An 832,883-nucleotide genomic window follows, 5' to 3' on the forward strand; every position below is an offset into this window, starting at 1 on the left:
AAGGGATTATGCTCAAGGCCTGGTGTCTCATTACGTACAAATACTACCTTGTCTTTAAAAGTGTTGCGTTCTCAGACACCAACGTCAAAAGAATTCTAAGCATAAAAATATACAACTAAAAACTAGTCTGTTCGCGTGCTAGTCTAGTCTGCTCAACACCAAGGCCAGACTAGATTATCTATTTGCTCTGTTTAATATATTTAAACTCAGTTCACTAAAGGCGTTACTTAGGAGTTAATAAACAAAACACATTAACAGGCGCCTATGACTACAGACCTGATCTCATAAAATAGATATATCAGTCACTACCAAGTACAATAGTTATCAGACGAACTCAATAAACACTTTCAATGTTTAATATTACAGGCAAGAATTTCTAAAAGTTTCTTAAGAAGATGTGTCAATTACTTTTCATTTTGTGTATCCTCACGCAGTGTTTCAGAATCTGGCCCGAGACTGGTTATGAAAAGGCCGCGTGGGGTGTGTGGCCGAATGGTCCCTTTAAATGATTTAATCACAGCCGCTGGCTTATGCCCAGGTAAGAGAAAAGACGATGGATATGGTTAAATAAATAACTAATTGTGACAGATCAGTCAGATTTAAGGTCCTCACATTTTTGAGGTGTCGATGGTGATATCGTGAGTTGTGACGCCGTATGGGCTTGTAGATGGATACCAAAGCTTCGGAGAACTAGGCTATATTATTTCTGCAAAATTTTTATCACCAAAATTCGTTAATTGAACAGCAGTAAAAAATGAAGTCAATATATACATGTTTGTCCTTGTCTTCCTATTGAGATTGTTATTGGCAGTAAACAGTAATAAAATATACAACCCAGAAGACAGCTATCTCGCATATTAATTTCTTTTGTAGCTGGTATAGATATTCCACGCTGTATATTTCATAAACGAACAACAGCATGACGTTTTTGCTACAATTTTATAAATAAATTATTCTACAAGGTCTTAGACTGACACCGTTTCCTTGTTACCGACGGAACATAATTATGAGTGGTTTGACCAAACTAGATTCCAACGTCCCAGACATACGAGGTGCGATCAGAAAGTTTCAAGACTGCGCCTATAAAAACCCGTACACTTATCTCAGGTATTAAATTCATCCATCACCCTCGAAGTAGTTCCCCTGGGAGTGAACACAACGATCCCAGCGCCGCTGCCAAGCCTGGAAGCATCCCTGGAAATCTTTTTTGTCAGCCTGTCAAGCACCATCTGCGATTCTGCCTGAATCTCTTCTATCGTCTCAAATCTCCTTCCCTTTAGCTGAATTTTCATCTTTGGGAAGAGGAAGAAGTCACACGGAGCTAAATCCGGCGATCCGGCAAGATCTTTGAGCTCCTGATAAACGAGAAGTCGATTCTGCTTCTGGTCCTCAGACAGGATGCGTCGCATGTGGAGTTCTTCCTTTAGAATCAGCTGACAGGTCCCATAGCCTATCTCAACAATGTCGCACAAGTCGTTGATGGTACGACGTCGATCTTCGTGAATGGCCTGCCGAATCTTCGTAACATTTTCGGGCGTTGTGCTCGAAGATGGTCGTCCAGAACGCTTGTCATCATCGACAGAGGTTCGGCCATTTTTAAAACGTGAATGCCATACAAAAGTTTGTGCACGACCCATTGCGGACTCCCCAAATGCTTGCTTTAGCATTTCATAGGTTTCCGTAGCCGTTTTGGCGAGTCTTTGGCAAAATTTGATTTGTTCATGAAAATCCGCCATTCCAAAATCGCAGGAGGGTCGGTGTAATGCACTACCAAAACGCCCGTAACTAAGAAACAAATGCTAATTCGATGATGCCGGCTGGCACACTGATTCACTATGAATGTAGGCCCAAACCCTTAGCGGCAGAAGCTCGTACTACATCCGGTTCGCCCTCTATTGACACAGTATTGAAACTTTCTAATCGCACCTCGTAACATGAATAACAAAGCAAACTGTCAATTATACTACTCGTTAGTCTGCTCACGTCAAAAGCTTCGTGACATTTGTTACTTCAAGGTCGTTTAGGTTTAAAATTTTGAAGCATTTATGCCTATCCGTTAAAATTTAGAGGCAATCAAGAAAATGTTTCTGGAAAGCTAATGATAATTTTGTCAGATAAAATGTCTGTTTCTTTCAAAGAACGTTATTATCATATTAATAGTAGAATTTTTGCGTAAAAATTCTTCCCCAATGGTGCGACCCTTAAACCAACAGTACTGTGGACGTTTCTCTCTTCATGTTGAGTATTTTGGAATGTTCTAACATGACGATCCGAACAGTGAAGTCAATCAAATGACTGGCCAGTGACCAGACGAGCGGTGTTCGACTCGTGGCACCATCATGGGGCTCACCGAGCATCTTATCCGTAGTGTACCGGTCGGTCCTTCAACACACAACTGGGTTGATGCATGAAGCTGACCACCAATTTCGAGAGGTTAAAACTGCACTTCTCCATACGTTATCACAACGTGGTTCTTAACTCTTTAAAGCAAAACTTATATGTACTACGTATTTCAACATTAATTAACAGAATTTTGTGCACAGTGTGTATTTCTTATTTTCGCACGATTATCAGAATAAGCAGCTATAATTTTCGTAAACAGCATTACCAATTGATCTTTGAATGGAGATGTATTGTGATTTATGGGATACGACATTCACCGTTTGATTAATATGCAGACTTGTTAGGATCTGAGGTTTACACGAAGGTGTGTCTGAAGATGGCTGTCTTCTGGGTTGTTGCGCCTTGTAGTCTAGTAGATCAGAGATCCTTGCTGCCGCCATCATCAGGGCGATAACTTCTTCTTATACACAAAATAAGGCAAACAAGGCCACTTCCCATAAGAATCACTCCATAAAGGCAGATGTTGAAGTGTAGGTTTGTTCCACGCATTATTAATCTTGGCACTAGTTCTAGCTTCACCGACTGCTACACACCCGCGGAACGATCCCCGTGTCCACAGGATAAGATTTTGTGCAGCCCTACATACGGAGATATTCCACGTTTACAAGCAAACCGTCTGAAATCTAAGATTTTCATACTGGTGCAAATGCAGGTTATTCCTTTTTGGGTTCTGATTGTCTTGCGGTCTTGTATGTATTTGCCACGTTTCCATCTTCAGAACACAGGTAACCCGAAAACTGAGGCGGTAAGTTCCTCCAACATTACTCAGAAAACCATGATCAATAACTAAAATGGTAAGAACCTGAAATCTCACCTAGAACGCCTCTATATAGACGTTACTATATTCTAAGTTCGCAGATTCGAAGCCCTTCGTATCAAGGAATAACATTTAAAATGGTCTATATGTACCAGATTGCACGGCGCAACATTCCATAAGACAGTCATCTTCAACAAGTAAAACAGTTATTAAAAGGAACGCCGTTCTGGTGCAGCAACTTCTCCGACCCGTCTGTAGAGCGGGTCGGTCCCACCAACTCTGGTAGGCGTTGCGAAAAATGTAGTTTCATCACAACTTTTTAAACTGGGTACCTGGACTTCAGTTCTCGAAACTATTATCCGATGGATTCTGGCTTTCGGAACTGACACTCGGTTCTGTGGTACATGACGGCGCATCATAATAATGGTAGACATAGAAATGTTCTTTTTGGACGGACAGACCCGGGAAAAATTACTGACTTTTTTTTTCTGTTTCGAAAATTATGCACAGGAGTGTCCAAAAATTTGGCACGTACTCCCTTGAATTCGAAATATCAAAGTGGGCGTTGCATTTAACATCCCGTTATGCTGCTTGTACCAATTTTCTACTTTAAAATTTAGAACTTATCTCTGTCGAGGAATCAACGGATTCCTCGGAAATTCAAGTGACACACATTACCAGATGCACAATAGAAACCAGCGCAAACAATGCGGCCACATTCACGGATTAGTATCAACCAATGTAGTGTTAACGCATCTGTACGATGACGTCTTACGAGCGTGAATAATTAGTTTCCATGCCTTATATTCATAACACTTCGCATAAACACGAATAATTTGTTGAATGTCTCACAGACAACATTATATTGTTTACCTGTTATATTAACGCAAATAATTGTTTACAGAACGGGCGAATAATCTCTTACACATTTTAAATTCAAAATAATTTTAAGTAATCAATGTCAGCTTTTCTACTTTATCTGTAATAGAAAGGAAACGTAAAATTTCCTATGATGGATGAGCGGGGAAATATCGACAGATCAAGGATCCTGGAACTATACGAGAAATATTGCTTACATCATTCACGAACAGAGGAACATTAAGATTCTTTACAATGTTAAAAGATATCCTACAGGAACACAACACACTCTGTTGTGGCTCAGACTCTATTAGCTTCATGTATTTAACTGAAGAGAGCGTTGGCAAACCAATAAATCCAGGTTATCGATAATATTATGACAACGTTTAATCTGAAGCAAGTAAGCAGCAGAACGAAGACACAAAAGAATTAACCCCAAAATAGATAAATATTTACTTTTCCAAAACGTTTTAAGGATAAATCTTGCCTTGTGGATATTCAGCTAAAGCAAAATAATGCAACAGAATATGAAATTAATATTTACATTTTTTTCAAAAATATTAATTTTTGTTCTATCGTATTGTCTTCGATGTCTGAAAGATTTCTGACAAGGCTCGTCATATAAATTACATCAGATGTGGTAGAGTTCAACCATAGGGTCCAGCAAAGAGGTTCTCTGCCCTCTGCACTCCCCTTTTTAAATGACGACGAAAACAGAATCCAGCTTCCGAAGCGCGTACATATCATTATTTAAAATTCAGACTATGCTAAAAGTCCAGAAGAATATTTTTACACAACGTATTGTTTTCATGTGACTGGAAATCATCTACATGGCAAGATTTGTCATTAAAACTATCAATTGCTGTGACTAAGAGTATATCACTGACCATGTCCGGAATCAGAACCCTAATCTTCCAACCCGTAGTCAGCGTCTTTAATGACTCAGCCATTTTAGTTCATACAAGCTCCTCATAAATGCAAAATTGTACTTAGTGTGTGTTTTTTTTTTTTTACCAAAAAGCATTAATCGCCAACCTAACAAATCTGCTTGTGCAACACGTGTTTGTCACAACTATGTCATTTATTCCGACACACATACGAACACCACAAACACATATTTATTGAAACAGGTGAGAAATTTGTGACAAATATATGGCACCGTAAAGACATCATTATAAATAGCAGGTTACCGATCTGCCGTTACCATTCAGCGTTTTCTGGGTCCAACAATCATACAGACTTCGGCCATGAAATTTCTCGTCGTACTGGCGTGCACCCTCGCTGTTGCTTCGTCGCAATGTGCCCCATCCGCCACTACGGCTATTGGCACGAAGGCCCCATCACATATCTGCAGCGGGGATCTCATCTTCAACGAAGAATTCGACACTTTAGACTTATCGACTTGGAACCACGAGAAAACTGCATCTGGGGGTGGGGTAAGTTCCATTTCGAGTCCAGGATTCAAAACGCGGTATGTGTTGAATTATATAGCCCACTGACTAACTCCAAGGAGCAAGGACCTTCTTAAGACGCTGATGGTCAGTCAGCTAGTCTACAAATTTCCCGCTCAATGGGCTTCTTCCCTTCAGATCTTGCTACTCAAATTGCGCGCAATCATTTCTCATCTCCCCGACGAGTGGCGTAAGCCTGCTCCATCTCATCGTCTTGAAATTCATCATGTTTAGCGAAGGGACAAATACGACGCTCTTTAAGATGGCTGTCTTTTGGTGTGTTCCGTCGTGTAGTCTAGCAGAAGTTTACTGACGTTTCACATGTACTTACTGCCTCCATCATCAGGGCGATTAAAACACGTGCTGGCAAGCTTGCTGAGGTTCTGAACAACAACAGATGCAGTAAGAGGCCAGCCGGGCATCTGAAACCTCGTTATTTCTCAAAAATTCCGATCTTAATACGTGGGTCCGTTCTTTCGCCAGTGTGGCGACTGCTTTTGTTATTATGAACTATTTATTTTGTCTTCACTTACAGAACTGGGAATTTGAAATTTATGACAATAACCGATCCAACAGTTTTGTAAAAGATGGAAAGCTCAATATCAAGCCTACGCTAACTTCGGACAAGTATGGAGAAGATTTTCTGTCGAGCGGCGTCCTCAACTTGCAGGGTGGAGCACCAGCTGACGCGTACGTTCCTTTTATTTACTTACTTGTTCCTTCGTTTATTTCCTCAGTCACTTGTTCTACTAATTTCATGTGTTATAGCTTTGAACCCATGGTTACCACACGGTTACGGTAGGGACTAGCATCGGGCTCTTGTGAACACGGTAATGAACGTTCGGGTCACTATAACATACGGGATTTCTTTACCAGCTAAGAGACTATTAAACTAAATTATTAAGAATGACTGTCCATGATAAAACCACGGTTGATAATGATGTAATGGGTGGGACATGTAGCACGCATGGAGATGAACAATGAATGCAAAATTCTAATCAAGAAGTCGAAAGAAAGAGGACCTAGGCGAAGACGAGATGATAATCTCAAAATGGGTCTTAGAAATGTGTAATGCGAAAGTATATAAACTGCATTTATGCACGCTGAACGCGGTAATAAACCTTTCTGTACCATAAAACACGGCACCTTTATTTACTGGCCGCATGAGCCTAGGAGAGAAGACGATGGGGCGTGGAGAAAACTGCACAATGATGAGCTTAAAAATCTGTACTCCTCCCCCAATATTGTCAGAGTGATTAAGTCGAGAAGAATGAGATGGACGGGGCATGTAGCGCGCATGGATGGGACAAGAGGTGTGCACCGGGTACTGGTTGGGAAGCCTGAGGGGAAGAGACTGCTGGGGAGACCTAGACGTAGATGGGAGGATAATCTCAGACGGGATCTATGGGAGATAGGAGTTGAATGAGACTGGATTTTGTTGGCCCAGGACAGGGTCCGGTGGTGGGCTTTGGTTAATTCGGTGATGAACCTTCGGGTTCGGTAAGCCATCTGGTTGGTTAGTTATGAGCGACTATCAACTTCTGAAGGACTTCTGACATACGTGGTGAGTTCGAACGTGGTTGAGAACACGAACCAAGTACTATGTTTTCGGCCATTCTGTCCAGGTGCACAAATCCACAAGACTGGGGCTGCGAACGTACAGGAAGTGCTTCAAACCTCCTCAATCCCGTAAATTCCGCACGAATTCGCACAGTGGAATCCTTCAGCTTCACATATGGAAAAGTGGAAGTGAGAGCGAAATTGCCAGCTGGCGATTGGCTGTGGCCAGGTAAGACGAAATTTCTTTCATTCTTACACGTGGATAGAAGAAGACTTTCTCCTCGACAGAAATGCAAGACACCATTTGGAACAATATTATGCCTATAAAAATTTGCCTTAATGCGAGGATCTCAGGCTGGGAGTTTGTGGGCGGGAATTCGTCTGACTCACGATGGGGACCAGTGGCTGAATCCTACGAACAGGAAAATGAAATTTTTGGTCTGGGTTCCGTAAAAGTACATAATCTCAATACCTGAGCTGTTTTTGTTGTGTTTTTTTTTCTTCTCAAGAAGAATTATGAATAGGCACATTAAACATCTCGATTTGTCCCGTAAGTTCCGACACGTAAAAAATAGTTCTTCTTATGGAAAAAACAGCATGCGACAACCGAAATCTAACCATGAATAATTATTTAATCTTTATTTGATAACTGTAATTATTGGACTCTGCCTGTGTCACACCGATTTCCTTATTTATACTTGGAAGATTGCTATCTTCTGGGTTGATGGCGCCATGTAGTCTGATAGAGCTTTAACCCTTTGAAGCCGAAGATCGTCTGAATATTATTTATGAATTTAGTCCGTACCGCGAAGAAAACACTAGACCTCACCATTACGAAAATCAGCTGGTTAACCCTTTGAAGCCGAAGCTCGTCTTCATAATATTTACGAATCCAGACCGTACCGCGAAGAAAACACTTCACTTAACCATTAGAAGTCGAATCAGGCGGTACCACATAAGATTTAACAAAAGAACATCCCGGTCAAAGCCTTAACGACGTTTCAGAGCTGCCTCCACCTTCAATGCGACCACTATAATAGTCTGAGCTACTGACAGCATCACTAAATATTTGTCTGCAGCAATATGGCTTCTGCCGCGGTACAATTATTACGGTTCCTGGCCTTCTTCTGGTGAGATAGACCTCTCTGAGGGTCGTGGAAACAGGAATCTGATCAATAATGGACAAAATATTGGTACTGAACTGACTTCTTCCACTCTGCATTTCGGACCTTTCTGGCCACTCAATGGATTCGAACACGCACACTTCGAGAAGAACACAGCCTCTGGAGCAGGCTTCGATACAAACTTCAATCTCTTCCAGCTCGAATGGACTCCAGGTAAGAACAGCAAAATATATGTAGATAAGTAGAACATTAAATGTAACTTTTTATAAAATGATTACGTTTAAGATACATCTTAATCTATGTACATAATAATCTTGCCTTGTCACGCATTTGGTCCATCACACTACATGTTTTCTCACAATATCAGAAGAGAGTTTATTTGGTTGTCCCATAAGCCATTCTTCCACATCCTCCACCCTCACCAGTGCTGATTCTTTTATTGTCCTGGATACTCTGGTTGACTTATTCCTTTACCTCATTGCATGTTGTTGTCAACGGCGTCCTTATTTTAATCATTCCGCTCATTCATTATTGAACTTTTCCCTGGTTCAAGAATGTATCGCCATACTCAGTTGTCATTCTTCCATAAATCACACTATATTTCGTAACTCTCTGACCACAAAATCATAGCATATTCCAACAATGAAGCTACCAAGTTAGCTATGTCATGGTATTATCACCACTCAAAAAACAATGAAAGCCAATGATGGAGGTTCATATTGTTCATAATATTATTATTTTCGGTGCTGCTGTTACATTTGAAACAAACTAGAACTGCCTTTACCTTTTCTAATTCACTTCCTATAAAGTAGAAAAAAGTGAACACTGATGTTGTTTCAGAGGAACAAACTGCCTCCATCTTCAAGGCAAAAGTGACACATGGTCTCTGTCTTACTTCTCTATCATACTTACTTTTATAAGTAGTCCAATCTACACTGAAGAAATGTTAGTCGACAGAAATAAATGGATTTGCAATGTGACAGAATGAAGGCAGACAGTATCGCCATATTAATGATTAAATAAAAAAAATTTAAAATAACAAACCAAGATGTCCAACAGTGGAATGGTCAAGAAATGGTATAGATAATTATTGCCTGACACAAAGAAAAACCATATAAGCAAAATAATGAATTTCTGAATTCTTGCTTTGTGAACATTTCCTTTGCTCCATTTGTCACATTGGAAATTTATACTCTTATTACTCCACTGATAACTACAAAAATTAAATATTAAAGTATGTTCCAAATAATAATTGTACTGCTTACTTCAATCATTCTAGATTACATTCAGTTTGGCATCAATAACGAAGTTATTGGCAAAGTAGCGCCTTCAGAAGGTGGGTTCTGGGAGCTAGGTCAGTTTAGTTCACAAGTTGGAACTATTGACAATCCCTGGAAATTTGGAAACAAGATGGCACCCTTTGATCAACCAGTGAGTATTCTCTTATAGAAAGTTTAACCCTCAAATAATTAATAAAAATAAGCTGATATTTAACCTTCGCAGTCTTTAAAAGTACATTATTTATGTATTCATGAACAATCCATTGCATTTTGACAAAGCATACATCATTATTATGTGTCACTGATATGTTATAAAACTATGAATTTTATTTATTTCTAATGGCTATTTAGTTGACTTGTACACTCTAATGTAACACTATAGGGAAAAATCTATGATATATACATATGAAACATTCACTGGTCTTGTTAAAAACTCTTTTCTTTTGACGTGTTATTCCTTCTTGAAGAGTTGTTAGTTCTCAGCTATCTTCAGTTGACCCAAAGAGTATGTTCCTTATTAGTGAATTCCTTATCGAGAATTATTTTATGGTAAATTTATATATACATATTTTCATATAATCAAGTTCTTCTTGGGGCATATTTTAAGCATTTCCATAGCACTGTGCATAGTATCATAACTACATTATATATTTTTATGTTTCTTTTAATTTCAATTTACGTCTACAAAGGCAATTCCATTTATGTGTTCCTTATACCTGATTATAAATTTTTATCTGCAAATGTTTTTCATAAATTCCATTTTCATCATACACCTCTCCTAATCTTTTTGGGTTGAGCATAATATTCAATACCTTATTTAATCTCACTCTGCTTTTTATGTTTGTACATTTAAACAATTCAATAACTTTTCAAATGGATTTTCAAAAATGCAATTAATAGTGTTTGCTAATTATTGCTTTGTAACACTGAGCTAAATTTAGACATTACATTCTTGTTGTAGTAATTACTTTTAGCTACCATGGTTATGATGTCTCTCTGTTTTTCACTTTTATAGTTAGTGTGTATTGTTTTCTGTCATTTATCTAATTAATAATTAAGTCTACTATCCACATATGACATCTTAACCAACAAATACAAATCAATATGAAGTTTCACTTACAAAATTCTAATAAGCAGAATGTGGAATGATGCCACCAGCACAGATGAACTAGTCATTAAAGATGAAGTAGAGGCTTGAAGAAACTAATGATCACTTTGCTGGTAATCACCTTTAACAGAACCCAAAGATTTATCATTTTCACAAGAGTCTGCCACTGGACATAATCCTGGGCCACAAGAACACGGTTCACACACCACATGTCTTTAAGATCACTTTCGTATTATCTCCCCATTTACACCTTGTCTCTCAAATACAGAAAGGGAGCCAACAGAACACAACTGGAAGTCACAGCAACAGTACTGTGGGCATCTGATCTACTAGTTGCTTAGAAATATAATCTTTGACCACAGGACAATTCACAGAGTAATACTGTATCAACATAGGAAACAACCGTCTCCATTTCAGAATATAGGCTTGCTCATATTCACATATGCCATTCAAATACTTCATCATGCCAAATGATTCCATGTTTGTTCTTTTGGCTAGCCTATTATAACCCGATCCCTTCAAAACTTTATTTAATTATCATTATTATTCCTAACATGTTTCCACTGTAGGTACATTTTCTAAAATATATAAATAAATATTAAATCTGATAAAGTACTTTTTTTTGTTTCTTGTATCATAGTTCTACTTTATACTTAATGTTGCTGTTGGAGGAGTGAATGACTTCTTCCCTGATGGTGCACAGAATCCAGGAGGTAAACCATGGCTCAATACCTCACCCCAGGTATATATTAATCCTAAAAATAAATGTATCTACTTTATTATTTTATTTCAAGTAACTCTACTCAACTATACACCACTGCTTATGAGAAGCAAATTCAATCTTGCTGAATGAATTATAATCGATGAATTATGCTACTGAAAAATACAGATCATTACCAGTGAAAGTAATGTCCCATATTTAAGCAACATATTATGAAGATGTATGGTGCAGTGGAGCTTAAGCTCCACATTTTCAACACTGGCACTAGTAGAAGGCACATAGTTAGCTTGACACTCTGGACACTTTACTCCCAGGGAAACAGCAACTGCATAAGCTATTAAATAGGAAGCTGGGTGGGGTTCAGAGCCAGTCTGGATGTAGTGGTGACGAAAATATCCCTTCTTCAGCTGGAAACTTAACCTTGATCATCCAGCCCCTTGCCAGTCACTTTACTGATTTTCTGCTGTACAGTGACAAAACTAGAAATTTCCTGGTACATCAACAAGATGAAGCACCAGGTAACCCCCTTGCGCATTACCCTGCCCATGTAAATACCATATAAATGGGCACAGGCTGCTTACACTGAAGTCATATTAATTTTATTTTGAATGATAATAGTCCATTAGAACCACTCTAAGTCAGGCATACAAGATATATTCCTGAATTTTCTTAAATATGTACCATACAAAATTAATGTTTCAAGTAATTCTATGTCATGTAGACATACTTTTAAAATGAATGGTTCATGGAATTTATTAAAATTAAATTTCAGTGCAGAGAACACTGATCACATGCAGTAAATGTTTTTTTTACATTACTGTTTTTGATGAACACAACCTTCATTTAAAAAGACTAACTCAAACAACCCAATTTGTAACAAATGGTAACATATTTGCAGTCTCTCATCACATAAAATTTTACACACTGTAACTCACTGCACATTTCTGAAAATAAAAGGTAAATCCATACGTCATGCAGCACCAGTACGTACTTTTAATTTGCTTGAAAGCTGCTTTAATAAAGGACACATATTTTTTAAACTCAAGCATTATTAACAATTTTTGTATTGTACAATGAATATAATTTCTGCTGTGTATCATAAAGTAGCACAGCCAAGGTTTATAACTGTTACAAGAATTAATAAAAATGGCTCTGGCACTAGTGCTACAACTTTATATTATAACTATAGCACCAGTTCATTAATATTCTTAATTTCAGGCATCGACCGACTTCTGGAATGGACGCAACCAATGGCTCCCAACCTGGAATAGTGACAATACAGCCTTGCAAGTGGACTACATTAAAGTGTGGGCCTTGTAAAACTACTTTCTACTAAAGCAAGGGACTATATGATGATTTCTGTGATTCAAAACAACTTCCAGCTGTTTAAAAATACTGTGAGATGCACCACATACTTAGAAGAAACATGTATCAGTCACCGTAACTTAAAAAAAATTGAAAAAAGTCTAACATTAATAAATTAGTATTAATACAAGCTCTTGGCTGAAAGTAGTTGTTCTGAGGATTTATGTCTGGCCAAACAATTGGAGCTTATTTCCATTCATAAAATTCAATTCAATTCAGTACCAGTAAAATAATAACTTTTACACATTTATGTTTTCTTATCACAAATAATCATGTCTCCAGCATCAAGATTAAACACATACCTTTGGAATAAGAGTATAATCTCTTCCAAAATGTATAACTTTTACAACATTTTCCTACCTCTAAACAACACCATTATTTACCTTTTAACTATTCCCCTAGCCTCAGTATTACATCAGACCAAGGCCTGGTCATCTGTACCTGACCTAGGCATGACCTCAATGACAAATGGGGCAGGACTCTTATTAAATAATACACAATCTATAAATCAGCATTTGAATTATGAAAACACTGACATCAAAATGTAGTCAGTGTTCTTCTGTACAACATAAAAATTCTTTTACCTGTATTAATTAGATTTTATTTGTATGACACGAAAACTATCAATTTATTTACAATGGCGTACATTCTAGTGCAAGATGAAACCTTTATCAGCCATGTGTTACATCTTATAAGAAGTCCAACTGGCTGTCACAGGAACATACTGCCAAATTGTTAAGTCTCAAAGTTTAAAGCCGAGCCAGAAACCCCATAGCACAAGGGTTTGAATACCCAATCTCAGCGTAACAAGGAAAGAGTTAAATATATATCACCAGTCCAATACTGCTCTGAGGTATTATCTTCAGGGAAAAAGTAGCTGTCAGCTTGTCTTTTATTTTGAATGTATGTGCACTCCATCAGACAGTATGCTATTAAGATATGAAAACATGCCATCAGTCAAAGGTTTCTGTCTTCTGGGTTGTGTGCTGTGTAGTCTGGTCGATGTTAACCAACGTTTCAGAGGTCATACTGCCTCCGTCATCATCACCCTGATGACAGAGGCAGTATGACCTCTGAAACGTTGGTTAACATCGACCAGACTACACAGCGCAACAACCCAGAAGACAGAAATCTTCATACTCACCGCTGTGAAAACCTCAAATCTTACATGCCATCAGTCATCCACTCTTCACTCTAACAAGAACACATTATACATTCAGAAAGTACCATAGCAATCATGTCAGTGTGACTACAGATCACTGCCATCACACGTACATATCATAAATAGGAGATTCAGCACAAATTCCAGTACAAAGTTGGTTGCTTTACAAATGACACATTTATGTTCACTGTTTCAGTGTGAGAAAGAAAAAGGTAATCTGTACTCAGACCCACACACTTCACACAATATAATTCAAATAAATTTGTCAGAGCAAAGTTTATAAATCATTGATGCATCCTAGAAAAAATACTCATCAAGAGACTAGCAAAGCTGCCTGTTCTTCATCAAGGATTTACTTGAAACAGACTGTACTGAAAATACAAACTGCTTATTTACCTAATGAGCAAAACAAAGCATTAAAATGAGATATCAAACATATGTTCTATTATTTACTGCTACAGCACCACATAGCGATTTCTTTACACTTTCAACAATTACACTGTAAGAATGATAATTATGGCTGCCTAGCAACTAGATCAGACATGAAGAAATCTGGAACATGAAAAGGACCTTATGCATAAGATATAAATGTGTGTGTGTGCACTCCATCAAAACAAAGTATAATGTGAGGTTAATAAATTAAGTCAACAGAAAAACATTAACTGAGGAAGCTGTGTATTCTTTCTAGTACAACGTTCAAAAATACATTTACCAGCACGTCAAATACGAAGCACACAGGAATGCTAGATGCAGTTACCAAAACATAATGGAAATCAGAATACACAAATGAGAACACATTGGAGTACTGTGATATACAAAAGTAACAAGCTTTCACAAAAAATATAACAATGCTAATAATTCATAACAATTAGCAGCAACAAATAAATAAAATCTATAGTAATGTGGTTCACTGACACAAGTGAAAAAAATGCACACTTTTATTAGTCTCTCTCAGTTCAGTGTCACAGAGTCAGAAACTTGAAAACAGATTACAGGAAATACATGTAAACACACGGCTTCAGAACCTATTCAAAGTACGAGAGCACTAGGAAGTCTGAATGTGAATTCATTCATTCTTTCACTCAAACTTACATCCCTTGTTATTAGAAACAATTACATTCATTCATCAATGCATCTGCGTTACTCATTTTATGTTATACTTAATCTATACACTGTCATGATGCAAGTGAGAAAATAGCAACAAGTAACAGGTTATGCGTCAATAAGCATGTTAAAGTGAAGTTAATAAGTGTTCTCTTATCGTGAGAATTGAACTGGACTACAACAGACTATCCCAACTAAACATAAATGGTGTCAAGCATAGGTAATATCAAAGAATCTCTTGTATGTCCTCACATTTTGATTTACCTGTTACCCATACAGAATAATACAGGAAACCAAAATTGTGAAATATAATACCGGGGCCACAGAAAACTCGGTCGATTCTCATCACACAATGCAATCTGTAAAATTATATTTTTAAATACATTTCTCTTTCTGAACCTTGCCAAGGCAACATTCTCGTCAGCAATGGGTATGCTTCTCAATATGCCACACACAGACTGAAAAATTGTATACATTTTGATGGTGTTAACTCTCCTTCAGGCAAAGGACCATACCAAGACATCCTGCATTCTGAAGTTGGTGCTCTATTGGATGATCTAGTACAATTCAAAACAAAAATACTGATGCACTGCAATAAGCCCTTGACAGAACTGTGATGAAAAATCCAAAATACAAAGTGATCAAAAGTCGATGTGCACACATAATAATTAATTTATCTTAATTACAATTTCATTTTCCTTACTCTCTTCACAGTTAATGTTGTAATCACTTTACGTGGATCTTCTGAAAACCAAAAACTCTACATCTATTTCTGTCTTCCCACATCTCCTCCTCAGTGTCCTCCATGTTCTTCCTTCCCTCTGTGCAACATCTTTCCTAACCTGATGGTCCCACCTTAATCTTGGTCTCCCTCTTCATTTCATGTTCAAGTTTAAAACCTTCTTTGGAATTCTCTCTTCATTCATTCTTAAAAGTTTCCATATCATTTGATTAAGTTATTTGAAAGTTTGTCTATTAAGTTTACATTCTCTTTAATTCTTTTGTTTCTTATTCTATCACTTTTGGGATTTGTGTCTATATTTCCTAAAAAACCTCATATCTACAATCATCCATGTTTTTGTTGCTGCACCATATGTTAATATGGGCATACAGTAACATGCAAATAGGCATATTTTCCCCTTCTTAGCCATTTACCATTTCTGAGGTATGCTCCTCTGCATAATTATTAAATTTCATTCAAAGACAATCTACAGCAAATTATTCCAATGAACCTTGTCTTTCAGTATGATTATCCTTCATACATCTTGAAGTAAGAACTGATATGGATGATATTTCAACCATTTTTTAAATCAACAAAAAATGCTAATAATTACACTGTCAGTGCAACTTTCCTTACTTTCATAAGTATTTAATACATTTAAGCAACACATATCAATAGCATTACACAAATTTGAAGCTGAGTTATTGGGCCACAAAAAGCCCAAATTCTTGAAATAACAATTTGTTTAAAGTACTGATACAAAATATTTAAAAACTTTTAAAATATATTATATGAATCCACAGTGCCCCAATTCTATATGCTATTAGTTTATAACTTACAGTATTTTAAATAATACTTTCAAACAAATTATAAAAGTTATACCGACAGCATAATTATTATAATTCTATATAATTCTGAGATCATGAACAAATTTAGGAGCAGAAAATTTTTAATTAATTATTATTTCAATACATCATATCTATACCACTTGTGTATTGCACACACCTGAAACTGGCATTCAGTTACAAAGAAATGTATCACAGATAGTATAAATCTGGATACATCAGACACTTGAATTTGTATGATCCTTTACACATAGTTCTACACACAAACAAATAAATTCTCAAATTCTATATAATGGAATGGTAAAATAAAGTTAGGATTATGACCAGAACATGAGAATGGGTCATGGCAAAATTAAAAATTAATAAGAATTCACACATTTTCTTAAAGAATCATTGATTTGGTACACATACGTGGTATAAATGCTGATGTCTGAGAAACTAACCACTAATCCATAATACTTTTGTTAAATATTACTTTGAAATAATCATCCTAGATTTTATCATGAAGTTAACATACATTTGTGTACTATGGTAAGAAATACAATGCTATCAGAATAATAATAGACTGTATTATGGGAAAAAGAAAATTACACCTTGTAAATTATTTTTTTGGTATGTTGGAAACTAACAGGATACATAACCAAACTCCCCCAACAACATATCTGTAAGGTTTTGTGCTTCAAATGGTAACACAAATGTTAGCCTTTCAAGTACACTTCCGGAAGTTCTCATAATCCCATACTAAGAGTGACAATTTAACCATTAGAATAGCTAGTGGTACCTAATTTTTTTTTTTGAAACATCAAAATTACAAACATACAATCGGCCTACACCTAACATCAATATTTAATTTCACCAACATTTACAAATTACTACACTGCATCTATTCAAAACAGATTACACACACCAAAAAAGCAGATGCTCACAGTACTACTTCCAAATATTGACTGAAGAGGCCAGAAACTCTGTGTTCAAACACCTCTAATACAGTTCTTTAAATTCAAGTCTTTAACATTAACATTCAAAAAGTATGAGGAATGTCTATGAACATTCAAAGTGGCACTCACGTATATACTAATGGTTCTAATAAACCACACGACATTAAAGTGGGCATAAAAAACAATTAATTGGAAACTATACCCTATCTGTAATGAGAATTATACCATGCACCAATAAAACAGGACTGCAGGTAAGACCATTTGCTAGCAGAAACCTTTTACATATTTACTGGCTGCATCTACTATACAAAAACCTATAGTCTGTTGAGAAAAATGTGACCTATGAATCATCTTTGGTTCAGTTAACTATTTGTCAAGAAACTCATCCTTGAAAGATTCCACAAATATCATATGTAATACTTTAATAAAACACTTAATAACTAGATTTATTCTTCTACAAGTCCTTTTCTTTAATTTCTTACTTTATTTACTGTTTACAATTTCTTAACAATATTCCCCCTGTTATAAGATTTTGCATTCACTTTAACGCCTTCATAGCCAGCTTATATAATTCACACTCGTACAAACCTGCACTTCACAGCATCATGTACGTATGAATACCGAGATTTATACTCAGCTTCGTATAGTTAGTTTATAGTATGCATAATTACTATCATACTTGAGAATTATCAGCACACTGCTTTCAATTCTTATATCACAGATCCTCCATTGTGTTTTGCTTCAGTAATGGTTAAGACATGTAATACATGTTATATCTTATTTTGAATTAAGACAGTATGTCAGTAAAACATATAAATGCACTGGTGTAATCCTGTTCATAATATATTTACCCTATCACATTCATCAAATAGGACCTGGAGAGAAAAAAGCAAACAAATTTGCAATAAAAACAATGTAAGTGAAATGTAAGCCACTGCCATCAATTAATACAAACATAAATTATGTACTTTACCGTGGTTACACTATGCAAATGACTTCAAATTCATCATAATTATGACACAGGACTTGCAACAATGCAAAATAAATATTTTACTAGACATTACCAGTTTTTCATTTTAAGAAATGCTGCCAAGTTCAAGATAGTTATTTGTTCTCAAACTGTTGCACCAGAAGAGACCCTTCCCCATTTTTAGGATAGACTTTTACATCAAGAAATATTCTCTATTATGATAGATAAAATCTTAGTCTACGCGGGCCTTATTCCTGGTTTTCCTTAACTGTCATACAAAATCGAGATCTGACTTGACGGATTTGTGGCGCTTCTCAAGATGTCTCTCCAGCATCTTCTTCAGTTCTGAGATGATAAACACTGTAGATGTCAGGCTCACCAGGAACAAGATATCTGCAATCAAACACTCTACCCTTTTGATTCAAGCCAACATTTCCCTTTCAGTGGCACTTACAGCATCAAATCAAACTTCAGAAAAATAATATTCTTACCACATGGAAAAAGCCACAATATTTCATGTCACTGGCATTACAGGAATGCAAAAAGAAAATATTTTTAAAAATGCACCACAGCAAAATAACTAACCTAAAATGCTGGTAGCAGAACCTGAGGTTTCAACACTGCTAATAACAAGCTCAACCCTGAGCCACTTTCATTGGCCTCTGATACTTAGATACTTTTGAGAAATTTCATAAAGATTTCTGTCTTCCGGGTTGTTGCGCTGTGTAGTATGGTCGATGTTAACCAACGTTTCAGAGGTCATACTGCCTCCGTCATCAGGGTGAAATCTTCATAATCACTGCTGTGAAAACCTCAAATCTTACAAATATCATAAAGTTCACTTTAAACTAAATGTAAAGTAGACTGTCTATTAGACTGACATAAACCAAAATTAAACTGACTTGTAACTATTATCGAAGAACCATAATATCAAATTTCAATGAAATCCAAACAGTGATTTTGCACATAAAACATGCAGACAGATAACCCAACTTCACAGCCAATCTATGCATTTCACACAAAGAGATCGTATGAAAGTAGAAACAATATTAAGGAAAACAATGGCGATATTTCAGAGAACTTAACATGGTAAGAATTCCTTAGACACTTGAAAAAATATGAGGAACACTGATAACTTAATTTTCTGTCACTTCCCAATTTCTGAAATGGAGTGAGTCAAGTGGTTAGAACTCTTGATTCATATTAGAGAGGTCCCAGGTTGTCTCAGCCAAACTGAGGTTTTTTGAGACATTTTCTCACTGCCTTCAGGCAGCTAACACGATATTCCTCTCCAATTCATTATTCACCATCATCCTATAATTTGATGCTATATAATCTAAGCAACTAAATTATTATAAATAAACCAAGAATTGATGAATAAATAAGTAAATAAATGAAGTCATGTGAGCAGCTACAGTCTGGAATACCAAGGTTCAATTCCTGACAGCATTCTTTAACCACATTAAAAATGACTCTGAAGTCATCCTCATCCCAAATTAAATGGGCACTAGGGTACTCCCTCATAGATAAAGATGGCTACAGCATGAAGTTAACCACTCACTTCTTCAGTGCTGACATTCAGAATGCTTTGTTTCACCATTCACACACAGTTTTACTCAAAATGGACCTGACTGGACTAAACCACTAAATTACATACCTTTAAATGTGAGAGCTTCTGTCTGGAATACCTTCTGCAGGGGTGGAAAGTAAATGACCAGCATCTGACCAACCACAGAGAGTGTTACCGCCAGAAGGAACATACGGTTACTTAACAAGCCAATTGTGAAGATAGATTTTGTCTGCAACAAAATAAATGTGCATTTTTCACATGATGTCAAGACCATTTTCTGCTTTCTGATGTACACAGTGAATCAGTGGCCATTTTGTGACAAACATTTGCAAACATCATGAGTACCCGTCAGAAGAGCGTTATTATGAATTTTATTAATTCTCATTACATAAAGTTTGCACCGTATTAGCAAACTACCCATCATTCAACTGAAGTTTCCTGAAAACAAAATTCACTCTAATAATGAAATTGATTATTTATTATGATAGCCTTATGGATATGCATATACTTGCATTTAAAACAGAAAGTTATTCCATAGGATTTAAAATAGCAAAATTTCTTATTTCTTACATAAATTCCACTCTGGAATTTGTACTACACAAAAGACTGTGATATCACACATCTTCAATAATCCTGTCTTAATGCCTGTAACTGAGTGTATATTTTTTGAACGTTCTACATACATTTCATAACAGACCTCATTAACAACGTAAACAATTTTAACTGACACACAAATGTCAATGCACTGACAGGAACAACAATTACTTATTTTTTCTTGTTAAATTCAGATTCTGTAAACAAAAGTATCATCACATGTCCTTTCTTATTTACTTCATGACACTCAATTATAGGCTAAAAAAATACATTAAAGCAACAGAAGTCACAAACCTGTGATCGGCAACTGAGAGCATTGAACATGTCAAAAAACACGAAGCATGTGAAGGTCATAGTGGTATCTCTGGGTGTTATTATGTTGTCACTCATCTGAAACAAAAGAACAAAATAGTAATAAAAGTGAAGACAAAAACTTTTCAATCAATTTCAACACAAGGTCTGAGAAAGCTATTTATAAGAAATCAAGAAAACTCCTTCCACTGTCACAGCAACATACTTGTACAATGAGGCATGAAATATGTGTAGATGGAAGAAACTATACATTAGCAGGACTGACATCTGGTCAGATTAGTGATAAAAATTAACCAACAGCACTTAAATTGATAAATAATACATCTCCCTGCCTCATTTTGTTCACAACCATTTTTTTCCCTCCACGCACATTCCATCCAGCTTAAAAATCCACTTATCATTTCAGTCATACTTTTGGTTACTTGCAATTTTTTCAGAATTTCATGAATTATTCCAAAATCAATTCTTTACCTAATATTGTAACAGTGATCAAATCAAGGAGGATGGGCTGAGTAGAACATTTAACAGACATGGAGAAAATAATAAATGCAAATTATTTAATATTATAGTTAGAATGTTTTGAAACTACTTTTAGCCCCAAAACTATTTTAGACACCTATAATATAATATAATATACTATACAAAATAATCTTAAGAGGAACACAATGTGAAGGTGTGTGGATACTCAAGTGCCTCAGGATACAGTCCAATGGGGGACTTCTGTGAATATGGTGACGAATCTGTAGATTCCATAAATCAGAGAACATTTTCACCAACTAAGTAATTTTAAATACTTCTGGAAGGACCCTGTGCCATGGGAGTTCAAGCAAAACAAATGCAAACATTACATTCACAACTGCATAATTTTGTGGATTTCTAACAGTAGTGAATTGGGTACCATTAGTTATCAAAGATTTTTGAGTACTTCCCAAAATGAAGCTGTATAAATTATATGAATAAACAGATAAATACCATACGTATAAATACTACATATCATTTAATACCTCCCACAATACCCACCTCCCTCTTGAAAACCCAGAGAGTTCCAGCAATGATGATGAAAGCAGAAAGTAAGACATTAATGATAAGTGAGCGAGTGATCATCGGTTCCTTCACATTCCTAGGTTTCTGCTTTATGACATCCTTATCCACTGGCTCGACACCAAGACTGCAACAAAGGCATTACTAATAATAACCTCATAATTATTATTTATCTGCAATGCTTCAGAAAATGTTTTACAATTCCAATATACAGGATTTCAAACTTACATAATAACTTTCATATTTTTTTTTATCAGTGGCATAACAGCTCCAGAGAGCCAAAGCCGACTAGCTTGACTGCCGGCCTCACGTTCACATGCCTAAGCAGAGGTGAACAATCATCCAACCAGATATAGGGTGACGTGTGGTCAGTATGACGAACCCCCAGCCATTGCTAGCTTTCCTGACCAGATTACGCTACTCATTGTAGCTCCCCAATTTCCTCACGATGCTGGGTTGGCACCAGTCCCATACACCGGTTGAAAATCTCATGAGAAATTTCTTCTTCCCCGAGACTCGAACCAGCGCGCATTCCGTATCGCCGGCCGAAGCATGATGCCTCAGACTGTGCGGCTACAGCGCAGGACATGACTTTCATATTATAAGATGAATCTTATAATTGTCCTACTGTTGCTTCAATGTAAAAAATTGTGTAAAATACCTGATTAATTACATAATAAAATACTTGATGCTCCTATAGCAGCAAAATGATTAGGACCTTATAACAGAAGTTAGAAGCCTCACCTCTGAGCTGGAGGTCCATCCATGATGATGTTAATCCACAGAATCTGCATGGCATTTAAAGGATTTGGAATTCCCATAAGTGTGGCAAGAGCAATGAGGGACAGTGCTGCAATACTGGTGCTGAGTTGGAACCTTACAAAGTTACGGATGTTATAAAAAATGCCTTTCCCTTCTTCAATTGCAGAGCTGAAAACAACAAAAAATGACTTTTTTTTGCAATCTTGGGAAAAGAGGAAATTCAGTCCAGAAATGTTAAACCACTGCCATGCATAAATGCTTCTCAGTGAGAGCAATATTTTCCAAAGGCATTCTTAACGATTTTGTACAAATCACTAGCCTTGTATTCATTTACTGCAAATGCAAATCTTTTATTATAAAGCTACTAACACTGACATATCAGGGCGCAAAACCAGAAATTATTTTCCTTGCACTTCATTAAATATTCATGATTTCCTGTAGAAATAAAATTAAATTCACATTCTTAAATATCACCTTTCTTCATATTAACCCTTTACAGCAGCCCAATGGTAACTACATTTACCACATGCTTCAATGGTCAACTAGTCTGCATTTGCTCACAGAAAACATTTATGGGTTTTGAATGATTCTCAGAATAAACAATTACTTCCCTAAATTGCATTAACCAACTAATCTTTGTAATGGACATGTCACATCTTCTTTGTGTTAACGATTAAATTTTTACATATTAATCAGACATGAACTGGCTTCAAAGGGTTAAAGATTATTTCTATGAGGATTCTGGAATAGCAAAGGTGGAAGACTCATTCTCATATTCCTTCAGAAATTTTTCTAAAAGAAGTTCTTCTTCCTCATAAAATATTCAATATTTTGTCTTCCAAGGGAAAGCATAAAATATGAATACCTTTAACCATTCATTAGTAACTTGTAAGATTCATGACACCCAAAACAATAATTCCATTTCACTAACATGATTGTATGGAAGTCATCATCCACAAGGATCATGTCTGCTGCTTCCTTACACACATCTGTTCCATTCTTTCCCATAGCAATGCCAATATCAGCTTTCTTGAGAGCTACGCCGTCATTGACACCATCACCTGTCATCCCAACAATGATACCATTTCGCTGTAAAGCCTGCACAAAACAGAAACAGTCTTCATTGACAATTGAACTTCTAATGATTAAGTTACTGGCACATCATACTTACCATTAAATACCACCAACCACAATCAACAAAGGTGAAATAGCTGCATTTGGTCAAATATATGTTTTAAAATCCTGTTCCTTAATAGTTTATTAATTTGTGGCAAATACAGCAGACTTAGCGTTGGATATCATTAACAAATAACAAATTGGAAATAATGTGAGAGGATGTCACCAATTTAGGGCAGAACACAGCCAACACATCGATGATGAGTCATGTTCATTGGAAACAGGAGACATGACTTCAACTGACATTTCTGTAAATAACAGTGACTTTACCAGGGTGATACCTTATGCAGTAAACGAACTCCACGGAGCAGTCATTCTTGAGAAGCTAACAGTCACTCAAGCAATCAAGAAATTCCCTGTCTCTTGATAAACCCTGAAGTTGATTATCATGTTCACAGAAGCCCATCACCAGACCTCACCCGAGCCACTTGCATCCAGTCCATAGCTCACATTCTTTTCTTAAGATCCATTTCAGTAATATATCTAAATTAGGTCCCCCAAGAGATCTCTTTCCTCTAGGTTTTCCAATAAACATTTCTCATGCGTACTGTGTCCCATAGGATGTACCTTCAATGTATTAACTCTTCCAGTACCTCACCTTGACAATGCAGAGCTTGTGCCTCGGTGTAACTCGGTAGAACACGCTCACACTGTTTACAACTTGCTCTAACTGATGTTCGGTCATGGTCTCAATCTGATCTCCTGACAGAACTTGTGAATGGATAGTATCAAGTCCTATCATAGAAGCTGTGACGCAAAAGCTAAAATTACTACCAAATACATACATAATTTTACGACACAATAGATATAACCTCTCTTCACTCCAGTTTTCTTAAAATAAACTGTACTGAAATAATAAAATAAATTATTAAAATTACAAACTACAAGAGATAATCCCTATTGATCACTGTTAAATTATTTACTGTCATGGCACTGCACAGTAATTATTTTATGCATTAAATGTCTGCCAGATGATGAAACAATGACAGTTTTGTTACCTAGCAGCCAGATCAAAGGTGGAGAAATGAATAAAACTGTACAGAAGAAAGGATTTTATAAACAAGACATGTCTGTAACACAAATAACAGGTACATCAGCTGGTAGCCTGAGAAGAATTTATTATACTTAATCACTGTGATCAAACAACCTATATCAGAGCATAACTACGACAGAATGATTATGGCCTACAAAGTGAATTTCATTACAGCGAACAAAATCATTCACACCCTTATATTCTTAATATTATAACTAAAATATTTTATACAAGTCTGTGCTTACCAATGGCTGTTGCCGTCTCTTGTGCATCACCAGTGACAAGTTTAACCTTCACTCCAGACTGTAAGAGAGTCTGGATACTTTCTCGGACAAATGGGCGAGGAGGATCACATATCCCAACCAAGCCAATGTATGCCAAGTCCTGAAGTGAAGATCCTTGTGCCATGCCAACAACTGGAATGAAATTAAATATAAACTATCCTATAAGCAGAATGTAATATGTTAAGCATTCAAATATGATGTGTCAAAATGAATATGATGATAGAGGCAGCAAACAATTCTGAAACATCAGTACACTTCTACTAAACTACACAGTACTACAACACAGAAGCCATCTTCATATTTGCCACCATCAGAACCTGAAATCAAATTTTAATTATATTTGGTGTATGTTCATAATGTTTACTACTAACTAACTAACTAGATGGCTTACCGAACCCAAAGGTTCATCGCCGAATTAACCAAAGCCCTCCACTGGACCCTGTCCTGGGCCAACAAAATCCAGTCGCCTTCAACTCCTCTCTCCCATAGATCCCGCCTGACATTATCCTCCCATCTACGTCTAGGTCTCCCCAGCAGTCTCTTCCCCTCAGGCTTCCCAACCAATACCCGGTGCACACCTCTTGTCCCATCCATGCGCGCTACATGCCCCGCCCATCTCATTCTTCTCCACTTAATCACCCTGATAATACTGGGGGAGGAGTACAGATTTTTAAGCTCATCATTAATGTTTACACATAACATAAATGCCTCTGCTTTCCCCAATGCATATTAATTTATATTACACACACAGGTTGGCAGGATGGGAAGTAGATGGAACTAGTTCAGGATTGTATCAAATGGCATACCTTGGTGCTGATAGCGTTGAATCTACAGGCTCTGCTATCAGTGCCAGATACACCTATGTAGTGACATATGGTACATGATACATTGTAATAGACAGTGTTTGTTACTTTACCCCTAAGTCCCTTTCTTCCAATTTCGTATGCCTCAGCAAGGTAATCTTGCTCCTTCTTTGTATTCAATGGGTGAAGAACTCCATTTGATGCATACTTGGTACACTGTTGTAGCACTTTTTCCAGAGCACCTTTCACAAAATATATTTCTTCTTTTTTCTGTAAGAACAGAAATAAAATTCCATATTTTACAGCAATAATGGCTAAGTTTTATTCTGTATCAAATGTTGTAGAATTCTGTAACAGAAAATATTTTTAAACACTATTCAACCACAATATTACGATACTAATCAACTAATTTCTAAGATTCAATTTTTTTAAGTACACACAAATTACAACAGATATTATACAAACACATACAAGCAAATATTTGTCAAGCATAGATGTACTTAGATTTAATGTCTAACTGAACTTAGCTAAATTGGCATTAAGAGTTTTATAAAACATATATGATATATTAAATACTGTGCATTCAACAATCAATATTCTGTAAAATAAATATCAGAATCGATGAAAATAATGTGTAACTCACATCTCCATACTTTGGAACACATTTCACAGCCATCATTTTCTGTTCAGAACTGAAGGGGTACTCTTGTAGGCGGACATATTTGTCTGCCACACCATACATCCCATGCTGAAAACATAGTTGCTGATATAGCATCATTAAATATACAATATTAATATTACTACTATAACTTGTGCACACATGTTTGACATCAGTCATTTTCTTACAAAATTCTAAATTGTGTTAATAAAATATTATTAGTATTAATGTAAAGGAATTAAACAGCGAATTTAACCACAATAAATACTAACAACACTGGTAATTATTTAGCACTTAATCTGCTGCTTTAGACTCTAAATAAATGATTCTTTATTTTTCACACACATACAAACATTTAAGAGAAATTTTAACTTATCTGAGTGAATGTTTTATATAATATTTTAGACGGAGATTTCAAGCTGTAAGTACATATCTGTAAGATTTGAGGTTTTCACAGCGGTGAGTATAAAGATTTCTGTCTTCTGGGTTGTTGCGATGTGCAGTCTGGTCAATGTTAACCAACGTTTCAGAGGTCATACTACCTCCATCATCAGGGCGATGGTGAGTATAAAGATTTCTGTCTTCTGGGTTGTTGCGCTGTGTAGTCTGGTAGATGTTTACCAACGTTTCAGAGGTCATACTGCCTCCGTCATCAGGGCAATGAGTATGAAGATTTCTGTCTTCTGGGTTGTTGCGATGTGCAGTCTGGTCAATGTTAACCAACGTTTCAGAGGTCATACTGCCTCCATCATCAGGGCGATGAGTATGAAGATTTCTGTCTACTGGGTTGTTGCGCTGTGTAGTCTGGTAGATGTTTACCAACGTTTCAGAGGTCATACTGCCTCCGTCATCAGGGTGATGACGGAGGCAGTATGATCTCTGAAACGTTGGTTAACATCGACCAGACTACACAGCGCAACAGCCCAGAAGACAGAAATCTTCAAAGGAATAAAACTTTGTTTGTATCATTAAATATCTCACAGTACAATTCATATCGAGCAGCAAGAACAATACCTTCATGCCAGCAGCAAGAAGAGCTCCTTCGGTGGGCTGTCCAAGGAGAGTATCAGCATTTATCACAGCATTATTACACACACAACCAACCTAGAAGAGGAGCTAGATTATTTGGGCAGACAACAGCTTGACTAAGGCACACACACAAAAAGAAGTTTCCATATATATATACATATATATATATATATATATATATATATATATATATATATATACACACACACACATACACACACATCAGAACTGGAATTGAATTAATTTGTTAAACTATCACAGAAATTTCAAATTATGTAAGCATCTACCTTATGTGTACTACATGTCCTGCCCATCTCATCCTCTTTTAGTCACCCTAATATTTAGTAAAGAGAATTTATGAATGGATGTAGAAGGCTAAAATATGGTAACATTTTTCAACATTGCTCATCATCAATTGTAGTAGGAATGCAGAACTAACGATCTGGCAGTTCCGAGATTTTCACACACTACTATCACCAAACTTGAAGAAGAGTTCTTCAGAAACTGTCACTCAGACAGCGAAGAAATTTCCCACTTTGGTGGAATCAAAAAGAATATTGTTCTTTACAAAATCCCATCTTCTATCATCATCAGTAACAGAAATCCTTACCTCGAGAACATTACAAATAGATTCCCTAGCTTTATCCAAGCTGTCACATTTATGGATGTGGATTTCTCCTTGGTCATTGTACCCTGCACCAGACACCTATGAGGGAAAAGTACAACATATGAAATATCATGGTTAAGCACCATGATTCAGACCAGTCCCAAAAACACCTGAAATGATAAACACAAAAAAGTTTATCTGCATTACCAGCACAAAAGATCTGAAGTCTGAAGTGAGGAAAACCTTGCACATACAGAAACAGAAACTTGATTGGGCTAAATGTTCTTATGTATAAGTTTATACAAGTTAAATTAATACAAAATATTCCTTTCTACTGAAATACAGTTATGATGGTCTCTGAACATTATAATATTTTTATCACCAGGTTTTGAACTAGAATATGGAAAGACAAAAATTCCTGAACTGGGCGGTAGCAAGTAATCCCCGAATTTAAACGATATTTGATTAAAAGCAACTAAACATTACATCAATAATAGATTTTATAACACTGTACTGGAAAAACTGGAAAGAACATGTACACAGAATGATTTCAGGCAGGATACCAAAAATTATTTTAGGATAACACCAAAAAGGAAAGATATGTATGGGCCAACCCCTCAAGGATGGAAGGATTGTTATGTAATGTCGATAACAGGCCATGAGGCCTATAGTGAAATGGAAGAATATAAAAAAGAAAAAGATTTGATTTCACAATGAACAAACAATTTTACCAAAATGCTAAAAAGCAGCGTCTATTTTGAACATTAAAGAGTATATCTTATGTTACCAACTCACTACATGCAGCAGAGGCCTGTGATGTTCATATGCATTCAGCCAGCCAAAACGTTCACTACCTTTCACAGAACCCAAAGGTTCATTATCAGCTTCACAGGAATTTGTTGCAGAAACCTATTCCAGTATGTAGACAATTTATTTCGTGAGAAAAATTTGAACTTCTTAAAATCATCACAGAAGTTATTGTGTTACTCACCTCAGCAAGATAACCATCAGACGTCACTATAACAGTGACTGTCATTTCATTTTTTGTAATGGTTCCAGTTTTGTCAGAACAAATTACATTTACACAACCTGAAATAAAAGAAAAATATCGCAGCACAGAAATAATTTCATAGCAATTCATATGTATATTATACTGTTAAAATGATATCCCATAATCTATAATACAAAATTAGTTCAAGTAGCATCAGCATGGAGAAAACTTACAGCACACAAAATGTTGAAAATTATTCTGTCAAATAACGTAGTATTAACTGGTCAGGAAAGCTAGCAATGGCTGGGGGTTCATCGTGCTCACCACACGTCACCCTATATCTGGTTGGATGATCGTTCACCTCTGCTTAGGCATGTGAACGTGAGGCCAGCAGTCAAGCTAGTCGGCTTTGGCTCTCTGGAGCTGTATTGCCACGGATTTAATTTTTTAATGTAGTATTAATCTAAAAAGTGGCTATGGAAATACATAGTACATCCAAGACAAATATATAAACGGTACAGTTGTAAAACCAAAATGCACAATTGCGCTAATAAAAAAGCTCACATGCGTGTAGTCCTGAGTCAGTTCCGTCCACTTCCCTCCACATCTGACCATCTGCTTTCCTTAAAATATCATCCTCCCACCTACTAGTCAGTCTTCCAAGTGGGTGTTTCCCTAAATAATGTTCTAACCAAAATGTTATATGCATTTTTTTTTCTCTCCACCATGTTCTGCCCTGCATAAACTCCTAAATTATACACAACTACCAACACTAAGCAACCAGTGCAAATAAAAAAAGTTCCTTGTTATGAAATATCCTAATTACCCTCCTCCTGAACCAGATAAAAAAATAAAAATTCCACTTTCATTTGAATTTACAGGGTAATGTCAGATTCACGTACACATTCTAACATAAAATTATTGCACTGATTACATAATTACAAATGAAAGTCTATTTACCCAGAGTTTCAACTGTAGGTAATTTCTTGACAATAGCATTGCGTTTTGCCATTCTCATGACGCCAAGTGCCAATGTGACAGTAACAACAATTGGGAGTCCTTCAGGGATCGCTGCTACTGCCAGACTGAAAAAGAATGACAGATAAATTTCAATGCCACATGTTTTACAGTACTACATAAAACATAAAGATAACCTTAAATAGAAAGATGGAAAGGCTGGAGGAACACAACATTCTACACAGAAACAAACTTAACAACGGTTGAATATATTTCATGATATAAAATTTTATGGTAATGCCAAACAAACTTGAAGAATTGCTTTCCACCCAAGATGTTTAAACAGATGTTAAATTGTTACTGCTGCCATTAAATATATTATAGTATTAATGTGGAACAGCCTTTACTAGCATACTGCTCACACTTCATGATAATTGGTAAACTGGTTTCAAGTTGTAGTGTAATGGACACACACAAAAACTGTCATACAACAAGCACTTTTTCTTTATTCAAAAATGAAAGGATAAAAAGTATCATAAATGTAGATGCTGTAACTGACTTTATTTGCACATTCTTAAGTCAGTACAAAACTTATTTCTTAACATTTTGAAATCATTGCTCCCTGTCTAAAATATTATTAACACTCGACAATAACAATAACCAGGAAATGTCAAAAAAATTTTACATTCTTACCTCACACCAATAGTGAACATGTCTAGAATAGGTCGTCCCTGAATCCAACCGAGTACCATTATGAGACCAATTATACAAAACGAATAGAAGGATAACTGGGTTCCCAAAATATCCATGCTCTTCTGAAGTGGAGTTTTTGGAGCCTCTTCTGCTTGCATCATTTTGAAAACTTCACCAAATTCAGATTTTTCTCCTGTGTTTACTACAATCCCCTGAACAGAGAAATTTGAAACATATGTTGCATTAAAAGCAAGCAGTTTTTGTAAGAACTTTCCTTAAAAAATTTTATCCTTATGATAATGAAAACAATAACTATACATCAAAAATTACAACATTTAGTGATACATTTCTGTGTTTAATTTATACCAGCACATGTTAATTTTTAAAATTTGTTAAACATAACCTCAAAGAGCTGCACATTGCCATGTTTGCAATTATTAATATGTAAACAATATTTCATACAGAATTTGTAGTTTGTTAATGACAAATCTTCAAACAAAAGTTCACATGTCTAGTTCCAGTTGTTCAGTACTTACCAGATGTAAAACTTAAAGGTAAATGTTGTTTCTGTGTGGCTGCCATATTGAAGTTTTATACTGTACAAAATATACTACCTTGAAACAATTTTTAAAATACATTACCACACAACATATCAGGACACACCACAAGTTAATATGGCTGCACAGTTTCATCATTTTAAATAAAATGCCCTTATTCATAACAAAGCATTATTAGTCTCATACATACCTTACCATTGCCACACCTAACAAGAGTACCCATGAACCCAATATTCTTCTTGGATGTGTGTCCATTTGATTTCAGCACTGGAGTTGTCATCTTCCCTGCAGGTTCTGTTTCTCCTGTGAAACTGCTTTCATCTATAGCTAAATCAATTGCCTACAAACAAAAATATATTGAGATAATCATACCTCAAATTTGGAATGCTTCATAACATATGAGGGGTCTAATTTCAAGTACAGTAGTCCCACATTTTATGAATGACAAAGAGAATTATCGTGTAAAAACGGTACAGCTATTGCTGTGCTTATGCTCCATGCCATGAATATATAAGGGGCAGTGGAGGTACTACCGCCACGGTGGTCTAGCAGTCAGAACACTGGTCTTGTAATCCTGGGGCCCCGGGTGGCGGTGCCCGAATTTATAACTTGTGTTGGGCAGGGCCGTGGTCTATGCAACACGAAGTTTTCCTTCAGGGCTTCCCCGGTTTCTCCGTGGCATCCCAAATAATTACTCAATACACACAGAAGAAGGCAATGGCAAACCACTTCTGTATCACCTGCCTAAAAGACATATATGAATAGGTCCCAGTCCGAGAAAAGGATGGAAGGATCCTGCTCGTAATATGTCACCAACCTCCAGTAAAGGAGACGGCATAATATAAAGAAGAAGTGGAGGTACAAGCCTTTCTAAACTTCTTACCTTAACCTTTAGCCATCTTAATTACAGCTGTTATAAATTTGTATTAATTTTCAAAATCATAAATGATAGTAATTTTTAAATACGCTCTGCAAGTCTTCCATATGTCACTTTGTAAACTTTGGCGTACATATATTTGCTGCTGAAGGAAAAGGATATAAATGGTAAGCAATAAACCATTTCTCATACTAAATAAAATCCACAAATTATACCTACCTCAAACAATCTGATGTCAGCAGGTACTCTGTCACCTACATTAATGTGCACAATATCACCAGGAACCAGATTTCGAGCAAGAAATGTTTCCAGCTGACCTTCTCGTAAACTGAAAATACAGTGTTTCAGGAAGACAGAGGATAAAACATACCAAATATTAGTCACAGAACTTCAATGATAATATTAAAATATATTTAAAAATATAGGATGTTAAGTTGGGCATTGGATTCGGTGACTCAGAAACTCAGAATGTTGCTAATAAACATTTAGGTTCTGTAAAAAGTTGAGATTTTCTTGAGACTATGAGCCAAGCTGTGAAATGATAATTCACAATTCAAAAGACACATTTATTAATTGGAATACTCGTAATAACAGACTCATATCATACAGAATTTACAAAATATACTTACCAATGACAACTTGGTGGGACAAGCTTCGTAAGTTCTTCTAATGACTTTTCTGATCTGTATTCCTGAACAAAGGCCACAGTGACAACTATAATAATGGCCTGGAAAGAAAAACCTCAGCTTGATTACATAAATTACACAGCATTATCTCTGCAGCAACCAGAAGTTACAGCGGACAAGATTTCTTTCCAAAGAACAGACTACGTCACATACAGGGTCAGTACAGTCTTAAAACATGTATGCAGAGAGAGAGAGAATTTAATTTGCCTCAAAAGTGATAGCAGCAATGGTACTTAAAATTATGCATTCAGAATAAGCCATAACAAATGATACTAAGTTAGGTGATATTCAACGATTAATCTTCATAACAGATGGTGGGGGCACATGTAGAATTTCCACACACAGAAAATTAGTCGTACCAGGGAACACAATTACAAAGTAAAAGTCCTTCTTTAATAAATGACCCAATGCAAGAAACATTATTTCATAAAAGAGTTAAATAAAGAAACATGATAAAATTACTGTCACATCATTCAATCATATTTGTAATGTTCATGTTATATACTTTTCACATACAAGATTTTTGAAAGTCAAATCTATGGTGATTGGTTCTAACAATAAAACCAGTGTTAATTACGGTGCGCGACAGAAACTGACAAGAGTTGGTCCAAGTTTTAAAGGCATACTGTGTGCTATTACATCAGAAATTAAAAGACATAACAATCAGAACTTCACCATGGCTGCAAAACCAACTTACCACAGTTATGCTGACTGCATCGTCAAACTGTTTCATGCCCACACTCACTAGTGCTGAGGCTAAAAGCAGCATGATTAGGGGATTTTTGAACTGAAATAAAAAACAACAAAAAATAATGCACTGGACCAAATAACCACTAATCCATCTTTTACAGGTATTTACAAGTCTTTTCACCATGCAACATTATATACTGTCCCCATGACCTTAAATAAATGTGCAAAAGATTGTATACCATTGTGATTAATATACTTAATTGTTTTCAAATTTTTTGCTTGAGCTAAGTCACAGGATCAGTCTTGGAAGATGTATGGATTGAGTGAAACCATGTTCAATAGAAATGCTTTTCAAGAAAAAGTAATCTTATACTCCATTCTTCATGTAAAGTGCCCTTGATTTATTAAGTAAATACTGTACTTAACTAGAAGCAGTCTATGGTATAAATGCTTAACAAAACCAAAGATAAAGAAATACTAATACATTCTCTAGGTGACAAAGGAATGCACAGAAAGACGATGTTCCTCAAATCATTATTTCAGACTCAAGGATTGAGAAATCATACCACTCTACTAAAGTCATAACAATTTCTGAGCAATGAAACTTACAAATAAATCAGCACTTGGTTCCATAACAAAGTTTTGCCACACCAACTTTGGATAGCATGCCAATGAACACACATTAAAACAAAACATATTGCTTGTCACTTGCTCTCAATTTAACAACTGGGATTCAGTTTTTAACACATTATTTTAAATGTTAGGCATGACTTATGAAGCGCTCTGATTGTAAGAGTAACCTTCCCGCCTTATTTTATCGATCTAAAATCACTTCCACAGACTGCTACACAACTGATACATAGTCTTTTGATTGAGCTAAGTACGAACCCTTAGCATACAAACCAAGAACCATTTTGCTTTGTTTCGTATGAACATGGAATGTCCTACAATTTAAAAACTACCAAAATTGTTCAGATCTTAAAATGCAGACTAAATTCTAAATTAAGTTCATGGTTACAATGCAACAAAGCAAAAATTCAGATCCACATATCTAACACTTACTTGTTCTATATATTTTTTCCATGTTGGTTCTTCTTCTTTGACTGTAAGCTCATTAAATCCAGCCAACTGCCTCCGCAGTTCTGCTTCCCTCCAACGAAGCCCTATCCGGACATCAGTACGGAGACGGGCTGCTACCTCTTCTGCACCCAAAGTGCTTGCATCACTAGTTGTGAGCCACATTTCCAATTGGCCCACCTAAACAAACTTGCTATTATTACTATCTATATAACTTTATTAATGTGCAATGTCTCTTATTGTCATTGTATATTTAATTCATGAGTGAATGTTTTAACAAATGGAAAACAAACCTAAATGTGTATTTGATGTAATAATGTGGCATTTCAACAAGCTCTCAGAAGGCCTAGATAAAATATTTCTTCAGTAATTCCACTTATAATACTTTTGGAAACTGTCTAGCAATTGTGTTGACTACACAGTTATTTGAATATTTTATATCTAAAGATTTGTAGAATTGAAACTGCATATACTAGTTTATACAGTACAGGAATGTACCGTAGAACCCACTGTGAGCCACAAATCAATATCAACAGTCCTACTTCTGACAGAACTCACCTCCCTTTCGGTTCCACTCTCCGGGCTTCCTATTGTTTCTCCATTAAATTCCTTGTCGGTGTGTAGCTGTGGTAATTTCTCATACTTCGCATTGTTAGAATGTTTCATTTTCAGTGGCAGGATGTTACCACAACCGCGTCTATTTTCTATTTACATGGCAAGACAATTTCCAACTGCACACATCCGCGATATCCCATGAGAAATGATTAAATTTCAAGGTTCTTTAAAACGAAGATACTCCACTCCATTAAAGTTCTATGGAGTTCAGAGGACCCACAATCTATTGTTTAAGTGCTTTGTTTTTAAAATGAAACTGAACTAATTACATAGTAACTGAAATAAATCACTTTATATTCAAATGTATGCAGGCGTACATAAACATGTAACCAACCCTTAAAGATAACTAGAAATAATAATTATATCTTCAATACGCAGTCTTTACAACATCTTTGCACATCGGGTTGTTTTAAAACCCGGAGAGCAGGTACTGAACGGAAACTATACTGCATCCACAGTGGCGCCTATATTGAATAAATTTCTTTATGATATTTCATTTCCATCACTAATTAGTGACACAAAACAAGTTGTGTAAATATTATCAGTCATTCAGAATGCTCATTAGATACAAAACATACCATCACCATAAACTTAGAAAGTTATATTTCCCTTCTAAACTGTCATGTAAAAATATTTCTCGTGTTATTCCGGATATGTATGATGATATATACTTCTGGTATTACCTAATTAAATACTAACCATTTAGTTTAAGAAGTTTCAGACAACTGAATATCTATAAAGTAAGTTAAATTTTCAACTCTAAATGACAGATCTGATTGGCTGATGTGGTCCAAAATATGTTATGTATCTTAAAAATTAACGTAGATCCCGAGATACACCAGGCAAAATTTAACTCCTTTGTACAATTTACAATGCATGTACGGTTAAAAACAATACAAAGCTCATAATTTGTACCTGTCTTGAGTCAGCTCAAAGGTCTACAATCCATACCCTCTTCTGTAAGATTCTTTACAATGTTATCTTCCATTCTACACCTAGATTTCCCAGCCTGAATCCCATCTTTTCCCTTCAGATGTACCAATCAAAATTCCATATTCATCAGTCATTTTCCTCACAAGTGTCAAATGTCCTGCCCAGCACAACCTCCTTAATTTACGTAATTACCCTAGTAATGTTTGGTGAAGAGTACAAATTGAGAACCCCTTCACTGTGTAATTTTCTCTATACTATTTTCCTTTTACGGCACAAATTATAACAGTGAGTGGCCATACCCAATCTCAAGCTGCAAGACAAACCCCTATCGGCTGTTTTCGAAAGCTTGTTCGGCATGTTCGAATCTGTCCTCTCTTTACAGAGGCCACCTCCTCTATCCTGCAACTTGAAAATGTGCATGCCACGACTACAAGAAACTAGTTTAACGTGACCTGGAGTTAAAAGAGTGTTGCTAATTATCTAAGAACCAGTCACAATGATAACAAACTCAACGGGGAATATTTATTGTGAAAGGCTTGTCACTATTCAGCTGGTCGAGAAATTACTTACATCTTCTGGAACCAGAAAGTTCATTGCTGATGTATCCAAAGATCCAGTTTAATATTATATTCAACTTTATACCAAGGCTATCTTTAAGGTTTCAGCTAAAACAATGTGTGACAATGAAACTCTTATTTTCAGCCATATCCATATCTATATCACGTCACATGAAAGGCGTGACGGATCAAAGAGTTTACATAAATACTACGACAGGAATCTGTCACTTCTAATATCTGACATATCTTTCTTCAAACGTCTATTCTCTTAACATATGAGTGTGTGTAGGTGCAAAGAGCTTAAATTATTTTAAAAGACTCAGTCAAGATTAATGGTTTCCGACCTTAAACCCAGACTGACTATTTCAAACTTCGATCATACAGCCTCAAAATCAAAGGTTTATCTAGAAGTTGGTTTGAAGGTCTGCTCCCTTCCGACATACTTGAAGTCATCATCATCCTTTCCCGTATTAGGTCGCGAGGCCTGTAACGGTCTTGTATTTCCTGTCCATCTCTTCTGAGGTCGGCCTAGGGATCTTTTCCCAGCAGGGCATTATATACTTGAAGTAATGCAATCAAACATAGAATTATTCTAGGACCAATTCTCGACCGTACTTCGAACTTCAAATATTCAGCAATTTACAGTCATTTGTCGAGAATTTTAGCGGACAGTTTCACAGTACCAGTAACAATTCTTCCCATGTTTTTATAACATATTGAAAATATAGGCTAACTAATCTCCAGAAAATGAGATGTGGCTGGAACCGGATTCGAACAGAGCACGTCCACCCAAAGAAATAAATGTTGCCCGTGGTAGAAATTCTTTCATAATTATAAGGTAAACTACAGGAACGTTAAATGTATTTAATAAAGCATTACAACATTAATACATCCGACAGCATTAGTTTTAGATGGAGGAGAGTAGTCAGCTTCACGTTCTAGCCGCTTTATCCCCAGCTGGCCTGGACTTGGTTGGTAACAGAAAAGTCATCCCTGCCTGGAATCGAACCCTGTCTTCCTTCTGTAATTTCATAGACCTCATAAATCTGAACCCATGTTATTAAAGGATCAATATCTGTGACTCGCGATCCTACAAAAGGTCGGGCGGGCTGATCCGGAAGAACTGAGGAAAACCATGAAGACCATCAGGCACAATAGCTAATTCGAACTAAGTGCCTCTCTCTCATACAAATCATACAGGCCTATGTTACAATATTATTTGGTACCACCAGCTGACAGAAGTCTTTAAAAGCAAATCAGAATTTAAACTACCAATTTCGAGAAGATATCTGTACTCTGCACAATTGTGGAGCTCGGAGATTGAAATGTCTTCCCACCTCCTCGAAGATCATCTGATTTTGATGACAAGAAGATAAAATATTAATCAAGTACCCCGAGAAACTTGCGAGAAAGTCGCTGATTATTGCGGACTGTCAGCACCAAGGACACAGGTGAAACACGGACTAAATACGTCGATCACGTGACAGATTTTTACTGAACGACAATACTTATAATTGTTTTTTTGAACAAAAGAAATCTTACAGGGTTCCTGTCTGACGCTGTACTTTCGAACTGCAATTGACAAAAAATACAAACTCTTTGTTGTTGGATTTAGCAATCAACAAATGTTTTGTCATGAAGGTGAAGCAGGCAGTTCATGTAGTGCTTTAAAGAGAAGGCTCAGATTAATCTTTATGAGAAAACTGACCACAAATTGAAATATTACAGCGCTGAGGAGTATTATTTTCTGTAATCTCTCGATCCAGTAATCTATGAGGAAATATTCTCTCTAATAATCGAGATAATCAAGCTGTCAGAAGTGTAAATTTATCTCTGCTGTCAATTAGATGTTATCTTCATGTTTAAATTTCAGTGAACAGCAGAAAACTAGACAGACACTTCAAGTTTATGCCAATAAGCGGTAAAGCATTATCGAATTTTGTTGTTGGCTACTAATTTCATCCCAGGAGGCCTCTGCGGCTTAGGAGAGGAATCCTCCGTGATTGGGAGTAAAGGGACCGTGCCCCCTTTTCCAGTCGCGCCCTGACATTTGCGTCACAACCGAGGAAAAGGACACAAAGACCCCAGCAATAAAAGCCTTGGTAGGAACAAGTGTCTTACAAGTTGCCTAACTAAGGGGAAAGTACTATTGACCATTAGTTTATAATAGACATAAAGATGTACAGAAGTGGGAAAGGAATGCAGCTGTCAATAAACGTGCTTCTTTTGTGGAATTATGGACGCTGATAAAGATGTCGTTAAACTTAAAAACGTGACTTCGAACAGAAAGTACCACAAACATTTCCATCATATCGCACAAAGCTCGTAAGTCCTCTTGAAACTATTAGCACTGTCTTCATATGGCATTATTATCAATAATCAGGACTTACTCGCTGGCACAGAACATCGCGGTCGAATGATTAACACTCCTGCTGCTTTGTATTCGGGAGGTCTGACGAAAGGCTGTTCAGTGGATTATCGTGATCTTTCCCAGTCCCTCCAAGCACATACCTACTTCATCTGGTTTTGTACAATGCCAAAGATCTGTGGTTATAAATTACAAATCGCGAGAGTTGAGGTATAACACAAAACTTTCCTCAAAATAAACTAAATTTTTAAAAAAATAAATCTATGCAGCCCGAATTTCCGATTTCAGTTTTAAAATAAACCTGTAAGGGACTACAGTCAGACTTAAAACAAAATTTATAAGTGACTGATATGAATCATAATTACATTCACCTGACAATCTTAATGTATATTTCCAACGCAAAATTTTATCGAAAACCATTAAATAGTTTGAGAAATGGAACAGCCGGTCCAAACAACAATGTGCTATTCTCATTTGTTAAACGTGTATATTAATGAGGTTAAGGACGTCAAATATTATCATTAACAGCATAAAACTTATCACTCAACAACACTCGCATGTTTTTAGAAACATATGGCAAAATCACAATCAAATTGTAATTTCCGGCACGTTGAAGTATGCTGAGTGTCCTTGGCAGTTCACGGGTTACATGTTCTACGAGTAATTGCGAGAAACCAGTCCCAACACACGACAACGGAGTCATTATGATTAGATTATGCGTGTTTCAGTCTCTCCAAGGGAGTACCTGAACAGTAATTTCGAACAAACATTCTTGAGGAGCTGACAATCGCTGAGACAGTCAAGAAATTTGTCCGCATTTTAATAAAACCCAAAAAATGTGTTTACAAAAGCCCACCATTGAATCCACCCTCAGCTGATCGAATCCATCACATACCTTCATCATGTTTGTTTAATATCTGTTGTGATATTACCCTCCATCTACTACTAGGTCTATTAAGTGCCGTATTTCCTTCAGTTTTATTTTCCGAAAAGAAAAAATGTTTCGTTATGTAACGACACTTCTGAACTGTGGTCAATATATTGCCATATGGTAAAACAATTTTAAAGGATAAGAAAGGAAGTGGTCGTGACATATTTTAAGACAGGTTCGAAACCATTCGACTGGAGGGAGAGGTGAAAAATGCTAGAATCCAAGACTGGTTGATGAATGTCAGAGCGAAGGACCTTAAGTATGAACCATGACGTTCGACGCTAAGTGGCGTGGCCTTGATCAGAGGTCGAATATCGGTACTAATGCGACTCAAACTGAAGTACTAAGTAGGAAGAGCTCGTATTGCAGGAGGCTGGATGATTGAATACTAACCACGATCTGAAATATCCCTGATAATGTGAACTTTCGTTTGCTAAGAATAATCTGATCGCACTTGTGCCAACACCACAGTTGATCGGAGGATCTTCTTGTACTGAGACATACCCCACCGACAGGCAAAGTTTTCTTGTGACGTGTCATTAGTTATTACGTCTACAAATGTAATATTTCACAGGGACGTTTCAACACGTAGTAAGAAATATGAAATACATGCACAGTTTTAATTAGAAAATCTAGAGAAAAGAGACCGATTGAAAAACGTAGGCTTATAAGGAAATGTGAAGTCAAACTGGATTGGACGTAGACCGAATTCGACTGGCACTTATGAACAATTAAATTATCCTCCGAGTTCTATTGAATCGATAAATTTATTGACTATCTGTGCTCCATGAAGTTATTTAAGAACCCGTAGTTAATTAAATTAATTATAAGTTATTTCGCCGTTTTAAAATTAAAAAAGTATAATGTTAAAGCCATTGTACCTCCTCTGATAATAACAGAAACCTGCAGGAAAAACACAGAATCAGATGTATAATATCGAGTATCGACTGTCTCTAACTCTACACGGGAGTTTCAACAATCGATAACCTCGCATGCATTATGAAGTTGAACGACGGTATTTCTAGCAAGCTGTAAAGAAAATAAATACCAGTGACGTCAACATTTCTCTTCTTATGAAGTTTTAAAGCTATCGCGTTTAAATAAGTGCTATGCAAACATGTCCACATTTCCCATAGTCGATTGAAAAATTAATAACATTACCCAGCACACTAACAACGTAAGGCAAACTTGCTTCAATAATCGATGTCGGAGTCTCGTATTGTCTTGTTTTTCACCACGTTGGCTTGGCAACAGCGATACCGTACGAGTAGTAGTTTCATTAGCACGTTGTACGTTCATTAACACGAAAAAAAGTCCGGAATTTAGTAAATACGAATCGAGGCAAGATAATTACACATTCAAAATCAGTCTTAGTAAGTTAAAGACATAATATCTGACTGTCTAAGCCGAGGGAACGCTGAGGTCACGTGCTCTAATCCAGACAGTATTACAGCCGTTCCTGTATTGTCTTGTGATAGCAGAAGCCGATCTCTTAACCAGGGAGACCAGCAGATTTAACAAAATATTCACTGTCTACGAATTAATTACAAGGCAAACCAGTAATAGTGACAACAACAACAATAATAATAGTAAATTAACCGAGACAGCTCAGTCAGTGAAATGACACTCAGCCTGATACCTAATAAGCAAAGGGGAATTATTTCACGAGGGATAAAGCGGCCGGAGTGTGAATCTGACCATTCACATACTACTGTCGAAGTTAAGAATGCATGGAACTTTATCTCCACGTCAAGTTCTTGCATTAATGACGTGGTACTGAAGCACAGGGACGACCTTATTGAAACTGGCAGACATGTCGATATTTGTGCCTTCCGTTTCAATAGAACGCAGATCCGGATTCCAAATTGGGAATTGCGCATGTGCGCTGGTTCCGGGCTGATGGCAACTATTGTCATTTAAATTACTCCTCCCCCCCCCCCCCTCCCGTTTTAAATCATATCACAGAACTGCATATAAAAAAATTTCAGGTTATTCTGGGATTCGAACAAGAGGGTGGTTATTAATTTTGCAGGAGCAAGGATTATTAAGTGGCGAGACTTTAACCAGTACGCGATAATTTCTTTAACACGGGGTTCAGTATAGCAGAAGTTTGCCAACGTTTCAGAGGTCCTAGCTGCCTCCATTATCAGGGCGGACGGTGGCCTACAAAGATTCATCAGAAAGATACAGGACTGGACTTCTTTTCTCCATAATTAAGGCTAAATACTGATCGCGCTTAAGTCGTAATCTGCTAAAAAAAACACTAAACTAAATCAATTGATCATACTTAAGCTACTCACAAGATCCCCCGACATGTATGGAACCCGTTGGTCCATTATTCTCCGGCTTTATAAGACTAGAAAGTTTGTCACCGCCACTGGATTCTATCATGAACTAGCCCCCAGGAGACTGACTGGTTTTCTGTTCGCGGAAGTTAAGTAAGGAGTCGTATAACGGGTCCAGAAGCACAGTCTAAGGAAGAAAGGACTTCACGTGTCTCTGGTAATTGGAAAAAGAAAAAAATGAAATGTACGCAAAGGGGCATGAAGAGAATTTTTAAGAAGTTTTAACAAATATGACAGAAAACGTTCTTGCTAAACTCCCCAGGTTCATTTTTTTTTCCAGACCATTAAGTTGCAACACCTTACTAAATCTCGCAGATGTAATACAACACACAACTTTTCCAATTCGTCTGACTGGCCTTCGCATTCTTCACGTACATGTACGTACAGACTCACATTTGGATAAAGAATTACTACGTTGTTAACTGGTTTTTAAAAGTTAAAGATATTCATTAAATCTATATGTTATTTTTTTAAACAATTTTTCGCCGTTTTGTACAATGAGTCGTTTTTGAAAAGAATTAACGAAGAACGATCTCATCTTCAAATAAAACATTGCTCGTAAATATGGTAATTAATCGGTCGTACAACATCTTTCGCCGTAGACCTCTCACACCGAAATCCGTAGTGTAGTTTCCGAGATAAAACTTTTGGAAAAGCTGCTTTCGTATTTGCGCTAATTTTATAAACATCGCCCAAAATAATATACAAAAATATGACACCTGAGAAGAAAACCCATGGCAATTTCGACCAAACATTTCTACTTCCTCGGTAAACGTAAAATATATTCTGTAATTTACACCGCATAGTTGAGACGTAAAAGGAGGATGAAGAAAGTTTCACAATTTTTACTCTTCGCCGAATATTATCAAATCAAGGAGGATAAAATGGGTAAGACGTGTAGAACGCATGAGGGGTATGAGAAATGAATACAGAATTGCAATAGAAAAATATGTAGGAAAAAAGTCACTTAGTAGACCTAAGCGCAGATATGGGGACAATATTAAAATGGATCCTTTTAATTAAGAAGTGACTCTGTGTGGAATGGTGAGCTGTTGTGAATATGTCATTGAATCCTCGGGTCGTATAAGACGTCCGGGATTTACTGACCAGCTGACCTACTATCAGCTTCTCAGGAAAACTTTCTTTCGGGAAGCATTTTCCGTCACTGATGCTGGTCTACTCCAACATTATCGATACCGTTTGATATAAACACCAGCACCACACGAGTCAAAACGCATCATAAATTTCATATCCAGAATCCTAGTTGTGATGCTGATAGCGTGATAAACATCTGTTTATATACGTTTAAATTCTTACTTAATCATCTCTCTACATCACATTATCTCATGCGATGATATGTGTTAAAAAATAATCAATCAGACCCTATGGGCCCTAGACCTTGCAGTGACCTTTCACTTACGTCTGAGTAATGTCGTCTCATGACATCAGAAGCCTTTTTTTTCAGTTTACTGCAGGTCATTGCACTTTAAATTATATCTCTGAAAACCAACTTTGCTTCCAGAGCCAACGACCACTCTTTACTTTAGTAAGATTGTCTGTGTACTTTTGTTATTGGCGGATATGTGAGCAAAGATTATTGGATGTTCTGGACCAACTGTAATAAACATCTTCCTGCGGAAGTTTAATTTGTATAATGTGTTTAACCTCCTGCTGTATCTGTTTCAGGTTTCCTTAAATCACGAAACTATGTCAATTCAGTATCTGTTTAATATAAGACCCGGGAAAGCTCACAACAGTTCATTTCCTGGTACAGGTTGAATCTCTCTTCGTCACTACTTCCGGGGTCCTCTTAGCCTCTTACCCAGTGGGATGTAGGCCTCTTTCAAGAGCCCTAAATAACAAGAGGCTAAACCTAGCGTGGGTCTAATCATTCCCTTTAATTTATCATCAAAGTCCTGAATGTGTGAAGTTTTACTTCAACCCAACTTCTCGCGAAGTCCACATTACAATACTTTCGTCCTTTCATCCGTCTGTACGCATGTAAGAACTCGCGAACGGCTGAGCAGATTTTCACGAAATTTGATACTAAAGTGTTTTAAGGTAAGTTATCGATCAATTTAAATTTTGGTTTAAATCGCAAAACAATAACGGAATAATAATTACAATACAGTTAGCTGTTTTTTTCGATGAGTAAACTTCGAGATGAAACATTCGAATCAACAAATAAAGAGAAACGATGTCCAACTATTAAATCCATTATGAAAGTTACTGACAGTTATAAAAAGAACTCACCACAGGATTAAATCCAAAGAAATCCCATGCATTATTTCTCCAGTGCTGTCCATTTTTGTGGTTATAACGTTTCAATTTATATCGGTTCATATTCTGACATCATCAGCTTCCATTCCAACGATGACTGAAGCTTTAAAAAAAACAAAATCTAAGTTTAAGTGCACCTGCGACACGGGAACGAGTCAGACGCGAACATTGAGCAAATACATGCTTACTAAACACTATTCACAGCACAAATACAAAGGCTTACAAACGCCTAAATAAAAACCACAGTAACAAATTTCACTAAGCCTTATCTATAAAGGTCACTTCCTCCCAGTTCAGCTCTCGTTCATTCCGTAGAACTCCAATCATCAAATTTACATTGGTTGGCAATTAATGGTCTACAAATGAACCCTAACAGAGATAAGAGAAGTCGGAGGCTTTTCAGCAAGATGTTTACTTGGTAAACACAGCCAAATTACAGTTAGAAACTACTCTCTGACGTGTGTATACACAGTAAGTGTGTTTCATGTGGGTACTGAGAACTGGGCTTGTAAGATTTTATGTAAAGCATAAAACCTTCGAGGTGACTGGAGGTGGCAAAATCCGCTTGGGTGACAATCTACATCAGAACATAACGGAAGTACAACGTTTCGGAGACCATCTCTATGTCCATCATAAGGGAATGAAGTGACTGGTATTCATTATTGGTTGGTTTATTGGTTTTTTGGTCATTATTGGTTAATTTATAACTTGTGTTGGGCAAGGCCGTGGTCTAGGCAACACGGAGTTTTCCTCCGGAGGCTTCCCCGGTTTCTCCGTGCCATCCCAACAATTACTCCATTCACACACAGAAGAAGGCAATGGCAAACCACTTCTGGATCATCTGCCAAGAACGTATATGAACAGGTCTCAGTCCGAGAAAAGGATGGAAGGATCCTGTTCATATGGACCTGTCGTCAGACAAAACACTAAATAATAATAATATATGTACAATACGATGGATGGCGGACGGAGTAAAGTGTAAACCCGTCATATCACCATCAAGCACAATTACAGTTGGTGCTCCTAGAAAGAACTGTCTGGCATTGTCCAGATTAGTCCAATCTTCTGTCCTGGACATGTTCCGTTTACAGAAGCAAGATAAATCTTTCGATCTTTATCTTGTCTAAATGCTGCAGTTTCACGTTCTTCTGTGGAACCTAAGTGCACGTCGATAACCGGGAATAAAACCAGAATTAACGCGGTTTAGCGAAATTTCTGTTGCGTTGTCAGATCTCGTTGGCTTCAACTGAGCGGTCCATGCATCCTATGATTCTGCTTGTGTATTCGTCTTATAGAATTTTATTCTATGGCCTGTTTCTAGACTGTCGCCTGCGTCAGTGAATTTCTCTGGTTGCCAGAGGCACATGTAAACTAACTCTTTACCAGATGAACGGCTACTCCACGCGGAAAGTGGTAGACCTGTATTCCAGGCACACTACATGCCACGTCGTTCTGACTTCAGTATGCCCTTCTTGGCCGGCTTCTACGACGTCCGTTTCACACATCATGGCCGTCAAAACAAATGGACAGAACAGGATACATTGCATTAACGGCTCTTCAATAAAATCAGACGCCACTGGACCGGTTAAATACTGGATCTTACCTTAGAAACCAATACCAACAAACAGACGCTTCAGACAACACATTTTTCTAGAGTTCGTTCCCCAATTCCGGGAAATTACAGAACGAAACAAAACATCTGATCAGCCACGTTGTAAAACGAAGGTGTGGACATGATTTAGTTCAGTTCTGTGAGACACCTGTGCACAAGTGTAAACGGATAAGGTGAGTGAAATCGAAGTCGACGCAGAACGTCTGCCAAATTCAGTGGAGAACATACGTTCAGTCGATAAAATACAGCATTATTAAACGCCTCCGTCCTCAACCCTGAAAATGGGGCAGTGTATTTCTTCGAAAAGTTGGTATCGACCCACAAATCCACATGGCGTCGCTAACTCAGAAGGGTAACAGCTGACGTTGCATGTACTGCCAGGTAAATACAATCCTAGTTCTTTCAATCACACCACGACTACTTTCCATCGGAAATTTTGTAATAATAATCTGTTCCATGTAAATCACGCATTTTAGACCGACTCCCTAAAGCAGGGCCCCTCTTCATAATTTGGCGGTCCCTCAGCCAGTCAAGAAATTCCCCGTCTTTTATAAAGCCAGAATGTTCAGTACCGTATCCACAAAATCCAAATACTGGACCATAATCTGAGCCAGATGATTCTCATCCACACCCTAGTTTTTAAAGCTCGCTTCGATATTGTTCTCCGCCAGTTTATACAGCGTCGTTAAAGAAGCAAAACGCATGTATAAGATCGGGTAAGATGACGTAATTTTCGTTCCAAGAACGACCCTCACGATTATCGTATTGCCATTTACAGAAGAGACAGGCAAACACATCAAGCAGAACCGAGAGCTTTGTGGCTTAGTTTAAGTCACGTTTCGATTTTTGTGAGGCAAGGGGAAGTCTTTTGATCTATTTCTTAAAATATGTAAGGCTTAAATGAACGTGCGACTTGTTCTGTACTTAAACTAACTCCGCTCAGTTGTTTAGTGGAATACAAGGTGAATGGAGGATTGGTCTAGCTTGACGCAGTGTGTCTGTCTCAATGGCATTTGACAGCATTGAAAACAATTACACCATACACATAATTTATTGAAACCAAAACTGATAGGCCCAAGGAAACTTCCGAAAATTATTCTTAATAGTTCTTTCCTGCGGGATTATAGGGAGTGTTTCACATCCGGTCTGCCATCCATCAGGGAGTGATTCTGGAGGTTATTTCGCGTAAAAATATAAAAACAACATTGATCCCGTTTTCAAACGTTTGAGGAGCTATGTCGATTTCAAAACGCACACAGTGAATATAAATCAGATGATTTTATTGCTACACTTTATTAAATATATCACATAACTGTTCAAAATTCCTCCGTCATCAGAGTGATGACACCACGATGATGACGTCAGCAAGCTCCTCTGAAACTTCTGTCAGTATCTACCAGACTACAGTACAACATTCGAGAAGAAGACAGATATCTTCCCAGCACTTTATCACAGTTCCTGACTCTTTGGATATCAATGATGCTTAACATGACTTTAATGACACAAAAGCAAATGATATCTCTATTCTGATGTAGAAATCAATATTATGACTGACATGCATCAAAAGAATAAGATATGTAACTTACGTAGATCGATGTGATACATTTATCTAAGTGAAGTGAAATCTGAAACTTCAATCTCAGAGAACTTGAAATCGTGATAAGCTTCGAATTATTCAGAGTTCATAACTTAGACCTTGTATTATTGAATTTTCGTAATGGCATGTTCATTGCACAAATTTATGCAAAAGTCTGGCGTTTGAGACTTTTACTACGCCCACCTTATATGGTCTTTGCACACAGTGCATATAATGAATGTATAATAGATAGGTCATACGTGTCCACGTTGTATCACCAAAGTGAATTTTGATGAACTTCTCTCTAGTACTTTGAACATCAAAGCCAATGAGTACAGAAAATTGAAAGAAAGTTATTTGGTAGATACCTGTATCCATTTCAGTTTTTCTTCATTTTGTTTAGAATTCACAGTTCAGAGCTTACCCACTGCCTTTCCTTAACAGGACGTCATACAAATGTGGCATGTAAGCGCTCCTTTGGGAAATTATACTATTATAGTATTGTCACGCATAGAAGCTACCAAAAAAATCCAAAAGAATGCGGAATGGCTTGGGTCAGACAGTTGGCAATGCTGAAAACGTTTATCTGTTGTGAAAAATGTAAGTTTATCACAGAAAGGAATTACAAAACTTTGACACGCAGAATTATGTCATAATAATTGTGTTCTAGCACGAATGGCGGACACTGGTATTAATTCGGTGATAACCTTCGGACTCCCTAAGCCACATAGTTGGTTAGATTGGTACCACTGTTGTTACATGATCGATTATTGAGTATGGTACGTTGGTAATATTTAGATGTAAAAATGGCGGCTATATGTTAGTTGTGTAGTGTAATATTCTGAAATATATATACGAATTGAGTAGCAGTTGTCTAATTTGCGGAAGGCTGTCTCCCAATTTACGAATATTGTGTTATTGTACCCATGAAAAGTATGCAGTTGTATTTTAACTCAGAAGTATCTCTGTAGCCAGTTGTAGGTTATGAGGGCACTTATGAAATCACTTTATAATGCGAGTATTTGTATATTTGTTTCAGAATGAGCGTAATTAAAGTATGTCCACCACCATCAGAGCTGTGTGCAATAAAGACGAACATCCATTGCCCTGAGGAAGGATGCAAGAGCGTATTTAAAAATACTGCTAATTTAGATATGCATTTATTGAAGCACCATAAAAAGAAAGAAATTTTAAAGAAAGACGAGGGTGTAAATTGCCACTATCATTGCCCTGTCGAAGGATGTCCATATAACTTAAGTTTAGGCCAATTTTTCAAGCGTTTGAAATATTTGAAACAGGTGAAAAATTTTACCTCCACTATTTCAATAATGTAATCATAATGGTAAAGTTATAGAAATTATTTGTTAGCATTCCTTTCTAGTTTTGTAAGAGACAGCCTATTTTTGTGTGTTGAACAGTGGTCAAATGAACTGAGGTACCAATGACACTACCATCATTTAATTTAGAATTTTCTATTGTAAAAGGTTTGTGAAAAATGTAAAATTTTACTCACACACACAAACCTCCCTTTCTAGTATCTAAAACATGACAATTAAAAATCTTTACACAACTTTGTTCAAAATTATGGGGTAATAGATACAGCATAAAGTTTTTCTCTATCTTAAAAATTACAAACATGGGATGATATGAAATTTGGAAGTTTCATCTGATAACGTTTAGATAGTGGGAATCTATACCAACTAAAATGATGCACAGAAATAGATTACTATCACAGAAAGTTCTTCCAAGGAATTCCTGTTAAGTGAAAAATTTCTCAATTTTAGTATATACTTCTTTTTCTGTTTATATATATATATATATATATATATGAACACAAAAAACTATAATTATTAATGGTTTCTATTTACTTTCAGCATTACTTGAAAGTCCATGCAGAAAAGGCTTTTCAGTGTGAAAAGTGTCTGAAAGGTTTCTCAACAGAAGCAGCAAAGAACCATCACTCAAGAATTTGTGGGATTAAATTCAGTTGCTCCTGTAACCACACTTATGATTCATATGAGGCACTGCTAACTCATGCAAAGAGGTTTTCACATACTTTTGATGAAAAGTTCAAATTATATGGAAAGTATGTGTTAATCAGCAATATCATAATCTTTATCTATATACTAATTATAACTCCATGTGGCAGAGTCCTTGACAAATTAAATATTCACAGTCTCAGAAATAAGCAAGTTATAAATTCAACAGAATTGATATTAACATTAAATCTTACCAAAAATATAAAAGCATATAAGAAACCACATACACATATAAATTTAATATGTTTTCGAGGTATTCCATTTACTGATCATCTCAGTACATTGCATATAGGACAAGTTAGGCATTTTAAAAAGCCTCCCGCTCTTGATTTCCAGCAGCAGTAGATATTGTTCAATTTGACAGCACTCAGACCAGCCACAGGCCCACCCATTCTCCTATCCTATAGGTATGGAGGCTCTTTCCCTAGGGGTAAAGTGGCCAGAGCACTGGTGAAGCTGGTCACTCACCTATATCTAGTGGGATGGTTATGAATACACTGAAATTTATCTTCACACCTAACAGCATTGGGTTTTCTGGTGTACAAATATGTGAAGTACTAAATCTAAATTTTCCTTTGGCTACAAGAATTTAACTAACTTGGTAACAACCAAAGTTCTAACAATATTCTGAATTTTCAAACCATCAATTTATATTACTATTGTATTCTAAATGAAATGTATTTAATTTCAGAGCTCTTATTGGCACAGCATTTGAAAAGGAAAAGAAAGTTACAAATGTGAACATCTGCAAAGAACGTCAGTCTGTTTCAACAGCAGTTGCTGTGCCAGTACACTTTCTAGCAGCTGTTGCTCTCAGTGAGCTCTCTGGTAAAAGCTTAAAAACAGCTGTGGATAAAGGAGTTCAAACAGATGGGCAAATGGTAGTCAATAAAAGAACAAAAAAGGCACCCAGTCCATTTAAATCCTGTGAGAGGGCAACTAAACGCAGGATGTCAGCTCAAACTCAGACAGGAATTTTGTCACGAAACAAACGTCCAAAAATCAGTGCACAGACTCAAACTATAGGTGATTACATCCTCAAAAAGGCAATGAAAGATGCTGATATTCTGATTCCACATGAGACTCAAAGATCAACTACAAAACAGACAATGCACGGTGCAACAAAGAAGAAAAAGAAAAGTATGGAGACACAAACTATGACTCATGTTGGTACTAAAACAAAATTTCAAAATCAGCATTTAAATGAATTTCTTATGAAGTATCCACACTCGGACACTAATTTTACTTCCTTAAGTGACTTTTCATCAACAACTGATATGACTGACAATTCTAGTTCATATAGACTTGGGATTGATGTGGGACTGCCAGATCTGTGGGTTAGCTTGAAATATTCATCAGGTACACAAACAAGTCCCACAGCAATGAATGCTTTATTGGAACAAGAAGAAATATTAAGCCACAGTGTAACGCAAACTGATCTAAATTTGTCATTTCTTGAATCGGAATCATGTGAGCCTACTTCAAGTAGCATCCATTCAAGTTCCCAAACAATGTGTAACTTACAAAAATATTTTGAAGATAATTCAAATTGCAGTTTTAGCACAGAAGTTAATAATGTAACTCCCTCATTTGAGCCTGAATTGGCTACTTCTTTATGTAGGTCAAACATAGAAACTAATCTGGGAACATTAGCTGATGAGGCCACATTCTCACCTTCACAAATTGACACTTTCCTAATGCAACGTCGTAAAATTTCGTTTGATGTAAATCGTTCCTGCAGCACAGAAACTCAGACAGAATTCGATTTTAGTGACCATCTGTTTACAGACTGTGCTGATGAAGATACATCTTTCACGTTTTGTTCCAACATTGAAACACAGACTACTGAGGAATTTTCTTCTTTTGATCATCTTCTTTATATAAATATGTGTACTCAAACTTGTGATGATAATTTTTACTCTGAACTTGAATTTGCGAATACCCAAACACAAACAGCATGGCCACAATTTGGCATGGAAGACTCTATGTTCGTTTCAACAGAAACTCAAACGGCATTGTCGGGATGCTCCAGTACATTCAGTTGCATAAATAAATTATGGCCAACTTCCAAAATAAATTCTGAAACAAGTCACATGGAAACCCAAACAAATGTATATGAATTCAAGGATCTTATTGCAGAATTGTCAAAGCAGGAATCAAATGACAAGTTATTATGATATTTGTGGAAATTATAGATGAAATGAAATTCATGAAACAGACATCTGTGAAAGTGAATCTAGTCAGAAACACTTAATGTATATGATTGAAGCTGCTGACTGTCTGCCCTTGGGCACTGCCAGGAAATGATTATGAATTTATTTGTGCATGACAGAGCACTGATTTGAAAATGGGCAAATGAGTCGCATTAGTACATTATGCACCAAAATCTTAATGTGTTAAACTCCTTTGTATTTCTCTCTTTAATGAGGCAGCTGTTATTTGGCACTTTAAATATCTGGCTTACATGTTATAAATAAATAGAAATATGAATATATGGTAACATTGTGTTTTTCATAATTTCTTTTATGACCCTCTGATATAAACATAAATAAGTTAATGTTAATAAATATAGCACTTTATAAAACAATTTTATATGTCAAAATCATACACTTAGTAATTTTTGTGTGGGCAGCAGTTTGTGGCAGATTGTTTATATCCCACATCCCAAATTATCTAAAGCAATACAATTTTGAATAGTTTAGAGATCATGCTAGAATGGAAAGTGTGCTCATTCTGTTCAACATAATGCAAGATCAGAACATAATTCATGTCATATGTACATAAACTCATTTAAATTTCAATGGGTGCATCGTAAATCTGTTTGTTTATCAAACTTAGTTTGATAGATGTAGGTTAAATTTTTCCAAGTCTTTTTTCATTTTGAATTACTTTGGTTAATTTTAAGGCCCTCTTTACATGGGATCTATATGATCTTTCAATTGTACATTTTTTAAGCTGACAGATTTTGATCTTCTTCTTCTTCTTAGCATATGTCCCGCTTTAACGGGGTCTACTTTTCTTTCCTCTCTTTTTTGGAGGTTGCGTGATCTATTTAGACATTTGGTAGGACTCCTTGAATGAGTGATCAGCCTGTCACAAGGCCTCTACCTGTACACAGGACAGCACAACACAGAAAGATGCAGACAAACATCCATGCCTTGAGTGGGATTCGAACCCACGGTCCCAGTGTCCAAGCGGCACGAGGCCCATGCCTCAGACCATGCGGCCACTGTGACCGGCAGCTGACAGATTTTGATGAAACCTGAAATACATTATTTCTATTATTTTAATATTGCCATGTGAAAGCTTCAATTTGTTTCAAGAACAAACATACTGAAATGTGTAAATGAACTTTTACATCAATACTTTAATCCCTTTGACAGATTTTACCAGTACTGCACTTGCAGTGCATTTGTTAGTACTAGCATGTGTGAGCAAGGTCCATATTACTGAGGACCTAAATACATTATTGTGTGTATTGAGAAAATTATTCACCCGACATAGTTTTCATATAACTTGTCAATCAGCAATCCCATGGTGTTGTGATACAGTACTTTATTGTAAGGAAAATTTCCGCAAACTACTGTTGCATATTCATTACATACTTGCCTCATCTCCAAATACAAATTCCACTAAGAGAGAAAAGAAAATGAAACTATTGTAATGTGGTATAAAGTATTACAGGAGCACAGTCACCTTTCAATAGAAACACTAAAGATATTAACATTACTTCTACAACAAGGACAACAAGAAAACTAGGTTTTGGAAGGGACAAATTGAAAGAGTGAGATTTCAGGTTCTCATGGCAGCAAGTTTGAAGACTGCCATCTTTAAGACATCACAAAGCATAACTGTACTGAGAAAATACAATCATATGACTTTAAATTTATTTCCTGTTGAATCACATTTCAAATTCAATGATAATTTATTTACTATGGTATGAAAAGCCCTTAAGAATATATCAACTACAAACATTATTTAAAATGTTGTTTGAATGAAGGGGTTTCTGAGCTTTCATAACAAAATACAGCATAAATTACAACAACTTTAAAACTAGTTGTATGCACACTTAAATAATAATAAATATAATTATACTGTTACAGAATATAACATTTTCAAACTTCTTTTTGTCATTCATTAAATAAGAGATAAAACACAATACCAGTACTACCATTACATATTAGAACAATTTTACAATATGACTGAAAATAGCAGCAGTAACTCGGTACAAAATTAGCATGTGGGATGATAATACAACTCAGCTATTTCCTTTGAAGATCTACAGACAAAGTTCCTAATTTTCCCTCAATAGCTAAAACGTCAAACAAAAAAACTTGCAGGAGAGGTGAATCATTATGGGCTACTGGGCCTGAACCTTACTTTATTTTCAGAAATCAAGAAATGTATGTTTAATGTCAGAATGGCAGACAGTAAGAAACATAAACAGCTAATGTATACCAATAGCAAAAATCTAGTAATAAGGGTGGCTGTATAGCTATCATATTGGTTAAGAACCATTTAAAACTAGCACAAATTGCCTGACTTACTAACAAATATTTACATTACAAAAAATACTAAATTAATGGATCTTCTGTAGACAATAAGACAACATGCAGTACCCACAAAAGCAAACTTTTTGCTTGCAGACAAAAAAAAATCAGATGCCAAAATAACACTTATATTGAAAAATTTGATCTTGGAAATCCTGAAGAAAGCTGTTGAACACTTTGGAAATGGAAATGCTGCGAGATGTATTATTACCCCAGCAGCTGCAATAATGTAAGAATGTTATTCCACTCATCTTTCCATTTATTATAAGAACTCAAATGGGCATTAAAAAAAGGACATCACCAAAATATGATCTTTATATACAAATGACCTACCTTGAACAATACCATACTGCACAACCAGATGAGACTCAAGAGCAGTGTTTAGAAAAGTACTTCTTTCACAGTGCTGGTCCGCTGTCATCATCATCGAACTCTGCTACAAAATCACCTGTCCGGTCCTGAATCCGATGCAAATTCTCCAGTGTTGATGCAATAACACGCAGGTTGCCAACACCAGTCAAGAGTTGCCTGTATAACAAAAAAATAAATAAATAAATAAAAACAGTACATGAGAAATTCAAACACTATACCTCAAAACTCACTTCATTAGACAAAAACATGTTTGCCACAGTCATGAAATATTATGTGTTACATATACTATATTATTCACTTACATTGCAAACTAAAGATGTTGGTGCCTTTCTGTAACTCATCTCTTCACTTACCTATGCATTCTGACTGTAATAATTTTTTGATTCCAAAAATTTTCTCCATGTCAGAGGAACAGTCACTGTCATTTGTACGGCTTGTCCGTGTTCCAGTCTATTCATTTGAATCTTTAAAATAAACTTACTTGCCAACAGCTGGCCAATTTATTGAAATAGTATAAACACAAACATAAAATACATGGTTACACCAGGTCTGTAAAACTTTCTCTTAGTGCAACAATCTAAAAATTAGATTAAAATTAAAATTAAATCCGTGGCGTAACAGCTCCAGAGAGCCAAAGCCGACTAAACATGGTAAATAAAAGAAGAGTCCATAGAACCATATATATTAAGCATATACTGACTGCATGAAACAAATTAATATTGTTTTTAATCCAAATTTGCATGTAATATTACCTAAGTGACTGTTCTGCAGTGTTCGCTGCCACTCTCAATTCCTGAGCAAGTCGCTGTGACTGTGATTCATTATCTGGCTCTATCGAAGCACTAGCACCAGCCTGACCACACCGTAATTCTCGATTCTCTTGCCGCAGAAGTGTCAATTCACTCTAAAAAAATAACATGTAAACCCAAGTAGTCAATGACAAATTATATATAAACTTACTGTAATTTATATCAGGCATAAAAAAATCAAAAACTTAGCAAAAGAAAAATGTTCCTGACCTTACAATTAAAGCAAAGTCTGTTTTGAAATGAATCACATAAATGCAAAGCTACAACAAATTCAAGGAAATTAATAACGAAATAAGAACAGACAAAATTGAAAAATATCCGAGTTTGGATATTTTGCAACAATTAACAATCCTATATATATTTTGCATGGATAGAAGTTTCTACATTTTGGTCTTAGAAAATGGGACTGCAGGAATCAGAACACATTATATTTAACAAATCAAAACTGATAATATATGTAAACTGATATATGTAACCCAAAAGTAAGAAGTCCCATTAATTTAGCCATGGCAGTGATTTACTTGAAAAATTGGCTTCTCTAACCCACTTACCATAAGAAGCTTCAGTTCTTGTTTCAACTTGGAGACAGAATTTTCTGCAGTTACAGCTCTTCTCTGCAAAAGGAGGAAAACTATTAACAACACAAGTGATGGCAGTATACTGCAACTGAAGCAGAGTGAAATATGATGATGAAATACTATCGGGCTACAAGCCGTGTCAGGTGGCTGAACAGTTGACAAACCATATCACCTGCCAATGTTTCGAGAACCATCTCTGACTATGAGAACAGTCACGGTGGTACTTACAGTTGCTCTCTTCAAGTTGTCAGCCACCTGTTCAATTGCCTTCTCAAGTACTGCTGTTTCCTCACGTTCCTTAGAGCGAATGGTCAACAGTTCCTGCTCCAGGTACTGGACTCTAGATTTGCAACAAAAATTAAGCTCTTTATGCCACCTCCAAAACTACCTATCAGAAAGGCAATATAGCACGGTAAAACTGCAATGGGCTCAGCACCAGAATATATGTAACAAAACTTCAGTAATTAATCCTTCAAGTCTTCATAACTTTAAAAAGCATTCCATCATGCAATCAGTTTGAAGAAAGGGTAAACGTAATGTGTGTATGTAAATTACATAACTGCTAACTTCCAGTCTGTTCTCTTTCATTATAAAAATAGAACACAATTCACCTTCTTGTTTGATCTCCCAGTTGCTGCCTTAAAACTTCTAAATTTCTTCTTAACCTTCCATTTTCCAACTGCAACTAATCAAAACATAAGCCTATAAGTATTACTGTTTTGATATGAAGCAGGGTTCATTCTTTCTTTCTTAGTACTGTAAAATATCATAACTCCAACACACATACATGCAGACAAAAACACTTGATGAAATATCTGTGAGCAAGAGTAAACAACAAATAATTTTAATATCTCCCTTTCTGGTTCAAAACATTCTACTTACAAGTAACAGCAATTACTAGATCAGAATAAAAAAAATTGCTTGAAAACAAACTTAAAGGAAATACAAATGTTTAAACATCATATATTAATAAACATAAATCAATTTCTTGTCATTTGAAAAAATCTGACAAAATTTACAAAGACCTTCAGCAGAACAGGTTTTCACCTGATGTTGTCATGACAACCAGTCCCTACTATAAAGAAAATACTGTCACCATTACAAACATCAATTTAACATCACCTTTGTGACTTATACCTCTAACATCTCTTTTGTTATCATATTCAGCTAAGACATGTCAGATCAGTTCCTGCCACATAATCATCACTGTAATCATAATCATCACAATAATCATGACCATCAGAATCATAACTATCATCACCATCACTACACCACTTCAACACAAAGTTCAAGTTCTTAATATGTTTGGGACTTGTATAATTTCTGTCCCAATGCTCAATGGTAACACTTATATTTCATACGGCCACTGATAAATGGCTGAACAATCTTTTCATCTGAAAGACATGAAATACAGACAGAACAAGCCCATAAGACATTCTTTACTTATGCTAAACATAAACAATGCCTATACAGCAAAATTAATATATTTTCAACAAGTCATAAAAATAATGTCAGATCAAACATTCTTACTCACCCTCTGTGGGTCTGGGGACTGTGATCTTGATATGCTGTTGCTAGTACTTGCATCTGTACAGTCAGTAGGTTGATCTACACCATTATGGCGGTCACTGTGAATTGGTCCATCAGAAAGAAAGTCAGGTAGACTCTTAGATACCCCCACTTCACCAATCTGTATACCACTCCTTACTCCAGATAATGATGTGCATGCAGTCCCATCTTTAGCTTCACTAACAAGAGGGAGATCAAATGGAAAACCACCTCCAGGTATTACTGACCTTCCCTTACTTTCAACAGGGCTTCCATCAAAACTCGGTAAATCTAGAGGAACAGGTTCTGAGTAATTTCTAACACTTTTTGGTAAGCTCTGATTACCTGTGGTGCCTGTCAAATCAAATGGAATGTCACTTTGCAACACATCTGAATGAGTCCTCTTTGGTTCATTCCACTGATGAGATCGGTTTCTATTAATTCCAATGCTGCTACCATCCGTTGTTTCACGTGCTGGTGTGGTGCTGTCTATAGTAAAGTCCAGTAAATTTTCAAGATCCACTGCAATTTGAGGAGTTTTTGAACTCTCAGAAAGGTTCAGATAACATTGTTCCACTACCAGATGATCCTGAACAAAATCTGGAAGCACTGAGGTCAATTCTGGAGTTCCAGCATGACAAGGTGTTGTGCTTCTGCTATACAGTCCAGGATCTGAATCAGATGATTCTGGTGCCAAATGTCCAAAACCTTCATTGGCTAGATTAGAATAAACTTTTGGTCTTGCACCAGTACTATGGTAATTGTTCCCTGCATCTCGCTTGAGGAAGTGTTTGAATGAAAACGGATTTTCCTCTCTCCTTGGCATGTCACTTCCTGCCCAAAACAACAGGAACAGAATAACAGCTTTAAATTAAAATTATTGCCACACTCAAACAATTCTAGCTCTAACAATTTAATTATTAGAACTTAGAAATGATAATAAGTCTCGAGGTTAGTTGGATAAGCAGAAAATCCCTGTATAGTATAACAATGAATTTGGAAAGTTACAATAAGTTGCTGTTTTGAATGCATCAAAATTTCAGGATTAATAAAATGTGCCAATGACTAATATTCATGTATGAAATTTATTTTTACAGTTAGGCATGCTTCTGGCAATTTCTTACCCATAGGTTTAAGTGGCTGGAGTTCAACATATAACTTCAGCTTTCAGGTGACAGACACATTGGAAATTTGGTGTTAACATTTCAGTACACACTGCAGTTGTCATTTTCAACAGCAGTTATTTTTACAGAAAGCCTTCTGTAATGACCCCACTTCATCCACCTTTAAAACGGAAACAGCAACTGCAATGTTTGCCAAAACGTTGGTTAACACTAGTATCTGCTGAAGCGCTCACCCAAAATCTGAAGTTGTACATTGTATTAAATAGAAGAACCAAAGCTCTCAATAGAGATTTTTCATTTCATACATTTGACTACTATTCATACAAAGATATATACAAATGTGGGTGATTAAAACTGTTTTGGAATTTAAAGCATAAGACTTGTTATCAACTCCATTCATAGTTGTAGGGCAATTGTATCAAAGTCATTTGTTATTATATATATTTGTGGGATATGCCATAATCACAGGACAAACTGACAAGGGCAATCTTCTACATTGAAACAATCACTTGCAATTACTTGTCTGTCTTTATAATAAACAAAGTATGAACGTATACTAAATGTTATTTCATGACTAATTTGTTATAAACGACGAAGGAAACGAACACAGCAATTCATACAATAAAGCTAACAATCACTTCCTTATACTTACATGAATAATAGAAGGCGGATTAACATGATGGATTACTTACATTATATTAATAAACGAGATAATAATAGACAGAAAATACATTAACAATGTGGTTAAACCAACTTAGTGGAATCTTTACCTGAACCAAGATTCTCCATAACCACTTTTTTCTCACAAGTCTGCGCATTGCCAAGGCCTAAGTCTGGTTTTACACTATTTTCCTCCTTGACATCATTGCCCTCGGTAGATTTACGTTCATTTTTTCGTGAGTAACTATGAAACGAATAAGGGTTTTCTTCTTCACCACTGCCTTCCGCCATAATCAAAACAGTACTTGACGTCTTGGTATCTGTAAAACCCGAGCAATCTTTCCTTGGGTGTGTACCACACGTGCAACTCAGAAATAAAGAGTTGTGTTTGACGCTGACGTATTTGTATTTCCAGAACAGTAAAATGAGTTTACTTCGATTGAACCCAGTTCATTTTAGTTCTTGGTGTATTCCAAGAAGTCACGCAGGTGAAGGAAGCAGTGTTGAATATAAATAGTGTGACATATTATGTATCAAAGCACTTTAGAGATATAAATAAATTGACTCCCACGATTAAATAGTAGAAACATGTTGGCGACACTGACTTAGGTCTCGGCTCCGAAAATTCACACTATAATCCATACGTAGAGCACGACTGTTACGTACTGACAGCATAATCATGAATACTATCGAATGATTAGCAGCATCGATAGTATTCAGATGAGTATTATCGAATCCTTTATAATATTGATGTTCATGTGATCCACAGTATTCGAATTTTTTGGCATCCTGCTTGGTCTGTCCGTCTAAATAGAACCCTCTACTCTTTTTGGCCGCTGACCTTGTTGAGAGATCCCAATGAAGGTAGGAAGGAGGATGAAAGGAAGCAATAAAGTTTGCCACTTGTTTCCGTCAGTCAGTACAGCAGCATATAAAAATAACTTTGCCGGAACATACGAACCTACCGCTAGTGTCTTCCTGTACAGAGGGTGGAAGAATTTTATGAATGGCCCTATATCTTTATTTTATATTCTTACTATCTCCTGCTGACAAGATCTGTACCCAGGTGGATAAGTTAAGACAGTTGGATGACATGGCCGATTACTCTGTTTGCCATTATTATTCTTGCGTGTTGGAATGGTGTCACGTAGCAAGGGGCGATGTCTTGCGCTTGTGCAAGACTCCGCCCTTTGTTGGTTACTACATGGCTCTCCTGGCGAGAGACTCCTGTCTTCCGCAAGGCCCCACCGTTAGCCCTTGCGTGCAGGCGCAAAGCCAACGAGTTGGACTCGTCCGTCGTTGGAACCTGCCACTAGGCACCCGGGCCTTTGTCCGGAGCCTGGTGTGCGTCTCTGTCCGCGCAGGCGAACGGACTGGGTGCCCTAGGCCAGGTGGGCAAACCCAACGACTCCATGGGCGGTGGACTCGGGCAGTTAATTGGAACCCGTCGCCATGTCCATTGTCCGGAGCCGGGTCCTGGCCTCTGCCAGCGCAGGCGAAGGGACTCCCTACCCACCGTGGTGTGGGCATACCCAACACCTCCACAGGGCAGTTCATTGGAACCTTCAGGCAGGCCTCTTTTTTCAGAAAGAAAAGAATGCAAGAAAAATATTTAGCGGTGGTGGCATTATTATTTTTATTGTTGTTTTTTTAGTAGTAACAGCAGCAATAATAACAATATCAGCAGTGACAACAACAGACAAAATTAATAAAGATTTACATATTAATAGATTATATTTCATTTTGACTTGTTATTAAATTTGGTACAATATTTTATTTTGATGGTTATGCATTTTGTCTTTGTCTACAGCATTCCAATTGTGGGTGAGAAATTGCAATATTTACTCACAACCAATCCCTCAAATGCCAGATTTTGAATATAAACCTAAAATATATGTGGTATGTATTCATTCTGCACATATCAATGTAAAAAATCTCATTGTAGTTATTTCTTAACGACTGAATGCAGGCAGAATCATTAACACAGGACACATCTGCCACTTTTGTTCTAGGGCCCAAGCTATGAGCATGTGAAACGTATAAGAACAAGAAATATTTTAACTGCCTTTGCACCAGATTTTAAGGAACCACTTCTCATCCATGAGGGCAAAATGCAGTGGCTGTTTGATCACACTGGGAGAAGATATCTTGACATGTTTGGAGGCATTGTTACTGTTAGTGTGGGGCACTGTCATCCGTAAGATTATATACAATATAAACATATCCCTATTTCAGTAAATCTCTCCTGGAGCTTTGTAATCTTTTCCCACCTTCAGCCACCTGTCTACACCCATTGTACAGCAAATACACTAGCTTTCATTTAACATCTGGAGTTATGTACATAATAATAATAATTTCAAAGCTTCTGTCTATGCTTATGTAAGGCACATACAGATGGAAGTAAAAAACAATGAGTTACTGTACATTAAAAATTAAATTAAATCTGTGGCGTAACAGCTCCAGAGAGCCAAAGCCGACTAGCTTGACTTCTGGCCTCACGTTCACATGCCTAAGCAGAGGTGAACGATCATCCAACCAGATATAGGGTGATGTGTGGTCAGCACGACGAACCCCCAGCCATTGCTAGCTTTCCTGACCGGATTAGCTACTTATTGTAGCTCCCCAATTTCCTCATAATGCTGGGTTGGCACTGGTCCCATACACTGGTCAAAAGCCCAAGAGAAAATTTCTTCTCCCCCGAGACTCAAACCAGCGTGCATTCCGTATCGCCGGTCCGAAGCATGATGCCTCAGACCACGCAGCTACGGCGCGGGATGTTAATGTACATAAGAAATTAAAATCCTGGAAAAGTTGCATGGATTTAAATCTAGGTGCAATTCTTTTCACGTACATATATGTATATATTCTGTAGTGATATGAGATCAAACCTGACACTCTCGAGACTGGCTGGATGTTCAAGATCAGAAGTCAGAGATCTTAACAGCTGTGATTACAAAAAGTGACTTGCTAATCAACAAGCAGAGTAGGCTAAAAGGGAATTTGGACACCAAAATAGTATTTTCTAATAATGTGCATTATTAGGGAGGTTACCAGTTAGAAATCATATCCTATATCATTCAAACCTTTCTACACTATGCATGAGACATTTCCCTCAGAAATATTAATCCTTGCAGTCTGAATAATTTTGCATGTTAAAATTTCACAAAATAGTTGTCATCTCATTTCTCAGCAGTTAAGAATATCTGACTTTCTAACAAAAGAAACCATACAATATTATGAAACGATCCTAAGAGAAGTATTGTGTTTGCACTAAAATTCAGCATGCAAACAGATAATGTAAGTACTATTATTCTTTTCAGCAAGTTGTTTGTCTTTACTTAAATTCAGCATGGGAAGGGTTAATACAAGTACTGTAAAGACTGTATCTGTTCAGAAAGTTATTTTGTTTTATAGGAAGGTCAATCAAGCAGCAATGCAACAAATGAATGCACTGTGGCACACCTCAAATTGTTACATGAATCCAATATTGCATGAATATGCTGAAAAACTTACTTCTAAACTTCCTGGAGATTTGAAGGTAATTTAGTAAGTTTGTGATTGTTCTTCTTCTTCCAAACACATCTCCATTTTATGTATGTCATCTGAAAACCCAGCCTCTCCATCTCTCTGCACTTTCTCACATCTCCTCCTCCATTTCCTTCCTTCTTGCTGTGTCATATCCTTCCTAATTTGCTGTACCCATCTTGATTGTCTTCTCCTCTTCTGTTCCACTTTTACTTTAAACTGTAATTGTTTTTATTTGTGTAATTGTGAACAACTGTAATAATCAAATGTTAATGTAACAGTTACAGTACATTTTAACCAAAACTTCCTTCTGTTTATAGGTTGTTTACTTTGTGAACAGTGGGTCAGAAGCAAATGACTTTGCTATATTTCTGGCTCGATTACATACTAAAAACTCTGACATAATCTCTTTCCGTAATAGTTATCATGGAATGAGTTCTTTAACAATGAACCTTACTGCACAGTCTTCTTGGAAAAATCATGTTCCTTTGGCATTTGGTTTCCATCATGTAAGTAGTACTTTAAAGTTCCTTCTGAAATTGTGCATAATTGTTACACTCAGCCTAAAACGCTCTATGCTAAGACTTTTATTTTCTTAACCTCTTACTGATTGGTACTACACAGATGTTTGTCAACTGTGTAGCTCAATCAATATAGTGACTGGCAACTGGCTACAGGCTTGACAAGTGGGATTCGACCCCCAACATGGCCTATGCATCCAGACTGGCTCTGGGACCCACCCAGCCTCCTATGTAGTGGGTACCGAGGCTGTGGTTGAGAATGAGTAGGAGCTATACCTCCTTTCCCCTATGTGCCAACATTGGCATGTAATGATATGGCTTTACACAGATCTGTTTAGAGTGGACCAGCCAATTTGGGATTTATGCTGGATAACTACACAATTTCCCATCTGCCTCATGTTCTATCAGTGTCTTTATTACTTACTTAATTTCCTCCTTTAATTCACTGATCCAGGACTTTTACTTCCAGATGTCCACACTTTTGAAAAACTCTTAAAATGATTGTCATATTTCTTCCACAGAAGCATAATTAAATAAGTGATTTGTTTGATGTTTACAATGTAAATCTTGATGAATGTGAAGTCAGTACCTTGAAAGAGGTAAACACAAAGTCCTTTCTGCTGCATTATAATAGCCATCATTTGATGCTACATAACCTCAGTAATGAATATGGCTTAGTTAAATAACCCATGAATCAATCACTGTTGTAACTGACAATTACTGAAGTATCTTATTTTTGTCTGGTACCTTACAGGCTATGAATCCAGATGTTTATCAAGGACTATGGGGAGGCTCTCATTGTCGTGATTCACCTGTCCAAACTACACGCCACTGCAACTGCAAACAAAATGAGTGTAATGCTTGTGACATGTACTATGGTCAACTGGAGGAAATTTTCAAGTATTCTGTACCTAAGGGTAAAATAGCTGGTTTATTTGCTGAGTCTGTTCAGGCTAGTATTTCTTTCTCACAGTGACTGATTTTGTTTCACAACAGTTGTGGAGCAGCTTAACCAAATATTTCTTTCTGAACAGGGTATTGGTGGCACTGTTCAGTATCCAAAGGGATTTTTGAAAAAAGCATATGAATTGGTGAGGATGAATGGTGGAGTCTGCATTGCTGATGAGGTATTTATTTATTCCTGTCATGCTATTTGCCTTTGTTTAAAAACAATAAGTTTCATTGGAATAAATAAACTTTCTTTGCAAAATAATGCATCTGCAGGTTCCCCATCTTCATTGGTTAGTGGTAGTGTAGAGGATGGAGAATCGTTTGGTTGTCAGCTATTTGTAGTATGTTTCATGACTGCCAATACATAAAATAATTAACTCATAACTAAATTAATAACTGGCTTTACGGAAATTCTACAAGTTGTAATGCCCTGATGATGGAGGCAATACACACCTCTCAAACACCAGCCACTTTTACTAGACTACTTGGCACAACACCCCTGAAGACGAGTCATCTTCTGTCTGTTAATGCATGTTCATATACATAGTTTGAACTGCATTTACTTCTGAACCAATTTCTTGAATCAAATCAGCATAACCAAGTGCCAGGTTTTGACTGTTTATTTCCAGTCCTTTCTGATACTAATACTGTCCTGAACATGCTAAGACATATGGTCATTCTATGAAAACAATTTCAGAAATTATAAAATAATATTCTAGCTGCCATTATGTGTATTATTTAGGTACAGACAGGTTTTGGAAGGACTGGAGAACATTTCTGGGGATTTGAAATGCATGGTGTGACACCAGATATTGTTACCATGGCAAAGGGAATTTGCAATGGTCTTCCCATGGGTGCTGTTATCACAACACCCGCTTTAGCTGAATCACTGAAAGAGGCATATTTTTACAACACATTTGGAGGTAATCCAGTAGCATGTGCTGCAGGCTTGGCAGTCCTGAATGTAAGTTGCAGCAAACAATATGTTATTAATTATGTTCAGTTCTACAAACAGGCAGAATTGCTTCAGATTAAGTCCTTTCATCTGACAGAATTAATAATGATCCAAGATAAAATGCAGACTCATGCCCCTTAATTAAAATCTTTCGTAGGCAGTTGAGTCACTTTTTTACATATCATCTTCATATACCAAAAGTTTCTGTACATTGTCAAGATTTTCTTTTCACTCTTCAGGTTATAGAAGAAGAAAGGATTCAGGAAAATGCCCATACTGTTGGAGCCTACCTTCTTATGAAACTCTCTGATTTGAGAGATCAGTTTGAATGTATAGGGGATGTGAGAGGGGCAGGGCTAATGATTGGGATTGAGATGGTAACTGATAAAGAAACAAAAATTCCCCTTCCAGCCAACCAGTTTCTGAACATCTGGGATGACTGTAAAAATATGGGTGTTATTATTGGTCGTGGAGGAATGTATAAAAATGTAAGTATTACTGATTTTGATTCTGATTAATACAGCCTATCTTGAGCCAGTATATCATAAGGGAATGGCTTTCTTATTCTAATAATTTAATAAGATTAAATATATGGCATGTGCAGAAGTTACTATCTCATCATGCCTCATATATTAGTATTAATTGTATGTTGTAATCCTTTAGGTGGACTAGTAAATAGGAATTGAACTGATTATATCTTACAGATATTCCGAATGAAACCACCAATGTGCATCACCAAAGAAGATGTTGATTTTGCAATTGACGTTTTTAAAATTGCAATTCAGAAGCATCAGAAGACTGTTAAAATGTAGCCAGAACATTTTCATTCTATAAGCATTTTTCGCTTATTTTCCTTATTTTACAAAAAATACAGGCTCATATGTGTCTGTTCCCTTTATACCTTTAGAACCAGCTGACAGATTTTTCATTGTAACTTGTTATAAATATCATGTCAGTAATTTCTTAACATCTGTACAAATGACATGGCAGCTATTTAACTCACAAGGTTGGAGTGACACTGTCACCAGTTAATGTGAGGTCCAGAAAAATTTCTGTGATAACAGATTTGTAAAAATATACAACTCAAGTTAAAGGTAATTACTTTAGCTTTCTATTTGATGGAACATGGTGCTGAGTCATGCAATTTCTGCCAGGAACAAGGAATTTACAGTTTTCATTTAACTTCGTCAGTGGACACGATGTATATTAAATATAAAGATGACTATCTATTGGGTTGTATTACCATGTAGTCTGGTAGAAGTTTACCAACATTTCAGAGGTCCTTGCTGCGTCCATCATCAGGGCAATGAGTATTCACCTGATGACGGAGGCAGCAAGGACCTCTGAAATGGTAAACTGCTACTTGTTTTTAATGTGTTTACTTCTAGATTAATTTCTGTACTGGCCTGTAAGAGGCCTTTCCTGATGGCATAGCTAGAAAAATTAAAAATCAATGAGGATAAATCATTCCCTTACAATATTCAATCAGGTGAGGAAATTACAGAGTGATGACAGTTTCTGCACATCAATATTATACATTTCAATTTGATTTGTGTTGTCTAGGAAAATGTCACCATAAAAATGTGTTACATAAACATTAATATTGCTGACATACACTTTCAATTCTACATTGGCCATGATACTGGAGCTACCCATATTTGTTATACTTCTTATCAATCTCTTTTTCTTCATTCTGGTGGCTTGAATAAGAAGTGTCATGTGTTGTTCACTTTACTTTGACTAAATGAAGTTGCATATAGTTGAATAGCCGTGACTGAAACACACATCTCAGGTATAAAAGCAAATGAACCAAACATACTGTCAAAGCATATAAGAATTATATAACTAATAATTATATTTAATGTATATCCACAATTTATATCAAATAATATATTTTTATTACCTTATACTATTCTACTGTACATTTGTACCCCACAGCCTCTTACAATTTAGCAGTCACAATTTGTCCAGTAATTTGATTTGAAATCAATAATACAACTTCATTACTATTTCTTGCATTAACATTGCTACCTAATATGTCAAAATACTTGTTTATGAATGCCAAAGTACAGAATAAGAACTATTCTATTGCAGTACACGCAAGTTGTATATTTAGAACTGTTACAAACTTAAATGTCTTTAGCAATGTTAGTGCACAGCCTCTTAATAATGCATAATTGTAATATGTCAACAAATGCAATAAATACAAACTTGTAACTGAAAAATCACTAACCATAAAGTCCATTTTTATAAGGTAAATTCTGCTATTAATACTACTTAACCATTTCACAGTGGAAAAATAAAGTCACAACCCATAGAACAACAGTAATATTAAAGTAGCTTGGGAGTGAACTTAATTTTTAATTTGTTCTAAAAATCATTATTTTCTTGTCATGATAGGAATTTCTGATAACTGTGCGTCTTTCTTGGTAACTATAACATGCTACTACTTGCCGTCCATCACCAGTTCCCATCGGCGAGTGAGGACCAGTTTGTTATGCAGCTGCCCTGAGGATTAGAGCAGAGACAGCTCTCAAAACGTTGGCACAGGATATGGTGTATTCACCATTCAGTCACCTTACGCGGCTTCTAACCCGAGTCTTTCATCAAAAAACAAAACTGTTCATATATCTTGACATACTTAAAAAAAATTTGAACCCTGAAAGAGAGTTTCAAAACTGTGCATACCAGAATCATCATTTTTTCTTTCAAACATAAGTGGTGAGTTTTATGAACATGATAATGAACTTTTGGGTTCCATAATAGGCATGGAATTTCTTGTTTAGCTGAATCACTATCAACTTCCAAATTAGACTCTGAATCATTTAATTTGGTAGTTATTAAGCTCCATAACTTCAAAGACCTTTTAATTATTATTATATTACATCTGATATTCACTTATTCTTATTTTAATACTCAATTAATTTCCAAATGTTTTAAAAACAATAAATCTTTGTATTATACTTCTATTTCAAGTACCTGGATTGCAACTTACGTGTCATGGCACTATTTCTGATGCTGGCCTCAGGGAAATTTGACTGGCTCATTAAAGCTTTAAACTATCAAAAGAGGATTTGAAGTGTTGAAAAGTGCATCATCATTTGATGGAAAATCTTCATTCAAAGTCTTGCGTAATTCACCACGAGCCTTTACAACAACATACATCATCAATGATATTCCAATCACAATCTGGAAACAAGAGTTGTGTCAGTTACAAACATGTATACTTAGATCATAATGTATGGATGTGTAAGTATCTTGAGGATAAAAGTGAGCATACAAAAATAAAGCACGTACTTAAGAATTATGCTAGATTTCAATGCAAAATATGGAGAGAAGGGATTTTCAAAGGAACAATTAGAAACATCATTAGTAATGATAATGGAGTTACAGCAGGGAAATAGTGACATCTCAAAAATAAAACTGGCAAATAATACAACAGTACCACATTAAAATTTATAACCTTTAAACCTTGGCAATGACATTAAAAATGTTGGTTTGTGTATAGTTTCTAAAATGAAATTATAATTTTCTAAAGAAATAATATCTTGCAAACTTACTACAATATTCAACTTGTATTTCAGACTGACTTTAACAAAAGCATGGATTGAAAGTGTGAGGAGGAAGAAAGACTGGATCTGACAATGCCAAAACATATTTCTACAAAGTACAATTATAACTAACCTGAAAGAACACAATAAATCCTGTAGCTGCTGTGGATTTATTTGAAAGAACTTCTTCCATTGATCTAAGAGTGCTGCCCAAATACACATTAATGATTTGTGCTGGGAAAAGTCCAAAAAATGTTGCAATTAAGTATTCCTTTGTATTGATATTACTAACCTGTAAAAAGTAATGGCTCAAGATAACAGCAAGTTGTCACCTGCTGCAAAAAGTGCAGCAAACTACTGTACTTAATTCAATAAAAAGTTCTTGAATTCAATATATTAGTGCATTATACTTCACGCAGAATATATAATAAACCTTTAAAATAAGACTAATTAACTTACAGCAAAAATTGTATTTTGCAGTCCAAATGGTATTGGTGTTAAACGAGCAAACACAGCAACTTTAAACGCACGTGGCCCAGACACAACCATTAAAATAGCATGCACTTTGTCATTATTATAAAGTTTTGTAACTGGAAATTTGGTCCTGAAAGTTCTCATAGTATAATGGGCAATGACAACTCCAAGATTTACAGTAACAACAACTGTCACAAGGCCACGAGGAACTCCAAATAAATACCCTGAGGAGATCACTAAAAATGTGTAACCCCATGTGAAAGGAAATGACACTAATGTAAACATCCCTAGAAATATAACACAAATTAGCCAATGTTCCAGAGTTTCTACCCAAAACAACACAGCCTTTATGTAGTCCTTCCATTCGTAAAGAAGTATAATAACGCATAATAAAGTCGTTGCCAGTAATAAGCAACTACATAAGTTGAATTTTAAGGGTAATGAACCCCTGATTAACCTAAAAGTTGACACACTTTCTTCTATGTTTGCCATTGGTTTCGGTTTTATAGCGCGTTACAGAACTTAACATTGCTTTTTTGAATCTTCATATTTTTCTTATCGTAACCATGTTATCTCAAATGCCAACAGTGTCTTCTTAGGCACAATTACTTGTTTACACAATGCCAACTCTATTCACATTCCCGGCCATACTGAAAGTCGATTATTATTGTGAAACGATAGGAGAAATATCTCAAACAAGAGACAAACACAGAATCGATACTTTTAGAGTACAGTTCTTAAGCTTGACAACAGATGGCACGAGCAACTTCCCTACACGAAATTCACTGTTGTGACGGTTTTTACAAAAAAGACTAGTAAAAAAAAACAATAAATTTCGTGTGTTAATTGTAATCCAGCAACGGAGGTGATCCGAGTAATTTTTTGAGCGATTTCACAAAAAGAATTTTCGGAAAACTTCGCCCCTCAGGGTTTGAACTTAAATTTTGTATACAGTTACAATAGACGGCCCGAAGCATTGTAACATGTTTCAAACAAGGTAAATACTGCTACTAATAAAATCTGTTAAACATAGTTCAAATGAAGAGTATATAACGTACAAATTTTCCTTTGTGCACCTAAGGGGAATATTTGTCCCCTGGATCGTATACATAATCACCCTGTCGAACGACGAAAGTAATTAGGCCTAATAAATAGAAATACGTCGATTAACCAGTACACATATCCAATGGGCAAGCATTAACCAACCAACCTACACTGAAATTATAAATTACGTATGTCTTCTAATAGGCCTTCTTATATTTCAACCCGGCGCAGGGATTATCTGACAGATTATCATGGTATTCCTTAGTGACTCCAATCAAATTCTTGTACAGTACACTAAATTATGTCACAGCCAGTTCCTCTAAAATCCTTTACCATTTATTCGTCAAGAATTATCATAAGACTGAAGCTGTATAATATAGGTTATTAGCAGCGCATATAAATAAACCACAAATAAACATATAAAAAAAATACATGGGTACTTTAACCTGATAACTGGCATATGGAAGTTTGTGCAATGCAAGAAATAGACACCGAATTACTTACTAATACATTTTGTGTTCTACAAATGAAACGATGTTAAATCACGCATATTTTCTAGTATTTATCGCTGTGACGTCGCAAGCCAACACGGTTAACAAATCTAAAACTTCTTGACGATGGTGAAGAGTCAATTGAATAAAAATTTACTTGGATATTATCCATCGTCTAGTAATAAAACGTAAAAAACGTAAAACGACGTTTCGGAGATGGGGCTCTATCTCCGTCATCAGGTTCCTACTCAGTTGGGCCCACTAGATAGAGCTAATCCGGACCTCCGGAGATAGGGATTAGCTCTATCTAGTGGGCCCAACTGAGTAGGAACCTGAAGACGGAGATAGAGCCCCATCTCCGAAACGTCGTTTTACGTTTTTTACGTTTTATTACTAGACGATGGATAATATTCAAGTAAATTTTTATTCAATCAACACGGTTAACATGAACGCTGCACTCCCAATCAAGACCCATTTGGAAGGCTGACAAAACCAAATGTAATCAAATTATTATTATTATTTATTTTTGCACTATTTTACAGCATTCACTGACACTCTCCTTCATTCTGGTAACAGTAGGCAGGCGCCACAGTTTCTGCCTTGATTCCTCTCGTGACGAGTCTCAGCCGATGTCTGTAGAAGCGGGCCTCTGCACTGGAGCTCCTAGAGTCAGGATCGGCCCACAGCCTCTCAGCCATGGCGGCAGTTCGAGGCCACACTTTGGCATCCAGAGACTGGTTATCTACAAGTTCCGACCACATACACGCCTCACCTCCAAGCACACCAGCTTTGCGTGGAATCTTATTGTCATATACTACTTTCCAGTTGTGGTATACGGTAGACCCCCAGAAACCATGGTCCAGGTACCACGCGTCTTTCGTCGAGTAAATTACCCTGTAACCTTTGGCTAGAAGTTCTGCAGGTAAGCTACTAGAAGCCGGAACCCAGGTTTGTATTATATACCTGGAAATAATTAAAATACCAATACGTGGTTTAGCCAGAGGCCTATCGAAATGTTTCGGAAATATATATATATAAGAAATGAATCAAGTTAATGATAAAATTACGAAAAGAATAAATTCGGAAAATGTTTTTAGTATCACCCCGTTTGATTTACAGAAAAAAAACAAGTGTTAAGAAATAAAACGCTGTTCTTCAATGTAGGTTTTCTTAAAATAAACTGTGCTCAAATAATTATTAATTTGTTACGAGCATGACAAACTTTTGAGCGTGGTAATCCCGTTCGTCACAAAGGAAAAGTAACAAAATAGAAAGGACGTAAGTATTTGGCATTGAATTTGTTTCTACCACCGTACAGCGGCATAGTGATTGCTTCATGAATTATAATTTGCCAATTAAGAAAACAAGTGTAGACTTAGATCGCTTTATACGTTACGGAAACCATTAGGCTTATGGTCGCCAAGCAACCAGACAACAATCTCAAAAACTTATACAGCCGAAAGAGTTTAAAATAAGGTGCAAAGAAACATATTTCTACACAGGGGGGAATGAGCTAAAAACTCAATTTACAACTTTTCAAGCCCATACAGAACAATAAAATATAGGGGACTGGTAAAGTCTAGGAAGTTTGTGGAGAAAATGAGACGTTAAAGATCGACTCAGGAGGGGAGCGGGGAAGAAATGGGTGACTGTCGATATTAAAGATTTTCTCTAATTCACCATGAGGTCAAGACGCATGTTTTTTTTAAGGTCACTGTCCTAGGTGAACACATTTTCGGATTTACCAATTTGAGATAATAAAATAAACCCACTTTGCGCTGGTTCAGGATGTTGTTGGTCACCCGGGACTGTCCGAGGTGAGTGGGTCAGAACCACCAGGAAGTGTTGGAGGTTACTGAGAAGTCAGAAATTCCGACAGGGCAAGCTGTCTCACCTATCTTTGTTGAGGAAGCTCTCGATGACCCCCGTCTCAGTGAGGTGGCTGGACCAAAGGATAACGGGAGTGTTGGAGTTGCCTACTTCCTCGTCTAGGGTTCGAAGAGCGGTGGACTGATAGTCCGCCCAGAGCTGCAGGAAGTCGGCTTGTGTGCGCCCCAGGCCTCTAGCTTCCATCCAATCTACGATCTCAGCCGAAGAGTTCCAGCAAGGGAAATGAACCTGCCAGCATCGATGGAATTCCTTACTGTCAGTAAAAAACCTCATAGGGTAATATCATGTACTCTTCGACAATAATATCTATTCAGAAGTTCAAAACTCCTTCGTACCTCGTCTCCACCCATGTGCAAAGATTCTCCGAGAGGAAAGATATCCAGTATGTCCCTGTACAGATCACGCAAGACACGGTAGAGGTTGGGGTTGGTGGGGTTAAGTTGACCGCAGGGTGGCTGGATGCAGTACTTGCGCCAGGGTTGTTGATTCACGCAGACTGCCAGCTTCCCCAATCCAGCAGCTTCGCCCCACTGCCAACCGTTACCAGCGTGAGACGGGGCGTCCAGTTCCATAATGATACGTACCCCACGCAGACGTGCGTATTCCAGGAGATAAGCGACATCCTGCGGTGTGTACACCTGACGGGCAGAGTACGCACCAAACCTGCGTCTCGAGATGAAACAGCGTTGTGTTGTACAGAGGGAGTTTCTTTAACGATCGACGACATAAGTATTGTACCGACACAGACAATGGTCCTGCCACCATATTTCATATACATTTTATCAGAAAATCGCTGCTTGTATGAAGTGGTTGTCTTCAGAGGTCCTTGCTGCCTCCATCATGAGGGCTCGCCCTGATGTTGGAGACAGCAAGCACCCTTGAAACGTCGGTAAACTTCTACCAGGCTACATAGCGCAACACCCCACAAGACAGCAACTTTCAGACTCACAGCCGTGAAAAAATCATATCCTACGTTACTTGTATATCTTTCCAATACTCCGTGGGGCAGGTCTCAAAACTCCATTACATTATCATCACTGACGACTAAATTTTTGAGACTACGAACAAACTGTGGCGTCTGTAATCAACATTGTCAGTGCTTTCATGTCTACGTACTGAGGATGGTGCGCGGAGAACCCTCATGTTATAATGAAAACAGTATACAACAATTCAGTGGGGTTACTATGTAACATTCGCAGTTGAGAAGTGACAGTTAAAACTATGAAACTGAGAAGAAACGCGGTACTTCATTTACAAAAGCACTAAAATCCAACGAATACCTGAGATCGGGCCTTTCGGATCTGATCTCTGTAATTATACGCACCTGGAAAGTTGTGGGACGCGGTGGGATTCCAGTGGGAAGCTCTGCGAGTCGGTCGCGTGCCAGTGCAGAACATTCAACTTCGACGCCGCCATGGCGTCTAGAGTGCGCTTCATTGCGTACAGCGGCAGGAAGTTGCGAGCGGTGTCCAGCATCAGACCCCGATGGCGGAAGACCGGGGCGTCACTCAGTCGGACGTTGGTGGCCATGATCAGCAGATGTTTACGAGGCGCACCGCGGCTTCTGCCAGTGGCCCCCGTTGGTGCAGGGACCCGTGCCACGAGTTGACTCAGTGTTTCCAAGCCATGCCGAGCGCCGTATACGGTCTCCGCGCGGATGTTGACCGTCACACCGTTCACTGCCCCGGGCAGAAAAAATACCATCGCTACTCAGTTTCGCCCAAAAGCTATGTCATCTTCAAAACACCAGTAACTAACTTTATTCTTCACCAAATATTATTACGATAACAAAGTCAGAGATGATGCTGCCGCTGGAAAATATAGTACGATTTTGAAGCTGAGGAATGCATACATAATAGTAAGAAATTTGTAAGGGAAGCGACATCTTGCGTAGTTTGGGCCGTTCTTCAAGAAATCAAGTACGACCGTGTTGTCTAGATTCATGTTGTCCACGATAAAGTTTACTGGCGAGATATTTTGAGCACGAAAATAACCTAAGAGTTTCTTAATAGACGGGAAATTTGTTGTCTCACGTCTCATGTAGTTACATTATAAGGGAAACGAACGTTGTGAGTAAAAACCTTTTGTCGTAAGGGATGGCAGGATAGCAGGAGGTTATTCTAGGGTCTGAGAAACTCCGGAAGGTCTGAGAAATCTACAGAGGCAGGTAACAAACAATGTCAGCCGACCTACCTCTCGAATTAGAGACGATGTCGAGTGTGTATGTCTCGTCAGTGTTCCAGCTGAGGCTGAGATCCTCTGATCTGGTAACAAGATGGATGTGTACATCTGTGTCGGGCACGACGGAACAGTTGGTACCGCATTCCACCAGAAGGTTGTCGAGGAAGAGCTGAGTGCAAGCTGCCATGTACTCCCTCGGTCCTCGGTTAGAATCGACAACCTCCAGCAGATGGATACGGATCGCACTCGGGTGGAAGGCTACAACCTGCTCGCCTATTGTTGTGGGACCCGTGGGGCGAGGCCACAGTGCTCCGTACTGGCCACACGTCAGACGACATGCCGACTGAGAACTTCGGGTGATGTTTGAGATACCTCTGCTCGAGGGATACGAAGTAGGGTACTCAGACTTGATGCATCTGCCGGACTTACAAGTCCATGACCACTGCCAACTGAAGAGAAAATAACTTATTTGCGAAACCACCATTTTCTTTCCCTCCACTCTGGCTCCCGAGCAGGCAAGCTCAGCCGAAACGCTGCAGACGGATATTCACCAAACATCAATCATTGGTTCGAGCAAGAATGGGACCATCTTTACACATTTATATATGCAAAGTAACACGGGCTCAATACAAAATTCTGCCATAATCACACAACTCGTAATTTTACGCTTCGTTAAATATTCATAAAGTGGTGAGATGGGTAGATCATGTAGCGGGCATGAGAGAGATTAGACATTTTATCAGCATCTTAGTAAAAAAAAACCTTCTGCAGGAAAGAGCTCTCTTGGCATACCAAGACTTAGATTTGAAGATAATATTAAAGTGGAACATAGTAGGGTGTCGGGTGCGTACTGAATTTAGTTGGTTCAGGACCTGGTTCAGTGGCGGGCTCTTCAGATACGATAATGAACCTCTGGGATAAACAGGTAGAATTCTTTTACCAGTTGAAAAATTATTGGTTTCTCAATAAGGCCTCTGGTCCATGGAATTAATTACTTACATCTGCAACCGGAAGAGAGGTATAGCTTACTGCCATAAATGAACAAAAGTAAGGAATCATGCTAGGCGCATGTTTGCAGCTGCTCTTAAGGCTGTCAATAGCTTTCGCGTGTTTTATAACGTCCTGTCACAGTCGTTACTAAGTCCAAGGTTAAGTCGTTATTGTGATTAATGTGATACATTTCATGACCGTGAAGCCTTTCGCTCTACGCCAGTGTTCCACAATCGGAGTGCCGCAAATTTCTACAACAAACTGTACCTTCGCACGTTAGAGTTACGCTAAGGCATTAGGAAACTTACCTTCCGCAATTAGAATTCACACTGGCAATTTTATTCAACAAATGTTATGTTTTGTTTTCATAAGCCTGCTCATTTATAGGGCAATGATTTGTATGTAGACGCATATCTATCTACGGCCGTGAATAATGGAGGCAGCAAGGACCTCTGAAACGTCGGTAGACTTCTACACGGCGTAACAACCCAGAAGACAGACACCTTCACATTTGCGATTTTCATCGACAGCAAATTAACAAAACCAATGAGGTATATGCCTCGTGCTGCAAAGAACGCGTTTTTTAAGTACACGTAATGCATTCGATGGAGTGTACCTTTACACACATTTCATCATCAATCTACATCCAAATTCTGCTTTAAATTTACACCTATCAGAAGGCAAAATATATTTTATACGCCGATGTATTAATTTTCAATGACTTGTTAATTTTGTGAGAAAATAAACAATGCCCAGAAGTAAAATTAACAAGTGTTCTTAATTTTTTTATAATGACAAAAAAGCTTGTCTCCACGTCCATGTACCTACTTAAATTTCTTCACCTCGTTAATATATATATATATTGTCAATCAAGATTGCGTTAACGATATGTTCTAGTTTTACTTGGTTTATAAAATTACCACATACACAAATTACAGAGACGAATTATTTCGGTAGTTTTGCCTGTTTGTCACTCAAACTACACAAGTGTACCGCGACTATTCACAGATTACAGAACAGAGAGCTGAATTGTCTCGACTCACCCCGGACGATTGTCCTCGGCCATACAGAGGCCGACAGCAACAGTCAGCAGCTGGAGCAGAAATGCGACCTTCATGTCGGTTGGGTCGACTGGCTGGCAACAAACAGAAATACCGCAATTTGTGGGCATGGATAATTTAACAGTGTTAAAGTGACGACGATAAATTGAGAGTCAACTGTTTTGTAGGCCGCAGAAACGTACGTCGAGTGTTCTTAACGAGACAGCAGCCTGCTACCAGCCTTACAGGCTCGAAGTTAACTCGACACTGATCTTTGTCCCGTTAAAGTTTAACAAAGATACAAACTGTGTTCCATTTACTTCAACAAATCTTCAGTTTGTATTTATGGGTTTCGTATGATTCTCAGCGTAAACAGAGGTGATTTCCTTAAACACCGTTAACAAATTTATAATGGTGAAGAGTTGTGTTTTCTTCGCGGTACGGGCTGAATTATTAAATACTATTTAGACCAGCTTCCACTTCAAAGGGTATTTCACATATTCAGAAGTAATACACCAATCTTTCGCCTTTATCCCCTACGAGATACGAGTCCAAATAATTATGGCTGTATTAATTGACGCCGAGAAGACCCGGATTACAATCGGATAACGTAAAACTTCTCGTAGATAAAACCATTTGCTCCTATCATCAAGCTCTAGCCGGATGCAAGACTTCCACCCGGACAGAATCGCGCTGCTGAGCAAAACTGTATCATCACACAAAAGAATAGAGATCATCAACATGTCTGTAATTAAAAATATTAAGCTCAAATAAACTTTCAGACAAGACTGATGATCACTTATCTTAGAGACAGATTTAAATATTCGCCGTTAGTTTCCAATGAAATAATTTTCATCATCACGGATTAAATTGGTTTCGAATCTGCAACTGGGCCTCCTACTCAGAGAAGTAGAAGATCGGGACCGATGGAGACTGATTGTGGAACGTGTCTAATGATGGGTCACCAACTTTCAACATTGAAAGCCGGACTAATGATGATAATAATGATGATGTTACAGTTATAGGGATTAAAATTGTTCTGAATGTTTCTGTAATCTTTTGGTTATATCGATAAAGCTTATTCGGAGTTCGAAACTTTCTAATCATTTCTTTTAATGGTTGTATTACTGTACTGGTACCTAGTAATTCGTTATCTTTATCATGTTTTTATTTATATTCTGTGATAGCTCTGAGGATACGCATTTGCTGTTTCTCCATTCTTCTGATATGTAATTAAATTAACCAATAAACTTCCCACTCTCGTGTCCATAAAGAGGTAGGTTATTGATAACGTCTCATAAAATGTTAGCAGAGATGGCTTTTGAAACGTTCATAGTAACGAGCCTTTCATATATATACATAACTGTTTAAATATGCGGGTCATGTTAAGACCAGCTCCAGTGCCCTCATTTGAACACGGAGACACACCGACAACTGTTATCAAACAAATGCACGGAAAAATTAATATTCTAGTAGTATTCTATTGGCATTTATTACACTCTTAACCGTTATACACTGCGTCGTATTTGAAGAGGTCGATCAGTTTACATTTTGGCCACAGGCTATTTTAAATTCCAACTTGTATCTCTACTTCTATGTCACACCCCTCATTTAGTCTTTGACAGTTTCTTATCTGACCTACTTACATACAACTTAAGAATCATAATAGTTAGTTTATAGAAATACGAAAACAGAGGTCTGATATCCTCGAGGTTCCTGAGAACAAAATTACGCGTTTCTAGCACTCTCCCTTGTGGTACGTATTTAAAACTTTTTGAACTTGTGGCATCCTTTGACAAATTTTGGACGTCCATTCAGTTCGAGTAATTTCTTTACGCTATAAACTTTAATCCTTTAAAGCATGCCTGCTTTAACATACAGTAACACTGCATTTTGTCTAATTATAAGAATAAACAGCGAATACTTTACAATTTAAATATTTTTTTTAAGATACGCTTACTGTGAGAAGTGTCATATTCAAAGAAAATAACATGGTTTATATTCATGAAAACCAGTGGTTACAGTGAAACAAAGAACAATGAGACATGACAGCAGTTCTCTAACAAATATGACAGTTAAGTTTTTTAAAAAAACACATAAAACCTATAAAGCACTTAAAGTATCTTAGAATTATTTTGATTGTTATATTTCGAAATATGTAAGAAGTTGAGATATTTAAAGCCTTCATGCAAGCATTTTAACAGTTGCTAAGTTTTAAAACGTACAGAAACAACATGGCAGTGACAATATGACAGATGACAGTTTTAAAATAAAAACATAAAGATAGAAAACAACACATTTTGAAACTTCTTCTATAATTATTTTGGGGCTTGGAACGTTAAAATGAAAATACGAAAACAAACAAGATATTAAATTCGCAGTTAGTTTTTACAGAAAAATGCTACGAAACAAACAATAATGAGATAATTAAAATTTAGTTAAAATAATGTTTACACGTGAATAGTTAAAAAAAATCGACAGAGATTCTGTATGACAAACGTGGATTCAATAGTACTATCGAGGGTTACGATTCTAGTTAGAAATGCCAAAACATCTAAATATTTCTGATCTGATATCATTATGCATGACAAAGACTGAGGAAATACAAATGTTACACAGCACACAATATGATCAGGTACTCACTCTCGTAGCAGCTGTCTGCTAGAAGATAGGTTAACAACCCACCCGGTACTCTGGGAACCCACGCGAATGCAGGCAAAATCCTCTGCAGCATCCTCCTACTCGCCCATCTGGCTGTCGACCCCGGTCAAGAACCACAAGGCTGAGAGGAAAAGCAAATGCAAGGTAGAGTGAGCCCTGTTATCTTCCTACCACACTGCTAGCCGACCAGTCTCCATTCGAGTTTCAAGTGGGACTTCACACTCCGAGATAATTCTACGCGCATGCGTACTACTCCGGATGCTATGTTCCTTTTTAGATAATTGAAGAAGTATTATCGGAGAATTTCGAGACGAACAAACATGATTATGAAACAAATATAACAAACCAGTCTTTACAGTTCGAAACACCGATTACAATCACAATTTTAAAAGCTATCCTGTAAAAAAAAATACTCTTGGCTAGATTTCACAAACAAATTTTATGTACATAAAACGTAAAATATAAATTCATATGATATGAGCCCGAAACCACTTCGATCCTTACCCGGAGCTTCACCTCTGACCTGAGACTTCGCCCACACCAAAAAAAACAACAAGGAACTTGGTTTAGCCAATATTTAAAGAATGATGACAGATGACGTCAGGTCTTGAGATGGCGGATCCAAAATCTCTCAGATTCCGTTACCACACTGAAAGAACAAGAAAGACTTTAAATATCAAATATATCCGGCATATACCGTTATTTCCATAGAATTATAAATAAAGTTCAAATAACCACAAATGCACGACACCTGTGTGTAAAGGTCACAGGCCTTCAACGCCCAGAAATGATTCTTTCTGTTGTTACTTAATTGGTTTTAACTTCAGAGACTGAAGTAATGAAAGTGTTTGTTACATCGCTTGTCAATTAGTGGCAGTTTCGTGGACTGCTCCCGGTTCAAGGGAACGTTCGCATAGGTAATTAGCATCATACTGTATCGATGTTAATAATTCGGTTTCCACATAAAAAACAGCTCATTTTTCCAAATTATGTTCTTGACTGGGAGGATCCAGCCAATTTGCATGTAATCTCACGCCGCTCTCTTGGCGAAGGTCAACAAGTCTCTGGCATAGCAAGCGGTCGCTGACGTCAAAAACAATTTGCAGCTCAATCTTGACTGGTTATGAACCCAGATGAAGTTGCGAACTCACTGTCATGCCGTCTGTCATATAATTACGCGAGACTCAGTTCGTGTATTTGGGGACGACGTGATCAGACCAAAAATTACATTCGCTAAAATAAAAGCAAATTAAATTTGGAGAATTCGGAATCTTCAGTCTTCTACCTAGAATCCCCTGATCACTAATTTTGACTTTTGTTTTGCACAGATGTCAAATTCTGTCTCAGAGATTAAAACAGATGAGGGTGGAATGCAAATTACATACTGGGCTTTTAACAAGTGCAATGTCTACACTTGTTATGATTTAATGGTTGTGTTCGAACAGAGTGAGTTTACAGTCTTTCATATTTTTACCCAATACAAAAAAAAGCCGGTATATATTTGTGTGAAACGTGTTCTCTCAACCTAAAGGAAGATCACAGATTCAAGGCGTTTGAGAACTGACAGTGATGAGTGATGAGAATATTTGAATACGAGAAAGTTGAAGCAACAGAAAAAATTGGAAAGTTACATAATGACGAACTTTCATAATTTGTACTTCTATCAAATATTGTTAATGACGTCGAATTGTGAAATATACGTAGGACGCAAGACGGCGACGAAAAATATTTTCCAAATTTAGTCGGAAGACCTGAATGGCGAGACCACTTGCAAGGCTATGTTGGAGGAAAACATTAAAGTTTATTTTATGGACATTCGGTGTCGAGTGTCTCTTATAAACACGGAAGGTTCCATTAATGGCGGGGAATTTCTATACTGAGCGATTATCAGCTCTTTAAGGAAGACACTTTTCCATGAAAATTTATTAGTGGGACTATTACAAGAATTCTATTCCGCCATTAGAATCATAGTTGAATAATGAACCTCAGGTGATTGCTCCCTTTACAATATCTTCAGTAGGAATCAGGATGCTTATAACCACCTACCACTTCGCCTCAACACAACGTTGTGAACACTAGTCAGTAGTGTTTGTAGAACATTGCCTGCCTTACATGGAGACATTGATTTCTCCCCTTCCGCGTCTCATAAATAGACGCAATGTAGCAATAAGTCCTCGGATGACTGAGATTTGCGACGTGTCGACGTCCTTATATGTGTCCGGTAACGTCGAATGAATACATCATGACGGCCTGCAGGCAAACTTGTAAAGAATTTTAAACACAGAAATACGCGTAAGCAAATTAAATTTTAATTTAACATAGGCTTTGTCAGGAGAAGTTCTTACACATCTATCATAATCCTCTGCCCTAAGTGTGGGGCTTCATCCCAGATCCGCAATTGGCTGGTCTCGGAGTGAAGATTATTTTAAGTTCCTCGTATGTTTCTGTGTTTATTCTATTAGAAGAACTCATTTAACATGATGGCTGTCAGGCGTAACATCAAGGCTTCACACCATTTCAAAACAACATATCATGAAATTTTTCTGTGTGTAGTTTTAATTCGCTTCATATCCAAATCATAGCTAAATTCTTCTATTAAGCCGATCGCCCATCCAAGGAGTCCTGCTAAGTTATCGAAAGGATTCGTTGTAAAATATGGCTGCCTTGTTCAGAGGTCCTTGATGCCTCCATCATTAGGGCCCGGCGCTACAGTCCATCTTCATACTCGTCCTCGTGAGAACCTCAAATTCTGCCAAAGGAATAGTTGTTTCGTAATTAGCTGTAAATTGGGGCAGGTCGAACAGAATAACCCGATAGGCTACGTGCTCCTCCACCCTTACCATTGAAATTTCCAGCTACAGGACGTCGCGAAGGTGGTCTAGGTGGAAGGACTTTGGCCTCGCGTCTGGGTATTGATTACCAACCAACTATTTGCAGCCGAGAGTTGGCTCGTATGTCGTATGTAATATATGCTTACTGGCTACTGTGACAGGGTTTTAGTTACTTTCCGCAGTCCCTCCAAACAAATACTCCGTTAGTGCATTAAGATTGTTAATTTTATTTTTTTTTAAAACAGGAAGAACTGCTTCTGCAGTGGAAGGAGTCTATTATTGATGTACCGTACGCAGAATTATGTTTTGTTTTCAAATACGTGGTACAAGTTCAACAAAGAATTGCTGTATGTTGGTAATATAAATTTAATTGTTTCCTAAGTATGTGTTTGAAATATAAATCATTCGACACGGGGAGACCTCATCATAACCCTATTGTCGTCAGAATTTCAAAAGTGTTGATAAAATTCTTTCACATGTTGCTCACACATTAGACTTGAAATTTAAAATGTTGTATTATTTTATTTCTATAGCTATATTAAACACACAAAAGCAATCCAAATTAAAATAAAACCATTGTTTCTATGGTATCTGACGAACAGAAGAACCAATTCTGGTTACTGTACAAATAAGGTGCCAAGACAGTCTTAATAGAAGAGTTCCTTTAAGAATTTTAATATTGACACTGTTAATAAATGACGTGGATCGAGGCCAGAGAAAAGTTACCTTCTGTAGTTGACCACTTCCTTTGTAGGGCCGTTAGATGTTGAACCTTCTTCAATTCTTAAAAAAATGCAGTCAACACAATGCGGTTCTAAACTAAGATCTTATACAGTCTATAACTCACTAGGTTTGAATGGAGAACGCTTTCCTGACAACTGATTTCCATTCAATTACTCCGTGGCTTTAGTACGTAACTCTCGGCAGTGGTCGAAGGTCAACGTGCCGTGGGTGAAGCGGTCACTGACGTTATAAAACGGCACAGAGTCGATTAGTACCAAACAAAGCGAATGAACAGCACATCAACAACAACAACAACCAGTATTTCAATAAATACACCCGTCTGAAAACTTGAATCCAAGCTTTGCCAGTGTGTGTTGTTAAATCGAACTGCCCAATTATATCTTAGCAAAGGATTTTAGCATACGGAATGCATACCAATGCAGCAGTTTCAGTAACGCATAAACGAATCGCATGTTTGTAATGCCTCGCCAAGAATTTTGTAGCTCCAGGTTTCAAGCCACATTATTTATATTCACTTTACCACCGTGTATTAAATCAAGTTATGGTCTAGGCAACACGGAGTTTTCCTCCGGGGGCTTCCCCGGTTTCTCCGTGGCATCCCAACAATTACTCCATTCACACACAGAAGAAGGCAATGGCAAACCACTTCTGGATCATCTGCCAAGAACGTATATGAACAGGTCCCAGTCCGAGAAAAGGATGGAAGGATCCTGTTCATATGGACCTGTCGTCAGACAGAACACTAAATAAATAAATAAATATAAATAAACGCTAATTGGAAATACTGAAGTTAATGTTTCGTTCCAAAGTTATAAATCAAAGAGTTATAATCTTTAACGTATATTTAAATATCTCATATATTTCAATGTAATTGAGAGGGGAAATGCATTTCTCCGGAATCATCACCTTGCGTTGATCGCGTTCTGACCAGAGTCAGCGCCTGAGAAATCATCAACCAGACAAAAAGTTACTTCATTAAATTGATTCTTTCGGTCTAGGAATTTATGTCATTCAATAGTAAATTCCATTAGACTTCGGCCTTGCTGAGGCTTTAAAGTAATTTTTTTTGTCTAATTTTAACTTACAAATCAGCAACCAGCTGTGCGAAAATAATTTCCAGATAAAAATAAGGAACATATTACACACATACACACCTATATTGACAGTCAACACAAAAGCTCTTCACATTTTCACAGCATCTTTCTTTGACAATTTGTCATTATCAGGGAATAGAAATTAATATGACGAAATAATTTGTATTTGGAGAAGAGAACGAACTATGAAGCTCCTCATTAAGGAGTTTTCTTCCACCTTCAATAAATATTCTTCCCTTGACGTGAGAAACCAGGTTTCACATCCATACAAAACAACAGGAACATTCATAGTTCTGTATATTTTAATCTTTACATTCAAAGATAGCAGAAGGGAAGACAAAACATTCTGAACAACATGGCAGCAAACATTCCCCAAATACTTCGGTTTAACATAACAATTCAAATCTCATATGTTCATGTGCAAAGATCACGATAACACTGCCCTTAAAAACCAGTTTCAAATACGCACGATCACATTCTACATTTATAACATAAGACGGCAAATGCTAGGAGAATCATATTCAGAATCAAATGAAAGTGCTTTAAATATTTAGTTCTGTTTTAAGCTTAAGACAATGGAAGACGTGACCGTACAGCCATTGTAATCAGCTAATTGTGTTAACTACAGATAACAGAACGACGTTATGCATTTCATAAGTACCCAGTGCGGTAAATAAAATATGTATGCAGTTTCTTATACGCGTTTCCGCTCAAAATATCAACGAATACAATTCAATTTCGTTTGAGGTTTGACATAAAGGAAAATAAATCAGGTACTGTCACATTTTATTTAACAATACGATATCAAATTAATAAATTGCACTGTGACTTTATAGCATGATTAATTATGAGATGGGGAAGACATCAAATCGCCACAGAATATTCTGAATGGAGCCATGGAAAAACACTAAACACCTTCAAGCCACGAGTCGAACCTGAGTCCTCCAGAATACGAACACTTTTCGCAAAGACTAAATTATGATATTAAAATTCGACTCTCAGAATGTGTCGTCTTTTAAGAGCCAGCTTTAAACTGCAACCGTCTAAGGGATCGTAAAGTTATTTCAACCAAATACCCTCTTTTGTGCGGGTTTGTTGAACCCCGTCTCACTTTCCGTAAGTAAACCAATAATTAGGAGGTCTAGGCACGAAGCTCAAATCTACGTGTCGGTGCTGCTTTTGCAATCTTTGTCCACGGAAGAGTCCGTGCTAGTGCCTTGTTCTGATCGAGATGCGTCGCGCAGGTCCTCCGGTACTGAGGCTCCCGGTGTGGAGTCGCATCTGCCTCCGGGGCTGTTGGGGCTGCTGTTAGCGGGGGAGGCGGGGCTGGCACTGCGGGTGCCCACCGTCGCGGCGGTCACCATGTCGGGTGGCAGGGACCCGATTCCCGCGACGGTGCAAGAGCACATTTTGCCCGACACTGGTGGGCCGAACTGTGCAGCAGTCGGAAGCTGCTTGTCGCATAGCTGCAACCTGTAATCACCGCCACAGTCACGTACCTTGCCCACTGCAATGGACCAGCAGAAGGCATGAATCCAGTTTCATACACAAGTGTCAGTAATATTCGGCTTATTTTATTCAAAATTTAATAAGGCTAGAAGTTTGTTACTGTGTTTCAAAATGTCATATTCAGTTTCTATGTTACTACTACCTTGTCTCGTACTCTCACAACGAAAAGTCATCTCTATTTATTTCTAGACCAAACCTACTCTCCAGAGTCCAACAGAATAGGCCCAGCTGTGTTCTAACTCACAGACCGATCATTAAAATATTCGCAACGATGAGCGACTGTTAGCAATTTCAAAATTGCAGGACTACTCCTTATCGGCTGTTAATTACTACTTGTTAAATATATTCGTAAATCGTTTCATATATGAAGAACGCGCTGTATCTAACGCCTTTAAATTAGCAATCACACAAAATTGATGGCAATGGTTGACTGATTAGACCTACACCATAATTACATTGAAGTATTTAATAGAAGCGGAATTTTGGTATTTGAGCTCAGGTCACCAGTGGTAGATAGAGAGACGTAAATGTTTTACTGTCTTCATTAAAATATCGGCGGATTCATAAGTAACATCTGTCGGTAGAGCCTAATTACATACAACCAGTCATCTCAAAACGACAGTAAAGCAAGTTCCCGAAACGTCGTAACAGGCATTACCCGTGTATCATCCTGAAGCCGTCACTGCAAGCGGCCGACATTTTCAAACTGGCAGAAGCAGAATCAGGATCCTGTTGAGGAAGTCCCGGGTGTGATGCCCGACCTGAAATACACACCATTTTGCCATAATGAAGCGTGAATTTCATTGTGACTTACAGACCAATCCAATTCATTATCGTTCTTATGAATATGAGGTTCGATAATTGAGTTGTCTTAGTAGCATCGTAATTACTGGTTTCCGTACTTCATAAAATTAGCCGTATTAACCTTAACCCAACGTGAATAGCAAGTTATAGCCACAGACCGCGTGAATATAGTTAATAATTTTGATCGTACCGCACAGAAAACAGCTCTTCATCATTACGAAGATCAGACTGATTAATGCTATTTAAGGAAATAATCCCTGTTTTTATTCAGAATCACACAAAGAACCTACACGAAAAATGCAAATTTATTTATTGTTAAAGCAGAGCAGGACATGTATCTACCAATTTTTGAAGACGGAAGTAGATACAGCTTCCGAAACGTAGTTTTACAGAAGTACATACGATGGACAAACTAAAAAATATCACTTATACATATTACAATGACGATATTTTGCGGCTGTGCCGCTAGAACTAGGAGGCACGGCAAACCACGCGAAAAGGGCGCGCCCTATCATCGGCACAGCCGTCAAATATCCTAACCGTAGCTCTTATTGTATGGCTATTTGCGGGTATTTATAAACAGCAAAGTTTATGGAGTACCTAGAAGCAGTGGCGGTGTGCCGAGGCCAAGGCAACGCATCCTCCACGCATCCTGCAAGAGCTGCAACCTTGCCTGCTTCCTCCACTTGGCTCGCCTGTTCTGGAACCACACCTGATAGAAGCACACCGTAACTTTCTTTTGCGAGCCACATTTTACCAACAGATTCAACAGCAACGCGAAGAATTGTCATTTACTGTTCTGTACGTCTGCTTTGAGAGCTTACAAATATGGTCGGGTTTCAGTCTGCAAACACTTCGCAAGAAAATATTTGGCATTTCTTATTTTCCCGCTGGAAATGAAAAGTAAGACACATCGTGACCTACCGCCAAGACAAAAGCTCAGAATTTGGACATGCGAATAAACGTTGAAGCCTGATATTTTGCAACCAGTCATTTTTGGCAACACTTCAAACTCGGGTATTTTATTCCGACAAAACATATAAAGCCAGCTCCATTGTCCACTTTCAAAATCTGCCAGAAGATTACCTATACAGCTCGTTTATTTTTTGAACGAGTTGTCATTGTCTTTAATTGAAATAAATTCGCCTGTATAAGCTTATCCAGCGTCAATTCCACCCACACGACACGATCTTCTGAAGTGACTGACCAGCGTTGGACGCGAAGCAGTTATGCCCCCCAGAGTAACGGCCGTGTATGCGAGAAGTCGGTTTAATCCGACAAAACATCCCGACTCGGTTCCATTTACCCCGTTAGCTCGAGAATTACCGCTCCATCAACCATTACCTGAACTCGTGCTTCTGACAGGTTGATCCGAAGTGCCACTTCCTCGCGCAGAAATACGTCAGGATAATGCGTCTTCTGGAACAGCGACTCCAGTTCCTGCAACTGTTGAGGGGTGAAAGTCGTCCTATTTCGACGCTGAAAATGGTAATCAGATAAAGGACGCAATCAGAAGTCCTCCTCCTACACAATGACACCACTGCTTGGGTCCCATAACCTCCATAAACACTGACAGCACAAAAGTACGGATTAAGATTACACAAAAGTATAATTCTTTGCGTTATTTTGTACTGGCGTGAAAGTTGGTTTCTCTTGCCATAGAATTTTCTGAATTTTACCCAGAAATTAACTGGGATGTCATAAAAGACTTAAAAGGCCATATACACGTATTAAACAGCCTTACATAAACATTCAAGAAAATCACTTCACTTTATTATTATTATTATTTATTTACTGCAATTGGGTTTGAACCCGATGGCAGTGGTCCTTACACTACACAATTACAACAAAATACATATAATATAAACAAGTACACTCCCCACACACATAACTAGACATCCACCCCTACAAAAACATCCACACCTTACACGGACACACATCCATTAATTAATCACAATACTTTAGAGTAAAATATAAAGTCAGACCTCAGTACATGAAACTTTTATCCCAAAGAACTAAAGTCACTTCATCACTTCGAGACTCAGTCACTTCACTTATCACCATCTAATCCCAACTTAATAACCCTTAGCTTGTAACTACATTTCTGACTCTCTTTCTAAAGTTGCCTAATTTACAGGGGAAAGACTGGAGGTAATTGGTTCCAGCTTCTTATGGTCCTATTTACAAAGGAATATTTGCCTACATCCGTTCTTTGTTTCCTAGTCCTAATTTTCCGAGTATGATCGTCCCTGCCCAGGTAACACGGCTTTAGTAATCTATCCCCTATCGTTTTCCAAGCCCGGCTCCCCGTGTGAGTTTTGAAAAAGGCGCACATTCGGGCTATGAATCTACGCTGTGCCAATTTTTAACTTGACTTAATAACGGGGTTTATCGTGACAAACTCATTTGTTACCAATTTTTCAATTTCAATTTTGACCATATAACTAATAGGGCTATGCCACTTTTCCATTGAAACTCGTTTATATTTGTTTCTTTGTCAATGAAATCGAACTGAAAGGAAAGCGGATTCTTAAGGAGATTTAGTTCATTATTATGGGTTCCTTTCCCATAGAATACAAGCTTACACATCCTTTTAAAACACATTATTTTCTAAAATTACTATTCACAGAACTTAAACAGTCGAATCGACGATACTTCCTTCAGAAAGTGAAGGTTCAACCTGGACTCAACTATCCGACTAACTCTTTAGCCTCCGTTTTCCAAAGCGTCGACCAGGCTAAGAATCCTCCGTCCCAGAACAGCGAAATTTTATTTTCGAAAGCTGCGCGTAGTTAAGTCGAGTCTTACCTGACGCCGGCGTCCGAACATGTACTCGGAGAGAAGGTCCCCTGGAAGAGGAGATAGAAACGGACCAGCCATTACGACAATCAGCGTCGTTCTGAAGGGTCGCATACCCTTTACACGGGGGTGTACAGTCTCGCCCCGCCCATAACACCCCCTGCTATTGGTAGAGAGGCGGAGAGGCGTCGTTTATCCCACCAATAAATGGGCGCCGTAGGAGGAACAATGTTGGAATTCGATTTCATTAAATAAGCAGTTTTTAGGGAAGATATAAAAATACTGGAGGACAGAACGGGAACCTGGATATTAATTACGACATCCTGAGGTGCTCCGTCGAGTAGCGTCTGCATTCTCCTTGCGACGCCACACACATAACGCGACGAAGAACGAGAAAAACAAGTCCCGGTCAGTGAATGTTTCTTTTGGAGCATTGGTGCTTTTCCAAAGAGTCCGACGTTTCGAACGCTACTTTTCCCGATGTTAACTTCTTATTACTTTTCCAGTGCATGTAAAAGAAGCCCATCTACACTGTCGACCGCCTTCCTGCACAGATTTGCTACCTTCGAACCTTCTCTTGCAAACAATTAATTAAAAAATAAAATTAACACAAAATTACCGGCGACTTTGAACAAATTAATATTAGGTCTGGTGCAAAATTTGTTTCGTAACATTCAGTCTAAACTAATAGTGATGTAACTCTGTGGCCTATTTAAAAGTATTATTCTGGGCCGAAATTCGAACACAGGTCCTCTTGAATACAAAGCAGAAGTGCTGGACTGAGACGAGACCGCAATTGGTTCCTGCCCAGAGCCAGCTTAATCCAGTCCACACCCTCGATACCCGTTTCCATGTCAGGTTTGATAATAATGTCCCATCTGCGACTACGTCTTCACACTTTCTGCGCAATGAACCCCGAATTCATGAATAAGAACGAACCTCAGTTCCTTGCCTTGACGTACTGATGAAATCTTGGGTTAATATTTTAATATTTTCCGTCAAATCACAATTTTAATAAGATAATAAAATATAAAATATTTAAAATATCATTTCACGTTCCGCATCGAATGATCGATTTACAAATTGGAACGTCTCTTACGACATGTTTCGGTTATATTTAACCGTCCTATAAATATAACCGAAACATGTCGTAAGAGACGTTCCAATTTGTAAATCGATCATTCGATGCGGAACGTGAAATGATATTTTAAATATTTTATATTTTATTATCTTATTAAAATTGTGATATTTTAAATATTTTATATTTTATTATATTATTAAAATTGTGATTTGACGGAAAATATTAAAATATTAACCTAATTCACAATATGACGCAAATATACTACCTTATGAAATCTTGGGTGTTGCATAACTGGGATAAAAGTTTGTATTGCCCAGTTGTATTTTTCCCCCACTTAAAATGAGTAATTGTCGTTCGGTTCGCTTTTAACACTAAATTATTCTTCACTTCAGTTTATTAAATTAAAGCTGAAAGGAACATTAATTACACTGGGTGTGAAGTGAATTGAAGTATCACTCACCAAAGTGAAAGTTTTATATGTGATTATGAAATGTCCTGAGATAAAATTTCTCTTGCTTATTTGTAAATGCGATTTCCTGTTAATTTATTAGAAAACTTAAGTGTAACAATTTCATAATATGTCTGTAGACATTCGATATGCACACAGCTTTAAATTTACGATTCTATAGGCCTTCTTCGTGATGTGTTTACGTAAATACGATCACATCCCTGTCTCTACTGACTCTAAACAACCTTCTCAGTTGAAACAGCGTCCTTAAATCCACAAGCTATTAACCTCACCTCGATATCAAGTTAGGAATAACTGTAGCTTGTACCTTTCGCTTCACAATATTCAGTGTTCTGTCTGTCCGTCCGTCTGTACTGAAATAGTACATGAATGACGTTAATAAGTCGGAGATAGTCAGTTGATTAATTAGAACACACAGCAGATCCACGCTGAGGGTGAGGGGGAGGGGGGAGTCAACGGTTTTACTGGGATCTGTGAGCGCTCAATGCCTCTTCTATTGAAAGCCACTAGTTTCGTTTTATAATGTACTACTGCTAGCAATGCAATGGTTTTTGGGGGTAGGAATGAACGTACAGCAGTGTGCGGCTTTTCAGAGGCCAGTAACCACCCTCCCCTCCCACACACCACCCTTCCACCCTGCCACCAAACCCGATTTTCATTAACTGTTGCGTAGAATTGCAGCTGAGGCTCGTAGTGGCTGCCACCACTCCTGATTGAAATACTAAGCTTGTACCATGAAATCCAATCCAAAATAGCTAAACCAATGTAAAGGCTTAGATATTGGTGGAAAAAGGAAATATATTACAGAACTTGTATGCGTTCAATCAAAGTTATGTAATGACCTTCGCCCCTACCAACTACCCCTCTCACCATTTTCATATGGCCCGTCCATTTAGAGGGCGGGTTTTGCTGGTGTATACCTCCACACTTTTACACTGTCAGGGCACTGATTACGGCCTCCAGCAATGTGAATTGGACTGCCAGCAAAACCCCACGCCTGTCATGATTAATGCTGTTCTGAAACAGCAAACGTTCCGCATTGTCCACATTCCTTTTAAATGATATTATAATAAGGCTCTTATACAGAAAAATATAAATTTGTGTGGTATTGTACATGGGTGGACAACGCATTCGTTCGCCGCAAGGAAAGAAGTGGATTGAGGGTGTCTAAAAACACGGCGGCGTTGAGAATATTACGACCTAATATAAAAGACGACTCAGGAGGGTGAGGAAGACTGGGTACGAGGAACAACCTTCGAGCTGTCAGAACATAAGCCGTGGACCAGAGATGATCCATCGTGTAGTCTTGTAGGAGTTTACCGACGTTTCAGATATACTTGTTGCCTCCATCATCACGGCGATGAGAAGAGTGTTATCGAACATCAAGGCTGAATTTCAGAAAATATCATTCATGTTCGGAAGGTTTCAGGTTCGATTTTCAGGCCCGCACTACGATTATTCTGATTGAATATTATTTATTTGTCTCCGACGTTTCTGTGACACAATATGCCCAGACCACTACAGTTTTCTTTCACAAATTTACAGCCATGTTGAAACTCGACATTATATCGCCTACGCAGTTTACAAAACGTAATTAAATACCTAATATATATATAAGCAAACAGGTTAATTTATTTAGCTGACTAAACGTAGTTAGCCAAGAAATAAAGAAGGCAGGGGAACGCGAGACAGCCGGCCAAATTGCCCACCGACGTCAGTTTATGCAACACTGCGACACACACACACTCTTTCGGGTCCGTCCACTCGAGTGGAGGAACCACCTGCTGGTCCGATCCACTGCCATCATAACGCTCAATGGACTGAGTCGCCCTGATTACATTCTCCACAATGGGTTTCTAAATGGGGTTAAAGAACCACTACCCCTCCCAAATCCCCCTCATCCGTCCCCTAAGTCATTACAACCCCAGAGTTGTTAATCTGATCCCATTAGCGTGTTTAAAATCACTCCCTTTGCGATGTTTTGACATGGATCAAGATGAGAAATCTGCTGTTAAGTGGCGGATTCAAAAGGACCCAAACTGATATAATTATTTAAAATAAAGACTGCATCTTAAAATAACTGATACCACACTTTCAAGAAGCAGTCTCGGAACTTTAATTATAAATATTTCTATTCTATAAATAATAAAAAATATGGAATATAAAGACAGTGGTTTGTTTAAATGTCACGTGGAAACAATCAGAACACGGTAAATGTAATATCCTTTCTCCTGGATAAAAGGCACTGAGTTTCTCATAATTTTAATTCCGAATTTAAATTCGCGTGGTGCATCACGTCATCGTAAACGAGAAACCACAGACAGAGTCATGGAATTGTGACCACTACACCTAGTGGAATTCTACTGCCAAAAGTTTAGTTACCGGTAATATTTAACCCCCTGTATCCAAGTCATCAACACAACTATTTATTGTGAGATAAAACCTTGACTTACGTGTCGTGGCTGTTCAGACATCTCCAGGAAATTTTTCATCCACATGAAATTACAAGTCATTGACAATTTTATATTTACTTTTACGTTTCACAGTAAGTTTCTTGCTGTCTGCACTAATGTACATTCAATTTGTCGTAGTGTATATTGATGGATTTTAATACTAATATTCAGGACAAGTTAAATTAAATTTACTTTCCAAGTTAAGATTTGTTTGCTTTTTTGTGATGGAAATCAGTCGATTCGGTCACAACCTGAGTATCCAACTAACAATAAAATTTTGGGGGGACAGATCCAAGAGCCATTACTCCAGTATCCTAATTCCGTCACTGGTCACTCAATAAAATTAAGTCTGGCGCGGTGCCCTAGCGAAAGCAATTGAGGTGATAGTAACTTAATGGGCTTACTTAATTCAATAGCATCTAATTTGCAAAGGTAAACTTTTCTATACAGCAGAGAGCAGAGAAGAGTGAAGTGTCCGCCATCAAAGGCCTCAGAGAGAAATTAAACTACTAGAACTTGAACCGGTAGCACACAGACGATCTACAGGAAGTTCAGAGGGGAAGGGATTCACATTGATTTCTCAAAGAAATGTATTGTCTGCTTGCTTTTAAAGGAATAACATTTTTTTTTAATATACAATTTTACGTAATTGGTAACCGGGTTCCTCTGTAAACATAATAATTCCGTTGCTGAATTACCTTGGCAACAGCTGGTTACATCCGAATTAAGAGCTTAACTATGTTACACACCCAAAATCAGTTATTATATCTTACAGATCGTTAGCTGTGGTAAAATTGTAGTTAAGTTTCGAAGCTGCGTCTTAGAAACCCAATTTTATGGTCGACGTATCATTTACTTCTGCACTAACCTGCTTGGTTCATATCGAGGAAACGACGTTACTCCCATGTCCAACGGTAACTCTTTGGCAGGGTAATGAATTGAACGTCCCACGCACAATAAACTGGCTCTAGATGCAGGTGAGAGGTCAGTGAGACCTCTTCGTCGCCCGTGTACATTCCATAGGAAAGGACTGAGAAAAATCACACGCCTGCCGGGAATAGAACCGCTGTCGTCCAGTTACTTCACTGGCTAAACTGTTATCGCTCGTCCCAATAAGCAGCAGTTGGAAGATCTGTAAAACCCCAGTTAAAATTAGACAGGCGAACTAGCTCTACGCCCGCGTGAGAGACGTTTCTTGAAATCAAGGCAAATTTTATGTTGTGTAAGCAGGACTTCCCGCGTGTCCATGTGAAGAACTCTTAGTTACGTTAGGACCTTGCATTTCTTAACCAATTAATTACCCTCGTATATAGGCTAGAGCTCTCAAGTAGCCTCTGTTTGTCTTGAATTGTTTTAATTTATCATCTCCCCATGTATTTTACGTGACACACGCATCGTAACCTTCTTAGTTTGACCGCACTAACAAAATAAGATCAAGAATACAGATTATGATGTTCTTTTCCTATTCGGATCTATTTATTTAGTGTTCTGTCTGACGACAGGTTCATATGAACAGGATCCTTCCATCCTTTTCTCGGACTGGGACCTGTTCATATACGTTCTTGGCAGATGATCCAGAAGTGGTTTGCCATTGCCTTCTTCTGTGTGTGAATGGGATGCCACGGAGAAACCGGGGAAGCCCCCGGAGGAAAACTCCGTGTTGCCTAGACCACGGCCTTGCCCAACACAAGTTATAAATTCGGGCACCGCCGGGAATCGAACCCGAGACCCCAGGATTACAAGGCCAGCGTTCTAACGTAGAGAACGTAAGTAGTTAAAATACTCAGCGTTACTCTTACGTTCCAAATGATTTAGTAACTCAGAGGACTCAGTGTAGTAACCCGACCACCCAACCTCCAATCCAATGGGCACAATAGGATATTTCTTTGTAGGATAAAGCGGCCAGAACTTGAAGCTGACTACAGTCGGGGTTAATTATATACGGAGCTCTCTCTGCTTTCCTTACACATAATACTTGCGCACAGAGGCAACTCATGTGATACTGCTTGTGTCTGCGTGCTAGAATGTGAGTGAGTGAAGGCATTGTTCGCTGCCAACAGCCATCCGTGGTTCAGGCGAGCGGAGGATTTAGCGCTCTCATGCAAACAGAATCATTATCATAGCATCAGCAAGTTGCAGATTAAAATAACCTCATCAAGAAAGGACCCGAGGCAAGCAGCAACATCATACCGTCGTCGTAGTCATTTCTTTTCATTCGGTACGAGATTACTGGAGCAGGTTTACGGTTCCGTGCTTTCTTTCTTGTGCTCTCGCTCGCGGGGGCTTCTCCCCGTCGCCACGCTCATCTAACTCCGCAACACACATTAAAAAAAGGAGAGACTGAAGAAAAGAAAGGGAAAAAGTAAATGAAAAGTAAAAATGCTTTGTGAGAAGAATGGATGTAGAAGAACCCTTTTCGAATATGAACTAATGCATAATTTTCATTACTTCTTCTATGTCCTCCCCCTCCCCCCTGTTCTCTCTCATCCCCTCACTGCACAGCCCGCTTCCCCATTTCGACCTCCGCACGGAGGATAACAAGGAAGAAACGCGATGTGGGAAGAGAGAGCTCGAGAGTTCTGCTCATCCTTTCTTGTCCTTGCTGTTTTCCAGTGGGGAAGGGTGAAAGGGGGTGCGGGGACCGATGGGAGCCAGGCCGCCATCTACGCCATTAGATTTCAAGCCATATCCTACACTCCCCATCAAATTATCTGCAGAACTTCCAGCGCTGAGCGAATTAAAACAGCCCCCGAGAGACATGACTGTCATAATCCAATCCGAATTCACGCCACTGAATCTGACGTCTCCGACCTCCTAATGTTTTACTTCATTAACCTTTTAAAGTCCGGCGGTGCATATAGTATGTCCCACCTGACTGACAGTCTGCGAGTCCACACTTTAAGTCTTGCGTAATAATCAGTGTAAACAGCTATTGCGCCCTTCATCATAATGGTAAAATGTTGTGTTCTCTTTGCGGTACGGACTGGTTTGTTAAATAACAGCTGAGTGACCGCGGAGGTACAGGGGAAAGGCACCGCGACAACCAGGACGATCAAGTTGATAGTGACGTCAGACAAGTTTCTTTGGTATTCCAAACTCAATCAAAATGTAATACAGTACCTCTCTTCTGAGTAATATGACTTCCTAATGTTCACAAATAGTTGGTGGATTGACCCATTATACTCCCACTTTTTACAAAATTTTATCAAATATTCTGGCAAGGTTAACGCCATTTACGAATTAAACTATCGGGGACGATCAATGTGGATTCCGCCGTAATAGGTCAACTATTGATCAGATATTTTGCATTCTACAATAACATTTGTTATGTTATATAATTAATTTAAGATTGCCATTTGTGGTTATGGTCAGAATAAAAGACAGAATACAAATAATCCTATGTATTACTGAGTTCGAGGAAGTTTACAAGATAGCCTCGCCAGTTAATAAATTAGATTTTCCGACAGAATAAATATAAAAGATTAAGCGTTTCTAATGGCCTAGGTACTCAAATTTCAAATTTTAAGAACCGCGTGTTATTTCGTCAGATTTCACACTATAAATCGCACTGCAAATTCTCACAAACAAAACTGGAAATAAGACTCTAAATTGGAAGACCCTTCTTCCGGCTGGCCTGAAAACACATTTTCCAAAAAACTTTACTCTGCAGATAGCTGTGATCCTCTAAACGAGTGAAACGGAACGCAGAAGAGGGGGAAACGGAACGCAAGCCACAGACTACGTAAATCTGAGGCGTACAATCTTCTTCAGAGGTGGGACGGCACACACAACTCTTCCGAAAGCTAGCAGACGATCGAAAATGGATGCATAGCTACAAATCTACATTGCATGATGTCGCAGGGGTACAGTGGCGCTTCGAATGTCTGACTACTTTCGTACATAAACAAATCGAACAAAAAAATTAAGAACTATTTAGCACTAAAGTTTTTATAAACGCCGTTATGTTTGCATTCCCATGTAAGTCTCAAAGAGAGGAGGAGACTGATACTTCGTTGTTTGTGCCGAAAACCACAAGCGCGCTGCCTGATTCTAGGTTAAATGCCAGAATAATCTGCCAATCGTTTGACCCCCCCCCCCCCCCCGTGGGTAATTACATTTGCACAGTTCACCAATCACAATGGGGATCTGTTAGAATGTTATTTCAGGAAATTCATTGGCGTGTTCAGCCGCTGCTCCCCAGGTACGTTACAGCAGTACAAAGAACAGAGTGTCTCTGTCAGAGGCGTAAGGTCACAACTCATTCAGTTCGTAATATCTACCGGTGCCAATATTTGATATGAACTGTCTCTCGCCTTAGTGGGATGCAATACGCTTAACAGACGAGGCTATAGAAAATTGGAAACCGGGCAATATTAAGTTTAGACACGCATAGCTAAGAAATTCCGTGTTATCTTTTATTACATTTTTGGGAACCTTTCACAATAGGCCACCACTGGAAATAACCTAGACTGAAGATACCTGAGAACAGAATGCCTGAGAAATCGGCCTGCGGTAAGAGACTTAACAGGAAAACAGAAATAAGCAAACAATATGAAGCTTGAATAATTTTTTTTTGATATTATCCATCGTCTAGTAAATAAAATATAAAACGTAAAACGACGTTTCGGAGATGGGGCTAATCCCTATCTCCGGACCTAGCTCTATCTAGTGGGCCCAACTGAGTAGGAACCTGAAGACTGAGATAGAGCCCCATCTCCGAAACGTCGTTTTACGTTTTATATTTTATTTACTAGACGATGGATAATATCCAAGAAAATTTTTATTCAAATGACTCTTCACCATCGTCAAGAACTTTTAGAGTTTAATATGAAGCTTTATCATTTGAATCTTGTACTAAATATTACTAAAGTGATCAATTCAAGGAAGATGATATGGGCTGGACATTCAGCTCGCATGGGGACATGAGACAACTTGCAACATTTTAGTAGGTAAACGTGTAGGAAGGAGACTACTTAGGAGACCTAGGCACAGATGGAGATTAATATTAAGAATGGACTTAGTAGGTACGACTGTGGACTGGATTAGACTGGCTCAGGATCGGCTACACTAAAAGGCTCCTGTGAACAACGTAATTAGTCTTCGGGATCATAGAATATGGGAAATTACTGCAACAGCTGAGTAACCATCAGCTTTTTAAAATAACGATTGATCGCTATGAAGTGACTTTAAACGAGCCATTCCGTCAATGAACTAAGTCAAAAGCAACACATCGAAGAATAATTAGCTCTGTATATCAGTTCCTACTAAAATCCGCAGAGATGCTTTCTGTACTATGCATTAATTAACATGCAGACATACGATACGTTCCTTTAACTTTATGTATGTCTATCCCGTTTACGAGCAGGGAGTGTAAGTGCCTTATCTTTTGTGTTCCATGTGAGCCATTTCACATCCCTGTGCACAGAAACACATACACATGCCATATATATATATATACGCGAAAGCCTATCTGCCTTTGCGTTACACACTCGCATGTCTGCAAGTAAATCTAGCTTTTATGCCATTCAGGTAACTTTTTTTTCTTGTTCTCATCTGGTTAATGCGTTTTGCGGGCCACAACTAGCTATCATGATATCTGGCTCTATGGTTCGCTTCAGGCAACGGAATAAAAAAAGTGTGCTCATAATAAAGCTACCCTAAAATATCAGGCAGACAGAAATAAACAGGGGAAAAAAAATCATTTAAAACGTAAATACGCAGTCCTGCAGTGGGTGCAATTCTGAGTAACTTTCATCCAACCCTCGTACTCGTAAAGTATGTCCTTAATACCCGTCTTAATGTTAACTTCCCATCTCATTTGAACCTTCCGAGTGGCCACTTTCCAAGACGTCTTCCCACTAAAATTAAATCATTTTAAGTCTGTCCGGATCATTTAAACTAATTTCCCTAAGATCTATTTGAATAATATTACAGAAAGTATGCATTTAGAAGTACCAATTATGAGTTGATTGTTCGAGCCGAAACAGTCCGATAAGACTACTTACCCCTAGAAGTTCTTGTTCGGTATAATATTAAAGTGTATATCGGAGAAACTATTTTTCAATAAAATGTGGTTTGAAGAACTTCTCTAGATTTTCCAGTCATTCTTGACAGGCAATTTTCTAATAATTCATAATTACCAGTTAATGACTATTTAACCTATTATTTATTTGTAGTGTTCTGTGTGACGACAGGTCCATATGAACAGGATCCTTCCATCCTTTTCTCGGACTGGGACCTGTTCATATACGTTCTTGGCAGATGATCCAGAAGTGGTTTGCCATTGCCTTCTTCTGTGTGTAAATGGAGTAATTGTTGGGATGCCACGGAGAAACCGGGGAAGCCCCCGGAGGAAAACTCCGTGTTGCCTAGACCACGGCCTTGCCCAACACAAGTTATAAATTCGGGCACCGCCGGGAATCGAACCCGAGACCCCAGGATTACAAGGCCAGCGTTATTTAACCTACCATAACATATATATTACATTAGTCTTGTACGCGTAACTTTAACACACTTCATACGCAACGTAAACAACGGGACATTGTATCCTCTGAAATGATACATGGGGAGTTTATGCAGTGCAAGAAATAGAAAATGAATTATTCATTTTGATCAATAAATTCAGGTGATAATACCAAAGTACGTGACGTCACACATCATTGTTTGCCGTCGTGTAAGTTTTGTAAATATCAAAAAGACCTATTAGATTACCAAGACCGATTTATGCATTATCATACAACGTAATCTTGCCATCACCGGACACAACGGAAGGCAAATGGTTTGATACAGATCAAAGACAGACGAGCGGGAATAGTTCCCGTAAGCCTTCTTTTACTAGGACAAACTAGGCTACAAGGCATTACCCCTAAACACGCTGTTAGCCTAGGCACAGGCCTGTCTATCCAAACGTCAGCACACGGTCCTTTAATTAACAAAAAGACTATGTTAGCTACCCATAAAATTAATAAGGACACGGAGAAAGGCTGATGGGGTGGGAGGAGCCACAGCAGACATTCTGTATTCTTCGCCATTCCACTGAACACCACCCGCTGTGAGCTTCTATTATTTGCCCCCCCCCACCAAAACCAGAACCCCAACTCCTTTTCTGTCTGTTTTTCTCTGTGTTTGCCTCCTTGCACATTAATCAACATCCCTTTTCATGTAAAAAGACAGGCACTTTTCAGTAATTAACAACATAAATATATGAAGCTAAAATAAGACTCAGAACAAGTATGGTGTGTGTATCATTACGAATGAGAGGGTGGAGATTTGTTGAGGGACGTTGAAGTGGGGAAGGGTAAGAGTTAACTTTCAATACGCATGTGCGTCCCAATGAGGTCCTTTATATAAAATTTAGATTAACCACGCCTATAACCGAATAATCAGCCCTTCTCGAGTGTTGTTACGTGGGATAACTCGTCCATTGACGGCGTTCGAGTATGTCGGAAGACAGACGTAGGGCCGTCTTTATCTTGTCACAAAAACAGAAATTATATTCATGGCGGAATAAGAAAAACAATAACATCCGTATCTCCGTTTGACGCCTGAGTAACTGAATATTTACGTACATAACCAATTAAACCAAATGATTTCCTTCTTTGAAAACTTTTACTTGAGAGACGGCAGGTTATCAGGTGGTTTGGTTGGACCTGACTCAGGATAGCGTCCAACAGCGTGCACAGTTTACGTTACTATACGTTGTATTATATTAGGGTATTAAGTTAGGTTATGTTAAGTCAGATCTCGAAAATGTATATAGGTCTTATGGAGAAAACCTAACCTAACACAAACAGGCCTTGTCATATTATAACTATGTCAGAGCTTTCTTTACCTATTTCAATACATTTAAATATATCTGTATAATTAATCTAGCATTTATATAAAGTAGTGGTCCCGTTACATAATTTAAACCAACATTACGACTATATTTGACGGCTCAGTTATAATTAGGCTTACTACGTATTCTAAATATCAGAGAAGATACAATACTCTGTCCACACTGACGTGTTTTTCCTACATGTATCTTAATATTATCCTTCTATCTGCATCTATAAAACCTCCAAACTAAATCTATACATTTCTTATTACCATATCCTCCACCCCAAACTGCTTATTTTACTGGAACATCTGAAATCAAATTACCTGATTTCACTCTCGGTCTGCCAACTATCTTGATTGAGTTAATTCCTGGTTTCCGTCTGTTCCACCACCAGATGAGTGTAGGAATAATACCTTGAACCTCATCCGTTTCACTACACACAATCATCCTCTCACGCCATTCAATGCCAAGTAAACCCTACACCTAGCCCAATCGGTGTGACTCACGGAAACAACTTCCGGTCGGTCCTGCCACGTCACTCGGCTTTCGTCAACTTTCGCTTAACTACGGTCATTTACATTCTTCAATACGGACAAGGGGTTTCGAAATTATGTTTACTGAACTGCAGATCAATTATAAACACGACATTCAAATTAATTAAATACTGTCACTTCATGAATGAATTTTCATAAATACTCAGTTATCAAACAGAATCAGCCGTCAGCAATTTACGGCGTGAAATATAAATATCGTTTAATGATTCCATTTTGTCATTTATGTCAACGTATGTTTTGACCCAATAATAATGAACCAGAGCAACGATTGGGAATTCATAAGGTAGTATATTTGCGTCATATTGTGAATTAGGTTAATATTTTAATATTTTACGTCAAATCACAATTTTAATAAGATAATAAAATATAAAATATTTAAAATATTTCACGTTCCGCATCGATGCGGAACGTGAAATGATATTTTAAATATTTTATATTTTATTATCTTATTAAAATTGTGATTTGACGGAAAATATTAAAATATTAGATTGGGAATTCGTCAAACACGTAGCATTCAGAACAAAATAACTCATAAATGCTCCGGCTAAATTTGTCGATTTATTTCATATTAGACTATTAAACGAAGCTGTTACACTTCATGGTATAAAGTGTGGAATGAGATGAATGATGATGAATAGGTGAAGATTTGGAAGGACGCAGTCGTGATCTATTGAAGGTTCTAACCGATATTCACCTAAACAAATCAAGTAAAACCACGAAAAACAGGATAAGAGGTAAATAAGCAAAAATTCAAACGGAGTATATCACGAATACAGAGATTAAAATTAAAATGTAACTTTATGTTAGAAAAGCCGATTAAATGTCGAAAATATACATAAATCTTTTAGGTTGGAACAAATGTTATATGTAAGGTTTATACACGTATTAATCAAGTTTTATGATGTTTCGCCGAAGCCATGGTAAATGGGAGATAGTCCTAAAATTTCAGGAAACGAAAAACATTTTTCGGAAAGTTCTCATTGAATCAGTTTTACTGATCGCTAAAAAAAACAATTTTTTATCATTGTATAATTTTCAAGCGAACTTAAGGCTGAGGTAATGGTTTTTTTTTAAATTGCAGGTGATACGAAATAGGCCAATAGGCCGTAAAGTAGCAATCATACATGTCGTTAATTTTGGGACTTACTTCCCTCTATCCTGACACGGGCGATTTTTTCTATTGGGGGGGGAAGGGGGAGAGAGCTTAGTAATACGGAAACAGTTGTTTTCGCATTATAAACCTTGCTGGCTTTTATTTATTTATTTTTTATAATGTACACACTTCGTATATTGAGGTAAAAGCACGAACAAATTAGTCAACAAATTCATCCTTCTGACTCAACAAAAGCAGAATACCCGACATGCTTTCAGACGTTATTAATGAAATGGCTACGGGTATTTGTTTGTGCTAAATTATATGGATTTGTATGCGTTTTGTTCTGTTAGAATAATATTGCACCGATGCTCTTGTTTACGTATGACTGAGGGAGACAGAATATTTGGGGACAAGTTCAATCACAATGGACCAGCTGTTCCGTACAGAAAAAGAGAATAGCTTACTGGCTATTGCTTTGATTCAGACGTGCATCAGAACAAAATAAAGGCTCCAACTCCACCCCTTCCCCCCAAGCACTACAGTGTTTCATTGTTAGAACAGACCGCTTGTTAATGGAGCGTGGGTGTATGGCTGATGAAAGCTAAATGCTGTGAAATACCACTCTCAATTTAATATGAATATTTATAATTACGAAATCAAAAAGAGTATGCATCTTAATATAAACAAATAATGTAAATATATCCGTTACTGTTCCCAATTTGAGAGAAAAAAATGAAGGTAGAATCCATTTGTGAGTGATCTCCCTGATGATGGAAGCATGAAATACCTCTAAATCGTCCGTAAACTTCTACCAGACGATGCATCATATCATACAACTGTCATTTCCATACTCGTCAATGTGAAAACATGAAATTTATTTTATAAACATTTCTTTAATGTTTTCTTAGTTGGAATATACTTAAGAATAACTTGGTAATTTACATAATAAATCATCACCAGCAAGACATTACGAATACATATAGTACTTTTAGTTTAAATCCATGAGCCCTCAACTATGAACCATGATAAATAAATACAGATCAGCACTGCACACACAATTCAAGTCCACGACCCCAAACATAATCCAGCGAAAAATCTTATCTTGCCTGAAGAATGGTCAGGTATTGAATGAGTGTATCATAACTGTCCTTTAGTTTGTTTAAAAGTGGCACAAATTGTGGCAGAAGGCGAATAGTAAAATGCGAATTCATGTATCGGCGAGTGTGCGCCTACAAGTCCTGTTTAGGCTACAAGCCCAACAGCAGAGCTGAAGAAGTTGCCGCAGTATCGCGGCGTTTCGAATTTTCTAAAATTGCAATTTCGTCATTGCTAGTCTCTAAATCTAGACACTATGATATTACTTGCTCTATGTGGTTGTAAAACTTGGTCTCCCGCCCTAATATAAATGCATAAGTTCAAAGTCTTTAAGAACAATGTATCCAGAAGAAAACGTGGACCTAGGAAATAAGACACACAAAGATAAGAATGCATATAAAATTATGATCGTGAAGCTTCAAATGAACTTATCACAAGACAGACCTACACCAACCACGTCGACCGAGTATTTGCGCTTATGAATTTTTTTCTTCTTAACAAATTCAAAGAATACTCTTGAAACATTTTCATCTTATATTCCTGAATATTCTGATCCCCATTTCTACTCGATTATCACCTTCAGTGTGTTCTGCTGTGTAGCGTAACAAAGGGCATGAACAAGAATTCTACGGAGCAAACCACAAAACATGATTATTTTTTTTTATTTAGATATCCACCAAAATATTGAACTAATGATTAACGAAACGAAAATAAATCGCATCCATGCAAATACTTTCATCAAACTCATTCCATTCCAGAGCCTTCCTATCTAGAATTAATATGATGTACTGGGCTATGGTCAGGACGCTGTTAACTTAACGTTTCAGTAACATGTTAAGAAACACGCATTGGTGTAAAATACGAAATGGGCCCATTTCTAGTGATAAATCAACGCAAAGGACTCACAGGTAGGAAAATTAAATTTGTTCGTGGTGCTTAAGTAAGCACCACGAACGACGTTTCAGAGGTCCTTGCTGCCTCCATCATCATCATCACCACCCTCGTATTTTCGTTAACAAACTGTAAAGTCGTGCAGTTCGGTATAATTAAATTTGTAGTCGGAGAGTAATTATAAAAAGCTATACCATGTCTAAAATGTTAACTGCAACTCGGTTGTAATAAACGTATTTCAATCCATGAGCACAAATAGAACTATTTCCAACAATACGAATATCACAAAAGCAATAGTAATAGCAGCAAATGGGGTAGAGGAGGGGGGGGAGATAAACTTTGTTTCATTTTTCCGAGTTACCGTCCTTTTCACAAGCTGAAGGCCGGATGAAGCCATTGTGACTTTCCGATAAAAAGAGAAAAACTTAAAAATATTTCAAATTAATAAAGTCTTTTGAAGTTGAAATAAGTCATGGGCCAAAGCTTTCCAAAACGTATAAAAAGATTGCTAATAAATAAAATGGGGTCTCAGTCCGCGTTTCTATATAAAAAGTCGAAAGTACTTTTCGTCGGCGAGTAGAGTGAATTCGCATTTACAGAAGACCTTTATTGTATCTTATTTATCTCCAGTGAATGGACCTGTAAAAACTGGAAAGGAAAGAAAATGTTACAACAATCAAATCTTAGAAATCCACTTCCAGTGATTCGAATGTATCGGGCCAAAAGAATAATGCCTTGGGGGGGGGGGGACCCAAAGCACGTTTCAGTCTTTATCAAGAAACTAGCATTCTTAAGGAAACCACCGAACAATCTAATCGATCAGTCAGGCTAATGTCTCAAGGGCTCTTTGCAGCAAGTGATTATGAATTGTGGCAGAATCTGCCTAGTAAATTTCATAAAAATCTGCAAATAAAACAAAAGACATTTATACATATAAATACAAAGACTATAAGGTAAAGATAAAGATGAAATTGTGCCTAAGTACGACTCTATAAAGATATAGAGGAGATGCGAATGTAAAGCTCCACACATTCTACGTTGGCAAACGAGGAAGCTGAGTGGTCAGCTTCACGCTTCAGACCTTTCACCTCCAGGAACAGAAATTGTGGTAACCATCGCCTGAAGCACGAGCGAGACCCAGAAATGGTGGCAAAGACCCTCCTCGGAAACGACCCTGGCCGTCCAGACAGTAAATCAGTCAATTTATTCACCGATCTGTCTCGATAAGTGCGGAGATTTGAGGTCAGGACAGGCTAGGTCGAGCTATGCGAAGTAAGATGAGGTTGGGAAAAGTTGGAGGTGAGTGGTGTAACGTGACAGCAGAGGTCAGAGTTGAGAGGTGATGTGTGACGTAAGAGAACGGGTGAGGAGTAAAATGCCGTGCCTGAGGTACGGCCACTCAAATGCTGGGATCACGGGTTCAGATCCCACTCGAGGCATGGATGTGTCTGTGCCTCGTGGTGAGCCAAACCCCGTCCTATCAAACGTTAGAAAACATTCAAAGAAACAGCTGAAAATTCTCCACAAATGCCACGGCTCAGAGTAGCCTATTCTTTCAAGAAAAAGTAGCCAAGACTTTTCAACAGATTTTTATAATTTTATCACTAAAACTTTCATCAAGTGATCTACATGTTAATTGTTCAATTATTCATCTGAATTTCAAAATATCCATCAGACATTCTTCCACTAAGTGCACTTTTTTCATCTATATAAACCAGAATGACCAACCAATATCAGACTACGGAGCTGATACTAGAAGAAGACAAACCCAGAATAACACAATCAATGCGCAACACATATTTTAAAATCAATTTATATACAAATAAATGCTCTTTGGTACAAAAGAACAAAACCCTTTCTTTGGCATGTGGCACAATAAACATTTAACACAAGGCAGATTCAGACTGCGGCCTGGTAAATACATTTCGTAAGTTATACAGAACACCTGAATCTGTTTCTTTTCAGTGTACAGAGAAAAAAAAATGATCCGCGCAATTTCAAAACAACTAACGAGTATAAAAAAATTAACCCACTAAACTCTATTCCAAAGAAGACCTTCAAAAAATTGTTTGTGGCATTAAAGAGAAGTGACGTTACTTTAAGTATAGTTACTACGAGCACAATTATTTAACAAGGCAGTAAAATGGTGACTCAAGCTGCGAAAGTGAACTAAATTCACACGTTTTTATGGAACTCCTCCAAAAACCCCACCAAGCAGTGGTCGCAGACTCTGTGGAATGGAATCGAACACAAAAGACGCTCTCTCTCTCTCTCTCCCTTCTTCTTCTTCTTTTTCGGAGTCACCATCTTACTGCCATGTCAGCAGTCGCGCTCCTAGTGGTCATCATCGGAGTTGCGTCGTTCCTCTCTCGCGCTACAGCAAAGTTTTTCTAGTTCTCTTTCCGTGACAAACCGCTCGGATCATTTGCGCACGAAAAGCGAGACTGCCGATTCACAAATTTTGTGTTATGTGGTTATAGCCCAACCAATGGCACGATCTAAAACATGACCCAGTCTCATCAAAATGCAAACCCCAAAGCACTAGAGAGACTAACCACTAAAAGTATTTTTAAATAAATAAAAGTCAAGTCAAGATTATAAAACGTATGAAGTATTACGCTATTCTTCCCTGTTGTTCGATATGTGACAAACAAATCTTAACCTTAAACGTTAACTCATTTAAGATACTTATCCACGATATTCTCGACAAACCAATCTTCACTAAACTGGAGATGATTTCCATCCACAGCCAAGAACCTGAGTTTGCCAAGTTTGTCCATTTGTCGCAGTCCAAGACGATCCTGGAAGCAATAACTTCATTATCTCTCAGTGAATAACCAAGGTTGTGGAATGCGACACAACACGTCAGGACACAATTAAATGTAGATAAAACTAAATATATCCAAACACAAAAAATCAGCAACAATTTATTCACAAATACAGCTCAAAATATTCAGCAATTTATTTCTCAGAAGAACTCAACTGATGAAGAATCGGCTGTTCGTCTTTCAGAACGGTCTGAACACCGCAGATCAAACTCACCTCAACATACAGTTCACTGTCCTGAAGTGTTATCACCTCAGTACTTTGCCCTGGTCTGTAAAACCCAAACCATTCTGTTTCTACTGGCTCGACAATTGTATCGTTATTAAATTTCACCATCACGAAGTTCTTCAGTTTCAGCAGATTTTTTATATAGGTTTTGTTTTTTACTCTTTCATTATTTACGTCCGCAAGGAAGACGCTGCGGTTTCGATACTCTTCTTCTTTCAGTGGGTCGTGCCAGTATTCTGCTTGAACCAGATCATTCTGAACCCAGCTGCAAACAAACGACAACTTTTATTTTTCTCTGCATAAGAACATCTGCACCCGTTGTGTTACGGTGGCCTCTTCTGTTAGATTTTCTTATTTTATAATGCTGTATCAACTTTACAATATGTATTAACGGTTTGCATTACAAGAAACAAAGGACCAATCAATCGACGCATGGAGCATCTTCATGAATACAGATTTTCATATTTTCTAAAAAATTATTAATACCTACATTCTGTTTCCACAAGAATTTAACCATTCTAAAATTTACCTCCAATAAGCTCCGTATGTAAGTAGTTCACGAATGTAATTACACCACTTATTTGGATATCCACAGTGCGGTAATCCATAAATCCCTTGATGCTGGCCACCAAAAGTAACGAGATTCAACATAGGTGGTGATGGGCAACGCTGAGCAACTGCACGTCTGGAAATTAAACAAACAGATATTAAGTCATATATACACCACGCAGTGATGAGTACGAACAATCAATCTTATACAATAAATTACTGTTGTGACACATATTATTAACAACATCTGCAAACTCATAAATGGAAACATTTTTACATACATAACCACTGGTAAGTAACGTCTGGTGACGAGTTACACTCGTATTTATTATTTCAACAAACATGTCCAACAGAACATGTAATAACAGAAAACCCTCTATTTGTCAACATAATCATTAGAGCAAGTGGGATATTTATTGCAGTGATATGTTACATATTTCATTATTGCAGAGAAGAAAGAAGGGCTCATTGTTTGCACCCACCACCACACCTCAATATTATTAGTGTTTTCCCATTTGAACACATTCTTTCTTCTGTACTGTATACACTACATAAACCATTTCTTGAAAGCAAAATTATAGCCATAATGCAACAAAGCCAATGTGTGATAAAATACATAGTCAACATACAAAAACTGTCCACCCTGAGAGAATCCCAATGCATTATATCCATCCTTCAACTCTGGATCATTAGCTACTTGCTTACAAACTTCTTCCACCTGTTTATTTGCATTTAGGAAAAATCCATTCTCAATATCCTGAAACACAGACAAAAAAATTACTATACATTATATATTTATATAGTTAGGTTACAACACTATTACTTTTTAATGAAAATAATACATATTTTTATGCGTTCTTTGCTCGAAGTGCATTGCAAGAACACATTATGGGCTGATCGTGTCTGTCCTTCTGTCTGCCCAGTCGAATCAGATCTGGATGAAATTTTATGTGTAAGTTGTGTTACTTTGCATTAACCTCTACACAGTCCAGAACATAAAATACATCATGATGTACACCATGATGAATTAAATAAGGAACAATAATTCTCACCGTTTCCACAACACTCAGAAAGTGACAAATAGAATACTGGCCTCCACAATTGATGATCCAATTTTCAATGAATTCACATAAATGCCAGGTGCATTGTTTTCAATTATCGTCTTTATTCTGCCAAGGCTGAGGGGATTACAACAACAATCACCTGTAATAAAAGGGTAGTTTTAATTAAAATTTTTATTAGCGTTAATTCGTTAACAGAAAAAGATACAATAACAACATTTAAAGTTGACATTGAAAGAAAACTCCATACATACCCATTCCATGCCACATGACAACTGGTAGCGGTGGTGTACATAATGCATCATAACTAAAGTACCACAAAAACAAAACTACGAACAGTCGTACGTCCATAATTATCCAATAGTGTGAATTTTCAGTCTACTTGACAAGACAATGGACAATCTGTACGAATCTAAGGCTATACATATTATTGCCATCTATCTTTCAGCGAATAATAAACAGTTGAGAGATGAAGACACGGTAGCTCAGTTGGTAAGAAAGTTACGTAATTTACCTCCATATTTTTTGCTGCATTGAAACAGTTACAATGTACAAGTCATTATTTTATACTGCATTTATTTTTTATTAAAATGGCTGGGGCTTCCACGAGGGGATCATCTTGGATGCTAAAACACAACGCACATAGGTTTAATATCTTACAGTTGATTACTTCATTTTCAGTTTATGACATTACCAATATTGGTAAAATAAAGAAAATTATTTGTTATACTATTCTGCTTTCTGTTCTAATTTCAGCTATGACTTAATTTTATTTCTTTATTCATTAACCAGCATGCATTAACTTTAGTTCAATACAATGTTTCCTTGTATGATTATAGAAAATGAGAGTGGGACAAAAACTCTCTGCATATGCTACTCTGGGCCAGACTCGGAAAGCTCATTTTTAAACCAGCAGCATTTTTTAACTAAGAGATATCTACTTAGAATACGAATTACGATATGGTACATGTAAACATACACAAAATTAAATTACTATGGAGCAGTGAAAAGCTTAAGCGTAAGTAGTACATGTGCCTACTTGTCACTCAATTTAGATATATAGGCGCCTAGACATAGCACTCCATGCACTTCAGACGTTGGCACCAGATGAAAATGAGATATCAGCTTCACACACACAAAACAGACTTATTCCCAGAAAAAAACACTTCCCCATCCCCAGAGTTGATCTGGACATAATGGCAAGAAAAAAATAAAGTGCAAAGACACACTTGGGATGGTATTATGACGGGTTCATTCTACATGATGTCGGTTTTCTACCCGTCTCATACCGAGTTGAAGAAATCAGGGCAAAATGCATACAATTTGGTTTTTAATTTGTTAGTAGGGACAAAATAAAGGAAACTTATTTGATGGACTGGATTCCAAATATCCCAAAAAGTTCAACACTTTATTGCCACTGTAACCAATGGAACATTGCCTCTATTTAGCGTACATTGGCATAATTTATTTTCCTGAGATGCATTGCAATATTAAAATACCATTAATGTATCTGTATTCCTAACAGCCATTATTGCCAACAAAATATTTTACCCAAATGTTAGCATGTAAAAATTCACAAAATTCATTATAAAGGTTTTGTTGGCTGGGGGGGATTTAATCAACTCTTATAAATGTACACTTTCATGGTACTTCAATTAAAAGTTTGATTCTAAAGCCATTTACATGTATCTGTCAATAAATTGGTGTTTTTTCTCCTTGCTCCCATTCTCACTGGGCTCATCCAAATAAGAACCTTTAAGAATTAAAGTAGTAATAAATTTTAAAACTGCATAGCAATACATAAAGTCTAGCCAATAAAGATATATAAATAGAACTGATGCAAAGGCAGTTTGATAAATTAATTGGCATTTAAAAACTTTCAATTACTATTACATCAATTTAAAACCATTCTCATTTTCTTCAAATACTCACACATAATAAACACCAGCATTGAAAGATTATATATTTTCATTCACATTACTTTAAAATAGGCGTGCACAATTTTCTACAAGTTTAAATCATCTCCAAAAACTAGGAACCAGAAAATATATACATCAGAAACAGAAAAACTGAAGTTGCCCCTACATGATATAATCAGAACTACACGACACAAATTTGAAAATGTTATGTAATAATATGCAACGATACAAACCCATCTAAGTAATATACAAAAAATTCTAGTTGCCATGGCAACACAGCACCCAGGATTTGTGCAGGCCTCCTTTAGAAGACTACATTTTGAACAAGTTACTCTTATAAGAAAAGGAAATTAGCAAAACAATCCTTGGCCTTCATATTTAACCACCAGTTTACGAACATAATCTGCTGTTTTCTCGTCCAAACCCAGACGTGACACTTCAGCATCAAACTGGGACACACCACCTCTGCCAACAACATAACCATTAAGTCTTGCAGCCAGATGAGAGCTTTTCAGCTTATCTCCAGGAACCAGACCTACTGCTTCCATAAGCAATGGATGCTGCTGTAAACGATATTTCTGATGGTAACTGCAAAAAGAATATTCAGTTCTTACACCTGCATCAAGCCATTAAATACAATTTATTGCAACATAAAACACATGTTACTTACTCTTCAGCATCATAGAATTCTCTAGAAGGTAAAACTTTTGTGACAATACACGCAGATTTATTTTTTTCCTCTTCTTTCAGTGTACTCTCAGCCAACTCCTTTTGCTCTTGATCATGATACAAAATTAATGAAGTGTACTGTAGGAAAGTAAGTTCACTTATATGTCAAAAATGTCTAAAAATTAAAGTTCAGAGAAATAAACATTCCTACAACAAATTATGTAAGCAGTATAACATATTGAAGAATGTGAAACTTCATGATTTGTACAGACTGCATAGAAATGTTAAGATCGTGATGCCTAAAAGACTATGGGTAAGTGAAGAGGATAACATTAATATGGATCATAGGGAGAAGCACTGTGATCACAGGAGGTGGATGGCACTAGCTCAGGATTCTGTTGAACCATTGGGTTCTGCTATCACAATGTTAATTTATAAAGAAAAACTAAGGCTTTCTACTTCATTCCACATGCCTGTTTTGATGTCCTTGCCGTTGGGTCATGATGCTTCCAAAACATATCTAGCAATTCACTGTATGATATCTCATTTGGGTCATAGTCAATTTCAATCGATTCTGTGTGATCTCCTCTGTAAAAAGTCAATTAATTATTTGTTGACAAGACCAGTTCTTCATACACAGTTAGAGCCTCCAAAAGATTTTGTATCTCACCAGAGTCCACAATTTGATGCCATATTATTTTAACTACTATCAGCATTGTTAAATAAACCACAACTTTCTGCTACAGAAAGTTTCATAACACAATGTTTTACTCAACTTCGAAACTAACCTTATGTTTACAATTATACTGTTAAAAATGTGTCAAATTTATTGGTGGTGTCAATCTTATTCATAGATTTAGACAAATTAATGAATTTTCATGTGAAATAAGAGATTCTACTTCTACATTTATTAGAATATTATCAAACTTAACATCAACATGCATGACTTCCTTCTCTAACAAATTTATTCCACTTACATTTTGTGGTATGTAGGATGTTCTGTTGTACCCCCTGCAAATCCAACACGAGTACGAATAACACCTTTCTGGATGCCAAATAATGAATCTGGTGCCCAAAAACATGACATGGCAAATGTTGCTTTCTTAGTTGGCACATCAATGTCATGCAATAATGATGGCATATTCTGTAATTCATAAAAAATTATTGTAACACATTAGTGCAAAAAAAGATCTATCATTAAAATTAGTATATGATTGTCGCTCTTACACTGATAGTTGCTGTTGATCCTCCTTGACCCATTATGTTCAATGACAGTCGAGTAATCCCAAACGTAACTAAATTCCTTATCATAACCTATAAGGAAGTGGCTTGCGCTGTAATGCAACAGTTATGAGATTTCACAATAAATACAAAGGCACTGCAGTGAATCATGGAACATATCATGATATTGTACCTGCCTTACAAACGCTTCCCACATTTACTCTAATAAATCAACTCCCGACGAAATCACGCAAATATGCAATATTTCTTACACAAATAGTTATATATCTATAATTTCAAAGGGAACAATAAAATACGCCTAAAAGTGTAAGAAAAAACCAGTTATTATCCACTCGGACTGTTGTCTTCAACTGCTGCGGTAACCACTGCAAGACCTTCAGTACACTTGATTAAATCGTGTTAATGGTATGGCAAGACATGTTTGCACCAGACGTTTTGACTTTCTCTATTGTCTCAGCCTTCTAGGTTCTCTCAAATCCTATGTAACAAGGCACGAACAAGCTCTTTCCGACCCCCGTACCGTGTAAGATACATGAAAAATCAAGATTTTCTCATGGATGGAAGAATTATGTCTAAGATAACCCTTTTAACATACCTAACCTAGCTTTAATCCGAGGTTTCCAGTACCGGATGGGGACGAACACGTGGCAATATTTACTCAATACACAAACATGTTCGAAAACGACGATAATTGTCTTCTGAGTTGCTGCGCGTGTAGTCTGGTAGAATATTTCCGATATTCCAGGTGTGATTGTTGCTTCCATCATCAGGGCGATGGTGGTGGAGGCAGCAAGCACCTCGGAAATGTGGGGCAGATTGCAGTTTTTATGCATCATTCTTATCCCTTTATTACAGAACCACGTCCGCATCTCTGTTCATCCACACATTTAATTTTCGAAACTACTGCACTAATTTTATACTGAAATTTTTTACATGGTGTACAATCAACAAAACAGCAGGGAAAATAATTCACAACTCTTTGCAGTAGCATGATTAGTTTCATAGTAACAGACTTGTACCTGTAATAAATGAACTTAAAGGCTGATGAGATATACAAAATCAAAAAAACAACAACAAAAAAACATTAGGAAGTATGTATATGCCAGACTGCAGTCTATCCACATCCATCCTTAGGAGCTTCCTCTATCAATTGGGCACTACAGTAAGTTATACTTGATGGAAACAAATTCCAGTTTCCAAAACATAAATTTTAATTAAATTAGAACAATGCATAATGCCCATAACATTTGTTATTTCAATAATACACCATTGTCATAAACACTTAGATCTAATTTAGATAATCAGAAATTTAAAATGAAATGATATTCATATATCATTTATGAAAACCAATGAGTTCTTTCGAAAGTTATTAGTCTGTGGATACATACACACATGTAAGTGATAGTATCATAGGCATCTCTTTCTTTCTTAAAGAAAAAGTATGGTCATAGTTTAAATAGGAAAGTTATTTATGTAACAAATTATTTCTCATGATGTATGACCTGAAGCTTTCATGGCGACTAGCCATGGTCCACATCCTCAGGATACTGTACCCTGAGGTTAAGGAAACAGATGATTCTCGAAATTTTCGTGTTTTCTCCAATAAACGACCTTACACGACCGGTAGTCCAAGAAGAATTCATTATATTTCTCATGAATCAATTATTTCCTTTTAAACTGAAACAGCACAGTATAATGGTTTTAAAAAAAATGCACTATGTTAATGCAATGCAAAATTTAACATATTTATTTTTCCCAAAAGCAAGCCAGGGCAAACGTGGCCTTCTTAGTGTCAACATCAACATTATGTAGCAAGGGCGATATTTTCTGAAATAGACAGATAGGCTGTTCATTGATTTTATTTTGCAGTGTTCAGTACCACGCTAACAAGAAATTGTGACACAACGTGCATGCAGGAGGGGGCGTGATTTGAAAATGGAATTAATTAATCTGAACTGTGCGTGACTGAAATCTGTTACATAAACCTAAGTGGAGGCAGATTAAGAGCATTTGAGGAGAGGAGAGTACATATTTAGACCTACAAGGAACTAGGAAGTGTGGAGAAAATAACATAATGAGGATCTTTGTTGTTTTTAATTCTCATCCAGCATTAATATGGTGATAAGATCAATTAGAATGAGATTGTTGGAACACAACAAACATGGAGGATGCAATAAATGCTTATAAAGTTTTAGTCGGAAACCTGAAAGGAAGAGAGAATTTGGGAGATCTAATCGCAGATGGGAGAAGAATATTAAACCGCATTTTACAAAAATACTATTCGTTACTTTCGACCTAACATGTAGCTCTAAAAGAGAAATCGAGACAACTGTAGAGTCAGCATCGATGAAATTGCACAGGACGAAAATTCTGCAGAGAGTTTGATGCATCCAATGTGTGTGAAAACATACTTTTCAGCCTGTTTTATGCTGTGTATAAGTCAGCATAAAAAGTTAGTCTTCACAAACTGAAAATCTAGAGGCATTAAGAAGTCGAACGTGCCGAAATTATTACGTCAGGCGTAATTTACTAATTTGTTAAAACCTAAATTTAATAAGTAATAATAACTTAGCGTTTGTTTTTGAATTGCATTAACTTTCTTCCAAGTTCCCTAATATTGCTTACATTTTATATGTAACTGATCTAAAGCCAGTTTGCAGCGTAGTCACAGAGTCTTCGAGTGAAGCAATTATCAACACTAGAAAAAGTCTCTTGACGTTTGTAATCGGTTCTAATATAGGTCTCTAATGACCTCTGCTGGTGTCGTCTTCCAGCGATCTACAGACCACAAATAAGTTATCACAGAAATATAATTACCAGAATTCAAAGTTCATGGTCATTTTATCATTGGGTTTATAATATTGAATAACTTGCAACGACAAACCGCACGTGCTTATGCAAACCAATTTATCGAAGAAACAGCTGATTTGAGTTTTCACCCTCAGTGATGTTATTTTTTACACTTATTATGATGATTAAATCAAGGAGGATTGGTTGAGACATGGGGTGTATAACAACTCTGACGTCATTACTACTTAGAACTCACGAATTGAAATAATTAGGAGATTTTAAGTAGACTACATGTATACCATCATAATCATCACCATAAACGTGAACTCTACAGATTTTGATTGTTATGGCCTGTTGATCTTGGTCTTGAAGATTTCTGTCTTCTGGGTTGTTGCGCTGTATAGTCTGGTCGATGTTAACCAACGTTTCAGAGGTCATACTGCCTCCGTCATCAGGGCGGTGAGTCTGAAGATTTCTGTCTTCTGGGTTGTTGCGCTGTGTAGTCTGGTAGATGTTTACCAACGTTTCAGAGGTCATACTGCCTCCATCATCAAGGCGATGAGTATGAAGATTTCTGTCTTCTGGGTTGTTGCGCTGTGTAGTCTGGTCGATGTTAACCAACGTTTCAGAGGTCATACTGCCTCCATCATCAGGGCGATGAGTATGAAGATTTCTGTCTTCTGGGTTGTTGCCCTGTGTAGTCTGGTCGATGTTAATAAATGTTTCGGAGGTCATACTGCCTCCATCACCAGGGCGATGAGTATGAAGATTTCTGTCTTCTGGGTTGTTGCGCTGTGTAGTCTGGTCGATGTTTACCAACGTTTCAGGGGTCATACTGCCTCCGTCATCAGGGCGATGAGTATGAAGATTTCTGTCTTCTGGGTTGTTGCGCTGTGTAGTCTGGTCGATGTTAACCAACGTTTCAGAGGTCATACTGCCTCCATCATCAGGGCGATGAGTATGAAGATTTCTGTCTTCTGGGTTGTTGTGCTGTGTAGTCTGGTCGATGTTAACCAACGTTTTAGAGGTCATACTGCCTCCGTCATCAGGGCGGTGAGTCTGAAGATTTCTGTCTTCTGGGTTGTTGCGCTGTGTAGTCTGGTCGATGTTAACCAACGTTTCAGAGGTCATACTGCCTCGCATTAAAAATGTGTCTTGAGATGAAGTCTAATGCGTTCCGCTATTTGTGGGCATAACAGTGCCAAGAATTATTTTATTTCTATTGCAGTGTTTAGCAACATAAACTCTGACGTAAGCAATGTTACGAGAACAACTAACAACGTACATAAACAAACAAGAGTTAACACATGCAAATGTCAACACGTACGTAAAAAACGAAGGCACGTAATATTAATACACACAGCGCTCATACACGTCTACTGAAAGATGTCATGGCGACTGCTGATAAGGTACTAATTATCCTGAAGGCTGAATATCGTCCTTGATTTGATCATCCTAAAAATATCTGATGAAGAATAAAAATTATGAAACTACTCATTGTGCAGTTTTCTTCAGGAACGCAGGGAAAGTTAACTCTCTCTCTCGCAATGATCAGGAGCTGTTGAACCAATTGTGTGGGTTGTATCCAGCGCCTGGTAATGCCAGCAGCAACGAACGTTTCGACCACTCTCAACGTTACTTTATACACAAAAGATGGTTCATCATTAAATACATTAATTTGAATGTAAAAGAAATCAGTCAGCTGTAGAGTGTCACAAGAAACACGAGTCATTTGAGAATATTCAAACCGTTTATCCGACAACCCTCAGTGTCGGACGACACCCAGAGCTGGACTTGAGAAGAAAAAGGATCACACAAATGATTCTGGTCACAATTCGAACTTTACTTTTCGCATTTCTTTGTTCAATTCGCTCTCAGCGATGGAAAGAGAAGAAGGAGAAAGAGGGATGGACAAACAATGGAACGATGTCCTTGGTGGTCTTCTGAGTTATGACGCCATGTAGGCATGCACGTGTCTTGGCTGCAGATCTGGGTGGGTGCGAACCTTTCGGAAGAACACAATGTCTCCGCCTCATGCCTGAAGGACGTCCGTGTTAAACAAATGGCAAAATTTACAGTTTTGTTACTTTAATAATTAGGCTTTTTTTAGATAGGAGAGGGGACGATATAAAGATTAGCAAGAATTTCCCGAATTTAATATAATTTTAATTTATTTTACACAGTGCAGTTTAAGAAATTAATCGAAACTCAATTTCAGCGTGAGTCCACATAGAGAGGGGGGCAGGGAGGGAGAGAGAGAGAGAGAGAGATAAGGTTCTCCTACTTTTGTGGAAACCGAGAGACGCAAACAAGAAAGTTCTGAACTAAAAAATGTCTTCCTCAGTAAATATTTACAGAAATCTCGCAAATTTGAAGTGAAAATCCTTGAAGAAGATTTGGCAGTCATGGGTGAGGAGAGAAACAATCGCGCTTTCAACCATCAGGTGAAGAATACAGCGCGACGGCCTAGAACACGGGGACAGACGCGATTTCCGAAACAGCTGAGCACACACCGAGAGCATTTCAATACGTCAAGACACGAAAATCCCGTTAAGTAAAAATACAGTTATCCCTCAGCTTCCACGATTTTATGTTGAATATTGAACCAGAAGAACCACTTTAACTTAAGGCGCGGTTTCTCGCTCTAACATGCCACAATCTTGACAAGTACTTACAGACAGAAGACCCACGCACCACAACTTAGAAACTGACTCGTTCACAGATTTCTCTTCGCTAACCCGCGCACTCCATCAGTTCCTAATGATTCCAATTGACGTCGGTCACATCTAAATATAGACTGGCGTGGTCCTTTACTCTAGTTCATCGGACAAACACTGGTGATGGAGCGGGTTAGCTTAGTGGTAATGCTGCACGCAGTCTTCTCGAGGCACTATCCTCCTACATATAAACTATACATAAACTATATCAATCCAAGGATAACTGAAATAAAGTTTTGCAGTTTTGGAACCAGTTTAATTCTTTCCACACCTTCACTCTTGATTTCTTTTAATATTATCCTCGCATATAAACCAAATTTACAATTCATTCCTTCTATTTAGGTTTTCAAAAAAAATTGATAAGCATAGCTTACCTCCCCCGTGCTTGCTAAATGCCTCGCCCAACTCACCCTCCTTAATTTCGACTGCCCTTTCAATTCCTGCCTCCTAGGCCCAAACATTCACCTCGAACACCCTGATCAATTAAACAAATATTTGTGATCTAATTGTCCGTCATCCTACCTTAATTTCTGGTGGCTCGCCTTGCAACATACAAAGATCAGGACACTCACTCATCAGACTCATTACGATAAAATCTTTACAATTTCTTCAAAGTAAATGTCACAGCAATGTGGTTTGGTTTAAGATTTCTTTTTCTGGGTTGTTGCGCCGTGTAGTATGGTAGATACTACACGGCGCAACAACCCAGAAGACAGAAATCTTCATACTCATCGCCCTGATGACGGAGGCAGTATGACCTCTGAAACGTTGGTAAACATCGACCAGACTACACAGCGCAACAACCCAGAAGACAGAAATCTTCATACTCATCGCCCTGATGATGGAGGCAGTATGACCTCTGAAACGTTGGTAAACATCGACCAGACTACACAGCGCAACAACCCAGAAGACAGAAATCTTCATACTCATCGCCCTGATGATGGAGGCAGTATGACCTCTGAAACGTTGGTAAACATCGACCAGACTACACAGGGCAACAACCCAGAAGACAGAAATCTTCATACTCATCGCCCTGATGATGGAGGCAGTATGACCTCTGAAACGTTGGTAAACATCGACCAGACTACACAGGGCAACAACCCCGAAGACAGAAATCTTCATACTCATCGCCCTGATGATGGAGGCAGTATGACCTCTGAAACGTTGGTAAACATCGACCAGACTACACAGGGCAACAACCCAGAAGACAGAAATCTTCATACTCATCGCCCTGATGATGGAGGCAGTATGACCTCTGAAACGTTGGTAAACATCGACCATACTACAGCGCAACAACCCAGAAGACAGAAATCTTCATACTCATCGCCCTGATGATGGAGGCAGTATGACCTCTGAAACGTTGGTAAACATCGACCAGACTACACAGGGCAACAACCCCGAAGACAGAAATCTTCATACTCATCGCCCTGATGATGGAGGCAGTATGACCTCTGAAACGTTGGTAAACATCGACCAGACTACACAGCGCAACAACCCAGAAGACAGAAATCTTCATACTCATCGCCCTGATGATGGAGGCAGTATGACCTCTGAAACGTTGGTAAACATCGACCAGACTACACAGCGCAACAACCCAGAAGACAGAAATCTTCATACTCATCGCCCTGATGATGGAGGCAGTATGACCTCTGAAACGTTGGTAAACATCGACCAGACTACACAGCGCAACAACCCAGAAGACAGAAATCTTCATACTCACCGCTGCGAAAACCTCAAATCTTACATGATTTGGTTTAGTTTATTATAATTTTGTTTCCACTTTAGTTTCGGTCTGTAAGTTTAGTTTTCACTTAATTATTTTATTTGTATTCGTTCAAAGTCGTGTAAGAAAACGAACTGACTGACGGAATAGCAAATAATATTAGGAACTCCAACGCAGTAAATAACGTTGTGTCCGAACAGCTTACAAGTGTTATTTAGACTTCCGTATTTAATAAGAATTCTTATTACAATTCCTAACCAAATCTGATCAAGTAAAATACGTATGAAGTGAACTACAAGGGAATTTGCCTGGGGGGGGGGGGGGGGGGGGGGCATATTCTATCACATTCGAAGTTTACCAAGATGGAAAAAAATCTCAAACCGGTTGAGACGATTCGAAGTCTCGCCCACTGTCTACACTTGTCTTAGCCCAAATGCAGTCTGCAGAGCAGAACAGTAGAGTTCAGCATCTGAATTTGTTTTAATTTCACTCGCACTTCCAACGGAGGCATTTCATTTCATCAAACACCCACGCACCGAAGGTAAAAGTAACAATGTATGTGTACCGTCACCTTGGACATACCATTCTTGGTCTCTGCGCGAAGTGGCAAGGTAACTTCTTGTTCGCCTACGTCGTATTTCACTGTTCCAGTCTCAATCGTGTACGCCGTTTGCAGCCTTCGGCTGGTCGTGTCATGACGTCACTTTTTCTCTCTCTTTGCCGACAGTAGAGTCTAACTCAGGACAAGGTGCGGGATGGTAGAGTGATTTCACTTCAGCTACGGTTAACACTGAATCTCCACCAATAAAGTGCTAAATATCTCGTGAGTGAAGATTTCGTTAGGACCCATCATGATAATCTCACAAATACTTAAATGAGAGACTGATTTATGTTCTTCGCTCGAGATAATCAACATTTAACACCTGTGGAATTTTGAGAAGGGATATGAAAGCAGAGTACAAACAGCATTTACATGGTAAGTCCTGCAAATATTGAAGATGGGTGAACACAGAATGCTGATGTCAGGCATAGAACTTCTTCATATGACGAAACAGTGGCGTTTTCATGGGGCGTGTGAATAAATATATGTTTAATTAATTAAATAATCCATCAGCACCATGCCACAGGCTACTACATCCAGGAAACATTTCAGTTATATTAAATTATCATCATAATTTTTCCTCCCAACCGACAATTTGTTGTACCCCAAATGTTAGGAAAGTTTTGATGAGGAACTACTGCGTATATTACTATGTGCTGTATGGAAAGTACACTAGGAGATTTCAATGCAGAGTAGAGAGACAAGATCCTTTGAAACAGACAACGTTCAATAGTATCCTTCCTCTTACGTCTTGTTCTCCCAAGTTAAATTCAGGATTTCAGACTAAGATTTTGCATGCAGGTTTCATTTGTTCCATATATGCTACATGCCCAGCTCATCCCATTCCTCTTGATGTTATCTTTGTTTCTAATAATACTTGTGGAGGATGCAAAATGTGAAGTCTTCATTAAGCTATTGCCTCCGTCTTCCTACCAGAGCCGAAAATATTTATAAACAAAGGTTAATTCGGACAAATAAATAACATTCGACACCGCAAAGTTAAAACAGAACGTTCTAGTAAAACATAATATGCCGTAATATAATTCCTTATTGGTCGAATCTGTTTATAGCATTTTGTGGTTATGTTGAAAAGGCCTTGAAATAACTGCCACTCCCAAATAGACGCCGAGGAACAAACGTGGCCACTCCTGGCAGTTTTCTTAGATGTTAAACTACGCGTGTCGTTAACCAACGTTACATAAATCGTTTGTATTATTTATGGATAAATACAAACAGATGTTCATTTCTCGTTTAAAAATATTGGCCTATCGTGGCGCCTATTACCATCCTTAACGAAAACGATGGGATAATCTTTCTTTCTACCGTCCGAGAAACTGGCATTGGCCTGTGAATTTGATCACCAGGTAGTTGATATCTTTGAGGAGACATATTGATGATTGCAATAGAGTACAACGACACAGCGACTCTACCTAGCATGAAATGTAAGGATCGTCAGCTTTCACCTGGAACAAGCAATTATTATTATAAGACTCGAGTACTGAGTTTCATGCATCAATATTCCTTTTATGGAGTCGTAATGTTTCATTCCAGTTACGTGTCCGTATTACTGTTTCTGTCATCACATAACTTGTATGTGATTGTGAAATCTGACATTCAAAGAAGACCACTAAAGACAGCAGAGATGAAATTTATGAGACGAGCAGCAGGACACAGTTTATTTGAACTCAGATTGCGTTAATATATTTTAGAAGAACTCAACATGGGCCCAATCGAATTAGACTAGCAGTAAAACGGTGCTGGTTAGATCATGATGGAAGAATGACAAACATTTATGCACTCAAACAACCCCTTGACTGTCGACCCATTCCAAAACGAAGATTTTGACTATCATTAAAGAAACATTCTTGTGGTCTAAGAGGCCGTTTATTGGCCCAAGATGAACAAGATACTTCTTTTTAATATTATCAAGAATGGAGGAAATTACATGAGGGGCTTCATAATTTGTTCTGTTCACTGCAAATTCAAATCAAGTAGAATGAGATGAATGACATAAATTGCTTACATTGGGAGGTAAAACCTTCTTGTATAAGAGAGAATAATATTAAAATAGATTTTAAAAATTGTCTGTTAGGATGTCGGCTACATTAAACTGCCTAAGTAAATATTCCAGTGTCAGGTATTGTGAATACAACTGTTGTTATTGTGTTTTATAACCTAATTAGCGCTGTACAGAATTCAGTGACAAACCCAACCCTCAGATTAAATACTAGATGACCGCAAGTTTAGAAAAGCACGTTTTTATCTTCCACGATACGAGTAGACATAAATATTTCGCTCAGTCTTCTATAAATATTCTATTCAGTTTAAAAGTCGTTGGGCCATTGGCCATCTATTTTTATTCGTGATAACCTCTTGTTTTTATGACTACGTATCTTGTCGGCAAGAATTTTTGACTCAGATCACCAAGGGAATGATAAAAGGTCTCAAACTTGTCCAGATAAGAGGCTGGAGAAATAAATTAATTGAGTACAGAAATATAAAAATAAAATAGGTTGATAGTTCTCCTGTTTTAGGAACGAACATGTCTCTTTTTTGTGTAGTGTTACCCTGTGGAACTAAAAGCCTCGCGAAGAACCGAATCCCCGTTCCAAACAGTCCTACCAAATGCAGATATCAGTGTAATTTTGAAGTGGAATATGTGATTCCCACAAACACATCCCTTCCATTACTTCTCCAGCAATTCTCCATGACAAATTCTTTTTTCGCATAACGTCTCCAAGACTTCTCCGACACTACTCTAGGACTTTTCCAGGATTTCTACAGGAATTATCCTGGAATTCTCCAGTACATCCCCACGACCACCCGATGAAAACGATAGCAATTCTCCAGGACAAATTCTTTTTTCGCATAACGTCTCCAGGACTTCGATACTACTCTAGGACTTTTCCAGGAGTTCTCAAAGATTCTCAAGCACTTCTCCAGGACATCCCCACGACCTCCCGATGAAAACGATAGCAATTCTCCAGGGCAAAAAAACCTATTGTAAAACAACATTATATAACCTACACTTAACTTACCTGACTTAACTAAACCAAACCTAACCCAACCGAACCCAAAATGCAACATAATCCTATTAAAATGATATAGAGGAAATAAATTGTTACAAATTATATAAACACACAAAATAAATTTTTAAATTTTTGAAAGCAGCTCTGCTTCTGTGGGTAAGAGAGATTAGATGAAATTGTACGCATCTTCTTTATAACGTTGGTGAAATTCTACGAGTGTAGCAATGACATCAGTGTCTTTCAGGTAGCCTAACATCTACGTTGCCTTTCCGACCCTACAGGTGCCTGGATTTGAGCTCAGAATTTTTCCAGCGTTAAACAACTTTAGTATTTTATACATGCACATTTTAATAATTAAGTATATTATATCAACACCTTCAAAGAGAATTTAAAATCTATATACACATGAGCACTAACATTTAAAAATTCTCTCTTTAACCCAGGTAGTGAGAATTTCTTCTCCTGCAGCTGTAACACAATATCGTAAACTTTAAAACAGATCTCAAATATCTTAAAATTTCAAAGAGCATTAGTGGCGATACAGTGAGCTAAGTTTTAGGTATACATATTTATATTTTCATGAGATTTGACATTATTTGAATAAATGTTGTCCTTTTATTTTATATTTGTTTATATTTATCGGCCTCGTTCCGAAACAAAGGAAATTTACAAGGAGTTGAGACTCAAACGGAAATGTGAGCTGCAACCTAACCTAACGCGAAGTTCCGTAAAGAACTTCTAAAACTCGCTCTGCGTTAAATGTTTCAATGTACAGTCAGTAATTATGCAACTCATTCATAAATGTAAGTCCACAATTTCCACGAGCATAGATTCCTTTTATTTTCATGTTATCACAGACGGATTTGAATTAAATTCGTTGATAAGTTTATATTCCATCCCCATATAAAACTTCACATTATTAGCTACAATAATTCAATAGTTCTGGCTATCAAATGTAGGCCTAAAGTTAAGAGTCGATCTCACTCGAGAGCATGATGTAGTTTAGCTTTCACCTCATAATTTCGCACAGTCACTATATTTGTATTACTAACGGTGCTCAATTTAAAGCTCTTAACGTGGCGAGAGCTTCTAGTGATACATTCGTACTCAGTTTAATGAAAATCTATCAGCTGGTCACGAATAGGCGAACATGTTACTGTAAGTCTAACATTCCTCGTGCCGGAACATTATGAGGGGAATGAAAACGCCAGGCTACAGTCGTAATCTTCAGTGTATTTTATTTAGTGTTCTGTCTGACGACAGGTCCATATGAACAGGATCCTTCCATCCTTTTCTCGGACTGGGACCTGTTCATATACGTTCTTGGCAGATGATCCAGAAGTGGCTTGCCATTGCCTTCTTGTGTGTGTGAATGGAGTAATTGTTGGGATGCCACGGAGGAAAACTCCGTGTTGCCTAGACCACGGCCTTGCCCAACACAAGTTATAAATTCGGACACCGCCGGGAATCGAACCCGAGACCCCAGGATTACAAGGCCAGCGTTCTAACCGCCACCGTGGCCAATAATCTTCAGTGTACTGTGATGAAAATGAGTGAAGAGGCTTATAGGATCATGAAAACGAAACAGTGTGACCCCAACTGCCTTTTCGAGCTTCGAAACAAACGAAGGCATAAAAGAGAGAAGAAAGTAGTAACCCGAATTAGCTTTCTTTTCTCTGCATACCATGATTCTTGCAAATGCCCCCCCCCCCCCCCCCCGCCCCCGTCGCGTGGCAAGAACGGACACTACAATAATTTAGATTTGTTTCACAACACTCTGATGCTCTTCGTCAATTTCCACACCGTCTCCTGCCGAGAATAAAGGCAATCGACTGAAAATTCTTGTGAAAGTATTGACCCAGATACGCGGGTCGACGCGGCCAGTGTACAGAAATATCGAATGTCACTTTTTATTTTCAAAACATGTCGGCTTCTAAGTCCTGCGAGTTTCTACAACGTAACAAAATAATTACTGTTTTAAAATGTATTCTAATGTAGTGGTGTTAATTACCATAGACGTTAATTAAAATAACATGACATTCTAACAAACCCAGAGCGACAAGAACAAGTTTTGACAGACAAAATTATATAACCGGAGTAGATCAGTACATCTTAACATACCTAAAATTGGCTGCATCTTAATTATAATACACATAGCAACAAATACTAAGTATAAGCTTGTTAAAGATGTGTGATATACGAAATTTCATTATTGCCTTGCTGTTTATTTGAATAAATATCCTGGCAAGGAAAACATTGGTTGACGACACCATAGGACTCGTAAGTAGATACCGACGTCTCCATCTTAGCCCTGAAGATGGAGAAGGTATTTCTCCGAAACGTTGGTATCTATCTGTGAGTCCACACGGCGTCACAACACAAAAGAACATCGTCATATTCAATGCCGTGAGCACCTCAAATCTAACGATATTCAAGGAAACTTATGAACTTTCTCAGCAAAACCTGTGCTTTTGAAAATTCAGTTTTGTGCACCAACAACAAGTGGAAGTCACGTATTATGCGGCCTGTTTGTGGCCTTTCATTGTCTACTACAATTCATAATGATTTGGCCTTCATGTGTGATGGGCACACCTGAATACGACACACCCACATTTGTTGATAATCAACTACAATTCAACAATCTACTAATTCCTTATTTAATATTATTTTAAGCCTTCTTCAGTTTCACTCCAGTCTTTATCATTCTTTTAAAGTAAAGTATTCCCTTTATCAGTCACTGGCATAACACATATTTCGTGAAAGACAGGAAACACTGAGAACACAAACAAGAGATGCTGATAAAAGTTTTAGTGCAGGAAGTGAGACTTAGCAGAATTGACAAATATGTTGATTCATTCGTTGTTAATTATTTATTGACTCATTTTGAAGTACAGAAATTTCATAGGTACATTCTGGATGAGAAGATAGTCCTGAATGTTAATTAGGCCTAAGCAACATTTGCAAGAACACAGTAATGGCCTCTTTCCTTCTACAGCCCAGGAAAAAAACAAAACTTGTCTGTTAGGATGACAGTAAACTAGCTCAGGTTCAAAATGAGTATCTCCTGAACACTGTAATAAACCATTCAGTTATTGTCTTCAATTATGTAGTGGTGTTTGAACCATAACAAACCTGACAATTATACCACCATGACTGTGATAATGAATTAGGAAACGTAATTTTGTAAGATTTGAGGTTTTCACAGCAGTGAGTATGCAGATTTCTGTCTTCTGGGTTGTTGCGCCTCCGAAACGTTGGTAAACATCTACCATACTACATGGCGCAACAACCCTGAAGACGGAAATCTTCAAACGTAATTTTCTTCACACCAGATGTAAATAGTTATGCCACACGACAATTTCTTAATTAAATAGCAGCACTTCCTACACAGTCTTGATTGAAATAGGGCACATACCACATAAATGTGAGTTTCACATTAAATACAGGAGGCTTTGTAGTGACCATTATACTTGTTACACCCCACCAACATTTATTCATCATCATTAAATACAGTTATTATAACAGTTATTCATACTTTCATAATATCATCTTAGGAAAGTATTAAACAATGTGCAATTCCAGTATTTGATAAAATAAAATATTTTGTTAATCAGTGAAAAGTTGTTTTCCTGAACAAATTACTCACACCTTCCCACTCATCTAGATGCTTGAACCATAACATAGTCAAATTAATAAATTATCTTTCGTTAAACCATGTGTTTCTTTGCTTGCAGCACCAATCGAACTTCTTGTTCCTCCAGTAATGACCTTCACATAACATCAATGCAGTGTCAAACATCCAGAAATAAGTAAAAGTTTGATGAAAATAAAATGGCAAAAAAGGTTAACAAAAACCATTATGTGGCCAACTCACCGACAGAGTCCATGTCTCCTGTGCATGTACACAGAGGCATGGCAAGCACTAACAGGTAAACATACCTCTATCATAATACATTTCCATGCCATGTACAATTTTTTTCACAAAACTCTCCAGTCTGCAATAGATACAACTAACCACACCCCCAAATAAAAAATATTACCTGCTATACAATGTATGAAGTTGAGAAATCATTTAAGAAACACTAAAGAAGATGGGGACAATTTTAAGCAGTTCTAACATTGCACGCTAATATGTGGATCGAATGAAAGTCCCTTTGTTTAACAGGGCATACTCAACAGATGGTGAGGAAAGCCAGCGTGCACCATCAGACAGAACCATGTCCGAGTACATGATAGCCAATGAACGTGCTGCAGCCACCGTGGTGGAGCCTGGCAACAGCAGGAGCCATCGCAGAGACCAACAGAGGAATGGAGCCAGCAAGATGAAGAGCAGTCACTATGACAATGAAGGGTCTGAGATCTATGTAACAAGTGCTGCTTATAAAGCTCCATCAGAGCTCAGGTGAGGTACCTTACATGATGTTCAGAAGCGCCAAGCCTATCAATGAGTACAGGTGGGATGATTTCCTGTAGGGTGACCACTTACTTCCATTCATAAAATAGAAGTTATAAATGTATTAAATTTCACATACACTCACAGTAGACACCTTCAAGAAGGACGATTCTTTTATCATCAAAAGAGTGTACTATATCTAAATTAAAAATGTAACTATTCAGTATGCATGGCACAAAATCCTATAAGACAGTAATCTTCATGATGATGTTGGCAGTAGCAGGCCAACTTAACAATGTGCTTTTTATGTTACAGTCGAGGATCTCGATACAGTCATCACAGTCGAACGCCAAGTCACTACTCTTATCGCAGTGGCCGAGCTCCATCTGAAGTTTCAACAGTGAAGACAAAGACTTCACGCAAAGGTGGTCTTGTAGTCGAGACCATGGCAGCACCAAACCCATTTTGCCCTAACACCAAGGGAATTTGTTGTCTCATGCTGCTTATCAACTTAGGCCTGATTCTCGTTACCCTCGGTCTTGTTATAGTTATCCAGTTATTTCAGCCTCTGTTTGTCTGGTATGTTATTTCGCTTTTATAATACTATAAAACTATTTCCATAAAAACAAGAGTGGTAAAGTGTCCTACAACTCAGAGAGCATATATTTTTCTTTGTGATTTTGGAACTCATTGATCTTGATATTCATTTCTTGCTGATACAATCTTGTAGTGAAACAACCAAATTTATTTCTTCATATTACTAAATGTGTAATCTCACAGATTCAAATCTTGTGTTGATATATGTTTTAAACATCTTGAATTCCTTTACTTCAGCAACCTTCTTTATTTTCCTTTGGTTGCCACATCTTGTTACCATTCATATGACATAATATTTACATCAGTTCCAGATACAGCTCAGTGTTATGAAGTAACTATTATACATGTCCTACTTTACATCAATTTCAAATCATATATAAAAAATAAAATGTTTTTAACAGTACACAATTTTGTATGGATGTGTTAATTTAAGAGAGGGAATGGAAATAAAGTTGCCCTTGTGCTAAAATACTATGACCTGATACAGTGGGGAATGCCATGCACTCTTAACCTCAAAATTAAATGGAGGTGAGTGGTCTTCATGGTGTAACAACTTTACCCATGAGGAAACTACATAGAGTATAATATCCATTGGACAAGAGTCTGTGTGAGCCCTAGAGTTGGTCTTGATGGGGTGGTCATGAGAAAATTCCCTGCCCTTGCATGGGATTAAACTGCCCTATTTTGCTAACTGGATACCAATAGTTTGAGGATTATAAAATTACTAAATTAAAATACTGACTACATAGGATATGCTATGCTTATAATACATGTTGCTAATATATGATTTCAGGATCCTGGGTATTGTGTTTGTCATCTTCGGCTTCTTGACATTAATAGGAAGTCTTATATATTGTGTTATCGTCTGTAAAGATGTCAAGTCACCTAAAGATGTGTCACCTGAAGATCTCTACTGGACACATCACTGGCAAAAGCACATTGGATCACCAGAGATCCACTACAAGGCTGAAGATAAGTATCCAGATGATCGTTACAGTGATCGTTATTCTGTGAGCAAATATTCGGGAAAATACTCAGACAGAGACAGACAAAGTGACCACTACTGAAATGTCATTAAAAATTCTACATGTGAAATTAGAGAAAACTGTAACAATGAACAACGTGTTTCAGTTGGTGTTGAATCAGGTACTTTCAAGTAAAAAATTATCAGTTTTCAATGCCATTTTACTGGACCAGTTATTCAGTTTGTTTTACTATAGGGCATCTAAATACTGTATATTTTCAACTTTATAATAGCTAGTTTTGTAAATAACCCATAAATCTACAGCCATCCATACATACATGTATATTCATAACCCAAAAACCAGAATGTGCAAAATTCTCCACCAGAGTTTCCCATACTGAGACAAAATTAATTACAATTGCAAAAACCAAGATTTTCCATTTATTATGCCTGCCACTTCTTCAGTAAGTTTGAGAAATTGTTAGGAAAATCCAAAGTTCATTTTAGGTATCAAACCTCAATGCAATGCAGACTTGTACTCAATCAAATATTTACACTATCAGTTTCTGTGATTTTTATATAAGGTATTTTCAATCCAGTGAATATCTCATGAAAAATGTCAAGTCTCTTCGATCTTCAAATACAGAACATCTTAATGGGCTAATACAGTCCAAATATTTTTCAGTTCTTCTAATTTTATGAAGAATATGCCATAAAAATTAAAATATTTGTACACAGTCTGCCTAAAATTTTACATTAATTTTTGTAATTTACACACTTGATACATACTTATAAAATGTAAATTTTGTGTGTTAATTATGCTGAAGTGATAGTTCCTTCATAACACAGCCAGACTCTCATTATGTTTGTATCAAATTAAATGTTCTAACAGAAGCATCTCAACAGTTTTCAGCCTGTAATAAACACCAGCATTTCTTGTCACTGCGTTCAAACCTTGATCAAACAACATTCATCTCAACTCATGATTATTTTAAACTTTCTAAAACCAAGCACACATTTTACACTAAAGTGGTGATAAAAATAAAAGTTGACAATAGTTTGATAGGAGTAAGGGCGCAAGGTAACCTCATGGAAAGTTCACAGTTTAACTAGCAACATAACAGCCTCACTATCCTATTAAATGAATTGTATTTCCAGTGTTGATTATCATGATTATAGCTGAAATAAAAGTCCTGCCATTACTGCTGCAAATTCCATCAAGCTTGTTTAAAGTATTAATACAACATGATGAAGCAGCAAATGTATCTTTTTGTCCAGGTTTTTCTTAAACTGTACTAAAATAATGAAATTTCTTATTTATTGTAATACTGTTATTAATATATATTCATTAACAAAAATGTGGGCTATTATTATAACATTCTCCCATATTGCCTCTTTATTGTATGAACAATAAGGGGCCTTCTAATCTCTTTAATGGCACATGGAAGTTATTACAGAACAAAAATAAACACTGAATTATTCTTGCTTATCAATAATTCAAGTTATGAAGATGAAAGGAGGTGACACCAACATATTTCTTCTCTTATTTACCTACATGACACCACATGGTGAGTGCTTTATGTATTAAACTGCACATGGCTGCTTAGTGAAAAACAGCAGAAGTGGAAGCAGACCATATTATGCATTAAAAACTGGCTTATGATCTCCTAGCAACAAGACAAGAGAAGAAGACAGACAAAGTTGGAAAACAAAGGTTTTACACAACAGGTAAAAAGAGCAGCATTCCAGGTTGCAATTTTAATCCAAATTGATTTCCAGCCATCAGAGGATGATTTGTCAAGTGACAACATATTAGTCTGAAATAACATGCTGGATCACATGGTATGAATGTTGACTTTCATCATGGTGGTTTTCAAAATATAAGCATGCATCAAAATAATTGGAACATTTTTGTTTTCCTGCAGAGTATGTATAGTGCACCATTTATGAACTTCATAAATACAGTCAATACAAAAGGGATTATTTAATGTCATGAAACAAAACCCAGTCATATAACTCATTTGTTAATCCAAAACTCTAAAACATTTTAATTCTTCTCCAGTTCCTTACAATACAAAAAAGACGCACTTCACAGATTATGGTGTTCTGGGTTATGACACTGCAACTACAAGGTACAATAACCCATAAGACCACTGCCGAAACATTTTCACAAGTGTGAAAACCTCGAACATCATACATTGATTGGACAATGTCCCTTGTCTGAGATATATTTTAATATACATGTTTCAAGAGTTGGTTGTATTATTTGTTGCGGCTCCTTAATGATAATTAGATTAGATTAGACCTTTTATAATAGTCTCCTTTCTTCATATCAGTTATCTTCAGAAAACTGTACTGAAATAATAAAATTGCTTATTTCTTACATCACACATCTTTAACAAACCCTTTCTTAATTATTGTAAATTATTTGTATATTAGATTAATAATCTACATGCATATTTTACGTTATCAATCATGTAAACAACAGGGCACTTTAAACTTCTTCAAAGTTACTGCATAGCAAGATACAAACACTGACATCTGACATCATCTTTACTTTACTAAATTTGTGGCTATAAAAGCAGAAAGGTTATGTCTCACATCATGGACTTCAATGGAATTTGGTACCTTTGTATAACATAATTCTGAAGAGAAAAGTAAATCTGTATATTTTTTGAGCTCATGGGTTTTGAGTTACAATAATTTAAATATTTACCACCTCATCTAATGATTAATCTATTAAAGCCTATTAGTGTTAGTTGAATTGTGTTGATGCTTTATAAAGTTATAGTGGGTTTTCAAGATCACTGACCTGACTATTTGAATGTGACTTTCAATTATATAAATAATAAAAAAAATTAAACATATTTGTATCTGTACTGCTTTCAGTTATATTTGTGCTGAAAGTAATGATTTCATAGTTTTATGTCACATTCATCTCTGTCATTATTTTCCATGCCCTGTTGTTATGTACACGTCCTTTACACTACATAAATGATTATGCTGTATCATTTCTTACTTATTTGCAACAAATTTTTATGCCAATTTACTTACAAGGATGTAGAATTGATCTTCTTCATAAAAATTTCTGTTGCCTTGTCCATTTTCTCATTATTTACTGCGTAGATGCATTCTGTTGTTGAAGCTGGATTAACTTCTGTCAAAAGACGTCCATTCTCTGTGTGGATATCCGCTTTGATTGATAATAAATATAATTCAGGGATCTGGTGAATGCAAATGTGTTTGCATACCTTCTTTTATCAGCACAGAATGCACATTCTAATTACTTCTTTCATATGGACAAGTCATAAATTCTGACATAACAAGAGGGTGTCTAGTGGTCTTCCCAGAAAAGAAATACACTTTCATTTGCAGCTCTGAAGTTACAATTTCAGAGTCCTATTCACTGATTTCACTTTCATTATCCTCTTCCTCTGTTGCATTCAGTGACTTTTCTCTGCAAGATTTTTCAGTCTTCTATAGTTTCTGTTTCTGATACCTAGAACAATTTTTTTTAATGGAGATTCACCAATGAATTTGGAAGAAGAAAAAAACTTGCAAAATGACATCATCATTTTACTTATACTAGGTACTACAGCACTTTCATCATAGTAAAGTCTGTAGTTTCCTCCTTAGATAAGATTTTTAAAATTGATTGTTAAAATTTAATTCACACATCTACTTTGAAACAGTTCTTAAACTTTGCAGTCTGAAACCATTCCTTTAAATAATGACTGACAGTACATAACCCACTTTTTGTTCTTCATTTAAACTGTAATGTTTACTCTTAAAACAGAAGTACAGTTTACATTCACCCAACCACTATAATATACTACATATTTCACTACTGACATACAAAATGCATGTTTCTTTTCTGCACATCAAGTGCTGTGCATCTGACTGCAGACATTAACAATAACAATTAACAGAACTAGCACTGTAATTCTATTGCTCAAAGAAACTGTCAACCTACATGTATGGAGACAATGGGTAAAACATTATAAAGTATTGTAAAAAAAATTACCATCTACCAACCTTACCAATCAAAACTTCCCAGTTACTGCTATTTTCATTGACTCAAAATTATGCAAAAAGAAAAAGAACAGATGGTTAATGCTTATGATTGATGAGTATCACTTATGCATCACACACCTACATTCCTTTTGTAATTTTAGAACACTTATAGAATAATGTTCTCTGATCCAATATTTATAGTTAGAGGTGTTATACAGAATGTTCAAGAGTTCTGAAAAGCTGTGTGAAACACAGCAGAGTTTATGGTTGGGCAAAACATCAAAAGGGCAGATGAATGCTGTTCATAATTGTTTTGAGTAGCCATCAACTACAACATATGCTGAGAATAAAGAGAATATTCATCAGTTTATCTCGACAAATGAAGAATCGGCACTGATAAAATTGTATATGTAAAGAGCATCAATCATGGGAAGTGTTGTAAGAATTGCTTAAGGCAAAAGCAAAAATATTTCATTCAGACAAAATCTGGAATTTTATGGACTGCTTAACCAAATGCACTTTAAATCTAATAAGTGTGAGATTATTTTGTTCCAACTTATAAAATTGCCTTTAATTTCTGACTTACCTGCATACAATATAAAATATGGGAATCTCATGGAAATGCTCATTTGGGAATATAATAAAACTAAACAGTATTTACTATAAAATGAGTCTTGTGTCAATTTCTTTTTAGGTATGTTTACAAATTTGCTAGAGAAGAGTTATTTTGAAAAAAATACACAATTACAAATTTATAGGATAAATACTTCATATAGAAAACTATGAGCCTGTTGCAGTTCACTCTTTCATTCCCCAAAATCACAAACTGCGTACAATGGCAATCATGCTCCTGAACCCGATCTTCAGGGAACAAGCAAATCATCAATACTGGTGTTCCATTTATACTGGAAACACACAACTAATGCCCTAAAGAGTGATCCAACAAAAAAGAAGACATTACACTCCACATTTTAACCAACACATCATAATGAAATAAGATTTGAAATCTTCTGAACTTTAAAAACAGTGAATTACATATCCACAAGATGAATTTTTAATATAACCCAGGAAAACTAGTTTTAGACTGAATTATGAATTTCCAGTCCCTATATAGTTTTCTTTTAGCGACTAATCTTAAAACTTTGCATACCGTGTACCGTATTAGCATATAAATAAGCACACAAACAACTATTAACTCTATAAAGAAGACACTATTGCCATATGTGTTTCAATCTTAACAGGTGGCATCAGGGAAATCAATTCATTTAATTAAATGGCTCAAACTTGATTTAGAAAATAAATAATGAATAGGACATTTGATGAAAAGTATTTTAAGCGACACTGCACCAACTGTTGTTATTCATAGGAATAGACTCTGCACTTAGCTATTTATCCGGTGGTCCGGTGGCCGTAGTTGGTCTGCGACAAGCTGTAGTTCCATCGTCCATACCTGTGAACTCTCGCCCACTGTTCTGGAGTTCACAGGTACGGACGACGAAACTACAGCTTGCCGCAGACCAGCTACGGCCACCGGACCACCAGATAAATAGCTAAGTGCAGAGTCTATTCCTATGAATAACAACAGTTGGTGCAGTGTCGCTTAAAATACTTTTCATCAAATGTCCTATTCATTATTTATTTTCTAAATCAAGTTTGAGCCATTTAATTAAATGAATTGATTTCCGTGATGCCACTGATGATGACCTGTTAAGGTTGAAACGCGTATGGCAGTAGTGTCTTCTTTATAGTGTTAATAGTTGTTTGTGTGCTTATTTATATTTTAGTGACCATTTTTAAGTCACAGATATGGTACAATCAGTGACCAAGAAAATGATAACCAAGTTGGACCACCCAAATCATCTTTTGCTCATAATATGAAAATTAAACACAAAATGAAATTACAAGGATGATATAGTAAAGGATGCCAACCAACATTAATCTCACGCTGGGGTAAATCAGTGCTAACAGACATTTACTAACATATGCAACACAAAACCTGCACATTTCACAGGGTAAGCAAAAAATTGCTTTATGTTTATATTACTACAGAAATTGACAAGGAACATTACAGACACATGCATATGTTAGTTTCTTGAGCGATAAATGACCACAGGTATGGTGAAAGAAACTTATCAACTTCCCATATCTACTTGTGCAATTGCTTCTATCACGTAACTGCTAGTTCATCTGTGCGGAAATAAAAATTATTTTTTTTCACTACCAATACCATCTCTCCTTTATTTTAACACGATAATTATCACTCTATGTTCCAGTATTCCTTCTGCTTCAACTTCTCTGTGAACTGATAAATGAACCTAGTACTGTGCTAGAAAGTCTTTGCACAACTTGGCATTCAAAGATTTATGGTACTGCAGTCACCCATATCATTGATGTAATTATGTTTATATTGCAATCTGCCTTCTGCTTTCCCCTTACCATCTGACAGACCCTGATGGAACAGGTTGTCACCTACATTTCAAAACATAACTTTTAAACTACTCAAATACCATCCAAAAAGCTCATCATAATTGTTACACGTTCTTATTAACTGATATTACTGCATCCTTCTTTATGCATTATCTACCTCTGTCCCTTTCTTAATGGCTGAAAGGAATATTAAAATTAAAAAAGTAGATATTTTAAAGTAATCCTGATTCTTAAATGAACACCTTCCTTTTCTGTCCCATTCTTATTTCAATATAAAAAACCAAGAGAGGACAATTACACAAGTAAATAAGGTACTTTAGAGCCATTATGAACCTCTTCTAGCAGATCTGGCATGTTTTGAAGAAATAGTGTGTTAAAGGCTTGTAATATATTACAATGCAAAATGTTTCAGAAACATCTCAGTATGTGCAAAAATCATATGCAATCATATACTGCAGAAATAATACAAATTTAAATGTTGTTTAGCATCCTGGCAACTGTTCATGGACATGCACAATTATTTTTACTTCAACAGCTAAGGGGAAAGAACCTGGGTGTGAGATAGCTGGTTGGAAATCAACTATGAAACAAGAAATAAAATAAGACAAATTAAATCTAATATTATTATCCTAACATGTCCCAATAAACAGGACTGTGGAGTACTAAACTTTCCACAGATGATACTACAAACTGAATGAAGTAAAAAGCAGTTTCAATATTGTTGCTGCCCTATGAAAGTAAGATGAGTTTCATTCAGTATGCCTTTTCATGAACCTGCATAATAATTAGGTTACAAGGAAGTTAGTGATGAGCTGATGCAACATAAACATAACTGTAGAATAATGACGTGTCAGAACTTAATGCTACTGTTATGACAGATGAGACTATGTCTCTGGAACTGGCCACTAATAGACCCTTATAAGATGTATTACTATTCTGCTTTGATTCCTATCTCAATTATTATTTTCTGCAATCATGTGGGGAAACAAGATTATGTTTAAGTAAGTTACAATAAGACTGATTTCTTAACACCATATTCCTTGCCTCCATCATCACCCTGATGATGGAGGCAAGGACCTCTGAAACGTTTGTAAACTACCAGACTACACAGTGCAATAACCCAGAAAACAGCATATCTTCAGACTTACTGCCATGAAAACCTTAAATCCTACTGCTTCAAAGTAATTTAAGAACGTGGTACAGGGTGACCGAAAAGTTGCACCATAAAACAAGATTGTTAATTAAAGGATATAAAGGAATACAACACTCCAGCTACCTTACACTAAGGACTGAGACCCTGATGCACACTCGACAGGAAGCTTCTGAATGCTGATACCAGCAGTTTTTGTAATCAAAATTAAGTTAATGACTTAATTAAATGTTAGTCCAAATGCTTAACAGTATCTACTTTGACATATGCAAAAACTGATCAACGCATTAAGACACTGCAAAAAAAAAAACCCTCAAAAGCATGAAGAGTTTACACACAAAATTTAATAGCTTGTACCAATACGAGCAACTGAACAATTCTGAATTCCAAAGTATGTACAAAACTATTTTAAAAAATTCCAGTCATAATGTTATGCTAAAGTTTAAAACTAAATATGTTCAAGAACGAACACTCTCACTCAAGTCATCTTACCTCCTTTGTAGTAATGTTAGTGTACGCACACACACACACACACACACACATAGTCCATCACTTTAAAAAGAATGCAATTATCTCTGTAGTCTCTTACATTCATGTGAAAATATATCCATGTTTTCAATTAGTAGTATGTGATACAATAGTCCAACATAACCACTTTACAGAATTAATAACACGTCCAAAGATATTTATATTTGGTATGCTACCAGCCCATCACTACTTGGAATATAAAAGAGTAGAGTCATTTGAAATTAAATCAGCATTTTAACATTAAAAATAGGAATAGCCAGTGTACTGACTGTAAAAGATAATATACCAAATGGAATGCTAACACTACACATTACTAGTGATAAAAACACACAGATCCCACAACAGCCATGACTTAATGATACAGTATTACAGTATTTACATAATTCTTACTCTAATTTCTCTTTTATTCCAATAAGACAAGCGAACATTTAAAAATATGTAGATAAAAATTAATGAAAACTTTTTGTCACCAAACTGAACTACAAATACAATATAATAAAATGTAATGATCTATATTTTCCTCCCTGTAACCAAAACTATTGTTAGTGTAATAAAAGGAGAAGCATTAGGGACTGCTGTAGCATGTTAATTTAAAAATCACAGAACACAAATCTTCTGGCTGCATACATAAGTTCAAATTCACAACACATAAAACTAAAATTGTTCATTCATTAGCCTTTGCTAGCTCATGAACTTGCAAAGAAGCTAAAAAATTAAGTCCTTAGAAATAACCTGTGCTGCAAATACGCTGCTTAGGTACGAATCTTCTAATCATCGTCATCACCATCCTCATCATCATCACCAAAATTGTACTTTACTGGTTTACGAGCTCGTCCACCAACAGAAGCTCTCGGTGGTGGAACATAACCATCATCGTCATCATCATCGTCATCATCTTCATCAGAGGATGCTTTCTTTCTTGATTTCTGTAACAAGTAAAGTAAGAAGCCATTACACGAGGCAATTTTTACATATTGACATATACCATGACACCAGAGATCTGTCTTCATATTAAATACAAATTTGGTAAAATTACAAGAATAAAAATCAACTGACCATAATTCTGGAGCTCCATATTCGATGTAAAGGTCACCGAAGAGCTTCCACTGGAAACTGAACAACCTACTGTTTTTTCCACTAAACAATACATTAATGGCAGTTTCACTTGGTGCATACATTACTACTCACAAACATGCCACAACAATATATCTGGATATTTTATGAGCACCATGGCTTATTGGAAAATCTTTTTTGCAATAACATATAAAAGTTCTTGTATAAAACACAATTGTGGTGTTTTTTAAAACTCATCATCTAGCAATATCACTTACTTCGGCAGTGTCATAATGTATACTGTTTGTACATTCAATCTATAATTATTTTATTTTGTTCATTCTGCATAGTAACATTTCCCTACATTCCCCAACATGACAAAATAATTATTCATATACACAATATTATATGTTATGTATAAGAAGAAGTTTTGTGGTTTCAATTAACCACCCTACCATATAAGTGGGTGTCTACTGTATAAAATATATGCCACTGTTTGCAGTAATGCCAACATATCTTTTGAAATAAAACTAAAATTGTTTACTTTCTGACTTTCCAAAATAGTGCTTCAATAACCCACAATTGTCAGAAAACTCAACAAACCTTTTTTGCAGGTACTGCAAACATATCTTCATCAGAATCAGAGACATTTCTCTTCTTTGGTGCTGCCTTTTTAGGGGCCCTCTTAGGCTTGTTTTCATGTATATTTGACTTAAAGAGAGTCTTCTTTTTGGGGGCTTCTGCAATAATATAAAAAAGTCAACCGCACAAAGCCACAAGACACATTACTATGAAATATAAACAGACTAAATTAAAATTAAATGAACATAAGACTGGCACAGGGAAGGTTTCAGGCACACTTGCATTGATGGAAAATCCATATTATTGCATGAAATATAATTACCCTGCTTCTTCTGAGGTGATGGAGGAACATCCTCATCTGAAGACAAGACAGCTGCATCTGTTTTAACTAATCCTTTTCCACTACCATTTCCACTTATAAGTGAATCAAACATTGCATCTGACGATACTTCTCTCGCTGAAATTTTACATAAATATTAATAATGAGAATGATTTTGAACTGAATGTGTGAAGCACAATAATACTGTTAAATAAGCAAATAAATCTTATTGAACTATTCTAAGGCTACAACGGTGTGATGTAATTTTAAGTCAAAATGTTACAAATTTCTATCAGAATATGACTATAAGGTATGTCTCAAAAAATAAACAAGCACTTTCATAATTTTATTAACATTAAATCTTATACTTACGGGCTTGAGCAGGTTTTCGCCTACTAGTAAAATCATCATCTGAATCTGTCAAAGGTCGTTTTTTATGATTACTTCTGCTCTCAAATTCACTATCAGTGTCACTTATGTCAATTGTCTTAGATTTACTGTAAAAGAAAAGCATATTACTATTTAATTTCAAACAAAAAATGCTATAGTAAATTATATTTCTGTTACATGTTTCTTAGCTCTGCTTACACATTATCCAAAGCTGCATCATGGACAGGCACATGATCTCCATTCTCCATACTGTTGTCATGGAGCTCAAAGTTGTCATTGTCATCGTCATCCTCTTCACTGTCATATTTAAACTTAAGGTTGGCAGCTATGTATCATGCAACAGAAGTAATGTGCATTATTTTCTTTTAGAGAAATAGCACCCTTTGCATTTAATGCATGAGGTATATTTGGGATGACTGCAACATTTACACAGCCCCACCTGCAGTTCTCCGACCTGTTGTCCTTTGTGATGGTCGGGGTGTATTATCATCAGAACTCGGCGCTTCTTCTTCTTCCTCTTCTGAGTCAGTTTCCCATGGACTCTTTCCTTTACCCTTTTTCTTAGGTGAACAAGATGACTCTTTCCTAGGCTTCCTTTGTTTTATCTCTGTAATGAACACAAACATAGACCACCAATATTGGGAAAAATACAAACAAACATTAAGCAATTTGTTGCTGAATTACGCAAGTTCATTTGTGCCAGCATATGAGCGAACACAAAGAAAAGATGACAACATGAAAATTAAACACATTCTATGTATCATATATCATACTATTCCTTCCTACAGGGCTACATATGGAGAGGTTAAGAAAATACTAACATAAGGCCAAACCTACAGGTTCTTGCAATATCCAGAAATGGTTGAAATACATAATTTTCATGTCCACTTTCTGACCCAGAACAACTCAGTGTCTCAGAATGAAGATGATAAATTACAATTGCTATATTTACACGAGAGAAGACGATGGGACACAGAGAAAACTGCATAATGATGAGCTTAAAAATCTGTACTCCTCCCCCAGTATTATCAGGGTGATTAAGTCGAGAAGAATGAGATGGGCAGGGCATGTAGCGCGCATGGATGGGACAAGAGGTGTGCACCGGGTATTGGTCGGGAAGCCTGAGGGGAAGAGACCGCTGCTGAGACCTAGACGTAGATGGGAGGATAATGTCAGGCGGAATTTATGGGAGATAGGAGTTGAAGGAGACTGCATTTCGTTGGCCCAGGACAGGGTCCGGTGGTGGGCTTTGGTTAATTCGGTGATGAACCTTTGGGTTCGGTAAGCCATCTAGTTAGTTATATTTACAAACCAAAATAGCCACAACAATGAAATAACTTGAGACAAGTACAAAAACACATCAAGCTTAATGCCATATACAGTGGTTCACATCCTCACTTTTGCAGCACTGTGACACCCACAAATGTAAAATGACAATGCGACAAATAATACCTGATAATATTCTTTGGTTTCACAGACTACAGTTCAGGTCCAGTCCAAATAAATTTGGAGAGAAACCAACTCCAAAGTCATAAATCAGATACTCGTATGTAATGTTGTGACAAAGGCTGCATTTGCCAATGGAACAGCTTTGGCTGGCTGCCAGCAAATGAACAAATGGTGTAGCAAATCACAGCAGTGTAGACATTCAATGTGTGACTAGCAAAACTGAACACACAAAACGTTGAACATGTTCTTAAATAGCGGCTGACTGTAACTGAAAGGTATTCTGAAATTTTGGTGTATTTAAGAGCCTAGCTTCAACATTAGTACATCAAATCTTATAGCTAATGAGCATTAAATCAGTAAAAGAAGAAAGAATAAGTTTTTAATTAACCAAAGTGTAACATACATACCTTTTCGTTTTTCATTCAATTTCTTTTCTATATCTTCAGGTGATGTGCCTAAACGATCTGCTAAAGTTTTCTGGTTTCCTTCCATCATATCAAACTCATCCTTTTCTTCACTGAGCAACTTTTCTTTCTTTACCTTCAAAATAGGAGGACAATATGAGCACATTAACCTGTTGACGCAGAAAGTTTAAATACCCAGCATATACCGCTGTTGTGCTGTGATGGCGGTAGTTTTTTTTAAATGTCCATTTAAATTTTGCTGTAAAATACTTTTTTTTTTTTCCATAACTTTTGAACTATATGAGATATAATTATGAATTTTTCACTGAAATCCTCTTAAAAGATGGTTTTGTAATCTTACCTTATAAGATGAGCACTCTGTGTGTGACCAATGGGAGCAAGTGGATCAGAAGTTGAGAACGGAGTGTACAGCAGCCGGTTCTTTGCATAATAAGATCTGATTGTAGGCTTTTGAACAATGTCCATCAACATAAATAGAGCCAAAACCACGTAAATTTCGTCTACTGACATCTTGCCACTTCCTAATCCTAGATCGAAATGTGAGAGGATGGGCACTTTTAGAAATTTCTTGCTTAGCATATCTGTTGGTTTCATCTACAATGAGCTGCACAAGAGCTGTATCGAAAATGTTTTCGAATGAACTCACGACATCTAATCTAGCCGTGTCGAACCGAGGACCATATACATTACAAAATGCTTCTCTTGAAGCAGTAAATGATTCTATATTTTCCCACATATACTTGCCGGAAACAATACCTGAATTTGCTTCTACAATTTCTTCCTGGCTTTCGCCACCACCATTGTCACTCTCATTATCACTAATCGCTAACGTTCCCGGTGTCACCAACTGTGTATAGTCAAAGTCTACACTCTCAGTGTCCGAGCTACTATAATTCTCACTTCCAATAATTCGTCTAGAAGTGCCCTTTGTTCAGCATCAAATAACACACGACTGCTTGAAGGGTTCTCCATTGCAACTCTGAGGCCAGTCGTTTATTTTTAGACTCCCAGGTAGTCGCTGAAGGGATATTCAACAGGGTTGCCGGATCTTCACACACAGAAAACTTTCCACAACAGAGTACTACAAACCTCATTGCGCTGGCATTATTCGTTACAAAGTTATGAGCGGAAGAAATTAGGCTTAAAGCCGGACGTAATATTACGCCCGGCCGCAAACTGGAGAATTTAAATGCCGAACGTAATACGAGGGTGAGTCAAATGAAAAGCGTAATTTTTTTTTTAATTTAATTTATTGAGTGAAAGCGGTACACAACTATATCATTTTTCTACATAGTCTACATTTCGTTCAATACAGGCCCTCCAGCGTTTACGAAGTGAATGGATTCCTCTAGAAAAAAATTCTTGTGGTTGTCTGCCTTACCTCTTCATCAGAACGGAACTTCTTTCCTCCCATCGCCTCTTTGAGTGGCCCAAACATGTGGTAATCACTTGGGGCTAGGTCTAGTGAGTATGGCGGATGTGGAAGACACTCAAAGTGCAAGTCTTGGATTGTTGCAACTGTTGCACGGGCAGTATGGGGCCGAGCATTGTCATGTCAAGAACACCTCTAGTCAAAAGTCCACGTCGCTTTGATCTAACTGCAGGTCGAAGATGATTCTTCAAGATTCTTCACTGATCAAAAAACGAATTACAGAACGTTGTTCTTCTTTCGTGCACGTAACTAGTGGAGCAGCCATTTTCAAATTGGCACTGTGATGGCGATATGTTTGTCTGCATTATACTACCACCTATAGGATACTCTTTATAGCATTGGTAACATGTCTGCCAACTTATAGGACAATGGCGCGATATTTCGAATTTTTATCTCAGTTTTACGGTTTTCATTTGACTCACCCTCGTAGTACTCCACTCGGCGGTGAGGAGTTAATGATAATAAAAGAGGCATTGGAAGAACAAGCTACATTATTAAAATTGCATTTCTTCATACCCACTGAATTTATTTTTGGCCAAAATCTTTATGGGGGAGGGGGGGACGAGGCAAGTAAATAAACAGAACACTGGTCCAAGGTTACTGGTTAAGCCGAATGTCAGCATGATACACAGCCAATTAAATCACATATAAGATGCAATGCATGACCAACAGAGATGAAGGATCTTTTTGTTTTAAAATGTAAACAGTGGCATCTAAAACGGTTGTGGGAAATGGGACACAAGAAAGGGTGAGGTAGACTAAGGAGATTGAGATGCAGAAGGGACAAAAAATCAAATATGAAAGGAGATAAACGAAAGGGAAAAAGAGGAGAGGATAGAATAGACAAATGAAAGTACCATAGAAAAAGAGGAAGGAAGAAGATAAAGGTACAAATAAAATAAAGGTAGGAAGAGAGGGTGATGGATTAAGATGAAAGAAATCATTCCCCTCTAAATTTCAACATGCTTCTTAAAATAGAAATAAGAAATTTTCCTGTCCTGTAAAAAGTATGTATACCAAGATGTTAGAATTGCACATGTTACTTACCCTTTTTCCTTTGTTTTCTTTTGACAATGATTCTTTTTCCAATTTCTCCTTAAGTTTCAGATCTATTTTAGGGACAACGCGCTGCCCTTGCGGAGATGGTTTTGTTTCTGCCGCATTCAACATTTCCCTTTTCTTTGGTCCACCAAACTTTTTATTTAGTTTCATTGCCTTTCCAGAGCTTCCCACTAAAGCATCTTCTTTCTCCTTTGCCTCAACTTTATCAAGCTGTAAGTTGTTAAAATTTTTAATATGGTTTAAAACAAAACTCTGTTTATTACTGAAAACAAGTGGAAAATTTTAAAACTGACACTTCCATAATAAAAAATAACACCAATCTATTAAAATAATTCTCTACAACTGGGAATTTTTATATAACAAACGGTAAGTAGTAACTTGAAATATACATATTATAACAAGGCCCATGCCTCAGGCCATGCAGCCAGTGACTGGCACACAGTTACGACAGCAACCGAAAAATAATTCACAGATATAAAAAAACTATTATCCTTGGAACAGGTGTTCAGAAAAGCAGAGAGACTATGCTAAAAAGCAATACACTTTACATATACAGAGTAATTTTGCATTAAATTTGTCTATAAACTGTCACTATTATTTAATTGCCCTCAAAGATATTTATCCAACATCAATAAATTTATTTCCATAATAAAAATGTTTATGGACATCAATGGTCAAGTAATAGTGACAGGACAGACTACCAAATGCAGATGCAAGTTCCTTTAAGAAATGCACTACTTTCTTAGAACCAACCTCTTTATTGAATTCTTCCAGATCTTCCTTCCACAACGATGAAGGAGTTTTGGCTTGCAATGTCTTAAGTTCAACAAGTTTCTCATCACGTTTCTTTAACAATTCATCCTTCTTCTCTTTTGTCAATGACCACATCGTCATCCCAAGGAGGTAGTCATACTGTCCTGCTAGATCAGTGTCTTCTTCTTGTTGTGAACTTTCTGCATCTTCATTTTCCATCTGCTCTGTCTAAACATCATGGTAAAATAACAATAATGAAATAGCATGCATTAGAATTTCTGATCATAATTACCATATTCTTAAAATGTAAGGAATAATTTATATACAGACTACACAAATTGTAATTAATAAATAAAATAAAACAAAAAAATATCAAATTCATGAGAAAATAAACTGGCAATGTAGCTAACATAAAAAATGTTTATGCCAGCTTTTTGGTCTTCAGTACAAAGATATTTATCACACGTCTTTGTTGCATTCCATCGCTCTGCTGTCCATAGTATCTTTATTCATTTATTTGTTTTATTATTACTGACTATTTTATAATTTCCAATGTTTTAAAGTATTATCAGTAAAGTTTACATCAAATGAGAACAAGCACGATGCTCTTTGGTCTGTTAGTATTGCAGCATGACTTCCCAGGCCACATGTCACAGGGACTTACTTAACTCTTGCATAAAGTACTGTTTTGTTTACTAACTTGAAAACCTCAACATAAGTCTTTGCTTTTGCAAAAATTTCTTGAATGACACTTACCACTCCAATTTCCTTGAGCAAGATAAAACAAAGAAAGTAATTTCTTAAATCAAGAAGAAACAAAATTAGATAGATGCCATAATTGTGTTCTCAAAAATTACATGAAAACCCAAGAACACTAATAATAATGACCATTCATTAACACATAACTGCCACACAGCCATACAAATCAGGTTTGGCAATTAAGCAGTCTACAGGACTTGTACGTCACACTAAAACAAAAGTGAGTACTTTTACCAAGGAAGGACTTATATTCTTTCAGAAATACATACTTCAGTTACACCGTATGATAGCAGTTCAACCTTTATTTATATTGGAGTTACGAGAGGAGCCTGAGATCCAAAATATAAAACATTTCTGTCTCTATCATAAAATTCATTCTGTCCAGTTGCTGTTAACACCATCTATCGGGTTATTACAAACCTATCACCACATACCACTACGGTGGGAAGGAGAAACATGTGATGTGTCACAATCTTTTAGAACCTGAATTTAATGATAGGTAAAATTATTTCACAGTTTGTTTCATGCAGTGCACTAACTTTCACATGTCAGTTAGATTGGTTAAAGTGACACCTGCCACTATTTATACTGTCTACAGAATTCATTAAATGCATCAGAATAAAACAATTCATTATACACAGTTACGAGCATTATACAGATGTGTGACGTAAGAAACAAGCAGTATCATTACTTCAGAGCAGTTCATTAAAGACTTGTGGAGAGAGTATGTACTTTCAAGTAGTTCTTTCTTAAAAGTTTGTTTGCCTATGAAAATCATTCACCACATCCAGTGATCAATGTGATAAAAACAATATTAATATTTTTTAACCCTTCAGCCATTCTATCTAGAAGACAATACAGTAACTGGTGAGTACTTACTAGAGCTTCATCTTTATTCTGTCTTATTTTCCATGCTTTCACTGGATCCGAATCATAACCCATTCTCTTCAGCTCTTCTATCATCACTTTCTTCTTCTTGTTCTCAACAATAAGTACGCCATCACACTTCTCAATAATAAACCTGGATTTCCAAACACAGCATTTAAAGGTTCATTCACTTTCCATATTCAAACATTGTTTCAGACACACAGTACCAAATTGAAACTGATTCTTGGGTAACACAGGAGGATGTAACAACCTATTTCTTGTGGACAAACGGACCACACAACATACATACCCAAATTGTGCATGAGGTCCTTGGTCTATAAAGATTTTAAAATTAAAATACTTCATTTACCTTGCTTGATTGGTGAGTTTTCGTGATTCCGCCTGCAGCATTCCTTCGAGATAGTCTTTCCTTTTTCCATAATAGGCAAGACGCAATTTGAAGAATTCTTTAAGGATTGGCTCAACAGATTCAAATTTCCTCATACAGCAGTTATCATCAAAAACGCACTGCAAAGAACAATGATCAATGTACATTTAACAGATACACATGTAATCAACTCACTGTATACATGTCTATTACATCCCATGGATCACGTATTCACTTCTGCATCACATTTTCTTTCTTTCTTTCTTTCATTGCAAAGAATCAGAATAACTTTGTAATTATACATATATATAATGTTATATAAAAGGAGGGGTCCGCAGTGGCCGCGCGGTCTGAGGCGTGGGCTTTGTGCCGCTTGGTCGCTGGGACCGTGGGTTTGAATCCCCCTCCGCATTTTTCTGTGTTGGGCTTTCCTGTGTACAGGTAGAGGCCTTGCGACAGGCTGATCCCTCGTCCAAGGAGTCCTACCGAATGTCTATAAATCAAGCCAATGAAAAGTTGGGACCCGCAGTGCTCAGGCACTTGAAGAATGGGTCGTTCCCAGTATCCATTTATATAAAAGACCAACAATCAAGAGTTCTGTAAAAATCCACAATTAAAGAAGTCATACAAATTAATTGTAGTAACCATCTACAGGTAAAAACTCTACAATTTTTACACTTACATTTTAGTGCTGTGCAGTAGTGCATTTTGTTATTACAAGATTTCCAGTAAATTCAAATGTACAGGCTACAATAAAGTACAGTACTGGTATTCACTTACAGAGACAAATGTCAATGCAAAACCTGTATCTGCTTTAAAAGTAATAATATTTACCATAGATGACAATGACACTGTTGTTTGAAGCTTGAAAAATTTATGCAGACCCTCAGATTCAGCTACCCTCAGTTTCTCAGCACTCATCGTTACAACAAATTTCACTGTTGTATCAGTGTTATACTCTTTGTAATCACTGAAAGAACAACACACAAACATAATGCATATAAACCTACTTTCAAAGCTTAAATATTTCTTTATCTAGTTTGTCAGGCAACATTCTGAAAAAATAGAACTGTATCCCAACATACGTTATGGAAGGTGGAGTCTTTTCATTTGCTCCATGCAGCATGGGTTCCAGCACAGATTCTTTGTAGGTCTGTGTCCACGAACCAATAGGTAACTCTGTTATCTCCAGTTTACTTTCATTGATTATAGAAATTTCTCCATAGATAATGTACTTCTTGTCAACAAGAGGTTCCACCACACCAGTGAAATTCTTATACCATGGCACCTAGAAACAAAGTTTTCATTCATAATCTTACAAGTAAGTAATAATGTGCTGCTGTTTACAATAAAAGGTCCTTATTCAATCACATCTCCATGTATCCTCAATCAGATAACAGTTGCACCTGGCCATTCTAAACTACTTCTTCTTCTTCTTCTTCTATGGCTCTCCGGTCCGTATTCGGTCCATGGCCTCCTCAATTATCCTCTTCCATTCGGTCCTCTGTTAGGTCTGTCTGTCCGAGGCTTTGATTGAGGTTTCGAAACATCTTCCTTGTTATGGTGCAAGGTTGTTAGTCTTGCGACCAACCCCCAATGGCCATACCATGTTGAAAACACTGGTTCTTGTCTAGCCATTCTAAACACCCAACGCAATTACCAATATAACTTCAACCTTAAGTGTTTGTAAAAGTAACAGAGTCCATTATTACCATTGGTTTGGGTTTTTCATCGTCTAGCATCCTCGTCAGATTTTCAACAATCTCTCGTGGATTGTAGTTGGGAATCTTGGTCATCCACCCTGTACCAATGCCATCAGCACCATTCACCAAAATCATTGGGATGATGGGGATGTACCAGACAGGTTCTATCTTCTGATTGTCATCATACTGATGCTTCAACAGTGGATCATCATGTGGATGGAATATAAATCTTGTAAGAGGACTGCAAGGTAAGAAACACAAAGTTGCCAAACAGCACACACAAAACATTTTATCTGCAAGCATATTAAATAAGACCAGTTTAATGTTTCAGGAAATTATTAAAAAATAACCAGATGCATGACAAAACTAAACATTGCATATTATTCAAAATATTAACACTCACATCCCTATATATTTATTTAGGCTTCATATAAAGTAAGTCTGTATCATACAATTCGGACCAAGTTTATATTTACTAATAACATTTAACGAGAACTCTTTCTTAACATAACATTTAATCCAGATTCTCACAAACAGAAATATGGACACAAATGTGTAAAAAAAATAAGCTGATCAATCATATCATAAACGCATGAATGACAGCCATTTCTTTATTTTAACATCTTTCCATGGGTAGGGTATTTACCACTCCCAATTTGAATACTTGATGTCAAGTGGTGTGAGTGCTGGGATTAGATTTTGGGATAAAACTGGAATCCAAAAATTTAATAGAATAACAATGATTTCTGGCATATAACGAGAAAAGACAGAACAAGGATACAAAGAGGGGCTGTAAATTGAAATTTAAAGAAAAGAGACCCATGGGACAACCCAGAACAAGATGGTTCAGCCAGATACTAAAAGATATCAAGAAGCTGAAGAACAGCTGGAAAGAAAGCAAAAAGCAAAGACTGTGGGAAGACAGAAGAGGCTGGAGACTTCATCAAACAGAAAGAATAGAAAACTAAATGGGCACACTCCTTACCTGAGTAAAGTGAATATGTATCTAGGGCTGGCCGAATCCTTGCCACCAGCAAGTCTGGTACCAAACTGACCAATAGGCTGCAGGAGGTTGATGTTGTTGCTACCAACAAAATTCTGAGCCAAGTTGACAATTGTGGACATGAGTGACTGTTCACCATGATGATATGATGAATGTTCAGCAACAGAGCCTGCCAACTGAGCCACCTTGATTTCACGTTTGTCATTACGCTTTAAACAAGTGAACAGCACCTGCAAAGTTATTAATTGCACATAGAGAACATGGTGATTTCTTTCCTTTAAGAAAGGAAATGAGGCTAAGAAGAGACAACTATCCACTACACCAAAAGACACAGAACACATAAATACTCAACATTAAAAAAAAAATATATACTGTACCTTTCTTTGCCCTGGTTTCAGACCATCTACCATACTGGGTATGGAACGTTCATTGTCACAATTGCTGAAGAGTACCAACTCTTTGTTAACAAAGTCTGCATAGTTAACTGATTTTGTATCCTTTTCATACAAGTACTGTTCTGCAAGACCTAGTTCTCGTCTACGCTTTGTGTCTTCCATCCAACTTGTCAACCATTCTTTACGTTGTTCTGCACATTTCTTACTGAAGGCCTTAAGGAGAAAACAAAACAAAATAAATCTTGCATGCACAAGACAAATTCCAAGGCACTCAATCAATAAAGAATTAAATATTTTAAGAAAATATTATATACTGCACATACAGTCATTTTCAAATTACATACCATGTTGATGCAATGATCATCTTGTGGGCCACTGTACTTAAACTTAATTCGATGTCTCACCATATCAGAAAAATATTCTTTTGCCTCTTTAGAGGTAGAGGTTCCCAAACCTGTTCAACAATAAAACTGATGTTCATCAAATGTAAAAATAAGAATTCACAAAAATTACTAAATTATCTTCCATTATAGAACAGAAAATATCTATATGATTTTAAGCTTTCGCAGCGACGTAACTCAATAAAATCTTCTCGGTCAATCAGCCACGTCAAATGGTTATAAGACGAAACCGATGTTACAGGGACCACCTCTGTCCCATCAGTTCTGATGTGACTGGATGCTGCGGTTGTATTCCATATATACCTGCCCAGCCAATGCTCATGGCTGGACCCTAGCCAATCACAGCTGGTGGGCAGAGTCAAGAGCTCGTGCTGTGTGGCCCTGCTTTCTACTGGTGTTTTGACTGGATTGCTTGAGCATTTTTGTTACTGGATACCAGGTCCAACTAAAAGTGCAGTCTCCATTCATATTAAAATTACTAGCTTGCAGGTTGATCTGCATTGTTCTAGGTATGACAAAGAGAAAAATTCTTGACTCTACTGGAAACGAAACCCCAGCCATCCATTCCACAAGACAAGTCACTATCCAGCATCTAGCATCCTTACCCGCTGTCCTACGTGAGTGATTAAATGCAAGCGGCGCGAGTTGCGCGGGTGAAGCGGAAATATCAAACTAGCTGTTTGTGTGGCGCTGTCCTAGGTTACAGCGAAGCGGTCAGGAGAGGGAAGTGGCCAAAGTCTGAGATCAAATATTTTGATATTTTTGGGCGAGTCGCTACGCTGGCCAGTAAGGCACATGCGCAAGAAAGCTCTGACCATGCAGTACAAGGAAGGTGCATGCGCAGGAAGGCCGTGTGTTTCTATTGCGGTCTCTCACGTAGGACACAACAAGCGATTCCCTGCTTCATATGACACCCCATGCTGCTTATGCAGCTCAGGTAGCTCGCTTGTTATCGCTTACGTAGGACATTGCCTTAAAGTTCTGCATGACAACAGATCTTCAAAATATAAGTCAAGTTTGTTTAGAATGGTAACTGGAGAAGGTACACAATAGCATAACATCTTTTAATTTCATAACCACTTTCCACAGCCACATTTAGCACAGATACTTGAAAAGTCCCAACCACAACACCAGTTAATTATGTTCCAATATGCACATCACCTTGCACTATAATGCTTAATTCATCACTTAAGAAAAATAATTTGTTACGAGAATGCCACATTCACAAATACCTAGCAGGGTGTACCATCAATTACCTACTAATTATATGACTGCAGCTAGCCAAGCAGGACAGCATCATGCAGTATGTTTGTGCCTGAAATTGGCCAAGCCCACATAGCGTTGAAAGACCTTCATAAACACACACACACATAAAAAAAACTACTTCACACACACGTGAAAGAGCGCCCGAATACAAAAGTGACTTTATGGTATTAATATTCTCTACAAATGATACAATTTCCAAAACAGAACATTGCAGATGTATAATCATGTACATTTCTGTTATCTGAAGAAGCACAAATTTTGTAAAATCAACAAACCACAGAAATGTAAGATCAGATAAAATGATATTACCTTTGTAGTACTTTATCTTGTACGTATGCCAGTTATCCTTGGATGTCTTCCACTCTTCAAATTCTGGTAGTGAGTAAAATGAGAACTCTTCTGAGCCTTTTGTTGCTTTCACAATAGGAGTAATAAATTCCTCAAGGAATGGCAATTTCAAGAGGGATGGCCAGTTGTGATGGATAAAGTTGATCAGAAGACCTTTTATATGAGATCCATCCTGATCCTGATCTGTCATTATCATAAGCTTTCCATATCTCAGGGTTTTCAGATCATCTAAGCATTCGTATTTCTTTTTGTATTGTAGACCGAGGATCTTCACAACATTATTAATCTCCTGATTATCTACAATCTGAAATACAATATTGATTACTAAGAAAGAAAATAATCTGTCATTACAGCTTAAATACTTTGGATAATTGTAATGAATTTTAAGTCTTCTCATCACGAGACAGGACAAAATCATAAAATAACAAGTTCACAAGTACCCTGAAAATGTAGTAACGTTTATATATCTGGAAATAAAGATATATCAAAATTCCACTTAGAAAGAAATGAAGAGCAAATTTAACATGGAATGTGCTTGAACTCATTAGAGTGATCAGATGAAGGAAGAGAAATACATACAAAATTTTGAAGATTTCTGTCTTCTGGGTTGTTGCACTGTGCAGTCTGGCCGATGTTAACCAACGTTTCAGAGGTCATACTGCCTCCATTATCAGGGCCCTGATGATGGAGACAGTATGACTTCTGAAACGTTGGTTAACATCGGCCAGACTGCACAGCGCAACAACCCAGAAGACAGAAATGTTCATACTCACCGCTGTGAAAACCTCAAATCTTACATACAAAATTTTGTTTGAAAAACCTGAAGAGAAAAGACCACTTGTGACACCTACGATGATATTAGGTAAGACATCTTAAGGAAATAAATTGTGAAGGTTTGAACCTTACAAAAGACCAAGAATTATGTAATTCCTTAAAACAATTACCAGAATATCAACAAACAATTACAAATCTTGAACAGTTACCTGCTTGTGTGATGCCTCCCTAACATTCAACAATTTACCACGAAGTGGGAACACTCCATATTTGTCTCTCCCAACTACACCAAGACCAGACACAGCCAGCGTTTTGGCTGAGTCTCCTTCAGTGAGGATTAATGTACAGTCCAATGAATTCCTAGTGCCTGCATCATTTGCATCTTCCAACTTTGGAACTCCTATGTACACAACGGGTTTATCAAGTTACAGAAGAATATTTTTTAAATGCCATATAAAGTAAAGGCAAAGACTATTAAGCACTGCAAAAGCTACATAACATAGAATAGCACAACCAATGCATAGTAAAGAGGAAAGCAATAATGTAAAAAGGAAAAGTTATACGTCACCACAGATGATGGAAACGGACTGATAAACCAAAAGAAAATTGTAATATTGATATTCACTGTGATCAGACATAAGGTTGTGGTTGTGGAAGAGTGGAGGCTGGGAAGAGATTAATCACAAACAAAATAAGAAAAATAAAGGGATAATAGCATTATACAAGAGGAGGCTAGGGCTCGATTTTGGGCTGTTACGCCATAGTAGTAGTAGTAGTAGTAGCATTATACAAAGTAACTTAATGTATTATGTTTAAAAGTTTCACTTGATTCTCACAATAAACAGCAAAAATTGAGACTAAACTTTGTGATGGTGATGCTGCGTTTCCTTGGAAGTTGGCACCCAATAATTGGATTAGATTTGCCCTTTAAGAGCTAAAATTAGTTTGTAGGAACAGACATAATTACAGTTAAATCTCCATGTAGTGGAAGTCAAGAGACATACATTTCTTAAACTCTGTAGTAGAGGAATTCCCTAGTCACATATTACACTATAACAAAATGTACCATACTGAATTACGCTTGATTTTCTATCGCTATAATTACTGTAATTCCCACACTTCCGTACACACCATAGAGCATAATAGATTTAGTACGGTAGTATCCTACAATATGCCAATATTCCACTCTACCCAGCACATCAAAACAAAACACAAACATAAAAATTAAATACATCAAAACTGGTACATTTCACTTTTCACAAAAAGTAACTGTGGGGATGAGAAGAGAAAGCTCTTTTACATAAGTAATTACTGTACATAACAGTAACATAAATATAACCTTTCAATTTGTTCTGCTTCTTGCCACTGCACTGCTTCTGAAGCTGAGTTGCTGCTTTTAATTTTGCCCATGTCAACACAGCTTCCACAATTCCACATTTGGTAACCTAAAAAATTAAAACAATGAGTTACACAATCTGCCCATATCTTTGGCTATAATTTGGTCGAGGCAATTACGGTTGGAAAAAGCAATGGAAAGAACCCATTTAAGAAATAAAATATAAAAGATAACAACAAAGCTGTTTCACAGAAACAGATCATAAATACAATCTCTGTATTGAACCAATAAATATTAAGGCACCATTCTGTTACAGCTTGTGAATACTCCACTGTAAATAAACTGATATTTTCAGAAGCAAAAAGTCAAAGTTAATAAGTAGAATAGAGTTTAATACCCTGTACTCCAGTGGTCCCCAACCTTTTTGTGCCTATGGGCACATTTGAGAGTTTATGAGACTGTGGCAGGCACCAACCAATTAACAAAGCCAAATTTTCTTTTCTCTGGACAAATAAGATATGGACACCAAATAATACACAAAACAACACGTTTAATGATACAAGAAACCATGCAATCAAAAATACATACTTTTATAAGTACAATTATTATTACTCAAGTGGGAAGTTAGTGTGATGTTTGGCGCTGCATTTCATCAGCCAGTTTTCCAAATTTGGGAGTGTAGGATGATGTTGCTGCTCGCAAACAATCGTCAAGATGGGCGTCAGTAAGTCGAGATCTGCGCTTTGATTTTATAATGTTCATGGTTGAACGGCCTTCATTATTCAGTATAACCTCTTTCCGTAACAACGCGGGCACCCAAAAAAGCCTTGACGGGCGCCATGTAGCCCGCGGGCACCAAGTTGGGGACCACTGCTGTACTCATTCATTATTCCTCACTTCTTTATTACATGAACAAGTGTCTTGACTGAACTGTACATAAAATGCTGCAATATATATACATATCACTTACACTGGTAATGAATTTGTCCGACAGACTACATTTTGAACCAAAGCTCTTTGCTTGAAGAGTCATATGTTCTTTAGTCTGTGAATCAAATGTAGGATTCACAATCAAACAATTAACAAACACCCAAAGATGATTCTTCACTTGGTGTGGTTTAATTTGTAGGCCACCCTTATTCTTCTTCTTCAAGGTTTCTATAAGCTGTTTGACTATAACATCAGTAACATGATCCACATGACGTCCACCCTGCAGGAAAACAACAAAATCAGGAGTCTAAACTTACACAAGATTATAAATAAAACCTGAATTACAGATTAAAAAATTAGACTGGGATGGCTTCCAGTGGTTTTAACCTGAGTACGAAGTGGCACATGTGCATCATTCGTTAAACATGGCTGCTGTCCTTGATGTTCGACAGAAACAACGTGCTGTTATGTAGTTCCTGGTGTGTGAGAACAAGACAGTGGGAAACATCCACGAGCGATTGCAGAAGGTGTACGGGGAACGTACTGTCGATTGCAGCAGTTAGCCACTGGGCACAAAGAACATCAAAGGTGGACATGCAAACATTCATGACTTGCCGCAAAGTTTGAGGATGATTACTCCCTTGTGGCATTTGTGAAAAAAAGTGGCTCAAAAGCGCTGATCCTGAGTTTTACCATGCGGGCATATATGCCCTTGCTCCGAGGTGGGATAAGGCAGTTGAAAGAGAGAGAGATAGAGAATACATTGAAATGCAGAATTTTGTTCCTAAAGGCTGTACCTATACACAGTGTGAATAGCAAAGTCATAAAATAAAAATTGATTTTAAAAAAAAATATGGTGCATTAATTTTGGAATGACCCTCATATATACAGCATATTAAAACAAATTGGAGGTACAGCAGATCCCTCAGGCAAAGACAAAGATCGGTCTCTTACCTTTGTGGTAGCAATACTGTTCACAAAAGACACCTGCTGAAATCCTCTGTCCGATAAGGCCACTGCAACCTCCCATCTTGGATTTACACTTTCATATGAGCATTTCAGTTGGTTTCCCATTTCATCTTCCTTCCCCTTCAGGTACAGTTCTACATACTCCTTGAAGGACTTCACCTAAATAACAGATGCATTAAATAAGAATGTAAGGTCTGGCAATATTACTCTCACCCCCCCCCCCCCCCCCCCCCAAGCGCCTACTTGGCGTATAGCGAGACGGCTTTACTTTAAGACTGCATTGACACTTGCCAATTCCTGATGTAATCTGATGGCAGACTTTAACACCCAAAGCATAATTTATGTTGCTGGGTGGTGTTACCTAATTCAAACACTTTTTGAAGAATCACCAAATGAAAATCTAAATTACTTATATCCGCTGTCCTATGTAGGCGATTAAATGTGAGCGGTGCGAGTTGCGCGGGTGAAGCAGGAATATCAAACTAGCTGTTTGTGTGGCGCTGTCCTAGGTTCCAGCGAAGTGGTCAGGAGAGGAAAGCGGCCAAAGTCCGAGATCAAATATTCTGATATTTTCGGGCGAGTCGCTACGCTGGCCAGTAAGGCACATGCGCAAGAAAGCTCTGACCGTGCAGTACAAGGAAGGTGCATGCGCAGGAAGGCCGTGTGCTTCCATTGCGGTCTCTCACGTAGGACACAACAAGCAATTCCCCGCTTCATATGACACCCCATGCTGCTTATGCAGCTCAGGTAGCTCGCTTGTTATCACTTACGTAGGACATTGCCATATACTAGACACAAATGTAGTACAGATATGGAAGCTCTGTGATCATGTTTAGGCAATTATTTTTTAAATCTTTGAGTTTACTGATATAGAGTATATTATGCACAAAATGTCTGTAAGCCCGAGGACTGTGACAGTAACAGGGAAGAGAAGATAGAAAGGTATGGGGGGAGGGGGGGGGAGATACCTTATGTACTATCCCCCCCCCCCCCCCATACCACAGCTGGCTGGTCACCAATATGTGTATTTGTAAGTCGATGAAGCTCAGTGCAAATTTTTGAAAACATTTATACTTGTTGCAGTTCAGTATCATAAATAAACAAATTACAATATAAAATATTGCAGAAAACTTACTGGAAGTCTCTTTCCGTTGAGGTACACCTTCACTCCACGTGACGAAGCTGCCACATCATACGCTCTTCTGGACATCAGAGCTATAATATCTTTATCCAACGTCTCCATTTTAAACTTTGATAAGTCTGGTGAGAAGGAAATTTTTGTGAAATCTTCTCCTATGTTGTCTTTAATTCTAGGTTCTGAAGCTTTTGACATGTTACTGCCCCAAACCTACAAATATAAAACAAAATTTGCTATAAAAAAACAACTACTCAACTTATATATGATTCCTCAAACATGCAACTACATATTAGGCAATCATTTTAGGAGAAAATCTCACAATGGATACAGAAAATACTTTCCATGTACAAGTGTTAAGGCTTTTAAAGGAGTTATCATGTACCATAATGTATACAGGATAAGGTTAAGTTACTTCAAAACATAACTGGAGCCCAGACTTTTCATCTCACATACAACATCAAAACAGGATCTTCGAAGACATGTCAAGAATACAGACATCTGTATGTAAGGGTCCCCACTTAATGGTACCTGCACCTTGTCATGGTGGTGGGGCTTGAGTACCTCAGTGACCCCAAGAGCTACTGGTAGGGCCTCCCTAGCCAGATTGGTCGAGGGGAAGAGGTCAGACTAAGACAGGTACCCTGGTCCTCCAGGTTGGGGGTTGGTCACACCATAAAAAGGAAGATGTTTCAAAACCTCAACCTCGGACAGACAGACCTAACAGAAGGACCGAATGGAAGAGGAGAATTGAGGAGGCCATGGACCGAATACAGACAGGAGAGCCATAGAAGAAGTAGTATGTAAGGGTATTCACAATGTAGAAATCATACACGCCAATGGATCCTCACTGAATGGATCAGCAGGACGTATATTCATCATGAAAGAGATAACGAAATTTCATTGGCCTTCTGCGACACATTTCTATGCTTCATATAAAGCAAATGCTATTCAAAGATTGTACTCAACAACAGATACACACAACTGTTTACCTGTTTAAAACTGCGTTTATATTCCTTACACGCTGTTTCTACTGTGAACATTGTGCTGAATATATTACACAGCTTAGCACCATAACCATTTCTACCTCCTGTAACCTTTTCCTCTTCATCATTATAGTTAGAAGATGTCAATAAATGACCAAAGATCATAGTAGGCACATACATTTTTTCATCTTTGTGCTCAACAACTGGAATACCTTGGCCATTATTCCATACTGATATTAAATTCCTATCTCTGAAACATAAAAACAGAATAAGACCAAATAAATAACTCACTTGTTCGCTCACTACAGAGCACAGCCCTTACTGAGAAGCTAATAGTCACTCTGCTACTCTAGAAATTCCCGACCTTATACAAATCCCAGACATTCATTACTGTGTTCACTGAATAAATAATAAATTGAAGACAAAATTAAATTTACAGACTTCACTGATAATCATTTTAACACAGCCAAAGTAAAGGCAATATAAGCAGCTATACTTACGGATTTATTTCGATTTTGATGCAATCCATTTTGGGATCTCGTTGTTTGTTGTCAGCAGCATTTACAAGAATTTCATCAAAGATTTTGTAAAGACCAGGAACAAATGAAATATCTTTCCAAACCATTAAATCTTGCTCTTCATCATACACCCACATAGGTTCTGTTACAGGCTCAACAGAACCTAGAAGAATTTTAAACCACAATCTATATTAGCTTGATATTGCAAAAACACATAAATAAAACAATCTATTTTACAGTTAAATTTCAGGTTATTCTTGATTACTACTGTGGTAGAAGTTTAGCAAGGTTTCAGAGGCACTAATTGCCCCTAAAACTTCAGTAAACTTCTACCAGCCTACACATTACATCATCCCCACCTTCAATTTATCTTACAAACTGCATGTACTCTGACAGTCATACAGAAACTTTCTACATTACCAAAAACTGAATAAAATAGAGCAATGTTTCAAAATGATGGAGCCCCACCACTCTGCAAAGGTAATTTACAATGGACGGCTCAAAACTTTGTTACCTCATTATTGGTACCTTAGTTCACCAGTCATGTTTCCTATAGAACTAGATAAAATAGGTAGTACGAAGTATAAAAACCAATAAAACTGAGCATCTAAATCTGTTTATACTTTCACAGCTCACAAGATAACACTTGCAGGTGGATGAATGGGCTTCATATCAAATTTATCTAACGCAGGTAATCTTTCAGTTTCTCTTTGCTGCATCTTTCATTTATGTTTCTAGCACTAACTGTTACAAAACATTGAAAACATTAAAACCATACCATAACTTTACTAACATGGTACATACTGATTTTCTTCAACAGACAGCAATTCAGAAAGAAATGGTTATTCTTGGCATTTTAAAGCACAATCAGTTATGTCACAAATATGCAATATTTTACCTCAGTCAATATTGCAAAACATATAATGTGGGTTGGGAACAAAAGGTTTAGAATGAGATGAGGAAGATTGCTACAGACTTGGTTTAAGCATCTTTGTATTATGAGTGTTAATTAATGTTATTCTACCATTTAATTTGAGAAAAATATACACAACCAAAACATCAAAAAATTACCAATATATGTGTCTGGTCTGAGCAAAATATGCTCCAGTTGAGATTTCTTCTGGTAAATCCTTTCGACTGTAAGCTTCTTGTTTGAAGGCTTCTTGGGAGCAACATCCCCTCCACCCATCTCTGGTACCTGCCCATTTATTACCTCAGTAGCCATTTTAGGCATAAAATCCTGAAATGCAGAACATAAATAATAAAGTTCATTCTGAAGGTACCAACTGTAAAGAAATAAAAAAAGTTGATAGTGGACGTTTCTCTAATGTAAAGAAATGAAATGTAATGTAATAATTCTTATATAAGATAAGTACTTGCTTTATTCTAAAACGTTTTTACAGCACGACGCACTTCTTCTACAAGCTCTTTCCGCAATAACGAAAGCGGATTGTTGATGGCAGTAATGTAACACAAGAATGCTGAGTAAACAGATGATGCAACGATTAGTTTCTTAGGTAACATAACAATGCACGCAGGAGTTCATATAAAAGCTGGCCATTGTTGTCAGTCCATATTTACACATCATTGATATGGATCTTACACAACTTCCTTACATTTTTTTGCCGAATGACCCTTCCTCATAGACGTATTTACGTCAAAAAAAGACACATTTCCTTTTTGACGTAAATACGTCTATATGGAAGGGTCAGTGTCATTCCGCAAAAAAGTGTAAGAAAAAAGTGTAAGATGGTTACCTAGGAAATATCAATAATTTGTTACCTAGGAAACGTCATTGTTTACTCGGCATTATAGTTACCTAGGAAACGCCATCTGTTTACTCTGCATTATTGTTACCTAGGAAACATCATTTGTTTATTCAGCATTGTTGTTACCTAGGAAACGTTACATTACATTTCATTACAGTACATTTCATTATATTACATTACTTTACATTACATTCATCTACCACAGACCCATCTTAAGCGTAACTAATTCAAGTTAAATAAGCAATGTCTTAATCAAACTTTACTCAATTGTAAAGCATGTATAAAGGAAATATTTAGAATAAAGCCAATATATAAACTTCCTTTCTGTATGGACGTATTTACGTCAAATTCTCCAGAACCATGGTTCCACTGTCAATTTTTGTATCAGCACTCCAATCTAAATTTAGTAAATCCATACAGAATACAATTTGTAGTAATACGTCTTCATTTCCAGAGCTGAAATTATTTGGAACTTATAATGTTTATACTTTCTACTGAATAACTGATTCATGTAACTACTTTGAAATATTGCCACAGAATGGTCTGAAATTATTAGCATCTATCTCTTGTAGTAACACAAAACATATTAACATACGTCGTCATCAAATTCATGAAACATTTTCCCTCCCCTCGTCAAATATCAAATGGTACATAAATCTGGCAGTTCATAGTAACCAAAATCTTAATCGAACCAAAATATTTAAATTAATTTCGGAATTCTCAACAAACAGAATCCCTAATGTATGAACCAATCACAAAACAGCATATTCTTTCATTGGTTGCCGCCGATTAGTATGAGAAAATTCTTAACCAAAGACCTGTGGAAAGGACGATACAAATTATATTCGTACAACCCTAACACAATGCACTAACTAGTTAGATATATATAGCCTATATTACCTTATATCCCCTAAATGACGGAAACCTCCTCCTTCCTTCACCAAAATGCAGCTTATTTGGCTTATTCAACTTCTAGTCCACGACTCCCTCTAAGCCTTCTGAACAAAGCCTGTCAAAACCAGACATGTTCAATACCTCTCTTCGGTAAATAATAGAGAACAGATTATTATAGACGCATTTTAATGCTACTCAGACAATGTGTACTACAAAGCATAAATTTGTATACAAGAATAACTATAATTACTTACTTTCAGATCTCATTTCAGAGCCGGAGCGTCATTCCATTTCACCCTCCATTTTGAAAGTTGATCGATAGCCGGGCATCGTCGTTCAGCTGAAAGCGGATACATCACTTTGGCGCGTAATCTTGAAATTTAAATTGATTCACTAGTACGACATTCTTGAACAAGTAACTTCGCCCCACAAATTTAATATGTATGAAAATAATTTTGTTCAGTTACTCTCAAGTAATTACAGGAGGATAGATGGGCAGGAAAGGCAAAATCATTAGGTGCACTTCTGCAACTTTTCATTCCAAACATGCCTAAAATTGTCCTTAGTTAACCAATGGCTGCCATTATATTGACAGCTAGACATCTTCCAGACTGTTCTGGCCATGTTAATGAGCAGAATGAAATGATGGTCTGTAGTCAGTAATGAAGTACCAATAGCTATAGAGCTTGAAAAACTATATTACTATAATCTAAATTTGAACAAACTGATGAGAACTGAATGCTCCATTAATTAAACCAATACACTGGGATTCAAATGGCAAAATTGTGCTAGCAATATTGAAATCTTGGGTGCTGCCATTTTGGTACTTCTTACAGTCCATCCTTTCACCAGTGCACCTTATGAAAATAAAAGTATTTTATACAACACTCACAAATAAGTAAATATTTATTGCCATTCCTATATTGTGACTTAGTAATTTCTTTCCCAGTTATTATATTCAGGCAGTTTACTTCAAGTTTTCCACTCTCTCTTCAGTCCTGCAGTGTGATCAAACAGCTTGGGATTTTGGAATTCCCCTTTCATATCCAGCACAAAAAATAGACGATAGTTCTTCACTTTAATGGGCAGTTGAACACGAGCATTTTGCCGGCTCTCCTGGCTGCTAACCTAGAAGTACAGATCAGGAATGTCAAACAACTGAAATTCCAAACAAGCATAGGACTGCATTTTACCTCTACACCTCCCAACAGGCTATATCACATCACATCTTATATGACTGTGTGTGGTCAGATTCAAGAGAGTGGAAAACAGATAATGAAGTATGTCAGATGATTAGCAATCACATACAATAACAGTAAAAAAAACATTATTTAAAAAAAAATTCATAATGCTTCTCAGGGAGTTCTGATTTTGAACTGAGTATCTGATTGTGTAAAATTTAACAGGAAAGAGAGAAAATAAATTGTGTGATGGAAACTAGGGGTATCGAAAAAGAACCATGCCTTTTATACAATTAATTACAAGATGCAAGACATATGGAAAACCACATACTCCAAGAAATTAATGCACAATACAAATTTATTTTAACACAATCACATTTAAAGAAGAGCTATTAGTTTGTCAACAGTAAATGATCATAGCATACATGGTAGAATTAATACTCTGAAATAATAAAAGTATTTACCTTATTCACGTCAACTGTCAACATCCTGTTCTTCCCAAATGGTGTGTATGTTACAAATGTTAGTTTATCACCTCCCTTCCGCAGTATGAGATATCGAACAGATTTCAGAGTGAAAAACCATGCTGCTGTTAGAATACCATATCCTTAAACATAATTTTAAAAGTTATTTTATATTAAATAATGAAGTAGATCGATGAAAGCTGAAAACAATCTCTGAGGTAACTACAGTCTTATCATATGTGGTGGAGACATTAGTTTCACAGGAATTTCTTGACAAATCTCAGGTATATAACCAGTGACCTCAAAATTACATTTCAATCCCTACTTCCTTCAGTCACATTATACAAGCATTTTTAATCTAATTTTCTGAAAAGCTGGATCAAACCTGAGAGCAGATATTAAAGTTAAGCTGTACTAACACTGAGAACATCAAACATAAGAAAATGATCAGCACAAATTACTAATTTCAGCTTAATCAAACATCTGTTTCAATTTGATTAAAATCTACTTGCTAGCACAAATGGTGATGAAATGGTTTATTCCAGGATACTATCACCACAGCTACAGCAAAGTATCAATAAAAGTCTCAGTAAATCAATTATACTTCTGATCATTTAATCATATTGTGCACATAATATATGCTGAATGAGTCCCATGAAACATCCTCATATTGTTGATGTAGGTGGCATGTAGTTATGGAGGGCAACTTTAAATTTATTGAATAAATAATGTAAGCAGCTGACAAGAGGTAGTTTATCAGTTTGGTGGTTTGGTGAAGGCTAAAAACCAGCATGTTACAAAATGTTACACAGGATCAATCAATTGGATTTATCTGGCTTAGGATGAGAACAAGTGGTGGGACCCTATGAACGTAGTACTGAACCTTTGGATTCCATAAAAGTTATGAAACTTATCGACCAGCTGAGCTACTGTAAGCTTCTCCAATTTTGAAACATGTTGAAATGGTAAAACATACATACATTTTGGAGGTGTTTGCTACCTCATTTTCTGGGGTTGAAGTGATGTAAACACTGCTTAAAAGTGTTTATATGTGGAAATTGTGATCAGTCAGAAATCTAGCCAACAATCAATTCTAATTAATCAGAACAGAAGATGCCAGGAATGGCTGACACAGAGATGGAAGAAATAATTTTAATCCTTAAATCATGATACTGCAGCTACCGCTGTATACACTGACAAAAAAATATAGCCATTACATACAAAACACAAAGTTAAAATTAAAGGTATATGTCAACAGACCAAAATTATTCATTTTGAACTGCCACTGCTATAAAATTATAATATTTAATGTTTGTATTATAACTACCACTTCTGTTAGAAAATAATCCAACTAAAAGAATAAATATGAAGTCAAACCTCACAACTGTATTGTTTAATATTTAAATTACCTAATTCAGAAATCGTATGTTGAATGAAGCTTTGTACACTTTAGAGTAATGCTTACCTATAAGGAAACTCAAAACTGTCAAACCATTTCTGTATTTATTTTCTCCGAGATTAATTCTCCTCCACCAAGGCAGATTGTCCACATCTTTTGAAACAGGTGCATCCCTCATTGTAGTAAAAGCAAAGTGAGAAAGGTATGTCCAAAAGCCAAATTGACACAGTGCGAAAATGTTCACAATGCGGAAGAATTTCGGATTATCGTAACGGTACAAAATAACGTCTTTTACTACTTTTGTATTTACGTCAAGAGCAGATGTGCTCACAAAGACTTTCGGAAAAGAAGAACGGTGCCCCACGATACATAGCCGGTTCAGATTTCTAGCGCATATATGGGCTGCACTTGTATAAATCAGGTTGTTGGTCAACGAGCAATGTAATTCATTTATTGTGACTTTATATTGGAATGGTACACTCCTGTGCCATACCTTCCCAATTAAGTTTAATGACGGCAAAACCAAATATTTACATGCATACATAGCTAATGAAGCCAACGTTCACTCCACAACAGCTCAGTAATTGGCACAAAGAAATTAAAAATGTTTTCTTCTTTTTCAAAACTGAACATAACCCCACTCTACGTTCGATATCTGCTGTGAACACTAGGTAGGGATGAATCTCTGCACACATTACCACCAACACAGAAGACCTGAATTACCTACTTACACTTCGTATGAATGTATTTGACCGATATCACTATTCTCCATTACAGTGCATGAATCATCGAGTAATCTTAACACGGATGTCTCTATCCGTGACCACATCTTCCACCACGAGAGCGAAACAATACTTGAAGAAGACAACTGTCTTCTTATGGTAATTTACCAACATTTCACAACAAGCACCTCTAAAACGTTGGGAAACTTCTGCCAGACCACACGGTACTGCAACCAAGCGGACAGACATCATATTCGCCGTCGTGAGAACCTGAAATGTCACAATGTACCAGAAGTTCACGACCCGCAGACGGGCAATGTTTTGATAAATAATGAGCCTGTTCGTAATAAGTTTGGAGAACTAGTAAAAAATTGACATGAAGTTATAACAAATTTCCCTCACTTAAAGCTATCTGGCTTGAGTCAATAAGCAAGGAAAATCTGGCCAGAACCGGTCAAAGTTGAGAACCCTGCTTGGTACATCATATAAAACACAATACTTGCTTCGGATTTGATGTAGTAACCATGACGGCGCAGCTTACAAAATTTAATTAGAGAAGTATGTGCTGCAAATGAGTCAAAATGGGAATAACTGCATATGAGGTTTGTTTATGCAACTGAATTTGTATATTAACTTAATCATATGAAGTAACTGTATTTGCAATTGAATATGGTTATTGTTAGAACCTCTCTGTTGAGCATAGTTTTTGAGAAACAATCACTCAGCTAATCAATATATTTCCTGCTTATTAAGTTTAAACCAGTCTACATTCTCACACACTATTTCTTTAAGATACATTTTAATTTTATCCAGCCAAAACTGCTTAGCACCACCCCAATTGTCATAATTATGTAATTTATATTTGTACTGGAAGCAAGTATTGTATTTGTACTAGGATTTATATCACTGGCATAGGCCTATTAAGGATGTATGGAATGTAAATAAATTCTATTCTTCTATTCTATGCTGGACTCATTCTTTCAGGTTTCCAACTATAACTTGTGCATATTTCTCTTATCCCCATGTATGCTGTATTCCCCATAAAGTACTTCTTTATTTTATCATCAAATAATTTTGAAACCCCTCATTATGTAATTTTCTCCATCTTCCTATTTATTCTTTCTTAGATCCAAACACTTTGTTCAGCATAAGTGTGCTGTATATCAAGAGAACTACAGTGTAAACCAGAATCCGTTTAAAAGGTAACGAAGGCAATAGGGAACAATTTCAGCATCTCTTGTAATGTAGTAAAGTAAAATTCACTCTACAATGTTGCAATCAACACAGTTTGATACACAGTGGGAAGTCCATGACCTGGTAAAGCAGACAAATATTCTGCCTGTGCATTTCACTCGCTGGATACAGCAAGCAATTAGTCAGCCACTCGTTAGATATTGAAATGAAATGAATCACTGCCTAGTGAGGGTTGTGGTGATTGCCATAACTGGTAGACTGAAAAAGAATGAAACAGAAAGCATTCTCATCTTCCTTCAGTTCTCTTTTCTTTCATTCTAATGTAACTAGGAATTTAATTCCCACTTTAGTTTTGTGTATTTAAATGTGTGTTACCTCAAAAACTTATAAAACAAACTACTATTTTTACAACTTTCTAAACTGAAAAAAACAACGACGAATCAACTTTTTCTAAAACTAACAGAGAATAATTATGACCTTGATTATAAGTTTATACAAAATATGTTATAAAATACACATAAACACAGACCGAATTCATCATCCTATGTGAGAAGTAGCAAATTTTCTGAGTGAATTATAAAGATCCTCCTTTCACACCATAGTTTTCACATCCAGAAGCATATCTTATTTACCTTCCTTTCTGCAGCTTGTAGGGCCATAGTACAGTTGGTAACAAAACAGTACCAGTACAGCATCTCTGAACATTTAAATCCTCTCTTACCGCAAACTTAATTCTAGATCATTACGAGGAATAATGACAATTATTGAGCACACAATCATAAAATGTCTTCACAGATAAAGATACAAGTTACATATTGGCAATGCAGGGTTGCATACAATATTAAAGTTGGCAAGTGATCACAGTGTAGACAGGCATATATTTATTTTAGTTCTATAGACATTATTAATAAATTTCTCAAAATCTAAAGTCTTTCATACCATAGCAAATTTTAACACTTATACTCATTCACAACTGGAGATTCTCTCTATTAGTACTCTTAAAGATCTATAGTTTTGATTAGCCAGATTTGGTTTCATACAAATTTAGAATTAATGTTATGAGTAAATTCATTACAATTCTTACAATTATACTTTGTACAAATGTGATTTTAACAGTTTCAAACTACAGCAGATGGTCAAATGGTCAGGAAGTCTCATTATTTAATTCCTTAAATGCATTGTAACAACTGAACACAGCAGATGTCTCAAGACAAGTGAGGTACTGTAATTTACTATATTTTACAGGGGCACAAAGATTAAGTCATTCTGGATTGTCTAACTTTCTTATTTGAGGAGTTAATATAATCTGCTCCTAATAGAAAAATCACAAATGTAATGAGGTCTCTCAAGAAGTAGACTAGAAATTGAAAGAGATTTGAGGTTCTCACAGCAGTGAATATGTCAGCATCAGTCTTCTAAGCTGTAATGCCATGTGGACTTATAGGCAGACACCAATGTTTCAGAGGAATATACTGCCTCTATCCACACGGCAGAATTCCTGAAAACAGAAGCAGTATGTTCCTCCAAATTGCTGATGTCTACTCTGAAGCCTACATGGCTTTAACAATCCAGACGACAACAACGGCACAGATATTAAATGCTAATTCAGTATCTTTACCAGAGATGGAAGCAAGTCTGTACAAATCATCATGACACACCAGTAAGAACTTTTGGTTTCTACCACTCCTACCTTTTAAGTACCTCTCAAAATGTATGTACACCCCACTGTAGGAATACAAGATCCTATTCTGCAACTTGGTGCAAGCAAAAAATGATGACACATATAAATTTCTTTGTAATTTACACTTGTTCACCAAAAAGTAAGTGTGATGTATAGACAATGAATACAAGATCTTATATAAACTGCATTTTTGCTGGGCAAAGTCTTAAATGTGAGACATATATGGCATTTTCATACAGGAATAATAAAATCAGTTATCCCACTTCAGCACTGACAACTCCAGTTTGTCTTGTGGGAACATATGTTCATGGAAAAAACAATATGGGCAATTTAAATTTATTTAAAATGTAATGTTGGCAGCATTTTAAAAGACGGCTGCTCCTTCTGAGAGAACACACTACAGAAGAAACATTATTTCTGATAAGATTTTTTAGGTCAGTGGGTGTGAAATTAGTTAAATTTATGTAATAGTAACAGTTCATTATGACAGTAACTGTACAGGCCAGTTAACAAATGAGTAGAAAGATTCAAAGGAGGAACAAGTGCAGTTTGTGCAGACTGAATAGCATATCAGGGACAACAGAAGAATTGGTACTGATGAAGCCGCATCTGAAATGAGCATCATTCATAAAAATAGGTGATTCAATAATGATTTTAAGACACACCTATAACATTTTATTTCAACTGAATTACGAAATCTATGAACCACTGGACCAAACACATTGGAAAGGATAGAGAAATAAGATATGTCCACATACTACTTGTCTATTTTGTCAGTACTTATAATAACCTGTACCAACATTGCTAGTATTTAAATATGTATGTATTGTTTGGTGAAGAAAAGGGGGGAAGTTGAACTGCTTTCTATACAGAGACCATGATATCAATATAACAGTACCTCTTCTCCAATAATTTTTTCTCTCTCTCTTCCCCCCCCCCCCCCCCCCACCAACAAACTATGGATAAGTACAAAAATAAATTAATAAAATGAAGGATCTATGGAATGTAAATAAATTCTGTTCTGTTCTACCATTACCAAAGACACTCATAGAAGAAGCACATACTTTGTCACGACTAAAATCACTTACTGATATGCCACTCTGGATTGTATGAACTAAGATCATGAAGAGAGATGATATGCTAAATTTCAGCCTTCTACAGCACTGCCAATTAGCAAGGTGATCTATCTTGAATTAAGTGTTCAATAATATATTATTTGATAGTAATGTAATCACTATTATAATAATATTATAATAATTCAGACAAGTGATGTCATATATTGGTATATAAATCAGTAGCATTCAGTGTGATTACACGGCTAGCATCAGCCTTAAATTTTTGCAAATACTTCATGAAATTCATATCATCTCACTTTCCTTCATAAACACATTAATTAGCAGGCTGCAAAATCTATTCTTGCCCATCGATCAAACAATCAAGAAACTTGGAATTTATTACATAGAAAACAAGGCCAAAACACAGAGTGAAGCAGAAGACAATACTCTGTTCCAAGTTCTAAATAAATTTATAGTTACTGTTGCTGCTTACACCTCCAAGAATGATAACTGGCCACTACGGTTTCTGTCAATCTGGCAAGCATGATGAAATAAACCCACACTTTAGATAACATCACAAACAGATAAGATTTCCTTTTTGCACAAATTGATCTGATGACTGTGAAGATGCAGATGATGGTTGGCAGAAAGGATCTACATTTTAATATTGTACCCCAACCATTTCATGTTTAGTTCTGATTCAGTCAAAAGTAAGGTGAAAATATGCACTGGCATGGAAACCAAGAGCCTTATGTCAACACCAACAGATCACTACGTATACTAATTTCTTTTTCACACTGGAGAACCTCCACTGATATTTTACCCTGGGAATGCTACAGAATGTATTGTCAGAATCAGGATATATGTAGGTGTCAGCAAACCAATACATGTTTTCAAACAAAATTTAACATGCCTTATCTAGTTTTAAGTTTATTAAATGGATTTAATTTGATCCATTACTTATTATTACTTTATAAAATCCACTCAATAATTTTATGACACTTTTATTAATGAATAAATATATTATTTAGTTGATAAAAAGTGAATTATAATGCTAATCCTTCTACACCACTGATCACAATACTGAGGCTGTAAGACAAAGACCATATGGAACACCATCTTCAAACGTGACTGAAATATCTCAGTTTAAAAGATATATCTAACACTACTACCTAATTAAAAGAAAACACTTGAAACCCAAATTGGCCACTTGGCCAGGAGTGAAACACCCAATGGTTGAACAGGGTTGGAATGGCCCACCTGTCTCAACCAGCCCACAAATAATTTATTATCACAAAATAATGCAGCCCAGTTAATCTTCAAATGCACTGAACACATAGCAATCACATCTTCCATCCTTTATTCACCTTCATGAAAAGTTTGTGCGGTCCAATTTACTTTTCTTGCTGATTATCCACTCTCTGTGCTTCTCAACCTCTGTAATATTAACTGACGTTAGTTCGTTATTATTTACCTCTCATCAAGATACAACCGATAAAATAAGTTGATACCACTTTTCATTTAGAAGTGATGTACATAATTTTCTTTCTATTTATTATCAGAGTACTCTCCTGAAGAAATAGTAACAATCAATTTAAAAAAATCCACATTGTGAAACTGTAATGTAAACCCAAACATCTACTGCAGTAATTTTTGTTGCTGTAAGCCATTCTTAAATTCTGCTGCTGTTATTTAACAACACTTGGTACTAGGCTAAAACTGTATACAATTCTTACAGTACCTTTGTTTCAGCAAAAGGACCCATTATAATGCATCAGTAGCTATATATATATCAAACATCGACAGTTTACACCTCTTGCAACTAACCTAAGAAAACAAACATTTACACTTGTTTTGTTACTTTTCAGTTTTTATGCTCATTCTTTAACCCTTTACAATTCAGTGTTCAAATCTGTAAGAGTGACTACAATGAATATCACTGAAAATTTGACAGCCAAGGGTTTAATTACTGATTTATTTTGTCTCTAACTACAACATTCATGCCCAAAAAATAATTATGACTCTTTGGTGATTGAACACAACATATTTACAATCTGAAAACGAAGTTCCTCTGCTGTGATGATTCAGGAAGTAAATAATATGTTTTAATTTAAAATGGAAACATAATTAAAGATGGTATACACAGCAATTTACTGTTGCCTACCCCATAAAATTTAAAGGGATTTTATAGTATTATTATGGGATTGTACCTCTTAGATTGCCATCAACTTTAAAATGAAGAAAGAAATAATAACAGAAGAAATATTTCCCCCTGTAAATGGTGACCATTTCTTACATCTTACTGAGCTGGCAACATAATTTGCCAAAATGGCCAGCTTCTATGATGATTTATAGAGAAAAACAAACTGTTGCATTATCAGTATGTGTTTGTTATCCTAACTTATGAAACCATCACATATAAGGAGCTAAATGCAACAGAATGTTATATTTCTATTGAAAATTAGTTACAAATACAAGAAGCTGTGGTGATACTATGGCAAGATTCTGTAGTAACAGTTCTTACATTTTAAAAGATGGCAGCATGAACCACGTATAATGTTGTTCTAACTGCATGACTAGCATTTATATTATATCCACATAACAAGACAGCTATTGTAAATGGTGACATTCTTACAAATTAGGTACTATGAGTGATTCTAGCTCTTTATCCAGAAGTTAAAGGGGAGGATTCTATCATGGAAAGACAAGCACAATGCAAAAGAAACTGAATTCAGAAACAAAGGTAGCTTGAGATGATGATGATGATTTAACTTTTATTTTTATTGACCTGCAACAGGCACTGCCAGTACCAGAACGTACGTCTTCTCTTACATTTTACAACAGAAAATTACAAATGTAGAACCACAAGTGAGGGAATGACACTGAGCATATGAACATGTAGACAACTGAAGAAGGCAAAAGAGAAGTAACATATGTAACGCAAAACTGAAGTATGCTTTAAATGAACCTTGTGTTGAAGTAACTGCTTGCTTGTCTAATGTTGCAGGGCAGAACAAAGTTTGGACAATGACGATTATGCAGCTTTCATTAGCAAGAGAAAAAAGATTGAGCACAGATTTGTAATATCTGGCCATGCATATCTCCTATTCAAAAGTGTCTTTATAGTATCTGAGAAACACCACAGGTGACATGAAGACACACTTCTTTGCTGAAAGAATCGATTGATGTAGTTAAAATATGCAAAGCTAGAGAGAATTTGAAGTCTGTGTAATAAACTAAACAGATTTTCTGAGTCAGTGAGGTAACTAAACACATAACATAAAGAACAAAGACAACTGAATATATAATACCAATTCCTCAAGAGCTCTATGTTTAAATTTCAATCTTTGATAAACATCGCATCAATAATAAAGACTGCAGACACTGTCGCAGGGAAATTAGATCAAACAAAACTGTCCGGGGCTGATAATCTATGGAAGAAGCGTTTGCAACCTGTAAAAAATATTCCAAGAAACTTTCTGACATCCGGGAATTTTTTCCTTGCATTTCATCAATCTGCCATGAGATTTAAAATAAAGACAAAAATGGCTTAGAAATCCTTGACTATCTGCATATTAATATTACTTAATCAAAACCATTATTGTGCACTGAATATTATCAATACTGAAGTCAATGAAGGCCTCACAGTTTGGTAAATCGCAAGCCATATGATTTACAACAGTCTATAAGGTACTATGGTTTTCACTTCTGTAAAGAGACTAGTACCGAACACATGTGATACTCTACTTCACACTCAGCTGTGTAAAACAAGTTACAAAAATCCTTCATTCATTTCTCTGGTTTATGAATCTGTTTTTAAAAATAAAATCAGTCTGCTGTAAAATCCATTTCATGAGACTTTACATTACATTACAATACTCTTAAAACAGTCTTTAAATATTTATGCCAGAAGTCTATTTCGAGCAATGGCAAAATAAATTACAAGATATAGATCTAACCACTTCTACGTATAACCATTACAGGTTATTTCTTCAGTTCTTTTATGATGCATTCCCTAGCTACTTCCTGATTCATCTACACACATATTCAATCCTTATAGCTTGATGTGTCCAATACCAAACTTCTTAAAAGTGACTGAAATATGATTCGGTAATTAATTACATGCATGTAACCAAATTAAGAATCACACTCACTAACTTCTAAGGGTAACTTAAAAAGCACTTGATATATGGTCATGTTGAAGAGAAAATTATAGATATATATTTCTCATGGAAATGTACATTTAGCCACTGCCCTTCTAATGAAAAATATTCTGCTTGAAAGCCAACAAATCCCATGACAATAACCACATGCAAACAGATAGAAATATTGAAACATTATAGAGGATTTTATCGACCTTTCCGTAGCATATATGATACACTGAAAACTTTTCACAGTAAACCAGCATACTTATACCAATATAAAACATGGAAGTGATAAATAGATTGTCACAAGCAAATTGATCAACAATATGCTCTTGAATTTTCCTTTCATATTTTTTTATGATACTGTGACAGCTGTCTCTTGGCAAGTAATTTATCAATTTTTAGTAATCTTCCAATCATCTTAGAAATTTAGGTGGTAAAGTGTCATTAATTAATCTGGAGCATAAATATTAATACAAATATCTTAGAATTCATTTTATTACTTTTAATACCCAATATCAGTCTTATCATTTGGATCCTTCTGAGCAGGGATTAAAATCTATTTAAAAATTTAACAACAAGGTATCTTCAGTACATAAAAAGTTGCAGTTTATATACATATAAATATCTATCTTACAGCAGAACAAATGACAAATGCAGTCTTTACCCACAAAATATGGTGCTTAAAAATCTATGACTTTAGAATGGATATTTCTCACAAAAAGTATTTTGTGACTTCATAAATAACTTTTCTAAATTATCATTGTTGAAAAGAAAAGCCTTTTCATATTTACTACTTTTAAATCACACAAAATGCTGTTTCATTCTTGATCATTGCTGTCTTTGTTCTCTCCATATTCTTTGGTCATTCAAATCTGCTTTAATTTATTCAGCACATTTTGTGCATAAAATCTTACATGATGTCGAAGTCGACTGTGAGTGGAAAACTTTAGCAATCATAACACATAAATGAAAGTGGAAAGGGAGAAAGATGCAGACACAAATCTCTACCTGTGGGGTTAAGAACACTGTTTTTTTTTCCTGTGCTCATACACACTTTTTTAACTGGCATACAACACGTAGAGTTAAATGTATTTTTAAACCCCTGCTCATGGTAGCAATGATTTGCTTCACGCATTATACATTATGATCATCACATAAAACTTCTCCTCCATCAAACAGAAAATAATTTTCAAGCAGTCAGCTTCACATTAAACTTAAAGGAATACCATTTCTTTGAAACTGACTCCATAAGCAGTCATTCTGAGGCACCTCCACATTTTAGAAGAGCTGCAGCATTTCACTTAACATAAATATTACAGAATTGTTGCGTAGGCCATTATAAGTCAGTACAGTGGCCACTTCGCTCACCAGACTTTAATCCTTTGGATTTCTACTTGTGTGGCACACTCAGAACTGTACAAAGGTGAACACTCATAAGGAGCTGTTGGATTGTGTAATGTGCAGTAAAAGAAATGAGAAACAAAACAGAAGTACCACACTGCATACAACAGTCATGGGTACACCATTCAGAAATTTGCAATGGTGACCAACAACAAATATAGTTGTGACTACTGTAATAAGCTTTTGTTACAATTATGCTTATGCTCAGTGTTTCAGACTGATTTTGAGCTCTAAAAGCATTTCATATCTAAATATCTAAGCCCTTTGCACCTCAAATGCATTACAGATTTTCTGTTCAGTTTCTAGCATAGAATGCCACAGTTATACTTTCAACATGCAGTTAGGAGACATTGTGCATAGGAGTTCTTTGATAAAGAAAAATTAATGTATTCTCTCATGATGGGAGTAAAGAACTTAATAAAACCTTCTAAAGAAAGATAATTATTTATAATAATTTACCATTACTAAAGATTCTAATGTTTGTCCGCAGTCCTTAAATACCCCTAATGTTTCAAAAATGTTTTGGGGTTATGCAAATCAATTTCTGACAAATTTAAACTGTAACATAATTGTAAAGTTTCTGAGATTTGCATATCTGTAAAGATTATTTCTGTCCATCTTTCCTTTGAAATTTCCCACGAGTAAAAATATTGCAGGTTCCAGGCTAGAAGAACATAACCCATATCTTACATAAAATGGCAAAATAATTTTATTATTTTATCATGACTGTTTTTGGTCTGTTTGTCCAGTATCATTTTCACATTTATTTTACTGGTTTTCAAAAACTGAGGAGATAACTGGCACTTGGAAATGTATGACTAAATTTCTTTGACTACTGCTCGACATGCACGTCACAAAGGAAAATCTACTCCTGGTAAAAATTTCACAGCTTAAAGCAAATAACTGCATTCTGAAAAATGACAAATTACATGCCATTATCAAATCATATTTATTAATTTTAGAAGACACTGTCATGCAGCCTGAACAGTCACCTACAAGAATTCACAGTTCTCAAGCAAGAAAAAATCCAACTTGAAGAACTGTTGCCAGTAGTACAGTGCATTATAGTATTACACTCAAACAGACTTCCTGCTCTTCAAAGTAAACTTCAAGCACTTCCTACCTGGCCAATCATTAGTAATCATTTCAACATCCATCACTCAATAACTGTCTTCAATATGACGTAAAATGTAAAAATAAACAAACATAGTCTTCACAAAATACAATCTGGTTTCACTTGTATTTATTTATTCACATCACAAACACCGTGCTTGATATCACTGAACACAATAGTTCTGGGGGCAGTCAAGTACGAACATTTTCAGTACATGCATCATTAGCATCTATTCTTTAGTAGCAGTCTGAAATTTTTCTGTGCTCCAATTTTAAAAACTTTATAGAGCAATAGATACAATTATCTTCTTATTCCTAAGATGCTGCCACTTTGAATACATCATTTGACAACCAAGTCTCTCCATCTCTCTCCGTCTTCCCACTGCAGCTCCTCCTCATCAATTTCTTCCCATGCTTTTCCTTCATTCTTTCTGTGTAACATCTTCCCTAACGTCTTGTTCCCATCTTTATTTTAGTCTTAATCTTGGGCCTTCTACTTTCATGTTGAAAACCTTGTTTAAGATTCTCTCTCTGTTCATTTGTTCTGTCCATATTTTATTCTATTATTTGTTCATTTGCCTTTTAAGGTGTTATTTTTAAATTGTTTTCTTATTATCTCCCTTTTATTTTTTGTTCTTATACATCCTTAATAACCCCACCTCTGATGGCATGAGTCTGCTAATACCTGCCTTGCTCTGTGTTCAAATTTCTGTTCCATACATTAACATGGACATTTAGTAACTTTTAAATTAGCCAATTTTCCATTCTCAGATTTTACCCTTTCCAGAGTACACCTGTCAGTAACTGGTAACATTTTCTTGCACTATTAATTCTCCTTTTAATCTCTTTTAAAATTCATTTGTCACTCCGTAACATTATAAAATTAGTTTTAATACATTTCAGTATTTTGCTTTTTGAAAAGTAACTGGATGAGTTTACATGAATGAAATAATACACAGTTCCCTTTAATGCATTCCTCTGTCATTTCCTTAATTTTTATTTGCTACTGGACAAATACTTGAGTTTCAGAATATATTTCAGAAAAGTTACATACTTAAGTTCCTCGACAACATTCATTGATGGATTTTTGAATGATTTTGTATTTTCAGTTATTTATTTCTTGCCTTCTTCAACCTGTACAAGAAATTCCCACTTCTGCTGGACTCCAGTGGACTTCCGTGGTGACACATTTTAGAGCAAAACAATAAATAATATCAGATACAATTTGTTTCTATTATAATTCTAATGCTGTTTAGGAACACAAACTGTTTTTTACTGTTTTGAACCTTCCATTATAGAACTTTCTGTATTTTGTTGCTGTAATATTTTACCAATAATAATTAAGTGGATGAATGTTGATGTGATTATGTGGATATAAATATATTAAGAGTGAAAACTAATCTCTTAATGACATAAAATGTATTAATTTAATAACTGATTTTATTGAGATTTTTTTAATTTAATAAGACTAGTCCATCCATTACAATATCCAGCAAAGGTATTGTAAAAATGAGCAAAACCTACACCTACAGGAAATAAAATATGAACAGATGTTGTTTACAGAGATGTCTGTATTCTTTTGTTCATCCTTGTGAAATATCACATAAAAAATCAATATTATATTTAAAGTCAATAAAAGTTTCCATGATTTATAAACAGGCAAGGTTAAGTGTTACTGCAGCTGATATGGCCATTATAACTTAGAACTGTGATAATATTAGCTAACCTCATAAAACAAGTTTATAGTTGCTTAGCTGGTAAAGAAATACAGACCTCAAAGACAAATTACCATGCTCACAAGAGTCTGCCATTGAACACCCTTACATCCTACTTCATTAAGATCCATTTTAATAGTATTAATATAACAAAACAGCTCTTTGAAAACTGCGACTACCTGTGGACTTCCATGCTGGTAACTGTACCACCACATTGAATCATAAACATAATTTATTTAAGGCTACTTACTACTTGCTTCACGTTGTAAGCAGTTTGCAATGGGAACAATTTCTAAATAGCTATGGCATGATGTGCAGTAACAAATATTTGTTACAAAATTTTAAACCTTATACTTTCACAATTCACCAGTTTGCCAAGAAGCAGCTTCTACAACCCTTTTAGGTTGCACTCACTATTGGCTTTGTACAACAGTGGTTCTCATTCTATAAGTCACAACACAAAAGAGCTTAGTTAAGCTACATTATCATTAACAATCTCTGTCGTAACAGAAGGCAAAATTGCGTGTTATTCACAAAGAAAGTGGAATGAAAAATCTGTTTAAAATGCTTCATATGAAATAGGGACAAATACTGACGATAGTGGCAATATTAAACACTGTTATTCCATTTTGAACCATATATGCCCAAATACAGTATACGCTTACATTACAAGAGTTTGAAAATGAAGCACTCAGAAATATAAACGGACCCAAGATAAAATACGAAATTTAGGATATTACGCTACAAGGAACTTCATGCTTTATACAGGCCGCCCAGTATTGTTAGGATAGCAGAATTTAGGATTGGCTAGTCATGCGGCTATGGTGTGATTGACAAGGAATGCTCCACATAATCTCCATAGAAAAATGTCTTGCAAAATGTCCATTTGGAAGACTGAGAAGAAGATGGGGAGATAACATTAAGAAGGATTTTAGGAGTATGGGTTGTGGGGAAGGGAGTGGATTGAACTACTTCTGGTTATTATCCTGTAGTAGTATTAGTAACATTAAGTATTTTACATGTTTTTATAGTCTTCATCCAACTGGTGCATGTATACATTTTCACTAAAATAATTTAATTAAATGCACTATCAGATTATTTTATCTAAGATTTTGTAATTTATATTAGCAAAAAAAAACAACTATTGTGAATTTAATATAATATTTCAACTTGCAGACAGATTTGTGATATGGATGATTGTGAAGTCGGAACACGGAAGAAAGTAAACGAGAACCACTGATGCAAAGCAGAAGCAATCACAGACTTGCACTAACTTCTGGTTAAAGTTTCAGACATTCTTCCAATATCCACAAGTACAAAGAATTATTACTAAATTTTACAGACACGTATCAAACCCACGACTCTTTCTATCCAAATGATTAAATAAGCAACATTTCTCCCAAAAGAAATGGAATATTGTAAAACTCAATAATAAAAATAGAAGATGAATGATACTAAGATGTAATTTAGTATCATAATAACTTAGAAATTGGTTCCAAACAATTGAAGAGTATATATTTTTAACACAAATCCACTTAAAAGTTAAACGTTACAATGTTCTCAGGAGAACTCTCTGAAGTCTTAAGCAACTTACACGTTGTTCTCTTTCCCTGAAAAATTCCATGGCAGTACTATGACACTTCTGTTATCACAAAAACTGTGGCAGTTATGATAGGGATTCTGATTTTATTTGTAATCATTTGATTTTCTGTAGGCTTGGTATCAGATACATTTAGTCTTATGCAAGTAACATCATCAGTACATATTTTATTGTACAAATGGCACTGATTCCTGTCATGCAGGAACAGTGGTTTAAATCATAACTATGAACTGAAAGTGGCAAAAAAAAATGTGAAGATAACAAACATATGACCTCAAATCATACAAATATATGATTCCCTTATAAAACTGCAATTCTTGTGAGTTAAAAAAAATTCTTGGACTGCAGCAAAAATTACACTCTGGTAACCCAAGGACACTGGCATTTCTTGTAATCTGGATGCATGTAATGTACAGATCACAGCAAAATAAATTAGCCAGGGTAGGGGTGGATGACTGGGGTCTGATTCTATACACATCCAAATTGACTCCAGGACACTCAGCAGCTCTGTATCCATGATTTGAACATGAACCTACCCACTCACAACCAACTAGTGACAAAATCTATAATGTGTGGCACACTGCATTCATGCCCCCTCTACGCATTCATAATACGGCGTTTAGGCACCAGGACAACTTAAAATCATTCAACATTCCAAATGCTATAAAGGCAGCAAGGTGTATTAACATGGTGGTAATGGTACGGATGGTATGTGCTTTTAGTTGCATGAAACTAATTTGTTTACATTAATGACACCATGATGAATATAAATTACTTTCAATATCTCCAACTAACAAAAATATATAAAATTAACATTACAAAACAGATTTTCCAGCTGTATTCAATACAAATAAATAAATTAAGATAAAAACAATTTTACCTAGTGCCTTTATTAAATTTGTAATAATTTCTAGAAAGACAATAACTTGAAGTAAATTTATCTTTGATAAAAGTGAGGTATAATTAGTTTCAAATACATTCAGGAAGCAATATTTCAGCTAAACAGATTTTGTTAAGGAGCTAGCTTTTGTTGCTAGTAGTAGATGAATAGCCCCACAGACATGTAAACATTATCTGAATATTTAGCAAAATAAATCAGTAAAATATTTAACAGTGGACTGATGGGATGTTAGCAGCATTAAGATATCTTTCAGAAATAAGCCATCAACATAACAATTAGGCCCTTTTGCCAAAGCAGAGTTCATGTTTTTTTTATATTTCATCTGACTAATTTAAACTTCGTTTCATGTTTTGTTATTAAATATTAAGACTCAATAAACAAAGATCATCAGGGACTTTTGCAGTAAAATATGTAGCAGTACAGTGCAGACCTTCATTTAAGTGTCATCTGGGGGCATGCAAAGGCACCCAGCAGCAGGGGTTAGGTCTTTAGACTGGTTTCCCATTGGAAGATTCATGGAATCACCCGTATTGCATGTGTGTGTTGTTTCTTTTTAAAAAGGGGATGTTTAGGGGTGAGGATGACTAAAGACCACAGCATTAGAGGAAAAGAGATTCTTTACAAGTTCAAATGAGAAGGAAACTTGGCTACAATGTTAATACAGCTTGGGGGGGGGGGGGGGGGGGGCTGTGATTACCGCATAACTTACAAATATGATCGTAATTCATTTGTGCAGTAAACAATGTAATCTACCGAGTGTGAATGAAGTTTCTGCTTCCTTAGATTTTTTTGTCTTCAGGTACGAATTCCATTACTCACACGATGATATTCTTGAGTCAGGAGCAAATGTTCATAGTACAATTTGAATCATTCATATGAAAGTGCATTTGGAGGTTCATTTGTGAATTCTAACATGCATGAGCAACCACACTCCACTTAATGGTACCTGCACCTTGTCGTGGTGGTGGGGCTTGAGTACCTCAGTGACCCCAAGAGCTATGCTGGCGGTAGCATAGCTACTGGTAGGGCCTCCCTAGCCAGATTGGTCGAGGGGGAGAGGTCAGACTAAGACAGGTACCCTGGTCCTCCAGGTTGGGGGTTGGTCGCAAGGCTAACAACCTTGCACCGTAGAAAGGAAGATGTTTCGAAACCTCGATCAAAGCCTCGGACAGACAGACCGAATGGAAGAGGAGAATTGAGGAGGCCATGGACCGAATATGGACCGGAGAGCCATAGAAGAAGAAGGAGATGAGCAACCACGAAGTCGTGTGGTTTTACTTTAGTGATCTGTCAATACACAAAATGTATAAATGTGGACCAATAAACATCCTCATGCCATTACAGAGTATAAAAGTTTGGGCGTGGTTCACTCAGGTGACCTCCTATACTTCACAATCTTAGTTACTGTGTTTTTATCTGTGAAAGAATCTGAAGGGGAAAAGTGTGTAAGATTAACCCATGACCACTGAAGTTCTCCAGAATAAAGTTACGTTGGTTCATTCCCCAGGCAAGTAACTCAGAATGTGTCAGAGAACCTGCTTAAATGCAAAGAAATCATTTTCAACAGTTCATACGTAACACAATAAGTTTGTGTCACCTTTTACAGTAATCATTTAACAAGTACTGTGTTAAGTGGAGACTCATTTGAAAGTCAATGTTCCTTGTGGGAAAAGAACTGTGTCCTATTGCAAAACAGCAAGTTTCTGTCTTAGTTTGAACACAATTTGTGATATAATTATTAGAAGGAAGGAAAGTTTATGGTTTGGCTTAAAAGGAGAAGATGCAGAGGCTATAAACCTACCGGAAACCAGACTTTCTCTGACATAATTTATATATACATTTCAGGAAAGTTTACTGTATACATTAAAAGTAAGACGTGGCCCTTTAGTTTATTTTACGCTACACTGACAGAAGTAAACAGAAGGGTATTAATTGAAGTTACCCCCAATATGAAAAGGTCTGCACTATGTCTCTGGTGATCACCAAACACATTTAAATGTTTCAAAGTAGCACAAAATGTGAAGCTGTTCTATTTCTAGGCCAGATTAAATACAGACACGAGCCCACAGTCACTTGGAACCATTTTTCACTAAGTTCATAATAGACATGACACGTAACTACCACCAATTTCAGGTACCTGCAATATGAACATAACATAATGGCAGTGTTCCTTGGACCCCTGGTTGAGAAGCACCGCCCTACTTACTGATATACATTGTACAATTCTATTCACTGCTCTTCCCTGAAGAGACATCCCCATATTAAATTACAAAAACCACAAGCATTTTTATATTGTCCGAAGAAACTGGGTTGACTTATATCACACGATTGCTACGCTTGCCATATTAGCAAGCACTGGACAAAGTTACTTGAAATTGCGTGTACACAGTGTATATTGCGGTCACTGTTCCACTAATCCAACACCAAGAATTTGCTTGATCCTTACATTTCAAGTCCCTAGCTGGCTCAGAATTGAACTTTTCTTGAGACCAAGAATCACAGAAAACAACTTTATTCTAACACAAAACATGTCCAAAACACCTCGTGTGTTTACGCACACATGTACGTGCACACATGCGTGCATATAATGGTATGCTATCCTCAGCTCTAATAAACTACTGAATAAGTTTAATTCACTGTAGAGTTACAATTTTGAACAGCAAATTCATTATTGTGCTAGGGATATGAAACGCTATCGACGCGGGACAAAATAAGATTTCTGCAAATGCCAAAAAATACTGCATGGTACTGATCTGTGTTATCAAGGCAAATACGCGTGGGCACTGTACGAGAATGCACGCACATTGTAACAGCAGTTTTTCCCCTCCACGTACTAACAATTCTTGTTCCCAAAAAATAATTTTAACCATTCTGATGGGACTTTTGTACACTGTTGCTTCAGTTTTGTTGCACTGTATTCTCACTACAGACGATAACAATAACAATAATCTCTCTGCCAGTTTCATCATCAGCTTCTAAAAATGACATGTTCCACCACAACAAAACTTTCAAACTCTGTTTTCAGAACAGAATATGGTTGTTTGCTTTTATTTGGCATTTTTTGTGATTATGCAAGAATCAGAACTGAAAGTAACATTGAAAGACATAAATCACCATCACTGCATTTGTCTTCCTTTTTTTTAAATACCTGAGCCACTTGATCAGACGGCCCCTGGAGGTAGGGGCGGTCAGTCGTGGCCACACGGTGGTCAGACGGCCCCACGCTGAGGTGTGGGTGGTTTTCTTCGGCCATATTCTTCAGGCTGATGACATAGGACAACAGGAAGTTTTTCAAGATCAACGACGTTACCTCCCACACGCGAGTCTGAGAAGGTCGACATGTCGTTCAAGCATGGAGGTACGAACACGTCGGTGGTCGTTGTGGACATGGGGCTCCCTGAAGATGAAGAGCCGCTTGACACGCTGTGACACCGCATAACTCGCGTCGTACCACTACACCCACCTGACAAGTCTCCAGAATCCCCACTACCAAGCACACCTGCTGAACTTGACCGGTATGATGGTGGGGATTCACCATCAAACACTGTGCGGTTTGGTGGTGGCCGGATACACTTTTGGTAGATTTCACTCTCCTGAAATGCAGAAAAGCTGATGTTATTGCAGTAAAATTTTAATATAATATATTTCTGTTGTCCCCCACTTAATGGTACCTGCACCTTGTCGTGGTGGTGGGGCTTGAGTACCTCAGTGACCCCAATGCTGGCGGTAGCTTAGCTATTGGTAGGGCCTCCCTAGCCAGATTGGTTGAGGGGGAGAGGTCAGACTAAGACAGGTACCCTGGTCCTCCAGGTTGGGGGTTGGTCGCAAGGCTAACAACCTTGCACCGTAAAAAGGAAGATGTTTCAAAACCTCAATCAAAGCCTCGGAGAGACGGACCTAATGGAAGAGGAGAAATGAGGAGGCCATGGACTGAATACGGACCAGAGAGCCATAGAAGAAGAAGAAGAATATTTCTGTTGTCTGTGGAAAGGAAAAAACCCTCCATAATACAGAGTCTTCTTTGAGCAGATGATAGTTATTTACCTAAACAACACATTCCTTGCTGTTCGGTAGCAAAGATTCCTGGTTAAGTTCAATCTAGCTCACATCTTCAGATCCTGTTTCTCTAAGATGCATTGCAATAATAATCCCACCCGCATTGAGATCTCCCAAACGATGCATTCCCATGAGGTGTCCCAACTGAAACTTAGAATGTATTTTTAAACTACAAGCCCTGCCCATCTCATAAACCAGTTTGTATATATATGACTGCATACACAATTAAATGTAGGAACAATTTGTATTTGTTATCAGAGGAGAATAATTCATTATACTTGGTTGCTGCGAAAGCTTCAGATCATACAACAGATCTGTACCTGCGATAAATGAATATCAATGCCAATTAGTTATGCAGAATCAAAAGATTTTATATTTAGAGATGAATTGTATTAAGAAGTTATTTGTAATAATAACACAACAAATGCAAATGTCCTTTACCTTACTTCTTAATATTTCGTACTTTTGGTACGAAGCAATGAATTCAGTTAATATTTTGCATGAGGATGCATATCAACAGGGTGACGATGAGAATACTTGGACCCAAGCGAGAGGAAGCTGGAAAATGTAAAAATTTACATAATAAGGAGCTTCGTAATTTGTGTGCTTCATCAAATAATATTTAGGGTGATCAATTCAAGGAAGGTGAAACGCAGAAAAGAAACACAGAACCTTTTAGAAGATGAAGAGAACAGACAACTTGGAAAGCCAAAACATAAATGGGAAAATATTTCAATGGGTCTTAAGGAAATGGGGTGTGAGGGCGTGGACTTGATTCAGCTGGTTCTGGATACAGTCAAATGGTGGTGAACATAATAATGAACTTCTGCTTCAATAAAAATCAGGTAATTTCTTTACCATCTGAGTGACTATCAGCTTAGGACTCTGATCCAAGGTTCGTTCACTGTTTTTAAATGTACCTGTTCATTATCTCGTATTTGCAGGCGTGTGGAGCTGCCATATGGAACTTCCTCGCCATCAGGAAGTGCGATGTTGGGTGGCAAGTCCAACTCCAGGTCTGTCTGTACAGAATGAAGCCTCACCTGGCGGTCCCTTCGCGCCGCCATTTCATGGCTCAGCCGGTCCATGACCCTCGACCCCGGCAGCACCAGCATCTGCATAATCAATTTTAAAATTTCTTCTCAAAACACAACAGTTTCATTCCATCAGTATATCACACCACCAATGCCTTGTGAGCTAACACAGGTATGAAGATTCCTGTCTTCTGGGTTGTTAGCTAACATCAACCAGACTACACAGCACAACAACCCAGAAGAAAGGAATCTTCATCGCCCTGATGATGGAGGCAGTAATGACCTCCGAAACATTGGTAAACATCGACCAGACTACACAGTGCAACAACCCAGAAGACAGAAATCTTCATACTCATCGTCCTGATGACGGAGGCAGTATGACCTCTGAAACTTTGGTAAACATCAACCAGACTACACAGCACAACAACCCAGAAGAAAGGAATCTTCATCGCCCTGATGATGGAGGCAGTAATGACCTCCGAAACATTGGTAAACATCGACCAGACTACACAGCGCAACAACCCAGAAGACAGAAATCTTCATACTCATCGCCCTGATGACAGAGGCAGTATGACCTCTGAAACGTTGGTTAACATCGACCAGACTACACAGCGCAACAACCCAGAAGACAGAAATCTTCATACTAAGAATCGCCCTGATGACGGAGGCAGTATGACCTCCGAAACGTTGGTTAACATCGACCAGACTACACAGCGCAACAACCCAGAAGACGGAAATCTTCATACTCATCGCTGTGAAAACCTCAAATCTTACATAACACCGGTATTCTGAATAACTAATAAATATACCAGGTTTACTGATTAAAGCCTTTAAGAATATCAGTTCAACAGATTTTGTGATTTCTGAGATCGAAGTTTTGGACGTGTGGTACTTTATCTGTCACGTGCTTTCATGTAACGCCGTTTAGCCAGATTAAATACGTGAACTACACATTCAATATAATTAAACGGAATCCCAGAGAGAAAATATAGCTATGTTAGTCCTGGTTTAAAGGCTAAGGACCAAGTTCAACGCCGTCACTGCCCTTGTTCTGCATCCTTTCTGCTTTAAAAAGATAAAACGCATTTCTAACCACACGCATCATAACAAAATGTCACGATCAAAGTGACAGCAATTTGAACGAGGCCAGAGATTACACAGTGGAGTAATCTGCAAATAATATGTTACATTAACGAAAAATAATAAATAAAAAAATTGAAAATTAGTAACACTGACGTCATGTAATTTGAATATAAATGTACATAAGAAAGACGATTCAGAAGTTCGAACAATACAAAGCACGCGAAGGAGCGCTCACTTGTTCATTGTTTTTGTTCCCATCATCGGCGATAATTACCTTGTAGCACCGCATGACAAGCCCTCACACGAGCGGTCACGCCGAGCGCTTCGTTCTTGTTTCATTTTGTCAAGTATATGTGACTTGTAGACCTAATTTAATACACACAACACACCTGGTCCGCGGGCCGAATATGGCCAGAAATTATAAGATATCTTACATGCCACCTGCGTTAACAATCAACAGTTCTACATTTATTATTTGTGGGTTTCCGTAAGATTCTCAGAATAAACAGCGAATTTGTCCTTCAACCGTTTTTTTTTTTAAGAAGTGTTGTTTTCTTAGAGGTACGGACTGAATCCTTAAATATAATTTAGACGAGTTTCAGCTTCCAACGATTAAATCAGTTACTATCCTATTCATGTGTGCCCACTGTTCTAGGTTATTGCGCCGTAAACTTCAACCCTGAAGACAGCCATCTTCAGACTCACCACCGTGAAAACCTCAGATCCTACTCGACTATCATTTATTAACATAATAATTAACATTCAGATTTCATAAATGGTAGGTTTCTTAATCAGGTGAGCTACTATCGGCTTCTGAAATAGAACCTGCTCTGAACTACGTTTAGTTGAACATTCGTAACGATCCAAATATCTCGTTCGGTTTACCACAATCTCTGTAGTTAAATAATGCTAGTACACATAAGGTTCAATGATAAACTGAACGCAACCATCACTTCCCGTCTCCCGACAGGAACTGCATAATTCACCGCAGAGCGCTACAAGTTTTATTTAAATAGTATTTTCCCCATTTGCGTTTAAAGCTCCCCCCACGACCTTCACGACAGGATTCTCGAGTAAAATGTCGTGTTTATAAAACCTCTGACGCTTGCCGATACGTCAAGATATTATCTCCAACGCTTTGTTCTCAAACTCTTCATCCATAATACTACAATAAATTGTATCACTGTCAATAGAAAAAGAATGTTCGTCCCGTTAAATTTCACGCCAATATTTGTATAACAGATTAAGAAGGTAAGGTTTAAGACTTCACAGAAACCTAGAACACGCTTAGGCATTAGTAGGGGAATGTACCAAGAATCTGTGAAACAACTTATGAATTGTCAATAAGTGCTAACTGACTGAACATGTCAACAAATCAGTCTTCTGGTATCCTGGTGCCGGATGCTGAAGCTTTACAAATTCTCTACAACCTGTTCACACCATTTCTCAAATTATACGGCACAACCTACTTATTCGAGCGTCAGTTATTTCCACTGCTGATTCAATAAAAAGCTATGAAAAACCTACAACGAAACAAAACAAAAAATCAGGACTAATACTATCACCATGGAAACTAACAAGGCACGCCCTGGCCGTATCTCTTTAAACTAACGAGACGATATTACATATTTTTCTTTCGGAGTAAATTTCACATAAAGAGTACGACGACTCCTTATACTTAGACTATTGAGGTTTGCGTCATATTTCCGTCGCTGGGCTCGAAGTATGGTTTAAGTGCATCTAAACTGCTACGTATTGCGCATGTAAACTATGGTTTAAGAAAATTTAGTATATCGTTCAAAATGTAATTTACAGTTAAGACCGGAACAGATCTGACTCGAAAATCTAAACATTCAGTCTGAACTCTTGCATTTGGACTCATTTAATACGAGACAATGTTTTATGAGAAGTACTTCCTTACGCAAACTCGTACAATAGTCCTGGAACAATCTGTACGTAATCTAGTTCTAAATTACAGATCTGTATGAGTTTTGGTATATCAGGTATCTGTATTGTGGAAGAACCGGGATCGATTCTCGATCGATTTTCGTCGATTTCCCAAGTCACTCGATATTTCTCCGCTACGAGGATATCGAGACTTCAACAATAAGGAGCTCTGAATTCTTCAGCGAATATTATTGTGGAGATTAAACCAAGATTGAGACAAACGAGACATAGAATTTTTAGTAAAAAAAAAACTGAAGGAAGAAGCCACTTAGAAAAGAAGACGTGCCGATATTATTTAAAGTGGAATGAACATAACTGGCTCCGGATAGTGGCGGGGCCTTGTAATCGGCTACTATTGCTTGCTTGTTACTCACAAGACACTAAGGAACGTATGAAGATGACATCAGTTAAAACGTGAACAGTAATCAAGAACCTTAGAGCTTGACGGTGTTCCACACTCTCAACGCCTGGGGCAGACCCCAAAGTGCTGAAGTATCATAATTATTGCTACAATTTGTGGGCAACGCAGCACAAATTGGAAGAATTTCACCCTATAACAATTTCCAACCAGTACTTCACGGACGCTGAACAAAAATAACTTGTTTAGACTATGTGCCTGGGTTCTAGGTAACACGTATCCTATTCCTTCTCGACACTTTTTCTAACTAAAAGATGTCACACTTCAAAGCCATGCCCATCTTAATAGACTTATCTTTCAAGATTTAGGACTTCTTATGTTGCTAAATTAGACCGTCTCTCAGAAGGGTTAAAATAATAAAAGAAAGAACGTAGGAATTTTAAAAAAAAGACGAAAATAATTACGTATATATGGCGACAAAGGCCATTAGTTATCCACGTGAGAGCTCTGATGTGAGTGTCTGAGTAAAAAATAAATAAAAAGGTGAGGTCACTCGTTCCGTAACCTTTCACCTTGGTTTAGATTTCTTTTCTTCACAGGTTGTTGGGATCTTACAATTCGCAAATCAAAACTGACAACGCTTATAAAAACCCTAGCCAAATATTCCCTTGTGACATTTAAGTATGAAATATTCTGATGGAAGATGCTGAATTTGTCAGTACACACGTACGCTGACTCACCCGATGTGTCCTTCGCGAATTCAACTTATACTCCGTACTGCAATAAATTATCGGTCTGCAATCGCTGGAGTTTATATTAATTACAATTTACTGCCTCAGTAACAAACATTACTGAAATTCATCAGTGGTTAAAGGTACATTTAAACAAACAGCCTAACTTGTTCCATGGGTATAACTAACTAACTAGATGGCTTACGGAACTCGAAGGTTCATCACCGAATTAACCAAAGCCCTCCACCGATCCCTGTCCTGGGCCAACAAAATCCAGTCTCCTTCAACTCCTATCTCCCGTAGATCCCGCCTGAGATTATCCTCCCATCTACGTCTAGGTCTCCCCAGAGGTCTCTTCCCCTCAGGCTTCCCAACCAGTACCCGGTGCACACCTCTTGTCCCATCCATGCGCGCTACATGTCCCGCCCATCTCATTCTTCTCGACTTAATCACCCTGACAATATTGGGGGAGCAGTACAGATTTTTAAGCTCGTCATTGTGCAGTTTTCTCCACGCCCCATCGTCTTCCCTCTCAGGCCCAAATATCCTCCTCAACACCCGGTTCTCAAACACCTGCAATCTGTGTTCCTCCCTCTGAGTGAGAGACCATGTTTCGCACCCATACAAAACAACAGGCAAGATTATTGTTTTGTACACTTTAAATTTCAGGTTCTTAGAAATCAGACGGGAAGACAAAATATTTTGAACTGAGAAGTAGCAATGAGTCCAATCAGAATATTGCACAACCTCTCCTAACGAATCATAAGCTCCGGATAATTTTACTGTTAAGCACTAGTTGATATAATGTTCGATTCTGGCTGGCAACAATATTAAACCTACAAATTTAATTTATTTCCTTTCACTAAAATCTAAACGCCACATAATGGTAAAGGATTTCCTGTCTTACTTCATTAATTCGCCCCTCTTCTCAGTGTCCGATTGTTTTCTGTAGATTCTGGATTAAACTGCATTACCTCATTACTTACTTTAATGAGAATCGGTACACACAATTCACCCAGTCAGTCCGGAGATAAAATGTTCCAAGCCCGTTATTATTATTATTTAGTGTTCTGTCTGACGACAGGTCCATATGAACAGGATCCTTCCATCCTTTTCTCGGACTGGGACCTGTTCATATACGTTCTTGGCAGATGATCCAGAAGTGGTTTGCCATTGCCTTCTTCTGTGTGTGAATGGGATGCCACGGAGAAACCGGGGAAGCCCCCGGAGGAAAACTCCGTGTTGCCTAGACCACGGCCTTGCCCAACACAAGTTATAAATTCGGGCACCGCCGGGAATCGAACCCGAGACCCCAGGATTACAAGGCCAGCGTTCTAACCGCTAGACCACCGTGGCATACCCAAGCCCGTTAAAAGTAGATATTTACTGGTGCACGAAACTTACAGCCACACTAACTTAAGCTCATTTCTGAAAATACAGTGTATTACAAAAAAAGAAACACCTCTCGTAAGCCCGTGTATTTTTATTTTCCTTGTAGCCGCAGAGATGCACCTACGATATGTTAACATGACATGGATTATCTGTTCAAAAGATCGGTCAAAAATGAAAATAAAGGCTGTTAGCTTATTTTAAGACAGGAAACAACACAAGGTCGCAGACAACTGTATAATGATCAGACGATAATTTTTACTACTCACTAAATAATTTATAGGGTAATTTGTTTGCTTAATTCATGTATTTATTGAATGTTTAATGGCCCGAGCGGCAAATTACAAAGTGTAGAATAACAACACGGAATAATGAATTGAAAAGGATGTGAAAAGAAACTACCGCACGGTCCCAGAATCTACCTGGAGGAACTGAGGAAAGCCACGAAAATTGTCAATCAGGAAAACCCGTGTCTGTACCGAGATTTGAACTCCGGACCTCCTGAATACGGAACAGATGTAAGCAGAAAACCTCGTCAGTCGCCATAAGAAGTAGCTACATTTCGTTAAAACTCGCGATAAACAGTCATTTCACGTTCCAAAAACTCTTGACTGTACGCGGCACATAGCTAAAAAGTGTGACAGCCTGTCTGTTACGTATTCCTAACATCGCGAGTTAAATGACGATGTCAATTAGAACCATTTAAAACAGTGAATTATAACTTCGCAATACGAAGAGGAGTTCTTATTTACAAACCAAAAGTGATCAGCTGCTCAAGAAATGAACCGCCTTTGAGGAACCACGTGACCTAGCCCCCCCCCCCCCCCCCGAATCACACATTTTAACATTAACATCATTTCCCGAATGCAATCAGACACGCAGTTCATCTCCGTCATGATTGCTGTAAAGGTCATTCATCCCATCCTCCGTAATTTGCTCGTTCTAATTATATATTTTAAGAAGATTACAAATTATAAAGCTCCTCATTACGCAAGTTTTTTTTTCCCCATCTTCCCGTTACTTTGTCATAGTTCCAAATAGTTTCTTCAGAACTTTATTCTCAGACACTTTCAAAACTGATGCTTAATCGTTAGGCTGAAAGACCAAGTTTCGCACCCACGACATTCAACTTCCTGCTTGTAAGTCGCGGGGTTTTACATGTAAGACGACGACATTGAACGGCGAGGACAAAAAAAAAAGCGAATGACCCCCCCCCCCTCCCAAACGTAAATTTAAAATTCATGCTGAAACATTATCGTTCAGGCGGTGATAATGTTGCGTCATATTGTGATGATTATAATTGTTTATTTTAACCGTCTAATCACAATAAAATATTTTATTAAATATTAAAATATTATTACTATAATTAACATTTAATATTTAAAATATTTAAAATATATTAAAATATATATTAAAATGATGCTCTTTCTATCGAAATGTTCGATTTACAATTAGAGCATCACCATGGTTCATTGAAAACCGAAACATGTCGTGAAAATGATGATGCTCTAATTGTAAATCGAACATTTCGATAGAAAGAGCATCATTTTAATATATATTTTAATATATTTTAAATATTTTAAATATTAAATGTTAATTATAGTAATAATATTTTAATATTTAATAAAATATTTTATTGTGATTAGACGGTTAAAATAAACAATTATTATCGTTCAGTTTTGAAGATATACACACATGACTCCTCGGATTACAGAACATTCTTTAATGCAACATTTCTGTTCCACAGAATAATCCATTCAAAATGCGATGTACGAGCGTAATTCTGGCTGTAATGCAGCTCAGTAAGCCCCTGTTACAGAATCACGGCTTGGACCTAGTTCTGACACTTCATTCTTCCAGCATATCAATATAACAAAGTCAGTCGGTATCCAAAGTGTTTTAAAAACAACTTTCTATTCTTCTGGAACAACGAAATTAGTTCAAATCGCGGGCCCCCATAATCAGAAACCGAATAAACTGTGTAGTATTCAGAAAATTCAATGTACACGGTTAAGTTACAAGAAACGCCTTATTTGTAAGACTAACACGTGGGAAGTCAGGATTCAGCTCAGACACGTGTCAAAGTTTTTGTGTTCCGCAGTAATGAGATAAAAGTAAAGTATCGGAAAGGGGAGAACAGGGGAGCAGAGACTTGTAGGGGGGGAACTTCAGAGGCTTCACACGTGTATTCAGAATCTATCTCAAAATTTTTTTCCAAGCCTAAGCTGATTGTGTTATGAAACGTAAGAGGCCAAGGTACAACTCCACTCATTCTTCATCTAGACCCTTGTGTCGCAAACATTTCTCGCCCTCGACACACCCTAATTTGTCAAAGACACGTGACGGCACACCACAAAAAGGAGATACGAAACTACATACGGCCATAAATATGCATCAACATTTTAATCCTGTGTTAATTCCTAACTCCCTGGTAGCAGAACCCACAGGTTCAAACCGGCCACGATCCTGAGCCAACTCCATCCATTTGCCATTCTCACAGCCCACCTCCCCAAGATCCATCCTGATGTTATCATCCCATCTCCTTCTTCGTCTGCCCAGCGGTCGTTTTCCAGAAGGATTTCCCACCAAAATTCTGTATGCACTCCTGGACCTCCCCCCCCCCCATGCAAGCTACATGTCCAGCCCATCGAAGCCTCCTAGATTTCACTATCCTCACTACGCTGGATGACCCGTACAATTCACGCGGCTCCTCATTATGCATTATTCTAAATTCCCCTCTCATTTCATTCCTCCTAGGTCCAGGTATCCTCCTGAGCTCCCTGTTTCCAAACACTGTAATCTACGTTTTCCCTTCAAGGTAAGAGACCATGATTCACAGCCATACAAGACAAAAGGCAAAATTGTTTTATATAACCTGATCTTCAGTGTTTTGGGTAGTAAACCAGATGATAACAGTTTTTGAACTGAATAAAAAAGACGTTCCACGAATGTATTCTACTCTTGATTTCATCATGAACCTCATTTCTATTTGTTTTTCTATTTCCCAAATACTTAAATTTTGAAACATTTTCAAATGATGTGTTCCGCTGTTGTTGCCGCCGTATTACACCCATGTCTACGTTTTCATCTTGGCCTATTTCCTTGCTAGCCTATAGGAGAGTTTCTACATTCTCGGTTACGTAACCCACACCATCCCCAAGTAAATTCATATCAGTACAGGCAAGTACCTGGCGCACACCATTCAATTCGAGCCCTTCCTGACGAATTCCCATGGAATGAAACACGTAGAACAGAGAATTACGAAGTTCGTACACACCGACAAAAAATACTATTTATTATGTAAGTTTTAAAGCTGTTTAAAACTTCTCTAATAGAAAATACGCTAACTTATCTAAAGGTACATCTTTGAGTTGGACAAAACTCGAAAGTCTTTCACATACGAAGGCTTATACAACGACGACAGTAAGAGCATAAGAATGTACGCGGTCAACGCGAAGGAAAGACGTAGGATTATATGGGAAGGTAACACTGCATCTGGTCAGAATAATATCCCGTGGCGGCTCTTGGGAACACGGTAATGAACATTCCACTTGTCCCAGCTCTTAATTCTAGAGTAATTTGGCCCCAGAATGCGATTTGTATTTTCTTACGTCACTGCGGATGCCTGCCAGGGCGGACAAGTGTTCCCGTCACCTCCCTCAGAGCCAAAGAAACAGTATTAACATCAATTAACTTGCTGTTCAACAAGTGAAAGTGATTTTGTCATCAACATGCAGTTTATGACAACCCACTGATAAACACTGTCACGACTGCGATATAGTCAGATATCGTGTGCCTCCCCCAAACAGGAAGGAATAGGCTTGTCGACCAATAAACTAGTCAGGAAGGAAGAGTCACGTCGAATCGATCAAGAAGTCAAGTCAGTTTAGAGAGGGTAGGGACACAGGCGAAGTAGTCGACGACCATCGAGACCGAGAATCCGGGGCAGGTAGGATGTCGAGAAGGAGAGACAGACAGGAATGTGGGGAAATTCGACTGATTAACAGGCGGGTACTGGGACGTCAAATATCAGCGGGACACAGAAAATGGGAGAGGGGAATCAAAATGTTTCCTCTACACATGCCAGTACCAACTTCCTAATTCCATCAAACACAGTCCTTTTTGAGAAGGTGACAGTCTCTCAGATGCTACGGAAATTTCCAGCCTCTTATCAAACACGAACGTTCATTAACGTGTTGACGTAGCCCGCTACTCTCACCCTCTCCTGATCCAGACTAATCTAATCCACTCCCTTACAACTAACAGCTACGCACACATATCCCAAGACATCCGTTCCCTTCAGGTGTTCAATTGACAATTTTTTAAATTCTCTACTTATGCATGAATGCTACATGTATCGCACATCTCACTATTTGCCTCAAAACACAGAGTGAAACCACGAAACATCTTCTCAGTATAATTTAAAAAAAGGTGGAACGTCGGATATTCTAAAATATCATGAACTTTAGTGATGAGCTAACTTGCTCAAGATTCTGCCCTTTACAAATCCATCAGACGACAATCAGAAATCAATTCGTAAAGCACCTAACCGCGACCTTAAGTTGACTTAAGTATGGCAATTCAGTTCGGCAGATATAAAAACAAATTGATATAACCTAGACATTTCAAAGGCCTCTAATCCACATACCCTCGGAAAAACATCGGCGTCATCTCTTCATGAATTTGACCTAACCTAACATAACCTACACGGAAATACAAAATCCTAACTAAAACCTTACCTAACCTAACACAAACCAATAGAAAATAAACCTAACCAAACATAACGCAAAGTAACGTAAATTAAATTAACATAACTTAACACAACCTAACCTACCCTAAACCCAACCTAACATAACCTAACCTAACCCAACCAAAAATAACAACATAATCAGAACAAATCTAACGTAACCTAACCCAACGAAACATAACCGAACATAACATAACCTAACCCTATCCAATATAATCTAAATTAACCTAACCAAACCTAATCCAACCTAACATACCCTAACTTAACCCAACCTAATCCAACCTAAACTAACCGAACCTATCCTCAAGTAGCTTCATTTTTACAATTTAACTGCCCTTACTTATGAATGAAGTTTATCTATAAGTGGCTTTAAACTAACATGATTATGATCACTCGCTTTAATAAAGATAGGTTGATATAAGCCTGAGAAAAATGTTCTTGACTTGAGCTTCGAAAATATAAAGGCCTATATTCCTCGAAACATTGGACTTATCTTCTTATGATCTTGACGTGACGTTGACCTATCCATGACCTCAAACTGACAAGATTATAGTCATTCAGTTTCCTACAGATCGGCAGAAATATGAGTTTGAGAAAATTAATTTCAAATTACCTTTAATATTTTAAAGGCCTCGCTCCGGATAACAACGGGACTTATATTGCCGTCACCATGACATGACGGTGACCTATGTGTGACCTCAAACGGACATAAATATGGTCACTGAGTTTCTTGCATATCGGCAGAAAAATGCGTTTGAAAAAATGACTTTCGAAATACCTTGAATATTTTAAAGGCCTCTCTCCGGATAACCCCGGGACTTACATTCTCGTGACTATGACATGACGATGATCTGTCCGTGGCACCTAACTGACATCAGTATTGTCACACAGATTCCTACAGATCGGCAAAAATATGCACTTGAAAAAATGACTTCGAATGATTTTCAGAAATTTAAAAGCCTCTATTCGGAAAACCCACAGACTGATATTGTCGTGACTATGACATGGCGGTGACCTGTGCGTGACCTCAAACTGACATAAATGTGGTTACCAATATTCCTGCAGAACGGCAGATATACGCGTTTGAAAATTTCACTTTCGAATTACCTTGAAAATTTCAAAGGCCTCTATTTGGTAAACCCTCGGACTGATATTGTCGTGACTATGACATAACGCTGACCTGTCTGTGACCTCAAACTGACATAAATGTGGTTACCCATATTCCTGCAGAACGGCAGATATACGCGTTTGAAAATTTCACTTTCGAATAACCTTGAAAATTTCAAAGGCCTCTATTTGGTAAACCTTCGGACTGATATTGTCGTGACTATGACATAACGCTGACCTGTCTGTGACCTCAAACTGACATAAATGTGGTTACCCATATTCCTGCAGAACGGCAGATATACGCGTTTGAAAATTTCACTTTCGAATGACCTTGAAAATTTCAAAGGCCTCTATTTGGTAAACCCTCGGACTGATATTGTCGTGACTATGACATGACGCTGACCTGTCTGTGACCTCAAACTGACATAAATGTGGTTACTCATATTCCTGCAGAACGGCAGATATACGCGTTTGAAAATATGACTTTCGAATGACCTTGAAAATTTCAAAGGTCTCTATTTGGTAAACCCTCGGACTGATATTTTCGTGACTATGACATGGCGGTGACCTGTGCGTGACCTAAGACTGACATAAATGTGGTTATTCATATTCCTGCAGAACGGCAGATATACGCGTTTGAAAATTCGACTTTCGGATGACCTTGAACATTTCAAAGGCCTCTATTTGGTAAACCCTCGGACTGATATTGACGTGACTATGACATGACGCTGACCTGTCTGTGGCCTCAAACTGACATAAATGTGGTTACTCATATTCTTGCAGAACGGCAGACATACGCGTTTGAAAATTTCACTTTCGAATGACCTTGAAAATTTCAGAGGCCTCTATTTGGTAAACCCTCGGACTGATATTGACGTGACTATGACATGACGCTGACCTGTCTGTGGCCTCAAACTGACATAAATGTGGTTACTCATATTCCTGCAGAACGGTAGATTTACGCGTTTGAAAATTTGACTTTCGAATGACCTTGAAAATTTCAAAAGCCTTTATTTGGTAAACCCTCGGACTGATATTGTCGTGACTATGACATGACGCTGACCTGACTGTGATCTAAAACTGACATAAATTTGGTTACTCATATTCCTGCAGAACGGCAGATATACGCGTTTGAAAATTTGACTTTCGGATGACCTTGAACATTTCAGAGGTCTCTATTTGGTAAACCCTCGGACTGATATTGACGTGACTATGACATGATGCTGACCTTTTTGTGGCCTCAAACTGACATAAATGTGGATACCCATATTCCTGCAGAACGGAAGATATACGCGTTTGAAAATTTGACTCTCGAATGACCATGAAAATTTCAAAGGCCTCTATTTGGTAAACCCTCGGACTGATATAGTCGTGACTATGACATGACGCTGACCTGTGCGTGACCTTAATCTGACATAAATGTGGTTACTCATATTCCTGCAGAATGGCGGATTTACGCGTTTGAAAATTTGACTCTCGAATGACCTTGAAAATTTCAAAGGCCTCTATTTGGTAAACCCTCGGACTGATATTGTCGTGACTATGACATGACGCTGACCTGTCTGTGACCTCAAACTGACATAAATGTGGTTACCCATATTCCTGCAGAACGGAAGATATACGCGTTTGAAAATTTCACTTTCGAATGACCTTGAAAATTTCAAAAGCTTTTATTTGGTAAACCCTCGGACTGATATTGTCGTGACTATGACATGACGCTGACCTGACTGTGATCTCAAACTGACATAAATGTGGTTACTCATATTCCTGCAGATCGGCAGATATACGCGTTTGAAAATATGACTTTCGAATGACCTTGAAAATTTCAAAGGCCTCGATTTGGTAAACCCTTGGACTGATATAGTCATGACTATGACATAACGCTGACCTGTGCGTGACCTCAAGCTGACATAAATGTGGTTACTCATATTCCTGCAGAACGGCAGTTATACGCATTTGAAAATTTGACTCTCGAATGACCTTGAAAATTTCAAAGGCCTCTATTTGGTAAACCCTCGGACTGATATTGTCGTGACTATGACATGACGCTGACCTGTCTGTGACCTCAAACTGACATAAATGTGGTTACCAATATTCCTGCAGAACGGAAGATATACGCGTTTGAAAATTTCACTTTCGAATGACCTTGAAAATTTCAAAGGCCTCTATTTGGTAAACCCTCGGACTGATATAGTCGTGACTATAACATGACGCTGACCTGTCTGTGACCTCAAACTGACATAAATGTGGTTACTCATATTCTTGCAGAACGGCAGATATACGCGTTTGAAAATTTGACTTTCGAATGACCTGGAACATTTCAAAGGTCTCTATTTGGTAAACCCTCGGACTCATATTTTCGTGACTATGACATGGCGGTGACCTGTGCGTGCTCTAAAACTGACATAAATGTGGTTACTCATATTCCTGCAGAACGGAAGATATACGCGTTTGAAAATTTGACTTTCGAATGACTTTGAAAATTTCAAAGGCCTCTATTTGGTAAACCCTCGGACTGATATTGTCGTGACTATGACATGACGCTGACCTGTCTGTGACCTCAAACTGACATAAATGTGGTTACCCATATTCCTGCAGAACGGAAGATATACGCGTTTGAAAATTTGACTTTCGAATGACCTTGATAATTTCAAAGGCCGCTATTTGGTAAACCCTCGGACTGATATTGTCGTGACTATGACATGACGCTGACCTGTCTGTGACCTCAAACTGACATAAATGTGGTTACTCATATTCCTGCAGAATGGCATATTTACGCGTTTGAAAAATTGACTTTCGGATGACCTTGAAAATTTCAAAGGCCTCTATTTGGTAAACCCTCGTACTGATATTGTCGTGACTATGACATGCCGCTGACATGTGCGTGATCTCAAACGGACATGAATATGGTCACTCAGATCCCAGCAGATCGGCAGATATAAGCGTTTTAATAATTTACGTCCGTATGATCTTGAAAATTCAGAGGCCTCTATTCGGTCAACCGTCGGACTGATATTATCGTGACCTTGACATGACATTGTCCTGTCTCTGACCTCAAACTGACATGAGTATTGTCACACTGATTTCCACCGATCGGTAGAAATATGCAATTTAAAAAATATCCTTCGAATGAACTGGAGAAATTTAAAAGCCTCTGTACGGAAAACCCACGGACTGACCTTGTCGTAACTATGACAACGCTGACATGTGCATGACCTCAAAGTGACTTGAATATAGTCACTCAGATTCCAGCAGATAAGCAGATATATGCGTTTGAAAAATTGACTGCCGTATTACCTTGAAAAATTCAGAAGCCTCTATTCGACAAACCCTCTGACTGATATTGTGACCTTGACATGACAATGACCTGCTTGTGAACTCAAAGTGACATGAGTATAAACTCTCAGACTCCAGCAGACCGGAAGATATATCCGTTTGAGAAAATTACCTTCGAATGACCTTTGAAATTTTAAAGCCCTCTATTCTGCGATGCTGCTTCATGAACTCTTCTGGCTGTGTAGCCTACCAACATTTCGGAGAATGCGCTGCCCAAATCTTCAGCGCTGATGTCGATAAAGAATGTGTTTGATCAATTCAACACTGCAAGATAGAGATGAGTTTACACCGAAGCACGGAGAAGACGTAACAATATGGATAACAGTTCGTCGATATAAAGTCATAGTACTAAGCTTTAAAATTATTTTTACTAAAGAACATTCAATGTTCCCAACCGATTCCGTGAAACACAGCTCTTCTTAAATTCTTACAGTAGCCAAGTTAGTCAAAGATTCTTTAGAGTTCACAGGTCACTGTCATGAGCCGGTGAAATGTTCCTCGTACCAGACATGTTTAACAACCCTTTTTACGCTATCATCTTGAAATCTTATTTATTCCCTTTACGTTTTAAAACTAAACTGTATGAAGGACCTGAGGTTTTCACGGCGGTGTGTACGAAGATGGCTGACTTGTGGAACGACGCTTTTAAGTAGCTCACTCTTTAGCGTCGAATGAGAGGATGATCGTGAGTAATGAATCGGAAAGGATATGGAAGGAAACGGTCTGGCCTAGTTTAAGGTACTATCCCGGCATTTTGTTGGAGATACTGAGGAAAACCACGAAGAACCCAAGTCAGGACAGCCGGACTCCGGGCCGAGATTTGAACCCGGAACCTCCAGACTACGAAGGAGGGGCTTCTTCCTGTTTTTAGCGCCCGTGTAAGTCTCGTACGAGTTTACCAACGTTTCAGAGGTCCTTGCTGCCTATCGTCCTCATGATGGAGTTAGTAAGGGCATCCGAAACGTTGGTAAACCCGTAGCAGACTACACGGCGCTAAAAACCAGTAGACAGCCATCTTCGTAACTTGTACGACCTCACACACATAAAAAAATTGGCGAAGTTGAGGCTGTGAAGAGTAGCTGTCAAAAATGTTTGTTGCGGTTCTCAGATACGACCCTCTAATTCGAAAGTTTCCACTCTGCGAGACCTCTGGTCCGCTGACATACGAAGAAGCATTCGTGAATGATACTGACAATGTCTCGGAACACGCTGTGTACTCCCAACTCAAGGGATCAATAAACCGGCTTGGCCGGCCGGCCGGTCGTCTAGCCCCGAGCATTGGTCTGGTCTTGTCGTGTTCTCGTGACCCCCACCACACTTTCCCTCTCGGCTCCATGCTCTGCCTATTTTGAAGAACAGAGCTTCTGTGGTATAATTCGTAAGCAGCCATATGTGTGTTCCACTTTCCGTTTCTACCCCAACTAATCTTAAGAATAGTTAAACGTCTCTGACTCCTGGGAGAACGACAGTTATGTGACCACGCGTCAACTGCAAAGCTCACACAATGGAGAGCAAATTCTAGCCTTACTCGGGTCAAGGGATGGATTCTGTAGCACATCTAACCTCCTAATTCACGTAACTACAATCTATGTTAATGGAAACAGGGAAAGTATAGGACTATTAAGAGTGCCCCGATCCACATGAATCCAGTCAACACTACGATTAAAACTGTCCTTCCATCAAAGCCTATGTTTGAAGCGGTCTCTCCCTTCAACTTATCTTCACTTTTTCAACTAAACTGATATTTTGTGAAGAGTGCACATAAAGCACCCCATTTTGCAGATTTCTTCGTCTTCAAGTGAATTAATCTTTCTCACGCCTAAAACAAAAATCCTCAACATCGGATTCGCAAATATCCTTCGTTTAAGGTGAAAGAACAATTTTCAACGTAAAATGACTAAATAAATCCATTTATCCAACAACACACTTAAAATATATATAAAAAAAATGTGCTCACGATGTGATATTAGGAAGTAATCGGAAGTGGAAAGTGCACTAACCCACAGGTAGAAAAGCAAATCCTCTGTATCTTTGCTCCATGTGCCAGCAGACAACATCAGACTTAATTAAGGCCGGATTTGTAAAGCGAAGTTCCCGCCCGAAAACCTGAAAACATTCTGATTTTATTTGGTAATTCTACTGGTCTTAAAATTTCGCAAACCTCTAGAAGAAAATCCGAACAGAATAAAACATTAACTTGTCAAGAAATATTCTAACAAGTTAGGCGAAGATTTGTCACTTTCATTGGCCCATATTCCCCGTTACGCAAAATTCATTTCCTGTTTTAGAGATCAGTACGAGACACTCCTCAGCATTGTGTTCGCAAATACCTCCACAATCTCTGTTACTATCTCGAAAATACAAGGAAAGTGCAAAATTATATATGTATAAGTAAAGCTGTCCCACTATACGCCATATAGGCGCTTGGGGGGAGTGGAGGTATAGCTCCTCTCTTCCTTGACCTCGGCACTAGATGGGGGTGAGTGGTCAGCGTCACGCCCCGGCCGGCTTTACCCCCGGTAAAGGATCCAGGTACCCATTGGATAGGAGGCTGGGTGGACCCCAGAGCTGGTCTGGACGCAGAGGCTAGAGGAAAAATCCACTGCCCCCCGTCGGGGATCGAACCCCGGTCGCCCAGTCCGTAGCTAGTCACTATACTGACTGAGCTACGCCGGCTCTTATATATTACAAATTTATTTCGCAACTCCAAACATGAACCACAAGACACGCGGCAAGGCCGAGACGACGCCTCCTTCTAGCAACGTTGACACCAAACTTGACCATAAGCCACGTGTCTGTCTTTCCACACAAAAGCCAGCTATCTGGCGCCACAAGTTTCAGCTTCGACTCATCTAAAAATGTCGATGAGAATCCTTTCTAGTTTTCGACCACGCCTCTTGAAGATCAGCGACATCTGAGATAATGTTATTACGTGTAACCTAAATTCAGCCAAGGGCAGTTCAATTCGAATTCACGTCATTACTTGCTTTCGTGTTCGCAAAATACAATACGAATCGAGTCTCTAACTTCCTGCCATTTTGAATACAAATGCATACGTTTACATTAACTGTCTACGACAATGATTACGCCTGTTTGCGGTCTGGGTTCGACTTCCGGCAAACTGGGATGGCCATGAGGTTTTTTTTATTAAGTCTGGTCGTGTTCCTGTCTGTTCACCTTCCTGCCTCGCCCCTGTCCGGCGTAATATAGGCCAGATGGACTGTGTAAAGAGAAAGAGTGGAGCTAATGAGAAGCTAACAGTCGCTCAGCTGGTTAAGAAGTTCCAGTTTTTTACAGTACCGGAAGGCTCACTGACGCAACCACGAAAGTCCGCCATTAGACCCCCACCCTGAGCGACGTTAAAAAGTTCAAATTCTATTTCTTTTAATCTATTTTAACGTATCCCAAAGATCTTTTCCTTCGGGTTTCCAATTAAAATTTCTACATGCATTTCTTGTCTCTCCCATACAGATTAAACCTCTACGCTTTCTTTGCTCAAAATATACGCACAATGGGAAGGTAGTGCCTGGAGGTCAGCATGTTGTTCCCGGAAACAACGAAGCGAAATTCTATTAAATTTTGTATTATAAAATCCACACCAAACGTTGTACCGCGAATGTAATTTTGGTACACACCTTTTAATTATAACACCAGAGTGACACGATCTTTATAAAATTCCCCAAAAGTGACCCACTGTATAAAATATTTTCACCCCACATAAAATAACATTATTCGATACAAGTACTTTCAAATTGGTCTGCAACAGAAAACTGCGATTCTGATACAATCTAAAGGGTTTGCAACCATGGATTTATCTACAGCAATGCTAAAAACGTACGAAACTCGCGAATAAAATATATAAAAAATACTCCTTTCCACGCTTTTTCAAAAACTTTTACTTCGTGATTTACATTTGGCGAGAAGGTAGTTAGATCTTCAAAGAAAGAACCTGTTTTAATACGCCAATAAAAACTTAAAAGTTCTACAACGTACCATGCATCTGGAAGACACATCCAACACCCAGATTTCAGCTGAATGAGTTTCAATTCTTAAAAATTCGAAATGTTATTCTTACTTCATTCCTACGCTATGGAATCAAACAGACCAGATTTCTCGTTTCCAAAATACCGTGGCGCGTGCTTAATGTTGTTTTCGCTTCCGCAAAGTGTCGCAGGAAGAGAGAGAAAGCGCGGGGCGACAGAGCGCGATCACGGACGCCAATTTTATACCAGAAGTAACAGCCGATCACCAAAGCATTACAAGCAACTTCATGAAGTTCGTTTTTTATTAGTCTGCCAAGTAAATGTAAAAAACTCTTTTGCGTTAAAAAATCGACAGTAATTCAATGATTTGATCCAACGTTTCACAGTTTTACTGATTCGATCAAAATGAAATATTTCAGACGTAGACTTAAATAATTTTTTACAGAGTTTGTTTCGAAAAATGAGGCTGTAATGTTCTGTTGTCCGAGGTACGCTGCTCAAGACATGTCACAGTCGAGACAGCTGTTCATCTCAATGCTAAAATGTCCTTCGTCCCTACATTTTTTTTTTTCAATTTTCACCCCACAGAAATCGAACACAGATATCTGTCGTTCTTTGACGAATTACGTCAACGCAACAGCCATGATTAAACATATCACACAGTATTAAAACTACTCAAAAGACGATGAAATCCAACCAAGAACTAATTATGCAAGATTCGTGGTTCTGCCACCAACACTTTCGACTTCACCGGTTCATTTCATTGTTAAAACTGCGTATAATAGGCAGGAAGGCTTAGATAATGCAAACAATTCACTTTATATTCGTGTATACTAATATGCAAAAGGGCGTGTAAGTATAATTAACATCTCACTGAACTATAAATGCCAGCAGATATCAAATGGACTATAACATTGGTATTCAACCTGGAGTACGCGTACCCCAGGAGGTACGCGACGACATCTTAGGGGGTAGGTGAAATTTAAAAAAATATATATTATTTTATGATAAACAGCCACGCTGGCCTTGTAATCCTGGGGTCTCGGGTTCGATTCCCGGCGGTGCCCGAATTTATAACTTGTGTTGGGCAAGGCCGTGGTCTAGGCAACACGGAGTTTTCCTCCGGGGGCTTCCCCGGTTTCTCCGTGGCATCCCAACAATTACTCCATTCACACACAGAAGAAGGCAATGGCAAACCACTTCTGGATCATATGCCAAGAACGTATATGAACAGGTCCCAGTCCGAGAAAAGGATGGAAGGATCCTGTTCATATGGACCTGTCGCCAGACAGAACACTAAATAAAAAATAATAATAATAATAAAAACACCGAATAATCAGTAATTTAATTTAATTTATTTATTTTAGATATACTTTATATACTCTGTATAACTTGAATTATACACCAACAACTTTGGGGGGTACAAAGTTGAAGAGAAATTATATCTGGGGGTACGCGAACAAAAAAGGTTGAATACCACTGGACTATAATAACTGTTTCATACACGGTCTATGGCATTTTAAACACTGAACATTTGGAACCAACAGCGACCTACAGGTCGTTTCTACACACCTTCAACAAATACGTATGTCCAAGCAGGAAAACAGTCATTACCTTGCATTCTGATGACGGTGAGAAGAGTAGCCATATGTACTCACTGCGGAAGTAGTCCAGACTAAGTTTAACCGCAGCCGAGGAAGCGAATCCTTTCCGGACGAACGAATCACATGATTGGTATGTGGGGGGGGGGGGGCCATTTTACAAGTTGTGTCTACCATCAAGTATCTGAAGTTCAGGTGACGTTTTAAAAAAACGAGGCTCGAAGGAAAACACAGGTTAAACCAAACAGTTTTTATGAACGTGTAATACGACGGTTTCGAACATTTCATTCAACCACCTGGCCCCTGACTTGTTATGCAAACTACAATTCTGTTATTCTAGTACGTCAAATGACATATTCAGTATTGTATGTTGTCTATCATGCTTAAAATTAACTTAAGATCAAAATTATGTATATAATAGTTGAAATATGCTTAAATTTTCGCATGCTACACGTCCAGTTCATCTAACTTTCATCATCTGGATCACCCTGATAACATCTTGAGGGGATTACAAATTATGAATAGTTGTGCGAAATGAGAACTATTTCATATTACGTATTTTTTGTAATTGAAAGCGACTTCATAAAACTGTTTTAGAGCATAAAACAAACAAATATGCAACGACATCACTAAGTCTGAGGCACTATGTGTTGTGCGCGTGTAGCCTACACACGCCCTGGAAGAGGTTGGCTTGTGTTATTTCAAGGACCTAAAAGTTTGATCCCCACACGTGCAATGTTCAAGGTAAGCTACGGAAGAGTTGTTGCTGCTGCTGGTGAGCTGGTGATCACGGGTGCAAAACGATCAGAAAACTACAAAGAACGTCAGTAAGAGCAGGCGATGCAGAATTAACACCAAATTGGAAACAACAGTCAATGAATTAGCCAACGTGTAATATAGTCCACAGTGGACGTTGTTAAGTTTCAAAAGCCGCATATTATGCTCAGTACAAGGTAATTTCCTTATCTAGTTTGTATGTCACAGCTAACAAAAGGAAACGGTTAAATCCTCGTAGTAATCAAACCGGAGTTTCAACACAGCTAATATCAAAACCCACCATTAGACATGATCCTGAGCCAGTTCCATCTACAGCCATTCTCTCGAGTCTCCCTAAGATCCATCTTTACGTTATCTTCCTCACCTCCTCCTCTATCCTCCAAGTGCACGTATTCCAAAAGGTTTGTACTCCACCCAAACAAATTCACATGCGGTTCATGCCATATGAACGTGTATTAAAAACTTCATTAAACAGGAGGAAATAAATGTAACTTACACATTTTTAATGATACTTTATTATTGAAGATTTCCGTCTTCTGGGTTATTGGGCTGTGTAGTCTGGTCGATGTTAACCAACGTTTCAGAGGTCATACTGCCTCCGTCGCACTGATGACGGAAGCAGTATGACCTCTGAAACGTTGGTTAACATCGACCAGACTACACAGCGCAACAACCCAGAAGACAGAAATCTTCATACTCATCGCCCTGATGACGGAGGCAGTATGACCTCTGAAACGTTGGTTAACATCGACCAGACTACACAGCGCAACAACCCAGAAGACAGAAATCTTCATACTCATCGCCCTGATGACGGAGGCAGTATGACCTCTGAAACGTTGGTTAACATCGACCAGACTACACAGCGCAACAACCCAGAAGACAGAAATCTTCATACTAAGAATCGCCCTGATGACGGAGGCAGTATGACCTCCGAAACGTTGGTTAACATCGACCAGACTACACAGCGCAACAACCCAGAAGACAGAAATCTTCATACTCATCGCCCTGATGACGGAGGCAGTATGACCTCTGAAACGTTGGTTAACATCGACCAGACTACACAGCGCAACAACCCAGAAGACAGAAATCTTCATACTAAGAATCGCCCTGATGACGGAGGCAGTATGACCTCCGAAACGTTGGTTAACATCGACCAGACTACACAGCGCAACAACCCAGAAGACAGAAATCTTCATACTCACCGCTGTGAAAACCTCAAATCTTACTACTTTATTATTGCTTTATTTTTTGTTTCACGAAGTCCCTCGTTATGTAATATCATAAATCGTCCTCTTTCTCCATCCACCTCAAGTCCAAATATTTTCTTAGACGTTTAGTTTCCAACACTTGTAATTTATATTTTCCCCTTTAAAGCAAAGACACCGATATAGAAGAAACGACAGAATTACTGTCTTGTGCATCATCATCATCGTTTTGGAAACAAATATGTGGGCTGGCCGTGTCTGTCTGACCGTCTGTCCAGAGGATTCGACTCGAGAATCGTGCGAAATAAGAACTGGAAGTCTGCAAAGAATTACAAGCTACGGAAACAGAGCAATTTGATCTGTCTCCTCTGGGCGCCACTCGTCTGTGTCTGCCATTTTAGTTATAACGAAAGATGAACTAAGTATTATGTACAACTCTAGAAGCACGGTAGCTTGAAGCGGCGCGTGCTACAGCCCCTGCCTCGGTTATGAAATAATAGTGTTGCGGTCCCCACGACCTGCTTCTTTAATTTAATCTCGTACCGCTGCGTTGCTATGGAGATGGCTGGTAATGTTAGGAGCGATTGATTGAATCTGTCTAGAGTTTGAGTTCATTTTTAAATGCCTGGTGACAAAACATCACACCGACAAACTTCACAGGAACATAGCGGGATTTCATACAAAGAAATATGCATCCACATTACCATGTGCTGAGGAGTTCAAATCATTAAACTCTACATCGTGTAATTGTCTCTCTCCCTGGTCAAAATATTCTTCTCAGCATAATGATCTGAGACGGACCCTAATAAATTTAAAAAATTACTTATTTAACACGGGAAGACAAAGACTTTTGAACTAAATGAAACCAAGTACTCCCTGAACGATATCTGCTCTCAATTACGTGATATAACTTTGGTTTGTTACTGTCTTTCCCAAAATATTTGGACTCTGGCACGTCTAAAACATACAGACTATTAGTTTTTTTATTTAGTGTTCTGTCTGACGACAGGTCCATATGAACAGGATCCTTCCATCCTTTTCTCGGACTGGGACCTGTTCATATACGTTCTTGGCAGATGATACAGAAGTGGTTTGCCATTGCCTTCTTCTGTGTGGGAATGGAGTAATTGTTGGGATGCCACGGAGAAACCGGGGAAGCCCCCGGAGGAAAACTCCGTGTTGCCTAGACCACGGCCTTGCCCAACACAAGTTATAAATTCGGGCACCGCCGGGAATCGAACCCGAGACCCCAGGATTACAAGGCCTATAATACTATAACGCAGTCTCCTGACGAGACATGAGCATGTACGGTCATACATAGTTTCGTCCAGAAGCAGCTTTCTTTCCTGTACGCTTTCCCTGGGGGATTAAAAAACATCTAGAAAACGTGTACAACTGTATTCATTTTTCGTATCTGTGAACAGAATGTTTTCATCGCTTCCATAAGCCTCAGAGCCCACGAAAATATTAAAAACTAGAATATTTCACGATCAATACCGGCCTACAGATGTTCTTCAAAGCTACAGATCAGTGGTTCTCAAACTATGGTACCCAAGATGCTTTCCAGATGTACCGTAATTTCTCATTCATACATATTAAAACAGATCTTAAAAGAATAGAACGTGAGATTACGAACTGGATTCAAATGGCTCACGACCAGGTGCTGTGACAAGATCTTGTCAAGACGGTAATTTATTTTCGGGTTCCTTAAAAGGTGGAGGATTTTAACTATTTAAGTGACTATCAGCTTCACAAACTGGACTCTGTTCCACAGAATTAGACAAAATCACTCCACACAGTCTTCATCTTCCAATTATTCTCATATGTTCATTCGTTACCGCCCAACATTAAGTCCGATAGAGAAACATAGACGTGAATATTACTGATTAGAACTTTAGTAAGGTTTTATTTTGGAATTTTCCTCGGGGGTCAAATATATATTTTATAGTTTCAAAGAACTGTCAATGTCCATTCAGACGTACATTAACACCATTATTTTTCTGTAGTGTAAAAAAATTAAAATTCTTCGCTCGTTAAATTATTTTTGACGTAAATACGTCTATATTGAAGGGTCATTCGACAAAAAAGGGAAACGAAAAAGTGTAACCTGGTTACCCAGGAAACGTCAATTGTTTACTCGGCATTATTGTTACCTAGGAAACGTTACATTACATTATCTAGCGGTTAGAACGCTGGCCTTGTAATCCTGGGGTCTCGGGTTCGATTCCCGGCGGTGCCCGAATTTATAACTTGTGTTGAGCAGTGGTCTAGGCAACACGGAGTTTTCCTCCGGGGGCTTCCCCGGTTTCTCCGTGGCATCCCAACAATTACTCCATTCACACACAGTAGAAGGCAATGGCAAACCACTTCTGGATCATCTGCCATGAACGTATATGAACAGGTCCCAGTCCGAGAAAAGGATGGAAGGATCCTGTTCATATGGACCTGTCGTCAGACAGAATACTAAATAATAAAAAACCTTACCTTACATTCAGCTACCACAGACCCATCTTAAGCGTAACTAATTCAAGTTAAATAAGCAATGTCTTAATCAAATTTATCTCAATTGTAAAGGATGTATAAAGGAAATATTTAGAATAAAGCCAATATATAAACTTCCTTTCCGTATAGACGTATTTACGTCAAATTCTCCGGAACCGTGGTTCCACTATCATTTTTTTTATTTAAAACAATCTCTCCGAAAGGTTATTATTCCTTAAATGTAAATATCATTGTGTCCGACGTGTAAATTCCACGCTGTCATCGAGTACACATTCTTACGTTTAGGTTTGTGTTGTGCTTCGACGTATCTCGCATAAACCGTCACCCTTTTTTTTGGATCCAAAACACAGAAATTACAAGTCGCCTGTTCGACTACGTTGCAGATGCACCAGCAAGCGACACCACATATAAGTTGGCGGATGCTCCAGGTCCAAGGAGGACAGATCAATAATGAAGTGATCGTGTATTCCCACGCATTGCAGAACAGACTCAGGCCTGCTTACTACCACTCAGACTTTTCTATTTGTCTCTCGATTCCTACCCAGTCACAGTGTCTACGATCTGTTTACATTTCACAACCCTAGTTCTACACGACTCCGCTAATTTTAAATTAGGAATCCCCGGGACTCGAACGGCGACTGGTAACCATCGGCTGTTCTGGGGGGGACAACGTCAAAACAGAAAACACTGCAAAATACGAAACGATACTAAAAATTAAAACAAAAATTTTAAAATGATTCTATTCTTAATCAGAGACGTTTAACTTCAACAAAACCAGCCTCAAACGTGAGTACGTAAGAAAATTCTTTGCACCGCCGCCCTCCCATCGGACTGGGTGACCGGGATAAGACTCCCGGCAAAGGCAGAGATTTTTATATTGGTCAGAAGTTTCTACGTTGTGCATTTTCTGACATATCTGAATTCATCCAACATAATTGAATAAAAATTTTCTTGGATATTATCCATCGTCTAGTAAAATATAAAACGTAAAACGACGTTTCGGAGATGGGGCTCTATCTCCGTCTTCAGGTTCCTACTCAGTTGGGATTAGCTCTATCTAGTGGGCCCAACTGAGTAGGAACCTGAAGACGGAGAAAGAGTCCCATCTCCGAAACGTCGTTTTACGTTTTATATTTACTAGACGATGGATAATATCCAAGAAAATTTTTATTCAATTGACTCTTCACCATCGTCAAGAAGTTTTAGATTTGATATAAAACATAACATAACCGAACGTAAATAACAAGTTTTGTATTTCCGGCCAGAGAGATTTGGAAGAAGGTCACGTGATTTAATACCAATGACTTTTCCGAGCCCTGTCTATGGGACCGACAGTAACACGAAGGTGAACACTTCCCTTACGTATCTACGGCAGGCGACAGGCCTGGCGTTGGCGTAGTAGACTATAACAGTGGTATTCAACCTGGGGTACGCGTACCCCCCGGGGGTACGTGAAATTTAAAAATATATATATTATTTTATGATAAACACTGAATAATCAGTAATGTAATTTAATTTATTTTAGATGTAGATTATATACTACGTATAACTTGAATTATACACCAACAACTTTGGGGGTACAAAGTTGAAGAGAAATTATATCTGGGGGTATTATTTAGTGTTCTGTCTGACGACAGGTCCATATGAACAGGATCCTTCCATCCTTTTCTCGGACTGGGACCTGTTCATATACGTTCTTGGCAGATGATCCAGAAGTGGTTTGCCATTGCCTTCTTCTGTGTGTGAATGGGATGCCACGGAGAAACCGGGGAAGCCCCCGGAGGAAAACTCCGTGTCGCCTACACCACGGCCTTGCCCAACACAAGTTATAAATTCGGGCACCGCCGGGAATCGAACCCGAGACACCAGGATTACAAGGCCAGCGAACAAAAGAGGTTGAATACCACTGGACTATAAGGCATTCCAGGTAAGATGAGAGGCGAAAGTCGTGTCATTTCTGAAACTGCTCGTTTCTTTTTAGAATGAAATAGCAATTGCATTACTCTTTGCAGCGTTAATGCTTTAGAGCATCACACTGGTTAGAATTTATTACATAAGTGTTAAGTGTTACATATGCTGCCTAAGTTATATCTGTACAAAGTTAAGGGCGGAGCGGCTTGGGGTGGGTGCTATTTATTTTTACTGTCCGTCAGTCCGTAACTTCGTGAAGTACCCACACGTCATTTCATTTGTTTCGATTAGAAGCAGTAATTCTTGTCGATTCACAATTAGCAATTATCCCAAACCGGAAGTGCGTTCACAATTCGCCATTTGTATTCTCCTTGTCTCTGTGTTCCATCCATTAACTACAATGATTTATGCCAGAAGCCAATTAAAGGAGGACACCAATGTGCCTGCCTAATTTGAAGAAAAATGCGAACTTGTCTTCCCGACGTAAGCACGTACCTACGGCCGGGAACTAGCGTCAATATTACGTTCAGCGTTCGAACATCGACGTCTTCATATTTTATCCTTAAATAATTATGCCGTATTCTCACAAATACTAACAAAAAAAAATTGCATTTCAGTAATACCGTGAAAATTTAGCTTCAAACCTTCAAACATGTCACTGGAATCGCCAAATGTAAGAAATTCAAAAACTAATATTAATTTTCAATAACCACAGACGACTTTATTTAACTGTTGACTGATTTCAATTCCAAATTTAACAATGATCTTAAATGATAATGTTGCGTCATATTGTGTTGAATATATACTTGTTCAGTTTTTATCAGTCTAATCACAATAAAATATTATTAAATATTAAAATATTATTACAATTAACATTTAAATATTTAAAATATATTAAATCGAACATTTCGATAGACAGCATCATTTTAATATATTTTAAATATTTAAATGTTAATTGTAATAATATTTTAATATTTAATAATAATATTTTATTGTGATTAGACTGATAAAAATTGAACAAATGATCTTAGAGAAAAATTTTCATTTCATTCACGTGCCACTGTTAAGGGCAGCAGGAACTTACTTTCGCATGGCTCCTGTTCAGAAAAGTTTTAAATTCTCACCATCACACACAACAAACAAATGAAAATTATTAAAAACGCAATTATTGTGCACAGTTGAGGCAGACATTATTATTACACTATCACGACTCAAGTCTTATACGACAGCACCGTGACGTCACACGTCTTCAAGTAATACAATGCAGGAGCGTCTGAAGGACATTTGCGTATGCACTAATAATTAGCGTCCATGTGTGCACGGCTCTACGAAATAAACTGCACTGGAAACACGATTGTCGCTAACAAGACGAACCAAACCATTCCGTTTAGCATCATTTAATACACGCCGAAAATTCGTGAACCCAAGAGCTTTTCAAGAACACTATTTCTCACACTTAACACAGATAACTCTTGACAGCTGGGCGTCCAAAAACACGTTTCTTCAGATACAAACTACTCGAGTAAGATATCTGACAGTTAATTCTTCTGCCTAGTGGAAAACCTTGCAACACGCGAACTGACAAAAACGACGAACGCAAACAAGCGATACTGATAGTCGATTACATGACCGGAAACGACATATAGATCATACCATTTCAATGATAATACTGCACAAATCGCGACCATTGCACGAATCTAGCAGCATAACTTACCAGCAAGCCATCTGCAATTTACATTAAAGCCAGGACGTTTCAGAGGCCAGGTCAAATGATAAAGGAGCTGATTATTATAGGTGGATTCATAAAAATCAGCATGAATTACTTGCCTTAATATCTTCATTAAAGGTCGGATTCTGGCAACATCCATTTCTACTTCTTCTCTTCCACTGTTGTTGTTGTCTTCCTCGGCTGACGTCCGTTCGTCTCTGCTTCGCCCAACAACAGTCCACATTATCGGGCATGTCTCGTGTTGCTGTTGCTTTATTTGTCCCACAACTGCTCTGGAATAAGGCAGACATACAAGACATATGATTCACTCATACGTTGTCCGCCTGCTAACGTGCGGACTGCTGGAATTTACGTACACTTCGGTATGTCGGTAACTGTCTGGTGCGCACAGGAAGTTTGCGAATGAGTCAAAGATTCAAAGTTCGTGGCTGAGCCACGGCCTTTTAAAGCGTTAAGACAAACGAGCAGGTCTATCTTCGTATCCGGGGACAATAGGAGAATCACTCGGTGCTTTATGGAATTTGGAAACTTATGTACAGTTGCATTCAAAAGCAGTGCGACTGCGTAGGAGATATACGAGGTGCGATCGGAAGGTTTCCAGACTGCGCGTATAAAAACCCGTACACTTATCTCAGGTATTAAATTCAACCATCACCCTCGAAGTAGTTCCCCTGGGAGTGAACACAACGATCCCAGCGCCGCTGCCAAGCCTGGAAGCATCCCTGGAAATCTTTCTTTGTCAGCCTGTCAAGCACCATCTGCGATTCTGCCTGAATCTCTTCTATCGTCTCAAATCTCCTTCCCTTTAGCTGAATTTTCATCTTTGGGAAGAGGAAGAAGTCACACGGAGCTAAGGAGGGTGCGGGATGACGGCCATGGTGTTTGAGACCAAAAACTGCCGAACTTTGAGGGCGGTGTGCGCTGGCGCGTTGTCATGATGCGTCGCATGTGGAGTTCTTCCTTTAGAATCAGCTGACAGGTCCCATAGCCTATCCCAACGATGTCGCACAAGTCGTTGATGGTACGACGTCGATCTTCGTGAATGGCCTGCCGAATCTTCGTAACATTTTCGGGCGTTGTGCTCGAAGATGGTCGTCCAGAACGCTCGTCATCATCGACAGAGGTTCGGCCATTTTTAAAACGTGAATGCCACACAAAAGTTTGTGCACGACCCATTGCGGACTCCCCAAATGCTTGCTTTAGCATTTCATAGGTTTCCGTAGCCGTTTTGGCGAGTCTTTGGCAAAATTTGATGCACACGCCATTCCGAAATCGCAGGAGGGTCGGTGTAATGCACTACCAAAACGCCCGTAACTAAGAAACAAATGCTAATTCGATGATGCCGGCTGGCACACTGATTCACTAAGAATGTAGGCCGCACCCCTTAGCGGCAGAAGCTCGTACTACATCCGGTTCGCCCTCTATTGACACAGTCTTGAAACTTGCCGATCGCACCTCGTATAATTTCTAACCACCATTTCAACAATTTGTCAAAACTTAACACAATTTATACTAGAAATACGTCGTCTAATTACACTGTAATTAACATGAGGTAGTCAACGCCAACGGAAGATCGAGAAACTCGACGAAATACTTACCGATACATAGCAATCCTGTTCTTCCATATCATGATGGTGGTAGCGAGCGTCTTCTTGGTTGCCAGAGTGATGGTACAGATGTTCTCCATGCCCCTGTCTAGCTCCACTTGGGGAACATCATATTAAACTGCTTTCTGAAACCTGAAACAGAAACATCCGAATAACCATTAACAAGATGGAAAGACGCCATCTTGGTGCAGACATTTCACGCCACTCTTACTGCACATGAAGTACGTCAGATCCCTTCCGTCTCGTCTGCCTCGTGACCGCCAGGATCACGTCCACCGCTGTTTCATTGCAAGCGATTTGACGCAAAATGTCGTACACTTGGTACTTACAACAAACGCGGAAAAGTTTAAATACAAGAAACGACGGCAAAAGACTACAAAATGCGCGTAATTTGGTTTCCCGTCTGCGATCTAAAAATAATGTAGATAATAAAGTATACAAAACAATTAATAAGTAAGAATAATTCGGTGTTTGGTTCCTGCAATGCATTACATTTCATGCGTTAATTACGAGGTTAATGTGCTCCGTTACTGTTAACATTGTACATTAAACTTATTAAGCGGGAGCCTAAAAAATTAATATAACACACATTTACAAGCTGTAGTCCAAGTCAGTGGTATTCAACCTTTTTCGTTCGCGTACCCCCAGATATAATTTCTCTTCGATTTTGTACCCCCCAAAGTTGTTGGTGTATAATTCAAGTTATACATAGTATATAATCTACATCTAAAATAAATTAAATAAATTACATTACTGATTATTCAGTGTTTATCATAAAATATTTTTTTTATAAATTTCACGTACCCCCTAAGATGTCTTCGCGTACCCCCAGATATAATTTCTCTTCAACTTTGTACCCCCCAAAGTTGTTGGTGTATAATTCAAATTATACATAGTATATAATCTACATCTAAAATAAATTAAATTAATTACATTACTGATTATTCAGTGTTTATCATGAAATATTTTTTTTATAAATTTCACGTACCCCCTAAGATGTCTTCGCGTACCCCCAGATATAATTTCTCTTCAACTTTGTACCCCCCAAAGTTGTTGGTGTATAATTCAAGTTATACATAGTATATAATCTACATCTAAAATAAATTAAATTAATTACATTACTGATTATTCAGTGTTTATCATGAAATATTTTTTTTATAAATTTCACGTACCCCCTAAGATGTCTTCGCGTACCCCCAGATATAATTTCTCTTCAACTTTGTACCCCCCAAAGTTGTTGGTGTATAATTCAAGTTATACATAGTATATAATCTACATCTAAAATAAATTAAATTAATTACATTACTGATTATTCAGTGTTTATCATGAATTTTTTTTTTATAAATTTCACGTACCCCCTAAGATGTCTTCGCGTACTCCCGGGGGTACGCGTACCCCAGGTTGGAGACCACTGGTCTAAGTAGTAGTTTTATTAAAAATGTGTAATGAAAGAGAAACCAATCTCGTTATTTCAGTAGCTTGTTTTAAAATATCCCGAGCGATAAATGACTCCAGAAGCACTATTCAAATAAACTTATAAAGATAAATTATTCACGTTCAGAAAAGTTAATTTGTTTGTTTAGCAAAATTCAAAGTGGCAAGAGTTCACTTCCATCTTTCAAAAACGTTTCTGTCACGTCTTGTCTTAGCATTCGGAACATAAACGCTTTACTTGAGCGTCGATTCGTGAATCTTAGCACGAGATACCTTCATTTGTAACTTTGACAAAAATATTAATTTGGCCTTCAGCTGTCAATGGGGACTGACACTTGAAATTAAGAACGAAGAACCCTACTATTCGATCTGACTAGTCGAAAACAAATTAAGTCCATTTCAGACAGAAAGGTTAAGAACCAAATAAGACAAAATGTCATAAACGATTATCTGATACGATAGGGCCTATTTCACTTTCAACAGAGTTGCGATAATATTTAATATAAACGGAAAACACAAATCAGCTCAACACCATTCGGAACAATTAATTATTTGCATTTATCTCTTCAGCAGTTTGGCGGTAAGAACAAAATATTAAAATTGGTTGCGTCCACAAACAACACCAAACTCGGGGCGTACTAGTACCAGAGGACGTGTACCTTCACCCGGAATGCAATCAGAGGGTAAAGTGTTCCAGGTTGCATGAACACTTATGCCACGGATTACAAAAGCACCAGAAGTCTCTGCGTATACAAACATTTTCCTATCGAAAATCCTTGTTTGTTTATTTTCTCCCCCAGTCTTTCGACTGGTTTGATGTGTTCCTCAATTTTCGCCTATCTTGCGCCAATCTCTTCATTTCCACCCAAAACCCTTACACGTAAAATATACCATGAGACTGTCAGTCTAGGCTGTACGAGATTTTCTCATCTCTCTGCGATCACCAAAGAAATCGCTTCTCACTCACTGACTAACGGAAAGAAAGGTTAACGAACAAATCAAAGCGTGGAGGGTGAGACAGTCGGGCCGGGGGTTCAACACTTCGTGAGATGGATCTCAGTCTCTGTCTCTGTCTCTGTCTCGATTCCGCTCACACTACTGGGAGCGTACGTCCGGTCAGACCAGCTGCATCCTTGTCGGGGCTACGGACACAACCTTCTATTGCCGCAATACCGAGAACGTCCAATTGTTCCTGTGGATTGTACACCCAGAGGCATGACCCCCTCAACAAGTTCCGCGTACGCAATATCCTTTTTCAATTTGTTCAACACTGAATCTTTTGACAGCTGACAGAGCGTCGCCGGTCATACTACTCGAAATACGCTCGCGTGGAAAACAGAGGAAACAGGAGAACAGTACTAAAGGACGGTATTGATGACGGAAGACGCCACTCGTCCAGGAATGTGTCGATTGCTGAACTTTCGGTGAATGTATCGAATTATCCTTCGGCCATACCTGCCTCTGAACCAATGTGAACCTGAGACTTTCACTGGAGGTAACCAGTCTACCCCGTCTAGTGCCTAGATCAAGAATATGTGGAGCTTTACCTCCATTTCCTTCCATACTTAAGCAAAGGGAGACTGACTCACAACGGTAGCTTTCGATGAAATCACAGTTTCTATTTTATGAAATCGGTTTAGCGCAATTCGTTTCCCTTGTGTATTATCCGCCTTATTCTTTTATTTATTTATTTATGTAGTGTTCTGTCTGACGACAGGTCCACATGAACAGCATCCTTCCATCCTTTTCTCGGACTGGGACCTGTTCATATACGTTCTTGGCAGATGATCCAGAAGTGGTTTGCCATTGCCTTCTTCTGTGTGTGAATGGAGTAATTGTTGGGATGCCACGGAGAAACCGGGGAAGCCCCCGGAGGAAAACTCCGTGTTGCCTAGACCACGGCCTTGCCCAACACAAGTTATAAATTCGGGCACCGCCGGGAATCGAACCCGAGACCCCAGGATTACAAGGCCAGCGTTCTAAGTATCCTCACTTAGCATTACATTCCGGTTGGAAACATGAAATGCTGTGACATACCATTTTCAAATTATATGCTGGTGTGACGCCTCGTGGTGATAAGATTCATTCAAAGAGCGATAACAGAACCCTGGCAGTCTGCTGAAAAAGCAGTCTGTTTGAGAAGAGATGACGTAATTCGGAAAAAAAGTTACTCGTGGAAAGCGAAATAAAATATACAACCCTGAAGCAGAGAAAGAATCTCCCAGTTTGGAGTGCAATGATTCTTCGAAATTTTACACCTCCCCAGACAAAAGCATTTTTTTTTTGGTAGAGATAATCACCAGCACAGAAACACTACGTACATGAAGACATAAATTCCGCTATTTATGAAAGTAATCAAATCAGAAATAATGCACCGAAAAGATATAATTGTTAAGTAAAACGTCATAACATTACATGATAACCTACTTATAGGTCTATTTTAAACCACGCGACACTTTATATACGTTCAGAGATTTCTGAGAAATGTTTTCTTTCGCGTAGGATAAGCCGGCGGCTTCGAGTGTAGATACAACTTCCCCCGATAGAAACTTTAATCCGAATCTGTCAGTATTTGGATTAAACTTTGGGTTCAGTTTGGAGAACGAGGCATTTGCTGGAACACACGTAGCGGCTATCCGCATTATGCATTCCCTGCAGACAAAGCCTAGACATCCTGCAGTGTGTCGCTTTTGAGTCCAGTACCAATCGTAAAAAAGGGAGTTATATGCCAAGGCCTGTTTCAACAGCAATTAAGCCTCTTGAATCTGAATATTTCCCTCGGCCCATTATTTCATTTGCGTTGTTTTGTGTCTTCGCAGTTATAAATTTGTAAAAGATGACAAGATATATTATCTTTTGTCACTCCAGATTTTGTACAAGCAAATAATAAAATTATATTTTCCTTAAATTTCTTTAAATATATGCATTTCTAGAAATGCTTCAGATAAAGGTTGTATAATTTAATGGGAACTATGTTTTATGTTACGTGAAGTGATAGTATATCAAATTATGTACTCGCAACGTAATTTTCTCTATCCTTCTGTTACTTCTTAGGTTCAACAGATAAAATTATAGTTTTGTTTTAATCTTTAATTTCTGGGATAGTAACTGGGATTATATGACGATTCTCATCAGAATTCCTCAAAACGTAATATTAATTTCTAATAAACAGTTATTCATTACAAATCAATTAAAATAACGCGTTAATGAAGGTGCTTATTACGCACTGACAACGTAAATTTCCCATGTTTATATTATAAGTGTACAATTACAGGTCTATAATAATAATATTTTTAAGATATTCAACAAACAGAACTATTATCATCTTTGCTTCTTTTGCTTTTGAAGGTAATTCTCCCAAAAGAAAGATATAAATCTGGAGTTCGCCGTGGCGATACGGCAATTTCTCTTACAGCAGTGTTATGCAGACCTGTGTAAAAAGAACATTACAGGCGTCCCGTTTAATCTTCGAAACGACTACGTGTTTTACAAAAAAAAATATGAGTATTATACTGGAAACAGAATATCGTGTTTTTTAAACACAACGTTTTGAAAACTGGATCTGTTTCCGCCATCACGTGGCTCTACAGAAGGTCCTTCGCGATTACTAGCCAACCTTGTGACCGAGAGCAGACTGTTCACCGGGATCCGACGGAGCACAAGCCTGCTGCCTGCCTTTTCTCCCGACACCTGAAGACGGAAATAAATCCAGTCTCCGAAACATCGTGTTCGATAAAATCTAAGACGATGCACAATGTCCAAAATAATTATCATGATTATTAGAGCACACAATCGTTGGAGACTCAACTTTTAAGTTTTACGTTAAACCATCTTTATAAAGACGGAAAAGAAAATGTCGGGTTGAGCTAACTAAGAAGGACGAGTATAAAAATACGAGGATGAGCGATCATACACTGACGTGTACTTCAACCTACCTCCAAATCAGTTCGTCCGATCTGAAATGAATTCCTCAAGGACTTGTCGCGTGCACTCTACATGCCCGTTTCAATTCTACTCAACACCCAATAAATCACGGTCATAACGCGTACATATTAATTTCATTAACCAATGTCCACGGAGCTGAATCCTTTTCGAGAAGCTGACAGCGGCTCGGCTGGTGAAGAAATTCCCAGCATTTTGTGGAACCGAAAAGTTCGCTCAGTCTTTCATATTCTGAGACAGATGAGTTCAACCCCTCCTTCTCTGAGATTTGTCCCATCCAAGTGGTCTTTCCATTCAGTCCGTTAACCTATGAAGTGATCACACTACTTACTTAATGGGACATATTTCATTTAACAATGCCTGCCTCCACTCCCCCCATACGTCCACACGGCGTGGAGCTTAATTACGCGCCGTCCGTTAAATTAAAAATCGCATCCTCGAATCGTCGATCGGTCGATCTAATTTAAGTACGTCAGACAGAAACGAGAAACAGCAGTTCGATCCTAGCACCTTTAGAATATCCAAGTACGAACGAGACGGTCATATTAAAATGAATTATTATTCATTTCAGTTCCATATTTTTACAAGGTACAGCGGAAGTTCATTAATTTCGGCTTTCGTGGTTCCAGGAAGTTTGTGAACTTCGTAATTTCAGTGGAACGAATGAGGAAGAAAATTAGAAGCGAAGTCAAGTCCTGTATCCGAAAATGATCGGGTCGACGCCCCCCAGTAACTTGTTGACTGATACTAAAAATCAATACGAAATACAGATAACGTCTAATGCTTATGCAACATTCCAAGAAAACGCGTATCTGACCTACAGTTCACCGTCGGCTTCATGTATGACGTCTTACCGGATCGTTCCGACTCCAAGGTTTTCTTTGCATCTCTCATACGGTCTCCTCAGGTCCAGGCACTTACCGACATGCAGATAAACTGCTCTAACAAATACACTTTCTTCCATAACCTATAATCGATGGGATTGATTCGTTTGGTAGTCAACTGTTTTACGTAGAAAGAAGCCACAATTGGCTGCCAATGTGATCAGTCTCCTGTAGCCCCAGGCAGCCGAAAGTTCGGCTGTTTTAATGGCCATCCTGTTGCTCAGTTAAAATTCCAACATTATCGCCACGGTGGTCTAGCGGTTAGAACGCTGGCCTTGTAATCCTGGGGGGGTCTCGGGTTCGATTCCCGGCGGTGCCCGAATTTATAACTTGTGTTGGGCAAGGCCGTGGTCTAGGCAACACGGAGTTTTCCTCCGGGGGCTTCCCCGGTTTCTCCGTGGCATCCCAACAATTACTCCATTCACACACAGAAGAAGGCAATGGCAAACCACTTCTGGATCATCTGCCAAGAACGTATATGAACAGGTCCCAGTCCGAGAAAAGGATGGAAGGATCCTGTTCATATGGACCTGTCGTCAGACAGAACACTAAATATAAAAAGGACACATATAAAAATGTGACTACAACCATTATTTTATAAAACTTTATCAAAATAATAAGATGTTTAACATTCATATTCATCATACGAGACGTATTTCAAGGTTCGATTAATTCGTTAACCATTCAACAGAATTTCTGTTCCGGCAAGTCTCCTCACAAAACTTTCTTGAGGCAGTGAATTACATTTTCGTGTCATTTCTCTTCGCTGCTTTACACAATCCAAACACACATTTTTCTACATAATTTTCTGAGTCTGTTATTAGTAATATCTAACAAGATCGGCAATTATTACGACGCAGACGACAAAAATTCCAGATTGACGGAACAAGAGAATCGGATGTGAACACGCCACGTCTATATTTCAACGGATGGCATTGAAGTAAATTATAATCACAAAATTTCGGGCTCAAAAATAACAGAAACAAGGCCTACGCGAATGTGGACTGTCCCCCGCCCGCTCTGAATGTCCCGTACTCAGCAAAGGCTTTGTCCCCGTGACGAGCCGAGTTACGTGGCAGTCACAGTTCAGTAACACCGACATAAGAAACCAAGTTTAAAAATAGCATCTGAAATTCAACCTTACTCGATACGAGTAGAAATCAAAGTCACGTTTTTCAACAACCTTAGCTGATTTAACGAGGTTTCTTACACGTCTGGACTCCGGCATGATCATGATCTCCTTTCACGAAGTCAAGGTACCTCCAGGGGACAGAAAGAAAGTAACAAACTTGAACTTCTAATAGTCGATTTCTGCGGCTATCAAAACGTGTTTTTTTTAATCTACATTCCTTTTTAAGGATTAAAAAATATAAGGCCAGTAAGCCAACCGTGTTGTCTGTGTCTGTGTTCTTCTGAACTACTCGATCGATTTTCACGAAATTTTATATGGATTAAGGCTCACAGCAAGCCGCCTCAAGCCCAGAATTTTTCAAATGGCTACGATCAGTAACACCAACATGACAGGCACAACTTTCGTTGAGGCAATGACTTTATTTGTAAAAAAATGTCAAACAACAACATGGCGACGGTGCGAATATTTTTAATTTTCAGTTTTGACAAAGACAACTACTACTGAAACACTAGAGTTATGAATATAACATTTAATACCAAGTTATTCTGCATAAATCATGTACGAATCGTGTAAATAATTACAATCGGCGGTGTGAAATTTGTGACGAACGTAACGTAGAATTTAGATTCGACCAAAAATTATGTAATACTTCATTAAAACAGAACACGGTGGATTGAAAATTTAATCTAACTGCGGTATCTATATATCATCAATATCAAATCACGACCGTGTACTACTAAAAGCGGGAACGCAAGCTATTGCAAAGTTTTCTAATTACTCCTTTCACGTAATACGAGTTAATTTCAGGCGCGTATTTAATAAATTTAATAAACATAAACAGGTCACTCTAGCCGATTCACTGACTTACGAAATCAGTGCACTGCTACAAATAAACATTTAATTATTCTGGCATTCCATTAACTCAGATAATAAAGATTAAAGAATTTGGTATCACACATATTTTACTTACATCCAAGGCACTGCACGGCAACAAATATTGCAAATAATCACTAGATCGCTTTATGCATTAAGCCTTATAAAGTTACCTATCGATTACATAACACCGAACATATAATATTCTACGTAGGAACAGCCAAAACAGAGGGCGAATGGAAAATAGAGAATGATTTTCTCGGTACCAACACTTCAGTTAGCACACACTGCCTCCATCTTCAGGACGGCCTACAAGTCCACATGGCATCACATCCCAGAAGAAAATGTCAACTTAAAAACACGACTCTCAAAATTGGGTGTTGTACCGCCACAAAATCCGACACCAGGGATGACCAAAAACCTACGATTTCAAGGTTCAGTACGCGTGACATATCGGAGAGGGAAAACGCTTTCACGAGATGCATCAGGAGCGAAAGTATTCTAGAGGCGCTTGGACCGATCAATGTCAAGATTAAACAACGATTTCTCCGTGAGTGGCAACGGCTTCATTTTAAAAACGAGCTCGCTCTGTAAAACTGACTGTGGAAGGTAACAGACATTTCACCTTTCCATTATCAGCTGGCGTTAAATCCGTGAAATGACAAATTCCGCTCATTTACGTATTAAGTCACTGACCAACCAATGTAAAAAGTACACCAACGCTAAGCTTGAGGCGGCTGAATGTACTTTTTTGAAGCGATCATACTTATTATCGCAAGCTTGTAATTATTTTGGTGTTTTTTTATCACCGGTTTAACGTGTTTCAAAAACACACGCCAAAAATTTTTTAAACCTAATATCGCAATAATTCTTTTTCAAACTCGGTTTAAATTCTAGTTCTGTCTTTCAAATTCAACAAACCAAATAACTAATTACACATCCCCCTTTTTGGTTCAGGTCAACGTCGTTTGTAAACTCGAAACCACAAGGAAAACTCGGTATATCGTAAAACGCAGGCCTATTTTTAAACTACAACCTAGCAACAGTTTAAAAAGTTAACATTTCAACAGTACACGTCCGCTGATAAACATTAATTGCAAGGCGAGTGTGAGAGGAAGACGACACACACACACAAAACCATAAAATGTAATCATGAAAAGAACGTCCTTCATTATGGATGGTACTATTTTCTGTTCCTTGTTCTTACAAGCGCCAAGCTTTTGTCTCAAATAAAAGAGAATAATCGTTTCTAAAATGATGATTTATGAATCTGACTGACTGGATATTAACACGTATTCAGTGTAGCCGATTTTCTCCTCAAGGACCAGGTAGGAAAGATGTTACGAACGTGTAACTGGGGGCAAAATATATTCTACGAAATGCGGACGTGCTATTTGCCTCCAAGTACCTGCGTAGTTAGTTCTGCGTTCTCTGCACAAAGTTCATAACATCAACGCATAGCCGGAAGGTCGTATTTCCAAACACTGAAGACTTCGAATAGCTGATACCGGACGTGGACCAATAAACTTTACATTGTGGTCGCAAAACGTGCCGAGAAGAGACCACTCGGACGACCTAAGCGAATATTGGGGGATAATATTAAAATATATCTTAACAAAATCATCTGGAACAGGATAGTGACCAGTGGCGGATCTTGTGAACACGGCGATAAACCTCAGGTTTCTATAATAGCTGGGAAATTACTTAGTCTAACCACAATTACCTTCTCAAGGACTCTACTCCATATAGTCATCCAGATATCAACTTATCCCATGGTACACCATCTCCAGCATTTAATATAGTTTCACCAGGAAATTTCCTTCTGACGTAAAACATGACATTTCATCGCCGGTTGACATCGGTCGAACAAACATCTCACTTTACGCAAACCAAACTTCGTAGATTTCTTTATAAATAATAATAACAGGCCTATCTGTAACTGATGTGTGGAGAACTTTTTTTTAGCGAATATGTAATTAAACACTCATAAAAAAAAATATTTCTGATTATAAATACAGTGAACAGACTTGCATCGGCAAATTTGTTTCTGTAACGGAAAGGGCTACTTTGAAATTCAATTTTATCTTACGTGCCCATTTAATTATATTAAAGACATACACAAAAATACGTAATAAACAAACTTGAAGGTCAGGTACGTACGTAAAGTCGCAAAGAACGCAAGTGGAAAATATGCGTACTCCAAACCAGAACACAAGTTTCCACTTCTGCTCCAGAGGAAAGCGACTTAATACTAACATTTAAAACACTGTTCACAATTATGACATTGAACTATTATTACGTAATGTGCTCTACAGTTCCTATTTCTGGGATGTCCTTGATACGCTAAAGTAGATGAACCGTCAGTTTCTGGCGTTATCTTCGTCCCAGATTTGATACCGTCTAGATCAACACAGTTCTTGACATTTGCAATAAAAATTAACAGATCTCAATACAGTTGGCAAGAGTTCTTAAAATTCAGTATAGTTTCCATCGATTATAGGTATATACTGCATATATAATCCTGTATTATTATTATTATATTTATTTAGTGTTCTGTCTGACGACAGGTCCATATGAAGAGGATCCTTCCATCCTTTTCTCGGACTGGGACCTGTTCATATACGTTCTTGGCAGATGATCCAGAAGTGGTTTGCCATTGCCTTCTTCTGTGTGTGAATGGAGTAATTGTTGGGATGCCACGGAGAAACCGGGGAAGCCCCCGGAGGAAAACTCCGTGTCGCCTACACCACGGCCTTGCCCAACACAAGTTATAAATTCGGGCACCGCCGGGAATCAAACCCGAGACCCCAGGATTACAAGGCCAGCGTGGCTCTTAATCCTGTATTACGCCATTGAATTTCACAGAAGTCCAAATTTGAAATCTAAATGTTGTCCCTTCAGCGTGACTGCTATTTCAATTTATCAGTCAGTCACACAGGAATATCACGCCGGAAGTAGGAAGCAACAGTCTCCCACATTCTGGACAAACACCGACGCATTCCCGAACACACAAATGAGAAAGTGTTGCGCGTGGAACTCTGCCAAGGAGAAACACTGGCAGTACCGAGTCTCTTTCATTCCGCTACTATCAATGTTAACTACACTGCTACAAAAACTTTCAAGCTACAAATTCAATGCCATATTCGATTTACAAGGAACAAACTTTTAATAGAGCTCAATTTTCATATATCTCTAGTTCGGAACTGTAGGCTGTAAACGTCTTCCCAACCCCCAAACAATAAAAGTTTATCGATTCCGTCATAAAACTTCCAAAACGTCTGATGTAAAAACGATCAATTATATAACGTCACAAAGTCTAAGGTCCCGAGTTTGGATCTAGTGTGCTCTTCTTCTATTATTTCTGTTGTCATGACCCGAATGCCCATTTCCAGGGTCACAAAAACTCGCCACTGGACCCCATCCTGAGCCGGTTGAATCTAATCCACATCCTTGCACCATATTCCCTTGAGATCTATTTTAATATTATCCTCCCATCTATGCTTATGGCACCCAAGTGGTCTCTTCGTTTCAGGATTCTACAATAAAATGTTGTACTACAGTAAACATTTTGAATTTACCACTGTCAGCGGCAGGGACGCTGGTATTTAAGAAGAAGCATACGACTTCACTGAATTTTCTGGATGAAAACCCACTGCCTTCCAAAAATAAAAGTCCCACGATGTATAGAAGGGGCTCATGTACACAAAATAGCAAGTATTCAACTTGTGTTATCTATATCCAGTCATGGTATATTTTTTATTTATTTTTACACTTCCTGAGTTGCCTAAATTCTTCTTATATTAGTGAAATGATCTATATTTATCTTACACACATCAGAACCTACATTAAAGACACAATTTACCGAACAGCACCCTTAATCATTATGAGGGGTTTAGGCTTCAAGTTGGGGTTTGGGTACGAACCTAAACGGAAAGTGAAATGCCTAAAGCAAGCACACAGATATTAATGGCCTTATAATTTCAGTTGGGCTCGTGCGCATTGATCTCGTCAATCAATTAACTGATTAAGGCATTCTAACAGCACAGATGTCAAACGTTCGTTTTGCAGTCATTTCCTGATTTTACACAAATTCAGTCACATAAATGTGCATATATATTTTTACACAAAACCTTACGTTTTCAGTACAGTGGTGAAAAAAATTTGAACTGCCGTGTCCTAATTTGCGGCATCGTGTAGTGTTTTTAAGTGGTTGCCATAGTTCCGGGCGAAAGTACCGCTCTCGTCTTAAGGGCAGATGATTTCCTCTAAAACATTAGTAACCACCCACAAGTACTGCACGTCACATCCCAAAAGGTCATAATCCACATGTATGTTCTGAAACTACCATCAGGGACATTGGTTCTGGCTAAAACACGTATGGTTATGATAATACACATAAATCATGCTTTCTATATGGCTTACTGGATAAATGTAATCAATTACGTGAATGTAGATGGGCCAGCCCATAATTCAAATGCCAAATGTGTTCATTGTCTTACGTGTTTTGGTTTCAGAACGAAGGCCGTGCGATGACATTCCCGGTGTTTGACGTATTCCCACAACCTTATTGGTACGTACTCCACTGCTCACTGTCACAATCTTCCTTCATATGCAGCCTTCAACAAGTATGCATACTGTTTTGCTGTCCAAGTACGTTCGAATCGCCATTATTTCGTATATTGCATTTGTGATTTACCAAAGTCAGTAGATCCTTGCTGTGCTGTTGGTAACAGTTCCACGTATTTTAACACCCCAAGTGCCAAAGCGGTTAACGTGATAAGACTGATGACTGGATGCAATTGTTGCACTAGCTACGCATCACCAAAATCCGCGTGACGAACTGGTGAAGGCCCGCTGTCAACAAAAGATACCTGCCACGTAAATCTAAAACGCAGTTCCTCTACTCGGTGGTGATGATGATGATGATGCTGGTAGCTCACCGAATGTGCATTATTAGGAAGAAAACGAGTTCCAAACTGTACAATTGCACAGACAACATTGCAGGAAAGCATTTTGGAAGTAAAGGGAAGATTACAGTTCCTTTCCACTCATTGTTACCTCAAAATATTAAGACTTATTTTAATTGTGGGCAGAGTTCACTCACTACGACTTTTGTGGGTGGAACAGACTTTATACTATTTTCATTCAATAAGGACCGTCTAGATAATCAGTGCTCATTTTCGTCTAAACGTCACTCTGCAAACGAAGAATGGCATAATTCATATCTGCATAAACGAGGTGAATTTTCGATTTGTAACAACCATACATACACTCATACGTGTTTCTAATATTGGACCGTTGGCCACAAGTTTACTTATGGCATTTTTTTATTGGCTACATGCCAACAAATAACGCTTATTGGTAGTTTAAAACAGTTGAACTTATGCCAACAATGGAACGCCCTACTTTTTTTTATTGGAACGCTACCAAATTATAACGTCACTGTGTGTCTGTGTGTTTTACGATTGATGGACGCAAAAATCGGTTAAGGTTATTTTAGAAATTCTTTGAAGACAACGTTCCCTCATTCTTCAAAAGAGCACCGATTACTGAAATATTTTAAACACACAACTCAATAATACGGTAGGGGTGAGTATCAAGGTGCATTGTTGCAAAGCAGAGAATAAAACTGAGTAAAGGGATCACAAGGGACTGTAAGTTACTCCAAAGTACAGTCACACGACACTTCAGGAGTTACCACCCACACGCAAATATTTATCCATCGCCTAAGAACCGCCTACTCACATTGAAAAATAACCGCCGTTTTCTTTTCATTTGTGCACGAAGTTTTCTTGCTTTTTCGTAATTATAACATAATGAGTCACTCACTGCAGCATTCTTCACGTTCCAACTGTTTCAAATCAGACGGACACATTTATTACGAAAGCCGACATGACAGCAATGAGCACGAAATACGTACAACAGTTTCACCGTGAAGTATAAACTTCAGTTTATTGTACAATGTCGATGTGCAGTCGTTACGCTACCAAACAATACGAGAACTCAACCTACTTCCGCGGCCTTCTGCGGCCAACTACACTAACTGCAAGCGCTTGAAGTCTGCGCTCGTCTGCTGTTCGTCGCCGAGGGCAGGATGGTAGATGCAGAAGTGCCAACACGACAGCAACAAAGTCGCCGCCTAAACTAAGCGGGGTTCACATGATACAAATACAAACAGAAAACGATCATACAGTATGAATCGTGAAGCGACGGCACATTTGTGAATTTCTCAAGATTTTCAGCGCATCCTCAACACCCGTATTCCATGTTATGATCATATCATGGAACGTTCTTTGCACAAATTTGCCAAAATGTATCAAATTTATTGAATTCCACGTCACGATATCAGTGGAAGGGAAAGGAAAGTTTCCCATTCAACCCCGTTAAAGCAGTTTTAGGAGACGACGTCCTGGGTTCTGGTATGATCATTTTCGACCAGAGACTTACAGTTGGTTGATCTGCCAGAAACTCATGTGTTTCGAAAACCTGTGGACTGCCACGATGAAAATATTCATTGATCGGTTATCAGTGATAATTGATCTGTAAAATAACAACGTAGCGTATCGGATCATTTGCGGTGGCAACACGAATCACTCGCTTTCTCTCTTCAAACTTCACACAATGAAATTCTATATCATTATGTTCGATAGTCATTAGTAATAATAAACATTTTTTTAATTAAAATTAGTTTAGTCCCTCAAGTTATACCGAAAATGACCCGCGTTATGAAAACGTTCTCTGATACTTCAATCGTCGCGTTATATTCAATTCGCGTAATAAAACACACGTTATAACAGTAATACCAACATGGCGGTTCAACTAACTTGTGAGGCGGAATCGACACTTGCAATAGGGCCATATGATGATGATGATAAGAACTTTTTTTCGGAAAATATTGTACTTTGGTAATTATGTGTACAGTATAAAATAAGATTGTGGAATAAAAGGAGAACATTTAGAGTTGAGGATTACGAGGTGCGATCGGAAAGTTTCAAGACTGCGCGTATAAAAACCCGTACACTTATCTCAGGTATTAAATTCATCCATCACCCTCGAAGTAGTTCCCCTGGGAGTGAACACAACGATCCCAGCGCCGCTGCCAAGCCTGGAAGCATCCCTGGAAATCTTTCTTTGTCAGCCTGTCAAGCACCATCTGCGATTCTGCCTGAATCTCTTCTATCGTCTCAAATCTCCTTCCCTTTAGCTGAATTTTCATCTTTGGGAAGAGGAAGAAGTCACACGGAGCTTAGAAAGGAAGTTGGGGTCGGTTCATGCGTACGAGAGCAGTACGTTACCACAAAACTAACACGTCCGATCATGAAGGCAGTAACTTCACATCACACTTAGCTGAAAGCTAAAGTTGTCCACGAAAACCTTATTAACAATTCAGAATTTGCAAAGAACACAAGTGTGTATTCCTTTCCAATATTGTTTGAATTTTTTGTAACAACTGGACATAATTTTTCGTAATTTCTTTCTGACTAAAGTCAAAGAAATCCAATATTGGTGCCATAATACTTTCGAGCATAGTAATTACTAGTATTATTGTAAACCCAATCATTGTCTTCAAGACATGCAGTTTCCTACATGACCGGATACATTTTAGCCTCCCAGTAGATTAGATAAAGAACGACTTGATAACAGATGTTCTAGACAATGGAATCTGACGCTGTATGGCTTTGCCATGCACTAGAAACAGAGCATATCTAATAAGCACTGCGTGACTATTTCCATGAACCTCTGTGCAAAGAAGCTTTCATTTTTAAAGACGGCATCGATTGTTACGATGCACAGAACCGAAGTTATTCTAGTCCAGAAGCTCCGAGATGACGTACCTAATGGTATAGCCGGAATCCTACAAAGCTAAATACCAAGAAATTAATCAGGTGCATTACTAGCGAACAGTATGACTAACTAACCAAGGAACTAATCAAGTAATTGATGAAATAGCTTCTTAACTAATCAGATAATTATAATTGTTTAATTTTAACCGTCTAATCACAATAAAATATTTTATTAAATATTAAAAGAAAAAAATATTATTACTACAATTAACATTTAATATTTAAAATATTTAAAATATATTAAAATGTATTAAAATGATGCTCTTTCTATCGAAATGTTCGATTTACAATTAGAGCATCATCTTTTTCACGACATGTTTCATTTTAATACATTTTAATTAATTTTAATATATTTTAAATATTTTAAATATTAAATGTTAATTGTAGTAATGACATTTTAATATTTAATAAAATATTTTATTGTGATTAGACGGTTAAAATTAAACAATTATAATTCATCACAATATGACGCAACATTATCATCTCATAATCAGATAATTAGCTGGTAAACCCAATAACTAGCCAACAGAGTGGCCGATCAACTAACCAACCAACAAAATATTGAACGAAATAAATAATTAACCGACTCACTAGTTCTCCGAGTAACTGTTGTGAATAATTAACTAACAAATCATCTAAATAATTAATCAAATAAGGAATTTGTTAACCAGGTAACAAATCTCCTGACAAATAGACGAAATAATCAACTTAAATCAGAACAAGTAGGCCATATGACAAAATACTAGAAATACTCAGTCAGCTGCACATTTAGGGTGGCTGTAAACTCGATTAACCTCGCGTGAATAAGACTGAATGGTTCCTTCCTCTTGTCAGCTGTGCTGGTGTGACGGTATGCATGTAGCTACGTGCGATGTCAGCAGACAGAACAACACCTTGCACATTTGCACAACTTCCTTCAACTATTTGCGTCATGTAACGGAGTCCCAACATGTTGGTCGTGATCCGAAGTTGGCTGTCACTTTTTGCAGCTCTCCGGGCCGAGAGATTGACCCGTGACTGGGAAAGTATCAAGATATGAACTCAATGGCTTACCGAGAAGGAAGTCTCTTCTTAATATGCTGATTGTCGCTCAGACGGTCAAGAAATTCCCAGCTCTATGGACCCAAGCCTTCTTTACTCTGTTCATAAGAACCTTTCCAGCTCAAATTGCAGTTTCGAATACGCTGATATTTGTTTTTAGACAAGGGGCGAGAAAATAAAAAATTGTAAAGTGAGCTTGGCGGTCTGATTCACATTTTGCATCTTCGCACAATCTAATGGCGCGTCGTCAGATGTTCGACTGGCAGATTACGAGCAATGGAGGGCATGAATCATGAATAATGAGTAAAATCTGGTAGTCAAAGTGTCCGTAGTTCTAATACCGAGCATTTAATAGAATAACTTTATTTTGAAGATTCGCCCGTAGTAAACCATAAAGATATTATCTAAAACACGCTTTCTGCCACTCTAAAATAACATTTTAGGTAAGTAACAAATCTGTTTCTGCAACATCGTATACGAAAATGGCTGAATATTTGGATGTTCGTTATTATCTCGCTCGGTGGAAAATGTGTACTCTCTGAAAACACATAAAAAAGCATCTGAGATCATGAAATGGATTCAAGTGACACAGTTGAAAAAATTGCGGGCTCTCGTGAACATGTAATGAATATTTGGGCCCTATAAAATTTTATTTAAAAAATTTAAAAGGAAGTGATAACTTGGGTGATTTATTAGTACTACACTTCACTGGCTTAGGACGCAGTCCATGGGAGTAACGAAAGATTTTGTTTCGTGTGGTTAGAACACGTTATTTTAAACATTTAAAATTCTTGTAAGATACTGATATTTTTGTTCTCCATCTACTAATGGAGGTCAGATTTAAACCCTGTAATTGATGACATAATCGTTAAGTTGCAGAGAAAAGTGCTCAGTCCTAAGTACAATTATATATTTCGCCATCGTGTTTTGTCTCCACCAGTTCAAGACATAAACAAACTGTTGAAAACAATGATTTTAAGGTTCTTGACATATTATATTATAGTGCTATAAAATTGGTAGATAATCTATCGCTTGTTCGCATTTTTTAGTGCTGTTGACTGTTTTGTCCATGTCGAATACGTTTTGTAAAATTCTGTGATGCGTGATCGATGAATTTTTTCGGTCCAAATATCTCTGTACTTAATTAAAGCATTACAGTGGCGCGGGCTCAGTTGTGAATGTAACTCAAATTTAAACACATGTTTGCGTTTCACTCTATTTATAATCGTTAGAAGTTACTGAACTGTGATACCAGTAAATAACTATTTATTAACTTACAAAACATTAACTGTGTTCTAGACGCAAAAATTCAACGTTTATTCTTAATTTAAAAGGTTAAAGGTTTTCCTTCAGCTTATACTTTTATGTTCATAATGTTTTGCTCATTATTATTGCCTTAAATAAACGACCTATACCACATTTTAATAAAGTCAAGAAAATTGTAAAGTCTTACAGAAATTTAGTTCAGTGTAAAGCTCAGTCACTACAGAGACATCTTCGTGTTCTTTCATACTTGTTAGCCAGACGTCGTGGTGCTTACATGCATTTTACCGAATTTTTCAGTCAAATTTTAGATCGGTTTCCAAAATCCCTAATTAACTCACTAATTCGAATAGAGTCCTTCTTAATAAGCTGACAGTTGTTCAGTTAGTCAACGTGTAACAGCATCTTAGGTTGTCCGTGGTACTACTCAGTAGTAAATCATATAAACAAGTGACAAATTACGTAAATGTTATAGCTTGAAGTATTTGAACCACAAATCATGAAGTGATAAACATAAATTGTAAAAGAAGTAATTACATTCTCAGTGGCATTAATTATTCTGGCCCACCGATATAATTTCATGTAGGAAAATAAATTGGTGTCACAGAATATTTATTTTTAAATTTCTTCAGCTGTGGACAACTGCGTCGTCTTCTAGAGGGAACAATTTATGATGCGTAGCCAATTTGTACGTACAGTAATGAAAGTTGTTTACTTTGAGTTATACTGTCGTCTTCCACAGACATCTTGAGTTGTAATTAACATTTACTGCTGCAAGTAAAACGATAAAGCTGATAATTCATTACTCATGCTTAGTCTAGAAAAGTAGTCTCAGTACGCCTAACTCGCCATATTGTATTCTCGACAAGGAATGTTCGAGAATATTTTTATTTGTTTGTTATTAGGCTCGAATGGTAGGAAGATTAATGAATAAAGGGGCTAGAAATAAAATGTAAGGAAGTGGTGGTGGCATATTTCAAGAGAAGTGTTATCCCTGAGGGACTGAGAAAAATCACCAAAATGCTCAGTCATGACATCTGGTCTCTGGTTTGATATTTAAATACAGGACATCCCGGATACGAAGCAGGATAGCTCTAGGAAGCAGCGTTTTATTTGGTTGCTAATTAAATGACGCTGGTTACGGATTCCATACCAGTTACAGCTGTTTTTAAAAATGGTAATCGATATTTTGATGTTAAAGTGGCGCCAGAATTCATTGGGATATTGGTGATTCTAAGGAGAGTCACACGTGCGTTAGTCGTCATAAAATATTGAATAAAAATTTCTTTGGATATTATCCATCGTCTAGTAAATATAAAACGTAAAAAACGACGTTTCGGAGATGGGACTCTATCTCCGGTCGTACGGAGATAGGGAATAGCTCTATCTGGTGGGCCCAACTGTGTAGGAACCTGAAGACGGAGATAGATTCCCATCTCCGAAACGTCGTTTTTTACGTTTTATATTTACTAGACGATGGATAATATCCACGGAAATTTTTATTCAATTGACTCTTCACCATCGTCAAGAAGTTTTAGATTTGATATACATAAAATACGAGGCGCGTCCCAAAAGTAAGTTTCCCACTCGTCCCACAGCTAGCAAACCTTATATTGCGCGAAGCGACTGTGCGTACGTGATAGAGCAATGACGTAGCATGGCGCATGCACTAACGGCACTTCCCGCGTTCTCACAGTAGCATCGTTACAGCTGTTGAAGATGGAGGTTCTTATTCCAGCTCCCGCCGACTGTATAGTGCGGTCAGTGATAACGCTAGGCCGCGCACGGCTCGACGGACAGCAAGTCTCCTGCAGGAGTTCAGCTGGGAGGTGTTTAATCATTCACCCTACAGCCCGGACCTCGCTCCCAGTGATTTCCATCTTTTCCTACACCTCAAGAAATTCCTGTCCGGTCAGCGTCAGCGTTTTGAGAATGACAGAGAGGCGGAGATGGTTGTCACACAGTGGTTCCAATCCCAGGCGGCAGACTTCTACGACACAGGTATTCAAAAGTTGGTCCCACGGTATGACAAATGTCTCAATTCCGGTGGCGAATATGTTGAAAAATAGCTGGACACTTGCTGTATCTGTTGCAATAAATATTTCCATGAAATTGTGTTTTGTTTCTGTAAACGGCCCCAGGGAAACTTACTTTGTAGACCAGCCTCGTATATTAACAAGTGGGTCTCTTGTCACTACAAAATGTCGCGTCTCAGGTTGGCCTGTCCGTCCTACGCAGGACAAAGCTTCCAGGTAGGGAAGTCTTTGCCATTACCCTGAACAAGTAATCGCGATAGACAGCAGGTGGTTGTCTGTCAGCTCGGGATATCGCTTCACAATGAAAAATGAGCACATCCGATTATCCGCGTTGGCTGGGGAAATACATTTTCCCGGATAATCCACAAAATTGAAATGACAACACGCAAATATAACAAATACGCAAGTTTATACACTAATTAAATTTTTAAAAATTTATTATTATCAGAAGAGATTTTTATAAAATTTAACAGGGTTCATTCTAACTACTATTTAAAAACGAAAGCAATGTATTCTACTGTGGTAAACTTCAGGTTATATCAATAATTGATTTAAGTTAACACGTTAAATAATATGACTTGAAGAATAAATATATGTATGAGAGGTGTGCACCGGGTACTGGTTGGGAAACCTGAAGGGAAGAGACCGCTGGGGAGACCTAGACGTAGATGGGAGATAATCTCAGGCGGGATCTATGGGAGATAGGAGTTGAAGGAAACTGGATTTTGTTGGCCCAGGACTGGGTCCGGTGGAGGGCTTTGGTTAATTCGGTGATGAACCTTCGGGTTCGGTAAGCCATCTAGTTAGTTAGTTTATGAATATGTCTATTGTATAATGTTCGGAAAGTTGTACACAATCTCAGAGCAGAATGGATCCCACGCTCTTCCAGTTAAATCCAACCCAAATCCTCACATCCTAATTCATATGAGGCCTATCCCTTTTAATCCTTCGCTCCCGTCTGGACCACGTTTCTTCACGTCTCTTCCTTCTGTAGGAACAGGAAAATCAAATCGTGACCGAGCTAAATACTCTCATTAAACTCGTCTTAAACACAAGCCTTTCCAATGGCTGTGATCTCATACACGAAAGGTCAGTTTCACTAATCGTCCTATTAAATCCGCACTGCACCTTTGTAATTATCTCACACCATTATTTACAATTTTAGTTTTTTACTCTTCATTTGAGAAAGCTAATTAATTCGTTCGTGTTACACGTGTTATTTATCTGATCAAAGCTTCGTATATTTTTCTAGCAAACACATAATATTAAACTTTCAGACTGAATTACATTTATAGGCAATGTTTTAATCGTTTATGATCTATATTCACAGCTCTATTACTGTTATTTCATTGTGAGGAGGGGGGGGATATTGAAATTTGATACCGCTATTCAGCAGTAAGCAGAGATCTGATTATGTTGTTTATTACGCTAATAATTTGAACGTTCATTTTATAATAGAAGAGACACGTTTGATCATTGACAATAAACATCGTTATTATCATGTGGCCGGCGTCATTTTATCACCTGATTCATATTTCCTTTCGAGCTTTGCCCCCTTCTATTATTACATCATAGAGCGTCGGACAATATTACATTCGAGGTCTCTCACGTTAAGGGAAGAACACAGAATGAGGAAGTTCGCGTAGGGTCTAACAGTCATGTTCCTTTGGGTTTTATAGAAACAGAATAAAACTGCTTTAATGGTTGGGAATCTAAACTTAATTACGAACTACCATACGTCTGATGATTTCTGTCTTCTGGGTTGTTGCGCCGTGTAGTCTGGTAGATGTCCACCGACGTTTCAGAGGTCATACTGCCTCCGTCATCAGGGCAATGAATGAGCCAATCGAGCGGAAAATGCTAGGTTTATCCCCCTGATGACGGAGGCAGCAAAAACCTCTGAAACATTGGTAAACATCTACCAGACTACACAGCGCAACAACCCAGAAGACAGAAATCTTCATACTCATCGCCCTGATGACGGAGGCAGTATGACCTCTGAAACGTTGTTTAACATCGACCAGACTACACAGCGCAACAATCCAGAAGACAGAAATCTTCATACTCTGATGATGGAGGCAGTATGACCTCTGAAACGTTGGTAAACATCTACCAGACTACACAGCGCAAGAACCCAGAAGACAGAAATCTTCAGACTCATCGCCCTGATGACGGAGGCAGTAATGACCTCCGAAACATTGGTAAACATCGACCAGACTACACAGGGCAACAACCCAGAAGATAGAAATCTTCATACTCATCGCCCTGATGATGGAGGCAGTATGACCTCTGAAACGTTGTTTAACATCGACCAGACTACACAGCGCAACAACCCAGAAGACAGAAATCTTCATACTCTGATGATGGAGGCAGTATGACCTCTGAAACGTTGGTAAACATCGACCAGACTACACAGCGTAACAACCCAGAAGACAGAAATATTCATACTCTGATGATGGAGGCAGTATGACCTCTGAAACGTTGGTAAACATCGACCAGACTACACAGCGCAAGAACCCAGAAGACAGAAATCTTCAGACTCACCGCTGTAAAAACCTCAAATCTTACATACCACATTTCTGGCAGTCACCCAGTCTTTTAGTTGGTAGACTAAATAAATCCTTTACTTAGTAAGTTTATTAGCTGGTTAGTTACTTAACAAACCAGTTAGGTAGTATGTCAGTCAGTTAAGCTAATACTTCAGTTACTTAATTAATTGATTAGTGCGTAGTTTATGAAGACAGTAAGTTGTGCGGTTGGTTATTTGGTGGGCTAGGAAGTGTGTACATAACTCAGTAAATTATTTACTTAGTTGGTATGGATCGCATCTGTAAAAAACGCCTTATCCACTAATCACATCATTCGCCGCAGAATTAAAGTGGAAAAAGTTATACACGCCTTCAGCAAGATACAGACAACAACAGACGTTCGGGGTGTTGTAAAGAGGTCACGTGTTGTGAAATGTGCTCGCTACTCCGTGGGTTCTGCTCTACTTCTGTTCCTGGACCAATTCACGGTCTGTCGATGTGCACGTGATATCAGCACAGTTTCTGTGCCAGTTTTGCGTGTGGTCCAACAGAGATCTGAATTTTGGTGGTGCCGGTACAATCAGTAATTAACAGTGCACGTGACCAATGGATCAGTTCATTAATTCTCTTTTATTCTCTAGCCAATTCATCATAATGTGCATGACCTTACTAGGACTTTAAACATCCCTGTCCTTTTTCCACAATCGCTAGTGTATTAATTGTATGACGGTTTGGCCTTTTTTTAGACTATTTTAATGAACGCGGTTCGAATCTCTCTCGGGCTACTAGCTGCTTTGAAACAGGACGCATCCTTCTAAATCCTTGCCTGTTCACCAGACGTTTAAACTTTTCCGCTTTATTCGACACTGCATAATCTCTCCGGTTAATTAATCTGAACTATTTTTCTCTAGGAGATTTTTCGTCAGCCTGCCTGATCGTCCCCCAATTCTGTCACAAATAAAAAAATAATTGACTCATTTACGTTAAAAGTTGTGTTTATTCTGATCACGTAGTGACACTCGTCTAAAAATGAATGACTTGGTATACAAATCGTAAGGGGTAAACAAAGTTTAATATAAAAACTAGTACTGTATTATACGGTGTGTTTCAAGATGGCAGTCTTTTGGGTTGTAGCAGCGTATAGTCTGGTAAATATTTACCAAAATACCACTTTTACAGATTCTACCAGACTATACACGACGCTACGACCCAGAAGATAGCCATCTTCGTACTCACCCCGCCATGAGAACCTCAAATCCTACTACGTTGTGTTCGTTGTTTGGTTTATTTAATGACGCTGTATTATCTGTACATGTTATGCAATGTGATGCTAAGATGATTATGAATGAGTTCAAAATGACCTAGAAGAAACTGGATTAAGCCCAGTGCAGACAACCTCTTGATCTTAGTGATGATATGAAAAAAGTATTGCCGACGTTCGAACCGGGACTTTCAAAGTAAGAAGTAGCACCGCGAATCCTCTGGAAAGACACATCTGAGGAACAATGCCCACTCTTAAGAATGATTTGTAAATGAAGAAGTTGTGAGGTTGTGAAACGGATTGAACTGGCTCAAAATCGTGTTCATTAGCGGGGTTGAAGCGTCGAGTTGTGTTACTAGACAGTTGGCGTCAGTTGGCAAGACTGGACACCCCGCTGCTTACACCCCCCCCCCCCCTTCTTTGGGGCGTAGACGAGTAATTCTGCATAGTAACAGCAGCTTCGCGTTCTCGCCGCCCCTTGTCCCGGGGAAAGAGCCCCCCAGTAACCATTACACAGGAATCTGGGCTAACATTTCCACTCCTTGCAGACACGACATTGAATGGAAAAACCCAAGCACACCTCCCAGGAAACAAATCCCGGTTACTTCCATGTCTCTTAGCTCACCACGTAATACTATATTACATTCAGCTCTGCAACCTCAATAGTTGATATAGTTTTACTCAATAACATATGAACAAATCAGACCTTCAGGAACAAAACGTCTAGCCGAGTCACTCATGTTCTGTTAAAGTTATGTTGCAGGAGTCCGAAGATGGATGGATGTCATCGACCTGATGATGGAGGCAGCAAGTGCCTGTAAAACGTTGGTAAGCTTCTACAAGACTACACGGCGTTACAACCTAGAAGACAGCCATCTTTTGTAGATCTGATTTTTTTTAAATCAAGTAATTACAACAGGAACAAATAAAATCCATAAATTAAGTACGCACAGCCGGTTTCCAATGTCTGAGATCGCAGACATCACAAGGTTATTATTTAGTGTTCTGTCTGACGACAGGTCCATATGAACAGGATCCTTCCATCCTTTTCTCGGACTGGGACCTGTTCATATACGTTCTTGGCAGATGATCCAGAAGTGGTTTGCCATTGCCTTCTTCTGTGTGTGAATGGAGTAATTGTTGGGATGCCACGGAGGAAAACTCCGTGTTGCCTAGACCACGGCCTTGCCCAACACAAGTTATAAATTCGGGCACTGCCGGGAATCGAACCCGAGACCCCGGGATTACAAGGCCAGCGTTCTAACCGCTAGACCACCTCATCTTATTATTATTTAGTGTTCTGTGTGACTACAGGTCCATATGAACAGGATCCTTCCATCCTTTTCTGGGGCCTGTTCATATACGTTCTTGGCAGATGATCCAGAAGTGGTTTGCCATTACCTTCTTCTGTGTGTGAATGGAGTAATTGTTGGGATGCCACGGAGAAACCGGGGAAGCCCCCGGAGGAAAACTCCGTGTTGCCTAGACCACGGCCTTGCCCAACACAAGTTATAAATTCGGGCACCGCCGGGAATCGAACCCGAGACCCCAGGATTACAAGGCCAGCGTTCTAACCGCTAGACTCGGTCCTCCAAAATGAGGGGAAAGTGCGCGTCGGCGATTGGTGTGAACCACTTCCTTAGAGGAAATGGTAAGGGTGAAACAGCATTACGGCGACCCCGCGTTCCCGAATACCGGGCTCGAAATTGCGTCCTCTAGTGCACCGCTCTTTCGTCACGTAAATCTAGCGAAATATGGTTATGTTGGCAATGCTTGGGTGGAGCCATTTCTCAAGTCAACTGAGGTGAAATGGACTGGATTCATGTTTGTGGCTCGACTACCAACGGAGAAATGACGTCTGAGCAAAGTATAATCCCTTCAGAGTCGTTTGTATTAAGTCATAAAAGCACAAGAGCTTGTATATTGTGTATCCTAATTACTTTTAGTGATTGAAGATATTCATTCCATTATCAAAAAATTTACTAGTTCGTGAGTTTTAATTAAAACGAACAGTGATACGCTGTATGTAACCGATGTATTTTAGTCGCTTGTTTGATTGGAAGAACGACGTTTATTTAGATAACACTATCAGACACGCGTATAGCAGATGTGCCCAGTAACAAGCGGCCCACAGATACAATCAGCAACCAAATTGTACTCATACTTGAGATAAACAAATGCGACCCTGATGTCTGGGAGATCGTCTAGACTGAAAGAGTGAGACGGGATGATTCCATCCTTCCCCACTCCCCTACCGCCAGTCTGTCGATCAGACTGGGGGAGTCTGCGACTATCCTTGTAAGCTTGCCGGAGGCAGTGGGGCTCAGGCTAAATAATTATAACACTTACATATTCTCCGGCTGTTCAGCGTTTCATGACTGCTTTGTTTCTGTTTAAATTGCCTCTCCGACACAGACAAGGCAGTGCCCAGTGTCCCTGAATCAATTAATGCAACATTTTACTGTTATGTCTAAGTCTTTACGGAATTCTTGTTGTGTAGAATTGTTCTGTTCCGTAGAGTGTTGTCTCGTGTCTGGGGGCTATGATTCAGGAGTCTAGCACATAAAAATGATGAAAGAAAAGCAATAAGGATCTTACGTCACCTGGAAACACAGCTACCCCTCTCCTTTCCGCTCATTCCATGGCTGTAGTCACCTCAACACGACCTTGTCTGGCTAGTTTAGATGCTCTCTCTGTCACCCGCAAACTGCATGGTTTGCAGGCCAGTACTTAGGCTCTGTTCACACCAACACGTTTCCGCGATATGAGGCCCGTAAAACGCATTGATTTCCTTATTGAAATAAATTACGAGCAAACAATTCAGTAGTTGTACAAATACTGAACGGATCGAAGTGGTTTTGAAGGCAAATGGTCAGAATTACAAGACAAAGAGCTGACGTATGCATAGATGGGAAGATCAAATTAAAAATTGTATCTTTGATTCAGGTTAAGTTTCGGTAAAGGGCTCTTTTAAATGTGGTTGTAAACCTTCGGAACCATTTCTTGAACGGCTTGGTGACTATCAGCTTTGAACTTTGGTGCAATCGTCAGCTAGGAATAGCCGTAACACGTATTCCGACTGTTCTCGGTTCGAAACATTTCCGGAGACGGTGTGTTGTTATGGATTCCTTTTCGAGATTTTTCTCAGTTGCTATTTGAAAATGCTCGTGTAGTACCACATTACAAGCCGCGTTGGTTTCCTTCGACATCTCATTCAATTCGTTAGGCCTTATCATCGAACTTATTCGATCGACACCAGAAAAAAATCAATAAGTTTTCGGAATAAAGAAAGGAATTTGTCGCATCTGATGCGATATTCAGCCGCGTTTGTGATTAAAAATTCAATTTTCTGTTTGTTGCAAATTTTTAGCCGCTTGTTTGACGCAACGTTTAACCGCGTATGAATTTACAAAGTCTCTGCTCTGCTTCGCTGCTCCATGTTTGTATGAAGTTCATGAACGGTCCAGCAAAGGGCAGGCACATAACAGAACAAGGCGTGTTTACAGCAGGTTTGCTATTAAAACAATGCAAATACAATGAAACGCTGTTCACAGCTTGGGCTATGCAGCTCGCCGCCTGTGCGCGCCTGGTTTCACCCGCGTAATAAACAACACGCTGATTATAATTAGAGGAGTACCGAGCCATTAGCAAGATTTAATATTCACGCTTACTGGTTTACTTGCTAACAGATTATATTTTAGCAGAATTCTCAAAAAGAGCAAAATTATGGGGGGGTTTTCTACAAGAAACATTACATTCGTATATATTTATAAATTTTGTTAGAAATTTTTCGGTATGCTGTGGGTTAGTAAACGTATCTAACACAGTGGCCACACGGTCTATGGACCGCTCAAAAAATGAAATCGCGGGTTCGAATCTCGATCGAGTTGTAGGAGCCTAATAAGCAGCTGATCCCCAATCGAGGAGGTCGTGTAAAGTGCCTGAACCAGTGGCCCTACAGATCTACAGTGAACCAAAAACAAACTAGCGGAAGGAAGCAAGAAAAATAAGACAACAACAAACACATAAATAGGCAGAGAGACAAGCAATCAAACAAATGACTGTGGGTGAAGCGTACAAGTTATTTTACGTGGCACAGAATATATTAAAACGATACAGGACACATTCTAAAACAAGGAACAGGTGTTCTGTCAGCTGTTTTCAGTGTTTTCCTCGAATTCTCCAAACAAATGAGAATTGTATTAAAACAATACCAATTCGTCATTGTGAACATCGTACTGCAGCTCGTTTGACGTTATATACAAACTTCAGTAATTGATATGGATTCGTAAAATTACCGGAGTAATTAGCGTAAAATACTGGACCAACGAATTAACAAAGTACAAAGTTGAAAAATTACAGGTCTAAAGTTCATCGTCATATACGCAAGAGTCCATGTCTCGGCCCTTCTCGGTTGAATCTAGTCCATACCTTTACGTCTAATTTATTTACTGTCTTTTTAATATTATCCTCCATCTACTCATTGGTTTCCAAGTGACGTCATCGCTTCAGGGTTTCCCACTAAGGACATGCATGCTAGGTGACCGGTTTATTTTGATTTGGTCACCATAATAACAAGTCTGTATTAGATATAAACAACGCGAAGTTTCAAATTACAAAGGTCCTAATTTTGTAGTTGTTTCTATTATAATTTTTGCTCCTTGCTTAGATAGAAATATTCTAATTTCAGTGGGTAAAGGAGTTCATACAAAGCTGATAGTCTCCCAACTGATCAAGAAATTCCTCTCCTTTAATGGAACACAAAATTCATTACCGTGTTGACAACAGCTGCTGTTATCTTATCGACACTACCTCTACCTGGTGGCACTGCCTGTCACAAAAGTCTCCGCATTCTCAACAAAGTCTTTATAAAACTTTGGTTGTGTATTTGCTCTGAAATGTTTTCAAGCTATTTCAGTGTCTGTCGTGTTGTGCGCCTATAACCCTGAATAAGACGATAAATTTAAAACTAGTATCGTGCAGCGCTTTAATATATACGTTTCCACAAATTATTTTTAAATTTTCCTAATTCTCGTTAAATAATGATAACAGATGGGGCTCAGTTTAGTCAAATCTTGATCCGTAAAATTACGTTTTGCAAGTCACACAGAACGCGTTAATATTTAAAATACTCTTGCCAATACCTTAATTTATAACTTCCTTCATGCTAATTACAGAGTCCTACCAAATTACCTATTATCTTCTTATAGGAATATAAGGGGCAATGTCCAAGAAGACAGTCATCTTCATAATCGCCGCCATGACATCATGAAATCTCATTAAATTGCTTTCGTTAAATTCTTATTTAAATTTAATGGATTAGCCGCTCTGGAATATTCCGGTTCAGAATTAATCCTGAAACCTCTCTATGTTTTCAGACATCTGCTGTGATTTCTTGGACGGGATTTCGGCTCGTCGCAACTCCTTTGTTTCTACACACAAGACAACACAATATATAAAATGGCGGACATGAATCCAAGTCTCGAGCCTGATTCGAACCCACTCATCTGTATAGTGAGTGAAGCAGGAGTTGTTAATTATTTTAATAATTATACCGCTAGTCGAATGTCTTTCATTTCTGATTCAGCGTTATCTTTAATATAAATTACCACCACATGAAATTTTTCAAACATGGCCTTAAATGTCATTTTTAACGCACAAGAATTGTAAAGGCTGAATTCAACTAAACACCATCGAACACGATCAGCAGCCCTCAGAAGCTGAGAGTTGCTCAGCTACTCACGAAATCTCGCGTGTTTTATTGAACCAAAATGTTCATTATCGTATTCACAAAAATCTTGTCATTGGTCCTTAACCCAAGTCAGATCATCGTATTTATTTAAGATTCATTTAAAAATTAAGTCCCAATATACCCGATCGTTCAGCTCATAAACAGTCACTTTCGAGACTCATCTATTAAGGCTGATTAATTTTGTGTGTGTGTGTTGAAAATTGCAAGGAAGGAAATATAAAAGAAATTTCGAGGCCAAGTTTGGCGGTTTTCCTTAATTTCCAAAAAATGCTGTTGTATTTACGTACCACATAATAAGACGATTGTCTAGCGTACACTTATTAAGTTCATGCCACGTACAAAAAGCGTATAATTTCTCAGTTTTATATCAGATCTAGACAATTTGAAAAGGTCATTATCAGTTTGTGTATTTTAAATGTGATCAGCCTTTCAACTATAACTGTTGTGATCATTGATATTCATTTTATAACCATTTACCACACACTGTCCCGCTAATAAAACACAGGCAGACTCATGTGTGAGCCCAAGCATTCTACATCATTACGACTAGTAAACCATTAATATGCAACTTCGGTGTGTTGTGCACTGGAGCTATATGGACACAACAAATCTGCAGTACAGAACAAATATCATCCTGTCATTTGAAGTGGTTTAATTTGTCTAACATGTTATTTTGCTTCGGGGATCCTGGCTATCATACTACGCGTTAAATTGTGAATTAATTTGGTTAGAAGAGAGTGTAACCAGTTCCTGGAATGACAGTAAAACTAGCCTTGGTGCTTCTATCAGCAACACAGAGATACGTTCGCAAATTAAAATTTCGAATTCCTGCGTTAGATGATGTCGTCATCCACATGAAATGTTCAAATACTCAAAGATTGGCAGTCCATATAGGCGTTATTTATTCTCAAATGAAATATTTATCAGTAATCTCGAAATATACATGATAAAAAAATTTCTATGTGGCAAACAGTCTAAATTTTTTTTGTTTCAAATAGAACTCCCTCATTTAACATGGAATGGTCTAAAAATAAAATAAATGTTTTTTTATCTTATAGTAGGTAAGATTCTCAAGTATAAATTACAGTGAAATGCGTTTACCAAGTCCTCTGATGGCATTAGATCGCAGACAGGTAGACGGACAGATTCCGTAACTTGTGATCGTCGTGCCAGGTGAGACACTCGTGCTTTTTGAACATGTACAGAGTGGATTTCATTGCAAACGTCTCCCCCTTCGTTCAGACACTAAGAAGTCCTACGTTGAATTTATAGGTCTTACCTTTTTGTTCCACAGACGTGACTTTCAAGTCTCATATTTGCATGAAACAGTCAACTCTGCATAGGCTTTAAGATTCTCACGGCGATGAGTACGAAGATAACTGTCCTCTGGGTTGTTGAGCCGTGTAATCTGGCATAAGTAAACAACGGAAATACCGGAAGAATATATTAAAATAGGCCACGTCCCCTTTGTCCCACGTTTTTTATATCTACAGTCATTATACCATATTATATCTGACTCTAGATAACCACAACAGTAGGTTCAGCGTCATTACGTAACCGTATAATGAATAAATTCAATGTTATTTTACATTGCTCTACCAATGAGTTAACCCGCTGGTTACGACAATATAAAAGACGTGTGATATTTACTCTGTGTTTTAATCAATTGCATGGTATCTGTACTTGTCTCCAGTTTAATGGAAGGAAATTGTTGCATATGTCGTCACCGATTTAAAAACACTCGTCTAGAATGTTACTGTCTGTATCCAAAGTCCTACAGATAACACTGACATAAACAGACTAAACTAAACAGGATAAGCGATGCTTTTGTAAGCAGTGACGAAATGTGTTTGACTTATTCAGTAGATGTTTGTTCAAGAATTTCAAAGTAATCGTTCACGAACTGAAGGTTAGCACAAACTCAAATATTTTCACTCTCAGTACCGGCAACACTATAGCGATTACACTAAAAGCCGTAATTTTAAGGTTTACATGCGTCATGTTTGTGTTTTATGATTAAAATATATAATAAAATTCAGGTCAATACACAAACTTTATATAGATGTTAAAATTTAAAATTTAAATGTTAAAATTTAAAATTTAAATTTGCGCCATTCATCACTATAATGATGTTACAATAGAGCGCCTTCATTCACTTCACTACATGTTTCGATGCAAAGCATCATCTTCAGGTGTTGTCTTTTAAAATTACTTTATATTATAATGCATGTCTTTCCATATATTCGTCCGTTTTGTTCATTATTGTAGCATGTGTTCCGCTGATCCTCCCGTTTTACGTATCTTATGTTTGTTTTGATTATTCTGTAAATAAATTTAATAAATTTGGGAGTTATTTATTTATATGCAAATAAGTTTGGAATATGAAATATATTTGTAACAGTAAGAACACAATATTATTATATATTTTAACTAAAAGCCGTCTTCCCACACGGATCGAAAATCAATTTTTCGCTATCAATAAAACCAGTGTTGATGAGTGAAAAAGAATTAAAACCTGCCCGCAAAATTGTTTGTAATGCAATAAAACATATATTTATGGATTAAAGTTATTGCGTTGGGTTTTATTTAATTCATAGAATTGATACCAATTAACACATGGATTAGAACATCACGTAACGCGTTTTCTCAGATGAAGTAATTATAGTGTATACTGACATGTTTCTAATAACACTATACGAGATAATAAATCTTTTAAATTCTATTTTAGTTTTCAATATTTGTCAATAAAACATGAAACAAATACTGAAGTATGTAGATAGGTGTACTTTTTTTTTACATAAGCGCTGCCGATATTTCGTGTTCGCGTTAAACTGTTTTTCTTCATAATTTCATTAAACACCTCGCATACATTTTACCGTCAGCCATTCACGTATTAAATGTTCAAAACTTTACTTCAAATATCCGGCATTACTCCTCAGCTTTGAAAGTCATTTGTGTTAAAAATCAATATTGCTGTCACTAATTAATTAACTCCAAGAAGCATATTTTTTAATTGATAGGCTGATAGTTGCTCAGTCAGTCATTAAATTCCCTGAAGGTTCTTTACCATTTTCAAACAGCCGGCCACTGGAACCAATCTTGAACAAAATTAATTAATTAATTTCGCAAAGTGGTATTATTCTTCCCTTCAAAATTCCCAGCTAAAATTTTGTATGCGTGCTACAACCTCAAGCACTCTATCACATAGCAAATCGCCTACAAATGTTTCTTGCCAAAAATATCAAAATCCTTAAGCGTCAATCTTGTCTTCTGACAACACATTCGCCCTTCCGCCAACAACTAATAATATTAGAAAGGATAAGAACAAGAAAACTCAATTTAAGGAGTAAGAAATACTTTCAAAATTTTACTCAGAAACCTTAATGTAGACCATTAAAAGATCTACACACAGACAGAAGGGCGTGTGTATTATTAAAACGTGTCTTAAGGAAACAGTGTGAGGAAGCCGACTGAATTAAACTTGCGCGATATTTAGTTCAGTTGCATTATTTTGTAAACAAGGTAATGAACTTTCAGTTCCATAAAATACGAATTTAGAAAGCTAGCTGGAACCCAGCGCCCAGAAAGATCCCTGCCCCTGAAGTAAATAGTACTCCGATATTTCATCTATCCTCCAAAATTTCCATGATTTATCCTGGATCACTCTTTCGAGCGGGGACCTGAGGGCAATAATTTGGTAATATCAGAGCACGTAGTCATGCATGAAATTAGATCCAGCGTCTTCGTGACAGGCATGTGTCAGATCTCGATGGGTTGAATGTGATTTGTGCGGCCTTTAAATGCTAATAGGCCGACTTTGCCTGAGAAAGAGATGTCTCTTACAAAGTTCAGGCTCCCCATGTTAGGTTGCGGTGCTTCGATATGAAACCTTACTAAGGCAAAGTTTAGCTGCAGGCTCTGGTCTGAGCAAATCGGGAAAAATTTGCTTCTTATGGCACTTTCATATTTCTTAAGCAAAGGTAACTTTCCTTTTCAATGATTCTGTTTCCCAGGTGGTTCTGCCAGCTTACTGCCTCTAAGCATCTGAACTCTACTGACAATTCCTTACCCATTAACTGCGAAACGTTTCAGAGGCAACAGACAGACATTTTATGATACATTCGGTTATTGTGTTTAAGAACTAAGCAGCCTACGAGGTAATAATTTACGACATAAACGTGGAGTCCATAGCGTGTGCAGTTTATAGATGAACCAGCCTCTCAAGAAACTTTTTAGTGATCAATTTTCACAAAGAAAGAACAACCTACCTCCTCGAGATTCGTTTTAATGTTAAGTTCCTAGCCTGTTCCGATAATCTGATCTATATAACGTCCTAATATTTCAAATATCACCCAGTTCTTCACAAACGATACAATTAAAAGTCTGGTAAAACAGCATTTTATGATGACGTCAACTGTGTAACCAGTTCTCAAATTGGAGGACCACCCTATGCCGGCTGTCCGGGACTGATTGTTCAGTGGATATTTGGTCTTTCGGTAGTTCGATGTCTGCGTCAGACTCCGGAAGACAAACGTTTTTAATGAGCTTTCGTTTACACTTTTTCTCCACAGACCTACATTACTATAACACAATGTAACCCGTGAAACTTTTAGAAATGTTCATAGTCACTTCCATAATTACGTCACGATTGTTGGAAAGATAAAAGCTGGATGTAATTTGGATTAACAATTCCAAAACTGCAAGCCAACATGCGAGTAGACATAGGCCTACACTTTATTTTGGTCGACTGTGTGAGTAACGGGAAAAATGAAAACTAGGCGGAAATAATTTATTGATCGCAATCTTTCTGCTCGCAAACCGTCATCTCCTTGTCGCATCTTTGTCTGCGCACATGCAACGAGTTAAATTGGATTCTGAAAGATGAGGGACCTGTGCCAACCACCATCCAGTCAATCGCAAGGGCGGAAATCGGGCCCGTGGTTGCTGCAAACAGCGGAACGGAGCGCTCAGTCCCGGGGCTGACAAAAGACGTACTGTACGCTCAATGCCCTAACAAGTCGCCCCTTATCGGCCTTGATACTAATTCCTAATTCATTTAAGAATTAGCTAAGGTTTCACTACAGATATAACTCCACAGATACACAAATTGCTTTTTCATTGGCTAACACAAAGTTGCGATTTGTGCTTAATTAAGCGTGACGCCGTGCAAGACGTGTTGGCGTGACTTTCCTTAAATACTCACAATATCGAAAATAATTTTCAGTAAAATGTGTAAATGAATGGGGAAAAGTGACATGACAGTATATGACGTTTTCTAAAATGTTGATAGCATTAAAAATGGGTTTCACGTAAAGCAGGAATTATGGTTTTGCCTAGTATACAGACGACAATAAAAGTTCACCCAACAACTTTTAGTCCATAAACCCAATAATCCACTAATTTCAAAGATGATACATGCAAATGTGGAAGATTTATTTATTTTATTTTATGTAGTCTGCCTAGGGAACGCATTCTAAAGAAAATGCAAATGATTATCGGTCTGGTAATAACATGGGTGGAGAATAATAAATGCCTCTCCTTGAAATGTGGGAAAGTTCACTTCTCTCCATACAACAGCGAGTATAACAAGATCGTGGAGGTAAAACCCCACACATTCTCAGACAGTCACTAGAAGCGTAGGTCTACAGGTTAGGTTAGGTTCACATTCTGACCTCAGTTCTTCACGTGGAATGTGAGAGACTGTGAGCCTGCTCTAAGCAGATACGAAGCATTGTTAGAACACACTTCGTAAATGTGACAAGGCAGAATTTTCATAAAATTTTCTATAAATGATATCAAAGTTTTATAATGTCATCGGTGTGACTCTAATTGTCTAATTTTATTAAATTCCTTGGGTTTTCTTTTGTTCATCTAACGACGCTTTGCATAAATGTGCGAGTTAATATCTGCATGCAAATTAGATTCAGATCACTTCTGATGACTCTTTCAGATCGTCTTCTCTTTAATTCAAGGGGTCGATTTCAACCCCGGAAAACATTTTTCAGTACACATTAGCCCGAAGTGTTTATGTGCATGGAACACAGGAGCATAATGGGGAAATAAATCGTGCATACACATTTTCAGTTTGAAAACCTAAAAGGAGGTGACTATTTGTGAAACATACACTTTAAAAATATAATATTAAAATGTGTCACGTAAAAATGGAATGTCGTGGCGTAGACTGGATTTAAGTAGCTCAGAAGAGGATTCAATAGAGGTTCTTGTGACTTCTGTAATAAGTCCACGGGAGATGGAATTACCCTGTAAGCTTAGAGACTATACATGGCGTGGTCAGAGGTGATTACAAATACACATAAAATCTGCAGTGGAAAAGGGATTCAAACCCGTGACGGTCTGAGCCAGAACCACAACCACTGCCAAGGGCGTAGTGACCAGCTTAAAGGGACAGTCAGTCTTATTCATATTATCTGTTTATACATTCAGCGACATCCACGTATTTGTCTAATCATTTGTGTCCTTACTCACTTTTACTCGGCAATGCGGATGAACAGCCTAAGAGCGCAGCTTTAAACCGAAAGAGAAATCACTCAATTACCAAGTTCTGAAGCCTTCGTTAGCCTCGTATATAACAACAATTCGGTGTCCAACAAATTACATTAGCCAAAACCACGGTGCCTGCGGTTTGATCGGGGCGCAACCTGCAGCAATCGAACTCTGCTTCGACTCCTTTCTCTTTCTATGAGCTATGCCCTTTAAGTTAGCTCCATGTGTTTCATCGCCCTACATAAGATAGTTACTTTCATACGCAAAAAATCACAGATGTGACGGACTAGACGAAAGAAATTGTGGAAGTGGGCGGATTGATACGAAATGAGACCAACAGCAGGCTGCCTGGAATGGAACAGCACACACCTCACTTAAGAGGAAGAGGAGATTAGTCACGTCACGGGCCTGTGGCCCCCGCCGTCTGGCATCGATCGGGGAACCACCTCTTCCCCCAGACGAAGCTCGTGACGGAACGGCACGGCACGGTCGGTCTAGCTAGCTGACAGACGTCTGTAGCAGACAGCTGCCCGGCTGGAGGCACAAAGTGACCTCAAACTGCACCATGCATGTACTTGATGCACCAACAAAATTTCGCTTAGACCTTAACCTTGAAACGGGTCATGTCCTTTTTAATGATGCTGACGTCCGCGTTGGAAGGCGCACAACTTTGAATTCAGTCACTAACGCTCCAGGAACAAAGAATCTCATTCATGTATACGTATTAATTATTGGCAGACACAACACGAATCTGCTGTCAAAGAAACAATGCATCCATGAAGTTAAACAAACAATGAAAATTGAAATTAAAACTAACATTTTCACTTTCAGTACTTTCACTACTGCGCGCATAGCCAGCCACAAACACTGCTTTAGCTGGCTGGGGCTTTGGACGCAGTAATAGCCTGATCAATGACTGACTATTGGAGAATTCAGCGACCTTGAACCAACTATTGTGAATTTCAGTACGCAATTATTGACAAAACTGAACAATAAAAACACGACACAAAGAACAGCTTTATGAGGTATTTTTGAAGCTTCCTGTGGTTTCTTCAGAATTTAGTTTCAACACCTCTGTTACCAGAGAGCTAGTTCATGTTTTAAGACTTCTTTTCCGGGTATTTTTATTTATTTAGTGTTCTGTCTGACGACAGGTCCATATGAACAGGATCCTTCCATCCTTTTCTCGGACTGGGACCTGTTCATATACGTTCTTGGTAGATGATCCAGAAGTGGTTTGCCATTGCCTTCTTCTGTGTGTGAATGGAGTAATTGTTGGGATGCCACGGAGAAACCGGGGAAGCCCCCTGAGGAAACCTCCGTGTTGCCTAGACCACGGCCTTGCCCAACACAAGTTATAAATTCGGGCACCGCCGGGAATCGAACCCGAGACCCCAGGATTACAAGGCCAGCGTGGCGTCCTCCTGGTCAGTAGGATATAATAATTAAAATTATAAGATATTTGTAAATAAGTTTATCAATTTCTATACAAAGTGATTGGGCCGTTTGCTGTATTTAACTGGATCACTGCCGTAAGGCTTCCACTATTAACATAATCCTTACAGCAGAAGGGTAGGCCTTAAATCAGTGAACTAGTTTACAAAGCAGCTTTCTTCTGAAGACAGTTTCTTTAAATATCAATAATGTACCATAATATAAGGTAATTATTAATAAAAGTGGGTCTAACTGTATCCAGCAACTTATTTTGTTTTTGTTAATAAGTGTATTTTCTGAGCTGGTCAATAAAATTCCTGTCTTTCGTGGAACAGGAAGGTTCATTACCGTGTACACAACAGCCTGGCACTGGGCCATATCCTGAGCCACATTAATTCAGTCCACACCCTTATACCCGATTTATTCGTCTTTCAATATTGTCCTGGTATTAAACTTAGGTCTCCCTTAACGTTTTCCGAATCATAATTTGTAACTTGTGCGTTTTTAATCTCTCTCCCTTCCGTGCTACATGTCCCCGACGGTCTCATTCCATTTGATTTGATCACCTTAAAAATATTACTTAGACAGCACAAATTCTGAAGCTTCTCGTAATATAATTTTCTCAACATAATTTAGTTACAAAAGAAATATTTTGTGATGGAAGGCCCAATATCTGTGCTAGAACGTGATCTGTTCAGGATTCTACGCTACTATGCCAGTCACAGAAATGAACATCTGAATTATTCAAGTTTCAGGTCTGTTCTAAAAGCTGTTACATCAGCAACATCTTTATTCCGTGTAACGCAAAAGTGGTCCGTACAGTTCTTCGTATGGCAGCAAATACCGTGTTTCTGAAAGCACTTACTTCGACCACGTGATGTCTATTTCTATACCAGTGTCCTCCAGCCATTACACTTACATAATTCCTGTCAGTACTCAGACATGCGTGACTCGCTCGATCGTCACGATGTATGGAGCGCCGTAGAGTTCTGCAGCCCTTACAACACGACTGGATCCCTGGGAATCCATTCGATTAAATGCACGAGGTTCGAAACGCAATCAATGAGCCCCCTTATCTCAGTATGTCTCCCACTGTCGTAAAAAAATCGCCATTGGGGAACCAAATGTATCTATCGCTTTTAATTATGCGTTTTTTGAACATAATACACAAAATAAACGCACAATGAAAATGTGGCATGTGTCCTATATTCTACCCATCGGCATGATTCATGTCCAAAGTTACCCAACAGATGTCGGTAGCATCTGATACTGGTGATACACTCTGAAAGTTGCACAATAAATTTAATTTTGCTTTGGATCGGCTGAATATAACTCACACTATGAATCTCAAATAGCGTTTCATTTTTATTTTTGACTGCTCATAAAAGTCTCGTCGAGTGACTAAGACTCAGGTCTCGACCCGAAGACCGGATATCCTGTCTGAGGAGTTTCGTGGTTTTCTTCAGTTCCGCCAGGCAAATCCTGGTATAGTATCTTAAATTAGGCCACATTAAATTAACCCTTAATCATAGTCTGATCTACTGACAGCGACGTCGAAATAAACGAACATCCGATAAACAAAATACAAAAATAATATCAACGTTTAATACGATATACTATATATAACAGGATCTCTTTCAGCAATATTTAGGCCCTAAATCCCACACGCGACTTAAACCTGTTGACTGCACGAATAAAAATCTATTTTAATGACTCCTCTACAAGATTTCCACCAATAGTAAGAATAATGCTCTCTGAAAAAAAATCTATGTTTAGTCCAATCTGGACTGCAATTTTCCCATCTTTTTATGAAGGAATGTATTTGAACATCAAATACCAGCAGGTATGTACAATCACTCTTACATGGCTCAATTCCGTCTTCTCAAACTGGCCCTACTTTCTATATTGTAAAACCGGGAACATTAAAACAACACTGGAGAACTAATTAATCAAGTAATGTAGGTCCAACGCATCTTCAAGTACCCCATTTCACCCACCAAAAAGACACCATCACCTCCCTGCATCGCCATAGACCTTTCACAACATACAAATAATCTAGCGCAAAACACCAATACAGCGGATTACAAACCCCGACCTACACATCGGAGAGCAACAGACTACAATTCAACAGGTACTAGAGCAGGTTAGGTTCTGTCAGATGCAACTCTTACTGTTTACCACGTGAGGTACGTATGGACTCGATAGGAAGGAAAGAGACCCATCGGTAAGAACCATAGCCAGCGAACACAGAAAATACGAAAGAGACCGTGAAATCGAGAGTAAAAAACCGCATGAAATACGAAAATGAATGGCAATGAAACATTTTAAATGTAGTCTTAATTCGTTGTAGGCTACGTATCGAGTATACATATTAAATTAACGACTCAATACCAACCTTTTTATAATTAATGGCGTTGCGGTAAAACGAGACGAACAGAAGACTCGGTCTAAAACGTCTACTACTGTCATCAAATTGGCCTGTAGTCTAATCAGATAATCTACATTGTTTCTAAATACAAGAAACAGAATAATACTAAAATACAGAATGAAGTAAAGCGTAACTGTTTAACACATTTCGAGTCCTATTTGAGGTTACTTCGCTTGACATTGTATGTAGTCCATTATGAATACAATACCAGGTTCCGAAAGATACAAGCAATAAACACCTTCACAACCTCTGAGATAACAAAAGACTAACGAAGTTACATATACGTAGGTAATCAGACCAGGTAAAATGGTTTTAAAATGCTTTTCCAGCGAACAGTAGAATTTTGTACATCATTAAAAGTAAATTCACTCTAAATAATTTAAACTGAGAAACTATTTGGAACGATAGCATGCTGTGCAACATTAAAATTACTGAATTCCTCTGAACGAATATAGGTTAAATTTCAAGTCCAGTCATTACAAAGCCTTTTTCTGGTCCGATGTTGGGCCACTAAATGACATGTTTCATTAATCAAATACCATAAATCAATCAAAAAAAAAGTGAAGCCAACGTGGTAACGAAAACTGCATATTTGAAAATGCTTAGATTGATTATAATTAAATGTTCTTACCCCAGTAGTTGTCCGAAGTTTCCACAGCTCATCTGACTCCTCTACGCGGCACTCACAGAATTAATGTGACCGCATTGGTGTAACGCACAACCCCCTCCCTGCCCCGCGTAAAAAATACGACAGAACGGAAATGTACTTACCACAGTACACTTTGATAAGCCTGAAAACATGATAAAGTACATTAAAATAAATGTGTCAGTCCTCACACTAATATTATGTTCGGTATTCTCAGGTGACACAGGTAGCCGAGCCCTATATGACATTCCCTGAGACCCCTAAAAAGTATAGCAACACCTGAAACGTCGCATATAATACAGACTTAGACAACTCTTAATATAATATTCACACAAAAATACCGCAGTGTTACATGTCATCGTTTTTTGTAATTAATACAATTTCCATTAAACAAATTTGTGTATGGCAGATCGTAAATGATTTAATAATGGTCAATTGCAAAGGTAATTAACATAAAATCAAATACGTTTGGTGAATGTTAAAGGATTTGGGGTTGGTTATGGGCTATTTAAAAATACTGCGTTCTGGCAAGGTTTAAACCAAACACCTCCTGAATAAAGCTTTGGAAGCATTACTACTTGAAACTACCTACATAACCATAAATCCATACCTGTACAGCCAAAATAATCCACGCAGTGTTCAGATTCGATGCTCTATATTTTCAGGAAACATCTTTAGATGGCTACAAGCCAAAACATGTATTGTCTGTCAGTGGACTATCATTTTTGATATATTATACTGAGTTTGTTACGCGATATAAAAGTGGTAATGGCTGTACTACTAGTAAGTAAAATACTAATTGAGTCAACTTACTACGTGCATTTAAGCAGGGAATTCAAACTTCACCCTGCTGGTTGACTGTCTCCTTGGATGTTATGACTAGAAAGTGGGAAAATTGTGTAATGAGTCAGAAATTGCAGTTGCATGCATTTTTATGCTACTTAAAAACATGAAGTATTAATTGACAAATGAAACGAGGAACCTTTCTTCTCCGCAATTTCTTCAATTCCCTGCTTTGAGACAGTTAACATGATTATGTACGTAGAACACGCCAAACAAAAATAAAACAAGCAGCACATGATATATATTGCAAGTGTATAAATAAATATTTCAAAAACTTTTCATGAAATAACTTAATCCAGGCCTCTTAAATGGTAAGCTATGAATTACAAACAATTTTTATAACTGGAGCAAGGGCGTATTTAGGTTTTCGTATCAGGGACAGAACTGCAGAAACAACACTCACACAAATAAGGGATAATTTTTAAATATGGTACATGTCAGAAATTACAACAAAATAAAATTATCCTATGTAGTTTGTTTCTTAAAATATCAACATTTCAGTATTTCCATTACTAGAATGTCACAATTTAGAGAAAGCTCTCAAGGGTAAATAATAAATGAGGTCATTGTGAAATGAATTACCAGAACGAACTCATCTATTTTCATTGCTTGTACGGCTTACAAAATGGGAAAAGCATTTACGTACACAACAGTTTGAAATTATAAGGTTGATAAATAACTATAATATTCAAACAATGAGTATATTGTTCATATAAATACTGAACTGGGCAGACAGCATTTTTATTAAGAATAAACATTGCGCAGCCTAAAATAAACTCCAGTATCTTATCTTCTTCCATCCATGTTGCTTTAACAAAGAAACAGTCCCCTACCTATTCCATATCAAACTGTTTTAAAACATCAAGAATGCCATTATATTCTTCAGAACATACATGACACTAAAATAAGTGGAACTGTAAAATTAAAAAAAATGTGAAATAAAACTTTTACAGACTAATTTCAAACTATGGTCAAATCATGAACAGAACAGTTCTGAAGTGTTGTAATCAGAATTTTGATCATATTTCATTATTCTGTTACAGATTCAAGCAACACTAAGAGGTTCCATTATCTTTTTAGAAACCAACTCGTCTGCATTTATTCTTTATACCGAAATCCTAATACAAAATTAAGAGGGGACAAGGTGAACTATAACCCAATTTTGTATCGCTGGAGATAATGAGAAATATCGCCATGCAGCTGATCAAATTACCAACATAACATGAACTGTCAACATCATAAAGTGCTCATAATCTGCATATGATAAGGGTCTCGGTTCTATGAACGCTAATGCACTTACGTTGTCTGTCCTGACTAGCATTTCAATTTGCTTCTTATGTCATTTACTAATGATGAATAAAATGCACATGCCATGTATTCTTTGAAAGTGAGTTTTTTTTTTTTAAAAAAATGGGGGGCATCATTATAGTCTGCTTGATTACTATCCTGACATTCACTTCAAGTCACTGATGGAGGAATTGAAGACAGGAGGAAAGATGGAGTCTCAGCGGGAAACATGTTGACGATTGTGACACCATGTGGATTTGTAGGTAATTATTCTTTAAGAGGACCATACGAAGATGGAGGTGATTTGGTCCCTTGAAACGCTGGTAACCACCTACAAAATCACATGGTGTTACAACTCAGATCACAACTGACCAGAACAGATTATCTCAGCTGGGACAAAAAAAAGTACCTCCTGAACGAAACGCAGGGTTTTTACGGACACCACATCACTTAATGCCCGTATTCATATAATTTTTAATGATTTTCTTACGCTGTCATATAGTGTAAAGTGGAAGGATCATGGCTCTAACTGAATGTCTGAAAGGCAAATCAACACTTAAAATTTGTCTATTTGTATTTCCACCTCATAAGCAGTTATGCAGACAAAAATGTGAAGCTACTTACACATGGGCTCAATGTGCTTTGTCTCTTAGCTACCAGATACTTGCTTAAGTCTTGATAATGAAGCTCTAAGTAAAGCTGAAAACCTCCTGGACCAAAAATAAAATTGAACTAGTATTTCTGACATGGAAGGAGGAAACCTCAGCCATGGCTAGGACGATGGTTAGGTGTGACTGCTTAAGAGACATGTTAGTATTTTTAGTAGAACCAGTAGTAAGAGATCAGTACTTGCTTTGTTATTATTCGGTTCAATTCCCTTAAGTTTGGTTAACTCATCACTCTTTTTTTCACAGAAAAGGTAGCTTACCTGTAATTACTGTTATTCAGATGACAAAACATAATCAGAAAAAAGTGTACTATGATAGGGGAAGAAAATCAAATGCAGAAGTACAAACAAATAACATGGTCACTAACATTTGTCAGTTTTCCCACAAAAGACTTTTCCAAATTTATACAAATATTAAAATAAAATACCTACCATTATATTGGGTAACTGACCCAATGAAAGAGAAATGTAATATTACATTGCAAAGTAATTAACTGTTGGCTAATGCTGATCAGAGCCTTTAGAGCCTCTTTTGTAAGCAGACAGAATACCAACTTCACAATTGGTACATCTAGTCATATCACAAAAAATGTGTCTTTAACATGTAGAATTAAAGGTAAGTGAAGCAAATAAGCTGGTAATGGTGGGGGGACTTGTGTGACCAACTTTATTGAAAAGAATTACGTGAAGCACTTAGTGACATAGGTTCGGTTACTGTGCAATCTGACCCAGTTCGTGTTGTAATGGGCACACTCTTGCCAGTCATGTGCAAAGGCTGATCTCAGGTTTGATTATTCAGACTGAACAGTGTTATTACACACGTAACTAAGACGATACTTACCTGAATTTGCAGGACTTGCAACATCACAAAATGTACGTACTTACAAGCTCAATGTAGCAGCTGGAACACACTAGTGTTACTGTTATAACCTGTACATACAGAGCCTGTTAACAAGACTATTTCCAGCACATTCAGGTTTTAACACTTGTACCAAATTAATGGAATAACGTATCATTAACTTACCTTAAATGAAATGTCACAAAGGTGTAATTATTATAATGTACAGAATACTTTTCCAGCAATTTCTAAAACTCATAAAATAAGAGTCAACACTCACTTGTTGGACAAAGTTAACAGAAGCACGCTATGTTGGTAAGCGTGTGAGGTTTACCTTGGGAAATGAAACTTATAAAAAACTTCAACCAACATGTTAAAATATTCTGTCCAGAATTTAAACATTACTTCACACTACAGCATTTTACTGAATAATAAAACTACTAAAACAGACCTCTCTTTGGTAATGAACCGAGTAAACAACATTCAATATTGTTTGAAAATAAAAAAAAGACTGAATAAGATTCATTTCAAAGGCTATAAAATGGGCTGCAATGTTTAAGGTCAGAACAATTTGTTGTAAAATTAACAGACAAAAACCTATCTCAGCTTGACTGCAAAGTCTGAGCTGCATACGGTTGACTTCAATCGATCACACGTTTCCAGTTTGAAAATAATGGGGGTTTTGATGACTATCAAGCACACCACAGGTATGTTGCAGTCTCCAAGTTGCTGTCAAGGGTCATCACAGTAGTTCACTTACACTTCACAAGTTGGGACATGTTCACTATAATAATAATAATAATAATAATGTAAAATCACCAGCCATTATTTTTTGGGCCCAAAATACATACAGCAATATTTCACTGTTTCACCCTGAATCTCTTTCACTTTGGGCCACTGTTTATTATTGGACTGTAATTCTGTCGCATAACAAATCCTCTCATTCCCTTCAATTTATCACTTAGCTATAGGCCACTAAACCTCAAAGTGGGTTAACACTATGTTCAATTTCTGGGTGTAGCAAGGGTGCTGTTTCCAGGAGCTACTGACATCTCTCCGCCCTGCCCACTGTCTCTCTGAGGACTCTGAAATAACGATAGACACTTTTAACTATACATATATAAATCCAACATATCCATCTAAGGAGAACAGTGCACTGTTCAGTGGTAAAAAATCATATCTTAAAAACTACCTCGCTATAAAACAATTTATTATTTCAGTTTTTTCAGTCCATACCAGAAAGTGAAATCACCACTTCAAAATGTGATTAACAGCATGAACAGTGTTCAGAAGAGGATCCTGAAGAGAATATTTGGACGTAAGTGGCGGGATAAAGATAGCTGAATAATGAGAATCTTCTTTATTTGTACTTTTCACCTGATATTAGGATCTTAAAGAAAGAGGATGAGAAGATTTGTCTCAAGGTGGGGTCCAGTTAGTCATTAACAGCACACAGATTCAGTGTAAGTCCATGTGACAAGTAATAAATTTCCAGAATACCTCCTTGCTTTATCAAGAATGTTCTGCAACCACCAGTATCCTTTTTCAACTATTTTCAAGGGATTTTCTAAAGCTTAAGATAGCAAACAGCACGTAATCCTAAGCAAATACAGAATATGTACTTGATTATGGATATCCCAGTTAATAAAAACTTCAATTTGAAGGTAAAATAATTCTCTATATTGTAATCAATGGGTTTCCTGGCTTTCAAAATTATATTCCATGATGGTTAACATATTCTTGAGGAGTGATGATCAGATTGAAACACTTCATTTTGTATTTATGGGTTTCATATAAATCTCAGTGTTAAAAGTTGCAATTTCCTTAAACTGGTCTTTGTAATGGGAAAATATTTTCTTTGTGATATGAACTGAATTCTTAAACATTATTTAGACAAACTTTGGGTTTAAAGTGTTAAAGAACACAAGCTATGAAAACAGAGTGCAACATCAATATAACAATAATTTATAAAATTCAGGCAATATTTTACATATTATATGGCACTTTAATACCTTAAATAAAAATACACCAAAAATAAAAATATCAATAAACCATCAGCCCTCCTTTAACATCAATATTGGTGGTGGATAAAGAGTATAGAGTTCTATTAGGTTTCACTGTATTTTAACAAATCCCTTGTCAGTAGCAGTTAAAACCAGAACTGCAGCCATATTTGTAATTTTGATGTAATCTGTATGCAGTACCACTGCATGAAAAACAGTTTAAATCGTCTCATAAGATACTTTCCTTCATTTTAATTGAAGACACGAACTAACAATATGGTTCACGACATCCTCACTGGAGGATCAGTTTACACTGTCTGGCTTTATTTTTCCTACATAACAGAGTTTTAACTGCAAGACCAAGTTTATTCCAGACACCATGGAACTTTACTTAGTTACTTTATTTAGTCAACACATGGTACATAATTAAAGAAAAATAAATACAGATTCAGATGTGTTTACAAGAATTTATGAGCAACTGTAAAATGGCTGCATTACAAGTTGCAAAATTTCATGTTTCTCACCCAAAAACAATACTAATGACAGGAAACGAGGAACTTTCCTTTACACACGACTATTTTAAATCAACTGTACATCTTGATCAGTTACAAAGGCTGCTTTATACTAAAGTAACATGGTTTCCAAAGAAGTTCATGCTCCTGATATTTTGGGCCTCAACAGATTATTTTCATACCATAAACTATAATTCACTGTAAGAATAACTGTGGAAATTGATCCACCAAAATACATCCAACATAATATACAAAATCAAAATTAGTGTGGAATATAATGTTTTCTACCAATTTAACTACACTTCTCTTGTAAAAAAACAAAAAAAATTGTCAATGCTGCATCAACATACAGGCAAAATTATTATAATTTAAAACTTGTAATGCCATGATTATTAAATTAACAGAAAAAATGCATGAAATATCAGCATAAACTATTCATCCCATATCCAACATGTCAACCATTTAGGACTGCTACAAGCAACTCTTCCCTGGTGTTACTACAAGGCAATGGGAGAAAATATAAACTGATTGATGGCACTTGTTGCAATATGCTGCGTCACCAGAGGAGTGTTAACTTTTACAATATTAAGAAATGACAAAGCATTTCATAGCCACTTCCATTGCTTCCGATGTCTTACTGAAGACCGTATGTCTTATAAAGAGGAACTCATCATAAGCAGCGATTCATTCGCAAGTGAAAGGAGGAATGCTTTTAGTATTATCTCAGTGCAAGTAATTAAATTAATTAAATTTGTGGTAAACTGATTACATTTGTAGTCATAAAGCTATGCTACATTCATCTGCATATGATTCCAGACTACAAACACAAGTGGGGCTAACATTTAATGCACTCAGTTGCCTGGTGATGGGAGTGTGTTTGCTCCTTTTCTGCTGAAAAAAATTAACAATATTTCACACAAAAATGCAACAGATACATTCAAATACTCACACGAAAAAAGGCTTCCAGGTCACTATCATGATACTTTTATGACCATGACAAGACTATTAAATTTTGCAATACAAAATGATTCAGTTTTTTGGGGGGAATAAAATCTCCTAAATAGTCATCAAAAAACAACCCTGTAGTGTCAAAATTTGAATATAGAAAAATAAGACTGTAATTAGTTTCAGAAAGTATTGAGAAATTCATGCTTTAGATGCGCAGCTGAAATGATTTTGATTAAATTTGGTAAGGGCATTATGCCAATAGTGGCCACCTACACTCGGTATTAACAACATGCCATGCACAAACTTGTAAGGTGGGAGAGATGCTAGTGTCACTTAATATAAGGTCATACAATAATGTTTGGTAATGAATCTTAATAATAATAATAACAATAAGTAAAAAATGAAATGTACACAGTAATTCTCTGTACAGAGCAAACCAATAACACAGCAGTTCCTTGAAATAAGACTTTACCACCACCACCAACAACAACAACAGTAAATATGTCAACTGGATTGTAAACCACTCCAGTTTCTTCTGAGAATAAGAAGATAAGCAAGCCTACGCAAGAAATTATAAAAGAATCTTACATTAAAACCAAACAATTATACTTTTAAAATTATCTGTGATTTATTCATACACTTATGTGGATCATATTTATGGGAATTCTTGCAGAGTATATATATTGCATGGTATTTTATGTGTCAGTCAGGATCATTCAGAATGCAAAGATTATAAGTGTATTCCACTACAGATCACACTTTTCCAGTCATTTTATGGTTGCTAAAAACCTTATTACACAGTCATGAAAATACACCCACCTTGACATGAATTTGGTGTTTGAGCATAGCAGCCCTAAGAATGAGCATGCGTGTCCGTCGCTGATACTCCTTACCTACTGCCAATGACTTTTCAAATGTTGTGCTCCTCTGGTCAACTTCTTTTGCATAAAGTATCTGCAAATAAAATTACATTTTCTTTAAACCTGAACAGATGAACAAGGCTTATATGGTATATATTTAGTGCCAATTATAACATTTGTGTAAGTGATTTCAACTGTTCCTCTGTTAGTGAAGCAAACAACAAAACATCTGGCGTTGAATAACAGTAAGTAAAAACATCATGGACGGTGTTCTGTCCTTTTCACTTTTGATCATACCACATGCCTCTCACTATTCCTGCTCAAAACATCCCTTTATATTTATAATTATGTTCCTAACTAAATGTCCATTACATTATTATATCCCTCTTTAAAGTTTTTTTGTTTAGAAACCAGCCTTTCAAATAAACTCTTCAAGGTTCTGCTGTATTGTTATATAAACAATAGTTAAAACAAATATGGTGCAGGAAAACTGGCATAAGGTAATCGTATTGTCCCAACTTTTAGTTGAATAAGCGAAAAGTGTGGTCCAAGTGGATTAAACTCAGATGACCAAAGCGAGGTCTGAGCATGTCTCTTAAAACCTCTAGAACAATATACTAACAATTTTTTAAAAAAAAATTTATTGCCTGTTTCAATCTTTTCCATCTCTGAATAAATATTTTCATAACACACTGCCTTAACACTGATTATTAGAAGAGATATTAGCTCATCTGGCAAATGCTTCAGTGTTATACAAAACTAAATTATAAGAACCTGAAATCACAAGTTAATAAAATAACAAAGAATGTGACAGGATAACAGTTTTAACAAGGGATACCTTGTTGTGTGAATCAATGCGAGCTTGGATCTGTCCATCCAAAATCAACTGCATAAGTTCATCCTCAAGCGCCAGGACTGTAGTATTGAATGCAGCTGCCATTTTTCTCATATCTGCCGACAGGTATGGACTAAAGTACTGGATGAGTGCACGATTCCGTATCTGAGTGTACAATGCGTTCACGTGTGGTGCAATGTACATGTCTAGTAAGAGATTATCCTGGAGCAGCGTACATACACACACACATATATAGGATTAAGATAACATTATATACAATGGTTACAGTTTGTTCAAAGGCAGACCCAATATAAATTGCCATTTTCCCCAAGTGAAACATAATCCAACACAAAAATAGTTGCCACAGTTTATGTGATTTAACTTGAAAGCAACACTTAGACCGTCCCATTTCACTATGGGAGGAAACACGTTAAGAAACTGAGGTAAAAATAAAGACATATCATAAAATCTCACCTTTATTTCATCCAGGAGCTTAAGACAGGACGCGTATTTGGATTCATAGAATTTAAATATAATATCCCTGAGCTGTGGTTCTAATTCCAGGAACAATTTGAAAGAACTGCAAAAATAAAAACAACATTTAAATAACCACTACTTTCCAACCCATAAAATGTCATAAATCACATTAAATATCTTTAAATTTTGAATGAAAAACCAAATATCAAAATGGTTCTGGCTAAAGATAATGATTTTGATACATGAATTACACCAAAAATGTAAATCTCTAAACACTCCCCAGACTAAAGAAGTAAGGTCATAAATTTATGCAGGACACAACCTTTATAAAGAGAATTTCTATACAATAAAATAAATTTCTATGAATCTCAGTGAGAGTTTTGTTATTAAAAGGCTTCCTTTCTTCTTTATTTTAAAGATAGAAAGTAGGCAGATGTACAAACTTATGAGGTGGTGGGAATGACACTAGTGCCAACTAAAACAGGGTCCTGAAACTATATAAGGTAAAAGGCATGATTTTTAAAAAATGACAAATCTTTTAAGGTTATTATTTGCAGAATGTAAAATAACATGATAACTGCAAGAAATGTAAATTTAACTCTAGGTATGACAGTGACAACTGACTCACTGGAGCCAGGCATGAAATAGGCAGTAACACAACATGAGAAGATAAAAATATTTCTCTTTCAAAAACTACTTTGAGCATGAAATTGCCTCTTCTGTCACTATATGGTCCATGTACGTACCATTTGCAATTCCTTAAACATGCATATATCATTTGCTAAGAAATATTCTTTTACAATGAAATACTGCTAGTTTACTGCTAATAATGGCTGTGTAAGTCAGAAGCAAGTGGCATGGACAAGAAGTCCCAAATCCAAGAGGAGTGTACACAACCGATCTAATATTAAGTAGATGGTTATACGAAGGCGTTTCAAAAAGTAACAGCAAATTGACAATATTTCACGAAACAAATACAGGCATTTCAAACTCCCGCGCAGGGAAGATACATTCTTAGAGAAGGTTTTGACACCGCCCAATAGATGGCGTAGCGTGCTTAATTGGAAGGGATGCATATACAAATTGGCGGCACCCTTAGCTGTTTGCACTGTAGAGGAGCAGCGAGCAATCAGCTTTTTGTGGTCGGAGGGTGTGAAACCTCGTGAAATTCATAGAAGAATGCTGCAACAGTATGGAGATGCCTGCATTGGCAAGAGATGAGTGTGCGAGTGGGTAGATGTATTTAAAAATGGGCGAACATCAATCCGTGATGACTGACGCTCTGGTCGTCCATGACAACGCACGCCCTCACACGGCTGCTGCAACTCTTGACACCATTCGGAGATTGAGATTTCAGATCCCCCATACAGCACTGAACTTGCTCCCTCTGATTGTCATGTGTTTGGACCCCTGAAGGACGCTTTGAGAGGACGAAGATTTGGGAATGACGACGAGGTCAAAGAAGCGGTGCATTCCTGGCTGAAGGCACAACCAAAAACATTTTTTTCTGATGGAATAAAGAAGTTGGTGCAATGGCATAAGGGTGATTATGTAGAAAAATGACATATCATTTGTATCTCAAATTAAATTATATATCTCAAAATATTTAATTTGCTGTTACTTTTTGAAATGCCCTCGTATAATGTTACAAACCTTTGTAGAATCTTCAGTTAACTTTCTATGCCAATTAATTTACAATATGGCACATATTTTTCATTCATTAGAACAATTCTAACATACATTCTGCCTCTCACCACCACTTTGAGATGCAGTCAATGGCTATGCAAACTGCAACTTAGTTACCCACAAACCATTTTCTTGAGATAAACTTACCTACTAAAAATTACATTCTTCTGAAGTTCATGGCGGTCAAATGTTGCTAGGGCACAGAGGCCACCATACATAGCAACATTGCTAGGTGATAACAGCTCTGGAAAATCACAGTGGTCAAAGTTTCCTACCAGAAAATGCTTTGCTGCTGATTTATATTTCTTGGTTGCCAATTCTGCCAAGCCAGCTGCACATTTAAGTCGAGTTTGGATCGTTTGGTTGCTATCTTTACCATGTAACTAGAAAATAAAGTATAAAACTGGAGTTGAAGGAACAAGCAAACAACAACATGATTTTCCAATAAATTAAAATAACTACAAGTGCTAGAAACAAACCACATTCACTCATTACATTTTGTTCCTACTTTAGCATCTAAATATGTTGAGCTGCCACAAGTTTACTGATTAGGCAATTAATTTATAGCATGTTTATGTATCATATGTAATGTTCACGGTTTCATTATGTTATTTCATATACATTAGAGACAGGGCCCCAGGTTGGGGGTTGGTTGCAAGGCCAAAAACCTTGCACCACAAAAAGGAAGATGTTTCGAAACCTCAACCTCGGACAGACACACCTAACAGAAGGACCGAATGGAAGACGAGAATTGAGGAGGCCATGGACCGAATACGGACCGGAGAGCCACAGAAGAAGAAGAAGAAGAAGAAGAAGCAGGGCCATCCATTTGTTGTGTGCATAAAAACCTACATATCTACGTACTAATCAAACACTTACAAGGCCACATTCATGTATCCCCATTTAACTAATAAGGTATTAAATTTGCCCAATGTCCTTCTCGAAGGTATCACCACCTTGTCGAAGGCAATCTGCCGGGTGAGGAGGCTTGCGTGCTCAAATGACCCTTAGGGCTATGCCGGCCTGAGCTTCGGCTCATGGTAGGGTCACCCAAGCCGGACAGGTCTAAGGAGATGCGCTAGACTAAGAGTGATACCCTGGTCCTCCAGGTTGGGGGTTGGGTGTAGGGCTAACAACCTTTCACCTTTAAAAAAAATATGTGTTACGAAAAAATCAACCAAGCCTCGGATCAGGACGGACTCTTTGGCACGACCACGGCAATTGAAAAAGGACATGAGATTTGGTACCTGGAACATTAGGAGCCTCTATAGGGCTGGGGCACTGAAATCAGTGTGTAGGGAATTAGGGAATTATAAGTTAGACTTAGTGGCAGTGCAGGAAGTGCGATGGGAGGGGGAGGGCACGATCCCAGTGGACAATTTTACATTTTTCTATGGAAAGGGGAATGACAATCATCAGCTAGGGACGGGTTTTTTTGTTCATAGCAGAATTAGGGCAGCAGTTAAGAGAGTAGAATTTGTTAGTGACAGGTTGTCTTACGTAATTTTGGAAGGACGTTGGTGCGACATCATTGTCCTTAATGTTCATGCCCCAACTGAAGACAAAAGCGATGATATCAAGGATAGCTTTTATGAAGAATTGGAATCAGTATTTGATACATTTGGCAAGTATCACATGAAAATTCTGCTAGGAGATTTCAATGCAAAAATTGGGAGGGAGGATGTCTTCAAACCCACAATAGGCAGCGAGAGTCTCCATGCACTTAGTAATGATAATGGCGTCAGAGCAGTGACCTTCGCTACGTCAAAAGATTTAATTGTAAAAAGTACAAAATTTCCACACCGTGATGTTCATAAATACACTTGGACTTCCCCAGATGGCAGAACACACAATCAAATAGATCATGTTTTAGTAGATAAGAGAAGGCAGACAAATGTAATTGATGTGAGATCATTCAGAGGAGCAGATTGCGACACTGATCATTATCTGGTGGTAGCAAAAGTGAGGGAGCGGCTTTCAGTAAGTAGACGAACTAAACAAAATTTTGACACAGAAAGATTTGATTTGAAAAAATTAAGTGAGGGAGAGGCAAAGGAACAATATCAAGTTGAAATTTCGAATAGGTTTCAAATTTTAGAGACAAATGAGGATAATGAAAGTGTGGACATCAACAGGGAGTGGGAAAATGTCAGAAACTGCATCAAAATTTCAGCAAAAGAGAAACTAGGATACTACAGGAGAAAGCAAAATAAACCGTGGTTTGATGAAGAATGTTCAAAATTAATAGATCGAAGGAAGCAAACAAAATTTCAATGGTTGCAGAACCCAAACAAAACAAATGCGGATAATCTATGTAACGTGAGACGTGAGGCTAGTAGAACCTTTAGGACTAAGAAAAGGGAATACCTGAAGGGCAAAATTGCTGAACTTGAGACAAATAATAAGGAAAAAAACATCAGAGACCTGTACAGAGGCATTAATAACTTTAAGAAAGGATATCAACCCCAGACTAATTTGGTAAAGGATGATAGTGGCAATTTGCTTGCAGATCCAATAAAAATTGTGAATAGGTGGAAAAATTTCTTTAGCGAGCTCTTAAATGTTCATAATACTGGTGATATTAGACAGATTAAAATGCATACAGCTGAACTGTTGGTGCCAGAACCTAGCTTAGATGAAGTGGAACTAGCCATTGGGAAGTTGAAAAGTTATAAATCTCCAGGAATTGATCAGATTCCGGCCGAATTAATTAAAGCAGGTGGCAAAGGGTTGCATATGAGGATCCATAAGCTTATTCAGTTAATTTGGGATAAGGAAGAGATGCCACATCAATGGAAGGAATCCATAATTATTCCTATTTATAAGAAGGGGGACAAGACTGAGTGTGGTAATTACCGAGGAATATCGCTGCTATCAACCTCATACAAAATTCTATCCAACATTCTTTTGGCAAGATTAACCCCATATGCGAATGAAACTATTGGGGATCATCAGTGTGGGTTCAGACGAAACAGATCAACGATTGATCAGATCTTTTGCATTCGTCAGATACTAGAGAAAAAATGGGAGTTCGGTGGGACTGTACATCAGTTATTTATAGATTTCAAAAAAGCCTATGACTCTGTGAAGAGAGAAGTGCTATATAATATTCTTATTGAATTTGGTATACCAAAGAAGCTAGTGGGTCTAATAAAAATGTGCTTAAATGAAACCTGCAGCAAAATTCGAGTAGGTAAATATGTATCTGAGACATTCCTCATCAAGAACGGTCTAAAACAAGGAGATGCTTTGTCTCCCTTGCTCTTTAACTTTGCGCTAGAATACGCCATCAGGAAGGTCCAAGGTAGGCAGGAGGGTTTGCAATTGAACGGGACACATCAGCTATTGGCATATGCTGATGATGTTAATTTATTGGGGGACGATATAAATACAATAAAGAGGAACGCAGAAGTTTTACTAGAGGCTGGTAGACAAGTGGGGCTGGAAGTAAATTCAGAAAAAACTAAGTACATGTTAGTATCTCGTCATCAGAAGACAGGCGGGCAAAATTATCTTAGGGTAGCTAATAAATCCTTTGAAAGGGTTACAAAGTTCAAATATTTGGGAACAACAATAACAAATCAAAATGATACTTGTGAGGAAGTTAGGAGGAGACTAAATTCCGGAAATGCTTGCTACTTCTCAGTCCAAAATATTTTGTCTTCCCGTCTGATTTCTAAGAACCTGAAAATTAAAGTATACAAAACAATAATCTTGCCTGTTGTTTTGTATGGGTGCGAAACATGGTCTCTCACTCAGAGGGAGGAACACAGATTGCAGGTGTTTGAGAATCGGGTGTTGAGGAGGATATTTGGGCCTAAGAGGGAAGACGATGGGGCGTGGAGAAAACTGCACAATGACGAGCTTAAAAATCTGTACTGCTCCCCCAGTATTGTGAGGGTGATTAAGTCGAGAAGAGTGAGATGGGCGGGACATGTAGCGCGCATGGATGGGACAAGAGGTGTGCACCGGGTACTGGTTGGGAAACCTGAAGGGAAGAGACCGCTGGGGAGACCTAGACGTAGATGGGAGGATAATCTCAGGCGGGATCTATGGGAGATAGGAGTTGAAGGAAACTGGATTTTGTTGGCCCAGGACAGGGTCCGGTGGAGGGCTTTGGTTAATTCGGTGATGAACCTTCGGGTTCGGTAAGCCATCTAGTTAGTTAGTTAGTTATTTGCCCAATGTTGATTTACGTGTCATTCTCAAGGAACTTAATTCCTGCATTGAATGAGAGTTTCCTGTATTTTAATCCTTTAGGTTCGTAGATATGATATAGAAGACAAAACATTCTGTAATACACATTCTCCAAATTTAAACAGTTTATAACTTACTCCTGAATGCAATTTTGTTCAACAATAATTATCTCATGCATGTTTTAAATTGACTAGCAGAGAAATATAAATGCTACATCAACAACAAAAAATAATAAAATAAACTGCTCAATAAAGTATATGCACCTTATAGCTAGTGTCTGATACTACAACCATCTGATATTATTACTAAAAATCATAAACACCCTACTCAGAATAAAGTCCCTGTTTGGGTACAAATGGCTCAGTCCCACTGAATGTAAGGCACTAACATTATCAGTCTTGCATTTCTGTAATTCATACCTCAGAGAAATCTGGAGTTGCTTCTGCTTTACTGACATAACTCAAAACATGTGACCAGTTCTGCAAATATACACTGACCTGCAAACACAATAACATCTCCATTAAACAAGACATTTATGATCTAGATTGTTGGGTTTTGGGACCTTGTCCATTCTCTGAAGTTATAAAATTACACAAGGTTTTGACGACTGGATCTGTCCTTGTCTTCAGATGTGGTGAAGGGAAAGGGCACCTACTCTGTGGGATCCATTAGAACGAGCTAATATCAATCACTGGATTATAACAACAGATGATGGACAAGGTCCAGAAACCTACACAGTTGGTATCTGAATGCACATATCTGTTTTTCAATGGGGTTAAGTATTAGATATAGAACCTATAAAATATTTTTTTATTTTGACTTAGCATGATGAGATCTTATTACTGAAGCAGACGTATAATTAACGTAAGATACAAGCTAAATGGGACAGCTAAAAGATACATCCATAAGATATTGCTCAGCTAATCAAGAAATTTCACTGTGTTTCATGGAAGATGAAGGTTTATTGCCAATCCACACACATTTAATTTCCTTATGATTTACTTTAATATTACCCTCTCACCCTGTGGAATAACAATTATTTTGGTACGAAAAAATAATGTAACACAACATACCTTGATGACATTAAGGCACATGTTAACTACATGTTTGCCACTAGTACAATAGTCACGTGCCCGTGAATAACATTTGAGAGCATTCGATAAATCACCACAGTCTAGGTAATGGTCTCCCAAGTCGTCATGCCCCCGCCGGATACTCTCCTTGATTGAATTTGACTTGTAGTTTTTCAGATCTGTGTCCAGTTTCTCCAGCTTCAACAAAGTTGTAAGTACTCTCTCAACACAGAAACATTTACAGTATAGTTCAAACTATCATCATCAGATATCAACAGTCAATGGTACAGGTGTACTAACAAATTTTTAATTTCCATTCAATCCGTGGCGTAACAGCTCTATGAGAGCCAAAGCCGACTAGCTGGCTGCTGGCCTCACGTTCACATGAACGATCATCCAACCAGATACAGGGTGACGTCTGGTCAGCACGACGAACCCCCAGCCATTGCTAGTTTTCATGACCGGAATTTCCATTCAATAAGGTGTATAAATAACACTTTATAGTTCACAAGGAGACAAAGTAAACACAATATAAATGAACAATTTATTCAAGGAGCTAATTCTATATGATACCACATCATATAAAACTTCTCTGAACATCAACTGTTGAAATGCAGGCACTTAAAGCCATGCATATTCTACCCACTGACATGTCGCTAAATCCCTTTCTGTGAACTGGAACAAAGCAAAATGTGGCCACAATACAAAGTTCTATGTGATTTCATCACAGTTACTATCTAGACCACAGGTGAAAACTAAAGCATATGAAAAATTCAATAAAACCCATAATAATATTCAGATATTATTACTAATATGACTCTATATTCAATTTAAATTTCTCGTACAAAATAAGGAACATATTTGGCTTTGGTAAGAAGTCATGTTTTGTAATTCCTACTACTTAATACCTTGCATGCCGTGCTGTGTTAACTAAATATATAAAATCATGCATACAAACAAAACTTACACTTTAAAAGTATAAACAGTTTTGTTTGTATGCATGATTTTATATATTTACTTCCTACTACACATATCTATTTCCATGTCCTCTTCCTACGCCTGGTTTAACGTCTGTCTTAACATCTTATTAACCACTAATAATATAATTAGTATGTACTCTTAATATGTTCAGTCAGAGCGAATGATTAACAGCTATTTAACAATTTTCTTTCCGAGATTCTCCAGCCTACAATCACTTCAAAATAGACTCATCAAGCTCCTAAATAAAAATAATTACCCACCCCTTATCTAGATAAAATACACTTCATGTTATTACACCAAAGTGTGGCAGCACAGTCACATCCACCTGCTTTAATGTATAAGTTATAAAAATAAAATAATGTTATTCTTCATATTTTTACAAATTATGTATTACATAAAGTACCTTTAGTGCTGCTTTTTTAGATTTGGACTCAACCCAGAGCAAGTCAAGGGTGGGGATGTCTTGTGACGTGGACTGAACACCACTACCGCTACCACCACCCCCACCCCCTGCTACATCAGGCAAGTTGGAAATTCTGAAATAACACAATTTTATCTAAAACTGCTTATCAGGCATTTCACCCCTGTAACACAATCATACAAACATAGCATATAAGAAATAAAACTGATTTTGCTCTCCCCATGTTCATTTCACACATGGACTCGTGCTACTTGGCAAAAGATTACTTAAAATTACAAACTACCAACAGAATCTTTGTTAAAATCAGATTTGACTTTAGGTTTATTTTCTTCACAGAACATTTCTGTTGACTGGAAGTGTTCTGCTAGCCTACTGTGTTTGTGTTATTCCTCCTCCTAATCTGTAGCTTGGTTCAAATTTTTAACAGTCCATTTAGTCTTTCAGTTACTTAAACATGGGCACCTGACATCTCTTTTTGATATCTCACACTCTCATTGAACTTCAGGATTGAGGACTTGGGGGATGAAGAAAGACGAAGCCAGGTCAGCTGTATCCAGCGAGTTGGACAGGGGTTTGATGTGACATATTTTTAGTTCAGGGTAATGTATATCATAGTGCCAAAGTAACTTTGCTCACTGTTTAATAAATCTAAATCAATCAGTAACTGAATATGAAATTCACCACATAACATTTTTACAGTTCATGATACCATTTATAACCTCCGCTTTCCAGTCCATAAATATGCATACCTGTCTGTGAGAGGGGAGCTTATCTACACTAGAAATAATTGATTAAGATGCAATTCCTGCTGACCTAGCCAGGATAACCAACACCTTAAAAAAACATTATCAAGAATAACTGATAACCAATAAATGAAGGAGTGTGATTACACTTGGTTCTTGGACATTACACTTCCCATTCTTGGAATCCCATGCGGTATTATCGTATAAGAAATCAAACTAATTAATGATAGTCATACACAAGTCTGTGCTGTGTATCACATACATATCATCTTTGTTACTGCCTAGTGCTTCCTGTGAATAAATCCATACAGTTACAATAAATATAGAAAATGAAGGGTATTTTTAGATAACAGAAATGGTCAATCACTGTTCCAGAATAACTATTTATACAACAAAAATTAGTATTAATTGAAAGAATTTGTAGATAAATATAACTTTTACTATAACAATAAATCCAGACAATTTTGCACTTTACTTTTAAAGTTCTGCCTTTTGTAAAACACACACTTGAAATGTTTGTGGTATTTTAAATTTTCCACAGTCTTTATGTTACCACAACACAGCTGCCCGTGACCCCAGGGTATGCACCGCTGCTACTATACTAATGTACTGCACCGGAAGAAACTCAAACATAAAATCAAATGCCAATTGTTGATATGATTATTTGACTAAATATGCATTAAAACATTGTTATTATCCACTTTCAGAATACTTTTCATGTCACTGTGCGAAAAGTTTGATATTAAGATATGGTATCTGATTATGAGGTTATAAGTTGTACACTCACCCAACTGCCTCTTGTAGTTTCTTATGTAACTGTTGGTAGAGTGATACATTATATGTGCACATAACATAACTTATAGCCATCTTGAGAGCTTCTATCCGTAGTGTAGGGCAGTGATCTGCAATGTATATGAGTCTGTATAGTCGAGCCAATCCGGCATAGCTGTTTGCATATGCTTCTAGGTCCTGAAACAACAAAGTTGGTTTTATTATTAGAAAAAATGTGGAGATACGCGCACATATTTCTACCATGTGTACTACATACCTCATTCCACTCATCGTCCTTTATTTGATCATCCTTATTATATTCAGTTAAGAGTACAAATTATAAACCTTCTTATTATAGAGTTCCCCAGCCTCATGTCACTTCACCCATCTTACAGCCACATATTCACAACACCCTGTTCTCAAACACCCTCAATTTATGTTATTCCTTTAACGTGTGTGACTAAGTAACAACAGGTAAAACAATCTTCATGTTTTTTTAGATAGTAGGTAGGTAAACAAAGAGATTCTGAACTAAATGATGGCAAACATCCCTTGAACTTAATCTTCTCTCTAATTCCTCACGAATTCAAATCAGATATGTTTTTCACAAATAACTAATTAAAATACGGAGTCCAGCAACTGTCATGACCGGAAGCACGTCTGAAATTATTTCATGGATGACATGTTGTACAGACAGGGCAGTAATAGAAAGAGCACTGTCATATTAAACCAACCAACTTCCATTTTGCAAATTTCTCAGTACATTCTCCCATAGATACACCATCACACATCTGTGTAACACTGCTGACTGGCAGTTTAGTTTGTGGTGATAAATTCATGTTGCAAAACCCCATTAATGTTCACAAAATGAGCATGGTCGTGACATAAAAGTGAATCTGTCTGGCCTCTGCTGGATGTTCAAACAATGGATATTTCCACTGTAGCAACTGCTGTTCTGATTCTAGATCACATGTGTAAACCCAGGTATCACTGCTTGTAAGATCTTTGATAAATGTATACCATATTAAACCTTCTAATCACACAAGGTCACTTTTCCTTTTGTTCATCTGTTAACAAACAAGAAACAAATATGGAAGAGAACCTTTGCCTATTCATATCTACCGACAAATAATAATGATGGCATCCATAACAAAGATTAATTCTCTTCACACGTGACTAGTGTAACAAATGTCTTGATGAATTAACTCTCTAACCCTTTCAACATTTCCATCTCTTCTGTCTGTGGATTTCAATCCTTCAACAAAGTTCATCTTCCACAAAAGTTCATCCAGCTTTGAATTCTGAAAGCCACTTGTATATATGTGCTTTTACACAGTGGCTTCCCAAAGGCTGTTTGTAACATGCTGTTGCTTCAGAAGCTGTTTTACCAAGACTGAAATACAACTTTATACACACTCTTTCTTATCTTGAAATTCACACTTAAAAACATGCTGCATATGCCTTTATTAAAATGCTTCACATATGAAAACATAATGTTGTATACAAGGCAAATTATTAGTGAAAGCATACTCTATATAACAATTATCAGTAGTTTCATTACGAGAAGATTCTTGTAATTTTAGGGGTCCCAACTAAAATGGCAAATGGAAGTGCCAAAGGAAATAAGTTATCATAGCAAGGAGATACTGTCCTAGAAACACTGAGGAAATAATAAAAAGCCTGAACAGAATACAAGTCAGTTTAGATGGTGCTGAGCTAACCTGGCAACATGTACAACATGGACAAATGACATGTTCATGGCCATAACAAAACTACATCTTCTATAATACCTCAATATTAATTTATACATGGATTATAGTTATTCTATGAAATAAAAACTGTTAAAAATATGGTTCATGTGCTGTTACAGCATTCACCAGACTGTGCAAGTACTGAAAGACAATCTGGTCACCTGTTATATTTAATAAGCAACATCTCTTCCTCATTATCCACATCAACCAACCAAAGGAAGTCTGAAAAAATGTAACTGCCATGTCAGCAAAATGTAATAAATTATTTTCAAAACTACAGAATATTTTCAAAACTAGTGTCTTCGACAATATACCTTTCCTCTTCACAACCAAATTTAACAAGACATTTGAAACAGCACTTACCAAACTAGGATTTTCAACAATATATGGTTCTTCTTCATTGTTGTCATTATCTTCTGGTGGAGCATCTACTTGCATTGGCTCCACGGCACTCTATAAAAACAGGGAAAAATGAATGTATCCACTTGCTGAAGCAATGATTTTATTTTAAATAAGACATAAAAAGTATGTTAAAATGGCAATGTTTTGATACAAAAGTCTGACATTTTAAAGACAGCAGGCCGTAAGCCAAGTACTTCAAAATTTAAATGTTATATTACGCAACTGAATAGAAGTAAAACATTTTTGCAAAGACACATAAATATCATGACAATTTCATGTTTTAATTTTCTCCATTCCGAATAAAAATACACATCCAAGAACCAAACTCATGGGTCTAAGTATAAACTACTTGATACATTATCTATCATGATTCAATATGCCTATATGAAAAAGAAGCCATAGTACTTATAGGACGCCCGTGAGTCCAAAAAATGAGTTGTTGTGTTTGCACCATCATATTACCTAAACTTACTTGAAAAAGAACCTGCTTCCCCTGCATTGGCAGCGGCATTATCATACACGGCGTCTCGTTTACAATACCTAAACTGCGAGACTTGCACCAAAGCAATGCCAAGTACGGAGGCCACACTGCTTCATTTCTTACGTTTCCTAGTCAACCGCGTTCGAGAAGTACAAACACGCTGAACGCGTCAAAAACAGGTTGAAATGAGCACAATGCGGATTTATTCTTTGCAAATAGAAAATATATTGTGTTATACCGCAACTGTAAACCTGAGGCAGCTTAATATATAAATTGTTTAAATTCTATAGTGAACACATCTAACAATTTTTTTATAAGAAATGAAGTTGGAAAACATGCGTTCTCTTGTTCACAGTTGTTCCACATAATGTTCAGTGTTCAGTGATTGACATCGGCTATAATCATAGCTTATGACTATGACCAATGCTGCTACATGCAAATCAAATACACAGAAACTACATTTGCATTTGTGATCTGTCTTCCAGATGTTGGTGTTATGAGGGGGCAGCATTGTCATTATACGTATGGACAACGCCACAAATTGGATGACCAGGGTTAATTTTCAGCAGGGTAGAATTTTTCTCAACTTCCAGACCAGCCTTGAGGCCCACACAGCTTCCTGTCTGAAGGGCACAAAGTTCTTATCTTGCAGGGTTTGGGGGAGGGCATAAAGCTAAATTTCTTACCTCCATCTAATGTCATGGTGTGCCATTACCTTTACTATGTTTTATTATTAACAACACCACTTGATAGTTTCCATTCTGAGTTTTATTGGACAAAATGTATACAAATGACAGCAATAGCATTATAATATTCCAATGATGAAAAAAACATAATTTAAAGTACCCATGGTTTATAGTTATAATGAATAACTCAATTCAGTATGTTTGTATTTATTTACATATTCTTACACAATACAATTACAAATTCTAAACAGCTTTTCCAGTTTAGGCAATATCAGTTTGTTTGCAGGAAGTTCATTGTGCCTGCTTGCATAGACTGATCAATACAGCCTATTGGATAATTTTTATTTATTTACATATATTATTAAATTTGTTTCATTACACTAAAGTAAACTTACTAGCTATGAATAGTTTACTCATAGCTGTAAAGGTAGGGTTTGGCAATGCCACAAGATTATTATATTAGTACCATATCCAAACAGAACACGTACATATTCGACAGTAAACAAGGTGGGCAAAATAAAAAGCCTCATAGAACGTGATGTTGAACTTTATTCCACTTACAACAAACACTATTTTGTATGTGTAGATTTATTTGTAACCCTTTGTTTTATTTTTGTAAGATATGTGCTGTTCATTAGTGTTTACACATATTCCACATAAGCTAGTTTAGTCACTATATGCTATGATTAACACAGTCAAAAAGCCTTATCAAGATTGCAAAACATTCCTCATACATCACTTTTGTTACAAACTATTGAAACTGCTAAAAATTAATCAAAGAATACATTCTAATGATCTTCACTTTGCTTAAGAGTACTGCCATATTACCAGCTACAATAATATGTTTATATAGCTGTGCTACTTCTTTTTCTGCCTTTTTAAACAACATAACATGTTCAAATATGTATTTGCTAAATTATTTTAAATCTGTATTTTCTCATTATTGCCTGTTTATAATATATTCAGGATTATTTGTACAATGGTATGGTATAATGTACTGCATAAGTGTAGCAGTATGGCGTGACCAAACATTAAAGAGCAATAAAAACATACCATTACCAAAGCACACCTACCTACTATTGTTACACACACATCCATTATCACAAATTGACCAATTACCATATTGAATGGTGAATTAAATTTGGATTGAATTCATCATGTGCAGGATAAAGTAAAATGGTAGGTTCTTGTGAAAACAACACATAGAACAACAGGCTATCTGTAAGCTGTACATTCATCGCCATTACCCTCATGCACCCACTAAAAAGCAAAATGAGCACAGAGGTGTACTAATAACACTGTATGTTTGACATGTTTCTGGTAATCAGTTGAAATTTCTATCCTTTACCCATGCAGTATTCTTAAATTACCTAAGAAACAGTTACCCAAATACATTTAATCAATGTATATGGTCTTTTAAGTATCACCAATCAAATTTAATACATGATGTTAAAATATGGTAAGTAATGGTCCTTCAAAGAATTTTGATGTGAAAAAACATATACATTCAGCTAAGCTTAATCATCTTAGCTTTAGTATCATGTTTACGCCACTACTACACACAAAATCTTTATACTGAAATGAAAGAACAAAGCATCTCACAAAACATTAGGTTTCACGACCTTGAACTACATAGCAGTACACGAAGACCAGTCAATGCAAACTTTGTAGGACAGCAGTTATCACAACGTCCATCATGCATCTGAAAACTGGGTCATCGCTGTTTTCACCCTGCAAAAAGGAAACAAATATTAAACATCAAGCAAACATGAAAAGAAATGGAAACAAGCTAGTATCTTGTACCTTTCCAACTACCATTTCCTCATATGTTAAACTTCATGTTCTGGGTTCCCTCAGATCATTTAATAGCAAAGGCCATGGGACTAATTTATGGATCCTATAGATTTTGAACTACAGACCTTCTGTACTGTAGTCTCTCATCCAAGTTTTTGTCTCATCTCCAATGATCTCCAATTGCCTGATGTGCACTGATCATCCTTACAGATCACACTATGGTTTGGAAATATAATACATACATGTTTTATACATACATCTGCTTGCTATTTTCTGAATTGAAACACACATACTTGTCAAAGAGAAGTGTGTCAGATGTCATGATGAGCTGCTGAAGTAATTTGTACACACCAAGGTCTCGCAGTCGCGCCTGGCGCTCACTTGATCCTGCTTCTTCACGCCATACCAAATTTGAAATGCAAAAGATAGCTGCAATCTGTAACTTCACATTGGAGTGCATCTGTGGATACAACATTATTTTACTAAAAAACAATTCACTGCATCCCAGCGCTATAAGACTAGCTAATTAAACCCTTTTCAGTTAATATTTTGTTTGGTGTGTCACTGCAGTCTCTACAAATCAAATTAATTTCATTGAGTCATGACTTATAACAAAACTGCTGTGTTACAGGTATCAAAGAGTTGGAAAAACACAAAGCCTACCCTTCTTTCTCTGTATGCATTTAGTGAAAGGTACATTCAGTTTTTTTTTGTAATGATTATTACACCTGGAGAACCAAGACAGGGCATTACATTCAGAGTTTATGTGAACATAAGTTACACATGCTTACAAAGATCAGGCAGGATATGAAAATAGTAGTAACGGAACTTACCATGTAATCAGTAAGTTTCTTCAGAACATCTTCATTGGCCATTATGTATTCCTTAGCTAATTCTCCATCACCAATATTAGCCAGAATGCATAAAGCCTGCTCCTTGACTTCTGCACTATGGGTTCCTTCTAATATTAGCACCACAGCCTATAACATCAACAGTTACCAGCACAACTGAAGCTTCTGATAACACAGCTCACACTCTGATGCAATCCTGAGCCACTTCACATCCGCACAATCCATTTCAAAATTAGTCTTTCTCTCAGTCTTCCCAGTAGCTGCACACCATAAGGTCTCCCTGACAAAATTTTGTAAACCTTCATGCAGAAATGCAAGCCATAGTATGCTGTGAAGCACACTAAGCTAAGCTAAGCATAAAATAAATTGCTTTTTAATTAAACATGTGGAAATCAATTACAGACACCGGTCATACATTTTATTTGATGATACAGCACACACAAGCTGTTCTGTAATAACAACAATGTTGTTGCAAAAATTCAATCACTGTTTATTACTGTGTAAATAATTTCAGAGTCATATTCATATTTGCAGAGCAAGGCACAGCTGTCTCTGGAATCAGATACAACAAATACAATTTCTGTATAGTACCTAAAAACTCAAATTTATAACCATAAAAACCCTCTTATTCAACCTTAAAACCCCACTTTGCAACATCAATCTGTTTTCTCAAAAGTTCTTTATATATTCTGAGTTTTATCCTGTCTTGCAAGTGGTCTTTTTAAATTTGGTTTCTTGACAAAATGTTTAACCCATTTCTTCTTTCCCCAGCTGTGACATGTATCCTATTCAATAATCATCCTTGATATGGCCACTCTTAGGTGAAGACTTCAATATAAAATAAAATTATCAGGATACATGACACACAGAAATTTGAAAGGAGCTGTACTCAATATGAATTTCTTTCCATGATTGTAATATCCTTTTACTACAAAATTCTCCACTCATCGTACAATCTACCTACCTGCACATGTAAATATGAAACAACATTAATATATAAAGTATTCAATTTGTATAAACTGGCTTCTGCATGTACATTTTTGTTACCCAGAATAAATCCTTCTTGAAGTTTGGTAAATGTGCCAGTCACTCAAACTTTACAGCATCAAAATAACACACAAGAAACACATACCTGCATAATCTGATTACCATGAAGACCCATAATGTGGTCTATATGAGGTTTTGTTGACAATAAGTTTCGTAACAACCCCAGCGTCTTCATAAGAACTACTTCTGGATCAGACAATAATCGAAAAATCTGATCTGTGCCTAATGCATGAAGGATTTGGGACTTAATCTTCTGTTCAGCCTGGAATGCCATGTTCTGGGGAGAAGAAAAACAATGATTTTACGCAGAAAACTTAAACTGGTTAAGGTTACAGCTATTTCAGTTCTTGTAAACTGGAAGAAGGGAAACACAGTTCTCTGAAATTCATATTCTATGCATAAGACAGGAAAATCACATCACTGAACACAATCTGGTCTACATAAAAGTGAACAGTAAAGCTGTCCACGGACCTACGCACTACTGCATTAAGGTATAGAATGGGTGCTCCAAACATTCCACAGTTTGGAACCAGATGGATGTAAACAATTACGTTTACAGTCTCGTGTCTTCATCCCTAAGAGCACGGTCCTTGGAACCTATCACATGGGAGGTGAATCCCAATACCACTGTGGACATTGTGGTGGTTTAAAGAAAAATCCAAGGACTTGAACCCCATCCAGGCAGCCCATAATGTCACCTTAATGAGAAACACACTGTAATACTGATGATGTAAAACTTGCATGTACTTAAATTCAAATTTGTTCTCCAATTCTGAATAATTTTTATGATAGGGCTATTTCTATATGTAATTGTATAATATACAAATTCCAGTTATTTAAAAAAGTCATCACTAATTAATTAATTAATTGCAAGAAGTAAAGTCCTACAGAAACTGATAGTAAGTTCAGCTAGTCAAGGAATTCTCTGCTTTTTAAGGAACCAGAATGTTCATTACCATGTTCACAAGTGCCTGAAACTCATCCCTGCCCTGAGCCAGAGCAATCCATTCCACACTCTCTCAACTTATTACCCTAATACAAATTTTAATATCCTCCCATCTATGCTCAGATCTTCCAAATAGTTAATTCCCTTTAGGGTTTCAAACCAAAATGTTGCTGACATTTTTATTCTCTCATGCCCACTACATCCCCCACCCCGCCCATTTCACCATCCTAATAATATTTTGTAAAGAAAACACATTATGGAGCTCCTCATTATGCAATTTCCCCATTCTTCTTTAAAATCACCACTAAAGCAGCCAAAACCATTAAATGTTGATACAGGAAAAAACAAGTCAGCATTTGACAAATAAATGGGTAAGATTTGGCAAATTGAATTGCAAACTTACCAGACACAAAGAAACAGCAGTAACTATTATACCATCATATAAGGTCACATTACCATAAGAGCCCATATCCCATTAAGTCGTAATGCTGGATCCTGACGTCTTGTAAGTCCACAGAGCAAGTCCACGGCACCTGACTCAAGAATAGGTTCTTTACTGGGGGAGAATTCAAGCAATAAATTGCAGAGTGTAGAGGAAGCAACTGTCAAGATATCATCAGAAGCCCCCTGTAGAAGCTGCATCAGTGGTCGCCACACTGAATGATCCTACAAAGACAAAAATATAAAACTCACAATGTACATGTGAAATGAAATAGAAAACTCTGCTCTGGTTCCTGTCATGACAGCTACCTGGAAGGTGGTTCGAAGCTGCTGAACAGATCGAGAAAGTGAATGGAGACATCGAACAGCAGCGAGCTGAACTCGTGGGCTTGGGTCCTGAAGCCCACTAACAATATGGTCCATCAGGTTATCTGTTTCAATTATTTTCTTGCGTATATCTTCATCATTAGCTCCCAATGATGCAAAGGCCTGTAAACACCATACAATATACTTTCAGCTCCATCAATATTTCCTATAACAACAACAATGAATTTCAGATGAATATTACATGGAATCTCAATACAGGTAGCCCTCGATTTATGCCGGTTCAATTTGCGCAGATTCAGAATAACGCTGATTTTGAAACCAGCAAGTCAAAAAGTGAAAAAAATATATTTTACTATTATTTATAACGTTTTACATTGTATCTCGTACTGATTCTTATACTACATCATAATTCTTACATTGCTGATTTTGAATAAAAATTATAAATACAGTCATCTCTGCAATTACGTATGTTTCGTTAACGTGAATTTGCTCCAATGAGATCGATGAATCAGTAAAAGCATTACATTTGTTACAGTATAATTAAATAGCAACATTTACTCTGAAAGCTGCTTGCTTCATGTCCTGCGCTATCTTCACCTCCTGCTCCAATCTCTGTGCTGTCTGACTGGGAGTCAGCTGCATAGACTGTGTGTGTGATGGCTCTGGCTGGTATCGCAGCAACTCGGAAAGAGTAGGGACCAGATGATTTGAAATGGATGCAAGACGTTGCAGTTCAGTGTCAACTTCTGTTAGATATGCTAACGTCTCTGCTGCAGTCACCCTTTCTTCACAAGGCCGATCTTTCTTACAAAGACGAACCTAGAAAACAAATCCAACTATTATGAATTTTGGGTACAAATCAAACACCTTAACAATTTCCTTAATAATAGCTCATCACATAAAAATGTAGACGTGGCATAATACAATATCTATAAAATATCATAAACATTTATTACAACCTATTTTAATATAGCAACTATAAAAAATACAAGAACAAAATATATCTCTAAATTGTGCAGTGTGACAACAAATGAGTCATTATGTTTGTAAACTGCAATGAATACACAGAAAATTCTGAAATTTTGTTACAAGCTACTATACTACACTTGGAAACATATTATAAGCTACATCTCCTATATGTTCATGTTTGTTTCTCACTCATTATGCAATGAAGTCATCTGAAAACTCACCAGGCATGGAAGTGTCCGATACAAAATCTTTGGATCCTCAGCACTAATTGCAACAGCTCGGTGCATATAGGTAATACACCTTGCTGCTGCCATCTGCATTTCACTTGGCTTGTCCCTTGCCATTAGTCCCACCAACAAATCAGGGACAGACTTTCCTCCAAAGCTACAAGAAGCATATTATACCAACAAAGTAAACACAAGGTAATTAATAACAGTTACATTTATGAATATTTTCAATTGAAAGTATCCTGGTTTCAAGCAGAAAATCAATCAACATCTGCTCTTTAAGTGAAGGTAAGACTGTCACTCTGTTCAACTATGCACTATCCCATGAACACAAATCACTGCGCTTAACTAAGCAAATTCAAAATGTCAGCATAAGTTGGAGTTGAGTGATCATCTTGATGCCCCAGCCACTTTATCAACAGAGACTATCTGGTACTAGCAGAATAGGAGGATAGATGGACGAAGAGCCATTCTGTGTACAGTGGCCAAAAATACAACTATACGCTCCAATAAGAAGGGAGGAGGGAAGGAATTTCTGGAAGTATCAATCAATTTCAAATTCTTAATTTGTTAGACTTACACTGGAATATTATTACTTTAATTTTTGGACTTCTGTGCAATATATGAGTTCACACACGAATATATTATATGTAATGACATAATTTTTTCTCTAAATATTTTTAATCAACACCAATAGCAACCTCAATTTACAATTTAGCTAACACGTTCCACATACACCAATATTCTACTAATATATACAGAATGCAGAGCAAATGCGCACCTGGAAGTTGCAACAATTGCCGACACCTTCTGGTTTTGGAAGCACATGTTGGCTAGGCAGCGGAGGCTTGGCATCTGAACTTTGTAATGTGGAGAACAAAGCAAAGCAGCCAATGCAGGAACAGCTCCCTGTCCACAGAGTAAGTTCTGGTTATCTAAGGTCTGAAAGAAAAATGGTGATATCATGTTACAAATACTGAGTTACACGAGTCGACTCAATTGCTAATAAGTTTAAAAAGTGCAAATACACACACAAAACCTCCTTCAAGTGTATATAGTTGTTCTCATTTCTTGGGTAACAATACTGTGACATATTTAACACAGCTGCTCTATAAACAGAATTCACAGAATAGTAGAACAATGGTCTGTGATACAATTTTGTGATCAGACTTGTGAATGACTGACAGTTTAATATGGCACAGAGGAAAGTTCATGAACAGGTAGAAAAAATTAAAAGACAGTGGACAAATATCAATAATGTATATTCTGGGTGCCTGTCAATTGTAATGTATTGAAGGTAAAGAGCTCGCAATTAGTGCATCTCAAACAACCAAAGACCGATAACAGATAGAACTAGCAAGTCGTGGAAAGTGGGGCAAGAACGGCTTAAGACCCAGCTAACACCATTTAACTCTTGATGGAATAAGTGAATCAACGAAGCAAATGATTGAAAAACAAGATAAATATACAGAAAAACAAGACATGTTCTACTACTATGTCATTATTTTATCAAAACTTATAATAAAATTACCTTACTTCTTTACTCACCATCAAACTTTTTATCATACTGACTTCACATTTTAAATGCAGCAAACAATAAAGAATTTAAAAGAAAGAGTTTTAATATACATATTTATGGTCTTTACTTAAAATTCTACAAATAAAGTCAGAAAATTAATACTCAGGTATATCCTTGTATTTATTTGCATTTCATTATCAGTATAGTCACCAAGGTATTTTGTGTACATTAAACAAGTGATAAACCACTGCAAAAAAAATGAATCCCAATCTTTAAAACTGGGTTAGGTACACATTTCTTCCACATTTCCATGTTTCAACACACATCTATACAACACATTTGACTTTTATTTTGGGTATGACACTGACTACTCATTACCATCTAGTGCCAAGAACAAGTTAAGCACAAGTGGGAACTATACCTACCTCCTCTACTTCCCCCATGTCTTGGGGACAGCTTTATTTTTTTCCCACACCACAATCATAAACCTATGGCAATTCACATGAAGTTCCTTACCTTGCATCCTGCGGTAAGAATGGTGGCAATGCACACTTGGTTGGATACAGAGTGCGGGATGAGACTTAGGAGATGTAATGGTAGATTCTCGTCCTGACAAACTAGTCCAACGGGTGCACATGGGAATTCAAAGATGGTCCGTAAACACCTCAGACATGCTTCAATCAACCTTGCTTCTTCACTGGCCAAACCTGACACAACGTCCATGTAAAATGACAACAGAACAAGGTATGCAGAAATTTTAACATTTACACAATCAGTGTATTTCAGGCATTGTTATTTATCCATTCATGTTCACTCAAATTCTCTTAAGAATTATTTTCATGTTCATTTAAATAAAATAAAAACAATCAACAAAAACCTTACAATATGAATCTCTTTTTATTTCCTGCATATAAACAATTTACAACATACAGCTGTATGAAAAACAAATGTCAGGCACAAAGCAATAAGTATTCACTTTAGAATATTGCATGCATGTACATCTGCCTCTCTATACAAACTCTGACATTAAGTATGACAACTTTTGGCTTAAGAATGTATATTCTAGTTAAAATTTTGCACAAGGTTATACCACAAAGATTATAATATGGATGGATGCATTTAAAGAAAGAAAGGTACTGTATGTTTTTTTGAACTTCATGTTTATGTAAATGGATGAAATATGTATTTAACAGGACAAATAACACTTACATACAGGATTCATACCTAAGCCATACAGCAGCTACATTCCATCAGTGTTTATCAGCAATCCTTTGACTAGCAACTACAGTACAGTAAATACAAATGCAGTTAAACTTCATTATGTAAATAACATAAAATTTACCATTTATTAGTACTGGTACAACACCCAGATCTACTAAAGCCTTAATATGGTCCTCTGTTCCCTTGGCTAGAGAACCAAGAGTAATTGTTGCTTCGACCTTGATCTGCGTTGGCATCATGTTATCCCCAACAAGCTGCAGTAACCTTGGTACAACGCCTTGCGCAATTACATGGCCTTTCTGACGATTGCTGCCAATAACAGAATTTTTTAGGCACCTGGAATATACATACCATTACAATTTACATATCAGAGGCATTAATCAATCAGATGATACCAGCACATGAAACCTTCAAACAGTTCTGGGACATAAATGAAAATGTCCATGTTATGGCAGCCTGACTGGAGCTGCTCATGTATGTCAAGATATGTATGTCCTATGTACACAGTAGAATCATTCATTGCCATTAATCTAGACGTGTTTTATCCCACAGGAGATGGAGAAGTGTGTGGAAGGTTTTGAAGTGGGGATATGGATCCACTAAGTACATGACAATCCTTGATCTAGTTGCTACCATCATGAAGAGAATCAAGGTATCATTGTTGTTATAAAACTTTAAAAGTTAATATGTATATGGAAGGATAACTTTATTTTATTTATTTACAAGTTCCAGAAATCCAATAGTGGATATAGAACACGTCACAAACTCAAGTATAAAAGCATAAAATACATACATTAAAGAATTACATCTAGACAAGCAGCATACTAAATACAAAAAAATATAACTAGTATAGATGTATGTTAGTAAAATCAGGATTCAGTATAAGTGATAAAATAACTTAATGAATTTTTACCATGATTATTAATTACAGGTTTTATAACTGTCAAAAAAGGTAACTATTTAACTTACACAATAGCTTCCAAGCATTTATCTTCTTCTGAGGAATAGAGTTCATCAACATATGAACGTGAACACTCCACATCCTGAAAAATTATCAACAAGCAACTAAAACTGCTCTCTGCAAAGATGTAGTCCATATATAGCACTATTCTAGAAACAGATGCATTGACATATTTCACATTCACATCCTAATTTTCATTTTGCCATCAGTTCCCTGTTACAAAATCACACTTACTGAGATGTTCACTATTTGATTTTGCCCTACATCTGACAAAGACTACAAAACTTACGAACAAAAGAACCATTTTAAATGTGACTAAAAACGTTATACATTATCAAATGTTGACACTTCAGTGAAGGTCTCAAACTAAAATCGGTGGGCTCTTGTTATTATAATTCAATGACTGTTAATAAAGGGGCACTGAAAGAGACTGGGTGATACAAAGTATAGATATTGCATTTGCAACACTTAAATATATATTGTTAGCTGAATCTCACACACTGATCGACAGCCCCTAGCCAACACGTCATGCGGCTAAACTGCATCTAGAAAAAGAGTTAGAGATGTATTAATTTTGCCGAATCTGTCAGTTACAATTGTATTTACCATGAAAGGGTGCATAACAGACACCATTTTGAAGGTAAACTTAATACCACAAAACTCGAACGAACAGAGTTTCAAAACCAATAAATCTCCATCACGCCTTCTATTATCAAAAAATCCACAGCAGACAAGACTATACTAGACACGAACACAAGGTATACAATACCAACTTGGAAAATCGGTATAAAAATATTCTATAAGTTGGCGACGTCCATACACACATAATACCAACTTCCCATCTTCAGATTCTAATGTATGCACTACTGTATTCCGAAAAGTGTGGTGTGGGTAGAAATGTGAAGTGGATATAATGCAGATGCTTAAAAATAATGGCGAGATTATGTGCATATTATAGTTTATTCCCGTTGATTGACCATAGAAGTTTATTAGGCATAGCCGAAGATTCTACAAGTGACTGTGTAATTGTAACTCTCGGAAAGAATATTATCAGATATAAGGTTAGGTTTTCTCTTTAAATGTGGGGAATGACTGCATGGTCCATATTTGCTAGAGTAATACCAACAAGAAACTAATGTAAAGACACCACATATTTTGTGAATCCGCCCTAGTTAGTAGAGAATAGCAGACCTAAAACGAAAGAAGCGTAATTGAAGTTTCTGTAGTCACTTGCATGATTTAATGTTGAATGGCAAATGGCCGGATTCAGCGTAAGAATGGAAAAGACTGTCGATTAATTTGTTAACTTGAACATACAGCAAGTCATACTAAATTAGAGAGGGAGTGTGGAGGATCTTAAATCTTAATTCAGTGGTAGGTATGTAGGTTAGAATATTATGTGTTGGGCCTAGTACTCGCACCAAGTTTTGCTGGTAGGTTCTTCAGCATCCTAGATGAGTACTGGAAATTTGTTACAAAGGTGTCAGTAGAAGGAATGCCCCAAGGGTAATAATATAGTGGGAAACACACTGTTAACGTTAGAGCTTTACTACAGTCCCCTTCCCCAGGTATTCCCTCCATATTGTCATATTATTATATTTTTTCCTGATATTGCAGTTGTTGAATCAAAAACAAATTAGCAGCTGGAGCAGTATAGAAAAACTTTCATCTCCAGTTGTATATGATGCAGTTGGAAATCAGTATATTGCTGTGTTCAATCGAAACCAGTTACGATTGTGGACAGAACAAGAAGAAAATGTGGACAAGATAAAGAAAATTAAGGTAAGAATCATTAATTTCATACAGTAGGTGGGATATTAGAAATTCCACTATAGTAAAATGTCAATAAATCAAATACAAAATCAGTTCATATGTTCATTGTACAGTGTTGATGCTTGTAATTATGTTTTGACTACCTGTCTTACTTGTGTATAAAAAGTCTCACACATACACAAAGGACTGAACACACTATTATTTCAATGACCCTTGTCCTGTATTGATCTATTATTACAAGAGTATATGTTATAGTTTGTTTATTTCAGTTCGAACAACAGATTCATTGTGTTATACCACAGACAAATGGGAGTGAACCATTAATAATGTTCACTAATGGAGCAGTTTATCCATTAAGCACTGCAGTAGAAACCCGGAAGGAAGAAAATATCAGTTCATTACTTGACACTAATGAAATTATAGAAGACTACCATCTGCTGGCTAATGAAACCTGTACATTCTTAACAATTCTTTCTCGTAATTCCTTGGTATGTTCTATAAGTTATTTAAATACATTAAATACTTTATGAAAATTCATGTCTTGATTTGTACAATTTATAATTATTAACTTTCAAATACATATTTCTTTGTTAAACTGTGAAGGATTAGCTAGACTATTTTGTTGTATAAAGAACATATTAGTAAAAAGCCATAAATTACATTAGTTCTGAAATAAACATAAAACAAGCTATATTCATGTGTTGTGATCAAAATCCAAGAACAAGTTACAGTGCAATAACTGTGAATCTGTTTAAAAACATGGCAGAGTTTGAAAGTTCATTGAGAATGGCACAAGAAATAAGAATTATATTTATGATGAAGTTAAGAGAATAACTTCAGGAAATACATGTCATTCAGTTCAAAATAATTTATCTTCCATTCTTTTTTTCTAGCAAATCAAAGGTTAAAATGTATATAATTATTCTGCATGTTTTATAGGGCTACATCCTGATGAAAGAACCAAGATTAAAAGTGTTTTGTAATGTTGATTGGCTTGAGATGGTTCAGGATTAGTTCTAGTGGTGGGCTTGCATATGTTTAATTTTTGGAATCCAGTGCCAGTTCTATAAACTGCCAAGAGCTTATTTAATGCTGAGAATTCTGAAGAAAATCTTATGGATTCTTATTTCAGGAAGTCATTACATGAGGCATTCTATATTTTAATCTTAGATGAAAAAACCTAAGATTTTCACAAATGAAAGCAATTTTAATTTAGTTTCATTACTTTGTTTGTTTTGCATTTTTGTGGAACAAAACTCTGTGTAACAATTAGTTATTTGTAAATGAGGTTCCTCTAATTTGTGTTTTATCAATGACACCTGTACAGTTCATTATTCCTGTTACCAATAATTGGCTTACCAGTTAACAAAAGCACAATAAAGTAACATGGTCGAGCATATTTTATTTACAGGATGTTACACACTTCCATGTGGTTCCAGTCACAGGAAATATTTCATGCATAAAACTAAAAGTGGAACGAGAAAACTTTTGCTTAATGGGGCAGACTACTATGCAACAGGAATCTTCTTGTAACTTTCTTACATTATGTAAGTTGTATTGAATAATACTTTTCTTTGTGTTTGACTGCCAGACTAAGCTAAATAATGCATACTCCATACCTATCCATTTACAATACGTACATCAAACTTCATTTTGAAGTTGACTGAGATCTTAACCTTTATTGTCCTTGTTGTGATTACTTTTGTGCTGATGGTTATCATACAGAACCCTTATTAATTCATAATTAATATTTTATGAAATATCTGATTTGTGTTACAAATATAACAAAACTTACTTGAAGGCAAAAAGGTGAAGTTGTTCCTGATGCGTAATTAAGCATCACAACATGAAAATGTATGCGAAAGTGGATGTATAACTCTGCACATTCTCAACCTCAGCAGCAGATAGAGGTAAGCATCATCTTCACACTCAAGCCTATTTACCCCCGGGGATAGGAGGCTGGGCAGAAGCTGAAATCTAAAATGAAAGAATTAATGTTTTTTCTGCATTCATTGCACATGTTTATTGAGAAATGTGAGATCATATGCATGTGTCAAGCAGTCAGGTTTATGGCATTCTCAGGTCAACATTTATTTGTTTTATTGCTGAGAGTTATCTGGTATATGATACTGCGTGAAACAAGAATTTTCAGCTGAGCCCTCAGAAATTGGCACCAGCTATTTATTTGTTTCTCAGTCACTGTTTTACAAGTACTACTGAAAACATCATTATTAAAAAAAAATATTTTCCTCATTCTTATAAATATGAGCCAAGTAGCTCAGTCAATCTGGTGATTGGCTATGGGCTGGATGATCACTATGCAATCCCTGACATGGGCAGATGATTTTCTTATAGCCTCTACATCCAGACTGGCTCTGGGACCCACCCAGCCTCCTGTCCAATGGGTACCTGGCTCCCTTCCCGGAGGTAAAGTGCAGCTGGGGCATGACGCTGAGTGCTGAGGTTGAGAATGAGTAAGAGCTATACACCTCTCCTCTCCCCTGTGCACCTGCATAAGTTGTAATGGAATGGCTTTACCTTCATTCTTATACATATTCATGGTATGGAACAGATTTCAGTTAGCGTAAGTCAAGATTAAACATGTCTGCTGTAGCTTGAGTACATAACAGTAAATATTTTTCATTGATTAAATGTTTGTGTACTGTTTCCAGGGTCAGATGGAAAGTTATACTCATTGCCATTTCACCCTCAGCCTTTCCCTAAGCTACCTGGCACACTTGTGAACACTGTTAGAGCTGTTAGCATGAAGCACCCTGTTGCTTTGGTTTCTCTCAGCTCCAGCCATGTTGCAATATATGGTGCTGACCCTAGTGAAGAAGGTGAGAACTCAGAATGAAATTCTTTTCTGCATCTAGCAATGCTGACTAATGGGTCACAATGGTCATAAGTGAAAGGTTAAATTATTTTACCTCATTCCAAGAATCTAGAAGTTCATTAACTGTTATGTTTAAATATCACATATTTTTGAAAGTAAAATTAAATTTAATCAGACTCGTGCAGATTCTTGCTGTCAGTCTTACCTGACATACACTGCATAATTATTGTAAAAACTTTTGAGAGCTCTGTTCAGTGTTATGATTTACAACTTTCTACTGAAAAATATAAGAGTAGTTTGTTATATAAAAGTCAAGCCTGAAGGGAACTGACCATTTGGAAGACAGGCATAGATGAGAGGATAGTATTACTTAAATGGATTTTAGGGAAATAGGGTGGGAAGGTTTGGACTGGATTCATATGGTTCAGGATAGGGACTGGTGGCATACTGTTATGAACACAACAATGAATCTTCAGGTTCTATAGAAGGCAGGGAATTCCTTGAAGGAATCTATTGCATGTAGTTAGTTAATTATGTTAAAAATTCCCTTGAAATAAGGACATTTAAATGTGATGACTTCACTTTTATAGGAGCTGCTCTTATCATCTATAATGTGCAGTTTGGTGTGGTACAGTCTCGACACCACTTCAAATTGTTTGCTTCACCACCATGCTTGTGGCATGCTGGTACTAACCTCTTGATAGCAACAGCACACAACCTAGTTGTAGTACCATACAAACTTGAAGCGCAACGACTGTGTGCACTGGTTGGTGCACACTGTAGTGGCAGTGCACGACCAGAACATGACTCTGATGTGCAGGAGCTGCACCAGGCACAGTGTTCCAACTGGGGGGCTAATGGCACAATGAAAGATATCTTTGCTGAGTCAGATCAACATGTTCCTGAGGCACTTAAGGAACACTTGGAAGCTTTGCAAGCTGATGGTTGTTGTCAATCTATGTTAGTACATTTATACATAATATTAAACTGTTCAGTTTTAATCTACTAATTACATGGTACAGGGAATTATTTAATAATTGAGACTTCACTTACCTAAGAGAATGATTTCTATAATGGAATAAAAAGGTTAATAATTTTTTTTCATATTTTGTCAACTGTCGTGACAAGTAATACCTATTGAAAACATAACCTATAAACTAAAATGTCTTTATCAGAGAATTTATCTGGTTCTAAGAGTGCAGAGTGACAATTGTAAAATGACTTTTAATAAATGGAAATGGTAATGTAGAAATAGAAGAAAGTTTAATAATGGAAACTAGTCTGTAAATATTTTTAGTTTCTTTTCATGTTTTTCTATTACAAACTGTGCTTTGTGGAATGTATCTGAGAAGGAGCATTCCTATGAAGAATGGGATAGAATTTAGCCTATCAACAAAATATATGCAAAGTATTTTAAGACAGTTGAAATGGTGTACTGTTCAGTAAAAAGTGCTGCAGATCTTTTAGCATGAATTTCTAACTTATGATTTACAGAATATTGTTAACCCAAAAGAAAAGTTGTGCAGTTTTTCACGAGAGAGAAAAGATCGCTTTTGTTGTCAAAAAACATTTTCTATTGTTGTCATTAACTTGTAAATGGCAATGTCATTGCAGGATGATAGAGAAGCTCCTACCTCTGCTGTTGGAAACCAAAGCTATATCAGAACTGGTTTGGTGCATAGAACACTTTACAGACATTCCTGAAAGGTCTCTGGTTCAAATACTTCTATTCAGTTTGGAAAATTTTACAAAAACTGAAAAACAAGAACCATACCACAAACTGTTGAATGCTGTACTTCATGCACCATTTAGTGATGTCTGCTTGATGCCCAGTTTACATACTCTCCCATTTCATCACACACTTACTCTTCTTCACCACTTGGCTGAAGAATTTGAGGCAGACGTATCTGAAGTGAAGCTGTGTAATTTGGTAGAGTGGACCAGTCTGCTCTTGGATGCACATTATCAGCGGTATCTTCTCTCTGGGGATCCTCAAGTTCTGCAATTACTGCGCAGAATCCGTGGGCTTGTTATAGACCAGGTAAAGGTTGTCAGAAATGTTTTCTAACCACTGATTGTGGTGATGTTACTTTCTACAACTATCTTTTGGTTTTACATGTACAAATTATTCAGAAACGGAAACTAACCATTTTAGCTATTGATTTTCATTATTTGTGTGTAGTTTGATTCAGCTGTGCTTGTAAATTTTACTTTACTTGCTATTCCATTATTCCCATTAGCATAGGGTTTTAATTATTATAATGCATTTCAAAGGCTACATATTGAAAGCCATTTCTGACTATTTCATGCTCATTGCTCCCAACTGATTTTTTTCTGGCAATACCAAATTGAAAATGTGAAATGTCAAAGTTGTAGACACAATATAAAATCTCTGGGACCCATAAAATAAGGGAAATGTCTTGGTCAACTAAGGAACTATCAGTTTCTCAAGAATTCTTTACCATGGAGTTCCTCTGATTAGTAGACACCTGTGCTTACAAAGCTCCTGTAAAACTTCTTGTGGTCTAGCTAGTAGTGCATTTACAAAAGGGTTCTGTGCTCAATTCCCATTAATACCAAGCAAAAATAAAAAAAATAAAAAAAAGAAGAAGATAAAACATGGTTGGAAAGATGCCAAGAATTGGGAGAGAGAATGAATCATATAAAGTTTGCATTGTCTCATTACAGATTGTTCATATGAATGAGCTGAAAGGGCTCTTACCCCTTTTGCAGCAGTTTGAAGAAGGAAAGCTATCAGTTAAAAAGCCTCAGTTTGCTAACAAGTTGTATTCCATAGAATGGTTGCGGCTCTACTAACATGAATATGTTGTATATGATTATTTCAATAAAGACTGGCTCATTTTAGGATGGTTTACTGTGTTTATTTCCTTGAATGTGAAAGATTTTCCTTTGTAGCAAAAGCTTTCTATTTAGATAAACTTGGCAAAATTATTTTTCTAATTTTATTATAAAAAGGGCAAGTGAAGTGGAATTGGGTAAAGGCCATCAGTAATGCTAGAACTTTTTCTGTTACTGCATCTGTCTGAAGGTTATCCCCTTATCAAGTTATAGGAAGATGGTTTGATGACCTTGCTTGATGGTTGTACCTGCAATGGTGGCATCAAAGGATGTAACGTTTGTTGTCTTCGGTGCCTGAACATTGGGTAAAAACATTCTCTAAAATTCTTAATACTCACTATATTGCTGAAATTATGTCCTTAGAGACAAGCTAATCTTTTTTTTTAACAGAGTAAGGAAAATGGGCTAAAAACTGTAAAACTAAATATTTTAAGGTTTGCTAAACTGCAAAATTCAAGGTTTTAACAGACTGCTTTTTGTTTTGGCATTTTATTGTGTTCAAAGAACTGCATACACATTCTAGAATGAACATTTAAACACCTTTTTCTATATACAAATTCCTTTAGTTACCTACTTAAAGCATTTACAGTCTGAAGCCTGCAACCGCTACAGCACATCCATCTATGTCAGTTGGTCAGAATATGGTACATGTGCCAACTTACCAATTGCTGCAACAGACAGTTTCCCTGACTTCACCTTGTTTGCAGCCTGTAAACACAAACCATCTTACTGTAATAACATTTATCATTATCAAAAAGAACAGATACAGAATTAAGACACACAACAGTGAAAACCTTCCTAATTTAAAATAAACTACTAAAATAAAGAATTACTTATTTACTGACACTATGACAATCTTACACATATATGTGCTCCCACTGACCAAAACAAAGTTATTAAATTGCTTATTTTTTAATAAAATTTTGAAATAATTACATTTATTCTATCTTCTATAAATAGCTGATTGTACTTCAACCTTCCTGATACAACAACTGAATTATTCTTACTTACTGAAAACAGGTACACACAAATTATGAAATGTAACAGATTCAATTCATACTCGACCCTCTCATCCCCAAAAACTCTCTCTCCCATGACCCATCTTAATATTATCCTCTCACCTCCTCCGTAGTCTTCTAAGAGGTTTTCACATTCTTTCCTACTACCCCCATCCTAACCACATGCGAAGTTCACTGTATCCTCCTTGATGTTAATAATGTAATAGTACTAGGTAACCTACCATTTGACAAGTCTACAAAAGACTAATGTATAAAAATTTAACTCACAGCATTAACTTCAGCATCCGTAATACTGTTCACAGCAGAAACAGCAGCAGGACCAGAAAGAACACTGCCAAGCAGCACAGCCTGTGTTCCAATGTCTTCTGCTAGTGTAGAGTTACTTTCCTGGTTAAACAAAATGGCTGCTTTAAGCTGAGCCTTGCCACGTGCTATATCAGCAGAAGGCAGACTGCCACTTCGCAGTTGTTTCACTGCAGCTTCCACTACCTGTAAATAATACATAAAATCATGAAAACATGAAACATCCTCTCACAACAATTGAGGAAGTTACTGATATACTCAATGCAGCATCTAAATGTACTTTGTGGCATATAATGTTGCTAAAAGATTCTATGTATTTTCAACAGTTTCTGCAATGTATACACATTACAGCTATGCTGTGATTTCAGGCTTAATGTAAGAAACATGAATAAAACATGGAATAAAGAAAGACTGATGACAATTTTTCTGCAGTGATAGTGCAAACATCTTATTTGTATTCCAATCACTTTCAAGCGACAACATCTGGAGTTCAGACCCAATAGCATCGCTAATTCTTTTTACCAAATGTACCATGCCATAATACCACTTGTATTACATAGTCACATAGGTCAACATCTGACACAGGTAGACTTTTCAAGTTTCTCGTGTATTTCATGTTTCCAGAAGTAAAAAGAGTCAACTAGATACTTCTAACACAGGAACAGAAGAAATCCAAGAATATTCTGAAGTGACATGACAAATGGTACCTGCACCTTGTCATGGTGGTGGGGCTTGAGTACCTCAGTGACCCCAAGAGCTATGCTGGCGGTAGCATAGCTACTGGTAGGGCCTCCCTAGCCAGATTGGTCGAGGGGGAGAGGTCAGACTAAGACAGGTACCCTGGTCCTCCAGGTTGGGGGTTGGTCGCAAGGCTAACAACCTTGCACCGTAAAAAGGAAGATGTTTTGAAACCTCAATCAAAGCCTTGGACAGACGGACCTAATGGAAGAGGAGAATTGAGGAGGCCATGGACTGAATACGAACCAGAGAGCCATAGAAGAAGAAGAAGAAGAAGAAGACATGACAAAATAGTATTAGAAAATCTTACCTGTCTGGCAACATTTCCTGGACTAGAAGATACAAAACCAAAGAGTCCAGAATCTGTGTAGCTGGCATTAAATGCTGTCACAGCAAATGGATCACTTCCAACAGCTGAACCTACAGCGCGGGTTAGAGGGGAGGCACTTGAACCCCACTTAGCATATGAACCCACACCCAAAGCATACTGCAGTACTGCAAAAGCAAGAGCTTCTTTTGTGTTCTTCAGGCTGCAATAAATGTATTACCCTCAGTTTCAATGGACAACTGACATTAAAAATACACTAATTTACAAACATATTCAGTAACGTTCCACAGTGACCTGTAGGTATATATAAATGATTGGAGTAAAGATACAGGTTCTTTAATCAAGGAAAGATCAATGTAAATGTATTTACAGAAGAAACAAATGATACCAAACTGTTTGTGGTAACAGCAAATACACATTTTCAAAGTCTGTAAATTCTATTCATGTGTAAGCAGAGATAATTCTGAACTACCATGTTTATACTTTTGGATATTATAAGAGCACAAACCACAGGAGTTACCTGTAATGCTTCTTTTTTACAGTCTTTTTAGGCAATAACAATAAAAGATTTCCATGAAATTTTACATTTGGAAGGTTTACTAAAATCTGTCAACACATTTCACTTTGGTTTAAATTGGACAACAGTAACACAAACTTTTCATGAAGAGATGCATACATTTCTACACGTAGAAATTACTGGGATGCAAATAAGCCAGCAGCACAAACATCAGAAATCCTCCATGATGACATCAACACCACTTGTATGTAAACTTTCCTTTGATCCACACTGTCATACTAGATTTCACCAGTTTCAACCCTCCTACCACAAAAACTGGATCATATAACACTATTCTTTGTTGTATCTGGTCAATGAAGCAACCACATCAAATCCATTACAGAATGAAAGAAAAACAGCTGGGTATAAACAAAGAAAGGTTTATAATATTTACATCTGCCATAAATTTACGAGGTGGTTACAAAAACTGATAGTCATCTTCCAATCACAACTATGCTACCTAATGAAACTTAAAAGTGCCAGGATTTTTGATAATAGGAAAGATTGGAGGGAAACATCAACCAGATTGATGAAATGAGATAACATATGGTGTTAAAAAGAACAACTGTAACAGATGAAAATATTACCTTGTGCCTTCCACAGCAACAGCCACATGAGCAAGGCTTTCTGCCGTATCTCGTCTTACATCTCCTCCGCTGTACCTGGATGCAGATTCAACTTGACCAGCACCACTCTCCAGTGCAAGGTTTTGTGCAAAGCAAAGCAGATCACCATGGTCCACACCCACACCAACCACAGCAGCATGGTTTGTCGTGAAAAGATTTTTAACATAATGCTGCAGCTGCAAGGCAAGATCTTACATGGTAAAAAATACAAACAGCTTCTTATATTTCAGCAGCCAGAGTCCTGTTGGTGGCTTAACATAGATTTAGGGTGTTGTGGGGTACAAATTGATCACAGAGACAGAAAGTTATCTAACAAAAAGTTGAATAATTTATAACCATCACAAAATATGACTAGGATTATAAATCTATAATTATATCAGCAGGACAAAAAGGATTCATGGGGAATATGAGAAATGCATATAAAATTTTAGTCAGAAAAAACATGATGGGTAGATATCACTTGGGAAATCTAGGCACATAAGGGAGGATAATATTAAAAAGGATTTTCACTGCTTTGCTGTGGATTACTTTTCATGATTTCCTAAAAGAATGTAACTATAAGACATTTACTCACTGATTCTGTGCTATGACTACCTACAAGGTAGTCAGGGCAAAAGAGTGAATTGCCAAGCCCTGTTCTGTAGGCTGCTCTATGCAGTAAATCCAATAACTGTGCATATGGTGAAAGACTAGCCAGCTCATACTTCAGGCGTGGAATGTTATCAGATAATTCCCATGGCTTGAATACTTGCTTAGAAGCAACATCGCCAAGAAACTTCAATCCAGTTTCCCTGATCAAATTAACAAAAACAAGACACTTCTAATGTAAATAATATTGCATTGTATATAATTTTTTTTTTTGCAAAATGTACAAGAGAGACAAGAAAGAGCACTTTCTGGAGCTAGGGTAAAACACAACTGATGCCAGCACCAGTATTTATACTAAATTATATGAATCCTGTACCTGGTTTTGTACAAATATACATTTCCATTTTCATATTTATGTAATATGAACTCATGCAATTTCTTAAATTATTGGAAGAAAGTTACAGTTTATGATGTACCAAAGGAATTAAAATGTTCCACTTCAGGAAGGAAAAGTATAAACACAGATTAATGACAATAGCTAGTCAGTTAATTTGATGTGTACACAAGCTTGTTTTGAGTTTAAACACAAAAATGTATAAATTATATGAATAAATATGATATTATTTCATCTCAAAACAAACAATGTCAAACACAATAAAAACAGTCAGAATATCACCAAAATAACTTACAGATTGTCACTGGTGCTATGAAGAGTATAAGCAATTGTCTCTCGGTCAGTTTGACAACTTAGGCTTGCTCCAATTTGCTGCAGGTTACGAATTATGCCAAACTGTGTGGAGTCCTTTGTGGTAAGTCCTGCTGCAATTCGCAGTATATGCGTATTTCCCAAAGAGTCATGCTGCTCATAACGGGATCCAGCCCTAAAAAGTGAATTATGTTAATCTTCTACAGTCTATTCATCAGGATTCAAGAAATCTAATATTCTACTGCAAAAAATTATAGAGATGGTTATAATTTTAAGCACCAAAGCAAATGCTTATGGAGGAATACACGAAATGGGTTAGCATGAAGTATGGCTATGACTGTTACTAGAGCAGCCATATTTAAGTATGCATAACATGTGAATGGCAAAAATATAAGAGGGTTAATAAAACAGAAATGATTAAAGTACTTTCAGGGGCAAAGATGAATTTATTTAAGCTATAAAATTCCTGTTATGATGGTTATATTATGAACTTGAGGCTCAACAATTCAAATGCAATCTTACTTTAAATACTGAAGTAACAAGGTTTAAGACATAAAATCTAACCCATACTAGTTACACATATCACAAAAATGTAAAATGACATGGTATCTCACCCGAAGCTTTATTTATTGGGAGAAAATCAATACACTATAGTGACTTACCTGAAAAGCACGGTGACTGTAGAAATGGGTGAATTATTGTCTACAGATGCTATCACCAGCTTATTTGCTAGCACTGCTGTTTTCACTTCAGTTCTGCGTGATAAATTTTGACTTGCTTTCACTGCTGTTTGTGTAGAAAAACCACATTTCTAAAAATGAAAATGGTAAGTTCAACAAATATATTGTTTTTAGAAATTTACACATTTCAAATAATCTTTAAAATATAAATAAATACCCGTGCATTTCTTCTGATATTCACTATTATTCCCTGCTAACATTCTATTATTCTGCATTTGAGTTTAAAATAAATACAGCAATGTTAGAATTGATGGAAACAATTTCAAGATACTACCAAATGTTTATGACATATATTCATTACAGATTTTATAGGTCATATTGGTTCATTTTTTAATAGAATACTTTGAAATATTCCAGATAATGGTGCCCTGATAAGTACTCATGTTGAGAAAATTCAATGATAACAGAGGACAGAAACTTTACTGATCTAGATGTGACCAAACATTCAAGAAGTGTTTTATTTTTGAGGTCTAGAGTTGGAGGAACATATCATTTAACAGCTGCGATTGGATGTCAGTATAATGTTTCTTTCATATTACATGCCTATGGTGGGAACTGGTGGGAGGAACCTATATGTTTTGTACAAAATGTACAGAACCCATTATACAATTATTACATTTTAATCACATAATTCTTTCTTGAAAACAATTTATATCTCACCACTCCTCCTACAAATAATGTATTGCAATGAAATGCTATTTTCTTCAAGCAAGAAACAAAAAATATGGTAACTCATTCTAGAAGTGCTACATTTAAAACTCACTACAAACATCTACAGTCTGCTGCTGAAAATATGAATGCTGAATGTATCATGCAAATACTGATATATTGGAAGTTAACATGTTCTCCAAATATAAAAAAAGTCTGGCATCCAATGTCTGTACATCGTTTCATGAAGTGCTAAAAATGGATTGAACTTCGACCCGATCCAAAACTTCCGAGTACAGTAATGTTAGTACAACACCGAAATATAATTGGGCAGCAACGTAATAAAACATAATAATCTAGAAATCGTAATACAAAAAATTGATAACTTCAGAATTAATATCTAAAATTCCGACTTTTTCGGCCCCTAGCAAAGAATGACTATAATTTTTTCCTGAAACGGTATCAGCAATATTTATTTATACGTAATACCAATAGGCCTGCTAAACAAAATAACTTACTGTAACGGCACGAAAAATCGGAACTTTTGCTGCATTCGAAGCCATTTCTTCAAATACTTTTAACCAACGTAACTACCTCACTCCTCAACCAGCAAAGAAATACGTAGAGAAACCCAAGGAGGATAGAAATTAAGACAAATGTTACGTGAAACTGGGTTGTGGTATTAATATGTGCTGGCTACCGAAGCTACTTTTATCTTTAACGTTGGTAGGGACCGCAGAGCACTGGTTTGATAATTTAAGGGCTTTACTTCTCACGTTGAATTACCATACAGGTGTGATCAGTTGTCTCTGTAACGTGGGTACTATTGTTTGCCATTTTGCTTTCCATTTGACTATTGTGTGTTCAGTGACCAACACGACTTATTCCAACTTACGGCCCGAGTATCATGGTGTGCACGTCACCGTTTACAAATTATTACTGCTGTACCTAAGCTCAGCACAATTCCATGAAGTATTAAAAAGGGCCTTAAAATAATAATAAATTTCAACGGCTTATTTAAGTATTCAAATAACTTTATGACAAGATATTAAAACCATTTTGCACAATTAACAACGAAGTACACTTCATTCTCCATACCATGTGGAATGATGTTCTGGCAAGGGCCACACAAATCTATTTTAATACTACACACAAAGGTGCACTTTCTTCCAGTTCACTTAACCCAGAATATTCACCTGGTAATCAGCTGGCGGTGTTTAATTTTTTTATTATAAGCACATTTTTGGAGCTCTTCATTGTGAACACACCAAAAGATTCTTCCATATTATCCAACATCTTCAATTATCTGATTGTCCTTCAGTCCTATTTAGGTTGGACAATCAGAAATCGGCTGTATATATGTATGCCCCAAGAGAAAGAGCAGTAAGGCACAAATGTCTGCAACTTATCCAGGGACTGGTATCTTTCTAAATTAATTCTTAAAAAGCAATTTAAATTTATGCTGGTATTCATCAAAATATTTATGTTATGTTTTATATGTTAACACCACCATTCTGTATATCAAGGAGATATGAGGTTAATGGATTTTTACTGCTAAAGGTATTTTCTTGGCACTTACCTGAAACAACTGAAAAAACAAAACATGGAAGACCTTAATAACCAGGTACTTTGTTAAAAATGCAAACAAGAGTGGCTAAAATTACACCACACGGTTTGGTGCAGAACTACTGAATCTCATTATGTTTTCAAGGGTTTTCTCTCAAAACTGTCAGTAAATTAACAAAAGAAAACTACAAAATTCAACACGTAATGTATTAAAAAAAAGGTAAGATTACCTTAGACAAAACACGTATCTCCCCAATAACAGGTAGGTGCACTGTCATTGTTTTATATGTTAACAAACATCTTTTTAATACATGATGTATTGATTGAATAATAAATCATAAACATATAAAAGCAAATTATGGCACAGAACATTATCAAGTTATGGAAGAGTTACAGAACTGAAGGATGAATATAAATTAAAGCACCTTAATTTTTAATTTTATAAAACACAAATTTCTTGGAATTTTTATATTTTACACTGTGGAGATCTCCAGTGATTTCTAAAACAAAAAGAGAAAATAATCTACTATTATACAACCTGCATTACAATAATTTCATTGGTTAACCATTATCAAGCAGGGAATATGTGCTTTAAATCCTCATACTATTGGGCTGCCAGCTGGATTTTAATGGCCCATGATCAGTAAAGGTTAAAGACATGTTCATTAAGTTCAGAAGATAAAAAATCAGCACTAAAGCATAGCTGAAAACTGACTTGTAAAAAAGTTATACAAAAAGTCCAATTCACCAAGGAATATGGTCCATGTGCTTGTTATAATTTTTTAAATTGAAATGAAGGCTATGCTCATACACACAAAAAATATATTTCTTGCAATTCAGATGAATATAAAGTGAAAGACACATAAACTGAATTTTTTTTAATACAGAATTCTTTCACTAAAAGAAATTCTCTCTCAGTGGTGCAGATTTTTAATATTATTTTGAAATTATATTTTCGACAGATGACATCCAGTTCTACACAAGACATCATACATTAAAAAAAAAAATTCTCTGGATGTACTTTGCATATATGGATAAATTTCACTGAGGTGCCCACACAAAGTTTATTATGAAATTTATAATAAACAAAAACAGAGAGGGAAATAACAATTCAAAAACAGCCAGGGCTTAAGATGCTTTTCCGCTTAACTACAGCCCTGTTCTCCTCAACATAATACGCATTTGGAAAATATATGATATATGTATAAAAACAATGGCAGATGATAATAAATTATCACACACAACATGACAATTTAATCCACCTATTCAGAGTCAATACCATCTAAATGGTTGCATTACTTGTCTCTTAGGACCAGCTTCAACAGTTCATCCTTGTTTTTGGCTACACTGCTTGAAACATGTTTGAGAAAATTTCGCTGGCTGGCATTTTCTAGAAGAGCACGCCACATGTTGTCATTCTGGAATTAAACATACATTACATTAATGGCATTATTTTCAAAGGGCAATCTGCTGTCTAACTGTTACTGTTCTTAAAATGTTTAAAATTAAACACGTCTGTCTCACTGTACCAGGTTTTTGCACAAAATAAATGTCTAATTGTCTTCAGGCACCTTCCTTTCTTTCCCCATAGCTCTACAGTTCTTGGAGAACCTAGAATGCCTCCTTATGGGATCTTCTGAAAATGTTTCTTCAGCAGTTATCTACCTACACAACACAGAACCACACAGAAAGACAAGGACAAACATCCATACCTCAAGTGGGATTCAAACCCAATTTTACAGTATACAAGCAGGCAAGACCCATGCTCTAGACCATGTGGTCATTGTGATTGGCATCATATCCCCCCCCACCCCCACACAAATCAATAACAAAACAGTTCATGGCAGACTTCCATACCCTCATACACCGTTTACCTAAAATCTGTATATATATACATTTACATTTTACATATACATTTTGATCATCCAAGAGGTCTCTTCCTTTCTTGTTTTGTGACAAAAATTTTGTAAATAATGAAAGCATCATCTTACAACAAATGTGCACATTTTTGGAATACTGAATTTTAAAACTGGAGTACAAAATTGCTTTAAGACCACTTTTGAAAGAATGTGGTTTTAAACCAAAGACTGTTAAGTGAGTTCTAATATAATAATTAAAAGCAAATATTCATACATGAGAGCTAAAAGTTATGTTTGGCAAGTATCTGTGTGACCTACAAATCAGTTATGTTGAATTTCAATACTGACACAAAACATAAAACCATTGTCTGTGAACAATGCCGACAAGCTATGATCTTTTGTACTCTAATTCTGCACTACAACAGAAGACAGGAAGCAGGATCTCAAATAACTCATACATACAACTAAATAAAATGTGCCAACACTTCTAAAGGCTGTAACGAAGTAAGTTTCTTGCACCATGCAAACATGTGCAGTATGCCTAATATGTAAGGTAATGAAATGAATCATTACTGGTAAGTGTAGCACACTATGTCTCACAGCTTCCTGCCCTCTAATTATACGACAGACTGTATTTTTCTTTACTCAATTACGAAATGTGAAAAGAAACAGTAGAGTATAATTCTGAGGATACGTCATACACAAAGAAGACATGTGATGTGTGTACTCCTGTGCATGGTACCCATTTCACAAACCTACCCGCAGGGAGGTAAAGTTACCACACAGCAGCAAAGAACGCCGAGCTCGAGTCAGAGCAACATTAAGACGCTGAGTATCTGCTAAGAATCCTATGCCTCCTGTCCTCACACATGACATTATAATAACATCTCTTTCCTGACCTTGGAAGCTGTCTATTGTATTAACTTCCAAATTCTGGCAGGAACAGGAACTGTAACAAAAAGAAACTTTGCACAAACTTAAGAAGGTCAAGTTTTCAGACAATTCTGTAAATCACACACAATTAAATGGTAAGTGCCAATTCTTTAAGTTTAGTTTAAAATACCAATCCTGTAGAATTTATTTTAAAATTCCTGGTTTTCTATGTTTTACAGATATAGTAAGACAAAGAATCCAACCTTATGATAACTTAAATCTTATGTTTCATTCATTAAGAAACTGAAGATTTCTGTCTTCTGGGTTGTTGCGCTGTGATGAACATTCATCGCCCTGATGACGGAGGCAGTATGATCTCTGAAACGTTGGTAAACCTCTACCAGACTACACAGCGCAACAACCGAGAAGACAGAAATCTTCAGACTCACCGCTGTGAAAACCTCAAAACATACATTAAGAATCTGTCTGGTAACAGTAAGTGGTCATGATTATGTCATTCATTTTTCATTACCTGAGCTATATTTAAGAAAATAGTGTTTCAAAAGTTTCTATTCCTGTTCTGAGGTCACCACCTGTTATAAAACTATAATTTATATGCACTATCTACACAAAGAGCAGAAATGAAACACATAATGGGGAAAATGCCCTGGTTTATATGTTAGATTAGAATGCAGTGGTAATTAGAATGTCTGATTACTATTCAAAGGACCCTGACCATCACCACACAAGAAACGAAAAATAAAAATTACAAGAAATCTAAACCCTTGTACAGGCTATGTAACTTGTTACTTCCTCATTACTCCGCACAGGTCTTGTACAAATGAGCAATCAGTATCTTACCTATCACGCAAGATGGACTGTATCATAGTCCGCTGCTTATTGTATGGTGTGATAATTCCAATGCTTAGCTGTTGGTTGTTCAGTTTCTCCAGCAGGCCTAATGTTAGTTGACTCACAAGCTCAGCTTCTCCTTCATTTGAGAGTTCCCTGACACAAAGATAAAGAATAAAAGCACTTTATAGCAAAGAGAGGCTCTCAATAGGTGTATTCCAGATAACATTTACAATACTCACTCTTTGCCTGAATTGAACACAAAACAAGAATGTAAAGGTGTATGATATATATACATGCAAGACAAAGACACACTTTACAGAACCCAGGATGGGAAACAGAACAGAGCAGCACACACCAATAATCTTTGAATATATATATATGCAAACACAGGTAAGCAACAATTAAGCCTCCTGTTCTTCTTCTATGGCTCTCCGGTCCGTATTCGGTCCATGGCCTCCTCAATTCTCCTCTTCCATTCGGTCCGTCTGTCCGAGGCTTTGATTGAGGTTTCGAAACATCTTATTTTTTACGGTGCAAGGTTGTTAGCCTTGCGACCAACTCCCAATCTGGAGGACCAGGGTACCTGTCTTAGTCTGACCTCTCCCCCTCGACCAATCCAAACATTCCAATAACACAAATTTTTAAGTGTTGATAGAATTGTTTGAAGAATGCATTCTGCAAACCTACCAATGAATGTAAATCAGACAGAAGACATCAGAATAGGCCCAAATACTGAAATGCTAGATACCAGTCGAAAAGCAATACAGCTCAAGCCTGAAAGGCATTACGGTATTTTCAGCTTACCCACTATCATCCTGTTTGTAGTCAAGGCTAAGAATGCAATATGGGACGAGTGGACAGACTCTCTGCTGAGCCAGGTTCGGTGCTGAGATCAAACGGCCATTGTAGAAGAACCTGTTGGGCCACAGACAGATGTCTGGATGCATGCGGTACTGAATCCTAAGGAACTGTACTGGATTCTTCACAGTGTCTTCAAAACATGTTTGTAATCTTGCAAACAAGGACTTCCCAAGGCCATTTTCTTTGGCCATCTGTAATGTGTAAAATGCAAAAGTGTTAACACAGAGTGAAAGCTAGAAAGGAACAGTATCTTTTGCTATGTTGAGTAAGTACCTTATTAACCTTGGTGTTCATTTTTTAGTAGATACAGATATACTATTGCAGAGTTAATTAAAGAATATATTTTTCCTTGTATTTCATTAAATATTCACAATATCAATGAATGTTTCAAATAAAACTTCTATATCTTAATGTACTTATACTTCATGTTATGTATCAAGTTTCTAAAAATGCTACAATATTCAATCTGAAATCCTCTTCAGTGGGATATCTATACAGCCCAACACTAATATAAAATTCACATGTTTTCACTACATTCATTGCATATTTATGTTAGACTATCTATGAAACAAAGCTTATTATAGAATTTCTTTAAGAGATTAAGCATGTAGACAGACAGACACAACCTCTCCACTAGTGTTGATTTCATTACCTTCATATGAAAAACATGTTAGAATGTTAGGAACACCATTTACTCTGTTACAAGGCAACATACCTTTAAGACTGATCATGTTCATTGGAAAAAGTTTCTCAAGAAGGACTACTCATTTGCTGTACCTCACTAGGTTCTGCCACATATGCAGATAATGGAAAACCCTAAATATTCAAGAATATGATATGTTTTGTGGAAAGACATATGTATAATGCAAACAAAGAAATGGCTTCAAGGACTCTATCATACCTTAGACAGTACAGTAGCAGGCAGCTGTTTTGCATCACCAACAAGGACAAGTGTTGTCACCCCGAGCATGAGTGGTATCAGTGTTTCTAATTCCTGGCTTTGTGTTGCTTCATCTACTATGCAGCAGGTAAACTGAAAACCAGATCTATCCTTGCTGCTATATAAGAAAATTAAATTATAAACCACATGTTAAATAGCTACCACTGTTTTATATTTAAATTAAATACAGTGGAGATGTGTTTCAATGAAATTCACATTTGTGTGTTTGAGGGAAAATAAAGAAACAAAAAATTGATCTTAAACTTAAGCTTGGAATTAGGAAAAGTAAGTGATTATGTGATGACACCTGGATCAGTCATCTCTTTTTCAAGTGGCCCCTTAATAGACATCGAATTTGACAAACCTGGTATAATATGACTCAAAATAATGTGTCAGGCAACAGGCTAATCTGACTCAAAATGAACTGACCCAAAATAAATTAAATTCATCTATAAGTTGCAAATATCTACTCCAAAAACTGATTCAAGAGATAATGAGAACATACTGTAATTTTTACACATCCTTGATAATTACTTTTCAGTAACACATAAAACCTTACTTTTTCTGAGTAGAAAAAATAGTTTCCATCTGGTTATTGAAACAAGATGATAGTGTTGTAGCCACAATGTCAGCACCAAGAAGTATTCGTGACTGTGCTTCTCTTTCTATACGCCAGAGTTCTCGAGGATCCAATGTAGTATTCTGAAATGGTATTTATAGAGGTAATAATGAATCTATTTTGTGGCTTTATATTTATATTTTATCTACCAAGTTTATGTTGATAATCTATTATACACATGAATAAATAACATCAAATGCTAATTAATATTGTTCAAAACTTAGTTTTGATCACCTATGGGCCAAAAAGCATTACAGTAAATTCTTGATTTAATGGACTAACAGGGGGAAAGGGGCATCTGGTAATGCCAATTGTTCATTAAACTGCACAACTGTTTTTATGATGCCAGTAATGCAACCTTAATTTCCATTAGGAACACCACTTAGCAGATTAGTAATATGAACTGGTCACCTACAATGACACAAGGTTCATTAAAACAGACAATAAGGCACAAAAAATCCACAGGTCATTAGCGGACATTTTGGTTTTGATGATTTTACAGAATAAAGTCTATTAAAACAGAAAAGTCTGCTAATGCCTTGCATCCAGAAATAATTTGGCAGTACCAGACAATGTCCATTAAATCCAAAATCAATTAAATCAAGGGTTATTATACACAGTTAAATTAAGCTGTTCAGTTGGGAAGAATGGTAATAAATAAGAGTCTAATTAAGTACATAATTGACAAGACTTTCTTGGTTGCAAGCTTCTTAAAGAACTCATTCCACAGGCCAAAAATCCAACTATTTTCTTAGTGAAACTAAAGATTTAAATGGGTTTAACAGATGTGTGAGTTTCATTAGTAAAAATTCCTTACAACAGAAAATTCTGTCTCAGCTTGTGAACCAGTCTGTTCATCCCTGATTATGATGTCAATATGAAGACTTGGGGAAAAACTATGAAATATATATTAGAAATATCCAGTTACCTGTTATACACACACACTACAGTGCCAACAACACAAACTGCTTATTAGCATACACACACACACACATATATATACTATATTGAAGTCAATATGTGAAAACAATATTACTAATATGAATAAATTAACAGCAATCTCTAATTACCTGGGTTTTGCTTTTTTTCATTTGAAAAAGCTTCAGCTCAGTTTCTCCTAGTTTAAACTCAGTTTCAGCAATAGTATCAGTCAGATTCTTTTGCCTTGCTGTTTCAAGGGCCATTACCAATGAATTCTTTCGAGCCTCAAGATTGCGTATCTGGAACAAGACACTCAATCAGAAAACAATAAAAATCATTCTCTTTTGAAATGCTCTGAACACACAACAGGATGTATCCCTTAAAATTTTTAAGAAACTGTTTTTTATATTCATCCAAAAGTGCCGACCTTAATTCTGAAAGACTAGACAAGTAAGTTTTGTTCACTTATAAACAAACCAAAAGCTAGTTACAAACAAAATTTTGTCTAAAAAGGCATGGTACTTTGACAAACATTAACATTAAACACAAGAGAATGTTACATTACAGAATCTTTTCTATTTCTCTGACCTCTGAAACGTTGGTAAACTTCTACCAAACTACATGGCGCAGCGACTCAGAGGACAGCCATCTTTAGACACATTCCTTACATGATGAAGGTTATGTAGCTCAACATACCTCTAAATCTAGACTCTCCACACATTCCAAAACTTGTGCGGTGTTCCTAGCATCCCTCTTGGCCAACTCAATGACTGAGATGTCTTTCACTAATTGGTTCATTGTCTCTTGTCGACCACTGCGCACCATCCTGAACCTCTCCTCTCCTGACCATTTGTAATGTTTAGAAGCATGTTAAGTATTCAAAGGACAGATATTAAAGAAAGAACAATTACTGCCTCAATGTTTCACAACTTAAAGAGTGACTATAGTACATTATGTAAAGGCATTATAATTATATGACTTACTTCATGCATGGCACAGGAATATAATTAAGAAAAGTAGTCACATTTAAAATTAAGGAATAATCACAAATCTGAAACAAATGGAACAAAAAGCAAAATGAAAAAGCAAATGTTTCTCTGTTGATCACATTAAAAACCCCATAACAATTATAAAATTACAAGAGGGCATGACAGACGAGGTTATCTAATGCATGTGCTTATATAATGGAATTCTGTAATAAACAGTCATATGGCCATGACACAGTATTTGAAAATGAATGGACAAAAGGCACAACAAAGAAGAAAAATCAGAAAGTAAATTTCAATAATGTGAAATTTTGTGTGTGAATATTATTTTAGCAACGTCAAAGTTATTGAACTTTTAGGTATTTAGTCATATCTTAACCTTGTTTAACAAGACTGAGGGCAGATGTTGACACTTTCACAATCATAATGCAGATACACACATGCAATATATAACATCTCTCAACATTATAATGCAGCTGTCAACTGAAATAAAAAAATTCACACATCTTTCATATGAGACATCAGAAGGATAATACATCAGGTTGCTCTCACTTTCTGATAAGTGCCACAACTAAGATGCAGACAGTCTCACTTTGTAACAACTGTGTAACAGAAATTATTTTTTGTTACTGAAGATATAATAGCATATTATAAAATGAGAAGACTTTTTAAGCTCTTTGATAATATATGAAATATATTTCACATACTTCTGATGAAGCTTCAACTACCCCTGATTCAGAACTGCTGCATTACATAACACTGGAGCTCATTCAGAAGCATCTTCATGAAATTATTTTAAAATTGTTACCTTGACAAACTACTGTATCACAGTTATTTGCACACATAGTTATAAGGTTACTCCATTTGAAGCCATTCAAATTTACAAAGCAAAAACTTAATATTGTAGACTCTGTTAAAACAGCACAATTTTGTAACTTGCTTTGTAAAGCTGGGTGTGTTGGTGAAGTCGATTCACTATTAGCTGATTTCTTGAATGAACAGAGCATGGTTTCATATGGGTAGGCATTTAAATATCTAAAATAACATAATGGGCATCAGAAATTCCTAGACTAATTATGAGGCATGTTTACATGATATTAAGTTCATGCATGATGTTCTATCAGAGCAACAGTATTATTGAACCCTTCTTTTCTTCAGAAACATACATCAGACAGAATCTCACACCACTAATTCAAACCTATGTAATGAAGAAGAGGAATACATATTCTTTCAATAAGATGGTGCAACCACCCACAGGTAATAATTTACTGGATACTTCACTTACTACACTTCTAACAGTGCTTTGTTCATTTACATGAACTTACTCCATTTTGGGAAATTTAAAAAAAAAGTCTACCAGATCAATCCACACACACATGGAAAGATAAGATTAAGTTAATGAAGCAAGCAGATAAGGTTTATTTATAAGAATAATTCAGTATGTATCCACTATGTTTAAAAAACAACTAGGCTGCCAAAGCGTACAGTAATAATGTATACATTTTGCCAACTGCTATGATTCTTTGTGGTTTTCAGGCAATATCATGCTTACTTGGGATTGTCTGACGAACATGCAGAAGTCGAATCACCAACTCATCAACGGCAGCATTAGAAGGTGCACAAACAAGAATCCGTGGAACATCTCTACGGCTTCCATGCTTCCGAAATTGCTTCTGGGCATATAAGATTTGTATTATCAGGTTTACAATTACATGCGATTTCCCAGTACCTGAAAAAGAATTATTTGTTACTATTTAACTCAGTTTTGTACAGCATGTATTCTACAAAAAAGATTCTGCAGAAACTGGAACTGCACTAAACAAAATGCTGCTTCACACAGCCAGATGAACCAAGTTTTTTTAATATATAAAAAAGACAGACTTGCCTGGAGGTCCTTGTATCATACATATTTTTGGTTTTGACATCAAACAAGCATGAGCAGTTTGCAGGATAGCTTGTTTCTGTGGTTCATTTAACTGATCCTGGAGCAAAACAAAAAAAATAAGAAGAAGAAAAGTCATTAAGAAAACTACATACAGGTAAATGTTTTTATAAAGTTATGGTACAATTTTTAAACTTAGTTATTTTGAAACAATTAGTGATAAAAAAATAAATGAAACATGAACTGAAAGAATTACTAAGAACATTTACCAGTGTTCTTTGTTATGTTCAGTATCAGCATCATCACTTTCTACTTGCCAAACCCAACTCACAACATACGAAATTATAGCCTCAACTGTGTCCCTGATTTTCCCTTCAAATGGCGAATGTTATTACTTTTCATTCTTCACATTACTTGTTTTATGTAGCAGAGTACAGTCCAGAGACAGAAGTGGCCTAAGTTTTGAACCTTCTCTTCCAAAGCATTGTCCTGGAAAACACTCATTTAAACTTCCATAACCAATCTCTGGACAAGTTGGAACTTTACCACAAACAGAACACAGCAGCAGAGCAATATCTTTTTACTTCATAAAGCAAAGAATGAGAGATGCTGTCAATTCATAAATCCAGAAAAGAGTGGGACAAAAATTAGAATGCTGATGAAGCATAATAAATGATAAATGAACCTCAAATTGTACAATATAAGGTTCTTATAGTGGCGGGTAAGAAGTTGGCTGTCTTCTGGGTTGTAGCAGTGTTATTACAGTTTTCCATTTTTATTTACTTAAAAGCATAAGCTCACCATAATAGTAATGTGTTCTAAGGAGAACGCATATAGCCTACTTTCTAATTGCACAGATTACTAATTCTATAAATCTTGTTGTCAGTATAATCTTATTATTTAGCAATAAAAGACGCTGCAGCACATGTGCAGATGGTCACTGAATGAATCCCATTTGGGTCACATTTTATTACAGCTTATAATTTCATTTCATTTTCTGTGTTTGGCAACACCCGTTTGGGCATTCCAGTGCTAGTGAGAGTAGTGAGTGACCCCACTAACTCTGCACAATTTATACTCAATCCTGATTTTCTGCCAGAGCCATCTAGCAGTGAAACAGGAGATTTGGGTGAGAAATGGCTGCTGAATTTTGCTTACGAAACATTTCGTATCATGCTCATAAGGTTCTTTTACATGCTGTAAATCTACAAAATGGGACCACCAGCTTTAATTCCCCTCCAAAGGAAGTTGTGCTATGGCTTTTTATCACCCTTAAAAATCCATCAACCTCAGCCGAGTTTCGAGCACACTAACCACTAGTTCACTGAGGGCAACAGCTTACAATTGTAAATGTGCTACATAATGTTACTGCTATCATCAGAATCTATTGTTAGCATTACTGCCCTTTTAGCTCTGATCTTGATTTTGCCTTGGGCTGACAACTCTACCAGACTGTGTAACACAAACATTTCCTTACTTGCTTGATCAGTGGCACAAACTGATCGTTGGTAATATCAGGAAGGGCAAAATTCTGTTCTGCAGGCTTCAGGATATGATTACAAAGTGGTGAGGATGGCAAATATGCCATAGCTTGAAACAAACGAAGATCAGACTTTATGTATGAAACCACCTGCACAAACAGAAGCAAGAATTAAATTTAAAACAAATGTGTTGAATTAAATAGATAATATCGATTATAACAGTTAAAATTAACGATACATTCCATGTTATCAACAATACTGATTTATTACTGGTTAATATACATCTTTAATAATAAGTGTATCCCTGTTTCAACAGCTTGGCATATCCTCTGTTTGTGGATGAAGAAAACAGCCTCCAAATATGGATGGTTTGTTTGTTACTTTATACTTTCGTAATCTAACTACATAACATGTCACATTTTATTGTTTACTTCATCATTCCTTTTTGTTTATAATTGTTTAATCTAACTGATAATAAATAGGGATATGAGTCTCATCTGCCTGTGGACCCACCAGCAAGCCTCACCCAATAACAAAGTGCCCAGCATATATAAGCCAGGTTATGGGTGTCTGGGCAGTAGTTATTGGAGGCCTGGTACGCAGTGAATTTAGATCTGTGGAGGGATATGATTTCATATTTTCCAGAGCTGTCATGTGAATGAACAAGTGGAATCTTCAGCTGTATGCCACACATCACCATTGTGAGAACCTTTACCCTGAAAAGGGTCATGGCCACATCTAAAGATATCAATTCCAGATTATTAAAGTCTTGTACTGCCCTGAAGGCTGTACAGCACTGACCACTTACTTTTATTCTCATTGCATGGCTCATTTTCACATCATAGGATCTAAATTTTGCCAATAAGATTAATGTAAGTTTGGTTGATGGCTCTGCACAATGTTTCACTGTGAAACAGAAAAGAAAAGCAAAAATTAAAAATGAGAAGGATGAAATCAAGTATATTTGAGAAAGAGCCAGTAATGGTGCCAGAATATGTTGCTTTTCCTTTATTATTTACTGCACATCATATCCTAATTGACTAAAACTAGCTCCATGGAGCAGAATCTTCCTCGAGAAGCTGATACTTGCTTAGCTAGTCAAAGCAAGCATTGGAAAAGCGGTGGCTGTAGGGGAAGTTACCAGAAGTCAGTGGTCCTAGCCCATTTACATCAAAAATAAATTACACTGAAATAACAATAATGCTTATTTATAATGACAATCTTATGCGTATATATACCCGTTGTTCAATTTTATATTTACCACTATGGCACCATGTTGGTAAACTTCTACCGGACTACACGGTGCAACAATCCAGACGACAGCCATATTTGACGTTGACTGTTCAGTTGTTTTGTGCCACTAGCATTATCAACATGGCCACCCCACTTACTAAATGCACTAAAGAAGTGCAACAAGAAGCAATAAAGGTCTTGTATGCTGAAAGTGCGAAAGTTGATAAACAAAACTGTTGCATGACAGTGCCAATTCCTATATACTGCTATGAACACTATTCAAACAATCAACAGCCCTGACCTTGCACTGTCAGACAATCGTTCATTTGAATCACTCAAAAATGCTTTAAGAGACTGTCATTTTCCCAACGGCCACGAGCTGAAGAAGGCAAGTGCAAATATGGCCAGCCACATGACCAAAAAATTCTCCTCTTAAGGCACACAGAAGGTTGTGCAGTTTTGAATAGTGTGCTGAAAAGCATGGAGACTGTGTTAAAAGTTATGTTCTTGTGAGCTATATATTGTTCTTTTGTTTTTAATTTTAATAATTACATTGTAGATACTTTTTGACTTGTCGAACAAGGATTCATGCATTCAATTCTATTTTCCCCCCTGAGAAGTTAATATGTCCTTTATAACAGTTGATGGACAGATATACAGAATGTTGTATAATACATGGGAAAGCGTCAAAAACACGCACTACTCACAGATTTCCCTGTGTACACTGGTTCTACTGGTGACAGCATCTTTGCTGACATGTTTGACATATGCAAAGATGGGTACAATCCTGCGTTGCTTTGTATTTAGCTGAGGCTCAGTACTATAAAGGTTCTGTAACACTTCATTTTCTAACTCCAATTCTAGGTAAACCAAGTCCCCTACACGTGGATACAAATGGTTCTGAGAGTCATATTGTGTTAGAAGAGCTGGAACAAAGATATAACCACTTGAATTAAATATAGATAAAAATTTGCAATATTGGATACAAATATAAGGCTCAATGCTTCTGTATGCTGTTTGTTAAATGAAACAGTAAATTTACCATATAATTTTGGTTATCTTGTTAAGTTTCTTCTTGTTTAATTCCAAATACTGCATATATATATGTTTTTATACATGAAACTTACTACAAAGATAGCTGTCTTCTGGGTTCTAGTGCCATGACGTCTGGCAAAAGTTTACTGATGTTTCAGAGGTGATTGCTACTTCCATCATCTGGCAATATGATCGATGCAGCAAACACCTCTGAAATGCTGATAAACGTTTACCAGACAACATGGCTCTACAATTCAAAACAGAAGACAGACATCTTCACACTCATTGCTGTGATAACTTAAAATCCTACTATGTAACTTACTAGCTTATACCATCAATAACAAGCACTGCTCATTTTTTTATCTTCTCTGTATTTCAAAATACCAAAATAAAACTACTTGTTTATAAGTATTAGTGCAGAATAAATTATTAAAGTTGTCTTACCATGGCAAGTTATATGCATAAGCTGTTTCTTATTGGGTGTAAGATGAGGGGTTGCATCAACCTGATCTATACCAACTACCACAGGAGCCTTCCTGCAAGAAAAGAGACACAGACTTCAGTCTAATGTAATGTAAATTTTTCAAGGTTGGTTACAGCTTACAAAGAATAAAAATATAACAGAAGACTCTAAACTGACCTGGGATCATAAGGATTGTTTTCACAGTCCTTGGTGATATTGGTCCACAACTCAAGAAGCACAAGAGGTGTGAGAACCTTCAAATAGTCTTTATATGAGACAAATGATGACAGCATAGGCCACAGTTTGCCTCCATACACAGGAGGTGGATATGTAACAGTTTTCTGCCTCTGTTCCTGTACAAATATTTTGCAATGTCATTGTCACACGGAATAAATAGTGGAATCAACATGTAAAATCACTGGTGAGATCCTTTATTAAACAGGTTATATTAAAATTTATATTAGAGGTTAGAGATATTCTTTTAAACATCTGGTAATATCTCCACACCTACTGTGTGATATACTGTGACCAAAAGATCTGGCAGCAGTATGACAAGGAAGTTCACCAACAAAGAATGAAGCAAATTGAGTTCCTGCTACAAAATAGGTCACTGAGATCAGATTTGCTGAAATATGTAAAGTTGAAATTTAAATATCATATATCCCAAGGACATGCAGCATAAATGAAGAGCCAGGATATTTACACAGACTAGAAAATGAAAATAACTGTACTTCCTGTGGGTGGAATCTTTGTTTGAAAGGAAATGCACAAAAGTGATAATGTTACACACTCATAATCCATTCTAATTCTAGCAAAATTAATATATTTATGACTCACCTCTAGCCACTTAGGATTCCAACACACTATATCATAGAGAACTTCCTCCAGATCTGGACCCTTTTGCTGTAACTGATTACTGAAGATATTCCTTGGAGTTGGAGCATCTTTCTTGTGGGCAACAGGCAAAAGGCGTGAATCTTCTGCCACAGGTATGACACGTATCTCAACCAGTTCACTATCTTTCTTGAAAGTCACCCTTTTTTTTCCTTTTGTACTTCTAGCAGGTGCTAATGTCTTTGTAATAGGAGAGCTTGAAAAACCACTTGTAAGTAATGGAGGAACATCCTCTGTAATAGTATCCACTTTAGCACCAGGAGGTACCTCTACATCAACACTCTTTGAAGCCGAAAGCCGCTCAGATATTTTAGGAATTCGAGGAAGGTCTTTAATGAATCTTGCTGGGGCAGAGGATAATCTCGATTCACACTTCCTGGGCTGCGGAGTACTACTTCTAACACCATCTTGTTTTGAAACATTCAATGAGGAGGAGTTCTTCTCTGCATCACGGTGCAATTCTTTTACTACAGAAGATAAAACTGATGTTTGAGCTGTAGCACAAAATTTTGAAACATCATTTGTTTTCTCTGCTCCCTCTGTCAAGAAAGCACCCCTGTTTTTATTAGTCACCTTTATTCTTACTTCTGCAGGAACTTTCACAGAATGTTTCTTTGAAGCTGCTGCAACAGCTTTCTCCTTCTCAGATATTGCTCTGAGCTTTTCTTTACGCTTATCTGCAATTTTCTTCTTTTCTTTAGCAGTGAGAAATCTTAGGTCATCAGATATGGGCAAATGGACATGATCTTCCTTTTTCTTTTCTTTTCTTTTTCTTTTTCTTCTCTTATCACTGGTATCACTGATTCTATGTTTCACAGGTTGTTGGCAACTTTCATTTTGCTCCTTGTATATTCGTGCTGCCTCGTCTGCAGAAATTCCTCGCAGAAAAGCCCGCCGTGGTGGCAATGGTGGTGCATCAATTATAAATGCCTTAACATTACTTTGGCACTTATCAACAGACCGTCTACGTTTTAATTTCACTTTTTCATCTGCTTTACATAAATCACTGGCCAACAGTTCTTCCTGTATCCTTACATCATCAACCACAACTTGTGGCAGATTCACATCCTTTAAGGACTTTTGTCTTGAAAATCTGTCCTTTGTTTTTGTCTCTGCTTGCAGTTGTGGAGGCAATGCTGAGGTTGGTTCAAGATCTTGCTGTGACAATCTCTTGAACCACTGATTATCTAAATCTGAGTCATCATCTTCAAACGGTACATCATCATCTTCAATATCCTTATTAAATGATGGATCTTCATTGACTGCATCTTGGCATTCAGTTTTAAGTGCCTTCAAAGAAGACATATTCTGGTCATCAAATATTTGTGATGAAGGGAAGTAATCATCATCATCATCACTTATAACAATTATATCTTCATCAAGTGTGTAATTTAAGGATTCACTTTCAGGTTCTGAAACAACCAGTCCATTTGATTTTAATATATTTTCATCAAGCCTTTCCAGCTTCACAATTGCTTTGCTTTTGAATATACTGGCAAACAATTCTTCATTAACCATTGTTTTTCCCACAGAATTTGAACTATCCACTCTGTGTTTGTTATCCTGTACAGTATTTTTTTCTTTGCATTCATCTACAGAATTCACACCATTTCTGACTAAAATATCTGATTTACCGTTACTTGTCGTAACTTCATCTAGAGATTCTGGGCTGCTTTTGATAACTAACACCCTATCATCATCTGAGGAGGGTAACAATTTCATTTTTCCTTTCATCAAATGAACATGAGAGTTGCTGTTGCCCTTGGTTTCTCCAGCTGATTCTAATTTCTTCTGTTTACCTTGTAATTCAACAACTTCATCTGAAGATGATGAAGAGTCAAAAAGAATACGCTGCCTCTGGAGTTTACCCTTCTTCTGCTTAGCCACTAACTGCTCATCATCAGACGAAAGAGATGCTGCTGGCAAAGGTCCACACTTAACAACAGGCTGTTTTGCACTACCTGAACTTCCTTTAATTTTACCAATGGTCTTAGGATGCTTGTCTTGATATTTAACATGAGGAGGGTTAGATTTAGCTTTGCTTTCATCATTATATACAACTTCTTGAAGCCGCAGAGATACCAGATTATCATGTGCATCTTCATCATCTTCAAAATCATGACTATTAATAACATTGAGGGTTGGAACATTCTCCAACAAATGAGACTTGTTACCTGTTCTAACTTTATTATCTACAGATATCACAACAGATTCATTTTGTTTAGCAGATACAATATCAGGTTCTTTTAAAACTATGCTAGAACCTGATTTATGTGATCCACCTACACTTTGTTCACTCATTTTCAGTTTCTTCTTCACAGGCGTCTCTAAATATTTTGGACTTTGTTTCTTGAAGTTTGTATAGCTACATGATTCATCATTTACTTCTTTATTGATGAAAAATACAGCCTGTTCTGACTTTGAAACTTGTTCACATTTTGAAACAATGTGACTAAACTCAACAGAATATGGTTCTGATAAAATATTCTGCATCTTGTATGATTTCCTTTTTTCATTCAACTCTTTATTCTGGGTAGAATTTTTTCCTGATTTACATTCCTGGGCTGCAGGAAACTGTTTGTCATTTATGATTCCAGAACTGGAATATCTATTCGATTTGCTCTTTCCACAAAGGGAAAAAGGAACTCCATCTTTCTCTCTTTCTACAGCAACCTCAGGAATTAAATTATCACCTTCAGAAACGCATGTTCCACTTTCACTAGTTATGACACTGTCAGTTCTTAAATTTGACTCCAAAGTAAAGGATGAGTGTGCAACAGCATATCCTGAATCACCAGTGAAATTATTAAAAGAATGTACTGTACTATCAGTTCCTACACATTTATTTGCTTCACTCAAATCAAAACACAAGGACTTACTACCTTTAGGACTTTGTCTTTCATTATGTCTAGAAGAATTCTTGGTATCACTGATGGCAAGTTCTTTGTTACTTGGTTCTATTTTGAAGTTCTGTTCACTCTCATTTTTATTCAAACTGGAAGTCAAAACTACAGGTATTCTTTGAGAGTTATCATCCAGAAAGGGTACATCTGTTTTGGTTACAGGGGAACACCTGTTTTCATTTGTTTTTGAATTAAATAACTCAGTCCAGAATCTGTTTTTAATACTGTGCTGTAGAGCAATCTCCATTTCTTCACTTTTATGTTCTGTCACTCCGAACACCATAGTTCTATTCAATGTTAGAGAATCATTTGTCGAATGATTAAGTATTTCTGACTCTGCTTCTGCAGTCTGCCTATGTGTTGTAGTTTTACAGTCTGTAAAAGTAGTTGAAAGAGGTTCACTATCAAATCTTCTCTTAGTACAAACTGCAGTCTGAACTGAAACATAAGATTCAGGGAAGAATGAAGACTGAAAAACAGGTTCCACACTCTTAGAGTTCGCAGCACCTGAAGTCAAATGATCACCAACAATTTTTGATTCCTGAGCTGTGTCTAAGATGGTTTCAGATCTATTGAAAGTATTTATATCTTCCCCTAATTTATAAACCACTTCACATTTTGAATTTCTATTACACACTTCACTTTGATGAGCAGTCTTCTTGTTAGACATGTCATCAGGTGGTCTTGAATTCTGTTCATAAACATGCCTCTTAATTTTTATCTTGTCATCAGGATCATCACACAGTCTCTTCTTTGGTTTTTCTCGATTGTAAAAAAAGACACTGGGATATGTCACTGGTAAAGCAGAAGATGTTTCCTGATTCATGGTGGCATTTTCCAACCTTGGAACTTTAGAACTGATGACATGTTTCTTCTCAGTGGGCAGGTTCTTGGTCTCCTTTGCCTCTGCTTCCCTGCATTCCTGTAGGTCATTTTCTGAATCAGAATCCACAATGATAACCACTTCATTTTCACTTGTACTTGAATCTGGCAAAGCAGACACATGGTGCACAGTCTGTAAACAGAAAATTTAGTTTAGAAGATTTTAAAGAAGTTAACTGGTATAGCGGTATATTTTTCACATCTCATATAAACTCAAAGACTCATAAAACCATTCTGATAAATTTAACAACTAAAATTTTAAGGTTATGTATAAACAAAAACAGTTTGTGCTCCTTCTGATTGTCAACAAACTTCTTTCTAACACAAACACAAACATAAAAATGCAGCTACAGTTCTGTTGGATATTACCACCTTCACCACATACTGACAGAAGAATCAAAATAGACTACAAAATTATAATTCTGCAAACATAAGTCTAACTGAAAAATTACAGTACCTTAAAATTTTCTCTATGAAGTTGAAACACATAGCAACCAGAGTCTGTTGTTTCACTAACACCCACACCAATTAGATCCCCATCTTGCAATGGAATCTCCCGCTCAGAAAGAATTCGAGTTTGGTTGACAAATGTACCATTAGCACTCTGTAAGAAATGTTGATAAACCAGTTATTCATAAACATATTTTTATTATAATATGCCATATATGCATTGCTTTCAACAGTTTCATAAACAATTTTTGAATAAAAATGAGAAATAACTTGATTATAGAAAAAGAAAAAGAAGAAAACAAATGTGCACAATTGTGAGTCAGTGATATGTAAGTATGTATGTATGTATGTATGTATGTATGTATGAATGTACATATGTATGTGTGTGTATACTAGCAAGTCATACTCATTCCCCACATCAACCCTGATGATGGAGACAAAACAATTATCCAAAGCATCAGTTTTTAACTCAATCTTTAAGCAGCTGACTGCCAGATAATATAATAGTGAAAAATGAGATTAGGTGACAATCCCACTTGCAGTAGGGGTCAACATTCTAGTTCAACAGTCTCACACATATTTGCTGTTTCAAGTCCCATGTGGGACTCAAGTACCATCATCTGCAAGCTCATTTGTCAAATTCTAGTAATTACCAGAAGGTCCCAATGGGCAAAGTAATGCAATTTATTAAATGTTCAGGGTTGCTGATAGGATAAACAAATCATTAATGGCTGTTGGTTGTGGTGTAAGGGCAAATAGATGTCCACACGATTCTATTCTATTTTCCACAGCTTACACTGAAAACAACATTATGTGCATAGAAATCTTGAGCCATCATTTTACGTGCACCAAAGCCCTTTCGTTTTTAAATATGGCAAAGGAAGCCCTAAAAATACTACATGTACTGTACATTCAAATGTGTCATGAAATTGCTAGATTTTACCTTAATCACTGGCCCATTAACAAATATGTCAACTATTCCTTTCTAACAAAATCATTCAGATGGCAGTCTCCATACATTTTCTGCACTCATTTCTCTTTTATATTCTGCCACCACATATAAATATTTCTGATTTTTATCTTTAACTTTAAAAATGAAAAAAAAAGAAAAAGAAAGTCAAGGAAAACAGCCCAAATTCTTTCAAGTTTATTAAGTTAATCTTTCACATAGTCACACATCCTTTAAAATCTTACAATGTTCATATTATCTCCAGCCATTTGTCCTGTATTCTGGCCTACTTCATCATCTAATCTAATAATTTTGGGAACTCTTCATCAAAACATGGCCTTTATTGCTTAATCCATAATAACCTAAACTGTCTTTCAGGAAAGTAACTGATAGCATAATAAACAAAAAGACCAAATGGAGGAAATATAAGACACAAGAATACTTGAGTATGTATGAATTCAAGCTGATTTTCAAAAGAGACACAAGATGACTCAAAAACTTATGAAAAGAACTGTGGGTACTGAAGTGATCCATAATACATTAAGAAAAAGGACAGATTTTCAAATTCACTTCAGATCCACTTTTGTTACTATTGTTGTCTGCAGTGTTAACACTTGTGCTTTTATACATTATTGAACACACCCTATGATGAGACCTATATATAATCCACTTCAAAATTAGCTTCCAACAGTGAAATAAGTGCAGCAGTTAAAAAATACTTAAAAATAAGATATACCAACTGAAATACTTACAGACAAATCAACAATTGTAAGACTTCCAGCTCGCTGTACAATTTTACAGTGCTTTCTGGACACATACAAACTGAGACATTTAATAGTGTTTTCCTTTCCCCTGCCAACTGTATACTGAAACAAAGAATATTAAATAACAGCAAGCCAAATCAGATTCCAGTTTTAATATAGCCAGGAGATGGGTATCAATTGTACTACTGTGATGTAATTTCAAGTACTGTAAGACTATTACTTCAGAGCAATAGTTTGTAATAGTGTGAGATGTGTAAGTTCAACACTCTGAATAATAACATTTAATGGCAAAACACATTCCTTTGCTAATAAATGTCAACCATTATAACCTGAAGGTTCAAACCATCAGAGAAGTCTTTAACTGGAATCTATCATGAACCAGCCTGACTTAATTCCATCTATATGATTAAGGTATTACCCACTTATCAATTCCATGGGTTTCTGAAAGGCTATAAAACCAAACTGCTTAAGAAACAGGGGCATCAGCTGATAAAAGCTGATTCCAAAAATTATTCCTAACAATTTAACCTTTATTTAAATTCCCATAATATAGGGCAGCCAGACAGACTTCAGCTTCAGGGTTAACAGTTTTGGGATGTGCTAGTACAATGCATGGACAACTATGATCTGTGCCACAGAGAAAATAATGGTTAAATAATTACACTATTGTACAAAAATAAAATCACACCTATTTATCATAAATTATTTTCTTGCTATTATAAGCACTTTTCAGCCATTCAAGCATAAACAAAGTATAATGAGACTGTTTAAAGTTCATTCCACAGAAAACAAATTAAGTTGAAGTTAAACATGAACAATAACTACTATGTATATAAGCCCTTCTTTGTCAATAAGCTATATGTTACCCAATAATCAGACTATTGTGAGGATTTCGAAACCCGCACAGTATCCTGTCTTTACACATTTCAATACAGCATTCTCACATTTAATTAAAATTTGTAGGATCATGATGGCCTACTTCTGTGTTCAGCCTAAACTACACAAATATTAACTGCCAGGTAAGAAACACTGATATTACATTGTGCCATACCCTTGTAAGGAGCATTTAGATATCCACCCTAAAAGGACCAGAAATACAACCTTCTACACTTTCCTTCACACATTCTTCATTTACTGTATATGAATATAACTATGAACATTTGTTACTTACAACTCCTTCACTGGGAGGTAACTCAATCTTATTAGTAAACTCCACACGTTCAAGGATCCACCGAAAAGCCATATGAACTGCAAAAATGTCACAAGTTTTCAGACTACCATGATATGGAGAGAAAAACAAAATTAAACTTCTGTAACCTCACATACCAACAAAACACAAAATGTTATTATGTATATGTGAGGAGACTAAACATAACAAGACTGAAAAGGGGTAATCCATACTGAAACACAGACACGCATTCTTTGCAAATACTGAATTGTTCATAAACAATAATGTCAGTTATCTTACTTAGACAATTTTAATTTCCAACTATACAAAACAAATGTTCTTCATGTCTTATTTAAGCTATGTGACGAAATACCAATATACCATAAGGCATATTATCTCTGTGATAGCATACTGGACTCATAAGTAAGGGTCATGGGATCTTATCTTGGTCAAGATGAAAATTTCTGTCTTTATTCAAATAGCTGCCACGTTATTATTTTACATTATATAAGAAATTAATATACCAAAGTTTCTTATTTTCTGAAAACCTATAACCATATTACATTGCAGGCCCTACTGCAAGTGGTGCTAGCATCAATCCTACATCCAAGTTTGTCTGCCATGTTCATATTATCAATTGTAGAAACTTGAAAGTACAATTTTAGAATAGTCCCCAAATGCACAACAACCATATCAAACTTGATCCAAATTTGCCTAGTGGTTCTTGAGTTGAATCATATAGACAGACATGCATGACCAGCCCTATAAAGTTTGTCCCACTATACACCATACAGGCATTTGGGTGAGTGGAGGTATAGCTCCTCTCTTCCTTGACCTCAGCACTAGATGTGGGTGAGTGGTCAGCATCACGCCCCGGCCGGCTTTACCCCCGGGAAAGGACCCCGGTACCCATTGTAGAGGAGGCTGGGTGGGCCCCAGAGCCGGTCTGGACGCAGAGGCTAGAGGAAAAATCCTCTGCCCCCGTCGGGGATCGAACCCTGGTCGTCCAGCCCGTAGCTAGTCACTATACTGACTGAGCTATCCTGGCTATATGCAATCGTTTCACACACATTGTGCAACCAATGCATAATAAAAATTGTATTTGCTAGTCATACACATAAGATTTTAATTCTCCTAGCAGTGAATATATTGATGTTGGTCTTCCAAGCTGTAATGCCATGTAGACTTGACATCTTCAGGGCTGAAATGAGTATGCTAGGTAGTGGATACTTTATACAGAGTTATGAGGAGGGCCAGTTTAGTGAATATTGGCCAATCAGAGCCAAAGACTGAGGAGATGGTCTAGGTTAATAGAAAGAGCCCCCTACTGGGAACCAGAAAAGATAGCTGTGTCAGTACAACAGTTGGCATCTTATCACCACTGTGTGCTACACTCCAAAGTACAATGTTCTTGAAATAGTATTCTATTCAATTCAACATCTACAAAACGTCAAATCTCATGCACCTTAAGCTGCAACTCAACAACAGAATCTAAGGCAAAACTAGGCCAGAACAAAATTAATTCTAACTAAAAATTGAATATATACAAATAAAACAATTTCACTAAACCATATCATAAATCCATCCATCTAATGGCTCTGCAGCCCATATCGGGCCTTGGCCTCCTCCCATGTGGGATGTTTCTTGGTCTTGAAGTGTGCATCTGTGAGTAGTGAGTGACCAGCCCACTGACGCACGCCAACCACTAGTCCACCGAGAGCGACCATATCATAAATATTACAATTCTGCTCATACTTATATGGTTAGAAAGACGGCAAATAAAAATTGGCATCCAGTCTTTCCACCAATAAAAGTGAAAGGATGTGATTTTTGTGATTATTGTAATCGGGCAATTAAAACAACTTACCAACCAAACTACTTAACTAAGCATACAACACAATTCATGAAAACAACTCATAACCAACCGCTCCCGAAACCGCCATTTAATATTACCAATTCTGCCAACCATTCTGGTATTAGGCAAAACTGGTCAAACAAATTGAAGCTGTCTGTTTTACTAGGGAAAATTAATAAATTAGAAAAGCTATAAACGGTTCTGTAATATAAACTTCATTATATGAAGGGAAATGGGAGGGATTTTAAAGATGATGTCACTTTACATTCCATCATCGTTAAATGAACACACCTTATTTATTCCTGTCACTAGTAGATTGTGACCTGTGTTTGTTGGTAATATATTTTATGTAAGTTCTGTGCTCTGAACATGACAGAATAAATTATGCTGGTACATAATTTACTAATTTAAAACTTTAACAGAGTTTAAAGAATATGCAGTTCATTGGTTAGGAGCAGTACAATGTGCTTATATGTATCACGATGTAAACACTTGGTATTCACAATAAGATTTTTGGATGAGGTTATGTTTGTTAGTTTTACCATTATCGTCACAGAAATATCAATAAAACTTACAACACAAATTCAGACAAGGCTTCATAGCTAATTTATTTTTCATGTTTTTCAGGACAAAATGAACATATTTGCTTCATTAAGGTCTATGACATGGAAGACGGGAGCATTGAAATTCATACAGAATATGCCACCTATTAGCTATGATGCACAGAGAAGCTATTATGGAATTACAAAAACTTTTAATTTGATAAATGTGAACAGTACAGTAGTGAAGAATGAGGGTTTACAACTGTTGACTCCCACAGTTCCAATTCTTTCATTATCTTGTGGGTTTAAAGTGAAACAGAAACTAAAAAGAAGGTGCAAGGATTGTTATTTTGTTGTGCGACATGGTAGGAAGTATGTGATATGTGAAACACACCCACGCCATAAGCAGATGTCTATGAAGGCACCAGATGAAGTTCATTGGATTATTTCACATGCAACTCAAAGCCGTGTTAGACCATGGTGATATGTTTTGTTGTCTGTGATGTTGTCTTTCTTAAAGTGTGAAAATTAGACAAACTCTTGTTATGTAACTGCAGTAGCAAGTACTAATAAAAGTCATTAAATAATTCTCACAGAATTTTTTTATATTCTTTCAGAGGTGAGTAAAATGAATTTGAGGCTGTGGTAGTCTCTGGGTAACTAATAGGCCTAACATGTCATGTTTGACAATCTGAATTTATTATGTATATTTTTGCATTCCTTCTGTTGCCTCTGAATAATGTATTAGGAATGTGGCAAGTACCAGGCCCCCTGCTGTGGTTCATTAACATCAAGGTGACCATCGTAACTATTATCACATCCCCAGAAGTAAATGGATTTCAACCCTAGAGATGTTCTCAATCCAGAGGTGGAATTTCACTCATGCCAGATTCACCTTGGTATAAAGTGAACAAACCCAAATGTGTAGAATGACATGTTCTTTTTGAAACCTACAATACAAATTGATGTATTTCCAATATCAATATATGATTTAAGTAAAAGTATTTATGTGAACTACTTTATAAAAATACCTATCAATGACAGGGAGGTGTCAAGTAGTACTTAAAAAAGGTATTTTTACTTAAGTCTAACAAATATTAAAATAATTACTTACCTTTGCTGAATTAAAGAATATAGTATGATTTAATGTAGTGAAAACAGTGATCTCAAAAAAACTGCATACCAGCACATACATTTTAACATATATCATAGATTATACAATGCGTTATTTGATCAGTTTGTAATACGTAAAGATCCTTGAAATTTATATTGTCTGTCAACAACCAATTTCTGATAAACAATTTTATAGGTAGAGAAGAAAGAAAATGATGTTTAAAACATGTTCGTGTTTTTTAGTGAAGCTCGTGGAAATATATACATGATTAAATAAGATGTTAGTCAATAAAACTTATGCCAAAGAGATACAATTGTTTTTTTACTTTATCTGTTGTCTAATAATGATTTAAAAGATGTTCACCAACTAACACATGTCTGTTATATACATTTTTTACAAAGGTAATGGCAAATACCACATGAAGACAGGAATAAGAGGGGAGACTTATGGCTCATTTTGAATCTATGATTTTCAAACAGGTAACTTTGTTCTTAACTCTAATTAGCAGTCCTTCTGATAGATAATAAATTTTGGAACCCAAAGGTTGTTGCTGTGAGTGCCTTGTGGATGCCTTTCTCCTAGAACACCAATGACTGCTGCTGGAAAGTCATGGATAGCTTGTTTCACTTTATTGTCCAACTGGAATCAGTGTCCCTTGTGGACACGAAGTCTTGTGGTACTGCTGCAATATTAATGGCTGTTGTGGCAACATGTGCTGTACCAGGCTGTGGCATATAAGTCACTGACTGTTGACCTTGGTAAAACTGTCTGTGCCAGTCTTTCACATTTGTTTGAAACATTGAGTATTGCTGTACATCGCCTGTGCAGCCACCAATGAATCTCTGCTGCACGATATAATACTCATGACTCTCATGTTCCAGGTGAGCTACTGAGCTACCCTCATACATTTCAAGTCTCTTTTCTTTTCTTCTTTCTTTCTTTCTCTCTCTCTCTCTCTCTCTTTTTAGAAAATGGTTCTCCACATCTAAAATGAACTTGGTACAAAAATGTACATACTGCACAGATGGACTTCAAATGACAAAACAGCAAATTTATAATCTCAATATTATAGGAAAATGAAAGTTTTCTATGTAACTACATGGAACAAAGTTCTTCATGAGAAGCATGTATTGCATGATTGCTATCTGTAATCACAAATATACAGACACTATTCAAAGTTTCTAAATTTATCCAGATCTGAACCTAAGGGATTTGTCAGTATTTGAGAAGTGTGATTTATTAAACTGGGCATCATGAAGACTCAAACATCTCTGTCCATCAATGAATAAAGATCTCTTCCAATTTTAAGAAAACTGTTGAATGGAAACATGAAAATGAATAATTAACACACAAATGGTATTTTCTGTGCATATAGTTAAAATGTTTATATTTCACAGAAATTACATGCTTTTCATTACAGCATGGCCATTATATAAAACATATTTCTGTTAACATTAAAATAAAGTTGACAAAATAAAAAATATTACCGATGTTCATGATTTTACGAAAATCATATCATAATATTTGTATGTCCTATTAATTTTCTTACTGATTATACAGTTCTGCTATAGCATGTCACTATCAACCATCATCTTCTGCACTGGAGTATAGTGCTTGATTACGACGTTTGAACCTTTTCAGTTTAGGCTCGTCACAAGATGAAATGCTTGTTTCTGCAACTACTTCAAAACCTAACGAATATAAAAACAGTTTACTATTTAAAGAGGTTTCTTTACCTTGGCAGTTATTTTATTTATACAAATGTATTTGAGTATGAATCTGTGTAAACATAATGGTACTAATATAATGAATTCTTCTTGGGCTACCAGCCATGTAAAGTGGTTTAATGGAGAAAACTGGTAGCCTGAGAAGAATGCATTGTACTTAGTCACTGTGAAAGCTTCAGATCATACATAATGGTATGAAGTTTGTTTAAGCTGAATTTTAAGATGAAACAGTGCTGAAATGCTGTGTTTTAATATTCCTCTCTGATTCATTAAATTATTTTACATCCAATCTCTCAAAATTTTAAAAATTATGGACAGGCTATTGCCCTAGGTGTGCTGAAAAAGAGCATATGTCACAGACTAACTTGAACACAGGATTAACTTGTATTTTCTGACTGAAGAATTGGAATAAAATGAGTGACCTATATGTGTGGAAGTATGGTATTTATATTCAAAATACATTATGAAACCACATATTTGTTATAAAAACAACTTTACCTTAAAACATAAATACCAGAGACCTATAATTTTCAATTTTTGGTTACATATTTCTACTAATTTTTAATACAATGACATTTAATATTACAAAATCAACTTTCAACAAGGTCCAGTGATATTTATTATGATGACTGATGATTTCAATGCATTCATATTTTGTTAGTTGCAAATATTCTGTGAAATTAATTCAGTACCTGTGATGGATGCTCCTGAAGTAAGTTCTGAGGAACTAGAAAATGAGTTTCCAGTGTCACTGCAAACTGGTTCATCAGCATCACTGTCTTTTGGACTTGGAAGTGAATGTGACAACAGTAAACAATCAGGGGAACTGTTTGCATCATTTCCAAAACTTCTCATGGATTCATCCAGATCACTATAATGGGGACTTGGAAGGGCAAGACGTAAGCACCTTTGCAATGGACTTGAAGAGATGGAACATTTCAAGGAATCTGACTTCATGCTGTCACTTAGCGTATCAATGTGGGAACTGTCATCCAGAGAGACTTGTGTGACATTGCCAGAGCATTCTGGTGTCAGGTAATTTGGTGGTGTACTGCAGCAGGCCATCTTGCTCTAAAGAAACAAAACCATTGTTATATAGAATATTGTACGAAGTGACTGAATATACCACCTCTTTGAGGGGAAGAGACATCAGCAACATAAAACCTCTTCAAGGATATGAGGTTTTCATGGCTGTTTGTCTGAAGATGGCTGTCTTCTGGGTTGTTGCACCATGTAGTCTGGTAGAAGTTTACCAATATTTCAGAAGTCCCTGGTGCCATTATCACCCTGATGATGGAGGCAGCAAGGACCTCTGAAACGTCAGTAAACTTCTATCAAACTACATGGTGCAACAACCCAGAAGACAGCCATCTTCAGACAAACAGCCATGAAAACCTCATATCCTTGAAGAGGTTTTATATTGGTGATATCTTTCCCTCAAAGAGATGGTATAGCCAATACATAAGGACCCATTTTTATCAGCAATTCTCTTTCCATGTATCTGTAAATAATAAGACACTTAAAAGTTTGTCTGTGGGACAATGGATGTAAATATAACAGCAGATGTAAACCAAAATTGTAGTAAATACAAGGAGATTATTAATTTGGTATTGCGAAACAAGACCAAAAATGAAGGAAAACCCAACAACAAGGAATTTGAAATCAAGGTTCCACTGTGTAAGGTTTACACATGACTTAAAGACATATATGACAACAGTTATTATGTATTAATAAATACAATAACAGGCACTCTCTTAATCTGAGGAAATGTAACATGCTTACAATGATCTATTATTTGAAGAAGAGAAAACAGAATAGTGGTAGAAAAGAAAATAATGCAGAGAAGGAAAAGGGAGAAACTGACAAACACAGTACTTAGTAAAATCAAGTATTTCTAACCTGGTTAGAATCAAAGGATGATTCTTTTGAAGAATGTAACAGCAATGCCATCGGATCAACAACACTCAGCCTGTCACAAAATGCTGTTGTCTGTACATTTATACATGCTGGAGCTTGATCACTATAAGAATAACTATTCCTATACGAAGAATTATTCTGATTTTTCGGTTCAAATGGAACTGCAGTCTGTGTAAAGTTTTCAGGGACAAGAAAATTATTACCAAACTTTTGTCGCACAAAATCCATCTCCTCGTTTGTTGGCACAAAGTCCCATCTGTAAAGATTGAGTTGCATTAACTTTAACACTGGCCTATGCTTTCTATGCTTTGGGGGTGGGGGGGAAGAGAGAAAAGGAAAGAAAAAACATAGCAACTGTATCAGTCATTAGTAAAGATCCTGAATTCTGATTGCAAAGCATTCCTCCAACAATGTAAACATGCTTTAAGGCAATGTCCTGCGTAAGCGATAAGAAGCGAGCTGCATAAGCAGCATGCGGTGTCATATGACATAAGGGAATCGCTTGTTGTGTCCTATGTGAGAGAAACACTCGGCCTTCCTGCGCATGCCCCTTCCGTGTACTGCAAAGGCAGAGCTTTCTTGCGCATGCGCCTTACTGGTCAGCGCAGCGACCTGCGCGAAAATATCAAAATATTTGATCTTGGACTTTGGTCGCCGACCACTTCGCTGTAACCTAGGACAGCGCCACACAAACAGCCAGTTTGATATTTCCGCTTCACCCACGCAACTCGCACCCCTCGCATTTAATCGCTCACGTAGGACACCGGGTAAGAGCACTACATAACGATAACCCAACTTTCTGGTTTATCACATCAGCTGATATACTTGGTACTATCAGCAAACTGAATGCTTAGCTGTCCTTATACAATTCTGTGCATGCACAGCAGTCTTGCCACAATTTATTTTCTAATCTTAGAAGTCAAGTGGGCAATCACTAAGCTAACCAACAATATTTCTTCTGAAGCCAAGTACAAGAACAAACATGACAAAGATACTCTCATAAAAACAGTTAACATATATCTGTCCATTTGTAAAGACATCAATATAGAAGAAAACAACTGAGATGCAGAAAGGACTTTAAAGCATCAGTCTCATTATGATTTATCACAATTTTTGTCATTTTTTAAATCGGTAAATGATTCCCACTATTAGATTAAATTCACTTCACTAGCAGAATTAATACTTATGTACCTTACTCTTGAAATAATTATTACCTAATATACTTTAAATTTCAATTATGTAAAAAGATGGTACAATGTTAAAATAAAATATTAATTAGAACAGACCTGCCATCCATTCCTGGCCCAGGCATATACTGATTTGTCTTTCTCACACTGAGAAGGTGATTTGTAAAATGAAGTATTGTAAGCCATTCCAAATCATATTCAAGCTCAATTGATTTCGTTGGATCGTGTGGTATATCAACAATCTGCAAACAAAAACAGAATACTTCACACAATTACATAAGACTGGAAGGGTATTAAGGCTTATATAATGGTTTGCTAGGACTTCTGTTTTGATTTTTAAGGTTGTGACAGAACTGAGCTGTGTCAAATGCAGTATGTCATATAAGCAATGAAAGGGAACCAGCAACCACAGAAGTGCTACTCACCTGTAAAAATTTCCTTCTTGGCAAACATTTATCCAATGCCAAAAATTTGGTTGTCTGTTTATTAGTATCTTCATTATCCTATATGGAAATGAAAATGTAGAATTAAATAACATTACATAAAAAGTAAGAGATATGAAAATGTTAGATTAACAATAAATATGAACTTGACACTGAAGAGCACCACTTACAGAAATCACACACAAAAAAAATGTATTTATTGTATTATGACAGGGACACCAAAATTGAAAATCTTGTGTATGGTGGTTAAGATTCCTGTTTTGTATTTGAGAGATCCACAGTTAATTTCTTATCTTGCACAAGGTTCCTTAACTTGTCTTAGTCATGCCATCCAAACATAATAATTCAAAAAAGTTGACCAGAAAATAAACATGTAGCCTGTCATACTTCAGTTGTGTCAAATATCATTTGTCACTTTGTTCAGGGGGAAAAAAGAATAATAAAAAAAAATCTGTATGTTGCTTAAGTAATTATATAAGCCTACAAAACCTACAGTAATAGTTATATGTTGCCATTATATGAATAAATGATATGTACCAGTACTTGCTTGGTATGTCAGCATAGTTTAAAGCAAGTGTATATACTCGTTCGAACACTGCTGAAATAGAACACAACTACTGAAACTTCTTTCAGTGCCTAATAAAAGTTTGCTCACACAAATGATGGTTCCAAGTCTAAAGCTGTATACTCTATACTGTCCCATGTAACACTCCATACTATCCAAACAGAATCTTCAAATATTACATGCATATAGTGTTGATAAAAGAGATCTTCAGATGAAGTCCAACATATTTTTAATAAATAGTTATAAGTACTTACTGAAGAATGTGGTACAAGAGCTGCAAATTTAACATGCAGATGGGCAGCAAACCAGTATGTGGGCTTCAAATGATACAACAGCTCTTCACATGGCCTGCTACCAAGTGTGTTACACTTTACTTCATTACTGTTAACAAACAAATAAAACTTGCATGTTACTACCTCAACAAAAAAACTAGCTGACTACATGGGGGTTCCATTACAACATGGAATCACCTGAGCAATAAACTTCGTGGAACAGGGAAGCTAGTAGTCAGTCAGCTGGCAATAAAATTCCCTACCTTTTATGGAACCTTCGAATTCATTGCCATGTTCACAAGATCCTCCAAATGGACTCTATCCTGAGCCAGATGAATAAAGTTCACATACTCAAAATTATTTCCTTAGAATCCATTTTCTGCCATGAAATAGTTTCATACATACATACATTCACAAAATATAGTAAAAATACTGCTACAGTAGAATATGAATGAAAAACTTACGTGAAAAAAGGTTTGAATTGTAGAAGTTGATTGGTATCCCCATAATTATAAATTCCTCGAGGCCAGTCATGGGAGAAGAAAATATCGATAGGCTGTCGAACCTAAATAAATTAATGCTAATTAACATATGTATAACTTTTAATCCTACTTTATAGCTGACTATAACTGACACACATTTATGATGCTTATACTAAAATACATTCTACATATTACTCTATTTGCCCAAGTAATAGGAAATTACTGCCCAGTTTCTGTATGCTTACAGTTAAGCATGGATGCATTATGCCCTTCAAAACTATTGATTGGGAAGAGGGTAAATAAAAAATACTAAAACAAACTTAGAGCATTAAAAGGTTCTGGAAGCCAAAAGTTGGTACAAATGAGCCTTTTCACATGCAAAGCTATATCTCATGTATCAAAGACAAGACAGCATGGTGTATACAGAATTAGTATGAAGATCTCTGATGAAAGTGTGACATTAAATTGATGAATATTCCTGGGCATTTTGTTCATCTCAGTTTAAAAACCACACAAGGTTTTGGAAGCTGACTCTGCTTCCAAAATGATGTGTGGTCCAAAAATATGCATCAGTTTGATGATATGTATACATTATAAAGTGATCAAAATTTACTTTAATTGGGGTAACGTGTCAAATTAATAGTGCATTAATTTTACAATAGTTAATTAATCAAAAATATGCCCTGAATTACTATACAGTTCAAATGTTTAGAAACTTCACAACTGACAATTCACTCACTTCTTTTAAATATATTTTGCATATTTTTATTATAACTTCCATCTATCTTACATGTACATATATGCTTTATTAAAAGTCTGTATAGCAACAGCATAAATTAATAACATAATTTAAGTAGTGAAACACTGTAGAAACTATGCACTTGTAACTCCAAATAGTACACCCCAACAAAAAGAAATGGAGGAGGACCAGTCTCAAAAGTTATAGACGGTAGAATACTACACCAGGCTAATACATTGTTAATAACATGAAAGTATATTATTTATAATTGCAAATGACCTGTTTTAATCTGAAAGTTTCCAAGTTTCGGACATGATACACGCTCCTTTTGGTATCTTCTGTATATGGGGACTTTTCAAAGTGCCCTTTACAATAGTCATGGCCCTTGTAGATGCCTGACAAACCACCTATTCGGACCCCTGCTATATTCACAATACCAGCATAGCCCATGTAGTATATTCTGGGAGCAACCCATCCCCCATATGCCAATTCTTGTAGATAATTTGATGCTTCATGATTTCCACCTATGAAAATTGTTAAAACTGGAGCAACTTTTTCCCCAGAGTAATACCTACAACAAGAATCACAAGGGTAAAGCAACAAACTGTCTGCAAGACAAGAAGAATAAGAACCCTTTTGTTATAATTGTTCACCGGTAAGCTTTCTATATTTTTCAGCAACAAGTGGTAATGAATTTATATTTGAAAATAAATATTATGATTATGTCAAACTATGTCACAGATACAGCATATAAATGAAAAGCAATTATTTATTTAATAACTAAAATCCAGTACCAAGTAAAAGGAAAAATCCACTCAATACCACAAACTGTGTAACACAAAAAACATAACACTGAAAAGTTATTAATTATTCGTAACATTAACTTTTATTCAGTTTACAAATAAGCATTCCCATTTCCTTATAGATGTTCTCAAATGCTGGTCAAATGTTCTCTAAAGCAAATATAAGAACATGCACTTAAGTAAAATATTTGGTACTGCTGACTAGTCATGAGTTGGTATCATGGGGCAGCAACACAGCAGGAAGTCTACTCTGTGTGCAGAGACAGTAGTTTCCTGTTGTACTATGACATGATATCTTTTCTGCTTGCATAATATTGTTAATGCATTGCTAGTGTGTTTTAAATACAATATCAGTCAATGAAGAGCGAGGGGAAAGACACAGCAAGGTAAACAATACTTGGCTTGTAAAATGTTTTCAGGTTCTCATAATTTTCCTTATTTGTAAGTAAACTGGCCTGGCCTCATGATACAATATTCCCCTCAACTACTGATTTTGAGCAACCAGTAGTACATGGCCAGTAACAGTACCTTCATTACAACATTTTACATACTGAAAAACCAACAACTTACTTATAGAAAGTACACATTTTCTGATACTTAGGTGGCACTGCCATGCATCTTAAATCTTCTTCATTTCTTGTTGCTTGGAAGTCTCCACAGCAGATTAAAAGGTCAACTTTAATTCCATCTTTCTTTTCCAAATGTTGAACGGCTTCATATACTTTCTCCATCTCTCCATGAGCACAACCCTCAACAGCAATCTTCATATTTGATATCACACTACAAAGCAAAACTCGGCACATGTACTTCGTAAAAATGACGAATGTGAAATTAAAAAATGAAAACAACGTAAAACTTCAGTTCAGACTAAGTACTGAAGATGTTTTAACAACTGAGGAAAATACATACTACACTATACGTACCTAACAATTCAGTCAAAACTCTGCTGGACTGTTATTTTACCAAATAACGTGAACATAAAAGGAAATTATGCACAAAATTCTTACTTCTGTCGATTATTAAAATGAACTACTTGCAAGTAATATAAACATAAAAGTAGGCTGTCATTGCCTAAAACCAAAGTAAGAGGAGAGGAAATAAATATAATAATAAAATCCTATAAATTCTTTCCACTACAGCGCAACACCAACACTTTTAACAACACACATACAAATTGCATCCATAACCAAACAATGCGAATACAACCCACAGATGATTACACTATGGCATAGATTATATAACCACAAATGGAACAGTATTGCCAATATATTTCGAATTGCTATAAGACTAATTCATATGTTAAGAAAAAATAATTTATTTTAAAAGAGGTGTTAGAATTCATATACAGACATATTTTTAAATGCTAAATACTATACAATATATTTTTCGTTCTGTTTAAAGATATTGATATCTTCTTAAAAGAAATTCCTGGAAACTGAAGGTTAAATATGCCCTATATTCTTCATGTGGAGTATATATGTATACGATTTTAGAAAACTCTGCCGTGCTACTACAAGGGAAGTGCTCATTTACTACACTTACCTTTGTTTTAAAGCGAATAATAGTTATTTATTAATATTTGTTAACTCTTTGTGCTATTACATGTTCTACATTCTTGTCTTGGGCCTGTGAAGGATCTATTGAACTCTCACTCACTCACTCTATGGTGTGGATATTCTTTGAAAAGTTGATTGTCAAAGAATAGCCCACTTTCTTTATGAAACCCAAAATTTCATCACTATGTTCACAAAAGCCCACCACTGGACTCCATCCTGAGCTAGCTGCATCCAATCTATAGAATGAAAATAAATTATATTCTGTTCTGTTTCAGATGTCTAGTGATGAATATCATGTCACATCTGAGATACACCAAGCAATAAACAAAGACAGTGCAGCAAAACCTAGTTTATCAGCAGAAAGTTAGTACTTTGTGGTATTATAAGGGTTCTTTATAAGGAAACTATTTACCTCTGACCAAACAGATTTGTCATAAAAACAAGTCATTACATACTGACTATAATATATTAAATTATAAATATGGATTTCAGAATGCAAAAAGAAACCCTTTTAATGTAACTAGTGTTGAAGACTGTGGCCCTGCTAGAAACCAATACTTGAATAACCATGAAAAACAGTTCTACACAAGCTGAGACATGCCTGAAGTTTCTAGATTTGAATCTGGTTTTACAATTTATGATTTAAAACTGATATAACTGCTTTCAATCATAATTCCCATTCAGTTACTTAATGGTGATACTATGTATTTGTTGCTATGAGCATGTTACAGGTAACTTGCCATGTTTTGGCTACAGTAATTCACAAGAATCCTATGTGTACATGTATGACACTGTTGCTGAGCTAATAATGTTTGAAAGATTTCATAGGAATTAGAACCTCCATAATTCTGTATTGTCCAGAACATCTGTGGGTGTGTGTAGAAGTACACATATTGTTACATTACAAAGTGTTAACTAATTTATCTACTTCTTACCAGTTGTTTCTTCATTAAACAGAAATTGATTACTTGGGGCCACTTTGAAGTTCAAGAATGTGTTCAAGGTTTTTTACTCTATAATACTGTGTGTTGAAAAATGTATAAACTTCCAAAGTTATTTGGGTCTGAATCTTAACAGACAGGTTTCTTTTCAAGGGCTCTTAAACTGATATCAGTTCATATGTGGGTCTTTTGAGTACCAGAAATTACAGATTAAAAATACAGTTTTCTTATGGTGTATGTAGTAAAGGAATTTAATTTCAAAAAGTGATGTTTTATGTCTGTTCATATTAACAAAATGCATATTTATCAGCTGATCATTCATATAATTTCCAAATGGTAGTTAGATGTTTCTTTGTAGTTTAATTCAATATCTGTATTTCTCTGTTTTTATTTTGTCAGATGTGGTTTCAAGATTTTCATTCAAATACCCGCTCAACATTGAGTATTCACATTCAGATAAAAACTGTGGAGTGAGGATAGATGAAGATGGTGATCTTATTGTATGTAGGAAAGCTGATAAGATCCAAGAAGAAGGCATTATTGAAATTGGTAAATGGTTATGTATAGATAACACCTGTTCAAAGGAAATGTTCTAGCCCCAGTAGTGAAACATCAGTGCCAGTGAGATTTGTTAAATATGTACAGTTAATGTATTAATACTCCAAACTCTGATTTGTTCAGAACATAGTTATTCAACAACACTGGCGCTTGTGGGTCGTCAGATTTGGCGTGGTGCATTGCTTTTGGGAGACTTTCTACTTCATCATGGGCCTTCATTTCTGCAGGATCATATAGTCCTAGAACTGGGTTCTGGTGTTGGTCTTACTAGCATTGTGGCAGCCATGTTTGCAACAGAAGTAATATGCACAGGTGATAAAAAAAAAATTAGGTTATCATATACAGCATCAAGGCATGTATAATTCTTTTCAGTTAATACGAGGCGCGTCCACAAATTAAGTTTCCCACTCGTCCCACAGCTAGCAAACCTTATATTGCGCGAAGCGACTGTGCGTACGTGATAGAGCAATGACGTAGCATGGCGCATGCACTAACGGCACTTCCCGCGTTCTCACAGTAGCATCGTTGCAGCTGTTGAAGATGGAGGTTCTTATTCCAGCTCCCGCCGACTGTGAAGTGCGGTCAGTGATAACGCTAGGCCGCACACGGCTCGACGGACAGCAAGTCTCCTGCAGGAGTTCAGCTGGGAGGTGTTTAATCATTCACCCTACAGCCCGGACCTCGCTCCCAGTGATTTCCATCTTTTCCTACACCTCAAGAAATTCCTGTCCGGTCAGCGTCAGCGTTTTGAGAATGACAGAGAGGCGGAGATGGTTGTCACACAGTGGTTCCAATCCCAGGCGGCAGACTTCTACGACACAGGTATTCAAAAGTTGGTCCCACGGTATGACAAATGTCTCAATTCCGGTGGCGAATATGTTGAAAAATAGCTGGACACTTGCTGTATCTGTTGCAATAAATATTTCCATGAAATTGTGTTTTGTTTCTGTAAACGGCCCCAGGGAAACTTACTTTGTGGATGTGCCTCGTATCTGCTTGCCTGTTATTTTAAACTTTACTTTTGCCATACCATTTCAATTCACTGTATCTGATACTAGCAGCCAAGTTCATCTAAATGCAATATATGAACCATATTTTAGTGCATCAGCAGAAATATGTAATTTTATAACATTCCACTGTATGAGGCATGATAAAGAGTAAAATAATGATTCCATTTTCATTCATCATATATATTATTACTGAAACATTATTAAGATAACAAGTAACTATTATTGCACTGGTTAATATTTTCATTTCTGTATTTTTCATTATTATTTCTTCTTGGTAGACATTGAAGTGGGAGGCATCCTGGAACTCATCAGAGCAAATGCAGCTAGAAATTGCAAGCTTCTGAAGGCTAATTTCATTGTTTTTGGCCTTGATTTCTTTGCAAATGACTGGTGCCCTAATGTTGAAGCAAAACTAACAAATGTTACAGTGATACTTGTTGCTGATGGTGAGATTAAAATCATTTGAAATTAGTGCTTTGTTAATGCATAACATTGTACGAATAGACTAATGCAATGAATGAACCTTGTATTTTGCACTAATCATGTGCCCCCTTTAAAATTCTAGTGATTTATGACAATGATGTGACAGAAGCATTTGTAAACACCTTGCAGAGACTTTTGAGCACTCCCCCAGGCAAGACAGTATATGTTGCGTTGGAGAAAAGGTGACTATAAATGCAGTGTATTCAATGGTGTAGTAACAGTTCTTTCTGTCTAGGTCCATCAAATCTAATTTATGTACTGGTAACTAACACTTGTGTGTGTTTTTCTTTTTTAGTTATTCATATGTTTGAAAATTTTGTTTTATGGAATGTGAAAGTTTATCATGACCATAAAACCCCATCCAAGGATCCAAATTCAGTTATGTACATATCCCCACAATCAGTTTCCCTAAAATACATGTTAATAATATCATCCCATTTGTGCTTTAATCTCCAAGTGGCCATAAGGTTTTCCAACCAAAACTATGAGCATATTTTGTTTCACATGCATGCTGTACATCTCAACCACCCTGATTTAAACAGGTCTGAACCTTGGGGCTATCTATCGCTGTTGGTTCTGTTACAGTTTTTCCTATCAGTTCCTGATACATGAATTTATTAAGAACACTGGCTTACAAAATGTCTTATTATCTTAAACCCTATTTCTCAAACCTTCCCCAATACCTCTTGTATTTTATATTCAAACTGTCATGTAAAAGAAGTTATCCAGAAATGTTTGATACCTCAACAGTTGTATGTACTTATAAACTATATTTTGTACAGCTAATATGTATCACATTTCTTTTAATTTACATTTTCAGAACTTGGGATAGCATTTTATATTTGAGGGCTCATTAAATTTAGGTAAATCAGATAGTCATATTCATCGTTTGACATGGAAGAAACGTGTATGAATATCAAAATATTTTTGATTGCACGATTCTTCATTGAGATGAATGTTCCAAGATTATATCATGGTATTATGCCCTGTGGCCCATTTTGATTTCATTCCTTCTCATCAGTATTCTTCCTAAACTTGTCATCTGAGTTCTTATCTTTTTATGAAACATCAAAGGAAAAAAAAGTCACATTATTCAGACTGAGAATTTGAGAGCTTGATTATTCATAATCTTTCCTTTTTTCAGGTATGTGTTCACAGTTGCTGACCTAGATTCAGTTGCACCATGCTATGAGTATTTCCTACAATGTCTGCAGAAAGCTCAGGAAAGACCTGCAGGTTCTCAGTGGCAGGTGGAGCAACTACCAATTAATTTTCCACAGTATTTCAACTATGAACGAGTTAAAGAGCTGGTCCTTTGGCGCATAATGTCAAAATGTGAGGTCCTTAATTTGTCCTAATCTACCTCATTACAAGGCATAGTATAATAGTCTTTTTGCCTTTTTATGTTATGGGCATAGAATTTCCATTGTGCATGATTTGTAGAGTTTAACCATGACAGTAAAGCTTTAAATACAATAAATTGCTCATGCGGCATACCTGAATTTGAATTATTTTTCACTTGTAGTACAATAACAGATTATTCTTGGACATATTTATAATTAATTTGATGAAAAGTGAATTGTATGGGCATCTGACCTTGGCATAATCAAAGAAATGTGTGGTAAAATTAGAAAGTTCATAAATCATTGCACTTGTGAGTTTGTCCTTTAAGTAGTAAGGGTCCCTGGTAAAGCAAGTCTTAATAGATATAACACCAAGTCTCCTCAAGCTTGCAGAATAATGTAATTATTGTTCTATGAAAATCATTAACAAATTAATTTATTCTGAATTTGTGCCTCCAATTTCAATATTCCATTTAGAATTATTCCAAAGTAACTTAAGAAGAAAAGCTGTCAGCCCTCAGACATACTTAATATTATAGTTCAATGATCTTATAATATAATGTATTATTAACACCTGGTATAATTTGAAGTGGCGAACATTTTATGACATGGGATAAGAATTTTGTTTCATCATCCTGTTGTGCAGATTACAACCATTCTTACATACAGCAACAAGCTTTGACCTGCAAATGGGGGTAATCTTCAGTCTCTTACTGTTCATATAAACTTGAATTTTAACACCCTTTTTGTCAACCACTCATGAGATGTTCAGACTGGTGTTACAGTATATAATACATTAAAAGTTACAGCCAAAGAATATTAAAGACTAAAATTAAGAATATAAAGTAGATGTATCATGCTATACACATTTTTGTGACTTGCGACAATCACAAGAAACTGAAATCTGTGGTACTGCTCACACCACTAGACTACGGCCTGAAAAAGATTAAATATATTTCACACATCAGAATAGAGAAAGTCTTACGTGAATGTATCTATTCAGCAAATAATTAAAAAAATATTTTTTATTATAATTGTGTGCCATTTTTTGTCTTGTGTATCCCTCACCTTTCTCCCTGCTGACTGGACATTCTGGTATCTTCTTGAAGAACCGAAGAAGTGTCACTGCTGGATTAGCCGGCTCAGAAGCTGATCTGTGGACCTTTGAGATGAAAGTGAACAGAGCAAGCTTACTTGCTAGTAGTGACAGTGACAAAGGTAGAAAAGGAAATGAAGCATTCAATCATATTTTGTTTGAATTGTGGTCTTGCAGGTGGTTACCAATGTATCACAGGAACCTACTTCCCCCATGGCATCATAACCCAGAAGACGACAATCTAAACTCTCACCATTGTGAAAACCTCAAAATCTCATAAAAGTAATGTGTATCTTTTTATTATAATAACTTTTAAGTTACATGGGTAAATGATTTCTGTGAATAAATACCATAAGAATATTAATTTATATTTTAATTTAATCTTCTTTCATAAGTAAACATTTACTCATAACATGTTCTGAACCTATGATAGTCACTTGTTACTGACGAGTCTGAAAAAATCAAATAATATATTTAAAAGTATGTCTAAAATGTTTATAAATTTGGTTCTTTTTGTAATAACACCTCTAAAATGTTTTGGGTGTATGAAACTGTTATAGTCACTTCATGGCATATGTTCCAATCCCTTTATAAGACCAAACAAGAATGATGTAAAACACTAAACCAATTAAAATTATATACACAAAACAGAGAAGGCAGTTGAGCTGACCTAGTTTTGTTACTGCACATAAACTTATCTCTTGTAACATATACCCAATCAATAAACAAAAGCTACATTCCCAATAACTTCAAATCACAACTACAAATAAGATAAGTTCTAAGTTTTACATGTTTACTTGAAAATAGACTAATATTACACTTTGCAGTATATTAAAAAACAAAAATGTGCTTCAAATATATACGAAAAATCCTTTACCCAACCAATCATGATTTGGTACTCAAAGATACCAACTGCACAGTGTAATCTATTTTCATCCACTCTATTACAGACTAAAGCATTCCTATCTAATGAAAGTCACAAATACGTTCTTGATAATGAAAAATCTATATAATTAAACAAATGAGGCGCCAGATACAATTTTTGCAGCTATTTTATATACCACTGAATTTTTTTTTTAACCTTTCCACTCAATTATTAATCCATACCACCTGCATTACATAACTACCTACAATATTATAGATCACAATTGAGTCTTTATGAAAACATTTCCAAGTATATTGAGTTATGAAGTACCAAAATTTACATCTTTATCCGTCACTTCGTCTACATATAAGAGAAAGGGTTCTGCTTATTAAAAAGAAATACTGCAAATGAAAATGGGTGAAGTTTTATGTCAGTATTTAGTTCATATTAAATATCTAACAAATTTCAAACATCACACTGCAGATTTTGAAAGTCTGATTATAGGTAAATTACTGTATTTCCTTGATTTTAAGACGTCATTAATTGTAACATGCAACCTTGATTTAGTAATAGGTTTTCAAGGGGGAAAACAGATTATATTCGGAAAAAGTGTCTTAAACTCAAGAAAATACAGTATCCAGAACAAACACATTATGCCCAATGCCTACATGAATCTGGAGATTCTAACAAATAATATGAATATAAGTATTATGTATAAAATGCAAGCAGTGAAGGGAGGAGGGATGACTTCATTTGTAATTTTTGGTACTTTCATAGCTTCCCATCCTCCACTTACATAAATGCGCAAAATTACAAATACAATTCTATGAACACACATATACAAGCACCCAATGTATAATTTAGTACCTAACTCTGTATCAGTACATACTAACAATGCCCAAAACCTTAACTACTGCTTTGAATAGTAGTTCCTGCACTTAGGTCCAGTTCCAAAATATTTCATTCACAAATTTCACTTATTTTAACACATATCTCATTTTAAAAGGACTAGTTACTACAGTAAATTAACTTTCAAGTGTGGACAGTATGCCCATAAAATTTTGAAGAAAAGTTAAATAACTGTCAGGACAGAATACAAGAAGATAAATTACTTCAGAAAATAAAACTGACAGAAGAAAGAAAAAGTTACAGAAACCCCACCATACCAATTTGCTGGGGGCAAAACACATTGAGAAGCATAACTGTGGTACAATAATTCCAAAACAAAATTATTTTCATACACAATAAAGTGTACTTCAAAGTACATTATGTGCATATCAGTAAATAGCAGCACACAAAATTCTGCTGTCATCTTGAGAAAACGAATCAATTCCTTACAATAACAAACATCTCAATCCAAGGTACAAACCTAAATACATAAGTATTACTTTCCAAACTATTGGTACCTTGGCATACTTAATCTGGACTTCCATAAAAAAAATTTCTTGAACTGAGTTCTGAAGAAAGTTATATGCACCTGGAGAAAGTTACAAACATTTCAGACAATTTCTTCTCCACGCCCTCTTAACTCCTTAAAGGTGACAAACTCTCAGTCCTCCTTTCACAGACAATTACTGAAGACTTCTTTTAAGAATCCACTGTTAATTAATGGGGTACATATTTTTATCTAAAAAAACACTTACTCAGCTTCAACAAAATTTGGTACCAAGAATTAACCCTAAACACTGCCCAAAAGTCTAAAATGATTCTTTGCTGATTTAAGAATGGCTTTTCAACTGCATCAAATGAATGATGAATAGAAAAGGATGCAGAAGCAATGGTCATGTTGAAGCTATGATCAAATCAGCAATACAAAAACCTATCTGATACTGCTTCTGTGGGAGGAAAGGAAAGGGAGAGAGATGAATAAACTGGATGCTGATCAGGCACCAATATATGTAGGCAGGATTTGAGGTTTTCACTGTGGTGAATCCAAAGATTGTTGCGCTGTAGTCTGGTAGTTGGTAAAGTTCTACCAGACTACACAGCGCAACAACCCAGAAGACAGCCATCTACCAATACATCTAGTTTTGTGGGGCATGAGCAATGAATGCCCTTGAGCTTTTCACTGAAATAGCGGCAGGAAGTGAGTGCTACAAATTTCACAGTAATTACATATTAAACTTACAATGCATGATGACTTTCTGTAAGAACAAAAAGTGTAATTACTTGAATACATATGGTATTTACCCACAACATAATTTGGAATTGTTACAAATTTTCATTTAATTTCAAAATCAATTTTCAAGAATAGATGGAGTTTGTTATAATAATATTTTACTGTATTAGATTCAAGATTCACACATGAAGAAACACTGATCTGCTTTATATGCAATTCTGAGAAGTTTAATTCTTCATTCACATGAACTGAATGTAATGTCCCACTTTTAACTAGAAATTAAACAAGATGGTGGTGCTTGTATTCCAATACAAGTTTCATACATTTGTTTTAGTTAATATTGCAACTAACCAACTGTCCCTTCATATGCTACAAGTTATGTTATATTAAAATGTCTTCTTCTTACTCTTTAAAAGTAAAACTTAAAATAAAAATTAATCAAACAATAATCTTGTAATTATCAAAATGGAAGACGAAACATACTTTTCACATAAAAACCATTAACACACAATAATGTATCTACATTTGTTGCCTGAATTAAAAACCCATGATCCTGAGCATGCAAAATTCCTATTACACGTTCATTTGATGTCAACTCTGCAAATAACTCTCTCCAGGCTTGTCTGTACTAATTATATAACAAATACATTTGTATTATGCCCTCATTCCAAAGTCTAACATTTAAGACCCAATTTATATCACTGAATGATTTGGTTTTGGCTTTATGAAACAAAAAATATATCCCTTTCATTCTCAGTTTGTATATTATATAATTCCAACTGAAACTGAATCTTTGGCAATGGCATACAAATGCAGCAGAAAACAATCAGAGACAGTTATCAGACGGGTAGGTTCATTGGTGACTACGTCAATGTTAAAAGCCATAACATCAAAATCTATGGAGAAATGAGACCTTCCATCTGACTTTTCTGGTATCTTCCTTTCGAGGCTGCATAACAATTCTGGCTTGTTCACTCATTTGCATTCCATGAAAGCCAATTTTCAATGCTCTCTTCATTATGAAGATCAACTTGTAAAAGTGGTCAGAAGAATTGTTCAGTCTTCATGAAAATTCATTCTTGAATTATTACAAGTATTTTAACAGGAGCTACAAAGGGATGCAAATGCATGCAAAGTGATTAAAAAGCATTTCAAAAGGTCATGGCACAGAATTATTCACCATACTCTCCATCTTGGCTGGCTCCACCCCAAACCAAGGGCATGCAGTAACCAGAATTTGACATTTGTGAATAACCAGGAAAATCTATTAATGGCATCAACTAATCACAATGCAGAAATGCATGCACATCTTCAATGTAAGTGCTTGTTATTGCTGATTCATTTCAACCAAAATTTAAATGATCTGAAATATTTTTTGTAACCCCTCCCTCAAATATAAAATTTCATGAAAATCCAGAGCCATTCTCAAACTGTAACACGTGAACAGACAGTGATTACAACAGGTGTTCTGCAGGGATAAAAATGAGCCTAAAATGGGCTATGACTATCTATCAACCAGGCCATAGACATAAAAAATTATCAGGTAACCCACATTAAAATATTCACTGATGACTGCAATAAAATACAATTTAACTGGATTAATTAAACACATTATTAATGTGACCATACAAGAGCCCATGCAGGCCACATCATGTTTTAACTCGCTTGTACCAGGCTGTCAGTTGTCTTTCCAACAGTTGAAGTACAAGGACATCTTTTCCATAAGCCCCAGTGTTCACTGTTAAAACACTACCTGGCATATCATTCTTACTTAACTTCTCACAATGAGTTTAGAGATTCATTTAGTGCCAAACAATTTTGGAAAACCTTTGGTGTTAAAGTGATGATAGTTTGGATGATACATACGCATTAATAAATATGGTGGTCATTTCCTACAGAGCATGTGTCAGGATCGGGTTTTGTGACTTTTCAATCAGTGTAGAAAAAGGGAGAACTTGGCATAAATAATTTTGTAAAATCCATGCCAGATAAAAGGTTTCATATCTCAATATTCCAAATACCATTTTAAACACTAGCAATGAAGCCAACTCTTCTTTCTTAATCTGCATTATAGCAGAAACTTAATTATCCCACCTTAGATAAGGTTCTTCTACTTAGGTATATCCAATGGTTTGAGCACCCACTGAATAGGTCTCTTCTATTTGTTCATTTAACTACAAACATTCACACACAGAGACCACATTTAGTGATAACAAAATTACTGTATTTGCTCCAACATACCAGAGAGAAACATAAAGAGTCCAGTGCTTTGTCCCTTACTTCCAGAGTTGTAGAGGTTGAAATTCTCACACTGATAAATCTTCATAAAGCTATGTTTTGAAAATCTTCTGCAGTGCTTTACTGACACTGTTCATGAACATGAATTTAAAACCATATTATTTATTTTTAGATCATGTATATTAAAACTGATAAACAGGGATACAAACTGCTTTGTTATTTCAACTTAATATTCATTGACTGCATATTAAGATTCAGTTCTGTTTAGCACTGACTCTAGTTAAGAAAAACCATACAATTCTGAAATGTATTATAGGACAAGAAGTGTACAATAAAATGTAAAAACCACATTCTGATCACACTCTACAAGAACACTATGAAACATGCTATACACACTGTTCATACAATTAAATATGTTATATTACTATACTTTAGTAAGGCACTGATGTAGAGATGAATGATGCCTAAATAAAGAGAATGTGCCTGAAATTCAAATCTAACTTGTTAATGGATGAATCACTACAAATTTTCTTGGGTCCAGAATTTCCCATATCACTTACAAAACAGAAACAACTTGGTATTATTTATTGTACTTTCTCAAGCCTCCTCCTTTTACATTATTTAAATAAAATTCATAAATAAGTTTTCAGTTAGACAAAGACTGTAGAAACAAAAGCACACGGGGCAGTGTTAAATAATATTTAGCAGTAGCATATCCTTAATGCAACACATCATAGTAACAGTTCACAACTTTCAGTTGATGTTTTCAAAACTTACCAGAATGAACAATTTAATATTTGCTTTTGGTATTCTAATGCACACACTTCTGTACAGTTACACAATAAAAAAAGTCTAGCTACATATTAGTGCTTGGTTAAATTTGATATAACAGTGCTACTGTGCAATATGGAAGGGCACTTATTGTTTACATGGATGAAAATCTGTTTCACTTCCATTTCCCAGTATGTCAGTAATCAGGCATTAAGACAATTTTTTATACTGAACTTACATACAATTAAGATTTAAAATAAAAAATAAGGAAAACACTTAGCAGGCTGAAAGAAGAAAGATCAGAATGACATAACAAATCTGCACATACATAAGAAAATGTGTTTCAGGTTGAACAGTCATATAACATCAATGCATATTCACTCTTCATACTTGAATGTTGTTCTAAAAAGGAATTTACTTCATTCCCACTATAACATTAGTTTTAGAAGGAACCAAATTGAGTTTGGAATGCATAATTTTCAGAGAAAATAATACAATCACGTTTAAAGACGGATGGTGGCAGCAGAAAAGGGGGGAGGGGGGAGATCTAAAGACGTTACATGCTAAGATTATCAATGCAACTTCATATGTATTACTACAGGGCAAGTACATGTGTTATCTGGAAAATAAGATGCTGAATTAAAAGAGTTTATTGGAGGAAGTTCATGCAAAGAATCTATCCTGACATGCTAATTACTCTACAATCTTTCCTAAACTGGTAAAATTTAATATTTTCTTCACAACTACAAGTAAAAACACCAATTAACCATCAAAGTGATCAAAATCTGGTCTTTGTTAACATGCCAAAGATTACCCATTCTTTTTTTAACAGGAAAAAAACTACTACCCATTCTTACCTATTTCAAGGTCAGGCTACCCAAATTCCTGATACATTCTACAGAACAGAAAATATTTTAGTAATAAAAATGATTTGGATAAGTGAAAATAAACATTCGGATTGGAGAAACGCATTAAGCATAAAAATGCGCTTATCAGTATTACAATATACTTTCATAGAACTGCAATTATATCTACCACAAACATTGGAGATTACAGATTTAATTAGTGAAGTTACACAGCATGCTTAGAACTGGCACTAAACCTTGTTAATCATTGATGGTATTTTTGAATCTGCTGAAACAACACAGAACTTTAGAAAATGTATTAATCTTGAAACACATTAAATGTAAGATAGAAGCATTAATTGAAAAATGAAATTACAATGCATTTCAGTAGAATTTCACTCTCCAAATACTGAAAATAAGACTCATCACTGTACTTCATAAATCTCATCTAGTAGCAGTTTTGAAGAGTCAAATGTGGTTTCTGGGACAAAAACAATGCTATAAAGTGGAAACAGTGCTTCAGAAAAATAATTTTTAACTATTTAAAAATACATTAGGGTACAGTTCAAATTCCTATTCTAGTCCTTGCTTATATTTAGGAAATGTTTCCTTCAAATCCCTACAATAAATACAGTAAAATTTCTTAATTTGAAATCTGCAAGACTTGACAAATAACCTTAAAATGACCTGTAATCAATTCTATTCCAAATAATCAGTTTTGTATGTCAAGAAAAACAAATTTAGTGAGAAGTGCAACATGTAAGTATGAAGTCAAGCTCTGATCATTCTTTTTCCCCATTATCATAAGAGCGATTCACTTCAGACAAAATCCAAAATACTGTATCATACTACACGAATCAAGAGAGTTAGCTATTAGCACTCAATTCCCCAGCCCTCTGTATTGACAACACAGACTTATAATAGGACCCTTTAGTTTTAAAAATGATGTTTACTTACTATTAAGTACAAAAGTATGAAGATGTTGCATGAATACACAACAGCAGATTGATACAGACATGACTAGATTGCTGAAGACAAATGAATTTAATTTGTTTCATTAGTTATGAAAACATGAAGAAACTGTAATATTATGACATTAACTGCTGGCAGTGAACATGAGATCTGTTTCTGGAAAACGTTCATAATAATAAAGAAAACATAAAAAACTTTAATATTCTTGCTCCATCTAGATAAGCCTATTGAACTGACATGCTTTAACGAAAGTTAATGTTTCTTCATTAGCTGTCCAACATTTGTAACACAAAACAATGCAACTTTTACTTCTTCAGTCTATCACTTTCCTATATGAATGTCTGAATGTTTACAGAGAAATTAAACATCTACTACCAATACCAAAATCACTTCCATTTTTCTAAATAATGATATCACATCACAAAAGCAAGTTCGTATCAGATATGCCAATCTTCTACTTAGTTATCTATGCTTACAAATTCTGATTGCCATCGAAGGTAGAAATCATTCCACAAATCATCATATGTTACCTGAAAGGTTTACTAATTTTCACAGCAATCACCTCATTATTGTACGAACCAATACATGAAGAAATATCATGAATTAGATCTATTTATAACATAACAGCTGTGCAACTGCAACTAACAGTAAGCACTTTGAATTGTGCCTTGAATTCAGAAAATTCAATACATGTAAATAATGGCATATTGTTTTTAATTTCATTTATACTTTGATGCTGTAGTTTATGTACAAGTATCTCCCACCATTATGTCAATTCTGAAATTTAAACTAATAGCTATTTTGAAAATGTTTACCCTGACATGGGCCAAATTAGCATTCCATATTCTGAACTGATCATGACACAGTACGAAAACACAGACATTGCTCTTTCAAAGTTACAGATCCAATCTGAACACAAATGGCAACAGTAAAGTTATAAAATTAACAAAGGTGAAAAGCATGTTCATATGTTAGAGAAATGAACAAGATTTTCATAATTAAATGAATCTTACACTGCGTCGAACACTTATGGCAATCCAAAATAGCCAGTGCACTGGTTCATATGTCATTTATTTTACCATACTAATGAACACATATCTGGCTAGCTTCCATTGCTCTTACTGGAATGATTACTGTGCATATGACTGATGTCAGGACTTTGTCCTGGTGTAGATTTCCTTCTATGTGACACAGCTGCTACTTCTGACACACGTGAAGACATCAAGTCTTGTGAATTATGTGAAGCTACAACTTGATTCTTACTACCAATCTGATCAGAGGTTGAAGTAAGCTGATGGAAAGATTTCCTTCTTAGAGGTGGTACTATTTCTGATTGATTCTGTATTGTACTGTTTTGTGGACCAAGGGATCTCCTCCTCTGTTGCATCAATAGAGATTCACTTCCATTAACATTTGCTTGAGAGACCAAACTCGATGCTGATTTCCTTCTCTGTTGCAACATCACTGCAGAATCTCCTGACCCAACCGAAGTTTGTCCTTTCAATGAATTATGCTGTATATTACCAAGAGGTAAAGATTGTTGAGCAGTAGCTTGGGTTGACTTGCGTTTGGGTTGAGAAGAGTCCACAGAATTTGACGAGGCTTGTCCCTTGTGAAGGCTGTTACAAGACAACTGGGTTGACTTTCTTCCCTGTCCATGCATAGATATAACTTGTCCTTTGGTAGTACCATGCTGCTGAATTCCTGCCATCTGCAGAGACTGTGTCATTGTCTTCCTTCTAATACTTGTATCACCAGATCCTGTTTTCTCCTGTTGGCTGTTCTGTCCACTGCAGCCTCCAGCTAGCCAATGTCGTCTCTGAGCTTGCCAAGAGTTCTGCAAGATTTCTTTTACCTCACCACTTTCTCCAATCAGGTCCTGTAAACGCTGTATTGTGGTGTACAAAGTAACAGGGCTAACCAAACCGAAGTCAAACAGACTACACATATGAAGCACAAAATTGCGATAAAGGTTCTTGAGCAATAGTTCTTGTCCTCTGGCTTCCAGGAACATAGTGCAAGCTAACGGTATCTGACAGTCTCCAACATATCTGCCAAAACAAAGGTACAAAGATTTGTAATACATAAACTGAGCATGTTGGGAGAAGAGTTCTGGTCACTGATTATGCCTGAAAATAAATCCACCAAAGTGTAATGTCCTTGCTTAACTCTATGGAGTACACTGATTCTTAAAAAGCTGAATAGTCATTCAGCTGGTCAAGAAATTTCCCACCTTTTATGGGGTCAAAAGGTTCATGACTTTATAATTCAACCTGCACAATAATTAAGATGAAGACATTAGGCAGCAACTTCAATTCTGTAGGTTGAACTGAAGACGTATTCAAAAATATTCTCCAAAAATACAAGAAATGTGTAAGGTCAGAAGATGCAGAATGTAATCTCTTTGTGGGAACAACAAACATAAATTAGTGTTTGAACACAAATTGCTTAGGGAAATATGTGGAAGTAAGAAGGATTAAAGTGAGCAACTCATGATATTATATAATAAAGAACCTGCATGATTTACACAGATCACCTAATAGTAACAGAATACTGAAAACTAGGTGGTTATGATGGACTTTGGTATTTGGCCAGGAATGCATAAGACAGCATTTCCCAAACTATGTTTGATGAAGTTCAGTGGCAGTAATTTCTAGCAACTGCCTCTCTAAAATATTGAAATAACATTTTGTAACAAACACTCGGTGGAATGGTCTACTTTGGATTGTATAAATGGAATACATATTGAGGAAAGTCAACTACATTTGAATTAAGCATTTTCTCTTCTAACAAAAGATCAATAGCATTCATGCATCTATATATCATTCTAGCTTTCATGTAATGTTATAATAACACAATAAAGAACATTTCAAAGACTGAAAGTAGGTTTATGGGGATTTGAAATACACATCTAATGGATACTGAATATTTTATTAAACGACAAACTCTTCACCATCAATAAATATTAAATATATTATTATAACTGTATTTTATCTTATTTTGTGGTATTAATTTTATAAGTTCGTTCTGTTTTGTTTTATTTAGTATTTTTAATTGAATAATTTACTTAGGTATATTTAGTTTATTACTGATTATTATTTTGTAATAAATTAACATTGATATTTATATATTTAGTTTATTGTTTGTTTGATTTTGTATTTGTAATGTTTTATTTTTATTATTATAGAAATTAATGTTATTATTATATTATATTTCATCCTTTTCTGTTGTTTAGTGCTTGACTGTTATTGGCCTTATCTGGCTGTTGTCAAGCACTTAAATAAATTAATTGAATTGAATTGAATTATTATTCAGTTCATTGTTTGTTTGCTTTTGTTTTGTAATGTTTGTATTGTTGTTTAGTGCTTGGCTGTTGTCAAGCACTTTAATAAATGAATTGAATTGAATTGAATAACATTAACATATTCCCATTATTAAGCCAGCAAATCAATAAGAGTAGTTCAAAAGGTAACAGAGTAATCAAACTCCCATGTAAATAACACTTCAAATGGAGAACTAGCAGGTGAATTGAGGAGATGAAGTTTTCTACATTATTCAAAGGCACATGGCTAGTGACTGAACAACTCGAAGAAAAGTCAGTAAAGAACTCTTCCTCACCCATGTTTCATAACGTGCAAATTCCACATCTTCATCAGTTCCTTCTCTCCTTCATTGACATCAGTGAAATCATCGATCATCATCATTGTCTTAGTCTGCAACCATTTAGGATCATGTTCTCCTTCTGAATCAACATCCATCTCTTTTGGGTAAATAGGCAAACATGTAGTTGTATGATGATACAGCCTATAATGTAATGAGAAAGATGATAATGCTTGAAACCAGAATGCATGTAAATGAACAAGAGAGCCAGTGTTCACAAAATATAAGATATAACAAGCACATAATAAGCTATTTAGTAAATGGAATGTACAGTAATCAAGAAAAGTAAACAGAGCTACAAAAAAAATACAACCAATTTTTATGAGCAGAAAGCCTGAGGTACTTTTATTGTTAATAAAACTTTAATTTCGTGTTATGGCAACATTGTGATCTAAATATGATTGAAATAGTGAAAAATGATCATCCAGTGGTTGTTTATAAAAATAGAAGAAATGAGTGTAAATAGAAACTGTGAGACTAATACTGACCAACTAAAGATTTGACCACAAAGTCTGGTCTAAATGGTATCAACATATCTCAGATGGCCAGCAAAATATGACAAGAAATTTGCTCAGACCTTCAACCAAAATTACTGGACACTTTCAACAAAGTAATTTTTGTAGAGAAAATAAATACTGTCGAAAGGTAATTATAGGCACCACCTGCTTTGACATTCAGTAATCCTGCATTTTGCCCATGGAGTGGGTTTTCATATGATTCTGAGAATAGACAGTGATTATTTTCTGAACAGGATCAACCAGACGGTCTTTACAATGTTGGCAGGTTGTTTTCTTTACAGTATGGACTAAAATCTTAATTATTTCGACAAGTTTCAGAACCAAAGGCTTGATACCTGTTATGTCCTGTAATATATGGTCGCTGTCCATCAAATTCATTTTCATCAAGTTCAAGAAATTCTGAAAGACTTGGCTTGGGCCGTTTAGGACGGCAAACAAGGATGTTGGATACAGATGTTCGTCTAACAGGGCCATTGCGAGAGAAAGCAAATCCTGGAGGTTGTGAAATGAGGTCATGAGGGCTTCCAGTATATGAACCATCATAACATTCATTGATAGCCACATCAATGCGAGCACCTTGTGGTATGGGCTGAAAAATAAATTAATGTACAGAATTAAATATACCATATCTGCAGTTTCAACTAAACATTTATTAATATTTCACATATCATCATTACTTTAACATTAATAAGCTCATTCTATGTGGAAAACAAGAAGACATTTGAAGCACAGACACAAAACACTAACAAAATACAGAATGTAATCTGACCAGTAAAATTTAATTTGGTGAGGTTGGCAACACAACTGCGAACTGCCAACAAACATGTTCTTGTTTTGTCTATATTATCTTTTACCAGTATCAGAAGAGCAGAATCTTTCCACTCAGATATGATGAACACTTTCCAAGTTTGCTGGGGTTCACAGTGGTTCTCATTTGAAGGAACGATGCTACACATTTACAAATACAAGTCAGAAACACATGGAATTCCAGTATCACAACATCCAGTAACTTTCGGACTTTCCTGCTGAAGGCATACCATGCGGTTTTCCAGCTTTTAACACATCCATCACATAATTTCCCCAAAGATTTAGACAAATGTGTCGAATACATATGGATTCCTATTGCTAGAACACAAACAGTATTTTCAAACGTGTGAATAAAAAATGTGAGTAAACTGTCCGTGATCCTAAGTGCCACGGCATGCAGTAAAGGTAAAGCTCCATCCTTGACTTTAAAGGCTACTGCATAGCAGATGCTATCTTTCCTCCTTCACCCCACTTCCTCACCCCGCAAGTCTCAAGATTACAGTAACGAACAGTAGTCAGTTTTACACTCCATCACACAGCTATAAGGTATATGCCCACAGCAACCATTGCAGAGGAGACAGGGTAGCCCTCAGACGCAACACAGATGTGATGGTTTATAAAAATATATTATCCCCGCCCCTGCTGGGAATTCAACATCAGTCATTAAGCTTGCAACTAGTCATTTTACTGACCTGACTCACTCAGCACAAAGATAATTTTTCTTAGGTTTCTCCTCCTAAGTATACCCCTCAGAATATCAATGAAGTCTTTAGCCTCATCTAAGAAAAGGATTCCTTCTTTTTTTAAACAGTTACTTCTACATCTATACAAATAACAATGTTACCAACACATTATCCTTGTTCTTGATTCCCACACAATCAGTGTGTGTGAAGTTGTGGTACAATTTTTTTGCTTGGGTATGTTCTAATAATTAATGCTAACCATACATAAAAAATAAAAAGCAAAAAGGAAAGAAAGAAAGAGAAACTGTTGAAGTTTACCTGTTTTTAAGTGAAATTCAATGTGAAACCCGTTTGCTGGTGTCATATCTCGTCAGTATTTTAATTCATGTCACAGCCATGTGAGAAAATCTGGAGTTTAATGACTCAAGAGTCACTTAATATTACTTGTTTAAGAAGTACCACAACCAAAGTTTGACAGAGTAAGATATGGGGAACAAGGTGACAAAGGTTTTGTATATCTTCTTCCAATTCACTGCCGTGGAAATGTTAATTTACATCAATATAAAGTTTCTGCATGGGGAAGTGGGTTCCTATTATGCTGAGATTACTGTACTGTATTTAATTTGTGGTAACAGAAAGTTTCAACATTTCCACACATTATTTACCAAAGTCTAATAGAACATTTCCTAGCGGCGGACTGGAAGAGGTTAAACATTGATCTCCAAATTTCACTAAGCTATGTTCACCTACAGGTCGATGTAAAACAAGTTCTGCCAAGAATGAAAATCAATGATACGGAGATTTTGAAGTAAAGAATCAACGACACGTGGGGGTAAGAATTTGAATGCCAAAAGGGCATAAGCAGAATAACAAATCATGTTTTCATTAAATTTAACAATTTTCATAGTTTCTCTTCCAATCTGTGTTTCAGTCATGTTTCTAGCATTAACTGTTGTCACTAAACACGAAAGACTGTACTTTACTTTACAGACACACTGTACTTGTGCATGATTCTGTACAATGAAAGGGATAAGGCTGAGAAATCTGATTTTGGTTGTACTGCGTAACAATATTTTCTTGTGAGTAACTGGAAGCAAATTACAAATGTAATCAGTTTTAACCTGCAGGATAGTTCTTTGGATAAATAATTAGAGGCGGTAAAATTCATCTTACCACATATGTGAAAGTGAACCTGGAGTGACACAGCTTGAGATGCTTCAGAAGAGCATATAAGGAAACACAATCCAGTGAACACCAGGGGCAGTGTAGATCCTCGCAGGCTTCCGTCTGCTGTCGGCTATTGTTATTATAGAGGAACTGATAAACTATTTGCAGCCTCTGTGGCTCCTCCACCTGGCACACCCTTCCACTGCTCCCAGTGGCAGTTATGGTGGTGCCATTTGTAATGCTGCCACTGCTGCTGTTACCATTACTAATGTTGCTGTTGCTGCTGTTGTTGTTGTTGTTGTTATTGCATCGCTCTGTAACATGAAAAGGGTAATTACTAACTGAAATGAAATTTCTACAGTGACAAATTTTAAGTTTTTAGAAATATTTTAAACTTATTTCTGAGCACCATATATTGGTACATATTATGGGGCATACACTTTCAGAACTTTCAAAATGGAATAATTTCCATTCACAACTAAGTAGGATTTGACGTCCTTGTGGTTCTCGTAAAAATGGCGGTCTTTTGGGTTGAAGCACAATGCAATCTGGTAGAAGTTTACCAATGTTTCAGAGGCCCTTGTGGCCTCCATCATCTCTTTTGAATAACTGTTCAACTATCATTTTATGTCATGTTTGCAACCTTGTGTAGTGACTATTAAAAGTGCTCTGTCCAGCTGTCTGTATGCATAAAACTTAAGAATGGCTGCAAGGATTTTCAATAAATGTTATGTTCGGGATGTTGAGCCATTTCAATTTTCCCTTAATTTTAATTACCACTTTTATATAGAGTATAAATACTTTCTTGAGCTTATTCCATTACATAGAGAAATATGTTAATCAATACCACAGCATATGGGCCCAAGTTTACCATCAGTATGCAAACAACCCATTGATGTAGTGTAAATAAGTAGCACTTCCTTTTTCCTTTAAATTATTAGGAATTCATTTAGATTTTGATGAAGCAAATAAAAAGAATTACATTTACAATTCCAGTAATACAATTAAGCCAAAGAAAAATCAATTACTCAAAACACTTTACTCTCATCTGAGAGAAAAGTAATTGACTCCAGACACATCTGATGTCACCATTAGGACAGGTCAAAGTTCAAATTCTGGAAAATGTGTCACAATTATCACGTTTCCAACTAAATTCATCCCTCACAGGTACTGAGAACTTCATTTCTAAACATCTGCACATTATGTCCTTCCCTCTAAGTAAGAGACAATGTTTCACACCCACACAAAACAAATAGCAACATTACTATTTTACAAATAAAAATTCATTATTTAATACTGTGTTGGAAAAAAGATGGGATAAGATTCTGAAGTAAGTAATAATAACAAAATTTGCTGAAGTTATCATTCTTATTCACTTCATCACAAACCCTATTTCTGTTCATTGTTTTGGTTCTCAAATAACCTGTTCACAAGCTTCACAGTTATGACAGAACATTCAAACAAGAAGATGGACTTTATTTCCTTAACACCACTATTAAGCTTACCTATGGAAAACTGGTGTCATGCAAGCCACATGAAGCTGTAATGTGAAAGTCATCACATTTAAATATATGTAATTTCATGACGTTATGATGAATGATATTTTGCAAGGGGCCAAACTAACACACCAGTTTTATTTAAGTGCACTACAGCAGACTGTCTCCTTTATGTATTGCAAACTGACACTGCAAAAGGCTAAAATGAGGGCATTTACAGAAGCTAGCTGGCAACAGACAACAAACACATAAAAATGTAAAGATAAATTAATACTATTTCTTTCTGAGGAAAACACCTTAACAATTCAGTCTTTGCTTTGACTCATTCGCATGCTGAAAATAATTCCTAAGATCGTCTCACATTAATATTCTCTCCTGACAAATCACTGTTTGTCAAAAGTAATTTCCTAAAACTGTCTCAGTACTATTCCGCCCTGACAAGCTACCTCAATACACAAGCCAGAAGGATAAGCATGACTCTTATTTTTCCCAAAGGCCAATCACATATCAACCATTGGATACAGGTTGATATTATATATTTGGGAGCATCTCCAGCATTTACAGATATCGAGAAAAAAAATATAACAGCATAAGCTGTGTTCAATACTGTAGTTTCCATGTTCCTCAAACCAATGCAAACTACTCCATACAATGACACCCACAAAAAAGACAAATAAACTTCACTACCTTATCACATTAACACAAAATAATAATTTTCTTTATACATTTGTAACAATTCCTCCATTTCCCTCATATATCTTCACAGCATGCTGCTTAAACACAGACAAATATGAACTGTACTGTAGTCGGCTTACCAGGTCTGTTCTCCTTATTACTGCTAGAATCCAGTGAATGGTCTTGAGGGCAGAGAGGTTTTGGCCGATCTACTAGTCCATTACTGGGTTCAGTTGTCCAACTAAGATGGAACTTTAGGGTTGGACCTTTACTGAACACTTCAAATGGACCACATTCCTATACAGAAGAATTACTGCATCTGGACTTCTGAATTTATACTTATAATCTTATGTACAAACACATTCGAGATATAAACAGAATTATGACTTTCATTAAGAAAGATAACTGAAGCAAATACTGCTGTTCAAAAAAGTGTTACATATTCCAATATCACACACCCACTAGTAAGATGAATACTCTTTTCCAGAAGGCAGAAAGTTAAAAGTAAAATATTTCTGTCTTCACTGCCATTTTACTTCATTACTAGTTTACTTTAATTTGTCAAGGAAATGCAATACCCTTATGAAATCACCACAATGTTTGGTGTATGCCCCCTTTCTTCACTTCCTAGCAATATCAAGATGTATGCACATTTAAGGTGAGAGCAACACTAAGGTCCCTTCATTTAGGGTCCTTAAATCTTGTACATTTGTGGTTCAACAATATTATCAGTAGAGAAGACTACAAAGCATCAGATGATTAATAATGATCTGGAAAGGATATGGAAGGAAACTCTGATATAATAGCCAGTCTGAGTGAAAACTGAGTGCTAACCACTTGCCAATACTGGCTAATAAAGGTTCATGACATTGTCATTAGTTCTGATTACATAGCATCAAATTACAGGATGAGTAATAAATTGAAAAGAATATGGAATGAATGGGTCATGACCTAATTTAATATACTACCCCTTATATGCCTACAGGGGCTGGGGAAAACCACAAAACCCCTCAGAACAGCCATTCCCTGGGCCAAGATCTTAACTCAGGGCCTTCTGAATACGAAACAGGAAAGCTAATCACAATGTCTCACTATCATATAGTGTAGGAACTCTGTACTACATGAGCCGGGATAGCTCAGTCAGTATAGTGACTAGCTACGGGCTGGACGACCGGGGTTCGATCCCCGACGGGGGCAAAGGATTTTTCCTCTAGCCTCTGCGTCCAGACCGGCTCTGGGGCCCACCCAGCCTCCTCTACAATGGGTACCGGGGTCCTTTCCCGGGGGTAAAGCCGGCCGGGGCGTGATGCTGACCACTCACCCCCATCTAGTGCCGAGGTCAAGGAAGAGAGGAGCTATACCTCCACTCCCCCCAAGCGCCTACATGGCGTATAGTGGGACAAACTTTACTTTACTTTACTTTACTCTGTACTACAGTGATGCCACCTTGCTGCCAACCTGAAGACTCTTTTATGACGCATTATTATCAATTTTTTCAAGATATTTTCACTTTATTTATGATTTCTGCAATTATCCGTCATACGCCTCAAATAACCAACTGCTGAGAAAGTAGCCTAATTTCTAAATAAAGTATGACACACCAAAGTCCAAATTCTCTTATTAAGACGCATGCTGGGATCTTTAATGTAAAATTTGCAAGAGGAAAAAGCTGATGTTAAGATAAATGTGGCAATAATAATAGAAAGGGATCTAATTTTGGATGTGCATTCATAAAAGAATGAAAACCGCTTACTTCCTTTATTTCACCAATACTTTCCCAGGAGGAGAGTTTCTTGGGTGAACCCTTCACATTAGCCTGCACTTCCTGGAGTACCAATTCATAATCTCCGTCAGTCAGAAGGCAACGATTATGTTTATCATAGACAATCAATTCAGAGCCAAACAACTTTGTCTCCTCCACCGTTCCCTTCAGTGGACCTGATGACTTCCTCCTCTTCTGCGCTGGTTCTTAACATAAAATCACTTAATTAAAACCCAATGGTCCAATAATATCTGGTTGGCCACTAGTTTACAAACTGAATAATGTGGACTCTCAGGAAGGCAGGAAAGAATTTGTAGTATGTTTCTCATCTACTAATATTTATATATGCTGCAAAATGTTTAAAAATTCATAATACATTATAAAATCATAAATTTATTAAAATATTGAGAATTCTTGTTCTTCACTAGAGTAAATTAAATCTAAGACAATATATTATAAAACATATTCACAGAGACATTAAAATTCATGGCATGCTGTCCATCTACTTAAGTTTCCACATACAGTAATCAGTATATCTCAGGATACTTTATCATAAATAAAACTGCACATAAAAAATAAAGAATTCAATTTTTTATACTGACAAGCCACAAATTATCATGCTAATGATATGAACTTCATACATGGTAAATAGACAAGAAGCAATCTTTCCTTTCTTTTAACTGGATTTCTCCAGGCAATCTCAGCAGGAAAATGTGCATCAGATTAAAAAAAACTTAAAAAATTGTTTGCTGTAAATGAAGAAAAACCTGTAATACATATGGGGCATATAAGACAAAACTGTTAAGGCCAACAAAACAATAACCACTTCCTAAAAAGTAAGATGCAGGGAAATTATGTATTAAATGCAACAAAATACTATAGCACTTCACATCTTAAAGAATAATTTTATATTATCACACTCACCCATGTCTACATCTCCGTTTGGCATGAGTAAACCATTTGACATACACGACACTCGTAAAAGTAATACATATGATTTGACCAGATGGCCGTTAGACAGATTAAATGATTCTGTTGGTATTGATATTGTTGGAGCTTTCGGAGGAGGGTGGTCTTCGGACGGATTAATAGGCACCTCGCTTGTGCCCACCGTCATCTAAAAATGAAAAACATAAATTCTTTTTAAGCTTGTTGTGGGAAAAACTAGTTTGGACAACTAAAGCTATATAAAATTAATCCACCAAAACAAAAATATAACACATAAATACCAAAGTGTTGACACTCAAACAGGCATGATTAGACACTACACACCCACCAGTACAGCCCTCTAGGGACATAAATGGGGCCAACCAACAAAAATTGTATAACTCGCTAAAATCCAAAAATGCTAACAATATACACAGTATGTAAATGGAGCTCAAACTACTGCACTGTCTGACTACTAAAGAACTTCCCGTTCTTTATTAAGAGAAAATATTGGCATACTAACCTGCATTATAGGAGATGACACATCTTTCCTCTTCTTGTGACAAATTTTAAGCAGAAGAGTTTCTACTTTTACTGGTTCTTGATGGGTATCCACTTAAAAGATAAGATAAAAATAAAAACCTCAAACATTCTCTTAGTTTAAGCCCACAATATGAATTGCATTTGTAAAGTTATTACTGACATCATGGACAACTGAGAAGAAAGGAGAAAAAGGAAGTTACCTTTCTTATCATAGAATCCAAGGAAAGTGAGGGTCATGTACCCTTCAAGATTACCAGGTCGAATTTCTCTGTTCTTCATGTTAATTCTGTCCAATAAACAGTCAACTTTAAATCCCTTACGATGTTTATGGGAGCGAGACATACGTTGTTTCATGTAGCTGAGAGTCCTGTTCAAAAAAACAGGCTGGGAAAAGAAAGAGGTATATAATTACAATGAGTAAAATCACCAAAGATATAGACAATTTATTATTATAAAAACTGTCTACAATTACAAATAATTTATTTGATAAAGAAATCCTTGCATTTTATTTCATTCTCGTGATATATAATCCCTTCATAGTTATTCATACCATATAAAAAACTACAGTACTAACCGTTCTGTTTTGCCAGACTACCATATTGCATAAGAAAAAGAATTTTCTGAGTCCCTCTTACTGAACCATATGGTAGATACTCAATTCAGTACAAAGGTTAAGCCATTCAAAGACAGTCCACAATCATATGTACAGAGAAACATAAAAAATTAGTCAATTTTATTTAATTTTTGGCAAAATCATACAGTAGTAGCTACACATATCTTATTTTTCAATAACTTAAAATGGTGAATTTCAGATGCAATTAAATTCATGGTGGATCTTCAACTGTTCTAGACATGCTTATCAATTTTATCCGTCAATAGTGGCCCAGAATGCACTGAACCCACTACAGGACACTGGACCCTATTATAACAAGATATTACCCCTAAAAAATATCAGCAGTTAGGTTTTTAGGCATTACTTGACACAATAATGAGAGAAATAATGTATTACACGCTAATCATATTTACCTTACGGCTTTCAAGTCCTGAAGCTCTCATTAAGATTTTAATGAAAGGCTGTAGACACTTCTGAACTTATGAGACAAAGACTGTATTTAAGTAAAAACTTATTGACTATTTCACTGCCATGTATTATTTCACCAAGTATGTTAATATAATGTTTACAAATAACATTCGGTGTAATTCTCCAGTGAAGATTATGTACAACCCTAATTTAGATCCATATGTAAAAGAGCAGTGCAAAGAATTTAATTTGTATGTATCAAAATCATTTCAGATTTACTCATCAAAATTAATTATCAATATGTAAAGATTTTATTAATAGTTTCATATATATTTCTAAAATGGCACAAAACAATGATCCTGTTGCACTCACATTTCGTGTTACTTGAATAGGATATGCACATGCACTCATATATCAACGTTCCAAATCAACAGCCACTGCTTCAGTGTTAAAATATATTTATGAAGAGTACTTATATTGTGAGAAATTAGATGAATACCCATTTGTGATGTTATACAGAATCAGATTGTGCGGAACACTGTAACTTCAAACCCTGAAATACGAAAACAAGGAAACTTACCGACAGCATGTTCCTGGTCCGCAGAAATCTGTAGATCTGTGTTGGTTCTATACAGAAATAAAACACAACAAATAACATAATAAGAAGATTACTACAAACTTCTTCTACCTGACTTGAAGCAAAAAAATTAACTTATTCTTACACCGCTAATCTTTAACTACAAAAAAATTCAGTTTTAAGGGAAACATCCTGTTGTGTGTTGATTGTTATGCCGAAGTCCATCTACACAACAATTTTTTACTTTAGTCTTAATGTTTATTAAGAACCACTACATGTTTTGACATAAATTGGTCATCTTCAGGTGGTTCCAAGTGGTATTTTTATTAGGTACTTCAAACAAGATTTTATGCTAGCTAAGTCTACTACACCAAGTTTCATTAAAATCAGTTCAATGGTTGGGGCACTCTTACAATCTAAGAATTTAATGTGGACAGGCAAACATGACAGAACTAAAAGGTGATTTTCAACATAAGGAATAAGATTATGCACTTTATCTGCAAGTATGGAAGACATTTATTCCAGCCACAATCATTGTGGGTTTTTACAGTGAAGGTCTGTTAATGTTATATTTTATGCATAGAAGCTGCTATTAATTATATTCACACTCAGCAACGTTTGTAGAAGGGTAGGTGTCTTATGCAATGGCATATATCAGAAGTGACAAAACCCAGAAAGTGATATTAAAAAACTGATGTGTTCATGATATAAATTATTCAGCTCTTTGTACTATTACTTATATAAGTGGCAATGGGCTCGACAGATTGGAGTTCAACTCCTGGCAAGGACTTCTACCTTTGTCACCACTGCCAGACCTGACCTGGGGCCCACTAAACCTTTTATCCAATGGGTACAGGGGGTACTCACTCCAAAGACTAGATTGTGTGGTTTTACCTCCACGCCCCCTGTGGTGCATAGGCTCAAACAAGCCTTTATCTATAAGGTAATAATTTTATTTCAAGTTTAAGTTCCAAGTTGCGTATAATTCCGGATGTAGTTGGAATATTATATGCCCCACGGCCGCGCGCGTGTATGTGTATGCACGTAGATAGGTGTGTCTCCAGCAGTGAAAACAAACATTGTAGCATCGTTACTTCCTTATCGAATCCTTGTGGCAAACTCAAATCTCATATCCTCAATGCTAATTTTATTCTTCGAATACTGTAAAGTGTCGTCTTCCTGTTTCTGAAAAGTGCCACGTAATAGTCCCATGCGGAAATTACTGGCCAATGAACCAGTCGCTACGAGAATGTTAGTTGTGTCTGACCTTGAGTAGCTGCCAACGCATTAGCAATACTTCAACCCCTCAAAAGATGGCGATATACTAAATATCACGGATTGTTTCACTTGGTTTGCTATTATTACTGCAATTACACATATAAATTAATGATGGATATACAAGGCACGTGAGCATAGTTTATTACATCTGAATAAACTCGCATTAATAAAGCACTCTCAATACAAAATCATAAATTTAAGGCTGCTGTTTTGGAACATGCAGCCAATTTGATACACAAGACCATAAAGTAAGCACCAGGACGCGAATACATTCGATCCTTCTAAGGTAAAATGGGAGATGATGATTTGGAAAACCACATAATTATATGTGAAGCCTGAACTGTTATTGTTACGAACACTCAGGTTAATTCCATCTGATCCCATTAATGAGCATAGAAGTTCATTAGTACGAAATTAGTATCGAAAAGCTGAGTCATTCGGCTAAAATTACGAGGCTCATTCCAAAATTCACAAGAATGTGCCACATACCCCCAGGTTAAACTTCCTTCAAATTTTAATTCTAATCTTCAGGCTTCTGAGACAAACATTTTACACATTTATCTTCCTTGTGCATGCTACAAACCCTGCCCATCTGATCATGTAAATATAATCATCAGGGTGATGAGTAAGATGGAAGCAGAAATAACCTCCGAAATGTCAGTAAATTTCTACCAGACTACATGGTGCAACAACCCAGAAGAGAGCCATCTTCAGTACCAAATATATAAAAATAGATACATTTAATAACAATTATAAAAAGCATAATAACTATGTAATTTGTATTAGAAATAAGTATTGTACATGTGATATGACATGTTCCACATTCTTACCTTGGGCCTATGAAGGAACTATGGAACATAAAAAAATTCTATTCTAACAACAGAAATTAAATTGTGTACAGAGGGCTCAACATCACTAAGTGAAAACATGTTACCTGTTTAAATAAATATCTGTAAATCAATACAAACAGTAATTATTGTCAATTAATCAATATGGTAATGCCTGAACATAAATCATAAATTATGCAGCTCCTCATACTAAGTTTGGAAACAGTGGCTGTTAAATCTGAAATTTTAAAAATAATGAATATAGGTGTCCCAAAAAGATGTATACACATTATAATACAGAATATTAACCTTGTGTATATACATTTTTGGGACACCCTCCAGAGTTGAATTTATTTACATTCCAGATCCTTCACAGGTCTCAGCAAAGGGTGTAGAACATGTCACAGCACAAATAAAATACTTGTTTCTAATACAAATATAAACTAAAAAGTTATGACAGTGATTTACATACAGCAAAAGTAAATTACATAAGAAAGCATCACCATTATTGCTTACATGTATTTATAATACTTGAGAATTTTTTGTTGGGGTAAATTATTATTTGGAGCAGGAGTAGGATGGTGCTGGCTTAAACTTCTTTATATTGTGGTTCAGACTTCTGGGGTTTTTTGGGGGGGGAGGGGAGATTACTGAATATCTGAATCCCAGTGAAGTAAACTTTTTTTAATATTTACTGATGTTAGGGTTTGGCACATAAATGTTATATTTGTATCTGGTACCTGTATTTTGGAAACATGCAATAATTCTGTATAATAAATTCACATTCTTTTTAACTAAAAAACATTCTTAGCAGAAAATGAAAACCAAGAGACACTGGAAACAATGCAATGCACATCCAAGGTAATAATAACAAATGTCACAAAGATGAATTCCTTTCATCACAATTTGATTTGGTATATTGCTTGGCCTGACAACCATATACAACTACATCATATACCTAAGACTATATCAGGAAGGTGGATGAGTCAGTCATAGGACAGGTATTTGAGTTTTCACAGTATGCATTAGTCTGAATTGAAGAGGTTAAATGAGTGATGTGACTACACCCATCATTATGTCACTAATAATGTTAAGTTACTTTACTTTAGATCATGTTAGCATTTTTTAATAATCTAGTAATGTTTACAAATAGCGTCACAGTGTTCACATAGTGTTCAGTGAGCAATCAACACCTTTTTTATATACTATATCCAAACTTTAAAATGTTGAATTGTGTAATATCTGCAAGACCAAATTATCTTCACCATTTGATTTATAACGAGTTATCAACCAAGAATGGAGTATTGGACATGGTACCTACAATGGTTTACGATCAATGCAACAGGATCATTTTTTACTTTGATAAGGTATTGGGAGCATTAAATGCAACAGTGGATACTGGATTATTTAACCTGGACATGGGCACTTATATTGTTGGAATTATCTCCCCTAAAACCAAAGTTACAAAATCACAAGAAACTAAATATGTGCTTACATTATGACTCTTTTGCTAGTAATCTATGGCCATTTGTTTACTAAACTCAAATATCTCAATTTTTAATACATACAAATATGAAAGTATTCAACATTGAAAATTATCAACAGTAAATGGATAGGCCATAAAATTAGTAAATGCTACTTGTAACTAAAAGCATAACACGGCATTCTAACATAATTTATTTAAATTCGAATAACACATGGCATCACAATCACAATATGCTAGTTGAAGATGTCATAAATAAAATTACGAAAATTCAACCACACCAGTTTTGTGAAAAGATTATCATATCTATACATTTTGTTCAGCCTGCTAAGAAACCTTTCTGTACTCCATCGGATTAAAAAAAAGGTGCGTTCTGCGAAAAATGTAACTACAGCGCCATGCACATTATGAAAAACTCAATATATTTCGAACTTCCAACTATAAAATATCTTCAATTTATTTGCACGCAACTGAACAAACGGTAAAATCGTGCGTGAACCTTAGAACAACGATGTACGTTAAACCATTCACTGCATACCAATGAACATCAACCTTCTCATTTACAAACTATGCACAAAAACGAACTGCCCCTAGCTTACTTCTGCCATGAACTCCTGGACAAAGCTACTAGGTGCACTGAAAGAACGCTCAGAATGTGGTTATTACAAGTGGAATAAGGGTTCTACTTACTTTCAAATGCTTGCAGAAATAATTCATGATCCGCCTGTATCTGATCCATTCTTGTATTTTTAGATGTTTCAGGCTCCTTTTCACGTTTCTTTGGTGGCATTTTCCTTTCAAAAATTTCACTTCCCCCAAAAAAAAATTACCCAAACCCGCGAACCCCACAGACCACTTACCCACCGGTCACTCACCACAGGACAGGTTAGCCAACATAAAATTGAAAATACACATACCTATTCAACTCAGAGGGGCATGCTGATTGCATTGGCTGCTTTGATTCCTATAGCGCGAGCTAGTGGTAATGTTAGGTATCACATTTTTAAAGCGGGAAGAACAACATGAAAAAAAAAAGTTAACATAAAAATATGTTTGATCCGTTTTCCCAAAAAAATTCTGCAGTAGATATTTATTCATTAAATGAGAAAAAGACATCTCAAAAATGTACATGTTTAGTCAGGGCAATTAGGATGAACTCAATGATTACTTCGTTATGCAGCTTGTATCCCGAGAATCTTTCTTCAGTTACCACAAAAGCTTCACTTTATACCTGGTTATTTGTTAAAAACTACGTTTCACAGACATCCAGTCTCTGAAACTTTCTCCATAATCTTGGTTTTAACAAATATCCAATACTATTGACAATTTCCAAATATTCAACTTAACTACACCATCATCAGAAAACTTTACTTACCTTAAACAAGCAGGCTGTTGAACACAGTTCCAATTATCCACAAAAGTCTTTGGAATATACTTGCAGAACATATACCATCAACAGATACATTACATCAGATCCATAAGCAACTGATTCCTCATGTGGTTATTACCATTGTATTTACCTCACAACTGTGATAAAGTTAACCATAGTAAGCTGAGATGATAAAACCAGCTACAAAACTTCTTCAGTTCCAAGATGATTAAATGAATAATCATACCTTCAGATTCATAACAAGAACTACACAATAGTATGATTTTGTTAATGTATCATACTTTACTATTAGGTTTGTTATTTAAGCCTGACATATTTCCCTCTTGCTGAAAGAATAATGGAGATATGATAGAGAATTCAAATACAAATATTCATGCCTTCAGAGAGAATCCAAACCATAGGTAAATTTTTCAAACTGCAAGTTACGTACAAAAGGAGAAACTCTGACATTGGTTTAACACAGAAGAAAATGTCCTTTTTACCTGGTAATTAAAAGTGTATCCAAAGAAGAACAAACTCCTTCATATAATGGAGAATGGGTAACTAGTAATTGTGAAATGATAAAAGATATGTATAAATTAAAACAACGAGAAATAAAGGATCTCAATTAACAACACATATTATATTTCCATTTTATTACATATGCACTTAAAACAGCATAATTTTTAAAATATTCACAGATATATTTCAGTTCCACCATCTACTATAATGAATCCAATACAAGAAATGCACACTGCATTTCTCTGAAGTGTCTAAGGAGAAAGCAAGTAAGAAATATGATACTTATTACGAGGTGAGTACAAAATCCAAATTATGCAGGCCTTCCAGTCAAATGATTGACTACAATGACAACAGTTTGCCATCGAGATGCTTGACCATATTGATCAGAACCCCAATTACCATGTTTTCAGATGAAACAACCTTTCATACCTGTGGTAAAGTGAATCGCTGCAACATATGCATCTGGGGATCAAAAAACCCCACACAGCGTTCAGGAACATGTCAGGGACAGCAAAAAGGTCAATCTTTGTTGTGGAATGATGAAAGACAGAATTATCAGAATTAATGTGCCCTTATTCAATGATCCAACTGTAACTGGGAACATTTACCAGATGCTTAAACAATTTGCCCTCCCTCAGCAACGTAATGTAACTTTCCAGAAGGATGGTGCACCACCGCACTGGAGTTTGGGCATGCACGAGAGGAGCTGCATGAATGATACAGGCTTTGAATTCAATGAGATAAATTATGACAACGTAAACTTGCAATCTCCTCACTTTCAGTCACTGCATTCTTCATTTGCTGGGCTTAAGACATGTGTATCACTGAATGCTCGCAGCTGTGTTAGATCCCTGAACATTACTGTGGGTGAGTTGAAGCAACTTGACCTTCAAGTTGTCCAGAATTGTTAGAAATCTAGAAGAGAAAATAAAGTAAGATACAGAGGAGAGTCGAGATACAGCAACACTCATTCTTGACCTTGGTAGTATATGGACGTGAGGACTTAGTTTCATGTACAGTCCATATTATTCCTGGAGAAAGTGGCCCCAGTACCCATTGGACAGAAGGTTGCGTGGGCCCCAGAGCCAGTTTGGATGCAGTAGCTGAAAGAGAAATCTCTTGCCCCTGCTAGGAATCGAACCTCAGTCATCCAGTCTATAGCCTCAATACTGACACTACTGACTGATACACCCCCTGCCTCCTTATCAGGCACCAAAGAAACATTTTCATTTGTATACAACAAGATGTGTACATTTCAACAAAGCAAACTGTAAATATGTGTTTAAGGAACTTGTTTTCCATACAATTAAATTTCATAACAGAGAGTTAGTTGTAAATAGCAAGTGTTTTGTAAACTGAAAATTTAGTTTTTTAAATTAATAATTCACTATACTTTGAAACAACTACAATCTAAATTCACCTGTGCTGCATATGATATCTGTCTTGTGGTGTTTCACGCTGCCTGCTCAAGTCCTGACTGAGGCTGGAACAAGTAGTGCTACAGAGATCTGCCTTGTGCTTATCAGCTAGTTGCACTGTGTTACTCATGTCCAAACTCAGCTCCAAGTCAAATGACAATTCTGAATTGTTCCCAGCCACATGGAGACTAGATGTATCTGCCTTCACGGGTGTCAATGATAAGCACATCTGATTTGCCATGTACTGTGGTGGGAATACACTGCTACTCCTGTCAGTTACATTGCACTCTTCTTGAGAAGAATGTTGAATATCATCTGTGAAAATTTTTTTTTTTTAAAAACTTGGTAACTTAAACACAAGTTCTCTTCATAATACCAACTTTTCATTTGACTATTGATTTAGAAGTTATGTTCCTTACCCTCATTGGTATTATGAACAAGGGACAAGTGTTATTATTCAAAAGCTTTAATTCAAATAATGATAATTTTATTTCAGAAGTGTGTGTATATCATGTAATGTCGAGTCACATGCCGGAATATACCTTAAAGTTTATTTATTACTTTATTAAAGTGACCACAAATATCTATTAAGAATGCCAGGTCACATGTCCAACTTACATCTTTAAAGAGTTTGATGTACGATATTTTAACATTATACATTACAAAATCAGCAGCAAATTTATTATATGTACTGAAGAACTATACTATATTCTTACTAAATTTGGTATACAAAGGAACCTCATTAGGCTGATAAAACTTTTTTAAAATGAAACCAATAGTAAAGTTACATTAAAAAAATTAACAGCCTAGTGAATGACTACGGAATGGACAAAAGCTTTGCCGAGAACTGTTAAAAGGCTACAAGAATGAAAACATTTGCAAAAATTTGCTACTAAGAACAAGACATGTTCTAGTTTAAATATAGGTCTTGACAACAAATTAATTGAGGAAATGGAAACAAATAAATTCCTTGGCATACAAATTGACAATAACATAAACTGGAAGAAGAAACACACTGAATATGTTATTCCCTAAACAAGCTCTGCATGCTTTGCCATGATGACAGCAGATAATTTAAAATTAGTTTACATTACCTACTTCCACTCTGTATTGTCATATGCATTAATATTTTTGGAAAATTAAATGCACTATAAAAAACAATTTTACATCCAAAAGAAAATAATTAGAAAAATGGCATGGACTTCCCTCAGCTTCACTAAATAATATAACTCACTTTGACATGAAAGTATATGCAACTGGATCCACATGGTAGTATGCTGTATTTGCTGATACCACTCTCTTAAACCTGCTGCAGTCAAAGTAGTGACTGTAGGTCTGTGTGACCACTCCAAGCCATGTTCTCTTGCTATCAGCTCTGCTGTTAGTTGGATCTGCTTCCCAATCTCCCACAGCACTGTCTAAACAACAGACATGATCTTCAGTACCAACATTTTAAGAATATTATTTTTAGAAGTCATATATTATCTACATTCTCTTCTGCCCTATAACGGCTGAGGCTTAAAAGCACATCTATTTTGTAAATGGACGAATTACTAGTCCCATGCACAACATCCAACATAGAAAACCATTACGGTTACTGACACTACTAATGGTTACAATCTTGAGACTGAAACAGGACATTTACTGGCTTCCCTGCTTGAACCTGAAGAAATAGATGAAGTGCAGAAGACTGTAATTGTAAAAATACATATTTTTGAGTCTGAAACAGAGCCAATTTATAGATAACATACATTATCTTGAGATATAATCTCTATAGCAGTTGTGATAATAATTAAATCTGCCAGGGACAAATTTATTTCTAAAAAGACTGGTCTGTCAATAATATTTTGTGGTTTGCAAAAGTGAGAAATCTGATGACACAATGCAGTTGTATTAAACCTACACTCAGCTCCATTAAACTTTATCATCTTTGTAGTGCATTGTATGCAAGGCCCAGCTTTATGTGTGTTACAGTAGCATACCGCTAAACTGTTAACCACAGAGTTAAATACCAGCTGGTAGTCCCTTAGTATGGGGGTTTAAAATATCTTTTCCCATAAGATAAAGCTTAAACCTGCAGAAATGTCGGGTTTTCTGGTGTTCTATAATATGACTACTTTATCGCTATACTGTCTTTATAAAAATATGTAGTTAAAATATTTGTTCTGCATAGTATTAAAAATTACACCAGCACATCATTCTCAAAATGCATGCCACAGTTTTGTTAAACATGCTTCACTACAAATAATTACATTTGATAGTATATACAATTAAATGCACACACAAATATTTCAGAAAATCTGAAAGAAATAGACCACATGAAAGATAACTGGCATAAATGGAAGGATAATATAAAAAGTGCATCTTAAAAAAATAACGGTGCAGGGTATGCCTTGGATTAATCCGGCCAAGGATAAGGATGAACGATCCCATTTTTATTCCATAAAAGGCAGGGATTTTTTGACCAAATGACTGACTATAAGCATCTGAAGAAGGACTCTACTTCATGAATCACGTCTCTTAGTTAACATAAATACAATCTGTTCTACCTACAGCAGGTTATTCACAAGAGTCAATTTCAGGGGCACTTGAGAATAACCCGATACACTGAAATACATAAACTAATCATTTATATCCCATGTTAATTAAGAAATATGGTAACCTGAATAGTGTGGGTGATTCACAAGAATGAAGTCTACCAGTGCAAACTAAAAATATATAAGTTCATATGAGGTGTCACTCACCTGGTATCCACCATCAATAGAGTGACATAGATCCCGCACTTTGACCAGAGCTCTCCTTAACTGATTCACCTTGGCATTTCGACAGCCAAGCATTTGACGGGCATTAGTCAGCTGGCAGTGGTACTGGGCACGGGAATAGGACAGTTTTGCTCTCAGGAAAGAATTTCTCTGACTGAGGTGAACCATTTGAAGGAACAGTGAGTCCATGCTGACTCGCTCCTCTACCAGGTTGCACTGCCATAATTAAGAAATTATGAATCATTAATGGCATTTCTGTAAAATGTACCTTAATACAATGCATACTAATCTGTTCAACAAGTGGCTAAGTGCAGAATATAATCTTGTGGGTTACAACACCATGCCATGCAATAGGCAATTCTATCTGAAGGTACAACTCTTGCACCTGACTAGAGGGAATGAGAAAAATCATTCTTTATAGTGGAAAAGGGTTTATGGATACCTTGGCATCCTTTATCTGTGAAGATAGATATGCCCTGCGCTCATGTAGCTGTATCACATTATCACGCTCTGCAACGAGTGTCTCCTCCAGTTGCACCAGATGTCTATACAGCATCTGCATCTCTTGCTCTGCATACCCAGATTGCACCACCGACTCTAACACCTCTGCTCTCTGCATACAAACCAAATACACATAAGTAAGGAATCCATCTTCTGAATTTCAATGCACAATATATGTGCATATTCATATATGTTAATAGTCTGAGTCTTGAGGTTATTTAACAATATTGTTTCAACTGCAGCGGTTACATTGCAATGAATGGGATTGTGAGATGATCATGAATGATGGCACAGATCAGAAAGGAGGCTACCATGGTTTATTTGAAGAAACTATCCTGGCATTCTCATGGACAGACTTTGAAAAACTATAAACACTTCAGTCAAAATAGCTGGTAACAATCACAGTGGTAAAACTAGGTACTTCTCGAATATAAGTCTATAGCATTACTACTTCATCAACCTCAAAACATAAATAATTTCAATAATATTTTAAGAGATGCTAACAGAAATTAAAATTAAATAAATTTTACTTTAGTGCCTTCATTCTTCCCAAGGTTACATACTCAAAGGCTAGAGAGGTTATTTCACCAATTTCTAACCTGTCTGTGTTCCTCTGTAGCCAAAACTTCCCCAAATTTAGTTTCATTTTCTTTATTCTGGTAATCATGGCCTGTCTTCTGCTCAAAAACTCTGGTTATTGATGACTGCATCTCTCTTGTCAGCGTCTCCAACAGTGAAAGCATGCTCTGTAACAATTACATGCCATACTAGTTGTAAACTCTGTTGAAAAGCAATGACAGTAAAGTACTGCCTTGCTTCAGACAATTCTTAATAAGTTTAGGAACAACAGAGACTACAGAAGATAGCAGATTTATTCCAGGCTGATAGATGTTAAATATGTGAAACTTTACTATAGCCATTCCTCTTCTTTTCTTCTCTCATTTTGAGAATCATGATGTGGTTATCAGTAGAAAACATTTCATGTTTGACACCACTTATTCTGTCGTATTAATTAATATACTGCGAGCCAGGACAGATAACTGAACACAGCAGAAAACAGAATTGAGGAATAGTGAAATATACAGTAACTCTATTAATATTTTATTACACATAGTGTATCAGCACAAACACATACATCTCACAGAACATGCAGTAAGTAGAAAATCAAGGTACAAGGTTACAGACACTTCCCTTTCAGAAAATATATTCAAACATGCAAAATACATTCCAGCATAATTCAGCTCAGTAATGTACATTAGAATGCAGAACATTACTTATTCTAGTAACTTTAAGTGTGTATTTTTTAAACCCTACTCTAAGGCACAAAATTAATTGCCATCCTTCTTTATAATTTCATGGCTCAGAACCAAAATCAGGTTTCAGTCAGAAAGAGTTGGTAACTACAACTCAAACAGTTCTCAGATTTGTCTTAGGCTGGCTGTAGACTCTTCCAGTGACCTTCACTTTGGACACACGTGTTATATACTCCTTGCTCTTCAAATTCTCAGTGTTGGCTACATCATCGCCCAGAACCCACTTCTCAGGATTCTTCAGACCTGATGGCTCATCACTGTATGCTGTCGGAGGTGGTATGGTCAAAAGCCCAATATGTTCTTCAAAGGGTGCATTCTTGGACTCATTCTGCTCACTGCCTGATGAATAATCAAAGGAAGATTCATTCTCAGGGAAGTCTGGAATCACCACTCTAAGTTGAGAAAATTGGGGATGAGGTGATACGTAAGGCTGCAAGTCAGGAACGACAAGCCTCAGTGATTTTAAAGTACTCGACTCTTGTTGCCTTCCATTGGAGGAAAATGGTGATGGAATGCGCAATTTGTTTTCTTGGTAATTGTGATCATTATTATAGGAATTGACATTCTGTAGCTGTGTATTGGAGTTGGAACGTATTTCAGGATTGTAAAGAAAAGTACTAAAATATGAATCAGGATACTTCTGAATGTTTTCATGATTGGGAACAGAAGTGGTACTGGATGCTGTAGACTCCAATGCTGAGGAACTGCCACGGTATAAAGAACTGTAATGAGTTTCAAAAGGTGGGTCTTGTATTTCGTCTTTATCATTATGATGTACTTTTTGTGATGGACTTGAAGTCAGAGATTTAGTAAAGGGCGTAAATTTCATTGCCTTATTATCTTTTACACTTTTTGACTTTGTTGAGGTAAAAGTAAGAGCCTGTCTTGCATCCTCAGATGAGAGTCCTTGTGGGTAGACAATGCCAACAAATGATGGTTCTGGAGGTAAGGAGTGGTCTCTAATCCGTACATGTTCATTCTTCGATTGACTTGGAATCACAACTGCTACATATGGCACTGGCGACTTGTAGTTTAAAGAAGCATGATCACCACTTTCGTGCTGCGGAGAATGTTGAGATAGCTGTCTTTGAAGCAAATCTTTCTTACTCAGATCCAACAGGTAGTCAGATATTGATGTGTAGTTGTACAGATTTAGAAGAAATGGAGAAGTATTACCTGGAGACTTTTTGTTTAATGTCACATTTGTCTGTTTTGGATGTTGTGTAGCAATTGAACTGTCAGTGCTTTCAAATGCGTGGTCAAAAGGCGGCGGCCACAACGGATTCTGTTTTGTTCCCTCCATTTCATGTATCAGCTGTGCCAGTTTAGGTTTTGATGTTGAATGGATTGGTATAGGTGGATTGTCTGTAATATCCAGTCTATGTGTTGGCGGTTTGGAAGGCTCGGGGCTCTCAGTGCCTGATAAATCAGAAGGTTCCTCTGGACTGTCACTGGAATCATGTGAAATTTCTTGCTGTTCTTCCTTGAATTCAGTTTGTGGTTCTGATGTTTCTTTATGAATACTTGACCCTGATGAAGGCTTCTCAGATTTTCTGTCTGAGGTGACATGCCACTCATGTAACGGATCAAACCCAGGTTCATCAAAATATTGTGGCCTGTTGTAGAAATGCTCTGGATGAGATGGCTTTGACTCCTTATTGTCTTGCTGCGTTGATGACCTAATAAAGGAGAAGTCCGGAATCTTGGGCAAACCCTTTTGTTCTCCTGCCGGAGTCCTATGAGAATCAAGCAAACCAAAGCTATATGGATTACTGTCTGCAAATGAATATTGGCTATTCCAGAAGTCCTCATCCCATGTCTGCAATGAAGGAGCAGGAATCTGATTGTGGTAATCACCTTCTTGGTGTTTCTTTTCCTTCCTGTCATCCTCCTCTTTGGGCACCTCATCCTCTTTCTGATCTGCAGTGTCCTTTTCATCACTATCTTGTTTGGAATTATGCGCATGTTCCAGCTCAACATCTTCCTTTTCAGCATTTTCTTCTGTTGACTTCTGGTCTTGTTCTTGTTCTACTGTTTCTTCCTCATCGTCTTCTTGTCCAATGTTGTGTGTCAATGTATCTTTCTGTTTGGTATTCTCCGGTGGTTTTAAATGTGCTTCATTAAACATTTCTTCATCATCACTTTTGCTGGTGTCTTCTTTCTCTTTTCTTTGTGCTACATCACCCTCATGGCCTCCATTACGGTTCTCTTCTGAAACATCACGGCCATCTTGAGCACGCTCAAAACCTTTTATCTTGTCATATTCACTTTTCACATGTTCTTTACTCCATTCACGATCTCTGCCATGATCTTCAAGCTTACCAGCTGGATCATTCTTAAACTCATCTACCTTTCTGTCATTCTTATTAACCTTCATGGTGTTAAATTGACCCTTAATGTAATGACCAATCCTCTCAAGGGACTCATTAACTTTATCATTTGAATGACCACTCCTGTGGTGATGATCACTTCTGTCACTATTGTGACCATTCTTACTACGATCAGAACCTCCTCTGCCACTGCTGTAGCCTCTTCCGAAGTAAAGTCTACTTCTGCCATCACCATTGCCATCCCTGTCATTCTCAGCATGCTTAGAGCCACTGTGGCGAAATCCATCGTCAACATCACTGTAATCACTCTTGTAATGGTGATCACTACTGCCATCGTTATTATGGCTTCCTGTCCTGTGTCTGGCATCGGGATGGCTCTTATCAATATCACCAGATTGTCTCACTGATGCAGTAGTTGTTCCTTCACGTTTTAAGCCCACGGCATCTGAAAGAGACACAAGCACTATCTGAGGTGGCGTAGCAGGAGATGGCTGTCCTGATGATTTAAGGTGTTGGGTGGGAGGAGATGTGGGTGGGTTTGGGGGTGTTGTGGAGGTCGGAGCGTTGTTTCGCTGTAGTCTGTATCCCAACATCTGAGCTAATCCATGAAGGATAAAATCTAAAGTTCTTTTATCACGAAATTTAGTATGCGGTGTGCCGTCCTCGATGCTGTGATCACTATACCCCCAATCGCTTTCAGCTGACAAGGTAACAGATGGGATGACTGTCAGCAAAGCGACGAGAAGCAAGAGACGATATACGTCCGCATACACCATGTTGATTAACTCAGATAAACACTTCACTTAACTGTCCCACAGAAATATAGATCACAACCATAACACATTATCTCTGTCCAAATCGACGAAATGGTTAAGGCGATGCCACACTAGAAATGCTGAGGTTTTCCCATATAAGCGAACTGAAGCCTGGCGCATGTAATTCGGCCTCTTTTATAGCCTCTGCTCGAGTTTCTAGTCAGCAATTTGTTGGCCGTACCGTTCCGCACCACCACCGTCCTACAAAAAGGCGAAACCACCGACCTGCAACCGGTGACACCGGCAATGTAAACGCTTTATCCTATCACATACCACCTCCAGTGATCTGTACTTACAATCGCTTAAGTCGGGTTAGACGGACGCAGATGCGTCTGTCTCTAATTTTGAAAGCACGTCATATTCTCGTATAATACGAATTCACGGCGGTGAGTCCCGAAAATGGATGTCTTCTGGGTTACAGCGCCGGGCAGTCTGGTAGAAGTTTACCTCGACGTTTCAAGACGCTTGTTGCATTCCAGCGATCGCCCAGAAGACAGCCATCTGCATGAATTCATTCCATCCCGTCACATCCATTATTCGACCGCGGGTTGGACAATCGGGGTTCGATTCCCGGCAGAGTGACGATTTTTTTCTGTTTGTCACCGCGACTGGACCGGCTTTGAAGCTGGCCACTGACTTTCATCTCGTACTAAGTGTGGAGCTATAACTTCGCTCCACCATACGTCTTCACACTGTGGTACTTAGTTAAGCAAACGGACAGTTTTACATTTGTCAGACATAGTTCTCCCAAGTGCCCCTTCTCTTCAGATACTTCGATTAACATTTCTTATGTCCAGGCAACAGAACATTGACAAACAGAAATCTTCCTATAATGTGCTCGTCCTCACATTAGTTATGCATTTCAAGCACGAAGTTCATGTAAATAACACGTAAAACTTCAGTCCCTACCGCAAAGATACATAATTCGTCTCCATTAAAAGGATCGATTTTATACTTCTGAGGATTATATAAAATCTTTAAATAAGTTATGTGGGAAAAACGTGAAGTTACTTAATGTTAAAACATGAGGTTCACTGTGCTTAAAAGAGTTAACAGAAATTATTATTGTCGAATAAATGCTGAGGCAGCATCTCCTAAATACGAGTCATTAGCGTTACCGCTTCAGCTAACCTACCCGGGCTTGTAATTAAACCGCGAAGCTCAAATTTTTACGCTGATTTCTTGATTTATGTAACAGAGCTCAACTGCATGTTATATAGCGCTGGTTGAGAAGACACAGGACAATTATGACTGGGGAGAAGAGAACGAAGTAGGAGGGACACTGCAGTGGCCGAATTTATTATATCACCCAGGCCTGGCGGGCCTAAGGAATACCACGAAAAGTCTGTGAGGATATCAGCCTCCTGGACCAGAAGCAGAATCGACTTCTCGTTTGTCAGGAGCTCAAAGATCTTGCAAGAACCGACCCCAACTTCCTTTCTAAGCTCCGTGTGACTTCTTCCTCTTCCCAAAGATGAAAATTCAGCTAAAGGGAAGGAGATTTGAGACGATAGAAGAGATTCAGGCAGAATCGCAGATGGTGCTTGGCAGACTGACAAAGAAAGATTTCCAGGGATGCTTCGAGGCTTGGCAGCGGCGCTGGGATCGTTGTGTTCACTCCCAGGGGAACTACTTCGAGGGTGATGGATGAATTTAATACCTGAGATAAGTGTACGGGTTTTTATTTATAGGCGCAGTCTGGAAACTTTCCGATCGCACCTCGTATATCAAGGACGTAGTAAAGAGATTTTATGCATCGATTACGTAAAAGTAACTATATTAAAGATACCGAAATATTCCCATTGCTACTACTATTACAGTATAATAAGCAGACGATAAAGACGAAATATATGGGAATAAAATTAATCAGTGTCAATTAACAGTAATCGGAAAAGTCCAAGGAGGCAAGAAATGTACAGTTTTTCGCATACCGATGATGCAAATCCCGAAGGAGAAAGTAACGACACCAAGTGGAAAGCCGCTGAAATCTGCACAGTGAATGGATACTTCGGCAATTTCTCGCGTTCTGAAGACTCACTGCTGGCGATCGTACAGCAGTTTTTATTGGTCTGCTCTGGAATCAGCGTACAGATAGATAGATAGCTGCTGGTGTAGCACTCCGCGAGTCAATGAACGCGACGTAAAGTAGTCCAAGGTCTCTTACACGTTACGTAAAGATGTTGTTTCACCTGAAGAGGATATATGATGTCGAAGGTGATTAAGAAAGCCAATATGGCGAGAATTAATGGCACAAGTTATATAAGTACAGGGCCAATTGTCGAGTTGTGATGCGCCGATCCTCACGAATAATGGCATCCGCGCGGTTCAACATGTCTGGAGTGGTGGCTGTGGCAGGACGCCCAGAGCTCGGTTTCTTCACTTCCTGAAGCTTTAACTCTCTTAGCCCAGCGACCAACGGTGCTCCTATCGACTGCACAGCTTCCATACACAGCACACAAACGTTTATGAATGTTCACCACCGTTTCTTTTTCAGCAACAAGGAATTCAATTACAGCTCGTTGCTTGTAACGAGAGTCGTTCACAGACGCTATTTTAACAGTTCACTACAGCTCCGCTATCGGTTGGAATCATTTGAAACTCCGTACACGAACGCGGGAAACATCAAATCTCAAGCATGTAAAAGTACACTTTTCTATCTTCATTATTGGCTGAGAAAAAAAATGTGGGGCATTACTTAATGAGCGACCCTCGTATTTCAAGGTACAACATTCCATTGGAAAAAACTGTCCATGAGGATAACCGGAATTCGAACCACGTATCTCCCGAACGCAAGACTAGACGACTCCGATATATGTCTGCAAACCTCCTTGGCTTAAAGACCTTGACACGACGTGATTTTAAAAGAATCTATTGGAAATCCCTGCCAGTGTTTCTAAACAGTGAATCAGCGCGAATCAGCTTGGCAATGACTGTCTATCCATCGAAGTGTCGATTTCTCTGCATCCGGTGCAATGCCGAGGAGAGAAGCAAACAAATGTTCGGAAACGGTTTTCTCAAAGAACAAACTAGTACTGTGATTACGTATGCGAGCGTCTATATGTTATGTGCAATTCGATGTTCCAACAGCCTCCACAATTTACATGCAGCAATTAAGAAATCGTCTGCTATTTGACAAGTTTTAATTAAAGCAGAGGGAGATTAACACACATAAAATGCTCAGCGTCCAAGGGTGATCGCAGAAGAGAGTAAAATAACCGAAAAATTAAAAACTAACTTCTGTACTGGATCAAATTAAGGTGTTTCAGTATTTCGTTCACGTGATAACCACAACTATGAGAGAAATTGTGGTTTAAGGCATGGGAATCAGGCAGTTAAGAGCCATAAGGGAGTAATATCGGTTCAAGACGACGACGGAACTGCTTAAAAGCATTTACGAAATTCATCTGACCTTTCTAAGTGTGAAATGATGAAGTTAAGTTGTGTCTTTCTTGAGGCATTCATCTGGAGAGTATAATAATTCCATACGAAGTCTGAGTAGTTCTGTTGTCGAGTTTGAAGCACGATGCATCTGACAAAATCGGCCGCTGTATTTATTTATTTAGTGTTCTGTCTGACGACAGGTCCATATGAACAGGATCCTTCCATCCTTTTCTCGGACTGGGACCTGTTCATATACGTTCTTGGCAGATGATCCAGAAGTGGTTTGCCATTGCCTTCTTCTGTGTGTGAATGGAGTAATTGTTGCGATGCCACGGAGGAAAACTCCGTGTTGCCTAGACCACGGCCTTGCCCAACACAAGTTATAAATTCGGGCACCGCCGGGAATCGAACCCGATTACAAGGCCAGCGTTCTAACCGCTAGACCACCGCATCCATCATTTATTTATTTAGTGTTCTGTATGAGGACAGGTCCATATGAACAGGATCCTTTCATCCTTTTCTCGGACTGAGACCTGTTCATATACGTTCTTGGCAGATGATCCAGAAGTGGTTTGCCATTGCCTTCTTCTGTGTGTGAATGGAGTAATTGTTGGGGTGCCACGGAGAAACCGGGGAAGCCCCCGGAGGAAAACTCCGTGTTGCCTAGACCACGGCCTTGCCCAACACAAGTTATAAATTCGGGCACCGCCGGGAATCGAACCCGAGACCCCAGGATTACAAGGCCACACACACGAGCGACAAACGTTCCAAAGAAGTTACGTTGGAAAAACATACTTTAGGCAAGATAAAAATACATTATTTTCCGTAAAACGTAAGGTTTCTATAAAATACACGAACTTCAAATTACGTTTCAAACGTTGCCTGTTACACCTTCGCGGATTCTTTGCAGAAAAACATTTGTGCGCGCAACAGAAACGAATAACGGAAAGAGAGAGTGTGCGTATCAATCAGTCCGCTTATCCACAAGTTTCATCTCTGAAACTAATGAACGGAGAGATGAGAAATGCTAACAAAATTCTGGCTGGAAAACCTGAACGGAAAAGGTCACTCGGGAGGTCTAGGAGTAGATGGAAGGTTGAAATTAAAACGGACCTCAGGAAAACAGTGTGAGAAAATGTGGAAAGGTTTAATCTTCTTCGGGATAGGATTCAGTGCTGGGCTTTTGTGAATTCGGTAAATAACATCGCTTGACTACACGTGCCTATTATCAGCCTCTCATTAAAGTCTCCGCTCCACGAAGTCAGTTAAGTTATACGTGCAGAATGCATACTCTAAAGACGTGCGTTGCAGGGGAACGCAGAGAAGTCTGAGGACAGGAACAGACGCTTTCAAAATGCAAAAGACGTCCCACGTTGCTTCACTGCGGATATTAGCAGAGGTCACGTTGCTGGGTGAAAGCTCTTCTTTATTACCGCTCTCGACATCCTGTCGGCGGCTCAGCTTACGACATCGGGAGGTCCACCTTTTGGCCAGTGTTCTTAAAGGCCCCCTTGGCCAGCGAGCAATCTTCATGTCATTACTGACTGGCAGGTCAGCTGGAAGTGTGGTCTGGGACCCGCTCAGCTTCTTAAATCCAATGGGCCCCTCGGGTTTCCGCAATTTGATTTAAATAAGTTACTATATTCGACTTTTACAAACTCTTATATGTAATTCTACGTAATACGAACGTATTTTTTTGTATCTGGACAAGAATAAACCAGTTAGTAGCCGTTTCTTTCTGTTAACTTGTTACTTAGAACATTTTGCAGGATCATGTACCCCTTAGTAAATATTTATTTATTTCAAAACTGAAGGTGAGCGATTAGAATTCTTAACTTGCATCCGGGAGGTCCAAAGACCATTTACCCTGACTAAGAGGTTTCAGTTCCCGCAACGAAATGCCAGGATGCCGCCTCCAATAGACCACGGCCGCTTCCTACCAAACTCTTTCAATCAGCATTCACGTATCATCTTGCAACTGCACGATATATACAATAATCAGTTAAAAAAAGCGTTTTCGTTAAGTTAAAAATGAATTATGAAGCTGCCTTATCATGTCTCGCGTTTTATACATCGGACAGGCTTAGAGAACATACTTTTTTGAGAGAGAGAGATGTAGTATCTTGTCTACCCATCGTAAACTGTCCGAAGTTCTGTTTCTGTACATTTCATTTCATTTCAAAGTGCTAAAATCAACTACGATATAGGAAGACAGAGAGATATACACTTAACAACCACAGAGTATAGCTACCATTTCCTTTAAAAATGGATGCACTAAACCAGTGGTATTCAACCTGGGGTACGCGAAGACATCTTAGGGGGTACGTGAAATTTAAAAAATATATATATTATTTTATGATAAACACTGAATAATCAGTGACGTAATTTATTTAATTTATTTTAGATGTAGATTATATACTATGTATAACTTGAATTATACACCAACAACTTTGGGGGTACAAAGTTGAAGAGAAATTATATCTGGGGGTACGCGAACGAAAAAGGTTGAATACCACTGCACTAGACCATAACAGTCTTCGCCTGAACTGACTGGGTTATCCTACAGCACATTTCTGTCAAATCCATTTTAAAATTATCCTTCCACTTGCTTCTCTATATACCAAGTGACCATTTCTCCATCAAGTTTTCCTGCTAAAACGTTGTATCTATTTCTCATCTCCTTCGTGCGTGCTACATGTCGGACCAATGTAATCTTTCATTTACTCGCGAAGGGTGCAGTTCATCAGCTGTGAAGCACTTGAAGCTAAACGAGGTTGCCCAAGATCAATTAAAAGTGAAATCAAGTGTCGTGTGTGAGCATCTAATTGTCATTCAATAGGAATCGAATACTAAAACAAAATAAGAGCGAAAGTGAGGCTCTGTGTTTGCCGATGCACTGACATACAACAGTATAAATCTGACCCGAAGTGTCGGCCATGTTACCACACCAACTCGTCCACAGCATGAAGACACTGGTGAGTACAAAACAGTGCTGGGAGGTTCTGACAGGGATTCAGATATTCTACGTCGTCTATTACACAGTTTGTGTAACGTGTGTTGAGGTTCTGGTGCACATCGATCGGCGAATTCTAACTGGTTTAAACGATTGCAAAACCGATTTATTACCCTCAGAAAATAATGATTGGCTGTCGTGTGAAATTAACGCGCAGGATAATATTCGGACACGAGAAAGATATTGGCGTGAGATGAAGAAAATTGCTGAATGCAAACAGGGCGTACAGGATTGACGACAGAGATCAGAACGGGTAGCAATGGAATGGCAAATCCCGTTCCTGATCGCTGGAACAACGATACCTCACAACCTCCGGGTCTTCCTGGTACCAAAGCCCTCAGGGGAGAGGAAACAAGCCGATCTGCCACGGACATCCTCGCCGTTAACGCGGTAATATAAGTACCTGCAAGTGTTAGGCTACGTTTCTTTTCAATTTCATAACGGCAGCGTAGGCCTATGCGAATTTATGTGAGAAATATATTACAAATTATTGTCGGAAAACCTAAACGAATGTGGGATATACAGGCTTAGATCGGAGTATAATATTAAAACAGATATCAGAGAAATATGACGTAAGGCTTAGGATTGGGTCTAGTAGCGGGATGTTGCGAATACGGTAATGAACATTTGGATTCTATAAAAGGCATGGAATTCCTTGACTAGCTGAGAGACTATCAGTTTGTCAGGGAGGACCCCCGCTCCGGTATTTGTAAGGATGTACAAACATGGCTGATTTGGAAGGCGCAGTTCCGACTCGACCCAGACTGCATGCGAAGTTGAGTTGATCTCAGGCAAGTTTCCGTGTTTCAGACCCTGGTTCTGGCTCTGACTGTCACGTCAATGTGTCAACAGTTGCCATCAGATGTCAGCAAGGTGATCAGCAAACGAGGGCTGCTACATTACCCAGGATTGGCCTTCACACCTGCAACCGCCCTGGGTTACCCGAGCCTGAGTTCACACTATTTCCCTGGGTATACCAGTATCGCCTACCCGCGGTACGGACTTCGATACCCATATTCACCGACATTTCCGGCATACTATCCGGGACTTCCCATCTACGGGTGATACGTAACGCGGAACAATCCATATTGAGCTAAGGACAGCGTCGAATCTGCAGTCACCCCCAACCCCCACAAAAATGGATGAATGCGATCAATACAAATTGTAGAGAGAAAATGTGAAATCTGCTTTACACTTTGCCAATCCGATCAACTTCGCCACTAAAATCACCACAAGTTATATGCAATATCGGCCCTTAATAACATAAACCAACACGACAAATGCCATCATTACCAAATCCATGGCAAAAGAGTCCTTCTTGAGAAGCTACCTGTCGCAGAGCTAGTCAACAAATTCCACGTCTTTTATACAACACGAGGGTTCATTACCGTGTTCACAACACCTCGCTACCAGTCCCTATCCTGAGCCAGATAAACCCAGTTTACACCCTAACATCTTATTTTGTAATCTATTTTAATGAACCCCTCCCGTCTACGCTTACGTATTTTGAGTTTTTTCTTCCCTTAAGCTTTTCCCATCAATATTTTGTATGCATTTATCACTTCACCTATGCATTGAACGCCCAACCCATCCCATCACTCAAACAATGTTTGATGAAAAGTTCAAACAATGCAGTTCCTCCTTAGTGTAATTTTCTTCAGTCTCCTGCACCTGAAGATGGGAGTAAAACCAACTACCGAAACATAATACGTAATTTATATTTAATGTACTCCAGACAATACACCACGCCCATCATGGTCATAACAAAATTTTGGAGTATCCAAGAGCACAAGAATATTTAGCTAATTTCTTAACAGGCCTTACATCCCTTGGACAAAACAAAAGAAACAAATAAGTACACGACGAAATTTACAAGTAATATCTGATACTAAAGAGAACCGCTTAAAACTGTCCATTTATTTAAAAATACGAAAACTGGGAACCTGTAGAATGTCTGTAAAGTTTTCAGTTGATAAGTCAGTATCTGCCAAACTAAATGGAGCAACATCCCACTAGGCAACCGCCTTCAATATTCAGCATACCAATTGTAAACGAAAATATTCTAATTTTAAATGACATGTAATGTATGAAACGTGAATAATTTATTATTTCGGTGTAAAACATTATCAGAATATACAGACTAAAAAGAAAAAAAAATATCGCTGCGGACAGGATTCGAACCTGTGCGGGCAAAGCCCATTGGATTTCGAGTCCAACTCCTTAACCACTCGGACACCGCAGCTCACAGCGAAAGACGGCCTTGTTACAACAGTAGAACGTAGGCTCGCACGACTGAGCAGCACATACGCGCATGTTCTCGAATGTTGTTACCTGTTTCCTCCTATTTTGTAGCGAAATGATGACCATCACGAATTAACAATCCCAAAACTATTTTTCTGCTCTCTTTTTTCTTCTGTAAACAACAGACATCCTTGGGGTACACGTTTACTGCAGATAAAAATGTACTGTTAATGGTAATGGACGTTGGAAATATTGTATTGCATAGAGATAAATATTTGATATTATATACTGAAACATTCTTTAAACAAAAGTTGTTTTCAATTTTGTCCAGTTTCCTTCCATAATTTATAATTATTATTGCAACGCTCTGGAAGTTACGTAACTGATTACTATCGTTAATATTTCCTCATGAGTTGCTAATTTTACATAAGTAGTAAAATGGACAGGTCCAAGAAATGAACATAACTGGGAATGTTTTATGTATTTTGTTCTTTTGTTAAAATAGTAGACATATAAAATGAAAGATAGGTGATCCTATGACACAAACCACTTAGATGGGTGCAAGAATATATTGAAATGCGACCAGAATAGATTTAGCTAAAAGACAGAAAATAAGTTTACTGTAGGGGGAAAAAGGCCCTGTACTAGAGCCTTTGGTGATCATGGAGAGAGATAGAGAGACACTGTGTGCTAAGAGATATTTTATGAATAATGTAATTAATACTTCAAAACGAGCAACTGTTGACCAACATGATAAATATGTGAAACCGAGCATGACTTTTACCGCTGTAATACATTTCGCAACAAATAATACATCAAGTTAACTACACAGTTTCACTATTTTCCTGTATTCACACACGGTATTGGAACCAAAGCACTGTAACAGGAAAGAGAAAGAAAGTTTTGATAATGACAGGTGGGCACCACCTAATTTACGATATTATGAAATTTTTCTACGGAGGCATAAAATTCAGTCATTTTCATGAACGAGTATTCCTCGGTTTTGTCAGTATCCGGTTCCTGTTTGATTAAACGTGATATGTACGTTAATTAATAAAACGCATAAACAGCTGACATTGTTAGAAATTGAGAAACCATAGTAGGCTCTATGTACAGTTTTAAAGGCACGTAATTCAGTGAATCAGTAATCAGAAACGTCAATACTTCGCCGACGGATCTGCACAGTGGCGCTGAGGGTGGCGACACTGGTAAATACTTTGCGATGGTGCTGCTATCTAGCAGACGAACAGCGCAGTATCTTACCATCACAAATGCAAAATAAACATACTAAACACTTATATTAATTCTATTCGATTGTTTAATTCAGTCATCAGGAATTTTTAACAAACATGCAGGAAACATCTTTAATGCAAAAATTAGTAGTTTTTGGTTAATGATTTCGTGACAGAACAGTACAGTAAATTAACAAAACAAAAATCCAAGAAATGATTTACAGGCCTATAAAGTCTTCTGCCAAGTGTTCTAGGAGACCTAGGCGGAGGGAATATTTTGAAAGTGGATCTCAAAGAAACATAATGTGAGATTGTGGATCATATTCAGTTGGCTCAGGAAAGGTTCCAGTGGCGGGTTCTTGTGAGCACGGCAATGATCATTCTGATTTAATTAAATGCGGGAAATTTCTTAATCGCTGAACTTCTCTGTTTTATGGAACTGGCTAGTTAACATGCAACTTCGTGAATTTGTGTTAAAATACATGGAAGCATAGGCGATCGACTTTATTCGTATGAAGTTAAGGACACACGCCTAAGTTTTCGTAGTTTCACTAACACCAGACGTGACATTTCGCGATGATACTTCGTGCACATTACGATATGTGTGAAGAATGGAAATATGACAACTACATTGAGAACAAACACGATTCTCTACCACGCCAGACAGCGGACGATTTTACGCAACTGTGCACAAAGCGAGACAATACGAAATTGTCTTTAGCCAACACACACACAACCTCCGATCAGAGAGCTTTGGCATTTTCTCAACCTTCAACAATCGGATCCACAGGCATGCCAACTACTGCAGACAATGTTATATTTCCCTAGCAAAGGGCACAAAGGAAAAGTCTTCGTTTATCGATACTACCAAATAACAAACGAAGCAAGAAATTGCACAGAGCAGAAACTAAGTCTCTCAGGCAGTCAAAAAATACCCTGCTCTTTATAGATCACGAAAGTTCAGTACCGTGTTAACAAAAGCTGCCACTGACCAATCAAATCCACACACTGAGAGCATCTTCCTATCTAGCCCTAGATCCCCTGAGCGATCTCTTTATATGGTTCCGTTAACAACAGGTAAGGAGAAAAAATTATTAAGCCCCTCGGTGTGTAATTTTAAACTTCCTGTTACGATACCAAATTTTATGACGCGGGGATGATAACAATGTACGTCTTCATATTCCTGAAGAACCATTGGATAAACAACAATGGACATTTTTGTCTCTGGTTGCGTATGCCATGCTGATTGTGGAATTAGAAATTCGGCTAATCCCAGCCAAAGGGAGAAGTTTTGTCGCCATATAAACGACTTCTAGACGCGCGGGTGGGAACAACATTTTAACTGGAGCTGTTTGCCAGTAAAGGAATTCGAAATGCCAATAAATGGGCTTGTGTTAGTTTTGGTAACCTGGTTAACAAGAATGTGAAGAAGGCGTGGGGAGAGAAATTCGCGAAACTACACCGGCGTCACATTCTAAGGCCACTTACGTTCTAAATACACGGAAACGTTTACGACACTCCGGTGGAACGGCCATGTGAACGCCAAAAATTCACGTGTGACACGAGCAACGATCGTGGCAGCAAGGGACACGTGTCTCTGCGCTTTCTCCACAAACCAGATGTTTCACGACGCACGGTTTCGTGGCCCCCTCGTCAAATTGTATGTAATACACTTAGGACCCATCGCGGGGACAGGGCGTATTGACGGACACTTCGTGGTTCTACTCAGCCCCTCTATGGATATTGTGAACTCGGACCTGCGAACACGCCACAATCGCCTTGCCTGCCATTCATTCTAATTCACCCTTCATAACGATGTAACAGTTTTCAGCGTAGGTTTATGAAATGTCGTACAAAAAACTATAAATGACCTCTAATCTGACCACGGTCCATCTTCAGCCGAAATTTTGTATACAAGTGGGAGTATTTTAGCGACTGCAGGCGACAGGCTAGACAAATAATGTCACCATCATGATAGACACGGGAAAAGTGTAATGAGTAGGATATAATAAATAGATTTTTAGGATGATATATCACGACCTCCGACCTGCGTGAGCTTTCTCTGGTCAGTTGACCGTTACGTAACAACCGCGTGGCTACCGGAGCATACATATTGCGCGCGAGACCTTTTTCTATTTCACATGCTTCTCAGCATACAGATTAACTAGACAGACAAGCCAGCCCTGTGAACGGCAATCATAAGAATCCTGGTGTTTTTTTCCTCTCTATTTCCCCACAAGCCGGGGGGCAGAGCGTTCGGCGTTATCCAATTTTAGCCATTTTACACCGAAACACAGCAGAGACGGTCTGATAAAATGTATTGTTGGCCAGCTCTAGAGAGCCAGGTGTTCGAGTCGAACTACCTGACGACACCTCGTCGAGGCGTAAGCCATAACCCGATGGCTCGTGGACCCTGCGTCATTCTTAGGACTACTGACAGAAAGACCACACGGGGATTCACTATGAGGGACGAACGTAATGCAGTTGTTAATAACCTCAGACAAACGCGAGCATAATGCAAACAATGAGAAACCACTTTTGAACTGAATTTCGTAAAGCTCGTGATGTGATCAAACTTCTTTGTTGAAGATTGGTATCAACAATGTGATTAGGACCTGCAGTCCTCCCAATTAATAAAATCTGCATATTAATCTAACAGTTTGTTGCCCAACGTGAAAGATAAGGTATAATGATGCTTCATCATCCTTTCTCAAGGCGTGAAACTTTGTTAAATGTCAGCAAGATGACGCAAACCGAATAAGAAGTTCTATTACATGTGTCGAAGACAGTTTGTTACAACAATGATCGTGACTGTGTCCCAGCTCTGACAATGTGGACACACAAAAGGCAAAGATCTCACCGAATTCCGACAACACTTAATATCGGCGTTACCACAGACCTCAGCACGTTTAAGTCCACAACCGAACATTCCAACAGTTTCAAATTCATAACCATCTGACAACTCTAACAAGTAAAACGAGTCCCTGTCCATTCTCCTTGATCTGATAACAACGACAATACAGTACGCTACATAACCTGTAAAATCAAAAGTGCAAATAAACATCACGTGTATAAATGGGTAATATTGAAATGAATGTTAGATAAAATGGCTGCGAGTATAGGGATTGCTGCCTACTGGATTGTTGCGCCGTGTAGTCTGGCAGAAGTTTATCGACGTTTCAGTTTAAAACTTAAAAAAAACACGTAAGAAATTTACCGACTGGGTACCTCATCCGCATTCTTGAGCCTGTATCTGCTGGAGACACACGGAAGTGTTCTCTATTTCCTAGCGACGGGCAAACCAGACATTTTAAGTCAGTAGAGAGGCAATGAACAATGTTTGAATCCCAAGTAAGCAGTTTGCTTGGAAAAATGATGTCTGAAGTGAGTGTTATGTTTTATTAGACGTTAAACGAGAGAAGAAAAATGCATACTTTCATTTTTTTTGGAAATGTGAAAAATTCTACGTAGACCCTACTTATTACAACACGAATTTTTATTTCAAAATTAAAATTCCTTGACGCACGCCTCCCCGGCATTGTTGCCACGATAATGTCCTCACAGTATTACCACACTCAACATGTTCAACATATCCTGTTGCTATGGGAACCACTGTTAAGGGTGTTAGCAAACGCGAGAGGAAAAACTGGGCCATGTTTCTATTACACTACACGTATTGGACAATACTACAAACGCGTTCAATTCTAGCTACTTACTTATTTAACGACGCTGTATTACGAGGTCTGACAACCGGACTGACTATAAAACTATTTTTACTGACCAGCGCATTCTAACATCAGCCACTGTGTCCCTTTTATTTATTATTTAGTGTTCTGTCTGACGACAGGTCCATATGAACAGGATCCTTCCATCCTTTCCTCGGACTGGGACCTGTTCATATACGTTCTTGGCAGATGATCCAGAAGTGGTTTGCCATTGCCTTCTTCTGTGTGTGAATGGGATGCCACGGAGAAACCGGGGAAGCCCCCGGAGGAAAACTCCGTGTTGCCTAGACCACGGCCTTGCCCAACACAAGTTATAAATTCGGGCACCGCCGGGAATCGAACCCGAGACCCCAGGATTACAAGGCCAGCGTTGTGTCCCTTAAGGTAGTATAATTCTGAAAACCAAACACACGCGAGTCCACAAAAGTATGTAGGGCTCATGGCGTAAGCATTTGGTAGTACAATAGGCCGAATGAATCAGAAAAAAATAAAAATAATGGACCCGCAATTAGCATTTGAAACAATGGAATTTGTGCCAGAGCGAAGGAAACTGATAGCCCTGACCTCTACCGGACGTAACAACAATTCCACAGAGCATGTTAACAATACCACAATTCGGGTCAGACACGAATGCAAGGTCTCGGCTGCCGGCAATTCAAACAGCGATTAACGTGAAAGAAACCTAAAATTTAGATAACCCTACGTTGGCATATCCACTTACTTTAATTAGACTACCTTAACTCGGAGACCAGCCAAGTGTGAGGTCAGACACAAAGCCCACAGCTCAGGACCGAGGGTGTTAACCGAACATGGCGGACCATTTCTGCTTTGTATTCGGGAGGTCACCGGTATAAATCCCAGCCCAGAGACCGACAATCCTGAATGAAGTTATCGTGGTTTTCCTCCGTTTCCCCAGACAAATACTGGGATAGGAACCTTCAATTAAGCGACGGCCACTTCCTTGCCTACTCCTTTCCAATTACTCATTAATCATCCGATCATCCAACGGTATAGTCTCAGCTCCCGAAAGCGTCGTTAAACAAACCGTAATAAACAGGCTTACAGTGGCCGGTATCGATAACTGTGATAAATTGAATCGTATATAAACGTAATGGGCACTATTTGTTTCTGTACGCTGTATCAGAAGAGTAGGGTATTTCGGAGGGCTATTATGAAAACGCTCCTCTAATTAGCACCAAGCAATCGCGACCATATTAAGATTCCAAAGTCTAGTAAGATATTCCCTGAGGTTACATGCCATATCGAAATGTTTGCTGTAAATTACGCAAGATCCAATTCACACTAGATCACGACAACTATAAATCGGATCGGTCGCCATGTCCTTGTTTAGAAATGTCCTCTCTACAAGGTATCGTGCGTTCCTGTCCGGATGTGACTTTGGCACAGATCTGCCCTCGATTGCACCGAGCTGCAAATGTTTTATTTATCAGCTGCACATGTTAAAACGCTCGCTTTCGTCAACGTCAATAACTCACATCGACTCATTCCTCCGTGCTGACAGAGCAGCTTACCTACATATCACGCATTTTACAAAAAAAAAAAAGCTAAGTGCGTGCTAATTAATTCACTATGGCAAGTACTTCAGTCCTGGGGTTAAATCAGGTGACCTCAGCGGTCAAGGGACTGTGCCACCACGGCCAAATCTGTTCTCCAGAATTTGGTAACTCGTCCAAAGCGTTGCCAAACGACAGACATTTCGTCAGAGACAACGTTTATACTTTTATACTTGCTCAATTTTATCAGTCAAATCACAATAAAATATTATTATTAAATGTTAAAATATTAAAATATTATTACAATTAACATTTAAATATTTAAAATATATTAAAATGATGCTCTCTATCGAAAAGTTCGATTTACATTAGAGCATCATCTAATGTAAATCGAACTTTTCGATAGAGAGCATCATTTTAATATATTTTAAATATTTAAATGTTAATTGTAATAATATTTTAATATTTTAACATTTAATAATAATATTTTATTGTGATTTGACTGATAAAATTGAGCAAGTATATATTCAACACAATAATGACGCAACATTATCATCTCGTTTATACTTTTAATAAAAGTGTTAATTAAATTCACAAGCTTCAGTCTTTTAACAGCGCTAGATCAACTGAGATAGTGCATACATTTAAAACATGAGACCGTGTGTACTGCTCAGTAAAAATAAATGAGATGGAAGCGGTCGTGGTCTACTTCAGGACACAATGCCATCATTTTGCACGGAGTAAGAAAATGCACGAAAAATACGACACAGTAGTGGCACGGAAACGATTATAAATGAGCACCTCCATAAGACGAAGACGCCAGCTACCCTGCTCGAATACGATGGGCGAAACCTCTGGCAGGACAGGGCGGTCTAACGAGAACACAGAGTGAGGTTTTCAAAATATGAGACGCGGATCTACGCACAGGATATTTTTTTAGAAACACCCACAAAAAATCAGTAGATCCCGAACACAGTCACAAATGGGAGGGACATTATTACGTTAGAAGCGTCGTACAGCGGTAAATTCTACTCAGGGAAAGTGGCAAGGAGGTCCAACTCAGGACAACATCGACATAAGACGCTTAATGCCGGATGGATGAAGTGTTCGGCTTGTGTCCTAAGCACGTGGATCCCATTGCGGACATCCGAGCCTGAAATAGAGGCACTCTACCTTGATCGTTTCCGTGTCACGACCAGTGTTCATCAACTGGGGGACCAGAACCAACTTTCAAAGGATTCACGAATGTAAAACAATAAATCCTTCAGATATTTGGTAGGACCAACTGTAAGAATGAATGGGCCATCACAAGACACGTGCCTTCATAGAATAACTCAAGATTCAAACATGCAGATACACAATCTTTCCCCACAAGGGGTTCGAATCAGCAAACACAATGTTCCATCGGTCCAAGACTGCTAAAGCATGAGAAATTACTGCTAAATAGCAGTCCTTTGGCTCCAATTTACTTCCACTTTATATACAGCTAAATGCGAGACTGTCAAAATAAGGCAAAGAAATGGTAAAAACTGCTTATTAAATATATTCGGACGCTGGAAAGTGTTGTAGGTGACATACGCCACTGTCGTTCTAAGAAAAAGGGAGCAAGGTGAGACATGTGGAAATCTCCGATGGGAGGGAAATGTGATTTGAGAATTCACAAGAACTGACACTGCCTGTGGGGCAGAGGGGGGGGGGGGGGCTGCTGCATCTGTATATAAGGAGGGACAACTACGTGTGTGTGCAGTATCAGTAAGACGACAGAACAGTTCCGAACCTCACACAAGTTCCATCATGAAGTTTCTGGTAAGTCTCATGTATTTAAGTTACTGCCAATATTACTGTCAGTAACACAGTCCGAGTTCAAGGAAGTAGGGGATAAAACTCTAAATTCATTCACTGTTCGCTGTTCGAGTCGATGTATGTTGGAACAATCAAATTTTCTATTCCTTTTATTTTCTTTGGTAATATTAATTTTTTTTTCAAAAACTTGTAAAGCTGCCAACTGTCCGCTCAAATTGTGTTTCATATTTCAGAGGTGATTCATGTAACCCACTTGTCACAAGTGAGTCAACAAACACTGAAAATAAGTAAACTTTATTTGTTTTACATTTTTTTAAAAACTGAGGAAACAAATAGTTTCAAAATATTCCATTCCAATTTCAAAGCTTAAATTTACAAAATAACCTCAATCACTGAATAAATTTACTGCGTTGTCTTTGCATGATGGATCACCGTCAGTTTAAGTTTTATCGCTTCTTGTGAATCGAAGAAAGATTGCGGTCATGTACTTTCTTGAAGGAAAGCACATGAAATGCAATGGTACTCACTGTCAGAGTCAAGTTAGCTACAGTGTTTGTTACTACTCCAACACGACAGCAAACGCAACAAGATGCTACGGCTCAGTGTATATCATTAAGTGGCTAATAGATTTAAGTTACATCACTAAAGCCCTTCCCATAAGTCATTCATTATACTATGATTCGTGCTACTGTAAATGATGTATTCAGGAGGTAAACGTAAAGTTGTCCCGCTATACGCCATACAGGCGCTTGGGGTGAGTGGAGGTATAGCTCCTCTCTTTCTTGACCTCGGCACTAGATGGGGGCGAGTGGTCTGGTCAGCACTTTACCCCTGGGAAAGGACCCTGGTACCCATTTTAGAGGAGGCTGGGTGGGCCCCAGAGCCGGTCTGGACACAGAGGCTAGAGGAATCGAACCCTGGTCGTCCAGCCCGTAGCTAGTCACTATACTGACTGAGCTATCCCGGCTCATGTATTCAGGAGGTATTGGTTCAAATATCTGATCACCATGATTTCCCTTAATCACTTCTTCTTCCCCCATCCTTCCCAATTCATAATCTTCCTTCCACCTCAACTGATGATAAACAACCTTTGTAGCTGATATTGTGTCACAAGAAGACGTAAATTTCAATCTTCACCATGCTAATGAAAAGCTACTCCGCTAAGGAAGGAGACGACCTAAAATACAGCTGTGTTTCAGGTGGCAATAGCCGTTCTGACCGTGACCGCAGCGTTTGCGTCCGAAGTGCCTGCATCCACCAAGCAGAAGCGTGGAGTGCTGGATCTTGGCTATGGTTTTGGCTATGGTGCCCACAGCCTACCTCTGACATACACTGCACCACTCGCATACCACGCACCAATCACATCTTACCATGCACCTCTCACTCTCCCTACTCTACCAGTAGCCAAGGTTGCCTACACTGCTCCTATAACCAAATTTGCGTACACGGCGCCAATAGCAAAGTTGGCATACGCAGCTCCGATTGCCTACACCAAGTATGCGGATCCACTGCATTACTGGTAATGACAGCAAAGTGAAATATTATGTGAAAACAAGAGATGAACTTAAATATTTACGGCCGCGGTTCTCTGTAATTTTTCCTCTCAGATCAAAATATCTACAAAGTCTTAAGAAACTAGAGTATTATTTAAGAGTTGAAAAGTTGACATTACTTCAAATCTGGTTGAAAATTAGATGACGAAAGTACAACAAAAGAAAGATCCTCATACCACTAAATATTAAAAAATAAATCAGAAGTGGTGTATAAGAACAGAAAAAAGACACGCATTTTTCAGCAGAGTCAGCGAAAATTATCATCATATGTCATAAAGAATCACCAGCAGTAGAAGACACTTAATAAGAGACTAATAAGTCATTCTGTCCATATATGAATATTCAAAAAATTTATAACTATAGTACTATTAACATAAATGACACGACATGAAAACTACATCAACAGAAAAAATGGAAATCCACCAAAAAGTTTAAAGTTCAGAATTTTGTTGCAGAGAGCTGTTATATCGACGAACTGGACTTCCTTAAAGCTGTCGCAATTTACAGTTGAATTACAGCAAGGGCAATAATATAATGATTTGAGCGCCCCACGGACAATTATTATGATCATAAATCATCAATTTAACATCCATACTAAGAAAACTTTGTACATAGCATCTCATAGTACAGACCATACAAACAACACTAATGTGTACCAAAATGGATTAATATCTTGAATTATGATTCTTTGTAAAAATTATTATAGTATCTGCTCTGTACTTATCATTGTAGTTGTAGTCATATATTTATAAACTTGAATAAAAAATTTAAATCACTGAAACTAGTGATAAACATTTTAGAATGGAGTGTCATCATTTCTCACCTCAGTATACAGAATCATCAGGTGAACAAACACACATATCATAAAGCGGAAGTTGTACTCCCACCTGCATACTCCATCATGAAGATACATTTCGAGGGGCATGAAAATAAAGTTACAAACATACTTCCTAAATGGCGGAACATAAAAAATACTATTGAAGTGACATGATGTATACAATTATTCTGCTGCACGTTATCCATTGTCTGTTACAACTGCACTGTATTTGAAGTTGGTTCTAATTCCATCTCCATGTGACTGGTGGGTGGAATGCTGCACCCCCTGATCAAAATAAGATTCTGACCTCCCACTGGTCGACAATGGAAGTAGAGGCAATTTCAGAAACAGTGTGATTTAATTATAAAACGCCTAGAAAATGGATAAAGTCCAACTTCTTCTTCTTCTTCATCATCTATGGCTCTCTGGTCTGATGTTTCGAAACCTCAATCAAAGCCTCGGACAGACAGACCTAACGGAGCATCGGATGATAGGACCGAATGGAAGAGGAGAATTGAGGAGGCCATGGATAAAGTCTGACAGAATATTTAAATGCATAAAGAATATTATATTCGGTTATTCTGCAAATAACTACAGCTGTAATAAAGTGTGATACTGACAAGTAGGAATCAACAGAAACTAACAAAAGCTTATAGAAACACAGAATCAAGAACTTGATTCTTTCGATGTGGTCTTTGTGATTATGAGCTCTGTAGTATTATAGATAATTACCAAAAAATCAAAGACATTTCTGCCCTGAATACGGAGGTGATGGGTGACACTACAAGACAGCAATCCAAAGATTTACCGATGCGAAAACATCAAAATCTCAACATAACGACTCACCCCCAGTCTAAGATCCATGTCTTGGCAGTGCTGTTCCAGGCTTGAGAAGCAATCCACAATTTTCTGGTGCCTCTGCAACATCTGCAAGGATAAAACAATGGCAATCACTCACACAAAATTTCATGACAATTGCTCAACTAGTTAAAAATAAAAACTGTGGGACATACAGGTAGCATTATGACCCTTTAGGCCTAATTTCTTCCTTAAGAAGGAAGACAGGCTTAATATCGGACAGGTAAAAATAGAGGTAAGACTTACATAGCTTCAGATTTGCTTTAATATCAGATACTGTACTTAAATATATTTTCAGACAATGAATAAAGAGTGCAAACCTTTGTATCCTTCCAGTCAGTTGTCTGTGTAGTCTTATTATCTTCCACTTCTGTAAACTCACAATCCCCACATGATCTGAAAGCCTTATAATGTGCATGACATAACCTCAAACATTTATTCTGTTCAAATTCACTGCTCAATAGTGAACACACACAACTCTGGGTCCGCAGTCCCACACTTTGTGCTTCTTGTTCGGACTGTGTCTGGGTAATACTGTCTTTTGTCTTTACTGTCCCTGTATCAGTAACCTCATTCTGCAAAGACGTTGTCTGTGTGGTCTTATGTATTGGTGTGTTCACACAAGATGAAAGTATCTGAGATGCCACATTTACTGATGAAGGAACAAAAGTCTGTGTTGTGCTGGAAATTTTTGATGGCACTGATGTCTGGGTTGATACATTCTGCAGATTACAGTGTTCATTGGAGTTTGCTCTGCTTGAATAATGTTGCAGCAACTGGTCACAAGCAATAAGGTTGTTGTTTGTTTCCTGGTTACAAATAAAAATTGTAATCAATAAAGTGTTAATTAAACTAACACAATAAGGCACTATAAGTTGCATGAAGACCCATTAAACTTATATACAATATTAATACATGAGGAAATCAAATGAAGTTGAATTTTCAGAATATGAGTTTAAATGATATAATAAGTATATTTTTCATGTCACAACTGGCCTTCATATTCAAGTAAACTTGCTGAAGATCATGTAGTGAACTCATTCATAATTTTATAATATCCATTATTAAATTCTTGCAGACCTCGACATGGCCAGACAGATCAAGTAGAAACAAGGAAAACAACTGTTGAGATATGTTGTGCACATGTAATACCTGCATGATCAAGGCATACTGTAAATGACATCCCCACTACTACTTCAAAGTTAAAGAAAGATTTTGATGAAAATTTGACACTCACCTGGAGAACATTCCATATTTTACACATTTTCCTCTTTACAGAGGCCTCATTTAAAGTCAATAATGTATTAGGCACACATGACATGTTTCACCTTGCATCAAATTACATTTGACATTAGAGCAGCACTACATTTCTTCACTTCTACTTCCTGGTCATCTGAAATAATATTACACATATACACAAGTGCACACCGGTACTCATAAACACACTAACTAAAAGTAACTTAGTTAGCTCGAATGGTTGTCAGTGGGCAGATACATAAATTGGTATTAAATCAGTTGCAACAACTTAAGCTTTGAAGAATTAAAAGGAAAGTTGTGTATTGGTGTTTGTGAACTTTGTAGTCTGCTGATGTGTGTGAGATCTAATTATTTTCAGAAATCTAAGATAAGAATTGAGACTGTTGGTGGCATTTCTGTGAATAATGGCAAGTGTTAAAATCAGAGTATCTTGCAGGAAATTATTTTGGAAATTGACTATACTTCCACTTGCAAGCAAATATATACTCTCCTTATTATCATTTGTCATGGTAAACTTGGACAAATTTCAAACAAATACAGATGTACATAATTTAAAGCCATGATGTAAACATAACCTTCATATGCCAAACACTAGCTTCATCAATTATCATAAAGGAGTATACTATACAGGTATCAAGTTATCCAATAATATTCCACCTACAATTAAAAGTTGAACCCATGATATAAGTGTATTTAAGCCTGCATTAAATGATTATCTTTAACTCACTCCTTCTACTCTGTAAATGGGTTTACCTCTGTTGACAACACTGTATGTGAAAATAAAGTTGTATTTGTGTTGACAATTCTGAAATATATGTACATCTGTATGTAAAATAAGCTCTGCAATTGTATTGTGACATGTTCTACATCCTTTGGTTTAGCCCAAAGAAGGATTTATGGAATGTAAATAAACTCAAACTCATAATCGCCGCCGTAAGAACCTGAAATCTCACTTATATTTTGTTGTCAGCATACCTCATTACTGTAGACAGCAGAACCAGCGTGCTCTTCCGATATAAAGAAACGTTTGCAAAACTTATAAGAACTGTGTGTAATTCCTGTTGAAGAACAAATGATTTTAAATTACTCGCTACTAAAACATCATTATTTAGAACAACACAATCCCATATTTCCAATCTCCATGGCTATTTGCGATTAATACCGCCAACATATACCTGAGTTATATGTGAAAGAACAAAATTCTGAAGAGGAAAAATATAAAATCCTTCCCATTATTTCAGAAACCATACATATCACTGCTACAAAGCATATCGTAATAGCAATGCCTGTAGGTTAGTAGATCCCGAACAGCTTTTGATTTGTAATTGTCGGAATTTTGGCCATTCTGGATTTTACTAAAGGTAAACAAACGGTGGATAGTTGACGTTATGAATTACAACGGAAGACTGTATATTTACGTATTTATATTTCGCTTTTAATTATGAACAAAACTTTAATTATGCATATCAAACATCAATTTACATTTTAATATTTTATTTTTATTATGTTATTATTTCGAGCTTAAGACGGACAGGTCCCATGGTGTAATGGTTAGCACTCTGGACTTTGAATCCAGCGATCCGAGTTCAAATCTCGGTGGGACCTACGCGATATTTTTTTTAACAAATACAGTATATTTTTTACATTTGCATCACATAACACTAAACAATTTTGGAGAAAATAAAGTCAGAGGTGACAAAGACGGCATACGATTAAGTATCTACTGATTAAGAATTGTAATAGGCTATGTACAACAGTACGATGTGGGCTACTTTATCGCATTCCCCAGTGGCGCAATCGGTTAGCGCACGGTACTTATATGACAGTATCTGAGGAATGCCGGGGTTGTGAGTTCGAGCCTCACCTGGGGAAAGTGTTTTGTATCATTCACCAATATTTAGTTAGTTACCCGGTTGCGACCAATTTTGGAGCTTGTAAGTAAACGTCATAAAAGAATACATATTGTGACACGTTACAGCCCTTAGAAAACGTTGGGTATGTCTTCTATACTAACAAAATTAAAAATAAATTCACTGGAAACCACAGGCTCGACACCAAACACTTTTTTACTTATCAGCGCAGGTACTTGGAGAAACAGAAGTAAGAGTCAATCTCCCAAAGGTTTGCAACAATGATCTAGTATCGTTACCTGGTTTGCTTCCCCTCTCGAATCTGATATCCACCCCTCTCATTCAACAGTTTTCGTTTGTGCTTTGAAATACCGCATAACAATATTTTGTGACGTTGGTTATACTGCAAAAATGCAATTGAACATTTGAAAACAAAACACGCGTGCTGAGTTTCGCTTCTCTATGTGCACATCTTTTCCCTAGTGTTTCTCCTAACCTAAAAATGGTTATTTACAATTGCTGTGCAATTAGTTGTGGAAATAACAGAACAAACAGGCCAGGCTTAAAGTTTTTTCGATTACCATGTAACAGTTCTGAGAGGTCTGTGAAATGTGTACTTGTCTAGTTTATTATAAACCTCTGATAATTTTTAAGCAATACGTAGAGCATTAATAATAATTCCACTTTATATGTATGCATAATTCTCACTAATACTGCCCTCTTAATTTTCAGAATGTGGGAATGGATTGTAAACTTAGGAAGAGTGGATCTGCTGAGCAAAGACATGAATGAATTATGTTCATATATTGTTTGTGCAGAGCATTTTGAAATGCATTACTTTTTGAATGAACAGAGGAGAAAACTTGTGCATAATGCTGTGCCAACTATTTTTAATCATTACTCACATGATGGGGATGTCCCGCTCATCCTTGAAACTTTAAACAGGTATTGCTATTGCATGTAAAACATTTATTTATAAAATAACAATGATCATTATGTTCAGTGTAAACTGTACTATTTGTCTCCAGATCATCTGCCTCCTATGTTGTAGGACAGTTCAGCCTCTATATATTAATACATTGGACCTAACTTGATGGGTAAGAATAATTTGTTATAAACAAAATTGGTAAATTTAGGAACCTGTTTAACAGTTTGCTTTAATTCTACTGTCCGAGAGAAAATTCAGTGCATCAGGTCTGCCACTTAAAGAAGAATATTAAGCATATCAGTTTTGAGCAAAATCAGTAAATTATGTCTTCCAACTCTCAGCAATACCTAAATGTTTCTATGTATGTCTTATATAACATTTAACTTGGCTGAGGTATGTTTAAAATGTATGCCAGTTACCCATGATTTGCACAGAAAAAAGTGATCAATTGCTAACTGTACTGTGACTTCTAATACTGTACAGGGAACATCCCTCAGGACTGTTTATGCATCTGACCTACCTTTAAGAATAACAGCCAATTATGTACTGTTAAGTATGTGGTTGTAGGAAGCATAAATGCATCCAATTTATTTCAGGATTCAGAATGAGGCTGCAGCATTGGATGGTTGTGATGAACACATACAAGAACCAGCGCAGTGTAGCCAAAAATTTCCAGAAGAAACAAAATCTCTTGCTGTTAACTCACAACGTGGTGCAACCAAATCATACAAATGTCAACTGTGCAATGAGATTTTCCTCAGTGCCCATGAGTTGTTTTCACATGAGCTCAAAAACCATGAACATGTTGGAACATCACAAACTAACCAAATTAAGAAACCGTCATTACAGATGCGAGGTCAGTGTGAGGAAATTTTCAGTTCTAAGAATGGTGTATATCAGACTGAGATACATGATAGGAATCCACGGGCAGAGGCTCTTAACATGAGAAATTCACATAAGGAACAAACAGGCATTTGCAACATGGGACAGGAGCAAGATGGAAATGAACAAGCAGAACAGAAACCTGAGGAGCAATATAGATGCAGGTTATGTACAGAAATTTTCAGTTCATTGAGTGATTCACTGCAACATGAAATTAAACATGGCCGGGAAGTAGACGCTAATACTGATAATGTTAATAGCAAACAGGACACCACAGAGGAGCATATTAGTGTGTACATGTGCCATCTGTGCAAGAAAATTTTCAGTTCAGAGACAGATGTTTCGATGCATGAAATTCAGAAACACGGCAGTGTCACTTCTGACCAGAATGTATATGTTGTATCTGAAGAATTGTTTACTTCAGGAAGTGACTCTCAAGACCATAACAAAGAGCCTGAATTTTTACAGCAAGGTGATGATTATTTTGAATCCAGCATATCAAAGAAAGAGGAAGGAAGTGCATCTGAAACAATTAAGTTTCCTGAGCGAATGACATCATCTACATCTCAAGAGACGCCTTTACCATATAAATGCCATACTTGTGGCAAATCTTTTGAAACAAAATGTCACCTCTTTTATCATGATCTTGAGGTCCATGTTGGAATCACAAAACCAGGAAATGTACAATCAACAACTTCTAATGAAGGGGGAATGAAGAGAATAGCAAAGCGTACCCTTGAACAAAAGCCGATGAAAGTGAAGGTAAAAGAAAAACAGAAAGTAGATGCGCCTAAAGCGAAGCAACTAACAATAAAGAAAATATGGAAAGCAGATGCTCGAGATAGGATTATTGAAAAAATTATTATGAAAGAAAGAATAATAAAGGGAAAAGGAATGAAAACTAAAGTGGAAGGTGAAAAACTTCATGAACATATACAAAAGAATATTGAAGTTTTCACTGGAAAGAGCCCATGGAAAGAAAAATCAGATGAAATAGGGGGAGAAAATAAAGTGGTTGTACAGAGTGGTCAGACACAACAAAGGACATTTGTAATAATAAAGAAAGGATCACAGAGTGGGGAAGGAAATCAGAAGGTATCATTAGATGTCATTACAAATTATGTGCTCTCACAATCACAAGTTAAGCAGTTTCTGATGAATGATGGTGACTGGTATAAAGAATTATGTAAAACCATATAGCTATATTACATGTCTTATACGTAATTCCCCGAATATTCAGAGTTGATTAGGTTGAAGCTTTCACAACTTATTAATGAAAGTTTATTTTTATATTAATGGAGTATTCACAAGCTGTATTCATAATATTAATTTGAATATATGGGTTGAATGCTCTAAGGTGGAATTTATGTATGCTATTTACTTACAGTAGCCTGATATTTCATGTATTTCTTGCCGTTTATGGATTATCAGTCTCTACAGCCATAAGTAACACCCAGCAGGTATTGAAACACAAAACATGTTATTTTTCTTGCTATTTAGGTACATTCACAACTGCAAGTTGCAAAGTGTACCTGTTAGATTTGCCAAATCTGTCCACATGTAACAGCTTGAAAACTGCTGAACAGACTTTAATGATATTCCATATTGAGTTTACTTAAATTTGTTGACACATTCCACTTTTGATTTATATCAGACTAGTCTAAATTATTTGGACAGTTCTGTGCAACGTGTCACTACATTCATACCTGGTGGATAAAAATGACCTGTACTACCTTATAAAAGAAAATCAGGTGACATTAATAGCATCCATTGTCCTTGAAATTAACATAATTATTTTTGGAACTCTGTATATAACTGTAGTCAAGCCAGAATTTGAATGCTGGGGCACTTCCCTGGCACTTATTTTAGCCATTTTTTAGAGAATAGCTATTAATACCTAATTCACTGTAATGACAGAAGAAGGAATTACTTCTAAGATGTCATATATAGCAACCGTGTACCTTCGCATGAGTTAAAATACAAAAGTTAGTAGAATGGAGGAAGGATGGAAGTATAAAATTATAGGTTAGGATACATAATTATCATAAACTTATTATCTAAATAAATTTTAATTCTCATTGACACATCAAAACAATCACACAACAACTCACACACACATCCAAATCTACAGCTATTGCGTGATCATGCTTATGCAATTATATGCTTTTATTTTTAGTGATTTTCTTTTTTGTTTATAAAGACAAAGATTTTCTGTTTTAATGATGCCATTTTTGTGGCACTTTCCATGTGGGTATTGCATTATAGAAAAAGTTGGCAATACAAAGACATATGATTCACTTTGATTTGTAGAAAAGTTTGCTGTTACACTGCAGAAGATAACAGGATACATACATCTGCACAGCGATAAACAACAACAATGGGACAGCGTGTGTGTCTCATTCTCTGTATAAGACACTTAGTTATGTCATATCAATCTTGTTGCATTCAAATAAGAGACACGTCATACACAAGGCTAGCCTGTCAAAATATACCAGGTCTTATTGTAACAAAACTCTACCACAGCATTGACAATAACATCTTCCTCCTTGTGACAGATTCCATGCCATATATTCAAAATAAATTATAAATATTTCCAATTTTGTTAATGCTTTTACTGTAACTGATCCATACAAATTTTGATTTAAAATCATATTTGGTGGAATGACAGGCATTGCAGAATGTACTTTTATTAACATGATGCTGCAGTGTATATATTTAATAATTTATTCTTGAAAGCGCATACTCTACTTTCATAAATATGCATATAATCAAATGATGTAGTAGATAACACATTTATGTGATTGCAGACTATTTTTTTTAAGAATGACTTTAGACTATGACTGAAGCACATTCACAGACCATCAACTTTTCGTTTGTGGATGATATAGTTTTATTTTAGTTTTATGTTTGCCTGGCAACCTTTTATAAATGTCAAGGGGAAAAAAAGAACATGATTTTGTCTGCTTCCTTAATGGATTTTTGGGTTTGAATTGCACCAGATGTTTATGTTATGTATTAAAATATAAATTCATTGACTGTTCCTCAGTCCTGTTGTATGAAACTCCAAAACTCTACTGGAGTTTTAAAGCAAAATGAATCTCACAGAATTGACTATGTTATAGGTGATGCAATATCAGTCAGAGCTGTCACCAACAAACCATTTTGCATCTTTATACAATTTTCATGTGAAATTTACTGCAGAATTTACACTTTAGGATACAACTAGTACTCGGCAATAACTATAATGTTGCATGAAAGCTGTCACATGCTTTTATGGTTAGTCAACTGTCAACTTATCTCTTTTCTGTTTTGTCTAAAATCATACTTATAACATACCCATTTTATCTAGTAAAATAATGTACTGTAAAGTAATTGCATTCTGTTCTCAAAAAATATTGTCCTTCTTGTGGCCATGTTGTTTGTAGAACAGACTAACTTGATGCCATGCTAGTGTCTCCTACTGACAGAATGTTAATGAGAGTTGCCACCAACAGAATTATTTCCATAATGGAGGAAAGAACTAAAGATGAATTCTCTAGTTAATCCTAGAGCAGGTATGAGCTTAAAATCAATTATGTTACTGTCATAGATATATGAAACACAGTATAACTAATCTGTAATAACAACTGTACACTATTTGTAAAATTATTAATTTGAAACAACAAGAAAGGTTATCAAATAACACACCAAAGCAAGTATTCAAATCCATTAATATCTCATTTGTCTCCTTGTATCACTGTCTGATGAGCCCACATCCAGCAAATGTTCTTCCCTACCTCATAATATATAACTTGATGTATTTGCATATATTTTCTGTCTAAAGGTACTATGGACAGCTATCATTGAAAGATAAAGAAATCTGTTCCATAATGAGATTGTGATAGAAGAATGATTTATTTGCCTTAAAAATGTAATGTTAATTTCTGAAACAAGTGTCAGTGGCTTTTAAATTTAGTACCATTATCCTGCTCTAGAATTTAAAATTTCCAACATCCAGTACTTCAACTCAGCAACATGTAAAAGCTTCCACAATGTACATAAATGAACACATGGAGGAAACGTGTTATGAAAATACAAGAACCAAGACTTAAACTTTACAATGTATACAAGCACATTTCTGTATGATTTAAAACACAGATTTATCACAATGAACTTTAATTCTTAAGCATATGTCTTAAGTTAAAGTTATGAAACATATACTTATTACCATTACTGTTTCTGACTGCATCTCTTATAATACATACTTTGTTACATGATGTGCTTTGTTATTTTTATTCTGTCCTAAAAAGAATCCTTGAAATCCCATGTGAATTGTAAAATAGTGCTCCTGAAATATTCCAATTATTAAATTAACCTTTACTCAACTAACAATACTGTAACTGGATAAAAATTAATAGAAAGACTTTAAATGGGGTGCTTTGAACATGGCAATAAACATTCTGGTTCCATAAATGGGGAATTCCTCGACTAGTTCATTGATTGTTTTTAATTTTTCAAGAAGGGCTGTGTTTTATGGAATTACCTAATTATTTAATAGGGATTTCTCATTCATGATAGTTTTATAAATTTACTGATATGTTGAAGGAGCCCAGATTCAAAGAGGGCTTGTCATAGAACTAAAGTTCTGAAGAGCTTTAAGTCTATTGTGTGTGGAACATTGAAATGATATGAAGTTGAAGAACTAACCCTTGTTCTTGCTAGGTGCAAACATTCATGGGCATAACTTTGAAGTCCTTAATATCAAAATGTATAATCCAGACTGTATATGAACTCGGGTTTCATGTGTGATATAAGCTACAACTCAAATAACGTGCATAATAATATGCTTCTGTTTCCTTTCAATATATAGATAGATTTGTGCCTTCCATATAACTGAAATGGGATATATAATAAGTAAATTTATTATTCATCATTATTCTAAAATTCTCAGTACCACTACTATCAGGAGTGAGTTTGAGAGCATTATGTGATCAATAAAGTTTCAAATGCATACTATGGAGTGAAGATACAAAGATTTTTCTCACTGAATATATGAAGATGAAACACTTCCAAATCGAAAGGTAATGTTAACCCTGTATTCAGCACTTTGACTGTGTCGATCGTATGCACATTTGATGACTCTCCATATAGTAGGTCCTGTGACAGTTCAGTCTTACTGAAACGGACTCTGTATGCTCCGCTACATAGGACTGCACATGTTAAATCACTTTACATTTGAGACTACTACTGTGTAACGTGTCTGATCCCTTAGAAAGTTTTCTTATTTCTTGTATATTTTAAATTTTTCTTACAGTAAACTAGTTACAAACCTGAGTTTTTAGAGGGCACAAGAAATGTTAACCTTTATTGAACTGGAGTAGGGGATTCAGGTCCTCATATCAAAAGGCTGTTGGCTGGACCTTGGCTCTGTGGTTAATGATTTAACAGTACTTTAGTGTGACACATGGCCAGCTGGATCACACATAAGATGCAGTGCACAGATGATAAAGGTTAAATAATCATTTACATTGCATACATGTAACAAAGCAGAATATTTCCTCCATTACATTTGTTCTAATAGGTTGCAACCCTGTTGGAACACGTGTTCAAAAGTCTTGTGACAATGAATGAGTTTCTGTTGGTTCTTACAAATAAATGATTAAGGATATGAGGAGGAAAGGGGGCCATCTTTGAAATCTGTTGTCATCCTAATGTAGTAAAATGGCCATATATGTAAACTGATTGCTTCGGTATGTTGAAAGATCTTCACAACAGTTTACTCTGTATTTATAAATTTCAAATGTATGTTCTAACAAGTCAAAATAACGTGTTGTCACTTCAATGATATACAGTATACACTATTTGGAAATTTTCAACTTATCTTTTTAAAAGACTTTAATATGTTGCATGAAACTGCAGGCACCGTAAAACCCATGTTTTAGGACAAATTTTGACAGCAAACTTATGGAATAGTTTCTGTTAACTCACAAAATAAAATAAAAGTTACTTTCATATTGCAAAATAACTCACTTCAGAACAAAAAAATTGTTTTTACTTTAGGGTACATGAAATTGTGGACAGCACAGATTCCCATAATATTTTTTTTTACCATTATTAACACTTTAAGAATACCTCATTTGTTTGTTGTGATGTAATTTTTTAAGTACTGAGTAGAAGAAATTCATGACAGTTAATTATATTAACAGACTATGATTCAGTTCTTTTAATGTTTTCTAAAACTGATGTTACATGTTGGCAGTATTTTCAAACCATCCTTTCTCCTGTCAATCACAGATTGAACAGATAAAGGGAAGTCCAGGCAATTTAAATGTATATGTAGGACTAAAGTATTATATTATATCACTTTCAGAAAATTAATGTGATTTAAGTGCTGACACTGTCAAAATATCTTAAAGTGGTTCCTCACATCAGATTTCACTGTCATATGGGATATATGAAATTACTGTATTCTGGAAATTAAAAAACTATGTATACATCACAGTCAACATGATACTTGCCAAGGTATAATTCAATGTAACAATGATTCTACCAAAAAATGGCATTCTGTATTAGGAGCAATCTGTTTAAAATAAACAAATATCTGCTTTAGAGTTTTATAATTGCTAGGACAAATGCATTCAAACGACTATTTCTTCATAATGATATAAGTAAAAATATTGCTTTCCTTGATAATGGGTTTTACTGTACATTAATATATTTTTTAATCCCTTCATTAGGGAAACCAGCTTGCTTTTATAAGCACTTGACGTGTTAATCTTTCTTGTAAATTTTTAACATCTGTATACCTGAGTAAGTAAATTCTACAATTTGTCATATTCTAAGACATAATATAAGGGACTTCAAGAAATATCATTTATTTTAAAATCCAGTCTAATTTAATATATTACAGATACTGTCCCCCACATCACCCCTCACCCCAAATTACTGGAAGATACACTTATAATAATAGGCCATTTTTGTGTACAGTAGGTAACTTGCATTAAACCTCTGCTTTAAATATATGAACTGGTTGTGTGTTTACAACTTACATAGGATACTGTTTAACAATATGGCCTCCAACCTCTGGAATGCCTACAAAAACACAAACAGATGTCAGTTTTTTATGGGTTTAATCCTACTTGTATATCACATTACCATATAATAAATCAAGCACTCACAGACAGCTTTTTTCTTTCAGTAATTTTTTATAAATTTTCATATAAAATTTTCAAACTCATCTTTTCAACACTATCATGTACTTAAAAATATATGTATGAATATAATATGTGTGTGTGTTCCATATACATGTGCAGCATGTGATTAAGATAGAAACTTTACAAACCTACAACAATATATTGTAACACTCTGGGAGACAGGAAGCTGTGATCCATTCATCCAAGCAGCCAGACACTGTTTAAGAGATTCACAGGAAAGAAATGAGCAGACACATCAAGGTCCAGGTGTACATAATTTTTGTACAATTGGCACACCTGTTCTTTGCACAAATCAGTGAATGGGCAAACATGGAAGAAGTGTAATCTAAAACCACAGTTCATGTACATAAAGAGTCTTAATACTACCAGTATCATTTGACAATATGTAATTTAAACCTCATCATTTTGATATTTCTGGGCAAATTTATTGCATTCAAAAATTATGCAAAAAGACCATTATTATTTCATACTGTCACATGCATAGGAAGATTGGACCCAAGAATTTGCATGATATTCAGCTTACTTCTTGGATCCTGTTTTGCTAATATTTATATAAATAAAATGTTGTTTAAAATAATTTCAAAACTTGAAGAATTTGGTTCCAAACCAAATGATCCTATCTGTTTGTATATTTTAGTTGCTTAGCTGGTAAATATATATTATTCTTAGATTTTCTATGAAAGGATGTTTGCTTATTGAATATTTTAATTTTTGTTGGTTGATACCTAATATCCCCTTGGAGGGAGGGCCTTGGGTTGAATTCCATTACCACCATTATGGAGGTGAGTATGAAGATATTAGTCAGCAGAGGGGCCATCCAGTCTGAGTGCTCTGAACTTCACTTTTTCCAGCTGAAATGTTACCTTTCTTAGAAGTGACGACTTTAATTGTAAGCAGAATTTACACACAGATTTGACAGGGGATCAAACCAAGATCATTCTGAATAATAGTCCAGAGTCTTTCGCCAAATCCACAACTTCCCTTCTTCATTCTTATATAAGTTGTATTAAGATGACCTTAATTTTTATGATCTAAATTGAATCCTATCAATACCCATGTACATCAAATACACATGTCACAAAATGTTTAATTTCAGCAATTTTTCTTTTACTGTTTCTACTTTTCGAAATCTTTTCATATCTTATCGCTTCTTGTTCAGTTCTTAATACTTCATTTAAACTTGGTGTATTTTATAATGTACAAGCAGTATTTTTTATACTGTATAGTTTTAATCAACCAAACCTGTTAACAGTTTTCTAAAAGTTCTTGGCTCTATTGTATTCTCTCTGCATATTATTCTTGGACTTTTCCAGACTGACTGAATTTTTACCAGGCAAATAAGAACATCTTTCAGCCTTCTTGAAAGTGCTGATATTTCATTTAATTTCTTGCATAGCTGTAATTTTAATTCAATCCTTCATTATTATACTTTTATCCCCAATTGATTTTTAAAATTGGTGTAATAAAATGGTCTGTTCTGATAAAAAAACTTTTGACTGTAAAATATGGAACCACACTATGACTTCCTATGAAGTGTAATTTCATTATGGAATTCATGTAGTTTGGACTAAAAATCTGGTTATAATGCAGTCTTTACTGTAACATGATTTTACAATACGGACCCCGTAAACTGTGTTATAGAGGGCACCAGTTTAAGTTGGGCAAAAACATGTGTAATATTCCATCACTATATTAATTTCACACTAGAACTATTCAGTGAGCTAAAGAAATAAAAAAAAGGGTTTATACTGGATGTAACCTTAAATTGATTATTTGTGTAGTGACACTGGTAATAATAAAACTTTCAAATATTTTACCCCTGGACATACTGACATTCAATGTTTTCAATTAAAATCACCTCTCTTCCCAGAATGTGATTTTACAACAGCCAGCTCTATTTACAAAATACATTATTAGACCTCTACATCATGACTTGTCATTAGCCCCCTTATAAATTCATATAGTTAACGTGTAATGTAACAAATGTGATATTTAAAATATGTAAAATTTGGCAACAGGCAAATCAAATACTTCCCACAGCTGTACATTACTCACATTCAACAGGTGATGCAGTACATCTTTCAACAACCTTGTACGCATAATAAAATGCTATAGTGATGAACATCAATGAACACTGACATACAGTTACTGCATGTAACAAACACAAGAGATAGTTTTGATGGAACAGAAACACCTACTGACATAAAACTACAGTCACTGTCAAAAAGCACAAGTCTGATGGTATCAACTGTAACTGCACATCATATACTTATATATACACCTACTGCGATAGTTAAAACGTAGCTGTTTTTCAGATGTCTGACGTATCTGCTGTCACTTTAACATAAAAGGAAACATTACAGTTAATGGCAAAATATAGAGATCTAATACCTTAAATGTCATGGTCGTAATTACAATAAATGTCACTTCAATGAATTAACTGCAGTAGAAGTCAACATAATATTTTTTTATAAGAATGTTAACTGGTATTAGAAATTTCTGCTATGTATCACAATATTTTTCATAAAATGAAGCTTTGTTGCATTTGGGAAATGACTCCATGGCGTTCACCGCAATAAAACAGGCAGTAAATCAGAAATTCAGTTAAGTTGCTGAAGATGGTCCTAAAAGATGACATAGATCCAAGATGTAACAAAGGGCCAGCAAATTTTATGATGTATCACTGTGAAAACTAGCAAGATTGTTTCCATTCAATGACTGGAAGTTTTATTCTGTCTGAGATACACAGACATGATTTATATAAAAAGTGCAAAAATTACCAACCTAAGGATCTCACCAAGGTTATGTAATCCAGGATTCTGCTCGGGAAGTCTTGGGAATTGTGCGAGGATATTGTCAAAGTAGTTCACACTCTGGACTGTCAGCAAGTATGAAGAAATTATGCCTTCTCTTTCTCTCTCTCTCCCTCTCTTGAGATATTTGTATGTAATTTAATAAGGAATGGGAGAGAAAATATACATTAAGCTAAAATTAATGAGTACATATGCTACATTTTGGACGTAAATTCTGTTGTCTTTCTTCACATCCTGTTGTGTTGAAAGATGATGTTTTTATGTGTTTGTGCAAGTGCACTGTCTCTTCTTAACAAACACAAGAACACTGATCACACTAAGGGCTGCGAGTATTTTCCAGTACATGACGCAGTTTCTGATGCTCTTCCAGTGGACCATACAAGAGTAGCTAAACTGCTAACAGAAATTGACGACTTAGTGAATAAGCAATACAAATAACATGCCTGTGATGATTTTGTGTAAGCAATTAACCAACTGAGAAATTAATCTTGAGCAATATTATATATAAACATGTTGTGATTAGTTGCATTGATGATGAACTATGTGGAATGGGTTACAAATTTATTCCTCCATAAATCCAGTTCCTTGCATATAAATATCAGTATGGCAGACAGATACTCATTAGTGTAGCAATGCTTACTGTTTTGAAGCTGATAAACAATTATACTTCATACTCTGTCACCATCTCATCTCACTGAACACCAGCCCTATACATGCCAGAAGTGCTCATACATGTGCGAGTTTAAGACCATATTTTAACAAAATAAATTATATTTATAGTTAAATAAAGTTAGAAAGCAGGAGTCCCCTCTGAGATTCAAGGATCAAGCATGGCAAAGACCCCACAATGTGCCATAATGCCTATGCCCACGATTCCATGTAACATGGAGTCGCACTTTAATACCCACCAAAAAAGTGCATAGTTGAGAAAAAAAACTTACCACGTTACATGCCATAGTCAAAGGATTCCCATTCACTCATCCTTGAGTCTTGTTGCTGAAGCCTCTGTTGGCATGCAGCCAGATAACTGTCTTGTACCCGATACATGCCAGAGTTCGCCTGGAACATCAGTGTCTCCAGGATGCGTTCATTCTTGATCGCTTTACTTGGTAGCACAATCTGAACAAAATCAACAATTTCATCAGAACTGATAGCTTGGCAAATGAAATGGCCATGCTCACATAATTGTAAGTTGTACTCTAGGTTTGAATAAGTGGGTACATTAACAAACAACTTCCTTAAAGTTCTGAAAGGAACATAAACTTAAATTAGGGACATATACGAAGACACACGCACTTCTACACTCGCGCTAGACTCAATGTAATTCTGAAATGTCGGGAAACATAACTGACAAACCTTGATGAGTTCCTGAGGAGATATCCTATAAAGCTTGAGATCACGAGCAAGTCGCTCCATAATGCATTTGAATTCCAACTTGGCATCCATTTTGGACGATGTCTTGGTGCGTATTTTGTGGCGTGCCCATCCCAGCATTGCTTCAAACTTGCATACCTCGGGCACATCAAGGTTGCGGCACATTATCATCTGAACCATTGACTCAGATAGCATTAGGAAGTCTTGCACCTGAAACAGCTTCATGAACAAAAAATATCAACATAATCATGTCGTCCATATCTTTATTTTCTTTCTTTCATTTTCAGTTTCCAATATCATAACTGATATGAGTGCAAAGCAATGTTAATAGTTACTTGGTTAAAAAAAGAGGAAGGAAAAAGTTAAAAAAAGAGGAAGATCTGAGGATGGTTAGAAAGAAGAGGAAAATAAAACATAAGAAGGAGATGAAAATGAGAATGGAAGGAAAGTTAATAATATTAAATAGTTCATCTTATGCTCTACCTGGTGTGCTCTACCCTCCACAAAGGCAAGAATCATATTGACGAGTTCAGAGGCTGAAGTATACCTCCAATAATAGTTTTCTAGTGAGCAAAGCATGATGCAAACCTGTAACACACAATAGTTCAATCAGATTGCTAAGTAATCAGTTCAGATATTTTCCTTGCTGAAATAACAAATGTTGAAAGAATGATGGTTTTCAGCAAACAGCTATAACTTTATTTACTTTGAATATTATTTTAGTTTTCATATGTTATATATGTTCCTATATAGCAATTTAATCCTTTCTAATCTATAAAAGACTGGCATGACTTAAACCAGTCTTTTTATTTGATTGTCTTTCATGTGTGTTATCGTATGGTAACCACTGATACCGTCTTCTGAGAGTTCATACAAATAATAAGATTTTTAATAAGTGTATTGTAAATTACGATGAAAGAACGTTTGAGTTTTAAAAGATCAACATTCAAAGTAATAATAATCCACTTCACCAAATATTGTAAATTTGAAGCCAATTAGCCGCATCCTCATTTAAGCATTGTCGGGGTTTTGACATTAACTTAATTTTTGCTAAGTAAGATTTAAAGCCTTCACAGAACTGAATGCAATAGTCTTCTCAGGTGCACTGCTAGAGACAGTCTCCAAAATGCTGGATTTTAACTCCATACTTACATATGTAATCACCCAAGAAGACTTCATTGATTTCTGCTGGTAAGTTGGCCAACAGCAATGCACCAACTGGACTTACCACTTCTATCCGAAGGAACTGCTTTGCATGATGGAAGCATGCTTGTAGTAACTCAGGAAGATCATAATGCTCTGCGGCACAGATAAGCCCTGGGATATTCGAGCATGTCAACGGACAGGAGCCTGTGTGGAGGTAGTCCAACAGGATCCGGAATGTCTCCGGGTCAAACTCTATTATTGGGAACTGCACACCATACATTAATATATGTTACAACAGTACTGCAGTTGGATAATGCTTTGGTAACAGTACCCTTGAATGTGGAATGACAGAAAATTAAACAGATGAACTGAACAAGCGTTAAAAATGTGATACATGGTTCTGTACTAATTCCCAAATTAACACGATGATAAAGTGAATGAAATCAAGGAGGGTAAGATGAGTGGAGCTGGCACACAGTGGTGAGATGAAAAATATACACAAAATATTAATCAGAAAAACTGAAGTAAGGGACTACTCAGGAGACTTACATATAGATGGGAGGATTATATTAAAATGTGTCTTAAATATATAAGATATAAACATGTGAACTGGATTTGTCTGGCTAAAGATAGGGTTTAGTGGTTGGCTATCTGAAATTTCAGGTTCCATAAAAGGTGGAGAGTTTCATAACCAGCTATGTGACACTTCACCATAAAATGTTCAATTTATTTTACTTTAATTTAAAAACTCAGTCAAACATTAAAGATTAATGTGACTTTCCTAACGTTGGATTCACTCAAACAGAAAAATTCAGTCACGTGAACAGATTAGAATCACCAAGCAAACGTCACTTTAGTTTTTCAAAATTTAAGACTGCCAAGATTGTAACAGTACGTCTGACTAGGTTTGCTGAATTGATTTGTGTGAAATCAGACTGAATTTGATGAAGGTCCTGAAAGGTTTTAAAAATTAAAAATTTCTCTTAATGATCTCTTCTGATACTGCAGACTTTATATGATGTGTTTGTGGGAATAACTAGCATTAATGATTAATCGTATACCTCAGTCTGTGCAAGCTTGGTCCTGTCCACCTTCTGAGCATCAGCACAGACGCTGAGTCGAGGGACCGCAAGCTGTGGAATCTGTGACTTCCCTTCCTTGTCCTTATCTTTACCTTCCTTATCTGCAGGTAGACAGCATCACATTATACACTGCTAGACACTCAGTTATACTAACGATCATTCTTGTTACATTGTATGAGATTAATAAATTCATGTTTAATAGAAACTGTGTTTAAAGTTTGGGTTTTACGACTAGAAAGTGAGTTAGTCTGGTAAACAGCACATAAGAGCCCAGAGAAAACCATATATATGAATAAAATTAATAACCTGACGTTTTCGTTCAAAGGAAAAACAGGCAACATCTCTGTTTTTCAAATTCCAGTTTACTGCTCATTGAAACCATACACCAGAATTTTCAGAATGGATTTTACAGTTCTGCCTTATAATCAAGGGTTCCTCTGTATTTTTATTCAATACAATGAAAAATCAAATTATGTTTTGCATTTCTGAGATGCATTCTCACGTTTAATATCAAAACAGGCTATTCATATCTATTTTAACTAAAGGTTCCAAAAACTGATTTATACCCTTAATATCAGGAGTCAGAAACATGGAGTGGGGTCTTCCCATGATAATTATTAATAGAAGATAAAGTTTCTATACTAGTTAATTCCTTTAAAAGTATAATACAGCATTCTTATCCTCGTTTTGAAGAATATACCAATTACGACTTACCATTTTTTTGAGAATAACATAAAGCAAATTCAACAAATGAGAAACCGTAAGGAAATGGTTCCATTGTTTTAATTTATACTAATATGACATGTCTTCAAAGCACAGATGAATGAATAAATTATATGGTGTTTGTTTATCCGTCTCAGTTCTTGGCTATCAGAACAAATTTAAATATCTGTTGCTAAAAGTACCAAAGTCAGAATGCTAATATTTGTCAATAAATATGTAAATACTACTGAAGGACTGTCTTCATCCAAACTTCGTAAAAGGAGACAATACTGAAATGTTGTATACGAAGAAAGATGGGAACAACCAACAAGCAACCATCAGCTGATTACTGAATACAAGCTACGATCCGTGTACTGGAAGATTTATATTTTTACTCTTACAATGTATTCTATGTGGTTGTGCAAGAAAACACTTTGTAATAAAGTGAATTTCTGTGCAACTGATAAACCTCCACATTCCACAATAACAAGTTTCAGAGTTATCAAATAGGAAATTGTCTGAAAGCCAAGTGCTGAGATGGTACAACTATTTATTGATAGGTAGCTCACTGGAGCAGTCCTGTGAGGAGGACCACTTCTTCTTGTCGTCGGCAGTGAGTTGGGAGTGCTGCTTGCGAATGGATCGGCCCCAACCAGCTGTCAGGTTGCCAAGGCGAGAAAATGCTCGCTTCACCATGGGTGAGCTAGGTACGCTTTTGGGCCTGTAGAGTGAGACAAGGCACAGCTCCTCACCACACACACAAAACAACAGGCGCTCGTTTGAGGTTAGGAATGGGACAACACAAACAAGCACAACAAAGCAAAGAATGGCCCTCACTGAAAATGTGGCATTTCTCATCTTACACTCTATTATTTCGAATGACATTAAAAAGAAATTATGCCTAAGAAAGTGCATTAGTGATTGTCAGCGTTCTTCCACTTAATGACGTGACCAAGTAATTTTTACCTTGAACCAGATTTGTGAATAATACACATCCCATCAGAATATTATGGTGTTCATGTTACAGGAACATCTTTTGCGTGTAAAACCAACAAAAAATATACAAATGTTAAATATAAAAGTAACGGTACAAATTATCAAGAAGAAGCAACACTGGATGGTCTACGTCAGTGGTATTCAACTTGCCGCGTACTGCCAGATACAATTTCTCTTCAACTTTATACCCCCAAAGTTGTTGGTGTATAATTCAAGTTATACATAGTATATAATATACATCTAAAATAAATTAAATAAATTACATTACTGATTATTCAGTGTTTATCATAAAATAATATATATATTTTTTTAAATTTCACGTAACTCCTAAGATGTCTTCGCGTACCCCAGGTTAAATACCACTGGTCTATGTGATTACATATGAATAATATATGCACTGAATTTATTTGATCCACTTCATCAACTTGAAATTAATATGTTTTAGACAGTTACAGATTAGGTACACATGACTTTAACAAAAGACGTATAGTCAGAGTCAGTGAGTAATAAATTAACCTTTCATAAAGAGAGGTTATGTTTCAACAATCACTTATACACTTCAGATACACTGAACACACTAAATATCAGTAATGTATTTTCCACTCTGGAAACTCGAAGCAAACAACTTCCACTGTAGATAAGAATATAAATGCCTCATTTGTTCACCTTATCTTTCTGTTCTATAATTTCTTCATTTTTATCTAATTATCAGATTTTTTTATTTCTGCATAGATGCACTTACAAAACTGGAAAAAGTTGGATCTTGGATAACAAAAGTGAAACATTTTATTATTTTGTGTAAGTTATTTTATGAATGTCTTTCATAGTTATCATTTACACACCTACAAGTATGTATCAACTGACAGATATTTACGAGAGAAATTTGGGCTAGAATTACTAGCAACTGAAAATATAAATGACGGAGGAACAATTGCTTTATAAAACTTGGTTGTTAATGATTTTTTAAAGGATGGCAATTAAATTCATACCTGTTCGGACATGATTAAGTGTGTAGCATCTTGACGCTGCGTGTGGTATTGTGTTGGTTGTTTCTGCCGTGATGTTGAGTTGTAAATGACAGTGGAATGAAAATGAACACAACATACAGAAGTCGCAATACTAATTCATGCAGAATATCGTATATAACATGCCACAAGAAACAGTTTTTGTCAGATATTATTTAATTTGCACCTTACTTTATTTCCAGCTGAAAACAATAAAACCATTAACATGCACGCAAACAGCACTGGTAATCAAATTGACATTCTAATTAATGTTATGTTCTCAAATTTAGGTTAGAAGTGGAAAACAGGTTTGTTAAAAAGGAATTTTATACCCGAAAATCGATAGATTTTGATGCAAATGAGGGTTTTATTTAATTCATATGGCATCTCATTAACATCCAGAATTCTTTAGAATTCCTTCAATAAAACGTAAACTATATAAGCTTCAAACGCCATCGATGTTCATTACCTTTCAGGCCTCTTCATTGTACGTTAGATATTTCAGCAGAAATGGAATACAGAATATTAAAACTGATGTTGGAAGACTACCTTTCAGCCAGCGACACAGACAGTCAAACAGACAGTTCCAGAAATTATTGACAGAATGCGCTAAAGAAGAACAAAGATCCGTGTTCCATTGTTTGTAATCAAGTGACGTTTTAGTATGACAACAACTGAAGAACTGAACATAGGAACGGAAGTTTTCTAAATGGTGGAATTATTAAGATGTCAGATGAGTGTTATTGACGCATAATTTGGGCTGCTGTTTATTAAAAATAAATCGTCATAGGGTATGAGTGGGAAATACCTTCACCTTCCAGGGATGCGTTTTGGGGAAAAAAAGAACATTAATAAACCTCTGTCTCATATGATTAATATGACAAATTTACATACCAAATAGCCTGTTTCTGTATCTAGTTTGAAGGGAACGGTTCTCAGAGCGTTTGTTGTTTCATGATGGCTACTGATGATGTCACGTACTGCTCAGATAGGTCATCAAATATTTATCCGAAAGATAATAATGTTATTCAGTGATCGCGACACATTCAAATGTGGAATATTCTGCGAATAATTACTCTTGAAGCCTGTGTTTAATTACAGGTGTTGACAAGTACAGAGTGCGCACATTTACTGACTGTGCTGCAGTGCGCTGATACAAATACGTCATTTTAGGCAGCTATTGACTTCCTGAAACACGAACCCTTATTTCAAATTTTTTTTATGTAATATCTCTTGGTAATTTAAAAATGAAACGTTAATATAAGAAAATAGAGAAGGTTAGGTTAGGTTAGGTTAGTGGGTTTACGTAAAAAAAGTACTAGTTATTTACTATACATCATAATAGGTAAGGTACTGTTGACTCATTACAATATCCGGAAAAGAGTACAAATTATGAAACTCTTAATTATGCAGTTTTCTCATCCTTCCTGTCACTTTCTCTCTCTTTGGGTCCAAATGATGATTTCGGTACCTGATTTTCAAACAGCCTGAGCCAGTGTTCTGCCATTAGAACGACAAAGATATTTGATTGGTTTACGTGCTTTTGTCATATTACGAGCTATTCACGAGATCATGCCCAAGACTTCATAGACGTAGTTATACGAACAAAAACGTGACCAACTGGAATTTACTAATTTACAGTAAAGCCATTTACAATCACACTACCGCAACACAGGAAACTCGTTTAGGGAAATGGCTGTAACTTTGGGCTAGTGAAAGGACTGTACTTCTTCGAGGGGTTGATAGAAAAAGGATCCACATAAAATTAACAGCCACTTTTCAACTATGTGAAGTGTTTACCCAGAGCCAGCCACGTTCAATGCGAGTTGTTGGTTGAGGGTGAACTGCTGTGGTAGGAAGGTGACAATGACCACTTCTCACTCATTGCTTCTATCAGTCGAGAACATTCGACAGCACAAACAAAAGACTGCAGACATTGCGACGTGATAATGAAGTCCGAGGGTCGACGGCATTCCCGAACACAAAATATTGAAACTGCTAATGTGAGTCTGACCATTAATCAGAATTCATGTTGACTGTAGAACAAGAGGAATGGTGCTCATGCGAGTTACATAAATACTGAAGGGAGACGTTCATATCGTATCTTGTACCGACTGATTAATTCGCTAGGTTCAAACAATGGAAACATCAGGTACATATAATTTATACCAGAAAGAAATCTTTGTGGAAGGAATTTTCGGTCAGAATTTAGTATTTATAATGCGTTCTTTGCACAAAAGGAACGTATGCTGGATTGACAGTGTCTGTGAGCATTTTTCAACTCGATAAAAAGTAGACGGAATTTAATAAAATCTAGTATGGACACTATGGTACTGAAGGCTACCAAGAAATTCGCATATATTTAAAAGAATATTTTTTATCCAGTTAACGTACACTCCACGCCTAAATTAAATTAATACATAATTTGTCTTCTAATAAAATTATTTTTTTATCTTAGCAACATACAAAAGGAAAATAAATAATAATTTTGCATTTTTATTTTATTTTATTCCAACTCGGCTTAGCATAGGTTTAAACAATTTTAATGATTACCTAAACAAATCACAAATATGTTTAAATACGTCTATGCTAGTAAGCAAATTTAGTATTTTAATCCGACGTTCCAGTATATAAATATAACACCTGAAGATGGAGATGGGCTATGCCGAAACATGTAGTGTTAGTTCATATGTGACATGAAAATTCAAATTGTGTTGTTATACACATAATAACAATTATGTTCATGGTTTTATTTTTAAACAAATGTAAAGTTTATTCGAGACTCGTACCCCGAAATGAGTAGAAATGAACACAGGTTGAAAACTTGTTACATTTCACTTCAGGGATTCTTTTCGGTTCAGTATTAATGTTTATCTGTTTTTGGATGATGGTGCCATGTAGATGTTGGCTGTACTGCACTTCGCCTTGAAGACGGAAACAGCAAGTATCTCCGAAACATCGGCCATGCAGCCCATATGTACTCAGTGCAGGATCAAAATCAAGTTCAGTGTTGCCCTTCTTTAGACAACGAATTTAATCAAAATCCATTTATTTACTCGGAAAACGAAACACGCGGACAGACAAATTGGAAAACGAGATCTGTCCATTATTCGTTTTCTGGATATGGAAAAGAGGTTGAACTCGGCACTTCGGAATTCAACTAACTGTTACGACGCTGTGGAGCGTCGGGTAGAGGCGACGCCTCACGTACGCTTGTGACTGTAGCTGCGTCGAGTTGCCCTTTTGTCACGTCGAAGAACATCTGAAGGCTCAGATGTTTCGTTGTTCAAATGAAACCGATCATTGAGAGATAAGGCGTGTTGTCCGATGCATGAAACCAGATTAACTTCCACAGTCACGTTCGCCCAGTCGTTTCACGATTCGCGATAAAATTTTTGTTTAACTTTCATTTACTCGCAAGACGAGAGAATCCGAAAGAATTATGCTTTAGTTCGTCGACATCTCTTCAGGCTTTTACACCACACATTTGTAACGGAGGTACACGACAAGCTTTACCGCTTTAAACATTTTTAGGAACGCGCCAGGACGTCAGAATTAATTAAGGTTATCAAAGTTAGATTAGGCATAAAACATTTAAACTGACGGGACTTGTGAATAAATATAAAAAGAGAAGTCCGGACTTAGCAATTTTCTTTGTATGCAAGTTTTTGAAATCAGGTTTTGCAAAGTACATTTTACTACACAAATTGAAACATTCAAAAATTCAATTAGCAATGAAGCTAAAAAAGGATTATATCAATTTATTTAGCATTGAAATTGTAAAAATTTATTTTAAAAATTCACTTTGTGAGTAAAACGCAATAGGATTTGGAAATTCAATTGGCAGTCGAAATTAAAACAGGAAGGGAGAATCTGTGAATCGAATTAACAGATAAAGTGAAAAACAATCCCATAATAGGGAGACGAAACCATCTCCTTAATAAAAATGTTGACATTTCTGGTTGTCAACATTAGCTTTTAACCATTACGAGACTTTATTTTCGCATTTTATTTGCTAATTGATTGTTTATTAATCTGAATGCTATGTAAAGATGATTCCCCTTTTGTATGAATATAAACACGTTTCCACGTTAACTAACTTTTTCGTAATGTAAAAATTGCAAAGAATTAATGAAGACACGATCAATTTTATGAAGCATAATCACAGAATTTCTCGTGATACGTTGGCCAATCAAGACAAGCTAACGAGAAACAAATAAAAATTGTGGTTTCATTTCTGAAAATTTAACTTCTTTAATAACAACTGGGTCATTTTTTTATTAGAAATTAACGAATTTCGTCGATCTGAGAGTGGGAACAATGCAGAATTCAAGGCACGAATGTGGCAATGGCTCTGAATGGTGAGCACGCCTTCAAACACGAGTGACACTGATCAGTGGCTGGCCTTTTTATTTGAAAACACCACCAAACCTATTGATTTCTACAGAAGGTTAAAACATTTTTGGTAACTTCCGGTAAGAGATTCAGGACTCTGGCAACAAGCTATCCGCGTCTTTCAGAATTCATTGCAGCAGGTTATACCGTGACTCTAGTTCTGCGCCAGATCTTATCTGCTTAAAGACTACGCAACATCACATATTCCCCTTAGCGATTGGACCAAGCGCAGAACATTAATCTAGCTTCACAAAAATCAGTGGGGGGCTGTGGCGAAATAACCTATCAGAACGTGGCAAGGGGCGAACGTCTGACGCTTGAGAGGAAAATAGTCTCTCAGCTAGTCAAGAAAATTCCCGCCTTTTGTAAAACTCCAAAGTTCATTTCCGTGGTGACAAAAGCCCGCTTTCTGGTGCCTATTTCGAGGTAAATAAATCCGATTTAAGACTGATCGTAATATTATCCCGCCTTCTAAGTGGGGTTTACGTTCAGGGTTTCGGAATAAAGTTCTGAAACTCAGAGGTTTTCGTGGCTGTAAATATTTTGGATTGTGACCTTCTGGGTTATGCTGCTGTTTTTCTTCATATTCAGGGCTGAAGTGAAGATGGAGGCGACACGTTCCTCCTGTCGGAGATGAGCAAACACAAGACTGCACCACCAGAAGATCACAACCCAAGGACTCCGCCTATTTCATCCTCGTTGATTCGACGACCATCGTAACTTGTGGCCTAAAGCAAAGCATTTGCCACGCAGTTTCCTCCAACCTCCTCGAAGCATTCCATCGAAGTAACAGACCAGTATATTTCTATCTATATAAAAAATAAAGTCGAATTGGACAGGAGGGGCTCGATTCGTGGCAGGGTCGAAAGAAACTTTTTTTGGGTTATCTCAAAATCAGAACACCGTCTGTCTGTGTGTAATGCTCGATGATATTTCGCAAGACAGCGAAACATGCAGAGTATGAAAATTCCACTACTGTCGATAATTTGTTAATGACTTGCCACTTTAGAATTTCATGACAAATTTACCTTCACCATCATACTCTGTACAGAATTCTACGTTTGGAGGTGAAGTTCGATAGTTCGCGTGACCACCATGTTGGTATTCCTGACATGAGAGAGTAATAAATTACGGTATGGAAGTTATACATTCCAACCGGTCGGTAATTACGAATGGCTAGGGGCACAGAGCAGAACTTTGCTTACAGGAAACTCAACTAACTTGCAGGAAGTCCCGGCGTCCTATTGACTCTGCACCTTCAAACGGATCATGATAAAAATTTAATACTGAGACTTCTTGGCACACAGAGAATGCAATGAACTGAATCCTAAATAACGCAGAAAACGAAGGAACTATTTTAAAAAAATTGGAAAGTGAACAAGTGGAAGACAGAGTATAAAAATGCGTCAAGAATAATAGTCTTTCATGGGCCCACTGCGAATTGAATTGCATTAGCTCGTAATACGATGGATTTCTGTTAGCGGTGTTAAAATATTCGAGCTATAATATCAGACAGAGAATTCTTAATATATTTTCTGTGCTCCTTTTAGAGCCAGCAAGTAATGCGAAGCGCGTGTGATTTATGCCGCTGGAAGGGCACGAGTTAATCAACCCTTCGCATAAAAACTCCTTTCCAACTGTTAGCGTAGCTTCCAGATATTAAGATTTATTTTCATGAACATGAAAAGCTTCAAAACGAAGAAATGATTAATAGAAAGAGCAGAAATCCTTGTGGAAAAATCCTACACTCTCTTTTTGTCCAGCCTACAACTACAAGAAACTAATGAAATACCGATAGCTGCTAAGTTCGGAGCCTGATACCCCTGTTATATATGCAGCCCACATCTCTAGGACGCCATGTTTATTTTACATTCCTATCCAGACTGGCACTACAGGTTGCGCTAACGCTCAGATGACAGACTGTATGCTATTGCGTGGTCTTCCTCAAGGACCTTTCCGCCTTCACGCAGTGGTGATTCATAACGCCTAGTGCCATCTTCACGTGATATACATCAGGGGTAGATTATAATTTTTATTCACGAGCTGAATAAGGTTCTGATGAATAAACCGTGGGCTGCAGAACCTCACTAAGACACTTCTGACGACCATAAAGTGTTTAAATATCTATTAGTTATTAATAAAGACTGGTTATACTTATGCTAAAATCCATAATTAATTCTGACATTTTATCACGAACTTTGATTGACATTCTCATGACTTTAGAACATGCATTAAACCGAATATGGGGGTGGACCAAGTTTCGATTTAAATTAATATTTTTCAATCACTTTAAAACAAACACCGATAACATCCATATTATTAATAAAATCTGAACCGTTGTGGATCAGTCTAAACTTTATCAACTCCTTATCTAAACATAGTTAGTCACTTTCATTAGGGTTTTCTAATACTGTCTTGAATCTCCTGACGAAAATGGGTTTCTGTAACAATACTTAAACCACTGATAATGAGACCAACCGACGTTTCTACTATCTCCGGCATCCGAGAGGTAAAATGTAGAATAATTACAACAAATGACACTTGAAGAAGTCTGACTGAAGTGTGCAGAGTGGCTTAACCTTTAACTTGACTCACGAGAAGAGCAGCTAAGTTCCCGAGGGCGACCAAGTTTCTGGTCATATTTGAGGCTCGTGACGTATATAACGGGCATAGATTGGAAAAAACCACTATTCAAGAGAAGACGTGCCTTAATCGTATCTTTCTTTCACATATTCCACATGACGTATTCTTGGATTGAACTAGCAACCGTGTCAGTTGGTTTCAAAAACCGAGTACCCTGAGGACGACGACGAAGATGGTTTTCGAAACGTCGGTGTTTTCTCCATTAATCCACCTGACACGGCTGGTAGCCCAAGAAGAATTCGTCATACTTAGTCACCGTGGAAGGTTGAGGTCATACATAAATAATTATACTACCAAACAACATAAATACACATAATGCTCACAATTATGCAAACTCGATCTAACAGTCAACAAACAAAACAACAGCCAAACATCAAACATACGTGATGCAAGCAAACGGTGCAGGGATTCGATAGGAGAGCGCGTATAATAAATATCAACAACAGTCCGGCGTGAAGTTTGTGTGAGCCAGTAAAAGAGAAAAAGATATAAACCATTAATAAATGTGTTGTAACACTACACAAGATATACACTCATTGGTTACCAGTAGCACTAAAACATCCAGATCATTAGAAAAAACACACACTGATTAGAAAATGCTACGATATTAGAGGCAGCCAACGTGAAAGCAAGTGACTGTGTCAATGTTTCCTGCTTTGTCTGGCATTACGAACGAAACAAGAATCAACAAATAGACTAAATAATAAATGTCAATAAAATGTCTTCGTTTTTTGCAGACAAGTCTAGAATCATGTAAAGCACGAAGTTCTGAGCCTTAGCCACATAATTAGTGCACATTTTTCAATTTATTTTCCGTATATATTTATTTTCACAGTCTATACACAAACGTTGTAATTAAATGATGTTGTTAAAATTATATAATATTAAAACATTATGAAGTATAAAATATTATATTTTGGCGCTTTTTATCGTTAATACGATTTTACATTATTTAGCGCTTTTTTACGACATGTTTCGATGGATAAGACCTCATCTTCAGGTTTATATCAATTTTATAATATTTTAAAATTATTAGATATTTTCATGCAATGTATTATATTGATCTGTGGTTTGTTTGTAGATTTTCCATTTTCATGATGAGTTGTTTGTTTGTAGTCAGACGTTTATTTTCAAGATGTGTTGTGCGGAGTGACTTACGTCTGATAGCTGGTGAGGATAATCTGTAACTCTAATAATTTTAAAATATTATAAAATTGATATAAACCTGAAGATGAGGTCTTATCCATCGAAACATGTCGTAAAAAAGCGTTAAATAATGTAAAATCGTATTTACGATAAAAAGCACCAAAATATAATATTTTATACTACATAATGTTTTAATATTATATAATTTTAACAACATCATTTAATTACAACGTTTGTGTATAGACTGTGAAAATAAATATATATTTAATCAACACAAACATGACGCATTTAAGCTACAAATTTATTATCCGTCTGTCCCGGAAGTAGCCCGTAAAATACGATGTAATAATATCGACTGAATATAACTTTAAATTAAACGGAAATAAGGATTAATAATTAAAATGGTTTTACATCCATACGTCATCATAAGGTTAAACAAAATGAGAAAACTAGGCCCATCTTCATATACCCTACACTTTATAAAAAAATTACGTACATTTACACAACAGAGAAGCGAGTTTGAGAAATATACAACTCGCTGTATTTCAGTAAAATGTACAGGGTTACTGTAGCGCCACAAGTATCTTTAGTGTGCACTTCCAAGATCTATTCCACGCTGAAAGCCTGAACTCTTAAATATTTCTCCTGACTGTACTGATTAACACGCGTAATTTCCACTTAAGATCACTTAGAGACTTACACTGACATTTCAGGAGGCAAATCTAACGCCAGACTGCAGAACATTTTCTGGTTTCAGTTGACTGCCTCACGCACAGTAATTTGAAATAACACTTCAGAAAAGGGCCGACCTCGGTTTCAAATTTTGTTCACTGCAAATTGTCAACTCATCGGTTAGCAACTTCATGTATGCAAGCAGCTTGCAACAATTTTATGAAGTAGTTTAATACATTTAAGGACCTTTATTTATTTATTTTATCTACAGTAGCTCTCAGGCAAGACTATCGTGACAAAACTTTCAATAAATTTTTTTCCCCATTTTTCATAACAAATACGAGCATTGTAGCAAAACAGTTCAAATGAGATTAGAAATCCAGGACTTGACGTTAAGTATTTCACAGTGATTTAAATGTTAAATAAACATTTCTCGAGTAGCTGAATAGCTCTCATTTTCGAGTTATCATAACTTTGCATAATAATACGTTGACATTTCCTAATGCCATTTGGCACTACGTCAAAGCAAACACAGATTCCAGCTCAACGTAAAATGTTTTACAGATATTTGATAACTCGGGTAAATTCGATTTCCCAAATTATTTTAATGCACACATAATTTTTACACCTCACCTTTCAAAGTAACCACTTTTATAGCTCCTCAATTATATTAACCAACTCAACATACGCCATCGCACACACAGTGAGGCAATGCAAAACTGCAATTATGCAGAGGAGCGGTTTGAAATTTTGTATTTTATACGGATAAATAGACAGAACCTTGCAAGGACGGAACATGTGTTTATCATAAAAAAACTACTTCAGTTTCCAAATAGTGTCATCCAACACTTTTGTTTCTTTGTGGTCCTGTTACCACGTGTGTCTTATCGCCACACTGAGCACAATGAATACACGCCTCTAATATTTTGCATCTTATACACGGAATTTAGAAATGTCATAAAATATATGATGATTTTAGATCTATGAAGTATAAATCATTTATATCCAGAACATGAATGAAAATAAGTTAAAAATTCCAACTTCCCTTTTCTAATGATCACGAAAATCTTGCTTGACAGAAATTAGCTGTAACATCATCAGAATTTTAATGCCAATACGAGCGTTCGGTTAAGTCAACTTACTCATCGGAGATAGGCCCATTTCTTAGAGAATGATAAAATTTTTTAAAAACACACATATATTATAAAGAAACACTTTTCTAGCGGAGATGAATGGCTCGTTCTTGAGTTAGTGTTAGGAAGGGGCTTTGCTTTGGTGCCTGTTTTATTGGTGTGCAGTGTGGAGTCGGTTTGTGTCTTCAAACAAAACTACACAGTTTCAGGGGACCATGAGGTTTGGTCTTACATATTTCATTGTCACGAATACACTCCTGGTACGGGTAGTGCTGTTATCTGGCGGGCAACTAGAAAACTTTGGTACAAGGAACGAAATGCTATGTAGTAAAAGTTTGGTAAGAGAACCACGGAGCTCAACAGACAAGAAAAGACTGGCATATTTTAGAAATCTGACTGTGATAAAACCAATTTTGAAAGCGGGTTTTTGTGGCAGATTACGTGTTGATTTTCCAAGCCATATATGGACATAAGAATATTTTTACAAAACGTTTTGAAATAACTACTGACAAGAGTTTCAGGGGACCTCAAAAATGTGTGTCATTCGAGATTTATAGAAAATTTGTCAAGACATGTTGGCAGAAAATATGATAAAATAAACCGATAAAGAATTATGTCAACAACAGCTTCTATTTTCATTGTTATTAACGATATGTTTGAAACGAAAATTTAATTATTTCAAAATCAACAAGTCGTTCCATGTTGGTGATTCTCTTACGAAACAAAAGGGGGCCAGTCAACTGTTGGGGGGGGGGGGGGGGGGGGTTAAATGCGCTGTCATACTTAACTTATACTCCATGTCTTACGTGGAATACCACGTCGCCTGAAACATGATCATTTGTGACTTATCCCCTTGTTGCTCAGACACTGTGTATTTCAACTTTGTTCTATGAAATTTAACTTTGTGTAATCCTGTTTCCACAGGATAACATGGAGGAGTAGATTTTAACGTTTCAGTTCAAATGTCGTGCGAACTGTAGCGAAATGAAACATGACTGGAAAAGAGAATGTTCAAACAGCGACGACCTCGGTTCTGGATTTTAATAAACTGACCGCTGCATGTATTAAACACAGAGTTATTGACAGCAATCCGATTCACGCAGAGGAAAAAGCTCTTTCCCCTTAAAATGTCACATATATAGATTCCAGTCCCAAGTTTTGCTAGCAATGCCAAAAGAATATTAATATTTCTTACTTCTAAAATGCATATTTATAATCTTCATAAACCAATATTTCAATATAAATTTCGAGACATTCAACCGTTCTGTTACTTTTGTTATAATGGCTTCAAAATCTCCAAAAACCAATTGCATTACAAAATAACTTTAATAAAAGCAACATATGACGGCGTAATAAGAAATCGCATTGTCCACGTTGTAGTTCCATCTGCTTTAAAAAAATTTATCAGCCAATACGGAATGAGGTAACTGGAAAACAGATTTATGTCCAGAACCCTTTTATGGATAAGCCATTACACTGGTGGAAATTCAGAGCTTAGGTACATTTGTCTGTCCCTCACTGTACGCGCAAGATCTGACGTCACACAAGCTGTCAATCTTAGCATTTCCGCGTCTGACGAAATGAATGTGCCAACGCGGGTTTCGGAACACTCACATCACTCTGTATAACGGACAGTAATAACTAGGAGACAGCGTAATAAATGCAAATAACCAAGCAAACTTCTGAACCATTTACGTTCTCAGTATGCGTCCTGTTTCGATTATTTTATTGTCACTTAAGTCAAATTTATAAAGGTAAGACGGATCACAAATTTGTCTGCGAATAATGGATATTTTTATCAACGAGTGACAAAGACATATAAATATTATGTTCGAAATTTCCCAATTTCCGAGGTTTATTTGATGTTTATACGACGTTTCGGGATCCGGATCAACGACCGACCTCAGATGATTATTTTATGCATAGGTTTAGTGGCGGTGGTTGGGATCGAACCTGGGACCTTCCGAAAGGTATAATAGTACAATGACGATCATAACGTCGGACGTCCGGGGTTCAATCCCAACAGCCGGATAAAAGCAAAAAAGATCAAATTTTGTCGGTGTAATGATAACCGATCACCACAGGACGAGAGTAGAAGAGACTTCCGAAACGTCGTAAAAATAAAGTAGGAATTGTGGCCCAGACGATGGAATGTGTCCAGCACAGCCTCCTACAAAGAATCAATTTTTTACAGAGACATTTAGGACACTAACTCATTTCTGATTTAGATAAACATTACGTACGATCGGCTAATTTTTATTTCTACGGTAAAATGCACTTTAAATAACAGCATGTTTTATTATCCTTCATCTCACTGGTAGTAAGATATAGGCAATCTAATAGAATGAATTTAAGAAGAACAGAGAATTAGCTTGGTGACAGGCGAAAATAATGATCTGCTTGCATTTTAAATGGGTGGAACAAATACTTTTTGACAGCTATCGAATTTTCTGGACACGGAGCTGACAATCTTAGGCAGTCTAAAATTCGTACAGCTGAGCCAACAGTATTTCAGCCCAGCACTTTTAAGGTCTAAATTGCTCTAGGAAAGTTTAAAAGTCTTTTAGTTTTGATAAAATGCCGGCAGAACTAATATAAGTAATACGTTACATTCTGAAGTCTACAAAAACTCGAAATACTTTTAGAACAACAGATGAGACCTTCGATCAGAGAATAATTACACTCTTCGGTATTAAACTTAGTTAGAAGAAAATGGTATAGAATTTGCTTGGTTCATATATATAGGGTTTAGAACAACTCGGGCGTAACCTCATTATTTCATTTGCAAAGAAAACTTTAAATCTCATTTTCGTGTTGAGAATAAAAATAGTTTTTCTCATTGTCGTAACTAACGTAAAGAATACTTAAAATACAATACACATTCCGTACTTTATAAATACAAATATAGCAGATTATTCAATTTAACACATCAATTCAGCAGTTTCAATTAAACCGCAATAGTCTTGCAACATGAGACTCAGAAATTTGTGGATCTCACAGCTTCAACATCAATGCGTGCACAGATCTGTCACATTACACACAAATTTCAATATGCGAAGACATGGCCAATGCTCAAATGCCATGGTTACCACATTTCTAAATCACGGCTCTTTGTTAAAATACATAAATAAATAAATAAAGTCTGTTGTCTATCCAACGATGTTATGGTTTATATATCATACGAAATAATTGTTTGTGAAGTACTGTACAGTTGGAATTCTGTCACACTGTCTGGTCCAATGGAGGACTGTTGTGAAAAGGGTAATGAATATTTTGGTTCCTTTAAATACGAGTAACTTCTTAACTAGCTGAGAGGCTATAAAAAGTTCTGAAGGAAAACTCAGCTACATTACTTGTACAGAAGTTGTTTCTTGTCAGATTACGCTAGGAGTAAGCAAATATTGACGAGGCAGAATCTGCAGCCTATGTGAAAATCTTTATCTCTTCATACAACCTCTTATAAATTATATTATACAGTGATACATTTATACATAATTTCAAGCTAATCTGTAATCGTTTGTAACAATGATGAAATCTTCTGTTTTACTCATGTAAGTCATCTGTCCTCTTCTGAAATGTTCCACGCTTCCAACGTGTACGATAAGACAAAAATGAGTAGAAATGTAACCAAATGCGTATCGTAAGTCGTCTGACGCCACACCTAAGTTCCACAGTGTGACAGAAAAATAACTTCAGAAATTGACCTCCATTCCGGAGAAAATTGCGAGCAGATACTATCTGTTGGTAACGTTTAAGGGCATTCATCTCGCTGCCTCAGTGGATGTGACCTGTACTTTCGACATGTCGCTCAGTTCGTGGTTATGAATTGCTCCCACCGTATGGATGACTGTCCGGGCTTTTCATCACCTAGAATCGCCATGCTCACTGACGTCAATGGCAAAGTGCTGCCATCTCACGCAGACAAGAGCAGTTAAACTGAAGTAGAGACTTCAATGCTCGTTCTGTTAACAAAGAGCTAGTGATTACTAGCACAGAGTCGCAACCAATGTTTCAATTTTAATAATCCCATATTCTGAACGGACGTTCGCTCAATCAGACATAAACACTGAGCCATTAGTTTCAATGCGGAAGGTTTATCGTATAATGTTTACCAAAACAAAGTTCAGAATCATCAGGAAATGAAAAGTGTAGTAAAAAGGGACCTACGTAGCAAAATACAAATACGGATATGTGAAAATGTTCCTCGAAGTTTTCCATGTACAGATTCAAGAAACATCGGGAATTTATTTACGATGTTCCACACACTTCCCGTGGAAAATTACGCCAATAATTATCCCAAGCCGACTAGAGGAAAATAATCAGTTTTATTTCTACATCACGAAACGATAATTTAGTGTTAGTTAATTTATTAAACAGATGAAAACGTATGTACCGAAATGTGTACGCATTAATGGACACTCGTCAGTGGGTACAGGGGTGAACAAGAACCACGTACCTGGGTGACTCCATGTCAGGAACCTGGAGGAAGTTGCTGCTCTTAGGTTTCTGTGGGCTGTGGAGGGTGGGGACAGCACGGGCCAGCAATTCTGCCACTGGCACCTGGGGGGAACCAAACCCAGTCGATATCCCGTACAACATCTCTTGGAACACGCTGAAACAGAGTACGGCACAAGTCCTAACGAACTCCCTCCACGGAGAAGAGTCCTTCTTAAAACAGTCTCTCACCTATCCAATAAACACTCCACCATAAATGAAACCCGAAATTCTATGACTCCATTCACAAGAACCGGACACTGGACCCTCAAAAAGAACGACATTCCTTGCTTCTGTCTACGAGACTCAGCTTAATATCCGATGGTTCTGACTGGACAATCTTCCGGGCAACATGCTCGATCTAATCCTACATAAAATATCAAGCGTCATAACCCCACCATTTCAACCCTGAAGATGGAGGTAGAACATTACTTCGAAATGTTAATACCACCAGAAGACTACACAGCGTATGAACACAAAAGGCAAAACATATCTTCATCTGTTTAAATCCATATCTCAGTGATGACCACACCAAATGTACAATGCAGTAGGATTAGTGCTTCAGTAAATTATTTATCTTACAAGTTACGTGTAAATATTTCTCTTTGTTATATTTCCCAAATCTGCATCACCGTCTGCATTACTAAACTTTCCACACATTAAAATCCACTAATAAAGGTTAATATGAAACTTTTCAAGTAAAACCGATGTACATTCAATCAATAAAACATCAATTCAATTGTAGTGCGCATTGAGTATGCTCGTGACTTCAACAAGCCGGGTTTAATTTCCGCACGTGATATTAATAACTGGATGAAGTTGATTATTTTTGGTTTATTTAACAACTGCAATGTTCTGTAGCGTAGAACGGCGATCATTATGAATGACAGGTTGGAAAGTTTCGTGTTAGAAGGCAGCGAAATATATCATTTCGTCGTATGTGTGGTAAAACAGGATCTTTGGTCTATCTAAACAGACTCTGATGAAGTTCGTTATTGCTATTGCGTTGCACATACATAATAAAATATAATTTACAAATCTGTAACAAATTTTCACAGTCCTACGATAATTGCATGCCAGTGGTGTTGCCAGCCTATCCCATTACCGTCGAGTTAAAACATAGGAATTAGAAAGTCCACTGCATGGAGAATGCATTTCCACTCGAAAATTTTTCAGAAGTGAGATTTAGTCGTCTGAGATGTTGCGTCGTGTAGTTTTGTAGAAGCTGACTAACGGTTTAGAGAAACTTACTGCCTCCATCATCAGGGCAACTGGATTGTACAATAGACTACATTTCGAGCAAATCCAAATGCAATTTAAAATGCTTGAATGTAAATTAAACATCTTCTTTGAATGAGTTATTTTATCTCTTTCACCTACTGATTAGTAGTTTTAAATTGGTTACCTGTACATCGAATTGTTTTTCGAAGGAAAATGTATTAAGAACACTCTTCTCTGTAAAACGGTGATGAAATGCATTTAAAATAAATTATTTTTCACTGCTTCTTAATTTCTATAACGTTTCTTGTCATAAAACATATACAAAAAATCAAACTTTATTTCCATAATTTATATTATTCATGTAGATAAATAATTATAGGAACACCGATATATTCTGCCCATGACTTGTCAATATCATTTTTAACCCTTGCTCGTCTGTAAGTATTTTTTTTTCACGGCTCATGCCCCATAAAGTTGGGCGTAAGACTAGAAAGGGTTAAGGGTTCCATTAGCACTGTAAGAACCCAATGGACCCAGGGTTTCGTAACGTCGGCCTACTACACGTCACAGCTCAGCGTGCGCAGTTCGCCGTCCCTCTGCGGCAACTTCTCCGACACTGCTGTCGTGCGGAAAATCTAAACCGCAGGCGTTACGTTGTAAACGTCAATTTCCAATGTAGCAGAGGTACTCGGTTGTGAGATCGGATGTAGACATCAGAATGCTTGTAGAAAGACTCACTAGTAAGGACGGGGAAAAATCTGTCAAATGGCAGATACATCTTCGTTGCTACCATTCGGTGCAGACAATGTTTGTTTCTGTCCTGTAACTTATTTACTTACGAAAGTACTTACTTGTTGATTATTTAACAATGCTCTTAGTAGCTCAAGACTATGTAGCGTCCAATTATACACTAACTAATGAATAATGAATCAAAAGGACATGGAAGGGAGAAGTCTTGATTTACCTGGAGGGACTAAGGAAGATATCAATGGGTATTCGAGCAGAGATTTTAACTCTCAACCAGTCGAATAAGAGGCAGAAATGTTAATAGTTGAATGTCTGTACATTGGAAATATAATTAATCTAAGGTTATTTGAATACGTTGTAATTTTGCAGTTCCTAATCTGTAGACACATGTAAATAAAACACCGCAATTTAAAAATTTCTCTATTTTCTTTCTGTAACTGACAAATTTGAGTCAACTTCCAGGTTCTAAAGTTAGCAACGAAGAGGACCTGATTTACGCATTACGTCAGTGCGCAAGCCCTGGACGATGTTCAGTTCACAGATTCTGAATAGAGACCTGATTTTGTGAGTCACCGGGTGAATTGTTTTTAAGGTGGATGTAGCCAAAGTCGAGACGCACGAAGGAATTACGAAGTGTATTATCCAAGTTGCTACACACAGAGTCTATCCGAGGCGAGCATTTGACATGCACGCTAAGGCGCAGAGCGCAACAAGGACCTACGCCACTACATCCACGTTCCTCTAGCATTTTCTGGTTCAGGAGTAATTATAACACAATCCCTCATCTACTGACGAGGTTAAAAATTCGTGGAGTTATACCTTACCTCCCCCATACGCCTTAAAGTAATGATGCTTGAGGACATGGATACATTTTTCTGTGGTCTTACTGAGTTGATCACAGTGTCGTTCATCAACATTTAGTACTATTATTAATATTTATTTGTCAATGAGGCAGAAGGGATTAAGTTGAAACAGTTGACGATGGTGTAAGCCCTTCTTTATCAGAACTAAGGATTCACTTTCAGGAAAACGATTTTCGGTGTCTCAGACCACCTTCGGATTTTACGTACGTAAGCCTGACCCTCAATATATATTCACTCAATAGCTCTGTTTCAGCAAAAATCTTGCATTAAAACATGACATATTAGCAATATATAACACACTACACATGTTTCTTCATCAGAATAATATTTACGTATGAAATGTTATATAAAGTAATATTACTGTAGTGCAAAAGTCACGACATATTTGAAATTAAAACGTGTATACTCGATTTTGCATTGCCTTGCAAATATCTCAACAAGGAACTTGTTAACACCTGCTCGGGGAGATCACGAAGGAGAAGAAGACTTGTGCGTCGAACTGTACAAGTAGAAATAAACATAATCAAAGATGCCGAAACGCGTTTACGAGTAAATTAACAATAAAATCCTTAAATTCCCAAAGATGAAAGTTCTTCGAAACCTCGATCGGTATCTACCTGCAAGTCCACATAGCGTTATAACGCAGACGTCCAACATCGACAGGTAGGTATATCTTCCGGTGAATCTTCTGCGTGTGCCTTAGGCTCTTGTTATTCGCACAATCTATTAAGCCCGAAGCACGCGAACTCTCCCCACGTTCAGTGTTGCCAACTTAGCTATCTTCTCCATTATATCGCCTTTGTAACTTGTTTCTTTAATGATACCTCGTGACACAGATACAGAGCGAGCTGTAGACGGCGACGACCTTGGCAACGGCAACATGGCGTACCTCAAGTCACATAATAGAGCGATGTGAGTCCAAATTACCTCCGTCAAATAAACCAACCAAGAGAGTCTCTTGAACTCGTAAAGCTACGACTGAAAACCAGGAGATGCCACGAACTATTATTCGTTTCTACTGACTTCCCCTAGAAATTCCGCCAGAGCTGCAACTCATAAAATAAGTCCTCCCACGAGACCCTGAGATTCTCACATCTATGAAAGCAGAGACTGTAATATATCGAGCTGCGACAACGTGGAATAGTGCGAGTTGGCAACGACGTTTCGCAGGGACCTGCTATTCCAAACGTGAAGGTAGGAGTCTACCATAAAAATAGATACAGCATGTTCCTGCGAACCACTTACAATGACCTACATGACACGATAACTTAGTTCTCTCGTTCTTTTTAATTTTCTTTTACTATTCCATCCATTCTTTATTTTATTCTTTTTCCTTCCCATATATTCGCCGTGAGACCAAATAATATTAAGGGGTTAACAGTTTCATGATTCACATTGAAAGGCACTATCGTCATAAATGAAGAGTTGGAAGGGATTGGGAATGAATGTTTTCTCTTATGCTGATAACACGAAGTGCACTGAATACCTAATTCAGGATAGCAGATGTTAGAACCGAATACCGATCCGATCTGTCACCTCTGAGGTAAAAATTTCTTAACAGATTCATATTAAAACTTAAAGAAAATCCGTTCTCAGAGCCGCTAAGTTCCGAGGAACGCGGACATCCACATCCTCACTTTCAGAAACCAGTCTAATGACTCCCAAACTTCTAGATATTTGTGTTTTATAGCCCAATAAAATCACAATAAAATACGGACTCTCAGATAAGTGTATGAAATATCGCATGCCAGTGTTGTAGCACGCGATAATGAGATTTATTCGGTCTCTAGTCGGAGCTGGACATGACCTTTCAGATAGCGTGTGGAATGCATTCGGAAGCAGCGAGCTCACAGGCACCGCTACGGACTCCAGACGCTGTGGCCTTTGCGAGATAATTGATACAGCGTTACTTTGAGACACCACTCTATACAGAAATTATCTTTTTTCCGTGTTCTTAATATCCAACTCTCTAGTAGGCCTAACCGCCTGTCATTTTATTTTATGTGCAAATAACACTTTAAAACACAATGGTACCTATATGTACCACCTGATTAACATTCAGTAACTTTCGAATTCACCCCATAGATGGTATATACGGGTTTTATATGGTTCTTAGAATAAACAGTGACTATTTCCTTAACAGCATCAACCAATTAATTTTTGTAACTGATATGTGCTGTGTTTTCTTTGAGGTAAGAACTGAACTTTTAAATATTATTAAATGAACTTCGGGCTTCAGAGGGTTGCGTGAAGTTGATTTATTAGCAATATTACAATTAGCTCCAGATAGCAGATAGGAGAAGTTAGTACTGCTTCAGTGAGTGATGAGATTCACGAGAGCACGCAACTGGGACTTATCCCATATCAGATGAATCTAGTGTGCATCTTTACACTGTAATTCATTAACATAAATTTTAATTTTGTCCTTCCATATACCGCTAGATCTCCCAAGCCCTAATGTATCCACATTTTCCGAACTAAAATTTGTACATTTATCTACTCCACGCTTGCTAGAAGCCTGTCCCATCTTATTTTTCTCATTCAACCATCCTAGTAATTTTAGAGTAATTTTAGCGCAATCAGCAGGTACAACGGACAAGAAAAGTGAAAAAAAAGTTCCAGAATATACTCACGAAAAATAAGTATAAAGTGTGAAAAATATAGACAAATTTAAATATAATTTATTTAAGAATTTGCATTTGGAAAAATAAAAGAATTTGTTTCCAAAACAGTTTTTACACAAACTATTAAAAAGACCCGCCCCAGCAAACACGTTTCACACGCGACACGGAACATGGACCAGTTGTGAATCGACCCTAGGCCATTTGGCGACTGTGCCGTTTGTAACACAAGACGTAATCGCGCACGACGATAATGACATGCCTTCAGCACGGGTGCCGATTATCCTCATTGCAGACTGAACGTTAATGATGAATAAGTGAGCGTAGATCAGATGGAGTTGTAACGCATCCCTATGTTTTAGTGTCTCGTGGGTCAAATATCTACCAATTACCGGATATTTTAATTAGGTTCTATTCAGTATGTCCAGGCAGAAACCAAGACATCATATCAGCTTGATAGAGGCCATGTTTATCCCGGCTCACATTACATGTCCTGAATAACGTTTGGAACTGATGTGTTGTCATTACATACATTATATTACATAACTAACAGCGTCTAGCTTATATGTAACACAATGAAGTTACCCTTAACGTATTTTGTTTTCGAATAAATGTCTTGATTGAATATCGTCTAGACATCAACAACGCCTACAACACTCGGTTTAGACAACACGCCCACCTCTCAAGTCTGAGAAGTTGCAGCACGATCACGGCGTTACCGCGGAGCAGAGATTTCAACTCTATGAAAGTATGATCTCGACAACGGAGTGGCAGTTCTACATGCAAAATGACGGACTTCCAGGGACCTTCTTGGCGTCTTCAAGAAACTATTCTTTCGTGGCTTACAATTATTTTATAAGGACAGATAATTTTATGGTATTGTCACGTCCGTCCCAGCGTGTTTCCCGTTAAAAACCTCTAAACAACTTGGTGGTGGATTTTCATGAAATTTAATATAAATATTATTTCATCAAATATTATTCGACCTCCACACATAAAAATATCCAGCCACAAAAATACCAATATTATAGCCGTGCATGGTTTTTGAGTAACAGTAACTTGTTGAAATCACGCTGCATAAATCCGATGGGGAAATTGAGCAAACCCACGTGACCGAATTGTTAACATTTCCGTATAACAGCTTCACTAGGGACGAATTCATCCTGTCGGTAATTGAAGTCACGTTCTACTGCGATCTTATCCACACAAATTGGACCCTAACACTTTATCGATAAGTATCGATTGTAGCGAAACTAATCGCCATCCTCACCACACTAAACCCCAGCGTTGATAGGGGGGCTAATCGGTCGTTGGTAGTGGCGACACAGTTCAGAATGAAGCTTGATTTCAGTTGAAACATAGCAGAGGCGTGGTAAGGTCGGCGATGTGCACATCTGCTACGAATTACGCGACCTCCGTCTTATTTCCACTACAGAGAGTATAAAATTCGCAATTAAGTAAACTTCGACTATTGGGGGTTCATCGCTCAAAACTTATGAAATGTATAATGGGCATCTCTTTGATGCTCGTCTAAAAATGTTTTTGACTCGAGATTTAAGCAAATGAAAACACGCGATATTGTATACCTGCAGGACCAATTACGACTAAAAACAATATTTTAGAACAACATTTAGGTGAGTGATCAAAACCCAACATTCGATCTCTTTCCTGAGTTATTGAAACTGCCTACGGCGTCAGAGTTACAACTCAGAATACAGGAATACCTCGGAGATATTGCGGATTCGGTTCCAGACCGCCGCAATAAAGCGAGTCACACGAAGTTTTTGGTTTCCCAGTGGATATAAAAGTTATGTTTACACCATACTGTAGTCTATTATGTGTGCAATAACATTATGTCTACCAAAATGTGACACAGAGACACGAAGTGAGCACATTCTGTTGGAAAAATGGCGTCGATAGACTTTCTCGACGCAGGGTTGCCACAAACCTTTAATCTTAAAAACAAAAAAACGCAAATATCTACAAATTATTTGCCAACTTTAATGACGTCAGAATAAATCCAACGAATAAAAATAAAAAGCGAAGCGTTTGCTGAGCGTGACTCACCGACTTCGGACCCCCAGGATGGCCCTGACTCCGATGAACTTCGTCTTCTGCTTGCTCTGTCCAACCAAGAACACGACGTCGAAGAGGCTCGCGTTGGCGATGGTGTTCTCGTCGTTGTTCAGGAACATCCGCGTGAAGTCCTTCGCCAACTGATCGTAGTCCTCAAACTGGTCACGGACTGAGTCCAGAAGAGGACTGGATGGGCGCATGTGTCCGATAGGACGCCATGACCCGCGCCTAAAACACGGTAACTTGTCACAGGAACAACCTTTCTGTGGGTTTCAACTTTACTACGTCAATAAATTATTTACTTGGGGTTTTGATTCGTGAAAAGTCTGCGTTTCTCTTCTGGGTAGTAAGAAGCCTTGAAGATGGAGTCGGAATGTTCCTAGGAAACAGTTCTTCTTAAAAATCTTACAGTAGCTTAGCTAGTCACGAAAATCCTCGTCTATTATGAGACCAAAACGTTTATTATCGTGAGATGATAAAGTTGCGTCATATTGTGATAAATATATATTTGTTTAAATATTGTCAGTCTAATCACAATAAAATTGCAATTAAAGTTGCATTTAAGAAAATATATTTAAGTTTATATAATTTTATACACCTGAAGATGGGTTCTTTTAAAACTGAAACATGTCGTGTAAAAAGTGATGTTCTAATGTAAGTCTAACATTTCGATAGAGAATATCATTTAATATATTTTAAATATTTAAATGTTAATTATGGTAATATTTTAATATTTAATAGGAATTTTATTGTGATTAGACTGACAAGATTTAAACAAATATGTTTATTATCGTGTTAACACCACCCAGTCCAAAGCCGATGTAATCCAATCCATATTCTTACGATGTTATTCCTTAAGATCCACTTTAATATTATCCTTACTTGTGATTTCCTTTCTTAAATACTAATGAAATAGGATTTCAGAACAGATAATGGTCTGGATTTTGAAAGCAGTGTTCTCATGAACAGGACTCACGTGTAATAAAATTAACTGACCGCGGGAAGGTCGGTGACCATCTCACTCCGCTTCCACCCTAATATCACGTCCCCTTTTCGTCACCGTAGCTACTAATTAAATTCGTAAAGGGAGAGACACACAATGCCCGTCTAATTAAGCCTCCGGCTTTTCTGATATGACATTGCTTCAGGTGGAGTACATACACATAAAAACGTTTTTAATTATTATTTCTGTGTTATGGTCAGGCATTGACAAGTATAATTACAACTACGGAGCGACTCGATTTACTTCATAACGTTATACCAAGTGTGCCATAAATACTTTACATTTTGTTTGCTTTCTCTGTCAACATTTGATACTTGTCGGTTGGGTGAACCGCTTTGTTATGGTGGCTGGGGAATTCTTTGTATGAGCTGACTTAGTAGCTCGTCCTTTTTCCGACTTTCGTAAGAAAACTGAACGCGACTGAAAATTTCACCAGAAAAAAGTTGTCAGTGAAACTATGGTTCCGGAGAATCTGACGTAAATACGTCTATACGGAAAGGAAGTTTATATATTGGCTTTATTCTAAATATTTCATTTATACATGCTTTACATTTGAGTAAAGTTTGATTAAGACTTTGCTTATTTAACTTGAATTAGTTACGCTTAAGATGGGTCTGTGGTAGATAAATATAATTTAAAGTAATATAATGAAATGTTTTATAGGTAAACAGAAGACGTTTCCTAGGTAACATAACAATGAAGGTAGTATATTTGCGTCATATTGTGAATTAGGTTAATATTTTAATATTTTCCGTCAAATCACAATTTTAATAAGATAATAAAATATAAAATATTTAAAATATCACTTCACGTTCCGCATCGAATGATCGATTTACAAATTGGAACAATTCGATGCGGAACGTGAAATGATATTTTAAATATTTTATATTTTATTATCTTATTAATATTGTGATTTGACGGAAAATATTAAAATATAACAATGAAGTTACACTTTTTCGTTTCCCTTTTTCGTAACACATTTTTGCCGAATGACACTGACCCTAAAATATAGACGTATTTACGTCAAAAAAACACACGCACACACAAAAACACTATAGAAAATGTTCACACCTGCCTCAGAATTTTGATAACAGCTCTGCCAATGGTATCACCAGCCCTTGCAGTCTTTGAAACCCTCAGATCATCAAGAGGAATTTTCTTACCATCAGCTGCGTTATTTTAGGAACGTAACTCCCATGGCTGGCTGGAGAGAGCAGCACTAGAGTACCCGAATACGCAAACAATTTCACGTTATGTAACTTTCCCTTGAGAAGTTTCATAAAATGTTAATTAATAAAGCAAGTTTTATTTGTGTGCGGCGACCGAAGCAGAGCTCTTCTGGGACCTGATAATTAGAGAGGAAGGAAATATTCAAAAGTTATTTTAATTGCTACGGCGTTGTTGGTAATGAAGTTATTCCTTACTTCAGGCTAGAGGTGTTAGCGGACCGACATTTTACAAATTTTGCCTCTGCCTACGGTCACGTGGTAAGAGACCAACCGAGTAAAAACATTTGTTCTGCTTGTGCGAGCCAAAGAACGAAATCTTTTTTCTGCAGTTTCCGCCCCATTGAAACTGTGTATACATTCACGAACGATTCTCCCTTTACTGAATTAATATTTAACTTTTCTGTGTTCGAATTTTCAGTTACGTATAATTCGTTAGATCTTCGCTACTCTTAGTTTTCGTTGCCTAAATTCTATTAGTAATTTTTTTGTTTGCTGACAGATGCTTGATATTCAAATAAATATGGAGGGACAACCATTACTTTATTAAATAAACTGCTAATTTCATTTTATTTATTTATTTAGTGTTCTGTCTGACGACAGGTCCATATGAACAGGATCCTTCCATCCTTTTCTCGGACTGGGACCTGTTCATATACGTTCTTGGCAGATGATCCAGAAGTGGTTTGCCATTGCCTTCTTCTGTGTGTGAATGGAGTAATTGTTGGGATGCCACGGAGGAAAACTCCATGTTGCCTAGACCACGGCCTTGCCCAACACAAGTTATAAATTCGAACCCGAGACCCCAGGATTACAAGGCCAGCGTTCTAACCGCTAGACCACCTCATCTTATTATTATTTAGTGTTCTGTCTGACGACAGGTCCATATGAACAGGAACCTTCCATCCTTTTCTCGGACTGGGACCTGTTCATATACGTTCTCGGCAGATGATCCAGAAGTGGTTTGCCATTGCCTTCTTCTGTGTGTGAATGGAGTAATTGTTGGGATGCCACGGAGGAAAACTCCGTGTTGCCTAGACCACGGCCTTGCCCAACACAAGTTATAAATTCGGGCACCGCCGGGAATCGAACCCGAGACCCCCAGGATTACAAGGCCAGCGTTCTAACAGCTAGACCACCATGGCTATCGTCACCGTCTACTTATTCTTTAAATGTTACGCTTTCTGTATACGTTCGGACTACCTTGATATCAAAAGGAAGTAACTCTGTAGGTGAACAACTGAAACTGTTTACAAGCAGATGAGAATCATGAAAGTATTTTACAAGTTTACAATAAAGTTCGAGATCACGTGTTTTATATTAATCAAATCAACTTGACAAGGTTTCTGTTAAATAAATTTCCCGCACGTCAGAGAGGGATAAATTTTTTGAAACGGCACTCACCGATACGGTTTTGGAATCTGCCCGGTCTCGGCGTGGTTCGCAAGGTTGGCAACTATGTCCTCGAGCATCTGAGAGCGCGTGCGCTCTTGCATGCGCGCGAATTTCGGCGCAGAGTAGCTTGCGCGCTCGCCGTTCACGATCTTGGTGAGTAGCCACTCCCGGAACATCGGGCCCTTGTCGAAAACCGACTGCTCCCACAGATAGGGCTTGTAGGCACCCACCTCGTCCCGGGTCACCACGGACACCTACAAAAAAACAAAATCGCTTTTAACTCAGACGGAACAGAAAGGAAAACAACAAATGTTTCCATTTATTTCGGAAATATTTAAATTGCTTGTATTACACCGAACATCCAGAACACATAAGAAATGATAAATGCATACAGGATTTTCGTCGACAAACCTGAGATGGCGTGATAATACGAGGCGCGTCCTCAAAGTAAGTTTCCCACTCGTCCCACAGCTAGCAAACCTTATATTGCGCGAAGCGACTGTGCGTACGTGATAGAGCAATGACGTAGCATGGCGCATGCACTAACGGCACCTCCCGCGTTCTCACAGTAGCATCGTTGCAGCTGTTGAAGATGGAGGTTCTTATTCCAGCTCCCGCCGACTGTGAAGTGCGGTCAGTGATAACGCTAGGCCGCACACGGCTCGACGGACAGCAAGTCTCCTGCAGGAGTTCAGCTGGGAGGTGTTTAATCATTCACCCTACAGGCCGGACCTCGCTCCCAGTGATTTCCATCTTTTCCTACACCTCAAGAAATTCCTGTCCGGTCAGCGTCAGCGTTTTGAGAATGACAGAGAGGCGGAGATGGTTGTCACACAGTGGTTCCAATCCCAGGCGGCAGACTTCTACGACACAGGTATTCAAAAGTTGGTCCCACGGTATGACAAATGTCTCAATTCCGGTGGCGAATATGTTGAAAAATAGCTGGACACTTGCTGTATCTGTTGCAATAAATATTTCCATGAAATTGTGTTTTGTTTCTGTAAACGGCCCCAGGGAAACTTACTTTGAGGACGCGCCTCGTATTAAAATGGATTTGGAAGAAACGAACTTGGAGGGTACGTACCGGATTCATCCGAAACTCTATATGAATCAAAAACTGGTTCCTGTGTGCACGGCAAAGACGTACAGGTTTCATAATATCTGGCTGTCGGCCTTGGTCTTCCGGGTTGAAATGCCATGTGGACTTTTAGGTAGATTCCAACTGTTAGGAGGAATGTGCTGGGCTGAAATCCTACCCACAAGCCCACGTGGGGTGACAACCGAGAAGACGAACGTCGCCTCCGATCTCACAGCTTTTGTGCTCACTTCGTATCGAGTGGGTTTCCTCTTTATCCGCGGGCTGGTCCGTACGAGGATGAACGTGTGTAAGAAGTGGGACTTGATGCAGGCGGGCGAGAAGGACGTGTTGTCAGCCTCCAGGAACACCACACACACGATGTCGTTGCCGATGTGCCGCTTACGTTGCAGCTGAAACAAAAGCGCATCGTGGAGCGAATGTGGCAGGAGATACTCAATAGGACACGAGGATGAGTTTAATACGAAATATTACGACGTAAAATTATTGGATCAAGAATTAATACAGCAAGTTCTTTTAAAAGAATTTCGAAAGAGATAAAGGGGAAGCAGACATGAAAGGGTGTGTGTCGGAAGAAAATACTGGAACTTAAATTAAATTATATATTTCGGTACAAATTAAAAGCAAATAGTAATGGCTACAGATAGGCAATACCAGCAACAAATATATTCTTCATATGAGCAATTTCTCATAACAAGTTTATTTCATATTTACTTCTAACTTCACGGAAATTAAAATTTGTCATCAGTCACGAATATTGAAATTTTTTTTCGTAGAAGAACAATGAAATGGGCGGGGCATGTAGCGCGCATGGATGGGACAAGAGGTGTGCACCGGGTATTGGTTGGGAAGCCTGAGGGGAAGAGCCCACTGGGGAGACCTAGACGTAGATGGGAGGATAATGTCAGGCGGGATCTATGGGAGAGAGGAGTTGAAGGCGACTGGATTTTGTTGGCCCAGGACAGGGTCCGGTGGTGGGCTTTGGTTAATTCGGTGATGAACCTTTAGGTTCGGTAAGCCATCTAGTTAGTTAGTTAGAAGAACAAAGGACGAAGAAGTCATGTATTCAATTCCAGATAAAAGTACAATTTTCTTTAGGTTACTTTCTGAAAAAAATATAGTTCATCTCACCAAACATTATCCTTTTTTTCAATTTGGTGCACAGGAATGGAATATTCAAAACATTTCGTGATTAGAACATTTATTATACAGAACTGGTAAATATGATACAGGCAATTTGAAATGAGGGATCTCTGCCTTAAGACCTGTGGAAGTCTTGAATCTGTTCTTGTGGGAGAAAGTTTCCGGAGAAATTCCCGCAATATCAACTCACCTTCTGGGGGTCGTGCCTCTCGTAGGGGAGCTGCGTCGACACGTGGAACATGATCTCGATGCTTCGCCAGTTGGTGTACACCGAGTACAGGCCAGTCAGGTCGTGCACCGTGTCCAGTCCGCCCTTGTACTTGTCGAAACCTGCAGCATTCGCGCCTGCGCTGTAACAGCCTTCCGAACTTCACGCACAAGCAACAAATTAACTTAGTGGCATTTTCTGGTTCTCACGACGGCGATGGCCGCCCTGATGATGGAGGCAGTAAGCACTTCTGAAACGTCGATCAAGTTTCGCGATACGACACGGCGCTACTTCCTAGAAGACAGTACCTCCAACGTCGTATTTCGGAAGGAGATGTGCGTGGAAAATGCAGGAAGTTTCTTAATCCTGGACAAATCGGGTTTTATTTTCAATAAATGCTTCCTGCTTAAGTTCGATACATATTACTGGAGCAGCCAAACCAAGGAAGATAAGATTGACTGGGAATGTAGCACACAATGAGGAAGTCTAAAAATATATTAAAAACTACAGTCAGAACATATGAAGTGACGAAACCAGTTGGGAGACATACCTTTGCATAGGAGGATAATATTAATACGAAGCTTCGCAGTATGAGGTCAGGTCATCCATCTACGTTATTTACGTTTCAGAGTTTGCACGGAGTCTAATGCGAACGGAAAATCATGAACGGTGAATATGAAGGAACTTATCAAACACATTTGAAAGTACAATTTCAAAATTCGTCAGCAGAATATAAGATCAACCACGAGGAATCTCATTTCAGGATGGAAACGTGGACGAGATTCGAACCGAATATCTCTCGAACGCGTCTCAACAGAGCACATCTCAGCTCAGTGCGGGCACTAATGAGATTAACAAAATAGGTCTGATTTAACCCTAATGACAAATGCCAATTCAACTTATCGACAGCGCGATATGAAACATTAATGTGACAAGCTGTTGCCCTCTTTCGGGAGTCGGGTAACACCATTACTCACCCTTGAGGCGAACCTTGTCCCCCAGGATCTGCAAGAACTCCTCGAACAGGAAGCTGTTGTCGTTGTTGTCCAGTATCTCCTCCTCGGTGTACTGCCCCTCCTTCACGTAAATGACGCCCACCTTCAGTTCAGACTTTATGAAAACCTGCACAAGGAAACGGAGACCCGTGAGACTTCGAGTTCTCACGCGGCGAGTCTGAAGATGGATGTCTTCTGGGTTCTTGCGCCGTGTAGCCTGACAGACGTTCACCCCGACGTTTAAAAGGTGCTTTCTGCTTCCATCATCAGGGACCAAGACAACAGAGGCAGAAACAACCAACAAGAAAATGCAAAATTAAAGGTGATCGGTGTTTTTGCACTGCGAACTAATTTCCAGACACAACTTCACTTCCCTTTTCCCAAATCGGGGTATTTTAGGACTGCGACGCCGCCACGTGGTATTGTAGTTTGTTATCAACGTTTCGGAGGAATGTGTCACCTCAATCTTCACCCTGGAGACCAAGAGACAGGACCACAACTCTTCACTCCCGTCCTTGTGTCCTTTAAGGTAAGTGAACAGACAGAAATGTTTTTCGTTGGTAGGAAACAACGTTGAACTTGAATTGCTTTTGAGGTGACAACTCCAGTCTTTATCACAGAAAACACAACCTAAAATGCTCCTGGAATATGATGCTATGAACAGCAGAAGATGTTTTCAACCATAACTGACAATAAATTCTGACATAAAACTCGAGAACATACTTTTATCCAATAAGATATTTAATACGCGTGCGTGTATGACGAAGAGCCACGTATAAGTACTGTTATATGTCGAACTTTAATGGAATTAGGAGCCAAATTCCATACGAAAAGTGAATTACAGCAAATCTGTGCTTATAACGCAGTGTTAGTGAAATTACTTTTATAACCAGGAGTAATGGGTGACCACTAACACCGCAGTGCACCAGATACAAATAAATGGGGCGGGATTAACAGCAGGAGATGAGTAACTATGGCAACACTGCAATTAGCTGTGTACAAATGAAACCAGACAGCAGTAAATACAACAGAAATAAACGACAATCTTTAATTTATTTTACAAACAAATCTAATTAATACCTGTTAGTGTAAACGAAGAAGGTATTCATTAAATACATGCTACTAGCCTACTACGTTTGTCAATACGAATTAAATTAATTAATGTCCAGTTTTGATGAAACTTTTGTTACTACGAAGCAGATTCAAGTAGCTTTTAAGCAGAGGTTCACAGAAGCACAGGTACGGTGCTTTATATACGCATTAGTGAAAGAAATGTGTTCAATGTTATTCACTAGACTGTCAATATTTGGACATACAAAGAAAATTTCAAAGACACTAATTGGTTCTATTTTTCTCTAAACTATAAATATTCCATTATATTATTTTATATAGTTCAAAGAATATTAGTTCATTTTTCACAGAGAAACCATCTGGTTCATATCAAAGACAGAATTAAAAGTTTGAAGTTCAAAGTGACTTGGATAAGGAATCTTATAGGATACACGGGGATATATACGTAGTGACAGCTTAGTCATTCCTAAACAACAAAGCAGAGAGATGCACTCAGTTCCATGAAATAAAGAAAGATTGGGTTAAGTCTTCAATGTATCCTTCCGCGCACAGGGAAATATGAAAGCAATGTTCAAAGACAAATGGGGGAATGTACAGCATTCACAAGGGAAATTAAAGACAGACGGGCTCTATACAAAGGGCACATCGTTCCGGTAATAATAACACGAAGACAAATAATCCAAAGGAGTTATTGGAAATAACAAACACTGAAAATTCATCCAAATACACAAACACTTGTCGATGTGAACGGTGAAAATTATTTAGAATTCTCAGAAACAAATTGCAATACGGTATAATGAAAGAAATGTTTTCAATGTCGTTCATGTGAGCTGTGGCGAGGTGTGAACTGGCAGGCAGATATCAGCGTCTCGAGGAAACATACTGTCTCCATCTTCGAGGCTGAAGTATCCACTTACGAGTCCACACGGCGTCACAAACCAGAAGAACAACATGGATATCGATGAGAACCTAAAATCACGTGTGTTCTGTTCTGCCCGTGGCGCTGAAGAGGAAGTTTCGGCAAAATCGATGTTTTGTGCTATGAATCGATTACAAGCAGCGGAAACACACAAGTGAAACACTAAAAATAACCCCATGGAGCAGAATCCTGTGGAAGCTGATAGCTGCCCATCCATAATGAAAACGTTTATCACAAGAGTCCGCCAACATATCCATTCAGCACAATCCCCATCTTAACATTGCAGGATTCGCATCTAGAAGTTATACGAGAGCAACTACTTCGTCCATCTGCCTACATGTTAAAACTTCGACAAAGCCCGGTTGGATTTTCACGTCACGTCAGGTGATTTTATATAAGTTGTCGAAATATTCCATCAATTATTTGTTTTAATCCGTCTGATGACAATATAAAATTTTTATTTAAAATTTCTTATAATTAAGATAATAAAATATCATTCATGTTCCATATCGATTGATCGATTTACATTTTCGGAACATTTACACAACATGTTTCGGTTTTTATAAAACCATCATCAGGTGTAAAATATATCTAAGAACTTAAAACTCAATTATGATTTCTGTAGTTTTTTGGTGATGTTTCATTACGTTTGTTTTTCCATTTTTGGACGAAGGTGTTGTTTTTCTTAAATGTTATTAGATGTACTGAGTATTGACCCACACCTATTCGAAGACACTAGTACTTCTGGACATATCGGGACACTCACTCCTACATCTTTGGCCGATATGTACATCTAATAACATTTAAGAAAAACAACACCTTCGCCCAAAAATGGAAAAAACAAACGTAATGAAACATCACCAAAAAACTACAGAAATCATAATTGAGTTTTAAGTTCTTAGATATATTTTACACCTGATGATGGTTTTATAAAAACCGAAACATGTTGTGTAATTGTTCCGAAAATGTAAATCGATCAATCGATATGGAACATGAATGATATTTTATTATCTTAATTATAAGAAATTTTAAATAAAAATTATATTGTCATCAGACGGATTAAAACAAATAATTGATATAATATTCACAATATGACGCAATTACACTATCTTATGAAATATTCCAGTTTTAATTACAATCGGACAAAAGTAACGGATATTTCACAAGAAAATCTACACGAATTTCTGTGCGAGGATGAGATTGCGAAGAGAATCCCCAGGCTCTCTTGGTTACTATAGATACCTAGGTCTTGTGGAGATCCCCCAGACACTCAAACAATCCAGACATAACTCGCATCCCTCCTAAAAGTGAAAGATCACATTCAGATTCTAGCGAAAGCGTCAAAATTGTTACGCTACGCGTGCATTTCCTAACTTGTTACTTCGTAAACATCTTACAATCGGCACAGTAAAAATAGTCTTCAAGAGTAACTCCGAACAGAAATCACAAACTATATTTGAAACAGGACATATCAATCTGTTGACCATTTGATATGTGAGCAGCTCTTTGCTTGTCGACGACATATTGATTTATTCATGCTCAGGTCATTACTACAATCACCTCAATGAAGCTATTCCCATTATCGACTGAACAAGGTAAACACTACAGGAAGGAAAAAACCGAACGAGATGAACTGGCTTTGTAAACTCCTACCCAAGGGAGGTTAAGACACCCTAAAAGAGAAAAGTGCCTGCAGGTAAATCCATTCTGTAATTCCACCGCCGCTTATACGTTTCTTTTCTCCATTGTCTTCTCTGAAGCAACTTCTTGTCATGAGAGTAAGTGAACAGAGAGGCATCTGTGGTTTATCACCCACTAAGAGTGTATCATCTGCCTGCTTACGACTCACTCAATTTCTTTTGTTGAAGCTCCGAGTTAGAATACTGATGTGTGTGTGTGTGTATAATTAAAATTTGGTTGTAGTCATACGTAAATGCGTTTTTGAAAAAACAACTCTATGGAGTATAGCCTTTTTAAGAAGCTGATATTCAAGAAACTTGCCGCATATCTTTTAAACACCAAAGCTCATCACCGTGTTTACAAAAGTAATCAATCAAGGCGACTTGATACGTTCATCATATCTGTGTCAGCTGAAATACTTCAGTGCAAACGTGGCTGGCCAATTTTTTTAGAACCTGAATTAGACGTATACATCACGTGGCTGTATTTGAAGACGATATTTCAGCTGTGGTTTATAAACACAAAAGTAATATCAAAATACCAATAAGTAATTCGAGAGATCGCTTGAAAATGTAACGCATACAACCAAGAAAAACTGTGTACTTGTTGGGCGCCTCAAGTTCCTGGCTAAAATCCTAGTGGATCTCGAAAAAGCACGAAGCTGGGGACACGATCCAGTCACATCGTGCCGTCTTCCTTACAAATGTAACGACGCTGCTTCCCGACGCCTCAAACACATCTTATTTCACATGATTAAGTTTAATACATCCCAAGAAATATTCCTGAAATACAAAAACCGTGTTGAAAATGTTTTTATTTCATTTCACCAAACAGGAAATCCAATTAAAATAATTCCTTGTTACTCATGAACAAGAATATTTCCGTCAGCTTAATGGTAATCTACAGACTGGGAGGTTGGGGTTCAATCCCCGACAGGGACAGGAGATGCTCTTATCGGAAACACGATTGCCACTTGAATGAAGGAAAAAAAAAATGTAGTCAAAGAATTATCTAACGGAAGAAACGAACAGATAAATTTTACTAGAGGAAAGAGTATGAAGAGTAAAGATAATACAGTGGGATATTTAGCGACTGTGCCGCCAGGACTAGGAACTGCGGCAACCGACGTATTAATCGGGCACAGCCGCAAAACATCCTTGCAGTATTGAAATTAATCTTAGGGACACTTTTTTTTTTGAAGATCTGAATAATGCCGTCAGTTGGATTTTGTGATGTCTGTTCGAACGTTACGTCTCACAGAAGAGGGGAAATATGATGAATGCCTGAACAGTGACTGAACTGGAGAAATGGTGTCAGCTGGAGGCATTTCGCATCGAAACAAGCGTAATGACAGTGTGAAAAGAGCGTAATTTGAAATCCCAGTAATGGAATCTTTATTAGCCACTCATGTGGGAGAAAGCATAACAATACCATTAGAGGTAAGTAAGTTATTTAATGGAGTCGCATGAGAAACGCGGTGACAGGTCTTGCAGTCGCGATTTGACGTGTCACGGACTGTCTGTCGCCCGCGTGCCTTTTCGCGCTTCAGTGATCTGCCACTCTTCATTGAAGAGACTGGAGACAAAGGAACGGCGAGATTCTGAAGAAATTAGGTCAAAGTGATACAACAAATAATGAACTGTGGTAAGTAGAGGAATCCGACGGAGGAATAAAATGGAACAAAAAGCAATACCACTAATAAAGAAAGTAGGATGTGACGATGTACATTCACTGCCCTTATGATGGAGTCGGCAAGGACATCTGAAACGTTGGTAAACATCTACCAGACTACACGGCGCTGTCAGAACGTCAGATTTCATGGCAATGAAACTTCAGGTCCTACAAATGGCAGGGAATGGTTTGACCAGCTGAGTGACTATTAATTCTAAAACGATTCCCTGCATGGAGTTAGTGAAACTAATGAAAATTAGATTGAATTTCTGTTGTATTTTATCGCCTTGCTCATGCGGCATCTTCTCGGTCATTGATTTGGAGCGTGTTGCCTGAACACAGCGTTGCAGGCGTTAGCAACAAAGTCCTTAACGGGTTTAAGTCTTTGTCTGTAAAGACGGAAAACAAGTACAACCGACTGAAGCATATTTTTGCAGGGAATGAGAACTAAAAATTGATGTGCGTGAGATGGAAGTCAGAAGATTAAATGTTTTTTTAGAACTGATTTCGGTAGCGAGCAGAACATACACAAGAAGATAACATGAAACATTGGTTATTTAACAATTCTTTATGAACTACAGAACATATTTAGGATCGAAGGGGGTCAAACGATGATAATGAATGGCGGTCTTGAATTGAAGTCGTGGCCTATTTAAAAGCCTTGATTATTTCAACGCATTTTATTAACTGAATAGCTTATAGCTTTGAATGGGTGGGTGAATGTAAATGGGGAATTAATAGCGACGAAGGAACAAGGGCTTGTGTCACAGAATTAAACTGAGGGACTGAGAAGAAACACGAAATAGTTATCAGAAGGCACGACTTTCATCCAAACCAAAGAGAGGCTGTCCTCAATTCGATGCGGGATTCACAAACATTTGACACCGAATTTTGATTATATAACACCATCTAATGTAGAGATTGAACGCTGGCCTTGTAATCCTGGGGTCTCGGGTTCGATTCCCGGCGGTGCCCGAATTTATAACTTGTGTTGGGCAACGCCGTGGTCTAGGCAACACGGAGTTTTCCTCCGGGGGCTTCCCCGGTTTCTCCGTGGCATCCCAACAATTACTCCATTCACACACAGAAGAAGGCAATGGCAAACCACTTCTGGATCATCTGCCAAGAACGTATATGAACAGGTCCCAGTCCGAGAAAAGGATGGAAGGATCCTGTTCATATGGACCTGTCGTCAGACAGAACACTACAAATAAAAAAATAAATAAACACCATCTAATGTAGATATTGAGTAAAATCACGAAAAATATCGGGAAGGATAGCCATAAATCCAGATGACTCTCTCAGAAGGGCTGCTTGAATTAACCTATACATTGAATGACTACCATTGGGACTTCAACATAATTACGTAACAAAATGGCTCCAAAGTCTTACGTAGTTTCTGAAGCGGCCGTATATGATACAAGGAGCACAATATGACTCTGGTATTTATATCTTCAATAGGCTTTGGCAAAGCGTTTGCAAAATCAGCCATAGAAAATCATGGACTACCATCGGCGAGAAAGGATTCCTGCAGCGTTTGTTTCGGAGAGCATAAAGCCTCTGTGTGGACATCAGACTATCAATCTAAATTACGAGCACAGGAATAAGACAGCAATTAGGACGAAACAAGTTGTTTGACAAGGGTGTCCACTTGTCACCATCTCTATCAGTTCAAAGTATGAAATTAGTGGAAGAAATTATGGCTTTTACTTCAGACAAAGACATGGATTCAACAGTGCGGGAGTTAATACAATAAAACGACAGTGTGTTTCACAAGACCTCGGACTTCTTTGGGCTCTTATAAACCTTACAGGTCAGTAAAAGGCTAAGGATTCGACTGACTGGGCGTTTATTACCACTGAACTGAATGCAGAAGACAGATTTACGTTCTGTTCTCATAAGACAGTGCAAACACCTGGTGAGACTAATTTTAAAATGGTTCCATATTTTCTGCAAACACGTTCAACTCCTCGCCACCTGTGGCTCTGGCAGTGTCCAACAGGTGGAAGTTCTGTACAACCCTGCCATCTGACGGAAGGAGTCCTGTAAATCGATCGGAGAGCATCGGGAGGTCGCACGTGCGAGGCAGTTTATTGACCTCGTCCTCATTATTATAATGATGCAAGGCACGTCTACGCGGATCAACACGGAGACGCCACGACAAGGCTGACGCAGCGCGGAGGAAGGGAAAGACTCAGAAACAAAAGAATGAATGAGAGAAAGGTAGGAGAAACCAGAGAAGCACAGAAAATAGAAGGAAACGTAGGACAAAGTGAGGAAATGAGAGTAAAACAGAAAAACTACGAGAGGAACAAATTTAGAAAAAGAAAAGGAATGTAGAAAGAAAGACGGAAAGTCAGATTAACGAACAGGAAATATAAGGAAAATGACAGACGGAAATAAAAGGTAGTAAATCATTTAATTTTACTGACTTGTCATTGTCAGACAAACATAAATTTTCACGCCTAATTATTCTTTTTTGTTTCATATGTACTTTCGAGGAAAAAGTTGTTAATTTCTATGGCAATGAAATCAAGTTAGCCCACTCTGTATCGACGTACGCTCACCCACGGCCAGGAGCAAAACTTCTCATGCAAAAACTCGTAGCGTTCCGTTTTATACGGCTTTTCATAAATAGGAGATGTAAAAATACTTGAGCTGAATCAGAGAACGAAGAAATAAAGAAAGAAATATGTTGTTTTGAAAGGAACATGAGTACGGTTATGGTCTGAAATAAATTGTAGTCGCCAGTTTCCTGTTCTAGAGTTTTGTTTTAAAGTATCGCTGTCGGAACTGCTTTAAGTTTACTGTCTTAAAACACTTGAGACATGGTCCTTTAGATCTTAACTTCCAATGTCATCCGTGCAGTTTTGTACAATATCTAAAACTTATATACTTCATGTATTAGTAGATAAGTTTTCTAGCAGTGCGTGCAGAACTATGACAAACCAATGCAGTGGGCAGAATCCTTCTTGAGAAGGTAACAGTCCGCTCAGCTAGTCAAGAAATTACCCAGTTTTATGGACGTCGAAGAATTATTCTCATCCTTACACGAACCTGTAACCCAGATTAATCCAGATCACATCCCTACACTCTATTTCCTTAAGACACATTTTAATATTATCCTCCCATATGCGCCTGTCTCCAAAGCAATTCCTTCCCTTCCGGTTTTCAAATTTAAATTGTGTATGCATTTCACGCCCCCACCCCCCGATTAGGGCCATTTGCCCGGCTGTCTAATCTCACTTGGTTTGATTACCCTAATATTGTTCGGTGGAGGATAAATTACGAAAATCTTTATCATCTAATTTTCTTGATTCTAGCGGCACTCTCTCTCGATAAGTCCAAATATTCTCATACCTAATAAATATTTTAAGGACGGGAATCTTTTCAGAAATGCCTGGCATACAAACAGATATTACTTTTACAACCCTTCCGTGGTTTTTTTAAGGTGAGGTTACCTTCAACGATATCTATAACCACTTATTCACGACCTAACCATATATTGGCTCCGACATTTTCGGCGTCAAATCTTGGGTTCAGGAGCATCACCAGTCTCCGCGTTGCATACAAATCGGAAGACCCAGTGTGAACCTCCTTGTCGATTTTGTGGCCTGGAGGAGTTTCGTTCGAGGTTCTTATCAGAAGCTGCTGTAGCAACTATGAAAAGCAAATAGTCTGTGACCTTTCCAGCAGCGCAGAAGATAATCTTAGCTGCTCCCAAGAACAGAGCACGAACAGAATATCCACCTAAACAATTCATAACTATGGCTTCAGAGCAACATATTTCTCATTCCTTTAATTTTATCCACGTACATTGTGGTTTCATCTATGTAAATCAGAATTTATTAAATATAAATCCTCCTACTGAAGGAGACTCTTATGTCAGACACTTTCTATTTTTTAAATTAACAACATTTAGTGGAGGGGTTTCGATGGGGCGAAGCCACCCGGGTCATTGTCCGTCATTCTCCAGATGGTACATGGGTCAACACGAGGCAAAGATCTTGCAGGAAGAAACTGAAGGGCTCGGATAAAACCACGTCACAGGGCCATTTTGTCACTACAGATCCCACATGAATTCGTGTCTATGAAGTAAGAAACAGGCGACTGAAAGCGTGGGCTGTGGGAAGGCACGAGATTAGTCTAAAGGATTTCGACGAAGGGTTATCATTAAACCGGTGCATATTTTTTGACATTTTCCTTATTATATTTTCAAAAGAACCAGGCTATTCTGTTATCAGGCAAACATTCTAATTGCTTTGCTCCAGTTGAAGGAACGGATCTCAAATCCCTGGGCCTTGTGGACTGTTAACTCCTAGCAATACTTACACTTATTCTAATTTTAACACTAATTTCTTTTCAAATGTTATTTCAGAATAAATTCAACTTGTCATACCAATGAATAAGAAAATAATTATAGAATAATGTTAAAACTGGTTTCAAAGATACAGGCTATAATTGTATGAGCCAACTGCATATTCGGTTCCATAAAAAGTGGGAAATATATTGGTCACCTAAGTGGATATCAGCTTCTTAAAAATTATAATATACGGAATTAGTAACGTAGTTAATTATAGTTTCCGCAGACACAACATTAGTCGTTAAATAACTTACAAAACATACGGTAATTCTGCTATTGCAGTGAATATATTGAACAAAGTTCTTAGTACTAACGCTTCTTTACAACCGTGGAACAATAACAGTTGCATTAAGCTTACGACATCAATGAAATACCTACGATCCAAGGCTGTAACTGCGTTTGTAATGAAGGCATATCAAGCAGAATCAGTACTCAATTCGCAGTCCAGAGCCATAGTAAATGAACAAGGTCCCTAGGTTTATTATCTGCTACATAGTAATATTCCCGATAAAATATACACGCGACTGACAGTTTCTCTCCATTACTCCATATCTGGATACAAGGAAGACGTATAAGGGGCGTGATGACAAAGCTCCACTTATTCTCTGCATGATTATCAGATGCAGAAGAGCAGCCTCACAGTTGACGTAAAAGTTACGTGCACTACCTCGGCCGGAAATCGAACAGAGGTCGTCCAGTTAACTTACTGGAAAAGGTGTCATGGCTCGAGATAAATAAGAGAATAAATACAATAATTTTCTTATTGAATATCTGAATAGCTTCCAGCCGCGCTCTCTTTCCGGGAGAAACTGGATGATTAGCGTCACGTAGGGGCGTTAGACCGCGGGCCCGTGTAGCCACAACGCGCGCGACACGAGGCAGAAATAGGTCGGCAGTCAAGATAGTTAGCAGCTCCGCTGAGATTCGAATCGGGCACATCCAGCATTAAAGTCTCTGTCACCACTTAAAAAACGTCCAAGGGAAAGGAAATAAGGTGGGAGGGTTGTTACAATATTAAAAACAAGCTAGGATACAGGGAGACTGAATTTAAATACTGTCAGAACCATTAACATCCACCAACCTTCTGAAGCATAACGCTCATCCAATAATATTTAAAAACTAATTTATTTTCTCAGATAAAACACAACGCGTCTCCATGACAACCATTAATTTCTTAATGTTGTTTAGTCAGATTATCGTCGTTCATTCAGCCAGTTATATAAGAACTATAAATGCACTCTGTGGGTAAAATGCATAGTTACTGAATGTTAAAACAGGTGGTACACGTAGGGGGACAATAAGGTTACTCAGGAACCCATAAATAGGAAACATAAGCAGGTAATAATTACTTAAATCTGTAAACTTCCACGTACCTGGTCGAGTTTGAGGAGTTCCTCGGGAGTGTCAGGCAACTGCCCGAGGGTGAGGGGTGGATTGATGTTCACCTCTTTTCCGAGAGACCGCACAACCTCCTCTCGGTTGTACCGGTCCGCGAAGACGCAGGAGGCTGGGATAAGTCCATGGACAGTGTAGCTGATCGCTCGTACCAGTATCCTGAAGCGAGACGAGACAATACAGTGCCTTTGCTCACTACTGTGCTGACAACAGAGCGTCGCATTCGCAGTGCAAATGCAAAGACGCCTCTCATATTTAAACACAGCACAGTTGTGTCAACGGCGAAAATCTAAGGGCCTGAAATTACAAATGATGAAGAAAATTACTCAGTATTCATAAGAAGGAAAACAGCAAGTTACTGGTTGAAGCGCCTGTTATTTTACCTAATTAATTAGATGGCTTACCGAACCCGAAGGTTCATCACCGAATTAACAAAAGACCTCCACCTGACCCTGTCCTGGGCCAACAAAATCCATTCTCCTTCGACTCCTATCTCCCATAGATCCCGCCTGAGATTATCCTCCCATCTACGTCTAGGTCTCGCCAGAGGTCTCTTCCCCTCAGGCTTCCCAAATAGTGGACCCAACCAACCAGATGGCTTACGGAAAACAAAGGTTCATCACCGAATTAACCAAAGCCCTCCACCGGACCCTGTCCTGGGCCAACAAAATCCAGTCTCCTTCAACTCCTATCTCCCATAGATCCCGCCTCAGATTATCCTCCCTTCTACGTATAGGTCTCCCCAGAGGTCTCTTCCCCTCAGGCTTTCCAAATAGTGGACCCAACCAACCAGATGGCTTACGGAACCCTAAGGTTCATCACCGAATTAACCAAAGCTCTCCACCGGACCCTGTCCTGGGCCAGCAAAATCCAGTCTCCTTCAACTCCTATCTCCCATAGATCCCGCCTGAGATTATCCTCCCATCTACGTCTAGGTCTCCCCAGAGGTCTCTTCCCCTCAGGCTTCCCAAATAGTGGACCCAACCAACCAGATGGCTTACGGAACAATAAGGTTCATCACCGAATTAACCAAAGCCCTCCACCTGACCCTGTCCTGGGCCAGCAAAATCCAGTCTCCTTCAACTCCTATCTCCCATAGATCCCGCCTGACATTATCCTCCCATCTACGTCTAGGTCTCCCCAGCAGTCTCTTCCCCTTAAACCGTATTAAAATAATTAATTTATTCAGCTATTATGTATTTGATCCTCCTTAATCTCACATTAATTAAATTAAAATGAAGTTTAAGTTATGTATTCCAAAAAAAAGTACAACGAATGAATCAGACAATAAGAGACAAAACGTACCGAATAAGAAGAATAAAACAATAAACAAAAGAAGACGGCGGCTGTCGAGAACAGAACGTATGCAACCAGCATAACTAAAATGCAATAAAATGGAAAATATAAAGCAAACAGTAAAATAAAGGAACTGTGAAAAAAGAAACACGAAGTTACTGTGAATGGGACGTACAAAAGAAAACACTAGAACAATGGAATTACATAACAACAAACTGAAGAAGCAACTAGTATAGGCGAAACAGCCAGTCACTTATCTGTTACTTTAGCTTTCACAGACCTGCTCATATACAAGACAGGTAATTTAATCACATAAAGCTCAGCTGGTTGACACACGACTATATAAGAAAATTTTCTTAATTATCTGTGGACTCCCGTAATGTAATCAATTTTAAAGAAACTGTATTTTTCCGTCTGCTGACCATAGACAATTTACAACGCGGACGCAAAGACTGAGAATAGGACTCTGGAGAGACACGAAACTTTACGGCAGACAAAGGCGTCGGTGAGCGTCAACTTTGTTTAGCGTCGTCAGGCAAAGGCTCGTAATCTTGTTATATTTTCAGTGGCGGGCGAAAAAGTAATTTGGCTGTGCAGTGCGAGTAGATGAAAGGACGATCGGCCCATCTAGGGGTTTAAACTCAGACAGAACGAAACAAAAACCCGAAATACATCCGCGATCCGAATGGAATTCATACCCGAGTTCCCAATGTTTTAAATAAACATTCCTCGGACTTCAAGGCTGTTATTAGATTGCAAAGTTTCAATTTTTTTGTAAAATAAAACAAAGAAAGAATTAGTGAAACAGATAATTAAACAGATACCCTAATGTTGGAGGCAGCAAGGACCTCTGAAACGTCGGTAAACTTCTAGCTGACTACAAATGGAAACATTTCTGAAGGCAGTCATCTGCAAAGTAGCACCAGTGAGTATCTGAAATCTAATCTAAAAATGACCATTTACTTTGAGGTTCCAACTGATAAGCGATTAGCTTTCGTTTGGATACAGGCGAATTCTGAAAAGTCTTGTAAAAATGAAACATTAAGAGAAACTGGGATAAAGAATTTCCGTATGATTTAGCTAATCGTGAGTAAAAGACAGACACTACGTTTAATAATTTCGATAAAAGGCTCGTAGAATTACACGGTTATAACAGAAACGTCTGTCAAAATACGAAAATAGAATCTCATGTGACTGCGCCTTTCTTAAAAGGATTTTCCGACTCGTTTCTAAGCCTTTATTGACGTCAATGTGTCGTCTTCAAATTCAATTATTAAGAAACAGCAGAGTTCAGAAAAAACTGCCAGAAATGTTTTGTTATGTCTTGACTCTGTGTTATAACCAGCATATCTACAGGTCTTTTTGCCATGGGGTATGTGCGTCACTGCCCCCAATAGCTCTCAATCAAACTGGAGGATTTTCATTAAACTTGGTATAAATTTCATAACACTAAGAGCCACACTACCTTTCTACTTATGAATTTATTAACACCATTGATACGAATATGAAATGGGTGTAGGCACGCGTTAGGTGAAGGAGGGTGCCGGGATGTTGTGTGATTACAGATCTTAGAAAAATACCCAATTTACTTTGAGACAATAATTTTGTATAAAATACAATGATAACAAGTTGACAGCTCAAAGTATTCAGTATGAAACATATAAATTTTTAGACTTGAAATCATGATTACGGTGTGATACTTTTAGGCTTATTATTATTATTATTATTTAGTGTTCTGTCTGACGACAGGTCCATATGAACAGGATCCTTCCATCCTTTCCTCGGACTGGGACCTGTTCATATACGTTCTTGGCAGATGATCCAGAAGTGGTTTGCCATTGCCTTCTTCTGTGTGTGAATGGAGTAATTGCTGGGATGCCACGGAGAAACCGGGGAAACCCTCGGAGGAAAACTACGTGTTGCCTAGACCACGGCCTTGCCCAACACAAGTTATAAATTCGGGCACCGCCGGGAATCGAACCCGAGACCCCAGGATTACAAGGCCAGCATTCTAACCGCTAGACCACGTAGAATCTTGATTTGCGGGAATCTAGCAGAGAATTCCCTTAATTATTAAATTATAAATTTTATATAATCAGCATACACACGATGGATATTAGAAATTGTATGACCTTCCCGAAAAATTTTATTTTCCGGAAACCATTGAAATTAGGCACAAAAGAGCTGCGATACGGCTTAAATCGGCAACGTATGTGCTATTCGCATTTCCCATTCGGTAAGATAGAATACGACTTATTTCAATACAAAAAAGAACGCTCTTGGGACAAAGTGTTAGGGACCCTCACACGTCGAAAGTCAGTACTGAGGAAGACAAGGATGGAGGACACGAGCAAGGAAGCTCAACCATAATTCCTAGCGAAGACAAACAAGAGCCACTCAGCTGATTAAGTGCTACTTCAAGTTCCGGCAATCTTGCGAAACAAAGTTTGCAAATTACGGCACCAGAGGGGCGTGGCAAGCAGACTGCATGACATTAAGTCCATCCAAGTTGAACGGTCCGGAAATATTTTCTTGAATTCTTTCGTAAACTCAAGTAGACGTTAATTTCTTTCCGGATGGGAATTATGTTATACGTTTAACATCCTTGAAGTCCTTCACTCATATCTGACTAGTGAAATTTAAAATATCCCCCCCCCCACTTAGATCCACAGCATAATGAAGCTAATAAATCCTTTGAAAATGAACCAAAGTTTAATTTTTTAGAAACTAAAATAAGGAATCTAAATTACACAATTCAAATGTTAACATTAGATTAAATTAGGAGAATGTTTGCTGTCATTTAGTCACAATTCTCTTATTTTACCATTTTATTTATAGTTTATTTAATGACGCTCTCAACTGCTCAGAAATGAACAGGATTTGGAAAAAAAAAATACTTTATGGTACAATTTAAGGCATTACCCTTTCATTTACCTACGGAGCCTGAGGAAAATCACACGAAAACTCAGTCAGAATAGCCGGACTTCCGGCTGAGATTTGAACCCAGGAATGCGAAACAGGAATACCAACCTCACGACCTTAGGGCTTCTCTATTCCCCCATGCGTGCCACATGTTCCGCCCATATTCTACTTGATTTGGTGAAAAACAGGCTTACAGATTATAAAGAGAGGCATTTGCCAGTGAGATACAGAATTTTGAAACCTGTGCTCAGAGTGGCTGAGTCCACCTTGGTGTACGCGATCTGCCAGTCTTGATTTGGGTATCCCTGGATTACAGCATTATTACAGAACTAGTCTACCACAGTTGACAAATTCGTTTCAGATGCTGCTGATTTGGTACGACTGCAATTCCACTTTTACGATTCGAAGGGAGGAGATAAAAGGCGGGAAGATCCCTTTGCCTACAGTTGAATTCATTGTAATCCTCTCTTTGAAAGGGAGAAAGAGACAGCCTTGTGTCAAAGACCCACACCAAATCGCAGGATAAGATAGAACGGCACACGACAGACGTATTTGCAATTACGAACCAACTGCTCCTCAATTTGAACATATTTCCTTATTTTATATACAAAGATAAACTTACGATAACATCACAGACAATATCAATATGGCAGCCGAGCGAACTTATTAGGTTTGAATGACAGAAGCTTGATGTTCCAAGTGCAAATTCCATGTGGCATATATGGTTAGAAAGTAAGGATTTGTAAGGGGGCGGTGATACGTATTTTACTTACTACCCCCAAAAATTCAGCTGTAGAGACTGTGGAAAACTACGCGACACCTCAAAGTAGAGATTCAAGCAATGCCTACGGCTGTGCGGATTCATCTGTTTCTGCGGTGAAATGTGTGCACAGGTAACACTACTTTACAGTATTACGTAATGACATTATTTTCTCGTTATTATCGACCCAGTGACTCGGCCGAATTGTCAGCGTTTCTGATTCGTATACGGACGGTAACAGAATTTGTTCTCAGTCCAGAGGAGAGTAATTTAATTCTTTCATGACATTCCTCAGGCACTCCAGTCAAAAGTCGTTAAAATATTTTAAAATAATTAAAAACAGCTTCATTTTACATACTTCGTAGCTAATAATTCGCATTTGGCACTAAGTAGTTTGTATATATGAGATGGTAAAGTAGTGTCATATTGTGATATAACAAATATATATTAAATCTTGTCCGTCTAATCACAATAAATTCTTATTAAATATTAAAATATTACAATAATTAACATTTAAAATATTTAAAATATCAAATGATGTTATTTATCGAAATATTCGATTTACATTGGTCTAATGTAAATCGAATATTTCGATAAAGAACATCATTTGATATTTTAAATATTTTAAATGTTAATTATTGTAATATTTTAATATTTAATAAGAATTTATTGTGATTAGACGGACAAGATTTAATATATATTTTGTATATAGTTTGAAAGAGTCGTTATATAAGCGAAGAAAATAAATTTCACTGTTATTCGGTGTTTTAAGGGCCGTATAAGAAATGTCTCTGCTTCTAGTTTTCATTGGTTGACTGTTTCCTTCGCGGTGGGATGTTAACTTTGCTGAACGTTAAACAAGAAGAGTGTGCCATGGCACTTGCGAGCCAATCGATAACCCAGCGTCTCGCCCCTTCATCTCCCGGACTGCGAATTGCAAACAAGATCCCTGTAAGCGGCACTCCTATTAGCCACTGTTTGTTCTGTTTCGTATGTGTGTCCTTCCAGACCGGTGGTAGCCAGGATCTGTCCACTGAGCCTGGACATGCCGAATATGTGGTCGCTACGCGGGGCCCGTGTCATCTTGATGTTTGTGCAAAGGTTGGGCACATCTCATCACTTTATCTCGTGACAAGGCTGGCGGTGAGAGGCACAAACACACAACAGGTAGGAAGCAAAGAAGACACACAGACGAAAATAAAGGAAGACGGCAAAACAGAGTGGCGAAAGACCGAAAGTACGATGTGGAAAACATGAAACAGAAATAAATAAATAAAAAAATAAATAAAGGAGAGTGAAAGACGGAGAAGCAGAGATTGGCAGTCTGATACAAAGAGAGAAAAACAAGGGAAAACTGGGAAGATAACGCGACAGGCACAAAGGAAGCTTACATAAAACGCGCACATAAGAAGTCACTCAAAGAGTTGGACAAGGAAAGTAGAGGCTAGACAGGAAGTAAGTACACAAAGACAAAAAAAAAAAAATGGTTGGTAGATGGACACTGAGAAAAAGATATTAATTCAGAGAGGCAGATAAACACAAGGACAAATGTACAGTGACCGATGGCCAAATCAAGTACTCGAAGCTGCAGGAACACGAAACCACGAGAAGTAATACAGATTACCAATCAAAAATCAGTAACAGTGAACTGTCGCCAGCTATAACCAAAGCAAGTACCTTCATGTTCTACCGGAAGTAGTATTATTATACAGGAAATAGTGTCAATATTATACAGGACGCGGTTAGTACGAATGAAATTTACAAACATATCTGTATTTGTACCGGAAGTGATGTGTACGTGTGTGTGTGGGTGGAATGGTCTCAACTCGAGGCCCGGTCTGGATCGATAGTCGTCCGCTGCTGCCCTCTGAAGGATCCATCTCTCGAGCGGGTGTGTGGGTACTCACTGGGGGGTTCAGAGGGCCCCAGTAATGCACCTCACATTGGGTACGTCACAGACCACACGTCAAAATTGCAGTTATTTGCCTACTGCGGTTGCAACTGTGTTGAAGTACCGTATTTTTTGTTTGTTTAAAATCGTTCAAATTAAAATTTATATCATGGAGCTCATGGATGGGTCTGAGCTCACCGGTTCTACAATAGGAAATTAAGTCGCAAAACGAAATCGTCCACGGAACATTTTAAATTATTCAAAATACAAAATTAAGACTACGAGGTACCACGAAATCCGATCATGTAGGCTCATATGTGAACATAAGAAAAAATTAAGGAAAAAAACATCGAATTAATTGATATATAAACCTTTAAATCTTTAGAGCTCAATAATGCGCAAATAATATTTATGAATGCAGTCCGTACAGCAAAGGAAACACAGAATTTCACCATTACGAAAATCAATTGGTTATCGCTGTTTAAGGAAATAATCACTGTTTACATTGAGAATTATGCAAGACACACACAGAACACGGGAAGTTATGGTTTCACTGTTCTGTAAAGGATGTACAATGGTCTGATAGTAAATTTAGGGAACGCAATATAAGATCATAATATGAAGGTAACTAACAAATCCTTTAAAACTGAGGCAGTTTAAATACGTGAAAAATGAAGGCAACAAATTGAGTTTGGGTTCACATTGAAATTAATAAAATATTATATTCAGGCAATGCTTGCCACCTGTATGAAACGTATAAAGGACCAATTCTTCCTCTCTCTCTCTCTCTCTCTCTCTCTGTCTGTCTCTCCCGACCCAGCTATACTTTCCAATTCTCCACATGTGGACTTCATATTAGCTCGGACCATCTCCCCCTCATGCCGCGGATTCTGATTTGCCAATTGTCCCTTCTAACCCTTCTCCTAACCCTAAATAGAAGGTACGATCTGAGGCTTTTACGTCGCTGTGTACTATGATGAATGTCTTCTGATGATGGAGGTAGCAGGGTCCTCCGAAACGTTGGTAAACTTCTACCAGACTACACGACACTACAGCTCAGAAGACAGCCATCTTCCCTACTCAGCTGTTCCATTTCCCAACTACCCCACGTCAGCCCTGAAGAAGGAAATTGTATGTTTCTCCGAAACTTTGGTGTCTACCTATACAAGTCGTCACGGCGTTACAGCGCAGAAGACAAGCACTGACATCATCACCTCCGTGAGAATCTCGACCGAGGGCGTTTGAACAGAGGCTACTCAATTTACATTGGACGTAAGAGAGAGAATCAACAGAAGACTGGAGAAAATTGCGTAACGAGGAGCTCGCCAAGTATTTACGCGATTAAGTAAAGGAGGATGACATCGGGGCTTAAGGCACGCATTTGAGACATCAGAAACGCACATAAAATTATAGTCGGAAGACCTGAAAAGGAAAAGACTACTTGGGAGACCTAGTTCAGATGGAAGAATAATATTAAAACAGATCTTAATACAATAGGGTGGGCTGTTATGGACGGGATCCATCTGGTTCAGGTTAGTGACCAACTTTAGGTTCCATAAAAGGCGGACAAATTCTTGATCAGGTGTGCGACTACTAGCTTCTCAAGAAGCACTCTGATGGCGTCGAATGAGGTTGGAAGATTATCATTAAAGACAAACAGGCAAGGATCTGGAAGAAGGCGGCAGATAGTTATTTGAAGCTGCTCCCGGAGAGCAGACACCGATCCGCGGCGACCATTAAATTAGTAGTTAAATTATGCACGAATGGATGAATCACTTGAGTTTGTATCCGAATTGCTTTCCGAGCCGCTCTGTTGGAGCGCAGCTGAGCACGAGCAACGCGGAGTGTGAATGATGGCACAGTAAGAGCAAATGACAGACAAATGGACCAGACATCATCTGGTCTTACAAGACGGACTATAGGTACAATTCCCTGAGGAATAACTCGAGTGCAGTGAGCTGCATTACGTTTCCATACTGACTGTAATTCGCATAATGGATTCACATATGCATACAAGCAAGTGTTGGTTGGCGATCATTTATTTTAAGGCATTTTGTCCTTATGAGTAATATTTATAAGTACGTGTGTTACTATAACCGTTGCTATAGTAATTCTGTTACTGGAAATGTAACAGTGACATCATAAAATTATGTCCATCTAAACAGCTGAGGTTATTATCATAATCCACGATAAATACGTCCAAACATTTAGACAGAAAAACTGAAGCAAAGAAACCACTTGGAAGACCTGGACGTAGATGTGAGGACAATAATACAATTAATTTTATAATAAATAAGACTGTAAACGGGTAATAAACCATTGCTTCCAACTCAGTAGTTTGCACGATCACTATTGGTGCATTACAGACGACAGGAAATGACAGGAACCAAGGCTGGATAGCTTGTAGCAGCGCGGAGTTTCTAAAAAAAGTTTAATGAAAATCAACTAGTTCAGAAGTTATTGAAGCGACAGACAAAGTGATATGATACTATATAAGCATACGTAATAAAGAATGTGGGTCATAATATCATCCTAATGGCTTATCCCAATTTCAATCAACATTATTTCATTGTTAGACCATGCCAAGTCCTTCATTAAGACTCATAATTTTTGCATACCAAAGTAGCTAACCTCTAATTAAGAGCAGGAAGTTATTAACTTTTTCTCCTCACACAGTTTGTCTATTTTATATCATTGAAACATCCACTGGCTTCAGAATCACGCGAACTAGCTTCTCGGCTCCCACTTTATCACGCACGGCGATTGTACAGATGGAACCACGTGACCCAAGTCTCTGAAAACACTACAAGGCTAAAAGTACTCGCCGACGGTACAAAGCATTTTAAGGTCCACAAAAATAACACACTAATAAATGCTAATATAGTGGTGGTCTAGCGGTTAGAACGCTGGCCTTGTAATCCTGGGGGGGTCTCGGGTTCGATTCCCGGCGGTGCCCGAATTTATAACTTGTGTTGGGCAAGGCCGTGGTCTAGGCAACACGGAGTTTTCCTCCGAGGGCTTCCCCGGTTTCTCCGTGGCATCCGAACAATTACTCAATTCACACACAGAAGAAGGCAATGGCAAACCACTTCTGGATCATCTGCCAAGAACGTATATGAACAGGTCCCAGTCCGAGAAAAGGATGGAAGGATCCTGTTCATATGGACCTGTTGTCAGACAGAACACTAAATAAATAAAATAAAATATATATTCCTAATAGCGTGAATTGTGTCTGTAATGTATCACCTTACAAATTTCACAGGTAAAATATCGGCAAATACGGAATCTATTATTCAAAAGTCGCGTTAATTAATAATCGCCATAATCATTACGGCAACTTGCAGGCCTATGTGTGTGTGTAAGGGCCTGTCGAAAATTTATTACAAAGAACACACGCTCTTTCATGAATGGCGAAGAAGTTACTAAAATACAGTAATGGATTAGGCTATGAGGGATTCAGTGATTCTAATACAAAGCGAGCAAGTTCTGAGGCGCTATAAATACACGTGAAATACACTAAGCATACAAATCGAGTCTCCTGTTAGAATTAAAAGAACGTATCTTATGTAAAACTGTCTTCTGGAGTTGTCCCGAGGTCGAAATTATAAAATAATAAAATAACGTTTCGGAAGCTGAATTCTGCTTCCGTCTTCAGGTAAAAGAGGAGAGGGGAAGACAGAAAGTCTATCTGTTGGGCTTCCTGTTCAAGCCAGCCTCAGACTTGGACTTGGTCCAGCTTCCGAAAATTTGCCGTCTTATCATTTTACAAATTAAATTAGTCCAAAAACAAAAACGAAGCAACAATTTACAAATTACGTGAATATTTTCCTGAGTTGATGACATACATGTTAAATTAGGTGTGGAAAGAGAGTAGAGGACGGGCAGAGGCCATATTTTGACTCGTACATGCGGAGTTGACACTGCTCGCCGTGGTTTATGACTGTCGTCTAAACGTAGCGTCCTCATGTGACACTTACGTAGAGCCTGCGTCACGCGTAATAAACACTCACATAATGGACCTTCTACCGCAATTATTCATAAGCCTCACATCAATACGACATGCCATTCTTCCGCTGATAAAAGAGGCCATCGTCATTTAAGTCATGCCTTCTTCATGCGTAGGACTTAATCAATATTTGCAAAAGGTTCTTTCAATCGACCTGAACTGCCTGCATAGCTGAAGGGTAGTGTTAGAGAATTCTATGACGTGCTGATGCTTCGTCATCAAAGACGACGGAAGACGAAAGCAATAACAACAGCTGAAGAATTAACTTCGCGGATCACTCACACCGGATAGATCGTCGACTAGCAAAGAAATGCACCGCCTATTCTGTGTCAGATAAATCCATTTTATATCTTCACCGTCCATTTCCACATTACTTTTATCCTCCCACGTAGGCCTAGGGGCTTCTCCATTCACGTTCTTTATTATTTTATTATTATTATTATTATTTATTTCACTGCAAATGGGTTTTTACCTGGTGGCAGTGGTCCTACAATAAGACACAAAACATAAGACAACAAAAGACAATAAGAAACAACAGAACAATGAGACAGAACAAAACAGTAAGACACAACAAAACATAAGACAACAAAAACAATAAGAAACAACAGAACAATGAGACAGAACAAAACATTAAGACACAACAAAACATAAGACAACAAAAGACAATAAGAAACAACAGAACAATGAGACAGAACAAAACAGTAAGACACAACAAAACATAAGACAACAAAAACAATAAGAAACAACAGAACAATGAGACAGAACAAAACATTAAGACACAACAAAACATAAGACAACAAAAGACAATAAGAAACAACAGAACAATGAGACAGAACAAAACAGTAAGACACAACAAAACATAAGACAACAAAAACAATAAGAAACAACAGAACAATGAGACAGAACAAAACATTAAGACACAACAAAACATAAGACAACAAAAACAATAAGAAACAACAGAACAATGAGACACAACAAAACAACACACCACACTCAAAATAAAACAACTCATAATATTATAAAACCATGTGCATTTTAAAAAACCAGATGTCTCACGTTCGCTATTAATCGGAAAATATGAAGGACGGGGGACGATTGGAAGCCTCAAGCAGAAATAAATACAATAAATAATAATGACAGCATTAAACTCCGTGTTAAAGAAGCAGTGAGAGAAGGAGTGGAACAGATCAATCTCCTTCACGATAGCTTCATTAATGATATGCTGTTAACAAGACAAAGAATCTTCAGGTTCCATAAAATGTGAGAGATTTGTTTTACTATCCGAGTGATTTTCAGCTTCTGTTCTGTAAAGGTTTACGTCTTTACACTCTATCTTAGGGGTAGAAGAGGATGGTGATGATGAAGGGATGACTCTGAGTTCTGAGACAGGCCGCAACATATTACACGGTTCTTTACCCACGCAAACTGCAAGTCTACAGTTCAAGCTTGTCAGCGCGGATAAATACGTTTTACACCTCAAGCAGTCATGGTTATTGCAAAGTTGTGGTTACAGCGATGACAGAACTTTATTCCATCGAAATAATAATAAAAAAAAATCGCTAACTAAATAACTCAAAAGAGTAGAGTTTTTAAGACGATAATGGTCACTCGGATAGACAAAACATCCCCTGGCTATAATAAAATCCAAATGTTCATCACTGTGTTAACAACAGTCCGCTAATGGACGAGATCTCAAAACCATTCGATTACTCAGGTACACAAAATTAAACATTGTTTCTTTTAAGTTGCATTTTAATGTTAACATCGTGCCTACATCTGTACCTTCCAAATGGGCTCTTCCCTTCAGATTGTACGATGAAACATTGCACCTATTTGCGAATATCCCTTGTGAGTCACATGCCCCTACAATCCCATGTCCTTTTGGTTTGACGATCCTGACAATTGCTGATGAAGATTAGAAATGAAGATATCCGTCTTCTGGGTTATTGCGCTGTGTAGTCTGGTCGATGTTAACCAACGTTTCAGAGGTCATACTGCCTCCGTCATCAGGGCGGATCGCCCTGATGACGGAGGCAGTATGACCTCTGAAACGTTGGTTAACATCGACCAGACTACACAGCGCAACAACCCAGAAGACAGAAATCTTCATACTCATCGCCCTGATGAAGGAGGCAGTATGACCTCTGAAACGTTGGATACATCGACCAGACTACACAGCGCAACAACCCAGAAGACAGAGATCTTCATACTCATCGCCCTGATGACGGAGGCAGTATGACCTCTGAAACGTCGGTAAACATCGACCAGACTACACAGCGCAACCCAGAAGACAGAAATCTTCATATTCACCGCTGTGAAAACCTCAAGTCTTACAAAGATTAGAAATGATAATGCTTCATGTTATGGAATCATATGCAGCCTTCTATGGCTTCCTTCATTCTAAACAGACAATTTTCTTATCGCCCTCTTCTCATACACCCTCGACTGCAAGCGAAAATTAATTCATGTTTCTTATACTTGGGCTGCAGTTTCAACAAGTGAAGAGCAAACCACCGACTTCGAGTTCTTCGAAAGTGTGACACGGGGATTCCGTCACGTACGATTTCTTAAAGGGAACAAAGTTTGGTGTCAATTCTATAATGGACAGATGTTGAGAACATCAATACTTCTGACATTGCGACGGCAAAGAAGTTGTCTGACATTACTCGTGCGTCAAGCACATAGAAGAAACCGAAAGAAAAATCAATCACTCTTCATTTACCGTTCTCTTCGCCAAATATAACTAGACCGATCAAGGCAAGGAGGATGAGATGGGCAGGGCATATAGCCCGCATGGGAGAGGATAATGCATACCGGGTTGTGATGGGCAAACCAGAAGGAACGAACAACTGGTAAGACCTAGACATAGATGGGAGGATAATATTAAAATGTATATTAAAGAAGCAGAATGGGGTTGTGTGGACTGCGTTCAACTGGTTCAGGATACGGACCTGTGCCGGGATCTTGTGAACAGGGTAAGAAACCTTCGGGTTCCATGTCTTAAGTGGCTGAGCGACTGTTAGCTTCTCAGGAAGGAATAGGTAAGTAAAGGCTTAACTTGGCCCGAAAGGGAGGATCACTTTCGGAGCCACAGACACAATTTTGTGTCGAGTATCTGGTTTCTTTCTCAGCGGGAGGAGACTCTCACTCACCGATGACTGATTCGGTCTCAAATAATTGACAGATGGCGTTTTAGTGAGAAAACGATCATGAATTGTGAGTAGAGAAATATTTGTAAAGAATGCCTGACGTGTAGAAGCAAACTTTGGGTCTGAAGTGACGGAAGAAACCTGCGAAAACGATCCCCGATTGTCACATCGACATCATAACTACATTAATGTTCTAACACCTATTATTATTATTTAGTGTTCTGTCTGACGACAGGTCCATATGAACAGGATCCTTCCATCCTTTTCTCGGACTGGGACCTGTTCATATACGTTCTTGGCAGATGATCCAGAAGTGGTTTGCCATTGCCTTCTTCTGTGTGTGAATGGAGTAATTTATTGAAATGCCACGGAGGAAAACTCCGTGTTGCCTAGACCACGGCCTTGCCCAACACAAGTTATAAATTCGGGCACCGCCGGGAATCGAACCCGAGACCCCCAGGATTACAAGGCCAGCGTTCTAACCGCTAGACCACCTTATCTTATTATTATTTAGTGTTCTGTCTGACGACAGGTCCATATGAACAGGATCCTTTCATCCTTTTCTCGGACTGGGACCTGTTCATATACGTTCTTGGCAGATGATCCAGAAGTGGTTTGCCATTGCCTTCTTCTGTGTGTGAATGGAGTAATTGTTGGGATGCCACGGAGAAACCGGGGAAGCCCCCGGAGGAAAACTCCGTGTTGCCTAGACCACGGCCTTGCCCAACACAAGTTACAAATTCGGGCACCGCCGGGAATCGAACCCGAGACCCCAGGATTACAAGGCCAGCGTTCTAACCGCTAGACCAATATTTACAGCTATGACGTCAAGCGATGGTAAGTATTTTAAACACCAACCGCTAAATCGTAGTATTCTAGAAAGAAATCAGCGATGGACATACGTCGCTTCGTGCGTTACACATTAAACATGTGTCGTAACAACCAAGCAGAGATGACGTATGATTTATTTTAAACATTCTGACTGACACACGTGTTTTTGATGAAGCAAATGAACAACACAGTTGCTCTGCTGAATGCACTTTATGTCTCTGAATGAGACATTAATGGATGATTTGACTGAGTAAATGGACTGTCGTGACTTATTCTAAAGTACTTCCAACATCTTTCTGTAGGAATTAAGTAAAATTACTGAGCCGGTATATCCAGTCGTTCATTCTAGCCTGTGCCATGATCATTTTGTAAAGTCTATGTGGTTTTTGACATCATATTTGGCGGCTAATGTAATCTATCTCGTTTTATTTGTTTAGTGACCTTACTGTACGCATACAGAGACAAAACTAAAGACATTTTCACGTTCGAAGGGAAACTATACCACCCGCGGTGAGCCTTCTACCGTCGTGAGCGTTAATTTACTCCAAAAAGTCGGTATAGGGTTCCTTTCTTACCTAAAAAGGTAATTAACTCCACAGAAACCAATATAAAACCAAGTTCCTCCCTGCCTGACATTTTGCAGATATGTACCTTCAGTCACTTGACGTTCACTTATCCATGTTCTGTATGCAAATTGATGTAATAATAAACCAGTCATAACATTAATAAAATGTTCATTTAGCAAGTAAATTTTTATTAAACGATGCTATTATAGCAATAGTTAAAATAGCATAGAATAAGACAAGAAGAAATTGAAAATATGAGGAAGATGGATTTAGTTCAGTAGACAATAATCTAATCGGTAGTCATTTTTTTAAACGCAGATTTCTGCAGATCTGTAGGAATCTGAGTGATAGTACTCATGTAACTTTCAGGTCATAAACAGGTCAGTGTCATGTCTAGGTCACGATAATATCAGACCGAGGATTTGAAGGAAAGAGAAGTTTTAATTTTTCAAGGTCATTAGGCAGACAATTTTTCAAACCCATTTATCTGCCGATCTGAAGGAAAACGAGTGACGATATTCATGTCAGTTTGAGGTTACACACACATGAGCGTCGTGTCATAGTTACAACAAAATCAGTCCGACGGTTTACCAAATAGAGGCCTTTGAAATTTTCAACGTCATTAGACAGGAAATTTTTCAAACCCATATATCTGCCGATCTGCTGGAATACGAGTGACGATATTCATGTCAGTTTGAGATTACACACAGGTCAGCGACGTGTCATAGTTACAACAAAATCAGTACGAGGGTTTACAAAATAGAGGCCTTTGAAATTTTCAACGTCATTAGACAGTCAATTTTTCAAACCCATATATCTGCCGATCTGATGAAATACGAGTGACGATATTCATGTCAGTTTGAGGTTACACACACGTCAGCGTCGTGTCATAGTTACAACAAAATCAGTCAGAGGGTTTACCAAATAGAAGCCTTTGAAATTCTCAAGGTCATTCGGCAGTCAATTTTTCAAACCCATATATCTGCCGATCTGCTGGAATATAAATGACGATATTCATGTCAGTTTGAGGTTACACACTCGTCAGCGTCGTGTCATAGTTAAATCAAAATCAGTCCGACGGTTTACAAAATAGAAGACTTTGAAATTGTCAAGGTCATTAGGCAGTCAATTTTTCAAACCCATATATCTGCCGATCTGATGGAATACGAGTGACGATATTCATGTCAGTTTGAGGTTACACACACGTCAGCGTCGTGTCATAGTTAAAACAGAATCAGTCCAAGGGTTTAGCAAATAGAAGCCTTTGAAATTCTCAAGGTCATTCGGCAGTCAATTTTTCAAACCCATATATCTGCCGATCTGCTGGATTACGAGTGATGATATTCATGTCAGTTTGAGGTTACACACACGTCAGCGTCGTGTCATAGTTAAAACAAAATCAGTCCGAGGGTTTACCAAAGAGAGGCCTTTGAAATTGTCAAGGTCATTAGGCAGTCAATTTTTCAAACCCAATATATCTGCCGATCTGCTGGAATACGAGTGACGATATTCATGTCAGTTTGAGGTTACACACACGTCAGCGTCGTGTCATAGTTACAACAAAATCAGTCCGAGGGTTTACCAAAGAGAGGCCTTTGAAATTGTCAAGGTCATTAGGCAGTCAATTTTTCAAACCCATATATCTGCCGATCTGCTGGAATACGAGTGACGATATTCATGTCAGTTTGAGGTTACACACTCGTCAGCGTCATGTCATAGTTACAACAAAATCAGTCCAAGGGTTTACCAAATAGAAGCCTTTGAAATTCTCAAGGTCATTCGGCAGTCAATTTTTCAAACCCATATATCTGCCGATCTGCTGGAATACGAATGACGATATTCATGTCAGTTTGAGGTTACACACTCGTCAGCGTCGTGTCATAGTTACAACAAAATCAGTCCTAGGGTTTACAAAATAGAGGCCTTTCAAATTTTCAAGATCATTAGGCAGTCAATTTTTCAAACCCATATATCTGCCGATCTGCTGGTATACGAACGACGATATTCATGTCAGTTTGAGGTTACACACTCGTCAGCGTCGTGTCATAGTTACAACAAAACCAGTCCGAGGGTTTACAAAATAGAGGCCTTTGAAATTGTCAAGGTCATTAGGCAGTCAATTATTCAAACCCATATATCTGCCGATCTGCTGGAATACGAGTGACGATATTCATGTCAGTTTGAGGTTACACAAACGTCAGCGTCGTGTCATAGTTACAACAAAATCAGTCCGAGGGTTTACCAAATAGAAGCCTTTGAAATTCTCAAGGTCATTCGGCAGTCAATTTTTCAAACCCATATATCTGCCGATCTGCTGGAATATAAATGACGATATTCATGTCAGTTTGAGGTTACACACTAGTCAGCGTCGTGTCATAGTTACAACAAAATCAGTCCGAGGGTTTACCAAATAGAATCCTTTGAAATTCTCAAGGTCATTAGGCAGTCAATTTTTCAAACCCATATATCTGCCGATCTGCTGGAATACGAGTGACGATATTCATGTCAGTTTGAGGTTACACACACGTCAGCGTCGTGTCATAGTTACAACAAAATAAGTCCGACGGTTTACCAAATAGAAACCTTTGAAATTCTCAAGGTCATTCGGCAGTCAATTTTTCAAACCCATATATCTGCCGATCTGCTGGATTAAGAGTGATGATATTCATGTCAGTTTGAGGTTTCACACACGTCAGCGTCGTGTTATAGTTTTAACAAAATCAGTCCAAGGGTTTACCAAATAGAAGCCTTTGAAATTCTCAAGGTCATTCAGCAGTCAATTTTTCAAACCCATATATCTGCCGATCTGCTGGAATATAAACGACGATATTCATGTCAGTTTGAGGTTACACACTCGTCAGCGTCGTGTCATAGTTACAACAAAATCAGTTCGAGGGTTTACCAAATAGAAGCCTTTGAAATTCTCAAGGTCATTCGGCAGTCAATTTTTCAAACCCGTATATCTGCCGATCTGCTGGAATACGTGTGACGATATTCATGTCAGTTTGAGGTTACACAAACGTCACCGTCGTGTCATAGTTACAACAAAATCAGTCCGAGGGTTTACCAAATAGAAGCCTTTGAAATTCTCAAGGTCATTCGGCAGTCAATTCTTCAAACCCATATATCTGCCGATCTGCTGGAATATAAATGACGATATTCATGTCAGTTTGAGGTTACACACTCGTCAGCGTCGTGTCATAGTTACAACAAAATCAGTCCGAGGGTTTACCAAATAGAAGCCTTTGAAATTCTCAAGGTCATTCGGCAGTCAATTTTTCAAACCCATATATCTGCCGATCTGCTGGAATACGAATGACGATATTCATGTCAGTTTGAGGTTACACACTCGTCAGCGTCGTGTCATAGTTACAACAAAATCAGTCCAAGGGTTTACCAAATAGAAGCCTTTGAAATTGTCAAGGTCATTCGGCAGTCAATTTTTCAAACCCATATATCTGCCGATCTGCTGGATTACGAGTGATGATATTCATGTCAGTTTGAGGTTACACAAACGTCAGCGTCGTGTCATAGTTACAACAAAATCAGTCCGAGGGTTTACCAAATAGAAGCCTTTGAAATTCTCAAGGTCATTCGGCAGTCAATTTTTCAAACCCATATATCTGCCGATCTGCTGGATTAAGAGTGATGATATTCATGTCAGTTTGAGGTTACACACACGTCAGCGTCGTGTTATAGTTTTAACAAAATCAGTCCAAGGGTTTACTAAAGAGAGGCCTTTGAAATTGTCAAGGTCATTAGGCAGTCAATTTTTCAAACCCAAATATCTGCCGATCTGCTGGAATACGAGTGACGATATTCATGTCAGTTTGAGGTTACACAAACGTCAGCCTCGTGTCATAGTTACAACAAAATCAGTCCGAGGGTTTAATAAAAAGAAGCCTTTGAAATTCTCAAGGTCATTCGGCAGTCAATTTTTCAAACCCATATATCTGCCGATCTGCTGGAATATAAATGACGATATTCATTTCAGTTTGAGGTTACACACTCGTCAGCGTCGTGTCATAGTTACAACAAAATCAGTCCGAGGGTTTACCAAATAGAAGTCTTTGAAATTCTCAAGGTCATTCGGCAGTCAATTTTTCAAACCCATATATCTGCCGATCTGCTGGATTACGAGTGATGATATTCATGTCAGTTTGAGGTTACACACACGTCAGCGTCGTATCATAGTTACAACAAAATCAGTCCAAGGGTTTACCAAAGAGAGGCCTTTGAAATTCTCAAGGTCATTAGGCAGTCAATTTTTCAAACCCATATATCTGCCGATCTGCTGGAATACGAGTGACGATATTCATGTCAGTTTGAGGTTACACACACGTCAGCGTCGTGTCATAGTTACAACAAAATCAGTCCGAGGGTTTACAAAATAGAAGCCTTTGAAATTCTCAAGGTCATTCGGCAGTCAATTTTTCAAACCCATATATCTGCCGATCTGCTGGATTAAGAGTGATGATATTCATGTCAGTTTGAGGTTACACACACGTTAGCGTCGTGTTATAGTTTTAACAAAATCAGTCCAAGGGTTTACTAAAGAGAGGCCTTTGAAATTGTCAAGGTCATTAGGCAGTCAATTTTTCAAACCCAAATATCTGCCGATCTGCTGGAATACGAGTGACGATATTCATGTCAGTTTGAGGTTACACAAACGTCAGCCTCGTGTCATAGTTACAACAAAATCAGTCCGAGGGTTTACCAAATAGAAGCCTTTGAAATTCTCAAGGTCATTCGGCAGTCAATTTTTCAAACCCATATATCTGCCGATCTGCTGGAATATAAATGACGATATTCATGTTAGTTTGAGGTTACACACTCGTCAGCGTCGTGTCATAGTTACAACAAAATCAGTCCGAGGGTTTACCAAATAGAAGCCTTTGAAATTCTCAAGGTCATTCGGCAGTCAATTTTTCAAACCCATATATCTGCCGATCTGCTGGATTACGAGTGATGATATTCATGTCAGTTTGAGGTTACACACACGTCAGCGTCGTATCATAGTTACAACAAAATCAGTCCAAGGGTTTACCAAAGAGAGGCCTTTGAAATTCTCAAGGTCATTAGGCAGTCAATTTTTCAAACCCATATATCTGCCGATCTGCTGGAATACGAGTGACGATATTCATGTCAGTTTGAGGTTACACACACGTCAGCGTCGTGTCATAGTTACAACGAAATCAGTCCGAGGGTTTACCAAATAGAAGCCTTTGAATTTCTCAAGGTCATTCGGCAGTCAATTTTTCAAACTCATATATCTGCCGATCTGCTGGAATATAAATGACGATATTCATGTCAGTTTGAGGTTACACACTCGTCAGCGTCGTGTCATAGTTACAACAAAATCAGTCCGAGGGTTTACCAAATAGAAGCCTTTGAAATTCTCAAGGTCATTCGGCAGTCAATTTTTCAAACCCAGATATCTGCCGATCTGCTGGTATACGAACGACGATATTCATGTCAGTTTGAGGTTACACACTCGTCAGCGTCGTGTCATAGTTACAACAAAATCAGTCCGAGGGTATACCAAATAGAAGCCTTTGAAATTCTCAAGGTCATTCGGCAGTCAATTTTTCAAACCCATATATCTGCCGATCTGCTGGAATACGAATGACGATATTCATGTCAGTTTGAGGTTACACACTCGTCAGCGTCGTGTCATAGTTACAACAAAATCAGTCCGAGGGTTTACAAAATAGAAGCCTTTGAAATTCTCAAGGTCATTAGGCAGTCAATTTTTCAAACCCAAATATCTGCCGATCTGCTGGAATACGAGTGACGATATTCATGTCAGTTTGAAGTTACACACTCGTCAGCGTCGTGTCATAGTTACAACAAAATCAGTCCGAGGGTTTACAAAATAGAAGACTTTGAAATTCTCAAGGTCATTCGGCAGTCAATTTTTCAAACCCATATATCTGCCGATCTGCTGGTATACGAGTGATGATATTCATGTCAGTTTGAGGTTACACACTCGTCAGCGTCGTGTCATAGTTAGAACAAAATCAGTCCGAGGGTTTACAAAATAGAAAACTTTCAAATTTTCAAGATCATTAGGCAGTCAATTTTTCAAACCCATATATCTGCCGATCTGCTGGAATACGAATGACGATATTCATGTCAGTTTGAGGTTACACACTCGTCAGCGTCGTGTCATAGTTACAACAAAATCAGTCCAAGGGTTTACCAAATAGAGGCCTTTGAAATTTTCAAGGTCATTAGGCAGTCAATTTTTTAAACCCATATATCTGCCGATCTGCTGGAATACGAATGACGATATTCATGTCAGTTTGAGGTTACACAATCGTCAGCGTCGTGTCATAGTTAAAACAAAATCAGTCCAAGGGTTTGCCAAAGAGAGGCCTTTGAAATTCTCAAGGTCATTAGGCTGTCAATTTTTCAAACCCATATATCTGCCGATCTGCTGGAATACGAATGACGATATTCATGTCAGTTTGAGGTAACACACTCGTCAGCGTCGAGTCATAGTTAAAACAAAATCAGTCCAAGGGTTTGCCAAAGAGAGGCCTTTGAAATTCTCAAGGTCATTCGGCAGTCAATTTTTCAAACCCATATATCTGCCGATCTGCTGGAATATAAATGACGATATTCATGTCAGTTTGAGGTTACACACTCGTCAGCGTCGTGTCATAGTTACAACAAAATCAGTCCGAGGGTTTACCAAATAGAAGCCTTTGAAATTCTCAAGGTCATTCGGCAGTCAATTTTTCAAACCCATATATCTGCCGATCTGCTGGATTACGAGTGATGATATTCATGTCAGTTTGAGGTTACACACACGTCAGCGTCGTGCCATAGTTAAAACAAAATCAGTCCAAGGGTTTACCAAAGAGAGGCCTTTGAAATTCTCAAGGTCATTAGGCAGTCAATTTTTCAAACCCATATATCTGCCGATCTGCTGGAATACGAGTGACGATATTCATGTCAGTTTGAGGTTACACACACGTCAGCGTCGTGTCATAGTTACAACAAAATAAGTCCGACGGTTTACCAAATAGAAGCCTTTGAAATTCTCAAGGTCATTCGGCAGTCAATTTTTCAAACCCATATATCTACCGATCTGCTGGAATACGAGTGACGATATTCATGTCAGTTTGAGGTTACACACTTGTCAGCGTCGTGTCATAGTTACAACAAAACCAGTCCGAGGATTTACAAAATAGAGGCCTTTGAAATTGTCAAGGTCATTAGGCAGTCAATTATTCAAACCCATATATCTGCCGATCTGCTGGAATACGAGTGACGATATTCATGTCAGTTTGAGGTTACACAAACGTCAGCGTCGTGTCATAGTTACAACAAAATCAGTCCGACGGTTTACCAAATAGAAGCCTTTGAAATTCTCAAGGTCATTCGGCAGTCAATTTTTCAAACCCATATATCTGCCGATCTGCTGGAATATAAATGACGATATTCATGTCAGTTTGAGGTTACACACTAGTCAGCGTCGTGTCATAGTTACAACAAAATCAGTCCGAGGGTTTACCAAATAGAATCCTTTGAAATTCTCAAGGTCATTCGGCAGTCAATTTTTCAAACCCATATATCTGCCGATCTGCTGGAATACGAGTGACGATATTCATGTCAGTTTGAGGTTACACACTCGTCAGCGTCGTGTCATAGTTACAACAAAATCAGTCCAAGGGTTTACCAAATAGAAGACTTTGATATTCTCAAGGTCATTCGGCAGTCAATTTTTCAAACCCATATATCTGCCGATCTGCTGGATTACGAGTGATGATATTCATGTCAGTTTGAGGTTAAACACACGTCAGCGTCGTGTCATAGTTAAAATAAAATCAGTCCAAGGGTTTACCAAAGAGAGGCCTTTGAAATTGTCAAGGTCATTAGGCAGTCAATTTTTCAAACCCATATATCTGCCGATCTGCTGGAATACGAGTGACGATATTCATGTCAGTTTGAGGTTACACACACGTCAGCGTCGTGTCATAGTTACAACAAAATCAGTCCGAGGGTTGACCAAATAGAAGCCTTTGAAATTCTCAAGGTCATTCGGCAGTCAATTCTTCAAACCCATATATCTGCCGATCTGCTGGATTACGAGTGATGATATTCATGTCAGTTTGAGGTTACACACTCGTCAGCGTCGTGTCATAGTTAAAACAAAATCAGTCCGAGGGTTTACCAAAGAGAGGCCTTTGAAATTGTCAAGGTCATTAGGCAGTCAATTTTTCAAAACCGTATATCTGCCGATCTGCTTGAATACGAGTGACGATATTCATGTCAGTTTGAGGTAACACACACGTCAGCGTCGTTTCATAGTTACAACAAAATCAGTCCGAGGGTTTACCAAAGAGAGGCCTTCGAAATACTCAAGGTCATTCGGCATTCAATTTTTCAAACCCATATATCTGCCGATCTCCTGGAATACGAATGACGATATTCCTGTCAGTTTGAGGTTACACACTTGTCAGCGTCGTGTCTTAGTTACAACAAAACCAGTCCGAGGATTTACAAAATAGAGGCCTTTAATATTTTCAAGATCATTAGGCAGTCAATTTCTCAAACCCATATATCTGCCGATCTGCTGGAATACGAATGAGGATATTCATGTCAGTTTGAGGTTACACACTCGTCAGCGTCGTGTCATAGTTACAACAAAATCAGTCAGAGGGTTTACAAAATAGAAGCCTTTGAAATTCTCAAGGTCATTCGGTAGTCAATTCTTCAAACCCATATATCTGCCGATCTGCTGGATAACGAGTGATGATTTTCATGTCAGTTTGAGGTTACACACACGTCAGCGTCGTGTCATAGTTAAAACAAAATCAGTCCAAGGGTTTACCAAAGAGAGGCCTTTGAAATTGTCAAGGTCATTAGGTAGTCAATTTTTCAAACCCATATATCTGCCGATCTGCTGGAATACGAGTGACGATATTTATGTCAGTTTGAGGTTACACACACGTCAGCGTCGTGTCATAGTTACAACAAAATCAGTCCGAGGGTTAACCAAATAGAAGCCTTTGAAATTCTCAAGGTCATTCGGCAGTCAATTTTTCAAACCCATATATCTGCCGATCTGCTGGAATACGAGTGACGATATTCATGTCAGTTTGAGGTTACACACTCGTCAGCGTCGTGTCATAGTTACAACAAAATCAGTCCGAGGGTTTACCAAATAGAAGCCTTTGAAATTCTCAAGGTCATTCGGCAGTCAATTTTTCAAACCCATATATCTGCCGATCTGCTGGAATACGAGTGACGATATTCATGTCAGTTTGAGGTTACACACTTGTCAGCGTCGTGTCATAGTTACAACAAAACCAGTCCGAGGATTTACAAAATAGAGGCCTTTCAAATTTTCAAGATCATTAGGCAGTCAATATTTCAAACCCATATATCTGCCGATCTGCTGGAATACGAATGAGGATATTCATGTCAGTTTGAGGTTACACACTCGTCAGCGTCGTGTCATAGTTACAACAAAATCAGTCAGAGGGTTTACAAAATAGAAGCCTTTGAAATTGTCAAGGTCATTCGGCAGTCAATTCTTCAAACCCATATATCTGCCGATCTGCTGGATTACGAGTGATGATTTTCATGTCAGTTTGAGGTTACACACACGTCAGCGTCGTTTCATAGTTAAAACAAAATCAGTCCAAGGGTCTACCAAAGAGAGGCCTTTGAATTTGTCAAGGTCATTAGGCAGTCAATTTTTCAAACCCATATATCTGCCGATCTGGTGGAATACGAGTGACGATATTCATGTCAGTTTGAGGTTACACACACGTCGGCGTCGTGTCATAGTTACAACAAAATAAGTCCGACGGTTTACCAAATAGAAGCCTTTGAAATTCTCAAGGTCATTCGGCAGTCAATTTTTCAAACCCGTATATCTGCCGATCTGCTGGAATACGAGTGACGATATTCATGTCAGTTTGAGGTTACACAAACGTCACCGTCGTGTCATAGTTACAACAAAATCAGTCCGAGGGTTTACCAAATACAAGCCTTTGAAATTCTCAAGGTCATTCGGCAGTCAATTCTTCAAACCCATATATCTGCCGATCTGCTGGAATATAAATGACGATATTCATGTCAGTTTGAGGTTACTCACTCGTCAGCGTCGTGTCGTAGTTACAACAAAATCAGTTAAAGGGTTTACCAAATAGAAGCCTTTAAAATTGTCAAGGTCATTCGGCAGTCAATTTTTCAAACCCATATATCTGCCGATCTGCTGGATTACGAGTGATGATATTCATGTCAGTTTGAGGTTACACACACGTCACCGTCGTGTTATAGTTTTAACAAAATCAGTCCAAGGGTTTACTAAAGAGAGGCCTTTGAAATTGTCAAGGTCATTAGGCAGTCAATTTTTCAAACCCAAATATGTGCCGATCTGCTGGAATACGAGTGACGATATTCATGTCAGTTTGAGGTTACACACACGTCAGCGTCAAGCCATAGTTAAAACAAAATCAGTCCAAGGGTTTACCAAAGAGAGGCCTTTGAAATTCTCAAGGTCATTAGGCAGTCAATTTTTCAAACCCATATATCTGCCGATCTGCTGGAATACGAGTGACGATATTCATGTCAGTTTGAGGTTACACACACGTCAGCGTCGTGTCATAGTTACAACAAAATCAGTCCGAGGGTTTACCAAATAGAAGCCTTTGAATTTCTCAAGGTCATTCGGCAGTCAATTTTTCAAACTCATATATCTGCCGATCTGCTGGAATATAAATGACGATATTCATGTCAGTTTGAGGTTACACACTCGTCAGCGTCGTGTCATAGTTACAACAAAATCAGTCCGAGTTTATACCAAATAGAAGCCTTTGAAATTCTCAAGGTCATTCGGCAGTCAATTTTTCAAACCCATATATCTGCCGATCTGCTGGAATACGAATGACGATATTCATGTCAGTTTGAGGTTACACACTCGTCAGCGTCGTGTCATAGTTACAACAAAATCAGTCCGAGGGTTTACAAAATAGAAGCCTTTGAAATTCTCAAGGTCATTAGGCAGTCAATTTTTCAAACCCAAATATCTGCCGATCTGCTGGAATACGAGTGACGATATTCATGTCAGTTTGAAGTTACACACTCGTCAGCGTCGTGTCATAGTTACAACAAAATCAGTCCGAGGGTTTACAAAATAGAAGACTCTGAAATTCTCAAGATCATTCGGCAGTCAATTTTTCAAACCCATATATCTGCCGATCTGCTGGTATACGAGTGATGATATTCATGTCAGTTTGAGGTTACACACTCGTCAGCGTCGTGTCATAGTTAGAACAAAATCAGTCCGAGGGTTTACAAAATAGAAAACTTTCAAATTTTCAAGATCATTAGGCAGTCAATTTTTCAAACCCATATATCTGCCGATTAGCTGGAATACGAATGACGATATTCATGTCAGTTTGAGGTTACACACTCGTCAGCGTCGTGTCATAGTTACAACAAAATCAGTCCAAGGGTTTACCAAATAGAGGCCTTTGAACTTTTCAAGGTCATTAGGAAGTCAATTTTTCAAACCCATATATCTGCCGATCTGCTGGAATACGAATGACGATATTCATGTCAGTTTGAGGTTACACAATCGTCAGCGTCGTGTCATAGTTAAAACAAAATCAGTCCAAGGGTTTGCCAAGGAGAGGCCTTTGAATTTCTCAAGGTCATTAGGCAGTCAATTTTTCGAACCCATATATCTGCCGATCTGCTGGAATACGAATGACGATATTCATGTCAGTTTGAGGTAACACACTCGTCAGCGTCGTGTCATAGTTAAAACAAAATCAGTCCAAGGGTTTGCCAAAGAGAGGCCTTTGAAATTCTCAAGGTCATTCGGCAGTCAATTTTTCAAACCCATATATCTGCCGATCTGCTGGAATACGAGTGACGATATTCATGTCAGTTTGAGGTTACACACACGTCAGCGTCGTGTCATAGTTACAACAAAATCAGTCCGAGGGTTGACCAAATAGAAGCCTTTGAAATTCTCAAGGTCATTCGGCAGTCAATTCTTCAAACCCATATATCTGCCGATCTGCTGGATTACGAGTGATGATATTCATGTCAGTTTGAGGTTACACACTCGTCAGCGTCGTGTCATAGTTAAAACAAAATCAGTCCGAGGGTTTACCAAAGAGAGGCCTTTGAAATTGTCAAGCTCATTAGGCAGTCAATTTTTCAAAACCGTATATCTGCCGATCTGCTGGAATACGAGTGACGATATTCATGTCAGATTGAGGTAACACACACGTCAGCGTCGTTTCATAGTTACAACAAAATCAGTCCAAGGGTTTACCAAAGAGAGGCCTTTGAAATACTCAAGATCATTCGGCAGTCAATTTTTCAAACCAATATATCTGCCGATCTCCTGGAATACGAATGACGATATTCCTGTCAGTTTGAGGTTACACACTTGTCAGCGTCGTGTCTTAGTTACAACAAAACCAGTCCGAGGATTTACAAAATAGAGGCCTTTGATATTTTCAAGATCATTAGGCAGTCAATTTTTCAAACCCATATATCTGCCGATCTGCTGGAATACGAATGAGGATATTCATGTCAGTTTGAGGTTACACACTCGTCAGCGTCGTGTCATAGTTACAACAAAATCAGTCAGAGGGTTTACAAAATAGAAGCCTTTGAAATTCTCAAGGTCATTCGGTAGTCAATTCTTCAAACCCATATATCTGCCGATCTGCTGGATAACGAGTGATGATTTTCATGTCAGTTTGAGGTTACACACACGTCAGCGTCGTGTCATAGTTAAAACAAAATCAGTCCAAGGGTTTACCAAAGAGAGGCCTTTGAAATTGTCAAGGTCATTAGGCAGTCAATTTTTCAAACCCATATATCTGCCGATCTGCTGGAATACGAGTGACGATATTCATGTCAGTTTGAGGTTACACACACGTCAGCGTCGTGTCATAGTTACAACAAAATCAGTCCGAGGGTTAACCAAATAGAAGCCTTTGAAATTCTCAAGGTCATTCGGCAGTCAATTTTTCAAACCCATATATCTGCCGATCTGCTGGAATACGAGTGACGATATTCATGTCAGTTTGAGGTTACACACTCGTCAGCGTCGTGTCATAGATACAACAAAATCAGTCCGAGGGTTTACCAAATAGAAGCCTTTGAAATTCTCAAGGTCATTCGGCAGTCAATTTTTCAAACCCATATATCTGCCGATCTGCTGGATTAAGAGTGATGATATTCATGTCAGTTTGAGGTAACACACACGTCTGCGTCGTGTTATAGTTTTAACAAAATCAGTCCAAGGGTTTACTAAAGAGAGGCCTTTGAAATTGTCAAGGTCATTAGGCAGTCAATTTTTCAAACCCAAATATCTGCCGATCTGCTGGAATACGAGTGACGATATTCATGTCAGTTTGAGGTTACACAAACGTCAGCGTCGTGTCATAGTTACAACAAAATCAGTCCGAGGGTTTACCAAATAGAAGCCTTTGAAATTCTCAAGGTCATTCAGCAGTCAATTTTTCAAACCCATATATCTGCCGATCTGCTGGAATATAAACGACGATATTCATGTCAGTTTGAGGTTACACACTCGTCAGCGTCGTGTCATAGTTACAACAAAATCAGTCCGAGGGTTTACCAAATAGAAGCCTTTGAAATTCTCAAGGTCATTCGGCAGTCAATTATTCAAACCCGTATATCTGCCGATCTGCTGGAATACGAGTGACGATATTCATGTCAGTTTGATGTTACACAAACGTCACCGTCGTGTCATAGTTACAACAAAATCAGTCCGAGGGTTTACCAAATAGAAGCCTTTGAAATTCTCAAGGTCATTCGGCAGTCAATTCTTCAAACCCATATATCTGCCGATCTGCTGGAATATAAATGACGATATTCATGTCAGTTTGAGGTTACTCACTCGTCAGCGTCGTGTCATAGTTACAACAAAATCAGTCCAGGGGTTTACCAAATAGAAGCCTTTGAAATTCTCAAGGTCATTCGGCAGTCAATTTTTCAAACCCATATATCTGCCGATCTGCTGGAATACGAATGACGATATTCATGTCAGTTTGAGGTTACACACTCGTCAGCGTCGTGTCATAGTTACAACAAAATCAGTCCAAGGGTTTACCAAATAGAAGCCTTTGAAATTGTCAAGGTCATTCGGCAGTCAATTTTTCAAACCCATATATCTGCCGATCTGCTGGATTACGAGTGATGATATTCATGTCAGTTTGAGGTTACACACACGTCAGCGTCGTGTCATAGTTACAACAAAATCAGTCCGAGGGTTTACCAAATAGAAGCCTTTGAAATTCTCAAGGTCATTCGGCAGTCAATTTTTCAAACTCATATATCTGCCGATCTGCTGGATTAAGAGTGATGATATTCATGTCAGTTTGAGGTTACACACACGTCAGCGTCGTGTTATAGTTTTAACAAAATCAGTCCAAGGGTTTACTAAAGAGAGGCCTTTGAAATTGTCAAGGTCATTAGGCAGTCAATTTTTCAAACCCAAATATCTGCCGATCTGCTGGAATACGAGTGACGATATTCATGTCAGTTTGAGGTTACACAAACGTCAGCGTCGTGTCATAGTTACAACAAAATCAGTCCGAGGGTTTACCAAATAGAAGCCTTTGAAATTCTCAAGGTCATTCGGCAGTCAATTTTTCAAACCCATATATCTGCCGATCTGCTGGAATACGAATGAAGATATTCATGTCAGTTTGAGGTTACACACTCGTCAGCGTCGTGTCATAGTTACAACAAAATCAGTCCGAGGGTTTACCAAATAGAAGCCTTTGAAATTCTCAAGGTCATTCGGCAGTCAATTTTTCAAACCCATATATCAGCCGATCTGCTGGATTACGAGTGATGATATTCATGTCAGTTTGAGGTTACACACACGTCAGCGTGAAGCCATAGTTAAAACAAAATCAGTCCAAGGGTTTACCAAAGAGAGGCCTTTGAAATTCTCAAGGTCATTAGGAAGTCAATTTTTCAAACCCATATATCTGCCGATCTGCTGGAATACGAGTGACGATATTCATGTCAGTTTGAGGTTACACACACGTCAGCGTCGTGTCATAGTTAAAACAAAATCAGTCCGAGGGTATACCAAATAGAAGCCTTTGAAATTCTCAAGGTCATTCGGCAGTCAATTTTTCAAACCCATATATCTGCCGATCTGCTGGAATACGAATGACGATATTCATGTCAGTTTGAGGTTACACACTCGTCAGCGTCGTGTCATAGTTACAACAAAATCAGTCCGAGGGTTTACAAAATAGAAGCCTTTGAAATTCTCAAGGTCATTAGGCAGTCAATTTTTCAAACCCAAATATCTGCCGATCTGCTGGAATACGAGTGACGATATTCATGTCAGTTTGAAGTTACACACTCGTCAGCGTCGTGTCATAGTTAAAACAAAATCAGTCCGAGGGTTTACAAAATAGAAGACTCTGAAATTCTCAAGGTCATTCGGCAGTCAATTTTTCAAACCCATATATCTGCCGATCTGCTGGTATACGAGTGATGATATTCATGTCAGTTTGAGGTTACACATTCGTCAGCGTCGTGTCATAGTTAGAACAAAATCAGTCCCAGGGTTTACAAAATAGAAAACTTTCAAATTTTCAAGATCATTAGGCAGTCAATTTTTCAAACCCATATATCTGCCGATCTGCTGGAATACGAATGACGATATTCATGTCAGTTTGAGGTTACACACTCGTCAGCGTCGTGTCATAGTTACAACAAAATCAGTCCAAGGGTTTACCAAATAGAGGCCTTTGAACTTTTCAAGGTCATTAGGCAGTCAATTTTTCAAACCCATATATCTGCCGATCTGCTGGAATACGAATGACGATATTCATGTCAGTTTGAGGTTACACAATCGTCAGCGTCGTGTCATAGTTAAAACAAAATCAGTCCAAGGGTTTGCCAAAGAGAGGCCTTTGAAATTCTCAAGGTCATTAGGCAGTCAATTTTTCAAACCCATATATCTGCCGATCTGCTGGAATACGAATGACGATATTCATGTCAGTTTGAGGTAACACACTCGTCAGCGTCGTGTCATAGTTAAAACAAAATCAGTCCAAGGGTTTGCCAAAGAGAGGCCTTTGAAATTCTCAAGGTCATTCGGCAGTCAATTTTTCAAACCCATATATCTGCCGATCTGCTGGAATATAAATGACGATATTCATGTCAGTTTGAGGTTACACACTCGTCAGCGTCGTGTCATAGTTACAACAAAATCAGTCCGAGGGTTTACCAAATAGAAGCCTTTGAAATTCTCAAGGTCATTCGGCAGTCAATTTTTCAAACCCATATATCTGCCGATCTGCTGGAATACGAGTGACGATATTCATGTCAGTTTGAGGTTACACACACGTCAGCGTCGTGTCATAGTTACAACAAAATCAGTCCGAGGGTTTACCAAATAGAAGCCTTTGAAATTCTCAAGGTCATTCAGCAGTCAATTTTTCAAACCCATATATCTGCCGATCTGCTGGAATATAAACGACGATATTCATGTCAGTTTGAGGTTACACACTCGTCAGCGTCGTGTCATAGTTACAACAAAATCAGTCCGAGGGTTTACCAAATAGAAGCCTTTGAAATTCTCAAGGTCATTCGGCAGTCAATTATTCAAACCCGTATATCTGCCGATCTGCTGGAATACGAGTGACGATATTCATGTCAGTTTGATGTTACACAAACGTCACCGTCGTGTCATAGTTACAACAAAATCAGTCCGAGGGTTTACCAAATAGAAGCCTTTGAAATTCACAAGGTCATTCGGCAGTCAATTCTTCAAACCCATATATCTGCCGATCTGCTGGAATATAAATGACGATATTCATGTCAGTTTGAGGTTACTCACTCGTCAGCGTCGTGTCATAGTTACAACAAAATCAGTCCAGGGGTTTACCAAATAGAAGCCTTTGAAATTCTCAAGGTCATTCGGCAGTCAATTTTTCAAACCCATATATCTGCCGATCTGCTGGAATACGAATGACGATATTCATGTCAGTTTGAAGTTACACACTCGTCAGCGTCGTGTCATAGTTACAACAAAATCAGTCCAAGGGTTTACCAAATAGAAGCCTTTGAAATTGTCAAGGTCATTCGGCAGTCAATTTTTCAAACCCATATATCTGCCGATCTGCTGGATTACGAGTGATGATATTCATGTCAGTTTGAGGTTACACACACGTCAGCGTCGTGTCATAGTTACAACAAAATCAGTCCGAGGGTTTACCAAATAGAAGCCTTTGAAATTCTCAAGGTCATTCGGCAGTAAATTTTTCAAACCCATATATCTGCCGATCTGCTGGATTAAGAGTGATGATATTCATGTCAGTTTGAGGTTACACACACGTCAGCGTCGTGTTATAGTTTTAACAAAATCAGTCCAAGGGTTTACTAAAGAGAGGCCTTTGAAATTGTCAAGGTCATTAGGCAGTCAATTTTTCAAACCCAAATATCTGCCGATCTGCTGGAATACGAGTGACGATATTCATGTCAGTTTGAGGTTACACAAACGTCAGCGTCGTGTCATAGTTACAACAAAATCAGTCCGAGGGTTTACCAAATAGAAGCCTTTGAAATTCTCAAGGTCATTCGGCAGTCAATTTTTCAAACCCATATATCTGCCGATCTGCTGGAATACGAATGAAGATATTCATGTCAGTTTGAGGTTACACACTCGTCAGCGTCGTGTCATAGTTACAACAAAATCAGTCCGAGGGTTTACCAAATAGAAGCCTTTGAAATTCTCAAGGTCATTCGGCAGTCAATTTTTCAAACCCATATATCTGCCGATCTGCTGGATTACGAGTGATGATATTCATGTCAGTTTGAGGTTACACACACGTCAGCGTGAAGCCATAGTTAAAACAAAATCAGTCCAAGGGTTTACCAAAGAGAGGCCTTTGAAATTCTCAAGGTCATTAGGAAGTCAATTTTTCAAACCCATATATCTGCCGATCTGCTGGAATACGAGTGACGATATTCATGTCAGTTTGAGGTTACACACACGTCAGCGTCGTGTCATAGTTACAACAAAATCAGTCCGAGGGTTTACCAAATAGAAGCCTTTGAATTTCTCAAGGTCATTCGGCAGTCAATTTTTCAAACTCATATATCTGCCGATCTGCTGGAATATAAATGACGATATTCATGTCAGTTTGAGGTTACACACTCGTCAGCGTCGTGTCATAGTTACAACAAAATCAGTCCAAGGGTTTACAAAATAGAAGACTTTGAAATTCTCAAGGTTATTCGGCAGTCAATTTTTCAAACCCAGATATCTGCCGATCTGCTGGTATACGAACGACGATATTCATGTCAGTTTGAGGTTACACACTCGTCAGCGTCGTGTCATAGTTACAACAAAATCAGTCCGAGGGTATACCAAATAGAAGCCTTTGAAATTCTCAAGGTCATTCGGCAGTCAATTTTTCAAACCCATATATCTGCCGATCTGCTGGAATACGAATGACGATATTCATGTCAGTTTGAGGTTACACACTCGTCAGCGTCGTGTCATAGTTACAACAAAATCAGTCCGAGGGTTTACAAAATAGAAGCCTTTGAAATTCTTAAGGTCATTAGGCAGTCAATTTTTCAAACCCAAATATCTGCCGATCTGCTGGAATACGAGTGACGATATTCATGTCAGTTTGAAGTTACACACTCGTCAGCGTCGTGTCATAGTTAAAACAAAATCAGTCCGAGGGTTTACAAAATAGAAGACTCTGAAATTCTCAAGGTCATTCGGCAGTCAATTTTTCAAACCCATATATCTGCCGATCTGCTGGTATACGAGTGATGATATTCATGTCAGTTTGAGGTTACACACTCGTCAGCGTCGTGTCATAGTTAGAACAAAATCAGTCCCAGGGTTTACAAAATAGAAAACTTTCAAATTTTCAAGATCATTAGGCAGTCAATTTTTCAAACCCATATATCTGCCGATCTGCTGGAATACGAATGACGATATTCATGTCAGTTTGAGGTTACACACTCGTCAGCGTCGTGTCATAGTTACAACAAAATCAGTCCAAGGGTTTACCAAATAGAGGCCTTTGAACATTTCAAGGTCATTAGGCAGTCAATTTTTCAAACCCATATATCTGCCGATCTGCTGGAATACGAATGACGATATTCATGTCAGTTTGAGGTTACACAATCGTCAGCGTCGTGTCATAGTTAAAACAAAATCAGTCCAAGGGTTTGCCAAAGAGAGGCCTTTGAAATTCTCAAGGTCATTAGGCAGTCAATTTTTCAAACCCATATATCTGCCGATCTGCTGGAATACGAATGACGATATTCATGTCAGTTTGAGGTAACACACTCGTCAGCGTCGTGTCATAGTTAAAACAAAATCAGTCCAAGGGTTTGCCAAAGAGAGGCCTTTGAAATTCTCAAGGTCATTCGGCAGTCAATTTTTCAAACCCATATATCTGCCGATCTGCTGGAATATAAATGACGATATTCATGTCAGTTTGAGGTTACACACTCGTCAGCGTCGTGTCATAGTTACAACAAAATCAGTCCGAGGGTTTACCAAATAGAAGCCTTTGAAATTCTCAAGGTCATTCGGCAGTCAATTTTTCAAACCCATATATCTGCCGATCTGCTGGATTACGAGTGATGATATTCATGTCAGTTTGAGGTTACACACACGTCAGCGTCGTGCCATAGTTAAAACAAAATCAGTCCAAGGGTTTACCAAAGAGAGGCCTTTGAAATTCTCAAGGTCATTAGGCAGTCAATTTTTCAAACCCATATATCTGCCGATCTGCTGGAATACGAGTGACGATATTCATGTCAGTTTGAGGTTACACACACGTCAGCGTCGTGTCATAGTTACAACAAAATAAGGCCGACGGTTTACCAAATAGAAGCCTTTGAAATTCTCAAGGTCATTAGGCAGTCAATTTTTCAAACCCATATATCTGTCGATCTGCTGGAATACGAGTGACGATATTCATGTCAGTTTGAAGTTACACACACGTCAGCGTCGTGTCATAGTTAAAACAAAATCAGTCCGAGGGTTTACCAAATAGAAGCCTTTGAATTTCTCAAGGTCATTCGGCAGTCAATTTTTCAAACCCATATATCTGCCGATCTGCTGGAATATAAATGACGATATTCATGTCAGTTTGAGGTTACACACTCGTCAGCGTCGTGTCATAGTTACAACAAAATCAGTCCGAGGGTTTACCAAATAGAAGCCTTTGAAATTCTCAAGGTCATTCGGCAGTCAATTTTTCAAACCCATATATCTGCCGATCTGCTGGTATACGAACGACGATATTCATGTCAGTTTGAGGTTACACACTCGTCATCGTCGTGTCATAGTTACAACAAAACCAGTCCGAGGGTTTACAAAATAGAGGCCTTTAAAATTTTCAAGATCATTAGGCAGTCAATTTTTCAAACCCATATATCTGCCGATCTGCTGGAATACGAATGACGATATTCATGTCAGTTTGAGGTTACACACTCGTCAGCGTCGTGTCATAGTTACAACAAAATCAGTCCGAGGGTTTACAAAATAGAAGCCTTTGAAATTCTCAAGGTCATTCGGCAGTCAATACTTCAAACCCATATATCTCCCGATCTGCTGGATTACGAGTGAAGATTTTCATGTCAGTTTGAGGTTACACACACGTCAGCGTCGTGTCATAGTTAAAACAAAATCAGTCCAAGGGTTTACCAAAGAGAGGCCTTTGAAATTGTCAAGTTCATTAGGCAGTCAATTTTTCAAACCCATATATCTGCCGATCTGCTGGAATACGAGTGACGATATTCATGTCAGTTTGAGTTTACACACACGTCAGCGTCGTGTCATAGTTACAACAAAATCAGTCCGAGGGTTTACCAAATAGAAGCCTTTGAAATTCTCAAGGTCATTCGGCAGTCAATTGTTCAAACCCATATATCTGCCGATCTCCTGGAATACGAGTGACGATATTCATGTCAGTTTGAGGTTACACACACGTCAGCGTCGTGTCATAGTTACAACAAAATCAGTCCGAGGGTTTACCAAATAGAAGCCTTTGAAATTCTCAAGGTCATTCGGCAGTCCATTTTTCAAACCCATATATCTTCCGATCTGCTTGTTTACGAGTGATGATATTCATGTCAGTTTGAGGTTACACACACGTCAGCGTCGTGTCATAGTTAAAACAAAATCAGTCCAAGGGTTTACCAAAGGGAGGCCTTTGAAATTGTCAAGGTCATTAGGCAGTTAATTTTTCAAACCCATATTTCTGCCGATCTGCTGGATTACGAGTGATGATATTCATGTCAGTTTGAGGTTAAACACACGTCAGCGTCGTGTCATAGTTAAAACAAAATCAGTCCAAGGGTTTACCAAAGAGAGGCCATGGATATTGTCAAGGTCATTAGGCAGTCAATTTTTCAAACCCATATATCTGCCGATCTGCTGGAATACGAGTGACGATATTCATGTCAGTTTGAGGTTACACACACGTCAGCGTCGTGTCATAGTTACAACAAAATCAGTCCGAGGGTTTACCAAATAGAAGCCTTTGAAATTCTCAAGGTCATTCGGCAGTCAATTTTTCAAACCCATATATCTGCCGATCTGCTGGAATATAAATGACGATATTCATGTCAGTTTGAGGTTACACACTCGTCAGCGTCGTGTCATAGTTAAAACAAAATCAGTCCAAGGGTTTGCCAAAGAGAGGCCTTTGAATTTCTCAAGGTCATTAGGCAGTCAATTTTTCAAACCCATATATATGCCGATCTGCTGGAATACGAGTGACGATATTCATGTCAGTTTGACGTTACACACACGTCAGCGTCGTGTCATAGTTACAACAAAATAAGTCCGAGGATTTACCAAATAGAAGCCTTTGAATTTCTCAAGGTCATTCGGCAGTCAATTTTTCAAACCCATATATCTGCCGATCTGCTGGAATACGAGTGACGATATTCATGTCAGTTTGAGGTTACACACTCGTCAGCGTCGTGTCATAGTTACAACAAAATCTGTCCGAGGGTTTACCAAATAGAAGCATTTGAAATTCTCAAGGTCATTCGGCAGTCAATTCTTCAAACCCATATATCTGCCGATCTGCTGGAATACGAATGACGATATTCATGTCAGTTTGAGGTTACACACTCGTCAGCGTCGTGTCATAGTTACAACAAAATCAGTCCAAGTGTTTATCAAATAGAAGACTTTGAAATTCTCAAGGTCATTCGGCAGTCAATTTTTCAAACCCATATATCTGCCGATCTGCTGGATTACGAGTGATGATATTCATGTCAGTTTGAGGTTAAACACACGTCAGCGTCGTGTCATAGTTAAAACAAAATCAGTCCAAGGGTTTACCAAAGAGAGGCCTTTGAAATTGTCAAGGTCATTAGGCAGTCAATTCTTCAAACCCATATATCTGCCGATCTGCTGGATTACGAGTGATGATATTCATGTCAGTTTGAGGTTACACACTCGTCAGCGTCGTGTCATAGTTAAAACAAAATCAGTCCGAGGGTTTACCAAAGAGAGGCCTTTGAAATTGTCAAGGTCATTAGGCAGTCAATTTTTCAAAACCGTATATCTGCCGATCTGCTGGAATACGAGTGACGATATTCATGTCAGATTGAGGTAACACACACGTCAGCGTCGTTTCATAGTTACAACAAAATCAGTCCAAGGGTTTACCAAAGAGAGGCCTTTGAAATACTCAAGGTCATTCGGCAGTCAATTTTTCAAACCAATATATCTGCCGATCTCCTGGAATACGAATGACGATATTCCTGTCAGTTTGAGGTTACACACTTGTCAGCGTCGTGTCTTAGTTACAACAAAACCAGTCCGAGGATTTACAAAATAGAGGCCTTTGATATTTTCAAGATCATTAGGCAGTCAATTTTTCAAACCCATATATCTGCCGATCTGCTGGAATACGAATGAGGATATTCATGTCAGTTTGAGGTTACACACTCGTCAGCGTCGTGTCATAGTTACAACAAAATCAGTCAGAGGGTTTACAAAATAGAAGCCTTTGAAATTCTCAAGGTCATTCGGTAGTCAATTCTTCAAACCCATATATCTGCCGATCTGCTGGATAACGAGTGATGATTTTCATGTCAGTTTGAGGTTACACACACGTCAGCGTCGTGTCATAGTTAAAACAAAATCAGTCCAAGGGTTTACCAAAGAGAGGCCTTTGAAATTGTCAAGGTCATTAGGCAGTCAATTTTTCAAACCCATATATCTGCCGATCTGCTGGAATACGAGTGACGATATTCATGTCAGTTTGAGGTTACACACACGTCAGCGTCGTGTCATAGTTACAACAAAATCAGTCCGAGGGTTAACCAAATAGAAGCCTTTGAAATTCTCAAGGTCATTCGGCAGTCAATTTTTCAAACCCATATATCTGCCGATCTGCTGGAATACGAGTGACGATATTCATGTCAGTTTGAGGTTACACACTCGTCAGCGTCGTGTCATAGATACAACAAAATCAGTCCGAGGGTTTACCAAATAGAAGCCTTTGAAATTCTCAAGGTCATTCGGCAGTCAATTTTTCAAACCCATATATCTGCCGATCTGCTGGATTAAGAGTGATGATATTCATGTCAGTTTGAGGTAACACACACGTCTGCGTCGTGTTATAGTTTTAACAAAATCAGTCCAAGGGTTTACTAAAGAGAGGCTTTTGAAATTGTCAAGGTCATTAGGCAGTCAATTTTTCAAACCCAAATATCTGCCGATCTGCTGGAATACGAGTGACGATATTCATGTCAGTTTGAGGTTACACAAACGTCAGCGTCGTGTCATAGTTACAACAAAATCAGTCCGAGGGTTTACCAAATAGAAGCCTTTGAAATTCTCAAGGTCATTCAGCAGTCAATTTTTCAAACCCATATATCTGCCGATCTGCTGGAATATAAACGACGATATTCATGTCAGTTTGAGGTTACACACTCGTCAGCGTCGTGTCATAGTTACAACAAAATCAGTCCGAGGGTTTACCAAATAGAAGCCTTTGAAATTCTCAAGGTCATTCGGCAGTCAATTATTCAAACCCGTATATCTGCCGATCTGCTGGAATACGAGTGACGATATTCATGTCAGTTTGATGTTACACAAACGTCACCGTCGTGTCATAGTTACAACAAAATCAGTCCGAGGGTTTACCAAATAGAAGCCTTTGAAATTCTCAAGGTCATTCGGCAGTCAATTCTTCAAACCCATATATATGCCGATTCGCTGGAATATAAATGATGATATTCATGTCAGTTTGAGGTTACACACACGTCAGCGTCGTGTTATAGTTTTAACAAAATCAGTCCAAGGGTTTACTAAAGAGAGGCCTTTGAAATTGTCAAGGTCATTAGGCAGTCAATTTTTCAAACCCAAATATCTGCCGATCTGCTGGAATACGAGTGACGATATTCATGTCAGTTTGAGGTTACACAAACGTCAGCGTCGTGTCATAGTTACAACAAAATCAGTCCGAGGGTTTACCAAATAGAAGCCTTTGAAATTCTCAAGGTCATTCGGCAGTCAATTTTTCAAACCCATATATCTGCCGATCTGCTGGAATACGAATGAAGATATTCATGTCAGTTTGAGGTTACACACTCGTCAGCGTCGTGTCATAGTTACAACAAAATCAGTCCGAGGGTTTACCAAATAGAAGCCTTTGAAATTCTCAAGGTCATTCGGCAGTCAATTTTTCAAACCCATATATCAGCCGATCTGCTGGATTACGAGTGATGATATTCATGTCAGTTTGAGGTTACACACACGTCAGCGTGAAGCCATAGTTAAAACAAAATCAGTCCAAGGGTTTACCAAAGAGAGGCCTTTGAAATTCTCAAGGTCATTAGGAAGTCAATTTTTCAAACCCATATATCTGCCGATCTGCTGGAATACGAGTGACGATATTCATGTCAGTTTGAGGTTACACACACGTCAGCGTCGTGTCATAGTTACAACAAAATCAGTCCGAGGGTTTACCAAATAGAAGCCTTTGAATTTCTCAAGGTCATTCGGCAGTCAATTTTTCAAACTCATATATCTGCCGATCTGCTGGAATATAAATGACGATATTCATGTCAGTTTGAGGTTACACACTCGTCAGCGTCGTGTCATAGTTACAACAAAATCAGTCAGAGGGTTTACAAAATAGAAGACTTTGAAATTCTCAAGGTTATTCGGCAGTCAATTTTTCAAACCCAGATATCTGCCGATCTGCTGGTATACGAACGACGATATTCATGTCAGTTTGAGGTTACACACTCGTCAGCGTCGTGTCATAGTTACAACAAAATCAGTCCGAGGGTATACCAAATAGAAGCCTTTGAAATTCTCAAGGTCATTCGGCAGTCAATTTTTCAAACCCATATATCTGCCGATCTGCTGGAATACGAATGACGATATTCATGTCAGTTTGAGGTTACACACTCGTCAGCGTCGTGTCATAGTTACAACAAAATCAGTCCGAGGGTTTACAAAATAGAAGCCTTTGAAATTCTCAAGGTCATTAGGCAGTCAATTTTTCAAACCCAAATATCTGCCGATCTGCTGGAATACGAGTGACGATATTCATGTCAGTTTGAAGTTACACACTCGTCAGCGTCGTGTCATAGTTAAAACAAAATCAGTCCGAGGGTTTACAAAATAGAAGACTCTGAAATTCTCAAGGTCATTCGGCAGTCAATTTTTCAAACCCATATATCTGCCGATCTGCTGGTATACGAGTGATGATATTCATGTCAGTTTGAGGTTACACATTCGTCAGCGTCGTGTCATAGTTAGAACAAAATCAGTCCCAGGGTTTACAAAATAGAAAACTTTCAAATTTTCAAGATCATTAGGCAGTCAATTTTTCAAACCCATATATCTGCCGATCTGCTGGAATACGAATGACGATATTCATGTCAGTTTGAGGTTACACACTCGTCAGCGTCGTGTCATAGTTACAACAAAATCAGTCCAAGGGTTTACCAAATAGAGGCCTTTGAACTTTTCAAGGTCATTAGGCAGTCAATTTTTCAAACCCATATATCTGCCGATCTGCTGGAATACGAATGACGATATTCATGTCAGTTTGAGGTTACACAATCGTCAGCGTCGTGTCATAGTTAAAACAAAATCAGTCCAAGGGTTTGCCAAAGAGAGGCCTTTGAAATTCTCAAGGTCATTAGGCAGTCAATTTTTCAAACCCATATATCTGCCGATCTGCTGGAATACGAATGACGATATTCATGTCAGTTTGAGGTAACACACTCGTCAGCGTCGTGTCATAGTTAAAACAAAATCAGTCCAAGGGTTTGCCAAAGAGAGGCCTTTGAAATTCTCAAGGTCATTCGGCAGTCAATTTTTCAAACCCATATATCTGCCGATCTGCTGGAATATAAATGACGATATTCATGTCAGTTTGAGGTTACACACTCGTCAGCGTCGTGTCATAGTTACAACAAAATCAGTCCGAGGGTTTACCAAATAGAAGCCTTTGAAATTCTCAAGGTCATTCGGCAGTCAATTTTTCAAACCCATATATCTGCCGATCTGCTGGAATACGAGTGACGATATTCATGTCAGTTTGAGGTTACACACACGTCAGCGTCGTGTCATAGTTACAACAAAATCAGTCCGAGGGTTTACCAAATAGAAGCCTTTGAAATTCTCAAGGTCATTCAGCAGTCAATTTTTCAAACCCATATATCTGCCGATCTGCTGGAATATAAACGACGATATTCATGTCAGTTTGAGGTTACACACTCGTCAGCGTCGTGTCATAGTTACAACAAAATCAGTCCGAGGGTTTACCAAATAGAAGCCTTTGAAATTCTCAAGGTCATTCGGCAGTCAATTATTCAAACCCGTATATCTGCCGATCTGCTGGAATACGAGTGACGATATTCATGTCAGTTTGATGTTACACAAACGTCACCGTCGTGTCATAGTTACAACAAAATCAGTCCGAGGGTTTACCAAATAGAAGCCTTTGAAATTCTCAAGGTCATTCGGCAGTCAATTCTTCAAACCCATATATCTGCCGATCTGCTGGAATATAAATGACGATATTCATGTCAGTTTGAGGTTACTCACTCGTCAGCGTCGTGTCATAGTTACAACAAAATCAGTCCAGGGGTTTACCAAATAGAAGCCTTTGAAATTCTCAAGGTCATTCGGCAGTCAATTTTTCAAACCCATATATCTGCCGATCTGCTGGAATACGAATGACGATATTCATGTCAGTTTGAAGTTACACACTCGTCAGCGTCGTGTCATAGTTACAACAAAATCAGTCCAAGGGTTTACCAAATAGAAGCCTTTGAAATTGTCAAGGTCATTCGGCAGTCAATTTTTCAAACCCATATATCTGCCGATCTGCTGGATTACGAGTGATGATATTCATGTCAGTTTGAGGTTACACACACGTCAGCGTCGTGTCATAGTTACAACAAAATCAGTCCGAGGGTTTACCAAATAGAAGCCTTTGAAATTCTCAAGGTCATTCGGCAGTAAATTTTTCAAACCCATATATCTGCCGATCTGCTGGATTAAGAGTGATGATATTCATGTCAGTTTGAGGTTACACACACGTCAGCGTCGTGTTATAGTTTTAACAAAATCAGTCCAAGGGTTTACTAAAGAGAGGCCTTTGAAATTGTCAAGGTCATTAGGCAGTCAATTTTTCAAACCCAAATATCTGCCGATCTGCTGGAATACGAGTGACGATATTCATGTCAGTTTGAGGTTACACAAACGTCAGCGTCGTGTCATAGTTACAACAAAATCAGTCCGAGGGTTTACCAAATAGAAGCCTTTGAAATTCTCAAGGTCATTCGGCAGTCAATTTTTCAAACCCATATATCTGCCGATCTGCTGGAATACGAATGAAGATATTCATGTCAGTTTGAGGTTACACACTCGTCAGCGTCGTGTCATAGTTACAACAAAATCAGTCCGAGGGTTTACCAAATAGAAGCCTTTGAAATTCTCAAGGTCATTCGGCAGTCAATTTTTCAAACCCATATATCTGCCGATCTGCTGGATTACGAGTGATGATATTCATGTCAGTTTGAGGTTACACACACGTCAGCGTGAAGCCATAGTTAAAACAAAATCAGTCCAAGGGTTTACCAAAGAGAGGCCTTTGAAATTCTCAAGGTCATTAGGAAGTCAATTTTTCAAACCCATATATCTGCCGATCTGCTGGAATACGAGTGACGATATTCATGTCAGTTTGAGGTTACACACACGTCAGCGTCGTGTCATAGTTACAACAAAATCAGTCCGAGGGTTTACCAAATAGAAGCCTTTGAATTTCTCAAGGTCATTCGGCAGTCAATTTTTCAAACTCATATATCTGCCGATCTGCTGGAATATAAATGACGATATTCATGTCAGTTTGAGGTTACACACTCGTCAGCGTCGTGTCATAGTTACAACAAAATCAGTCCTAGGGTTTACAAAATAGAAGACTTTGAAATTCTCAAGGTTATTCGGCAGTCAATTTTTCAAACCCAGATATCTGCCGATCTGCTGGTATACGAACGACGATATTCATGTCAGTTTGAGGTTACACACTCGTCAGCGTCGTGTCATAGTTACAACAAAATCAGTCCGAGGGTATACCAAATAGAAGCCTTTGAAATTCTCAAGGTCATTCGGCAGTCAATTTTTCAAACCCATATATCTGCCGATCTGCTGGAATACGAATGACGATATTCATGTCAGTTTGAGGTTACACACTCGTCAGCGTCGTGTCATAGTTACAACAAAATCAGTCCGAGGGTTTACAAAATAGAAGCCTTTGAAATTCTTAAGGTCATTAGGCAGTCAATTTTTCAAACCCAAATATCTGCCGATCTGCTGGAATACGAGTGACGATATTCATGTCAGTTTGAAGTTACACACTCGTCAGCGTCGTGTCATAGTTAAAACAAAATCAGTCCGAGGGTTTACAAAATAGAAGACTCTGAAATTCTCAAGGTCATTCGGCAGTCAATTTTTCAAACCCATATATCTGCCGATCTGCTGGTATACGAGTGATGATATTCATGTCAGTTTGAGGTTACACACTCGTCAGCGTCGTGTCATAGTTAGAACAAAATCAGTCCCAGGGTTTACAAAATAGAAAACTTTCAAATTTTCAAGATCATTAGGCAGTCAATTTTTCAAACCCATATATCTGCCGATCTGCTGGAATACGAATGACGATATTCATGTCAGTTTGAGGTTACACACTCGTCAGCGTCGTGTCATAGTTACAACAAAATCAGTCCAAGGGTTTACCAAATAGAGGCCTTTGAACATTTCAAGGTCATTAGGCAGTCAATTTTTCAAACCCATATATCTGCCGATCTGCTGGAATACGAATGACGATATTCATGTCAGTTTGAGGTTACACAATCGTCAGCGTCGTGTCATAGTTAAAACAAAATCAGTCCAAGGGTTTGCCAAAGAGAGGCCTTTGAAATTCTCAAGGTCATTAGGCAGTCAATTTTTCAAACCCATATATCTGCCGATCTGCTGGAATACGAATGACGATATTCATGTCAGTTTGAGGTAACACACTCGTCAGCGTCGTGTCATAGTTAAAACAAAATCAGTCCAAGGGTTTGCCAAAGAGAGGCCTTTGAAATTCTCAAGGTCATTCGGCAGTCAATTTTTCAAACCCATATATCTGCCGATCTGCTGGAATATAAATGACGATATTCATGTCAGTTTGAGGTTACACACTCGTCAGCGTCGTGTCATAGTTACAACAAAATCAGTCCGAGGGTTTACCAAATAGAAGCCTTTGAAATTCTCAAGGTCATTCGGCAGTCAATTTTTCAAACCCATATATCTGCCGATCTGCTGGATTACGAGTGATGATATTCATGTCAGTTTGAGGTTACACACACGTCAGCGTCGTGCCATAGTTAAAACAAAATCAGTCCAAGGGTTTACCAAAGAGAGGCCTTTGAAATTCTCAAGGTCATTAGGCAGTCAATTTTTCAAACCCATATATCTGCCGATCTGCTGGAATACGAGTGACGATATTCATGTCAGTTTGAGGTTACACACACGTCAGCGTCGTGTCATAGTTACAACAAAATAAGGCCGACGGTTTACCAAATAGAAGCCTTTGAAATTCTCAAGGTCATTAGGCAGTCAATTTTTCAAACCCATATATCTGTCGATCTGCTGGAATACGAGTGACGATATTCATGTCAGTTTGAAGTTACACACACGTCAGCGTCGTGTCATAGTTAAAACAAAATCAGTCCGAGGGTTTACCAAATAGAAGCCTTTGAATTTCTCAAGGTCATTCGGCAGTCAATTTTTCAAACCCATATATCTGCCGATCTGCTGGAATATAAATGACGATATTCATGTCAGTTTGAGGTTACACACTCGTCAGCGTCGTGTCATAGTTACAACAAAATCAGTCCGAGGGTTTACCAAATAGAAGCCTTTGAAATTCTCAAGGTCATTCGGCAGTCAATTTTTCAAACCCATATATCTGCCGATCTGCTGGTATACGAACGACGATATTCATGTCAGTTTGAGGTTACACACTCGTCATCGTCGTGTCATAGTTACAACAAAACCAGTCCGAGGGTTTACAAAATAGAGGCCTTTAAAATTTTCAAGATCATTAGGCAGTCAATTTTTCAAACCCATATATCTGCCGATCTGCTGGAATACGAATGACGATATTCATGTCAGTTTGAGGTTACACACTCGTCAGCGTCGTGTCATAGTTACAACAAAATCAGTCCGAGGGTTTACAAAATAGAAGCCTTTGAAATTCTCAAGGTCATTCGGCAGTCAATACTTCAAACCCATATATCTCCCGATCTGCTGGATTACGAGTGAAGATTTTCATGTCAGTTTGATGTTACACACACGTCAGCGTCGTGTCATAGTTAAAACAAAATCAGTCCAAGGGTTTACCAAACAGAGGCCTTTGAAATTGTCAAGTTCATTAGGCAGTCAATTTTTCAAACCCATATATCTGCCGATCTGCTGGAATACGAGTGACGATATTCATGTCAGTTTGAGGTTACACACACGTCAGCGTCGTGTCATAGTTACAACAAAATCAGTCCGAGGGTTTACCAAATAGAAGCCTTTGAAATTCTCAAGGTCATTCGGCAGTCCATTTTTCAAACCCATATATCTTCCGATCTGCTTGTTTACGAGTGATGATATTCATGTCAGTTTGAGGTTACACACACGTCAGCGTCGTGTCATAGTTAAAACAAAATCAGTCCAAGGGTTTACCAAAGGGAGGCCTTTGAAATTGTCAAGGTCATTAGGCAGTTAATTTTTCAAACCCATATTTCTGCCGATCTGCTGGATTACGAGTGATGATATTCATGTCAGTTTGAGGTTAAACACACGTCAGCGTCGTGTCATAGTTAAAACAAAATCAGTCCAAGGGTTTACCAAAGAGAGGCCATGGATATTGTCAAGGTCATTAGGCAGTCAATTTTTCAAACCCATATATCTGCCGATCTGCTGGAATACGAGTGACGATATTCATGTCAGTTTGAGGTTACACACACGTCAGCGTCGTGTCATAGTTACAACAAAATCAGTCCGAGGGTTTACCAAATAGAAGCCTTTGAAATTCTCAAGGTCATTCGGCAGTCAATTTTTCAAACCCATATATCTGCCGATCTGCTGGAATATAAATGACGATATTCATGTCAGTTTGAGGTTACACACTCGTCAGCGTCGTGTCATAGTTAAAACAAAATCAGTCCAAGGGTTTGCCAAAGAGAGGCCTTTGAATTTCTCAAGGTCATTAGGCAGTCAATTTTTCAAACCCATATATATGCCGATCTGCTGGAATACGAGTGACGATATTCATGTCAGTTTGACGTTACACACACGTCAGCGTCGTGTCATAGTTACAACAAAATAAGTCCGAGGATTTACCAAATAGAAGCCTTTGAATTTCTCAAGGTCATTCGGCAGTCAATTTTTCAAACCCATATATCTGCCGATCTGCTGGAATACGAGTGACGATATTCATGTCAGTTTGAGGTTACACACTCGTCAGCGTCGTGTCATAGTTACAACAAAATCTGTCCGAGGGTTTACCAAATAGAAGCATTTGAAATTCTCAAGGTCATTCGGCAGTCAATTCTTCAAACCCATATATCTGCCGATCTGCTGGAATACGAATGACGATATTCATGTCAGTTTGAGGTTACACACTCGTCAGCGTCGTGTCATAGTTACAACAAAATCAGTCCAAGTGTTTATCAAATAGAAGACTTTGAAATTCTCAAGGTCATTCGGCAGTCAATTTTTCAAACCCATATATCTGCCGATCTGCTGGATTACGAGTGATGATATTCATGTCAGTTTGAGGTTAAACACACGTCAGCGTCGTGTCATAGTTAAAACAAAATCAGTCCAAGGGTTTACCAAAGAGAGGCCTTTGAAATTGTCAAGGTCATTAGGCAGTCAATTCTTCAAACCCATATATCTGCCGATCTGCTGGATTACGAGTGATGATATTCATGTCAGTTTGAGGTTACACACTCGTCAGCGTCGTGTCATAGTTAAAACAAAATCAGTCCGAGGGTTTACCAAAGAGAGGCCTTTGAAATTGTCAAGGTCATTAGACAGTCAATTTTTCAAAACCGTATATCTGCCGATCTGCTGGAATACGAGTGACGATATTCATGTCAGATTGAGGTAACACACACGTCAGCGTCGTTTCATAGTTACAACAAAATCAGTCCAAGGGTTTACCAAAGAGAGGCCTTTGAAATACTCAAGGTCATTCGGCAGTCAATTTTTCAAACCAATATATCTGCCGATCTCCTGGAATACGAATGACGATATTCCTGTCAGTTTGAGGTTACACACTTGTCAGCGTCGTGTCTTAGTTACAACAAAACCAGTCCGAGGATTTACAAAATAGAGGCCTTTGATATTTTCAAGATCATTAGGCAGTCAATTTTTCAAACCCATATATCTGCCGATCTGCTGGAATACGAATGAGGATATTCATGTCAGTTTGAGGTTACACACTCGTCAGCGTCGTGTCATAGTTACAACAAAATCAGTCAGAGGGTTTACAAAATAGAAGCCTTTGAAATTCTCAAGGTCATTCGGTAGTCAATTCTTCAAACCCATATATCTGCCGATCTGCTGGAATACGAGTGACGATATTCATGTCAGTTTGAGGTTACACACTCGTCAGCGTCGTGTCATAGATACAACAAAATCAGTCCGAGGGTTTACCAAATAGAAGCCTTTGAAATTCTCAAGGTCATTCGGCAGTCAATTTTTCAAACCCATATATCTGCCGATCTGCTGGATTAAGAGTGATGATATTCATGTCAGTTTGAGGTAACACACACGTCTGCGTCGTGTTATAGTTTTAACAAAATCAGTCCAAGGGTTTACTAAAGAGAGGCTTTTGAAATTGTCAAGGTCATTAGGCAGTCAATTTTTCAAACCCAAATATCTGCCGATCTGCTGGAATACGAGTGACGATATTCATGTCAGTTTGAGGTTACACAAACGTCAGCGTCGTGTCATAGTTACAACAAAATCAGTCCGAGGGTTTACCAAATAGAAGCCTTTGAAATTCTCAAGGTCATTCAGCAGTCAATTTTTCAAACCCATATATCTGCCGATCTGCTGGAATATAAACGACGATATTCATGTCAGTTTGAGGTTACACACTCGTCAGCGTCGTGTCATAGTTACAACAAAATCAGTCCGAGGGTTTACCAAATAGAAGCCTTTGAAATTCTCAAGGTCATTCGGCAGTCAATTATTCAAACCCGTATATCTGCCGATCTGTTGGAATACGAGTGACGATATTCATGTCAGTTTGATGTTACACAAACGTCACCGTCGTGTCATAGTTACAACAAAATCAGTCCGAGGGTTTACCAAATAGAAGCCTTTGAAATTCTCAAGGTCATTCGGCAGTCAATTCTTCAAACCCATATATATGCCGATCTGCTGGAATATAAATGACGATATTCATGTCAGTTTGAGGTTACTCACTCGTCAGCGTCGTGTCATAGTTACAACAAAATCAGTCCAGGGGTTTACCAAATAGAAGCCTTTGAAATTCTCAAGGTCATTCGGCAGTCAATTTTTCAAACCCATATATCTGCCGATCTGCTGGAATACGAATGACGATATTCATGTCAGTTTGAGGTTACACACTCGTCAGCGTCGTGTCATAGTTACAACAAAATCAGTCCAAGGGTTTACCAAATAGAAGCCTTTGAAATTGTCAAGGTCATTCGGCAGTCAATTTTTCAAACCCATATATCTGCCGATCTGCTGGATTACGAGTGATGATATTCATGTCAGTTTGAGGTTACACACACGTCAGCGTCGTGTCATAGTTACAACAAAATCAGTCCGAGGGTTTACCAAATAGAAGCCTTTGAAATTCTCAAGGTCATTCGGCAGTCAATTTTTCAAACTCATATATCTGCCGATCTGCTGGATTAAGAGTGATGATATTCATGTCAGTTTGAGGTTACACACACGTCAGCGTCGTGTTATAGTTTTAACAAAATGAGTCCAAGGGTTTACTAAAGAGAGGCCTTTGAAATTGTCAAGGTCATTAGGCAGTCAATTTTTCAAACCCAAATATCTGCCGATCTGCTGGAATACGAGTGACGATATTCATGTCAGTTTGAGGTTACACAAACGTCAGCGTCGTGTCATAGTTACAACAAAATCAGTCCGAGGGTTTACCAAATAGAAGCCTTTGAAATTCTCAAGGTCATTCGGCAGTCAATTTTTCAAACCCATATATCTGCCGATCTGCTGGAATACGAATGAAGATATTCATGTCAGTTTGAGGTTACACACTCGTCAGCGTCGTGTCATAGTTACAACAAAATCAGTCCGAGGGTTTACCAAATAGAAGCCTTTGAAATTCTCAAGGTCATTCGGCAGTCAATTTTTCAAACCCATATATCAGCCGATCTGCTGGATTACGAGTGATGATATTCATGTCAGTTTGAGGTTACACACACGTCAGCGTGAAGCCATAGTTAAAACAAAATCAGTCCAAGGGTTTACCAAAGAGAGGCCTTTGAAATTCTCAAGGTCATTAGGAAGTCAATTTTTCAAACCCATATATCTGCCGATCTGCTGGAATACGAGTGACGATATTCATGTCAGTTTGAGGTTACACACACGTCAGCGTCGTGTCATAGTTACAACAAAATCAGTCCGAGGGTTTACCAAATAGAAGCCTTTGAATTTCTCAAGGTCATTCGGCAGTCAATTTTTCAAACTCATATATCTGCCGATCTGCTGGAATATAAATGACGATATTCATGTCAGTTTGAGGTTACACACTCGTCAGCGTCGTGTCATAGTTACAACAAAATCAGTCAGAGGGTTTACAAAATAGAAGACTTTGAAATTCTCAAGGTTATTCGGCAGTCAATTTTTCAAACCCAGATATCTGCCGATCTGCTGGTATACGAACGACGATATTCATGTCAGTTTGAGGTTACACACTCGTCAGCGTCGTGTCATAGTTACAACAAAATCAGTCCGAGGGTATACCAAATAGAAGCCTTTGAAATTCTCAAGGTCATTCGGCAGTCAATTTTTCAAACCCATATATCTGCCGATCTGCTGGAATACGAATGACGATATTCATGTCAGTTTGAGGTTACACACTCGTCAGCGTCGTGTCATAGTTACAACAAAATCAGTCCGAGGGTTTACAAAATAGAAGCCTTTGAAATTCTCAAGGTCATTAGGCAGTCAATTTTTCAAACCCAAATATCTGCCGATCTGCTGGAATACGAGTGACGATATTCATGTCAGTTTGAAGTTACACACTCGTCAGCGTCGTGTCATAGTTAAAACAAAATCAGTCCGAGGGTTTACAAAATAGAAGACTCTGAAATTCTCAAGGTCATTCGGCAGTCAATTTTTCAAACCCATATATCTGCCGATCTGCTGGTATACGAGTGATGATATTCATGTCAGTTTGAGGTTACACATTCGTCAGCGTCGTGTCATAGTTAGAACAAAATCAGTCCCAGGGTTTACAAAATAGAAAACTTTCAAATTTTCAAGATCATTAGGCAGTCAATTTTTCAAACCCATATATCTGCCGATCTGCTGGAATACGAATGACGATATTCATGTCAGTTTGAGGTTACACACTCGTCAGCGTCGTGTCATAGTTACAACAAAATCAGTCCAAGGGTTTACCAAATAGAGGCCTTTGAACTTTTCAAGGTCATTAGGCAGTCAATTTTTCAAACCCATATATCTGCCGATCTGCTGGAATACGAATGACGATATTCATGTCAGTTTGAGGTTACACAATCGTCAGCGTCGTGTCATAGTTAAAACAAAATCAGTCCAAGGGTTTGCCAAAGAGAGGCCTTTGAAATTCTCAAGGTCATTAGGCAGTCAATTTTTCAAACCCATATATCTGCCGATCTGCTGGAATACGAATGACGATATTCATGTCAGTTTGAGGTAACACACTCGTCAGCGTCGTGTCATAGTTAAAACAAAATCAGTCCAAGGGTTTGCCAAAGAGAGGCCTTTGAAATTCTCAAGGTCATTCGGCAGTCAATTTTTCAAACCCATATATCTGCCGATCTGCTGGAATATAAATGACGATATTCATGTCAGTTTGAGGTTACACACTCGTCAGCGTCGTGTCATAGTTACAACAAAATCAGTCCGAGGGTTTACCAAATAGAAGCCTTTGAAATTCTCAAGGTCATTCGGCAGTCAATTTTTCAAACCCATATATCTGCCGATCTGCTGGAATACGAGTGACGATATTCATGTCAGTTTGAGGTTACACACACGTCAGCGTCGTGTCATAGTTACAACAAAATCAGTCCGAGGGTTTACCAAATAGAAGCCTTTGAAATTCTCAAGGTCATTCAGCAGTCAATTTTTCAAACCCATATATCTGCCGATCTGCTGGAATATAAACGACGATATTCATGTCAGTTTGAGGTTACACACTCGTCAGCGTCGTGTCATAGTTACAACAAAATCAGTCCGAGGGTTTACCAAATAGAAGCCTTTGAAATTCTCAAGGTCATTCGGCAGTCAATTCTTCAAACCCATATATCTGCCGATCTGCTGGAATATAAATGACGATATTCATGTCAGTTTGAGGTTACTCACTCGTCAGCGTCGTGTCATAGTTACAACAAAATCAGTCCAGGGGTTTACCAAATAGAAGCCTTTGAAATTCTCAAGGTCATTCGGCAGTCAATTTTTCAAACCCATATATCTGCCGATCTGCTGGAATACGAATGACGATATTCATGTCAGTTTGAAGTTACACACTCGTCAGCGTCGTGTCATAGTTACAACAAAATCAGTCCAAGGGTTTACCAAATAGAAGCCTTTGAAATTGTCAAGGTCATTCGGCAGTCAATTTTTCAAACCCATATATCTGCCGATCTGCTGGATTACGAGTGATGATATTCATGTCAGTTTGAGGTTACACACACGTCAGCGTCGTGTCATAGTTACAACAAAATCAGTCCGAGGGTTTACCAAATAGAAGCCTTTGAAATTCTCAAGGTCATTCGGCAGTAAATTTTTCAAACCCATATATCTGCCGATCTGCTGGATTAAGAGTGATGATATTCATGTCAGTTTGAGGTTACACACACGTCAGCGTCGTGTTATAGTTTTAACAAAATCAGTCCAAGGGTTTACTAAAGAGAGGCCTTTGAAATTGTCAAGGTCATTAGGCAGTCAATTTTTCAAACCCAAATATCTGCCGATCTGCCGGAATACGAGTGACGATATTCATGTCAGTTTGAGGTTACACAAACGTCAGCGTCGTGTCATAGTTACAACAAAATCAGTCCGAGGGTTTACCAAATAGAAGCCTTTGAAATTCTCAAGGTCATTCGGCAGTCAATTTTTCAAACCCATATATCTGCCGATCTGCTGGAATACGAATGAAGATATTCATGTCAGTTTGAGGTTACACACTCGTCAGCGTCGTGTCATAGTTACAACAAAATCAGTCCGAGGGTTTACCAAATAGAAGCCTTTGAAATTCTCAAGGTCATTCGGCAGTCAATTTTTCAAACCCATATATCTGCCGATCTGCTGGATTACGAGTGATGATATTCATGTCAGTTTGAGGTTACACACACGTCAGCGTGAAGCCATAGTTAAAACAAAATCAGTCCAAGGGTTTACCAAAGAGAGGCCTTTGAAATTCTCAAGGTCATTAGGAAGTCAATTTTTCAAACCCATATATCTGCCGATCTGCTGGAATACGAGTGACGATATTCATGTCAGTTTGAGGTTACACACACGTCAGCGTCGTGTCATAGTTACAACAAAATCAGTCCGAGGGTTTACCAAATAGAAGCCTTTGAAATTCTCAAGGTCATTCGGCAGTCAATTTTTCAAACTCATATATCTGCCGATCTGCTGGAATATAAATGACGATATTCATGTCAGTTTGAGGTTACACACTCGTCAGCGTCGTGTCATAGTTACAACAAAATCAGTCCAAGGGTTTGCCAAAGAGAGGCCTTTGAATTTCTCAAGGTCATTAGGCAGTCAATTTTTCAAACCCATATATATGCCGATCTGCTGGAATACGAGTGACGATATTCATGTCAGTTTGACGTTACACACACGTCAGCGTCGTGTCATAGTTACAACAAAATAAGTCCGAGGATTTACCAAATAGAAGCCTTTGAATTTCTCAAGGTCATTCGGCAGTCAATTTTTCAAACCCATATATCTGCCGATCTGCTGGAATACGAGTGACGATATTCATGTCAGTTTGAGGTTACACACTCGTCAGCGTCGTGTCATAGTTACAACAAAATCTGTCCGAGGGTTTACCAAATAGAAGCATTTGAAATTCTCAAGGTCATTCGGCAGTCAATTCTTCAAACCCATATATCTGCCGATCTGCTGGAATACGAATGACGATATTCATGTCAGTTTGAGGTTACACACTCGTCAGCGTCGTGTCATAGTTACAACAAAATCAGTCCAAGTGTTTATCAAATAGAAGACTTTGAAATTCTCAAGGTCATTCGGCAGTCAATTTTTCAAACCCATATATCTGCCGATCTGCTGGATTACGAGTGATGATATTCATGTCAGTTTGAGGTTAAACACACGTCAGCGTCGTGTCATAGTTAAAACAAAATCAGTCCAAGGGTTTACCAAAGAGAGGCCTTTGAAATTGTCAAGGTCATTAGGCAGTCAATTTTTCAAAGCCATATATCTGCCGATCTGCTGGTATACGAGTGACGATATTCATGTCAATTTGAGGTTACACACTCGTTAGCGTCGTGTCATAGTTAGAACAAAATCAGTCCGAGGGTTTACAAAATAGATGCCTTTCAAATTTTCAAGATCATTAGGCAGTCAATTTTTCAAACCCATATATCTGCCGATCTGCTGGAATACGAATGACGATATTCATGTCAGTTTGAGGTTACACACTCGTCAGCGTCGTGTCATAGTTACAACAAAATCAGTCCTAGGGTTTACCAAATAGAATCCTTTGAAATTCTCAAGGTCATTCGGCAGTCAATTTTTCAAACCCATATATCTTCCGATCTGCTGGATTAAGAGTGATGATATTGATGTCAGTTTGAGGTTACACACACGTCAGCGTCGTGTCATAGTTAAAACAAAATCAGTCTAAGGGTTTACCAAAGAGAGGCCTTTGAAATTGTCAAGGTCATTAGGCAGTCAATTTTTCAAACCCATATATCTGCCGATCTGCTCGTATACGAGTGACGATATTCATGTCAGTTTGAGGTTACACACTCGTCAGCGTCGTGTCATAGTTACAACAAAATCAGTCCGAGGGTTTACCAAATAGAATCCTTTGAAATTCTCAAGGTCATTCGGCAGTCAATTTTTCAAACCCATATATCTGCAGATCTGCTGGTATACGAGTGACGATATTCATGTCAGTTTGAGGTTACACACTCGTCAGCGTCGTGTCATAGTTAGAACAAAATCAGTCGAAGGGTTTACAAAATAGAGGCCTTTCAAATTTTCAAGATCATTAGGCAGTCAATTTTTCAAACCCATATATCTGCCGATCTGCTGGAATACGAATGACGATATTCATGTCAGTTTGAGGTTACACACTCGTCAGCGTCGTGTCATAGTTACAACAAAATCAGTCCAAGGGTTTACCAAATAGAGGCCTTTGAACTTTTCAAGGTCATTAGGCAGTCAATTTTTCAAACCCATATATCTGCCGATCTGCTGGAATACGAATGACGATATTCATGTCAGTTTGAGGTTACACAATCGTCAGCGTCGTGTCATAGTTAAAACAAAATCAGTCCAAGGGTTTGCCAAAGAGAGGCCTTTGAAATTCTCAAGGTCATTAGGCAGTCAATTTTTCAAACCCATATATCTGCCGATCTGCTGGAATACGAATGACGATATTCATGTCAGTTTGAGGTAACACACTCTTCAGCGTCGTGTCATAGTTAAAACAAAATCAGTCCAAGGGTTTGCCAAAGAGAGGCCTTTGAAATTCTCAAGGTCATTCGGCAGTCAATTTTTCAAACCCATATATCTGCCGATCTGCTGGAATATAAATGACGATATTCATGTCAGTTTGAGGTTACACACTCGTCAGCGTCGTGTCATAGTTACAACAAAATCAGTTCGAGGGTTTACCAAATAGAAGCCTTTGAAATTCTCAAGGTCATTCGACAGTCAATTTTTCAAACCCATATATCTGCCGATCTGCCGGATTACGAGTGATGATATTCATGTCAGTTTGAGGTTACACACACGTCAGCGTCGTGCCATAGTTAAAACAAAATCAGTCCAAGGGTTTACCAAAGAGAGGCCTTTGAAATTCTCAAGGTCATTAGGCAGTCAATTTTTCATACCCATATATCTGCCGATCTGCTGGAATACGAGTGACGATATTCATGTCAGTTTGAGGTTACACACACGTCAGCGTCGTGTTATAGTTACAACAAAATAAGTCCGACGGTTTACCAAATAGAAGCCTTTGAAATTCTCAAGGTCATTCGGCAGTCAATTTTTCAAACCCATATATCTGCCGATCTGCTGGAATACGAGTGACGATATTCATGTCAGTTTGAGGTTACACACTTGTCAGCGTCGTGTCATAGTTACAACAAAACCAGTCCGAGGATTTACAAAATAGAGGCCTTTCAAATTTTCAAGATCATTAGGCAGTCAATTTTTCAAACCCATATATCTGCCGATCTGCTGGAATACGAATGAGGATATTCATGTCAGTTTGAGGTTACACACTCGTCAGCGTCGTGTCATAGTTATAACAAAATCAGTCAGAGGGTTTACAAAATAGAAGCCTTTGAAATTCTCAAGGTCATTCGGCAGTCAATTCTTCAAACCCATATATCTGCCGATCTGCTGGATTACGAGTGATGATTTTCATGTCAGTTTGAGGTTACACACACGTCAGCGTCGTGTCATAGTTAAAACAAAATCAGTCCAAGGGTTTACCAAAGAGAGGCCTTTGAAATTGTCAAGGTCATTAGGCAGTCAATTTTTCAAACCCATATATCTGCCGATCTGATGGAATACGAGTGACGATATTCATGTCAGTTTGAGGTTACACACACGTCAGCGTCGTGTCATAGTTACAACAAAATCAGTCCGAGGGTTAACCAAATAGAGGCCTTTGAAATTTTCAAGATCATTAGGAAGTCAATTTTTCAAACCCATATATCTGCCGATCTGCTGGAAAACGAGTGACGATATTCATGTCAGTTTGAGCTTACACACTCGTCAGCGTCGTGTCATAGTTACAACAAAATCAGTCCGAGGGTTTACCAAATAGAAGCATTTGAAATTCTCAAGGTCATTCGGCAGTCAATTCTTCAAACCCATATATCTGCCGATCTGCTGGAATACGAATGACGATATTCATGTCAGTTTGAGGTTACACACTCGTCAGCGTCGTGTCATAGTTACAACAAAATCAGTCCAAGGGTTTATCAAATAGAAGACTTTGAAATTCTCAAGGTCATTCGGCAGTCAATTTTTCAAACCCATATATCTGCCGATCTGCTGGATTACGAGTGATGATATTCATGTCAGTTTGAGGTTAAACACACGTCAGCGTCGTGTCATAGTTAAAACAAAATCAGTCCAAGGGTTTACCAAAGAGAGGCCTTTGAAATTGTCAAGGTCATTAGGCAGTCAATTTTTCAAAGCCATATATCTGCCGATCTGCTGGTATACGAGTGACGATATTCATGTCAATTTGAGGTTACACACTCGTTAGCGTCGTGTCATAGTTAGAACAAAATCAGTCCGAGGGTTTACAAAATAGAGGCCTTTCAAATTTTCAAGATCATTAGGCAGTCAATTTTTCAAACCCATATATCTGCCGATCTGCTGGAATACGAATGACGATATTCATGTCAGTTTGAGGTTACACACTCGTCAGCGTCGTGTCATAGTTACAACAAAATCAGTCCTAGGATTTACCAAATAGAATCCTTTGAAATTCTCAAGGTCATTCGGCAGTCAATTTTTCAAACCCATATATCTTCCGATCTGCTGGATTAAGAGTGATGATATTGATGTCAGTTTGAGGTTACACACACGTCAGCGTCGTGTCATAGTTAAAACAAAATCAGTCCAAGGGTTTACCAAAGAGAGGCCTTTGAAATTGTCAAGGTCATTAGGCAGTCAATTTTTCAAACCCATATATCTGCCGATCTGCTGGAATACGAGTGACGATATTCATGTCAGTTTGAGGTTACACACTCGTCAGCGTCGTGTCATAGTTACAACAAAATCAGTCCGAGGGTTTACCAAATAGAAGCATTTGAAATTCTCAAGGTCATTCGGCAGTCAATTCTTCAAATCCATATATCTGCCGATCTGCTGGAATACGAATGACGATATTCATGTCAGTTTGAGGTTACACACTCGTCAGCGTCGTGTCATAGTTACAACAAAATCAGTCCAAGGTTTTATCAAATAGAAGACTTTGAAATTCTCAAGGTCATTCGGCAGTCAATTTTTCAAACCCATATATCTGCCGATCTGCTGGATTACGAGTGATGATATTCATGTCAGTTTGAGGTTAAACACACGTCAGCGTCGTGTCATAGTTAAAACAAAATCAGTCCAAGGGTTTACCAAAGAGAGGCCTTTGAAATTGTCAAGGTCATTAGGCAGGCAATTTTTCAAACCCATATATCTGCCGATCTGCTGGTATACGAGTGACGATATTCATGTCAATTTGAGGTTACACACTCGTTAGCGTCGTGTCATAGTTAGAACAAAATCAGTCCGAGGGTTTACAAAATAGAGGCCTTTCAAATTTTCAAGATCATTAGGCAGTCAATTTTTCAAACCCATATATCTGCCGATCTGCTGGAATACGAATGACGATATTCATGTAAGTTTGAGGTTACACACTCGTCAGCGTCGTGTCATAGTTACAACAAAATCAGTCCGAGGGTTTACCAAATAGAATCCTTTGAAATTCTCAAGGTCATTCGGCAGTCTATTTTTCAAACCCATATATCTTCCGATCTGCTGGATTAAGAGTGATGATATTCATGTCAGTTTGAGGTTACACACACGTCAGCGTCGTGTCATAGTTAAAACAAAATCAGTCCAAGGGTTTACCAAAGAGAGGCCTTTGAAATTGTCAAGGTCATTAGGCAGTCAATTTTTCAAACCCATATATCTGCCGATCTGCTCGTATACGAGTGACGATATTCATGTCAGTTTGAGGTTAAACACTCGTCAGCGTCGTGTCATAGTTAAAACAAAATCAGTCCGAGGGTTTACAAAATAGAAGACTTTGAAATTCTCAAGGTCATTCGGCAGTCAATTTTTCAAACCCATATATCTGCAGATCTGCTGGTATACGAGTGACGATATTCATGTCAGTTTGAGGTTACACACTCGTCAGCGTCGTGTCATAGTTAGAACAAAATCAGTCGAAGGGTTTACAAAATAGAGACCTTTCAAATTTTCAAGATCATTAGGCAGTCAATTTTTCAAACCCATATATCTGCCGATCTGCTGGAATACGAATGACGATATTCATGTCAGTTTGAGGTTACACACACGTCAGCGTCGTGTCATAGTTAAAACAAAATCAGTCCGAGGGTTTACCAAAGAGAGGCCTTTGAAATTGTCAAGGTCATTAGGCAATCAATTTTTCAAACCCATATATCTGCCGATCTGCTGGAATACGAGTGACGATATTCATGTCAGTTTGAGGTAACACACACGTCAGCGTCGTCTCATAGTTACAACAAAATCAGTCCGAGGGTTTACTAAAGAGAGGCCTTTGAAATTCTCAAGGTCATTCGGCAGTCAATTTTTCAAACCCATATATCTGCCGATCTGCTGGAATACGAGTGACGATATTCATGTCAGTTTGAGGTTACACACTCGTCAGCGTCGTGTCATAGTTACAACAAAATCAGTCCGAGGGTTTACCAAATAGAAGCCTTTGAAATTCTTAAGGTCATTCGGCAGTCAATTTTTCAAACCCATATATCTGTCGATCTGCTGGTATACGAATGACGATATTCATGTCAGTTCCAGGTTACTCATTTGTCAGCGGCGTGTCATAGTTACAACAAAACCAGTCCGAGGGTTTACAAAATAGAGGCCTTCCAAATTTTCAAGATCATTAGGCAGTCAATTTTTCAAACCCATATATCTGCCGATCTGCTGGAATACGAATGACGATATTCATGTCAGTTTGAGGTTACACACTCGTCAGCGTCGTGTCATAGTTACAACAAAATCAGTCCGAGGGTTTACCAAATAGAAGCCTTTGAAATTCTCAAGGTCATTCGGCAGTCCATTTTTCAAACCCATATATCTGCCGATCTGCTGGATTACGAGTGATGATATTCATGTCAGTTTGAGTTTAAACACACGTCAGCGTCGTGTCATAGTTAAAACAAAATCAGTCCAAGGGTTTACCAAAGAGAGGCCTTTGAAATTGTCAAGGTCATTAGGCAGTCAAATTTTCAAACCCATATATCTGCCGATCCTCTGGTATACGAACGACGATATTCATGTCAGTTTGAGGTTACACACTCGTCAGCGTCGTGTCATAGTTACAACAAAACCAGTCCGAGGATTTACAAAATAGAGGCCTTTAAAATTTTCAAGATCATTAGGCAGTCAATTTTTCAAACCCATATATCTGCCGATCTGCTGGAATACGAATGACGATATTCATGTCAGTTTGAGGTTACACACTCGTCAGCGTCGTGTCATAGTTACAACAAAATCAGTCCGAGGGTTTACCAAATAGAAGCCTTTGAAATTCTCAAGGTCATTCGGCAGTCCATTTTTCAAACCCATATATCTTCCGATCTGCTGGTTTACGAGTGATGATATTCATGTCTGTTTGAGGTTACACACACGTCAGCGTCGTGTCATAGTTAAAACAAAATCAGTCGAAGAGTTTACCAAAGAGAGGCCTTTGAAATTGTCAAGGTCATTAGGCAGTCAATTTTTCAAACCCATATATCTGCCGATCTGCTGGAATACGAGTGACGATATTCATGTCAGTTTGAGGTTACACACACGTCAGCGTCGTGTCATAGTTACAACAAAATAAGTCCGAGGGTTTACCAAATAGAAGCCTTTGAAATTCTCAAGGTCATTCGGCAGTCAATTTTTCAAACCCATATATCTGCCGATCTGCTGGATTACGAGTGATGATATTCATGTCAGTTTGAGGTTAAACACACGTCAGCGTCGTGTCATAGTTAAAACAAAATCAGTCCCAGGGTTTACCAAAGAGAGGCCTTTGAAATTGTCAAGGTCATTAGGCAGTCAAATTTTCAAATCCATATATCTGCCGATCTGCTGGAATACGAGTGACGATATTCATGTCAGTTTGAGGTTACACACACGTCAGCGTCGTGTCATAGTTACAACAAAATCAGTCCGAGGGTTTACCAAATAGAAGCCTTTGAAATTCTCAAGGTCATTCGGCAGTCAATTTTTCAAACCCATATATCTGCCGATCTGCTGGAATACGAGTGACGATATTCATGTCAGTTTGAGGTTACACACTCGTCAGCGTCGTGTCATAGTTACAACAAAATCAGTCCGAGGGTTTACCAAATTGAAGCCTTTGAAATTCTCAAACTCATTCGGCAGTCAATTTTTCAAACCCATATATCTGCCGATCTGCTGGTATACGAATGACGATATTCATGTCAGTTTGAGGATACACACTCGTCAGCGTCGTGTCATAGTTAAAACAAAATCAGTCCAAGGGTTTACCAAAGAGAGGCCTTTGAAATTGTCAAGGTCATTAGGCAGTCAAATTTTCAAACCCATATATCTGCCGATCTGGTGGAATACGAGTGACGATATTCATGTCAGTTTGAGGTTACACACACGTCAGCGTCGTGTCATAGTTACAACAAAATAAGTCCGAGGGTTTACCAAATAGAAGCCTTTGAAATTCTCAAGGTCATTCGGCAGTCAATTTTTCAAACCCATATATCTGCCGATCTGCTGGAATACGAGTGACGATATTCATGTCAGTTTGAGGTTACACACTCGTCAGCGTCGTGTCATAGTTACAACAAAATCAGTCAGAGGGTTTACCAAATAGAAGCCTTTGAAATTCTCAAGGTCATTCGGCAGTCAATTTTTCAAACCCATATATCTGCCGATCTGCTGGTATATGAGTGACGATATTCATGTCAGTTTGAGGTTACACACTCGTCAGCGTCGTGTCATAGTTAGAACAAAATTAGTCCGAGGGTTTACAAAATAGAGGCCTTTCAAATTTTCAAGATCATTAGGCAGTCAATTTTTCAAACCCATATATCTGCCGATCTGCTAGAATACGAATGACGATATTCATGTCAGTTTGAGGTTACACACTCGTCAGCGTCGTATCATAGTTACAACAAAATCAGTCCGAGGGTTTACCAAATAGAGGCCTTTGAACTTTTCAAGGTCATTAGGCAGTCAATTTTTCAAACCCATATATCTGCCGATCTGCTGGAATACGAGTGACGATATTCATGTCAGTTTGAGGTTACATACACGTGAGCGTCGTGTCATAGTTACAACAAAATCAGTCCGAGGGTTTACCAAATAGAAGCCTTTGAAATTCTCAATTTCATTCGGCAGTCAATTTTTCAAACCCATATATCTGCCGATCTGCTGGTATACGAATGACGATATTCATGTCAGTTTGAGGTTACACACTCGTCAGCGTCGTGTCATAGTTACAACAAAATCAGTCCGAGGGTTTACCAAATAGAGGCCTTTGAAATTTTCAAGATCATTAGGAAGTCAATTTTTCAAACCCATATATCTGCCGATCTGCTGGAAAACGAGTGACGATATTCATGGCAGTTTGAGCTTACACACACGTCAGCGTCACGTCACAGTCACGACAAGGTCAGTCCGAGGGTTTACCAAATAGAGGCATTTGAAATTTTCAAGATCATTGGGCAGTCAATTTTTTTAAACGCATATATCTGCTGATCTGCTGTAATCTGAGTGACCATATATATGTCCGTTTGTGAACACGTAAATGTACATTGACTATACATGTAGAAACGTGAAGCTACACGTTTAGAAGTGTCTAGTATTTGGGCAAGGTGATTGTATTTTGAAACAGATACGATAAATATTCGGTTTACGTAACCAAACAATTAATTAGGAATTTCGTTCGTATATTAAAATTTCTTAGATATTTTAATGTGGGAAAAACAGGGAAAATGTCGAACACATGTGATTTAGACCCATATTAATTATTCAAATATAAATTAATTGACTTTATAACAATGGTTGTTATCGATTTTCTTGTTAACTTATTGAAACTAAGTCCTTTCCTCCAATTTTTGTATCTGTGAAGGAAATTATTTTCCTCATTCTCTTATCTTTATAGTTGCATGTTGGTATCACTGATTATGTTATCCTCTAGTTCAGCACTGCTCGGAAGAGGATTTCAATGATATTCTTACATAGTAAATAAACATTCCTGAAATCGGAAGCGGATATTTCAGGTGGAAGAGAGTACCTATGTCTGTTATGTTTGAACTTCAAAATTGAGTTTTCTAAATGATCATGCTATGTAGAGCCACTCTAAAAAAAGAATCGAACTTATGTTTTGCCAAAATGAAAACTTTGTATTCAACCAGACGTCTAGTGGAGAGTAAACACAGAGGTGTGCGTAGCTGATAAAAATCTGCAAAAGAATATTGCAATTCCGGTGCTGATAGCAACTGAGCACGACTAAAATATGAGCTGAAGAAAACTATGAACTGGAAACAGTTGACCTGAAAACTTCGTATACAAGTGGAAATTGCTGTTTTAGCCAAGAGGTTTAAAACTTTTGGAAAAAAAACATTCCCTACTTGACACTACCCACTTTTAACAATTCAACGAATTTCCCTCATATCATCCTTCAGCGTACGACGAAGAATTTTATCGCCTTGATGATAGAGGCAACAAGCACCTCCGAAACGTCGGTAAATTTTTACCAGACGACATCCCTGAAAACAGTCATCTTCAAGTTTAAATATAATTTTGAAATTGATAAATATTTAATTATAAAAGGGTAATAATTCCATTGAGGTGTTTCGATTACCAGTCGACATTTGCTACTCCCCTCTTCCTGTCACTGCATTCATCCATCCATTTATCGGCTTTACTCTGTTCTCCCCTATCGCTGGAACCACTACAGAACTTGTATAACATATCTTTATTTGCAATTCTTTGGGGGAGTGTCCGTGCCACATCAATTGATGTTTTACGTAATATAATATGGGACTTTATAAAGGAATTTGATTCTTCCCTGTCGCCTCCAATAATCAATTTCCACCGAGTATTTATATTCTATTTTAAAATGACGAGTTTCTGAACAATACAACGCAATACATTTTTTCGTAATGTAAATCACCGGTAGTTACATAATGAAGACACTTCGTTATCCATTCACATGTTAACTTGCCTTCTAGCTACAGATCACTCACTGCCTTGGTATAAACCGTAGCAATAAGAAAACAAACTCACGGTTTCCATCTCTCAAAACTGTTATGAAACTCAGTGCTTCGGAAACATATTGAAAATTTCGGTTTATGATCATTTCTTATTTGAAAACTTGGGAATTTTTCGTCTCGAGAACTTCATTAAAAGTGTTTTTATTAGATTAATATTTGCTTATGCAATAACTCCTTTCTTATTTGTAACAGAGTCTGAATGTTTTTTTAATGCAAAACTCGTATTATTATTAACTACACAGAAGAAACATTTGCACTGTAAGGATGCCGATGTCTGAGAGAATTCATTCCGAGTTTTATATTGAATAAATAAAAAAAGAAAATGGAGAAAGGCCTTTACAAAACTGAGAATTGTGATCATAATTTCATCCTCCGTTTCTCTCCACCCCGCCCCCCCGCCCCCCAGAATTAGAAATGCAGTTTGAAACTCTTTCATTAAAATAAAGGTAAGAAAAAGTCTTCTTAGGTAACTTGATGACGACTTTTGTAAGGCAAATAAACACTTCTTAACTTCAAATTACATCTTTCTGAGAAAGGGAATTAATTTTGAAGACAGAATAAAAAAAAAAAGACTGCACTCGCGTTTGACACTTGTTTACCCGCCGTAAGGGCGCGAGTCGTGTGTCTCTGTGACAGCAACAGCGGCCTATGTCACTGGCCAGGTTTCAATTGTTTTACAGCACAGGACCTATTTACGCATCCAACTGGTTATTTTACTTAGTGAACATCTCCATTAGCATCAAGCCGTCTCCTTGATCCGCAATCAGAGAATGCACAGTGCAGCGGTGACAGGAGGTATATTTAACAAGACCGAAAAACAAATTTGTTTTATGTCCCAAGCATAGGATAAACTTACTAACTCCCTCCATGTTCCTTCAGACACAAAACAAAGTCTTCGTACGTAATAATAATAAAACCTAAAAGACATTTAGCGATTTTACACAATTTATAACCAAACTACTTCAATAACCTAAACAATTTCCACTGTATTACATTAATAATATTTTTAAAATATGTATGCTATTATTAATACATAAAATAAGCGATGGAACTTACTCCATAAAACATAATATTTCTTTATAAGTCGCTCAGATAGTCAAGAAATTTATTTTACGGAAGTCGGATGTTCATTACTGTTTTTGCAACAGAAGCCCATTGCAGCCTATCCTGAGCCAGTTTACCAAACATGGTCTCAGAAATTTGCTTCAGAAACTCAAATCTAATGCCCTCCTACGGTCAGAACAAAAGTAGTACAAGTATATTTTTTTGGTATTTCAAGGTTTAGATATTTAGACAGATGGAAAGTATTCTGAACGGAATGAAAGATTGCATTTAATGAATTTCATTCACGCTTAACTACACTCTGATATAATTTTTAAAAAGTTCTGTAGTAAGGAGTAATAAAAAGGCCATTTCAAATGTCAAAGATTCTTTCTAATTGCTGCATCGTATTGTGGGTACAAAATAATATCGAGTGTTAAAAACACAAACGACATCTTGAAGAAACCTGAAGCCAAATTCTTCAAAATCGAATAATTAGAATATTGAAAGATGTGCCAACAAAACAGGCAGTGGAATGAATGACACAAAACCATTTAAACAAAATGGTTGCTCAGAAACAGCAGTTATAATATGATAAAAGTTTTCGTCTGTTTATAAATTTTGTATGTAAAACCTTACTTAACGCGTTTCGATAAAACCTTAGTATGTACGTCGTACGAAACTGCTCAAATTAATGCAGCTCACAGCAGTGAATATTAATGATTAGAAACAAAGAACAGGCTTGGATCCGTCTTTCTTTTGAACACAGTACAAAATTATGTTTTGTTATTACAAGAACAAACACAAAAATATAAAGCTGCTTATAGAATTATATTCGCAATAAAACAAGTTGCTGTCGGTATATAGGAGAGGGAATCAAAACAGTTCCCTGCAAACGATAAACAAAACATTGAGGGACGCAACTCTGATATTCTAAACCTAAGCCAACGCAGACTCAGCAAATTTAAACGTTTTGATGTTGACTTAAAGACGATCTAACCAGCTGGCGAGTTAATTAACTAAATTAGATTATCTAACGGCGTCGTCTCTAATGGATATAGGAGACGGTGGATAGATCGGCGTGGGGTGGAAATTTGAAAGGAGTCGACCGTATCCTACAATGAATGGTTTATAATATGAAAGACGATATAAATATAACAAAAAACGGGACAAGATAAAGATTATAAAGGATCGTATACTAATATTTCCACGCGTTGGGAGCCATCGTTGCATAATTCATAAACGCATTTGAATTCAAAGCATCGCGGCACACGAGTTGGAAAACATTGGCCACATTATCACTTTATGTGCTATTATACCGGACAGCTGCCGTCTTGTCAAATGTGAAATGCATTCAGTCTAATCAGCATCCAGGCAGAAGAAACGGTTCATTAAGACGACGCTTCTAACGAGGCATGGGAATGGATGGCATTTCCAGTTAGGAACATGGCGATAATGCAAATAATTCTGGTGGTGACACCTAGGAGGCAGGAGTGGAAACGTGCGGAGAGGTGCCACCTTACCTAGTCACGTGGATAAGATTAAAGGGTACGTATACTATTAAACCTTCCTTAGAATCTCTCTGAAATAAACAAAGTTGTTCCTTTACCTTCATTAGCTTACGTGCATATGTTCTTTGTTCGTGAATTTAACGACGACCTCCCAACTGTTGAAGTTTATTATCGATGAAAGATTTATTGTGAGCAATGTGTTGGGAATTATCATATTTAAAGGTATTATACTAGCACGTGGCTGACTGAAAATCACTAAAATCCCGTCAAATTGGACCACATGTGGGTTGAAAATCGAACCCGTGACCTGCCGTGTATGTTAAGTACTCGAACGCGGTGTTTGATACAAAAATTTTGTACACACAATCGCGTTACAATGCAAGCATCATTTTGTTTAAGTTTCTTGTTCTACGACAGATTCATAAAGGCATCTTTTATTAATTGTGGTAAAATCAATCTTTCAAGGTAGCTGACAATGAAGACTGAACAACACCAGTTCGAGCAATGTTAAATAAATACCTGCTAATCAAACAAGTATAAACACACTTTTTAAACAAATAACAGCAAGCAGGTTAGTGCAATGGTAAAACTACAGACTTTTGTTCGGAAGTTAGTACTGGATTAAACTTTGAGTCATCTTACCATCTATCCTGACTGAAAAGTTTCGCCTTTTTCTCAGTCACTACCGGAATAGTACCTAGTCAACGCACAGGCCTACGTCAAAATTCTTACCTGCACACAATTTGTGACCACATTTCTGCGCCACGCGACAATACATGACGAAGAGATTTCAGAAAATATAAAATGACCGTAAAATTTGTGGTGTGAAGTCCAGACACACAGCACCAAAAAAAGGCACATAGACCGATAAAAATGACTACAGATTCTGTACGAAACGACCTGCAGATGCCCTAATCTCAGTAATTTAATTTTACAAATGGTAAAATAATCTCGGTAGATATCATTTAGTAATTCACTAACTCTGGGTAGATCATGAATGCAGTTTCAAATGTAACACAAACATTTTTAACCTTTAAGCGGCTATACTAATGCTAAATGTGCATTTCATTCAGTCTATTCAAGAGATAAATCTATCACTACTATTGAAAACGACTTTAAAGCATGCTTAAGTTCCACCCTGAAGTCTGAAGTGCCTCACTTTAACGAGGCTTTGTATTATTCATGTTTCTAAATCGTATATTTGTGTGAGACTATGAAGGGATAAGCCCTTTGTGCCGCGGTGGATACGCTAGTGTTCAATGTGCTCGTGGGCGTTTTCCCTTAATATACCTTGGCTGCTCTCCAAGCAATTGTTTAGTTTTCGAGCTTGATAAGTCCCCAGACTGATATTTATAACCCAGACTTCACAGCCGACAGTTCAGCCACACAGACGAGGAAAATAAACAGTGGCTTTATAGTTTATATTATTTATCTTTTATAAAGTGGCTTCCAGGAAGCGTAGGTCAAAGGATTTTTAGAAAAAAATGACATATTTTACTGTTAAATTGCGCATATTTTAATTTACTCTGACGTCAGACTTAATCAGGATCCTCCCGCACTAAAATGTCATTCAAGATGACAGCTGCTGATGTGGCCATCTGAATTACGAATCTCTTAAAATATTTTTCAGCGCAAAACAATAACAAAAGACTGTCACTCAGGCCAGATAATGAGCACGCGTGCATTTTTAAAATGGTAAAAATCTGAAGAAAACAGGAGACAGGTTTTCGGACTGCAGCTTTGATACAGACCGAGTTCGAACAAACTGAAAGTTTGTCGTCTCGCTTTTATCATAACTGAGTTCTGTAGGTTTCCTTTAATCATTACAGATACCCCAGTCGTCGGTTGGTATAGCCAACTTTATATCTAAGTTATCCCATTTTTTCCCCAGAGAAACACCCAAAACAGATTTATACATATATAATCTCACCTTCAAAAAAACTTTACCTGGTCTATGACAACTGACGCCGTCTTCCAGATACCAGTCACTAAGAATCTACTTCGTACCGGCATACAGGAACCGAAATTTTGTTACGCCAATTTACAAATCCATTACTCAAAGCACGCGCCTAAATACCTTATTTCCGCAGTTACACTATTTCAATATGGCAGCCAAAATACAAAATCCTTTTTCTCCGTATCTTTTCCATCTTGCCTGCCTAGTGGTTGCTAGGAGACCATATAAAGCATACAAAACGCACAAGAGATGTATCAGGACAGAGTTCAGTGGCGAGCTCATGTCAACATAATAATGAAATTTCAGGTTTCATGAATGAGGGAATTTTTTTTTTAACTAGCTGAGCTTTTCAAAAATAGACCTGATTTATAGACACAGTAAATGTTTCTCATTTACTTTTTATAGTTATAAAATATGTATAAGTTAGAGAACGTAAATTAACAACAACCTCCTGATAAACAGATAAAAAAAAATTTGGGATCAAATCTAGCAAAAATTCTGAGCAAACGTCCCACTTTTCGGACACTATTTCAACCATCATGGAGTGATCACATAATTTTTGAAGATGTATTTTGTTACTTTTGATCACAGTAATACGAATGGAATAGAGCCTTCAATAGCACGTAGTTGAACTGCCAAGCAGTTAGCAAACTAACCTTTACAAATGGCATTATTTTTTTACCATGTTGAGCTTTGAACTATGGAGAGAGACTAATTTAGATGCTTCTTAATATCGATATATTCTCAGAAGCATCGAATCTCTTCAAAGGGGGAAGGATAATGAGAATAATAGCAAAGCGGTAAACAAGTATTTACAAATTCACAGTGCGTGTCCTTCATTTCAACTTGCTTTGGAAAATAACAATTCGACGTGCCTTCCTTTGAAACTCAACCGCAACTTAAAGTCTTGAAGACTGTCACAAACACTGCCGAACTCCACTGTACATGCCAAACTAGTCTAAATCCAAGCTACAGGAAACCACAGATTTTGTATCCACCTCGTTCCAAACTCACACTCGTCTCATCTAAACAAACATTCCTCCATATTTTTAAAATTCCGGCGAATTACTTGATTGAATAAATAAAAAATGGAGGTACACGTTTATACAACTGATGTAAATAAGAGGGTTAATATTTTAAGAGAGATATCTCGTTCTTATCACTAAAAGGACCGACATGCATTCTGGTATTTATACGATATTCTAATGTTCCGCATTACTAAATTAAAAGCGCAGAATTTATTTATTTATTGTCTTATATTCAGCACAAAATATAGAAACAAGGTTCCAGGCAGTGTAGATACGCTATTAGATTACTTAACAACATTTAATGAATTGCGGAGTTCAGGCAGTCCGAAGAGAAATGTTCGGATGATAATCGAAGACGGTGAAACGGATTAAAATTTATTGCTCAATTATGGCAAAAGCTGCCATCGTTCACGCAACAAGGCTAAATTAATTCCACTATTAGCCGCAGATATTAAATCCGCGCCACGAGCCGCCACTGGTTTCATCGTGAACGGTAGTCACGCAACACGACGCGGGAAAAATTGTTCCAGTGGGTTCTTTGTGCCCTTAAGCACGGGAACTGCACAAAAGGGCGGAGACCGGAAGGTTCCAGATTTTAAAAGAATCGTGTCACCAAGAAAGACTTGTAAAAGTATTTCTCGCGTAAAAATTTTCCATTAACCGTACACAGTAACAATATAAATCTATGTTCAACAAGATATATGTCTCTAGCATTTCAGGCGCTTTGTCACGGTTACAAACAGCCTGATGTTCGTTTCAGGACAGCGGTTTTTTTTTGTGAGTGCTGATATCAAATTTGTATGAAATCCTAATGACAAGGCCACGGAACATTGTCTTACTGTAATGTTTTATCCTTTGGTCTTACAGCTCGATTACACTCGGCATGAGACGTCGACAGGCGTTTCCTGAATCTTCGCATGACAGACTGTATCGTTGAAATCAGTAGACTACACCGTCCGAAAGAAAGAAATTCCTTCATCTGATACGTCTTCTTGTCAGAAATATCTTGCCTTGACCTTTCAGAGTAATTTCTCGAATTATACATTTTGATCCAATGCCAGTAGACAACAAGGCAGTTTGTACTTTTCAAATTTCTACCATCAACAACATTGGATTTCGGGACGGCGGTGGGTAATTGCAATGGAACCGACGCTATCGAGAGACACGTCATTTTTAATCCGTGTCTTATATTTCTGTTGAATGCAAAACAATGACACAACGACCCTGACCGTCCGAAGCATATTAAACATTCCGTCTGATGATCTAACCTAAAATCCACCAGAATTAGGTGTGGGATCATTTTTAAATTGACATAAATGTTACCTATAAGCACCGACTAGTGTCCTGGTACAAGCTTATTAGCTTTAAAGTGTCCTAATGATGATACAGCGTCTTTAAATACAGTAAAACTCACCAAGATTTAGTTATGTTTTCTTTATGTCTTTTCGCGCCTCCCCGAATGACCTCTCCTTTAATCCTTGACGCTACTCGGCAATTCAAACCGACGCCACTGACCGAAACTATAAAAATGGCTTTAAAACAAATGCTATCGCTGCAGGAGTGTGTCATGATGACGGAAGGGTTTGGAAACGAAGCACATAAGAGACCGCTGAGGATGACAGCTGTCCTGTCGTCTGTTTCCGGTGCAATTAAACGAAAGCAATTTTTTTTCCTCAGCTGACAATGACAGGTCATCCAAGCAGTTCAATAGAAAAAAAAATACACATCAACTGACGGCAGTGTCAAGTATTCGTGTTTATAACATTCTGATGTCAAAAGACGTGGAGGCAACTGACTACATGCAGAACACTTCTTTAGGAGAAGCTAATGGTCGATCAGTTAAGAATTGTAACGCCTTATATGGAACACAAACCACGGTGGTCTAGCGGTTAGAACGCTGGCCTTGTAATTTTGGGGTCTCGGGTTCGATTCCCGGCGGTGCCCGAATTTATAACTTGTGTTGGGCAAGGCCGTGGTCTAGGCAACACGTAGTTTTCCTCCGGGGGCTTCCCCGGTTTCTCCGTGGCATCCCAACAATTACTCCATTCACACACAGAAGAAGGCAATGGCAAACCACTTCTGGATCATCTGCCAAGAACGTATATGAACAGGTCCCAGTCCGTGAAAAGGATGGAAGGATCCTGTTCATATGGACCTGTCGTCAGACAGAACACTAAATAATAAAATATGGAACACAAATGTTCATTACCTTCTTCACAAGATCCAGCTCAGTCCTCAGTCAACAGAATGTACAGCATATCCGCCCCCGAAATTTCCTTAAGCTATACAAATACATCTAGGCATAGCTTTTCAAAAAGACCTCTTCCTTTCTAGTTTCTGACCAAATTCTGTACGAAGAAAAACAGGAATATATTAATGCCCCGTTATCAATACGGGACAATATAATAACAGGCATAAAAAGTTACCCGACGAATCACTCAAAATGCAGCCAAGTCAAAAGTTTGGGAATAATATTGACAAATCAAAATCATAGCGATGAAAAATTAAAACCAGTTTAATCACTTGAATCTTAAAGTGAACAGAAGATAAAACCTAAGGGGTACAGTTTTGGACAGGATAATATTGAAACGGATCTTAATGACATATGGTGTGACTATACGTAGTGGAATGATATGGACCAGAATAACGTTCAGTGGCGGTCTCTTGTAAAAATGGTCCCATCCGAGTTCTATTAACTGTGGAGACAGACTGTCATTATCGATTGCTTGCTATTTGGAATCGACTTCCAAGGCCGCCTACGGTCTCCGAGTGGGACTCTGACAAGGCGTGCTACTGGATGTGTTTTCATCAACACGGACTCCTCTGTCTGATGCAGTAACAACCAACGAAAGTCTGGGGACTAACACGACAATCAATGCAAGTTATGATGCAATATTAACGAGGATACGAACTGGACGACAGGAATGAATAGAATCATCAGGCAGAACGTTTCACATGACATCACAGATTAGTTTTATTCTATCAGACACCGAATGAGCCTGTGGTTAACCGAATGTTGCATCCAAGTTCTATACGTCTCATTCTCATAAAGTACAGGCATTTACAATAGATCTGAAGCACACAGTAGCTTACAGAGGACGTATGACTCAAAGTTATTATTCAGAAACTGAAACACACTCCCTTTTACAGAACACAGGAGGTTCATTATCATATTCACAACAGTCCGCCACTGGTCTCTGCCCTGAGACAGATAAATCCGATTCGCACCCTTACACTCAAGATCCATTTAAAGCATCCTATTGACTAGCTACGGGCTGGACGACCGGGGTTCGATCCCCGACGGGGGCAGAGGATTTTTCCTCTAGACTCTGCGTCCAGACCGGCTCTGGGGCCCACCCAGCCTCCTCTACAATGGGTACCGGGGTCCTTTCCCGGGGGTAAAGCCGGCCGGGGCGTGATGCTGACCACTCACCCCCATCTAGTGCCGAGGTCATGGAAGAGAGGAGCTATACCGCCACTCCCCCCAAGCGCCTACATGGCGTATAGTGAGACAAACTTTACTTTACTTTTTACCTTTCACTTATAGATCTCCAAAATCGTTTCTTCACGTTTCCAGCCAATATTTTGCAAGCAATTATCAATGTCGAGAAATGTCCACATGTCCAAACCATCTCGCCTTCCTTCATTGGACCAAGATATTAATATCTGAATAAGATTACTGTTCACAACGCTCCTGCTTAAGCAGATGTTTACGTCTGCTTAATATCGCCCCTCTATTCGGCCCAAGTATCTTCAACATCTTGTGAAACGCCATAAGTTTGAGCGGCCAAGTTCTGTACGCGTATAAAACATCTTAATGCGTTTGTGCACTGAGCACGTTCTGAAACAATGCGTAATTCTGATATGAAATACAAACATAATTTTGTTTGCTGCCTTGAAACTTTTCCCGTTCCCGTCTAGAATAGACTATAAAGTAAAATAACGAAGATACGAAACACGCATCTTCTCTTCCCTTTAATAGCAATGCGGTATGACATATCATGATTGTACCTAAAAATCTGGTATAAAAGGTTTTCCATGCTTCGATAAGTATAATCACATTAACACTCTGAGATGTGTTGAAAACTTACGTGTTTGATTTTCTGGAAGTCACTAGCAACTCAAATCACGCATAAAGATGGAACAATAAGCAACCGTCTTTGATCAACATCCTTTATCGGAAGCTGACAGGCTCTCGTTTGGCCTTTTACGGAATCCGCTGATTCATTACCGTGTTCACAAGAGCTCGATACCGAACTGCATCACGGATAAGCTGGATCCATTCCAATATTACCCTCCCATCTACGACTAGGTCTCCCAAGTACGTATTTATATTCAAAGTGTTCTAATAAATACTCGCAAAGAGTTCATCTTCCTCCCACGTGTAAACGCGTTACACCCACGCAATAATTCTTGCGTAGTTATTGTACAGGTTAGGTTGGCTGCCGGTCTCAAGGCAGACAAATGATTTAAAGGTGCGTAGGCATCGCAGATCTTGTTAATTGGATTACAAGTGTAGAGGAATGAACAGAATATCCACACACGCGTTCTTAACACCTTGGGATTAGCTGTTCCAAGAAGTTGATCACACCAGAAATTGGAGCGTACCGAAATCCAATTAATATACTTAGTATTTACTACTATCACTGCTACGGCAATCAAATCGAAGAAGACAAGATGTGCAGACATGTAGCACGCATGGGAGAGATACGAAATGAGTACACAATTCTGGTAGAAAAATCTTAAGCATATAAGGACCAGTTGGTTAATGCTGTTCACGGAAATAATCACTGGTTATGAACGGGGGCTGTTTCGTGGGTTGTTCATACGTGTTGTAATAACCCCGATGATGAAGGCAGCAGGCACCGCTGAAACGTCGGTAAACTTCTGCCAGACTACACGGCGCAGCAACCCTGAAGGAAATCATCTTATGACTTGCAGTTGTGAAAAAGTGAAATCTCGGTCGCTGATTAAATACACACCGTGGGAAAGAGGAGGTTGGAGAATGTTAAAGCAGGTGGTGCATAGACTTACCACACTGAGGGATTGAAGAACAGGTGGGTTTGGTGTACTATCATCGTTCACATATGGAAAATCAACATGAATCATATAAAAAAAAAATATAAGGAGTTACTATCCAGGAGACAAAATCGACAATATAACAGTGAGAATCTCAAATGATGTTTATTCCCATTTGTGTTGCCGGTGGTAACGAACATCAGATACATCTGCCTGTCAGAGTGGAGAGCATGGACACGACATGTGTGCTGCGAAAATGGAGCTTTGTTAGCGCGCATTGTCTTACTGAAACAACGTGCATCTTGCCACTGACAGCGCCGTCTATACACCTGATTAACTGCACGTGGTGTTCCTGGATTTCAGTGCAAATGTCTACAGGAACATCCAAAACAAGTTATTAGGAACGCTTATTATGATTACTTTCCTTAAAATGCTCCGATAAATGTGGCGAGGCGGGCAACAGATTGAAATGCAATCTAGTGATTAGTGTATTTGTATAATTGCAGGTAATAAAAGATTCCTAGAAAATATTAAACACCGCGTCCAGACCACGCACCATCCTGTCTAATGGGTACCGAGATCATTTCACTAGCGCAAGGCGAGGCCGGGGTGTAACGCTGACCATTCATCCCATCTGGTACCGAGATTGAGAATGAGAAGGAGCTATACATCTCTCGCCCTCAGCGCCTACATGGCGCATAGCGTAACAACTTTAACATGAATACTACACGCCTAACACACATGATACGTGCAAAAGTAGTATTTGAACCAAGATGAATTCTGTCGGCCTAATTGGAGAAGGGAGACTATTGCACACTTTTATTTTATAATGAGAAATAATAGAATTAATTACTGTTTCGGAACGTAGCCACGACAGTAAACTTGATTCGTTGTAAAGTACTGCATGTCTGGCAAATTTCTGTCCTTTCTCTGGGCTACCTCTGTCATATCTGCGATGGTACGTAAACGGATGCGCTGTGTGAACTCAACCGAACACGTGACTTGCATCTCTTCTCAGATTACGTGCAAACAAGGAGAAATTTCGGTACGCCTGCACGGATCCGATCAGACTACCTGCCACACAGGTCTACCGGAGAAGTTACTGCATCAGCACGGCTAACAGAGAAGTACAGAGTGGGCCTATAAAAATGGTTTGTGCCTTATTTTGAACGCAAAGCCATCTCCTCTTATTTGTCCTCAAGGATATTAATGTGAGTTATTTTAATTGTTCTCTGCGCCAAAATAAATAAATTGTAAACCGCAATACTTTCTCGCATGCAATTTTTTTATTTACAGAAAGGTTGGAAACAAGTGAAATGTATTTACTATGGGTCTCTCTACTGACGACAACACGGAATGTATGTCTGTACGTGGCAATTGGTCATTTATCCGAGATGTAGGGTTCTCGGAAACTCAAAGAACCACCACCTTCAATAACTTCTCGGGCGGTGTTGGCGCGCGGAATACGTCACTTTCAGAAATAAGAAACTGTCGCCGTCACGTCTGGGCTATATATTTACAAGCTACAAACTTTCATGGCTGAGAGTATACGAAACCTTGGAAGTACTTCAGCTGGAAAGATGGACTTCCTTTTATGGTCTGAAACTTTACGACGAGACTAGGGACAATTTCAGTTCAAAGTCAAAGTACAGTTCATACCGTCGGCTAAGATGTTTTCCAAACACACCGAAACATTTTCTCAAAGAAGTGTCATACATTTTTAACACTCAATCTAAGAGAATTCGGTAAGTGACAGTATAATAAATTTCAGACTTTAAAACGGAATGTTTTCGGAACTTCTGGATTCCTGTTATTTTTGGAGCAAAGGAAACGAAAGACACAGGGCTTCAGTCATGGGAAAAACTAAAATACACCATCAAAACTAAAAAGCGAAAATTAAATAGATATTTAAAACTGTAATAAAAATAAAGACACAGGCGTTGGGGAAACGTGGATGAAGACAAACACAAATAAATGAACAAAACTTATCGATTCTGCCCAGAAATATAACTAATATTCCTTCAAAAGTGAGCAGGACACCTAAGTGTTATATTTAAACGGCACCTAATTCGAATTTCGATCAGTGTAAGAAATGGCGAATTTTTAGAGGTTTTTATCAGTCTCCATGAGCAAACAGCAGAAGCAGTCGTGATACACTAGTCACCTCATCATCCTACAATCAAGAGTTTGTGACTGCGACACCTCAACGTCTAGAAGCAGCTCTGAGCTCAAAGGAAGAAGTCGAGACGTGAAAGTTGTAACTTTCAGATTTCGAGAGCGACCTCCATCTATGTTCTCCCATGAGCAAATATTTAAAGTTATGTTGAAAAAGTGACGAGAAACATTTAATTAGGCCACAGTCACAACGTAAAACGGCTTGAATAACACTTCTACCTGTTTGTTACTAACTTGTATTTATACATGAATTCAACTCAAACAGAAACTAAATATCAATTGTTTATTTATTCTTAAACGGGCAAAATGGTGGGCAGAAGGCTCCAGAAATTTCTTTAAAAAATTGTTTGATTCATATTACAAGACTTCGCATGAATAGAATCTGAATAGTAATCACAAGTGTTTATGGAATCCTGTGTGGAAAGCTGACGTTAATAGCCAGAGTAGCCGATGCGCCTATTTTGTGCAAAGACAGATTGAGTTGAAACCTACAGGACGTTTCAACAGAATGTTGAAGAGTGCTAAGCACAGATTAAGTTTAATTGATATAGAATGCACAGAGATATGAGTACTTTCATAAAGTGAGCAGTTCCTACCAAATAATTTTTAACACAGATGTTTTCTAGCGCCGTTTGGACAGCAGGACATCATCGCATTTCAATGCCCCCCCCCCCCCCGCCCCCAGCCCCGATGCTATCTTTTGTTCCATCGAGCTTACTTGTTCCTTCAATTCCAGTGCTGCCACCCTAATCTCTAGCAGTGATAAATTGATGTCGCAAGCGAACCGCAATTTCACTAAAACCTCACCCCGCTGATGAGCGTCGCTTCTATTTTAGAACGAGTGGGGTCTTCATTGCACAACACATTTCGTCCCTGAAGAGCTGCTCAAGTACATTAAAATTACACCGTCTCTTGCAACACGAATTCATAAATCTTCAGTTCTATAAACAAGAGAAGACAAGAGAACGAGGCCGTGCGGAGAGACAGAAAGACGAAACAAAATGGAAATGAGACGTACTCCAAACGGAGTTCGGGAAGGGCATTCCGATAGCACTCGTCTGCCGCAAAAATCACGTCAATAAAGAAACACTTCATTACTGCTACCAAATTTTAAAAGTTACACCGCAGATGCAGGCAGACATGAAACATCACTACCAAGGCATTGGACGATGCTACCAACACTAAAGAATTAAAATAACTGTGTACTCACCGAAACTGGTCCCTGCAATTCAGCGTCTCCTGCTTGATGCTCAGTATCACCGGACCGAGATCCTCGTCGTTGGTGAAGTAATTCCAGTGCTCAGTGCCGTAGAAATACTTCTCGTAAGTTTCCTGCTCCACGGATGTGAGTTCGAATGCCTGATTCTTCTCCCACTGCTCTTCGATCGCCGTCTTCTTTTTCGGCTGTTCCTCGTCGTCTTCGTCGTCCTCCAAGAGACACTCGTCCCCGCGCCCCGTCCCCGACGGTCCCTCTCCCGCCCCATCGTCCGCCCCCACACCACCACCATCATCCTCACGGTCCCGGGTTCGATTCCCACCTCCCTCTTCATCTTCTTCTTCTTCCTCCTCGTGTATCTCGTGGTCAGACTCCGACTCGTCCCAGATGGTGTCTGAAGCGATCTTCTGACGCGAGCACTCGATCCAGTAGCCCGGGGTAGGGATCAGATTGTGCGGGAACTCCTCACAGAACTCGTCTGCAACAGAACTCATCATGTAAACCAGATAATCGTCTACAAATACAGGGTGTGCCACTTTATGTGGAACCCGCCATGACAGCATGCCACAGCAACAGAACAGAGGACACTACAGGGGAATCAGTGTCACAGCGCGGAACGTAGCCGTCGCATGCTAGTAGGTGGGTTCCAAGATAAGTGAAACTCCCTGTATACAATTAGTTATCAAGAGCCTGGAAATACAGCTGTGTATCAGGACACTCGGAATACGTGTAGGCGTATTATTCTGCAAATAAATAATTTAGACAAGACTCCCTGCTATGGGGGCTAATTTTGCTCAGAAAATTTGTGTATGTAGTTTTTCACATATGTGGTATGTATAACAGAATCATATACGTAAAACTGTAAAGACTGTACCCAGGATAAAACATATCAAACAGAAATTAACTGCATATATCCACTAAAGTACAGCTTGTCTAGAACAAAAACAGATTCAGTAATAAAACAAAATCCGATCAACAACCACTGATGTGGTTGTTTGACATAAAAGTACTAACGAAGTCAAAGTTAAAAACTTACAGTTTTCTAGTCTACGTACAAAATTTCAGTTGCGAAACCACAAAACAATAGGTAATATGAAAACATAATGGAGTGGTGGATTAAACTGGCCTGAAATTAAAGAGAATGGATTTGCTTTCCTGATCACAGATATGAACTCAAAGGGGAATATTTTTATTTCGGAGTACCTTCAACCTGACGGTCTTCATGTTATATAATAAAGCTATAAGTAACTCACGATCGCTCATATGAAAACGGAAGATTCATTATCGTTTTTTATAAAAATCTGCTATATGAATTAAGAACACACCAGAATTTAGTGTAATTAAGATTAATTTTAATGCTGGCTGCCAAACTACGTCAAGGTCTCCTGAACAGTTTCTAGCCTTTAGGTTTTCCTACTAGCATTTATTATAAATTTCGTGTATTTTCTAAGCGTGCCACATACATCACAGATTCCGTCCCTCTTGATTTGAAAACACCACTAAAATGTAAAAGAAAGTCTAGGCCTTAAGTTACAAAGTTATTAATTATGTAATTTTCTCAGTCTTCCACTCTCAGTTTCTGTCTTAAGTTAAAATATATTACTCAGAAAACTGTTCTAAACGCCTTCAACTTAAGTCAATGTCAGTCTCTTTCGATAAAATTGTTTTTGATTCTCGCATAACATAGATCGATAAAGCCAAAAATGAATTCCACGCAGTTCACTGTAGAGCATTTAATTATAAAGTAGTTTTGGAGATTCACCACTGTACGTGGATAGATACACCGCCATCAAAATCCGTGCTCGTCTAAAACACGCAAGAGATAAGCGAATATAATGAAACTAATAGCTGTCTGAAGTCAGGAAGCACAAAATACATTCTGATAAGAGCAACTTGATGCCGGAAGCATACATCGATAGCCAATTACGAGATTCCATGGCAACGGGAGTTACAACAACTACAGAAGTCACAGTAACAACCAATTAAGCGTTGTCGGTCTAAAAAATATAAATCCTGTTTTAAAAATGGCAGTCCTACGAATTTATCAGGGCCACGGTGGTCTAGCGGTTAGAACGCTCGCCTTGTAATCCTGGGGTCTCGGGTTCAATTCCCGGCGGTGCCCGAATTTATAACTTGTGTTGGGCAAGGCCGTGGTCTAGGCAACACGGAGGTTTCCTCCGTGGCATCCCAACAATTACTCCATTCACACACAGAAGAAGGCAATGGCAAACCACTTCTGGATCATCTGCCAAGAACGTATATGAACAGGTCCCAGTCCGAGAAAAGGATGGAAGGATCCTGTTCATATGGACCTGTCGTCAGACAGAACACTAAATAATAATAAGATGAGGTGGTCCAGCGGTTAGAACGCTGGCCTTGTAATCCTGGAGGGTCTCGGGTTCTATTCCCGGCGGTGCCCGAATTTATAACTTGTGTTGGGCAAGGCCGTGGTCTAGGCAACACGGAGTTTTCCTCCGTGGCATCCCAACAATTACTCCATTCACACACAGAAGAAGGCAATGGCAAACCACTTCTGGATCATCTGCCAAGAACGTATATGAACAGGTCCCAGTCCGAGAAAAGGATGGAAGGACCCTGTTCATATGGACCTGTCGTCAGACAGAACACTAAATAAAAAATAAAATACTATTTTGACTGAGCTAATACTTCACAATCAGTCGGGAACGGAAGTTAAGAAATCGACGTGTGACAGTTTCGTTGGGCAGCTCGTTTTTATTTTAAATTATTTTGAAGTTTCGTTTATAGGAGTCTGGACTATGTGCATCGTTCTTCTAGGGCCTTGCAAAATGGCAATCGTTGTCGGGACGACAGACATCGCGATGCTCGGCGCCGTTTTCCAGGGTCGTGTCTAGTGGCAGCTTTGTGTCTATCTATATATTTTTTGGTTTGGTTGGCATTGCGACGCTCGGCGAGAAATTTAACAGGGTTTTGTCGAATGGCATTCCTGTGCATTCTCCAAGATCGTAAGGAATGGCGTCCATAAACTTACAGATGCGAAATATGGGATTTAGGTCAGGGTAGCGATAATGGACATAGCGACGCTCGGCGTCGTTTTTCCGAGGTCACGACGAATGGAATCCTAGGTTTATCTATTCTTCCACAATGCTTTATTTTCGAGCTACAGAAAACTATCATAACGAAATTCGAACTGAGGACACGTTTTCAAACTTTATACAAAAGCATGCCAAGTTTGGGACAAATTTGTTGATCCCTTTCCGAGATACAGGCGTTGGTGTTGAGACTTTTGTTTCTGTAACATCCTTTTCGAGACAAAAAATTGACGGTGGAACCACGGTTCCGGAGAATTTGACGTAAATACTTCTATACGGAAAGGAAGTTTATATATTGGCTTTATTCTAAATATTTCCTTTATACATGCTTTACAATTGAGTAAAGTTTGATTAAGACATTGCTTAATCAACTTGAATTAGTTACTCTTAAGATGGGTCTGTGGTAGCTGAAATGAAATGTAAGGTAAGGTAAGGTAAGATGAGGTAAGGTAATGTAATGAAATGTTTTATAGGTAACAACAATGCCGAGTAAACAATTGACGTTTCCAAGGTAACATAACAATGCAGTTACACTTTTTCGTTTCACTTTTTGCCGAATGACACTGACCCTAAAATATAGACGTATTTACGTCAAAAAAACCCAATCTTAGCGTTATTCTTGTATCGTGCTCAGTGCTACAGGAGCTGCTATCACTAGAAATCGAACTCAGGACACATTTTACACAGTTCTTACCCATTTTCATTCTCAATCTGGTCTCAGGTTATAAGCGTACCACGTTTGGTGCAAATCGGTGTATCCCTTCTTGAGCTATAAGCGATCCAAGAACATAGAAATATAAATTTCTACACACCCACAATTAAAACCTTATATTCGACGTGTGTCTAAGGTTAATAATGTAGTAAGTGAAATAGCAATGCGGTTATTTAATTAAAAGTCATTTAAAGACGGGTGTTTGAGCTAATCCGGCATATGTTAAGAGAACGAGGTTAGAAACTGTTGAAGACGGACAATTTGGAGCTGAAGATGCTATCAGGTTCAGCGACTTCCCTGACATTGTGACTGTCATGTAAACCAAACACTGCGGCAGAACATGAGGGCTGCAAGGTGTGTGGGTATGAAGAGACGGTGGCTGCCGAGATATTGAATTGTTTTGCCTCTAACAACGTAACATGAGGTCTGAAAGCGTTCGCTTCGAGTGTATCACGCCTCATCAAGTCTGCATCATATTCCTTCACACATAACAACATCTGGAAGTTGCCTCCGCAACAAGACTTGATTTAAATTGCATTCAGAAATCAAATCAAGTAATTCGCGTTTCCTTTAAACGTTTCTGTACTAGTCAACAGAAAACAGCGTTGTAACCATGGCAACTGAAAGGTTTTGTATGAGAAGAGTGTACTTGTGTTACATTGCCCTCTGAATTCTCTAACTATTCCTCAGATATACAGATTACTTGAGAGACCTAGTAGTGGATGGAAGAATAATATTTAAATAAATCTTGAAAGTGCATAGCTCAGATAATTCAATCCGTCCAAGCCCGACGCTCCCTGTAGAATTTCGAAACGTGCTAGATTTTTACGGTGATAATCTGCTAGCCCCAGTCCAACATCCAAGCTGGAGGGTCGCCCACTGTCGGCCATCCGCGATTGATTATTCGACATATTAGTAGTTACCTTCAGAATTTGGAGGCCGTATCCTCTGTCTGCAGGCCTCGGACCCGCCACGACGTTGTACGATTGAAAGTAACACCATTGTAATTGCATACATAAAATTAAACCCTCATCCACAACCGCACAGGGAACGAAGCCATGTTGTTTGTGCGGCACAAGAAACAAATGCAAACGCAATTAACTGAAACAAACAGTATACGGCAGTACTACCATTTTTATTTATTTGCCGACAGGTCCATATGAACAGGATCCTTCCATCCTTTTCTCGGATTGGGACCTGTTCATATACATTCTTGGCAGATGATCCAGAAGTGGTTTGCCATTGCCTTCTTCTGTGTGTGAATGCCACGAACAAACCGGGGAAGCCCCCGGAGGAAAACTCCGTGTTGCCTAGACCACGGCCTTGCCCAACACAAGTTATAAATTCGGGCACCGCCGGGAATCGAACCCGAGACCCCAGGATTACAAGGCCAGCCTTCTAACCGCTAGACCACCATAACATCCAAAAATTTCTCTCATGTCGCGAAGCAGCGAAACAAAGAAATTTTGGGAAAAAGAAAAATAAACCAGTCGAACTAGGGTCATCAACTGACGCGGCATCACACTTGTTATGAATGGCGTGACATTAATATCGCCACAACGTATCGGAATTGCATCAAGCACATAGAAAATACCAAAATTTCGCTACACGTGCATGTCACTGGTTCAGTTGAAAATGAATTGAACTGAACTGACGCTGACTTATCCATCTTGTTCAGCTTTTTTTTCAGTTTGCGTGGAATTGAAATGACGTGGCTAGTAATGAGCAGTCCTTATTCAAATCGATATGGAAATATACGTATGGCCATTATTTTATAAAATTTTAGAAGGAAATGCATTTGGAATTTTGATAAATTTCAAATAAGATGGACACGGACGCAAGGAAAATACGGCGAGAGATTTAGCTGAGGCTTAATTAACCGATTTTTCCCTAAGCCAGCTTGGGAGAGCCGAGTAAAACTACGAACACATCAATAAGGGTACCTGGTGCTCTTAGGTTTATTTGTAAGTTAGCCAAGAAGTGAAGTCTATATTGACGGGGATTCTCCAGATACAGATACTTAGGAGAATAGTTATTTGTTGAATAACGTATCCCATAAAAAAGATGTGTTTGAAATGAGTCTCATCCCTTGAAAGATATTAACAGAACCTCCAGTTCATAAGATTTCACCATCTGTCTGTTAATGCCCAGCTATTGGCACAGCATTTTTCTTTTATTATTTCGTCAGAGGAACGTTAAACTATAATAAAGCGTTGCCATGGAGCTGGCTCATGTCTTGACATTCAGTGTTGCAACCTGTCTAGGGCGGTGGTTATGAGAGGGGTTGGGAACTGGCACAGTTCCTGGGGTCAAGAGAGCCTCTGCTGTCTCTGTTCATTAGGACACCGTCTCAAAGCTCTGATCTTTATTGGTTTATAAAACTTAATATCTCCAGATGATGAGAGTGTGACGCTCTGTCTCAATGTATATATTCCGGTAGAAGTTTAATATTCTTATAACTCAGCATTTAACATTGTATTTTGCATTCATGGCGACATGTGATCTGAGAGGTATAAAGTAATTAAAAATTATAGTTAAAATATATAATGGACAGTGGCAATATGGAATTAAAAACCAGAAGTTGTTAGAACTGACAAAATAAATCTGAAGAACACAGATTGTTTGGCTGTGAAATAAACTCAACTAGCTCAGAGAAAATTCGGATGGAAGAATTTTGTGAAGTCGGTAAATTTTATCTTTTTTTTTTTTTTTTCAAAAACAAGATTTCTTCAACGGCTCAGTAGCAACTATTTCTCATGGAAGTTTAAAGAAATAGAATTAATTCTTTTAGACATGGCTGGTTCCTCTGTTTTCAATGGTGACCTGTCTAGTTTGATTGCAAGACACATCTCGGGCAGCCAAAAAACCATTCAGGAAACGTGGCCACTGGTCACATCATACAAACTCTTCCACAACACAAACCACCAACTATATTTAAAACACGCCGTTGCTTAGCAACTGGCCGAGAGCAGTAATGACACAATGCAACACAATTCTGTATTTAGATATGCAGTGCCAACAACGTACACAGCAATAATACTAAAAACCTAAATTATCTCGAAGTATATGAGTGGACAGGACACAAAATGACAGAAACTGTAAACACAGAACTTGTTATTGCATTACGCAACTTAACATAAGACTTAAAACTTAATAACGATCCCCATAATAACACTGATAACGTTGCAAATGCTGTAATGAGAGAGACGTAAATGCAGATGTTACAATTTAGAAGAGTGGAACGATGTTCTCTGAAATCTCTTAAAGCACAGCGTACGATGTAGGATGGATGAACAAAACAAATACGAAGCAATAAACAAAAGGTGGGAAGACGTAGAACAAGAACAAAAACAAAAACAAAGAACGTGTCTTTTAGGCATTCGATGATTTCGGCCTTTGCATGTACAGTGTGGTGCAAAATTCATGACACACTTGAAATAAAAACGAATATGATGATATTTTCTTCTTACGATTCTGTTCTAATGTAAGGACTTTCCATAGATGTCCTTAGATGTTTATAAGCACGTACATACATAAACGTTTGCTTTGGACATTCAAAATGGCCGTCTTCCATGTTGATATGCGTTCAATTCAAGGGACGACAAGTATGCCTCGACTTTTAAACCCCTTGCGCAATATAATACCCGACGACATTGTCAGGTCGGCGCTTTCGAGGCGTCGCGATGCTCCTCTTGGCCGTGTTGCTAGCTACTGGAGTCCGCTCACTGTAAGGTAGAACACCAAACGATACAGGCTCTAGGCTTGGTGTTCGAGCTTAGAGTGGACGGACCCCAGAGGAAACCGTCACACATCATCTCCGCGACGTCGTCTCGAGGCTGCACTCTTCTACAGCCGCCAGGGTGCAGTATTTTCCAAGGCGGCGACAAATTCACAGCTCCTCATCCAGTTTATACACACGTCTAATCACAATTTAAACACACGTTTGAAAGTCTCAATTAACTTGATTTGAATGTTGGCGACTGTGGCTCAAATCTGCTGGATTAATTTCAGAATGAACTTTACATTAAACTCTTAAAATGGTCGAATTACTGTGAATATTTTATAAATTATTATTTAAATTTTATTTACACTTTACTTCATCCAGAATAGCAGTAAATATCGCTCACATACATCGTGAATAACAAGATACTAGCTGTAAAACACCCCTTCCACTTAATCTACTTAAATCTCGTGCACACAGAATAATTAAGTCATAATTCAATTACAAGAACACACTCAAATTTAACCAGCTGTTATACTGACTACGTATCCCGTTTACACTCATTTATCATCATTATATTTAAAATTATTGTTTATATTCTTTCACAGGCATTTTTCTGAGTGGAGTCAGGAAAACCACCTCAGTGCATGAGACCTATGAAATGATTTTCGAACCAGGATCCTCCAGAATACAAAACGGAAGTAAACTCCGCTCTTCCGCAAATTTCGGTGTTTTTTGCGATATCGCATTTAAAACACAACTTTGCTGTTATTTAGGTGGTGGTGTGACACCTTTGAATTATCACTTATCACCAAGGTTGTCTCAACGATGTCTGAATTTTGAAATAATCGTTGGCCACCTGAATTCGTGGCACGCGCTGAAAACTCACTGACAGCCCCTCTAATGCATACTAACACGCCTAACACAGATTTTACGCCAGTCTCGCAGTCGATTGAACGTCTTTGTGTTAACGCTACAGGATATCAACACAACAGCGTGCGAGGTGGTGTAATACAGTGGCATGAAGGGATCAGGAAGGGGTATCGCTTCTGTCTTAAACGCGAACCGAAGAACCTGCGACGTTCCACGTTTAATTAGTGCTAACTCATATGAAATATTCTGGAGGTACCCTCTTCGTATCTCAGCAGGAAGTTGGATGTCGTAACTTATATGTCTTCTATTTTACGCAATCGTTTCAGAAAGATGTCGGTACAGAATTTTTTAAGTAGTTCACGACCATTTATTTACACTTTACCATGTATAACAATTTTATACTACCTTACGAACTCTACGGGGCATATTCCTTATTGGAACGCTAACATTTGCTAAACTAATCAAGAAAGTCTTCGCCATTTATGAAACCCAAACATTCATTAAAGTGTTCACACGAGTCCGTATTGGACTAAGTTCGGATCATTCCTTAGGCATTATATATTTAAGATACTCTTTAATATTATCCTCCTATCCACGCTCACGTAGTCCAAGTAATATCTTTCCTTATAAATTTCAGACTAAAATGTATTTCTCACTTCCCTCATGCGTGGTACATGTCCAGCCATCTCAACCTCCTCTGATCACAGTAATAAAATTTTGGTAAATTCCGAAGCAGTTTTATCCAGGATTCTGTTAACCCTCCCTCTTGAGCGTGCATGTTCTCCTCAGCACCCTGTTCTCAATGTTTCCATACTTTAATGCCACAGAAAAAATTTTACTCTCGTATATTATATAATTCCATGAAGGCAACTCGCACGGCATGACCTAGCATCGTTAGATAACCCATGAATTAACCAGCTTTCAAAAAAGCCATGATCACGTCTCCCAACATATCACGAATGACGTATATCTCAAATCTATCGATACCGTGCAGTCTCTGGTGTTGATACAGATTGAATGCGTGTCATATCTGGCTTCTGATATCAGCGCTGGCTATAGCAGTCTCTCTGAACTATCACGAATCCATAGAATTAATGGGCGGACGACTCATTGAATTACAACGTACAGTTAAGTAAATAGGCTAATATTTAATGGTCTGCATGGTCATAACTCGTTATTCACAGTCAGGAAGTCTTGGGCTCAGCTCCCAAACTGGTTATGTCGGTCACATAGATTTTCATACATCACTCAATGTAAATTCAGGCATAATGTTTTATAGAACACTACGGCCTCCTTTCAATTTATCATCCAAATATCGTATAGTAACATGTTCAACTGAGATCACCAATAATATAAACAAATAAACAATAAAAATAATTATTTTCTGTCATACATTAACTTTTGTTATTTCGGCACTGATTTGATTCAAGGACAGATCCCGTATAAAATGGATCGAAAATAATAATAATAATAATAATGACATCATCATTATTATTAATAGGTTTATTGACTTCACTAGACTAAATTTTGTCCATGTTTCATATGTGGAAAACAATTAGAACCAATATTTTCTGGTATAATATCTTAAAAGGCGTGGTTTATTAACTACAGAATTTAAATTTTTCGTGAATTATTTTATTTTCAACTGTTCACATCGTATAATCGAATTACCAGAATGATTATTCGTGTAACCCTAAACATGCCAAGTTTCATACGGACAAAATAAATCTTCTTCTGATGATGATATATTTCCATGTAAACGTAAAATTTCTGTTCTTAAACATCCAAAAGTAGTTATATTGGCTGAATTAGCGAGATGTGGCTAAAACGTTTCTCCATTAATCTTATTATTTTTCAAATATACACCTGCTTCGAGTCGCTATATATCGTGCATAGCATGGAAAGTGTTAAAAATTAAATTATTCGACATTCTTAAAATTAGATGATAATTAAATGCATATCATTGCCTTCATAAACAGCGCGGTAGGACGTTGGCTCCTAAAGCCGTAGGTTAAACACCGAACAGCTGAAGGTAAGCCAGAGTGACATGTATTTGGTATGGAAGCAAAAGAATCTGAGCCTGACTGTCAGGTGCATTAGCTTGAATACTTGAGAACCTTAGTGCAAGCTGGTGATTGAGTTTCACGCGCTCGAACTTCGCACTACGTGAGTTCTGGTTTGCTAAATGCACTGCGGTTCTGGAATGGATTGTCTACTCACACAATGGAGCCGTAGCACGGAGACAAAAAAGGAGCGACTTTAACCACAGTCTCGTGCCGTAAGTTCAGACCCCATCGAAACACGAGAAATAATTATCTCGCTTTCCTTTACGGAGCAGAGTCCTTTTTAAAAATATAACAGTCGCTCAGTTAGTTAAGAAACTTTCCTAATGTTCATAAAACTAGAATCTTTGTTACTAACCTGAGTCAGGTAAGTGCAGTCTAAAATCTATTATCGTACTTCCTCAAACGTCATTTAATATTATCCTTTCATCCACGCGGAATTATTCCAAGCTGTTGTAGTGATACATTCCCCGCCAACCTCTCACCCTCCTTGGGTTTATAATCGTAATAATATTTGGTGACAAGTTTGAATCTCAGCTGATAAAAACATTTAAACGAAGAAACTATGTCGTGTTGTGTGACTCCAAAGCGAACATCGCACGTTATTTGTAGGTGACTGGAAACGAAGTGTTGACTACAGCCAATTAGAAGGATGACAAATATTATGGAATGAGGAGATTCCTTGACTAAACAGCATTAGGGTGATTAAAACCAAGCAGAATGCGATGGGCAGTGTATGTAGCGCGAATGGAGATGAGAACGGAAATGAGAGATGCTGATCGGAAAATTTCAAATGAAATAACCACTTAAGATAATATTAAAATAGTTCTTCGGAAATCTGCTGCAAAGAGTGAGGGACAATAAAAAAATACATCAGAAAATGCTTTAAAATGGCTGAGGTCCGAACCGTTCTGAATCCAAATATTTCGAGTTACCGCCACGCTAACCTCGTTGGTCGTGTCACAGAAACAAACCAGGCACGATTAAACTTCTCTTCAAGCACTTACACAGGCTTCTGAAAGTACTTCAAAGAGAAGTTATCTGATCTGCGAGATTCTGTGGGATTTTGTACTGACCGAAGTTTCGTATCACACTCTAGACGATCACGTTATCTCACGAACTTTGCCACTCGACTGGAAGTTTTACGAAACTTTCTGGAGAGCTTTTTGTACTCATCCCTTCTTCTATAGGACCATTGATCCTAGGAAAAGAGGCACAACTTGAAAACAACGTATTGGCTATGAGCGCTCTTACGTAACAGTCGAAGCATCCTTCTTGATTTTATGGAACGAGATTACGTACCTAAGTTATCTCAGCGGTACCCACTGCCTCATGCAGTAGGTTAATTTATGTACACTTATAATTCCCGGGGCCTTTCACAGATTATGAGAACAAAATTATAACTACTATGGCAGCGGTGAAGTCAGGAAGGAGCACTGAACATTGCTTAAAGACGCTCGTGTGTGTGCCCACGAGCGCCGAGGTAGATTATCAATCACACGACAGAGAAACGATTGTGAATTTCCGCAAAATTTAATTACACAAAGTCTTCAAAGAAAGAAATAAATTGGAGCCTACCTTCGGCTGACAGCTTGAATAATGGAATCTCAATTCAATAGGAGATCGAGAAAAGTAGATACAATGTGAGAAGAAACCGTTACTTGGAATCTGGGAGCTTCCTTCTCGTTAGGGAAATATATAATAAATTGTGGTCGTCTAAAATAGTATTCTTTTCTCATAACGTATTCAAATCAAACTGCCTGTGAAAATGTTGTATTTTACATCGTCACCCTGATGATGGAGTCAGCGAGGACACGTTTCTCCGAAACGTTGACAATGAAATTGTTTGTTTCAGATTTCTCGTGTATACAAGAACTGATGATGTTTGTAGCGTATCCTACAGAACATGAAGAGACTTTCATTTATGATGTCTTGTGCAAAGGGAGAATTATATGGCGTACGTACGTATAAATCTTTCCAGTATTATTTCCCACGCGAGTCATTTTTAGGTGAAGAGAACGGGTATCATATATAAAGTTACAAGTATAAAATTCTATATGGACTGTTACATCTATAATGAATAACGGTAAAGGTTATAAGGATACATATAGTAACGAGTAGTATATAAAGATAGCATAAGATTTAACAGTTGTTTTGCAGGGAGCAAGGGTTTTATGTCAAAATTGCATGGACTGGAGGCGACTACGTATCCCTGAGTGCCATGTCCTGTGTGTTACTTGTTTTTGGGAAATCAGATCTAGCTAACCTTACGCGAACACCGCTACAAATTCCAACATTCATTTCGCTTATTCAACATTTTCACCGCAGACAGAAACTTAATGACTGTATACGAAGGGTCCTTCTTCTCCAAGTTACGAAAAAAATTCTCCTATTTATAAAACTCGAAAATTTATCACCGTCTTCATGAAAGTCTCCATAAACTCCACACCCTCCCAATGTATTTATTTGATATACATACTTCAATTTTATTCTCCCATCTACGCCTAGGTCTCTCAAGTGGCATTTTACACACATAACACAAATACAAGTATCAGTTTTATCAGCACTGAGTGGAAAGGAAGAAAGAAAAAGGTGTGCACTGCAGAGAAGTCAGTGAGAACGGAGTGAAATTTGAAACAAATAATACCTACCGAATCAATGGCAGTTTAATAGAGGGTGATAATCAGACGGCAAGGTCCAGCAGAAACCCTTCTCTAGGTGACCAAATAACGAAAGCATGTAGGTCACCACTACGGACCAGAGATGAAATCCTGGATGCAATGACAACTTCCGACATCTCTCACGAGGACAATTTCAGGTCCCAAGCATCAAACCGACAAGGCAGTGGCCACAATTCTCCTCATTCACCAGGGACCACTCACTTTGTGTACGAATTCTGTGCCGTATTTGATGACAATCGGGCGGAGCGTGGCTCAGTATTAAAGGTGACGTGATACAGAGAGCATTAGACTAAGATTCGTCTTCAATATTTGAAAACAAAGTGTGAATATAATAATTAGATTTACATGCGAGGAATTAACAAGAGGTCGGAGGTCATTTATTATTAAGAGCTGCATATGTTGTCGTCTTCGCTAAATATTTTTAGGGCCATGAAACCAATGACAAAGTGATATAATTAAAAAGACCCATATATATATATGAATGATAATATTAATATAGGTCTTAAATAGTGTGAAATTCAAGTGGTTCAATGTGATGACCAGTCGACACACTAATAACCTATTTACTTATGACGAATTTTGATAATATTCTCCCATCTACCTCCATGTCTTCCAAGGGATTTCTTCCTTTCAGGATTTCCCCACTAGAATTCTGAACGTGAACAGCATGGTGGTCGTGCTCGACAGGTTTTCAGGCCCAATTAGCAGGTCAGCTAATATTCCTCGCGTAATCTCACATTGGCAATTAACCTAAAAGTTTCGCAATATGTGATATATGGAATTGTTAAATAATAAACGATTTATCATATACAACAGCGTATACTTTATTGTGAACTACACGTACACCAAATTCAATAGGTCTAGCTAAGCTGGTCCATGACCTATGGAGATGTCGCTTGGCGGCCATGTTATTGCTTCAAATTAAACAACCGAAATTACTGTATCAAAAGTCGAATGTTTCCGGGGATCCATTTTTACACATTTCATTATTCCAGTGACAAATCGATTGATTTACGACTGTACCATTGAATTTTCCTTATAAAATAAGAAGAATTTGTAGTTTAGATGCGTCACGTTTGTGTTTCACAGAATAATGAACAACTGACCAAAAATATGCAAAACACTACGAAGATCAAAAGGAATACCTACAAAAAGAAATCTACAAAACAAATAAATCAATAAAATGGTTGCATTAATAAATATATATTAGTTTTAAAGATGAAAATAACAATAAAAAACCTGAGGATGATGCAATAGCATCGAAACATGTCGTAAAATAATAAGCGCTGAAATGTAACATCGTAATAACGATGAAAAGCGCTAAATTTTAATTTTAATTTTAACAACAACATTTTAAAAATTAAGTTTGTGTATAGACTGAAATAATAAATAAATATATACAAAATAAGAAGAGTAGATCGGAAATTAAAAAATATATATTTGTATATGTATGTATGCGTTTCATTATATAAAGTAAGTTGAGACGCTGTTCTCTCCAACCATCAGAATTGCAAATTACAATTACGTATAAACACACACAAAAATAAAATGGTCTTTGTGCCTTTATTGCACGCATATGAATCTCCTCGCATGTAATCGATTGTCGCCAGGGAGACTTCCTCCTACCCTCGACTCCTATAAAATTTACGATCCTCTCTTCCCTGGAAAAAATCACTGCACCCCGTGTCCGCACATCACTATATTATTTTAATAGTCATATTTATGACAATACTCCATGGTACTAGCATCAAGTCGATCACCCCACTTCACTCCAGTGCGATCAACAACGCATGCGCAGTGAATCCATAATTGTTTTCAAATAATATCAATACTGGGGACTAATATATTTCGGTAAGGACATTTCCAGCATGAAGGCGAATGGGAGTGCAGAGGTGAAATTTGTACCCGGTGGTTCAGAAATCGGTCTCTGGATGACAGATAGACGTCTGGCTCCAGCTACCTATATCAATCGACGCCCGATAGCCGTCGGTACTCGCGACACTAAGTACAACTGTTCTGCACCAAGAGGCGAAGAAAAACATCGCAGTGTTCGTGCTGAGAACTAAATCCAGCCCCAAAACAAATCACTTTACTGAGTTTTACAAACTAAGTGCTCCATTTTCTCCACATAATAACCTCTCAGACTGCGTCATACGTGCGGTAAACATGTTCTTAGGGATTGTTTACAGCATTTTTCCCCATCATAACAACTCATCTTTTTACCTTCATTGTTCACTCACAGTGATCAGGTACGAAGCTTTCAGCGGTAGGTTGTAAGTACTCCGTTAGTGAACGTCTGAGGGAATAATCTTTATCGCATTCCTGTTATTCTGGCCACATGGGAAATTACGCTGTGGAAAATAACGCCTCCTCCATTCAGCTACGGCCCAATTTCTGCAGTTTTACAAAAGACGACAAGCATCCTTCACCCATTTCCAATTGTGGATTCTTCAAACCCCACGGGAACATACTTTGATAGCGTTTCAAGACGGGTCTGCTTCAAACGTTAATCTTTTCTTCACATCGGGGGTCTATTAACAGTCTGAAGTTGAGAAAGACTTAAAAATATAGAAGGGTATTGACTAAAGAGAAAAATTTATGGCGACAAGTGACAGACATTTTTTAATAAGAAGAGGAGAGAGATAATCACATCAGAAGATTTCCAGGTCTCGCCGGCTCGTTTTTCAGGGTTAAAGTTAAAAGAGTGAAGAGTGGTAAGAGATAAAAGCTTGAAACAGAGTGAGATTGGAATTTCTAGTTTCTTGTTAACTTGTGCTCAAACAGGTAATTTAATGGCCTCGACAGAAAAGGGGAATTTGATAAATTTAAATCAAGAGGACAGCAGCAGTAAAACCTTGGATACTTGAGACCATCTGAGTATTTGCATCTTCACGTGTCTATATAGAAATGTTTTAAAGCCGGAAGTTCAACTGAATATCAAATCTAAAACTTCTTGACGATGGTGAAGAGTCAATTGAATAAAAATTTCCTTGGATATTATCCAACGTCTAGTAAATATAAAACGTAAAACGACGTTTCGGAGATGGGACTCTATCTCCGTCTTCAGGTTCCTACTCTCTATCTAGTGGGCCCAACTGTGTAGGAACCTGAAGACGAAGATAGAGTCCCATCTCCGAAACGTCGTTTTACGTTTTATATTTACTAGACGATGGATAATATCCAAGAAAATTTTTATTCAATTCAACTGAATAATTACGTTTTCGGTACCCAATTCTGAGAAAACAAGGGGTAACAACATTATAAAAGCCAATCGCTATTATCTTCTGCACTTGAGAGCAAAGAAAATGAAAGAATGGAATAAATACATCTGCACGAGATGTCCGTAGCTGATGCCCGTACAGAATTAAGCCAGATTCAAACTATTTGTTCGAATTCAAAACAATCAGATTGGAACGTGATTTTTTTTTTAAAATGTTTGTTTCAATTATACAGAAGAATCCTTCACCCTTTCGAGGTCTGTTCTTTAGAACACGATTAACCATCAGAAATTACTTAATACTTATTTATCAAGTTTATAGTTTATAGTGAACTTTTATAACAATATCCAAACTCATTTACATATAAATAATATTAATAATGTTAATTATATTGTTGATAATTTCACAGAAATAATGAACAAATAACATAATACACCACATAATATGCAAAAGAATCAGAAGAAAAAAAGGAACATCCACAACTACAACCTACAATCTACAAATACTGAAAAGCGTGCATTAAAAAATATTGAATAGTTTTAAAAATAAAACCTGAAGATGATGCTGAGACATCGAAACATGTTGTAATATATAGCGCAAATTGTAACATCGAGGAAACGATGAATAGCGCGAAATATTTATATCAATTTTAATTTTTAACATCAATATTAATATAGTTTGTGTATAGACTTGAAGAATAAATATATGTATGACTTATTTATCACTCTCACCTCCTTTTAATTATTCCTCTATTCTTTCTTCACTCTTTACCTTTTTTGTTTTTCTATTATCAGGATAATTATGATGCAGCAAGGGCGTCTGAAACGTCGGTAAACTTCTGCAAGACTACACGACGCAACAACCCAGAGGACAGCTACCTTCTTTGTTACTGTTTTCTGCACGCAGACTTGTTACCGAATCCTCAAGTTGCCTTTCTGTCCAGGATTTTATATCATCATTGACTGTAATTTAACAGGTCTAACAGTACAGATACTTCCAATACATTTCCTCTGCAGTTTCCCTTTTCATTTTACCAAAACGTACGCCTACTCATGTTTCAAAAAACCTTATTTTAATCTACTTCGCACTTTACTCTCTTTACATTCAGCGACCAAGTTACGATACACGCGCACACTTTATTTTCAGTCTCCCGTCTGCTTACTTTACTTTTACGTACTGTATTTTTGTACAACGCAAGGGATAAACAGAGGCTTTTATTCTATAGCAAAGTGACGCAAGACTTGCCTGAAACAAAGTGCAACCCCAGTCTACTGAGATTTTCGTTACTCTTTTCGCTAGTGCACGGTGAATAGTGGCTGTAATTAAAGTAAAAGTGACTTCGTTGGTTTCAATGCTACTTCTCACTAAAGGAACAAAGTTTTTATTAACTTTGCAAGCCATTTTATTAGTTAATAAAAAATTCTGGTGCTCAGGGTTTTATAAACTCAAACGTCTCTGTACGAATCGTGTTCAGACGATGCCCGGGATTTGTCTTCGAGAAACGTTTTTGGGAAACAATCACTCATTAACTAAAGTCATTTGTAACTTACTTAACTTGACAAATGCTCATTATACAAAGGTTAAGAGATGCGTCCTTGATTATTTATGTTGCAATAAAATTTGCATTTATAACAACTCATTTTTGTTAGACACAAAGAGGAACATTTTATTAACGTTTGTATCATACACGATCTGCAGAAAAAATCACGTGTCTTCTAACCACAAACACGAATCTCCTCACTCTTCAAAACACGGAAAGAATGAAACCTTCCATTTGTATATACAAGTTCCCGAAATTATTGTTTTAATTTTAACAATCAGAAACGGGCAATCACACTGCTCCAAATGATCAGCAAGGCGTTTTCAGTACGAATAATTTATACACAAAAAGGCGTAGTAATTAAAATAGCCCGGTAGTAATAAAAACTTCTCATCACAATGACATTTTCGAAAAGTCCAATCACTTGTCCGGCTCTTAAATTAAACGAAAGCAATATATATTACATTTTATACGGAACTAATTGTCCTTCTTTCTTGCAAAAAGGGTCTATATTACGAGGATCCTTTGTACGATATTTCCTGTGTCCTCCAAATATTATTTCCTCTCTCTGAGGTCAAAACACTGTCCTCTCCAACTTGTTTCATCCCCTCCAATGTGTTTTCTTCCTTTGACTGAATTCATCTAACTTACGTTTCTATCTTTTTCTATCTTGAAACTACGTAATTCACTATTATCTGATTCTCAACATGAGCTCGCGAGTCACAGTGTGGAATCCAGCAGGACGTCGGTCGGACGTTGCTTAGTTACGTACGTGGATACGAAGGTATGAACCGGTAGACGCACTCTTCCCGACCGAGGGAATTAATTAAATTATAACGCATACCTGTGGAGGGAAATTTCGGTACAGAAAATAGTTGTTTATGACCCTGCAGGGAATTCCGATTATGATAGCGGGGAAGCTGGGGCCTTTATCTCAGTGTCTCGGATCCTAGTCTGCAATAGCAGCAAGCAACCGCGGGGTTCGTCGAGTCTATACGACAAACATTCTTGCTCCAAGGCTTATGAAGTCGACTGCTGTAACGATATAAAGTTGGAGAACACTGTTCTTCCATTTATTAAAAACAAAAATCATCATACAACGCAATTTGTCGTTCGCCGCCAAGCAGCAAATTGGTTGTAGATATTTTCTTCGATTAATTTAGTTATTTATTAAGATATTTTCATTAATAAATATTTTTGTTCACTACAGTTCAATTACTTAACGCAATCACGAAAAATAATAATCACTTTATGCACGAACCGGTCTCTACAAAAGGTAAAAATAAAGTGAACATAGATCGCTTTTGCACTATAAAAGCACTTATAGTCACATAAGAAAGAAAAGAGATAACGGAGAAGCGAAGAACATTGGACGAAACCATTTTATGTGCAAGAAATAAGCGAAATAAACCAGGAACCTGTAAACTAGAAGTGACAAAGATGGGCTGAGAAAATAGAATTTTACTAACTGGGTTGTGGTGCGGTCAAATACCCTTGAGAGAAGACTTCCATGCATAGTACCATAAACCCCCTCCCAGCCCCCCAACTTCTACTGAAAACAATTTCTTTTTTAAACGTATCTATACATTTAAGAACCTAATGAAACATGGGCAAGGAACCATTTGGAGCAAACGACTCTAGAAAAATAAAGATTGTATCATCTGCCAGTATTACGTAAGAAGCGGGGAGGGGAACAGCTACATAGTTACTTAAAACCGTGCGTGTTAAACGTTTCATGTTTTATGCGCTTAACTATTTCCAGAGCAGCCTCTACTTCAAGAAATGAAGACCAGTTAAGGACTTATATTTTCCCCCCAGTAATAGTTTTATACAAGCCAGCCAACTTGTTCGCAAATATCTACGATTTAGACCACTGATACATATCTCTTTCACCTGCTTGACAATCTACAAGTCTGTATTTAATATATTTCGTATAATTCTCGGTGTAAACAGCGATTATTTCCTTAAACAGAGTTAAAAAAACTAATCTCCGTAATGGTGAAGTGCCGTCTTTTCTTTGCTGTACGAACTGTTTTATTAAATAACAGCGGAGAGCCCGCAGTCCTACTGCGGCGAGACACTGTAGCGACTTTGATGACACTTTAAAACTTTGCCAGAATCATGTATTAATTCCCATTACGAAGTCTGCGTCACGAAGTTAAACTCCGCTACTCTCGGCGTCGCGTCTCCAGTGTCATGTCCAGTGGTATCCCGAGCACAGCCTGCGCTAAATATAGTGTCCCTTGGCGGCATCACGACGCTGGGCGTTGATGTTTCAACTTGGTGTCCAAAGGCTTCCCAAGGATCTTCTATCCTAATATGGCGTCTGTTGGCGGCGTCGGCTTTTCATTGTCGCTTCCAATTAAATCCAAAAGATTGCCTGTGGTAAATGCAGCTTCATTTGCAGGCGTCGTGACGACTGGCGTTGGGTTTCCAATAACACCTGAAATTCATCGGTACCAAATATGGTGTGTATTGGCGGCGTCACAAAGATTGCCGTCGCAACGCTAGGTGTCGTGTTTCCAACGTTGTGTGTAATACCATTTTGGTTTTTTTTGTGAAAAAATGGCGTTTCTGAGGCGCCACGAATGGTGTCGCGACGCTCTGCGTCTCTTTCCCAACGTCGTTTATAATGGCATTCGGAAGCTTATTTGCTGTAAATGTGACGTCTCTAGGAGTGATCTCAGTAAAAGGCGTCGCGATTCTCAGCGTCGGTTTTCCGACGCCGCGTCTAATGACATCCTGACATTCATCTGTCTCACAAATGGCGGACTTTGGCGACATCACGGCAACTGTCGTCGGTTTTTAAACGTGTTTTCTATTGGTATTGGATATATACCTGCGATAAGAGTGGCGTCTTCTGGAAATCTCGCGACGATTAGTGTCGTTTCAACATCGTGTCCAATAGCATGCTTACGTTCAACTGTCCCACGTATAAGAATTTGCGTCACGACGCTCGGCGCCGGATTTCCATACTCATGTAGAATGACATCCGGAAGCTCACCGATACAAATGATAGTGGCATCTTGACGCTCATCGTAGGTTTGTCAGCATCCGCTGTAAGGTTGTCCGGAGGCTTCGATTAACTTGGTTTTAAATTCTTCGCTGACATCTCAACGCCTAGCAACCCCGACGTTCAGCATCGGTTGTTCAACACCATATCCATAACACTCCGAGGAAAATATTCGATGAATATGGCATATTTTGGTGACGCCTGGTGTAAAAATGGAATCTTGAGTTGGTGTCTTGTCAATACGCGTCACGATGCTCTGCGTCGTTTTTCCAACGTCGTGTCTTGTGGCTTCCCAGGCTCACGTTCGCTACTGATATCACACTAAGACGAAGTCGCTTTGCTAGTGTCTTGTCTTGCTTATCAGGTTTCATGACTCTTAAGTGGTTTTACAACTGCAGGCGTCGCGACGCCTGCCGTCGATTTACCAGAGTGTTGTCTTGTGCCTTCACCAAGCTCATGTACGTTATGTCTGGTTTCTTTGTCGGCGTCTCAACGCTCGGTGCTGATTTGTATGTATCCTCACGTATGTCGTCTTGAGGCTTGATTTGGAATTGAAGTCGGAGTTGTGACGGTACGTGTTGCGACGTTCAGTGACGGGTCCGAGAATGTCGCGTCTTAGGGCGTCGAACATAGGGGTCATTGAGTTATTTCAAGAAATTCTTGTAAAGTCTTCGTAAATATATATTAACAGAGGAACGACGATAAGGGAACTCAATTATCTTCAAAAAAGCATTGTCAGGTCCCTGAAGAAACTTTCGAAATTACAAATAACAGGAGACTACTGCTATGGAAACAAATGAGCATGAGTTTATTTGAATTTTCATACTAAGCCAGCTGTTGAATTATGGTTTGCCCGATGATATCATACTTAATAGCCTATTGCCAAAGAGAGATAAATGCTAATTTGCAAAGCCATAAGGCGAGTATATATTCATTTCCATGGTAACAGGTTCGCTTAATGGACGCGATGCATGCTGGGAACATTGTAGCGAAACGAAGATTTGTTGCAATTCTCTCACTCGCTCTCCCACGCTCTTCTTTAGAAAATAACTAATTTTTGAAACGAGTGCTCCCCTTTTCCCAATAAACGCGCGTCACAAACATGAACGGTGCAACGCGGGGATTTAAACCTGGGGACCGGAACCGGACGGAGAGGTCCGGATAAAAATATGGCGGGTATTTACGAACTATAGACAGACCCGTAACTCTGAACCGACCGCATCCTCACAAACACGCAAAAACAGATAAAAAAATAACTATATTCTCGAATCTTCGGCCTTGTAGACTCTCAGAAGTTGACCGAATTTCAGAGGGGCAAAAAATTCCGCCATCGTCAGGTCGCCCTTATGATGAAGACAGTGAGTACCTCTGAAACGTCGGTCAGCTTGTATGAGAGTGAATGAAGAAACGTCTCGTAAGACAGTCATCTCACCATTTAAAAACAACTTATCAACTCTATGGAGCCCGGCCCTTACGAAAAGCTAGTAGTTCGTCAGTTAGTCAAGAAACCCCTGATCTTGTATGCAACCCAAATGATCATTAATGTTTTCACAGAAACCCGCTGGATCTTTCTGAAATGTATCAGATAAATACAGTTTCCTATAAACATTAATTTTAATATAATTCTTCCGTCTTCGACTAGGTCATCCAAGTAGTGTTTTCCATCAGGGTTTTCTGACTCGTATAGTATATTCATATTTTTTGCTAACCTAATGGAAAGTTTGTGCCATTTTCGTTTGCAAGTAATATAAAGAATATATATAATTTAAATATTTAAGAAGTTTTGTTAACGTCACTAATAAATTTCATTTTAGCGATATGTAATTTTATGAAATGTGCTGTACACTGCCTTTGAGAATATGAGGTGAAACAGTCGTACAGAAACTTTCACTGGTCTATAATTAAGTGGCTGGGTATAAATTATTATCGCCATTTTATGAGACTGAGAGCCCTTTTGTGGGAAACTTGAAACGAAACTCGCGCCACGTAGTGACAAAGAACATTCACTTTTCGTTTTATAGACAGCGATCTAATCTAACTTCAATACGAGTAAACAGCAAAACAGCTTCAGCAGATTTAGCAACAGCTACGAAGCTACTTTCAGACAGTCTCCACAAAGTAAGAGCACCTTAATTTTGCAGCTTATAAATCATCATCATCACATCTTCCGCTGAAGTACTTCCACTGACTTATTAGCTACAATTATCGATACATTTTTTGTACGCATGTACGTTAAGTATGGGTGACATTTTAAATGCACGAAAAACAACGTTGAAAATCCCTTTCAATAACCAAACAGAAATGGAGTAACCAATTAAAACCAGAATACAGAACAAAAAATATGAAGGCAGAAGTAAACATTTAACAGTAACAAAATTCAGGAGATTCTTGCTAGCAAAAAACCTGAAGACTAAAATATAAAAAATGTAACTATATTTGTTGCTTTATGAGAAACACGGTCTTTTACCTCGAGGGAATAAAAAAATATAAGCAAAAGCCGAGAAAAAATAAGGACCCAACAGAGGGCAAAAGACAAATGATGAAGAACATTTGTGTAAAAAAAGTTAGAAGCGTGTAATTTACCAGAATGATCGAATCAAAAAGATAGCAAGTATGGGAGAAATGACGTCATACCAGGATAATATTAAACTGCATCTTATATAAATAGGTCGCGAATTAAAGGCTCTTGTAAACACGTTAATAAACCTGTGGGTTCCATAAAATACCAAAACTTTCTTGACCAGCTGAACGTACTATCATCAGCTTCTCAAGAGGTACTTTGTACTATGACTTAATCGACCCTTTAATACCTAGTGGTAACTTTTATTTCCCCACATGATTTAACAGTCAGTAACTTTGCAATTTGTATTTACAGGTTTTGTACGATTCCCACTGCAAACAGCGATTATTTCACTAAACAACATTAACCAGCTGATCTTTGTAATGGTGGAGAGTTGTTTTCTTCGCGGTACGGAATCAATTCTTAAATATTACTTAGACGAGCTTTGGCTTAAAATGAACAATTTCAGAAATCTCCCACTGAGTATTTCATAATACTTCGATTATTATTGCAGTAATCATCATTATCACGTAGAAATTAATGAGTTAGTTCACTTGTTGATCCGTCCCGGCTTAAATCGTCCGAAGTTCTCTTTAAAGTTCATCCTCGGTTATTTAATGCAAGAATTATAGAATTTAATAATAGTTTAAGAAGTACGTTTACTTTAATTCTTTCAATTTGAGGAGCCCAGCCTTTATTAAATTTGAAAAATATGATTAATATAGGTTATACGGGTATAGAGATATTTCTTCCAATGCGAATAATATGATTATATCGCCGTGGCTTAATCGCCAGTTACTCGTTTGCGAGAAAGGAAGTAGTACGAGGTGCGATCGGAAAGTTTCTAGACTGCGCCTATAAAAACCCATACACTTATCTCAGGTATTAAATTCATCCATCACCCTCGAATTAGTTCCCCTGGGAGTGAACACAACGATCCCAGCGCCGCTGCCAAGCCTGGAAGCATCCCTGGAAATCTTTCTTTGTCAGCCTGTCAAGCACCATCTGCGATTCTGCCTGAATCTCTTCTATCGTCTCAAATCTCCTTCCCTTTAGCTGAATTTTCATCTTTGGGAAGAGGAAGAAGTCACACGGCGAATAAGGAGGGTGCGGGATGACGGCCATGCTGTTTGAGGTGGTGACGATGGACTCTTCCATTGTGAAGATTGCTGCTTCGTTTCCGGATCGTACCCGTAAACCCAGCTTTCATCACCTGTGATAACCTTAGAAAGGAAGTTGGGGTCGGTTCTTGCAAGATCTTTGAGCTAAAGGGAAGGAGATTTGAGACGATAGAAGAGATTCAGGCAGAATCGCAGATGGTGCTTAACAGGCTGACAAAGAAAGATTTCCAGGGATGCTTCCAGGCTTGGCAGCGGCGCTGGGATCGTTGTGTTCACTCCCAGGGGAACTACTTCGAGGGTGATGGATGAATTTAATACCTGAGATAAGTGTACGGGTTTTTATAGGCGCAGTCTTGAAACTTTCCGATCGCACCTCGTACTTGTATATGAGGTTGGTATTCGGATAAGAGGGTGTATAAGAAGCACATCCAATCCTCCATGCCCATTAATTGATTTGTGAGTGCAATAAATCAATATTAATGCCGATGAATCATGAAGAATTACGAAGAACATATTTTTCCAATTTAGTTTAAAACATTTAGTTGTCTAGAAACGCCTTACCCTGGCAACCATCAGCAAATATTCCAATGCGAACTGATACCTCCTGCAGCAGCAAGAGAAGAATAAGGCGATTCCATTTAAATGACGGATTCTATAAGCGTCTTTGAGAAATTTCCTTGTCCGCTAATGGACGGCAGGAAATGTTTTCACGAGAAAGTTTCGCAGAGCAGAGGGAGAAAGCAGTTCTAGAAAGATTCCGGAAGCAATGCGATGCTAATCAAATCAGCCAGTCGGTTCGATTATACAGGGCGTTTCATAATAATGTAGCTCTCTTCAAGAACTGAAGTTTAGGAACGAGGAAACTGAAGCGAATAGATTAGAAGCAAACCACAAGTGTGGAAACTACTTCCTAACACAATATTTGATACTGATTAGACACAAATTAGAAGCTTCGTATTAGTGTTTATTGAGGAAACGTAAAATAAAAATTGAGACTACAAAATTTTTTGGCAGTGGTTATGCGATTGTCTTACACCGAGAGGTACAGTTTTTCTTAAATAAGATTTATAAATATTATTTAGACGAGCTGTTGTTTCAAATATGTAGGATTTGAGGTTTTCACGGCGGTGAGTTTAAAGATGGCTGTCTTCTGGGTTGCAGCGCCGTGTAGTCTGGCAGAAGATTATCGATGTTTAAAAGATTCTTGCTGCCTCCATCACCAGGGCGATGATTAAGCCGTGCACAACCCACAAGACAGCCATCTTACCTTGAAGTATTCTTCGTTAAGTCTCTTGTTACTGTTTACGATTATACTGTGTAAACATTTCGCATAATAAATTTAAAAACATAACAATAATGATGTCAGTTATGTAATAAAATAAAGATCCATTTACAAGGGACACAACATGGGATTATATTTTCTCAGTAAAAATTCCAAGGAATTAATTGTAATTATTTGAAACAACACATATTCTGACTGTGGCCATGATATCAGAAAAATGTTGTAACGTATAACTGGTTTACTTGGGCAGTAACTGAAGTTAAGAATGAATGAATAAATTGTATGTGCATGGAGTAACCGATAAACTGTGACATACGAAAAGGGAGAATACAATAAAATCATAAATATTTGAATATGAAAGAGCAGTGTACCGGTTTTGGCTGTACTAGTATGGATACCACGTAACGATCTAGGTGCAGATGTAGAATTTTAAGTTCCTACTCAACATTCGACTCAAGTTTCCGATGGTTTTAAGAAGAACCCGAACGACGATAGGCGGTCTCTATAGACACCAAATGACCAGAAAGCTGAGCAGTGGAGAGCTAATGTCCGCACTTTGAATTTCAATGCGATTGGATTTTCAAATATGCGACAGATTGATTGACGGTTAGTTCACATTTCAGTGTAAAGTTCATGAATATGCAAAACCATCTGAATGTTTATGATTTAAATACATGATCCTGTTTATCAGCAAATACGAATTCATTACTAACGCAGCTGTTGAGAGACATCATTACGAATGGTCCATGTACCGACAGTGCGACCACTCCTCAGGTAGAGAATGCAGAGGGGTAGGCAACTGAGTAAGCATTAGCGAATATCCGATACAAAGCACCTGGCGACGGGCAGGTTTAAACCACCTAACGTAAAAATATTGGCATATTACGAAATATGAACTTAACAACGCTCAGCGTCTCATAAAAACTCTGTTTCATACAGTTAATTACAGTGTGACAGACTTCTAGGTTATAAGAGATCACGCATAAGTGGACAGTTCGTAGTATCTGGAAAAATATTATCTCGGCCTTTTACGAGATACTAAACTGGTATTCATATGGGGAGACTGAGGAGAAGAAGCGGAAACCTCAGAGTAAAAGGTAACCAGCAGTGATTAAAACCTGTTACGTTCCGAAAATAAGTCCAGACCTTTACAGCAAAACGAGACTGCTCGATTCCTGTAGTCACACAAAGACGACAAGACAGACATGTAGAGCAACTACGCAAAATTAAGAGTGATTGGAAACATCACTATGATGGACCCCACATCACATCATCCAGGAAGAGCAGAGAATTCCCCAATGAAAGGACATGTTTATGTCAAAAGGACTTTTGTGCGACTGTGTAGTTCAAAACTAACACTTCAGCGTGTCCATTCCAAAGCTGTATCGACCGCTTTGAGCAGGTTAGCGTAGCGATAATATTGTGAACCTCTATCCCCGAAGACCGAGGTTTAGATTTCGACCTATTTATGAGCTAGCTTCATATTTCAGTGTCTTTTCTCAGTCTATACAATCACAGGGACGGTATATAAAAATGAACCAAGTCCGTCTTTTTTAAATACGTACTGTTCAGGAATTATGATCACACCTTCTCATCTCACCCGTTCCTACATAGCCTCTACAGCTGAACCATAATCGTTAAACAAACTGAGATTAAATCGATGCCCCGAACACATAGCAGAGGCTGATAAATGAACTTCAGCTCAGTGTAGCCAACCTAATAAGTCCCACGTTGCACGATATGAATACAGAATTTCTAAAAGATGTCCAATACATGAAATAGGCTTCATAATTATCTAAACCATTACATACGTCAGAACTGGAAAGGCTGGGATGCCCCGTGTTGTTGATACCACGTGTCTTTATTCCCATACAGCTGACGAACGGTGGGAACAATTCAGTATTATAATGTGTATATATATCTCTTTGGTAGAAACTGTATTTAAATACGTCATATTCTTACGTATATGACATAACAGGATTAGCAAATCAATCAATCACGCACGTGTGTGGAGAGAGACTTTCTTGTGTCAACCATTAATCAGAATATTGTCTTTCGGAGTATACTTATCGTAACTGTAGCTAGTATAAGATAACAGGGTGAAGGGACACTCTTGTCATCCCTATAAAAGACAGTTCTGAAATGATTTAACGTTAGCCAAGATTTTAGGTTGAGACGTAATATAAAATAAATTATAATAGGCCAAGCCAGTTGAAGTCAGTCACATTTATATGGATTATTATATTTTCTTTGCATAAACGGCGTTCAAAAAATAATGATAGGAGTGTAGTTTGCTCCTCTGTCGGTCCCTGCTTTACATAGAAACGTAAAATAGGAGAATATTTGTATATAGCTATATATAAATGGGAGAATAAGAAATAGATTCCTATTTATACAATATTTTTATTTTCCGTCTATACACAAACTTAAAATAATGTTGTTTAAAATTATTTAAAATTATAACATTCTCAGTAGACACTGCATCTTGTTACATTTTTTGTATCGACGACATGTTTCAATGTGTATTACATCATCATCAGGTCTATAAATTTTAATATATTTTAAAAACTGTTGTACATTTTGCGTCGCGTATATTGATTATTTTAATTTGTTTAATTTTAAGTTTTTTGTCTCTTCCTTTTGATTTTGGAGGTTGTACTTGGATGTTTTATATCTGTAAAATTAATTTTCAAGTCGTGATTTTGGATATTGACATAGGAAATATAATACGTAATACAACGTAATAAAATGTAAATGAATCATAATAAAATGTAGTAAAAGGTAGTAAAATTGATAGACCTGATGATGATGCAATACACATTGAAACATGTCGTCGATACAAAAAATGTAACAAGATGCAGTGTATACTGAGAATGTTATAATTTTAAATAATTTTAAACAACATTATTTTAAGTTTGTGTATAGACGGAAAATAAAAATATTGTATCAATAAAACACAAACATGACGCAATTAAGATATAAAAAAGATTCCTATTTATAGGAATAAAAGCCTGTCACGAGAGAACGCAAAATCCCAGGTGTTAGGCGGACACAGTCGTTCTATTTAAAGAACTCGGCGTAATAAATGATGAAAATCAAGTCAATCATCATCAAATTATCCCCCCCCCCCCCTCCGGCCACCCGAACATCAAACAAAGAGACGTCCAATGAAAAATCACACAATCCACAACTTAAAACAAAATCTTATCTGTGACCGGAAATCATTCTGCATAAGATGTGTGAAACAAAGATCTTCCACGCTCTATCATAGATCTGCAGGTTAATATGTGAAAAAGTGATATAACTCGCACACGAACCCACATATTAGATTATGAAAGAATAAACACGGCCTTGACTGTACAAACAAAGTAAGGTGTTCACATTTTCCACGTATTATTAAAACCCTCGTTCTTCCTAGGGTTCCTTCCACTTGTCTGCTTGGTGTTGCTGTAAGACAGCGTAATTCATAACGTGATACATTACTTATTCACAATCCTTATTATCACATGGTACCGCCACTGTAAATAATAAAACAAGATGTGACATATCACATTTTTCACAAGCCTGAATATTAGATAAGTAAGACTTGTTCTTGCAATGAACTCAAGAAAATCCACAGATTTAACCAGAAACTTGAAGGTAAGAGTTCACTGTTAATGAAGACGTTTAGCGAAGTCCCCGAATTTACCTTCGCATTCGGGGAGGGAGGGTCTCGGGTTCATATCTCTGCCCGAAGACCGGCTATCCTGAAGGAGGTATTTTGTGGTTTTCCTCAGTCCTTCCGGAAAAATAATGCCAGCTTCCTTCCAAATCCTTTCCAATTCTTTATTTATTGATCAGTCTATCATTCGATGCTACATTTTCTGAGCTATAACGGCGTAATTACATTAAAACAATTAAATAAAAATAAATAAAAGAAACAATCTGGACAGAGGACTCCTTAAAATTCAATTCCGGTTGTTAAACCAACCAGAGCCAGACGGTGCATAAGGAGGGCATTGACTGGAAGGCGAATTGTGGTGTCAGATATTTGTAAAGGTCGATACCATATTCATTAATCACCACAGACACTAACCCGTGGCCCAATTAGTGTTGAAACAAGTTATATCTCACGGGAAATATCACTTCTCCGCCATCTGTCTGCGAGTCGCTCAATTAACTGCTGATACAGCTAAATGCCTTTAATTGAGTTTACAGCACACGAATTGATGGAAGGACACACTACGGACAGAAAAGTGTGCTACGCCCTTGGTCTCACGTAAACACAGGTGTGTGAGTCAGCCAGCACGAACGTACGAAGCGTCCGTACAGAACAACAACGCATTGTTCACACAGCGAACGTCATATCAAAAATTGTCAACAATGCCATTCATTGTGATTGAAATCGTGTAAAAAAACCCAGTATTTTCTACAGTGCGAGAAGTATTCAGAAGACATTGTTGCTCTTATTATGACAACAATGAAATGCAGGCTATCGAGAGACAGCACAGGGCACTAGTTAGGGGCATGTCAGTGAATAACTACGTTTCGAAACTAACGCTGGACGTGTTTATGTAAAATACGAAATATTTGGAGATCTTAAGGCACGATTAAGACATTTTTAAAATCTTGAACATCAATAATGCCACATACAAATTTGCAACACCTTCAAGAAGTAGAATTGGATTCCTGACACACAAAAATACTTATCAGAAGAAGATTTATATTTTCTAAATAAAATGGAACTTTCGCCATACTTCTCACTTTGTTTCAAGTACTTATGGAAAGAGCAGTACAAAAGTGGAATAATGAAAACAATAACAACACTTTCCATAGATTAATTAAAGATTAAATTCGTCTAAGCCGTATATGGACACGGGCTGTCCCTAACAGCATCAAAAGGTGACTTGTTTCACGTAAGTTAACAATCAATAAATCCCTTTTATAAGGCAATTTAATAAGTGACACGTAAAATAAAACTGGATTCCATCTTAACTGCTGCGTCCATACGAATGACAATTACGAAAGATTGTGAGTTGAGGGAAATATTTTGATGGTGGCTTCCCCCATTTCTAGCGGTTAGAACGCTGGCCTTGTAATCGGGTTCGATTCCCGGCGGTGCCCGAATTTATAACTTGTGTTGGGCAAGGCCGTGGTCTAGGCAACACGAAGTTTTCCTCCGTGGCATCCCAACAATTACTCCATTCACACACAGAAGAAGGCAATGGCAAACCACTTCTGGATCATCTGCCAAGAACGTATATGAACAGGTCCCAGTCCGAGAAAAGGATTGAAGGATCCTGTTCATATGGACCTGTCGTCAGACAGAACACTAAATAATAATAATAACCAGCGTCAGAACCCCAAAGATAGTGCACTTTTCTTCAATCAGAGTTTTCTTACAAACAGACTGTTGTAAAACCGAAAGAATGTGACACCACAAATTTCACGTCGTTTACGAGAGTGGAAAATGCCACAAGAAAACTTTGCCGACCCCTGACCTACACGGTTTCTAACGTCACAAAAATTTTATAACCCATTTTTCTAGCCTTACAAGAAAAGACAGCTTTATATATCATCATGATAGTGCGTTCGGGCGTTCGTTCATCCGCCCGCAAGATGTCTCCCACTAATAATGTTTGAACCAATAAAATGTTTCTTTTTAAAAATTAAAGGCCATCCGACCATACAAAAATATTTGTGTCTGTTTCAGCTCCTTCCTTCCACCCCCTACCCTTTATTCTTTCGTTCCTCTCCTACCCACATTTATCACTGGTTCTTGGAAGTATTCTACACGTAATCTGTTTTAGATTCAACCACTTTTGTGGCAGAAATATTTCCTCTCTGGCAACACTTTATTCTAATAATGAGATGATAAAGTTGCGTCATATTGTGATAAATATATATTTGTTTAAATCTTGCCAGTCTAATAACAATAAAATTCCTATTAAATATTAAAATATTACTATAATTAACATTTAAATATTTAAAATATATTAAATGATGTTCTCTATCGAAATGTTCGATTTACATTAGAACATCACTTTTTTACACGACATGTTTCAGTTCTAAATGAACCATCTTCAGGTGTATAAAATTATATAAACTCAAATATAATTTCTTAAATGCAAGTTGCATTTCGATATAGAACATCATTTAATATATTTTAAATATTTAAATGTTAATTATAGTAATATTTTAATATTTAATAGGAATTTTATTGTGATTAGACCGACAAGATTTAAACAAAGTTTATTCTAATCAAAACTGGGGAGCCGAACGCACCTTTGATACTTCGCGTAGGTTACATGGACGCATTGCTTTAACACCTGTATACTGCAATAGACTTGCGAAAATTCTATTAACCCACAAAGCAGACCTTGTCTTGTGTCTGATGTAAAGTCCTACGATTACACTTGAAAAGAGAAGGTATTATACATTTTTAATATTATTCCCCTTTCAGCTCCATAATTCTGGTGAAATATATCAACAATTAAAAAGTCTTTTCTCTGAACACGTGCAGAAATATGCTATCATCCCCTTCGTTTGCATAATTCGTATTCAGGGCGGCAGTGGACAGATTGTATTCCAGCTGTTTTATCCCACGTAACTCATAAACACTAAATTATTATTCACAGTTCGTGATTTATGTACCCAGACAGAAGATATAAAGTATTTGGCCTGGAGAAGTACCGATGGTCGACAACAGAGGCGCTCGTGTGTGAAGCCACCCCATTCCATGTTATTAAAAGTCACGTGCATGTAATATCACGGCGAATACAGTTAAAACATGATACAGCAGGGGTTTATACGTAGCGTGAGGAAATCTTTACTCCCACGATTTCTGTTTTACTGAAAAGAGGCCTTTATATACATGACACGGCGCTTACGCAAATCAATAAACAAATCTGATACATAAACTGCGCTACTGATACTTGTCATAAAATAGCATATAGACATTGGAATTTCCCCAGTTTTGATAATAAAATTTGGAGAGGATAAAAGCAGCATGTTATTTTTAGTGTTCTGTCTGACGACAGATCCATATGAACAGGATCCTTCCATCCTTTTCTCGGACTGGGACCTGTTCATATACGTTCTTGGCAGATGATCCAGAAGTGGTTTGCCATTGCCTTCTTCTGTGTGTAAATGGAGTAATTGTTGGGATGCCACGGAGGAAAACTCCGTGTTGCCTAGACCACGGCCTTGCCCAACACAAGTTATAAATTCGGGCACCGCCGGGAATCGAACCCGAGACCCCAGGATTACAAGGCCAGCGTTCTAACCGCTAGACCACCGTGGCCAATAGACATTGGAATTTCCCCAGTTTTGATAATAAAATTTGGAGAGGATAAAAGCAGCATGTACAGAAAATAAATATGGTCTCCGTGTATCTCAAACCAACTCACAACAAGAACGAGACCTTCTGTTAGCGTCTTTGAACCTACTTCTCAACAAACCCTTCCATCGTTACTCTGGGACCAACAACATTTCTTATAATTATCAAAATAAATATATTATTTAAGACCTTGGACTAACAGCAGGCCAACCCACTCTTCATTGAAACTAAATAAAACTTAAATAAAATTAAAAATTTTCCGTAAATTACAAATTGTAAGATTCTGCAAGTCGCAGGCTTGTCTTTTATTCAGCATGACTGTATATAAAAATTGAAAGCGACTATGAAATACATTATTCTGCTACTCTGGGCTTTGTTTCCTTGTCTTTAATTATTTATTTTTAAGGTTATCAAACTAAAGAGGCAGACGCTTCCTCGACAAGCTGAACTCAGGAAGAAAATAAGGACATTCGGGCAAAATGTTACCAGTGAAACCTGAAGATGACAGGCCACATGAGAAACACAGAATTAGAATGGACGATAATATTAAACATAAATTAAATAAACATGGTTCATAAGCATCAATGTTCAATTCAAGGCCAGGAATTTCTTAACTAATCGATTAAATGCTAAGAAATCTGCTTCTTCGTGCAGGTCTAATTACGTATGTCGTTTAGTTAATCAATATTAGATAAATTAGACTTGTAGATAAAAGCGACAAAGGAGAAGAAGACGGGAGGAGTGACAGACGGAGGGAGTCAACAAACTTAGCACGAAACTGGGGTATTCATGTTCGTGGGGAAAACTACAGACAAAATCTGTAATATTTCCAAATTTTAATCTTCTCAAGCATTATTTATTATAACTTGTTCGTACATTCATTTCTTTTGACCTCAAAATTAAAAAAAAAATTGACTGAGATTATTTTAAGACGATTTGACATGAAAAGATCCGAATACATATTGTAATATCGGAATTATCAACGAGATCTGCGTCCGTCACGATTTATCTACGTCACATAAAACCACAAACCAGAGGTCAAATGTGTAGTGACATTCTCGGACAAGCTTCGGCTGTAATTTATACTTCCACTGAACCAACCACGCATTCGTACATCGACTGTTGTCAAATTAATTTTATTGTAAAACGCTGAAGTACAATTTATTTGAAACGGAATTTTACTAGAGTTCAACACGTTTCCGACGTATCATACACGTGTTTATATCAATCGATCTATCATAATCTCGCAGTGTTACACGGCTTGTTATAAACATCTGTGTGAAACATTTTTTTTAATGTTCTATCTGACGACAGGTCCATATGAACAGGATCCTTCCATCCTTTTCTCGGACTGGGACCTGTTCATATACGTTCTTGGCAGATGATCCAGAAGTGGTTTGCCATTGCCTTCTTCTGTGTGTGAATGGGATGCCACGGAGAATCCGGGGAAGCCCCCGGAGGAAAACTCCGTGTTGCCTAGACCACGGCCTTGCCCAACACAAGTTATAAATTTGGGCACCGCCGGGAATCGAACCCGAGACCCCAGGATTACAAGGCCAGCGTTCTAACCGCTATCGGATAAAAATTATGAAAAATGTAATTGATCTGTAATAATACATCATGTTAGCATTATAAGCAAGTCGGGAAGAATATTTAAAAATTAAGACAGAAACAAAGAAAGAAAGGGGAACAAATGCAACGTAGACTATATTTATGAACTTAAGACATTTTAGAGAAATTTATAGAAACGAACATTATAATTTATATTCTCCATACATTACAAAGACGCTCAAATTAAGCACACCGATACAGACGGAACATATGTGGGGAAATGCAAAACGCATTCTCATTTCAGTCCGTAAATATGAAGAGTAGAGATCACCCAGGAAACAATATCGTAAACAGAGGATAATATTAAAGTTGATCTTAAAGAAACAGGGCGGACCCCTCGAAAAGATTCCTTATCCACTGTTAATTTATCGCAAACGTATTAACTTATTTCAATTTCTGTACGAATTGACACGTGGCGTGAGATTATAAAGTTTCCGTATCTCACGCAATTATGCCCGGTTAATTACTGCATCGTTGCACATCGTAATGCATGTCACGACACACTGGATCGCACAGCCGCCAATCGTGTTAGGTGGAAGGAACATTAGATTATACGACACGCAGCCCAAAGCTCTAACTTGGACGAATGAGTGTAAATATGAACGCCGGAAAGAGAATTACAGTCTCGTAAAATTACAGTTTTTAGTTTTTTTACCAATTGGTTACCAGGTATTTAATAATTCAACATAGTAATTCAAAGGACAAACAATATTCATGCTCCGACTCTTAAGTCCTTGTTTAGACGCTTAAGTTCATAGCAACAACTCGACTTTACGAGGCCGGTCCTCACTTATACGCGGTTCGTTTATTTCCGGACCCAGACGAATCTTATTTACAACCTCACATTACATTTTAAGGGCCCCCTTTTTATAGTAACCTCTCAATTATGGATAAATATTACAAGAATTATTTTCCCATTACATTCCCCGACCCAAAATTTGTATAAATTCCTCATATTCCGTGCGCGTCACATGTCTCTCGGTCTAATTTTCAGTTATAAAATTACTTGAATTCTCCATCATCAGGACGTTCTGATGATTGAGGCAGCAAGAACCCCTGAAACGTCGGTAAACTTGCACAAATGACGCAACAACCCAGAAGACAGCCATGTGCATGATTCTTTGTCCGGCAAAAGAGAGAAAATTTATCCGAAATTAGTTCAGTTTCTCTAAATTATTAAAGTTTTTGTTATTTTTAATCCTGATCTGAAAACAAACCAATAAATTACAAGTTTCGAGGTCTATTTAAATAACTGAAACTGCTAAAATTGCCCCCACTAACATGAAATCAGTTTACGGTAAAAAAAAAAAGATTATTAGAAAGTGGCTGGAATATAAACAGTAACTTAATTAAAGCAAAACTTTCTACAACTCGTCACTGACTTCAGGGATATAAAATTTGTTCGAAAAAAAAGTGATTACCAAGTAGATTACCGCGGAAGTGACTTTCCTATATCCTAACATATTTCCTAGAAACTTCATGCTTTTTTACTTTGAATTTCAATCGGGTCTTTAAGTAATCTGTAACTCCGCGAAACGAAATTGAATTACAAAGAACTTTTCCGGAGAAGTACTACGATCCATATCACGTAAACAACTTAAACGAATCCTTCGTTTACTCACCGGAGCAGGCTTGTGGCGGCAATGGGAAAATAAGTGTCGTCGAGCTTTTCCTCCGGGCGACGGCACAGCCCAGACTCTGCGGCTTGAAACTGCGGAGTTGTTGCATAAAATCGGAGCATTCCATGAGCGCCACGTCCGCGAAGTGGAGGTCACACAGGATCTGGTTCTTGAAGCGACGCGCCCTCTTCTGGTTCGGGCCCGTCAGGTTCAGGCCGCAGGAGTTGCAACGCAGACATTCCTCGTGGTAGTGGTTGTTATCGTACAGCGGGGACGGTTCTGCACACAAATCGGACCACAGTCACATCCACAGTCACACATAAACCAAACCGCAACTGACACCAGCCGCCACTGAAATTAACAATTTCTCACGTTTTAGCATAGGAAATATCACTGACATTTCTGACAGATGAACACATGAGTTGCCACTGGCATTTGACATTTCTGATATATCAGCATACGAGCCGCCACTGACATTTTAAATTTCTGACAGATCGGTCGCTTATGACGCCAGGGATCTCGTAAACACGCGCAATTTCTGATACCAGCAACTTCTCGTAAACGACTAACCACTGAAACCAAAACTTTTGACATGGGATATGCTTGTAACACATTTAATCTCTAAGAGGAAAGCCGCTTCCAGCACCAGAAACCTTAAACAGAAGAGTTGTCACTCGCAACGACCGCTGCTGAAAAAGAAGCATGGACAGACATCATCAAACATCATCAAACTCCAAGAGACAGAGACGCCTTCACTGACAAAGAAGCCGCCACGGCAAACAGCCCACATAATATCTTCGATGACAAACAAATAGCTGATAGCTTCTGGGAAACACCGTAATTAGAAATGCCGTAATATTGGCTTTTCCTTCCAGCTGTAATGAACACGGCCATTTCCCTTGAAAAGCTAAAGATTTCCTACAGATTCCAGTTAAATTCAATATGAAACGCGGAAGATTAAGCCAAGTGACTTCTACTAGTCTTCATGAAATATTAATTTACAAAGAAAATATTATTATTTATTCAAAATTTAATTACATAATTATTGTTAATATTTTAATTTTTAAGCTGACATGAACACTTTTATATGCCATTTAAAGAGCATTTATACACGTTACTGGCCAACATTATGACTGAATAATACATTTTAAGTATAGTCATTCAGATGTCTAGGTTTCGAAAGAAATTTAATACGAATTATATTGGATTCAGACAATAAAATATAACATATACATTAAGCTATCGTGGCCTAATTAAAGGCACTGTCCAAGGAATTTGTCTGGAGGGACAGACGTAAATCACGAAAATAATACTTTAGGACACCCGGTCTTTGGGCCCAGATTTGAACCCTTGATCTTCAGAATACAAAACGGGCGTGGTATCCGATCGGATGCAACATTCTGGACACATAGAAAATTTTGCATGTCAGGTTTTAACATATGAAGAATTATAGTGACCAATATTTCTCAGACTTGAGGGTCCCGTATTCCAGGCGAACAGCGCATCGTAAAAAAGTATAAAAAAAAATCCAGAACTCAAAAGAAGTTGGCGGCGAAACTCAGTCGGCGATACTCTATGTTTATTTATTTAACAAACCTCTTTCAACTGGGTACATTGTCTCTTGCATGGTCGGTAGTAAGAACACGTTAATACGCAAATATTGCTGAACACATGGACAGGACATAGAGCAAAGATTGATAACACATAACAATTTGTATTTTGTTTCAGACATTACCTGCCTTTGAGCTATTCAAAGCACAGTTGTGACTTAGGCACATGTACCACACGCTTAAATATCCACTTCGTTTTTTTTCTTTCCAAAATGCGTATTAACAGGTTTCTGAGAACACAGCGATTATTTCCAAAAAACAGCGTTAAGCAACTAATTTTTGTAACGGAGACGGGTGCTGTCATTTTTGAGGTAGGATTAAACGTCTTAAATATTACTTAGACGAATTTAATGTCTCGAAGTGTTAACAATTCAGTCATCAAATATATAATCCTTCCACAGTTTCAATGCATTCTACAGCACATTACCTCCAAGTACACCCCAGTTAAAAATATTCTATTATTATACATTATAATATTATAAATATCAATACTTTACTTTTCGCCACAACCCCATCCTAACATATGCAGATAAACCACTTGGGCTAAGAATTTATAAAAGTATTTTTTTTTTAAGAATAACTAACCTTAAAAACGTGAGTAAAATACAGAGAAATATATTCTCAGCTAATCCTATTTGATCATCGATAATTACTGCAGTGATCATTATTATACGAGGTCTCCGGATGAGAGATGCAACAGTTCCCATGACAAGTGGATTATTTCGTTTTTAAAAAAAGTAACGTAATTCGACTGCCCGTAATTTGATTATAAGAGCTTCAAAATCTGTAATCCTTTACCTCTCAAAACGAACTTTTGGACTTAAAAAAATACACGTCCTTTGTTGTTCCAAACATTATATAAGCCGACTGCAGAGGCGACAATAGTTGAAGCATGTTATCCTCCGTCATTGGCTAGTTTGGTCGAATATCTAAATCCCGAACATACTGCGATTACATGAACATTTTTGGTATCATGATTCCAAATTAATTTTAAAGTTTTCTATGAACCAATCGCCCAGCGACCTAATAAACTTCTTAATAGTTAAAAATGTTCTCATTCAATAGACGAAATACATCGTCATTCAACCAGCCATGTGCCCTTAAATATTTTTAAAAATAATCAGTGCCACCTCATGCCCCTTTGGAACAATTCGTAATATGCCTTTTAACAGGTAAACATTTCTTACATAACATTTATAGCCCATTTATTGTTCCTTGATAACACTAACATAGTTTCGGCGCAAACTTCTTAAGTGGGGGCTCCATTTAATGCAGATCTTAAAGAAATATGCACACTTTTAAAGGTATGTTCAAGATTGTAAAATAACAACATGGCGGAAGAGAGATACGTATCATTATTTAACTTGAAAATTTATGGTTACAACTAAACAAAAAAATTGAACCTAAGCATTTGAAATTTTCTACATAAAACAGACCATAATCATTCCTCAAAAAACATTAATATTATTTAAATGTCAATAATTACATTGATGTTGGTAGTACGAAACATTGTAACGTTACCATATTTGAGAAATTTAATTTAAAAGGGATATCTACGCTATCGTAAATCTTTAAATTATTTTACTGTTATATTCTGGCCATAGAATATATTACGAGAACAATAAAATATCAAGCATCTATGACATAAATACACACTGATAAATATAATCCAAATTAAGACACACAAACTAAAGACGAATATAAGCTGAGTCATGCAGAAGTCTGAGGAATGAAGACTTACAAACCGTCTGAAGGCCAGTTACTGGTACGAGGGCAGGTGTCCAAGACGTGTTAATATGGACACAAAACTGAATTAAATGCGCTGACGTAAGTCTAATTCTCAAAACGGAATAAACATGAACGGTAAGAAACAGGCAGCTAAGTCGTTACTTGTACATAAATTATGCTAAATAGAATACGTAAAGCATACACAACAACTACACAGCACAATCCTACCGCATGCATTGTTTTTTTTTACAGAAAAAGAGGACTACAACGTGCTTTATGCTTCTAGGACTGACTTTCGTATCTAAAAGTAATGAATCAGATTACCGATAAAACAACTGAGAGTAGAACAGGCGAAATGAAGTACTGCTGGAAGGTTGGTAAAAAATGAAATGTACAAATGAGGAAGGATAATAAACTCAGGAACTCTAGAGGAAGCGAAGTCAAAGACATGATTCAGACACTTCTTTCGAAAAATACGTGAACAAATGACAGTCGAATGACAAATCTAGACACGGCGTAGTCGAACAGAAAGTAAGATCAGACTGTGGTCTTCCAGATTGTAAAATCACGTATTCTTGTAGACCGTGATCCAGCATTCAGGAGGGAAATAGTTCCTCCATCCTGAGGGTAGAACAATCCACAAGACCTCAATCCGAACTCTCGTCGCCGTGGAAACATAAAATCTCAGGAAGTGAAATGCTCAGACCTCACAATGATGCGGCAATACACACGTTTTAAGAAAGATATAGATTAAACACAAGGAAACAATTGAATCTTGCTTCATACTTTGTGATACTGAGGAAGGAATACATTAAAACCACGCAGACGTATTTGTGTGGCAAACAATATGCATGAGAACATGTATTAATACAGAAAAAAATGGTCCTATTCCTACACGGGATGAAAAAGCAAAACATAAATTGCGAAGCAAAACATACAAAAGGGGTCACTGCAAACGAAAGAGGTGTAATCAAAACAACGAGACAGAGAAGATTTCCTATTGAAATAAGTCACCATACCTGCTGATAAACACGGTGAAGGCAAGGAAGCTGGGAAGAAATTGAAATACAGAGATTCAGTACTGGAATATATAACGCATGTGGAATGTCAAGTGATACACTGAATTCGTAGTCTTTAGTAGTGCGAGAACCGTATCCAGATCACTATAAAGGCGATTCCTGGAAGACGCATAAGCACAGAGCATAATCGCTCAAATGCTAACGAGACAAGTCTGGAAAATCGTGCTCTCACATTCCAAAAGCGTTCTTCACGCCACATCACGCAGGTCACTTTTGGTCAACAATTTCTTCGACTCCCATTGGTGCGCAATAATTAACTAACCTGGCCGTGTGAGATTCATATTCAAAAAATAAAACCCTAGACAGACAGACATAAGATGCTCTTCGCTCACGCTAGAGCGTGAAGTACTTTAAATTATGATCGTCTGAGTTTCAGGTATATTATGTGAAGATGCAGACAGATTTAAATTTTTCAAGTTTACATTAAAACCTCCCCATACCAGAGAGTTTAGTTGGATGTCCCATACCTTAAGACTACATCACTTCTCCAAAACCATAAATTTTTTAACTTCCACTTAAAAATAAACAGTTTCACACGTTTTGTTACAGGACAACTGAAACATTAAACTTCCTGACACGAAAAAGATACAGTCACTATTAAAAGTCACGATCTCATAAGGATAAGCACCTTATTTTGAACATATTACAACGACGCTGCGAGCTGGGCAGCTAGAATTCCTGCTACTTTGCTAAAATCTCGTTACGTCCATCGGACGTCCTTACTAAGGTCTTTCGTGGGTTTCCTCAGTCCCCCAAGCCTAATGCCGAGATAGTATTATAAGTGAAGCCGCGACGGCGTCCATATGCACTAGAATTTAACCATACGAATGGACGCCATATCCCCGGTATGAGGCAGGACAGCGTCGTAATTATTTGTACTAGGTATGCGTGTCAGGAGCTTTCGACTTTCTAGCAAGTGATAAATTAAAGATAAGGCATCATAATGGCCCAAGAAGGCCTGTTACATTCAGTGATCAATTAAACTGCCACATTTCTATCATAGATAATACACTTACGTGAATATATAAGTTATCCTGACGTATATACGCTATATTCACTCAAATACAGTTAAAATTTCAGTAGGTCTTTGACTTTTAAATGTTTTCTGCTGTTCAGCGATATTATTCAGTGTTCGGCCAAGATGTACAGAAGTACTTAGCGAACTCAAACCAGACACTCACACTGTATCACTGTAAGACCCATTCTAATATTAATATTAAGTAATGAGATATAAAACCTCGTAAAATTAAGTTCCAACTATACAGCCTATACGTAACCGTTGAGAACGTTTTCCGAAATTTAAGCCCAAATCTTAACTATATCTATCACCTGCTTCAAGAACCAATAATTCTGTGTTTTTTCACACGATTCGCAGAATAAACAACGTTCATTTCCTTAACAGCATAAACCAGTTGATCTTTGTAACGGTGAAGTGTTGTGGTTTCTTTGCGGTACGAACTGGATGATTAAATATCTTTTAGACGAGCTTCGGATTGAAAGTGTTAAAACTGATGTCATACGAATGTTTGGCCACTCAATAAATATTAAGGGGGCGTCATACAGAAACACAAAATTCACGGCAAATATATTTAGATACATTTCAGGCTTACTACACACAAAAGCACTTCGGATTTTAAACCGTAGCAGCTTCTAGAGAGTTACCCAGAACTGCGAAACAAAGTAAAACTTTAGCTTGAATATGCGTTTTGCGTGCTTAGCTGACACAACTACTGAATCAAAAACCGACACATATTGGATATATGCGACAGGGCATCATGCTAGTAATATAACATTAATTTTCTCTCTGTCAACAGTGTCCAGTCGCATTACCAACACTTTCATCTGCTCACATGCCAGGCACGTAATTACAAATGTTTACACAAATGCGACAGACGGTACTACACACACACTGTTTCGGAAACCTGGAGGGAGTAGAAATACCGAGCAGCCTAAGCGCGCATAGGATGATAACACTAAGATAGATCTCAAGGACACAGGGCGTAGAACATGGTCTCGATTTATCAGCTTTTGAATAGGGACCAGCGGCGGGCTGTTCTGAACACAGTACCGGACGTTTCAGTTCTCTTAAAAGGAGAAGGCGTCTCGTTAACTGAGGTTTAAAACATTTCTCACGAAGGACCCTACAATTCCTCTATTAAAATCAACTTTCTCGCAGGATGGCAATGAAATCTACTTGAGAGTCACGACAGCCGGTAACCCGTCCCCTAGAATAGGACAGGTGTTCTTTCCAGTTAAGACTGCAACTTGCTCTGTTCGAACAGATGCAAGAAACAGTTACTTAGCAACGGAACACTTCTCACAGCAGTTCTGATGGTCGACTGTAACCATGCACCTGTAGTAGAGAGAAACCGTGGCTAATGATGTTTACTGTAAACTGTATCGCTCATACAGTGTCGAAAATGGCTGAAACGTGTCAAGTCTTACGCATTACATTCACAGTGAACAAAAATTGGTATAATCATGAAGATTCTGAGTTCGTATCCCTTTTCGTCATCGTAACTTTGACACCACAACCCCAGCAAGGTTTCTAAATGAATCGGGGTTCATAGGCCCTCCTATCAGGAAGAGATTTTCCGCTTATGGTACGCAAAATTCATTACATGATCCCCCGATGGTCCATATCCTGATCCATACGAATCCCATAAATGCCTTCAAATCCTGTTTTTTAAGACCACTTTTATAATTTTCTCCCGAATTGTGTCTTTGTTTCAAGTTTTTAAACCAATTTTACAAGCATCTATCGTCGCCTCAATGCATGCTACATGCCTCGACCATGCAATCTTCGTTTATATGATACCCTAATAATATTAATATAATTCATAATAATAACAACACGAAATTTGTTTCCGCATAATACCTACACAGTTCAAAAAGTGACATTACATAAACGAAGAACGAACAAATCAAGTATGCCTATATGAATAACATCCGAAGAACACTGTCATATTTCAAATGTTTTATTACTATTTCAAACAAAATTTTAAACAACTTCTCTAATTTTCATGACTAGCTAACAACAGTGACAACGTCGGAAGTACAGCCAAAAACCACAGGGAGCCTTCACCAAATCACATCCTTTTTAATATTATCATCCCATATCCTTGGCAGATGCTCAGCCAATCTTGACCCCCTATATTTCACTATTAATTTAACAATACGAGTCAAAAGGGGCGAGGCGGTGCAGATGACCTACTGCAAACAAATCGCAATCCAGAAAAAAAAAAATTAAGAGAATTAAAAGTTCCCTTAAAATATCTTCGCTAAGTAAACTCGAGTAAAGTTGGTCATACTGCAATCCAATAAGTAAATATGTGTTAAAATTTAATCATTCAGACTAGAGAAAAAACAGATCATGTAAACAACATTAAAAATTCAGCCCGTACCTCAAAGAAAACACAACACGTCTCAATGATAGCGATCAGTTGGTTGATACTGTTCAGGTAAATAATCAGAGTTTATTCTGATTGTCGTACGAAGACCATACGTACAGTCTCTCGGCAAAATGAAGAATTTCTGAATGTCAGAACAGGTGGTGCATATAATTAATTACCTCTGTGCTTTAAGGAGTTAAACTATCATGGGCTATTTCAATACGTGGCGGTAGCGATGAACGTTAGAAAGAAAGGAAGTGAAGAGGTTATTAGCATGCGTACGCAATGTCGCTGAATAATATCAATAGACAAACAATACCAAAAGGCACTAAGTTGCTCACTGTGCAGACCTAAATTCACTTACTTAAACAGCAATAAATCACAATGAGCAATTTTAATCCTATCCAGATGATACACTAAATCTATCACGATTCTTAAAAAAATAATGTTTGATACATCGATGATAAAAAAATAAATATAGGTTTTCTAACATTTTTCAAATGCGCCTGGCGAAATTTGATCCTACAATTTCGTAAAATACAAACTTACCAAACAAAATGCTGCAATTTCACATGAACGACTTCACTGCGAAATTATTTTGCCTCACTGGGGGGGGGGGGGGGGGGGGCTCCCCTTAAGATTAATTCCAGAGATCCATTTGTTTTAGCCCCTCTCATCCAACATCACACAAAACAATTAACAATCACGACAGCATTGTCAAAATTTCACCTGCCAAAACACTGAATAAAAACACGTTCAATCTACACCGTAACACCTAAACACAAAACACTATTTCGGTTTAAGAACACATGCCAATAATATAGCATCCACTACATACAAACATTCATTAAATACACGTAAAATTTAAAAAAATTATGATATCACAAATTCAGTAAAATTAACACACCTCTCAGTGACAAACATTAACGTATACTTCTGTCTAGTACATGCCCGAAAATAGTTCCGCCTACATTTCTAAAGTAACTAGTTATTACTGGCCGTATGCAAGCTGTAACTTCCGAGATCTTTATATATTGTCACATAAACACACGAGTTCGTGTTAATTACATCAGTATGTTGTGAATTCTCGTGATACGGACACAGAAACTTCTCCTTAGCACTCGCGTCGGCAAATCCCCCGTGCTACTGACTTGTCAGATGTTTCCCAGCCCCACCTCCATAAGCCTACACATGGCTGCCAACCACAGAGACCAAATAACCCTGAAAAGAGGGCTGGTTGGTTCCAGTTTGTGTTCTAGGGGAAGGCAAGGTTTTTGTCAATCAGAAATTCGATAGGATGCCGTCAGTTGTAAAAGTGTATAAACTCACTGCACTTATGCGCGTTACGCTTCAGAAAACCAAACTAAAGTAAGTTCAAATGATGATTCAGAGACGATGGGGTTGTTTACTTATTTTTTTAACACCTTTTTAAATATAACGGGTGATATAACGACACGAAAATTAAAACAAATTATTAATCAATGTTTATGGAAATAAAAATTACAATTATTTGACTGGTTGATTTTTCTGCTAAATTCAAAATTGTCCTACAGTACTGTTACCGTAAATCGCACACTTTTTACTAGCATCTAGAGGGGTAAAATCCTGTGTGGTGCGACTGAACTATAACAACTTCAAATATTCACAAAGAAAAATCCATTATATTAAAAACAAAATATATTTTATAAACACGTGGACGTGATGCACAACACACAATCATATATTCGCAAATGAATTAGTCTCCCATTGAAGCATTTTGGTTCATATATAAAATCCCAGGCAATCAAGCACACTGGAATACATAATCCAAATTTATAGCAACACAAAAGCGAGATTCGATTCCAGGAACGTAAGGGAATTTTCTGTTCGCATTCGTATGTACACCGGATATGAGGCCTACCCAACACTCTACTCTACAGGCACAGGGAATAAAGCGGCCGGGGTGTGAAGCTATCAACTCACCCCCCCCCCCCACACACACGTCTTCATAGCCTAATACTAGAAACAAACGACCATCGTCTACCTTACGATAAATTAGTCCAGAAATTCCCGATTCTTATGGATCCCGAAGGCTCATTACCGTGTTCACAATAGCCCTCCACCAGCTTTTATCATTAGCCAGATGAATCCCATCCACGCCTCCCAATCCTGTTGCTCCAAAATTAATTTTCAAATTACCTTCAAATCTACGACTACGTCTTCTGAGTAATGTCTTCTCTCCAGGCTTCCAAACCAAAATTATGTACGCATTTCTCAGGTCCCGTTTGCGTGCTACACGACCCACCGGCCTAATTCTCCTTGATATGATCATTATAATAATATATCATGACGATGATTTATGTAAAGAAATTAAACAAAACTGAAATTCATTACTAATTAATAATGACATAATTAATTACTCTGTTAAGATGTGAATAACATTCGAAACATAGGACAGTAGTTCCAGCTGTGACTAGTAAGTCACGAATCCGACTTTAAGGTCGTAAATTTTGGTGTGTTCGATTAACACAAATAGTCTCTCTCTCTCTGTCTCTCTCTGCTATTAATACATACGCTGCGGTATCGTCCAAATAGCTACGTGCTTCTAAAAGTTCAATAAGAAAAACATTTCTCGAATTACCAGAACTGCTTCCGAGAACCGACAGTCATTAACCCCAAACTCCACTCCCTTCAGCAGTTTCAGCTACGTTATTAATCTTGCTTTATGAAATCTGCAATCTTGCTTGAGAGGACTGTTTGCTCGCCAGGAATTTTATCTTCCAGTTCCAATCTCTTTGTACAAATAACATATAAAGAACTTCGAACTGCGTCATACTTTGAGGAAAATATGAAATATTACACTGAATTACATTTCGTACAAATTTGTGCAACTACAGAGTGTTCCATTCAAAATGAAACCCTAAATACATTTGAAATTTTTGGTGTGACCCCCAACGAATCAAACTCGTTCTTCTTTAGTGTTTGTCTAACGACGAGGAGCGCCTCGCCCGTCTGTCAATCATACAAACACGTCTGCCTCCGGACATGTTACCTGTCGGAAACACCTGCACACTGTGTCCTAAAACGTTGTTACCAGTCAGTGTATTGACGTCTTATTCGCTACTTCGTTGTCGCGATACGCGTTTCTAAATGCTTCACAAACAACAGCGAGTGATTGGCTGGAAAACAATGTAAGTACATGAGATGATAATGTTGCGTCATATTGTGATGATTATAATTGCTTAATTTTAACCGTCTAATCACAATAAAATATTTTATTAAATATTAAAATATTACTACAATTAACATTCAATATTTAAAATATTTAATATATATTAATCTAGATGCTCTAATTGTAAATCGAACATTTCGATAGAAAGAGCATCATTTTAATATATTTTAAATATTTTAAATATTAAATGTTAATTGTAACAATAATATTTTAATATTTAATAAAATATTTTATTAAATATTAAAATATTAAAATATTACTACAATTAACATTCAATATTTAAAATATTTAAAATATATATTAATATATTTATATATTAATATATATTTTAAATAAATATTTAATATATATTAATCTAGATGCTCTAATTGTAAATCGAACATTTCGATAGAAAGAGCATCATTTTAATATATTTTAAATATTTTAAATATTAAATGTTAATTGTAGTAATATTTTAATATTTAATAAAATATTTTATTGTAATTAGACGGTTAAAATTAAACAATTATAAACAAATGTAAGTACAGTTTTACGTAAGGCAATTACCTGAATACCAACAGGAATTTCGAGAGTGGCTCTTACCAGCATCAGACTGTCCACAAGTCACTTCCCGTTAAATTTGAGGAACACTTTCAGACACTTATGAATGCCACCACTAAATTCTTGTGACAAATAAGGTTAACATGCCTTTTGAGGACAGGAAGACAGAGTCGAAGTCTGACCGCTGAACAGAATGCTATGGATAACATCTTGTTTATTTACTTGCCGTCTCTGAAGTCCTCGTGTACGCCATGAATTTCATTAGTCAGCTGTTTGCTGTAATGACTTTGATGTGGCTTTCAACAGATTAATGGCTTTGGTCTATGTTAGAGTCTAGAGGTCGCTTTAGATTGTTTCATGGGTACCCACTGTCTTCATTCCAGAGGGAAATTGTTATTTCTACACAATCAAATCTGAATTGCAGATTTTAACACATCCAAAGTAAAACATTAAGACTATTTAACTCGACTGCGAATGAATTTTTTTAACTAGGGTCTCCCTGCTAGTAAATAGATGAACAGAATTTCTGAATGTGAAACACTGGAAGATAACATTAAGTTGCATGGTTGGAGTTTCATAAAACTTACTCAGAATTATGCTGGATGAAGAGATTTTTGTATTGGTGGGGGTTGAACTTTAAATCTGAAACCACAGTGTCAGGTTTCAGAACGAAACCTTATATCCTCCTCAATTGTGCCTTTCGTTCGGTCGAGTACACGAGACAGAGCGAAGAATGAAAGAATGTAGGTCAATCATGAGTATCAAGGCTTTCATCTGCAACACAGTGTGAGTTATCAATTTAATCTGGCGGAGTTGAAATTCTCTGTTTTCTTAGTGTATTTGCTGATTCCCTTTCCTGGCCTTGTACGTTCAATCATATTTACTTTGAGAATCGGGTGTTGAGGAGGATATTTGGGCCTAAGAGGGAAGACGATGGGGCGTGGAGAAAAACTGCACAATGACGAGCTTAAAAATCTGTACTCCTCCCCCAATATTGTCAGGGTGATTAAGTCGAGAAGAATGAGATGGGCGGGACATGTAGCGCGCTTGGATGGGACAAGATTTATGCACCGGGTACTGGTTGGGAAACCTGAAGGGAAGAGACCGCTGGAGAGACCAAGACGTAGATGGGAGGATAATCTCAGGCGGGATCTATGGGAGACAGGAGTTGAAGGAAACTGGATTTTGTTGGCCCAGGACAGGGTCCGGTGGAGGGCTTTGGTTAATTTGGTGATGAACCTTTGGGTTCCGTAAGCCATCTGGTTGGTTGCGTCGACTATTTGGGAAGCCTGAGGGGAAGAGACCTCTGGGGAGACCTAGACGTAGATGGGAGGATAATCTCAGGCGGGATCTATGGGAGACAGGAGTTTAAGGAAACTGGATTTTGCTGGCCCAGGACAGGGTCCGGTGGAGGGCTTTGGTTAATTTGGTGATGAACCTTCGGGTTCGGTAAGCCATATAGTTAGTTAGTTAGTTATGGTTAGGACAGCTTTATAATTTTTTAGGATGTTAAAACAGTACAGAAAGTAACTCAATCTTCTAGGGACCTTATTCAGATGCTAACAGTCGCTTAGCTAGTCACGATATTAACCTTTTATGTACTCCAAACAAAGTTACCTTATTCTCACGAGCCTGCCACTGGAACCTATGCCAGATAAATCCAGTCCTCACCCACACACAAGATTTATTTACAATAAATTTTAACATTGTCCTCATAGTACTTTCATACAGAACTGCTGGGTCTTAAATAAAATGAAGTCTTCGAAGAAAATAATTAACTTTATTTCTATCTTATTACGTCTGCACACTTTGGCTTGAAATTATTTTAAATTAGAATTTCCCTCAGGATGATACTATGTATCTATTGTTCATGGTTGTAGAAGACGAGGAAATTTATATTTTATCTTGAATCAAGCCCATACGTATGTCAGAACAGTTTTCAATTACAAACGGGACTGAACTAACTCCATAGAGCAGAGTCCTTCTTAGGAAAACAATATTCATTCAGCTAGTCAAGGAATTCCCTACTTTATGTAAATTTCAATTATCATTAATTGTTTCATACAGTCCACCACCGGTTCCTGTCGTATAGTCGATCAAGAAAGACCACAGGCTAACACATTGTTTCCTTAAGATTCATTTTAAGATTATCCTCCTATTCACGCTTAGGTCTTTCCTTCAGGTATTCCAAGCAGAATTTCGTACGCATTTCTGAAGGGACAGAAATAACAAAAAACACATCGAAACAGTTCTGAGTCCGTGTTGAGGCCTACAGTGTGGGTTGCGGAGGAACTATTCAAATATGCATCTCGTAAGGGAAGCAGACGTCGTGGAGTGAGAGAAATGGTACAGGGGTAGGAAGGCCTGGCTGACGCTAAGAGGAGCAGTGGGGACCTCCCTCGGATAATGGCCAAATAAATGTTGGAGGAACTCCATTAGGGGCGCGCGCAACCTGAATAAATTAGGACCGGACGACAACACCGCCTGGCTCCTGGATTATGCAACAGATCACGGGGAGAATGCGCCAGAAACGGAAGGACGGACATTTCTTTGCTGCTAGAGGCCGGGCTTCGATCTTAACCAGGTCTGTTTCACGAACAGTAGTTAGGTTTTGTCATACATGCCAGTCTTCATAACAAGTTAGAAAACTGAATAAAATATTCAGCCACTTGCGTCTCCAGTAAATAAGTTCTGTTATCTATACATTTCTGTAGGTCATGTATTTTTATATATTTATCATAATTTAAAATTATATTGTAATAAATGACTGGGGTACAGTGCTTCCTAAGACGCTAATCTTGCCCAGAAATACCGCGCCCTTTTATAGGAACTTAAGATTTATTACCATGTTCACAGTAACCCGCTATTGGAACCTATTCAGAATCCATTGCGTCCGGTATATAACCTCAAACCTCATTTATTTAAAATCCATTTTAATATTATTATCCAATCTCAGTCTACGTCTCCAAAATGATCTCTTCCCTTCAGATTAATAATATTTGGCGAAGTTTACAAATTATGAAACTCTTCTTCAAACTAATAATATTAAAAAAACAATAATTAAAATAATAAAATATTTTTCACTGTAACTACACTTTTCTTAACATTTCCGTTCAGTATGTAAAAAAAAAATTCGGTGGAAAAATACGGTAAGATACACAGACGACAAAGAATAACGACGGAAATGATAACAGCTTCAGTTCTAGAAGATTGTAGGATATAAAATGGAAAAGAAAATATACTGAAAGGTGGGAAAAGCTTGAGTTGATAACAGACCTGCAGGTAAAGAGATGGAAAAACCATCTACGCAGAACTGGGGAAGACAGGCGGGCGAGGACGGCAGAAGGGTATAAATCTATCTTGGGTGAAAAGTCTGAAAGGAAGATCTAAGAGACGATGGAAAGAAGATTTGCAGAGACAAGTGTGGACAATAAGTTAACAAATCCGTACAGGGAGCCACAAGATGAAGGCAGGATTCTCGGCGAAACCATTCAGCTAAATTCCTCTGTACACAATCAACTGTCTTCTTCCCAGAATCCGGAGCCCAACTGGGTGGATTTGCTCATCTCAACTGGAATCATTCCGCCCAGCAAGATATCTCGAGCGGAAATACGTTCTGAAGATTCGACACTCAGTAGTGTCATCGACTTCCCAAAAACTTCTCTCAGTCACGCCAGGATAATCTTCCTATTAAATAATGAGCAATCATGAGCACATTTCCTGTTCCCCTTTCACGACTTTGTCTACAAGTGTAGAAGGATCCTTCTTCAGAAGCTAATAGTCGCTCAGCCATTTAAGGAACTCAGAGGTTCACTACCACGTTCACAAAACCCCACCACCGGGCCCAACATGATCCAGATGAATTCTGTTTACAATCTCCGACTCTATTTATATAACACCAATTTTAATATTATCCCCACCAGGTCTCCGCTTCCACAGGAAGCCATCACTGAACTATATCCTCAGCCATATTAATACATTTCAGATCCTGACAACCTACCTACTTGAACCCCATTTTAATATTATCCTCCGATCTATAACTAAGGCTCCCAAGTCGTCCCTTACCTTCACAATCACTACGTAATGGGGGCAAGATTCAAATTAAATAAAATCATCTGTAGCTAAAATGAAACAAATTGAAGTTGTTTTAGGAAATAATCAGGCATTGGCACATTTAATAACGCAATAAATATTCCAATGAAAACAAATCTTGTGTTTTATTACTGAACTGTTCTGGAGTAATTATGCTTTCTAGTGATTACTTCCGCCTTAGAACTGGTAGACAGGCTGTGCTGTTACTAATATCCAGAAGGCTCTGACGATTTAGATCGAAGGACACGGAGGAACATTTAAAAGTAGGAAGAAAGGTAAAACAAAGAATGGGAATAAACCAAGGAAATAAGGAAGAAAACGGAGGAAAACACAACAAAAGGCAAGAGAATACAAAGACAAAAAAATCTAGAACAAAAAATGTCAGACAAATAAATCAATGATACGAATGATTGGTATGGAATCTGAAAGGAGATGAACGCGTTGACGAATGAATGACTTCATGCGGTTGTTATCGGAGAGGGACGGTCCTGTAACCAACTACGTCAGTTCGCCATCGTTTCTTATTGACCGGTCGACGGCCGCGGATTGAAAAGTCGGATCATCTTAACAATTTAAACACTGGAATTCGCGAGTTCGCATGCAAGATCGGCATATCTCACACCGTTGCAGTTCACGGGAGACGCGCTCCGCATTCTCAAAAATCCTAAACCGAAATAATAGTAACCACCCCTACTACCAAGTTTATTAATTTTTGCTACAACTTAGCAGACGGTAATATCGATAATATACTAATATTTAATATCCATTTATTAGTAAAAATAACTGTATCAACGGCGAAGTTGCAAAATTCGCTTTATATAACAGAAAAAAACGCATACATTGTCCTGGAACTAATTATGTATTACCCGGTGATCATTTATAGGAGGAAAACCACGAAAAAATCTGTGACACTGTGAGACATGTTACGCTGTTTAATATGCCAGTGCTATAATGATAGAAAAAGGGACTTGAAAATACGAGGAGAATGAAGCAATGTCCTTCTTAAAATGCTAATAGTCGCTGGCATAGCCAAGAAATTCTTCGCATTTTATTGTACTTGAAGGTTCATTACGATGTTCATAATAGCCTTCACTAAAGCAGATGAATGGAGCCCACACCAACACATCCTAAATATTCAAACCACATTTTAATAATATCTTCCAATCTACAACCAGGTCTTTGTTTTCATAACAGCCAATGACTGGCCCCTAACCCGAATGAATCCAATTTACATCTTCAGGCGACATTATTTTAAAATCAGTTTCAATAATATTCTCTCGTCAACGTTTTATATACTCTTTATGATAATATTTCCTTAAATGTCTACCAGTAATTTTTTTTTAATTTGGTTAAAGTTGACTCGATCCATGAATCTTCTTAATCATAATTAAAATTTTTAACAAAAGATTGATTACCTGAATATTGAATTCTATTAAAATTAAGTACCGGATCACTGTTAGCAAAAATTGACAGTGGAACCACGGTTCCGGAGAATTTGACGTAAATACGTCTATACGGAAAGGAAGTTTATATATTGGCTTTATTCTAAATATTTCTTTTATATATCCTTTACAATTGAGTAAAGTTTGATTAAGACATTGCTTATTCAACTTGAATTAGTTACGCTTAAGATGGGTCTGTGGTAGCTGAATGTAATGTAATGTAAGGTAAGGTTTTTTTATTTTTAGTGTTCTGTGTGACGACAGGTCCATATGAACAGGATCCTTCCATCCTTTTCTCGGACTGGGCCCTGTTCATATACGTTCTTGGCAGATGATCCAGAAGTGGTTTGCCATTGCCTTCTTCTGTGTGTGAATGGAGTAATTGTCGGGATGCCACGGAGAAACCGGGGAAGCCCCCGGAGGAAAACTCCGTGTTGCCTAGACCACGGCGTTGCCCAACACAAGTTATAAATTCGGGCACCGCCGGGAATCGAACCCGAGACCCCAGGATTACAAGGCCAGCGTTCTAACCGCTAGACCACCGTTTAATGTAATGTAATGAAATGAAATATTTTATAGGTAACAACAATACCGAGTAAACAATTGACGTTTGCTAGATAACAATAATGCCGAGTAAACAATTGACGTTTCCAAGGTAACATAACAATGCAGTTACACTTTTTCGTTTCACTTTTTGCCGAATGACACTGACCCTAAAATATAGACGTATTTACGTCAAAAAAACACGTTTCTGTCCGGTTTATCGTCAAGGAACACACACAGGCGGAGACAGAGATTACATAGAACTGACAATTCAAGTTTGAAGAAAGCATTTCCTTAAACAAAATTAAATTAAATTTCAAGCTCATTCTTCTGATTACTACTGTTTCAGCTACAAACACGAGAAGCTTTAATTTAAATTTCGGTGTTCAGGGAGAAGTGAAGTAGGTGCGGATGACTTGAGTTCTAGCTAAAGCAGCATTGAGATCCAGTTCGGAAACTTAAAATGGAGTTACATTATTGTGCATACGAAATTACATGCCGCGTATGCAGTGGCACGGAGAGTTACTAGCGGGTTCCCGTCATCCAGGCAGAAGGGCCTGGGATCGACTCTACCTCGCAGCTTGCCACTCCCACACGCAGTCCACTCATAGCTGAAATGAAATTATTCAGTTGGTAACCCTTCCCAGCACGGCAGCTTTGGAATTCCCCAGGGAAACACGACAACAATGATAATTGTAGTAACATTTGTAACCACGGTAACCACAGTTACAATGTCACTGCAATTCATTAAACCGTCATCTATTTATTTCATCCGGACAGATAGACGGATAATAATCGGACGGAGACACAGCGTTTTTAATAGGGCGTTGGCAGGGTTGCAAACGCACTTAAAAAATACGTAATATAACAGAGTTTGTTATTATGACTGACCATAATAACTGTTGCCATGGCAAAACTCTTGTGAGATTTTAGGGCGTATGCTTTGTGTAAACACACGTCTAGCAAAACTGCTGTCATGACCGACTTGTTTTTTCAACACGGGAGTACGTAGTTCTTTATGGTTATTGTTGTCAGACGTGGAAGTTCATTGCTTTGTTTAAAGGTAGACGGACAAGATAAAAGAAGAATTTCGAACGGACAGTGTTGGAAGTAAGCTGTTTATAAGCTTAGCTTACTTTTGAAAAAAAAAATAATAAAAAGGTGATACAGAACACACTACAGTCAGAGACAAATCCATGGAACAGGTCTCAGTATGTAATAATGTGAACCATTTCTGTTGTAAGAAGAGAATTAGTGCAACTCAGTCTATTGACAAATAAAGAAAGATAGAAAAATCTCACAAAGAAAGTTACACACGTTTTGTTAGAGTAGGCTAAAGAAATTTTAGTCTTTGTATATTATAGAGTTCCAGTTGAAATTTACTATCGTAATAAATCACTGCGTGATCCTACAATTATTTCTAGAATAGAAAGTCTGAGAGGAGGTTTAGAAATTTACAGGCGAGGGCAAGACGACGTTCGTAACAAAACAGTGTCTCCACAAACTGAGGAATTATAGCAAAAACGAGAGTACGAAGAACAGAGAAGACTAGAAAAAATCAGAGAAACCTTAGCGAAGGAACGACAGAAAGACTTGGATGATGAAAGTGAAAGCTTACAAGAGAAAAAAAAAAGATTAAACAGAAACTGTCGTCTGATTATAATAGTTAAGACTTTAAAACACTAATTTGACTTTGATTTTATATGGATTCTGTCGTTATCTTAGATTGAAAATTTCCAATATTCGTGCTAATTTTATATAAAATGGTATTTGTTCGCGGGTCCCGCTATCTCAAAATTAATTTTTGGAAATGTTAGATCTTTGATGGAAATTCCTAAAATGAGATACGATAAAATAAAATATGGTAAACAGCATAATAAAAAGTGGCGCAATATATATATAATAAATCTTCTGCATGATATGACCTGCTCATATCTGAAGTCTTATTATTTAATAATTAATCGGTGCAGCTAGAAATTATGTTAATTCCTTATTAAATTATAATACAGTCATGTGTAGTTGCTTCTGGTGTTGGGAAGAAACATTTCAAATACGACGATTATCCTAAGAGCCTCATACACATTTGCCCTGCAAAACATCACTTCTCATACTTCATACTTCGAAATTGATAATTCTACACAGGAAAGATGCCGTGTCTGATCTTAAACTCCGCATGGATAAATGGAAATAAATCTTCATTCATTCTTAACCTCGGTACGAGATTGACGTTGGCTGTCAATTTCACGGTTTGACGGTTTGAACCCTGGGAAAATGCCCATGGAAGAGAACAACAAATCCCTTGCTCGCAAACCAGACCAAATTTTGTATCCTGTACCGACTAAACTACCTCAACTCATTACTCAATTATATTCCACTATTACGAACTTTAAGTGCAGATTATCCTTTGCAACTCAGGAGAGCAGATACGAATTTTAGACAGGTTTTAAAATAAAAATTTTAATTTTTAATTTTCGAAACAGAATTTTGTGTAGAACAACCCAATTTGACAAGGAGAATCCCTTTACAGAACTTATCGGCGAAATTCATTTCGTAATTTTACAGTTCCTCCAGCATTTCAAGACCTAAATTAGAGCTGTGGTTAGTGATACAGCAGTCTGAAACTCAAGACAGTTTAGCAATTGTTAATGTAGGTCATGCCTATTGTTGTTGCCGAAACACAAAGAGCCATGAAACTCTGTTGATAACTCAACGCCCCCTATCACCGGACGTATCGATTCAAGCGCTAACACTTATATTTTATTCCGCAGCTTAGTTCGGATTGCCAACCTCATTAAACAAAACTGACACAAGAAGCTAGTCGATTACATTTCATCTGAAACAATACAAACATATTTGATACGCTCCCCTTTTCATATCAGCGTTCAATCTGTCACTGCTTAGTAAAAGAATTTAAAAAATATCTAACTTCTAACATGTAGGAGTGTTCGTCTCTCACTATATGACACACATACATACACGTACATACGTGCAATCACACATATGTTCTTCATTAATCCATCAATTCGCGAGATAAAATTCGGAGATTAAATTAAATTTATGCTATCATATATTCCGCATGGTATCAGCATACAAAATCCGAAAATATAAAAAAAAAAACTTCTCAAATAATTTAAGATAATTCTGAAATATCTGGCTTATAAAAAGTAACAGACGAATGAAGAAAGCTTCGTAATGAGGAGTTTGATCATTTATATTTTTCGGGTGAAAGAATCAAAGAGAATGACATTAATGGGGGCGTAGAAGATGGAAAAAATAAGACACTTTAACTAGAAAACCTGAAGAGAAGAAATAAGTTGAGAGGCACTGACGTAGATAGGAGAATATCAATAAATTGAATCATAAGGAAACTGGGAGAAAGGCTCTGGACTTGATTCAAGTGCTTTAAGACACTAAACTTACTGTTCTGCTGAACGACTATCAGCTTCTTAAAGCCTGCTCTACTTCACGTAGTTAATTACGTGTCAAGGCTGAACTTGTCAAATGCGTTGTCTATTTAAAAACTCTGTTAGTAGGTCAGAGATTATACGCGATAAACAACAATGAATTGCAGAAGATATGAAAGGAAACTGACGTGGCCTACTTTAAAGTACTATACCGAACCAGGATTGTTAATAATTTGGTCGAGACGTCAGATGTGTTGGTAAAATAAATAGTTAAGCAGTTGCTACTATCTGATACGTCGTGACTAGCATCATCACGATACCATTGTTTAGTATCTGGTACGAACGAACGGGGTGACGATTGATGTAATTAGCCCGTTTAATTACACCAGAGTGGAGGACGACACGATTCGACCTAGTCCCTAGAAATTTACCGAGAATTCCAGCGCTGTGGTGTGTAGTCATTGCTTTGTTAAATTCACTGTCATAGTTCTGACGTACGCTGATACTAATGGCTACATTGTGCTTTAGTAACGAGATGACAGGCAGAATTATTAACAATAGGAATGTTATGTGTACTAAAGCAGCGAAACATAGTTTCCAATTTCATACTTTAATCCCACAGACCTCATTACATAATGCGCCTCACTTGTGTTATAGAAACCGGTTGGAATTAGCAGTGAGCGCTAAACGTCCTGACTGACTCACAGACTGACCGATGAACCAACCAACAAACTCCACAGAGAAAAGCACTTCTAGTGATGAAATTTACCCTCATTAATAGACACCAAAGACAAACCAAGCTCACTACCACTTTAACACTGTATTGCCATCTACAGGTTACACGCTGAACAAATGGGGAAGGGGGGTTCGAGCCCTGGCAGGGTAGAAATTTTCTCCTAACGACCGCGTCCAGACCAGCTTAGAGGCGCCTTCTTCCCCATGCCAAATGTAGCGACTCAGGTATGATACTGACAATTAACGTCCAGCTATTATGTCTTTCAGTCGAATTTGCGGACGGAGCCCGCACCAATCACATGCACTGTGCCTTGGTAGGAAGTAAAAGATGGAGGCGGAGTGGCGACAAGATGAGAAAACAACATAAAGTTGTGCAAAATGTAGCAATGGTTTCCAGCGAATGGTTATAACATTACTCAAAGGGTTATGCGTCTCCACGGCGCGCTTATTAATTAGATAAAGGGACACCCTTACATTTTACGTGCAAAGAAAACAAAGTGAACACACTTCGACATAATCCACTTTGGCCTAAACTTGGTATGAGCACTTATGCCGTTATTCCTCTCTTCGTCTAAGTCACTACGAGCAGTGAATTCATTATCACGAAATGGGGTGGAGGGGTGGGATGGGGGGGGGGGGGGTGTGCAGTGAGATTCTTCGAACTATGGAAATTTGTTACCTTACCCAGTCTTATTGTTTGCATTTACTTTCAGTAACTTTTAACGACCCCACTGAAAGTTAAAAGGAGAGCAGAAATTTTCAAGGAGCCACGTCTCAACAGATTCTTCAGGCAACACATTAGTCACACTTCTGAAACATCGTGTAAATTTCCGATGTGTCTGGCCTCTCACGCTGAGAGAGGACCGTAAGTTCAAAGTGTCTGAAAAAAAAAAGAAGGTGATGATATTTGTACCTGAAAGTACGAAGCAAACTCCACGATGAAGTTAATAATTTCTCATTTTCAGCATAAGTTATTGGCGTGACCAAATCAAGTTTCGTATGATTTTGAGGGGTGTAGCACGCATGGGAGATTTGAGGTTTTCACGTCAGTGAGTCTGAAGATGGCTCTCTCATCTCCCTGATGATGGAGGCAGCAACGACCTCCGAACGTCGGTAAACTTCTACGAGACTACACGGCGCAACAAACCCAGAAGACAGCTATGTACGTATCTGAGAGATTAAAAATTATTTGAAAAATCAGTAGAAAAACCTGTATAAAAAAGACCACTTGGAACGTCTATTTATAATGAGGGAATAATATTAAAATAAATCGTATGAGAGACAGCGACAATTGAACAAAGGCGAATTTTACAACGTTTCAGCTCATAATTCGAAATCCGTTTAACTCTTTTTTGTTTACTAGAGCAACGCGCTCCTTCCGGAGCGCTGTCTCTATCTGAACAGCCACGTAAACGTCGCTGTTCAGAGGCCAACTGTTCTTGGTCAGTCAACTTTCTACGTCCAACTCCACCCTAGCCAATCTACGATATATTATTCGATAAAGACTGAAGCATCTGTCTTCGTGCAGAATGATACATTGTCTTAGAATTAATGACGCACTGAATACCCGTTTCAGTAATCTAAAATCAACATTTGCAAAAATAAAATCACACAAAACTGTGAAAACCTGGTTTGAGCATTGGGTCAAAGATCACGAACTACGTCACAACATTCGCTCGTACGACAGAGAAAACTTGCATGAACACACTTTACCTACTCTTCCACGTAGGGCATTAGGCTACGTATTGTGAGTTACGTTCGAAATTGCTTCTTATACATATTTCATCCTATATCTGACGCTATTAACCGAAGTTCATCTTAAAACGTTTTCGTGAAGGACAATTTAGGTTTAAGGAACATTCAAATTTACGATTATACTAACACACTTATGAAATTTTGTAGATTCTGACCTCTACGCTCCTAATATGCAATGTCAGACGCACATTTCATCCTATTTTAAAGAATTAAAAAATCAACTTTCATTTGATTCACATGCTACTGAGTGTATAACACTGCAATATTTCTTAAAGACACTCAGTTAGCAAATACGTCACACGTAACATGCATATTCCTAACTGTTATATGAATGTTACAGCGACAGGCAACACTTCTTTCAGGTTTACAATGGCCAATGTAATAATAAACATTTTTTGTTGCGTAAACCAATCATTTCTGTGCCTCTCAATAAAAAAACTACGTAAATTCAATTTGTCACCATCCCACTCCACTTCCCCGCCAATTCAATTCTATTTCCCCTCACGGGGTTCATGTCCCCTCCTCATATACCATCATAACAACACAAAATGTGTCCCTCCTTAATAAATAATATTTACCCTCGTGTTTGTTTGTTTGTTTGTTTTTTATTCGAGGTTTGTTTACTTTTCATTACTGATATTTCTTTATGTCGTGCACCTCCCGCCCCCAGGACCATGCGTTAATTAAAAGAACTATAAATTTTATCGTGCACTCATCGTTCACCACAGCCTTTTTAAACTCGCGCGCTTTCAATGACGTCACAATAATTTCAGCCGTGCGTTCAATACGACTTAAACTATAATAACAAGCAATAGATAGACCTAGGAACTTTTAAAGGTACAGGTTGTCCTGATTCTATGCATTCACGTGCCTAATCCTACAATTATAAAAATTATCTTAACAAAAATTTCAAAATATTTCCAATCTCCATTAACCCATAAATAAAATTTAGTCACCAAATTGTCACTGGCATCTCAGACGTAAATGCTGTCGACGTAATAACACGTTCCTCTTGCGGTATGGAGTTGGTGCAAATTTCCATTGGAGTCCGTCGAAAGGTTCAAAGTTAAAAGTCACAGACACAGACATAAACTGGCTTAACTATGCATCCCGCGTGTCTCATCACATTTTGGCCTGCAGGTCGACACCCCTATTCCAGAGACGTCTTTTCGTCAACGCCCCTGATACACTCTTGCCCGCGTATCTGTCCTGTCTTGTCTGCAGCGTCTGATAGCTTTCGGGGAGCAATTAATTAACACGTAAGCAGAGGCGGTGGACCGCACACGTGGCGGTGGGTGTTTAAGGAACAAGGTTCGTGTGCGGACTTGGTTTCGAGAGGTGTCAGGGTCTCTGGCCTCTGTCTTTGTGGCCAACTGATGGGGGGTTTCCAGATGTAACGACGCACGTGGCACTACGTCTATTAACGCAGAGTTACAGTGTGACTAAAAATCAGGTTACGAAGGCGTAAGCAAACTCCAAGGGATGGATTAACTTCTGTCCGGTGATCCGTTGGACAGGAAGTTGTGTGGGAGGAAACGGACAAGAGAGAAATTTCCCGCAAACGAACTTGAATAACCAAACTCACAGCCAATCACGTTACTACCTGATCCGTACAGACTCCTCTGTAGACGTCATAAGTTAAAAGTTTAAATTTTCCGAACAACTTCGTTCCATTTTCCACTTAGTTTAAGTACAAAAGTTACAATAGCGTTCAACTTTATCAGTGAATGCACTGTACTAACACAGTCTTCGAAAAGGTACTTATTTCTGCATTCAGCAATCTTTCCAAGTTACTTATTCACGTGATCACTGAGTAATTTCTTGCTGTTTCAGTTACCTCTCGGATCTGCAGTTCCATCAAGACACAAAAACAAGACTATTTCGAACAGAAGCTGTTAACTTATTGAGCGACAAAATCTTGCTCGTTGTACGGAAAGGGTTACGTATTAAAACATTAAATTTTTTTTTATATATCAAAACAGTCAAACGTATCAATATACGCGGAGCAGGATGTACAACAACTTTTAAAACAGTTTTTAAATTGATTGACCTGATGATGGTGTAATACACCGAAACATGTCGTCAAATGTGAAATGTATCAAGATCTAATTCTAAAAAATGTTGTAATTTTATGTAATTTTAAGTAAATTTTAACAACATTTTAAGTTTGTGTATGGACGGTGAATGAATTATTATAAAAACATTAAATGTTCAACAAAAACTAGACCTAATAATGAAATTAGAATGGACGAGCATTCTCCGCAGAAATTCTGCAAAACAGAGGGGGGTGACTTTTAAATAAACAAGCAGAGTGTTTTATAGAATTCACAGAGTGCAGAGGACTTTGAAGTTCCTCTCCGAATCTCTCAGATGACAGTGCGAGCTTCCAGACACAGCACCAAAAAGGCACAGAAAAATTATGATGTATTAATTACACAAAACTTCCTCGCAGTTCGGTCTCCGCTTTCCAGAAAAATAAAGCAAAAAAACTATAAAGAATTAGTTTGTGGCGTCGCCACAACCCTGGCGCCACTGAACGGATGCTAGCGGCACCGGTCTTCTCTTGTTTTAATGACGATGCACAGCATACTGCCTAATCTCTTTTATGATTTCAAATGGAGAATGCTTCCTTGTGGGACTGTCGACAATAGCATTTTTTATTTCAGACATTACCTTCCGTTTTACAGGATACGTACAAGGGCCTTGTCACGAAAAATAAAGTATATATTATCATTACAACGTTAGAGCCACAAAAATCCCAGGTATATAACCAAAATATGGCTACGCTCATAAATAAAACACTGCGTACTCCAAACTGCCTGTTCATTGCTTTCGTCCAGTTCTAAGTTTTGTAATGAACACTTTGATAATTTTCACTATTTTCCGAATATTATTAGAGCGATCCAGTCAAGAGGGTGGGAAGGGTGGTGCACTTGGCACGCAGAATTTTGTCTCGAAAGCCTGAAGGTTAAGTGACCACTCAGAAGACCTAGACGTAGATGTGATGACAATAGATCTTATAAAAGTAGGGTGTGAGTTTTCGAACTGGGTTCATCTGGTCTAGGACGGGGAAAGGTGGATGACCCTTGTAAACAAGATAACGAACCATAGGGAGGCTCGGAACTTTCTCATCCGTTGAGTGACAGTTTCTCAACAAGGACTCTGTTCCATTGACTTTGTCAGATATTTTAAATGTGAGTTGTACATTTTAAAGTTAATGATATTTTATACCATGCTTTCATTGTTATTTTAAGTTTTATACCGTGTTAAGTTCTATGATCTTTCTGAACATAGTCGTTATCAAACCTGGATGATTCGGGTTCGAATAACTTCCACGATATCCTGACCGAGGTCTATCGTGATTTTCCTCGCGCCTGTCATTTAAATTGTGAGGGAATTAAACAAGGCCACGAAAGCTTCGTTCTATATTAATTAAAATTCATTATTCATTAATGATCTTATCGTTTGACACTCCACGCTCTGAGCTGTTAACATCGTCGTGAAATAAACACTAAATAAGAAACGCCGAATATTCTTTCCCTTAGAAATCGGATAGCGTAAAACGTTTGCTTCATTAAAGTAGTTGTTTAAATGATCTCGCAAGAATAAAGCAGAATCAAACGTCCGTGAGGCATTCCTATCTCGTAGTCAGAAGGGAATTTGAACACCTTTGCAACAGCAAGGCCGAAACTTTTATAGAGAAGGCGACTGCAGCTCGTGATAAGAGAAAGGCCTGACACTCCGTAGACCAGGAAGTTACAGGAGCCGCTCGTCGTACCTAACAACTTCCATAGACTTCGCTGCGTGCACATGTTAATCGCCTGGCTAAAGACATGAAACTTTAGCCAAGATCATCAGAGAAGGGACAGACTAACTTCAAGATACAAAGTCCTTCTAGAGAAGCTGAGAGAAATTCCACTGATCAAGAAATTCACCGCCATTTTGTTTTCAGAAAGACCCCCGTGACTAAGTTCATCCTGGGCCAACTGAATTAACGCGTTTGTGTTCGTTGTTTAGGTTGTGACAGATAATCTGTCCAAGTCCGAGATCGTCTGTGGTGTTCCGTATCTTGCTAAATGATAAACCTCCATCAACTTCCAGGTCGGAGGAAAACGTCAATGACTTCTGAGAGACACTCAACATCCGAACTCAACTAATTACACGAGACGCAATCAACAATTCTACCGATTTCCTGTGGGGTTTTACGCGTTGCCAGCAAATCTTCTTTTTCAAATATGCATAAGAATATTGCATCTCTGGATTTGGAGTGGGATCATGATTAATGCGAAGACGACCTCTGAAAATGTGTTTCGACTACACATAAATATAAACTGAATGTATTTTTTTCTTTTTACAAGTACGACGCAAAATTTACACCAAATTTTATAAACCCAAATAATCCATTTTTCTTTATCATATGAATCTATTGCAAACATAAACTTCAATTCATCTATTTTCTATTCATTTTAAACGAGAAGCGCATCTTCTGGTATTTCAGTGGAAATGATACAAACAATTAAGAGCACCGTTAAAAGCACGAAACTCGATTGTACTGCATGATTTTGAAAAACGTGATTCATACTTCCGAGAAAACACTTCGTGTTACAAAAATCAGTGGATTAGAAGGCCCGGTGTGCGGGAAAATAAGAGACATTTATGCTTAGAAGTAACGTTAGTGGTACACACAGTTAACCACCGCGCGTTAAAAAGAGCCCATTGAATTTTTGTGTTGAATTTCGTCTCCAGTTACGTACAGAATTGAATTATCCTAGCAAAGCCCTTCGTGGTGGACCCACATGCCCGATGATGCCATCGCCCCAAAAATCGCACAAGAAAAAATCTTACACTTACAGATTGACGCGGCGAACTGACCTGTTTGCGTGCTGGTGTCGAAAAACGTGCTGGTAGTCTCCACGGTCATGGTGGCGAACGTGCCGTCAATAATCTGCGCGGAGGAATCCCTTCTGCCTCGCGAGCGAGACAGGTCCTCGCTCTGCGACGACTGTCGTCGGAAATTCCTACACCGGATCATCTCCTCCGTGGTGGACTGGCGACGAAAGCCTCGTGCAATCAGAATCTCCTCGGTGGTTGACTGACGACGGATGATCGGGGCGTGGCTGGTGGGTGCGGGCGAAGCCCTGTTGCAGGGCGAAGGGTCGCGCGAGGAACAGGTGGACGAGGACTCTGGCGAACGAGGCGGCATGCCCCGGCAACCGGAGCCGCCGGTGATGGACGTCGATTGCCGTCGCAGCCGCCCCCTCCGGCCGCGGCCCACCGGAGACACGTCGCGTTCCGCTCCAGTGCGGTCGGGCGACAGATGTGTTCTGGAGTCCCTTCGGCCGCGCGTGTAGCTTGCCGAGTCGGGCGACAGGGAATCCCGTCGTGCCTTGCGCCCCGAGCTGTCGTCTGCGGCAACAGCTGCGGCCACCGCGGGGAGGTCCGGTGACAGCGTGGGCTGCGAGCCTCGACGACCCCACGGTCCGGGTCCGCTTTCATCTATCGCCGTGGATTGGCGGGGCAGACGCGGAAACTTGGTGGGTGAAGGCTCCTTAGTGCTGGGACGGCGCTCCGGGGAAGCATGGCTTCGAGAATCGCGGCGACCTTTATAATAAACCTGCAGGGAGGCGGAAAGGTCATGTGACGGCTACGAGAACGCAAACACGTGGCAATGCCATAAAAGAAACATCAGACGCATAAGATGATTATCTGTAAAGGCCCGTGTAGGCTTTAATAACACAATGAGCTTACAAATGTAAAAATATCTGAATAGAAAACGAATTGAATGTAATAAAGGGCGGAAAGCAGACGCAATTGCAAACAAACCGCTTATCTAGGTTTTAAACGTACTTTTCATGACGTCTATTGAACAGACTGATGCAAAGTTCGTAACGTAATCTAGATTCACGGACTTTGTTAAAAGACTGTGCAAGAAGGCAACAAAATAAACTAACATAAAATTTGAGACTCGTGGGCAATGACGCAGCTGCAGAGCAGAATTTCCCCAGGTTTCTTATACTCATCATCATTCCACCTCTCATACATAATCATCTATCGCCGCTGCATTAGGCGTGAGGCCCTGACCAAGCAAACCACTACATCTCTGAATCGGCGTTTGATCAAAAATAGTCTAGCTTTTAAAATTTAGCAACAGGACGATCAAATATTCATTAAGACTGGTTTCTGTGAAGAAATACCCAGAATACGCAAATAAATAAATGACAGACGAAAGAACATTTAACAGCTTTCATTCTGTGCGCGCGTTTGTTTTATTCAGAGACACTGTCAGTAGACTAGACTATAACTGATGAATAATGAATTGGAAACGATGTGGATGGAAGCAGTCTTGGTCCAGTTGAAGTTACTGTCCCAGCATCTACCACGAAAGTCCTTGATCACCGTCGCCGGTCTTCGAGTCCAAGATCTCATTCAGGTTAGACGACTGCCTCGTCAAGATACGAACTAGGGACCTCGAGGCATGCGTACCTGCGTGGTGGAGTCCCGCCTTGTTGCCAGCAGCGGGTGAGCACTCGTCACTGGTGTGCTGGCAGTGGTGGTGGCCGAGGCTGCTGAAGCCGTCGTGCCAGGGGGCGAGGAAGACAACGTCGCGGTCGTAGTGGGCACAAGGACGGGTTGTGCAGCGTTGCTAGGAGACGTGGCGGGCGGCGTTGTGGAGGAGGTGATGATGGTGGGTGGCGGCAACGCGTGTTGAGGCTCGGCCGACGCTGACAACCCGGCGAAACCTTCAACATCCAAACAGAGCAAGTGCCTGACGACGTTTCGGCCTCCTTGCTGGTAGACAGCAACGATTCGGAGGAACATACTGCCTCTACATTCATGGAGGAATATGGAGGTGGTAAAATTCCTCTGAATCGTCGGTAAGGACCTCCGAACTGATAAGAAATCGTCACTGAAATAAGCAGAGAGTTTAATTGTGGTAACAGAGGCTGACCGCACCTGCTGTGGAGGGCTGCGTAATCAGCAGGCTGACACCGGGCCCGCTGTCAGATGCAGTGCTGGAGGTCGAAGGTCTCTGCTCCTGTCTGTAGTACTTGGGTTCTCCCGTGCGCGAATCCCTTCTTCTGTGATGATGATGGTGGTGATGGTGGTGATGGTGTAACTTGGGTGGCGAAGGCGTCACGGCAGATGTATTGATAGAGTCCCTCCTTCCGGAGCGAGACGACTCACCGGAGCCCCTCCGAGAGCTAATCAGCGTGGTGGAGTCCCTGCGGCCGCTCCGGGCGGATTCCCCAGAGCCTCGACGCTGTTGTGAAGGGTCTCGCGCCGTTATGACTGTGGCCGACTCGCGTCGGGACGACCACAGACGCGCCAGGTCAGACCTGAAGTCGCTGATGGCTGTAGAATCGCGGCGTGACTTGGGATGTTTTATCCCCTGATCCGCCGAAGATTCTCGACGCTTTCTGAGATTTGCCACTGTGGTGGAGTCGGTCGTGGAGCTGCGGCTCCATGGCAAGCTCTTGGCGATGTCGGCCAGCGTCTCTCGACGGTGCAGCTGAGGGTCCTTGCTTCGGGAACATTTCGTGCTCCCACTCCATTCCCGCAAGATGTCTGTCAGCTGCGCCAGGGAGCTTCTGCGACGCCTGGTGACAGTTCCTTAAACACACAACATAATATTAAACTCCTACTTCTTCTGGGCGTTAATTAATCTCCACTGTAAATTATCCTTAGTCAGTTGAATCAAGTCCATATTCTCGGACCATATTCCTTTTACGTCATCATTAGTGTTGTTCTTTTTTTCGCTTGTTCCTTCAACTCCTTCAAGTTTCCTCTAACAACGCCCGCCATGCGTTACACAACTCAGGTACAATTACCCTCATATTTCATGTAAAGTGCGTTCCGGTGTTTGTAGTTATTTGATTTAAAATTTATACCGATTACATGTTTAGCCTGTGATAAATATTGCATATTTTCTTCGATTAAATGATACAGTCAGAAGGAAATTAAGGAAGGGTCAACATTTAATTTTAAATATTCAAGAAACAAAGTCGCTTTAATTATAAGGTGACTGAACTAAACGTATTAAGAATTTCGTAGTGGTAAACATTTGACTTCTGTACTTCAGGCACTGCCTATACTTCCACCTCAGATAGCAGCTCCTTTGCGATCTGTACCTGAGCTGGGAGGCGACGTCTCCTGCGTCTCTGTGGGCGGGCTTATACTGGTGATCTGGGCAGCAGAGTCGCGACGCCCGGCCCCTAACCGTTGTCGCAGCGTCGATTCCTCCACCTGCTCTCGGACGAGATCGTCCCAGCCGTTTCCGCCCTGCCACACGAGCCCCACCTGGTGACTCAGGATGGGCAAATTGCACACGAAGCAGATGGCCGTCATCGTCCTGCAACCAAGACAACAACAGCCACCCGGGTGAGTGGTAGCGAGGAACGTCGTCAAACTCGAGGTGGAAACAAGATTACGGCTGCCTCCTAGGATATTGCGCCCCGTAGTCTGGTAGATATTCACCGACGTTTCGGATGTGCTTACGGCCTTCACCACCACTGCAATGACGGAGGAGATAAACGTCTCTGATACGTCGGTCAGTATCTACCAGACTACGCGTCGCGACATTTCAGACGGCGTCGTCGCGAGAAACTGAAATCTCACCTTGACATCTCATTAATTTATGCAACGTTGTTTAATAAACTATTATTTTCTTACAATTGTTCGTATTCATTTGATGTCATAAAAGACTTGCAGTTAACTTTTCTAACTGAGACGGTCTGCCCTTAAAACCGATTATTTTATCCTGTCACGAGCTTTCACCTGAACGACAAACTTTCATCCAATGTAACGTTCATGTTTAATTGACAATTAACGCGTATTTTAAGAACATTCAGAAGCACTGAGTTTGAAAATTACTGCGATGTTGACTAGAGCAAAATAATGTAGTTGCGTGCCAGAAATGGAAATGTCGATCAGCATTAAACTATAATCAACTGAAGCACTGGTGTCATCTATTGTTATTCCAAAGTAACCTACTCTCAATTATTTAAATTATAATACGTATTTCAGTTGGAATAATAAAACCTACACAATAATATTATGCTACAGTGTGGAAACTTTTATTCTAGCGGAGGAAAATTCAGAGACACATGACAATGCATAATTTTGTGTGCGTTCACAGCTATTAAGACCGAGAAAATATCTTACTGAGCTTTAAAGCGAAGTCTCGCGTTAGCTTGAATATCGTTTTAGTAAATTTATGTAAGGGTTTTCTACCGTGCTGTGAAACAGTAAAACAAAGCTAACAAGTTAATGCAGACTTAAACATCACGATAGGATCGGACTGTTGTCATATATCTAGACTTCTTTATTTCCTTAGTCGAGAACATAAACGAACATTCTGGAAGTTTTTATTATTTGTACTTTCACAAAATCATAACAAGATCTTCCCTCGTGAGAAGTAAAACAAAATTACAAAATATAAATTTCTCAGTCAGAAATACGAGTTTCATCAAATGGAGCTGAGTCTCTGTGCCCCTGTAAGGACTTAGGGTTATTATTTTCCTCTGTTACGTCACAATACTTGTGAATCTTCCGCAGGGAATAATTTTTTACTGACAAAGAAACCTGGAAGATAAACTTCCTCTCTGTCATACGCCTATGTCGAAACATGCCTGAGTACAACATCACCAGCCATATATGCGGGTTTTTAGCATATGATTTCGCACTGTCGTCATTTATTTTTACTATAAGTTTTAAAATCTATACATAAAAACGTTAGATAAAGAAGTTCCAGATGTAGATCCAACTGCGTTCTTAATCTAAGTTTTGACCTTGAATAATTGTAATAAAATTAGTTCTAAGATTGCTTACTTCATTTTGTGCAAAAATTACTTCGCGCTCGTTCTGTTATGGAATAAAAAAAATGTAAGTGATACAAAAATCAGTTAATTCACTCCATCGTGAGACTGTACTTAATATCTCGAAACACAGAGCTCATCAAAATAATTTTTAAAAATTCTGTTTTTTTTTTGTTTTAAAGAAAGACCAACTGGTTAATACCGTTTGGAGGAAAAGATCGCTTTTTATTCTGAGAATCGTACGAAACCCACAATTACATTCTGTGGGAAAAATTAACAATTGTTAGATGCGAAAGCAGATGGTACACACAGAGATCAGCGACCTGCGGGTACGTGACGTAGCCGCAAACTGAAATTATCTTGCTGAAAACGAGAAAAAATATTTAAAGTAGCATGAGGATGAAGTTATCTCAACAAAACCATTGTTACGCCAGCAGAGACCTCAGTGAGTAGCTTCATGAAGTAATCAGAGCATTCCACAGCGACATGCATTGTTAGACCTTCTTCCAGTCTAATCAAGTTCACTGCAGTGAAGAAAATTCAAGACATCCGGTCTGCATGAATCTCGAGCCATTCTTTTCTAACGGGGAAAATGTAAGAAAAACATTTGTATTGTATTCTACGAATATTATTAATTATTTAATGCATTCTAGAAAAGCCAGATTTAAAAATATGAATACGTATTTCAAGGAGATTAAAAATTGTACATTGTCATAAGCTTGTTATCAGAGTTCAATGTTACTGAAGTAAAACATTTTCCTCACATATTTGGTGCATATAGAAGCAATTTTGATAAATTCCTCGTAGAAAATTTATACAGTTGCAGTATAGCCCAAAAGAATGTTATATGCAATTAACGCAAAAATTCAACAATTATATTATGAAGACTCTAAGTTACTTAGAACAATCACACAAACGGATTAGATTATTCAATCGAATTTTGACACTGAAATGCAACAAAACAGGTTTTTAATGTTCAGTTTTATGATTTAGTCTTGAAACTACTCATTGACTCTAAATCCGCCTTATTAAATAAAATTCATTATTTTTCTTAAAAAATTTAAATCATGACACAATAATTAAGGGCTCTGGTTACAATAATATTAAGTTGAAAGTAAAGCAACATTATCTTCTTAGGGGAAACAAAACCTTTAAACTGATAACACTGATGCTTTTATCTCAGAAAAGAATGGCATCAGAGAGATGTATTTGGCTCGCAGAACCTCGTGTCTACCAACTACGTAACGCTAATTCCATGCGGCATACACAAGGCAGTTGTTTAGTGCATGAAAAACATCTGTCGTGAAATCACCAGTGAAAATACCAAATCATGCACCATTTTCCCCGTCACCGACGTCTTAATAAAACATAGCATTCTCAAATAAGTGATGTGCAGTGAGTGACATTTTTTTCGTGCTGATTGCATAATCAGGATTTATACACATTCATTTATGTAAAAAGGTGGAACACATTTGGCACTTACAATAGAATTTTTTTGGCTTTTCATTTCCACTGAAATCAAGTAGTGAGAAATGTTTAACCTTCGGGGAAACTGTTCGGTTTGTAAGTTGCTGTTCAAACTCATTTCTTGTACTGAAAGATCACATAGGTTAGCGAAACAGCTGAAAAGGAATACCTGATAGTTTGATTCGAAAATATGTTTTTGTCTCGAGTGAATTTAAGAACTTTAAAATTAAATACTTTAATAAAATGTGTATGTTAAATTGCTAAATATTTCTAATAAACATTTCAAAATGCAAATCAACTGAAGCTACTATAGTTATAAATAAACATTCATTGTCAGGCTGTTGTAAAAGAGAAACCTACATATTTTAGATAAGTCAAGTGCTTTTCTAAACTCCGTCATGCAATGTTCAAATTGACAATTGAGTGTCAAAGCATTTGAATGAAAATCAAATGAAGACATTCATAATGTCATTTTGACTTTGAAAAAAAAATAGAACACGTCCTATTGTGTGTTTGAGAGTTAGATAGACAATAGTAATGCATTTTCATCGAATCTGTTTTAAATTTCTTTTGTTTTGGAGACCTGTAATGTCGCAGACGGGGAGACTGTAGCGCCATTTCTCATTCTCAATTTCTCCGCTAGATGTCAGATGCGTCTGGAGATAGAAGGGCGGATCGAAGTCTGCAACATAACATCATGGCATGAATATTAAGCGCTTGGAACCGCATCCAACATGAAAATACCATCAAACTTTGTTGCCGTCAACAAATTTGACGCTTCATAAAACTCGCCTTCTTCCACTTAAAGTACTATCAAGATCCAATCCCCAGCAAGTGTTATTGTTGTTGAGTGGTAAACATAAAATAGACTTCACGAACGGTGCTTACATATTCCAGGAAGTTTCATTTCCTTAAAGAGAAATAAATACAAAGCAAAGTATAGACTCCAACCATTGCAATGAGATTAGTTAAGTCCAGAAGAATGACAACCCGATAAAATTCATCGAAACGTCTTGAAGACCGTTATAATAGTCTCACATTTACCTCTGTCGCCACTGATTATTTCCCAGTCCAATTGGAGTGCGTGGTCTGAAGGGCAATTGTTTCTGTCTTCAAATATTTTCATGAGTTAATAATTTTACGTTCACACACACGTATTGAAACGATCAATGCGCTTGTTTCTGAGGAGTCTTAGAAAGTATTCACGTGGCAATAAATACTACAGATAACTATGCCACTGACACACGAGCCCTTTCTATGAGACGGTGCTAAATATTATTATTTTATGTTGTATTAATAGCATTTGATACACATTCAGACTCTCGGGTTCGATTCCCGGCGGTGCCCGAATTTATAACTTGTGTTGGGCAAGGCCGTGGTCTAGGCAACACGGAGTTTTCCTCCGGGGGCTCCCCCGGTTTCTCCGTGGCATCCCAACAATTACTCCATTCACACACAGAAGAAGGCAATGGCAAACCACTTCTGGATCATCTGCCAAGAACGTATATGAACAGGTCCCAGTCCGAGAAAAGGATGGAAGGATCCTGTTCATATGGACCTGTCGTCAGACAGAACACTAAATAAATAAATAAAAATTAAGGAAGGTAACTCTCACCACAGATTTTAAGTACAACCCTTAGATAAAAGATTCCAGTAACACAGCTGAAGGTATAATTATAAAATCGGAAACAGACTATCTCATGCCACGTTTGTCTTCAATGTAAGACAAGTTTGATCAGTCGAACCCTCCTTAATGTGTTTCGCGGTGAGTGACGACCCATCCTAAAAGCATTCGTTCCACAACCACTGAACGAACAACAGACGACAGGCTTTCATGTGTTTTAATGGGTACAGCTTTAAGATTACCTCTCAGAGGCACAGCGATTTAATCTAGAATATTATCGCAACACCACAGAACACATTAGAGGTCCACTCACTACACGCTACTCTTAACTGCTTGATGTTTTCAGTCTGTGTAGTAGCGTAAAACTCTGACATATCACACTTCCCACCAATAGCAGTCCTCTAGTCCACCTGATAAGAAACATTCTCCCTGAACCGCACCAGGAACGATTTCCCCCCGCAGGGCTTTTCTCATGGTCTGTGGACAGTAGCTCTTACATATATTTTGTGAGCCCACAATTTCAGTGTAGCAGAAAACTGCTGAGGGCTGAAGGAAACAAAGCGTCCTCTTTAAACACAGAGCAAAACTCAGGCAAAGTCATAAAGAAAGCTAACGACTTAGCTTCTTGTTCAAACTGCAATATTAGCTCGGACTACTCACGGAACATCAATCAAGGAAACATTCCTCTGAATGACATGTTTTGGGGAACATTTGAAAAAAAAACCCTAGTAATAAGGAGTACATTAATTTTAACTTGGGGCGAAACATATCACTGCATATGCAGGGCGTGTTTACAAGACCTAGTGAGTGCCAAGCAGCGGTTAGAACGCTGGCCTTGTAATCCTGGGGTCTCAAGTTCGATTCCCGGCGGTGCCCGAATTTATAACTTGTGTTGGGCAAGGCCGTGGTCTAGGCAACACGGAGTTTTCCTCCGTGGCATCCCAACAATTACTCCATTCACACACAGAAGAAGGCAATAGCAAACCACTTCTGGATCATCTGCCAAGAACGTATATGAACAGGTCCCAGTCCGAGAAAAGGATGGAAGGATCCTGTTCATATGGACCTGTCGTCAGACAGGACACTAAATAAATAATAATAATAAAGTGAGTGCCACATCTCGTGAAACACAGTAAAATAACACGTGTCCTATAAGGAGATTCAGACGCTTTAAGTAATATTCGACTAGCATTTTCTCTTAAAATCTCGTATAAATAAATAAAATGTCGAACTCTATACAGAAAATCAACATTACTCCGAGACAAGCCAAGTGTCCGTCAGAGTTAAGCCTGTAACTTTGACCGAGGTTTTGATAATGTTCTGCTTGGGCATGGAACAATGGTTGAATTGTGATTGGCACGGGGAAATCAAAGAATAAAATTAAAAATATTGCTCCGGCATCACTTCGTCCAACACAAATCTCACACGAGGTCACCCCGAGATTAAAACCAGGTCACAGCGTTGCGAAGCCAGCTTCTAGCTGCCTGAGCCACGGCATGACCTGAAACTTTACATAACATATTAAAATTCTGTACGTTTTACGTCCCTGATGACGGAGGCAGTATGACCTCTGAAACGTTGGTTAACATCGACCAGACTACACAGCGCAACAACCCAGAAGACGGAAATCTTCATACTCATCGCCCTGATGATGGAGGCAGTATGACCTCTGAAACGTTGGTAAACATCGACCAGACTACACAGCGCAACAACCCAGAAGACGGAAATCTTCATAACAGAGTTTCATACGTAATCTATTAAAGTTGGTATAAATATTTCAGTATTCATTTAATGACACCACGAACGTCAGTCTTCTTTCCAGACGATATTAAGGAGACAGGTAACTGTATCCGTGCAGTCTGGGACGTCGACAATTGGATTATGGGTTCAAAACCCAGTTCAAAGAATGGATGCTCATTCCCGTATTTCTGTGTTGTGCTGTCCTGTGTGGGACTGATAATCAAATGCCTAAATTAGCTAAGGAAACCTCTCACATGTGGGGTGGCCAAGGTCCTTCGAGGACTACGGACAAGGAGGAAGTGTAAGTAGGAAAAGAGGTTTGAAGTTTTCGCGGTGGTGAGGTCGATGTTGTTCTGGGTCTTGGCGCCGTGCAAGACTTGTCGGGAGATGCCATAGTTTTGGAGAAACATGTTGTCTCCATCTTCAGGGTACGGCACATCAAATCTGACGATGAAGGCAATGTGTTGCTCGGAAATATTGTTTTCTACCGACGAGTATACACGAAGACAAAATCGAGAAGAGGAAAACTGTCAAGTTTTAGTTTAGATTCCTTTGGATTCTCATATTCTACTCTTTTCGAAATAACACGCTATTGATTCACTATACCCTCTAGCGGCGGTTTGTTGTACCGACAACCAACGCCAGGCGTCGAGATGGTGCTGCTTTTAGCGGAGATCTCACAAAACAAACCAGAAGCCAGAGTTATTATTAATACCCCCCCCCCACACACACACACAAAATTTCAGCGCAATTGGTAAAATTAATAATATTCCAAGCCAAGAACGACTGCTCAAAGAATTTCTTCCTTTTAGTGACTAATATGATTAATTTATCACCGCCCGTGAAACGTTAACGGGGATTTCAGAAACGATTCAACTTCTTGACAGAAAGCTACTCTTCCAGACAAGTGAGAAAGAAATTATATATTTTTATTTACTCGACCGGGAATGAGTAATTACAGACCTGAACTTTTGGAATAAAGAAGGGCAAGTAAGTATATTTCTATTTCAAAAACTTTTTAAAACAATTTCTTGTTAGCACAGAATTGTGGTGGACCTTCATAAAGAAATTTCCTAACAGAAACTCTGTCATTCATTCTGTTCGTTAACACCCCTTCCACTGATTAATTTAATGGGAGGAGTTCTTTAAATTCATAACTACGAATTCACTGAGCTTCCTTAACCTCACATTAGCAAAATTCTATAAAAATTATAAGATTTATACAACGTTTTGTTTACTCACATTTAGACTCTCGTTTCCCACACGTAAGCTTTACGCTGATAATAAATGCTGGTAATATTTCTCTCTAAGATGCATTAAAACGTGAATGCGTTCATATTTAAATTAATTAACAGTTTCTTATGAGTTCAAATTCAAAATCCTTTCTTGTGTATCAAAATCGATATTACATAACATTTAAAGAAACCTGTGGAATACTGTTTATGTGATGCGACATACTACCCTCGAAACAGAATTTGTGATTATTAGATGAAAATGCCACAAAACCATCCAATTTTCCAATCACAACCTTTGAACTTCTGTTCTACGATCCACATCCTCTGATACCCACAATTCAATACACAGTCTTTGAGCGCTTCAGAATTCATTACTCTATGTATCGCCGGAATTGATACCTCAAATTCATAATGCGACCAACTTAGCGGGAATCCTGGGCTGGCTTGTAACGTGGCACTACACCTACAACTCAACGACGCAAAAGTGGTCTCTATCTGATTTATGCTTGAGTTATTAACAATCTGAGTAGCCTTGCTGGATAAACAAAACCATCTCAAACACACTGCATTGACAGAGTGCGAAATTAACATTTTGGTCATTCTCCATCATATTGGACGAGATACAAATACAAACAAGATTGACTTAACATTCAGCAAGAACGGATACGTTGAAAAAAAGCGTAAACATTTTAGTCGAGAAATATCAAGATATTAGAGACGCAGAATAATACTAAAAGGGATCTTAAAATTTTTCGGTGTGAGGGTGTGGACTGTATTTAAGTGTCATTTTCTGTAATAAAACTACGGGTTTCATAAAATGTGATGAATTTATTTAGCAGACGAGCGACTATCGATCTCTCAAGAAGGGTTCTATTCCATTGAGACAGTTGTGAATTGTCAATCTACATGCAAAACGTTGCAGAGGAAATCTCTGCACACCCTGTATACAGATTCATATTGGTGTGGTTACGTGTGTATTAATGAGGGAGAAATGTGAGTTATAAAACCGCTGTGTCATTATTATGGAACGTGTCTAAACATTTCTGATCTCAGATTAGCTCTCCTCATCTGCCGACTGTGCTTATGTTTATTGCAGAATATTCTCTTTAGTACGCTGTTACCGAACACTGTGACCACATGCAGACAGAATTGTAATTATAATGTTAGCCAACCCATACGTATGTTCTCTCAGCCGCTGACGCTGTATTAATGTAAATAACATTAAATTTAGGAGGGAGACGGTACAGGGACATAATTTACTCTTATTTATGCATAACTATAGTAATTATACTATAAACAGATACCGTAGTGATTATTTTATTTACATTCCGTCCGTATTTCTTGTCCTTAAGTTAAACTCAATTAAATCCTACTTGCCACCTACTGAATATTACAACTGATATATTTGCCCGAAACGTTCGATTACCATCAATATTCAACGCGATCTGCCGACAAAAATCGATGTTAAACATTTCCATATGTCCATTTATCAATTCGCCCGCCGTCCACAAAAACAGCTAGCCGAGCTACATAAAGATTCTCAAGATCTTTTCCCAAACCCGTTCAGCCATCGACTTACATTCCATTGGATCGTCTACCCGTCTACTCTGCCTGCCTGTCCACGTATGTCCGTCCATCCATTCAGCCACCCACCTACAAGTTTTCAATACTAAATTTCACAAAAATCCGTCCAACAGACTTCGTCACAAGGCGTCGGCAGACAGACAGACCGACAAACGGACGGACTGACACAATTACGCTCTCATTTTGTGTACTTATTGAAAAGAATACGTAGAAGACAAAAGAATGTTGAGTGTTATTTTCAGATAAGACTGTACTCGTTCCAACTTTATACGGAAAGCGGAGTTACATGTGCCACTTTTAAATAAAATGTTGATGGGACACGCAACATCCCACACCTTTGACATGCAAAGTAGAGAAATTGACTTGACATGAAAATTTCCTAGATGGTTTTAAGCGTCAGTAATAAAAGCTTAAATCTTCAGGAACGGGGGGATAGCTAAATATGCGTGCCTCCTTGAAATTCTGAATTATAACACTCTGTCATCAAAGGGATAGCCCACAACTTTCTGTTCCCATGGTGACCAGATAGCTTGAGAAATAACATTCTGGAAGTACATTATGAAAACATTTGAAAAGTTTGTTGTCAGCTTGGTATGAGAGTGGCTTATAAATGCTTATTATGAGAATTACATATGTGATTAACACGATCCGAGTAGTATTCAGGAAAAAGCGTGCTTGATTGTACATGTAGCCTAAGAAATCCTACTGGAATCTTAAGTTCGTCGCAATGATATAACCTGTACCCTTCGCTAAATATTGCCACAATTATCAGATCAGAGAGAATGAGATTGGCGGAGCATGTAGCAAGTTACGAAACTTCACATGGCCTATTTTTCTCCATCCTCCTCCGAAGCACGATGATAGCTAATTTTAAACACCTTGTGACTAAGTTCTGGGAGCCTGTCAGAGAGACAAAGCGGTGTCTGTCGGAGAGAAGGACAGAGTCTGGAACAGGTGTCCGCTGGCACAGCAGCGCCACAGATTATCTTGCACTTCAGTCATCGCTCGACAAAGGACAACGTTGCTAAGTGATTCCGGCCATACGTTTCAGGAATTTTATTGTGATTTAAGTGACTTTGAAAGCTGAAGGGAATAATGAGATTTTATACCTTGGTGGATTTAATTTATTTAACGACGCTGTATAAAGCACAGGCCTGTTTTAGCACAACTTAATCTGAAAGAAAGAATTCTAAGGACAAAGAACAAAGGACAAAATTTATACTCAATCTTTAATTTTTTATTTTGTTTCAAATAAACACAAAAATTCATGGAACGGATTCATGTTGGGAATATCATGCGAGTCTGTGAGTCAGTATACAAGTTTCAACTCTGCAAATAATATCGAATTTTTATTAAACTTGGTAACGCCGTGTAAAAAGAAATTGTCGTGTTATTTTATTTTTTTACCATATCCGTAAAATGTAATTTTTGAACGACTCTTCGTAATATGCATGACGTAAAATATAAGTCTAACTAAAAACCAATAATATCGAATACCGAAAAAAGGTGTCCCCTTTACAATGTGGATTTCACCAAAAACAGTCCACAACTTTTGTTTAAAGTATTTTTCGATATAAAGTATATAGGTATGTACTGAAATATGCGGGTTAATAATGTTTAACTTTATGGTCTCTCACAGTTGTTGAAGAACATAATATGAAGTAAAAAGTGCTGAGAACAATTTCGGTTCTAAGGGTCAGAAATTATGTAACGAGTTTCATAACATGTAGACTACGCTACACTAAATGTCACGAGAGTGATCAACCAAGAACGTTGAAATGCGCGGGACATGAATCATACGTCGGTGGAATAACAAGGCTGTAATAAAAGTATCACTTCAAAAGAGAAGGGAGTATAATATTAAAAAGGTTATAAGAATTGGGGCTTAAAATATTCACGTTGGCTCAGTTTAAGGTTCACAGATAGGCTTTTGTGAACACGATAATCCTAATTTATATCTCATAAACGGTGGGTGTAAGCCACGGTGGTCTAGCGGTTAGAACGCTGGCCTTGTAATCCTGGGGTCTCGGGTTCGATTCCCGGCGGTGCCCGAATTTGTAACTTCTGTTGGGCAAGGCCGTGGTCTAGGCAACACGGAGTTTTCCTCCGGGGGCTTCCCCGGTTTCTCCGTGTCATCCCAACAATTACTCCATTCACACACAGAAGAAGGCAATGGCAAACCACTTCTTTATCATCTGCCAAGAACGTATATGAACAGGTCCCAGTCCGAGAAAAGGATGGAAGGATCCTGTTCATATGGACCTGTCGTCAGACAGAACACTAAATAATAATAAGATGAGGTGGTCTAGCGGTTAGAACGCTGGCCTTGTAATCCTGGGGTCTCGGGTTCGAATTTATAACTTGTATTGGGCAAGGCCGTGGCCTAGGCAACACGGAGTTTTCCTCCGTGGCATCCCAACAATTACTCCATTCACACACAGAAGAAGGCAATGGCAAACCACTTCTGGATCATCTGCCAAGAACGTATATGAACAGGTCCCAGTCCGAGAAAAGGATGGAAGGATCCTGTTCATAATGACCTGTCGTCAGACAGAACACTAAATAAATAAAAAACGGTGGGTAAATTTCTTGACTGTCTAACAAGTATCGTCTTTTCAAAGTAGAATCACGTGCAGTTCAGCTAGATTAAGATACAGTAAGAAGTGCCCTATCGTCTTACGCCCTAGTGTGTCATGAAACGTCTGTCCGTGTAATTCAGTTGCCGATAATGGCTACAAGAGTTTCCACTGAAGGTCCCCAGAACCCATTCCAGGAACCGGCTCTGAGCAGGGGCACATGCCAGAGTAAGCTGAACGGGTAAAGCGTTCCGACCCGACGTGCGGCAAACCACGAGGTAATACGACGTCCTCTTGAGTTGCGTGTCTCTGTTTTTGCCGTCATCTGAGGCGAAAATTCTCTAGATCCCACCTTATCGACAACAGGAGAGGTCACTTTACTGAGGCTTATGGCGGCCGACTTGTGAACTAACTCTTTTGAGCACAAGGTATTTGTTGGAAGCTAACAGTCGCTTAGGTAGTCAAGAAATTCCCCGTCTTTTATGGAACGCAAAGATTTAATACCGTGTTCACAAGACCCTACCACTGACCTTATTCTGAGCCATTTTAATTTAATCAACACCCTCTCATCCTATTTCTTTAAGATCCTTTTTAATATTGTCATCGTATTATTTCTAAGTATTGAAAGTAATATTTTACCCTAAGATTATCCAACTAACAATAAGTATGCATTTAATGTTTCTCTCACGGAAGGTAGGAAAAATTCTGGACAGTTTGCTCTGTTGTTGACTCCAGATTTTCAATTCGTAAATTTCAAATTTGATGCTGTCTTATAAAAGCTTAAATCAGGGAAACGAGAGAGAAAGAATCTCAAAAACAAAAAATGAGTCCATTCAAGTTTTGAGACGACACAAAATTATAAGTTTCAATTCCCATTAAATTAATATACACGGTTACAATTAACTATATACTTAATGGAAGACCACTTTGCAAACAGGCGACACGCGAGTTAAGTTTTTATTGCATTTAGATGTTCTAGTACATATTACTGCGTTAACACAGCTGAATTTCATTAAATCCAACAAATTTCCACTCGGGTGACATCACTTCACTGTATTCAGATATTTACGGAAACGCTGGATGTGTTCAGAACAGGGAACGCTTCGAGCAGATAAACAAAGGAATGCGACTGAGAGTCTAAGATCGTCAGTGTTTAATTCACTTACGAGAGATTGAAACTGCACTACAGGTCGGATAAAAGTTTATATTAGACTTGTGTGTGGTGTGTGCGGAGTCTGACGAAGTTATACAACGCGATGCTCCAGTATTACATCGACAAATTCTGTCAGCAACTCTTAATCTCGATTTTGTCATTCCAGACAAAACTACTTTAGACCTTGCGACACATGAAAAATAATTAATTATTTGTACGTGGTGACTTCTGAGGTTCTCACGATGAGGACGGCGTCACTTAACGAAATTGTTACGTTATTTCGTTACGGATGTAACTTATGTACAATTTTTTTTTCGGAATTCGATGACAAATCGAATATTGTGGGAATTTGCGAAAACTAACAAATATAAATGAAATATTAAAGATATATATATAAAATATTACACAGTAAGGAGTTTCTGCGTGTGCAGAAGACGATTCCACGAGGTTCTTCCCAATTTTCTGCACGAGTCTATAAAACGAATTTTCCACAGCTTATTTTCCAATCAAACTTTAAACCACGAAACTCACGAATAAAATTCAGACACTTTACTTCTTATCTAACCCATTATGTGTACTTTTTTTTTTTTACCACATTACCGACTCAGGCAGTACCGAGCGCCGTGATCGTGCGGCAATTTCTCCGACACGGCTCTCTGGCATTTCATCTAAGCAATACGCTGCAGGCGTTACCCGTTACGGAACTTCCCGATTAAATGAATAAATCACCATAATCATACAGAATAACACGAAAGAATAATTTAGAAAAAAAACAACGAATAAAACATCAAGGAATTTTTCGCATTACCGCTAATACCAGTGTCCAATACGGAACATAATCGTAAATCGGTTCTATTCAACTCTCTAACTTTCGTAAGTTCAACCTTAATGTTTTATCCGTTCTCAGAGTTTTAATTAAGAGGACGTTACCAAAGAATTTCGCAGTCGTTATGACCCCAAACCTAACCACAAGACCATCCCATAATTTCACTAATTAAAAACAACAACTGACCAAAATAAAAATGAAAGAAAAGTCAAATGTAAATACAGTGGAAAAGTAAGAAAAATGAAGTAGGTAAGACAAAAATGAACTGAAACAAATACAACGAAAATGTAAATTACGAAATCTATAGAGAAAATAATGTAATAACAAAAGGAATTTGGAAAAGAAAATATATAAATAAAACGATCAACGAATTGAAATAAGGATGGCTAAGAAGATAAGTATAAACGAATGCAGAAAGGAACTAAAATCTAATATAAGAACGGAACAGTTTGCTGAACACTGGCTCAGATAAAAGTTAGCAACACTTGGCTACGTATCATCTATCGCGTTGAGTCAGTGACGTAGAAAATTTAAACAGACAATTAAAACAGCAACACATCAGAACGCGTCAGTCATGAGATGATTATGATAAAATTCTAATAAGTTGCATGTCATAACATATTTATACTTGTCATGTCTCAAGCTTAGTCTGGCTACATGTCCAGCCCATCGTAGCTACCTTAGTTTCGCTGTGCTACCGAAACTACGTGACCTGCACAAATCACTAAACATAATTCCCTAAGGTTGTCGAAACGATCTATTTTAAATGACACTTTTTCGTATTCAAGGTCATATGTACTCTGGCCGAGAGGCGTTCGGTTGGCTACCGAGGTCAGCTGAACGCATGAGGAAAGCTGTTGGACGAACACGGGGAATCGGTGGATTGATGGATGACAAGGATAATGGTAACACTGGCAGAAAAACCGGCCTAGTGCCATCTCATTTTGTGCTTTACAAACTTTCATACTTCAAGGGCCGCTTGGGGATTTAACCCGGGAGGAAGTAACTGGATGTTGCTAGAATCCTAACACTAGAGACCCTACAAAGTCGTTCGGGACGTGACGAACAGAATACTAGCCAATCAATAACCAGAAGCTTCATTGCTTAGCTAGGCTATTCCTCGACCTGCTTTCGTTATTTCATAAAGAAATATTGGTTTGTAGTGTTATCATGTACGTGTGTGTATGTTTCCGGTTAATATTAATTAAACTGAAAGAATTTCATGGAACCCGACATCAATATAACACATGACGTCCGAATTTTTTTAAATTTCTACCATCAATATTTACACGAATCTCTTAGATATCAGTGGTAGTAGAACATATATAGCGTCTTCAGTCTTTGTAATAACGCAGATATTTTAAAAACGTGTAACTTTTGCTTTGGTATTTTGTATTACAACATTTAAAACAAAACACGTACAGTAGACCTTGTTTTCGGTTCAGTCACTCTAAATAACGAATTCTAGAGCTGCAGTTTTTGTTAACAATTACAAACATTATAATGGGACAAAACTATACGATTATATTTGACAAATTTAACATAATGGGAATTTGTACAAGTTGAAAATATATACACAAATTTATCAGCAAATCGTACAATTAGGCAACTAATTTATGTAATTCTACACTGCAATGACAATGTCGTATCATATTATTTAATTTAACATTTAATTCACTAGTAGTGATTTAATTTGCATGTATCAAATGATTATAAAAAAAAATTTATTAATTTAAAATAATTGTTCAGCTGCATATGTTATGTGACGTACAGACTGAGGATGACACTGAAGGTATAATTCAATATGAATGTGAAGGAGAAGATCGTCACCAATATTTCCTAGACGTATTGAGAAAATTACAAAAAAAAAAACCTGTCTGCCTTATTGCTGAGAATCTAACATGTTACCTTCAGAATGTAGGCCGGATCAGTAACCAGAGAAAAATATGTTTTAATCATGCAGATTACATTTAATTACCGACAAAGAACTCACAGACCTGTACTTGTAATAAAGACGATTAACAAACAGTTTCAACAAAGACACAGCTGATGCATTAACATTTTTTTATAATACAGCTCTATTAGAAATTTGTAATGTTCCATACATTTCATCGACTCTTTACCTATTAACCGGTGGCAATATTTTGCTGTCCTGACTGATGAAAAGGTATTTAGCAAACAATGAAACTGTGTATAAACTATATGCATTTGAAGTGTTTGGCGGAATAATTAACGGACTGGTCATTGAAAGTAAACAGTAACAAAGTCTGCAAACTATTTCATTAATTTTATAATACCGGTATATAAACACAAGAGCAGTCACATAGTCTACATTGTTCGAACGTCCCCTGTTATATGTTCGTTCGGCCGTATTTCATGGTTAAATGGACTCAGTATGAAATTTAAACGTAACACATTCTGACATGAAATGTCCCTGTTTGATCATCTAATTGGAAACTATACGGGAACTTTCTCGTAGCTGGCAGATGGTTTCCATAGCAACAATCAATGACACAGAGCTCCAATATCGTTCACAAACTGACAGAATGGCCACACATTTTAAATCGGAAGCCGATGGCAAATACGACATTGTTTCCAGAAAGACGTTCTACATTGTGTATGATTCTATCAGACTTACTGCAACGTTTATCTTATTAGAAGGATGCTGTAAAATTAAGATATGGAAGATAACACAGCTTTACTGTAAGCCTTAATATCACTGCCCTCTTGTTGGTTAAAACAGGTTCACCGAGTAGGCGTGTACTCTACAGGTACATAATTCGAAATTTGGTTTATTCTTCAATTTACTGACAGGTATTTCCTGAGTTACCTCGGTCTTGCCAGGATTCTGCCTGAAAGGGAGGTACCAGGTAAATGATCTTTCCTGTCGACAGGCCAATCCCATAACCTGGTCCTCTCATAATTAATTCTAAATTAAATTATTCCAGACGTTCAATCACTTCACACGTCAGCATTTGTTCTCTGACATTTAATACACAGTATTTCGCATTAATTAGATTCACGTACGCTATTACGTTAATTATGCTCAGGTGTTCATAAAGGCGTGCTTCGAATTTCGTCTTCTTTTAGGAAAGAATCCTTGGAGCATTACACTACAGTCCAAAGAAGGCCTCAGCATTGCAGAGGGCAGTGTATTGCTTTCACTTCCGGAGGCGTTTTCAGAATATCATGGAGGTTGTGGGACTGGAAATTACATACAAACGTAATTCATGAATACAGACGGCTTTTCACGTATACCATTACGATGTAACAGCGATCACCGTTCATAATCATACATCTTCCAATGTTTCCATTACGCGATATAACATTGGGGGCGACACATTAAAAACGTGCATTAGATAATGAGTTGTGATGACGTATACGAAACAAGATTCCAGTATAGTTTGTATTTTAAAGATATTCGCAAGAAGACCATACAAATTTAATGCTGTCAATGTAAAAGCAATGCCGTGTTATAGAAATTTTTATAAGAAAATCACGAAGGCTAAACACACGAGCATGTGTTCGAATAAACACGTAGAAGTGATTTCACAAGATGCCCTTAACAAGAAGATCGTGGACATTTACTGAAGGGCTACATATAAAAATCCAGAGGGCTTAGTTCTAAGGGCAGAAAGATTATACTTCAAGATACACATAGAAGATTACTACAGGCCCTTAGAGAAGATCGTGGGTATTTAACTGTAAGGATCTACACACACAAATCCAAGGCGATGTTACACTAGAGGAGACTTAAGTTTTAAGGGCAGAGAGATTACACGTTAAAATATACACAAACCAATCTAGGGAAGTTTCCATGCTACACAGGGTCCTCAAGGAAACGATAATCATACACAAAACGTACCTCCTTGTCTAACTGAAATATTGCGTGTGTTACAGGTATAATTCCAGAATTCCACCGAAGCTCAGATGTCGAAACTGTTGTCTACGACAGGAATTAAGTCCTGCAAGAATACACACAATGATTATGTTTATGTAACAAGATACATAATTTATTGTACCATTCCAACAGCTGAGTGGGATATTTTGGTGGCTTAAAAACTGTTCAGGGACTAAATATTAAAACAAAATAACAACTACCGAAAACAACAGTTTGCACCGGCTTTCTTTACAGAAATATTTCCATTACTCATCTATCATGACAATCTTATGATATACCGTACACTACCTTCTGCCAAACAAAAGTTACCCAAACTTGTATAACCTCTTTGTACCTTGATCTTTTAACTTCGATATAAATGTCAGCGCACTGCAAGCACCAAGCACCGAATCAATTTGTTATTAAATTCATGCTGTTAGGACGAAAGAAAACTAGAAAAATGGCATCGCTGCCTTTCAAATAAAAATAATTTTGCTTGTATTAGTATAAGAAGCGATGCTGGGCGTGTAGACAAGCCAATTAAGTAATATATATTTTTTTTTAAATCGATATGTGAAGGAAGTCAGAACTTATTAAAATTTCGAATTAAACTGAACTTCGAATTTCACGAAATGTACTATGCATTCAAGTTATATATAATCTAAGCTGGACTTTCTCAAAGAGGTTTCTGTTACAAAACATTATTTCAGTAATCTTGAAGGGAAATAGCTCAGTGCACAGTTTTCGATATTCCTGGCACAGTTTGGAAAAAGCGATATATTGTTCTAGCTTCACAGCTGATTAGCATCCGGACACTCCGAAACCCCCGAGGACGATTCGCAGGAAAGTGTGCAGATTGGCATAGCAATTCTGTAAATGGACTGCTTTCCACCAGGTGACGTGGGCGACCTGTCAAGCCTAAGACAGATGATAAACTGCCACTGTCTGACCCTTTAATGTCAAGTGTCACTGCAAAGTGTCTCTTTATATGAGCCAGCAGTCCGAAATTACAGTTCTACTAACCACGGTACTGTATTTTGAAACAAATGCCACGATTTTTCATCTCATTTACCCAAACCTCCGACAGACACAGAGCCATTTCAATTCTTAACACTGTAATTATTTTGGACATTATTCACTCTCTGACGTATATGTAATTATACATGACGTCCAGGGTGCAGCACCACTGCCGTAAGCAGGTGGCGCTGTTCCATTATACTGAGAACCATTTCTGTTCTCTTTATCAACTTTGGTAGCAACGCACTTCACAAATGTTATCATCTGACTGTCAGACCTCTTTACACTTTGATACAAGCACAATTTTAAACAGGGACCACAATACACGACTTAACTCGAATTTTATTCAGACGCGAATAGTCTATGATGTTAAAGCGCCGATATCCAATCCGACACACCTTCGATTATAAAAATGTACGGTACGAGTGAACACTACAACACAGTGGTCATCGTATTTATTAAATATACATTAACAAAGTCAACAGAATCCCATTTAATTGCAGAGTAATAAATAAAAGATTGTCACAAACGTTTACAGAATTACTTAATCATCTTTCCATAAACAGTAATGAAAATATAATTTCTTTAAATGCATTATAATGCGTCAGTAAAGGTACTGTATATTTCTTATCCACAATGCACTGCGCCCGAACCAGTCACTAATCTAAAAACCGCCCGACTTAGCATCTTCATTGTTTGGTGTTCACTTAGAACGATTATCAAGACGGTGCTACAGGATGTACCATAATCAGTGTGCAATGCATTTTTTCAGCGTAAGTACTGAAACTAAGATTCTTCCCTTAAACCAACAGCCTATATGTCACAATCACATACAGAAATCAGCAAATTTTGAAAAAATTAGCAGCAAACATTTCCGGAATTTATCCTTCTAATTTCATAAGTAATATCATTTTTATTTATTTCTGATGCCCCCCCCCCCCCAAGATGCTAAAATTTTTCAACTTTTTACGAAACTTTTAATCTGGTTTAACCAGTTGACACAGCTCATCGACCGAGAATATTTCATTAATTTTCTGTCATTATTATCATTTATTTGCAAGCTATTATTACGTATTGTAGTTTCAACCATTATAATTACAAGCGTTCTCAGAAATAAAATTTAATATGGGTAGAAAATGTGTTAACAGTGATTTTAATTAATAACGTCTGTTTGAATTAGTGATAAAATATTATAAAGCAAATAACCTTCCTCCTGCTCCATCCGGACATTAAACTCCGGTCGCTTAACTTTCAGCCAGTCGCTTTCCTAGCAGAGATATCTCTGTTCATTATAAAAGTTCAAATGTGCTTAACAAAAGTATAATTGAAATTAACTACCCTAAAGCATCATTTATAACATAACAATGCGACGACATGTAGAGCTTCGCAGCTGTTTTAGTAAAACCGCCTCCCTTACAACAAAGTCATTTTTATTGCTAGCAAGACATCACTGTCACACGAAAACTTTATTTTGTGACGTTCGTGTCCAGACCATGATTAATTGTGTACAGGTTTGTGTAGACCTCGGCTGGCCCTTGTAACGTCAAAGCCACTTTGTTTCTATGATCATATTAGTGGCAATGTTGACGTATTTCAGAGGACAGAATTCTGCGGTTCGCAACTGTGGTTCTGAAATTCCTTTGGGACAGTTCACGTTGCCTCTTCTGCTTACGTCCTCCAGACTCTGTGTGTTACATCAGCCCTCAGACGTCCAATATGAAGGAATCTCCGCTCAGGGTGGTTCAGAGAAGGGAAAAATTTATAGGAGGTTTAAAGTACTCGTTGTGTGACTTAGCCTTTCTTGAAACAAACTTCACTGAAGTAATAAACGTGAGTTTTAAGGCATTAACAAATTTAATATACTTATGCAATCCTTGATAATCTAACACTTTGATATGGTCAAAAGATACGTAACGTGAAGGTTAATTACCATATACCTCTCGCCTTTAATCCTAGGTGTCAAAAGTAGGTGAGGTTGAGGGAAGAATGTTCGACCCCAGTAAGGCAAACAGGAGTGGCACATATTAAGAAAGAAACGTTGGACTGAAGTGCCTTAAAAATTTCTACAGCGACATTTTCTACCCAAATCAGAATCTGCTGTTAAAATTTAAAAAAAAAAAATCATTTAAGACTGTCAGACCGTCGTCCATTCAAAAAGTCAAACGTGAGCCGGAGACAATGTCTGATACAAAACTCATTACAGCTGAATACGAGAAAAAAATGGGGCATTATTAAAAAAAATTAAATGGTTTAATCCAAGTCAACTCAAAGTTCATATTAACCTCAAATGCAAGTCTGGTAGCTACATACCATGAAACTGAACGCGCCAACAAACAATCTGTAAAATATTTCGTTAGCTTTCTGTAAGAAGACACGAGCTCTGAGCTGTTTCACTTCAAGTCGATATTTCGGCTAGCCGAGAGCGAAAGGAAACAAGGAAAAGTACGCACAGAAATGTTTGCATTGCAGGTAGAGAAGGGACTTCCTATAAAGACATTTAATTACACTGATGAGATCAGAGATGGAATTTGTGTGAGCAAATATAAAGTCGAAGTGTAACAAGATATTACAAAAATAAATGGGAGAGAATAAACCATTCAGAGGAACACTGAAGCAAACACAGCAAAATAAATTAAAATGAACGAAAGGCGTACTGAAAAAGTACACACAAATATATGAAGAAACATAGGGAACAAGAAAGTAAGAAAGAAGAAATTAAAGCAAGGAAATGAAGGAAGGAAGATGAAATGTGTATATGCATGAGTTACTGGGAAGTCAGCCATGCACCGCCAGGGTAAGTCTGCAGATGAAAGAGGATGATTTTCTTTCAGTCATTTTGTGTGTCACAGGAACAAAGAACGCCTTCCTCTTCCTTAGAAACGAAACGTTCCAGTCAGATTTTCAACAAATCCTCTCTTGACAGTATATTCATAATGGGGCAGTGGAGATGCACGTTTGGGGAATTCTTATCAGCGCCGTCTTTGGTTCAGTCCTTGAGCTTACCCTTCTTCCCGACATTATTGAATTCACAGAACAGAGCATTAAAACAAAATTTTGCTTAAGAGATCTACCTTACTGTAGTGGGCGCGATACGTGATTCTTATATTTAATATTTCTTTATTCCAAAAAAACAGTTCCAAACTAATAAAATAGATTTATAACAATTTTCAATTTTAATATACTGAACAATTTCTGTAGTTTAATTGCTATATTCGTGTAACAGCGTTATGTTGGTACGACTGTGCTGTAAGAAAATATGCGTATATTTAACCATGAATCAACATTATTAAAAAGGATTAGATTTCACTGTCCTACCTGAAGACGGAACGTTGTGTTTCATTTATAATCGCGATGACAGAAGATCCCCAAATATTTGTCAGTTTAATAAAATTACATCAAAAGTTATCCATATCACATAAAACCAAAAATTAAGTTTTATTCTAAAGTCACACAATCTACTAACTTTTACTAAAATCACACCCTACATGCCCTTGTAACCTAGCACAAACTAATCTGGGAAGATAATATTTAAATGAATCTCATGGAAACAGGTACGGATATGTGAAATGAATTCAAGCAGCTGATATAGGCCAGAGGCGGGCTCTTGTGAATACGGTGATAAACCATCGGGTTCCATAAAAGACGGAGGATTTATTGACTAGTTGAGCGACTATTAGCTTTTCAAGCAGAATTGTGCTCTCCAGAGAGTTAGTAATATCCCATAGCACCCATGTCAAATCGGCCCTTTGTCATCAAGCTACGGCGAGTTCTCGGGTTGCAGAAACAGAAAGAATTTAGGCGTCGAGGGGGGGGGGGGATGAGACTTCACTGAAACACTCACATCGCTTTGTGTTCGCCATCACCTGTCTAATATTAAGTGTTCCGAGAGCTACGCTATCAAGTTCGCTGTTGAGTGCTAATTTCACTGTTTAACAATCACGTACAACTCATTAAAACCGAAAATCTCGAAATAGTTATTAAAAGTCGTGCTTCGTATTCGAGAGGTATCGAGTTCAAATCTCGGTCCGAAGATCGGCTGTCCTGACTGAGAATTTTCATAGTTTTCCCCATTCCCTCCACGCAAGTGTCGAGACAGTACATTAAATTGGTCCAAGGCAGTTTCCTTTCACGTTCTTTCTGATTCATCATTCGACGACGAACAGCCTGAGCTACTGAAAGTTTCATTAAATGAAGCATAAATAAGCATAGTTTATTTTTATGTCTACATTAGGTTTTCGTTTCTTCAATCAGAATATCCGATGGCGACTGATATTTCCCACAAGTGCTCAATTTACTCAACGTACTCACTCAATACAAGGCTATTCAATTCGAATTGCAACGAGCTGTTATGTTTGTTTAGCCCTGATAGTGACTGTATTTGTACAACCCTCACAGGGGATGACAGTAGCAATTAGGTAAATAATCTAACACAGCGTGTTACCACACGATAACGGGCAGTTGAGCATCAATACAACATAACAGAGCGCCATGACTTGAGGTCACAGCTTGGTTCACACTGATCTAAGCGAAAAGAAATTCCGCGCCACAGAAACTGTAATTTGCAAACAGACATTTAATATAAAATAACTCATACGTTCTTCAAACTTGATTTGCATTTTGAACAAAACACATTGTATCTCTATTTATGATTTATTTAAAGAAGCTGTCAGATTATTCAGCGTAGAATTAAAGGAAATAATGAACTGTAAAAGATAAGGAAGGAACCGATCGTGGCATAATTTCAAAGTATAATACCGACATATGTCTTGACGTAATTGATAAAAAGCAGGAAAAACGTCTGTAAGGATATTCGGTCTCCGGACTGAGACTTCAACCCGAGACCTTACTAAAAAAAGATTGAATCCTAACCTGCGAGGGCAACGAGCGTTTAAAAAAACAGAAATAAGGTTCGCGGCGATACCGCAAAATTTTAAATCTGCATGTCTGTCTCTTGTAAGATTCCAGCACAATCTCTTTCGGCCCACTGTATTTATGTGTGTACGGTACATTCAAAATACACAAACTGTGGATTATCATTTTAATTAAATTCTCGTCACAACTGTAACGACCTAAGTCCCCGTGTTTGCTATGTTCTACGCACGCGTGGAGTTTATACGTTTAGTAAAATTTTCACACCCCAATCTCAAGAAAATTTTAATGAAATCTCATTATATCAACGGGAAATAACACTGTTGAAATATCAGGATAAAATTCTACGGGATGTGGTCTAATATAATTTCTAGCAGACGCTTTTATACAGCCTGGAGAAGCTACTTCAATGAATCAAAGAAGAAACTCTGTACGACGTATGCGTATTTATTAATTTATTGTTAAATATTTACACTTTTGTGATATTCTACATCCCTGTTTTGATTACGTCCTTCCACTTTCACGTTCGCTCTCTGAAGACGTCCAGTATTTGTCTCTGGAGGTTATCAGTAGCAAAAAGTTACGTCAGGAAAATCTAAGAGCCTTTCGTCAGGTACGTACAGGGGTTGGATTTTCACCTTGATGAAATATAAAAATCATTGCAATTAAGTTACACTCGACTGAAAAATTAAAGTATTTAAAACCCTGTGTCAGAATATCTGAAAATAAAAGTCGACACGCGAATACAGAAACAAGACTTCCAATACACACGAAAAGGAAAAAGAGATATTGCCTGTCCATGAAACAGATAGGAAGCTGAAACCAGAAATCAGTGTTTTCATAGATCCTGAAGTGCTGATTTTCACACACGGGACATCCCGATCAAGGTCCTAGAGCGTTTCTGTCACTCAGTGCTAACCAGGTCAGCATTATAGAACATGAGATACGAAGATATCACGTCGGTCTTCTGGGTCGTAATGTCGTTTGGGCTGAAGGTACACACTAACGTTTCGGTGAAACAAACTGCATCCATCTTCAGGGAATAAGACAGTATGTTCCTCCGAATCGTTGATATCTACCTACAGGTGTTAACGGCGTTAAAATCCTAAAGACATGTAAAAACAATCTAGTATTAAGTACTTTAACCGCACGTAGAAGCTCACAGTAGCATACTAGTGAGTAAACGTAGATCCAGACGTAATAATTATTGAAGTACTGCCTGAAGTTCGCTGCGTCTGTGACTGTGTGAGGGCTTTGAGAGCCAAGGCTTTACTCAAGTTCTCAACACAGACTCACTCCGAGAAACTATCCGTTCTTCCGTCTCGTCTCAGTGTTCAGGCCTGTAATTTACACTGAGTCTAGAAAGACTCCTCCGTCACTCCCTTCAGTTAGTCAACCTGACAAGGAAACAGTAAAATACAGACTAGCATAGTCAGCAATGAGTTTCCTTCACAAACCTGGCAAAACTACACTCCTGATTATGTTTAAAAAAAAAAACTTTGTAGAGGTAGAAACAGTGACTCAAGCTACAATAATATGGTCTAAAAATTCTTGACGATGGTGAAGAGTCAATTGAATAAAAATTTCCTTGGATATTATCCATCGTCTAGTAAAATATAAAGTATAAAACGTAAAACGACGTTTTGGAGATGGGACTCTATCTCCGTCTTCAGGTTCCTACACAGTTGGGCCCACTAGATAGAGCTAATCCCTATCTCCGGACAGGAAATATAATATAGTAGTAGACAGGGACAGTGGGAATCTCGTTAATCCATATAAAATCTAAAACGACGTTTCGGAGATGGGACTCTATCTCCGTCTTCAGGTTCCTACACAGTTGGGATAGGGATTAGCTCTATCTAGTGGGCCCAACTGTGTAGGAACCTGAAGACGGAGATAGAGTCCCATCTCCGAAACGTCGTTTTACGTTTTATATTTACTAGACGATGGATAATATCCAAGGACATTTTTATTCAATTTACAATAATATGGCAAAAAAAACATAAGTAAATTGGAAAGAAAGAAGAGTGGAGAAGTTACTTAAGCCACTTCTGTGACGAGGCGTATCGTTCTATCCACTGTGACAGCAGAGAGACAGTTGGAAGGAACTTACCGAATATTACATGCAGATTCTGCCGTAAAAGCATCCTTACGCGGCAATTACTCAAGTTAATTCCTTGACAGGGGTGTGTCACAGAGACTAAGGAGGCTTAAACATTCCTCATGATTTATTTTTAGGCCACACATTAGGGTGACTGACAGTGCTGTGTCACTGTTATTTCTGGACATGTTCATCCACCTATGAGTTTCTTTAATGCACCGCTTACTTTTTCCGGTGTCTGCGTACCAGCGCGCAGCACCTCAAGATCTTTCGAGATATTTTGATTCAATCAACCTACAGAAATCGTAAAACCAACCATTTTTCTTTTCGTTTTTCCCCGTTCATTCTCAACTGGATTAATCTGGCTCAGGACAGAGATCACTGAAGGTCACATGTGAACATAATAATGAATCTTCGTGTTCCATATCAGGGAAACTTTTCATCAGGATAGCGACTATCAGCTGTACTTCATGAATTTCTTACTTTCCGGAATGAAAGGTCGAAGTTCACGCCATAAAATACGACACGAACAATTATCATTTTGTAATTAACTGTTATGGTTACTTGAGTTGTTATGAGACGGGGAAATGAGTAGGAATCGTGCGTGGGTAAGCATCTGCAAGGAGGCGTTTGTGAACGAAAAGACGAAATCTCACAATTAACGTAGAGACAAGAAGATCACGATATGTCTGTTAAGATAGACGGCAAACTGTCAATATTCAAAACGGGGACCTCCAGGTTATCAGGTCAGAGAGTTACCGCTACATTAACCGACGCGTAATTGTTTTATGTGGTTAAGATTTAAGTTCGAAGCTAATACCTTATTTCCATTATTTCTACATACAAGATTAATCCTAATTCAACATCAATGTCTTAATATATGAAGTATCAAAAACGAAGTTATTCCTGATATAAATTAGACTTAAAACACTAATAAAGAATCATATAAATTCAATTAAAAATGTATCACAGTAATGACGAGTTCTCACTTCGAATCAAATAGACCACTTAAAGATTATTTAAAACTTCAGTTCCTATCTCAAAACACAGAGCATCTCCATTACAAAATAAAACGGATAATGCTTTTTTGGAGAATAATCTAAGAATCATACGGTGCTAAAAACAAAGAGTTTCTTTTTGTAGCTTAAGTGCGTCATGTTTGTGTTGAAATCAAATATATATTTATTATCTCAGTCTATACACAAACGTATTTAAAATGTTGTTGTTAAAATTTATATAACACTATAACATCTGTAGTATAAAATATTATAATAAGTTATATTATGTTATATTATGGCGCGTAAATGATAAAAACGACGATATAAACCTGAAGATGATGTCATGAAACATCGAAACATGTCGTGCAATTAATAATAAGCGCCATAATAAATGTAACATCATACTACGATAAAAACGCCATAATATAACATAATATAACTTATTGTAATATTTTATACTACAGATGTTATAGTGTTATATAAATTTTAATAACAACATTTTAAATACGTTTGTGTATAGACTGAGATACTAAATATATAAAAGAGTTTCTTGTTGCAGAGATAGAAATCGCCACACTCCTACAGAAAATCGAAACCCGTGACATTCTACACATTGACAGATACAACACGTCACAATACAAGCAACAAACTCTCATACGCGAAGCGAAGACTGACTTGAAGATAAATTAATTCTAAATTCGTGTACAAAATTAATCAGTCGCTTACATGCAAGTACGGCTGGATCGCTGGATGAGCGAGAAACTAAAGCCAACATAGTCGTTCGTTGTTAATTGACCTCAACACTCACATTTTCGTCGAGGTAAGCAGAATTTGTAAATTAGCTGTGTGTAAACTAGTTCAGCCCGCATTAGCATGGTAATCGGCACGTACACTCACTGAGAAGATGTCATTATAATGGTAATGAGTACAGTCAGTTTTACATGTAATAGAGAACAGCTGAACCAATAGTTTAGAGCGCGCGTGATTAATTTTCGAATTGGCGATTGAATACCTTGTTAGTCACTAGGAGGGACGGCTCCTCCACTAACATTCCAGAACATTCCGATTGACCAGACATGGCTCTACAGTCACGAAATATTACTGTAATCTGAAGGACTAATTTTCTTATCTCCGTGGGGTACGTTGGCTATACTGACTCAATGTTTTCATCTTGATCGAAGTCTTATTTGCTGTGTCAACGTGTCGGCCTGGTGTTGCAGGTGATTATCAGCGTTTTGGAGGATAATAAAACAACAAAAGCCAATTAACCCTTTGAAGCATTTAAGACAGGCAAAATGAGAAAGCTTGGAAAAAGACAAAATTGTGGGGGGGAGGGGGGTTCTAGAGGAAGAAATATTACGTTAGAAGGTTCCCAGGCTATGCTCGCCTGTCCTTGAAATAGGGGTAGAGTGACAATGGAGGTGTTAGGGTGAGAGTAGACGCTTGAGATAACCGAAGACGAAGGTTATATAAATAATAACTTACTTTATTTTAACATTCAATTCGTACCTCAAAGAAAACACAACGCGTCTCCATTACAAGGAACTTAATTCTGTTGAAACTTTGGCAATCACCGCCGTGGATAGAGATCAGCCAAGTATCCCCTTGTTTATATCACAGATTTAAATGTTACCCTTCAACCAACTAGATGTTCGTAGCAGTCTTTCTCATACAAATTAATTTCACTCTTCTCTATTTTATTTATGCCTGACGTTGCTATGTGTAACAATTCGCTGTACCTGAAAACAGGTTAGTAATACGACCTAGAGCTCCTTACTGCTCGGTTAGAAGGCCGTAAACGCAAAACAAAGAATCAGCATTACAGGTGTTCCTGAAGGCATCGACTTTACGATGTAAGGCCATTCTTAAAAATCTTATATTTGCAGGGGTGCTTAAATAATTTTCTGCTTTTCGGGAAGGTTCATTATCGTTTCGTAGAAGCCCGCTCTTGCAAACTATCCTCAGCCCGCAGGGTCCACTTCGTACACACACTAACGTACTCTTTATTGAAATACTTTGATAATCGAACTGCCAGGCCTATTGATTTCAATGACTGCACTTTACAGATTGGATTGGCTTCAAGTCCCCAAAAATTCTCGCTCTCCTTTGCTATAATCTGGCCTGCCAATGTATTTTTAGAAAAGTTGTGGTAATTGAGGTTCTCACGGCTACGAAGACGTCGAGTTAGGTCTTCTGCGTTGCAACTCCATGTCGACTTGTGCGTAGACACCAAAGTTTCGGAGAAACATAACGAACCAGTTCTGAAGATGGAGGCAGCATATTTCTCCGAAACGTTGACCTCTAACCACAAGTCCCCACGGCGTTACAACATTCATAAGAGATGTTTGTACTCCTAGTTAATCTAGGCATCAATTTTCCTGTAGAAACAGCTGTCTTCTTGTAGAAGGCAAATAATAAGCATGCAACAAAAATCGAATGACGATCTTATGACGTCATCTCTTTTGTTTCTGCCGCCGGGGGCGATGCACAACCTTCTCTTTGTGAGATCGTGAGAGAGAATCGACCCTTCGCTCGCGCCTACCTCTAGGGCGATGTTGTTTGTTAAAATGTGCCTTCACTACGCAGTACACGTTTGTACCTGTTTGTTAGCCTCAGTATTTCTATTCCTGTTTATTTCAATAATTTTTATGTAGGGCAAACACAAAGTTAACATCAAAAGCATATGAGTTGCTGTCAGACGAAACTGCGAAATTGAACGTGGCCGCGTAGAAGCCAGTGTTCGTTGGTCTCGGAACATAATCTCAGACAGGAGCGGACTGAACGGACTAATCTTTCCGCGGTAGCCTCAAAACAGATCATCAATATCACCTTCCACATCCTTGCACTAAAATCATTACGACTAGCATCACTGGACGATATGCAACCTGTACAGTTAACACAAGACCGTTAATTAAATCAAAATAAATTAAGAACCAACCCCCAAAAAATCCTGTAATTAAGAAACAGGATTGTGGAAATAACCTCGAGGAACTGTAAGTTTCAAGCGAAATGTTCATATTTAAAGGCGATGCATCTAGCAAGGACTGACATGTTACTGAGTGAATATTATAGCTGTATTAAACGGAACTAGTCTGGAGGCTTCTGGCGAAAGTATATCGTTACTCTAATGCACATTTGTGGACAACTTTCTTCGCTTATTAACTAAAAATAAAAACGCTGGCAAAGATTCCGTCATCGGCTCTTTTCAATGGACCCAACTGAGTAATTTGCATAATTTCACCTGCTCCCTAAAGAAGATTCAGCTTCCGAAATGTAGTGTTTTTTTTCTAATTGTTTTAATTAAAAGGCAAAGAAAATTTCAAACATATGCATCAGTTTATACGGCAGGAGGTTAAAATTTGACCTGGAATTTTCTACATTCTGCACGACTGGACCTCCCCATAGCAACAGCACGTGTCCGATAACTAAATCCACTTGCTGCCTTTGAAGTCCTGGATTCTCTTAAGAACATGGTTACAGTACTGCAGTATGTCCTCCGTATGTGAAATAACATTGAACGCAATTGTAAATCCAGATTAGCCGTAACAACAACACAAGGCTCATCACTTGTCCAACCTACCATAAGGATAACAAGTGATGGGAAATTCAATCATGTCTGCTCATAATATTAAATTCTGAATAGTAGAACGGTCATGAAACTAACTGATGCAACTAATACAGTCCGATATCAATAAATATTACATCGCAGAATATGGTAATGTAATCAGAATTATGTATATGAAGAGCGTGGAAGCTGTACATCCCTAATATAAGGGTCGAAAAAAAACACAGGCGCACAACAAAAGCAGATGTTCTCTCAATTAGGAATAACATCAATTTTGGTAAGCAATAAGTTGACTGCCACAGTCACTAATGGCACAAATTTAGACCTTTTCATGTGAAGAAATAATTGCATATTAAAGAATAGTTAACAACATTACAGATATTTAATTAATTAATCTTGTCTGTGTAATCACAATTTAAAATTAAGATAATTAAAATACCATTTGATGCTCCTTATCGAAACATTCGATTTACATTTAGAACATCGAATGTTTCGATAAGGAGCATCACATGGTATTTTAATTATCTTAATTTTAAATTTTAAATTGTGATTAGACGGACGAGATTAATTAATTAAATATATATTTTCACAATATGACGCAACTCTATCATCTTAACATTACAGATATTAACTAGTTATATTTATGGTTGCAAGACCAAAATTCTGGAGTAATTCAGCATAAATTTATAATACACAAACAGCGTAACAGAAGTCAGCTTCTTAAATACAGACGTACAAGCAAAACTCTTAAAATAGTTATATCGTGTATAATCTGCCTTCAGAAACGGCCAATTTTAAACATGAATTTGGCACATGCGTTTTTTTTATCTTAATCTTATCATAATGAAAGTTCCTGCCGTTTTCATAGAGATTCTTATACCCAAAGAACTATCTGCTTCATTGAAGACATGCTTACATGTATTCTCGCGTAGTGACATTGCGTATGAATTGTTTATATCGCACACAGATACCAACCACGAAATGTGATCAAGAAAGAAACTCACAATTGTCTGTCTGTCCGCCCGTCCATCCGACAGCCATCCATCTAAGAGTTTGTTGTTTCGCGATGCTCAGTATCTCCTGAAAAATGCACAGGACACAAAGAATGTAAATAAACTTACCACAAATAGTAAAATACAGTAAGAGGAATATTGTGAAATGTGATTTTATTTACGAATACAAGTTCCAAGACTGGAGAGAGAAGTGGGTTTAACAGAAATGGTAGAGAAAAGTTATTATTGAGTGATAAGCCGTGCCAAACAACCCGTTGAAGTCCAGGATATCTTGTGACACTTTGTAACATCCCTTTGTCGGCAGTCCGTGGCTGCTCATTCAAAATGGAGGCCGTCTCCTTCATCTAAAACCTAAAACGGGCCAGTCTGTGGAAATGATTTAACATGCAGCTCTTCATTAAAATGAGCTATTAAACTATAAATTTAATTAATACTTCAAAGAAAAATTAACACGCCAAGAGCTTTGTATAAGTAAACAACACAGTATTTCTGATTTTACCAATAGATGCTATAAGACTTTAAAATATTTCAGAAAAATAAATTTTTAATTGTAAAGAAACTTTATAATTTTATGTTAAAATCTAAAGGAAAACTTTTTACTGATACGGGAGGTATAAGAAATTCCTACACGATTTTAATCGGAAAACCTGAAAGAAATAGAACTTTTGAGAGACTGGATTCAAGTGGCTCAGTACAGGGTTCAGTGGCGGACTGTTTTGAACACTGTAATGAAGCTTCTGGTTCCATAAAAGGCTAAAATACGTCTTTATAATCTAAGCAGCCACGATCTTCTCAGTAACTCTGCTCTATGGAATTAGAGGGTAGCCACGCGCCGAAGCACTGGTGTCAGAGTGGTCTGGATTACGCTTGAGCAGTCATAATTAGAGATGATTAGTGAGACATCCGATATACAGGCAGCTTTGATCCCTACCACGCTTTATTTTATCAGCTCAGACATTAAACCACCACGGTGGTATAGCGGTTAAAACGCTGGCCTTGTAATCCTGGGGTCTCGGGTTCGATTCCCGGCGGTGCCCGAATTTATAACTTGTGTTGGGCAAGGCCGCGGTCTAGGCAACACGGAGTTTTCCTCCGGGGGCTTCCCCGGTTTCTCCGTGGCATCCCATTCACACACAGAAGAAGGCAATGGCAAACTACTTCTGGATCATCTGCCAAGAACGTATATGAACAGGTCCCAGTCCGAGAAAAGGAGGGAAGGATCCTGTTCATATGGACCTGTCGTCAGACAGAACACTAAATAATAATAAGATGAGGTGGTATAGCGGTTAGAACGCTGGCCTTGTAATCCCGGGGTGTCAGGTTCGATTCCCGGCGGTGCCCGAATCTATAACTTGTGTTGGGCAAGGCCGTGGTCTAGGCAACACGGAGTTTTCCTCCGGGGGCTTCTTCCCCGGTTTCTCAGTGGCATCCCAACAATTACTCCATTCACACACAGAAGAAGGCAATGGCAAACCACTTCTGGATCATCTGCCAAGAACGTATATGAACAGGTCCCAGTCCGAGAAAAGGAGGGAAGGATCCTGTTCATATGGACCTGTCGTCAGACAGAACACTAAATAATAATAAGATGAGGTGGTATAGCGGTTAGAACGCTGGCCTTGTAATTTTGGGGTCTCGGGTTCGATTCCCGGCGGTGCCCGAATCTATAACTTGTGTTGGGCAAGGCCGTGGTCTAAGCAACACGGAGTTTTCCTCCGGGGGCTTCTTCCCCGGTTTCTCCGTGGCATTCCAACAATTACTCCATTCACACACAGAAGAAGGCAATGGCAAACCACTTCTGGATCATCTGCCAAGAACGTATATGAACAGGTCCCAGTCCGAGAAAAGGAGGGAAGGATCCCGTTCATATGGACCTGTCGTCAGACAGAACACTAATAATAAAAACTCTGCAAATATGTAGCGATGCTTCGTATAGCAATAACTGGCACAAACCGAAGTATATTTTAACAAAGAAAACAAATCCAATATTCGAAATTTCTGCACGTAAAAGCGCAACGGAATCATGAAGCTGTCTCTCTCACTATCGAAAAACAACAAAACACAAGTCTTCAACGTATTTAATGGCTGTGTTTCATTCCCATACATTCTCTCAGCTGGCCTAGGAACCCTCCTCAGTCTTTTACTGAAACCGAGTCCAGCGTGGAACACGTAGTATCTAAAGAGCCCCCCTGTGGTGATTTATATTACATTGCGGGACAACGGAGAATGTCACATGCTGTCAGTCTATACCGGGTATGAAGCTAATTGATTTAAAACGGTGTTACCTTCATGGCAGCCACCAACGAACACTCATTAACCCTTTGAAGACGAAGCTCATGTAAATAACATTTAAACATTTAGTCCGTACCTCAAAGGAAACATCATTTGGTTAACGCTCTCTGAGGAAACAATCTATCGAGTCTGAGAATCAAAATGAACCATAAACGGTCAGAATGTTGGAGAAAATACTTCCATGTTATATCTTGATACAAAATTTACGCTGTACGAGTCGACGAAATGTCGCTGATATTTCAATTAAAAGTTTATTAAATGTACTCTACTTTATCTCAGAACTGACAGGCAACCTGGACTAACTAAGTTTGTTAGTTTTCTTTGTTAAATCTTCACACTACACGGAAAATGGTTATCCCAAGCACACACAAAGTGTTTCGTAAATATGTTATCACTTTCATGGAGACATTTGCTCTAATAATACCTAACAGCAAACAGAAGGTAATCAGCATTAGAATTTCTCCATAAGAGTCAAGATAACAGAAATACCCAATGTAAATTAAAAACGAAAGAATGAAATTGATCAGTGCCTATGTGCCATATAAATCCATAGAATCTCCGTATCTTGCGTGTTCAGAGCTACACATTTAACAATATTTGAAATACCCATTCATTCTGGATTTGCATGTCAGTTATTGACATCTCGCCTGATTGATGCGGCTAACCCGAGATACATGTCTGTCGGGCACGCGATATAGCCTCAAGGCGTCACCCCAGTCGCGGTCCAGCAATACAAATTAATTGATTGTGTACAGTTCCGCATAATTGTCTGTTCTCACGGCAGACGTGCGGACCACAAAGATGTAACACGGAAAGCATTACTAAAAATCGAAACACGTGGTTCGCGACCTACATGATCGTATTTCAAAGGCAAAATTGCCACTGACAATAAACACCGCCCAGTTAACCTCAAGATAAAACCAGGTTAGTGTAATACGTCGGGAGGTCTCCGAAGTCCTTTTCGACGCTGTGAAAATAAAGCACTCTTACGGGAATTTGAAATCGGGTTATATGTATACTCGTTGCTTCGTTGGTTACTGGGTTGTTTTACGATTCTGTACCACCTGCGTAGGTTATTTATCGTCGAATAATATATTGTAAGGAACGAACATTTGCAGGTGTTTGAGAATCGGGTGTTGAGGAGGATATTTGGGCCTAAGAGGGAAGAAGATGGGGCGTGGAGAAAACTGCACAATGACGAGCTTAAAAATCTGTACTGCTCCCCCAGTATTGTCAGGGTGATTAAGTCGAGAAGAGTGAGATGGGCGGGACATGTAGCGCGCATGGATGGGACAAGAGGTATGCACCGGGTACTGGTTGGGAAACCTGAAGGGAAGAGACCGCTGGGGAGACCTAGACGTAGATGGGAGGATAATCTCAGGCGGGATCTATGAGAGATAGGAGTTGAAGGAGACTGGATTTTGTTGGCCCAGGACAGGTCCGGTGGAGGGCTTTGGTTAATTCGGTGATGAACCTTCGGGTTCGGTAAGCCATCTAGTTAGTTAGTTAGTTAAGGAACGAACATAGATCACAAGTGCCTGAAAATAAAGCGATCAGGAAAGCATGTGTACATAATAAGAATGAAGTAACAAATGTAGGATATCACGCAACGACAGAATATCGTGATTTTTCCAGTCCTGTAGAACTGTTAGGACAGCGAAATCCATGGCAGTGGACACATAGGAGTAGAAAAATCACGTGTACTTTGTTTAAAGAACCTGATGGAAAATATAGACTTGGAAGTTGAGATTTCATATTCTCACGGCGGTGAATATGAAGATAACTTTTCTGGGATGTTGCGCCGTGTAGTCTGGAGGACGATTAACGACGTTTCAGGTTTCAGAGGTGCTTACTGCTTCCATCATCAGGGCTTTCGCCCTGATCGCCTCATTTTCTGAAGATAAAGGTACAAGCATCTTTGAAACGTCGGTAAACTACTACCAGACAACGCGAAGCAATATCCCGGAAGACAGTCTTCTTAATCTGGAAGTGGCACATGATCGTTTACAGTGACTGACTTCGGTATTCGTTGTTCTGAACCTCTGCGTTTTGCTACCACAGTATTTGTTACAAGTTTAAATTTCTGTAGTCTTCAGTCCTCACGACAAACTCCGCGTCGGTATAAAAATATCTGGATTGTCACAGAAGCAAACTTATCCTGAGTACCGCGTAATATATTTCACGTGAAACTAATACATGTGTTTGCTCTCTAAATTGAATTTCTTCCATTAGTTATATACGGACAATACACGGTATATCTTAACCACCAAATCTATTTTTCATTTACTCTAAAATGGAAAAAGTAACCACACACAAAAAAAATCGAAATGCAGTTCCGTCACACCAAGTTCACTTAAAAATATTACTAGGAATTCATGACAACTATGATATATGTCAAGATTCATTGTTTTGCCGCTGGTTCGACGGTCTCCTTCACCCCCTCAATCACAATCCTGTAATCGATAAATAGGGTAGGTCTCGTAACATTTTCGTCATTAACACATACAAGAAGGTAAAAACAAAACTGATTAGGGAACACTGAAATTATGCAAGTAATAGATCAGTAGTCTGTACAAATATAATACAACACTTCAGCAGTTAACAGCCGCTTGGGCACTCAAAATGTGATAAGGACACGGCTGTAGTTAACAGTAAGACGGAGACAAGACAGAATGACAGCGCATTCCTAGTTTTCCGTTTGCTTCGATATCTGCCGGCAACACTTCATTGACAAGATGGCGGTCAGGAAATTAAATTCCTCCAGTCCTTGTCGAAACATCTGTTTATCAAACGTGTCAATTTTACTGTTACACTTTACACAAAGTTAGTGAATCCCACACAAAACAACGAGCAGAAACACTGCGAGAATTCTGCTGTTATTCACAAATATCGAACATTCAGTTCCTGCTCGCTGAGCATTGCTTACAGGCACAGTCCACCCTCACGCACTTTTGGAAACTAACAGTCAAGCATTTCATGCAGACACACAGAAGTTTCAGGACAGATTCCTAACTCGACAGTTTAATACAATACTTGTAACTTTGAACGCCCTAGGAATGATATTTCAGTTACAATGGTACCACAGTTTTAACAGATCAACACTGCACAGCAGACGATGAGACTAGTACCACTGAAAAGAGCCTTTCTTGAAAAGCTCATATTCGCTCCCCACCTTGTGAAAATCTAAGGCTTAATTACAGAAAAGCAAGAATCCGCCCCTGGACGCTATCCTGAGCCACTTGCGTTCAGTCGACAACCTCTGGAGGAACAACAACCCAGAAGACAACCATTTTTACCATCGTTCCATGTTCCTCAGGGTAAGAGACCGCGTTTAACAGATGCACAACAGTTAAAAACTGCAGTTCAGTACATTTTAATCTTTACGTTCTTAGACACAATAAGGGAAAATCCCAGGACAGGGTCCGGTGGAGGGCTTTGGTTAATTCGGTGATGAACCTTCGGGTTCGGTAAGCCATCTAGTTGGTTGGGTCCACTATTTGGGAAGCCTGAGGGGAAGAGACCTCTGGGGAGACCTAGACGTAGATGGGAGGATAATCTCAGGCGGGATCTATGGGAGATAGGAGTTGAAGGAGACTGGATTTTGTTGGCCCAGGACAGGGTCCGGTGGAGGGCTTTGGTTAATTCGGTTATGAACCTTCGGGTTCGGTAAGCCATCTAGTTAGTTAGTTAGTTAATAGTTTTCCAACAGAATGGTAACTAGTCTTCGGCGAATTTACTGTGCTCTTAACTTCTTCGTAAAATACGTAATTTCAATTTCCCCAGTGTTTGAACTCTGTGCCACATTCTTGAAAGATTCATTACACACCTTCATATTATGACCTATACTGCATTCCGGTGACATGACATTAGAACATACGAAGGTATACACGCGTAAGTGAATTCACAAATGTGCGACTGAACTGCTGTTCCTCGTACCATGGAACATAATGAACCAGTGAACGTCTGCGAGAGTTAATGAACAAATTTCGTGTTCACAGCGATGCAGACATTTACTTCCTTGTCTCTTGGTTTCCACAGCAATTAGCAAAGCTAATGAACACGCCCGCAAACGGCTCTCCTAGAGAAAACTCCTCGAAGAACAAAGCATACTAGCGATGTCCAAAACAAAGGAAGCCGATTTCAGGCAACAGAGAGATACGACACAAATCCCTGTCGAATTGAACTTCGGTAACATGTTCTGAGCTTACTAAATGAAAATGGTTCAATTGAAATTCACTATTATAAATGTATTCTTCAAAGCAAAGAACATAGAGTAAAAACATGTGTGGAGTCCTGTCCTCCAGCAATTATACAAAATTACTGGACGAATTTCAGTCCACCCTACCAACTGTAATGCAAATTCTTCTCATAATTTCTTATACAGAATGTGACATCTGTGCCAGTGGACGCCTATTTTAGCTAACATAACCTAACAAAGCGAAATCTGTAGTAAGGCATTACGTGTGTTGACATTTCTAGTGATACAGGTAGCCAAACATGGCAACTGGATGATTACTACTCTTACTTCTCAATACGGAGTCCTGCGTTCGAATGCCTATAATACATCTTCACAAGTAAATGAATAATTTTGGGCATGAATTCTTGAAGGCAGAAGTAATTTCGCCTCTTTTAAATCAGATGAGGTTGGCAGCCAAGTGACTTTCTTAAGTGGAAGGAACACTAGTGTCTCTGAACGAAAGAACAGATGCTGTTGCCTAGTAACGGTTTTACTAGTGGTAAAAAATTTCGCACTCTATATTATGTTAGGAACAATGAAAGGGCTTCGAGGAAGTTAAGTTTGCATTTTCAGTATATAATTTTTGAAGAAAAAAATTATTACGAAATACACGTTTTCAGTTGTGTTTAAATGTTACACTTTACAGAAGACTCAAACCTAAGGTAGTTAGAATCTTATCTGTCGTGATAACATAAAGGTTCATCCTTACCACACAGAGGACGTGGTAGTAGAAATAGAATAATTGGAACGTAAGACACACAGTCAGATTCGAGAAAACATTATTCTTTGGATATGAACAGAGATTATAAAACACAGGGTGCATGTATAAAAGTGTCGTAACCACGTGAGAAGCTACACCTTGAAACACGTGTTTATTGACCAATGCAGATGCATCAAACGACATTTCATTTAAGTTAAAGTAAAGTAACTTTTATGTAATGATCCATAAAAATTGTGATAAAGAAAGCTCTTAAAATATCGCCAATTCAAAAGAGGAGTATAGTAAACCAGCGTAGCAAACCGAAATTGAAATAAATGTTAAGGAAATGGGCTCTGGTTTGCACATTACATTCAGCTGCCTCAGGATGCAGATAAATATAAGAATTATGTTGGTTAAACAGTCTCATGTGCATACGAATACCACGTTACGTAGAGAACACCTACCCAAAGTAGCAGGAGGCTGGATAAAACTGCGTAATGAAGAACTTCATAGTTCTTACTCTTAGTTAGTGTTTTAAGATGACCAAATCAAGGAAGATGCGATAGGAGGGGAATGTAGCATGAAGGACAATGAATTTCAGTAGGAAAACCTGAAGTGGAGTGTCCACTGGGGAGAACATAGGGTGTGAAAGTTTGAGTTGGATTTAATTCCATGGGATAGGGACTGAAGGAAGGTCTTATGAACACGGCTAGGAACTTTGTTGTTACATAGAACACACGTTATTTCCTGACCAGCTGAGCGAATATCAGCGTCTCATGCATCGTGAAGTTTGACACTGCAGGCATAACAGTCGTGAATAGAAAACTATTTTGAATTCAAAACCCCTCTGAACGCCATGAAAACTGCACATATTAACTGTCTTCCCATAAAAAGAGAAATGCAGTAATAATGTTATATTCGAGTCAGTTCGCATTTACACAAAGTACGATGGATACGCGACATAGCCCACTCTGCATTTCACACTTGTTCCAACCTGACGCCTCAACTCGCCTTCTAGTCCAGCCCCATTTCTTTCTATTCGAAATAAAACGATAGATTTTTTTTTTTACTCGGCAGTCTGGTATACTGTGTGCTTTCAGCCACCAACTGGGAAGGGATGAAGCGAATCCCCCCCCCTCCAAAAACCCCACCGCCCACCCCAAGAGGAAATTATCTAAAGGCACGTCAGATTAAACATGAAACCTACGCCACTTACTCGATACTCCATCCTTTCCAATACTCGAGAATACGAGCATCTCTAATTAGAACATGTCTTTCGAATGTCGTTGTTTACAGATCAACATCTTTACCGGCAAAGGTTCGAAACGTCTTTGAGCGGAAGACCAAATTACTCTTAATTCTTTATTTAGTAAAAGGATTGTCAAAACATATGACACCCGGAGAAAATATTGTCTGAACGAGTGCTTAGTAAGCCTTCTCCATATTCGATAGGTCCCTGGTTCAAATCCCGGCCCAGATAGGGGTTATACTTATTGAGGTCTTTCACAGTTTTAATCAGTCCCTCGTCGAAAACGTCGGAAGAATGCCTTAAACTGAGCCAAGACCACTTCCACATTATTTCTAATTCATTACACACAAGTCGTCCGATCATTCGACGCAACATAACATTAGAAATTGAGTGCGTAGTTAAACAAATTAATAAAAATAAATAATAGACTACAGCTATGAACAGTAATAAGTGATGCGGACAATCATTAATACTAAATACAAGCTATAAACGTGAACATCTGAAACTAAAAATCTCTGTTAGACAATATGACAAAATTTTACCAGAACATGCATCTCCAAGTTCATTTTAAACTGGAATAAAATTTATAAGATATTGTAGGTGCGTCATATTGTGATTTATTTAAATAGTATTAAAAATATATTAAATTATATTATATTATTATATTATATATATATAATATATTAAATTATATTATATTATATTAATTATATTAGTGACATGTGAAACAACAACAGATGAAGATACAATATGAAGGACGAGAAAATGATAAAAAAAAACAACTAAAAATCATTAAAAATCAGTAATTCAGTTAAAAAGTTGATAACATAACACCTGATGACGGCTCTATGATAGCCGAAACATGTCGTAAATGTTCCATATGTAAATCGAGTACTCGATACGGAACGAAAAAATGATATTTTAATCTTTTAATTATCTTATATTGTGATTGACGGCCAATTTTAATATATTTTTAATACTATTGGAATAAAATTCTTAACAGTTAGAATCTATATATTAACTACCTGTCTTTTGTTATAAACAAACATAATAACCACAGAAACGAGAGTAACAGAAGTGGCTTGGGGATTCCACACACAGACACTTCCTCGTTTGCAGATCTTCACGTAAGTGCCCGTTGTTGTTAATTTAAGAGCTTAACGTAAGTCGTAATGTATCGACAAATGCTACATGGGTAAAGACACATGGACGGAGATATTCTTATGAGTCTTCGAACGTGCTTAAAAATTATAAAATTTGTGTTATATCCTTGTAAACCACTCGGGTTAAAACTACACAAAAATAAGAAAAGTGTATAATTAATTCACGAGTCAGAAAATTGAGGAAATGGGAACGAACTAAGACGTTACAAAGGCAAACAAACTAAGCCCTCAGAATCTCCCGACAACTAATCTACACCTGCATTTAAGCTAGGATTATCCTTGGTTACATATCGCTGTAGAAACAACCACGTGACTTTGTGTTGGAATTTAATATGACTAAAGAGTTTCCATGGTAACTGCCACCCGTATCGTAATTTCTGCGAACAAGAGAAGACGCATTCATCTAGAGAAATGAGCCCAGCCTCTTTCTTATATTATCGAAAATTAAATTGCAAACGCTACTGATAATGTGTATTTGTTCTTCAAGGAAAAATCATGTATGTACAAGTACATACACGATTTATAAATCATCGCTTTGGTAAACACATCACTTCTATTATATATATATATATATATATATATATATATATATATATATATATAGTAGATATGCCATTAGCCATCAGATGAGTACGCTAAACATTCTGAAGCGTATGGAAACAACAATTCACTGATTTTAATCTGTTTCTAGTTTCTTAACGAATAAAACATTTATATCATCCACTAGCGAAATGTTGATTAAATTATCGTTTTATATTCGAAAGAAATGATCTGTCTTCTTTAATTTAATATTATACGTAATTATTTTAATTTGTGTCAGTATGCCTGGAAAATTGAATAAACCACACGTATCCACTTAAGAAAATTAGTTATATTCTGTATATGGAAGTTTTTCAGGTAGTTCCACAACTGTATTATGATAAAGTACAATCTGAAGCTAATACACAGACACCTTCCTTATGCTCCTGTCTCATAATACAACGTTCTAGAATCATCCATCATTATTACCTGACATTCCACACGCATCAAGCTAACAATAACACCACATTAAAACCACAAAGCATTGGGATTTTCATTGAGAATTTCAAAAGCGAGTTCTCTCAGCAATATGGTGTCTGGTGACATTCGATAATGTTCGAATGCTCGTTATTTTCGTTGAATATGAGGTTTATACAGCAGTGAGGATAATGATTACGTCCTTCTGGGTTTTGCTGCCGTCTAGCCTCGTCATTAGATGAAAACGTTTTGGAGGAACATATTGTCTTCATTTCTAGCCCTGTAGATGGAGGCAGTACATTTATCCGAAACGCTGGCATCTAACGAAGAGTTTACACTGCACCAAAGCCCAGAAGAACTTCGTCATCAAACAGATTTCTTGTTTAAGGAACCTTTTAGTTTGTAGATATAAATGTGCTACGATCGTGTTGTAAATTCGCATGAACCGACTGTACCTGGTGCGCTATATATTTTACTGACGGATACATCCCGCATTATTATAGAGCCCTAATACGAACCGGCATGCTTTCAGTTAGCCGACTTGGCTTATGTTCTGATGTAACTAGGCAGTTCGTCATCCGTTGTGCACATGACAGTGTTGTCACACTACATCACTCACTGCTAAGCAGGGAGAATCTTTGTTAAATACAAAAAAATATACCTATTTTGTTTCTGTACAAAGCTCAATTATGTAAATCACCAAGCGATTCTTTCCCAAATCTTTTTGTTTTATATCAAATCTAAAACTTCTTGACGATGGTGAAGAGTCAATTGAATAAAATTTTTCTTGGATATTATCCATCGTCTAGTAAATATAAAACGTTAAAAACGACGTTTCGGAGATGGGACTCTATCTCCGTCTTCAGGTTCCTACACAGTTGGGCCCACTAGATAGAGCTAATCCCATCTCCGAAACGTCGTTTTACGTTTTATATTTACTAGACGATGGATAATATCCAAGAAAAATTTTATTCAATTGACTTTTTGTTTTACTCTTACGCAAACTTCCATACTTTCTTTTTAAACAAAACTCCACTCCTGGGAGCTCATTTGTCCGAAATGTAATTAGGAGATCGTAAGCCTAATTGCGAAATGATGACGTCACATTCACCGCTTCTAGATCGTAGGCTGCTCATACGTGATGAGAATAGCGTAACTCTTGGTACTTAATCAGCAGAGAAACATTTTCTCGCCCTCCAGTTGTCTGGGTCACGATCTAAACATCTGGCTACTGGCTGGAGTAGCAAATCTTTTAAAACAGCTACGCTAATTTCTAAGACTGGCAACTCACAGACAAGTCAGAACACATGATTACGTTTCTTATAATAAATGTTATAAGATACTCTTTAATTAACTTCAATGTCAGTCCCCTGGCAACCGCGTCCGAACTATTTGACCGGCTATGCTCCATCTCGGTATGGGGCATAAATATTATTTAATTCATACACAAACTTTTACGTAAACTTATTTACTTTCGTGATTCAATTTTATTGTGATTTTAATTTTATACAATTAAGTTTCAGTCATGTGAATTGGCTTTCAGGACCACTATAATTTTGGGCTTTAGAAGCTAATACGTAGCCTGTATATTTACAGACCTTAGAGACATTTTGGTGAAAACTGCATATATGGCACTTACATTATAGGGGATGTGGGAGGGGGGAAATCGCCCCTCCTGAAGGGAAAATTCAATTTTCTTGTTCACAAAAACTAAACGCTGAATGTTACAGACTAGTTCATCATGCAGACAACAAGCGGAGAATTTTGTCATAATTTCTGCTCTACAGCAACAAAACAAAACAGCTGAAAATAAAGGGCCGTGTCGATTCCATCGGTTGCAACAGCGGAATACAAGAATTCAATATTGTCACTGGTATCGTAATTTTTTCCACGAAGGCGTTCGTATGTAACATTTAGGGTTACAGTTTAAATAAAACATTCTGTACCATGCCACGTTACACATATCATATCAATTATCTTCTGTTATTTACGATCTGAAATGACCATTCTGGCAACAAACACATATGAATATTTACATTTCCGACTTTTATAAACCAAAACAAATTTCTGTCATTAAAGGCATTTTAAAACAGTCGTAATAAAATAAATAAAAGCATAGTTTGCAGAAAATAAAACAATAATTTTTGCTTTTACAAAAGGTATATTTTATGTCTGCATCTAGCTAAGAGAATGAAATATACAGAAATTGGAAGGGGGATTTTTAATTATCCATTTTATAACAGCAGCCTGGAAGCAGAATAACAGATTCATGTAAAGCAGAAGCTGACTATTTTTTTTCTTAAAACATTTCGTAAAGGTATAAGCGAGTCGACACGCCCATAAAAATTCTTGCATAACAAATGCATGGCTTCCTGTAATTATTATCAGCACGCTTTTCAGTTTTCCGCGGTTATGGTAACCGAATCCGATCTCTGTACTGCGTAACAAAACAAACGACATGCCTTCCTTACAGATACGTACATTGGCATTTGTCGCGGGCAGGACAGTTTTGTTGCATGGTTAGTATTTACGGTCAAATTATTGCAATACAATTTAGATTTAAGCTTTAATACCAATTCAAAATAAACTTCTGAGTATTGAAGGACCCTTGGATCGTACATCTCCGTTTCCGGTTACGCACGTCCATGTTGAGGGTCCATACTGTAACCGTCCCAGACATTAGAGTCCTGTGGAATAACGCTACAAGGGCGAGCTGGCTGAAATTCTTTAAAAACAAAGGGTCGTCTGTGTTAAGTGAGAAAGTAGGGGGAGGACTCACATGTGATCTCTTGGGGGAGTGAGCCAGCGGCAGTCGTGGAAAGTTTCTTGACGGTAGAGGTTAAGACTTTTATAAACTTGTGTTCCGAAGAAAATATATAATAAAGATATAATTAGATTAACAGTCAATCATTATCTCTCCGTCACACATTCGATCCCCGTAAACGACCCTGAGCACCCGAGCTAGCTGGAGCAAACAACTATCTGAAGAAGGACGGTTATAATACCTAAATAAAAATTACACGAAAATGTAACTTATATTTTCAAATTCGCTAAGTTATAACATCATGGGTATTGTGTAACGAAGCTTTCTAGCATGAACATTTCATGATAATAAATACTTAAGAACATTTCGGTAAAAATTATATAAAACATCAAGCAGACATTTTTAAACAAACATTTCTGGTCGGCTAATTTACTGAAGAACGTGTTACTTTGTACCGGCACGGTTCATAATACTATCAACAAATTATGAGCGTATATATTTAGGTTATTGAAGATCTGAGGATAAGAGAGTAAGCCCTGAAGATGGAAGCAATAAGTTACTCTAAAACGTTTCTATGTACGCATATGACTTCACGGCGTTACAGCCCAGAGGATCAAGAACTCGAAGTCCACAGCAGCTGCAGAACAAAAGTCTTTACTAATTTCTTGTACCTGTCAGGATTCTATGGACATTTTCCACAGTTATACTAATCGTTCGGCATGAAAAAGATTTCCACAAAATCAGTATTAGAAACTGTAAAAACATAGCCCCTGACCGTTCCCGATGGAGGCATTGTCTTGAGCATTCAAAGACCCACCCTGGGTTGTAGCGCCCAAGATGATGATGATGATAATACTAATCATTCTCATATTTTCATATACTGACGAGTACCATTGATTAATAAAAACGGAAAAATGCTAATAATTGTCAAGAGCTGTACCATATTTTTTTTTTCAAAATTAAAAAAAAAAAAGCTACTGGTAGTAGCCAAACATTTATACAGTAAATGAAAGAATAGATGACTACTTATAAAAATGTTTAACCAACCTGAATACGGTGTGCAAGACATATTCCTGGAATTTTCACATCGTTGCACACCGTCGGAATCAGATCTGTAAGCCCATCCAAAAGATGGCTAAAAAGTGGGTAGAGGATTTTTCTCGTCTGTGGACGACAGAAGGCTGCAGAGAGCTGGAAACATTTTAATGCCAGCAGCTCCGTAATCATTTCCATGAACTTCTCGTTATAAGTTATACATTCTACGTCTGTCCTATCAAACCAGTATTCCGAGATTCGTCGTGATCTTCTCGGATTAAATGCCTGGCAAAGAGAGAGAGAGGGGGGGGGGGAGAGAGAGAAGAAGAAGACAGGAGAAAACGACTGTTTGCTTGTTAGGGGCGAAAGACCTAATGGTCAAAGTCACGCTGAATTACTCCTCTCACTTTTATCCTGTACGTCTCAACAATAATTTCACAGAAAGAGAGGCAATTTGCTTTCTTCCAGAACTACACTGAGGGCTAGTGGACACCAGAACAGTAAAAGTTGCACAAGTTTCGTTCGGAATAAATGAGAATCGAAAACAGAATATCTAAGTAAAAAAAAAATAGAATTTCCTTTAATTCCACAAACGGTTGGAAGTGTCTTGATAAACTGAGCAACTAGCAGATTCTCTATTCTACAGAGTCAGTTCTCTTTAATATTTTAATATTTTCCGTCAAATCACAATTTTTAATAAGATGATAAAATATAAAATATTTAAAATATCATTTCACGTTCCGCATCGAATGATCGATTTACAAATTGGAACGTAAATCGATCATTCGATGCGGAACGTGAAATGATATTTTAAATATTTTTTATTTTATCATCTTATTAAAAATTGTGATTTGACGGAAAATATTAAAATATTAACTTAATTCACAATATGACGCAAATATACTACCTCAGTTCTCTTTATAAAACTAAAATCCGCCTGTCACTTTAAACCCTAATTTTATGATCAGCTGAGCGACAATCAGCGTGTGAATTAAAATCTGCTTCATGTTATCAGTTTCTATGAATTCTAATGGAAATGCATTAAGTTGGGCAACTATCGTACATATAATTCAATAAGTACACGCTCACATCTCATCACATCAAAATTTCTATTAACTCTTTCCTTGCGACTGGCTTGGACACTCGAAGTCATCTGGTGCTGAACTAGCACGAAGAGGACATTAGCACTAGTGTCTGTACTTGGAGGTAGTCTATGTGACTGCGGTTATTCCACACCTGCTACCATCGGTCTCCTGAACTGCTCAATCACAATATAGCTACTACATAATCCCAAGATTAAAGTGGAGTATTATAATTTGTACGCTTACGTTAAACTTGCAGAATTGGTTTAATCAGTAGAACTTAATTACACGAGATGATGTAGAATATGCAACTCGTATTTAAGATGTAGCTAAGCGTTGTGATACATTATATAATCATTTAACAGTTATTAAAAACATCTGAAGGTGGGTGGTATGAATATATTGACAGGAATTCGGAAGTTTTAATTACCATACAAGGCCGACGCCATGTTCACACACGCAGCTGAGTTATAGCAAAGACTCGGAACATAATAAAATATTTATTGCTGATGTGAACCTGATTGGACAAGCTTTGAACTTTGACACGAGAGACAGAAGCTTGTCTGTTTGCGTTTTACAAGAACAAATATTCCGAGCGGAATCAGGATTTCACATCAATGCTGTATCGCCTCATCATGTTTAGTTTCGTCCTTAAAATTGCACTGAACAGTGAACACAGCCCACTGGCATCCAACAAGCCGTGATACGAACCCTCAGAGGCCTCTCACGGGCACAGTTTAATTAGGCCTTTTAGCTATTCGTAGATGCTGCATACTTGATTAACATACGATACGGTATTCGTTAATCACTTCGGGTGATTGTTTCGCAGTTTAAAATTAACAGGCAATTGCTCTTTTACGTAATTGCTTTGAATTGATTAGTTGATTAGCCTCTGTCAACAATACTGTACCCTGTAGCCACGACGATGCTCTCGGGATACGAACTACGGTTCTGGTGAAATTTTAATGAACACATCAGACATGCAGCAGATAATTTGTTGTTCAAAACAATCAAAATTGAGCTGAAACTCAATGATTATTGATTGCGTGTTTCGTTGGAAAATCGGAAATGCAAATTGTGAGTATTATAACCTTTATTAACTTCAGCTCTAACGCTCACGTCAAGAAATGTGATGCATTTATGGAATACGAATGTCCATTGCCGTGTTCTCAAAGTATCACCACTGTACCTTATGCTGAATCAGTTTAACCCAGTTCACACTCTCCCACCCTACTCACCCAAAATAAAGTTTAACCTTTTAAAGCTTATTCGTAAATCAGTCCAACCTGCTTGGCAATCTTCTTGTCTGTATTTTTAAGTTACATACAATTATCAGGGAAAATAGTGATTATATCCTTGAACTGCGTAAATAAATTTATCTTAATAATGGCGAAGTAGTGTGTTATATTTGCGGTTCTGATTGAATTTTTCAATAACAACGAAGAACCTGCAGTTTTACTGCGGGAAGCCACCGTGGCGACCAGGACAACCTATGCGAAGATCTGCAGTGTTAGAGCGGCCTTGGCGACTTGTACACTTGCGAGACTGAGACTGAAAATTCAGAATTTCCAAAAATTTCGAATCTTATAAAAATAACCAAATTTATTGAAAATTTTAATTTTTTAATTTTTCCTAATTTTAAAACTATTAGAAATACTGAAAATTTTAGAAATTTTGAAGTTCTAAATTTTTATAAACTTTCGGAATTTTGAAAATTTCACAATTCTATGTAATTTCAGACGATTTCAATTGTTTCCGAATTCTCTAAATTATTAAAATTGTCAAAGTATCATAAATTTTATAAATTCTTACATCTTCGAAATTTAAAAAGTTTTAAAAAAATTCAAACATTTCAGCAATTTTTTAATTTTTAATTTTTTTTAAATATTACGCAATTTTAAAAATCAGTAATTTTAGATTTTTCAGCTGTTCAAAATTTTCATGCGTCCAAAAACCTAAAGCCCAAATCAATTTTTATAAAAATCCGCCAAAAGATATTTTCGAATTGATACATGCGGACAGACAGATTTATAAACACTATAAGTGACAGGTTTTAAACACTGTGCAAAGAACGCATGACAGCTATAACGATGTCACAATCAACATTATTTGCTCCACTTTGTAACCGAACTATTTTGAAAAATGTTACTCGATAATCTTTACTTATTTACATATCCCTGCAACTGTATTGTTAACAACGCACAGCTTCTTCATTCTAGAAGCGCTGATTGGCGGTGTCGGAGAGCCACAAAGCTCTCTTGCTAGAGGGTACGAGAGCTCCGTACTGTCACCAGACTTGCTTCAGTATGTGTTCTTGTTTTAATTACGCAATACAAACAACTCGAAGCAAACAAACGAGCAGACTCGGTAACACTGTTTAAACTGCTCCCATTTTCATGGATTATTATTGATATTGGTAGACTTAAATATTATAATGATAATGTCAATAACAGATGATGAAGTTCTAAATAGTGAAAACAAAGCTTTATGATTACGTCAGTGCAATGGATTAGACTCATCATCAAAGTCTTATTATCATTTCCGGGTAGTCCACAATACTCTTTCCCGTCCAAGAAAAATTATGGGGCATCAATTTGAGCTTTCAAAAATATTGAAAAGGTAAGTGCAAAAACGGAATAACATTTTATAAAATATACGAGTTGTTATTAATACAATTATCAGGGAGAAATATTAACAAATACGTGATAAAATTAATCGGGAAATTTTATGACATCTTGGTGTCCAGCGTGTACCTAGACGAAGACATTCTACAAATTATTGTATGAAATATGCGATACCAGCAAGAAAGTATGTTTTTTAAACGGAAATAAATCTAATGTCAAACAATATTCCGAATATGATTCAGTGGCGGGCTCTTGTGAAAATGGACTATCAGCTTTCTAAGATAGACTCTGCTCTGTCAGGTGTCTGTATATCCAGGTACCAGCAGAAATTCCGAAGGAAATGAGGAACGCAATGTTATATCATTTAATTTAACAATATATATATACGAGCTGGTTACTGAAAACTGTTTTCCGACTCGTATGTCTTACTGCGACTTGTCGAAATAAATTCACGACGTTCAACGACTGCTGGTATCTGAACACTGAGTACCTAATTAAGAACCACTTCATCCTACGTAGCACCGTGAATATTGACTGTATTTCGCTGTAATCATTTTACAACGCAACAAAATATCGGCAGGCACATAATTTGTTGCCTAGCAACCACTCACGAAAAACACAACCCAATCCCCCCCCACTGGGTTAAAGTTTCCAAACCGATCTCGATACAGAGGCATTATTTTGTTATGTTGGTACAGTCAGTACTAGAATGATTGAAACCGGACAGAGCGATACCCAGCGACGTGGCCAAGTAATTTGGCAGCCGTATTTCAGAAGTCCTGGGTTCAAATCCCGGCCCGAAGATGGTCCATCCTGACGTTTTAGAGGTTCTTATCAATTGCTCCAGAAAAATGACAGGATGGCACATCAAATAAGACGAGCCAATCCCTATTCACTGATCACTGATCACAGCCAAATTCAAAGCAAGAAAATCCACACATCAATTTTTAAACCGACAGGGAGGAGGGGATAAACTGGAGGGAAGGGGGAATAGTGTGCAACACCATATTTAACGGCTGTAAAAGTTCCCAGACACTGCCCGCTCGTCCTCTTAGGGAAGGTGATTAAAAAAGAGAATTATTTATATAATGTTTAATAATCAAGTCCCTACCCGAAAGAAAACATAACGCACTAATTGATGCTGTTTAAGGAAATAATCGCTGTTCAATCTGAAAATCATATTAAACCTACAAATAAATTCTGTGAACGAAATCTAGACGAAACTGAATATTATAAAGGTACCGCATGAAGTCATCACCGCGCTTTAGAGGTTTCACCACGACTCGAACCAGGTTCCGTTGCTAGGTAACTAACCAGGAAAATATTTTCCTCGTCATCGATGTTGGAAAGATATCAATTGATTCTAAATTTATCAAATCTAAAACTTCTTGACGATGGTGAAGAGTCAATTGAATAAAAATTTACTTGGATATTATCCATCGTCTAGTAATAAAACGTAAAAAAACGTAAAACGACGTTTCGGAGATGAGGCTCTATCTCAAGAGATAGGGATTAGCTCTATCTAGTGGGCCCAACTGAGTAGGAACCTGAAGACGGAGATAGAGCCTCATCTCCGAAACGTCGTTTTACGTTTTTTTACGTTTTATTACTAGACGATGGATAATATCCAAGTAAATTTTTATTCAATTGATTCTAAATTGCTTTGTATGAATTACTGCATATTTACATTATGACTTGATTTAATTGCATACAGGAAACGTACAGAATAAAATTCCTACGAACAGAAAGCTGCAGATACGCTGACTTAAGCGGAATTTAATTCTGCACAGCGACTCAGGTCAACCTGTTTTTGCAGATCGTCAAAACTTTCCAAGAGTTACCTGTACGAAGTATACATATAAATTGGAAAGTTTTCGAGCGAATATAATGCTGATGCACAAATTTAACTTCCAACTTGTTCTAAGATTGGCTGTCTTCCGGGTTGAAGAGGCGTGAGAACCTAAAATTCTACTTAAGATTTGTTTTCAAAGAAGTCTCTGCCGTATGAAATGTTAGTAAATGGCATAAAATTAGGTGAAATTTAAGGTTCTCACGGTGACAAGTATAAAGCTGGTTGTCTTCTGTGATGCCGTTTGCTAAACGTCTGGTACCGGCGATGCAGCGTTGAATGATTAATGAATTGGAAGGAATGTGGAAGGAAACGGTCGTTGCCTAATTTAAGATATTTGCTGATGAGTTATTTCTCAAAAGCCTGGTAGGTCTCACATTGCTCGGAGTTTGAAATGGAAGACACACACAGTGTCCACCTTGAAAGAATCCTGCATTTTAGAATTAACCTCACCAGATAAATGGAGCTCCTACTTTGGATGATGCACGCCCTGTGGTGTTAACTGGTGTTTGATGAACAACAGGTGGTACTGAACGTTTACAACCCGCGCAGCCAGACTGTGTACCCACTCACACCCTGCAGGCTCTGTGTACTATTCCATTCAGATCAAAGTCCTAGATGTATAACAAGATGACTTCGTTTCTGGCTACATCTCATACGCTTCATAGAGAAACAAAGGAATATCAAAGCAAACGTATTGATTCACCTTATTGAATCAGAGGCTGCTCCCAACATCGAGGTAGTTCACAGCGGTTCTTTGGTGAATACACAAAACTGGCAAGAGTCTGGGTCTAACACTGAACTCCATAGGAATACACAAATTTTTCAAATGTGTTCTGAGCTACTTTTAATACCACAGTGATCCTAATGTTCATGTATTTCTATTACGAGCCTTCTGTTTGGTTGAATACCGAAAGAAACGCATTTGGAAAAATATGTGTACAAATGTAGCATACGATTAAACTATTATTTTGTTACATTAAGCGGGTGGTAGTAGAAATGTTATTAGAACGTGGTGATAAATGTAAAAAATTATGTAATGTGACAGTTATTATTATTATTATTTAGTGTTCTGTCTGGCGACAGGTCCATATGAACAGGATCCTTCCATCCTTTTCTCGGACTGGGACCTGTTCATATACGTTCTTGGCAGATGATCCAGAAGTGGTTTGCCATTGCCTTCTTCTGTGTGTGAATGGAGTAATTGTTGGGATGCCACGGAGGAAAACTCCGTGTTGCCTAGACCACGGCCTTGCCCAACACAAGTTATAAATTCGGGCACCGCCGGGAATCGAACCCGAGACCCCAGGATTACAAGGCCAGCGTAAGAAGTAAGAAATATTTTATAAATGTTATGCACCACAAATAATGATGTAGGAAGTAAAATGAGTAGCTTGAGCCAACGCGGTCTAGAATAACAGCGGAAGTTCTTTACAAAAAGTGTCGGTTTGCAGTATAATCTATTATTAAAACACAATGGAACACAGAATAATTCCTCCTTTGTCCTTTTGAAATGTAAGGTGATTATTTGTGGCTTCTACATGACGTGAAGATAACTTTTTTTTTTCGATGGGTTCGTTAGATTCTCATCAAGAAACAAAAGGAAGTCTTACACAATAAATGCATTTAAAGGCAGACCTGTCTCTGGTCGGCTTTGTCAATTGAAATGCGAAACATTGGCTTCCTTCTGAGGTTTCGGTGACTTCTGACCCAGAGAAAACGAATTTAATAAGAGAAACGACATATCACAGCGGCTCGCAGAGAAGGAACATTTCATATTTTAATACAACGTCGAGTTACGAATAAAAATGTGCATTTTTGACAGACAAAAGAATAGCAAAAAGCTGTTTTTTTTTCCTCGTTGACTTAGTTGTACAGTAAGAAAAGTTGTGTTCTGTTCGTTCGCAAAACACTGCCTTAGTAATTCCTTTCAAATATTCGTAAAACTCTTCTAAACAGAAGAGAGAAAAACAGACATCACTTGAAAATTATTTTCCCATAAGATTATTTCTGAGGCGGTAATGTAATTACCTTAATTACCGAAAGTGTCATAATAATTTTTACTCGGAAAATCTGAAGAAAAGAGAAATCTTGGGAAATGGATGTGTACTTAGAGAGGATCGTAAATACACAGGACTTAGTGTCTGTACTGAACTTATCTTAGTTATAATAAAAACAAATAGTGGGATCTTGTGAACGCATCAATGAACCATTGGGTTCCACAAACGACGGGGAATTTCTTGACCGCGACATTAACTAACAGGGACGTAACCCACAATGAAGACGAGAAAAGTATCGAATTGCTAGCCCCTGCGACATTCGCATTGATTACACGCGAGGATTTTAATAACCTAACAGGATTTATAAAGAGGAGAGTCCAGCTGATAACTGGTACACACATGAACCACTATAAGGTAATTCAACTTAATCCGTGGAGGTACTGTGTGGTGATGCTTTTCTGCAGCGCCTTGCTTACAAAATTTGGCTAAACTTAAAACTCATATTCAAGCCCCCGTCCAAACTTTTAACAATCCGCACCTAAACTGATCACTTCCTTCATTTTCTACAAAGTCGACGACAAGGCACATAAAAATGCGCCAGTCAGCTTTCCCGCAAAATACAAATTGACTACGACTGGACTGGAAGAAGGTAAGAAAGAATGAGCAATATAATTCAAGAAATAAAATCCCTTACGAAGAACTGTGAACGTTGCTAGCAGAGACTGCTCAAAATGACGTAAAGGAGAGAAATCAATGATATGAAATGAATGAGAGGTGATCTGTCCTCCGGTCAATACGGCAGGACGTACTAAGCAAACAGCTCGTATTTAATTGAGTAAGGATTAATGCAGGTCCGTGTTGATATAAAGAATCGAGATGTCGTGGGGGCCACAGTTTCCGAGCCAAAACAAATAAACATCTCAATATCACCAAATGGCAGCACATTCCAAGTAGGAAGAGATGGCAGTTCCGAATAGACACGTAAGTGGGTACCATTTTAAATTATTTCAATTTTAATAAATGGGTGATGCTAGGCACGAAGCCCGCGTAAGTCCGTGTACAAGTCATGAAATAATCGTAACATAACAGCATCTAATAGGTCATTCGAACATTTTCCAGAGTTTAGATATTTGAGTTAGAAAATAACAAAAATAAATTCAAAGATATAATTGAGAAAAAATATAATAAAACCAGGAACAGCTTCATTTCAAAAACTTCCAAGGCTTTCATTTCTAAGTTACAAGTTGATTATTATATTTGTCTTTTCTTCATTTTATACAGTTCTGAGACATGATCAATTGTCATGAGAAAATTATTGATCATATAAGATAAAAATTAAGTTGAAATAAAATAAATGTAAACGAACGTAGAGCTTATAATTTATAGTATTATGTGCTAATTACGTCAGGAACATTACGTATACTTCGTTTTAGAGAAACAAAAGCAAATAAAGGAATTTTATGTCTCAATTTATTCATAAGGCAAACATTTAGCAGACTGAGAGGCACTCGTAATCAGGTTAATAATAAAATCGACCTCAAGACAAGAGTTTTCAGCTCTGGTTCACGCACAGGGCCTGCCGTTTGTTTCAGAATTCTGAAATATCGAGATCTAACGCCAAGTAGTGGTGAGATGTTAAGTTGATTATATCACCAAGTAAGAAGCATGGACACATTTAAATCCATTTCATTTATACCGTTTAATTATCCAGTGGTTACGTTCTAATTAATGAACTACGGAACTATAACCATAACACAACAGCAGTGCTACACAGCTCCATGAAATTCCTTCACACAGCGAGAGGCAAGTGCAAATAGTTGTTCAACGACCAGTAGGGGTCCGTGTTTCAGACAGAGTAGGTACGCAGTACCGCCAACTGCTGATAAATTTACCAAAATATGAGGGCTGCCGCATGGTACACTAAGCGAGGATTCCCATATCCGTGAATAAATAAAAATAAAACTCCGCTCACTTCCCGCTCTAGTTGGTGCAGCTTCCGGTTGTGTGCGTAAACAAAGTTTCTTATTGTAGCAGAAATCGCATCTCCGTGACAGAAGAATGGATGCTGCTCTGTACCAGAAACCTGCTAAATTGTGTTCTGTTCATCCACGCATCCGTACACAAACATCCACCCAGCTATCCTAACATCCATTCGTCTATTCATCCACCATCCTCTTACTAGTAAACGGACGGATAAGTTCACGAAGAAAACAGCGGAATGAAGACAAATGTAAATTGCAACTCGGTGCATTTCCTAACTCTGGGCGTGTAGCAAAGAACATCTCGCACCAGAAAGTACCTGAGATTCAACGCTGACACTCGGAGTCAGTGTTAAAGACTCCTCAGATCCAATTACGTACAGCTGCATTCTCGTTAAATCGAGAAAAGTCCGATACCGAAATTTGTGATCTGCATTTGTTTCTTGAAGTGTCGAAGTGAAGAACCGAGACCTGAGAACGAAACAAGAAGAGACACTGGAGTAAACGGGAAAAGGGAATTAAATACGGGAGAACGCAGGGAACAGAGAAGCAACTTCACTTAGTCGTTTCCTCAGTCCAGTAATTTCGTCTGGGCGGGAGGGCAAGTGCTCCGATCAATCTTCATTTGCTACAGTAGATGAAAATATCGGACCAGATCGATAGAGCGAGGCACAATGGAGGCAGTTTCAACAGAACAGACCGGGTACTCGTCAACTACGTCCTCACTTACGGGCGAAACATTATCCAACAGCCAATAGATGTTTCACATCGGAACGAAAAGGTTCAACTCACTGACTGTCAGCTGGACGTCGAAACGTGCGGAGGTCAGAGACGAGACATAAAAAGCACAGGTCATTTTTATTACTTTATGGGCTGTAGAACGACATAAGCTTCGGTTTTTGGAGAAGGGGGGGGGGGGAGAACAAAGTCCCGCAAACAGAATAATACTGAAACAAAATTAGGAGCTTTAGCCAATCACAGAATCATTAAACACTATCACTGTCGTAGTGATTATCATTATCGAATACAGAAATCGACATACTCTATACAAACATACCACAAGTACTGACAATCAGAAACTGCAGGCCTTACCACACCTCAAAAAATACACGCAGACTCACCAAATTACACTCAATTTTTAACCCGTCGTAGAGAAAATTTCGAGAACATAATTTGAAGTTTATTATAAACTCTGTGTTCATTCTTTTGTCTTTTACACCAGTCTAATTAATTCGTTTTTAATTTTCTTTGATGTGTCACATGCTGTACAGAAAATATTTTACATAATTTGGCAGAATGTTTGATGTCCAACAAAGCAAAAGAATAATGGGAGTAACCATGGTAACATTTTTAATCGAAGGTTATGAATTCCCTCTGTACTTCACAGAGCTGCGTTCATCTTTGCCTAAAACAAACGAAGTATTAAAAGTTCTCTGCAGTAAACAAATCTTTTTGATTCTTATTTAGTTTAATTCATCTTTTTTTGTTAACTTCTGTGCAAAGGACTGAAAAGTAACTATCCATAAATATGTGGGACTATGTTAATTTAGCAAGCGAAAATATAAATAGGGCAACGAATCACAAACAGTTCTTCACAAGCCCATGCTCTCTGCTTTGGCTTTACCGTCCGCCCAATTTTACTCTCCCAGCGGGAAAATGGAGCATCAGACGATCTTATAGGAAGGACGGAAAAGTATGTTAAGTACAGTAAACATATTTTTCAAAAAGAAATTTTCGATTTTTAATAAGTGACTGTCCTTGTATTGCGTATAAATTTGTGATTAAATTTGCAAACCCGTTGTTTTAAAGCATGTCAAACTACGGATATCACAAATTAAGAGAGTCAGAAGATACGTTTCCTTGACTCATTATGAGATTGGCTGTCTCATTATCTTCAAATGTTCCATAACATACGTGTCACATGAAACAGTTAGAGGCCACATTGTAAATCACAGAAATAATTTTAACACCTTACATAACAGAACTGCTCTCTATTTTGAAAGCTTCATAGCAAAATTATGAGACGGCACATAACACGAGGCGATGCAGCATAGAGTGGAACTGTGTGTCAAGGCGGTTCAGGGACCGTAACTCCTTAATCTGCTAAAGACAATTTTCAACACGATCGCTACGTCGACAGCAAACAAATCAGAAAAGTGAAATATGCAATAAACGGGATAGCCCGGCATAAAGTAAGCCCCCCCCCCTCCCTCTCAAAGAAATTTCTCTTCTTACTACATAGAGCTGAATAATTTGGAAGACGACAGTTCAGGTGGTCAAAAGCTTTCCCTCCTTTCTTTATGGAATCCGTGGGTTTATTGCCACGACCACAGGACCCCAGCATCACATATTATCCGGAGACGGATTAATCAGTTTCACGCCTTAATTATTTAAAATATTTTCAATGTTATACTCCCACCAAGATCTCCAAAACGTATACAACTAATACCTGTATATATACCTCATCTATACCATGCCAGCTGCATGTTCCACCAATCACATGCATCTCGGTTTGATCGAGTTAATATTATTTGGCACACCGAACAAAATATTTGCTGTACAATTTCTTCCACCCACCTCTTACCTCCTCTTGCTTGAGTCTAAATATTTGTAGATAGACACACTCGATCGACGTTGCTTCCTTAGAGACACCAAGTTTTACACCCGTGCAGAACGGATTACGTTACAGTTACGTATATTTTAATATTAAATTTTCTAGATAGGAGACACCATCTTGGATCTTGCCCACACGACTTTATTATTATTTAGTGTTCTGTATGACGACAGGTCCATATGAACAGGATCCTTCCATCCTTTTCTCGGACTGGGACCTGTTCATATACGTTCTTGGCAGATGATCCAGAAGTGGCTTGCCATTGCCTTCTTCTGTGTGTGAATGGAGTAATTGTTGGGATGCCACGGAGGAACACTCCGTGTTGCCTAGACCACGGCCTGACCTCACACAAGTTATAAATTCGGGCACCGCCGGGAATCGAACCCGAGACCCCAGGATTACAAGGCCAGCGTTCTAACCGCTAGACCACCGTGGCCATCCACACGACTTTACAGAACAAGAAAAAAAACATTGACATACTCTGAACTGACTAACTGTTCGTTCAAAAGGTGTCCTTTTCGACATTACATCAATTTTGATGTACATTACTTAAAAGTGGAATCAGCACGTTGCTGATTCCACTTTTAAGTAGCAATAGAAACGTTTCTTCCGAAAACCTCGAAGGACCTGAAGGTATAAATCAATGATCAGATGAATTAAGGAAATTAAAAACTGCGTCTGGTTCCATAAAAATTAAACGTTTCTTGAAAATGTTTTTGTTTGTTCGGAGGAATTAGCACACATATAATGGCTTGAAGAAAACAAAGGGGAATATATCCCGGGAAAGAAGTGGACTAGAAAAACCTGGTTTAACAGGATAACTATGAGTTGTAATGTTCTCAAACACTCCACGACACTTGTTTCGTCATCATCTAATATAGCGCCCAAGTCCGCTAACAGTTACAAACTCTCGGAATGTCCTGCGTTCCACTGCGACAATTATCAAGTACGTCAGCTAATTAGTCTAATGGAATGCAGCTCGATAATCGATTACACTGTGGGAGTCTCTTCATAAAGTTTGTTGTATATTATGAAACTTTCTATCCACATGACGAAGACCAATCATTGTCTGCAATAGACCATAAACTGAAAAAAAAATAAATTCCGATATAAGACACGTCTGGAATGGTTTCTCTATACTAAGTACCCAACTCCATGAAGTAGAAACTAATAGACCTTCAGGTATTAAAAAACTCCCTTTTCTTTTTCGAAACTGCAAGGTTCATTACCATAATCACAAGAGCTCGCCGCTGGTCCCTATCACGAGCCACAAAATTCCAATCTCTGTTCTCGTAACACTCTATTAATGTACGATTAATTATAATATAATCCTGCCATCTATTTCTAGGTCTTCTAAATGATGTTCTTCCTTTTCATCAGGATCTCAGATTAAAATTTCGCACACATTAATTATCTCTCACATGCTTGCTACATGTACCGCCCATCTCGTACTACCGAACACCGCCAATGAGTGGTTAGTGTTTCTACTTCGCATTCTGGAAATTCCAGGTTCAAATCTCGGCCCAGAGACCGGCTATACTGACTGAGGTTTTGCATGGTTTTCTTCAGTTTCTCCATGCAAACGCAGGGCCCTTCCGCTCCTCATCCTCTCCAATTCATCGTTCATTAATCATCTTATAATTTTACGCTACATAATCTGAGATTCTGACTGCGTTGTTAAATAAACCACTAATTTATTTAATTATTCTTGATTTGATAAGCATAATAACGTTGAAGAATATGTGGCTAAATTATGAAGCTCTTCATGTAATTGTCTCCATCCACCGTTAGCTTCTTCCCTTTAAGGTCCAAATAATCTCCTCAGCTTCTCTATTCTATTAGTATGGGATTAAGACCCTAATCTATTTCATTATGACAATATATCGATTTTGTCCTTGCCTGAATATTTATAGATCAAAGTCGCATGTTCTGTCTTCTTACAACACTTCAAAATCTTACTGGAATTTTCATTAAGATTTCCCTATTTCTTAACAAAATTAGTAAAAAATAAAAATGGTACCAAGAAATGCTTTTTAATTTCGTATTCCTTTTAAAAAAGCATATTAAAAGAATAGATAAAATCTATAAAACTATTTAAGAAATGTAAAAATAATATAACTGAACTAGTTCAATAATGGTTTCTACATCACAAACTCATTTCTTATGATCAACAAAACGGAACATCTTTTCAACCGAAGGTTTTGAAAATTTTACTGGGCTTCCTTCCCCATTCACTTAAATCGGCCCTTTGCTCTTGGATATTTCTTAATGAATTTCCACAAAAGAATGTATCACCGTCAGTCCACATGCTTCGCGTACAATCCGTCTCCGACTATAAATATCAAAGCAAAATATCAATCTATGGGAGTAGCTTCTTATATCAGTGTATGAATGAGTTCGACACAAGCCATCAATCTTGATTATATAATAATCTAATGTGCAATACAGAAGCGTCTGCATTACTTTCCTATATAAAGTTATGCAAATATCGTCTTTAGAGTGGTGGCAATTATGAAGAGGGTTAAAGTCGTTTATCATTGGCAGAGCACGTCACAGCTGCTGCATTGTGTGGGGAGAGACGTGCTTACACAATCGTTTGTAACTTTAGATACAAGTTTACATTTGCTCCTAGTGTCTTTCAAACAGAGTTTATTTTATTTTACTCTCGTCTTTTAAATATTTTATTGTTTACCGGAGGAAGATATTTTCGCCTGGACACGTAGGTGCACCGCGAGTTTCAGTAAAAGTGTTTCGAGTATATAATTCGCTTGTTTACTGGAAATCATTGAAAGCATAGTCAATGTTTGCAGGTTCTGCGCGAGCCACAGCACGGGTGTCCTTGCTGGGCTCGAAAATAAGTGAGAAGTGAGACGATATGCAAATTAACCAATCAGGCGTCAACACCTAATTAAGGAATGTGTCTAGAATTTTATGATGGTTCAAAGACCAATGACTCATGAAAATGCTTGTTCCGAAGACGAGGCGAGAGATGAGAATTTGGAAGGATGGAAAGTCGTGATTTGAGGGGAAAGGAATGTCAAGAACGGGATATTACTGTTCACGAAGCGGGGAATCGTAATAGAAAATGTAAAATTGAAGTTTTTACAACAGAATGACATTTCATTTGTATCCGTCAAGACGAAATTGCGGTTCAGTGTGTAATATTGTGGGAAATAATTATTGTAGAAAAGAAAGCGAAACTCATTCAGTAAACAATCTATTTGTTGACAAGAAACTGGCTGTAATTGTAAATTCTCTGCTCCTCGTGTTTTACTGCGTAACAAATTAAACAATTTGTGCAAATTTTAAACGCTGATGTACATCAATGTTGATGTTACTGGCATTACTACCACCAGATTATCATCATTATCACCATAATAAATATAATATGCAAAAAAATGGTGACATTCGAAAGAGCAAATGAATTAAGCGACACGGTTCCACAAAAGAAATTCTAGTCCGTGCGATTCTCCTGCAAAATTCTGAAGCACAAAATTAATTCACAATATGAAAATCAGATCGCTATACGTCGCATATGAACTGCTACGGATGTTAAGTAGATTTCAATCTAAACTTATCGGACTTCGCTCTCTTTCATATGAATGTGTTCATAAACGTCTGTTCATGTGAACCGTCATGTGAGTGATAAATGTAGTCGCTGATGGGCGCGTTATCTGTAGTCCTAGTTTTAAAAGCTTGCATTAGAAGAACTCGGTTGCTGTTATTTTCTAAACCAAACACGTATTTTCTTTTTTCAAAACTATCAGAAGCTTCGGTCCTGCTTTGACAAGGTTTACTGCCACATTATTAAAGAAAGATTAGAAGCGAATTTTAATTTTAATAATGTCGTTTTATCTACCGAAATTGCGTGATCTTTAGCATCACAAAACAGTAAAGTTTAGAAAACCTTATCAATACTCATTTTCGCTGCCGTCAATATTTTAAACAATTCAAATAATTTCTGACCAACAAACTCAAAATTTGTTTCTAGAATTTTAATATGGGTGCGTTCATTCCGGTAAATTGAATTTTGTCAGATATTTCGTTTATTACTCGCCCTAGTTTACGTAACTGTTTCGGTGCTAATTTACTCTGATTTTCTGTTCAAAACCGGTGCAAAAGGAATTATCCTCTGAGTGGGAAAATACTTTTACATCTGTAATAAAGAATTTATAGCAGCAAAGATATAATATTCAAAATCACGAGAACGCATTTCTGAACACGCTCCATCCAATGCTGCCAACATATATCCAATCTCGTTCTATTAAGTGGAGTGAAGCCAAAATCTGCTCTGCTCTCTGAAAATTAATCAACCCTTGATATCAGCAGATGAACTGCGAGCGAAAATCCTAATAAAAATAAATGATCTTTAATTAGGGATTAATGAAAGTTATTACATCTACCTTTATGTATGTTGATACACCACCTGAGTAAACATTTACAGATGATATTTCTAAATATTCAGGTCGCTGTGGAAAACGTTAGTATACGAGCTATTTAAACTACACTTAATATGAACCCCAGGGAAATCTACTTTAGATCATAGAAGCAAGATTTTAGGTCATAGTATTTTGTGGTGTTGAACAGTACAGTATAAGTATGCACCTCTGAAACGTCGGACAATTTTTACGAGACTACGCAGCGCAACATCGCGGAAGACAATAATCTTTTAAAATTATTGGCCTACAGATGAAGGATGACCCGCCAATGAAGGATAGATAAAGTGAGGTATCCAATACTAGAATTAATCTGGAGGAAAAACTCTGAATCAGGAAATTGCCAACAATACTTTCATGCGCCTTCCAAACAGAATAGAAGGTTCAAGTTGGCCTTGTTAACTTATGCCCCTAAGGTCTTCTGTTCCTGGCCAAACTTCGATTACATTTTGCACTCTAATTAAAACACCAAATCCTAATTGTACTTTACAACCTTACGAATACAACGAAGTTACTAATTTACCGTAAATCTCAATTTAATTCTGAAAATTAACTTTGGTCTAGAGTTTTAAAATCAATTATCTCTATGTAGTTTTGGGTAATTCCTCAGTCGTACTATTAGTGTCGCCTATACATATAAAGCGGCGATTACACAGCACTGGTGGTGACCTCTACCTTGCCTAGTAGCGAATAAAATATTTCATAAAGTGCGGAAAACATTCATTACATTGAAGCTGCTTAACAATTAGCTGAATATTTAGAAAAGTTCAACAAACCAGCACTAGCTTTCGGAAACCAAGATGTATACAGCATCAGTATTATGTGGAATAACAGCAAATCTTGTAAAAAAAAAAGTACAGTTTTGTTTTTTGCGCGAGAACTCCGAGTAATTTCTTAACATTTTCAAAGTTTCCTACCACTGATAAAATCTGTAAAAAACATGCGGCAAATAAACTTCGAATTCCAGTATTGTCATAAACGCTAACATCACGACATTTAGCCAAGTTTCCATAACACTCAGAAGTAAGACAGTAAAAGAAATATGTCGCTTAAAATAGTGCAAAACGGAATATTTTATAAAGATATAATTATCCTAATTTCAAGAGTTTTTTGTGTTCACAAAAACTCTTACTATCTGTCGGTAGTCTTGTCGAACCTACATAAAGCGCTGAATATCTGAATATTCATACCCATGGATGCCTGACCTCCTGCCTCAGTGGAGGATTCAACGACTCGCTCCTGTGAACACGGCAACGCACTTCTGTTTCCGTAAAAGACGTGGAATCTTTCGCCTGCTGAGCGACTGCGAGCTTTTCAGGGACGGATCTGCTCAATGAAGTCACGACGAGAAGAGATTACGGGGGTGACACTGACATATTTTGTGAGGCCGGAGGCACTGAGGAAATCTAATACACAGCTTACAATAGCCAGTACCTGGCTGAAAGACGAAAGGGTCACTTCTCAACTCAATATAGTACCATTTTAATTAACTTTCTACGTTGAAACAGCGCGCTTATGTAAACTAAACATCAGCATTCGTAGAAATCGGGAAAATACGCGAAGTCCTGAAATATTACACTTACCGCAAGGATTTCTAGATTCATATACGTACAACAAGCATGAAATTTTCGGAATTAATAAACACTGATTCAATTTCCGGTTAACCGCGGAAATAATGTTGTGTTATTAACGACGATCGATTGGTCAATAAAATATTTAATCATATAAACATGAAGCACTCTATTAACATAATTATAAACGCTATAATGCAACGTTATCTCGGGTTTAGTGTCGTCTAATGAGAGCCATGAAGCTTTTATCACCTACACTGTCAATGTAAACACACATCGAGTCCGATAAAATTTTAAAACTGGTTATAATTATCCCACGAAAAAATAAAATGAGACTTTTGGATACTGTGTTAGACTCTACACACCGGATTCTTCCCATATAACAACGCGCCCGGTATCCCATATGTTACCTAATGCATGCAGGTTCTGACGTCACAACCTAACTTCCTGCTACATACTCTTATGTCTGTCAAAATTATCTTCTGTATTAAATATGAATAATGCTTGAATGAATTTTCCTGAAGAGGAACCGCATAAGTAACTATCTGTCGGCCGAACCTTAGGTATCTAAGTGAAGATACATGTATGTCAACTAAGATCACGGACAAGACCAGATCATGTCAAGACTACAACAGAATTCGACATTGGGTTTCTCGAACACAGGCCTTTGAAATTTTACAGGGTACTTAAGGTCATTAATTATCGCGCGTCCCTCCGCCAATCTGTAGGTACTTCAGTGACCATACGTATGCAAATCATAGGTCACGGATAGAACTAGGACATGCCAAGATTATAACAATATTCGCCAAAGTGTTTGCTGAATAGAGGACTTTGAGTTTTTCAAGGTAATTTCAAAGTCATTACGTCACACGATTATTACCGAGGATCTCTGAGTACCTGAGTGACCATACTTATCTCAAGTCAAGGCCACAGAAAGGACAATGTCATATGAAGGTCTCGATTATATCAGCCCAAGAGATTGCTGAATATTGGCCTTCAATTTTCAATTTTTCAAAGTCACATAAAAGTCACTTTCGTTCTCACGCATATTAGTGCCGAACGGCATGTACATTAAATCTAAAACTTCTTGACGATGGTGAAGAGTCAATTGAATAAAAATTTTCTTGGATATTATCCATCGTCTAGTAAATATAAAACGTAAAAAACGACGTTTCGGAGATGGGACTCTATCTCCGTCTTCAGGTTCCTACACAGTTGGGCCCACTAGATAGAGCTAATCCCTATCTCCGGACAAAGTAGATAGAGTCCCATCTCCGAAACGTCGTTTTACGTTTTATATTTACTAGACGATGGATAATATCCAAGAAAATTTTTATTCAATTGGCATGTACATTACTGTACATCCAAGGCATGTCAGTTTGAGGTTGGAAGTTCTATGGTCATGGAGAAGTGCTGGAGAAGTCCTGGAAGGTTATATGGAAGTACTTAAATGGTGGTGGTGTGTTGAGTCAGTGTGTTTCGTGAAGTATAATTTATTCTCTAATTCAAAAACATGTTTTAAAATATATTTTCCTAGAGGAACTGATTTAAGTAAAGTAAGCTATTTTATGATGACTTATACATTATCGATGCCTTCTACAGCGTAAGCAGATACTTGGAAGTTAACAAGCCATTATTAATTCCTCCAAGAACGTCTTATTAGGGTACAATTATTTCCGTCCTTGTTGGTAACATGATCTGTTAAACGTATGCCGAAGATATTCTTCTTACACAACAGTTCGTTCTAGTTAAGTTGAACTGTATAATGCATCCTTTGATTGGTATATACAGTGACGTCGTTATCCTATTATTTACACACGATAATAGAACCAATCAACTTTCCATATATAATACGAACCAATGTAATTGCATTTGCCTTTTTATTCCTTCATTTTTTCATCTCTATACCAGTCGTTAGAAGTAGATACAAAGAAAAACATTAAGCGATCTGACCTTTCATGTACTAAACGTGCTACATATCTGCGAACGTAAGTAATAGTGGTATTTTCCCCAACCATCGAAGTAACCTTGATTTTATAATTCTCTCAGTGTTTAGTGAAGAGTAAAATTTTTGAAGCCTCCTGTCACTTCAACGCTTGTACGTTCCAACGTATATTTTTTTTTTGATAAAATATTTTTATTTTCCGTCTATACACAAACTTAAATAATGTTGTTTAAAATTATTTAAAATTATAACATTCTCAGTAGACACTGCATCTTGTTACATTTTTTGTATCGACGACATGTTTCAATGTGTATTACATCATATTATTTTATAAAATAATCACATACTTGTCGTCATTTCTTTCACTGTGTTTGGTCCATCAGTCCACATTCTTTCGGATCGCATCAGAATAAAAAGCTGTCAATTCTTGTTCCACTTTGTCCCATGCCTTACTCTTCCCCGAGTTGCTCCGTCAACAGTGACAAATCTTCGATTGCTTGGAAAAATTGATCGATCTCTTTCTTAACCTCAAAAAATGTTATAGCCAATCACTGCCAAAAACTTACTTTCTCTGTCTCAGTGAAAGCTACGCTTCACGACCGCCAACGACAAATCACATACTAATTCTTGGTCTTTCATAAATTTCATCAGCAGTAGTATCACTTCTCAAAAGACACTGGAATCTAATTAAATCCTTGTTTATAGCCGCCACATTTTTAGTGCTGCCAATATAACTGTTCTAGTAACGAACATTGCCTTTAAACAAAAATCTCTCTCCCTTTTCACTATCTGAACAACTGTCTGCTACATGACAGACACCGTTTCCCAAAATCCCTGTTTTAATTTAAGAAGGATTTTAATTTTACACGTGACCACAAATATATTTCTGTATAATTCTCATTTCATAAAAATGAAAAAAATTGAAAAATTCCAGCAGTAATTACGCAACAAAAATATGTTATAAACATGAGAAGAATGGGACAAACGGCCACACACATAATGATACAGGGCAAGTATTGGTTAAAGAATCCATAATTCATATATACTGAAATATTCAAAGTCTCATACCGACGATGAACACAGGTATGTTTCCGCGTGGTGTGAAAATGTTGTAGAATACCAAACGTGGCAAAGGCTTCTGGGTATTGCATTTCTAAATACCCGAACTCTGTGAATAACTTTGGTCTGTCATGTCAGTGGTTACTTGGAACGTTGCAGGTTTGCCGAATTCTTTTACATGAGTCAACGGCATATTTACTCTACAGATTACCTCTGCCCTATTTGTTACTAGGCCATTACAAAATGGAGAACGCAGATTAAACAAGACTAGTGTTTGTATAGTGCAAACACAGTAGCATACACAGAGCACTTATACAAACAGAGAACATTAACCTTTTATGTAAATTAGTCACTGCCTGCAGAATATTCAGCATTATATAACGCACTGAGCGGCCTACATTCAAAGCACGGAAACAGATTTCATTTGTTTCGTTTAAGATTCCTGTTTTAATGTATTATCCCACCATTCATCTGGACAGATTGCGGAAAAATACCTAATCTGTATCCGTACTAAGCAACGGACCGATTACCTATCAAATACGAAGCAGTGATCTTAACCAATAAGCCGCCTCATTCTTTTATACTCACAGCTTCCTCAGAGTAAGACATCTCTCACATGCACAGTGATATTAGGTAGGTATATGAAGAACTTATTTAGAGTTCCGACTGAGGCTTAGAACGTACTAACTTGCAGAGTGAATCACAAAATATATTCTGTTTAGAAACCTGTGATGAAAATTATATATTAAGACGAGATTTCTCGGTTGCCATGCACCATGAAGAAAAAGGATGTCCTACCAAAATACTGGCAGATATATAACATTTATTAGAAGGCACTTCCTTCTAATTTCCTTTGTCTCCTGAACATCTACTTCTATTCAAGTACCAGATTAGACAGAGCTCAAATTCATCAACGACTATCGCATGACTGGCCGTACCTTAGGGCTAAAATGAAGTCCCATTTTGAGACACTTCGTACATATAATCCCCCAATCTAAAAAACATTCTAAAAATTATAACTAGGTATGCAAAATAAAGTAACGCAGAAAGCGAACACGAAATACTTGACGTAATTCGATGTCCAACGGAAAAATTAATTCACAAGTCAATTATCGTTTAAAATTCACGTAGGAAAATTAATCTAGAAATAAAGACATCAAAGAACTGCGAACTTATTAAGATGTGTCTTTCAGAAAGAAGATAGAATCGTCTTTAAACTGCTTTGTAAAATAATACCGATACGGACAGTTGAGAGGAGGAGAGCTCAGGAAAATTGCCTTAGTAACACTTTGATGAAAGCAATTAAATTAAACACGAGAATGAGATTCCGAGCTAAAAATGGAAAACTCTGAAATAAAAGAAAGCGAACAGACCAAGAAACTGCAATTTTTTCCTTAATAAGTTTTTAGTTTACATTTTACAGTTATTACAACAATATGTTGTTCAGCGAATATTGTTAATTTATAATCGGGCTTTTAATTCTGTCGTGGGTTTCTGATTCATCACTGGGTTCCAAAAACCACTTTCATTAGTCTTAAGAATAACATTAAAATAAATATTACTCCAAAGATTACTCCATTTTTCCAATATCGTTTACTGACATTGTCGACCGATGTCAGGTTGTCTGCACGGAAGATTACATTAGCAACGGTTGAAGGCGGTCACAGCTTGAAGCTGATCATCCATGTTCATCGACGCCAGATATTACGAATTCTCGGTTCTTTTACCTTCATAAAGCGTTTCTAAACACAAGAATATATTTGCGTTTACTTCGTACATACGCCTCTCATGCACAGAAACGGTTTATCATTCAATTTATCATTCTCCACCATCAGCCGAGTAAAAGTTATTTTCCATCCATTTAACACAGACAAGAAGTTTCTACCATTAAAACAAGATGAAGGCAAAATAAAATTCTAAAGTAGAGGAAAACAGAAGTTTATTTTCCGTTTCAATGCCCCCCCCCCCTCTTCCTCCCCCTCGCCTCTTAATTCATAACTTTGCTCTAGACAATAATTGTTGCTCTTGAATAACGGTAAATTTCTTCGACTCCAATTGTCGACGGGGCTGCCGCCTATCGGATGTTAATTGACTCAGAGTTCAACTCTTTGCCGTGAGTTGAATCAAGCACATGACTAACAGGGCTACAAAAAAACGTGCACTGAACAAGTTGTAGATTGTGAAAATCTGACGTAATCATTATTTCCTTCTTTATCTGTTTGCCTGGAGGAAGATTGCTCATGCATCCTTGCGTTTTCTCGTTTTTTTTTTTTTTTTTTAAAAAACACAACAAACTGAAAAGAGTAACGTTACAATTAATGGAATTCAATAAGTTCATAAACCTCTAACTCCACAGCAGGCACATCGCGACCCGCGGACTAAATGCGACTGTTTTCTAATGTTGTATGAGGCTCGAGTCGTTTCTCGAATTGTACAAGACGCGCGGCCCTAAATTTCCCCTTTTCATAAATCGTAAGTTTTAAGTCATGCATATTAAGTGCCTACTAGTGTACAGCTGTTGTATATTTCAATTACATAAAGCATCAAACTTTTTACAATGAAATTCACATTTGGGTTGGTTTGTGGGAGAATACATGGAAAAAAAAATATATCTTAAATTAAAGCTTAAAATTATTAAAAGTGAGAGGTTATGATTTATCCCATCCGAAACTCTAAAGTTAGATTATTTAATTATATATCCTGTTGTTATACGTTGAGAAGACATGAAATGCTGACATCAGTTTCGTGTATTCTTCAACTCAATCAAAGTAGATGATAAGACATGTCTTAAAATACGCCACGACCTTTTCCTTCTACACCAATTTAAACTTTTCGCTTGCTACAACATTTGTGATTCAACCGAACGTTGCAGCTGAGAAGCTGGTACTCCTGCTTCTTATCCCGATAGAGATTTCCGTCTTTATCGTCAGCCGCCTCACGTAAATGCCGGGATCCGAACCATAAACTAGGCCAAAACCTCTTAATTCCACGTCTTCTCCAATTCATCATTGATTACCATTCGACTCTCCCTGGACAGCGCCGTTATATAAAACACGAACAGACATTTGTGATTCAACATATGAAAGACACGAACTCGAACAAGCGTCGTTAAATAAAATATAAAAAAAGCAAACAAACTATTAACACTATAAAGAAGACACTAATGCCATACGCATTGAATAAAGAAATCTCATACCGTAGTGGAAATTCGTCTCTTTTAATATAGAGAACACGATGGAAACTTCCGCAGAAAATCATTCCATTCTTTCAATAATTGCGACTTGTGTTCGGTCTTGTTTTTTTTTTGGTAGCGAAGAATCTGGTCAACCAATCAGCAGTCGTGTTTCCTGTCACGTGACTTCTATCTACACCTTGCGCTCGCCAGCTCAATTAATTGCCTTCAACAACAAGAAAAAACATTGACAGGCTCTCCTGTGACCCTTGACCTCTCGCTAGCGCAATAACACAAGCCCGTGAGGCAGCGCGTTTCATGATTCGAAAGAAGGGAGTCTTGCGGAATATTATGACTCGAGTTATTGTAGACGCTTTTATGAGTTCTTAGAACAGAGTTCACAGAGCGAGAGCATTTTGCTGGGTCTTGCCCGTCCGTCTGTAGGTTTTTATCTCCTGAAAACGGATTTCACAAAAAAAAATACTTAGTACCGATTTATACCAGAATCCACAAAATGTCGCGGTAAATCCACATTTAAGCAATATCATCAGTGATTAATACCGGTATTAATTATTGTCTTCGCTGTACTAGGTCACCGCCACAAATGTTTAGAGCCATCTACTGTGCTCAATACGACCCACATCACAGGCCAGTTTTAGCGTATACATCACCAAGGCAAACAGTCCCAAAGCCACTCAAATATCAATCATGTATTAACAGACCTGATTTCGGAGTTCCTCCTTGCTGTATGTCATATACACCAAGCGTCGCGGCAGATTCCACTCTCAGAAATCATTCAGTCAAGTCCATACTGTACCTAAACAGAAGAAATAAGTAAATAATTAGTGTAAAGTGTCCTACGTGCTGTCGGTGGCAGTTTATGCTGTTCATTTTATTTTATTTGTAGTGTTCTGTCTGACGACAGGTCCATATGAACAGGATCCTTCCATCCTTTTCTCGGACTGGGACCTGTTCATATACGTTCTTGGCAGATGATCCAGAAGTGGTTTGCCATTGCCTTCTTCTGTGTGTGAATGGAGTAATTGTTGGGATGCCACGGAGGAAAACTCCGTGTTGCCTAGACCACGGCCTTGCCCAACACAAGTTATAAATTCGGGCACCGCCGGGAATCGAACCCGAGACCCCAGGCTTACAAGGCCAGCGTCATAACCGCTAGATCACCGTGGCTCTGATGCTGTTCATTACGAAACCTAAAAGGAATTTAACACAAACACAGAAAATACAGAGGCCGAACACTTTGAACTCCCGAGGTCCAGGTTTAAATATCGGCCCACAGACCGGCTATCGCGACTAGGAATTTTCTTCGTTTTCCTCAGCTCCTCCCTTCAAATACCGAGACCACAACCGCTTCCTTACATATCCTTTCTAATTCATTGTTCATTCTATTACTCGAAACTTCTACCAGCCCTGATGACGGAGGCAGTATGACCTCTGAAACGTTGGTTAACATCGACCAGACTACACAGCGCAATAACCCAGAAGACGGATATCTTCATACTCACCGCTGTGAGAACCTCAAGTCTTACATTCTACCAGCGTTGTTACGTGAACCACAGATAAATAAACAAAACATGTAATATGTATTTTCCATGTTCAGCGTTCATGAAGTCAGGGGTGTTAGTAATGTTATCCGGACTAACACGGTAACCGCGTCCTCGAACTGCCAGGTAGTCGCAGTTTCGCCCCGGAACTATTCCACTGAACGTAGAGAAGAGAACTCGTCTGTAGGCCAGGCAGACAAGTCGGCGAACATATTTCTATTGTGACGCATAACATGTGCGAGTCACGTACTTCTTTTGTTTCTACTACAAGTTCTATTTTACGTCCACCTACATGAAACAAGTCTCGAGAACAGAACCCTCACTAAAACAAGACTGACTACAACGTAACAGCTCGTTATAACTCACTAATGCTGTATGATCACCAGGGGCTACAATTTAAAATCCAGAGAGAGGGACGCGTTATAATGGAGATACGACGAAAATCAGACCATCGCAGTTTGCCACGACTCTTAAGCTGTCTTGTGTTTAGGTTTGGCTCTCGTCTTAAATCCACTGTCCGCCATGACAGTGGCTTTTTTAAAAATCGCTGTTTAACAAATCGAAACCTGGTTTAGTAAAATATTATATCGGTATTCTCAAATAATAATTTAAAAACTATTTTATCACATAAATTCCACACGAAAAACTGCTGAAAATGTAAGCAAATACCTCTGAGACGTCCTTAAACTTCTACCAGACTAAAACACCCGCCAACCTTTAAGACGGCCATTTTTATCTGTGACGGTCAACGAAGCCCGAAGATGTCTTGCTACAAACATAACTAACATGCAGTTTCATACATGAAGCAATGAAAATATTCTAAACATATTTTTTTGTGTGACTGACATTTTGAGTTTCTTTACTGTAATGAAACTTCGCCACAATTAAATATTTTAACAAACGTTGGTTCGGTAGCTTAAAACATGCATACAGATGCCACATAAATGTGAACGCAAGTCCTTCGGTGGAGTTGATATGAAATTTGTGCAATACAGAGAGGAGAATTGCGTGTTTTAACTGCGTCAAGTTATTCAGGACTGTCACTCGAAATTAACATTGCGCAGAGCTACAGCACGTTGTACGTCCACCAGAACAAAAAATTCTTCAATCAGAACTTCATGGACAGTAACTTGTAACAGAGGCCGGTTAATATAAACTAGCAGCTACGTCCCAAACCTGATTTTCTGACACGATTAATAAACTCTATAGCAGAAGCAATATGAATAAACCCTTGATAATACCATAAGGCCTGGTCGCATTTCCATTAGCTTGCGTACCGAATAACGTATTCGAATATTGGATGCGTTACGCGATATCCTCATTGAGAACGTACATGGTTTTCCTCAGCCACTAGAATAATCTATTTAAACAGACTACCACTTCCTCCTTCCAAACCTCCTATCTCATCCCACATTACGATGTATTTTACGTCCTACTTTTTTACGACACATTTCAATAAACACATCTCGGTCTCCCAAGTTATCTCTCACTTATTATTATTACTATTATTAAAGGAATTTAATTGCATTTTATACCGAAATTTGGTTATATGTTGTTGCCTGGAACTCCATAACATTATTATTATTATTTAGTGTTCTGTCTGAGGACAGGTCCATATGAACAGGATCCTTCCATCCTTTTCTCGGACTGGGACCTGTTCATATACGTTCTTGGCAGATGATCCAGAAGTGGTTTGCCATTGCCTTCTTCTGTGTGTGAATGGAGTAATTGTTGGGATGCCACGGAGGAAAACTCCGTGTTGCCTAGACCACGGCCTTGCCCAACTCAAGTTATAAATTCGGGCACCGCCGGGAATCGAACCCGAGACCCCAGGATTACAAAGCCAGAGTTCTAACCGCTAGACCACCGTGGCTATCTCCATAACATCGACGGCTAAAAAATTCGCTGCCTGATGGTATAGTACATTATTTATAGGAGTTTGTTACAAAAAATGGTAAAGGCAAATCTCTCAACACTTTATTGTAGGCAGTGGTATCCCTACGCCTTATTCCTTTTAATATATTTAAAAACAAAACTAGTTTTTCTTCAGTGTCTGATTCTGTCAGTGTACGCACAGGCCTACCTTTAAGATAAATCAAATTTTCAAGGGCAGTTCCTCAGCTAGAAGTGTTTCTACTTCCAGTGTAAAGGCATCGGTACTTTAACAAAGATTATATTTTGCTTACGGGCATCATAGTTGGAATTTCTTTTATCTTTCCTTGATCTCACTCTGTAGGTTTGCCGTTGTACATTTCGACTTTGTTCTTCAGGTTTATTTCTTTATCTCTGACACAAATACAGATTTTATTGCATTATATTTGTTCTGTATTGTCTTTAAATCCTCAGCTGTAATCGGTCTTTCTTGGCTTTTGCCAAGATCATAAATAATTCAAATAAATTCTTACTGTCATCATAACAATCACTCAGTTTCAGGAGTTGGAGCTGTGACCAACATTTTGAGGGATACTGTAACCTACCGGAGATCGAACTCCTGTAACTCAATCCTGAGGAACCATGCCCGGAGTAAGGCATTTCCAAAAGGAATTCGGGGAAGTTCACATAAAACAAACCGGACGCTTACATTAACCGTTTTCACCAGTTCTGAAAAATCATGAGCAGATAAATGTGTCTGTCTTATTTAGCTTCGGCAGCAAAGACAGTGTTTCCATGGCAACTAAGTGCTCTCGACAACACCTAACATTCTATCACTTTGTAAACAAACTCTCATTTCAAAACAATGGCGGTGTAGCAGGTACTCGAGATGTTCCTCAGAACTCGACAGTTACTCAACTGTTGAAGATATTTTCTGCTAGCAGCAAGCATTAAAATCCGTCGAAACCTCCAAATAAGCTCCAGACTTTAAAGTACAGGCACATACACTGTCAAAATAAGATGCATAACTTCTTTCCATATGAAATTAGGCCATTTTAACCATACGAAAGTGTCCAAAAGTAACACTACGACTTTATTACTGTTATATATTAATGTATCTCTCCCTCTGTATTACGAATAGCCATACAGATATACAGTGTGTCCCAAAAAGATATATACGAAATGCTGGCTTATGTAATCGTTGTGTGTCCACAGCTTTTTGGGACGTCTGTACTTGCGACGATAACTATGGACCTCGCTTCACTCTCCGTAACCTTTAAGACAGTCTCATTGAAAGAAGCACAGCAGCTCTATTGCAGTCAAGAGGAACTTCTGCTCCAAGATGACCACTTTGGGGGGACGATTTGCGAAGTTGTGTTGAGAGCACTGAATAGATGCTGCTAGCCCATTAGCGGTATTAAACTCGTCCCTCGAAATAAGCAGCATTGGGCATTGTACGATTTTTTGCCGACCTAAATGAATAAAATAGATTCAAGACCTCAAGGCAGCCCAGGAAAATGTTTGACGGAATGGATGCTAATGAGGGTGGAACGCGACAATCAGCGTCATTTGTTCTGATTTGCATCCGACTTAAGTTGACAAACAGGATCAGACCCCTATTGAATGGTTTTCTGTGGCTTAAACCCTCAGAAATGATTTACACACACGTCCAACGACAACCGAGTTTCATATCTTACTCAGCTCATCTTCCAGTAACCGAGAAACATTTCCGGACAGTTTTAAAAGTCTTCCTCACTTAACCCCCTGAAATATTTAGCATTTAACGTAATTATTACCTCGAATAAAACACATCGCATATCCATTCAAACGTCTATTTTGTTAATGCTGTTAACATAAATTATCACTGTTTTTCTAATAGTAGTTAACAAGTCATAATTGAGTCTATGATAAAAATTAAGTTACTGTATCTTAAAGTACGTGATACATACACTTATCATTGGAATTTAAAATGTTGACGCTTCGATCAATTACCGGTATATTACTTGTTAATAACTTGAGTCATTCGGTTGTGAGGAATAATTCTGCAGAGCTCTTAAATTGAATTACTGACTCTTAACATTACTGATGTCTTTTATGGAAGGTTTAATAAGGTTTGTTGTTTGCAGGCCGTGAGATTCAAAACGATTCGTAATTATTTCGCGTAACTATAGAATCTTCGTCTTACCTGCATGGATTCAGAAGGCTTATAGCATTACATAAATAAACTAAACAAAGCCCAAAGGAATATTCCTACAGGAAAAAGTGTCCGCTCTAAACATCACTACACGGTTTCAAGAATGACTTTCTGACATTTTGTATTTTCCCCCTGATAACTGAAATGGGTTGATTTTTCGAATCTTTGTATTGTTTTCAAATACCGGACGACAGAAAAGTCTATAAATTCAGTAACACAAATTGCGATATTACATCGTCCGAACCCTTCAAACGTGACTGTATGTTTCCCATACGCTAAAATAAATATATAAACTGCATATACGATAAAATAAGCTACATACGTACTCAGTCCTTTCCAGTTTCGTCCACTCTGAAATTTGCATGACCTATTTACACAGCCTAGGTACGTAAAAAGGAAACAAAGGTTTGCTCTGATAACCTGAAAAATTGCATGTAAGAAAATTATACAGTCAAATTCTCATAAGCCTTCGTCCAGAAGAGAACTGTTACTACATCCAAGTCCTGTTACCTGAGGGGCTTAGCTGCAGTCTTACTAGCACAAAGGGATGGGGCTAATTAGTGAAATCAGCTGATGCTGAACTAGGCGACCTGACGTGTGTAGAGCAAGTCACAGGAACACACAACTGGACGTGGAAGTAAGACCCCGAATGCAGATAATATACATTCTCATCGCTGCACTATTTTCACTTCCTGTTCAAGTGTTAAATGTGGCCATTTATTCCTGTATGCAAATGAGGAATAGCATTAAGGAGGTACTAACATAGCGCTGACATGGGTGATAAAACGAGAATTTAATTTCCCTACAAAACAATTTCCAATTTCCATATCATCCAAAAACTCAGTTTCACGGTAATGATTCTAATTTACATTATGGAGGTTCCTGGATTAAATCCTGGATTACACACTTCGAGACCAGTTTGAAAAACACTTATTAATTTCGTAGTAACCGCCCGCCTGTATTCTATCTCCACACTATTTTATTATTTCAAAATGTGGCAAAGATAAGGTTAATGTTCCATTTTATAAGTCCACAAATGTTTGAAAAATCACTGAAATAGTCGAAGATGACTGTCTTCTGGGATATAGTGCCTTACAGTGCCTTACAGTCCGGTAGAATTTTGCGGACTTTTCAGACGTACCTGCTACCTCTATCGTCCTCAGGAAACTCTGCATTTTGTATTTATTTATTATTTAGTGTTCTGTCTGACGACAGGTCCATATGAACAGGATCCTTCCATCCTTTTCTCGGACTAGGACCTGTTCATATACGTTCTTGGCAGATGATCCAGAAGTGGTTTGCCATTGCCTTCTTCTGTGTGTGAGTGGAGTAATTGTTGGGATGCCACGGAGAAACCGGGGAAGCCCCCGGAGGAAAACTCCGTGATGCCTAGACCACGGCCTTGCCCAACACAAGTTATAAATTTGAGCACCACCGGGAATTGAACCCGGGACCCCAGGTTTACAAGGCTAGTGTTCTGACCGCTAGACCACCGTGGCGGTATTTTGTATTAATAAACATTTTATCTTATAATGACGAAGCGCTGTATTTTATTTGCGGTACGGACTAAATTCTTAAATATTATTTATATGAGCTTCGGTTTCAAAGGGTTAATACAAATTTTACACCATTGCGCAGACAGAGCTGGCAGATATCTCATAGATTCTGGAAAGAGAAGCACTGTAGTGGCATAGTACATATAACATGTAAAACACTCAACATAACATACGCTAATGCAAATAATTTATTGATGTGTATCTGTGGGTATAAGCTCACAATAAGGTTTCCATAAATCAACCACAAGTTTGCCTTCTATTCAATAAAAAATTAACATGCACAGAATACATGTGGCATACGCAGGCCAATTTCAAACATATCTGAATAATAACACGCCACATGATCTGAAATTTCAGTACTTCTGAATCATACAGTGCATAGCGGTTATCTAGTAATAAACTATTAATATGAAAACACTTATGGTAATTTCCTACATTCAACTTTCTGTCAGCGAACAAGTCTGGCGTATTTTCACCCACGTACACGTTACTGCAAACTCCTCCGCTGAATTTGCTTGAAACAAAGAAAATAAGTATAAAATATATTTTTTATAAAAGGAAGACTCCCTTTACGGACGTCTGGGTGTAGTGGTTAGAATTCCTGCTCAACACTTCCGAAGTCCCAGGTTCGAATATCAGATCAGGGACGGGCTATCCTAACCAAGGTTTCAAGCCGTTTATACTAAATTCCTCCTCTCAGATATAGGAATAATGCCTTAAATAAATTCACGGCAGTTTGCGTTTACATCCTTTCAAATTATTCATTCGCTTCATTACACGCTAATTTAGGTTGTTTTTGGAAGTGACATTAAACAACTCAAATGCCAATCAATTTAAAAAGTTATTTCAAGTTAATTTCAAGGCAATTATTGGAAAGCGTTCCCAGACAATAGCTCGTTATATATATGTGCATATTTATAAATTGCTTATTTACTTTCGTAAAGTGAATGAGCACTTCAAATGAGGATGGAGAACAAGGTATCTCTGAATAAAAACCACAAAAATTTATCTAATCCTAATAAACTCTATTGTAAATAAATTATATATTCTTTTTTCTTTCAATGCGATTAGCAAATAAAAAGCTTAAACAAACCGTATTATTGTTCGACACAAAAGAATTTCGTTTCTGTCAACTCTAATTGAAGTAGTGTCATCGGAACAATACGTAGCAGACAGCATTTTACAAAGACGCACACTGGCTGTGACAACGATGGTAGGAAGGACTGCAAACGTACATGTAAATCTTTTTCTTGTAGCAGAATTCATTATACACACCGAAAAAGGATGGAATACTTTCTAATAAGTTAATTTATCTTTGGTAAAACAAATTACTGTAACAAACAACCAGCTACATGTAAGACTTGAGGTTCTCACAGCGGTGAGTATGAAGATTTCCGTCTTCTGGGTTGTTGCGCTGTGTAGTCTGGTCGATGTTAACCAACGTTTCAGAGGTCATACTGCCTCCGTCATCAGGGCGATGAGTATGAAGATTTCTGTCTTCTGGGTTGTTGCGCTGTGTAGTCTGGTCGATGTTAACCAACGTTTCAGAGGTCATACTGCCCTGATGACGGAGGCAGTATGACCTCTGAAACGTTGGTAAACATCGACCAGACTACACAGCGCAATAACCCAGAAGACAGAAATCTTCATACTCTGATGACGGAGGCAGTATGATCTCTGAAACGTTGGTAAACATCGACCAGACTACACAGCGCAACAACCCAGAAGACGGAAATCTTCAACCAGCTACATGTCAGACCACTTATCCAAAGCGCAAAGAACAGTGATTACAATTCGCGAAATATGTCTTCGATCGGCTCCCTTTGACCCGTTCGCTCTGACGTTAGGTTATTCTGAACAATCTTTCTCTTCAGTTTCCCCAGAAAGTTTCAGTGTTCACACATGTGTCTATAATGTTCCCGCAGGGACGGTACTTTGAAACCGGAGGGCAGGCTCCAATCAATACGATACAAGTTTGACGCGCTGAATGTGATTCATTCCTGAAGGCAGCATTAGCATATGCAATGCTTCTGCATGAGTAAGGACCCGTCACGAGTCTGTACGTGGTTCAATGGTTCGCTTATGCCCAACATTATTACTCGTCACACTTCTGTCAGAGCAACAGTGACACAACGGTCGCGCTATGAAAACATTCAGTATGTCGGAACACACAACACACGTGTACCTAAATCCTTCAATGTCGGAAAGTGAAAATTAAGTTTACTGCATCCGACGTCATCCGTGTTGACTGACAGCCTGCATCGTATCTGGGAGGTCTCGGGATTGATTCTCGGCTCACAGGCCTACTGCCCTGACTTAGGTTTGCCTTGCGTCTTCTAATGTCTTCCCAGCAAAGCGTGATTCTTTCCACAATCAAATAACTACATGAGACAGGCAGCTTCTTGAGAAGCTTATAGTTACTCAGATACTCAAAAAATTCTCTGAATTTTGTGGAACCCGAAGGATTCTCATCTTCTTCACAAGAGCCCGCGACCAATCCTTTCCCTGAGCCAGATGAATTCAATTCACACACGCCTACTCCATCACGTAACTATTTTATTTCACGCAAATTAACAAAATGTTACAAAGACTGTACGCGAGCCGCACAAAACGGATCGGCGGGCACCGGGTTGGAAACCCCTGGTGTAGCATAAAGTCTCAAGAGTAACTTTAGACTCACAATAGGCTGCTCGTTGTCACGTGAAACTTGATAAGTGTAGTATGACGTCACTGTCATTATCTCCTCTTATGTCCAGAACATTACGCGCATAAACTTCCTTTTCTTTCACAGACGTAAGAACCTTTTTCCTTTAAGTAAAGCTCCTATCGCAGATCCAACGGATTCTTCGTCTCCATAGTAACATGTTACGAAAATCGGGAAGCTGGAGAGATGTAAAATCTATTTTCTACCTCTAGTCATTGTATCCATGGTAACCCACGGTTCTCCGTGGTCCGTAAGCTGTTTTATATCTTGTAATTAAGAGGACCCATATGCGGTAGACCAGCCTATTAAAAGAAACTGCAATGAAACTTTATTTACGGATCATAACGCGCGATAATTTAATATTCCATAAGCGAGAATCTAATTTGTAGTATCGGTAATTGTATTGCCACGGGAAATAAAAGTGATATTTTCACTTACGCGTTTCTAGGAAATTCGATGACGCGTGTATATCAAGAGGTGATTTACTTTTATACGAACGTGTCCACACCTCAGTATACAAATCTGCTAAGCTTATTTCACAAACCGAAAACATCTGTAAATTAAGTTTCCCTAGCATGTAATTAAGTGTTGTTTAGAACTTATTTCCTACGAAATTAACAACAGACCTATAATAAATTTCTATATTCACGTAAAACAGGTAGCTTTTATTTGGATTATTTAATCAAATGCATATAGCACACTCCTAAACATGTGAAATTCTACGTCATATTACCTACTTCAGTTTTCCCCTTTCAGTCTACTAGCCCCTCTGATATTACAGGCTGCAATTTCGTACACGGAGTTCAGTTACATTTTAATTCCTTGTATTACAAATTCTCATCTTTCTCGTTGTCCTCCTTTGACCACCTGCGCCTTTTCATTTTCATAAACTCTATAGATCTCCCATGAAGCAGACGTCTTTCGGAAACTGGTTAAGAATTTCCTTGTACTTCAAGGAATCCGAATGGCCACGGTTGTAATTCAAAGAGATCGCAACTTGGTCGTTTTCTGACTCAGGTGAATCTAATTTGCAACTATATACACCCATTTCTAACACCTCGTCTCCACACTTTAGGCCTTCCGACTATAATCTGATATATACGAGGGTCGCTCATTAAGTAATGCCCCACATTTTTTTCCTCAGAACATATTTATTCAAGATGGCTCAAATTTAGTGACAATATAAATCAATGTTTCCTTTACACATACTATTTTTCCACATAGTCCCCATCAACTTGTACGGTTTTACGCCAGCGTGGAACAAGTGCATGCATGCCTTGCCGGTACCAGCTCTTGTCCTGTGCACGTAGCCATGTCCTCACTGCTTGAATCACGCTCTCGTCATCTTCAAATCTTGTTCCGCGGATAGCATCTTTAAGTGGCCCAAAGAGATGGAAGTCGGAGGGTGCCAGATCTGGACTGTAGGGTGGATGGGGTAGCACCGTCCAACCCAATTTGGTGATTTCTTCCCGGGTTCTCAGACTTGTGTGAGGGCGTGCATTGTCGTGCAGGAGCAAAATTTCTGCTGGATGCTTGTGAGGCCGAACTCGTCGAAAACGCTTCTTGAGGGTTTTCAGGGTCCTGATGTACGCGTCTGAATTGATGGTCGCACCTCTTGGCATCACATCCACAAGAATGACCCCATCACTGTCCCAAAAGACAGTCATCATGACTTTTCCGGCGGAGGGAGTTGTCTTGAATTTCTTCTTTCTCGGTGATTGAGGATGATGCCACTCCATTGACTGCCTTTTTGTCTCTGGCTCAAAGTGGTGTATCCAGGTTTCGTCACCTGTAATGATCCGGGACAGAAAGACCTCTCCCTCAGCATCAAAACGCTCCAACAATTCAGAAGAAATCGTTTTCCTTTGAATCCTGTGGTCTGCTGTGAGACTTCGTGGAACCCATCTTGCGCACACCTTCGAATATGCGAGAGCCTGGATAATTGCAATCACACTTCCATTGCTGACTGAAAGCTGTTGGGCCAATTGTCGAGTTGTGATGCGCCGATCCTCACGAATAATGGCATCCGCGCGGTTCAACATGTCTGGAGTGGTGGCTGTGGCAGGACGCCCAGAGCGCGGCAGATCACGGAGCTCGGTTTCTTCACTTCCTGAAGCTTTAACTCTCTTAGCCCAGCGACCAACGGTGCTCCTATCGACTGCACAGCTTCCATACACAGCACACAAACGTTTATGAATGTTCACCACCGTTTCTTTTTCAGCAACAAGGAATTGAATTACAGCTCGTTGCTTGTAACGAGAGTCGTTCACAGACGCCATTTTAACAGTTCACTACAGCTCCGCTATCGGTTGGAATCATTTGAAACTCCGTACACGAACGCGGGAAACATCAAATCTCAAGCATGTAAAAGTGCACTTTTCTATCTTCATTATTGGCTGAGAAAAAAAATGTGGGGCATTACTTAATGAGCGACCCTCGTATTTGTCACCCCTTCCAAGATCCACCAAATTTAATCCCTCTTAATCTGACTCCCCAACACGTACCTAGGTCTTCTGAGAGGCTCCTTCCCTATAAACCATTCAATATACCTGCATATTGTATTTATGGGTTTCGTTTAAATATCATAACAATCAGCGATTATTTACCTATATAGAGTTAATCATTCGATAGTTATAATGAAGAAACTTTTCCGTTTTGTTTAAGGTATGAAACGAATTATTGAATAGTATCTGTTTAGACGAGCTTCATGCCTCAGAATGTTTCAAGTGCTTTTGCACTCGGGAGATACTCTGTTATAATAGCGATTTACCCACCAAATAAACCGTTCACTCAATGATTCACTCATTCACAAACTAACTGATCTCTTTTGCTCCATATGTTATTAATTTATTCATAGGGTGTGGATGAAGTTAATATACCATTCACTGTTTGCGAAATATTCTGATTAGTTCTACCCAGCAGCGTTCCATATTGGGGGGGGGGGGGGGGAGAGAGAGAGAGAGAGAGAGATAGAGAGATAACTAAAAACTTATAGATAACAGGTACACAATTTTTAATTAAGTTAGCAATGACAGAAATATTTCAGAATTAATTAACAAATATTACCTACGCTCTGTTAAACAGCAATACAAAAAACCGACGTATTGAGGGAAGGGGTGACTCTTCTAAGAAGTATCCTGATTCTTTTTCTTCTTTTTTTTAGACAGACGCTTCGCATGGGCCTCCAACTAAACCCGTTTTCTTACTTAAAGAAAGATTCTTACAGAATATTTCCATGGTAACGTATAATTCATACTAATGAAAACAATAATCTTACAGTACCGAGACATGGAAACAAAAGATTCTTTCGTTCATCTTCTAGAATCTCATACCCATTCTACTGGAGCAGATGTTTTCAAACGAGATACCTCGTGCTTAGCATATAAATGCTTAAAAATATCGCGAATGAGGAAAGTGCCGACATATGTAAGCCACTTCTTTACCGAAGCTGGTTCACAATTGTTGCTTCGTGAACGGAGGCGTCTATCGGAACAAAAGGTAATTCCCTCTGGATGTCAAATGTCTCTACCGTCGCTCGGGTGTGCCCAACGCCACGAAGTGAACTGCACAAAGTTCACACCGGCATGAGTTACGCTGTGCGGCTGTGACAGAACTCCGAATACACTAGTGATTCACTTGTCTAGTTACAGGAAGGATTTACGAGTTCACGTCTTTATCGGTAATTAAATAAATATAATAGCGATTAACCAATTGACTGAATTTCTTGATATATTACATTTTTAACACATTCTTGGTCTATTTATTTCATTAATCTATTAATAATTATTATCAAACGAGCGATTTCCTAGAAAATAGTGTGCTTTATATAAATATTTAAAATAAAATAAACAGATAAATTCCGAAATTCTTTTACAGAAAGAGTACGAAAACATTTAATAAAAACGAGACGCACGGCCAAGAAATATCGCAAAACCCATCAGCTTTATGACGACTGATATGTGTTCATGATAATGGATTATAATAGCAAAAGACAGCAGCGCCCTGACCTTTAGTATACAATCCTGGCAGCAGCCTCAGAGTGAGGAGAAGTACGGAAAACTTAAACGTCTCTAAATTTTTCCCAGTCGAAATGCGAATCTGGTATCCCTTTAATTCAACACAAACTTTTTACCGCGGCAATAAAGCACTAAGCCAAATTTTCTCGCTACTTAAAGCGGAGTGCAGAGAACAAAGTTCCTAAATGAATCCTTTTCATAAAGCTGCCATTTGTAGAAGAGGAACAACAAATGAATGAATAGAGCAATCAGAGGTTTCCAAGTTTTCTCTTCACTTCTGCACGAAATGAGAAACTTATTTCACGAAAATTCTGGTTGTCTTTCCATTACCTGAACTAAAATAATAAAGGAGTTTGCTTTTCTTAAAAAAAAACGATTAAACGTTTGGTACAAACAAGTGTTATTAGAAGGTGAAATAGTGAGTACGTATAACCATTCGTCATTAAAACGTTCTTAGTTATCTTGTACATAAGAATAAGACTTGTGAATCTAACAAAAATTCTGCTAGGCCTGTACCGAAGTTTGTTTTACGGGTAACGTCGTGTGGACTTGTACGTAGGAAGTAAAGATTCGGAAGAACGTACTGCCTTCATCTGCAGGACTGATTGAAAATGTGACACCGTTTAATCACAGCCTAGCCGGAGAAATATGTCGCCTCCACCTTACACCTTGAAGATGCGGGCGATACGTCCCTCCGAAACATTGTTAACCACCGACAAACGATTCTTTGTCCTTTTACATACATATATGTTGCGCCGTGTAGTCTGGCAGAAGTTTACCAACGTTCCAGAGGTCGATACCGCCTTCATCATCAGGGCGATGAGGAAATCAGACTAAACGGCGCTAAAACCCAGAAGACAGCCATCTTTAAACTCACTGCCGTGATAACCAAAAATTCTACTATTTCCAAATATGCATAACAACTATAAATTCCGACCTGAAAAAGTGTGTTTCATCTATCATTATTTCTTTCCTTATTATTCAATAGGCTTGTATTACACTCACTTCAAACTAAATAGCTTGTTATATAAGACTACCATTTGGTTAATAAATCAAAGTTTTCTCCCCCCCGGATTAACATCATTTTGCAAACATTTCATAAATTTATACACGTTACATATATCTCGAATGCATGCGAAAAATCTGTATGGATTCGACTGAACTTTAAATCTTTTTCTTAGATTCAATCTCTGAGTAGCATTTGTTTTTCCACGTGACGTCTCAGGTGGAATTAAAAAAAATGACAGTGGGATTCAGAATTCAAAGCGTAAACCAAGAACCGATCGTGAATTTTTCATGGCATAAGTCTAGTGCATAAACAAAACGACGAGGTTCAATGCGACGTCATTTCAAGGATTCTTGGAGCCTTTTAATGGAAGCTTTTACAGCATAAAATCTCCTTTATTACTATTCGGCAGTGCCTGAAAACTTGCCCTACGAAACGTAAAACTTCCAACATTTCCTGCCGAGACTCAGCCAGATGTTCGATATTTAAGCCAGTTCAAGAACCTGGCGCTACATAAATATGGTCCCTTATACAAGCAAGAGCTTAAGACGAGACGCGTTTTATTTCTAAAGGACAAAACATTTCTTTCCTACGGCGCATAACTCTGAATGCGAAATGTGACGTCATATATCCAACACGGCTCGTTTCGAAACAAACTGAGTTCGAACTTGCATTTCATACGCCAGTTTAAATCCAAAGTAAGGCAGAGACTCTCTTGAGAAGCAAACAGTCATTCAGCTCGTCAACAAATGTTCTGATTTAACTGAAACCGAAACATAATTTCCCTGATCACAATAACCCACAACTTTTATTCCTGAGCCAGCTGAATCCTGTCAAACTATTTACACAATATTTCTTAAGTTGATATAATTGCGTCATATTGTGAATTAAAATTTAATTATTCGTGTTTTTTCCGTCTAATCACAATTGTATATAAATAAAATTATACATAAGATATTAAAATATCATTTACATGTACCAAATATGTAAATGATATTTTAATATCTTATGTATAAATTTTATTTATATACAATTGTGATTAGACGGAAAAAACACGAATAATTACAAAATTTCTTTACACATTTTCATATTACCCTCCCATCTATGCCTTTAGCACCTTTCTGTAAGGTTTTCCAACCAATATTATGTGTGCATTTCTCATTTCCTCCATGCAAAATTGTCGTAACTCCCATCTCATCCCAATTAATTTTATTATTCTAATAATACTTGGTGGAGAGTCCAAATTAAGGACCGCCTCATAACATAATGTTCTCTGCAAACTTAGTTCTCCCTCTTAGCTCCAAGTATTTTCCTCAGATTTTTGTTCTCAAACATTTTCAGTCTACCCTTAGGATGAAGGACCAAATGCTAAAGCCATATAAACCATAATTAATACAGGTAATAAATTAATTTTCTTAATAAATAGAAGACTGGCGCCCTAGAAACGTCTATAAGCCTATGAGAACTGGCGTATATTCACGTCCTTCCAAGATTCTGGTACCAATAAAAGACACATAAACATTACCAAGACGTGTTGGATTTCGATGGCGTACATCTCACACCACATCCCACGAAAATCTGTCTATCACTGTCTATAACAGTCTTACTGATGCCTCTAATTCTATCAGAGGATGGATGGGTGGTTAGGTGCGCGTCTATCGATTTTGTAATCAAATTACAGGTACAAGTATTGCAATCGTCCGGCTTTCTTGCGACATTTTGGCAGGATCAGTAGTCATCTGGTCAGGTCATGTTTCAAAAGGAAAGATGCTCCCTATAGGTGTGTAGTTTGGAGACTCTAACATTACATTCATCATCTATCGAATGAATTAAAATACTAAAAGCGCCTATTATAATTATGTAGTAATATTAATTACAAAGAACGTGTCTTTAAAAACATATATACCATCCTGGTTGCCATGGTAACAACAGCTTTCTCTCAAGAAGTGGACTCATGTTGTTTGACTTATATGCCCGTTTTCATTTCTTGTTCAACTGAAGTGTTTGGAACATTTTCACTTACAAACTTCTATCTCAGTGTTTTTACGTTAAGGTTATAGAGTGTAGGCTTTTACGATCTATTTAATATATGATGGGAATATTTTAACCTATTTTTATAACGGTACATATGCCAGATAATTAAGAACACTATGACACACTTAAGTTTCATGCGAAGCATTAAAAGTTTCTGTTGAAGTACATATATGCACTACGATAACATAAGAACATAAATTTAACAAAAGCTTCTATGCACCATGAAATGAAAAACAGATAATATTGCATGTGACTGCATATGCTATAAAGTTCATTATCATACACATAAAACTGTAACAATGGCCCTTACATGCAGGTGTGTTACGTCTTCAACTAACGCTGTAATAAACCTGGAAATTCATGTATGTGAAGAGTATTAACATTTTCAGACCTTCTTTCAAGCGAAAAGTAACAAGTTTTCATAGTCTGTTTGCTAGTAAACACCGAGAACTATTTCAACAGTACTGAAGGTTCTTCAACCTGCCTTTTAACGATTCGAACGCCGAGTTCATCTAAATAATATTTAAAAATTCTTGCCTCAAGGAATGAGTCTCCATGACAAGGATTAGTTGGTTAACGATGTATAGGCAAATAATCGTTGTTTATACTTAGAATTATCCAAGCTTTCTAATATGACTGCAGTTTATTTCGTAATATAGCAGCTTTCGTAAGTCCGATCATAGAACTTTTATTTTCATGAACATCACTGCAACGTTGCATTTCGAACGCAACTTCGTACCCTTTCCAAAGATGTTTCTGTTCAATTTCAACTTCCGGGGGACCCTTATAGAATAATATCCTATCACGGTGGTCTAGCGGTTAGAACGCTGGCCTTGTAATCCTGGGGTCTCGGGTTCGATTCCCGGCGGTGCCCGAATTTATAACTTGTGTTGGGCAAGGCCGTGGTCTAGGCAACACGGAGTTTTCCTCCGTGGCATCCCAACAATTATTCCATTCACACACAGAAGAAGGCAATGGCAAACCACTTCTGGATCATCTGCCAAGAACGTATATGAACAGGTCCCAGTCCGAGAAAAGGATGGAAGGATCCTGTGCGTATGGACCTGTCGTCAGACAGAACACTAAAAAAAAAAATAATACTGCATTTGGCAAAGACTATAATTTACAAGCTACAAGTTCCACATTATGAACTTTTCTCCGCTCTCCTGATAGTATTTTCCCTGAGTGCGTGTGTGTGTGTGTGTATATGTGTATATGTGTATATATATATATATATATATATATATATATATTTAACAAATTTTCCTACAATAATATGCTTACATCCCATCTCCGAGAGAGAAAAATACAGAAATTATTTTTAAGTTGAAATAAGCTTCATATCATAAACACATTCTTGATTTTTCAGATCCAGTGCTACCACACGCGTTTATTGTGTTGTTTTTTTCCCTCTCGTCAATCGCCGGCTACGTCCTTGTAACTGAATAAATCGATACGTCACGATAAGTGAAGCGAGTAATCAATTTCTTGCGAAGACCCCATGACCTGAAATGACAGCTGAAGCGAGCCACTGCGCTAATTTGTTTGCGCTCATTACGCGCGGACTATTATGATATGGTCAAGTGTATCTTAAGTAGGCTTAAGATAACATGCCTTTAAGGGAATGTAACAAAAGAATATATCAAAGGGGCGCATTTTTTTAACAGCTAAACATTAGCTTCCTTCTGAAACTGAAGATATTAAACGAGAACTCTGCTCGAGAACCCAAGAAACACAATAAATATGTAACTCTTTATCCCTTTTATAACCATGCAATTAGGAATATATGTGTTATTTGAGAGTGATTGTTTCAGAAAGAAAACTATTTTTATATTCCTGATATAATTTACCTCCACCATTTCCTATTTTCGTATTATATTACCCTTAAATAGGCCACTACCGTCTATATACAAATAACATCCTACCCACCATTCACGTCCTCCTTCCCAATTAATTAGACCGAACATCGGAGTCGACTGTTTATTGCGTCTGATTCATTTTAGTTTGGTTTCGGGATCAGATCTATCCCCTCGAGCTGTCCGTCGTGACATAAGCTCTTTTGTATGAAGATGGCTGTCTTCTGGATTGTGGCGCCGTGTAGTCTGGTAGAAGTCTACCAACGTTTCGGAGGTCCTTCCTGCCTCCATCATCAGGGCGCCAAGCCCTGATGACAGTGCTCAACAACGTTAAAATTAGTAAATTATACAAACGCAAACTAAGACGTTAATATATTAATAATCGTAAATCAAATAAATTTACATTTCAGAAAAAATAATGAATTAACAACGTTACAAGTTGAAAAATCTACGTACGTAATAGCGACTATGTTAATCGTAGCACAAAAAGCTGCTTACCGAACTTTTAAGAGAGTTAGGTAAATGGGTATAATGGTGATACTGATGTGTGCACTAACGATCGCTGAAGGAGCTGAAACGTGTTTGCCTTCACATACAAAATGCTGTGATAATGCGGTGGATATCGTTACCAAGGCAAAATCTTGCAGAAGTTTAAAACAGCAGGACACTGCATTAGGCACACTCAACTAAACTTTGCACAGCGCTTGCAGGATCGTGTGTGTAGGTCCTGTATTAGGACACGTGACGTCATAAGGAAGCAGCAGGTGGCAAATCCTACTTCTGTCCTCCTGCTGGTGGACTCGGGTGCCGCCATGAATACAACATGAAGGAAGCGTCGCGTAGCAACCGACCAACCGACACAGCCTCAGTTCCGGAGTTACAATGATAGAAACGTCACATGACAAAAACTCTTATTTAACTCTCGGTGGATGTAATGTGATTCACCGCTGAAAAAACGAACTGTAAGCTTAATTAAATTTCGAGACCATAAGTCAGGCTTATACAACATCCAATGCCAGAAAGGAAGTGTAAATTTCAAAGGGTGTTCGACGGAATCAGAAGCATATTATAACACAAACATATCATACTAAGATTGAAGATATCCGTCTTCTGGGTTATTGCGCTGTGTAGTCTGGTCGATGTTAACCAACGTTTCAGAGGTTGGTTAACATCGACCAGACTACACAGCGCAATAACCCAGAAGACGGATATCTTCATACTCACCGCTGTGAGAACCTCAAGTCTTACATATCATACTAAGATTGTTTGCAGTATCTACAAAAATGTCTAAATGCTAGGTACTTCCAAGGGCTGAAACATAAATAACAACAACAACAAAAAATGAATGAACAATTTTCAGAATAATCTAAAATTGGGCCATAAAACTGTATGGAACAGGGTAACCGGAGTATTTTAGCGTGAGGACACTGGCAGAATGGCTGTTCGATTCCCAGCAACGACAGAACATTTTACCTTTGCCACGTCCAAATTTGCTCTGGGGATTCATTTAACCACAGGAATTAAGTTATTCCAGAATGAAGTTAACAACAGATTCATACCAGGAGCTGAGCATTCATGTTATCCGCGTTAGCTGGGCTCACACATGGCTAACATTGTTTACATGATTCGTATTACATTTTGGCTTTATTTATCAGCCTACGAAAACTTTAAACGCATACTTATTTTTTCTGTTTTACTGATGTTAGTATTTGAGTTAACATGTTTATTGAAGTCTTCATACGCCTCTGTCTAAGGTAAATAACGATGGCCACCTTGGTAATGGAGGCAGTAAGCTCCTCTGAAACGTCGGTAGGACTATGCGGCGCTACAGCCCAGAAGACAGCCGTGTTAATAAATTACTATATTTGTAGGGGAAACAAAAAAAATACAGTTTTAATGTATCGTACGTAAATCATTTACGGAATTTCTATTCTCGGACAACGAATCAAATTCCCTCCAGCCTTAGAGAAGATTATTTTCAGACCATCACAGACTCGATCACAGCTTCGCCCTGCTGGTACGGCAACCACAACTGCACGAGTACCAACGCGAGCAGGTATAAGCTGCGGGCATCGAGCGCGTTCAATAAACTACGAGGAAGTTCTTTTTTTCCGGCAGGAGATAACGCAACACACCCGTGGGCTAATTTTATCGGAGAAATATTGCCGGAGCGTGAAGGTGCGTGTAATCGGATTACGTTTCGCAAGAAGCCATGTATAAATAAAGAGCTTGACCACCACGAACTCTGTTTTTAATCCCCCGGTAGCTCGTTCACACTTCAAATATGCAAGTCCTGTGACCGATAAAATCTCCTCCCAGAGCTTCAGAAAATTGAGAGATGCAGAAATCGTGTTCACACTTAAACACGTTACTGGTACATTATGTGAATGTAAATTTCAGTACGAGACCTACCGGCCTGTCACTGTTCTCGTATATTTCCTTTACTGAAGGCTCAGTCGTCAACATTCGGCATTAAGAACCTTCAAAAATATTCGGGTAATGAAAATATTCATAAAAAGTAAGTTTCATTATCACTCAACGACAGACACAAGTATCTCATAACGACATCACGGAATTTCTGAAAATAATACTGAACATGGACTTGCGTCAAACTCCTTAGAAGTATTTCAGAAATTAATATTGGATCAGCTAGTCAATAAATCCCAAGCCCTTTTACTAAATCCCAAGTTTCATTAACGCGTTCACAAGAGCTCGACACTGGTTGGTACTCTGAGCCAGATGGATCTATAATCTCAAACCCTGTTCCTTTTCACGAGATCAATTTGATGTTACCCTCTAATCTACATCAATCTTTTCCAAGTGGTCTCATCCCTTCAGGCGTGAATGCGACCTGTGCCGTTGCTGCACGCACCAACCCACGTACGAATCCCTTCTCCTGCTGTGATTCCCCGCGGTCTTCACATCTCGGGCTATTGTACGTCTTTTAATTTCACGTCCCTACGTTAGTAACTGAGAATACGGTATTGTATATCGCTCGGACCAGAGAATAAACGAAGTAGAACAGAAATCATAGGTTAGTTTTTCTCTCTTTTTTGTCTAACACTTCTCTCAGTCCCAAGAAGATCTTTATCAGCGTCAGCTTTAATATGACTGATAAATTTTGAAAGCTCTTACCTGAATTAACTTCTGAAAGACTGCTGAAATAAATACAACTGTAATATGTACGTGTCGTTTTATATGGGTCTAAAATTTTGCCCCGTGCCCTAAATAAAAAACACAGATGAAGGGTGCAGATAACAGAGGACTCCATCTAAAATGGAGGATTCGGACAAATGCCTAATGAGGAGCTTTATAATTTGTGCTCTTGTCCGAATTTATTATGATAATAAACTCAAGTAGCTTCACAAGATGAACAAGTATGTAGCATGCATAGGCAGATAAGAGCTACACAAAAGTTTTTATTTCCAACAGGGAAGATACTAAATAGGAGACCTCGGCTCATATAGAAGGATAATATTAAAATTAATATTAAATCAGTAGCGTATAAAGTTATGGATGGGTTCATCTGGCAAAGGACTGTGTCTAATTGTAAATTTGTAATTTTTCTTCATAACCAAGACAGCACAACTAGCGACGCCTTATTAACAGCGTAGATTAAAACACATTGAAGTAATTATAGCTTGATGCATACGTACGGAATTTCTTCTTTGCTATCGGACAAAAAAAAAGTAAGGTAAAAGTCTGTAAGATCATTTCGTTTCTTAGGTTTCCTTAGTTTGACCAGCTCTGGTCTCGTTGCTAAGCAACAATATACGATCTAGAGAGCGCAATCTATTTATGTCCAATGCTGATACCTTACTTGGCAACCGTTTAATTAATAAAAATGTGTCAATGTAGGGCCGAGACGGTAAAAGATAAGTTTAAGAAAACGCGATCGGAGACTGAGAACTTTCTTTTGGTGAAGATGAGCATATATTTATCAACTTACATTGTTTACTGAACACTGACACAGTGTTACCCTGTGGGAAATTACCAGCGTTACGGAAATACATGTTACCTTCATCTTCAAGGTAGAATTTGATGACCACGAATCAGTCCGCACGGTGTTATAATCCATAACACCGCAGCATAAATTTTCACCCCTTGAAAATTTCAAACAAAAAAATCAGTTTCATTATTTCTTCAAAGCGTGTCCCGCGAAATATAAGCGACTTCTGCTATTAGCATACGTAATGTATCTACACTCGCGTATCCGCGAAAATGGAATTATTCATAGAAATGTCATACGCCCGTGTCAGTGCGTAGACGAGTAAGTTATTTTGTGCCACTGACGTCCTAAATCATCTTTACTGATTTAGACAACATCACGTAAGTCCCATCAGTTGCATTAAGGGTAATAACTTCTAATTATGAGCACTGCGTTTTGGAATGACAGTCATTGATTACAAGTACATAATAGTGCATTGAACAGGACACACGCTATATTCCGAAAATACCTAGCTATTTTCACCTGGTAAAGTACAGTGCAGGAATCTATAAGAGCTGTTTAAAGTGAGGACGGTCTGGACATAAAATAGTAACACATGTATGCTGTCAATATAGCAAATTTTATATTAAATATTTAACTGAACGTAATGTCTGAAGATTATATTTTTATTTAGTGTTCTGTCTGACGACAGGTCCATATGAACAGGATCCTTCCATCCTTTTCTCGGACTGGGACCTGTTCATATACGTTCTTGGCAGATGATCCAGAAGTGGTTTGCCATTGCCTTCTTCTGTGTGTGAATGGAGTAATTGTTGGGATGCCACGGAGGAAAACTCCGTGTTGCCTAGACCACGGCCTTGCCCAACACAAGTTATAAATTCGGGTACCGCCGGGAATCGAAACCGAGACCCCCAGGATTACAAGGCCAGCGTTCTAACCGCTAGACCACCTCATCTTATTATTATTTAGTGTTCTGTCTGACGACAGGTCCATATGAACAGTATCCTTCCATCCTTTTCTCGGACTGGGACCTGTTCATATACGTTCTTGGCAGATGATCCAGAAGTGGTTTGCCATTGCCTTCTTCTGTGTGTGAATGGAGTAATTGTTGGGATGCCACGGACTTAGAATATAGACCAGTGGTGTTCTCTTGTGAAAATGGTAATGGACCTCGGATTGAATAAAAGACGAGAAATGTCTAATTGCTTGTAAAAATCACGAATATGGGGCATGCTTCAAAGTGTTACGTATGAAGCTGGTGAACTGTAAATGATTTCAAGCCAGGGTGTCTTGGTCTCTCTGGTGTTGTCCCCACACCCGTAGGGAACAAGGCTGAGAAAAACTTGGCATAGCCTTTGTCAGATATGCGGTGACCTATACGACATCTGAATTGAGTGCCTCCACAATAAAAGCTAGGGAGCACGAAAGCTTCTTCATTCTACTTCGCCTATCTTCCCACAGATTGAAAAAAATAACTCGACGTTCGTTTCTGTCTGAGCTTTTAGCTGCACGGAATTCCGTACGCAAAACCAAGCAACCTTTTTAATTACGACTTCCAAGAAATCATAACTCTCTTAACAGCAGAAAAGTCAAGCCATTGTTCCTTAGACGTGAATATGTGATTCAAATTCAAGAACATGCACAATACATCACCAATCTTCCGATTCGAGGAACACATAGCATGACTTAACGCATCAGGAATTCATGTCTAAGTATGAATAGCCTTCTCTGCTTCTCAAAAAGCAGCATTTTCAATGCTTCAGCACGAGACAATCTCTCCCTTGTTTCCAGACCGTCCAAGTTTATTCAACATTATCCCCTCGCTCTAACTCCGCTAGGATTCCAACCTTTAAGCCTTCGCTTCATCGCTGCTTGTCACCGCTGTTTCTAAGGTCTGCAGAAGTGTTAAAATCACGTGGCTTATACGCACTCCACATACTGCTCGAGCAAGCAAAACTGTTTGCTGTATTTGTTTTATTGTGTCTAAAGTGTACAAAGCAATCGGAACAGACTCTCGTGGTCTAGTGGCTAGCGTCCTGACATAGCATTAAAAAGGTCCCGGCTTCGATCCCGAAAGTTGTCACTAATAAAACAAATATGTGTCAGTATTATGACAACCAATCACTTGTAGACTGAAGCAGAGCCAACCTCCGAAACGTCGTGTATATTTATACTTAAGACAATGATCATGTGTAACACGTTATTCCGTTAATGAATCAACCACAGTCACAAACATTTAGAGAATCATGTATGTATTTTGCGTATAAATTTAAATTCCGAAGTGTCAGAACTACATGCATATTTGCCTTCATATTCTAATTAGATTTAACTTATAGACTTCTTCACACTTTGCAACTATTTGTGGTTTAAAGGTATCACAGCTAGTTTGCAGATTAAAACAGAAACTTTATTTTTAATCTCCGCGTACCGCGGCTCCGACACCAGACAGACGGAGAGCAAACTCAGAAGTAACTTAATAACTAAAACACACACACACACAATATATATATATATATATACATATATTGTTTTAATACATATATTTATTTTTCCAGTCTATACACAAAACTTGTTTTAAAATAATGTTGTTTAAAATTATTTATAACATTTACAATATAAATTGCATTATGTTATATTTTATGGCGCTTTTCTGTTTCGTATAATATTACATCTATCACAGCGCTTTTGATTTCGACGACATGTTTCGATGTTTACCACATCATCATCAGGCTTATCAATTCATACATTTTTAAAAACTATTGTACATTTTTGTGTATAGACTGGAAAAATAAATATATGTATTTATATATCACAAACATGACGCAATTAAGATATAAATATATTGTTTTGTTACACGGCAGTGTTTGTCATTGCCTTCGAGAATATTAATCCCCTCACAACGCACGTAGAAAGCTGCGCCATATTTCACGCACAGATAATACTTCAAAAACTGCTCACATTGCTCGAACAGTGGACCAGAATATGAACACGGCTCTTCGTCCCTTCCCCTTTATCCCTCCGTCATCCCTACTTATGACAAGCTGTTTATTTCTTACTCAGTACTGTACGCAGAACACGTGTATTAAAAAGTAAAGCCATCAATTAACATCGGCAAGATTTGCAGTACGTACGAGGGTTATGAGAAATTCACAAAACATTTGTCAAAAAACCTGAAGGGAAAAGATATTTTTCAGAACTAAGCACTGGTATGAGGATGATATTAAAGTAGATCTTAAAGAATTCACCTGGAACAGAATAGGGTTCGATGGCTGATTGTTATGAGCACGGTAATGAACCGCCAGGGTATATAATAGGGCAGGAAATTCCTCCGCAAGCTGAGGAAGTATTAAAGTCTGAAGAAAGATCTTGTTCAATAATTCTTGTCCGTAATTTTCCACGATTTCATCAAAATAGTTATATTTTGTTAGAAGTACAATTTATGAGGGACTTTCGTTCAGACCGCATCCTAGCCTGGAGGTCTGGTCGTGCAAGACTGCACCATTAATAAATTCCCTAAACAATCGCACGAGAGTACGAAGGTACCATCATTACTTATTATCATGTGTTAAAAAGCAAAACATTTCCTTTATATTCTTCCAGTTTCAGTGATCTGATAGCGAAACTAGTAGACAGATCGAAGCATCCGCCACTGGACCATGCACTATTCTGAGTAATACTAATTTTACTTCCATTAATCATAAAACGAAGAGCCATGCATATCCTGACAACGCCATATACAGCAAAATAATGAATTAAAAATGTGTTTCCCTTACTCTATTTACTCTTGAAAGCAAACGTTACATTTTATAGAAATGAAAGTTTAAATAAATTTCAGTTCATGTCACGTGGTCATTCTCGCTAAATTTCTGCAATCGATCTTGATGGTTTTCGCTAATTTTTTCAGCTAAAAACATGACTTTGACATTAGAATTATAAATCTATAACTTACTACAGTTTTTGTTCATCTATGGTGACAGCAAGGATAAATCTAATAAAATACGTTATACCTCAAAATAATATACACTACAGTTGAAGTACAATAATACAACTGAAATGTGAATAGATGTCTAAAGTCTAAACGCTTTTAATATTGTTTATAAAATAACCTCGAATGGGCATTATAAAATTATTTCAGTCCCTTGAAACCTAGTGGAAATTATACGTACAACCTGCTTTAACAATCAGCAACTATGCATTTTAAGCTCACAGAGTGTATTTATGGATTTCGTATGATTATCATAGCAAACAGCAACTACTTCTTCAAAGAGCATTAGCCATCTGATCTTTGTAATGGTTCTGGATTGTGGTTTCTTTGAGGTGTGGACAGAGTTCTTAATATTATTAAGACCAGTTCTAGCTTCAAAAGATTAAAGAAATTCTGAAGTTGCAAGTTTCTAACTGTTGCCTTTTGGTTTTTGTACATTTTTGTAATTTTCGAACATTTTATAAATTCTTAACCGTAAGTATTACGTAAAGGGTGAACAAGTTTGCTGAGAACAATAAACATCACAAGTCGCTCGTATGAAAGCAAAATTTCTGTACAACATGGCGGTGAAGAGTTGATAAAACAGATGTGTAGTACCAACTTTTAGTATTTTTCTGTATTTTCTCAGTAGTTCCATGTTTGTAACATTTGATTGTTTATCTGCACAGAACAGCACGATAATTAGATTCCACGGTACAGAATTCCACAAACCAACTTTTCTGTGTTCTGTTCGCAATTTCTGCAGAAAAGAGCGTTAAAAATAATTTTGCATTTGTCATAATTCTAAAAATCCATTATCATTTCACATTATTCTTTCGCTACTTAAAGTTAAGTCATGGCAAATAAAACACCGCCTTTTCTCCACAAAAACAAACAAAGCCTGACCAATTATACAGCACTATATTGTTAGTAAACATTGTGAGTAATTTCTTTGTTATGCGTGGCAGTTGTTTCAATATCATAGACCAAAAGAGCATTCACTGTCTCTCTGACAATCACTGGAACAATAACAGGTTCGCGGATCGTCAGTATTTTGAAAAAAAATTGTTTCTGTTACTTTAATCAGCTTCATGCGCTTTGTCTGGGGAGATGAACAGGACAATGTGGGTCTTATCCGATGGGAGAATTTATAGTTGACAAATACAGTAACCTGGAATGCTCTCGCCTTGACATATATGTCAGTAAAAAGTACAGGCCACAAAACACAATACACAATGTTTCATATAATTTTATAATTACTTAGTTTAAGGGGTTTGTAATAACACATACCTGGATAAATATTAAAAATAAATCTCCCTGAAGACGTGCGTTTTGTTATCTGTTTCATATCATATGCATGTAAGTAAGCAATCGATCTGTTTTATCCTTGTAGTAAAACACATGTAAAAATAACAAGTACTCTTGTCATCAAATATTTCTAATACGGCACATGCCTGCGAATTATTATATCTGAACAATTCATACAAATATTTCATCAGCTTTATCGCAAACAAAATAATTATTTGCGAGAAAGTTGTACATCGCTTTGCTTCTATTCACGTAAAAAAAAGCAGCTGGTACTGGAAGCCAAATATAAAAGTCTGCAACTCGACCGTATATTCTGAATAAGTTCGGTTCCTTTCATTTCAACACAACGCATTTCCCTAAAATTATGTACAAAGACCACTAACTTCCATATATTCCACCAGCAATTCAAAAAATATTACCACATAATTCGAGGAAATAATTTCATAAATCCGTAAATATATTATATATATATATATATATATATATATATATATATATACAGACTGGTGGAACACTTTTGTACCCGTAAGGAAAGCCCCCGGAAAGATTATTCGGCTGTTGAACAACAAAAAATCTCCTGCGACAAAGACTTTATAGAAACGTCCATTGATGCTTATCTGAAGTTACGAAACAAAGCTACAAATGTTTCCATGGAAACCAGTGAAGGCCGTGTATGCTAAAACCTTCCCATACGGGTCCCTCTGTCGCTGTAACTTTGACGGCGGTGCATGGTAATTATCCGGATTTTAATTTGAGAACCAGGTTTTCCTGTAATCAAAGATTTTCAACAGAATAATCGCTGAAAATCCTCACGATTTCCACCAGACGGACCATGTACCTCTTATAACTGAATAGGAGAAAAGCCCAAAGCAGAGATGCAGCAATCGGAGTATAAAGTAATTCGTAATGAGACGCGAGCACACACTGGACTGAAACCAGTGACCGAAATCAAAGTGCCTTTAACAATCATGTTCTCCATCACACACAACACACTTTTCGTTTAGAAAAAATTAAGCCGGACGCTTAAAAAAAGTTTAGGTTACATCTGACAAATTTTGCGAAGTAGTTGTGGATCTAAACTAGTGAAAGTTATACACAAATTACGTCATTAAATTTTTTTAATCATCATTTCCTAATCCACGCTGACCTTAACCTGTAGAATAAAGAATCTAAAGGAAACTACTCACAGTAGGTACTTCTTAACATGTATAGATTAAATAAACAAAATTTCATAAGGTAGTATGTTTGCGTCATATTGTGAATTAGGTTAATATTTTAATATTTTCCGCCAAATCACAATTTTTAATAAGATAATAAAATATAAAATATTTAAAATATCATTTCACGTTCCGCATCGAATGATCGATTTACAAATTGGAACGTCTCTTACGACATGTTTCGGTTATATTTAACCGTCCTCAGGTATAAATTAGATTGGTAAAATTTAAAACTCGAATTACAATCATTTACAATGTTATGCAGTTTATTGAAATGTTCTTATCAGATTATACTCTTATATATTAGAACGAAGGTATTGTTTGTCAAAGTCTTCTACGTTTGCTATCATTAACTTAGTAAGGTAAACGTTACGAATTTCGACACTTTTAAATATATAAAGTACAGTTGCATGGACCTCTAAGAGCTGCGCGTAAAGCATTCGCCATTTTCCGTTATTTTCCACGGTTGTTCATTATACGGCTGCTAAATCTACCGCACAACTTTAGAAAGATTCCCCCCCTACAAGTTATACAAAGCGTGATACATGAGTAGGCTATAGTTTATCTTGTCTGGCGAAGTACTTTGACAAATTGCACAGACGCCTCCCACTTTTATTTCATATTCATCCCGTCAGCCTTGTTCTTTTCTTTGGGTAAAATAAAGTCCTTTCGTCGTCGTGTTGCTGTTTTTCACCTGCAAAGTTTTTCGTCGTGTCTTAACGGTCCCTCGTCAGAATGCATCTGAGATATCTTGCGCGAATACGTTTTTTTAAACACAGATTATTTACGTGTAATGACGACAGACAATTCCATCACGAAGGTAAATGCATAGCAATTATATGTACAGAATATCCAAGGCTAAAACTTCATATGAAACTATAATTCCCATCATAAGTAATTCAGTTATAAAGTTTATAACATAACACCTGATGACGGCTCTATGATAGCCGAAACATGTCGTAAATGTTCCATATGTAAATCGAGTACTCGATACGGAACGAAAAATGATATTTTAATCTTTTAATTATCTTATAGTGTGATTGACGGCCAATTTTAATATATTTTTAATACTATTTAACCCTACACATAATTTATCTGAAACTTATTTCAATATCATCTTCCTCCATGTGTCTATGATCCGCGTGTTCTCTTCCCTGCAGGTTTTCTGACAAAATCCCTTTCCGCATTTATCATCTTTCACGTGCATGCTACATATTCCGAAACCAGTACCAAAATAAATATAAAATTAGCTATATTTTTCAACGTCACTGTCTCGCACTGAAGTGGCCATAGTTACAGCTGCATATCCTTCGGTGGTGTTTTTAACAACTCGTAATAATAATATTCTGATTAAAATCAAAGCCTTCACTTCATGCGAAAGGGTTTAAAGTGTTCAAAAGAGCTTCACTTTGTATCTCAGAATTATGACTGGTGTGTTCCACTAACACGCGGTCTGGGGCACGATCCCCGTGTACCTGGCTGCTGCGAACGTGGGTTCGAATCCCACTCAAGGCATGGATGTTGTCCGCGTCTTTCTGTGTTTATATAGGTAGAGGCCTTGCGTCGGGCTGATCACTCATCCAAGGAGTCCTACCGTTGTCCAAACAGATCAATAAAATTAATAAATAAACCTCGACACCTACGGGTAAAAAGGATAAAGAGAAAGAAAGAAAGAAAGAAAGTGCTCCATTAAGGCTTTGACCGGGATGTTCTTTTGTTAAATCTTATGTGGTACCGCCTGATTCGACTTCTAATGGTTAAGTGAAGTGTTTTCTTCGCGGTACGGTCTGGATTCGTAAATATTATGAAGACGAGCTTCGGCTTCAAAGGGTTAACCAGCTGATTTTCGTAATGGTGAGGTGTAGTGTTTTCTTCGCGGTACGGACTGAATTCATAAATAATATTCAGACGATCTTCGGCTTCAAAGGGTTAACGACCGTCAATGTGTTGATATTAGCTTCCTGTAGGACACCGAAACTGGGTAAATGACCAAAAGATGTCGTAATAGGGCATGAATAGGCGAATAGTCGCCTCATGAAAGAGGGTAGAAACTGTTCTAAAACAAGTAGAATTACAGAACAGCGTGTTGGAGCCTCGTGATGAAGCACAGGACGGGGTCCAAAGATGATTTACCAAAGCAAGTCTTAGCGGGAACGAGACGGGCCATTCATCCTAATCCAGAAACAAGCAACATTACGTGAACCAGACTCCTCAGATGTCGCGTTATCGGGGGGGTCCGTCGTATCAGTCGTCTGTCTCAGACCAACATCGGCTACGCGACAGACTCTAGACGGCAATCATTGTCTCTTGCTCCCTGCAACACGACCCCGCCGCCTTCACTACTTCCCGTCACCTGACGCGAACTCATATTTTACAAATTCCCCTCCCCCACTCCAGTCGTTAGCTTAGGTTCTCCCAAAACCAATCCCCTTATCGATACGAGATGGCTCTTTCCCAGCGTCACCCAGTTTACGGCACTCCTCACCTCCACCTTATTTTCCGCAATATCCACGACGTATTCCTTCCTTTTCTCCCCTGCTTTTCCCTTTCGTTCTTTATTTTAATTTCCTAATTTATTTCTAGGCTTATGTTTTTCATCTTTCGTCCCTTATTCCGTCATTCCCCCTCCTTTTGTTTATTTCTCTCAAACATTTATTTTCTACGTCCTTTGTTTCCTGTTATTATTGTTTTAGTTATTCATCTGTCCATTAGTCATCTCTTTCTTCTTAAATTGTGTAATTATAATTTCCCCTCCACTTTTCGTCATTACATTAAGGGCGAATAATAACTGATTTCCCGGTGTTCCCAGAATAGAACTCATTTGCATATTCCTGCGCAACAAAATTGCTGTATGCGTCTTCCACAGTCCTAGAAGCCAAATCTTATGAATGTTCAGGCACGACTGTCCGATTCACATCTCACTGATCATCTCAGAGGAGAGGTCTGGTCGCCGCCCGCATACGAATAAGGCGTAGGTCGATTACCCGGTACACACGTACGCACAGTATATCACAGCAATTACTTTTCACAGTAGATAACTAAATGTCATTATTCCATGAATTACATTTATTCAAAAGCGTAAATTTCAACCGTGGCCACTGTTTTCAGCTCGCAGTATAAAAAACGACAGAATGAAGCTGCGAATAAGCCAACAGCTTTCAGGCACGACGGAGGAATCCGATGAAAATTAATTCAGGCTTGGTTACTCTACAATTGACAAAGAACTAGATTCAGGAATTCGCAATAAAGCAAATTTCAACGACAAATATCGACGATAATCCCTATCGCAAATATTTGGCGTGTTCTACGTCAGAAGTGATGCCATTACGTTATATACCTGTGTATGCTGGGAGATGAATGAGATGAAATCCAATAATTGGCTGTAATACTGAATCCGGAATTTTGTGTAATATGAGCTTATGTCTTCGTTAGTTCGTTACTGATAATTCTCTGCATTTCTTGTTCTCCAACTGGTGCATGAACCTTTTCTCTGTCAGGCATCGCATTTCACGGAAGAAAATAGATTTTTTTTGCCGACTGCGACATATGACCAGTACGTAACAGGATAGCGATTCTTAATCCAGAGCATCTAATAACAAAAGCAGTCTTCCACAGTAAACTTCCGGCAACCCAAATTTCCCTTTACAGCAAGACCGTATCTTCTAACATAAACACATGTTGAAATTAACATAGTTCTTCAAACGGCATTGATTATTCTGTCTTGTAATTTTAAAAAAAAGTAGCATTTGTTTTCGAGATATTTCGGTATCACGTTGTTCGCGGTGTCATCAGTAAATATAAATGTATGTGCCAAATAAAATGTTTTAAAATACCTTTTTCTTGTCAGTATGATCGAATTAAAAATACAGTAAAGACGAACTTCTTAACGCATCTGTTGCCTGATTAGAAATATAAAAAAATATATTGTAAATATATTAAAAAAAAATGCGTCAGTGGTTATCCGGCCTAAAGACTCTGGCTGATAAACAGAATGTTGCTGTCCCATAGCAACGCGTACTTCCGAATTAATAGTTCCGTTTCTCGCCACATAACCATTCACCTTCGTTAATATATTTCATTATTATAAGAATTTACGTTCACCAGAGTTTAATTTGAAAGGCATGAGGGTGGAAAAATTAGAATAAAAATAAATGCATTTTACGTGTTTATTTCAAGAGCGTCACAGAAATATCGCCAAATGAAGTTACGAAATTTTATTGACACGACAGGTTCATGTTTCAGAACTATTTTCAGTTCAAGTCATTAAATACAGTCCACGTGACAGACACATTTATATTTACTGATGTCATCGGAAACCCCGACACTAAAATATCTCTAACATAAACATAATTGCTTTTTTAAAATTGCAGAACGCCATTAACTGAGAAATGTCATTTTTTTATAATTAGATGCAATTTTGTTCTGAACGAAAAATTATATTGTTAGAAACGTGCGATAAATAGGCCACTTTTGTCACCAGAATATAATAAAAAAATATTAAGAAAATTACGTAAAACTGTAAGTCGTAGATATATAATTTAAAAAACTAATAAATTAATTAATTAAAAGTGTATGGCAGTAATTAAATACAGATAGACACGTACGAATGCATATGAACGTGCATACGTACGCTTACTTCCCAATACATTATCAGCTCCAGTGGTTAAGTCACGTGGCTGAAGATAAGTCAGTGTGAATAAGAATAAGTCGCCTATTTGTACTTTTGTGTCATTTCCTTACGGTTACTGAGCAAAGTAAATTTTCGTTACAACAGCTGACTCACCTCCAGAACGCGGCGGAGCTTTGAGAGTGGTGTTCACAAACAACCACACAAATCAAGATCTGTTTACATGATTGTATAAGTGCTTTTAATAGTTGCATTTATAAGCTACAGCCATTTTCCTGTCACCGGATATTGCTATAATGTTCCGTATCTAGGTTACACTTCCGGTAATAACACTAATGACAAACGATGATAATTCATCGCATGGGTAATATCATTGTATGTGCAATTATATAAGCAGCAGGCCTGGAAACAACTTGGGAAAAATCATAACAACATACAGACTTAGAACAACTTGCATACGATTGGGTGTGTGTGTGTGTGTATACGCGGTTTCATTGTACGAGCTCACAACCAAGTTATAAAAACAAGTCGGTCTTCTGACATGAACAATTTATCCGTGACGCCAAATCTATTTCTTTTGTTAAATTTTTGAATAAAATAAGAGTCCATTATTTAAATTGCACTTGTCACCTCATATACAAACGATTCCCGGTTGATCGCGCAATATATATATTTCAAAACACATACAATATTTTTCCCTCTGTCTGTTGCTGAATACTTACGGAATTGAATTGCAATGCCACTCAAAGTACGAGTGAAATAACATCAGAATACTGTCATGTTATTCTAACATGTAACACGTTTCACCATCGAATTTATAAAAAAAAAACGAGTGATTGCTTCGATGAAAGTATATGATAAAAGCATATCTACAGTATAATGTGAGTATATAATAATAATAACAATAATAAGGGGTTAAGGTAATGGGGAGAGGTAGTGCCTTTCACCGTCATAGTCTGACTATGCTGGACACTGGCCCTCACCCAGTGAAGGGCAATACAGATGCTAGGCATCCAAGAGCCTCTCCGTGCTCAAGACCGTCCGTGCGTGGTTAAGACTAGAGATGACCCTGTTATATGACAGAACACGGCGGATCTAGAGGAGTAAACCTCGATAAATAATCGGAAAGACAAAGATCTGGAGTACAGGTCGCCTAGGTACTCCAAGGGCTGAGGTTGGTTACGGCAACGAGGCAACCAAACGCAGGCCAACCATGGACACGCACAGCCAACAATCCCAAGACTCTCAAGAAAATCAATCAAGAAAAACGAGAGTGGCTTGGACAAGAGAAGAAATGGAGGAAGTAGTTTGGTGTCACATGTATTGTAAAACATTTTATAATACATGTGGCACTTGCTGAAAACAATATGGATCACGGAAATAGCTCCTGCCCTATGTACCTTAGGGACAAGGTCTGTCTCGGGTACATGGAAGTACATACCCAATAAAGTGGTGAATATATGGGATAATAATAATAATAATAATAATTTTATGGCCATCACAATTCATAAATGTCGATCTCAAAATAACACAGGACAATACCAAATATCTTGCGATGTGACGTGTGTTGTATCATATCAAACAAACATAAAAAATGTATTCATATATTCTGTAAAAAAAAAGGAATTCTTGATAACATTCTGAGCTACCAGAAGCACCCCGATAGAGAAGTTCCTAATAATTATACATCAGATGCTTTAATTATGATAGAACACATTTCATTATATAAAAACACCCACAATATCTTTTTCGGAAGCCAATATTTTCTCGGATACTCAAGAAATTCCTCGCAATTTAACGAACCCGAAAGACCGTCCCCTTGCTGACAAAAGCCCACCACTGGACCCTGTCATAAGCCAGATGACACCAGTCCACACCCTCACACGGTAAGTATTTAAGATTTATTTTAATATTATCTAAGACTAGGTCACTGAAGTTGGCTCTTCGCTTCAAGTTTTCTCACTGAAAGAAAGTCTGAAGTCTTTTTTCTCCACCTTCGTCTTTTACTTTTTCCTCACTTGTTTTCCTCCTTAATTATTAACCTTTTCTCTTCCTTTCCATTCTTCACGTCGTTTATGTTCCATCTTTTTCTTCAATGTCCTCGTTCACACGAGGTCAGGAAAGGCAAATTTCGCGTCAGAACCAGCCCTCGTATTTACTAGTCATAACACCCCCACTCCTCCCCAATGGTCAATGTGCCTAGAAGTTGATAACGAGTCGTAAAATAAACAAACATAACTGTAGCTTCTTTAAACGTCATCTTAACGGAAGCAAAACTCAGTTGATCTATGAATAAACAATTAATAATATAACCCAACATTCTAGATTCTGCGCTACACACACTTAGTATCTCATATAGCGTCGTAAAATTATACATTAATCACATAGGTGACCACACTATGAGGCATGCATGCTCAGCTGTCACTCACACGAAATTCTCACATAAAAGCCGGAGATGTGAAGTGATTATAAAAATCCACAAGGCTCACGGCATGATGGATGAAGCTCCTGACAGTAATTGTACATAAAAATCCACTCAATCAGAGTACACGTGGTTGGTTACCGCAAAACGATCCATCAAGCAAGCACGCTTCATAGCCAAATTAAATTAAACCGATCCGTAAACGTTACACCGTGTTTTGTCTGCAGCAGAGATTGCGTGCAACAATAATCCAACATGAACAACATTTTAGTATAACGCTCCCGAGAGACATGCCCCTTCCATATTTAGTACTTCCATTTGATCCATTTATAACGGATACAAATAATTCTCGCTTCTTTCGTAAATCCGAAACTAACTCCGAGGAAAAGCGTCATCCTTAAGAAGCTAACAATTTCCTCAGCTAGTCAAGAAATTCTCCACCAGTTACAGAACCTCAAGTTTCATTACCGTGTTAACAACAGCCCGCAACCGATCCCAACCTGTTTCGTTAATCGTTCTATATTATTCAGAAATACTGTGAAAGAAATCGTCCTCAAAATTATTATTCTTACAAACAGATTGTTGAAAAATATAACAAATACTATGATGGTGTTAAGTCTGTATTTATATTTGGTTGATTGACAGAGGAATCACTTTTTATTATTTTGTAGTGTTCTGTCTGACGACAGGTCCATATATTATGAACAGGATCCTTCCAACCTTTTCTCGGACTGGGACCTGTTCATGTACGTTCTTCGCAGATGATCCAGAAGTGGTTTGCCATTGCCTTCTTCTGTGTGTGAATGGAGTAATTGTTGGGATGCCACGGAGAAACCGGGGAAGCCCCCGGAGGAAAACTCCGTGATGCCTAGACCACGGCCTCGCCCAACACAAGTTATAAATTTGAGCACCACCGGGAATTGAACCCGGGACCCCAGGCTTACAAGGCTAGTGTTCTGACCGCTAGACTACCGTGGCCAGAGAGAGGAATCACTACAACTAAGAAAATTAAACTGGTTATGAAAATAAGCTGTACTTATTACATGAATACCTGCAAATTTTATCTTAAATATTCTTCTCCGTCTAAAAAATTACACACAAAAAAATAATTCTAGACTTTAAAAATATCAGGTAAATTTCAAGATTCACTACTAGATGGCTCTAGCAGACAAATCAGGATTGAGTAAAATTGTGCAGAGGCAGGGGGCTTGCCAATCACTGCTCATAAATGCACACTTCTAAAGACATGGGAGGAGAATCTGGCTATTGCGTCATAGAAGAATAAGAATTTCAAGTATTAGATACCCCAAAGTATCTAAAATAACAGGCTGTATAGGCTCCTAATGTTGCTAAATAGCTGATTTATAGTTTATACTGCCCTCCCAATTTAGATTAAAGCAATTCTTTGAATTGTTATTATATTTCCTATGTCAAAATCCATAATCACGACTTGAAAAAATTAATTTCACAGATAATGAACATCAAAATGCATACTCCAAATCAAGATGAAGACTGAAAATTAAAAATCAATAAACGCAATGCACAAATGTACAATAGTTTTTAAAAATATATGAATTGATAAGCCTGATGATGATGTGGTAAACATCGAAACATGTCGTCGAAATCAAAAGCGCCATAAAATATAACATAATGCAATTTATATTGTAAATGTTATAAATAATTTTAACAACATTATTTTAAAACAAGTTTTGTGTATAGACTGGAAAAATAAATATATGTATTAGATTAAAGCGTTTAAGGAAAGGTGGGTGTGAATTTTAAACAATGTTCCAAAACCGTCATCACCCATAAAGCTGAGACCCCAAGGAACGGGTCTACGACGCTCATTTAATTTAACGCCAGGCGACACGTGCATTGTCAGCTTGGTTACCTCGCGTTCCCAAACATCCACTTGTTGATCCTATCCTTGCCATTGCACCATTCCTGCACTGAACATTAATCTTCTAAGCTCTTCACCCAAAACTAATATCAACTAGATATTTAAGGATTTTACGATAATTCAGCGATTGCAAACATTTAAGCCTCCTTTGAATTTCAGAGTACTGTACTTTATCTTGTTTATGGCAGTCGACTCTTTAGTCGGTGGGCTGCTAATTATAAAGAGCTGAATCGGATTACAACTATTAATTATTTTTCTGTTCAATCGCTTCTCTGACTAGTCTCGGGGCATCTTTTATACGGGCTGTAAGTCAAATTTGTATGTAGTTCTTTTTTATTCAGTAAAATACAGCAGGTACTGAAGAATTAAAAATCTATTAAATATCAAAAGCAAAACAAAATATTTATGAAACACAGGCCTGTATCCCAAATTCAAAATTACAAGAAAGGAACAGTTTAAGTCCAGTGCAAATGAAACCACTAGAAAAATATATTATATTTCTCCTGATTTGCTTTTATTAATTCGATACTAAAATCATTAAACTCCTTGAGTCGTACAGCGTTAAATTATATCTGAGTACTTCGATCACATCAAAACTGAACCAATAAGAAGAAAGACTATGAAATTCCGGACACGTGACCAGTTACAGTTTTGTTGAAACAGCCTGTGGAATTGTAATGAATTCATTCATGTGCAAATTCCTAATCGGGTGGCCACTCTCCCCTCGATAAGCTTTATAGCAGTGCTACTACAAGCCTTGCCCGGCATTGCTAGTTTCCGGGCTTGTGATAGGCTTTAGCTGAAGTGCACAGTGGCCTTACACACTCGCTAACAACAGCTACTGTGTGTGTGTCTGCCCGAGGAGATCCACGTGTTCAACAGCTAAAGAAAGTATTCATTCCCACGCGAGTAAAAATACGCACAGAACTATAAGCGATCATGAGTCAGCTCCATCCACCTCCCATCATCATAACCTTTTGCCCAAGATTCATCTTATCTCCTTCAAGTGTTTCTCTTATTTGTTTTCCCCTTAGTTATCTGTGATTTACCAGACGTCGTTGTCAGTAGCATCGGATGACAGGATGGACAATGACTTCAAAAGTACATAGAACAACACGGATGTAGCACAACACAAAGCAATGTCCAGGCATTTCAGTGGAGCCATCCAGGAAATGGAAAGAATTCAGGATAACCCGTCTTTGTAGCAATATCCGAACCCGCGACCTCCTGATAAGATGCAGGAGTGCTCTGCCGTAACGTTCGGTTTAATTAAATAAACTCCAATCTAAGACGGTGATGACTTTCAAACGATTCTGTTCATTCTGAATAAAGTTCCTAACACAGCATGTGAGAATATATTATGTTCAGCAAAATAAACTGTAAAACCGTGTTTTGAAACAGCGTTTATCATATTTAAATTATTCTAAATCTTCATGCACCCGCAGTAACAGCTTCTGAGTAACGCGTGACACGAATTTATTCTTATGAAAAATTTGTTCAAATAAATTTCTATACTACGTATAAACTGGATTTACATTCAGTTCATACTTTAAACTATCGTCCCCTGACTTGCAGGCGGGTTAACCTAAACTCCCGGAAACCAATGAAGCTGTTGTCAGGGAGATGAGGGTGATGAATCCCCTTGCAGCATAAAGCGGTCCGACCGCTCAACCCGCACTACGTGACCGGACCAAGACATGAATCTCAGAGACGTCATTAAACTGAGATCCTGTGCAAAGGACTGGGGAAATTAGCGGTACTAATCTGACATTTGTTTCCATGACCGTCTGACCTCATGGTCAGCATTTCTATCTCCTACCATTTGCTTCTAAGTACCTCTTCTGTTAAGTCCTGCAAAAACGGCTGTGGAATCAGATTAACTGTCTGTCTGTATAAGTATTGGTAAAACACCACTTCAAAATCAGCCTCCATCTTAGAAGACATCCTCGCCTGAAAAAGTTTTAAAACAAGGAAATAACACGTCGGAAATAAAGATACATTTAAGATTTTAATGAATTTAAAATAAGTACTTTCCTACTAAGGTGTAAGTATTATGACCAGTGTGTATAAAACACAATGATAAATTTTTACGTAAAAAATAAGCTTCATTTTCTGACAAATGCAGCAATCAGTCCATTACAATGCTCACAAATTAATTACGTAGACTCAATTAACTTTTTAATTACAATACAAAAAAAACATAATGATTTTTTTATCGACCATTTACTATTCTGAAATTTAAAAATTGTACGCGGGAGGAAGATTTATTGTAAATTTAGGCCCATGGATAAAAATATGTTGGCACCTCCAACAGAAACTCCATAGTCATGTACCAGCATTTTACATAACAAGTGATAAATAAATACAAATTAAAATTTTTACCATGCCAATACCTAATTTGTACCGTGAACAAATATTTATCGCCAGTCCTCACATAGCGTTAGACTTCATACATAAACATTAGCTATTTCATGTTTCCTACCTCCAATGATTCAACGAGATTCGATACGTAACATATAAAACACGTTGCATGACAATCCTACCTTTCATTCATTCACAAACAATTCCAAGAAACGCTTTCATGTGTACAAAAACCACGACAAAATTATGTTACATAAAAAAATAACAACCACCGCCCGTGAATAATAACGGCAACAGCAACAACAAAAGGCGAGTGTCACTCGTCACCTCTTTTGTTCTCGTCTACAAATAAATGGCTTCATATCCTTCGGCAAATGCCCATAGAATTTTCAAGTGTACAAAACAATCCATATTCTAATCAGTCTACAAGAGCTGTTGAGTGACCAACACTTCATTACATAATAGTGTAACATAAATTAAAGAGCGCATAAAACATCAGTCACGAATGTTTTTGTGTCCTCGCTTTTGAATTTAATTAATCACTGAGCATTCAAAATGGTAAATTAATTCGCTGATTTGTTTTTAATATGTGACCCTTATTGTACGAGGCGCGTCCATAAAGTAAGTTTCCCACTCGTCCCACAGCTAGCAAACCTTATATTGCGCGAAGCGACTGTGCGTACGTGATAGAGCAATGACGTAGCATGGCGCATGCACTAACGGTACTTCCCGCGTTCTCACAGTAGCATCGTTGCAGCTGTTGAAGATGGAGGTTCTTATTCCAGCTCCCGCCGACTGTGAAGTGCGGTCAGTGATAACGCTAGGCCGCACACGGCTCGACGGACAGCAAGTCTCCTGCAGGAGTTCAGCTGGGAGGTGTTTGATCATCCACCCTACAGCCCGGACCTCGCTCCCAGTGATTTCCATCTTTTCCTACACCTCAAGAAATTCCTGTCCGGTCAGCGTCAGCGTTTTGAGAATGACAGAGAGGCGGAGATGGTTGTCACACAGTGGTTCCAATCCCAGGCGGCAGACTTCTACGACACAGGTATTCAAAAGTTGGTCCCACGGTATGACAAATGTCTCAATTCCGGTGGCGAATATGTTGAAAAATAGCTGGACACTTGCTGTATCTGTTGCAATAAATATTTCCATGAAATTGTGTTTTGTTTCTGTAAACGGCCCCAGGGAAACTTACTTTGTGGACGAGCCTCGTACGTACGAATGAATGAAGAAGAAAATTAACGTGATACATAATAGTTTCACTACTCTATGGTGTCATTATGCGTCCATGTACACTCCCCCACCCGAAATAAAGTTTTGACACATCTTCATAAAATCTGGTATGGAACTTTCCACTTTTTTTTTAATTTTATACGATCAATTAAAACCACCATGTCGTTTGTGTTAAATAAGGTGGTGGTGGCCCTCGTTTACGCAAATTATTTTACATTATGACTAAATAATTTAAGAAATCTTCTAACAAAACTTCTTTAACCAAAAACAGTTCAGATATTTTTTTTACACAGTGATTAATAAATGCGTTATACATTAGACACATTCTTTAGTACAGAAAACGGCTACTGTAGTTGGTACGTGGTCGTTTATTCTGGTACTGTCAACAAAATAAGTTCGCCCGTTACAAACTACGGGCTTCAAGGGCGGGGCGTTAGTGTCAATCCTGTTAGCCTGGCTAACAGTTTGAAAAAAAATTCTTCTCTCTCACTTTCGTGGATCAGTTGTACTCCACACATTAGAACACAGCAGAATTTATCACGTAAAACGCATCGTTAACCAGCTCCAGTCCGTGTCAGGCACTCGTGCCAAGTGTAAGCCTGAACTACTTGGCTAACAACGCCTGGCTAACTATGCATTTTATCAGGAGTATTCTTAAGTGTTAGCCGAGCCAACACGGTTAACAAGTTCGCTCTGCCCTCCATCCTCAGGAAAAATAAAAATCCTCGCTCCGTTGGGCCCAATAGATATAGATAATCCTTATCCTGAGGACGGAGAGACAGATTCGAGCCTCGGAAATGTGTTTTAACAAAAAAAAAATCAAGACGATGAATAATGTCGAGAAAGTTCGTTGTGAATACACTCTGTGGGCAAAATGAAGGGTTCATAAACGTTAAAGTAACTGGTACGTTTAGCACATATTGCTTTTTAATAGCTTAATCACCAAGGCCTTATGCATACACCACACACAACTTGAGTCCGTTATTGTAAGATGGCAGCAGCGCGCATACGTTCTTTTCAAATATGACCCAGTTGTTTTTTTCTCCAGTGCACATTAACAGAATCCTCCATCTGGGACTGCCCTATTACATAGGTACTTAAACATAAAGCCATTCTGAAGTATAAGGGTTCAGCTTACGAGTGGATGGAAAAATAAACTTACCAATAAAGCTCAAAGTTCTTTGAAAATAGGATGGTCTTTCCAAGCTTAATCCCATGAGGAAGTGAACATTTCTTTCAGGCAAAATAAAACCGTATTGACTCTGCAATATACCAAAGCCTACTTTTCGTTAAAAATAAATTGACTTTTGGAACGTTATTTAGGCCTTTTTGAGGGGATGAGGAAGGGGATTTCGCTCGTATATTCACTTATTACGTAGCAGGGCGAAAAAGAAAAGGAAATACAGGCATGTATGCACAAATGCTTGAGCCAGAAAATTACAACAAGGTGCTTGGTTGCTGGAATTCACAGGAGATGGTGCTGTTGTAGCAGTAAGAGGATTACATCTGCCTGGCTCTCTATTAGATCTGAATATACTAATTACCACTACACAAACCTTAACACCCCAATTACAGTGGTGCAGACACCAACAGTCTGTAATTTTACTGCTGCAAAGACTGCTACATAACAAACTTCAAGTAGTGGGATATTTCGTCTTAATCCGTTGGTATTACAGGAACATGAGAATTGTCTACTGGTACAAGTGTGACCAATGGCACAAAACACATCACTGAATTATCAGAAAATTCTACTTCAATATGTGTTGTATAGTGCTTGCTAGCATGCAGTAAAAGTTTGTCCCACAAACGCCATGTAGGCGTTTGGGGTGAGTGGAGGTATAGCTCCTCTCTTCCTTGACCTCGGCACTAGATGGGGGTGAGTGGTCAGCATCACGCCCCGGCCGGCTTTACCCCCGAGAAAGGACCCCGGTACCCATTGTAGAGGAGGCTGGGTGGGCCCCAGAGCCGGTCTGGACGCAGAGGCTAGAGGAAAAATCCTCTGCCTCCGTCGGGGATCGAACCCCGGTCGTCCAGCCCGTAGTTAGTCACTATACTGACTGAGCTGCAGTTCGGAATCTTTTATCTTCTCGCCTGCTATCAACAAACAGTCACATCAGAATATAGAAAACAACAATGCTCCTCCCGTTTTTAGGGGTGTCAAACTTGGTCACTTTCACTAAGAGAACTTGGGACTGCTACCGTCTGGAGAAGTCCAAGTGTACTTATAAATATCTTTACAATTAAATCTTTCGTCAAATATAATAGGAAACAATTATCCCTAATCCGAAAGAAATCACCGAGACTCGAAACCAGGACAGTTTTCTGGTTTGTGACCTTGGTTCCTATAATCCCCTTGCAGAAACGAGCAACTTCGGTTTTGGAGCCATTTCATTGTGCTTAGTTTCCAAGCTACAGAAACCGCCCTCACCAGGAATCGAACTCTGTGCACTTTTCCTGAGTTTCGAAACACGTGTATTATCTCCTTTGTCTCAAAGAATATGCATTGTTAATTTGGTGCAAATCGGTCCATTCCTCCCCGAGCTATTAGCAAACACACATACAGAAATACCCACTATTTCAACTGTACACACAAAATGAATCAGTGTCTTAGTTGCCATAAATATCTTAAAAATTGAACACTCACCATTTTCTTCTTCCAGCAAGGGTTTGGTTTTCAATCACTAAACCGGCACGAACAAAGTTTCACATTCACGTTTTCACTAGTGTTTAAAACACCTCCACACAATATGAACCATTAATAATGTGTACATAGAATTAGGGAATACACTACCAATTAAATCACATAACATCTCACACATTTTATAACAATTTCACGAGCGTTTTCCAAGCTCAGCACAGTCTAAACAGCACAACAGACGCCACGTACTAACCGCACCTGTTTCAAAGAGATTGTGTGAAAGAGATTCTACAGCGTGTCACATTTCGGCAAGAGTGTGGGCTCTCGCCTTGCCATCTATGACCAATGTATTAGAACTACGTGAAGAAATATTTTCAGTGACACAATTGAGAATTATTTTAAGTTATTAGTTGCGATGGGGTGAGAATATCTTTCAATGCATCTGCGGCAGCTGACAGGCCCGTTTAATCCCCCAGATGACGCATGCGTAAATATGGAAAAGCGGGTAATTTAAATGTATTGTACTGTGACGTAATGCCCATAAAACATTAATGAAAACAGGGCAACTGGATGAAATGTTGAAATAAGGAGCACACACACACACAGCGTAGTTGTAATCTTAGAGACGTATTTCCCTTCCTTAAGTAAGAAAAACAGACTAAAAATATGTTTTTTTCGTTTTGACGGAGAAATATTATATCTGAAATTAATCAAACGAATATCAAATTACAGAATGACATTCGGTTATAATTAGAAACAATGAATCCCAAACAAATGTCCAGAGTTACAATATCACGTAACTAACTTGATTTATCCCGCAATCTGTTTTCCTATGAAACAGGTTAAAACGAATGTGATCTGTCACACTCGACCTCTAATTTATGAGGACTCAAAACTTCGTTCGTAACTGCGCCCACTTCGTCCAAAAAAAGGAAAAGAAAAGTTTCCGTAAAGTAAAAGTTTTCTTCTTCTCATCTCGAAAATTAATTTTAATCTTAATCTCGTATGGTGGTCACAGCACCCGGTCCAACGGGGGATTCACTAATGTGGTAAGTTCAGTTCTATTGATTGTCGGACCTTTGCCAAGAGCCAATCTGATCACGCTGAACTCAGTATCTCCATCACAGTAAGAACAGCTCAAATACCGTCCAGACGAATTATTATAGTCTATAAACTAGGCAACTGGACCTATCGGATTTCACATTTCTTCTTTATACTGGGGTCTTGGGTTCGATTCCCGGCGGTGCCCGAATTTATAACTTGTGTTGGGCAAGGCCGTGGTCTAGGCAACACGGAGTTTTCCTCGGGGGGCTTCCCCGGTTTCTCCGTGGCATCCCAACAATTACTCCATTCACACACAGAAGAAGGCAATGGCAAACCACTTCTGGATCATCTGCCAAGAACGTATATGAACAGGTCCCAGTCCGAGAAAAGGATGGAAGGATCCTGTTCATATGGACCTGTCGTCAGACAGAACACTAAATAATAACTCAAAAATAAAAATTGTTTATAAAATATATTTCAACTATTAACTTCTAGGCTTCATGAAGTTTTCGTTTAATATTAAATCTGATACTTTAGCTAGATGGAGTAGAGTCCTTCTTGAGAAGCTAATGGTCGCTCAGCTAGGCAATAGATTATGACATCGAAGATTCATTACTGTGTAGATAAGACGTCACCATTCGGCTCTACCCGGACACGCTGAATCTTCCCATGTCCTCAATCAATATTTCTGTAAGAACCATTCTCATATCCCCTCACCAAAACTCTGGTATCCCAAAATAAAATTACTATTGTGTCTGAAAATACTTGTTTCAGAAGTCTTTCAGAATTTTATTCCATGTTATCGTTACTTTTTGTAAGTATTTTCAGTAACGACGGATGATAAAGTTTTGAAGAAAAGTGAATGTATGGGACTGAAGTTAAGGGCTGTAATATTCTCGCCTGGGGATGAAGACATTCTGCTCGTTGATACAAGTCGATCTGCAAACCCCCTCCCCCCACCCCCGTCACATAACGTTGTTCTGCAGACAGCTCAGGGGCCATTTAGGCCGTGTCCACGGCACTTCATGTTTTATGTATGGGGATCGAGTTCCCAAGAAAACAATGCACAGTGGCATATTGCAGGTCCGTTTAATATCACACTCTTTTGTTTCAAAACAAAATTGAAGCTTTTATTATAAAACACGGTAAGTGGGACACAAAGATAAGCTTTGTTTTATGTAAATACATTAGTGTGGTAGCTACTTGTAGCTAAATACATTCCGTTTATGTTCCGTACGAGTCTCCTACTCTGTTTTACATAAAGAACCTTTGTGTAATTTACAGGTTATTGCAGATTGGTAGTTGAAAATTCTCCTCATGCTTGATACAAGGTGGTTGGCAAATTCATTTCCATGGTCATGAGAACCTGAAAATATCCATATCTGGTGTGTATGAAAACTTATATTTTTATTTTCGAAGTCCCCCCAAAGATACTAAACGCAGTTTTCCTTCATGCGCGCCCTCGCTTTTGCGCGCTTTTGTAACTGAGACATTCTAATAACGCCTGTAATCTGTAACTTTGTGTTCGTGTGTTATGGACAAAGGCCCCTTGAGAGCTGGCTATACAAAATCGAATGAGCACACACACACACACCGTAGAAAAGGTTCATGCTTGACAAACAGTTTACTCAGATTTCAGATTTTTCAAGATAAAGTTAACTTCATTTAAGTTACTTGTTGCTTTCTTAAAAATAAAACTCACAGCCCGAAACCATATCATGAAGCGAAATATGAACCGCCTATATCATCGTGAATTCGATTAGGCTGTACAGTTTGTTCCAGTTGCAATACCACGACATGGATGAGGAGGACAATCAGGCCTGTGGAGTCGGAGTCGGAGTCAGAATCGGTAAAAATGTACAGACCACGACCTCGATATAAAATCTTAAGAACAATTTCTATACCGTGTGAGCCGCCTACGAATTCACGCTTAGGGAGATTCAACGACGCGTTGACCCCCATGGTGTGGGAATAATGCTCTGTAACTTTGGGTCCGGTACCTTAAGAATACAAACTGTCTACAAATCATCCGATTTCTGCAATAACCATTAGACTTATATTTAAATATAGGTTATACGTCTAAATGTAGATTGATGATTCACGTGGTGTTGATGAAATCTCTCGTGGTGCTATTTGCCATTTTAGTAAGTTTACCCTTATTAATACATAATGAGCTTTTATGAAGGAGTCGTAGTCGGAGACGGATTCGAAGATTTTAATACCGACTCCACAGCCCTGGGGACAACAACAAACTGTAAAACAATGAGGCGTGAGTGTCTGAATTGGATACATCTGGCTAAATATAGAATCCAATGTCAGACTCATACGAACAAGGTAATAAAAATTCAGGTTTCGTAAAAAGAGGTACATTTTTGTGACAACCTGCTATTACATACTCAAGGATTCTGCTTCATGCAGTGTTCCTTGTCTTTCTAGGGGTCGGATTAAGTCCCTCTTCAGATGTATACTACATGCTCCATTCATTGTGGGTTACCTCTAAAGCTCTCTAGTAATCAATGATCCATACATGCATAATAGATGGATTATGTTCTCTTGCCTCTTTTATACATTTTTAACCATGGCTACGAAAGAATCCATAAAAGAACATCTTTTCGTGAGACCATGATGTAAATTCAGATTCGGTTAGTCATTTGTCACAGAGCAGATGTCAGTGTGAGATTTGGATCAACTTGTTTTTTTCTAGAACCGAGACAGTTGGTACCGTTCCCTCCATTTTCTAGCCGGAACAGCTTTACGTTCCATACTTGTCGCATGTAACCATTTCTACGACATATACTTAGCAAGTTTCTTATTGGAAGCAGAGCGTCTTTCTTCGTTTAAGATATTAGAAACAGAATTATTTTAATTCCTGAATTAAGCCTACTGTTGTCAGTAACTCCTATAATGTTATACAAAAAGTATTCTAATTATAATATATTTTTTCTAATTATCCCTGTTCTTCAGTATTTAAATTGTTATTTCTTACTCTGTTTGTAAAAGAATAGCCCATTTTCTTCATGAAATCCGAAGGTCCATTACCGTGCTCACAAAAGCCCGCCAGCGGACTCTGTCCTGAGCCAGCTGCATCCAGTTCCTAAGTTCCACCTTGACGTTATCCTCCCACCTGTTCTTATGTCTTCTCAGCGGTCTCCTCCCTTCAGGACTACCAACCAATACCCTGTTAACATCCTACTCGATTTTATCACCCTAAAAGTATCAGGTGAGGAGTACAGGCCTCGAAGCTCATCACTATGCGATTTATTCCATGACACTCCCGTTTAGGTCCAAATATCCTCCTAAATACTCTGTTCTTAAAGACCCTCATTCTGTGTTCCTCCCTCAAAGTGAGAGACCAAGTTTCGCACCCATACATTACAAATGGCAAATTTATACTTTTGTATCTTTAGTTGTTGTTTTTTTACATGAGACTGGAGAACAAAACATTTTAAAGCATTCTCTGAATTTAATTTCCTCTTGATTTCGTCATTAGTTCAATACGACTATAAAAATTCCATTCATTATCTGTCTCTTCGTCTGGTTACATAGCTAAACCGTTTACTCCTGTCTTTAACCCTTTGAAGCCGAAGATCGTCTGAATATTATTTATGAATTCAGTCCGTACCGCGAAGAAAACACTACACCTCACCATTACGAAAATCAGCTGGTTAACCCTTTGAAGCCGAAGCTCGTCTTCATAGTATTTACGAATCCAGACCGTACCGCGAAGAAAACACTTCACTTAACCATTAGAAGTCGAATCAGGCGGTACCACATAAGATTTAACAAAAGAACATCCCGGCCAAAGCCTTAATCGTCGTCTGATCGGTCCGTGGTCGACAGCTTCACTTTGCACAGACGGGATACTGTGTCTACTGTAAAGTGTACAACTGTGTTCTGTATAAATTTCCATTTAACTTCTGTTCGACAACATTTGAGATGCTTAATTCAGAATGTATTCGACTGCTTCAGGTATGTTTAAACTGTACTCTCATTGGATTCGGACACATTTATCGACATATTATAACGCTGTTACCATAAGAATAATAATGTTTTCTAAACGTCAATTAGGCGTACAACCAACGTTGTGTTTTCTTATAATACGCTTAGTCGATGGCTTGTCTATAGCTTTCTCAACAACAAAAAATAATTTAAAATTAAGTAGATTGTCAGTGCGTATATTAACGAAAAGTTTCATCGAAAGATACGGCTTAAATCATCTCATATTTTCCGTTCACTACTGCCCAGATTTGTCTTCGGGTTTTTAGTTGTTTAATTATGTTTCCTGAGGCAGTGAAACTTCAGTCATCTACACATCGCGGCAAATTCTGGAAGCAACTTCAGATGATCAGGCCAGAAAATGAATAGCAGAGAGAAATTCTCGTGTTTCTCATGACGGAGTCAGATATTTCTGCAGTCCGTCGAATATCAGGCGCATAAATGTTTAAACGCATCTGTTCCCTGAATTTCAAGGTCACAAGTACACACAACCATAAACTGAAATCAAAGTCGGAGTAATGAAAGGTCTTAGAGAGAGGCAGTCAAGGACCACGCGTTTCTTACACTTCCGTAAATTTCTATCCATGTGGATGACCCCGTTGGAAGGAACAGTCCACATTATCAACACTCTACAGGTTGTAGAATAGCCGATACGAGCGCGAACGGGAGAACGAATGGCCTTGAAAGGACACGTGAGTCGCTCTAGTCCAGCGTTTCTCAACCTACGCAGTAAAATCAAAAGATAATATTAACACAGATAATTTTTCCCTGAAAGTATTTGGTTAGTGGTACATTTCATGTCTTAAATTATAATTAGTGGTACGCCAGCGAAAAAGGTTGAGAACCCCTGCTCTAGTCTATAGTACGAAAGAGTTTTAAAATTGTAGGTTAGTTTTTAATCTAAGTTCTTGATTTTAAAATACGAAGAGACTCGTTGCTTAGTTTGGAATCACATCAACACCTGTCATCAAACAATAAAATAACGAGACTCTTTCCAGTGTTTAGTTTTGAATATACATGCTTTTTGAAGCTCGTATTTTTGCGGAAACAAAGGCGATCTTCACTTTTCTTGTTATTGTCTGAGTTCGACTGTCGATTAGTCGCAGCCAATAGGACGACGCTACAACAATCGGAGTTGTGTTCCATTGATGCAGCTCTGAGGCGACAGGTGCTCGTTCCGGCAGGAGAGATGAAGATTAATCACCGCGACCATTACAGGCGGTCCTTCAAGCTGCAACAGCTGAAGTGCAGGCCTCCAGAAAACAATTGGGGACCAACGACCGCTTCCTGCTTTAATGAAACTACGGAGCGAAGGACTAACTGACTCTCCGGGGAAACTTTGAGTTCTGTCTAAACAAAGGGTTTTCAGTTCATTCGTTGTCAGGGAAAAATCTTAACACCTGATACATAACGTAATATATACTCATAAAATAATCACTCATTATTAAAACCAGAGGTTTATAGCTTCTCTACACGCACAAGTAAGTTTTGGCGAGTCTTTGGCAAAATTTGATTTGTTCATGAAAATCCGCCATTCCGAAATCACAGGAGGGTCGGTGTAATGCACTACCAAAACGCCCGTAACTAAGAAACAAATTCTAATTCGATGATGCCGGCTGGCACACTGATTCACTATGAATGTAGGCCGCACCCCCTAGCGGCAGAAGCTCGTACTACATCCGGTTCGCCCTCTATTGACACAGTCTTGAAACTTTCCGATCGCACCTCGTACTTCTGAGATGGTTCTGGATGAACTGGTTTAATTAGTTCGATCAGATAAAGGAGTATAATATGGTAAGAAATGTATTACACATGGGAAAGACGTACAAAGGTTTGGAAGAAGAACTTGTGGTAGATGGGATTACAATATTAAAATAGTTCTGAGAGAAGTCGGGTTTGACAAGTTCATTTGTCTCAGTACAGAGAACTGTAACAGGCTCTTGCGAACAAAGTAATTAAATTCTTGGCTTGTGAATTAACTAACTTTCTGGATGGAATTAGTTGCTACTTTTGCATTTTACAAGTGAGTGTTATACGTTTTAGACATCTTACTTTAGAATGTTATAATTGAATTTCTTCATTTCCTGTAGGACGTCTACTAGACAGTCTCCATGGAAACGATGAGAAGGAACACAGAGTAAATGATAGCAAAGCAGATGGCAAGATAACGCAAGTGATGATCGTCATTTAGAGCAAGAAACATTTCGATCTGACATCAACAACGAAGGCGGGAGAGAGCAGGAGCTATCAAGAGACAAGAAACATTGTCTCTTGAGAGGGCTCGTGTTCAGCACGGCTCCTGTAAGCAAAAGGGCTAACGCACTTAAATGATTAACTTAACTGCATTTAATTAAGGATAATATTTACAAATAAAGTAATAAAATCATTAGTCCTAACCTAGTATGAAAAGCACCTTAGAGCAGGTTGGGCCAACCCAAATGATCTTTCGGGCCACTTTGGAAATGCATCACAACTCCGCGGGCCACATATAAAATTATATATCCCCATATTAGATTTAGATACACTATAGACATTTTTTTGGAGTGAAAAATTGAAACATAATGAGTTATTATTATTGTGTTTACTATTATTCTTACATGTAAACATAGATAATATAATAATAATGATACTAAGCGTACATTGTAAAGAAATATATAGCACTAAAAATTAAATATAAATATATTTTGTAAAAGTGTGATGAATCTCGCGGGCCGGAAAAATGTTCAAGGCGGGCCACATGCGGCCCGCGGGTTGGAACCCCTGCCTTAGAGTATTTTAAGAAAATTGTTTCTGCTTTTGGCGTCCCTTGCTCTGGTACGCTGATATAATCGAAAAAAATGAACCAGTTCCGATTTCTAGATTATTCCATACTTTTACGCTATTTTGATTTACAAAAATAAAATTATTTATTTTGTCTACAGTAACAATGAATACTCGGGCATAACGCCAATTGTGAATTTCATGTGAAAAAATTTTCATGAAAGTAGACATGAAGATGAAACACCAGGTTCCTCCGAAACGTTTTTAACCATACACACGACAACATAATAAAGAAGACCAAACCCATAATTCGACAAATAAAACAAGATTATAAAGAGAGGTATGTCTGTCACTGACAATGTTACATTTTAAATTACCACGAGCAGAAATAGCTATGTTCCTCAACGGGAATACTCGATGGTAACGTGGAAAGGATAAATAAAGCAGATTGAAGTATAGATGTTGTATTAACATGGATCACAGTCATTTTTGAGAAGGTGACATTTTCTCATCTAGTCTAGATATTCGCCGAGTCTTACAGAATGCAAAGGTTCATTGCAGTATGCCCAAGTGCTGGTACCACGAGATTTTCCGAATAAATTCCACGTGCAATTTTCGTCTATATCATGAGTCCTAGATTACTCCCATCCATCGCTAACTTTAATCTAATTATGTATGGGAAACGTTACAAATTATGAAGTTATTCATTACTTATTTAATTCATTATCATTCTGCCTCCATTATCGTACCCCTAAATACTCTCCTCAGCGCCCGGTCCTCAAAAGCTCTCAATCTGTGCTCTGTCCTTATCGTAAGTCAGCAAATTTTAAACGCATACAAAGCAACAAGTGTAATTACGTAACAGTTCTAGCATAATTATAGTTTTGTATATTTAATACTTCCGAACTGAACTGTAGCAAGTACTTCCCGAATTTAATCTAGGCCCGCTCTTAATTCATTCGTGAACGTCGTTTTTATTTGTCACAGAACTAATTAACTCCATGGAACAGAGTCCTTATTGAAAAGCTACTATTACGCTCAGAAAATCAATAAAACCCCCCGCCTTTTTATGGAGCCAAAAGGTTCATTACAGTCTTTAGAACAGCATGCAATTTATTACTAAGGCCCCAAAATATTCAATTTTGCCACATAACCAAATAACCTTTTGGGTAAAAACACCGTGTCTATGAAAAACTATAAATTTACTTCACAGATGTGCATATTCTTAACTCATCTAAACGACAGGCGTGTTTAAAATTCCGTACTCACTTCAAAATCAAAAAAAATCAAAACAGAAACACTCATACACGTAGAATCCGTTTATCTTTCTCCCACGCAGTTAATTCCCAGCGATTCATAAAACAAGCATCAATTATGGCGTATCGGGTTCATAACACCGCACTGTGTGGAGGTTATAATATATTAACAACATTTGTAAATGAGTCTCACAACCTAGTCATTTAATTTCCGGGCTCTAGATACAGCTGCTGGGTTTGTTTAACGAAAACTCTTTTTATTATATTATCAACGTCTGCCTTCCTTTGTTTTGTTCCCTTTGCGGTTGCAAATAGAAACAGAGTTGTTTCCTTTTTAGCCGCAACGAAACGCTGCCTGTCTGATCAAAGGACGCAATTGCAATCACTTCACATAAACTGTGAACCCCTCAGTAACAAATAAAAATAAACCGGGTTCGATTACATTCAGGGGCGAAGAACTATGATACTTAATTAACCCTTTAAATCAGGGTGGTAAGTGTACGTACCACCTGCTTTAACAACCATTATCTCTGTATTATGTAATTATTCCCACGAATCTCAGGCTGAACAGCTTTAACCATATATCTTTGTAATGGTTGAAAATTTATGTTTTCTTTGCAGTACGGGCTGAAATCTTAAAAGCCTCGCACAAGTTACCATGAGAACTCAAAATTCCGTCTTTTATACCAATTATCACACTAACGCCTTCACTCTTACTTTATCCTTAACAGAAGGACGAGCGGGCATTGCCTGGGGACCTTCTAGCTATAAGATGCTCTTTCTCCCTCCCAGATATCGAAGTGCCTCTCACTTCCCCCCCCCCCCAAATTTCCTCTTTCTCTCTCTCTCATGAGAACTCTCAGTGGGTTTCGTCAGCATTCCCTCGAAAATTTAATAGATTTTCCACACAACTTTCGTAATGACGCCTTAAATTAAGCCAAGACTGCTTCCTTCCACGTTCTTTACAATTCCTTACTTAGTAATCACCCTAAAATTCGACGTTGTATGTCCTCAGATACTGATAATGTAGATAAATAATCCACGAGTCTAATCATTCCCCTTAGGTTTCTGTTCTCAAATATGTGAAATGAAGGCACGCGCTCACACATAACAAACTATAAAATCATACACCTATATTCTTTGTCATTCTGGATAACAGATGGGAACAACAAAACACCCAAAATTGAATAGCATGGTCGCACGCTAAACATCACTAATTATTCGCATTGATTAAAACTGTAACTACATACACCATACCCAGTTTATAGGGCATTATAGTTCCGATTAAATGCAACCATTAATAAACCCTAAACATCAGTAGCGGTCACTCGACGCATAACGCAAATATTCTGATGCATTAGTTTCACAGTTCAAATGCCGTCGAAATCTGTGAAAGGCATGAATTATTGAGAGGTCGTAACCACCTGTCTGACGACATGTTTCATCCTCAAATATACTCATTTCCATTGATTTTGTATTTTGTGTCTACACGCTAAGAATGTACCGAATTTATAACTTGTGTTGGGCAAGGCCGTGGTCTAGGCAACACGGAGTTTTCCTCCGGGGGCATCCCAACAATTACTCCATTCACACACAGAAGAAGGCAATGGCAAACCACTTCTGGATCATCTGCCAAGAACGTATATGAACAGATCCCAGTCCGAGAAAAGGATGGAAGGATCCTGTTCATATGGACCTGTCGTCAGACAGAACACTAAATAATAATAAGATGAGGTGGTCTAGCGGTTAGAACGCTGGCCTTGTAATCCTGGGGTCTCGGGTTCGATTCCCGGCGGTGCCCGAATTTATAACTTGTGTTGGGCAAGGCCGTGGTCTAGGCAACACGGAGTTTTCCTCCGTGGCATCCCAACAATTACTCCATTCACACACAGAAGAAGGCAATGGCAAACCACTTCTGGATCATCTGCCAAGAACGTATATGAACAGGTCCTAGTCCGAGAAAAGGATGGAAGGATCCTGTTCATATGGACCTGTCGTCAGACAGAACACTAAATAAAATAACGCCACGAATATTTGTCGGGTGAGTTTAATTTTGTTGTATAAAACTCAAATCTTACTTCGTTAAATTTTCTCAAATACAATTCATCGTAAAACGGGTTTGGTAAAATGTGATTCTGCGTACGAGCATAAACAATTTGCCACTCTGTGAAACGTGACTAAGTTAAAATGATATTTCTAACTCCCAGCGATACAAAACGAACATCTCCAGACAATAATTTTCACAGGTGGTCTCCGGGTCAACATTTCGGGAAACCTGAATATAAAAACAGACACATATTTTTGACATAACGCTGAACTGAAATTAGATATTTAATTTAGATTATTTTTCATTATACCACAGTTAAATTTATACCTTTACATCTGTACTAGATCGATTTTCTAAAATCATAATGACAGAGTAGCCAACATTGTAACGCCAGATATTCGAATGGACGAAATGAAAGAAACCGATTTTCATTTTTTTTCCGAATCTTCCACGCGAAGAAGGAACATGTAAAACACACAATAAGCCGCAATATTGTGAGTTTTTTTTAATCCCTTGCTAAGCCATCGCATCAGAAGCACGGCTAAAAGCGACGTGCCACGCGATTAACTGGAACAGTCATTCGAAACAGTGGTTCACCACAAAAAAATTGAGACACTTGAGTCAGGGAGCTGTTCTTGAAACACTGCATTCATATACTCACACGTTCGAAATAAATTTACATTTTCTTCTTAAGTGAAACGTTTCAAATTCCTTTAAAAGGAATGAGTTAAGCCAATATAACCCAGGAACTTTTCTCTTTGTATGACGAAGGTCGTCGAAAGTAAGATAATTTATCATTAATCGAAAGTCAATACGTGAAGGTACACGGCTGTGTATGAGTATGCATTCATCGGCCTAAATAATAGTGCTGAAGGACACGTGAAATCCAAGTATATTCTTTCTGATCGCTTTTTCACACTGGCCTTGAAGTTCTTTATTCTTATTTTTGACGTAAATACGTCTATATTTTAGAGTCAGTGTCATTCGGCAAAAATGTGTTACGAAAAAGGGAAACGAAAAAGTGTAACTGCATTGTTATGTTACCTTGGAAACGTCAATTGTTTACTCGGCATTGTTGTTACCTATAAAACATTTCATTACATTACATTCATCTACCACAGACCCATCTTAAGCGTAACTAATTCAAGTTAAATAAGCAATGTCTTAATCAAACTTATCTCAATTGTAAACCATGTCTAAAGGAAATATTTAGAATAAAGCCAATATATAAACTTCCTTTCCGTATAGACGTATTTACGTCAAATTCTCCGGAACCGTGGTTCCACTGTCAATTTTTAAGATATGCATTTATTGTTGCAAAGTTTTTCACACTACAGGTACCACTCTAGTGAGCCAGACATTTTTCCTTGTATTTTTTTTAATATTCCCAATAACAAGAAATGTTTCAATCAAACGTTATAAACCTAAATATCGCTGGCACGAAACAAACATGAATACTTCTAAAAAAAATTCAGTGGAAATTATCAAAATCTAATACAATCTAAATCCGTCTAATAGTCTCGCAGATAAAACATACAGACGGGCGCACACTAACTCCGAATTATATGTTCATTTTATAAACTTCACGCCTTTGAACGTTCACTTGTTCCGAACTCAGGTACGAAGTAGAGAACAGCGGCCAGGCAGCATTTAGACGTCTTCAGAGACCAGAAATTATCACAGAGCTCCCACAAGAGGCCCTGTACCGCCACAATGGCAAATTAAATGCAGCCATTTCGTGAATGGCTCGGAGCCCAGTGCAATAATGGCACGGTCTGTTACCTCCTCATTCCAATCCGCTTTGCACGACAACGGGCAAGTCTACAGTCTACGAAGCTTCAAGGAAACATGTAACCTCCAAGCGAAACAAACACAAGATTTCTGGAATGTACTTATCACTTATATTTTCCTTAAAATGGTTCGGTCTATAATGTACATTAATAATTACGCAATTAATTGTCCATTTATGTACATATCGCAAAATCTACCTAAGTCCATTATATTAAACTCCACAAAGTAAAACTGTCAGCGTCTTTGTGTCTGATAATTTATTTTTCTGAATATCTTCTTCCACTGATTATGATAAAACGTTCGATAAATTGATACGAACAAAGTTCTTTGTTGTTCTCGAAAAAGGATGTCTTACACAACTTTAAAATACAATAGACACGTTTATAATGGCAAATAGAAACTGACCTAGACGATGACACATTATTAAAGACATCTTCCAGTTCACCTACCTGCTGATTAAATTCGCAATTTATTATATTTATTTAGTGTTCTATCTGACGACAGGTCCATATGAACAGGATCCTTCCATCCTTTTCTCGGACTGGGACCTGTTCATATACGTTCTTGGCAGATGATCCAGAAGTGGTTTGCCATTGCCTTCTTCTGTGTGTGAATGGAGTAATTGTTGGGATGCCACGGAGGAAAACTCCGTGTTGCCTAGACCACGGCCTTGCCCAACACAAGTTATAAATTCGGGCACCGCCGGGAATCGAACCCGAGACCCCAGGATTACAAGGCCAGCGTTCTAACCGCTAGACCACAATAACAAAATATAAAGTCCAGAAGCCATACAAAATCTTAATACGACAATTGTGTTTCAGACCAGAAACCACCTTTATAATTATTTCATATTCTTTTCAGTCTGTTCTATTCTATTACACTATTTCTTATTTTATTACATTATATTCTATTCTGTTATAAGTCTATTTCATTACATCACCTTTAAAAATAAATCCAGCACACGCCGATATTCGAAAATGAAAGTTCCTCTCTTCTTTTCCTTTTTTTTTCCCCAGTGCATTCGGAATAAAACAAATTTAACGCGCCGCCTAACAACATTGTTAGAGCAGAGTCAGCCAGTAACGTGCCAGCTGTAATTGTGTACAGGACTCGATCTCACAGCCTTCTCGATTCAAAACGTGACAAATTCGCGGAAGTGTATGTGACGCGTGATTCTGACGCCTACGGAAATAACTACAAGTAATAAAGCGTCGACAATGAATGCATTATTGGAAAATTCTTCAAGCAGTATCAGGGCTGTCCAACTTTATCCTCGAGGTAAGAATTTACACTACTTATGGCTGCGTCCCAATGTACACACGACTGTTCGAAAACCAATTCTGAATTGAGTTCATATTTCTCCTGTTTCTATTGGACTTTGCCCAAAATAATTACATCTTTCAAAGCTGTGACCTCAGCACTCTCTCTATGTTGCAGGATATTCTTTGAGAAGTCGACTGTCTTGTATTAACTGTATCGTTTATAATAATGTTGTGACACGCACGTAAACTGGGAAAGCGCAGGAATTTTTTTGGCTGTGAGGCAAGAAACTTTGGGTTTGATCCCCGACTACGGAAAGGAATTTCCTATTCCTCCGTCATGTCAATATCGGTCACGGGTTCCGCCTTACCTCTCATCCGGAAGCCCGAATTTATAACTTGTGTTGGGCAAGGTCGTGGTCTAGGCAACACGGAGTTTTCCTCCGGGGGCTTCCCCGGTTTCTCCGTGGCATCCCAACAATTACTCCATTCACACACAGAAGAAGGCAATGGCAAACCACTTCTGGATCATCTGCCAAGAACGTATATGAACAGGTCCCAGTCCGAGAAAAGGATGGAAGGATCCTGTTCATATGGACCTGTCGTCAGACAGAACACTACAAATAAAAAATAACGCATAAATCTACTCCCCGTACGTCTTCAATCAAACGCAGAGATAAATTTTTGCCTTCGCATGTACGTGTTTGTGCGTGTGTATGCGTTTATCGTTTGTTTCCTGCTTTGTCAACTCTTTAATTCGTGTCAACATTATCCTAAAATAGACTGTCAGAATTTATGAATGAAAAAGATGAAAATATCCACTATATTGGCCGATAAATACAGTATTCATTGCGTAGTTTAATAAGCTGTAGCAGACTAGTTTACCTTTTAAATTAAAATCACAGAGGGTTATTTGATGTATGGTAGAAATTTCATATTCTGTGTCAGTAGCACTAAAGATAAATGAAGCAATATTATGCAGGCAATAAACCCAAATAGAAACTTCCAAGTTTCAGAGTCTTTAATAACACGCCTTCTGTTCTTTCTGCAATTTCATAAAAGTAACGCAAAGAACGTTAGCAGCACCTCACAGGCATTCAAATTACGTCATATGAATTTGGAACATCCTTCGGTCCAAACGTTTTTTCGACTTTGTTTCAGACATATTTTTGTTTTATTCAGCTGACGAGGAAGTTCTGGGCGCTTAAAATTATAGGAATAACAAAAAATCAAAGCTTCATAATAAAATTTAATACAGGCCCACGATACAATGTTTGTTCTAAATCGAGCAGTACGTTGGTCCCTGTTACATGCGAGCCAATAAACACATTACAAAAGCTGATTGGTGTTATTGATTTTTGTTTTCCATAATGCATCTAAGAATTCTTAGAATCATTAAAATTGCTCACAAAACAAAATAATTGCCTTGAAAATTTAGTGTGTAATGCATCACTAATGCCAATCAAAATTTTAATATTAAGATACAAGATTTAAAGTCAGTGAGGTCGAAGAAGGATCGAGGAATTCCAATTTACGGTAAAATAAATTTGTATGAACGTAATAATTGAAAGCGTTGTCCAATCTCCAGTTATGGGATTTCCATGCACTCTACGTCCTATCGATTTACAACGCATTTATCCCTGAGAATGGAGGCTGTTTCTTAGAGGCGTTGATATTTCCTTGTGAGTCCAGACTGAATCACCGCCCAAAAGAAATCGTTATCATCTTCACCGTCGTGAGAATCTTAAATCAAACACTTAATCTCCTGACTATCCGAGCAACTATCAGCCTCTCAGAAAGGACTCACCTCCAAGGAGTTAGTTACTCAGTCCATGAATAAAATAATCTCCAAAAACAGAAACGCAATCAGCGGAATTCAAAATAAAAATATTAAAATTCTTATTATTTCATGCGTACGACAACGGTGAAACGTGACAACGGAACTATTAAGTAATAGAGACAGAATAAATAAGTGTCTTCAGAACGCTCATAAGATACATTATGACTGATTTTAAACAAACTATAAGCTGCCCCAGAATAATGTTACCACACTGCAAAAATTTTCATTGCAAGTAATGTTGATATTTGAGCACAGAGCCAGAAAATTTTACGATACTCATTGTATTACTACAGTATGGAACTACTACCATTTTGCTTGTTATTTTATAATTTCCTGCTATTAATGTGCTATAAATAAAGGATGAATCACATAAAAATGGTAACATTATTCTGGGACACTGTACAATAGCAACACGTGAGAATAAATGGGAGCAAATGACACAGAAAGTAACGAATACGACATTTGGAGAGATTTCCTGCAAACCGATTCCCTAAACTGCATGAATCGATATCGACAATGATGAAGTTGATAAAGTGAACACACAAAAGAAACGTAATTCTACTTCGAGGACTCGAGCCGTCGTTCTGAACGCTCGAAAAACGAGAGCATCGATGTTTTAAAGATGTCTGACACATTTCGGGAATTCACTCGCATTTACCAAGAAATCCGACAGGGCACCTACCAAAATAACGACGACTTAGAACCAAACACAGTAAGAATCTAAAGCAAATGGAGGATAAATTTGTGTGTAAACACGAAAAGATACATCGCTAATTAGACAGCGCCAATTAATGGATAAAACCCACGGTTGAACTACTACAATAAAATTAAATAAAAATGGGAATTAAACAATGTCGTGTACAAATTAAATTCACAGAGTATAATCTTCCATGAAGAGTTTGCAGTAACACGCTTGATGAAGAAATTCTACATATTTATAGACTATAAAGATTCACTACCGCTTACAACCAATTACAAAACGCTTCTATGAAATACCAGCCTTCAAAATTCATTTATATAAAATACGTTTTAATATTATCCTCCCAGAAGACTACAAATGATGAAGATCCTCATTAATAAATGTTCCCCAGCCTTTTACTTCCTCCATCTTCTGAGCACTGTCCTCTTAAATACCTTCCATCTGTAATGTTCCCACAGGGAGGAAAATAATTTTCCACAACCATACCGGTCTAATAAATAAATCTTTAAAAACATCCTCATCCGAGTGGTAAGAAACATTGCCCGAAATTAACCAGCCTTTAATTTAATCATAAATCAAAGATGACAAATTGTATCTTGACATCAAGTTGGTTAGCAGAGTGGTAACGCAAATATGCGATGGTGACATTGATTATCCTAACTTCTCAGCTCGGATTAAAATCGCGCCCTTGAAATGCTACCTAGGATCGCTGGAGAAGATTAAAGGTCATAAGAATTATTTCGTGGTAATCATCGCCAGTTTAATCCTACAGAGGATAATGAAAATAAGCTCTGATATGGTTTATTCAAGGCACAAATTGGTACTTCGCAATGTAACAATATTTTAATTGAAACCACGAACATCGAATGTAATTTTCGACACGTGGTATCGCGACTACATAGGAAGAGAAACGATGGATAAACGTGCAGAAACGAAGATATAATATCTACCACCGAAGTATGTTAATAAAAATAATTTGTTTTTGCACATTTAAAGTGCAGTGGTAACCGCGGACAAAACCTGCGTTAATCATCATAAGTATTAGAAGATTTAAATCTTATTCTGAACTTTGCCCATGGAGTGTACTGACAGGTTTCATAACATGCTCAGCATAAACAGCGATATTCTCCCCCAAACAGCATTAACCAGTAGATCGTTGTCATGGAGACTCGGCGTGTTTTGTTACCTTTGAGTTATACAATCGTTGGGTAAAACGAAAGGTAAAGGATAGGAGGTAATCCTCTTAGTATTCTGGAAGACCAGGACGTCTAATACCACAAACCAGGCCATAACCACTTCCATGTTACTCCAAGTTCATCGCAGGTAATCATCCTCTTACAGAAATTTGCATAACGTATGTTGTTGAGAAACCATTACTAAGTAACAAGATGCAAACAAATAAGGTGACTGGAACCAAAGAATATAGGGCCCAGAGTATCTCCCTAATCGTCTATAAAATATTACAGCTAATAAAGTAGAATCAAATTATGCCACGCACTGGTCGTCGCGTTCTATTCTAAGAACTGTTCTGACGTCGCTTAAGACACAACAGGTATGGCTGTTTCTGAGAGCCGGTTCTGTCTTATGCAGACTTCTCACTTACTGAAGTACTGAACTGCATCTGACAAGTGTTGTGAAACTTACAGCAGTAAAACTGAGTGCTCAACTAACTGAAAATATTTATTTTAGTACTTCCACCTTCTTAATTTTTATTTCGAAACTTATATAAAAAAAAGAAACTTGACGATAATTGGTGAGATTATGTACCCTCTCTTTTAGATAAGATTTCCTTCCATACATATACCAATTTACCAACATTTGTTCCAGTAATCCGACATTCTGTCTGTAACATTATTGACTTGTAATTCCTTTCAGACATCTTAACTCTGACTTTGATCTCCCAGTATAACTCCTGCTACCAATATCAGGAAACTAATTTCAACATCTTCGAACTGTCTTCTATTTTCTGTCATTGTTAAACCCTCTGATGCGTGATCGCAGAGAATAGATACACAGCCTACATCTTAAATTTAAGTGCCCTTATAAAATTTCATTAAATTCTTGCACTGTGCCATTTTATCAAAGTATTACAATATTACAAATTCAATAAACTAAGAGGGCTTTAACACACGCACATACAAAACTATCAACATTTATTCCGATTGATATTGGAGTTTAATTTCGAAAATGTATATTTGTAATTTTATAAAACTTACCTTAAGATAATCCCAGAGCATTCAGTTTTATTTCAGTATAGAAATAAATTACCACTGGATTTAATAGATAATTTAACCAGCGTAAAATAAGATTCATGGCTAATTTCAAGCACTTGACTGAATCACAATACAAAATCCAGGAAAACCATACTGCAAGGTAAATTGTGATTGGGCAGAAGTTCGGAGCGAAGATCTACGTATGCTAAATCACTAATTGGAACGTGCGAATATCCATTATTTAATTTTTCGTGTTTCAACCGATACATCAGACTCGAAAAACTAAAAAAAAAAACCCAAAAAATTATGTTTATAGAATTAGCGTATGTTGAAATTTTAAAGCTAGAGGACGCTTTCTGTTTTGAAAGCACCTGTTGCTCCGCCGGTTTATTGATTAGTTTCGCCAGCAACCTGGCAGGGAGCGAGAGCTAACCTAACCCAGCCAACCAGCTAAAAATATATACAGGTCATTACAGAGTTCATCAAGGCGGGGCACGCAAAAACACAAGATTTTACTCAGGCACAAGAACATTTATTACGCATTTAGCTTCTAAACTTATTTTATAATTCATCACATTTTATTTTTATGCGTCCAAAATGTTTAATTATAATATGTACACAAATCGCAACAACATATTTAATCTATCTCTTTTAGTTAATTCTAGTTAAGCGATTTCTTTCAGCTGTTATAGATTAGGAGTGCTGACCTTTTCCGATTCATACAAATAATAAAAATATTTCGTTCATAGAGATTCCTTTAGACTCCATGGAAGGACCCATGCCGACAAGACATAACACACACAGCAATTCCCCGAAAGAGTTTTGAACCCGCGATCCAAGATTTCCAGTAATAAAGACCATACGATCCCTTATTCTTGAGGTAAATACAATCGAATCACTTTTAGCTAAATCACAGTGGGCTTTATCGATGTGTGAACATATAAATACCAACCTTCCATTGACATTGTTTGATGCCGTGAGAACCTTTGATATCATGGAAAATACATGTTAATCATTATCATGCCTAACTCGTAAACAAAATACTGTTCTGCAGCTATGCAAAATAATTACCACGTAATTAAAATAATAAAGCCATAAAAAATTACTGGCTAATGGACAGATCAAAATTAATAACATTAGCGACAGATGAAGGCACTGTAAACCTGATTTTCCATTAATTTTACAGGGAAAATGTGTATTTTCACTGGTACCAGGATAGCACAAAACTTGAAACAGAACCTGGAGATTCCACACAGCTTTTATTGAAGGCTAACATTAAACATGGTTCTATGCCAGACCAATCCATTTCGCATCCAAACAAACGTCCCGAGATCAATTTTAATATTATTCTGAAACTTCTCAGATTTCCAAAGATCAAAAATCTAAAACCAAGATGGAATGAAGGAGACGGCCCCTGTTATACATAGTAGCTACAAATGTAATGAATAGGCAACTAACAGTGGGAGGACCCTAAGTTTGCATGTTAGGTGGAGGAGTATTAACACTTTACTAAAAGTTACAAAGCTCTTATAATGTTCCAATGGCAATTAAGACACCTACAATGTTTGGAATAATTAAACCACCAGTAGCTTAAACACACACACTAACTAGATGGCTTAGGGAGCCCGAAGGTTCATTATCGAATTAACCAAAGCCCACCCACCCCCGACCCCCACCCCACAGGTCCCTGCTCTGGGGTAAAAAGTCTGTCCGGTTCTGATGCTACGTATAATTTTTCGCAATATAACAATTTTTAAGGTAAAAGGTTGTAAGCCTCACGCTCAATCCCCTAAGCTGGAGAACCACCCATTGTCGGCTGTCCGCGACTGCTTATTCAATATATTCGTGGCTGACCCCCATAACTGGAGGCTGTTCCTCCATCCGCAACCTTAGGACGCGCCATGCCGTGGTGACAGGGAGCCACCAAATACGAACACACGCACATATACACGTGTACTTGCGTACACATACAGACACGCATGAGTACATAGACGTACATACATTTACACATACCGCAATAAAAAATCTCCCGGGCTCCTTATTCGCACTGTCAGAGTAATGTGTTTGTGTTACGTAGTGTAAACATGATAATCAAAAAAAAGGTAATTTACGGGATTGGAACGACGGACCTCCGAAGTGAGAAATATGGCAAAGCAGACACCAAAAGGCACCGACATGCAATAGTAACCAGGAGGCAAATGAACAAACCCCCCCCCCCCCGCTCCCATTCGCGGTTATTTAATTAAAAACTAATATGTCGCAAAGTTGTTTGTGCTCTCTGCTCTCCGGTATGAAAAATTAACAATCCCAGCTTTGGCACATTGCTACGAATAACTTGCTTGCTGCTGTCACCCGGTGAAAAATATGTTTCACGCGTGGCGAGTACTTTGCCTCAAATATTACTTAACTCTCCGTGGTATAAATCTTGAATTCTGTACTGTTTAGGAACAGCTGGCTGATGCTATGAGTTTCATGTTCGATATTGTCAGATGTCTGAGGCGTATCTGATAAAGGTGCATGGTTCATCTGACGCAAAATAGATACCAGCAGAGGACTACTGTAAAGACAGCAATAAACCTTCGATATTGAGAGAGGTTCCTCTGGTAAATGTTTTGGAAAACATCTCAAAGAGTCCACAACCGCTTTCTGTCCAGTATTTTCCCGACCGTGTTTCAAACAATCAGCGTTGTAACATTTTAAGAAAGCTTACAAAGTTCTGGTTCGAAAATCTGAAGGGAATATACAATTCGGTTTCCCAAGACACAGATATGAGGATAATATTGAACTGAATCCTACAAAATTACCTCTTCCTATTAGTATTTAGTCAGTTATTAAAATTGCATTATTATTTCAAAATTTTCTCCAGTCACTACCACTGCTAGGTCAAACCCAGTAGTTTATTATTGTAGTTATAAATTTTATTAAAATAAATTAAGTATTACCACTACATTATCATAATTCCTCTGGCTGCCACTGCACGTACGTATTCCGTCACACATGCTTCTTAAGCCAAGGTTCATTAATTTTGAAGTGACTTATCTACTGCGTAGCTTATAAAGCATCCTATGCGGTTTTCCACTCGAATGGGAGGTTTACATGACATCAAAAGCATCCTAAACACCTCCGGCACAGTTTTGCAACTCTCTCATTTGGATAAATGTGAACTCCACATGGCGTTTATTTTTTTCTGTGCTCAACTACAAAAACCAGAGCACACAAGCGCGAATCGCTGTCATGTTGCAGTTACCCATTTTATCCCATCATGAAGCCCATTTGAGTGCCTGGCAATCGTTCTACATACACAGACTTAACTAGGAGTTAAGTAAAAGTCTATAAAAGATTTGAGGTTCACGCGACAGTGATGTTGACTTCCCACTGCCATCTGGTAGTATAGGACTTAAAACTTCTCATCCCCCCACAACCAGTCACCTCCAAGTCAGTTTCAGTTCTATACGAGAAGAGATAGTCTTTAACAACGTGTGTTAGTGTGATTAGTTTTGCAATAACGCATTTTTATCATAAATAATTCAATATTATGCCCAATATAAAAGGTAACAATAAAAACGCATATAGAAAACTTGTATCTCTAAGTAAGACTTGAGGTTTTCACAGCGATGAGTATGAAGATTTCTGTCTTCTGGGTTGTTGCGCAATAACCCAGAAGACGGATATCTTCATACTCATCGCCCTGATGATGGAGGCAGTATGACCTCTGAAACGTTGGTTAACATCGACCAGACTACACAGCGCAACAACCCAGAAGACAGAAATCTTCATACTCATCGCCCCGATGACGGAGGCAGTATGACCTCTGAAACGTTGGTTAACATCGACCAGACTACACAGCGCAACAACCCAGAAGACAGAAATCTTCATACTCATCGCCCCGATGATGGAGACAGTATGACCTCTGAAACGTTGGTTAACATCTACCAGACTACACAGCGCAACAACCCAGAAGACAGAAATCTTCATACTCTGATGATGGAGGCAGTATGACCTCTGAAACGTTGGTTAACATCGACCAGACTACACAGCGCAACAACCCAGAAGACAGAAATCTTCATACTCATCGCCCTGATGATGGAGGCAGTATGACCTCTGAAACGTTGGTTAACATCGACCAGACTACACAGCGCAACAACCCAGAAGACAGAAATCTTCATACTCATCGCCCTGATGATGGAGGCAGTATGACCTCTGAAACGTTGGTTAACATCGACCAGACTACACAGCGCAACAACCCAGAAGACAGAAATCTTCATACTCATCGCCCTGATGATGGAGGCAGTATGACCTCCGAAACATTGGTAAACATCGACCAGACTACACAGCGCAACAACCCAGAAGACAGAAATCTTCATACTCATCGCCCTGATGATGGAGGCAGTATGACCTCCGAAACATTGGTAAACATCGACCAGACTACACAGCGCAACAACCCAGAAGACGGATATCTTCATACTCATCGCCCTGATGATGGAGGCAGTATGACCTCTGAAACGTTGGTTAACATCGACCAGACTACACAGCGCAACAACCCAGAAGACAGAAATCTTCATACTCATCGCCCTGATGATGGAGGCAGTATGACCTCCGAAACATTGGTAAACATCGACCAGACTACACAGCGCAACAACCCAGAAGACAGAAATCTTCATACTCATCGCCCTGATGATGGAGGCAGTATGACCTCCGAAACATTGGTAAACATCGACCAGACTACACAGCGCAACAACCCAGAAGACAGAAATCTTCATACTCATCGCCCTGATGATGGAGGCAGTATGACCTCCGAAACATTGGTAAACATCGACCAGACTACACAGCGCAACAACCCAGAAGACAGAAATCTTCATACTCATCGCCCTGATGACGGAGGCAGTATGACCTCCGAAACATTGGTAAACATCGACCAGACTACACAGCGCAACAACCCAGAAGACGGATATCTTGTATCTCTAAGTTGGAGCGTTCGTTTCCACTAAGGTACAGTATTTGTTCTGGTGCATTCTTCTTGTACGAGACAGTAGAGTTCTAGCAAGTAGCTCTGTTGCTAGGTAACACACTACACAAGCAATATGATAAACGGTATTCAGATGTACGGGACTAACAAGGCAGCTAAAATGGAGAAATGAGACCTGAATTTCTCAAAGCGTAGTTTCAACTTTAATGACAAAGAAAAACGTGTACTGAGAATACAAGTAATAGAAGAACATGTATTGCTCATGTATGAATAGTTCCAAGGTACAAAATATAACCCAGTTCCCCTGGATATAATGTGGTTTAATCTTCACTTAAAGTCATATCTGTTAAGTCAAAATATAAGTCTTGTAATAACTTCCTTTTTTAAAATATGTTCGTCCCTCAGTATGACGGAACGTGTCCCAGGACAATATATCACAAACTTAGCTCTAAAGACAATTCATGGCCGTTATTATTATTTAGTGTTCTGTCTGACGACAGGTCCATATGAACAGGATCCTTCCATCCTTTTCTCGGACTGGGACCTGTTCATATACGTTCTTGGCAGATGATCCAGAAGTGGTTTGCCATTGCCTTCTTCTGTGTGTGAATGGAGTAGTTGTTGGGATGCCACGGAGAAACTGGGGAAGCCCCCGGAGGAAAACTCCGTGTTGCCTAGACCACGGCCTTGCCCAACACAAGTTATAAATTCGGGCACCGCCGGGAATCGAACCCGAGACCTCAGGATTACAAGGCCAGCGATCTAACCGCTAGACCACCGTAGTAGGTAAAACACTGGTATCCACCGATAAGTCCACACGGAGCTACAACCCAGAAACCATCGTCAACATTTACTTTAATTTGATTTTTAATTTAATTAGTTCAACGATGCTTTTTAAACTAAATATGCTACATGTAGTCGAACGGGAGGATAATTGTAAATTAACTCCGTGATAAGGTTCTGAAAAGACTGAATAAATACTAACCGACTATTAGGTTAGTTTAACAACGATGTTTCAGATATGTTGAGTGATATGGAAATATCTTGTCTTGTGAATAGCTAAGTATTTTAAACACGCTGGGGTCACTTCACATGTAGAAGGCATTGTTCCAATAATCCCTGCAATCCGTAAATGATTCGAGTGTTACCGACAGACATACGTGAACAGAAAAGACGTACTGGCATCGTAATAGAACATTTGACTTTCAGGAAATCTTGATAAAAGCTACTAACAGCTCATGTCTCCTACCAGCATCCTCGAATCACCTCACGCACGCACAAACACACACACACACTAACTTCGGTGCCGGTTCTCTCGCTGAAAAAATGCTCGCAAAGTGCTTTTCTAATTTCAATGCTATCGAATTTCAGCAAGTGGTACGCATCCCTCTGGGGACGGGGGTTGGAACACAACATCAACCACGCATTTCAGACTCACCCTGCCCCGAGCTCTTTCTGCCCTGTGTCCACACCCCGAGCCACTGCTCAATCAACGGAGCAAGCAATAGTTTATCCTGTTTCCAGCGACGTTATGATATTACATCGACAGGATCGCGCGCTCTTCAACCGGAGAATTTAAAAAAAAAAATTCTAACACAATTTTTATAACGCCATTATCTATAAAATATTCGTGTTGTATAAAAACAAACGAATATATGATATCTAATGAGTTCAGGCCAATATTCGACTTAAGTGCGCCATCAAATCAAACAAATAGAACATCAAATTAATGAGAGTGGAAATACGTACTCTCGTGTTATTTCAAATATATCCTTCATGATTATATAGTCCCATAATCAATTAACCATGGGGTTTATTTGTTGCAGATAAAACTCTGTTGTTACGTAGCTCGTCAAAATATAGCTACTAAAATTTATAATCATTGACTGTCTTTCTCTGTATTTAGTTAAATTAAAACTACATTAATAATGCTATAAATTAAACTTTTAGGTCATGAACAGAGCTGTATTATACGTTGTATTCCAGTGTATTGTACAATGAGGAGTATTTTACACTCTTCATAAATTTATATCTTAATTGCGTCATGTTTGTATTTTATTGATACAATATTTTATTTTCCGTCTATACACAAACTTAAAATAATGTTGTTTAAAATTACTTAAAATTATAACATTCTCAGTAGATACTGCATCTTGTTACATTTTATGTATCAATAAATAAATAAATAAAAAAAATAAAAAAATGTAACAAGATGCAGTATCTACTGAGAATGTTATAATTTTAAGGAATTTTAAACAACATTATTTTAAGTTTGTGTATAGACGGAAAATAAAATATTGTATACTCTTCATAAAGTTCGAGTGGATGTTCAGGCAAATATGGGATGTTGATAAATTTTAAATTCGCTGGATACATTTTACAAGATATTATCGAAGTCTGTTGAGTGTTTCGGTAATAAAATGCGTCTATAAAGAGAAACAGCCTTGCATTATTAATTGGCTTTATAAAATTTGCTAACAGAATGTAAAACCAAATAATTCTGAACAGTATCCGCATGCAGACATGATAGAAAACTGAGCAGAGAATTTGAAGAAAAAAAAAAAAAAATATTGCGGCGTAGAAGAAGCAACTTTATTGTCCAATACGAAACCAAAATATATTAAATTACGTTAAGTTAGTCACTGCATTGCGACGGAGCAACGACCTATAAGAATACTATCAAGGAATATGAAGTAAATTCTTAGAACTAAAGTCACGTTTCCAGCGACTGTAACATTTCCTTTAAACGTAAGCTGAAAATTTAAAGTGTTACAGGAGCCTGCATGAGTTGATCATATTCTTCGCCATTTCTTGAGAAAATGTAGTAGAGCATTAATATTTCAGAGCCTTTCAAAATCTAAATTATTCAAAAGTAGATTTCCAGTAAATACACGCAAAGCGGGAGTGACCGCGTATGTACGCTTCTTCGTGCTATCGAGCGGCTACCAAGTAGAGCGGCACAAAGGCTATCTTGTGGTCGAAAGGTATACCTCGAACCTTAGTGCACGTGACCGGGGACTGGGATATCTGCGGTTTCCTGTGACACTCCGGTCAACGATACCACAAGAGCGTTCTCAAAAAAGCGAAACAGAGGGAAAGGAAGGAGAAAATAAACAACATAAAAAGAGGAAAACAAGAAACCGACAAAGTAGGAAAGGAAGAAACAACCAGGTTACGAAATACAATCATTACTCTAATTATTCTGACGTTTCAGTCAGAATTGTACAATTGCAAATGGCGCCAGTTGTATCAGTGCCGTCTGGGTGGATGGGGAGTCCCCAAGAAACCACGGTAATCACCGTAAAACAATAGATGGAGCTCTTCACGTTGACGAGTTTGAACCAAGGATGTAATGTGCCGACAAATTTCAACAAAACTCTCCAGATGACAGCATGAAAATCCGTCCAGTGTTCCTTGAATCTTTTCATGGCGATAAACGGACAGACAGACGGAGCAAATCTAAAAGGCTTATTTGTTCAACATTTAGTGAAAGAAAATATAAAAAAAATTACAAATAGAATGGAGAGACAGGAAGAAAATGAAAGAGGAGACGTAAATAAGGCAAGAAAGAACCAAAGACGGAAACAAAGAAGTCAAAAACATAAGCCGAGTGAGCACAGAACACAGTGAGCATGAGCTGTCTGTACCTGAACCACCAGTCCCTGGGTATGTTTACCAGAGGTAGAGTTTGCAGAGCGGATCATTTTGCATTCGATACTAATGGCAGCCATCGGATCACAAGCTCTCAGTCTCTACAATAGGCGATCGTGTTACCATGACAACAGTAAATTCTTCGTTTGTTCCACATTCCATAGATTAGTGCTGTTTATTGGACTGAAATGTCAGCAGCGAACGCGTGATTGTCGTAGCACAATTAAGCTTCGTATAAAAACTACGTAGACTGCTATAAGGTACGCAGAAAATAATTTCGCTTGCGAAATTATTGCAACAATTTTCTGAAATGAAACCAGCATGTATTGTGTTTGTATTAATACATTAGACCTTTAGCCTTACATAAATGAAGAACTGTACTTGCGTGGAAAGCCAGCTGGATGGAAGATCAGACACAAGTTGAAACAGAAACGCGCAGTTCACTCCATTTTGCGGATTATTTAACTAAAATGACTAAATCTTAATGAGATGGTAAAGTTGCGTCTTATTGTGATATAAAAAATATATATTAAATCTTGTCCGTCTAATCACAATAAATTCTTATTAAATATTAAAATATTATAATAATTAACATTTAAAATATTTAAAATATTAAATGATGTTCTTTATAGAAATATTCGATTTACATTAGACCATCATATTTTAAATGTTAATTATTATAATATTTTAATATTTAATAAGAATTTATTGTGATTAGACGGACAAGATTTAATATATATGAATCTTAATGACTAATCGAAGGAAATTTAAATAGATTTTTTTCATAACTATCACTGTAGCAGAAGAGTCAAAATATTAAACTCTGTTATTACCAGAGCTCGCCACTGGAATTGAACACAGGCCAATAGCTGTCAGCATTTATTCCGTTTTATTCATTCGGCGATTTTATGTAACGTTACGCGAAAACCACCAAAAACACTGTCTTCCCGTTCTGAACTCCCTCTCACGTATTCGGCGGCATTACGAACTTAGCAAGTGTGTGGGGGCGTGGAATATACACACAGAGGGAACTAACATCATCCGCCAGCGTTTTTTAAATTATACGAACTCACACAACTGCAATCCACAGCAAGGAAACAGTCCACGTCCGTGTATCCACAACACAGGAGTACAAAGGAACCCGATGAATGCCGATTGCAGGAACAGCAAATATATCGTGAAAACGAACCTGTAAAATTATGTACACAGACTCGAATTCAAATTGATCACGTTTATGGTGTACAAGAAAACGTGAAAGGCACATTTAAATACGATTGCATAAGAAATACTGTGAAATTAATAGGATTTTGAGAAGAAAATTACATTTGAACATAAGAGAGGGAAAGTAACAGAAGATGCATGTAATTTCAAAAGATCAAGTTAATAATTTGTGTCAAATCTAAAACTTCTTGACGATGGTGAAGAGTCAATTGAATAAAAATTTTCTTGGATATTATCCATCGTCTAGTAAATATAAAACGTAAAACGACGTTTCGGAGATGGGACTCTATCTAGTGGACCCAACTGTGTAGGAACCTGAAGACGGAGATAGAGTCCCATCTCCGAAACGTCGTTTTACGTTTTATATTTACTAGACGATGGATAATATCCAAGAAAATTTTTATTCAATTAATAATTTGTGAGCTTTATCAGATATTACTAGTGTAATTAAGTCAAGAAGGTTGTCATTGGTCACACACTCATCAGGGAGACGAGAAATGTATATGAAAATCTGAAAGAAAGAACATCACTTTGGAAGATGTACATTATAGGATAATATTAAAATAGGTGTTACGGAAATATGGTGTTGATTAGATTTTCCTGGCTTATGACGTGATCCAGTGGATGGTTCTGGTGAAATTTGTAAGAATAAAATTTATTAACAACTTGATCGAGTATCGATTTCTCAAGATGAATTTCGCTCAACGGGATCAGTTAATTAATCAGTATGACCTGAAAGTATTGCTGGTCACAAGTAAATATTTTTAAAAAGGCAAAATTACGAAGTTTCGTAATGCCGCGATGTTTCTTGTACGGACTATATTTCCTAATGTACTCCAAGGGATTTTAATCCCATAATGCAACACGACGCAAACTTTTACAGTTGTTGCTACCACACACTTAGGTAAAGTGATAATGCTCTGATATAGTCAGAACCTGATGAGCGGTGTCGAGGGGCAAATTACAAGAAGCAAATCCATGACATCTGAAACCAGAGTAATTAACAATTCGACATCAATCTGTCTAGAATACGAAAGCCAACCTATTTTGTTGGTTTTGCAAACATTTTTCACGTAACTCAATGAAGCACTACTCCCCTTGAGGAGCTAACATTAGCTCACCTTGTCAAGAAATTCTCCTTCTTTTACGGAACCCAAATGTTCATTACCGAGTTCACAAAAGCCCGCTAATGATCCCTATCCTGAGCCACGTTGAGTTCAGTCCACTTCGTTACAGCCCACTCCTTAATATTCATTTTAATATTATCCTCTAATCTACACTTTCTAAGCTTATATGGGCAGAATGGGAGACTAATCGTGAATGGCTAGTTTTATTATGCTGTCCCAATATTTTCCTTGAGAAACACATAAAAACCACGTAGAATATTAGTAATTATTACCAGTCGTTACGTAATTAATAGGATTTAAGACACGTGGAAAACGTCGTGTTCGTCATTTATGTACGGAAACCAATTCAAAATCGTCTTTCGTGAAGTGTGTTTCTCTTTCTTCATACAGTATTTAATAACCTTTTATCATTCATCTGTTCTACCTGCTCCCTCGTTAACGACTCCAAACAGTTTTTATTTGCTGGTTTAATAAACTGCCAAGTGTTTCGGACAGGAATTTGATCGTTCAGGGAGAAGTCGCTAAAAGAGTTAGTTCATCATTTTATCATCTATGAAAATATTGAGAAACCTAAACTTTGTTTCACGATGAATCTCTGATGAACATTTCTCACCGTCTATTCAGTTCAAAGTTTTATTTAACCAAAGAATAAGACTATCAGCATGTTAATAATTCGCTCATTTACTTCGATTTCCCATTAGTTTGTGGATGCTTCGATCAATCATTCAGTCACTGATCATTCTCGCAGTCACTCACTACAACAATCACGTAAGCAAACAGTCAGCATGTCAATCTGTCGGCCGGCGTGGAACCACGGTCAATACAGCCTTCTGTCAGGTCCCTATCTCAGTCGCACAAAACTACGCGCTTGTGCCAAACAGTAGCACAAATTACTAGCCTATGTGAAAAAACTGTCCCAAAAAAACACGTATACACACCAGGTTAATATCCCTCATTAAAACGCACATTTATCTTTTCTGGAACACTCTGTATATTCCTATGACTTTGCGACCGCGCTAAAGTCTCTGGCTAAAAAAACAAACAAAAATCGGTCGCATAGCAACACGTTCCGTTGAGTAAACAGCTCCTTATCTCTCTACACACTCCGACCAAAAGAACAGTTATCGATACACGTTGTACTTTTTAGTTTTTAACATTTCTTTTCAAATACGTAGGTTAATTTATTTAGAATAGAAACTGTCGTGGATCATTTTAAAGTAATATCGAAAAATTTGACTGGAGGGACTAATGAAAAACATAAACCTGAGTAAGAACAGTCAATGGGCCGAAAATCGATCGCGAGGTCAATTGAATAAGAAATAGTTTTTACTCGTAAATACTCAATAGCAATGTCGTGTTGAATATGGTTGTCTTCTGAGTTGTTGTGACGCGTATTCTGGTAGAAGTTTTCCGACGTTTCAGAGGTCCTTCCTGCCTCCAAATAGTGGAATGTGTAAACCACGTACACCCACATTCACGCGCGGAGTTCCTACAGCTTTCTGTTTGTAAACGGTGTCTACGTCCTGTACTCTACAAGAGCGTTTGACAAATCGAATTTTGTTAACTAAATTCACAAAAAATCTTGTGAAATATTTTCATCACACAATTCGACGCTTTGTAATATGAGAAATTGAAACCGTAGTTATAAAAAACCAGAATTAACGGAACCGAAATATCCACTTTTTATTAAACTCGTAAACATTTAAACCTGTCGATGACGTGTCCAGACGACACAAATGCACATTCATTTATTTTTACTCCGTCTTCAAGTTTTGTAATAAATCTCGGCGACGTAAACTTCGAGCGTCCGTATCGTGTCGCGTTACTCCCTTCCTCCTCCTCTCCCCCCCCTTCCCCAAGCCGAAACCAGAACCCCACTGCGGTGGCTCCAGAACACAAGCTCTAAATGGAGACATGTTGACAGGTAGGCGCTCAGGAAGTCAGCCTCTGACGTCATATTCCTTGGCGCAGCTCCGCCCTGTAAGCACTGTTCACCCATTACCACGTGATGCAAGTCAACGGAACACACAATTTGTCAGCACGTTTACAAAAATGAGTTTATAAGATGGTAAAGTTGCGTCATATTGTGATATAATAAGTATATATATTAAATTTTGTCCGTCTAATCACAATAATTCTTATTAAATATTAAAATATTACAATAATTAACATTTAAAATATTTAAAATATTAAATGATGTTCTTTATCGAAATGTTCGATTTACATTAGACCATCATTTTTCATGTTTCACGAGATGTTTCAGTTTGATATCTGGTAAAAATCTGATAAAAATGTACGCAAGCATAATGTATGAAAATTGTATTTGAATTATTTATCGTTTTGAAGCTTTATATAATTATATACACCTGAGGATGGTTCTTTTAGGAACTGAAACATGTCGTGAAACATGAAAAATTATGGTCTAATGTAAATCGAACATTTCGATAAAGAACATCATTTAATATTTTAAATATTTTAAATGTTAATTATTGTAATATTTTAATATTTAATAAGAATTATTGTGATTAGACGGACAAAATTTATATATAATATATACTTAATATATAAAAATGAGTTTATTAAGTTGTGTTCGTATGTTTTTAGTTTAAGTTGCAAACCACGGTATCAGATAGAGATGAGCGGTCAGCCGCGGTTTCTCGCTGACTGAAGCCGGAGAAAAGATGCATCGTTAAATATCGGACAGGAAGATCACGTGAGTTAACAGTAGCTTCTGAGAATATAGATTGTAATCTGCCATTCTCTGTTCACAAGTTGCGGATAAACTGGAAACATGTCCTTTTCCAGCATAACATGACAGCGCTGACTTAGGTACTGATCTGATAAACTTCCTTTTCATAAATTATTTCATCAACCCACTAGAACAAGTTCCATGTCAAGAATCTCATCCGGTCCGGCGAACTGCCGACTTTTATGGAAACATCTCCAATGGTATATGAGCCAGCTGAATTTAGTCTAGGCCCTCATATCCTATTTCTTTCAGCTACATTTTAATATTGTTCCTTCATCAATTATTTTACTTGTAAATAGAAAACTAAAATACTACGCCAACTTATATGATACCGGATTGACAGTTATGAAAATCAAACGTGCCGTTTCCAAGTTGGCTTGAATTTTTTCATAATGGTAAAAATTTTGTGAGTTGTTAACTCTGAAATATAAATTGCAAACATTTTTATCATTAACTGGGCTAAAAGTGAAGTTTATACTTAACAAATAAAATGCAATATCAGTTCTAAACTGTAAGTCCCATTAAAGTTAAGCCTGGACTTTGTAAACTACCAGCAATAATATAGTACGAAGATAAGTGAAACAGAGCTTTGACGCTTGAATGAGAGGGTGACTACAAGTTCTGCAATCAATAATATTCTTTTTAGATTCCCTGTTGACCCTTATTGCAACGGTACAATGCATTAACATTATATTCACAAGCATTGAATATTAAACAGACTGAAATAGAAATGACTGGCACCCCCGAGATACCCAGTGCCTCCCCAGGCACCCTATCTCCTTTGCTGTAAATACGGAGGTCTGGTCCTCCAGGTTGGGGATTGGGCGTGGGGTTGACCCCACCCTGATACGAAATGAGATGAAGAAACTACCGGATGGACTCATTCACGGCGGACTGGAAAACAGATTGTCTGTGAGTGAGGAAGAATGGAAGAAGCTTTTGAAGAAGGCCAATGCCCACACAGCGCTGTAGAGCCAATGATGATGATGATGATGAAAACAGAAAATCATGTTAAAAGTATTAGCAAGAATCATAAGCCGAATATAAGTTTGTAAGACTAACTCGTGATTATCTGACTTGGCCTTATATATGATAAGCAGTTACGTATAAACGCAACACGACCTCATGTGAGACCTGATATCTCTTCCCACACCACAGAGGTCCGTCTTGTGCCTCCTGTTTAAAAGCCGTTTAGTAAATCTGATGAAGCAGTTGAAACCCGAGGAGTGTGTCTGGAGGTTGGTCGTCATGGCAACGTAGACACAACGCCACTTCAACGCGAATTGTCACCAAGTAGTTTAATAAACTCGAAAAACACTTCAGAAAGACGGTGAAGACAGTTCCCTTAACAGAACATGTTTCAGCAGTGTCCTGCTTCAGAGCTGTAGCTCAGACAAGCCCGCGGTCGGCGTCTGCACTAAATGTCATTACAGAGGCATGTTGGAAACAACAGACTACTTAATACACTTGCTGAAGTAATAATTTAATAAACGAATACGACGTTATCTTATAAGAAACCCAAAATGTAATCTGTTGTTAATTATATTTCGAAATTACGCTGAGATAATGCAACAGAAAAGACGCAGAACAGAAGCAGCACAGATGAATTTTCTTGATGCAAAAGCTAAATACACTTTCACGCATCATAACTAAAGCGCATATATAATAAAAACAGAAAATAGTTTACATTATTAAAAGAATAAACGAATATCAAATAATACGCTTCAACATTTTAAAAATTAAGAGGGCCCCCCCCCCTCATCTTAAGAACACCCCATGAATACCAACCCAACCGGAAGACATCTCTGATATGCAGGTGATGTAAAACAGAGTCTGTTTCAATATACAACCAAATTAATTGAGAAAACAATAGATTGAAAAGCTGGCAGTTGCTAAACTGATCAGATAATTCTTATCCTATTTTCATATCTTTTTATTCGAAGTCGTAGTTTCAGTAGCACTGGATTCTATCTCGAACTATTTAAATTAATCTCAGAAGTTCACAGTCTACTTCTATTTATTCTAGATCTGTTTCAAAATGATCCTCACATTTTCTTGTACAGCGCCGAAGTTGTGTCTTTCTTTCATATTTCCCGACTAAAATTTTTCAATCATTTTTCATCGCATTTCCCCAATACTAGCTAAAAAAAAGAACACGTCGTAAAAGAGTAATGTCAATAGCACAAAGCGGAGTGCGCAGTGAATGATATTAAAACAGCCTAAGGGCTTTCAAAATATATTTTAAATAAATATTTCCTGTTTTCTCTGCAACTGTGTATTTATTTTCGAGTATGAAAAAACAGAGACATTTCCTTAGTTCTGGCCACGGATTGCAAAGTATTGAACGCGGGTTGGATCCAGACACAAGGAATTACGTAAACCCGCGGATAAAGAAATATTTCATCTACACGAAGATGTCTGTCTTTCGGGATGCAGCGCCGTATAGTCTGCTAAACGTTTACCGACGTTTCAGGAGTACATGCGAGCAATGAGTTGCTATAAGACACTGTTACTCAGAAGAGAAACACGTTTATTCTCGTCGTAGTAAGAAACTCAAATCCTCTTGATACGCAGCGCATTCTATACGTCACAATTCTAGTGCGTTAACCAGACTCCTACCTTTGTGAATGGTAGGTGAATCCCCGGTGGGGATTCCCAACACGGGGATTCCCCGAACAAATAATTTCCTTCTCAGTTACTTCGGGGTACAGAAGAGCATGTAAGGGACCTCATGTAAATTTCCTGTTAATTTTGTCGGATTTTAGCCAACATTTAAAAGCTTCGACAAATTTTAGTGCAACTTATCTTATAAAATGTCATGAAAATACGTCTCGAATTGTTTCATTGGTAGAGACAGATTCAATAGGTTATATACAGGAATGAAAATACGCCTATAAAACGTCAGACTAAGAAAGAGTTCACACGGATCTATGTAAAATAGTCTTTAGTATAATCCAATATAAGTGGCATTTGAAATGGCTCGATATTCTCCTTAAATCTTCCCAATACACGATTTTATAAAAATCTCTACAGCCGATCTGTAGTTATAACAAGAATGCGGACAAACGGTTGAGCTTGCGTAGAAAATATTTAGACAAAAATTTCTCTGTTTCAACCAGGAAAAGCTTTCGAGTGATAAAACCTTCCACCCTTGTCGTAGTTACGTATATCCAGAACTTCTACACGTTATGGACAATTCTGTTCATTCTCCCTCGCCTCAACGTTTCTCCAACAGAAATTCAGTCTGAAACGTCAGCGCCATTGATTACAGAAAGTTGATACCAGCGTGGCATGTGTATATAAACCCCAGCGTTGCCTGTTCCTAAAAACTGAAACAACTAGCAGTCCACAATTGAATCAGTTGTACCTATCTCCCCCCTCCCCCCCACAAAGCTCGCTTATCTTACAGAAACAAAGAAACTGCAGGCAGGAGCAGTCGATTTGAGAGACGGTGCATTTCATTTCCGTGTGTCCCACTTACATCAGGATGTTCGCCTATCAAGTTTCCTCTAGCGTCTATCGAGTGACGCCGCTTTCAGGCAAGGCCACGCTGTCACCTACTTATTGATTCCAAGCCCATATTTCTCTCCTCGCCTTATTCAGTTAATCTACTAATGTTTCTGTGCCAGAGTTCTGGTTGTTATAGTAACTATGCCTTTCAAGTGACCACAAGCCTCAAGGGGATATTTTAAATCAATGGGATCATATCTATAAAGATGATAATGGACCATGTACAAACAACGGGATAGATTAAACGTGTTTCAGCATCTTAGTCGGAAACCTGAAGGAGAGAAAACGCTTAGTAATTATAGGCGCGGATGTGAGGATAAATTTGCAACGTATCTTACATATGACTCGACGTGGACTGGACTCAGGGGGCTCGAAACAGGTATCAGGAGTGAGATCTTGTGAATACGGAAATGATTCTTCAGGTTTCATAATCGGCATAGAATTTGTTGACAAGTTGAGTGACTAGTAGGTTTTCAAGATGGACTCTGCTCCCTGGAGTAACTTCATGAATATCCTGTACCACACAGCTCAAGAAACTTTGTTGCGCTGAGTCGTCATTGAAGAGTCGATAGTTATTTATCTGATTAATGAATCCCTTCTTTTTATGGAACGCAAAATATCACTTGTATCACAAATCATAGCACTGGACGATACGCTGAGCCTGCTCAATCCAATTCATCGCCTCCGGGTCTATTTTGTAATATATACTGCATTTTTATCTGTTAATTTATACTTTGTTCTGGAATTTTTCAACAATTTTAATGCATTTCTTCCTTATCAATGCTTGGTACAGGGCCTGATTATCCGATCTCCCTTCATTTCATCATCCTAGTTCCTTGTTAAATAATTTTATCCATTCTAGAGTTAATTTGTCTCTATTAGAAGCAATTTTTCTTATCATACGTTATGCACAATCCACTTGCATTCATCAACGATCACACACGAGTTTCATACTAACACAGAATAAAAGAAGAAACTTTACTTTTTAAAAATATTAACATCAATAATAATCGGCTTTATATATTATTAACCTGATATCCTCATAAAAATCAGTTCAATTGTCACTCCGTCTTCCTCTTTCTGTCCATACGATTTACTGATCTGCAAGATTATTGGCCAAAATGTTGACTCTTCCGTTTGTGCGTCCCTTGCGCGTTCAATTAGTTCAAACATGCGCCGCTACCCTCAAATTGCATGTCTGTTCTCCGGTCGTTCCCGGAGAAACCTGCGAGTTTCATCAACAGATTCGTTCTAGCAGTCGCCTCTTCTCGTTTTATGGGTTCTCAAGTTTTATTACACTCAGTCAGCGCTGAAACTGTCATTTGCTTCTAAAACATTAATATTTTACACTTTCTTGTTTTATCGTAATTTTATCTGAGACTTAGTCAATCACACAATGAAACTTAGTTTCCTTGCCAATATTTCTTGGTTGTGAAAAAAAGGCCTATTCATCATAGCTAAAACAACTTTCCCATTTAAGTTATTAGTGCTCTTTGAACCTTAAGACTCCTTCCTCGGAATTATATTCACAAGTTCAACATGTCTGTTCGTCTGTCTTATGATTCAACTATAAGCAAATATATTGTAAACAACAAATTATTGATTTTCGTGAAACTTGTTATAAACTTCTATCTGCAGTTCGTTCATGTAACGAACGTGTTCACAGATTTCCAGTCTCCCTGTAGTTCGTCGTTAAACAGGTGCTGACTGCTTGCACTTCAGACGAGAGGCATGTTCAGTTTAACGGCCGGTCGTAACTCTCATTCAAGAGCAAAAAGGGCACAAATTGAAGCAATTTATTACGTTTTGGTTACGTTGTAACCCTGTATGAATTAAAGAAACTTCATTTCGGTTAAGTTGGTTTATCTACAGGGTCATTTTGTTTAAGTTCATAAATGAACATTCGTTCATTCGCACATACATCTTTTAATAATTTTGATAGAGATTCGTACCTAAAACTTTCACGAGTAGTTCTATGTACAGTTAGTTTAGTTTATTATAAATTTTATTTGAAATTCTATGTATATTTTTTGAAGTGTTTAGCCTGTTTTCGGGGACTATGATAAACGCTAGAGTACTCCTATTATACGAGTGTTACAGTGTATAATGTTAATTAATTTTAATTATATTTAAAGGCTTCTGAACTTGGCCTTTTAAAGCTCAACTAAATATCATTTAAAAATCCAGTCTCTACTCCTAAGAAGACACAACGTATCTCCATTACAAAAACCAGTTGGTTAATGCTATTTATCCTGAAAACATCACAAAACCTATAAATAAATTGTGTGGACAAAATATAGTTATTGAACATTAAAGCATCTGGTACATAAAACGAACGCTGTGTTCTTTAGGTTAAAAACCTGATAATTATTTATGCGCATTTTTCATTCGATACAGTTTATACATCGTCGTAACGACAGTGATATTCTATGATCATACTGACAAGGTATACACATGTCAGACTACGTAATGTTCTCAGAGGACTGAGCGAAATGAGACAGGAAACCGTGTGACGCTGCGTTTGTGCTGATGGGTGCGTTAATTAACTGTGCAGATATCATCTTTTTTTGTTTTGCGTGTTCTCGCTCGCATCGAGCTTGGGGCTGATGATTCCGGGTAGCCACGCTGCATCGATACAGGTAACAGGAACCAGAAGGACTTGGTAATATTGAAGGCAGCGTTCAGCTGTCAGGAGCAGCCTGAGTGATTGTGTTCGGAAAGTTAACTACGAGCTACTTACCGTCTCTCTGCCTGTGCGTGAGGGCGAGACGAAGGGAAGGAGAAAATAAATTATTATCTCCATGTCAGAAAGAAGTGTGACTGGGTAACTCAAACAATACGGCGAGTAAGTTACGGGCTGGAAGACTGCGATTCGATTCCCTTCAGAGGTGATGTTTTTGTAGCTACTTTGTCCAGACTAGCTTTGGCACCCACCCAACCATTTATCCAGAAGATACCGTGGAGTCTTTCCTGGAGGTTGAAGCGGCCGGAGCGTGAAACTGACAACTCACGTTTATACACTATTTAACAATGCGTGGAGCTTTACCTCCACTCCCCATACGTTTTCAGGATCTGGTGTTTAAGTAGATACAGTTACTATTTTTCCCTCTTGTAAGTTAGAATGTACGAAAATACGCAGAAATAAAGAGACAGAGACAAGAGAGAAAGACAAACCACAGCGTAAACGGAACAAATGAAATTAAAATGAGGAAGAAACTCTTCTGTTTTGAAATAAGGATAAAGGAATCGGAGAAAGGGGAGTGTACAGAAGGAGATGGACAAGCATGAAGAAATAAAGATGGAAATGGGGATACGAAGATGAAAACATAAGGAAATCAAGAAACGACGAATTACGCCCTGATGACGGAGGCAGTATGACCTCTGAAACGTTGGTTAACATCGACCAGACTACACAGCGCAACAACCCAGAAGACAGAAATCTTCATACTCATCGCCCTGATGATGGAGGCAGTATGACCTCTGAAACGTTGGTTAACATCGACCAGACTACACAGCGCAACAACCCAGAAGACAGAAATCTTCATACTAAGAATCGCCCTGATGATGGAGGCAGTATGACCTCTGAAACGTTGGTAAACATCGACCAGACTACACAGCGCAACAACGCAGAAGACAGAAATCTTCATACTCATCGCCCTGATGACGGAGGCAGTATGACCTCTGAAACGTTGGTTAACATCGACCAGACTACACAGCGCAACAACCCAGAAGACAGAAATCTTCATACTCATCGCCCTGATGATGGAGGCAGTATGACCTCTGAAACGTTGGTTAACATCGACCAGACTACACAGCGCAACAACCCAGTAGACGGATATCTTCATACTCATCGCCCTGATGACGGAGGCAGTATGACCTCTGAAACGTTGGTTAACATCGACCAGACTACACAGCGCAATAACCCAGAAGACGGATATCTTCATACTCATCGCCCTGATGATGGAGGCAGTATGACCTCTGAAACGTTGGTTAACATCTACCAGACTACACAGCGCAACAACCCAGAAGACAGAAATCTTCATACTCATCGCCCTGATGATGGAGCCAGTATGACCTCTGAAACGTTGGTTAACATCGACCAGACTACACAGCGCAATAACCCAGAAGACGGATATCTTCATACTCATCGCCCTGATGATGGAGGCAGTATGACCTCTGAAACGTTGGTTAACATCTACCAGACTACACAGCGCAACAACCCAGAAGACAGAAATCTTCATACTCATCGCCCTGATGATGGAGGCAGTATGACCTCTGAAACGTTGGTTAACATCGACCAGACTACACAGCGCAACAACCCAGTAGACGGAAATCATCATAATTAAAGCTTCCTTTGCTCTTTAAAACGTCCTTTTTATCACGAAACCAAGGGCTGATCCCGCTACCTGTTCCATTCGTTCTACGTGTTCGTATGATGTCGGGGATGCTTTAATTTGCCACGCTGTATATAACAAAATGGCCGCTGGAAAGGTTCACATAATTCATAAGAGAGTTTAAGGACGAGACAGGTTCATGTATGAAACCCAGTGGTTTCAAAGCCTTTGTTCAGGACCACTGAAGCGTTCAAAGGGTCTCCTGGCTATGTGGCCGTATTTTTATCACGCACTGCTCAGTCTACAGTCTACGCGCCAAACTTCACAGAGACGGAATTATGCATAATGCACACTGATTGCTAAATTTTATTTAATGGAATTCAAATCCCATCCCTCTCTTCAGTCTGAAGGCACAATGAATTCTAACAAACCACCAAACTTTCTAGTACATTGAACGCGCTCAGATCTGTTTTATCAGAGTTCAACGACAAGTTCTGGGAAGAACTTACGAAACGTGTTTTCCTTAAAACGTTTCATGTTATATGATGAGATTAGCAAAATCGGTATGTTCGTAGTTATACTATTTGATGATCCTGTTCTGTGTACAAAATTCCAATTATGTTAATGTTTGTCCAAATAACACTTTACACATTCACATTTTCAGACTAAAACTTTGTACGAACTTATCTTCACTCTACATCATAATAAATCGGTAAAATTAAAATTGATACACTAATAGCGAATTATGGATTGTTAGGGAAGTACATAAATTTGTTTTACCCAGCGTAGAATTGAGGTTAAAGAAATTGGATAATCTCAATGAAGTCCAATTAGTACAGACAATCGAAGCCGTAGTTCATTAATATTCAATTCAATTACCTTCAGATTATTACCACAGATCGATAATCCAAACAAATTCCCTCCCCAATTAGTTTGAATAATCGGTGTTTTACTGCAAATGCAAAGGGAAACTTTGGATGCTGTGTCATATCATAAAAATAAAATTCGTAAAATTTTATTTGTTCTTTCTTCTTGTTATGATGTTTAAAGAGAAATATTAGAATTATTCTACGCGAACTGTATTTGTGGTAGATATATCGACTCTGGAGATTCCTTAACGTTTGAAGCCGAAGCTACTATAAATATTTTCTAAAATATTCAATCCATACCTCAAAGAAAACTCAAAAATTTACATGATAACAATCAATCGGTTGATGTTGTTTATAGAAATAGTAACTGTTTATTCTGGGAATTATAAGGAACCCATTAGAATAACCCATTGGTAAGATTCAGAGTTACTCACTTTTAAAGCGGGAGGTAGGTTTATCACTGGGATTTTAAACATTAATTCCCAGTGCACTAAGTTTACAAAAACGTATGAGATAGCATATATTCTCTAAATGAAATACCAAGGGATATTTTAGGCTCAAAGTTTCACTTGTGTCGCGATAATAAAGTACTTTTTAGTTGCGGTACGAGATTCGTGTCCAGGGTGAAACGTACGATCCGGTTATCCGGCTAACCAAAGTTGGCCACAGTCCTCCAGGCGAATTACACGAGAATACACTGGAAAGGCTTGTCTACAACTTCGTTTTAAGTTCGTCATACGTAATTATCCGCTCATCACATTTAATTACTTCTGTTGCAGATAAAGCATCGTTAAATAACTTTGAGTGCAAAGAATGTATTTCATTGAACACGGTACCTGTTTGTATATAAACTTTTGAAGACGATGCAAGGAACGGGAACCACCTGCAATTATGTGTTTAGACTACGCGCCTGACAGTCGTGTCGGAGAAATTGCCTCCAACAATGTCAAGGCTTCCCTGAAGCACTTATAATGATATTATGGCACAATAAAGAGAACGTATATGCTCTAAGAAATCTAGTCCGAATATCAAAATAGATGCGGATTCGTTTCTAGGTCATTTAGAGTTGAAAATAACCATCGGCAGGGTAACTGAATGTTACAAATACATATCAAATCTAAAACTTCTTGACGATGGTGAAGAGTCAATTGAATAAAATTTTTCTTGGATATTATCCATCGTCTAGTAAATATAAAACGTAAAACGACGTTTCGGAGATGGGACTCTATCTCCGTCTTCAGGTTCCTACTCAGTTGGGCCCACTAGATAGAGCTGATCCCTATCCGGAGATAGTGGGCCCAACTGAGTAGGAACCTGAAGACGGAGATAGAGTCCCATCTCCGAAACGTCGTTTTACGTTTTATATTTACTAGACGATGGATAATATCCAAGAAAAATTTTATTCAGTTACAAATACAGTTGCTATGAGTCAAGAAAGTTAGCCCATGTGCTTAACAATTACAAGTCCAATATTCGTCTAAATAATATTTGAAAATGTGTTCCTACTTAAGAAAGAGTGTCTTCACAGCAAAGTTCAATTAAGTTAATGCTGCATAGAAAAATAATTGTTATTTATTTTGAAAATCATACAAATTTTATGAATGTATTCCGTGGTAAAAATGCTAGAAGAAGATGGATGGGATGTTGTATTCTGGAAGAAGCTGACAAAGACTCAGACGTGCCTACTGCCTCAATCATCAGGATCCTACTTCCACCGTCGTCTTTGTGATAGACGCAGTTAGAACCTGTAAAACGTCGGTAAACGTCTACCAGACTACGTGGCGCAATAAGACGACCATCTTCTTACTTACAGCCGTAAAAGCCTTAAATCTTACAAAATTCTAAATGTTAAAGTACGTTTTACGTACAGTATATACAGCCATCACTGGACTTTAAACGGTTAATTAAGCTTTATATATTTCCTAAAAATGCTGATATTTAAATTTGCAGGTATGCAAATTCAGTTGTAGTTTAAACAGCGATGGGTATTGTGGAGTGGAGATATAGCTCCATGCATACTTTATCTATACAATAGACTATCACGCATCAGAGTCGCAGATACAATCTCAGCTCTCGTGAGGAAAATCTTTAAGGTCCAAGGATCCATAAACAAGGTAAAAGCTTTCGTCCTCTTCAATCACTTGGGAATCTCTGTTTGTACGATTTCAGGGCCACTGAAGAAGGGACTCGTGGGAGGACGATTCGTTTGGTCCGCGAAATGCAACACCATTGGTTTTATCAGCTGAATGAGGAATCCTACAACAAAGTCACTTTCAGTTTGTGACACAACGCTATGTTTATCGCAATGCTTCCGGTGACTGAATCTTTATCTCTTGTAATCACCATCAGTAGAATTCTGTTTAACATTCCCTGCTTGGTATCTCCTTATTGTTATTAGTTTAAATCGGAAAGAAAGAATAAATTAGATCCGTAGTATTCGCACAAGGTGGAACAACGGAAATTCTTATCGCGAAAATTTTAAATGGAAATCTCTTGCGACGCCTAGACGTAGCTAGGATGAATGTATTAAAATAGATCGTAAAGTATAAGCGAAACGGAGATGTGGACTGGATTCAACCAGATAACAGGATGATAGAGAAACACCCCGAATCCATGTTTTTATCCTTTCTGTAAGAGAGAGGGCTTTTTACACTCAACAAAAAGCGAAAATAAAATTACAGTTTTGTGAATTTTAATCATTATTTTCTTTGCATAGATGATGGGAAAATGTATTTTATAACAGATTTACTCTTAACTTCTGGACGAATGTAACTGTATCTTTAGCAAATATCTGCATGTATGTTCAAACATAAATAACTTGCTTATGAAATAAGCAGTATGTCAGTAAATAAGTAATAAAGAATATGTCACTCTTAAGAGACGGAGAGAGATTTAATCACTCTACAAAAGTCAATTACTTAAATTATTTGTTTCAAATTATATCATCAGTTAAAATAACGCCTTCATAATTCTAAGCTGTAGACGCTGATGGTCTAGAAACAAAAACATCTCACCGCGTAGAAACCACATTTGCTTCTCATCCTCATGCGGAATTGCATGGCAGTTTCCCTAAAATATCCTCTTAAATCCATAAATACAAGCCCTGCTTTTTATGTTAAAAAGTACAGCAAACTTCTGCAAAGAAAGTTGACTGTAGCAGATGCGATGTTAGCGGCAACCGCTATTGTGGTTTGTGGGGGGAGGGGGGATCCACCATCGTTCTTGCAAATTGCGAATATTTGCCAATAACACAACAAGAGCCAGTCTATCACCAACTCCCCATCTATTTTCAGATAAAAGAGAGGTGGGGTGTCGTATGGATTTTCTGTTGTGTTCTAAACTCTTGTCTTGCAGAGTCGTAATCTCGAATACAGACAATAAGTAAAATTATGGATTCTTAAAATGTACTAAAGCTATATATGATACACATACAAAACTTCGTTTAGTTTTTAAAATACTCCGAATTTATTTTTGTATTTTAAGTCAGTAAACATCGCAAGATACCCACTTACTAACATATCTCTTTAAGACTGTATACCCCGAAGAGCTCGTTTTTATCATTCAGATAACTTTATAATCGTGTACAAAATAAACGTACGCATGTTATGTTAAGCCTTTGAAGCACGAAGCCTGTCCAAATCATATTTAAAATTCACTTTCTACCTCAGAAAGAACACAAAGCGAATGTATAACAAAGATCACTTTAAAATGTTGTTCAAGAAAACAGTTGGTGACTATTCTGAGAATCACATAAAACCCATAAACATATTACGTGAGAAAAATATACAGTTATTGCATGTTAAATCTAGTGGTGCATTTAATTACCACTGTTCTTTAAAGAACTAACGAGTACCTAAGGAAAATTAATATTTTTTTAAATAATTCCTCTGTAGATATGATAGAATAATGTGAGAATACATGCCACAAGATGTCACTAAGTGAACAGTTACTAATAAATATTTTAATAATTTTGTAGAATATTTCACACGTCTCATTCTTAATAATGTACTTTGTGAACGTCCTGTATATTTCATTCCTGACTATTTATTGTTTCAGTTAATTTAGTTATTCTATTTGCGAATTATTTTCTTCGTTATCTCCTCTATCTCATTTCGATAACAAAAACTGCTTCACTTTGCAAAGTTACGACTTTATCTCAGACCCACTTTACAATATATTATCAGGGCCAGAGGCAAAACTGAGGGAAGACACTTGATTTCTCTCAGAAGTCAGTCCCGACAGCCGATATACCCACTCCGTGCCTCACTCATCCCACCGCCGCCTATATATTAACATTCCTGGAGTGTCTTGTGGTTCTGCTGCGGTTCGATAATCGATCATGTTCCGCAACAAAAGATATCGACTACAACCACCAGACAAGATTCCGAAAACAAACAACAGAAAAGCTCTGTGAAACAAGAATAATTTGTGGTTCTAGAGCTTCTGAAGGAAAATGGCCTTGTTAAATTGAAATCCCCGCCCATTTCACATCTGCCTCAAGGGGAGAGTATCCGGCTTCGTTCTCTAACACTGTGAATATTTACCAATAATCTCACGGAGCCGTAAGAAATCGCCACTTGTTCCGATCCTGAAGAAGATGTACTCAGTCTACAACCTCCCACTCTACTTCCTTCAGACCCATTCTAGTCTTAGGTCCTTACAATGTTCTCTTCCCTTAGGGCTTTCCAACCAAAATTGTACACGAATTTATCATGTTCCTATCCATCTCAGATTTTCTGTGCAATATTTCATGAAAATGTTGATTTTTATACAGCGAGGACAAATTAGATCCCCGCCCAACCATCAATCTGGAGGACCGCCCCTTATCTGCTGTCCGAAACTGCTTACTCACTATATTTGCATTTCGTCTCCATATCTGAACTCCCCCCCCCCCCCCCAACGGGAACCGAAGGGCGCGACATTCTTTTGTGACAAAGGACCCACATGCGTACTATGAAATAAGGAAAGAGGAAAATGGAGTAGACAGATTTTAAATGAGTTTTCTGCAAGCCCGCGTCTCACTTTTATTAATGTTAATATTTTTTTCATACATTTATTCGATGTGGCTGGTGAAGACGGAATCCCAAAGTTCCTTTATCAACAACAACCGAAGGATAGAAGATATTAATAATACTGTCTGCTCTAATTCTTATCTAACGATTTCATTTGTTTGCATAAAGGCATACAATGAACATTTTAAGTAACTGAATGTGTTTTTACATACCCGACGGACGGCCGACGATATATTTCGAAACATGCTTATGTAATGTGATTTCGAACTGAATTTGGTCCTCGTGAAGTTCTGCTTGAGAATTACAGGTGTGGAATATACAACTGAAAACAACGGGGAGCTGAACTCAGCTGGAAATACTACGCGTTTGATTAGAGACACGCATCGCTGTACACACACGCACACACCATGCATGGAGGAATGTGCCGCCGATACGGGTGTGTGTGACTGAACAGTTGCTTACTGCGGAACGGGTGGACGGGTACATAGAGTCATAGAACCGAATGATCCATGCACAGATCAGTGTTTCGGTGAATTCGTTAACTGTATTTATGTTATTCGTGGTATATTCAATTTATTAGATAAAAAATCGCGAGAGGACAGGATGGTTAGAGAATAATTAATTTAAAAACTGCGGAAGAAAGCCATAGTGGCGCAATTCAGGGACGAAATATTCCTTCTGACTGATGGTCTTGTATGTTGATTCATTGTTACATGGATTGATTGAATTATGAATTAATGTTAGGTTAAATCGATTCATCGAATTGACAGATGAGCGGATGAATGAAAACATACATAAGTAGTCTGAAGAATTACTTTTATGCTAACAGATGGACTAAGGGATAAGTAGATGATTATGACTATATGGTACCCGTAACTCTCAATTATATGCTAGTTCTCCAATTTTCACTTGTTTGTCAAACATCTATTATCGCATATGAAAACTGATCGAACATATTCTGGCCGTCAAATAATCATGTATGGTCTATCCGACATTTAAAAGGGACTATTGTTGTCATAACAACAGCGGTGGAACATGTGGAGTAATAACGCAGACGGCCCAGGTACAATGCAGAACATAGGCTAACCGAAAGGGTTAATATAATAATATTTTGAAACACGAGTCTCTCATTTATCGTCGAGCTGAGATGATACATTGATTTTTGCGTGGAAAAAAGTATGATTTATTTTACAGTTTATTACAGAGCCATTGTCCGTTCTATGACAGCTGAAATCGTCGAAATGCCTGTCGCTTTAGAAATTTCATTTGTAATCAGTCCTTTCGTTTTATGGATTTTCGCTTATAAACATTTTGAAGACAATTTGAATTGATTTACTGCTAGACACTTATTCACCTGCAAGGTTCACAAATTCCAGTATTAGCCAGTTCCAGGAACACGTATTAATTCCATTACGCAAAGTCTTTCTTGAGAGGCCGATATTCGCTAAGTCAGAAATTGCCCGCCTTTTATGAAAACTGAAATTTCATTATAGAGTTCACAACAGCCCGCCACTGGTCTCAATCTTGAATCAGATTTATCCCGTGAACCGTATTTATTTCAGATTAACATTAACTTTAGCGCTGTTTTGCTAAAATAACTCATCCTTAAAATGAGTTCTAAATACGAATTCGATATTCACCGTCACTTTAGACCCATGTTTAATCCGATTTCAAAGTATGCAGGTCTCATCTCTTTGTTTGTTTGCTCGTTGTGTGCAACAGGTTGGCGAGAATGGAGTGCGATGGCAATGAACAAACAACAGCACTGTGGGAGCCGCTAAACGGGAAGGGAAGTCCTCGCAGCGAAGCCAACAGACAGACCTTCCTAGTTCAAGTGACTCGTTACTTAACGAACCGTGAAAAAACATCCCTCCCCCCATCCCCTCAGTGGTCAACAAACACTGGACCAAAGAGCGAGACACGAGAAGGCGTAACTTTACCGTCTGCTGGCTTCCTATCTCGACAAACGCGAGGACAGTGTCGCAGTTAAAATGACTACGTATACAAAGGAGTGAGTTATTTCGCCAGACACTGTAATAAGAACACAGTGGTAAATAATAGTTAATTTAACCTCAGATGAAATTCAGGTTATTACACGTTGAATAACTTCGTGAACCACGGATTTCACCTAGGACACTTCTGTAAGGCAAATGAGTTCCACAAGATTATAATGGACTGGTTACTTAGCTGGGTAAGAGAAAAAAAACGATTTATGCATAATTTTGATGCAAAAACCTATTCGAAAAAAGTCATTTGGAAAGCAGAGAATATTATAAAAACATCAGGAATCGGCATAGCAAGGAGATTCTGAGGGTGAAACTGGTCCAGGATCGCTTCCAATAGCTGGTTTTGGTATTGCTGAAATTTTAGGTTCTGATAAAACAGTTTAAAATAATTTAATTAGAAATTCCGTGACGTATTAATTAATTGTGAAGGCAGCTAAATCTCAGTAGTTACCGTAGCTTAAAACTGTTTTTCCAGTAGAGAAATAAGAAATACAAACACAATTTTAGTGGTAAATATTTCAGCGCATTATATTTAACCCTTCCATAGTACGGACAATATAAACCGCGCAAAAATTAATTATTCTGGTCTGTTTGACTCTGGTGCGTTGTGTTGCCAAATAAAATAAACTTTCATTAACGAAAGAATTATATTACAGTTTTCAAAAAATTTCAGTCATAATAAGTATTGGCGTTGTACAAAAACAAAAACAAAAACAAACAAAAAACAACTACCTTGACAAAATATTCAGTTCAAAATATTTTACGATGCTGTATCAAAACTTGAGATCATTCAGGATCGACTGACACAGTTCAGAAAATTCCTGAATGGAAAATAATATGAGCGGAATCGTTTGTGGCTTATTTTAGAGCACTATTTTGTATCGCGGATCATGGATACAGTAAAACCACGAAAATGCTACAGTAACGCAAGAAGATGGAGGGGTGAGAAGCACAAGGATGGTTAGGTTACAAACATGGCTGTAGTAATCACATAATTTCCACTACTGATATCTTGAACTCAATGTTCACGTACTCAGAGCACGAACAAATCTGTGACGCTTCACGGTGTAAGCTTCTCTACGGTGGTTCCAATTAAATTTAATTGCTGTTAACATTTTGATAGAGAATTAATAAATAATTCATGAGTTCAAATGAGGAAACTCGTGATTTTCCTCGTCACTTATGCTCTGTTCCTAGAAACACTGTCTCTCCATGCAGGTGCTGCGCTCTGGTAGTTAACTGACGCGAAATAAAAGCAGTCCCTTATGAAAGAGACAGGAATTAGTAAGGAAAGCAATGAAACAGAAATATGGAGGAAGTAGAAGACAGAAAAGAGAGGAGGACCGGATATGAAGAAGAAATTAAATTAAATTATATTATATTAAATTAGAACAATTTAAAAGAATAAACACTTTTTATCTTAAGCAGGTTTTTGAAAATTTCACAGCTACTTGAGTTAAGATTGTGGCTTACTGGGCTATTGACCGTGCAGCTGCACACTGTTGTTTCCGAAGAAAATTTATCTTTATGGTTTTACGTAAGAGCATGGTTTTTCATCTTCAGGGTGTCGTCTTGCGACAATACACCAACGTTTTGAAGGAACGTTTTTGCCTCCATCTTCATAGTGTAGTCTTCTGTTTGTACACCAATAATTCGGGGGAACATACTGCCGTCATCTTCAGGGCGTAGTCTTCTATATAGAAGAGATACGCTGCATCAGTTTGACGGAGGATGCTCGCTGCTCCGAAATGTCTGTATATATACTATATATAAGACTGCACGGCGCGAAAGAACAGCAGGTACAGACTGGAGTCTGCACTGCTCCACGGACACCTGTGCCACGCACACCAATATTATGTGTCCTTTAGAATAGTATTTTTAGTTAAGACATCAGCAAAAAAAACATCGTTCAATATTGGTGATTTATTTCTTTCAATCAGGTAAAAGGTCTCAGTATTCTGCCGGGGCTTTTACCAAGAAATCTTTCTTAGCAAAGACTGAGAACGACTCTACTCACGGACCAAGTGTTGCTAGGAGACACGAAAATTTCACTACGGCAAACCTCTCTGGGAATTTCCTGACTTTGAAGTCAAAAGCTTCACTACTGACGTTAAAAGTTCCCTCGGTAGAAACCTCCATCGTTCAACTACCTACATATCAGTCCTTTTTGATAACTTAATAGTCGCTCAGTCAGTCACATCTTTTAGGAAACACCGTCTTAACTATAGTCCACCAATAGTCAGGCGAACAAAATAAACAACCTCCGACACTATATCCATAAGATTCACTTTAATATTATTCTCCTATCTAAGGCTAGATTTTTCGAGTGTTCTCTTCCATTCAAGATTCCCAACAAAAATTCTGTGTCAATACCAAAATTGTAATCATATTACACAGTATATCTAATGGAACCAAATGTTATTAAGTGGAAATATTTGCTTTCCGCTTAATTAGTTCATTTATTAGACGATATTCTGAGGCTGGAACTCAACTGTTTGACGAAGACGAGAATTAATGTTGATACAGGCATTGAACATCATTTACAGAACTGAAGCTAATTTTCATTTGTAGCAACAACAAAAAAAAAACAGCAGCCCTGGGGGATTATGAAACATCGCTGATTCTCGTTTGCCTGTGCATAAAATTGAAAATAATGAACAAACCGAAAAATATGCTGTAACTGAACATGAAAGGTCTTTGGCGGTATTAATTATACTAATAAACTTTATACGATTATAATTGTTTACACACATGAAAGCCAACGGTGTGAGACTCAAATTAAATAACATGAATTTCTGAATATAAATATGTTTCCATGTTTATGCTTCATTTTTAACGGACATTCTCTGATTAATTTTAAAATTAGGCATTAATTCATGAACACAGATTCATTTACCAATTCAACAGACTGCAATTTTGTAAAATTGTAACTGCTTTCATGCATTCTTTGTTTTATGAAACGAAGAAGAGTTGGATATTTGGAACAGAACAGCCTCGTATCTACACATATATTAGTTTCGTCATGCATATATTGTGCTACCTGCCACCTGCCCCGAGCAAGTCATTCTCCTCTGTTAGAACGCCCTTCTAATATCGGAGAACAGTAATTAATTACACGCATGCAGACAAATTTCAGTAATGACGTATGTAAGCAAATTTATTTTATAAAACTGATTATATCTGCATGTTTTTAAAAACAACTTGCTAATCGTGATTTACTCCAGTCACATTGCTGACTATGTCTGAAACGGTAATTGCCTTATCATCCTACTGTCTCCATTTGCGGTTAAAACCACGGTGGAAGTCCGTGTGTGATATTTTAGCTTTCATACGTCCCGACAAAGATTGAAAGCAGCCAGCCAATCACTTGCGGGAGTGGATATATGTTGCTAATTGTCACAAAGTGAAGCTGCCAACATTACGCCACAAAACGTTTCTTTTTTAGAAACATCCACTGCTGTAGGGTCACTTGGGTATGTGGACTGCACTCAGCTGTTTCGATGTATGGACCAGTTGAGGGCTAATGTAAACACCGTAATAAATGTTCGTGTTATGTGAGAGTCGGGGATATTTCTTGACTTGATGAGCGACTATTGGTTTTTCAATAAGAACTCTGCTCCATGGAGACAGTATAAGTAAAGTAAGTAAAGTTTGTCCCACTATACGCCATGTAGGCGCTTGGGGGGAGTGGAGTTATAGCTCCTCTCTTCCTTAACCTGGGCACTAGATGGGGGTGAGTGGTCAGCGTCACGCCCCGGCCGGCTTTACCCCCGGGAAACGACCCCCGGTACCCATTGTGGGTGGGCCCCAGAGCCGGTCTGGACGCAGAGACTAGAGGAAAAATCCTCTGCCCCCGTCGGGGATCGAACCCCGGTCGTCCAGCCAGTAGCTAGACACTATACTGACTGAGCTATCCCGGCTCATCCATGGAGACAGTAGCAGATTGTAGAATAATAGTTTTGCTTGCATGTCCTGTCTCAATACGTCATAATCCTGTTTTCACTACGAGCCACTGTGTTTGCTAGCAGAGACAAGGCATAGACAAGATGGCTGAATTATATCGACCTTACAACTCAACAAAATATCCCTCCTTCCAGAGGTGTTACTTTGAAAGTCCAGGAAACAGTATGAATAGAAAACTTTAAGGCAGCGCGGTTTAAGATTGCGTTTGTTTCAAGGAGTAAGGGGAAGGCGGTAAATGCCGACAAAGCTGTAAACTTCTTTACGACTTCAAGTGCTCATTCCTCGACGGACTATTTAAGTTGGGAAAGTCTGAAACTTGTTTAGCTGAATGAAAGTCTCGTCCGACATTTCTTCTCATTATTCACCGAGGTCTTTCAAGAATTTATGAATGGATAATCCAGATATTCACAAACTGTGTTCCCCTGAAAACGAGTTCACTGAGGGACCCTGCAGGGGTCAAATATATTTTATTGCCGTCTCCAGCCTAAAGATAAAATTATTAATTCAAAACCTGCTTCGCTCCCCAAGCAATCACGTGAGTTTCCTTAAGTAACAGGCAAAGTACTCCGGTCTGAAGAAGGGAGTATGGGAAAGAAGACAGACAGATAGACAGAAAGTCATCTAATGCAGATATTCGATTTTTTTTCAGAGCAAAACTGAACATGGCATGTTTCTCGTTGACGTCTGATTCACTGAAACACTTTAGGAAACACTGCTTTAAACTGATCTTCGTTCAACCTACTCGCTCCTGATTGTTTACAGTTCATAATTTACTGCTTCATACAAAAGTTATAATTATAATTTAACAGGTATAATAATAATAATAATAATAATAAAATGCCCCCATTCGCCCCGTCCGCTAAGTGTAAGAGTCTCCCTTTTCTGGCCCACCCTCTCACGTAGTTATTCAAGTACTTTTCACAAGTTTGTTAAAAGTTAAGTGTTTCTGTTTTGTCACGGTGACAGACAACTCAATACCTCCAGAAAACAGTCGTTTCTGAGTTTATAAATAGTACAGTGGAGAGGTAATTTCATGAAGAGAATGGCAAGTTGCTTTTAGTGTTTTAATCATATTACAAATAAATAATTAAAAAAAATGTGTGATAAAAACTGCTTTAGCTACATGAATTTCGGGATATTCAGCTATTGAAGCGGTGTGAATAAGATGATACGCATTTTACATATCATTTATGTATTTCGGTTTTGGCGAGTCTTTGGAAAAAATTTGATGCACACGCCATTCCGAAATCGCAGGAGGGTCGGTGTAATGCACTACCAAAACGCCCGTAACTAAGAAACAAATGCTAATTCGATGATACCGGCTTGGCACACTGATTCACTATGAATGTAGGCCGCACCCCCTAGCGGCAGAAGCTCGTACTACATCCGGTTCGCCCTCTATTGACACAGTCTTGAAACTTTCCGATCGCACCTCGTATAATATGATGCCGTACTTGTAATGCACGCTGAACGTCGGTGACCTGCATTGTCCTACTACACATTACACCACTGTTCCCATATGAGCAGTGCCCCATTCATAACATCGCACTGACAATTGTAAGAAAACAAATAGGAATCCGATACATTAACTCATTCATTCGATGACAATAACAACTTCATTAATTTGTTCAGAGCCGTTAAATGATGCGTGAGGTTCAGTTCTTGTCAAGCACCGACTCTAAAGCAAACTGTTCGTTCGCTCGGTTGCCCGGTAACGTTCGCGCATGAATCAACTACAGCAGCGAAGTGCAACAAAGTTCCGAAACTCTGGGAATACGATCGGAATTTCAGTTGTACACTGGCAAGTCTGTTCGCTTTTAAAGGGTAATACAGTTCGATTATGTAGCCTGGGGTCACCGATAAATTCCCAGCGCGCAATGGGAAATTCATCACCCCCGTCACACTACTACTGATTCCAAAAACATATGCCCACTCTAATGTTATAAATATATATATATATAGCTTATCGCTGAAAGTCTCTGTAGAGTAACTGATGATCCAGTTTCGTATTCTAAATGTCTCAGGCTCTATAATGGCATTAAAATCTCCTGACGTTTAGCGAGAGGGAGCAAAATTTTTACCTCAGTGTTACCAACACTCACAGCTTAAAATCAGCAATGTAACACAATATTTGGAGACAGAGAGAGAAATTTAGCGACATCAGTGTGCGTATCCTAGTAGACGAACCCAGTGAATTTGTATAAAACAAAATTATCAATTATTTTATTATAATTAAAGTTGAGTACCCTTAGTTTCATTATTCATCGATTATTGTGTGATAAAATCAAGGAGAATGAGATGAACGGGACATATAGCACGAATAGAGAAGATGAAAAACAAGGGCGAGATTTTAGTCGGCAAACCTAGACAGACGAGACCACTAGGCAAACCTAGGCATATTCTAGGAAACAGTACTAAAATGGATCTTCTAAAAGAGTGTGGTAGGATATGGATTGAATTCAGGTGGCTCAGGTAAAGGTTCAATTAAGTGCTCTCTGGTAAAGGCGGAAATAAACCTTTGGGTCCCGTGGAAGATAGGGAAGTTTTTTGAGCAACTATCAGTTTCTAAATGAGGGCTCTATTATGTGGAGTTAATTGCACGAACTGAGATGTATCATGTATTTGAGTCTATAAACAAATGTAAGGTTTAATCCCGTGATTATGTTCACTGTGTTTATGACATTAAACAGTGTCGACGTAGCTACAAAATGGCGTACATTCATATTCATTGGCTGCCACGCATAAATGTTCTAAGACGCTGGAGCTTTGTACCCAGAAGCAGAGGCCTGGCGTTAATTAAAGCAGATACAGTGACGTGTCGTATAATAAACCACGGTCATTATACGTCTTATTTTGGGTAATCAAACACAGAATTTAATTCTGTATGAAACAATTCTGTCTCCGTTGCTTATATTAGATAAATATGCTATTTTATAGCATTCTACTCCTTATTGTTGGCGCTGAAAGGTATAATGTTCAATTCCTCCTTTTACAAAAAAATATTGTCATAGTTTTAAAACGCATTATCAGTGTATACGCAGCGTAAAATGTTGTCTCTTTCGCCATAATTTGAGTTTTCTGAATGACACCAGCGGCGACAGAGTTGTAAATTGGTTTTTTATGTCGATGTGGTTTCTGACTGAGGAATGGAGCTACCACAGAGTTTCCTACGAGTGGCTAGATGGAGAATCCCACAAGGGTATACCCCATATAAGCAAAGTTATTATGGCAGCCAAAATAATATTTGATCCGCCATCCGGTCACTTTCGGAGCAGGAGTTAATGTGGGTCTTCGTGTATTCTTATGCGATCTTAACAAAAATTTGTATGTGTCATTACATATTTGTAGAACAACCTAACGATAAATTTAATAAAAATACGTTCAGTTTTTTTTTCGTATTGTTCAATATGGACGGACAGTCAGACAAATAGACAGATGCCAAGACGCACAGGGCAAAGCTAACAGATGTATTTTGCAACTGGTACCTGCGAAAGCTTTTTGAAACTTTCACTGAACCTTATTCTGCCAATAGACTCCATTGGATCTTTTCAGTTGCGACACGGCGCGATCATATAAGTAGTCACCAAAAAGATGTCGGCAGTAGGTTCCACCGAAACTTAATGACCACTCAAATGACCGCATGGTGTCTCATCACAGAAGACCACAAAATGAATTTTTTCTATATGAAAAACGTAAAGTTTCACTTTACTCAAGTTAACGTGTTAAAAAATAACAAATATGTTGAAAATATACTAGGCTGGGGTCTGGTTATTGCCAGTTGAATTTGTGGATATAAAGTTGTGATGTAATATAAATCAAAGAAAATTCAAGTAACTTATGAGCTAATCCTGTCTTGTTCGTAAATTTTCTGAATAGGAATGTACACTCCCATTCCAAAAAAGAAAAAATTCACGAATCCCGGAAGTTTCAACACCATCACAACAAAAGCCAATCACTTTGCATCTACAGATCGATACTGTTTCCACCACAGTCGATTACAATTTGATCCACGTGGAGACCGATGATCTCGAACAAAAGGTAAACAATACAGAAGGTTCCACGTTATTACGCAACAATAAAGTATCCATGATGCTTTTGTATAAACGCAGTGAACAGTAGTAAGAGATAATATGTGATTGCATTTAGTTTTCGGATATTACTTATTTAAAATAGTTGCTTGTATATATGCTAAAATACATTTTATAAACAAATCAGTGTAATATAATTCATGTCTAAGAATTATGTTCATTTATTAGTTAAAACTTTCTAAGATAGCGTAATTAATATAATACGGCCATCATAATATTACGTAGAGTCAATTCCATTTATCCGCCTTTTATTAAACACTAATATTCATTGTAGTGTTCAGAAGAGGTGGCGACTGGAGTCCTGAATCGCATCCTCCCATCTACTCTTAGGTCTCACAAGATGTATCTTCTCTGGTATGTAACATTTAATAATTATATAGAGGAAAAATTTTTTCAAAACTCTCTTTTGATTAGATTCAAGTATATTCAAGCTTCACAGTTGTCTTTTGAATGAATCTCTAGAAACTATGTTGTGAATATCCCTTTAACTTGTAATAAATCTGTTTCGTCTGTTAGTGAAAATTTTGTTTTGAACTCAACCGCTTTCCACTGTAGCTACCTGCTCTTAGGTGTTCCGAATTATGCATGCATCTTTGTTAATCCCTTGATAATTTTCAAAAATTATGTTTTCGCTGCTCGAATTTTACCAGTGTTTTTACTCCTTAACCAGCATTCTATTTCTGTGTCCAAACCGTCATCACAAACAGAATTTCAACTTCGTCTCTGTTCTTACTTGTCACTGCAATGTCCCGTTCACAGTCACATTATTCCATTATACCGACATGTGAGGTACGTACATGTAGAAACTGCTAGAGCATTGAAGATGTGACGCTGAGGAAATGCGTTATGAAACAGCGGAGAAACGGGCAGAGGAGGGAGACGGGTCCATTCAACAAGATCACCATCACAATGCCTGTCGCTTTCAACCCCTCCCCCTCGTCCCTCAAACTGCCTCAGGCTGAGATCGATATAGCACCACAACCAACCCCTGCCAGGAATTATAACAAACAACCCCCTAATTATCCACATTGCAAGTGAGTCTAGTTACAGGGTATAGTAACTACTTTGGAATAGCGCAGCCAGCTTTCATGAGAGGATACTGCTCTGTTCAAATCAGTCCAAATTAAAATTAGATCCTGAAAATAACGTAACTTGAAACCTTTCCACAAGTTTCACGAAAACTAATAATGGGGAGTTTCGTAATTTGTACTAATCACCGAATATTATTAGGATGAACAAATGAAGGCAGGGTGAGGTGGACGGTGGTTGTACCACATACGATTTAATTCACAAATACACGCAGAATTTTACTAAGAAAACCTGGTGGAAAGAAGCCACTTGGTAGTCTTAGTCGCAGATGGAAGCATAATATTAAAATTTATCATAAAGTAATAGGACTGGACCCTATTGGTTGACAGTGTCTGGCTGTGAGCTTTGGTATCGCGGTAATTAACTTTAATGAAATTCGCGACTTAATGGAATAAAAATGGTAAATATAAAACAAGCAGATGCATATTTGTCTGTAAAAAAAGTTAAATTAAAAATTGGTGAGGGAATTTATGAAGGAGCTCGGCCCAAATCATAAACACATAAATCTGTATAGAAAAATTATTTAATGAATACCTTCAAGTTATCTGTCGTAATGTTTGGACGTTCTCACTAAAGTGACATGGCTAACAGAACTGAAGAATTACGCCTTATTCTCAGTCAGCTGGCCCACGTACATTAACAAATTTCCAGGCGAATTTTACCATTTCGCATACTATCGTAATCTGACTCCCAATATTAAAACGTCTGTCTCTCAGTGAATTAGTGCATGAAAGCAAAAATAGAGATTACGTTAATATTTGAATCGCTTTAATTCGTTTAAAGTTTTAATACCGTTAAACGAAACTCTGACAGCCGTATATATAAAATTGTTGTTTCTAACTAGGATGTGCCATCATAAATGTTAACATAGGGCATACGTAAACATGTATACCGCGCTAAACTAAACCTTGAATTAAACTGTGCTACAAACTTCATAGAATTCGTAGTGTGAACCGTGCGTATATTATTGCGTTAATATTTACTGTCCGGATACCCGCTGTTGCGTGAAAGGGATATAAGTCGCCTGAAACAGGTGGGTAGTTTCGAAGTTTATATTTTATACGGCAGTTAAGGTGTCGTATATGCTGAAATTAGTATCTGTTTGATTTTATTAACATTTCCGTCAAAGTCCATTCTGGTTACAGCTTAAACTCTCTTCAAACTGTCAAAATAAATTTTCCGTCATTTAAAGAACTTGTCCCCATGTAGTAACGGAGGGACATCTGCCTTCTTATAATCGAACCTGATTGACTCAGCATGCGTCATGATATGTTCCACGTTCCATCGTTTAGTCATTACTTTTATAGAGTCAGTGGTCATAAAATTTTAATGACGAATTATTAATTTGTTTTGGGTTAGGAATTCATCCGGTCTGACTCAGTTTCATACAACGTATCGTATTCTGTTACATGACTGTACAATGAGAGCCGTAGTCAGGCTTGCATTTGGAGCATAATGCAATCTGAAAAAACACCAGTAAAATGCCCGTCAAGAATTTTCAAAATGGTAATGACACAACCACAAATATAATCCCAAGAGGCCTAGAATCGCTTAACAATAAACAACCATCACCTAACAGACAGATGACGTGAGGTCCGAAATACCTTTACGGCATTACCATGGCAACGGTTGTAACGTTCATAAATATTATCTCGTAAGTAAGTAAGTAAGGCCGTGGTCTAGGCAACACGGAGTTTTCCTCCGTGGCATCCCAACAATTACTCCATTCACACACAGAAGAAGGCAATGGCAAACCACTTCTGGATCATCTGCCAAGAACGTATATGAACAGGTCCCAGTCCGAGAAAAGGATGGAAGGATCCTGTTCATATGGACCTGTCGTCAGACAGAACACTAAAATAAAAAAATAAAAGTCCCAAAATCCCTTTTCCACAGATGATCACCAACCAACCAAACTGCGAACAGTTGCTTATTACATGCCCTGTAGATAATGGTGGGTGGCTGTGAGAATAAGCGAAAGGAGGAACAAATCAGTGAATACGTAATTAAACAAATGAGAGTGAATTAATTAATGAATATGTAAATATTTACGGTGTATTTAACAACGCATTCAGTAGCTATATTATATAGTGTCAATTTATTAGTGAATAATGAACGGGAAACATGTAGAATAAAGTGGTCGTACCTAATTTGAGGCTGTATTCCTATATTTGACTGGAGTGACTGAGTAAGCCCAGTGAAATTGAAAATTTTTAAACCTTTCGATAAACCATTAAAGCACTGGCACGATTTCTCAACTAGATTTTGGCAAATATCGGTATTTAACATTTTAACTCATTAAATAACAAACGTCGTCTAAGTACTGTTTATAATTGTTCGTTGCCTCCATGAAAACTTGCCACATCAACGTTGAAAATGTGTTACAATATTTCTTATGGCAAATGTTTCTGTTCAGTGTGAATCATATAAAAGTTACAAATAAAGCCTGTGGACGTCATGGAAGTTTATAAGCATAAAAGCAGGTGGTATGCATACTTACCACTGACCTATAACATGTTAAATTATTCTTTGCTCAAGTTGTGTTGATGGAAGCAGGGAAAATCGACACTTATGACCTTTTATGTTCTTTGAAATTGGGATCATAAAAGGTCGCAAAGTCGACTTGGGCTTTTCGAGGCACGCATCCTGCTTAGACAACGATTATACTCGAAGTAAGCGACGAAATTGTTGCGCTGGGATCAACTGATATAATAAAAACAATAAATTGGTGTACTTTATAAGGGAGTAAGTGTTAAGGCTTTGACAGGGATGTTCTTTTGTTAAATCTTATGTGGTACCGCCTGATTCGACTTCTAATGGTTAAGTGAAGTGTTTTCTTCGCGGTACGGTCTGGATTCGTAAATAATATTCAGACGAGCTTCGGCTTCAAAGGGTTAACCAGCTGATTTTCGTAATGGTGAGGTGTAGTGTTTTCTTCGCGGTACGGACTGAATTCATAAATAATATTCAGACGATCTTCGGCTTCAAAGGGTTAATGACACTCAAGTATGATGTATAATTTAAAGCATTTGAAGGTACTTCCTCTGTTTGCACAGGTGAATTCCGCATACGCTTTGTTACACAAGTCATATAATGATACGACACGGAAAGCATTACTCTTGATTTATGTTTTGTTTCATTCGTCGTTCGAGCCTTTCAAGTTTGTGAAGATGCAGGGAAATAATTTGGTGAATGCACACGAACATTCATATGTTAGCGGGAGGTACCCTCGGTGGGACTGCGTTATATTGTAGATATCTCACAATTCTCTACGTTGCTTTGGAACAATATCAGTCTCTGTGGTGAGCTATAGTTATATTCATGGAACTCAAGCGCGTGACATGTATCTCTCTGACAAAATTCAGACACAAAGATTACCGGAATCTCAATGTGAGATTCTGGGGCATGCAAAGAAAACAAACTTTTAAAATGATGTTTGGTCCTCGTGAGGATGGAAGCTGCATATTGCTCCGAAACACCGGTACAATGCCTCACAACCTGTAAGTTCACTACCTTCACCTCAAATAACATAAACGAATTCTGTATTAATATTTCTAACAATTCGTCTCATATTATCATCAATTCAGTTGCCTTCTAACCAAAGCAGATTGAATAATTTAGAAAGCATAAATCTGAAACGTAGCTATTTATCAGACAGAGTATATGGTATATAGTCAGATATAACATTCTGTTTTCCTCTTGTCAAACTAATTATTAACAACATGTTTACTTGCCGGAATGCTTGCTACCAGGTTGGTTACACAAACAGAATTCAATTAAGTCTACAGAAAACAAGTGCAAATATAAAATAAAAAATCTTGCCGACGAATATTAATGTTTAAAAGCAAATCCTCGTAAACGAAGTTTCTTTATTATATAGTGTTGCCAGAAAACATTTCATATGAACATAACGGTAGGAATTCTATACGCGTTTAACAGTTGTGGAGAATAAATAGCATTCATTTTAATAGTTTAAAAACTGAAACACAAACTCAACATCACATTAATAATTGTATATTTTATAATGTTTGAAACGGTGTTTTTATAAAAATTCTGTTATAAACTTACTATTAATTATAATTATTATTATTTATTTATCTATATCGTATCCATCCCAGTAACGCCTAACACTGAAATAAAAGCTGAGTAGCATAAATACAGAAATATATATGGTTTAGACGTAATATTTACCTATTGTAGTTATTTAAAGACACTTCTTCAGTATCTCAGACTATATATCACGTCGAATGAGAAGATGATAGCGAATATTGCATTGGAAACTATGTGAAAAGAAAAGACCATGGCCTAATTTAAGGCACCAACCCGGAATTAGCCTGAAGGAAATGAGAAAGAACACGGAAAACCTCAGTCAGGATAATCGCTCTCCGATCCGAGATTTCAACCCGGGACCTCCCGGATACAACGCAGGAGTTATAACCACGCGGCGCGTACTCTATTTTAAGGTTATATCACGATATTTGCTTGAATTCGCAGAAGAAGATCACGAAACGCTTAAACAATTGGCCCCATCAGGCGCTGAGACTTCTCCAATACACAGAGCCGTACTGATGACGTTTGACGCTGTCATGGCTATTCGCGGTGATTTATCGTCCTGATTATGGAGGCGGTAACCTTATGCGAAACGTTGGTCAATAACTACCAGACTGCGCGGCGCTGTATCCCAGAAGGCAGCCATCTTCAAGATAGAATTTTAATTACTACAATACATGATTCGCTCCAGGCATGCAGGAAAGTTTCTCTAGATAAATTAGTCTGTGCGATGTTTCCTTCAGGTATTGTGTTTAGGTAAATGCACAGAAATAGTAATACCGCGGTTATAACTGAGAGACGTGAAGTTTGTAACATAAATATACCGTCTAGTGGCAGAGAAATAGTGCCCATTGGATTCAGTACATGGACGTAATGTAACTGCAAGTCTGTTAACACAGAAAACTCTGCTCATAACCGACCATAATGAAATTTTATCCGCGATAAAATCAAATTACGATTACTTACAACAAATACCGCAACGATCAAGTATCTTCTGATTGTACTATCCAAACTGAGACGATGCTAGAAAATTTACCGTAGAAAGGCAAACCTATTAAGAACCTCTTATCGTTGCTTTTAGCACTCTTATTCAGTACTGTACAGGTCCCGGCTTCAAATCTCGGTCCGGATTTATGTTTCCCAGTCCTTACAAGAAAATATACAGATAGTTCCATAAAATTAGGACACGGCCTCTTCCTTACATATTATTTCCATCACATAATACATTAGTTAGATCTTCTATTTATCATTCCACGCTTTTTGATGAGAGCTACAGCTGGGAGTGTCGACAAATAAACCACAAATAAATAAATAAAGTAGGGGTTTGGATACCATCAACAGGCAAAAAAACTTTAAAATAAATCAGATAAAAACATGAAGAATATAACAAATTATCAATTGAAGAATCGGACAAAACAACTCAGAGGTCTGCCAGACAGTCGATATTTCCCAAAATGAATGGGCCATTTTCACGAAACACCAAATAAAATAATAAGCAAACAACTCAAGTAATTAAATGATTATATGTAGATATTCCTTAATATGCAAATGCATTATTTTATTTGGTTTTAGTACATACACTGATTTTATTATCTGATGTGCGTTTTATTTTAGGATAAACATATCACATTAACAGGCGGTTCTCATCATGAAAGAATTTTTTTATTATTATTATTATTATATAGTGTTCTGTCTGACGACAGGTCCATATGAACAGGATCCTTCCATCCTTTTCTCGGACTGGGACCTGTTCATATACGTTCTTGGCAGATGATCCAGAAGTGGTTTGCCATTGCCTTCTTCTGTGTGTGAATGGCGTAATTGTTGGGATGCCACGGAGGAAAACTCCGTGTTGCCTAGACCACGGCCTTGCCCAACACAAGTTATAAATTCGGGCACCGCCGGGAATCGAACCCGAGACCCCAGGATTACAAGGCCAGCGTTCTAACCGCTAGACTACCTCATCTTATTATTATTTAGTGTTCTGTCTGACGACAGGTCCATATGAACAGGATCCTTCCATCCTTTTCTCGGACTGGGACCTGTTCATATACGTTCTTGGCAGATGATCCAGAAGTTGTTTGCCATTGCCTTCTTCTGTGTGTGAATGGAGTAATTGTTGAGATGCCACGGAGGAAAACTCCGTGTTGCCTAGACCACGGCCTTGCCCAACACAAGTTATAAATTCGGGGCACCGCCGGGAATCGAAAGAATAACCCGAATTTAACTGAATAAACATCAGTACATGTTAAGTACAGATCGTAAATGACGTAGGGAACATCCGTTGAAAGGGTAAACCGATTTAATTCCTGTTAATCTCATAAAGCGGAGACTAATACAAATATTAATAATAGTAATAAATGCAGAGGGAGAATGTGAATGAGGCCTATACACGTATGCAAATGCACATGACATAAGGCAGAGTTTCCCATGAATAAAAAGCTTAATGGCCCATATATTTATGCTTTTACTGATAGTTCTGAACTGATTCCGCATGAATTTGCTGTTATGTATAAACATTAAATTTTGTGCAGCGAACTTATTTTCGGTTACTGGTTTTTTTAATACAATTCCGATAATACATTTAATTCTATCAGTAATGGTTAAAATATAAAACATTTATATCGCGTAAAATATTCATCTCATTAAGAACCATTACGACTGAAATATTTATGGATGTAGTGAATATTAAGTTACGTGCGAAGTAAAATAATTTTTAAATGTATGTGTCATTCTGTAACATGAGTAGCTTTGGAACAATGGATTGGTAACAGAAATAAATTAATAACAAGGAAACTGATGATGATAATGATAATGATAGCAGCAATAAGCACCTGTGAAATATCGATTAACTTCTACGAGACTACATTTCGAAGTAACCCAGAAGGCTGTCATCACAAAGGTAAATTAAATTTGAAATATTCTAAAGACAGTATTTGTAAAATATGTGTTTTTATTGACGTGTTGATTTATTTATTTTTTCAGCGCAACATCAGCTGATATTTCAAGCCATAAAATCTTTTTTTTCAAAGATTTCAGGATACTATCTTACCCATAAACCTCCACGCGTAATTACGGCGTATTGAAAATTCTGCGCTGTTGTCATATGATACTGAACGTGTGTAAATCAGCAACAAAATGTCTGCTTCCACTGGTTTCTCTCACCGCCAGAATCACTACACTCTTAGCTTAATGAGTACTAAATTAGCACTTCAAGTCCGCTTCGGCTTACAAAACAGCCATAACGTTTGTCATAACATTTCTAATGGTTTACTGAACGTTGTGGGATTACGTGTTGCTTCCAGGTCGAAGAACAAACGACCCTAATTCAATAGCGAATAATATTCCGAAGTACATGTCGAGGTTATTACCGAAGATGGTGGTATTGTGTGAATCTTTAGATTTTTATTCGGGATATAATTGCTGAAAGTTCCACACTGCCCACTACCGCTCCTTCCAAATCCTTGTCTGTTCAGAATAAAACGCTAAAGTCTTTCCTGTACATCATATGCCATGGAGACGTATGCCGGAATCGATAAAAAGTTCCATGCTTTCTTAACCTCAGACTAGTTGAGCTTCACGCACGTGGCCGCTTACTCAGAGGTTTATCTATTCATTCTAAACGCCCTGCCCATCTCACACTCCATCATTTTATAACTTTAACAATTTATGTTAAAGAAGACAAATTATAATGTTTCTCGTGTGATATCGTCACCAGCGTTCTATTAATTTCTCGTTAATAACTAATCACGTAGAGAAAAGTCCTTATTGAGAAGCTGACAGTTGCTCAGCTACTCAATAGAAACCGAAGTAAATCGGTTTACATGTTCACAACACAGTGTCCATAAAAATCGAGTCAACTACTCGATCCATTTTAATATTATTCCTCCATGTACTCTTAGCTCTCACAAGTAGTCCCTTCCTTTCAGATATTACAATTGCAACTTCATATGCAACTTTCTTCGTCTGTATGCATTCTAATTGTCTCGCGCATTTAATTGTCCTTGATGTAATTACCTTAATATTTTGTAAACAGCAAAAATTATAAAAATCTCATCCACCTAATACTTGTGTCTCGTAGACTAGTTTTCAAGGTACGCTGTCTTATAACGGAATGCTTCTCAAAGTATCCGAACAAACAGTTCGCCGTCCCTGTCTTCTTAAGACTGACAGCAAAATGTGGGTTATAAAACTTGCGAGTGGAGGCATCAAGGCTCGATATATCTCACCGCTCCACTTGGTGATATATCATTGTAAAGTTACAATGGATTGCCTAGTGAGAGTTTGTGTGGCTGATCGATCAAAGTAAGGCAGTAAGTAGTACGGTGAGACCAGACGGAGCTCCTCGACATCAGCAAAAGTGTCCACAGGGACTAGAAAGTGACTATACACTGTACCAAAGTTTATGTATCACTTTATTATTTTCTCGGCTCAACGATTCCTATACATATTTATTAATATTTGTTATAACGGCGCTAACGACACGTCGTTACCTGCTTCTGCTACTTCTTTAACAGAGTCGTAAAGCAGAGACAGCCGGTACAGGGTGACTATAAAGTTGGTACACGATCAGGAAACATCATTCATAATGAAGGAGAAAGTATATATATTAGCTCAAGGACTTCTCGGGGAGCAAAGGACACACTAAAATTTGTTACATTTTGCTAAGAAGGAAACTAATCAACAAATTCTTTGTATTACAACAACCGATACATTTCATACGAAACGCTCGCCAAGGGGCACTGTTCTAAGACACCTCAAATCTTTCCCTGAGAACTAAACAAGCTCTACGGGTATTTACAATGGCATGTATTCTTCTGAGACAAATAACGTAAATCTTTGTCAATATAACATTTTAATATTTTATAGGTTAGTAGTAATTATATACACCGCCTGCTTTAACTTTTAAGTTACATTCACAGCTTTTATATATTTTAGCATACACTTCACTTCACAGTCTGTCCACAGCGCATTTATGAACTTTCGTGTGATTCTCAGATCCCTAAACAACTCTCACTAGTTGATCATGGTCATGGAGAGACACGTTGTGTCTTCTTTGAAGAACTGACTTCATTTTAATTTATTTGTGGTTTATTTAACGACGTCGTCAGTGTCTCAGACTATATAGTGTCTAATGATAAAAATACTTGTAAAACATTCATTGGGAAGGATGTTGAAGGAATTTCTCGTGGCCAATTGGAAGTCTGTTACCAAACACTAAAGAATTAATAACTAATATGTTGCTTGCATAAACTATGGATTTTATAAGTGCAATAACCTCATTTTCTAACATCTCCTGTTCAAACTGACTACATGGCGCGAGCTGGTGACTATGGATCATGTGTTATCTTGTATTTTCTGACGTCATATTAATTAACCTCGTCTTGTCTCGTCTTATGTTAACTAGCCGGTGTGCGTCCAGCCTAAGTCAGACCTGATACTGACTCATTTGCTGACATGCAATCAAAACCAACAACAAGGCCATTGATTGAACGATACGACACCAGAGTTCGCTACTTGTTTGCGACATGATACTGCAGTTTATAAGCGGCGGCTACATTTCATTTTTATGTCCAATAAAACCGGTCGCTTTCCAATAGCTTCAACATTCATCATGCAATATCGCGTATACTCATCACTTGCTCACAATGGAAACTCTCCATAGTCTGTGATCTGTACAGCTAAGGATCTACTCCAAACTTGGTGATTTTTCACTTCGTTTTTGCTTCTCATAAACGGGTTTTATAACTTGAAATAAATTCTGGCGTAGCGGCATTTTAAATTTTCCGAAAAAACTGTCAATTCTGTAAGAACGGCATAGAAGCGCTTCTGTTCCATGTCGCTTTACACATATCACACTCAACGCTGTGGCGGCACTCCCTGCCCATGTTCTGAACTCGCCAGAATAATTTCTGACATACAGCTTCATAATTCCAGCAGATTTTTCAGTGTTTTTCCTCAGTTCTTCCATGTAAACCCCGAAACAGCGCCGTTATAAATGCCCTGCGACAAAAAACTATAACCATTTCAGTACTTTCGTGTATCCACTAAAAGACATTTGACAATCCGACAAGTCCCTTAACCCTCTGAAGCACAAATCTCAAATAAACAACATTTAAAAATTCAAAATTAAACGCGTCTCCATAACTGGGCTTTACAGGAGGAAGTAATTCAGTGGTGATGCGTAGTTCTTAAAACATCGAAAGTTACTGAGCTGGTTATGACATCGATTATACTTCTCGCATTTTCCATCTATCGGTTTATATCGCGTTACGTTTTTGTAAGACGTGATTACCATTATGGTTTCATTGATTCATTCGCTTCGGAAGTAGTCATTACCTTCAGACTTCGTCACTAAAATTTTGGTTTCAGTTCCCATTTCCCAACGCGTGCTATATGCCACACCAATCTCATCCTTCTTCATTTGGTCGACTAATTAAGCCTCCAAAACTCCCTGGGAACTATATTTACCCCGCGCATTACAAATAAATAACTCTGAATTTTGTATTTATTTGTTTTGTGTGATTCTCGATATAAACAAAGATTATTTCCTGAAATAAAGTTAACCATTCAATCACTTTAATGGAAAAGTATAGCCACGGTGGTCTAGCGGTTAGAACATTGGCCTTGTAATCCTGTTGTCTCGGGTTCGATTCCCGGCGGTGCCCGAATTTATAACTTGTGTTGGGCAAGGCCGTGGTCTAGGCAAAACGGAGTTTTCCTCCGTGGCATCCCAACAATTACTCCATTCACACACAGAAGAAGGCAATGGCAAACCACTTCTAGATCATCTGCCAAGAACGTATATGAACAGGTCCCAGTCCGAGAAAAGGATGGAAGGATCCTGTTCATATGGACCTGTCGTCAGACAGAACACTAAATAAATAAAAAAATGGAAAAGTGTCATGTTTTCTTTGCGGTTCGGACTGAAATTCTTAAAAGAGGAGTTTTGGCGTCAAAGGGTTGATATTACGAGAAAAATACAAATTAAGAAATTCCTAGTTGTATAATTTTCGACAACCTCTTATTACCCCTTTTCACAGCACGTTGTTTCGGAACACCCACAGTGTGTGTCCTTCCCTAGGCGACGTTTCGAGCCCGCACAAAACAGCAGGTCGTAGATTAGATGCTGTTGGGCGTACTTCTAACCGAAGTGTGTGTATTCGTAGGAATCCTAACCTGTGTCAACTTTTCACTAGCAGCTGATCGAAAAGACACTATAGGTTGTTAAACAAACAGTGGTTCAGCATAAGTGTCCATTAAACAGACAGCAACTTTACGAACATAATTAAGGGAGTACGGCCAAATTCCTGTATCAACTACCACTGCACTGCCAGTGCGTAAAATTCCGGAATGTTTAGCTTTTAGCCGGATAGAGTGAAAACAATTACATAGAATGCTTTGATCTGAAATCCTTTTCGCACTGTCAATGAATGTACAGGCATTTCCTCCCCGCCCCCCCCGCCGCCCCCCCCCCCCGCCCCCGCCCCCCCCGGACAACAACGCAACAGAACACAGACTACACAGTTGGTGATAAAAATATTATTTCAGAATTAAGTGTACTTTTAAAAATACAATCCACAACAGATGACAAAACGAATACTCAGAAGGATTAAAAACACAGACCTGGAGTGAGAACAGCATTCACTTTACCAGCGTCATCAATGCACTCTGGTGTTCAAACGAGGAATCATAGATGGACCATCGCTTTTATTCGAATCGAATGGATAAGGCCAACTTGAATCACAAAATGAACATTACCTCTGTCAGTTGACAGTTTCAGGAGTGACTCCGCATTTATTGCTAACTTAGAGCTTGTTTCCAATAGAATAAGGGCTGTTGCCAGATTTATCGTCACAGAAAATTTACACTGAAAAGCGAACTCTTAAAGATACTACCGTAGCCGTGCCTGAAATCCATAACTAATACCATAATACAGTGTTTTTAAAATAAACAAATTATACGTAGGTTCTATTTTATGGGACTCAAATTTCAAATACCGTATTTACGAAAGTCCACCACTGGGCTCCATCCTGAACCACAGTCCGTTTAAAAAATATCCATTTTAATATTATCATGTTGTCTAGGTTCCCAAGTGGCCTCTTCCATTTGCATTTTTGGTATAATATTTCGCAGGAATTTTTCATCTCTCCCTTGTCTTATAAGTTCCTGTCAGTTGATCGTATTCCGTTCAGTAATCACCAGTTTGAATAATCTTTTATAATTTGAATAAAAATTTTCTTGGATATTATCCATCGTCTAGTAAAATATAAAACGTAAAACGACGTTTCGGAGATGGGGGCTCTATCTCCGTCTTCAGGTTCCTACTCAGTTGGGATTAGCTCTATCTAGTGGGCCCAACTGAGTAGGAACCTGAAGGCGGAGATAGAGCCCCATCTCCGAAACGTCGTTTTACGTTTTATATTTTACTAGACGATGGATAATATCCAAGAAAATTTTTATTCAAATGACTCTTCACCATCGTCAAGAAGTTTTTGAATCTTTTATAATTGTCTCTCCAAATCTCGATTCAGTCCCACGTGTTAACAGTGCACATCGATTGAGCATTTCAGATTCCAGGGAGCTGTAAGACGGTAGAATTTGTTGACCAAGTTTCCTTAATAATGAAGTCTGTGGAGTGAAGCAAGCGCGCCCTACACTCAAGACAATGCACCACGAATCGTCCGTTCATCACCCCGAACGCCAATCAACAGGTTACCAGCTACTACCTGTTGGTCGAAGACCGTTCTCGGTCGCACACCTGTGATTGGACAGTATTCAAATTTCAGGCGGAACTGAGTCATCATAATATGTATTCCTTGAAAACGAAACTTTATAATAACAACAATTTGCGATAACAAAGTCTACTGTTGCAAACAATGTTCTGATTTAAGCCGCTTTGCAAAGAATAAAGTACTGTGGTCTTAAATGGTTACCATGACGACAAGAGAAACCAACACTGTCCATAAGCGCTTTATAGTATTAGACCATAATGGATTCCACATTTTCAAATCCTTTAACAATAAGATCTCAAACCACATTGCCATAAAATATAATGAATATATTCGACTATTAATAATATTTAAGAAATACCTATCACAAATAATGGCAGTATTTACAACAGCAGGGCCTTGGAGACGATGTATTTTGTGTTCTAAACAGTTTATTTACGAATCGTACGTCATTAAAAATCGCTCTTAGATAGAAACTTCTGATACGATCGTAAATATAAGAATGCATTTATTTCAGCTGTTACACTCTCGAAGTTTATGAGAATTGCTTCTGTAAATCTTTCCTCCAGACTAACTTCGACTTGTTCTTTCTCGCTTACAAATAGCATTCACATACTTCACAACGGCTGTGAAGTCCTCGGAAGACATGGCTTGCTCCAAGAATATGATCACGGAACTTCAATTGGGATTCGCGCATAAAATTGTTTGTTCATATTAACGTTCAAAATAAAGATACAGATTTGTGGGAAATTAGAATGGTTGGGTAACCTCAAGGCAAAATATTTTTGTGAGCGCAGATCGGATGATAATATTTAAAAAACATTTCATGATATGCGGATGTACAATGAAAATTAAATTAGAACTAAGAGAGGAACAGGAGAGTTGAAAAGTTCTTATATTCATTTTCAGTTGATTTATACTTTAATCTCAACAAATAAGCAACAGTGGTGCAGCGGTTACAATCGTAATTTACAAAGCCAGTTCGTGTAATACATATATTTACCTTCCCTTCGCTTCTGGACATGCACAAGTTTATAAAACTCCAGTCTGTTTGATCTCTAATTGGGGAGGCGAGCAGAGAACTCTGGGATAAAAATTAGGAGTCTCCGGAGTGATTCTGAGAAGAAACTTCATGATGCTTTAGAAACCTATGCTACGCGTATGAAACTTACCAAAAAAAAGTACACTCGCATTCATATGATATTTTATATCGTTTCTCCAACATAAATATTTTTATCCCAGTCATTTTATTCTATTGGCACTGTTTATTTCTCACTAACAGTTAATTGAATAAACGAATAGCAAATTTTGTTTCTAGGAGAAAACCACTGAAGTCCATCTGAACGTAGATTAATGCAAATTTAAGGGATTTGATTGATTTTTATATAAATTAAATTATTTTAATCGCTGATGTTTGGTTAACAGTTACCATAGCTTTAATACGATTTTTGTGGGTTTGAAACTTGGCCTGCCAGATAAGGGAGTAATATGGATTCAGGGTATTTGAGAAGAGGCTGTTGAAGAGGATATTTGGATCTAACATGGTTGGAGTGACAGGAGACTGAAGAAATACGAATGTTAATAGGCTTCATAATTTACAAACTTAATTTGTTATTAAGCTAATTAAATCAAAGCAAAACAGATCGGAGTTGCAAGGAATAAGTACAAATTTTTTGTTAGAAAACCTGAAGGGAAAATACCACATGGAAGAACTAGGCTTAGATGGACAGATAATATTAAAATGTATATCAATAATAGTAATGTGTGAGGTCATTAACTTATTCATCTTATTCCTTATAATGTAACAGCGTTCCACACCCATAAGAAAAGGAAATTTGTTGCTTTAATAAACCTATACCAAGTTCTTCAGCAATTTTAAAAGTATACGGAATGACATTTTTTTACGAACTTGTTACAAGCATTTCCATAAATTCTTCTTCTTCAAATCTTAAAACAAACCTCAATTATATTTGAAATTTTAGGCTCTCACACGCGATATAGATGAAATTTTGGTCTCCTGTCTTGTGACACCGTTTGATCTTGAAGGAAGGAATATATACCAAAGTTCCGAAGAAACATACCGCCTTCATCTTCTTAAAAATCGACCCCCGTGCCTCCCAACTTATATTTATATTGCGACGTTTTTATTCTGGTTTTCGCCTATGTGAACCTGCAGGAAGATGTCAACGTTTCGGAGAAACATTAGTCTCCATTTTTAGCACTTCAACCCTGAAGATGGAGATTGTATGATTTTTTCTGAAACTTCGGCGTCTACCTAAAAAATCTACACGGCAACAGAACGCAGGGTGACGTCATCATTGCCGCCGCCGTGAACATCTAAAATCTCACACAATTTTATGGCGTCTTTCTTGCTCATTTCTCTTTACGTCTATATTATTAATTTGCTTTAATTTTTACGTGTATTTAAATTAATGAAGGAAGTCACCAGTTACCACCCGACCCATTCTCTGTCGCGTTTCATAATTTTATTTGATCACAAACACACCAGCGTATATGGAGGTGTGCCCCCCGGCACACTTTGAAACAAAAGGATGGAATAGGAAAATATAAAATAAAACTGCTGCAGGCGGTATGCGAATCGGAAACCTCTGGAAATAAATTCATCAGCACTGTCACATATTAGTATCATACTCCATATTACAAATGCCCTTTTGGATGTATAAAATGTCATACGTTTCAACCACAAAATAAATACAAAAAGTTTACTTTCATGCTAGTAACAAAAGCCATAAGAATGTTATAAAACAGAATCAAAAGAAAAAGTAATGCCGTGGAAAAATATCAAAAAATGTTTCATAATTAAAATATTTATGAAATATTATATTGTATAAAGGAGGCGTGTCTAGCTAAATTCGTGGAAAATTGTCCTGGTTCAGCAGACGATATTTTTTCAACCTGTAAAGGAATTACGCTCTTTTTTGAAAACCGAATTTTGTTTTTAAATTTGAACTGCGGAACAAAGTTATAAGAAATAATTTTAATTAATGGCAATGAGTTTAATATATGGATTGTGTAATTAAATCAACTCTTATAATAAATTTGTTATTCTTATTTTAAAATGTATCTTTCTCTGTTACGATTCTCGCGACATGTTCTTTGTCTTTCAAATAACTGCTTTCCAAAAACATCATCAACAAAATGTCGCACGTTTATATAATAATACGGCCAAAACTGAAGAAAACAAGGATTTTACAGGGTAGCATTTCAGCGCTTTGTGCTGTGTAGATAAGGAGCTACGGTTTTACAAAAGCATAAATAATATCTAGCGGAAGGGCGGTAAAATAATTCAAACTCAACTTCTAAATTGTGCCTTGAAACAATTCATAGCTGTTGTCCTGATATCTGCGGTAAGCATGTGGATAGGCACGTATTAAGGTAACTTTTCAAATGTCATACTTTCAAATTTACATAAAGTGAGATGATAATGTTGCATCATATTGTGATGATTATAATTGTTTAATTTTAACCGTCTAATCACAACAAAATATTTTATTAAATATTAAAATATTATTAATATTTAAAATTTTAAATTTTAAATGTTAATTGTAATAATAATATTTTAATATTTAATAAAATATTTTATTGTGATTAGACGGTTAAAATTAAACAATTATAAACAATTTACATAAAGTGTTATTTTTGTGTATTTTAGTTCACGCACTAATGAAAAACTTACGATGAATTCATTGACTCAGTAATCAGTACATTTATTCAAGAACAGAACAAATAATCTTTTATAAACATTTCCTTTAGTTCACTGCATTTGCAAGTATTCATTTTAGTTCCCAACGTCCACTCCATAAATTAAGCCCCATTCATTATCAAAACTGAGGTGTCTTGCCAAGTATCCCAAATTTGGACATACTAATCAGTTTTCTTATTTTTTGAGTTCGTAAAACGTGGTCATTTGCTCTGAAGAAAAATATTAATTGAATAAATTCAAGCACTAACAAGTGAAAGAATTATACAGATTTATTTCGATAATTTCAATAGAACAACCGTTTCTTGTACAATTACTTAATAAAATACAGTTTTAGTCAGCTTATAGACTTCACAGGTAAAATTCTGTAAACTTTTTCGTGTTACGTGTTTAGTCATTGAATTCCTTTATCCCATCTACATTTTAAATCCGACCATTGTATTAGAATTTATATTTTTTACACGTTTTACTCTGAGACTTAAAATATATGGCAAATTTTTCTTCAAGGTATTCGAACTTTTTTGACATTGATAGAAATCCATGGAGGAGTGGGAGGAACGTCGCCCACACCTACACAACCTAGCCTGTTACAGAAAGACGTGAACAAATATCCATATTTCGAGTGAGATTCGAACCCACGTCGGCAATCTTCGAGCGTCTTAGATTTCTTTGTCACTTCGATATGAATTAGAAGTAAACTTCCACTCGCAAATACCTACCAGAAAGGCAAAATCTCCATTGCTTACGTAATATTTACAGATATATGGTAAAACCATTAGAGTATTCAAATATGCAAAACGCAACACAAGAGCAATATATGCCAAAACGGAATATTTAGCCCCCCAAAAAATATATTAGACTCTAGAAACGTAATCCTGCGGTGTTATAATTGCATATTAAATTTGCTTAGTTTACTTATCCAACAAAAATAACGCTACAGTTTGATGGATAAAATATCACTTTAATTTCGAATTGGTAAATCTATTACTTCTCGACGATAGAAATTTAACATTTCCGATCCTGGACTCAAGTAAATTTCAACACATCTAGAGAAACGTAAATATTCTCCATCGCTGACAAAGGGTTTGTCTTGAAACCTTCACAGTAACACGTGTCGACAAGACAAGTTCCTGTCTCCGGACAAATTAAATTAACTTTTAAGTAGGCTCAGCTGTCATAAACATTCAACCCGTTTTTCTCTGCGTAAGAAATGTGAGCATTCTGAGTAATTTAACTTTTTTATTGCCTTTATATTCGGATCTATTCTCAAAATCTTAAACTCTGCACCGATTACCATCGTAATTTTACAAAATGACCGACTAACATGTAAAAATCAATTAAAGAAATCCGCATTAGAAGTAATAGACTAATCAAATATCCTATTTAATATAAAAGCCTGATTATAATGTAACAGATGTATTAATTTATGTCTGACAGTTAAATACTTAGAAATTTATCAGAATTATGATATTATACGTATATTTTACTATTTACAGCACATATTTATTACATAACACGTTTTAATATAAGGAAATTATTAAATCGAATGTCTCCAAAGTATCCTCTATCCTGATATACTCTATTTGACCACGGTTTTTGCATTCGTACGAGCGCGCGCGCGTGTGTGTATATACATACAAACAACTAGCAAAGACGACGTAACAGTAAGAAAAGTGTATTCTCATTTTACACAAAATATAAAAGAAAACTGGTCCAATACCAGAAAACAATACGAAGATCCGGTTCTTACCTGGCTTAAGCAGATTCGCTCACGAGCTGGTCCGCCGTCCCGTGGAGTTACTGCGACAGGGTGGCTACAAATTCTGTGACTGCTGATAAAGAAGTCAGATGAGACGGTCGGGTGAGATGGGTCAGCGAGACGACGTCTGATTGTGAGGAAACCTGCAGCGCTCTGCTGTGGAATGGAGGGGCTCGGGTACGGGTCCACGCCTGCGCAGAACGAGGGACACCTGTTATACAGCGAGCATCATTTTGTGAGGGACGGGGGTGGAGAATTTTCCCTCTAATGTTGTTGTTATTGATGTTGCTGTTGTTATCACATTTTTTGTTGTGACAACAAATGAAATCCACCCTTCCACTGACGGCAGGATCAGGACAAAGTTCTGAAACGAATTCTGCAATACGTAATGCTCACACATAAACTTTTGGCGGTGTTCAATATACTCAATATAAAATGTTTGAAAGCACAGAAAATGTGTATTAAATACGGGATAATAATAAATACAATAAAACTAAAGAATATATTTATCAATAAACACGCGAAGTACATCTGTGCAGTAGCAACTGTCTAGACTTGAACTGAAAAGACGCACGTTTCGAAAATCGGACGTATTACCATCTGCCGTGGCTCAGCTTTGTCCTGGTTTTCTTCGGTCTCGCCAGAGAAAGCTAAAACAGTATCAAGGTTTATGCCTCCTTCCAAATCCTTAGATGCTGATTCATGATTACCATTCGATCTCATTTCAGGCTATACAAACTCTGCACCTCACAGATCGTCGCAAAATTACCTACTAATTTAATCACAGTCCAATATGTAAGGAAAATATACAACAAGCAGATAGTCCTAAGTCACATACCAAAGAGGGCAGGGACTATGGTAATAAAAGTACGTTTGACCGGGGGAGAAGCTAGTGGAACTGGTCATATCAGGTGTCATGGACGGGCTATTTGTTTTGTTTCTTATGTCAGTCCGAGAAGGTCCTGAGAGCAGACCCTTCCCTCAACGGTGCAAATACCACGCAGACGAGTGTCAAGTGATTGGAGTGAACTTTATGTCACTTCAGTTGTGACACCGACAAGATCAAAACCTGCTGTTTTTATGAAAAGAGGGAAATTGTTCTGAATATACAAAATTTCATGAAGAAAGAAGCTCAAGTGTCCAAACACTGGCCTACAGAAAACAGTCGTTGAAAGTTCATTTGTCTCACTCCTAGCCTTCTTCTTGAATATTTCGCCCGACCAAAAAAAATGCGTTGTGAAAGACTTGTCCTCAGCCAGCTTCTTTTAACAGCACAAATTTCAGAGGGTCTAACCGAGCCTAGAACCGAAAATGCTACAGAGAGAGAGAGACAGCTGTCCGCTCATCACAAAAATACTTGCTCACACGTGTTGAAACTAACTCGCGATTTCGTTAATTACGTTTCAAAGCGTAAAACAGAAGATGGACATTAACACCTCAATCCGGGCCTAATCGGCGTTTTGTCATTCAAGTACTTTGTTTTGCTAATTCTCTACAAGATTTCTTCCCGCTGCGTGCTGCATTATCAGTTAATCTAATTAAATTTATTCCGCTATAATGAACGAAAAATTTATGATTACTTATTGTGCTCCCGGCCATCAAACTTCTCTCACAAAACATTATTTTCAAATTCTCTAAAAAAAATAGTTTCCATTCACTCCACAGCTGACAAGTTGTAAAACCATTTAAAGCTAGACAAAGCGTAATTATTTTATCATTTTCGTAACAGCCTGCCACTTAACCCCATCATAAAACAGCTTAATACATTCGACTCCCACACACTGTATTTTTAAAATTCTTTTCATTATTATCCTCCCAAGTGATGTTTCCCCTTTAGGTTGCTCATCCTTGATGTGATTGCCCTTCAAATAATGTGAAATGTCGTTTTGTTTTCCCGTGTGTCATTTCTTCTCTCTCAGGTACAAATATTCTACTCAGCTATATTTCTTAAGCCCCTTATTTTAACATTGTCTTCATACGTCTCCTTCAATATCATTACTATCTCAAAATGTCCAGTTACCGAGAAACATCCGATATTACAGACAGTTCCGCCTTAGAACTTGTCTGATAAATTTCTCCGGCGCTGTGGAATCATCGAAATGAAACTAAACTGCATGAAACTGGCGAACACGTCGCCATTCAAAGGCCAGAATTAAAAAAGAAACACGATCCCTCTGCATGATTAAAATCTCTGAATCTGATACAATGTACGAGTAGAAGTGTAACAATGTTTTATTGCATGCCAGTTGCTTCCTTATGCAAATGTAACATGATTTAAATTATTATTAAACACCTACAGACAACCTGGCACTAAGGAGGCAACTTTATTACTGGAATATAATTAAAATCCGTCTAGCGGTTAGAACGCTGGCCTTGTAATCCTGGGGTCTCGGGTTCGATTCCCGGCGGTGCCCGAATTTATAACTTGTGTTGGGCAAGGCCGTGGTCTAGGCAACACGGAGTTTTCCTCCGTGGCATCCCAACAATTACTCCATTCACACACAGAAGAAGGCAATGGCAAACCACTTCTGGATCATCTGCCAAGAACGTATATGAACAGGTCCCAGTCCGAGAAAAGGATGGAAGGATCCTGTTCATATGGACCTGTCGTCAGACAGAACACTAAATAAATAAATAAATAAAAAATGCTTCTCGCGAAATGTAATTAAGGTATAGATAACACATCGTATTTAAAAAACGCAGTTCACCTGCTAAATGCATTTAGTATCGTCTGGGTTAATACCAAACCACGTCATAACAAGTTAGATAAAGACTTCAATCTGAAAGATACCCCCAATTAAAAGTCAGTCTTGTTTCAAGTTATAGAACAAGGAGAGACAAACTCTTTTAACATACTCGTTGGATACCAATCAACCTTACGTCATAGAGCACCGTCCTTCAAGAGAAACTGTGAGTCCCTCAGCTAATGAATAAATTTCCCACTTTCCACATAAATCGAAAGTTAATTACAGTATTAGCAATATTACAGTTCACTGTCCTATACCAGATAAATCCATTTCACACCTAAAACCCGACTTTTTAAATACATGTTAGGTTATGTTAGTTATGTCCACGCTCGTCACGCCGTTACAGTATGTCAAGCGTAGTCACGCTTTGAAATGAGATCACGCCTAGCCACGCTTTGTCACTAATACATATAATTGAAGTTAATGGAGTGGACATCAGCAGCGGTGGTGATGAATCGAGTGATATGTCAGAAAGCGATGGTCTGTTGAACAGTGGGAAAATTGGAAGAGGACCTAAGAGTTGTGAGTAAGATATAATTATCTAACACTCTCTGTAGTACTAAATTTCTAGTGATGTGTAGTGTAGTGAAATCGACTTTCCTGCGTTACATACCGTGGTGATATTTTATTTGGAGTGTACTGTACGGGGCCTGCTGCCATCCCTTGCAGCAAATTACTGGTAAGTGACTCGCTCCGAGGTTCCAATTCACGAAGTTGATCGGCCAAAAACGCTGGAACGCAGTATAGACTACGTCCTCTCTTTTCACAAGAAATTACAACTTCTTCCTATATGCTTCGGATGCTCCCTCGTTCTGTACAAACCGCAACGGATGACATACTGAAACCAGGCTTAATCGAAACACACAATATGCCGCACGGCGCGTGTGGTTGTACGCTAATCAATCTTCATCACACCTAGCGTTTAACGCATGAGTGGAATTAGTGTCACTGTTTTCTTTATTTCAAATTGGCTTACTAAATACACTAAATTCGCCCTTCCTTTTAAAGCCTTTTTTGAGACACGTCGCATGAGAACATTCTTAAAAATGCATAATGAACTTTTGCTTCATTTTCACTCAGTAAATGAATATATTTTACAATGTGGACGCCTGATAATTAGCAGTGAATATATTTTATGTGTTACATGTGTTCAACGTTTGAAGTGGTCGTATAGTTGGTATAATGGGCGTCTCTGTTCGTTCAACTGTACATTTACACGTTTCATTTCTTCAAACAATATCGACAACTGTGTCTTCATCTCTGCTCCAGATTTTATACGTTCAATATAATTTGGCGTCTTACCAAATTACGTTCTTGTAACAAATATATGTTTTCAGTAAACCAAATATTGGATTCAGCTGGCTCAGGATAGTGAGGGATAGCGTTCTCACGTTATCACGGTAATAAACCTCCCGGTTTCGGAAACAGTTCATAATGTTTTGGCAAGTTGAGAGCAAATCAGTTTCTCCTGAATGACTCAACTACATTGAGCTTGTTTCAACAACAAACCGATCTCGTCTCACGTTAAGTTAAACCTGTCAAAACAAACACAAATCAGAACTGTGAACCTGATAGAGACTGTGCCGTCAGAATGCGGGTTTACATACTTGCAGTCCCTCTCCCAAACAAATTAGTCCCCTGTAACAGTTCAGATCTCGCATTAACCCGTAGATCCACTTCGTCCATCATCTTCTTATCCTAACTGTGTTTCTGTCTTTGGATACAGCAAGTATATTCTAAGCTAAGACGTGAATTAATTTTAAAACGCGAATTTCTACCTGTACTCCACACAAGCGGCACATTCAGAGTTGATTGAACGTCACGACAGACGTCGTAAACCAGAGCAATAAATAAATGAATGAATAAATAAATAAAATAAAATAAAATAAATAAAAGAATAGGTGGTTTACTCCAATCCGATCACCTAAGGCTGGAAGTAGAACCAATTTCAGAAACTTCTTGGTTTTAATATATAAATGATGATGCATGTTTCGCCTTTGTCAGAATCATTTAAGCTTCTTTTGTAATTGCTCTGTTTATAGGCCTATGTTGATCTTAATGCTGGGCATTAACAACTAAAAATCAGAAGTGATACAACAAAAATTCTTTTCCCCCAAGGAATTTGTAGGGTGCAGATTGACAGATTACACGCGTAATTAATTAGGTCCTGTAACAATTAATATCAACTATCAAAACAAGTGGCTAGAACATTGTAAATAATGATTTAAACTGACTTCCAAAGCTGCTGTGTAATATAAAAAGCTGCAACATTTCAATCCCTGTAACCTGAACATCTTAATCCATGGTATTGATGACGACGACGATGATGATGATAAAGAAGATGATGACCTCGTAGATGATATATAAATGAAAGGTTAAAAACAACTTGGATGTGAGACACAGGATGTGAGGACATTTTTAATAAAAACTGTTATTCCAGAGACAGGAACCAGTGGCCACATCTTCCTACAGTAAATGAGAACCGCAGAGTTCGTAATTTCACGCGGTATTAAGGCGCCATGTGCCACTCTAGCGTTGACGTACTGACATTTCGACAAGTAACAGGGGTTTGGTCTCCTCCCACATCCACCTGCAGCTGACACGCGCTCGGACATGTACTTAAGACTTTACTACTATGTGAATGAGATTTTTACGTTCTTCTGATTGGATACCAATAAAAACTTCAATCCTGCAAAAACATAGGCCTACAGCCATTCTAAATCTATCTGAATGGTGTGAACGAATACAACCCTTTCCATTCCGGTTCACATTTAAGTGTATTCTTTTTATCTTGAAGAATATATGCAACGTAAATTTATATATTCCTTCCAGGGAATACTGTAAAGTAAAGTAAAGTTTGTCCCACTATACGCCATGTAGGCGTTTGGGGGAAGAGGAGGTATAGCTCCTCTCTTCCTTGACCTCGGCACTAGATGGGGGTGAGTGGTCAGCATCACGCCCCTGCCGGCTTTACCCCCGGGAAAGGACCCCGGTACCCATTGTAGAGGAGGCTGGGTGGGCCCCAGAGCCGGTCTGGACGCAGAGGCTAGAGGAAAAATCCTCTGCCCCCGTCGGGGATCGAACCCCGGTCGTCCAGCCCGTAGCTAGTCACTATACTGACTGAGCTATCCCGGCTCATCCAGGGAATACTGCAATAGTAATTTAATATAGGCCAAACTGTTTCCTTCGGCATCCTTTCCAATTCATTTTTCATTAATAATCTTTCCATTCAATGCGATATAATTTTAACACTTTAGAGTGTCTTTACATAAACCAATAATAAAACAAAGACCTTTAATTGTTAAAAAATTAAATATTCGAAGCTGGATATATATATATATATATATTGAAATACGTTTACAAACTTATGCGGTCTAAAGCACTAAAACGCAACGCCGATACAACTACACCGTCAGTTACATAAAGTTTTATGACGTAAAAACATGAATTGCATTCATATTATAAAAGCAATTACGTCGCAGAACACGACAATTAAATGGGTGTATCGTGTGGCATTATTACGTCAGTTTCCGCTGTGCATTGTAATTCTTTGCCATCTGGTGGAAAACTCATCAACTAAACACATTTGGCATTTGAAATCAGATGCATTGTTAGAAATCGTTTGTTATCACAGTAATGCAGATACGTGTTTCAACTTATTAACTTTATCAATATTTCAAATGGGACTACGAGCTCAATTTTCAAATTACTATATGTCTTGTTTGAATACAACGGTAGGAGAATATACAATTTTAATTATGAATCCCGAAAACAAAGCAAATATTATTTGCAAATAAACAGACAATCTTGCAGTTCCTCTGCAGAGTTAACATTTCTTTGTCATTGTAAATAACTTATGAAGCGGAAAGAATGAGGTTATAACATGACAAGCTCCACAGTCAGTACTGTCTTTTATAAGAGTTTTTTACTCGTAATATAACAGCCAGTGTCCTTCACGATTGACTAGAAGATGCAGAGAGAAATTAAATTAAGTTCTGGCGGTAAATACACTCCATGGATAAAATTTAGTTAATTCAGGTGGCACACACAATTACCACTGGGCTTTAAAATTTTAAGAGTCACAAAAGCAAAGTCATTCTTGAGAATCCAACAACTATTCAGTTAGTCAACAAATTCCTCGTCTTTTATAAAACCAAGAAGTTTTTAACCGTTTTCAAAATACACTGTGACTTTATCCATACGTGAGACAAATCAGTCACGGCTACACCGTATATGCTACGTATTTAAAAAAAATTTAAAAAAATTAAAGTATTCACGTCTAAGTTTTCCAAATTATCCCTTATAGTCATTGTTTATTTTAACCGTCTAATCACAATAAAATATTTTATTAAATATTAAAATATTAAAATATTATTACTATAATTAACATTTAATAATTAAAATATTTAAAATATATTAAAATATATTAAAATGATGCTCTTTCTATCGAAATGTTCGATTTACAATTAGAGCATCATATCGAACATTTCGATAGAAAGAGCATCATTTTAATATATTTTAAATATTTTAAATATTAAATGTTAATTATAGTAATAATATTTTAATATTTAATAAAATATTTTATTGTGATTAGACGGTTAAAATAAACAATTATAATCATCACAATATGAAGCAACAATATCATCCCCTTATAGTCATGTTTACCGACTAAAATTCTGTATCAATTTTCCTATATATATATATAGGCTCACTGACTTTCAAGCCGAACTTAAAAATGCCTAGACTTTTACTTCGTTCTCCGAATATATTGCATTGTCTGATGTCCTCAAGAACAGTGATATGTTTATCATATTTTTCATACGCGTCACCTAATTGGGAAAAATAGTGTCTTATATTTCTATCTCTGCCACGAAGGCAATCATTAGTTGGTTACCCCTGTTGTGAGTAAAGGTTAGCTATAATAAGGTGAGGTGTCGCTCCTTTTCAACGTTCAGCATCTGTAAGAAGAGAAACTTAGGGAGTTCAGGGGAAGATAACTGAACTGTGAACACTGTAAGGCGCTTGAACGGATTTCGCCCTTAGTTAAACTGATTAATGTGTTACACTAGCTTTCGGAATTCTTTACAATTACGTAACACTTGAACGCCTAATGGAACACAATGTCTTCAAGTTAACTGTACTCTCATATAATTAATACATTTTATAAAATTTATTGTGGAAAAATCTTAAAAGAGGCCTAAAATAAGTGGGAGGATGTAGACTGAATTTTTTATTATTTCAATCGAAACTTTAATGCTTTTCTGTAGTCAGTCTCATTTAAACTAATGAACAATATTGAGAATTTTCCTTTGTCTAATTATATAAAAGTAACACAATTTTTCGGAAGCTCTTTGAAATAAATACAGCCTTATTAGATTTGTAATTTAATTTTATGACGATAACAGATCCAGTTTCCAAAATGTCGTGTTATTTATGGAGTACCAAACGACGAAGGCGTCCAGAGATCAATTAATATTAATTTAAAATACCATCGTCAGAGCTCTTAGATTTTACTGAAATAAATTCTATAACGGACCCCTCGGAAAAATTAATCAAATATAGCACAGTAATGAAGTGGTAACCAATTTGTAGTCATTGTGAATATATCTCTTGATCGAAACATGTCATTGTGATTGTACTGGTGTAAATTTTACGAAAATTCCCTCCGAAGCCGAAGCTAGTCTAAATTACATTTAAGAACTCATTTCGTACCGAAACCTGCGCTTACTAATTCAATATAACATTACCCCTTCAGTTACCCCGACTAAAATTCTGTAAATATTTTGAATTTTTCCTTAGATTCATTCTTCCCTCGTTTAGTTTCTGACTTACGAGTAGTTCGGGTCCCTATGTGACACTTCGCAACACACTAAGAGATGTCAGCCTCCCCTCGCAGCCTCCGAGCTAAAGGACCACTCCCTGTCGCTTGAACCTGGCTGCTTATTCAGCATTCCGTATCCAGTGAGCGCGCCATGCCGTTTTGACAAGGGACCCACTTAGTATGCTCCTGTGTCCCGTACTTAAAATGTCATTGTATTGTGTGTCATGGATATGCTGTTAGCTTTAAGGACCAGTTTACCACCTGGAGATGACGCAATGCGTAGTGCATAAATCTTAACAAGTGAGAGCTGACGGCTGATGTTAATAATATATGAACAGCTAACGAAACAAGCCAAGGGATGACAAAATCTAATCGAATGGAGATCCAGAAATTCTCACGCGGTCAATATGTTGATGTTCTGGATCGTAAAGCCGTCTGGACTCATAGGTATATACCAGTGTACCTGTAAAAATTTAAAATTTGATGACGGCGAATGTCTGGAAATTAATAAGGAACAAAATACGTCAATTGAATAAAAATTTCCTTGGATATTATCCATCGTCTAGTAAATATGAAACGTAAAACGACGTTTCGGAGATGGGACTCTATCTCCGTCTTCAGGTTCCTACACAGTTGGGCCCACTAGATAGAGCTAATCCCTATCTCCGGACCGGAGATAGGGATTAGCGTCCCATCTCCGAAACGTCGTTTTACGTTTTATATTTACTAGACGATGGATAATATCCAAGAAAATTTTTATTCAATTGACTCTTCACCATCGTCAAGAAGTTTTAGATTTGATAAACAAAATACGTGTATTAATGCTTTGGAATCTGATTGCAGCTCAGTACGTATGTGTTTTAGCCAGATCTCTTTTTTTCTAAGGAGGTTCAACACAGCCGGGCGATAGATCATGAAGTACCATTCCGATATTCACGTTCAGACATCGATAAAATTCCCTGAAAATAGAATATCGGGTTGTACTGTATAGACAAAAAAAAGTTGCCTATCAATATTTTGACCGCTGAATTAACCTTCCAGTCTGCTTGTTCCGAATGTGTCACATGCACACTACATACCCTTGGACGAGTGAATACAATAAGGAGAACTATTTGATCGGACTTTCTGGAACTATGAAACTTTGTTGATTTCGCCGGAAGTTTCTGGACGTTATTACGCTTACACATAAAGCCATCCCCTGAAGCACAGAACATGTACAACGCAGTGAAGAAGTCTACGGACTGCTCCTTCCTAGTAGAAGATTGTGATGCTGTAAGGCTCTTTTGAAATTCAGTGGCTTCAGTCAACACATTAATAGACTCGGTAAAAAAAAAACACGTTCTAATTTATGACGAGCTCTTTGACAAAGTGCAAGAAATTGACGAATAAAGAGAATGTAGTGTTTATGAGCCAATCCTCATGTTTCATGGCCGGTACCACACAGCAGATTTTAATTAAACTTGGTACTGAGGTTCCAAACAGGAGTCCATGTATAGAAGCTCGAAATCCCCCACTGCTGACTCTATCCCGAACCAGATTAATTCAACCCACAAATTCCCACTCCATCTACGCCGGTGTCTTCCGAGTTTTCCATTTCCTTTAGACTGCCCAACTAAGGTGTTGGATCTTATCTGCCCAATTCAAACCACATTTTACTTGAAGCTTAAATTAAAAAGAGACTCGTGGTATAAATTGCTACGTCTAAAGAAAAAACCGAAGGCATTCGGATCTGACTGGCATGATCTGTTCAAACCAGGAAACATGAAATGAGCGAAATATGTTTTAGGTCACTACAACTAATATTGCTACTATCGCTATTACAAGAAATTCACGTAGGACATTAGTCAAAACACTTCTTGAAAAGAGAACAATTGGGTGATAGAACGTATGTGGGGAGGTAATCATAAAATGGCTATTAGAAAACAATAACTAACTAACTAGATGGCTTACCGAACCCGAAGGTTCATCACCGAATTAACCAAAGCCCTCCACCGGACCCTGTCCTGGGCCAACAAAATCCAGTCTCCTTCAACTCCTATCTCCCTTAGATCCCGCCTGAGATTATCCTCCCATCTACGTCTAGGTCTCCCCAGCGGTCTCTTCCCTTCAGGTTTCCCAACCAGTACCCGATGCACACCTCTTGTCCCATCCATGCGCGCTACATGTCCCGCCCATCTCACTCTTCTCGACTTAATCACCCTGACAATACTGGGGGAGCAGTACAGATTTTTAAGCTCGTCATTGTGCAGTTTTCTCCACGCCCCATCGTCTAGAAAACAATATATAAGGAAATGGGTTGATTTTATCTGGCTTAGATCAGGAAGAGGAGATGGATTTCTTCGAACATGATAATGAACCATTTGCGTTCGATAAGAGGCAAGGGTTAATTAATATTCAACTACAAATATTAAGAATTAAATCTGAAATGTCGGCTGGTATAAATAATTATTCACTTTGTGGCTTCTACAGTGTTCAACGAGAGCTAAATATCAGACACTTAATATAATTTTATTCTATAATTTGAGAAAATGTGTTTCTAGGTTAGGTCAGACGTTAATCGAATCTACAATGAGTTCACTTTTCAGAACAAACATCTAATTAACAAACTGTAATAATACAAATACGTGCGAGCCCTTTCACATCAATGGGATGTAATGACATAGAAGGAATTAGTGCTTTAATTGGAGTAATGATCGATGCACTGTTCCACCGCATGCAGCTCCGGGAATCACTTCCGGAGATTAGTAAGTGACACTTCTTTATTCTGGGCGAGTCAATCACTTGATTACACTAGAACCCAGACTACAGTAATACAATATTCTCCCATAAGTTTCAATATTATATAACCTATAGCATTATTACAGCCTCATTAAACCTTTTAATCCCATTAGTAAATGTATATCACGCCTGCTTTAACAAACAATAAACTTTAGTTCTGTATTCATGGATTTCATGTAATTCTTACTGTAAATATCTATTATTTCTTTAAACAGCATTAACCAATAGATCTTTCTATTGATGAAGAGTTGTGTTTTCTTTGAGGTACGGGTTGAATTCTTAAATAACACTTAGACAAACTTCGTCTTTGAAAGCTTAAATTAACTTATACTCAAATCTAAAACTTCTTGACGATGGTGAAGGTCCGGAGATAGGGATTAGCTCTATCTAGTGGGCCCAACTGTGTAGGAACCTGAAGACGGAGATAGAGTCCCATCTCCGAAACGTCGTTTTACGTTTTATATTTACTAGACGATGGATAATATCCAAGAAAATTTTTATTCAATTAACTTATACTCCTTCACCGCTTTTGTCAATACGACTAATACAAAACACAGTATTCGTTTGTAAGAATGTCCTTAAATAAGTTTATAGCCTGCAAAATCAATAACACAGGTGACACGTCTCTCTGAATAAAGCACAGAACACAAAAAAGAATGGAACTGTTATCAGCTGTGTTTCACTCATTATTCCCGCTTTCGCTCAACAGAACACAGGTTCAAGTCCCGCTGATTGTAGTAACATATGACACAATCAGCCAATCAATATACTGTAGGTAAATGGCATATGAATAGATATGGACCGAGAGCAAACATTTTACTGTCAGTGAACATGTTTCTACGTCTGTCGCAAGCTCTGGAATTTGGTTTACGTTATATCAAAATGTGCATTACAATCAATTTCAATATAACCACGAAAGAAGTGGAGTGGTAAGATGAAAGGTAAAACGACAAAATTATTCGAAAAAATTCATTTACAAAAAATGCGCGGTCAAACAGCGTACAATTACAACATTCTACATTGCAACTAACAGCTTTATACTCAACATATAAAATATTTCTTAATAAAATAATGGTTCTTCAATCCCTATCTCTTTAAAGTAGATTTTAATACAAATCGTTGTATCTACAGCAAAGTCCCCAAAGTGCCCTTTTCTTATAAGCCTTCAGATTAAAGTTTCTCATCACCCAAATCGTGCTACGTACTCCGCCCATCCTACCAGACGTGCTGAAGAATCCGTCCAAACCCCATGCCCTGTTTATCATCTCGTAATGTTATATTTCTCATACTTAGGGGTTCTTCACCTTAAGCATGACCCCTAGCCTGGAGGACCACCCCTTGTTGGCTGTCCCCAACTGCCTTTCATATCACAGTATAGTCTAAGACAATGCAACAAACGTTCGTAGAATGGTTATATTCAAATGCAGCATTCCACGTATGCCAAAAGTGGACGTAAGTGGATGCAACCCTTAATAGGGCTTCCTCCATCTGAAACATGAGAAGGGGTCGCACTGTCCACTTAACGTATTCACTTCCCTGATCGAAATCCAGTTCTCGCAACCATGACGCATTCGACATGTAAGACCTGATACAGAATCGTTAAACAAACGAATGACCAACAAGATAACAAAGTTCCTTGATATGATATGTGATTGATCAAATTAAGGATAATCGATGGGTGGGAAAATAGAAAAGCATTGGCGAAATAAAAAATGCACACAAGATTTTACTTCCTAAACCTGAAGAATAGATCAGTGCAAGGTTTTTGCGTAGATTTGGATGTTAACAATTAGATAAATGAATACATTGTGGGGGTTTGGACTGAATTTAGCTACTCAAATACAATATCACTGGCGAATTAATGTCAGCACGGTAATTAGCTGCCGATTTCCATAAAAAAAGAGTAATTTTTTCTATTATATGAGCATCATTAGTTTATCGAAAAACCATCCAATTCACGGAGTATATATTTATGCAATATTATAATGTTATTTTCAAAGATTACGTCATAGGACCGTAATTTACAGAAGTACCAAATATTCAAATTTGTTTTCTGCTTGTTTAATCGAACAAAATGATTCTGTGACGCACGTAGGAATAATACGCTATCTGACCCCTCCTACATATACTCCATGTCTGCATTTCGCGATAAAACGCCACCGTTGTTCGAAATCCACGGAACTGACATAGATATACACGTCAGCGTTGAAACTGACAACAACCATCAGTTCAAATGATGGCACTGCACCCAACAGTTGGGAGGAACAAATTCAGTTGTGTCTAGCATTATCGGACCATGAAACGTTGATCTGGCACCCAACAGAACTGCAACAGAAGACCTTTATTTTTTTCTCAGGTTACGCTGAATTCATACCTCATTACTCGGGGTCATACGGAAAATCCCCTGCGCTAAACATGGCCTGTAACAACGTGGTCGCTACAAAAAGACGGCTTTTCGACTATAGGTTATTCGGATATGACGTCGTTTGGTGTTTCGAGACAAATGGCATAGCGACGCTGAGCGTCGGTTTACAAGAATATCCACCAAATGGTTTGCCGTGTAGAGCAGTTTGAAATTTTTAAGGTCTGTCCACTGCATAAATTTAAATGCGAATTTGATTGGGATCAAAGTCCTGTATTCACATTAGATTATCATAGAAACAAAAACTGTTCGGCCATCAAACCAAAAAACTACGTGATTATCAACTGCCAGTGACGTAGCAATACACCTCATATTACGTGCTGGTTTTTTGCTAAATCTTGAAAAATTTGTTGTCATTAATTATCCACTAGCCCGTGTATTTTAGCGTGGAGACATGTCGTAAAACAAGAGTGTTTTTATTTAATTAACAATAGTGAATGTAGACCACAAAAGAAATGTTTCAGTGCCGCTATTAATTAAACGTAAAGGTAGCATTTATCTGAAATACATTGAATGGATGAAAGGCGAGGGAAAAATGCAAACGGGCCACCAGACACAACAAATGAACTTTCCAAATCAGATAATACACGCTATTGTTTGAGCCTCATTACGACAGGAAAGGGCAAAAGATTTATTTAAAATATCAAAGGATTTTAACGTCACTCGTAACGGCATTTCGCATCCGAAGGTATTCAGAGTGTCGAAAGAACAAACTTGCTAGAACGAAGTGGAAATTACCTGATGCAAGTGTCTAAATTGATTGGTCGTGGTCCATCCTGAGACATCCGAACCCAGTCAACAACCTCACAACTTGTCTATTTAAGATTTATTTTAATATTATCCTCCCATCTACGACTAGGCCTCCAAGTAACGTCTTCAACTTTTATGCGTTTCTCATATCACCCGGCCATTTAAAGGTTCCGCCAATATTACCCTTGTTTGATTCACTTACCCTAATAATATGAATATTTGTTGAATAGAAAATATTATGAAGCTCATAACCGCATAATTGTCTCATTTCTTCTGTACTTCTCGTTGAGATTCATATATTCTAATCACCGCCCTGTTCTCAATGACTTTCAGGTCGTAATATTAGCCTGCAGTTTCGTTTATTTGAATCTGAGGTTTGTAGACAGCAGGCTGGAAAATATAACTCAACGCAATTTAATCTGATGTTGGGTGCATCAACAAAGCATTTTTGATATGCTCCTATCGAACAGAATATAACATATAAAGAATGAGTATTAATTGTATGTCGTTCTTACGCCTTAATTAAATTTACGTAAATGCTCCTTTGTTCTGCGTGTGGATTCTGTAACAAAATATTGAGAAAATGTTGACAGTGGAACCACGATTCCGGAGAATTTGACGTAAATACGTCTATACGGAAAGGAAGTTTATATATTGGCTTTATTCTAAATATTTCCTTTATATCCGCTTTACAATCGTGTAAAGTTTAATTAAGACTTTGCTTATTTAACTTGAATTAGTTACGCTTAAGATGGGTCTGTGGTAGCTGAATGTAATGTAATGTAAGGTAAGGTAAGGTAAGGTAATGAAATGTTTTATAGGTAAACAGATGACGTTTCCTAGGTAACATAACAATGAAGTTACACTTTTTCGTTTCCCTTTTTCGTAACACATTTTCGTTACACATTTTTGCCGAATGACACTGACCCTAAAATATATACGTATTTACGTCAAAAAACGCCTATAGTAGCAGAAGTAGCCTACTATACAGATCCCGCATTTATTCACCAGGACCTGTTTCGATGTCATGTGACATTATTGCGAAACGTCAATAACCTTCATTGCTTTCCTAGTTGACAACGCCGTATCTGAACAAACGTTGCCTCCTCAGTTGGCAAGTGGAGAGCATCCATCAAGACTCTAAGTTTCTGTACATTTGTTAAAAATATCGACTACATCAAGCAACTTGAAATCATATTTGCTCTTACTTTGTTGAACATCTGAAAACATGATGCTTCTTTTCCTGAACAAAAATGTTTGGTTGGGAAATCTTAAAGCGAGACGAACATACAAGTGTAGATGGGAGGAAATCTAAGAGATATTGGGTGAAAGGATGTGGACTGATCTGATCTCGAAGACGGATATCTTCATACTCACCGCTGTGAGAACCTCAAGTCTGATCTGGTCTCATCAGGACAGTGTCAAAATCGGCTGTTTTAATGTGATGAGGAGCCTTAGGTTTTGGGAAGGGAAATTCTTGAACTGCTAGGTTGTCATCAGCTACACAGCATCCCTAAACTATTGAGTCAGATCGAGTTTTTTCACTTGCCTTGCACAGATAGTTTGGGCATCCCTTTCAGGCAACGTGGTTCAGACGTAGAAGACAAACCTGAAATAAAGTATGAGAAAGAAATGAGCAACATTAATTAAAACCATAATTAAGAAACTTAATTAACAGACATATAAATGTCTAGTCGAGCAACTTTCTGAGTTCACAGAAGAGTTAATTACATGGGCATTACACGGCGCCACTTGACAAACGTAAAGATAGAAAGCACTGAACATACTTAAGAGCACAACGCAGCGTTGCGAAGATTACAGTTCCGAAATACCATTCTTTAACATTTACACAGACTCTGTTGCTTCGCAACATTTTAAGCAACGAGAGATATAAAACAGTAAAGATCGGGGTTTCAAATTGAGTTGCCAAATGGTGCGTCCTCCAGTGTATGAGTGAGTTTTGTAGATTGAGCGAGTGAACGAAATTGTGATTGATTGATTGATTTGCTATGAGGGCGAGTTGATGGGTGTGGTGGTCGAATAGGTGAGAGATTTTAAGCGAATTAAATGGTACGCTAGTTTTTGTATATGCAATTTGAAGTGTTTGTTTTGAAAATCTTTTTTTATACAAATATACTGTAACTTATGTAAACATTTTCAAGTCATAGTTGTTAAATACAAGAAACATTATTCATAGTCCAGCAAAATGTATCAACTTAGACAGTGTTAAGACACATATACGACAAACATTTATATATTAAATTTTCGTTTCAGAAAAATCTGCGTTCTGCGTAAATAAAATGCATGCGTAAAGAAGGCTGTCCAAATTATAGTGGATCCTAACTAATGACATTAGAATTAGTGAGGCCTCACTGTTATTATTTTTCGGAAATATTATTATTGTTATTACTTTTTTGATGCACTGGGCCGTATCACATTCGTACATAGATTACGTAACAATTGAAGTATTGGAAGTATTGATACGGATGAATATTATTATTCCCTATTACTAATGTAATTTAATTACAGGTTAGTATTATTCTGCAGGGGCTGCTTAAAATTTAAACCAAGCTTAAATGTGTAGTGCAGAATCAAAATATTAAATATGCATTGATCACTAATACCGGCCATTAATTGCCGAGCTCCGCGCATAAAATTTTGTAATGTAGTAGTTATTGAAACGCCCCAAATACTGCATGTGCATAGGCCATTGTAAATAATTGTATGTACCCTATAGTAGCAAACATGAAAAGTGAACAGGTCTTTTCAACCCTGAAGATGGAGGCAATATGTTCCTCCGAAACGTATCTATCCACACGGCGTTATAAACGATAAAACCAAAATCTACATCTTTACCGCCGTGAGGACGTGAAATATCGCTGTAATTAACTTCGGGAATAGTAAAAGCTTATGGATCTCGTGACTAGTTACGCGAGTACAGTTCTCTCAAGAAAGAATGTTTCACGTGGAGTCAGTCAACTAGGTTTGCCACAAAATGCGACTCGTCGTGGTCGGGTACAGTGAAGCATTTCGGGCAGGAAGACAGAGCCTGAGTCCCCAAGCCCCCTTGTCCGGTTCTTACGACTAACATATTTACCAGAGAAAAGTACATACAAAAGTTTACACATTTCTGTTGGTTGCCGAGCCTGAGAATGTATCTCGTGTACTCGAATGATTTTTCCCCGTTACCTTTGACTTATTTCGTCTCGAAACAAACATTTATCGATTCCGTTCAGTCACTGATGTTACGCAGTCTGACAGTGCTTTTCGAGAGGACGAAGGTTCACGGAATTCAAATGATGAAACTAACTTACCTTCTACAGCTACCAGCTACATCGCAGTAACTTATATTTTCCAATAATTAAACTCAAACAGCTCAGAGTACGAAGTGGGAAAACGATGTCACGTAATTCCAGGAAATGAACTATAAGAAGACAAATTCCACAAGTTCCTCTTTCTTAAGATACTTTAATTATAAGATTACTTATCTATGAGCCCGTGTCTTTCAATTTTACATTTCACAATAACAGTTCCAAATAGAGGACAAATGTGAACGATGAAGCCATTTATTGTTGTTTCATTATGTTAATATAATTATATTAGACGTACCTAACATATTTTTGAACGCTCCTGCTTCGTATCTTGGATGTTTCTGGTTCAAATCTCAGTCCAGAGACAGGTTATGCTAAATTTCGTGTGGTATTCCTCAGTCCCTCCAGACAAATGCCGGGGTATTAGGCTTATCTTAAATTAGGTGATAACCGCACCTTTCATTTTAATTGTTTTCCGATTATCCTATAACAAGACGCTATATAATCTTAGCAACTGAAGGCGGTATTGAATAGAAACGGTATCCTTTGTCAATTTAATGACTGGTTATAATCTTGTTCTTTCCATGCGAGGCGCCTGTTGAAATCAGTCCGTCCGTCTGCACACGTTAGAAATCAAAGGCTGTGTCGATTTCCATTTTATCTGATATTTTGGATTAATTTTTACTAAAAATTTATCAAAACGTTAGTTTCCGGCAGCAATAACGGACACATGCGGACAGAAGTGATTGGGTGCGAGATTTCTACGTGAGAAATTCCCTTGCCTTCACAAACGGCAAAGTTAAAATACTGAGGAACGTGTAAGAAAAACTGTCTGAGTACGTGTCACAACTAGGGGTGGTTACAACACTTACTAACTAACTAACTAGATGGCTTACCGAACCCGAAGGTTCATCACCGAATTAACCAAAGCCCTCCACCGGACCCTGTCCTGGGCCACCAAAATCCAGTTTCCTTCAACTCCTATCTCCCATAGATCCCGCCTGAGATTATCCTCCCATCTACGTCTAGGTCTCCCCAGCGGTCTCTTCCCGTCAGGCTTCCCAACCAGTACCCGATGCACACCTCTTGTCCCATCCATGCGCGCTACATGTCCCGCCCATCTCACTCCTCTCGACTTAATCACCCTGACAATACTGGGGGAGCAGTACAGATTTTTAAGCTCGTCATTGTGCAGTTTTCTCCACGCCCCATCGTCTTCCCTCTTAGGCCCAAATATCCTCCTCAACACCCGATTCTCAAACACCTGCAATCTGTGTTCCTCCCTCTGAGTGAGAGACCATGTTTCGCACCCATACAAAACAACAGGCAAGATTATTGTTTTGTATACTTTAATTTTCAGGTTCTTAGAAATCAGACGGGAAGACAAAATATTTTGGACTGAGAAGTAGCAAGCATTTCCGGAATTTAGTCTCCTCCTAACTTCCTCACAAGTATCATTTTGATCTGTTATTGTTGTTTCCAAATATTTGAACTTTGTAACCCTTTCAAAGGATTTGTTAGCCACCCTAAGATAATTTTGCCCGCCTGTCTTCTGATGACGAGATACTAACATGTACTCAGACATTAATTTAATTCGTGCACTAATGCGAGGTAGTTTCAGCAATAGTGGGCAGTACTGTATCATGATATATATTTACCCAGCTGCTTGGTTCCTTTGATACGTATCAGAGTTGCTAGGAGACAGGGCTTTGTTGCCAATGGCCGTGCTGCCTCATGCAAATCAAGGGACGAGAGTGGGTGGAATCGAGTCTGCTGAAAACCGTCAATGAGACAAGCCGTCCCTGAATGATTCCGTATAAGCAAGAGGGACGAGACTGCTTGCCAGTCAACCGAGCAAATACTCTCTGTGTCAACGTGAAGCTGTTCCGCGCGAAACTATTTAAGTAGTGCGCCTTGAACGGTATTCTTCTGCAGTCTGTAATAAAAAAATCCTGTGTTACAAGAGGCATTGTCAAAGAATCTGATGACCCAATACAAACTATTCGTTAAAAAGTCACAAATCATAAAAAAAAATTAATAAACATTAACCCATTGATCTTAAATATGACTAGTCTCAAATCAAGACTTTTATATTTCTCTACTATAAGATGGTAAAGTTGCGTCATATTGTGATATAATAAGTATATATTAAATCTTGTCCGTCTAATCACAATAAATTCTTATTAAATATTAAAATATTACATAATTAACATTTAAAATATTAAATGATGTTCTTTATCGAAATATTCGATTTACATTAGACCATCATTTTTCATGTTTTATGTAATATTTTAATATTTCTCTACTAGTTAATTTTCAACACTCATCAAATTTGAGGCGACACGTTCCTCCGAAACGTCGGTAACCATATAAAAGACTACTCTGGCTTCACAATCTAAAAGACAAGTCACATAATTTTGTCCTTCTGTAAAAAATAAATATTCTTTTATCCAACATGGAGTAAAAATTCCTTTATTCGTTTCATTACTTTATTTTCTGTAAAATTAATTCTAAGAGCTGGCTAATGGTAGCAACACTTGTAGAAAAGAACGCTGTCATTTAGCTTCATTACTGAGAACTTTGTCAGTCATTCATAACACACACAGACATAAAGAATATTGCATGGTAAACAGACAATTCTAGTCGGTCAATTTTTTTGTTGATTTAAGTAACTTATTTTAAGTGAACTATGAAAATTTGTTCAGTCTCTTTGTCTGCATGAAAGCTTATGAGTTACGATTATCACTGTAAGCACGGCAGCTGCTGGCACAGCTTCTGTTAACCGGATCAGTAATTCATCAAAGGCGTGCTTAAGAGCTTCTTTGAAGTGAATAGCAATGAATCTTCATGGCTGAGAAACGCGCACAAGTTTACCTCGGCACCTCCATACCTCAGCCTCAAACAGTTACGGATGATTACCGCCGTTTGCCCCAAAAAACCAGTAACCGCACAGTAAATACGTTTTTACGTTCATAACGTTACATGTACCTAACAGAGAATTTTATTGTCTTCATTACAAACATTCCGGCTAGATTTTTTAGACGGTTAGTAATTTAAAATATATGCATATATGACGAATGAATTACGGGAGGTAAATTCTGAAGCCTTCGCATGTGATTTGAATCTTTATAACTCAGTGGTCTTACTTCTTATTTCGTGGCGGTTGGTAACAGTGCGTTCTCTCCATTCAGTGCGTATGATTGCCACTACTCCAATTTTTATTCCTCAGAAAAATCTAATTTCGTTTCTGGAACCACGGTGAAGACTCATCACAGTTCATCTTCCTTTCTTAACAGACTTTCCGGAATTATGATTAAGGATTTTTAGATCATCAACATCACCGTCAGAATCCTTTCTAGTATTAGGCCTACTTGCCTTTTACATTTATTACATATTTCTTCATATTCCTCGGCGTCTTTCTTACCATCTTTCCGATTTTAGTTAATATTTTTACAATTTTCACTTTGATCTTGCTAAAGCTCATTCGTTGAACTTCTTTCCAATATCTTCTGCAATATTACATAATATCTGCTATTGAGGAAGTTTGTATTTTTCTTACTATTTTTCGCTTGTTGTGAGTCTCGTATCTGCTAACAACATTTTGAAGCATAAAGTTTACGTGAATAATATTCTTTTTTAATTATTCTCTACTTCAAACTTCTACCAGACTACACGGAGCTACAACCCAGCAGACTTCATTCAGTCATATTATTAGAAATATACACGTATCAGTGACACATATTTGCCACGTTTTTTGTGACTGCAGTATATCGCGGGACGAACGCTGCATGACTTTTGGTCCAAGCCGTAGTGTCTATTTTGGTAGCCCGATACAGACATGGTAATGTTTCCGTGTTGAAAGCATCGCCACCAAACTTTGATTTCAAGTTTATAATGCCCCCTCCCCCTTCCCACATCACTCGACGTATTTTAAAACAAACAATGTGGAAGGAGAAGTTTGAGGCATGAGCATTTCGGTCGATAACTGCGCCGACCAGGTACCTCATTGAAGAGTCACTTGCCAACTGGCAGGGTTGCAGAAAAAATACATAAAAATACACGCATTTATTTAAAAAGGCAGATTTATCATGAATTACATATTTTACCTGTTTTCATTTCCCGTTTTAAAAATACCTTTAGAGGGTCCACGTAAAACAGAAACCAATAGAATTTCAACAGACTTGTTATCCTCACTAAGAAGTTTCGTGGTTTTCCTCAATCTCTACAGGTAAATGCCGGGGTAATACCTTAATCTAGGCCACGATCACTATCACGGTCTCGGGTTCGATTCCAGGCGATGCCCGAATTTATAACTTGTGTTGGGCAAGGCCGTGGTCTAGGCAACACGGAGTTTTCCTCCGTGGCATCCCAACAATTACACCATTCACACACAGAAGAAGGCAATGGCAAACCACTTCTGGATCATCTGCCAAGACCGTATATGAACAGGTCCCAGTCCGAGAAAAGGATGGAAGGATCCTGTTCATATGGACCTGTCGTCAGACAGAACACTAAATAATAATAAAACAATAATCGTTCGATGCCATAAAGTCTGAGTTACTGACAGTGCAGTGTCGTTAAATAAACTGTAAATAAATAGAAATAAAAAATGTATTCTCAGATGATCCGGTCTTCAAATGTTAGCTAATCGTATAAATGAAATATGCTGATTTATTACACTAATTACTGCTTTGCAATTACTGACTTATGTATTTCGTTTCCTTTCTGAGACTAACTCTTCATGATTAGTGCAACCTTAGGACATGTCTCTCTTTCTTTCTCGCAGGGGTTTTCATAATCATTCTGAAAGTTACAAATAGAATACCGAATTTTACTTCCGGGCGCTGAATCCCTCGGGATTGTTGAAGGGGAATCGTGTTAAAATTCCCTCGTTACTGGAGCTCCGGTAGGCTACGTCTGAAAATTCGTGGAATAAGTTCTGGTGCATAAATGTTAACTGTGATTGTTTACGTGGTTTTTGTTTTAAAACTATTTCCACACTTTTATTTTTATTTCGTAATAAAACTCATTTATATTTAATACTGCACGAAGGGCAGTTTCATAGATTCTATTCTTCACCAGATATTAATAGTGAACAAATTAAGGACGATCAGGATGGCGGATCACGTAGCGTTCTAGGGAGATAAGAAATGCTCTCAAAGTACTGGTTGAAACACCTGTTTCCGGCCTTACATTATTTTGTCGTCTGGACACACATAATAATTATCAAGTTCGCGCATTAGCCTGTCCCTAAATAGAATTCATACGAACCCCAGTACTTGGGGCGGTGTTCCGGTCTGCTGAACCTGAAGAGATACGTTCTCGCTTTGAGACTCAGCCAGTGTTTCTTTACATGCCTAGTTTCCATAGTTTATATTTCAGTTTAATACTACGCCAATATTAAGAGTAATATGCTTTTGTACGGAACGAAAATCGCTTTATCCGCGGGGCCATCAAAGGGGCAACTTGTTGATGACGTGAGGAACATCCGACCCGTGACGTCAAACATGGAGGTTGTGTGGGAGCAGGCTTCACTCTCCCTAAATGAAACCACCTGTGGCTACGCTCGGTAAATTGTTATAAAAGGGTTTGGGTGACATCAAACAGTTCGAGGAATTATCCGTATGGTGCGCCCGAAGCGTTCTGCCGGTTTGTTTAACCAGCTGAATTAAGGACGTTCGTTTTAAATACAAGTGAAAAAGCGTTCGGGGATCATCACGGGATCAGCAACAATTTTGAGTTGCTTCCCAAAAACAAAATTGAACATTTACTAAAATTATTTTGTGTCATGAACATTGCAGACTTTAATCATACTCGCCAACCATTCCACTATTTTCTTGGTGGTACTGAATAAACCTAACACAAACCTCAAAAGAAGTAGACCTCTCCAAGTTGAGGTTTAAATTTATCTCCATAATATAAATTATCAGTTCTAATCGTCTCATTATAAGCGGTGATTTCTGCAATTAATTCAGGGACAGATTATATAACTGTCCTTCTCCTTTACTCATTCGCTGAGGCAAAAGATAGTTATTTCCCAAACTAGGATCAGTGGGGGAACAAGGATTACCTAAGGGTTGACGTGGTCGTATCTGACGGGAGGTCGCAACGTCGGGGAGAGGAGACGGTACTTCGAAAGTCATCGGGTTTAATGTTGATATTTTGTTTATGTAAATCCAAACAAACAAAAAACCACAATATACACTTTCACTCTGAAATACCGATCCTAGGATACACAAGTCCCACAATATGGACTACGGCTACTGGATACGGGTGCTTAGTCTAATCGCAGAAGGCCCTCCGCCCCCGCCCCTGCAAGTGCCTTGCTCTATCTTCCAGATCCCTTCCTAAATTTTTATGTTGGTTTGGGATCGTCCACAGATGATTGGCGGATTCCAATCAGGCTCTTCTAATTATGATGCCTCACTGTCCAGAGAATGTCTGTGATTTGCTGGTCTGTTCAAATTTGGATTATGGTCAGTTAGGACAAATAACGCCATGGATATGTCCCTTATGCCCATTCATACTCAAACCAACGCGATGCCAAACAGTTACTGGGAGTTCAAAACAAATGGCAGGTCACGATCCATGCGCGTCTCTGTTTGACTCTCTTGAGTTTCCTCCAGGCCCCCTAAACAATATCCTGACGCTTTTAGTGCAGACAGACAGACAGACAAAAAAAACCCGTCAAGTAGCCTGGCCGCCCTGCAAACTGCTACATTATTTCCCCTGTAGGACGTCGACCCTTCCTCACCATCCCACTCGAGTCAATCAACAGCCACTTGGACAAAGAAATTCGAAATGGGGTAATATCGGACTAATGCTGTGACATTAACTTCGCCGAGCTCGAGTTCGAACCGGGTGCTCTTGATTGCTAGGGGCTCTGGACTGGTATAATTAAATATATTTCTAGTGGATTAATCACAAAATCTCTGACAAACATCTGTCAGTATAATAACAATAAATAAAACAGTAATTTTTGTGTTTCTGTCAACAGGAGGCCACCAATCGAACGCTTCATTCACTACTGTGTCACAAGAACACCGAATTTCATTATCGTCTGCGGCGTGCAGAGGTCATGAGGTCACTCAATTTATGTTTGAAGTTGTAAATTATGGTCGGGCATAGAATTCTACGAATGACGTCAGTGACTAGCATCCAGTTTCTACCTGCTACTGTTAAGGAGACAGTATTGTAATTGGTGAATGGTACAAACTATGAAATGCCTCAAACTGCAGTTACCTTAAGCCGCCTCTGACTTTAACCAGCTAAAGTCCAATTATTTTTTATCGCCCTCTCATTAAACATCCTCAATCCGCGTCATTCCGTAAAACTGAGAGTTCGGGGATTCACCGCCACGCGAAACAAAAGACAAATTATTATTCTGTACGATTTAATCGTCACTACAAAAAATAACAGAATTTTCCGGGTTGCTGTGGTCGCTCGCTTCCTCTGTGTCTGGCAGATCGCATCTTCACGGTTCAACGTTTATCCCAGCAACTGTTGCCTCGACAACACGACGTGCGTCATCGCCAAGCGGGACAGCGACGCTCTCTGTATTTCGCAGATCGAAACGGCATTCACCTATGATAATGAACGATGAAAGTGCAGTTATGTTTCGTTGCAATTTCATTAGTACCCGAAACGAACGAAATTCGAAATTCCTTTTTATTGAATAAAATACATTATTTATTGATAAATCATATGGTCACTAACCTTCATTGAGTTAATTATGGTTCTTAACTACATCGATGATTTGGGAATAAATGTTGTGGCATATTTCAGAACATTATTCCGGATATCTCCCCGACGGAATGGAGAAATCCTAAATTAAGGAAGTCGATAATATGGTAGACAGTCAAAATGGGTACCTGTCAGAAAATCGACGTTTCTTCTATATAAAAAGTCTGATTGGTATAGCGTGGCAGTGATATCAACGTAGAACCTCAAGGAACGACACTACTTGAGAAAACTAGCCGTTGGCTGGAGGATACTATTAAAATGGATCTTAAAAACATTAAAGTGTGATTTATGTAGCGTATATCAGGGTGTTGTGCCAGACTCTTGTGAGCACAGTATGTGCCTTCGGGGTCCATAACAGATTTCAAGTTCCTTGACTAGCTAAAACACCATCAGCTTGTCAAGGACTGTACTCCATGCAGTTAATTTGTCATTACTAGTGACGACTTTCAAATGCTGCTGTGATCTTGGTTATTATTCCCTCTTCAGATTAAGACCACATTTTTGACAAGTTACGCGTATTTCACACAAATTAGCCTTTACATGAAATTCTCACTTCCGTCGCTTCGCTTTCAATTGGTAGACCTACGCTTATAGACGTTTCAGTTCGTAGTTTCCGCAATATAAACTGCGTTTTTGCGCTGACGTATTTGTGTCTGTCGTATAGTTAGAAGCCATTATGAATTTTGGCTCGCTCCATTTCACCGACCTCTTTGGATAATAATATGGCCACAGTTAGAATGATAATTAAAGTGTGCGTCTTACAGCGTTCCTAGTGGTGGTGACTCGTAATTAACATAATGGTTACACAGCTGAAGAGAAGAGATAAGGTATGGTCGGTTGCAATTAAAACAGAAACCAAAAACCTTATTCTAAACAACACTACAGTTACGAAGATGGTTGTCTTACGGGTTCTAGCATCATTTAGTCTGGTAGAATTTGCCACCGTTTCAGAGATCCTTGCTGCCTCCATCATCAGGACGCTGAACCTTCCTGATTATGTAAGTAGTAATAACCTGAAATGCTGGTAAAAGTCTACCAGACTACACGGCACTACAACCCAGGCGACGCCCCACCGAGAACCTCAAACCCTACGCCACAACCGCGTACAATTCTCGTGTTGGTTTCAATGAGTATAAGCTTGCATCACTGTAGACAGTTCTTTGTTAGATAAACAGTTAAAGAATTGTGTTTATCTACCGATAAGCTTAAGACAAGTAGTAATGCGTTTCGGTTGTGTGCTGGAGACATTTGGTTCGAGTCTTACCCGGAGCACTGCCCAACTTCTTAGGTATTCTTGTGGTTTTCTTCAGTCCCTTCAAACAAACGACAGAACTTTTTGTATTAACACTACTATAACTTTAAGGAACGGTAAGTAACTTCAAGTACTGATAGAATTACGTTACTTTGCCCCACAGCGCAGAATCGAACGTAGAAGTCGCCACACAGTAAATAAATTCATCTGATTCTACGGAACCAATAGGTTTGTTGCAGTGTTCATCACCGCGCCATGATAATGAAAGCAGTAAAAACTTCTGAAACGTCGATCAGTTTCACGAGACTGCACGGCGAAACATCCCACAAGACCGTCATCATTGGGCAAGTTTTTTTATCTCCATGATATCCTAGTAACACGTGTCAGTACTATGTCGAAAGTTTTTCATAACTTTGCAAATCGAAGAACGAGATAGAAAAGGGGTACTCTTCGGAGTACAGTAATATAAGAACGGTGTTACTTCACGCCATTTAACGTAGGTAATTATTAATTAACATGAAATGAGTTCATTCCATTACGGTTTTGTCTTAACACTGCCTACATATTCAGTTCTACATTTTACGAGTATTCTCCACTCCATTCTTATCTGCCCTGACTGTACACATACAAAGAATAAACACGTAGAAGAGAAACTTAATGAGTTGCAGCCGATTGCAAGAACGAAATATAGCCTAATTTGTATAAGATAAAGCAATCTAGCTTTTTATAATTGCACAAACACTTTACCATCCACCTGAGGTTGGCGGATCGACGTACGACTACACAGACAGAAATAAAGAGATTCAGCAGAAAGATAGCTGCTGGTTTGCTGACTTCTATGCAGACAAGCCGACGTTTCGGAGGAACATGATAGCCGCATCTTCGGCACAACGGGCCATTTTCTACTGAAATAGCAAATATGGACCTCCTTTACACATCTGGACTTCAAATGCAGCCGTCTGTCACGCGGCATTCACAGATCTGATTCCCGACAGGTAACACACGACACCTAAAGAGCGGCGCTAACTGCAAGTCTTAAATAGGGTAAATTATACCAAATATACTCCTTGGATATAAAAGTGTGAAGCGGTTCATTCCAAAATTCCAGCGATTGGACAAGTAGTTGTGGGATGCGAAAGTTTTGTTCCAATTGAAAGTCTAATTGTGCTTAAAAGAAACCTTTGCCGTAATATCACATCGATTCGGTCTTCCTCCCTCTTAATTATGTTTCGTGTGAAGCCACCCGTTACGTGGTTTTCTCTCCCCCCCCCCCCCCCCCCCCCTAAGTGTTCGTGTCAAATCTTCCAAGCCCCGTTAATCCAATCAGAAGCTCTTCAACAGACCGCGGAATTAACACACGCTGTTTCGGAACCAAAAATTAAAATATATTTATAATTAACTGTTCTGTGGTTAGTCCTAATTGATAGGAATCACAAACAAATAATCTCTGGTTACAGCATTTATCAAAATTCGCATTATTGATAAAATTCTGTCGTCTTTGATTTTAAATTTACCATGCCGAATTTGTCTTCAATTCATTCATTGCAGACAGGAAATTATTGCTGCAAATCTATAACATTGCAGAAATTCTTCAATTAATTTGTTCCCGTTGTAATTGGTTAAGTACTGGTCACACACCGACAAATGCACAGAGCAGAAGTCGTGGTAGATCTTAACGGCGGATTCATTTAATAAACTTTGACGTGAGTCCGGCGTAAACTAAGAACCGACGTGACGCAAAATAGAGCTTATCGTGCGGTACGATAATCTTCTGTCTGTTTATTATACGTTTACTGTTAGTCCACATTTCAAGAGTATTTTTGGGAACGGTAGGTCTGTAGTCGTCGTGTAGGCACACTCTCCAAATTGTTTGACATGACAGAACCCATTAATGTGAACGACGTTCCGAGCTCATTGTATGTATGTATCATCACCTCAACTTATCATCCCTATGGTGAAACAATGCGGGATGGGCAGGCTTGCGTTTTCAAACAGAATATTTTAAATTAAAATATATAGCTTTTACTTTAAAATGTTTTCAGGAGACTTGAGATAAATGCAAAATATAATCTCGCAGCAACGGATAACAAAGAAAAGTATAATTAGACCTTAAACCTTTTCATTCATAACAATCATAATAGGATTTATTACATGTAGAAACCTCCGGTCAAAAGACAGCATTTATTACGGCTAAAAGCTATTTAAACTTATACCAGGCAGCCACGGTGGTCTAGCGGTTAGAACGCTGGCCTGGGGTCTCGGGTTCGATTCCCGGCGGTGCCCGAATTTATAACTTGTGTTGGGCAAGGCCGTGGTCTAGGCAACACGGAGTTTTCCTCCGGGGGCTTCCCCGGTTTCTCCGTGGCATCCCAACAATTACTCCATTCACACACAGAAGAAGGCAATGGCAAACCACTTCTGGATCATCTGCCAAGAACGTATATGAACAGGTCCCAGTCCGAGAAAAGGATGGAAGAATCCTGTTCATATGGACCTGTCGTCAGACAGAACACTAAATAATAATAAGATGAGGTGGTCTAGAGGTTAGAACGCTGGCCTTGTAATCCTGGGGTCTCGGGTTCGATTCCCGGCGGTGCCCGAATTTATAACTTGTGTTGGGCAAGGCCGTGGTCTAGGCAACACGGAGTTTTCCTCCGTGGCATCCCAACAATTACTCCATTCACACACAGAAGAAGGCAATGGCAAACCACTTCTGGATCATCTGCCAAGAACGTATATGAACAGGTCCCAGTCCGAGAAAAGGATGGAAGGATCCTGTTCATATGGACCTGTCCTCAGACAGAACACTAAATAAATAAAAACTTATACCCGTCCGACAGTAAAACGCCTTTTTTAAAAGAAATTTGAAGTTTCTGCATTTGCAACTGTGTACAACTATGTATACGTTGTTCAACACTTGTACTTATTATTACAAATTGCTACTTGTATTTCTTATGAACGAAACTGTAAGAATTAGTGAACTATGGGCCACACTATTAGAAAATTGATCTGTAAATCCGATAAGGTCATTAACATAAAAAAAACACCGCACGCATCTCTAAATAGTGCCAACCTAAGAACGACCTCATCTGACGAGTCTCTTTAACCCGACGCTACAGTAGCACACGAAATTTTCACATGACACATTTTCGACCCGTTTATAAATAACTGCCCTTGAAGGACGTCTGCTGACTACACCGGAGATATGACGAAATAGTGTAACGTTTCATCAACATATCTACTGCGTTGCTACAACTGGACTTGAATATAAATTCTTAAGTGTCTAACGCAGTGGTATTCAACCTTTTTTGTTCGCGTACCCCCAGATATAATTTCTCTTCAACTTTGTACCCCCAAATTTGTTGGTGTATAATTCAAGTTATACATAGTATATAATCTACATCTAAAATAAATTAAATAAATTACATTACTGATTATTCAGTGTTTATCATAAAATATTTTTTTTATAAATTTCACGTACCCGCTAAGATGTCTTCGCGTACCCCAAATTGAATACCACTGGTCTAACGCACCTAGTCAACATACTTCATCTCGGTCTACGCTCCTGTATCCCTTTAACATCCTTCGGGATACAACACTAGCAAACAGACGCAGAGCATCACAATTGAATTCACAATTTGGAGTATTTTACTGTGGGCCACCCTCCTTCGAAGCCAGAACAATGAATCATTTTCATATTCGACGCACTGATAATCTCAATAAAACACAATTCTCCACTACAAAGATCAATCGGTTGATGGTGTTTATGGAAAGAGTCGCTGATTATTCTGAGAATCAAACGAAAAAATGCAGAGTTATTTATTCTTGAAGTATGTGGTATTTTTGTTATGACTTGGCTATAAGTGGTTAAGGCAGCATCTACACGTAATTTTAATGATGCTTTAGGCTTACAAGTTGCAGAGATAATGTAACGCTGAGTGAATATTATAATGAAATATGAGTACGGAGGGATTTTAAGTGAATTCTTTGCAGTGGTGACCTAGTCTTGATTCTGTTTTGTTTATATTTTACGTAATATAAAGGGACTATTCATGAAACATCTATGTAAAGTGAGAATTGTAATGAACCTCCTTTATTCACAGTTAAATTCGGCTAATAATTCTTGGTTGGTATCTTCCATATCACAATAGAGCAAAATTGTTTTGTAGGATAACATAGGGTTTGTAGTTCTCTGAGTACGGAGTAATTAAATGGTTACCTAATTCTGTTGCTAGGAAGTAAGTAAGTCGGATGAACTTTACTCAGCAAAATAATAGCTTCTAGATTCACTGGATTAATTATCGCTAGGGCTTTAACTATGCAGAGCTTTATTCAATAAGCCAGATATATTCTGTAGGCTGCAGCTCTAGGGTAACTAATTTTAAACAATAGAGTACAACCAAATTTCACTTTTTACAGAACATTCTCAGGTTTCGCCTATAATCCCTTGATTTAATGAGGACAATTAAGCTGTATTTGTTTCATTCTCATAAGACAAATTTGTTCGTGGACGCATTATGCGTGCTGGAAACTGCTTTTAAAAGCATAAATTTTTGCCAAATATTTTTGTGTTTTGCGAATATTTGCCTATTCTTTAATTCCAAAATTTCCCCCTTTTTTATGTTGTAGATTTTCAGAGGTGCTTGCTGCCTTTATCATCAGAGTACTGCCTGAGCACCTGAAATATCGGTCAGTACCTCCCACACTATATGTTATAACCTCCCAGAAGAGAGCTATCTTTGCTGGTGGGACAAGATAGCGAATGGTGAATGGGTATGAGTTAGGAATTTGCCTGGACAGAGGAAAACCCCGAAACATCATGATACAGCGCACGAATTTACAATGTAAACGCTAAATTATCATCGGCGTCAGTTTTTACATAAAAGAATCAAAATGTTCACTCAATTAAACAAACTAATTAGGTGAAATATTCACAATTGTGTTCGGTTCAAAAATTGCCAGGAAGCATAATTAATTGACTGTATAGTTGAACATAACTCGACGAAACCGTCACTATGACAACCAGACCTTGTGATGGATTTATGTGTGAGTAGAACTCAAATATGTGAAGCATGTCATCTGGCGTCGTGTCTTTTGCTCGCTACCAATGGAGTCTTTAGTCAGTGACGCTTTCCTATAAAACTTCCTCGTCAGGACTCGAACTCAGGACAGTGTTCTGCGTTTTGCCGGTTGTTTCTGTGACCTTCTCTTCCAAACAGACAACTCTTGTGTTGACCTTTCTTCTGTCGTACTCATTGTCGCAGCTACGAAAAACATTTCATTGGAAACTGAACGCAGGATAATTTTCCGTATATTCTGATCTTTGTTTCTGTGATATTCGAAACAAACTTCATGCTTGGTTTCCGCTCTCAGCGAGAATCGAACACAGAACATTCTTCCAGTGTTTTGGTCCCCTTATAACCTCCTGGTGCACATCTTCAATGAGGTTACAAGCCGCGTCAGGTGGCTGAATGGTGAATAAACCATATCTTCTACCAACGTTTCGAGAGCAATCTCTGCTCTCATCCTCAGGGCTGGTGCGTAACAAGTTTTATCTTTTATATAGCACGTTGATGTAACCCGAGAGTCTTTCATCAACTTCAGTCTCCGTAAAAGCTT

At 37.7% G+C, this 832,883-nt stretch overlaps 26 protein-coding genes, 2 long non-coding RNA genes and 3 other non-coding genes across 86 annotated transcripts; 11 read left to right on the top strand and 20 right to left on the bottom strand.

Moving 5' to 3' along the window:
* Positions 1-5,206: 5,206 nt before the first annotated feature.
* Positions 5,207-12,940, top strand: LOC110828288 (beta-1,3-glucan-binding protein). Its single transcript, XM_022060861.2, has 7 exons — positions 5,207-5,454; positions 6,005-6,159; positions 7,095-7,258; positions 8,109-8,366; positions 9,433-9,584; positions 11,182-11,283; positions 12,481-12,940. Exons 1-7 carry the CDS (start codon positions 5,266-5,268, stop codon positions 12,580-12,582), a joined length of 1,122 nt encoding a protein of 373 aa, XP_021916553.1. The 5' UTR covers positions 5,207-5,265; the 3' UTR covers positions 12,583-12,940.
* Positions 12,941-14,447: 1,507 nt separating this feature from the next.
* On the bottom strand, positions 14,448-44,978 carry SPoCk (secretory pathway calcium atpase). 4 transcript variants are annotated; one of them, XM_022060855.2, is made up of 21 exons: positions 44,767-44,978; positions 34,750-34,944; positions 33,695-33,784; positions 32,941-33,038; positions 32,531-32,639; positions 31,625-31,774; positions 30,878-31,089; positions 30,188-30,312; positions 29,228-29,325; positions 28,240-28,335; positions 27,615-27,704; positions 26,586-26,690; positions 26,056-26,212; positions 25,101-25,271; positions 24,421-24,569; positions 23,578-23,744; positions 22,629-22,814; positions 21,864-22,011; positions 20,826-20,921; positions 20,025-20,166; positions 14,448-18,760 (listed from the first exon to the last, which is right to left on the bottom strand). In XM_022060855.2, the coding sequence occupies exons 1-21, from the start codon at positions 44,854-44,856 to the stop codon at positions 18,639-18,641; spliced, it is 2,796 nt and encodes a 931-aa protein (XP_021916547.2). In that variant the 5' UTR covers positions 44,857-44,978; the 3' UTR covers positions 14,448-18,638. The 4 variants fall into 4 exon arrangements, with proteins under 4 accessions (XP_021916547.2, XP_087209355.1, XP_021916545.2 ...); XM_087353229.1 differs by lacking the exon at positions 44,767-44,978 and adding an exon at positions 36,883-36,963; XM_022060853.2 differs by lacking the exon at positions 44,767-44,978 and adding an exon at positions 35,323-35,575.
* Positions 44,979-52,051: 7,073 nt separating this feature from the next.
* Positions 52,052-67,520, top strand: LOC110828279 (alanine--glyoxylate aminotransferase 2, mitochondrial). The gene is made up of 11 exons (XM_022060843.2): positions 52,052-52,271; positions 60,978-61,230; positions 61,472-61,560; positions 61,674-61,858; positions 63,076-63,199; positions 63,507-63,695; positions 64,462-64,659; positions 64,742-64,834; positions 65,401-65,622; positions 65,853-66,101; positions 66,318-67,520. Exons 1-11 carry the CDS (start codon positions 52,194-52,196, stop codon positions 66,423-66,425), a joined length of 1,788 nt encoding a protein of 595 aa, XP_021916535.2. The 5' UTR covers positions 52,052-52,193; the 3' UTR covers positions 66,426-67,520.
* On the bottom strand, positions 53,559-60,250 carry l(3)04053 (lethal (3) 04053). 3 transcript variants are annotated; one of them, XR_002542616.2, is made up of 8 exons: positions 59,772-60,250; positions 57,864-58,711; positions 56,941-57,014; positions 56,558-56,669; positions 56,303-56,365; positions 55,695-55,846; positions 54,904-55,098; positions 53,559-53,652 (listed from the first exon to the last, which is right to left on the bottom strand). XR_002542616.2 is itself a non-coding variant. In XM_022060849.2 (7 exons), the coding sequence occupies exons 1-7, from the start codon at positions 59,950-59,952 to the stop codon at positions 54,969-54,971; spliced, it is 1,560 nt and encodes a 519-aa protein (XP_021916541.2). In that variant the 5' UTR covers positions 59,953-60,250; the 3' UTR covers positions 53,886-54,968. The 3 variants fall into 3 exon arrangements, 1 of the variants encoding a protein (XP_021916541.2); XR_002542615.2 differs by lacking the exon at positions 53,559-53,652 and adding an exon at positions 53,886-54,789; XM_022060849.2 differs by lacking the exon at positions 53,559-53,652 and having other exon boundaries at positions 53,886-55,098.
* LOC110828282 (transmembrane protein 64) lies at positions 67,068-71,402 on the bottom strand. Of its 3 annotated transcripts, none has more exons than XM_022060852.2 (4): positions 69,624-71,402; positions 69,298-69,456; positions 68,609-68,802; positions 67,068-68,213 (listed from the first exon to the last, which is right to left on the bottom strand). In XM_022060852.2, exons 1-3 carry the CDS (start codon positions 70,128-70,130, stop codon positions 68,668-68,670), a joined length of 801 nt encoding a protein of 266 aa, XP_021916544.1. In that variant the 5' UTR covers positions 70,131-71,402; the 3' UTR covers positions 67,068-68,213; positions 68,609-68,667. The 3 variants fall into 3 exon arrangements, with proteins under 3 accessions (XP_021916544.1, XP_021916542.1, XP_021916543.1); XM_022060850.2 differs by having other exon boundaries at positions 67,068-68,272; XM_022060851.2 differs by having other exon boundaries at positions 67,068-68,121; positions 69,624-71,401.
* A 273-nt stretch (positions 71,403-71,675) lies between these two features.
* Hexo2 (beta-hexosaminidase 2) lies at positions 71,676-83,654 on the bottom strand. Of its 4 annotated transcripts, XM_087353387.1 has the most exons (9): positions 83,493-83,654; positions 80,440-80,584; positions 79,918-80,056; positions 77,278-77,365; positions 75,257-75,693; positions 74,388-74,742; positions 73,399-73,732; positions 73,068-73,291; positions 71,676-72,136 (listed from the first exon to the last, which is right to left on the bottom strand). In XM_087353387.1, exons 3-9 carry the CDS (start codon positions 80,006-80,008, stop codon positions 71,719-71,721), a joined length of 1,947 nt encoding a protein of 648 aa, XP_087209513.1. In that variant the 5' UTR covers positions 80,009-80,056; positions 80,440-80,584; positions 83,493-83,654; the 3' UTR covers positions 71,676-71,718. The 4 variants fall into 4 exon arrangements, with proteins under 4 accessions (XP_087209513.1, XP_021916534.2, XP_087209512.1 ...); XM_022060842.2 differs by lacking the exons at positions 80,440-80,584; positions 83,493-83,654 and having other exon boundaries at positions 73,399-73,726; positions 79,918-80,135; XM_087353386.1 differs by lacking the exons at positions 80,440-80,584; positions 83,493-83,654 and having other exon boundaries at positions 79,918-80,135.
* An 823-nt stretch (positions 83,655-84,477) lies between these two features.
* On the bottom strand, positions 84,478-102,378 carry LOC110828315 (uncharacterized). Of its 2 annotated transcripts, XM_022060931.2 has the most exons (6): positions 101,862-102,378; positions 94,588-94,851; positions 88,262-88,396; positions 87,518-87,612; positions 86,772-86,874; positions 84,478-86,077 (listed from the first exon to the last, which is right to left on the bottom strand). In XM_022060931.2, the coding sequence occupies exons 2-6, from the start codon at positions 94,623-94,625 to the stop codon at positions 85,765-85,767; spliced, it is 684 nt and encodes a 227-aa protein (XP_021916623.1). In that variant the 5' UTR covers positions 94,626-94,851; positions 101,862-102,378; the 3' UTR covers positions 84,478-85,764. The 2 variants fall into 2 exon arrangements, with proteins under 2 accessions (XP_021916623.1, XP_021916622.1); XM_022060930.2 differs by lacking the exons at positions 94,588-94,851; positions 101,862-102,378 and adding an exon at positions 89,726-90,842 and having other exon boundaries at positions 84,885-86,077; positions 87,518-87,629.
* A 4,593-nt stretch (positions 102,379-106,971) lies between these two features.
* Ppt1 (Palmitoyl-protein thioesterase 1) lies at positions 106,972-111,077 on the bottom strand. The gene is made up of 6 exons (XM_022060907.2): positions 110,093-111,077; positions 109,871-109,980; positions 109,407-109,534; positions 108,758-108,913; positions 108,217-108,493; positions 106,972-107,975 (listed from the first exon to the last, which is right to left on the bottom strand). Exons 1-6 carry the CDS (start codon positions 110,187-110,189, stop codon positions 107,850-107,852), a joined length of 894 nt encoding a protein of 297 aa, XP_021916599.2. The 5' UTR covers positions 110,190-111,077; the 3' UTR covers positions 106,972-107,849.
* Positions 111,078-111,227: 150 nt separating this feature from the next.
* Positions 111,228-133,677, bottom strand: MsrA (methionine sulfoxide reductase A). 6 transcript variants are annotated; one of them, XM_022060916.2, is made up of 6 exons: positions 113,845-114,171; positions 113,654-113,740; positions 113,404-113,570; positions 112,900-113,014; positions 112,428-112,564; positions 111,228-112,345 (listed from the first exon to the last, which is right to left on the bottom strand). In XM_022060916.2, the coding sequence occupies exons 2-6, from the start codon at positions 113,735-113,737 to the stop codon at positions 112,108-112,110; spliced, it is 741 nt and encodes a 246-aa protein (XP_021916608.1). In that variant the 5' UTR covers positions 113,738-113,740; positions 113,845-114,171; the 3' UTR covers positions 111,228-112,107. The 6 variants fall into 6 exon arrangements, with proteins under 6 accessions (XP_021916608.1, XP_021916604.1, XP_087209409.1 ...); XM_022060912.2 differs by having other exon boundaries at positions 113,841-114,171; XM_087353283.1 differs by lacking the exons at positions 113,654-113,740; positions 113,845-114,171 and adding an exon at positions 133,537-133,677.
* LOC110828306 (uncharacterized) lies at positions 121,564-133,160 on the top strand. Its single transcript, XM_022060909.2, has 5 exons — positions 121,564-121,874; positions 128,263-128,457; positions 128,694-128,930; positions 129,237-129,500; positions 130,312-133,160. The coding sequence occupies exons 2-5, from the start codon at positions 128,360-128,362 to the stop codon at positions 130,583-130,585; spliced, it is 873 nt and encodes a 290-aa protein (XP_021916601.2). The 5' UTR covers positions 121,564-121,874; positions 128,263-128,359; the 3' UTR covers positions 130,586-133,160.
* A 166-nt stretch (positions 133,678-133,843) lies between the features above and the next one.
* Positions 133,844-162,622, bottom strand: Top2 (DNA topoisomerase 2). 3 transcript variants are annotated; one of them, XM_087353265.1, is made up of 28 exons: positions 162,514-162,622; positions 160,916-161,084; positions 159,827-160,007; positions 159,333-159,576; positions 158,341-158,553; positions 157,191-157,364; positions 156,277-156,516; positions 155,310-155,415; positions 154,180-154,370; positions 153,158-153,500; positions 151,526-151,635; positions 151,164-151,394; positions 150,769-151,016; positions 149,793-150,024; positions 149,166-149,368; positions 148,915-149,050; positions 148,063-148,220; positions 147,705-147,846; positions 146,067-146,294; positions 145,299-145,523; positions 142,802-142,934; positions 141,385-141,552; positions 141,144-141,270; positions 140,928-141,052; positions 140,559-140,693; positions 140,258-140,394; positions 139,334-139,527; positions 133,844-133,981 (listed from the first exon to the last, which is right to left on the bottom strand). In XM_087353265.1, exons 2-27 carry the CDS (start codon positions 161,076-161,078, stop codon positions 139,369-139,371), a joined length of 4,752 nt encoding a protein of 1,583 aa, XP_087209391.1. In that variant the 5' UTR covers positions 161,079-161,084; positions 162,514-162,622; the 3' UTR covers positions 133,844-133,981; positions 139,334-139,368. The 3 variants fall into 3 exon arrangements, with proteins under 3 accessions (XP_087209391.1, XP_087209390.1, XP_087209392.1); XM_087353264.1 differs by lacking the exon at positions 133,844-133,981 and having other exon boundaries at positions 135,153-139,527; XM_087353266.1 differs by lacking the exons at positions 133,844-133,981; positions 162,514-162,622 and adding an exon at positions 161,225-161,322 and having other exon boundaries at positions 135,153-139,527.
* A 773-nt stretch (positions 162,623-163,395) lies between these two features.
* On the bottom strand, positions 163,396-166,710 carry LOC110828307 (transmembrane protein 223). 2 transcript variants are annotated; one of them, XM_022060910.2, is made up of 3 exons: positions 165,618-166,260; positions 164,153-164,295; positions 163,396-163,635 (listed from the first exon to the last, which is right to left on the bottom strand). In XM_022060910.2, the coding sequence occupies exons 1-3, from the start codon at positions 166,093-166,095 to the stop codon at positions 163,480-163,482; spliced, it is 777 nt and encodes a 258-aa protein (XP_021916602.2). In that variant the 5' UTR covers positions 166,096-166,260; the 3' UTR covers positions 163,396-163,479. The 2 variants fall into 2 exon arrangements, with proteins under 2 accessions (XP_021916602.2, XP_021916603.2); XM_022060911.2 differs by lacking the exon at positions 165,618-166,260 and adding an exon at positions 166,462-166,710 and having other exon boundaries at positions 163,401-163,635.
* Positions 166,711-171,117: 4,407 nt separating this feature from the next.
* Positions 171,118-257,256, bottom strand: LOC147873053 (uncharacterized). Of its 11 annotated transcripts, none has more exons than XM_087353273.1 (5): positions 257,172-257,256; positions 216,176-216,316; positions 214,676-214,844; positions 186,058-186,252; positions 171,118-184,674 (listed from the first exon to the last, which is right to left on the bottom strand). In XM_087353273.1, the coding sequence occupies exons 2-5, from the start codon at positions 216,262-216,264 to the stop codon at positions 184,291-184,293; spliced, it is 837 nt and encodes a 278-aa protein (XP_087209399.1). In that variant the 5' UTR covers positions 216,265-216,316; positions 257,172-257,256; the 3' UTR covers positions 171,118-184,290. The 11 variants fall into 11 exon arrangements, with proteins under 11 accessions (XP_087209399.1, XP_087209405.1, XP_087209402.1 ...); XM_087353279.1 differs by having other exon boundaries at positions 214,676-214,849; XM_087353276.1 differs by lacking the exon at positions 257,172-257,256 and adding an exon at positions 230,279-230,517.
* Positions 257,257-260,621: 3,365 nt separating this feature from the next.
* CSN1b (COP9 signalosome subunit 1b) lies at positions 260,622-279,150 on the bottom strand. 3 transcript variants are annotated; one of them, XM_022060927.2, is made up of 11 exons: positions 278,954-279,111; positions 278,443-278,532; positions 276,345-276,526; positions 274,797-274,929; positions 273,413-273,610; positions 272,759-272,836; positions 268,290-268,525; positions 266,454-266,559; positions 265,983-266,201; positions 265,104-265,238; positions 260,622-261,906 (listed from the first exon to the last, which is right to left on the bottom strand). In XM_022060927.2, the coding sequence occupies exons 1-11, from the start codon at positions 278,996-278,998 to the stop codon at positions 261,826-261,828; spliced, it is 1,503 nt and encodes a 500-aa protein (XP_021916619.1). In that variant the 5' UTR covers positions 278,999-279,111; the 3' UTR covers positions 260,622-261,825. The 3 variants fall into 3 exon arrangements, with proteins under 3 accessions (XP_021916619.1, XP_021916618.1, XP_021916620.1); XM_022060926.2 differs by lacking the exon at positions 260,622-261,906 and adding an exon at positions 263,207-264,224 and having other exon boundaries at positions 278,954-279,150; XM_022060928.2 differs by lacking the exon at positions 260,622-261,906 and adding an exon at positions 263,207-264,224 and having other exon boundaries at positions 278,944-279,074.
* LOC147873054 (uncharacterized) lies at positions 279,061-280,370 on the top strand. The gene is made up of 2 exons (XR_015536296.1): positions 279,061-279,141; positions 279,448-280,370. It is a non-coding gene; the product is annotated as an uncharacterized LOC147873054 (long non-coding RNA).
* LOC110828311 (armadillo repeat-containing protein 8) lies at positions 280,180-290,712 on the bottom strand. 4 transcript variants are annotated; one of them, XM_022060922.2, is made up of 13 exons: positions 290,558-290,712; positions 289,960-290,033; positions 289,112-289,326; positions 288,286-288,476; positions 287,032-287,192; positions 286,245-286,407; positions 285,613-285,873; positions 285,037-285,216; positions 284,743-284,952; positions 283,426-283,617; positions 282,276-282,422; positions 281,736-281,902; positions 280,180-281,379 (listed from the first exon to the last, which is right to left on the bottom strand). In XM_022060922.2, the coding sequence occupies exons 1-13, from the start codon at positions 290,582-290,584 to the stop codon at positions 281,343-281,345; spliced, it is 2,025 nt and encodes a 674-aa protein (XP_021916614.1). In that variant the 5' UTR covers positions 290,585-290,712; the 3' UTR covers positions 280,180-281,342. The 4 variants fall into 4 exon arrangements, with proteins under 4 accessions (XP_021916614.1, XP_087209394.1, XP_087209395.1 ...); XM_087353268.1 differs by lacking the exon at positions 290,558-290,712 and adding an exon at positions 290,449-290,519; XM_087353269.1 differs by lacking the exons at positions 280,180-281,379; positions 281,736-281,902; positions 282,276-282,422; positions 290,558-290,712 and adding exons at positions 282,442-282,573; positions 290,449-290,526.
* Positions 290,713-290,790: 78 nt separating this feature from the next.
* Positions 290,791-297,425, top strand: LOC110828312 (nucleolar protein 11). Its single transcript, XM_022060925.2, has 8 exons — positions 290,791-291,012; positions 291,569-291,733; positions 291,994-292,212; positions 293,136-293,271; positions 294,397-294,564; positions 295,151-295,520; positions 296,175-296,601; positions 297,249-297,425. The coding sequence occupies exons 1-8, from the start codon at positions 290,884-290,886 to the stop codon at positions 297,375-297,377; spliced, it is 1,743 nt and encodes a 580-aa protein (XP_021916617.1). The 5' UTR covers positions 290,791-290,883; the 3' UTR covers positions 297,378-297,425.
* Positions 297,426-297,889: 464 nt separating this feature from the next.
* UQCR-C2 (Ubiquinol-cytochrome c reductase core protein 2) lies at positions 297,890-304,429 on the bottom strand. The gene is made up of 8 exons (XM_087353271.1): positions 304,190-304,429; positions 302,946-303,094; positions 302,267-302,458; positions 301,564-301,780; positions 300,951-301,165; positions 299,790-300,009; positions 298,706-298,927; positions 297,890-298,127 (listed from the first exon to the last, which is right to left on the bottom strand). The coding sequence occupies exons 1-8, from the start codon at positions 304,232-304,234 to the stop codon at positions 298,041-298,043; spliced, it is 1,347 nt and encodes a 448-aa protein (XP_087209397.1). The 5' UTR covers positions 304,235-304,429; the 3' UTR covers positions 297,890-298,040.
* A 994-nt stretch (positions 304,430-305,423) lies between these two features.
* Positions 305,424-329,208, bottom strand: Setx (probable helicase senataxin). 2 transcript variants are annotated; one of them, XM_022060920.2, is made up of 20 exons: positions 329,123-329,208; positions 327,259-327,335; positions 326,076-326,189; positions 324,382-324,528; positions 320,083-324,057; positions 319,423-319,598; positions 319,227-319,318; positions 318,455-318,673; positions 317,323-317,420; positions 316,511-316,663; positions 315,037-315,133; positions 314,704-314,880; positions 312,862-313,007; positions 312,315-312,464; positions 311,185-311,327; positions 310,587-310,743; positions 309,629-309,876; positions 308,831-308,977; positions 307,856-308,045; positions 305,424-306,655 (listed from the first exon to the last, which is right to left on the bottom strand). In XM_022060920.2, the coding sequence occupies exons 2-20, from the start codon at positions 327,328-327,330 to the stop codon at positions 306,533-306,535; spliced, it is 6,624 nt and encodes a 2,207-aa protein (XP_021916612.1). In that variant the 5' UTR covers positions 327,331-327,335; positions 329,123-329,208; the 3' UTR covers positions 305,424-306,532. The 2 variants fall into 2 exon arrangements, with proteins under 2 accessions (XP_021916612.1, XP_021916613.1); XM_022060921.2 differs by lacking the exon at positions 329,123-329,208 and adding an exon at positions 328,825-328,964.
* Positions 329,209-332,120: 2,912 nt separating this feature from the next.
* On the bottom strand, positions 332,121-340,666 carry ldbr (lariat debranching enzyme). Of its 2 annotated transcripts, none has more exons than XM_022060835.2 (10): positions 340,444-340,666; positions 339,472-339,681; positions 338,378-338,669; positions 337,342-337,442; positions 336,860-336,986; positions 336,023-336,100; positions 335,697-335,839; positions 334,393-334,666; positions 333,186-333,564; positions 332,121-332,457 (listed from the first exon to the last, which is right to left on the bottom strand). In XM_022060835.2, the coding sequence occupies exons 2-10, from the start codon at positions 339,666-339,668 to the stop codon at positions 332,348-332,350; spliced, it is 1,701 nt and encodes a 566-aa protein (XP_021916527.2). In that variant the 5' UTR covers positions 339,669-339,681; positions 340,444-340,666; the 3' UTR covers positions 332,121-332,347. The 2 variants fall into 2 exon arrangements, with proteins under 2 accessions (XP_021916527.2, XP_021916526.2); XM_022060834.2 differs by lacking the exon at positions 340,444-340,666 and adding an exon at positions 339,825-340,101.
* Positions 339,230-346,252, top strand: LOC110828277 (methyltransferase-like protein 22). 4 transcript variants are annotated; one of them, XM_022060838.2, is made up of 8 exons: positions 339,230-339,287; positions 340,733-340,820; positions 341,798-341,947; positions 342,080-342,268; positions 343,245-343,412; positions 343,532-343,631; positions 344,594-344,784; positions 346,066-346,252. In XM_022060838.2, exons 2-8 carry the CDS (start codon positions 340,733-340,735, stop codon positions 346,131-346,133), a joined length of 954 nt encoding a protein of 317 aa, XP_021916530.2. In that variant the 5' UTR covers positions 339,230-339,287; the 3' UTR covers positions 346,134-346,252. The 4 variants fall into 4 exon arrangements, with proteins under 4 accessions (XP_021916530.2, XP_021916533.1, XP_021916528.2 ...); XM_022060836.2 differs by lacking the exon at positions 339,230-339,287 and adding an exon at positions 340,154-340,342; XM_022060841.2 differs by lacking the exons at positions 339,230-339,287; positions 343,245-343,412 and adding an exon at positions 340,153-340,342.
* A 5,426-nt stretch (positions 346,253-351,678) lies between these two features.
* On the bottom strand, positions 351,679-372,011 carry Su(z)12 (Polycomb protein Su(z)12). Of its 3 annotated transcripts, none has more exons than XM_022060832.2 (11): positions 371,813-372,011; positions 367,538-367,584; positions 366,137-366,320; positions 365,917-366,008; positions 365,391-365,583; positions 364,458-364,672; positions 362,845-363,001; positions 360,540-360,847; positions 358,212-358,465; positions 357,317-357,502; positions 351,679-355,749 (listed from the first exon to the last, which is right to left on the bottom strand). In XM_022060832.2, the coding sequence occupies exons 1-11, from the start codon at positions 371,910-371,912 to the stop codon at positions 354,801-354,803; spliced, it is 2,685 nt and encodes an 894-aa protein (XP_021916524.2). In that variant the 5' UTR covers positions 371,913-372,011; the 3' UTR covers positions 351,679-354,800. The 3 variants fall into 3 exon arrangements, with proteins under 3 accessions (XP_021916524.2, XP_021916525.2, XP_087209393.1); XM_022060833.2 differs by lacking the exon at positions 371,813-372,011 and adding an exon at positions 368,402-369,457; XM_087353267.1 differs by lacking the exon at positions 367,538-367,584 and having other exon boundaries at positions 371,813-372,004.
* A 1,095-nt stretch (positions 372,012-373,106) lies between these two features.
* Positions 373,107-404,873, bottom strand: LOC110828268 (uncharacterized). 4 transcript variants are annotated; one of them, XM_022060826.2, is made up of 11 exons: positions 404,722-404,873; positions 404,522-404,604; positions 403,527-403,682; positions 402,610-403,098; positions 402,278-402,349; positions 378,294-378,440; positions 377,636-377,806; positions 377,176-377,409; positions 375,666-375,849; positions 374,434-374,746; positions 373,107-373,928 (listed from the first exon to the last, which is right to left on the bottom strand). In XM_022060826.2, exons 3-11 carry the CDS (start codon positions 403,608-403,610, stop codon positions 373,835-373,837), a joined length of 1,788 nt encoding a protein of 595 aa, XP_021916518.2. In that variant the 5' UTR covers positions 403,611-403,682; positions 404,522-404,604; positions 404,722-404,873; the 3' UTR covers positions 373,107-373,834. The 4 variants fall into 4 exon arrangements, with proteins under 4 accessions (XP_021916518.2, XP_021916514.2, XP_021916516.2 ...); XM_022060822.2 differs by having other exon boundaries at positions 402,278-402,358; XM_022060824.2 differs by lacking the exons at positions 404,522-404,604; positions 404,722-404,873 and adding an exon at positions 404,300-404,472 and having other exon boundaries at positions 402,278-402,358.
* Positions 378,775-382,113, bottom strand: LOC147873055 (uncharacterized). The gene has a single exon (XM_087354002.1). The coding sequence runs from the start codon at positions 382,111-382,113 to the stop codon at positions 379,102-379,104; it is 3,012 nt and encodes a 1,003-aa protein (XP_087210128.1). The 3' UTR covers positions 378,775-379,101.
* LOC110828269 (uncharacterized) lies at positions 388,480-391,097 on the top strand. Its single transcript, XR_002542614.2, has 2 exons — positions 388,480-388,508; positions 389,357-391,097. It is a non-coding gene; the product is annotated as an uncharacterized LOC110828269 (long non-coding RNA).
* On the bottom strand, positions 390,707-390,788 carry TRNAS-CGA (transfer RNA serine (anticodon CGA)). The gene has a single exon. It is a non-coding gene; the product is annotated as a tRNA-Ser (tRNA).
* Positions 398,991-401,416, top strand: LOC147873056 (uncharacterized). Its single transcript, XM_087353844.1, has 2 exons — positions 398,991-399,064; positions 400,261-401,416. The coding sequence occupies exons 1-2, from the start codon at positions 399,053-399,055 to the stop codon at positions 400,582-400,584; spliced, it is 336 nt and encodes a 111-aa protein (XP_087209970.1). The 5' UTR covers positions 398,991-399,052; the 3' UTR covers positions 400,585-401,416.
* Positions 404,874-405,079: 206 nt separating the features above from the next.
* Positions 405,080-405,151, top strand: TRNAQ-UUG (transfer RNA glutamine (anticodon UUG)). Its single transcript has one exon. It is a non-coding gene; the product is annotated as a tRNA-Gln (tRNA).
* A 177-nt stretch (positions 405,152-405,328) lies between these two features.
* On the top strand, positions 405,329-405,418 carry TRNAI-UAU (transfer RNA isoleucine (anticodon UAU)). Its single transcript is given in 2 exon segments — positions 405,329-405,366; positions 405,383-405,418. It is a non-coding gene; the product is annotated as a tRNA-Ile (tRNA).
* LOC110828267 (uncharacterized) lies at positions 405,395-411,462 on the top strand. 2 transcript variants are annotated; one of them, XM_022060820.2, is made up of 3 exons: positions 405,395-405,480; positions 406,129-406,341; positions 406,921-411,462. In XM_022060820.2, exons 2-3 carry the CDS (start codon positions 406,130-406,132, stop codon positions 408,404-408,406), a joined length of 1,698 nt encoding a protein of 565 aa, XP_021916512.2. In that variant the 5' UTR covers positions 405,395-405,480; position 406,129; the 3' UTR covers positions 408,407-411,462. The 2 variants fall into 2 exon arrangements, with proteins under 2 accessions (XP_021916512.2, XP_021916511.2); XM_022060819.2 differs by lacking the exon at positions 405,395-405,480 and adding an exon at positions 405,704-405,996.
* Positions 409,257-800,558, bottom strand: rsh (Rap GTPase activating protein radish). Of its 11 annotated transcripts, XR_015536567.1 has the most exons (24): positions 680,988-681,072; positions 641,490-641,565; positions 610,165-610,385; positions 608,990-609,646; positions 608,519-608,775; positions 606,908-607,649; positions 582,862-582,891; positions 578,508-578,783; positions 542,096-542,579; positions 463,671-463,851; positions 452,576-452,720; positions 451,581-451,720; positions 450,478-450,639; positions 449,161-449,405; positions 445,519-445,755; positions 437,962-438,117; positions 422,086-422,237; positions 420,794-420,915; positions 419,815-419,997; positions 419,070-419,174; positions 418,569-418,805; positions 418,154-418,331; positions 414,528-417,605; positions 409,257-414,277 (listed from the first exon to the last, which is right to left on the bottom strand). XR_015536567.1 is itself a non-coding variant. In XM_087353834.1 (23 exons), the coding sequence occupies exons 2-22, from the start codon at positions 641,528-641,530 to the stop codon at positions 418,158-418,160; spliced, it is 4,947 nt and encodes a 1,648-aa protein (XP_087209960.1). In that variant the 5' UTR covers positions 641,531-641,565; positions 800,432-800,558; the 3' UTR covers positions 409,257-417,605; positions 418,154-418,157. The 11 variants fall into 11 exon arrangements, 10 of the variants coding, with proteins under 10 accessions (XP_087209960.1, XP_087209959.1, XP_087209962.1 ...); XM_087353834.1 differs by lacking the exon at positions 680,988-681,072 and adding an exon at positions 800,432-800,558 and having other exon boundaries at positions 409,257-417,605; XM_087353833.1 differs by having other exon boundaries at positions 409,257-417,605.
* Positions 800,559-832,883: the final 32,325 nt, after the last annotated feature.

The sequence above is a fragment of the Zootermopsis nevadensis genome, unplaced genomic scaffold (assembly GCF_977971745.1).
Source record: "Zootermopsis nevadensis isolate Lab colony 2312 unplaced genomic scaffold, Znev_1.0 Znev_ptg000022l, whole genome shotgun sequence".
In the NCBI taxonomy this organism is placed as follows: Eukaryota; Metazoa; Arthropoda; class Insecta; order Blattodea; family Termopsidae; genus Zootermopsis; species Zootermopsis nevadensis.

Coding starts and splice junctions, on each gene's coding strand:
- LOC110828306 (XM_022060909.2), top strand. CDS start 128,360: ATGGCAAAAAAGGTTAACAAAAACCATTATGTGGCCAACTCACCGACA. Junction 128,458..128,693: donor GGCATGGCAAGCACTAACAG/GTAAACATACCT, acceptor TTTGTTTAACAG/GGCATACTCAACAGATGGTG. Junction 129,501..130,311: donor TTTCAGCCTCTGTTTGTCTG/GTATGTTATTTC, acceptor ATATGATTTCAG/GATCCTGGGTATTGTGTTTG.
- rsh (XM_087353834.1), bottom strand. CDS start 641,530: ATGGATGGCTGTCGGATGGACGGGCGGACAGACAGACAATT. Junction 578,784..582,861: donor TTCACCGTGTTTATCAGCAG/GTATGGTGACTT, acceptor ATTTGTGTGCAG/AACCGTCCCCGCTGTACGAT. Junction 542,580..578,507: donor GCCGCCACAAGCCTGCTCCG/GTGAGTAAACGA, acceptor GTTCTGTTGCAG/ACGAGTTCTGTGAGGAGTTC.
- LOC110828282 (XM_022060852.2), bottom strand. CDS start 70,130: ATGGCAAACATAGAAGAAAGTGTGTCAACTTTTAGGTTAATCAGGGGT. Junction 69,457..69,623: donor TGCAAAATACAATTTTTGCT/GTAAGTTAATTA, acceptor TACTTTTTACAG/GTTAGTAATATCAATACAAA. Junction 68,803..69,297: donor GATTTATTGTGTTCTTTCAG/GTTAGTTATAAT, acceptor TCTTGTTTCCAG/ATTGTGATTGGAATATCATT.
- LOC110828307 (XM_022060910.2), bottom strand. CDS start 166,095: ATGTATGCATGTAAATATTTGGTTTTGCCGTCATTAAACTTAATTGGG. Junction 164,296..165,617: donor AGTTTTGAGTTTCCTTATAG/GTAAGCATTACT, acceptor ATTATGTTTAAG/GATATGGTATTCTAACAGCA. Junction 163,636..164,152: donor TGACAGTTGACGTGAATAAG/GTAAATACTTTT, acceptor CTGTACTTCTAG/GTTAGCAGCCAGGAGAGCCG.
- LOC110828267 (XM_022060819.2), top strand. CDS start 405,899: ATGGTTATTTACAATTGCTGTGCAATTAGTTGTGGAAATAACAGAACA. Junction 405,997..406,128: donor CCATGTAACAGTTCTGAGAG/GTCTGTGAAATG, acceptor CTTAATTTTCAG/AATGTGGGAATGGATTGTAA. Junction 406,342..406,920: donor ATCCTTGAAACTTTAAACAG/GTATTGCTATTG, acceptor AATTTATTTCAG/GATTCAGAATGAGGCTGCAG.
- LOC110828311 (XM_087353268.1), bottom strand. CDS start 290,496: ATGCAGTTTAGCCGCATGACGTGTTGGCTAGGGGCTGTCGATCAGTGT. Junction 290,034..290,448: donor TAGGGGCTGTCGATCAGTGT/GTGAGATTCAGC, acceptor ATAATTTTTCAG/GATGTGGAGTGTTCACGTTC. Junction 284,953..285,036: donor AGCTTCGAACCACCTTCCAG/GTAGCTGTCATG, acceptor TTGTCTTTGTAG/GATCATTCAGTGTGGCGACC.
- LOC110828312 (XM_022060925.2), top strand. CDS start 290,884: ATGGCGAGATTATGTGCATATTATAGTTTATTCCCGTTGATTGACCAT. Junction 291,013..291,568: donor AGAATATTATCAGATATAAG/GTTAGGTTTTCT, acceptor CTGATATTGCAG/TTGTTGAATCAAAAACAAAT. Junction 291,734..291,993: donor ACAAGATAAAGAAAATTAAG/GTAAGAATCATT, acceptor TGTTTATTTCAG/TTCGAACAACAGATTCATTG.
- LOC110828315 (XM_022060930.2), bottom strand. CDS start 89,830: ATGCGACCCTTCAGAACGACGCTGATTGTCGTAATGGCTGGTCCGTTT. Junction 88,397..89,725: donor TGTTCGGACGCCGGCGTCAG/GTAAGACTCGAC, acceptor TACCATTTTCAG/CGTCGAAATAGGACGACTTT. Junction 86,078..86,771: donor GGCTTCAGGATGATACACGG/GTAATGCCTGTT, acceptor CGGTGATTACAG/GTTGCAGCTATGCGACAAGC.
- Ppt1 (XM_022060907.2), bottom strand. CDS start 110,189: ATGGACGTACGACTGTTCGTAGTTTTGTTTTTGTGGTACTTTAGTTAT. Junction 108,914..109,406: donor TCTCAGGGTGGACAGTTTTT/GTATGTTGACTA, acceptor TTTAATTTCCAG/ACGTGCAGTTGCTCAGCGTT. Junction 108,494..108,757: donor ACATACGGAGCTTATTGGAG/GTAAATTTTAGA, acceptor GTTTGTTTGCAG/CTGGGTTCAGAATGATCTGG.
- ldbr (XM_022060835.2), bottom strand. CDS start 339,668: ATGAAGATTGCTGTTGAGGGTTGTGCTCATGGAGAGATGGAGAAAGTA. Junction 336,101..336,859: donor CTCTTGTACCACATTCTTCA/GTAAGTACTTAT, acceptor ATTTCCATATAG/GATAATGAAGATACTAATAA. Junction 333,565..334,392: donor CATCCTTTGATTCTAACCAG/GTTAGAAATACT, acceptor TTGTTTCTTTAG/AGCAAGATGGCCTGCTGCAG.
- SPoCk (XM_022060853.2), bottom strand. CDS start 35,430: ATGAAACATTCTAACAATGCGAAGTATGAGAAATTACCACAGCTACAC. Junction 26,213..26,585: donor GTGTTCCAAAGTATGGAGAT/GTGAGTTACACA, acceptor CTGTTCTTACAG/AAAAAAGAAGAAATATATTT. Junction 25,272..26,055: donor TGGAAGAAAGGGACTTAGGG/GTAAAGTAACAA, acceptor ATTTCATTCCAG/TTGTTGGCATGGCACAAGGA.
- LOC147873055 (XM_087354002.1), bottom strand. CDS start 382,113: ATGGTGTATGCGGACGTATATCGTCTCTTGCTTCTCGTCGCTTTGCTG.
- Top2 (XM_087353265.1), bottom strand. CDS start 161,078: ATGCCTAAAATGGCTACTGAGGTAATAAATGGGCAGGTACCAGAGATG. Junction 147,847..148,062: donor AAACTCACCAATCAAGCAAG/GTAAATGAAGTA, acceptor TTGGAAATCCAG/GTTTATTATTGAGAAGTGTG. Junction 141,553..142,801: donor ATTGAATGAAAAACGAAAAG/GTATGTATGTTA, acceptor TGTTCATTACAG/AGATAAAACAAAGGAAGCCT.
- LOC110828268 (XM_022060822.2), bottom strand. CDS start 403,610: ATGTCATGTGTGCCTAATACATTATTGACTTTAAATGAGGCCTCTGTA. Junction 378,441..402,277: donor ACATGGATCTTAGACTGGGG/GTGAGTCGTTAT, acceptor TAATTGTTACAG/AGCATGCTTTCACTGTTGGA. Junction 373,929..374,433: donor AGATATCATATGCAGCACAG/GTGAATTTAGAT, acceptor TTTCTCTTCTAG/ATTTCTAACAATTCTGGACA.
- LOC110828279 (XM_022060843.2), top strand. CDS start 52,194: ATGATATTTGTGGAAATTATAGATGAAATGAAATTCATGAAACAGACA. Junction 61,561..61,673: donor ATAAACCTAAAATATATGTG/GTATGTATTCAT, acceptor CTTTTGTTCTAG/GGCCCAAGCTATGAGCATGT. Junction 61,859..63,075: donor AGTGTGGGGCACTGTCATCC/GTAAGATTATAT, acceptor TTTGTTTTATAG/GAAGGTCAATCAAGCAGCAA.
- LOC110828277 (XM_022060838.2), top strand. CDS start 340,733: ATGTCTAGTGATGAATATCATGTCACATCTGAGATACACCAAGCAATA. Junction 340,821..341,797: donor ACCTAGTTTATCAGCAGAAA/GTTAGTACTTTG, acceptor TTATTTTGTCAG/ATGTGGTTTCAAGATTTTCA. Junction 343,413..343,531: donor AGTGATACTTGTTGCTGATG/GTGAGATTAAAA, acceptor TTAAAATTCTAG/TGATTTATGACAATGATGTG.
- MsrA (XM_022060912.2), bottom strand. CDS start 113,864: ATGTGGGAAGCGTTTGTAAGGCAG. Junction 113,015..113,403: donor CATCCTACATACCACAAAAT/GTAAGTGGAATA, acceptor GACTTTTTACAG/AGGAGATCACACAGAATCGA. Junction 112,565..112,899: donor CGGCAAGGACATCAAAACAG/GCATGTGGAATG, acceptor ACTTTCCTACAG/TACACTTCATTAATTTTGTA.
- UQCR-C2 (XM_087353271.1), bottom strand. CDS start 304,234: ATGGCTTCGAATGCAGCAAAAGTTCCGATTTTTCGTGCCGTTACA. Junction 302,459..302,945: donor ACAGTCACCGTGCTTTTCAG/GTAAGTCACTAT, acceptor TTCACTTTTTAG/GGCTGGATCCCGTTATGAGC. Junction 301,166..301,563: donor GTAGTCATAGCACAGAATCA/GTGAGTAAATGT, acceptor CTTGCCTTGCAG/CTGCAGCATTATGTTAAAAA.
- CSN1b (XM_022060926.2), bottom strand. CDS start 278,998: ATGATAATGCCGCTGCCAATGCAGGGGAAGCAGGTTCTTTTTCAA. Junction 268,526..272,758: donor CAACTCCAGATTTCTCTGAG/GTATGAATTACA, acceptor TTTATTTTCTAG/TTACATGGTAAAGATAGCAA. Junction 265,239..265,982: donor GCATTGATTCACACAACAAG/GTATCCCTTGTT, acceptor TTTTATTTGCAG/ATACTTTATGCAAAAGAAGT.
- Setx (XM_022060920.2), bottom strand. CDS start 327,330: ATGGCTTTTCGGTGGATCCTTGAACGTGTGGAGTTTACTAATAAGATT. Junction 308,978..309,628: donor TACAAACAGGATGATAGTGG/GTAAGCTGAAAA, acceptor TCTTTGTGTCAG/GGAACTCTCAAATGAAGGAG. Junction 308,046..308,830: donor CAGTCCATCTTGCGTGATAG/GTAAGATACTGA, acceptor TTTTTGTTACAG/TTCCTGTTCCTGCCAGAATT.
- LOC110828288 (XM_022060861.2), top strand. CDS start 5,266: ATGAAATTTCTCGTCGTACTGGCGTGCACCCTCGCTGTTGCTTCGTCG. Junction 7,259..8,108: donor TGGCGATTGGCTGTGGCCAG/GTAAGACGAAAT, acceptor ATTTGTCTGCAG/CAATATGGCTTCTGCCGCGG. Junction 8,367..9,432: donor CCAGCTCGAATGGACTCCAG/GTAAGAACAGCA, acceptor CAATCATTCTAG/ATTACATTCAGTTTGGCATC.
- Hexo2 (XM_087353387.1), bottom strand. CDS start 80,008: ATGCTGCAGAGGATTTTGCCTGCATTCGCGTGGGTTCCCAGAGTACCG. Junction 74,743..75,256: donor CATCGTCTCTAATTCGAGAG/GTAGGTCGGCTG, acceptor TGCCCGGGGCAG/TGAACGGTGTGACGGTCAAC. Junction 73,733..74,387: donor CGCGTCCCACAACTTTCCAG/GTGCGTATAATT, acceptor TTTCATCTCGAG/ACGCAGGTTTGGTGCGTACT.
- LOC147873053 (XM_087353273.1), bottom strand. CDS start 216,264: ATGGAGAACATCTGTACCATCACTCTGGCAACCAAGAAGACGCTCGCT. Junction 214,845..216,175: donor AACAGGATTGCTATGTATCG/GTAAGTATTTCG, acceptor ATTCCAGAGCAG/TTGTGGGACAAATAAAGCAA. Junction 184,675..186,057: donor AAATACGAGATAATGAACAG/GTACATTTAAAA, acceptor TCTGCATTTCAG/GAGAGTGAAATCTACCAAAA.